At 46.9% G+C, this 950,753-nt stretch overlaps 6 protein-coding genes and 1 pseudogene across 7 annotated transcripts in view; 3 read left to right on the plus strand and 4 right to left on the minus strand.

Annotated features, from left to right (window-relative positions):
* Positions 1 to 52,173: 52,173 nt before the first annotated feature.
* Positions 52,174 to 863,649, minus strand: LOC144497116 (proteasome subunit beta type-8-like). Its single transcript, XM_078217906.1, is given in 7 exon segments — positions 52,174 to 52,368; positions 55,997 to 56,201; positions 61,596 to 61,638; positions 61,640 to 61,717; positions 61,920 to 62,031; positions 63,927 to 64,071; positions 863,452 to 863,649. Coding segments are annotated over 6 exon segments (669 nt in total). The 5' UTR covers positions 64,069 to 64,071; positions 863,452 to 863,649; the 3' UTR covers positions 52,174 to 52,279.
* LOC144497114 (class I histocompatibility antigen, F10 alpha chain-like) lies at positions 128,753 to 152,137 on the minus strand. Its single transcript, XM_078217903.1, is given in 9 exon segments — positions 128,753 to 130,152; positions 134,332 to 134,380; positions 134,625 to 134,657; positions 143,319 to 143,423; positions 143,631 to 143,891; positions 144,434 to 144,706; positions 144,879 to 144,945; positions 144,948 to 145,141; positions 151,981 to 152,137. Coding segments are annotated over 8 exon segments (1,029 nt in total). The 5' UTR covers positions 152,030 to 152,137; the 3' UTR covers positions 128,753 to 130,152; positions 134,332 to 134,333.
* LOC144497585 (antigen peptide transporter 1-like) lies at positions 173,221 to 191,444 on the plus strand (annotated as a pseudogene). Its single transcript, XR_013498563.1, has 6 exons — positions 173,221 to 173,747; positions 175,239 to 175,353; positions 181,746 to 181,876; positions 183,584 to 183,789; positions 188,345 to 188,542; positions 191,304 to 191,444. The product of XR_013498563.1 is annotated as an antigen peptide transporter 1-like (transcript).
* Positions 227,467 to 244,647, plus strand: LOC144497725 (proteasome subunit beta type-9-like). The gene is made up of 6 exons (XM_078219165.1): positions 227,467 to 227,493; positions 228,591 to 228,658; positions 230,719 to 230,850; positions 234,562 to 234,691; positions 239,028 to 239,169; positions 244,427 to 244,647. The coding sequence occupies exons 1-6, from the start codon at positions 227,467 to 227,469 to the stop codon at positions 244,645 to 244,647; spliced, it is 720 nt and encodes a 239-aa protein (XP_078075291.1).
* Positions 744,378 to 776,473, minus strand: LOC144497110 (antigen peptide transporter 2-like). The gene is made up of 11 exons (XM_078217891.1): positions 775,812 to 776,473; positions 774,342 to 774,456; positions 773,444 to 773,574; positions 772,972 to 773,177; positions 766,410 to 766,607; positions 765,122 to 765,250; positions 763,037 to 763,225; positions 759,049 to 759,222; positions 757,420 to 757,579; positions 754,278 to 754,414; positions 744,378 to 744,843 (listed from the first exon to the last, which is right to left on the minus strand). The coding sequence occupies exons 1-11, from the start codon at positions 776,326 to 776,328 to the stop codon at positions 744,628 to 744,630; spliced, it is 2,172 nt and encodes a 723-aa protein (XP_078074017.1). The 5' UTR covers positions 776,329 to 776,473; the 3' UTR covers positions 744,378 to 744,627.
* On the plus strand, positions 812,671 to 813,451 carry rpp21 (ribonuclease P subunit p21). Its single transcript, XM_078217908.1, has 2 exons — positions 812,671 to 812,919; positions 813,204 to 813,451. Exons 1-2 carry the CDS (start codon positions 812,695 to 812,697, stop codon positions 813,411 to 813,413), a joined length of 435 nt encoding a protein of 144 aa, XP_078074034.1. The 5' UTR covers positions 812,671 to 812,694; the 3' UTR covers positions 813,414 to 813,451.
* A 67,455-nt stretch (positions 863,650 to 931,104) lies between the features above and the next one.
* Positions 931,105 to 950,753, minus strand: part of LOC144497115 (class I histocompatibility antigen, F10 alpha chain-like) — a 20,341-nt gene continuing 692 nt past the window's right edge. Inside the window, exons 2-7 of the mRNA XM_078217905.1 lie at positions 950,711 to 950,753; positions 950,258 to 950,518; positions 949,948 to 950,052; positions 940,893 to 940,925; positions 940,598 to 940,646; positions 931,105 to 932,501 (exon numbers count right to left, since the gene is read on the minus strand). The exon at positions 950,711 to 950,753 is cut by the window's right edge and continues 230 nt beyond it. Of these exons, the coding sequence (XP_078074031.1) occupies positions 940,600 to 940,646; positions 940,893 to 940,925; positions 949,948 to 950,052; positions 950,258 to 950,518; positions 950,711 to 950,753 (489 nt within the window). The 3' untranslated portion in view covers positions 931,105 to 932,501; positions 940,598 to 940,599. The remainder of the gene's footprint in view (positions 932,502 to 940,597; positions 940,647 to 940,892; positions 940,926 to 949,947; positions 950,053 to 950,257; positions 950,519 to 950,710) is intronic.

Here is a 950,753-nt window from a genome sequence, read left to right on the forward strand (position 1 = left end):
CCTTTATTCAGTGAGGTGATCAGAGGTGCACACAGTACTCCAAAGTTTTGTACAGCTCCAACATGACCTCCCTGCTCTTGTACTCTATGTCATGACCGATAAAGAGAAGCGTCCCGTATGCTTTCTTATTAACCTGTCCTCCGGGGATCTGTTGATAAACACCTGCAGATCAGTGTTCCTCTGAGCTTCCTAGTGTCCTGCCATTCATTGAGTACCCCCTTATCTCTTTATTCCTTCCAAAATTAATCATCTTGCACTTTTCAGGGTTTAATTCCATCTGCCAATGATCTGCCATCCAACCAATCCATCTATATCTTCCTGCAACCTGAGACCTTCTTCTCATTAACCACGCTGCCAATCTTTGTGTCATCCACAAACTTAGTTATCCAACCCCCCCCCCGTACGCCACTGGACAGCAGCCTCCAGTCACGCTAACAGCCTTCCACCATCGCCCTCCATCTCATAACACTAAGCCAGTTTTGATCCAACTTGCAAAGTTCCTCTGGATCTTATGTGCTTTTACCCTCTTTAGCAATCTCCCATGTGTGACCACAGGCTTTGCTGAAGTTCATATAAACTACATCAACTGCATTCCCCTTATTTACACTCCTGGTCACCACCTCAAAAATTTCAATCAAATTTGTTAGGCATGACCTCCCTTTGACAAAGCCATGCTGACTATCCCCAATTAAGCCTTGTCTTTCCAAGTGGACATTAATTCTCTCCTTCAGAATTTTCTCCAATAGTTTCCCTACCACTGATGTGAGACTCACTAGTCTGTAGTTCCCTGGTTTATCTCTACCGCCCTTCTTGAAAAGTGGAAGCATATTGGCTGTTCTCCAATCCTCTGGCATCTCCAGAGAGGAATTAAAAATTTGGGTTAGAGCCCCTTTAAATTCCTCCTTTGATTCCCTCAGCAGTCTCAGAAACAACTCACCCTGACCTGGGGATTTGTCCACTTTTAAGCCCCCCAAAATTTCATCTAAGTTATCACTCCCTATGACAAACTGTTCAAGAACCTCAAGTCCCTCTTGCCAAATTGCAATCCTGTCCAGTATATAACGATGAGCTCTGACAATGACATGAAATACAATGGACGAAATTCTCCCAAAACATTTCTTCTCCCAAAAAATTGCCAAGTGTCATAACAGTGAAAATAATGGAATGATCCATGCTGGTCTCTTTGGCACACTGCACCGCAATCTTTTGACACCTGCTGCACTGAAAGAGCTGTCACAGGAAATGTGCCGCTATGGAATCTCCCGGCACATGACTCTCTCGAAATGGCTAAGCCGTGCACTATTAACAAGGGGGAGCAGCTTTTAATGCTCTCGCTGCACTCTCAGCCAGTCATGCCAGGAAGATGGCACCATGGGGACCAGCTCCACGCTTTAGTGAAGGAGAGCTCAGACAGCTGCTGGACGCTGTGGAGCAAACTCAACCCAGGACTTCAGGGACTTCAATGCAGCATGGAAAGCAGTGGCCACAGCCTGACATGCCAGACCGGGGCCCAATGCCAGAAAAAGATGAACAACCTCATTCAGGCTTCAAGGGTGAGTGTCCATCCTCCTCGCCCTGGCAGCAGTCTTGTCTCACACCTGGAATGTCCACCTTGACCCACTGCCGACCTCCCAGCATCCTCCTCAAATTCCTCTGGCCCCCCCTGTCAGTACCCCTGCCTGGCAGACCACAGTGCCAATCTACACCACTCATTCCTCACCCCCGTGCCCACCAGCCATCAAGCCCTCAATCATCCCCTTATGTCTGCGTAGGAGAAGATGGTGCATAACCATAGAGAGTGGGAGAAGATCAATGGTGGAACTCTTGAATTGCGTCTTCTGACCCCTTTGAGAAGCGCGCTGGATTTCATGGGGGAGCTGCCTGAGAGGGCTGTGAGTGACTGTGTTGTTAGCGTCGTTACAGAAGTGAGGATCCACAAAACTTCATCCATTTAGAGCTTTCTGAAGGAAGTGTTGAATTGCCCAGATACTAAGAACAACAAAGAACAATACAGCACAGGAACAGGCCCTTTGGCCCTCCAAGCCCGCGCCGCTCCCTGGTCCAAACTAGACCATTCTTTTGTATCCCTCCATTCCCACTCCGTTCATATGGCTGTCCAGATAAGTCTTAAACGTTCCCAGTGTGTCCGCCGCCACCAACTTGCCCGGCAGCGCATTCCAGGCCCCCACCACCCGCTGCATAAAATACATCCTTCTGATATCTGTGTTAAACCTCCCCCCCTTCACCTTGAACCTATGACCCCTTGTGAACGTCACCACCGATCTGGGAAAAAGTTTCCCAACGTTCACCCTATCTATGCCTTTCATAATTTTATACACCTCTATTAGGTCACCCCTCATCCTCCGTCTTTCCAGTGAGAACAACCCCAGTTTACCCAATCTCTCCTCATAACTAAGCCCCTCCATACCAGGCAACATCCTGGTAAACCTCCTCTGCACTCTCTCTAAAGCCTCCACGTCCTTCCGGTAGTGTGACGACCAGAACTGGGCGCAGTATTCCAAATGCGGCCGAAGCAACGTTCTATACAACTGCAACATCAGACCCCAACTTTTATACTCTATGCCCCGTCCTATAAAGGCAAACATGCCATATGCCTTATTCACTACCTTTTCCACCTGTGACGTCACCTTCAAGGATCTGTGGACTTGCACACCCAGGTCCCTCTGCATATCTACACCCTTTATGGTTCTGCCATTTATCGTATTGTTCCCCCGTACATTAGTTCTACCAAAATGCATCACTTCGCATTTATCTGGATTGAACTCCATCTGCCATTTCTTTGCCCAAATTTCCAGCCTATCTATATCCTTCTGTAGCCTCTGACAGTGTTCCTCACTATCTGCAAGTCCAGCCATTTTTGTGTCGTCCGCAAATTTACTGATCACCCCAGTCACACCTCCTTCCAGATCGTTTATATAAATCACAAACAGCAGAGGTCCCAATACAGAGCCCTGCGGAACACCACTAGTCACATGCATCCAGCTGGAAAAAGACCCTTCCACTACCACCCTCTGTCTTCTGTGACCAAGCCAGTTCTCCACCCATTGAGCCACCTCCCCCTTTATCCCATGAGATCCAACCTTTTGCACCAACCTACCATGAGGGACTTTGTCAAACGCTTTACTAAAGTCCATATAGACGACATCCACGGCCCTTCCCTTGTCAACCATTCTAGTCACTTCTTCAAAAAACTCCACCAGGTTAGTGAGGCATAACCTCCCTCTCACAAAACCATGCTGACTATCGTTAATGAGTTTATTCCTTTCTAAATGCGCCTACATCCTATCTCTAAGAACCCTCTCCAACAACTTCCCGACCACGGACGTCAAGCTCACCGGCCTATAATTTCCTGGGTTATCCTTCCTACCCTTCTTAAATAACGGGACCACATTGGCTATCCTCCAATCCTCTGGGACCTCACCTGTGTCCAGTGACGAGACAAAGATACTCGTCCCTCCCTAGCACTTCCCCATGTGTCTCCTGCTGGAGCAACACCGGATGAGATTGGGAGTCAGCGCCCCTTTGTGATCCCCGCAGGCCCCCCCACACCACCATCCACCCATCCCGCCCCGTGACCCCACCAGCACCTCAGAGGAAAGCTCCAAGGAAAGCACCAATCTGGCCTCAGCCGCACCATCCACCAATTCAGAGACACACACTTCAGTGGGTGGACTCAGCAGACATGCTTTGCGGTCGCTTTCTGCTGAGAACCACACAACTGCTGATGCACACCAGGTGGAAGCAAGAACATCTGAGGGATTGGGCAGGCAGTGGTCTGCTGGCCCCCAGCCAGATCCTGGGCCACTGGAAAAGGTTCTCACTGAGCTGCTGGGAAAGCAGATGGAGAGCTGGGACTACGGGAGGAGGGGGGGGGGGGGGGGCGGTAGGGGGGCAGCGGCAGAGACATTCCTGCAACTGCGAGGTTGTTTCGAACAGTCTCACAGCTTTTAGGCATGTTGCGTGGCACCCAGGCTGACACTGTAAGGGTGACGACCATGGTGAAAATCTTGGGACAGGAAATGGTAGCCATGGGTGGCATGGTCTATGGCTTGGCCAAGTCACTGAGGGCCATGGCTGCGGGCCTCGAGAGCTTGCCACAGTCTCAGAGAATACTTGCTGAGGAACTCCAGAGCTTGCTCCAGATTCAGATGTCCTTCACTGAGGATTCTCATACTGTGGTGCACACAATGTTGGGTCTCCAGGACTGGCACCACCAGGTGATGCCAGAATGTCTCAGCGGCCCACAGGCATTCCAAGGGAGGAGGAAGCCATGCCGGAGCTTTCCACCCAGGAAACCCCAGCCTTCTGAACACCCACTTCCTGACACCCGTGCATCTCCCGGGCAGCGAGGTGAACTGGGTGCCATGGCTACATCCATGACGCTCAAATATCGACTGAGCCCTCACATGTCCCGGCCCTCAAGAGCATCAAAGGCCACAGGTCGCGGAACATAGCAGACCGCCTCCACCTCTGATCTGCATCCTGGGAGTCACTTAGATGTAGCGGCAGGCCACGTAAGATTAAGAAGATGTAGGGTTATCAATAGGGAACAGGTGAAGGCGGAAGCTGTAGTTGTGGTAGAATGCACTCCAAATAAAAACAACTAAAGATTATTGCACTCCACAGTCGTGACTGCACTGCTCTGTCTGTAACCTATCTCCCACAGGGATTCTCATACCCCCACCCACACCTGTAAAGGCATGTAGTGTCATGCAGCGCAGGAGAGGCCCTTCAGCCCACCGAGTCTGCACTGACGATAACTACCAGCGAAGTTGCATGCATCCCAACTCCCAGCCCCCTGTGTGCTGTGGTTCTCCCAGTGTGCAGCTGAGTACACCATCAGGTCATTGGGTTATGGGCCCCAGGCAGTGTGGGTGAGGGAGAAGTGGTTCGGGAGGAGGGGTGAGTTGGGAGATGTACCAGGCCAGGGAGTGTGGACATGGGTTCTGGATGGAGTTGAAGGCAGGCTGATGTACCAGTTGACAATGGACCAATGTGGGCCTCATTGTAATGGCCTCTGGGCTCCGCAGGGGAATGGGGAGGGGGGCAACATCTGACATGACCTCAGCTTTTAGCCCTTGCCCCCATGAGTCATCCCTGGGGTGGTCTTCGAAGACCCCAAGGATGACTGAGTGCCCCAGGATGTAGCTGTTGTGCATGCTCCCTGGGAAGTGCACATACCTGCAAGATGTTATCAAGGTGATCGCACAAAATCTGCACATTCAGGGAGTGAAATCCCTTGCGATTGATCCAATGGGGCTTACAGGACGACGTGTATGGCGTCCACAGCCCCTGAACCTGCAGCATGCCGGCAACAGTGGTGAAGCCTTTAGCCAGGACATCGTATTGTGCCTGACCTGGGTCGAAATGGATGGAGTGCCCTGCCCGGGCATAAAAGTAAAAGTTTATTTATTAGCCACAAGTAAGGCTTACATTAACACTGCAATGAAGTTACTGTGAAATTCCCCTAGTCGCCACAGTCCAGCACCTCTACGGGTCAATGCACCTAACCAGCACTTCTTTCAGAATGTGGCAGCAAACCAGAGCATCTGGAGGAAACCCACGCAGACATGGAGAGAATGTGCAAACTCCACACAGGGTGACCCAAGCCGGGAATCAAACCCAGGTCCCTGGCGCTGTGAAGCAGCAGTGCTAACCATTGTGCTACCCATCCCTTCCCCTGCTGCTCCCCCTCCCCATTCCCCTCCCATTTGCACACCCCTGCCTTCTCCCCTATTCCACCCACCCCTCCCCACTCTGCACCCTCCTCTTGCCTCACCTTCCCACATCTCCCCTTCACCCTCCCCTCCTCCTCCTCCCTCCCCTCGCCTCCCCTCTGCAGTGTTAATGTAAGCCTACTTGTGACACAAATAAATAAACTTTAAACTTAAACATGAGAGAAAGTATCATGAGAGAAGATTTCAAGGTGTGTTTGAGACTGAAGATTGAAAACCCTCATTTGAAAGCCAGAATTCCAGTGAGACCAATTAGCTCGCAGTGTAACAAGCATCTCGGGGAGAATTGATGAGAAATCTGGAGAAGTTGTTTTGGGTGGTATCTGTCACTTGGTTTCAGAGTTTAGGGTGTCTGACCACATTTCACCTATTTGATCAAATGGACTGTGTGCTTACTGTGAACATTGGAGTATAAGATAAGCTTTGTAACTAGTGTTAAGCTTGCACTGTTACAGATACATCAGATTTGTATTATAGTTAATCTTTTCTTGTTTAATAAATGTTTTATTATTTAGTTTAAAAATACATTTAAAATAAGGACAAAGCAGCCCGCTTGATTGGCACCACATCTACAAATATCCAATCCCTCCACCACCAACGCTCAGTAGCAGCAGTCTGTACCATCCACAAGATGAGCTGCAGCAATTCACCAAAGATCTTTAGACAGGACCTTCCAAACCCATGACCACTTCCATCTAGAAAGACAAGGGCAGCAGATACATGGGAACACCACCACCTGCAAGTTTTCTTCCAAGTCACTCACCATCCTGACTTGGAAATATATCGCCGTTCCTTTGCAGTCGCTGGGTCAGAATCCTGGAACTCCCTCCCTAACGACATTGTGGGTCAACCCACAGCACATGGACTGCAGCCATTCAGGAAGGCAGCTCATCACCACCTTCTCAAGGGCAACTAGAGATGGGCAATAAATGCTGGCCAGCCAGCGACACCCATGAATAAAAAAAACATTAGCAGTCTCTGACTATTCAGTGTCCACCCTCCATGTTCCTAAATAAAAGATAAAAGTAGGGATCTATCGAGCCTGATTCTATCTTGGGATCTGACTAGCTGCTTAGTAACATCAGCTGGAATCATAACAGTATCCTTTATTCAATTTTGTATTGTAACCACCCCAAACACAGATCCTCCCCCTCTGAGGTTTCACTCCCCCAACTCCTGACACCCCCAGCTGTAGCGGGATCCCTCTTTTTAACTCCACTGGGCTTATTTTAGGTTGGGTTCTCCGTCACCCAAACCCCACCAATGCCCGAGTGATTCTCTCTCTCGCCGATGGAACAATGGCCACCTTGCGTCTACTTCACTAGAGTAGCGCTCCCAACAGAGAGAAAAGGAAACTGCTGCCTATCCACTACCTGGCAGCCTTTCCTGAGTGGGCGGTTTCGAAGCGCCCAGGGTACCCTCAGTTCTAGACTCCGGAATTATGGTAAGGAATATTTATATTGTGACTTAGTCAGAGATCATCGGTGAGAAATTGAAAAGATCAAAACGGACTCCAACGGAAGTCAAAGATATATATATATATAAAAACATCAAGGTCAAAGGTCACCAAACACCAGGAAAACAACACACACTGCCTTATGCTCTATAAGACTATAACTATGGAAGGAATACTAAAACGGACGCAACGGAATTCTTACTTTATACAAGTTTACCACGTCTTAAACTATGAAAGATGCATGCAAAAGCACCCCCCTTTCCCCAAAGCCTCATCCACTATGATGATCTTGGGAACTTCGCGAATTACCAAGGGATACTCACAATCCTAGTTTAAATTGCTCAGTGGGCTTCAGGCTGCGTACTGGAGGCGACCGAGTGGAGAGTGCTGTCATGCTGGTCCGAAGAGAAAAGAGAGCAAAATGGCCGGCCTGACCATCCTTTTATATTGTAAACTTGAATTCTTTTCCTGGCAACTCCGCCCCCCTTCCAACCGGCAGTTTCCACAGACAAAGGCTTGCTAGGGTTATCTGCAGCTGCGATCTTACAGTCCATAGAGACCAGATGGTCCCATCCCAGGTGATAGGTCCCTTGCTGTCCTGTATTGTTCCATCGGAGATCATTTAATTGTTTTCCCATTAGGGAAATGGGCTTCTCCTCGCTCTGGGACAAGGCCATTATCACCTGTATTGAGTCCAGACCAGGTGCATTGTCTTGCTGCCGGCCTAGTCTGGTGATGTCGTCAGGTCCTTTTGGGCTGCTGATAACCTAATCAGCAGCCCGTCTGGTTTCTGGCTGCTTGCAATTTTTGGACTGGGCCCCTTCACACACACACACACACAGGCTGGCTGGGCTCCCTGGGACATTTTTGGTCAAGTCCTACAGCCAAGTGTGGCCACTTTCACAGTTCTTTAGGGTTCAAGTCCTTTTCCCAGCTCATAAAAAAAGGCCTGTGTTGCCCGAAAAACTTACACAGCTCTGTTCCCCCAATTCCTGACCTTCCCAGTTTTCGACACCCCCGACTCTGTGTAGCCCCCACCGCACAATCCTGACTCTCCTACATCACCAGTTTAAGTTTTTATGTTTTTATTAGTCACAAGTCAGCTTACATTGACACAACAATGAAGTTACTGTGAAAATCTCCTAGTTGCCACACTCCGGTGCCTGTTCAGGTACACTGAGGGAGAATTTAGCATGGCCAGTGCACCTAACCAGCACATCTTTTGGATTGTGGAAGGAAACCAGAACACCAGGAGGAAACACATGCAGACATGGGGAGAATGTGCAGACTCCACATAGACAGTGACCCAAGCTGAGAATTGAACCTGGGTCCCTGGAGCTGTGAGGCAGCAGTGCTAACCACTGTGCCGCCCCCGGTATTGTGGATTGAGGATTAGGGGGGGGGGGCAAGGGTGTAATGAGCAGTGCTGAGTGGGAGGGGGATTTATAAGTGATGCCTGGGCAGCATGGGGCGAGGGAAAGAGTGTTGTGAACAAAACCTGGACTCAGGGGCCATGGGGAATCAGGAGGAGAGATGTCCATTTCATAATGGACATTATGTTTTGATTGACTGAATGAGCAGGAGGTGCTGCGTGACCACTTTGAACTGCTTTGATTGACAGCTCCAGAGTAGATCAAACCGTTCATTGTTGATACAATCAGTTCACCTTCCAGTAAGCCTCAAGAACTTCCTACTTTCACCACAGGTGCCCTTCACAGTTGACTGAATTTGAGGTACTTCCTCTTTTCGAATCATAGTATTTTTAAACAGGCTGTGCTTTGTTCTGAATATTTTGACTTTTTTTCTGAGAGTGGGTCTTTTTCAAACTCTTATGCTGGAATAACATGCCTGCTCTAGAGATTGTCTTCAGCTGTAAAAGAGACTGAAGAGACTGGCACCACTCCCCCTGCCACCCTGGTAGTAAGAGGTCTCACAACACCAGGTTAAAGTCCAACAGGTTTATTTGGTAGCAAAAGCCACTAGCTGTCAGAGCGCTGCCCCTTCGTCAGGTAAGTTGGAGTTCTGTTCACAAACAGGGCATATGTAGACACAAACGCAATTTACAAAATAATGGTTGGAATACGAGTCTTTACAAATAACCAAGTCTTAAAGGTACAGACAATGTGAGTGGAGAGAGGGTTAAGCACAGGTTAAAGAGATGTATATTGTCTCCAGACAGGACAGTTAGTGAGATTTTGGAAGACCAGGCAAGTCGTGGGGGTTACAGATAGTGTGACATGAACCCAAAATCCCGGTTGAGGCTGTCTTCATGTGTGCGGAACTTGGCTATCAGTTTCTGCTCAGCGACTCTGCCTTGTCATGTGTTGTGAAGGCCGCCTTGGAGAACGCTTACCCGAAGATCAGAGGCTGAATGCCCGTTACCGCTGAAGTATACCCCAACAGGAAGAGAACACTCTTGCCTGGTGATTGTCGAGTGGTGTTCATTCATCCATTGTCATAGCGTCTGCATGGTCTCCCCAATGTACCATGCCTCGGGACATCCTTTCCTGTAGCGTATCAGGTAGACAACGTTGGCCGAGTTGCAAGAGTATGTACCGTGTACCTGGTGGATGGTGTTCTCACGTGAGATGATGGCATCCGTGTCGATGATCCGGCACGTCTTGCAGAGGTTGCTGTGGCAGGGTTGTGTGATGTCATGGTCACTGTTCTCCTGAAGGCTGGGTAGTTTGCTGCAGACAATGGTTTGTTTGAGGTTGCTTGGTTGTTTTAAGGCAAGAAGTGGGGGCGTGGGGATGGCCTTGGCGAGATGTTCGTCTTCATCAATGACATGTTGAAGGCTCCGGAGAAGATGTCGTAGCTTCTCCGCTCCGGGGAAGTACTGGATGACGAAGGGTACTCTGTCCACCGTGTCCCGTGTTTGTCTTCTGAGGAGGTTGGTGCGGTTTTTCGCTGTGGCGCTTGGGAACTGTCGATCGATGAGTCGAGTGCCATATCCTGTTCTTATGAGGGCATCTTTCAGCATCTCGAGGTGTCTGTTGTGATCCTCCTCATCTGAGCAGATCCTGTGTATACGGAGGACTTGTCCAGAGGGGATGGCTTCTTTAACGTGTGTAGGGCGGACAGAGTACCCTTCGTCATCCAGTACTTCCCCGGAGCGGAGAAGCTACGACATCTTCTCCAGAGCCTTCAATATGTCATCGATGAAGACGAACATCTCGAGCCATGGTACATTGGGGAAACCATGCAGACGCTACGACAATGGATGAATGAACACCGCTCGACAATCACCAGGCAAGAGTGTTCTCTTCGTGTTGAGGAACACTTCAATGGTCACGGGCATTCGGCCTCTGATCTTCGGGTAAGCGTTCTCCAAGGCGGCCTTCATGACACACGACAACGCAGAATCACTGAGCAGAGACTGATAGCCAAGTTCCGCACACATGAGGACGGCCTCAACCGGGATCTTGGGTTCATGGCACACTATCTGTAACCCCCACGACTTGCCTGGGCGTGCAAAATCTCACTAACTGTCCTGTCCGGAGACAATACGCATCTCTTTAACCTGTGCTTGATGCTCTCTCCACTCACATTGTCTGTACCTTTAAGACTTGATTAGCTGTAAAGACTCACATTCCAACCATTATTTTGTAAATTGAGTTTGTGTCTTTATATGCCCTGTTTGTGAACAGAACTCCTACTTACCTGACGAAGGAGCAGTGCTCCGAACGCGAGTGGCTTTTGCTACCAAATAAACCTGTTGGACTTTAACCTGGTGTTGTGAGACTTCTTACTGTGTTTACCCCAGTCCAACGCCGGCATCTCCACATCATCACCCTGGCAGTGACCACAGTATCCCTTCTGTTTTCACAGTGGATCCATCCACAGCATTCAGGATAAAATATCTCTGTTCTCCGGCTGTTCCAGATACTGTTGTAAATCTGTAATTTGTACACATAGAATCATACAATCCCTACAGTGCAGAAGGAGGCCATTTGGCCCATCGAGTCTGCACTGCCCACAATCCCATCCAGACCCGATTACCATAACCCCACACATTTACCCTGCTAATCTCTCTGACACTGGGGTCCATTTAGCATGCCAATCAACCTACCCGCACATCTTTGGACTGTGGGAGGAAATCGGAGTACCCGGAGGAAACCCACGCAGTCACGGGGAGAATGTGCAAACTCCACACAGACAGTGACCCGAGTCTGGAATTGAATCTGGGTCCCTGGCACTATGAATGATATATATATATATTATACCTGGATAATTGGGGCTCATTCTGGGGTAAGTGGGACCTCTACAAACGGGATGGTCTACACCTGGACCAGAGGGGTACCAATATCCTAGGGGGGAAATTTGCTAATGCTCTTCGGGAGGGTTTAAACTAATTCAGCAGGGGGATGGGAACCTGGATTGTTGCTCCAGTGTACAGGAGGATGTGAGTAGTGAGGTCATGAATAAGGTTTCAAGGTCGCAGGAGTGTACCGGCAGGCAGAAAGGTGGTTTGAAGTGTGTCTACTTCAACGCCAGGAGCATCCGGAATAAGGTGAACTTGCAGCATGGGTTGGTACCTGGGACTTCATTGTTGTGGCCATTTTGGAGACATGGATAGAGCAGGGACAGGAATGGTTGTTGCAGGTTCCGGGGTTTAGATGTTTCAGTAAGATCAGGGAAGGTGGTAAAAGAGGGGGAGGTGTGGCATTGTTAGTCAAGGACAGTATTACGGTGGCAGAAAGGTCGTTTGACGAGGACTTGTTTACTGAGGTAGTATGGGCTGAGGTTAGAAACAGGAAAGGAGAGGTCACCCTGTTGGGAGTTTTCTATAGGTCTCCGAGGGGCCATGTTTTTCAGGAAGAGAAGGTGTTACAGGCTAATAGGCTGGAGGAAATAGATGTTCGGAGGGAGGATGTATTGGCAGTTTTGAATAAACTGAAGGTCGATAAGTCCCCTGGGCCTGATGAAATATATCCTAGGATTCTTTGGGAGGCGAGGGATGAGATTGCAGAGCCTTTGGCTTTGATCTTTGGGTCCTCGCTGTCCACGGGGATGGTGCCAGAGGACTGGAGAGTGGCAAATGTTGTTCCTCTGTTTAAGAAAGGGAATAGAAATGACCCTGGTAATTATAGACCGGTTAGTCTGACTTCGGTGGTTGGTAAATTGATGGAAAAGGTCCTTAGGGATGGGATTTACGACCAAAATGTACATAAAAGATTGTAAGCCCAAGGGCTCTTTGGAGTGTTCCGGATGTTCCCGGCTTTATCGCTTGTGCTGAGAAATAAAGTCTATTGCTTGGAAGATCGCTGCTCAGACTCTCTGTTTTAAACCGATGTGAACGAATTGTCGTCCTGGGGAACCACGACAAAATTGGCGCTGCGAGCAGGGTTGGTGAGAGATCGCCCAGAAAAGCATCTGGAAGGAGTGGCGGAGACGGTGGTCCAACCGGAACCGAGAGGTCCCCAGCCGGCCTTCTGTCAACAAGGTAAGCAGACTTGCATGCATGTAAATCCTTGTTGTCAGAAAGGGGTTTTCTCGAGGCCCGGTGCGCCCGGCTCTCTGCTGGTCCTGGATCTCCCCAACCCAAAAAGATATCCTGCACAGGTAAAACCAAATTGTGTAAAAATTTTGAGAGACTGAGTCTGATCCGAAGAGCAGAATTTTTGCATGCAAAAGCGCGCTGCGAATACTGTATTGTCTGTGAATGGGTAAAAAGTGAGACGGGAAAAAGGCCGAACGCTAAAGTAATGCAATTAGGTTAAGTCGAGCGGTTTGGAGCGGGTTTTTCAGGTCACGACTTGCCCAGAAGAGAGTAAGTGTGGGAAAATCTGCCAGTCCAAACCTACCCAGGACCTCGGGTAAGGGACGTCAACCGAGAGGGAGAGAGATCAGTGAGAGATCGCTCCAGGACCTAATACAGTAGCCAAAAGCACAGGAGTGGATTTTAACCACAGGAAAGGGGAGTAGCAGCTAGAATAGAGGAAGTAAAAGACCAATTTGAACAAACTGGTCTGAGAAAACAGCGTGAAGGACAGAAATAAGAGAGAGAGTCGGAATATAGGTAGGGTAATAACTAACAACTTGAAAAATTACCCTGACAAAACTGCCTGGTGACAAGATTGAAAATAACTAATCTTTGAATAATAACAAAAACGGAAGCAACACTGGATTGGAAAAAGATTACACACATAATTAACTTAGAGGAGATAAAGAATGAGTGGCCGTATGTAAATTGGGAAAGAGGAGTCGATAGGAATTGGATAGACGAAATAAAATTGGAAACCCTAGAGAAATTAATAAAGGGATCTGACCGATACAGGATTCTTATACACATAGACGAGCAAGTGAAAACCTACTACCCTCTGGCCTGGGAGAGGAAGATAGTGCCGGGACAGGGGACTACGGGGAAGTGGATATCAGGACCCCAGTTAGAATTACAGATAGTGGCAAAAGAAATCCAAAGGAAAGGTAAACAGGGGACTGAGCACGGAAAAACAATACAGCAAGTAATAATCACTGTAATACCTAACTCTGACGGACTAAGTGACAAAAATTGCGACAGTGATCCAAAAAGATGAGTAATGGCGCACCAAGTTAAGACACCAGTGGAGATATTAGGGGATAAGTTCCCAGCCCTTAGGGGAGATATAGAACACGTCTCTAAAAAATGGGCCAAAAGAACAAATAAGACCAATACACAGTGGCCGGAGGAAGGCACATGGTCCATAGAGAGGTGTGAGGACCAGAAGGGAATGAAAAAGAACTATAAGATTAAGGATAAATCGAGCAAAAGAGGGGAAAAGCGAGAAAAGGAGTTAGAGATATTAGCCCTATTCCAAAAAGAAGGGAAAGAGAGAAGAGGGGTATGGAGGGGAGGTAGAATGCAGATGCCAGTACAACTTGAGGAAAAAGCAAAATTGGAAGATCCAAACGTAGCCCCACCCCCATACTTAGAGAAACAGAGCTCCACGGGACTGTACCCAGTTATATCAGGCACAATGAATTTTGAGGGAGAATATGACATAGAACAGATGACGAAGGTGGAGAAGGGACACGGAGAGGGACATTCTAATAGACCCACTGACCAACTCCATGTTCCGGGCTGCAATCCTAGAGGGCTTGCCAGCCCCAGCTAAGACAAGGCTGGAGGAAGTGGTGGGCTTGGACTCAAAAAATTACCGAGAGTTTGTGGATTATGTTGCCCATGCAGTAGAGAGACATCGTAAAGATGAAAAGAATGCAGACAAACAGCTGAAGGAGGTACAACGTAAACTCCTTCAGGCACAGTTGGAGGAGATCAAAAGCAAGGATAAACTGAAGGCAAAAGAGGATCTCGCACCCAGAAAAATAGCACCAATGATGGTGGAGCAAAAGCCAGAGGAAATACCTGCACTAATCAAAGGGGGGAGCGGAGATGGAGGCCAGCCCGTCATAACCTATAACATTTCTGCCTTCCCACTGTCCATGAACCCAGGAGCCTATGGCCTAAATTATCAAAACCCATACGCCCTGCAAAGTCAGACTGACTGGAATAGAAATGGGAAAGGACAGGGAGGTGGTAGGCCACCCTATCAGAATCAGAGAGGACAGGGACAGGTTAATCATCAGACTCCGAGACAGGGACCACTGCCTGGCCCTTCAGGTGTGTGTTGGGGGTGCGGGGAGGCAGGGCACATAAAAAGGAATTGCCCGTGAAATTTTCCCAGACAGGGAGAAAACCAGCAGCAGACAGGCCAACAACTGATCCAAGGGTCGCCAAACAGCATCCCGATGTTTCAGGGGCCGGTAAACCATCAGAATTCCCCATAGGGAGGCCCAGAGAACCCCGAAATGGTAGGACAGTACGTACAGATAACAGAAACTGCAGAGCAGGAACCTATAGTTAACGTTAGAGTAGGAGGGATCGAGGTCCCCATGATGATAGACACCGGCGCCACATGTACGTGCATGCAAACAAAATATGCGGATCACTTACCATTGTCAAACCAGTTTGTAAAAACTGTGGGGTTCTCGGGGAAAGTAACATTAGCTCGAATGACGACGCCGGTGCCTGTTACCATTGGAAATAAGACAACCCATGTACCTATTTTAGTATGTGATAAAACTCCTTTAAATCTATTGGGAAGGGATGCAATCCTAGGTTTAGGACTGAAATTAGAATGCACTGAACAAGGAATTGATTTGATGGGAATGTATCCACTTGAAATACCAGGAAAGGAAGGGGTTAATGTATATTGGTTGGGAGATATAGAGGAACAAGTTAAAAAACAGATATGGGAAGTTTGGGGAAAGCTTATAAACACTTGGGTTCCACAAGCCAAATGGCCAAGAACAGAATTACACAGTACAATGATATTTGATGAAGGGCAGGAACCTGAGATACGGGAGAAATGGGAAAGGGAGGCAGGACGAGAACAGGAAATAAAGTCAGGAAGTATTTTAATCGGACTAGAGGGAGTAGCCCTCACCATTGTTAGGAATGAATGGGTTAACAAATGGTTCTCTGTATCTGGGGCGGAGCCACATGTCACATTGAAAGTGAATCCGGGATACAGATCAAAAGACCTAGGACCAATGGTGTTGAGAGCACAAGATTTAGAATTTGTCCAGACAGACAATGTAGATATTTGGACGTCCAGCAATGGACAAATGACGAAAATAATTTTGGATGTTAAAATGCTTGGGAAACCGAAGCAGATAACAATAGGAGTGCAAATCGAGAAACAGGAACTGGAGTGGAGAGAGAGGTTAGAGCAGGATTTGAACTCCCTCCCGCAGGAGTTGTGGTCCAGACAGGACACGGATGTAGGGAGGGTCAAAAACGCTAATCCAGTTGAAGTCAGATTAAAGATAGGACGTCAGGGGCCGTATAGGCCGCAATACCCAATCAAGACAGAAGCAATTGAAGGAATTAGAGGGACAATTAAGGGATTGATAGAAGCAGGGGTATTAAAAGAAACCCGGAGCAGGTGTAATACACCGCTACTACCAGTGAAAAAGGCGGACGGAGAAAAATGGAGATTGGTGCATGACCTAAGGGCAATTAATGAGGTAGTGGAAGATATGCCAGCAGAGGTTCCAAACCCTTATACCTTGATGACAAATATACCACCTGAAAGTAGATGGTTTACTGTAATAGACCTATGTTCGGCATTTTTTAGTGTGCCACTAGCTCAAGAAAGTCAGTATCTCTTTGCATTTACGTACGAGGGGAAACAATACACATACAATAGGATGCCCCAAGGATTTAAACATTCCCCACATGTATTCAATCAGGTGTTGAGAGCAGATTTAGAAGGAATACAGTTGGAAGGAACACTGATACAATATGTGGATGATTTATTATTATGCACAGGAACACAAGAACAGTGCAGGAAGGATAGTTTAAAACTATTGGAAAGACTAGCAGAAGGGGGCCATAAAGTTTCCAGGAAAAAGCTGCAGCTGTGCCAGAAAAAGGTAGAATACTTGGGAAGAGAAATATCAGCAGGACAGAAGGAGATAGCTTCACAGCAAATAGAAGCAGTACTGCAAGTTCCGAAACCACGGACGGTGGGACAAATGATGACATTTTTGGGAATGACAGGATTCAGTTCAGAATGGGTGGAAAGCTATGCCGAAAAAACGCAGGCACTACGAAAGATAATGAAGGAGGCAGGGTGTGACGAATTAAAAGCCAAACTAAAATGGGATAAAGATGCTTCAGACGCATTTGAAAACGTGAAAAGAGAAATGGCACAGGCACCAGCATTGGCTTTACCGACCTATGACAAGCCCTTTGACTTATTTGTGAGTAATAGAGAAGCCGGATTTGCTACAGCAATGTTAATGCAGGAAAATTGCAAGGGTAGACGAAGGCAGGCTGTAGCATATTACAGTACCAAGCTAGACGACGTAGCAATGGGATACCCTCCGTGCTATCAAGGCCTGGCAGCAGCTTGGTGGGCGTACGAAAAGGCAGCCACGGTCACAATGGGATATCCGATAAACATACATGTATACCATAAGGTAGCTGAATTGATTGAGCAAGGAAAATTTGTGCTGACACCTGCTAGGATCCATCATTATCGAATGCTAACCACATTTCCAGATATCACGATAATAAAGTGCAACAGAGTAAATCCAGCTGATTACATGCCATTACCTCATGAAGGAGAAGAACATGAATGCTTAAGAGAAGCAAAAACATTTATGAAACTGAGAAAAGATTTAAGAGCAGAGGGACTAGTGACAGAAGGGAAAAGGATACTGTATGTAGATGGCTCATGTTACAGGGATCACTTAGGAAACCATGCAGGCTATGCCATAGTTGAACAGAAAGGGGAAACACTTGAAGTCATAGAAGCAGAGAAATGTGAACAGCCCTGTTCAGCCCAACTGGCAGAACTTAAAGCATTGACCAGAGCATGTGAGCTAGCAAACGGGGAAGCATTGGAAATTTATACTGATTCGGCCTATGCCCACGGGGTCTGCCATCTGTTCGGGGCAATATGGAAGCAAAGGGAATTTATGAAAAGCGGAGGAGGACCAATACAACACGAAGGTCAAATCAGGGCTTTAATAAGGGCCATGATGGGTCCAAGGGAATTAGCATAATTAAATGTCAGGCGCATAAAAAGGGAGCAGACAGCATCACACAGGGAAACACCAAAGCCGACAAGGCAGCTAAAGAAGCGTCAGGATGCATTGAGGCTACGATAGCCCCAGTAGAAATAGCAAGGCCGCACCCAGGGCCAGGTACGGGGGATATCGAACCTCAGATCACATTAGAAGATGTAGCACAATTACAGGAGGAAACCTCTGTAGCTGAAAAGGCAATGTGGAAAGATAGAGGAGCACTACAGGGACAACAGGACAGGATATGGAGAAATGGGGAGGGATTAGTCATAGCACCCACATCATTACTAACCGTACTAATTAGCGAAGCGCATGGAGTGGACCACTGTGCAAGAGGAGAAGTGGCGAGAAAGATCAAGAAGGAAGGATTCTGGTCACCATACCTGCAAAACTCGATTGACTACATACTAAGTCAGTGTGAGGTGTGTGCTCAGAATAACATCAGGAAGGGCATTACTGCCCCAATAGGGCATATACCCATTCCTGAAGGACCATTTAAACATCTATGCATGGACTATGTGGATATGGGAAAGGTGGTAAGAGGGAAAAGATACATGCTAGTGATTATTGATAGATTCAGCAGATGGATAGAAGCAACGCCATCCAAAGATCAAGGATCTGGAACGGTGATTAACTTCCTGTCAAAAGAAATTATCCCAAGATTTGGCATACCCACTCAATTAAGTTCAGACAATGGATCTGCTTTTATAGGAAGGGCACTGAGAGAGACACTCTCGGCACTCCGAATAAAGCAGAAGTTTGGATGCGTATATCACCCTCAATCCCAAGGAATGGTGGAGAGAGCAAACGGGACCCTTAAGGCTAAAATAAGCAAAATTTGCAGTGAAACAGGGAAAAACTGGATAGATGCTCTGCCATTGGCTCTAATGCAATACAGGAGTCAGGAAAACAGAATCACACATTTGAGCCCACATGAAATGATGACAGGAAGAGTAATGCCGGTACCTAAGATCAGGGGATCAGGAGGTCCTACGCTAGAATGTTTAGATCAAAGCACAAAAGAATATATACAACAATTAACTGTTATACATAGAACTATATTTGAACAGGAAAAAGCCAAGGAGGAGGAGAATCCGGTAACAGAACATCAGATCAAGCCTGGAGATCGAGTATACATCAGAAAGTTCCGGAGACGTTGGAACGAACCGAGACGAGAAGGACCGTTTGAAGTCACCAAAGTGTCTCCCACGGCGTTGCAAGTAGAAGGCAGCACACTGTGGTATCACTTGAACCATTGTACCAGAACGGTACCAGGGGTGGGGGAGAGAAGGGAAATTGAAGAAGTACACAGAGTGGATAGAAGTGATAGCGAGGAAGAAATAGAAATACACGGGGAGAATCGTGGGGAGGAGGAACAGAGCCAAGGAAGAACAAAAAGAATAGAGGATGATGAAAGTAGTTCTGTACATGAGCTGGCTGATGATACAAATGCCCAGCCTGAGCCTATTAGTCAAGGTGCCGAGGGAGGTGAGGACAGGGAAGGGGCCCCATTCCCCACCTGGGACTTGGAAACTATTTCCCTTAGGGACTTCAGTGACCCATAGAAAAGGAGAATGGGATACAGAAGACATAAGGGTGCAGAATCAGGAAGATAGAGTATTAAGACGAACAAAACGTGAACGATTAGTGAGCACAAATACTATTTGGGAGAAAGCGCAGAAAAACAAATGGTGGAAATGGGCTGAGTATACAGGTCAGAGAAACAGTGATGGGAAAGAGTGTGTAGTATGTGCATCAGAGAAACCTAACACCCAAGTAACTGATATACCATGGGGATCAGGAGACTGTAGAACCAGGAAACAAAGCTGGAGAAAGGAAAATTGCCGTCCATATACCACATATATACGGTATCATATGATAGGGAATCGGAACTACTCGTATGAGAAGATAAACTGTTCCGGATCCGCATGTGATAACCTTTGTAAAGGTGAGCCGCCGTTGTGTCAATACCACTGCATCCTGTTTGCTGGGGTAAAAAAGGGCATCTACAACTTGACCCACAGATGTCCAAAGTGGCCAAAAACGGCAGTGGACGCGGTCCCAAAGGAATGGAGTGTAGAGCCCAACTTACAAATCCAAGATTGCTATTGGAAGGAAAGTAGCACAGGAAGTAGTGTGGGAAATTACACAGGAGAGTGTGAAAGGATTTGGAATATAACCGATGCTCTTAATCTGATCCTCTCAGGAGGGGGATGGGCACCCCCTCCCTATGTGTTAGACTATCAAGAAAATCAACTGGCCGATCTCTGGTGGCTTTGTGGCCCGGAGAAAGGGCTATTGGCAAAATTACCACAGAATTGGAAGGGACTATGTGCCCGAGTTATGCTTGCCCAGAGCATTGTGATACTACCGGTGGAAAGAAAAATTAAATCACAAAAAGTTAAGAGGGCATATACCCCTGACCCTACGGTAAAATTGGACGCAATCGGACAGCCCCGCGGCATCCCGAATGAGTTCAAAGCTAGGAACGAAATAGCTGCAGGGTTTGAATCCCTCTTTGTTTGGATCACACCCAGCAAGAATACTGAGTGGATCAATTACATCTATTATAATCAGCAGAGGTTTATTAATTATACGAATGATGCCCTGGAGGCCTTAGGAGAGCAGTTGGATGCGACCAGCAAAATGGCGTGGCAAAATCGACAGGCGTTAGATTGGCTCCTGGCAGAGAAAGGAGGGGTGTGTGTTATGTTTGGGGATCAGTGCTGCACATTTATCCCTAATAACACTAATCCAGAGGGGTCATTTACACAAGCCATGAATAAGTTTAAAAATCTTAAGAAAGAAGTGAAAGAAAATGCTGGGTTTGGGCATGAGGTATGGAGTTGGCTGGACAGAATGTTAGGAAGATGGGGGGCATGGTTTGCCAAAGCTGGAGCTGTAGCAATCGCAACAATAATCATTCTGGGATTGATATTTTGTTGTTTTTTACCCGCCCTGAGATCCTTCCTTACCAGAGTGGCAGCGCGGCAGATGGTGACGCGGGTGCTAAGCAGCTCACGCTCGAGAGAAAAAACAGAGGAATGGGAAAATCTTGAGCCGCCCCCGCTGAGTGGATTTACAATGACCTTGGTCGAAGTTGAAACTCGTCACTCTGTAAAATAACTACAATAGTGGAAGATCACCTTGTGGAAACAACAGCACCTTGCTGAAGTCCGCACGAAACCAGGAGAACTTAGTCTGTACACAGGAATCAGTCTTTTTCCCTTCCCTAGACAAGAGTGGGAAGGTTTTTGGCTGATGACTGTCAGGGGCAGGCAATCTGGAGGAGCAACCCAAAAATCAGAACCGGGATAGACAAATTATGATAAAGTTAGAATAGGGACACTGATCCCTGACCAAAATATTCGGCTCCTCCACATCGCCTGGGAAAAGTGATTAAAATAAAATACAAATGGGATCGAGCGAGGGGATTATTTGAGCTTGGTAATTGGGATGAGGCTAGGGAATAGCCTCAAAGGGGGGACTTGTAAGGGAAATTGTATGAGATATTGTATGAGCTAGGTATGAAATTCAGATTCACAGGTTTTAGTAAAATGATATAGCAGATTTAGGTGAGTAGTGAGATGGGTATATAACCTAAAGTAACCTCGTGTGACCGACCTAATATAATCAAGTGTAGTCGATATGATCAAAGTGGAGGAACTAGAGGAACTAGAGAAGTAATATAGCAATCACTAATTAAGGAAAGCAAACAATAGCCACCTGGGAAAACAAGGAAGACTGCTCGGTGGTTCAACTTAATAGTGGACCATAAACCAGCAGAGAGAATGTCTTTTCTTCTAAACACATTAGTGGACCATAAGTCAGCAGAGAGAATGTCTTTTCTTCTAAACACATTAGTGGACCATAAATCAGCAGAGGGGATATCTTTTCTTCTAAACACATTCGGCCTTAGCCTGCAAAACCACGATTATTGTACAAACAGAAAAGTCCAGATAAGAGCAAGAGTTATAACCACCATGGTTTAAGAAACGAAGAGATATATCAGGGAACGACCAATTGCAAAGAAAACAGATAAAGAGTCAACTAAAAATAATGGTGGCCAAAGAAAGATCGGGCTGTCGGGTAAGATAACAACCAAGGACAGGCTGTAAAAGGGAGATAAGGATCTTGAGATAGGAGGCTGAAATGTACATAAAAGATTGTAAGCCCAAGGGCTCTTTGGAGTGTTCCGGACGTTCCCGGCTTTATCGCTTGTGCTGAGAAATAAAGTCTATTGCTTGGAAGATCGCTGCTCAGACTCTCTGTTTTAAACCGATGTGAACGAATTGTCGTCCTGGGGAACCACGACACTGTACAGGACCTTGGTGAGACCACATTTGGAATATTGTGTGCAGTTCTGGTCACCTCACTATAAGAAGGATGTGGAAGCGCTGGAAAGAGTGCAAAGGAGATTTACCAGGATGCTGCCTGGTTTGGAGGGTAGGTCTTATGAGGAAAGGTTGAGGGAGCTAGGGCTGTTCTCTCTGGAGCGGAGGAGGTTGAGTGGAGACTTAATAGAGGTTTATAAAATGATGAAGGGGATAGATAGAGTGAACATTCAAAGACTATTTCCTCGGGTGGATGGAGCTATTACAAGGGGGCATAACTATAGGGTTCGTGGTGGGAGATACAGGAAGGATATCAGAGGTAGGTTCTTTACGCAGAGAGTGTTTGGGGTGTGGAATGGACTGCCTGCAGTGATAGTGGAGTCAGACACTTTAGGAACATTTAAGCGGTTATTGGATAGGCACATGGAGCACACCAGGATGATCGGGAGTGGGATAGCTTGATCTTGGTTTCAGATAAAGCTCGGCACAACATCATGGGCCAAAGGGCCTGTTCTGTGCTGTACTGTTCTTTGTTCTATGTTCTATCCTTTCTCCACAGGGGGCGGCAGAGGCTGTTCCTCTGCTCGGCTGACTGGAAGCAACCTGAATTCTCAGACTCTGCCCGGCAACAGATGATTCACGCCAGCTCTTTATTCTCATTGGTCATTTGTTCCCAATTTCTCCCGCTCTAACCGGGAGTTTCCTGGAATTGTTGTCATTTTCCAGGAATCCCTGAGCCTGGGGGAGGGGCAGAAAGAGAGATTGCTGAGAGGGGGAGGGAGCAGGAATTTCCCAGTGTTGGCATATGACAGAGATCCTGAAGGGATAATAGTGTGAGCAACTGCATTATACTTTAGGGCATTGTCCTGAGCTCTGACTCTTTGTCCCATTTGTTCCCTATTTCTAAGGACAGCCTGTGGGAGACTGAGCAGCAGTGCCGGATTCAGACTTGGGGAGGCCCGAAACTATATGAAGCTTGGAGGCCCCCTTGTTAAAAAGTTACACCAAAAGGTCTCACAAAGTTGCGTACCAAAACAGGACCTTGGGTCGCCACAAAAAAATTGAAAACATAATTATGCCTTTTAATTATTTAATAGCAAGGTATTTAAAGTGAAAAATACAAATTATTTTCAAATGAATGCATTTACTGATTACATATTTATCATTTGGCTGGGTTGATCTCATAGATTTTGGTAATTTTTTGAGTTGCTCTTCAAGCTGGTGCTTTCTTTTTCTTTTCTGGTTTCTGCTCTTAAATGTTCTCTTCATTGTAAACCTTCTGAAATTTTGTGAGGCCCCTGCGGATTGTGAGGCCCTAAGTTGTAGCTTGTTTAGCTTATGCCTAAATCCGGCACTGCTGAGCAGGGGAATAAATTGTGGGACAATAATTTTTTTGAGTTGCTCAACCAAGGATTATACTGACTCCACAAGATTGCATTAAACCTGCCCTCCCTGCTCAGATGGTCTCCAGAACTCCCTCTGCCATTACAGCAGCCCTCATTCTCCACTCACATGGTAACCACCCCAGTCCCCAGTCAAACTACCTGTCACCCACATAGCCAGGCCTGAGGCCGAGTGTAAGGAACGGGCAGGAGAGGTTGGGAATAGGAGGTGACGGAGCATGGGGGAACAGGCTAGAACAAGTTATGTACAGTAACAGGACCCTGAGGGAGCAAGGAGCCTTAGGATTTAGCAGAGAGAGAGAGGGTCCTCAGAGGAGGGAATAGGAGAGCACATGGAGCCAGGAGGGCAAGCGAGTTAGGGAGTGGGCCTAGAAGGCGGGAGAGTCATCCCTAAGAGCCGGCTGGAGTAATTGAGGCTTGGTCCAGAGTGCGGGCTGGAGCAGGACCCAGGGTTACTACTGGGACCCAGCAATCCCACAGAGAGTGAGAAAGACACCAGAGCTCCAAAACACCAGCACCACACAGGGAGGGAGCAAAGCAGCCCCACTCCATGTGTTTATGTGATGGCCCCTTCTCCAAGCCTCCACTTTGGGATCTCTGTGTGTGTGAGGACCTACTTGCACTGGAGGAGATTCACCAGGATGCTGTCTTGAATGGAACATTTAAGTTATGAAGAGAGGTTGGGTAGGCTTGGGTTGTTTTCATTGGAGCAAAGAAGACTGAGGGGCGACCTGATCGAGGTGTACAAGATTATGAGAGACATGGATAGTGGATAAGGAGCAGCTGTTTCCCTTAGTTGAAGGGTCGTCACGAGGAGACATAGGTTCAATTGAGGGGGAGATGAGAGGAAAAACGTTTTTACCCAGACGGTGGTGACATTCTGGAATGCGTTGCCTGGGAGGGTGGTAGAGGTGGGTTGCCTCACATCCTTTAAAAAGTATCTAGTTGAGCACTTGACACATCATAACATTCAGGTCTATGGGCCACGTGCTGGCAGATAGGATTAGGTGGGAATTCAGGTGTTTCTAAGGTGTCGATGTGGACTCGATGAGTCAAAGGTCCTCTTCTGTGCTGTATGATTCTATGACCCATCATCCCCTTTCCTAGCCATGGGGACCTCCTCTCCATTGGGCTCTCTCAGGGTGGTGACCCAACTCTCCAGCAGGTGCTTTCAGTGTATAGGACCCCTTCACAAGCTCTCTCACTGTTTGAAGAACCTCCTCTGCTGAAGGTCTCTTTTTTTTATTCATTCCTGGAACATTGGCATCACTGGCTGGCCAGCATTTATTGATGTGGAGAGCATTTATTGCCCATTCCTAGTTGTCCTTGGAGGACAGTTGAGAGTCAGCCACATTGCTGTGTCTCTGGAGTCACATGTAGCCCAAATCAGGTTAGGATGGCAGATTTCCTTCCCTAAAGGACATTAGTTTTTCCAACAATCCACAATGGTTTCATGGTCATTGGTAGATTCTTAATTCCAGATATTTTTTATTGAATTCAAATTCCACCATCTGCCGTGATCCCCAGAACATTAGCTGAGTTTCTGGATTAATAACCTAGCGATATATTATTGCTAGACTATATGTATCTCGCGATAATACCACTAGGCCATTGCCTCCCCAGTATGTTTTTTTTGATCTGTCAAGGGTGGGCTTTGCTGGCTAGGCCAGCAATTATTAACATTCCCAATTGCCCCTTGAGAAGGTTGTGGTGAGCTGTCTTCTCGAACCGCTGCAGTCCCTGAGGTGTAGTTACATCTGCAGAGCTGTTAACGAAGGAATTCCAGGATTTTGACCCAGGAACAGTGAAGGAACGGTGATATATTTGTAAATCAAGATGGTGAGTGACTTGGAGGGGAACTTCCAGATAGTGGTGTTTCTGTATGTCTGCTGCCCTTGTCCTACTAAATGGTAGTGGTCGTGGGTTTGGAACAGTGGTGGGCAACCTGTGGCCCATGGAACACATGTGGTCCATTAGGGTTCTGAATGGGTCCTGGAAACAGTTTGTCAAACATTACCCACATACAGGGTTAACGCATTCTGCTGATCTCCATTCATGTAGTTTTTCCCTACCAGTATAAGTGAAGTAATAAACATGTAAAGCAAGGGTTAGTGAAGTGAAGTGCGTGCTGATTGCACCCAACATTGATTGTGAAAACCATGTATCCCCTCTGCATCCAAAGTGTAAATATTTATTTTGTTTTTAATATTTAAAGTTGAGAGTTCTATTAATATATAAATGATTATGCATTTTCTATCACTTGTTATGAAATATCAGTGTGTATTAAATGTATTTCACCTCATTCATGGGGTCATAGTTAGTGAACAAGCCCGATTTCAATCTTGCGGCCCACTGAGCTGAAGGAGGGCCATTCACTGTAAGATGAGGTAAATCCATCTTTTAATGGATACTAAGACAATATGTGGAATATGGACAAAACTGGCTGAAATACGGACAAACTTAAAATTCTATGTTTCAAAACTCATGGACTTAAAATGGCTGCAAACAAGACATCAAGACATCGACAGAGAAAGAGATACACAGTCTTATCAAATCCATCTAAGAGTTGCTTGAGCTGAGATAGAACAACGAGTCATGGCAAAACTAGCCTGCTAGTTATGCAAAAATGGTTCCTGCCAGACCTGGCTAACAATGCCATCCATTACAACTGCTATGGACAGTACATTATAGGCTCCAAGTTGTCTGCAAAATCCAACAGGTTTGGGCCCAGGCTGGGAAAGCAATGAATACCCTCCTGAGGACCATCAAAAACTATTTTGCACCTCATTGGCTTCAAGCACTCTCATCAAAATTCAACCGACTGTTGGGAGAAGCCTCGCAGAATTTCAAAGGCTGCATCTTTTAAAAATTGGATTAAGACATAGGGCAGGAGACTCCTTTACCCAGAGCACTTGGGTTGTTCACTTCTCCACAACTACAGCCAGGGACTCTTCTCCAAACAGAACTAACCAACTTTGATTGAGCCGCAACCATGTCCCTTATCAGCTCCAACAGTTGAAAAGACTCTAAAATTACTCTTCAACCACCAAAGAAAGAAATTCAACAAGTACTTACCAGCAAAGATCCAGGATACAAGAAACTGCATTTTCGGACACAACCCCAGACTGAAGGCCTGGATTGCACAGCAAAGATTTTTATGTCTACCTGACCACGCGACCAAGATGGGCGAGTTGAACCTGTGTCCCCAGAGCTCTGCCACTGGATTACAGGTGACATAGCCACTACACCACTGTCATCATGGGTCTGATTGCAGCCTGAACCCTCTGTGTAGATGGTGTGTGTGTAAGATGTTGAGCATTAGTAAAGGCAAACTCTGACACAGATCACCAGCAGTTTTGCAAGAGTATTAGGGTGCCCCTGGTGAACCTTCAGCCTTGTGCTCCCCCTCCACCCCCATAATTAGCATTTGAAAATAAATATTGTACATTAGTATGAAGAATGTTTCTATATTTATAATTACAGATTTATTTAACAGGAAATTTTGAACATTATGATGCTGATAGTACAATCTCAGTGTCCTACATGTTTCACAGGATGTGAATGAGAGGAAGTGCACATTACAACATGTATTGCTCACATGCTGTAATACGCTGTCTTCTCACAACAGTTGCTGGATGCTTTATGTGCAATCTACACTATCAATAATCATTATATCAGAGTGGGTTTGATTAACTTAGGTTCTTTGCTGGTTCACAGTTTTGGAATAGTAAAAGCTTATCTCGAATGATAGGTATTCAGTATGTGTGTAAGGAGCTACATCACAGTGCAGTCATCCACTGAGAGAAGAAGACTGAGTACCATCTCTGAGAGTAGCTGTAGCTAAGTCTGTGAGCGGGATTTTCTGGCTCTCCCTGCCAGTGGGATTTTCCGGTAAGCCAACCCCCAGAGGAGGTCCCCCAGTGGTAGGGCAGGCAGTTGAGTGAGCCATGCAAAATACTGCAGACTTTGTCAGGATCGGAATACCATTGGCTTGCCAGATCCATTGTAGGAATATCTGCCGAGGGAGGTTGGAAAATCTTAGCCTTGGTCTAATTTAACCTCTGTATATAGTTAGTCCGTAAATAAATGTGAAGCAAGACTATTGCCTCCCGCAAGGTCTGTTCTAGAGTAAGAAGCTAACAAATCCCAAGATCAAACCAAGATAACAGGTGATGGTAGCAGTGACTACTCCCACAGAGAAACAATAGAAAATGGTGGGAAAAGCCTCCAGTGAAACCCATCAGTCGTGTATCTCAGTAGGTGGAGGACTTAGAGGCCAACCCATCAGCAACACTGGAGACGACAAAATGACAAGGGTAGCCCAGCGACTGGAGCAGGAAAAGACAACCTCGATTTCTGGGTGAGAAATGGTTATTAGTACTTTCCCCCACTAGAATCATTTCAAGATATTGAGGACCCTGAGAAGCTGCGCAATGACAAAATTAGTGAAGAAGTTTTATCACAACAGCTCAGGCCTCGCGAATAAAGTAAACAAAGATCAAGTCAGCACGTTGTTATATGCTGTTGGAAGCATAGCAGATGATGTGCTGGCCAAACAATGTGAAGAAAGAGATTGCCTTCTATGATGATGTCATTGGAGCATTTGATTCATACTTCATTTTTTATAAAAATATTGTCATTAAGAGGACAAAGTTTAATTAACGTAGTCAAAAACAGAGTAAAGGGATTGACTCATTCAGCAACAAATTGTACCACCTAGCCAAAAATGATGAGTATGGAACACTAAAAGATGACCTGATCAGAGATAGAACAATCAATGGAGTTTTAAATGGGAATCTCTCTGACTCCTTATAATCTCAGGAAGATTTAAATTTAAGCAGCCAGCCACAGAGGCTGAAGAGTGGCTGCAGAATAAGGGTTTTGTCAGAGATGTGAGGGAAAATTCCTTGATGCAGTAATTCAACTTGTGGGTCGTAAAAGTGAACATATAATGCAGCAGTAGCAGGGAAACGGCACGGTAGCACAATGGTTAGCACTGCTGCTTCACAGCTCCAGGGTCCCGGGTTCGATTCCCGGCTCGGGTCACTGTCTGTGTGGAGTTTGCACATTCTCCTCATGTCTGCGTGGGTTTCCTCCGGGTGCTCCGGTTTCCTCCCACAGTCCAAAGATGTGCGGGTTAGGTTGATTGGCCAGGTTAAAAATTGCCCCTTAGAGTCCTGAGATGCGTAGGTTAGAGGGATTAGCGGGTAAAATATGTGGGGGTAGGGGTAGGGCCTGGGTGGGATTGTGGTCGGTGCAGACTCGATGGGCTGAATGGCCTCCTTCTGCACTGTCGGGTTTCTATGATGATTCTATGAAACACCCTGAGAAAATGGCTATGACAATTTTCCAATGTCCCAACACTGTTCACAGGCAGCAAGAATGCCCCACGTGGATTGTGCAGTGCCAAGGGCATGGCCGTTTAGGTCATTAAAGTGGTCTGCTGTTCCTGAAAATCTGTCTGCAATGTAGACAAAAATACGAACCGGTTAAAGGAACCTCCATTCAAGAAATTCCAGACCTTGATGACCAGGAAAGCACCTTCCTGGAAGAAATAGAGAAAAATACAAAATACAAAATGCTGACTTTGATGCAAATTGCCATCTGACTGAATTCAAGCTAGACACAGGAGCTGGTGTATCAGTGTTATCCGACAGAGTTTCATGGTTCAATCAAGTGACACTGAAATCATTCTCTATTCAACTCCAGGGTCCAAGGGGGGTCAAATTAAAATGTTCAAGGGCAGCTGGAGATAACAATAAACTACAAAGATAGAATCATTTGTGGGTGGCACAGTGGTTAGCACTGCTACCTCACAGCACCAGGGACCCAGGTTCAATTCCAGCCTCGGGTCACTGTCTGTGTGGAGTCTGCACGTTCTTCCCATGTCTGCATGGGTTTCCTCTGTGTTCTCCGGTTTCCTCCCACAGTCCAAAGATGTGCAGGTTAGGTTGATTGGCCATGATAAATTGACGCTAGTGTCAGGGGGATTAACAGGGTTAATAGGAGGGGTTACGGGTTTAGGGCCTGGGTGAGATTGTGGTCAGTGCAGACTCGATGGGCCGAATGGCCTCCTTCTGCACTGTAGGGATTCTATGATTTTATGATGCTATGAATTGCTGAAATTATACTTTATCAAGAATGAAGCATGCTCTTTCTTGAGCGGAAAGGCTGCGCAACTCTAACCCTGCTTCTAAATATTGGTGAGGTCATGGTAAAAATAAGAAAATGAATTTAGGTGGGAATTCCCCCACTTATCACAGGTTTGGTAAACGGTAGCACTGGAAAGGCCCTGGGGGTCTCCAGCGAGTGTCACAGGGCGAGGGGATTAATGCTGATCTTTGTCACCTTGTCTCACCCAGTTGAACACTTTTACTCTCTCTCCTTCCCACTCTCCTTCCCAGTTCTCTGTCCCTGACTCTACCAAACACAGGCCAGATATTTGAAACAGACCAATCAGTCTGCTCTGTGTCCTTTCATCATCTGTTACTGGGTAGATTAGATTGAGACAGGTAAGTTATATACTGGGACTCTGAGCACAGCAAACTCTTTCACAATTTCAGAGTGTGAAAGCAGAGACAGAAAGAGTTACATTTCTACCTCTCCACATCACATCCCAAAGAGCTTTGCAGCCAATGAAATACTGTTAAAGTTGTAATGTTTGAAACATCATGGCCCATTTGCGCACAGCAAGATCCCACAGACAGCAATGTGATACCAAGACCAGGACACGGCGAAAAATTCCCCAACTCTTTGAATAATGCTATTGGCTTTCTGATGTCTACCTGACAGGGCGGAGGAAGGATTGGTTTGCAATTTTGACATTTTTTTCCATCCCTAAAAGCCTTTGAACTAAATGTCTGGCTCAGCCATTTCAGAAGGCAGTTAAGAGTCAACCACATTGCTATGGGTCTGGGGTCACATATAGGTCAGACCAGGTAAGGATGGCAGATCTCCTTCCCTAATGGACATTAGTGAACCAATGGATTTTTACAACAATTGACAATCATTCCGAATAACAAAAAATTGAATTCCAATTCCACCATTTGCCATGGTGGGTTTGAAACCCAGGTCCCCTAAGCATTACCCTGGATTAATAGCCTAGTGACAATATCACTATGTCACAGTGTCCTCAAAGCCTGTCCTCCATCTGCAAGTCACAAGCCAGGAGTGTGATGGAATACTCTCCAGTTGTCTGGATGGTATTGGGAAGTGGTGGCATGAAGTATTGTCATGGTATTAGTAATCCAGAGACCCCAGGTAATGCTCTGAGACCCAGGTTCAAATCCCACCATGGCAGATGGTCAGATTGGAATTCAATAAAAATCTGGATTTAAAGGTCTAATGATGACCATGAAACACTGTCAATTGTTGTAAAAATCCATCTGGTTCACTAATGTCCCTTTAGGGAAGGAAATCTGCTGTCCTTACCTGCTCTGGCCTACATGTGACTCCAGATCACAGGAATGCGTTGGACACTTAACTACCCTTTAAAATGGCACAGGAAGTCAAAGTTCAGGGGCAATTAGGGATGGTCAATAAATGCTGACCCAGTCAGCACAGGATTGTTCACATTCCATGAACAATTAAAAAAAAGAGTTCTAACAACACTCAAGAAGTGTGACACCATCCAGGACAAAAAAGCCCACTTGATTGGCATCTCATTTGCAGCCTTAAATATTCACTCCTTCCAACACCAACGATTAGCAGTAGCAGTGTGTACTATCTACTAGATGCACTGTAGGAAATCACTAAGCCTCCTTCAATGGTATCTTCCAAACCCATGATCTCTACCACATTGGGAAGGACAAAGGCAGCAGAGACGTGGCAACAATGCCAGGTGCAAGTTCTCCTTCAAGTCACTCACCACGCTGGCTTGGAAATATATTGCCTTTCCTTCACTGTCACTGGGTCAAAATCCTGGAGCACCCTCCAGCACTGTGGATGTACCTACACCTCAGGGACTGCAGTGGTTCAAGAAGGCAGCTCACCACCACCTTCTCAAGGTCAATTAGGCAATAAATGTCGACTGAAGACCACGTCCATTGAACAAATAAATAAGAAAAGTTCCTGAGTGACCCTGGCAGAACCCAAACTGAGTAGGTTATTGCTAAGTAAGTACTGCCTAATATCACAGTTGATGACACTGTCCATCACTTTACCGATGGTCAAGGATAGACTGATAGGGCAGTAATTGGCCAGGTTGGATTTGTTCTGTTTCTTGTGTACAGGACATACCTGGGCAGTTCTCCACATTGTTGGGTAGTTGTCAGTGTTGTAACTGTACTGGAATTACTTGGGTTTTGGCAACTGCAGGTTCTGGAGCACAAGTCTTCCGTACTATTGCCAGAATATTGTCAGGGCCCATAGCCTTTGCAGTATCCAGTGTCATAGAACATAGAACAGTACAGCACAGAACAGTCCCTTCGGCCCACGATGTTGTGCCGAGCTTTGTCTGAAACCCAAATCAAGCTATTTCCTCCCTATCATCCCGAAGTACTCCATGTGCCTATCCAATAGCTTCTTAAATGTTCCTAAACTTTCTGACTCCACTATCCCTGCAGGCAGTCCATTCCACACCCCAACCACTCACTGAGTAAAAAACCTACCTCGGACATCCTTCCTATATCTCCCAAAATGAACCCTATAGTTATGCCCCCTAGTTACCACTCCATTCACCCGAGGAAATAGTCTTTGAACGTTCACTCTATCTATCCCCCTCATCATCTTATAAACCTCTATCAAGTCTCCTCTCAACCTCCTCCGCTCCAAAGGAAAAGCCCAAGTTCCCTCAACCTTTCCTCATAAGACCTACCCTCCAAACCAGGCAGCATCCTGGTAAATCTCCTTTGCACTCTTTCCAGTGTCTCCACATCCTTCTTGTGTCTTCAGCCATTTCTTGACATCACTAGCTGATATTGGCTGAAGATTGACATCTATGATGCTGGGGACCTCCAGAAGAGGCTGAGATGGATCTTCCACTCGACACTTCTGGCTGAAGATTGTTGCGAATATTTCAGCCTTTTTTTATTGCTGTGCCAGGCTCCTCCATCATTGAGGATGGGGATATTTGTGGAGCCTCCTCCTTCAGAGAGTTGTTTAATTGTTCATCACTATTCACGGCTGAATGTGGCAGGACTGCAGAGCCTAGATCTCTTCCATTGGTTGTGGAATCGCTTAGCTCTGTCTATTACTTGCTGCTTATGCTGTTTGGCACGCAAGTAACCCAGTGTTGCAGATTCACCAGTTTGACAACTAATTTTTAGGTATAAAAACAAATTACTGCGAATGCTGGGATCAAAACCAAAAAAGAAAATAAAACCAAAGAGAAAATGCTGGAAAATCTCAGCAGGTCTGGCAGCATCTGTAAGGAGAGAAAAGAGCTGATGTTTCGAGTCCAGGCGACCCTTTGTCAAATCTGGGAAAGAGAGAGAGTAAAAGTGTTAAACTGGGAAATGAGACAGGGTGAGAAAGATCAGCATTGATCCCCTCACCCTGAGAGAGAGACACTCGCCGGAGATCCCCAGTTACCCTAGCTTTGACAAAGGGTCATCTGGACTCGGTACGTCAGCTCTTTTCTCTAATTTGTAGGTACGCCTGGTGCTGCTGCTGTCATGCCCTCCTGCACTCTTCATGAAACCAGGGTTGATTCCCTGACATGATGGTAGTGATAGAGTGGGGGATATGCCTGGCCATGAGGTTACAGATTGTGGTAGAACAATCCTGCTGCTGCTGCTGATGGCTCACAGCGCCTAATGGATGCCCAGTTTTGAGTTGCTAGATCTGTTCAAAGTCCATCCTAGTTAGAGGTCTTTGCAAGGTCGACAGGGCTGGGTGTGCCGTTGTGGTTTCTGGTCCAAGGTCAATGCACAAATAGAGATCATCATAGAAACCCTACAGTGCAGAAAGAGGCCATTCGGCCCATCGAGTCTGCACCAACCACAATCCTACCCAGGCCCTATCCACATATCCCTACATATTTACCCACTAACCCCTCTAATCTACGCATCCCGGGACACTAAGGGGCAATTTAGCATGGCCAATCAACCTAGCCCGCACATCTTTGGACTGTGGGAGGAAACCGGAGCACCCAGACGAAACCCACGCAGACATGGGGAGAATGTGCAAACTCCACACAGACAGCGACCCGAGCCGGGATTCGAACCCAGGTCCCTGGAGCTGTGAAGCAGCAGTGCTAACCACTGTGCTACCGTGCCGTACCATACCGTGCCAGGTGGTATATCCAATTTTATCCCTTATCAATCTTTCTGCACAAGTTCAACACAACTGAGTGGCTTGCCCAGCCATTTCAGTGTGCAGTTAAGAGGTAACAGCATTGCTGTGAGTCTCGTGTAGGCCAGACCAGGTAAGAAGGACAGATTTACTTCCCTAAAGGACATTAGTGAATGAAATAGATTTTTTAAACGACAATAGTTTAATGGTCACTATTTAATCCCAGACAAATTGGTTGAATTTAAATTTCACCAGCTGACATGGATTTGAACCTTTGTCCCCAGACCATTAAGCTGGGCCCCTGGATTACGACTCCAGTGACATTGCCACTATGCCACCCTCACCGTGTGGGGTCTCCTTTTCTCACCTGTATCTGATCACAGCCTCAGTCCCCTGTACAGTGGGTGTGTGTGTGTGATGCTGTGTGTTAGTAAGACTCTGACACAGGGATCTCGAGCACCAATGCAAGAGTATTAGGTTTCCTGTGAAAACCTTCATCCCTTCCATCTGCACTTCCAAATTAGCGTGAATGAAAATTCTGTATTTATAATTAACAGAGCATTCTTAATAATTAATTATTCATATGAATAATTAGTATTCACATGAATATTAAGATACTGACTGCGCAGTCTCATTGTTCTACATTGTCACAAGTACCAGAGGAAATGCAGGTTATACAAAGAACAAAGAAAATTACAGCTCAGGAACAGGCCATTCGGCCCTCCAAGCCTGCACCGACCATGCTGCCCGACTTGACTAAAACCCTCTACCTTTCCGAGGACCATATCCCTCTATTCCCATCCTATTCATGTACTTGTCAAGATGCCCCTTAAAAGTCACTACCGTATCCGCTTCCACTACCTCCCCCGGCAACAAGTTCCAGCACCCACTACTCTCTGTGTAAAAAACCTGCATCGTACATCTCCTTTAAACCTTGCCCCTCGCACCTTAAACCTGTGCCCCCTAGTAATTGACTCTTCCACCCTGGGAAAAAGCTTCTGACTATCCACTCTGTCCATGCCCCTCATAATCTTGTAGACTTCTATCAGGTCTCCCCTCAACCTCCGTCGCTCCAGTGAGAACAAACCAAGTTTTTCCAACCTCTCCTCATAGCTAATGCCCTCCATAACAGGCAACATCCTGGTAAATCTTTTCTGTACCCTCTCCAAAGCCTCCACATCCTTCTGGTAGTGTGGCGACCAGAATTGAACACTATATTCCAAGTGCGGCCTAACTAAGGTTCGATAAAGTTGCAACATGACTTGCCAATTTTTAAACTCAATACCCCGGCCGATGAAGGCAAGCACGCCGTATGCCTTCTTGACTACCTTCTCCACCTGCATTGCCACTTTCAGTGACCTGTGTACCTGTACACCCAGATCGTTTTACCTATCAGGCAAAAGGATCTTAAGTGTTCTGCCATTTACTGTATATTTCCTATCTGTATTAGACCTTCCAAAATTTGTCCGGATTAAACTCCATCTGCCATCTCTCCTTCCAAGTCTCCAGCTGATCTATATCCTGCTGTATCCTCTGATGGTCCTCATCGCTATCCGCAAATCCACCAACCTTTGTGTCGTCCACAAACTTACTAATCAATCCAATTACATTTTCCTCCAAATCACTTATGTATATTACAAACAGCAAAGGTCCGAGCACTGATCCCTGAGGAACACCACTTGTCACAGCCCTGCATCCAGAAACGCACCTGCTACCCTCTGGCTTCTTTGACTGACATGATGTGGAGATGCCGGCGTTGGACTGGGGTAAACACAGTAAGAAGTTTAACAACACCAGGTTAAAGTCCAACAGGTTTATTTGGTAGCAAAAGCCACACAAGCTTTCGAGGCTCTAAGCCCCTTCTTCAGGTGTAAATTGCGTCTGTGTCTTTATAAATTCTGTTTGTGAACAGAATTCCCACTCACCTGAAGAAGGGGCTTAGAGCCTCGAAAGCTTGTGTGGCTTTTGCTACCAAATAAACCTGTTGGACTTTAACCTGGTGTTGTTAAACTTCTTACTTCTTTGACTGAGCCAGTTTTGTATCCACCTTGCCAGCTCACCTCTGATCCTATGCGACTTCACCTTCTGCACCAGTCTGCCATGAGGGACCTTGTCAAAGGCCTTATTGAAGTCCATGTAGACAGCATCCACTGCCCTACCCTCACCAATCATCTTCGTCACTTTGTTATAGTGTGTCAACATTGTTCACATGATGTAATACTGTCTTTCTGCAACAGTTACAGAAATGCAATTTAAACAATCAGTCATAGTGGACTAGATTACATTTTATTCTTTGATATTATTTATTGATTCATAGTTTTAGAATAGTCACATAGTTGTACACATTTATAAAAGTTGTCACACCAGAATGAAGAATCTGAAATGTTGAGAAAGACTGCTCTGGAATCTGCATATTATTAGTATACGTGCATGTCTATCAGGAGATGTAGATCCTTCAGCATATTGAAGCCTGTCTGTTTATTTCTGCAATTTCATCAACGGTTCATTCTCTGCCCTCCTATTTATTCACCACCTAGTTTGTCAAACGGTTGCACCGGCCCTGATGATCTCCGGCGAGTGTCTCTCTCACAGGGTGAGGGGATTAATGCTGATCTTTCGCATCCTGTCTCATTTCCCGGTTTAACACTTTTACTCTCTCTCTTTCCCAGTTTTCTCTCTGTCTCTGACCTGCTCCCACTCTCGGTTTATTCTCCACCTCTCTCCGGGATTTTTCACTCAGCCTCTTCCTGATACATATTCCCTGGAATTCCCCCTGTGTTAAACTGATTTGATTTTCACTCCCATTCTCCACATTCAAAACCACAAACTCTACCAAGCACAACCCAGATATTTGAAACACACCAATCAGGCGATGTCATGTGTTGTTTCATCATCTGTTACTGGGTAGATTAGATTGAGAAGTCTCACAACACCAGATTAGATTGAGAAGTCTCACAACACCAGGTTGACGGTATCATCCCTAACCCACAATAGTAACAACAGATTTAAATGAAGTAAAATAATAAAAGAAGCAATAAAGAAACAATACATCAATCGGGTAAATACAAAGCAAAGCAATAAACAGTACAAAATGACAAGTGACTATACATATTAAATATAGATGGGAGAGTATCAAGGCTCTTGATTGTAGAGCCTTTCCCAATGTCGGATGGCCTTTTCCGGGTCCAAGTTTTGCAGAAATTCCTTCTTCCATTGGGCGAATTTGAATGTGAGGATGGTTAGGTACACTGCCATAAGTAGGATTCCTATTACGGCCAGGTGTGACAGAATGCAGACCCATGGGTGGATTTGGACATTTGAACCCCAATCCCAGAGGTTCTCCCACCATGTAGTGACTCTAATTTCACTAATGTTCTTTTCTATTTCCCCTGTTTGTTGCACCACTTTGACAAAGGTCTTGTGTGCTGTGATCAATTGTGTCCGAATTAGTTTAAGTTTCTCGGGGAGAAGTGTTATCCCAGTATCAGATTTTTCAAAATAGTCTCCCCAAGCCTGGTTGAGTTCTTTGAAAATGTGACCAAACACATTGACGAAGGAAGAGCGGTGGATGTGGTCTATATGGACTTCAGCAAGGCGTTCGATAAGGTCCCCCATGCAAGACTTCTTGAGAAAGTGAGAGGGCATGGGATCCAAGGGGCTGTTGCCTTGTGGATCCAGAACTGGCTTGCCTGCAGAAGGCAGAGAGTGGCTGTGGAGGGGTCTTTCTCTGCATGGAGGTCAGTGACCAGTGGAGTGCCCCAGGGATCTGTTCTGGGACCCTTGCTGTTTGTCATTTTCATAAATGACCTGGATGAGGAAGTGGAGGGATGGGTTGGTAAGTTTGCTGACGACACCAAGGTAGGTGGTGTTGTGGATAGTTTGGAGGGATGTCAGAAGTTGCAGCGAGACATAGATAGAATGCAAGACTGGGCGGAGAAGTGGCAGATGGACTTCAACCCGGATAAGTGTGTGGTGATCCATTTTGGCAGATCCAATGGGATGAAGCAGCAGTATAATATGAAGGGTACCATTCTTAGCAGTGTAGAGGATCAGAAGGACCTTGGGGTCCGGGTCCATAGGACTCTTAAATCGGCCTCGCAGGTGGAGGATGCGGTCAAGAAGGCGTACGGCGTACTGGCCTTCATTAATCGAGGGATTGAGTTTAGGAGTCGGGAGATAATGCTGCAGCTTTATAGGACCCTGGTTAGACCCCACTTGGAGTACTGCGCGCAGTTCTGGTCACCTCATTACAGGAAAGATGTTGAAGCCATTGAAAGGGTGCAGAGGAGATTTACAAGGATGTTGCCTGGATTGGGGGGCATGCCTTATGAGGATAGGTTGAGGGAGCTTGGTCTCTTCTCCCTGGAGAGACGAAGGATGAGAGGTGACCTGATAGAGGTTTACAAGATGTTGAGAGGTCTGGATAGGGTAGACTCTCAGAGGCTATTTCCAAGGGCTGAAATGGTTGCTACGAGAGGACACAGGTTTAAGGTGCTGGGGGGTAGGTACAGAGGAGATGTCAGGGGTAAGTTTTTCACTCAGAGGGTGGTGGGTGAGTGGAATCGGCTGACGTCGGTGGTGGTGGAGGCAAACTCGTTGGGGTCTTTTAAGAGACTTCTGGATGAGTACATGGGATTTAATGGGATTGAGGGCTATAGATAGGCCTAGAGGTGGGGATGTGATCGGCGCAACTTGTGGGCCGAAGGGCCTGTTTGTGCTGTGGCTTTCTATGTTCTATGTTCTATATTCTCGCTAGCATTTATGAGTGTTTTCTCTCTTCTGTGTATGTCTACCATCTCAATTAATCCTATCCTCGCGGGAATCTGTGGTTTAATGCAAAAGGTAGTGTTGTGGATGTTACAAATGGCTGCCCCATACTGGTAATTTTCTAGTGAGGTTGTAATAGAATATTCTCCCTCCCTCCTGTAAGCCACCCGGGTGACATCCCTTTCCAAATTTTGAATTTCCAGTGTACATTTTAGGTTAGTGGTTGTTCTGAATCCACACAGGGCATGTTCATTTTCATATACCGGATATGAGCACACGACCATTTTGTCTGTGTGTTCACATTTCTCCAGACTGGTGCCTATGAGCTTCCCTCCTTTCTCAACCACATACGGTCGTGTCCCCTGGTATCCCATTCACATCCCTCCTTTAATGATCCCTATATTTTCGGCTTCAAAAAGTCTCAACTCGACCTTATCTTTTAATATTACTGGGATCCCCAACACCATTCCTAGTGCAGTCCCCGGGGCTCCTCTACAGCTATCGTTAGACCAGACCTTGGTCAGTTGCCGTAATTGGCAGTTAGTGACATTGGGGCGTCCTTTTCCCCAGTACAGGTGTTCAATCTGTTCATCACTGATCCAGGGCGGAACTTTCCCCCTGCTAACCTGATCGAGGTTCTCTCTTAACTGCTCGACCATCCATTGCCCAAAGATGCTACAGGGGGTTCGGTTCTGTTGCCTGGCATCATCTTCCACCCTCTCTCGGGCGATCTGATTAATAGTTTGGGCATGTCCTTCTAGTACAGTAACCATAAGGCTACTGGCCCTGTTCTCAGCCAAATCTCCCTCGGCATCTTGCCGAGCATTTTCATTTAAGCTGTCCAAGGTCTGTTTAACTTGTGGAGTTAGAACTCTGAGCTTATTATCCAAATCAGCCGGATCCAGTGCATTAATGGTGGATACCCCTGCTCCGTATGCAGTCGCCAGATCATTCAGGATTTCCCTCCTCTTGTGTCCCTTTGACCTGGGGGCATCACTTCCCCCGCGTGTGTCCCAGTCTTTCAGCTTAGCAGCCTCTGGGTCAAGTGGAGGTACAATTTTCTAAGTGGGGAGGGACACCAGTCTGGTAATTGTGTTCCGCCTAAATCTACCACAACTGGTACCAATTCGTAGTGTGTCTTGTCGAATAATATTTTCCCTGTATGTTTTAGTACCGACTCATTTTGGGGCCCTGGGGTGGTTTCGGGACAAGTGGGGAGGGGTGTACCCAGAGGATGCCATGCTCACATTTGCCTGCATCTGGTGGGGTGAACAACATACATCCAGGGTATCGTAGATTGATCTTCTGGTCAGTTGATGTGGTGTCTGTGGTTCAGTATTTCCGTGTCCATTCTGAGATGAGAAGTCCCAGATAGCAGAGAAATATGTAGTTCATTCTGGGGGAGATCAAGGTAGCACCTGTTAATTCTTATTAATACCTGATTCTCTTTTCCTTTTCTTTACTAGAATGTCGTATGACTCCCCTCTTTTCTTAAAAAAAACAAAGAAATAAGTAGATGAATAATAAAGGCCCAATAGTGTCACACGAAGGGTTGGTCGGCGATCAGTGTTGATGGGGTTGAGTGGGGTAAGGAGTTTACAGAGCGTGAAAATAAAATGTTGGGTATGTGGCAGGTGTCCTTGTTGTTGGAGGACTATGGCACAGTATAACAATAGATTCTTCATCCCACAACCAAACTGTGGTGTGTCGGAAGATTATGACGCAGTATAATGTGAGCAGATAAGAAACCCTTTTCAATTGGGTGATGTGTGGCGGCTAAAGCTATTTACAATTTGCTCTGTGATGTCCTGATTCCTCCTCAGCGGAGGGAACATACGTGGGCCAGACATGTTTCTGTGTATTTGTATATTTGACCTTAGTCAAGTCTGGCCTGCCTGAGGTTTGACTGTGTTTGATTTTAATATGCCCAATTCTTTAATTAAGGATATCCAATTTAATCAGTCTTAAAACTAGGCCCTGATTATATTACCACAGTCTTATTTACTCAAAGTCATGGGATTGTCTTCACAATCAGGACAGGGCAGTGGAAACTTCAAATTTAACATCAACCCACATTATAACCACAAAACTCTGAAAGATAATTGAAGCCACAAGCACTTGACTGAGACACAAGACTGTTACTCACTGAAGCACAGCTCTTTATTGCCGTATCCAGTCTAAACACAACCCAATAGTCACTCCCAGAACCTTTAATATCCCACCCAAGCTCCTAATAACGATATACCAATCACTTATAGTGGTTAGCTTAGCTGCCTCAAAGCGCCAGAGACTCGGGTATAATTCTTCACCTTGAGTGACTGTAGAGTTTGCACATTCTCCCTGTTTCTGTGTGGGTTCCCCTGAATTTCCTCTAGTTTCCTCCCACACTCCAAAGATGTGCAGGTTAGGTGGATTGGCCACGCTAAATTGCCCCTTAATGTCCCAAGATATGTAGGTTAGGTGGATTGGCCATGGTAATTGCCCAGAGTTACAGGAACAGGGTGGGGGGGAGAGGGGAGCGCTGCTCTTTTGGAGAGTCAGTGCAAACTTGATGGTCCAAATGGTGTCCTTCTGCACTGTATGGATTCTGTGATTCTATGAAAGCTAGCCCTGCTGTCTCAATTCCAAATTAACTGAACAGTCTTTCTCTCTCCCCATTGTCCTGTATACGTTTTCCAAGTTGCTTTTATAAATGTAATAGCATCCTGTATAATTTTGTGGTGTGTTTCTGTTTTAATATTTGCTATCTAAATGATGTCCCTTGATCACTTCATTCGAAACACCGATTCTGTTTCCATCAGTATACTGATACCATCCTGCTCCACATGTGTGCCTCCTCTCTCAACAGAGAAACCCTCTGTTTCTCTCTAAACCACCATTCTGATTGTCCAACATCCAGTACACCATAGAACACAGAACATAGAACAGTACAGCACAGAACAGGCCCTTCGGCCCACGATGTTGTGCCGAGCTTTATCTGAAACCAAGATCAAGCTATCCCACTCCCTATCATCCTGGTGTGCTCCATGTGCCTATCCAATAACCGCTTAAATGTTCCTAAAGTGTCTGACTCCACTATCACTGTAGGCAGTCCATTCCACACCCCAACCACTCTCTGCGTAAAGAACCTACCTCTGATATCCTTCCTATATCTCCCACCACGAACCCTATAGTTATGCCCCCTTGTTAGCTCCATCCACCCATAAGACCATAAGACCATAAGACATAGGAGCGGAAGTAAGGCCATTCGGCCCATCGAGTCCACTCCACCATTCAATCATGGTTGATTTCAACTCCATTTACCCGCTCTCTCCCCATAGCCCTTAATTCCTCGAGAAATCAAGAATTTATCAATTTCTGTCTTGAAGACGCTCAACGTCTCGGCCTCCACAGCCCTCTGTGGCAATGAATTCCACAGACCCACCCGAGGAAATAGTCTTTGAACGTTCACTCTATCTATCCCCTTCATCATTTTATAACCTCTATTAAGTCTCCCCTCAGCCTCCTTCACTCCAGAGAGAACAGCCCTAACTCCCTCAACTTTCCTCATAAGACCTACCCTCCAAACCAGGCAGCATCCTGGTAAATCTCCTCTGCACTCTTTCCAGCGCTTCCACATCCTTCTTATAGTGAGGTGACCAGAACTGCGCACAATATTCCAAATGTGGTCTCACCAAGGTCCTGTACAGTTGCAGCATAACCCCACAGCTCTTAAACTACAACCCCCTGCTAATAAAAGCTAACACACTATAGGCCTTCTTCACAGCTCTATCCACTTGAGTGGCAATCTTTAGAGATCTCTGGATATGGACCCCAAGATCTCTCTGTTCCTCCACAGTCTTCAGAACCCTACCTTTGACCCTGTAATCCACATTTAAATTAGTCCTACCAAAATGAATCACCTCACATTTATCAGGGTTAAACTCCATTTGCCATTTTTCAGCCCAGCTAAACCATGCAGACACTATGACAACGGATGAATGAACATCGCTCGACAATCACCAGGCAAGACTGTTCTCTTCCTGTGGGGGAGCACTTCAGCAGTCACGGGCATTCAGCCTTGGATCTTCAGCTAAGCGTTCTCCAAGGCGGCCTTCACGACACACGACAGCGCAGAGTCGCTGAGCAGAAACTGATAGCCAAGTTCCGCACACATGAGGACAGCCTAAACCGGGATGTTGGATTTATGTCACATTATCAGTAACCCCCACAGCTTGCCTCCTGGGCTTGTAGAATCTCACTAGCTGTTCTGTCTGGAGACAATACACATTTCTTTAACCTGTGTTTAAAGTTCCCTCCACCCACATTGTCTGTACCTTTAAGACCTGGCTGGCTGTAGGATTCGCATTCTAATCAGTATTCTGCAACTTGATTTTGTCTGTTTGCACTGTTTGAGAGCACATTTCCACTCCATCTGACGAAGGAGCAGTGCTCCGAAAGCTTATGGTATTTGCTACCAAATAATCCTGTTGGACTTCTTACCGTGTTCACCCCAGTCCAACGCCGGCATCTCCACATCATGGAAAACCCACTGCAGAGGGAGAGCTAGAAATCGCTGGCCATTGTGGTGATCTCCCACTACAAACACCACTTCCTATTTGCCAACTCCAATCCTCTCCCTAACAACTGTCTGAGACTGAACCGGAACTCTTTTCAACCTTCGTGTCACATATATTCTCCCCATATAGAAACTGTTCAGTGGTACGGGGAAAAGGCAGGGAAATGGCACTTAAGCCATGATGCCCATTTGGAGAACAGGTGCAGACATGATGGGCCAAATAGCCTCCCTCTGCGGCATAATAATTCTGTGATCTCCAAAACCACCTATTTCCACCATGCCTGACTCCACAAGGTAAATGAGTTGACGGCACAAATCATTGCAACCGAGTATGATTTGGTGGCCATTACAGAGACATGGTTGCAGGATGGTCATGACTGGGAGTTAAATATCCAGGGGTATCAGACTGTTTGGAGGGACAGACAGGAAGGTAAGGGATGTGGTGTACCTCTGATATTTAAGGATAACATCAGAGCGGTAGTGAGAGATGATGTAGGTTCTATGGACAAAAGGTTGAATCATTTGGGTGGAAATTAGAAATAGTAAGGAGAAAAAGTCACTGAGAGACGTAGTCCATAGGTCACCAAATAATGACATCATGGTGAGGTGAGAAATAAACAAAGAAATAACTGATGCATGTAAAAATGGTACAGCAATTATCATGGGGAATTTGAATCTACATGTCAATTGGTCAAACCAGGTCGGTCAAGGCAACCTTGAGGAGGAGTTCATAGAATGTATCCGCGATAGCTTCCTTGAACAGTATATAATGGGACCTACGAGGGAGCAAACTATCCTAGATCTGGTCCTGTGCAATGATGATGTGGAGATGCTGGCGTTGGACTGGGGTAAGCACAGTAAGAAGTCTCACAACACCAGGTTGAAGTTCAACAGGTTTATTTGGTAGCACAAGCCACAAGCTTTCAGAGCGCTGTTCCTTCATCAGGTGAGTGGGAGTTGTGTTCACAAACAGGGCATATATGGACACAAAGGCGGAATGCATGAAAGGATGTCCTGAGGCATGGTACATTGGGGAGACCATGCAGACGCTACAACAACGGATGAATGAACACCGCTCGACAATCACCAGGCAAGAGTGATCTCTTCCTGTTGGGGAACACTTCAGCAGTCACGGGCAGTCAGGGTCTGATCTTCGGGTCAGCGTTCTCCAAGGCGGCCTTCATGACACACAACAACGCAGAGTCGCTGAGCAGAAACTGATAGCCAAGTTCCGCACACATGAGCACGGCCTCAACCGGGATTTTGGGTTCGTGTCACACTATCTGTAACCCCCACGACTTGCAAAATCTCACTAACTGTCCTGGCTGGAGACAATACACATCTCTTTAACCTGTGCTTAACTCCCTCTCCACTCACATTGTCTGTACCTTTAAGACTTGATTACCTGTAAAGATTCGTATTCCAACCATTAACTTGTAAATTGAGTTTGTGTCGATATATGCCCTGTTTGTGAACACAACCCCCAGTCGCCTGATGAAGGGGCAGCGCTCTGAAAACTTGTGGCTTGTGCTACCAAATAAACCCGTTGGACTTTAACCTGGTGTTGTGAGACCTCTTACTGTCCTGTGTAATGAGACAGGAATAATTAATGATCTTGCAGTTAGGGATCCTCTTGGAAGAAGCGATCACAGTGTGGTTGAATTTAAAATACAGATGGAGCGTGAGAAGGTAAAATCCAATACCAGTGTCTTGCGCTTGAACAAAGAAGACTATAAAGGGATGAGGGAGGTGTTGGCTAAGGTAGACTGGGAGCAAAAACTTTATGGTGGGACAATTGAGGAACAGTGGAGGACTTTCAAAGCGATCTTTCACAGTGCTCAGCAAAAGAATATACCAGTGATAAGGAAGGACTGTAGAAAAAGAGATAATTAGCCATGGATATCTAAGGAAATAAAGGAGGGTATCAAACTGAAAGAAAATGCATACAAAGTAGCAAAGATTAGTGGGAACCTACAGGATTGGGAAATCTTTAAAGATCAGCAGAAAGCCACAAAAAAAACTATAAAGAAAAGTAAGATGGATTATGAGAGTAAACTAGCTGAGAATATAAAAACAGATAGCAAAAGTTTCTACAAATATATAAAACGAAGAAGAGTGGCTAAAACGAACATTGGTCCTTTAGAGGATGAGAAGGGGGATGTAATAACTGGAAATGAGAAAATGGCTGAGGCATTGAACAGGTATTTTGTGTCGGTCTTCACAATGGAAGACGCAAATAACATGCCAAAAATTGATGACAGGAAGGCTATGGCAGGTGAGAACCTAGAAACTATCATTATCATGAAAGAGGTAGTGTTGGGCAAGTTAATGGGGCTAAAGGTAGACAAGTTTCCTGGCCCTGATGAAATGCATCCCAGGGTACTAAAAGAGATGGCGGGAGAAATAACAAATGCACTCGTGGTAATTTACCAAAATTCACTGGACTCTGGGGTGGTTCCCACAGATTGGAAAACAGCAAATGTGACACCACTGTTTTAAAAAAGAGGTAGACAAATGGCGGGTAACTATAGGCTGGTTAGCTTAACTTCTGTAGTAGGGAAAATGCTTGAATCTATCAAGGAAGAAATCGCGAGACATCTGGATATAAATTGTCCCATTGGTAAGACGCAGCATGGGTTCATGAAGGGAAGGTCATGTTTGACTAATTTGGTGGAATTCTTTGAGAACATTACATGCGCAGTAGACAATGGGGAACCTGTGGATGTGGTGTATCTGGATTTCCAGAAGGCATTTGACAAGGTGCCGCACCAAAGACTGCTGCATAAGATAAAGGTGCACGGTGTTACGGGTAATGTATTAGCATGGATAGAGGATTGCTTAACTAACAGAAAGCAAAGAGTGGGGGTAAATGGGTGTTTTTCTGGTTGGCAATCAGTGACGAGTGGTGTGCCTCAGGGATCAGTGTTGGGACCCGCAATTGTTTACGATTTACAGAGATGATTTGGAGTTGGGGACCAAGTGTAGTGTGTCAAAATTGGCAGATGACACTCAGGTGAGTGGCAGAGCAAAGTGTGCAGAGGACGCTGAAAGTCTGCAAAGGGATATAGATAGTCTAAGTGAGTGGGCGAGGCTCTGGCAGATGGAGTACAATGTTGGTAAATGTGAGGTCATCCATTTTGGTAGGAATAACAGCAAAATGGACTATTATTTAAATGGTAAAAAATTGCAGCATGCTGCTGTGCAGAGGGACCTGGGTGTCCTTGTGCAGGAGTCTCAAGGAGTTGGTTTGCAGGTGCAGCAGGTAATTAAGAAGGCAAATGGAATTTTGTCCTTCATTGCTGGAGGGATGGAGTTTAAAAACAGCAAGGTTATGTTGTAGCTGTATAAGGTGCTGGTGAGGCCACACCTGGAGTACTGTGTACAGTTATGGTCTCCTTACTTGAGAAAGGATATACTGGCACTGGAGAGGGTGCAGAGGAGATTCACTAGGTTGATTCCGGAGTTGAGAGGTTTGGCTTATGAGGAGAGACTGAGTAGACTGGGGCTATACTCATTGGAATTCAGAAGAATGACGGGAGATCTTATAGAAACATATAAGATTATGAAGGGAATAGATAAGATAGAAGCAGGGAAGTTGGAAACAACTTTCCACTGGCGGGTGAAACTAGAACCCGGGGGCGTAGCCTCAAAATAAGGGGAAGCAGATTTAGGACTGAGTTGAGGAGGAACTTCTTCACACAAAGGGTTGTGAATCTGTGGAATTCCCTGCCCAGTGAAGCAGTTGAGGCTACCTCATTGAATGTTTTTAAGGCAAGGATAGATAAATTTTTGAACATTAAAGGAATTAAGGGTTATAGTGAGCGGGCGGGTAAGTGGAGCTGAGTCCACAAAAAGGTCAGCCACAATCTTACTGAATGGTCGAGGGGCCAGATGGCCTACTCCTGCTCCTAGTTCTTATGTTCACCCCTGTCTCAGCTCATCTGCTGCTGACACCCTTACTCCTGCCTCTCTATCCCTGATTATTTCAACACACACCTGGCTGCTCTTCCACTTTCTAACCTCTGGAAACCTGAGGTCATCCAAAATTTTCACACCAAATCCATTGATCCATCTGTCTCCTGATTTACTCACAGTTCAGCAAAGCCTTGATTTTAAAATCCTGGTTTTCAAATCTCTCTGAGGCCTCACTCCTCCCTTTCTCTGTATTCACTGTGCTCCTCTAATTCTGTTCTCTGGAACATCCCTAATTTTAATATTTTTCCCAAAAATAAACTTTATTCGTAAGAAATCCTCAAGAACATCACAAACATTCTACAAAATGTAATAATCAGATTCTTTACATACATCAAGTAACACTCTGAGATGCTTCAATACAGTCAAAAGTTACAGACATTTTACACAGGTCTTACAAATGTTGCAAGGCTATTTTAAAGGTTGTCTACACAGAACAATTTTCACTTTGAGGTTCTTCAGTACAACTGGGATACATGTAATATTCACTGTATACATGCAGTGAGTCACTCAGCCTGAGGGGGGTCCAGCTCATGATCATGCCACGGGCAGCAACATTCTGATTGTTATAATCATGATCACTGCCTTACATTCCTTTTGTCTGTTTGTCCATAGCATCTTTGGCAATCTCCCTGTCTCTACTTATCTCTGGTCCTATATCCAGCCCCACAGCTTCCCCCCCACTCAGCCTCACCACAACAATATAAATATCATCCTATTTTCTATTGTCTTATGCTCTGACAAAAAGTCACCTGGACTCGAAATAGAAACACAGAAACATAGAAAAACTACAGCACAAAACAGGCCCTTCGGCCCCACAAGTTGTGCCGAACATATCCCTACCTTCTAGGCCTACCTGGAAATGTTGGCTTTATTCTCTCTCTCTCTTAAGATGCTGTCAGACCTGCTGAGATTTTCCAGCATTTTCTGATTTTGTTCCAGATTCCAGCACCCACAGTCATTTGCTTTTATATGAATGTAATCAGGTCTGGTGTAAATGTGATAAATACTTAGATAATCTTTTAGTCAAGTTGTTGCTTAATTAAGTCTCAGTGTAGGTCAGCAAGCAAAGGGATGATCGGAGAACGAGATAAAACATGTATAGCTTTGGATGCTTTAGGTCTACAGAGGGTGGAATGTGGGAGAGCAGCTCGAGTGTGTTGGAATAGTCAAATCCCGTGGTGACATTGGCAGGAATGAGGGTTTCAGCAGCAGATCAGCTGAGACTGAGGTGGAGCTGGACAATGTTATGGAGGTGGATATGGATGGCCTTACTGATAACACATACATGTGACCTTTTTGATTAGGCCCTTGCAATCTCTCTGCTCCTAGTTTCTCATTGGTTAGAAAATATTGGCTGGAATTCTCCAGCCTTGCCCATGGCTGGGATTCTCCGGTCCCGCTGCTGTGAATGGAGATTAGCGCCAAATTCTTCGTTCTTACTGTAATTGGTGGCAGGGTTATGACATTGGAGAATTACGGCCATAATCTTAGATCACATTTGCCCAAGCTGAGCTCCAACTGCCATTGTTTTTCTCACCAAGAACTTCCGACACTACTTACTGTGCAGCGGAGCTTGGAGTATTGTGTGAGTGTGCTTGGATAAATCATTAAGAAGGTTCAGAATGTGTGCTGCAGTGGAACAAAACTGATGAGCAGAGACTGATAGCCAAGTTCCGCACACATGAGGATGGCCTCAACCGGGATCTTGGGTTCATGTCACACTATCTGTAAATCCCACGACTTGCCTGGGCTTGCAAAATCTCACTAACTGTCCTGGCTGGAGACAATACACATCTCTTTAATCTGTGCTTAACCCTCTCTCCACTCACATTGTCTGTACTTTTAAGACTTGATTACCTGTAAAGACTCGCATTCCAACCATTATTTTGTAAATTGAATTTGTGTCTATATATGCCCTGTTTGTGAATACAACTCCTCAGGGGCGGCACGGTAGCACAGTGGTTAGCACTGCTGCTTCACAGCTCCAGGGACCTGGGTTCGATTCCCGGCTCGGGTCACTGTCTGTGTGGAGTTTGCACATTCTCCTTGTGGCTGTGTGGGTTTCCTCCGGGTGCTCCGGTTTCCTCCACAGTCCAAATATGTGTGGGTTAGGTTGATTGGCCGTGCTAAAATTGCCTCTTAGTGTCCTGAGATGTGTAGGTTGGAGGGATTTGCGGGTAAATGTGTAGGGATATGGGGGTAGGGCCTGGGTGGGATTGTGGTCGGTGCAGACTCGATGGGCCGAATGGCCTGTTTCTGCACTGTAGGGTTTCTATGATTTCTATGATTTCCTCACTCACCTGATGAAGGGGCAGTGCTCCGAACGTTTGTGGCTTGTGCTACCAAATAATCCTGTTGGACGTTAACCTGGTGTTGTCAGACTTCTTACTGTACAATAACAAGCAAAGGTTTAAGGCGTGAACCATTGCATCAACTGGGAGGGCTGCCAACTCCAAGCTGGTTTGTCAGGTGAAGCGATTGTTATTGTTTCAGAAGCTGGAATGAAACTCAGAAACACCAGGTGACTTGCAGGGTAGCTTCTGTTCTTCTGTCGCTCTAGGTTTCTTTCTGGCTGAACTTTTGTTGAATTAATTTGGATCCTCAGCAACCTCTTCTTTAAAGCTTAATACTCCCCATCCACAACACACCCAACCTCCATTATTTTCAATTGAACTTAACCGAGTAATAGACATTAGATATATTTTCAGGGACTGTCAAGCCAATGCCAGGGTGGCAAGGTGGTACTGCTGCCTCACAGTGCCAGGGACCCGGGTTCAATTCTGGCCTCAGATCACTGTCTGTGTGGAGTTTGCACGTACTCCCTGTGTCTGTGTAGGTTTCCTCCGGGTGCTTCAGTTTCCTCCCACAGTCCAAAGGTGTGCGGGTTAGGTTGATTGGCCATACTAGATTGACCCTAGTGTCAGGGGATTAGCAGGGTAAATGCTTAGGGTTGCAGGAGTACAATATAAAGGGAAATTGAAGGAGTACAATATAAAGGGAAAGACTCTTAGTACTGTAGTATCAAAAGGACCTTGGGGTCCGGGTCCATAGGACTCTAAAATCGGCCCCGCAGGTGGAGGAGGTGGTTAATAAGGCGCATGGTTTGCTGGCCTTTATCAATCGAGGGATTGAGTTTAGGAGTCCAGGGATAATGATGCAGCTATATAAGACCCTCGTCAGACCCCACTTGGAGTACTGTGCTCAGTTCTGGTCGCCTCATTACAGGAAGGATGTGGAAAAGATTGAAAGGGTGCAGAGGCGATTTACAAGGATGTTGCCTGGATTGAGTGGCATGCCTTATGAGGATAGGCTGAGGGAGCTCGGTCTTTTCTCCTTGGAGAGACGAAGGATGAGAGGAGACCTAATAGAGGTATATAAGATGTTGAGAGGCATAGATTGGGTGGACTCTCAGAGGCTTTTTCCCAGGGTGGAAATGGCTGCTACGAGAGGACACAGGTTTAAGGTGCTGGGGTGTAGGTACAGGGGAAATGTTAGGGGGAAGTTTTTCACACAGAGGGTGGTGGGCGAGTGGAATCGGCTGCCGTCAGTGGTGGTGGAGGCAAACTCAATAGGATCTTTTAAGAGACTCCTGGATGTGTACATGGGACTTAATAGGATGGAGGGTTATAGGTAGGCCTAAAAGGTAGGGATATGTTCGGCACAACATGTGGGGCCGAAGGGCCTGTTTTGTGCTGTAGTTTTTCTATGTTCTATGAATAGAGTCTGGGTGGAACTATGGTTGGTACAGACTCGGGCCGAATGGCCTCCTTCTGTACTGTAGGGATTCTATGATTCTGTGTCAACCATGAGATATTCTGACTTGCTGCTGTGTGTGAGACAGTGTGTGCCCATGATGCTCAATCTTAGAAACCTTCCCCTCAGTCTCTGTTTACCCCATTTAAAGCTCTTTCCAATTTCAAACTTTTATCACTCCACTGACTTCACTTATTGCTTGTTCATAAGACGGCTGTACCCACTCTCACAGTGAGATTCACATCCGAAAATATTAATCAGGAATCAACAGCAGGACACACCAGAAGAGGGGAAACACATTTTAGTCAATCGCGTGTGTTTCTAAGCAGTAGGTTGTTAGAACTTTTGCACAGTAATTTTACTTTATGTACCATTTTCCACTGATTTTTATGTGATCTTAACTTTGTCCTTTTTTCATATCTAGAATGCTCAAATTTACAGGTTATTGAATGCAAATTGTTACAAAAAAATACAATTTTATACAGTGCTTTCTCCAATCACCCACATCGCAAAGCGCTTTAAAGCCAATTAAATAATTCTGAATTGTAGTCACTGTTGTAATAGAGGAAACGTGGTACTAATGTGAGCTACAGCATGATCTCATAGACAGCGATGTGATTAAAAACTTTTTTTTCTTTCCTAGGATGTGAGCTTGCTGCCCATCTCTGATTGCCTTTGAACTGAGTGGTTTGCTGGGATATTTAGGAGTCACCCACATTGCTGTGGCTCTGGAGTCACATGCAGGCCAGACTGGGTAAGGATGGCAGATTTCCTTCCCTAAAGGACATTAGTGAACCAGATGGGTTTGTACAACAATCGACAAAGGTTTCATGGTCATCATTAGACTTCTAATTCAAATTCCACCAGCTGCTCTGATGCGACTCAAACCCATCACCCGATGCATTATCTATTACTCATATATAGTCCAGTATTAGTACCTCTACGTCACTACTTTTATGATGTTCAGTGAGAGATAACTCCCCTGTCTTTAAGATGCAATTTTTAAAAAAAAATCATTCGGGGGACATGGGCGTCGCTGGCTGGCCAGCATTTATTGCCCATCCCTAGTTGCCCAAGGACGTTGAGAGTCAACCACATTGCTGTGGCTCTGGAGTCACATGTAGGCCAGACCCGGTAAGGACAGCAAATTTCCTTCCCTAAAGGACTTTTGTGAATGTTTTAATTCTAGTTGATATAAATAATGTGGACCAAAGGTTCTGGAGTGAGTAAACATGCACACTTTACCATCTTACTGTAAACTTTGAAAAGTGTAATTGAAAAATCAATGATGTTTACAGAAACATGATAATTATTTTAAATTTCATTTTCAGTGCACAAATAAGACAGCACTTTAGGAATCACAAACTGCAAATAATTTTCTCCTCCCCCCGATACAGTGGTGATATTTGGTACTATTCTGTTCCTGGTCTTGGTTTCAATCTGGCTGAAGACAAGTCTTCGACAGCTCATTTTGCCTCTGCAGCATACCTATGGTGCAGATCACCAACATCTTCCTGAGACACTTTGATCCACCCATTTTCCCTCATGTGGTACACTGTGAAACAAAACAAAATGCAGTTTACTTCTCATACCACAAAGGTGACAGATTTAATTCTTTCAACTTTAGTTTCTTGAAAAGGTCACAAACAGGAACTTGCGATGCAAAGTCAGAACTGGGGTAATTTCAGGCATTAATATTGGCGGAAGCATCAAGGCAAGAAGCACAGATTGAAGGTAATTGGCAAAAGAAGTATTATTAGCATGAGGAAAAATGATCTTCAAGCAGCTCATGGTTAGAATCTGGAATGAACGGCCTGAGAAAGTATTGAAGGCAGAGTTAAATGAGATATTCAAAAGAAAAATTATTATTATACATACAAGCATACCAATTAGGTGCAGAAGGCGGCCACTCGGCCCGTTGAATCAGCTCCGCCGTTCAATAAGACCATGGCTGATCTGATTATAACCTCAACCCCAATTACTGTCTAGCCCTGATAAATTTTCACCACCTTGTTAATCAAGAATCTGAAAATATTCTAAAACACTGCTTCCACTGCCTTTTGAGGAAGAGAGTTCCAGAGACTCACCAGCCTCAGAGAAAATAATTCTCCTCATCTCTGTCTTAAATGGGCGACCTCTTATTTTTAAACAGTGATCTCTGGTTTGAGATTCTCCCACAAGTAGGAACATCCTCTCCCCATCCCCGCTGTCAATATTCCTCAGCATATGAAAGGAAGTCCTGGCTGCTGCCAGTCAGTGTAAAATAACAGCGGGCCTGTCAAGTTGGCTACAATATGTTCCCCTGCAAAAGGGAATTTAGGCCCAGATGTGGTCTCACCAATGTCCTGCTCAACTTATATATAACCTCCCTTCTTTTGTAATTAATCCCCCTCTTAATAAATAATCTGAAAAGGAAAGATGTACAGAATTACAGGCAAAAGGCAGCAGAGTGACATCTTGGTGAATTTGGACCTTCAGAGAGCCAGCATGAGCATGATAGGCTGAAGGGCCTTCTTCTGTGCTGTAACCATTCTGTAATTCTATGAATGTACAACATAAAGGTGCAGAAAACAAAATTTCTGCAAAGGGTGACCAATAAGGGAAAAGTGGCTCTCTCGATGGAAAACCCTGATTTTAACCCACAGATATTTTAATGCAATTCCCCAAAGAGAAAACAATATTAAAGATATCTTCCAAATGAAACAGGGTATCTCAAAAATACAGGGAAACACTGGGGAAGGTGTACATCACTGGGCCTCAAGTTGGTGGTGACCAACTTCAGAAGGGGGCTCTGATGGCGGCACCTCCCCCCCTTTCTGCCCAGGATCTAACTGTTCTTTTCTGTGCTCCCCCACAGACATTCCTCCCACCAGTCTACAAGTTGAGGCTGGGTGGGAAATCCCCCATAAGTGGTCAGTAAATGGCCACACTGAAAGGCCTCAATGAAGGTAAGGGTGGGCTTCCCATCTGAGGCCTGGTTCCTTCCAGAGGGAATCCCATCACTTTAGTTTCACAAATCCATCCCCATCATCACCACTCAACTTCGGACACACTACCCACTTGCCATTTCCATGCTGGTGCAGGTTTTAAGGTTCCTTTTTACGTTAATGAACTTTCCATCCTCATATTGTCTCTTTGCCAGTCTTATTTTCCTCTTCACTTCTCCCTGTCAACTTCATTGTGTTTGGCTTGTTTCTAGCTTGAAGAATTCACCTGACCTGCATCACACACCCTTTATATTTTGTTTCATCATGTTCTCGTTTTCCTTCATCGTCCAAGGAGCCCTGGCTTTGGTTCCTCTGGTTTTCTGTCTTGTTGGGATGTACTGAGCCTGTACCTGAAGCATCTCTTCATTAAAGATCACCCATTGTTCCTTTACACATATTCCTGTTAAATTTGGTTCAATTTTTCCCTGGCTCGATCTGCTCAGATCCCATTGAAGTTCACCCTCTTCTGATGTAGAAGTTCGACTTTAGATTATTCCTTGTTCTAATCTAAACCTTGTAATATGATCATTCTGACCCAAGTGCTCTCTCAAAGATGCTTGGCCGACCTCATTCCCCAGCATCAGATCCACCAATGCTGCCCTCCTAATTGGAAGGAAGCTGTCCTGAATACATTTCATAAATTCTTCCCCCTCCTTTCCCTTTACTCGAACATTATCCCAATCCATATCTGGGTCATTAAAGTTCTCCATTATCACAACTCTATAGTTTTTTTTTATTTGTTCATGGGATGTGGTCGTCTCTGGCGTGGCCAGCATTTATTGCCCATCCCTGAGGACAATCAAGAGTCAACCACATTGCTGAGGGGCTGGAGTCACATGTAGGCCAGACCAGGTAAAGATGGCAGATTTCCTTCCCTAAAGGACATTACTGAACCAGATGAGCTTTTACAACAATCGACTATGGTTGCATGGTCATATCAGAGCTTTAATTTCAGATTTTTAATGAATTCAAATTTCACCACCTGCCATGGTGGGATTCGAACCCTCAGTTCTTTCACAGTTGATTTGCTCCTCTCTCTCTCATTATTTGGAGTCTAGCAGAATACGCTGAGAATATCCAGATTCTCTTTTTACTTTTCAAACCTAACCAAATGGATTCTGTTTCTCTGACTCTTACATTATGTTCTCTAATTAGCACCTCTCCTTTTCTCCTTCCCTAACTTCTCAGAACACATCAGCCAGGATTCTCTGGCTGTTCACGCTGGTGGGTTTCTCTGGTCCCACTGCAGTAAATGGAAATTTGGCTGCGCATCAAAGTCTCCATCCTCGCTTGAGCATTGGTGGAGCATGAACAGCCAGAAAGTTCAGGCCATCATAATCTTGTACATTAGCGGCACAGTGGTTAGCATTGCCACCCCACAGCACCAGGGTCCCAGGTTCAATTCTGGCCTCGGGTGACTGTCTGTGTGGAGTTTGCACTTTCTCCCCGTGTCTGTGTGGGTTTCCTCTGGATGCTCCGATTTCCTCCCACAATCCAAAGATGTGCAGGTTAGGTTGATTGGCCATGATAAATTGACCCTTGTGTCAAGGGATTAGCAGGGTAAATACGTGGGTTACGGAAATAGGGCCTGGGTGGGATTATAGTCAGTACAGACTCAATGGGCCAAATGGCCTCCTCCTGCACAGTAGGGATTCTATGATCCTCACCATTTTTTTAAGCCATATTTCTGCTTTTGCCACTATATCACATTCCCAGATCACTAGTTGTGTTTGCAACCTTATCCAGAGCGCAATTTGGGAGTTGGTGTACATGCTTCGTGATCCTGGGCAGGATTCCACCCCCCTACCCCACAGCAGAGGCAGCTCTCCCTCAGTCGCCAGCAATATCTTCCAGTCCCGCTGATGTTTTGCGTGGCTCGCCATAAAGGTCACCTTTGGCAGGACTGGAAGATCCCACAGGAAAGGCGGCCGGACAATTCCCTGTCTTTCTATACCTAATAATCCTTCTTAGTCTGCTCCCATCTAATATAAAACTACTTCCTTCTCTGGCACTGTCCAGCACTCTCACGTTGCGTGCCTAATTCCTTATTTGCATTTCTGAATGCTCGTGACCATCCCCTGCAATTTGGTTTTAACTTCCCCAACCAGATGAGTGAACCTCCTCCTGGCTGCACAATTCGATAGTTCCATTTAGGGCTCATAGTAGAGTGATATAGTTCAGAAATATTCTGCTCACTGTTAACTGTGCCTCCGGAATAAGCATCCCGGTGGGTAGCATGGTAAGTTGCACGCTGGGCCAGATTATATGCCTCCTTCACTGTCAGATCATATTTATATCCACTGTCCATAACACCATATGCATAACTGTAGCTTGATCCAGTGGAAAACATGTTACCAGACAGCCTTACTCCATTCTTATCCACATAGTAAAGGCCGGGGCCCTGTGAAACAAATGGAAAATACAAAGACCATCAAGAACGTTCAAATTGTTGTTTAGCCAATGACCCACTTAATCCTGGAATCAGCAGGTTGAGGCCAGCATTCCCATCGAGGACACATTTATTTGAAAATAAAGGTTTATATTTGTGAAGTTATACAACAGCTGGACAGGTCAATGAGAAAGTCAATGGAAATACAAACTAGGAGCAGAAGTAGGACATTTGGCCCCACGAGCCTGCTTGAGCATTCAATGCAATCATGGTTAATCTGACCAACCCGACATTGTCTACCACCGATAACTTTTCACCCCTTTGTTGATCAAGAATCTCTCTAGATCTGCCTTAAAAATATTCAAAGACGGTAACCGGAATACTCCCAAAAAAATTCAACTTCTCCCACACTCTGTGCACTGCAGAGGCCATGAGTGTGACTATCATTAAAAATTAGGGGTTGAGGCCTATTGATGCTGAAGAGGCTGAAATCAGCTCGCTGAGCGGGATACTGCTGTGCCGATCTGTCAGTGCCGATACACATGCGCAGTGGCCCTGCACTGATGGCCTCCAATCGCTGGCCAGCGCCGCAACGGTTTGATTGCTGGCCCCCTGACCATTTCCAGGCCCAGCCCCGACACCCCGCACCTCTTGGTCCAACAGGTACCCCCCCCTCACCCCTCGCCATCCCAACCCTCCGCCCCCCCGCAATTCCGACTGCCCCCCCCAACCCCCAAGAGGGCTAACTGCTTCCCCACAGCCTGCCCTCTTCGCTGGCCTTGCTCCTTCCCCACCGATCCCTATGCAGAGTGGCAGCGGGCCCCCCCACACCCACCAATCACCCCCCAGGCCCTGCCCCTAGGTCCCGCCCCCTTGGCACTGCCCAAAGTGCCTACTGGGCATTGGCACCTTGCCCTTGGGCCGTGCTAGGGGTCACAGGCTGGCACTGCCATGGTGCCAATGTCCAGGGGGCACCCCCCCCCCCCCCCCCCACTGCCCAACTCTCTTTGGGGCCCCCAATTTCCCCCCCATTTCACTCCAGTGGGGTTGGGCTGCTAGTTCCGCGTTAGTGGGGAGCTACTCTAATCTCCACTGGAGTGAACCACTCCTGGGGGTGGGGGGGAGAGAGAGAGAGAGAGAGGCTAGCGGGCATGGAGACTTTAGTCCCGGGCCTGCTAATCAAATTTAAAATATATTTTAATAAGTATTTAAATTACTTCCGTGCCTCCCCGCCGATTTACGGCGTGGAACTGATGCTGCCGGAAATCCGGTGCTGGGAGATACTTTTGGGCAGGAACGCAACGTGCGAATCCTGCGCATCGCCCACCGCGAGATTCTCCTGGCCCACTGTGCTAAAAGATTAGCGCAGCTGGATGGGAGAATCACAGCCTCTGGTCGGAATTCTCCAACCGTTCACCACTGCCAGTGAGGACGGAAAATGTGGTGCTCAGTCAAATCTCCATTTACTGCAGTGGGACTGGAGAATCCCACTGGTGTGAACGGTCGGAGAATCCTGTCCTCTGCTTCCATTGCCTTTTGAGGATGTGTTCCAGAGACTCATCACCCTCTGAAAGAAAACATTCCTCCTCATCTCTGTCTTAAATTGGTGACTCCTTATTTTCAAACAGTGACCCTTAGTTCAAGATTCTCTAACAAGAGGAAACATCCTTTCCACATCCACCCAATCAATACCCAAGGATCTTAAAGGTTTCAATCAAGTCGCCTCTTACTCTTCTAAACTCGAGTGGATACAAACCGAACCTGTCCAATCTTTCCTCATAAGACAACCTGCCCAATCCTAGTCTGGTAAATCTTCTCTGATCTGCTTCTAACACATTTATATCTTTTCTTAAATAAGTAAGGAGACCAGTACTGTACATCGTACTCAGATGTGGTCTCACCAATGATTTTCCCTTTGCGACTTCATGTTGATTTAAGTTGTAAACAGACATGTTGATATGGGGAAAGAGCGTGTGAGTATAATTAACCTACCAAAGAGCTGACACTGGCATGATCGTCCCCTTCTAATGATGTGGGAGTGAGAGGTGTAGGATCAATACCATGATCTGGAACAGACCCAGCTAATCCCACTCCCTTATGGGCACCCTGCCCTTTCAACACCTCTACGACAATGATGTGTGGGTTAACATGTCAGGAAAGGATTTTCTTTCTGAAAAAGAAGGCTGAGAGGTGACCTAATGAAGGTCTTTGAAATTCTGAAAGTTTTCATAAGAGTGAATAGAGAGAGTGTTTCCTCGTGTGGGATAGGGGCTATTATTTTAAGATAGTTCTCAAGAAATCCAAAGGGGAATTCAAAAGAAACCTCTTTACCCAGAGTGTGGGGAGAATATGGAACTCGCTACCACAGGGAGTGGTTGAAGTGAGTAGAGTCACTGTATTTAAGGGGAAGCTGAGTGAACACATAAGGACAAAGGGAATAGAAGCTGACAATGAAGATTTAGTTGAGCAAAGATGGGAGCAGGCTTGATTGGAGCATTGGAGCAGGGTTCTAAAAGAGATAGCTGAGGAAATCGTGGAGGCATTGGTGGTGATCTTTCAGGAATCACTGGAGGCAGGGAGGGTACCAGAGAACTGGAAAGTAGCAAATGTAACACCGCTGTTTAAGAAGGGAGGGAGGCAGCAGACGGGAAATTATAGGCCGGTTAGCCTGACTTCGGTCATTGGCAAGACTTTAGAGTCCATTATTAAAGATGAGTTCGCAGAGTACTTGGAAGTGCATAAGAAAGTAGGACTGAGTCAGCACGGCTTTGTCAAGGGGAGGTCATGTCTGACAAATCTGTTAGAGTTCTTTGAGGAGGTAACAAGGAAGTTAGATAAAGGAGAGCCAGTGGACATGATTTATTTAGATTTCCAGAAGGCTTTGACAAGGTGCCGCATCGGAGACTGTGCCCATGGTGTTCAGGGTAAGATCCTGGCATGGATAGAGGATTGGTTGACTGGCAGAAGGCAGAGAGTGGGGATAAAAGGGTCTTTCTCAGGATGGCAGCCAGTGACTAGTGGTGTGCCTCAGGGGTCAGTGCTGGGACCACAACTTTTCACAATATACATTAACGATTTGGAGAAAGAAACTGAAGGTACTGTTGCTAAATTTGCAGATGATACAAAGATATGTAGAGGGACAGGTAGTATTGAGGAAGCAGGAGGGCTGCAGAAGGACTTGGACAGGTTAGGAGAGTGGGCAAAGAAGTGGCAGATGGAATACAATGTGGAAAAGTGTGAGGTTTTGCACTTTGGAAGGAGGAATGGAGGCACAGACTATTTTCTAAATGGGAAAATGCTGAGGAAATCAGAAGCACAAAGGGACTTGGGAGTCCTTGTTCAAGATTCTCTTAAGGTTAACGTTCAGGTTCAGTCAGCAGTTAGGAAGGCAAATGTAGTGTTAGCATTCATGTCGAGAGGGCTAGAATACAAGAGCAGGGATGTACTTCTGAGGCTACATAAGACTCTGGTCAGACCTCATTTGGAGTACTGTGAGCAGTTTTGGATCCCATATCTAAGGAAGGATGTGCTGGCTTTGGAAAGGGTCCAGAGGAGATTCACACAAATGATCCCTGGAATGAAGAGCTTGTCGTATGAGGAACAGTTGAGGACTCTGGATCTGTACTCGTTGAAGCTTAGAAGGATGAGGGGGGATCTTATTGAAACTTACAGGATACTGTGAGGCCTGGATAGAGTGGACGTGGAGAGGATGTTTCCACTAGTAGGAAAAACTAGAACCAGAGGCACAACCTCAGGCTGAAGGGATGATCCTTTAAAACAGAGATGAGGAGGAATTTCTTCAGCCAAAGAGTGGTGAATCTGTGGAACTCTTTGCCGCAGAAGACTGTGGAGGCCAGATCATTGAGTGTCTTTAAGTCAGAGATAGATAGGTTCCTGATTAATAAGGGGGTCGGGGTTATGGAGAAAAAGCAGGAGAATGGGGATGAGAAAAAAAATCAGCCATGATTGAATGGTGGAGCAGACTCGATGGGTCAAGTGGCCTAATTCTGCTCCTCGGTCTTATGGTCTAGCAATACTAGCATGATTTTGTCAGGAAAATGGCCTGATGCTGGGCCAAGTATCCCATGTATTCCACGTACACAATTGCTGCCACTGTGCGCTATGCTGGAGGAGGGGGTGAAGATTTAAGGTGGTGGATAGGGTGACGACCAATCCCAGGGAGTGGGATTGATTGGATTTCCATTCTAAGTGCCAGCACAGGCACACTAGTGGCTGAATGGCCTGATTCATTGCTGACCCATTCTATGATTCATAATAAATTTGCTGTCACACTGTCCTCATTTGGACATCGATATTTCATGATCCCTGGTCTGCTTTGTGTCGTATCCTGACTTGCAAAAGCTCCATCAAGACCCATTCAGCATATTGCAGCCTCAGTCAACCACTCCAAGAGATACCTTATTATTCCCATTATTGTGGGAGATCCATCAGCAGAGACATTGATTTTTCCTTACGTATGAATCATTCCGCATTTCATTAATTTTCCATCCTATAGTTAATTGAATATTCTTCCAGATTAAAACCTCAATCTCCTGTAGATTAGTTTTGTTCTGAAGGTGAGGCGGGACTGGGGAACGAGGAATTCTCACTAATTTCAGTGATACTTGTGAAAGAATCACTATGGCACAGTGTGGAAGGTGGCCATTTGGCCCACTGTGCCAGTGCTGGCTCTGTGGTAAAGCTATCCCATTAATTCCACTCAGACGCCCTTTCTCCATGTTGACATGGTTATACCTCAATGTTTGTTTAGGATCTGAATCTACTTGAAATCTCAGAGGAAACCGCAGTCCATTTACTGTCACTTGCTACTGTACTGCATCACAAATATAAACCTTTGTCTCCAAATAATTGTATCCTCTACAGGAATGCTAGTCTGACAGATACTTCACCTGATCGAGAGCCCGTTTCAGGAGAAATTCCACCCTTCTATCCCAGATCATGGTACTAATCCCACACCCCTCTCTTCCACAACCCTCGCTCCATGCCCCTCTTTCTCACAGCCCTCACTCTCACACCACAATCTGCCAGTCCCTCATGCCCTGCCCCTCACTCTCACACCTCTCACTCCCATATGCTAAACTCACTGTGCCTCACTCCCATAGATCCTTCACTCCCTTTCCAGTCCTTTCCCTCAACCCATCCCCCTCAATTCCTCCCCTTACTCCTTCTCCCATCACTCCTACCCCTCACATTCCTCTCCCTCATTGCTTCCTCTCAATCCTTCCCACACACTCTCCAACTCCTCACTCCCTCCTCCTCACCTTCTCCCCATCACTCCTTACTCCCTCAAATCCTCCTCCTCATACCCTACCCGTCACACTCAATCTCCCCACTCCCTCCCCCTCAGTTCCTACCCCTCACTCCATCCCTCCCTCCCTCACTCACCTTCTCATCCCAGCCACAGACCATGGTTCCCATCGACAGTCCCATATTCTGAAACCATGTTTGCCAATAGTTTGGAGGCAGCTGAAACTGAAATACGTTTCTTATTGCGGAGTTTATAAATCCTATAAAAGATCACCATCAGAACATTACTGCCAAACACTGCAATGACATGTACCCATGACATTCATCTGATTCAATTACTGCACTGGAATACTTAATCGCGATCAAATAATTTGAACAGTTTAAACTCTCAGTATTGTTCCATGCATTTTACTCAGAGATTTCCCAAGAATTGAAAAGTTGATGTTCTATTGATTCAATTACCTGCATTGTTTGGCCAGCATTCTCTCCCAGTCCACACAGTCCGCAGCACTGCTAGACATCGTTCCCAGCAGATAGGGGTTAATCTCAATCACTTTCTTGAATGTCTGGGTGCCTAAAGAAACAGTACAATTACATCTTTTTTCATTCTTTAGGTGCCTTGAATTACTGTGTGTGTATGTATGTGTGTATAGGTAACTATATCTGTGTGCCCATACAATTGTTCACGTGTGTACATCTGTCTCCATACAAATCTGTGTGCATACATGGCTATGTGAAAGTACCTGTGCACATGTGTGTGTGCATACATATCTGTGTTCACATGTGTATTCACAGACATGTCAGTACATACATAGGCATATATATGTATGTTCTGCATGTACTCTGTGCATGCAAGACAACTTGTGAACAAGGGCATATCTGTGTGCATATATCAGCTTGTGTAGCTGTCTGTGGGCCTGCATGCCTGTGTGAGGCTAATTACTAGCTCTTTCAAAGATTAGTGCAGTCTTGATGGACTAAATGGCCTCAGTCTTTGCTGCATTATGCTGTAACTCTAACATTCTGTGTGTGAACATGTGACTGTTCATGTACATATCTGTGTCTATATCAATGTGTTAAATAAGTTAAGTGCCCATGGTGTTCAGGGTAAGATCCTACTGTCTAAAAAAACAGCCTTTCATGATCCTAAGTTGTGGATAGTTAACATTAATTGGTGTGTTTCTTTAATTTAAAAGTGAAAGCTTTCTTTCAATATATTGTAAATCATTTCCTTATTAGAAAATATTTTAAAATACATCAAGTTTTACATTTTCTTGGTTAGCTCCCATTAAAAAATAACCAATGACTGAAACAGTTTGCAAAATCTAGTTTATATTAACAGCAATGAGCCTCAACTCTTTACAATTTATTTAAATGATTTGGATGAAAGGACGGTTGCTAAATTTGCTGACGACACAAATATAGGAGGGAAAGTAAGATGTGAAGAGGATGAAGATAGGTAAAGTGATCTGGCAAATTATTATAGAAATGGCTGGGCATTTACTCTATAATGATCCTCCTCTGGTGAGCCAAGATGCATAGGATTGAAGTGAAGGATGTATCTGTGGCAGTTATGGATTATTGCCTGAAAGGAGTGGTCTTGGCAGGAGTTGATTGTTTGATGTTCTGAAGGCAGATAGACCTATTTTCCCATTCCACATTAATGCACTTTATCTTCACGGCACGGTAGCGCAGTGGTTAGCACTGCTGCTTCACAGCTCCAGGGTCCCGGGTTCGATTCCCGGCTCGGGTCACTGTCTGTGTGGAGTTTGCACATTCTCCTCGTGTCTGCGTGGGTTTCCTCCGGGTGCTCCGGTTTCCTTCCACAGTCCAAAGATGTGTGGGTTAGGTTGATTGGCCAGGTTAAAAATTGCCCCTTAGAATCCTAAGATGCGTAGATTAGCGGGTAAATATGTGGGGGTAGGGCCTGGGTGGGATTGTGGTCGGTGCAGACTCAATGGGCCGAATGGCCTCCTTCTGCACTGTAGGCTTTCTATGATCTTTCTATGATCTTAATGCCTTTATTTAAGTCTAAGACACTAGTTTTAGACCCACATTTATCACCTTCAAACTGAATGTGAAATTCCATCATATTATGATCCCTCATGCCTTGAGAATCCTTTACCGTGAAGTCACTTAAAAATCCTGTCTCAAAACATATTACCAGTTCCAAAATAGCCTTTCCTCTGACCAGGTAAGAATGTATTGCTTTAAAAAGCTGACCAAAAAATACTCTGAATAGTCCATTGTTCCCAATTTGTGAACTAGATAGTATTGACATCGATCAACTCCAAAGGGAAATACTGCTCTTAAGAAAATGTTGGAGAAAATTAGCCCATGAATCATGACTGAAAACATGTTCTTAATCCAGCTAATGTGCTCACATTCTGGAGGGGGAATTGATGCCATGATGCTCAGACTTGGTGGAGAGAGTGCTACCATGGAGCTATGGTACATTTAACTACTTACTGATGTAGGAGCCCGCAGCTGCCCTGGAATCCACAGCGACCATAACCCCATGTTGAAACTTAAAAGCCAGAGTGGTTGTTCCATGATGCAATTTGATTTGAACTTCTTCATCACCATCAACGTCAGGTTTAAGAAATTTCATTGGCTGTGAAAATATTGACATTGTAGAAACACTTGGGATTCTGGTGAGAAAGTTTAAATGGCTGAATTTCTTTTTGGCTATTTCATCTAAAATTGGCCAAACAATGCAAAAGATTGCAGAATTTCAACAATTTCAAACATTAGCCCAATGCTAATCGAGCTCCTGTAAACTTTTGGGCTGGTTTAAAGCATTAGCCAAAAGATGGCCTCACCCATGAAACTGGCCACACTTCCCTTCCACGGCGAATCCATCATCCTAACCTGTTGCTCACGATATCAGTTTGTGGACCTTCAGGGGGGCTGCACACATTTATTTAGGCACAAAGACACTATATTCTTAAGATTTTAAAAGATAGCAATGAATTTTCTTCTTGAGAAACAAACTGGCAGACAATTCAGTGTAGCTTCAAAAAATAATTTTTAGTGTTTGGAAGTTTGTTTCCAGGCTATGGAGCTGACAACTTAATTAAATATGCTTATTGTTGTGATATAGCCAGTTTTAAACGCTCTCTCACATTTAGTTCTGTTTCTTTCTCACACTCACAGCCCTGTCTTTCTCTCCCTCTGTCCGTCTTTCACACACACAGGATTCTCACGTGCACACAATCCTGTCTCTCTCTCTCTCTCTCCCTCCCACTCACATTTCCCTCTCAGACACACAGTCCTGGAAAATCATATTCGGTCAGTGAAATGTGGACTAAATAGCGAGAAGAGGGGAGGGTTAATGGGAGAGGAGCTTTTGTACTTTGCTATTTTGTATTTCTGTCCAAGCTGATTCTACATTTGATCTTCAGACAAGATAATTTTTCTCTACTGTGCTGATATGCTATGCTTCATTAACAGAACTACCTCACCAACCTTCCTACCTAAAATGTCGAAGCCCATAAACAGTTCCCATCCTTGGTTGCCTTTCAACCACATTTCTATAATTGATGACATATACTCATTTATTTATAATTATACCATCAATTCATGCATCCTGTTACAAATTTTGAGCATTCAGAAAAAGGGCCTTTAATTCTATTTTTTTAACCATTTTTCCCATCCTCACATTTTCTGCTGAATGCAAAGAAAATAATAGAATGCAGTATATAGGCCCTCGAACAGAAGCTACACAATAAGACGCAGTATAGTTGATGGGTGCTTGTAAGAATATTGTGGGTGATTTTCATCTTCATATAGATTGGGCAAATTAAATTGGCAAACTGAGGAGGATGAGTTCACAGAATATTTTATTTTGGAGTTACTGAAAACAATACATTCTGTAACTAGTCAGGGGGAAGGCTATTTTAGAACTGGTAATATGGTTTGAGACAGGATTAATAAGTGGGCTCAGTAAAGGATTCTCACATACACAGTCCTGTCTCTCTCTCCCTCCCTCCCACTCACATTTCCCTCTCAGACACACAGTCCCGTCTCTCTCTGTCATGTTTCTCTCTCACAGTCCTCTCTCCGTCTCATTCGCATTTCTCTCTCAGACACAGTCCTATCTCTCTCACACACACACATTTCTCTCTCAGACACAGACCACTCTCTCACGTTTCTTTCTGAGACATAGTCCTGTCTCTCTCTCTGTCACACACACTGTCTGTCTCTCATAGACTTTGTTACCATGTTTGTCTGGCGCTGATTCCCTTGTTTTTTCTGGCTTACAGTTTTATTCAGAGAGCGAGTGTGATGCCGAACACAGCAGAACCCATTCAGCCATTGTCAGAGTCAAACTCCAGTTACTCACATCCAGACCCAGCAGCACGGATAATTCCCCAATCCTGACACCGAAAGTAATGTCATGTCCTTTATCCAGAAACTGTTTCCCTTCCCCGAAAGGGAATTCATCCTGATTCCAGTCCTGAAACCTGCAAACATCAACCAGCCATGTCCAGAGAGGGAGAGACAGACCTTCCTCACCAAACCTGGAAAATCAAGAAAATCAGATAAACCGAAACTCAACATTAACCCAGACGGGGAGGCGGGGGTAATGAGGGGACTTCACACTGGGACTGGGGAATGAGGGGACTTCACACTGGGACTGGGGAATGAGGGGACTTCACACTGGGACTGGGGAATGAGGGGACTTCACACTTGGGACTGGGGAATGAGGGGACTTCACACTGGGGACTGGAGAATGAGGGGACTTCACACTGGGACTGGGGAATGAGGGGACTTCACACTGGGGACTGGGGAATGAGGGGACTTCACACTGGGACTGGGGAATGAGGGGACTTCACACTGGGACTGGAGAATGAGGGGACTTCACACTGGGACTGGGGAATGAGGGGACTTCACACTGGGACTGGGGAATGAGGGGACTTCACACTGGGACTGGGGAATGAGGAGACTTCACACTGGGACCGGGGAATGAGGGGACTTCACACTGGGGACTGGGGAATGAGGGGACTTCACACTGGGACCGGGGAATGAGGGGACTTCACACTGGGACTGGGGAATGTGGGGACTTCACACTGGGACTGGGGAATGAGGGGACTTCACACTGGGACTGGGGAATGAGGGGACTTCACACTGGGACTGGGGAATGAGGGGACCTCACACTGGGACCGGGAATGAGGGGACTTCACACTGGGGACTGGGGAATGAGGGGACTTCACACTGGGACTGGGGAATGAGGGGACTTCACACTGGGACTGGAGAATGAGGGGACTTCACACTGGGACTGGGGAATGAGGGGACTTCACACTGGGACTGGGGAATGAGGGGACTTCACACTGGGGACTGTGGAATGAGGGGACTTCACACTGGGACTGGGGAATGTGGGGACTTCACACTGGGACTGGGGAATGAGGGGACTTCACACTGGGACTGGGGAATGAGGGGACTTCACACTGGGACTGGGGAATGAGGGGACCTCACACTGGGACCGGGAATGAGGGGACTTCACACTGGGGACTGGGGAATGAGGGGACTTCACACTGGGACTGGAGAATGAGGGGACTTCACACTGGGACTGGGGAATGAGGGGACTTCACACTGGGACCAGGGAATGAGGGGAGTTCACACTGGGGAATGAGGGGACTTCACACTGGGACCGGGGAATGAGGGGACTTCACACTGGGACTGGGGAATGAGGGGACTTCACACTGGGACTGGGGAATGAGGGGACTTCACACTGGGGACTGGGGAATGAGGGGACTTCACACTGGGACCGGGGAATGAGGGGACTTCACACTGGGACCGGGAATGAGGGGACTTCACACTGGGACCGGGGAATGAGGGGACTTCACACTGGGGAATGAGGGGACTTCACACTGGGACTGGGGAATGAGGGGACTTCACACTGAGACTGGGGAATGAGGGGATCTACTTTTTGACAGGACTATCTCTCCTGGTTGGTGTCTCATATTCTATTATTGAGGCCATCTAAAACTCTGTTGCCCTTGCCTTGTCACACGAAGTCCCCTTCACTTGTGAGCTCTTAAAGAGTACCTATATTAAAATTCTCCTCCTTGTTCTGATTTTATACCAGTTCGACTAAGCCCAGTGGTGACCAAGTTCCAGTGTTTCTTTCTAACTGAATTCTCTGTCCAAAGGGGCAGGTCCGGTCCACAGTCCTCTGCTATAGTTAGTAAAAAGAGGCTGTTCCCAAATCGAACCCAGTCAGAATAGGGATCAAATCCCAGGATCGTGTTATGAACACACCTTCCTTGGCCATGAAGTTATCTCCAATTACAACGGGATCTTGATCAATTGGGCCAGTGGGCTGACGAATGGTAAATGGAGTTTAATTTAGACAAATGCGAGGTGATGCATTTTGGTAGATTGAACCAGGGTAGGACTTACTCAGTTAATGGTAGGGATTTGGGGAGAGTTACAGAACAAAGAGATCTAGGGGTACATGTTCATAGCTCCACAGGTGGACAGAGTGGTGAAGAAGGCATTCGGCATGCTTGGCTTCATTGATCAGAACATTGAATACAGGAGATGGGACATCTTGTTAAAGTTGTACAAGACGTTGTAAGGCCACACTTGGAATACTGTGTGCAATTCTGGTCACCCTATTATAGAAAGGATATTATTAAACTGGAAAGAGTGCAGAAAAGATTTACTAGGATGCTACCGGGACTTGATGGATTGAGTTATAAGGAGAGGCTGAATAGACTGGGACTTTTTTCTCTGGAGCGTAGGAGGCTGAGGGGTGACCTTATAGAGGTCTATAAAATAATGAGGGGCATAGACAAGGTAGATAGTCAATATCTTTTCCCAAAGGTAGGGGAGTCTAAAATTAGAGGGCATAGGTTTAAGGTGAGAGGGGAGAGATACAAAAGTGTCCAGAGGGGCAGTTTTTTCACAGAGGGCGGTGAGTGTCTGGAACAAGCTGCCAGAGGTAGTAGTAGAGGCGAGTACAATTTTATCTTTTAAAAAGCATTTAGATAGTTACATGGGTACGATGGGTATAGAGGGATATGGGCCAAATGCGGGCAATTGGGATTAGCTTAGGGGTTTTAATAAAAAGGGCGGCATGGACAAGTTGGGCCGAAGGGCCTGTTTCTCTATGAACCTCTGCGGGCTACCTTTAGCTTTCCGTTCACTGCATGTCCAATAGGAGACTCCAGCATTTTAAAGGATCCAATTTCAATCCAGGCCTTTTGCTAATAGATGCCAATAAACAACTACACAATTTTATCAAATGGATAGAATTTCGGATTACAATGCTCCGCTAGTTTCCATTTCATTTGATGCACTGAAGCGGCCTCTACTCTGACCTTCAATCTCAGCAATCCAACCCTGAAACCTGATTGGGACTCTTGAAATGAGATCTCCACATCTCCTGTACATTTCCTATTGTAAGAGTTTTAACAACACCAGGTTAAAGTTTATTTGGTAAATAAACCTGTTGGACTTTAACCTGGTGTTGTTAAAACTCTTACTGTATTTACCCCAGTCCAACGCCGGCATCTCCACATCATTTCCTATTGCACAGACAGTGTTTCAATCAAAAGCAGAACATAACCTGCACAGAGAGAATTTACCCAGATACTGATGATGTAATGAACACTGAGTTCTCATTGGGTCTTAGTAATTTTAAATCCATTCAAAAGTCATTGCTGGATGTTAGACGCTTACATTAATCACTATAGCAGTTTTTGATCGATGAGTATTTCTAGTGTTTTTTTCCCCTTGAAAGACTGGGATATGTTATCCACTGGGTTCAGGGACCTGCACATTCCAGGTGAGACTATAGAATAGCCATAGCTGGAATAGATTTAATCAGACTAATCATAGAATCAGGGCAGAAGGAGGGCCACCTGGCCCATCGATTCCACACTGATCCCTCAGAAGAGCAGTCCACCCCATCCCTGCAACCCCATGCATCCACCATGGTCAGTCTACTCAACCCACATTTTTGGAGCATGGGAGGAGATCAGAGCATCTGGAGGAAACCCAGGCAGGTAATGTGCAAACTTCACACAGTCACCCAAGCTTGCAATTGCACCCGGGTTCCTGGTGCTGTGAGGCACCTATACTAACCACTGTGCCTCTGTGCAGAGGAATTCTCCACTGTTGTGGATGAACTGTTATCACAAGTTGTGAAATTAGTGTGGCAGTGTGGCCTCTTTAAGATTGTGTTCCGTGAGGGCCACATGATCGTCTTGGACCCTATAGAGTGTCAAGGCGGAAAGTCGAGCCAATCAAGTGCAAGGGCTTATGTCCTAAATTGGGGACAGTCATCAGTTGAAGTCAGGGAGGAGCGGTGAATAGTTGCATATTGTTCCTGTCAGATTTTTGTTTGTAAATAACAATTTATCGTTGGAAATAACCCCTTTTATACTTTGAGCCACAATCACTGAGGAAAAACCGCCGATAGTTGTTGGGGATCACAATGTGCAGCTAGAGGGGAAGGAGAGTGAACTTCAAAACTACAAAGAAGCAAGATACGTACGCACATTAAGATGTCTTTAATTGGAAAGATTAACCCAGAGGTGGAAAACTTGGGACAGTATACTGAAAGGCTGGGTTACTTCCTCATAGCTAATACAATCACAACAGGAAAAGTGAAAAGTTATAATGCTCAAATTCTGTGGCTCACAAACTTACAGCTTGGTGAAAAGTCTAACATCACTGGAACTTCGGACACAAAGGGTGGAATTTGTCCATCCCGCCAACCATGGGAATCGTAGCAGGCAGGACAGGACCATGCAAAGGTCCGTTGACCTTGGGCAGGATTTTCCATTCTTGGGGCGAGCGTGACCGGAAAATCCCGCCCAAAGTCTTTTAATCAGATCGTTGAATTGGTCAAAAATCACTTTAACCCCCAACCCTCAATCATTATGTTGAGGTATAAATTTAATTCAGCATTCCATGAGCCAGGGAGACAGTCTCAGGCTTGTGGGTGGAGAAAGAATGGCTACAACAATGATTTAACAACAATAATGGCAATAGTGGCTTTAAACTGGCTATTCTGGCTGAGAGCTAAGCATGCTAGGATTTTTGGTCAACTTAGGTTAAAACCAGGTGCAGGTTATAAAGAGGCTTTGGCCTGGGAGCTGTGATCTGAAGCTTCCCAGATAAGGGAAGTTGTTTACATTGACCTAGACATTACATCGCTGATTTCTATGGCTGTTATGTGTATGGAGTATGCAGTTTGAACTAAGCGTAATGGCATCGTTCAAAAGTAATTTCACTGGATGTTAGAGTCATGTGATCAGTTTCTGATCAATTAATTGGCTGGATGACGGAGAATCTTCTGGAAGCAAGTGGAGAATTGTGGATAAATAGACATACGAGTCCTTTGTTTGGCAGCAATAACTCGAAGAGACCAACCATTGCAAGAAGACCTCTACCCTGAATGATGCTTCAGAGAACAAGAAGATAGATTCTACATCAAGGATATTTCTTGACCAAGATTTTCCTAAACTTGGTCGTATCTATTTTCATTGAAATAGTTAAAGTTAATATTTAGTTAAAGTTGATGTTCAGTAAGAGTTAAAGTGCAGTTTAAGAGTTAATAAGTTGCAACTGTTTATGTTTGAGTTGGTACTAGAAGTATTAAATAAAGAAATATTTGAATTACTGCCTTTGTTTGTCTCATTAAACTGGAATGCTTGGAAGGTGTGTAAATTAAAAGCTGTATAACAGGCTTCATGACCAGATTGAGAGGGTTATCAGAGCACTGAGTTTGGCCCATCTTTAGGAGAAATGTTAAGAGGCAGTTTTGTCTGTGGTATAAGTACCTAATCATATAGAAGTTACTGACTGAGACCAAAGTCTCTTTAGGAAAAGCTGTGGAGGTTGCCCAGGAGACTGAATGCGCTGAGCAGTGTATAAGTGTTACAAGGCGTGCCCAATGAGGTAAGGCATTTGTGGTGGTAAACAATTGCTGTGAAGAACAGTCCGAGTGCAGCAGAGCCCGAGACGGGGAGTACAGCAATGAGGGGGAAGATTGTTTTCAATGTGGAGGACAACACTCCCAAAAAACCTGCTGATGCAGAAATTATGTGTGTTACAGATGCAATAGCAAGGATCATTTACAAGTATGGTGCAGAGTGAAGCAGTTAGAACAGAACGTGTAAAAGCTAAAACCCCACAATGGTTAGTTAACTCCTTTTTTAAAAAAACTGGATGAGGAGCCTGACAAGGGACCCGAGTGGTTTACCCTAAACCAGCTCCAACTAAATAGTGCCCCCTATAGAGACTCTTAAAATGGGAGTTGACAAAGGAGCCGTGGCCACGGTCATAGGAGAGCAGGCATTTTGTTACCTTCAAAGAGGCCTCCAAACATTGAGCGAGTCAGAAGCCGCTTGTCCACATATACAGGAGAGACATTGAAGACCACAGGGTAAGCAACAGTCGGCATGTCCTACAAAAACCAAACAGCACAGCTACCTGTCCTGGTAATTGAAGATCACAGACCTTGCCTAATAGGCTGTGATTGGCACAAGCAAATGAAATTAATTTAGGTGGAAACATTAAACCTATGGGTTGGAGGTTTTCAGGAGCTGCTGTATAAATATTCTAACGTTTTCCAAAATGAGCTAGGACATATAACAGGAGCTAAAGCAAAAATTTATCTCAATCCTGATGCAATGCCTAAATATTTTTGGGTCTTCCCAATGCCTAATGCACTTTACCATAAGGTTGAAATTGAGCTTGGAAGATTCAGGTGTTATAAAGCCTGTTCAGTTCCCTGAAGTCCCTATCATCAAGTCAGATCGTACTGTAAGAATTTGTGGGGATTATAAACTAACAGTCAATCGAGGAGCTCAGACAGACAGATATCCTATTCCTAGAATCGAGGATCTCTACGCCAAACTAGCCAGTGGTTTAAAATACACAAAATTAGACATCAGTCATGCCTACTAGCAGCTGGAGTTGGATGAAGACTCAGAGGTTAGCTACGATCAGCACTCACAAGGGTTTATACCAGCTTACATATTTACCTTTTGGAGTCTCATCGGGCTGTGTCACTTTCCAGCCTATAGTGGAAAGTTTATTCCAGGGCATTCCCAACATAATGGTTTATCTGGATGGCGTTCTAATTACAGAAACCTTACCTGAGGAACATGATCAAAATTGGAAGAGAAGATTTAAAGGAGCAGGCATCTGGTTGAAATGAGAAAAATGCACTTTCCAGGCAGATGAAGTTACATATTTGGGTTTTAGGGTAAGACACTAAAGATTTACATCCTTTGGAAGATAAAGTTAAAGCCATTAACGAAGAACCATGACCAAAAAACATAACAGAGTTAATGTTATCTGTAGGATTTGTTTTCACAAAATGTGTCTACCACTTTATCCCCACTCCACCAGCTGCTAAAGAAACTTCAACGTTGGAGGTGGGGAGAAGAACAACAAGTAACATTTACAGAAAGGAAGCAGGCTCTGCAGTTGTCAACATTGTTGATGCACTTTGATTGAGCCAAGCCTTTGGGAGTTCCCTGCGATGAATCACCATCGTAGGGAGTGGGAACAGTTTTGTTCCACAGGATGCCTGATGGAGTGGAAGGGCCAATTGCCTTTGCATCAAGAACATTATCAGGTGCAGGGAAAAAGTATTTCCAGGTAGATAAAGAAAGCTTTGCAGTCATTTATGCAGTGAAAACATTTCATCAGTTTATTTACAGACAACATTTCACTGTGGTATCAGATCACAAGCTGTTGTTAGGTTTATTCAGAGAGGGTAAACCACTGCCACCAATGCCTCTGCAGGGGTTCAGAGGTAGACTCTCTTGTTGGCAGCAGACAGTTACACTTTCCAGTATTACTCAGGTACACAAATATCAAATGCAGACGCATTCAGCTGGTTGCCCTTGCCGCAGACAACTATCATCACCTCCGTTTCCACAGGAGATAGTGCGAGCACTGCACTTGATAGAGACTTTGTCAGTATCAGCGAAATGAATAAAAACTAGGACCAAAATAGATCCAGTGTTATCAAAAGGTAAGAAGATGGAATGCAAGGTTATAATAAGTCAGAGCTACTTAAACCTTACCAGCAGAGAAGAACAGAGATAAGGGCCGTGATTTTCCCAAAAGTGTTGAACAAGTGGGGGAACTGTTCTAAATCTCGACTGTTTTCTCAGTTCAGCTTCTCACCCGAATCTCCGCACTCTGTGCACTGCAGGGGTCCCAGTCGTGAATATTATTAAAAGCTCAGGGGGCAGGGCCTATTCACACCAAAGAGCCTGAAATCGGTGGGTTGAGTGGGAACCTGCGTATGCGCATGTCAATGGGAGATCGCGGAAAAGACCTCCCAGCATCTAGATCACTGCCCTTCAACCCCCACAGACATCGCTGGCCTCATCACTGCCCACCACAACCCCCCCACACACATCACTGGCCCCTACAACCCCTCAACAGAGACATCGCTAGCCTCATCACTGGCCCCCACAACCCTCCTACAGAGACATCGCTGGCCTCATCGCTGCTCTCCCTTTCCCTCCCCTTCCCATCTCCCCCCATGTACAGACATGGCTGTCCGCTCACCCCATGCCCCCATGGATCCGGATAATGTGGGTACACAATCCCTCCATCCCTTGAACATACTGTCCTCACTGCTGCCCTGTAGAGAACTAGCATAGTGCTGACATGCACAACCCCAGCTTGTGGTCATTTTGTCTCTTCAATGGGAGCCCTGAGTATTGCACCCCCCCTGGACACAGCGGCCTATTGAATGGCAGCCAATCAGCACCCCGAGGGATGAATGACACTCAACTGAATACAACCTTCAAAATCTCTCACAAGTGTTTGTTGCCGACGGGCCCTTGACTGGCCGCACTCGCTGCACCTGCACTCCCCTAATAAGCCAGAGCTGTGTATAAGCTGCAGGAATGGACACACAGCCACAAAGATGTCTGCGAGGAAACCTGCTCCCAGATTTTCAGAGGCCAACAGGAGCACCTGCTAGATGCTGTGGAGGAGAGTCGTGATCGTCTGTTCCCCAGCCAGGGCCCTAACCCAAGGGGTGCATCTGCCACAGCATTGTGGGAGGAGGTGGCAGAAGTGGTGAATGCCAGGAGCCTGGCACCGCACTCTGGCAGTGCCACAAAAAAATGTACGACCTTCTTCAAGCAGCAAGGGTGAGCGAGCATTCCTCTTGGAACCCTGAACATGCTTGGCAGGGATCCCCAACCCTGCGAACCCTGCTTAGACACCTGAAGGGCATGCAACAAGTTACCCTTCCCCCAGGAACAGAATCTAACCCCTTCCCCTCACCCCGCAATGAGCACCCTTCAGTGGTGACCGCTTTCCCCGAAACTGTCAGCGCAACGCCCGAGACACAGACACGCATTGCGCACCATGCACTGCGATATATTAATGCTTGCTATCCACATTATGTTTCCACAGGAAAAGAAAATCAGCAACAGACGGGAGATGACACAGGCAGGTGGTGGTGTGCCTGACCTGCGGTAGCTGAGTAGCATGGAGGAGCGTGCCATGGAGCTGGCAGAGGCTGATGGGCCATCCCGGATGGTCACCGACAGCCAGGCCGGTGTACAGCATGCAAGTGAGTAGAAGTGCACCCTCAACCTTGGTCCTCCTCTAAATAAGTGCGATGCTGCATGGAATGTTTTGCCTCCCTCCCCCGAAGGTATGTTCTTTTTTCCAGCTCTGGACCAGAGGAACCCGGCCCTTCGGGTGTTGCCGCCACCCTCGCTGCTCTGGAGCAAACTGCCCACGACCCCCTGGATGACACCTCGGAGGGAGACACTGAGGAATCTTCCGAGAGCAGCACCACTGAAGCGTCACCGGCATGTACCACACAACCCACCAACCCAGACGATCACTACGGTGGGTATCTTTAGTGTTGAGGCTTCTGAGTCACGATCTGGTGAGCACATCACAGCTGCTGATGCACATCGGGTGGAGGCGGCACATCCGAGGGCTCGAGCACACGGAGGCCTCTGGGTTTGTTCCTCCCAAGGCTGGTGTATCAGGAAACCTGGGGAGTTGTGGAAGGGCTGTCAGCAACCATGCTGTTTAGGGGAGTCAAACAGAGTGCTGTTGCAGGAGGTGGTGCCGACACAGCGTGAGACCCAGGCCAACACTTATAGGGGGACGACCGCAATGGGAAGTCTGGCTCAGGGCTCTGTCCTCATGGGTGACAGGGTCCAGGCCATCCCGGAGACACAGCGGGCCATGGGCAAGTGTGTTTCTGGCATCCAGGAGGCACAGCGTTCGATGGCCATGGGTGTCGGGGGCACATGGGAAACACTGCTGGCCATGGCTGGGACTCTCGCTGGCATTCTGGAGACACAGCAGGCCATGGCTGAGAGCCTTGACAACTTAGCCCAGGCTCAGAGGGCTACTGCTAAGGGGCTCCAGAGCCTGGCTTGCTCACAGACTGCTGTAGGCGGAGGGCTCCAGAGCTTGGCCCAGTGTCAGACGGCCAAGGCTGAGGGATCACAGATCATCTAGGCCTTCAGGACTGGCAGAGCCAGGTGACGCCGGAGCTTCTGGAGCTCAATGTAGCTATCCTGGCGTCCCATGGAGTGTCCCGGGGTCTCTGGGCACCCCAAGGGGCAAGGAAGTGCTTGAGCGCATGCCGGTGTTTTCCCCGCAGGAAATCCCGGACGCCCAGAGACCTTCCAATTCCCCCCTTCCTCATACCGGGGCATCTCAGGGCCAGCGAGATGAACAGGGTGGCACTGAAACTGAGGTAGTTTGGGCTGAGGTTAGAAACAGGAAAGGAGAGGTCACCCTGTTGGGAGTTTTCTATAGGCCTCTGAAAAGTTCCAGAGATGTAGAGGAAAGGATTGCAAAGATGATTCTGGTTAGGAGCGAAAGTAACAGGGTAGTTGTTATGGGGGACTTTAACTTTACAAATATTGACTGGAAACGCTATAGTTCGAGTACTTTAGAGGGGTCAGTTTTTGTCCAATGTGTGCAGGAGGGTTTCCTGACACTGTACGTAGATGGGGCAACAAGAGGATTGGATTTGGTACTGGGTAATGAACCAGGCCAGGTGTTAGATTTGGAGGTCGGTGAGCACTTTGGTGATAGTGACCACAATTCGGTTACGTTTACTTTAGCAATGGAAAAGGATAGGTATATGCCGCAGGGCAAGAGTTATAGCTGGGGGAAAGGAAATTATGATGCGATTAGGCGAGATTTAGGATGCATAGGATGGGGAAGGAAACTGTAGTGGATGGGCACATTTGAAATGTGGAGCTTGTTCAAGGAACAACTACTGCATGTCCTTGATAAGTATGTACCTGTCAGGCAGGGAGGAAGTGGTCGAGCGAGGGATCCGTGGTTTACTAAAGAAATTGAATCTCTTGTGAAGAGGAAGAAGGAGACTTATGTAAAGATGAGACGTGAAGGCTGTTAGGGCATTTGAGAATTACAAGTTAGCCAGGAAGGACCTAAAGAGAGAGCTAAGAAGAGCCAGAAGAGGACATGAGAAGTCTTTGGCAGGTAGGATCAAGGAAAACCCTAAAGCTTTCTATAGGTATGTCAGGAATAAAAGAATGACTAGGGTAAGATTAGGGCCAGTCAAGGACAGTAGTGGGAAGTTGTGCGTGGAGTCCGAAGAGATAGGAGAGGTGCTAAATGAATATTTTTCATCAGTATTCACACAGGAAAAAGACAATGTTGTCGAAGAGAATACTGAGATACAGGCTATTAGACTAGACGGGATTGAGGTTCATAAGGAGGAGGTGTTAGCAATTCTGGAAAGTGCGAAAATAGATAAGTCCCCTAGGCCAGATGGGATTTATCCTAGGATTCTCTGGGAAGCTAGGGAGGAGATTGCAGAGCCTTTGGCTTTGATCTTTATGTCGTCATTGTCTACAGGAATAGTACAGAAGACTGGAGGATAGCAAATGTTGTCCCCTTCTTCAAGAAGGGGAGTAGAGACAACCCTGGTAATTATAGACCAGTGAGCCTTACTTCTGTTGTGGGCAAAGTTTTGGAAAGGATTATAAGATATAGGACTTATAATAATCTAGAAAGGAATAATTTGATTAGGGATAGTCAACACGGTTTTGTGAAGGGTAGATCGTGCCTCACAAACCTTATTGAGTTCTTTGAGAAGGTGACCAAAGAGGTGGATGAGGGTAAAGCAATTGATGTGGTGTATATGGATTTCAGTAAAGCATTTGATAAGGTTCCCCATGGTAGGCTATTGCAGAAAATACGGATGCATGGGATTGAGGGTGATTTAGCGGTTTGGATCAGAAATTGGCTCGCTGTAAGAACAGTAAGAAGTCTAACAACACCAGGTTAAAGTCCAACAGGTTTATTTGGTAGCAAATGCCACTAGCTTTCGGAGCGCAGCTCCTTCGTCAGGTGGAGTGGAAGATGTGCTCACAAACAGGGCATACAGAGACACAAATTCAATTTACAGAATAATGATTGGAATGCTAATCAAGCTAATCAATGCTAATACAGCTAATCAAGTCTTAAAGTTACAGACAATGTGAGTGGAGAGGGCATTAAGCACAGGTTAAAGGGATGTGTATTGTCTCCAGACAGGACAGCGAGTGAGATTTTGCAAGTCCAGGCAAGTTGTGGGGGTTACAGATAGTGTGACATGAACCCAAGATCCCGGTTGAGGCCGTCCTCATGTGTGCGGAACTTGGCTATCAGTTTCTGCTCAGCGACCCTGCGCTGTCGTGTGTCGTGAAGGCCACCTTGGAGAACGCTTACCCGAAGATCAGAGGCTAAGTGCCCGTGACTGCTGAAGTGCTCCCCCACAGGAAGAGAACCGTCTTGCCTGGTGATTGTCGAGCGGTGTTCATTCATCCGTTGTTGCAGCGTCTGCATGGTCTCCCCAATGTACCATGCCTCCGGACATCCTTTCCTGCAGCGTATCAGGTAGACAACATTGGCCGAGTTGCAAGTATATGTACCGTGTACCTGGTACCAGGATTAATAGACTAGTGACAATATCACTATGTCACAGTGTCCTCAAAGCCTGTCCTCCATCGACAAGTCACAAGCCAGGAGTGTTATGGAATACTCTCCAGTTGTCTGGATGGTATTGGGAAGTGGTGGCATGTAGTATTGTCATGGTATTAGTAATCCAGAAACCCCAGGTAATGCTCTGAGACCCAGTTCAAATCCCACCATGGCAGATGGTCAGATTGGAATTCAATACAAATCTGGATTTAAAGGCCTAATGATGACCATGAAACATTGTCAATTGTTGTAAAAATCCTTCTGGTTCACTAATGTCCTTTGAGGGAAGGAAATCTGCTGTCCTTACCTGCTCTGGCCTACATGTGACTCCAGATCACAGGAATGCGTTGGACACTTAACTACCCTTTAAAATGGCACAGGAAGTCAAAGTTCAGGGGCAATTAGGGATGGTCAATAAATGCTGACCCAGTCAGCACAGGATTGTTCACATTCCATGAACAATTAAAAAAAAGAGTTCTAACAACACTCAAGAAGCGTGACACCATCCAGGACAAAAAAGCCCACTTGATTGGCATCTCATTTGCAGCCTTAAATATTCACTCCTTCCAACACCAACGATTAGCAGTAGCAGTGTGTACTATCTACTAGATGCACTGTAGGAAATCACTAAGCCTCCTTCAATGGTATCTTCCAAACCCATGATCTCTACCACATTGGGAAGGACAAAGGCAGCAGAGACGTGGCAACAATGCCAGGTGCAAGTTCTCCTTCAAGTCACTCACCACGCTGACTTGGAAATATATTGCCATTCCTTCACTGTCACTGGGTCAAAATCCTGGAGCACCCTCCAGCACTGTGGATGTACCTACACCTCAGGGACTGCAGTGGTTCAAGAAGGCAGCTCACCACCACCTTCTCAATGTATTTTATACATACGTTAGGAACAAGAGGGTTGTTAGAACAAAGAACAAAGAACAGTACAGCACAGGAAACAGGCCCTTCGGCCTTCCAAGCCCGTGCCGCTCCTTGGTCCAACTAGACCAATCGTTTGTATCCCTCCATTCCCAGGCTGCTCATGTGACTATCCAGGTAAGTCTTAAACGATGTCAGCGTGCCTGCCTCCACCATCCTACTTGGCAGCGCATTCCAGGCCCCCACCACTCTCTGTGTAAAAAACATCCCTTTAATATCTGAGTTATACTTCGCCCCTCTCACCTTGAGCCCGTGACCCCTCGTGAACGTCACTTCTGATCTGGGAAAAAGCTTCCCACCGTTCACCCTATCTATCCCCTTCATAATCTTGTACACCTCTATTAGATCTCCCCTCATTCTCCGTCTTTCCAGGGAGAACAACCCCAGTTTACCCAATCTCTCCTCATAACTAAGACCCTCCATACCAGGCAACATCCTGGTAAACCTTCTCTGCACTCTCTCTAACGCCTCCACGTCCTTCTGGTAGTGCGGCGACCAGAACTGGACGCAGTACTCCAAATGTGGCCTAACCAGCGTTCTATACAGCTGCATCATCAGACTCCAGCTTTTATACTCTATACCCCGTCCTATAAAGGCAAGCATACCATATGCCTTCTTCACCACCTTCTCCACCTGTGTTGCCACCTTCAAGGATTTGTGGACTTGCACACCTAGGTCCCTCTGTGTTTCTATACTCCTGATGACTCTGCCATTTATTGTATAACTCCTCCCCACATTATTTCTTCCAAAATGCATCACTTCGCACTTATCCAGATTAAACTCCATCTGCCACCTCTCCGCCCAATTTTCCAGCCTATCTATATCCTGCTGTATTGCCCGACAATGCTCTTCGCTATCCGCAAGTCCAGCCATCTTCGTGTCATCCGCAAACTTGCTGATTACACCTTCTTCCAAATCATTTATATATATCACAAGTAGCAGAGGTCCCAGTACAGAGCCCTGCGGAACACCACTGGTCACAGACCTCCAGCCGGGAAAAGACCCTTCGACCACTACCCTCTGCCTCCTATGGCCAAGCCAGTTCTCCACCCATCTAGCCACTTCTCCTTGTATCCCATGAGCCTTAACCTTCTTAACCAACCTGCCATGTGGGACTTTGTCAAATGCCTCACTGAAATCCATATAGACGACATCCACGGCCCTTCCTTCATCAACCGTTTTTGTCACTTCCTCAAAAGACTCCACCAAATTTGTAAGGCACGACCTCCCTCTTACAAAACCATGCTGTCTGTCACTAATGAGATTGTTCCGTTCTAAATGCACATACATCCTGTCTCTAAGAATCCTCTCCAACAACTCCCCTACCACGGACGTCAAGCTCACCGGCCTATAATTACCTGGGTTATCCCTGCGACCCTTCTTAAACAACGGGACCACATTCGCTATCCTCCAATCCTCAGGGACCTCACCCATGTCCAAAGAAGCGACAAAGATTTCCGTCAGAGGCCCAGCAATTTCATCTCTCGCCTCCCTGAGCAGTCGAGGATGGATGCCATCAGGCCCTGGGGCTTTGTCAGTTTTAATGTTCCCTAAAAAACCTAACACTTCCTCTCTTGTAATGGAGATGTTCTCTAACGGGTCAACACCTCCCTCCGAGACACTCCCGGTTAACACGCCCCTCTCCTTCGTGAATACTGATGCAAAGTATTCATTTAGGATCTCCCCTATTCCCTTGGGTTCTAAGCATAATTCCCCTCCTTTGTCCCTGAGAGGTCCGATTTTCTCCCTGACAACTCTTTTGTTCCTAACGTATGAATAGAATGTCTTAGGATTCTCCTTAATCCTGCCTGCCAAGAACATCTCGTGACCTCTTTTTGCCCTTCTAACTCCCCGTTTGAGTTCTTTCCTACTCTCTCTGTATTCCTCCAGAGCTCCATCTAGGGAAAGAATCGGACCTCTCAGGGACAAAGGAGGGGAATTATGCTTGGAACCAAAGGAAGTAGGTGAGATCCTAAACCAATACTTTGCATCAGTATTCACAAAGGAGAGGGACATGTTGACTGGTAGTGTCTCAGAGAGATGTGTTGACCCGTTAGAAAAAATCTCAATTACAAGGGAGGAAGTGTTAGGTTTTTTAGGAAACATTAAGACAGACAAATCCTCAGGGCCGGATGGCATCTATCCTAGACTCCTCAGGGAGGCAAGAGATGAAATTGCTGGGCCTCTAACAGAAATCTTTGTCTCTTCGCTGGACACAGGTGAGGTCCCAGAGGATTGGAGGATAGCAAATGTGGTCCCGTTATTTTAGAAAGGTAGCAAGGATAACCCGGGTAATTATAGGCCGGTGATCTTGACGTCTGTGGTAGGGAAATTGTTGGAGAAGATTCTTAGAGATAGGATATATGTGCATTTAGAACTGAATAATCTCATTAGCGATAGACAGCATGGTTTTGTATGAGGGAGGTCACGCCTCAGACATTTGGTTCAGTTTTTTGAGGAGGTGACAAAAACGATTGACGAGGGAAGGACCGTGGATGTCGTCTATATGGATTTTAGTAAAGCGTTTGACAAGGACCCTCATGGCAGGCTGGTGCAAAAGGTTAAATATCATGGGATAAAAGGTGAGCTAGCTAGATGGGTGGAGAACAGGCTTAGCCATAGAAGAGAGGGTAGCAGTGGAGGGGTCTTTTTCCGGTTGGAGGTCTGTGACTAGTGGTGTTCTGCAGGGCTTTGTACTGGGACCTCTGCTGTTTGTGATACATATAAATGATTTGGAGGAAGATGTAACTGGTGTGATCAGTAAGTTTGTGGACGACACAAAGATTGCTGGAGTTGCGGATGGTGATGAACATTGTCAGAGAATACAGCAGGATATAGATAGGCTGGAACATTGGGCGGAGAAATGGCAGATGGAATTTAATCCAGATAAATGCGAAGGGGTGCATTTCGGTAGATCTAATGTAAGGGGGAGCCTTAACCTTCTTAACCAATAAATGGCAGAATCATCAGGAGTATAGATACACAGAGGGACCTGGGTGTACAAGTCCACAGGTCCTTAAAGGTGGCAGCACAGGTGGAGAGGGTGGTGAAGAAGGCATATGGCATGCTTGCCTTTATTGGACGGGGCATAGAATATAAAAGTTGGCATATGATGTTGCAGCTGTATAGAACGTTGGTTAGGCCACATTTGGAATACTGCGCCACACTACCAGAAGGACGTGGAGGCTTTGGAGAGAGTACAGAAAAGGTTTACCAGGATGTTGCCTGGTATGGAGGGTCTCAGCTATGAGGTGAGATTGAGTAAACTAGGGTTGTTCTCCCTGGAAAGATGGAGGATGAGGGGCGACCTAATAGAAGCGTATAAAATTATGAAGGGCATAGATAGGGTGAACAGTGGGAAGCTTTTTCCCAGGTCGGAGGTGACGAACTCAAGGGGTCACAGGTTCAAGGTGAGGGGGGCAAGGTTCAACCCAGATGTCAGGGGGACGTAGTTTACACAGAGGGTGGTGGGGGCCTGGAATGCACTCCCAAGCAAGGTGATTGAGGCAGACACGCTGGGATCGTTTAAGACTTATCTAGATAACCACATGAACAGACTGGGATTAGAGGGATACAAACGAATGGTCTAGTTGGGCACATGAGCGGCGCAGGCTTGGAGGGCCGAAGGGCCTGTTCCTGTGCTGTATTGATCTTTGTTCTTTGTTCTTTGTCAATTAGGCAATAAATGTCTACTGAAGACCACGTCCATTGAACAAATAAATAAGAAAAGTTCCTGAGTGACCCTGGCAGAACCCAAACTGAGTAGGTTATTGCTAAGTAAGTACCGCCTGATATCACAGTTGATGACGGTGTCCACCACTTTACTGATGGTCAAGGTGGTCATGGGCAGGGCCATGCAGTGACCCTTGGGCAGTGCCAACTTGGCACTGCCAGCCTGAGACCCTGGCATTGCCAGCTTGGCACCTTGGCAAGTGCCCACTGGACACTGGGCATTGCTGAGGAGGGGCGGGAGCCTAGAGGGGTGTGGCCATGATGGGGCAGGGCCATGACAGGGAGGCAGGGGAAGGTGCTCCATAGAAGGTGGTTGGGTACTCTGGGAATTGGCTGAGGTGGCGATCGGCTGGAGGGGAGGGATTGGGGCCAGCAATCTGCCGGAGGAGTGAGGGGGAATCGGTGGTGGCAATCAGCAGGGGGGATTGGGGGCAGTGATCAGCACTGGGAGATTGGGGCGAAAGCTTAATAGCGCTCCTACAGCTCAGCTTCCAGATGTGAATAGCTCCCTCCTGGCGAGAACCACATTTGGGTTCATTTTTTTCTAAATTCCATATGATTGCGTCTGGGAGCTCGCCCACAAATGGGTGCAATTCTCTCCTGTTTTCACGCTCATTAGCAGGGAGAAGTTTTTTGGTAACATCGCCCCCATAGACTTTGCAGGGCTGTTCATGGGTCATATGTTTTTTATATTGTTGGGTGTGCATTGTAAGTGGATGGTTTTGCAGTTGATGAAGTTCTCAATGGCCACTGCCACCAGTGACAAATTGAGGAAATTATTTGTCATCCATGGCATCTCAGAGGTCTTAGTGCCAGACAATGACACATCATTCTCAGTGGAGGAATTTCAAAAATTTGTCAAATCAAATGTTATTCGCCATGTTAGGTCAACATCATGCCATCCAGCCTCCAATGGGTTCGTGGAACATCTGTACAAACATTCAAGTTTTCAATGAAAAACAAGTCGAGAGGCCTCCACCTCTACGAATAGCCAGTTTCTTATTATCATTTCATAAATGACCTGGATGAGGAAGCGGAGGGATGGGTTGGTAAGTTTGCCAATGACACGAAGGTTGGTGGGGTTGTGGATAGTCTGGAGGGATGTCAGAAGTTACAGAGGGACATAGATAGGATGCAAGACTGGGCGGACAAGTGGCAGATGGACTTCAACCCAGATAAATGCGTCGTGGTCCATTTTGGTAGGTCAAATGGGATGAAGGAGTATAATATAAAGGGAAAGACTCTTAGTACTGTAGAGGATCAGAAGGACCTTGGGGTCCGGGTCCATAGGACTCTAAAATCAGCCCCGCAGGTGGAGGAGGTGGTTAAGAAGGCGTATGGCATGTTGGCCTTTATCAATCGAGGGATTGAGTTTAGGAGTCCAGGGATAATGATGCAGCTTTATAAGACCCTCGTCAGACCCCACTTGGAGTACTGTGCTCAGTTCTGGTCGCCTCACTATAGGAAGGATGTGGAAAAGATTGAAAGGGTGCAGAGGAGATTTACAAGGATGTTGCCTGGATTGAGTGGCATGCCTTATGAGGATAGGCTGAGGGAGCTCGGTCTTTTCTCCTTGGAGAGACGAAGGATGAGAGGAGACGTAATAGAGGTGTATAAGATGTTGAGAGGCATAGATCGGGTGGACTCTCAGAGGCTTTTTCCCAGGGTGGGAATGTCTGCTACGAGAGGACACAGATTTAGGGTGCTGGGGGGTAGGTACAGGGGAGATGTTAGGGGTAAGTTTTTTACACAGAAAGTGGTGGGCGAGTGGAATCGGCTGCCGTCAGTGGTGGTGGAGGCGAACTCAATAGGGTCTTTTAAGAGACTCCTGGATGAGTACATGGGACTTAATAGGATGGAGGGTTATAGGTAGGTCTAGAAGGTAGGGATGTGTTCGGCACAACTTGTGGGCCGAAGGGCCTGTTTGTCCTTTAGTTTTTCTATGTTTCTATGTTTCTATACAATACCATTCCAAATATGACCACAGCCGAGTTACTAATGGGACACCACTTATGGACACGGTTGGATATCATATTTCAAGATTTGATGGGGAGAGTGGAGGCTAGGCAAGCCTCCCAAAAAGAAAATTATGACAAGAAGAAAAGACAGAGTTTTCCATGTTGATGACTTAGTCATGGTCAGAAATTTTGCAGTTGTACTGGGTAGGTGTCTGGTAAGATTGTGAGAGAACAGGACCAGTCTCCTATGCCTTGGAAATACAATGTCAAAAAACGCATAGACCATCTGAGGAAGAGAGCAGTGCCTGATACAAGGATCAACCGGTGACACCGGATTCACCAGGATTGGTTACAGGGATCCTTATTGTAAACGTGGAACCAGAGCAACAAGCAGATTCTGTAACTGAGGCTTCAGCAGCTACAGAGGAGCATCTCGACCCCAGATTGATGAGTTTCCTTTTCACAACCGTCCATCCAGATTCCTCATTTCTTGAAGAGCAAAATACAGAATTGAAATGTTCTACCGGAGTCTGGGAGACCCTGGACTCAGGTAACTTATGACGAGTTTTCCTGGGGCAAACCTGATGTCTATTATAATTTGCATGCCTGTGTAAATGATCTTTTTCTTTCATCCATACTCAAGAATTAGAAGGGTAGGAGTGTGCTTGCGTGGCCTCTTTAAGGGGGCCTCTGATCGGGCCGGACCCTATGGAGTATGAAAGTAGCCAAACCAATCGGGTGCAAGGGCATGTGTCCCAGGTCAGGATCCTCAGTTGGAGTAAGGGAGGAGTGGAGAATAGGCGCATATTTAGTTCTGTTAGACTCTTGTTTGTAAATAATTATATACTTTGAGCCAGAATGAATTGCCTTCAATCTATTACAATTAGGAAAGGTTTCAACCTCCACTGAGCCATTCCCTCACCGTGATTCCCAAACATGGGTTTCTGTCATATATCTAGGTTCCTGTTCCTGTCCTGGATCCCTGCTCCAATCCTTGCCTGTTGTACCAAATAAACTTAACTCCCTTTCCCAAATGCTGGGCACTGTCCTAATCCCAGGACCCCAGGCCCAATTCTTGGTCCCGGTCACATTGCAGATTCAACATTTTACAGAGATGAAACTTCAACTAGGCATTTTAATCATTGTTACAAAATTGCTGCTAATGCAATAATAACATGATGTAGAATAATAAGTAGGGGAGGGATTGTAGAGTGTAGAGGAGACTGGTGTCAGAGACTGGGATCTGTAACTGAGGGTCAAGACTGGGGATCAGGTATCATGGATCGGGAATTGTGCGGATCAGGGAGTGGGGAAGAGGAGCTTGCACTATGGGATGGGGATTGGGACAGTGACCCGGGACTAGTGCAGTATAGGTTTTATATAGGATATACAGACAGAATAAGACCATTCAGCCCAACCAGTCCATGCTTTGCTTATGCTCCACTTGAGCCTCCTCCCACTTTTTCTCAACTAAATATGAGCATTTATTTCAAACAAAAACAGAAAATGCTGGAAAACTTCAGCAAGTCTGACAGCTTCTGACGAAGGGTCATCCTGACTCGGAACGTTGGCTCTATTCTCTCTCCACAGAAGCTGTCAGACCTGCTGAGATTTTCCAGCATTTTCTATTTTTGTTTCAGATTCCACCATTCACAGTATTTTGCCTTTATTATATGAGCATTTATTTGCTTCTCCCTCATATTCGCCAGCTTCCCCTTAAATATGTCAATACTATTTGCTTCAACTACTCTCTATGCGAGCAAGTTCCACATTCTCATCTCTCTTTGGGGAAAGAAGTTTCTTCTGGGTTCCTGATTGGATTTCTTGATGACTATATCTTATATTGATATTTAGGCTGCTTACCTCAATCCCTCCCCACATCTTACTACTTTAAAGCATTTGTCATCTCCCTGTTTACCCTTTTCTGCTGGGACAGTTTCTATATGATGGGCAAAAGGGCCTCTTTCTGTGCTGTAAAACTCTATGGGTGCGATTTTCCTGGCCCACTGCACTGTTCAAGTAGCACAACGGAAAGCGTAGACATACTCAATAGATGGGAGGCGAGTTTGAGTGATGGACTGGGTTTCATTCACGACCCTTTGTAGTTTCTTGCAGTCTTGAACAGAGCAGAAGCCATACCAAGCTGTGATACAACCAGAAAGAATGCTTTCTATGGTGCATCTGTAGAAGTTGGTGGGAGTTGTAATGGACATGCCAAATTTCCTTAGCCTGCTGAGAAAGCAGAGGCATTGGTGGGCTTTCTTAACTATAGCATGGGGGGACCAGGACAGGTTGTTAGTGATCTGGATACCTAAACATTTGAAGCATTCAACTATTTCCACTTTGTCCCTGTTCATGTAGACAGAGGCATGTTCTCCACTACACTTCCTGAAGTCAATGACAATTTCCTTCGCTGACATTGAAGGAGAGATTATTGTCATCACACCAGTTCACCAGATTCTCGATTTCTTTCCTGTACTCCGTCTCGTCATTGTTTGAGGTCTGACCCACTTTGGTGGTGTAATCTGCAAACTTGAAAATCGAATTGGAGGGGAATTTGGCCACAGTTATTGGTTTATAAGGAGTATCACAGGGGGCTGAGGACACAGCCTTGTGGGGCACTGGTATTGAGGATGATCGTGAAGGAGGTGTTGTTGCCTATCCTTACTGATTGTGGTCTGTGGGTTAGGAATTTTTCCAAACAATCATGGAGTTGGGACAGGGACAGGGACAGGGGATTTGGGTCAGGGATCAGGTGTTGATTTGATTTGAGTTGATTTGATTTATTTATTATTGTCACATGTATTAACATGCAGTGAAAAGTATTGTTTCTTGTGCGCTATACAGACAAAACATACCATTCATAGAGAAGGAAATGAGAGAATGCAGAATGTAGTGTTATAACATAGCTAGGGTGTAGAGAACAATCAACTTAATGCAAGGTAAGTCCATTCAAAAGTCTGACAGCAGCAGGGAAGAAGCTGTTCTTGAGTCGGTTGGTACGTGACCTCAGACTTTTGTATCGTTTTCCCGAAGGAAGGAGGTGGAAGAGAGAATGTCCGGGGTGCGTGGGGTCCTTAATTATGCTCGCTGCTTTACCGAGGCAGCGGGAAGTGTAGACAGAGTCAATGGATGGGAAGCTGGTTTGCGTGATGGATTGGGCTACATTCACGACCTTTTGTAGTTCCTTGCGGTCTTGGGCAGAGCAGGAGCCATACCAAGCTGTGATACAACCAGAAAGAATGCTTTCTATGGTGCATCTGTAAAAGTTGGTGATAGTTGTAGCTGACATGCCAAATTTCCTTCGGGAATTGTTTGGAATTGGGCACTGTGGGGATGAGAAGATGGTTTTTAAATCTGTATTGGGAACAGTGGGGAATGGATCACTTACTGGGGAGTGGAGATTGAGTCGGGGAAGAGGTTGGGACCAGGCTGTATTTTAGACCTAGGACTGGTCATTAGGATAGGACTTAGGACTGAGACAGGAATCCAGTTATTAAACAAGGACCAGCAACTGTGACAGAGACCAGAAATTGGGTCACCAACCCAAAATTTGGAATCGAGACCCAGGTTTGGAACAATGTTTCAGGATTGGGAGGCAGTGGCATAGTGGTATTGTCGCTTGACGAGTAATCCAGAGACACAGGATCCAATAGGGGAAGGAGTCGTGTTGGACATAATTCTGGGGAATGAAGCCAGCCAGGTGGTTGAGGTGGTGGTGGAGAAGCATTTTAGTGATAGCGATCACATAGCTTGTTATGGTCAAGGAAATAGACAAGTTGCAAAAAATGTTTTGGATTGGGGGAGAACAGAGTTTAGTAAAATAAGGCAGGATCTGGCCAAGGAAGCCTGGGAACAGCTACTAATGGAGAAATCTACAGAAGAGCAAGGGGGGGCATTTGGAAAGGAAATGGGGAGGGTACAAGCCCAGCAAGTTCCCTCTAGGGTGATAGGGAGCAGAGATTTTCTGAATACAATGAGAAGGAAAAGAAAGTCTTTTAACAAGTACAAGGGAGCAAATCAGCAGATTTGGCTATATATAAACATATAAAGGCAGGAGAATGGGGATGAGAAAAATATCAGCCATGATTGAATGACGGAGCAGACTCGATGGGCCGAGTGGCCTAATTCTGCTCCGATGTCTTATGGTCTGAGAAGCATTAATGAAATATAGAAAGTGCAGGGTGGTGCTTAAGAAAGCAATGAGGAAAGTAAAGAGGGAATATGAGAAAGCTCTAGCAGGTAAAAGTAGGGAAAATCCCAAGATATTCGATATGTATATCAATGGGAAGAGGATGATCAGGGAACGAGTAAGGACCAAGGGGGAAATCTGTAGGTGGAGCCAGAGGACATTAATAGATTGTTGATTGAATACTTCACATCTGTCTTCACCCAAGAGAATTAGGATGAATATATGGAATTCAGGGAGAGAGACTGTGAGGTTCTTGAGCAAATTGACAGAGGGAAGGATAAGGTTCTGGACGTGTTGGCAGGCTTAAAAGTGGATTAATCTCCAGGTCCAGATGAATTGTGCCCTAGGCTGCTGTGGGAGGCAAGGCAGGAGATTGTAGGGGCTCTGACCCAAATTTTTAATTCCTCTCTGGCCACCGGGGAGGTCACAGTAAGAGTTTTAACAACACCAGGTTAAAGTCCAACAGGTTTATTTGGTAGCAAATTGGCTACCAAATAAACCTGTTGGACTTTAACCTGGTGTTGTTAAAACTCTTACTGTGTTTACCCCAGTCCAACGCCAGCATCTCCACACCGGGGAGGTGCCAGAGGACTGGAGAAGAGCTATTGTGGTTCCGCTATTTAAGAAGGTTGTAGAAATAAACCAGGGAAATAAACCACGTCAGTGGAAGGGAAACTATTCGAGAAAATTCTGAAGAAGAGCATCTATCTCTACTTGGAGGGGCAAGGTTTGATCAGGGATAGTCAGCATGGCTTTGTCAGAGGGTCATGCCAAACAAATTAGATTGAATTTTTTGAGGAGGTGACCAGGTGTGTAGGTGAGGGTAGTGCAGTCAATGTAGTTTAAATGGATTTCAGCAAAATCTTTGACAAGGTCCCACATGGGAGACTTATAAAGAAAGTAAATTCACATGACATACAGGGTAATTTGATAAAGTGGATTCAATATTGGCTTAGTTGTAGGATGATGTGGAGATGCCGGCGTTGGTCTAGGGTAAACACAGTAAGAGTTTTAACAACACCAGGTTAAAGTCCAACAGGCTTATTAAGGCACATTGTCTGTATCTTTAAGATCTGGTTGGCTGTAGAGATTCGTATTCTAATCAGTATTCTGTAACTTGATTTTGTGTCTCTGTTTGCCCTGTTTGAGAGCAGATATCTACTCCATCTGACGAAGGAACAGTGCTCCGAAAGCTAATGGCATTTGCTACCAAATAAACCTGGGGTTGTTAAAACTCTTACTTAGTTGTAGGAGACAGAGGGTGATGACAGAAGGCTGCTTTAGTGACTGAAAGCCAGTGACCAGTGGCGTACCACAGGGATCTGTGGTGGGTCCCCTATTATTCATCATTTATATAAACAACATAGATGACTATGTGGGATTTGGAACTTTGCAGATGACACAAAGATCGGCCGGGTGGTTAACAATGAAGTGGACTGTCTTGGGCTACAAGAAGATATAGATGGAATGGTAAACTGGGCAGATAAGTGGCAGATGGAATTTAACCCTAAAAAGGTTGAAAGGGGTGGCACAGTTGCACAGTGGTTAGCACTGCTACCTCACAGTGCCAGGGACCCGGATTCAATTCCGGCCTTGGGTGACTGTGTTGAGTTTGCATATTCTCCCCGTGTCTGTGTGGGTTTCCTCCCACAGTCCAAAGATGTGTGGGTTAAGTTGATTGGCCATGCTAAATTGCCCCTTAGTGTCCCAAGATGTGTAGATTAGGGGGATTAGCGGGGTAAATACGTAGGGCTACAGGGATAGGGGCTGGGTGGGATTGTTGTTGGTGCAGGCTTGACGGGCCGTATGGCCTCCTTCTGCACTGTAGGATTCTATGATTCTAAGTGTGAGGTGATACAGTTTGGAAGGAATAATTTGACAAGGAAGTACTCAATGAATGACATGACACTAGGAAGTTGTGTGGAACAAAGGGACCTTGGTGTGTTTGTCCATAGATCTCTGAAGATGGAAGGACATGTTAGTAGGTGAAAAAGGCATATTGTACACTTGCCTTTATCAATCGAGGCATAGATTCCAAAAGCAGGGAAGTCATGTTGGAGTTGTATAGAACTTTGCTGAGGCCACAGCTGGAGTACTGTGTGCGGTTCTGGTCACCACATTGTCAGAAGGATGTGATTGCACTGGAGGGGGTGCAGAGGAGATTCACCAGGATGCTGCCTGGGATGGAGCATTTAAGTTATGAAGAGAGGTTGGGTAGGCTTGGATTGTTTTCATTGGAGTAGAGAAGACTGAGGGGCGACCTGATTGAGGTGTACAAGATACTGAGAGACATGGATAAAGTGGATAAGAAGCAGCTGTTCTCCTGAGTTGAAGGGTCAGTCTCGAGGGGACATAGGTTCAAGGTGAGGGGCAAGAGGCTTAGAGGGATGTGGGGAAAAGCTTTTTTTCACAGAAGGTGGTGAGGGTCTGGAATGCGCTGCCCGGGAGGGTGGTAGAAGCGAGTTGCCTCACATCCTTTAAAAAGTATCTGGATGAGCACTTGGCACACCATAACATTTAATACTGTGGGTCAAGTGCTGGTAGATGGGATTAGGCGGGAGTTCAGGGCCGGAATTTTACTCTCAGGAATTGGAGCGGGCGAGAGGCGGACAATGGGAAAGTCCGTTGACCTCAGGCAGGATTTTACTGTTTTGTGACAAGCCAGGCCGTAAAATGCCGCAACAGGTGTTTCTTGCATGTCGGTACAGACTCGATGGGCCGAAGAACCTCTTCTACACTGTCTGATTCTATGATTCTAATGTTCTGGGCACCTGGGTTCGAATCCCGCATGACAGATGGTGAAATTTGAATTCAATAAAAGTCTGGGATTAAAAGTCTAATGATGACCATGAAACCATTGTCAAATGTTGTAAAAACCAAACTGGTTCAGTAATGTCTTTTGGGGAAAGAAATCAGCTGTCCTTACCTGGTCTGATCTACATGTGCCCTCTGAAAGCTACTCAATTTAAGGGCAATTAGTGATGGGCAATAAATGCTGGCTCAGCAAAAACACCCACAGCCCATGGATGAATAGAAACGGTAGCACAGTGGTTAGCACTGCTGCTTCACAGCTCCAGGGACCTGGGTTCGATTCCCGGCTTGGGTCACTGTCTGTGCGGAGTTTGCACATTCTCCTCGTGTCTGCGTGGGTTTCCTCCGGGTGCTCCGGTTTCCTCCCACAGTCCAAAAATGTGTGGGTTAGGTTGATTGGCCATGGTAAAATTGCCCCTTAGTGTCCGGAGATGCGTGGATTAGAGGGATTAGTGGGTAAAGTATGCAGTGATTATGGGGGTAGGGCCTGGGTGGGATTGTGGTCGGTGCAGACTCGATGGGCCGAATGGCCTCTTTCTGTACTGTAGGGTTTCTATGATTTCTATGATAAACTGGGACACATTTGTGGCCAGAGAGGCTGGTTTGCAATCAGGGGAACTGGGATTATGAAGGGAGCTGGAATTCTAACAGAGATCCAAGCTCAGTGTAGTGCAGTGAACTCCACACTATTCCTAATCCCTCACCCTATAATAATAGTTCATGAACAAGTCTGCAAATTTCACTGTATAACATTGAGTATTCTACATTCAGTACTTGGGATACATACAGAAGAATGCCAACCGAAGGAACAAGGCAGCGTGTACACCTTTTTCTGGAAGGATTTTCCAGAAGAAGAATGATGCCCCCATGGGGTGGACTTCACTATCAAAACTGAACTCCTCTGGAGCCTCAGTGACTCCCCCTGTGGGATAAGTGAGGGCTTCATGACTGCCCAATTCACCCTAATGAGGAATCAGCACATCATTGTCATCAGTGCTAACACTCCTGCTCTACATGCAACAGACCAGAACAAGGAAGGATTAAAATGCTGATCCTGAGCAATCCTTAATCTGAGACCCAACAGGTGACCACCTGAACCTCCTTGGAAATTTCAATTGAATGAGGAAGAATATGAATCTTTGGATGGGGGTGATAGTTAATGAAGGAGCAGGGAAAGTAAACTCCAACAGAGTGAGCCTCATGTTAAAATGTCCAGAACATGACCCTGTCATATGCAACACCCTGTTCTGGCAGTGAGACTATCAGAAGATCTCATGGCAATATCCATGCTGCAAACACTGGTACTTTCTCAGTTACTTCATCATTTGAGCAAGAGATCACAGAGATGTGCATGGGTAACTGGCATTGCAATGGTTAATGTGGGACTGGAAAACAATACCAACCCCCCCACAGTATGATGCAAAGTGACACATAACCTGGACTGGACAGAGACCTGTGTAGATACAAGCATGGAAGTTGCGTATAGCTTGGACTGTACCCAGAACAAAGTTATGTCCCATCAATAATCAGGTTAATGTTCAACTACACAAGACTCAGGAACTCTTTGTGAGACCGACTGAACCTACAACAAAAACCTCGCACCATATAGTGACAATGGCTGGACTCATCACCACCTTATCCAACCTACCATCTCCATCAGCCTGGCGTCCAGATAGCAGAAGCAATGCTACAAGAATATTCACAATGGAGGACTCAAAGATCCAACCAAGGTGTTTCTTCTCAGTCAGTACTCACTGTCAACCTCTCAACATCCAGCCATCAGCAGCTACAGTGCGTCCATACAGCCTGACCAACATTAAACTCCACCATAACAAGGCGCAGAGAAGAGATCCTTGATCTCTCTATCAGGAAACAACTTGACTGCTTTCACAAAGATAACCAAATCGAATGCAAGTGTAAAGCTTTCACAGACTGGAAACTCCACAACAACAACTCCACAACAATGTGCGGGTTAGGTTGATTAGCCATGCTAAAATTGCCCTTAGTGTCCTGAGATGCGTAGGTTAGAGGGATTAGTGGGTAAATATGTAGGGATATGGGGGTAGGGCCTGGGTGGGATTGTGGTCGGTGCAGACTCGATGGGCCGAATGGCCTCTTTCTGTGCTGTAGGGTTTCTATGATTCTATGATTTCTAACTCAAGAAAAAAAAGTAGCAGCCCGACAGGTGGTTGAATGGAGCAATACAGCATAAATTAATCAGGAATTCACTTGTGATCCGATCAATCGGGGTAAATTCACACTCTGTTGTTGGGTTGGGAGGTTCGTGTTTGTCTCTGTCAATAAAAAATTGTAAACAGGTAAAGATTACAACAACAACTTGTATTTATATAGCCCCTTCAACACAATAAAATGTCCTGTGGAGATTCACAGGAACATTCCAGCACGAGCTGTGACAGTGAGCTGCATAAGGAGATATTAGGCCAGAATAACAAATATTTGGTCAGAGGTAGTGGTTAAGGATTGTCTGAGGCAGAGAGGGGGAGAGGTTTAAGGGAGGGAATTCCAGACGGTTTGGGTCCAGGCAGCTGAAGAGCTGGTGAACAATGGCGGGGCGATTAAAATCGGAGTTGCTGAGGAGACAACATTACAGGAGTGGAGTTAGATTGGAGGGTTGTGGGGGTGGAGGAGAGGGAGGAGTGAGGCCATGGAGGGATTTGAAAACAAGGAGAGAATTTTCACATGAAGACGTTGCAGGTTAGGTTGATTGGCCATGCTAAATTGCCCCTTAGAGTTCGGGGGATTAGCAGGGTAAATGGATGGGGCCTGGGTGGGATTGTGGTCGGTGCAGACTTAGTGGGCCGGGACCCAATCTTTAAAGTAAAGTTTAAAGTTTATTTAGGCTTACATTAACACTGCAATGAAGTTACTGTGAAGTTTCTGATAGCCAAGTTCCAACCATTATTCATGTAAATTGAGTTTGTGTCTTTATATACCCTGTTTGTGAACAGAATTCCCACTCACCTGAAGAAGGGGCTTCAGGCTCCGAAAGCTTGTGTGGCTTTTGCTACCAAATAAACCTGTTGGACTTTAACCTGGTGTTGTTAAACTTCTTACTGTATCAGTTTCTGCTCAGCGACTCAGCAGAAACTGATAGCCAAGTTCCGCACACATGAGGATGGCCTAAACCGGGATGTTGGGTTCATGTCACACTATCAGTAACCCCCACAGCTTGCCTCCTGGACCTGCAGAATTTCACTGGCTGTCCTGTCTGGAGACAATACACATCTCTTTAACCTGTGCTTAATGCTCCCTCCGCTCACATTGTCTGTATCTTTAAGACCTGGTTGGCTGTAGAGATTCGCATTCTAATCAGTACTCTGTAACTTGATTTTGTGTCTCTGTATGCCCTGTTTGAGAGCAGAATTCCACTCCATCTGACGAAGGGGCAGCGCTCCGAAAACTAATGGCATTTGCTACCAAATAAACCTGTTGGACTTTAACCTGGTGTTGTTAAAACTCTTACTCTTAATTTAACCCCTTTAACCCCAGGAATAGTCTGCTGAAACTTCGCTCCACTCCCTCCAAGGCCAATATATCCTGCCTGATAGGCGATGCCCAAAACTGAACACAGTTCTCCAGATAGGGATAAAACAGAGCTCTGTACAGCTGGAACATAACTTCCGACCCTCAGTATTCCAGCCCTTGAGATAAAGGACAGCATTCTTTAATTATTGTTTCTATCTATCCAATATATTTTTGGTTTTGAGTCCCTAAATCTTTCGACTTGTCCACAGTTCCCAATTTCTCACTGGGGCAGCACAGTGGCACAGTGGTTAGCATTGCTACCTCACAGTGCGAGGGACCCGGGTTCAATTCCGGCCTTGGGTGACTGTCTGTGTGGAATTTGCACGTACTCCCCGTGTCCTCCGGGTGCTCTGGTTTCCTTCCACAGTCCAAAGATATGCGGGTCAGGTGAATTAGCCCTGGTAAATGTGCAGGTTACAGGGATAGGGCAGGGAGGAGGGCCTGGGTACACTGCTTTTTTGGAGAGTTGGTGCTATCCCAAAGGACGAATGGCCTCTTTCTGCACGATGGGACTCTTTTCTATAGATTTTATAGACTTTGCCAGAAATATTCAGTTTGATTTTTTTTAGTTCCACAGTGGATGACCTGTCTTTCCCACATTAAACTCAATCTGTTACAGTTTTACCAACTCACTTCATCTGTTAATATCCCTTTGGAACTTTCTGTTCCCATCGATGCAACTTACTGAACTTAGTAACATTTATAACTTTTGATGTGCGATTAATTCACTCGGGAGGCTGGATCGTACCCGGGAAATAAAGGCTTTTATTAGTAACAAGAATGGAGCATACTGCTTAACAATACAATGATGTGGAGGCATCGATCAACAGTTCCAACGCGCCACAGCGAAAAACCGCACCGACCTCCTCAGAAGACAAACACGGGACACAGCGGACAGAGTACCCTTCGTTGTCCAGTACTTCCCCGGAGCGGAGAAGCTACGGCATCTCCTCCGGAGCCTTCAACATGTCATTGATGAAGACGAACATCTCGCCAAGGCCATCCCCACACCCTCACTTCTTGCCTTCAAACAACCATGCAACCTCAAACAGACCATTGTCCGCAGCAAACTACCCAGCCTTCAGGAGAACAGTGACCATGACACCACACAACCCTGCCACAGCAACCTCTGCAAGACATGCCGGATCATCGACACAGATGCCATTATCTCACGTGAGAACACCATCCACCAGGTACACGGTACATACTCTTGCAACTCGGCCAACGTTGTCTACCTGATACGCTGCAAGAAAGGATGTCCCGAGGCATGGTACATTGGGGAAACCATGCAGACGCTACGACAATGGATGAATGAACACCGCTCGACAATCACCAGGCAAGACCGTTCTCTTCCTGTGGGGGAGCACTTCAGCAGTCACGGGCATTCAGCCTTGGATCTTCAGGTAAGCGTTCTCCAAGGCGGCCTTCACGACACACGACAGCGCAGAGTCGCTGAGCAGAAACTGATAGCCAAGTTCCGCACACATGAGGACGGCCTAAACCGGGATGTTGGATTTATGTCACATTATCAGTAACCCCCACAGCTCGCCCCTGGTCTTGCATAATCTCACCAGCTGTTCTGTCTGGAGACAATACACATCTCTTTAACCTGTGTTTAATGTTCCCTCCAACCACATTATCTGTACCTTTTAAGACCTGGCTGGCTGTAGAGATTTGCATTCTAATTAGTATTCTGTAACTTGATTTCTGTGTCTGTTGGAGAACAGATATCCACTCCATCTGACGAAGGAGCTGTGCTCCGAAAGCTTATGGTATTTGCTACCAAATAAACCTGTTGGACTTTAACCTGGTGTTGTGAGACTTCTTACTAACAATACAATCCCAGACTAAAGGGTCACTAGGCAGTGCAGTGACCTTTATACTCCTACAGGTAGGCGGAGCCAACCGGAGTGTACCACAGAACAATACCAACAGGTGGAACACCCCAACCCTAACCCCAACAGTGACAACAGTAACATATGTACAAGTACCCATAGTGCTAACCATCTATGGTTCAGTACCCATAGTGGTAACCATCTATGGTTCACCACATTCACCCCTTCTTTAAAACAAAGGCCGGTGGAGCAAAAAAACAGTACGAACTGTCCATATATTCACAAGTTCAGTCGTATCGGAGGGCCGCACCGTCTCTGCGACCTCCTCAACACTGGCGGTAGCGCCAGTTCTGGTGACCATGATGACCCTCTCTCCAAGGCGGTGTCCAGTGACTCCTCCAGTTCCTCACGGACGGTGGACCACGAGGTGGCGACAATCTCCTGGACTCAGGAACGCCCCGAGGTGGCGACAATCTCCTGGACTCAGGCAAGCTCTACACGGGAGTAAGAGGATTAAGTGGTGATCCCGATACTGCCCGCGCCGTGTCAGCAGGGGAGATAAAGGGCAAGGGGTCCCTAACCAGGGGTACGGGAGCGACGGGGGTTTCCAGGTCCCCTGCAGGCGCCAGATCTCGAATCGAGACCGTGTCCTCTCGCCCGTCAGGATATGCTACATCGGCATATTGAGGGTTGGCGTGGAGGAGATGGACCTGTTCAACCAAAGGGTCGGACTTGCGGGTCCTAACATGCTGCCGCAGGAGGACAGGTCCTGAGTACGTCAACCAAGACGGCAGTGAGGTCCCAGAGGAAGACTTCCTGGGGAAGGTAAACATCCACTCATGTGGGGTAGCGTTGGTTGCCGTACACAGGAGGGACCGGATTGAATGGAGCGCATCAGAAAGTACCTCTTGCCAACGGGAGACTGGAAGACCCTTAGACCTCAACGCCAGTAAGACAGCCTTCCAGACTGTAGCGTTTTCTCTTTCGACCTGCCCGTTACCCCTGGGGTTGTAACTCGTAGTCCTACTTGAGGCAATTCCTTTAGAGAGCAGGTATTGCCTCACGTCGTCACTCATAAACGACGAACCCCTATCACTGTGGATATAACTGGGGTAACCAAACAGGGTGAAAAGATCCCGCAATGCTTTGATAACCGTGGCAGCGGTCATGTCTGAACAGGGAATGGCAAAAGGGAATCGGGAGTACTCGTCAACCACGTTGAGGAAGTACACATTCCGATCTGTCGAAGGAATCAACACTCAGTCTTTCAAAAGGGCGAGTGGCTTTAATGAGGTGTGCCCTGTCAGGTCGGTAGAAGTGCGGCTTGCATTCAGCACATACCTGGCAGCTTCGAGTTATCGACCTGACATCCTCTACGGAGTAGGGTAGATTCCGGGCCTTTACAAAATGGAAGAGCCGAGTGATCCCCGGATGGCAGAGATCATTGTGGAGGGCCTGTAGCCGGTCCTCCTGCACACTCATAGAAACCCTATAGTGCAGAAGGAGGCCATTCGGCCCATCGAGTCTGCACCGACCACAATCCCACCCAGGCCCTACCCCCACATATTTTACCCGCTAATCCCACTAACCTACGCATCTCAGGACTCTAAGGGGCAATTTTTAACCTGGCCAATCAACCTAACCCGTACATCTTTGGACTGTGGGAGGAAACCGGAGCATCCGGAGGAAACCCACGCAGACACGAGGAGAATGTGCAAACTCCACACAGACAGTGACCCGAGCCAGGAATCGAACCCGGGACCCTGGAGCTGTGAAGCAGCAGTGCTAACCACTGTGCTACCGTGCCGCCACTGGCACATGTTCCACGTGACAGGGCGTCTGAGGGCTCATTGAGCTTCCCTGGACGGTACATGATATCATAGTTGTAGGTGGAGAGTTCGATTCTCCACCTCAAGATTTTATCATTTTTGATCTTACCCCTTAACGTGTTGTTGAACATGAACACCACGGACCGCTGGTAGTTGAGCAGGGTGAATCGTTTTCCCGCCAAGTAATGGCGCCAATGCCAGGCGGCCTCCACAATGGCCTGAGCCTCTTTTTCCACAGCGGAGTGCCGAATTTCAGGGCCTTGGAGGGTGCGAGAGAAAAAGGCGACGGGCCTGCCCGCCTGGTTAAGTGTGGCGGCCAGGGCGAAATCAGATGCATCACTCTCCACCTGGAAGGGGATGGACTCATCGACAGCGTGCATTGTGGCATTCGCGATGTCAGCTTTTATCCCTTCAAAGACTAAGCGAGCCTCTGCTGCCAGGGGAAAAGAGGTAGACTTTATGAGCGGACGGGCTTTGTCCGCATAATTGGGAACCCACTGTGCGTAATACGAAAAGAAGCCTAAGCATCTTCTCAGTGCTTTGATGCTAGTGGGTAGGGGAAGTTCAAGGAGGGGACGCATATGGTCTGGATCAGGGCCAAGGACCCCGTTTTCCACCACGTATCCGAGAATTGCTAGGCGGCGTTTGCTGAATACACACTTCTCCCTGTTATAGGTCAGATTCAGGCGAGACGCAGTGCGTAAAAACTTTAGGAGGTTGGCATTGTGGTCTTGCTGGTAATGGCCGCAGATAGTGACGTTGTCCAGGTACGGAAAGGTAGCCCGTAGCCCATTTTGGTCCACCATTCGGTCCATTGCACGCTGGAAGACCGAGACCCCATTCGTGACGTCAAAAGGGACCCTTAAGAAGTGGTAAAGACGACCATCCGCCTCAAAGGCCGTATATTTTCGGTCCTCTGGGCGAATGGGGAGCTGGTGATAGGCTGACTTCAAGTCGATGGTGGAGAACACCTGGTACTGCGCAATCTGGTTGACCATGTCAGATATGCCCGGGAGAGGGTACGCGTCCAGCTGCGTGTACCTATTAATGGTCTGACTATAGTCTATGACCATCCGGGGCTTGTCTCCAGTCTTGACCACCACGACTTGTGCTCTCCATGGGCTAGTGCTAGGTTGAATGATCCCTTCCCTGAGGAGCCGCTGAACCTCAGATCGAATAAAGATCCGATCCTCAGCGCTGTAACGCCTGCTCTTGTTGCGATGGGCTTGCAGCCTGGCACGAGATTCTCAAATAAAGATGGCGGGGTGATTCTGGGTGTCGAGAGACTGCACATGGAGCGCGCTGGGCAATTTGGAGGCTGCTGTTCTCCCACTGAAAGTGGAGGGAGTGGCCCATCGTACTGCAGGGTCACACTCCTCAGGTGGACCATAAAGTCTAGTCCCAGGAGTATCAGAGCGCAAAGGTGCGGTAACACGAGGAGCCTGAAGTTCTGATAAACTGTGCCCCGCACCGTTAGGTTTACCACGCAGCTCCCAAGAACAGTAACAGATCGGGACCTCGACGCCATAGAAATTGTCTGTCTGACAGTCTGTACTCGGAGAGCGCACCGTTTCACGGTGTCAGGATGAATGAAACTCTCCGTGCTCCCGCTGTCAAACAGACAATGTATCAAGCGTCCGTTTACCTCTATGTCCATCATGGACTTGTCGAGTCTGTGAGGCTTGGCCTGGTCCAGGATGATTGACGCCACCATTGAATCTTGAGTGCAACTGCAGGCAGCTGAGATGGTCGATGATGATGACCCCTGCTGGTCGTCTGGGGTCGGTGTCGACCAAAATGGCTGCGCCCATGGATCGCACGTGGTCGATGGCGTTGAAAGTGGCGGCACTCGCGGGTCGCACGTGTCTTGCGTCGTCGTCCTCAGGAATGGCGGCGCTCATGAATCGCACGTGGTGGAAGACCTCGACGAAGCCGGAGACGAGGAGACAGATCCTGGAGAGTCACACGCTGCACTGCTTGGCTTCGAAGGTGGTTTAGCTCGGCACACTTTAGCATAGTGCCCTTTCTTCCCACACGCGGAGCAAAATACCGTTCTGGCCGGACATCGCTGACGAGGGTGCTTTGCCAATCCACAGAAATAGCACCGCGGGCCACCTGGAGCTGCCGCCGCCGTCAGGTCCGAGGTTGAAAGCACGATCGCGCAGTTCCTAGGAGCCGCTGGATAGAGTTGAGTCGGTGGCTGTACTTGCCACGATGTTCCCACGTGGTCGGTGGGGTAAGTTTCAAGACTTCTGGAGGCCGTTTCCATCGCATCAGCCAATTCCACCGTCTTAGCTAGGTCTAAGTTACCTTGCTCTAGCAGCCGCAGGCGAATGTAGGATGAGCCGATTCCCGCCATGAACGCATCTCGGATCAAATCGTTAGTATACTGGGTCGCCGACACTGGCTTGCAATTGCAGGCTCTGGCTAGCTGCTGAAGTTCGCGCAGGTACTGTGCCGTCGTTTCGCCGGGCTGCCGCCGTCGAGTGGCCAGTAGGTGCCGAGCATGAATCTCGTTTGGCGGTTTGTTGTACAGTTTCTTAAGTAGTTCGATGGCCCCTTTGTAGTCTTGGGCATCGCGGATTGTTGCATACACAGTGTCGCTTACCCTTGCGTGGAGGACCCGCAATCTATCGGCGTCGTTTTGAATGGCTGTTGAGGCGTCAATATAATCTTGGAAACACTTCAACCAATGGTCGAAAGTGTTCGACGCTCCAGCTGCACGCGGATCTAAGGTAAGCCGATCTGGTTTTAACATTTGCTCCATGGTTTTTTTTTCAACCAAAAATTGTTACTAATAAAATTGATGCGCGATTAAATCACTCAGGAGGCTGGATCGTACCCGGGAAATAAAGGCTTTTATTAGTAACAAGAATGGAGCATACTGCTTAACAATACAATCCCAGACTAAAGGGTCACTAGGCAGTGCAGTGACCTTTATACTCCTACAGGTAGGCGGAGCCAACCGGAGTGTACCACAGAACAATACCAACAGGTGGAACACCCCAACCCTAACCCCAACAGTAACAACAGTAACATATGTACAAGTACCCATAGTGCTAACCATCTATGGTTCACCACAACTTTGATGCACAACTTTCCTTCACTGATACATTTATAAATGTGGTGAACAGTTATGGCCCCAGTACAGATCCCTGCGAGAGTACCAGTCACATCCCACCAATCAGATTACTTACCCATTAACCCCAATCTCTGTCTCCAACCTCCCAAAACTATTCCCAACCCAAGTCAAAAGACCCCATCCATACCCACTCCCATTCACTCTCATTTTTAGTAACAGTCTTTTGTGGGGAACCTTATGGAAAACCTCCTGGAAATCTATGGAATAATACCCATAGACAATCCTTAATATTCTGTTAGTGACCTGCTCAAAATGCTCAGGAGGGGAAAATGAGGCAGAGAGGGGGGATGTTGTGGGAGGGGGAAAGTGAGGTAGAGAGGGGGGAGGTTGTGGGAGGGGGAAAGTGAGGTAGAGAGGGGGGAGGTTGTGGGAGGGGGAAAGTGAGGTAGAGAGGGGGGAGGTTGTGGGAGGGGGAAAGTGAGGTAGAGAGCGGGGAGGTTGTGGGAGGGGGAAAGTGAGGTAGAGAGCGGGGAGGTTGTGGGAGGGGGAAAGTGAGGTAGAGAGGGGGGAGGTTGTGGGAGGGGGAAAGTGAGGTAGAGAGGGGGGAGGTTGATGGAAGTTATTCAAGATCTTGAGGTTCAACCAGTTGAAGACGCAGACAGCAATAGTGGGGAAATCAAATCAGGATGTTCAAGAGGCCAGAATTAAAGGAGTTCAGAGATCTCAGAGGGTTGTGTGGCTGGAGGAAGTTACAGGGATAGGGAGGGGTGAGGCCATGGAGGGATTTGAAAACAAGATGAGAATTTTAAAATGGGGCTGTAGCATGACTGGGAGCCAATCAATGAGCACAGGAAGTGATAGGGGAACGAGATTTGCCACGAGTTAAAATGTCGGTAGCAGAGTTTTAGATCATCTCAAGTTTCCAGAGGGTAGAGTGTAGGAGATCAGCAAGGAGAGTGTTGAACTGTCAAGTCTAACGGTGGGGAAGGTATGAGCGAGGGTTTCAGCAGAAGAAAAGCTGAGATCAGCTGACGTTACAGAGGTGGAGCTCAGCAGTCTGAGTGATGGAACAAATATGTGATCAGAATCTCATCTCCGGGGCAAATATGACACCAAGGATCCAATTCTCGGAAATACAGAGAGGATCCCGGCGGGAGGAGTGTATGATGAAATGTTGTGGCTGTTAAGTTGGTAACACTGGTAGAAGGATGAGAATCCAAAAGTGATGAATAGTGGGAACTGGACAGGTAATGTTAAAAAGACAAGATGGAAGGCTTTGTAGAGCTTACACGGCAGTTCAGCAGTTAGTTTGCTGAATTCTGCAGTGCCTGTTTCCGTGCTGGGTAAACTCAGGATGTCTGTCAGCATCTGCGGAGAGAGCAATGCAGTTAACATTTCGAGCCCATTGACCCTTCTACAGGACAGTATCCATAAAAGCCAGGCAGTGCCTCAATGGCTATTGTCCGATGGCTCTAACATCCATCATTATGAAGTGCTTCGAAAGGTTAGTCATGGCACAAATCAATTCCAGCCTCCCGGACTGCCTGGATCCACGACAGTTCACTTATCGCTGCAACAGGTCCACAGCGGACACTATCTCTCTGACCCTACACTCAACCCTGGAACACCCAGATAACAAAGCCACCTATGTCAGACTCCTGTCCATAGACTACAGCTCAGCCTTTAACACCATTATTCCTATGAGACTCAACTCCAAACTTCGTGGCCTGGGGCTCAGCTCCTCCCTCTGCGACTGGATCCTAGACTTCCTCCCCCACAGACCACAATCAGTAAGGATAGGCAACAACACCTCCTCCTCGATCATCCTCAACACCGGTGCCCACAAGGCTGTGTCTTCAGCCCTTTACATGTATGACCGTGCGGCCAAATTCCCCTTCCACTCAATTTGCAAGTTTGCTGACGGCACCACTATAGTGGGTAGGACCTCAAAAATGACGAGACAGAGTACAGGAATGAGATAGAGAATCTGGTGAACTGGTGCGGCAACAATAATCTCTCCCTCAATGTCAACAAAATGAAGGAGAACGTCATCAATCTTCAGGAAGCGTAGAGGAGAACATGTCCCTGTCTACATCAACGGGGATGAAGTAGAAATGGTTGAGAGTTTCAAGTTTTTAAGTGACCAGATCACCAACAACCTGTCCTGGTCCCTCCATGCAGACGCTATAGTTAAGAAAGCCCACTAACGCCTCTGCTTTCTCAGGAGACTAAGGAAATTTGCCATGTCCACTACAACTCTCACCAACTTTTACAGATGCACCATAGAAAGCATTATTTCTGGTTGTATCACAGCCTGCTCTGTCCAAGACCGCAAGAAACTACAAAGAACCATAGAACCCCTACAGTGCAGAAAGAGGCCATTCGGCCCATCGAGTCTGCACCGACAACAATCCCACCCAGGCCCTATCCCCGTATCCCTACATATTTACCTGCTAATCCCTCTAACCCTCATATTTACCCGCTAATCCCTCTAACCTATGCATCCCGAGACACTAAGGGGCAATTTAGCTTGGCCAATCAACCTAACCTACACATCTTTGGACTGTGGGAGGAAACTGGAGCACCCGGAGGAAACCCACGCAGACACGGGGAGAATGTGCAAACTCCGCACAGACAGTGCCCCGAGCCGGGAATCGAACCCAGGTCCCTGGAGCTGTGAAGCAGCAGTGCTAACCACTGTGCCACAAAGGTTTGTGAATAGATCATAGAACCCTACAGTGCAGAAAGAGACCATTCGGCCCATCGAGTCTGCACCGACCACAATCCCACCCCCATATCACTACATATTTTACCCGCTAATCCCTCTAACCTACTCATCTCAGGACACTAAGGGGCAATTTTAGCGCAGCCAATCAACCTAACCCGCACATCTTTGGACTGCGAAGCCCAGTCCATCACTTAAACCAGCCTCCCATCCATGGACCCTGTCTACACTTTCCGCGCCTCGGAAAAGTAGCCAGCATAATTAAGGACCCCACGCACCCTGGACATTTTCTCTTCCACCTTCTTCCATCGGGAAAAAGATACAAAAGTCAGGTCACATACCAATCAACTCAAAAACAGCTTCTTCCCTGCTGCTGTCAGACTTTTGAATGGACCTACCTCGGATTAAATTAATCTTTCTCTACACCCTAGCTATGATTGTAACACCACATTCTTCACTCTCTCCTTTCCTTCTCTATGTACAGTATGCTTTGTCTGTGTAATATGCAAGAAACATGTATACTAATACATGTGACATAATAAATCAAATCAAATCAAACTATTTTGCTTTAAATAAACTTACTCCTTCTTCTGAGAGATAATTCAACAGGAGATGAGTTTTGGATGTCTGCTGAGATGTGACAATCCGTCTCCATTGTCTCCACAACCACAGGAGATTAAAGTTCAGACTTTTGCATTTAATCTCTTCTTTTCAAGTGTCTCTGTCTGAAGTTGTGGTGTGCCATTACCTTCCCTCTCCTGGGATCAACTGGTCAATTACAGGCCACATAGGAATTTTCCAGAAGGTGGTCACTTTACCATCTCAGCCATCATGTCTGGGAAGAGTGTCCTTGAAGTCAGTTCTTGTTGAAAAAACAAAAAGTGAGATCACAGGAAAACCCTCGAGAGTGCAGTGAGAAACCTGAGTGTTAGTTTAGAGTTTGGAGCTCCTGAGGTGACGTCAGGATTTAAACGTGACGTGGGGCAAGTGGAAGCAGCTAATTGGATGAGTACAGTTGGCTAAATATTTACTACTTTTATTGTTTATAGTTTGTAAGGCCTTTATTTTGTGGGTCTATAGATTGTAAGGGCTATATGCTGTAGTAACAGGGACCAGGAAGGGTCCTAGAGTTATTAATATTATTTAATTTTAAGTACCTTGTGTGGTGGACTTCAGTTGTGCCTTTGTCCTACATGGACCACCGTTGTGTGTTTGTTATGCCTGGACACATCCCCTGCCGGTTCGGGCCCTCCCCCCGTCACCTGGTATAAAGGTGGCTGTCTCCTCCCCCTTGTTCAGTCCAGGTTGGTTATCTGTTGGGATGTGCTCCTGATTCTGTTATGAATAAAAGCCTACAGTTGTATTGGCACACAAGTAGTCTTTTGCCTAATTGATAGCGCATCAATTTTATTCATAACATTTGACCAACATGGAGCAGCTTCTAAAACCCGACAAGTTAACATTAGACCCTCAAGAGGTCGGAGTCTCTGATAAATTTGACCATTGGCTGGACTGCTTCGAAGCATTCATCGATGCCGCTACGGCCATCGACTCCGACGACGCTAAACTCCACGTGCTCCGCGCCCGGGTAAGCGAAGCAGTCTACGGTATCTTCCGGGACGCTGCTACATACGCGGACGCTATAGAACTCTTAAAAGGGCAGTTTCGAAAGAGCCCTAACGTGGTCTACACCAGACATCTCCTAACTACCCGCAAGCAGCAGCCAGGAGAATCGTGCGCCCAATTTCTGCGCGCCCTGCGGGTCCTAGCTCGAGCTTGTGACTGTAAGGCTGTTACAGCAGCTCAGAACATGGAGGACCTGATCCGTGACGCCTACGTTGCGGGCATTGAGTCTACTTACATTCGGCAGCGTCTGCTTGAACAAGATGGCCTGGATCTCCGGAAAACGGGCACGATGGATGAAACGCTAGAAGCGGCCTCTCACAACCTCGGGTCCTACCCCGCATCCCGTTCCATCGACGGTTCCACTGCGACGGCTGTTCCAGCGGGGCCCAAATGTTACTTTTGTGGCCTATCCAAGCACCCTCGGCATCGCTGCCCGGCGAAGGATGCGACCTGCTCCGGATGCGGTAAGCTAGGCCACTTCGTTAAAGTCTGCCGGGCGAAGCTGATCCCGAAGTCTCGTGGCGCCACGTGTGTTCCGTGGGCGCAGCCATCTTTAATGCAGGCGGCAGCTGCGCGCGAATCGCCATCTTTAATGCGGTCACCGGAAGTGCGGGAGTCGCCATCTTTGATGCGGTCACCGGATGCGCGGGAATCGCCATCTTTGATGCGGTCACCAGATGCGCGGGAATCGCCATCTTTGACGCTGTCATCAAGACGCGCCGAGCAGGAAGCTTTATCCGTGACGTCATCAGACACGGACGAAGATGGATTCTTCCTGGATTCGATGGTGGCATCGATTTGCCTGGACCAGTCGCAGCCTCACCAACTCTCCAAGTCAATAATGGAGATCAAGGTAAATGACCATGCAGAAAACTGCCTGTTTGACTGCGGGAGCACAGAAAGTTTTATACACCCTCGCACAGTGCGTCAATATGCCCTTCCCGTGCGACCCTGGAGCCAGACTATCTCCATGGCCTCGAATTCCCACTCGGTGGAGGTCCTCGGGTGCTGTTTGGTGACGCTGACGGTACAGGGCACAGTCTACGAGCGTTTTCGGCTCCTCGTGCTGCCGCGACTCTGCGCAGCTGTACTGCTGGGGTTAGATTTCCTCAGCCATCACAGGAGCGTCACCCAGCAGTATGATGGCCCTTATCCCCCGCTCTCCGTCTGCAAGGCGCCGTCACTGCAGCGCCCCCCGCGCACCACCTGCAGTCTCTCGACCCTCAAGATTACTCCCCCCACTTTATTCGATAATTTCACCCCGGATTGCAGGCCTATAGCCACCAAAAGTAGGCGCTATAGTGCGGAAGACCAGGCCTTCATTCGGTCCGAAGTACAACGTTTGCTCAAGGAAGGGATTATCCAGGCCAGCACCAGCCCCTGGAGGGAGCAGGTGGTCGTAGTTAAATCGGGGGAGAAACCCCGCATGGTGATTGACTACAGCCAGACCATAAACAGGTATACGCAACTAGATGCGTACCCTCTTCCCCGCATTGCGGACATAGTCAACCGCATCGCGCACTACAGCGTTTTCTCTACAATTGATTTTAAATCGGCTTACCACCAGCTCCCTATCCGCTCGGAGGATCGCCCATATACTGCCTTTGAGGCAGACGGTCGCCTCTACCAGTTCCTCCGAGTCCCCTTTGGTGTCACCAATGGGGTCTCAGTCTTCCAGCGGGCCATGGATCAAATGGTGGACCAGCACGGGTTACGGGCCACTTTCCCGTATCTGGATAACGTCACCATCTGCGGCCATGACCTGCAGGACCATGATGCCAACCTACAAAAATTCCTTCGTACGGCCACTCTCCTGAACCTCACATATAATGAGGCGAAGTGTGTTTTTCGGACACGCCGCCTCACCATCCTTGGGTACGTGATAGAAAATGGTGTCCTTGGCCCCGACCCAGCCCGTATGCATCCCCTTATGCAGCTTCCCCTCCCTACTACCCTCAAAGCACTGAGGAGATGCCTGGGCTTCTTCTCCTACTATGCCCAGTGGGTTCCCCGTTACGCGGATAAAGCCCGTCCGCTCCTAAAATCGACCTCTTTTCCCCTGGCGGAGGAGGCCCGTCGGGCCTTCGACGACATCAAAGCGGACATCGCGAAGGCCGCGATGCACGCTGTGGACGAATCCATCCCATTCCAAGTGGAAAGTGATGCATCTGACTTTGCCCTAGCCGCCACCCTTAACCAGAGGGGCCGTCTGGTGGCCTTCTTTTCCCGGACCCTACAAGGCCCTGAGATTCGACACTCCTCGGTCGAGAAGGAGGCCCAGGCCATCATGGAAGCCGTCCGGCACTGGCGCCATTATCTTGCGGGCCAACGGTTCACCTTAATTACGGACCAGCGGTCAGTTGCCTTCCTGTTTAACACCAGGCAAAAGGGCAAGATTAAGAATGACAAGATCTTGCGGTGGAGGATTGAGCTCTCCACCTACAGATATGACATCATGTACCGGCCTGGGAAGCTCAATGAGCCCCCAGATGCCCTGTCCCGTGGAACATGTGCCAGCGCCCAACTAGACCAGCTACAGTCCCTCCATAACGACCTCTGTCACCCGGGTGTCACCAGATTTTTCCACTTTGTCAAAGCCCGTAACCTGCCCTACTCCCTCGAGGAAGTCCGGACGATTACCAGGCAATGCAGGGTCTGCGCTGAGTGCAAACCGCAGTTCTACCGGCCAGGTAGGGCGCACCTTGTAAAGGCCACTCGAGCGTTTGAGCGCCTTAGCATTGATTTTAAAGGCCCCCTCCCCTCCTCTAACCGCAATGTTTATTTCCTGAATGTCATTGATGAATACTCGCGTTTCCCTTTTGCCTTCCCCTGCTCGGACATGACCACGGCTACAGTGATTCGGACCCTGAACGCGCTCTTCACCCTATTCGGCTTCCCATCCTATGTCCATAGCGGCCGTGGGTCCTCTTTCATGAGTGACGAGCTGAGGCAGTACCTGCTCGCCAAAGGCATTGCCTCCAGCCGCACCACTAGCTATAACCCCAGGGGTAATGGTCAAGTAGAGCGGGAGAACGCAACTGTCTGGAAGGCTGTTCTATTAGCGCTACGGTCTAGGGGCCTTCCAGTCAGCCGTTGGCAAGACATCCTCCCGGACGCATTACATTCCATTAGGTCACTCTTGTGTACGGCGACCAATACGACCCCTCACGAGCGGATGTTCTCTTTTCCCAGAAAGTCCTCCTCGGGTACTTCGCTCCCAGATTCGCTGATGTCCCCGGGGCCCGTTCTGCTTCGGAAGCATGTCTGAACCCATAAGGCAGACCCCTTGGTCGAGGAGGTCCAATTGCTCCACGCTAATCCCCAATATGCTTACGTAGCGTGCCCTGATGGGCGGGAGGGGGTCTCTGTCCGTGACTTGGCACCCGCGGGTGCCCCTGAGGCCACCACGTCCTTCCGCCCCACTGTCCCTGGTGTTGTCCACTCAGAGACCGCTACGTCCCTCTCCCCTTCAGTCCCTGTCTCCAATGTAGTGCGCCCAGAGCCCATTGCGGCCCCCCACCCCCCAGCTCCGGTTCCCACTGTTCCCCATACACCACCAGGGCCACAGCACACTCCTCTCACCCCTATGTACAGCTCGCTTGAGTTGCCGGGGCCGTCGCCACGCAGTACCCGACGACTGGACGGGACGACGGATCGGTCCGCTTCACACCACCCAGCGCCTTCTCTCGACGCTCACTGTACGGAGCCTGGGCCGACATCGCTCCCTGCTCGGACGACTCTGCGACCTGCACTACGACGATCGCGACGGCGGATCAAGACACCGGTTCGTCTGGACTTGTAATATTGTTTCCGCTTCACCCTCGTGTTTTTTTTTAAAGGAGGGGTGAATGTGGTGGACCTCAGTTGTGCCTTTGTCCTACATGGACCACCATTGTGTGTTTGTTATGCCTGGACACATCCCCTGCCGGGTCGGTCCCTCCCCTCGTCACCTGGTATAAAGGTGGCTGTCTCCTCCCCCTTGTTCAGTCCAGGTCGGTTATCTGTTGGGATCTGCTCCTGATTCTGTTATGAATAAAAGCCTACAGTTGTATTGGCACACAGGTAGTCTTTTGCCTAATTGATAGCGCATCACCTTGCATCAGGTTTAACTTAAAGAGGTAAGCCATGGCAGGAGAGCTCAAAGCCATGGTGTGCTCCTACTGCTCTATGTAGGAAGCTGGGAACATTTCGAGTGCTCAAGGTCAGAATTTGTGCAGGAGGTATCTCCAGCTGTGGCTCCTCAGAGCTGGAGCGGTGGCTGGGGACACTGTGGAGCATCTGTAAGGTGACGACTATCACGAATAACACATATAGAGAGGTGGTCATACCACAGGCTCAGTCTCCACAAAGCAGGAAGGAATGAGTGACCATCACGGAGAGCAAAAGGACCAGGCAGACAGTGCAGGAATCCCCTGTGATCATTCCCTTGCAAAGCAGATATACTGCTTTGAATGGAATGGCCTCTTAGGGGAATGCAGCAACAGCCAAATTCATTGCATCGTGGTTGGCTCTGCTGCACAGGGGAGGAGCAAAACGGGTAGACATGCAATAGTTATAGGGGATTCAATAAGGGGGATAGGTAGATGTTTCTGTGGCCACAAGCAGGGCTCTAGGATGGTATGTTGCCTACCTGGTGGAAAATGATCTGGATGATAATGTGGTAAATTGGATCAGCAAGTTTGCTGATGATACAAAGATTGGAGGTGTAGTGGACAGTGAGGAAGGTTTTCAAAGCTTGCAGAGGGATTTGGACCAACTAGAAAAATGGGCTGAAAAATGGCAAATGGAATTTAACGCAGACAAGTGTGAGATATTGCACTTTGGAAGGACAAACCAAAGTAGAACGTACTCGGTAAATGGTCGGACTCTGAAGAGTGCAGTTGAACAGAGGGATCTGGGAATACAGGTACAAAATTCCCTAAAAGTGACATCACAGGTGGATAGGGTTGTAAAGAGTGCCTTTGGTACATTGGCCTTTATAAATCGGAGTATCGTGTATAAAAGTTGGAGTGTTATGGTAAGGTTATATATGGCATTGGTGAGGCCGAATTTAGAGTATTGTGTACAGTTTTGGTCACCTAGTTACAGGAAGGATGTAAATAAGGTTGAAAGAGTGCAGAGAAGGTTCACAAGGATGTTGCCGGGACTTGAGAAGCTGAGTTACAGAGAGAGATTGAATCGGTTGGGACTTTATTCCCTGGAGCGTAGAAGAATGAGGGGAGATTTGATAGAGGTTTAAAATATTTTGATGGGTATAGATAGAGTGAATGCAAGCAGGCATTTTCCACTGAGGCTAGGGGAGAAAAAAACCAGAGGGCATGGATTAAGGGTGAAAGGAGAAAAGTTTAAAGGGAATATTAGGGGGGGCTGCTTCACGCAGAGAGTGGTGGGAGTGTGGAATGAGCTGCCGGATAAAGTGGTAAAGTGGTCACTAGGTTTTAGGGGTCACTTTTAACATTTAAGAAAAACTTGGACGGGTTCATGGATGAGAGGGGTGTGGAGGGATATGGTCCAAGTGCAGGTCAGTGGGACTAGGCAAAAAATGGTTCGGCACAGACAAGAAGGGCCAAAGGGCCTGTTTCTGAGCTGTAATTTTCTATGGTTCTATGGTGCTTGGGTCAAAGATGTCTCAGAGCAGTTACAGGACATTCTGAAGGGGGAGGGGGGTAGTCAGTGGTCATGTGGACATTGGTACAAACACCATAGGTTAAAATAGGGGATAAGGTCCTAAAAGCAGTATATCGGGAGGTAGGAAGCAAGCTGAAAAGTAGGATCTCAAAGGTAGTGATCTGAGGATTACTACCTGTGCCATGTGCGAGTCAGAGTAGAAATAATTGGATATATCGGGTGAATACATTGCTGAAGAGATGGTGTGAGAGGGAGGATTTCAGATTCCTGGGGCATTGGAACAAGTTTTGGCAGAGGTGAGACCTGTAGAAATTGGATGGGTTACACCTGGGCAGGACTGAAGGGAGTATTCGCTGGAGTGGTTGGTGAGTGGTTGGTGAGGGTTTAAACTAGACTGGCAGGGGGATGGGAACCGATTCAAGGATTCAGAGGAGGGGAAAATCAAGGACAAAAACAAAAGATGGAAAGGGGAATAAGAAAAGTGATGGGCAGAGAAATCAAGAGCCAGGAATAAACAGGGGCCACAGCGAAAAATAATGGGAACAGGACCAGTAATGTTAAAAATATGAGCCTGAAGGCTTTGTGTCTGAACACACAGAGTATTCACAATAAATTGGATGAATTAATCATGCAAATAGATATAAATGTGTCTGATATAGTATGGATTATGGAGACATGGCTGCAGGGTGCCCAGGGATGGGAACTGAGCACCCCAAGGGTATTCAGTGTTTAGGAAGGACAGAGAAAAAGGAAAAGACAATGGAATGGCATTTCTGGTTAAAGAGAAAATTAACACCATTCTGAGGAATGATATTAACTCTGACAATGTGGAATCTATATGGGTAGAGCTAAGAAACATCAGGGCAAAAAACATTAATGGGGGTTGTATATAGACCACCAAACTGTAGTGGTGATTTTGGTCATGGCATTAAACAGGTATTAGAGATACACGTGACAAAGGAATATCTGTAATTATGGGTGATTTTAACCTGCATATAGATTGGGCTAATCAAATTCTTCACAATATCATAGAGGAGGAATTCCTGGAGTGTATACAGGATGATATCCGAGATGATATTCTAAGATTCCAGGATGATATTCTAAACCAATACATTGAGGAACCAACTGGAGAGCAGGCAATTCTAGAATGGGTATTGTGTAATGAGAAAGGAATAATTGGCAATCTAGTTGTGCGAGAATCCTTGGGGCTGAACAACGATAATACGATAAAATTCTTAATCAAGATGGAGAGTGAAGAAATTGATTGTGAGACGAGGGTCCTGAATCTAAATGAAGGAAACTGCAGTGGTGTGAGGCTCAAATGGATACGATAGATTGGGGAACTTTTCTTAAAGGGATGACGGTGGGTAGGCAATGGCAAACATTCAAAGAGTGCATGGGTGAACTTCTACGCTCCAATCTGGCAAAAAAGTAAAATGGGAATGTTAGCCAAATCATGGCTTGCAAGGGAAATTAGAGATAATATTAGATCCAGGGAAGAGCCATTCAAAGTGGTCAGAAAAAAACAGCAGACCTGTGGATTGGGAGAAGTTTAGAATTCAGCAAAGGAGGACAAAGGGATTGATTGAAAATGGGAAAATAGAGTATGGGAGTAAGCTTGCAGAAAATGACTAAAGGTTTCTACAAGTATGTGAGGACAAAAAGATTGGTGAAGACAAATGTAGGTCCCTTACAAGGGAATTTATTATGGGGGAACAAAGAAATGGCTGACTAACTTCATACATACTTTGGTTCTGTCTTCACAAAGGTGGAAACAAATAATGCATCAGAAATATTGGGGAACACGGGGTTTAGTGAGAGAGAGGAACTGAAGGATATCAGGATTAGTAGTGAAATGGTGTTGGAGTAACTGATGAGATTGATGGATCCCAAAGTACTTAAGGAAGTAACCCGAGAAATAATGGATGCATTGGTGATCATCTTCCAAGATTGGTGGCACAGTGGTCAGCACTGCTGCCACAGAACGCCAGGGATCCGGATTTATTTCCAGCCTTGGGTCATTGTCTATGTGGACAAAGAACAAAGAGAACAAAGAACAGTACAGCACAGGAAACAGGCCCTTCGGCCCTCCAAGCCTGTGCCGCTCCTTGGTCCAACGAGACCAATCGTTTGTATCCCTCCATTCCCAGGCTGCTCATGTGACTATCCAGGTAAGTCTTAAACGATGTCAGCATGCCTGCCTCCACCACTCTACTTGGCAGCGCATTCCAGGCCCCCACCACCCTCTGTGTAAAAAACGTCCCTCTGATATCTGAGTTATACTTCGCCCCTCTCAGCTTGAGCCCGTGACCCCTCGTGATCGTCACCTCCGACCTGGGAAAAAGCTTCCCACTGTTCACCCTATCTATCCCCTTCATAATCTTATACACCTCTATTAGATCTCCCCTCATTCTCCGTCTTTCCAAGGAGAACAACCCCAGTCTACCCAATCTCTCCTCATAGCCAAGACCCTCCATACCAGGCAACATCCCGGTAAACCTTCTCTGCACTCTCTCTAACGCCTCCACGTCCTTCTGGTAGTGCGGCGACCAGAACTGGACGCAGTACTCCAAATGTGGCCTAACCAGCGTTCTATACAGCTGCATCATCAGACTCCAGCTTTTATACTCTATACCCCGTCCTATAAAGGCAAGCATACCATATGCCTTCTTCACCACCTTCTCCACCTGTGTTGCCACCTTCAAGGATTTGTGGACTTGCACACCTCGGTCCCTCTGTGTTTCTATACTCCTGATGACTCTGCCATTTATTGTATAACTCCTCCCTACATTATTTCTTCCAAAATGCATCACTTCACAGGGAGTTTCCACATTCTCCCTGTGTCTGTGTGGGTTTCCTGCAGGTGTTCCGGTTTCCTCCCAAACTCTAAAGATGTGCAGGTAAGGTGGATTGGCCATATTGAATTGAGCCTCAGTGTTGGGGGGATCAGTAGGGTAAATACATGGGTTTAAAGGGATAGGGCCAGGGTAAGATTGATGCCGGTGCAGGCTTTATGGGCTGAATGTCTTTCTTCTGCACTGTAGGAATTCTATGAGTCTATGATCTTAAAAAGTACGATATGTGTGGGAGTACTTCACGGTCGGTACCCACTGTTGTGACACTATCTGCTATCCAAGCACTCAACGGGGCCACCCTGTGAGAGCCAGACATGGAGGGCATCTCATCAAAGACAGGGATCTTGCATTGGATTTATCAGCCTTCTCAGAATCTATCAAAACAGAGTGGATACAAGTCATTGTCCATCCCAAGGGACTGTCTAAGTGGTAGACATCCCCACCAGAATGTTCAGCCTGCGACTGAACCTAATGGATAACATATTCCAGTGTTCAAAGATTAAAAGATTCAAACAAAACACCCAAAAGATACGTTGAATACAAATTATAAGTTTGATTGAAACATTTACCATCCTGTAATCTCTTTCTAATGAACAGTATAATTACTAACACCAATAAAAACTCAATGTTTTCCAGATCATCAGTATCTGGGTAAACTCTCTCTATGCAGGCTACCTTCTGCTTTAGATTCAAACACTGTGTGGTGGACTTCAGTTGCGCCTTTGTCCTGCCTGGACTACCGTTGTTGTGTTTGTCATGCCTGGACACATCCCCTGCCGGCTCCTCCCCTTGTCACCTAGTATAAAGGTGGCTGTTCCCTCCCCCTTGTTCAGTTCGGGTCGGTTATCTGTTGGGATGTGCTCCTAGTTCTGTAATGAATAAAAGCCTACAGTTGTATTGGCACACAAGTAGTCTTTTGCCTAATTGATAGCGCATCACACTGTCTGTCCAATAGAAACGCCTGCATTTTATTGAGTTCAAGTTTCAAAGTGTGTCAATCAGGTTTCAGGGTTGGATTGCTGACGTTGAAGGTCAGAGTAGAGGCAGCTTCACTGCATCAAATAAAATGGAAACTAACAGTGCATTGTAATCCGAAATTCTATCCATTTGATAAAATTGGGAAATTGATATTTGGGAAGTAAGGCCTGGATTAAGTGACAGAACAAATTCAGACAGACAGAGGAGAGTGGTGGTAAATGGGAATTGTTTAGGCCTCTGTTCAAGGAAGAAGTGGAGAGCGCTCAAACCCCCCTGCTGAGGAATGGAGATGTGGAGGGATTAGAGATCTATGGTTTTTTTCATGGAAACATAGAAAAACTACAGCACAAACAGGCCTTTCGGCCCACAAGTTGTGCCGAACACATCCCTACCTTCTAGACCTACCTATAACCCTCCATCCTATTAAGCTCCATGTACTCATCCAGGGGTCTCTTAAAATACCCTATTGAGTTCGCCTCCACCACCACTGATGGCAGCCGATTCCACTCGCCCACCACCCTCTGTGTGAAAAACTTCCCCCTAACATCTCCCCTGTACCTACCCCCCAGCACCTTAAACCTGCGTCCTCTCGTAGCAGCCATTTCCACCCTGGGAAAAAGCCTCTGAGAGTCCACCCGATCTATGCCTCTCAACATCTTATACACCTCTATTAGGTCTCCTCTCATCCTTCATCTTCATAGATTATCATAGAAACCTATAGTGCAGAAGGGGGCCATTCGGCTATCGAATATGTACCGACAACAATGCCACGCAGGCCCTATCCCCAAAACCCCATACATTTACTTTAGCTAATCTTCCTGATAGTAAAGGACAATTTAGCATGGCCAATCCACCTAACCAGCACATCTTTGGACTGTGGAAGGAAACTGGAGCACACGGAGGGGAACCCACGCAGGCATGGGGGGAATGTGCAAACTCTACACAGATAGTGACCCAAGCCGGGAATCGAACCCGGGTCCCTGGAGCTGTGAGGCAGCTGTGCTAACCACTGTGCCATGTAGTAAAGAGGAGGCTGTTTGGGCCAGGGAACAGGAAGCTGTTGATGTGATGTAGGGCATCAGAGGAATTGCGGATGTAGGTGGGAAGGACTGAACAAGAGGAGAGAGGCTGGAGTTAAGATAAGAAGAGTTGAGTTCAGTGGAGCAGGAACAGGCTCCTGACGGACCTGATGGGCCTACTGGGACAATCCTGTTTATGGATTTTGGAAGGAGGTTGAAGCGGACTCTCCGGGGTTGATAGACTATGAGGTTGGAAGCTGTGGAGGAAAGTCACAAAGCCTGAAATTTGTGAATTCAAGTCCTAAATCAGGACTTTGAACATAGAATCTAGACTGTCACTGCACTTAGGGAGTGCTGCACTGTTGGAAGTGCTCCCTTTCAGATGAAATGTTAAACTGTGGCCCCGTTGCACTCAGTCTGACATTTTTACGCACCATTTTGAGGAGCACGAGTGTTCTCCTTGGAGTCCTGACCAATCTTTACTCCAGAATCAACATCAAACCAAAGGGAAGTGTCACATGGTTGTTTGTGGGTGTTTTCAATGTCTTCATTGGGTGAGAACCAGAACAGCAGGCCAGTAAGTGTAGAGACTGCGGAAAAAAGTGAGACTGAGATAAACAGCGCAGAGTAAGAGCAGGCAGAGGGAAGCCACAGGACTCAGCAGGACTGTAGGTCTGGAATGTGTTTCCTTCAATGCAAGAAGTATAACAGGTAAGACAGATGAACTCAGAGCCTGGATTACTGCATTGAATACAATGTTATTGCAATTACGGACACATGGTTAAAGGAGGGACAAAACTAGCAGCTTAACATTGCGGGATATCATTGTTTTAGACGGGACAGAAGGAGAAACAAAAGGGGTGGCGGAGTTGCATTGCTGATTAAGGAGCAGATCACAACTGTATTGAGGGTGGACACATTGGAGAGATTTTGCAGTGAGCCATTATAGGTGAAGCTCAGGAATAGGAAGGGAGTTGGGACTTTACACCTCCCAACAGCCCGCAGGAGACAGAGGAGCAGTTGTGTTGTCAGGTACTGGAAAGGTGTGAGAAAAGCAGGGTAGTTGTTGTGGTGACTTTAACTTTCATCATATTGACTGGAAATCCCCTACAGCCAGCGGCTCGGGTTGAGAGCAGTTTGTTAGATGTGTCAAGGAGGGCTTTTTGATACAGTATGTTGACAATCCAATAAGAGAGAGAGGGGCCATACTAGACTCGGTATTGGGGAATGAGCCAGGTCAGATGATCGATGTTGCAGTGGGGGAGCATTTTGGGTTCAGCGACCATAATTCCATATGATTTTGGGTAGTCATGGATAAGGACAAGAGTGGCCCTCGGGTGAGGCTGCTTAATTGGGTGAGGGCCAATTACATTCAAATTAGGCAGGAACTGGGGAATGTGGATTGGGAGCGGCTATTTGAGGGCAAATCCACGTCTGGCAAGCGGTAGGCTTTTAAAGGCCAGTTTATTGAAGTGCAGGACAGGCATATCCCCGCAAAAATGAAAGATAGGTTTTGATTTTTGATTTGATTTATTATTGTCACATGTATTAACATACAATGAAAAGTATTGTTTCTTGCACGCGATACAGACAAAACATACCGTTCATAGAGAAGGAAACAAGAGAGTGCAGAATGTAGTGTTACAGTCATAGCTAGGGTGTAGAGAAAGATCAACTTCATGTGAGGTAAGTCCATTCAAAAGTCTGACAGCAGCAGGGAAGAAGCTGTTCTTGGGTCAGTTGGTACGTGACCTCAGACTTTTATATCTTTTTCCCGAAGGGAGAAGGTGGAAGAGAGAATGTCCGGGGTGCATGGGATCCTTAATTATTCTGGCTGCTTTGCCGAGGCAGCGGGAAGTGTAGACCGAGTCAATGGATGAGAGGCTGGTTTGTGTGATGGATTGGGCTACATTCACGACCTTTTGTAGTTTCTTGGGCAGAACAGGAGCCATACCAAGCTGTGATACAATCAGAAAGAATGCTTTCTATGGTCCATCTGTAAAAGTTGGTGAGAGTCGTAGCTGACATGCCAAATTTCCTTAGTCTTCTGAGAAAGTAGAGGTGTTGGTGGGCTTTCTTAACTATAGTGTTGGCATGCGGGGAGCAGGACAGGTTATTGGTGATCTAGATACCTAAACACTTGAAGCTCTCGACCCTTTCTACTTCATCCCCATTGACGTAGGCAGGGGCATGTTCTTCTTTACGCTTCCTGAAGTCGATGAAATGGCAGGATTCGGGAACCATTGATGACAAGGGAAATTGTAAGCTTAGTCAAAAGGGAAGCATAGGTCAAGGCATCTAAAAACTGAAGAAGCTCTTGAGTACAGTGAAAATAGGAAGGAACTTGAACATGGAATTCGGAGGGCTAAAAGGGGCCATGAAGTGTCGTTAACAAACAGGGTCAAGGAGAATCCCAAGGCTTTTTATGCATATATTAGGAGCAAGAGGGTAGCAAGAGAAAGAGTAGGCCCACTCAAGGACAATGGAGGGAAGTTTTGCGTGGAAGCACAGAAAGTGGGTGAAATTCTTAATGAGTACTTTGTATCAGTATTCACCAAGGAGGACATGACAGATGCTGAGGTCAGGGATAGGTGTGTGAACACTCGAGAGAATGTCAATATATCAAAGGAAGAAGTGGTGGACATCCTAAATTGCATTAAGGTCGACAAGTCCCCGGGGCCGGATAGGATCTATCCGAGGTTACTGCGGGAGGCAAGCAGAGAAACAGCTGGGACCTTAACAGATATCTTCACATCCTCTTTGACCACAAGTGAGGTTCCATAGGACTGGAGAATGGCCAATGTTGTTCCCTTGTTTAAGAAGAGAGGCAGGGATAATCCAGGAAATTATAGGCTGGTGAGCCTGACTTCAGTGGTGGGGAAGCTTTTGGAGAAGATACTGAGGGACAGGATACATGCATATTTGGAGGAAAATGGACCAGTTAGTGACAGGTGGCATGGTTTTGTACAGGGAAGGTCATGTCTCACCAACTTGATTGAGGTTTTTGAAGAGGTGACAAAGATAATAGATGAGGGAAGGGCTGTGGATGTTGTTTATATGGACTTTAGTAAAGCTGATCAGAAATAGTGTCACAGCTGTAGAGAAGGTGTATGCTGTGGAGGGATTGTCTACAGAGTCTCAGTGGGTGGAAGTTCGGAGTGGGAAGGGGCCGATCACTTTGCTGGGAGTTTTCTATAGGCCGCCCAATAGTGACAGGGAGGTGGAGGAGCAGATAGGGAAACAGATCCTGGAGAGTTGCAATAATAGCAGAGTTGTTGTGATGGGAGACTTTAATTTCAGTAAGAAGTTTAACAACACCAGGTTAAAGTCCAACAGGTTTATTTGGTAGCAAAAGCCACACAAGCTTTCGGAGCTGCAAGCCCCTTCTTCAGGTGAGTGGGAATTCTGTTCACAAACAGAGCTTATAAAGACACAGACTCAATTTACATGAATAATGGTTGGAATGCGAATACTTACAACTAATCAAGTCTTTAAGAAACAAAACAATGTGAGTGGAGAGAGCATCAAGACAGGCTAAAAAGATGTGTATTGTCTCCAGACAAGACAGCCAGTGAAACTCTGCAGGTCCACGCAACTGTGGGAGTTACAAATAGTGTGACATGAACCCAATATCCCGGTTGAGGCCGTCCTCGTGTGTGCGGAACTTGGCTATCAGTTTCTGCTCAGCGACTCTGCGCTGTCGTGTGTCGCGAAGGCCGCCTTGGAGAACGCTTACCCGAATATCAGAGGCCGAATGCCCGTGACCGCTGAAGTGCTCCCCAACAGGAAGAGAACAGTCTTGCCTGGTGATTGTCGAGCGGTGTTCATTCATCCGTTGTCGCAGCGTCTGCATAGTTTCCCCAATGTACACGACAATAACACACGACAGCGCAGAGTCGCTGAGCAGAAACTGATAGCCAAGTTCCGCACACACAAGGACGGCCTCAACCGGGATATTTGTAACTCCCACAGTTGCGTGGACCTGCAGAGTTTCACTGGCTGTCTTGTCTGGAGACAATACACATCTTTTTAGCCTGTCTTGATGCTCTCTCCACTCCCATTGTTTTGTTTCTTAAAGACTGGATTAGTTGTAAGTATTCGCATTCCAACCATTATTCATGTAAATTGAGTCTGTGTCTTTATAAATTCTGTTTGTGAACAGAATTCCCACTCACCTGAAGAAGGGGCTTAGAGCCTCGAAAGCTTGTGTGGCTTTTGCTACCAAATAAACCTGTTGGACTTTAACCTGGTGTTGTTAAACTTCTTACTGTGTTTACCCCAGTCCAACGCCAGCATCTCCACATCAAGACTTTAATTTCCCAAACATAGATTGGAATATCCCTAGGGTAAGGGGATTGGATGGGGAGGAGTTCGTTATGTGTGTTCAGGAGGGTTTCCTGACACAGCATGTGGACAGGCCTACAAGAGGAGAGGCTGTACTTGATCTGATACTGACCAATGAGCCTGGACAGGTATCAGATCTCTCAGTGGGAGAGCATCTTGGGGATAGCGATCATAACTCTATCTCCTTTATGCTTGCATTGGAGAAAGAGAGGATCAGGCAAGCTAGGAAAGTGTTTATATGGAGTAAGGGGAAATATGAAGACATAAGGCAGCAAATTAGAGGAGTAAATTGGAAGGAGGTATTCTCGGGGAAATCTACTGAAGAGAGGTGGCAGTTTTTCAAGGAATGTCTTTCTAGGGTTCTACAGGACAATGTTCCGAGCAGACAGGGAGGAGTTGGTAGGTTAAAGGAACCGTGGTGCACGAAAGCTGTGCGGGACCTAGTCGAGAAGAAAAGGAAAGCGTACAAAAGGTTCAGAGAGCTTGGCGAAGATAGGGATCTAGATGAGTATATGGCTTGTAGGAAGGGACCAAAGAAGGAAATGAGGAGAGCCAGAAGGGGTCACGAGAAGGCCTTGGCAAGTAGAATTAAGGAAAAACCTAAGGCATTCTATAAATATGTGAAAAGTGAAAGGATGAGACGTGAAGGAATAGGGCCTATAAAAGGTGAAGGTGGGAAAATCAGTATGGAACCAGTAGAAATGGCAGAGGTGCTTAATGAGTATTTTGCCTCGGTTTTCACCGAGGAGAAGGACATGGGTGGATGTACTGTGGGCTTGCGGTGGACTGAAAAGATTGAGTATGTGGACTTTAAGAAAGAGGTTGTGCTGGAATCTTTGAACGGCATCAAGATAGATAAGTCGCCGGGTCCGGAAGGGATGTACCCCAGGTTACTGTGGGAGACGAGGGAAGAGATTGCGGAGCCTCTGGTGATGATCTTTGCGTCGTCGATGGAGACGGGAGAGGTGCCGGAGGATTGCGGATGTGGTTCCTATTTTCAAGAAGGGGAATAGGGATAGCCCAGGAAATTACCGACCGGTGAGTCTAACCTCAGTGGTTGGGAAGCTGATGGAGAAGATCCTGAGGGACAAGATTTATGAGCATTTAGAGAGGTTTAGTATGCTCAAGAATACTCAGCATGGCTTTGTCAAAGGCAGATCGTGCCTTACGAGCCTGGTGGAGTTCTTCGAAAATGTGACTAAACACATTGACGAAGGGAAAGCGGTAGATGTGGTTTATATGGATTTTAGCAAGGCGTTCGATAAGGTCCCCCATGCAAGGCTTCTAGAAAAAGTGAGAGGGCATGGGATCCAAAGGGCTACTGCCCTGTGGATCCAGAACTGGCTTGCCCAAAGGAGGCAGAGAGTGTGTATAGATAGGTCTTTTTCTAATTGCAGGTCGGTCACCAGTGATGTGCCCCAGGGATCTGTTCTGGGACCCTTGCTGTTTGTCATTTTCATAAATGACCTGGATGAGGAAGTGGAGGGATGGATTGGTAAGTTTGCCGACGACACGAAGGTTGGTGGGGTTGTGGATAGTCTGGAGGGATGTCAGAAGTTACAGAGGGACATAGATAGGATGCAAGACTGGGCGGAGAAGTGGCAGATGGACTTCAACCCAGATAAATGCGTAGTGGTCCATTTTGGCAGCTCAAATGGGATGAAGGAGTACAATGTAAAGGGAAAGACTCTTAGTACTGTAGAGGATCAGAAGGACCTTGGGGTCCAGGTCCATAGGACTCTAAAATCGGCCCCGCAGGTGGAGGAGGTGGTTAAGAAGGCGTATGGTATGCTGGCCTTTATCAATCGAGGGATTCAGTTTAGGAGTCCGGGGATAATGATGCAGCTATATAAGACCCTCGTCAGACCCCACTTGGAGTACTGTGCTCAGTTCTGGTCGCCTCATTACAGGAAGGATGTGGAAAAGATTGAAAGGGTGCAGAGGAGATTTACAAGGATGTTGCCTGGATTGAGTGGCATGCCTTATGAGGATAGGCTGAGGGAGCTCGGTCTTTTCTCCTTGGAGAGACGTAGGATGAGAGGAGACCTAATAGAGGTATATAAGATGTTGAGAGGCATAGATCGGGTGGACTCTCAGAGGCTTTTTCTCAGGGTGGAAATGGCTGCTACAAGAGGACACAGGTTTAAGGTGCCGGGGGGTAGGTACAGGGGAAATGTTAGGGGGAAGTTTTTCACACAGAGGGTGGTGGGCGAGTAGAATCGGCTGCCGTCAGTGGTGGTGGAGGCAAACTCAATAGGGTCTTTTAAGAGACTCCTGGATGAGTACATGGGACTTAATAGGATGGAGGGTTATAGGTAGCCCTAAAAGGTAGGGATATGTTCGGCACAACTTGTGGGGCCTAAGGGCCTGTTTTTGTGCTGTAGTTTTCTATGTTTGACAAAGTCCCACATGGCAGACTGATAGAAAAACTAAAATCACATGGGATTCAGAGTGGGCTGGCTAGATGGACACAGAATTGGCTTGGTTATACAAGGTTAAAGTCCAACAGGTTTATTTGGTAGCACAAGCCACTAGCTTTCGGAGTGCTGCTCCTTCATCAGGTAAGTGGGGGAGGGGAGCAGCGCACCGAAAGCTAGTGGCTTGTGCTACCAAATAAATCTGTTGGACTTTAATCTGGTGTTGTGAGACTTCTGTGTTTACCCCAGTCCAACGCCGGCATCTCCACATCTTGGTTATACAAGACAGAGAATAGCAGTGGGTGTTTTTCAGAATGGAGAATCTGTAGCTCGTGGTGTTCTGCAGGGTTTCAGTGCTGGGATCTCTGTTGTTTGTAGTGTATATAAATGATCTGGAGGAAGATGTGGTGATCTGATTCATAAGTTTGCAAATGTCACGAAGATTGGCAGAGTTGCTGATAGTGCCGAGGATTGTCAGAGGGTAGAAGAGGATTGTAGATAGATTGGAGATTTGGGCACAGAAATGGCAGATGGAGTTTAATCCAGACAAATACGAGGTGATACATTTTGGAGGATCAAATTTAAGTGTGAATTATACTGTAAATGGTAGAACATTAACATACAGAGGGATCTGGGAGTGCAGGTCCACAGTTCACTAAAAGTGGTAATGCAGGTAGCCCAGGTGATTTAGAAGGCATATGGTGTGCTTAGCTTCATCAGCCAGGGCAGTGAGTACAGGAGTTGGGAAATCATGTTGCAGCTATATAAAACCTTGGTTAGGCCGCATTTAGAGTTACTGTATGCAGTTCTGGTTGGCACAGTATCAGAAGGACGTGGAAGCTTTGGAGAGAGTACAAAGAAGGTTCACCAAGATGTTGCCTGGTCTTGAGGGTGTTGGGTATGAGTACAGGTTGAATAAACTAAGATTGTTTTCACTGGAAAGACGGAGGCTGATGATGACCTGATAGAGTGTCCAAAATTATGAGGCATAAACAGGGTAGTTAGAGGCTTTTTCCAAGGGTGGTAGAGTCAATTACAAGAGGGCACAGGTTCAAGGTGAGGGGAGAAAGTTGAAGAGAGATGTGTGGGGAAGTTTTTCCACACAGAGTGGTGGGTGCCTGGATCGCGCTGCCAGATGAGGTGGAAGCAGGCACACTACCAACATTTACAAGGCATCTGGATGGGTACATGAATAGGGAGGAAATAGAGGGATACAGACTGAGTGAGGGCAGAAGGATTTTTTTAGTTAGGGCATCATGATCGGAACAGGCTTGCAGGGCCAAAGGGCCTGTTCCTCTGCTGTACTATTTTTGTTCATTTTGGGGAACAGTTGTTTGAGTTCAGGCTGAGACACTCCCCTCATATCCATTGAGCCAGCTGGGTGTCTTTGGGCATGATGGTGACTCACTTGGCATAGATGGCACACATTTGGTGTCCCCATAGAGCCCTACCAGGTAAAGCCTTGCAGGAGGCCATTCAGCCTCAAGTCTGTTTGACCATTCAATGAGATCATGTCTTATTTTACTTTTCATATACATATCACTTGGATAACAATACTATCAATCTAAGATTTGAAATCGACAACTAATCAAGCTGTTTGAGAATGGCATTTCCAAACTTGTTTCCAATGCTGACTCTCTCTGATCAGGCTTGTCCAAATGCTCATTTACTCTAGATGTGAGACTAATAGGTCCATACCTGCCTCATTTATTCCTCCAATTCTTAAATATTGAAGCAACATTGGGGATTTTCTCATTAATTTGAATGTGACAATGCAAGTGGATCAGGTTTTATTTAATGTATATGTGAACCCCCAGCTTTGCTTCTGCACCACAAAGTGAACACCCCTTTCTATTCTATGTTGCTGACCTTTTCCTCTTCGTTAGTCACTTTTCAAAGCCTCTAAAATTCAATCTGCACTTTTGTTTGAACTTCAAGTGTCTCGACATCAACCTGCCGCTCCATGTTGTCCTGCAGTTGAACAGTTTTTATATTTGCACGATTTATTGTTTCTCACTCTAAATTCAGCATTTTCCTTTGTTGATAATGCTTGTGTTTTACTCTGACACCTGCTGCTAGGATCATACGAATTAAGAGCAGGACACTCAGCCTCTTGAGCCTGCTCAGTCACTAAGATCATGGCTTCTGATTGCAACCTCAACTCCACACTCCTGTCTATCCCCAATCCCTTTCACCTCCTTGTTAATCAAGAAGCTATCTAACTCTGCCTTAAAAAGATTCAAAGGTTCTGTTTCCACTGCCTTTTGAAAAGAGAGTTCCAGAGACTCAAGACCCTATGAGAGAAATACATTTGCCTCAATCTCAGTCTTAAATAGCCTTATTTATCAGTGACCTAGTTCTAGATTCTCCCACAAGAGGAAACATCCTCTCCACGTATGGTTCAATCAAGTTGTCTTTTACTCTTCTAAACTCTACTGGATACACCTAACCTCTCCAACCTTTTGTCATAAGACAACTCACCCATTCCTAGTATTAGTCCAGTAAACCTTTTTCTGAACTGCCTGTAAAACATTTACATCTTTCCTTAAACAAGGAAACCAATACTATATACAATATTCCAGATGTGGTCTCACCAATGCCTTGTACAACTTAAGCATAACCTTCCTATCTTTGTAATTAGTTTCCCTCAAAATAAATGATAACATTCCGTTAGCCTTCCTACCTGTATATCAGCGTTTTGCAATTCAGGCATCAGCTCTGCAATTTCTCACAATTTAAACAAACTTATTTTTAATTATTTCTGCCAAAAATGGAAATTTCACATTTGCCCACATTATACTCCATTTGCCATATCCCTTTGTAACATCCTCAATGTCCACTTTGACACAGATAAGAAAGTAAGCTGCAATGAGCACATTTATCAAGATTTATCCATTTATATGAATTGTAAAAAGTTGAGGCCTGAGCACTGATCTATGGTACATCACAAGTCATTCCTGCCAACTAGAAAAAGAGTAAGAAGTTTAACAACACCAGGTTAAAGTCCAACAGGTTTATTTGGTAGCAAAAGCCACACAAGCTTTCGAGGCTCTAAGCCCCTTCTTCAGGTGAGTGGGAATTCTGTTCACAAACAGAATTTATAAAGACACAGACTCAATTTACATGAATAATGGTTGGAATGCGAATACTTACAACTAATCCAGTCTTTAAGAAACAAAACAATGGGAGTGGAGAGAGCATCAAGACAGGCTAAAAAGATGTGTATTGTCTCCAGACAAGACAGCCAGTGAAACTCTGCAGGTCCACGCAACTGTGGGAGTTACAAATATTGTGACATGAACCCAATATCCCGGTTGAGGCCGTCCTTGTGTGTGCGGAACTTGGCTATCAGTTTCTGCTCAGCGACTCTGCGCTGTCGTGTGTCGCGAAGGCCGCCTTGGAGAACGCTTACCCGAATATCAGAGGCCGAATGCCCGTGACCGCTGAAGTGCTCCCCAACAGGAAGAGAACAGTCTTGCCTGGTGATTGTCGAGCGGTGTTCATTCATGGATGAATGAACACCGCTCGACAATCACCAGGCAAGACTGTTCTCTTCCTGTTGGGGAGCACTTCAGCGGTCACGGGCATTCGGCCTCTGATATTCGGGTAAGCGTTCTCCAAGGCGGCCTTCGCGACACACGACAGCGCAGAGTCGCTGAGCAGAAACTGATAGCCAAGTTCCGCACACACAAGGACGGCCTCAACCGGGATATTGGGTTCATGTCACAATATTTGTAACTCCCACAGTTGCGTGGACCTGCAGAGTTTCACTGGCTGTCTTGTCTGGAGACAATACACATCTTTTTAGCCTGTCTTGATGCTCTCTCCACTCCCATTGTTTTGTTTCTTAAAGACTGGATTAGTTGTAAGTATTCGCATTCCAACCATTATTCATGTAAATTGAGTCTGTGTCTTTATAAATTCTGTTTGTGAACAGAATTCCCACTCACCTGAAGAAGGGGCTTAGAGCCTCGAAAGCTTGTGTGGCTTTTGCTACCAAATAAACCTGTTGGACTTTAACCTGGTGTTGTTAAACTTCTTACTGTGTTTACCCCAGTCCAACGCCGGCATCTCCACATCATAACTAGAAAAAGACCCATTTATACCAACTGTTTCCCGTTAGCTAACCAATCTGCAATTCATGCATATATTACCCACTATACCATGAGCTTTTATTTACAATAACCTTTGATATGGCACCTTATCAAATGTCTCTAGAAATCCAAGTACAGTATATCTACCAATTCCCCTTTACCCATATTACATGGAACTTCAATATTGTTTAAACAGGATTTCCCTTTCACAAAACCATGTTGACTCTGCTTGATTGTTTTGAATTTAAGTGTCTGGTTACAACATTTTCAATCATGGCTTCTAAATTTTCCCCATGACGAATGTTAGACCAACTGGCCTGTAGTTTCTCGCTTTGTCTCCCCTTTTGAATAAAGGAGTTATATTTGTTATTTTCTAATCTAATAGAAACTTGCGAACCTGGGGAATTTTGGAAGATTTAAACCAATGCATCAACCATCTTACGAAGCACTTCTTTCAAGACCCTCGGATGAAATCCATAATGTCCTGGGGTTTTATCAGCCTGCAATTCCACCAATTTTCTCAAAAGCACTTCCCGATGACTGTAATTTTCTCAACTTCCTCCCTCTCTCCTATTTGATTTACAGCCTATTTCCGGGATGTTCATTGCCATTCCGACAAGTTTGAAATAAATCACACTTTTAATATTAAACACTGAGATACCTGGGAATGTGATTGTTAGAAGATTTGAATGTTCCTATTTATACGATGCATTAGACAGAGACAGATTGGAGTCCAAATCTAATTTATTAGAACTTAAATACAAAATAGCAAGTACAAATTAAACCACCTTTTGCAAAGCACAAACAGGCACCCCTTTCCAACCCCCCCTCCCACCCCCCGATTACTCAAGCAAAAAAATAAATCTGATTATGTTCCGTGACCTCCCAACAATCAACACTTGGCTCTTCCCTGGGACAGTCTCATGGAGCAGATCCCTTCAACACCCGCCCCCCCCAATCTCCCCACCACCTACTGAAGGTCTGCAGAATCAAGGCCCCGCACCATGTGGATAGGTGAGGCCCCGTGGACTTGACTATCAGTGAAAACCAGTTGGACTCAGTGCAGTTGGGCCTCCAGACCCCGATTGTGCATCTGACAGCCAGGAGCTCAGAGATGGAGATCTGGATCATTGCTCCATTGAATCTCTCCCCTTCCCCTCACAAATAATGAATGAGATTTAACGGTTAAAATGCAGTATTGCAAACAAGGCCCAGAACGAAATCAATGTACGAATCAGTGGACAGAATTTTCCATTCTCAACAGCAACAGAAATCGTAACGGGTGGAACAGCAAAGATTTGACAGAAAACCAAAAATCAGGTTCCCAATGGCGGGAAGTTAGTTTGGAATCTTGTGTACCCCATTTTCATGGTGGGTTAAAGACCACGGAGCTACGTCAGGAATGCCATTGGAATCTCATGAATGATTAAAGGGCCAACACTCTGGAATTTTATTCCCTCTCCAATTAAGCATCGACCAGCAAGACTGTACACAAGCAGTGTGCGCTTGGTGAGTTTGACTTCTTCCTGGACTTTGAGGCTGGCAGGTGTTGCTTTTGCACTGTCAGAGTTATCAGCTGCCTGTTACACACACACACTGTCAAGGCTGGGTAAAGAGGAGGAATGTATCGGAGATAACACGTGTCTGTACCCGAGTGTGCGTGTGGGTACTTGTGTGGTGGGGGGAACGATAATCAAGGAGCAGAGTGAAGGACTGAATAACTTGTTAGAGCCTATGAGGTGAGAGAGTCAGGCCACTTGCCTGTCCCACCATAAGATGCCATCCTCCTTGCCGATGCAAAATGAATAAGCTGAACAGCTCAAGATCTTGTGTGTTCAACTTTTCAGCGAAGTCATTCCTATCTTTGGTCCCACCACGAGACCGTAGCTCCAGAATGGAAAATTCCACCCAGTTTCCCAGTGTTTGCGCAGCAAACAGTGCAAATTGAAGCTTAATTCATCAGCTACTCCCTATTCAAAGCGCACACATTTCATTATGTACAGATCACCCCCCCTTCCTGCAGATACAATCAGAGTTTCAGAAATAGTCATCAGTGATGAAAACCCACCCTCCCCGTTTCTCTCATCAGCTCCATTCATTGGTCGATTGAACTCCGTGGAATGTCACTGAGGAAGAGAAATAAAAGATGGTTAACAGAGTGAGGCAAATCCACACAAATCCCCACAACAAACCCCAGACTCCTCCCCTCCACCAGACCCATCGCTCTCCAAAAACCAGTAACACAGGATTCTTTTTCCAGTGAGAAAGGAAAATAGGACAGATGAATACATGGCTCAAGAGGTGGTGCAGAAAGGAGGATTTTAGTTTGCTGGATGACTGGGACTGTTTCTGGGGGAGGTGGGACATGTACAAATGGGACGGTTTGCCCCTGAACCACATTGGGGCCAATATTTTTGTGGGTAGGTTTGCTAATGCTGTTGGGAGGAGTTTAAACTAGTCTGGCAGGGGGAGGGGACACAGGACATTAGTAAAATAGAGACACGTTGACTTGCTTCCTTTACTGTAGCAGAGAGAATTCAGCTATGTTGAGTGTCAAGAGAGTAAGGCAAGGTTGGATGGTGTTTACTTTAATGCTCGGAGTAAGACGGATGGGTTGCAGGCGTGGATTGACACATGGAAGTGTGACATTGTTGCCATCACAGAAACATGGTTGTGGGAAGGGTAGGACTGGCAACTCAAACATTCCAGGGTTTAGGATCTTTAGGCGAGACAGAGGAGGGTGTAAAAGGGAGGTGATGTAGCATTATTAATTAAGAATTACTGCAATAAGGAGTGATGATATTTTGGAAAGGTCTTCAAAGAGGCTGTGGAGTTAGAAATATAAAAAAAGGGCAGCCACATTAGTGGGAGTGCACTATTGGTGAAGTCGCATGGGATCAGAGGTGAGCTGGCAAGGTGGATACAAAACTGGCTTGGTCAAAGAAGACAGAGGCAGTGGAAAGGTGCATTTCTGAATGGAGGGCTGTGACAAGTGGCGCTCCTCAGGGATCAGTGCTGGGACCTTTGCTGTTTGTAATATATATATATATATAAATGATTGGGAGGAAAATGTAACTGGTTTGATTAGCAAGTTTGCGGATGACACACAGGTTGGTGGATTTGCGGATAGCGATGAGGACCATCAGAGGATACAGCAGGATATAGATCGGTTGGAGACTTGGGTGGAGAGATGGCAGATGGAGTTTAATCTGGACGAAATGTGAGGTAATGCATTTTGGAAGGTCTAATACAGATAGGAAATATACAGTAAATGGCAGAACCCTAAAGAGTATTGATAGGCAAAAGGATCTGGGTGTACAGGTACACAGGTCACTGAAAATGGCAATGCAGGTAGAGAAGGTAGTTAAGGCGGCATACGGCATGCTTGCCTTCATTAGCCAGGGCATGGAGTTTAAAAATTGGCAAGTCACGTTGCAGCTTTATAGAACCTTAGTTAGGCAGCACTTGGAATATAGTGTTCAATTCTGGTCGCCACACTACCAGAAGGATGTGGAGGCTTTGAGAGGGGACAAGAAAAGATTTATCAGGATGTTGCCTGGTATGGAGGGCATTAGCTATGAGAAGAGGTTCTCACTGGAACGACGGAGGTTGAGGGGAGACCTGATAGAAGTCTACAAGATTATGAGGGGCATGGACAGAGTGGATAATCAGAAGCTTTTTCCCAGGGTGGAAGAGTCAATTACTAGGGGGCACAGGTTAAAGGTGCGAGGGGCAAGGTTTAAAGGAGATGTACGAGACAGATTTTTTCCCCCCACAGAGTAGTGGGTGCCTGGAACTCATTGCCGGAGGAGGTAGTGGAAGCGGATACGGTAGTGACTTAAGGGGCGTCTTGACAAATACATGAATAGGATGGGAATAGAGGGATATGGTCCCTGGAAGGGTTGGGGGTTTTAGTTAAGTCGGGCAGCATGGTCGGTGCAGGCTTGGAGGGCTGAAGGGCCTGTTCCTGTGCTGTAATTTTCTTTGTTCTTTGAGGTCCCCAAAGAGTCAGCGGGAAAGAGAGTAGATATGAAGATAGTTCACTAATGTGTGTAAGAATAATAATCAGGTAAATTATCTTGCGGAATTTCAACTTCCCCAACATAAATTGGGATAGTCATAGTGTAAAGGATTTAAAGCTAGAGGGTTTCTTGCATCAGTAAGCGGAAGGCCCAACAAAGGATGGTATAGTGTTGGATCTGGTTCTGGGGAAATGAAGCTGAAAGGGTTCAATGTGACAATGGGGCAGCATCTCAGCAATAGTGACCACAACACGGTACAGTTAAAGTTTGTTATGGACAAGGAGAAAGTTGGCTTGCAAAAGTCAACTTTGGATTGGGGAAAGGCAGATTTTACTAAAATAAAGCAGGATTTGGCCAAAGTTGACAGTGGATAGCTCCTTGTGGGCAAGTCTACGGCAGAGCAGTGGGGGGGGCATTCAGTAAGGAGCTGGGAAGAGTACTAACATGTTCCGTATAGGGGGAAGTGTAAGAGCAATAGGTTCAGGGAAGCCTGGATATCTAGGACAATTCAGGACTGGATAAGTAAGAAACAAATGGCTTTTAGCAAATCCAAAGGGAGCAATTCAGCTGCAGCCCTAGAGGAATACAGGAAGTTCAAGAAGGAACTTAATAAAGCAATTAGAGGAGCAAAAAGGGGGCATGGAAAAGGACTTGCAAGCAAGATTAGGGGAATTTTAAGACATTCTATAAATGCATCCAAGGGAAGAGGATAACCAGGGAAGGAGTAGGGCCGATTAGAGACCAAGGGGGCAATGTGTGTGTGAAGCTGCAGGACACTGGAAGGGTGTTAAATGAATATTTTTCATCATCTTCACTCAGGAAAAGTAGAATTGAGGAAAAAGGACTGTGAGAAACTTGCATAGTTTGACATAGGAAATGGCAGGCTTTTGGAGTCTTAAAAATGGACAAATCCCCAGGCCCGGATGAATTGCATCCCAGGCTGCTGTGGGAGACCAGACAGGGAAAGTGCCAGAGGACCGGGGAATAGCTAATGTGGTTCCACTTTTCAGGGGTGGTAGTCAGTGGTAGGGAAACTATTGGAGAAAATCCTGAAGGAGATGATTAATATTCATTTGGAAAAGCATGGGTTAATTAGGGATAGTCAGCATGGTTTTGTCAGAGGTCATGCCTTGAGGATGAGGAAGTTCAGTTGATGTAGTTTATATGGATTTTAGCAAAGCCATTGACAGGTTCCCACTGAGAGACTGATTGAGAAGGTTGAAGCACAACATTGGTCAGGCCACAGTTGGGGTAGTGTGTGGAGTTCTGGTCACCTCACTATGGGAAGGATTTGATTGAGGGGGTACAGAGAGGGTTCACCAGGATGCTGCCTGGAATGGAGCATTTGAGCTTTAAGGAGAGACTAGATAGGCTTGGATTGTTTTCTCTAAACCACAGAAGGCTGAGGGGGGACATGATTGAAGTATATAAGATTACGAGGGGTATGGATAGGGTAAGGAGTAGCTGTTCTCTTTGGTTTGAGGGGTCAATCATGACGGGGCACAGTTTTAGTGCAAGCGGCAGGAGATTTGGGGGGGGGGGGGTGATTTGAGTAAAAGCTTTTTCACTCAGTTGTGGGAATCTGGAATGTACTGTCTGGGAAGATAGGGGAGGTCGTAAATATTACAACCTTCAAAAAATATACGGATGAGCACTTGAAATATTATAATATTCAAGGATATGGGACAAGTGCATGAAAATAGGATTAACATGAATTTACCGGTAGCTATTGGTGCAGATTCGATGGGCCGAAGGGCTTTTTCTGTACTGTATGACTATGGAGGGGCAATACAAATCCCCATGGAGCAGCTGACAGCAGGCACATCCCAGGTTGGATGTGATGAGAGGAGTTTCCAACCCCTCCCTCACAACTACCCAAGATATCCATGCCTCAAGTCAGCTACTCCAGGGGGGTCAATTCCTAAGCTGTGTCAAATTGTGTAACACAGTAAGGAGTCTAACAACACCAGGTTAAAGTCCAACAGGTTTATTTGGTAGCAAACGCCACATCAAATTGTATAACCCATGGCGAGATTTTCCAGAGGTAGCCAATGGTGTAGACACCGGAGGGACCAGAAAATCCCAGTGGTGGCCAACCGTGAGCTGCCTCCATTGCTGAAAAACATGCTGCGAGGGGCTGGAAAATCCTCCCAGTCTTTAATGCACATATAAAGACAGAGAGAGAAAGAGAGTGCAGTCAGATTCCACCCTGTGAGTGTACAGGAAACAACAGCTTCAAAGCCAGTGCACAATCTGCTCACTATTGATCAGTAATGTTCGTACCTTTAGGCAGTGGCAGAAGAATTTGATGAGGATTCTGCTTTGTCAGAAGCTGTAAACAGAAAAACAAGCATTATAAAACTTTATCAACAGTGAGCCACAGATACGGAGAGGATCACAAGTATAGAGGGGGGCCAGAGACTGACACATACAAACACAAGAGGATGGAGGTCTCACACACACAAAAAGGGAGACATCACATACCAATGAAGATAGCAATAAACCAGTGACTGTACAGAGAGAGAGTAATGTTTCCTGCTCTTAGATGAAGATGCAGTGATTTGAGGCACACTTACTCTTTGCTGGATTGTAGCCAGTCTTCTGTCCTGCTGTAAAACAAGGAATTCTCAGTTAGTGAGCAGAGCACAACATTCAGAGAGGAGACACAACCATTTTCTCTCTCCCAGCCAGGATCACACACATAGAAAGACAAGTACATTATAATGGGAGGAGATTATTCAGGTCATAGAGGTGGTTTTGACATTTAATGAGATCATGGCTAATCTACAATCTAACTCCCAGCCAGTGAAAGCTGTTTCGCCGCATATATTCTCATTATCATCTTGAAAATTTCCATTAGATTACTTCTCAACTTCAAGATTGCAGAGAATATATTCCTAATTTAAAAAAAAATCTCTCCTCACCCTTTCAGGCAATCTGCACTCCTTTGAAGACAAATATCTCCTTCCTATAGTGTTAAGCCCAGAGCTGATCCCAGTATTTCAGGTGTGGTCAAACCAGAGCTTCTTGAAGCGGAAGTGTCTTCACCACCACCCCCCCCCCCCCCCCCCCCCCCCCAGATTGAAAAGCAGCAATATGTTTGACTAATAATTTTTTTCCAAAGATGTAACCAGCGGGATGGATAATGGGAATCCGGTAGACGTCGTGTATCTGGACTTCCAGGAGGCATTTGATAAGATACTACACAAAAAGGTTAATACACCAGGTTTGTTCACATGGGATTAGGGGTAAATTATCATCTTGGGTAGAGGATTGGCTAACCAATGGAAAGCAGAGAGTCGGGGTAAATGAGTCATTTGTGGTTGGCACGATGTAACTGTTGGGGTGCCATAGGGTTAGGTGCTCAGGGGTCAACTATTTACAATCTACATTAATGACTTGGATACAGGGATAGTAGGTATCATAGCCAAATTTGCAGATGATACAAAAATAGGTGGGATAGTAAGTTGTGACAATGAAATAAGAAATTTACAAATGGATACGGATAGGTTAAGTACATGCGGTAAATTTGACATGTGTCAAAGACTATTTCCTCGGGTGGATGGAGCTATTACGAGGGGTCATAACTATAGGGTTCATGGTGGGAGATATAGGAAGGATATCAGAGGTAGGTTCTTCACGCAGAGAGTGGTTGGGGTGTGGAATGGACTGCCTGCAGTGATAGTGGAGTCAGACACTTTAGGAACATTTAAGCGGTTATTGGATAGGCACATGGAGCACACCAGGATGGTAGGGAGTGGGATAGCTTGATCTTGGTTTCAGATGAAGGTCGGCACAACATCGTGGGCGAAGGGCCTGTTGTGTGCTGTACTGTTCTATGTTCTATGTGTAGTTTAACGTGGTTAAGTGGGAGGTTATCCATTTTGGCAGGCAACATACAAAGGAAAATTCTTGTCTAAATGGGAAACTTGAGTGCTTCGGTACAGAGGGATCTGGGTGTCCTTGTGCATGAACCGCAGAAAACTAGTACGCAGGTAATAAGGAAGGCAATGGAATCTTGGCTTTATTGCTAAAGAAATAACTGTAAAAGTAGTGAAGTGATGCTGCTACTATACAAAGCATTAATGAGACACTGTATTTAGAATATTGTGTACAGTTTTAGTCCACTTACTTGAGGAGGGATGTAGTTACCTTGGAGGCATTTCAAAGGAAGTTCATTAGATTGATTCCAGAGATGAGGGGTTTGTATTATGAAGAGATTTTGAACAGTTTAGGCCTATATGTCTATATGGGCGGCACGGTAGCACAATGGTTAGCACTGCTGCTTCACAGCTCCAGGGACCTGGGTTCGATTCCCGGCTTGGGTCACTGTGTGGAGTTTGCACATTCTCCTCGTGTCTGCGTGGGTTTCCTCCGGGTGCTCCGGTTTCCTCCCACAGTCCAAAGGTGTGCGGGTTAGGTTGATTGGCCATGCTAAAATTGCCCCTTAGTGTCCTGGGATGTGTAGATTAGAGGGATTAGCGGGTAAAATATGTAGGGATATGGGGATAGGGCCTAAGTGGGATTGTGGTCGGTGCAGACTCGATGGGCCGAATGGCCTCTTTCTGTACTGTAGGGTTTCTATGATTTCTATACTCTTTAGAGTTTAGAAGAATGAGAGGAGGTGCTAAAAGGGATTGATAGTTTGACGTAGGTGAACCTCTTATGGGGCAACAGGACAGGAGGTCATAGTTTTAGAATAAAGAATAAATTTAAAACAGATGAGGAGAAACCACTTCTCTCAATGGATTGGAGTGCAGTGGATGCCGGGATATTTGAGAAGATAGACAGATTTTTAATTAGTAATGGGTTGAAGGGTTATGGAGAACTAGTAGAACAGTGGAGTTGAGGCTATTGAATGGTGTAGCAGGCTTCAGGGTCTGATCTGCCGACTCCTGCTCCGAGCTTTTATATTCTTATTCCATTCATCTTTGAGATTATTTTCTCTGTTCATGGTATTTTAATAATCTTTGCACCTGGCTCCCCAAATTTCTTCAAACCTCCACTGTCTACACTGAAATACTTGTGCCAGAGTTTAATTGTATACTTCCATCTACAATGTCTCCAATGACACTCATCTTTGTTGCAGCGACAATTATCAAAGTTAGTGTGAATGGTTGAGGCCCAGATCCCTGTGGGCAGCACAGTGGCAAGCACTGCTGCTTCACAGTGCCAGGGAACTGGGTTCAACTCTAGCCTTGGGTGACTGTAGAGTTTGCACATTCTCCCCATGTCTGTGTGGGTTTCCTCCGGGTTCTCCAGCTGTCTCCCACAGTCCAAAAATGCGCAGGTTAAGTGGATTGGCCATGCTAAATTGTCTCTTAATATCCCAAGATGTGTAGGTTATCTGTTTCCTGCCAATTTCCTAACAAGGTTGCAGCCTGATGGGTATTCATAAAGACACCAGCAAAGCCTGACAGTTCGCCTGCATCAGGCTAAGGCCTGCGGAAGCAGCAAAGAACAGGATGTAGAGCCATGGAACAAGCATGGGAACTGATTGGACAGTGGCCGTTACTATGCTTTGAACTGACAGTGTTGTGTTCCTGAGAGAATTACCACCCCTGACAGAGGCACGACTTTTCAGTGTTCGTGACCAAAAATACAGTGATTTATTAGTGCCTGTCCGGAGTGTATGTGATTGGAAGCATCATCAGTGCCAGCAGGATCTCTACATGAAGAGACAGGGATATTGGCAGCCATAACCTGGGATCAACCACTGTAGAAGCAGCAAGACCCTGAGCACAGAACGCGGAGACATTGGAACAAAACCCATCAGGAGGGAATCTGATCAGTTTGCCTTGCCACGGGTAGTATCTCTAAGGCAAAGTCATGAGTTTGGATATTTTATGACATTTTATATAAAGCTTGGAAGGGATCAGGGGAACACACCAAGTTAAGTAAAGCCACAGCAATAGCAAGTTGTATGAAGGAGTTGCGTGAGAAAGAGATCAGTAAACTGAAGCAGCAATTGAGTGCTGCAGCACAGGAAACTGACACGGTGTGTTAAAGCCTTAGAAACCATAGAAACCCTACAGTGCAGAAAGAGGCCATTCGGCCCATCAAGTCTGCACCGTCAACAATCCCACCCGGGCCCTATCCTCGTATCCCTACATATTTACCTGTTAATCCCTCTAACCCTCATGTTTACCCACTAATCCCTCTAATCTACGCATCCCAGGACACTAAGGGGCAATTTAGCACGGCCAATCAACCTAACCCACACAACTTTGGACTGAGCAATGGAATGAAAGTCATGAGTTACGTATCAGTCAGTTGCAGAAGCAGTTTGAGAAAGCAGATAGAGTGCGAGAGCGAGAAGCAGATAACTGGAGGATTGTGGAGATAGAGCAGAGGTGTAATGAGCAGAGGTGTAATGACGTACAGGCTGCTGTGAAGGTCTTGCACAACTCAAACACAGAAATTAACTGACCAAAGTGATAGAGGGAGACAGGCAAGTTAAAGTTGCAACTCTCAGCACAAAGAGGTATGATGTGCACTCGAGGATCGAGGGCTAGATGGAGACAGTGACAAATTGAAGTCTCTACTGTCAGCTCAGAGGAGCTTGTTGGACTAGGCTACAGATTAGAGAGGCATGAAGGATGAGCCTGTAAGTATGGGGGCAGGGACGACCCTGGGATAATCCTCCGCGTGATGAGCATGCACTGGAACAGTCAACCTCATTCACATCCATCAAAACAGTGTACGGGGCAAGGAGCAGCAGCTCAAACCCTCACTTATACTGCAAAGAACCCCAAGAGGCCCTATGCACCCAAACAAAAGAAGGGGGGAAATGGACAGTGCGGTGTTACAGAACGGGAAAGGAAGGAACTATGCCCCTTCAGCTTACTCAGAAATCATGTAAACTAATTGGCAAGATGCAAACATTTCCTATAGATCCAACTCTGCACAGTTGCTTATTCAATGTATGTAGTTGTATTTTGAATTAGGTTTAGTGAGGAGTTATCTGGGGTTATGGGATGGAAGTTAAAAGGTTAGAAGAGGAATAAAATACACCATTTGTTCACTGTTAATGAACTGGGAAAGAATGGTCAAGAACAACAATGATAATGGAGACGTTTCCTCTACAATTTGTTAACCAGGCATAAAAACAATCATTGGAGCTATGATTTACCTATATTGGGTTAATTGAGCTTTTAAAGGGAAGTTAGCAAGTGTATGCTAATAGGAGACAAAAATTTTAAGCTGTGACTATTGGAGATTTAGGGTTATAATGATAGCTATGACAAAGGGATTAACTGAACAAACAAAACATGTCAAAAACTAGGATCATATTCTGAAAGAAAATAAATAGTGCTGCAATAGTATTTGGATTAAGATCTGGAAACAGATGAGGCAAAAGACCAGACGAGAATAGGAAGCCCTATTCAAATGTCCACCCTCTGCTTAAAGTCCCAAATCTCAGCTAGAAGATTGAGCTGGTAGAAACCTCTCTTAGCATTACTGAAAAAAATCAAATAAATCCGAGGGAAATCTTCTGAAAATACAAAACCAATATTGGATTTCTCCTACAAAGGGTGATAAAAAAGCTAGCCAAGGCTCACCAAATATATATTAATATTATACAACAGGCAAGGACAATCAGAAGGAAATTGAGGCCATGAAAGAAACTAGCTGGTGGAGCGCGAATGTTCAGATACACACTTGGATAAAACTTCTCTCTCAAAACTGCGAGTTATATCTCTTAAGTCCAAGCTGTGAGTTTGAATATTTTGTGAAGTTTTGATAACTTTTGAATGCTTATAACGGAGTAGGAGAGAGTTTAGTTATTTTGTGTGTAATGAAGTTTGATGCCAGGTGTAATTTTGTGGTAACTTGGGTCGGCGCAATAAAGGAGACTTTTTGTGCAAAAATTTGAGAGTTTGAGTGTCTTTCACCAGGGTTCTAGGGAAACAAGGTCATTAATTGACCTCTAATTTCATGAGTTTCAGCTTTATTTAATATCCTCTCAAGAGACTTGATCAAATGTTTTCTCATAGGAATAAAATTCACCTGTTCACTTACATTAATCACCTCTTCAAACACTTCACTCAGGGTCATTTGACATGAGCTCCCTTTACAAATCCATGCTGTCTCTCTGATCAGCTGAAAAGATTTACAGTGCTCAGTCACCCTATCTTTAATGCTAGATTCTCATCATTTCCTGACACTCATGATAGGATAATGGGTCTATAATTCCCTGCTTTTCCCCTCTCCTTTCTCAATAGTGCAGGGAGAGGGGTATAAATTTTCCAAACTAAAGGAACGGTTACCCAATTGGGTAAACTTTGGAGACTGCGATTAGAACGTTGCTCTTATCTGGTCTTGGGGTTTAGTCACCATCCAATGTCATTAATATTAATGAGAATTGTGTTGAGTCCCTGTCACAGACAATATTAATTTATTGACACATTGATCTCTTCCTCTACAGTAAATACTGATATGTCCCCCATTTTGTATTCCCATTGACAATATACATCAGATTTCAAAGGGCCCACGGTGTTTCTATCTTCTTTCCCCTGATCTATTTCTTGTGTTGATTTTGATATCCCACACAAATTTCTTTTCATATCTATTTTTGTAACTTTCTGGGAAGGTTGGCAGTGGTAACATCACTGAAGTAGTAATCCAGAGGTCCAGGTGAATGCTGTGGAGACACTGGTCCAAATCCCACCATGGCAGCTATTAGTTATTGTAAAAACCCATCTGGTTCATAATGTCCTTTAGGGAAGGAAATCTGCCATCCTTACCTGGTCAGACCTACATGACTCTTAGCAACTGCTCTTGAAATGGCCTAGCAAGCCACTCACTGCAAGAATAATTAGGGATGGGCAATAAATTCTGGCCTTGCCACATCCCATGAAGCAAAAAATCTGCTTTTTTTGTATGTTTCCCATTTACCAGGGTCTGTGCAATTTTTTGTATCTTTTTCTTTTATGTTGTCTGTTGAATTGTTCATGACTACCATTTTTGGCAAGTGGAGCTTTTGTTTTTTTAGGAGTCTAAATTGGTTATTCACTTTGGAAACAAAAACAAGAGGGCAGATTACTACCTGAATGGCTGTAAATTGGGAGAGGGCAGTGTGCAGCGAGACCTGGGTGTTCTTGTGCACCAGTCACTGAAGATAAGCATGCAGGTGCAGCAGGCGGTAAAGAAGGCAAATGGCATGTTGACCTTCATTGCAAGAGGTTGAGTACAGGGGTAGGGTTGTGTTGTTGCGATTATACAGGGCCTTGGTGAGGCCACAGCTCGAGTATTGTGTGTAGTTTTGCTCTTCTTTTCTGAGGAAGGATGTTTTTGCTCGAGGGACTGCAGCGAAGGCTTACCAGGCTGATTCCAGGGATGGCGGGACTGATGTATGAGGAGAAATGTCTAGGTTAGGATTATTTTCACTGGAGTTCAGATGAATGAGGGGGGGGGGGGGGATCTCAAGACTTATAAAATTCTAACAGGACTAGACAGGGTAGATGCAGGGAGGATATTCCCGATGGTGGGGTAGTCCAGAACCAGGGGTCACAATCTGAGGATTCAGGGTAGACCATTTAGACAGAGGTGAGGAGACATTTCTTTACCCAAAGAACCCATGGGTTAAGGGTGCAAGGAGAAAAGTTTAAAGGGAATATTAGGGCGGGCTTCTTCACGCAGAGAGTGGTGGGAGTGTGGAATGAGCTGCCGGATAAAGTGGTAAATGCTTTTAACATTTAATAAAAACTTGGACGGGTTGATGGATGAGAGGGGTGTGGAGGGATATGGTCCAAGTGAAGGTCAGTGGGACTAGGAAAAAAATGGTTTGGCACAGACAAGAAGGGCCAAAAGGCCTGTTTCTGAGCTGTAATTTTCTATGGTTCTAAAGAGTGCTGAGCCTGTGGAACTCATTACCACAGGAAGTAGTTGATGCCAAAACGTTGAATGTAATCAAGAGGCGGCTGGATATAGCACTTGGGGTGAATGGGATCAAAGATTATGGGGAAAAAGCAGGATTAGGCTATTGAGTTGGATGATCAGACATGATTGTAATGAATGGTGGAGCAGGCTCGAAGGGACAAATGGCCTCCTCCTGCTCTTATTTTCTATGTTTCTAATGCTCAATCTATACTTGCCCCAATGAACCTGTGGAATTCACTGCCACTGAAGGCTGGTTCTATGAATCACAAGAAATTCCTTTTTCAGCACCATCTCCCGATCTTGTGTCTTTTTATCCATTCCCAGATTTACTCAGATTAGTGTGCCATTAAGGGGAGAGAGGGAAAGCAGGGAATTATAGACCCCTGAGCCTAAAGTGTGTTGAGAGGAAAGGATGAGAGTCTATGGATTAGCGAACACCAAGGGTTAAATTTTCCTGTGCCACCCACCACAGGAATCGTAGTGGACAGGACAGAAAATTCAGTGGACCATGCAAACGTCCGTTGACCTCTAGCGGGAATTTCCAGCCTTGGGGCGAACATGGTCAGAAAATCGCACCATAAATCTTTTCAGCTGATCAGAGAGCCAGCATGGACTGGATTGTTGTGGACGATCTCTGTCGCATTCCATTGAAGTCAGCCTTACCCAAAACGCGACTCTTTGCTGTTTCTCCCTTTCAGCACTGTATGAACCCAATCATATTATGATCACTATTAGATCAATGTTCAAGTGCTGTTAGATTGTTAATTTTATCTGTCTCATTACTAAACCTGATATGCTTGGTTCTAGGATTTGTATTGGAAAACTATGCCACAAACATTTGAGAAATTCAGTCTGTCTGATATGTGCGTACCTGCTTTTCCTAATCTCTATGAAAGAACAAACCTCTCACACCCACCGTCTTTGCAACCTGTCTAATCGCAACAGCTGTACCAGTGTCAATGCACAGCTCCCAGTCCAGTCTTAAATCCTTTTCCATTTTTTCATTCTACTCAGAATGACTCCACTCCCTGCCTATCTCTCATTATATCCTCTCTGATTTTATCCATAATCATTAAGGTTACACCACCCTCTCTATCATTTTCCTGATCTTATTTCTGAGTATCTTTAATTCCTGATCATCGAGCCGCCATGCCCACCAGGTCATACCCTCCAAGATGAACTTAAACTTCCAATTCATACAACGGATGCTCTATGTTTGTAGAAAGATGCTTATCTGGGCGAATCCATTACTTCTCCAACCAATCCAATGATTCAATATCACTATATCTCTCCAAATGCAACTATTTAACTTTGTGAAGTTGTGCCATTCCTTGTAGTTCCTGAAGTTGAAAGATCGCAACCCTCCCCACCAGTTGTCCATTTCCTACCTTTCTTTCTGTACAGGACGACACCCACAACAGCGAGAGCGACAAGCACCAGGACAGCAATGACAATGCCAATAATAACTGGGAGCATGGAGGCAGGTTTTGGTTCTGAGGGGAAAGAGAGTCACATAACAGGGGTCAGGAACACCATACAGCACAAAGACCAATCACATGGTAATATATGAAAATACTGGGAAGTCAATGAATATCCTGGATATGAGTCCCACTGAGATACAATGAACTCCTTCACAGGGCTCAGCACTGACCCTGTCTCCCAGACAGACTGGATCCTCACACATGGGGAGATGGTCTTACCATAAAACACCACCAATGTCTGGCTCAGCCCGGCATGATCCACCACACAGGAGAACTTGGCCGGGTCGCTCGGTTCAAAGTCGGTCTGTTTTTCCATCTGGTAAGTGCCATCGTGGTTGGGGCGGACCCCACTGGAATATTCATCGGCAGCTGCCTGACCTCGGCGCAGTTTCAGCTCGATAGACTGAGGGTAGAATCCAGTGGCCGCACAGGAGAGCTTCTTACTGTCACCCAGCCGGGTGAAGGAGACGGTGGGAGCAACTGAGAGAGACACAGATTAAAACAGGAGCAGAGAGACCCGGCACAACGGAATAAACCCCCCGGACCCGGACACCGGACCCCCCGGCCCCGCGGGGAGCGGAGCCCCGGACCCGGACCCCCGGGGAGCGGACCCCCGGACCCGGCCCCGCGGGGAGCGGAGCCCCGGACCCGGACTCCCGGGGAGCGGAGCCCCGGACCCGGACTCCCGGGGAGCGGATCCCCCGGACCCGGCCCCGCGGGGAGCGAACCCCCCGGACCCGGACCCCGGACCCGGACCCCCGGGGAGCGGATCCCCGGCCCCGCGGGGAGCGGACCCCCGGCCCCGCGGGGAGCGGAACCCCGGACCCGGGGGGAGCGGAGCCCCGGACCCGGGGGGAGCGGAGCCCCGGACCCGGGGGGAGCGGAGCCCCGGCCCCGCGGGGAGCGGACCCCCGGCCCCGCGGGGAGCGGACCCCCGGCCCCGGACCCGCGGATCCACGGCCCCGCGGGGAGCGGAGCCCCGGCCCCGCGGGGAGCGGACCCCCGGCCCCGCGCTCACTCACCGGGTCTCAGTTGACTCTGTCCGTACTGCAGGTATTTTTTCAGCCACTCGATGCAGGTTCCCTCCAGGTAACCCTTCTTCCGCTGATTGAATCCCGGAATACCATCCCACTTCTCCTTGGTGATCAGCCCCCACGGGACCGGGGTGACCCACACGCTCCGCTCCGTATCGAAGCTGAGGAAGTCTTTCCCGTCCCAGCCGTGCTGATTAAATCCCCGGGTGCTGCCGTCATCCCGCAGCTCACAGCCATACATCCGCTGATTGATGTGGATCCCTGTCAATCACACAGACAGCCAATCACAGACAGGGACAGGAAACCCCGCCCACCAACAGACTGAGACAGCCAATAGAAAACAGCGGATTGAAGCCCCGCCCCACTCCCGCCAGCCAATCAGGTTTAAGAGGAGCCGGGGCTCAGTGGGGGGGGGGGGGAGATGGACACTCACCGCCGCTCTGATTGGTCCGCTCCGAGAGAATCTGAATATTGACTTTTCCCGTCTGCTCCGCGCCCTGCGCCGCTTCTGTGTCTCCCGGTCCCAGTAATCCGCTCCCACACTGTCCGCCATCCAGCGCTGCCGGGGAACATCCCTCTGGGTGTTACTGTTATATTCATCAATCACCAGCTCGTCCACATAACCAATGGACACAAACTCCGGCACACCGGAAATCGGGGTCATTGATGTGTAGAAATACCGGAGAGAGTGAGAGCCTGGAAAACACAGAGAGATCAGGACAGGAACTCAAATCACCCCCACATCCCTCCCCAACCCCGACACACACACACCCACCCCTACACCACCCCTACAAACACCCCCCACCCCCCACACACACCCCACCCCCTACACACACCCCCACACCAACCCCAACCCCCACACACACCCCAACCCCCACACACACCCCAACCCCCACACACACCCCAACCCCTACACCCACACCCCACCCCCTACACCCACCCCCTACACCCACCCCCTACACCCACCCCCACACACACCCCAACCCCCACACACACCCCAACCCCCACACACACCCCAACCCCTACACCCACACCCCACCCCCTACACCCACCCCCACACACACCCCAACCCCCACACACACCCCAACCCCCACACACACCCCAACCCCTACACCCACACCCCAACCCCTACACCCACCCCCACACACACACCCCAACCCCTACACCCACCCCCACACACCCCCACCCCTCCCCCCACCCCTCCCCCACCCCCACACCAACCCCTACACACACACACCCCCACCCCCACACACACCCCACCCCCTACACACACACCCCACCCCCTACACACACACCCCACCCCCTACACACACACCCCAACCCCTACACCCACCCCCACACACCCCCACCCCTCCCCCACCCCAACCCCTACACACAGCGCCACACACACACACAGCCCCACACACACCCCACCCCGTACACACACACCCCAACCCCTACACCCACCCCCACACACACCCCAACCCCTACACCCACCCCCACACACACCCCACCCCCTACACACACCCCCACACACACCCCAACCCCTACACACACCCCAACCCCTACACACACCCCCACATCCCTCCCCAACCCCTACACACACCCCAACCCCTACACACACCCCCACACCAACCCCGACACACACCCCCCACCCCCCCAACCCCTACACACAGCCCCACACACACACACACCCCCCACCCCCTACACACACCCCCACACACACACACACCCCCAACCCCTACACACACCCCCACACCCCAACCCCTACACACACCCCCACACCCCTACACACACCCCCACACCCCAACCCCTACACACACCCCCACACACACACACACACCCCCAACCCCGACACACACCCCCACACCAACCCCTACACACACCCCCACACCAACGCCGACACACCCCCCCACACACACCCCAACCCCTACACTCACCCCCACACACACACCCCACCCCCTACACCCACCCCCACACCCCACCCCCTACACCCACCCCCCCACACACACCCCACCCCCACACACACCCCCCACCCCTACACACACCCCCACACCAACCCCGACACACCCCCCCACACACACCCCAACCCCTACACCCACCCCCACACACACACCCCACCCCCTACCCAACCCCTACACACACCCCAACCCCTACACCCACCCCTACACACACACCCCACCCCCTACACCCACCCCTACACACACACCCCACCCCCTATACCCACCCCCACACACACACCCCACCCCTACACACACCCCAACCCCACCCCTACACCCACCCCCACAGACACCCCCCACCCCTACACACACCCACACACACACCCCACCCCTACACACACCCCCACACACACACCCCACCACCACACACACACCCCACCCCTACACACACCCCCACACACACACCCCACCCCTACACACACCCCCACACACGCACCCCACCCCTACACCCACCCCCACACACGCACCCCACCCCTACACCCACCCCCACACACACCCCAACCCCCACACACACCCCAACCCCTACACCCACCCCCACACACAAACCCCACCCCTACCCAACTCCTACACACACCCCAACCCCTACACACACCCCCCCACACACACACACACCCCCACCCCTCTCCAATCCCCACCCCCACACACCCCCACCCCTCCCCAACCCCGACACACAGACCCCCACCCCTCTCCAACCCCCACCCCCACACACCCCCACCCCTCCCCAACCCCGACACACAGCCCCACACACACCCCAACCCCACCCCTCCCCAACCCCGACACACAGCCCCACACACACCCCAACCCCCACCCCTCCCCAATCCCGACACACAGCCCCACACACACCCCAACCCCCACCCCTCCCCAACCCCGACACACAGCCCCACACACACCCCAACCCCCACCCCTCCCCAACCCCGACACACAGCCCCACACACACCCCAACCCCCACCCCTCCCCAACCCCGACACACACACACCCACCCCTCCCAAACCCCGACACCCCCCCCACCCACACACACACACCCGCCCCACCCCAACCCCTACACCACCCCCCCCCCCCCCCCCAACCACACACACACACACAGAGAAAGGAGCAGAGACACAGCCAGCTCTCCCTGTCTCTCCTCACTCCGCTTCATCACCAGCAGCCCCGGTGCAGGATCAGTCTGTCTCTCCCACTGAGCGGCTCCCTCAACCCAACACAACCCAGAGAACAGCTTCCCAACATCACTGTCCCCACACTGAACCCTCCAGCCACCACCCACCACACAGCCCCCTGTAAATAAACCCCAACACAACACACAGCCCCCTGTAAATAAACCCCAACACAACACACAGCCCCCTGTAAATACACCCCAACACAACACACAGCCCCCTGAAAATAAACCCCAACACAACACACAGCCCCCTGTAAATACACCCCAACACAACACAGAGCCCCCTGTAAATAAACCCCAACACAACACACAGCCCCCTGTAAATACACCCCAACACAACACACAGCCCCCTGTCAATAAACCCCAACACAACACACAGCCCCCTGTCAATAAACCCCAACGCAACACACAGCCCCCTGTAGATAAACCCCAACACAACACACAGCCCCCGTAAATAAACCCCAACACAACACACAGCCCTCTGTAGATAAACCCCAACACAACACACAGCCCCTGGAAATAACCCCCAACACAACACACAGCCCCCTGAAAATAAACACCAACACAACACACAGCCCCCTGTAAATAAACCCCAACACAACACAGAGCCCCCTGTAAATAAACCCCAACACAACACACAGCCCCTGGAAATAAACCCCAACACAACACACAGCCCCCTGTAAATAAACCCCAACACAACAGACAGAACCCCCTGTAAATAAACCACAACACAACACAGCCCCCTGTAAATAAACCCCAACACAACACACAGCCCCCTGTAAATAAACCCCAACACAACACACAGCCCCCTGTAAATAAACCCCAACACAACACACAGCCCCCTGTAAATAAACCCCAACACAACATACAGCCCCCTGTAAATAAACCCCAACACAACATACAGCCCCCTGTAAATAAACCCCAACACAACATACAGCCCCCTGTAAATAAACCCCAACACAACACACAGCCCCCTGTAAATAAACCCCAACACAACACACAGCCCCCTGTAAATAAACCCCAATACACCACAGAGCCCCTGTAAATAAACCCCAACACAACACACAGCCCCCTGTAAATAAACCCCAACACAACACACAGCCCCCTGTAAATAAACCCCAACACAACATACAGCCCCCTGTAAATAAACCCCAACACAACACACAGCCCCCTGTAAATAAACCCCAACACAACACACAGCCCCCTGTAAATAAACCCCAACACAACACACAGCCCCCTGTAAATAAACCCCAATACACCACAGAGCCCCTGTAAATAAACCCCAACACAACACACAGCCCCCTGTAAATAAACCCCAACACAACACACAGGCCCCTGTAAATAAACCCCAACACAACACACAGCCCCTGTAAATAAACACCAACACAACACACAGCCCCCTGTAAATAAATCGCACACACAACACACAGCCCCCTGTAGATAAACCCCAACACAACACAGCCCCTGTAAATAAACCCCAACACAACACAGAGCCCCCTGTAAATAAACCCCAACACAACACAGAGCCCCTGTAAAAAAACCCCAACACAACACACAGCCCCCTGTAAATAAACCCCAACACAACACACAGCCCCTGTAAATAAACCCCAACACAACACACAGCCCCTGTAAATAAACCCCAACACAACACACAGCCCCCTGTAAATAAACCCCAACACAACACACAGCCCCTGTAAATAAACCCCAACACAACACACAGCCCCTGTAAATAAACCCCAACACAATACAGAGCCCCCTGTAAATAAACCCCAACTCAACACACAGCCCCCTGTAAATACTACCAGTTCACCCAAGCGGTGAATAATGGAACTGTACCATCCAGTTCCACCTCTAACATCACCCGACCTCACCCTGTCTCAGCTCATCGGCTGCTGAAACCCTCACTCCTGTCTCCATTACCTCCAGAGCCGACTGTTCCAACACATTCCCACCTTCTAACCTCAGTACACTGGAGGTCATCCAAAACTCAGCAGCCTGAATCTGAACCCGGACCCGTCACCTCGAGAGTTGCTGACAGATGCTGACAGGGGCGGCACGATGGCACGCTGGTTAGCACTGCTGCCTCACAGCACCAGGGATACAGGTTCGATTCCGGCTTGGGTCACTGTGCGGAGTTTGCACATTCTCCCCGTATCTGCATGGGTTTCCTCCGGGTGCTCCAGTTTCCTCCCACAGTCTGACAGATGTGCTGATTAGGTGCATTGGCCATGCTAAATTCTCCCTCAGTGTACCCGAACAGGTGCCGGAGTGTGGTGACTGGGGGATTTTCACAGTAACTTCGTTGCAGTGTTAATGTAAGCCTAAATAAACTTTACTTTAAAGATTGGGTCCCGGCCCACTAAGTCTGCACCGACCACAATCCCACCCAGGCCCCATCCATTTACCCTGCTAATCCCCCGAACTCTAAGGGGCAATTTAGCATGGCCAATCAACCTAACCTGCAACGTCTTCATGTGAAAACTCTCTCCTTGTTTTCAAATCCCTCCATGGCCTCACTCCTCCCTCTCCTCCACCCCCACAACCCTCCAATCTAACTCCGCTCCTGTAATGTTGTCTCCTCAGCAACTCCGATTTTAATCGCCCCGCCATTGTTCACCAGCTCTTCAGCTGCCTGGACCCAAACCGTCTGGAATTCCCTCCCTTAAACCTCTCCCCCTCTCTGCCTCAGACAATCCTTAACCACTACCTCTGACCAAATATTTGTTATTCTGGCCTAATATCTCCTTATGCAGCTCACTGTCGCAGCTCGTGCTGGAATGTTCCTGTGAATCTCCACAGGACATTTTATTGTGTTGAAGGGGCTATATAAATACAAGTTGTTGTTGTAATCTTTACCTGTTTACAATTTTTTATTGACAGAGACAAACACGAACCCCCCAACCCAACAACAGAGTGTGAATTTACCCCGATTGATCGGATCACAAGTGAATTCCTGATTAATACCCACTGCCTGAACACAATTGAACACTCAATTAATTTACAATGAACAGAAAGGGTTTAGAGACAGAGAAACTGCTCCCTCTGGTGGGAGAAACATGAACAAAGGACATCATCTCAAAATGAAACCTCGGCCATTCAGGAGGGAAATCAGGAAACAGTTTTTCACATAAATGGTGGTGGAAATCTAGAACATTCTCTTCGTAAAGCTGTGGATTTTTGGGGTTAGTTAAAGCTTTCAAATTGAGAAAGACTTTTATAAAACAAAATACTGAATCAGTAGGAAAACTGAATTGAAAATAAAAAATGCTGGAAATACTCCGCCCAGTTTCTATAGAGTGAGAAACAGAGAATGTTTCAGCTTGATGATTTTGATCAGAATCATAGAATCCCTACAGTGCAGAAAGAGGCCCATTGCGTCTGCACCGACCACAATCCCACCCAGGCCCTATCCCCATAACCCCATGCATTTACCCTAGCTAGTCCCCCTGACACTAAGGGGCAATTTAGCATGGCCAATCCACCTAACCCGCACAACTTTGGACTGTTGGGGGAAACTGGAGCACCCGGAGGAAACCCACACAGACATGGGGAGAATGTGCAAACTCCACACAGACAGTAACCCAAACCAGGAATTGAACCCGGGTCCCAGACGCTGTGAGGCAGCAGTGCTAACCTCTGTGCCACCGTGCCGCCTGTTAAGAATGTTAAATCTGTTTCTCTGTCTATTGATAGCTTCATATTGAGGGTCACAGCAAAGGTGGATCAGCCAGGGGTTAACCGGCTGGTGAAAGAGGATCGAGGCTCTCCTCTCGCTGTGTTTCTCTGTCTGAACTCATTCTCCAGCCTCGTCTCACTAAACCTTAGCCCTCAGCACCATTTCTCGCTCACTCTCCAGCCTCGTGCCACGAACCCTGAGACCTCCAAACTATCTACCCCTCTGTAGACTCATCACCCTAACCCTCAGGGCCCCCTGCACTCTCTCCCTCTCCAGATCAGTGTCCTTGATTCTTAGACCCACTTCCCCATGCAATTCCCCTCTTACCGCTCTCTTTCTCCCCTCACCCAATCTGGTACAGGGATCATCCCTGACCCCATTACCCACAGATTGAGGGTTAATTGAATCCCTACAGTACTGAAGACCATTTGGCCCATCAAGTCTGCACCAACCCTCTGAAAGAGCACTCTCCCTTGGCCCAGTCCCTTACTGTCTTCCCATAACCCTGCGCATTGATCATGACCAATCAACCTAACCAGCACACCTTTGGAGAGTGGGAAAAAACCAGAGCACCTGGAGGAAACCCAGACAGACACGGGGAGAACGTGCAAACTCCACACAAGGCCGGAATTGAACCCAGGCCCCTGGTGCTGCTGTGAGACAGCAGTTCTAATCACTGTGCCAGTACCTAGACACTGAGGCGCTCTCAGATCCCATTACTCACCTGCAGAGACCCCTCCACAGAGAAGGGTCAATAGAATTAACCTCAGCATTGTTGCCTTGGATGAAGAGTTTGTGAGGAATTCTGTGCTCAGTACCAATCCTGCTCTTTCTCTATCCTGTTCATAGCCTCTGTTTTTCCCAGCGTGTCCCTCTGCACCCCAGTGCTATCTGCATTAAACTCAGATTCCTCCACACTGATTGGTTCACTGGGATATCAGTGTCCAATTAGAATAGAAAGAGCCAGTGCATCATCAGTCTCCGGGTAGAAGAGTCCTGGACAAGTTGAGTTCCATGTCAAAATCAACTTTCCATTGACGGTGCTGCATCCAATCAGAGAATTACTGTTAACAACATCATCAGTCACCAGGGAGAATAAACTGCAGCAGGTTAGAGAATTGAACAAGAAACTGAGAGTACTGTGATTCATAGAATCCCTACGGTGCAGAAAGCGGCCATTCGGCCCATTGAGCCCGCACTGACAACCATTCCACTCAGGCCCTATTCCTGTAACCCCACACATTTACCCTGCTAATCCCACTGACACTAAGGGGCAATTTAGAATGGTCAATCAACCTAATCTGCACATCTTTGGACTGTGGGAGGAAACTGGAGCACCTGGAGGAAACCCACGCAGACACGGGGAGAACATACAAACTCCACATAGATCAGAATTGAATCCAGGTCCCTGACGCTGTGAGGCAGCAGTGCTAACCACTGTGCCGCCTACAACATGACAGAGGGAAAAACAGTCAGAGCAGGAGTAGGCTACTTGGCCTCCATTTATCCCACTTTCTGCCATTTAAGAGGCCACTTAAGAATCAACCACATTGCTGTGGGTCTGGAGTCACATGTAGGTCTGAACAAGTAAGCATGGTAGATTTCCTTCCCTAAAGGACATTACTCAACCAGATGGATTTTTATGACAATCGACAATGACTTCACGGTCATGGGACTGCTAATTCCAGATTTTCATGATATTGAATTCAAATTCCATCATCTGTCAAGGTGGGATTTGAACCAGGTCTCCAGAACATTACCCTGGGGCTCTGGATTACTATACCAGTGACAATACCACCTCCCCACCGAATCAATCTTTTTATCTAGGCTAATATATTACCCCCTACACCATGAGGTCTTACCATTCAGGGGAGGGGGGAGGAAGGGGGAGGAAGGGGGAGGGAGGGGGTGGACACTGAGGGAGGGAGACACTCTGGAGGAGAGGGAGGCTCTGAGGGGGAAACACAGAAAATAAAAGCAGAAGTGGGCCATTCAACCCTTTGAGCCTGCTTCACTATTCAATATGCTCATGGCTGACCATCCACCTCAACTCCATACTCCTGCGCTCTCCCCAAACTCCTTGATACCTTTAGAGTCTAGATAGCTATCTATTTCCTTCTTAAATATATTCAGTGATTTGGCCTCCACAGCTTTGTAGTACCTGTTAATTCTCAGATACTTTCGACCAGTTTGCTTACTCCAAGGTTTTACCCCGGTGTCCTTATTTGCAAGGTGGACAAAGGACAAACACAAGTAAAAGGTTCAACAAGTTTATTAATAATAACACTATTAACCCTTAAATTACCCACATAAAACAAGAGAATACCCCAGATTCAAGTATACTACCCGCAAAGATGGTTTGGTTAAACTGCAGGCCCGATTCTCTGAGTCCCTCTGGTCCGTCGTCACGAAGGTGAGTCTCGATGGCAGCTTCTTCCTTCCTTCCTTCCCTGGTCAGTCTTCCGGATGGTCAAGGCCGCCTCCCTCGTCGAGTCTTTGCTGCTGTTGTGTCTGAAAATGTGTTCCTTTATCCCCCTGCCTGCTTGCCTTTCCAGAAACTTCTCTGGCTTCCGGCCAATGAGGTCCCAGGAGGGGGTTCCAATACCCAGTGGGATTCTTGATGTCTGCCTGACAGGACACCAGGGTCCGCCCCCAGGTGTCCATCTCCACGTTGTTGCTTACATGTAACTGCAGGAACTCTCGGTGACAGAAAGTCTGGCCTGATCTGGGCTTCTAACAAGAGGTCAGTGCATTTCAATGGTGTGCAGTGATCTCCTGCTGAGTATCAGTAGATTGTAACGACCTTTGATGGGTGGTTGATGAGTCAGGCCCAGACATGTTTGTGTATTTGGACAATTGGCCTGCCCGAGGTTTGACTGTGTTTGATTTTAATATGCCCAATTCTTTAATTTAGGATATCCAATTTTATCAGCCTTAAAACTAGGCCCTGTTTATATCACCACATTCCCTCCTCTTGATCCAATGAGCGTCAGTGAATCGGATCACACAAATCTTACCAAACCATCTCAACAAGCAAGTACCCCGAACCCGGGTTTGCTAGTACCATCCCTAACCCACAATAGTAAACAAATTTAAATGAAGTAAAATAATTTTAAAGAAGCAATAAAGAAACAATACATCAATCGGGTAAATACAAAACAAAGCAATAAACAGTACAAAATGACAAGTGACTATATATATAAAATATAGATGGGAGAGTATCAAGGTTCTTGATTGTAGAGCCTCTCCCGATGTCGGATGGCCCTTGCCGAGTCCAAGTTTTTGCAGCTGTGTAGAAATAAGCAACTTTGTCTTCTCTGAATCATAGAAACCCTACAGTGCAGAAAGAGGCCATTTGGCCCATCGAGTCTGCACCGACCACAATCCCACCCAGGCCCTACCCCATATCCACCCACTAATCCCTCTAACATACGCATCTCAGGACACTAGGGAGCAATTTTAGCATGCCCAATCAACCTAACCCGTACATCTTTGGACTGTGGGAGGAAACCAGAGCACCCGGAGGAAACCCACGCAGAAACTAGGAGAATGTGCAAACTCCGCACAGACAATGACCCGAGCCGGGAATCGAACCCAGGTCCCTGGAGCTGTGAAGCAGCAGTGCCAACCACTCTTCCATAAGTTCAAAATTTCTTCTAATTGCTACTGGAATTTTAGGTTTTGTAACTAGAACAGCTTGTATAGTAAGACCAGGTGCCATAATGTTCAAGTCTTTTTGTAAAGCCAATTTCAGGTTCTCATCTATTTGATAAATTCCTTCTTCCATCGGGCGTGGGGTGAACCACATATATCCGGGGTATCGTAGGCTGATCTTCTGGTCTTTGGTTGATGTGGTGTCTGTGGTTCGGTCTGAGACGAGGAGTCCCAGATAACAGGGAAGTATGTAGTTCATTCTGGGGAAGATCAAGGTAGCACCTGTTAATTCTTATTAATACCTGATTCTCTTTTCCTTTTCTTTACTAGAATGTCGTATGACTCCTCTTTCTTTAAAAAAAAACAAAGAAATAAGTAAATGAATAATAAAGGCCCAATAGTGTCATACGAAGGGTTGGTCGGCAATCAGTGTTAATGGGGTTGAGTGGGGTAAGGAGTTTGCAGAGCGTGAAAATAAAATGTTGGGTATGTGGCATGTGTCCTTGTTGTTGGAGGACTATGGCACAGTATAACAATAGATTCTTCATCCCACAACCAAACTGTGGTGTGTCGGAAAATTATGACGCAGTATAATGTGAATCATAGAAACCCTATAGTGTAGAAAGAGGCCATTCGGCCCATCGAGTCTACACCGACCACAATGCCACCCAGGCCCTACCCCCATATCCCTACACATTTACCCGCTAATCCCTCTAACCTACGCATCTCAAGACACTAAGGGGCAATTTTTAGCATGGCCAATCAACCTAACCCGCACATCTTTGGACTGTGGGAGGAAACCAGAGCACCCGGAGGAAACCCACGCAGGCACAAGGAGAATGTGCAAACTCCGCACAGACAGTGACCCAAGCCAGGAATCGAACCCAGGTCCCTGGAGCTGTGAAGCAGCAGTGCTAACCACTGTGCTACCGTGCCACCCAGTGGGCGGATAAGAAACCCTTTTCAATTGGGTGATGTGTGCAGTGGACGGATAAAGCTATTTATAATCTGGACTGTGATGTCCTGATTCTTTCTTAGTGGAGGGAACCTATATGGGCGGGCTTTGGCTGCCAGATACCCACTGCTTTACCACCTCTGGTAGTGAGCGCCGGGAGTCCCGGTACCAGGGGCGCCACAGGGGGTAAGGTTTGTGGGTTCCCCATCCTTTCCGTCGGGGTCCCCTGGGCCGGGGTTTTATTCTTGAAGCCCTGTAAATTGGGGCAGGAACCGAGGGTGCGTGTGCTGGTCCTGGGGATACTGGGTGGGGGTTGATAACCTGGGGGTCGATTGTGGAGCGTGGTTTAGGTCCAGTGCTGTGGGACGAGGGTTGGGGCTTCCTTGTGACTCAAAGGCTCCTTCCAGGGTGACATGGTATTGGTGAAAATTCTGCTGGGAGCCGAATGCCTTCATTTGGTTCACATGATACCACCCGGCTTTCTTGTGGTTTACCATGACCTTGTATACCGAGGGGCTGGCCTTATCTACCACTGGATAGGGTCCGGCATATTTGGGGGACAAGAACGTTCCAGACTGGAAGACTCTGAGCATTATCTGTTGCCCAACCTCATATTCGATGTGTTTTACCTTCCCATCAAAATAGGCCTTACTTTGCTGCTTCCGTTTGCCTATCTTAACGGCTGCAGCCTGTTGTGCGGCCTGTATGTTTTCTAGGATGGCTCTCACGGCATTTTCATGGGTGAGGGCCGTGACTTCGGGCCCGGACAGATCCAGCCCGAGTAAAGGTTCAATTCCTCACATAGGTCGCCCGGTCATGAGGACATGGGGGGTGAATCCGGTGGAACTAGATACGGAATTGCGCACTATCATTAATATGAAGGGGAGGACTTTGTTCCAGGAGTGATTGTTCCGCTGAACGGTCTTACGGATCATAGCTTTGAGGGTACGGTTCATCCTCTCTACTACACCGCTAGATTGGGGGTGGTAAGCAATGTGGAATTGTTGCTTTATCCCGAACGTGTTGCATTACCTGGGCAGTGAAGTGAGTGCCCTGGTCCGAGCCTGGAAAATAAATCTTAACAGTGGGGCTGATGGTAGAGGTTTCCCATCTGCTGATATGAATCCCCTTGCTTCCCATAGGGGCATGAAGTCTGTTACATACTATCGGAGTGTATGTCTGCCAGGAATGTGGGGACCCGGGTGTGTTTGGGCGCAATGTCTTGACCCTGTAACATGAGTGTCCACCGTGCAATACGGTTTTGACTAACTGTCCCATCTTTAATTTGGCCGTTCAGCAGTAGTTGTCTGGGGGTGTGTTCTGTAAGTATAGTGAGGGGGGTTCAAGCCGACTTTGTAGTTAAAGCGGTGCACTGCCCAGAAAACTGATAATAAGTGGGTTTCGCACACCGAGAAACTTCGTTCAACCGGAGTTAGTATGCGGGAAGCGTAAGCAATTGGGCCGAGTCGTCCGTGCCGTTCTTGGAGGAGCACGGCAGCTAGTGTGCTGTCAGTGGCTGCTACTTCAAGGGCAAAGGGGAGTTCAGGGTTGGGTACCTGGAAGGCAGGGGCTTGTGCAAGGGATTGTTTGAGGTCTGAGACTGCTTGTGTGTGTCGCGCAGTCCAGACCCACGGGGTGTTTTTTCGTAAAAGTTCGGACAGGGGAGCGGTTTTAGTGGCGAAACCGTCTATGTGGTTGCGGCAGTACCCCACTAAGCCCAGAAAGGAGTGCAGGGAGCTCACGTCCTTTGGTAAGGGAAGGTGTGTTACAGATTCGATTCGCTTCCTTTCTATCTCATGCTTTCCCTCAGTCACTACTGTACCCAAGTAAGAGACCTGTCATCTCATGATCTGGGCTTTCTTGGGATTTACCTTTAACCCTAATGTCGTGAGGCGGTTCAGCAGTTCATCCAATAACTTTAGATGTTCCCCTCTTGTTTCAGTCTGTAAGAGGAGATCATCTACGTATTGTACCAAACAATCTGGTTTGGAGAATCCCTCCAAGCCTTTTGCTAAGCGCTGGTGAAATATGGAGGGGGAGTTATGAAAACCTTGTGGTAAACACGTCCAGGTGTACTGTTGTCCCTGGAACGTGAAGGCAGATTTGTATTGACAGTGGTGATCTAAGGGAATTGACCAGAAGCCATTACTGATTCCAACACTGTGAAAAGTTTTGCGTGTGGGGCTTGTGTCATCATGGCTTCTGGGCTAGTCGCCACTGTGGGAGCTGTGATGGGGGTGGTCTGATTTAGGGCTCGATAATCGATTGTGAGTCTCCAGGAACCGTCTGGTTTCCTTACCGGCCATATGGGGGAGTTGTTAGTGGAAGCAGGACTCCTTGTTTTAATAAACTGCTAATCACCTTGGCCACTTCGGCTTGCTTAGGGAAGCCGTACTGTCTTTGGGGTTTAGGGTCAGAACCTTCTATGATTACCTCCCCTGTTATTCGGCCACAGTCATGCTTGTGACTGGCGAATGCCTGTGTGTTTGGCTAATATACCTTGTGCTTCAGGGTCTTCCGTCATTTCTGTGGGCCTGATCCACAATTCTCCAAAAGTAGAGATTCGGTCTACGTATCTGCCGGTGGCCACCTCGACTGGGGATTGACAGGTGGTTGGCATTTGCCAAATGTAACAGTTAGTGGGGTCAAATGATAGGTTACATTTCCTCATCAGATCGGACCCCAGAATGTGCTCTGCCTCTGGGTGGAGTTTAACCAAGATAGCTGAGTGATGACATGTTATATTACCCAGTTGAAATTCTAATGGATCTGTTTCTAAGCCTTCCTGTAAATGTCCCGTAAAGCCACTTAACATTATTGTTTTCTTGGTAGGCCAAGTACAGCTGAGGTCACGGGATGTGTTAAGAGCGGTACGGGATCCCCCTGTGTCCCATAGGAACTCGATGGGGCAGCCTCCTACTTTGCCTTTTACAAGGGGTCTCCCTACACTATCCCATTCAGTGTTGCAAACCCAAGTTGGGGAGATCTGACACAGTCATGCTTCCAGTCCAGAGTCTAATTGGGGGTAGAGGCTGAAAGAACATAGAACATTACAGCGCAGTACAGGCCCTTCGGCCCTCGATGTTGTGCCGAGCCATGAAACGACTCTAAAGCCCATCTAACCTACACTATTCCAATATCATCCATATGTTTATCCAATGACCCTATAAATACCCTTAATGTTGATGAGTCCACTACCGTTGCAGGCAGGGCATTCCACGCCCTTACTACTCTCTGAGTAAAGAACCTACCTCTGACATCTGTCCTATATCTATCACCCCTCAATTTAAAGCTATGTCCCCTCGTGCTAGCCATCACCATCCGAGGAAAAAGGCTCACACTGTCATAGAAAAACATAGAACAGTACAGCACAGTACAGGTCCTTCGGCCCTCGATGTTGTGCCAAGCTTTGTCCAAAACCAAGATCAAGTTATCCCACTCCCTATCATCCTGGTGTGCTCCATGTGCCTATCCAATAATCGCTTGAAATTTCCTAAAGTGTCTGACTCCACTATCACAGCAGGCAGTCCATTCCACACTCCAACCACTCTCTGAGTAAAGGACCTACCTCGTACATCCCTCCTATATCTCCCACCATGAACCTTATAGTTATGCCCGTAGTAACAAAGAACAAAAGAACAAAGAACAATACAGCACAGGAACAGGCCCTTCGGCCCTCCAAGCCCGCGCCGCTCCCCGGTCCAGGATTGAATCCTGAATCCAGGATCCCCGCCCAATTTTCCAGCCTATCTACATACCAATATCCTATCCACCGAGCTGTCCCTCACAGCTACGATGCTTTGTTCATTACAACCTATTAACTCACCCCCACCCCCCTATTCCAGACCATGTGATCCCCAGGGAGAGGCGAAAACCCAGAGTGAAAAACCCCAGGGCCAATATGGGGAAAAAAAAAATCTGGGAAATTCCTCTCCGACCCCCTGAGGCGATCGAAACGAGTCCAGGAGATCACAATGGCCCTGATCGGAAAATGCTTCCCAACCCTAGTCATTTCCACTTCCATGAACACCATATGAATTCCCTGCCCCCGAGACAGGTTCCCAACTATCCGCAGTCTCGCTCTGTACTGGCACCAGCAAGATGATCATAGAATGAAGCCTTGAAACGAGAAACAAGGAACAATTAGCCCGCGCCGCTCCCTGGTCCAAACTAGACCACATAACAGCTACATTCACCCGAGGAAATAGTCTCTGAACGTCCACTCTATCTATCCCCCTCATCATCTTATAAACCTCTAGTAAGTCGCCTCTCATCCTCCTCCACTCTAAAGAGAAAAGCCCTAGCTCCCTCAACCTTTCCTTATCAGACCCACCCTCCAAACCAGGCAGCATCCTGGTAAATCTCCTCTGCACTCTCTCCAATGCTTCCACATCCTTCTTATAGTGAGGTGACCAGAACTGCACACAATACTCCAAATGTGGTCTCACCAAGGTCCTGTACAGTTGCAGCATAACCCCACGGCTCTTAAACTCAAACCCCTTGTTAATAAACGCTAACACACTATAGGCCTTCATCATGACTCTATCCACTTGATTGGCAACCTTCAGAGATCTGTGGATATGAACCCCAAGATCTCTCTGTTCCTCCACATTCCTCAGAACCCTGCTGTTGACCCTGTTACCCCGCATTCAAATTTGCCCTACCAAAATGAATCACCTCGCACTTATCAGTGTTAAACAGAGGGTGGTAGTGGAAGGGTCTTTTTCCGGCTGGATGCCTGTGACTAGTGGTGTTCGTGTTCCGCAGGGCTCTGTATTGGGACCTCTGCTGTTAGTGATTTATATAACGATCTGGAAGAAGGTGTAACTGGGGTGATCAGTAAGTTTGCGGATGACACAAAAATGGCTGGACTTGCAGACAGTGAGGAACATTGTCAGAGGCTACAGAAGGATATAGATAGGCTGGAAATTTGGGTAAAGAAATGGCAGATGGAGTTCAATCCAGATAAATGCAAAGTGATGCATTTTGGTAGAACTAACGTAGGGGGGAGCTATACGATAAATGGCAGAACCATAAAGGGTGTAGATACGCAGAGGGACCTGGGTGTGCAAGTCCACAGATCCTTGAAGGTGACGTCACAGGTGGAGAAGGTAGTGAATAAGGCATATGGCATGTGTTAGCGCGAGTGAACAGATACCACACCACTCGCACCCAGAGCCAAGATTGATAGCAGCACAGTTTATTATAGTGTTTTACGTCGACGGAGGTACAATCAGGACACAGACAAGACAGTCCCGAAAAGTACTCTGCTTGCCTGCCAAAACGGAGTACAGTTATAGTAACGATCTGTTTTGATATGTAAATGGTTTGTGAGTGGTTTCCTGATATAATCATCCTGTTTCAATAGGTTTGTGGGTGTGGAGTTTGATGTGTAAATGGTTTTCTTTTATAGTTATCCCGTTAATGGGTTTTCTGGTCTAGAGTTTTAATATGTAAAGTTTGGTTTAAGAGTGTGATAATTGCTTTATGTCTCTGAATTCCTTTGGACAATGGGTGTTTGATGGGATGTCAGGAAGTTTTCCAGGTCTCATGGTATTTTCTGAATAGCATATTGATGCGAGTTCCTGAGTCTTTGTCAACCTGGTTTCTGTGTTTAAAAGATGCCTGCTTGCCTTACTCACACCTTTCTGGCTGAATGCTGTCCTGTTTTGCTTCATTTATCGAGTTATAGTTTAAGAAATATTCTAATCCTAATACCCACAAAATTTATGCCCGCCTACACATGCTTGCCTTTATAAGATGGTCATGATGTGGAAATGCCGGTGTTGGACTGGGGTAAACACAGTAAGGAGTCTAACAACACCAGGTTAAAGGTTGGACTTTAACCTGGTGTTGTTAGACTCCTTACTTTATAAGATTGGGCATAGAGTATAAAAGTTGGGGTCTGATGTTGCAGTTGTATAGAACGTTGGTTTGGCCACATTTGGAATACTGCATCCAGTTCTGGTCACCACACTACCAGAAGGACGTGGAGGCTTCAGAGAGAGTGCAGAGGATGTTTACCAGGATGTTGCCTGCTATGGAGGGGCTTAGTTACGAGGAGAGATTGGGTAAACTGGGGTTGTTCTCACTGGAAAGACGGAGGATGAGGGGTGACCTAATAGAGGTGTATAAAATTATGAAAGGCGTAGATAGCTTGAGCGGTGGGAAGCTTTTTCCCAGGTCGGTGGTGACGTTCACGAGGGGTCATAGGTTCAAGGTGAGGGGGGGAGGTTCAACATGGATATCAGAAAGACGTATTTTACACAGAGGGTGGTGGGGGCCTGGAATGCGCTGCCGGGCAAGGTGGTGGAGGTGGACACACTGGGAACGTTTAAGACTTATCTAGATAGCCACATGAATGGAGTGGGAATGGAGGGATACAAAAGGATGGTCTCGTTTGGACCAGGGAGCGGCGCGGGCTTGGAGGGCCAAAGGGCCTGTTCCTGTGCTGTATTGTTCTTTGTTCCTTGTTCTTTGTTCTAAACTCCATCTGCCATTTTTCGGCCCAGCTCTGCATCCTATCTATGTCTCTTTGCAGCCGACAACAGCCCTCCACCTCATCCACTGCTCCACCAATCTTGGTGTCATCAGCAAATTTACTGACCCACCCTTCAACCCCCTCCTCCAAGTCATTGATAAAAATCACAAATAGCAGAGGACCCAGCACTGATCCCTGTGGTAACTGGTCTCCAGTCTGAAAATTTTCCATCCACCACCACCCTCTGTCTTCTTTGAGATATGATGTGGAGATGCCGGCATTGGACTGGGGTAAACACAGTAAGAATTTAACAACACCAGGTTAAAGTCCAACAGGTTTATTGGTAGCAAATGCCATTAGCTTTCGCAGCTCCGAAAGCTAATGGCATTTGCTACCAAATGAACCTGTTGGACTTTAACCTGGTGTTGTTAAATTCTTTCTATGAGATAGCCAGTTACTTATCCAATCGGCCAAATCTCCCTCTACTCCACACCTCCTTACTTTCTTCATGAGCCTACCATGGGGAACCTTATCAAACGCCTTACTAAAATCCATGTATACGACATCAACTGCTCCACCTTCATCTACACACTTAGTTACCTCCTCAAAGACTTCAATCAAATTTGTGAGGCAAGACTTACCCTTCACAAATCCGTGCTGACTATCACGGATTAAGCTGCATCTTTCCAAATGGTCATAAATCCTATCCCTCAGGACCTTTTCCATTAATTTACCGACCACCGAAGTAAGACTAACCAGCCTATAATTACCAGGGTCATTCCTATTTCCTTTCTTGAACAGAGGAACAACATTCACCACTCTCCAGTCCTCTGGCACTATCCCCGTGGACAGTGAGGACCCAAAGATCAAAGCCAAAGGCTCTGCAATCTCATCCCTTGCCTCCCAAAGAACCCTAGGATATATCCCATCTGGCCCAGGGGATTTATCGACCCTCAGGTTTTTCAAAATTGCTAATGCACCTTCCCTCAGAACATCTACCTCCTCCAGCCCATCAGCCTGTATCCCATTCTCATCCTCAAAAACATGGTCCCTCTCCTTGGTGAACACTGAAGAAAAGTATTCATTCATCGCCTCTCCTATCTCTTTTGACTCCATGCACAAGTTCCCACTACTGTCCTTGACCGGCCCTAACCTCACCCTGGTCATTCTTTTATTCCTCACATAAGAGTAAAAAGCCTTGGGGTTTTCCTTGATCCGACCCGCAAAGGACTTCTCATGCCCCCTCCTAGCTCTCCTAAGCCCTTTTTTAGCTAATTCCTTGCTACCTTGTAACCCTCAAGCGACCCAACTGAACCTTGTTTTCTCATCCTTACATACGCTTCCTTTTGCCTCTTGACGAGACATTCAACCTCTTTTGTGAACCATGGTTCCCTCACTCGGCCATTTCCTCCCCTGACAGGGACAGACCTATCAAGGACACTCAGTATTTGTTCCTTGAACAAGCTCCACTTTTCATTTGTGCCTTTCCCTGACAGTTTCTGTTCCCATCTTATGCTCCCTAATTCTTGCCTAATCGCATCATAATTACCCCTCCCCCAATTATAAACCTTGCCCTGCCATACGGCCCTATCCCTCTCCATTGCAATAATGAAAGACACCGAATTGTGGTCACTATCTCCAAACTGCTCTCCCACAGCCAAACCTTACACTTGGCCCAGTTCATTACCCAGTACCAAGTCCAATGTGGCCCCACCTCTTGTCGGCCAATCCACATATTGTGTCAGGAAACCCTCCTGCACACACTGTACAAAAACTGCCCCATCCGAACTATTCGACCTATAAAGGTTCCAATCAATGTTTGGAAAGTTAAAGTCACCCATGACAACTACCCTGTGACCTCCACACCTATCCATAATCTGCTTTGCAATTTCTTCCTCCACATCTCTATTACTATTTGGGGGTCTATAGAAAACCCCCAACAACGTGACCGATCCTTTCCTATTTCTAACTTCAGCCCATACTACCTCAGTAGGCAGATTCCCCTCGAACTGCCTTTCAGCAGCCGTTAAACTGTCCTTGATTAACAGTGCTACTCCTCCACCTCTTTTACCACCTTCCCTACTCTTACTGAAACATCTATACCCCGGAACTTCCTATCCCTGTTCTAACCATGTCTCCGTAATGGCCACAACATCTTAGTCCCAAGTACCAATCCACGCTCCAAGTGCACCTACCTTATTCTGGATGCTCCTTGCATTGAAGTAGACACACTTCAACCCACCTTCCTGTCTGCCGGTACACTCCTGCGACCTTGATACCCTCCTCAGTACCTCACTACACTCAACACTGGCCTCTGGACGACAGCTTGTTTTCCCATCCCCCTGACAAATTAGTTTAAACCCCCCCCCCGAAGAGCCGTAGCAAATTTCCCTCCCAGGATATTGGTGCCCCTCAGGTTCAGGTGCAAACCGTCCTGTTTGTACAGGTCCCACCTTCCCCAGAATGTGCTCCAATTATCCATGAAACTGAAACCTTCCCTCCTACATCATCCCTGCAGCCACGTGTTTATCTGCACTCTCTCCCTGTCCCTCAACTCGCTAGCATGTGGCACCGGCAACAAACCAGAGATGACAACATGTCCACCCTATCTAATCCTCTGATCATCTTATATGCCTCTATTAAGTCACCTCTTAACCTTCTTCTCTCTAATGAAAACAGCCTTAAGTCACTCAGCCTTTCCTCATAAGACCTTCCCACCATACCAGGCAACATCCTGGTAAATCTCCTCTGCACCCTTTCCAATGCTTCCACATCCTTCCTATAATGCGACGACCAGAACTGTACACAATACTCCAAGTGTGGCCACACCAGAGTTTTGTACAGCTGCAACATGACATCATTGCTCCAAAACTTTACCAATAAAAGCTAACACACTGCACGCCTTCTTAACAACCCTATCAACCTGGGTGCCAACTTTCAGGGATCTATGCACATGGACACCGAGATCTCTCTGCTCATCCACACTACCAAGTATCTTACCATTAGCCCAGGACTCTGTATTCTTGTTACTCCTTCCAAAGTGAATCACCTCACACTTTTCCGCATTAAACTCTATTTGCCACCTCTCAGCCCAGCTCTGCAGCTTATCTATGTCCCTCTGTAACCTGCAACATCCTTCCGCACTGTCCACAACTCCGACTTTAGTGTCATCCGCAAATTTACTAACCCATCCTTCCACGCCCTCATCAAGGTCGTTTATAAAAATGACAAACAGCAGTGGCCCCAAAACAGATCCTTGCGGTACACCACTAGTAACTGAACTCCAGGATGAACATTTCCCATCAACCACCACCTTCTGTCTTCTTACAGCTAGCCAATTTCTGATCCAAACCGCAAAATTACCCTCAATCCCATGCCTCCGTATTTTCTGCAATAGCCGACCGTGGGAAACCTTATCAAACACTTTACTGAAATCTTTATACACCACATCAACCGCTTTACCCTCATCCACCTCTTTGGCCACCTTCTCAAAGAACAAAATAAGGTTTGTGAGGCACGACCTACCCTTCACAAAACTGTATTGACTATTCCTAATCAAATTGTTCCTTTCTAGATTATTATAAATCCTATCTCTTATAATCCTTTCCAAAACTTTGCCCACAACAGAAGTAAGGCTTACTGGTCTATAATTACCAGGGTTGTCTCTACTCCCCTTCTTGAACAAAGAGACAACATTTGCTATCCTCCAGTCTTCTGGCACTGTTCCTGTAGACAATGATGACATAAAGATCAAAGCCAAAGGCTCTGCAATCTCCTTCCTAGCTTCCCAGAGAATTCTGGGATAAATCCCATCCGGCCCGGGGGACTTATCTATTTTCACACTTTCCAGAATTGCTGACACCTCCTCCTTATGAACATCAATCCTATCCAGTTCAACAGCCTGCATCTCAGTACTCCCCTCGACAACACTGTCCCTCTCCAGTGTGAATACCGACGAAAAATATTCATTTAGCGCCTCTCCTATCTCTTTGGACTCCACGCACAACTTCCCACTACTGTCCTTGACTGGCCCTAATCTTACCCTAGTCATTCTTTTATTCCTGACATACCTATAGAAAGCTTTAGGGTTTTCCTTGATCCTACCTGCCAAAGACTTCTCATGTCCCCTCCTGGCTCTTCTTAGCTCTTTCTTCAGGTCCTTCCTGGCTAACTTGTAACTCTCAAGCGCCCTAACTGAGCCTTCACGTCTCATCTTTACATAAGTCTCCTTCTTCCTCTTCACAAGAGATTCAACTTCTTTAGTAAACCACGGTTCCCTCGCTCGACCACTTCCTCCCTGCCTGACAGGTACATACTTATCAAGGACACACAGTAGCTGTTCCTTGAACAAGCTCCACATTTCAATTGTGCCCATCCCCTGCAGATTTCTTTCCCATCCTATGCATCCTAAATCTCGCCTAATCGCATCATAATTTCCTTTCCCCCAGCTATAACACTTGCCCTGCGGTATATACCTTTCCCTTTCCATCGCTAAAGTAAACGTAACCGAATTGTGGTCACTATCACCAAAGTGCTCACCTACCTCCAAATCTAACACCTGGTCTGGTTCATTACCCAGTACCAAATCCAATGTGGCCTCGTCTCTTGTTGGCCTATCTACATACTGTGTCAGGAAACCCTCCTGCACACATTGGACAAAAACTGACCCATCTAAATTCCTCGAACTATCGCATTTCCGGTCAATATTTGTAAAGTTAAAGTCCCCCATAACAACTACCCTGTTACTTTCGCTCCTATCCAGAATCATCTTTGCAATCCTTTCCTCTACATCTCTGGAACTTTTCGGAGGCCTATAGAAAACTCCCAACAGGGTGACCTCTCCTTTCCTGTTTCTAACCTCAGCCCAAACTACCTCAGTAGACGAGTCCTCATCAAACATCCTTTCTGCCACCGTAATACTGTCCTTGACGAACAATGCCACACCTCCCCCTCTTTTACCACCTTCCCTGATCTTACTGAAACATCTAAACCCCGGAACCTGCAACAACCATTCCTGTCCCTGCTCTATCCATGTCTCCGAAATGGCCACAACATCAAAGTCCCAGGTACCAACCCATGCTGCAAGTTCACCCACCTTATTCCGGATGTTCCTGGCGTTGAAGTAGACACATTTCAAACCACCTTCCTGCCTGCCGGTACACTCCTGCGACCTTGAAACCTTATTCATGACCTCACTATTCTCAACCTCCGTACACTGGAGCTACAATTCAGGTTCCCATTCCCCTACCGAATTAGTTTAAACCCTCCCGAAGAGCATTAGCAAATATCCCCCCCAGGATATTGGTACCCCTCTGGTTCAGGTGTAGAGGTCCCACCTACCCCAGAATGAGCCCCAATTATCCAGGTATCTGAATCCTTCCCTCCTGCACCATTCCTGTAGCCACGTGTTCAACTGCTCTCTCTCCCTATTCCTCTCCTCGCTAGCACGTGGCACAGGTAACAAACCAGAGATAACAACTCTATTTGTTCTAGCTCTAAGCTCGAAGAAAGAGGTGTCCGAGACATCCACCAGGGTTGTGATGTATTGTCTGGCAGGCCCTTCTAATGACATAGGTCGGGGTTCTCCTCTGTGAAATCGTTGGGGCGGTCGTGGGGTCTGGCTGGGCGGGGCTCTACATTCCCTGGCAAAATGGCCGATCTGGCCACAGTTGTAACACTGCGCTTGTGGGGGTGGATATCTGGAAGTGACTTTGTCTTGTTCCCTGTACCTGGGGTTGGGGATATATCGGGGTTCTGTGTGGGGCTGCGGTTTTCTGTATCGATGATTGGCAGGGGTATATGGGGGTGGGTGCCCTGAATTTCCCTGTCCCCTGTTTCCACCTCCCCCTTCGTTACGCTAAACCGGGGCCAGGTCTGTGTGGATCGGGTTCATCTTTCTGTGTTTTGTGGGCTTGGGGGTGTCTGTTTGTCTGACTTCCCGTTCCCCCACACGAGTCATTTTGCGGATGGCCCAGGCTTCTGTGTGTGTATTATCATCGGGATCAAAATTCTCACAGGCTTTCCGACTCCCCTCAGTGGTGTGTGCTATCAGGGTCCGGATCCATGTGGGCCGGTGGTGTGCATTTAATTGGACTCGATTTAATTGGCCGAAAACCGCAACAAATTGGTTCCATAGTCGGCCAGCATAGGCCGTCAGGTGTTCCCCTTGCTTTTGTTGGCAGTTGTTTAAGCCTTGTCCCGGGTCATCCCTATTGTAGCCTATGGCGGCCAGAACGGCCACCTTCATTTCTGGTAGGGTTCCCCCAGCCACGTTCTGGGGTTCGGGTAGGGCGGAACGGATGGCAGGACTTAAACATAACAGAATAAGTTTAACCTCTTCTGCCTCGTCGAGGCCGTTTAAAACACGATATTGGGTGACCTGGTCAAAGAGAGCATGTGGATCCCCGGAGGGTTCAAATACTCCAATCACTTTAGCTATGTCAGTGAGCTGTGTCCATGGAGTTACATAAGTCACATTGTGGTTCTGTCCGTCCTGTCGTTGGGTGGTGACCGGATTCATCGGTACAGGAACGGATTAGTGACTGGGCTTATTGGGATGGTACAAGGACTAGGAGCTGAGACTGAGTTTCCCCAGATGGGGGCCGGATTAGGTGGTGCCGTTGGTTCCATCACCAGGAACGGAAGTGGGGGTCCCCAGTCGGCAGTGACTGTGGTGAACCATCGTTGGTTCCCACTGTGGGATTGTTCTAATGTTGTTGTTGGGTTGTTCTAATGTTGTTGTTGGGCTAGGGTGGGATTGATACACCTGTGGTTGTTACTGTTGTGGCACATCCCAGTCGGGCTCCGCCTCCTGGGAGAGGTATAAGACCCCCTGCTCGGGCGGGACCTCTTCAGTCTGGGATAGTGTGTTAAAGTTCGGTTAGTTCCATTGTTAGTTAATAAAAGCCTTCTTTTACCGAAGCTTTGTGCCTCGTGTCCAATTGATGCGCATCAATTTTATTAACTAACATTAAGCTCTCGACGGAAGAAAAAAAAGAAAGGAGAGTATGGAGCAAATCCTAAAGCCAGAACGTCTGACGCTAGATCCACGTGCGGTGGGCGCTTCTAACACCTTCGACCACTGGCTGAAGTGTTTTGAAGATTACCTAGCAGCCTCCGCAGCGGTCACCACAGATGATGACAGACTCCGGGTCCTCCATGCGAGGGTAAGCGACACAGTCTACCTCGCGATCCGTGCGGCCACCACTTACCCGAGGGCCCTCGAGCTTTTAAAAAAGCGCTATACGAAACCTCCCAACGAGATCCACGCTCGTTACCTCCTCGCTACACGACGTCGGCAGTCGGGCGAAACCATGGAGGACTACGCCAATGAGCTCTTGCAGCTTGCCAGGGGCTGTGACTGCAAAGCGGTGTCGGCTGAGCAGAGCATGTACGACCTCGCCCGAGATGCGTTTGTGGCCGGGGTCGGGTCTTCATACATCCGTCTCAAGCTGCTTGAAAAGGGAAATCTCAACCTGACCCAAGCTATGGAATTAGCTGAAATGCTTGAGGCGGCTTCGAAGAGCTTGGTCCTGTATCCGGAGGACCACGTGGAAACAACGTGGCAGGAGCAGTCGCAAAACCCTCCTCGCCCCACGGGCTCGAAGTGCAGTGTTATGGCGTGCTCCCATGTGGACCAGACGACGGCTGCAGCCCCATGCGGCCCGCGGTGCTACTTCTGCGGAGGAGCCAAGCATCCACGACAAAAGTGTCCCGCTAAAGCGGTAGTCTGTCACCTTTGCGGTAAAAAGGGGCATTATGCGAAGGTGTGCAGATCGAAGCCCAAGAACGGCAGGGCGGCCTGTGACCCTTCAGAACGGGGATCATCACCATCGTCGTCGAAGTACTCACGGGGTTCGTCCACGTGCGAGTCCAGGACGACGCCATTGCGGTCGACGGAGTCGGAGGAGGATGACCACCAGGAGTCGCTACGTTTGGCGCCCTCACCCATGTGCAATTCATGGGGGCGGCCAGTTTGGTCGACGATGACCATGAGCGACCAGCAGGGGTCGGTCTCCCGTTGGCAGGAGGTCCTCCCTGATGCGCTTCACTCCATTCGCTCCCTCCTGTGTACGGCAACCAATGCTACTCCCCACGAGAGGATGTTCTCATTCCCTCAGAAGTCGTCCTCGGGGATATCTTTACCAGCCTGGTTGACGTACCCAGGACCCGTCCTTCTGCGGCGACATGTACGGGCCCGCAAGTCCGACCCCTTGGTCGAACAGGTCCACCTCCTCCACGCCAACCCTCAGTATGCGTATGTGGCATATCCTGACGGGCGAGAGGACACAGTCTCGATCCGAGACCTGGCGCCCGCAGGGGACGTAGCAACTCCTGTCGCTCCCATACCCCCAGTGACGAATCCCTTATCCCTTATTTCTCCCCCGGACGTGGCACGGACAGCACCGGGACCAATGCTTAACAGTTTTACTCCAATGCACAGCTTGCCTGAGCCCCGAAGATCGGCGCCATCGCAGAATGTATCGGGATCCCCTGCACTACCGTTTCATCAGGGTCAACCGGCCTGTGAGTCCGTGGGAGAACAGCTGGACGCTGTTTTGGGGAGAACGCCACCGCAAGCACCTACTCCGGTGTCACCGCCGGTATTGAGGAGGTCACAACGACGGTGCGGTCCTCCAGACCGTCTGAACTTATAATCTGTTGACATTTTAGTCTGTTTTCGTACCCCGCCGGCCTTTGTTCTCAAAGGAGGGGTGAATATGGTGAACCATCGTTGGTTCCCACTGTGGGATTGTTCTAATGTTGTTGTTGGGTTGTTCTAATGTTGTTGTTGGGCTAGGGTGGGATTGATACACCTGTGGTTGTTACTGTTGTGGCACATCCCAGTCGGGCTCCGCCTCCTGGGAGAGGTATAAGACCCCCTGCTCGGGCGGGACCTCTTCAGTCTGGGATAGTGTGTTAAAGTTCTGTTAGTTCCATTGTTAGTTAATAAAAGCCTTCTTTTACCGAAGCTTTGTGCCTCGTGTCCAATTGATGCGCATCAGTGACGCGAGCTGTTGCATAATGGCAGATGTCATCTTCTAAATTCCCCCACTCTACCCCTGGGTCACTATCCCCTGTTTCAGTGGTGAACATGATGTGGAGATGCTGGCGTTGGACTGGGTTGAACACAGTAAGAAGTCTCACAACACCAGGTTAAAGTCCAACAGGTTTATTTGGTAGCAAATACCATAAGCTTTCGGAGCACTGCTCCTTCGTCAGATGGAGTGGAAATGAGTGGACATTTCCACTCCATCTGACGAAGGAGCAGTGCTCCGAAAGCTCATGGTATTTGCTACCAAATAAACCTGTTGGACTTTAACCTGGTGTTGTGAGACTTCTTACTCAGTGGTGAATGCACACATTACACCCCTTTTTATGCCTAGTTGTGCTTTTAAATCTTCAATCTCACGCAGGCATTTGGAGTGGTCTGTTGCGCGGGCTGTATTTGCTTTTTCTGTTTGGTGCAAAACTTTTACTGCCGCCTGTAGGTCGCTGCATTTACGTTTAACTTCCTCTACCTGTTGCAGCGCAGCCTCTCTCTCACTGACAGTGCGCTGTGCCTTTTGGCAGGCTTTATCACATTGAGCCTGGAATTGGCTCATGTGTATCATATTGATTTGGTTCCTTTCCTCTCGTGTGTCTACCTCCGCTTCCAATTGTTGTATGCACGTGGTAGCACTCATTAGGTCCTGCTTTAGTTGGGTTACCTGGGCGCCTCTGTCCCGTTTAACCCGGATAATCTCCGCTTCTCTACCAAGGAGCTGTTCTAGACAACTAGCAATCGCAATCGCCTTCCTAAGCTTGGGAGCCCTTTTTCCCATTTCCTCATGGGCATGATTCCAACAATTCTCTCCCTCGGATCCCAGATCCGGTTTCGGGGCATCACCCCACTGTACCCATTTGGGCCACTTATGGTTCAAATATAAATGGAGAACTTCCTCCCATTCAGCATGACTGGCCATAATTATTTCCTTTTAGGATTCGTCACTTGAGTATAGGTAAGGGATCGGGGTAAGGGTTCGGTTTTCACTAAATTCCCCCCCGTAGATTTTACCCAAATTCCCGAGACTGTTCTTGTTCTAACTACACTGTTTGTCCACCTTGTGTTACAGACACCGGGTTTATGGCCCAATTTACTGGTCGAATCTTTATTAGTCCTTCACTCACTTAAGACTGGCCGTCACGTGGGGCAGCTGCCCTCTTAATTCAGGCTCAGATGGAGAGTTGGAGAATACTGGGTTGGAGGTTCGACCTCGGAGCAACGTATCACTTCTTATCGAAGGACCGTCTGGGGTGCCAATGTTGTACCTGTTAATTCTCAGATACTTTCAACCAGTTTGCTTACTCCAAGGTTTTACCCCGGTGTCCTTATTTGCAAGATGGACAAAGGACAAACACGAGTAAAGGTTCAACAAGTTTGAGTTTGTGTCTTTATATGCCCTGTTTGTGAACACAAGTCCTCACTCACCTGAAGAAAGAGCTTGAGGCTCCGAAAGCTTGTGCTGCCAAATAAACCTGTTGGACTTTAACCTGGTGTTGTGAGACTTCTTACTGTGTTTACCCCAGTCCAACGTCGGCATCTCCACATCACTTTCAATGATTGTCAGATTTGCAGCATGTTCAATATGTGTGAAACCCCAAATTGGGAGACATAACTCAAATGAAACCAGGAGTGCAGTATTTAACCCAAGTTAAATCCACAGTGATAGTATTTAACTCAAGTTAAATCTTCAGTGACAGCATTTAACCGGGGTAAAATCCTCAAAGACAGTATTTAACCCAGGTTAAACCCTCTGTGACAGTATTTCATGTCAGTTACACTTTCAGTAACAGTATTTAACCTGGGTTTTGTTTTGTATTTCAGGTTCTCAGGTTTGAACTCCGAGACTGAAGATGACAGAATCCAGTCCTCTGATCTATATACCCCTGCTGGATGTGACTGCGACCTGGATCCTGAGCCTGGGCTTACACTGCTGGTGCCTGTGTGAACCTGTGCTTGCTCTCTGGCTCATATCACTCCTACGCTTGGGCCTGCTATGTGCCTCACTCCAAGCCTTGCCGCAGTGTGCGTCTGGACTCCCGGCCTGGCTGTGCTGGAGGGACCTATACTGGATGCTGGCTATATCCTGCCTGCTCACTCCAGTGTACGTCAGCCTGACCATTGCTGCTCAGCTCCCCTCAGACGAACTCTTGTATGGGCCGCACAACTGGAGCACGCTGGCCCTCAACGATGCCACCACAGGCCTGGTCTTCCTCCTGTGTCGGCACTTCCTCCCAGAAGGGACTTGAGCAGACGAGGCAGGATCAGGAGGCACCCTGGGCAGGCTGCTGTCCTACATGAAGCCAGACATTGGCCGGTTCCTGCTGATGGCTGTCTTCCTGGTCCTGTCATCTCTGGGTAAGGTCCTGGCATCACTAACTAGGCATCAGGCAGTGATGATTGGGGGTTTGGGGATGGTTAGGCGAAGGTGAGGGGTATGAGATGGATGGCGGGGGGGGGGGTGGTTAGGAGGAAACAAGGTGCTGGGTCAGGAGGTAAAGTGAAGGGGCGGTGGGGGAAAGGCGGGGTGGGTGGGAGTTGGGAGATGACCAAAGGATATGTTGGGGCCGAGGATCAAAGGATGACAAGGTTGTGCGAGGGAGCCAGGAGAACAGATGGCAGGTTAGCATCCCATCAAAGATGTCACGGACACTGACTTTATCCCTCTCCCAGGCACTACTCCAAAGTTGAACTCGACTGTTCATACCCTCATTGTCATACGTGACCTCAAGGTGGGCTTTGAGCTACATTTCCATGCCATCATTAAGACCCCCTATTTCTCCCTTTGTATCATAATCAGTCTTCACTCATCCACTCCTGAAACCTTCACCGAGGCCATGGTTACCTCCAGACCATTCCAACCTACTCCTTTCTGGTCTCCAACTCTTGGACTGACAAGTGGCAAAGTAACATTGGTGCCACACAAGTGCCAGGCAATGACCACCTTCAGCGAGAGAGAAGCTAACCATCACCCCTTGACATTCAATGGCATTATCATTACTGAATGTCCCACTGCCAACATTCTGGGGTGGGGGGGGGGGGGGGGAGGACGGGGGGGGGGGGGGGGGGGGGGGGGTTAACATTGCCCAGAAACTGAATTGGACTAGCCATATAAATACTGTGGCTACCAGAGCAGCTCAGAGGCTCGGAATCCTGCAGCGTCTAACTCACCTCCTGACTCCCCAGAGCCTGTCCACTATCTACAAGGCACAAGTCAAGAGTGTAATGGAATTCTCTCCATTTGCCTGGATGGGTGCAGTTCCAACAATCAAGAAGCTCGCCACCATCCAGATCAAAGCAGCCCCGCCTGATTGGCATCCCTTCCATAGACATTCAATCCCTCCAATTACGATGAACAGTGGCAACTGTGTGTAGCATCTATAAGATGCACTGTAAGAACTCACCAAGTTTTTTTAAGCAGCATCTTCCAAACCCACTACCATCTAGACAGAAAAGGTCAGCAGATACCTGGGATCATCACCACCTGGAGATTCCCCTCCAAGTCACTCACCATCCTGACTTGGAAATATATCACCGTTCCTTCACTGTCATTCGGTCAAAATCCTAGAACTCCCTCCCTAACAGCACTGTGGGTATACCTACACCACATGGACTGCAGCAGTTCAAGAAGGCAGCTCACCACCATCTTCTAGGTACCTAAGGATGGGCAATAAATGCCAATTTGCCAGTGACACCCACATCCCATGAAAGAATAAAAAATACAATGATGGTGGAGGTTGTATTCTCACATTGATAACGGGATGGAGGGTGCGGGGAGAGAGGGGTGGTCTAGGATATGCCTCAGTGATTGCTGATGATTGATGTAAGTCTTGCTTCACACGTTTCCAGGGGAGATGGCGATACCCTATTACACTGGGCGGATGACAGACTGGGTGATGAATGAAGAGGATCCATCGGCATTCACCAACTCCATCATCGCTATGTCCCTCATCACCTGTGGCAGGTACACAAAGCATTATTCGCAACATGGGAGAGTTAACATTGCAGCAAGTGTCAGCTCACTGCAGTGGGATACTGGGATAGAGAGAGATATTCTGACCTGAATATTTTTTTGACTCAGTATGTAGACAGGCCAACTAGAGGTGAGGCTATATTGGATCTGGTGCTGGGAAATGAGCCAGACCAGGTGCTAGACTTGGAAGTTGGTGTGCATTTTGGTGATAGTGACCACAATTCGGTTACGTTCACCTTAGTGATGGAAAGGGATAGGCATGAACATAGAACATAGAACATAGAACATAGAAAGCCACAGCACAAACAGGCCCTTCGGCCCACAAGTTGCGCCGATCACATCCCCACCTCTAGGCCTATCTATAGCCCTCAATCCCATTAAATCCCATGTACTCATCCAGAAGTCTCTTAAAAGACCCCAACGAGTTTGCCTCCACCACCACCGACGTCAGCCGATTCCACTCACCCACCACCCTCTGAGTGAAAAACTTACCCCTGACATCTCCTCTGTATCTACCCCCCAGCACCTTAAACCTGTGTCCTCTCGTAGCAACCATTTCAGCCCTTGGAAATAGCCTCTGAGAGTCTACCCTATCCAGACCTCTCAACATCTTGTAAACCTCTATCAGGTCACCTCTCATCCTTCGTCTCTCCAGGGAGAAGAGACCAAGCTCCCTCAACCTATCCTCATAAGGCATGCCCCCCAATCCAGACAACATCCTTGTAAATCTCCTCTGCACCCTTTCAATGGCTTCAACATCTTTCCTGTAATGAGGTGACCAGAACTGCGCGCAGTACTCCAAGTGGGGTCTAACCAGGGTCCTATAAAGCTGCAGCATTATCTCCCGACTCCTAAACTCAATCCCTCGATTAATGAAGGCCAGTACGCCGTACGCCTTCTTGACCGCATCCTCCACCTGCGAGGCCGATTTAAGAGTCCTATGGACCCGGACCCCAAGGTCCTTCTGATCCTCTACACTGCTAAGAATGGTACCCTTCATATTATACTGCTGCTTCATCCCATTGGATCTGCCAAAATGGATCACCACACACTTATCCGGGTTGAAGTCCATCTGCCACTTCTCCGCCCAGTCTTGCATTCTATCTATGTCTCGCTGCAACTTCTGACATCCCTCCAAACTATCCACAACACCACCTACCTTGGTGTCGTCAGCAAACTTACCAACCCATCCCTCCACTTCCTCATCCAGGTCATTTATGAAAATGACAAACAGCAAGGGTCCCAGAACAGATCCCTGGGGCACTCCACTGGTCACTGACCTCCATGCAGAGAAAGACCCCTCCACAGCCACTCTCTGCCTTCTGCAGGCAAGCCAGTTCTGGATCCACAAGGCAACAGCCCCTTGGATCCCATGCCCTCTCACTTTCTCAAGAAGTCTTGCATGGGGGACCTTATCGAACGCCTTGCTGAAGTCCATATAGACCACATCCACCGCTCTCCCTTCGTCAATGTGTTTGGTCACATTTTCAAAGAACTCAACCAGGCTCGTAAGGCACGACCTGCCCTTGACAAAGCCGTGCTGACTACTTTTGATCATACTAAACTTCTCTAGATGATCATAAATCCTGTCTCTCAGGATCCTCTCCATCAACTTACCAACCACTGAGGTTAGACTCACCGGTCGGTAATTTCCCGGGCTGTCCCTGTTCCCTTTCTTGAATATAGGGACCACATCTGCAATCCTCCAATCCTCCGGAACCTCTCCCGTCTCCATCGACGATGCAAAGATCATCGCCAAAGGCTCCGCAATCTCCTCCCTCGTCTCCCACAGTAACCTGGGGTACATCCCATCCGGTCCCGGCGACTTACCAACCTTGATGCCATTCAATAGTTCCAACACATCCTCTTTCTTTATGTCCACATGCTCGATCCTTTCTGTCCACCGCAAACCAGCAGTACAACCACCCAGATCCCTTTCCACCGTGAATACCGAGGTAAAGTATTCATTAAGCAGCTCCGCCATTTCTAACGGTTCCGCACAAACTTTCCCCCCTTCACCTTTTAAGGGTCCTATGCCTTCACATCTCATCCTTTTACTCTTGACATATTTGTAGAAAGCCTTGGGATTCTCCTTAATCTTACCCGCCAAGGCCTTCTCATGACCCCTTCTCGCTCTCCTAATTTCCTTCTTAAGCTCCTTCCTACATCCCGTATACTCCTCTAAATCCTTAACACCTCCTAGCTCTCTGAACCTTCTGTACGCCTCTCTTTTCTTATTCACCAGGTTCATCACAACCTTCGTGCACCACGGTTCCCGTACCCTACCAACACCCCCCTGTCTCATCGGAACGTTGTCATGCAGAGCTCCAGACAAACATTCCTTGAAAATCCTCCACTTTCCTTCGGTACTTTTCCCCAAGAATGCCTCCTTCCAATTTACCCGTCTAATTTCCTCCCTGATGACACTGTATTTCCCTTTACTCCAGAGAAACACTTTCCTAGCCTGCCTGATCCTATCTCTTTCCAACCTCGGGCCAGTGGTTTTAGCTGGGGGAAGGGTAATTATGAGGCTATTAGGAGAGAATTAGGAAACATAGGTTGGACTAGGAGATTACAGGGACTGGGAACGTCCGACATGTGGAGTTTTTTCAAGGAGCAGCTACTGCGAGTCTGTGATAGGTATGTCCCTGTCAGGCAAGGAGGAATTGGTAGGGCTAGGGAACCGTGGTGCACCAAAAAAGTTTCTTTGTTGGTTAAAAAGAAAAAGGAGGCTTATGTTCGGATGAGACGTGAGCACTCGGGTAGTGCACTAGAAAGCTTTAGATTGGCTAAGAGGGAGTTGAAGAGCGAGCTTAGAAGGGCTAAAAGGGGACATGAGAAGACTTTGGCGGATAGGGTTAAAGAGAATCCTAAGGCGTTCTATAGGTATGTCAAGAACAGAAGGTTGGTTAGGGCAAGTTTAGGGCCAGTTATAGATGGCAGAGGGAAGTTATGTGTGGAACCGGAGGAGATTGGTGAAGCATTGAACCAATATTTCTCTTCGGTGTTCACGCAAGGGGACATGAATATAGCTGAGGAGGACACTGGGTTGCAAGGGAGTAGAATAGACAGTATTACAGTTGATAAGGAGGATGTGCAGGATATTCTGGAGGGTCTGAAAATAGATAAATCCCCTGGTCCGGATGGGATTTATCCAAGGATTCTCTGGGAGGCAAGAGAAGTGATTGCAGAGCCTCTGGCTCTGATCTTCAGGTCGTCGTTGGCCTCTGGTATAGTACCAGAAGATTGGAGGTTAGCGAATGTTGTCCCATTGTTTAAGAAGGGGAACAGAGACTTCCCCGGGAATTATAGACCGGTGAGTCTCACTTCTGTTGTCGGCAAGATGTTGAAAAAAATTATAAGGGATAGGATTTATAGTTATTTGGAGAGTAATGAATTGATAGGTGATAGTCAGCATGGTTTTGTGGCAGGTAGGTCGTGCCTTACTAACCTTATTGAGTTTTTTGAGAAAGTGACCAAGGAGGTGGATGGGGGCAAGGCAGTGGACGTGGTATATATGGATTTTAGTAAGGCGTTTGATAAGGTTCACCATGGTAGGCTTCTGCAGAAAATGCAGATGTATGGGATTGGGGGTGATCTAGGAAATTGGATCAGGAATTGGCTAGCGGATAGGAAACAGAGGGTGGTGGTTGATAGTAAATATTCATCATGGAGTGCGGTTACAAGTGGTGTACCTCAGGGATCTGTTTTGGGGCCACTGCTGTTTGTAATATTTATTAATGATCTGGATGAGGGTATAGTTGGGTGGATTAGCAAATTTGCTGATGACACCAAAGTCGGTGGTGTGGTAGACAGTGAGGAAGGGTGTCGTAGTCTGCAGGAAGACTTAGACAGGTTGCAAAGTTGGGCCGAGAGGTGGCGGATGGAGTTTAATGTGGAGAAGTGTGAGGTAATTCACTTTGGTAGGAATAACAGATGTGTTGAGTATAGGGCTAACGGGAGGACTTTGAATAGTGTGGAGGAGCAGAGGGATCTAGGTGTATGTGTGCATAGATCCCTGAAAGTTGGGAATCAAGTAGATAAGGTTGTTAAGAAGGCATATGATGTCTTGGCGTTTATTGGTAGGGGGATTGAATTTAGGAGTCGTAGCGTTATGTTGCAACTGTACACAACTCTGGTGCGGCCGCACTTGGAGTACTGTGTGCAGTTCTGGTCCCCACATTACAGGAAGGATGTGGAGGCTTTGGAGAGGGTGCAGAGGAGGTTTACCAGGATGTTGCCTGGTATGGAGGGGAGATCCTATGAGGAGAGGCTGAGGGATTTGGGATTGTTTTCGCTGGAAAGGCGGCGGCTAAGAGGGGATCTTATTGAAACATATAAGATGATTAGAGGTTTAGATAGGGTGGATAGTGATAGCCTTTTTCCTCTGATGGAGAAATCCAGCACGAGGGGGCATGGCTTTAAATTGAGGGGGGGTAGTTATAGAACCGATGTCAGGGGTAGGTTCTTTACCCAGAGGGTGGTGAGGGATTGGAATGCCCTGCCAGCATCAGTAGTAAATGCGCCTAGTTTGGGGGCGTTTAAGAGATCCGTAGATAGGTTCATGGACGAAAAGAAATTGGTTTAGGTTGGAGGGTCACAGTTTTTTTTTTTAACTGGTCGGTGCAACATCGTGGGCCGAAGGGCCTGTTCTGCGCTGTAATGTTCTATGTTCTATGAATCATGTTTGATCACACTCACAAACATTCTGCACATTAACAAGCCCATCCATTTTTCAAACACCTTCCAGTTTCCCCAGTGGCTCCTGTTTTCACACACAGTGTAGTGATTGTATCTCCAGTGATTCCTGTTTCTCACACAGATTGCAGCGTATGCATCTCCAGTGATTCCTGTTTCTCACACACAGTGTAGTGATTGTATCTCCAGTGATTGCTGTTTTTCACACACAGTGCGGTGATTGTATCTCCAGTGATTCCTGTTTCTCACACACAGTGCAGTGATTGTATCTCCAGTGACTCCTGTTTTTCACACACAGTGCGGTGATTGTATCTCCAGTGATTCCTGTTTCTCACAGTGCAGTGATTTTATCTCCAGTGATTCCTGTTTCTCACACACAGTGCAGCGATTGTATCTCCAGTGATTCCTGTTTTTCACACACAGTGCGGTGATTGTATCTCCAGTGATTCCTGTTTCTCTCACACAGTGCAGTGATTGTATCTCCAGTGATTCCTGCTTCTCACACACAGTGCAGTGATTGTATCTCCAGTGATTCCTGTTTCTCACACAGTGCAGTGATTGTATTTCCAGTGATTCCTGTTTCTCACACAGTGCAGTGATTTTATCTCCAGTGTTTGCTGTTTCTCACACAGTGCAGTGATTGTATCTCCAGTGATTCCTGTTTCTCACACACAGTGCAGCGATTGTATCTCCAGTGATTCCTGTTTCTCACACACAGTGCAGTGATTTTATCTCCAGTTCTTCCTGTTTCTCACACACTGTGCAATGATTGTATCACCAGTGATTCCTGTTTCTCACACAGTGCAATGGTTGTATCTCCAGTAATTCCTGTTTCTCACACAGTGCAGTGATTGTATTTCCAGTTATTCCTGTTTCTCACACAGTGCAGTGATTTTATCTCCAGTGTTTGCTGTTTCTCACACACAGTGCAGTGATTGTATCTCCAGTGATTCCTCTTTCTCACACAGTGCAGTGATTGTATTTCCAGTGATTCCTGTTTCTCACACAGTGCAGTGATTTTATCTCCAGTGTTTGCTGTTTCTCACACAGTGCAGTGATTGTATCTCCAGTGATTCCTGTTTCTCACACACAGTGCAGTGATTGTATCTCCAGTGATTCCTATTTCTCACACAGTGCAGTGATTGTATCTCCAGTGATTCCTGTTTCTCACACACAGTGCAGTGATTGTATCTCCAGTGATTCCTGTTTCTCACACAGTGCAGTGATTGTATCTCCAGTAATTCCTGTTTCTCACACAGTGCAGCGATTGTATCTCCAGTAATTCCTGTTTCTCACACAGTGCAGTGATTGTATCTCCAGTGATTCCTGTTTCTCACACACAGTGCAGCGATTGTATCTCCAGTGATTCCTGTTTCTCACACACAGTGCAGCGATTGTATCTCCAGTGATTCCTGTTTCTCACACACAGTGCAGCGATTGTATCTCCAGTGATTCCGTTTCTCACACACAGTGCAGCGATTGTATCTCCAGTGATTCCTGTTTCTCACACACAGTGCAGTGATTATATATCCAGTCTTTGCTGTTTCTCACACAGATTGCAGTGTGTGCATCTCCAGTGATTCCTGTTTCTCACGCAGTGCAGTGATTGTATCTTCAGTGATTCATATTTGTACCCTCTGCAGTATGTATTAACCCAATGATTCCTGTTCCTGTGTGTCACACAGTGCTTTGACGGAGTTTATGTGTGACTGTGTCTATAATATTACAATGACCGGGATTCACACTCGTATCCAGAGCTCCGTGTTTCGATCTGTGGTGCGGCAGGAGATTGCCTTCTTTGACACTGTGCATACAGGTAAGTGTCGCAGACATAGAGACAGGCAGAGTGTGAGTCAGACAGATATAGAGACACTGTTAGAGACAGCCGTAAACAGAAAGGGGGCAGAGCAGGAGTGAGAAACAGATAGGCAAACAGTGAGAATGATGAGATGGACAGACATGACCAGAGAGGGAGAGATGAGGAGGTATTGAGTCACCAGAAAGAGAGATGGGGAGAGAAGGATAAAGGGAGAGAGAGAGACAAAGAATGGATGATGAGACAGAGCGATACATATATATATATACATATATATGTATAGAGAGAGAGAGAGAGAGAGAGAGATGCAGTCAGTAGAATGAGATGGACACAGAGAGGAGAGAAATACAGAGAGAGTGACCAGAGAGAGATGGATAGAGAGAGGAGAAATATACAGAGAGAGAGAGAGTGTGAGAGACAGCGACCTTTGAGAGACGGATAGAGAGAGGAAGAGAGATAGTAACCAGAGAGAGATGGATAGAGGGAGAGAGATATAGAGAGATAGTGACCAGAGAGAGATGGATAGAGGGAGAGAGATATAGAGAGATAGTGACCAGAGAGAGATGGATAGAGAGAGGAGAGATATACAGAGAGTGGGAGAGACAGTGACCTTTGAGAGATGGTTAGAGAGAGGTGAGAGATACAGAGAGACAGTGATCAGAGGGAGAAAGGGAAGGAGAGAGATAGAGAGAGTGAGACAATCTCCAGAGAGGGAGATTTCATTTTTTTTACAACTTTTCTTTTAACAATCTATCCAAAATCAACCTGAATTAAGGCAAATTGAGATGAATATAAACTATCAATTACACATTAAATAGTAACACAAAAAGACAGATTGCCGGACAGTTCACTCAAAATATATGGCACTCATTTCAGCGACAAAGCCGTTCAAAGCTTTGAAATTCCTCGAGTGGAATTCCAGGATTTCTCCCCAGATCCTCAGCACCTCCAAAGCAACCCAAGTTCTGCAGACAGTTTTCACCAAAATGGCAGACGTTGGCAAAACCTGGATGCTATGAATCCACCCAAGTTATCTTCAAGCAACAGGAATGGATGCAGCAACCCTGCATTTACCTATCCCCAGGTCCTGGATCCAGTATTCTTCAGCCCTCCTGAACTGTGCTACTGGGACCTGGGCTTGAATGGTGCCTTTGTAACTGGTTTCAAATAGTGTCCGTTTCCCCAGAAACCTGAGATTCCCTTTCTTGTTACTGCTGAGGTTTTCCTCGAAATCTGAAGGTACTGTTTCAACATTGGAGATTATTGATAATTTCAAAAGGACAATTGGTTATCTTCATTTCTGGGATTATTACACAATTTTTAGTGTGCGTAGATGATAATTAATTCTTACTTTAGGAATGGCAGTGTGAAACCGTCCATGGGTTTCATGGGGAATCTCTAATTGATCTCCCCGATGATTGATGACAAGTTCCCTTAGTGACAGTCAGTTGTCTACCTGGTGGAGCTCATCACCTGAGCCCTTTATAAGGCAGACATCCGGAAAGGTCACAGAACTGTGTCCCGGACAGGACTTATACATGCACGCCATGGAGGAGTGGCTTTATTTTGTGTTTAACAATAAATACTGTCCCTTTCCAGTTGGGCTTCCTGAGTTATTGCAGGTAGAAATGGTCTACAAATAGGTTCTCTGGATACGATAGGCAGAAGCAAAGTGGTTTTGATGATATTTCTTCATGTGTTGCCTAGGTGACATCACATCACGTATCACCACGGATACGAACACGATGAGTGAGTCGCTAACGGAGAAGTTAAGTCTGCTGATGTGGTATCTGATGAGGGCAATCTGTCTCCTTGGCTTCATGGTCAAGCTGAGCTTCAAACTCACCTTGTTGACACTCATTGGCATATTTGTCATCAGTATCATCCCCAAGTACACTGGAAAGTACTATCAGGTACATTCAGTTAACTTACTCTACACTGTCTCCCATTCACTTTTTTTTACTTTCTCTTTTATGCGATGTGGGTGTCATTGGTTCGGCCAGCATTTGTTACCCATCCCGAGTTGCCCTTGAACTCAATGGCCTTCTTGGACATTTAAGAGTCAAGCACATTGCTGTAGCTCTGGAGTCACATGTAGGCCAGACCAGGTAAGGACAGCAGATTTCCTTCCTTGAAGGACGTTAGTGAACCAGTTGGATTTTTACAACAATTGACAATGGTTTCATGGTCATGATTAGATTTTTAATTCCAGATTTAAATTTCACCAGCTGCCGGGGTGGGATTCGAACCTGGGTTCCGAGAGCAGTACCTTGGATCTCTGGATGCTAGTCCAGCTCCAATACCACTACACTGTTGTGGGGCTATCAGGCCATGTGTGGGGGTCTCTGACCTCGCTGTGACCCTGTGTGGCGGTGGTCTCTGACTCTGTGTGGGGGTCTCTGACCTCGCTGTGACCCTGTGTGGGGGTGGTCTCTGACTCTGTGTGGAGGGGGGGTCTCTGACCCTGTGTGGGGGTCTCTGACCTCGCTGTGACCCTGTGTGGGGGTGGGCTCTGACTCTGTGTGGGGGTTTCTGACTGTGTGGGGGGGTCTGCATCCAGGTGTAGGGGTCTCTGACCCCTGTGGGGGTCTCTGACGCTTTGTGAGGGGTCTCTGTCCTGGTGTGGGGGTCTCTGACCGTTTGTGGGGGTCTCAGAACCTTTGTGGGGGTCTCTGTCCTGGTGTAGAGTTCTCTGTCCCTGTGTGGGGGTCTCTGTCTCTGTGTGGGAGTCTCTGTCCCAGTGTGGGAGTCTCTGTCCCAGTGTGGGGGGTCTTTGTCCCTGTGTCGGGGCCTCTGTCCTGATGTGGAAGTCTCTGTCCCAGTGTGGGGGTCTCTGACCCTTTGTGGGGGTCTCTGTCCTGGTGTGGGGCTCTCTGTCCTGGTGTGGGGGGTCTCTGACCCTGTGTGGGGGTCTCTGTCCTGGTGTGAGGGCCTCTGTCCCGGTGTGGGGGCCTCTGTCCCATTGTGGGGGTCTCTGACCCTGTGTGGGAGCCTCTGTCCCGGTGTGGGGGTCTCTGTCCCAGTGTGGGGGTCTCTGACCCTGTGTGGGAGTCACTGACACTGTGTGGGGGTCTCTGACCCTTTGTGGGGGTCTCTGTCCTGGTGTGGGGGGGTATCTGACCCTAAGTGGGGGTCTCTGTCCCGGTGTGGGGGGTCTCTGACCCTATGTGGGGGTCTCTGCCCCGGTGTGGGGGTCTCTGATCCAGTGTGGGGGTCTCTGAACCTTTGTGGGGGTCTCTGTCCCGGTGTGGGTGGTCTCTGTCCTGATGTGGGAATGTCTGTCCCGGTGTGGGGGCTCTCTGACCCTTTGTGGGGGACTCTGTCCTGGTGTGGGGGTCTCTGACCCTGTGTCGGGGTCTCTGTCCCAGTGTAGGGGTCTCTGTCCCAGTGTAGGGGTCTCTGTCCAGGTGGGAGAGTCTCTGTCCTGTTGTGGAGGTCTTTGGCCCTGTGTGGGGGTCTCTGTCCCTGTGTGGGAGTCTCTGTCGCGGTGTGGGGGTCTCTGACCCTGTGTGGAGGTCTCTGTCCCGGTGTGGGAGTCTCTGACCCTGGTTGGGGGGTCTCTGTTCTGGTGTGGGGGTTTCTGACCCTGTGTGGGAGTCTCTGTCCCAGTGTGGGGGTCTCTGACCCTGTGTGGGGGTCTCTGTCCCAGTGTGGGGGTCTCTGACCCTGTGTGGGGGTCTCTGTCCAAGTGTAGGGGTCTCTGACCCTGTGCGGGGGTCTCTGTCCCAGTGTGGGGGTCTCTGTCCCAGTGTGGGGGTCTCTGACCCTTTGTGGGGGTCTCTATCCTGGTGTGGGAAATTCTGACACTGTGTGGGAGTCTTTTCCTCAATGTGGTTGTCTCTGTCCCGATGTGTGGGGTCTCTGACCTAGGTGGGGGTCTCTGTCCTGGTGTGGGGGTCCCTGTCCCTGTGTGGGGGTCTCTGTCCCAGTGTGGGTGGTCTCTGACACTGTGTGTGGGTCCCTGTCCCTTTGTGGGGGTCTCTGTCCCAGTGGGAGAGTCTCTGTCCCTGTGTGGGTTTCTGATCCTGTGTGGGAGTCTCTGCCCTTGTGTGGGGGTCTCTGACCCTGTGTGGGGGTCTCTGTCCCGGTGCGGGGGTCTCTGTCCCAGTGTGGGAGTCACTGACTCTGTGTGGGGGTCTCTGACCCTTTGTGGGGGTCTCTGTCCTGGTGTTGGGGGTCTCTGATCCTTTGTCGGGGTCTATGTCCTGGTGCGGGGGTCTCTGTCCCAGTGTGGGGGTCTCGGACCCTGTGTTGGGGTCTCTGTCCCAGTGTGGGGGTCTCTGACCCTGTGGGGGTCTCTGTCCCTGTGTGGGGGTCTCTGTCCCTGGTTGGGGGGGCCTCTGTTCTGGTGTGGGGGTTTCTGACCCTGTCTGGGGTCTGTTCCAGTGTAGGGGTCTCTGAACCTGTGGGGGTCTCTGTCCCGGTATGGGTGTCTCTGTCCCTGTGTGGGAGTCCCTGTCCTGGTCTGTGAGTCTCTGTCCCGGTGTGGGGTCTCTGACCCTGTTTGGGGGGGTCTCTGTTCTGGTGTGAGGGTCTCTGTCCCAGTGTGAGGGTCTCTGTTCTGGTGTGGGTGTCTCTGACCCTGTGTGGGGGTCTCTGACCCTGTGTGGGGGTCTCTGACCCTGTGTGGGGGTCTCTGTCCCGGTGTGGAGGTCTCTGATCCTGTGTGGGGGTCTCTGTCCCGGTGTGGAGGTCTCTGATCCTGTGTGGGGGTCTCTGTCCCAGTGTGGGGGTCTCTGTCCCAGTGTGGGAGTCTCTGACCCTGTGTGGGCATCTCTGACCCTGTCTGGGGGTCTCTGACCCTTTGTGGGTGTCTCTGACCCTGTGTGGGTGTCTCTGTCCCGGTGTGGGGGTCTCTGACCCTGTGTGGGTATCTCTGTCCCGGTGTGGGTGTCTCTGTCCCGGTGTGGGGGTCTCTGATCCTGTGTGGGTGTCTCTGTCCCGGTGTGGAGGTCTCTGATCCTGTGTGGGGGTCTCTGTCCCAGTGTGGGGGTCTCTGACCCTGTGTGGGAGTCTCTGACCCTGTGTGGGAGTCTCTGACCCTGTGTGGGGGTCTCTGTCCCAGTGTGGGGGTCTCTGACCCTGTGTCGGGGTCTCTGACCCAGTGTGGGGGTCTCTGACCCTGTGTGGGAGTCTCTGACCCTGTGTGGGAGTCTCTGACCCTGTGTGGAGGTCTCTGACCCTGTGTGGGGGTCTCTGTCCCTGTGTAGGGGTCTCTGATCCTGTGTCGGGGTCTCTGACCCAGTGTGGGGGTCTCTGACCCTGTGTGGGAGTCTCTGACCCTGTGTGGGGGTCTCTGATCCTGTGTCGGGGTCTCTGACCCTGTGTGGGGGTCTCTGTCCCTGTGTAGGGGTCTCTGATCCTGTGTGGGGGTCTCTGACCCTGTGTGGGGGTCTCTGACACTGTGTGTGGGGTCTCTGACCCTGACTGGGGGTCACTGTCCCAGTGTAGGGGTCTCTGACCCTGTCTGGGGGTCTCTGTCCCAGTGTGGGAGTCTCTGTCCCAGTGTGGGGGTCTCTGTCCCAGTGTGGGGGTCTCTGTCCCAGTGTGGGAGTCTCTGTCCCGGTGTGGGGCTCTCTGACCCTGTGTTGGGGTCACTGTCCTGGTGTGGGTGTCTCTGTCCCAGTGTGGGAGTATCTGTCCTGGTGTGTGAGTCTCTGTCCCGATGTGGGGTGTCTGACCCTGTTTGGGGGTGTCTCTGTTCTGGTGCTGTGGTCTCTGACCCTGTGTGGGGGTCTCTGACCCTGTCTGGGGGTCTCTGTCCCAGTGTGGAGGTCTCTGACCCTGTCTGGGGGTCTCTGTCCCAGTGTAGAGGTCTCTGACCCTGTGCAGGTGTCTCTGTCCCAGTGTGGGGGTCACTGTCCCAGTGTGGGGGTCTCTGTCCCAGTGTGGGGGTCTCTGTCCTGGTGTGGGGGTCTCTGTTCTGGTGAGGAAATCTCTGTCCTGATGTGGGAGTCTCTGTCCCAGTGTGAGGGTCTCTGAACCTGTGTAGGGGTCTCTGACCCTGCGTGGGGGTCTCTGACCCTGCGTGGGGGTCTCTGACCCTGTGTGGGGGTCTCGGTCCTGATGTGGGTGTCCCTGTCCCAGTGTGAGGGTCTCTGTCCCGGTGTGGGGGTCTCTGACCCTGTGTGGGGGTCTCTGTCCCGGTGTGGGGGTCTCTGTCCCAGTGTGGGGGTCTCTGTCCCGGTGTGGGGGTCTCTAACCCTGCGTGGGGGTCTCTGACCCTGCGTGGGGGTCTCTGACCCTGTGTGGGGGTCTCTGTCCCGGTCTGGGTGTCTCGGACCCTGTGTGGGGGTCTCTGATCCTGTGTGGGGGTCTCTGACCCTGTGTGGGAGTCTCTGATCCTGTGTGGGGTTCTCTGACCCTGTGTAGGGGTCTCTGACCCTGTGTGGGGGTCTCGGACCCTGTGTGGGGGTCTCTGACCCTGTGTGAGGGGTCTCTAACCCAGCTCTGTATTTTCTATGACAGAAACTCTCTGCGGAGGTCCAGGAATCTCTCGCAAAAGCGAACGATGTCGCCGTGGAAACATTCTCCTCAATGAAGACAGTGCGGAGCTTTGCGAATGAGGATGGCGAGTCTCGTCGCTATGGTCACCGTCTGGAGGATACCTATCGACTCAACAAGAAAGAGGCTGCAGCCTACGCTGGCTTCATGTGGACGAACAGTGTAGGTGACACCCCCCGTTCCAGGTATCCAGGGCGTGTGGGTGGGCTGCAGAGCTCACTACGAGGCTGGGAGGAAAAGGGTTCAATATCGAGGATGATACAGGCCTTTGATAACAAGCGAGGATCACTGAATCTTGGAGTGTTTGAGGTGAATGATTGGGAGACCGTGCGGCGTGTCGGCATGACCGAGGAAGGAAGAGTGTAATCAAGGAAGTGATCAAGGGAGAGAGAGTGTGACTAAGGGTGTGACTGAGGAATGACTGAGTGAGGGAGTGATTGAGGGAGTGTCAATGTGATGGAGGGAGTGTGTGATTTAAGAATTGAAGGTACGATTTGATAGAGAGATTTGATAGAGGTGTATAAGAGTTTGATGGGTATAGATAGAGTGAATGCAAGCAGGCTTTTTCCGCTGAGGCTAGGGGAGAAAAAAACCAGAGGGCATGGGTTAAGGGTGAAAGGAGAAAAGTTTAAAGGGAATATTAGGGGGGGGCTTCTTCACGCAGAGAGTGGTGGGAGTGTGGAATGAGCTGCCGGATAAAGTGGTAAAAGCTTTTAACATTTAAGAAAAACTTGGATGGGTTCATGGATGAGAGGGGTGTGGAGGGATATGGTCCAAGTGCAGGTCAGTGGGACTAGGCAAAAAATGGTTCGGCACAGACAAGAAGGGCCAAAAGGCCTGTTTCTGAGCTGTAATTTTCTATGGTTTTATGGTTCTATGATTGAGCGATTGAGAGAGTGAGTGTGATTAAGGGAGTGAGGGATGGGGGTGAGGGAGTGAGGGTAGGGATGAGGGAGCGTCGGTGTGGGTGAGGGAGTGTCAGTATGTGTGAGGTTGGGGATGAGGGACCGTCAGTGTGGGTGAGGGTGGGGATGAGGGAGCGTTGGTGTGAGTGAGGGCGGGGATGAGGGAGCGTTGGTGTGGGTGAGGGAGCATCGGTGTGTGAGGGTGGGGATGAGGGAGCGTCAGTGTGGGTGAGGGTGGGGGTGAGGGAGCGTCGGTGTGAGTGTGGGTGGGGATGAGGGAGCGTTGGTGTGGGTGAGGGAGCGTCGGCGTGGGTGAGGATGGGGATGAGGGAGCGCCAGTGTGGGTGAGGGTGTGGGTGAGGGAGCATCAGTATGGGTGAGGCTGGGGATGAGGGAGCGTCAGTGTGGGTGAGAGTGGGGGTGAGGGAGCCTCAGTGTGGGTGAGGGTGTGGGTGAGGGAGCGTCAGTATGGGTGAGGGTGTGGGTGAGTGAGCGTCAGTGTGGGTGAGGGTGTGGGTGAGGGAGCGTCAGTGTGGGTGAGGGTGTGGGTGAGGGAGCGTCAGTGTGGGTGAGGGTGTGGGTGAGGGAGCGTCAGTGTGGGTGAGGGTGTGGGTGAGGGAGCGTCAGTGTGGGTGAGGGTGTGGGTGAGGGAGCGTCAGTGTGGGTGAGGGTGTGGGTGAGGGAGCGTCAGTGTGGGTGAGGGTGTGGGTGAGGGAGCGTCAGTGTGGGTGAGGGTGAGGGAGCGTCAGTGTGGGTGAGGGTGTGGGTGAGGGAGCGTCAGTATGGGTGAGGGTGTGGGTGAGGGAGCGTCAGTGTGGGTGAGGGTGTGGGTGAGGGAGCGTCAGTGTGGGTGAGGGTGTGAGTGAGGGAGCGTCAGTGTGGGTGAGGGTGTGGGTGAGGGAGCGTCAGTGTGGGTGAGGGTGTGGGTGAGGGAGCGTCAGTATGGGTGAGGGTGTGGGTGAGGGAGCGTCAGTGTGGGTGAGGGTGTGGGTGAGGGAGCGTCAGTGTGGGTGAGGGTGTGAGTGAGGGAGCGTCAGTGTGGGTGAGGGTGTGGGTGAGGGAGCGTCAGTGTGGGTGAGGGTGTGGGTGAGGGAGCGTCAGTGTGGGTGAGGGTGTGGGTGAGGGAGCGTCAGTGTGGGTGAGGGTGTGGGTGAGGGAGCGTCAGTGTGGGTGAGGGTGAGGGAGCGTCAGTGTGGGTGAGGGTGTGGGTGAGGGAGCGTCAGTATGGGTGAGGGTGTGGGTGAGGGAGCGTCAGTGTGGGTGAGGGTGTGGGTGAGGGAGCGTCAGTGTGGGTGAGGGTGTGAGTGAGGGAGCGTCAGTGTGGGTGAGGGTGTGGGTGAGGGAGCGTCAGTGTGGGTGAGGGTGTGGGTGAGGGAGCGTCAGTATGGGTGAGGGTGTGGGTGAGGGAGCGTCAGTGTGGGTGAGGGTGTGGGTGAGGGAGCGTCAGTGTGGGTGAGGGTGTGAGTGAGGGAGCGTCAGTGTGGGTGAGGGTGTGGGTGAGGGAGCGTCAGTGTGGTGAGGGTGTGGGTGAGGGAGCGTCAGTGTGGGTGAGGGTGTGGGTGAGTGAGCGTCAGTGTGGGTGAGGGTGTGGGTGAGGGAGCGTCAGTGTGGGTGAGGGTGTGGGTGAGGGAGCGTCAGTGTGGGTGAGGGTGTGGGTGAGGGAGCGTCAGTGTGGGTGAGGGTGTGGGTGAGGGAGCGTCAGTGTGGGTGAGGGTTTGCCGAATGTTCTGCTGGCTGGGTGTGTGGTGAGGATAGTTTATTTGGGTGAATCGGTGCTGGGCAGTGAGGGATTTGGGGCAGGTCGATCTCTCCCTCACTGGCGGAATGGTGGTCCAGTGGTTTTCTCCGGGTGCTCCGGTTTCCTCTCATAGTCCAAAGATGTGTAGGTTAGGTGGATTTATGGGCTAAATAAGTGGGCCCAGAGGGATGCTCTGTCAGAGAGTCAATGGGCCAAATGGCCTGCTTCAGCACAGAAGGGATTCTATGTTTCACTCTGTCTCCATGTTTCTTTGTCTCAGTTGTCGGACCTGGTGCTGAAGGTCAGTCTCCTTTACTGTGGAGGCTGTCTGGTGGAAGCAGGAAATGTAACCAGTGGCAATCTCGTCTCCCTCATATTCTACGAGCTGCAGTTTACCACGGCCATTGAGGTGAGGTACTAGAGTACGGGCCGAGGGAATACTCACCGTATCGACTGCTGAAATACAGAATCCTGTTCACCTGAACTCACTGTCTGATACCCAGACTCTCAACATCTGGACAGCACACTGACTGGTCACACTGTACACGGACAGCACACTGACTGGTCACACTGTACACGGACAGCACCCTGACTGGTCACACTGTACACGGACAGCACACTGACTGGTCACTGTACACGGACAGCACCCTGACTGGCCACACTGTACACTGACAGCACACTGACTGGTCACACTGTACACTGACAGCACACTGACTGGTCACTGTACACGGACAGCACACTGACTGGTCACACTGTACACTGACAGCACACTGACTGGTCACACTGTACACGGACAGCACACTGACTGGTCACACTGTACACGGACAGCACACTGACTGGCCACACTGTACACGGACAGCACACTGACTGGTCACACTGTACACGGACAGCACACTGACTGGTCACACTGTACATGGACAGCACACTGACTGGTCACACTGTACACGGACAGCACCCTGACTGGTCACTGTACACGGACAGCACACTGACTGGTCACACTGTACACGGACAGCACACTGACTGGTCACACTGTACACGGACAGCACACTGACTGGTCACACTGTACACGGACAGCACACTGACTGGCCACACTGTACACGGACAGCACACTGACTGGTCACACTGTACACGGACAGCACACTGACTGGTCACACTGTACACGGACAGCACACTGACTGGTCACACTGTACACGGACAGCACACTGACTGGTCACACTGTACACGGACAGCACACTGACTGGTCACACTGTACACGGACAGCACACTGACTGGCCACACTGTACACGGACAGCACACTGACTGGTCACACTGTACACGGACAGCACACTGACTGGCCACACTGTACACGGACAGCACACTGACTGGTCACACTGTACACTGACAGCACACTGACTGGTCACACTGTACACGGACAGCACACTGACTGGTCACACTGTACACGGACAGCATACTGACTGGTCACACTGTACACTGACAGCACACTGACTGGTCACACTGTACACGGACAGCACCCTGACTGGTCACTGTACACGGACAGCACACTGACTGGCCACACTGTACACGGACAGCACACTGACTGGCCACACTGTACACTGACAGCACACTGACTGGTCACACTGTACACGGACAGCACACTGACTGGTCACACTGTACACGGACAGCACACTGACTGGTCACACTGTACACTGACAGCACACTGACTGGTCACACTGTGTACACGGACAGCACACTGACTGGTCACACTGTACACGGACAGCACACTGACTGGTCACACTGTACACGGACAGCACACTGACTGGTCACACTGTACACGGACAGCACACTGACTGGTCACACTGTACACGGACAGCACACTGACTGGTCACACTGTGTACACGGACAGCACACTGACTGGTCACACTGTGTACACGGACAGCACACTGACTGGTCACACTGTACACGGACAGCACACTGACTGGTCACACTGTACACGGACAGCACACTGACTGGTCACACTGTACACTGACAGCACACTGACTGGTCACACTGTACACGGACAGCACACTGACTGGTCACACTGTACACGGACAGCACACTGACTGGTCACACTGTACACGGACAGCACACTGACTGGTCACACTGTACACGGACAGCACACTGACTGGTCACACTGTACACTGACAGCACACTGACTGGTCACACTGTACACGGACAGCACACTGACTGGTCACACTGTGTACACGGACAGCACACTGACTGGTCACACTGTACACGGACAGCACACTGACTGGTCACACTGTACACGGACAGCACCCTGACTGGTCACTGTACACGGACAGCACACTGACTGGTCACACTGTACACTGACAGCACACTGACTGGTCACACTGTACACGGACAGCACACTGACTGGTCACACTGTGTACACTGACAGCACACTGACTGGTCACACTGTACACTGACAGCACACTGACTGGTCACACTGTACACTGACAGCACACTGACTGGTCACACTGTACACGGACAGCACACTGACTGGTCACACTGTACACGGACAGCACACTGCCTGGTCACACTGTACACGGACAGCACACTGACTGGTCACACTGTACACTGACAGCACACTGACTGGTCACACTGTACACGGACAGCACACTGACTGGTCACACTGTACACTGACAGCACACTGACTGGTCACACTGTGTACACGGACAGCACACTGACTGGTCACACTGTACACTGACAGCACACTGACTGGTCACACTGTACACTGACAGCACACTGACTGGTCACACTGTACACACGGACAGCACACTGACTGGTCACACTGTACACTGACAGCACACTGACTGGTCACACTGTGTACACTGACAGCACACTGACTGGTCACACTGTACACGGACAGCACACTGACTGGTCACACTGTACACGGACAGCACACTGACTGGTCACACTGTACACTGACAGCACACTGACTGGTCACACTGTACAAGGACAGCACACTGACTGGTCACACTGTATACACGGAGAGCACACTGACTGGTCACTGTACACGGACAGCACACTGACTGGCCACACTGTACACTGACAGCACACTGACTGGTCACACTGTACACGGACAGCACACTGACTGGTCACACTGTGTACACGGACAGCACACTGACTGGTCACACTGTACACGGACAGCACACTGACTGGTCACACTGTACACGGACAGCACACTGACTGGTCACACTGTGTACACGGAGAGCACACTGACTGGTCACACTGTGTACACTGACAGCACACTGACTGGTCACACTGTACACGGAGAGCACACTGACTGGTCACACTGTGTACACGGACAGCACACTGACTGGTCACACTGTACATGGACAGCACACTGACTGGTCACACTGTACACACGGACAGCACACTGACTGGTCATACTGTACACACGGACAGCACACTGACTGGCCACACTGTACACAGACAGCACACTGACTGGTCACACTGTGTACACGGACAGCACACTGACTGGTCACACTGTACATGGACAGCACACTGACTGGTCACACTGTGCACACGGACAGCACACTGACTGGTCACACTGTACACGGACAGCACACTGACTGGTCACACTGTGTACACGGACAGCACACTGACTGGTCACACTGTACACAGACAGCACACTGACTGGTCACACTGTGTACACGGACAGCACACTGACTGGTCACACTGTACACGGACAGCACACTGACTGATCACACTGTACACGGACAGCACACTGACTGGTCACACTGTACACGGACAGCACACTGACTGGTCACACTGTACACGGACAGCACACTGACTGGTCACACTGTACACAGACAGCACACTGACTGGTCACACTGTGTACACAGACAGCACACTGACTGGTCACACTGTACACGGACAGCACACTGACTGGTCACACTGTGAACACAGACAGCACACTGACTGGTCACACTGTATACACGGAGAGCACACTGACTGGTCACACTGTACACGGACAGCACACTGACTGGTCACACTGTATACACGGTCAGCACACTGACTGGTCACACTGTGTACACGGACAGCACACTGACTGGTCACACTGTATACACGGAGAGCACACTGACTGGTCACACTGTGTACACGGACAGCACACTGACTGGTCACACTGTGTACACGGACAGCACACTGACTGGTCACACTGTATACACGGAGAGCACACTGACTGGTCACACTGTGTACACGGACAGCACACTGACTGGTCACACTGTGTACACAGACAGCACACTGACTGGTCACACTGTATACACGGAGAGCACACTGACTGGTCACACTGTGTACACGGACAGCACACTGACTGGTCACACTGTGTACACAGACAGCACACTGACTGGTCACACTGTACACGGACAGCACACTGACTGGTCACACTGTACACACGGACAGCACACTGACTGGTCACACTGTACACGGACAGCACACTGACTGGTCACACTGTGTACACGGACAGCACACTGACTGGTCACACTGAACACACGGACAGCACACTGACTGGTCACACTGTACACACGGACAGCACACTGACTGGTCACACTGTACACACGGACAGCACACTGACTGGTCACACTGTACACTGACAGCACACTGACTGGTCACACTGTACACGGACAGCACACTGACTGGTCACACTGTACACACGGACAGCACACTGACTGGTCACACTGTACACTGACAGCACACTGACTGGTCACACTGTACACGGACAGCACACTGACTGGTCACACTGTACACGGACAGCACACTGACTGGTCACACTGTGTACACGGACAGCACACTGACTGGTCACACTGTACACACGGAGAGCACACTGACTGGTCACACTGTACACTGAGAGCACACTGACTGGTCACACTGTACACGGACAGCACACTGACTGGTCACACTGTACACAGACAGCACACTGACTGGTCACACTGTGTACACAGACAGCACACTGACTGGTCACACTGTACACGGACAGCACACTGACGGGTCACACTGTACACAGACAGCACACTGACTGGTCACACTGTGTACACAGACAGCACACTGACTGGTCACACTGTACACGGACAGCACACTGACTGGTCACACTGTACACGGACAGCACACTGACTGGTCACACTGTACACGGACAGCACACTGACTGGTCACACTGTGTACACGGACAGCACACTGACTGGTCACACTGTACACGGACAGCACACTGACTGGTCACACTGTGTACACGGACAGCACACTGACTGGTCACACTGTACACGGACAGCACACTGACTGGTCACACTGTACACGGACAGCACACTGACTGGTCACACTGTACACGGACAGCACACTGACTGGTCACACTGTGTACACGGACAGCACACTGACTGGTCACACTGTACACACAGACAGCACACTGACTGGTCACACTGTACACTGACAGCACACTGACTGGTCACACTGTACAGGGACAGCACACTGACTGGTCACACTGTACACGGACAGCACACTGACTGGCCACACTGTACACGGACAGCACACTGACTGGCCACACTGTACACGGACAGCACACTGACTGGTCACACTGTGTACATGAACAGCACACTGACTGGTCACACTGTGTACATGAACAGCACACTGACTGGTCACACTGTGTACATGGATAGCACACTGACTGGTCACACTGTACACACGGACAGCACACTGACTGGTCATACTGTACATGGACAGCACACTGACTGTTCACACTGTGTACATGGACAGCACACTGACTGGTCACACTGTACACATGGACAGCACACTGACTGGTTAAACTGTACACATGGACAGCACACTGACTGGTCACACTGTACACAGACAGCACACTGACTGGTCACACTGTGTACACAGACAGCACACTGACTGGTCACACTGTGTACATGGACAGCACACTGACTGGTTAAACTGTACACATGGACAGCACACTGACTGGTCACACTGTACACAGACAGCACACTGACTGGTCACACTGTGTACACAGACAGCACACTGACTGGTCACACTGTGTACATGGACAGCACACTGACTGGTCACACTGTACACGGACAGCACACTGACTGGCCACACTGTGTACATGGACAGCACACTGACTGGTCACACTGTACACACGGACAGCACACTGACTGGTCATACTGTACATGGACAGCACACTGACTGGTCACACTGTACACGGACAGCACACTGACTGGCCACACTGTGTACATGGACAGCACACTGACTGGTCACACTGTACACACGGACAGCACACTGACTGGTCATACTGTACATGGACAGCACACTGACTGGTCACACTGTACACATGGACAGCACACTGACTGGTTAAACTGTACACATGGACAGCACACTGACTGGTCACACTGTACACATGGACAGCACACTGACTGGTCACACTGTACACAAGGACAGCACACTGACTGGTCACACTGTGTACACGGACAGCACACTGACTGGTCACACTGTACACAAGGACAGCACACTGACTGGTCACACTGTACACAGACAGCACCCTGACTGGTCACACTGTACACAGACAGCACACTGATGGTCACACTGTACACGGACAGCACACTGACTGGTCACACTGTACACGGACAGCACACTGACTGGTCACACTGTGTACACGGACAGCACACTGACTGGCACACTGTACATGGACAGCACACTGACTGGTTATACTGTGTACACGGACAGCACACTGACTGGTTATACTGTGTACACGGACAGCACACTGACTGGTCACACTGTACATGGACAGCACACTGACTGGTTATACTGTGTACACGGACAGCACACTGACTGGTTATACTGTGTACACGAACAGCACACTGACTGGTCACACTGTACACACGGACAGCACACTAACTGGTCACACTGTACACGGACAGCACACTGACTGGTCACACTGTACACGGACAGCACACTGACTGGTCACACTGTACACGGACAGCACACTGACTGGTCACACTGTATACACGGACAGCACACTGACTGGTCACACTGTACACGGACAGCACACTGACTGGTCACACTGTGTACACGGACAGCACACTGACTGGTCACACTGTATACACGGACAGCACACTGACTGGTCACACTGTGTACACGGACAGCACACTGACTGGTCACACTGTACACGGACAGCACACTGACTGGTCACACTGTACACAGACAGCACACTGACTGGTCACACTGTACACGGACAGCACACTGACTGGTCACACTGTACACAGACAGCACACTGACTGGTCACACTGTACACACGGACAGCACACTGACTGGTCACACTGTATACACGGACAGCACACTGACTAGCCACACTGTGTACACGGACAGCACACTGACTGGTCACACTGTGTACACAGACAGCACACTGACTGGTCACACTGTGTTCACAGACAGCACACTGACTGGTCACACTGTACACAGACAGCACACTGACTGGTCACACTGTGTACATGGACAGCACACTGACTGGTCACACTGTACACGGACAGCACACTGACTGGTCACACTGTACACACGGACAGCACACTGACTGGTCACACTGTGTACACGGACAGCACACTGACTGGTCACACTGTACACGGACAGCACACTGACTGGCCACACTGTACACACGGACAGCACACTGACTGGTCACACTGTGTACACGGACAGCACACTGACTGGTCACACTGTACACGGACAGCACCCTGACTGGTCACTGTACACGGACAGCACACTGACTGGTCACACTGTACACTGACAGCACACTGACTGGTCACACTGTACACGGACAGCACACTGACTGGTCACACTGTGTACACTGACAGCACACTGACTGGTCACACTGTACACTGACAGCACACTGACTGGTCACACTGTACACGGACAGCACACTGACTGGTCACACTGTACACGGACAGCACACTGACTGGTCACACTGTACACGGACAGCACACTGACTGGCCACACTGTACACGGACAGCACACTGACTGGTCACACTGTACACGGACAGCACACTGACTGGTCACACTGTACACGGACAGCACACTGACTGGTCACACTGTACACGGACAGCACACTGACTGGTCACACTGTACACGGACAGCACACTGACTGGTCACACTGTACACGGACAGCACACTGACTGGCCACACTGTACACGGACAGCACACTGACTGGTCACACTGTACACGGACAGCACACTGACTGGCCACACTGTACACGGACAGCACACTGACTGGTCACACTGTACACTGACAGCACACTGACTGGTCACACTGTACACGGACAGCACACTGACTGGTCACACTGTACACGGACAGCATACTGACTGGTCACACTGTACACTGACAGCACACTGACTGGTCACACTGTACACGGACAGCACCCTGACTGGTCACTGTACACGGACAGCACACTGACTGGCCACACTGTACACGGACAGCACACTGACTGGCCACACTGTACACTGACAGCACACTGACTGGTCACACTGTACACGGACAGCACACTGACTGGTCACACTGTACACGGACAGCACACTGACTGGTCACACTGTACACTGACAGCACACTGACTGGTCACACTGTGTACACGGACAGCACACTGACTGGTCACACTGTACACGGACAGCACACTGACTGGTCACACTGTACACGGACAGCACACTGACTGGTCACACTGTACACGGACAGCACACTGACTGGTCACACTGTACACGGACAGCACACTGACTGGTCACACTGTGTACACGGACAGCACACTGACTGGTCACACTGTGTACACGGACAGCACACTGACTGGTCACACTGTACACGGACAGCACACTGACTGGTCACACTGTACACGGACAGCACACTGACTGGTCACACTGTACACTGACAGCACACTGACTGGTCACACTGTACACGGACAGCACACTGACTGGTCACACTGTACACGGACAGCACACTGACTGGTCACACTGTACACGGACAGCACACTGACTGGTCACACTGTACACGGACAGCACACTGACTGGTCACACTGTACACTGACAGCACACTGACTGGTCACACTGTACACGGACAGCACACTGACTGGTCACACTGTGTACACGGACAGCACACTGACTGGTCACACTGTACACGGACAGCACACTGACTGGTCACACTGTACACGGACAGCACCCTGACTGGTCACTGTACACGGACAGCACACTGACTGGTCACACTGTACACTGACAGCACACTGACTGGTCACACTGTACACGGACAGCACACTGACTGGTCACACTGTGTACACTGACAGCACACTGACTGGTCACACTGTACACTGACAGCACACTGACTGGTCACACTGTACACTGACAGCACACTGACTGGTCACACTGTACACGGACAGCACACTGACTGGTCACACTGTACACGGACAGCACACTGCCTGGTCACACTGTACACGGACAGCACACTGACTGGTCACACTGTACACTGACAGCACACTGACTGGTCACACTGTACACGGACAGCACACTGACTGGTCACACTGTACACTGACAGCACACTGACTGGTCACACTGTGTACACGGACAGCACACTGACTGGTCACACTGTACACTGACAGCACACTGACTGGTCACACTGTACACTGACAGCACACTGACTGGTCACACTGTACACACGGACAGCACACTGACTGGTCACACTGTACACTGACAGCACACTGACTGGTCACACTGTGTACACTGACAGCACACTGACTGGTCACACTGTACACGGACAGCACACTGACTGGTCACACTGTACACGGACAGCACACTGACTGGTCACACTGTACACTGACAGCACACTGACTGGTCACACTGTACACGGACAGCACACTGACTGGTCACACTGTATACACGGAGAGCACACTGACTGGTCACTGTACACGGACAGCACACTGACTGGCCACACTGTACACTGACAGCACACTGACTGGTCACACTGTACACGGACAGCACACTGACTGGTCACACTGTGTACACGGACAGCACACTGACTGGTCACACTGTACACGGACAGCACACTGACTGGTCACACTGTACACGGACAGCACACTGACTGGTCACACTGTGTACACGGAGAGCACACTGACTGGTCACACTGTGTACACTGACAGCACACTGACTGGTCACACTGTACACGGAGAGCACACTGACTGGTCACACTGTGTACACGGACAGCACACTGACTGGTCACACTGTACATGGACAGCACACTGACTGGTCACACTGTACACACGGACAGCACACTGACTGGTCATACTGTACACACGGACAGCACACTGACTGGCCACACTGTACACAGACAGCACACTGACTGGTCACACTGTGTACACGGACAGCACACTGACTGGTCACACTGTACATGGACAGCACACTGACTGGTCACACTGTGCACACGGACAGCACACTGACTGGTCACACTGTACACGGACAGCACACTGACTGGTCACACTGTGTACACGGACAGCACACTGACTGGTCACACTGTACACAGACAGCACACTGACTGGTCACACTGTGTACACGGACAGCACACTGACTGGTCACACTGTACACGGACAGCACACTGACTGATCACACTGTACACGGACAGCACACTGACTGGTCACACTGTACACGGACAGCACACTGACTGGTCACACTGTACACGGACAGCACACTGACTGGTCACACTGTACACAGACAGCACACTGACTGGTCACACTGTGTACACAGACAGCACACTGACTGGTCACACTGTACACGGACAGCACACTGACTGGTCACACTGTGAACACAGACAGCACACTGACTGGTCACACTGTATACACGGAGAGCACACTGACTGGTCACACTGTACACGGACAGCACACTGACTGGTCACACTGTATACACGGTCAGCACACTGACTGGTCACACTGTGTACACGGACAGCACACTGACTGGTCACACTGTATACACGGAGAGCACACTGACTGGTCACACTGTGTACACGGACAGCACACTGACTGGTCACACTGTGTACACGGACAGCACACTGACTGGTCACACTGTATACACGGAGAGCACACTGACTGGTCACACTGTGTACACGGACAGCACACTGACTGGTCACACTGTGTACACAGACAGCACACTGACTGGTCACACTGTATACACGGAGAGCACACTGACTGGTCACACTGTGTACACGGACAGCACACTGACTGGTCACACTGTGTACACAGACAGCACACTGACTGGTCACACTGTACACGGACAGCACACTGACTGGTCACACTGTACACACGGACAGCACACTGACTGGTCACACTGTACACGGACAGCACACTGACTGGTCACACTGTGTACACGGACAGCACACTGACTGGTCACACTGAACACACGGACAGCACACTGACTGGTCACACTGTACACACGGACAGCACACTGACTGGTCACACTGTACACACGGACAGCACACTGACTGGTCACACTGTACACTGACAGCACACTGACTGGTCACACTGTACACGGACAGCACACTGACTGGTCACACTGTACACACGGACAGCACACTGACTGGTCACACTGTACACTGACAGCACACTGACTGGTCACACTGTACACGGACAGCACACTGACTGGTCACACTGTACACGGACAGCACACTGACTGGTCACACTGTGTACACGGACAGCACACTGACTGGTCACACTGTACACACGGAGAGCACACTGACTGGTCACACTGTACACTGAGAGCACACTGACTGGTCACACTGTACACGGACAGCACACTGACTGGTCACACTATACACAGACAGCACACTGACTGGTCACACTGTGTACACAGACAGCACACTGACTGGTCACACTGTACACGGACAGCACACTGACGGGTCACACTGTACACAGACAGCACACTGACTGGTCACACTGTGTACACAGACAGCACACTGACTGGTCACACTGTACACGGACAGCACACTGACTGGTCACACTGTACACGGACAGCACACTGACTGGTCACACTGTACACGGACAGCACACTGACTGGTCACACTGTGTACACGGACAGCACACTGACTGGTCACACTGTACACGGACAGCACACTGACTGGTCACACTGTGTACACGGACAGCACACTGACTGGTCACACTGTACACGGACAGCACACTGACTGGTCACACTGTACACGGACAGCACACTGACTGGTCACACTGTACACGGACAGCACACTGACTGGTCACACTGTGTACATGGACAGCACACTGACTGGTCACACTGTACACACAGACAGCACACTGACTGGTCACACTGTACACTGACAGCACACTGACTGGTCACACTGTACAGGGACAGCACACTGACTGGTCACACTGTACACGGACAGCACACTGACTGGCCACACTGTACACGGACAGCACACTGACTGGCCACACTGTACACGGACAGCACACTGACTGGTCACACTGTGTACATGAACAGCACACTGACTGGTCACACTGTACACAGACAGCACAATGGCTGGTCATACTGTGTACATGAACAGCACACTGACTGGTCACACTGTGTACATGAACAGCACACTGACTGGTCACACTGTGTACATGGATAGCACACTGACTGGTCACACTGTACACACGGACAGCACACTGACTGGTCATACTGTACATGGACAGCACACTGACTGTTCACACTGTGTACATGGACAGCACACTGACTGGTCACACTGTACACATGGACAGCACACTGACTGGTTAAACTGTACACATGGACAGCACACTGACTGGTCACACTGTACACAGACAGCACACTGACTGGTCACACTGTGTACACAGACAGCACACTGACTGGTCACACTGTGTACATGGACAGCACACTGACTGGTTAAACTGTACACATGGACAGCACACTGACTGGTCACACTGTACACAGACAGCACACTGACTGGTCACACTGTGTACACAGACAGCACACTGACTGGTCACACTGTGTACATGGACAGCACACTGACTGGTCACACTGTACACGGACAGCACACTGACTGGCCACACTGTGTACATGGACAGCACACTGACTGGTCACACTGTACACACGGACAGCACACTGACTGGTCATACTGTACATGGACAGCACACTGACTGGTCACACTGTACACGGACAGCACACTGACTGGCCACACTGTGTACATGGACAGCACACTGACTGGTCACACTGTACACACGGACAGCACACTGACTGGTCATACTGTACATGGACAGCACACTGACTGGTCACACTGTACACATGGACAGCACACTGACTGGTTAAACTGTACACATGGACAGCACACTGACTGGTCACACTGTACACATGGACAGCACACTGACTGGTCACACTGTACACAAGGACAGCACACTGACTGGTCACACTGTGTACACGGACAGCACACTGACTGGTCACACTGTACACAAGGACAGCACACTGACTGGTCACACTGTACACAGACAGCACCCTGACTGGTCACACTGTACACAGACAGCACACTGATGGTCACACTGTACACGGACAGCACACTGACTGGTCACACTGTACACGGACAGCACACTGACTGGTCACACTGTGTACACGGACAGCACACTGACTGGCACACTGTACATGGACAGCACACTGACTGGTTATACTGTGTACACGGACAGCACACTGACTGGTTATACTGTGTACACGGACAGCACACTGACTGGTCACACTGTACATGGACAGCACACTGACTGGTTATACTGTGTACACGGACAGCACACTGACTGGTTATACTGTGTACACGAACAGCACACTGACTGGTCACACTGTACACACGGACAGCACACTAACTGGTCACACTGTACACGGACAGCACACTGACTGGTCACACTGTACACGGACAGCACACTGACTGGTCACACTGTACACGGACAGCACACTGACTGGTCACACTGTATACACGGACAGCACACTGACTGGTCACACTGTACACGGACAGCACACTGACTGGTCACACTGTGTACACGGACAGCACACTGACTGGTCACACTGTATACACGGACAGCACACTGACTGGTCACACTGTGTACACGGACAGCACACTGACTGGTCACACTGTACACGGACAGCACACTGACTGGTCACACTGTACACAGACAGCACACTGACTGGTCACACTGTACACGGACAGCACACTGACTGGTCACACTGTACACAGACAGCACACTGACTGGTCACACTGTACACACGGACAGCACACTGACTGGTCACACTGTATACACGGACAGCACACTGACTAGCCACACTGTGTACACGGACAGCACACTGACTGGTCACACTGTGTACACAGACAGCACACTGACTGGTCACACTGTGTTCACAGACAGCACACTGACTGGTCACACTGTACACAGACAGCACACTGACTGGTCACACTGTGTACACGGAGAGCACACTGACTGGTCACACTGTGTACATGGACAGCACACTGACTGGTCACACTGTACACGGACAGCACACTGACTGGTCACACTGTACACACGGACAGCACACTGACTGGTCACACTGTGTACACGGACAGCACACTGACTGGTCACACTGTACACGGACAGCACACTGACTGGCCACACTGTACACACGGACAGCACACTGACTGGTCACACTGTGTACACGGACAGCACACTGACTGGTCACACTGTACACGGACAGCACCCTGACTGGTCACTGTACACGGACAGCACACTGACTGGTCACACTGTACACTGACAGCACACTGACTGGTCACACTGTACACGGACAGCACACTGACTGGTCACACTGTGTACACTGACAGCACACTGACTGGTCACACTGTACACTGACAGCACACTGACTGGTCACACTGTACACTGACAGCACACTGACTGGTCACACTGTACACGGACAGCACACTGACTGGTCACACTGTACACGGACAGCACACTGCCTGGTCACACTGTACACGGACAGCACACTGACTGGTCACACTGTACACTGACAGCACACTGACTGGTCACACTGTACACGGACAGCACACTGACTGGTCACACTGTACACTGACAGCACACTGACTGGTCACACTGTGTACACGGACAGCACACTGACTGGTCACACTGTACACTGACAGCACACTGACTGGTCACACTGTACACATGAACAGCACACTGACTGGTCACACTGTACACTGACAGCACACTGACTGGTCACACTGTACACACGGACAGCACACTGACTGGTCACACTGTACACTGACAGCACACTGACTGGTCACACTGTGTACACTGACAGCACACTGACTGGTCACACTGTACACGGACAGCACACTGACTGGTCACACTGTACACGGACAGCACACTGACTGGTCACACTGTACACTGACAGCACACTGACTGGTCACACTGTACACGGACAGCACACTGACTGGTCACACTGTATACACGGAGAGCACACTGACTGGTCACTGTACACGGACAGCACACTGACTGGCCACACTGTACACTGACAGCACACTGACTGGTCACACTGTACACGGACAGCACACTGACTGGTCACACTGTGTACACGGACAGCACACTGACTGGTCACACTGTACACGGACAGCACACTGACTGGTCACACTGTACACGGACAGCACACTGACTGGTCACACTGTGTACACGGAGAGCACACTGACTGGTCACACTGTGTACACTGACAGCACACTGACTGGTCACACTGTACACGGAGAGCACACTGACTGGTCACACTGTGTACACGGACAGCACACTGACTGGTCACACTGTACATGGACAGCACACTGACTGGTCACACTGTACACACGGACAGCACACTGACTGGTCATACTGTACACACGGACAGCACACTGACTGGCCACACTGTACACAGACAGCACACTGACTGGTCACACTGTGTACACGGACAGCACACTGACTGGTCACACTGTACATGGACAGCACACTGACTGGTCACACTGTGTACACGGACAGCACACTGACTGGTCACACTGCACACGGACAGCACACTGACTGGTCACACTGTACACGGACAGCACACTGACTGGTCACACTGTGTACACGGACAGCACACTGACTGGTCACACTGTACACAGACAGCACACTGACTGGTCACACTGTGTACACGGACAGCACACTGACTGGTCACACTGTACACGGACAGCACACTGACTGATCACACTGTACACGGACAGCACACTGACTGGTCACACTGTACACGGACAGCACACTGACTGGTCACACTGTACACGGACAGCACACTGACTGGTCACACTGTACACAGACAGCACACTGACTGGTCACACTGTGTACACAGACAGCACACTGACTGGTCACACTGTACACGGACAGCACACTGACTGGTCACACTGTGAACACAGACAGCACACTGACTGGTCACACTGTATACACGGAGAGCACACTGACTGGTCACACTGTACACGGACAGCACACTGACTGGTCACACTGTATACACGGTCAGCACACTGACTGGTCACACTGTGTACACGGACAGCACACTGACTGGTCACACTGTATACACGGAGAGCACACTGACTGGTCACACTGTGTACACGGACAGCACACTGACTGGTCACACTGTGTACACGGACAGCACACTGACTGGTCACACTGTATACACGGAGAGCACACTGACTGGTCACACTGTGTACACGGACAGCACACTGACTGGTCACACTGTGTACACAGACAGCACACTGACTGGTCACACTGTATACACGGAGAGCACACTGACTGGTCAAACTGTGTACACGGACAGCACACTGACTGGTCACACTGTGTACACAGACAGCACACTGACTGGTCACACTGTACACGGACAGCACACTGACTGGTCACACTGTACACACGGACAGCACACTGACTGGTCACACTGTACACGGACAGCACACTGACTGGTCACACTGTGTACACGGACAGCACACTGACTGGTCACACTGAACACACGGACAGCACACTGACTGGTCACACTGTACACACGGACAGCACACTGACTGGTCACACTGTACACACGGACAGCACACTGACTGGTCACACTGTACACTGACAGCACACTGACTGGTCACACTGTACACGGACAGCACACTGACTGGTCACACTGTACACACGGACAGCACACTGACTGGTCACACTGTACACTGACAGCACACTGACTGGTCACACTGTACACGGACAGCACACTGACTGGTCACACTGTACACGGACAGCACACTGACTGGTCACACTGTGTACACGGACAGCACACTGACTGGTCACACTGTACACACGGAGAGCACACTGACTGGTCACACTGTACACTGAGAGCACACTGACTGGTCACACTGTACACGGACAGCACACTGACTGGTCACACTGTACACAGACAGCACACTGACTGGTCACACTGTGTACACAGACAGCACACTGACTGGTCACACTGTACACGGACAGCACACTGACGGGTCACACTGTACACAGACAGCACACTGACTGGTCACACTGTGTACACAGACAGCACACTGACTGGTCACACTGTACACGGACAGCACACTGACTGGTCACACTGTACACGGACAGCACACTGACTGGTCACACTGTACACGGACAGCACACTGACTGGTCACACTGTGTACACGGACAGCACACTGACTGGTCACACTGTACACGGACAGCACACTGACTGGTCACACTGTGTACACGGACAGCACACTGACTGGTCACACTGTACACGGACAGCACACTGACTGGTCACACTGTACACGGACAGCACACTGACTGGTCACACTGTACACGGACAGCACACTGACTGGTCACACTGTGTACACGGACAGCACACTGACTGGTCACACTGTACACACGGACAGCACACTGACTGGTCACACTGTACACTGACAGCACACTGACTGGTCACACTGTACAGGGACAGCACACTGACTGGTCACACTGTACACGGACAGCACACTGACTGGCCACACTGTACACGGACAGCACACTGACTGGCCACACTGTACACGGACAGCACACTGACTGGTCACACTGTGTACATGAACAGCACACTGACTGGTCACACTGTACACAGACAGCACAATGGCTGGTCATACTGTGTACATGAACAGCACACTGACTGGTCACACTGTGTACATGAACAGCACACTGACTGGTCACACTGTGTACATGGATAGCACACTGACTGGTCACACTGTACACACGGACAGCACACTGACTGGTCATACTGTACATGGACAGCACACTGACTGTTCACACTGTGTACATGGACAGCACACTGACTGGTCACACTGTACACATGGACAGCACACTGACTGGTTAAACTGTACACATGGACAGCACACTGACTGGTCACACTGTACACAGACAGCACACTGACTGGTCACACTGTGTACACAGACAGCACACTGACTGGTCACACTGTGTACATGGACAGCACACTGACTGGTTAAACTGTACACATGGACAGCACACTGACTGGTCACACTGTACACAGACAGCACACTGACTGGTCACACTGTGTACACAGACAGCACACTGACTGGTCACACTGTGTACATGGACAGCACACTGACTGGTCACACTGTACACGGACAGCACACTGACTGGCCACACTGTGTACATGGACAGCACACTGACTGGTCACACTGTACACACGGACAGCACACTGACTGGTCATACTGTACATGGACAGCACACTGACTGGTCACACTGTACACGGACAGCACACTGACTGGCCACACTGTGTACATGGACAGCACACTGACTGGTCACACTGTACACACGGACAGCACACTGACTGGTCATACTGTACATGGACAGCACACTGACTGGTCACACTGTACACATGGACAGCACACTGACTGGTTAAACTGTACACATGGACAGCACACTGACTGGTCACACTGTACACATGGACAGCACACTGACTGGTCACACTGTACACAAGGACAGCACACTGACTGGTCACACTGTGTACACGGACAGCACACTGACTGGTCACACTGTACACAAGGACAGCACACTGACTGGTCACACTGTACACAGACAGCACCCTGACTGGTCACACTGTACACAGACAGCACACTGATGGTCACACTGTACACGGACAGCACACTGACTGGTCACACTGTACACGGACAGCACACTGACTGGTCACACTGTGTACACGGACAGCACACTGACTGGCACACTGTACATGGACAGCACACTGACTGGTTATACTGTGTACACGGACAGCACACTGACTGGTTATACTGTGTACACGGACAGCACACTGACTGGTCACACTGTACATGGACAGCACACTGACTGGTTATACTGTGTACACGGACAGCACACTGACTGGTTATACTGTGTACACGAACAGCACACTGACTGGTCACACTGTACACACGGACAGCACACTAACTGGTCACACTGTACACGGACAGCACACTGACTGGTCACACTGTACACGGACAGCACACTGACTGGTCACACTGTACACGGACAGCACACTGACTGGTCACACTGTATACACGGACAGCACACTGACTGGTCACACTGTACACGGACAGCACACTGACTGGTCACACTGTGTACACGGACAGCACACTGACTGGTCACACTGTATACACGGACAGCACACTGACTGGTCACACTGTGTACACGGACAGCACACTGACTGGTCACACTGTACACGGACAGCACACTGACTGGTCACACTGTACACAGACAGCACACTGACTGGTCACACTGTACACGGACAGCACACTGACTGGTCACACTGTACACAGACAGCACACTGACTGGTCACACTGTACACACGGACAGCACACTGACTGGTCACACTGTATACACGGACAGCACACTGACTAGCCACACTGTGTACACGGACAGCACACTGACTGGTCACACTGTGTACACAGACAGCACACTGACTGGTCACACTGTGTTCACAGACAGCACACTGACTGGTCACACTGTACACAGACAGCACACTGACTGGTCACACTGTGTACACGGAGAGCACACTGACTGGTCACACTGTGTACATGGACAGCACACTGACTGGTCACACTGTACACGGACAGCACACTGACTGGTCACACTGTACACACGGACAGCACACTGACTGGTCACACTGTGTACACGGACAGCACACTGACTGGTCACACTGTACACGGACAGCACACTGACTGGCCACACTGTACACACGGACAGCACACTGACTGGTCACACTGTGTACACGGACAGCACACTGACTGGTCACACTGTACACAGACAGCACACTGACTGGTCACACTGTACACGGACAGCACACTGACTGGTCACACTGTACACAGACAGCACACTGACTGGTCACACTGTGTACACGGAGAGCACACTGACTGGTCACACTGTCTACACGGACAGCACACTGACTGGTCACACTGTACACACGGACAGCACACTGACTGGTCACACTGTACACATGGACAGCACACTGACTGGTCACACTGTACACGGACAGCACACTGACTGGTCACACTGTACATGGACAGCACACTGACTGGTCACACTGTACACACGGTCAGCACACTGACTGGTCACACTGTACACTGACAGCACACTGACTGGTCACACTGTACACGGACAGCACACTGACTGGTCACACTGTACACGGACAGCACACTGACTGGTCACACTGTACACGGACAGCACACTGACTGGTCACACTGTGTACACGGACAGCACACTGACTGGTCACACTGTACACGGACAGCACACTGACTGGTTATACTGTGTACACGGACAGCACACTGACTGGTCACACTGTACACGGACAGCACACTGACTGGTCACACTGTACACGGACAGCACACTGACTGGTCACACTGTACACGGACAGCACACTGACTGGTCACACTGTACACGGACAGCACACTGACTGGTCACACTGTGTACACGGACAGCACAGTGACTGGTCACACTGTACACGGACAGCACACTGACTGGTCACACTGTACACGGACAGCACACTGACTGGTTATACTGTGTACACGGACAGCACACTGACTGGTCACACTGTGTACACGGACAGCACACTGACTGGTCACACTGTACACGGACAGCACACTGACTGGTCACACTGTACACGGACAGCACACTGACTGGTTATACTGTGTACACGGACAGCACACTGACTGGTCACACTGTGTACACGGAGAGCACACTGACTGGTCACACTGTACACGGACAGCACACTGACTGGTCACACTGTACACACGGACAGCACACTGACTGGTCACACTGTACACACGGACAGCACACTGACTGGTCACACTGTACACACGGACAGCACACTGACTGGTCACACTGTACACACGGTCAGCACACTGACTGGTCACACTGTACACGGACAGCACACTGACTGGTCACACTGTGTACACGGACAGCACAGTGACTGGTCACACTGTACACGGACAGCACACTGACTGGTCACACTGTATACACGGACAGCACACTGACTGGTCACACTGTACACGGACAGCACACTGACTGGTTATACTGTGCACACGGACAGCACACTGACTGGTCACACTGTGTACACGGACAGCACACTGACTGGTCACACTGTACACGGACAGCACACTGACTGGTCACACTGTACACGGACAGCACACTGACTGGTCACACTGTGTACACGGACAGCACACTGACTGGTCATACTGTACACGGACAGCACACTGACTGGTCACACTGTGTACACGGACAGCACACTGACTGGTCACACTGTACACGGACAGCACACTGACTGGTCACACTGTGTACACGGACAGCACACTGACTGGTCACACTGTACACAGAAAGCACACTGACTGGTCACACTGTACACGGACAGCACACTGACTGGTCACACTGTACACGGACAGCACACTGACTGGTCACACTGTGTACACGGACAGCACACTGACTGGTCACACTGTGTACACGGACAGCACACTGACTAGCCACACTGTACACACGGACAGCACACTGACTGGTCACACTGTACACAGACAGCACACTGACTGGTCACACTGTACACGGACAGCACACTGACTGGTCACACTGTACACGGACAGCACACTGACTGGTCACACTGTACACGGACAGCACACTGACTGGTCACACTGTACACAGACAGCACACTGACTGGTCACACTGTACACGGACAGCACACTGACTGGTCACACTGTATACACAGACAGTACACTGAATGGTCACACTGTGTACACGGACAGCACACTGACTGGTCACACTGTACACGGACAGCACACTGACTGGTCACACTGTGTACACGGACAGCACACTGACTGGTCACACTGTACACGGACAGCACACTGACTAGCCACACTTTGTACACGAACAGCACACTGACTGGTCACACTGTATACACGGACAGCACACTGACTAGCCACACTGTACACACGGACAGCACACTGACTGGTCACACTGTGTACACGGACAGCACACTGACTGGTCACACTGTGTACACGGACAGCACACTGACTGGTCACACTGTACACACGGACAGCACACTGACTGGTCACACTGTATACACGGACAGCACACTGACTGGTCACACTGTACACATGAACAGCACACTGACTGGTCACACTGTACACACGGACAGCACACTGACTGGTCACACTGTGTACACGGACAGCACACTGACTGGTCACACTGTGTACACTGACAGCACACTGACTGGTCACACTGTATACACGGACAGCACACTGACTGGTCACACTGTACACACGGACAGCACACTGACTGGTCACACTGTATACACGGACAGCACACTGACTAGCCACACTGTGTACACGGACAGCACACTGACTGGTCACACTGTGTACACAGACAGCACACTGACTGGTCACACTGTGTACACAGACAGCACACTGACTGGTCACACTGTGTACACGGACAGCACACTGACTGGTCACACTGTACACAGACAGCACACTGACTGGTCACACTGTACACAGACAGCACACTGACTGGTCACACTGTGTACACGGAGAGCACACTGACTGGTCACACTGTGTACGCGGACAGCACACTGACTGGTCACACTGTACACGGACAGCACACTGACTGGTCACACTGTACACACGGACAGCACACTGACTGGTCACACTGTGTACACGGACAGCACACTGACAGGTCACACTGTACACCGACAGCACACTGACTGGCCACACTGTACACACGGACAGCACACTGACTGGTCACACTGTGTACACGGACAACACACTGACTGGTCACACTGTACACAGACAGCACACTGACTGGTCACACTGTACACGGACAGCACACTGACTGGTCACACTGTACACAGACAGCACACTGACTGGTCACACTGTGTACACGGAGAGCACACTGACTGGTCACACTGTCTACACGGACAGCACACTGACTGGTCACACTGTACACTGACAGCACACTGACTGGTCACACTGTACACGGACAGCACACTGACTGGTCACACTGTACACACGGACAGCACACTGACTGGTCACACTGTACACGGACAGCACACTGACTGGTCACACTGTACACTGACAGCACACTGACTGGTCACACTGTACACACGGACAGCACACTGACTGGTCACACTGTACACTGACAGCACACTGACTGGTCACACTGTACACGGAGAGCACACTGACTGGTCACACTGTACACGGACAGCACAGTGACTGGTCACACTCTACACACTGACAGCACACTGACTGGTCACACTGTACACACGGACAGCACACGGACAACACACTGATTGGTCACACTGTACACACGGACAGCACACTGACTGGTCACACTGTCCACGGACAGCACACTGACTGGTCACACTGTGTACACGGACAGCACACTGACTGGTCACACTGTACACGGACAGCACACTGACTGGTCACACTGTATACACGGACAGCACACTGACTGGTCACACTGTACACGGACAGCACACTGACTGGTTATACTGTGTACACGGACAGCACACTGACTGGTCACACTGTGTACACGGACAACACACTGACTGGTCACACTGTACACGGACAGCACACTGACTGGTCACACTGTACACGGACAGCACATTGACTGGTCACACTGTGTACACGGACAGCACACTGACTGGTCACACTGTACACGGACAGCACACTGACTGGTCACACTGTGTACACGGACAGCACACTGACTGGTCACACTGTACACGGACAGTACACTGACTGGCACACTGTGTACACGGACAGCACACTGACTGGTCACACTGTACACGGACAGCACACTGACTGGTCACACTGTGTACACGGACAGCACACTGACTGGTCACACTGTACACAGACAGCACACTGTCTGGTCACACTGTACACGGACAGCACACTGACTGGTCACACTGTACACGGACAGCACACTGACTGGTCACACTGTGTACACGGACAGCACACTGACTGGTCACACTGTGTACACGGACAGCACACTGACTAGCCACACTGTACACACGGACAGCACACTGACTGGTCACACTGTACACGGACAGCACACTGACTGGTCACACTGTACACAGACAGCACACTGACTGGTCACACTGTACACGGACAGCACACTGACTGGTCACACTGTATACACAGACAGTACACTGAATGGTCACACTGTGTACACGGACAGCACACTGACTGGTCACACTGTACACGGACAGCACACTGACTGGTCACACTGTGTACACGGACAGCACACTGACTGGTCACACTGTACACGGACAGCACACTGACTAGCCACACTGTGTACACGAACAGCACACTGACTGGTCACACTGTATACACGGACAGCACACTGACTAGCCACACTGTACACACGGACAGCACACTGACTGGTCACACTGTGTACACGGACAGCACACTGACTAGCCACACTATGTACACGAACAGCACACTGACTGGTCACACTGTATACACGGACAGCACACTGACTAGCCACACTGTGTACACGAACAGCACACTGACTGGTCACACTGTATACACGGACAGCACACTGACTGGTCACACTGTACACGGACAGCACACTGACTGGTCACACTGTATACACGGACAGCACACTGACTAGCCACACTGTGTACACGAACAGCACACTGACTGGTCACACTGTATACACGGACAGCACACTGACTAGCCACACTGTGTACACGAACAGCACACTGACTGGTCACACTGTATACACGGACAGCACACTGACTGGTCACACTGTACACGGACAGCACACTGACTGGTCACACTGTGTACACGGACAGCACACTGACTGGTCACACTGTATACACGGACAGCACACTGACTAGCCACACTGTGTACACGAACAGCACACTGACTGGTCACACTGTATACACGGACAGCACACTGACTAGCCACACTGTGTACACGAACAGCACACTGACTGGTCACACTGTATACACGGACAGCACACTGACTGGTCACACTGTACATGGACAGCACACTGACTGGTCACACTGTGTACACGGACAGCACACTGACTGGTCACACTGTATACACGGACAGCACACTGACTGGTCACATTGTGTACACGGACAGCACACTGACTGGTCACACTGTACACGGACAGCACACTGACTGGTCACACTGTGTACACGGACAGCACACTGACTGGTCACACTGTACACGGACAGCACACTGACTGGTTATACTGTGTACACGGACAGCACACTGACTGGTCACACTGTGTACACGGACAGCACACTGACTGGTCACACTGTACACGGACAGCACACTGACTGGTCACACTGTGTACACGGACAGCACACTGACTGGTCACACTGTACACGGACAGCACACTGACTGGTCACACTGTGTACACGGACAGCACACTGACTGGTCACACTGTACACGGACAGTACACTGACTGGCACACTGTGTACACGGACAGCACACTGACTGGTCACACTGTACACGGACAGCACACTGACTGGTCACACTGTGTACACGGACAGCACACTGACTGGTCACACTGTACACAGACAGCACACTGTCTGGTCACACTGTACACGGACAGCACACTGACTGGTCACACTGTACACGGACAGCACACTGACTGGTCACACTGTGTACACGGACAGCACACTGACTGGTCACACTGTGTACACGGACAGCACACTGACTAGCCACACTGTACACACGGACAGCACACTGACTGGTCACACTGTACACGGACAGCACACTGACTGGTCACACTGTACACAGACAGCACACTGACTGGTCACACTGTACACGGACAGCACACTGACTGGTCACACTGTATACACAGACAGTACACTGAATGGTCACACTGTGTACACGGACAGCACACTGACTGGTCACACTGTACACGGACAGCACACTGACTGGTCACACTGTGTACACGGACAGCACACTGACTGGTCACACTGTACACGGACAGCACACTGACTAGCCACACTGTGTACACGAACAGCACACTGACTGGTCACACTGTATACACGGACAGCACACTGACTAGCCACACTGTACACACGGACAGCACACTGACTGGTCACACTGTGTACACGGACAGCACACTGACTAGCCACACTATGTGCATGAACAGCACACTGACTGGTCACACTGTATACACGGACAGCACACTGACTAGCCACACTATGTGCATGAACAGCACACTGACTGGTCACACTGTATACACGGACAGCACACTGACTAGCCACACTGTGTACACGAACAGCACACTGACTGGTCACACTGTCTACACGGACAGCACACTGACTGGTCACACTGTACACGGACAGCACACTGACTGGTCACACTGTATACACGGACAGCACACTGACTAGCCACACTGTGTACACGAACAGCACACTGACTGGTCACACTGTCTACACGGACAGCACACTGACTGGTCACACTGTACACGGACAGCACACTGACTGGTCACACTGTATACACGGACAGCACACTGACTGGCCACACTGGCCATTTTTCGGCCCAGCTCTGCATCCTATCAATGTCTCTTTGCAGTCTACAACAGCCCTCCACCTCATCCACTACTCCACCAATCTTGGTGTCATCAGCAAATTTCTTGACCCACCCCTCAGCCCCCTCCTCCAAGTCATTGATAAAAAGTCATTAGTACACTCTGGTTTCTCTTGATCCTATAAATATAATATAAAGCCAGAAACCAATCACACTGAAATAGTCACACACAGGAAAGCAGCAAATAAAATCCACCTTCACTTCTAATTTAAACTCTCTTACTGTGAAAAAGAAATGCTTCTGACTGGATTAAGACAGAAGCTAAAAAAAATGAATATTTTAGTGTTTTTAAACTTTTAAAAGATGTGATCTTTAAAAAAATAATTTGAAAGAAATTTGACAAGTAGACAATGCTCTATTTAGGGTCAGTGAGTGTGTTTAATAATAATTATAAAGTTAGCCTCTGTTCGAAACAATTGCAGTTACAGCTTAGACAAAAGATGACGGGGTGAATTTCACCCTCGTTGACATATTTGTGTGTGGGGTGAAGGTATAATAAGCCTTTATTGAATATCTAACCCATAAGATTGCACCACAGACAATGCTGTACTCCCTCAGTACCACATTGCATTTTTTTCCCCATCCACTCCCGGCCTGTCCCTCATATTAAATGGGGAACGGGGTCAGGTGTCAGGCAGTCTGGCTGCCCTTAGGTCTTTCGAGGCCCTTAAAAGGCAAATCAATGGTCACCTATGAGCAGAGGTTGAGTAGGTTGTGCCTGTACTCACTGGAGTTTAGCAGAATGAGAGGTGACCTTACTGAGGCATATAAGTTTCTCAGGGATCTTGATAGGGTAGATGGTGAGAGGTTGTTTCCCCTTGTGGGAGAGTCTAGGACCAGAGGGCATAATTTCAGACTAAGAGGTCACCTATTAAAGACAGGGACGAGGAGGAATTTCTTCTCTCACAGGGCAGTGAATCTGTGGAATTCTGTAGTGCAGATACTGGTCGTTAAGTATGTTCAAGGCTGAGATTGGTAGATTTTTAATCAGAAAGGGAATCAGGGGTTATGGGGTAAGGTGGGAAAGTGGATTATGGATAATCATATCACATCAGTTGTGATCTCATTGAATGGCAGAGCAGACTCGATGGGCTGAATGGCCTCCTTCTGTTCTTAATGTCTTATGGCTTCATTCTATCTCCGTCACTATACTATGTGAGACTAGAGCAGGCAATTAAGCCAACAAGGCTATTACGATGGTTTCCATCAATTCCTTCAACTTCTTCTGTGGAAAACACACGAACTATTAGTCCTTGTGCCCCTGTGCCTAGGAGTCAATAAGAAGTCTCACAACACCAAGTTAAAGTCCAAAAGGTTTATTTGGTAGCAAATACCATAAGCTTTTGGAGCGCTGCTCCTTCATCAGATGGAGTGGTCTCTGTTCTCCAACAGTGCACAGACACAGAAATCAAGTTACAGAATACTAATTAGAATGCAAATCTCTACAGCCAGCCAGGTCTTAAAAGGTACAGATAATGTGGTTGGAGGGAACATTAAACACAGGTTAAAGAGATGTGTATTGTCTCCAGGCAGAACAGCTGGTGAGATTATGCAAGACCAGGGGCAAGCTGTGGGGGTTACTGATAATGTGACATAAATCCAACATCCCGGTTTAGGCCGTCCTCATGTGACTAGGAGTCAGTCAGAGGAACACAAGGTCACTTGGATCCAGTTCATGATGCCTAGTCCAATGGTACTTTGATAGGCCTGGTCTGCCAGGACAAGCATCCTTTCCTCTGCTTTTGACATGTCTGACCACCCTCACTGCAGGGTGACACCTGCACCATCCGCCTCCACTGCCAGGGATACAAATGTGACTGTCTCAGATTCTGGTGGAGAATTGTAAAGACATTCAATGGCATTACCATTGCTGAATCCTCCTCTACTAACAGCCTGGGGGCTAGCATTGACCAGAAACTTAAATGGACTAACCAGATAAATACTGTGGCTACCAGAACAGGTCAAAGTCTAGGAATCCTGTGGCTCACTTCCTGACTCCCCAAAGTCTCTCCACCATTTTTAAGGCATAAGTCAGGAATACTCTTCACTTGCCTGGGTGAGTGCAGCTCCAATAACACTCAAGAAGCTCGACGCTATCCAGGACAAAGCAGCCACTTGATTGGCACCCCTTCCACAAATATCCACTCCCTTCATTACTGACACACAGTGACAGCAGTGTACCATCTACAAGATGGCATTGTAGGAACTCATCAAGGTTCCTGACGCAGCACCTTCCAAAACCACAGCCACTACCCTTTAGAAGCACAAGAGCAGCAGATACATGGGAACACCACCACCTGGATGTTCCCCTCCAAGTCACTCATCATCCTGACTTGGAAATATATCGCCGTTCCTTCACTGTCACTGGGTCAAAATCCTGCAATTTCCTCCCTAACAGCACTGTAGGTATACCTACAGCCCAGGAACTGCAGCTGTTCAAGAAGGAAGCTCACCACCACCTTCTCAGGGAGGGGCAATAAATGCTGATCTAACCAGCGACACCCACATCCCATAAACTAAACCTAAAAAAATATAGTCAAGTTGCCCTGAGCAAGCAGGTTATGGGCGGTTGCACTAGGTAAGGGTGGAAGGGGGAGATGAAGGTGGGACACAGGGTAATGCCTGAAACAGCTTCCACTGGTGTACATGGGGTCACCTGGCACATTTTCGGGTACCTCGTGCTCTGTAAAGATGTGGACAGCCTTTGGCAATGACAGGGGAAACGTTCCTGACTACGCAAAGGTGATTACTTCCAATGTTCTAGTCACTACCTACTGGTCTATATCCCACTGAATTGGTCTACCAATACTGATCAAGGTACTATTCATTGACTTGATGTGACTAATGCTGGAAGTAACAATCATGGACCTCTTCACGTGGAGTTTGTGAATGAAAACCTGTATATCTGACTTACTAAACTCCGAGACACAATGATAGTCAGGGAGGAACGTCTCCTGGATACTGATCATCTCACATGACAATGATGTTCCGGGTCAGAGAGGATGTCTGGTTCAATCCCAATCCCAACTCAAGCGGCTAAGATCTGAAGACAGGGGACATAAGGAGATCAGAAATAGGAGGAGTCGGCCATTCAGCCCATCAAACCTGTGGCATTAATTCCAATTTTCTGCCTGCCCCAATAATCCTTGACTCACCTTCTTGATAACTCAGCCTTGAATATATTCAATGACCCTCAGCTCCCACTACTGTCTCGGGGAAAGATTTCCACAGATTAACCACCCTCAGAGAAAAATACATCCTCCTCCTCCATTGATTCAATGGATGAACCCTTATTCTGCCACTCTCCCCCCTTGTTCTAAAGTCTCCTCCACATGAGGAGAAACATCCTCCGCCAGCTGTCGAGCCCCCTCAGAATCTTATATGCTTCAATAAGATCATCTCTCATTCTTCTAAACCCCAGAGTATAGTCCCAACCTGCTTAACCTCTCCTCATAAGACAAGCCTGACATCCCAGGAATCAGCCCAGTGAACTTTCTCTGAATTGCTTCAAAGGCAAGTATATCCTCATTAAGTAAAGAGACCATAACGGTACACAATACTCGAGCTGTGGCCTCACCAATGCCTACCATTCAATATGATCATGGCTGATCCTCTATAACAACTCCAAACTCCTGTACTTTCCTCATACCCCTTGAATCTTTAGAGTCTAGGGACCTACTTTTTTCTCAAATATATTCAGTGATTTGGCCTCTACAGTCGTCTGTGATCAAGAATTCCACAGGTTAACTACCTTCTAATTAAAGAAATTTCTCCTCATCCCAGTCGTACATGGCCTCCCCCATATCCAGGGACTGTGACCCTTTGCTCTAGACCCCTCAGTCAGAGGAAACAACATCCCAGCATCCAGTCTGCCCAGCTCTGTCAGAATTTTATGTTGCAATGAGATCACCTATCATTCTTCTCAATTCCAGTCAATGCAGGCCGAGTTGACCCAATCTCTCCTCACGTGAAAATCCTGCCATCCCAGGAGTCAGCCGAGAATGCCAGCATCACTGGGTTCCAGCCCATGTTCTGAATCCAGCCAATGGGAGTGCCAGGCTCTTGGTCCATTCCGACTCCAGGAATATCAGTGCCAAAGATCAAAGGGCAGCAGAGTGACACTCTGAGGGAGAGTTACTCTGCTGTGCTGTGTGCAATGGAAGTATCAACTTGTTTCAGAGGAAGAGTTTAATATTTGATTCCACCTTGTGCAGGGAACGTCTCCCCTTACTGGCAGTTGGGGAGTAGCAAGTAAAAGCGAAATTTGCCCATTTTACTCAATCGAGGCAATCTCTCTCAGGGCACAGTGGGAAGAGGTAGAGAGAGAGAGAGAGAGGCCAGATGCTCCTGTGGAACATTAACATTGAAAAACCTGTTTCTGGGCTTGAGATTTTCTGATAAAGCAGAGAGGAATTGGCTGTGGTTCACTTGTGGAAGAGAACTGGTTCAAGCAAGAAATGTCCCCAGCAAAGTGTGGACATGGGTTCAAATCCCACCATGGCATCTGTGGTGGGATTTAAATTTAATTAGTTAAAATCTGGAATTGAAAGCTAGCCTCAGTAATGGTGACCATAAAATTATCATCGATTGTCATAAAAACCCATCTGGTTCACTGTTGCCCTTTAGGGAAAGAGATCTTCCATCCTTACCAAGTCTGGCTGACATGTGACTCCAGATCCACAGCAATGTGCGCACTTACAAACAAACAAATTCGATCACTCATTGAAGGTTTTAGAAGAGACAGGCCCACAGTGTTCTGCCGACAGCATAGTAGCAGAAGGATTGCTTTGTGACAGGACAAGGAGCAGAAAGTGTTAACTGTAACCTGATACACATTGGAGAGCTGCAGGGAGAGGGAGCAGTGAATCTGGGCACTCTGCCAGGCTGCATACAATTTGCAAATCGCTGCATAAACACCGCAGCCTGGAGGATCGAGCCTATCTGCCGTTGTGTCTGCTCTCTGGAGTCCAGGTGAAAGCAGCAGCTTTGGCAGCGAGCTGGATCTCTGATGGAGCTGGAAAATCCTGGGGATCATATGGGATATTCTAGCAGGCTGAGCTAGTAGAAAAGGAGTGGCTCCTAGCTGACTCATGACACAGAAAACAACTCAGCTCTGCACTGCAGAAATGACAATAAAAAACCCAGTTAGACAGGCTTCCAACCTGCATCACATAAAAACACAGGAACTAGGAGCAGAGTAGGCCATTCGGCCCTTCAAGCCTGCTCCACCAATTAATATAATCATGGCTGATCCTCAATCTCAATGCCATCCTCCCAGCTCTCCCCATACATCTTGATGCCATTAAAATCTAGAAACGTATCTATCTCTTTCCTGAATGTATTCAGTGAGTTGGCCTCCATGGCCTTCTGTGATAGAGAATTCCACAGGTTCACTACCTTCTGTGAACAGAAATTTCACCTCATCTCAGTCCTATTTTATCCATGATGTGGAGATGTGTGAGACTTCTTACTATCTTATCCTCTGGTTATAAACTCTCCAACCAGGGAAAATATCCTCCCTGCATCTAATCTATAAACAAGATTTTCCAGAACAGGGTCTTGAGGGACTTTTCTTTTTATTCGAGCTTGGGATGTGGGTGTCGCTGGCTGGGCCAGCATTTATTGCCCATTCCGAGATACCTTTGAACTAAGTGTCTCACTCAGCCAATTCAGAGGGCCATTAAGAGTCACCCACTGTGGGTCTGGAGTCACAAGTTGGCCAGACCGGGTAAGGACAGCAGATTTCCTTCACTAAAAGACATTAGTGAACCAGGTGGGTATTTACAACAATCAACAATTGTTTCGTGATCATCATTAGACTTGTAATTCCAGATTTTTATTGAAGTTCTGCACGGTGGGATTCGAACCTGGGTCCCCAGCGCAGCCTGGGTCGCTGGATTATAGTCCAGGTACAATACTGAGATGCCACTGCCTCCCTATCTCTGTAATATCCCCTCCACAACCCTCTGAAATCTCTGTGCTCCTCTAATTCTGTCCTCTTGAGCTTCTCTGATTTTAACTATTCCACCTGTGGGCCAAGTTCCTAACTTTTAGATACTCTGCCTAAATATTTTTTTCCCTCTCTGCAGTGCGTTGGTGGGAAGCGGCAGGAGGCTGTGCATTGCTCACTGGCGCAGGATTTTATGGTCCGTCGTTGTTAATGGGATTTTGCACATTGAAGGCACCCCTCACCACTGGGAAACCCAAGGCAGGGGTGCACCATCGCGGGACCGTGATATCCTACTCGCCCAAATCAGGCATGGCTTTTTAACGGTTCAAAGAGAAGTTTAATTGCTGTCAGAACAGGACTATTCGAGTACACAAATTTCGCTGAAAGCAAACTCAATTTAATTATTTTATGGGATATGGGCAAGACATTTAAGAGTCATTCACATGTAGGCCAGATCAGGTAAGGGTGGCAGATTTCCTTCCCTAAAGGACATGAGAGAACCAGATGGGTTTTACAACAACCAACAATTGTTCCATGGTCATCATCAGCCTTTTAATTCCAGATTCAGATTTCAACACCTGCTGTGCTGGGATTTGAACCCGGGTCCCCAGAGAATTACCCTGGGGTAATTCTCTGTAATCCAGTGACAATAGCACGATGCCACTGCCTCTCCTTATTCCCAATCTCAGCCTCAGAGTGTGACCTCTGTCTGAACACCTTTCACCTTTTCCTGCTGGAGGAAGGTGAATAGTTGGCTCTGGCACAACCAGGAATCATATTACTCCAAAATCCCTGCCTGGTTCCCGGAACTGTCAGGAGCTCCGGGGAGCGGGGCACTAGTATCACTGATACTCCAAAACCAATCAAAGTGCAACTAGACGCAGGGCCGGAAAGAACTGAAATCTGAGTTTAGTGTGAGTTGAGTTCTCCATCAATAGAGTCAGAGAGTCAGAGAGGTTTACAGCATGGAAACAGGCCCTTCGGCCCATCTTGTTCATGCCGCCCTTTTTTTTAACCACTAAGCTAGTCCCAATTGCCGCATTTGCCCCATATCCCTCTACACCCATGCAACTGTCTAAATGCTTTTTAAAAGACAAAATTGTACCCGCCTCTACTACCTCCTCTGGCAACTTGTTCCAGACACTCACCACACTCTGCGTGAAAAAATTGCCCCTCTGGACCCTTTTTGTATCATTCCCCTCTCATCTTAAACCGATGCCCTCTAGTTTTAGACTCCCCTACCTTTGAGAAAAGATGTTGATTGTCTCGCTGATCTGTGCCCCTCATTATTTTATAGACCTCTATAAGATCACCCCTAAGTCTCCCACGCTCCAGGGAAAAAAGTCCCAGACGATCCAGCCTCTCCTTATAACTCAGACCATCAAGTCCTGGTAGCATCCTCTTAAATCGTTTCTGCGCTCCTTCTAGTTTAATAATATCCTTTCTATAATAGAGTGACCAGAACTGCACACAGTATTCCAAGTGTGGCCTGACTGTCTTGTACAACTTGTACAAAAGTCTTGTACAACTTCAACAAGTCGTCCCAATACCTGTATTCAATGTTCTGACCGATGAAACCAAGCATGCCGAATGCCTTCTTCACCACTCTGTCGACCTGTGAATCCACTTTCAAGGAGCTATGAATATGTACCCCGACATCTCTTTGTTCTGTAACTATCCCCAACACCCTACCATTAACTGAGAAAGTCCTGCCCTGGTTCAATCTACCAAAATGCATCACCTCGCATTTGTCTCAATTAAACTCCATCTGCCATTCGTCAGCCCACTGGCCCAATTGATCAAGATCCCGTTGCAACCGAAGATAACTTTCTTCACTGTCCACTATGCCACCAATCTTGGTGTCATCTGCAAACTTACTAACCATGCCTCCTATTTCAGAACATAGAACATAGAACATTACAGCGCAGTACAGGCCCTTCGGCCCTCGATGTTGCGCTGACCAGTGAAACCAATCTAAAGCCCCTCTAATCTACACTGTTCTAATATCATCCATTTATCCAATAACCATTTGAATGCTCTCAATGTTGACGAGTCCACTACTGCTGCAGGCAGGGCATTCCACGCCCTTACTACTCTCTGAGTAAAGAACCGACCTCTAACATCTGTCCTATATCTCTCACCCCTCAATTTAAAGCTATGTCCCCTCGTGTTAGCCATCACCATCCGAGGAAAAAGGCTCTCACTATCCACCCTATCTAATCCTCTGATCATCATGTGTGCCTCTATTAAGTCACCTCTTAACCTTCTTCTCTCTAACGAAAACAACCTCAAGTCCCTCAGCCTTTCCTCATACGATCTTCCCAACATACCAGGCAACATCCTGGTAAATCTCCTCTGCACCCTTTCCAACACTTCCACATCTTTCCTATAATGCGGCAACCAGAACTGTACGCAATACTCCAAGTGCGGCCGCACCAGAGTTTTGTACAGTTGCAGCATGACCTCCTGGCTCCGAAACTCAATCCCTCTACCAATAAAAGCTAACACACCGTACGCCTTCTTAACAACCCGATCAACCTGGGTGCCAACTTTCAGGGATCTATGCACATGGACACCCAGATCTCTCTGCTCATCCACACTACCAACTATCTTACCATTAGTCCAGTACTCTGTATTCCTGTTACTCCTTCCAAAGTGAATCACCTCACACTTTTCCGCATTAAACTTCATTTGCCACCTCTCAGCCCAGCTCTGCAGCTTATCTATGTCCCTCTGTAACCTGCCACTTCCCTCCGCACTGTCTACAACTCCACCGACTTTAGTGTCATCTACAAATTTACTAATCCATCCTTCCACGCCCTCATCCAGGTCATTAATAAAAATGACAAACAGCAGTGGCCCCAAAACAGATCCTTGCGGTGCACCACTAGTAACTGAACTCCAGGATGAATATTTCCCACCAACCACCACCTTCTGTTTTCTTACAGCTCGCCAATTCCTGATCCAAACCACTAAATCGCCCTCAATCCCATGTGTCCGTATTTTCTGCAAAAGCTTACCATGGGGAACCTTATCAAACGCTTTGCTGAAATCCATGTACACCACATCAACTGTTTTACCCTCATCCATCTCTTTGGTTGCCTTCTCAAAGAACTCAACAAGGTTTGTGAGGCACGACCCACCCTTCACAAAACCGTGCTGACTATCCCTAATCAAATTATTCCTTTCTAGGTGATTATAAATCCTATAAATTTTCTCATCCAAATCATTAATATAAATGACAAATAATAGTGGACCCAGCACTGATCCCTGAGGTTAGCCTCTCTCCAGCTCTGCAAGCTGGAGAAGTCATTGGCCACAAAGATAGGTGGAGTTCTGCTAGCTCATACACACGAACACTGATCTCTGGCTTAACCAATCTTACTTAATTCCATAAATGGAGCACAGCAAGATCCCACCAATAGTAATGCAACAATGTCCAGATGTTGGCTGAGGGGTACAAATTGGCTGAGATATCGAGGTGAACTCCCTGATACACCCCTGGCATTGGAGGCAGTCCAGAGAATGTTCACTAGGTTGATCCCGTGTATGGAGGGATGTTCTTTTGAGGAGAGGTTGAGTAGGTTGGGCCTGTATTCATTGGGGTTTAGAAGAATGAGATGTGATCTCACTGAGACATATAGGATTCTCCGGGGGTTTCACAGGCTGCGAGGTTGTTTCCCCTTGTAGGACAGTCTAGGATCCATAATCTCAGAGTAAGGGGGTCACCCTTTCAGACTCTTCTCTCAGAGGGTGGTAAATCTGTGGAATTCTTTACTGCAAAGGGCTGTATATGGTGGGCCATTAACTATGCTCAGTGGTGCTACTGAACCAGACAGATTATTAATCAGTAAGGGAATCACAGGTCATGGGGACAAGATGGAATTGAAGATGATCACATCAGATCAGTCAGGATCTCATTGAATGATGGAACAGACTCGATGGACCGAATGGCCTATTTCTGCTCTGATATCTTATGATCTTCAAATAGTGCCATGGGAGCTTTTTATATCAATCAGATAATTTAACTTTTCACACTATATGTGACACCTTTTATCATTCATTCTTCCATGGGATGTGGATGTCGCCTGGCAAGGTCAACATTTGTTACCCACCATGAATGTCCTTGAACCAAGTGGTTTGCCACACCATTTCAGAGAGGCAGTTAAGGAATCAACCACACTGCTGTGTGTCTGGAATCACATGTAGACCAGACTGGGTAAGGACTACAGATTTCCTTCCCTAAAGGGACATATTAGGTTTTTACAACAGTCGACAATGGTTTCATGTTCACCATTACTGAGACTAACTTTTAATTATTTTAACTGAATTAAAATTCCACCAAGTACCATGGTGGGATTTGAATCCATGTCTCCAGAGCATTAGTCTGGATTTCTGGATTACTAGCCCAGTGACGTTATCGCTATATCTCTAAAACGTATATTAGCATTATCAGTAGACGAGCTCCAATCCTGTTGTGGCTCCAAATTGATTAACCTTTTTGAAATGTCTTTGTTCCAGACCACCATCATTGCAGTCGAGTTTGATGGCGGAGTGGTCATTGGCTCCGATTCCTGCGTTTCTGCCGGGTAAGATTTTACTGCATTGATTCTCTCATCATTACTCTGTCCTTCTGTTCAAATTGTCTGTCTCTGGACTTGTATAGCACCTTACACAAAGTGTTTCACAGCCAATGAGTAGGCTCCAACATATCAGCCAATGTGCACAGAAAAGTCCCACAAATAGTGATGGTGATCAAAGGATCGACATCAGCCCACAAAGACAGGTGGAGTTCTGCTAACTCATACACAGGAACACAAGGCACAGGAGCAGGAACAGACCATTGGGCCTATTTCATACGATCATGGCTGATCCCAGGCCCAACCCCATTTTCCCACTCCCTCCCCACATCCCTCACTCTGTGTTGAGCACAAATCTGTCTATCCCAGTCTCACGTGATGGAGCTTTCCCCCCACCCCACCATCCCCCCCCCCCCCCCCCCCCCCAAGGGTAGAGAACTCCAAAATTTCACAACCTTTGAGTGAAATAATTTCTCCTCATCTCAATCGTAAATAATTAGCCCCTTATCCTGAGACTGTGCCCTCATGTTTTAGATTACCCGCCAGTGGAAACAATCCCTCAACATCCACCCTATCAATCCCCCTCAGAATTCAATGAAATCATCTCTCATTCTTCTAAACTCCAGAGACTCGATGGGCCAAATGGCCTAATTCTGCTTCTATGTCTTAAAGGGCTGTGGGAGCAGATTGAATTCTAACTTTTGCAGAGAATTAGACTGAATAAGGAAAGTGTCACAGGATAATGATGAAAGAGCAGGGTAGTGGGATTGAAGGCAGCCCTTTTAAAGGGCAGACACAGATACATAGAATCTATAGAATCCCTACAGCGCAGAATGAGGCCATTTGGCCCATCAAGTCTGCACCGACCACAATCCCACCCAGGCCCTATCCCAACAACCCCACAAATTTACCCTGCTAATCCGCCTGACACTAGGGTCAATTTAGCATGGCCAATCAGCCTAACCCACACATAGACAAAGAATCCTGCAGTGCAGAAGGAGGCCAATCGGCCCTTCGAGTCTGCACTGACCACAATCCCACCCAGCCCCTATCCCAAAAACCACATGCATTTACCTTAACTAGTCCCCCTGACACTAATGGGCAAGTTAGCATGGCCAATCCACCTACCCCCACACATCTTTGGACTGTGGGAGGAAACTGGAGCATCCAGAAGAAACCCACGCGAATGCACAAACTCCACACAGACGGTGAGCCAAGTCAGGAATCGAACCCGGATCCCTTGCACTGTGAGGCAGCAGTGCCAACCACTGTGCCACCGTGCATCTTTGGACAGTAGGAGGAAACCGGAGCACCCGAAGGAAGCCCAAGCAGACATGGGGAGAATGTGTAAACTCCATACAGGCAGTGACCCGAGGCTGGAATTGAACCCATGTCCCTGGTGCTGTGAGGCAGCAGTGCTAACCACTGTGCCACCGTGCTGCCCCGATGGGCCAAAAGGCCTCCTTCGGTTTTCTCTCACTGTATGACTCTCAGCCTGGTGTTGATGAATCAACCATTCCTAATTATCTCAACCTTGGTGAGATTCTACACTCTTCCTTTGGCCTGTCTCCTGGCTCTGTAGTTTAATGGTTTCCCTTACTGTCAAAACTCTGCAATTCCTGGATAGAGCGGGAAGTAATGCTCTTGTTTTTCTGTTACCCCCATGCCCTTCCCCACTCCCCAACTCCGTGGAGTGGACGGTGAACAGCAATTGCAAATGGCCTAGCCATTCATACCTTCACTGTCCTAAACCATCAACCCCATATCCTCAGGCTGTGACCCCTGGTTCTGGACACCCCCACCATTAGGAACATCCTTCCTGCATCTATCCTGTCTAGTCCTGTTAGAATTTTATAGGTATCTCAGAGATCCCCCTCATTCCTCTAAACTCCATCAAATACAATCCTAACCAATTCAATCTTCATACGTCAGTCCCACCATCCCAGGAATCAGTCAGGAATCAGTATGTTTCACAATACAGTATCGAGGACCTGCAGTTTCATTCTGTGCTATTTGCAGTCGCTGTTTCAGGGGGAAGAGGCTTAATGATGTTTCCTGTGTATCTGTAGGCAATCGATATGTAACCGAGTGATGAACAAGTTGTCCCCGCTCCATGAACGGATTTACTGCGCCTTGTCTGGTTCAGCAGCTGATGCTCAGGCCATAGCTGACATTGTTAATTACCAGCTGGAATTACACAGGTAAGCAGCTCAGTCTCTCTCCAACAGATTCGCCCCAAATCAGCAGGGAAAATGGTAGGTGGAATGTGCTGAGGCATTGCTTTGAACACAGAGCGGGTCCAACCACAAATCACAGGACAAGACCCACATTTCTCTTATCACTGGAATAACTGCAAGGAATAGTATAGGGGGCTCCAGCTGGAGAAATTGCTTCAACCAGCAGACACTCCCTGCTGGGATCAGCAGGACACTCCCCACTGGGACCAGTAGACACTGCCTACTTGGACTGGCACACAGTCCCCACTTGAACCAGCAGAGATTCACCACTGGGACTAGCAAACACTGCCCATTGGGACCAGCAGACACTGCCCATTGGGACCAGCAGACACTGCCCACTTGGACCAGTGGACACTCTCCACGGCAATCAGCAGAGATTCCCCACTGGGACCAGCAGAGATTCCCCACTGGGACCAGCAGACACTCCGCACTGGAACCAGCAGAGGTCTAAGTTCCTCTCCAGTTGCAGGATGCTGTACAGATCCAGTTATCTGTTGATAGGCTCTGACGTAGAGGAATCCACTGACAGTCAGCAGATTACTCACACTGCGTATCTTACCTCAGAGAAACCATCATAGAAACCCTACAGTACAGAAAGAGGCCATTCGGCCCATCGAGTCTGCACCAACCACAATCCCACCCAGGCTCTACCCCCATATCCCTACATATTTTACCCGCTAATCCCTCTAATCTACGCATCCCAGCACACTAAGGGGCAATTTTAGCATGGCCAATCAACTTAACCCGCACATCTTTGGGCTGTGGGAGGAAACCGGAGCACCCGGAGGAAACCCACGCAGACACGAGGAGAATGTGCAAACTCCACACAGACAGTGACCCAAGCCGGGAATCGAACCCAGGTCCCTGGAGCTGTGAAGCAGCAGTGCTAACCACTGTGCTACTGTGCCGCCCTACCTATCTGTACAGATTACTCACACTGCGTATCTTACCTATCTGTACAGATTACTCACACTGCGTATCTTACCTATCTGTACAGATTACTCACACTGCATATCTTACCTATCTGTACAGATTACTCACACTGCGTATCTTACCTATCTGTACAGATTACTCACACTGCGTATCTTACCTATCTGTACAGATTACTCACACTGCATATCTTACCTATCTGTACAGATTACTCACACTGCGTATCTTACCTATCTGTACAGATTACTCACACTGCGTATCTTACCTATCTGTACAGATTACTCACACTGCGTATCTTACCTATCTGTACAGATTACTCACACTGCGTATCTTACCTATCTGTACAGATTACTCACACTGCGTATCTTACCTATCTGTACAGATTACTCACACTGCGTATTTTACCTATCTGTACAGATTACTCACACTGCGTATCTTACCTATCTGTACAGATTACTCACACTGCGTATCTTACCTATCTGTACAGATTACTCACACTGCGTATCTTACCTATCTGTACAGATTACTCACACTGCGAATCTTACCTATCTGTACAGATTACTCACACTGCGTATCTTACCTATCTGTACAGATTACTCACACTGCGTATCTTACCTATCTGTACAGATTACTCACACTGCGTATCTTACCTATCTGCACAGATTACTCACACTGCGTATCTTACCTATCTGTACAGATTACTCACACTGCGTATCTTACCTATCTGCACAGATTACTCACACTGCGTATCTTACCTATCTGTACAGATTACTCACACTGCGTATCTTACCTATCTGTACAGATTACTCACACTGCGTATCTTACCTATCTGTACAGATTACTCACACTGCGTATCTTACCTATCTGTACAGATTACTCACACTGCGTATCTTACCTATCTGTACAGATTACTCACACTGCGTATCTTACCTATCTGTACAGATTACTCACACTGCGTATCTTACCTATCTGTACAGATTACTCACACTGCGTATCTTACCTATCTGTACAGATTACTCACACTGCGTATCTTACCTATCTGTACAGATTACTCACACTGCGTATCTTACCTATCTGTACAGATTACTCACACTGCGTATCTTACCTATCTGTACAGATTACTCACACTGCGTATCTTACCTATCTGTACAGATTACTCACACTGCGTATCTTACCTATCTGTACAGATTACTCACACTGCGTATCTTACCTATCTGCACAGATTACTCACACTGCGTATCTTACCTATCTGTACAGATTACTCACACTGCGTATCTTACCTATCTGTACAGATTACTCACACTGCGTATCTTACCTATCTGTACAGATTACTCACACTGCGTATCTTACCTATCTGTACAGATTACTCACACTGCGTATCTTATCTATCTGTACAGATTACTCACACTGCGTATCTTACCTATCTGTACAGATTACTCACACTGCGTATCTTACCTATCTGTACAGATTACTCACACTGCGTATCTTACCTATCTGTACAGATTACTCACACTGCGTATCTTACCTATCTGTACAGATTACTCACACTGCGTATCTTACCTATCTGTACAGATTACTCACACTGCGTATCTTACCTATCTGTACAGATTACTCACACTGCGTATCTTACCTATCTGTACAGATTACTCACACTGCGTATCTTACCTATCTGTACAGATTACTCACACTGCGTATCTTACCTATCTGTACAGATTACTCACACTGCGTATCTTACCTATCTGTACAGATTACTCACACTGCGTATCTTACCTATCTGTACAGATTACTCACACTGCGTATCTTACCTATCTGCACAGATTACTCACACTGCGTATCTTACCTATCTGTACAGATTACTCACACTGCGTATCTTACCTATCTGCACAGATTACTCACACTGCGTATCTTACCTATCTGTACAGATTACTCACACTGCGTATCTTACCTATCTGCACAGATTACTCACACTGCGTATCTTACCTATCTGTACAGATTACTCACACTGCGTATCTTACCTATCTGTACAGATTACTCACACTGCGTATCTTACCTATCTGTACAGATTACTCACACTGCGTATCTTACCTATCTGTACAGATTACTCACACTGCGTATCTTACCTATCTGTACAGATTACTCACACTGCGTATCTTACCTATCTGTACAGATTACTCACACTGCGTATCTTACCTATCTGTACAGATTACTCACACTGCGTATCTTACCTATCTGTACAGATTACTCACACTGCGTATCTTACCTATCTGTACAGATTACTCACACTGCGTATCTTACCTATCTGTACAGATTACTCACACTGCGTATCTTACCTATCTGTACAGATTACTCACACTGCGTATCTTACCTATCTGTACAGATTACTCACACTGCGTATCTTACCTATCTGTACAGATTACTCACACTGCGTATCTTACCTATCTGTACAGATTACTCACACTGCGTATCTTACCTATCTGTACAGATTACTCACACTGCGTATCTTACCTATCTGTACAGGTGGCAGTGTAACATTGTACTGACAGCCGAAAAACCAATATAAAAGTGTGACCTTGGACAATGTATAGATTCTGGTTTGTATCCACAGGGGTTAGAGTCTTTGACTGCTTGCCTAGTCGAAATGTGGGACTGTAATGTGGGACACACCGGGGGAGTGTAAAGCTCGCAGAGACGGTGAACAGATGATTGTGTTTAATCTAACACGGTTTTCACATTTCTGTCAATCAGTGTTGAAATTGAAGATGCTCCATTGGTTCAAGCGGCTGCCACCATGGTCAAAAACATCAGCTACAAGTATAAGGAGGAGTTATCGGCTCACCTGATCGTAGCTGGCTGGGACAGGAAGCTAAAAGGCCAGGTACCTGTCCATTAACTACAATTACACTGACAGTCTGTGTTTACCGTTTAGTAAGAAGTTTAACAACACCAGGTTAAAGTCCAACAGGTTTATTTGGTAGCAAAAGCCACACAAGCTTTCGAGGCTCTGAGCCCCTTCTTCAGGTGAGTGGGAATTCTGTTCACAAACAGAACTTATAAGACACAGACTCAATTTACATGAATAATGGTTGGAATGCGAATACTTACAACTAATCCAGTCTTTAAGAAACAAAACAATGGGAGTGGAGAGAGCATCAAGACAGGCTAAAAAGATGTGTATTGTCTCCAGACAAGACAGCCAGTGAAACTCTGCAGGTCCACGCAACTGTGGGAGTTACAAATAGTGTGACATAAATTCTGATTCTAGGATCGCATGATAAAGACTCAGGAGGAAAAAAGCAGAAATATTTATGTGAAATAGTGTGACATAAACCCAATATCCCGGTTGAGGCCGTCCTTGTGTGTGCGGAACCTGGCTATCAGTTTCTGCTCCGCGACTCTGCGCTGTCGTGTGTCGCGAAGGCCGCCTTGGAGAACGCTTACCCGAATATCAGAGGCCGAATGCCCGTGACCGCTGAAGTGCTCCCCAACAGGAAGAGAACAGTCTTGCCTGGTGATTGTCGAGCGGTGTTCATTCATCCGTTGTCGCAGCGTTTAGAGCAGCTCTTAACACAAATCTTTGTGATAAATCCCACCCTATCTCTACTGTGATTTCTGATTGATATGTTTGTAATATACACCCCAGTCCAGGTCTGAGTGTTTCTTCACTCCTCCCTGTCTGGAGGCTAAAGAAACTGGGGTTTGTGTCTACGCCGTGACAATGACCAGGATTTTGGTTTGACCCTGTGCCGCATTGCCAGAGAATGTGCCTCAGAAATTATGCAGGGCGTGAGAGGTCATTCCTGGAAATGGGTGTTGGTGTTGGGCACCTCAATCAGACTCAAAAGCCTTTTGGTCATAGTTGGTGGTCTGTTGTAACAATTTTAATCAGGCAACTGAGGTGGGCCTTTTCAAATATGGACAGCCGGCCTAATTGATGGGGAATTAGGAAGCCTCTTGTTTTGTACTTAACCAGGAGTGTCAGTTCCTCTGGGCCTCCTGCTAACTGAAAGCACTCTGTATGCTGTTGTCAGACTTGTAAATAAAGGGATTTTCTTGAAGGCACTTCTGCCTCCGAGGACTTATTACTTTTGTGACTTCTGATTTTGTCAGATTTGATGATTTTGAGAGCAATCAGGATTTTCAATCAGACAATTCCCTCCATACAGAATGTATCAGGGGACTGTGTAGCTCAATCGCTAGTTAGTTATTCAACTCTCCAACTGAGGCAGTGTCAGTGTTTCCGACAAGCCTCTCATCACTTCCTTGATTTTGTACACTATGGGTGCAATTTTCCAGTCCCGCTGAAGTCAATGGACATTTGAACAGCTGGCCACGTATTCAGACCCCACCCCCATCACAATAAGACTGTAAAATCCCACCCTTTGTTTGCATTCGAACCATAGAATCTCTAGTGCAGAAGGAGGCCATTCAATCCATCGTCTCTGCGCCGACTTCCGACAGAGCATCTTACCCAGGCCCGCTCTCCCAACCCGATCCCCATAACCCCACACATTTACAATAGTTGATCCACCTAACCTAAGGATGGGGGGCACGGTAGCACAGTGGTTAGCCCTGCTGCTTCACAGCTCCAGGGACCTAGGTTCGATTCCCGGCTTGGGTCACTGTCTGTGTGGAGTTTGCACATTCTCCTCGTGTCTGCATGGGTTTCCTCCGGGTGCTCCGGTTTCCTCCCACAGTCCAAAGATGTGCAGGTTAGGTTGATTGGCCATGCTCAAAATTGCCCCTTAGTGTCCTGAGATGCGTAGGTTAGAGGGATTAGTGGGTAAATATGTAGGGATATGGGGGTAGGGCCTGGGTGGGATTGTGGCCAGTGCAGACTCGATGGGCCGAATGGCCTCTTTCTGTACTGTAGAGTTTCTATGATTTCTATGAAGGGACAATAAAGGGCAATTGAGCATGGCCATTCAACCTAACCTGCACATCTTTGGACTATGGGAGGAAACTGGAGCACCCAGAGGAAACCCACGCAGACACGGGGAGAATGTGGAAATTCCACACAGTCACCCAAGGCCGGAATCGAACCCAGGTCCCTGGCACTGTGAGGCAGCAGTGGTGACCACTGTGCCTCCGCAATAAAGTCCAGAATCCCGTGTGCTTTATTAACCACCCTCTCAACCTGTCAGTTTGATTTCTCCACATATACTCCCAGGATTCCCTGCTCCTGAAGCTTCTTTTTATCTTCAATTGCCTCTCCTCCGTATTCCTTCCAAACTCTCTCAATCCCCACTTCTCTGAGTTTAATTTCACCCACTCATTCCAGCAGCCTCTCGACATCCTTTTTGAAGTTCTCTGCACTATCCTCTGCACACTTTGCAATAACAAGTTTGGCATCATCCCCAGATTTTGAAATAATCCCTCATACAGTAAAGGATCGGTCATCAATGTGTGTCATGAGCAGTCAGGGGACCCAAGGCTCACCCCGGGGGAATCCCAACCTTCCTTCAGGTTGATAAACAACTGTTTGCAAATGGGTCTTTTTCTGGTGAGCGGGATGTGGTGTGCCACAGGGATCAGTGCTGGGGCCTCAACTGTTTACAATTTATATAAGTGACTTGGATGAAGGGATTCAAGGTATGGTTGATGAATTTGCTGATGATAGAAAAATAGAGGAAAGTAAATAAAGGAAGTAAGGGAGTTAAAGGGGACATAAATAGATTAATTGAGTGGCCAGAAATCTGGTAAATGGAGTATAATGTGGGCAGATGTGAAATTGTCTGTTTTGGCAGGATGAATAAAAAAGAAGCTTATTATCTAAATGGTGAGGGATTGCAGAACTCTGAGATGCAGAAGGATCTGGGTGCCCTAGTGCATGAATCACAAAAGAGTGGTATACTGTACAGCAAGTAATTAGGAAAATGAATAGACATTTCATTTATTGTGAGGGGAATTGATTACAAAAGTAGGGAGGTTATGCTTCAGTTGTACAAGGCATTGATAAGACCACATCTGGAGTACTGTGTGCACCATTGATCTCCTTATTTAAGGAAAGATGTAAATGCATTAGAAGCAGTTCAGAGAAGGCTTACCAGTCTAATACCAGGAATGGGGGTGTTTTCTTATAAGGAAAGGTTGGAGAGGTTAGGTTTGTATCCATTAGAGTTTAGAAGAGTATCTGAGGGTTAGTGACAGGGTGGACGTGGAGAGAATGTTTCCTCTTATGGGAGAATCTAGAACTAGGGGGTCACATGTTAAAAATAAAGGGTCGCTCATTTAAGGTGGAGATGAGGAGAATTGTTCCTCTCAGAGGGTGGTGAGTCTCTGGAACTCTCTTCCTCAAAGGCAGCAGAAGCAGAGTCTTTGAATATTTTCAAGGCAGAGCTAGATAGATTCTTGATTAACAAAGAACAAAGAAAAGTACGGCACAGGAACAGGCCCTTCAGCCCTCCAAGCCTGTGCCGATCATGATGCCCTAACTAAGCTAAAAAAAACCTTTTGCACTTACTCAGTACGCATCCCTCTATTCCCTCCCTATTCATGTACCCATCCAGATGCCTCTTAAATGTTGCTAATGTGCCTGCTTCCACCTCCTGGTCTGGCAGCGCATTCCAGGCACCCACCACTCTCTGCGTGAAAAACTTCCCCGCACATCTCCCCTAAACTTTTCTCCGCTCACCTTGAACATGTGCCCCCTTGTAATTGACACTTCCACCCTGGGAAAAAGCCTCTGACTATCCACCCTGACTATGCCTCTCATAATTTTGTAGACCTCTATAAGGTCTCCCCTCAGCCTCTGTCTTTCCAGTGAAAACATTAGTTTATTCAACCTCTCCTCATAGTCAATACCCTCGAGACCAGGCAGTATCCTGGTGAATCTTCTTTGCACGAGGGTGAAGGGTTACTGGGGGTAGGCAAGAATGTGGGGTTGAGGTCACAATCAAATCAGTAATGATTGCATTGAATGGTCGAGCAGGCTCAAGGGGCAAATGGCCTTCTTCTGCACCTAATTTATATGTTCATATGTTCTCTGTGTCCTGTCACATGGTATCCATGTTGTTCCTGTTCCAGCAATTGTGTGGGCTCTCATGTGGCTCATCAACCTGTCAAAGTTCACCTGTCCCACACCAGCTCCATTACGCTCATCAGTTTCCTTTACAGAACAGTAATCACCCCAGTTTGTCAGACACGTTTAGTCATTCACTAATCTGGATATTTGGAATAATTGTTAAGCTGTGCTGTGTATATTCTTTATCCAGGTCTACGCCACTCTGGGAGGAATGCTGGTCCGACAGCCTTTCTCTATCGGGGGCTCCGGGAGCGTCTATATTTATGGATATGTTGATGCTGCTTATCAGTCTGGAATGAGCAATGACGAGTGCTTGCAGTTTGTAACCAATGGTGAGGACATGTGGCCTGGTGGGAGCTTAGTTGACAAAATCATTTACCAACATACAAATTTAGAGCAGGAGGAGGCCACTCAGCCCCTTGAACCTGCTCTGCCATTCTGTAAGATCATGGCTGATTTTTTTTGTGTTGAGTTCCACATTCCCATCAAGCCCCAATAACCTAACTGGAATCTATCTACCTCTGCGTTAAAGCTGTTCAGGAACCCCACATTTCCACTGCCTTCTAAGGCAGAGAGTTCCAAAGCCTCACAATGCTCAGAGAAAGAATTCTCCTCATCTCTGTCCTGTAAGGATAGTCCTCATTTTAAAACACTGTCCTCTGGTTTTGGACTCTTCCACAAGAGGAAAATTCTTTCCACATCCACCTTCTCAATACTGTTCAGGATCTTACATACTTCGATCAAGTCACCCCTCACTCTTCTAAACTCCAGTGGGAACAAGCCCTGTCTGTCCAACCTATCCTCATAAGACAACATGTTCATTCCAGGTATCAATCCAGTAAACCCCCTCCTCTGGGCCACCTCCAATGTGGATTGAATGAATCCTTCTCCCATTTTCAAAGCCACAATCTGAAATAACACTCAAAAGCCATGGGAATATTGAAATAAAAGCAAAACATTGTGGATGTTGGAAATCTAAAATAGAAAAAGAAAAAGCTGAAAAACTCAGCAAGTGTGGCAGCATGTGTGGAGAAAGAAACAGATTTAATCTTTCTACTCTATATGACCCTTCAACAGAAATGAAAAGGGACAGGCATCCCATTCACGGGATGTGGGTGTCACTAGCTGGCCAGAATTTATTGTCACAAAATCAGGTTAAAGTCCAACAGGTTTATTTGGTAGCACAAGCCACAAGCTTTCGGAGCGCTGCCCCTTCATCAGGTGAGTGGGAGTTGTGTTCACAAACAGGGCATATAAAGACACAAACTCAATTTACAAAATAATTGTTGGAATGCGAGTCTTTACAGGTAATCAAGTCTTCAAGGTACAGACAATGTGAGCGGCGAGAGGGTTAAGCACTGGTTAAAGAGATGTGTATTGTCTCCAGACAGGACAGTTAGTGAGATTTTGCAAGCCCAGGCAAGTCATTGGGGGTTACAGATAATGTGACATGAACCCAAAACCCCGGTTGAGGCCGTCCTCATGTGTGCGGAACTTGGCTATCAGTTTCTGCTCAGCGACTCTGCGCTGTCATGTGTCATGAAGGCCGCCTTGGGGAACGCTTACCCGAAGATCAGAGGCTGACTGCCCGTGACTGCTGAAGTGCTCCCCAACAGGAAGAGATCACTCTTGCCTGGTGATTGTCGAGCGGTGTTCATTCATCCGTTGTCGTAGCATCTGCATGGTCTCCCCAATGTACGATGCCTCGGGGCATTCTTTCCTGCAGCATATCAGGTAGACAATGTTGGCCGAGTTGCAAGAGTATGTACCGTGTACTGATGGATGGTGGAAGGTACACGGTACATACTCTTGCAATTCGGCCAATGTTGTCTACCTGATACGCTGCAGGAAAAGATGTCCCGAGGCATGGTACATTGGGGAGACCATGCAGATGCTGCGACAACGGATGAATGAACACCGCTCGACAATCACCAGGCAAGAGTGTTCTCTTCCTGTTGGGGAACACTTCAGCAGTCACGGGCATTCAGCCTCTGATCTTTGGGTAAGCGTTCTCCAAGGAGGCCTTCACGACACACAACGCGCAGAATCGCTGAGCAGAAACTGATAGTCAAGTTCCACACACATGAGGACGGCCTCAACTGGGATCTTGGGTTCCTGTCACACTATCTGTAACCCCACAACTTGCCTGGGCTTGCAAAATCTCACTAACTGTCCTGGCTGGAGACAACATACATCTCTTTAACCTGTGCTTAACCCTCTCTCCATTCACATTGTCTGTACCTTTAAGACTTGATTACCTGTAAAAACTCGCATTCCAACCATTATCTTGTAAATTGAGTTTGTGTCTTTATATGCCCTGTTTGTGAACACAACCCCCACTCACCTGATGAAGGGGCAGTGCTCCGAAAGCTTGTGGCTTGTGCTACCAAATAAACCTGTTGGACTTTAACCTGGTGTTGTGAGACTTCTTACTGTGCTTACCCAAGTCCAACGCCGGCATCTCCACATCAGAATTTATTGCCCATCCCCAGTTTGTGGATGTGGTGCCATTCAAGTGGCTGCTTTGTCCTAGATGGTGTCAAGCTTCTTGAGTGCTGTTGGAGCTGCACTCATCGAGGGAGTATTCTATCACACTCCTAACTTGTGCTTTGTAGATAATGGATAGACTTTGTAGAGTCAGGAGGTGAGTTACTTGCCGCAGTATTCCTCGCCTCTGACCTGCTCTTGAAGCCACTGTGTTTATGTGGCGAGTCCAGTTGAGTTTCTGGTCAATGGTAACCCCAAGGATGTAATGAATTATATTCTTGGAGAAGGCATTGTTTTAGTTTAGTTTGTTTATTAGTGTCACAAATAGGCTTACATTACCACTGCAAAGAGATTACTGTGAAAATCCCCGAGTCGTCACACTCCAGCGTCCGTTTGGGTACACTGAGGGAGAATTTAGCATGGCCAATGCACCTAACCAGCACGGCCTTCGGTCTGTGGGAGGAAACCGGAGCACCCGGAGGAAACCCACACAGACAGGAGAGAAAGTGCAGATTCCACATAGACAGTGACCCAAGGCTGGAATTGAACCTGGATCCCTGGTGCTGTGAGGCAGCAGTGGCACCTGTGCCACCTTTGCCATTATTAACATGCTTCAGTCCATAATCGCACCATTAACAGTCCCTTTGTCTTATGTTCATGACAACTTTGTCAATCTCTCCTTAGCTCTGACCCGCCACTGATATTTCATTCTGCCCCACCCCCTCTCCAAGTACATCTTTCATCACATTTCTGTCCCTCTTCAATTCTGTATCCTGTGACATTCAACAAATTTACCATCACTGAATTAAGAACATAAGAAATAAGAACATAAGAAATAGGAGCAGGAGTAGGCCATCTAGCCCCTCGAGCCTGCCCCGCCATTCAATAAGATCATGGCTGATCTGATGTGGATCAGTACCACTTACCCGCCTGATCCCCATAACCCTTAATTCCCTTACCGATCAGGAATCCATCCATCCGCGCTTTAAACATATTCAGCGAGGTAGCCTCCACCACCTCAGTGGGCAGAGAATTCCAGAGATTCACCACCCTCTGGGAGAAGAAGTTCCTCCTCAACTCTGTCTTAAACCGACCCCCCTTTATTTTGAGGCTGTGTCCTCTAGTTTTAACTTCCTTACTAAGTGGAAAGAATCTCTCCGCCTCCACCCTATCCAGCCCCCGCATTATCTTATAAGTCTCCATAAGATCCCCCCTCATCCTTCTAAACTCCAACGAGTACAAACCCAATCTCCTCAGCCTCTCCTCATAATCCAAACCCCTCATCTCCGGTATCAACCTGGTGAACCTTCTCTGCACTCCCTCCAATGCCAATATATCCTTCCTCATATAAGGGGACCAATACTGCACACAGTATTCCAGCTGCGGCCTCACCAATGCCCTGTACAGGTGCATCAAGACATCCCTGCTTTTATATTCTATCCCCCTCGCAATATAGGCCAACATCCCATTTGCCTTCTTGATCACCTGTTGTACCTGCAGACTGGGCTTTTGCGTCTCATGCACAAGGACCCCCAGGTCCCTTTGCACGGTAGCATGTTTTAATTTGTTTCCATTGAGATAGTAATCCCATTTGTTATTATTTCCTCCAAAGTGTATAACCTCGCATTTATCAACGTTATACTCCATTTGCCATATCCTCGCCCACTCACTCAGCCTGTCCAAATCTCTCTGCAGATCTTCTCCGTCCTCCACACGATTCACTTTTCCACTTATCTTTGTGTCGTCTGCAAACTTCGTTACCCTACACTCCGTCCCCTCCTCCAGATCATCTATATAAATGGTAAATAGTTGCGGCCCGAGTACCGATCCCTGCGGCACGCCACTAGTTACCTTCCTCCAACTATCAACATCCTGGGCTTTACCATTGACCAGAATTTAGCATGGCCAATGCACCTAACCAGCACGGCCTTCGGCCTAGCCATATAAACACAGTGGCTAGCAGGGCAGGTCAGAGATGAGGAATCCTGTGGCGAGTAACTCATCTCGTAACGCCCCAAAGTCTGCCCTCCATCTACAAGACACACGTCGGGAGTGTGATGGAATACTCCCCACTTGCTTTGATGAGTGCAGCTTCAGCAACACTCAAGAAGCTCGACAACATCCAGGACAAAGCAGCACACTTGATTGGCACCACATCCACAAATATTCAATCCCTCCACCACCGATGCTCGGTAGCAACAGTGTGTACTATCTACAAGATGTTCTGCAGCAATTCACCAAAGATCCTTATGCAGCACCTTCCAAACACAAAATCACAACCATCGAGAAGGACAAGAGCAGCAGATACCTGGGGAACACCACCACCTGCAAGTTCCCCTCCAAGCCACTCACCATCCTGACTTGGATAAATATTGCTGTTCCTTCACTGTCGCTGGGTAAAATCCTGGAATTCCCTCCCTAACAGGCGGCACGGTAGCACAGTGGTTAGCACTGCTGCTTCACAGCTCCAGGGTCCCAGGTTCGATTCCCGGCTCGGGTCACTGTCTGTGTGGAGTTTGCACATTCTCCTCGTGTCTGCGTGGGTTTCCTCCGGGTGCTCCGGTTTCCTCCCACAGTCCAAAGATGTGCGGGTTAGGTTGATTGGCCAGGTTTAAAAATTGCCCCTTAGAGTCCTGGGATGCGTAGGTTACAGGAATTAGCGGGTAAATATGTGGGGATAGGGCCTGGGTGGGATTGTGGTCGGTGCAGACTCGATGGGCCGAATGGCCTCCTTCTGCACTGTAGGGTTTCTATGATTCTATGATTCTATGAACAGCACTATGGGTGTAACTACACCTCAGGGACTGAAGCGGTTCAAGAAGGAACTCACCACCATCTTCTGAAGGACAACTAGGAATCCTCAGGACATGATGTGCAGAAGGGCTTTTTTCTGTGCTGTAAAACTCTTATGACTCAGGGAGCAGATAGTCCCCTCACCCTCCTCAGTAGCAGAGAGTATCTCTCCATGATCTGTGTCAGGGAGAGAGGCTGTGGGCCAATGGGAAACAATGCTGTATGTTTGTGCAGACGCTTCTGTCCAGTGTTGATGCTCTGGAGTGCAGGAACCTCACTGATTATTCTCTCTTCCTCTTTGTGTTACAGCTATTGCCCTGGCCATTGGGAGAGATGGTTCCAGTGGGGGAGTTGTGTACCTCACGACGATTACAGAGAAAGGAACAGAGCACAAAGTCATTCTGGGCAATGAGTTACATCAGTTCACGATGAGTGACTGCATGTGTTTTCATTTTGCAATAAATTGGTTCCACACTGAAAGCCCAGTGTCCTCACTCAGTGCGTTAATGCAAGCATGGAATCATCACTGAAATCAGAATTTGCTAAGATTACTGGTGGAAAGCGATGTCATAAAGTCAAGAAATCACCCCTCGACTCACTGCCCAAACATCACTTAGGACACAGTTGGTTTTAATTTTGCCACTCAGTGAAAAGACCGTGGATTTGAGGTGTCTGAGAGGGTGGAGGACTCAGACTGAGCAATCCATAAAAGGGAAAGCCAGGCAGAGTGGGACTAGTTGGCTCGCTCCTTCAAAGAGCCAACACAGTCCTAATGGGCAAATAGCCTCATTCTGCGCCGTATCATTCTATTGAGTCCTGCAATCGGTAGCACAGTGGTTAGCACTGCTGCCTCACAGCGCCAGGGACCCGGGTTCGATTTCCGGCTTGGGTCACTGTCTGTGTGGAGTTTGCACGTTCTCCCCATGTCTGTGTGGGTATCCTCCAGGTGGTCTGGTTTCCTCTCACAGTCCAAAGATGTGTGGGTTAGGTGGATTGGCCATGCTAAATTGCCCCTTAGTGTCGGGGACTAGCTCGGGTAAATGCATGGGGTAATGGGGATATGGCCTGGGTGAGATTGTGGTCAGTGCAAACACAGAGGGTCGTGGGGGCCTGGAATGTGTTGCCGGGCAAGGTGGTGGAGGCGGACACACTGGGAACGTTTAAGACTTATCTAGACAGCTATATGACCGGAGTGGGAATGGAGGGATACAAAAGAGTGGTCTAGTTTGGACCAGGGAGCGGCGCGGGCTAATTGTTCCTTGTTTCTCGTTTCAAGGCTTCATTCTATGATCATCTTGCTGGTGCCAGTACAGAGCGAGACTGCGGATAGTTGGGAACCTGTCTCGGGGGCAGGGAATTCATATGGTGTTCATGGAAGTGGAAATGACTAGGGTTGGGAAGCATTTTCCGATCAGGGCCATTGTGATCTCCTGGACTCGTTTCGATCGCCTCAGGGGGTCGGAGAGGAATTTCCCAGATTTTTTTTTTCCCCATATTGGCCCTGGGGTTTTTCACTCTGGGTTTTCGCCTCTCCCTGGGGATCACATGGTCTGGAATAGGGGGGTGGGGGTGAGTTAATAGGTTGTAATGAACAAAGCATCGTAGCTGTGAGGGACAGCTCGGTGGATAGGATATTGGTATGTAGATAGGCTGGAAAATTGGGCGGGGATCCTGGATTCAGGATTCAATCCTGGACCGGGGAGTGGCGCGGGCTTGGAGGGCCGAAGGGCCTGTTCCTGTGCTGTATTGTTCTTTGTTCTCTTTGTTCTTTGATGGGCTGAATAACCTCCTTCTGCACTGTAGGATTCTATGTTTATTTGGAGTCATAGAGGTTTACAGCATGGAAACAGGCCCTTTGACCCAACTTGTCCATGCCCCCTTTTTTTTTAAAACCCCTAAGCTAATTCCAATTGACCGCATTTGGCCCATATCCCTCTATACCCATTGTACCCATGTAACTATCTAAATGCTTTTTAAAAGACAAAATTGTACCCGCCTCTACTACTACCTCTGGCAGCTTGATCCAGACACTCACCACCCTCTGTGTGAAAAAATTGCCCCTCTGTACACTTTTGTATCTCTCCCCTCTCACCTTACAAAGAACAAAGAACAGTACAGTACAGCACAGGAAACAGGCCCTTCGGCCCTCCAAGCCTGCACCGCTCATTGGTCCAACTAGACCATTCGTTTGTATCCCTCCATTCCCAAACTGCTCATGTGACTATCCAGGTAAGTCTTAAACGATGCCAGCGTGTCTGCCTCCACCGCCCTCCTTGGCAGCGCATTCCAGGCCCCCACCAGTCTCTGTGTAAAAAACGTCCCTCTGATATCTGAGTTATACCTCACCTTGAGCCTGTGACCCCTCGTGATCATCACCTCCGACCTGGGAAAAAGGTTCCCACTGTTCACCCTGTCTATACCCTTCATAATTTTGAACACCTCTATGAGGTCTCCCCTCATTCTCCGTCTTTCCAGGGAGAACAAGCCCAGTTCACCCAATCTCTCCTCATAGCTAAGACCCTCCATACCAGGCAACATCATGGTAAACCTTCTCTGCACTCTCTCTAAAGCCTCCACGTCCTTCTGGTGGTGCAGCGACCAGAACTGGACGCAGTACTCCAAATGTGGCCTAACCAGCGTTTTATACAGCTACAACATCAGACTCCAGCTTTTATACTCTATACCCCGTCCTATATAGGCAAGCATACCATATGCCTTCTTCACCACCTTCTCCACCTGTGCTGCCACCTTCAAGGATTTGTGGACTTGCACACCTAGGTCCCTCTGTGTTTCTATATTCTTGATGGCTCTGCCATTTATTGTATAACTCCCCCCTACATTAGTTCTTCCAAAATGCATCACTTCGCATTTATCTGGATTAAATTCCATCTGCCACTTCTCCGCCCAATTTTCCAGCCTATCTATATCCTGCTGTATTGTCCGACAATGTTCATCGCTATCCGCAAGTCCAGCCATCTTCGTGTCATCCGTAAACTTGCTGATAACACCAGTTACACCTTCTTCCAAATCATTTATATATATCACAAATAGCAGAGGTCCCAGTACAGAGCCCTGTGGAACACCACTGGTCACAGACCTCCAGCCGGAAAAAGACCCTTCGACTGCTACCCTCTGTCTCCTATGGCCAAGCCAGTTTTCTACCCATCTAGCCACTTCTCCTTGTATCCCGTGAGCCTTAACCTTCTTAACCAACCTGCCATGAGGGACTTTGTCAAATGCCTTACTGAAATCCATATAGACAACATCCACGACCCTTCCCTATGCTAGAGAGCATAGGTTCCTTAAACATATGCTCTCTAGTTTTGTACTCACCTACCTTTGGGAAAAGATATTGACTATCTACCTTATCTTTGCCCCTCATTATTTTATAGACCTCGATAAGATCACCCCTCAGCCTTCTACACTCCAGAGAAAAAAGTCCCAGTCTATTCAGCCTCTCCTTATAACTCAATCCATCAAGTGCCGGTAGCATCCCAGTAAATCTTTTCTGCACTCTTTCTAGTTTCATAATATCCTTTCTATAATAGGGTGACCAGAACTGTACACAGTATTCCAAGTGTGGCCTTATCAATGTCTTGTAAAACTTCAACAAGACTTCCCAACTTCCGTATTCAATGTTCTGACCAATGAAACCAAGCATGCTGAATGCCTTCTTCACCACTCTGTCCACCTGTGACTCCTAGATCTCTTTGTTCTGTAACTCTCCCCAACGCCCTACCATTAACTGAGTAAGTCCTGCCCTGGTTCAATCTACCAAAATGTATCACCTCGCATTTATCTAAATTAAACTCCATCTGCCATTCGTCAGCCCACTGGCCAATTGATCAAGATCCTGTTGCAATCGGAGATAGCTTTCTTCACTATCCACTACGCCACCAATCTTGGTGTCATCTGCAAGCTTATTAACTATGTCTCCTATATTCTCATCCAAATCATTAATATAAATGACAAATAACAGTGGACCCAGCACTGATCGCTGAGGCACACCGCTGGTCACAAGCCTCCAGTTTGAAAAATAACCCTCTACAACCACCCTCTGGCTTCTGTCAAGAAGCCAATTTTGTATCCATTTAGATACCTCACACTGGATCCTGTGAGATTTAACTTTATGCAACAACCTACCATGAGGTACCTTGTCAAGGGCCTTGCTAAAGTCTATGTAGAACAACATCAACTGCACTGTCCTCATCTACCTTCTTGGTTACCCCTTCAAAAAACTCAATTAAATTTGTGAGGCATGATTTTCCACTCACAAAGCCATGCTGACTGTCCCGAATCAGTCCTTGCGTTTCTAAATGCCTGTAGATCCTGTCTCTCAGAATACCTTCCAACAACTTACCTACCACAGATGTGAGGCTCACTGGCCTGTAGTTCCCAGGCTTTTCCCTGCAGCCCTTTTTAAACAAAGGCACAACATTTGCCACTCTCCAATCTTCAGGCACCTCACCCATGACTATCGATGATTCAAATATCTCAGCTAGGGGACCCGCAATTTCCTCCCTAGCCTCCCACAATGTCCTGGGATACATTTCATCAGGTCCCAGAGATTTTTCTACCTTGATGCGCTTTAAGGCGTCCAGCACCTCCTTCTCTGCAATATGTACACACCTCAAGACATCACTATTTATTTCCCCAAGTTCCCTAACATCCATGCTTTTCTCAACAGTAAATACTGATGAGAAATATTCATTTAGGATCTCACTCATCTCTTGTGGATCCGCACATAAAGAACAAAGAACAAAGAAAATTACAGCACAGGAACAGGCCCTTCAGCCCTCCAAGCCTGCACCGACCATGCTGCCCGACTTAACTAAAACCTCCTATCCTTCCGGGGACCATATCCCTCTATTCCCATCCTATTCATGTATTTGTCAAGACGCCCCTTAAAAGTCACTACCGTATCCACTTCCACTACCTCCCCCGGCATCGAGTTCCAGGCACCCACCACTCTCTATGCAAAAAATCTGCCTCGTACATCTCCTTTAAACCTTGCCCCTCACACCTTAAACCTGTGCCCCTTAGTAATTGACTCTTCCACCCTGGGAAAAAGCTTCTGACTATCCACTCTATCCATGCCCCTCATAATCTTGTAGACTTCTATCAGGTCACCCCTCAACCTCTGTCATTCCAGTGAGAACAAACCGAGTTTCTCCAACCTCTCCTCATAGCTAATGCCCTCCATACCAGGCAACATCCTGGTAAATCTTTTCTGTACCCTCTCCAAAGCCTCCACATCCTTCTGGTAGTGTGGCGACCAGAACTGAACACTATATTCCAAGTGCGGCCTAACTAAGGTTCGATAAAGCTGCGACATAACTTGCCAATTTTTAAACTCAATGCCCCGGCCGATGAAGGCAAGCATGTCGTATGCCTTCTTGACTACCTTCTCCACCTGCATTGCCACTTTCAGTGACCTGTGTACCTGTACACCCAGATCCCTTTGCTTATCAATACTCTTAAGGGTTCTGCCATTTACTGTATATTTCCTATCTGTATTAGACCTCCCAAAATGCATTACCTCACATTTGTCCGGATTAAACTCCATCTGTCATCGCTCCATCCAAGTCTCCAACTGATCTATATCCTGTTGTAACCTCTGATGGTCCTCATCGCTATCCGCAAATCCACCAACCTTTGTGTCATCCGCAAACTTACTAATCAAACCAGTTACATTTTCCTCCAAATCATTTATATATATTACAAACAGCAAAGGTCCCAGCACTGATCCCTGAGGAACGCCACTTGTCACAGCCCTCCATTCAGAAACGCACCTTTCCACTGCTACCCTCTGTCTTCTTTGACCGATGGTAGTCATGATGTGGAGATGCCGGCGTTGGACTGGGGTAAACACAGTAAGAAGTTTAACACCAGGTTAAAGTCCTGTTGGACTTTAACCTGGTGTTGTTAAAACTCTTTCTTTGACCGAGCCAGTTTTGTATCCACCTTGCAAGATGACCTTGTTGATCCTTAAGAGGCTCTACTCTCTCCCTTGTTACTCTTTTGCCCTTTATGTATTTGTAGAAGGTCTTTGGATTCTCCTTTGCCTTATCTGCCAAAACAATCTCGTGTCCCCTTTTTGCCCTCCTGATTTCTCTCTTAACTCTACTCCTACACCCCCTATACTCTTCAAGGGATCCACTTGATCCCAGCTGCCTATGCATGTCATGTACCTCCTTCTTCTTCTTGACCAGGGCCTCAATATCCCGAGTCATCCGGGGTTTCCTATTTCTGCCAGCCTTACCTTTCATTCAAAGAGGCATGTGCTTACCCTGAACTCTGGTTAACACACTTTTGAAAGTCTCCCACTTACCAGATGTCCCTTTGCCTTCCCACTGACTCCCCCAATTAACTTTTGAAAGTTCCTGCCTGATCCCTGATGTCTAATTCCCGCCCCCACTTGACAAAGGCATCAATGTTGGGGCGGCACAGTGGTGACCACTGCTGCCTCACCGCACCAGGGATCCAAGTTCAATCCCGGCCTCAGTCACTGTCTGTGTGGAGTCTGCACGTTCTCACTGTCTGCGTGGGTTTCCTCCGGGTGCTCCCACAGTCCAAAAATGTGTGGGTTACATTGATTGGCCATGCTAAATTGACCCTACTGTCGGGGGATCAGCAGGGTAAATGTGTGGGGCTGCGGGAATGGGGCCTGGGTGGGATTGTAGTCAGTATAGACTCGATGGACTGAATGGCCTCCTTCCGTACCGTAGGGATTCTATTCTATGATTCTATGACGGTTCCAGGGGTGGGGATGGCAGAAAAAGGTAGTTAAGGCCACAATCAAATCACCCAAGATCTTATTGAGTGGCAGGGCAGGCTTGATGGACTGACTGGCCCGCTCCTGCTCCTATTTCTTTTGACCTTGTGACCTTCTAATCGCTCCCTGTGCTTCCCCCCAACATGCCCACCATTCCCCCGTATCCCAGTCTCTGGAGAAAACGATTGTCAATGTTCCCCATTATCAGCTGACTGGTGCCACATCCTGATTCACCTCCTGCTGCACGGGCTAAGTGTGTACTTCAGGGTTGTTCCAGAGAGGGGTTCAGGCTGCTCTGCGATTCATCTGCAGTCGAATAGCCTGCTGCTCACTGTGCCAGCCGGCACACGCGAGGAATGATACCTCGGTTGACACACCTCATTTCCTGGCTATGTCAGAGTTATGATGTGGAGATGCCGGCGTTGGACTGGGGTAAACACAGTAAGAAGTCTCACAACACCAGGTTAAAGTCCAACAGGTTTATTTGGTAGCAAATACCATAAGCTTTCGGAGCGCTGCTCCTTCGTCAGATGGAGTGGATATCTGCTCTCAAACAGTGCACAGAGACACAGAAATCAAGTTACAGAATACAAATTAGAATGCGAATCCCTACAGCCAGCCAGGTCTTAAAGGTACCGACAATGTGGGTGGAGGGAGCATTAAACACATGTCAAAGAGATGTGTGTTGTCTCCAGACAGAACAGCTAGTGAGATTCTGCAAGTCCAGGGGGCAAGCTGTGGGGGTTACTGATAATGTGACATAAATCCAACATCCCGGTTTAGGCCGTCCTCATGTGTGCGGAACTTGGCTATCAGTTTCTGCTCAGCGACTCTGCGTTGTCGTGTGTCGTGAAGGCCGCCTTGGAGAATGCTTACCCGAAGATCAGAGGCTGAATGCCCGTGACTGCTGAAGTGCTCCCCCACAGGAAGAGAACAGTCTTGCCTGGTGATTGTCGAGCGGTGTTCATTCATCCGTTGTCGTAGCGTCTGCATGGTTTCCCCAATGTACCATGCCCCAGGACATCCTTTCCTGCAGCGTATCAGGTAGACAATTGTCGGAGTTAGCCAGAGAACGGCTGGTGTCAGGGGGCTGCTGAAATCACTGGGCATGCTCACCCTGTCTGTCAGCACCTGGAGAGAAAGGGAAGCAGAGTTAACATTTCCAGGTCTGTGACCTATCATTGGGACTGGGAGAAAGTTAAGACAGGTTATAGATGTGAAGCAAGTTGGGGAGTGGGGGGACAGGAGAGCTGGGAGGGTGTGTTACAGGGTGGATGCCAGGAGAGATTTAATGATGGGAGAGTCTGTCTTGCTGTGCCAGAGAGAGTGGCAATGTGGCAAGAAGAGTCCACAGCAGGTAAACAGCCATCTGAAAGTAAAAACAAGAGAACCATCGAATCCCTGCAGTGCAGAAAGAGGCCATTCGGCCCATCGAGTCTGCCCCACAATGTGAACAGCTCACAACCACCCTGACACACTCAGTTCGTGCAGCTCAATCCAGCACTGACAGAGAGAGACAGACCAATGAGAATAAAGAGCTGGTGTGAATCATCTGTTGCCGGGCAGAGTCTGAGAATTCAGGTTGCTTCCAATCAGCCGAACAGAGGAACATCCTCTGCCGCCCCCTGTGGAGAAAGGAGGATCTGCAGTGGCTGGCGAGTGGAGAGACAGGATAGGACTGATAGTGGGATGGAGAGAGAAAGATTAAACCCCCCCCCCCCCATTCTTATTGTAAAGGGGCTTCAGGAACAGGGGGAGAAATTTGATAGAATTTTTTGAGGAGGTAACTAAGTATGTAGATGAAGGTAGTGCAGTTGATGTCATATACATGGATTTTAGTAAGGCATTTGATAAGGTCCCCCATGGTCGGCTTATGAAGAAAGTAAGGATGTGTGGGATAGAGGGAAGTTTGGCCGATTGGATAGGTAACTGGCTATCTAACAGAAGACAGAGGGTGGTGGTGGATGGAAAATTTTCGGACTGGAAACCGGTTACCAGTGGAGTGCCACAGGGATCAGTGCTTGGTCCTCTGCTATTTGTCATTTTTATAAATGACTTGGAGGAGGGGGCTGAAGGGTGGATCAGTAAATTTGCTGATGACACCAAGATTGGTGGAGTACTGGATGAGGTGTTGGGCTGTTGTAGGCTGCAAAGAGATAGAGATGGGATGCAGAGCTGGGCTGAAAAATGGCAAATGGAGTTTAATCCTGACAAATGTGAGGTGATTCATTTTGGTAGGACAAATTTAAATGTGGATTACAGGGTCAAAGGTAGGGTTCTGAAGAATGTGGAGGAACAGAGAGATCTTGGGGTTCATATCCATAGATCTCTGAAGGTTGCCACTCAAGTGGATAGAGCCGTGAAGAAGGCCTATAGTGTGTTGGCGTTCATTAACAGGGGGTTTGAGTTTAAGAGCTGTGGGGTTATGCTGCAACTGTACAGGACCTTGGTGAGACCACATTTGGAATATTGTGAGCAGTTCTGGTCACCTCACTATAAGAAGGATGTGGAGACACTGGAAAGAGTGCAAAGGAGATTTACCAGGATGCTGCCTGGTTTGGAGGGTAGGTCTTATGAGGAAAGGTTGAGGGAACTTGGGCTTTTCTCTTTGGAGCGGAGGAGGTTGAGAGGAGACTTGATAGAGGTTTATAAGATGATGAGGGGGATAGATAGAGTGAACGTTCAAAGACTATTTCCTCGGGTGAATGGAGTGGTAAGTAGGGGGCATAACTATAGGGTTCATGGTGGGAGATATAGGAAGGATGTCCGAGGTAGGTTTTTTACTCAGAGAGTGGTTGGGGTGTGGAATGGACTGCCTGCAGTGATAGTGGAGTCAGAAACTTTAGGAACATTTAAGAAGCTATTGGATAGGCACATGGAGTACTTCGGGATGATAGGGAGGAAATAGCTTGATCTGGTTTTCAGACAAAGCTCGGCACAACAATGTGGGCCGAAGGGCCTGTTCTGTGCTGTACTGTTCTATGTTCTATGAGTACAAGAGCAAGGAATTTATACAAGATACTGGTTAGACCTCAACGGGAATATTGTATACACTCTATAGGAAAGATGTGAACGCATTGGAGAGAGTGCAGAAGAGCTTGACAAGAATGGTCCCAGGGATAAAAAACTTCAGTTAAGAGGATAGATTGGAGAGGTTTGGGAATGTTCTCCTTGAAGTGAAGAAAGCAGAGAGGAGATTTGATAGCGATATTCAAAATCATGAGGGGACTGGACAGAGTAGATAGAGAGAAACTGTTCCCTCTCGTAAAATAATCAGTAATGAGAGGGTACAGATTTAAAGTGATTTATAAAAGTAGTAAATGAGATGTGAGAAAAAACTCTCGCCCCCCCCCCCTCCCGGCGACTGGCTCACGTCTGGAAGTGCGATGGAGGCAGCTTCACGCGAGACATTCAAGAGGACATTAGATGATTATGTGAATAGAAACAATGTGCAGGGGTACGGGGAAAAGGTAGGGGAATGACACTAAAGTCATGATGCTCGTTGAAGAGCTTGATGCAGACACAATGGGCTGAATGGCCTCCTTCTGCACCATAACAATTCTGTGATTGCTGAATGGTGTGAAAAGTAGAGGGCACTAACTTATAGTGGTTGGCAAAAGATGCAAATGTGATGTCTGGAATGCACTGCTTATGAGTGGTTGAAGCAGATTCAATTGATGCTTTCAAAAGAGAATTGGATAACAATATATCTACAGTAAAACATTGCAGGGTAAAGGCAGGGGGGAGGTGTGGTAGGGTGAGTAATTCTTGAGGAGAGCCAGCATCAACATGATGGGTTGAACGGCCTCCTTCTGTGCTTCTGTGAGTCAGTGCAGAGGATTGAGCATAGCGACTGGAGGCAGGAGAAGTTATCATGGGGAGTGAGGAAATGGCAGAGTCAATGAACAAATCATTCGTGTCTATTCCTACGGTCAATGACACAAGTTACATTCCATAGAACATAGAACATTACAGCGCAGTACAGGCCCTTCGGCCCTCGATGTTGCGCCGACCTGTGAAAGCAATCGAAAGCCCATCTAACCTACACTATTCCAATATCATCCATATGTTTATCCAATGACCCTTTAAATGCCCTTAATGTTGGCGAGTCCACTACTGTTGCAGGCAGAGCATTCCACACCCTTACTACTCTCTGAGTTCTTTAACCTACCTCTGACATCTGTCCTATATCTATCACCCCTCAATTTAAAGCTATGTCCCCTTGTCCCATCCATCACCATCCGAGGAAAAAGGCTCTCACTGTCCACCCTATCTAATCCTCTGATCATCTTGTATGCATCTATTAAGTCACCTCTTAACCTTCTTCTCTCTAACGAAAGCAGCCTCAAATCACTCAGCCTTTCCTCATAAGACCTTCCCAACATACCAGGCAACATCCTGGTAAATCTCCTCTGCACCCTTTCCAATGCTTTCACATCCTTCCTATAATGCGGCGACCAGAACTGTACACAATACTCCAAGTGCGGCCGCACCAGAGTTTTGTACAGCTGCAACATGACATCATGGCTCCGAAACTCAATCCCTCTACCAATAAAAGCAAACACACTGTACGCCTTCTTAACAACCCTATCAACCTGGGTGCCAACTTTCAGGGATCTATGCACATGGACACCGAGATCTCGCTGCTCATCCACACTACCAAGTATCTTACCATTAGCCCAGTACTCTGTATTCCTGTTACTCCTTCCAAAGTGAATCACCTCATACTTTTCCGCATTAAACTCCATTTACCACCTCTCAGGGCAGCTCTTCAGCTTATCTATGTCCCTCTGTAATCTGCAACATCCTTCCGCACTGTCCACAACTCCACCGACTTTAGTGTCATCCGCAAATTTATGAACCCATCCTTCTACGCCCTCATCCAGGTCATTTATAAAAATGACAAACAGCAGTGGCCCCAAAACAGATCCTTGCGGTAGACCACTAGTAACTGAACTCTAGGATGAACATTTCCCATCAACCACCACCCTCTGACTTCTTACAGCTAGCCAATTTCTGATCCAAACCGCAAAATCACCCTCAATCCCATAGAACATAGAACATAGAACAGTACAGCACAGAACAGGCCCTTCGGCCCACGATGTTGTGCCGAGCTTTATCTGAAACCAAGATCAAGCTATCCCACTCCCTATCATCCTGGTGTGCTCCATGTGCCTATCCAATAACCGCTTAAATGTTCCTAAAGTGTCTGACTTCACTATCACTGCAGGCAGTCCATTCCACACCCCAACCACTCTCTGTGTAAAGAACCTACCTCTGATATCCTTCCTGTATCTCCCACCACGAACCCTATAGTTATGCCCCCTTGTAATAGCTCCATCCACCCGAGGAAATAGTCTTTGAACGTTCACTCTATCTATCCCCTTCATCATTTTATAAACCTCTATTAAGTCTCCCCTCAGCCTCCTCCGCTCCAGAGAGAACAGCCCTAGCTCCCGCAACCTTTCCTCATAAGACCTACCCTCCAAACCAGGCAGCATCCTGGTAAATCTCCTCTGCACTCTTTCCAGCGCTTCCACATCCTTCCTATAGTGAGGTGACCAGAACTGCACACAATACTCCAAATGTGGTCTCACCAAGGTCCTGTACAGTTGCAGCATAACCCCATGGCTCATAAACTCCAACCCCCTGTTAATAAAAGCTAACACACTATAGGCCTTCTTCACAGCTCTATCCACTTGAGTGGCAACCTTTAGAGATCTGTGGATATGAACCCCAAGATCTCTCTGTTCCTCCACAGTCTTCAGAACCCTACCTTTGACCCTGTAATCCACATTTAAATTAGTCCTACCAAAATGAATCACCTCACATTTATCAGGGTTAAACTCCATTTGCCATTTTTCAGCCCAGCTTTGCATCCTATCTATGTCTCTTTGCAGCCGACAACAGCCCTCCACCTCATCCACTACTCCACCAATCTTGGTGTCATCAGCAAATTTACTGATCCACCCTTCAGCCCCCTCCTCTAAGTCATGAATAAAAATCCACAAAGAGCAGAGGACAAGGCACTGATCCCTGCGGCACTCCGCTAGCAACCTGCCTCCAATCCGAAAATTTTCCATCGACCACCACCCTCTATCTTCGGTCAGACAGCCAGTTACCTATCCAATCGGCCAACTTTCCCTCTATCCCACACCTCCTCACTTTCATCATAAGCCGACCATGGGGGACCTTATCAAACGCCTTACTAAAATCCATGTATATGACATCAACTGCCCTACCTTCATCAACACACTTAGTTACCTCCTCAAAAAATTCTATCAAATTTGTGAGGCACGACTTGCCCTTCATGAATCCATGGTGACTATCCCGGATTAATCCGCATCTTTCTAAATGGTCGTAAATCCCATCTCTAAGGACATCCCCCCAAAGCCTCATCCACTATGATGATCTCGGGAACTTCGCGAATTACCAGGGGATACTCACAATCCTAGTTTAAATTGCTCAGTGGGCTTCAGGCTGCGTACTGGAGATGACCGAGTGGAGAGTGCTGTCATGCTGGTCCGAAGAGAAAAGAGAGAAACATGGCCGGCCTGACCATCCTTTTATATTGTAAACTTGAATTCCTTTTTCCTGACAACTCCGCCCCCCTTCCAACCGGCAGTTTCCACAGACAAAGGCTTGCTCGTTATTTGCAGCTGTGATCTTACAGTCCATAGAGACCAGATGGGTCCCATCCCAGGTGATAGGTCCCTTGCTGTCCTGTATTGTTCCATCGGAGATCGTTTAATTGTTTTCCCATTCGGGAAATGGGCTTCTCCTCGCTCTGGGACAAGGCCATTATCACCTGTATTGAGTCCAGACCAGGTGTATTGTCTTGCTGCCGGCCTAGTCTGGTGATGTCGTGAGGTTCTTTTTGTGCTGCTGATAACCTAATCAGCAGTCTGTCTGGTTTCTGGCTGCTTGCAATTTTTGGACTGGGCCTCTTCACACACACACACACACACACACACACACAGGCTGGCTGGGCTCACTGACCAGGTCAAGTCCTGCAGCCACGTGTGGCCACTTTCACAGTTCTTTAGGGTTCAAGTCCTTTTCCCAGCTCATAAAAAAAAGGCCTGAGTTGCCCGAAAAACTTACACCTAGGATATATTTCATCAGGCCCAGGGGACTTATCGACCTTCAGTTTATTCAAAACTGCCAGGACATCCTCCCTCCGAACATCTATTTCCTCCAGCCTATTAGCCTGTAACACCTTCTCTTCCTCAAAAACATGGCCCCTCTCCTTGGTAAAACATGGCCCCTCTCCTTGGCTCCTCTCTCCATGCCTCTGTATTTTCTGCAATAGCCTACCATGGGGAACCTTATCAAACGCTTTACTAAAATCCATATACACCACATCAACTGCTTTACCCTCATCCACCTCTTTGGTCACCTTCTCAAAGAACTCAATAAGGTTTGTGAGGCACGACCTACCTTTCACAAAACCATATTGACTATCCATAATCAAATTGTTCCTTTCCAGATGATTATAAATCCTATCTCTTATAATCCTTTCCAATACTTTGCCCACAACAGAAGTAAGGCTCACTGGTCTATAATTACCAGGGTTGTCTCTACTCCCCTTCTTGAACAAGGGGACAACATTTGCTATCCTCCAGTCTTCTGTACTATTCCTGTAGACAATGATGACATAAAGATCAAAGCCAAAGGCTCTGCAATCTCTCCCTAGCTTCCCAGGGAATCCTAGGATGAATCCCATCCAGTCCCGGGGACTTATCTATTTTCACACTTTCCAGAATTGCTAACACCTCCTCCTTATGAACCTCAATCCCGTCTAGTCTAATAGCCTGTATCTCAGTATTCTCTTCGACAACATTGTCTTATTCCTGTGTGAATACTGATGAAAAATATTCATTTAGCGCCTCTCCTATCTCTTCGGACTCCACGCACAACTTCCCACTACTGTCCTTGACTGGCTCTGGTCATTCTTTTATTCCTGACATATCTGTAGAAAGCTTTAGGGTTTTCCTTGATCCTACCTGCCAAAGACTTCTCATGTCTCCTCCGGGCTCTTCTTAGCTCTCTCTTCAGGTCCTTCCTGGCTAACTTGTAACTCTCAAGCGCCCTAACTGAGCCTTCATGTCTCATATTTACATAAGTCTCCTTCTTCCTCTTCTCAAGAGATTCAACTTCTTTGGTAAACCACGGTTCCCTCGCTCGACCACTTCCTCCCTGCCTGACAGGTACATACTTATCAAGGACACGCAGCAGCTGTTCCTTGAACAAGCTCCACAGTTCTATTGTGCCCATCCCCTGCAGATTTCTTTCCCATCCTATGCATCTTAAATCTCACCTAATTGCATCATAATTTCCTTTCCCTCAGCTATAACTCTTGCCCTGCGCTATATACCTATCCCTTTCCATCGCTAAAGTAAATGTAACCGAATTGGGATCACGATCACCAAAGTGCTCACCTACCTCCAAATCTAACACCTGGCCTGGTTCATGACCCAGTATCAAAACGAAAAGAGAGGCGTATGTTAGGTCCAAGCAGCTAAAAACGGAGAGAGCTCTGGAGGAGTACAATGAAAGTAGGAAAGTACTCAAACGGGGAATTAGAAGAGCAAAAAGGGGTCACGAAATGTTCTTGGCAGACAGGATTAAGGAGAATCCCAAGGCATTTTATTCATACGTTAGGAACAAAAGGGTTGTTAGGGAAAAAATTGGACCTCTCAGGGACAAAAGTGGGGACTTATGCTTGGAGCCCAAAGAAGTAGGGGAGATCCTAAATGAATACTTTGCGTCGGTATTCACAAAGGAGAGGGATGTGTTGACTGGGAGTGTCTCTGAGGGGAGTGTTGAACCGTTGGAGAAAATCTCCATTACAAAGAAGGAAGTGTTAGGTTTGTTAGAGAATATAAAGACTGACAAATCCCCAGGGCCTGATGGAATCTATCCAAGGCTGCTCAGGGAGACGAGAGGTGAAATCGTTGGGCCTCTGACGCAAATCTTTGTCTCGTCACTGGACACAGGTGAGGTCCCAGAGGATTGGAGGATAGCCAATGTGGTCCCGTTATTTAAGAAGGGTAGGAAGGATAACCCGGGTAATTATAGGCCGGTGAGTTTGACGTCCGTGGTGGGGAAGTTGTTGGAGAAGATTCTTAGAGATAGGATGTATGCGCATTTAGAAAGGAATAAACTCATTAACGATAGCATGGTTTTGTGAGAGGGAGGTCATGCCTCACTAACCTGGTGGTGTTTTTTGAAGAAGTGACCAAAATGGTTGACGAAGGAAGGGCCGTGGATGTTGTCTATATGGACTTTAGTAAAGCGTTTGACAAAGTCCCTCATGGTAGGCTAGTGAAAAAGGTTGGATCCCATGGGTTAAAGGGGGAGGTGGCTAGATGGGTGGAGAACTGGCTTGGTCATAGAAGACAGAGGGTGGTAGTGGAAGGGTCTTTTTCCGGCTGGAGGCCTGTGAATAGTGGTGTACCGCAGGGCTCTGTATTGGGACCTCTGCTGTTTGTGATTTATATAAATGATCTGGAAGAAGGAGTAACTGGGGTGATCAGTAAGTTTGCGGACGACACAAAACTGGGAGGACTTGCAGATAGTGAGGAACATTGTCAGAGGCTACAGAAGGATATAGATAGGCTGGAAATTTGGGCAAGGAAATGGCAGATGGAGTTCAATCCTGATAAATGCGAAGTGATGCATTTTGGTGGGAATAATGTAGGGAGGAGCTACACGATAAATGGAAGAACCACAAAGGGTGTAGAGACGCAGAGGGACCTGGGTGTGCAAGTCCACAGATCTTTGAAGGTGACGTCACAGGTGGAGAAGGTGGTGAAGAAGGCATATGGCATGCTTGCCTTTATAGGACGGGGCATAGAGTATAAGAGTTGGGGTCTGATGTTGCAGATGTATAGAACGTTGGTTCGGCCGCATTTGGAATACTGCGTCCAGTTCTGGTCGCCACACTACCAGAAGGACATGGAGGCTTTGGAGAGAGTACAGAGGAGGTTTACCAGGATGTTGCCTGGTATGGAGGGGCTTGGTTATGAGGAGAGATTGGGGAAACTGGGGTTGTTCTCCTTGGAAAGACGGAGGATGAGGGGAGACTTAATAGAGGTGTATAAAATTATGAAAGGCATAGATAGGGTGAACGGTGGGAAGCTTTTCCCCGGGTCGGTGGTGACGTTCACGAGGGGTCATAGGTTCAAGGTGAAGGGGGGGAGGTTTAACACAGATATCAGAAGGACATATTTTACACAGAGGGTCGTGGGGGCCTGGAATGTGTTGCCGGGCAAGGTGGTGGAGGCGGACACACTGGGAACGTTTAAGACTTATCTCGACAGCTATATGAATGGAGTGGGAATGGAGGGATACAAAAGAGTGGTCTAGTTTGGACCAGGGAGCGGCGCGGGCTAATTGTTCCTTGTTTCTCGTTTCAAGGCTTCATTCTATGATCATCTTGTTGGTGCCAGTACAGAGCGAGACTGCGGATAGTTGGGAACCTGTCTCGGGGGCAGGGAATTCATATGGTGTTCGTGGAAGTGGAAATGACTAGGGTTGGGAAGCATTTTCCGATCAGGGTCAGTGCGATCTCCTGGACTCGTTTCGATCGCCTCAGGGGGTCGGAGAGGAATTTCCCAGACTTTTTTTCCCCATATTGGCCCTGGGGTTTTCACTCTGGGTTTTCTCCTCTCCCTGGAGATCACATGGTCTGGAATGGGGGGGTGGGGGTGAGTTAATAGGTTGTGATGAACAAAGCATCGTAGCTGTGAGGGACAGCTCAGTGGATAGGATATTGGTATGTAGATAGGCTGGAAAATTGGGCAGGGATCCTGGATTCAGGATTCAATCCTGGACCGGGGAGCGGCGCGGGCTTGGAGGGCTGAAGGGCCTGTTCCTGTGCTGTATTGTTCTTTGTTCTTTGTTTGTTCTTGTTCAATGTGGCCTCGCCTCTTGGGACTATCTACAGACTGTGTCAGGAAACCCTCCTGCACACATTGGACAAAAACTGACCCATCTAATGTACTCGAACTATAGCGTTTCCAGTCAATATTTGTAAAGTTAAAGTCCCCCATAACAACTACCCTGTTACATTCGCTCCTATCCAGAATCATCTTTGCAATCCTTTCCTCTACATCTCTGGAACTTTTCAGACACCTATAGGAAACTCCCAACAGGGTGACCTCTCCTTTCCTGTTTCTAACCTCAGCCCAAACTACCTCAGTAGATGAGTCCTCATCAAACGTACTTTCTGCAAAAGATGTTGATTGATTGATTGATTCCAGAGATGGAGAATACCCTAGGGGTGAATCAGAGTGTGGTAATATCAGTAAACATGTGTCACACTGCGTAATATCCTTAACCGTGTGTCACACTGTGTAATATGAGTAACCGTGTGTCACACTGCGTAATATCAGTAACTGTGTGTCACACTGTGTAATATCAGTAACTGTGTGTCACACTGCGTGGTATCCGTAACCGTGTGTCACACTGTGTATTATCCCTAACCGTGTGTCACACTGTGTAATATCAGTAACCGTGGGTCACACTGCGTGGTATCAGTAACCGTGTGTCACACTGCGTAATATCAGTAACCGTGTGTCACACTGTGTAATATCAGTAACCGTGTGTCACACTGCGTAATATCAGTAACCGTGTGTCACACTGTGTAATATCCGTAACCGTGTGTCACACTGCGTAATATCAGTAACCATGTGTCACACTGCGTAATATCAGTAACCGTGCGTCACTCTGCGTGGTATCAGTAACCGTGTGTCACACTGCGTAATATGAGTAACCGTGTGTCACACGGTGTAATATCAGGAACTGTGTGTCACACTGTGTAATATCAGTAACCGTGTGTCACACTGTGTAATATCAGTAACCGTGTGTCACACTGCGTGGTATCAGTAACCGTGTGTCACACTGCGTGATATCCGTAACCGTGTCACACTGCGTGGTATCAGCAACCGTGTGTCACACTGCGTAATATCAGTAACCGTGTGTCACACTGCATGGTATCAGTAACCGTGTTTCACACTGCGTAATATCAGTAACCATGTGTCACACTGTGTAATATCCGTAACCGTGTGTCACACTGCGTGGTATCAGCAACCGTGTGTCACACTGCGTAATATCAGTAACCATGTGCCACACTGTGTAATATCAGTAACCGTGTGTCACACTGCGTGGTATCTGGAACCGTGTGTCACACTGTGTAATATCAGTAACCGCGTGTCACACTGTGTAATATCCGTAACCGTGTGTCACACTGCGTGGTATCAGCAACCGTGTGTCACACTGCGTAATATCAGTAACCGCGCGTCACTCTGCGTGGTATCAGTAACCGTGTGTCACGCTGCGTAATATGAGTAACCGTATGTCACACGGTGTAATATCAGTAACCGTGTGTCACACTGCGTGGTATCAGCAACCGTGTGTCACACTGTGTAATATCAGTAACCGTGTGTCACACGGTGTAATATCAGTAACCGTGTGTCACACTGCGTAATATCAGTAACCGTGTGTCACACTGCGTAATATCAGTAACCGTGTGTCACACTGTGTAATATCAGTAACCGTGTGTCACACTGTGTAATATCACTAACTGTGTGTCACACTCCGTGGTATCAGGAACTGTGTGTCACACTGCGTAATATCAGTAACCGTGGGTCACACTGCGTAATATCAGTAACCGTGTGTCACACTGTGTAATATCAGTAACCGTGTGTCACACTGTGTAATATCAGTAACCGTGTGTCACACTGTGTAATATCAGTAACCGTGTGTCACACTGTGTAATATCAGTAACCGTGTGTCACACTGTGTAATATCACTAACTGTGTGTCACACTCCGTGGTATCAGGAACTGTGTGTCACACTGCGTAATATCAGTAACCGTGGGTCACACTGCGTAATATCAGTAACCGTGGGTCACACGGTGTAATATCAGTAACCGTGTGTCACACTGCGTAATATCAGTAACCGTGTGTCACACTGTGTAATATCAGTAACCGTGGGTCACACGGTGTAATATCAATAACCGTGTGTCACACTGCGTGGTACCAGTAACCGTGTGTCACACTGCGTAATATCAGTCACCGTGTGTCACACTGCGTAATATCTGGAACCGTGTGTCGCACTGCGTGGTATCAGTAACCGTGTGTCACACTGCGTGGTATCGGTAACTGTGTGTCACACTACGTAATATCTGGAACCGTGTGTCACACTGCGTGGTATCGGTAACTGTGTGTCACACTGCGTAATATCAGGGACCGTGTGTCACACTGCGGAATATCAGTAACCGTGTGTCACACTGCGGAATATCAGTAACCGTGTGTCACACTGCGGAATATCAGTAACCGTGTGTCACTCTGCGTGGTATCAGGATTCGTGTGTCACACTGTATTATCAGTAACCGTGTGTCACACTGCGTAATATCAGTAAGCGTGAGTCACACGACGTAATATCAGTAACTGTGTGTCACACTCCGTGGTACCAGGAACCGTGTGTCACACTGCGTAATATCAGTAACCGTGTGTCACACTGCGGAATATCAGTAACCGTGCGTCACTCTGCGTGGTATCAGTAACCGTGTGTCACGCTGCGTAATATGAGTAACCGTGTGTCACACGGTGTAATATCAGTAACCGTGTGCCACACTGCGTAATATCAGTAACCGTGTTTTTCAAGTTTAAAGTGAAAACTAGAAGTGGGCAGCAAAGGAGTCTGGGAAGGGTTTTTATTTTAACTTTAAAAGTCAGTTACCTGGGTGGTTCCCCCTCAGTAGTAGTTTTTTTTTCTCTCGGGCCCCTAGCCCTATAAATTGGTGCAGAGGAGATACCCGATCCTCTACACTGGTAGAGGATCCCACCCTTCCATCCTCCTCTAACCTAATTATAAGTGTGGGGAAGTTTTTTGTTTTCTTTTTTTCTTGCTGGTAATGGCTTCAGGGATGGCAGTTCAGGCAGTATGCTGCATCTCCTGTGGGATGTATGTGGTGAGGAAATCCAGTAGTGTTTCAGGAGATTTTAGTTGTAAGAAGTGCATTAGATTGCAGCTTCTGGAGGAGCGTGTAAAGGAGCTGGAGGGGGAGGTAGAGGAACTCCGCATAATTCGGGAGGCGGAGGTGGAAGTTGATAGGAGTTATAGAGAAATAGTAACTCCTAGAAATGAGGCTTGGGTCAATGCCAGGAGGAGGGGTAAGAAGCAATCGGGAAGACAATCCCCTGGGGCGGTTCCCCTCCATAATAGGTTTTCGGTGCTGGAGGCTACAGTTGAGGAGGAATCAACTGAGCATAGAGAGCAGATCTCTGGGGGTGAGCCGAGTGAGAAAGCTCAGGTGGTTAGGGGCTGTAAAAGACTGGGCCTTGTGATTGGGGACTCCACAATTAAGGGGACAGATAGGAGGGTCGGAACTAAAGGTAGGGACTCAGGGTTGGTGTGTTGCCTACCAGGGGCTGGGGTCCGGGATGTGTCTGACAGGGTATTCAGGACTCTTAGGGGGGAGGGAGATAAACCACAAGTTATTGTACATGTGGGGACACACGACATAGGGAGGATAGGGGAAGGGGATATTAGGCAGGGATTTATGGAGTTGGGGTGGAAACTAAAGGCCAAGACTGACAGAGTGGTTATCTCTGGACTCTTGCCTGTACCACGGGATAGTTTAGAGAGGAATAGGGAGAGGGAAGGTTTGAATTCATGGCTGAGGGGATGGTGCAGGAGGGAGGGGTTCAGGTACTTAAGCAATTGGGGCTCGTACTGGGGAAGGTGTGACCTCTATGAGAAGGATGGTCTACACCTTAATCAGAAGGGGACCAATATCCTGGGGGGTAAATTTGCTAAGGCCATGCAGGGAGGTTTAAACTGATTCGGGGGGGGGGGAGGGATCCTGAGTAGTGGGGCTGAAAGTGAGGGATGCATGGATGGGGACTGCAATGCACGGCATTGCAGAGGTGGGGTGGAGCAGGGTTTGAAATGTGTATACTTCAATGCCAGGAGTATTCGCAATAAAGTGGGTGAACTTGCAGCGTGGATCAGTACCTGGGACTTCGATGTTGTGGCTATTTCAGAGACATGGATAGAGCAGGGGCAGGAATGGATGCTGCAGGTCCCGGGGTTCAAATGTTTTAGTCGAAGTAGGGAAGGAGGTAGAAGAGGGGGAGGGGTAGCATTATTGGTCAGAGATTGTATCACAGTGTCAGAGAGGAGGTTTGATGAGGACTTATCTGTTGAGGTAGTATGGGCGGAGATTAGAAATAGGAGAGGAGAGGTCACCCTGTTGGGAGTCTTTTATAGACCTCCTAAAAGTTCTAGAGAGGTTGAGGAAAGGATTGCGGAGTCAATCCTGCTTAGGAGTGAAAGTAATAGGGCAATTGTTATGGGGGATTTTAACTTGACTAATATTGACTGGAATTGTTATAGCTCTAGCTCGTTAGAGGGGTCAGTTTTTGTTCAAAGCGTGCAGGAAGGTTTTTTGACTCAGTATGTAGACAGGCCAACTAGAGGTGAGGCTATATTGGATCTGGTGCTGGGAAATGAGCCAGACCAGGTGCTAGACTTGGAAGTTGGTGTGCATTTTGGTGATAGTGACCACAATTCGGTTACGTTCACCTTAGTGATGGAAAGGGATAGGCATGAACCTCGGGCCAGTGGTTTTAGCTGGGGGAAGGGTAATTATGAGGCTATTAGGAGAGAATTAGGAAACATAGGTTGGACTAGGAGATTACAGGGACTGGGAACGTCCGACATGTGGAGTTTTTTCAAGGAGCAGCTACTGCGAGTCTGTGATAGGTATGTCCCTGTCAGGCAAGGAGGAATTGGTAGGGCTAGGGAACCGTGGTGCACCAAAAAAGTTTCTTTGTTGGTTAAAAAGAAAAAGGAGGCTTATGTTCGGATGAGACGTGAGCACTCGGGTAGTGCACTAGAAAGCTTTAGATTGGCTAAGAGGGAGTTGAAGAGCGAGCTTAGAAGGGCTAAAAGGGGACATGAGAAGACTTTGGCGGATAGGGTTAAAGAGAATCCTAAGGCGTTCTATAGGTATGTCAAGAACAGAAGGTTGGTTAGGGCAAGTTTAGGGCCAGTTATAGATGGCAGAGGGAAGTTATGTGTGGAACCGGAGGAGATTGGTGAAGCATTGAACCAATATTTCTCTTCGGTGTTCACGCAAGGGGACATGAATATAGCTGAGGAGGACACTGGGTTGCAAGGGAGTAGAATAGACAGTATTACAGTTGATAAGAAGGATGTGCAGGATATTCTGGAGGGTCTGAAAATAGATAAATCCCCAGGTCCGGATGGGATTTATCCAAGGATTCTCTGGGAGGCAAGAGAAGTGATTGCAGAGCCTCTGGCTCTGATCTTCAGGTCGTCGTTGGCCTCTGGTATAGTACCAGAAGATTGGAGGTTAGCGAATGTTGTCCCATTGTTTAAGAAGGGGAACAGAGACTTCCCCGGGAATTATAGACCGGTGAGTCTCACTTCTGTTGTCGGCAAGATGTTGGAAAAAATTATAAGGGATAGGATTTATAGTTATTTGGAGAGTAATGAATTGATAGGTGATAGTCAGCATGGTTTTGTGGCAGGTAGGTCGTGCCTTACTAACCTTATTGAGTTTTTTGAGAAAGTGACCAAGGAGGTGGATGGGGGCAAGGCAGTGGACGTGGTATATATGGATTTTAGTAAGGCGTTTGATAAGGTTCACCATGGTAGGCTTCTGCAGAAAATGCAGATGTATGGGATTGGGGGTGATCTAGGAAATTGGATCAGGAATTGGCTAGCGGATAGGAAACAGAGGGTGGTGGTTGATAGTAAATATTCATCATGGAGTGCGGTTACAAGTGGTGTACCTCAGGGATCTGTTTTGGGGCCACTGCTGTTTGTAATATTTATTAATGATCTGGATGAGGGTATAGTTGGGTGGATTAGCAAATTTGCTGATGACACCAAAGTCGGTGGTGTGGTAGACAGTGAGGAAGGGTGTCGTAGTTTGCAGGAAGACTTAGACAGGTTGCAAAGTTGGGCCGAGAGGTGGCGGATGGAGTTTAATGCGGAGAAGTGTGAGGTAATTCACTTTGGTAGGAATAACAGATGTGTTGAGTATAGGGCTAACGGGAGGACTTTGAATAGTGTGGAGGAGCAGAGGGATCTAGGTGTATGTGTGCATAGATCCCTGAAAGTTGGGAATCAAGTAGATAAGGTTGTTAAGAAGGCATATGGTGTCTTGGCGTTTATTGGTAGGGGGATTGAATTTAGGAGTCGTAGCGTTATGTTGCAACTGTACACAACTCTGGTGCGGCCGCACTTGGAGTACTGTGTGCAGTTCTGGTCCCCACATTACAGGAAGGATGTGGAGGCTTTGGAGAGGGTGCAGAGGAGGTTTACCAGGATGTTGCCTGGTATGGAGGGGAGATCCTATGAGGAGAGGCTGAGGGATTTGGGATTGTTTTCGCTGGAAAGGCGGCGGCTAAGAGGGGATCTTATTGAAACATATAAGATGATTAGAGGTTTAGATAGGGTGGATAGTGATAGCCTTTTTCCTCTGATGGAGAAATCCAGCACGAGGGGGCATGGCTTTAAATTGAGGGGGGGTAGTTATAGAACCGATGTCAGGGGTAGGTTCTTTACCCAGAGGGTGGTGAGGGATTGGAATGCCCTGCCAGCATCAGTAGTAAATGCGCCTAGTTTGGGGGCGTTTAAGAGATCCGTAGATAGGTTCATGGACGAAAAGAAATTGGTTTAGGTTGGAGGGTCACAGTTTTTTTTTTTACTGGTCGGTGCAGCATCGTGGGCCGAAGGGCCTGTTCTGCGCTGTAATGTTCTATGTTCTATGTTCTATGTGTGTCACACTCTGTGGTATCAGTAACCGTGTGTCAGACTGCGTGATATCCGTAACCGTGTCACACTGCGTGATATCAGTAACCGTGTCACACTGTGTAATATCAGTAACTGTGTGTCACACTGCGTGGTATCCGTAACCGTGTGTCACACTGCGTAATATCAGTAACCGTTTGTCACACTGCGTAATATCAGTAACCGTGTGTCACACTGCGTAATATCAGTAACCGTGTGTCAGACTGTGTAATATCAGTAACCGTGTGTCACATTGCGTAATATCAGTAACCGTGTGTCACACTGCGTAATATCAGTAACCGTGTGTCACACTGCGTAATATCAGTAACCGTGTGTCAGACTGTGTAATATCAGTAACCGTGTGTCACATTGCGTAATATCAGTAACCGTATGTCACACTGCGTGGTATCAGTAACCGTGTGTCACACTGCATGGTATCAGTAACCGTGTCTCACACTGCGTAATATCAGTAACCGTGTGTCACACTGCGTAATATCAGTAACCGTGTGTCACACTGCGTGGTATTGGAACCGTGCGTCATAATGCTTGGTTTCGGTAACCGTGTGTCACACTGTGTAATATCAGCAACCGTGCGTCACTCTGCGTGGTATCAGTAACCGTGTGTCACGCTGCATAATATGAGTAACCGTGTGTCACACGGTGTAATATCAGTAACCGTGTGTCACACGGTGTAATATCAGTAACCGTGTGCCACACTGCGTAATATCAGTAACCGTGTGTCACACTCTGTGGTATCAGTAACCGTGTGTCAGACTGCGTGATATCCGTAACCGTGTCACACTGCGTGATATCAGTAACCGTGTGTCACACTGCGTAATATCAGTAACCGTGTGTCACACTGCGTGGTATCCGTAACCGTGTGTCACACTGCGTAATATCAGTAACTGTGTGTCACACTCCGTGGTATCAGGAACCGTGTGTCAGACTGCGTAATATCAGTAACCGTGTGTCACATTGCGTAATATCAGTAACCGTGTGTCACACTGCGTGGTATCAGTAACCGTGTGTCACACTGCATGGTATCAGTAACCGTGTCTCACACTGCGTAATATCAGTAACCGTGTGTCACACTGCGTGGTATCAGGATTCGTGTGTCACACTGTATTATCAGTAACCGTGTGTCACACTGCGTAATATCCGTAACCGTGTATCACACTGCGTGGTATCAGTAACCGTGTGTCACACTGCGTAATATCAGTAACCGTGTGTCACACTGCGTGGTATTGGAACCGTGCGTCATAATGCTTGGTTTCAGTAACCGTGTGTCACACTGTGTAATATCAGCAACCGTGTGTCACACTGCGTAATATCAGTAACCGTGCGTCACTCTGCGTGGTATCAGTAACCGTGTGTCACGCTGTGTAATATGAGTAACCGTGTGTCACACGGTGTAATATCAGTAACCGTGTGTCACACTGCGTAATATCAGTAACCGTGTGTCACACTGCGTAATATCAGTAACCGTGTGTCACACTGCGTGGTATCAGCAACCGTGTGTCAGACTGCGTAATATCAGTAACCGTGCGTCACTCTGCGTGGTATCAGTAACCGTGTGTCACGCTGCATAATATGAGTAACCGTGTGTCACACGGTGTAATATCAGTAACCGTGTGTCACACTGCGTAATATCAGTAACCGTGTGTCACACTGGGTGGTATCAGTAAATGTGTGTCAGACTGCGTGATATCCGTAACCGTGTCACACTGCGTGATATCAGTAACCGTGTCACACTGTGTAATATCAGTAACTGTGTGTCACACTGCGTGGTATCCGTAACCGTGTGTCACACTGCGTAATATCAGTAACCATGTGTCACACTGCGTAATATCAGTAACCGTGTGTCACACTACGTAATATCAGTAACCATGTGCCACACTGCGTAATATCCGTAACCGTGTGTCACACTGCGTAATATCAGTAAGCGTGTGTCACACTGCGTAATATCAGTAACCGTGTGTCACACTGTGTAATATCAGTAACTGTGTGTCACACTGCGTGGTATCCGTAACCGTGTGTCACACTGCGTAATATCAGTAACCGTGTGTCACACTGCGTGATATCCGTAACCGTGTCACACTGTGTAATATCAGTAACTGTGTGTCACACTGTGAATTATCAGTAACTGTGTGTCACACTGCGTGGTATCCGTAACCGTGTGTCACACTGCGTAATATCAGTAACCGTGTGTCACACTGTGTAATATCAGTAACCGTGTGTCACACTGCGTAATATCAGTAACCGTGTGTCACACTGTGTAATATCAGTAACCGTGTGTCACACTGCGTAATATCAGTAACCGTGTGTCACACTGCGTAATATCAGTAAGCGTGTGTCACACTGCGTAATATCAGTAACCGTGTGTCACATTGCGTAATATCAGTAACCGTGTGTCACACTGCGTGGTATCAGTAACCGTGTCTCACACTGCGTAATATCAGTAACCGTGTGTCACACTGCGTGGTATCAGGATTCGTGTGTCACACTATATTATCAGTAACCGTGTGTCACACTGCGTAATATCCGTAACCGTGTATCACACTGCGTGGTATCAGTAACCGTGTGTCACACTGCGTAATATCAGTAACCATGTGTCACACTGCGTGGTATTGGAACCGTGCGTCATAATGCTTGGTTTCAGTAACCGTGTGTCACACTGTGTAATATCAGCAACCGTGTGTCACACTGCGTAATATCAGTAACCGTGCGTCACTCTGCGTAATATCAGTAACCGTGTGTCACACTGCGTAATATCAGTAACCGTGCGTCACTCTGCGTAATATCAGTAACCGTGCGTCACTCTGCGTGGTATCAGTAACCATGTGGCACACTGCGTAATATCAGTAACCGTGTGTCACACTGCGTAATATCAGTAACCGTGTGTCACACTGTGTAATATCAGTAACCGTGTGTCACACTGCGTAATATCCGTAACCGTGTGTCAGACTGCGTAATATCAGTAAGCGTGTGTCACACTGCGTGGTATCAGTAACCGTGTCTCACACTGCGTAATATCAGTAACCGTGTGTCACATTGCGTAATATCAGTAACCGTGTGTCACACTGCGTGGTATCAGTAACCGTGTCTCACACTGCGTAATATCAGTAACCGTGTGTCACACTGCGTGGTATCAGGATTCGTGTGTCACACTGTATTATCAGTAACCGTGTGTCACACTGCGTAATATCCGTAACCGTGTATCACACTGCGTGGTATCAGTAACCGTGTGTCACACTGCGTAATATCAGTAAGCGTGTGTCACACTGCGTAATATCAGTAACCGTGTGTCACACTGTGTAATATCAGTAACTGTGTGTCACACTGCGTGGTATCCGTAACCGTGTGTCACACTGCGTAATATCAGTAACCGTGTGTCACACTGCGTGATATCCGTAACCGTGGCACACTGTGTAATATCAGTAACTGTGTGTCACACTGTGAATTATCAGTAACTGTGTGTCACACTGCGTGGTATCCGTAACCGTGTGTCACACTGCGTAATATCAGTAACCGTGTGTCACACTGTGTAATATCAGTAACCGTGTGTCACACTGCGTGGTATCCGTAACCGTGTGTCACACTGCGTAATATCAGTAACCGTGTGTCACACTGCGTAATATCAGTAACCGTGTGTCACACTGCGTAATATCAGTAACCGTGTGTCAGACTGTGTAATATCAGTAACCGTGTGTCACATTGCGTAATATCAGTAACCGTGTGTCACACTGCGTGGTATCAGTAACCGTGTGTCACACTGCATGGTATCAGTAACCGTGTCTCACAGTGCGTAATATCAGTAACCGTGTGTCACACTGCGTAATATCAGTAACCGTGTGTCACACTGCGTGGTATCAGTAACCGTGTCTCACACTGCGTAATATCAGTAACCGTGTGTCACATTGCGTAATATCAGTAACCGTGTGTCACACTGCGTGGTATCAGTAACCGTGTCTCACACTGCGTAATATCAGTAACCGTGTGTCACACTGCGTGGTATCAGGATTCGTGTGTCACACTGTATTATCAGTAACCGTGTGTCACACTGCGTAATATCCGTAACCGTGTATCACACTGCGTGGTATCAGTAACCGTGTGTCACACTGCGTAATATCAGTAAGCGTGTGTCACACTGCGTAATATCAGTAACCGTGTGTCACACTGTGTAATATCAGTAACTGTGTGTCACACTGCGTGGTATCCGTAACCGTGTGTCACACTGCGTAATATCAGTAACCGTGTGTCACACTGCGTGATATCCGTAACCGTGGCACACTGTGTAATATCAGTAACTGTGTGTCACACTGTGAATTATCAGTAACTGTGTGTCACACTGCGTGGTATCCGTAACCGTGTGTCACACTGCGTAATATCAGTAACCGTGTGTCACACTGTGTAATATCAGTAACCGTGTGTCACACTGCGTGGTATCCGTAACCGTGTGTCACACTGCGTAATATCAGTAACCGTGTGTCACACTGCGTAATATCAGTAACCGTGTGTCACACTGCGTAATATCAGTAACCGTGTGTCAGACTGTGTAATATCAGTAACCGTGTGTCACATTGCGTAATATCAGTAACCGTGTGTCACACTGCGTGGTATCAGTAACCGTGTGTCACACTGCATGGTATCAGTAACCGTGTCTCACAGTGCGTAATATCAGTAACCGTGTGTCACACTGCGTAATATCAGTAACCGTGTGTCACACTGCGTGGTATTGGAACCGTGCGTCATAATGCTTGATTTCGGTAACCGTGTGTCACACTGTGTAATATCAGCAACCGTGCGTCACTCTGCGTGGTATCAGTAACCGTGTGTCACGCTGCATAATATGAGTAACCGTGTGTCACACGGTGTAATATCAGTAACCGTGTGTCACACGGTGTAATATCAGTAACCGTGTGCCACACTGCGTAATATCAGTAACCGTGTGTCACACTCTGTGGTATCAGTAACCGTGTGTCAGACTGCGTGATATCCGTAACCGTGTCACACTGCGTGATATCAGTAACCGTGTGTCACACTGCGTAATATCAGTAACCGTGTGTCACACTGCGTGGTATCCGTAACCGTGTGTCACACTGCGTAATATCAGTAACTGTGTGTCACACTCCGTGGTATCAGGAACCGTGTGTCAGACTGCGTAATATCAGTAACCGTGTGTCACATTGCGTAATATCAGTAACCGTGTGTCACACTGCGTGGTATCAGTAACCGTGTGTCACACTGCATGGTATCAGTAACCGTGTCTCACACTGCGTAATATCAGTAACCGTGTGTCACACTGCGTGGTATCAGGATTCGTGTGTCACACTGTATTATCAGTAACCGTGTGTCACACTGCGTAATATCCGTAACCGTGTATCACACTGCGTGGTATCAGTAACCGTGTGTCACACTGCGTAATATCAGTAACCGTGTGTCACACTGCGTGGTATTGGAACCGTGCGTCATAATGCTTGGTTTCAGTAACCGTGTGTCACACTGTGTAATATCAGCAACCGTGTGTCACACTGCGTAATATCAGTAACCGTGCGTCACTCTGCGTGGTATCAGTAACCGTGTGTCACGCTGTGTAATATGAGTAACCGTGTGTCACACGGTGTAATATCAGTAACCGTGTGTCACACTGCGTAATATCAGTAACCGTGTGTCACACTGCGTAATATCAGTAACCGTGTGTCACACTGCGTGGTATCAGCAACCGTGTGTCAGACTGCGTAATATCAGTAACCGTGCGTCACTCTGCGTGGTATCAGTAACCGTGTGTCACGCTGCATAATATGAGTAACCGTGTGTCACACGGTGTAATATCAGTAACCGTGTGTCACACTGCGTAATATCAGTAACCGTGTGTCACACTGGGTGGTATCAGTAAATGTGTGTCAGACTGCGTGATATCCGTAACCGTGTCACACTGCGTGATATCAGTAACCGTGTCACACTGTGTAATATCAGTAACTGTGTGTCACACTGCGTGGTATCCGTAACCGTGTGTCACACTGCGTAATATCAGTAACCATGTGTCACACTGCGTAATATCAGTAACCGTGTGTCACACTACGTAATATCAGTAACCATGTGCCACACTGCGTAATATCCGTAACCGTGTGTCACACTGCGTAATATCAGTAAGCGTGTGTCACACTGCGTAATATCAGTAACCGTGTGTCACACTGTGTAATATCAGTAACTGTGTGTCACACTGCGTGGTATCCGTAACCGTGTGTCACACTGCGTAATATCAGTAACCGTGTGTCACACTGCGTGATATCCGTAACCGTGTCACACTGTGTAATATCAGTAACTGTGTGTCACACTGTGAATTATCAGTAACTGTGTGTCACACTGCGTGGTATCCGTAACCGTGTGTCACACTGCGTAATATCAGTAACCGTGTGTCACACTGTGTAATATCAGTAACCGTGTGTCACACTGCGTAATATCAGTAACCGTGTGTCACACTGTGTAATATCAGTAACCGTGTGTCACACTGCGTAATATCAGTAACCGTGTGTCACACTGCGTAATATCAGTAAGCGTGTGTCACACTGCGTAATATCAGTAACCGTGTGTCACATTGCGTAATATCAGTAACCGTGTGTCACACTGCGTGGTATCAGTAACCGTGTCTCACACTGCGTAATATCAGTAACCGTGTGTCACACTGCGTGGTATCAGGATTCGTGTGTCACACTATATTATCAGTAACCGTGTGTCACACTGCGTAATATCCGTAACCGTGTATCACACTGCGTGGTATCAGTAACCGTGTGTCACACTGCGTAATATCAGTAACCATGTGTCACACTGCGTGGTATTGGAACCGTGCGTCATAATGCTTGGTTTCAGTAACCGTGTGTCACACTGTGTAATATCAGCAACCGTGTGTCACACTGCGTAATATCAGTAACCGTGCGTCACTCTGCGTAATATCAGTAACCGTGTGTCACACTGCGTAATATCAGTAACCGTGCGTCACTCTGCGTAATATCAGTAACCGTGCGTCACTCTGCGTGGTATCAGTAACCATGTGTCACACTGCGTAATATCAGTAACCGTGTGTCAGACTGTGTAATATCAGTAACCGTGTGTCACATTGCGTAATATCAGTAACCGTGTGTCACACTGCGTGGTATCAGTAACCGTGTGTCACACTGCATGGTATCAGTAACCGTGTCTCACAGTGCGTAATATCAGTAACCGTGTGTCACACTGCGTAATATCAGTAACCGTGTGTCACACTGCGTGGTATTGGAACCGTGCGTCATAATGCTTGATTTCGGTAACCGTGTGTCACACTGTGTAATATCAGCAACCGTGCGTCACTCTGCGTGGTATCAGTAACCGTGTGTCACGCTGCATAATATGAGTAACCGTGTGTCACACGGTGTAATATCAGTAACCGTGTGTCACACGGTGTAATATCAGTAACCGTGTGCCACACTGCGTAATATCAGTAACCGTGTGTCACACTCTGTGGTATCAGTAACCGTGTGTCAGACTGCGTGATATCCGTAACCGTGTCACACTGCGTGATATCAGTAACCGTGTGTCACACTGCGTAATATCAGTAACCGTGTGTCACACTGCGTGGTATCCGTAACCGTGTGTCACACTGCGTAATATCAGTAACTGTGTGTCACACTCCGTGGTATCAGGAACCGTGTGTCAGACTGCGTAATATCAGTAACCGTGTGTCACATTGCGTAATATCAGTAACCGTGTGTCACACTGCGTGGTATCAGTAACCGTGTGTCACACTGCATGGTATCAGTAACCGTGTCTCACACTGCGTAATATCAGTAACCGTGTGTCACACTGCGTGGTATCAGGATTCGTGTGTCACACTGTATTATCAGTAACCGTGTGTCACACTGCGTAATATCCGTAACCGTGTATCACACTGCGTGGTATCAGTAACCGTGTGTCACACTGCGTAATATCAGTAACCGTGTGTCACACTGCGTGGTATTGGAACCGTGCGTCATAATGCTTGGTTTCAGTAACCGTGTGTCACACTGTGTAATATCAGCAACTGTGTGTCACACTGCGTAATATCAGTAACCGTGCGTCACTCTGCGTGGTATCAGTAACCGTGTGTCACGCTGTGTAATATGAGTAACCGTGTGTCACACGGTGTAATATCAGTAACCGTGTGTCACACTGCGTAATATCAGTAACCGTGTGTCACACTGCGTAATATCAGTAACCGTGTGTCACACTGCGTGGTATCAGCAACCGTGTGTCAGACTGCGTAATATCAGTAACCGTGCGTCACTCTGCGTGGTATCAGTAACCGTGTGTCACGCTGCATAATATGAGTAACCGTGTGTCACACGGTGTAATATCAGTAACCGTGTGTCACACTGCGTAATATCAGTAACCGTGTGTCACACTGGGTGGTATCAGTAAATGTGTGTCAGACTGCGTGATATCCGTAACCGTGTCACACTGCGTGATATCAGTAACCGTGTCACACTGTGTAATATCAGTAACTGTGTGTCACACTGCGTGGTATCCGTAACCGTGTGTCACACTGCGTAATATCAGTAACCATGTGTCACACTGCGTAATATCAGTAACCGTGTGTCACACTACGTAATATCAGTAACCATGTGCCACACTGCGTAATATCCGTAACCGTGTGTCACACTGCGTAATATCAGTAAGCGTGTGTCACACTGCGTAATATCAGTAACCGTGTGTCACACTGTGTAATATCAGTAACTGTGTGTCACACTGCGTGGTATCCGTAACCGTGTGTCACACTGCGTAATATCAGTAACCGTGTGTCACACTGCGTGATATCCGTAACCGTGTCACACTGTGTAATATCAGTAACTGTGTGTCACACTGTGAATTATCAGTAACTGTGTGTCACACTGCGTGGTATCCGTAACCGTGTGTCACACTGCGTAATATCAGTAACCGTGTGTCACACTGTGTAATATCAGTAACCGTGTGTCACACTGCGTAATATCAGTAACCGTGTGTCACACTGTGTAATATCAGTAACCGTGTGTCACACTGCGTAATATCAGTAACCGTGTGTCACACTGCGTAATATCAGTAAGCGTGTGTCACACTGCGTAATATCAGTAACCGTGTGTCACATTGCGTAATATCAGTAACCGTGTGTCACACTGCGTGGTATCAGTAACCGTGTCTCACACTGCGTAATATCAGTAACCGTGTGTCACACTGCGTGGTATCAGGATTCGTGTGTCACACTATATTATCAGTAACCGTGTGTCACACTGCGTAATATCCGTAACCGTGTATCACACTGCGTGGTATCAGTAACCGTGTGTCACACTGCGTAATATCAGTAACCATGTGTCACACTGCGTGGTATTGGAACCGTGCGTCATAATGCTTGGTTTCAGTAACCGTGTGTCACACTGTGTAATATCAGCAACCGTGTGTCACACTGCGTAATATCAGTAACCGTGCGTCACTCTGCGTAATATCAGTAACCGTGTGTCACACTGCGTAATATCAGTAACCGTGCGTCACTCTGCGTAATATCAGTAACCGTGCGTCACTCTGCGTGGTATCAGTAACCATGTGTCACACTGCGTAATATCAGTAACCGTGTGTCACACTGCGTAATATCAGTAACCGTGTGTCACACTGTGTAATATCAGTAACCGTGTGTCACACTGCGTAATATCCGTAACCGTGTGTCAGACTGCGTAATATCAGTAAGCGTGTGTCACACTGCGTGGTATCAGTAACCGTGTCTCACACTGCGTAATATCAGTAACCGTGTGTCACATTGCGTAATATCAGTAACCGTGTGTCACACTGCGTGGTATCAGTAACCGTGTCTCACACTGCGTAATATCAGTAACCGTGTGTCACACTGCGTGGTATCAGGATTCGTGTGTCACACTGTATTATCAGTAACCGTGTGTCACACTGCGTAATATCCGTAACCGTGTATCACACTGCGTGGTATCAGTAACCGTGTGTCACACTGCGTAATATCAGTAAGCGTGTGTCACACTGCGTAATATCAGTAACCGTGTGTCACACTGTGTAATATCAGTAACTGTGTGTCACACTGCGTGGTATCCGTAACCGTGTGTCACACTGCGTAATATCAGTAACCGTGTGTCACACTGCGTGATATCCGTAACCGTGGCACACTGTGTAATATCAGTAACTGTGTGTCACACTGTGAATTATCAGTAACTGTGTGTCACACTGCGTGGTATCCGTAACCGTGTGTCACACTGCGTAATATCAGTAACCGTGTGTCACACTGTGTAATATCAGTAACCGTGTGTCACACTGCGTGGTATCCGTAACCGTGTGTCACACTGCGTAATATCAGTAACCGTGTGTCACACTGCGTAATATCAGTAACCGTGTGTCACACTGCGTAATATCAGTAACCGTGTGTCAGACTGTGTAATATCAGTAACCGTGTGTCACATTGCGTAATATCAGTAACCGTGTGTCACACTGCGTGGTATCAGTAACCGTGTGTCACACTGCATGGTATCAGTAACCGTGTCTCACAGTGCGTAATATCAGTAACCGTGTGTCACACTGCGTAATATCAGTAACCGTGTGTCACACTGCGTGGTATTGGAACCGTGCGTCATAATGCTTGATTTCGGTAACCGTGTGTCACACTGTGTAATATCAGCAACCGTGCGTCACTCTGCGTGGTATCAGTAACCGTGTGTCACGCTGCATAATATGAGTAACCGTGTGTCACACGGTGTAATATCAGTAACCGTGTGTCACACGGTGTAATATCAGTAACCGTGTGCCACACTGCGTAATATCAGTAACCGTGTGTCACACTCTGTGGTATCAGTAACCGTGTGTCAGACTGCGTGATATCCGTAACCGTGTCACACTGCGTGATATCAGTAACCGTGTGTCACACTGCGTAATATCAGTAACCGTGTGTCACACTGCGTGGTATCCGTAACCGTGTGTCACACTGCGTAATATCAGTAACTGTGTGTCACACTCCGTGGTATCAGGAACCGTGTGTCAGACTGCGTAATATCAGTAACCGTGTGTCACATTGCGTAATATCAGTAACCGTGTGTCACACTGCGTGGTATCAGTAACCGTGTGTCACACTGCATGGTATCAGTAACCGTGTCTCACACTGCGTAATATCAGTAACCGTGTGTCACACTGCGTGGTATCAGGATTCGTGTGTCACACTGTATTATCAGTAACCGTGTGTCACACTGCGTAATATCCGTAACCGTGTATCACACTGCGTGGTATCAGTAACCGTGTGTCACACTGCGTAATATCAGTAACCGTGTGTCACACTGCGTGGTATTGGAACCGTGCGTCATAATGCTTGGTTTCAGTAACCGTGTGTCACACTGTGTAATATCAGCAACCGTGTGTCACACTGCGTAATATCAGTAACCGTGCGTCACTCTGCGTGGTATCAGTAACCGTGTGTCACGCTGTGTAATATGAGTAACCGTGTGTCACACGGTGTAATATCAGTAACCGTGTGTCACACTGCGTAATATCAGTAACCGTGTGTCACACTGCGTAATATCAGTAACCGTGTGTCACACTGCGTGGTATCAGCAACCGTGTGTCAGACTGCGTAATATCAGTAACCGTGCGTCACTCTGCGTGGTATCAGTAACCGTGTGTCACGCTGCATAATATGAGTAACCGTGTGTCACACGGTGTAATATCAGTAACCGTGTGTCACACTGCGTAATATCAGTAACCGTGTGTCACACTGGGTGGTATCAGTAAATGTGTGTCAGACTGCGTGATATCCGTAACCGTGTCACACTGCGTGATATCAGTAACCGTGTCACACTGTGTAATATCAGTAACAGTGTGTCACACTGCGTGGTATCCGTAACTGTGTGTCACACTGCGTAATATCAGTAACCATGTGTCACACTGCGTAATATCAGTAACCGTGTGTCACACTGCGTAATATCAGTAACCATGTGCCACACTGCGTAATATCCGTAACCGTGTGTCACACTGCGTAATATCAGTAAGCGTGTGTCACACTGCGTAATATCAGTAACCGTGTGTCACACTGTGTAATATCAGTAACTGTGTGTCACACTGCGTGGTATCCGTAACCGTGTGTCACACTGCGTAATATCAGTAACCGTGTGTCACACTGCGTGATATCCGTAACCGTGTCACACTGTGTAATATCAGTAACTGTGTGTCACACTGCGTAATATCAGTAACCGTGTGTCACACTGCGTGGTATCCGTAACCGTGTGTCACACTGCGTAATATCAGTAACTGTGTGTCACACTCCGTGGTATCAGGAACCGTGTGTCAGACTGCGTAATATCAGTAACCGTGTGTCACATTGCGTAATATCAGTAACCGTGTGTCACACTGCGTGGTATCAGTAACCGTGTGTCACACTGCATGGTATCAGTAACCGTGTCTCACACTGCGTAATATCAGTAACCGTGTGTCACACTGCGTGGTATCAGGATTCGTGTGTCACACTGTATTATCAGTAACCGTGTGTCACACTGCGTAATATCCGTAACCGTGTATCACACTGCGTGGTATCAGTAACCGTGTGTCACACTGCGTAATATCAGTAACCGTGTGTCACACTGCGTGGTATTGGAACCGTGCGTCATAATGCTTGGTTTCAGTAACCGTGTGTCACACTGTGTAATATCAGCAACCGTGTGTCACACTGCGTAATATCAGTAACCGTGCGTCACTCTGCGTGGTATCAGTAACCGTGTGTCACGCTGTGTAATATGAGTAACCGTGTGTCACACGGTGTAATATCAGTAACCGTGTGTCACACTGCGTAATATCAGTAACCGTGTGTCACACTGCGTAATATCAGTAACCGTGTGTCACACTGCGTGGTATCAGCAACCGTGTGTCAGACTGCGTAATATCAGTAACCGTGCGTCACTCTGCGTGGTATCAGTAACCGTGTGTCACGCTGCATAATATGAGTAACCGTGTGTCACACGGTGTAATATCAGTAACCGTGTGTCACACTGCGTAATATCAGTAACCGTGTGTCACACTGGGTGGTATCAGTAAATGTGTGTCAGACTGCGTGATATCCGTAACCGTGTCACACTGCGTGATATCAGTAACCGTGTCACACTGTGTAATATCAGTAACAGTGTGTCACACTGCGTGGTATCCGTAACCGTGTGTCACACTGCGTAATATCAGTAACCATGTGTCACACTGCGTAATATCAGTAACCGTGTGTCACACTGCGTAATATCAGTAACCATGTGCCACACTGCGTAATATCCGTAACCGTGTGTCACACTGCGTAATATCAGTAAGCGTGTGTCACACTGCGTAATATCAGTAACCGTGTGTCACACTGTGTAATATCAGTAACTGTGTGTCACACTGCGTGGTATCCGTAACCGTGTGTCACACTGCGTAATATCAGTAACCGTGTGTCACACTGCGTGATATCCGTAACCGTGTCACACTGTGTAATATCAGTAACTGTGTGTCACACTGTGAATTATCAGTAACTGTGTGTCACACAGCGTGGTATCCGTAACCGTGTGTCACACTGCGTAATATCAGTAACCGTGTGTCACACTGTGTAATATCAGTAACCGTGTGTCACACTGCGTGGTATCAGTAACCGTGTGTCACACTGCATGGTATCAGTAACCGTGTCTCACAGTGCGTAATATCAGTAACCGTGTGTCACACTGCGTAATATCAGTAACCGTGTGTCACACTGCGTGGTATTGGAACCGTGCGTCATAATGCTTGATTTCGGTAACCGTGTGTCACACTGTGTAATATCAGCAACCGTGCGTCACTCTGCGTGGTATCAGTAACCGTGTGTCACGCTGCATAATATGAGTAACCGTGTGTCACACGGTGTAATATCAGTAACCGTGTGTCACACGGTGTAATATCAGTAACCGTGTGCCACACTGCGTAATATCAGTAACCGTGTGTCACACTCTGTGGTATCAGTAACCGTGTGTCAGACTGCGTGATATCCGTAACCGTGTCACACTGCGTGATATCAGTAACCGTGTGTCACACTGCGTAATATCAGTAACCGTGTGTCACACTGCGTGGTATCCGTAACCGTGTGTCACACTGCGTAATATCAGTAACTGTGTGTCACACTCCGTGGTATCAGGAACCGTGTGTCAGACTGCGTAATATCAGTAACCGTGTGTCACATTGCGTAATATCAGTAACCGTGTGTCACACTGCGTGGTATCAGTAACCGTGTGTCACACTGCATGGTATCAGTAACCGTGTCTCACACTGCGTAATATCAGTAACCGTGTGTCACACTGCGTGGTATCAGGATTCGTGTGTCACACTGTATTATCAGTAACCGTGTGTCACACTGCGTAATATCCGTAACCGTGTATCACACTGCGTGGTATCAGTAACCGTGTGTCACACTGCGTAATATCAGTAACCGTGTGTCACACTGCGTGGTATTGGAACCGTGCGTCATAATGCTTGGTTTCAGTAACCGTGTGTCACACTGTGTAATATCAGCAACCGTGTGTCACACTGCGTAATATCAGTAACCGTGCGTCACTCTGCGTGGTATCAGTAACCGTGTGTCACGCTGTGTAATATGAGTAACCGTGTGTCACACGGTGTAATATCAGTAACCGTGTGTCACACTGCGTAATATCAGTAACCGTGTGTCACACTGCGTAATATCAGTAACCGTGTGTCACACTGCGTGGTATCAGCAACCGTGTGTCAGACTGCGTAATATCAGTAACCGTGCGTCACTCTGCGTGGTATCAGTAACCGTGTGTCACGCTGCATAATATGAGTAACCGTGTGTCACACGGTGTAATATCAGTAACCGTGTGTCACACTGCGTAATATCAGTAACCGTGTGTCACACTGGGTGGTATCAGTAAATGTGTGTCAGACTGCGTGATATCCGTAACCGTGTCACACTGCGTGATATCAGTAACCGTGTCACACTGTGTAATATCAGTAACTGTGTGTCACACTGCGTGGTATCCGTAACCGTGTGTCACACTGCGTAATATCAGTAACCATGTGTCACACTGCGTAATATCAGTAACCGTGTGTCACACTACGTAATATCAGTAACCATGTGCCACACTGCGTAATATCCGTAACCGTGTGTCACACTGCGTAATATCAGTAAGCGTGTGTCACACTGCGTAATATCAGTAACCGTGTGTCACACTGTGTAATATCAGTAACTGTGTGTCACACTGCGTGGTATCCGTAACCGTGTGTCACACTGCGTAATATCAGTAACCGTGTGTCACACTGCGTGATATCCGTAACCGTGTCACACTGTGTAATATCAGTAACTGTGTGTCACACTGTGAATTATCAGTAACTGTGTGTCACACTGCGTGGTATCCGTAACCGTGTGTCACACTGCGTAATATCAGTAACCGTGTGTCACACTGTGTAATATCAGTAACCGTGTGTCACACTGCGTAATATCAGTAACCGTGTGTCACACTGTGTAATATCAGTAACCGTGTGTCACACTGCGTAATATCAGTAACCGTGTGTCACACTGCGTAATATCAGTAAGCGTGTGTCACACTGCGTAATATCAGTAACCGTGTGTCACATTGCGTAATATCAGTAACCGTGTGTCACACTGCGTGGTATCAGTAACCGTGTCTCACACTGCGTAATATCAGTAACCGTGTGTCACACTGCGTGGTATCAGGATTCGTGTGTCACACTATATTATCAGTAACCGTGTGTCACACTGCGTAATATCCGTAACCGTGTATCACACTGCGTGGTATCAGTAACCGTGTGTCACACTGCGTAATATCAGTAACCATGTGTCACACTGCGTGGTATTGGAACCGTGCGTCATAATGCTTGGTTTCAGTAACCGTGTGTCACACTGTGTAATATCAGCAACCGTGTGTCACACTGCGTAATATCAGTAACCGTGCGTCACTCTGCGTAATATCAGTAACCGTGTGTCACACTGCGTAATATCAGTAACCGTGCGTCACTCTGCGTAATATCAGTAACCGTGCGTCACTCTGCGTGGTATCAGTAACCATGTGTCACACTGCGTAATATCAGTAACCGTGTGTCACACTGCGTAATATCAGTAACCGTGTGTCACACTGTGTAATATCAGTAACCGTGTGTCACACTGCGTAATATCCGTAACCGTGTGTCAGACTGCGTAATATCAGTAAGCGTGTGTCACACTGCGTGGTATCAGTAACCGTGTCTCACACTGCGTAATATCAGTAACCGTGTGTCACATTGCGTAATATCAGTAACCGTGTGTCACACTGCGTGGTATCAGTAACCGTGTCTCACACTGCGTAATATCAGTAACCGTGTGTCACACTGCGTGGTATCAGGATTCGTGTGTCACACTGTATTATCAGTAACCGTGTGTCACACTGCGTAATATCCGTAACCGTGTATCACACTGCGTGGTATCAGTAACCGTGTGTCACACTGCGTAATATCAGTAAGCGTGTGTCACACTGCGTAATATCAGTAACCGTGTGTCACACTGTGTAATATCAGTAACTGTGTGTCACACTGCGTGGTATCCGTAACCGTGTGTCACAGTGCGTAATATCAGTAACCGTGTGTCACACTGCGTGATATCCGTAACCGTGGCACACTGTGTAATATCAGTAACTGTGTGTCACACTGTGAATTATCAGTAACTGTGTGTCACACTGCGTGGTATCCGTAACCGTGTGTCACACTGCGTAATATCAGTAACCGTGTGTCACACTGTGTAATATCAGTAACCGTGTGTCACACTGCGTGGTATCCGTAACCGTGTGTCACACTGCGTAATATCAGTAACCGTGTGTCACACTGCGTAATATCAGTAACCGTGTGTCACACTGCGTAATATCAGTAACCGTGTGTCAGACTGTGTAATATCAGTAACCGTGTGTCACATTGCGTAATATCAGTAACCGTGTGTCACACTGCGTGGTATCAGTAACCGTGTGTCACACTGCATGGTATCAGTAACCGTGTCTCACAGTGCGTAATATCAGTAACCGTGTGTCACACTGCGTAATATCAGTAACCGTGTGTCACACTGCGTGGTATTGGAACCGTGCGTCATAATGCTTGATTTCGGTAACCGTGTGTCACACTGTGTAATATCAGCAACCGTGCGTCACTCTGCGTGGTATCAGTAACCGTGTGTCACGCTGCATAATATGAGTAACCGTGTGTCACACGGTGTAATATCAGTAACCGTGTGTCACACGGTGTAATATCAGTAACCGTGTGCCACACTGCGTAATATCAGTAACCGTGTGTCACACTCTGTGGTATCAGTAACCGTGTGTCAGACTGCGTGATATCCGTAACCGTGTCACACTGCGTGATATCAGTAACCGTGTGTCACACTGCGTAATATCAGTAACCGTGTGTCACACTGCGTGGTATCCGTAACCGTGTGTCACACTGCGTAATATCAGTAACTGTGTGTCACACTCCGTGGTATCAGGAACCGTGTGTCAGACTGCGTAATATCAGTAACCGTGTGTCACATTGCGTAATATCAGTAACCGTGTGTCACACTGCGTGGTATCAGTAACCGTGTGTCACACTGCATGGTATCAGTAACCGTGTCTCACACTGCGTAATATCAGTAACCGTGTGTCACACTGCGTGGTATCAGGATTCGTGTGTCACACTGTATTATCAGTAACCGTGTGTCACACTGCGTAATATCCGTAACCGTGTATCACACTGCGTGGTATCAGTAACCGTGTGTCACACTGCGTAATATCAGTAACCGTGTGTCACACTGCGTGGTATTGGAACCGTGCGTCATAATGCTTGGTTTCAGTAACCGTGTGTCACACTGTGTAATATCAGCAACCGTGTGTCACACTGCGTAATATCAGTAACCGTGCGTCACTCTGCGTGGTATCAGTAACCGTGTGTCACGCTGTGTAATATGAGTAACCGTGTGTCACACGGTGTAATATCAGTAACCGTGTGTCACACTGCGTAATATCAGTAACCGTGTGTCACACTGCGTAATATCAGTAACCGTGTGTCACACTGCGTGGTATCAGCAACCGTGTGTCAGACTGCGTAATATCAGTAACCGTGCGTCACTCTGCGTGGTATCAGTAACCGTGTGTCACGCTGCATAATATGAGTAACCGTGTGTCACACGGTGTAATATCAGTAACCGTGTGTCACACTGCGTAATATCAGTAACCGTGTGTCACACTGGGTGGTATCAGTAAATGTGTGTCAGACTGCGTGATATCCGTAACCGTGTCACACTGCGTGATATCAGTAACCGTGTCACACTGTGTAATATCAGTAACAGTGTGTCACACTGCGTGGTATCCGTAACCGTGTGTCACACTGCGTAATATCAGTAACCATGTGTCACACTGCGTAATATCAGTAACCGTGTGTCACACTGCGTAATATCAGTAACCATGTGCCACACTGCGTAATATCCGTAACCGTGTGTCACACTGCGTAATATCAGTAAGCGTGTGTCACACTGCGTAATATCAGTAACCGTGTGTCACACTGTGTAATATCAGTAACTGTGTGTCACACTGCGTGGTATCCGTAACCGTGTGTCACACTGCGTAATATCAGTAACCGTGTGTCACACTGCGTGATATCCGTAACCGTGTCACACTGTGTAATATCAGTAACTGTGTGTCACACTGTGAATTATCAGTAACTGTGTGTCACACAGCGTGGTATCCGTAACCGTGTGTCACACTGCGTAATATCAGTAACCGTGTGTCACACTGTGTAATATCAGTAACCGTGTGTCACACTGCGTAATATCAGTAACCGTGTGTCACACTGTGTAATATCAGTAACCGTGTGTCACACTGCGTAATATCAGTAACCGTGTGTCACACTGCGTAATATCAGTAAGCGTGTGTCACACTGCGTAATATCAGTAACCGTGTGTCACATTGCGTAATATCAGTAACCGTGTGTCACACTGCGTGGTATCAGTAACCGTGTCTCACACTGCGTAATATCAGTAACCGTGTGTCACACTGCGTGGTATCAGGATTCGTGTGTCACACTGTATTATCAGTAACCGTGTGTCACACTGCGTAATATCCGTAACCGTGTATCACACTGCGTGGTATCAGTAACCGTGTGTCACACTGCGTAATATCAGTAACCATGTGTCACACTGCGTGGTATTGGAACCGTGCGTCATAATGCTTGGTTTCAGTAACCGTGTGTCACACTGTGTAATATCAGCAACCGTGTGTCACACTGCGTAATATCAGTAACCGTGCGTCACTCTGCGTAATATCAGTAACCGTGTGTCACACTGCGTAATATCAGTAACCGTGCGTCACTCTGCGTAATATCAGTAACCGTGCGTCACTCTGCGTGGTATCAGTAACCATGTGTCACACTGCGTAATATCAGTAACCGTGTGTCACACTGCGTAATATCAGTAACCGTGTGTCACACTGTGTAATATCAGTAACCGTGTGTCACACTGCGTAATATCCGTAACCGTGTGTCAGACTGCGTAATATCAGTAAGCGTGTGTCACACTGCGTGGTATTAGTAACCGTGTCTCACACTGCGTAATATCAGTAACCGTGTGTCACATTGCGTAATATCAGTAACCGTGTGTCACACTGCGTGGTATCAGTAACCGTGTCTCACACTGCGTAATATCAGTAACCGTGTGTCACACTGCGTGGTATCAGGATTCGTGTGTCACACTGTATTATCAGTAACCGTGTGTCACACTGCGTAATATCCGTAACCGTGTATCACACTGCGTGGTATCAGTAACCGTGTGTCACACTGCGTAATATCAGTAACCATGTGTCACACTGCGTGGTATTGGAACCGTGCGTCATAATGCTTGGTTTCAGTAACCGTGTGTCACACTGTGTAATATCAGCAACCGTGCGTCACTCTGCGTGGTATCAGTAACCGTGTGTCACGCTGCGTAATATGAGTAACCGTGTGTCACATGGTGTAATATCAGTAACCGTGTGTCACACTGCGTGGTATCAGTAACCGTGTGTCACACTGCATGGTATCAGTAACCGCGTCTCACACTGCGTAATATCAGTAACCGTGTGTCACACTGCGTGGTATCAGGATTCGTGTGTCACACTGTATTATCAGTAACCGTGTGTCACACTGCGTAATATCCGTAACCGTGTATCACACTGCGTGGTATCAGTAACCGTGTGTCACACTGCGTAATATCAGTAACCGTGTGTCACACTGCGTGGTATTGGAACCGTGCGTCATAATGCTTGGTTTCAGTAACCGTGTGTCAGACTGTGTAATATCAGTAACCGTGTGTCACACTGCGTGGTATTGGAACCGTGCGTCATAATGCTTGGTTTCAGTAACCGTGTGTCAGACTGTGTAATATCAGTAACCGTGTGTCACACTGTATTATCAGTAACCGTGTGTCACACTGTGTAATATCAGCAACCGTGTGTCACACTGCGTAATATCAGTAACCGTGCGTCACTCTGCGTGGTATCAGTAACCGTGTGTCACACTGCGTAATATCAGTAACCGTGTGTCACACTGCGTAATATCAGTAACCGTGTGTCACACTGCGTAATATCAGTAACCGTGTGTCACACTGCGTGGTATCAGTAACAGTGTGTCACACTGCATGGTATCAGTAACCGTGTCTCACACTGCGTAATATCAGTAACCGTGTGTCACACTGCGTGGTATCAGGAACCGTGTGTCACACTGTATTATCAGTAACCGTGTGTCACACTGCGTAATATCCGTAAGCGTGTATCACACTGCGTGGTATCAGTAACCGTGTGTCACACTGCGTAATATCAGTAACCATGTGTCACACTGCGTGGTATTGGAACCGTGCGTCATAATGCTTGGTTTCGGTAACCGTGTGTCACACTGTGTAATATCAGCAACCGTGTGTCACACTGCGTAATATCAGTAACCGTGCGTCACTCTGCGTGGTATCAGTAACCGTGTGTCACGCTGCGTAATATGAGTAACCGTGTGTCACACGGTGTAATATTAGTAACCGTGTGCCACACTGCGTAATATCAGTAACCGTGTGTCACACTCTGTGGTATCAGTAACCGTGTGTCAAACTGCGTGATATCCGTAACCGTGTCACACTGCGTGATATCAGTAACCGTGTCACACTGTGTAATATCAGTAACTGTGTGTCACACTGCGTGGTATCCGTAACCGTGTGTCACACTGCGTAATATCAGTAACCGTGTGTCACACTGCGTAATATCAGTAACCGTGTGTCACACTGCGTAATATCAGTAACCGTGTGTCAGACTGTGTAATATCAGTAACCGTGTGTCACATTGCGTAATATCAGTAACCGTGTGTCACACTGCGTGGTATCAGTAACCGTGTGTCACACTGCATGGTATCAGTAACCGTGTCTCACACTGCGTAATATCAGTAACCGTGTGTCACACTGCGTAATATCAGTAACCGTGTGTCACACTGCGTGGTATTGGAACCGTGCGTCATAATGCTTGGTTTCGGTAACCGTGTGTCACACTGTGTAATATCAGCAACCGTGCGTCACTCTGCGTGGTATCAGTAACCGTGTGTCACGCTGCATAATATGAGTAACCGTGTGTCACACGGTGTAATATCAGTAACCGTGTGTCACACGGTGTAATATCAGTAACCGTGTGCCACACTGCGTAATATCAGTAACCGTGTGTCACACTCTGTGGTATCAGTAACCGTGTGTCAGACTGCGTGATATCCGTAACCGTGTCACACTGCGTGATATCAGTAACCGTGTGTCACACTGCGTAATATCAGTAACCGTGTGTCACACTGCGTGGTATCCGTAACCGTGTGTCACACTGCGTAATATCAGTAACTGTGTGTCACACTCCGTGGTATCAGGAACCGTGTGTCAGACTGCGTAATATCAGTAACCGTGTGTCACATTGCGTAATATCAGTAACCGTGTGTCACACTGCGTGGTATCAGTAACCGTGTGTCACACTGCATGGTATCAGTAACCGTGTCTCACACTGCGTAATATCAGTAACCGTGTGTCACACTGCGTGGTATCAGGATTCGTGTGTCACACTGTATTATCAGTAACCGTGTGTCACACTGCGTAATATCCGTAACCGTGTATCACACTGCGTGGTATCAGTAACCGTGTGTCACACTGCGTAATATCAGTAACCGTGTGTCACACTGCGTGGTATTGGAACCGTGCGTCATAATGCTTGGTTTCAGTAACCGTGTGTCACACTGTGTAATATCAGCAACCGTGTGTCACACTGCGTAATATCAGTAACCGTGCGTCACTCTGCGTGGTATCAGTAACCGTGTGTCACGCTGTGTAATATGAGTAACCGTGTGTCACACGGTGTAATATCAGTAACCGTGTGTCACACTGCGTAATATCAGTAACCGTGTGTCACACTGCGTAATATCAGTAACCGTGTGTCACACTGCGTGGTATCAGCAACCGTGTGTCAGACTGCGTAATATCAGTAACCGTGCGTCACTCTGCGTGGTATCAGTAACCGTGTGTCACGCTGCATAATATGAGTAACCGTGTGTCACACGGTGTAATATCAGTAACCGTGTGTCACACTGCGTAATATCAGTAACCGTGTGTCACACTGGGTGGTATCAGTAAATGTGTGTCAGACTGCGTGATATCCGTAACCGTGTCACACTGCGTGATATCAGTAACCGTGTCACACTGTGTAATATCAGTAACTGTGTGTCACACTGCGTGGTATCCGTAACCGTGTGTCACACTGCGTAATATCAGTAACCATGTGTCACACTGCGTAATATCAGTAACCGTGTGTCACACTGCGTAATATCAGTAACCATGTGCCACACTGCGTAATATCCGTAACCGTGTGTCACACTGCGTAATATCAGTAAGCGTGTGTCACACTGCGTAATATCAGTAACCGTGTGTCACACTGTGTAATATCAGTAACTGTGTGTCACACTGCGTGGTATCCGTAACCGTGTGTCACACTGCATAATATCAGTAACCGTGTGTCACACTGCGTGATATCCGTAACCGTGTCACACTGTGTAATATCAGTAACTGTGTGTCACACTGTGAATTATCAGTAACTGTGTGTCACACTGCGTGGTATCCGTAACCGTGTGTCACACTGCGTAATATCAGTAACCGTGTGTCACACTGTGTAATATCAGTAACCGTGTGTCACACTGCGTAATATCAGTAACCGTGTGTCACACTGTGTAATATCAGTAACCGTGTGTCACACTGCGTAATATCAGTAACCGTGTGTCACACTGCGTAATATCAGTAAGCGTGTGTCACACTGCGTAATATCAGTAACCGTGTGTCACATTGCGTAATATCAGTAACCGTGTGTCACACTGCGTGGTATCAGTAACCGTGTCTCACACTGCGTAATATCAGTAACCGTGTGTCACACTGCGTGGTATCAGGATTCGTGTGTCACACTGTATTATCAGTAACCGTGTGTCACACTGCGTAATATCCGTAACCGTGTATCACACTGCGTGGTATCAGTAACCGTGTGTCACACTGCGTAATATCAGTAACCATGTGTCACACTGCGTGGTATTGGAACCGTGCGTCATAATGCTTGGTTTCAGTAACCGTGTGTCACACTGTGTAATATCAGCAACCGTGTGTCACACTGCGTAATATCAGTAACCGTGCGTCACTCTGCGTAATATCAGTAACCGTGCGTCACTCTGCGTGGTATCAGTAACCATGTGTCACACTGCGTAATATCAGTAACCGTGTGTCACACTGCGTAATATCAGTAACCGTGTGTCACACTGTGTAATATCAGTAACCGTGTGTCACACTGCGTAATATCCGTAACCGTGTGTCAGACTGCGTAATATCAGTAAGCGTGTGTCACACTGCGTGGTATCAGTAACCGTGTCTCACACTGCGTAATATCAGTAACCGTGTGTCACATTGCGTAATATCAGTAACCGTGTGTCACACTGCGTGGTATCAGTAACCGTGTCTCACACTGCGTAATATCAGTAACCGTGTGTCACACTGCGTGGTATCAGGATTCGTGTGTCACACTGTATTATCAGTAACCGTGTGTCACACTGCGTAATATCCGTAACCGTGTATCACACTGCGTGGTATCAGTAACCGTGTGTCACACTGCGTAATATCAGTAACCATGTGTCACACTGCGTGGTATTGGAACCGTGCGTCATAATGCTTGGTTTCAGTAACCGTGTGTCACACTGTGTAATATCAGCAACCGTGCGTCACTCTGCGTGGTATCAGTAACCGTGTGTCACGCTGCGTAATATGAGTAACCGTGTGTCACATGGTGTAATATCAGTAACCGTGTGTCACACTGCGTGGTATCAGTAACCGTGTGTCACACTGCATGGTATCAGTAACCGCGTCTCACACTGCGTAATATCAGTAACCGTGTGTCACACTGCGTGGTATCAGGATTCGTGTGTCACACTGTATTATCAGTAACCGTGTGTTACACTGCGGAATATCCGTAACCGTGTATCACACTGCGTGGTATCAGTAACCGTGTGTCACACTGCGTAATATCAGTAACCGTGTGTCACACTGCGTGGTATTGGAACCGTGCGTCATAATGCTTGGCTTCAGTAACCGTGTGTCAGACTGTGTAATATCAGTAACCGTGTGTCACACTGCGTGGTATCAGGATTCGTGTGTCACACTGTATTATCAGTAACCGTGTGTCACACTGTGTAATATCAGCAACCGTGTGTCACACTGCGTAATATCAGTAACCGTGCGTCACTCTGCGTGGTATCAGTAACCGTGTGTCACGCTGCGTAATATGAGTAACCGTGTGTCACACGGTGTAATATCAGTAACCGTGTGTCACACTGTGTAATATCAGTAACCGTGTGTCACACTGCGTGGTATCAGCAACCGTGTGTCAGACTGCGTAATATCAGTAACCGTGCGTCACTCTGCGTGGTATCAGTAACCGTGTGTCACGCTGCATAATATGAGTAACCGTGTGTCACACGGTGTAATATCAGTAACCGTGTGTCACACTGCATAATATCAGTAACCGTGTGTCACACTGTGTGGTATCAGTAAATGTGTGTCAGACTGCGTGATATCCGTAACCGTGTCACACTGCGTGATATCAGTAACCGTGTCACACTGTGTAATATCAGTAACTGTGTGTCACACTGCGTGGTATCCGTAACCGTGTGTCACACTGCGTAATATCAGTAACTGTGTGTCACACTGCGTGGTATCCGTAACCGTGTGTCACACTGCGTAATATCAGTAACCGTGTGTCACACTGCGTAATATCAGTAACCGTGTGTCACACTGCATAATATCAGTAACCATGTGCCACACTGCGTAATATCCGTAACCGTGTATCACACTACGTAATATCAGTAAGCGTGTGTCACACTGCGTAATATCAGTAACCGTGTGTCACACTGTGTAATATCAGTAACTGTGTGTCACACTGCGTGGTATCCGTAACCGTGTGTCACACTGCGTAATATCAGTAACCGTGTGTCACACTGCGTGACATCCGTAACCGTGTCACACTGTGTAATATCAGTAACTGTGTGTCACACTGTGAATTATCAGTAACTGTGTGTCACACTGCGTGGTATCCGTAACCGTGCGTCACACTGCGTAATATCAGTAACCGTGTGTCACACTGCGTGGTATCATTAACCGTGTTTCACACTGCGGAATATCAGTAACCTTGTGTCACATTACGTAATATCACTAACTGTGTGTCACACTCCGTGGTATCAGGAACTGTGTGTCACACTGCGTAATATCAGTAACCGTGGGTCACACTGCGTGGTATCAGTAACCGTGTGTCACACTGCGTAATATCAGTAACCGTGTGTCACACGGTGTAATATCAGTAACCGTGTGTCACACTGTGTAATATCAATAACCGTGTGTCACACTGCGTAATATCCGTAACCGTGTGTCACACTGCGTGGTACCAGTAACCGTGTGTCACACTGCGTAATATCAGTCACCGTGTGTCACACTGCGTAATATCTGGAACCGTGTGTCACAATGCGTGGTATCAGTAACCGTGTGTCACACTGCGTGGTATCGGTAACTGTGTGTCACACTTTGTAATGTCAGTAACCATGTGCCAGACTGCGTAATATCCATAACCGTGTGTCACACTGCGTAATATCAGTAACCGTGTGTCACACTGCGTAATATCAGTAACCGTGTGTCACACTGCGTGGTATCAGTAACCATGTGTCACACTGCATGGTATCAGTAACCGTGTCTCACACTGCGTAATATCAGTAACTGTGTGTCACACTGTGAATTATCAGTAACCGTGTGTCACACTGTGTAATAACAGTAACTCTGTGGCACACTGTGAATTATCAGTAACTGTGTGTCACACTGCGTGGTATCCGTAACCGTGTGTCACACTGCGTAATATCAGTAACCGTGTGTCACACTACGCAATATCAGTAACCGTGTGTCACACTGTGTAATGTCAGTAACTGTGTGTCACACTATGTAATGTCAGTAACCGTGTGTCACACTACGTAATATCCGTAACCGTGTCTCACACTGTATAATATCAGTAACCGTGTGTCACACTGTGTGGTATCAGGAACCGTGTGTCACACTGCGTAATATCAGTAACCGTGTGTCACACTGCGTGGTATCATTAACCGTGTTTCACACTGCGGAATATCAGTAACCGTGTGTCACACTCCGTGGTATCAGGAACTGTGTGTCACACTGCGTAATATCAGTAACCGTGGGTCACACTGCGTAATATCAGTAACCGTGTGTCACACTGCGTGGTATCAGTAACCGTGTGTCACACTGCGTAATATCAGTAACCGTGTGTCACACGGTGTAATATCAGTAACCGTGTGTCACACTGTGTAATATCAATAACCGTGTGTCACACTGCGTAATAGCAGTAACCGTGTGTCACACGGTGTAATATCAGTAACCGTGTGTCACACTGTGTAATATCAATAACCGTGTGTCACACTGCGTAATATCAGTAAACATGTGTCACACGGTGTAATATCAGTAACCGTGTGCCACACTGCGTAATATCAGTAACCGTGTGTCACACTGTGTGGTATCAGTTACCGTGTGTCAGACTGCGTGATATCCGTAACCGTGTCACACTGCGTGATATCAGTAACCGTGTCACACTGTGTAATATCAGTAACTGTGTGTCACACTGCGTGGTATCCGTAACCGTGTGTCACACTACGTAATATCAGTAACTGTGTGTCACACTCCGTGGTATCAGGAACCATGTGTCAGACTGCGTAATATCAGTAACCGTGTGTCACACTGCGTGGTATCAGTAACCGTGTGTCACACTGCATGGTATCAGTAACCGTGTCTCACACTGCGTAATATCAGTAACCGTGTGTCACACTGCGTGGTATCAGGATTCGTGTGTCACACTGTATTATCAGTAACCGTGTGTCACACTGCGTAATATCCGTAACCGTGTATCACACTGCGTGGTATCAGTAACCGTGTGTCACACTGCGTAATATCAGTAACCGTGTGTCACACTGCGTGGTATCAGTAACCGTGTGTCACACTGCGTAATATCAGTAACCGTGTGTCACACTGCGTGGTATCAGTAACCGTGTGTCACACTGCGTAATATCCGTAACCGTGTATCAGACTGCGTGGTATCAGTAACCGTGTGTCACACTGCGTGGTATTGGAACCGTGCGTCATAATGCTTGGTTTCAGTAACCGTGTGTCACACTGTGTAATATCAGCAACCGTGTGTCACACTGCGTAATATCAGTAACCGTGCGTCACTCTGCGTGGTATCAGTAACCGTGTGTCACGCTGCGTAATATGAGTAACCGTGTGTCACACGGTGTAATATCAGTAACCGTGTGTCACACTGCGTAATATCAGTAACCGTGTGTCACACTGCGTAATATCAGTAACCGTGTGTCATACTGCGTGGTATCAGCAACCGTGTGTCAGACTGCGTAATATCAGTAACCGTGCGTCACTCTGCGTGGTATCAGTAACCGTGTGTCACGCTGCGTAATATGAGTAACCGTGTGTCACACGGTGTAATATCAGTAACCGTGTGTCACACTGCGTAATATCAGTAACCGTGTGTCACACTGTGTGGTATCAGTAAATGTGTGTCAGACTGCGTGATATCCGTAACCGTGTCACACTGCGTGATATCAGTAACCGTGTCACACTGCGTGATATCAGTAACCGTGTCACACTGTGTAATATCAGTAACTGTGTGTCACACTGCGTGGTATCCATAACCGTGTGTCACACTGCGTAATATCAGTAACCGTGTGTCACACTGTGTAATATCAGTAACTGTGTGTCACACTGCGTGATATCCGTAACCGTGTCACACTGCGTGATATCAGTAACCGTGTCACACTGTGTAATATCAGTAACTGTGTGTCACACTGCGTGGTATCCGTAACTGTGTGTCACACTGCGTAATAGCAGTAACCGTGTGTCACACGGTGTAATATCAGTAACCGTGTGTCACACTGTGTAATATCAATAACCGTGTGTCACACTGCGTAATATCCGTAACCGTGTGTCACACTGCGTGGTACCAGTAACCGTGTGTCACACTGCGTAATATCAGTCACCGTGTGTCACACTGCGTAATATCTGGAACCGTGTGTCACAATGCGTGGTATCAGTAACCGTGTGTCACACTGCGTGGTATCGGTAACTGTGTGTCACACTTTGTAATGTCAGTAACCATGTGCCAGACTGCGTAATATCCATAACCGTGTGTCACACTGCGTAATATCAGTAACCGTGTGTCACACTGCGTAATATCAGTAACCGTGTGTCACACTGCGTGGTATCAGTAACCATGTGTCACACTGCATGGTATCAGTAACCGTGTCTCACACTGCGTAATATCAGTAACCGTGTGTCACACTGTGTAATATCAGTAACTGTGTGTCACACTGCGTGATATCCGTAACCGTGTCACACTGCGTGATATCAGTAACCGTGTCACACTGTGTAATATCAGTAACTGTGTGTCACACTGCGTGGTATCCGTAACCGTGTGTCACACTGCGTAATATCAGTAACCATGTGTCACACTACGTAATATCAGTAACCGTGTGTCACACTGCGTAATAGCAGTAACCGTGTGTCACACGGTGTAATATCAGTAACCGTGTGTCACACTGTGTAATATCAATAACCGTGTGTCACACTGCGTAATATCCGTAACCGTGTGTCACACTGCGTGGTACCAGTAACCGTGTGTCACACTGCGTAATATCAGTCACCGTGTGTCACACTGCGTAATATCTGGAACCGTGTGTCACAATGCGTGGTATCAGTAACCGTGTGTCACACTGCGTGGTATCGGTAACTGTGTGTCACACTTTGTAATGTCAGTAACCATGTGCCAGACTGCGTAATATCCATAACCGTGTGTCACACTGCGTAATATCAGTAACCGTGTGTCACACTGCGTAATATCAGTAACCGTGTGTCACACTGCGTGGTATCAGTAACCATGTGTCACACTGCATGGTATCAGTAACCGTGTCTCACACTGCGTAATATCAGTAACTGTGTGTCACACTGTGAATTATCAGTAACCGTGTGTCACACTGTGTAATAACAGTAACTCTGTGGCACACTGTGAATTATCAGTAACTGTGTGTCACACTGCGTGGTATCCGTAACCGTGTGTCACACTGCGTAATATCAGTAACCGTGTGTCACACTGCGCAATATCAGTAACCGTGTGTCACACTGTGTAATGTCAGTAACCGTGTGTCACACTATGTAATGTCAGTAACCGTGTGTCACACTACGTAATATCCGTAACCGTGTCTCACACTGTATAATATCAGTAACCGTGTGTCACACTGTGTGGTATCAGGAACCGTGTGTCACACTGCGTAATATCAGTAACCGTGTGTCACACTGCGTGGTATCATTAACCGTGTTTCACACTGCGGAATATCAGTAACCGTGTGTCACACTGTGTGGTATCAGGAACCGTGTGTCACACTGCGTAATATCAGTAACCGTGTGTCACACTGCGTGGTATCATTAACCGTGTTTCACACTGCGGAATATCAGTAACCGTGTGTCACACTCCGTGGTATCAGGAACTGTGTGTCACACTGCGTAATATCAGTAACCGTGGGTCACACTGCGTAATATCAGTAACCGTGTGTCACACTGCGTGGTATCAGTAACCATGTGTCACACTGCGTAATATCAGTAACCGTGTGTCACACGGTGTAATATCAGTAACCGTGTGTCACACTGTGTAATATCAATAACCGTGTGTCACACTGCGTAATAGCAGTAACCGTGTGTCACACGGTGTAATATCAGTAACCGTGTGTCACACTGTGTAATATCAATAACCGTGTGTCACACTGCGTAATATCAGTAAACATGTGTCACACTGCGTAATATCCGTAACCGTGTCACACTGTGTAATATCAGTAACTGTGTGTCACACTGCGTGGTATCCGTAACCGTGTGTCACACTGCGTAATATCAGTAACCATGTGCCACACTGCGTAATATCCGTAACCGTGTGTCACACTGCGTAATATCAGTAAGCGTGTGTCACACTGCGTAATATCAGTAACCGTGTGTCACACTGTGTAATATCAGTAACTGTGTGTCACACTGCGTGGTATCCGTAACCGTGTGTCACACTGCGTAATATCAGTAACCGTGTGTCACACTGCGTGATATCCGTAACCGTGTCACACTGCGTAATATCAGTAACTGTGTGTCACACTGTGAATTATCAGTAACCGTGTGTCACACTGCATGGTATTAGTAACCGTGTCACACTGTGTAATATCAGTAACTGTGTGTCACACTGTGAATTATCAGTAACTGTGTGTCACACTGCATAATATCAGTAACCGTGTGTCACACTGCGTAATATCAGTAACCGTGTGTCACACTGTGTAATATCAGTAACCGTGTGTCACACTGTGTAATATCAGTAACCATGTGCCACACTGCGTAATATCCGTAACCGTGTGTCACACTGCGTAATATCAGTAAGCGTGTGTCACACTGCGTAATATCAGTAACCGTGTGTCACGTTGCGTAATATCAGTAACCGTGTGTCACACTGCGTGGTATCAGTAACCGTGTCTCACACTGCGTAATATCAGTAACCGTGTGTCACACTGCGTGGTATCAGGAATCGTGTGTCACACTGTATTATCAGTAACCGTGTGTCACACTGCGTAATATCCGTAACCGTGTATCACACTGCGTGGTATCAGTAACCGTGTGTCACACTGCGTAATATCAGTAACCATGTGTCACACTGCGTGGTATTGGAACCGTGCGTCATAATGCTTGGTTTCAGTAACCGTGTGTCACACTGCGTAATATCAGTAACCGTGCGTCACTCTGCGTGGTATCAGTAACCGTGTGTCACGCTGCGTAATATGAGTAACCGTGTGTCACATGGTGTAATATCAGTAACCGTGTGTCACACTGCGTAATATCAGTAAGCGTGTGTCACACTGCGTAATATCAGTAACCGTGTGTCACATTGCGTAATATCAGTAACCGTGTGTCACACTGCGTGGTATCAGTAACCGTGTGTCACACTGCATGGTATCAGTAACCGCGTCTCACACTGCGTAATATCAGTAACCGTGTGTCACACTGCGTGGTATCAGTCACCGTGTGTCACACTGCGTGGTATCAGGATTCGTGTGTCACACTGTATTATCAGTAACCGTGTGTCACACTGCGTAATATCCGTAACCGTGTATCACACTGCGTGGTATCAGTAACCGTGTGTCACACTGCGTAATATCAGTAACCGTGTGTCACACTGCGTGGTATTGGAACCGTGCGTCATAATGCTTGGTTTCAGTAACCGTGTGTCACACTGTGTAATATCAGCAACCGTGTGTCACACTGCGTGGTATCAGGATTCGTGTGTCACACTGTATTATCAGTAACCGTGTGTCACACTGCGTAATATCCGTAACCGTGTATCACACTGCGTGGTATCAGTAACCATGTGTCACACTGTGTAATATCAGCAACCGTGTGTCACACTGCGTAATATCAGTAACCGTGCGTCACTCTGCGTGGTATCAGTAACCGTGTGTCACGCTGCGTAATATGAGTAACCGTGTGTCACACTGCGTAATATCAGTAACCGTGTGTCACACTGTGTAATATCAGTAACCGTGTGTCACACTGCGTGGTATCAGCAACCGTGTGTCAGACTGCGTAATATCAGTAACCGTGCGTCACTCTGCGTGGTATCAGTAACCGTGTGTCACGCTGCATAATATGAGTAACCGTGTGTCACACGGTGTAATATCAGTAACCGTGTGTCACACTGCATAATATCAGTAACCGTGTGTCACACTGTGTGGTATCAGTAAATGTGTGTCAGACTGCGTGATATCCGTAACCGTGTCACACTGCGTGATATCAGTAACCGTGTCACACTGTGTAATATCAGTAACTGTGTGTCACACTGCGTGGTATCCGTAACCGTGTGTCATACTGCGTAATATCAGTAACCGTGTGTCACACTGCGTAATATCAGTAACCATGTGCCACACTGCGTAATATCCGTAACCGTGTATCACACTACGTAATATCAGTAACCGTGTGTCACACTGTGTAATATCAGTAAGCGTGTGTCACACTGCGTAATATCAGTAACCGTGTGTCACACTGTGTAATATCAGTAACTGTGTGTCACACTGCGTGGAATCCGTAACCGTGTGTCACACTGCGTAATATCAGTAACCGTGTGTCACACTGCGTGATATCCGTAACCGTGTCACACTGTGTAATATCAGTAACTGTGTGTCACACTGTGAATTATCAGTAACCGTGTGTCACACTGCGTGGTATCCGTAACCGTGTGTCACACTGTGTAATATCAGTAACCGTGTGTCACACTGTGTAATATCAGTAACCATGTGCCACACTGCGTAATATCCGTAACCGTGTGTCACACTGCGTAATATCAGTAAGCGTGTGTCACACTGCGTGGTATCAGTAACCATGTGTCACACTGCATGGTATCAGTAACCGTGTGTCACACTGCGTAATATCAGTAACCGTGTGTCACACTGCGTAATATCAGTAACCGTGTGTCACACTGCGTGGTATCAGTAACCGTGTGTCACACTGTGAATTATCAGTAACTGTGTGTCACACTGCGTGGTATCCGTAACCGTGTGTCACACTGCGTAATATCAGTAACCGTGTGTCACACTGCACAATATCAGTAACCGTGTGTCACACTTTGTAATGTCAGTAACCGTGTGTCACACTATGTAATGTCAGTAACCGTGTGTCACACTGCGTGGTATCCGTAACCGTGTGTCACACTACGTAATATCCGTAACCGTGTCTCACACTGTATAATATCAGTAACCGTGTGTCACACTGTGTGGTATCAGGAACCGTGTGTCACACTGCGTAATATCAGTAACCGTGTGTCACACTGCGTGGTATCATTAACCGTGTTTCACACTGCGGAATATCAGTAACCGTGTGTCACATTACGTAATATCACTAACTGTGTGTCACACTCCGTGGTATCAGGAACTGTGTGTCACACTGCGTAATATCAGTAACCGTGGGTCACACTGCGTGGTATCAGTAACCGTGTGTCACACTGCGTAATATCAGTAACCGTGTGTCACACGGTGTAATATCAGTAACCGTGTGTCACACTGTGTAATATCAATAACCGTGTGTCACACTGCGTAATAGCAGTACCGTGTGTCACACGGTGTAATATCAGTAACCGTGTGTCACACTGTGTAATATCAATAACCGTGTGTCACACTGCGTAATATCCGTAACCGTGTGTCACACTGCGTGGTACCAGTAACCGTGTGTCACACTGCGTAATATCAGTCACCGTGTGTCACACTGCGTAATATCTGGAACCGTGTGTCACAATGCGTGGTATCAGTAACCGTGTGTCACACTGCGTGGTATCGGTAACTGTGTGTCACACTTTGTAATGTCAGTAACCATGTGCCAGACTGCGTAATATCAGTAACCGTGTGTCACACTGCGTAATATCAGTAAGCGTGTGTCACACTGCGTGGTATCAGTAACCATGTGTCACACTGCGTAATATCAGTAACCGTGTGTCACACTGCGTAATATCAGTAACCGTGTGTCACACTGCGTGGTATCAGTAACCATGTGTCACACTGCATGGTATCAGTAACCATGTGTCACACTGCGTAATATCAGTCACCGTGTGTCACACTGCGTGGTATCAGGATTCGTGTGTCACACTGCGTAATATCAGTAACCGTGTGTCACACTGCGCAATATCAGTAACCGTGTGTCACACTGTGTAATGTCAGTAACCGTGTGTCACACTATGTAATGTCAGTAACCGTGTGTCACACTACGTAATATCAGTAACCGTGTCTCACACTGTATAATATCAGTAACCGTGTGTCACACTGTGTGGTATCAGGAACCGTGTGTTACACGGCGTAATATCAGTAACCGTGTGTCACACTGCGTGGTATCATTAACCGTGTTTCACACTGCGTGGTATCATTAACCGTGTTTCACACTGCGGAATATCAGTAACCGTGTCACACTGTGTAATATCAGTAACCGTGTGTCACACTGCGTGGTATCATTAACCGTGTTTCACACTGCGGAATATCAGTAACCGTGTCACACTGTGTAATATCAGTAACCGTGTGTCACACTGTGTAATATCACTAACTGTGTGTCACACTCCGTGGTATCAGGAACTGTGTGTCACACTGCGTAATATCAGTAACCGTGTGTCACACTGCGTAATATCAGTAACCGTGTGTCACACGGTGTAATATCAGTAACCGTGTGTCACACTGCGTGGTATCAGTAACCGTGTGTCACATTACGTAATATCACTAACTGTGTGTCACACTGCGTGGTATCAGTAAACGTGTGTCACACTGCGTAATATCAGTAACCGTGTGTCACACTGCGTAATATCAGTAACCGTGTGTCACACGGTGTAATATCAGTAACCGTGAGTCACACTGCGTAATAGCAGTAACCGTGTGTCACACGGTGTAATATCAGTAACCGTGTGTCACACGGTGTAATATCAGTAACCGTGTGTCACACTGCGTGGTATCAGTAACCATGTGTCACACTGTGTAATATCAATAACCGTGTGTCACACTGCGTAATATCCGTAACCGTGTGTCACACTGCGTGGTACCAGTAACCGTGTGTCACACTGCGTAATATCAGTCACCGTGTGTCACACTGCGTAATATCTGGAACCGTGTGTCACACTGCGTGGTATCAGTAACCGTGTGTCACACTGCGTGGTATCGGTAACCGTGTCTCACACTGCGTAATATCAGTAACCGTGTGTCACACTTTGTAATGTCAGTAACCATGTGCCAGACTGCGTAATATCCGTAACCGTGTGTCACACTGCGTGGTATCAGGATTCGTGTGTCACACTGTATTATCAGGAACCGTGTGTCACACTGCGTAATATCAGTAAGCGTGTGTCACACTGCGTAATATCAGTAACCGTGTGTCACACTGCGTGGTATCAGTAACCGTGTGTCACACTGCATGGTATCAGTAACCGTGTCTCACACTGCGTAATATCAGTAACCGTGTGTCACACTGCGTGGTATCAGGATTCGTGTGTCACACTGTATTATCAGTAACCGTGTGTCACACTGCGTAATATCCGTAACCGTGTATCACACTGCGTGGTATCAGTAACCGTGTCTCACACTGCGTAATATCAGTAACCGTGTGTCACACTGCGTGGTATCAGGATTCGTGTGTCACACTGTATTACCAGTAACCGTGTGTCACACTGCGTAATATCCGTAACCGTGTATCACACTGCGTGGTATCAGTAACCGTGTGTCACACTGCGTAATATCAGTAACCATGTGTCACACTGCGTGGTATTGGAACCGTGCGTCATAATGCTTGGTTTCAGTAACCGTGTGTCACACTGTGTAATATCAGCAACCGTGTGTCACACTGCGTAATATCAGTAACCGTGCGTCACTCTGCGTGGTATCAGTAACCGTGTGTCACGCTGCGTAATATGAGTAACCGTGTGTCACACGGTGTAATATCAGTAACCGTGTGTCACACTGCGTAATATCAGTAACCGTGTGTCACACTGTGTGGTATCAGTAACCGTGTGTCAGACTGCGTGATGTCCGTAACCGTGTCACACTGCGTGATATCAGTAACCGTGTCACACTGTGTAATATCAGTAACTGTGTGTCACACTGCGTGGTATCCGTAACCGTGTGTCACACTGCGTAATATCAGTAACCGTGTGTCACACTGCGTGATATCCGTAACCGTGTCACACTGTGTAATAACAGTAACTCTGTGGCACACTGTGAATAATCAGTAACCGTGTGTCACACTGCGTAATATCAGTAAGCGTGTGTCACACTGCGTAATATCAGTAACCATGTGCCACACTGCGTAATATCCGTAACCGTGTGTCACACTGCGTAATATCAGTAAGCGTGTGTCACACTGCGTAATATCAGTAACCGTGTGTCACACTGCGTGATATCCGTAACCGTGTCACACTGTGTAATATCAGTAACTGTGTGTCACACTGTGAATTATCAGTAACTGTGTGTCACACTGCGTGGTATCCGTAACCGTGTGTCACACTGCGTAATATCAGTAACCGTGTGTCACACTGCGTAATATCAGTAACCGTGTGTCACACTGTGTAATATCAGTAACCATGTACCACACTGCGTAATATCCGTAACCGTGTGTCACACTGCGTAATATCAGGAAGCGTGTGTCACACTGCGTAATATCAGTAACCGTGTGTCACACTGCGTGGTATCAGTAACCATGTGTCACACTGCATGGTATCAGTAACCGTGTCTCACACTGCGTAATATCAGTAACTGTGCGTCACACTGCGTGGTATCAGTAACCGTGTGTCACACTGCGTAATATCCGTAACCGTGTATCACACTGCGTGGTATCAGTAACCGTGTGTCACACTGCGTGATATCCGTAACCGTGTCACACTGCGTGATATCAGTAACCGTGTCACACTGTGTAATATCAGTAACCGTGTGTCACACTGCGTGGTATCGGTAACCGTGTGTCAGACTGCGTGATATCCGTAAACATGTCGCACTGTGTAATATCAGTAACTGTGTGTAACACTGTGAATTATCAGTAACTGTGCGTCACACTGCGTGGTATCCGTAACCGTGTGTCACACTGCGTAATATCAGTAACTGTGCGTCACACTGCGTGGTATCCGTAACCGTGTGTCACACTGCGTAATATCAGTAACCATGTGTCACACTGCGTAATATCCGTAACCGTGTGTCACACTGCGTAATATCAGGAAGCGTGTGTCACACTGCGTAATATCAGTAACCGTGTGTCACACTGCGTGGTATCAGTAACCATGTGTCACACTGCATGGTATCAGTAACCGTGTCTCACACTGCGTAATATCAGTAACCGTGTGTCACACTGTGTGGTATCAGTAACCGTGTGTCACACTGCGTAATATCCGTAACCGTGTATCACACTGCGTGGTATCAGTAACCGTGTGTCACACTGTGTAATATCAGAAACCGTGTTTCAGACTGCTTGGTATTAGGAACCGTGTGTCACAATGCGTAAAATCAGTAACAGTGTGTCACACTGCGTGGTATCATTAACTGTGTGTCACACTGCGTGATATCTGAAACCGTGTGTCACACTGCGTGGCAACAGTAAGCGTGTGTCACACTGCGTAATATCAGTAACCGTGTGTCACACTGCGCAATATCAGCAACCATGTGTCAGGCTGTGTAATGTCAGTAACCGTGTGTCACACTGTGTAATATGAGTAACCGTGTGTCACACTGCGTAATATCAGTAACTGTGTGTCACACTGCGTGGTGTCCGTAACCGTGTGTCACACTGTGTATTATCCCTAACCGTGTGTCACACTGTGTAATATCAGTAACCGTGGGTCACACTGCGTGGTATCAGTAACCGTGTGTCACACTGCGTAATATCAGTAACCGTGTGTCACACTGTGTAATATCAGAAACCGTGTTTCAGACTGCTTGGTATTAGGAACCGTGTGTCACACTGTGTAATATCCGTAACCGTGTGTCACACTGCGTAATATCCGTAACCGTGTGTCACACTGCGTAATATCAGTAACCGTGTGTCACACTGTGTAATATCCGTAACCGTGTGTCACACTGCGTAATATCAGTAACCGTGTGTCACACTGTGTAATATCCGTAACCGTGTGTCACACTGCGTAATATCAGTAACCGTGTGTCACACTGTGTAATATCCGTAACCGTGTGTCACACTGCGTAATATCAGTAACCGTGTGTCACACTGTGTAATATCCGTAACCGTGTGTCACACTGCGTAATATCAGTAACCATGTGTCACACTGTGTAATATCAGCAACCGTTTGTCACACTGCGTAATATCAGTAACCGTGCGTCACTCTGCGTGGTATCAGTAACCGTGTGTCACACTGCGTAATATGAGTAACCGTGTGTCACACGGTGTAATATCAGGAACTGTGTGTCACACTGTGTAATATCAGTAACCGTGTGTCACACTGTGTAATATCAGTAACCGTGTGTCACACTGCGTGGTATCAGTAACCGTGTGTCACACTGCGTGATATCCGTAACCGTGTCACACTGCGTGGTATCAGCAACCGTGTGTCACACTGCGTAATATCAGTAACCGTGTGTCACACTGCATGGTATCAGTAACCGTGTTTCACACTGCGTAATATCAGTAACCATGTGTCACACTGTGTAATATCCGTAACCGTGTGTCACACTGCGTGGTATCAGCAACCGTGTGTCACACTGCGTAATATCAGTAACCATGTGTCACACTGTGTAATATCAGTAACCGTGTGTCACACTGCGTGGTATCTGGAACCGTGTGTCACACTGTGTAATATCAGTAACCGCGTGTCACACTGTGTAATATCCGTAACCGTGTGTCACACTGCGTGGTATCAGCAACCGTGTGTCACACTGCGTAATATCAGTAACCGCGCGTCACTCTGCGTGGTATCAGTAACCGTGTGTCACGCTGCGTAATATGAGTAACCGTATGTCACACGGTGTAATATCAGTAACCGTGTGTCACACTGCGTGGTATCAGCAACCGTGTGTCACACTGTGTAATATCAGTAACCGTGTGTCACACGGTGTAATATCAGTAACCGTGTGTCACACTGCGTAATATCAGTAACCGTGTGTCACACTGCGTAATATCAGTAACCGTGTGTCACACTGTGTAATATCACTAACTGTGTGTCACACTCCGTGGTATCAGGAACTGTGTGTCACACTGCGTAATATCAGTAACCGTGGGTCACACTGCGTAATATCAGTAACCGTGTGTCACACTGTGTAATATCAGTAACCGTGTGTCACACTGTGTAATATCAGTAACCGTGTGTCACACTGTGTAATATCAGTAACCGTGGGTCACACGGTGTAATATCAGTAACCGTGTGTCACACTGCGTAATATCAATAACCGTGTGTCACACGGTGTAATATCAGTAACCGTGTGTCACACTGCATAATATCAGTAACCGTGTGTCACACTGTGTGGTATCAGTAAATGTGTGTCAGACTGCGTGATATCCGTAACCGTGTCACACTGCGTGATATCAGTAACCGTGTCACACTGTGTAATATCAGTGACTGTGTGTCACACTGCGTGGTATCCGTAACCGTGTGTCACACTGCGTAATATCAGTAACCGTGTGTCACACTGCGTAATATCAGTAACCTTGTGTCACACTGCGTAATATCAGTAACCATGTGCCACACTGCGTAATATCCGTAACCGTGTATCACACTACGTAATATCAGTAACCGTGTGTCACACTGTGTAATATCAGTAAGCGTGTGTCACACTGCGTAATATCAGTAACCGTGTGTCACACTGTGTAATATCAGTAACTGTGTGTCACACTGCGTGGAATCCGTAACCGTGTGTCACACTGCGTAATATCAGTAACCGTGTGTCACACTGCGTGATATCCGTAACCGTGTCACACTGTGTAATATCAGTAACTGTGTGTCACACTGTGAATTATCAGTAACCGTGTGTCACACTGCGTGGTATCCGTAACCGTGTGTCACACTGTGTAATATCAGTAACCGTGTGTCACACTGTGTAATATCAGTAACCATGTGCCACACTGCGTAATATCCGTAACCGTGTGTCACACTGCGTAATATCAGTAAGCGTGTGTCACACTGCGTGGTATCAGTAACCATGTGTCACACTGCATGGTATCAGTAACCGTGTGTCACACTGCGTAATATCAGTAACCGTGTGTCACACTGCGTAATATCAGTAACCGTGTGTCACACTGCGTGGTATCAGTAACCGTGTGTCACACTGTGAATTATCAGTAACTGTGTGTCACACTGCGTGGTATCCGTAACCGTGTGTCACACTGCGTAATATCAGTAACCGTGTGTCACACTGCACAATATCAGTAACCGTGTGTCACACTTTGTAATGTCAGTAACCGTGTGTCACACTATGTAATGTCAGTAACCGTGTGTCACACTGCGTGGTATCCGTAACCGTGTGTCACACTACGTAATATCCGTAACGGTGTCTCACACTGTATAATATCAGTAACCGTGTGTCACACTGTGTGGTATCAGGAACCGTGTGTCACACTGCGTAATATCAGTAACCGTGTGTCACACTGCGTGGTATCATTAACCGTGTTTCACACTGCGGAATATCAGTAACCGTGTGTCACATTACGTAATATCACTAACTGTGTGTCACACTCCGTGGTATCAGGAACTGTGTGTCACACTGCGTAATATCAGTAACCGTGGGTCACACTGCGTGGTATCAGTAACCGTGTGTCACACTGCGTAATATCAGTAACCGTGTGTCACACGGTGTAATATCAGTAACCGTGTGTCACACTGTGTAATATCAATAACCGTGTGTCACACTGCGTAATAGCAGTACCGTGTGTCACACGGTGTAATATCAGTAACCGTGTGTCACACTGTGTAATATCAATAACCGTGTGTCACACTGCGTAATATCCGTAACCGTGTGTCACACTGCGTGGTACCAGTAACCGTGTGTCACACTGCGTAATATCAGTCACCGTGTGTCACACTGCGTAATATCTGGAACCGTGTGTCACAATGCGTGGTATCAGTAACCGTGTGTCACACTGCGTGGTATCGGTAACTGTGTGTCACACTTTGTAATGTCAGTAACCATGTGCCAGACTGCGTAATATCAGTAACCGTGTGTCACACTGCGTAATATCAGTAAGCGTGTGTCACACTGCGTGGTATCAGTAACCATGTGTCACACTGCGTAATATCAGTAACCGTGTGTCACACTGCGTAATATCAGTAACCGTGTGTCACACTGCGTGGTATCAGTAACCATGTGTCACACTGCATGGTATCAGTAACCATGTGTCACACTGCGTAATATCAGTCACCGTGTGTCACACTGCGTGGTATCAGGATTCGTGTCTCACACTGTGTAATATCAGCAACTGTGTGTCACACTGCGTAATATCAGTAACCGTGCGTCACTCTGCGTAATATCAGTAACCGTGCGTCACTCTGCGTGGTATCAGTAACCATGTGACACACTGCGTAATATCAGTAACCGTGTGTCACACTGCGTAATATCAGTAACCGTGTGTCACACTGTGTAATATCAGTAACCGTGTGTCACACTGCGTAATATCCGTAACCGTGTGTCAGACTGCGTAATATCAGAAAGCGTGTGTCACACTGCGTAATATCAGTAACCGTGTGTCACATTGCGTAATATCAGTAACCGTGTGTCACACTGCGTGGTATCAGTAACCGTGTCTCACACTGCGTAATATCAGTAACCGTGTGTCACACTGCGTGGTATCAGGATTCGTGTGTCACACTGTATTATCAGTAACCGTGTGTCACACTGCGTAATATCCGTAACCGTGTATCACACTGCGTGGTATCAGTAACCGTGTGTCACACTGCGTAATATCAGTAACCATGTGTCACACTGCGTGGTATTGGAACCGTGCGTCATAATGCTTGGTTTCAGTAACCGTGTGTCACACTGTGTAATATCAGCAACCGTGCGTCACTCTGCGTGGTACCAGTAACCGTGTGTCACGCTGCGTAATATGAGTAACCGTGTGTCACATGGTGTAATATCAGTAACCGTGTGTCACACTGCGTAATATCAGTAAGCGTGTGTCACACTGCGTAATATCAGTAACCGTGTGTCACAATGCGTAATATCAGTAACCGTGTGTCACACTGCGTGGTATCAGTAACCGTGTGTCACACTGCATGGTATCAGTAACCGCGTCTCACACTGCGTAATATCAGTAACCGTGTGTCACACTGCGTGGTATCAGGATTCGTGTGTCACACTGTATTATCAGTAACCGTGTGTCACACTGCGTAATATCCGTAACCGTGTATCACACTGCGTGGTATCAATAACCGTGTGTCACACTGCGTAATATCAGTAACCGTGTGTCACACTGCGTGGTATTGGAACCGTGCGTCATAATGCTTGGTTTCAGTAACCGTGTGTCAGACTGTGTAATATCAGTAACCGTGTGTCACACTGCGTAATATCAGTAACCGTGCGTCACTCTGCGTGGTATCAGGATTCGTGTGTCACACTGTATTATCAGTAACCGTGTGTCACACTGTGTAATATCAGCAACCGTGTGTCACACTGCGTAATATCAGTAACCGTGCGTCACTCTGCGTGGTATCAGTAACCGTGTGTCACGCTGCGTAATATGAGTAACCGTGTGTCACACGGTGTAATATCAGTAACCGTGTGTCACACTGTGTAATATCAGTAACCGTGTGTCACACTGCGTGGTATCAGCAACCGTGTGTCAGACTGCGTAATATCAGTAACCGTGCGTCACTCTGCGTGGTATCAGTAACCGTGTGTCACGCTGCATAATATGAGTAACCGTGTGTCACACGGTGTAATATCAGTAACCGTGTGTCACACTGTGTGGTATCAGTAAATGTGTGTCAGACTGCGTGATATCCGTAACCGTGTCACACTGCGTGATATCAGTAACCGTGTCACACTGTGTAATATCAGTAACTGTGTGTCACACTGCGTGGTATCCGTAACCGTGTGTCACACTGCGTAATATCAGTAACTGTGTGTCACACTGCGTGGTATCCGTAACCGTGTGTCACACTGCGTAATATCAGTAACCGTGTGTCACACTGCGTAATATCAGTAACCGTGTGTCACACTGCGTAATATCAGTAACCATGTGCCACACTGCGTAATATCCGTAACCGTGTATCACACTACGTAATATCAGTAAGCGTGTGTCACACTGCGTAATATCAGTAACCGTGTGTCACACTGTGTAATATCAGTAACTGTGTGTCACACTGCGTGGTATCCGTAACCGTGTGTCACACTGCGTAATATCAGTAACCGTGTGTCACACTGCGTGACATCCGTAACCGTGTCACACTGTGTAATATCAGTAACTGTGTGTCACACTGTGAATTATCAGTAACTGTGTGTCACACTGCGTGGTATCCGTAACCGTGCGTCACACTGTGTAATATCAGTAACCGTGTGTCACACTGCGTGGTATCATTAACCGTGTTTCACACTGCGGAATATCAGTAACCGTGTGTCACATTACGTAATATCACTAACTGTGTGTCACACTCCGTGGTATCAGGAACTGTGTGTCACACTGCGTAATATCAGTAACCGTGGGTCACACTGCGTGGTATCAGTAACCGTGTGTCACACTGCGTAATATCAGTAACCGTGTGTCACACGGTGTAATATCAGTAACCGTGTGTCACACTGTGTAATATCAATAACCGTGTGTCACACTGCGTAATAGCAGTAACCGTGTGTCACACGGTGTAATATCAGTAACCGTGTGTCACACTGTGTAATATCAATAACCGTGTGTCACACTGCGTAATATCCGTAACCGTGTGTCACACTGCGTGTACCAGTAACCGTGTGTCACACTGCGTAATATCAGTAACCGTGTGTCACACTGCGTAATATCAGTAAGAAGTTTAACAACACCAGGTTAAAGTCCAACAGGTTTATTTGGTAGCAAAAGCCACACAAGCTTTCGAGGCTCTGAGCCCCTTCTTCAGGTGACACACCGTGTGTCAGACTGCGTGATATCCGTAACCGTGTCACACTGTGTAATATCAGTAACTGTGTGTCACACTGCGTGGTATCCGTAACCGTGTGTCACACTACGTAATATCAGTAACTGTGTGTCACACTCCGTGGTATCAGGAACCATGTGTCAGACTGCGTAATATCAGTAACCGTGTGTCACACTGCGTGGTATCAGTAACCGTGTGTCACACTGCATGGTATCAGTAACCGCGTCTCACACTGCGTAATATCAGTAACTGTGTGTCACACTGCGTGGTATCAGGATTCGTGTGTCACACTGTATTATCAGTAACCGTGTGTCACACTGCGTAATATCCGTAACCGTGTATCACACTGCGTGGTATCAGTAACCGTGTGTCACACTGCGTAATATCAGTAACCGTGTGTCACACTGCGTGGTATTGGAACCGTGCGTCATAATGCTTGGTTTCAGTAACCGTGTGTCAGACTGTGTAATATCAGTAACCGTGTGTCACACTGCGTGGTATCAGGATTCGTGTGTCACACTGTATTATCAGTAACCGTGTGTCACACTGTGTAATATCAGCAACCGTGTGTCACACTGCGTAATATCAGTAACCGTGCGTCACTCTGCGTGGTATCAGTAACCGTGTGTCACGCTGCGTAATATGAGTAACCGTGTGTCACACGGTGTAATATCAGTAACCGTGTGTCACACTGTGTAATATCAGTAACCGTGTGTCACACTGCGTGGTATCAGCAACCGTGTGTCAGACTGCGTAATATCAGTAACCGTGCGTCACTCTGCGTGGTATCAGTAACCGTGTGTCACGCTGCATAATATGAGTAACCGTGTGTCACACGGTGTAATATCAGTAACCGTGTGTCACAATGCATAATATCAGTAACCGTGTGTCACACTGTGTGGTATCAGTAAATGTGTGTCAGACTGCGTGATATCCGTAACCGTGTCACACTGCGTGATATCAGTAACCGTGTCACACTGTGTAATATCAGTAACTGTGTGTCACACTGCGTGGTATCCGTAACCGTGTGTCACACTGCGTAATATCAGTAACTGTGTGTCACACTGCGTGGTATCCGTAACCGTGTGTCACACTGCGTAATATCAGTAACCGTGTGTCACACTGCGTAATATCAGTAACCGTGTGTCACAATGCGTAATATCAGTAACCATGTGCCACACTGCGTAATATCCGTAACCGTGTATCACACTACGTAATATCAGTAAGCGTGTGTCACACTGCGTAATATCAGTAACCGTGTGTCACACTGTGTAATATCAGTAACTGTGTGTCACACTGCGTGGTATCCGTAACCGTGTGTCACACTGCGTAATATCAGTAACCGTGTGTCACACTGCGTGACATCCGTAACCGTGTCACACTGTGTAATATCAGTAACTGTGTGTCACACTGTGAATTATCAGTAACTGTGTGTCACACTGCGTGGTATCCGTAACCGTGCGTCACACTGTGTAATATCAGTAACCGTGTGTCACACTGCGTGGTATCATTAACCGTGTTTCACACTGCGGAATATCAGTAACCGTGTGTCACATTACGTAATATCACTAACTGTGTGTCACACTCCGTGGTATCAGGAACTGTGTGTCACACTGCGTAATATCGGTAACCGTGGGTCACACTGCGTGGTATCAGTAACCGTGTGTCACACTGCGTAATATCAGTAACCGTGTGTCACACGGTGTAATATCAGTAACCGTGTGTCACACTGTGTAATATCAATAACCGTGTGTCACACTGCGTGTACCAGTAACCGTGTGTCACACTGCGTAATATCAGTCACCGTGTGTCACACTGCGTAATATCTGGAACCGTGTGTCACAATGCGTGGTATCAGTAACCGTGTGTCACACTGCGTGGTATCGGTAACTGTGTGTCACACTTTGTAATGTCAGTAACCATGTGCCAGACTGCGTAATATCCGTAACCGTGTGTCACACTGCGTAATATCAGTAAGCGTGTGTCACACTGCGTAATATCAGTAACCGTGTGTCACACTGCGTAATATCAGTAAGAAGTTTAACAACACCAGGTTAAAGTCCAACATGTTTATTTGGTAGCAAAAGCCACACAAGCTTTCGAGGCTCTGAGCCCCTTCTTCAGGTGACACACCGTGTGTCAGACTGCGTGATATCCGTAACCGTGTCACACTGTGTAATATCAGTAACTGTGTGTCACACTGCGTGGTATCCGTAACCGTGTGTCACACTACGTAATATCAGTAACTGTGTGTCACACTCCGTGGTATCAGGAACCATGTGTCAGACTGCGTAATATCAGTAACCGTGTGTCACACTGCGTGGTATCAGTAACCGTGTGTCACACTGCATGGTATCAGTAACCGCGTCTCACACTGCGTAATATCAGTAACCGTGTGTCACACTGCGTGGTATCAGGATTCGTGTGTCACACTGTATTATCAGTAACCGTGTGTCACACTGCGTAATATCCGTAACCGTGTATCACACTGCGTGGTATCAGTAACCGTGTGTCACACTGCGTAATATCAGTAACCGTGTGTCACACTGCGTGGTATTGGAACCGTGCGTCATAATGCTTGGTTTCAGTAACCGTGTGTCAGACTGTGTAATATCAGTAACCGTGTGTCACACTGCGTGGTATCAGGATTCGTGTGTCACACTGTATTATCAGTAACCGTGTGTCACACTGTGTAATATCAGCAACCGTGTGTCACACTGCGTAATATCAGTAACCGTGCGTCACTCTGCGTGGTATCAGTAACCGTGTGTCACGCTGCGTAATATGAGTAACCGTGTGTCACACGGTGTAATATCAGTAACCGTGTGTCACACTGTGTAATATCAGTAACCGTGTGTCACACTGCGTGGTATCAGCAACCGTGTGTCAGACTGCGTAATATCAGTAACCGTGCGTCACTCTGCGTGGTATCAGTAACCGTGTGTCACGCTGCATAATATGAGTAACCGTGTGTCACACGGTGTAATATCAGTAACCGTGTGTCACAATGCATAATATCAGTAACCGTGTGTCACACTGTGTGGTATCAGTAAATGTGTGTCAGACTGCGTGATATCCGTAACCGTGTCACACTGCGTGATATCAGTAACCGTGTCACACTGTGTAATATCAGTAACTGTGTGTCACACTGCGTGGTATCCGTAACCGTGTGTCACACTGCGTAATATCAGTAACTGTGTGTCACACTGCGTGGTATCCGTAACCGTGTGTCACACTGCGTAATATCAGTAACCGTGTGTCACACTGCGTAATATCAGTAACCGTGTGTCACACTGCGTAATATCAGTAACCATGTGCCACACTGCGTAATATCCGTAACCGTGTATCACACTACGTAATATCAGTAAGCGTGTGTCACACTGCGTAATATCAGTAACCGTGTGTCACACTGTGTAATATCAGTAACTGTGTGTCACACTGCGTGGTATCCGTAACCGTGTGTCACACTGCGTAATATCAGTAACCGTGTGTCACACTGCGTAATATCAGTAACCGTGTGTCACACTGTGTAATATCAGTAACTGTGTGTCACACTGCGTGGTATCCGTAACCGTGTGTCACACTGCGTAATATCAGTAACCGTGTGTCACACTGCGTGACATCCGTAACCGTGTCACACTGTGTAATATCAGTAACTGTGTGTCACACTGTGAATTATCAGTAACTGTGTGTCACACTGCGTGGTATCCGTAACCGTGCGTCACACTGTGTAATATCAGTAACCGTGTGTCACACTGCGTGGTATCATTAACCGTGTTTCACACTGCGGAATATCAGTAACCGTGTGTCACATTACGTAATATCACTAACTGTGTGTCACACTCCGTGGTATCAGGAACTGTGTGTCACACTGCGTAATATCGGTAACCGTGGGTCACACTGCGTGGTATCAGTAACCGTGTGTCACACTGCGTAATATCAGTAACCGTGTGTCACACGGTGTAATATCAGTAACCGTGTGTCACACTGTGTAATATCAATAACCGTGTGTCACACTGCGTGTACCAGTAACCGTGTGTCACACTGCGTAATATCAGTCACCGTGTGTCACACTGCGTAATATCTGGAACCGTGTGTCACAATGCGTGGTATCAGTAACCGTGTGTCACACTGCGTGGTATCGGTAACTGTGTGTCACACTTTGTAATGTCAGTAACCATGTGCCAGACTGCGTAATATCCGTAACCGTGTGTCACACTGCGTAATATCAGTAAGCGTGTGTCACACTGCGTAATATCAGTAACCGTGTGTCACACTGCGTAATATCAGTAAGAAGTTTAACAACACCAGGTTAAAGTCCAACATGTTTATTTGGTAGCAAAAGCCACACAAGCTTTCGAGGCTCTGAGCCCCTTCTTCAGGTGACACACCGTGTGTCAGACTGCGTGATATCCGTAACCGTGTCACACTGTGTAATATCAGTAACTGTGTGTCACACTGCGTGGTATCCGTAACCGTGTGTCACACTACGTAATATCAGTAACTGTGTGTCACACTCCGTGGTATCAGGAACCATGTGTCAGACTGCGTAATATCAGTAACCGTGTGTCACACTGCGTGGTATCAGTAACCGTGTGTCACACTGCATGGTATCAGTAACCGCGTCTCACACTGCGTAATATCAGTAACCGTGTGTCACACTGCGTGGTATCAGGATTCGTGTGTCACACTGTATTATCAGTAACCGTGTGTCACACTGCGTAATATCCGTAACCGTGTATCACACTGCGTGGTATCAGTAACCGTGTGTCACACTGCGTAATATCAGTAACCGTGTGTCACACTGCGTGGTATTGGAACCGTGCGTCATAATGCTTGGTTTCAGTAACCGTGTGTCAGACTGTGTAATATCAGTAACCGTGTGTCACACTGCGTGGTATCAGGATTCGTGTGTCACACTGTATTATCAGTAACCGTGTGTCACACTGTGTAATATCAGCAACCGTGTGTCACACTGCGTAATATCAGTAACCGTGCGTCACTCTGCGTGGTATCAGTAACCGTGTGTCACGCTGCGTAATATGAGTAACCGTGTGTCACACGGTGTAATATCAGTAACCGTGTGTCACACTGTGTAATATCAGTAACCGTGTGTCACACTGCGTGGTATCAGCAACCGTGTGTCAGACTGCGTAATATCAGTAACCGTGCGTCACTCTGCGTGGTATCAGTAACCGTGTGTCACGCTGCATAATATGAGTAACCGTGTGTCACACGGTGTAATATCAGTAACCGTGTGTCACAATGCATAATATCAGTAACCGTGTGTCACACTGTGTGGTATCAGTAAATGTGTGTCAGACTGCGTGATATCCGTAACCGTGTCACACTGCGTGATATCAGTAACCGTGTCACACTGTGTAATATCAGTAACTGTGTGTCACACTGCGTGGTATCCGTAACCGTGTGTCACACTGCGTAATATCAGTAACTGTGTGTCACACTGCGTGGTATCCGTAACCGTGTGTCACACTGCGTAATATCAGTAACCGTGTGTCACACTGCGTAATATCAGTAACCGTGTGTCACACTGCGTAATATCAGTAACCATGTGCCACACTGCGTAATATCCGTAACCGTGTATCACACTACGTAATATCAGTAAGCGTGTGTCACACTGCGTAATATCAGTAACCGTGTGTCACACTGTGTAATATCAGTAACTGTGTGTCACACTGCGTGGTATCCGTAACCGTGTGTCACACTGCGTAATATCAGTAACCGTGTGTCACACTGCGTGACATCCGTAACCGTGTCACACTGTGTAATATCAGTAACTGTGTGTCACACTGTGAATTATCAGTAACTGTGTGTCACACTGCGTGGTATCCGTAACCGTGCGTCACACTGTGTAATATCAGTAACCGTGTGTCACACTGCGTGGTATCATTAACCGTGTTTCACACTGCGGAATATCAGTAACCGTGTGTCACATTACGTAATATCACTAACTGTGTGTCACACTCCGTGGTATCAGGAACTGTGTGTCACACTGCGTAATATCAGTAACCGTGGGTCACACTGCGTGGTATCAGTAACCGTGTGTCACACTGCGTAATATCAGTAACCGTGTGTCACACGGTGTAATATCAGTAACCGTGTGTCACACTGTGTAATATCAATAACCGTGTGTCACACTGCGTAATAGCAGTAACCGTGTGTCACACGGTGTAATATCAGTAACCGTGTGTCACACTGTGTAATATCAATAACCGTGTGTCACACTGCGTAATATCCGTAACCGTGTGTCACACTGCGTGGTACCAGTAACCGTGTGTCACACTGCGTAATATCAGTCACCGTGTGTCACACTGCGTAATATCTGGAACCGTGTGTCACAATGCGTGGTATCAGTAACCGTGTGTCACACTGCGTGGTATCGGTAACTGTGTGTCACACTTTGTAATGTCAGTAACCATGTGCCAGACTGCGTAATATCCGTAACCGTGTGTCACACTGCGTAATATCAGTAAGCGTGTGTCACACTGCGTAATATCAGTAACCGTGTGTCACACTGCGTGGTATCAGTAACCATGTGTCACACTGCATGGTATCAGTAACCGTGTCTCACACTGCGTAATATCAGTAACTGTGTGTCACACTGTGAATTATCAGTAACTGTGTGTCACACTGCGTGGTATCCGTAACCGTGTCACACTGCGTGATATCAGTAACCGTGTCACACTGTGTAATATCAGTAACTGTGTGTCACACTGCGTGGTATCCGTAACCGTGTGTCACACTGCGTAATATCAGTAACTGTGTGTCACACTGCGTGGTATCCGTAACCGTGTGTCACACTGCGTAATATCAGTAACCGTGTGTCACACTGCGTAATATCAGTAACCGTGTGTCACACTGCGTAATATCAGTAACCATGTGCCACACTGCGTAATATCCGTAACCGTGTATCACACTACGTAATATCAGTAAGCGTGTGTCACACTGCGTAATATCAGTAACCGTGTGTCACACTGTGTAATATCAGTAACTGTGTGTCACACTGCGTGGTATCCGTAACCGTGTGTCACACTGCGTAATATCAGTAACCGTGTGTCACACTGCGTGACATCCGTAACCGTGTCACACTGTGTAATATCAGTAACTGTGTGTCACACTGTGAATTATCAGTAACTGTGTGTCACACTGCGTGGTATCCGTAACCGTGCGTCACACTGTGTAATATCAGTAACCGTGTGTCACACTGCGTGGTATCATTAACCGTGTTTCACACTGCGGAATATCAGTAACCGTGTGTCACATTACGTAATATCACTAACTGTGTGTCACACTCCGTGGTATCAGGAACTGTGTGTCACACTGCGTAATATCAGTAACCGTGGGTCACACTGCGTGGTATCAGTAACCGTGTGTCACACTGCGTAATATCAGTAACCGTGTGTCACACGGTGTAATATCAGTAACCGTGTGTCACACTGTGTAATATCAATAACCGTGTGTCACACTGCGTAATAGCAGTAACCGTGTGTCACACGGTGTAATATCAGTAACCGTGTGTCACACTGTGTAATATCAATAACCGTGTGTCACACTGCGTAATATCCGTAACCGTGTGTCACACTGCGTGGTACCAGTAACCGTGTGTCACACTGCGTAATATCAGTCACCGTGTGTCACACTGCGTAATATCTGGAACCGTGTGTCACAATGCGTGGTATCAGTAACCGTGTGTCACACTGCGTGGTATCGGTAACTGTGTGTCACACTTTGTAATGTCAGTAACCATGTGCCAGACTGCATAATATCCGTAACCGTGTGTCACACTGCGTAATATCAGTAAGCGTGTGTCACACTGCGTAATATCAGTAACCGTGTGTCACACTGCGTGGTATCAGTAACCATGTGTCACACTGCATGGTATCAGTAACCGTGTCTCACACTGCGTAATATCAGTAACTGTGTGTCACACTGTGAATTATCAGTAACTGTGTGTCACACTGCGTGGTATCCGTAACCGTGTGTCACACTGCGTAATATCAGTAACCGTGTGTCACACTGCGCAATATCAGTAACCGTGTGTCACACTGTGTAATGTCAGTAACCGTGTGTCACACTATGTAATGTCAGTAACCGTGTGTCACACTACGTAATATCCGTAACCGTGTCTCACACTGTATAATATCAGTAACCGTGTGTCACACTGTGTGGTATCAGGAACCGTGTGTCACACTGCGTAATATCAGTAACCGTGTGTCACACTGCGTGGTATCATTAACCGTGTTTCACACTGCGGAATATCAGTAACCGTGTGTCACATTACGTAATATCACTAACTGTGTGTCACACTCCGTGGTATCAGGAACTGTGTGTCACACTGCGTAATATCAGAAACCGTGGGTCACACTGCGTAATATCAGTAACCGTGTGTCACACTGCGTGGTATCAGTAACCGTGTGTCACACTGCGTAATATCAGTAACCGTGTGTCACACGGTGTAATATCAGTAACCGTGTGTCACACTGTGTAATATCAATAACCGTGTGTCACACTGCGTAATAGCAGTAACCGTGTGTCACACGGTGTAATATCAGTAACCGTGTGTCACACTGTGTAATATCAATAACCGTGTGTCACACTGCGTAATATCAGTAAACATGTGTCACACGGTGTAATATCAGTAACCGTGTGCCACACTGCGTAATATCAGTAACCGTGTGTCACACTGTGTGGTATCAGTAACCGTGTGTCAGACTGCGTGATATCCGTAACCGTGTCACACTGCGTGATATCAGTAACCGTGTCACACTGTGTAATATCAGTAACTGTGTGTCACACTGCGTGGTATCCGTAACCGTGTGTCACACTACGTAATATCAGTAACTGTGTGTCACACTCCGTGGTATCAGGAACCATGTGTCAGACTGCGTAATATCAGTAACCGTGTGTCACACTGCGTGGTATCAGTAACCGTGTGTCACACTGCATGGTATCAGTAACCGTGTCTCACACTGCGTAATATCAGTAACCGTGTGTCACACTGCGTGGTATCAGGATTCGTGTGTCACACTGTATTATCAGTAACCGTGTGTCACACTGCGTAATATCCGTAACCGTGCGTCACTCTGCGTGGTATCAGTAACCGTGTGTCACGCTGCGTAATATGAGTAACCGTGTGTCACACGGTGTAATATCAGTAACCGTGTGCCACACTGCGTAATATCAGTAACCGTGTGTCACACTCTGTGGTATCAGTAACCGTGTGTCACACTGCATGGTATCAGTAACCGTGTCTCACACTGCGTAATATCAGTAACCGTGTGTCACACTGCGTGGTATCAGGATTCGTGTGTCACACTGTATTATCAGTAACCGTGTGTCACACTGCGTAATATCCGTAACCGTGTATCACACTGCGTGGTATCAGTAACCGTGTGTCACACTGCGTAATATCAGTAACCGTGTGTCACACTGCGTGGTATCAGTAACCGTGTGTCACACTGCGTAATATCAGTAACCGTGTGTCACACTGCGTGGTATCAGTAACCGTGTGTCACACTGCGTAATATCAGTAACCGTGTGTCACACTGCGTAATATCAGTAACCATGTGTCACACTGCGTGGTATTGGAACCGTGCGTCATAATGCTTGGTTTCGGTAACCGTGTGTCACACTGTGTAATATCAGCAACCGTGTGTCACACTGCGTAATATCAGTAACCGTGCGTCACTCTGCGTGGTATCAGTAACCGTGTGTCACGCTGCGTAATATGAGTAACCGTGTGTCACACGGTGTAATATCAGTAACCGTGTGCCACACTGCGTAATATCAGTAACCGTGTGTCACACTCTGTGGTATCAGTAACCGTGTGTCAGACTGCGTGATATCCGTAACCGTGTCACACTGCGTGATATCAGTAACCGTGTCACACTGTGTAATATCAGTAACTGTGTGTCACACTGCGTGGTATCCGTAACCGTGTGTCACACTGCGTAATATCAGTAACCGTGTGTCACACTGCGTAATATCAGTAACCGTGTGTCACACTGCGTAATATCAGTAACCGTGTGTCAGACTGTGTAATATCAGTAACCGTGTGTCACATTGCGTAATATCAGTAACCGTGTGTCACACTGCGTGGTATCAGTAACCGTGTGTCACACTGCATGGTATCAGTAACCGTGTCTCACACTGCGTAATATCAGTAACCGTGTGTCACACTGCGTAATATCAGTAACCGTGTGTCACACTGCGTGGTATTGGAACCGTGCGTCATAATGCTTGGTTTCGGTAACCGTGTGTCACACTGTGTAATATCAGCCACCGTGCGTCACTCTGCGTGGTATCAGTAACCGTGTGTCACGCTGCATAATATGAGTAACCGTGTGTCACACGGTGTAATATCAGTAACCGTGTGTCACACGGTGTAATATCAGTAACCGTGTGCCACACTGCGTAATATCAGTAACCGTGTGTCACACTCTGTGGTATCAGTAACCGTGTGTCACACTGCGTAATATCAGTAACCATGTGCCACACTGCGTAATATCCGTAACCGTGTATCACACTACGTAATATCAGTAAGCGTGTGTCACACTGCGTAATATCAGTAACCGTGTGTCACACTGTGTAATATCAGTAACTGTGTGTCACACTGCGTGGTATCCGTAACCGTGTGTCACACTGCGTATTATCAGTAACCGTGTGTCACACTGCGTGATATCCGTAACCGTGTCACACTGTGTAATATCAGTAACTGTGTGTCACACTGTGAATTATCAGTAACTGTGTGTCACACTGCGTGGTATCCGTAACCGTGTGTCACACTGCGTAATATCAGTAACCGTGTGTCACACTGCGTAATATCAGTAACCGTGTGTCACACTGTGTAATATCAGTAACCATGTACCACACTGCGTAATATCCGTAACCGTGTGTCACACTGTGTAATATCAGGAAGCGTGTGTCACACTGCGTAATATCAGTAACCGTGTGTCACACTGCGTGGTATCAGTAACCATGTGTCACACTGCATGGTATCAGTAACCGTGTCTCACACTGCGTAATATCAGTAACTGTGCGTCACACTGCGTGGTATCAGTAACCGTGTGTCACACTGCGTAATATCCGTAACCGTGTATCACACTGCGTGGTATCAGTAACCGTGTGTCACACTGCGTGATATCCGTAACCGTGTCACACTGCGTGATATCAGTAACCGTGTCACACTGTGTAATATCAGTAACCGTGTGTCACACTGCGTGGTATCGGTAACCGTGTGTCACACTGCGTAATATCAGTAACCGTGTGTCACACGGTGTAATATCAGTAACCGTGTGTCACACTGTGTAATATCAATAACCGTGTGTCACACTGCGTAATAGCAGTAACCGTGTGTCACACGGTGTAATATCAGTAACCGTGTGTCACACTGTGTAATATCAATAACCGTGTGTCACACTGCGTAATATCAGTAAACATGTGTCACACGGTGTAATATCAGTAACCGTGTGCCACACTGCGTAATATCAGTAACCGTGTGTCACACTGTGTGGTATCAGTAACCGTGTGTCAGACTGCGTGATATCCGTAACCGTGTCACACTGCGTGATATCAGTAACCGTGTCACACTGTGTAATATCAGTAACTGTGTGTCACACTGCGTGGTATCCGTAACCGTGTGTCACACTACGTAATATCAGTAACTGTGTGTCACACTCCGTGGTATCAGGAACCATGTGTCAGACTGCGTAATATCAGTAACCGTGTGTCACACTGCGTGGTATCAGTAACCGTGTGTCACACTGCATGGTATCAGTAACCGTGTCTCACACTGCGTAATATCAGTAACCGTGTGTCACACTGCGTGGTATCAGGATTCGTGTGTCACACTGTATTATCAGTAACCGTGTGTCACACTGCGTAATATCCGTAACCGTGCGTCACTCTGCGTGGTATCAGTAACCGTGTGTCACGCTGCGTAATATGAGTAACCGTGTGTCACACGGTGTAATATCAGTAACCGTGTGCCACACTGCGTAATATCAGTAACCGTGTGTCACACTCTGTGGTATCAGTAACCGTGTGTCACACTGCATGGTATCAGTAACCGTGTCTCACACTGCGTAATATCAGTAACCGTGTGTCACACTGCGTGGTATCAGGATTCGTGTGTCACACTGTATTATCAGTAACCGTGTGTCACACTGCGTAATATCCGTAACCGTGTATCACACTGCGTGGTATCAGTAACCGTGTGTCACACTGCGTAATATCAGTAACCGTGTGTCACACTGCGTGGTATCAGTAACCGTGTGTCACACTGCGTAATATCAGTAACCGTGTGTCACACTGCGTGGTATCAGTAACCGTGTGTCACACTGCGTAATATCAGTAACCGTGTGTCACACTGCGTAATATCAGTAACCATGTGTCACACTGCGTGGTATTGGAACCGTGCGTCATAATGCTTGGTTTCGGTAACCGTGTGTCACACTGTGTAATATCAGCAACCGTGTGTCACACTGCGTAATATCAGTAACCGTGCGTCACTCTGCGTGGTATCAGTAACCGTGTGTCACGCTGCGTAATATGAGTAACCGTGTGTCACACGGTGTAATATCAGTAACCGTGTGCCACACTGCGTAATATCAGTAACCGTGTGTCACACTCTGTGGTATCAGTAACCGTGTGTCAGACTGCGTGATATCCGTAACCGTGTCACACTGCGTGATATCAGTAACCGTGTCACACTGTGTAATATCAGTAACTGTGTGTCACACTGCGTGGTATCCGTAACCGTGTGTCACACTGCGTAATATCAGTAACCGTGTGTCACACTGCGTAATATCAGTAACCGTGTGTCACACTGCGTAATATCAGTAACCGTGTGTCAGACTGTGTAATATCAGTAACCGTGTGTCACATTGCGTAATATCAGTAACCGTGTGTCACACTGCGTGGTATCAGTAACCGTGTGTCACACTGCATGGTATCAGTAACCGTGTCTCACACTGCGTAATATCAGTAACCGTGTGTCACACTGCGTAATATCAGTAACCGTGTGTCACACTGCGTGGTATTGGAACCGTGCGTCATAATGCTTGGTTTCGGTAACCGTGTGTCACACTGTGTAATATCAGCCACCGTGCGTCACTCTGCGTGGTATCAGTAACCGTGTGTCACGCTGCATAATATGAGTAACCGTGTGTCACACGGTGTAATATCAGTAACCGTGTGTCACACGGTGTAATATCAGTAACCGTGTGCCACACTGCGTAATATCAGTAACCGTGTGTCACACTCTGTGGTATCAGTAACCGTGTGTCACACTGCGTAATATCAGTAACCATGTGCCACACTGCGTAATATCCGTAACCGTGTATCACACTACGTAATATCAGTAAGCGTGTGTCACACTGCGTAATATCAGTAACCGTGTGTCACACTGTGTAATATCAGTAACTGTGTGTCACACTGCGTGGTATCCGTAACCGTGTGTCACACTGCGTATTATCAGTAACCGTGTGTCACACTGCGTGATATCCGTAACCGTGTCACACTGTGTAATATCAGTAACTGTGTGTCACACTGTGAATTATCAGTAACTGTGTGTCACACTGCGTGGTATCCGTAACCGTGTGTCACACTGCGTAATATCAGTAACCGTGTGTCACACTGCGTAATATCAGTAACCGTGTGTCACACTGTGTAATATCAGTAACCATGTACCACACTGCGTAATATCCGTAACCGTGTGTCACACTGTGTAATATCAGGAAGCGTGTGTCACACTGCGTAATATCAGTAACCGTGTGTCACACTGCGTGGTATCAGTAACCATGTGTCACACTGCATGGTATCAGTAACCGTGTCTCACACTGCGTAATATCAGTAACTGTGCGTCACACTGCGTGGTATCAGTAACCGTGTGTCACACTGCGTAATATCCGTAACCGTGTATCACACTGCGTGGTATCAGTAACCGTGTGTCACACTGCGTGATATCCGTAACCGTGTCACACTGCGTGATATCAGTAACCGTGTCACACTGTGTAATATCAGTAACCGTGTGTCACACTGCGTGGTATCGGTAACCGTGTGTCAGACTGCGTGATATCCGTAAACATGTCGCACTGTGTAATATCAGTAACTGTGTGTAACACTGTGAATTATCAGTAACTGTGCGTCACACTGCGTGGTATCCGTAACCGTGTGTCACACTGCGTAATATCAGTAACTGTGCGTCACACTGCGTGGTATCCGTAACCGTGTGTCACACTGCGTAATATCAGTAACCATGTGTCACACTGCGTAATATCCGTAACCGTGTGTCACACTGCGTAATATCAGGAAGCGTGTGTCACACTGCGTAATATCAGTAACCGTGTGTCACACTGCGTAATATCAGTAACCGTGTGCCACACTGCGTAATATCAGTAACCGTGTGTCACACTGCGTGGTATCAGTAACCATGTGTCACACTGCATGGTATCAGTAACCGTGTCTCACACTGCGTAATATCAGTAACCGTGTGTCACACTGTGTGGTATCAGTAACCGTGTGTCACACTGCGTAATATCCGTAACCGTGTATCACACTGCGTGGTATCAGTAACCGTGTGTCACACTGTGTAATATCAGAAACCGAGTTTCAGACTGCTTGGTATCAGGAACCGTGTGTCACAATGCGTAAAATCAGTAACCGTGTATCACACTGCGTGGTATCATTAACTGTGTGTCACACAGCGTGATATCTGAAACCGTGTGTCACACTGCGTGGCAACAGTAAGCGTGTGTCACACTGCGTAATATCAGTAACCGTGTGTCACACTGCGCAATATCAGCAACCGTGTGTCAGGCTGTGTAATGTCAGTAACCGTGTGTCACCCTGTGTAATGTCAGTAACCGTGTGTCACACTGCGTAATATCCGTAACCGTGTCTCACACTGTATAATATCAGTAACCGTGTGTCACACTGCGTAATATCCGTAACCGTGTCTCACACTGTATAATATCAGTAACCGTGTGTCACACTGCGTAATATCAGTAACCGTGTGTCACACTGCGTAATATCCGTAACCGTGTATCACACTGCGTGGTATCAGTAACCGTGTGTCACACTGCGTGATATCCGTAACCGTGTCACACTGCGTGATATCAGTAACCGTGTCACACTGTGTAATATCAGTAACCGTGTGTCACACTGCGTGGTATCGGTAACCGTGTGTCAGACTGCGTGATATCCGTAAACATGTCGCACTGTGTAATATCAGTAACTGTGTGTAACACTGTGAATTATCAGTAACTGTGCGTCACACTGCGTGGTATCCGTAACCGTGTGTCACACTGCGTAATATCAGTAACTGTGCGTCACACTGCGTGGTATCCGTAACCGTGTGTCACACTGCGTAATATCAGTAACCATGTGTCACACTGCGTAATATCCGTAACCGTGTGTCACACTGCGTAATATCAGGAAGCGTGTGTCACACTGCGTAATATCAGTAACCGTGTGTCACACTGCGTAATATCAGTAACCGTGTGCCACACTGCGTAATATCAGTAACCGTGTGTCACACTGCGTGGTATCAGTAACCATGTGTCACACTGCATGGTATCAGTAACCGTGTCTCACACTGCGTAATATCAGTAACCGTGTGTCACACTGTGTGGTATCAGTAACCGTGTGTCACACTGCGTAATATCCGTAACCGTGTATCACACTGCGTGGTATCAGTAACCGTGTGTCACACTGTGTAATATCAGAAACCGAGTTTCAGACTGCTTGGTATCAGGAACCGTGTGTCACAATGCGTAAAATCAGTAACCGTGTATCACACTGCGTGGTATCATTAACTGTGTGTCACACAGCGTGATATCTGAAACCGTGTGTCACACTGCGTGGCAACAGTAAGCGTGTGTCACACTGCGTAATATCAGTAACCGTGTGTCACACTGCGCAATATCAGCAACCGTGTGTCAGGCTGTGTAATGTCAGTAACCGTGTGTCACCCTGTGTAATGTCAGTAACCGTGTGTCACACTGCGTAATATCCGTAACCGTGTCTCACACTGTATAATATCAGTAACCGTGTGTCACACTGCGTAATATCCGTAACCGTGTCTCACACTGTATAATATCAGTAACCGTGTGTCACACTGCGTAATATCAGTAACCGTGTGTCACACTGCGTAATATCCGTAACCGTGTGTCACACTGCGTGGTTACATTAACCGTGTTTCACACTGCGGAATATCAGTAACCGTGTGTCACATAACGTAATATCACTAACTGTGTGTCACACTCCGTGGTATGAGGAACTGTGTGTCACACTGCGTAATATCAGTAAGCGTGTGTCACACTGCGTAATACAGTAACTGTGTGTCACACTGCGTGGAATCCGTAAGCGTGTGTCACACCGCGTAATATCAGTAACCGTGTGTCACACTGCGTAATATCAGTAACCGTGTGTCACAGTGTGTAATATCAGTAACCATGTGCCACACTACGTAATATCCGTAACCGTGTGTCACACTGCGTAATATCAGTAAGCGTGTGTCACACTGCGGAATATCAGTAACCGTGTGTCACACTGTGTGGCATCAGTAACCATGTGTCACGCTGCGTGATAGCAGTAACCGTGTCACGCTGTGTAATAGCAGTAACTGTGTGTCACACTGCGTGGTATCAGGAACCGTGTGTCACACTGCGTAATATCAGTAACCGTGTGTCACACTGCGTAATATCAGTAACCGTGTGTCACACTGCGTGGTATCAGTAACCATGTGTCACACTGCATGGTATTAGTAACCGTGTCTCACACTGCGTAATATCAGTCACCGTGTGTCACACTGTGAATTATCAGTAACTGTGTGTCACACTGCGTGGTATCCGTAACCGTGTGTCACACTATGTAATGTCAGTAACCGTGTGTCACACTGCGTAATATCCGTAACCGTGTCTCACACTGTATAATATCAGTAACCGTGTGTCACACTGTGTGGTATCAGGAACCGTGTGTCACACTGCGTAATATCAGTAACCGTGTGTCACACTGCGTGGTATCATGAACCGTGTTTCACACTGCGGAATATCAGTAACCGTGTGTCACATTACGTAATATCACTAACTGTGTGTCACACTCCGTGGTATCAGGAACTGTGTGTCACACTGCGTAATATCAGTAACCGTGGGTCACACTGCGTGGTATCAGTAACCGTGTGTCACACTGCGTAATATCAGTAACCGTGTGTCACACGGTGTAATATCAGTAACCGTGTGTCACACTGTGTAATATCAATAACCGTGTGTCACACTGCGTAATAGCAGTAACCGTGTGTCACACGGTGTAATATCAGTAACCGTGTGTCACACTGTGTAATATCAATAACCGTGTGTCACACTGCGTAATATCCGTAACCGTGTGTCACACTGCGTAATATCTGGAACCGTGTGTCACACTGCGTGGTATCAGTAACCGTGTGTCACACTGCGTGGTATCGGTAACTGTGTGTCACACTTTGTAATGTCAGTAACCATGTGCCAGACTGCGTAATATCCGTAACCGTGTGTCACACTGCATGGTATCAGGATTCGTGTGTCACACTGCGTGGTATCGGTAACTGTGTGTCACACTTTGTAATGTCAGTAACCATGTGCCAGACTGCGTAATATCCGTAACCGTGTGTCACACTGCGTGGTATCAGGATTCGTGTGTCACACTGTATTACCAGTAACCGTGTGTCACACTGCGTAATATCCGTAACCGTGTATCACACTGCGTGGTATCAGTAACCGTGTGTCACACTGCGTAATATTAGTAACCATGTGTCACACTGCGTGGTATTGGAACCGTGCGTCATAATGCTTGGTTTCAGTAACCGTGTGTCACACTGCGTAATATCAGTAACCGTGCGTCACTCTGCGTGGTATCAGTAACCGTGTGTCACGCTGCGTAATATGAGTAACCGTGTGTCACACGGTGTAATATCAGTAACCGTGTGTCACACTGCGTAATATCAGTAACCGTGTGTCACACTGTGTGGTATCAGTAACCGTGTGTCAGACTGCGTGATATCCGTAACCGTGTCACACTGCGTGATATCCGTAACCGTGTCACACTGTGTAATATCAGTAACTGTGTGTCACACTGCGTGGTATCCGTAACCGTGTGTCACACTGCGTAATATCAGTAACCGTGTGTCACACTGCGTGATATCCGTAACCGTGTCACACTGTGTAATAACAGTAACTCTGTGGCACACTGTGAATAATCAGTAACTGTGTGTCACACTGCGTGGTATCCGTAACCGTGTGTCACACTGCGGAATATCAGTAACCGTGTGTCACACTGCGTAATTTCAGTAACCATGTGCCACACTGCGTAATATCCGTAACCGTGTGTCACACTGCGTAATATCAGTAAGCGTGTGTCACACTGCGTAATATCAGTAACCGTGTGTCACACTGCGTGATATCCGTAACCGTGTCACACTGTGTAATATCAGTAACTGTGTGTCACACTGTGAATTATCAGTAACTGTGTGTCACACTGCGTGGTATCCGTAACTGTGTGTCACACTGCGTAATATCAGTAACCATGTGTCACACTGCGTAATATCAGTAACCGTGTGTCACACGGTGTAATATCAGTAACCGTGTGTCACACTGCGTAATATCAGTAACCATGTGTCACACTGCGTAATATCAGTAACCGTGTGTCACACTGTGTAATATCAGTAACCATGTGCCACACTGCGTAATATCCATAACCGTGTGTCACACTGCGTAATATCAGGAAGCGTGTGTCACACTGCGTAATATCAGTAACCGTGTGTCACACTGCGTGGTATCAGTCACCATGTGTCACACTGCATGGTATCAGTAACCGTGTCTCACACTGCGTAATATCAGTAACCATGTGTCACACTGTGTGGTATCAGTAACCGTGTGTCACACTGCGTAATATCCGTAACCGTGTATCACACTGCGTGGTATCAGTAACCGTGTGTCACACTGCGTGATATCCGTAACCGTGTCACACTGCGTGATATCAGTAACCGTGTCACACTGTGTAATATCAGTAACCGTGTGTCACACTGCGTGGTATCGGTAACCGTGTGTCACACTGCGTATTATCAGTAACTGTGTGTCAGACTGCGTGATATCCGTAAACATGTCACACTGTGTAATATCAGTAACTGTGTGTAACACTGTGAATTATCAGTAACTGTGCGTCACACTGCGTGGTATCCGTAACCGTGTGTCACACTGCGTAATATCAGTAACCGTGTGTCACACTGCGTAATATCAGTAACCGTGTGTCACACTGTGTAATATCAGTAACCATGTGCCACACTGCGTAATATCCGTAACCGTGTGTCACACTACGTAATATCAGGAAGCGTGTGTCACACTGCGTAATATCAGTAACCGTGTGTCACACTGCGTAATATCAGTAACCGTGTGTCACACTGCGTGGTATCAGTAACCGTGTGTCACACTGCATGGTATCAGTAACCGTGTCTCACACTGCGTAATATCAGTAACCGTGTGTCACACTGCGTGGTATCAGGATTCGTGTGTCACACTGTATTATCAGTAACCGTGTGTCACACTGCGTAATATCCGTAACCGTGTATCACACTGCGTGGTATCAGTAACCGTGTGTCACACTGCGTAATATCAGTAACCGTGTGTCACACTGCGTGGTATTGGAACCGTGCGTCATAATGCTTAGCGTCAGTAACCGTGTGTCAGACTGTGTAATATCAGTAACCGTGTGTCACACTGCGTGGTATCAGTAACCGTGTGTCACACTGCGTAATATCAGTAACCGTGTGTCACACCGCGTGGTATCAGTAACCGTGTGTCACACTGCGTGGTATCAGCAACCGTGTGTCACACTGCGTAATATCAGTAACCGTGCGTCACTCTGCGTGGTATCAGTAACCGTGTGTCACGCTGCATAATATGAGTAACCGTGTGTCACACGGTGTAATATCAGTAACCGTGTGTCACACTGCGTAATATCAGTAACCGTGTGTCACACTGTGTGGTATCAGTAAATGTGTGTCAGACTGCGTGATATCCGTAACCGTGTCACACTGCGTGATATCAGTAACCGAGTCACACTGTGTAATATCAGTAACTGTGTGTCACACTGCGTGGTATCCGTAACCATGTGCCACACTGCGTAATATCCGTAACCGTGTGTCACACTGCGCAATATCAGTAAGCGTGTGTCACACTGCGTAATATCAGTAACCGTGTGTCACACTGTGTAATATCAGTAACTGTGTGTCACACTGCGTGGTATCCGTAACCGTGTGTCACACTGCGTAATATCAGTAACCGTGTGTCACACTGCGTGATATCCGTAACCGTGTCACACTGTGTAATATCAATAACTGTGTGTCACACTGTGAATAATCAGTAACTGTGTGTCACACTGCGTGGTATCCGTAACCGTGTGTCACACTGCGTGGTATCCGTAACCGTGTGTCACACTGCGTGGTATCAGTAACCGTGTGTCACACTGTGTAATATCAGTAACCGTGTGTCACACTGCGTAATATCAGTAACCGTGTGTCACACTGCGTGGTATCAGGATTCGTGTGTCACACTGTATTATCAGTAACCGTGTGTCACACTGCGTAATATCCGTAACCGTGTATCACACTGCGTGGTATCAGTAACCGTGTGTCACACTGCGTAATATCAGTAACCATGTGTCACACTGCGTGGTATTGGAACCGTGCGTCATAATGCTTGGTTTCAGTAACCGTGTGTCACACTGTGTAATATCAGCAACCGTGTGTCACACTGCGTAATATCAGTAACCGTGCGTCACTCTGCGTGGTATCAGTAACCGTGTGTCACGCTGCGTAATATGAGTAACCGTGTGTCACACGGTGTAATATCAGTAACCGTGTGTCACACTGCGTAATATCAGTAACCGTGTGTCACACTGTGTGGTATCAGTAACCGTGTGTCAGACTGCGTGATGTCCGTAACCGTGTGTCACACTGCGTGATATCAGTAACCGTGTCACACTGTGTAATATCAGTAACTGTGTGTCACACTGCGTGGTATCCGTAACCGTGTGTCACACTGCGTAATATCAGTAACCGTGTGTCACACTGCGTGATATCCGTAACCGTGTCACACTGTGTAATAACAGTAACTCTGTGGCACACTGTGAATAATCAGTAACTGTGTGTCACACTGCATGGTATCCGTAACCGTGTGTCACACTGCGTAATATCAGTAACCGTGTGCCACACTGCGTAATATCCGTAACCGTGTGTCACACTGCGTAATATCAGTAAGCGTGTGTCACACTGCGTAATATCAGTAACCGTGTGTCACACTGCGTGATATCCGTAACCGTGTCACACTGTGTAATATCAGTAACTGTGTGTCACACTGTGAATTATCAGTAACTGTGTGTCACACTGCGTGGTATCCGTAACCGTGTGTCACACTGCGTAATATCAGTAACAGTGTGTCACACTGTGTAATATCAGTAACCATGTACCACACTGCGTAATATCCGTAACCGTGTGTCACACTGCGTAATATCAGGAAGCGTGTGTCACACTGCGTAATATCAGTAACCGTGTGTCACACTGCGTGGTATCAGTAACCATGTGTCACACTGCATGGTATCAGTAACCGTGTCTCACACTGCATGGTATCAGTAACCGTGTCTCACACTGCGTAATATCAGTAACCGTGTGTCACACTGTGTGGTATCAGTAACCGTGTGTCACACTGCGTAATATCCGTAACCGTGTATCACACTGCGTGGTATCAGTAACCGTGTGTCACACTGCGTGATATCCGTAACCGTGTCACACTGCGTGATATCAGTAACCGTGTCACACTGTGTAATATCAGTAACCGTGTGTCACACTGCGTGGTATCGGTAACCGTGTGTCAGACTGCGTGATATCCGTAAACATGTCGCACTGTGTAATATCAGTAACTGTGTGTAACACTGTGAATTATCAGTTACTGTGCGCCACACTGCGTGGTATCCGTAACCGTGTGTCACACTGCGTAATATCAGGAACCGTGTGTCACACTGCGTAATATCAGTAACCATGTGCCACACTGCGTAATATCCGTAACCGTGTGTCACACTGCGTAATATCAGGAAGCGTGTGTCACACTGCGTAATATCAGTAACCGTGTGTCACACTGCGTGGTATCATGAACCGTGTTTCACACTGCGGAATATCAGTAACCGTGTGTCACATTACGTAATATCACGAACTGTGTGTCACACTCCGTGGTATCAGGAACTGTGTGTCACACTGCGTAATATCAGTAACCGTGTGTCACACTGTGTGGTATCAGTAACTGTGTGTCACACTGCGTAATATCCGTAACCGTGTATCACACTGCGTGGTACCAGTAACCGTGTGTCACACTGCGTGGTATCAGTAACCGTGTGTCACACTGTGTAATATCAGAAACCGTGTTTCAGACTGCGTGGTATCAGGAACCGTGTTTCACAATGCGTAAAATCAGTAACAGTGTGTCACACTGCGTGGTATCATTAACTGTGTGTCACACTGTATAATATCAGTAACCGTGTGTCACACTGCGTAATATCAGTAACCGTGTGTCACACTGCGTAATATCAGTAACCGTGTGTCACACTGCGTGGTTACATTAACCGTGTTTCACACTGCGGAATATCAGTAACCGTGTGTCACATAACGTAATATCACTAACTGTGTGTCACACTCCGTGGTATGAGGAACTGTGTGTCACACTGCGTAATATCAGTAAGCGTGTGTCACACTGCGTAATACAGTAACTGTGTGTCACACTGCGTGGAATCCGTAACCGTGTGTCACACCGCGTAATATCAGTAACCGTGTGTCACACTGCGTAATATCAGTAACCGTGTGTCACAGTGTGTAATATCAGTAACCATGTGCCACACTACGTAATATCCGTAACCGTGTGTCACACTGCGTAATATCAGTAAGCGTGTGTCACACTGCGTAATATCAGTAACCTTGTGTCACACTGCGTGATATCCGTAACCGTGTCACACTGTGTAATATCAGTAACTGTGTGTCACACTGTGAATTATCAGTAACTGTGTGTCACACTGCGTGGTATCCGTAACCGTCTGTCACACTGCGTAATATCAGTAACCGTGTGTCACACTGCGTAATATCAGTAACCGTGTGTCACACTGTGTAATATCAGTAACCATGTACCACACTGCGTAATATCCGTAACCGTGTGTCACACTGCGTAATATCAGGAAGCGTGTGTCACACTGCGTAATATCAGTAACCGTGTGTCACACTGCGTGGTATCAGTAACCATGTGTCACACTGCATGGTATCAGTAACCGTGTCTCACACTGCGTAATATCAGTAACCGTGTGTCACACTGTGTGGTATCAGTAACCGTGTGTCACACTGCGTAATATCCGTAACCGTGTATCACACTGCGTGGTATCAGTAACCGTGTGTCACACTGCGTGATATCCGTAACCGTGTCACACTGCGTGATATCAGTAACCGTGTCACACTGTGTAATATCAGTAACCGTGTGTCACACTGCGTGGTATCGGTAACCGTGTGTCAGACTGCGTGATATCCGTAAACATGTCGCACTGTGTAATATCAGTAACTGTGTGTAACACTGTGAATTATCAGTTACTGTGCGTCACACTGCGTGGTATCCGTAACCGTGTGTCACACTGCGTAATATCAGTAACCGTGTGTCACACTGCGTAATATCAGTAACTGTGTGTCACACTGTGTAATATCAGTAACCATGTGCCACACTGCGTAATATCCGTAACCGTGTGTCACACTGCGTAATATCAGGAAGCGTGTGTCACACTGCGTAATATCAGTAACCGTGTGTCACACTGCGTGGTATCAGTAACCATGTGTCACACTGCATGGTATCAGTAACCGTGTCTCACAGTGCGTAATATCAGTAACCGTGTGTCACACTGTGTGGTATCAGTAACTGTGTGTCACACTGCGTAATATCCGTAACCGTGTATCACACTGCGTGGTACCAGTAACCGTGTGTCACACTGCGTGGTATCAGTAACCGTGTGTCACACTGTGTAATATCAGAAACCGTGTTTCAGACTGCGTGGTATCAGGAACCGTGTTTCACAATGCGTAAAATCAGTAACAGTGTGTCACACTGCGTGGTATCATTAACTGTGTGTCACACTGTATAATATCAGTAACCGTGTGTCACACTGCGTAATATCAGTAACCGTGTGTCACACTGCGTAATATCAGTAACCGTGTGTCACACTGCGTGGTTACATTAACCGTGTTTCACACTGCGGAATATCAGTAACCGTGTGTCACATAACGTAATATCACTAACTGTGTGTCACACTCCGTGGTATGAGGAACTGTGTGTCACACTGCGTAATATCAGTAAGCGTGTGTCACACTGCGTAATACAGTAACTGTGTGTCACACTGCGTGGAATCCGTAACCGTGTGTCACACCGCGTAATATCAGTAACCGTGTGTCACACTGCGTAATATCAGTAACCGTGTGTCACAGTGTGTAATATCAGTAACCATGTGCCACACTACGTAATATCCGTAACCGTGTGTCACACTGCGTAATATCAGTAAGCGTGTGTCACACTGCGTAATATCAGTAACCTTGTGTCACACTGCGTGATATCCGTAACCGTGTCACACTGTGTAATATCAGTAACTGTGTGTCACACTGTGAATTATCAGTAACTGTGTGTCACACTGCGTGGTATCCGTAACCGTGTGTCACACTGCGTAATATCAGTAACCGTGTGTCACACTGCGTAATATCAGTAACCGTGTGTCACACTGTGTAATATCAGTAACCATGTACCACACTGCGTAATATCCGTAACCGTGTGTCACACTGCGTAATATCAGGAAGCGTGTGTCACACTGCGTAATATCAGTAACCGTGTGTCACACTGCGTGGTATCAGTAACCATGTGTCACACTGCATGGTATCAGTAACCGTGTCTCACACTGCGTAATATCAGTAACCGTGTGTCACACTGTGTGGTATCAGTAACCGTGTGTCACACTGCGTAATATCCGTAACCGTGTATCACACTGCGTGGTATCAGTAACCGTGTGTCACACTGCGTGATATCCGTAACCGTGTCACACTGCGTGATATCAGTAACCGTGTCACACTGTGTAATATCAGTAACCGTGTGTCACACTGCGTGGTATCGGTAACCGTGTGTCAGACTGCGTGATATCCGTAAACATGTTGCACTGTGTAATATCAGTAACTGTGTGTAACACTGTGAATTATCAGTTACTGTGCGTCACACTGCGTGGTATCCGTAACCGTGTGTCACACTGCGTAATATCAGTAACCGTGTGTCACACTGCGTAATATCAGTAACCGTGTGTCACACTGTGTAATATCAGTAACCATGTGCCACACTGCGTAATATCCGTAACCGTGTGTCACACTGCGTAATATCAGGAAGCGTGTGTCACACTGCGTAATATCAGTAACCGTGTGTCACACTGCGTGGTATCAGTAACCATGTGTCACACTGCATGGTATCAGTAACCGTGTCTCACAGTGCGTAATATCAGTAACCGTGTGTCACACTGTGTGGTATCAGTAACTGTGTGTCACACTGCGTAATATCCGTAACCGTGTATCACACTGCGTGGTATCAGTAACCGTGTGTCACACTGCGTGGTATCAGTAACCGTGTGTCACACTGTGTAATATCAGAAAACGTGTTTCAGACTGCGTGGTATCAGGAACCGTGTGTCACACTGCGTAAAATCAGTAACAGTGTGTCACACTGCGTGGTATCATTAACTGTGTGTCACACTGTATAATATCAGTAACCGTGTGTCACACTGCGTAATATCAGTAACCGTGTGTCACACTGCGTAATATCAGGAAGCGTGTGTCACACTGCGTGGTTACATTAACCGTGTTTCACACTGCGGAATATCAGTAACCGTGTGTCACATAACGTAATATCACTAACTGTGTGTCACACTCCGTGGTATGAGGAACTGTGTGTCACACTGCGTAATATCAGTAAGCGTGTGTCACACTGCGTAATACAGTAACTGTGTGTCACACTGCGTGGAATCCGTAACCGTGTGTCACACCGCGTAATATCAGTAACCGTGTGTCACACTGCGTAATATCAGTAACCGTGTGTCACAGTGTGTAATATCAGTAACCATGTGCCACACTACGTAATATCCGTAACCGTGTGTCACACTGCGTAATATCAGTAAGCGTGTGTCACACTGCGTAATATCAGTAACCTTGTGTCACACTGCGTGATATCCGTAACCGTGTCACACTGTGTAATATCAGTAACTGTGTGTCACACTGTGAATTATCAGTAACTGTGTGTCACACTGCGTGGTATCCGTAACCGTGTGTCACACTGCGTAATATCAGTAACCGTGTGTCACACTGCGTAATATCAGTAACCGTGTGTCACACTGTGTAATATCAGTAACCATGTACCACACTGCGTAATATCCGTAACCGTGTGTCACACTGCGTAATATCAGGAAGCGTGTGTCACACTGCGTAATATCAGTAACCGTGTGTCACACTGCGTGGTATCAGTAACCATGTGTCACACTGCATGGTATCAGTAACCGTGTCTCACACTGCGTAATATCAGTAACCGTGTGTCACACTGTGTGGTATCAGTAACCGTGTGTCACACTGCGTAATATCCGTAACCGTGTATCACACTGCGTGGTATCAGTAACCGTGTGTCACACTGCGTGATATCCGTAACCGTGTCACACTGCGTGATATCAGTAACCGTGTCACACTGTGTAATATCAGTAACCGTGTGTCACACTGCGTGGTATCGGTAACCGTGTGTCAGACTGCGTGATATCCGTAAACATGTTGCACTGTGTAATATCAGTAACTGTGTGTAACACTGTGAATTATCAGTTACTGTGCGTCACACTGCGTGGTATCCGTAACCGTGTGTCACACTGCGTAATATCAGTAACCGTGTGTCACACTGCGTAATATCAGTAACCGTGTGTCACACTGTGTAATATCAGTAACCATGTGCCACACTGCGTAATATCCGTAACCGTGTGTCACACTGCGTAATATCAGGAAGCGTGTGTCACACTGCGTAATATCAGTAACCGTGTGTCACACTGCGTGGTATCAGTAACCATGTGTCACACTGCATGGTATCAGTAACCGTGTCTCACAGTGCGTAATATCAGTAACCGTGTGTCACACTGTGTGGTATCAGTAACTGTGTGTCACACTGCGTAATATCCGTAACCGTGTATCACACTGCGTGGTATCAGTAACCGTGTGTCACACTGCGTGGTATCAGTAACCGTGTGTCACACTGTGTAATATCAGAAACCGTGTTTCAGACTGCGTGGTATCAGGAACCGTGTGTCACACTGCGTAAAATCAGTAACAGTGTGTCACACTGCGTGGTATCATTAACTGTGTGTCACACTGTATAATATCAGTAACCGTGTGTCACACTGCGTAATATCAGTAACCGTGTGTCACACTGCGTAATATCAGGAAGCGTGTGTCACACTGCGTGGTTACATTAACCGTGTTTCACACTGCGGAATATCAGTAACCGTGTGTCACCCTGTGTAATGTCAGTAACCGTGTGTCACACTGCGTAATATCCGTAACCGTGTCTCACACTGTATAATATCAGTAACCGTGTGTCACACTGCGTAATATCAGTAACCGTGTGTCACACTGCGTGGTTACATTAACCGTGTTTCACACTGCGGAATATCAATAACCGTGTGTCACACAACGTAATATCACTAACTGTGTGTCACACTCCGTGGTATGAGGAACTGTGTGTCACACTGCGTAATATCAGTAAGCGTGTGTCACACTGCGTAATACAGTAACTGTGTGTCACACTACGTGGAATCCGTAACCGTGTGTCACACCGCGTAATATCAGTAACCGTGTGTCACACTGCGTAATATCAGTAACCGTGTGTCACAGTGTGTAATATCAGTAACCATGTGCCACACTACGTAATATCCGTAACCGTGTGTCACACTGCGTAATATCAGTAAGCGTGTGTCACACTGCGTAATATCAGGAACCGTGTGTCACACTGCGTGGCATCAGTAACCATGTGTCACGCTGCGTGATATCAGTAACCGTGTCACGCTGTGTAATAGCAGGAACTGTGTGTCACACTGCGTGGTATCAGGAACCGTGTGTCACACTGCGTAATATCAGTAACCGTGTGTCACACTGCGTAATATCAGTAACCGTGTGTCACACTGCGTGGTATCAGTAACCATGTGTCACACTGCATGGTATTAGTAACCGTGTCTCACACTGCGTAATATCAGTCACCGTGTGTCACACTGTGAATTATCAGTAACTGTGTGTCACACTGCGTGGTATCCGTAACCGTGTGTCACACTATGTAATGTCAGTAACCGTGTGTCACACTGCGTAATATCCGTAACCGTGTCTCACACTGTATAATATCAGTAACCGTGTGTCACACTGTGTAATATCCGTAACCGTGTCTCACACTGTATAATATCAGTAACCGTGTGTCACACTGCGTAATATCAGTAACCGTGTGTCACACTGCGTGGTATCATGAACCGTGTTTCACACTGCGGAATATCAGTAACCGTGTGTCACATTACGTAATATCACTAACTGTGTGTCACACTCCGTGGTATCAGGAACTGTGTGTCACACTGCGTAATATCAGTAACCGTGGGTCACACTGCGTGGTATCAGTAACCGTGTGTCACACTGCGTAATATCAGTAACCGTGTGTCACACGGTGTAATATCAGTAACTGTGTGTCACACTGTGTAATATCAATAACCGTGTGTCACACTGCGTAATAGCAGTAACCGTGTGTCACACGGTGTAATATCAGTAACCGTGTGTCACACTGTGTAATATCAATAACCGTGTGTCACACTGCATAATATCCGTAACCGTGTGTCACACTGCGTGGTACCAGTAACCGTGTGTCACACTGCGTGGTACCAGTAACCGTGTGTCACACTGCGTAATATCAGTCACCGGGTGTCACACTGCGTGGTATCAGTAACCGTGTGTCACACTGCGTGGTATCGGTAACTGTGTGTCACACTTTGTAATGTCAGTAACCATGTGCCAGACTGCGTAATATCAGTAACTGTGTGTCACACTCCGTGGTATCAGGAACCGTGTGTCAGACTGCGTAATATCAGTAACCGTGTGTCACACTGCGTAATATCAGTAACCGTGTGTCACACTGCGTGGTATCAGTAACCGTGTGTCACACTGCATGGTATCAGTAACTGTGTCTCACACTGCGTAATATCAGTAACCGTGTGTCACACTGCGTGGTATCAGGATTCGTGTGTCTCACTGTATTACCAGTAACCGTGTGTCACACTGCGTAATATCCGTAACCGTGTATCACACTGCGTGGTATCAGTAACCGTGTGTCACACTGCGTAATATTAGTAACCATGTGTCACACTGCGTGGTATTGGAACCGTGCGTCATAATGCTTGGTTTCAGTAACCGTGTGTCACACTGTGTAATATCAGCAACCGTGTGTCACACTGCGTAATATCAGTAACCGTGCGTCACTCTGCGTGGTATCAGCAACCGTGTGTCACACTGCGCAATATCAGTAACCGTGCGTCACTCTGCGTGGTATCAGTAACCGTGTGTCACGCTGCATAATATGAGTAACCGTGTGTCACACGGTGTAATATCAGTAACCGTGTGCCACACTGCGTAATATCAGTAACCGTGTGTCACACTGTGTGGTATCAGTAAATGTGTGTCACACTGCGTGATATCCGTAACCGTGTCACACTGTGTAATATCAGTAACCGTGTGTCACACTGTGAATTATCAGGAACTGTGTGTCACACTGCGTGGTATCCGTAACCGTGTGTCACACTGGGTAATATCAGTAACCGTGTGTCACACTGCGTAATATCAGTAACCATGTGCCACACTGCGTAATATCCATAACCGTGTGTCACACTGCGCAATATCAGTAAGCGTGTGTCACACTGTGTAATATCAGTAACTGAGTGTCACACTGCGTGGTATCCGTAACCGTGTGTCACACTGCGTAATATCAGTAACCGTGTGTCACACTGTGTAATATCAGTAACCGTGTGTCACACTGCGTAATATCAGTAACCGTGTGTCACACTGTGTAATATCAGTAACCATGTGCCACACTGCGTAATATCCGTAACCGTGTGTCACACTGCGTAATATCAGTAAGCGTGTGTCACACTGCGTAATATCAGTAACCGTGTGTCACATTGCGTAATATCAGTAACCGTGTGTCACACTGCGTGGTATCAGTAACCGTGTCTCACACTGCGTAATATCAGTAACCGTGTGTCACACTGCGTAATATCAGTAACCGTGTGTCACAGTGCGTGGTATCAGGATTCGTGTGTCACACTGTATTATCAGTAACCGTGTGTCACACTGCATAATATCCGTAACCGTGTATCACACTGCGTGGTATCAGTAACCGTGTGTCACACTGCATAATATCAGTAACCATGTGTCACACTGCGTGGTATTGGAACCGTGCGTCATAATGCTTGGTTTCAGTAACCGTGTGTCACACTGTCTAATATCAGCAACCGTGTGTCACACTGCGTAATATCAGTAACCGTGCGTCACTCTGCGTGGTATCAGTAACCGTGTGTCACACTGCGTAATATCAGTAACCGTGTGTCACTCTGCGTGGTATCAGGAACCGTGTGTCACGATGCGTAATATGAGTAACCGTGTGTCACACGGTGTAATATCAGTAACCGTGTGTCACACTGCGTAATATCAGGAAGCGTGTGTCACCCTGCGTAATATCAGTAACCGTGTGTCACATTGCGTAATATCAGTAACCGTGTGTCACACTGCGTGGTATCAGTAACCGTGTGTCACACTGCGTGGTATCAGGATTCGTGTGTCACACTGTATTATCAGTAACCGTGTGTCACAATGCGTAATATCCGTAACCGTGTATCACACTGCGTGGTATCAGTAACCGTGTGTCACACTGCGTAATATCAGTAACCGTGTGTCACACTGCGTGGTATTGGAACCGTGCGTCATAATGCTTGGTTTCAGTAACCGTGTGTCACACTGTGTAATATCAGCAACCGTGTGTCACACTGTGTAATATCAGCAACCGTGTGTCACACTGTGTAATATCAGTAACCGTGCGTCACTCTGCGTGGTATCAGTAACCGTGTGTCACGCTGCGTAATATGAGTAACCGTGTGTCATACGGTGTAATATCAGTAACCGTGTGTCACACTGTGTAATATCAGTAACCGTGTGTCACACTGCGTGGTATCAGCAACCGTGTGTCAGACTGCGTAATATCAGTAACCGTGCGTCACTCTGCGTAATATCAGTAAGCGTGTGTCACACTGCGTAATATCAGTAACCGTGTGTCACACTGCGTGGTATCAGGATTCGTGTGTCACACTGTATTATCAGTAACCGTGTGTCACACTGCGTAATATCCGTAACCGTGTATCACACTGCGTGGTATCAGTAACCGTGTGTCACACTGCGTAATACCAGTAACCGTGTATCACACTGCGTGGTATTGGAACCGTGCGTCATAATGCTTAGTGTCAGTAACCGTGTGTCACACTGCGTGGTATTGGAACCGTGTGTCATAATGCTTAGTGTCAGTAACCGTGTGTCAGACTGTGTAATATCAGCAACCGTGTGTCACACTGCGTAATATCAGTAACCGTGTGTCACACTGCGTGGTATCAGCAACCGTGTGTCACACTGCGTAATATCAGTAACCGTGCGTCACTCTGCGTGGTATCAGTAACCGTGTGTCACGCTGCATAATATGAGTAACCGTGTGTCACACGGTGTAATATCAGTAACCGTGTGTCACACTGCGTAATATCAGTAACCGTGTGTCACACTGTGTGGTATCAGTAAATGTGTGTCAGACTGCGTGATATCCGTAACCGTGTCACACAGCGTGATATCAGTAACCGTGTCACACTGTGTAATATCAGTAACTGTGTGCCACACTGCGTGGTATCCGTAACCGTGTGTCACACTGCGTAATATCAGTAACCGTGTGTCACACTGCGTGATATCCGTAACCGTGTCACACTGTGTAATAACAGTAACTGTGTGTCACACTGTGAATTATCAGGAACTGTGTGTCACACTGCGTGGTATCCGTAACCGTGTGTCACACTGGGTAATATCAGTAACCGTGTGTCACACTGCGTAATATCAGTAACCGTGTGTCACACTGCGTAATATCAGTAACCATGTGCCACACTGCGTAATATCCGTAACCGTGTGTCACACTGCGCAATATCAGTAAGCGTGTGTCACACTGTGTAATATCAGTAACTGAGTGTCACACTGCGTGGTATCCGTTACCGTGTGTCACACTGCGTAATATCAGTAACCGTGTGTCACACTGCGTGATATCCGTAACCGTGTCACACTGTGTAATATCAGTAACTGTGTGTCACACTGTGAATTATCAGTAACTGTGTGTCACACTGCGTGGTATCCGTAACCGTGTGTCACACTGCGTAATATCAGTAACCGTGTGTCACACTGTGTAATATCAGTAACCGTGTGTCACACTGCGTAATATCAGTAACCGTGTGTCACACTGCGTAATATCAGTAACCGTGTGTCACACTGCGTAATATCAGTAACCATGTGTCACACTGCGTGGTATTGGAACCGTGTGTCATAATGCTTGGTTTCAGTAACCGTGTGTCACACTGTGTAATATCAGCAACCGTGTGTCACACTGCGTAATATCAGTAACCGTGTGTCACACTGCGTAATATCAGTAACCGTGTGTCACACTGCGTAATATCAGTAACCGTGTGTCGCTCTGCGTGGTATCAGGAACCGTGTGTCACGCTGCGTAATATCAGTAACCGTGGGTCACACTGCGTAATATCAGTAACTGTGTGTCACTCTGCGTAATATCAGCAACCGTGTGTCACACTGCGTAATATCAGTAACCGTGTATCACACTGCGTAATATCAGTAACCGTGTGTCACACTGCGTAATATCAGTAACCGTGTGTCACTCTGCGTGGTATCAGGAACCGTGTGTCACGCTGCGTAATATCAGTAACCGTGTGTCACACTGCGTAATATCAGGAACCGTGTGTCACGCTGCGTAATATGAGTAACCGTGTGTCACACGGTGTAATATCAGTAACCGTGTGTCACACTGCGTAATATCAGTAACCGTGTGTCACACTGCGTAATATCAGTAACCGTGTGTCACACTGCGTGGTATCAGTAACCGTGTGTCACACTGCGTGGTATCAGGATTCGTGTGTCACACTGTATTATCAGTAACCGTGTGTCACACTGCGTAATATCAGTAACCGTGTATCACACTGCGTGGTTTCATTAACCGTGTGTCACACTGCGTAATATCAGCAACCGTGTGTCACACTGCGTGGTATTGGAACCGTGCGTCATAATGCTTGGTTTCAGTAACCGTGTGTCACACTGTGTAATATCAGCAACCGTGTGTCACACTGCGTAATATCAGTAACCGTGCGTCACTCTGCGTGGTATCAGTAACCGTGTGTCACGCTGCGTAATATGAGTAACCGTGTGTCACACGGTGTAATATCAGTAACCGTGTGTCACACTGTGTAATATCAGTAACCGTGTGTCACACTGCGTGGTATCAGCAACCGTGTGTCAGACTGCGTAATATCAGTAACCGTGTGTCACACTGCGTAATATCAGTAACCGTGTGTCACAGTGCGTGGTATCAGTAACCATGTGTCACACTGCATGGTATCAGTAACCGTGTCTCACACTGCGTAATATCAGTAACCGTGTGTCACACTGTGAATTATCAGTAACTGTGTGTCACACTGCGTGGTATCCGTAACCGTGTGTCACACTGCGTAATATCAGTAACCGTGTGTCACACTGCGCAATATCAGTAACCGTGTGTCACACTGTGTAATGTCAGTAACCGTGTGTCACACTGCGTAATATCCGTAACCGTGTCTCACACTGTATAATATCAGTAATCGTGTCTCACACTGCCTAATATCCGTAACCGTGTCTCACACTGTATAATATCAGTAACCGTGTGTCACACTGCGTAATATCAGTAACCGTGTGTCACACTGCGTGGTATCATTAACCGTGTTTCACACTGCGGAATATCAGTAACCGTGTGTCACATTACGTAATATCACTAACTGTGTGTCACACTCCGTGGTATCAGGAACTGTGTGTCACACTGCGTAATATCAGTAACCGTGGGTCACACTGCGTGGTATCAGTAACCGTGTGTCACACTGCGTAAAATCAGTAACCGTGTGTCACACGGTGTACTATCAGTAACCGTGTGTCACACTGTGTAATATCAATAACCGTGTGTCACACTGCGTAATAGCAGTAACCGTGTGTCACACGGTGTAATATCAGTAACCGTGTGTCACACTGTGTAATATCAATAACCGTGTGTCACACTGCGTAATATCCGTAACCGTGTGTCACACTGCGTGGTACCAGTAACCGTGTGTCACACTGCGTAATATCAGTCACCGTGTGTCACACTGCGTGGTATCAGTAACCGTGTGTCACACTGCGTGGTATCGGTAACTGTGTGTCACACTTTGTAATGTCAGTAACCATGTGCCAGACTGCGTAATATCCGTAACCGTGTGTCACACTGCGTGGTATCAGGATTCGTGTGTCACACTGTATTATCAGTAACTGTGTGTCACACTGCGTAATATCAGTAACCGTGTGTCACACTACGTAATATCAGTAACTGTGTGTCACACTCCGTGGTATTAGGAACCGTGTGTCAGACTGCGTAATATCAGTAACCGTGTGTCACATTGCGTAATATCAGTAACCGTGTGTCACACTGCGTGGTATCAGTAACCGTGTGTCACACTGCATGGTATCAGTAACCGTGTGTCACACTGCGTGGTATCAGGATTCGTGTGTCACACTGTATTATCAGTAACCGTGTGTCACACTGCGTAATATCAGTAACCGTGTGTCACACTGCGTGATATCCGTAACCGTGTGTCACACTGCGTAATATCAGTAACCATGTGTCACACTGCGTAATATCAGGAACCGTGTGTCACACTGTGTAATATCAGTAACCATGTGCCACACTGCGTAAAATCCGTAACCGTGTGTCACACTGCGTAATATCAGTAACCGTGTGTCACACTGCGTGGTATCAGGATTCGTGTGTCACACTGTATTATCAGTAACCGTGTGTCACACTGCGTAATATCAGTAACCGTGTGTCACACTGCGTGATATCCGTAACCGTGTCACACTGTGTAATATCAGTAACTGTGTGTCACACTGTGAATTATCAGTAACTGTGTGTCACACTGCGTGGTATCCGTAACCGTGTGTCACACTGCGTAATATCAGTAACCATGTGTCACACTGCGTAATATCAGGAACCGTGTGTCACACTGTGTAATATCAGTAACCATGTGCCACACTGCGTAAAATCCGTAACCGTGTGTCACACTGCGTAATATCAGGAAGCGTGTGTCACACTGCGTAATATCAGTAACCGTGTGTCACACTGCGTGGTATCAGTAACCATGTGTCACACTGCATGGTATCAGTAACCGTGTCTCACACTGCGTAATATCAGTAACCGTGTGTCACACTGTGTGGTATCAGTAACTGTGTGTCACACTGCGTAATATCCGTAACCGTGTATCACACTGCGTGGTATCAGTAACCGTGTGTCACACTGCGTGATATCCGTAACCGTGTCACACTGCGTGATATCAGTAACCGTGTCACACTGTGTAATATCAGTAACCGTGTGTCACACTGCGTGGTATCGGTAACCGTGTGTCACACTGCGTATTATCAGTAACCGTGTGTCAGACTGCGTGATATCCGTAAACATGTCACACTGTGTAATATCAGTAACTGTGTGTAACACTGTGAATTATCAGTAACTGTGCGTCACACTGCGTGGTATCCGTAACCGTGTGTCACACTGCGTAATATCAGTAACCGTGTGTAACACTGCGTAATATCAGTAACCGTGTGTCACACTGTGTAATATCAGTAACCATGTGCCACACTGCGTAATATCCGTAACCGTGTGTCACACTACGTAATATCAGGAAGCGTGTGTCACACTGCGTAATATCAGTAGCCGTGTGTCACACTGCGTAATATCAGTAACCGTGTGTCACACTGCGTGGTATCAGTAACCGTGTGTCACACTGCATGGTATCAGTAACCGTGTCTCACACTGCATAATATCAGTAACCGTGTGTCACACTGCGTGGTATCAGGATTCGTGTGTCACACTGTATTATCAGTAACCGTGTGTCACACTGCGTAATATCCGTAACCGTGTGTCACACTGCGTGGTATTGGAACCGTGCGTCATAATGCTTAGTGTCAGTAACCGTGTGTCAGACTGTGTAATATCAGTAACCGTGTGTCACACTGCGTGGTATCAGCAACCGTGTGTCATACTGCGTAATATCAGTAACCGTGTGTCACACTGCGTGGTATCAGTAACCGTGTGTCACACTGCGTAATATCAGTAACCGTGTGTCACACTGCGTGGTATTGGAACCGTGCGTCATAATGCTTAGTGTCAGTTACCGTGTGTCACACTGTGTAATATCAGTAACCGTGCGTCACTCTGCGTGGTATCAGTAACCGTGTGTCACGCTGCATAATATGAGTAACCGTGTGTCACACGGTGTAATATCAGTAACCGTGTGTCACACTGCGTAATATCAGTAACCGTGTGTCACACTGTGTGGTATCAGTAAATGTGTGTCAGACTGCGTGATATCCGTAACCGTGTCACACTGCGTGATATCAGTAACCGTGTCACACTGTGTAATATCAGTAACTGTGTGTCACACTGCGTGGTATCCGTAACCGTGTGTCACACTGCGTAATATCAGTAACCGTGTGTCACACTGCGTGATATCCGTAACCGTGTCACACTGTGTAATAACAGTAACTGTGTGTCACACTGTGAATTATCAGGAACTGTGTGTCACACTGCGTGGTATCCGTAACCGTGTGTCACACTGGGTAATATCAGTAACCGTGCGTCACACTGCGTAATATCAGTAACCGTGTGTCACACTGCGTAATATCAGTAACCGTGTGTCACACTGTGTAATATCAGTAACCATGTGTCACACTGCGTAATATCAGTAACCGTGTGTCACACTGCGTAATATCAGTAACCATGTGTCACACTGCGTGGTATTGGAACCGTGCGTCATAATGCTTGGTTTCAGTAACCGTGTGTCACACTGTGTAATATCAGCAACCGTGTGTCACACTGCGTAATATCAGTAACCGTGTGTCACACTGCGTAATATCAGTAACCGTGTGTCACACTGCGTAATATCAGTAACCGTGTGTCACTCTGCGTGGTATCAGGAACCGTGTGTCACGCTGCGTAATATCAGTAACCGTGTGTCACACTGCGTGGTATCAGTAACCGTGTGTCACACTGCGTGGTATCAGGATTCGTGTGTCACACTGTATTATCAGTAACCGTGTGTCACAATGCGTAATATCCGTAACCGTGTATCACACTGCGTGGTATCAGTAACCGTGTGTCACACTGCGTAATATCAGTAACCGTGTGTCACACTGCGTGGTATTGGAACCGTGCGTCATAATGCTTGGTTTCAGTAACCGTGTGTCACACTGTGTAATATCAGCAACCGTGTGTCACACTGTGTAATATCAGCAACCGTGTGTCACACTGCGTAATATCAGTAACCGTGCGTCACTCTGCGTGGTATCAGTAACCGTGTGTCACGCTGCGTAATATGAGTAACCGTGTGTCATACGGTGTAATATCAGTAACCGTGTGTCACACTGTGTAATATCAGTAACCGTGTGTCACACTGCGTGGTATCAGCAACCGTGTGTCAGACTGCGTAATATCAGTAACCGTGCGTCACTCTGCGTAATATCAGTAAGCGTGTGTCACACTGCGTAATATCAGTAACCGTGTGTCACACTGCGTGGTATCAGGATTCGTGTGTCACACTGTATTATCAGTAACCGTGTGTCACACTGCGTAATATCCGTAACCGTGTATCACACTGCGTGGTATCAGTAACCGTGTGTCACACTGCGTAATATCAGTAACCGTGTATCACACTGCGTGGTATTGGAACCGTGCGTCATAATGCTTAGTGTCAGTAACCGTGTGTCACACTGCGTGGTATTGGAACCGTGCGTCATAATGCTTAGTGTCAGTAACCGTGTGTCAGACTGTGTAATATCAGCAACCGTGTGTCACACTGCGTAATATCAGTAACCGTGTGTCACACTGCGTGGTATCAGCAACCGTGTGTCACACTGCGTAATATCAGTAACCGTGCGTCACTCTGCGTGGTATCAGTAACCGTGTGTCACGCTGCATAATATGAGTAACCGTGTGTCACACGGTGTAATATCAGTAACCGTGTGTCACACTGCGTAATATCAGTAACCGTGTGTCACACTGTGTGGTATCAGTAAATGTGTGTCAGACTGCGTGATATCCGTAACCGTGTCACACAGCGTGATATCAGTAACCGTGTCACACTGTGTAATATCAGTAACTGTGTGCCACACTGCGTGGTATCCGTAACCGTGTGTCACACTGCGTAATATCAGTAACCGTGTGTCACACTGCGTGATATCCGTAACCGTGTCACACTGTGTAATAACAGTAACTGTGTGTCACACTGTGAATTATCAGGAACTGTGTGTCACACTGCGTGGTATCCGTAACCGTGTGTCACACTGGGTAATATCAGTAACCGTGTGTCACACTGCGTAATATCAGTAACCGTGTGTCACACTGCGTAATATCAGTAACCATGTGCCACACTGCGTAATATCCGTAACCGTGTGTCACACTGCGCAATATCAGTAAGCGTGTGTCACACTGTGTAATATCAGTAACTGAGTGTCACACTGCGTGGTATCCGTTACCGTGTGTCACACTGCGTAATATCAGTAACCGTGTGTCACACTGCGTGATATCCATAACCGTGTCACACTGTGTAATATCAGTAACTGTGTGTCACACTGTGAATTATCAGTAACTGTGTGTCACACTGCGTGGTATCCGTAACCGTGTGTCACACTGCGTAATATCAGTAACCGTGTGTCACACTGTGTAATATCAGTAACCGTGTGTCACACTGCGTAATATCAGTAACCGTGTGTCACACTGCGTAATATCAGTAACCGTGTGTCACACTGCGTAATATCAGTAACCATGTGTCACACTGCGTGGTATTGGAACCGTGCGTCATAATGCTTGGTTTCAGTAACCGTGTGTCACACTGTGTAATATCAGCAACCGTGTGTCACACTGCGTAATATCAGTAACCGTGTGTCACACTGCGTAATATCAGTAACCGTGTGTCACACTGCGTAATATCAGTAACCGTGTGTCGCTCTGCGTGGTATCAGGAACCGTGTGTCACGCTGCGTAATATCAGTAACCGTGTGTCACACTGCGTAATATCAGTAACTGTGTGTCACTCTGCGTAATATCAGCAACCGTGTGTCACACTGCGTAATATCAGTAACCGTGTGTCACACTGCGTAATATCAGTAACCGTGTGTCACACTGCGTAATATCAGTAACCGTGTGTCACTCTGCGTGGTATCAGGAACCGTGTGTCACGCTGCGTAATATCAGTAACCGTGTGTCACACTGCGTAATATCAGGAACCGTGTGTCACGCTGCGTAATATGAGTAACCGTGTGTCACACGGTGTAATATCAGTAACCGTGTGTCACACTGCGTAATATCAGTAACCGTGTGTCACACTGCGTAATATCAGTAACCGTGTGTCACACTGCGTGGTATCAGTAACCGTGTGTCACACTGCGTGGTATCAGGATTCGTGTGTCACACTGTATTATCAGTAACCGTGTGTCACACTGCGTAATATCAGTAACCGTGTATCACACTGCGTGGTTTCATTAACCGTGTGTCACACTGCGTAATATCAGCAACCGTGTGTCACGCTGCGTGGTATTGGAACCGTGCGTCATAATGCTTGGTTTCAGTAACCGTGTGTCACACTGTGTAATATCAGCAACCGTGTGTCACACTGCGTAATATCAGTAACCGTGCGTCACTCTGCGTGGTATCAGTAACCGTGTGTCACGCTGCGTAATATGAGTAACCGTGTGTCACACGGTGTAATATCAGTAACCGTGTGTCACACTGTGTAATATCAGTAACCGTGTGTCACACTGCGTGGTATCAGCAACCGTGTGTCAGACTGCGTAATATCAGTAACCGTGTGTCACACTGCGTAATATCAGTAACCGTGTGTCACAGTGCGTGGTATCAGTAACCATGTGTCACACTGCATGGTATCAGTAACCGTGTCTCACACTGCGTAATATCAGTAACCGTGTGTCACACTGTGAATTATCAGTAACTGTGTGTCACACTGCGTGGTATCCGTAACCGTGTGTCACACTGCGTAATATCAGTAACCGTGTGTCACACTGCGCAATATCAGTAACCGTGTGTCACACTGTGTAATGTCAGTAACCGTGTGTCACACTGCGTGGTATCAGTAACCGTGTGTCACACTGCGTAATACCAGTAACCGTGTATCACACTGCGTGGTATTGGAACCGTGCGTCATAATGCTTAGTGTCAGTAACCGTGTGTCACACTGCGTGGTATTGGAACCGTGTGTCATAATGCTTAGTGTCAGTAACCGTGTGTCAGACTGTGTAATATCAGCAACCGTGTGTCACACTGCGTAATATCAGTAACCGTGTGTCACACTGCGTGGTATCAGCAACCGTGTGTCACACTGCGTAATATCAGTAACCGTGCGTCACTCTGCGTGGTATCAGTAACCGTGTGTCACGCTGCATAATATGAGTAACCGTGTGTCACACGGTGTAATATCAGTAACCGTGTGTCACACTGCGTAATATCAGTAACCGTGTGTCACACTGCGTAATATCAGTAACCGTGTGTCACACTGTGTGGTATCAGTAAATGTGTGTCAGACTGCGTGATATCCGTAACCGTGTCACACAGCGTGATATCAGTAACCGTGTCACACTGTGTAATATCAGTAACTGTGTGCCACACTGCGTGGTATCCGTAACCGTGTGTCACACTGCGTAATATCAGTAACCGTGTGTCACACTGCGTGATATCCGTAACCGTGTCACACTGTGTAATAACAGTAACTGTGTGTCACACTGTGAATTATCAGGAACTGTGTGTCACACTGCGTGGTATCCGTAACCGTGTGTCACACTGGGTAATATCAGTAACCGTGTGTCACACAGCGTAATATCAGTAACCGTGTGTCACACTGCGTAATATCAGTAACCATGTGCCACACTGCGTAATATCCGTAACCGTGTGTCACACTGCGCAATATCAGTAAGCGTGTGTCACACTGTGTAATATCAGTAACTGAGTGTCACACTGCGTGGTATCCGTTACCGTGTGTCACACTGCGTAATATCAGTAACCGTGTGTCACACTGCGTGATATCCGTAACCGTGTCACACTGTGTAATATCAGTAACTGTGTGTCACACTGTGAATTATCAGTAACTGTGTGTCACACTGCGTGGTATCCGTAACCGTGTGTCACACTGCGTAATATCAGTAACCGTGTGTCACACTGTGTAATATCAGTAACCGTGTGTCACACTGCGTAATATCAGTAACCGTGTGTCACACTGCGTAATATCAGTAACCGTGTGTCACACTGCGTAATATCAGTAACCATGTGTCACACTGCGTGGTATTGGAACCGTGCGTCATAATGCTTGGTTTCAGTAACCGTGTGTCACACTGTGTAATATCAGTAACTGTGTGTCACACTGTGAATTATCAGTAACTGTGTGTCACACTGCGTGGTATCCGTAACCGTGTGTCACACTGCGTAATATCAGCAACCGTGTGTCACACTGCGTAATATCAGTAACCGTGTATCACACTGCGTAATATCAGTAACCGTGTGTCACACTGCGTAATATCAGTAACCGTGTGTCACTCTGCGTGGTATCAGGAACCGTGTGTCACGCTGCGTAATATCAGTAACCGTGTGTCACACTGCGTAATATCAGGAACCGTGTGTCACGCTGCGTAATATGAGTAACCGTGTGTCACACGGTGTAATATCAGTAACCGTGTGTCACACTGCGTAATATCAGTAACCGTGTGTCACACTGCGTAATATCAGTAACCGTGTGTCACACTGCGTGGTATCAGTAACCGTGTGTCACACTGCGTGGTATCAGGATTCGTGTGTCACACTGTATTATCAGTAACCGTGTGTCACACTGCGTAATATCAGTAACCGTGTATCACACTGCGTGGTTTCATTAACCGTGTGTCACACTGCGTAATATCAGCAACCGTGTGTCACACTGCGTGGTATTGGAACCGTGCGTCATAATGCTTGGTTTCAGTAACCGTGTGTCACACTGTGTAATATCAGCAACCGTGTGTCACACTGCGTAATATCAGTAACCGTGCGTCACTCTGCGTGGTATCAGTAACCGTGTGTCACGCTGCGTAATATGAGTAACCGTGTGTCACACGGTGTAATATCAGTAACCGTGTGTCACACTGTGTAATATCAGTAACCGTGTGTCACACTGCGTGGTATCAGCAACCGTGTGTCAGACTGCGTAATATCAGTAACCGTGTGTCACACTGCGTAATATCAGTAACCGTGTGTCACAGTGCGTGGTATCAGTAACCATGTGTCACACTGCATGGTATCAGTAACCGTGTCTCACACTGCGTAATATCAGTAACCGTGTGTCACACTGTGAATTATCAGTAACTGTGTGTCACACTGCGTGGTATCCGTAACCGTGTGTCACACTGCGTAATATCAGTAACCGTGTGTCACACTGCGCAATATCAGTAACCGTGTGTCACACTGTGTAATGTCAGTAACCGTGTGTCACACTGCGTAATATCCGTAACCGTGTCTCACACTGTATAATATCAGTAATCGTGTCTCACACTGCCTAATATCCGTAACCGTGTCTCACACTGTATAATATCAGTAACCGTGTGTCACACTGCGTAATATCAGTAACCGTGTGTCACACTGCGTGGTATCATTAACCGTGTTTCACACTGCGGAATATCAGTAACCGTGTGTCACATTACGTAATATCACTAACTGTGTGTCACACTCCGTGGTATCAGGAACTGTGTGTCACACTGCGTAATATCAGTAACCGTGGGTCACACTGCGTGGTATCAGTAACCGTGTGTCACACTGCGTAAAATCAGTAACCGTGTGTCACACGGTGTACTATCAGTAACCGTGTGTCACACTGTGTAATATCAATAACCGTGTGTCACACTGCGTAATAGCAGTAACCGTGTGTCACACGGTGTAATATCAGTAACCGTGTGTCACACTGTGTAATATCAATAACCGTGTGTCACACTGCGTAATATCCGTAACCGTGTGTCACACTGCGTGGTACCAGTAACCGTGTGTCACACTGCGTAATATCAGTCACCGTGTGTCACACTGCGTGGTATCAGTAACCGTGTGTCACACTGCGTGGTATCGGTAACTGTGTGTCACACTTTGTAATGTCAGTAACCATGTGCCAGACTGCGTAATATCCGTAACCGTGTGTCACACTGCGTGGTATCAGGATTCGTGTGTCACACTGTATTATCAGTAACTGTGTGTCACACTGCGTAATATCAGTAACCGTGTGTCACACTACGTAATATCAGTAACTGTGTGTCACACTCCGTGGTATTAGGAACCGTGTGTCAGACTGCGTAATATCAGTAACCGTGTGTCACATTGCGTAATATCAGTAACCGTGTGTCACACTACGTGGTATCAGTAACCGTGTGTCACACTGCATGGTATCAGTAACCGTGTGTCACACTGCGTGGTATCAGGATTCGTGTGTCACACTGTATTATCAGTAACCGTGTGTCACACTGCGTAATATCAGTAACCGTGTGTCACACTGCGTGATATCCGTAACCGTGTGTCACACTGCGTAATATCAGTAACCATGTGTCACACTGCGTAATATCAGGAACCGTGTGTCACACTGTGTAATATCAGTAACCATGTGCCACACTGCGTAAAATCCGTAACCGTGTGTCACACTGCGTAATATCAGTAACCGTGTGTCACACTGCGTGGTATCAGGATTCGTGTGTCACACTGTATTATCAGTAACCGTGTGTCACACTGCGTAATATCAGTAACCGTGTGTCACACTGCGTGATATCCGTAACCGTGTCACACTGTGTAATATCAGTAACTGTGTGTCACACTGTGAATTATCAGTAACTGTGTGTCACACTGCGTGGTATCCGTAACCGTGTGTCACACTGCGTAATATCAGTAACCATGTGTCACACTGCGTAATATCAGGAACCGTGTGTCACACTGTGTAATATCAGTAACCATGTGCCACACTGCGTAAAATCCGTAACCGTGTGTCACACTGCGTAATATCAGGAAGCGTGTGTCACACTGCGTAATATCAGTAACCGTGTGTCACACTGCGTGGTATCAGTAACCATGTGTCACACTGCATGGTATCAGTAACCGTGTCTCACACTGCGTAATATCAGTAACCGTGTGTCACACTGTGTGGTATCAGTAACTGTGTGTCACACTGCGTAATATCCGTAACCGTGTATCACACTGCGTGGTATCAGTAACCGTGTGTCACACTGCGTGATATCCGTAACCGTGTCACACTGCGTGATATCAGTAACCGTGTCACACTGTGTAATATCAGTAACCGTGTGTCACACTGCGTGGTATCGGTAACCGTGTGTCACACTGCGTATTATCAGTAACCGTGTGTCAGACTGCGTGATATCCGTAAACATGTCACACTGTGTAATATCAGTAACTGTGTGTAACACTGTGAATTATCAGTAACTGTGCGTCACACTGCGTGGTATCCGTAACCGTGTGTCACACTGCGTAATATCAGTAACCGTGTGTAACACTGCGTAATATCAGTAACCGTGTGTCACACTGTGTAATATCAGTAACCATGTGCCACACTGCGTAATATCCGTAACCGTGTGTCACACTACGTAATATCAGGAAGCGTGTGTCACACTGCGTAATATCAGTAACCGTGTGTCACACTGCGTAATATCAGTAACCGTGTGTCACACTGCGTGGTATCAGTAACCGTGTGTCACACTGCATGGTATCAGTAACCGTGTCTCACACTGCATAATATCAGTAACCGTGTGTCACACTGCGTGGTATAAGGATTCGTGTGTCACACTGTATTATCAGTAACCGTGTGTCACACTGCGTAATATCCGTAACCGTGTGTCACACTGCGTGGTATTGGAACCGTGCGTCATAATGCTTAGTGTCAGTAACCGTGTGTCAGACTGTATAATATCAGTAACCGTGTGTCACACTGTGTAATATCAGTAACCGTGTGTCACACTGCGTGGTATCAGCAACCGTGTGTCATACTGCGTAATATCAGTAACCGTGTGTCACACTGCGTGGTATCAGTAACCGTGTGTCACACTGCGTAATATCAGTAACCGTGTGTCACACTGCGTGGTATTGGAACCGTGCGTCATAATGCTTAGTGTCAGTAACCGTGTGTCACACTGTGTAATATCAGTAACCGTGCGTCACTCTGCGTGGTATCAGTAACCGTGTGTCACGCTGCATAATATGAGTAACCGTGTGTCACACTGCGTAATATCAGTAACCGTGTGTCACACTGTGTAATATCAGTAACCGTGTGTCACACTGCGTGGTATCAGCAACCGTGTGTCATACTGCGTAATATCAGTAACCGTGTGTCACACTGCGTGGTATCAGTAACCGTGTGTCACACTGCGTAATATCAGTAACCGTGTGTCACACTGCGTGGTATTGGAACCGTGCGTCATAATGCTTAGTGTCAGTAACCGTGTGTCACACTGTGTAATATCAGTAACCGTGCGTCACTCTGCGTGGTATCAGTAACCGTGTGTCACGCTGCATAATATGAGTAACCGTGTGTCACACGGTGTAATATCAGTAACCGTGTGTCACACTGCGTAATATCAGTAACCGTGTGTCACACTGTGTGGTATCAGTAAATGTGTGTCAGACTGCGTGATATCCGTAACCGTGTCACACTGCGTGATATCAGTAACCGTGTCACACTGTGTAATATCAGTAACTGTGTGTCACACTGCGTGGTATCCGTAACCGTGTGTCACACTGCGTAATATCAGTAACCGTGTGTCACACTGCGTGATATCCGTAACCGTGTCACACTGTGTAATAACAGTAACTGTGTGTCACACTGTGAATTATCAGGAACTGTGTGTCACACTGCGTGGTATCCGTAACCGTGTGTCACACTGGGTAATATCAGTAACCGTGCGTCACACTGCGTAATATCAGTAACCGTGTGTCACACTGCGTAATATCAGTAACCGTGTGTCACACTGTGTAATATCAGTAACCATGTGTCACACTGCGTAATATCAGTAACCGTGTGTCACACTGCGTAATATCAGTAACCATGTGTCACACTGCGTGGTATTGGAACCGTGCGTCATAATGCTTGGTTTCAGTAACCGTGTGTCACACTGTGTAATATCAGCAACCGTGTGTCACACTGCGTAATATCAGTAACCGTGTGTCACACTGCGTAATATCAGTAACCGTGTGTCACACTGCGTAATATCAGTAACCGTGTGTCACTCTGCGTGGTATCAGGAACCGTGTGTCACGCTGCGTAATATCAGTAACCGTGTGTCACACTGCGTGGTATCAGTAACCGTGTGTCACACTGCGTGGTATCAGGATTCGTGTGTCACACTGTATTATCAGTAACCGTGTGTCACAATGCGTAATATCCGTAAGCGTGTATCACACTGCGTGGTATCAGTAACCGTGTGTCACACTGCGTAATATCAGTAACCGTGTGTCACACTGCGTGGTATTGGAACCGTGCGTCATAATGCTTGGTTTCAGTAACCGTGTGTCACACTGTGTAATATCAGCAACCGTGTGTCACACTGTGTAATATCAGCAACCGTGTGTCACACTGCGTAATATCAGTAACCGTGCGTCACTCTGCGTGGTATCAGTAACCGTGTGTCACGCTGCGTAATATGAGTAACCGTGTGTCATACGGTGTAATATCAGTAACCGTGTGTCACACTGTGTAATATCAGTAACCGTGTGTCACACTGCGTGGTATCAGCAACCGTGTGTCAGACTGCGTAATATCAGTAACCGTGCGTCACTCTGCGTAATATCAGTAAGCGTGTGTCACACTGCGTAATATCAGTAACCGTGTGTCACACTGCGTGGTATCAGGATTCGTGTGTCACACTGTATTATCAGTAACCGTGTGTCACACTGCGTAATATCCGTAACCGTGTATCACACTGCGTGGTATCAGTAACCGTGTGTCACACTGCGTGGTATTGGAACCGTGCGTCATAATGCTTAGTGTCAGTAACCGTGTGTCACACTGCGTGGTATTGGAACCGTGCGTCATAATGCTTAGTGTCAGTAACCGTGTGTCAGACTGTGTAATATCAGCAACCGTGTGTCACACTGCGTAATATCAGTAACCGTGTGTCACACTGCGTGGTATCAGCAACCGTGTGTCACACTGCGTAATATCAGTAACCGTGCGTCACTCTGCGTGGTATCAGTAACCGTGTGTCACGCTGCATAATATGAGTAACCGTGTGTCACACGGTGTAATATCAGTAACCGTGTGTCACACTGCGTAATATCAGTAACCGTGTGTCACACTGTGTGGTATCAGTAAATGTGTGTCAGACTGCGTGATATCCGTAACCGTGTCACACAGCGTGATATCAGTAACCGTGTCACACTGTGTAATATCAGTAACTGTGTGCCACACTGCGTGGTATCCGTAACCGTGTGTCACACTGCGTAATATCAGTAACCGTGTGTCACACTGCGTGATATCCGTAACCGTGTCACACTGTGTAATAACAGGAACTGTGTGTCACACTGTGAATTATCAGGAACTGTGTGTCACACTGCGTGGTATCCGTAACCGTGTGTCACACTGGGTAATATCAGTAACCGTGTGTCACACTGCGTAATATCAGTAACCGTGTGTCACACTGCGTAATATCAGTAACCATGTGCCACACTGCGTAATATCCGTAACCGTGTGTCACACTGCGCAATATCAGTAAGCGTGTGTCACACTGTGTAATATCAGTAACTGAGTGTCACACTGCGTGGTATCCGTTACCGTGTGTCACACTGCGTAATATCAGTAACCGTGTGTCACACTGCGTGATATCCGTAACCGTGTCACACTGTGTAATATCAGTAACTGTGTGTCACACTGTGAATTATCAGTAACTGTGTGTCACACTGCGTGGTATCCGTAACCGTGTGTCACACTGCGTAATATCAGTAACCGTGTGTCACACTGTGTAATATCAGTAACCGTGTGTCACACTGCGTAATATCAGTAACCGTGTGTCACACTGCGTAATATCAGTAACCGTGTGTCACACTGCGTAATATCAGTAACCATGTGTCACACTGCGTGGTATTGGAACCGTGCGTCATAATGCTTGGTTTCAGTAACCGTGTGTCACACTGTGTAATATCAGCAACCGTGTGTCACACTGCGTAATATCAGTAACCGTGTGTCACACTGCGTAATATCAGTAACCGTGTGTCACACTGCGTAATATCAGTAACCGTGTGTCGCTCTGCGTGGTATCAGGAACCGTGTGTCACGCTGCGTAATATCAGTAACCGTGTGTCACACTGCATAATATCAGTAACTGTGTGTCACTCTGCGTAATATCAGCAACCGTGTGTCACACTGCGTAATATCAGTAACCGTGTGTCACACTGCGTAATATCAGTAACCGTGTGTCACACTGCGTAATATCAGTAACCGTGTGTCACTCTGCGTGGTATCAGGAACCGTGTGTCACGCTGCGTAATATCAGTAACCGTGTGTCACACTGCGTAATATCAGGAACCGTGTGTCACGCTGCGTAATATGAGTAACCGTGTGTCACACGGTGTAATATCAGTAACCGTGTGTCACACTGCGTAATATCAGTAACCGTGTGTCACACTGCGTAATATCAGTAACCGTGTGTCACACTGCGTGGTATCAGTAACCGTGTGTCACACTGCGTGGTATCAGGATTCGTGTGTCACACTGTATTATCAGTAACCGTGTGTCACACTGCGTAATATCAGTAACCGTGTATCACACTGCGTGGTTTCATTAACCGTGTGTCACACTGCGTAATATCAGCAACCGTGTGTCACGCTGCGTGGTATTGGAACCGTGCGTCATAATGCTTGGTTTCAGTAACCGTGTGTCACACTGTGTAATATCAGCAACCGTGTGTCACACTGCGTAATATCAGTAACCGTGCGTCACTCTGCGTGGTATCAGTAACCGTGTGTCACGCTGCGTAATATGAGTAACCGTGTGTCACACGGTGTAATATCAGTAACCGTGTGTCACACTGTGTAATATCAGTAACCGTGTGTCACACTGCGTGGTATCAGCAACCGTGTGTCAGACTGCGTAATATCAGTAACCGTGTGTCACACTGCGTAATATCAGTAACCGTGTGTCACAGTGCGTGGTATCAGTAACCATGTGTCACACTGCATGGTATCAGTAACCGTGTCTCACACTGCGTAATATCAGTAACCGTGTGTCACACTGTGAATTATCAGTAACTGTGTGTCACACTGCGTGGTATCCGTAACCGTGTGTCACACTGCGTAATATCAGTAACCGTGTGTCACACTGTGTAATGTCAGTAACCGTGTGTCACACTGCGTAATATCCGTAACCGTGTCTCACACTGTATAATATCAGTAATCGTGTCTCACACTGCCTAATATCCGTAACCGTGTCTCACACTGTATAATATCAGTAACCGTGTGTCACACTGCGTAATATCAGTAACCGTGTGTCACACTGCGTGGTATCATTAACCGTGTTTCACACTGCGGAATATCAGTAACCGTGTGTCACATTACGTAATATCACTAACTGTGTGTCACACTCCGTGGTATCAGGAACTGTGTGTCACACTGCGTAATATCAGTAACCGTGGGTCACACTGCGTGGTATCAGTAACCGTGTGTCACACTGCGTAAAATCAGTAACCGTGTGTCACACGGTGTACTATCAGTAACCGTGTGTCACACTGTGTAATATCAATAACCGTGTGTCACACTGCGTAATAGCAGTAACCGTGTGTCACACGGTGTAATATCAGTAACCATGTGTCACACTGCGTAATATCAGGAACCGTGTGTCACACTGTGTAATATCAGTAACCATGTGCCACACTGCGTAAAATCCGTAACCGTGTGTCACACTGCGTAATATCAGGAAGCGTGTGTCACACTGCGTAATATCAGTAACCGTGTGTCACACTGCGTGGTATCAGTAACCATGTGTCACACTGCATGGTATCAGTAACCGTGTCTCACACTGCGTAATATCAGTAACCGTGTGTCACACTGTGTGGTATCAGTAACTGTGTGTCACACTGCGTAATATCCGTAACCGTGTATCACACTGCGTGGTATCAGTAACCGTGTGTCACACTGCGTGATATCCGTAACCGTGTCACACTGCGTGATATCAGTAACCGTGTCACACTGTGTAATATCAGTAACCGTGTGTCACACTGCGTGGTATCGGTAACCGTGTGTCACACTGCGTATTATCAGTAACCGTGTGTCAGACTGCGTGATATCCGTAAACATGTCACACTGTGTAATATCAGTAACTGTGTGTAACACTGTGAATTATCAGTAACTGTGCGTCACACTGCGTGGTATCCGTAACCGTGTGTCACACTGCGTAATATCAGTAACCGTGTGTAACACTGCGTAATATCAGTAACCGTGTGTCACACTGTGTAATATCAGTAACCATGTGCCACACTGCGTAATATCCGTAACCGTGTGTCACACTACGTAATATCAGGAAGCGTGTGTCACACTGCGTAATATCAGTAACCGTGTGTCACACTGCGTAATATCAGTAACCGTGTGTCACACTGCGTGGTATCAGTAACCGTGTGTCACACTGCATGGTATCAGTAACCGTGTCTCACACTGCATAATATCAGTAACCGTGTGTCACACTGCGTGGTATCAGGATTCGTGTGTCACACTGTATTATCAGTAACCGTGTGTCACACTGCGTAATATCCGTAACCGTGTGTCACACTGCGTGGTATTGGAACCGTGCGTCATAATGCTTAGTGTCAGTAACCGTGTGTCAGACTGTGTAATATCAGTAACCGTGTGTCACACTGCGTGGTATCAGCAACCGTGTGTCATACTGCGTAATATCAGTAACCGTGTGTCACACTGCGTGGTATCAGTAACCGTGTGTCACACTGCGTAATATCAGTAACCGTGTGTCACACTGCGTGGTATTGGAACCGTGCGTCATAATGCTTAGTGTCAGTAACCGTGTGTCACACTGTGTAATATCAGTAACCGTGCGTCACTCTGCGTGGTATCAGTAACCGTGTGTCACGCTGCATAATATGAGTAACCGTGTGTCACACTGCGTAATATCAGTAACCGTGTGTCACACTGTGTAATATCAGTAACCGTGTGTCACACTGCGTGGTATCAGCAACCGTGTGTCATACTGCGTAATATCAGTAACCGTGTGTCACACTGCGTGGTATCAGTAACCGTGTGTCACACTGCGTAATATCAGTAACCGTGTGTCACACTGCGTGGTATTGGAACCGTGCGTCATAATGCTTAGTGTCAGTAACCGTGTGTCACACTGTGTAATATCAGTAACCGTGCGTCACTCTGCGTGGTATCAGTAACCGTGTGTCACGCTGCATAATATGAGTAACCGTGTGTCACACGGTGTAATATCAGTAACCGTGTGTCACACTGCGTAATATCAGTAACCGTGTGTCACACTGTGTGGTATCAGTAAATGTGTGTCAGACTGCGTGATATCCGTAACCGTGTCACACTGCGTGATATCAGTAACCGTGTCACACTGTGTAATATCAGTAACTGTGTGTCACACTGCGTGGTATCCGTAACCGTGTGTCACACTGCGTAATATCAGTAACCGTGTGTCACACTGCGTGATATCCGTAACCGTGTCACACTGTGTAATAACAGTAACTGTGTGTCACACTGTGAATTATCAGGAACTGTGTGTCACACTGCGTGGTATCCGTAACCGTGTGTCACACTGGGTAATATCAGTAACCGTGCGTCACACTGCGTAATATCAGTAACCGTGTGTCACACTGCGTAATATCAGTAACCGTGTGTCACACTGTGTAATATCAGTAACCATGTGTCACACTGCGTAATATCAGTAACCGTGTGTCACACTGCGTAATATCAGTAACCATGTGTCACACTGCGTGGTATTGGAACCGTGCGTCATAATGCTTGGTTTCAGTAACCGTGTGTCACACTGTGTAATATCAGCAACCGTGTGTCACACTGCGTAATATCAGTAACCGTGTGTCACACTGCGTAATATCAGTAACCGTGTGTCACACTGCGTAATATCAGTAACCGTGTGTCACTCTGCGTGGTATCAGGAACCGTGTGTCACGCTGCGTAATATCAGTAACCGTGTGTCACACTGCGTGGTATCAGTAACCGTGTGTCACACTGCGTGGTATCAGGATTCGTGTGTCACACTGTATTATCAGTAACCGTGTGTCACAATGCGTAATATCCGTAAGCGTGTATCACACTGCGTGGTATCAGTAACCGTGTGTCACACTGCGTAATATCAGTAACCGTGTGTCACACTGCGTGGTATTGGAACCGTGCGTCATAATGCTTGGTTTCAGTAACCGTGTGTCACACTGTGTAATATCAGCAACCGTGTGTCACACTGTGTAATATCAGCAACCGTGTGTCACACTGCGTAATATCAGTAACCGTGCGTCACTCTGCGTGGTATCAGTAACCGTGTGTCACGCTGCGTAATATGAGTAACCGTGTGTCATACGGTGTAATATCAGTAACCGTGTGTCACACTGTGTAATATCAGTAACCGTGTGTCACACTGCGTGGTATCAGCAACCGTGTGTCAGACTGCGTAATATCAGTAACCGTGCGTCACTCTGCGTAATATCAGTAAGCGTGTGTCACACTGCGTAATATCAGTAACCGTGTGTCACACTGCGTGGTATCAGGATTCGTGTGTCACACTGTATTATCAGTAACCGTGTGTCACACTGCGTAATATCCGTAACCGTGTATCACACTGCGTGGTATCAGTAACCGTGTGTCACACTGCGTAATATCAGTAACCGTGTATCACACTGCGTGGTATTGGAACCGTGCGTCATAATGCTTAGTGTCAGTAACCGTGTGTCACACTGCGTGGTATTGGAACCGTGCGTCATAATGCTTAGTGTCAGTAACCGTGTGTCAGACTGTGTAATATCAGCAACCGTGTGTCACACTGCGTAATATCAGTAACCGTGTGTCACACTGCGTGGTATCAGTAACCGTGTGTCACACTGCGTGGTATCAGGATTCGTGTGTCACACTGTATTATCAGTAACCGTGTGTCACACTGCGTAATATCAGTAACCGTGTATCACACTGCGTGGTTTCATTAACCGTGTGTCACACTGCGTAATATCAGCAACCGTGTGTCACGCTGCGTGGTATTGGAACCGTGCGTCATAATGCTTGGTTTCAGTAACCGTGTGTCACACTGTGTAATATCAGCAACCGTGTGTCACACTGCGTAATATCAGTAACCGTGCGTCACTCTGCGTGGTATCAGTAACCGTGTGTCACGCTGCGTAATATGAGTAACCGTGTGTCACACGGTGTAATATCAGTAACCGTGTGTCACACTGTGTAATATCAGTAACCGTGTGTCACACTGCGTGGTATCAGCAACCGTGTGTCAGACTGCGTAATATCAGTAACCGTGTGTCACACTGCGTAATATCAGTAACCGTGTGTCACAGTGCGTGGTATCAGTAACCATGTGTCACACTGCATGGTATCAGTAACCGTGTCTCACACTGCGTAATATCAGTAACCGTGTGTCACACTGTGAATTATCAGTAACTGTGTGTCACACTGCGTGGTATCCGTAACCGTGTGTCACACTGCGTAATATCAGTAACCGTGTGTCACACTGTGTAATGTCAGTAACCGTGTGTCACACTGCGTAATATCCGTAACCGTGTCTCACACTGTATAATATCAGTAATCGTGTCTCACACTGCCTAATATCCGTAACCGTGTCTCACACTGTATAATATCAGTAACCGTGTGTCACACTGCGTAATATCAGTAACCGTGTGTCACACTGCGTGGTATCATTAACCGTGTTTCACACTGCGGAATATCAGTAACCGTGTGTCACATTACGTAATATCACTAACTGTGTGTCACACTCCGTGGTATCAGGAACTGTGTGTCACACTGCGTAATATCAGTAACCGTGGGTCACACTGCGTGGTATCAGTAACCGTGTGTCACACTGCGTAAAATCAGTAACCGTGTGTCACACGGTGTACTATCAGTAACCGTGTGTCACACTGTGTAATATCAATAACCGTGTGTCACACTGCGTAATAGCAGTAACCGTGTGTCACACGGTGTAATATCAGTAACCATGTGTCACACTGCGTAATATCAGGAACCGTGTGTCACACTGTGTAATATCAGTAACCATGTGCCACACTGCGTAAAATCCGTAACCGTGTGTCACACTGCGTAATATCAGGAAGCGTGTGTCACACTGCGTAATATCAGTAACCGTGTGTCACACTGCGTGGTATCAGTAACCATGTGTCACACTGCATGGTATCAGTAACCGTGTCTCACACTGCGTAATATCAGTAACCGTGTGTCACACTGTGTGGTATCAGTAACTGTGTGTCACACTGCGTAATATCCGTAACCGTGTATCACACTGCGTGGTATCAGTAACCGTGTGTCACACTGCGTGATATCCGTAACCGTGTCACACTGCGTGATATCAGTAACCGTGTCACACTGTGTAATATCAGTAACCGTGTGTCACACTGCGTGGTATCGGTAACCGTGTGTCACACTGCGTATTATCAGTAACCGTGTGTCAGACTGCGTGATATCCGTAAACATGTCACACTGTGTAATATCAGTAACTGTGTGTAACACTGTGAATTATCAGTAACTGTGCGTCACACTGCGTGGTATCCGTAACCGTGTGTCACACTGCGTAATATCAGTAACCGTGTGTAACACTGCGTAATATCAGTAACCGTGTGTCACACTGTGTAATATCAGTAACCATGTGCCACACTGCGTAATATCCGTAACCGTGTGTCACACTACGTAATATCAGGAAGCGTGTGTCACACTGCGTAATATCAGTAACCGTGTGTCACACTGCGTAATATCAGTAACCGTGTGTCACACTGCGTGGTATCAGTAACCGTGTGTCACACTGCATGGTATCAGTAACCGTGTCTCACACTGCATAATATCAGTAACCGTGTGTCACACTGCGTGGTATCAGGATTCGTGTGTCACACTGTATTATCAGTAACCGTGTGTCACACTGCGTAATATCCGTAACCGTGTGTCACACTGCGTGGTATTGGAACCGTGCGTCATAATGCTTAGTGTCAGTAACCGTGTGTCAGACTGTGTAATATCAGTAACCGTGTGTCACACTGCGTGGTATCAGCAACCGTGTGTCATACTGCGTAATATCAGTAACCGTGTGTCACACTGCGTGGTATCAGTAACCGTGTGTCACACTGCGTAATATCAGTAACCGTGTGTCACACTGCGTGGTATTGGAACCGTGCGTCATAATGCTTAGTGTCAGTAACCGTGTGTCACACTGTGTAATATCAGTAACCGTGCGTCACTCTGCGTGGTATCAGTAACCGTGTGTCACGCTGCATAATATGAGTAACCGTGTGTCACACTGCGTAATATCAGTAACCGTGTGTCACACTGTGTAATATCAGTAACCGTGTGTCACACTGCGTGGTATCAGCAACCGTGTGTCATACTGCGTAATATCAGTAACCGTGTGTCACACTGCGTGGTATCAGTAACCGTGTGTCACACTGCGTAATATCAGTAACCGTGTGTCACACTGCGTGGTATTGGAACCGTGCGTCATAATGCTTAGTGTCAGTAACCGTGTGTCACACTGTGTAATATCAGTAACCGTGCGTCACTCTGCGTGGTATCAGTAACCGTGTGTCACGCTGCATAATATGAGTAACCGTGTGTCACACGGTGTAATATCAGTAACCGTGTGTCACACTGCGTAATATCAGTAACCGTGTGTCACACTGTGTGGTATCAGTAAATGTGTGTCAGACTGCGTGATATCCGTAACCGTGTCACACTGCGTGATATCAGTAACCGTGTCACACTGTGTAATATCAGTAACTGTGTGTCACACTGCGTGGTATCCGTAACCGTGTGTCACACTGCGTAATATCAGTAACCGTGTGTCACACTGCGTGATATCCGTAACCGTGTCACACTGTGTAATAACAGTAACTGTGTGTCACACTGTGAATTATCAGGAACTGTGTGTCACACTGCGTGGTATCCGTAACCGTGTGTCACACTGGGTAATATCAGTAACCGTGCGTCACACTGCGTAATATCAGTAACCGTGTGTCACACTGCGTAATATCAGTAACCGTGTGTCACACTGTGTAATATCAGTAACCATGTGTCACACTGCGTAATATCAGTAACCGTGTGTCACACTGCGTAATATCAGTAACCATGTGTCACACTGCGTGGTATTGGAACCGTGCGTCATAATGCTTGGTTTCAGTAACCGTGTGTCACACTGTGTAATATCAGCAACCGTGTGTCACACTGCGTAATATCAGTAACCGTGTGTCACACTGCGTAATATCAGTAACCGTGTGTCACACTGCGTAATATCAGTAACCGTGTGTCACTCTGCGTGGTATCAGGAACCGTGTGTCACGCTGCGTAATATCAGTAACCGTGTGTCACACTGCGTGGTATCAGTAACCGTGTGTCACACTGCGTGGTATCAGGATTCGTGTGTCACACTGTATTATCAGTAACCGTGTGTCACAATGCGTAATATCCGTAAGCGTGTATCACACTGCGTGGTATCAGTAACCGTGTGTCACACTGCGTAATATCAGTAACCGTGTGTCACACTGCGTGGTATTGGAACCGTGCGTCATAATGCTTGGTTTCAGTAACCGTGTGTCACACTGTGTAATATCAGCAACCGTGTGTCACACTGTGTAATATCAGCAACCGTGTGTCACACTGCGTAATATCAGTAACCGTGCGTCACTCTGCGTGGTATCAGTAACCGTGTGTCACGCTGCGTAATATGAGTAACCGTGTGTCATACGGTGTAATATCAGTAACCGTGTGTCACACTGTGTAATATCAGTAACCGTGTGTCACACTGCGTGGTATCAGCAACCGTGTGTCAGACTGCGTAATATCAGTAACCGTGCGTCACTCTGCGTAATATCAGTAAGCGTGTGTCACACTGCGTAATATCAGTAACCGTGTGTCACACTGCGTGGTATCAGGATTCGTGTGTCACACTGTATTATCAGTAACCGTGTGTCACACTGCGTAATATCCGTAACCGTGTATCACACTGCGTGGTATCAGTAACCGTGTGTCACACTGCGTAATATCAGTAACCGTGTATCACACTGCGTGGTATTGGAACCGTGCGTCATAATGCTTAGTGTCAGTAACCGTGTGTCACACTGCGTGGTATTGGAACCGTGCGTCATAATGCTTAGTGTCAGTAACCGTGTGTCAGACTGTGTAATATCAGCAACCGTGTGTCACACTGCGTAATATCAGTAACCGTGTGTCACACTGCGTGGTATCAGCAACCGTGTGTCACACTGCGTAATATCAGTAACCGTGCGTCACTCTGCGTGGTATCAGTAACCGTGTGTCACGCTGCATAATATGAGTAACCGTGTGTCACACGGTGTAATATCAGTAACCGTGTGTCACACTGCGTAATATCAGTAACCGTGTGTCACACTGTGTGGTATCAGTAAATGTGTGTCAGACTGCGTGATATCCGTAACCGTGTCACACAGCGTGATATCAGTAACCGTGTCACACTGTGTAATATCAGTAACTGTGTGCCACACTGCGTGGTATCCGTAACCGTGTGTCACACTGCGTAATATCAGTAACCGTGTGTCACACTGCGTGATATCCGTAACCGTGTCACACTGTGTAATAACAGTAACTGTGTGTCACACTGTGAATTATCAGGAACTGTGTGTCACACTGCGTGGTATCCGTAACCGTGTGTCACACTGGGTAATATCAGTAACCGTGTGTCACACTGCGTAATATCAGTAACCGTGTGTCACACTGCGTAATATCAGTAACCATGTGCCACACTGCGTAATATCCGTAACCGTGTGTCACACTGCGCAATATCAGTAAGCGTGTGTCACACTGTGTAATATCAGTAACTGAGTGTCACACTGCGTGGTATCCGTTACCGTGTGTCACACTGCGTAATATCAGTAACCGTGTGTCACACTGCGTGATATCCGTAACCGTGTCACACTGTGTAATATCAGTAACTGTGTGTCACACTGTGAATTATCAGTAACTGTGTGTCACACTGCGTGGTATCCGTAACCGTGTGTCACACTGCGTAATATCAGTAACCGTGTGTCACACTGTGTAATATCAGTAACCGTGTGTCACACTGCGTAATATCAGTAACCGTGTGTCACACTGCGTAATATCAGTAACCGTGTGTCACACTGCGTAATATCAGTAACCATGTGTCACACTGCGTGGTATTGGAACCGTGCGTCATAATGCTTGGTTTCAGTAACCGTGTGTCACACTGTGTAATATCAGCAACCGTGTGTCACACTGCGTAATATCAGTAACCGTGTGTCACACTGCGTAATATCAGTAACCGTGTGTCACACTGCGTAATATCAGTAACCGTGTGTCGCTCTGCGTGGTATCAGGAACCGTGTGTCACGCTGCGTAATATCAGTAACCGTGTGTCACACTGCGTAATATCAGTAACTGTGTGTCACTCTGCGTAATATCAGCAACCGTGTGTCACACTGCGTAATATCAGTAACCGTGTGTCACACTGCGTAATATCAGTAACCGTGTGTCACACTGCGTAATATCAGTAACCGTGTGTCACTCTGCGTGGTATGAGGAACCGTGTGTCACGCTGCGTAATATCAGTAACCGTGTGTCACACTGCGTAATATCAGGAACCGTGTGTCACGCTGCGTAATATGAGTAACCGTGTGTCACACGGTGTAATATCAGTAACTGTGTGTCACACTGTGAATTATCAGTAACTGTGTGTCACACTGCGTGGTATCCGTAACCGTGTGTCACACTGCGTAATATCAGTAACCGTGTGTCACACTGTGTAATATCAGTAACCGTGTGTCACACTGCGTAATATCAGTAACCGTGTGTCACACTGCGTAATATCAGTAACCGTGTGTCACACTGCGTAATATCAGTAACCATGTGTCACACTGCGTGGTATTGGAACCGTGCGTCATAATGCTTGGTTTCAGTAACCGTGTGTCACACTGTGTAATATCAGCAACCGTGTGTCACACTGCGTAATATCAGTAACCGTGTGTCACACTGCGTAATATCAGTAACCGTGTGTCACACTGCGTAATATCAGTAACCGTGTGTCGCTCTGCGTGGTATCAGGAACCGTGTGTCACGCTGCGTAATATCAGTAACCGTGTGTCACACTGCGTAATATCAGTAACTGTGTGTCACTCTGCGTAATATCAGCAACCGTGTGTCACACTGCGTAATATCAGTAACCGTGTGTCACACTGCGTAATATCAGTAACCGTGTGTCACACTGCGTAATATCAGTAACCGTGTGTCACTCTGCGTGGTATCAGGAACCGTGTGTCACGCTGCGTAATATCAGTAACCGTGTGTCACACTGCGTAATATCAGGAACCGTGTGTCACGCTGCGTAATATGAGTAACCGTGTGTCACACGGTGTAATATCAGTAACCGTGTGTCACACTGCGTAATATCAGTAACCGTGTGTCACACTGCGTAATATCAGTAACCGTGTGTCACACTGCGTGGTATCAGTAACCGTGTGTCACACTGCGTGGTATCAGGATTCGTGTGTCACACTGTATTATCAGTAACCGTGTGTCACACTGCGTAATATCAGTAACCGTGTATCACACTGCGTGGTTTCATTAACCGTGTGTCACACTGCGTAATATCAGCAACCGTGTGTCACGCTGCGTGGTATTGGAACCGTGCGTCATAATGCTTGGTTTCAGTAACCGTGTGTCACACTGTGTAATATCAGCAACCGTGTGTCACACTGCGTAATATCAGTAACCGTGCGTCACTCTGCGTGGTATCAGTAACCGTGTGTCACGCTGCGTAATATGAGTAACCGTGTGTCACACGGTGTAATATCAGTAACCGTGTGTCACACTGTGTAATATCAGTAACCGTGTGTCACACTGCGTGGTATCAGCAACCGTGTGTCAGACTGCGTAATATCAGTAACCGTGTGTCACACTGCGTAATATCAGTAACCGTGTGTCACAGTGCGTGGTATCAGTAACCATGTGTCACACTGCATGGTATCAGTAACCGTGTCTCACACTGCGTAATATCAGTAACCGTGTGTCACACTGTGAATGATCAGTAACTGTGTGTCACACTGCGTGGTATCCGTAACCGTGTGTCACACTGCGTAATATCAGTAACCGTGTGTCACACTGTGTAATGTCAGTAACCGTGTGTCACACTGCGTAATATCCGTAACCGTGTCTCACACTGTATAATATCAGTAATCGTGTCTCACACTGCCTAATATCCGTAACCGTGTCTCACACTGTATAATATCAGTAACCGTGTGTCACACTGCGTAATATCAGTAACCGTGTGTCACACTGCGTGGTATCATTAACCGTGTTTCACACTGCGGAATATCAGTAACCGTGTGTCACATTACGTAATATCACTAACTGTGTGTCACACTCCGTGGTATCAGGAACTGTGTGTCACACTGCGTAATATCAGTAACCGTGGGTCACACTGCGTGGTATCAGTAACCGTGTGTCACACTGCGTAAAATCAGTAACCGTGTGTCACACGGTGTACTATCAGTAACCGTGTGTCACACTGTGTAATATCAATAACCGTGTGTCACACTGCGTAATAGCAGTAACCGTGTGTCACACGGTGTAATATCAGTAACCATGTGTCACACTGCGTAATATCAGGAACCGTGTGTCACACTGTGTAATATCAGTAACCATGTGCCACACTGCGTAAAATCCGTAACCGTGTGTCACACTGCGTAATATCAGGAAGCGTGTGTCACACTGCGTAATATCAGTAACCGTGTGTCACACTGCGTGGTATCAGTAACCATGTGTCACACTGCATGGTATCAGTAACCGTGTCTCACACTGCGTAATATCAGTAACCGTGTGTCACACTGTGTGGTATCAGTAACTGTGTGTCACACTGCGTAATATCCGTAACCGTGTATCACACTGCGTGGTATCAGTAACCGTGTGTCACACTGCGTGATATCCGTAACCGTGTCACACTGCGTGATATCAGTAACCGTGTCACACTGTGTAATATCAGTAACCGTGTGTCACACTGCGTGGTATCGGTAACCGTGTGTCACACTGCGTATTATCAGTAACCGTGTGTCAGACTGCGTGATATCCGTAAACATGTCACACTGTGTAATATCAGTAACTGTGTGTAACACTGTGAATTATCAGTAACTGTGCGTCACACTGCGTGGTATCCGTAACCGTGTGTCACACTGCGTAATATCAGTAACCGTGTGTAACACTGCGTAATATCAGTAACCGTGTGTCACACTGTGTAATATCAGTAACCATGTGCCACACTGCGTAATATCCGTAACCGTGTGTCACACTACGTAATATCAGGAAGCGTGTGTCACACTGCGTAATATCAGTAACCGTGTGTCACACTGCGTAATATCAGTAACCGTGTGTCACACTGCGTGGTATCAGTAACCGTGTGTCACACTGCATGGTATCAGTAACCGTGTCTCACACTGCATAATATCAGTAACCGTGTGTCACACTGCGTGGTATCAGGATTCGTGTGTCACACTGTATTATCAGTAACCGTGTGTCACACTGCGTAATATCCGTAACCGTGTGTCACACTGCGTGGTATTGGAACCGTGCGTCATAATGCTTAGTGTCAGTAACCGTGTGTCAGACTGTGTAATATCAGTAACCGTGTGTCACACTGCGTGGTATCAGCAACCGTGTGTCATACTGCGTAATATCAGTAACCGTGTGTCACACTGCGTGGTATCAGTAACCGTGTGTCACACTGCGTAATATCAGTAACCGTGTGTCACACTGCGTGGTATTGGAACCGTGCGTCATAATGCTTAGTGTCAGTAACCGTGTGTCACACTGTGTAATATCAGTAACCGTGCGTCACTCTGCGTGGTATCAGTAACCGTGTGTCACGCTGCATAATATGAGTAACCGTGTGTCACACTGCGTAATATCAGTAACCGTGTGTCACACTGTGTAATATCAGTAACCGTGTGTCACACTGCGTGGTATCAGCAACCGTGTGTCATACTGCGTAATATCAGTAACCGTGTGTCACACTGCGTGGTATCAGTAACCGTGTGTCACACTGCGTAATATCAGTAACCGTGTGTCACACTGCGTGGTATTGGAACCGTGCGTCATAATGCTTAGTGTCAGTAACCGTGTGTCACACTGTGTAATATCAGTAACCGTGCGTCACTCTGCGTGGTATCAGTAACCGTGTGTCACGCTGCATAATATGAGTAACCGTGTGTCACACGGTGTAATATCAGTAACCGTGTGTCACACTGCGTAATATCAGTAACCGTGTGTCACACTGTGTGGTATCAGTAAATGTGTGTCAGACTGCGTGATATCCGTAACCGTGTCACACTGCGTGATATCAGTAACCGTGTCACACTGTGTAATATCAGTAACTGTGTGTCACACTGCGTGGTATCCGTAACCGTGTGTCACACTGCGTAATATCAGTAACCGTGTGTCACACTGCGTGATATCCGTAACCGTGTCACACTGTGTAATAACAGTAACTGTGTGTCACACTGTGAATTATCAGGAACTGTGTGTCACACTGCGTGGTATCCGTAACCGTGTGTCACACTGGGTAATATCAGTAACCGTGCGTCACACTGCGTAATATCAGTAACCGTGTGTCACACTGCGTAATATCAGTAACCGTGTGTCACACTGTGTAATATCAGTAACCATGTGTCACACTGCGTAATATCAGTAACCGTGTGTCACACTGCGTAATATCAGTAACCATGTGTCACACTGCGTGGTATTGGAACCGTGCGTCATAATGCTTGGTTTCAGTAACCGTGTGTCACACTGTGTAATATCAGCAACCGTGTGTCACACTGCGTAATATCAGTAACCGTGTGTCACACTGCGTAATATCAGTAACCGTGTGTCACACTGCGTAATATCAGTAACCGTGTGTCACTCTGCGTGGTATCAGGAACCGTGTGTCACGCTGCGTAATATCAGTAACCGTGTGTCACACTGCGTGGTATCAGTAACCGTGTGTCACACTGCGTGGTATCAGGATTCGTGTGTCACACTGTATTATCAGTAACCGTGTGTCACAATGCGTAATATCCGTAAGCGTGTATCACACTGCGTGGTATCAGTAACCGTGTGTCACACTGCGTAATATCAGTAACCGTGTGTCACACTGCGTGGTATTGGAACCGTGCGTCATAATGCTTGGTTTCAGTAACCGTGTGTCACACTGTGTAATATCAGCAACCGTGTGTCACACTGTGTAATATCAGCAACCGTGTGTCACACTGCGTAATATCAGTAACCGTGCGTCACTCTGCGTGGCATCAGTAACCGTGTGTCACGCTGCGTAATATGAGTAACCGTGTGTCATACGGTGTAATATCAGTAACCGTGTGTCACACTGTGTAATATCAGTAACCGTGTGTCACACTGCGTGGTATCAGCAACCGTGTGTCAGACTGCGTAATATCAGTAACCGTGCGTCACTCTGCGTAATATCAGTAAGCGTGTGTCACACTGCGTAATATCAGTAACCGTGTGTCACACTGCGTGGTATCAGGATTCGTGTGTCACACTGTATTATCAGTAACCGTGTGTCACACTGCGTAATATCCGTAACCGTGTATCACACTGCGTGGTATCAGTAACCGTGTGTCACACTGCGTAATATCAGTAACCGTGTATCACACTGCGTGGTATTGGAACCGTGCGTCATAATGCTTAGTGTCAGTAACCGTGTGTCACACTGCGTGGTATTGGAACCGTGCGTCATAATGCTTAGTGTCAGTAACCGTGTGTCAGACTGTGTAATATCAGCAACCGTGTGTCACACTGCGTAATATCAGTAACCGTGTGTCACACTGCGTGGTATCAGCAACCGTGTGTCACACTGCGTAATATCAGTAACCGTGCGTCACTCTGCGTGGTATCAGTAACCGTGTGTCACGCTGCATAATATGAGTAACCGTGTGTCACACGGTGTAATATCAGTAACCGTGTGTCACACTGCGTAATATCAGTAACCGTGTGTCACACTGTGTGGTATCAGTAAATGTGTGTCAGACTGCGTGATATCCGTAACCGTGTCACACAGCGTGATATCAGTAACCGTGTCACACTGTGTAATATCAGTAACTGTGTGCCACACTGCGTGGTATCCGTAACCGTGTGTCACACTGCGTAATATCAGTAACCGTGTGTCACACTGCGTGATATCCGTAACCGTGTCACACTGTGTAATAACAGTAACTGTGTGTCACACTGTGAATTATCAGGAACTGTGTGTCACACTGCGTGGTATCCGTAACCGTGTGTCACACTGGGTAATATCAGTAACCGTGTGTCACACTGCGTAATATCAGTAACCGTGTGTCACACTGCGTAATATCAGTAACCATGTGCCACACTGCGTAATATCCGTAACCGTGTGTCACACTGCGCAATATCAGTAAGCGTGTGTCACACTGTGTAATATCAGTAACTGAGTGTCACACTGCGTGGTATCCGTTACCGTATGTCACACTGCGTAATATCAGTAACCGTGTGTCACACTGCGTGATATCCGTAACCGTGTCACACTGTGTAATATCAGTAACTGTGTGTCACACTGTGAATTATCAGTAACTGTGTGTCACACTGCGTGGTATCCGTAACCGTGTGTCACACTGCGTAATATCAGTAACCGTGTGTCACACTGTGTAATATCAGTAACCGTGTGTCACACTGCGTAATATCAGTAACCGTGTGTCACACTGCGTAATATCAGTAACCGTGTGTCACACTGCGTAATATCAGTAACCATGTGTCACACTGCGTGGTATTGGAACCGTGCGTCATAATGCTTGGTTTCAGTAACCGTGTGTCACACTGTGTAATATCAGCAACCGTGTGTCACACTGCGTAATATCAGTAACCGTGTGTCACACTGCGTAATATCAGTAACCGTGTGTCACACTGCGTAATATCAGTAACCGTGTGTCGCTCTGCGTGGTATCAGGAACCGTGTGTCACGCTGCGTAATATCAGTAACCGTGTGTCACACTGCGTAATATCAGTAACTGTGTGTCACTCTGCGTAATATCAGCAACCGTGTGTCACACTGCGTAATATCAGTAACCGTGTGTCACACTGCGTAATATCAGTAACCGTGTGTCACACTGCGTAATATCAGTAACCGTGTGTCACTCTGCGTGGTATGAGGAACCGTGTGTCACGCTGCGTAATATCAGTAACCGTGTGTCACACTGCGTAATATCAGGAACCGTGTGTCACGCTGCGTAATATGAGTAACCGTGTGTCACACGGTGTAATATCAGTAACCGTGTGTCACACTGCGTAATATCAGTAACCGTGTGTCACACTGCGTAATATCAGTAACCGTGTGTCACACTGCGTGGTATCAGTAACCGTGTGTCACACTGCGTGGTATCAGGATTCGTGTGTCACACTGTATTATCAGTAACCGTGTGTCACACTGCGTAATATCAGTAACCGTGTATCACACTGCGTGGTTTCATTAACCGTGTGTCACACTGCGTAATATCAGCAACCGTGTGTCACGCTGCGTGGTATTGGAACCGTGCGTCATAATGCTTGGTTTCAGTAACCGTGTGTCACACTGTGTAATATCAGCAACCGTGTGTCACACTGCGTAATATCAGTAACCGTGCGTCACTCTGCGTGGTATCAGTAACCGTGTGTCACGCTGCGTAATATGAGTAACCGTGTGTCACACGGTGTAATATCAGTAACCGTGTGTCACACTGTGTAATATCAGTAACCGTGTGTCACACTGCGTGGTATCAGCAACCGTGTGTCAGACTGCGTAATATCAGTAACCGTGTGTCACACTGCGTAATATCAGTAACCGTGTGTCACAGTGCGTGGTATCAGTAACCATGTGTCACACTGCATGGTATCAGTAACCGTGTCTCACACTGCGTAATATCAGTAACCGTGTGTCACACTGTGAATTATCAGTAACTGTGTGTCACACTGCGTGGTATCCGTAACCGTGTGTCACACTGCGTAATATCAGTAACCGTGTGTCACACTGTGTAATGTCAGTAACCGTGTGTCACACTGCGTAATATCCGTAACCGTGTCTCACACTGTATAATATCAGTAATCGTGTCTCACACTGCCTAATATCCGTAACCGTGTCTCACACTGTATAATATCAGTAACCGTGTGTCACACTGCGTAATATCAGTAACCGTGTGTCACACTGCGTGGTATCATTAACCGTGTTTCACACTGCGGAATATCAGTAACCGTGTGTCACATTACGTAATATCACTAACTGTGTGTCACACTCCGTGGTATCAGGAACTGTGTGTCACACTGCGTAATATCAGTAACCGTGGGTCACACTGCGTGGTATCAGTAACCGTGTGTCACACTGCGTAAAATCAGTAACCGTGTGTCACACGGTGTACTATCAGTAACCGTGTGTCACACTGTGTAATATCAATAACCGTGTGTCACACTGCGTAATAGCAGTAACCGTGTGTCACACGGTGTAATATCAGTAACCATGTGTCACACTGCGTAATATCAGGAACCGTGTGTCACACTGTGTAATATCAGTAACCATGTGCCACACTGCGTAAAATCCGTAACCGTGTGTCACACTGCGTAATATCAGGAAGCGTGTGTCACACTGCGTAATATCAGTAACCGTGTGTCACACTGCGTGGTATCAGTAACCATGTGTCACACTGCATGGTATCAGTAACCGTGTCTCACACTGCGTAATATCAGTAACCGTGTGTCACACTGTGTGGTATCAGTAACTGTGTGTCACACTGCGTAATATCCGTAACCGTGTATCACACTGCGTGGTATCAGTAACCGTGTGTCACACTGCGTGATATCCGTAACCGTGTCACACTGCGTGATATCAGTAACCGTGTCACACTGTGTAATATCAGTAACCGTGTGTCACACTGCGTGGTATCGGTAACCGTGTGTCACACTGCGTATTATCAGTAACCGTGTGTCAGACTGCGTGATATCCGTAAACATGTCACACTGTGTAATATCAGTAACTGTGTGTAACACTGTGAATTATCAGTAACTGTGCGTCACACTGCGTGGTATCCGTAACCGTGTGTCACACTGCGTAATATCAGTAACCGTGTGTAACACTGCGTAATATCAGTAACCGTGTGTCACACTGTGTAATATCAGTAACCATGTGCCACACTGCGTAATATCCGTAACCGTGTGTCACACTACGTAATATCAGGAAGCGTGTGTCACACTGCGTAATATCAGTAACCGTGTGTCACACTGCGTAATATCAGTAACCGTGTGTCACACTGCGTGGTATCAGTAACCGTGTGTCACACTGCATGGTATCAGTAACCGTGTCTCACACTGCATAATATCAGTAACCGTGTGTCACACTGCGTGGTATCAGGATTCGTGTGTCACACTGTATTATCAGTAACCGTGTGTCACACTGCGTAATATCCGTAACCGTGTGTCACACTGCGTGGTATTGGAACCGTGCGTCATAATGCTTAGTGTCAGTAACCGTGTGTCAGACTGTGTAATATCAGTAACCGTGTGTCACACTGCGTGGTATCAGCAACCGTGTGTCATACTGCGTAATATCAGTAACCGTGTGTCACACTGCGTGGTATCAGTAACCGTGTGTCACACTGCGTAATATCAGTAACCGTGTGTCACACTGCGTGGTATTGGAACCGTGCGTCATAATGCTTAGTGTCAGTAACCGTGTGTCACACTGTGTAATATCAGTAACCGTGCGTCACTCTGCGTGGTATCAGTAACCGTGTGTCACGCTGCATAATATGAGTTACCGTGTGTCACACGGTGTAATATCAGTAACCGTGTGTCACACTGCGTAATATCAGTAACCGTGTGTCACACTGTGTGGTATCAGTAAATGTGTGTCAGACTGCGTGATATCCGTAACCGTGTCACACTGCGTGATATCAGTAACCGTGTCACACTGTGTAATATCAGTAACTGTGTGTCACACTGCGTGGTATCCGTAACCGTGTGTCACACTGCGTAATATCAGTAACCGTGTGTCACACTGCGTGATATCCGTAACCGTGTCACACTGTGTAATAACAGTAACTGTGTGTCACACTGTGAATTATCAGGAACTGTGTGTCACACTGCGTGGTATCCGTAACCGTGTGTCACACTGGGTAATATCAGTAACCGTGCGTCACACTGCGTAATATCAGTAACCGTGTGTCACACTGCGTAATATCAGTAACCGTGTGTCACACTGTGTAATATCAGTAACCATGTGTCACACTGCGTAATATCAGTAACCGTGTGTCACACTGCGTAATATCAGTAACCATGTGTCACACTGTGTGGTATTGGAACCGTGCGTCATAATGCTTGGTTTCAGTAACCGTGTGTCACACTGTGTAATATCAGCAACCGTGTGTCACACTGCGTAATATCAGTAACCGTGTGTCACACTGCGTAATATCAGTAACCGTGTGTCACACTGCGTAATATCAGTAACCGTGTGTCACTCTGCGTGGTATCAGGAACCGTGTGTCACGCTGCGTAATATCAGTAACCGTGTGTCACACTGCGTGGTATCAGTAACCGTGTGTCACACTGCGTGGTATCAGGATTCGTGTGTCACACTGTATTATCAGTAACCGTGTGTCACAATGCGTAATATCCGTAACCGTGTATCACACTGCGTGGTATCAGTAACCGTGTGTCACACTGCGTAATATCAGTAACCGTGTGTCACACTGCGTGGTATTGGAACCGTGCGTCATAATGCTTGGTTTCAGTAACCGTGTGTCACACTGTGTAATATCAGCAACCGTGTGTCACACTGTGTAATATCAGCAACCGTGTGTCACACTGCGTAATATCAGTAACCGTGCGTCACTCTGCGTGGTATCAGTAACCGTGTGTCACGCTGCGTAATATGAGTAACCGTGTGTCATACGGTGTAATATCAGTAACCGTGTGTCACACTGTGTAATATCAGTAACCGTGTGTCACACTGCGTGGTATCAGCAACCGTGTGTCAGACTGCGTAATATCAGTAACCGTGCGTCACTCTGCGTAATATCAGTAAGCGTGTGTCACACTGCGTAATATCAGTAACCGTGTGTCACACTGCGTGGTATCAGGATTCGTGTGTCACACTGTATTATCAGTAACCGTGTGTCACACTGCGTAATATCCGTAACCGTGTATCACACTGCGTGGTATCAGTAACCGTGTGTCACACTGCGTAATATCAGTAACCGTGTATCACACTGCGTGGTATTGGAACCGTGCGTCATAATGCTTAGTGTCAGTAACCGTGTGTCACACTGCGTGGTATTGGAACCGTGCGTCATAATGCTTAGTGTCAGTAACCGTGTGTCAGACTGTGTAATATCAGCAACCGTGTGTCACACTGCGTAATATCAGTAACCGTGTGTCACACTGCGTGGTATCAGCAACCGTGTGTCACACTGCGTAATATCAGTAACCGTGCGTCACTCTGCGTGGTATCAGTAACCGTGTGTCACGCTGCATAATATGAGTAACCGTGTGTCACACGGTGTAATATCAGTAACCGTGTGTCACACTGCGTAATATCAGTAACCGTGTGTCACACTGTGTGGTATCAGTAAATGTGTGTCAGACTGCGTGATATCCGTAACCGTGTCACACAGCGTGATATCAGTAACCGTGTCACACTGTGTAATATCAGTAACTGTGTGCCACACTGCGTGGTATCCGTAACCGTGTGTCACACTGCGTAATATCAGTAACCGTGTGTCACACTGCGTGATATCCGTAACCGTGTCACACTGTGTAATAACAGTAACTGTGTGTCACACTGTGAATTATCAGGAACTGTGTGTCACACTGCGTGGTATCCGTAACCGTGTGTCACACTGGGTAATATCAGTAACCGTGTGTCACACTGCGTAATATCAGTAACCGTGTGTCACACTGCGTAATATCAGTAACCATGTGCCACACTGCGTAATATCCGTAACCGTGTGTCACACTGCGCAATATCAGTAAGCGTGTGTCACACTGTGTAATATCAGTAACTGAGTGTCACACTGCGTGATATCCGTAACCGTGTCACACTGTGTAATATCAGTAACTGTGTGTCACACTGTGAATTATCAGTAACTGTGTGTCACACTGCGTGGTATCCGTTACCGTGTGTCACACTGCGTAATATCAGTAACCGTGTGTCACACTGCGTGATATCCGTAACCGTGTCACACTGTGTAATATCAGTAACTGTGTGTCACACTGTGAATTATCAGTAACTGTGTGTCACACTGCGTGGTATCCGTAACCGTGTGTCACACTGCGTAATATCAGTAACCGTGTGTCACACTGTGTAATATCAGTAACCGTGTGTCACACTGCGTAATATCAGTAACCGTGTGTCACACTGCGTAATATCAGTAACCGTGTGTCACACTGCGTAATATCAGTAACCATGTGTCACACTGCGTGGTATTGGAACCGTGTGTCATAATGCTTGGTTTCAGTAACCGTGTGTCACACTGTGTAATATCAGCAACCGTGTGTCACACTGCGTAATATCAGTAACCGTGTGTCACACTGCGTAATATCAGTAACCGTGTGTCACACTGCGTAATATCAGTAACCGTGTGTCGCTCTGCGTGGTATCAGGAACCGTGTGTCACGCTGCGTAATATCAGTAACCGTGTGTCACACTGCGTAATATCAGTAACTGTGTGTCACTCTGCGTAATATCAGCAACCGTGTGTCACACTGCGTAATATCAGTAACCGTGTGTCACACTGCGTAATATCAGTAACCGTGTGTCACACTGCGTAATATCAGTAACCGTGTGTCACTCTGCGTGGTATCAGGAACCGTGTGTCACGCTGCGTAATATCAGTAACCGTGTGTCACACTGCGTAATATCAGGAACCGTGTGTCACGCTGCGTAATATGAGTAACCGTGTGTCACACGGTGTAATATCAGTAACCGTGTGTCACACTGCGTAATATCAGTAACCGTGTGTCACACTGCGTAATATCAGTAACCGTGTGTCACACTGCGTGGTATCAGTAACCGTGTGTCACACTGCGTGGTATCAGGATTCGTGTGTCACACTGTATTATCAGTAACCGTGTGTCACACTGCGTAATATCAGTAACCGTGTATCACACTGCGTGGTTTCATTAACCGTGTGTCACACTGCGTAATATCAGCAACCGTGTGTCACGCTGCGTGGTATTGGAACCGTGCGTCATAATGCTTGGTTTCAGTAACCGTGTGTCACACTGTGTAATATCAGCAACCGTGTGTCACACTGCGTAATATCAGTAACCGTGCGTCACTCTGCGTGGTATCAGTAACCGTGTGTCACGCTGCGTAATATGAGTAACCGTGTGTCACACGGTGTAATATCAGTAACCGTGTGTCACACTGTGTAATATCAGTAACCGTGTGTCACACTGCGTGGTATCAGCAACCGTGTGTCAGACTGCGTAATATCAGTAACCGTGTGTCACACTGCGTAATATCAGTAACCGTGTGTCACAGTGCGTGGTATCAGTAACCATGTGTCACACTGCATGGTATCAGTAACCGTGTCTCACACTGCGTAATATCAGTAACCGTGTGTCACACTGTGAATTATCAGTAACTGTGTGTCACACTGCGTGGTATCCATAACCGTGTGTCACACTGCGTAATATCAGTAACCGTGTGTCACACTGCGCAATATCAGTAACCGTGTGTCACACTGTGTAATGTCAGTAACCGTGTGTCACACTGCGTAATATCCGTAACCGTGTCTCACACTGTATAATATCAGTAATCGTGTCTCACACTGCCTAATATCCGTAACCGTGTCTCACACTGTATAATATCAGTAACCGTGTGTCACACTGCGTAATATCAGTAACCGTGTGTCACACTGCGTGGTATCATTAACCGTGTTTCACACTGCGGAATATCAGTAACCGTGTGTCACATTACGTAATATCACTAACTGTGTGTCACACTCCGTGGTATCAGGAACTGTGTGTCACACTGCGTAATATCAGTAACCGTGGGTCACACTGCGTGGTATCAGTAACCGTGTGTCACACTGCGTAAAATCAGTAACCGTGTGTCACACGGTGTACTATCAGTAACCGTGTGTCACACTGTGTAATATCAATAACCGTGTGTCACACTGCGTAATAGCAGTAACCGTGTGTCACACGGTGTAATATCAGTAACCGTGTGTCACACTGTGTAATATCAATAACCGTGTGTCACACTGCGTAATATCCGTAACCGTGTGTCACACTGCGTGGTACCAGTAACCGTGTGTCACACTGCGTAATATCAGTCACCGTGTGTCACACTGCGTGGTATCAGTAACCGTGTGTCACACTGCGTGGTATCGGTAACTGTGTGTCACACTTTGTAATGTCAGTAACCATGTGCCAGACTGCGTAATATCCGTAACCGTGTGTCACACTGCGTGGTATCAGGATTCGTGTGTCACACTGTATTATCAGTAACTGTGTGTCACACTGCGAAATATCAGTAACCGTGTGTCACACTACGTAATATCAGTAACTGTGTGTCACACTCCGTGGTATTAGGAACCGTGTGTCAGACTGCGTAATATCAGTAACCGTGTGTCACATTGCGTAATATCAGTAACCGTGTGTCACACTGCGTGGTATCAGTAACCGTGTGTCACACTGCATGGTATCAGTAACCGTGTGTCACACTGCGTGGTATCAGGATTCGTGTGTCACACTGTATTATCAGTAACCGTGTGTCACACTGCGTAATATCAGTAACCGTGTGTCACACTGCGTGATATCCGTAACCGTGTGTCACACTGCGTAATATCAGTAACCATGTGTCACACTGCGTAATATCAGGAACCGTGTGTCACACTGTGTAATATCAGTAACCATGTGCCACACTGCGTAAAATCCGTAACCGTGTGTCACACTGCGTAATATCAGTAACCGTGTGTCACACTGCGTGGTATCAGGATTCGTGTGTCACACTGTATTATCAGTAACCGTGTGTCACACTGCGTAATATCAGTAACCGTGTGTCACACTGCGTGATATCCGTAACCGTGTCACACTGTGTAATATCAGTAACTGTGTGTCACACTGTGAATTATCAGTAACTGTGTGTCACACTGCGTGGTATCCGTAACCGTGTGTCACACTGTGTAATATCAGTAACCATGTGCCACACTGCGTAAAATCCGTAACCGTGTGTCACACTGCGTAATATCAGTAACCGTGTGTCACACTGCGTGGTATCAGGATTCGTGTGTCACACTGTATTATCAGTAACCGTGTGTCACACTGCGTAATATCAGTAACCGTGTGTCACACTGCGTGATATCCGTAACCGTGTCACACTGTGTAATATCAGTAACTGTGTGTCACACTGTGAATTATCAGTAACTGTGTGTCACACTGCGTGGTATCCGTAACCGTGTGTCACACTGCGTAATATCAGTAACCATGTGTCACACTGCGTAATATCAGGAACCGTGTGTCACACTGTGTAATATCAGTAACCATGTGCCACACTGCGTAAAATCCGTAACCGTGTGTCACACTGCGTAATATCAGGAAGCGTGTGTCACACTGCGTAATATCAGTAACCGTGTGTCACACTGCGTGGTATCAGTAACCATGTGTCACACTGCATGGTATCAGTAACCGTGTCTCACACTGCGTAATATCAGTAACCGTGTGTCACACTGTGTGGTATCAGTAACTGTGTGTCACACTGCGTAATATCCGTAACCGTGTATCACACTGCGTGGTATCAGTAACCGTGTGTCACACTGCGTGATATCCGTAACCGTGTCACACTGCGTGATATCAGTAACCGTGTCACACTGTGTAATATCAGTAACCGTGTGTCACACTGCGTGGTATCGGTAACCGTGTGTCACACTGCGTATTATCAGTAACCGTGTGTCAGACTGCGTGATATCCGTAAACATGTCACACTGTGTAATATCAGTAACTGTGTGTAACACTGTGAATTATCAGTAACTGTGCGTCACACTGCGTGGTATCCGTAACCGTGTGTCACACTGCGTAATATCAGTAACCGTGTGTAACACTGCGTAATATCAGTAACCGTGTGTCACACTGTGTAATATCAGTAACCATGTGCCACACTGCGTAATATCCGTAACCGTGTGTCACACTACGTAATATCAGGAAGCGTGTGTCACACTGCGTAATATCAGTAACCGTGTGTCACACTGCGTAATATCAGTAACCGTGTGTCACACTGCGTGGTATCAGTAACCGTGTGTCACACTGCATGGTATCAGTAACCGTGTCTCACACTGCATAATATCAGTAACCGTGTGTCACACTGCGTGGTATCAGGATTCGTGTGTCACACTGTATTATCAGTAACCGTGTGTCACACTGCGTAATATCCGTAACCGTGTGTCACACTGCGTGGTATTGGAACCGTGCGTCATAATGCTTAGTGTCAGTAACCGTGTGTCAGACTGTGTAATATCAGTAACCGTGTGTCACACTGCGTGGTATCAGCAACCGTGTGTCATACTGCGTAATATCAGTAACCGTGTGTCACACTGCGTGGTATCAGTAACCGTGTGTCACACTGCGTAATATCAGTAACCGTGTGTCACGCTGCGTGGTATTGGAACCGTGCGTCATAATGCTTAGTGTCAGTAACCGTGTGTCACACTGTGTAATATCAGTAACCGTGCGTCACTCTGCGTGGTATCAGTAACCGTGTGTCACGCTGCATAATATGAGTAACCGTGTGTCACACGGTGTAATATCAGTAACCGTGTGTCACACTGCGTAATATCAGTAACCGTGTGTCACACTGTGTGGTATCAGTAAATGTGTGTCAGACTGCGTGATATCCGTAACCGTGTCACACTGTGTAATATCAGTAACTGTGTGTCACACTGCGTGGTATCCGTAACCGTGTGTCACACTGCGTAATATCAGTAACCGTGTGTCACACTGCGTGATATCCGTAACCGTGTCACACTGTGTAATAACAGTAACTGTGTGTCACACTGTGAATTATCAGGAACTGTGTGTCACACTGCGTGGTATCCGTAACCGTGTGTCACACTGGGTAATATCAGTAACCGTGCGTCACACTGCGTAATATCAGTAACCGTGTGTCACACTGCGTAATATCAGTAACCGTGTGTCACACTGTGTAATATCAGTAACCATGTGTCACACTGCGTAATATCAGTAACCGTGTGTCACACTGCGTAATATCAGTAACCATGTGTCACACTGCGTGGTATTGGAACCGTGCGTCATAATGCTTGGTTTCAGTAACCGTGTGTCACACTGTGTAATATCAGCAACCGTGTGTCACACTGCGTAATATCAGTAACCGTGTGTCACACTGCGTAATATCAGTAACCGTGTGTCACACTGCGTAATATCAGTAACCGTGTGTCACTCTGCGTGGTATCAGGAACCGTGTGTCACGCTGCGTAATATCAGTAACCGTGTGTCACACTGCGTAATATCAGTAACCGTGTGTCACTCTGCGTAATATCAGCAACCGTGTGTCACACTGCGTAATATCAGTAACCGTGTGTCACACTGCGTAATATCAGTAACCGTGTGTCACACTGCGTAAAACAGTAACCGTGTGTCACTCTGCGTGGTATCAGGAACCGTGTGTCACGCTGCGTAATATCAGTAACCGTGTGTCACACTGCGTAATATCAGGAACCGTGTGTCACGCTGCTTAATATGAGTAACCGTGTGTCACACGGTGTAATATCAGTAACCGTGTGTCACACTGCGTAATATCAGTAACCGTGTGTCACACTGCGTAATATCAGTAACCGTGTGTCACACTGCGTGGTATCAGTAACCGTGTGTCACACTGCGTGGTATCAGGATTCGTGTGTCACACTGTATTATCAGTAACCGTGTGTCACACTGCGTAATATCAGTAACCGTGTATCACACTGCGTGGTATCAGGAACCGTGTGTCACACTGCGTAATATCAGTAACCGTGTGTCACACTGCGTAATATCAGTAACCGTGTGTCACTCTGCGTGGTATCAGGAACCGTGTGTCACGCTGCGTAATATCAGTAACCGTGTGTCACACTGCGTAATATCAGGAACCGTGTGTCACGCTGCGTAATATGAGTAACCGTGTGTCACACGGTGTAATATCAGTAACCGTGTGTCACACTGCGTAATATCAGTAACCGTGTGTCACACTGCGTAATATCAGTAACCGTGTGTCACACTGCGTGGTATCAGTAACCGTGTGTCACACTGCGTGGTTTCAGGATTCGTGTGTCACACTGTATTATCAGTAACCGTGTGTCACACTGCGTAATATCAGTAACCGTGTATCACACTGCGTGGTATCAGTTACCGTGTGTCACACTGCGTAATATCAGTAACCGTGTGTCACACTGCGTGGTATTGGAACCGTGCGTCATAATGCTTGGTTTCAGTAACCGTGTGTCACACTGTGTAATATCAGCAACCGTGTGTCACACTGCGTAATATCAGTAACCGTGCGTCACTCTGCGTGGTATCAGTAACCGTGTGTCACGCTGCGTAATATGAGTAACCGTGTGTCACACGGTGTAATATCAGTAACCGTGTGTCACACTGTGTAATATCAGTAACCGTGTGTCACAGTGCGTGGTATCAGTAACCATGTGTCACACTGCATGGTATCAGTAACCGTGTCTCACACTGCGTAATATCAGTAACCGTGTGTCACACTGTGAATTATCAGTAACTGTGTGTCACACTGCGTGGTATCCGTAACCGTGTGTCACACTGCGTAATATCAGTAACCGTGTGTCACACTGCGCAATATCAGTAACCGTGTGTCACACTGTGTAATGTCAGTAACCGTGTGTCACACTGCGTAATATCCGTAACCGTGTCTCACACTGTATAATATCAGTAATCGTGTCTCACACTGCCTAATATCCGTAACCGTGTCTCACACTGTATAATATCAGTAACCGTGTGTCACACTGCGTAATATCAGTAACCGTGTGTCACACTGCGTGGTATCATTAACCGTGTTTCACACTGCGGAATATCAGTAACCGTGTGTCACATTACGTAATATCACTAACTGTGTGTCACACTCCGTGGTATCAGGAACTGTGTGTCACACTGCGTAATATCAGTAACCGTGGGTCACACTGCGTGGTATCAGTAACCGTGTGTCACACTGCGTAATATCAGTAACCGTGTGTCACTCTGCGTAATATCAGCAACCGTGTGTCACACTGCGTAATATCAGTAACCGTGTGTCACACTGCGTAATATCAGTAACCGTGTGTCACACTGCGTAATATCAGTAACCGTGTGTCACTCTGCGTGGTATCAGGAACCGTGTGTCACGCTGCGTAATATCAGTAACCGTGTGTCACACTGCGTAATATCAGGAACCGTGTGTCACGCTGCGTAATATGAGTAACCGTGTGTCACACGGTGTAATATCAGTAACCGTGTGTCACACTGCGTAATATCAGTAACCGTGTGTCACACTGCGTAATATCAGTAACCGTGTGTCACACTGCGTGGTATCAGTAACCGTGTGTCACACTGCGTGGTATCAGGATTCGTGTGTCACACTGTATTATCAGTAACCGTGTGTCACACTGCGTAATATCAGTAACCGTGTATCACACTGCGTGGTATCAGTAACCGTGTGTCACACTGCGTAATATCAGTAACCTTGTGTCACACTGCGTAATATCAGTAACCGTGTGTCACTCTGCGTGGTATCAGGAACCGTGTGTCACGCTGCGTAATATCAGTAACCGTGTGTCACACTGCGTAATATCAGGAACCGTGTGTCACGCTGCGTAATATGAGTAACCGTGTGTCACACGGTGTAATATCAGTAACCGTGTGTCACACTGCGTAATATCAGTAACCGTGTGTCACACTGCGTAATATCAGTAACCGTGTGTCACACTGCGTGGTATCAGTAACCGTGTGTCACACTGCGTGGTTTCAGGATTCGTGTGTCACACTGTATTATCAGTAACCGTGTGTCACACTGCGTAATATCAGTAACCGTGTATCACACTGCGTGGTATCAGTTACCGTGTGTCACACTGCGTAATATCAGTAACCGTGTGTCACACTGCGTGGTATTGGAACCGTGCGTCATAATGCTTGGTTTCAGTAACCGTGTGTCACACTGTGTAATATCAGCAACCGTGTGTCACACTGCGTAATATCAGTAACCGTGCGTCACTCTGCGTGGTATCAGTAACCGTGTGTCACGCTGCGTAATATGAGTAACCGTGTGTCACACGGTGTAATATCAGTAACCGTGTGTCACACTGTGTAATATCAGTAACCGTGTGTCACACTGCGTGGTATCAGCAACCGTGTGTCAGACTGCGTAATATCAGTAACCGTGTGTCACAGTGCGTGGTATCAGTAACCATGTGTCACACTGCATGGTATCAGTAACCGTGTCTCACACTGCGTAATATCAGTAACCGTGTGTCACACTGTGAATTATCAGTAACTGTGTGTCACACTGCGTGGTATCCGTAACCGTGTGTCACACTGCGTAATATCAGTAACCGTGTGTCACACTGCGCAATATCAGTAACCGTGTGTCACACTGTGTAATGTCAGTAACCGTGTGTCACACTGCGTAATATCCGTAACCGTGTCTCACACTGTATAATATCAGTAATCGTGTCTCACACTGCCTAATATCCGTAACCGTGTCTCACACTGTATAATATCAGTAACCGTGTGTCACACTGCGTAATATCAGTAACCGTGTGTCACACTGCGTGGTATCATTAACCGTGTTTCACACTGCGGAATATCAGTAACCGTGTGTCACATTACGTAATATCACTAACTGTGTGTCACACTCCGTGGTATCAGGAACTGTGTGTCACACTGCGTAATATCAGTAACCGTGGGTCACACTGCGTGGTATCAGTAACCGTGTGTCACACTCCGTAAAATCAGTAACCGTGTGTCACACGGTGTACTATCAGTAACCGTGTGTCACACTGTGTAATATCAATAACCATGTGTCACACTGCGTAATAGCAGTAACCGTGTGTCACACGGTGTAATATCAGTAACCGTGTGTCACACTGTGTAATATCAATAACCGTGTGTCACACTGCGTAATATCCGTAACCGTGTGTCACACTGCGTGGTACCAGTAACCGTGTGTCACACTGCGTAATATCAGTCACCGTGTGTCACACTGCGTGGTATCAGTAACCGTGTGTCACACTGCGTGGTATCGGTAACTGTGTGTCACACTTTGTAATGTCAGTAACCATGTGCCAGACTGCGTAATATCCGTAACCGTGTGTCACACTGCGTGGTATCAGGATTCGTGTGTCACACTGTATTATCAGTAACCGTGTGTCACACTGCGTAATATCAGTAACCGTGTGTCACACTACGTAATATCAGTAACTGTGTGTCACACTCCGTGGTATTAGGAACCGTGTGTCAGACTGCGTAATATCAGTAACCGTGTGTCACATTGCGTAATATCAGTAACCGTGTGTCACACTGCGTGGTATCAGTAACCGTGTGTCACACTGCATGGTATCAGTAACCGTGTCTCACACTGCGTAATATCAGTAACCGTGTGTCACACTGCGTGGTATCAGGATTCGTGTGTCACACTGTATTATCAGTAACCGTGTGTCAGACTGCGTAATATCAGTAACCGTGTGTCACACTGCGTGATATCCGTAACCGTGTCACACTGTGTAATATCAGTAACTGTGTGTCACACTGTGAATTATCAGTAACTGTGTGTCACACTGCGTGGTATCCGTAACCGTGTGTCACACTGCGTAATATCAGTAACCATGTGTCACACTGCGTAATATCAGGAACCGTGTGTCACACTGTGTAATATCAGTAACCATGTGCCACACTGCGTAAAATCCGTAACCGTGTGTCACACTGCGTAATATCAGGAAGCGTGTGTCACACTGCGTAATATCAGTAACCGTGTGTCACACTGCGTGGTATCAGTAACCATGTGTCACACTGCATGGTATCAGTAACCGTGTCTCACACTGCGTAATATCAGTAACCGTGTGTCACACGGTGTGGTATCAGTAACTGTGTGTCACACTGCGTAATATCCGTAACCGTGTATCACACTGCGTGGTATCAGTAACCGTGTGTCACACTGCGTAATATCAGTAAGCGTCTGTCACACTGCGTGATATCCGTAAACATGTCACACTGTGTAATATCAGTAACTGTGTGTAACACTGTGAATTATCAGTAACTGTGCGTCACACTGCGTGGTATCCGTAACTGTGTGTCACACTGCGTAATATCAGTAACCGTGTGCAACACTGCGTAATATCAGTAACCGTGTGTCACACTGTGTAATATCAGTAACCATGTGCCACACTGCGTAATATCCGTAACCGTGTGTCACACTACGTAATATCAGGAAGCGTGTGTCACACTGCGTAATATCAGTAACCGTGTGTCACACTGCGTAATATCAGTAACCGTGTGTCACACTGCGTGGTATCAGTAACCGTGTGTCACACTGCATGGTATCAGTAACCGTGTCTCACACTGCATAATATCAGTAACCGTGTGTCACACTGCGTGGTATCAGGATTCGTGTGTCACACTGTATTATCAGTAACCGTGTGTCACACTGCGTAATATCCGTAACCGTGTATCACACTGCGTGGTATCAGTAACCGTGTGTCACACTGCGTAATATCAGTAACCGTGTGTCACACTGCGTGGTATTGGAACCGTGCGTCATAATGCTTAGTGTCAGTAACCGTGTGTCAGACTGTGTAATATCAGTAACCGTGTGTCACACTGCGTGGTATCAGCAACCGTGTGTCATACTGCGTAATATCAGTAACCGTGCGTCACTCTGCGTGGTATCAGTAACCGTGTGTCACGCTGCATAATATGAGTAACCGTGTGTCACACGGTGTAATATCAGTAACCGTGTGTCACACTGCGTAATATCAGTAACCGTGTGTCACACTGTGTGGTATCAGTAACCGTGTGTCACACTGTGTGGTATCAGTAAATGTGTGTCAGACTGCGTGATATCCGTAACCGTGTCACACTGCGTGATATCAGTAACCGTGTCACACTGTGTAATATCAGTAACTGTGTGTCACACTGCGTGGTATCCGTAACCGTGTGTCACACTGCGTAATATCAGTAACCGTGTGTCACACTGCGTGATATCCGTAACCGTGTCACACTGTGTAATAACAGTAACTGTGTGTCACACTGTGAATTATCAGGAACTGTGTGTCACACTGCGTGGTATCCGTAACCGTGTGTCACACTGGGTAATATCAGTAACCGTGCGTCACACTGCGTAATATCAGTAACCGTGTGTATCACTGCGTAATATCAGTAACCATGTGCCACACTGCGTAATATCCGTAACCGTGTGTCACACTGCGCAATATCAGTAAGCGTGTGTCACACTGTGTAATATCAGTAACTGTGTGTCACACTGCGTGGTATCCGTAACCGTGTGTCACACTGCGTAATATCAGTAACCGTGTGTCACACTGCGTGATATCCGTAACCGTGTCACACTGTGTAATATCAGTAACTGTGTGTCACACTGTGAATTATCAGTAACTGTGTGTCACACTGCGTGGTATCCGTAACCGTGTGTCACACTGCGTAATATCAGTAACCGTGTGTCACACTGTGTAATATCAGTAACCGTGTGTCACACTGCGTGGTATCCGTAACCGTGTGTCACACTGTGTAATATCAGTAACCATGTGTCACACTGCGTGGTATTGGAACCGTGCGTCATAATGCTTGGTTTCAGTAACCGTGTGTCACACTGTCTAATATCAGCAACCGTGTGTCACACTGCGTAATATGAGTAACCGTGTGTCACACGGTGTAATATCAGTAACCGTGTGTCACACTGCGTAATATCAGTAAGCGTGTGTCACACTGCGTAATGTCAGTAACCGTGTGTCACATTGCGTAATATCAGTAACCGTGTGTCACACTGCATGGTATCAGTAACCGTGTGTCACACTGCGTGGTATCAGGATTCGTGTGTCACACTGTATTATCAGTAACCGTGTGTCACACTGCGTAATATCAGTAACCGTGTGTCACACTGCGTAATATCAGTAACCGTGTGTCACACTGCGTAATATCAGTAAGCGTGTGTCACACTGCGTAATGTCAGTAACCGTGTGTCACATTGCGTAATATCAGTAACCGTGTGTCACACTGCGTGGTATCAGTAACCGTGTGTCACACTGCGTGGTATCAGGATTCGTGTGTCACACTGTATTATCAGTAACCGTGTGTCACACTGCGTAATATCCGTAACCGTGTATCACACTGCGTGGTATCAGTAACCGTGTGTCACACTGCGTAATATCAGTAACCGTGTGTCACACTGCGTGATATCCGTAACCGTGTCACACTGCGTAATATCAGTAAATGTGTGTCACACTGTGAATTATCAGTAACCGTGTGTCACACTGCATGGTATTAGTAACCGTGTCACACTGTGTAATATCAGTAACTGTGTGTCACACTGTGAATTATCAGTAACTGTGTGTCACACTGCGTGGTATCCGTAACCGTGTGTCACACTGCGTAATATCAGTAACCGTGTGTCACACTGTGTAATATCAGTAACCGTGTGTCACACTGTGTAATATCAGTAACCATGTGCCACACTGCGTAATATCCGTAACCGTGTGTCACACTGCGTAATATCAGTAAGCGTGTGTCACACTGCGTAATATCAGTAACCGTGTGTCACACTGTGTAATATCAGTAACCGTGTGTCACATTGCGTAATATCAGTAACCGTGTGTCACACTGCGTGGTATCAGTAACGGTGTCTCACACTGCGTCATATCAGTAACCTTGTGTCACACTGCGTGGTATCAGGATTCGTGTGTCACACTGTATTATCAGTAACCGTGTGTCACACTGCGTAATATCCGTAACCGTGTATCACACTGCGTGGTATCAGTAACCGTGTGTCACACTGCGTAATATCAGTAACCATGTGTCACACTGCGTGGTATTGGAACCGTGCGTCATAATGCTTGGTTTCAGTAACCGTGTGTCACACTGCGTAATATCAGTAACCGTGCGTCACTCTGCGTGGTATCAGTAACCGTGTGTCACGCTGCGTAATATGAGTAACCGTGTCTCACATGGTGTAATATCAGTAACCGTGTGTCACACTGCGTAATATCAGTAAGCGTCTGTCACACTGCGTAATATCAGTAACCGTGTGTCACATTGCGTAATATCAGTAACCGTGTGTCACACTGCGTGGTATCAGTAACCGTGTGTCACACTGCATGGTATCAGTAACCGCGTCTCACACTGCGTAATATCAGTAACCGTGTGTCCCACTGCGTCGTATCAGTAACCGTGTGTCACACTGCGTAATATCAGTAACCGTGTGTCACACTGCGTGGTATTGGAACCGTGCGTCATAATGCTTGGTTTCAGTAACCGTGTGTCACACTGCGTAATATCAGTAACCTTGTGTCACACTGCGTGGTATCAGGATTCGTGTGTCACACTGTATTATCAGTAACCGTGTGTCACACTGCGTAATATCCGTAACCGTGTATCACACTGCGTGGTATCAGTAACCGTGTGTCACACTGCGTAATATCAGTAACCGTGTGTCACACTGTGAATTATCAGTAACTGTGTGTCACACTGCGTGGTATCCGTAACCGTGTGTCACACTGCGTAATATCAGTAACCGTGTGTCACACTGCGCAATATCAGTAACCGTGTGTCACACTGTGTAATGTCAGTAACCGTGTGTCACACTGCGTAATATCCGTAACCGTGTCTCACTCTGTATAATATCAGTAATCGTGTCTCACACTGCCTAATATCCGTAACCGTGTCTCACACTGTATAATATCAGTAACCGTGTGTCACACTGCGTAATATCAGTAACCGTGTGTCACACTGCGTGGTATCATTAACCGTGTTTCACACTGCGGAATATCAGTAACCGTGTGTCACATTACGTAATATCACTAACTGTGTGTCACACTCCGTGGTATCAGGAACTGTGTGTCACACTGCGTAATATCAGTAACCGTGGGTCACACTGCGTGGTATCAGTAACCGTGTGTCACACTGCGTAAAATCAGTAACCGTGTGTCACACGGTGTACTATCAGTAACCGTGTGTCACACTGTGTAATATCAATAACCGTGTGTCACACTGCGTAATAGCAGTAACCGTGTGTCACACGGTGTAATATCAGTAACCGTGTGTCACACTGTGTAATATCAATAACCGTGTGTCACACTGCGTAATATCCGTAACCGTGTGTCACACTGCGTGGTACCAGTAACCGTGTGTCACACTGCGTAATATCAGTCACCGTGTGTCACACTGCGTGGTATCAGTAACCGTGTGTCACACTGCGTGGTATCGGTAACTGTGTGTCACACTTTGTAATGTCAGTAACCATGTGCCAGACTGCGTAATATCCGTAACCGTGTGTCACACTGCGTGGTATCAGGATTCGTGTGTCACACTGTATTATCAGTAACCGTGTGTCACACTGCGTAATATCAGTAACCGTGTGTCACACTACGTAATATCAGTAACTGTGTGTCACACTCCGTGGTATTAGGAACCGTGTGTCAGACTGCGTAATATCAGTAACCGTGTGTCACATTGCGTAATATCAGAAACCGTGTGTCACACTGCGTGGTATCAGTAACCGTGTGTCACACTGCATGGTATCAGTAACCGTGTCTCAAAATGCGTAATATCAGTAACCGTGTGTCACACTGCGTGGTATCAGGATTCGTGTGTCACACTGTATTATCAGTAACCGTGTGTCAGACTGCGTAATATCAGTAACCGTGTGTCACACTGCGTGATATCCGTAACCGTGTCACACTGTGTAATATCAGTAACTGTGTGTCACACTGTGAATTATCAGTAACTGTGTGTCACACTGCGTGGTATCCGTAACCGTGTGTCACACTGCGTAATATCAGTAACCATGTGTCACACTGCGTAATATCAGGAACCGTGTGTCACACTGTGTAATATCAGTAACCATGTGCCACACTGCGTAAAATCCGTAACCGTGTGTCACACTGCGTAATATCAGGAAGCGTGTGTCACACTGCGTAATATCAGTAACCGTGTGTCACACTGCGTGGTATCAGTAACCATGTGTCACACTGCATGGTATCAGTAACCGTGTCTCACACTGCGTAATATCAGTAACCGTGTGTCACACTGTGTGGTATCAGTAACCGTGTGTCACACTGCGTAATATCCGTAACCGTGTATCACACTGCGTGGTATCAGTAACCGTGTGTCACACTGCGTGATATCCGTAACCGTGTCACACTGCGTGATATCAGTAACCGTGTCACACTGTGTAATATCAGTAACCGTGTGTCACACTGCGTGGTATCGGTAACCGTGTGTCACACTGCGTATTATCAGTAACCGTGTGTCAGACTGCGTGATATCCGTAAACATGTCACACTGTGTAATATCAGTAACTGTGTGTAACACTGTGAATTATCAGTAACTGTGCGTCACACTGCGTGGTATCCGTAACCGTGTGTCACACTGCGTAATATCAGTAACCGTGTGTAACACTGCGTAATATCAGTAACCGTGTGTCACACTGTGTAATATCAGTAACCATGTGCCACACTGCGTAATATCCGTAACCGTGTGTCACACTACGTAATATCAGGAAGCGTGTGTCACACTGCGTAATATCAGTAACCGTGTGTCACACTGCGTAATATCAGTAACCGTGTGTCACACTGCGTGGTATCAGTAACCGTGTGTCACACTGCATGGCATCAGTAACCGTGTCTCACACTGCATAATATCAGTAACCGTGTGTCACACTGCGTGGTATCAGGATTCGTGTGTCACACTGTATTATCAGTAACCGTGTGTCACACTGCGTAATATCCGTAACCGTGTATCACACTGCGTGGTATCAGTAACCGTGTGTCACACTGCGTAATATCAGTAACCGTGTGTCACACTGCGTGGTATTGGAACCGTGCGTCATAATGCTTAGTGTCAGTAACCGTGTGTCAGACTGTGTAATATCAGTAACCGTGTGTCACACTGCGTGGTATCAGCAACCGTGTGTCATACTGCGTAATATCAGTAACCGTGCGTCACTCTGCGTGGTATCAGTAACCGTGTGTCACGCTGCATAATATGAGTAACCGTGTGTCACACGGTGCAATATCAGTAACCGTGTGTCACACTGCGTAATATCAGTAACCGTGTGTCACACTGTGTGGTATCAGTAACCGTGTGTCACACTGCGTGGTATCAGTAAATGTGTGTCAGACTGCGTGATATCCGTAACCGTGTCACACTGCGTGATATCAGTAACCGTGTCACACTGTGTAATATCAGTAACTGTGTGTCACACTGTGAATTATCAGGAACTGTGTGTCACACTGCGTGGTATCCGTAACCGTGTGTCACACTGGGTAATATCAGTAACCGTGCGTCACACTGCGTAATATCAGTAACCGTGTGTCACACTGCGTAATATCAGTAACCATGTGCCACACTGCGTAATATCCGTAACCGTGTGTCACACTGCGCAATATCAGTAAGCGTGTGTCACACTGTGTAATATCAGTAACTGTGTGTCACACTGCGTGGTATCCGTAACCGTGTGTCACACTGCGTAATATCAGTAACCGTGTGTCACACTGCGTGATATCCGTAACCGTGTCACACTGTGTAATATCAGTAACTGTGTGTCACACTGTGAATTATCAGGAACTGTGTGTCACACTGCGTGGTATCCGTAACCGTGTGTCACACTGCGTAATATCAGTAACCGTGTGTCACACTGCGTGATATCCGTAACCGTGTCACACTGTGTAATAACAGTAACTGTGTGTCACACTGTGAATTATCAGGAACTGTGTGTCACACTGCGTGGTATCCGTAACCGTGTGTCACACTGGGTAATATCAGTAACCGTGCGTCACACTGCGTAATATCAGTAACCGTGTGTCACACTGCGTAATATCAGTAACCATGTGCCACACTGCGTAATATCCGTAACCGTGTGTCACACTGCGCAATATCAGTAAGCGTGTGTCACACTGTGTAATATCAGTAACTGTGTGTCACACTGCGTGGTATCCGTAACCGTGTGTCACACTGCGTAATATCAGTAACCGTGTGTCACACTGCGTGATATCCGTAACCGTGTCACACTGTGTAATATCAGTAACTGTGTGTCACACTGTGAATTATCAGGAACTGTGTGTCACACTGCGTGGTATCCGTAACCGTGTGTCACACTGCGTAATATCAGTAACCGTGTGTCACACTGTGTAATATCAGTAACTGTGTGTCACACTGCGTGGTATCCGTAACCGTGTGTCACACTGCGTAATATCAGTAACCGTGTGTCACACTGCGTGATATCCGTAACCGTGTCACACTGTGTAATATCAGTAACTCTGTGTCACACTGTGAATTATCAGTAACTGTGTGTCACACTGCGTGGTATCCGTAACCGTGTGTCACACTGCGTAATATCAGTAACCGTGTGTCACACTGTGTAATATCAGTAACTGTGTGTCACACTGCGTAATATCAGTAACCGTGTGTGACACTGTGTAATATCAGTAACCATGTGCCACACTGCGTAATATCCGTAACCGTGTGTCACACTGCGTAATATCAGTAAGCGTGTGTCACACTGCGTAATATCAGTAACCGTGTGTCACATTGCGTAATATCAGTAACCGTGTGTCACACTGCGTGGTATCAGTAACCGTGTCTCACACTGCGTAATATCAGTAACCGTGTGTCACACTGCGTGGTATCAGGATTCGTGTGTCACACTGCGTAATATCAGTAACCATGTGTCACACTGCGTGGTATTGGAACCGTGCGTCATAATGCTTGGTTTCAGTAACCGTGTGTCACACTGTCTAATATCAGCAACCGTGTGTCACACTGCGTAATATGAGTAACCGTGTGTCACACGGTGTAATATCAGTAACCGTGTGTCACACTGCGTAATATCAGTAAGCGTGTGTCACACTGCGTAATGTCAGTAACCGTGTGTCACATTGCGTAATATCAGTAACCGTGTGTCACACTGCGTGGTATCAGTAACCGTGTGTCACACTGCGTGGTATCAGGATTCGTGTGTCACACTGTATTATCAGTAACCGTGTGTCACACTGCGTAATATCCGTAACCGTGTATCACACTGCGTGGTATCAGTAACCGTGTGTCACACTGCGTAATATCAGTAACCGTGTGTCACACTGCGTAATATCAGTAACCGTGTGTCACACTGCGTAATATCAGTAAGCGTGTGTCACACTGCGTAATGTCAGTAACCGTGTGTCACATTGCGTACTATCAGTAACCGTGTGTCACACTGCGTGGTATCAGTAACCGTGTGTCACACTGCGTGGTATCAGGATTCGTGTGTCACACTGTATTATCAGTAACCGTGTGTCACACTGCGTAATATCCGTAACCGTGTATCACACTGCGTGGTATCAGTAACCGTGTGTCACACTGCGTAATATCAGTAACCGTGTGTCACACTGCGTGATATCCGTAACCGTGTCACACTGCGTAATATCAGTAACTGTGTGTCACACTGTGAATTATCAGTAACCGTGTGTCACACTGCATGGTATTAGTAACCGTGTCACACTGTGTAATATCAGTAACTGTGTGTCACACTGTGAATTATCAGTAACTGTGTGTCACACTGCGTGGTATCCGTAACCGTGTGTCACACTGCGTAATATCAGTAACCGTGTGTCACACTGTGTAATATCAGTAACCGTGTGTCACACTGTGTAATATCAGTAACCATGTGCCACACTGCGTAATATCCGTAACCGTGTGTCACACTGCGTAATATCAGTAGGCGTGTGTCACACTGCGTAATATCAGTAACCGTGTGTCACACTGTGTAATATCAGTAACCGTGTGTCACATTGCGTAATATCAGTAACCGTGTGTCACACTGCGTGGTATCAGTAACGGTGTCTCACACTGCGTAATATCAGTAACCTTGTGTCACACTGCGTGGTATCAGGATTCGTGTGTCACACTGTATTATCAGTAACCGTGTGTCACACTGCGTAATATCCGTAACCGTGTATCACACTGCGTGGTATCAGTAACCGTGTGTCACACTGCGTAATATCAGTAACCATGTGTCACACTGCGTGGTATTGGAACCGTGCGTCATAATGCTTGGTTTCAGTAACCGTGTGTCACACTGCGTAATATCAGTAACCGTGCGTCACTCTGCGTGGTATCAGTAACCGTGTGTCACGCTGCGTAATATGAGTAACCGTGTCTCACATGGTGTAATATCAGTAACCGTGTGTCACACTGCGTAATATCAGTAAGCGTCTGTCACACTGCGTAATATCAGTAACCGTGTGTCACATTGCGTAATATCAGTAACCGTGTGTCACACTGCGTGGTATCAGTAACCGTGTGTCACACTGCATGGTATCAGTAACCGCGTCTCACACTGCGTAATATCAGTAACCGTGTGTCACACTGCGTCGTATCAGTAACCGTGTGTCACACTGCGTAATATCAGTAACCGTGTGTCACACTGCGTGGTATTGGAACCGTGCGTCATAATGCTTGGTTTCAGTAACCGTGTGTCACACTGCGTAATATCAGTAACCTTGTGTCACACTGCGTGGTATCAGGATTCGTGTGTCACACTGTATTATCAGTAACCGTGTGTCACACTGCGTAATATCCGTAACCGTGTATCACACTGCGTGGTATCAGTAACCGTGTGTCACACTGCGTAATATCAGTAACCGTGTGTCACACTGCGTGGTATCAGTAACCGTGCGTCACTCTGCGTGGTATCAGTAACCGTGTGTCACGCTGCGTAATATGAGTAACCGTGTGTCACACGGTGTAATATCAGTAACCGTGTGTCACACTGTGTAATATCAGTAACCGTGTGTCACACTGCGTGGTATTAGCAACCGTGTGTCAGACTGCGTAATATCAGTAACCGTGCGTCACTCTGCGTGGTATCAGTAACCGTGTGTCACGCTGCATAATATGAGTAACCGTGTGTCACACGGTGTAATATCAGTAACCGTGTGTCACACTGCATAATATCAGTAACCGTGTGTCACACTGTGTGGTATCAGTAACCGTGTCACACTGTGTAATATCAGTAACTGTGTGTCACACTGCGTGGTATCCGTAACCGTGTCACACTGCGTGATATCAGTAACCGTGTCACACTGTGTAATATCAGTAACTGTGTGTCACACTGCGTGGTATCCGTAAACGTGTGTCACACTGCGTAATATCAGTAACCGTGTGTCACACTGCGTAATATCAGTAACCGTGTGTCACACTGCGTAATATCAGTAACCATGTGCCACACTGCGTAATATCCGTAACCGTGTATCACACTACGTAATATCAGGAAGCGTGTGTCACACTGCGTAATATCAGTAACCGTGTGTCACACTGTGTAATATCAGTAACTTTGTGTCACACTGCGTGGTATCCGTAACCGTGTGTCACACTGCGTAATATCAGTAACCGTGTGTCACACTGCGTGATATCCGTAACCGTGTCACACTGTGTAATATCAGTAACTGTGTGTCACACTGTGAATTATCAGTAACCGTGTGTCACACTGCGTGGTATCCGTAACCGTGTGTCACACTGTGTAATATCAGTAACCGTGTGTCACACTGTGTAATATCAGTAACCATGTGCCACACTGCGTAATATCCGTAACCGTGTGTCACACTGCGTAATATCAGTAACCGTGTGTCACACTGCGTGGTATCAGTAACCATGTGTCACACTGCATGGTATCAGTAACCGTGTGTCACACTGCGTAATATCAGTAACCGTGTGTCACACTGCGTGGTATCAGTAACCATGTGTCACACTGCATGGTATTAGTAACCGTGTCTCACACTGTGAATTATCAGTAACTGTGTGTCACACTGCGTGGTATCCGTAACCGTGTGTCACACTGCGTAATATCAGTAACCGTGTGTCACACTGTGAATTATCAGTAACTGTGTGTCACACTGCGTGGTATCCGTAACCGTGTGTCACACTGCGTAATATCAGTAACCGTGTGTCACACTGCACAATATCAGTAACCGTGTGTCACACTTTGTAATGTCAGTAACCGTGTGTCACACTATGTAATGTCAGTAACCGTGTGTCACACTGCGTGGTATCCGTAACCGTGTGTCACACTGCGTGGTATCAGCAACCGTGTGTCATACTGCGTAATATCAGTAACCGTGCGTCACTCTGCGTGGTATCAGTAACCGTGTGTCACGCTGCATAATATGAGTAACCGTGTGTCACACGGTGTAATATCAGTAACCGTGTGTCACACTGCGTAATATCAGTAACCGTGTGTCACACTGTGTGGTATCAGTAACCGTGTGTCACACTGTGTGGTATCAGTAAATGTGTGTCAGACTGCGTGATATCCGTAACCGTGTCACACTGCGTGATATCAGTAACCGTGTCACACTGTGTAATATCAGTAACTGTGTGTCACACTGCGTGGTATCCGTAACCGTGTGTCACACTGCATAATATCAGTAACCGTGTGTCACACTGCGTGATATCCGTAACCGTGTCACACTGTGTAATAACAGTAACTGTGTGTCACACTGTGAATTATCAGGAACTGTGTGTCACACTGCGTGGTATCCGTAACCGTGTGTCACACTGGGTAATAACAGTAACCGTGCGTCACACTGCGTAATATCAGTAACCGTGTGTCACACTGCGTAATATCAGTAACCATGTGCCACACTGCGTAATATCCGTAACCGTGTGTCACACTGCGCAATATCAGTAAGCGTGTGTCACACTGTGTAATATCAGTAACTGTGTGTCACACTGCGTGGTATCCGTAACCGTGTGTCACAGTGCGTAATATCAGTAACCATGTGTCACACTGCGTGATATCCGTAACCGTGTCACACTGTGTAATATCAGTAACTGTGTGTCACACTGTGAATTATCAGTAACTGTGTGTCACACTGCGTGGTATCCGTAACCGTGTGTCACACTGCGTAATATCAGTAACCGTGTGTCACACTGCGTAATATCAGTAACCGTGTGTCACACTGCGTGATATCCGTAACCGTGTCACACTGCGTAATATCAGTAACTGTGTGTCACACTGTGAATTATCAGTAACCGTGTGTCACACTGCATGGTATTAGTAACCGTGTCACACTGTGTAATATCAGTAACTGTGTGTCACACTGTGAATTATCAGTAACTGTGTGTCACACTGCGTGGTATCCGTAACCGTGTGTCACACTGCGTAATATCAGTAACCGTGTGTCACACTGTGTAATATCAGTAACCGTGTGTCACACTGTGTAATATCAGTAACCATGTGCCACACTGCGTAATATCCGTAACCGTGTGTCACACTGCGTAATATCAGTAAGCGTGTGTCACACTGCGTAATATCAGTAACCGTGTGTCACACTGTGTAATATCAGTAACCGTGTGTCACATTGCGTAATATCAGTAACCGTGTGTCACACTGCGTGGTATCAGTAACGGTGTCTCACACTGCGTCATATCAGTAACCTTGTGTCACACTGCGTGGTATCAGGATTCGTGTGTCACACTGTATTATCAGTAACCGTGTGTCACACTGCGTAATATCCGTAACCGTGTATCACACTGCGTGGTATCAGTAACCGTGTGTCACACTGCGTAATATCAGTAACCATGTGTCACACTGCGTGGTATTGGAACCGTGCGTCATAATGCTTGGTTTCAGTAACCGTGTGTCACACTGCGTAATATCAGTAACCGTGCGTCACTCTGCGTGGTATCAGTAACCGTGTGTCACGCTGCGTAATATGAGTAACCGTGTCTCACATGGTGTAATATCAGTAACCGTGTGTCACACTGCGTAATATCAGTAAGCGTCTGTCACACTGCGTAATATCAGTAACCGTGTGTCACATTGCGTAATATCAGTAACCGTGTGTCACACTGCGTGGTATCAGTAACCGTGTGTCACACTGCATGGTATCAGTAACCGCGTCTCACACTGCGTAATATCAGTAACCGTGTGTCCCACTGCGTCGTATCAGTAACCGTGTGTCACACTGCGTAATATCAGTAACCGTGTGTCACACTGCGTGGTATTGGAACCGTGCGTCATAATGCTTGGTTTCAGTAACCGTGTGTCACACTGCGTAATATCAGTAACCTTGTGTCACACTGCGTGGTATCAGGATTCGTGTGTCACACTGTATTATCAGTAACCGTGTGTCACACTGCGTAATATCCGTAACCGTGTATCACACTGCGTGGTATCAGTAACCGTGTGTCACACTGCGTAATATCAGTAACCGTGTGTCACACTGTGAATTATCAGTAACTGTGTGTCACACTGCGTGGTATCCGTAACCGTGTGTCACACTGCGTAATATCAGTAACCGTGTGTCACACTGCGCAATATCAGTAACCGTGTGTCACACTGTGTAATGTCAGTAACCGTGTGTCACACTGCGTAATATCCGTAACCGTGTCTCACTCTGTATAATATCAGTAATCGTGTCTCACACTGCCTAATATCCGTAACCGTGTCTCACACTGTATAATATCAGTAACCGTGTGTCACACTGCGTAATATCAGTAACCGTGTGTCACACTGCGTGGTATCATTAACCGTGTTTCACACTGCGGAATATCAGTAACCGTGTGTCACATTACGTAATATCACTAACTGTGTGTCACACTCCGTGGTATCAGGAACTGTGTGTCACACTGCGTAATATCAGTAACCGTGGGTCACACTGCGTGGTATCAGTAACCGTGTGTCACACTGCGTAAAATCAGTAACCGTGTGTCACACGGTGTACTATCAGTAACCGTGTGTCACACTGTGTAATATCAATAACCGTGTGTCACACTGCGTAATAGCAGTAACCGTGTGTCACACGGTGTAATATCAGTAACCGTGTGTCACACTGTGTAATATCAATAACCGTGTGTCACACTGCGTAATATCCGTAACCGTGTGTCACACTGCGTGGTACCAGTAACCGTGTGTCACACTGCGTAATATCAGTCACCGTGTGTCACACTGCGTGGTATCAGTAACCGTGTGTCACACTGCGTGGTATCGGTAACTGTGTGTCACACTTTGTAATGTCAGTAACCATGTGCCAGACTGCGTAATATCCGTAACCGTGTGTCACACTGCGTGGTATCAGGATTCGTGTGTCACACTGTATTATCAGTAACCGTGTGTCACACTGCGTAATATCAGTAACCGTGTGTCACACTACGTAATATCAGTAACTGTGTGTCACACTCCGTGGTATTAGGAACCGTGTGTCAGACTGCGTAATATCAGTAACCGTGTGTCACATTGCGTAATATCAGAAACCGTGTGTCACACTGCGTGGTATCAGTAACCGTGTGTCACACTGCATGGTATCAGTAACCGTGTCTCAAAATGCGTAATATCAGTAACCGTGTGTCACACTGCGTGGTATCAGGATTCGTGTGTCACACTGTATTATCAGTAACCGTGTGTCAGACTGCGTAATATCAGTAACCGTGTGTCACACTGCGTGATATCCGTAACCGTGTCACACTGTGTAATATCAGTAACTGTGTGTCACACTGTGAATTATCAGTAACTGTGTGTCACACTGCGTGGTATCCGTAACCGTGTGTCACACTGCGTAATATCAGTAACCATGTGTCACACTGCGTAATATCAGGAACCGTGTGTCACACTGTGTAATATCAGTAACCATGTGCCACACTGCGTAAAATCCGTAACCGTGTGTCACACTGCGTAATATCAGGAAGCGTGTGTCACACTGCGTAATATCAGTAACCGTGTGTCACACTGCGTGGTATCAGTAACCATGTGTCACACTGCATGGTATCAGTAACCGTGTCTCACACTGCGTAATATCAGTAACCGTGTGTCACACTGTGTGGTATCAGTAACCGTGTGTCACACTGCGTAATATCCGTAACCGTGTATCACACTGCGTGGTATCAGTAACCGTGTGTCACACTGCGTGATATCCGTAACCGTGTCACACTGCGTGATATCAGTAACCGTGTCACACTGTGTAATATCAGTAACCGTGTGTCACACTGCGTGGTATCGGTAACCGTGTGTCACACTGCGTATTATCAGTAACCGTGTGTCAGACTGCGTGATATCCGTAAACATGTCACACTGTGTAATATCAGTAACTGTGTGTAACACTGTGAATTATCAGTAACTGTGCGTCACACTGCGTGGTATCCGTAACCGTGTGTCACACTGCGTAATATCAGTAACCGTGTGTAACACTGCGTAATATCAGTAACCGTGTGTCACACTGTGTAATATCAGTAACCATGTGCCACACTGCGTAATATCCGTAACCGTGTGTCACACTACGTAATATCAGGAAGCGTGTGTCACACTGCGTAATATCAGTAACCGTGTGTCACACTGCGTAATATCAGTAACCGTGTGTCACACTGCGTGGTATCAGTAACCGTGTGTCACACTGCATGGCATCAGTAACCGTGTCTCACACTGCATAATATCAGTAACCGTGTGTCACACTGCGTGGTATCAGGATTCGTGTGTCACACTGTATTATCAGTAACCGTGTGTCACACTGCGTAATATCCGTAACCGTGTATCACACTGCGTGGTATCAGTAACCGTGTGTCACACTGCGTAATATCAGTAACCGTGTGTCACACTGCGTGGTATTGGAACCGTGCGTCATAATGCTTAGTGTCAGTAACCGTGTGTCAGACTGTGTAATATCAGTAACCGTGTGTCACACTGCGTGGTATCAGCAACCGTGTGTCATACTGCGTAATATCAGTAACCGTGCGTCACTCTGCGTGGTATCAGTAACCGTGTGTCACGCTGCATAATATGAGTAACCGTGTGTCACACGGTGCAATATCAGTAACCGTGTGTCACACTGCGTAATATCAGTAACCGTGTGTCACACTGTGTGGTATCAGTAACCGTGTGTCACACTGCGTGGTATCAGTAAATGTGTGTCAGACTGCGTGATATCCGTAACCGTGTCACACTGCGTGATATCAGTAACCGTGTCACACTGTGTAATATCAGTAACTGTGTGTCACACTGCGTGGTATCCGTAACCGTGTGTCACACTGCGTAATATCAGTAACCGTGTGTCACACTGCGTGATATCCGTAACCGTGTCACACTGTGTAATAACAGTAACTGTGTGTCACACTGTGAATTATCAGGAACTGTGTGTCACACTGCGTGGTATCCGTAACCGTGTGTCACACTGGGTAATATCAGTAACCGTGCGTCACACTGCGTAATATCAGTAACCGTGTGTCACACTGCGTAATATCAGTAACCATGTGCCACACTGCGTAATATCCGTAACCGTGTGTCACACTGCGCAATATCAGTAAGCGTGTGTCACACTGTGTAATATCAGTAACTGTGTGTCACACTGCGTGGTATCCGTAACCGTGTGTCACACTGCGTAATATCAGTAACCGTGTGTCACACTGCGTGATATCCGTAACCGTGTCACACTGTGTAATATCAGTAACTGTGTGTCACACTGTGAATTATCAGGAACTGTGTGTCACACTGCGTGGTATCCGTAACCGTGTGTCACACTGCGTAATATCAGTAACCGTGTGTCACACTGTGTAATATCAGTAACTGTGTGTCACACTGCGTGGTATCCGTAACCGTGTGTCACACTGCGTAATATCAGTAACCGTGTGTCACACTGCGTGATATCCGTAACCGTGTCACACTGTGTAATATCAGTAACTCTGTGTCACACTGTGAATTATCAGTAACTGTGTGTCACACTGCGTGGTATCCGTAACCGTGTGTCACACTGCGTAATATCAGTAACCGTGTGTCACACTGTGTAATATCAGTAACTGTGTGTCACACTGCGTAATATCAGTAACCGTGTGTGACACTGTGTAATATCAGTAACCATGTGCCACACTGCGTAATATCCGTAACCGTGTGTCACACTGCGTAATATCAGTAAGCGTGTGTCACACTGCGTAATATCAGTAACCGTGTGTCACATTGCGTAATATCAGTAACCGTGTGTCACACTGCGTGGTATCAGTAACCGTGTCTCACACTGCGTAATATCAGTAACCGTGTGTCACACTGCGTGGTATCAGGATTCGTGTGTCACACTGCGTAATATCAGTAACCATGTGTCACACTGCGTGGTATTGGAACCGTGCGTCATAATGCTTGGTTTCAGTAACCGTGTGTCACACTGTCTAATATCAGCAACCGTGTGTCACACTGCGTAATATGAGTAACCGTGTGTCACACGGTGTAATATCAGTAACCGTGTGTCACACTGCGTAATATCAGTAAGCGTGTGTCACACTGCGTAATGTCAGTAACCGTGTGTCACATTGCGTAATATCAGTAACCGTGTGTCACACTGCGTGGTATCAGTAACCGTGTGTCACACTGCGTGGTATCAGGATTCGTGTGTCACACTGTATTATCAGTAACCGTGTGTCACACTGCGTAATATCCGTAACCGTGTATCACACTGCGTGGTATCAGTAACCGTGTGTCACACTGCGTAATATCAGTAACCGTGTGTCACACTGCGTAATATCAGTAACCGTGTGTCACACTGCGTAATATCAGTAAGCGTGTGTCACACTGCGTAATGTCAGTAACCGTGTGTCACATTGCGTACTATCAGTAACCGTGGGTCACACTGCGTGGTATCAGTAACCGTGTGTCACACTGCGTGGTATCAGGATTCGTGTGTCACACTGTATTATCAGTAACCGTGTGTCACACTGCGTAATATCCGTAACCGTGTATCACACTGCGTGGTATCAGTAACCGTGTGTCACACTGCGTAATATCAGTAACCGTGTGTCACACTGCGTGATATCCGTAACCGTGTCACACTGCGTAATATCAGTAACTGTGTGTCACACTGTGAATTATCAGTAACCGTGTGTCACACTGCATGGTATTAGTAACCGTGTCACACTGTGTAATATCAGTAACTGTGTGTCACACTGTGAATTATCAGTAACTGTGTGTCACACTGCGTGGTATCCGTAACCGTGTGTCACACTGCGTAATATCAGTAACCGTGTGTCACACTGTGTAATATCAGTAACCGTGTGTCACACTGTGTAATATCAGTAACCATGTGCCACACTGCGTAATATCCGTAACCGTGTGTCACACTGCGTAATATCAGTAAGCGTGTGTCACACTGCGTAATATCAGTAACCGTGTGTCACACTGTGTAATATCAGTAACCGTGTGTCACATTGCGTAATATCAGTAACCGTGTGTCACACTGCGTGGTATCAGTAACGGTGTCTCACACTGCGTAATATCAGTAACCTTGTGTCACACTGCGTGGTATCAGGATTCGTGTGTCACACTGTATTATCAGTAACCGTGTGTCACACTGCGTAATATCCGTAACCGTGTATCACACTGCGTGGTATCAGTAACCGTGTGTCACACTGCGTAATATCAGTAACCATGTGTCACACTGCGTGGTATTGGAACCGTGCGTCATAATGCTTGGTTTCAGTAACCGTGTGTCACACTGCGTAATATCAGTAACCGTGCGTCACTCTGCGTGGTATCAGTAACCGTGTGTCACGCTGCGTAATATGAGTAACCGTGTCTCACATGGTGTAATATCAGTAACCGTGTGTCACACTGCGTAATATCAGTAAGCGTCTGTCACACTGCGTAATATCAGTAACCGTGTGTCACATTGCGTAATATCAGTAACCGTGTGTCACACTGCGTGGTATCAGTAACCGTGTGTCACACTGCATGGTATCAGTAACCGCGTCTCACACTGCGTAATATCAGTAACCGTGTGTCACACTGCGTCGTATCAGTAACCGTGTGTCACACTGCGTAATATCAGTAACCGTGTGTCACACTGCGTGGTATTGGAACCGTGCGTCATAATGCTTGGTTTCAGTAACCGTGTGTCACACTGCGTAATATCAGTAACCTTGTGTCACACTGCGTGGTATCAGGATTCGTGTGTCACACTGTATTATCAGTAACCGTGTGTCACACTGCGTAATATCCGTAACCGTGTATCACACTGCGTGGTATCAGTAACCGTGTGTCACACTGCGTAATATCAGTAACCGTGTGTCACACTGCGTGGTATCAGTAACCGTGCGTCACTCTGCGTGGTATCAGTAACCGTGTGTCACGCTGCGTAATATGAGTAACCGTGTGTCACACGGTGTAATATCAGTAACCGTGTGTCACACTGTGTAATATCAGTAACCGTGTGTCACACTGCGTGGTATTAGCAACCGTGTGTCAGACTGCGTAATATCAGTAACCGTGCGTCACTCTGCGTGGTATCAGTAACCGTGTGTCACGCTGCATAATATGAGTAACCGTGTGTCACACGGTGTAATATCAGTAACCGTGTGTCACACTGCATAATATCAGTAACCGTGTGTCACACTGTGTGGTATCAGTAACCGTGTCACACTGTGTAATATCAGTAACTGTGTGTCACACTGCGTGGTATCCGTAACCGTGTCACACTGCGTGATATCAGTAACCGTGTCACACTGTGTAATATCAGTAACTGTGTGTCACACTGCGTGGTATCCGTAAACGTGTGTCACACTGCGTAATATCAGTAACCGTGTGTCACACTGCGTAATATCAGTAACCGTGTGTCACACTGCGTAATATCAGTAACCATGTGCCACACTGCGTAATATCCGTAACCGTGTATCACACTACGTAATATCAGGAAGCGTGTGTCACACTGCGTAATATCAGTAACCGTGTGTCACACTGTGTAATATCAGTAACTTTGTGTCACACTGCGTGGTATCCGTAACCGTGTGTCACACTGCGTAATATCAGTAACCGTGTGTCACACTGCGTGATATCCGTAACCGTGTCACACTGTGTAATATCAGTAACTGTGTGTCACACTGTGAATTATCAGTAACCGTGTGTCACACTGCGTGGTATCCGTAACCGTGTGTCACACTGTGTAATATCAGTAACCGTGTGTCACACTGTGTAATATCAGTAACCATGTGCCACACTGCGTAATATCCGTAACCGTGTGTCACACTGCGTAATATCAGTAACCGTGTGTCACACTGCGTGGTATCAGTAACCATGTGTCACACTGCATGGTATCAGTAACCGTGTGTCACACTGCGTAATATCAGTAACCGTGTGTCACACTGCGTGGTATCAGTAACCATGTGTCACACTGCATGGTATCAGTAACCGTGTCTCACACTGTGAATTATCAGTAACTGTGTGTCACACTGCGTGGTATCCGTAACCGTGTGTCACACTGCGTAATATCAGTAACCGTGTGTCACACTGTGAATTATCAGTAACTGTGTGTCACACTGCGTGGTATCCGTAACCGTGTGTCACACTGCGTAATATCAGTAACCGTGTGTCACACTGCACAATATCAGTAACCGTGTGTCACACTTTGTAATGTCAGTAACCGTGTGTCACACTATGTAATGTCAGTAACCGTGTGTCACACTGCGTGGTATCCGTAACCGTGTGTCACACTGCGTGGTATCAGCAACCGTGTGTCATACTGCGTAATATCAGTAACCGTGCGTCACTCTGCGTGGTATCAGTAACCGTGTGTCACGCTGCATAATATGAGTAACCGTGTGTCACACGGTGTAATATCAGTAACCGTGTGTCACACTGCGTAATATCAGTAACCGTGTGTCACACTGTGTGGTATCAGTAACCGTGTGTCACACTGTGTGGTATCAGTAAATGTGTGTCAGACTGCGTGATATCCGTAACCGTGTCACACTGCGTGATATCAGTAACCGTGTCACACTGTGTAATATCAGTAACTGTGTGTCACACTGCGTGGTATCCGTAACCGTGTGTCACACTGCATAATATCAGTAACCGTGTGTCACACTGCGTGATATCCGTAACCGTGTCACACTGTGTAATAACAGTAACTGTGTGTCACACTGTGAATTATCAGGAACTGTGTGTCACACTGCGTGGTATCCGTAACCGTGTGTCACACTGGGTAATAACAGTAACCGTGCGTCACACTGCGTAATATCAGTAACCGTGTGTCACACTGCGTAATATCAGTAACCATGTGCCACACTGCGTAATATCCGTAACCGTGTGTCACACTGCGCAATATCAGTAAGCGTGTGTCACACTGTGTAATATCAGTAACTGTGTGTCACACTGCGTGGTATCCGTAACCGTGTGTCACACTGCGTAATATCAGTAACCATGTGTCACACTGCGTGATATCCGTAACCGTGTCACACTGTGTAATATCAGTAACTGTGTGTCACACTGTGAATTATCAGTAACTGTGTGTCACACTGCGTGGTATCCGTAACCGTGTGTCACACTGCGTAATATCAGTAACCGTGTGTCACACTGTGTAATATCAGTAACTGTGTGTCACACTGCGTGGTATCCGTAACCGTGTGTCACACTGCGTAATATCAGTAACCGTGTGTCACACTGCGTGATATCCGTAACCGTGTCACACTGTGTAATATCAGTAACTCTGTGTCACACTGTGAATTATCAGTAACTGTGTGTCACACTGCGTGGTATCCGTAACCGTGTGTCACACTGCGTAATATCAGTAACCGTGTGTCACACTGTGTAATATCAGTAACTGTGTGTCACACTGCGTAATATCAGTAACCGTGTGTCACACTGTGTAATATCAGTAACCATGTGCCACACTGCGTAATATCCGTAACCGTGTGTCACACTGCGTAATATCAGTAAGCATGTGTCACACTGCGTAATATCAGTAACCGTGTGTCACATTGCGTAATATCAGTAACCGTGTGTCACACTGCGTGGTATCAGTAACCGTGTCTCACACTGCGTAATATCAGTAACCGTGTGTCACACTGCGTGGTATCAGGATTCGTGTGTCACACTGCGTAATATCAGTAACCATGTGTCACACTGCGTGGTATTGGAACCGTGCGTCATAATGCTTGGTTTCAGTAACCGTGTGTCACACTGTCTAATATCAGCAACCGTGTGTCACACTGCGTAATATGAGTAACCGTGTGTCACACGGTGTAATATCAGTAACCGTGTGTCACACTGCGTAATATCAGTAAGCGTGTGTCACACTGCGTAATGTCAGTAACCGTGTGTCACATTGCGTAATATCAGTAACCGTGTGTCACACTGCGTGGTATCAGTAACCGTGTGTCACACTGCGTGGTATCAGGATTCGTGTGTCACACTGTATTATCAGTAACCGTGTGTCACACTGCGTAATATCAGTAACCGTGTATCACACTGCGTGGTATCAGTAACCGTGTGTCACACTGCGTAATATCAGTAACCGTGTGTCACACTGCGTAATATCAGTAACCGTGTGTCACACTGCGTAATATCAGTAAGCGTGTGTCACACTGCGTAATGTCAGTAACCGTGTGTCACATTGCGTAATATCAGTAACCGTGTGTCACACTGCGTGGTATCAGTAACCGTGTGTCACACTGCGTGGTATCAGGATTCGTGTGTCACACTGTATTATCAGTAACCGTGTGTCACACTGCGTAATATCCGTAACCGTGTATCACACTGCGTGGTATCAGTAACCGTGTGTCACACTGCGTAATATCAGTAACCGTGTGTCACACTGCGTGATATCCGTAACCGTGTCACACTGCGTAATATCAGTAACTGTGTGTCACACTGTGAATTATCAGTAACCGTGTGTCACACTGCATGGTATTAGTAACCGTGTCACACTGTGTAATATCAGTAACTGTGTGTCACACTGTGAATTATCGGTAACTGTGTGTCACACTGCGTGGTATCCGTAACCGTGTGTCACACTGCGTAATATCAGTAACCGTGTGTCACACTGTGTAATATCAGTAACCGTGTGTCACACTGTGTAATATCAGTAACCATGTGCCACACTGCGTAATATCCGTAACCGTGTGTCACACTGCGTAATATCAGTAAGCGTGTGTCACACTGCGTAATATCAGTAACCGTGTGTCACACTGTGTAATATCAGTAACCGTGTGTCACATTGCGTAATATCAGTAACCGTGTGTCACACTGCGTGGTATCAGTAACGGTGTCTCACACTGCGTAATATCAGTAACCTTGTGTCACACTGCGTGGTATCAGGATTCGTGTGTCACACTGTATTATCAGTAACCGTGTGTCACACTGCGTAATATCCGTAACCGTGTATCACACTGCGTGGTATCAGTAACCGTGTGTCACACTGCGTAATATCAGTAACCATGTGTCACACTGCATGGTATTGGAACCGTGCGTCATAATGCTTGGTTTCAGTAACCGTGTGTCACACTGCGTAATATCAGTAACCGTGCGTCACTCTGCGTGGTATCAGTAACCGTGTGTCACGCTGCGTAATATGAGTAACCGTGTCTCACATGGTGTAATATCAGTAACCGTGTGTCACACTGCGTAATATCAGTAAGCGTCTGTCACACTGCGTAATATCAGTAACCGTGTGTCACATTGCGTAATATCAGTAACCGTGTGTCACACTGCGTGGTATCAGTAACCGTGTGTCACACTGCATGGTATCAGTAACCGCGTCTCACACTGCGTAATATCAGTAACCGTGTGTCACACTGCGTCGTATCAGTAACCGTGTGTCACACTGCGTAATATCAGTAACCGTGTGTCACACTGCGTGGTATTGGAACCGTGCGTCATAATGCTTGGTTTCAGTAACCGTGTGTCACACTGCGTAATATCAGTAACCTTGTGTCACACTGCGTGGTATCAGGATTCGTGTGTCACACTGTATTATCAGTAACCGTGTGTCACACTGCGTAATATCCGTAACCGTGTATCACACTGCGTGGTATCAGTAACCGTGTGTCACACTGCGTAATATCAGTAACCGTGTGTCACACTGTGAATTATCAGTAACTGTGTGTCACACTGCGTGGTATCCGTAACCGTGTGTCACACTGCGTAATATCAGTAACCGTGTGTCACACTGCGCAATATCAGTAACCGTGTGTCACACTGTGTAATGTCAGTAACCGTGTGTCACACTGCGTAATATCCGTAACCGTGTCTCACACTGTATAATATCAGTAATCGTGTCTCACACTGCCTAATATCCGTAACCGTGTCTCACACTGTATAATATCAGTAACCGTGTGTCACACTGCGTAATATCCGTAACCGTGTGTCACACTGCGTGGTATCATTAACCATGTTTCACACTGCGGAATATCAGTAACCGTGTGTCACATTACGTAATATCACTAACTGTGTGTCACACTCCGTGGTATCAGGAACTGTGTGTCACACTGCGTAATATCAGTAACCGTGGGTCATACTGCGTGGTATCAGTAACCGTGTGTCACACTGCGTAAAATCAGTAACCGTGTGTCACACGGTGTACTATCAGTAACCGTGTGTCACACTGTGTAATATCAATAACCGTGTGTCACACTGCGTAATAGCAGTAACCGTGTGTCACACGGTGTAATATCAGTAACCGTGTGTCACACTGTGTAATATCAATAACCGTGTGTCACACTGCGTAATATCCGTAACCGTGTGTCACACTGCGTGGTACCAGTAACCGTGTGTCACACTGCGTAATATCAGTAACCGTGTGTCACACTGCGTGGTATTGGAACCGTGCGTCATAATGCTTGGTTTCAGTAACCGTGTGTCACACTGCGTAATATCAGTAACCTTGTGTCACACTGCGTGGTATCAGGATTCGTGTGTCACACTGTATTATCAGTAACCGTGTGTCACACTGCGTAATATCCGTAACCGTGTATCACACTGCGTGGTATCAGTAACCGTGTGTCACACTGCGTAATATCAGTAACCGTGTGTCACACTGCGTGGTATCAGTAACCGTGCGTCACTCTGCGTGGTATCAGTAACCGTGTGTCACGCTGCGTAATATGAGTAACCGTGTGTCACACGGTGTAATATCAGTAACCGTGTGTCACACTGTGTAATATCAGTAACCGTGTGTCACACTGCGTGGTATTAGCAACCGTGTGTCAGACTGCGTAATATCAGTAACCGTGCGTCACTCTGCGTGGTATCAGTAACCGTGTGTCACGCTGCATAATATGAGTAACCGTGTGTCACACGGTGTAATATCAGTAACCGTGTGTCACACTGCATAATATCAGTAACCGTGTGTCACACTGTGTGGTATCAGTAACCGTGTCACACTGTGTAATATCAGTAACTGTGTGTCACACTGCGTGGTATCCGTAACCGTGTCACACTGCGTGATATCAGTAACCGTGTCACACTGTGTAATATCAGTAACTGTGTGTCACACTGCGTGGTATCCGTAAACGTGTGTCACACTGCGTAATATCAGTAACCGTGTGTCACACTGCGTAATATCAGTAACCGTGTGTCACACTGCGTAATATCAGTAACCATGTGCCACACTGCGTAATATCCGTAACCGTGTATCACACTACGTAATATCAGGAAGCGTGTGTCACACTGCGTAATATCAGTAACCGTGTGTCACACTGTGTAATATCAGTAACTTTGTGTCACACTGCGTGGTATCCGTAACCGTGTGTCACACTGCGTAATATCAGTAACCGTGTGTCACACTGCGTGATATCCGTAACCGTGTCACACTGTGTAATATCAGTAACTTTGTGTCACACTGCGTGGTATCCGTAACCGTGTGTCACACTGTGTAATATCAGTAACCGTGTGTCACACTGTGTAATATCAGTAACCATGTGCCACACTGCGTAATATCCGTAAGCGTCTGTCACACTGCGTAATATCAGTAACCGTGTGTCACATTGCGTAATATCAGTAACCGTGTGTCACACTGCGTGGTATCAGTAACCGTGTGTCACACTGCATGGTATCAGTAACCGCGTCTCACACTGCGTAATATCAGTAACCGTGTGTCACACTGCGTCGTATCAGTAACCGTGTGTCACACTGCGTAATATCAGTAACCGTGTGTCACACTGCGTGGTATTGGAACCGTGCGTCATAATGCTTGGTTTCAGTAACCGTGTGTCACACTGCGTAATATCAGTAACCTTGTGTCACACTGCGTGGTATCAGGATTCGTGTGTCACACTGTATTATCAGTAACCGTGTGTCACACTGCGTAATATCCGTAACCGTGTATCACACTGCGTGGTATCAGTAACCGTGTGTCACACTGCGTAATATCAGTAACCGTGTGTCACACTGTGAATTATCAGTAACTGTGTGTCACACTGCGTGGTATCCGTAACCGTGTGTCACACTGCGTAATATCAGTAACCGTGTGTCACACTGCGCAATATCAGTAACCGTGTGTCACACTGTGTAATGTCAGTAACCGTGTGTCACACTGCGTAATATCCGTAACCGTGTCTCACACTGTATAATATCAGTAATCGTGTCTCACACTGCCTAATATCCGTAACCGTGTCTCACACTGTATAATATCAGTAACCGTGTGTCACACTGCGTAATATCAGTAACCGTGTGTCACACTGCGTGGTATCATTAACCATGTTTCACACTGCGGAATATCAGTAACCGTGTGTCACATTACGTAATATCACTAACTGTGTGTCACACTCCGTGGTATCAGGAACTGTGTGTCACACTGCGTAATATCAGTAACCGTGGGTCATACTGCGTGGTATCAGTAACCGTGTGTCACACTGCGTAAAATCAGTAACCGTGTGTCACACGGTGTACTATCAGTAACCGTGTGTCACACTGTGTAAAATCAATAACCGTGTGTCACACTGCGTAATAGCAGTAACCGTGTGTCACACGGTGTAATATCAGTAACCGTGTGTCACACTGTGTAATATCAATAACCGTGTGTCACACTGCGTAATATCCGTAACCGTGTGTCACACTGCGTGGTACCAGTAACCGTGTGTCACACTGCGTAATATCAGTAACCGTGTGTCACACTGCGTGGTATTGGAACCGTGCGTCATAATGCTTGGTTTCAGTAACCGTGTGTCACACTGCGTAATATCAGTAACCTTGTGTCACACTGCGTGGTATCAGGATTCGTGTGTCACACTGTATTATCAGTAACCGTGTGTCACACTGCGTAATATCCGTAACCGTGTATCACACTGCGTGGTATCAGTAACCGTGTGTCACACTGCGTAATATCAGTAACCGTGTGTCACACTGCGTGGTATCAGTAACCGTGCGTCACTCTGCGTGGTATCAGTAACCGTGTGTCACGCTGCGTAATATGAGTAACCGTGTGTCACACGGTGTAATATCAGTAACCGTGTGTCACACTGTGTAATATCAGTAACCGTGTGTCACACTGCGTGGTATTAGCAACCGTGTGTCAGACTGCGTAATATCAGTAACCGTGCGTCACTCTGCGTGGTATCAGTAACCGTGTGTCACGCTGCATAATATGAGTAACCGTGTGTCACACGGTGTAATATCAGTAACCGTGTGTCACACTGCATAATATCAGTAACCGTGTGTCACACTGTGTGGTATCAGTAACCGTGTCACACTGTGTAATATCAGTAACTGTGTGTCACACTGCGTGGTATCCGTAACCGTGTCACACTGCGTGATATCAGTAACCGTGTCACACTGTGTAATATCAGTAACTGTGTGTCACACTGCGTGGTATCCGTAAACGTGTGTCACACTGCGTAATATCAGTAACCGTGTGTCACACTGCGTAATATCAGTAACCGTGTGTCACACTGCGTAATATCAGTAACCATGTGCCACACTGCGTAATATCCGTAACCGTGTATCACACTACGTAATATCAGGAAGCGTGTGTCACACTGCGTAATATCAGTAACCGTGTGTCACACTGTGTAATATCAGTAACTTTGTGTCACACTGCGTGGTATCCGTAACCGTGTGTCACACTGCGTAATATCAGTAACCGTGTGTCACACTGCGTGATATCCGTAACCGTGTCACACTGTGTAATATCAGTAACTGTGTGTCACACTGTGAATTATCAGTAACCGTGTGTCACACTGCGTGGTATCCGTAACCGTGTGTCACACTGTGTAATATCAGTAACCGTGTGTCACACTGTGTAATATCAGTAACCATGTGCCACACTGCGTAATATCCGTAACCGTGTGTCACACTGCGTAATATCAGTAACCGTGTGTCACACTGCGTGGTATCAGTAACCATGTGTCACACTGCATGGTATCAGTAACCGTGTGTCACACTGCGTAATATCAGTAACCGTGTGTCACACTGCGTGGTATCAGTAACCATGTGTCACACTGCATGGTATCAGTAACCGTGTCTCACACTGTGAATTATCAGTAACTGTGTGTCACACTGCGTGGTATCCGTAACCGTGTGTCACACTGCGTAATATCAGTAACCGTGTGTCACACTGTGAATTATCAGTAACTGTGTGTCACACTGCGTGGTATCCGTAACCGTGTGTCACACTGCGTAATATCAGTAACCGTGTGTCACACTGCACAATATCAGTAACCGTGTGTCACACTTTGTAATGTCAGTAACCGTGTGTCACACTATGTAATGTCAGTAACCGTGTGTCACACTGCGTGGTATCCGTAACCGTGTGTCACACTGCGTGGTATCAGCAACCGTGTGTCATACTGCGTAATATCAGTAACCGTGCGTCACTCTGCGTGGTATCAGTAACCGTGTGTCACGCTGCATAATATGAGTAACCGTGTGTCACACGGTGTAATATCAGTAACCGTGTGTCACACTGCGTAATATCAGTAACCGTGTGTCACACTGTGTGGTATCAGTAACCGTGTGTCACACTGTGTGGTATCAGTAAATGTGTGTCAGACTGCGTGATATCCGTAACCGTGTCACACTGCGTGATATCAGTAACCGTGTCACACTGTGTAATATCAGTAACTGTGTGTCACACTGCGTGGTATCCGTAACCGTGTGTCACACTGCATAATATCAGTAACCGTGTGTCACACTGCGTGATATCCGTAACCGTGTCACACTGTGTAATAACAGTAACTGTGTGTCACACTGTGAATTATCAGGAACTGTGTGTCACACTGCGTGGTATCCGTAACCGTGTGTCACACTGGGTAATAACAGTAACCGTGCGTCACACTGCGTAATATCAGTAACCGTGTGTCACACTGCGTAATATCAGTAACCATGTGCCACACTGCGTAATATCCGTAACCGTGTGTCACACTGCGCAATATCAGTAAGCGTGTGTCACACTGTGTAATATCAGTAACTGTGTGTCACACTGCGTGGTATCCGTAACCGTGTGTCACACTGCGTAATATCAGTAACCATGTGTCACACTGCGTGATATCCGTAACCGTGTCACACTGTGTAATATCAGTAACTGTGTGTCACACTGTGAATTATCAGTAACTGTGTGTCACACTGCGTGGTATCCGTAACCGTGTGTCACACTGCGTAATATCAGTAACCGTGTGTCACACTGTGTAATATCAGTAACTGTGTGTCACACTGCGTGGTATCCGTAACCGTGTGTCACACTGCGTAATATCAGTAACCGTGTGTCACACTGCGTGATATCCGTAACCGTGTCACACTGTGTAATATCAGTAACTCTGTGTCACACTGTGAATTATCAGTAACTGTGTGTCACACTGCGTGGTATCCGTAACCGTGTGTCACACTGCGTAATATCAGTAACCGTGTGTCACACTGTGTAATATCAGTAACTGTGTGTCACACTGCGTAATATCAGTAACCGTGTGTCACACTGTGTAATATCAGTAACCATGTGCCACACTGCGTAATATCCGTAACCGTGTGTCACACTGCGTAATATCAGTAAGCATGTGTCACACTGCGTAATATCAGTAACCGTGTGTCACATTGCGTAATATCAGTAACCGTGTGTCACACTGCGTGGTATCAGTAACCGTGTCTCACACTGCGTAATATCAGTAACCGTGTGTCACACTGCGTGGTATCAGGATTCGTGTGTCACACTGCGTAATATCAGTAACCATGTGTCACACTGCGTGGTATTGGAACCGTGCGTCATAATGCTTGGTTTCAGTAACCGTGTGTCACACTGTCTAATATCAGCAACCGTGTGTCACACTGCGTAATATGAGTAACCGTGTGTCACACGGTGTAATATCAGTAACCGTGTGTCACACTGCGTAATATCAGTAAGCGTGTGTCACACTGCGTAATGTCAGTAACCGTGTGTCACATTGCGTAATATCAGTAACCGTGTGTCACACTGCGTGGTATCAGTAACCGTGTGTCACACTGCGTGGTATCAGGATTCGTGTGTCACACTGTATTATCAGTAACCGTGTGTCACACTGCGTAATATCAGTAACCGTGTATCACACTGCGTGGTATCAGTAACCGTGTGTCACACTGCGTAATATCAGTAACCGTGTGTCACACTGCGTAATATCAGTAACCGTGTGTCACACTGCGTAATATCAGTAAGCGTGTGTCACACTGCGTAATGTCAGTAACCGTGTGTCACATTGCGTAATATCAGTAACCGTGTGTCACACTGCGTGGTATCAGTAACCGTGTGTCACACTGCGTGGTATCAGGATTCGTGTGTCACACTGTATTATCAGTAACCGTGTGTCACACTGCGTAATATCCGTAACCGTGTATCACACTGCGTGGTATCAGTAACCGTGTGTCACACTGCGTAATATCAGTAACCGTGTGTCACACTGCGTGATATCCGTAACCGTGTCACACTGCGTAATATCAGTAACTGTGTGTCACACTGTGAATTATCAGTAACCGTGTGTCACACTGCATGGTATTAGTAACCGTGTCACACTGTGTAATATCAGTAACTGTGTGTCACACTGTGAATTATCGGTAACTGTGTGTCACACTGCGTGGTATCCGTAACCGTGTGTCACACTGCGTAATATCAGTAACCGTGTGTCACACTGTGTAATATCAGTAACCGTGTGTCACACTGTGTAATATCAGTAACCATGTGCCACACTGCGTAATATCCGTAACCGTGTGTCACACTGCGTAATATCAGTAAGCGTGTGTCACACTGCGTAATATCAGTAACCGTGTGTCACACTGTGTAATATCAGTAACCGTGTGTCACATTGCGTAATATCAGTAACCGTGTGTCACACTGCGTGGTATCAGTAACGGTGTCTCACACTGCGTAATATCAGTAACCTTGTGTCACACTGCGTGGTATCAGGATTCGTGTGTCACACTGTATTATCAGTAACCGTGTGTCACACTGCGTAATATCCGTAACCGTGTATCACACTGCGTGGTATCAGTAACCGTGTGTCACACTGCGTAATATCAGTAACCATGTGTCACACTGCATGGTATTGGAACCGTGCGTCATAATGCTTGGTTTCAGTAACCGTGTGTCACACTGCGTAATATCAGTAACCGTGCGTCACTCTGCGTGGTATCAGTAACCGTGTGTCACGCTGCGTAATATGAGTAACCGTGTCTCACATGGTGTAATATCAGTAACCGTGTGTCACACTGCGTAATATCAGTAAGCGTCTGTCACACTGCGTAATATCAGTAACCGTGTGTCACATTGCGTAATATCAGTAACCGTGTGTCACACTGCGTGGTATCAGTAACCGTGTGTCACACTGCATGGTATCAGTAACCGCGTCTCACACTGCGTAATATCAGTAACCGTGTGTCACACTGCGTCGTATCAGTAACCGTGTGTCACACTGCGTAATATCAGTAACCGTGTGTCACACTGCGTGGTATTGGAACCGTGTGTCATAATGCTTGGTTTCAGTAACCGTGTGTCACACTGCGTAATATCAGTAACCTTGTGTCACACTGCGTGGTATCAGGATTCGTGTGTCACACTGTATTATCAGTAACCGTGTGTCACACTGCGTAATATCCGTAACCGTGTATCACACTGCGTGGTATCAGTAACCGTGTGTCACACTGCGTAATATCAGTAACCGTGTGTCACACTGTGAATTATCAGTAACTGTGTGTCACACTGCGTGGTATCCGTAACCGTGTGTCACACTGCGTAATATCAGTAACCGTGTGTCACACTGCGCAATATCAGTAACCGTGTGTCACACTGTGTAATGTCAGTAACCGTGTGTCACACTGCGTAATATCCGTAACCGTGTCTCACACTGTATAATATCAGTAATCGTGTCTCACACTGCCTAATATCCGTAACCGTGTCTCACACTGTATAATATCAGTAACCGTGTGTCACACTGCGTAATATCAGTAACCGTGTGTCACACTGCGTGGTATCATTAACCATGTTTCACACTGCGGAATATCAGTAACCGTGTGTCACATTACGTAATATCACTAACTGTGTGTCACACTCCGTGGTATCAGGAACTGTGTGTCACACTGCGTAATATCAGTAACCGTGGGTCACACTGCGTGGTATCAGTAACCGTGTGTCACACTGCGTAAAATCAGTAACCGTGTGTCACACGGTGTACTATCAGTAACTGTGTGTCACACTGTGTAATATCAATAACCGTGTGTCACACTGCGTAATAGCAGTAACCGTGTGTCACACGGTGTAATATCAGTAACCGTGTGTCACACTGTGTAATATCAATAACCGTGTGTCACACTGCGTAATATCCGTAACCGTGTGTCACACTGCGTGGTACCAGTAACCGTGTGTCACACTGCGTAATATCAGTCACCGTGTGTCACACTGCGTGGTATCAGTAACCGTGTGTCACACTGCGTGGTATCGGTAACTGTGTGTCACACTTTGTAATGTCAGTAACCATGTGCCAGACTGCGTAATATCCGTAACCGTGTGTCACACTGCGTGGTATCAGGATTCGTGTGTCACACTGTATTATCAGTAACCGTGTGTCACACTGCGTAATATCAGTAACCGTGTGTCACACTACGTAATATCAGTAACTGTGTGTCACACTCCGTGGTATTAGGAACCGTGTGTCAGACTGCGTAATATCAGTAACCGTGTGTCACATTGCGTAATATCAGTAACCGTGTGTCACACTGCGTGGTATCAGTAACCGTGTGTCACACTGCATGGTATCAGTAACCGTGTCTCACACTGCGTAATATCAGTAACCGTGTGTCACACTGCGTGGTATCAGGATTCGTGTGTCACACTGTATTATCAGTAACCGTGTGTCACACTGCGTAATATCAGTAACCGTGTGTCACACTGCGTGATATCCGTAACCGTGTCACACTGTGAATTATCAGTAACTGTGTGTCACACTGCGTGGTATCCGTAACCGTGTGTCACACTGCGTAATATCAGTAACCATGTGTCACACTGCGTAATATCAGGAACCGTGTGTCACACTGTAATATCAGTAACCATGTGCCACACTGCATAAAATCCGTAACCGTGTGTCACACTGCGTAATATCAGGAAGCGTGTGTCACACTGCGTAATATCAGTAACCGTGTGTCACACTGCGTGGTATCAGTAACCATGTGTCACACTGCATGGTATCAGTAACCGTGTCTCACACTGCGTAATATCAGTAACCGTGTGTCACACTGTGTGGTATCAGTAAATGTGTGTCACACTGCGTAATATCCGTAACCGTGTATCACACTGCGTGGTATCAGTAACCGTGTGTCACACTGCGTGATATCCGTAACCGTGTCACACTGCGTGATATCAGTAACCGTGTCACACTGTGTAATATCAGTAACCGTGTGTCACACTGCGTGGTATCGGTAACCGTGTGTCACACTGCGTATTATCAGTAACCGTGTGTCAGACTGCGTGATATCCGTAAACATGTCACACTGTGTAATATCAGTAACTGTGTGTAACACTGTGAATTATCAGTAACTGTGCGTCACACTGCGTGGTATCCGTAACCGTGTGTCACACTGCGTAATATCAGTAACCGTGTGTAACACTGCGTAATATCAGTAACCGTGTGTCACACTGTGTAATATCAGTAACCATGTGCCACACTGCGTAATATCCGTAACCGTGTGTCACACTACGTAATATCAGGAAGCGTGTGTCACACTGCTTAATATCAGTAGCCGTGTGTCACACTGCGTAATATCAGTAACCGTGTGTCACACTGCGTGGTATCAGTAACCGTGTGTCACACTGCATGGTATCAGTAACCGTGTCTCACACTGCATAATATCAGTAACCGTGTGTCACACTGCGTGGTATCAGGATTCGTGTGTCACACTGTATTATCAGTAACCGTGTGTCACACTGCGTAATATCCGTAACCGTGTATCACACTGCGTGGTATCAGTAACCGTGTGTCACACTGCGTAATATCAGTAACCGTGTGTCACACTGCGTGGTATTGGAACCGTGCGTCATAATGCTTAGTGTCAGTAACCGTGTGTCAGACTGTGTAATATCAGTAACCGTGTGTCACACTGCGTGGTATCAGCAACCGTGTGTCATACTGCGTAATATCAGTAACCGTGCGTCACTCTGCGTGGTATCAGTAACCGTGTGTCACGCTGCGTAATATCAGTAACCGTGTGTCACACTGTGTGGTATCAGTAACCGTGTGTCACACTGTGTGGTATCAGTAAATGTGTGTCAGACTGCGTGATATCCGTAACCGTGTCACACTGCGTGATATCAGTAACCGTGTCACACTGTGTAATATCAGTAACTGTGTGTCACACTGCGTGGTATCCGTAACCGTGTGTCACACTGCGTAATATCAGTAACCGTGTGTCACACTGCGTGATATCCGTAACCGTGTCACACTGTGTAATAACAGTAACTGTGTGTCACACTGTGAATTATCAGGAACTGTGTGTCACACTGCGTGGGCTCCGTAACCGTGTGTCACACTGGGTAATATCAGTAACCGTGCGTCACACTGCGTAATATCAGTAACCGTGTGTCACACTGCGTAATATCAGTAACCATGTGCCACACTGCGTAATATCCGTAACCGTGTGTCACACTGCGCAATATCAGTAAGCGTGTGTCACACTGTGTAATATCAGTAACTGTGTGTCACACTGCGTGGTATCCGTAACCGTGTGTCACACTGCGCAATATCAGTAACCGTGTGTCACACTGCGTGATATCCGTAACCGTGTCACACTGTGTAATATCAGGAACTGTGTGTCACACTGTGAATTATCAGTAACTGTGTGTCACACTGCGTGGTATCCGTAACCGTGTGTCACACTGCGTAATATCAGTAACCGTGTGTCACACTGTGTAATATCAGTAACTGTGTGTCACACTGCGTGGTATCCGTAACCGTGTGTCACACTGCGTAATATCAGTAACCGTGTGTCACACTGCGTGATATCCGTAACCGTGTCACACTGTGTAATATCAGTAACTCTGTGTCACACTGTGAATTATCAGTAACTGTGTGTCACACTGCGTGGTATCCGTAACCGTGTGTCACACTGCGTAATATCAGTAACCGTGTGTCACACTGTGTAATATCAGTAACTGTGTGTCACACTGCGTAATATCAGTAACCGTGTGTCACACTGTGTAATATCAGTAACCATGTGCCACACTACGTAATATCCGTAACCGTGTGTCACACTGCGTAATATCAGTAAGCGTGTGTCACACTGCGTAATATCAGTAACCGTGTGTCACATTGCGTAATATCAGTAACCGTGTGTCACACTGCGTGGTATCAGTAACCGTGTCTCACACTGCGTAATATCAGTAACCGTGTGTCACACTGCGTGGTATCAGGATTCGTGTGTCACACTGCGTAATATCAGTAACCATGTGTCACACTGCGTGGTATTGGAACCGTGCGTCATAATGCTTGGTTTCAGTAACCGTGTGTCACACTGTCTAATATCAGCAACCGTGTGTCACACTGCGTAATATGAGTAACCGTGTGTCACACGGTGTAATATCAGTAACCGTGTGTCACACTGCGTAATATCAGTAAGCGTGTGTCACACTGCGTAATGTCAGTAACCGTGTGTCACATTGCGTAATATCAGTAACCGTGTGTCACACTGCGTGGTATCAGTAACCGTGTGTCACACTGCGTGGTATCAGGATTCGTGTGTCACACTGTATTATCAGTAACCGTGTGTCACACTGCGTAATATCCGTAACCGTGTATCACACTGCGTGGTATCAGTAACCGTGTGTCACACTGCGTAATATCAGTAACCGTGTGTCACACTGCGTAATATCAGTAACCGTGTGTCACACTGCGTAATATCAGTAAGCGTGTGTCACACTGCGTAATGTCAGTAACCGTGTGTCACATTGCGTAATATCAGTAACCGTGTGTCACACTGCGTGGTATCAGTAACCGTGTGTCACACTGCGTGGTATCAGGATTCGTGTGTCACACTGTATTATCAGTAACCGTGTGTCACACTGCGTAATATCCGTAACCGTGTATCACACTGCGTGGTATCAGTAACCGTGTGTCACACTGCGTAATATCAGTAACCGTGTGTCACACTGCGTGATATCCGTAACCGTGTCACACTGCGTAATATCAGTAACTGTGTGTCACACTGTGAATTATCAGTAACCGTGTGTCACACTGCATGGTATTAGTAACCGTGTCACACTGTGTAATATCAGTAACTGTGTGTCACACTGTGAATTATCAGTAACTGTGTGTCACACTGCGTGGTATCCGTAACCGTGTGTCACACTGCGTAATATCAGTAACCGTGTGTCACACTGTGTAATATCAGTAACCGTGTGTCACACTGTGTAATATCAGTAACCATGTGCCACACTGCGTAATATCCGTAACCGTGTGTCACACTGCGTAATATCAGTAAGCGTGTGTCACACTGCGTAATATCAGTAACCGTGTGTCACACTGTGTAATATCAGTAACCGTGTGTCACATTGCGTAATATCAGTAACCGTGTGTCACACTGCGTGGTATCAGTAACGGTGTCTCACACTGCGTAATATCAGTAACCTTGTGTCACACTGCGTGGTATCAGGATTCGTGTGTCACACTGTATTATCAGTAACCGTGTGTCACACTGCGTAATATCCGTAACCGTGTATCACACTGCGTGGTATCAGTAACCGTGTGTCACACTGCGTAATATCAGTAACCATGTGTCACACTGCGTGGTATTGGAACCGTGCATCATAATGCTTGGTTTCAGTAACCGTGTGTCACACTGCGTAATATCAGTAACCGTGCGTCACTCTGCGTGGTATCAGTAACCGTGTGTCACGCTGCGTAATATGAGTAACCGTGTCTCACATGGTGTAATATCAGTAACCGTGTGTCACACTGCGTAATATCAGAAAGCGTCTGTCACACTGCGTAATATCAGTAACCGTGTGTCACATTGCGTAATATCAGTAACCGTGTGTCACACTGCGTGGTATCAGTAACCGTGTGTCACACTGCATGGTATCAGTAACCGCGTCTCACACTGCGTAATATCAGTAACCGTGTGTCACACTGCGTCGTATCAGTAACCGTGTGTCACACTGCGTAATATCAGTAACCGTGTGTCACACTGCGTGGTATTGGAACCGTGCGTCATAATGCTTGGTTTCAGTAACCGTGTGTCACACTGCGTAATATCAGTAACCTTGTGTCACACTGCGTGGTATCAGGATTCGTGTGTCACACTGTATTATCAGTAACCGTGTGTCACACTGCGTAATATCCGTAACCGTGTATCACACTGCGTGGTATCAGTAACCGTGTGTCACACTGCGTAATATCAGCAACCGTGTGTCACACTGTGTAATATCAGTAACTGTGTGTCACACTGCGTGGTATCCGTAACCGTGTGTCACACTGCGTAATATCAGTAACCGTGTGTCACACTGCGTGATATCCGTAACCGTGTCACACTGTGTAATATCAGTAACTGTGTGTCACACTGTGAATTATCAGTAACCGTGTGTCACACTGCGTGGTATCCGTAACCGTGTGTCACACTGCGTAATATCAGTAACCGTGTGTCACACTGTGTAATATCAGTAACCATGTGCCACACTGCGTAATATCCGTAACCGTGTGTCACACTGCGTAATATCAGTAAGCGTGTGTCACACTGCGTGGTATCAGTAACCATGTGTCACACTGCATGGTATCAGTAACCGTGTGTCACACTGCGTAATATCAGTAACCGTGTGTCACACTGCGTGGTATCAGTAACCATGTGTCACACTGCATGGTATCAGTAACCGTGTCTCACACTGTGAATTATCAGTAACTGTGTGTCACACTGCGTGGTATCCGTAACCGTGTGTCACACTGCGTAATATCAGTAACCGTGTGTCACACTGTGAATTATCAGTAACTGTGTGTCACACTGCGTGGTATCCGTAACCGTGTGTCACACTGCGTAATATCAGTAACCGTGTGTCACACTGCACAATATCAGTAACCGTGTGTCACACTTTGTAATGTCAGTAACCGTGTGTCACACTATGTAATGTCAGTAACCGTGTGTCACACTGCGTGGTATCCGTAACCGTGTGTCACACTACGTAATATCCGTAACCGTGTCTCACACTGTATAATATCAGTAACCGTGTGTCACACTGTGTGGTATCAGGAACCGTGTGTCACACTCCGTAATATCAGTAACCGTGTGTCACACTGCGTGGTATCATTAACCGTGTTTCACACTGCGGAATATCAGTAACCGTGTGTCACATTACGTAATATCGCTAACTGTGTGTCACACTCCGTGGTATCAGGAACTGTGTGTCACACTGCGTAAGATCAGTAACCGTGGGTCACACTGCGTGGTATCAGTAACCGTGTGTCACACTGCGTAATATCAGTAACCGTGTGTCACACGGTGTAATATCAGTAACCGTGTGTCACACTGTGTAATATCAATAACCGTGTGTCACACTGCGTAATAGCAGTACCGTGTGTCACACGGTGTAATATCAGTAACCGTGTGTCACACTGTGTAATATCAATAACCGTGTGTCACACTGCGTAATATCAGTAACCGTGTGTCACACTGTGTAATATCAGTAACCGTGTGTCACTCTGCGTAATAGCAGTTCCGTGTGTCACACTGTGTAATATCAATAACCGTGTGTCACACTGCGTAATATCCGTAACCGTGTGTCACACTGCGTGGTACCAGTAACCGTGTGTCACACTGCGTAATATCAGTCACCGTGTGTCACACTGCGTAATATCTGGAACCGTGTGTCACAATGCGTGGTATCAGTAACCGTGTGTCACACTGCGTGGTATCGGTAACTGTGTGTCACACTGCGTAATATCAGTAACCATGTGCCACACTGCGTAATATCCGTAACCGTGTATCACACTACGTAATATCAGTAAGCGTGTGTCACACTGCGTAATATCAGTAACCGTGTGTCACACTGTGTAATATCAGTATCGGTAACTGTGTGTCACACTGCGTAATATCAGTAACCATGTGCCACACTGCGTAATATCCGTAACCGTGTATCACACTACGTAATATCAGTAAGCGTGTGTCACACTGCGTAATATCAGTAACCGTGTGTCACACTGTGTAATATCAGTAACTGTGTGTCACACTGCGTGGTATCCGTAACCGTGTGTCACACTGCGTAATATCAGTAACCGTGTGTCACACTGCGTGATATCCGTAACCGTGTCACACTGTGTAATATCAGTAACTGTGTGTCACACTGTGAATTATCAGTAACTGTGTGTCACACTGCGTGGTATCCGTAACCGTGTGTCACACTGTGTAATATCAGTAACCGTGTGTCACACTGTGTAATATCAGTAACCATGTGCCACACTGCGTAATATCCGTAACCGTGTGTCACACTGCGTAATATCAGTAAGCGTGTGTCACACTGCGTGGTATCAGTAACCATGTGTCACACTGCATGGTATCAGTAACCGTGTGTCACACTGCGTAATATCAGTAACCGTGTGTCACACTGCGTGGTATCAGTAACCATGTGTCACACTGCATGGTATCAGTAACCGTGTCTCACACTGTGAATTATCAGTAACTGTGTGTCACACTGCGTGGTATCCGTAACCGTGTGTCACACTGCGTAATATCAGTAACCGTGTGTCACACTGTGAATTATCAGTAACTGTGTGTCACACTGCGTGGTATCCGTAACCGTGTGTCACACTGCGTAATATCAGTAACCGTGTGTCACACTGCACAATATCAGTAACCGTGTGTCACACTTTGTAATGTCAGTAACCGTGTGTCACACTATGTAATGTCAGTAACCGTGTGTCACACTGCGTGGTATCCGTAACCGTGTGTCACACTACGTAATATCCGTAACCGTGTCTCACACTGTATAATATCAGTAACCGTGTGTCACACTGTGTGGTATCAGGAACCGTGTGTCACACTCCGTAATATCAGTAACCGTGTGTCACACTGCGTGGTATCATTAACCGTGTTTCACACTGCGGAATATCAGTAACCGTGTGTCACATTACGTAATATCACTAACTGTGTGTCACACTCCGTGGTATCAGGAACTGTGTGTCACACTGCGTAATATCAGTAACCGTGGGTCACACTGCGTGGTATCAGTAACCGTGTGTCACACTGCGTAATATCAGTAACCGTGTGTCACACGGTGTAATATCAGTAACCGTGTGTCACACTGTGTAATATCAATAACCGTGTGTCACACTGCGTAATAGCAGTACCGTGTGTCACACGGTGTAATATCAGTAACCGTGTGTCACACTGTGTAATATCAATAACCGTGTGTCACACTGCGTAATATCCGTAACCGTGTGTCACACTGCGTGGTACCAGTAACCGTGTGTCACACTGCGTAATATCAGTCACCGTGTGTCACACTGCGTAATATCTGGAACCGTGTGTCACAATGCGTGGTATCAGTAACCGTGTGTCACACTGCGTGGTATCGGTAACTGTGTGTCACACTTTGTAATGTCAGTAACCATGTGCCAGACTGCGTAATATCAGTAACCGTGTGTCACACTGCGTAATATCAGTAAGCGTGTGTCACACTGCGTGGTATCAGTAACCATGTGTCACACTGCGTAATATCAGTAAGCGTGTGTCACACTGCGTAATATCGGTAACCGTGTGTCACACTGCGTGGTATCAGTAACCATGTGTCACACTGCATGCAATCAGTAACCGTGTCTCACACTGCGTAATATCAGTCACCGTGTGTCACACTGTGAATTATCAGTAACCATGTGTCAGACTGCGTGGTATCCGTAACCGTGTGTCACACTGCGTAATATCAGTAACCGTGTGTCACACTGTGTGGTATCAGTAACCGTGTGTCACACTGCGTAATATCAGTAACCGTGTGTCACACTGTGAATTATCAGTAACCATGTGTCAGACTGCGTGGTATCCGTAACCGTGTGTCACACTGCGTAATATCAGTAACCGTGTGTCACACTGCGCAATATCAGTAACCGTGTGTCAGACTGTGTAATGTCAGTAACCGTGTGTCACACTATGTAATGTCAGTAACCGTGTGTCACACTACGTAATATCCGTAACCGTGTCTCACACTGTATAATATCAGTAACCGTGTGTCACACTGTGTGGTATCAGGAACCGTGTGTCACACTGCGTAATATCAGTAACCGTGTGTCACACTGCGTGGTATCATTAACCGTGTTTCACACTGCGGATTATCAGTAACCGTGTGTCACATTACGTAATATCACTAACTGTGTGTCACACTCCGTGGTATCAGGAACTGTGTGTCACACTGCGTAATATCAGTAACCGTGGGTCACACTGCGTGGTATCAGTAACCGTGTGTCACACTGCGTAATATCAGTAACCGTGTGTCACACGGTGTAATATCAGTAACCGTGTGTCACACTGTGTAATATCAATAACCGTGTGTCACACTGCGTAATAGCAGTAACCGTGTGTCACACGGTGTAATATCAGTAACCGTGTGTCACACTGTGTAATATCAATAACCGTGTGTCACACTGCGTGGTACCAGTAACCGTGTGTCACACTGTAATATCAGTCACCGTGTGTCACACTGCGTAATATCTGGAACCGTGTGTCACACTGCGTGGTATCAGTAACCGTGTGTCACACTGCGTGGTATCGGTAACTGTGTGTCACACTTTGTAATGTCAGTAACCATGTGCCAGACTGCGTAATATCCGTAACCGTGTGTCACACTGCGTGGTATCAGGATTCGTGTGTCACACTGTATTATCAGGAACAGTGTGTCACACTGCGTAATATCAGTAAGCGTGTGTCACACTGTATGGTATCAGTAAGCGTGTGTCACACTACGTAATATCAGTAACTGTGTGTCACACTCCGTGGTATCAGGAACCGTGTGTCAGACTGCGTAATACCAGTAACCGTGTGTCACACTGCGTGGTATCAGTAACCGTGTGTCACACTGCATGGTATCAGTAACGGTGTCTCACACTGCGTAATATCAGTAACCGTGTGTCACACTGCGTGGTATCAGGATTCGTGTGTCACACTGTATTATCAGTAACCGTGTGTCACACTGCGTAATATCCGTAACCGTGTATCACACTGCGTGGTATCAGTAATCGTGTCTCACACTGCGTAATATCAGTAACCGTGTGTCACACTGCGTGGTATCAGGATTCGTGTGTCACACTGTATTATCAGTAACCGTGTGTCACACTGCTTAATATCCGTAACCATGTATCACACTGCGTGGTATCAGTAACCGTGTGTCACACTGCGTAATATCAGTAACCATGTGTCACACTGCGTGGTATTGGAACCGTGCGTCATAATGCTTGGTTTCAGTAACCGTGTGTCACACTGTGTAATATCAGCAACCGTGTGTCACACTGCGTAATATCAGTAACCGTGCGTCACTCTGCGTGTTATCAGTAACCGTGTGTCACGCTGCGTAATATGAGTAACCGTGTGTCACACGGTGTAATATCAGTAACCGTGTGTCACACTGCGTAATATCAGTAACCGTGTGTCACACTGTGTGGTATCAGTGACCGTGTATCAGACTGCGTGATGTCCGTAACCGTGTGTCACACTGTGTGGTATCAGTAACCGTGTCACACTGTGTAATATCAGTAACTGTGTGTCACACTGCGTGGTATCCGTAACCGTGTCACACTGCGTGATATCAGTAACCGTGTCACACTGTGTAATATCAGTAACTGTGTGTCACACTGCGTGGTATCCGTAAACGTGTGTCACACTGCGTAATATCAGTAACCGTGTGTCACACTGCGTAATATCAGTAACCGTGTGTCACACTGCGTAATATCAGTAACCATGTGCCACACTGCGTAATATCCGTAACCGTGTATCACACTACGTAATATCAGTAAGCGTGTGTCACACTGCGTAATATCAGTAACCGTGTGTCACACTGTGTAATATCAGTAACTGTGTGTCACACTGCGTGGTATCCGTAACCGTGTGTCTCACTGCGTAATATCAGTAACCGTGTGTCACACTGCGTGATATCCGTAACCGTGTCACACTGTGTAATATCAGTAACTGTGTGTCACACTGTGAATTATCAGTAACCGTGTGTCACACTGCGTGGTATCCGTAACCGTGTGTCACACTGTGTAATATCAGTAACCGTGTGTCACACTGTGTAATATCAGTAACCATGTGCCACACTGCGTAATATCCGTAACCGTGTGTCACACTGCGTAATATCAGTAAGCGTGTGTCACACTGCGTGGTATCAGTAACCATGTGTCACACTGCATGGTATCAGTAACCGTGTGTCACACTGCGTAATATCAGTAACCGTGTGTCACACTGCGTGGTATCAGTAACCATGTGTCACACTGCATGGTATCAGTAACCGTGTCTCACACTGTGAATTATCAGTAACTGTGTGTCACACTGCGTGGTATCCGTAACCGTGTGTCACACTGCGTAATATCAGTAACCGTGTGTCACACTGTGAATTATCAGTAACTGTGTGTCACACTGCGTGGTATCCGTAACCGTGTGTCACACTGCGTAATATCAGTAACCGTGTGTCACACTGCACAATATCAGTAACCGTGTGTCACACTTTGTAATGTCAGTAACCGTGTGTCACACTATGTAATGTCAGTAACCGTGTGTCACACTGCGTGGTATCCGTAACCGTGTGTCACACTACGTAATATCCGTAACCGTGTCTCACACTGTATAATATCAGTAACCGTGTGTCACACTGTGTGGTATCAGGAACCGTGTGTCACACTCCGTAATATCAGTAACCGTGTGTCACACTGCGTGGTATCATTAACCGTGTTTCACACTGCGGAATATCAGTAACCGTGTGTCACATTACGTAATATCACTAACTGTGTGTCACACTCCGTGGTATCAGGAACTGTGTGTCACACTGCGTAATATCAGTAACCGTGGGTCACACTGCGTGGTATCAGTAACCGTGTGTCACACTGCGTAATATCAGTAACCGTGTGTCACACGGTGTAATATCAGTAACCGTGTGTCACACTGTGTAATATCAATAACCGTGTGTCACACTGCGTAATAGCAGTACCGTGTGTCACACGGTGTAATATCAGTAACCGTGTGTCACACTGTGTAATATCAATAACCGTGTGTCACACTGCGTAATATCAGTTCCGTGTGTCACACTGTGTAATATCAATAACCGTGTGTCACACTGCGTAATATCCGTAACCGTGTGTCACACTGCGTGGTACCAGTAACCGTGTGTCACACTGCGTAATATCAGTCACCGTGTGTCACACTGCGTAATATCTGGAACCGTGTGTCACAATGCGTGGTATCAGTAACCGTGTGTCACACTGCGTGGTATCGGTAACTGTGTGTCACACTGCGTAATATCAGTAACCATGTGCCACACTGCGTAATATCCGTAACCGTGTATCACACTAGGTAATATCAGTAAGCGTGTGTCACACTGCGTAATATCAGTAACCGTGTGTCACACTGTGTAATATCAGTATCGGTAACTGTGTGTCACACTGCGTAATATCAGTAACCATGTGCCACACTGCGTAATATCCGTAACCGTGTATCACACTACGTAATATCAGTAAGCGTGTGTCACACTGCGTAATATCAGTAACCGTGTGTCACACTGTGTAATATCAGTATCGGTAACTGTGTGTCACACTGCGTAATATCAGTAACCATGTGCCACACTGCGTAATATCCGTAACCGTGTATCACACTACGTAATATCAGTAAGCGTGTGTCACACTGCGTAATATCAGTAACCGTGTGTCACACTGTGTAATATCAGTAACTGTGTGTCACACTGCGTGGTATCCGTAACCGTGTGTCACACTGCGTAATATCAGTAACCGTGTGTCACACTGCGTGATATCCGTAACCGTGTCACACTGTGTAATATCAGTAACTGTGTGTCACACTGTGAATTCTCAGTAACCGTGTGTCACACTGCGTGGTATCCGTAACCGTGTGTCACACTGTGTAATATCAGTAACCATGTGTCACACTGTGTAATATCAGTAACCATGTGCCACACTGCGTAATATCCGTAACCGTGTGTCACACTGCGTAATATCAGTAAGCGTGTGTCACACTGCGTGGTATCAGTAACCATGTGTCACACTGCATGGTATCAGTAACCGTGTGTCACACTGCGTAATATCAGTAACCGTGTGTCACACTGCGTGGTATCAGTAACCATGTGTCACACTGCATGGTATCAGTAACCGTGTCTCACACTGTGAATTATCAGTAACTGTGTGTCACACTGCGTGGTATCCGTAACCGTGTGTCACACTGCGTAATATCAGTAACCGTGAGTCACACTGTGAATTATCAGTAACTGTGTGTCACACTGCGTGGTATCCGTAACCGTGTGTCACACTGCGTAATATCAGTAACCGTGTGTCACACTGCACAATATCAGTAACCGTGTGTCACACTTTGTAATGTCAGTAACCGTGTGTCACACTATGTAATGTCAGTAACCGTGTGTCACACTGCGTGGTATCCGTAACCGTGTGTCACACTACGTAATATCCGTAACCGTGTCTCACACTGTATAATATCAGTAACCGTGTGTCACACTGTGTGGTATCAGGAACCGTGTGTCACACTCCGTAATATCAGTAACCGTGTGTCACACTGCGTGGTATCATTAACCGTGTTTCACACTGCGGAATATCAGTAACCGTGTGTCACATTACGTAATATCACTAACTGTGTGTCACACTCCGTGGTATCAGGAACTGTGTGTCACACTGCGTAATATCAGTAACCGTGGGTCACACTGCGTGGTATCAGTAACCGTGTGTCACACTGCGCAATATCAGTAACCGTGTGTCACACGGTGTAATATCAGTAACCGTGTGTCACACTGTGTAATATCAATAACCGTGTGTCACACTGCGTAATAGCAGTACCGTGTGTCACACGGTGTAATATCAGTAACCGCGTGTCACACTGTGTAATATCAATAACCGTGTGTCACACTGCGTAATATCCGTAACCGTGTGTCACACTGCGTGGTACCAGTAACCGTGTGTCACACTGCGTAATATCAGTCACCGTGTGTCACACTGCGTAATATCTGGAACCGTGTGTCACAATGCGTGGTATCAGTAACCGTGTGTCACACTGCGTGGTATCGGTAACTGTGTGTCACACTTTGTAATGTCAGTAACCATGTGCCAGACTGCGTAATATCAGTAACCGTGTGTCACACTGCGTAATATCAGTAAGCGTGTGTCACACTGCGTGGTATCAGTAACCATGTGTCACACTGCGTAATATCAGTAACCGTGTGTCACACTGCGTAATATCGGTAACCGTGTGTCACACTGCGTGGTATCAGTAACCATGTGTCACACTGCATGGTATCAGTAACCGTGTCTCACACTGCGTAATATCAGTCACCGTGTGTCACACTGTGAATTATCAGTAACCATGTGTCAGACTGCGTGGTATCCGTAACCGTGTGTCACACTGCGTAATATCAGTAACCGTGTGTCACACTGTGTGGTATCAGTAACCGTGTGTCACACTGCGTAATATCAGTAACCGTGTGTCACACTGTGAATTATCAGTAACCATGTGTCAGACTGCGTGGTATCCGTAACCGTGTGTCACACTGCGTAATATCAGTAACCGTGTGTCACACTGCGCAATATCAGTAACCGTGTGTCAGACTGTGTAATGTCAGTAACCGTGTGTCACACTATGTAATGTCAGTAACCGTGTGTCACACTACGTAATATCCGTAACCGTGTCTCACACTGTATAATATCAGTAACCGTGTGTCACACTGTGTGGTATCAGGAACCGTGTGTCACACTGCGTAATATCAGTAACCGTGTGTCACACTGCGTGGTATCATTAACCGTGTTTCACACTGCGGATTATCAGTAACCGTGTGTCACATTACGTAATATCACTAACTGTGTGTCACACTCCGTGGTATCAGGAACTGTGTGTCACACTGCGTAATATCAGTAACCGTGGGTCACACTGCGTGGTATTAGTAACCGTGTGTCACACTGCGTAATATCAGTAACCGTGTGTCACACGGTGTAATATCAGTAACCATGTGTCACACTGTGTAATATCAATAACCGTGTGTCACACTGCGTAATAGCAGTAACCGTGTGTCACACGGTGTAATATCAGTAACCGTGTGTCACACTGTGTAATATCAATAACCGTGTGTCACACTGCGTGGTACCAGTAACCGTGTGTCACACTGTAATATCAGTCACCGTGTGTCACACTGCGTAATATCTGGAACCGTGTGTCACACTGCGTGGTATCAGTAACCGTGTGTCACACTGCGTGGTATCGGTAACTGTGTGTCACACTTTGTAATGTCAGTAACCATGTGCCAGACTGCGTAATATCCGTAACCGTGTGTCACACTGCGTGGTATCAGGATTCGTGTGTCACACTGTATTATCAGGAACCGTGTGTCACACTGCGTAATATCAGTAAGCGTGTGTCACACTGTATGGTATCAGTAAGCGTGTGTCACACTACGTAATATCAGTAACTGTGTGTCACACTCCGTGGTATCAGGAACCGTGTGTCAGACTGCGTAATACCAGTAACCGTGTGTCACACTGCGTGGTATCAGTAACCGTGTGTCACACTGCATGGTATCAGTAACGGTGTCTCACACTGCGTAATATCAGTAACCGTGTGTCACACTGCGTGGTATCAGGATTCGTGTGTCACACTGTATTATCAGTAACCGTGTGTCACACTGCGTAATATCCGTAACCGTGTATCACACTGCGTGGTATCAGTAACCGTGTCTCACACTGCGTAATATCAGTAACCGTGTGTCACACTGCGTGGTATCAGGATTCGTGTGTCACACTGTATTATCAGTAACCGTGTGTCACACTGCTTAATATCCGTAACCGTGTATCACACTGCGTGGTATCAGTAACCGTGTGTCACACTGCGTAATATCAGTAACCATGTGTCACACTGCGTGGTATTGGAACCGTGCGTCATAATGCTTGGTTTCAGTAACCGTGTGTCACACTGTGTAATATCAGCAACCGTGTGTCACACTGCGTAATATCAGTAACCGTGCGTCACTCTGCGTGGTATCAGTAACCGTGTGTCACGCTGCGTAATATGAGTAACCGTGTGTCACACGGTGTAATATCAGTAACCGTGTGTCACACTGCGTAATATCAGTAACCGTGTGTCACACTGTGTGGTATCAGTAACCGTGTATCAGACTGCGTGATGTCCGTAACCGTGTCACACTGCGTGATATCAGTAACCGTGTCACACTGTGTAATATCAGTAACTGTGTGTCACACTGCGTGGTATCCGTAACCGTGTGTCACACTGCGTAATATCAGTAACTGTGTGTCACACTGCGTGATATCCGTAACCGTGTCACACTGTGTAATAACAGTAACTCTGTGGCACACTGTGAATAATCAGTAACTGTGTGTCACACTGCATGGTATCCGAAACCATGTGTCACACTGCGTAATATCAGTAACCGTGTGTCACACTGCGTAATATCAGTAACCATGTGCCACACTGCGTAATATCCGTAACCGTGTGTCACACTGCGTAATATCAGTAAGCGTGTGTCACACTGCGTAATATCAGTAACTGTGTGTCGCACTGTGAATTATCAGTAACTGTGTGTCACACTGCGTGGTATCCGTAACCGTGTGTCACACTGCGTAATATCAGTAACCGTGTGTCACACTGCGTAATATCAGTAACCGTGTGTCACACTGTGTAATATCAGTAACCATGTACCACACTGCGTAATATCCGTAACCGTGTGTTACACTGCGTAATATCAGGAAGCGTGTGTCACACTGCGTAATATCAGTAACCGTGTGTCACACTGCGTGGTATCAGTAACCATGTGTCACACTGCATGGTATCAGTAACCGTGTCTCACACTGCGTAATATCAGTAACCGTGTGTCACACTGTGTGGTATCAGTAACCGTGTGTCACACTGCGTAATATCCGTAACCGTGTATCACACTGCGTGGTATCAGTAACCGTGTGTCACACTGCGTGATATCCGTAAACATGTCGCACTGTGTAATATCAGTAACTGTGTGTAACACTGTGAATTATCTGTAACTGTGCGTCACACCGCGTGGTATCCGTAACCGTGTGTCACACTGCGTAATATCAGTAACCGTGTGTCACACTGTGTAATATCAGTAACCATGTGTCACACTGCGTAATATCCGTAACCGTGTGTCACACTGCGTAATATCAGGAAGCGTGTGTCACACTGCGTAATATCAGTAACCGTGTGTCACACTGCGTGGTATCAGTAACCATGTGTCACACTGCATGGTATCAGTAACCGTGTCTCACACTGCGTAATATCAGTAACCGTGTGTCACACTGTGTGGTATCAGTAACCGTGTGTCACACTGCGTAATATCCGTAACCGTGTATCACACTGCGTGGTATCAGTAACCGTGTGTCACACTGCGTGGTATCAGTAACCGTGTGTCACACTGTGTAATATCAGAAACCGTGTTTCAGACTGCGTGGTATCAGGAACCGTGTGTCACAATGCGTAAAATCAGTAACCGTGTGTCACACTGCGTGGTATCATTAACTGTGTGTCACACTGCGTGATATCTGAAACCGTGTGTCACACTGCGTGGCAACAGTAAGCGTGTGTCACACTGCGTAATATCAGTAACCGTGTGTCACACTGCGTAATATCAGTAACCGTGGGTCACACTGCGTAATATCAGTAACCGTGTGTCACACTGCGCAATATCAGCAACCGTGTGTCAGGCTGTGTAATGTCAGTAACCGTGTGTCACACTGCGTAATATCCGTAACCGTGTCTCACACTGTATAATATCAGTAACCGTGTGTCACACTGCGTAATATCAGTAACCGTGTGTCACACTGCGTAATATCAGTAACCGTGTGTCACACTGTGTAATGTCAGTAACCGTGTGTCACACTGCGTGGTTACATTAACCGTGTTTCACACTGCGGAATATCAGTAACCGTGTGTCACAAAACGTAATATCACTAACTGTGTGTCACACTCCGTGGTATGAGGAACTGTGTGTCACACTGCGTAATATCAGTAAGCGTGTGTCACACTGCGTAACACAGTAACTGTGTGTCACACTGCGTGGAATCCGTAACCGTGTGTCACACCGCGTAATATCAGTAACCGTGTGTCACACTGCGTAATATCAGTAAGCGTGTGTCACAGTGTGTAATATCAGTAACCATGTGCCACACTACGTAATATCCGTAACCGTGTGTCACACTGCGTAATACCAGTAAGCGTGTGTCACACTGCGTAATATCAGTAACCGTGTGTCACACTGCGTGGCATCAGTAACCATGTGTCACGCTGCGTGATATCAGTAACCGTGTGTCACACTGCGTAATATCAGTAACCGTGTGTCACACTGCGTAATATCAGTAACCATGTGCCACACTGCGTAATATCGGTAACCGTGTGTCACACTGCGTGGTATCAGGATTCGTGTGTCACACTGTATTATCAGGAACCGTGTGTCACACTGCGTAATATCAGTAAGCGTGTGTCACACTGTATGGTATCAGTAAGCGTGTGTCACACTACGTAATATCAGTAACCGTGTGTCACACTGCGTAATATCAGTAACCATGTGTCACACTGCGTGGTATTGGAACCGTGCGTCATAATGCTTGGTTTCAGTAACCGTGTGTCACACTGTGTAATATCAGCAACCGTGTGTCACACTGCGTAATATCAGTAACCGTGCGTCACTCTGCGTGGTATCAGTAACCGCGTGTCACGCTGCGTAATATGAGTAACCGTGTGTCACACGGTGTAATATCAGTAACCGTGTGTCACACTGCGTAATATCAGTAACCGTGTGTCACACTGTGTGGTATCAGGAACCGTGTGTCACACTGCGTAATATCAGTAACCGTGTGTCACACTGCGTGGTATCATTAACCGTGTTTCACACTGCGGAATATCAGTAACCGTGTGTCACATTACGTAATATCACTAACTGTGTGTCACACTCCGTGGTATCAGGAACTGTGTGTCACACTGCGTAATATCAGTAACCGTGGGTCACACTGCGTGGTATCAGTAACCGTGTGTCACACTGCGTAATATCAGTAACCGTGTGTCACACGGTGTAATATCAGTAACCGTGTGTCACACTGTGTAATATCAATAACCGTGTGTCACACTGCGTAATAGCAGAACCGTGTGTCACACGGTGTAATATCAGTAACCGTGTGTCACACTGTGTAATATCAATAACCGTGTGTCACACTGCGTAATAGCAGTTCCGTGTGTCACACTGTGTAATATCAATAACCGTGTGTCACACTGCGTAATATCCGTAACCGTGTGTCACACTGCGTGGTACCAGTAACCGTGTGTCACACTGCGTAATATCAGTCACCGTGTGTCACACTGCGTAATATCTGGAACCGTGTGTCACAATGCGTGGTATCAGTAACCGTGTGTCACACTGCGTGGTATCGGTAACTGTGTGTCACACTTTGTAATGTCAGTAACCATGTGCCAGACTGCGTAATATCAGTAACCGTGTGTCACACTGCGTAATATCAGTAAGCGTGTGTCACACTGCGTGGTATCAGTAACCATGTGTCACACTGCGTAATATCAGTAACCGTGTGTCACACTGCGTAATATCGGTAACCGTGTGTCACACTGCGTGGTATCAGTAACCATGTGTCACACTGCATGCAATCAGTAACCGTGTCTCACACTGCGTAATATCAGTCACCGTGTGTCACACTGTGAATTATCAGTAACCATGTGTCAGACTGCGTGGTATCCGTAACCGTGTGTCACACTGCGTAATATCAGTAACCGTGTGTCACACTGTGTGGTATCAGTAACCGTGTGTCACACTGCGTAATATCAGTAACCGTGTGTCACACTGTGAATTATCAGTAACCATGTGTCAGACTGCGTGGTATCCGTAACCGTGTGTCACACTGCGTAATATCAGTAACCGTGTGTCACACTGCGCAATATCAGTAACCGTGTGTCAGACTGTGTAATGTCAGTAACCGTGTGTCACACTATGTAATGTCAGTAACCGTGTGTCACACTACGTAATATCCGTAACCGTGTCTCACACTGTATAATATCAGTAACCGTGTGTCACACTGTGTGGTATCAGGAACCGTGTGTCACACTCCGTAATATCAGTAACCGTGTGTCACACTGCGTGGTATCATTAACCGTGTTTCACACTGCGGATTATCAGTAACCGTGTGTCACATTACGTAATATCACTAACTGTGTGTCACACTCCGTGGTATCAGGAACTGTGTGTCACACTGCGTAATATCAGTAACCGTGGGTCACACTGCGTGGTATCAGTAACCGTGTGTCACACTGCGTAATATCAGTAACCGTGTGTCACACGGTGTAATATCAGTAACCGTGTGTCACACTGTGTAATATCAATAACCGTGTGTCACACTGCGTAATAGCAGTAACCGTGTGTCACACGGTGTAATATCAGTAACCGTGTGTCACACTGTGTAATATCAATAACCGTGTGTCACACTGCGTGGTACCAGTAACCGTGTGTCACACTGTAATATCAGTCACCGTGTGTCACACTGCGTAATATCTGGAACCGTGTGTCACACTGCGTGGTATCAGTAACCGTGTGTCACACTGCGTGGTATCGGTAACTGTGTGTCCCACTTTGTAATGTCAGTAACCATGTGCCAGACTGCGTAATATCCGTAACCGTCTGTCACACTGCGTGGTATCAGGATTCGTGTGTCACACTGTATTATCAGGAACCGTGTGTCACACTGCGTAATATCAGTAAGCGTGTGTCACACTGTATGGTATCAGTAAGCGTGTGTCACACTACGTAATATCAGTAACTGTGTGTCACACTCCGTGGTATCAGGAACCGTGTGTCAGACTGCGTAATACCAGTAACCGTGTGTCACACTGCGTGGTATCAGTAACCGTGTGTCACACTGCATGGTATCAGTAACGGTGTCTCACACTGCGTAATATCAGTAACCGTGTGTCACACTGCGTGGTATCAGGATTCGTGTGTCACACTGTATTATCAGTAACCGTGTGTCACACTGCGTAATATCCGTAACCGTGTATCACACTGCGTGGTATCAGTAACTGTGTCTCACACTGCGTAATATCAGTAACCGTGTGTCACACTGCGTGGTATCAGGATTCGTGTGTCACACTGTATTATCAGTAACCGTGTGTCACACTGCTTAATATCCGTAACCGTGTATCACACTGCGTGGTATCAGTAACCGTGTGTCACACTGCGTAATATCAGTAACCATGTGTCACACTGCGTGGTATTGGAACCGTGCGTCATAATGCTTGGTTTCAGTAACCGTGTGTCACACTGTGTAATATCAGTAACCGTGCGTCACTCTGCGTGGTATCAGTAACCGTGTGTCACGCTGCGTAATATGAGTAACCGTGTGTCACACGGTGTAATATCAGTAACCGTGTGTCACACTGCGTAATATCAGTAACCGTGTGTCACACTGTGTGGTATCAGTAACCGTGTATCAGACTGCGTGATGTCCGTAACCGTGTGTCACACTGTGTGGTATCAGTAACCGTGTCACACTGTGTAATATCAGTAACTGTGTGTCACACTGCGTGGTATCCGTAACCGTGTCACACTGCGTGATATCAGTAACCGTGTCACACTGTGTAATATCAGTAACTGTGTGTCACACTGCGTGGTATCCGTAAATGTGTGTCACACTGCGTAATATCGGTAACCGTGTGTCACACTGCGTAATATCAGTAACCGTGTGTCACACTGCGTAATATCAGTAACCATGTGCCACACTGCGTAATATCCGTAACCGTGTATCACACTACGTAATATCAGTAAGCGTGTGTCACACTGCGTAATATCAGTAACCGTGTGTCACACTGTGTAATATCAGTAACTGTGTGTCACACTGCGTGGTATCCGTAACCGTGTGTCACACTGCGTAATATCAGTAACCGTGTGTCACACTGCGTGATATCCGTAACCGTGTCACACTGTGTAATATCAGTAACTGTGTGTCACACTGTGAATTATCAGTAACCGTGTGTCACACTGCGTGGTATCCGTAACCGTGTGTCACACTGTGTAATATCAGTAACCGTGTGTCACACTGTGTAATATCAGTAACCATGTGCCACACTGCGTAATATCCGTAACCGTGTGTCACACTGCGTAATATCAGTAAGCGTGTGTCACACTGCGTGGTATCAGTAACCATGTGTCACACTGCATGGTATCAGTAACCGTGTGTCACACTGCATAATATCAGTAACCGTGTGTCACACTGCGTGGTATCAGTAACCATGTGTCACACTGCATGGTATCAGTAACCGTGTCTCACACTGTGAATTATCAGTAACTGTGTGTCACACTGCGTGGTATCCGTAACCGTGTGTCACACTGCGTAATATCAGTAACCGTGTGTCACACTGTGAATTATCAGTAACTGTGTGTCACACTGCGTGGTATCCGTAACCGTGTGTCACACTGCGTAATATCAGTAACCGTGTGTCACACTGCACAATATCAGTAACCGTGTGTCACACTTTGTAATGTCAGTAACCGTGTGTCACACTATGTAATGTCAGTAACCGTGTGTCACACTGCGTGGTATCCGTAACCGTGTGTCACACTACGTAATATCCGTAACCGTGTCTCACACTGTATAATATCAGTAACCGTGTGTCACACTGTGTGGTATCAGGAACCGTGTGTCACACTCCGTAATATCAGTAACCGTGTGTCACACTGCGTGGTATCATTAACCGTGTTTCACACTGCGGAATATCAGTAACCGTGTGTCACATTACGTAATATCACTAACTGTGTGTCACACTCCGTGGTATCAGGAACTGTGTGTCACACTGCGTAATATCAGTAACCGTGGGTCACACTGCGTGGTATCAGTAACCGTGTGTCACACTGCGTAATATCAGTAACCGTGTGTCACACGGTGTAATATCAGTAACCGTGTGTCACACTGTGTAATATCAATAACCGTGTGTCACACTGCGTAATAGCAGTACCGTGTGTCACACGGTGTAATATCAGTAACCGTGTGTCACACTGTGTAATATCAATAACCGTGTGTCACACTATGTAATAGCAGTTCCGTGTGTCACACTGTGTAATATCAATAACCGTGTGTCACACTGCGTAATATCCGTAACCGTGTGTCACACTGCGTGGTACCAGTAACCGTGTGTCACACTGCGTAATATCAGTCACCGTGTGTCACACTGCGTAATATCTGGAACCGTGTGTCACAATGCGTGGTATCAGTAACCGTGTGTCACACTGCGTGGTATCGGTAACTGTGTGTCACACTGCGTAATATCAGTAACCATGTGCCACACTGCGTAATATCCGTAACCGTGTATCACACTACGTAATATCAGTAAGCGTGTGTCACACTGCGTAATATCAGTAACCGTGTGTCACACTGTGTAATATCAGTATCGGTAACTGTGTGTCACACTGCGTAATATCAGTAACCATGTGCCACACTGCGTAATATCCGTAACCGTGTATCACACTACGTAATATCAGTAAGCGTGTGTCACACTGCGTAATATCAGTAACCGTGTGTCACACTGTGTAATATCAGTAACCGTGTGTCACACTGCGTGATATCCGTAACCGTGTCACACTGTGTAATATCAGTAACTGTGTGTCACACTGTGAATTATCAGTAACCGTGTGTCACACTGCGTGGTATCCGTAACCGTGTGTCACACTGTGTAATATCAGTAACCATGTGTCACACTGTGTAATATCAGTAACCATGTGCCACACTGCGTAATATCCGTAACCGTGTGTCACACTGCGTAATATCAGTAAGCGTGTGTCACACTGCGTGGTATCAGTAACCATGTGTCACACTGCATGGTATCAGTAACCGTGTGTCACACTGCGTAATATCAGTAACCGTGTGTCACACTGCGTGGTATCAGTAACCATGTGTCACACTGCATGGTATCAGTAACCGTGTCTCACACTGTGAATTATCAGTAACTGTGTGTCACACTGCGTGGTATCCGTAACCGTGTGTCACACTGCGTAATATCAGTAACCGTGTGTCACACTGTGAATTATCAGTAACTGTGTGTCACACTGCGTGGTATCCGTAACCGTGTGTCACACTGCGTAATATCAGTAACCGTGTGTCACACTGCACAATATCAGTAACCGTGTGTCACACTTTGTAATGTCAGTAACCGTGTGTCACACTATGTAATGTCAGTAACCGTGTGTCACACTGCGTGGTATCCGTAACCGTGTGTCACACTACGTAATATCCGTAACCGTGTCTCACACTGTATAATATCAGTAACCGTGTGTCACTCTGCGTGGTATCAGTAACCGTGTGTCACGCTGCGTAATATGAGTAACCGTGTGTCACACGGTGTAATATCAGTAACCGTGTGTCACACTGCGTAATATCAGTAACCGTGTGTCACACTGTGTGGTATCAGTAACCGTGTATCAGACTGCGTGATGTCCGTAACCGTGTGTCACACTGTGTGGTATCAGTAACCGTGTCACACTGTGTAATATCAGTAACTGTGTGTCACACTGCGTGGTATCCGTAACCGTGTCACACTGCGTGATATCAGTAACCGTGTCACACTGTGTAATATCAGTAACTGTGTGTCACACTGCGTGGTATCCGTAAACGTGTGTCACACTGCGTAATATCAGTAACCGTGTGTCACACTGCGTAATATCAGTAACCGTGTGTCACACTGCGTAATATCAGTAACCATGTGCCACACTGCGTAATATCCGTAACCGTGTATTACACTACGTAATATCAGTAAGCGTGTGTCACACTGCGTAATATCAGTAACCGTGTGTCACACTGTGTAATATCAGTAACTGTGTGTCACACTGCGTGGTATCCGTAACCGTGTGTCACACTGCGTAATATCAGTAACCGTGTGTCACACTGCGTGATATCCGTAACCGTGTCACACTGTGTAATATCAGTAACTGTGTGTCACACTGTGAATTATCAGTAACCGTGTGTCACACTGCGTGGTATCCGTAACCGTGTGTCACACTGTGTAATATCAGTAACCGTGTGTCACACTGTGTAATATCAGTAACCATGTGCCACACTGCGTAATATCCGTAACCGTGTGTCACACTGCGTAATATCAGTAAGCGTGTGTCACACTGCGTGGTATCAGTAACCATGTGTCACACTGCATGGTATCAGTAACCGTGTGTCACACTGCGTAATATCAGTAACCGTGTGTCACACTGCGTGGTATCAGTAACCATGTGTCACACTGCATGGTATCAGTAACCGTGTCTCACACTGTGAATTATCAGTAACTGTGTGTCACACTGCGTGGTATCCGTAACCGTGTGTCACACTGCGTAATATCAGTAACCGTGTGTCACACTGTGAATTATCAGTAACTGTGTGTCACACTGCGTGGTATCCGTAACCGTGTGTCACACTGCGTAATATCAGTAACCGTGTGTCACACTGCACAATATCAGTAACCGTGTGTCACACTTTGTAATGTCAGTAACCGTGTGTCACACTATGTAATGTCAGTAACCGTGTGTCACACTGCGTGGTATCCGTAACCGTGTGTCACACTACGTAATATCCGTAACCGTGTCTCACACTGTATAATATCAGTAACCGTGTGTCACACTGTGTGGTATCAGGAACCGTGTGTCACACTCCGTAATATCAGTAACCGTGTGTCACACTGCGTGGTATCATTAACCGTGTTTCACACTGCGGAATATCAGTAACCGTGTGTCACATTACGTAATATCACTAACTGTGTGTCACACTCCGTGGTATCAGGAACTGTGTGTCACACTGCGTAATATCAGTAACCGTGGGTCACACTGCGTGGTATCAGTAACCGTGTGTCACACTGCGTAATATCAGTAACCGTGTGTCACACGGTGTAATATCAGTAACCGTGTGTCACACTGTGTAATATCAATAACCGTGTGTCACACTGCGTAATATCAGTAACCGTGTGTCACACTGCGTAATATCAGTAACCGTGTGTCACACTGCGTAATATCAGTAACCGTGTGTCACACTGCGTAATATCAGTAACCGTGTGTCACACGGTGTAATATCAATAACCGTGTGTCACACTGCGTAATAGCAGTACCGTGTGTCACACGGTGTAATATCAGTAACCGTGTGTCACACTGTGTAATATCAATAACCGTGTGTCACACTGCGTAATAGCAGTTCCGTGTGTCACACTGTGTAATATCAATAACCGTGTGTCACACTGCGTAATATCCGTAACCGTGTGTCACACTGCGTGGTACCAGTAACCGTGTGTCACACTGCGTAATATCAGTCACCGTGTGTCACACTGCGTAATATCTGGAACCGTGTGTCACAATGCGTGGTATCAGTAACCGTGTGTCACACTGCGTGGTATCGGTAACTGTGTGTCACACTGCGTAATATCAGTAACCATGTGCCACACTGCGTAATATCCGTAACCGTGTATCACACTACGTAATATCAGTAAGCGTGTGTCACACTGCGTAATATCAGTAACCGTGTGTCACACTGTGTAATATCAGTATCGGTAACTGTGTGTCACACTGCGTAATATCAGTAACCATGTGCCACACTGCGTAATATCCGTAACCGTGTATCACACTACGTAATATCAGTAAGCGTGTGTCACACTGCGTAATATCAGTAACCGTGTGTCACACTGTGTAATATCAGTAACTGTGTGTCACACTGCGTGGTATCCGTAACCGTGTGTCACACTGCGTAATATCAGTAACCGTGTGTCACACTGCGTGATATCCGTAACCGTGTCACACTGTGTAATATCAGTAACTGTGTGTCACACTGTGAATTATCAGTAACCGTGTGTCACACTGCGTGGTATCCGTAACCGTGTGTCACACTGTGTAATATCAGTAACCATGTGTCACACTGTGTAATATCAGTAACCATGTGCCACACTGCGTAATATCCGTAACCGTGTGTCACACTGCGTAATATCAGTAAGCGTGTGTCACACTGCGTGGTATCAGTAACCATGTGTCACACTGCATGGTATCAGTAACCGTGTGTCACACTGCGTAATATCAGTAACCGTGTGTCACACTGCGTGGTATCAGTAACCATGTGTCACACTGCATGGTATCAGTAACCGTGTCTCACACTGTGAATTATCAGTAACTGTGTGTCACACTGCGTGGTATCCGTAACCGTGTGTCACACTGCGTAATATCAGTAACCGTGTGTCACACTGTGAATTATCAGTAACTGTGTGTCACACTGCGTGGTATCCGTAACCGTGTGTCACACTGCGTAATATCAGTAACCGTGTGTCACACTGCACAATATCAGTAACCGTGTGTCACACTTTGTAATGTCAGTAACCGTGTGTCACACTATGTAATGTCAGTAACCGTGTGTCACACTGCGTGGTATCCGTAACCGTGTGTCACACTACGTAATATCCGTAACCGTGTCTCACACTGTATAATATCAGTAACCGTGTGTCACACTGTGTGGTATCAGGAACCGTGTGTCACACTCCGTAATATCAGTAACCGTGTGTCACACTGCGTGGTATCATTAACCGTGTTTCACACTGCGGAATATCAGTAACGGTGTGTCACATTACGTAATATCACTAACTGTGTGTCACACTCCGTGGTATCAGGAACTGTGTGTCACACTGCGTAATATCAGTAACCGTGGGTCACAGTGCGTGGTATCAGTAACCGTGTGTCACACTGCGTAATATCAGTAACCGTGTGTCACACGGTGTAATATCAGTAACCGTGTGTCACACTGTGTAATATCAATAACCGTGTGTCACACTGCGTAATAGCAGTACCGTGTGTCACACGGTGTAATATCAGTAACCGCGTGTCACACTGTGTAATATCAATAACCGTGTGTCGCACTGCGTAATATCCGTAACCGTGTGTCACACTGCGTGGTACCAGTAACCGTGTGTCACACTGCGTAATATCAGTCACCGTGTGTCACACTGCGTAATATCTGGAACCGTGTGTCACAATGCGTGGTATCAGTAACCGTGTGTCACACTGCGTGGTATCGGTAACTGTGTGTCACACTTTGTAATGTCAGTAACCATGTGCCAGACTGCGTAATATCAGTAACCGTGTGTCACACTGTGTAATATCAGTAAGCGTGTGTCACACTGCGTGGTATCAGTAACCATGTGTCACACTGCGTAATATCAGTAACCGTGTGTCACACTGCGTAATATCGGTAACCGTGTGTCACACTGCGTGGTATCAGTAACCATGTGTCACACTGCATGGTATCAGTAACCGTGTCTCACACTGCGTAATATCAGTCACCGTGTGTCACACTGTGAATTATCAGTAACCATGTGTCAGACTGCGTAGTATCCGTAACCGTGTGTCACACTGCGTAATATCAGTAACCGTGTGTCACACTGTGTGGTATCAGTAACCGTGTGTCACACTGCGTAATATCAGTAACCGTGTGTCACACTGTGAATTATCAGTAACCATGTGTCAGACTGCGTGGTATCCGTAACCGTGTGTCACACTGCGTAATATCAGTAACCGTGTGTCACACTGCGCAATATCAGTAACCGTGTGTCAGACTGTGTAATGTCAGTAACCGTGTGTCACACTATGTAATGTCAGTAACCGTGTGTCACACTACGTAATATCCGTAACCGTGTCTCACACTGTATAATATCAGTAACCGTGTGTCACACTGTGTGGTATCAGGAACCGTGTGTCACACTGCGTAATATCAGTAACCGTGTGTCACACTGCGTGGTATCATTAACCGTGTTTCACACTGCGGATTATCAGTAACCGTGTGTCACATTACGTAATATCACTAACTGTGTGTCACACTCCGTGGTATCAGGAACTGTGTGTCACACTGCGTAATATCAGTAACCGTGGGTCACACTGCGTGGTATTAGTAACCGTGTGTCACACTGCGTAATATCAGTAACCGTGTGTCACACGGTGTAATATCAGTAACCATGTGTCACACTGTGTAATATCAATAACCGTGTGTCACACTGCGTAATAGCAGTAACCGTGTGTCACACGGTGTAATATCAGTAACCGTGTGTCACACTGTGTAATATCAATAACCGTGTGTCACACTGCGTGGTACCAGTAACCGTGTGTCACACTGAAATATCAGTCACCGTGTGTCACACTGCGTAATATCTGGAACCGTGTGTCACACTGCGTGGTATCAGTAACCGTGTGTCACACTGCGTGGTATCGGTAACTGTGTGTCACACTTTGTAATGTCAGTAACCATGTGCCAGACTGCGTAATATCCGTAACCGTGTGTCACACTGCGTGGTATCAGGATTCGTGTGTCACACTGTATTATCAGGAACCGTGTGTCACACTGCGTAATATCAGTAAGCGTGTGTCACACTGTATGGTATCAGTAAGCGTGTGTCACACTACGTAATATCAGTAACTGTGTGTCACACTCCGTGGTATCAGGAACCGTGTGTCAGACTGCGTAATACCAGTAACCGTGTGTCACACTGCGTGGTATCAGTAACCGTGTGTCACACTGCATGGTATCAGTAACGGTGTCTCACACTGCGTAATATCAGTAACCGTGTGTCACACTGCGTGGTATCAGGATTCGTGTGTCACACTGTATTATCAGTAACCGTGTGTCACACTGCGTAATATCCGTAACCGTGTATCACACTGCGTGGTATCAGTAACCGTGTCTCACACTGCGTAATATCAGTAACCGTGTGTCACACTGCGTGGTATCAGGATTCGTGTGTCACACTGTATTATCAGTAACCGTGTGTCACACTGCTTAATATCCGTAACCGTGTATCACACTGCGTGGTATCAGTAACCGTGTGTCACACTGCGTAATATCAGTAACCATGTGTCACACTGCGTGGTATTGGAACCGTGCGTCATAATGCTTGGTTTCAGTAACCGTGTGTCACACTGTGTAATATCAGCAACCGTGTGTCACACTGCGTAATATCAGTAACCGTGCGTCACTCTGCGTGGTATCAGTAACCGTGTGTCACGCTGCGTAATATGAGTAACCGTGTGTCACACGGTGTAATATCAGTAACCGTGTGTCACACTGCGTAATATCAGTAACCGTGTGTCACACTGTGTGGTATCAGTAACCGTGTATCAGACTGCGTGATGTCCGTAACCGTGTCACACTGCGTGATATCAGTAACCGTGTCACACTGTGTAATATCAGTAACTGTGTGTCACACTGCGTGGTATCCGTAACCGTGTGTCACACTGCGTAATATCAGTAACTGTGTGTCACACTGCGTGATATCCGTAACCGTGTCACACTGTGTAATAACAGTAACTCTGTGGCACACTGTGAATAATCAGTAACTGTGTGTCACACTGCATGGTATCCGAAACCGTGTGTCACACTGCGTAATATCAGTAACCGTGTGTCACACTGCGTAATATCAGTAACCATGTGCCACACTGCGTAATATCCGTAACCGTGTGTCACACTGCGTAATATCAGTAAGCGTGTGTCACACTGCGTAATATCAGTAACCGTGTGTCACACTGCGTGATATCCGTAACCGTGTCACACTGTGTAATATCAGTAACTGTGTGTCGCACTGTGAATTATCAGTAACTGTGTGTCACACTGCGTGGTATCCGTAACCGTGTGTCACACTGCGTAATATCAGTAACCGTGTGTCACACTGCGTAATATCAGTAACCGTGTGTCACACTGTGTAATATCAGTAACCATGTACCACACTGCGTAATATCCGTAACCGTGTGTTACACTGCGTAATATCAGGAAGCGTGTGTCACACTGCGTAATATCAGTAACCGTGTGTCACACTGCGTGGTATCAGTAACCATGTGTCACACTGCATGGTATCAGTAACCGTGTCTCACACTGCGTAATATCAGTAACCGTGTGTCACACTGTGTGGTATCAGTAACCGTGTGTCACACTGCGTAATATCCGTAACCGTGTATCACACTGCGTGGTATCAGTAACCGTGTGTCACACTGCGTGATATCCGTAAACATGTCGCACTGTGTAATATCAGTAACTGTGTGTAACACTGTGAATTATCAGTAACTGTGCGTCACACTGCGTGGTATCCGTAACCGTGTGTCACACTGCGTAATATCAGTAACCGTGTGTCACACTGTGTAATATCAGTAACCATGTGTCACACTGCGTAATATCCGTAACCGTGTGTCACACTGCGTAATATCAGGAAGCGTGTGTCACACTGCGTAATATCAGTAACCGTGTGTCACACTGCGTGGTATCAGTAACCATGTGTCACACTGCATGGTATCAGTAACCGTGTCTCACACTGCGTAATATCAGTAACCGTGTGTCACACTGTGTGGTATCAGTAACCGTGTGTCACACTGCGTAATATCCGTAACCGTGTATCACACTGCGTGGTATCAGTAACCGTGTGTCACACTGCGTGGTATCAGTAACCGTGTGTCACACTGTGTAATATCAGAAACCGTGTTTCAGACTGCGTGGTATCAGGAACCGTGTGTCACAATGCGTAAAATCAGTAACCGTGTGTCACACTGCGTGGTATCATTAACTGTGTGTCACACTGCGTGATATCTGAAACCGTGTGTCACACTGCGTGGCAACAGTAAGCGTGTGTCACACTGCGTAATATCAGTAACCGTGTGTCACACTGCGTAATATCAGTAACCGTGGGTCACACTGCGTAATATCAGTAACCGTGTGTCACACTGCGCAATATCAGCAACCGTGTGTCAGGCTGTGTAATGTCAGTAACCGTGTGTCACACTGCGTAATATCCGTAACCGTGTCTCACACTGTATAATATCAGTAACCGTGTGTCACACTGCGTAATATCAGTAACCGTGTGTCACACTGCGTAATATCAGTAACCGTGTGTCACACTGTGTAATGTCAGTAACCGTGTGTCACACTGCGTGGTTACATTAACCGTGTTTCACACTGCGGAATATCAGTAACCGTGTGTCACAAAACGTAATATCACTAACTGTGTGTCACACTCCGTGGTATGAGGAACTGTGTGTCACACTGCGTAATTTCAGTAAGCGTGTGTCACACTGCGTAACACAGTAACTGTGTGTCACACTGCGTGGAATCCGTAACCGTGTGTCACACCGCGTAATATCAGTAACCGTGTGTCACACTGCGTAATATCAGTAACCGTGTGTCACAGTGTGTAATATCAGAAACCATGTGCCACACTACGTAATATCCGTAACCGTGTGTCACACTGCGTAATACCAGTAAGCGTGTGTCACACTGCGTAATATCAGTAACCGTGTGTCACACTGCGTGGCATCAGTAACCATGTGTCACGCTGCGTGATATCAGTAACCGTGTGTCACACTGCGTAATATCAGTAACCGTGTGTCACACTGCGTAATATCAGTAACCATGTGCCACACTGCGTAATATCCGTAACCGTGTGTCACACTGCGTGGTATCAGGATTCGTGTGTCACACTGTATTATCAGGAACCGTGTGTCACACTGCGTAATATCAGTAAGCGTGTGTCACACTGTATGGTATCAGTAAGCGTGTGTCACACTACGTAATATCAGTAACTGTGTGTCACACTGCGTGGTATCCGTAACCGTGTGTCAGACTGCGTAATACCAGTAACCGTGTGTCACACTGCGTGGTATCAGTAACCGTGTGTCACACTGCATGGTATCAGTAACGGTGTCTCACACTGCGTAATATCAGTAACCGTGTGTCACACTGCGTGGTATCAGGATTCGTGTGTCACACTGTATTATCAGTAACCGTGTGTCACACTGCGTAATATCCGTAACCGTGTATCACACTGCGTGGTATCAGTAACCGTGTCTCACACTGCGTAATATCAGTAACCGTGTGTCACACTGCGTGGTATCAGGATTCGTGTGTCACACTGTATTATCAGTAACCCGTGTGTCACACTGCTTAATATCCGTAACCGTGTATCACACTGCGTGGGATCAGTAACCGTGTGTCACACTGCGTAATATCAGTAACCATGTGTCACACTGCGTGGTATTGGAACCGTGCGTCATAATGCTTGGTTTCAGTAACCGTGTGTCACACTGTGTAATATCAGCAACCGTGTGTCACACTGCGTAATATCAGTAACCGTGCGTCACTCTGCGTGGTATCAGTAACCGTGTGTCACGCTGCGTAATATGAGTAACCGTGTGTCACACGGTGTAATATCAGTAACCGTGTGTCACACTGCGTAATATCAGTAACCGTGTGTCACACTGTGTGGTATCAGTAACCGTGTATCAGACTGCGTGATGTCCGTAACCGTGTCACACTGCGTGATATCAGTAACCGTGTCACACTGTGTAATATCAGTAACTGTGTGTCACACTGCGTGGTATCCGTAACCGTGTGTCACACTGCGTAATATCAGTAACTGTGTGTCACACTGCGTGATATCCGTAACCGTGTCACACTGTGTAATAACAGTAACTGTGTGTCACACTCCGTGGTATCAGGAACCGTGTGTCAGACTGCGTAATACCAGTAACCGTGTGTCACACTGCGTGGTATCAGTAACCGTGTGTCACACTGCATGGTATCAGTAACGGTGTCTCACACTGCGTAATATCAGTAACCGTGTGTCACACTGCGTGGTATCAGGATTCGTGTGTCACACTGTATTATCAGTAACCGTGTGTCACACTGCGTAATATCCGTAACCGTGTGTCACACTGCGTGGTATCAGGATTCGTGTGTCACACTGTATTATCAGTAACCGTGTGTCACACTGCTTAATATCCGTAACCGTGTATCACACTGCGTGGTATCAGTAACCGTGTGTCACACTGCGTAATATCAGTAACCATGTGTCACACTGCGTGGTATTGGAACCGTGCGTCATAATGCTTGGTTTCAGTAACCGTGTGTCACACTGTGTAATATCAGCAACCGTGTGTCACACTGCGTAATATCAGTAACCGTGCGTCACTCTGCGTGGTATCAGTAACCGTGTGTCACGCTGCGTAATATGAGTAACCGTGTGTCACACGGTGTAATATCAGTAACCGTGTGTCACACTGCGTAATATCAGTAACCGTGTGTCACACTGTGTGGTATCAGTAACCGTGTATCAGACTGCGTGATGTCCGTAACCGTGTCACACTGCGTGATATCAGTAACCGTGTCACACTGTGTAATATCAGTAACTGTGTGTCACACTGCGTGGTATCCGTAACCGTGTGTCACACTGCGTAATATCAGTAACTGTGTGTCACACTGCGTGATATCCGTAACCGTGTCACACTGTGTAATAACAGTAACTCTGTGGCACACTGTGAATAATCAGTAACTGTGTGTCACACTGCATGGTATCCGAAACCGTGTGTCACACTGCGTAATATCAGTAACCGTGTGTCACACTGCGTAATATCAGTAACCATGTGCCACACTGCGTAATATCCGTAACCGTGTGTCACACTGCGTAATATCAGTAAGCGTGTGTCACACTGCGTAATATCAGTAACCATGTGTCACACTGCGTGGTATTGGAACCGTGCGTCATAATGCTTGGTTTCAGTAACCGTGTGTCACACTGTGTAATATCAGCAACCGTGTGTCACACTGCGTAATATCAGTAACCGTGCGTCACTCTGCGTGGTATCAGTAACCGTGTGTCACGCTGCGTAATATGAGTAACCGTGTGTCACACGGTGTAATATCAGTAACCGTGTGTCACACTGCGTAATATCAGTAACCGTGTGTCACACTGTGTGGTATCAGTAACCGTGTATCAGACTGCGTGATGTCCGTAACCGTGTCACACTGCGTGATATCAGTAACCGTGTCACACTGTGTAATATCAGTAACTGTGTGTCACACTGCGTGGTATCCGTAACCGTGTGTCACACTGCGTAATATCAGTAACCGTGTGTCACACTGCACAATATCAGTAACCGTGTGTCACACTTTGTAATGTCAGTAACCGTGTGTCACACTATGTAATGTCAGTAACCGTGTGTCACACTGCGTGGTATCCGTAACCGTGTGTCACACTACGTAATATCCGTAACCGTGTCTCACACTGTATAATATCAGTAACCGTGTGTCACACTGTGTGGTATCAGGAACCGTGTGTCACACTCCGTAATATCAGTAACCGTGTGTCACACTGCGTGGTATCATTAACCGTGTTTCACACTGCGGAATATCAGTAACGGTGTGTCACATTACGTAATATCACTAACTGTGTGTCACACTCCGTGGTATCAGGAACTGTGTGTCACACTGCGTAATATCAGTAACCGTGGGTCACAGTGCGTGGTATCAGTAACCGTGTGTCACACTGCGTAATATCAGTAACCGTGTGTCACACGGTGTAATATCAGTAACCGTGTGTCACACTGTGTAATATCAATAACCGTGTGTCACACTGCGTAATAGCAGTACCGTGTGTCACACGGTGTAATATCAGTAACCGCGTGTCACACTGTGTAATATCAATAACCGTGTGTCGCACTGCGTAATATCCGTAACCGTGTGTCACACTGCGTGGTACCAGTAACCGTGTGTCACACTGCGTAATATCAGTCACCGTGTGTCACACTGCGTAATATCTGGAACCGTGTGTCACAATGCGTGGTATCAGTAACCGTGGGTCACACTGCGTGGTATCGGTAACTGTGTGTCACACTTTGTAATGTCAGTAACCATGTGCCAGACTGCGTAATATCAGTAACCGTGTGTCACACTGTGTAATATCAGTAAGCGTGTGTCACACTGCGTGGTATCAGTAACCATGTGTCACACTGCGTAATATCAGTAACCGTGTGTCACACTGCGTAATATCGGTAACCGTGTGTCACACTGCGTGGTATCAGTAACCATGTGTCACACTGCATGGTATCAGTAACCGTGTCTCACACTGCGTAATATCAGTCACCGTGTGTCACACTGTGAATTATCAGTAACCATGTGTCAGACTGCGTAGTATCCGTAACCGTGTGTCACACTGCGTAATATCAGTAACCGTGTGTCACACTGTGTGGTATCAGTAACCGTGTGTCACACTGCGTAATATCAGTAACCGTGTGTCACACTGTGAATTATCAGTAACCATGTGTCAGACTGCGTGGTATCCGTAACCGTGTGTCACACTGCGTAATATCAGTAACCGTGTGTCACACTGCGCAATATCAGTAACCGTGTGTCAGACTGTGTAATGTCAGTAACCGTGTGTCACACTATGTAATGTCAGTAACCGTGTGTCACACTACGTAATATCCGTAACCGTGTCTCACACTGTATAATATCAGTAACCGTGTGTCACACTGTGTGGTATCAGGAACCGTGTGTCACACTGCGTAATATCAGTAACCGTGTGTCACACTGCGTGGTATCATTAACCGTGTTTCACACTGCGGATTATCAGTAACCGTGTGTCACATTACGTAATATCACTAACTGTGTGTCACACTCCGTGGTATCAGGAACTGTGTGTCACACTGCGTAATATCAGTAACCGTGGGTCACACTGCGTGGTATTAGTAACCGTGTGTCACACTGCGTAATATCAGTAACCGTGTGTCACACGGTGTAATATCAGTAACCATGTGTCACACTGTGTAATATCAATAACCGTGTGTCACACTGCGTAATAGCAGTAACCGTGTGTCACACGGTGTAATATCAGTAACCGTGTGTCACACTGTGTAATATCAATAACCGTGTGTCACACTGCGTGGTACCAGTAACCGTGTGTCACACTGTAATATCAGTCACCGTGTGTCACACTGCGTAATATCTGGAACCGTGTGTCACACTGCGTGGTATCAGTAACCGTGTGTCACACTGCGTGGTATCGGTAACTGTGTGTCACACTTTGTAATGTCAGTAACCATGTGCCAGATTGCGTAATATCCGTAACCGTGTGTCACACTGCGTGGTATCAGGATTCGTGTGTCACACTGTATTATCAGGAACCGTGTGTCACACTGCGTAATATCAGTAAGCGTGTGTCACACTGTATGGTATCAGTAAGCGTGTGTCACACTACGTAATATCAGTAACTGTGTGTCACACTCCGTGGTATCAGGAACCGTGTGTCAGACTGCGTAATACCAGTAACCGTGTGTCACACTGCGTGGTATCAGTAACCGTGTGTCACACTGCATGGTATCAGTAACGGTGTCTCACACTGCGTAATATCAGTAACCGTGTGTCACACTGCGTGGTATCAGGATTCGTGTGTCACACTGTATTATCAGTAACCGTGTGTCACACTGCGTAATATCCGTAACCGTGTATCACACTGCGTGGTATCAGTAACCGTGTCTCACACTGCGTAATATCAGTAACCGTGTGTCACACTGCGTGGTATCAGGATTCGTGTGTCACACTGTATTATCAGTAACCGTGTGTCACACTGCTTAATATCCGTAACCGTGTATCACACTGCGTGGTATCAGTAACCGTGTGTCACACTGCGTAATATCAGTAACCATGTGTCACACTGCGTGGTATTGGAACCGTGCGTCATAATGCTTGGTTTCAGTAACCGTGTGTCACACTGTGTAATATCAGCAACCGTGTGTCACACTGCGTAATATCAGTAACCGTGCGTCACTCTGCGTGGTATCAGTAACCGTGTGTCACGCTGCGTAATATGAGTAACCGTGTGTCACACGGTGTAATATCAGTAACCGTGTGTCACACTGCGTAATATCAGTAACCGTGTGTCACACTGTGTGGTATCAGTAACCGTGTATCAGACTGCGTGATGTCCGTAACCGTGTCACACTGCGTGATATCAGTAACCGTGTCACACTGTGTAATATCAGTAACTGTGTGTCACACTGCGTGGTATCCGTAACCGTGTGTCACACTGCGTAATATCAGTAACTGTGTGTCACACTGCGTGATATCCGTAACCGTGTCACACTGTGTAATAACAGTAACTCTGTGGCACACTGTGAATAATCAGTAACTGTGTGTCACACTGCATGGTATCCGAAACCGTGTGTCACACTGAGTAATATCAGTAACCGTGTGTCACACTGCGTAATATCAGTAACCATGTGCCACACTGCGTAATATCCGTAACCGTGTGTCACACTGCGTAATATCAGTAAGCGTGTGTCACACTGCGTAATATCAGTAACCGTGTGTCACACTGCGTGATATCCGTAACCGTGTCACACTGTGTAATATCAGTAACTGTGTGTCGCACTGTGAATTATCAGTAACTGTGTGTCACACTGCGTGGTATCCGTAACCGTGTGTCACACTGCGTAATATCAGTAACCGTGTGTCACACTGCGTAATATCAGTAACCGTGTGTCACACTGTGTAATATCAGTAACCATGTACCACACTGCGTAATATCCGTAACCGTGTGTTACACTGCGTAATATCAGGAAGCGTGTGTCACACTGCGTAATATCAGTAACCGTGTGTCACACTGCGTGGTATCAGTAACCATGTGTCACACTGCATGGTATCAGTAACCGTGTCTCACACTGCGTAATATCAGTAACCGTGTGTCACACTGTGTGGTATCAGTAACCGTGTGTCACACTGCGTAATATCCGTAACCGTGTATCACACTGCGTGGTATCAGTAACCGTGTGTCACACTGCGTGATATCCGTAAACATGTCGCACTGTGTAATATCAGTAACTGTGTGTAACACTGTGAATTATCAGTAACTGTGCGTCACACTGCGTGGTATCCGTAACCGTGTGTCACACTGCGTAATATCAGTAACCGTGTGTCACACTGTGTAATATCAGTAACCATGTGTCACACTGCGTAATATCCGTAACCGTGTGTCACACTGCGTAATATCAGGAAGCGTGTGTCACACTGCGTAATATCAGTAACCGTGTGTCACACTGCGTGGTATCAGTAACCATGTGTCACACTGCATGGTATCAGTAACCGTGTCTCACACTGCGTAATATCAGTAACCGTGTGTCACACTGTGTGGTATCAGTAACCGTGTGTCACACTGCGTAATATCCGTAACCGTGTATCACACTGCGTGGTATCAGTAACCGTGTGTCACACTGCGTGGTATCAGTAACCGTGTGTCACACTGTGTAATATCAGAAACCGTGTTTCAGACTGCGTGGTATCAGGAACCGTGTGTCACAATGCGTAAAATCAGTAACCGTGTGTCACACTGCGTGGTATCATTAACTGTGTGTCACACTGCGTGATATCTGAAACCGTGTGTCACACTGCGTGGCAACAGTAAGCGTGTGTCACACTGCGTAATATCAGTAACCGTGTGTCACACTGCGTAATATCAGTAACCGTGGGTCACACTGCGTAATATCAGTAACCGTGTGTCACACTGCGCAATATCAGCAACCGTGTGTCAGGCTGTGTAATGTCAGTAACCGTGTGTCACACTGCGTAATATCCGTAACCGTGTCTCACACTGTATAATATCAGTAACCGTGTGTCACACTGCGTAATATCAGTAACCGTGTGTCACACTGCGTAATATCAGTAACCGTGTGTCACACTGTGTAATGTCAGTAACCGTGTGTCACACTGCGTGGTTACATTAACCGTGTTTCACACTGCGGAATATCAGTAACCGTGTGTCACAAAACGTAATATCACTAACTGTGTGTCACACTCCGTGGTATGAGGAACTGTGTGTCACACTGCGTAATATCAGTAAGCGTGTGTCACACTGCGTAACACAGTAACTGTGTGTCACACTGCGTGGAATCCGTAACCGTGTGTCACACCGCGTAATATCAGTAACCGTGTGTCACACTGCGTAATATCAGTAACCGTGTGTCACAGTGTGTAATATCAGAAACCATGTGCCACACTACGTAATATCCGTAACCGTGTGTCACACTGCGTAATACCAGTAAGCGTGTGTCACACTGCGTAATATCAGTAACCGTGTGTCACACTGCGTGGCATCAGTAACCATGTGTCACGCTGCGTGATATCAGTAACCGTGTGTCACACTGCGTAATATCAGTAACCGTGTGTCACACTGCGTAATATCAGTAACCATGTGCCACACTGCGTAATATCCGTAACCGTGTGTCACACTGCGTGGTATCAGGATTCGTGTGTCACACTGTATTATCAGGAACCGTGTGTCACACTGCGTAATATCAGTAAGCGTGTGTCACACTGTATGGTATCAGTAAGCGTGTGTCACACTACGTAATATCAGTAACTGTGTGTCACACTGCGTGGTATCCGTAACCGTGTGTCAGACTGCGTAATACCAGTAACCGTGTGTCACACTGCGTGGTATCAGTAACCGTGTGTCACACTGCATGGTATCAGTAACGGTGTCTCACACTGCGTAATATCAGTAACCGTGTGTCACACTGCGTGGTATCAGGATTCGTGTGTCACACTGTATTATCAGTAACCGTGTGTCACACTGCGTAATATCCGTAACCGTGTATCACACTGCGTGGTATCAGTAACCGTGTCTCACACTGCGTAATATCAGTAACCGTGTGTCACACTGCGTGGTATCAGGATTCGTGTGTCACACTGTATTATCAGTAACCGTGTGTCACACTGCTTAATATCCGTAACCGTGTATCACACTGCGTGGGATCAGTAACCGTGTGTCACACTGCGTAATATCAGTAACCATGTGTCACACTGCGTGGTATTGGAACCGTGCGTCATAATGCTTGGTTTCAGTAACCGTGTGTCACACTGTGTAATATCAGCAACCGTGTGTCACACTGCGTAATATCAGTAACCGTGCGTCACTCTGCGTGGTATCAGTAACCGTGTGTCACGCTGCGTAATATGAGTAACCGTGTGTCACACGGTGTAATATCAGTAACCGTGTGTCACACTGCGTAATATCAGTAACCGTGTGTCACACTGTGTGGTATCAGTAACCGTGTATCAGACTGCGTGATGTCCGTAACCGTGTCACACTGCGTGATATCAGTAACCGTGTCACACTGTGTAATATCAGTAACTGTGTGTCACACTGCGTGGTATCCGTAACCGTGTGTCACACTGCGTAATATCAGTAACTGTGTGTCACACTGCGTGATATCCGTAACCGTGTCACACTGTGTAATAACAGTAACTCTGTGGCACACTGTGAATAATCAGTAACTGTGTGTCACACTGCATGGTATCCGTAACCGTGTGTCACACTGCGTAATATCAGTAACCGTGTGTCACACTGCGTAATATCAGTAACCATGTGCCACACTGCGTAATATCCGTAACCGTGTGTCACACTGCGTAATATCAGTAAGCGTGTGTCACACTGCGTAATATCAGTAACCGTGTGTCACACTGCGTGATATCCGTAACCGTGTCACACTGTGTAATATCAGTAACTGTGTGTCGCACTGTGAATTATCAGTAACTGTGTGTCACACTGCGTGGTATCCGTAACCGTGTCTCACACTGCGTAATATCAGTAACCGTGTGTCACACTGCGTGGTATCAGGATTCGTGTGTCACACTGTATTATCAGTAACCGTGTGTCACACTGCTTAATATCCGTAACCGTGTATCACACTGCGTGGGATCAGTAACCGTGTGTCACACTGCGTAATATCAGTAACCATGTGTCACACTGCGTGGTATTGGAACCGTGCGTCATAATGCTTGGTTTCAGTAACCGTGTGTCACACTGTGTAATATCAGCAACCGTGTGTCACACTGCGTAATATCAGTAACCGTGCGTCACTCTGCGTGGTATCAGTAACCGTGTGTCACGCTGCGTAATATGAGTAACCGTGTGTCACACGGTGTAATATCAGTAACCGTGTGTCACACTGCGTAATATCAGTAACCGTGTGTCACACTGTGTGGTATCAGTAACCGTGTATCAGACTGCGTGATGTCCGTAACCGTGTCACACTGCGTGATATCAGTAACCGTGTCACACTGTGTAATATCAGTAACTGTGTGTCACACTGCGTGGTATCCGTAACCGTGTGTCACACTGCGTAATATCAGTAACTGTGTGTCACACTGCGTGATATCCGTAACCGTGTCACACTGTGTAATAACAGTAACTCTGTGGCACACTGTGAATAATCAGTAACTGTGTGTCACACTGCATGGTATCCGTAACCGTGTGTCACACTGCGTAATATCAGTAACCGTGTGTCACACTGCGTAATATCAGTAACCATGTGCCACACTGCGTAATATCCGTAACCGTGTGTCACACTGCGTAATATCAGTAAGCGTGTGTCACACTGCGTAATATCAGTAACCGTGTGTCACACTGCGTGATATCCGTAACCGTGTCACACTGTGTAATATCAGTAACTGTGTGTCGCACTGTGAATTATCAGTAACTGTGTGTCACACTGCGTGGTAGCCGTAACCGTGTGTCACACTGCGTAATATCAGTAACCGTGTGTCACACTGCGTAATATCAGTAACCGTGTGTCACACTGTGTAATATCAGTAACCATGTACCACACTGCGTAATATCCGTAACCGTGTGTTACACTGCGTAATATCAGGAAGCGTGTGTCACACTGCGTAATATCAGTAACCGTGTGTCACACTGCGTGGTATCAGTAACCATGTGTCACACTGCATGGTATCAGTAACCGTGTCTCACACTGCGTAATATCAGTAACCGTGTGTCACACTGTGTGGTATCAGTAACCGTGTGTCACACTGCGTAATATCCGTAACCGTGTATCACACTGCGTGGTATCAGTAACCGTGTGTCACACTGCGTGATATCCGTAACCGTGTCACACTGCGTGATATCAGTAACCGTGTCACACTGTGTAATATCAGTAACCGTGTGTCACACTGCGTGGTATCGGTAACCGTGTGTCAGACTGCGTGATATCCGTAAACATGTCGCACTGTGTAATATCAGTAACTGTGTGTAACACTGTGAATTATCAGTAACTGTGCGTCACACTGCGTGGTATCCGTAGCCGTGTGTCACACTGCGTAATATCAGTAACCGTGTGTCACACTGTGTAATATCAGTAACCATGTGTCACACTGCGTAATATCCGTAACCGTGTGTCACACTGCGTAATATCAGGAAGCGTGTGTCACACTGCGTAATATCAGTAACCGTGTGTCACACTGCGTGGTATCAGTAACCATGTGTCACACTGCATGGTATCAGTAACCGTGTCTCACACTGCGTAATATCAGTAACCGTGTGTCACACTGTGTGGTATCAGTAACCGTGTGTCACACTGCGTAATATCCGTAACCGTGTATCACACTGCGTGGTATCAGTAACTGTGTGTCACACTGCGTGGTATCAGTAACCGTGTGTCACACTGTGTAATATCAGAAACCGTGTTTCAGACTGCGTGGTATCAGGAACCGTGTGTCACAATGCGTAAAATCAGTAACCGTGTGTCACACTGCGTGGTATCATTAACTGTGTGTCACACTGCGTGATATCTGAAACCGTGTGTCACACTGCGTGGCAACAGTAAGCGTGTGTCACACTGCGTAATATCAGTAACCGTGTGTCACACTGCGTAATATCAGTAACCGTGGGTCACACTGCGTAATATCAGTAACCGTGTGTCACACTGCGCAATATCAGCAACCGTGTGTCAGGCTGTGTAATGTCAGTAACCGTGTGTCACACTGCGTAATATCCGTAACCGTGTCTCACACTGTATAATATCAGTAACCGTGTGTCACACTGCGTAATATCAGTAACCGTGTGTCACACTGCGTAATATCAGTAACCGTGTGTCACACTGTGTAATGTCAGTAACCGTGTGTCACACTGCGTGGTTACATTAACCGTGTTTCACACTGCGGAATATCAGTAACCGTGTGTCACAAAACGTAATATCACTAACTGTGTGTCACACTCCGTGGTATGAGGAACTGTGTGTCACACTGCGTAATATCAGTAAGCGTGTGTCACACTGCGTAATACAGTAACTGTGTGTCACACTGCGTGGAATCCGTAACCGTGTGTCACACCGCGTAATATCAGTAACCGTGTGTCACACTGCGTAATTTCAGTAACCGTGTGTCACAGTGTGTAATATCAGTAAGCATGTGCCACACTACGTAATATCCGTAACCGTGTGTCACACTGCGTAATACCAGTAAGCGTGTGTCACACTGCGTAATATCAGTAACCGTGTGTCACACTGCGTGGCATCAGTAACCATGTGTCACGCTGCGTGATATCAGTAACCGTGTGTCACACTGCGTAATATCAGTAACCGTGTGTCACACTGCGTAATATCAGTAACCATGTGCCACACTGCGTAATATCCGTAACCGTGTGTCACACTGCGTAATATCAGTAAGCGCGTGTCACACTGCGTAATATCAGTAACCGTGTGTCACACTGCGTGATATCCGTAACCGTGTCACACTGTGTAATATCAGTAACTGTGTGTCACACTGTGAATTATCAGTAACTGTGTGTCACACTGCGTGGTATCCGTAACCGTGTGTCACACTGCGTAATATCAGTAACCGTGTGTCACACTGCGTAATATCAGTAACCGTGTGTCACACTGTGTAATATCAGTAACCATGTACCACACTGCGTAATATCCGTAACCGTGTGTCACACTGCGTAATATCAGGAAGCGTGTGTCACACTGCGTAATATCAGTAACCGTGTGTCACACTGCGTGGTATCAGTAACCATGTGTCACACTGCATGGTATCAGTAACCGTGTCTCACACTGCGTAATATCAGTAACCGTGTGTCACACTGTGTGGTATCAGTAACCGTGTGTCACACTGCGTAATATCAGTAACCGTGTGTCACACTGCGTAATATCAGTAACCATGTGCCACACTGCGTAATATCCGTAACCGTGTGTCACACTGCGTAATATCAGTAAGCGTGTGTCACACTGCGTAATATCAGTAACCGTGTGTCACACTGCGTGATATCCGTAACCGTGTCACACTGTGTAATATCAGTAACTGTGTGTCGCACTGTGAATTATCAGTAACTGTGTGTCACACTGCGTGGTATCCGTAACCGTGTGTCACACTGCGTAATATCAGTAACCGTGTGTCACACTGCGTAATATCAGTAACCGTGTGTCACACTGTGTAATATCAGTAACCATGTACCACACTGCGTAATATCCGTAACCGTGTGTTACACTGCGTAATATCAGGAAGCGTGTGTCACACTGCGTAATATCAGTAACCGTGTGTCACACTGCGTGGTATCAGTAACCATGTGTCACACTGCATGGTATCAGTAACCGTGTCTCACACTGCGTAATATCAGTAACCGTGTGTCACACTGTGTGGTATCAGTAACCGTGTGTCACACTGCGTAATATCCGTAACCGTGTATCACACTGCGTGGTATCAGTAACCGTGTGTCACACTGCGTGATATCCGTAACCGTGTCACACTGCGTGATATCAGTAACCGTGTCACACTGTGTAATATCAGTAACCGTGTGTCACACTGCGTGGTATCGGTAACCGTGTGTCAGACTGCGTGATATCCGTAAACATGTCGCACTGTGTAATATCAGTAACTGTGTGTAACACTGTGAATTATCAGTAACTGTGCGTCACACTGCGTGGTATCCGTAACCGTGTGTCACACTGCGTAATATCAGTAACCGTGTGTCACACTGTGTAATATCAGTAACCATGTGTCACACTGCGTAATATCCGTAACCGTGTGTCACACTGCGTAATATCAGGAAGCGTGTGTCACACTGCGTAATATCAGTAACCGTGTGTCACACTGCGTGGTATCAGTAACCATGTGTCACACTGCATGGTATCAGTAACCGTGTCTCACACTGCGTAATATCAGTAACCGTGTGTCACACTGTGTGGTATCAGTAACCGTGTGTCACACTGCGTAATATCCGTAACCGTGTATCACACTGCGTGGTATCAGTAACCGTGTGTCACACTGCGTGGTATCAGTAACCGTGTGTCACACTGTGTAATATCAGAAACCGTGTTTCAGACTGCGTGGTATCAGGAACCGTGTGTCACAATGCGTAAAATCAGTAACCGTGTGTCACACTGCGTGGTATCATTAACTGTGTGTCACATTGCGTGATATCTGAAACCGTGTGTCACACTGCGTGGCAACAGTAAGCGTGTGTCACACTGCGTAATATCAGTAACCGTGTGTCACACTGCGTAATATCAGTAACCGTGGGTCACACTGCGTAATATCAGTAACCGTGTGTCACACTGCGCAATATCAGCAACCGTGTGTCAGGCTGTGTAATGTCAGTAACCGTGTGTCACACTGCGTAATATCCGTAACCGTGTCTCACACTGTATAATATCAGTAACCGTGTGTCACACTGCGTAATATCAGTAACCGTGTGTCACACTGCGTAATATCAGTAACCGTGTGTCACACTGTGTAATGTCAGTAACCGTGTGTCACACTGCGTGGTTACATTAACCGTGTTTCACACTGCGGAATATCAGTAACCGTGTGTCACAAAACGTAATATCACTAACTGTGTGTCACACTCCGTGGTATGAGGAACTGTGTGTCACACTGCGTAATATCAGTAAGCGTGTGTCACACTGCGTAATACAGTAACTGTGTGTCACACTGCGTGGAATCCGTAACCGTGTGTCACACCGCGTAATATCAGTAACCGTGTGTCACACTGCGTAATATCAGTAACCGTGTGTCACAGTGTGTAATATCAGTAACCATGTGCCACACTACGTAATATCCGTAACCGTGTGTCACACTGCGTAATACCAGTAAGCGTGTGTCACACTGCGTAATATCAGTAACCGTGTGTCACACTGCGTGGCATCAGTAACCATGTGTCACGCTGCGTGATATCAGTAACCGTGTGTCACACTGCGTAATATCAGTAACCGTGTGTCACACTGCGTAATATCAGTAACCATGTGCCACACTGCGTAATATCCGTAACCGTGTGTCACACTGCGTAATATCAGTAAGCGCGTGTCACACTGCGTAATATCAGTAACCGTGTGTCACACTGCGTGATATCCGTAACCGTGTCACACTGTGTAATATCAGTAACTGTGTGTCACACTGTGAATTATCAGTAACTGTGTGTCACACTGCGTGGTATCCGTAACCGTGTGTCACACTGCGTAATATCAGTAACCGTGTGTCACACTGCGTAATATCAGTAACCGTGTGTCACACTGCGTGGTATCAGTAACCATGTGTCACACTGCATGGTATCAGTAACCGTGTCTCACACTGCGTAATATCAGTAACCGTGTGTCACACTGTGTGGTATCAGTAACCGTGTGTCACACTGCGTAATATCCGTAACCGCGTATCACACTGCGTGGTATCAGTAACCGTGTGTCACACTGCGTGATATCCGTAACCGTGTCACACTGCGTGATATCAGTAACCGTGTCACACTGTGTAATATCAGTAACCGTGTGTCACACTGCGTGGTATCGGTAACCGTGTGTCAGACTGCGTGATATCCGTAAACATGTCGCACTGTGTAATATCAGGAACCGTGTGTCACACTGCGTAATATCAGTAACCGTGTGTCACACTGCGTGGTATCAGTAAATGTGTGTCAGACTGCGTGATATCCGTAACCGTGTCACACTGCGTGATATCAGTAACCGTGTCACACTGTGTAATATCAGTAACCGTGTGTCACACTGCGTGGTATCGGTAACCGTGTGTCAGACTGCGTGATATCCGTAAACATGTAGCACTGTGTAATATCAGGAACCGTGTGTCACACTGCGTAATATCAGTAACCGTGTGTCACACTGCGTAATATCAGTAACCATGTGCCACACTGCGTAATATCCGTAACCGTGTGTCACACTGCGTAATATCAGTTAGCGCGTGTCACACTGCGTAATATCAGTAACCGTGTGTCACACTGCGTGATATCCGTAACCGTGTCACACTGTGTAATATCAGTAACTGTGTGTCACACTGTGAATTATCAGTAACTGTGTGTCACACTGGGTGGTATCCGTAACCGTGTGTCACACTGCGTAATATCAGTAACCGTGTGTCACACTGCGTAATATCAGTAACCGTGTGTCACACTGTGTAATATCAGTAACCATGTACCACAGTGCGTAATATCCGTAACCGTGTGTCACACTGCGTAATATCAGGAAGCGTGTGTCACACTGCGTAATATCAGTAACCGTGTGTCACACTGCGTGGTATCGGTAACCGTGTGTCAGACTGCGTGATATCCGTAAACATGTCGCACTGTGTAATATCAGTAACTGTGTGTAACACTGTGAATTATCAGTAACTGTGCGTCACACTGCGTGGTATCCGTAACCTGTGTCACACTGCGCAATATCAGCAACCGTGTGTCAGGCTGTGTAATGTCAGTAACCGTGTGTCACACTGCGTAATATCCGTAACCGTGTCTCACACTGTATAATATCAGTAACCGTGTGTCACACTGCGTAATATCAGTAACCGTGTGTCACACTGCGTAATATCAGTAACCGTGTGTCACACTGTGTAATGTCAGTAACCGTGTGTCACACTGCGTGGTTACATTAACCGTGTTTCACACTGCGGAATATCAGTAACCGTGTGTCACATAACGTAATATCACTAACTGTGTGTCACACTCCGTGGTATGAGGAACTGTGTGTCACACTGCGTAATATCAGTAAGCGTGTGTCACACTGCGTAATACAGTAACTGTGTGTCACACTGCGTGGAATCCGTAACCGTGTGTCACACCGCGTAATATCAGTAACCGTGTGTCACACTGCGTAATATCAGTAACCGTGTGTCACAGTGTGTAATATCAGTAACCATGTGCCACACTACGTAATATCCGTAACCGTGTGTCACACTGCGTAATACCAGTAAGCGTATGTCACACTGCGTAATATCAGTAACCGTGTGTCACACTGCGTAATATCAGTAACCGTGTGTCACACTGCGTGGCATCAGTAACCATGTGTCACGCTGCTTGATATCAGTAACCGTGTGTCACACTGCGTAATATCAGTAACCGTGTGTCACACTGCGTAATATCAGTAACCATGTGCCACACTCCGTAATATCCGTAACCGTGTGTCACACTGCGTAATATCAGTAAGCGCGTGTCACACTGCGTAATATCAGTAACCGTGTGTCACACTGCGTGATATCCGTAACCGTGTCACACTGTGTAATATCAGTAACTGTGTGTCACACTGTGAATTATCAGTAACTGTGTGTCACACTGCGTGGTATCCGTAACCGTGTGTCACACTGCGTAATATCAGTAACCGTGTGTCACACTGCGTAATATCAGTAACCGTGTGTCACACTGTGTATTATCAGTAACCATGTACCACACTGCGTAATATCCGTAACCGTGTGTCACACTGCGTAATATCAGGAAGCGTGTGTCACACTGCGTAATATCAGTAACCGTGTGTCACACTGCGTGGTATCAGTAACCATGTGTCACACTGCATGGTATCAGTAACCGTGTCTCACACTGCGTAACATCAGTAACCGTGTGTCACACTGTGTGGTATCAGTAACCGTTGGTCACACTGCGTAATATCCGTAACCGTGTATCACACTGCGTGGTATCAGTAACCGTGTGTCACACTGCGTGATATCCGTAACCGTGTCACACTGCGTGATATCAGTAACCGTGTCACACTGTGTAATATCAGTAACCGTGTGTCACACTGCGTGGTATCGGTAACCGTGTGTCAGACTGCGTGATATCCGTAAACATGTCGCACTGTGTAATATCAGGAACCGTGTGTCACACTGCGTAATATCAGTAACCGTGTGTCACACTGCGTAATATCAGTAACCGTGTGTCACACTGCGTAATATCAGTAACCATGTGCCACACTGCGTAATATCCGTAACCGTGTGTCACACTGCGTAATATCAGTTAGCGCGTGTCACACTGCGTAATATCAGTAACCGTGTGTCACACTACGTGATATCCGTAACCGTGTCAAACTGTGTAATATCAGTAACTGTGTGTCACACTGTGAATTATCAGTAACTGTGTGTCACACTGCGTGGTATCCGTAACCGTGTGTCACACTGCGTAATATCAGTAACCGTGTGTCACACTGCGTAATATCAGTAACCGTGTGTCACACTGTGTAATATCAGTAACCATGTACCACACTGCGTAATATCCGTAACCGTGTGTCACACTGCGTAATATCAGGAAGCGTGTGTCACACTGCGTAATATCAGTAAACGTGTGTCACACTGCGTGGTATCGGTAACCGTGTGTCAGACTGCGTGATATCCGTAAACATGTCGCACTGTGAATTATCAGTAACTGTGCGTCACACTGCGTGGTATCCGTAACCGTGTGTCACACTGCGCAATATCAGCAACCGTGTGTCAGGCTGTGTAATGTCAGTAACCGTGTGTCACACTGCGTAATATCCGTAACCGTGTCTCACACTGTATAATATCAGTAACCGTGTGTCACACTGCGTAATATCAGTAACCGTGTGTCACACTGCGTGGCATCAGTAACCATGTGTCACGCTGCGTGATATCAGTAACCGTGTGTCACACTGCGTAATATCAGTAACCGTGTGTCACACTGCGTAATATCAGTAACCATGTGCCACACTGCGTAATATCCGTAACCGTGTGTCACACTGCGTAATATCAGTAAGCGCGTGTCACACAGCGTAATATCAGTAACCGTGTGTCACACTGCGTGATATCCGTAACCGTGTCACACTGTGTAATATCAGTAACTGTGTGTCACACTGTGAATTATCAGTAACTGTGTGTCACACTGCGTGGTATCCGTAACCGTGTGTCACACTGCGTAATATCAGTAACCGTGTGTCACACTGCGTAATATCAGTAACCGTGTGTCACACTGTGTAATATCAGTAACCATGTACCACACTGCGTAATATCCGTAACCGTGTGTCACACTGCGTAATATCAGGAAGCGTGTGTCACACTGCGTAATATCAGTAACCGTGTGTCACACTGCGTGGTATCAGTAACCATGTGTCACACTGCATGGTATCAGTAACCGTGTCTCACACTGCGTAATATCAGTAACCGTGTGTCACACTGTGTGGTATCACTAACCGTGTGTCACACTGCGTAATAGCAGTAACCGTGTGTCACACTGTGTTGTATCAGTAACCGTGTGCCACACTGCGTAATATCCGTAACCGTGTATCACACTGCGTGGTATCAGTAACCGTGTGTCACACTGCGTGATATCCGTATCCGTGTCACACTGCGTGATATCAGTAACCGTGTCACACTGTGTAATATTTGTAACCGTGTGTCACACTGCGTGGTATCGGTAACCGTGTGTCAGACTGCGTGATATCCGTAAACATGTCGCACTGTGTAATATCAGGAACCGTGTGTCACACTGCGTAATATCAGTAACCGTGTGTCACACTGTGTAATATCAGTAACCGTGTGTCACACTGCGTAATATCAGTAACCATGTGCCACACTGCGTAATATCCGTAACCGTGTGTCACACTGCGTAATATCAGTTAGCGCGTGTCACACTGCGTAATATCAGTAACCGTGTGTCACACTGCGTAATAGCAGTAACCGTGTGTCACACGGTGTAATATCAGTAACCGTGTGTCACACTGTGTAATATCAATAACCGTGTGTCACACTGCGTGGTACCAGTAACCGTGTGTCACACTGTAATATCAGTCACCGTGTGTCACACTGCGTAATATCTGGAACCGTGTGTCACACTGCGTGGTATCAGTAACCGTGTGTCACACTGCGTGGTATCGGTAACTGTGTGTCACACTTTGTAATGTCAGTAACCATGTGCCAGACTGCGTAATATCCGTAACCGTGTGTCACACTGCGTGGTATCAGGATTCGTGTGTCACACTGTATTATCAGGAACCGTGTGTCACACTGCGTAATATCAGTAAGCGTGTGTCACACTGTATGGTATCAGTAAGCGTGTGTCACACTACGTAATATCATTAACTGTGTGTCACACTCCGTAGTATCAGGAACCGTGTGTCAGACTGCGTAATACCAGTAACCGTGTGTCACACTGCGTGGTATCAGTAACCGTGTGTCACACTGCATGGTATCAGTAACGGTGTCTCACACTGCGTAATATCAGTAACCGTGTGTCACACTGCGTGGTATCAGGATTCGTGTGTCACACTGTATTATCAGTAACCGTGTGTCACACTGCGTAATATCCGTAACCGTGTATCACACTGCGTGGTATCAGTAACCGTGTCTCACACTGCGTAATATCAGTAACCGTGTGTCACACTGCGTGGTATCAGGATTCGTGTGTCACACTGTATTATCAGTAACCGTGTGTCACACTGCTTAATATCCGTAACCGTGTATCACACTGCGTGGTATCAGTCACCGTGTGTCACACTGTGTAATATCAGTAACCATGTGTCACACTGCGTGGTATTGGAACCGTGCGTCATAATGCTTGGTTTCAGTAACCGTGTGTCACACTGTGTAATATCAGCAACCGTGTGTCACACTGCGTAATATCAGTAACCGTGCGTCACTCTGCGTGGTATCAGTAACCGTGTGTCACGCTGCGTAATATGAGTAACCGTGTGTCACACGGTGGAATATCAGTAACCGTGTGTCACACTGCGTAATATCAGTAACCGTGTGTCACACTGTGTGGTATCAGTAACCGTGTATCAGACTGCGTGATGTCCGTAACCGTGTCACACTGCGTGATATCAGTAACCGTGTCACACTGTGTAATATCAGTAACTGTGTGTCACACTGCGTGGTATCCGTAACCGTGTGTCACACTGCGTAATATCAGTAACTGTGTGTCACACTGCGTGATATCCGTAACCGTGTCACACTGTGTAATAACAGTAACTCTGTGGCACACTGTGAATAATCAGTAACTGTGTGTCACACTGCATGGTATCCGTAACCGTGTGTCACACTGCGTAATATCAGTAACCATGTGTCACACTGCGTAATATCAGTAACCATGTGCCACACTGCGTAATATCCGTAACCGTGTGTCACACTGCGTAATATCAGTAAGCGTGTGTCACACTGCGTAATATCAGTAACCGTGTGTCACACTGCGTGATATCCGTAACCGTGTCACACTGTGTAATATCAGTAACTGTGTGTCGCACTGTGAATTATCAGTAACTGTGTGTCACACTGCGTGGTATCCGTAACCGTGTGTCACACTGCGTAATATCAGTAACCGTGTGTCACACTGCGTAATATCAGTAACCGTGTGTCACACTGCGTAATATCAGTAACCGTGTGTCACACTGTGTAATGTCAGTAACCGTGTGTCACACTGCGTGGTTACATTAACCGTGTTTCACACTGCGGAATATCAGTAACCGTGTGTCACATAACGTAATATCACTAACTGTGTGTCACACTCCGTGGTATGAGGAACTGTGTGTCACACTGCGTAATATCAGTAAGCGTGTGTCACACTGCGTAATACAGTAACTATGTGTCACACTGCGTGGAATCCGTAACCGTGTGTCACACCGCGTAATATCAGTAACCGTGTGTCACACTGCGTAATATCAGTAACCGTGTGTCACAGTGTGTAATATCAGTAACCATGTGCCACACTACGTAATATCCGTAACCGTGTGTCACACTGCGTAATACCAGTAAGCGTATGTCACACTGCGTAATATCAGTAACCGTGTGTCACACTGCGTAATATCAGTAACCGTGTGTCACACTGCGTGGCATCAGTAACCATGTGTCACGCTGCGTGATATCAGTAACCGTGTGTCACACTGCGTAATATCAGTAACCGTGTGTCACACTGCGTAATATCAGTAACCATGTGCCACACTCCGTAATATCCGTAACCGTGTGTCACACTGCGTAATATCAGTAAGCGCGTGTCACACTGCGTAATATCAGTAACCGTGTGTCACACTGCGTGATATCCGTAACCGTGTCACACTGTGTAATATCAGTAACTGTGTGTCACACTGTGAATTATCAGTAACCGTGCGTCACTCTGCGTGGTATCAGTAACCGTGTGTCACGCTGCGTAATATGAGTAACCGTGTCTCACATGGTGTAATATCAGTAACCGTGTGTCACACTGCGTAATATCAGTAAGCGTCTGTCACACTGCGTAATATCAGTAACCGTGTGTCACATTGCGTAATATCAGTAACCGTGTGTCACACTGCGTGGTATCAGTAACCGTGTGTCACACTGCATGGTATCAGTAACCGCGTCTCACACTGCGTAATATCAGTAACCGTGTGTCACACTGCGTCGTATCAGTAACCGTGTGTCACACTGCGTAATATCAGTAACCGTGTGTCACACTGCGTGGTATTGGAACCGTGCGTCATAATGCTTGGTTTCAGTAACCGTGTGTCACACTGCGTAATATCAGTAACCTTGTGTCACACTGCGTGGTATCAGGATTCGTGTGTCACACTGTATTATCAGTAACCGTGTGTCACACTGCGTAATATCCGTAACCGTGTATCACACTGCGTGGTATCAGTAACCGTGTGTCACACTGCGTAATATCAGTAACCATGTGTCACACTGCGTGGTATCAGTAACCGTGCGTCACTCTGCGTGGTATCAGTAACCGTGTGTCACGCTGCGTAATATGAGTAACCGTGTGTCACACGGTGTAATATCAGTAACCGTGTGTCACACTGTGTAATATCAGTAACCGTGTGTCACACTGCGTGGTATCAGCAACCGTGTGTCAGACTGCGTAATATCAGTAACCGTGCGTCACTCTGCGTGGTATCAGTAACCGTGTGTCACGCTGCATAATATGAGTAACCGTGTGTCACACGGTGTAATATCAGTAACCGTGTGTCACACTGCATAATATCAGTAACCGTGTGTCACACTGTGTGGTATCAGTAACCGTGTCACACTGTGTAATATCAGTAACTGTGTGTCACACTGCGTGGTATCCGTAACCGTGTCACACTGCGTGATATCAGTAACCGTGTCACACTGTGTAATATCAGTAACTGTGTGTCACACTGCGTGGTATCCGTAAACGTGTGTCACACTGCGTAATATCAGTAACCGTGTGTCACACTGCGTAATATCAGTAACCGTGTGTCACACTGCGTAATATCAGTAACCATGTGCCACACTGCGTAATATCCGTAACCGTGTATCACACTACGTAATATCAGTAAGCGTGTATCACACTGCGTAATATCAGTAACCGTGTATCACACTGCGTAATATCAGTAACCGTGTGTCACACTGTGTAATATCAGTAACTGTGTGTCACACTGCGTGGTATCCGTAACCGTGTGTCACACTGCGTAATATCAGTAACCGTGTGTCACACTGCGTGATATCCGTAACCGTGTCACACTGTGTAATATCAGTAACTGTGTGTCACACTGTGAATTATCAGTAACCGTGTGTCACACTGCGTGGTATCCGTAACCGTGTGTCACACTGTGTAATATCAGTAACCATGTGTCACACTGTGTAATATCAGTAACCATGTGCCACACTGCGTAATATCCGTAACCGTGTGTCACACTGCGTAATATCAGTAAGCGTGTGTCACACTGCGTGGTATCAGTAACCATGTGTCACACTGCATGGTATCAGTAACCGTGTGTCACACTGCGTAATATCAGTAACCGTGTGTCACACTGCGTGGTATCAGTAACCATGTGTCACACTGCATGGTATCAGTAACCGTGTCTCACACTGTGAATTATCAGTAACTGTGTGTCACACTGCGTGGTATCCGTAACCGTGTGTCACACTGCGTAATATCAGTAACCGTGTGTCACACTGTGAATTATCAGTAACTGTGTGTCACACTGCGTGGTATCCGTAACCGTGTGTCACACTGCGTAATATCAGTAACCGTGTGTCACACTGCACAATATCAGTAACCGTGTGTCACACTTTGTAATGTCAGTAACCGTGTGTCACACTGCGTAATATCAGTAACCATGTGTCACGCTGCGTGATATCAGTAACCGTGTGTCACACTGCGTAATATCAGTAACCGTGTGTCACACTGCGTAATATCAGTAACCATGTGCCACACTCCGTAATATCCGTAACCGTGTGTCACACTGCGTAATATCAGTAAGCGCGTGTCACACTGCGTAATATCAGTAACCGTGTGTCACACTGCGTGATATCCGTAACCGTGTCACACTGTGTAATATCAGTAACTGTGTGTCACACTGTGAATTATCAGTAACCGTGCGTCACTCTGCGTGGTATCAGTAACCGTGTGTCACGCTGCGTAATATGAGTAACCGTGTCTCACATGGTGTAATATCAGTAACCGTGTGTCACACTGCGTAATATCAGTAAGCGTCTGTCACACTGCGTAATATCAGTAACCGTGTGTCACATTGCGTAATATCAGTAACCGTGTGTCACACTGCGTGGTATCAGTAACCGTGTGTCACACTGCATGGTATCAGTAACCGCGTCTCACACTGCGTAATATCAGTAACCGTGTGTCACACTGCGTCGTATCAGTAACCGTGTGTCACACTGCGTAATATCAGTAACCGTGTGTCACACTGCGTGGTATTGGAACCGTGCGTCATAATGCTTGGTTTCAGTAACCGTGTGTCACACTGCGTAATATCAGTAACCTTGTGTCACACTGCGTGGTATCAGGATTCGTGTGTCACACTGTATTATCAGTAACCGTGTGTCACACTGCGTAATATCCGTAACCGTGTATCACACTGCGTGGTATCAGTAACCGTGTGTCACACTGCGTAATATCAGTAACCATGTGTCACACTGCGTGGTATCAGTAACCGTGCGTCACTCTGCGTGGTATCAGTAACCGTGTGTCACGCTGCGTAATATGAGTAACCGTGTGTCACACGGTGTAATATCAGTAACCGTGTGTCACACTGTGTAATATCAGTAACCGTGTGTCACACTGCGTGGTATCAGCAACCGTGTGTCAGACTGCGTAATATCAGTAACCGTGCGTCACTCTGCGTGGTATCAGTAACCGTGTGTCACGCTGCATAATATGAGTAACCGTGTGTCACACGGTGTAATATCAGTAACCGTGTGTCACACTGCATAATATCAGTAACCGTGTGTCACACTGTGTGGTATCAGTAACCGTGTCACACTGTGTAATATCAGTAACTGTGTGTCACACTGCGTGGTATCCGTAACCGTGTCACACTGCGTGATATCAGTAACCGTGTCACACTGTGTAATATCAGTAACTGTGTGTCACACTGCGTGGTATCCGTAAACGTGTGTCACACTGCGTAATATCAGTAACCGTGTGTCACACTGCGTAATATCAGTAACCGTGTGTCACACTGCGTAATATCAGTAACCATGTGCCACACTGCGTAATATCCGTAACCGTGTATCACACTACGTAATATCAGTAAGCGTGTATCACACTGCGTAATATCAGTAACCGTGTATCACACTGCGTAATATCAGTAACCGTGTGTCACACTGTGTAATATCAGTAACTGTGTGTCACACTGCGTGGTATCCGTAACCGTGTGTCACACTGCGTAATATCAGTAACCGTGTGTCACACTGCGTGATATCCGTAACCGTGTCACACTGTGTAATATCAGTAACTGTGTGTCACACTGTGAATTATCAGTAACCGTGTGTCACACTGCATGGTATCCGTAACCGTGTGTCACACTGTGTAATATCAGTAACCATGTGTCACACTGTGTAATATCAGTAACCATGTGCCACACTGCGTAATATCCGTAACCGTGTGTCACACTGCGTAATATCAGTAAGCGTGTGTCACACTGCGTGGTATCAGTAACCATGTGTCACACTGCATGGTATCAGTAACCGTGTGTCACACTGCGTAATATCAGTAACCGTGTGTCACACTGCGTGGTATCAGTAACCATGTGTCACACTGCATGGTATCAGTAACCGTGTCTCACACTGTGAATTATCAGTAACTGTGTGTCACACTGCGTGGTATCCGTAACCGTGTGTCACACTGCGTAATATCAGTAACCGTGTGTCACACTGTGAATTATCAGTAACTGTGTGTCACACTGCGTGGTATCCGTAACCGTGTGTCACACTGCGTAATATCAGTAACCGTGTGTCACACTGCACAATATCAGTAACCGTGTGTCACACTTTGTAATGTCAGTAACCGTGTGTCACACTATGTAATGTCAGTAACCGTGTGTCACACTGCGTGGTATCCGTAACCGTGTGTCACACTGCGTGGTATCAGCAACCGTGTGTCATACTGCGTAATATCAGTAACCGTGCGTCACTCTGCGTGGTATCAGTAACCGTGTGTCACGCTGCATAATATGAGTAACCGTGTGTCACACGGTGTAATATCAGTAACCGTGTGTCACACTGCGTAATATCAGTAACCGTGTGTCACACTGTGTGGTATCAGTAACCGTGTGTCACACTGTGTGGTATCAGTAAATGTGTGTCAGACTGCGTGATATCCGTAACCGTGTCACACTGCGTGATATCAGTAACCGTGTCACACTGTGTAATATCAGTAACTGTGTGTCACACTGCGTGGTATCCGTAACCGTGTGTCACGCTGCATAATATGAGTAACCGTGTGTCACACGGTGTAATATCAGTAACCGTGTGTCACACTGCGTAATATCAGTAACCGTGTGTCACACTGTGTAATAACAGTAACTGTGTGTCACACTGTGAATTATCAGGAACTGTGTGTCACACTGCGTGGTATCCGTAACCGTGTGTCACACTGGGTAATATCAGTAACCGTGCGTCACACTGCGTAATATCAGTAACCGTGTGTCACACTGCGTAATATCAGTAACCACGTGCCACACTGCGTAATATCCGTAACCGTGTGTCACACTGCGCAATATCAGTATGCGTGTGTCACACTGTGTAATATCAGTAACTGTGTGTCACACTGCGTGGTATCCGTAACCATGTGTCACACTGCGTAATATCAGTAACCGAGTGTCACACTGCGTGATATCCGTAACCGTGTCACACTGTGTAATATCAGTAACTGTGTGTCACACTGTGAATTATCAGTAACTGTGTGTCACACTGCGTGGTATCCGTAACCGTGTGTCACACTGCGTAATATCAGTAACCGTGTGTCACACTGTGTAATATCAGTAACTGTGTGTCACACTGCGTGGTATCCGTAACCGTGTGTCACACTGCGTAATATCAGTAACCGTGTGTCACACTGCGTGATATCCGTAACCGTGTCACACTGTGTAATATCAGTAACTCTGTGTCACACTGTGAATTATCAGTAACTGTGTGTCACACTGCGTGGTATCCGTAACCGTGTGTCACACTGCGTAATATCAGTAACCGTGTGTCACACTGTGTAATATCAGTAACTGTGTGTCACACTGCGTAATATCAGTAACCGTGTGTCACACTGTATTATCAGTAACCGTGTGTCACACTGCGTAATATCCGTAACCGTGTATCACACTGCGTGGTATCAGTAACCGTGTGTCACACTGCGTAATATCAGTAACCGTGTGTCACACTGCGTGATATCCGTAACCGTGTCACACTGCGTAATATCAGTAACTGTGTGTCACACTGTGAATTATCAGTAACCGTGTGTCACACTGCATGGTATTAGTAACCGTGTCACACTGTGTAATATCAGTAACTGTGTGTCACACTGTGAATTATCAGTAACTGTGTGTCACACTGCGTGGTATCCGTAACCGTGTGTCACACTGCGTAATATCAGTAACCGTGTGTCACACTGTGTAATATCAGTAACCGTGTGTCACACTGTGTAATATCAGTAACCATGTGCCACACTGCGTAATATCCGTAACCGTGTGTCACACTGCGTAATATCAGTAAGCGTGTGTCACACTGCGTAATATCAGTAACCGTGTGTCACACTGTGTAATATCAGTAACCGTGTGTCACATTGCGTAATATCAGTAACCGTGTGTCACACTGCGTGGTATCAGTAACGGTGTCTCACACTGCGTAATATCAGTAACCTTGTGTCACACTGCGTGGTATCAGGATTCGTGTGTCACACTGTATTATCAGTAACCGTGTGTCACACTGCGTAATATCCGTAACCGTGTATCACACTGCGTGGTATCAGTAACCGTGTGTCACACTGCGTAATATCAGTAACCATGTGTCACACTGCGTGGTATTGGAACCGTGCGTCATAATGCTTGGTTTCAGTAACCGTGTGTCACACTGCGTAATATCAGTAACCGTGCGTCACTCTGCGTGGTATCAGTAACCGTGTGTCACGCTGCGTAATATGAGTAACCGTGTCTCACATGGTGTAATATCAGTAACCGTGTGTCACACTGCGTAATATCAGTAAGCGTCTGTCACACTGCGTAATATCAGTAACCGTGTGTCACATTGCGTAATATCAGTAACCGTGTGTCACACTGCGTGGTATCAGTAACCGTGTGTCACACTGCATGGTATCAGTAACCGCGTCTCACACTGCGTAATATCAGTAACCGTGTGTCACACTGCGTCGTATCAGTAACCGTGTGTCACACTGCGTAATATCAGTAACCGTGTGTCACACTGCGTGGTATTGGAACCGTGCGTCATAATGCTTGGTTTCAGTAACCGTGTGTCACACTGCGTAATATCAGTAACCTTGTGTCACACTGCGTGGTATCAGGATTCGTGTGTCACACTGTATTATCAGTAACCGTGTGTCACACTGCGTAATATCCGTAACCGTGTATCACACTGCGTGGTATCAGTAACCGTGTGTCACACTGCGTAATATCAGTAACCGTGTGTCACACTGCGTGGTATTGGAACGGTGTGTCATAATGCTTGGTTTCAGTAACCGTGTGTCACACTGTGTAATATCAGCAACCGTGTGTCACACTGCGTGGTATCAGGATTCGTGTGTCACACTGTATTATCAGTAACCGTGTGTCACACTGCGTAATATCCGTAACCGTGTATCACACTGCGTGGTATCAGTAACCGTGTGTCACACTGCGTAATATCAGTAACCATGTGTCACACTGCGTGGTATCAGTAACCGTGCGTCACTCTGCGTGGTATCAGTAACCGTGTGTCACGCTGCGTAATATGAGTAACCGTGTGTCACACGGTGTAATATCAGTAACCGTGTGTCACACTGTGTAATATCAGTAACCGTGTGTCACACTGCGTGGTATCAGCAACCGTGTGTCAGACTGCGTAATATCAGTAACCGTGCGTCACTCTGCGTGGTATCAGTAACCGTGTGTCACGCTGCATAATATGAGTAACCGTGTGTCACACGGTGTAATATCAGTAACCGTGTGTCACACTGCATAATATCAGTAACCGTGTGTCACACTGTGTGGTATCAGTAACCGTGTCACACTGTGTAATATCAGTAACTGTGTGTCACACTGCGTGGTATCCGTAACCGTGTCACACTGCGTGATATCAGTAACCGTGTCACACTGTGTAATATCAGTAACTGTGTGTCACACTGCGTGGTATCCGTAAACGTGTGTCACACTGCGTAATATCAGTAACCGTGTGTCACACTGCGTAATATCCGTAACCGTGTGTCACACTGCGTAATATCAGTAACCATGTGCCACACTGCGTAATATCCGTAACCGTGTATCACACTACGTAATATCAGTAAGCGTGTATCACACTGCGTAATATCAGTAACCGTGTATCACACTGCGTAATATCAGTAACCGTGTGTCACACTGTGTAATATCAGTAACTGTGTGTCACACTGCGTGGTATCCGTAACCGTGTGTCACACTGCGTAATATCAGTAACCGTGTGTCACACTGCGTGATATCCGTAACCGTGTCACACTGTGTAATATCAGTAACTGTGTGTCACACTGTGAATTATCAGTAACCGTGTGTCACACTGCGTGGTATCCGTAACCGTGTGTCACACTGTGTAATATCAGTAACCATGTGTCACACTGTGTAATATCAGTAACCATGTGCCACACTGCGTAATATCCGTAACCGTGTGTCACACTGCGTAATATCAGTAAGCGTGTGTCACACTGCGTGGTATCAGTAACCATGTGTCACACTGCATGGTATCAGTAACCGTGTGTCACACTGCGTAATATCAGTAACCGTGTGTCACACTGCGTGGTATCAGTAACCATGTGTCACACTGCATGGTATCAGTAACCGTGTCTCACACTGTGAATTATCAGTAACTGTGTGTCACACTGCGTGGTATCCGTAACCGTGTGTCACACTGCGTAATATCAGTAACCGTGTGTCACACTGTGAATTATCAGTAACTGTGTGTCACACTGCGTGGTATCCGTAACCGTGTGTCACACTGCGTAATATCAGTAACCGTGTGTCACACTGCACAATATCAGTAACCGTGTGTCACACTTTGTAATGTCAGTAACCGTGTGTCACACTATGTAATGTCAGTAACCGTGTGTCACACTGCGTGGTATCCGTAACCGTGTGTCACACTGCGTGGTATCAGCAACCGTGTGTCATACTGCGTAATATCAGTAACCGTGCGTCACTCTGCGTGGTATCAGTAACCGTGTGTCACGCTGCATAATATGAGTAACCGTGTGTCACACGGTGTAATATCAGTAACCGTGTGTCACACTGCGTAATATCAGTAACCGTGTGTCACACTGTGTGGTATCAGTAACCGTGTGTCACACTGTGTGGTATCAGTAAATGTGTGTCAGACTGCGTGATATCCGTAACCGTGTCACACTGCGTGATATCAGTAACCGTGTCACACTGTGTAATATCAGTAACTGTGTGTCACACTGCGTGGTATCCGTAACCGTGTGTCACGCTGCATAATATGAGTAACCGTGTGTCACACTGCGTAATATCAGTAACCGTGTGTCACACTGTGTAATAACAGTAACTGTGTGTCACACTGTGAATTATCAGGAACTGTGTGTCACACTGCGTGGTATCCGTAACCGTGTGTCACACTGGGTAATATCAGTAACCGTGCGTCACACTGCGTAATATCAGTAACCGTGTGTCACACTGCGTAATATCAGTAACCACGTGCCACACTGCGTAATATCCGTAACCGTGTGTCACACTGCGCAATATCAGTAAGCGTGTGTCACACTGTGTAATATCAGTAACTGTGTGTCACACTGCGTGGTATCCGTAACCGTGTGTCACACTGCGTAATATCAGTAACCGAGTGTCACACTGCGTGATATCCGTAACCGTGTCACACTGTGTAATATCAGTAACTGTGTGTCACACTGTGAATTATCAGTAACTGTGTGTCACACTGCGTGGTATCCGTAACCGTGTGTCACACTGCGTAATATCAGTAACCGTGTGTCACACTGTGTAATATCATTAACTGTGTGTCACACTGCGTGGTATCCGTAACCGTGTGTCACACTGCGTAATATCAGTAACCGTGTGTCACACTGCGTGATATCCGTAACCGTGTCACACTGTGTAATATCAGTAACTCTGTGTCACACTGTGAATTATCAGTAACTGTGTGTCACACTGCGTGGTATCCATAACCGTGTGTCACACTGCGTAATATCAGTAACCGTGTGTCACACTGTGTAATATCAGTAACTGTGTGTCACACTGCGTAATATCAGTAACCGTGTGTCACACTGTGTAATATCAGTAACCATGTGCCACACTGCGTAATATCCGTAACCGTGAGTCACACTGCGTAATATCAGTAAGCGTGTGTCACACTGCGTAATATCAGTAACCGTGTGTCACATTGCGTAATATCAGTAACCGTGTGTCACACTGCGTGGTATCAGTAACCGTGTCTCACACTGCGTAATATCAGTAACCGTGTGTCACACTGCGTGGTATCAGGATTCGTGTGTCACACTGCGTAATATCAGTAACCATGTGTCACACTGCGTGGTATTGGAACCGTGCGTCATAATGCTTGGTTTCAGTAACCGTGTGTCACACTGTCTAATATCAGCAACCGTGTGTCACACTGCGTAATATGAGTAACCGTGTGTCACACGGTGTAATATCAGTAACCGTGTGTCACACTGCGTAATATCAGTAAGCGTGTGTCACACTGCGTAATGTCAGTAACCGTGTGTCACATTGCGTAATATCAGTAACCGTGTGTCACACTGCGTGGTATCAGTAACCGTGTGTCACACTGCGTGGTATCAGGATTCGTGTGTCACACTGTATTATCAGTAACCGTGTGTCACACTGCGTAATATCCGTAACCGTGTATCACACTGCGTGGTTTCAGTAACCGTGTGTCACACTGCGTAATATCAGTAACCGTGTGTCACACTGCGTAATATCAGTAACCGTGTGTCACACTGCGTAATATCAGTAAGCGTGTGTCACACTGCGTAATGTCAGTAACCGTGTGTCACATTGCGTAATATCAGTAACCGTGTGTCACACTGCGTGGTATCAGTAACCGTGTGTCACACTGCGTGGTATCAGGATTCGTGTGTCACACTGTATTATCAGTAACCGTGTGTCACACTGCGTAATATCCGTAACCGTGTATCACACTGCGTGGTATCAGTAACCGTGTCTCACACTGCGTAATATCAGTAACCGTGTGTCACACTGCGTGATATCCGTAACCGTGTCACACTGCGTAATATCAGTAACTGTGTGTCACACTGTGAATTATCAGTAACCGTGTGTCACACTGCATGGTATTAGTAACCGTGTCACACTGTGTAATATCAGTAACTGTGTGTCACACTGTGAATTATCAGTAACTGTGTGTCACACTGCGTGGTATCCGTAACCGTGTGTCACACTGCGTAATATCAGTAACCGTGTGTCACACTGTGTAATATCAGTAACCGTGTGTCACACTGTGTAATATCAGTAACCATGTGCCACACTGCGTAATATCCGTAACCGTGTGTCACACTGCGTAATATCAGTAAGCGTGTGTCACACTGCGTAATATCAGTAACCGTGTGTCACACTGTGTAATATCAGTAACCGTGTGTCACATTGCGTAATATCAGTAACCGTGTGTCACACTGCGTGGTATCAGTAACGGTGTCTCACACTGCGTAATATCAGTAACCTTGTGTCACACTGCGTGGTATCAGGATTCGTGTGTCACACTGTATTATCAGTAACCGTGTGTCACACTGCGTAATATCCGTAACCGTGTATCACACTGCGTGGTATCAGTAACCGTGTGTCACACTGCGTAATATCAGTAACCATGTGTCACACTGCGTGGTATTGGAACAGTGCGTCATAATGCTTGGTTTCAGTAACCGTGTGTCACACTGCGTAATATCAGTAACCGTGCGTCACTCTGCGTGGTATCAGTAACCGTGTGTCACGCTGCGTAATATGAGTAACCGTGTCTCACCTGGTGTAATATCAGTAACCGTGTGTCACACTGCGTAATATCAGTAAGCGTCTGTCACACTGCGTAATATCAGTAACCGTGTGTCACATTGCGTAATATCAGTAACCGTGTGTCACACTGCGTGGTATCAGTAACCGTGTGTCACACTGCATGGTATCAGTAACCGCGTCTCACACTGCGTAATATCAGTAACCGTGTGTCACACTGCGTCGTATCAGTAACCGTGTGTCACACTGCGTAATATCAGTAACCGTGTGTCACACTGCGTGGTATTGGAACCGTGCGTCATAATGCTTGGTTTCAGTAACCGTGTGTCACACTGCGTAATATCCGTAACCGTGTATCACACTGCGTGGTATCAGTAACCGTGTGTCACACTGCGTAATATCAGTAACCGTGTGTCACACTGCGTGGTATTGGAACGGTGCGTCATAATGCTTGGTTTCAGTAACCGTGTGTCACACTGTGTAATATCAGCAACCGTGTGTCACACTGCGTGGTATCAGGATTCGTGTGTCACACTGTATTATCAGTAACCGTGTGTCACACTGCGTAATATCCGTAACCGTGTATCACACTGCGTGGTATCAGTAACCGTGTGTCACACTGCGTAATATCAGTAACCATGTGTCACACTGCGTGGTATCAGTAACCGTGCATCACTCTGCGTGGTATCAGTAACCGTGTGTCACGCTGCGTAATATGAGTAACCGTGTGTCACACGGTGTAATATCAGTAACCGTGTGTCACACTGTGTAATATCAGTAACCGTGTGTCACACTGCGTGGTATCAGCAACCGTGTGTCAGACTGCGTAATATCAGTAACCGTGCGTCACTCTGCGTGGTATCAGTAACCGTGTGTCACGCTGCATAATATGAGTAACCGTGTGTCACACGGTGTAATATCAGTAACCGTGTGTCACACTGCATAATATCAGTAACCGTGTGTCACACTGTGTGGTATCAGTAACCGTGTCACACTGTGTAATATCAGTAACTGTGTGTCACACTGCGTGGTATCCTTAACCGTGTCACACTGCGTGATATCAGTAACCGTGTCACACTGTGTAATATCAGTAACTGTGTGTCACACTGCGTGGTATCCGTAAACGTGTGTCACACTGCGTAATATCAGTAACCGTGTGTCACACTGCGTAATATCAGTAACCGTGTGTCACACTGCGTAATATCAGTAACCATGTGCCACACTGCGTAATATCCGTAACCGTGTATCACACTACGTAATATCAGTAAGCGTGTATCACACTGCGTAATATCAGTAACCGTGTATCACACTGCGTAATATCAGTAACCGTGTGTCACACTGTGTAATATCAGTAACTGTGTGTCACACTGCGTGGTATCCGTAACCGTGTGTCACACTGCGTAATATCAGTAACCGTGTGTCACACTGCGTGATATCCGTAACCGTGTCACACTGTGTAATATCAGTAACTGTGTGTCACACTGTGAATTATCAGTAACCGTGTGTCACACTGCGTGGTATCCGTAACCGTGTGTCACACTGTGTAATATCAGTAACCATGTGTCACACTGTGTAATATCAGTAACCATGTGCCACACTGCGTAATATCCGTAACCGTGTGTCACACTGCGTAATATCAGTAAGCGTGTGTCACACTGCGTGGTATCAGTAACCATGTGTCACACTGCATGGTATCAGTAACCGTGTGTCACACTGCGTAATATCAGTAACCGTGTGTCACACTGCGTGGTATCAGTAACCATGTGTCACACTGCATGGTATCAGTAACCGTGTCTCACACTGTGAATTATCAGTAACTGTGTGTCACACTGCGTGGTATCCGTAACCGTGTGTCACACTGCGTAATATCAGTAACCGTGTGTCACACTGTGAATTATCAGTAACTGTGTGTCACACTGCGTGGTATCCGTAACCGTGTGTCACACTGCGTAATATCAGTAACCGTGTGTCACACTGCACAATATCAGTAACCGTGTGTCACACTTTGTAATGTCAGTAACCGTGTGTCACACTATGTAATGTCAGTAACCGTGTGTCACACTGCGTGGTATCCGTAACCGTGTGTCACACTGCGTGGTATCAGCAACCGTGTGTCATACTGCGTAATATCAGTAACCGTGCGTCACTCTGCGTGGTATCAGTAACCGTGTGTCACGCTGCATAATATGAGTAACCGTGTGTCACACGGTGTAATATCAGTAACCGTGTGTCACACTGCGTAATATCAGTAACCGTGTGTCACACTGTGTGGTATCAGTAACCGTGTGTCACACTGTGTGGTATCAGTAAATGTGTGTCAGACTGCGTGATATCCGTAACCGTGTCACACTGCGTGATATCAGTAACCGTGTCACACTGTGTAATATCAGTAACTGTGTGTCACACTGCGTGGTATCCGTAACCGTGTGTCACGCTGCATAATATGAGTAACCGTGTGTCACACGGTGTAATATCAGTAACCGTGTGTCACACTGCGTAATATCAGTAACCGTGTGTCACACTGTGTAATAACAGTAACTGTGTGTCACACTGTGAATTATCAGGAACTGTGTGTCACACTGCGTGGTATCCGTAACCGTGTGTCACACTGGGTAATATCAGTAACCGTGCGTCACACTGCGTAATATCAGTAACCGTGTGTCACACTGCGTAATATCAGTAACCACGTGCCACACTGCGTAATATCCGTAACCGTGTGTCACACTGCGCAATATCAGTAAGCGTGTGTCACACTGTGTAATATCAGTAACTGTGTGTCACACTGCGTGGTATCCGTAACCGTGTGTCACACTGCGTAATATCAGTAACCGAGTGTCACACTGCGTGATATCCGTAACCGTGTCACACTGTGTAATATCAGTAACTGTGTGTCACACTGTGAATTATCAGTAAGTGTGTGTCACACTGCGTGGTATCCGTAACCGTGTGTCACACTGCGTAATATCAGTAACCGTGTGTCACACTGTGTAATATCAGTAACTGTGTGTCACACTGCGTGGTATCCGTAACCGTGTGTCACACTGCGTAATATCAGTAACCGTGTGTCACACTGCGTGATATCCGTAACCGTGTCACACTGTGTAATATCAGTAACTCTGTGTCACACTGTGAATTATCAGTAACTGTGTGTCACACTGCGTGGTATCCGTAACCGTGTGTCACACTGCGTAATATCAGTAACCGTGTGTCACACTGTGTAATATCAGTAACTGTGTGTCACACTGCGTAATATCAGTAACCGTGTGTCACACTGTGTAATATCAGTAACCATGTGCCACACTGCGTAATATCCGTAACCGTGAGTCACACTGCGTAATATCAGTAAGCGTGTGTCACACTGCGTAATATCAGTAACCGTGTGTCACATTGCGTAATATCAGTAACCGTGTGTCACACTGCGTGGTATCAGTAACCGTGTCTCACACTGCGTAATATCAGTAACCGTGTGTCACACTGCGTGGTATCAGGATTCGTGTGTCACACTGCGTAATATCAGTAACCATGTGTCACACTGCGTGGTATTGGAACCGTGCGTCATAATGCTTGGTTTCAGTAACCGTGTGTCACACTGTCTAATATCAGCAACCGTGTGTCACACTGCGTAATATGAGTAACCGTGTGTCACACGGTGTAATATCAGTAACCGTGTGTCACACTGCGTAATATCAGTAAGCGTGTGTCACACTGCGTAATGTCAGTAACCGTGTGTCACATTGCGTAATATCAGTAACCGTGTGTCACACTGCGTGGTATCAGTAACCGTGTGTCACACTGCGTGGTATCAGGATTCGTGTGTCACACTGTATTATCAGTAACCGTGTGTCACACTGCGTAATATCCGTAACCGTGTATCACTCTGCGTGGTATCAGTAACCGTGTGTCACACTGCGTAATATCAGTAACCGTGTGTCACACTGCGTAATATCAGTAACCGTGTGTCACACTGCGTAATATCAGTAAGCGTGTGTCACACTGCGTAATGTCAGTAACCGTGTGTCACATTGCGTAATATCAGTAACCGTGTGTCACACTGCGTGGTATCAGTAACCGTGTGTCACACTGCGTGGTATCAGGATTCGTGTGTCACACTGTATTATCAGTAACCGTGTGTCACACTGCGTAATATCCGTAACCGTGTATCACACTGCGTGGTATCAGTAACCGTGTCTCACACTGCGTAATATCAGTAACCGTGTGTCACACTGCGTGATATCCGTAACCGTGTCACACTGCGTAATATCAGTAACTGTGTGTCACACTGTGAATTATCAGTAACCGTGTGTCACACTGCATGGTATTAGTAACCGTGTCACACTGTGTAATATCAGTAACTGTGTGTCACACTGTGAATTATCAGTAACTGTGTGTCACACTGCGTGGTATCCGTAACCGTGTGTCACACTGCGTAATATCAGTAACCGTGTGTCACACTGTGTAATATCAGTAACCGTGTGTCACACTGTGTAATATCAGTAACCATGTGCCACACTGCGTAATATCCGTAACCGTGTGTCACACTGCGTAATATCAGTAAGCGTGTGTCACACTGCGTAATATCAGTAACCGTGTGTCACACTGTGTAATATCAGTAACCGTGTGTCACATTGCGTAATATCAGTAACCGTGTGTCACACTGCGTGGTATCAGTAACGGTGTCTCACACTGCGTAATATCAGTAACCTTGTGTCACACTGCGTGGTATCAGGATTCGTGTGTCACACTGTATTATCAGTAACCGTGTGTCACACTGCGTAATATCCGTAACCGTGTATCACACTGCGTGGTATCAGTAACCGTGTGTCACACTGCGTAATATCAGTAACCATGTGTCACACTGCGTGGTATTGGAACCGTGCGTCATAATGCTTGGTTTCAGTAACCGTGTGTCACACTGCGTAATATCAGTAACCGTGCGTCACTCTGCGTGGTATCAGTAACCGTGTGTCACGCTGCGTAATATGAGTAACCGTGTCTCACCTGGTGTAATATCAGTAACCGTGTGTCACACTGCGTAATATCAGTAAGCGTCTGTCACACTGCGTAATATCAGTAACCGTGTGTCACATTGCGTAATATCAGTAACCGTGTGTCACACTGCGTGGTATCAGTAACCGTGTGTCACACTGCATGGTATCAGTAACCGCGTCTCACACTGCGTAATATCAGTAACCGTGTGTCACACTGCGTCGTATCAGTAACCGTGTGTCACACTGCGTAATATCAGTAACCGTGTGTCACACTGCGTGGTATTGGAACCGTGCGTCATAATGCTTGGTTTCAGTAACCGTGTGTCACACTGCGTAATATCAGTAACCTTGTGTCACACTGCGTGGTATCAGGATTCGTGTGTCACACTGTATTATCAGTAACCGTGTGTCACACTGCGTAATATCCGTAACCGTGTATCACACTGCGTGGTATCAGTAACCGTGTGTCACACTGCGTAATATCAGTAACCGTGTGTCACACTGTGAATTATCAGTAACTGTGTGTCACACTGCGTGGTATCCGTAACCGTGTGTCACACTGCGTAATATCAGTAACCGTGTGTCACACTGCGCAATATCAGTAACCGTGTGTCACACTGTGTAATGTCAGTAACCGTGTGTCACACTGCGTAATATCCGTAACCGTGTCTCACACTGTATAATATCAGTAATCGTGTCTCACACTGCCTAATATCCGTAACCGTGTCTCACACTGTATAATATCAGTAACCGTGTGTCACACTGCGTAATATCAGTAACCGTGTGTCACACTGCGTGGTATCATTAACCGTGTTTCACACTGCGGAATATCAGTAACCGTGTGTCACATTACGTAATATCACTAACTGTGTGTCACACTCCGTGGTATCAGGAACTGTGTGTCACACTGCGTAATATCAGTAACCGTGGGTCGCACTGCGTGGTATCAGTAACCGTGTGTCACACTGCGTAAAATCAGTAACCGTGTGTCACACGGTGTACTATCAGTAACCGTGTGTCACACTGTGTAATATCAATAACCGTGTGTCACACTGCGTAATAGCAGTAACCGTGTGTCACACGGTGTAATATCAGTAACCGTGTGTCACACTGTGTAATATCAATAACCGTGTGTCACACTGCGTAATATCCGTAACCGTGTGTCACACTGCGTGGTACCAGTAACCGTGTGTCACACTGCGTAATATCAGTCACCGTGTGTCACACTGCGTGGTATCAGTAACCGTGTGTCACACTGCGTGGTATCGGTAACTGTGTGTCACACTTTGTAATGTCAGTAACCATGTGCCAGACTGCGTAATATCCGTAACCGTGTGTCACACTGCGTGGTATCAGGATTCGTGTGTCACACTGTATTATCAGTAACCGTGTGTCACACTGCGTAATATCAGTAACCGTGTGTCACACTACGTAATATCAGTAACTGTGTGTCACACTCCGTGGTATTAGGAACCGTGTGTCAGACTGCGTAATATCAGTAACCGTGTGTCACATTGCGTAATATCAGTAACCGTGTGTCACACTGCGTGGTATCAGTAACCGTGTGTCACACTGCATGGTATCAGTAACCGTGTCTCACACTGCGTAATATCAGTAACCGTGTGTCACACTGCGTGGTATCAGGATTCGTGTGTCACACTGTATTATCAGTAACCGTGTGTCACACTGCGTAATATCAGTAACCGTGTGTCACACTGCGTGATATCCGTAACCGTGTCACACTGTGTAATATCAGTAACTGTGTGTCACACTGTGAATTATCAGTAACTGTGTGTCACACTGCGTGGTATCCGTAACCGTGTGTCACACTGCGTAATATCAGTAACCATGTGTCACACTGCGTAATATCAGGAACCGTGTGTCACACTGTGTAATATCAGTAACCATGTGCCACACTGCGTAAAATCCGTAACCGTGTGTCACACTGCGTAATATCAGGAAGCGTGTGTCACACTGCGTAATATCAGTAACCGTGTGTCACACTGCGTGGTATCAGTAACCATGTGTCACACTGCATGGTATCAGTAACCGTGTCTCACACTGCGTAATATCAGTAACCGTGTGTCACACTGTGTGGTATCAGTAACTGTGTGTCACACTGCGTAATATCCGTAACCGTGTATCACACTGCGTGGTATCAGTAACCGTGTGTCACACTGCGTGATATCCGTAACCGTGTCACACTGCGTGATATCAGTAACCGTGTCACACTGTGTAATATCAGTAACCGTGTGTCACACTGCGTGGTATCGGTAACCGTGTGTCACACTGCGTATTATCAGTAACCATGTGTCAGACTGCGTGATATCCGTAAACATGTCACACTGTGTAATATCAGTAACTGTGTGTAACACTGTGAATTATCAGTAACTGTGCGTCACACTGCGTGGTATCCGTAACCGTGTGTCACACTGCGTAATATCAGTAACCGTGTGTAACACTGCGTAATATCAGTAACCGTGTGTCACACTGTGTAATATCAGTAACCATGTGCCACACTGCGTAATATCCGTAACCGTGTGTCACACTACGTAATATCAGGAAGCGTGTGTCACACTGCGTAATATCAGTAACCGTGTGTCACACTGCGTAATATCAGTAACCGTGTGTCACACTGCGTGGTATCAGTAACCGTGTGTCACACTGCATGGTATCAGTAACCGTGTCTCACACTGCATAATATCAGTAACTGTGTGTCACACTGCGTGGTATCCGTAACCGTGTGTCACACTGCGTAATATCAGTAACCGAGTGTCACACTGCGTGATATCCGTAACCGTGTCACACTGTGTAATATCAGTAACTGTGTGTCACACTGTGAATTATCAGTAACTGTGTGTCACACTGCGTGGTATCCGTAACCGTGTGTCACACTGCGTAATATCAGTAACCGTGTGTCACACTGTGTAATATCAGTAACTGTGTGTCACACTGCGTGGTATCCGTAACCGTGTGTCACACTGCGTAATATCAGTAACCGTGTGTCACACTGCGTGATATCCGTAACCGTGTCACACTGTGTAATATCAGTAACTCTGTGTCACACTGTGAATTATCAGTAACTGTGTGTCACACTGCGTGGTATCCGTAACCGTGTGTCACACTGCGTAATATCAGTAACCGTGTGTCACACTGTGTAATATCAGTAACTGTGTGTCACACTGCGTAATATCAGTAACCGTGTGTCACACTGTGTAATATCAGTAACCATGTGCCACACTGCGTAATATCCGTAACCGTGAGTCACACTGCGTAATATCAGTAAGCGTGTGTCACACTGCGTAATATCAGTAACCGTGTGTCACATTGCGTAATATCAGTAACCGTGTGTCACACTGCGTGGTATCAGTAACCGTGTCTCACACTGCGTAATATCAGTAACCGTGTGTCACACTGCGTGGTATCAGGATTCGTGTGTCACACTGCGTAATATCAGTAACCATGTGTCACACTGCGTGGTATTGGAACCGTGCGTCATAATGCTTGGTTTCAGTAACCGTGTGTCACACTGTCTAATATCAGCAACCGTGTGTCACACTGCGTAATATGAGTAACCGTGTGTCACACGGTGTAATATCAGTAACCGTGTGTCACACTGCGTAATATCAGTAAGCGTGTGTCACACTGCGTAATGTCAGTAACCGTGTGTCACATTGCGTAATATCAGTAACCGTGTGTCACACTGCGTGGTATCAGTAACCGTGTGTCACACTGCGTGGTATCAGGATTCGTGTGTCACACTGTATTATCAGTAACCGTGTGTCAGACTGCGTAATATCCGTAACCGTGTATCACTCTGCGTGGTATCAGTAACCGTGTGTCACACTGCGTAATATCAGTAACCGTGTGTCACACTGCGTAATATCAGTAACCGTGTGTCACACTGCGTAATATCAGTAAGCGTGTGTCACACTGCGTAATGTCAGTAACCGTGTGTCACATTGCGTAATATCAGTAACCGTGTGTCACACTGCGTGGTATCAGTAACCGTGTGTCACACTGCGTGGTATCAGGATTCGTGTGTCACACTGTATTATCAGTAACCGTGTGTCACACTGCGTAATATCCGTAACCGTGTATCACACTGCGTGGTATCAGTAACCGTGTCTCACACTGCGTAATATCAGTAACCGTGTGTCACACTGCGTGATATCCGTAACCGTGTCACACTGCGTAATATCAGTAACTGTGTGTCACACTGTGAATTATCAGTAACCGTGTGTCACACTGCATGGTATTAGTAACCGTGTCACACTGTGTAATATCAGTAACTGTGTGTCACACTGTGAATTATCAGTAACTGTGTGTCACACTGCGTGGTATCCGTAACCGTGTGTCACACTGCGTAATATCAGTAACCGTGTGTCACACTGTGTAATATCAGTAACTGTGTGTCACACTGCGTGGTATCCGTAACCGTGTGTCACACTGCGTAATATCAGTAACCGTGTGTCACACTGCGTGATATCCGTAACCGTGTCACACTGTGTAATATCAGTAACTCTGTGTCACACTGTGAATTATCAGTAACTGTGTGTCACACTGCGTGGTATCCGTAACCGTGTGTCACACTGCGTAATATCAGTAACCGTGTGTCACACTGTGTAATATCAGTAACTGTGTGTCACACTGCGTAATATCAGTAACCGTGTGTCACACTGTGTAATATCAGTAACCATGTGCCACACTGCGTAATATCCGTAACCGTGAGTCACACTGCGTAATATCAGTAAGCGTGTGTCACACTGCGTAATATCAGTAACCGTGTGTCACATTGCGTAATATCAGTAACCGTGTGTCACACTGCGTGGTATCAGTAACCGTGTCTCACACTGCGTAATATCAGTAACCGTGTGTCACACTGCGTGGTATCAGGATTCGTGTGTCACACTGCGTAATATCAGTAACCATGTGTCACACTGCGTGGTATTGGAACCGTGCGTCATAATGCTTGGTTTCAGTAACCGTGTGTCACACTGTCTAATATCAGCAACCGTGTGTCACACTGCGTAATATGAGTAACCGTGTGTCACACGGTGTAATATCAGTAACCGTGTGTCACACTGCGTAATATCAGTAAGCGTGTGTCACACTGCGTAATGTCAGTAACCATGTGTCACATTGCGTAATATCAGTAACCGTGTGTCACACTGCGTGGTATCAGTAACCGTGTGTCACACTGCGTGGTATCAGGATTCGTGTGTCACACTGTATTATCAGTAACCGTGTGTCACACTGCGTAATATCCGTAACCGTGTATCACTCTGCGTGGTATCAGTAACCGTGTGTCACACTGCGTAATATCAGTAACCGTGTGTCACACTGCGTAATATCAGTAACCGTGTGTCACACTGCGTAATATCAGTAAGCGTGTGTCACACTGCGTAATGTCAGTAACCGTGTGTCACATTGCGTAATATCAGTAACCGTGTGTCACACTGCGTGGTATCAGTAACCGTGTGTCACACTGCGTGGTATCAGGATTCGTGTGTCACACTGTATTATCAGTAACCGTGTGTCACACTGCGTAATATCCGTAACCGTGTATCACACTGCGTGGTATCAGTAACCGTGTCTCACACTGCGTAATATCAGTAACCGTGTGTCACACTGCGTGATATCCGTAACCGTGTCACACTGCGTAATATCAGTAACTGTGTGTCACACTGTGAATTATCAGTAACCGTGTGTCACACTGCATGGTATTAGTAACCGTGTCACACTGTGTAATATCAGTAACTGTGTGTCACACTGTGAATTATCAGTAACTGTGTGTCACACTGCGTGGTATCCGTAACCGTGTGTCACACTGCGTAATATCAGTAACCGTGTGTCACACTGTGTAATATCAGTAACCGTGTGTCACACTGTGTAATATCAGTAACCATGTGCCACACTGCGTAATATCCGTAACCGTGTGTCACACTGCGTAATATCAGTAAGCGTGTGTCACACTGCGTAATATCAGTAACCGTGTGTCACACTGTGTAATATCAGTAACCGTGTGTCACATTGCGTAATATCAGTAACCGTGTGTCACACTGCGTGGTATCAGTAACGGTGTCTCACACTGCGTAATATCAGTAACCTTGTGTCACACTGCGTGGTATCAGGATTCGTGTGTCACACTGTATTATCAGTAACCGTGTGTCACACTGCGTAATATCCGTAACCGTGTATCACACTGCGTGGTATCAGTAACCGTGTGTCACACTGCGTAATATCAGTAACCATGTGTCACACTGCGTGGTATTGGAACCGTGCGTCATAATGCTTGGTTTCAGTAACCGTGTGTCACACTGCGTAATATCAGTAACCGTGCGTCACTCTGCGTGGTATCAGTAACCGTGTGTCACGCTGCGTAATATGAGTAACCGTGTCTCACCTGGTGTAATATCAGTAACCGTGTGTCACACTGCGTAATATCAGTAAGCGTCTGTCACACTGCGTAATATCAGTAACCGTGTGTCACATTGCGTAATATCAGTAACCGTGTGTCACACTGCGTGGTATCAGTAACCGTGTGTCACACTGCATGGTATCAGTAACCGCGTCTCACACTGCGTAATATCAGTAACCGTGTGTCACACTGCGTCGTATCAGTAACCGTGTGTCACACTGCGTAATATCAGTAACCGTGTGTCACACTGCGTGGTATTGGAACCGTGCGTCATAATGCTTGGTTTCAGTAACCGTGTGTCACACTGCGTAATATCAGTAACCTTGTGTCACACTGCGTGGTATCAGGATTCGTGTGTCACACTGTATTATCAGTAACCGTGTGTCACACTGCGTAATATCCGTAACCGTGTATCACACTGCGTGGTATCAGTAACCGTGTGTCACACTGCGTAATATCAGTAACCGTGTGTCACACTGTGAATTATCAGTAACTGTGTGTCACACTGCGTGGTATCCGTAACCGTGTGTCACACTGCGTAATATCAGTAACCGTGTGTCACACTGCGCAATATCAGTAACCGTGTGTCACACTGTGTAATGTCAGTAACCGTGTGTCACACTGCGTAATATCCGTAACCGTGTCTCACACTGTATAATATCAGTAATCGTGTCTCACACTGCCTAATATCCGTAACCGTGTCTCACACTGTATAATATCAGTAACCGTGTGTCACACTGCGTAATATCAGTACCGTGTGTCACACTGCGTGGTATCATTAACCGTGTTTCACACTGCGGAATATCAGTAACCGTGTGTCACATTACGTAATATCACTAACTGTGTGTCACACTCCGTGGTATCAGGAACTGTGTGTCACACTGCGTAATATCAGTAACCGTGGGTCGCACTGCGTGGTATCAGTAACCGTGTGTCACACTGCGTAAAATCAGTAACCGTGTGTCACACGGTGTACTATCAGTAACCGTGTGTCACACTGTGTAATATCAATAACCGTGTGTCACACTGCGTAATAGCAGTAACCGTGTGTCACACGGTGTAATATCAGTAACCGTGTGTCACACTGTGTAATATCAATAACCGTGTGTCACACTGCGTAATATCCGTAACCGTGTGTCACACTGCGTGGTACCAGTAACCGTGTGTCACACTGCGTAATATCAGTCACCGTGTGTCACACTGCGTGGTATCAGTAACCGTGTGTCACACTGCGTGGTATCGGTAACTGTGTGTCACACTTTGTAATGTCAGTAACCATGTGCCAGACTGCGTAATATCCGTAACCGTGTGTCACACTGCGTGGTATCAGGATTCGTGTGTCACACTGTATTATCAGTAACCGTGTGTCACACTGCGTAATATCAGTAACCGTGTGTCACACTACGTAATATCAGTAACTGTGTGTCACACTCCGTGGTATTAGGAACCGTGTGTCAGACTGCGTAATATCAGTAACCGTGTGTCACATTGCGTAATATCAGTAACCGTGTGTCACACTGCGTGGTATCAGTAACCGTGTGTCACACTGCATGGTATCAGTAACCGTGTCTCACACTGCGTAATATCAGTAACCGTGTGTCACACTGCGTGGTATCAGGATTCGTGTGTCACACTGTATTATCAGTAACCGTGTGTCACACTGCGTAATATCAGTAACCGTGTGTCACACTGCGTGATATCCGTAACCGTGTCACACTGTGTAATATCAGTAACTGTGTGTCACACTGTGAATTATCAGTAACTGTGTGTCACACTGCGTGGTATCCGTAACCGTGTGTCACACTGCGTAATATCAGTAACCATGTGTCACACTGCGTAATATCAGGAACCGTGTGTCACACTGTGTAATATCAGTAACCATGTGCCACACTGCGTAAAATCCGTAACCGTGTGTCACACTGCGTAATATCAGGAAGCGTGTGTCACACTGCGTAATATCAGTAACCGTGTGTCACACTGCGTGGTATCAGTAACCATGTGTCACACTGCATGGTATCAGTAACCGTGTCTCACACTGCGTAATATCAGTAACCGTGTGTCACACTGTGTGGTATCAGTAACTGTGTGTCACACTGCGTAATATCCGTAACCGTGTATCACACTGCGTGGTATCAGTAACCGTGTGTCACACTGCGTGATATCCGTAACCGTGTCACACTGCGTGATATCAGTAACCGTGTCACACTGTGTAATATCAGTAACCGTGTGTCACACTGCGTGGTATCGGTAACCGTGTGTCACACTGCGTATTATCAGTAACCATGTGTCAGACTGCGTGATATCCGTAAACATGTCACACTGTGTAATATCAGTAACTGTGTGTAACACTGTGAATTATCAGTAACTGTGCGTCACACTGCGTGGTATCCGTAACCGTGTGTCACACTGCGTAATATCAGTAACCGTGTGTAACACTGCGTAATATCAGTAACCGTGTGTCACACTGTGTAATATCAGTAACCATGTGCCACACTGCGTAATATCCGTAACCGTGTGTCACACTACGTAATATCAGGAAGCGTGTGTCACACTGCGTAATATCAGTAACCGTGTGTCACACTGCGTAATATCAGTAACCGTGTGTCACACTGCGTGGTATCAGTAACCGTGTGTCACACTGCATGGTATCAGTAACCGTGTCTCACACTGCATAATATCAGTAACCGTGTGTCACACTGCGTGGTATCAGGATTCGTGTGTCACACTGTATTATCAGTAACCGTGTGTCACACTGCGTAATATCCGTAACCGTGTATCACACTGCGTGGTATCAGTAACCGTGTGTCACACTGCGTAATATCAGTAACCGTGTGTCACACTGCGTGGTATTGGAACCGTGCGTCATAATGCTTAGTGTCAGTAACCGTGTGTCAGACTGTGTAATATCAGTAACCGTGTGTCACACTGCGTGGTATCAGCAACCGTGTGTCATACTGCGTAATATCAGTAACCGTGCGTCACTCTGCGTGGTATCAGTAACCGTGTGTCACGCTGCATAATATGAGTAACCGTGTGTCACACGGTGTAATATCAGTAACCGTGTGTCACACTGCGTAATATCAGTAACCGTGTGTCACACTGTGTGGTATCAGTAACCGTGTGTCACACTGTGTGGTATCAGTAAATGTGTGTCACACTGCGTGATATCCGTTACCGTGTCACACTGCGTGATATCAGTAACCGTGTCACACTGTGTAATATCAGTAACTGTGTGTCACACTGCGTGGTATCCGTAACCGTGTGTCACACTGCGTAATATCAGTAACCGTGTGTCACACTGCGTGATATCCGTAACCGTGTCACACTGTGTAATAACAGTAACTGTGTGTCACACTGTGAATTATCAGGAACTGTGTGTCACACTGCGTGGTATCCGTAACCGTGTGTCACACTGGGTAATATCAGTAACCGTGCGTCACACTGCGTAATATCAGTAACCGTGTGTCACACTGCGTAATATCAGTAACCATGTGCCACACTGCGTAATATCCGTAACCGTGTGTCACACTGCGCAATATCAGTAAGCGTGTGTCACACTGTGTAATATCAGCAACTGTGTGTCACACTGCGTGGTATCCGTAACCGTGTGTCACACTGTGCAATATCAGTAACCGTGTGTCACACTGCGTGATATCCGTAACCGTGTCACACTGTGTAATATCAGTAACTGTGTGTCACACTGTGAATTATCAGTAACTGTGTGTCACACTGCGTGGTATCCGTAACCGTGTGTCACACTGCGTAATATCAGTAACCGTGTGTCACACTGTGTAATATCAGTAACTGTGTGTCACACTGCGTGGTATCCGTAACCGTGTGTCACACTGCGTAATATCAGTAACCGTGTGTCACACTGCGTGATATCCGTAACCGTGTCACACTGTGTAATATCAGTAACTCTGTGTCACACTGTGAATTATCAGTAACTGTGTGTCACACTGCGTGGTATCCGTAACCGTGTGTCACACTGCGTAATATCAGTAACCGTGTGTCACACTGTGTAATATCAGTAACTGTGTGTCACACTGCGTAATATCAGTAACCGTGTGTCACACTGTGTAATATCAGTAACCATGTGCCACACTGCGTAATATCCGTAACCGTGTGTCACACTGCGTAATATCAGTAAGCGTGTGTCACACTGCGTAATATCAGTAACCGTGTGTCACATTGCGTAATATCAGTAACCGTGTGTCACACTGCGTGGTATCAGTAACCGTGTCTCACACTGCGTAATATCAGTAACCGTGTGTCACACTGCGTGGTATCAGGATTCGTGTGTCACACTGCGTAATATCAGTAACCATGTGTCACACTGCGTGGTATTGGAACCGTGCGTCATAATGCTTGGTTTCAGTAACCGTGTGTCACACTGTCTAATATCAGAAACCGTGTGTCACACTGCGTAATATGAGTAACCGTGTGTCACATGGTGTAATATCAGTAACCGTGTGTCACACTGCGTAATATCAGTAAGCGTGTGTCACACTGCGTAATGTCAGTAACCGTGTGTCACATTGCGTAATATCAGTAACCGTGTGTCACACTGCGTGGTATCAGTAACCGTGTGTCACACTGCGTGGTATCAGGATTCGTGTGTCACACTGTATTATCAGTAACCGTGTGTCACACTGCGTAATATCCGTAACCGTGTATCACACTGCGTGGTATCAGTAACCGTGTGTCACACTGCGTAATATCAGTAACCGTGTGTCACACTGCGTAATATCAGTAACCGTGTGTCACACTGCGTAATATCAGTAAGCGTGTGTCACACTGCGTAATGGCAGTAACCGTGTGTCACATTGCGTAATATCAGTAAGCGTGTGTCACACTGCGTGGTATCAGTAACCGTGTGTCACACTGCGTGGTATCAGGATTCGTGTGTCACACTGTATTATCAGTAACCGTGTGTCACACTGCGTAATATCCGTAACCGTGTATCACACTGCGTGGTATCAGTAACCGTGTGTCACACTGCGTAATATCAGTAACCGTGTGTCACACTGCGTGATATCCGTAACCGTGTCACACTGCGTAATATCAGTAACTGTGTGTCACACTGTGAATTATCAGTAACCGTGTGTCACACTGCATGGTATTAGTAACCGTGTCACACTGTGTAATATCAGTAACTGTGTGTCACACTGTGAATTATCAGTAACTGTGTGTCACACTGCGTGGTATCCGTAACCGTGTGTCACACTGCGTAATATCAGTAACCGTGTGTCACACTGTGTAATATCAGTAACCGTGTGTCACACTGTGTAATATCAGTAACCATGTGCCACACTGCGTAATATCCGTAACCGTGTGTCACACTGCGTAATATCAGTAAGCGTGTGTCACACTGCGTAATATCAGTAACCGTGTGTCACACTGTGTAATATCAGTAACCGTGTGTCACATTGCGTAATATCAGTAACCGTGTGTCACACTGCGTGGTATCAGTAACGGTGTCTCACACTGCGTAATATCAGTAACCTTGTGTCACACTGCGTGGTATCAGGATTCGTGTGTCACACTGTATTATCAGTAACCGTGTGTCACACTGCGTAATATCCGTAACCGTGTATCACACTGCGTGGTATCAGTAACCGTGTGTCACACTGCGTAATATCAGTAACCATGTGTCACACTGCGTGGTATTGGAACCGTGCATCATAATGCTTGGTTTCAGTAACCGTGTGTCACACTGCGTAATATCAGTAACCGTGCGTCACTCTGCGTGGTATCAGTAACCGTGTGTCACGCTGCGTAATATGAGTAACCGTGTCTCACATGGTGTAAAATCAGTAACCGTGTGTCACACTGCGTAATATCAGTAAGCGTCTGTCACACTGCGTAATATCAGTAACCGTGTGTCACATTGCGTAATATCAGTAACCGTGTGTCACACTGCGTGGTATCAGTAACCGTGTGTCACACTGCATGGTATCAGTAACCGCGTCTCACACTGCGTAATATCAGTAACCGTGTGTCACACTGCGTCGTATCAGTAACCGTGTGTCACACTGCGTAATATCAGTAACCGTGTGTCACACTGCGTGGTATTGGAACCGTGCGTCATAATGCTTGGTTTCAGTAACCGTGTGTCACACTGCGTAATATCAGTAACCTTGTGTCACACTGCGTGGTATCAGGATTCGTGTGTCACACTGTATTATCAGTAACCGTGTGTCACACTGCGTAATATCCGTAACCGTGTATCACACTGCGTGGTATCAGTAACCGTGTGTCACACTGCGTAATATCAGTAACCGTGTGTCACACTGCGTGGTATTGGAACCGTGCGTCATAATGCTTGATTTCAGTAACCGTGTGTCACACTGTGTAATATCAGCAACCGTGTGTCACACTGCGTGGTATCAGGATTCGTGTGTCACACTGTATTATCAGTAACCGTGTGTCACACTGCGTAATATCCGTAACCGTGTATCACACTGCGTGGTATCAGTAACCGTGTGTCACACTGCGTAATATCAGTAACCATGTGTCACACTGCGTGGTATCAGTAACCGTGCGTCACTCTGCGTGGTATCAGTAACCGTGTGTCACGCTGCGTAATATGAGTAACCGTGTGTCACACGGTGTAATATCAGTAACCGTGTGTCACACTGTGTAATATCAGTAACCGTGTGTCACACTGCGTGGTATCAGCAACCGTGTGTCAGACTGCGTAATATCAGTAACCGTGCGTCACTCTGCATGGTATCAGTAACCGTGTGTCACACTGCATAATATGAGTAACCGTGTGTCACACGGTGTAATATCAGTAACCGTGTGTCACACTGCATAATATCAGTAACCGTGTGTCACACTGTGTGGTATCAGTAACCGTGTCACACTGTGTAATATCAGTAACTGTGTGTCACACTGCGTGGTATCCGTAACCGTGTCACACTGCGTGATATCAGTAACCGTGTCACACTGTGTAATATCAGTAACTGTGTGTCACACTGCGTGGTATCCGTAAACGTGTGTCACACTGCGTAATATCAGTAACCGTGTGTCACACTGCGTAATATCAGTAACCTGGTGTCACACTGCGTAATATCAGTAACCATGTGCCACACTGCGTAATATCCGTAACCGTGTATCACACTACGTAATATCAGTAAGCGTGTGTCACACTGCGTAATATCAGTAACCGTGTGTCACACTGTGTAATATCAGTAACTGTGTGTCACACTGCGTGGCATCCGTAACCGTGTGTCACACTGCGTAATATCAGTAACCGTGTGTCACACTGCGTGATATCCGTAACCGTGTCACACTGTGTAATATCAGTAACTGTGTGTCACACTGTGAATTATCAGTAACCGTGTGTCACACTGCGTGGTATCCGTAACCGTGTGTCACACTGTGTAATATCAGTAACCGTGTGTCACACTGTGTAATATCAGTAACCATGTGCCACACTGCGTAATATCCGTAACCGTGTGTCACACTGCGTAATATCAGTAAGCGTGTGTCACACTGCGTGGTATCAGTAACCATGTGTCACACTGCATGGTATCAGTAACCGTGTGTCACACTGCGTAATATCAGTAACCGTGTGTCACACTGCGTGGTATCAGTAACCATGTGTCACACTGCATGGCATCAGTAACCGTGTCTCACACTGTGAATTATCAGTAACTGTGTGTCACACTGCGTGGTATCCGTAACCGTGTGTCACACTGCGTAATATCAGTAACCGTGTGTCACACTGTGAATTATCAGTAACTGTGTGTCACACTGCGTGGTATCCGTAACCGTGTGTCACACTGCGTAATATCAGTAACCGTGTGTCACACTGCACAATATCAGTAACCGTGTGTCACACTTTGTAATGTCAGTAACCGTGTGTCACACTATGTAATGTCAGTAACCGTGTGTCACACTGCGTGGTATCCGTAACCGTGTGTCACACTACGTAATATCCGTAACCGTGTCTCACACTGTATAATATCAGTAACCGTGTGTCACACTGTGTGGTATCAGGAACCGTGTGTCACACTCCGTAATATCAGTAACCGTGTGTCACACTGCGTGGTATCATTAACCGTGTTTCACACTGCGGAATATCAGTAACCGTGTGTCACATTACGTAATATCACTAACTGTGTGTCACACTCCGTGGTATCAGGAACTGTGTGTCACACTGCGTGGTATTGGAACCGTGCGTCATAATGCTTAGTGTCAGTAACCGTGTGTCAGACTGTGTAATATCAGTAACCGTGTGTCACACTGCGTGGTATCAGCAACCGTGTGTCATACTGCGTAATATCAGTAACCGTGCGACACTCTGCGTGGTATCAGTAACCGTGTGTCACGCTGCATAATATGAGTAACCGTGTGTCACACGGTGTAATATCAGTAACCGTGTGTCACACTGCGTAATATCAGTAACCGTGTGTCACACTGTGTGGTATCAGTAACCGTGTGTCACACTGTGTGGTATCAGTAAATGTGTGTCAGACTGCGTGATATCCGTTACCGTGTCACACTGCGTGATATCAGTAACCGTGTCACACTGTGTAATATCAGTAACTGTGTGTCACACTGCGTGGTATCCGTAACCGTGTGTCACACTGCGTAATATCAGTAACCGTGTGTCACACTGCGTGATATCCGTAACCGTGTCACACTGTGTAATAACAGTAACTGTGTGTCACACTGTGAATTATCAGGAACTGTGTGTCACACTGCGTGGTATCCGTAACCGTGTGTCACACTGGGTAATATCAGTAACCGTGCGTCACACTGCGTAATATCAGTAACCGTGTGTCACACTGCGTAATATCAGTAACCATGTGCCACACTGCGTAATATCCGTAACCGTGTGTCACACTGCGCAATATCAGTAAGCGTGTGTCACACTGTGTAATATCAGTAACTGTGTGTCACACTGCGTGGTATCCGTAACCGTGTGTCACACTGTGCAATATCAGTAACCGTGTGTCACACTGCGTGATATCCGTAACCGTGTCACACTGTGTAATATCAGTAACTGTGTGTCACACTGTGAATTATCAGTAACTGTGTGTCACACTGCGTGGTATCCGTAACCGTGTGTCACACTGCGTAATATCAGTAACCGTGTGTCACACTGTGTAATATCAGTAACTGTGTGTCACACTGCGTGGTATCCGTAACCGTGTGTCACACTGCGTAATATCAGTAACCGTGTGTCACACTGCGTGATATCCGTAACCGTGTCACACTGTGTAATATCAGTAACTCTGTGTCACACTGTGAATTATCAGTAACTGTGTGTCACACTGCGTGGTATCCGTAACCGTGTGTCACACTGCGTAATATCAGTAACCGTGTGTCACACTGTGTAATATCAGTAACTGTGTGTCACACTGCGTAATATCAGTAACCGTGTGTCACACTGTGTAATATCAGTAACCATGTGCCACACTGCGTAATATCCGTAACCGTGTGTCACACTGCGTAATATCAGTAAGCGTGTGTCACACTGCGTAATATCAGTAACCGTGTGTCACATTGCGTAATATCAGTAACCGTGTGTCACACTGCGTGGTATCAGTAACCGTGTCTCACACTGCGTAATATCAGTAACCGTGTGTCACACTGCGTGGTATCAGGATTCGTGTGTCACACTGCGTAATATCAGTAACCATGTGTCACACTGCGTGGTATTGGAACCGTGCGTCATAATGCTTGGTTTCAGTAACCGTGTGTCACACTGTCTAATATCAGCAACCGTGTGTCACACTGCGTAATATGAGTAACCGTGTGTCACATGGTGTAATATCAGTAACCGTGTGTCACACTGCGTAATATCAGTAAGCGTGTGTCACACTGCGTAATGTCAGTAACCGTGTGTCACATTGCGTAATATCAGTAACCGTGTGTCACACTGCGTGGTATCAGTAACCGTGTGTCACACTGCGTGGTATCAGGATTCGTGTGTCACACTGTATTATCAGTAACCGTGTGTCACACTGCGTAATATCCGTAACCGTGTATCACACTGCGTGGTATCAGTAACCGTGTGTCACACTGCGTAATATCAGTAACCGTGTGTCACACTGCGTAATATCAGTAACCGTGTGTCACACTGCGTAATATCAGTAAGCGTGTGTCACACTGCGTAATGGCAGTAACCGTGTGTCACATTGCGTAATATCAGTAAGCGTGTGTCACACTGCGTGGTATCAGTAACCGTGTGTCACACTGCGTGGTATCAGGATTCGTGTGTCACACTGTATTATCAGTAACCGTGTGTCACACTGCGTAATATCCGTAACCGTGTATCACACTGCGTGGTATCAGTAACCGTGTGTCACACTGCGTAATATCAGTAACCGTGTGTCACACTGCGTGATATCCGTAACCGTGTCACACTGCGTAATATCAGTAACTGTGTGTCACACTGTGAATTATCAGTAACCGTGTGTCACACTGCATGGTATTAGTAACCGTGTCACACTGTGTAATATCAGTAACTGTGTGTCACACTGTGAATTATCAGTAACTGTGTGTCACACTGCGTGGTGTCCGTAACCGTGTGTCACACTGCGTAATATCAGTAACCGTGTGTCACACTGTGTAATATCAGTAACCGTGTGTCACACTGTGTAATATCAGTAACCATGTGCCACACTGCGTAATATCCGTAACCGTGTGTCACACTGCGTAATATCAGTAAGCGTGTGTCACACTGCGTAATATCAGTAACCGTGTGTCACACTGTGTAATATCAGTAACCGTGTGTCACATTGCGTAATATCAGTAACCGTGTGTCACACTGCGTGGTATCAGTAACGGTGTCTCACACTGCGTAATATCAGTAACCTTGTGTCACACTGCGTGGTATCAGGATTCGTTTGTCACACTGTATTATCAGTAACCGTGTGTCACACTGCGTAATATCCGTAACCGTGTATCACACTGCGTGGTATCAGTAACCGTGTGTCACACTGCGTAATATCAGTAACCATGTGTCACACTGCGTGGTATTGGAACCGTGCATCATAATGCTTGGTTTCAGTAACCGTGTGTCACACTGCGTAATATCAGTAACCGTGCGTCACTCTGCGTGGTATCAGTAACCGTGTGTCACGCTGCGTAATATGAGTAACCGTGTCTCACATGGTGTAAAATCAGTAACCGTGTGTCACACTGCGTAATATCAGTAAGCGTCTGTCACACTGCGTAATATCAGTAACCGTGTGTCACATTGCGTAATATCAGTAACCGTGTGTCACACTGCGTGGTATCAGTAACCGTGTGTCACACTGCATGGTATCAGTAACCGCGTCTCACACTGCGTAATATCAGTAACCGTGTGTCACACTGCGTCGTATCAGTAACCGTGTGTCACACTGCGTAATATCAGTAACCGTGTGTCACACTGCGTGGTATTGGAACCGTGCGTCATAATGCTTGGTTTCAGTAACCGTGTGTCACACTGCGTAATATCAGTAACCTTGTGTCACACTGCGTGGTATCAGGATTCGTGTGTCACACTGTATTATCAGTAACCGTGTGTCACACTGCGTAATATCCGTAACCGTGTATCACACTGCGTGGTATCAGTAACCGTGTGTCACACTGCGTAATATCAGTAACCGTGTGTCACACTGCGTGGTATTGGAACCGTGCGTCATAATGCTTGATTTCAGTAACCGTGTGTCACACTGTGTAATATCAGCAACCGTGTGTCACACTGCGTGGTATCAGGATTCGTGTGTCACACTGTATTATCAGTAACCGTGTGTCACACTGCGTAATATCCGTAACCGTGTATCACACTGCGTGGTATCAGTAACCGTGTGTCACACTGCGTAATATCAGTAACCATGTGTCACACTGCGTGGTATCAGTAACCGTGCGTCACTCTGCGTGGTATCAGTAACCGTGTGTCACGCTGCGTAATATGAGTAACCGTGTGTCACACGGTGTAATATCAGTAACCGTGTGTCACACTGTGTAATATCAGTAACCGTGTGTCACACTGCGTGGTATCAGCAACCGTGTGTCAGACTGCGTAATATCAGTAACCGTGCGTCACTCTGCGTGGTATCAGTAACCGTGTGTCACGCTGCATAATATGAGTAACCGTGTGTCACACGGTGTAATATCAGTAACCGTGTGTCACACTGCATAATATCAGTAACCGTGTGTCACACTGTGTGGTATCAGTAACCGTGTCACACTGTGTAATATCAGTAACTGTGTGTCACACTGCGTGGTATCCGTAACCGTGTCACACTGCGTGATATCAGTAACCGTGTCACACTGTGTAATATCAGTAACTGTGTGTCACACTGCGTGGTATCCGTAAACGTGTGTCACACTGCGTAATATCAGTAACCGTGTGTCACACTGCGTAATATCAGTAACCTGGTGTCACACTGCGTAATATCAGTAACCATGTGCCACACTGCGTAATATCCGTAACCGTGTATCACACTACGTAATATCAGTAAGCGTGTGTCACACTGCGTAATATCAGTAACCGTGTGTCACACTGTGTAATATCAGTAACTGTGTGTCACACTGCGTGGCATCCGTAACCGTGTGTCACACTGCGTAATATCAGTAACCGTGTGTCACACTGCGTGATATCCGTAACCGTGTCACACTGTGTAATATCAGTAACTGTGTGTCACACTGTGAATTATCAGTAACCGTGTGTCACACTGCGTGGTATCCGTAACCGTGTGTCACACTGTGTAATATCAGTAACCGTGTGTCACACTGTGTAATATCAGTAACCATGTGCCACACTGCGTAATATCCGTAACCGTGTGTCACACTGCGTAATATCAGTAAGCGTGTGTCACACTGCGTGGTATCAGTAACCATGTGTCACACTGCATGGTATCAGTAACCGTGTGTCACACTGCGTAATATCAGTAACCGTGTGTCACACTGCGTGGTATCAGTAACCATGTGTCACACTGCATGGCATCAGTAACCGTGTCTCACACTGTGAATTATCAGTAACTGTGTGTCACACTGCGTGGTATCCGTAACCGTGTGTCACACTGCGTAATATCAGTAACCGTGTGTCACACTGTGAATTATCAGTAACTGTGTGTCACACTGCGTGGTATCCGTAACCGTGTGTCACACTGCGTAATATCAGTAACCGTGTGTCACACTGCACAATATCAGTAACCGTGTGTCACACTTTGTAATGTCAGTAACCGTGTGTCACACTATGTAATGTCAGTAACCGTGTGTCACACTGCGTGGTATCCGTAACCGTGTGTCACACTACGTAATATCCGTAACCGTGTCTCACACTGTATAATATCAGTAACCGTGTGTCACACTGTGTGGTATCAGGAACCGTGTGTCACACTCCGTAATATCAGTAACCGTGTGTCACACTGCGTGGTATCATTAACCGTGTTTCACACTGCGGAATATCAGTAACCGTGTGTCACATTACGTAATATCACTAACTGTGTGTCACACTCCGTGGTATCAGGAACTGTGTGTCACACTGCGTAATATCAGTAACCGTGGGTCACACTGCGTGGTATCAGTAACCGTGTGTCACACTGCGTAATATCAGTAACCGTGTGTCACACGGTGTAATATCAGTAACCGTGTGTCACACGGTGTAATATCAATAACCGTGTGTCACACTGCGTAATAGCAGTTCCGTGTGTCACACTGTGTAATATCAATAACCGTGTGTCACACTGCGTAATATCCGTAACCGTGTGTCACACTGCGTGGTACCAGTAACCGTATGTCACACTGCGTAATATCAGTCACCGTGTGTCACACTGCGTAATATCTGGAACCGTGTGTCACAATGCGTGGTATCAGTAACTGTGTGTCACACTTTGTAATGTCAGTAACCATGTGCCAGACTGCGTAATATCAGTAACCGTGTGTCACACTGCGTAATATCAGTAAGCGTGTGTCACACTGCGTGGTATCAGTAACCATGTGTCACACTGCGTAATATCAGTAACCGTGTGTCACACTGCGTAATATCAGTAACCGTGTGTCACACTGCGTGGTATCAGTAACCATGTGTCACACTGCATGGTATCAGTAACCGTGTCTCACACTGCGTAATATCAGTCACCGTGTGTCACACTGTGAATTATCAGTAACCATGTGTCAGACTGCGTGGTATCCGTAACCGTGTGTCACACTGCGGAATATCAGTAACCGTGTGTCACACTGTGTGGTATCAGTAACCGTGTGTCACACTGCGTAATATCAGTAACCGTGTGTCACACTGTGAATTATCAGTAACCATGTGTCAGACTGCGTGGTATCCGTAACCGTGTGTCACACTGCGTAATATCAGTAACCGTGTGTCACACTGCGCAATATCAGTAACCGTGTGTCAGACTGTGTAATGTCAGTAACCGTGTGTCACACTATGTAATGTCAGTAACCGTGTGTCACACTACGTAATATCCGTAACCGTGTCTCACACTGTATAATATCAGTAACCGTGTGTCACACTGTGTGGTATCAGGAACCGTGTGTCACACTGCGTAATATCAGTAACCGTGTGTCACACTGCGTGGTATCATTAACCGTGTTTCACACTGCGGATTATCAGTACCCGTGTGTCACATTACGTAATATCACTAACTGTGTGTCACACTCCGTGGTATCAGGAACTGTGTGTCACACTGCGTAATATCAGTAACCGTGGGTCACACTGCGTGGTATCAGTAACCGTGTGTCACACTGCGTAATATCAGTAACCGTGTGTCACACGGTGTAATATCAGTAACCGTGTGTCACACTGTGTAATATCAATAACCGTGTGTCACACAGCGTAATAGCAGTACCGTGTGTCACACGGTGTAATATCAGTAACCGTGTGTCACACTGTGTAATATCAATAACCGTGTGTCACACTGCGTAATATCAGTAACCGTGTGTCACACGGTGTAATATCAGTAACCGTGTGTCACACTGTGTAATATCAATAACCGTGTGTCACACTGCGTGGTACCAGTAACCGTGTGTCACACTGTAATATCAGTCACCGTGTGTCACACTGCGTAATATCTGGAACCGTGTGTCACACTGCGTGGTTACATTAACCGTGTTTCACACTGCGGAATATCAGTAACCGTGTGTCACAAAACGTGATATCACTAACTGTGTGTCACACTCCGTGGTATGAGGAACTGTGTGTCACACTGCGTAATATCAGTAAGCGTGTGTCACACTGCGTAATACAGTAACTGTGTGTCACACTGCGTGGAATCCGTAACCGTGTGTCACACCGCGTAATATCAGTAACCGTGTGTCACACTGCGTAATATCAGTAACCGTGTGTCACAGTGTGTAATATCAGTAACCATGTGCCACACTACGTAATATCCGTAACCGTGTGTCACACTGCGTAATACCAGTAAGCGTGTGTCACACTGCGTAATATCAGTAACCGTGTGTCACACTGCGTGGCATCAGTAACCATGTGTCACGCTGCGTGATATCAGTAACCGTGTGTCACACTGCGTAATATCAGTAACCGTGTGTCACACTGCGTAATATCAGTAACCATGTGCCACACTGCGTAATATCCGTAACCGTGTGTCACACTGCGTGGTATCAGGATTCGTGTGTCACACTGTATTATCAGGAACCGTGTGTCACACTGCGTAATATCAGTAAGCGTGTGTCACACTGTATGGTATCAGTAAGCGTGTGTCACACTACGTAATATCAGTAACTGTGTGTCACACTCCGTGGTATCAGGAACCGTGTGTCAGACTGCGTAATACCAGTAACCGTGTGTCACACTGCGTGGTATCAGTAACCGTCTGTCACACTGCATGGTATCAGTAACGGTGTCTCACACTGCGTAATATCAGTAACCGTGTGTCACACTGCGTGGTATCAGGATTCGTGTGTCACACTGTATTATCAGTAACCGTGTGTCACACTGCGTAATATCCGTAACCGTGTATCACACTGCGTGGTATCAGTAACCGTGTCTCACACTGCGTAATATCAGTAACCGTGTGTCACACTGCGTGGTATCAGGATTCGTGTGTCACACTGTATTATCAGTAACCGTGTGTCACACTGCTTAATATCCGTAACCGTGTATCACACTGCGTGGTATCAGTAACCGTGTGTCACACTGCGTAATATCAGTAACCATGTGTCACACTGCGTGGTATTGGAACCGTGCGTCATAATGCTTGGTTTCAGTAACCGTGTGTCACACTGTGTAATATCAGCAACCGTGTGTCACACTGCGTAATATCAGTAACCGTGCGTCACTCTGCATGGTATCAGTAACCGTGTGTCACGCTGCGTAATATGAGTAACCGTGTGTCACACGGTGTAATATCAGTAACCGTGTGTCACACTGCGTAATATCAGTAACCGTGTGTCACACTGTGTGGTATCAGTAACCGTGTATCAGACTGCGTGATGTCCGTAACCGTGTCACACTGCGTGATATCAGTAACCGTGTCACACTGTGTAATATCAGTAACTGTGTGTCACACTGCGTGGTATCCGTAACCGTGTGTCACACTGCGTAATATCAGTAACTGTGTGTCACACTGCGTGATATCCGTAACCGTGTCACACTGTGTAATAACAGTAACTCTGTGGCACACTGTGAATAATCAGTAACTGTGTGTCACACTGCATGGTATCCGTAACCGTGTGTCACACTGCGTAATATCAGTAACCGTGTGTCACACTGCGTAATATCAGTAACCATGTGCCACACTGCGTAATATCCGTAACCGTGTGTCACACTGCGTAATATCAGTAAGCGTGTGTCACACTGCGTAATATCAGTAACCGTGTGTCACACTGCGTGATATCCGTAACCGTGTCACACTGTGTAATATCAGTAACTGTGTGTCGCACTGTGAATTATCAGTAACTGTGTGTCACACTGCGTGGTAGCCGTAACCGTGTGTCACACTGCGTAATATCAGTAACCGTGTGTCACACTGCGTAATATCAGTAACCGTGTGTCACACTGTGTAATATCAGTAACCATGTACCACACTGCGTAATATCCGTAACCGTGTGTTACACTGCGTAATATCAGGAAGCGTGTGTCACACTGCGTAATATCAGTAACCGTGTGTCACACTGCGTGGTATCAGTAACCATGTGTCACACTGCATGGTATCAGTAACCGTGTCTCACACTGCGTAATATCAGTAACCGTGTGTCACACTGTGTGGTATCAGTAACCGTGTGTCACACTGCGTAATATCCGTAACCGTGTATCACACTGCGTGGTATCAGTAACCGTGTGTCACACTGCGTGATATCCGTAACCGTGTCACACTGCGTGATATCAGTAACCGTGTCACACTGTGTAATATCAGTAACCGTGTGTCACACTGCGTGGTATCGGTAACCGTGTGGCAGACTGCGTGATATCCGTAAACATGTCGCACTGTGTAATATCAGTAACTGTGTGTAACACTGTGAATTATCAGTAACTGTGCGTCACACTGCGTGGTATCCGTAACCGTGTGTCACACTGCGTAATATCAGTAACCGTGTGTCACACTGTGTAATATCAGTAACCATGTGTCACACTGCGTAATATCCGTAACCGTGTGTCACACTGCGTAATATCAGGAAGCGTGTGTCACACTGCGTAATATCAGTAACCGTGTGTCACACTGCGTGGTATCAGTAACCATGTGTCACACTGCATGGTATCAGTAACCGTGTCTCACACTGCGTAATATCAGTAACCGTGTGTCACACTGTGTGGTTTCAGTAACCGTGTGTCACACTGCGTAATATCAGTAACCGTGCGTCACTCTGCGTGGTATCAGTAACCGTGTGTCACGCTGCGTAATATGAGTAACCGTGTCTCACATGGTGTAAAATCAGTAACCGTGTGTCACACTGCGTAATATCAGTAAGCGTCTGTCACACTGCGTAATATCAGTAACCGTGTGTCACATTGCGTAATATCAGTAACCGTGTGTCACACTGCGTGGTATCAGTAACCGTGTGTCACACTGCATGGTATCAGTAACCGCGTCTCACACTGCGTAATATCAGTAACCGTGTGTCACACTGCGTCGTATCAGTAACCGTGTGTCACACTGCGTAATATCAGTAACCGTGTGTCACACTGCGTGGTATTGGAACCGTGCGTCATAATGCTTGGTTTCAGTAACCGTGTGTCACACTGCGTAATATCAGTAACCTTGTGTCACACTGCGTGGTATCAGGATTCGTGTGTCACACTGTATTATCAGTAACCGTGTGTCACACTGCGTAATATCCGTAACCGTGTATCACACTGCGTGGTATCAGTAACCGTGTGTCACACTGCGTAATATCAGTAACCGTGTGTCACACTGCGTGGTATTGGAACCGTGCGTCATCATGCTTGATTTCAGTAACCGTGTGTCACACTGTGTAATATCAGCAACCGTGTGTCACACTGCGTGGTATCAGGATTCGTGTGTCACACTGTATTATCAGTAACCGTGTGTCACACTGCGTAATATCCGTAACCGTGTATCACACTGCGTGGTATCAGTAACCGTGTGTCACACTGCGTAATATCAGTAACCATGTGTCACACTGCGTGGTATCAGTAACCGTGCGTCACTCTGCGTGGTATCAGTAACCGTGTGTCACGCTGCGTAATATGAGTAACCGTGTGTCACACGGTGTAATATCAGTAACCGTGTGTCACACTGTGTAATATCAGTAACCGTGTGTCACACTGCGTGGTATCAGCAACCGTGTGTCAGACTGCGTAATATCAGTAACCGTGCGTCACTCTGCGTGGTATCAGTAACCGTGTGTCACGCTGCATAATATGAGTAACCGTGTGTCACACGGTGTAATATCAGTAACCGTGTGTCACACTGCATAATATCAGTAACCGTGTGTCACACTGTGTGGTATCAGTAACCGTGTCACACTGTGTAATATCAGTAACTGTGTGTCACACTGCGTGGTATCCGTAACCGTGTCACACTGCGTGATATCAGTAACCGTGTCACACTGTGTAATATCAGTAACTGTGTGTCACACTGCGTGGTATCCGTAAACGTGTGTCACACTGCGTAATATCAGTAACCGTGTGTCACACTGCGTAATATCAGTAACCTGGTGTCACACTGCGTAATATCAGTAACCATGTGCCACACTGCGTAATATCCGTAACCGTGTATCACACTACGTAATATCAGTAAGCGTGTGTCACACTGCGTAATATCAGTAACCGTGTGTCACACTGTGTAATATCAGTAACTGTGTGTCACACTGCGTGGCATCCGTAACCGTGTGTCACACTGCGTAATATCAGTAACCGTGTGTCACACTGCGTGATATCCGTAACCGTGTCACACTGTGTAATATCAGTAACTGTGTGTCACACTGTGAATTATCAGTAACCGTGTGTCACACTGCGTGGTATCCGTAACCGTGTGTCACACTGTGTAATATCAGTAACCGTGTGTCACACTGTGTAATATCAGTAACCATGTGCCACACTGCGTAATATCCGTAACCGTGTGTCACACTGCGTAATATCAGTAAGCGTGTGTCACACTGCGTGGTATCAGTAACCATGTGTCACACTGCATGGTATCAGTAACCGTGTGTCACACTGCGTAATATCAGTAACCGTGTGTCACACTGCGTGGTATCAGTAACCATGTGTCACACTGCATGGCATCAGTAACCGTGTCTCACACTGTGAATTATCAGTAACTGTGTGTCACACTGCGTGGTATCCGTAACCGTGTGTCACACTGCGTAATATCAGTAACCGTGTGTCACACTGTGAATTATCAGTAACTGTGTGTCACACTGCGTGGTATCCGTAACCGTGTGTCACACTGCGTAATATCAGTAACCGTGTGTCACACTGCACAATATCAGTAACCGTGTGTCACACTTTGTAATGTCAGTAACCGTGTGTCACACTATGTAATGTCAGTAACCGTGTGTCACACTGCGTGGTATCCGTAACCGTGTGTCACACTACGTAATATCCGTAACCGTGTCTCACACTGTATAATATCAGTAACCGTGTGTCACACTGTGTGGTATCAGGAACCGTGTGTCACACTCCGTAATATCAGTAACCGTGTGTCACACTGCGTGGTATCATTAACCGTGTTTCACACTGCGGAATATCAGTAACCGTGTGTCACATTACGTAATATCACTAACTGTGTGTCACACTCCGTGGTATCAGGAACTGTGTGTCACACTGCGTAATATCAGTAACCGTGGGTCACACTGCGTGGTATCAGTAACCGTGTGTCACACTGCGTAATATCAGTAACCGTGTGTCACACGGTGTAATATCAGTAACCGTGTGTCACACGGTGTAATATCAATAACCGTGTGTCACACTGCGTAATAGCAGTTCCGTGTGTCACACTGTGTAATATCAATAACCGTGTGTCACACTGCGTAATATCCGTAACCGTGTGTCACACTGCGTGGTACCAGTAACCGTATGTCACACTGCGTAATATCAGTCACCGTGTGTCACACTGCGTAATATCTGGAACCGTGTGTCACAATGCGTGGTATCAGTAACTGTGTGTCACACTTTGTAATGTCAGTAACCATGTGCCAGACTGCGTAATATCAGTAACCGTGTGTCACACTGCGTAATATCAGTAAGCGTGTGTCACACTGCGTGGTATCAGTAACCATGTGTCACACTGCGTAATATCAGTAACCGTGTGTCACACTGCGTAATATCAGTAACCGTGTGTCACACTGCGTGGTATCAGTAACCATGTGTCACACTGCATGGTATCAGTAACCGTGTCTCACACTGCGTAATATCAGTCACCGTGTGTCACACTGTGAATTATCAGTAACCATGTGTCAGACTGCGTGGTATCCGTAACCGTGTGTCACACTGCGTAATATCAGTAACCGTGTGTCACACTGTGTGGTATCAGTAACCGTGTGTCACACTGCGTAATATCAGTAACCGTGTGTCACACTGTGAATTATCAGTAACCATGTGTCAGACTGCGTGGTATCCGTAACCGTGTGTCACACTGCGTAATATCAGTAACCGTGTGTCACACTGCGCAATATCAGTAACCGTGTGTCAGACTGTGTAATGTCAGTAACCGTGTGTCACACTATGTAATGTCAGTAACCGTGTGTCACACTACGTAATATCCGTAACCGTGTCTCACACTGTATAATATCAGTAACCGTGTGTCACACTGTGTGGTATCAGGAACCGTGTGTCACACTGCGTAATATCAGTAACCGTGTGTCACACTGCGTGGTATCATTAACCGTGTTTCACACTGCCGATTATCAGTACCCGTGTGTCACATTACGTAATATCACTAACTGTGTGTCACACTCCGTGGTATCAGGAACTGTGTGTCACACTGCGTAATATCAGTAACCGTGGGTCACACTGCGTGGTATCAGTAACCGTGTGTCACACTGCGTAATATCAGTAACCGTGTGTCACACGGTGTAATATCAGTAACCGTGTGTCACACTGTGTAATATCAATAACCGTGTGTCACACAGCGTAATAGCAGTACCGTGTGTCACACGGTGTAATATCAGTAACCGTGTGTCACACTGTGTAATATCAATAACCGTGTGTCACACTGCGTAATATCAGTAACCGTGTGTCACACGGTGTAATATCAGTAACCGTGTGTCACACTGTGTAATATCAATAACCGTGTGTCACACTGCGTGGTACCAGTAACCGTGTGTCACACTGTAATATCAGTCACCGTGTGTCACACTGCGTAATATCTGGAACCGTGTGTCACACTGCGTGGTTACATTAACCGTGTTTCACACTGCGGAATATCAGTAACCGTGTGTCACAAAACGTAATATCACTAACTGTGTGTCACACTCCGTGGTATGAGGAACTGTGTGTCACACTGCGTAATATCAGTAAGCGTGTGTCACACTGCGTAATACAGTAACTGTGTGTCACACTGCGTGGAATCCGTAACCGTGTGTCACACCGCGTAATATCAGTAACCGTGTGTCACACTGCGTAATATCAGTAACCGTGTGTCACAGTGTGTAATATCAGTAACCATGTGCCACACTACGTAATATCCGTAACCGTGTGTCACACTGCGTAATACCAGTAAGCGTGTGTCACACTGCGTAATATCAGTAACCGTGTGTCACACTGCGTGGCATCAGTAACCATGTGTCACGCTGCGTGATATCAGTAACCGTGTGTCACACTGCGTAATATCAGTAACCGTGTGTCACACTGCGTAATATCAGTAACCATGTGCCACACTGCGTAATATCCGTAACCGTGTGTCACACTGCGTGGTATCAGGATTCGTGTGTCACACTGTATTATCAGGAACCGTGTGTCACACTGCGTAATATCAGTAAGCGTGTGTCACACTGTATGGTATCAGTAAGCGTGTGTCACACTACGTAATATCAGTAACTGTGTGTCACACTCCGTGGTATCAGGAACCGTGTGTCAGACTGCGTAATACCAGTAACCGTGTGTCACACTGCGTGGTATCAGTAACCGTCTGTCACACTGCATGGTATCAGTAACGGTGTCTCACACTGCGTAATATCAGTAACCGTGTGTCACACTGCGTGGTATCAGGATTCGTGTGTCACACTGTATTATCAGTAACCGTGTGTCACACTGCGTAATATCCGTAACCGTGTATCACACTGCGTGGTATCAGTAACCGTGTCTCACACTGCGTAATATCAGTAACCGTGTGTCACACTGCGTGGTATCAGGATTCGTGTGTCACACTGTATTATCAGTAACCGTGTGTCACACTGCTTAATATCCGTAACCGTGTATCACACTGCGTGGTATCAGTAACCGTGTGTCACACTGCGTAATATCAGTAACCATGTGTCACACTGCGTGGTATTGGAACCGTGCGTCATAATGCTTGGTTTCAGTAACCGTGTGTCACACTGTGTAATATCAGCAACCGTGTGTCACACTGCGTAATATCAGTAACCGTGCGTCACTCTGCATGGTATCAGTAACCGTGTGTCACGCTGCGTAATATGAGTAACCGTGTGTCACACGGTGTAATATCAGTAACCGTGTGTCACACTGCGTAATATCAGTAACCGTGTGTCACACTGTGTGGTATCAGTAACCGTGTATCAGACTGCGTGATGTCCGTAACCGTGTCACACTGCGTGATATCAGTAACCGTGTCACACTGTGTAATATCAGTAACTGTGTGTCACACTGCGTGGTATCCGTAACCGTGTGTCACACTGCGTAATATCAGTAACTGTGTGTCACACTGCGTGATATCCGTAACCGTGTCACACTGTGTAATAACAGTAACTCTGTGGCACACTGTGAATAATCAGTAACTGTGTGTCACACTGCATGGTATCCGTAACCGTGTGTCACACTGCGTAATATCAGTAACCGTGTGTCACACTGCGTAATATCAGTAACCATGTGCCACACTGCGTAATATCCGTAACCGTGTGTCACACTGCGTAATATCAGTAAGCGTGTGTCACACTGCGTAATATCAGTAACCGTGTGTCACACTGCGTGATATCCGTAACCGTGTCACACTGTGTAATATCAGTAACTGTGTGTCGCACTGTGAATTATCAGTAACTGTGTGTCACACTGCGTGGTAGCCGTAACCGTGTGTCACACTGCGTAATATCAGTAACCGTGTGTCACACTGCGTAATATCAGTAACCGTGTGTCACACTGTGTAATATCAGTAACCATGTACCACACTGCGTAATATCCGTAACCGTGTGTTACACTGCGTAATATCAGGAAGCGTGTGTCACACTGCGTAATATCAGTAACCGTGTGTCACACTGCGTGGTATCAGTAACCATGTGTCACACTGCATGGTATCAGTAACCGTGTCTCACACTGCGTAATATCAGTAACCGTGTGTCACACTGTGTGGTATCAGTAACCGTGTGTCACACTGCGTAATATCCGTAACCGTGTATCACACTGCGTGGTATCAGTAACCGTGTGTCACACTGCGTGATATCCGTAACCGTGTCACACTGCGTGATATCAGTAACCGTGTCACACTGTGTAATATCAGTAACCGTGTGTCACACTGCGTGGTATCGGTAACCGTGTGGCAGACTGCGTGATATCCGTAAACATGTCGCACTGTGTAATATCAGTAACTGTGTGTAACACTGTGAATTATCAGTAACTGTGCGTCACACTGCGTGGTATCCGTAACCGTGTGTCACACTGCGTAATATCAGTAACCGTGTGTCACACTGTGTAATATCAGTAACCATGTGTCACACTGCGTAATATCCGTAACCGTGTGTCACACTGCGTAATATCAGGAAGCGTGTGTCACACTGCGTAATATCAGTAACCGTGTGTCACACTGCGTGGTATCAGTAACCATGTGTCACACTGCATGGTATCAGTAACCGTGTCTCACACTGCGTAATATCAGTAACCGTGTGTCACACTGTGTGGTATCAGTAACCGTGTGTCACACTGCGTAATATCCGTAACCGTGTATCACACTGCGTGGTATCAGTAACCGTGTGTCACACTGCGTGGTATCAGTAACCGTGTGTCACACTGTGTAATATCAGAAACCGTGTTTCAGACTGCGTGGTATCAGGAACCGTGTGTCACAATGCGTAAAATCAGTAACCGTGTGTCACACTGCGTGGTATCATTAACTGTGTGTCACACTGCGTGATATCTGAAACCGTGTGTCACACTGCGTGGCAACAGTAAGCGTGTGTCACACTGCGTAATATCAGTAACCGTGTGTCACACTGCGTAATATCAGTAACCGTGGGTCACACTGCGTAATATCAGTAACCGTGTGTCACACTGCGCAATATCAGCAACCGTGTGTCAGGCTGTGTAATGTCAGTAACCGTGTGTCACACTGCGTAATATCCGTAACCGTGTCTCACACTGTATAATATCAGTAACCGTGTGTCACACTGCGTAATATCAGTAACCGTGTGTCACACTGCGTAATATCAGTAACCGTGTGTCACACTGCGTAATGTCAGTAACCGTGTGTCACACTGCGTGGTTACATTAACCGTGTTTCACACTGCGGAATATCAGTAACCGTGTGTCACATAACGTAATATCACTAACTGTGTGTCACACTCCGTGGTATGAGGAACTGTGTGTCACACTGCGTAATATCAGTAAGCGTGTGTCACACTGCGTAATACAGTAACTGTGTGTCACACTGCGTGGAATCCGTAACCGTGTGTCACACCGCGTAATATCAGTAAACGTGTGTCACACTGCGTAATATCAGTAACCGTGTGTCACAGTGTGTAATATCAGTAACCATGTGCCACACTACGTAATATCCGTAACCGTGTGTCACACTGCGTAATACCAGTAAGCGTGTGTCACACTGCGTAATATCAGTAACCGTGTGTCACACTGCGTGGCATCAGTAACCATGTGTCACGCTGCGTGATATCAGTAACCGTGTGTCACACTGCGTAATATCAGTAACCGTGTGTCACACTGCGTAATATCAGTAACCATGTGCCACACTGCGTAATATCCGTAACCGTGTGTCACACTGCGTAATATCAGTAAGCGCGTGTCACACTGCGTAATATCAGTAACCGTGTGTCACACTGCGTGATATCCGTAACCGTGTCACACTGTGTAATATCAGTAACTGTGTGTCACACTGTGAATTATCAGTAACTGTGTGTCACACTGCGTGGTATCCGTAACCGTGTGTCACACTGCGTAATATCAGTAACCGTGTGTCACACTGCGTAATATCAGTAACCGTGTGTCACACTGTGTAATATCAGTAACCATGTACCACACTGCGTAATATCCGTAACCGTGTGTCACACTGCGTAATATCAGGAAGCGTGTGTCACACTGCGTAATATCAGTAACCGTGTGTCACACTGCGTGGTATCAGTAACCATGTGTCACACTGCATGCTATCAGTAACCGTGTCTCACACTGCGTAATATCAGTAACCGTGTGTCACACTGTGTGGTATCAGTAACCGTGTGTCACACTGCGTAATATCCGTAACCGTGTATCACACTGCGTGGTATCAGTAACCGTGTGTCACACTGCGTGATATCCGTAACCGTGTCACACTGCGTGATATCAGTAACCGTGTCACACTGTGTAATATCAGTAACCGTGTGTCACACTGCGTGGTATCGGTAACCGTGTGTCAGACTGCGTGATATCCGTAAACATGTCACACTGTGTAATATCAGGAACCGTGTGTCACACTGCGTAATATCAGTAACCGTGTGTCACACTGCGTAATATCAGTAACCGTGTGTCACACTGCGTGGTATCAGGATTCGTGTGTCACACTGTATTATCAGGAACCGTGTGTCACACTGCGTAATATCAGTAAGCGTGTGTCACACTGTATGGTATCAGTAAGCGTGTGTCACACTACGTAATATCAGTAACTGTGTGTCACACTCCGTGGTATCAGGAACCGTGTGTCAGACTGCGTAATACCAGTAACCGTGTGTCACACTGCGTGGTATCAGTAACCGTGTGTCACACTGCATGGTATCAGTAACGGTGTCTCACACTGCGTAATATCCGTAACCGTGTGTCACACTGCGTGGTATCAGGATTCGTGTGTCACACTGTATTATCAGTAACCGTGTGTCACACTGCGTAATATCCGTAACCGTGTATCACACTGCGTGGTATCAGTAACCGTGTCTCACACTGCGTAATATCAGTAACCGTGTGTCACACTGCGTGGTATCAGGATTCGTGTGTCACACTGTATTATCAGTAACCGTGTGTCACACTGCTTAATATCCGTAACCGTGTATCACACTGCGTGGTATCAGTAACCGTGTGTCACACTGCGTAATATCAGTAACCATGTGTCACACTGCGTGGTATTGGAACCGTCCGTCATAATGCTTGGTTTCAGTAACCGTGTGTCACACTGTGTAATATCAGCAACCGTGTGTCACACTGCGTAATATCAGTAACTGTGCGTCACTCTGCGTGGTATCAGTAACCGTGTGTCACGCTGCATAATATGAGTAACCGTGTGTCACACGGTGTAATATCAGTAACCGTGTGTCACACTGCGTAATATCAGTAACCGTGTGTCACACTGTGTGGTATCAGTAACCGTGTATCAGACTGCGTGATGTCCGTAACCGTGTCACACTGCGTGATATCAGTAACCGTGTCACACTGTGTAATATCAGTAACTGTGTGTCACACTGCGTGGTATCCGTAACCGTGTGTCACACTGCGTAATATCAGTAACTGTGTGTCACACTGCGTGATATCCGTAACCGTGTCACACTGTGTAATAACAGTAACTCTGTGGCACACTGTGAATAATCAGTAACTGTGTGTCACACTGCATGGTATCCGTAACCGTGTGTCACACTGCGTAATATCAGTAACCGTGTGTCACACTGCGTAATATCAGTAACCATGTGCCACACTGCGTAATATCCGTAACCGTGTGTCACACTGCGTAATATCAGTAAGCGTGTGTCACACTGCGTGATATCAGTAACCGTGTCACACTGTGTAATATCAGTAACTGTGTGTCACACTGCGTGGTATCCGTAACCGTGTGTCACACTGCGTAATATCAGTAACCGTGTGTCACACTGCGTAATATCAGTAACCGTGTGTCACACTGTGTAATATCAGTAACCATGTACCACACTGCGTAATATCCGTAACCGTGTGTTACACTGCGTAATATCAGGAAGCGTGTGTCACACTGCGTAATATCAGTAACCGTGTGTCACACTGCGTGGTATCAGTAACCATGTGTCACACTGCATGGTATCAGTAACCGTGTCTCACACTGCGTAATATCAGTAACCGTGTGTCACACTGTGTGGTATCAGTAACCGTGTGTCACACTGCGTAATATCCGTAACCGTGTATCACACTGCGTGGTATCAGTAACCGTGTGTCACACTGCGTGATATCCGTAACCGTGTCACACTGCGTGATATCAGTAACCGTGTCACACTGTGTAATATCAGTAACCGTGTGTCACACTGCGTGGTATCGGTAACCGTGTGTCAGACTGCGTGATATCCGTAAACATGTCGCACTGTGTAATATCAGTAACTGTGTGTAACACTGTGAATTATCAGTAACTGTGCGTCACACTGCGTGGTATCCGTAACCGTGTGTCACACTGCGTAATATCAGTAACCGTGTGTCACACTGTGTAATATCAGTAACCATGTGTCACACTGCGTAATATCCGTAACCGTGTGTCACACTGCGTAATATCAGGAAGCGTGTGTCACACTGCGTAATATCAGTAACCGTGTGTCACACTGCGTGGTATCAGTAACCATGTGTCACACTGCATGGTATCAGTAACCGTGTCTCACACTGCGTAATATCAGTAACCGTGTGTCACACTGTGTGGTATCAGTAACCGTGTGTCACACTGCGTAATATCCGTAACCGTGTATCACACTGCGTGGTATCAGTAACCGTGTGTCACACTGCGTGGTATCAGTAACCGTGTGTCACACTGTGTAATATCAGAAACCGTGTTTCAGACTGCGTGGTATCAGGAACCGTGTGTCACAATGCGTAAAATCAGTAACCGTGTGTCACACTGCGTGGTATCATTAACTGTGTGTCACACTGCGTGATATCTGAAACCGTGTGTCACACTGCGTGGCAACAGTAAGCGTGTGTCACACTGCGTAATATCAGTAACCGTGTGTCACACTGCGTAATATCAGTAACCGTGGGTCACACTGCGTAATATCAGTAACCGTGTGTCACACTGCGCAATATCAGCAACCGTGTGTCAGGCTGTGTAATGTCAGTAACCGTGTGTCACACTGCGTAATATCCGTAACCGTGTCTCACACTGTATAATATCAGTAACCGTGTGTCACACTGCGTAATATCAGTAACCGTGTGTCACACTGCGTAATATCAGTAACCGTGTGTCACACTGTGTAATGTCAGTAACCGTGTGTCACACTGCGTGGTTACATTAACCGTGTTTCACACTGCGGAATATCAGTAACCGTGTGTCACAAAACGTAATATCACTAACTGTGTGTCACACTCCGTGGTATGAGGAACTGTGTGTCACACTGCGTAATATCAGTAAGCGTGTGTCACACTGCGTAATACAGTAACTGTGTGTCACACTGCGTGGAATCCGTAACCGTGTGTCACACCGCGTAATATCAGTAACCGTGTGTCACACTGCGTAATATCAGTAACCGTGTGTCACAGTGTGTAATATCAGTAACCATGTGCCACACTACGTAATATCCGTAACCGTGTGTCACACTGCGTGGTATCAGGATTCGTGTGTCACACTGCGTAATATCAGTAACCGTGTGTCACACTGCGTGGCATCAGTAACCATGTGTCACGCTGCGTGATATCAGTAACCGTGTGTCACACTGCGTAATATCAGTAACCGTGTGTCACACTGCGTAATATCAGTAACCATGTGCCACACTGCGTAATATCCGTAACCGTGTGTCACACTGCGTAATATCAGTAAGCGCGTGTCACACTGCGTAATATCAGTAACCGTGTGTCACACTGCGTGATATCCGTAACCGTGTCACACTGTGTAATATCAGTAACTGTGTGTCACACTGTGAATTATCAGTAACTGTGTGTCACACTGCGTGGTATCCGTAACCGTGTGTCACACTGCGTAATATCAGTAACCGTGTGTCACACTGCGTAATATCAGTAACCGTGTGTCACACTGTGTAATATCAGTAACCATGTACCACACTGCGTAATATCCGTAACCGTGTGTCACACTGCGTAATATCAGGAAGCGTGTGTCACACTGCGTAATATCAGTAACCGTGTGTCACACTGCGTGGTATCAGTAACCATGTGTCACACTGCATGGTATCAGTAACCGTGTCTCACACTGCGTAATATCAGTAACCGTGTGTCACACTGTGTGGTATCAGTAACCGTGTGTCACACTGCGTAATATCAGTAACCGTGTGTCACACTGCGTAATATCAGTAACCATGTGCCACACTGCGTAATATCCGTAACCGTGTGTCACACTGCGTAATATCAGTAAGCGTGTGTCACACTGCGTAATATCAGTAACCGTGTGTCACACTGCGTGATATCCGTAACCGTGTCACACTGTGTAATATCAGTAACTGTGTGTCGCACTGTGAATTATCAGTAACTGTGTGTCACACTGCGTGGTATCCGTAACCGTGTGTCACACTGCGTAATATCAGTAACCGTGTGTCACACTGCGTAATATCAGTAACCGTGTGTCACACTGTGTAATATCAGTAACCATGTACCACACTGCGTAATATCCGTAACCGTGTGTTACACTGCGTAATATCAGGAAGCGTGTGTCACACTGCGTAATATCAGTAACCGTGTGTCACACTGCGTGGTATCAGTAACCATGTGTCACACTGCATGGTATCAGTAACCGTGTCTCACACTGCGTAATATCAGTAACCGTGTGTCACACTGTGTGGTATCAGTAACCGTGTGTCACACTGCGTAATATCCGTAACCGTGTATCACACTGCGTGGTATCAGTAACCGTGTGTCACACTGCGTGATATCCGTAACCGTGTCACACTGCGTGATATCAGTAACCGTGTCACACTGTGTAATATCAGTAACCGTGTGTCACACTGCGTGGTATCGGTAACCGTGTGTCAGACTGCGTGATATCCGTAAACATGTCGCACTGTGTAATATCAGTAACTGTGTGTAACACTGTGAATTATCAGTAACTGTGCGTCACACTGCGTGGTATCCGTAACCGTGTGTCACACTGCGTAATATCAGTAACCGTGTGTCACACTGTGTAATATCAGTAACCATGTGTCACACTGCGTAATATCCGTAACCGTGTGTCACACTGCGTAATATCAGGAAGCGTGTGTCACACTGCGTAATATCAGTAACCGTGTGTCACACTGCGTGGTATCAGTAACCATGTGTCACACTGCATGGTATCAGTAACCGTGTCTCACACTGCGTAATATCAGTAACCGTGTGTCACACTGTGTGGTATCAGTAACCGTGTGTCACACTGCGTAATATCCGTAACCGTGTATCACACTGCGTGGTATCAGTAACCGTGTGTCACACTGCGTGGTATCAGTAACCGTGTGTCACACTGTGTAATATCAGAAACCGTGTTTCAGACTGCGTGGTATCAGGAACCGTGTGTCACAATGCGTAAAATCAGTAACCGTGTGTCACACTGCGTGGTATCAGTAACCGTGTGTCACACTGCGTAATATCCGTAACCGTGTATCACACTGCGTGGTATCAGTAACCGTGTGTCACACTGCGTGATATCCGTAACCGTGTCACACTGCGTGATATCAGTAACCGTGTCACACTGTGTAATATCAGTAACCGTGTGTCACACTGCGTGGTATCGGTAACCGTGTGTCAGACTGCGTGATATCCGTAAACATGTCACACTGTGTAATATCAGGAACCGTGTGTCACACTGCGTAATATCAGTAACCGTGTGTCACACTGCGTAATATCAGTAACCGTGTGTCACACTGCGTGGTATCAGGATTCGTGTGTCACACTGTATTATCAGGAACCGTGTGTCACACTGCGTAATATCAGTAAGCGTGTGTCACACTGTATGGTATCAGTAAGCGTGTGTCACACTACGTAATATCAGTAACTGTGTGTCACACTCCGTGGTATCAGGAACCGTGTGTCAGACTGCGTAATACCAGTAACCGTGTGTCACACTGCGTGGTATCAGTAACCGTGTGTCACACTGCATGGTATCAGTAACGGTGTCTCACACTGCGTAATATCAGTAACCGTGTGTCACACTGCGTGGTATCAGGATTCGTGTGTCACACTGTATTATCAGTAACCGTGTGTCACACTGCGTAATATCCGTAACCGTGTATCACACTGCGTGGTATCAGTAACCGTGTCTCACACTGCGTAATATCAGTAACCGTGTGTCACACTGCGTGGTATCAGGATTCGTGTGTCACACTGTATTATCAGTAACCGTGTGTCACACTGCTTAATATCCGTAACCGTGTATCACACTGCGTGGTATCAGTAACCGTGTGTCACACTGCGTAATATCAGTAACCATGTGTCACACTGCGTGGTATTGGAACCGTCCGTCATAATGCTTGGTTTCAGTAACCGTGTGTCACACTGTGTAATATCAGCAACCGTGTGTCACACTGCGTAATATCAGTAACCGTGCGTCACTCTGCGTGGTATCAGTAACCGTGTGTCACGCTGCGTAATATGAGTAACCGTGTGTCACACGGTGTAATATCAGTAACCGTGTGTCACACTGCGTAATATCAGTAACCGTGTGTCACACTGTGTGGTATCAGTAACCGTGTATCAGACTGCGTGATGTCCGTAACCGTGTCACACTGCGTGATATCAGTAACCGTGTCACACTGTGTAATATCAGTAACTGTGTGTCACACTGCGTGGTATCCGTAACCGTGTGTCACACTGTGTAATATCAGTAACTGTGTGTCACACTGCGTGATATCCGTAACCGTGTCACACTGTGTAATAACAGTAACTCTGTGGCACACTGTGAATAATCAGTAACTGTGTGTCACACTGCATGGTATCCGTAACCGTGTGTCACACTGCGTAATATCAGTAACCGTGTGTCACACTGCGTAATATCAGTAACCATGTGCCACACTGCGTAATATCCGTAACCGTGTGTCACACTGCGTAATATCAGTAAGCGTGTGTCACACTGCGTAATATCAGTAACCGTGTGTCACACTGCGTGATATCTGTAACCGTGTCACACTGTGTAATATCAGTAACTGTGTGTCGCACTGTGAATTATCAGTAACTGTGTGTCACACTGCGTGGTATCCGTAACCGTGTGTCACACTGCGTAATATCAGTAACCGTGTGTCACACTGCGTAATATCAGTAACCGTGTGTCACACTGTGTAATATCAGTAACCATGTACCACACTGCGTAATATCCGTAACCGTGTGTTACACTGCGTAATATCAGGAAGCGTGTGTCACACTGCGTAATATCAGTAACCGTGTGTCACACTGCGTGGTATCAGTAACCATGTGTCACACTGCATGGTATCAGTAACCGTGTCTCACACTGCGTAATATCAGTAACCGTGTGTCACACTGTGTGGTATCAGTAACCGTGTGTCACACTGCGTAATATCCGTAACCGTGTATCACAATGCGTGGTATCAGTAACCGTGTGTCACACTGCGTGATATCCGTAACCGTGTCACACTGCGTGATATCAGTAACCGTGTCACACTGTGTAATATCAGTAACCGTGTGTCACACTGCGTGGTATCGGTAACCGTGTGTCAGACTGCGTGATATCCGTAAACATGTCGCACTGTGTAATATCAGTAACTGTGTGTAACACTGTGAATTATCAGTAACTGTGCGTCACACTGCGTGGTATCCGTAACCGTGTGTCACACTGCGTAATATCAGTAACCGTGTGTCACACTGTGTAATATCAGTAACCATGTGTCACACTGCGTAATATCCGTAACCGTGTGTCACACTGCGTAATATCAGGAAGCGTGTGTCACACTGCGTAATATCAGTAACCGTGTGTCACACTGCGTGGTATCAGTAACCATGTGTCACACTGCATGGTATCAGTAACCGTGTCTCACACTGCGTAATATCAGTAACCGTGTGTCACACTGTGTGGTATCAGTAACCGTGTGTCACACTGCGTAATATCCGTAACCGTGTATCACACTGCGTGGTATCAGTAACCGTGTGTCACACTGCGTGGTATCAGTAACCGTGTGTCACACTGTGTAATATCAGAAACCGTGTTTCAGACTGCGTGGTATCAGGAACCGTGTGTCACAATGCGTAAAATCAGTAACCGTGTGTCACACTGCGTGGTATCATTAACTGTGTGTCACACTGCGTGATATCTGAAACCGTGTGTCACACTACGTGGCAACAGTAAGCGTGTGTCACACTGCGTAATATCAGTAACCGTGTGTCACACTGCGTAATATCAGTAACCGTGGGTCACACTGCGTAATATCAGTAACCGTGTGTCACACTGCGCAATATCAGCAACCGTGTGTCAGGCTGTGTAATGTCAGTAACCGTGTGTCACACTGCGTAATATCCGTAACCGTGTCTCACACTGTATAATATCAGTAACCGTGTGTCACACTGCGTAATATCAGTAACCGTGTGTCACACTGCGTAATATCTGTAACCGTGTGTCACACTGTGTAATGTCAGTAACCGTGTGTCACACTGCGTGGTTACATTAACCGTGTTTCACACTGCGGAATATCAGTAACCGTGTGTCACAAAACGTAATATCACTAACTGTGTGTCACACTCCGTGGTATGAGGAACTGTGTGTCACACTGCGTAATATCAGTAAGCGTGTGTCACACTGCGTAATACAGTAACTGTGTGTCACACTGCGTGGAATCCGTAACCGTGTGTCACACCGCGTAATATCAGTAACCGTGTGTCACACTGCGTAATATCAGTAACCGTGTGTCACAGTGTGTAATATCAGTAACCATGTGCCACACTACGTAATATCCGTAACCGTGTGTCACACTGCGTGGTATCAGGATTCGTGTGTCACACTGCGTAATATCAGTAACCGTGTGTCACACTGCGTGGCATCAGTAACCATGTGTCACGCTGCGTGATATCAGTAACCGTGTGTCACACTGCGTAATATCAGTAACCGTGTGTCACACTGCGTAATATCAGTAACCATGTGCCACACTGCGTAATATCCGTAACCGTGTGTCACACTGCGTAATATCAGTAAGCGCGTGTCACACTGCGTAATATCAGTAACCGTGTGTCACACTGCGTGATATCCGTAACCGTGTCACACTGTGTAATATCAGTAACTGTGTGTCACACTGTGAATTATCAGTAACTGTGTGTCACACTGCGTGGTATCCGTAACCGTGTGTCACACTGCGTAATATCAGTAACCGTGTGTCACACTGCGTAATATCAGTAACCGTGTGTCACACTGTGTAATATCAGTAACCATGTACCACACTGCGTAATATCCGTAACCGTGTGTCACACTGCGTAATATCAGGAAGCGTGTGTCACACTGCGTAATATCAGTAACCGTGTGTCACACTGCGTGGTATCAGTAACCATGTGTCACACTGCATGGTATCAGTAACCGTGTCTCACACTGCGTAATATCAGTAACCGTGTGTCACACTGTGTGGTATCAGTAACCGTGTGTCACACTGCGTAATATCAGTAACCGTGTGTCACACTGCGTAATATCAGTAACCATGTGCCACACTGCGTAATATCCGTAACCGTGTGTCACACTGCGTAATATCAGTAAGCGTGTGTCACACTGCGTAATATCAGTAACCGTGTGTCACACTGCGTGATATCCGTAACCGTGTCACACTGTGTAATATCAGTAACTGTGTGTCGCACTGTGAATTATCAGTAACTGTGTGTCACACTGCGTGGTATCCGTAACCGTGTGTCACACTGCGTAATATCAGTAACCGTGTGTCACACTGCGTAATATCAGTAACCGTGTGTCACACTGTGTAATATCAGTAACCATGTACCACACTGCGTAATATCCGTAACCGTGTGTTACACTGCGTAATATCAGGAAGCGTGTGTCACACTGCGTAATATCAGTAACCGTGTGTCACACTGCGTGGTATCAGTAACCATGTGTCACACTGCATGGTATCAGTAACCGTGTCTCACACTGCGTAATATCAGTAACCGTGTGTCACACTGTGTGGTATCAGTAACCGTGTGTCACACTGCGTAATATCCGTAACCGTGTATCACACTGCGTGGTATCAGTAACCGTGTGTCACACTGCGTGATATCCGTAACCGTGTCACACTGCGTGATATCAGTAACCGTGTCACACTGTGTAATATCAGTAACCGTGTGTCACACTGCGTGGTATCGGTAACCGTGTGTCAGACTGCGTGATATCCGTAAACATGTCGCACTGTGTAATATCAGTAACTGTGTGTAACACTGTGAATTATCAGTAACTGTGCGTCACACTGCGTGGTATCCGTAACCGTGTGTCACACTGCGTAATATCAGTAACCGTGTGTCACACTGTGTAATATCAGTAACCATGTGTCACACTGCGTAATATCCGTAACCGTGTGTCACACTGCGTAATATCAGGAAGCGTGTGTCACACTGCGTAATATCAGTAACCGTGTGTCACACTGCGTGGTATCAGTAACCATGTGTCACACTGCATGGTATCAGTAACCGTGTCTCACACTGCGTAATATCAGTAACCGTGTGTCACACTGTGTGGTATCAGTAACCGTGTGTCACACTGCGTAATATCCGTAACCGTGTATCACACTGCGTGGTATCAGTAACCGTGTGTCACACTGCGTGGTATCAGTAACCGTGTGTCACACTGTGTAATATCAGAAACCGTGTTTCAGACTGCGTGGTATCAGGAACCGTGTGTCACAATGCGTAAAATCAGTAACCGTGTGTCACACTGCGTGGTATCAGTAACCGTGTGTCACACTGCGTAATATCCGTAACCGTGTATCACACTGCGTGGTATCAGTAACCGTGTGTCACACTGCGTGATATCCGTAACCGTGTCACACTGCGTGATATCAGTAACCGTGTCACACTGTGTAATATCAGTAACCGTGTGTCACACTGCGTGGTATCGGTAACCGTGTGTCAGACTGCGTGATATCCGTAAACATGTCACACTGTGTAATATCAGGAACCGTGTGTCACACTGCGTAATATCAGTAACCGTGTGTCACACTGCGTAATATCAGTAACCGTGTGTCACACTGCGTGGTATCAGGATTCGTGTGTCACACTGTATTATCAGGAACCGTGTGTCACACTGCGTAATATCAGTAAGCGTGTGTCACACTGTATGGTATCAGTAAGCGTGTGTCACACTACGTAATATCAGTAACTGTGTGTCACACTCCGTGGTATCAGGAACCGTGTGTCAGACTGCGTAATACCAGTAACCGTGTGTCACACTGCGTGGTATCAGTAACCGTGTGTCACACTGCATGGTATCAGTAACGGTGTCTCACACTGCGTAATATCAGTAACCGTGTGTCACACTGCGTGGTATCAGGATTCGTGTGTCACACTGTATTATCAGTAACCGTGTGTCACACTGCGTAATATCCGTAACCGTGTATCACACTGCGTGGTATCAGTAACCGTGTCTCACACTGCGTAATATCAGTAACCGTGTGTCACACTGCGTGGTATCAGGATTCGTGTGTCACACTGTATTATCAGTAACCGTGTGTCACACTGCTTAATATCCGTAACCGTGTATCACACTGCGTGGTATCAGTAACCGTGTGTCACACTGCGTAATATCAGTAACCATGTGTCACACTGCGTGGTATTGGAACCGTCCGTCATAATGCTTGGTTTCAGTAACCGTGTGTCACACTGTGTAATATCAGCAACCGTGTGTCACACTGCGTAATATCAGTAACCGTGCGTCACTCTGCGTGGTATCAGTAACCGTGTGTCACGCTGCGTAATATGAGTAACCGTGTGTCACACGGTGTAATATCAGTAACCGTGTGTCACACTGCGTAATATCAGTAACCGTGTGTCACACTGTGTGGTATCAGTAACCGTGTATCAGACTGCGTGATGTCCGTAACCGTGTCACACTGCGTGATATCAGTAACCGTGTCACACTGTGTAATATCAGTAACTGTGTGTCACACTGCGTGGTATCCGTAACCGTGTGTCACACTGTGTAATATCAGTAACTGTGTGTCACACTGCGTGATATCCGTAACCGTGTCACACTGTGTAATAACAGTAACTCTGTGGCACACTGTGAATAATCAGTAACTGTGTGTCACACTGCATGGTATCCGTAACCGTGTGTCACACTGCGTAATATCAGTAACCGTGTGTCACACTGCGTAATATCAGTAACCATGTGCCACACTGCGTAATATCCGTAACCGTGTGTCACACTGCGTAATATCAGTAAGCGTGTGTCACACTGCGTAATATCAGTAACCGTGTGTCACACTGCGTGATATCTGTAACCGTGTCACACTGTGTAATATCAGTAACTGTGTGTCGCACTGTGAATTATCAGTAACTGTGTGTCACACTGCGTGGTATCCGTAACCGTGTGTCACACTGCGTAATATCAGTAACCGTGTGTCACACTGCGTAATATCAGTAACCGTGTGTCACACTGTGTAATATCAGTAACCATGTACCACACTGCGTAATATCCGTAACCGTGTGTTACACTGCGTAATATCAGGAAGCGTGTGTCACACTGCGTAATATCAGTAACCGTGTGTCACACTGCGTGGTATCAGTAACCATGTGTCACACTGCATGGTATCAGTAACCGTGTCTCACACTGCGTAATATCAGTAACCGTGTGTCACACTGTGTGGTATCAGTAACCGTGTGTCACACTGCGTAATATCCGTAACCGTGTATCACAATGCGTGGTATCAGTAACCGTGTGTCACACTGCGTGATATCCGTAACCGTGTCACACTGCGTGATATCAGTAACCGTGTCACACTGTGTAATATCAGTAACCGTGTGTCACACTGCGTGGTATCGGTAACCGTGTGTCAGACTGCGTGATATCCGTAAACATGTCGCACTGTGTAATATCAGTAACTGTGTGTAACACTGTGAATTATCAGTAACTGTGCGTCACACTGCGTGGTATCCGTAACCGTGTGTCACACTGCGTAATATCAGTAACCGTGTGTCACACTGTGTAATATCAGTAACCATGTGTCACACTGCGTAATATCCGTAACCGTGTGTCACACTGCGTAATATCAGGAAGCGTGTGTCACACTGCGTAATATCAGTAACCGTGTGTCACACTGCGTGGTATCAGTAACCATGTGTCACACTGCATGGTATCAGTAACCGTGTCTCACACTGCGTAATATCAGTAACCGTGTGTCACACTGTGTGGTATCAGTAACCGTGTGTCACACTGCGTAATATCCGTAACCGTGTATCACACTGCGTGGTATCAGTAACCGTGTGTCACACTGCGTGGTATCAGTAACCGTGTGTCACACTGTGTAATATCAGAAACCGTGTTTCAGACTGCGTGGTATCAGGAACCGTGTGTCACAATGCGTAAAATCAGTAACCGTGTGTCACACTGCGTGGTATCATTAACTGTGTGTCACACTGCGTGATATCTGAAACCGTGTGTCACACTACGTGGCAACAGTAAGCGTGTGTCACACTGCGTAATATCAGTAACCGTGTGTCACACTGCGTAATATCAGTAACCGTGGGTCACACTGCGTAATATCAGTAACCGTGTGTCACACTGCGCAATATCAGCAACCGTGTGTCAGGCTGTGTAATGTCAGTAACCGTGTGTCACACTGCGTAATATCCGTAACCGTGTCTCACACTGTATAATATCAGTAACCGTGTGTCACACTGCGTAATATCAGTAACCGTGTGTCACACTGCGTAATATCAGTAACCGTGTGTCACACTGTGTAATGTCAGTAACCGTGTGTCACACTGCGTGGTTACATTAACCGTGTTTCACACTGCGGAATATCAGTAACCGTGTGTCACAAAACGTAATATCACTAACTGTGTGTCACACTCCGTGGTATGAGGAACTGTGTGTCACACTGCGTAATATCAGTAAGCGTGTGTCACACTGCGTAATACAGTAACTGTGTGTCACACTGCGTGGAATCCGTAACCGTGTGTCACACCGCGTAATATCAGTAACCGTGTGTCACACTGCGTAATATCAGTAACCGTGTGTCACAGTGTGTAATATCAGTAACCATGTGCCACACTACGTAATATCCGTAACCGTGTGTCACACTGCGTGGTATCAGGATTCGTGTGTCACACTGCGTAATATCAGTAACCGTGTGTCACACTGCGTGGCATCAGTAACCATGTGTCACGCTGCGTGATATCAGTAACCGTGTGTCACACTGCGTAATATCAGTAACCGTGTGTCACACTGCGTAATATCAGTAACCATGTGCCACACTGCGTAATATCCGTAACCGTGTGTCACACTGCGTAATATCAGTAAGCGCGTGTCACACTGCGTAATATCAGTAACCGTGTGTCACACTGCGTGATATCCGTAACCGTGTCACACTGTGTAATATCAGTAACTGTGTGTCACACTGTGAATTATCAGTAACTGTGTGTCACACTGCGTGGTATCCGTAACCGTGTGTCACACTGCGTAATATCAGTAACCGTGTGTCACACTGCGTAATATCAGTAACCGTGTGTCACACTGTGTAATATCAGTAACCATGTACCACACTGCGTAATATCCGTAACCGTGTGTCACACTGCGTAATATCAGGAAGCGTGTGTCACACTGCGTAATATCAGTAACCGTGTGTCACACTGCGTGGTATCAGTAACCATGTGTCACACTGCATGGTATCAGTAACCGTGTCTCACACTGCGTAATATCAGTAACCGTGTGTCACACTGTGTGGTATCAGTAACCGTGTGTCACACTGCGTAATATCAGTAACCGTGTGTCACACTGCGTAATATCAGTAACCATGTGCCACACTGCGTAATATCCGTAACCGTGTGTCACACTGCGTAATATCAGTAAGCGTGTGTCACACTGCGTAATATCAGTAACCGTGTGTCACACTGCGTGATATCCGTAACCGTGTCACACTGTGTAATATCAGTAACTGTGTGTCACACTGCGTGGTATTGGAACCGTCCGTCATAATGCTTGGTTTCAGTAACCGTGTGTCACACTGTGTAATATCAGCAACCGTGTGTCACACTGCGTAATATCAGTAACCGTGCGTCACTCTGCGTGGTATCAGTAACCGTGTGTCACGCTGCGTAATATGAGTAACCGTGTGTCACACGGTGTAATATCAGTAACCGTGTGTCACACTGCGTAATATCAGTAACCGTGTGTCACACTGTGTGGTATCAGTAACCGTGTATCAGACTGCGTGATGTCCGTAACCGTGTCACACTGCGTGATATCAGTAACCGTGTCACACTGTGTAATATCAGTAACTGTGTGTCACACTGCGTGGTATCCGTAACCGTGTGTCACACTGCGTAATATCAGTAACTGTGTGTCACACTGCGTGATATCCGTAACCGTGTCACACTGTGTAATAACAGTAACTCTGTGGCACACTGTGAATAATCAGTAACTGTGTGTCACACTGCATGGTATCCGTAACCGTGTGTCACACTGCGTAATATCAGTAACCGTGTGTCACACTGCGTAATATCAGTAACCATGTGCCACACTGCGTAATATCCGTAACCGTGTGTCACACTGCGTAATATCAGTAAGCGTGTGTCACACTGCGTAATATCAGTAACCGTGTGTCACACTGCGTGATTTCTGTAACCGTGTCACACTGTGTAATATCAGTAACTGTGTGTCGCACTGTGAATTATCAGTAACTGTGTGTCACACTGCGTGGTATCCGTAACCGTGTGTCACACTGCGTAATATCAGTAACCGTGTGTCACACTGCGTAATATCAGTAACCGTGTGTCACACTGTGTAATATCAGTAACCATGTACCACACTGCGTAATATCCGTAACCGTGTGTTACACTGCGTAATATCAGGAAGCGTGTGTCACACTGCGTAATATCAGTAACCGTGTGTCACACTGCGTGGTATCAGTAACCATGTGTCACACTGCATGGTATCAGTAACCGTGTCTCACACTGCGTAATATCAGTAACCGTGTGTCACACTGTGTGGTATCAGTAACCGTGTGTCACACTGCGTAATATCCGTAACCGTGTATCACAATGCGTGGTATCAGTAACCGTGTGTCACACTGCGTGATATCCGTAACCGTGTCACACTGCGTGATATCAGTAACCGTGTCACACTGTGTAATATCAGTAACCGTGTGTCACACTGCGTGGTATCGGTAACCGTGTGTCAGACTGCGTGATATCCGTAAACATGTCGCACTGTGTAATATCAGTAACTGTGTGTAACACTGTGAATTATCAGTAACTGTGCGTCACACTGCGTGGTATCCGTAACCGTGTGTCACACTGCGTAATATCAGTAACCGTGTGTCACACTGTGTAATATCAGTAACCATGTGTCACACTGCGTAATATCCGTAACCGTGTGTCACACTGCGTAATATCAGGAAGCGTGTGTCACACTGCGTAATATCAGTAACCGTGTGTCACACTGCGTGGTATCAGTAACCATGTGTCACACTGCATGGTATCAGTAACCGTGTCTCACACTGCGTAATATCAGTAACCGTGTGTCACACTGTGTGGTATCAGTAACCGTGTGTCACACTGCGTAATATCCGTAACCGTGTATCACACTGCGTGGTATCAGTAACCGTGTGTCACACTGCGTGGTATCAGTAACCGTGTGTCACACTGTGTAATATCAGAAACCGTGTTTCAGACTGCGTGGTATCAGGAACCGTGTGTCACAATGCGTAAAATCAGTAACCGTGTGTCACACTGCGTGGTATCATTAACTGTGTGTCACACTGCGTGATATCTGAAACCGTGTGTCACACTACGTGGCAACAGTAAGCGTGTGTCACACTGCGTAATATCAGTAACCGTGTGTCACACTGCGTAATATCAGTAACCGTGGGTCACACTGCGTAATATCAGTAACCGTGTGTCACACTGCGCAATATCAGCAACCGTGTGTCAGGCTGTGTAATGTCAGTAACCGTGTGTCACAGTGCGTAATATCCGTAACCGTGTCTCACACTGTATAATATCAGTAACCGTGTGTCACACTGCGTAATATCAGTAACCGTGTGTCACACTGCGTAATATCCGTAACCGTGTGTCACACTGTGTAATGTCAGTAACCGTGTGTCACACTGCGTGGTTACATTAACCGTGTTTCACACTGCGGAATATCAGTAACCGTGTGTCACAAAACGTAATATCACTAACTGTGTGTCACACTCCGTGGTATGAGGAACTGTGTGTCACACTGCGTAATATCAGTAAGCGTGTGTCACACTGCGTAATACAGTAACTGTGTGTCACACTGCGTGGAATCCGTAACCGTGTGTCACACCGCGTAATATCAGTAACCGTGTGTCACACTGCGTAATATCAGTAACCGTGTGTCACAGTGTGTAATATCAGTAACCATGTGCCACACTACGTAATATCCGTAACCGTGTGTCACACTGCGTGGTATCAGGATTCGTGTGTCACACTGCGTAATATCAGTAACCGTGTGTCACACTGCGTGGCATCAGTAACCATGTGTCACGCTGCGTGATATCAGTAACCGTGTGTCACACTGCGTAATATCAGTAACCGTGTGTCACACTGCGTAATATCAGTAACCATGTGCCACACTGCGTAATATCCGTAACCGTGTGTCACACTGCGTAATATCAGTAAGCGCGTGTCACACTGCGTAATATCAGTAACCGTGTGTCACACTGCGTGATATCCGTAACCGTGTCACACTGTGTAATATCAGTAACTGTGTGTCACACTGTGAATTATCAGTAACTGTGTGTCACACTGCGTGGTATCCGTAACCGTGTGTCACACTGCGTAATATCAGTAACCGTGTGTCACACTGCGTAATATCAGTAACCGTGTGTCACACTGTGTAATATCAGTAACCATGTACCACACTGCGTAATATCCGTAACCGTGTGTCACACTGCGTAATATCAGGAAGCGTGTGTCACACTGCGTAATATCAGTAACCGTGTGTCACACTGCGTGGTATCAGTAACCATGTGTCACACTGCATGGTATCAGTAACCGTGTCTCACACTGCGTAATATCAGTAACCGTGTGTCACACTGTGTGGTATCAGTAACCGTGTGTCACACTGCGTAATATCAGTAACCGTGTGTCACACTGCGTAATATCAGTAACCATGTGCCACACTGCGTAATATCCGTAACCGTGTGTCACACTGCGTAATATCAGTAAGCGTGTGTCACACTGCGTAATATCAGTAACCGTGTGTCACACTGCGTGATATCCGTAACCGTGTCACACTGTGTAATATCAGTAACTGTGTGTCGCACTGTGAATTATCAGTAACTGTGTGTCACACTGCGTGGTATCCGTAACCGTGTGTCACACTGCGTAATATCAGTAACCGTGTGTCACACTGCGTAATATCAGTAACCGTGTGTCACACTGTGTAATATCAGTAACCATGTACCACACTGCGTAATATCCGTAACCGTGTGTTACACTGCGTAATATCAGGAAGCGTGTGTCACACTGCGTAATATCAGTAACCGTGTGTCACACTGCGTGGTATCAGTAACCATGTGTCACACTGCATGGTATCAGTAACCGTGTCTCACACTGCGTAATATCAGTAACCGTGTGTCACACTGTGTGGTATCAGTAACCGTGTGTCACACTGCGTAATATCCGTAACCGTGTATCACACTGCGTGGTATCAGTAACCGTGTGTCACACTGCGTGATATCCGTAACCGTGTCACACTGCGTGATATCAGTAACCGTGTCACACTGTGTAATATCAGTAACCGTGTGTCACACTGCGTGGTATCGGTAACCGTGTGTCAGACTGCGTGATATCCGTAAACATGTCGCACTGTGTAATATCAGTAACTGTGTGTAACACTGTGAATTATCAGTAACTGTGCGTCACACTGCGTGGTATCCGTAACCGTGTGTCACACTGCGTAATATCAGTAACCGTGTGTCACACTGTGTAATATCAGTAACCATGTGTCACACTGCGTAATATCCGTAACCGTGTGTCACACTGCGTAATATCAGGAAGCGTGTGTCACACTGCGTAATATCAGTAACCGTGTGTCACACTGCGTGGTATCAGTAACCATGTGTCACACTGCATGGTATCAGTAACCGTGTCTCACACTGCGTAATATCAGTAACCGTGTGTCACACTGTGTGGTATCAGTAACCGTGTGTCACACTGCGTAATATCCGTAACCGTGTATCACACTGCGTGGTATCAGTAACCGTGTGTCACACTGCGTGGTATCAGTAACCGTGTGTCACACTGTGTAATATCAGAAACCGTGTTTCAGACTGCGTGGTATCAGGAACCGTGTGTCACAATGCGTAAAATCAGTAACCGTGTGTCACACTGCGTGGTATCATTAACTGTGTGTCACACTGCGTGATATCTGAAACCGTGTGTCACACTGCGTGGCAACAGTAAGCGTGTGTCACACTGCGTAATATCAGTAACCGTGTGTCACACTGCGTAATATCAGTAACCGTGGGTCACACTGCGTAATATCAGTAACCGTGTGTCACACTGCGCAATATCAGCAACCGTGTGTCAGGCTGTGTAATGTCAGTAACCGTGTGTCACACTGCGTAATATCCGTAACCGTGTCTCACACTGTATAATATCAGTAACCGTGTGTCACACTGCGTAATATCAGTAACCGTGTGTCACACTGCGTAATATCAGTAACCGTGTGTCACACTGTGTAATGTCAGTAACCGTGTGTCACACTGCGTGGTTACATTAACCGTGTTTCACACTGCGAAATATCAGTAACCGTGTGTCACAAAACGTAATATCACTAACTGTGTGTCACACTCCGTGGTATGAGGAACTGTGTGTCACACTGCGTAATATCAGTAAGCGTGTGTCACACTGCGTAATACAGTAACTGTGTGTCACACTGCGTGGAATCCGTAACCGTGTGTCACACCGCGTAATATCAGTAACCGTGTGTCACACTGCGTAATATCAGTAACCGTGTGTCACAGTGTGTAATATCAGTAACCATGTGCCACACTACGTAATATCCGTAACCGTGTGTCACACTGCGTAATACCAGTAAGCGTATGTCACACTGCGTAATATCAGTAACCGTGTGTCACACTGCGTAATATCAGTAACCGTGTGTCACACTGCGTGGCATCAGTAACCATGTGTCACGCTGCGTGATATCAGTAAACGTGTGTCACACTGCGTAATATCAGTAACCGTGTGTCACACTGCGTAATATCAGTAAACATGTGCCACACTCCGTAATATCCGTAACCGTGTGTCACACTGCGTAATATCAGTAAGCGCGTGTCACACTGCGTAATATCAGTAACCGTGTGTCACACTGCGTGATATCCGTAACCGTGTCACACTGTGTAATATCAGTAACTGTGTGTCACACTGTGAATTATCAGTAACTGTGTGTCACACTGCGTGGTATCCGTAACCGTGTGTCACACTGCGTAATATCAGTAACCGTGTGTCACACTGCGTAATATCAGTAACCGTGTGTCACACTGTGTATTATCAGTAACCATGTACCACACTGCGTAATATCCGTAACCGTGTGTCACACTGCGTAATATCAGGAAGCGTGTGTCACACTGCGTAATATCAGTAACCGTGTGTCACACTGCGTGGTATCAGTAACCATGTGTCACACTGCATGGTATCAGTAACCGTGTCTCACACTGCGTAATATCAGTAACCGTGTGTCACACTGTGTGGTATCAGTAACCGTGTGTCACACTGCGTAATATCCGTAACCGTGTATCACACTGCGTGGTATCAGTAACCGTGTGTCACACTGCGTGATATCCGTAACCGTGTCACACTGCGTGATATCAGTAACCGTGTCACACTGTGTAATATCAGTAACCGTGTGTCACACTGCGTGGTATCGGTAACCGTGTGTCAGACTGCGTGATATCCGTAAACATGTCGCACTGTGTAATATCAGGAACCGTGTGTCACACTGCGTAATATCAGTAACCGTGTGTCACACTGCGTAATATCAGTAACCGTGTGTCACACTGCGTAATATCAGTAACCATGTGCCACACTGCGTAATATCCGTAACCGTGTGTCACACTGCGTAATATCAGTTAGCGCGTGTCACACTGCGTAATATCAGTAACCGTGTGTCACACTGCGTGATATCCGTAACCGTGTCACACTGTGTAATATCAGTAACTGTGTGTCACACTGTGAATTATCAGTAACTGCGTGTCACACTGCGTGGTATCCGTAACCGTGTGTCACACTGCGTAATATCAGTAACCGTGTGTCACACTGCGTAATATCAGTAACCGTGTGTCACACTGTGTAATATCAGTAACCATGTACCACACTGCGTAATATCCGTAACCGTGTGTCACACTGCGTAATATCAGGAAGCGTGTGTCACACTGCGTAATATCAGTAACCGTGTGTCACACTGCGTGGTATCGGTAACCGTGTGTCAGACTGCGTGATATCCGTAAACATGTCGCACTGTGTAATATCAGTAACTGTGTGTAACACTGTGAATTATCAGTAACTGTGCGTCACACTGCGTGGTATCCGTAACCGTGTGTCACACTGCGCAATATCAGCAACCGTGTGTCAGGCTGTGTAATGTCAGTAACCGTGTGTCACACTGCGTAATATCCGTAACCGTGTCTCACACTGTGAATTATCAGTAACTGTGCGTCACACTGCGTGGTATCCGTAACCGTGTGTCACACTGCGCAATATCAGCAACCGTGTGTCAGGCTGTGTAATGTCAGTAACCGTGTGTCACACTGCGTAATATCCGTAACCGTGTCTCACACTGTATAATATCAGTAACCGTGTGTCACACTGCGTAATATCAGTAACCGTGTGTCACACTGCGTGGCATCAGCAACCGTGTGTCAGGCTGTGTAATGTCAGTAACCGTGTGTCACACTGCGTAATATCCGTAACCGTGTCTCACACTGTATAATATCAGTAACCGTGTGTCACACTGCGTAATATCAGTAACCGTGTGTCACACTGTGTAATATCAGTAACCATGTACCACACTGCGTAATATCCGTAACCGTGTGTCACACTGCGTAATATCAGGAAGCGTGTGTCACACTGCGTAATATCAGTAACCGTGTGTCACACTGCGTGGTATCAGTAACCATGTGTCACACTGCATGGTATCAGTAACCGTGTCTCACACTGCGTAATATCAGTAACCGTGTGTCACACTGTGTGGTATCAGTAACCGTGTGTCACACTGCGTAATAGCAGTAACCGTGTGTCACACTGTGTGGTATCAGTAACCGTGTGCCACACTGCGTAATATCCGTAACCGTGTATCACACTGCGTGGTATCAGTAACCGTGTGTCACACTGCGTGATATCCGTAACCGTGTCACACTGCGTGATATCAGTAACCGTGTCACACTGTGTAATATCAGTAACCGTGTGTCACACTGCGTGGTACCGGTAACCGTGTGTCAGACTGCGTGATATCCGTAAACATGTCGCACTGTGTAATATCAGGAACCGTGTGTCACACTGCGTAATATCAGTAACCGTGTGTCACACTGTGTAATATCAGTAACCGTGTGTCACACTGCGTAATATCAGTAACCATGTGCCACACTGCGTAATATCCGTAACCGTGTGTCACACTGCGTAATATCAGTTAGCGCGTGTCACACTGCGTAATATCAGTAACCGTGTGTCACACTGCGTGATATCCGTAACCGTGTCACACTGTGTAATATCAGTAACTGTGTGTCACACTGTGAATTATCAGTAACTGTGTGTCACACTGCGTGGTATCCGTAACCGTGTGTCACACTGCGTAATATCAGTAACCGTGTGTCACACTGCGTAATATCAGTAACCGTGTGTCACACTGTGTAATATCAGTAACAATGTACCACACTGCGTAATATCCGTAACCGTGTGTCACACTGCGTAATATCAGGAAGCGTGTGTCACACTGCGTAATATCAGTAACCGTGTGTCACACTGCGTGGTATCGGTAACCGTGTGTCAGACTGCGTGATATCTGTAAACATGTCGCACTGTGTAATATCAGTAACTGTGTGTAACACTGTGAATTATCAGTTACTGTGCGTCACACTGCGTGGTATCCGTAACCGTGTGTCACACTGCGTAATATCAGTAACCGTGTGTCACACTGCGTAATATCAGTAACCATGTGTCACACTGCGTAATATCCGTAACCGTGTGTCACACTGCGTAATATCAGGAAGCGTGTGTCACACTGCGTAATATCAGTAACCGTGTGTCACACTGCGTGGTATCAGTAACCATGTGTCACACTGCATGGTATCAGTAACCGTGTCTCACACTGCGTAATATCAGTAACCGTGTGTCACACTGTGTGGTATCAGTAACCGTGTGTCACACTGCGTAATATCCGTAACCGTGTATCACACTGCGTGGTATCAGTAACCGTGTGTCACACTGCGTGGTATCAGTAACCATGTGTCACACTGTGTAATATCAGTAACCATGTGTCACACTGTGTAATATCAGTAACCGTGTGTCACACTGTGTAATATCAGAAACCGTGTTTCAGACTGCTTGGTATCAGGAACCGTGTGTCACACTGCGTGATATCTGAAACCGTGTGTCACACTGCGTGGTATCAGTAACCGTGTGTCACACTGCGTGGTATCAGTAACCGTGTGTCACACTGCGTGGTATCAGTAACCGTGTCTCACACTGCGTAATATCAGTAACCATGTGTCACAATGCGTAAAATCAGTAACCGTGTGTCACAATGCGTAAAATCAGTAACCGTGTGTCACACTGCGTGGTATCATTAACTGTGTGTCACACTGCGTGATATCTGAAACCGTGTGTCACACTGCGTGGCAACAGTAAGCGTGTGTCACACTGCGTAATATCAGTAACCGTGTGTCACACTGCGTAATATCAGTCACCGTGTGTCACACTGCGTAATATCAGTAACCGTGTGTCACACTGCGTGGTTACATTAACCGTGTTTCACACTGCGGAATATCAGTAACCGTGTGTCACACTGCGTAATATCAGTAACTGTGTGTCACACTGCGTAATATCAGTAACCGTGTGTCACACTGCGTGGTTACATTAACCGTGTTTCACACTGCGGAATATCAGTAACCGTGTGTCACATAACGTAATATCACTAACTGTGTGTCACACTCCGTGGTATGAGGAACAGTGTGTCACACTGCGTAATATCAGTAAGCGTGTGTCACACTGCGTAATACAGTAACTGTGTGTCACACTGCGTGGAATCCGTAACCGTGTGTCACACCGCGTAATATCAGTAACCGTGTGTCACACTGCGTAATATCAGTAACCGTGTGTCACAGTGTGTAATATCAGTAACCATGTGCCACACTACGTAATATCCGTAACCGTGTGTAACACTGCGTAATATCAGGAAGCGTGTGTCACACTGCGTAATATCAGTAACCGTGTGTCACACTGCGTGGCATCAGTAACCATGTGTCACGCTGCGTGATATCAGTAACCGTGTCACGCTGTGTAATAGCAGTAACTGTGTGTCACACTGCGTGGTATCAGGAACCGTGTGTCACACTGCGTAATATCAGTAACCGTGTGTCACACTGCGTAATATCAGTAACCGTGTGTCACACTGCGTAATATCAGTAACCATGTGCCACACTGCGTAATATCCGTAACCGTGTGTCACACTGCGTAATATCAGTAAGCGTGTGTCACACTGCGTAATATCAGTAACCGTGTGTCACACTGCGTGATATCCGTAACCGTGCCACACTGTGTAATATCAGTAACTGTGTGTCACACTGTGAATTATCAGTAACTGTGTGTCACACTGCGTGGTATCCGTAACCGTGTGTCACACTGCGTAATATCAGTAACCGTGTGTCACACTGCGTAATATCAGTAACCGTGTGTCACACTGTGTAATATCAGTAAACATGTGCCACACTGCGTAATATCAGTAACCGTGTGTCACACTGCGTAATATCAGGAAGCGTGTGTCACACTGCGTAATATCAGTAACCGTGTGTCACACTGCGTGGTATCAGTAACCATGTGTCACACTGCATGGTATCAGTAACCGTGTCTCACACTGCGTAATATCAGTAACCGTGTGTCACACTGTGTGGTATCAGTAACCGTGTGTCACACTGCGTAATGTCCGTAACCGTGTATCACACTGCGTGGTATCAGTAACCGTGTGTCACACTGCGTGATATCCATAACCGTGTCACACTGCGTGATATCAGTAACCGTGTCACACTGTGTAATATCAGTAACCGTGTGTCACACTGCGTGGTATCGGTAACCGTGTGTCAGACTGCGTGATATCCGTAAACATGTCGCACTGTGTAATATCAGTAACTGTGTGTAACACTGTGAATTATCAGTAACTGTGCGTCACACTGCGTGGTATCCGTAACCGTGTGTCACACTGCGTAATATCAGTAACCGTGTGTCACACTGCGTAATATCAGTAACCGTGTGTCACACTGCGTAATATCAGTAACCGTGTGTCACACTGCGTAATATCAGTAACCGTGTGTCACACTGTGTAATATCAGTAACCATGTGTAACACTGCGTAATATCCGTAACCGTGTGTCACACTGCGTAATATCAGGAAGCGTGTGTCACACTGCGTAATATCAGTAACCGTGTGTCACACTGCGTGGTATCAGTAACCATGTGTCACACTGCATGGTATCAGTTACCGTGTCTCACACTGCGTAATATCAGTAACCGTGTGTCACACTGTGTGGTATCAGTAACCGTGTGTCACACTGCGTAATATCCGTAACCGTGTATCACAGTGCGTGGTATCAGTAACCGTGTGTCACACTGTGTAATATCAGAAACCGAGTTTCAGACTGCTTGGTATCAGGAACCGTGTGTCACAATGTGTAAAATCAGTAACTGTGTGTCACACTGCGTGGTATCATTAACTGTGTGTCACACTGCGTGATATCTGAAACCGTGTGTCACACTGCGTGGCAACAGTAAGCGTGTGTCACACTGCGTAATATCAGTAACCGTGTGTCACACTGCGCAATATCAGCAACCGTGTGTCAGGCTGTGTAATGTCAGTAACCGTGTGTCACCCTGTGTAATGTCAGTAACCGTGTGTCACACTGCGTAATATCAGTAACCGTGTGTCACACTGCGTGGTTACATTAACCGTGTTTCACACTGCGGAATATCAGTAACCGTGTGTCACATAACGTAATATCACTAACTGTGTGTCACACTCCGTGGTATGAGGAACTGTGTGTCACACTGCGTAATATCAGTAAGCGTGTGTCACACTGCGTAATACAGTAACTGTGTGTCACACTGCGTGGAATCCGTAACCGTGTGTCACACCGCGTAATATCAGTAACCGTGTGTCACACTGCGTAATATCAGTAACCGTGTGTCACAGTGTGTAATATCAGTAACCATGTGCCACACTAGGTAATATCCGTAACCGTGTGTCACACTGCGTAATATCAGTAAGCGTGTGTCACACTGCGGAATATCAGTAACCGTGTGTCACACTGTATAATATCAGTAACCGTGTGTCACACTGCGTAATATCAGTAACCGTGTGTCACACTGCGTAATATCAGTAACCGTGTGTCACACTGCGTGGCGACATTAACCGTGTTTCACACTGCGGAATATCAGTAACCGTGTGTCACATAACGTAATATCACTAACTGTGTGTCACACTCCGTGGTATGAGGAACTGTGTGTCACACTGCGTAATATCAGTAAGCGTGTGTCACACTGCGTAATACAGTAACTGTGTGTCACACTGCGTGGAATCCGTAACCGTGTGTCACACCGCGTAATATCAGTAACCGTGTGTCACACTGCGTAATATCAGTAACCATGTGCCACACTACGTAATATCCGTAACCGTGTGTCACACTGCGTAATATCAGTAAGCGTGTGTCACACTGCGGAATATCAGTAACCGTGTGTCACACTGCGTGGCATCAGTAACCATGTGTCACGCTGCGTGATATCAGTAACCGTGTCACGCTGTGTAATAGCAGTAACTGTGTGTCACACTGCGTGGAATCAGGAACCGTGTGTCACACTGCGTAATATCAGTAACCGTGTGTCACACTGCGTAATATCAGTAACCGTGTGTCACACTGCGTGGTATCAGTAACCATGTGTCACACTGCATGGTATTAGTAACCGTGTCTCTCACTGCGTAATATCAGTCACCGTGTGTCACACTGTGAATTATCAGTAACTGTGTGTCACACTGCGTGGTATCCGTAACCGTGTGTCACACTATGTAATGTCAGTAACCGTGTGTCACACTGCGTAATATCCGTAACCGTGTCTCACACTGTATAATATCAGTAACCGTGTGTCACACTGTGTGGTATCAGGAACCGTGTGTCACACTGCGTAATATCAGTAACCGTGTGTCACACTGCGTGGTATCATGAACCGTGTTTCACACTGCGGAATATCAGTAACCGTGTGTCACATTACGTAATATCACTAACTGTGTGTCACACTCCGTGGTATCAGGAACTGTGTGTCACACTGCGTAATATCAGTAACCGTGGGTCACACTGCGTGGTATCAGTAACCGTGTGTCACACTGCGTAATATCAGTAACCGTGTGTAACACGGTGTAATATCAGTAACCGTGTGTCACACTGTGTAATATCAGCAACCGTGTGTCACACTGCGTAATATCAGTAACCGTGCGTCACTCTGCGTGGTATCAGTAACCGTGTGTCACGCTGCGTAATATGAGTAACCGTGTGTCACACGGTGTAATATCAGTAACCGTGTGTCACACTGCGTAATATCAGTAACCGTGTGTCACACTGTGTGGTATCAGTAACCGTGTGTCAGACTGCGTGATGTCCGTAACCGTGTCACACTGCGTGATATCAGTAACCGTGTCACACTGTGTAATATCAGTAACTGTGTGTCACACTGCGTGGTATCCGTAACCGTGTGTCACACTGCGTAATATCAGTAACCGTGTGTCACACTGCGTGATATCCGTAACCGTGTGTCACACTGTGTAATAACAGTAACTCTGTGGCACACTGTGAATAATCAGTAACTGTGTGTCACACTGCATGGTATCCGTAACCGTGTGTCACACTGCGTAATATCAGTAACCGTGTGTCACACTGCGTAATATCAGTAACCGTGTGCCACACTGCGTAATATCCGTAACCGTGTGTCACACTGCGTAATATCAGTAAGCGTGTGTCACACTGCGTAATATCAGTAACCGTGTGTCACACTGCGTGATATCCGTAACCGTGTCACACTGCATGGTATCAGTAACCGTGTCTCACACTGCGTAATATCAGTAACCGTGTGTCACACTGTGTGGTATCAGTAACCGTGTGTCACACTGCGTAATATCCGTAACCGTGTATCACACTGCGTGGTATCAGTAACCGTGTATCAGACTGCGTGATGTCCGTAACCGTGTCACACTGCGTGATATCAGTAACCGTGTCACACTGTGTAATATCAGTAACTGTGTGTCACACTGCGTGGTATCCGTAACCGTGTGTCACACTGCGTAATATCAGTAACTGTGTGTCACACTGCGTGATATCCGTAACCGTGTGTCACACTGCGTAATATCAGTAACCGTGTGTCACACTGTGTAATAACAGTAACTCTGTGGCACACTGTGAATAATCAGTAACTGTGTGTCACACTGCATGGTATCCGTAACCATGTGTCACACTGCGTAATATCAGTAACCGTGTGTCACACTGCGTAATATCAGTAACCGTGTGTCACACTGTGTAATATCAGTAAGCGTGTGTCACACTGCGTAATATCAGTAACCGTGTGTCACACTGCGTGATATCCGTAACCGTGTCACACTGTGTAATATCAGTAACTGTGTGTCACACTGTGAATTATCAGTAACTGTGTGTCACACTGCGTGGTATCCGTAACCGTGTGTCACACTGCGTAATATCAGTAACCGTGTGTCACACTGCGTAATATCAGTAACCGTGTGTCACACTGTGTAATATCAGTAACCATGTACCACACTGCGTAATATCCGTAACCGTGCATCACTCTGCGTAATATCAGGAAGCGTGTGTCACACTGCATAATATCAGTAACCGTGTGTCACACTGCGTGGTATCAGTAACCATGTGTCACACTGCATGGTATCAGTAACCGTGTCTCACACTGCGTAATATCAGTAACCGTGTGTCACACTGTGTGGTATCAGTAACCGTGTGTCACACTGTGTGGTATCCGTAACCGTGTATCACACTGCGTGGTATCAGTAACCGTGTGTCACACTGCGTGATATCCGTAACCGTGTCACACTGCGTGATATCAGTAACCGTGTCACACTGTGTAATATCAGTAACCGTGTGTCACACTGCGTGGTATCGGTAACCGTGTGTCAGACTGCGTGATATCCGTAAACATGTCGCACTGTGTAATATCAGTAACTGTGTGTAACACTGTGAATTATCAGTAACTGTGCGTCACACTGCGTGGTATCCGTAACCGTGTGTCACACTGCGTAATATCAGTAACCGTGTGTCACACTGTGTAATATCAGTAACCATGTGCCACACTGCGTAATATCCGTAACCGTGTGTCACACTGCGTAATATCAGGAAGCGTGTGTCACACTGCGTAATATCAGTAACCGTGTGCCACACTGCGTGGTATCAGTAACCATGTGTCACACTGCATGGTATCAGTAACCGTGTCTCACACTGCGTAATATCAGTAACCGTGTGTCACACTGTGTGGTATCAGTAACCGTGTGTCACACTGCGTAATATCCGTAACCGTGTATCACACTGCGTGGTATCAGTAACCGTGTGTCACACTGCGTGGTATCAGTAACCGTGTGTCACACTGTGTAATATCAGAAACCGTGTTTCAGACTGCGTGGTATCATTAACTGTGTGTCACACTGCGTGATATCTGAAACCGTGTGTCACACTGCGTGGCAACAGTAAGCGTGTGTCACACTGCGTAATATCAGTAACCGTGTGTCACACTGCGCAATATCAGCAACCGTGTGTCAGGCTGTGTAATGTCAGTAAGCGTGTGTCACCCTGTGTAATGTCAGTAACCGTGTGTCACACTGCGTAATATCCGTAACCGTGTCTCACACTGTATAATATCAGTAACCGTGTGTCACACTGCGTAATATCAGTAACCGTGTGTCACACTGCGTAATATCAGTAACCGTGTGTCACATAACGTAATATCACTAACTGTGTGTCACACTCCGTGGTATGAGGAACTGTGTGTCACACTGCGTAATATCAGTAAGCGTGTGTCACACTGCGTAATACAGTAACTGTGTGTCACACTGCGTGGAATCCGTAACCGTGTGTCACACCGCGTAATATCAGTAACCGTGTGTCACACTGCGTAATATCAGTAACCGTGTGTCACAGTGTGTAATATCAGTAACCATGTGCCACACTGTGTAATATCAGTAACCGTGTGTCACAGTGTGTAATACCAGTAAGCGTGTGCCACACTGCGTAATATCAGTAACCGTGTGTCACAGTGTGTAATATCAGTAACCATGTGCCACACTGCGTAATATCAGTAACCATGTGCCACACGACGTAATATCCGTAACCGTGTGTCACACTGCGTAATATCAGTAAGCGTGTGTCACACTGCGTAATATCAGTAACCGTGTGTCACACTGCGTGGCATCAGTAACCATGTGTCACGCTGCGTGATATCAGTAACCGTGTCACGCTGTGTAATAGCAGGAACTGTGTGTCACACTGCGTGGTATCAGGAACCGTGTGTCACACTGCGTAATATCAGTAACCGTGTGTCACACTGCGTAATATCAATAACCGTGTGTCACACTGCGTGGTATCAGTAACCATGTGTCACACTGCATGGTATTAGTAACCGTGTCTCACACTGCGTAATATCAGTCACCGTGTGTCACACTGTGAATTATCAGTAACTGTGTGTCACACTGCGTGGTATCCGTAACCGTGTGTCTCACTATGTAATGTCAGTAACCGTGTGTCACACTGCGTAATATCCGTAACCGTGTGTCACACTGCGTAATATCCGTAACCGTGTGTCACACTACGTAATATCAGGAAGCGTGTGTCACACTGCGTAATATCAGTAACCGTGTGTCACACTGCGTAATATCAGTAACCGTGTGTCACACTGCGTGGTATCAGTAACCGTGTGTCACACTGCATGGTATCAGTAACCGTGTCTCACACTGCGTAATATCAGTAACCGTGTGTCACACTGCGTGGTATCAGGATTCGTGTGTCACACTGTATTATCAGTAACCGTGTGTCACACTGCGTAATATCCGTAACCGTGTATCACACTGCGTGGTATCAGTAACCGTGTGTCACACTGCGTAATATCAGTAACCGTGTGTCACACTGCGTGGTATTGGAACCGTGCGTCATAATGCTTAGTGTCAGTAACCGTGTGTCAGACTGTGTAATATCAGTAACCGTGTGTCACACTGCGTAATATCAGTAACCGTGTGTCACACTGCGTAATATCAGTAACCGTGTGTCACACTGCGTGGTATCAGCAACCGTGTGTCACACTGCGTAATATCAGTAACCGTGCGTCACTCTGCGTGGTATCAGTAACCGTGTGTCACGCTGCATAATATGAGTAACCGTGTGTCACACGGTGTAATATCAGTAACCGTGTGTCACACTGCGTAATATCAGTAACCGTGTGTCACACTGTGTGGTATCAGTAAATGTGTGTCAGACTGCGTGATATCCGTAACCGTGTCACACTGCGTGATATCAGTAACCGTGTCACACTGTGTAATATCAGTAACTGTGTGCCACACTGCGTGGTATCCGTAACCGTGTGTCACACTGCGTAATATCAGTAACCGTGTGTCACAGTGCGTGGTATCAGGATTCGTGTGTCACACTGTATTATCAGTCACCGTGTGTCACACTGCATAATATCCGTAACCGTGTATCACACTGCGTGGTATCCGTAACCGTGTGTCACACTGGGTAATATCAGTAACCGTGTGTCACACTGCGTAATATCAGTAACCGTGTGTCACACTGCGTAATATCAGTAACCATGTGCCACACTGCGTAATATCCATAACCGTGTGTCACACTGCGCAATATCAGTAAGCGTGTGTCACACTGCGTAATATCAGTAACCGTGTGTCACACTGCGTGATATCCGTAACCGTGTCACACTGTGTAATATCAGTAACTGTGTGTCACACTGTGAATTATCAGTTACTGTGTGTCACACTGCGTGGTATCCGTAACCGTGTGTCACACTGCGTAATATCAGTAACCGTGTGTCACACTGTGTAATATCAGTAACCGTGTGTCACACTGCGTAATATCAGTAACCGTGTGTCACACTGTGTAATATCAGTAACCATGTGCCACACTGCGTAATATCCGTAACCGTGTGTCACACTGCGTAATATCAGTAAGCGTGTGTCACACTGCGTAATATCAGTAACCGTGTGTCACATTGCGTAATATCAGTAACCGTGTGTCACACTGCGTGGTATCAGTAACCGTGTCTCACACTGCGTAATATCAGTAACCGTGTGTCACACTGCGTAATATCAGTAACCGTGTGTCACAGTGCGTGGTATCAGGATTCGTGTGTCACACTGTATTATCAGTAACCGTGTGTCACACTGCATAATATCCGTAACCGTGTATCACACTGCGTGGTATCAGTAACCGTGTGTCACACTGCGTAATATCAGTAACCATGTGTCACACTGCGTGGTATTGGAACCGTGCGTCATAATGCTTGGTTTCAGTAACCGTGTGTCACACTGTGTAATATCAGCAACCGTGTGTCACACTGCGTAATATCAGTAACCGTGCGTCACTCTGCGTGGTATCAGTAACCGTGTGTCACGCTGCGTAATATGAGTAACCGTGTGTCACACGGTGTAATATCAGTAACCGTGTGTCACACTGCGTAATATCAGTAACCGTGTGTCACACTGTGTGGTATCAGTAACCGTGTATCAGACTGCGTGATGTCCGTAACCGTGTCACACTGCGTGATATCAGTAACCGTGTCACACTGTGTAATATCAGTAACTGTGTGTCACACTGCGTGGTATCCGTAACCGTGTGTCACACTGCGTAATATCAGTAACTGTGTGTCACACTGCGTGATATCCGTAACCGTGTCACACTGTGTAATAACAGTAACTCTGTGGCACACTGTGAATAATCAGTAACTGTGTGTCACACTGCATGGTATCCGTAACCGTGTGTCACACTGCGTAATATCAGTAACCGTGTGTCACACTGCGTAATATCAGTAACCATGTGCCACACTGCGTAATATCCGTAACCGTGTGTCACACTGCGTAATATCAGTAAGCGTGTGTCACACTGCGTAATATCAGTAACCGTGTGTCACACTGCGTGATATCCGTAACCGTGTCACACTGTGTAATATCAGTAACTGTGTGTCACACTGTGAATTATCAGTAACTGTGTGTCACACTGCGTGGTATCCGTAACCGTGTGTCACACTGCGTAATATCAGTAACCGTGTGTCACACTGCGTAATATCAGTAACCGTGTGTCACACTGTGTAATATCAGTAACCATGTACCACACTGCGTAATATCCGTAACCGTGCATCACTCTGCGTAATATCAGGAAGCGTGTGTCACACTGCATAATATCAGTAACCGTGTGTCACACTGCGTGGTATCAGTAACCATGTGTCACACTGCATGGTATCAGTAACCGTGTCTCACACTGCGTAATATCAGTAACCGTGTGTCACACTGTGTGGTATCAGTAACCGTGTGTCACACTGTGTGGTATCCGTAACCGTGTATCACACTGCGTGGTATCACTAACCGTGTGTCACACTGCGTGATATCCGTAACCGTGTCACACTGCGTGATATCAGTAACCGTGTCACACTGTGTAATATCAGTAACCGTGTGTCACACTGCGTGGTATCGGTAACCGTGTGTCAGACTGCGTGATATCCGTAAACATGTCGCACTGTGTAATATCAGTAACTGTGTGTAACACTGTGAATTATCAGTAACTGTGCGTCACACTGCGTGGTATCCGTAACCGTGTGTCACACTGCGTAATATCAGTAACCGTGTGTCACACTGTGTAATATCAGTAACCATGTGCCACACTGCGTAATATCCGTAACCGTGTGTCACACTGCGTAATATCAGGAAGCGTGTGTCACACTGCGTAATATCAGTAACCGTGTGCCACACTGCGTGGTATCAGTAACCATGTGTCACACTGCATGGTATCAGTAACCGTGTCTCACACTGCGTAATATCAGTAACCGTGTGTCACACTGTGTGGTATCAGTAACCGTGTGTCACACTGCGTAATATCCGTAACCGTGTATCACACTGCGTGGTATCAGTAACCGTGTGTCACACTGCGTGGTATCAGTAACCGTGTGTCACACTGTGTAATATCAGAAACCGTGTTTCAGACTGCGTGGTATCATTAACTGTGTGTCACACTGCGTGATATCTGAAACCGTGTGTCACACTGCGTGGCAACAGTAAGCGTGTGTCACACTGCGTAATATCAGTAACCGTGTGTCACACTGCGCAATATCAGCAACCGTGTGTCAGGCTGTGTAATGTCAGTAAGCGTGTGTCACCCTGTGTAATGTCAGTAACCGTGTGTCACACTGCGTAATATCCGTAACCGTGTCTCACACTGTATAATATCAGTAACCGTGTGTCACACTGCGTAATATCAGTAACCGTGTGTCACACTGCGTAATATCAGTAACCGTGTGTCACATAACGTAATATCACTAACTGTGTGTCACACTCCGTGGTATGAGGAACTGTGTGTCACACTGCGTAATATCAGTAAGCGTGTGTCACACTGCGTAATACAGTAACTGTGTGTCACACTGCGTGGAATCCGTAACCGTGTGTCACACCGCGTAATATCAGTAACCGTGTGTCACACTGCGTAATATCAGTAACCGTGTGTCACAGTGTGTAATATCAGTAACCATGTGCCACACTGTGTAATATCAGTAACCGTGTGTCACAGTGTGTAATACCAGTAAGCGTGTGCCACACTGCGTAATATCAGTAACCGTGTGTCACAGTGTGTAATATCAGTAACCATGTGCCACACTGCGTAATATCAGTAACCATGTGCCACACTACGTAATATCCGTAACCGTGTGTCACACTGCGTAATATCAGTAAGCGTGTGTCAAACTGCGTAATATCAGTAACCGTGTGTCACACTGCGTGGCATCAGTAACCATGTGTCACGCTGCGTGATATCAGTAACCGTGTCACGCTGTGTAATAGCAGGAACTGTGTGTCACACTGCGTGGTATCAGGAACCGTGTGTCACACTGCGTGGTATCCGTAACCGTGTGTCACACTGGGTAATATCAGTAACCGTGTGTCACACTGCGTAATATCAGTAACCGTGTGTCACACTGCGTAATATCAGTAACCATGTGCCACACTGCGTAATATCCATAACCGTGTGTCACACTGCGCAATATCAGTAAGCGTGTGTCACACTGCGTAATATCAGTAACCGTGTGTCACACTGCGTGATATCCGTAACCGTGTCACACTGTGTAATACCAGTAACTGTGTGTCACACTGTGAATTATCAGTTACTGTGTGTCACACTGCGTGGTATCCGTAACCGTGTGTCACACTGCGTAATATCAGTAACCGTGTGTCACACTGTGTAATATCAGTAACCGTGTGTCACACTGCGTAATATCAGTAACCGTGTGTCACACTGTGTAATATCAGTAACCATGTGCCACACTGCGTAATATCCGTAACCGTGTGTCACACTGCGTAATATCAGGAAGCGTGTGTCACACTGCGTAATATCAGTAACCGTGTGTCACATTGCGTAATATCAGTAACCGTGTGTCACACTGCGTGGTATCAGTAACCGTGTCTCACACTGCGTAATATCAGTAACCGTGTGTCACACTGCGTAATATCAGTAACCGTGTGTCACAGTGCGTGGTATCAGGATTCGTGTGTCACACTGTATTATCAGTAACCGTGTGTCACACTGCATAATATCCGTAACCGTGTATCACACTGCGTGGTATCAGTAACCGTGTGTCACACTGCGTAATATCAGTAACCATGTGTCACACTGCGTGGTATTGGAACCGTGCGTCATAATGCTTGGTTTCAGTAACCGTGTGTCACACTGTGTAATATCAGCAACCGTGTGTCACACTGCGTAATATCAGTAACCGTGCGTCACTCTGCGTGGTATCAGTAACCGTGTGTCACGCTGCGTAATATGAGTAACCGTGTGTCACACGGTGTAATATCAGTAACCGTGTGTCACACTGCGTAATATCAGTAACCGTGTGTCACACTGTGTGGTATCAGTAACCGTGTATCAGACTGCATGATGTCCGTAACCGTGTCACACTGCGTGATATCAGTAACCGTGTCACACTGTGTAATATCAGTAACTGTGTGTCACACTGCGTGGTATCCGTAACCGTGTGTCACACTGCGTAATATCAGTAACTGTGTGTCACACTGCGTGATATCCGTAACCGTGTCACACTGTGTAATAACAGTAACTCTGTGGCACACTGTGAATAATCAGTAACTGTGTGTCACACTGCATGGTATCCGTAACCGTGTGTCACACTGCGTAATATCAGTAACCGTGTGTCACATTGCGTAATATCAGTAACCATGTGCCACACTGCGTAATATCCGTAACCGTGTGTCACACTGCGTAATATCAGTAAGCGTGTGTCACACTGCGTAATATCAGTAACCGTGTGTCACACTGCGTGATATCCGTAACCGTGTCACACTGTGTAATATCAGTAACTGTGTGTCACACTGTGAATTATCAGTAACTGTGTGTCACACTGCGTGGTATCAGTAACCGTGTGTCACACTGTGTGGTATCCGTAACCGTGTCACACTGCGTGATATCAGTAACCGTGTCACACTGTGTAATATCAGTAACCATGTACCACACTGCGTAATATCCGTAACCGTGCATCACTCTGCGTAATATCAGGAAGCGTGTGTCACACTGCATAATATCAGTAACCGTGTGTCACACTGCGTGGTATCAGTAACCATGTGTCACACTGCATGGTATCAGTAACCGTGTCTCACACTGCGTAATATCAGTAACCGTGTGTCACACTGTGTGGTATCAGTAACCGTGTGTCACACTGTGTGGTATCCGTAACCGTGTCACACTGCGTGATATCAGTAACCGTGTCACACTGTGTAATATCAGTAACCGTGTGTCACACTGCGTGGTATCGGTAACCGTGTGTCAGACTGCGTGATATCCGTAAACATGTCGCACTGTGTAATATCAGTAACTGTGTGTAACACTGTGAATTATCAGTAACTGTGCGTCACACTGCGTGGTATCCGTAACCGTGTGTCACACTGCGTAATATCAGTAACCGTGTGTCACACTGTGTAATATCAGTAACCATGTGCCACACTGCGTAATATCCGTAACCGTGTGTCACACTGCGTAATATCAGGAAGCGTGTGTCACACTGCGTAATATCAGTAACCGTGTGCCACACTGCGTGGTATCAGTAACCATGTGTCACACTGCATGGTATCAGTAACCGTGTCTCACACTGCGTAATATCAGTAACCGTGTGTCACACTGTGTGGTATCAGTAACCGTGTGTCACACTGCGTAATATCCGTAACCGTGTATCACACTGCGTGGTATCAGTAACCGTGTGTCACACTGCGTGGTATCAGTAACCGTGTGTCACACTGTGTAATATCAGAAACCGTGTTTCAGACTGCGTGGTATCATTAACTGTGTGTCACACTGCGTGATATCTGAAACCGTGTGTCACACTGCGTGGCAACAGTAAGCGTGTGTCACACTGCGTAATATCAGTAACCGTGTGTCACACTGCGCAATATCAGCAACCGTGTGTCAGGCTGTGTAATGTCAGTAAGCGTGTGTCACCCTGTGTAATGTCAGTAACCGTGTGTCACACTGCGTAATATCCGTAACCGTGTCTCACACTGTATAATATCAGTAACCGTGTGTCACACTGCGTAATATCAGTAACCGTGTGTCACACTGCGTAATATCAGTAACCGTGTGTCACATAACGTAATATCACTAACTGTGTGTCACACTCCGTGGTATGAGGAACTGTGTGTCACACTGCGTAATATCAGTAAGCGCGTGTCACACTGCGTAATACAGTAACTGTGTGTCACACTGCGTGGAATCCGTAACCGTGTGTCACACCGCGTAATATCAGTAACCGTGTGTCACACTGCGTAATATCAGTAACCGTGTGTCACAGTGTGTAATATCAGTAACCATGTGCCACACTGTGTAATATCAGTAACCGTGTGTCACAGTGTGTAATACCAGTAAGCGTGTGCCACACTGCGTAATATCAGTAACCGCGTGTCACAGTGTGTAATATCAGTAACCATGTGCCACACTGCGTAATATCAGTAACCATGTGCCGCACTACGTAATATCCGTAACCGTGTGTCACACTGCGTAATATCAGTAAGCGTGTGTCACACTGCGTAATATCAGTAACCGTGTGTCACACTGCGTGGCATCAGTAACCATGTGTCACGCTGCGTGATATCAGTAACCGTGTCACGCTGTGTAATAGCAGGAACTGTGTGTCACACTGCGTGGTATCCGTAACCGTGTGTCACACTGCGTAATATCAGTAACCGTGTGTCACACTGCGTAATATCAATAACCGTGTGTCACACTGCGTGGTATCAGTAACCATGTGTCACACTGCATGGTATTAGTAACCGTGTCTCACACTGCGTAATATCAGTCACCGTGTGTCACACTGTGAATTATCAGTAACTGTGTGTCACACTGCGTGGTATCCGTAACCGTGTGTCTCACTATGTAATGTCAGTAACCGTGTGTCACACTGCGTAATATCCGTAACCATGTGTCACACTGCGTAATATCCGTAACCGTGTGTCACACTACGTAATATCAGGAAGCGTGTGTCACACTGCGTAATATCAGTAACCGTGTGTCACACTGCGTAATATCAGTAACCGTGTGTCACACTGCGTGGTATCAGTAACCGTGTGTCACACTGCATGGTATCAGTAACCGTGTCTCACACTGCGTAATATCAGTAACCGTGTGTCACACTGCGTGGTATCAGGATTCGTGTGTCACACTGTATTATCAGTAACCGTGTGTCACACTGCGTAATATCCGTAACCGTGTATCACACTGCGTGGTATCAGTAACCGTGTGTCACACTGCGTAATATCAGTAACCGTGTGTCACACTGCGTGGTATTGGAACCGTGCGTCATAATGCTTAGTGTCAGTAACCGTGTGTCAGACTGTGTAATATCAGTAACCGTGTGTCACACTGCGTGGTATCAGCAACCGTGTGTCACACTGCGTAATATCAGTAACCGTGCGTCACTCTGCGTGGTATCAGTAACCGTGTGTCACGCTGCATAATATGAGTAACCGTGTGTCACACGGTGTAATATCAGTAACCGTGTGTCACACTGCGTAATATCAGTAACCGTGTGTCACACTGTGTGGTATCAGTAAATGTGTGTCAGACTGCGTGATATCCGTAACCGTGTCACACTGCATGATATCAGTAACCGTGTCACACTGTGTAATATCAGTAACTGTGTGCCACACTGCGTGGTATCCGTAACCGTGTGTCACACTGCGTAATATCAGTAACCGTGTGTCACACTGCGTGATATCCGTAACCGTGTCACACTGTGTAATAACAGTAACTGTGTGTCACACTGTGAATTATCAGGAACTGTGTGTCACACTGCGTGGTATCCGTAACCGTATGTGACACTGGGTAATATCAGTAACCGTGTGTCACACTGCGTAACATCAGTAACCGTGTGTCACACTGCGTAATATCAGTAACCATGTGCCACACTGCGTAATATCCATAACCGTGTGTCACACTGCGCAATATCAGTAAGCGTGTGTCACACTGCGTAATATCAGTAACCGTGTGTCACACTGCGTGATATCCGTAACCGTGTCACACTGTGTAATATCAGTAACTGTGTGTCACACTGTGAATTATCAGTTACTGTGTGTCACACTGCGTGGTATCCGTAACCGTGTGTCACACTGCGTAATATCAGTAACCGTGTGTCACACTGTGTAACATCAGTAACCGTGTGTCACACTGCGTAATATCAGTAACCGTGTGTCACACTGTGTAATATCAGTAACCATGTGCCACACAGCGTAATATCCGTAACCGTGTGTCACACTGCGTAATATCAGTAAGCGTGTGTCACACTGCGTAATATCAGTAACCGTGTGTCACATTGCGTAATATCAGTAACCGTGTGTCACACTGCGTGGTATCAGTAACCGTGTCTCACACTGCGTAATATCAGTAACCGTGTGTCACACTGCGTAATATCAGTAACCGTGTGTCACAGTGCGTGGTATCAGGATTCGTGTGTCACACTGTATTATCAGTAACCGTGTGTCACACTGCATAATATCCGTAACCGTGTATCACACTGCGTGGTATCAGTAACCGTGTGTCACACTGCGTAATATCAGTAACCATGTGTCACACTGCGTGGTATTGGAACCGTGCGTCATAATGCTTGGTTTCAGTAACCGTGTGTCACACTGTGTAACATCAGCAACCGTGTGTCACACTGCGTAATATCAGTAACCGTGCGTCACTCTGCGTGGTATCAGTAACCGTGTGTCACGCTGCGTAATATGAGTAACCGTGTGTCACACGGTGTAATATCAGTAACCGTGTGTCACACTGCGTAATATCAGTAACCGTGTGTCACACTGTGTGGTATCAGTAACCGTGTATCAGACTGCGTGATGTCCGTAACCGTGTCACACTGCGTGATATCAGTAACCGTGTCACACTGTGTAATATCAGTAACTGTGTGTCACACTGCGTGGTATCCGTAACCGTGTGTCACACTGCGTAATATCAGTAACTGTGTGTCACACTGCGTGATATCCGTAACCGTGTCACACTGTGTAATAACAGTAACTCTGTGGCACACTGTGAATAATCAGTAACTGTGTGTCACACTGCATGGTATCCGTAACCGTGTGTCACACTGCGTAATATCAGTAACCGTGTGTCACACTGCGTAATATCAGTAACCATGTGCCACACTGCGTAATATCCGTAACCGTGTGTCACACTGCGTAATATCAGTAAGCGTGTGTCACACTGCGTAATATCAGTAACCGTGTGTCACACTGCGTGATATCCGTAACCGTGTCACACTGTGTAATATCAGTAACTGTGTGTCACACTGTGAATTATCAGTAACTGTGTGTCACACTGCGTGGTATCCGTAACCGTGTGTCACACTGCGTAATATCAGTAACCGTGTGTCACACTGCGTAATATCAGTAACCGTGTGTCACACTGTGTAATATCAGTAACCATGTACCACACTGCGTAATATCGAAAACCGTGCATCACTCTGCGTAATATCAGGAAGCGTGTGTCACACTGCATAATATCAGTAACCGTGTGTCACACTGCGTGGTATCAGTAACCATGTGTCACACTGCATGGTATCAGTAACCGTGTCTCACACTGCGTAATATCAGTAACCGTGTGTCACACTGTGTGGTATCAGTAACCGTGTGTCACACTGTGTGGTATCCGTAACCGTGTATCACACTGCGTGGTATCAGTAACCGTGTGTCACACTGCGTGATATCCGTAACCGTGTCACACTGCGTGATATCAGTAACCGTGTCACACTGTGTAATATCAGTAACCGTGTGTCACACTGCGTGGTATCGGTAACCGTGTGTCAGACTGCGTGATATCCGTAAACATGTCGCACTGTGTAATATCAGTAACTGTGTGTAACACTGTGAATTATCAGTAACTGTGCGTCACACTGCGTGGTATCCGTAACCGTGTGTCACACTGCGTAATATCAGTCACCGTGTGTCACACTGTGTAATATCAGTAACCATGTGCCACACTGCGTAATATCCGTAACCGTGTGTCACACTGCGTAATATCAGGAAGCGTGTGTCACACTGCGTGGTATCAGTAACCGTGTGTCACACTGCGTGGTATCAGTAACCGTGTGTCACACTGTGTAATATCAGAAACCGTGTTTCAGACTGCGTGGTATCAGTAACCGTGTGTCACACTGCGTAATATCCGTAACCGTGTATCACACTGCGTGGTATCAGTAACCGTGTGTCACACTGCGTGGTATCAGTAACCGTGTGTCACACTGTGTAATATCAGAAACCGTGTTTCAGACTGCGTGGTATCATTAACTGTGTGTCACACTGCGTGATATCTGAAACCGTGTGTCACACTGCGTGGCAACAGTAAGCGTGTGTCACACTGCGTAATATCAGTAACCGTGTGTCACACTGCGCAATATCAGCAACCGTGTGTCAGGCTGTGTAATGTCAGTAAGCGTGTGTCACCCTGTGTAATGTCAGTAACCGTGTGTCACACTGCGTAATATCCGTAACCGTGTCTCACACTGTATAATATCAGTAACCGTGTGTCACACTGCGTAATATCAGTAACCGTGTGTCACACTGCGTAATATCAGTAACCGTGTGTCACATAACGTAATATCACTAACTGTGTGTCACACTCCGTGGTATGAGGAACTGTGTGTCACACTGCGTAATATCAGTAAGCGTGTGTCACACTGCGTAATACAGTAACTGTGTGTCACACTGCGTGGAATCCGTAACCGTGTGTCACACCGCGTAATATCAGTAACCGTGTGTCACACCGCGTAATATCAGTAACCGTGTGTCACACTGCGTAATATCAGTAACCGTGTGTCACAGTGTGTAATATCAGTAACCATGTGCCACACTGTGTAATATCAGTAACCGTGTGTCACAGTGTGTAATACCAGTAAGCGTGTGCCACACTGCGTAATATCAGTAACCGTGTGTCACAGTGTGTAATATCAGTAACCATGTGCCACACTGCGTAATATCAGTAACCATGTGCCACACGACGTAATATCCGTAACCGTGTGTCACACTGCGTAATATCAGTAAGCGTGTGTCACACTGCGTAATATCAGTAACCGTGTGTCACACTGCGTGGCATCAGTAACCATGTGTCACGCTGCGTGATATCAGTAACCGTGTCACGCTGTGTAATAGCAGGAACTGTGTGTCACACTGCGTGGTATCAGGAACCGTGTGTCACACTGCGTAATATCAGTAACCGTGTGTCACACTGCGTAATATCAATAACCGTGTGTCACACTGCGTGGTATCAGTAACCATGTGTCACACTGCATGGTATTAGTAACCGTGTCTCACACTGCGTAATATCAGTCACCGTGTGTCACACTGTGAATTATCAGTAACTGTGTGTCACACTGCGTGGTATCCGTAACCGTGTGTCTCACTATGTAATGTCAGTAACCGTGTGTCACACTGCGTAATATCCGTAACCGTGTGTCACACTGCGTAATATCCGTAACCGTGTGTCACACTACGTAATATCAGGAAGCGTGTGTCACACTGCGTAATATCAGTAACCGTGTGTCACACTGCGTAATATCAGTAACCGTGTGTCACACTGCGTGGTATCAGTAACCGTGTGTCACACTGCATGGTATCAGTAACCGTGTCTCACACTGCGTAATATCAGTAACCGTGTGTCACACTGCGTGGTATCAGGATTCGTGTGTCACACTGTATTATCAGTAACCGTGTGTCACACTGCGTAATATCCGTAACCGTGTATCACACTGCGTGGTATCAGTAACCGTGTGTCACACTGCGTAATATCAGTAACCGTGTGTCACACTGCGTGGTATTGGAACCGTGCGTCATAATGCTTAGTGTCAGTAACCGTGTGTCAGACTGTGTAATATCAGTAACCGTGTGTCACACTGCGTGGTATCAGCAACCGTGTGTCACACTGCGTAATATCAGTAACCGTGCGTCACTCTGCGTGGTATCAGTAACCGTGTGTCACGCTGCATAATATGAGTAACCGTGTGTCACACGGTGTAATATCAGTAACCGTGTGTCACACTGCGTAATATCAGTAACCGTGTGTCACACTGTGTGGTATCAGTAAATGTGTATCAGACTGCGTGATGTCCGTAACCGTGTCACACTGCGTGATATCAGTAACCGTGTCACACTGTGTAATATCAGTAACTGTGTGTCACACTGCGTGGTATCCGTAACCGTGTGTCACACTGCGTAATATCAGTAACTCTGTGTCACACTGCGTGATATCCGTAACCGTGTCACACTGTGTAATAACAGTAACTCTGTGGCACACTGTGAATAATCAGTAACTGTGTGTCACACTGCATGGTATCCGTAACCGTGTGTCACACTGCGTAATATCAGTAACCGTGTGTCACACTGCGTAATATCAGTAACCATGTGCCACACTGCGTAATATCCGTAACCGTGTGTCACACTGCGTAATATCAGTAAGCGTGTGTCACACTGCGTAATATCAGTAACCGTGTGTCACACTGCGTGATATCCGTAACCGTGTCACACTGTGTAATATCAGTAACTGTGTGTCGCACTGTGAATTATCAGTAACTGTGTGTCACACTGCGTGGTATCCGTAACCGTGTGTCACACTGCGTAATATCAGTAACCGTGTGTCACACTGCGTAATATCAGTAACCGTGTGTCACACTGTGTAATATCAGTAACCATGTACCACACTGCGTAATATCCGTAACCGTGTGTTACACTGCGTAATATCAGGAAGCGTGTGTCACACTGCGTAATATCAGTAACCGTGTGTCACACTGCGTGGTATCAGTAACCATGTGTCACACTGCATGGTATCAGTAACCGTGTCTCACACTGCGTAATATCAGTAACCGTGTGTCACACTGTGTGGTATCAGTAACCGTGTGTCACACTGCGTAATATCCGTAACCGTGTATCACACTGCGTGGTATCAGTAACCGTGTATCAGACTGCGTGATGTCCGTAACCGTGTCACACTGCGTGATATCAGTAACCGTGTCACACTGTGTAATATCAGTAACTGTGTGTCACACTGCGTGGTATCCGTAACCGTGTGTCACACTGCGTAATATCAGTAACTGTGTGTCACACTGCGTGATATCCGTAACCGTGTCACACTGTGTAATAACAGTAACTCTGTGGCACACTGTGAATAATCAGTAACTGTGTGTCACACTGCATGGTATCCGTAACCGTGTGTCACACTGCGTAATATCAGTAACCGTGTGTCACACTGCGTAATATCAGTAACCGTGTGTCACACTGTGTAATATCAGTAAGCGTGTGTCACACTGCGTAATATCAGTAACCGTGTGTCACACTGCGTGATATCCGTAACCGTGTCACACTGTGTAATATCAGTAACTGTGTGTCACACTGTGAATTATCAGTAACTGTGTGTCACACTGCGTGGTATCCGTAACCGTGTGTCACACTGCGTAATATCAGTAACCGTGTGTCACACTGCGTAATATCAGTAACCGTGTGTCACACTGTGTAATATCAGTAACCATGTACCACACTGCGTAATATCCGTAACCGTGCATCACTCTGCGTAATATCAGGAAGCGTGTGTCACACTGCATAATATCAGTAACCGTGTGTCACACTGCGTGGTATCAGTAACCATGTGTCACACTGCATGGTATCAGTAACCGTGTCTCACACTGCGTAATATCAGTAACCGTGTGTCACACTGTGTGGTATCAGTAACCGTGTGTCACACTGTGTGGTATCCGTAACCGTGTATCACACTGCGTGGTATCAGTAACCGTGTGTCACACTGCGTGATATCCGTAACCGTGTCACACTGCGTGATATCAGTAACCGTGTCACACTGTGTAATATCAGTAACCGTGTGTCACACTGCGTGGTATCGGTAACCGTGTGTCAGACTGCGTGATATCCGTAAACATGTCGCACTGTGTAATATCAGTAACTGTGTGTAACACTGTGAATTATCAGTAACTGTGCGTCACACTGCGTGGTATCCGTAACCGTGTGTCACACTGCGTAATATCAGTAACCGTGTGTCACACTGTGTAATATCAGTAACCATGTGCCACACTGCGTAATATCCGTAACCGTGTGTCACACTGCGTAATATCAGGAAGCGTGTGTCACACTGCGTAATATCAGTAACCGTGTGCCACACTGCGTGGTATCAGTAACCATGTGTCACACTGCATGGTATCAGTAACCGTGTCTCACACTGCGTAATATCAGTAACCGTGTGTCACACTGTGTGGTATCAGTAACCGTGTGTCACACTGCGTAATATCCGTAACCGTGTATCACACTGCGTGGTATCAGTAACCGTGTGTCACACTGCGTGGTATCAGTAACCGTGTGTCACACTGTGTAATATCAGAAACCGTGTTTCAGACTGCGTGGTATCATTAACTGTGTGTCACACTGCGTGATATCTGAAACCGTGTGTCACACTGCGTGGCAACAGTAAGCGTGTGTCACACTGCGTAATATCAGTAACCGTGTGTCACACTGCGCAATATCAGCAACCGTGTGTCAGGCTGTGTAATGTCAGTAAGCGTGTGTCACCCTGTGTAATGTCAGTAACTGTGTGTCACACTGCGTAATATCCGTAACCGTGTCTCACACTGTATAATATCAGTAACCGTGTGTCACACTGCGTAATATCAGTAACCGTGTGTCACACTGCGTAATATCAGTAACCGTGTGTCACATAACGTAATATCACTAACTGTGTGTCACACTCCGTGGAATGAGGAACTGTGTGTCACACTGCGTAATATCAGTAAGCGTGTGTCACACTGCGTAATACAGTAACTGTGTGTCACACTGCGTGGAATCCGTAACCGTGTGTCACACCGCGTAATATCAGTAACCGTGTGTCACACTGCGTAATATCAGTAACCGTGTGTCACAGTGTGTAATATCAGTAACCATGTGCCACACTGTGTAATATCAGTAACCGTGTGTCACACTGTGTAATATCAGTAACCATGTACCACACTGCGTAATATCGAAAACCGTGCATCACTCTGCGTAATATCAGGAAGCGTGTGTCACACTGCATAATATCAGTAACCGTGTGTCACACTGCGTGGTATCAGTAACCATGTGTCACACTGCATGGTATCAGTAACCGTGTCTCACACTGCGTAATATCAGTAACCGTGTGTCACACTGTGTGGTATCAGTAACCGTGTGTCACACTGTGTGGTATCCGTAACCGTGTATCACACTGCGTGGTATCAGTAACCGTGTGTCACACTGCGTGATATCCGTAACCGTGTCACACTGCGTGATATCAGTAACCGTGTCACACTGTGTAATATCAGTAACCGTGTGTCACACTGCGTGGTATCGGTAACCGTGTGTCAGACTGCGTGATATCCGTAAACATGTCGCACTGTGTAATATCAGTAACTGTGTGTAACACTGTGAATTATCAGTAACTGTGCGTCACACTGCGTGGTATCCGTAACCGTGTGTCACACTGCGTAATATCAGTAACCGTGTGTCACACTGTGTAATATCAGTAACCATGTGCCACACTGCGTAATATCCGTAACCGTGTGTCACACTGCGTAATATCAGGAAGCGTGTGTCACACTGCGTAATATCAGTAACCGTGTGCCACACTGCGTGGTATCAGTAACCATGTGTCACACTGCATGGTATCAGTAACCGTGTCTCACACTGCGTAATATCAGTAACCGTGTGTCACACTGTGTGGTATCAGTAACCGTGTGTCACACTGCGTAATATCCGTAACCGTGTATCACACTGCGTGGTATCAGTAACCGTGTGTCACACTGCGTGGTATCAGTAACCGTGTGTCACACTGTGTAATATCAGAAACCGTGTTTCAGACTGCGTGGTATCATTAACTGTGTGTCACACTGCGTGATATCTGAAACCGTGTGTCACACTGCGTGGCAACAGTAAGCGTGTGTCACACTGCGTAATATCAGTAACCGTGTGTCACACTGCGCAATATCAGCAACCGTGTGTCAGGCTGTGTAATGTCAGTAAGCGTGTGTCACCCTGTGTAATGTCAGTAACTGTGTGTCACACTGCGTAATATCCGTAACCGTGTCTCACACTGTATAATATCAGTAACCGTGTGTCACGCTGCGTAATATCAGTAACCGTGTGTCACACTGCGTAATATCAGTAACCGTGTGTCACATAACGTAATATCACTAACTGTGTGTCACACTCCGTGGAATGAGGAACTGTGTGTCACACTGCGTAATATCAGTAAGCGTGTGTCACACTGCGTAATACAGTAACTGTGTGTCACACTGCGTGGAATCCGTAACCGTGTGTCACACCGCGTAATATCAGTAACCGTGTGTCACACTGCGTAATATCAGTAACCGTGTGTCACAGTGTGTAATATCAGTAACCATGTGCCACACTGTGTAATATCAGTAACCGTGTGTCACAGTGTGTAATACCAGTAAGCGTGTGCCACACTGCGTAATATCAGTAACCGTGTGTCACAGTGTGTAATATCAGTAACCATGTGCCACACTGCGTAATATCAGTAACCATGTGCCACACTACGTAATATCCGTAACCGTGTGTCACACTGCGTAATATCAGTAAGCGTGTGTCACACTGCGTAATATCAGTAACCGTGTGTCACACTGCGTGGCATCAGTAACCATGTGTCACGCTGCGTGATATCAGTAACCGTGTCACGCTGTGTAATAGCAGGAACTGTGTGTCACACTGCGTGGTATCAGGAACCGTGTGTCACACTGCGTAATATCAGTAACCGTGTGTCACACTGCGTAATATCAATAACCGTGTGTCACACTGCGTGGTATCAGTAACCATGTGTCACACTGCATGGTATTAGTAACCGTGTCTCACACTGCGTAATATCAGTCACCGTGTGTCACACTGCGTAATATCAGTCACCGTGTGTCACACTGTGAATTATCAGTAACTGTGTGTCACACTGCGTGGTATCCGTAACCGTGTGTCTCACTATGTAATGTCAGTAACCGTGTGTCACACTGCGTAATATCCGTAACCGTGTGTCACACTGCGTAATATCCGTAACCGTGTGTCACACTACGTAATATCAGGAAGCGTGTGTCACACTGCGTAATATCAGTAACCGTGTGTCACACTGCGTAATATCAGTAACCGTGTGTCTCACTGCGTGGTATCAGTAACCGTGTGTCACACTGCATGGTATCAGTAACCGTGTCTCACACTGCGTAATATCAGTAACCGTGTGTCACACTGCGTGGTATCAGGATTCGTGTGTCACACTGTATTATCAGTAACCGTGTGTCACACTGCGTAATATCCGTAACCGTGTATCACACTGCGTGGTATCAGTAACCGTGTGTCACACTGCGTAATATCAGTAACCGTGTGTCACACTGCGTGGTATTGGAACCGTGCGTCATAATGCTTAGTGTCAGTAACCGTGTGTCAGACTGTGTAATATCAGTAACCGTGTGTCACACTGCGTGGTATCAGCAACCGTGTGTCACACTGCGTAATATCAGTAACCGTGCGTCACTCTGCGTGGTATCAGTAACCGTGTGTCACGCTGCATAATATGAGTAACCGTGTGTCACACGGTGTAATATCAGTAACCGTGTGTCACACTGCGTAATTTCAGTAACCGTGTGTCACACTGTGTGGTATCAGTAAATGTGTGTCAGACTGCGTGATATCCGTAACCGTGTCACACTGCGTGATATCAGTAACCGTGTCACACTGTGTAATATCAGTAACTGTGTGCCACACTGCGTGGTATCCGTAACCGTGTGTCACACTGCGTGATATCCGTAACCGTGTCACACTGTGTAATAACAGTAACTGTGTGTCACACTGTGAATTATCAGGAACTGTGTGTCACACTGCGTGGTATCCGTAACCGTGTGTCACACTGGGTAATATCAGTAACCGTGTGTCACACTGCGTAATATCAGTAACCGTGTGTCACACTGCGTAATATCAGTAACCATGTGCCACACTGCGTAATATCCATAACCGTGTGTCACACTGCGCAATATCAGTAAGCGTGTGTCACACTGCGTAATATCAGTAACCGTGTGTCACACTGCGTGATATCCGTAACCGTGTCACACTGTGTAATATCAGTAACTGTGTGTCACACTGTGAATTATCATTTACTGTGTGTCACACTGCGTGGAATCCGTAACCGTGTGTCACACTGCGTAATATCAGTAACCGTGTGTCACACTGTGTAATATCAGTAACCGTGTGTCACACTGCGTAATATCAGTAACCGTGTGTCACACTGTGTAATATCAGTAACCATGTGCCACACTGCGTAATATCCGTAACCGTGTGTCACACTGCGTAATATCAGTAAGCGTGTGTCACACTGCGTAATATCAGTAACCGTGTGTCACATTGCGTAATATCAGTAACCGTGTGTCACACTGCGTGGTATCAGTAACCGTGTCTCACACTGCGTAATATCAGTAACCGTGTGTCACACTGCGTAATATCAGTAACCGTGTGTCACACTGCGTGGTATCAGGATTCGTGTGTCACACTGTATTATCAGTAACCGTGTGTCACACTGCATAATATCCGTAACCGTGTATCACACTGCGTGGTATTTGTAACCGTGTGTCACACTGCGTAATATCAGTAACCATGTGTCACACTGCGTGGTATTGGAACCGTGCGTCATAATGCTTGGTTTCAGTAACCGTGTGTCACACTGTGTAATATCAGCAACCGTGTGTCACACTGCGTAATATCAGTAACCGTGCGTCACTCTGCGTGGTATCAGTAACCGTGTGTCACGCTGCGTAATATGAGTAACCGTGTGTCACACGGTGTAATATCAGTAACCGTGTGTCACACTGCGTAATATCAGTAACCGTGTGTCACACTGTGTGGTATCAGTAACCGTGTATCAGACTGCGTGATGTCCGTAACCGTGTCACACTGCGTGATATCAGTAACCGTGTCACACTGTGTAATATCAGTAACTGTGTGTCACACTGCGTGGTATCCGTAACCGTGTGTCACACTGCGTAATATCAGTAACTGTGTGTCACACTGCGTGATATCCGTAACCGTGTCACACTGTGTAATAACAGTAACTCTGTGGCACACTGTGAATAATCAGTAACTGTGTGTCACACTGCATGGTATCCGTAACCGTGTGTCACACTGCGTAATATCAGTAACCGTGTGTCACACTGCGTAATATCAGTAACCATGTGCCACACTGCGTAATATCCGTAACCGTGTGTCACACTGCGTAATATCAGTAAGCGTGTGTCACACTGCGTAATATCAGTAACCGTGTGTCACACTGCGTGATATCCGTAACCGTGTCACACTGTGTAATATCAGTAACTGTGTGTCGCACTGTGAATTATCAGTAACTGTGTGTCACACTGCGTGGTATCCGTAACCGTGTGTCACACTGCGTAATATCAGTAACCGTGTGTCACACTGCGTAATATCAGTAACCGTGTGTCACACTGTGTAATATCAGTAACCATGTACCACACTGCGTAATATCCGTAACCGTGTGTCACACTGCGTAATATCAGGAAGCGTGTGTCACACTGCGTAATATCAGTAACCGTGTGTCACACTGCGTGGTATCAGTAACCATGTGTCACACTGCATGGTATCAGTAACCGTGTCTCACACTGCGTAATATCAGTAACCGTGTGTCACACTGTGTGGTATCAGTAACCGTGTGTCACACTGCGTAATATCCGTAACCGTGTATCACACTGCGTGGTATCAGTAACCTTGTGTCACACTGCGTGATATCCGTAACCGTGTCACACTGCGTGATATCAGTAACCGTGTCACACTGCGTGATATCAGTAACCGTGTCACACTGTGTAATATCAGTAACCGTGTGTCACACTGCGTGGTATCGGTAACCGTGTGTCAGACTGCGTGATATCCGTAAACATGTCGCACTGTGTAATATCAGTAACTGTGTGTAACACTGTGAATTATCAGTAACTGTGCGTCACACTGCGTGGTATCCGTAACCGTGTGTCACACTGCGTAATATCAGTAACCGTGTGTCACACTGTGTAATATCAGTAACCATGAGTCACACTGCGTAATATCCGTAACCGTGTGTCACACTGCGTAATATCAGGAAGCGTGTGTCACACTGCGTAATATCAGTAACCGTGTGTCACACTGCGTGGTATCAGTAACCATGTGTCACACTGCATGGTATCAGTAACCGTGTCTCACACTGCGTAATATCAGTAACCGTGTGTCACACTGTGTGGTATCAGTAACCGTGTGTCACACTGCGTAATATCCGTAACCGTGTATCACACTGCGTGGTATCAGTAACCGTGTGTCACACTGCGTGGTATCAGTAACCGTGTGTCACACTGTGTAATATCAGAAACCGTGTTTCAGACTGCGTGGTATCAGGAACCGTGTGTCACAATGCATAAAATCAGTAACCGTGTGTCACACTGCGTGGTATCATTAACTGTGTGTCACACTGCGTGATATCTGAAACCGTGTGTCACACTGCGTGGCAACAGTAAGCGTGTGTCACACTGCGTAATATCAGTAACCGTGTGTCACACTGCGTGGCAACAGTAAGCGTGTGTCACACTGCGTAATATCAGTAACCGTGTGTCACACTGCGCAATATCAGCAACCGTGTGTCAGGCTGTGTAATGTCAGTAACCGTGTGTCACACTGCGTAATATCCGTAACCGTGTCTCACACTGTATAATATCAGTAACCGTGTGTCACACTGCGTAATATCAGTAACCGTGTGTCACACTGCGTAATATCAGTAACCGTGTGTCACACTGTGTAATGTCAGGAACCGTGTGTCACACTGCGTGGTTACATTAACCGTGTTTCACACTGCGGAATATCAGTAACCGTGTGTCACAAAACGTAATATCACTAACTGTGTGTCACACTCCGTGGTATGAGGAACTGTGTGTCACACTGCGTAATATCAGTAAGCGTGTGTCACACTGCGTAATACAGTAACTGTGTGTCACATTGCGTGGAATCCGTAACCGTGTGTCACACCGCGTAATATCAGTAACCGTGTGTCACACTGCGTAATATCAGTAACCGTGTGTCACAGTGTGTAATATCAGTAACCATGTGCCACACTACGTAATATCCGTAACCGTGTGTCACACTGCGTAATACCAGTAAGCGTGTGTCACACTGCGTAATATCAGTAACCGTGTGTCACACTGCGTGGCATCAGTAACCATGTGTCACGCTGCGTGATATCAGTAACCGTGTGTCACACTGCGTAATATCAGTAACCGTGTGTCACACTGCGTAATATCAGTAACCATGTGCCACACTGCGTAATATCCGTAACCGTGTGTCACACTGCGTAATATCAGTAAGCGCGTGTCACACTGCGTAATATCAGTAACCGTGTGTCACACTGCGTGATATCCGTAACCGTGTCACACTGTGTAATATCAGTAACTGTGTGTCACACTGTGAATTATCAGTAACTGTGTGTCACACTGCGTGGTATCCGTAACCGTGTGTCACACTGCGTAATATCAGTAACCGTGTGTCACACTGCGTAATATCAGTAACCGTGTGTCACACTGTGTAATATCAGTAACCATGTACCACACTGCGTAATATCCGTAACCGTGTGTCACACTGCGTAATATCAGGAAGCGTGTGTCACACTGCGTAATATCAGTAACCGTGTGTCACACTGCGTGGTATCAGTAACCACGTGTCACACTGCATGGTATCAGTAACCGTGTCTCACACTGCGTAATATCAGTAACCGTGTGTCACACTGTGTGGTATCAGTAACCGTGTGTCACACTGCGTAATAGCAGTAACCGTGTGTCACACTGTGTGGTATCAGTAACCGTGTGCAACACTGCGTAATATCCGTAACCGTGTATCACACTGCGTGGTATCAGTAACCGTGTGTCACACTGCGTGATATCCGTAACCGTGTCACACTGCGTGATATCAGTAACCGTGTCACACTGTGTAATATCAGTAACCGTGTGTCACACTGCGTGGTATCGGTAACTGTTAGCGCGAGTGAACAGATACCACACCACTCGCACCCAGAGCCAAGATTGATAGCAGCACAGTTTATTATAGTGTTTTACGTCGACGGAGGTACAATCAGGACACAGACAAGACAGTCCCGAAAAATACTCTGCTTGCCTGCCAAAACGGAGTACAGTTATAGTAACGATCTGTTTTGATATGTAAATGGTTTGTGAGTGGTTTCCTGATATAATCATCCTGTTTCAATAGGTTTGTGGGTGTGGAGTTTGATGTGTAAATGGTTTTCTTTTATAGTTATCCCGTTAATGGGTTTTCTGGTCTAGAGTTTTAATATGTAAAGTTTGGTTTAAGAGTGTGATAATTGCTTTATGTCTCTGAATTCCTTTGGACAATGGGTGTTTGATGGGATGTCAGGAAGTTTTCCAGGTCTCATGGTATTTTCTGAATAGCATATTGATGCGAGTTCCTGAGTCTTTGTCAACCTGGTTTCTGTGTTTAAAAGATGTCTCCTTGCCTTACTCACACCTTTCTGGCTGAATGCTGTCCTGTTTTGCTTCATTTATCGAGTTATAGTTTAAGAAATATTCTAATCCTAATACCCACAAAATTTATGCCCGCCTACAGTCCCCCCTGTCGGTCAAAAGTGAATTTTTGTTGTTTATTTCCTTTTCACTTTTCTAACCGATCTTTCTCCCCTTTATTATATTTTGTGTCCGGTGCTTCCTGCCTCCGTACGCTGCAGTCGTACAGTTTAGGGAAGTCCCGGAGTTTGTCAAATCATGTGTAGGCGGGAGTAATCATCCCGCTTGGTTACCTGCCCCATCATACCAATTGTTCTAACTAAGTTCTTATGTGCTTTCATTCTCTTCCGCTGGCGGTAGGTGTAACATGTAGCCAATCCCCAGGAAAGGGCTAAGATGAGTTGGATGACCACCAGTGTGTGCGATGTAATTCGGACCCAGGGGTGGATGTTTACATTTAGACCCCAGTCCCACACCTTCTGTACCCATGTTTGACTTCGTAACGCCGTCTCGGTATCTTGTTCCAAGGTTTTGATGTGTGACTGTAACCGGTGGTATAATCGGACGGAGTGTCCTACTTTAAGTCGGAGCTCCCTTAGGACTTCGGTCAGGTGTGGGATGGGGGCTTGCTCGGGTTCTTGGTAGTCTCTTAGGTTGTCTTTTAGGGGGTCTGTGGCATTAAAGGCTATGGTCTGCCTATTTCGGATATTGGTGATGTGAGCTTGACCTATAGTGACTGGCTTGCGAGGGGTAAAACAGAAGTTAGGGTCGGGGATTGGGCATGTTAATCCGTTATATGTGAATGATGTACGTGTGGTAGCTACACAGTATCTACCCCGCCCCCCGTATCCTGCCCGGGCGAAATGTGGGTCTACGGGTATAATCTCTAAGGTGCAGTCCTGTGTTCGGTTAAACCCACATTCTGCTGCCTCTCCTTGTCTCAGTGGGTGAGGACAGATGGTGACCTCTCCCCTCTGCTTGCACCCTGCGAGAGAAACACTGGACATTATGCCATGTTTGGAGATGGCCATGTTTTCGGTTATGTGGTAGCGGAGGGAAGCATTGCCCCTAACAACACCAATATTTTCAATTCGGAAGATGGGGAATGGTCCAGCGTCCTGTGTGACCGTTGGAATTAGCAGAACCATTCCTATCCCGGTGCCCTCACTAACCTCGCAGTCGGGGATTACTGGATATACTCGTGTCATCCCCTTCAGGGTCCGGTCATCCAGCACCCCCTTCTGATCTGCGAGTTGCGCTAGTTGGGCGCTGTCGATCCAATCGGGCACTTCCCCCCTGTGTACCTGGTCCAAATTGTGTCGTATTTGTGCCACCATCCACTGACCATATGCATGGCATAACTGTCCCTGTTGTACCCGGGCAGTGTCTTCCCTTTCCCTGTCTATGAGGCGATTGATAGTTCGGGCATGTGCTTCTAACACTGCAATCCCATCTAGTTGGATATGGGCGCCCACTTCCCCTAAGAATGCTTGTTCCGCCTGCTGGTCTAATGACCGCTGTAATATGTTTTTCATTACCCCTTTCAGCTGTTCAATTTTACTGTTGAGGCCCTGGATGTCAATGGAGTTAATCATTGTGTCTCCTGTATTCAGCCCTGTGAGCATATCATTGATAATACCCCGTTTGCTTCGGTATGTGTTGGTGTTTATGTTTCCCCTGTAGTGTGTGGCCCCCATTGCGTCAATGGCCCGTTTTATGGTCTCTCTCTCTAACATCTGATACAAGTTCTGTACCCGTTCTGAGCAATGCCTGGGTACCTGGATTCCTGAAATGTCGATCAGGACAGGTACCACCTCATGTTTTACGTTGTCGTACACAATTTCCCCCTCGTTCCACAACACCAGTCCTCCCTCCGGTCCCCTGCTTTGCAAGGGACAGGGTAAGATTTCGGGCCTTGTGGTCGTGGGGGCCCGCGTTGGAAGCGGTGCAAAACATACATACAATGAGACTGCGGGAGCCTCAACAAGTCCGTAATAGCCGCAAATGTCCATGTTTGAATTCAAAGTGTCCTGTGGTCGGGCCTCTTGTGGGTTGTCGGGGAGGGCGCAGAGAGTCCCAAAAACGCACTGGTCTCTGTTCTGGAGGTCCCGCTGTTGAATGCATGTTCGGAGTCCTTCTAAAGTGCAAGTGAAGCAGATCTCGTTGATACCCGGGTAAACTTGTAGCCATGCGTTAAGATAAGTTCTACTGTTCATAGGGTCCGGTCCAGCTGGCACACATAGTGCCTCGGATGTGTTGAAGGCTACCCCGTGGAATCGCGGGTAGATGGGGTGTTCTTCGGGTGCCACACTCGTCAGGAAGGTCGCCGCGAGGATCATCCTCCAAGTGGTCCACATGGTTCTGGAGAGGGGTTGGGGGAGGATATATAAAACCTGGTGGCCGCCAGTCGTTAGGTTCATATTAGGTGATGAACTTGTCTTACTTATCTTATTCTTATTTCTATTTACATATATACATTCATGCCTCGGTTGGCATATAGTTCCTTTAGTGTTGGAAAATAAAGGTTGTTAGGAAAATAAAGGTTGTTATTTCGATTTCCGCTGTAAGGACAAAGATGGTTAAGGGCCAATACGTGGAGTGGACGGAGCATCCTCTGTCCTTTCAGTCAGTCTGCTCTGTCCTCTTTCCCCGTGGTGATAGGATTTTAATTGCGACCAATGTTTCCATCGGCCTTTTCCTTTCACATCGACACACGCACATGTATCGCTGGTAAGGATAACCTCGTGGGGTCCCATCCATTTCGGTGCAAACCCGGGTCGGTCTGGGGCAATCCGAATCAAAACCCTATCCCCTACTCGAGGGAGGGTGGGGGTATGACTGACATTTTCCTTTTTAGCCTGGTCTCTAATGGCTTGCTGGTCCCTGGCTGTGTGGTGCAGGTCTCGGAGTTGTGAATCTAAGTGTTGCACATATCGTTTGAGCTTGTCCCGGAGGGGTGTCATTTCTTCCCCTCCCACGGCGATGTTTTCGGGGAGTCGCATTGCTCTCCCGGTCATTAGTTCGAACGGGGTGAGCCCTATGGTTCGACCTGGGGTGGCCCGTAGGCGCATCAGGATACAGGGAAGGACATCTACCCACCCCTGACCTGTTTCTGCGATAGTTTTTGCTATCGTGTTCTTGAGGGTGCGATTCATTCTCTCTACCATTCCAGCACTCTGGGGGTGGTATGGTATATGGAACCGCTGTCGGATCCCTAAGGTTTTACATGCGTGTTTCATTACCTTGCCTGTGAAGTGTGTCCCCTGGTCGGAGTCCAGTTGTAACGGGACTCCCCATCTGGGTATTATCTCATATGCTAAGATGTGGGCTACAGTGGTTGCCCCGCAATCCCGGGTTGGGAAGGCTTCTACCCATCGGGTGAACTGGTCAATGAGGACCAGGCAGTACTTCTTCCCACGACTGGTGGGTAGAGGGCCGATGAAGTCAATTTGGAGGTTTTCCCAAGGTCCCTTTGGCCTGGGTTGGTTTGCTAGTTTAACCTTCAGGGGCCGGCCAGGGTTATGCTGTGCGCATATGATGCATCTTTGGCAGTGTTTAGCTACATCCCGCCCCATCCCTGGCCACCACCAATCTCCTGATAAACGAGCTAGGGTCCCATCCCGTCCGGAGTGGTTTGGTTCGTGGTGGAGTCGAAGTAGTTCCGCCTGTATGAATGAGGGGGCGACTACTTGATGTCCTTTCCTCCATATACCATCTTCGTCTAAGGACGCCCCGGTCTGTTTCCATCGCGCCACCTCGTCTGGGTCAGCGCTACCCTGTAGTTTATGAACATCCATCTCTTCCATGGGGGAAGAGATGATGGCAGCTACCTGTGGGAGGGCTTCCCCTGCTGCAGCTTTAGCAGCGGCATCTGCTAGTTGGTTCCCCTTCTGCTCTACAGTCCTTGTCTTTTGATGGGCTTTTATTTTAATTACGGCTGCTTCTGAGGGTAGTCTGGATGCTGTGGCCAGGTCTCGAATTATATTTTCATGTTTTATGTGTCCCCCCGCTGCGGTAATGAATCCGCGCCTATTCCATGCTATCATATAGTCGTGAACCACCCCGAACGCATATTGACTGTCCGTGTATATGTTTACCCTTTTGTCCCTTCCTGCGCTAAGGGCCTTTGTTAATGCTATAAGCTCGGCCACTTGAGCAGAGGTCTCCCCCCCCATGGTGCCCTTTGCTATTAGTGTTCCTTCCTGATCTACCACTGCCCATCCTGTGCGGTACTGTCCCTCCACCTGCCTTCGGGACCCGTCTACGTATAGTGTTATATCGGGGTTCTCCAGTGGCTGATCACTAATCCCATCCTCTGTATCCATGTCTGGGTTAATCGGACAGTGATGTGGACTGCCGTCTGGAAGGAACCCCTCTGCTGGGTTTCTTCCGGTATCTCGTACGATTTTAATAGATTGGTCCTGAGGAAGGAGCACTGCCTCCCAAGTTGCCCTTCGAGCATCTGAAACAGTTCGGAGTCGACCTGTGTTTAATAATTCTACTATTGTATGTTTTGTGTGCAGGATGATCTGTCCTAACATAGTAATGGGTTCGCACACCCTGACTGCCCATGCGGCACAGTCCAGGGCTGCCACACATTTGTGTAGTCCTTTGGCTATCGGGGACTGCCGCACCGAATAATATGCTACAGGTCTCATGGTGCCCCCACTTTCTTGAGTCACAACGGAGCTATAGAATCCGTCCTCCGCATTATAAAAAAGATGGAACGGTTTCGCTATGTTGGGCAGGCATAAGGCTGGGGCCGCTAATAATTCTGATTTCAGGTGGGAGTATGCTGTTTCTTGTTCGGGTCCCCATTCAATGATTTCTGCCCCCGGCCTCCCCCCTTTTACCAATCGCTGGATAGGTTCTGCTATGGATGCAAACTGATCGATGAAATTCCGACAGTAATTAAAGAGTCCCATTACCCTACGCACCCCCCTAACTGTGTTCGGACGGGTCATGTTGGCAATTGCTGTTTTTCGGTCCGTGGGAAGGGTTTTCTTTCCCTGACTTATGTAATGCCCCAGATATCGGACCTCTGGTTTTGCGAGTTGTGCTTTGGTTGGGTTAACCTTAAATCCTGCTGTTTGTAAGCCCCGCAGGATTACTGACAGGGCTCCCAAATGCCCCGTCGGGTTAGTGGAGGCGATCAAGATGTCATCCACATATTGGAGAAAAGCGCTCTCATAGGGGGATAAGTTACAATTTTCGAGGGCTTTGCTCATAACCCGGTGGAATATGTTGGGGCTATTGTGGAATCCCTGGGGGAGACGGGTCCAGGTGTACTGTCTACCTCCACAGGTGAAGGCAAACTTCTCCTGGGAGTCTGGGTGGAGTGGAATTGACCAGAATCCGTTTGCTATGTCTAGCACGGAGAAGATACAATATTCAGGTCGCAGTCCGTTAAATATAGTGGCCGGGCTCGCAACGATAGGGTGTTCCTTTGGGGTGACCTTATTCAGGGCGGTATAGTCGATGGTTAGTCGGTAGTTCCCGTCTGGCTTACGGACGGGCCACATCGGGGAATTTGTGTGGGACACGGTGGGTCTCAGGATGCCCCGTTTAACCAAAGCCTGGACGATTGTTTCGGTTGCCTGTAACGCTTCGGGTTTTATGGGATATTGTTTATGAGGGGCATGGGCTGGTCCTTGTATTTGTAAAGGAAGGATTGTGACGAGACCGCAGTCTTGCTTGCCTGTAGCCCAGACCCGGGCTAGTGCTTGACATAAGAGTCCCACTAGTCCCTCCTTCTTCCAGTCTCGGGCCGTCGGAGCCGGAGCCCCCATGCCTATGGCTGCTACGTTCTTATTAGGGACCCAGTATCCTTGGATCCCGCTCTTGTGTTCTTTCCTTGCCGTCCACAGCAGGCGCTTATTGAAAGCGTCCACCACTGCTCCTAACTCTCCCAGGAGGTCTATTCCCAAAATTGTCCCTTCTTCATTTGGGCCCACCCAGAAGTGTACGGGGAGTATGATCCCCTCTACCTCAAGTAACACTGCTTCGCTCTGATATGCTATAGTCCTATCCCCCCCTATTCCTACTACTACTATGGAACGGTGGGTGGTGGGTAGTGCCATGTTGGTGAGGGATATCGAAGCCCCCGTATCTATTAATATTTTGCATCGCCGGCCCCCTAACGATGCATTCACCCAGATACGGGGGTCCGTTCCCGGGGCGGGGGCCGATGCCACTCATGCAGATTTTTGTGCCGCCAAGGTTTGTATAATGTCCAGCAGCTGCTGGTGGCTGAGGTGCGCTGGGTCCGAAACCACCTCATTCTCCCTTATATCTGGGGCGCTTGCCGGGGTTTTCTCCAGTCTCTTCGGGGGCGCTCCCTTTCTCCTGGGGATCCTTCTGTCTTTGCAGGTAGATTCGGTGTGTCCGATTCTGCCGCACTTATTACATGTATTAGGAGGGTGCGGGATTATAGCTCGGCATTCCCTTTTGAAATGGCCTAATTCCCCGCACCTGTAGCAATGTCCTCCTTCAGTTCCTACCGCTGATATCCCTGCTCTGGCGCCCTGTGTTTTCCTTTGCTGGTTGTCTACAGTGACAGCCCAGTTTTCTAATTCATCGAAGGTGTTAAAGTTTACCAATCCTGTCTTTAGGATAGCTTGGTGTGCTGGGCTCAGACCATCCCTATATAACTGGAGGAATGCCGGGTTCTGTCTATCTGCATCTGGCATTCCTCCGTGGGCTACAAAGGCATCGAATTTTCGTCGCCCGTATTCCTGAGCCCCTTCCTCCTTTTTCTGCGTTACTCCTACTATTACACTCCAACTCACGGGGACCTCCCCCATGGTCAGGATAATATCGTTTTTAAAGCCTGTCAGAGCCTGTTCCTGCTCCCGGCGGCTCCCGTCTAGGTCTGCACACCAAGTCCCATTCTGGTGTTCTGCCCGGAGCCGAGCCCAGTGATTCTCAGGCATCTTGGCTCTTACTAACCCTGCTATATCTCGGTTGTGTAAGTTGTGGCACAGTTGCATCTCTTTCATCTTTTGCCAAAAAATTGCGTTACTGTGCCTGGGCTGCAGGGTTGGGAGCTTTTCTAGTAATTTCATAGTGTCCCCTGGCGAGAGTGACACATAAGTCATTTTAATTTGGGCCTGCCTTCCTCGCCCGTCTCTCCCTTGTCCCCCTGGGATACATTCGATCTTAAGAGGTGCTGCTTTGGCGTTTGGGGGATCGGTGGTTACCGGGGGACTCCCCCCTGTTGGGCACCGAGGACTTGTCTCGTCTATTAAGCACTCCCAATCGGGACATTCCTCGTATGGGGCTTCACGGGAGAAGTCGGTCAGTGCCGGCAACACGGGGTTAATAGCCATCACAGCAGCATGCTTTTTCTGTTCAGCCTTTTCTTGTTTATCCTGAACGTACTTATGGACTCGCCCTGCTAGGGTGAGGTGTGCCTTTAGTATGAGGATCCAAGCCTTATCATCCTTGTTCCTCTTTTCCGTTGCCCACCATTCCCGTTGGCTCTCAAGGGGGTCTTGGGGTTTCCACCCTGTTTTAATCATGCTTTTAATTAGGTTCTTGTTTTTATCTGCTAGATAGCGGGTGAGGGACCCTTCCGGCCCCCATTCAAAAATGGTCTCAATGCTATCCATGTCGAATCTCTTAGCTAAGATCAGTGGTGTACTAATCCTGGTTTGGTGCTTTCCACAGATACTTGTGTAGGTATCCCTGGGGTTCCTGGTTTGGTGTTTCCACTGTCAGTACCTTTAAACCTTCAGCAGTAACACGCAGAGCCCGTCCTGCATGTAACGGGGAGATCACCGCTCACAGAGACAGGGGGGGGGGCTCTGACCACGACTACAGGGGCCGGGGGCCACTCTTTCCTGACCAAATCCTACCGCTAAATCAATCCACAGAGGCTCGCTGTTTCCCTATCTCCCCGGGAATCACCCTGACCTGGGTGCGGACAAGCGTGGGATTGACCGCAGGTAGGAGTTCCCCCGGCGTGTAGCCGTTCTTTCGCGCTACCAGAGGTCTCCTGCTTGTAGTGCCCGAAGCACTCACAGAGGCTCCAGACTTAGTAGCGCCCGGACATGTAGCAGACTCCTCGCGGATCTGTTTCCAGTGGCCCAGACTTTCGCGCCTGCAGAGGTCCTACCCGACTTGCAGCGCCCGGACTTAAACCGAACTTCGTGAGTCCGCGTTCATTGGCCCTAACCCTGGACGTCCTCCCGGCCTCCCGGCCACTTAACCCTTGTCTTCCTTAGGTACCTTTTGGGTCAGCTAATGTCTGGTCGGGTCCGCTGTCAGGGATACACGGAATGCAACAGTACACAATCAATTACAATTCGCGACCCCGCTCACCCGCCCAAAGAAGAACCTACCCCGCTGTGCAGCTCTCGATCGGGCTCTGTTCACAAGTTCAGATCGCGGCAGCCGTGGAACACCGCTGGCACTGGGAATTCCCGCGGACTTTAAATGAGTAAAGATACTCACCCAGTGTTTGAGAGGCGATGTTCCAGCGGCGGTCACGATCCCGGACGAGCCCCCAATTGTTAGCGCGAGTGAACAGATACCACACCACTCGCACCCAGAGCCAAGATTGATAGCAGCACAGTTTATTATAGTGTTTTACGTCGACGGAGGTACAATCAGGACACAGACAAGACAGTCCCGAAAAATACTCTGCTTGCCTGCCAAAACGGAGTACAGTTATAGTAACGATCTGTTTTGATATGTAAATGGTTTGTGAGTGGTTTCCTGATATAATCATCCTGTTTCAATAGGTTTGTGGGTGTGGAGTTTGATGTGTAAATGGTTTTCTTTTATAGTTATCCCGTTAATGGGTTTTCTGGTCTAGAGTTTTAATATGTAAAGTTTGGTTTAAGAGTGTGATAATTGCTTTATGTCTCTGAATTCCTTTGGACAATGGGTGTTTGATGGGATGTCAGGAAGTTTTCCAGGTCTCATGGTATTTTCTGAATAGCATATTGATGCGAGTTCCTGAGTCTTTGTCAACCTGGTTTCTGTGTTTAAAAGATGTCTCCTTGCCTTACTCACACCTTTCTGGCTGAATGCTGTCCTGTTTTGCTTCATTTATCGAGTTATAGTTTAAGAAATATTCTAATCCTAATACCCACAAAATTTATGCCCGCCTACAGTAACCGTGTGTCAGACTGCGTGATATCCGTAAACATGTCGCACTGTGTAATATCAGGAACCGTGTGTCACACTGCGTAATATCAGTAACCGTGTGTCACACTGCGTAATATCAGTAACCGTGTGTCACACTGCGTAATATCAGTAACCATGTGCCACACTGCGTAATATCCGTAACCGTGTGTCACACTGCGTAATATCAGTTAGCGCGTGTCACACTGCGTAATATCAGTAACCGTGTGTCACACTGCGTGATATCCGTAACCGTGTCACACTGTGTAATATCAGTAACTGTGTGTCACACTGTGAATTATCAGTAACTGTGCGTCACACTGCGTGGTATCCGTAACCGTGTGTCACACTGCGTAATATCAGTAACCGTGTGTCACACTGCGTAATATCAGTAACCGTGTGTCACACTGTGTAATATCAGTAACCATGTACCACACTGCGTAATATCCGTAACCGTGTGTCACACTGCGTAATATCAGGAAGCGTGTGTCACACTGCGTAATATCAGTAACCGTGTGTCACACTGCGTGGTATCGGTAACCGTGTGTCAGACTGCGTGATATCCGTAAACATGTCGCACTGTGTAATATCAGTAACTGTGTGTAACACTGTGAATTATCAGTAACTGTGCGTCACACTGCGTGGTATCCGTAACCGTGTGTCACACTGCGCAATATCAGCAACCGTGTGTCAGGCTGTGTAATGTCAGTAACCGTGTGTCACACTGCGTAATATCCGTAACCGTGTCTCACACTGTATAATATCAGTAACCGTGTGTCACACTGCGTAATATCAGTAACCGTGTGTCACACTGCGTAATATCAGTAACCGTGTGTCACACTGCGTGGTTACATTAACCGTGTTTCACACTGCGGAATATCAGTAACCGTGTGTCACATAACGTAATATTACTAACTGTGTGTCACACTCCGTGGTATGAGGAACTGTGTGTCACACTGCGTAATATCAGTAAGCGTGTGTCACACTGCGTAATACAGTAACTGTGTGTCACACTGCGTGGAATCCGTAACCGTGTGTCACACCGCGTAATATCAGTAACCGTGTGTCACACTGCGTAATATCAGTAACCGTGTGTCACAGTGTGTAATATCAGTAACCATGTGCCACACTACGTAATATCCGTAACCGTGTGTCACACTGCGTAATACCAGTAAGCGTGTGTCACACTGCGTAATATCAGTAACCGTGTGTCACACTGCGTAATATCAGTAACCGTGTGTCACACTGCGTGGCATCAGTAACCATGTGTCACGCTGCGTGATATCAGTAACCGTGTGTCACACTGCGTAATATCAGTAACCGTGTGTCACACTGCGTAATATCAGTAACCATGTGCCACACTGCGTAATATCCGTAACCGTGTGTCACACTGCGTAATATCAGTAAGCGCGTGTCACACTGCGTAATATCAGTAACCGTGTGTCACACTGCGTGATATCCGTAACCGTGTCACACTGTGTAATATCAGTAACTGTGTGTCACACTGTGAATTATCAGTAACTGTGTGTCACACTGCGTGGTATCCGTAACCGTGTGTCACACTGCGTAATATCAGTAACCGTGTGTCACACTGCGTAATATCAGTAACCGTGTGTCACACTGTGTAATATCAGTAACCATGTACCACACTGCGTAATATCCGTAACCGTGTGTCACACTGCGTAATATCAGGAAGCGTGTGTCACACTGCGTAATATCAGTAACCGTGTGTCACACTGCGTGGTATCAGTAACCATGTGTCACACTGCATGGTATCAGTAACCGTGTCTCACACTGCGTAATATCAGTAACCGTGTGTCACACTGTGTGGTATCAGTAACCGTGTGTCACACTGCGTAATATCCGTAACCGTGTATCACACTGCGTGGTATCAGTAACCGTGTGTCACACTGCGTGATATCCGTAACCGTGTCACACTGCGTGATATCAGTAACCGTGTCACACTGTGTAATATCAGTAACCGTGTGTCACACTGCGTGGTATCGGTAACCGTGTGTCAGACTGCGTGATATCCGTAAACATGTCGCACTGTGTAATATCAGGAACCGTGTGTCACACTGCGTAATATCAGTAACCGTGTGTCACACTGCGTAATATCAGTAACCGTGTGTCACACTGCGTAATATCAGTAACCATGTGCCACACTGCGTAATATCCGTAACCGTGTGTCACACTGCGTAATATCAGTTAGCGCGTGTCACACTGCGTAATATCAGTAACCGTGTGTCACACTGCGTGATATCCGTAACCGTGTCACACTGTGTAATATCAGTAACTGTGTGTCACACTGTGAATTATCAGTAACTGTGTGTCACACTGCGTGGTATCCGTAACCGTGTGTCACACTGCGTAATATCAGTAACCGTGTGTCACACTGTGTAATATCAGTAACCATGTACCACACTGCGTAATATCCGTAACCGTGTGTCACACTGCGTAATATCAGGAAGCGTGTGTCACACTGCGTAATATCAGTAACCGTGTGTCAAACTGCGTGGTATCGGTAACCGTGTGTCAGACTGCGTGATATCCGTAAACATGTCGCACTGTGTAATATCAGTAACTGTGTGTAACACTGTGAATTATCAGTAACTGTGCGTCACACTGCGTGGTATCCGTAACCGTGTGTCACACTGCGCAATATCAGCAACCGTGTGTCAGGCTGTGTAATGTCAGTAACCGTGTGTCACACTGCGTAATATCCGTAACCGTGTCTCACACTGTATAATATCAGTAACCGTGTGTCACACTGCGTAATATCAGTAACCGTGTGTCACACTGCGTAATATCAGTAACCGTGTGTCACACTGTGTAATGTCAGGAACCGTGTGTCACACTGCGTGGTTACATTAACCGTGTTTCACACTGCGGAATATCAGTAACCGTGTGTCACATAACGTAATATCACTAACTGTGTGTCACACTCCGTGGTATGAGGAACTGTGTGTCACACTGCGTAATATCAGTAAGCGTGTGTCACACTGCGTAATACAGTAACTGTGTGTCACACTGCGTGGAATCCGTAACCGTGTGTCATACCGCGTAATATCAGTAACCGTGTGTCACACTGCGTAATATCAGTAACCGTGTGTCACAGTGTGTAATATCAGTAACCATGTGCCACACTACGTAATATCCGTAACCGTGTGTCACACTGCGTAATACCAGTAAGCGTGTGTCACACTGCGTAATATCAGTAACCGTGTGTCACACTGCGTGGCATCAGTAACCATGTGTCACGCTGCGTGATATCAGTAACCGTGTGTCACACTGCGTAATATCAGTAACCGTGTGTCACACTGCGTAATATCAGTAACCATGTGCCACACTGCGTAATATCCGTAACCGTGTGTCACACTGCGTAATATCAGTAAGCGCGTGTCACACTGCGTAATATCAGTAACCGTGTGTCACACTGCGTGATATCCGTAACCGTGTCACACTGTGTAATATCAGTAACTGTGTGTCACACTGTGAATTATCAGTAACTGTGTGTCACACTGCGTGGTATCCGTAACCGTGTGTCACACTGCGTAATATCAGTAACCGTGTGTCACACTGCGTAATATCAGTAACCGTGTGTCACACTGTGTAATATCAGTAACCATGTACCACACTGCGTAATATCCGTAACCGTGTGTCACACTGCGTAATATCAGGAAGCGTGTGTCACACTGCGTAATATCAGTAACCGTGTGTCACACTGCGTGGTATCAGTAACCATGTGTCACACTGCATGGTATCAGTAACCGTGTCTCACACTGCGTAATATCAGTAACCGTGTGTCACACTGTGTGGTATCAGTAACCGTGTGTCACACTGCGTAATAGCAGTAACCGTGTGTCACACTGTGTGGTATCAGTAACCGTGTGCCACACTGCGTAATATCCGTAACCGTGTATCACACTGCGTGGTATCAGTAACCGTGTGTCACACTGCGTGATATCCGTAACCGTGTCACACTGCGTGATATCAGTAACCGTGTCACACTGTGTAATATCAGTAACCGTGTGTCACACTGCGTGGTATCGGTAACCGTGTGTCAGACTGCGTGATATCCGTAAACATGTCGCACTGTGTAATATCAGGAACCGTGTGTCACACTGCGTAATATCAGTAACCGTGTGTCACACTGTGTAATATCAGTAACCGTGTGTCACACTGCGTAATATCAGTAACCATGTGCCACACTGCGTAATATCCGTAACCGTGTGTCACACTGCGTAATATCAGTTAGCGCGTGTCACACTGCGTAATATCAGTAACCGTGTGTCACACTGCGTGATATCCGTAACCGTGTCACACTGTGTAATATCAGTAACTGTGTGTCACACTGTGAATTATCAGTAACTGTGTGTCACACTGCGTGGTATCCGTAACCGTGTGTCACACTGCGTAATATCAGTAACCGCGTGTCACACTGCGTAATATCAGTAACCGTGTGTCACACTGTGTAATATCAGTAACCATGTACCACACTGCGTAATATCCGTAACCGTGTGTCACACTGCGTAATATCAGGAAGCGTGTGTCACACTGCGTAATATCAGTAACCGTGTGTCACACTGCGTGGTATCGGTAACCGTGTGTCAGACTGCGTGATATCTGTAAACATGTCGCACTGTGTAATATCAGTAACTGTGTGTAACACTGTGAATTATCAGTAACTGTGCGTCACACTGCGTGGTATCCGTAACCGTGTGTCACACTGCGTAATATCAGTAACCGTGTGTCACACTGCGTAATATCAGTAACCATGTGTCACACTGCGTAATATCCGTAACCGTGTGTCACACTGCGTAATATCAGGAAGCGTGTGTCACACTGCGTAACATCAGTAACCGTGTGTCACACTGCGTGGTATCAGTAACCATGTGTCACACTGCGTGATATCAGTAACCGTGTCACACTGTGTAATATCAGTAACCGTGTGTCACACTGCGTGGTATCGGTAACCGTGTGTCAGACTGCGTGATATCCGTAAACATGTCGCACTGTGTAATATCAGGAACCGTGTGTCACACTGCGTAATATCAGTAACCGTGTGTCACACTGCGTAATATCAGTAACCGTGTGTCACACTGCGTAATATCAGTAACCATGTGCCACACTGCGTAATATCCGTAACCGTGTGTCACACTGCGTAATATCAGTTAGCGCGTGTCACACTGCGTAATATCAGTAACCGTGTGTCACACTGCGTGATATCCGTAACCGTGTCACACTGTGTAATATCAGTAACTGTGTGTCACACTGTGAATTATCAGTAACTGTGTGTCACACTGCGTGGTATCCGTAACCGTGTGTCACACTGCGTAATATCAGTAACCGTGTGTCACACTGCGTAATATCAGTAACCGTGTGTCACACTGTGTAATATCAGTAACCATGTACCACACTGCGTAATATCCGTAACCGCGTGTCACACTGCGTAATATCAGGAAGCGTGTGTCACACTGCGTAATATCAGTAACCGTGTGTCACACTGCGTGGTATCGGTAACCGTGTGTCAGACTGCGTGATATCCGTAAACATGTCGCACTGTGTAATATCAGTAACTGTGTGTAACACTGTGAATTATCAGTAACTGTGCGTCACACTGCGTGGTATCCGTAACCGTGTGTCACACTGCGCAATATCAGCAACCGTGTGTCAGGCTGTGTAATGTCAGTAACCGTGTGTCACACTGCGTAATATCCGTAACCGTGTCTCACACTGTATAATATCAGTAACCGTGTGTCACACTGCGTAATATCAGTAACCGTGTGTCACACTGCGTAATATCAGTAACCGTGTGTCACACTGTGTAATGTCAGTAACCGTGTGTCACACTGCGTGGTTACATTAACCGTGTTTCACACTGCGGAATATCAGTAACCGTGTGTCACATAACGTAATATCACTAACTGTGTGTCACACTCCGTGGTATGAGGAACTGTGTGTCACACTGCGTAATATCAGTAAGCGTGTGTCACACTGCGTAATACAGTAACTGTGTGTCACACTGCGTGGAATCCGTAACCGTGTGTCACACCGCGTAATATCAGTAACCGTGTGTCACACTGCGTAATATCAGTAACCGTGTGTCACAGTGTGTAATATCAGTAACCATGTGCCACACTACGTAATATCCGTAACCGTGTGTCACACTGCGTAATACCAGTAAGCGTGTGTCACACTGCGTAATATCAGTAACCGTGTGTCACACTGCGTGGCATCAGTAACCATGTGTCACGCTGCGTGATTTCAGTAACCGTGTGTCACACTGCGTAATATCAGTAACCGTGTGTCACACTGCGTAATATCAGTAACCATGTGTCACACTGCGTAATATCAGTAACCGTGTGTCACACTGTGTAATGTCAGGAACCGTGTGTCACACTGCGTGGTTACATTAACCGTGTTTCACACTGCGGAATATCAGTAACCGTGTGTCACATAACGTAATATCACTAACTGTGTGTCACACTCCGTGGTATGAGGAACTGTGTGTCACACTGCGTAATATCAGTAAGCGTGTGTCACACTGCGTAATACAGTAACTGTGTGTCACACTGCGTGGAATCCGTAACCGTGTGTCATACCGCGTAATATCAGTAACCGTGTGTCACACTGCGTAATATCAGTAACCGTGTGTCACAGTGTGTAATATCAGTAACCATGTGCCACACTACGTAATATCCGTAACCGTGTGTCACACTGCGTAATACCAGTAAGCGTGTGTCACACTGCGTAATATCAGTAACCGTGTGTCACACTGTGTGGCATCAGTAACCATGTGTCACGCTGCGTGATATCAGTAACCGTGTGTCACACTGCGTAATATCAGTAACCGTGTGTCACACTGCGTAATATCAGTAACCATGTGCCACACTGCGTAATATCCGTAACCGTGTGTCACACTGCGTAATATCAGTAAGCGCGTGTCACACTGCGTAATATCAGTAACCGTGTGTCACACTGCGTGATATCCGTAACCGTGTCACACTGTGTAATATCAGTAACTGTGTGTCACACTGTGAATTATCAGTAACTGTGTGTCACACTGCGTGGTATCCGTAACCGTGTGTCACACTGCGTAATATCAGTAACCGTGTGTCACACTGCGTAATATCAGTAACCGTGTGTCACACTGTGTAATATCAGTAACCATGTACCACACTGCGTAATATCCGTAACCGTGTGTCACACTGCGTAATATCAGGAAGCGTGTGTCACACTGCGTAATATCAGTAACCGTGTGTCACACTGCGTGGTATCAGTAACCATGTGTCACACTGCATGGTATCAGTAACCGTGTCTCACACTGCGTAATATCAGTAACCGTGTGTCACACTGTGTGGTATCAGTAACCGTGTGTCACACTGCGTAATAGCAGTAACCGTGTGTCACACTGTGTGGTAAGTAACCGTGTCCAACACTGCGTAATATCCGTAACCGTGTATCACACTGCGTGGTATCAGTAACCGTGTGTCACACTGCGTGATATCCGTAACCGTGTCACACTGCGTGATATCAGTAACCGTGTCACACTGTGTAATATCAGTAACCGTGTGTCACACTGCGTGGTATCGGTAACCGTGTGTCAGACTGCGTGATATCCGTAAACATGTCGCACTGTGTAATATCAGGAACCGTGTGTCACACTGCGTAATATCAGTAACCGTGTGTCACACTGTGTAATATCAGTAACCGTGTGTCACACTGCGTAATATCAGTAACCATGTGCCACACTGCGTAATATCCGTAACCGTGTGTCACACTGCGTAATATCAGTTAGCGCGTGTCACACTGCGTAATATCAGTAACCGTGTGTCACACTGCGTGATATCCGTAACCGTGTCACACTGTGTAATATCAGTAACTGTGTGTCACACTGTGAATTATCAGTAACTGTGTGTCACACTGCGTGGTATCCGTAACCGTGTGTCACACTGCGTAATATCAGTAACCGCGTGTCACACTGCGTAATATCAGTAACCGTGTGTCACACTGTGTAATATCAGTAACCATGTACCACACTGCGTAATATCCGTAACCGTGTGTCACACTGCGTAATATCAGGAAGCGTGTGTCACACTGCGTAATATCAGTAACCGTGTGTCACACTGCGTGGTATCGGTAACCGTGTGTCAGACTGCGTGATATCTGTAAACATGTCGCACTGTGTAATATCAGTAACTGTGTGTAACACTGTGAATTATCAGTAACTGTGCGTCACACTGCGTGGTATCCGTAACCGTGTGTCACACTGCGTAATATCAGTAACCGTGTGTCACACTGCGTAATATCAGTAACCATGTGTCACACTGCGTAATATCCGTAACCGTGTGTCACACTGCGTAATATCAGGAAGCGTGTGTCACACTGCGTAACATCAGTAACCGTGTGTCACACTGCGTGGTATCAGTAACCATGTGTCACACTGCGTGATATCAGTAACCGTGTCACACTGTGTAATATCAGTAACCGTGTGTCACACTGCGTGGTATCGGTAACCGTGTGTCAGACTGCGTGATATCCGTAAACATGTCGCACTGTGTAATATCAGGAACCGTGTGTCACACTGCGTAATATCAGTAACCGTGTGTCACACTGCGTAATATCAGTAACCGTGTGTCACACTGCGTAATATCAGTAACCATGTGCCACACTGCGTAATATCCGTAACCGTGTGTCACACTGCGTAATATCAGTTAGCGCGTGTCACACTGCGTAATATCAGTAACCGTGTGTCACACTGCGTGATATCCGTAACCGTGTCACACTGTGTAATATCAGTAACTGTGTGTCACACTGTGAATTATCAGTAACTGTGTGTCACACTGCGTGGTATCCGTAACCGTGTGTCACACTGCGTAATATCAGTAACCGTGTGTCACACTGCGTAATATCAGTAACCGTGTGTCACACTGTGTAATATCAGTAACCATGTACCACACTGCGTAATATCCGTAACCGCGTGTCACACTGCGTAATATCAGGAAGCGTGTGTCACACTGCGTAATATCAGTAACCGTGTGTCACACTGCGTGGTATCGGTAACCGTGTGTCAGACTGCGTGATATCCGTAAACATGTCGCACTGTGTAATATCAGTAACTGTGTGTAACACTGTGAATTATCAGTAACTGTGCGTCACACTGCGTGGTATCCGTAACCGTGTGTCACACTGCGCAATATCAGCAACCGTGTGTCAGGCTGTGTAATGTCAGTAACCGTGTGTCACACTGCGTAATATCCGTAACCGTGTCTCACACTGTATAATATCAGTAACCGTGTGTCACACTGCGTAATATCAGTAACCGTGTGTCACACTGCGTAATATCAGTAACCGTGTGTCACACTGTGTAATGTCAGTAACCGTGTGTCACACTGCGTGGTTACATTAACCGTGTTTCACACTGCGGAATATCAGTAACCGTGTGTCACATAACGTAATATCACTAACTGTGTGTCACACTCCGTGGTATGAGGAACTGTGTGTCACACTGCGTAATATCAGTAAGCGTGTGTCACACTGCGTAATACAGTAACTGTGTGTCACACTGCGTGGAATCCGTAACCGTGTGTCACACCGCGTAATATCAGTAACCGTGTGTCACACTGCGTAATATCAGTAACCGTGTGTCACAGTGTGTAATATCAGTAACCATGTGCCACACTACGTGATATCCGTAACCGTGTGTCACACTGCGTAATACCAGTAAGCGTGTGTCACACTGCGTAATATCAGTAACCGTGTGTCACACTGCGTGGCATCAGTAACCATGTGTCACGCTGCGTGATATCAGTAACCGTGTGTCACACTGCGTAATATCAGTAACCGTGTGTCACACTGCGTAATATCAGTAACCATGTGCCACACTGCGTAATATCCGTAACCATGTGTCACACTGCGTAATATCAGTAAGCGCGTGTCACACTGCGTAATATCAGTAACCGTGTGTCACACTGCGTGATATCCGTAACCGTGTCACACTGTGTAATATCAGTAACTGTGTGTCACACTGTGAATTATCAGTAACTGTGTGTCACACTGCGTGGTATCCGTAACCGTGTGTCACACTGCGTAATATCAGTAACCGTGTGTCACACTGCGTAATATCAGTAACCGTGTGTCACACTGTGTAATATCAGTAACCATGTACCACACTGCGTAATATCCGTAACCGTGTGTCACACTGCGTAATATCAGGAAGCGTGTGTCACACTGCGTAATATCAGTAACCGTGTGTCACACTGCGTGGTATCAGTAACCATGTGTCACACTGCATGGTATCAGTAACCGTGTCTCACACTGCGTAATATCAGTAACCGTGTGTCACACTGTGTGGTATCAGTAACCGTGTGTCACACTGCGTAATAGCAGTAACCGTGTGTCACACTGTGTGGTATCAGTAACCGTGTGCCACACTGCGTAATATCCGTAACCGTGTATCACACTGCGTGGTATCAGTAACCGTGTGTCACACTGCGTGATATCCGTAACCGTGTCACACTGCGTGATATCAGTAACCGTGTCACACTGTGTAATATCAGTAACCGTGTGTCACACTGCGTGGTATCGGTAACCGTGTGTCAGACTGCGTGATATCCGTAAACATGTCGCACTGTGTAATATCAGGAACCGTGTGTCACACTGCGTAATATCAGTAACCGTGTGTCACACTGCGTAATATCAGTAACCGTGTGTCACACTGCGTAATATCAGTAACCATGTGCCACACTGCGTAATATCCGTAACCGTGTGTCACACTGCGTAATATCAGTTAGCGCGTGTCACACTGCGTAATATCAGTAACCGTGTGTCACACTGCGTGATATCCGTAACCGTGTCACACTGTGTAATATCAGTAACTGTGTGTCACACTGTGAATTATCAGTAACTGTGTGTCACACTGCGTGGTATCCGTAACCGTGTGTCACACTGCGTAATATCAGTAACCGCGTGTCACACTGCGTAATATCAGTAACCGTGTGTCACACTGTGTAATATCAGTAACCATGTACCACACTGCGTAATATCCGTAACCGTGTGTCACACTGCGTAATATCAGGAAGCGTGTGTCACACTGCGTAATCTCAGTAACCGTGTGTCACACTGCGTGGTATCGGTAACCGTGTGTCAGACTGCGTGATATCTGTAAACATGTCGCACTGTGTAATATCAGTAACTGTGTGTAACACTGTGAATTATCAGTAACTGTGCGTCACACTGCGTGGTATCCGTAACCGTGTGTCACACTGCGTAATATCAGTAACCGTGTGTCACACTGCGTAATATCAGTAACCATGTGTCACACTGCGTAATATCCGTAACCGTGTGTCACACTGCGTAATATCAGGAAGCGTGTGTCACACTGCGTAATATCAGTAACCGTGTGTCACACTGCGTGGTATCAGTAACCATGTGTCACACTGCATGGTATCAGTAACCGTGTCTCACACTGCGTAATATCAGTAACCGTGTGTCACACTGTGTGGTATCAGTAACCGTGTGTCACACTGCGTAATATCCGTAACCGTGTATCACACTGCGTGGTATCAGTAACCGTGTGTCACACTGCGTGGTATCAGTAACCGTGTGTCACACTGTGGAATATCAGTAACCATGTGTCACACTGCGTAATATCAGTAACCGTGTGTCACACTGTGTAATATCAGAAACCGTGTTTCAGACTGCTTGGTATCAGGAACCGTGTGTCACACTGCGTGATATCTGAAACCGTGTGTCACACTGCGTGGTATCAGTAACCGTGTGTCACACTGCGTGGTATCAGTAACCGTGTGTCACACTGCGTGGTATCAGTAACCGTGTCTCACACTGCGTAATATCAGTAACCATGTGTCACAATGCGTAAAATCAGTAACCGTGTGTCACAATGCGTAAAATCAGTAACCGTGTGTCACACTGCGTGGTATCATTAACTGTGTGTCACACTGCGTGATATCTGAAACCGTGTGTCACACTGCGTGGCAACAGTAAGCGTGTGTCACACTGCGTAATATCAGTAACCGTGTGTCACACTGCGCAATATCAGCAACCGTGTGTCAGGCTGTGTAATGTCAGTAACCGTGTGTCACACTGCGTAATATCCGTAACCGTGTCTCACACTGTATAATATCAGTAACCGTGTGTCACACTGCGTAATATCAGTAACCGTGTGTCACACTGCGTAATATCAGTCACCGTGTGTCACACTGCGTGGTATCGGTAACCGTGTGTCAGACTGCGTGATATCCGTAAACATGTCGCACTGTGTAATATCAGGAACCGTGTGTCACACTGCGTAATATCAGTAACCGTGTGTCACACTGCGTATTATCAGTAACCGTGTGTCAGACTGCGTGATATCCGTAAACATGTCACACTGTGTAATATCAGTAACTGTGTGTAACACTGTGAATTATCAGTAACTGTGCGTCACACTGCGTGGTATCCGTAACCGTGTGTCACACTGCGTAATATCAGTAACCGTGTGTCACACTGCGTAATATCAGTAACCGTGTGTCACACTGTGTAATATCAGTAACCATGTGCCACACTGCGTAATATCCGTAACCGTGTGTCACACTACGTAATATCAGGAAGCGTGTGTCACACTGCGTAATATCAGTAACCGTGTGTCACACTGCGTAATATCAGTAACCGTGTGTCACACTGCGTGGTATCAGTAACCGTGTGTCACACTGCATGGTATCAGTAACCCTGTCTCACACTGCGTAATATCAGTAACCGTGTGTCACACTGCGTGGTATCAGGATTCGTGTGTCACACTGTATTATCAGTAACCGTGTGTCACACTGCGTAATATCCGTAACCGTGTATCACACTGCGTGGTATCAGTAACCGTGTGTCACACTGCGTAATATCAGTAACCGTGTGTCACACTGCGTGGTATTGGAACCGTGCGTCATAATGCTTAGCGTCAGTAACCGTGTGTCAGACTGTGTAATATCAGTAACCGTGTGTCACACTGCGTGGTATCAGCAACCGTGTGTCACACTGCATAATATCAGTAACCGTGCGTCACTCTGCGTGGTATCAGTAACCGTGTGTCACGCTGCATAATATGAGTAACCGTGTGTCACACGGTGTAATATCAGTAACCGTGTGTCACACTGCGTAATATCAGTAACCGTGTGTCACACTGTGTGGTATCAGTAAATGTGTGTCAGACTGCGTGATATCCGTAACCGTGTCACACTGCGTGATATCAGTAACCGAGTCACACTGTGTAATATCAGTAACTGTGTGTCACACAGCGTGGTATCCGTAACCGTGTGTCACACTGCGTAATATCAGTAACTGTGTGTCACACTGCGTGATATCCGTAACCGTGTCACACTGTGTAATAACAGTAACTGTGTGTCACACTGTGAATTATCAGGAACTGTGTGTCACACTGCGTGGTATCCGTAACCGTGTGTCACACTGGGTAATATCAGTAACCGTGTGTCACACTGCGTAATATCAGTAACCGTGTGTCACACTGTGTGGTATCAGTAAATGTGTGTCAGACTGCGTGATATCCGTAACCGTGTCACACTGCGTGATATCAGTAACCGTGTCACACTGTGTAATATCAGTAACCGTGTCACACTGCGTGATATCAGTAACCGAGTCACACTGTGTAATATCAGTAACTGTGTGTCACACAGCGTGGTATCCGTAACCGTGTGTCACACTGCGTAATATCAGTAACTGTGTGTCACACTGCGTGATATCCGTAACCGTGTCACACTGTGTAATAACAGTAACTGTGTGTCACACTGTGAATTATCAGGAACTGTGTGTCACACTGCGTGGTATCCGTAACCGTGTGTCACACTGGGTAATATCAGTAACCGTGTGTCACACTGCGTAATATCAGTAACCGTGTGTCACACTGCGTAATATCAGTAACCATGTGCCACACTGCGTAATATCCGTAACCGTGTGTCACACTGCGCAATATCAGTAAGCGTGTGTCACACTGCGTAATATCAGTAACCGTGTGTCACACTGTGTAATATCAGTAACTGTGTGTCACACTGCGTGGTATCCGTAACCGTGTGTCACACTGCGTAATATCAGTAACCGTGTGTCACACTGCGTGATATCCGTAACCGTGTCACACTGTGTAATATCAATAACTGTGTGTCACACTGTGAATTATCAGTAACTGTGTGTCACACTGCGTGGTATCCGTAACCGTGTGTCACACTGCGTGGTATCCGTAACCGTGTGTCACACTGCGTGGTATCAGTAACCGTGTGTCACACTGCGTAATATCAGTAACCGTGTGTCACACTGCGTGGTATCAGGATTCGTGTGTCACACTGTATTATCAGTAACCGTGTGTCACACTGCGTAATATCCGTAACCGTGTATCACACTGCGTGGTATCAGTAACCGTGTGTCACACTGCGTAATATCAGTAACCATGTGTCACACTGCGTGGTATTGGAACCGTGCGTCATAATGCTTGGTTTCAGTAACCGTGTGTCACACTGTGTAATATCAGCAACCGTGTGTCACACTGCGTAATATCAGTAACCGTGCGTCACTCTGCGTGGTATCAGTAACCGTGTGTCACGCTGCGTAATATGAGTAACCGTGTGTCACACGGTGTAATATCAGTAACCGTGTGTCACACTGCGTAATATCAGTAACCGTGTGTCACACTGTGTGGTATCAGTAACCGTGTGTCAGACTGCGTGATGTCCGTAACCGTGTCACACTGCGTGATATCAGTAACCGTGTCACACTGTGTAATATCAGTAACTGTGTGTCGCACTGCGTGGTATCCGTAACCGTGTGTCACACTGCGTAATATCAGTAACCGTGTGTCACACTGCGTGATATCCGTAACCGTGTCACACTGTGTAATATCAGTAACTGTGTGTCACACTGTGAATTATCAGTAACTGTGTGTCACACTGCGTGGTATCTGTAACCGTGTGTCACACTGCGTAATATCAGTAACCGTGTGTCACACTGCGTAATATCAGTAACCGTGTGTCACACTGTGTAATATCAGTAACCATGTGCCACACTGCGTAATATCAGTAACCGTGTGTCACACTGCGTAATATCAGGAAGCGTGTGTCACACTGCGTAATATCAGTAACCGTGTGTCACACTGCGTGGTATCAGTAACCATGTGTCACACTGCATGGTATCAGTAACCGTGTCTCACACTGCGTAATATCAGTAACCGTGTGTCACACTGTGTGGTATCAGTAACCGTGTGTCACACTGCGTAATATCCGTAACCGTGTATCACACTGCGTGGTATCAGTAACCGTGTGTCACACTGCGTGATATCCATAACCGTGTCACACTGCGTGATATCAGTAACCGTGTCACACTGTGTAATATCAGTAACCGTGTGTCACACTGCGTGGTATCGGTAACCGTGTGTCAGACTGCGTGATATCCGTAAACATGTCGCACTGTGTAATATCAGTAACTGTGTGTAACACTGTGAATTATCAGTAACTGTGCGTCACACTGCGTGGTATCCGTAACCGTGTGTCACACTGCGTAATATCAGTAACCGTGTGTCACACTGCGTAATATCAGTAACCGTGTGTCACACTGTGTAATATCAGTAACCATGTGTCACACTGCGTAATATCCGTAACCGTGTGTCACACTGCGTAATATCAGGAAGCGTGAGTCACACTGCGTAATATCAGTAACCGTGTGTCACACTGCGTGGTATCAGTAACCATGTGTCACACTGCATGGTATCAGTAACCGTGTCTCACACTGCGTAATATCAGTAACCGTGTGTCACACTGTGTGGTATCAGTAACCGTGTGTCACACTGCGTAATATCCGTAACCGTGTATCACACTGCGTGGTATCAGTAACCGTGTGTCACACTGTGTAATATCAGAAACCGAGTTTCAGACTGCTTGGTATCAGGAACCGTGTGTCACAATGTGTAAAATCAGTAACTGTGTGTCACACTGCGTGGTATCATTAACTGTGTGTCACACTGCGTGATATCTGAAACCGTGTGTCACACTGCGTGGCAACAGTAAGCGTGTGTCACACTGCGTAATATCAGTAACCGTGTGTCACACTGCGCAATATCAGCAACCGTGTGTCAGGCTGTGTAATGTCAGTGACCGTGTGTCACCCTGTGTAATGTCAGTAACCGTGTGTCACACTGCGTAATATCCGTAACCGTGTCTCACACTGTATAATATCAGTAACCGTGTGTCACACTGCGTAATATCAGTAACCGTGTGTCACACTGCGTAATATCAGTAACCGTGTGTCACACTGCGTGGTTACATTAACCGTGTTTCACACTGCGGAATATCAGTAACCGTGTGTCACATAACGTAATATCACTAACTGTGTGTCACACTCCGTGGTATGAGGAACTGTGTGTCACACTGCGTAATATCAGTAAGCGTATGTCACACTGCGTAATACAGTAACTGTGTGTCACACTGCGTGGAATCCGTAACCGTGTGTCACACCGCGTAATATCAGTAACCGTGTGTCACACTGCGTAATATCAGTAACCGTGTGTCACAGTGTGTAATATCAGTAACCATGTGCCACACTACGTAATATCCGTAACCGTGTGTCACACTGCGTAATATCAGTAAGCGTGTGTCACACTGCGGAATATCAGTAACCGTGTGTCACACTGCGTGGCATCAGTAACCATGTGTCACGCTGCGTGATATCAGTAACCGTGTCACGCTGTGTAATAGCAGTAACTGTGTGTCACACTGCGTGGTATCAGGAACCGTGTGTCACACTGCGTAATATCAGTAACCGTGTGTCACACTGCGTAATATCAGTAACCGTGTGTCACACTGCGTGGTATCAGTAACCATGTGTCACACTGCATGGTATTAGTAACCGTGTCTCACACTGCGTAATATCAGTCACCGTGTGTCACACTGTGAATTATCAGTAACTGTGTGTCACACTGCGTGGTATCCGTAACCGTGTGTCACACTATGTAATGTCAGTAACCGTGTGTCACACTGCGTAATATCCGTAACCGTGTCTCACACTGTATAATATCAGTAACCGTGTGTCACACTGTGTGGTATCAGGAACCGTGTGTCACACTGCGTAATATCAGTAACCGTGTGTCACACTGCGTGGTATCATGAACCGTGTTTCACACTGCGGAATATCAGTAACCGTGTGTCACATTACGTAATATCACTAACTGTGTGTCACACTCCGTGGTATCAGGAACTGTGTGTCACACTGCGTAATATCAGTAACCGTGGGTCACACTGCGTGGTATCAGTAACCGTGTGTCACACTGCGTAATATCAGTAACCGTGTGTCACACGGTGTAATATCAGTAACCGTGTGTCACACTGTGTAATATCAATAACCGTGTGTCACACTGCGTAATAGCAGTAACCGTGTGTCACACGGTGTAATATCAGTAACCGTGTGTCACACTGTGTAATATCAATAACCGTGTGTCGCACTGCGTAATATCCGTAACCGTGTGTCACACTGCGTGGTACCAGTAACCGTGTGTCACACTGCGTAATATCTGGAACCGTGTGTCACACTGCGTAATATCTGGAACCGTGTGTCACACTGCGTGGTATCAGTAACCGTGTGTCACACTGCGTGGTATCGGTAACTGTGTGTCACACTTTGTAATGTCAGTAACCATGTGCCAGACTGCGTAATATCCGTAACCGTGTGTCACACTGCGTGGTATCAGGATTCGTGTGTCACACTGCGTGGTATCGGTAACTGTGTGTCACACTTTGTAATGTCAGTAACCATGTGCCAGACTGCGTAATATCCGTAACCGTGTGTCACACTGCGTGGTATCAGGATTCGTGTGTCACACTGTATTACCAGTAACCGTGTGTCACACTGCGTAATATCCGTAACCGTGTATCACACTGCGTGGTATCAGTAACCGTGTGTCACACTGCGTAATATTAGTAACCATGTGTCACACTGCGTGGTATTGGAACCGTGCGTAATAATGCTTGGTTTCAGTAACCGTGTGTCACACTGTGTAATATCAGCAACCGTGTGTCACACTGCGTAATATCAGTAACCGTGCGTCACTCTGCGTGGTATCAGTAACCGTGTGTCACGCTGCGTAATATGAGTAACCGTGTGTCACACGGTGTAATATCAGTAACCGTGGGTCACACTGCGTAATATCAGTAACCGTGTGTCACACTGTGTGGTATCAGTAACCGTGTGTCAGACTGCGTGATATCCGTAACCGTGTCACACTGCGTGATATCAGTAACCGTGTCACACTGTGTAATATCAGTAACTGTGTGTCACACTGCGTGGTATCCGTAACCGTGTGTCACACTGCGTAATATCAGTAACCGTGTGTCACACTGCGTGATATCCGTAACCGTGTCACACTGTGTAATAACAGTAACTCTGTGGCACACTGTGAATAATCAGTAACTGTGTGTCACACTGCGTGGTATCCGTAACCGTGTGTCACACTGCGTAATATCAGTAACCGTGTGTCACACTGCGTAATATCAGTAACCGTGTGTCACACTGCGTAATTTCAGTAACCATGTGCCACACTGCGTAATATCCGTAACCGTGTGTCACACTGCGTAATATCAGTAAGCGTGAGTCACACTGCGTAATATCAGTAACCGTGTGTCACACTGCATGATATCCGTAACCGTGTCACACTGTGTAATATCAGTAACTGTGTGTCACACTGTGAATTATCAGTAACTGTGTGTCACACTGCGTGGTATCCGTAACTGTGTGTCACACTGTAAATTATCAGTAACCATGTGTCACACTGCGTAATATCAGTAACCGTGTGTCACACGGTGTAATATCAGTAACCGTGTGTCACACTGCGTAATATCAGTAACCATGTGTCACACTGCGTAATATCAGTAACCGTGTGTCACACTGTGTAATATCAGTAACCATGTGCCACACTGCGTAATATCCATAACCGTGTGTCACACTGCGTAATATCAGGAAGCGTGTGTCACACTGCGTAATATCAGTAACCGTGTGTCACACTGCGTGGTATCAGTCACCATGTGTCACACTGCATGGTATCAGTAACCGTGTCTCACACTGCGTAATATCAGTAACCGTGTGTCACACTGCGTGGTATCAGTAACCGTGTGTCACACTGCGTAATATCCGTAACCGTGTATCACACTGCGTGGTATCAGTAACCGTGTGTCACACTGCGTGATATCCGTAACCGTGTCACACTGCGTGATATCGGTAAGCGTGTCACACTGTGTAATATCAGTAACCGTGTGTCACACTGCGTGGTATCGGTAACCGTGTGTCACACTGCGTATTATCAGTAACCGTGTGTCAGACTGCGTGATATCCGTAAACATGTCACACTGTGTAATATCAGTAACTGTGTGTAACACTGTGAATTATCAGTAACTGTGCGTCACACTGCGTGGTATCCGTAACCGTGTGTCGCACTGCGTAATATCAGTAACCGTGTGTCACACTGCGTAATATCAGTAACCGTGTGTCACACTGTGTAATATCAGTAACCATGTGCCGCACTGCGTAATATCCGTAACCGTGTGTCACACTACGTAATATCAGGAAGCGTGTGTCACACTGCGTAATATCAGTAACCGTGTGTCACACTGCGTAATATCAGTAACCGTGTGTCACACTGCGTAATATCCGTAACCGTGTATCACACTGCGTGGTATCAGTAACCGTGTGTCACACTGCGTAATATCAGTAACCGTGTGTCACACTGCGTGGTATTGGAACCGTGCGTCATAATGCTTAGCGTCAGTAACCGTGTGTCAGACTGTGTAATATCAGTAACCGTGTGTCACACTGCGTGGTATCAGCAACCGTGTGTCACACTGCGTAATATCAGTAACCGTGCGTCACTCTGCGTGGTATCAGTAACCGTGTGTCACGCTGCATAATATGAGTAACCGTGTGTCACACGGTGTAATATCAGTAACCGTGTGTCACACTGCGTAATATCAGTAACCGTGTGTCACACTGTGTGGTATCAGTAAATGTGTGTCAGACTGCGTGATATCCGTAACCGTGTCACACTGCGTGATATCAGTAACCGAGTCACACTGTGTAATATCAGTAACTGTGTGTCACACAGCGTGGTATCCGTAACCGTGTGTCACACTACGTAATATCAGTAACTGTGTGTCACACTGCGTGATATCCGTAACCGTGTCACACTGTGTAATAACAGTAACTGTGTGTCACACTGTGAATTATCAGGAACTGTGTGTCACACTGCGTGGTATCCGTAACCGTGTGTCACACTGGGTAATATCAGTAACCGTGTGTCACACTGCGTAATATCAGTAACCGTGTGTCACACTGTGTGGTATCAGTAAATGTGTGTCAGACTGCGTGATATCCGTAACCGTGTCACACTGCGTGATATCAGTAACCGTGTCACACTGTGTAATATCAGTAACCGTGTCACACTGCGTGATATCAGTAACCGAGTCACACTGTGTAATATCAGTAACTGTGTGTCACACAGCGTGGTATCCGTAACCGTGTGTCACACTGCGTAATATCAGTAACTGTGTGTCACACGGCGTGATATCCGTAACCGTGTCACACTGTGTAATAACAGTAACTGTGTGTCACACTGTGAATTATCAGGAACTGTGTGTCACACTGCGTGGTATCCGTAACCGTGTGTCACACTGGGTAATATCAGTAACCGTGTGTCACACTGCGTAATATCAGTAACCGTGTGTCACACTGCGTAATATCAGTAACCATGTGCCACACTGCGTAATATCCGTAACCGTGTGTCACACTGCGCAATATCAGTAAGCGTGTGTCACACTGCGTAATATCAGTAACCGTGTGTCACACTGTGTAATATCAGTAACTGTGTGTCACACTGCGTGGTATCCGTAACCGTGTGTCACACTGCGTAATATCAGTAACCGTGTGTCACACTGCGTGATATCCGTAACCGTGTCACACTGTGTAATATCAGTAACTGTGTGTCACACAGCGTGGTATCCGTAACCGTGTGTCACACTGCGTGGTATCCGTAACCGTGTGTCACACTGCGTGGTATCAGTAACCGTGTGTCACACTGTGTAATATCAGTAACCGTGTGTCACACTGCGTAATATCAGTAACCGTGTGTCACACTGCGTGGTATCAGGATTCGTGTGTCACACTGTATTATCAGTAACCGTGTGTCACACTGCGTAATATCCGTAACCGTGTATCACACTGCGTGGTATCAGTAACCGTGTGTCACACTGCGTAATATCAGTAACCATGTGTCACACTGCGTGGTATTGGAACCGTGCGTCATAATGCTTGGTTTCAGTAACCGTGTGTCACACTGTAATATCAGCAACCGTGTGTCACACTGCGTAATATCAGTAACCGTGCGTCACTCTGCGTGGTATCAGTAACCGTGTGTCACGCTGCGTAATATGAGTAACCGTGTGTCACACGGTGTAATATCAGTAACCGTGTGTCACACTGCGTAATATCAGTAACCGTGTGTCACACTGTGTGGTATCAGTAACCGTGTGTCAGACTGCGTGATGTCCGTAACCGTGTCACACTGCGTGATATCAGTAACCGTGTCACACTGTGTAATTTCAGTAACTGTGTGTCACACTGCGTGGTATCCGTAACCGTGTGTCACACTGCGTAATATCAGTAACCGTGTGTCACACTGCGTGATATCCGTAACCGTGTCACACTGTGTAATAACAGTAACTCTGTGGCACACTGTGAATAATCAGTAACTGTGTGTCACACTGCATGGTATCCGTAACCGTGTGTCACACTGCGTAATATCAGTAACCGTGTGTCACACTGCGTAATATCAGTAACCGTGTGCCACACTGCGTAATATCCGTAACCGTGTGTCACACTGCGTAATATCAGTAAGCGTGTGTCACACTGCGTAATATCAGTAACCATGTGTCACACTGCGTGATATCCGTAACCGTGTCACACTGTGTAATATCAGTAACTGTGTGTCACACTGTGAATTATCAGTAACTGTGTGTCACACTGCGTGGTATCCGTAACCGTGTGTCACACTGCGTAATATCAGTAACCGTGTGTCACACTGCGTAATATCAGTAACCGTGTGTCACACTGTGTAATATCAGTAACCATGTACCACACTGCGTAATATCCGTAACCGTGCGTCACTCTGCGTAATATCAGGAAGCGTGTGTCACACTGCGTAATATCAGTAACCGTGTGTCACACTGCGTGGTATCAGTAACCATGTGTCACACTGCATGGTATCAGTAACCGTGTCTCACACTGCGTAATATCAGTAACCGTGTGTCACACTGTGTGGTATCAGTAACCGTGTGTCACACTGTGTGGTATCCGTAACCGTGTATCACACTGCGTGTTATCAGTAACCGTGTGTCACACTGCGTGATATCCGTAACCGTGTCACACTGCGTGATATCAGTAACCGTGTCACACTGTGTAATATCAGTAACCGTGTGTCACACTGCGTGGTATCGGTAACCGTGTGTCAGACTGCGTGATATCCGTAAACATGTCGCACTGTGTAATATCAGTAACTGTGTGTAACACTGTGAATTATCAGTAACTGTGCGTCACACTGCGTGGTATCCGTAACCGTGTGTCACACTGCGTAATATCAGTAACCGTGTGTCACACTGTGTAATATCAGTAACCATGTGCCACACTGCGTAATATCCGTAACCGTGTATCACACTGCGTGGTATCAGTAACCGTGTGTCACACTGCGTGGTATCAGTAACCGTGTGTCACACTGTGTAATATCAGAAACCGTGTTTCAGACTGCGTGGTATCATTAACTGTGTGTCACACTGCGTGATATCTGAAACCGTGTGTCACACTGCGTGGCAACAGTAAGCGTGTGTCACACTGCGTAATATCAGTAACCGTGTGTCACACTGCGCAATATCAGCAACCGTGTGTCAGGCTGTGTAATGTCAGTAAGCGTGTGTCACCCTGTGTAATGTCAGTAACCGTGTGTCACACTGCGTAATATCCGTAACCGTGTCTCACACTGTATAATATCAGTAACCGTGTGTCACACTGCGTAATATCAGTAACCGTGTGTCACACTGCGTAATATCAGTAACCGTGTGTCACATAACGTAATATCACTAACTGTGTGTCACACTCCGTGGTATGAGGAACTGTGTGTCACACTGCGTAATATCAGTAAGCGTGTGTCACACTGCGTAATACAGTAACTGTGTGTCACACTGCGTGGAATCCGTAACCGTGTGTCACACCGCGTAATATCAGTAACCGTGTGTCACACTGCGTAATATCAGTAACCGTGTGTCACAGTGTGTAATATCAGTAACCATGTGCCACACTGTGTAATATCAGTAACCGTGTGTCACAGTGTGTAATACCAGTAAGCGTGTGCCACACTGCGTAATATCAGTAACCGTGTGTCACAGTGTGTAATATCAGTAACCATGTGCCACACTGCGTAATATCAGTAACCATGTGCCACACTACGTAATATCCGTAACCGTGTGTCACACTGCGTAATATCAGTAAGCGTGTGTCACACTGCGTAATATCAGTAACCGTGTGTCACACTGCGTGGCATCAGTAACCATGTGTCACGCTGCGTGATATCAGTAACCGTGTCACGCTGTGTAATAGCAGGAACTGTGTGTCACACTGCGTGGTATCAGGAACCGTGTGTCACACTGCGTAATATCAGTAACCGTGTGTCACACTGCGTAATATCAATAACCGTGTGTCACACTGCGTGGTATCAGTAACCATGTGTCACACTGCATGGTATTAGTAACCGTGTCTCACACTGCGTAATATCAGTCACCGTGTGTCACACTGTGAATTATCAGTAACTGTGTGTCACACTGCGTGGTATCCGTAACCGTGTGTCTCACTATGTAATGTCAGTAACCGTGTGTCACACTGCGTAATATCCGTAACCGTGTGTCACACTGCGTGGTATCAGTAACCGTGTGTCACACTGCGTGGTATCGGTAACTGTGTGTCACACTTTGTAATGTCAGTAACCATGTGCCAGGCTGCGTAATATCCGTAACCGTGTGTCACACTGCGTGGTATCATGAACCGTGTTTCACACTGCGGAATATCAGTAACCGTGTGTCACATTACTTAATATCACGAACTGTGTGTCACACTCCGTGGTATCAGGAACTGTGTGTCACACTGCGTAATATCAGTAACCGTGGGTCACACTGCGTGGTATCAGTAACCGTGTGTCACACTGCGTAATATCAGTAACCGTGTGTCACACGGTGTAATATCAGTAACCGTGTGTCACACTGTGTAATATCAATAACCGTGTGTCACACTGCGTAATATCCGTAACCGTGTGTCACACTGCGTAATATCTGGAACCGTGTGTCACACTGCGTGGTATCAGTAACCATGTGCCACACTGCGTAATATCTGGAACCGTGTGTCACACTGCGTGGTATCAGTAACCATGTGTCACACTGCGTGATATCTGGAACCGTGTGTCACACTACGTAATATCTGGAACCGTGTGTCACACTGCGTGGTATCAGTAACCGTGTGTCACACTGCGTAATATCTGGAACCGTGTGTCACACTGCGTGGTATCAGTAACCGTGTGTCACACTGCGTGGTATCGGTAACTGTGTGTCACACTTTGTAATGTCAGTAACCATGTGCCAGGCTGCGTAATATCCGTAACCGTGTGTCACACTGCGTGGTATCCGTAACCGTGTGTCACACTGCGTGGTATCCGTAACCGTGTGTCACACTGTATTATCAGTAACCGTGTGTCACACTGCGTAATATCAGTAAGCGTGTGTCACACTACGTAATATCAGTAACTGTGTGTCACACTCCGTGGTATCAGGAACCGTGTGTCAGACTGCGTAATATCAGTAACCGTGTGTCACACTGCGTAATATCAGTAACCGTGTGTCACACTGCGTGGTATCAGTAACCGTGTGTCACACTGTATTACCAGTAACCGTGTGTCACACTGCGTAATATCCGTAACCGTGTATCACACTGCGTGGTATCAGTAACTGTGTCTCACACTGCGTAATATCAGTAACCGTGTGTCACACTGCGTGGTATCAGGATTCGTGTGTCACACTGTATTACCAGTAACCGTGTGTCACACTGCGTAATATTAGTAACCATGTGTCACACTGCGTGGTATTGGAACCGTGCATCAGAATGCTTGGTTTCAGTAACCGTGTGTCACACGGTGTAATATCAGTAACCGTGTGTCACACTGCGTAATATCAGTAACCGTGCGTCACTCTGCGTGGTATCAGTAACCGTGTGTCACGCTGCGTAATATGAGTAACCGTGTGTCACACGGTGTAATATCAGTAACCGTGTGTCACACTGCGTAATATCAGTAACCGTGTGTCACACTGTGTGGTATCAGTAACCGTGTGTCAGACTGCTTGACATCCGTAACCGTGTCACACTGCGTGATATCAGTAACCGTGTCACACTGTGTAATATCAGTAACTGTGTGTCACACTGCGTGGTATCCGTAACCGTGTGTCACACTGCGTAATATCAGTAACCGTGTGTCACACTGCGTGATATCCGTAACCGTGTCACACTGTGTAATAACAGTAACTCTGTGGCACACTGTGAATAATCAGTAACTGTGTGTCACACTGCATGGTATCCGTAACCGTGTGTCACACTGCGTAATATCAGTAACCGTGTGTCACACTGCGTAATATCAGTAACCATGTGCCACACTGCGTAATATCCGTAACCGTGTGTCACACTGCGTAATATCAGTAAGCGTGTGTCACACTGCGTAATATCAGTAACCGTGTGTCACACTGCGTGATCTCCGTAACCGTGTCACACTGTGTAATATCAGTAACTGTGTGTCACACTGTGAATTATCAGTAACTGTGTGTCACACTGCGTGGTATCCGTAACCGTGTGTCACACTGCGTAATATCAGTAACCGTGTGTCACACTGCGTAATATCAGTAACCGTGTGTCACACTGTGTAATATCAGTAACCATGTACCACACTGCGTAATATCCGTAACCGTGTGTCACACTGCGTAATATCAGGAAGCGTGTGTCACACTGCGTAATATCAGTAACCGTGTGTCACACTGCGTGGTATCAGTAACCATGTGTCACACTGCATGGTATCAGTAACCGTGTCTCACACTGCGTAATATCAGTAACCGTGTGTCACACTGTGTGGTATCAGTAACCGTGTGTCACACTGCGTAATATCCGTAACCGTGTATCACACTGCGTGGTATCAGTAACCGTGTGTCACACTGCGTGATATCCGTAACCGTGTCACACTGCGTGATATCAGTAACCGTGTCACACTGTGTAATATCAGTAACCGTGTGTCACACTGCGTGGTATCGGTAACCGTGTGTCAGACTGCGTGATATCCGTAAACATGTCGCACTGTGTAACATCAGTAACTGTGTGTAACACTGTGAATTATCAGTTACTGTGCGTCACACTGCGTGGTATCCGTAACCGTGTGTCACACTGCGTAATATCAGGAACCGTGTGTCACACTGCGTAATATCAGTAACCGTGTGTCACACTGTGTAATATCAGTAACCATGTGCCACACTGCGTAATATCCGTAACCGTGTGTCACACTGCGTAATATCAGGAAGCGTGTGTCACACTGCGTAATATCAGTAACCGTGTGTCACACTGCGTGGTATCAGTAACCATGTGTCACACTGCATGGTATCAGTAACCGTGTCTCACACTGCGTAATATCAGTAACCGTGTGTCACACTGTGTGGTATCAGTAACTGTGTGTCACACTGCGTAATATCCGTAACCGTGTATCACACTGCGTGGTATCAGTAACCGTGTGTCACACTGCGTGGTATCAGTAACCGTGTGTCACACTGTGTAATATCAGAAACCGTGTTTCAGACTGCGTGGTATCAGGAACCGTGTTTCATAATGCGTAAAATCAGTAACAGTGTGTCACACTGCGTAATATCAGTAACCGTGTGTCACACTGCGTAATATCAGTAACCGTGTGTCACACTGCGTAATATCAGGAAGCGTGTGTCACACTGCGTGGTTACATTAACCGTGTTTCACACTGCGGAATATCAGTAACCGTGTGTCACCCTGTGTAATGTCAGTAACCGTGTGTCACACTGCGTAATATCCGTAACCGTGTCTCACACTGTATAATATCAGTAACCGTGTGTCACACTGCGTAATATCAGTAACCGTGTGTCACACTGCGTAATATCAGTAACCGTGTGTCACACTGCGTGGTTACATTAACCGTGTTTCACACTGCGGAATATCAGTAACCGTGTGTCACATAACGTAATATCACTAACTGTGTGTCACACTCCGTGGTATGAGGAACTGTGTGTCACACTGCGTAATATCAGTAAGCGTGTGTGACACTGCGTAATACAGTAACTGTGTGTCACACTGCGTGGAATCCGTAACCGTGTGTCACACCGCGTAATATCAGTAACCGTGTGTCACACTGCGTAATATCAGTAACCGTGTGTCACAGTGTGTAATATCAGTAACCATGTGCCACACTACGTAATATCCGTAACCGTGTGTCACACTGCGTAATATCAGTAAGCGTGTGTCACACTGCGTAATATCAGGAACCGTGTGTCACACTGCGTGGCATCAGTAACCATGTGTCACGCTGCGTGATATCAGTAACCGTGTCACGCTGTGTAATAGCAGGAACTGTGTGTCACACTGCGTGGTATCAGGAACCGTGTGTCACACTGCGTAATATCGGTAACCGTGTGTCACACTGCGTAATATCAGTAACCGTGTGTCACACTGCGTGGTATCAGTAACTATGTGTCACACTGCATGGTATTAGTAACCGTGTCTCACACTGCGTAATATCAGTCACCGTGTGTCACACGGTGAATTATCAGTAACTGTGTGTCACACTGCGTGGTATCCGTAACCGTGTGTCACACTATGTAATGTCAGTAACCGTGTGTCACACTGCGTAATATCCGTAACCGTGTCTCACACTGTATAATATCAGTAACCGTGTGTCACACTGTGTGGTATCAGGAACCGTGTGTCACACTGCGTAATATCAGTAACCGTGTGTCACACTGCGTGGTATCATGAACCGTGTTTCACACTGCGGAATATCAGTAACCGTGTGTCACATTACGTAATATCACTAACTGTGTGTCACACTCCGTGGTATCAGGAACTGTGTGTCACACTGCGTAATATCAGTAACCGTGGGTCACACTGCGTGGTATCAGTAACCGTGTGTCACACTGTGTAATATCAGTAACCGTGTGTCACACGGTGTAATATCAGTAACCGTGTGTCACACTGTGTAATATCAATAACCGTGTGTCACACTGCGTAATAGCAGTAACCGTGTGTCACACTGCGTGGTACCAGTAACCGTGTGTCACACTGCGTGGTACCAGTAACCGTGTGTCACACTGCGTAATATCAGTCACCGTGTGTCACACTGCGTGGTATCAGTAACCGTGTGTCACACTGCGTGGTATCGGTAACTGTGTGTCACACTTTGTAATGTCAGTAACCATGTGCCAGACTGCGTAATATCAGTAACTGTGTGTCACACTCCGTGGTATCAGGAACCGTGTGTCAGACTGCGTAATATCAGTAACCGTGTGTCACACTGCGTAATATCAGTAACTGTGTGTCACACTGTGAATTATCAGTAACTGTGTGTCACACTGCGTGGTATCCGTAACTGTGTGTCACACTGTAAATTATCAGTAACCATGTGTCACACTGCGTAATATCAGTAACCGTGTGTCACACGGTGTAATATCAGTAACCGTGTGTCACACTGCGTAATATCAGTAACCATGTGTCACACTGCGTAATATCAGTAACCGTGTGTCACACTGTGTAATATCAGTAACCATGTGCCACACTGCGTAATATCCATAACCGTGTGTCACACTGCGTAATATCAGGAAGCGTGTGTCACACTGCGTAATATCAGTAACCGTGTGTCACACTGCGTGGTATCAGTCACCATGTGTCACACTGCATGGTATCAGTAACCGTGTCTCACACTGCGTAATATCAGTAACCGTGTGTCACACTGTGTGGTATCAGTAACCGTGTGTCACACTGAGTAATATCCGTAACCGTGTATCACACTGCGTGGTATCAGTAACCGTGTGTCACACTGCGTGATATCCGTAACCGTGTCACACTGCGTGATATCGGTAAGCGTGTCACACTGTGTAATATCAGTAACCGTGTGTCACACTGCGTGGTATCGGTAACCGTGTGTCACACTGCGTATTATCAGTAACCGTGTGTCAGACTGCGTGATATCCGTAAACATGTCACACTGTGTAATATCAGTAACTGTGTGTAACACTGTGAATTATCAGTAACTGTGCGTCACACTGCGTGGTATCCGTAACCGTGTGTCGCACTGCGTAATATCAGTAACCGTGTGTCACACTGCGTAATATCAGTAACCGTGTGTCACACTGTGTAATATCAGTAACCATGTGCCGCACTGCGTAATATCCGTAACCGTGTGTCACACTACATAATATCAGGAAGCGTGTGTCACACTGCGTAATATCAGTAACCGTGTGTCACACTGCGTAATATCAGTAACCCTGTCTCACACTGCGTAATATCAGTAACCGTGTGTCACACTGCGTGGTATCAGGATTCGTGTGTCACACTGTATTATCAGTAACCGTGTGTCACACTGCGTAATATCCGTAATCGTGTATCACACTGCGTGGTATCAGTAACCGTGTGTCACACTGCGTAATATCAGTAACCGTGTGTCACACTGCGTGGTATTGGAACCGTGCGTCATAATGCTTAGCGTCAGTAACCGTGTGTCAGACTGTGTAATATCAGTAACCGTGTGTCACACTGCGTGGTATCAGCAACCGTGTGTCACACTGCGTAATATCAGTAACCGTGCGTCACTCTGCGTGGTATCAGTAACCGTGTGTCACGCTGCAAAATATGAGTAACCGTGTGTCACATGGTGTAATATCAGTAACCGTGTGTCACACTGCGTAATATCAGTAACCGTGTGTCACACTGTGTGGTATCAGTAAATGTGTGTCAGACTGCGTGATATCCGTAACCGTGTCACACTGCGTGATATCAGTAACCGAGTCACACTGTGTAATATCAGTAACTGTGTGTCACACAGCGTGGTATCCGTAACCGTGTGTCACACTACGTAATATCAGTAACTGTGTGTCACACTGCGTGATATCCGTAACCGTGTCACACTGTGTAATAACAGTAACTGTGTGTCACACTGTGAATTATCAGGAACTGTGTGTCACACTGCGTGGTATCCGTAACCGTGTGTCACACTGGGTAATATCAGTAACCGTGTGTCACACTGCGTAATATCAGTAACCGTGTGTCACACTGTGTGGTATCAGTAAATGTGTGTCAGACTGCGTGATATCCGTAACCGTGTCACACTGCGTGATATCAGTAACCGTGTCACACTGTGTAATATCAGTAACCGTGTCACACTGCGTGATATCAGTAACCGAGTCACACTGTGTAATATCAGTAACTGTGTGTCACACAGCGTGGTATCCGTAACCGTGTGTCACACTGCGTAATATCAGTAACTGTGTGTCACACGGCGTGATATCCGTAACCGTGTCACACTGTGTAATAACAGTAACTGTGTGTCACACTGTGAATTATCAGGAACTGTGTGTCACACTGCGTGGTATCCGTAACCGTGTGTCACACTGGGTAATATCAGTAACCGTGTGTCACACTGCGTAATATCAGTAACCGTGTGTCACACTGCGTAATATCAGTAACCATGTGCCACACTGCGTAATATCCGTAACCGTGTGTCACACTGCGCAATATCAGTAAGCGTGTGTCACACTGCGTAATATCAGTAACCGTGTGTCACACTGTGTAATATCAGTAACTGTGTGTCACACTGCGTGGTATCCGTAACCGTGTGTCACACTGCGTAATATCAGTAACCGTGTGTCACACTGCGTGATATCCGTAACCGTGTCACACTGTGTAATATCAGTAACTGTGTGTCACACAGCGTGGTATCCGTAACCGTGTGTCACACTGCGTGGTATCCGTAACCGTGTGTCACACTGCGTGGTATCAGTAACAGTGTGTCACACTGTGTAATATCAGTAACCGTGTGTCACACTGCGTAATATCAGTAACCGTGTGTCACACTGCGTGGTATCAGGATTCGTGTGTCACACTGTATTATCAGTAACCGTGTGTCACACTGCGTAATATCCGTAACCGTGTATCACACTGTGTGGTATCAGTAACCGTGTGTCACACTGCGTAATATCAGTAACCATGTGTCACACTGCGTGGTATTGGAACCGTGCGTCATAATGCTTGGTTTCAGTAACCGTGTGTCACACTGTAATATCAGCAACCGTGTGTCACACTGCGTAATATCAGTAACCGTGCGTCACTCTGCGTGGTATCAGTAACCGTGTGTCACGCTGCGTAATATGAGTAACCGTGTGTCACACGGTGTAATATCAGTAACCGTGTGTCACACTGCGTAATATCAGTAACCGTGTGTCACACTGTGTGGTATCAGTAACCGTGTGTCAGACTGCGTGATGTCCGTAACCGTGTCACACTGCGTGATATCAGTAACCGTGTCACACTGTGTAATTTCAGTAACTGTGTGTCACACTGCGTGGTATCCGTAACCGTGTGTCACACTGCGTAATATCAGTAACCGTGTGTCACACTGCGTGATATCCGTAACCGTGTCACACTGTGTAATAACAGTAACTCTGTGGCACACTGTGAATAATCAGTAACTGTGTGTCACACTGCATGGTATCCGTAACCGTGTGTCACACTGCGTAATATCAGTAACCGTGTGTCACACTGCGTAATATCAGTAACCGTGTGCCACACTGCGTAATATCCGTAACCGTGTGTCACACTGCGTAATATCAGTAAGCGTGTGTCACACTGCGTAATATCAGTAACCATGTGTCACACTGCGTGATATCCGTAACCGTGTCACACTGTGTAATATCAGTAACTGTGTGTCACACTGTGAATTATCAGTAACTGTGTGTCACACTGCGTGGTATCCGTAACCGTGTGTCACACTGCGTAATATCAGTAACGGTGTGTCACACTGCGTAATATCAGTAACCGTGTGTCACACTGTGTAATATCAGTAACCATGTACCACACTGCGTAATATACGTAACCGTGCGTCACTCTGCGTAATATCAGGAAGCGTGTGTCACACTGCGTAATATCAGTAACCGTGTGTCACACTGCGTGGTATCAGTAACCATGTGTCACACTGCATGGTATCAGTAACCGTGTCTCACACTGCGTAATATCAGTAACCGTGTGTCACACTGTGTGGTATCAGTAACCGTGTGTCACACTGCGTAATATCCGTAACCGTGTATCACACTGCGTGGTATCAGTAACCGTGTGTCACACTGCGTGATATCCGTAACCGTGTCACACTGCGTGATATCAGTAACCGTGTCACACTGTGTAATATCAGTAACCGTGTGTCACACTGCGTGGTATCGGTAACCGTGTGTCAGACTGCGTGATATCCGTAAACATGTCGCACTGTGTAACATCAGTAACTGTGTGTAACACTGTGAATTATCAGTTACTGTGCGTCACACTGCGTGGTATCCGTAACCGTGTGTCACACTGCGTAATATCAGGAACCGTGTGTCACACTGCGTAATATCAGTAACCGTGTGTCACACTGTGTAATATCAGTAACCATGTGCCACACTGCGTAATATCCGTAACCGTGTGTCACACTGCGTAATATCAGGAAGCGTGTGTCACACTGCGTAATATCAGTAACCGTGTGTCACACTGCGTGGTATCAGTAACCATGTGTCACACTGCATGGTATCAGTAACCGTGTCTCACACTGCGTAATATCAGTAACCGTGTGTCACACTGTGTGGTATCAGTAACTGTGTGTCACACTGCGTAATATCCGTAACCGTGTATCACACTGCGTGGTATCAGTAACCGTGTGTCACACTGCGTGGTATCAGTAACCGTGTGTCACACTGTGTAATATCAGAAACCGTGTTTCAGACTGCGTGGTATCAATAACCGTGTGTCACACTGCGTAATAGCAGTAACCGTGTGTCACACTGCGTGGTACCAGTAACCGTGTGTCACACTGCGTGGTACCAGTAACCGTGTGTCACACTGCGTAATATCAGTCACCGTGTGTCACACTGCGTGGTATCAGTAACCGTGTGTCACACTGCGTGGTATCGGTAACTGTGTGTCACACTTTGTAATGTCAGTAACCATGTGCCAGACTGCGTAATATCAGTAACTGTGTGTCACACTCCGTGGTATCAGGAACCGTGTGTCAGACTGCGTAATATCAGTAACCGTGTGTCACACTGCGTAATATCAGTAACTGTGTGTCACACTGTGAATTATCAGTAACTGTGTGTCACACTGCGTGGTATCCGTAACTGTGTGTCACACTGTAAATTATCAGTAACCATGTGTCACACTGCGTAATATCAGTAACCGTGTGTCACACGGTGTAATATCAGTAACCGTGTGTCACACTGCGTAATATCAGTAACCATGTGTCACACTGCGTAATATCAGTAACCGTGTGTCACACTGTGTAATATCAGTAACCATGTGCCACACTGCGTAATATCCATAACCGTGTGTCACACTGCGTAATATCAGGAAGCGTGTGTCACACTGCGTAATATCAGTAACCGTGTGTCACACTGCGTGGTATCAGTCACCATGTGTCACACTGCATGGTATCAGTAACCGTGTCTCACACTGCGTAATATCAGTAACCGTGTGTCACACTGTGTGGTATCAGTAACCGTGTGTCACACTGAGTAATATCCGTAACCGTGTATCACACTGCGTGGTATCAGTAACCGTGTGTCACACTGCGTGATATCCGTAACCGTGTCACACTGCGTGATATCGGTAAGCGTGTCACACTGTGTAATATCAGTAACCGTGTGTCACACTGCGTGGTATCGGTAACCGTGTGTCACACTGCGTATTATCAGTAACCGTGTGTCAGACTGCGTGATATCCGTAAACATGTCACACTGTGTAATATCAGTAACTGTGTGTAACACTGTGAATTATCAGTAACTGTGCGTCACACTGCGTGGTATCCGTAACCGTGTGTCACACTGCGTAATATCAGTAACCGTGTGTCACACTGCGTAATATCAGTAACCGTGTGTCACACTGTGTAATATCAGTAACCATGTGCCGCACTGCGTAATATCCGTAACCGTGTGTCACACTACGTAATATCAGGAAGCGTGTGTCACACTGCGTAATATCAGTAACCGTGTGTCACACTGCGTAATATCAGTAACCGTGTGTCACACTGCGTGGTATCAGTAACCGTGTGTCACACTGCATGGTATCAGTAACCCTGTCTCACACTGCGTAATATCAGTAACCGTGTGTCACACTGCGTGGTATCAGGATTCGTGTGTCACACTGTATTATCAGTAACCGTGTGTCACACTGCGTAATATCCGTAACCGTGTATCACACTGCGTGGTATCAGTAACCGTGTGTCACACTGCGTAATATCAGTAACCGTGTGTCACACTGCGTGGTATTGGAACCGTGCGTCATAATGCTTAGCGTCAGTAACCGTGTGCCAGACTGTGTAATATCAGTAACCGTGTGTCACACTGCGTGGTATCAGCAACCGTGTGTCACACTGCGTAATATCAGTAACCGTGCGTCACTCTGCGTGGTATCAGTAACCGTGTGTCACGCTGCATAATATGAGTAACCGTGTGTCACATGGTGTAATATCAGTAACCGTGTGTCACACTGCGTAATATCAGTAACCGTGTGTCACACTGTGTGGTATCAGTAAATGTGTGTCAGACTGCGTGATATCCGTAACCGTGTCATACTGCGTGATATCAGTAACCGAGTCACACTGTGTAATATCAGTAACTGTGTGTCACACAGCGTGGTATCCGTAACCGTGTGTCACACTACGTAATATCAGTAACTGTGTGTCACACTGCGTGATATCCGTAACCGTGTCACACTGTGTAATAACAGTAACTGTGTGTCACACTGTGAATTATCAGGAACTGTGTGTCACACTGCGTGGTATCCGTAACCGTGTGTCACACTGGGTAATATCAGTAACCGTGTGTCACACTGCGTAATATCAGTAACCGTGTGTCACACTGTGTGGTATCAGTAAATGTGTGTCAGACTGCGTGATATCCGTAACCGTGTCACACTGCGTGATATCAGTAACCGTGTCACACTGTGTAATATCAGTAACCGTGTCACACTGCGTGATATCAGTAACCGAGTCACACTGTGTAATATCAGTAACTGTGTGTCACACAGCGTGGTATCCGTAACCGTGTGTCACACTGCGTAATATCAGTAACTGTGTGTCACACGGCGTGATATCCGTAACCGTGTCACACTGTGTAATAACAGTAACTGTGTGTCACACTGTGAATTATCAGGAACTGTGTGTCACACTGCGTGGTATCCGTAACCGTGTGTCACACTGGGTAATATCAGTAACCGTGTGTCACACTGCGTAATATCAGTAACCGTGTGTCACACTGCGTAATATCAGTAACCATGTGCCACACTGCGTAATATCCGTAACCGTGTGTCACACTGCGCAATATCAGTAAGCGTGTGTCACACTGCGTAATATCAGTAACCGTGTGTCACACTGTGTAATATCAGTAACTGTGTGTCACACTGCGTGGTATCCGTAACCGTGTGTCACACTGCGTAATATCAGTAACCGTGTGTCACACTGCGTGATATCCGTAACCGTGTCACACTGTGTAATATCAGTAACTGTGTGTCACACAGCGTGGTATCCGTAACCGTGTGTCACACTGCTTGGTATCCGTAACCGTGTGTCACACTGCGTGGTATCAGTAACCGTGTGTCACACTGTGTAATATCAGTAACCGTGTGTCACACTGCGTAATATCAGTAACCGTGTGTCACACTGCGTGGTATCAGGATTCGTGTGTCACACTGTATTATCAGTAACCGTGTGTCACACTGCGTAATATCCGTAACCGTGTATCACACTGCGTGGTATCAGTAACCGTGTGTCACACTGCGTAATATCAGTAACCATGTGTCACACTGCGTGGTATTGGAACCGTGCGTCATAATGCTTGGTTTCAGTAACCGTGTGTCACACTGTAATATCAGCAACCGTGTGTCACACTGCGTAATATCAGTAACCGTGCGTCACTCTGCGTGGTATCAGTAACCGTGTGTCACGCTGCGTAATATGAGTAACCGTGTGTCACACGGTGTAATATCAGTAACCGTGTGTCACACTGCGTAATATCAGTAACCGTGTGTCACACTGTGTGGTATCAGTAACCGTGTGTCAGACTGCGTGATGTCCGTAACCGTGTCACACTGCGTGATATCAGTAACCGTGTCACACTGTGTAATTTCAGTAACTGTGTGTCACACTGCGTGGTATCCGTAACCGTGTGTCACACTGCGTAATATCAGTAACCGTGTGTCACACTGCGTGATATCCGTAACCGTGTCACACTGTGTAATAACAGTAACTCTGTGGCACACTGTGAATAATCAGTAACTGTGTGTCACACTGCATGGTATCCGTAACCGTGTGTCACACTGCGTAATATCAGTAACCGTGTGTCACACTGCGTAATATCAGTAACCGTGTGCCACACTGCGTAATATCCGTAACCGTGTGTCACACTGCGTAATATCAGTAAGCGTGTGTCACACTGCGTAATATCAGTAACCATGTGTCACACTGCGTGATATCCGTAACCGTGTCACACTGTGTAATATCAGTAACTGTGTGTCACACTGTGAATTATCAGTAACTGTGTGTCACACTGCGTGGTATCCGTAACCGTGTGTCACACTGCGTAATATCAGTAACCGTGTGTCACACTGCGTAATATCAGTAACCGTGTGTCACACTGTGTAATATCAGTAACCATGTACCACACTGCGTAATATACGTAACCGTGCGTCACTCTGCGTAATATCAGGAAGCGTGTGTCACACTGCGTAATATCAGTAACCGTGTGTCACACTGCGTGGTATCAGTAACCATGTGTCACACTGCATGGTATCAGTAACCGTGTCTCACACTGCGTAATATCAGTAACCGTGTGTCACACTGTGTGGTATCAGTAACCGTGTGTCACACTGTGTGGTATCCGTAACCGTGTATCACACTGCGTGTTATCAGTAACCGTGTGTCATACTGCGTGATATCCGTAACCGTGTCACACTGCGTGATATCAGTAACCGTGTCACACTGTGTAATATCAGTAACCGTGTGTCACACTGCGTGGTATCGGTAACCGTGTGTCAGACTGCGTGATATCCGTAAACATGTCGCACTGTGTAATATCAGTAACTGTGTGTAACACTGTGAATTATCAGTAACTGTGCGTCACACTGCGTGGTATCCGTAACCGTGTGTCACACTGCGTAATATCAGTAACCGTGTGTCACACTGTGTAATATCAGTAACCATGTGCCACACTGCGTAATATCCGTAACCCTGTGTCACACTGCGTAATATCAGGAAGCGTGTGTCACACTGCGTAATATCAGTAACCGTGTGCCAAACTGCGTGGTATCAGTAACCATGTGTCACACTGCATGGTATCAGTAACCGTGTCTCACACTGCGTAATATCAGTAACCGTGTGTCACACTGTGTGGTATCAGTAACCGTGTGTCACACTGCGTAATATCCGTAACCGTGTATCACACTGCGTGGTATCACTAACCGTGTGTCACACTGCGTGGTATCAGTAACCGTGTGTCACACTGTGTAATATCAGAAACCGTGTTTCAGACTGCGTGGTATCATTAACTGTGTGTCACACTGCGTGATATCTGAAACCGTGTGTCACACTGCGTGGCAACAGTAAGCGTGTGTCACACTGCGTAATATCAGTAACCGTGTGTCACACTGCGCAATATCAGCAACCGTGTGTCAGGCTGTGTAATGTCAGTAAGCGTGTGTCACCCTGTGTAATGTCAGTAACCGTGTGTCACACTGCGTAATATCCGTAACCGTGTCTCACACTGTATAATATCAGTAACCGTGTGTCACACTGCGTAATATCAGTAACCGTGTGTCACACTGCGTAATATCAGTAACCGTGTGTCACATAACGTAATATCACTAACTGTGTGTCACACTCCGTGGTATGAGGAACTGTGTGTCACACTGCGTAATATCAGTAAGCGTGTGTCACACTGCGTAATACAGTAACTGTGTGTCACACTGCGTGGAATCCGTAACCGTGTGTCACACCGCGTAATATCAGTAACCGTGTGTCACACTGCGTAATATCAGTAACCGTGTGTCACAGTGTGTAATATCAGTAACCATGTGCCACACTGTGTAATATCAGTAACCGTGTGTCACAGTGTGTAATACCAGTAAGCGTGTGCCACACTGCGTAATATTAGTAACCGTGTGTCACAGTGTGTAATATCAGTAACCATGTGCCACACTGCGTAATATCAGTAACCATGTGCCACACTACGTAATATCCGTAACCGTGTGTCACACTGCGTGATATCAGTAAGCGTGTGTCACACTGCGTAATATCAGTAACCGTGTGTCACACTGCGTGGCATCAGTAACCATGTGTCACGCTGCGTGATATCAGTAACCGTGTCACGCTGTGTAATAGCAGGAACTGTGTGTCACACTGCGTGGTATCAGGAACCGTGTGTCACACTGCGTAATATCAGTAACCGTGTGTCACACTGCGTAATATCAATAACCGTGTGTCACACTGCGTGGTATCAGTAACCATGTGTCACACTGCATGGTATTAGTAACCGTGTCTCACACTGCGTAATATCAGTCACCGTGTGTCACACTGTGAATTATCAGTAACTGTGTGTCACACTGCGTGGTATCCGTAACCGTGTGTCTCACTATGTAATGTCAGTAACCGTGTGTCACACTGCGTAATATCCGTAACCGTGTGTCACACTGTGTGGTATCAGGAACCGTGTGTCACACTGCGTAATATCAGTAACCGTGTGTCACACTGCGTGGTATCATGAACCGTGTTTCACACTGCGGAATATCAGTAACCGTGTGTCACATTACTTAATATCACGAACTGTGTGTCACACTCCGTGGTATCAGGAACTGTGTGTCACACTGCGTAATATCAGTAACCGTGGGTCACACTGCGTGGTATCAGTAACCGTGTGTCACACTGCGTAATATCAGTAACCGTGTGTCACACGGTGTAATATCAGTAACCGTGTGTCACACTGTGTAATATCAATAACCGTGTGTCACACTGCGTAATATCCGTAACCGTGTGTCACACTGCGTAATATCTGGAACCGTGTGTCACACTGCGTGGTATCAGTAACCATGTGCCACACTGCGTAATATCTGGAACCGTGTGTCACACTGCGTGGTATCAGTAACCATGTGTCACACTGCGTGATATCTGGAACCGTGTGTCACACTACGTAATATCTGGAACCGTGTGTCACACTGCGTGGTATCAGTAACCGTGTGTCACACTGCGTAATATCTGGAACCGTGTGTCACACTGCGTGGTATCAGTAACCGTGTGTCACACTGCGTGGTATCGGTAACTGTGTGTCACACTTTGTAATGTCAGTAACCATGTGCCAGGCTGCGTAATATCCGTAACCGTGTGTCACACTGCGTGGTATCCGTAACCGTGTGTCACACTGCGTGGTATCCGTAACCGTGTGTCACACTGTATTATCAGTAACCGTGTGTCACACTGCGTAATATCAGTAAGCGTGTGTCACACTACGTAATATCAGTAACTGTGTGTCACACTCCGTGGTATCAGGAACCGTGTGTCAGACTGCGTGGTATCAGTAACCGTGTGTCACACTGTATTACCAGTAACCGTGTGTCACACTGCGTAATATCCGTAACCGTGTATCACACTGCGTGGTATCAGTAACTGTGTCTCACACTGCGTAATATCAGTAACCGTGTGTCACACTGCGTGGTATCAGGATTCGTGTGTCACACTGTATTACCAGTAACCGTGTGTCACACTGCGTAATATCCGTAACCGTGTATCACACTGCGTGGTATCAGTAACCGTGTGTCACACTGCGTAATATTAGTAACCATGTGTCACACTGCGTGGTATTGGAACCGTGCATCAGAATGCTTGGTTTCAGTAACCGTGTGTCACACGGTGTAATATCAGCAACCGTGTGTCACACTGCGTAATATCAGTAACCGTGCGTCACTCTGCGTGGTATCAGTAACCGTGTGTCACGCTGCGTAATATGAGTAACCGTGTGTCACACGGTGTAATATCAGTAACCGTGTGTCACACTGCGTAATATCAGTAACCGTGTGTCACACTGTGTGGTATCAGTAACCGTGTGTCAGACTGCGTGACATCCGTAACCGTGTCACACTGCGTGATATCAGTAACCGTGTCACACTGTGTAATATCAGTAACTGTGTGTCACACTGCGTGGTATCCGTAACCGTGTGTCACACTGCGTAATATCAGTAACCGTGTGTCACACTGCGTGATATCCGTAACCGTGTCACACTGTGTAATAACAGTAACTCTGTGGCACACTGTGAATAATCAGTAACTGTGTGTCACACTGCATGGTATCCGTAACCGTGTGTCACACTGCGTAATATCAGTAACCGTGTGTCACACTGCGTAATATCAGTAACGGTGTGTCACACTGCGTAATATCAGTAACCATGTGCCACACTGCGTAATATCCGTAACCGTGTGTCACACTGCGTAATATCAGTAAGCGTGTGTCACACTGCGTAATATCAGTAACCGTGTGTCACACTGCGTGATCTCCGTAACCGTGTCACACTGTGTAATATCAGTAACTGTGTGTCACACTGTGAATTATCAGTAACTGTGTGTCACACTGCGTGGTATCCGTAACCGTGTGTCACACTGCGTAATATCAGTAACCGTGTGTCACACTGCGTAATATCAGTAACCGTGTGTCACACTGTGTAATATCAGTAACCATGTACCACACTGCGTAATATCCGTAACCGTGTGTCACACTGCGTAATATCAGGAAGCGTGTGTCACACTGCGTAATATCAGTAACCGTGTGTCACACTGCGTGGTATCAGTAACCATGTGTCACACTGCATGGTATCAGTAACCGTGTCTCACACTGCGTAATATCATTAACCGTGTGTCACACTGTGTGGTATCAGTAACCGTGTGTCACACTGCGTAATATCCGTAACCGTGTATCACACTGCGTGGTATCAGTAACCGTGTGTCACACTGCGTGATATCCGTAACCGTGTCACACTGCGTGATATCAGTAACCGTGTCACACTGTGTAATATCAGTAACCGTGTGTCACACTGCGTGGTATCGGTAACCGTGTGTCAGACTGCGTGATATCCGTAAACATGTCGCACTGTGTAACATCAGTAACTGTGTGTAACACTGTGAATTATCAGTTACTGTGCGTCACACTGCGTGGTATCCGTAACCGTGTGTCACACTGCGTAATATCAGGAACCGTGTGTCACACTGCGTAATATCAGTAACCGTGTGTCACACTGTGTAATATCAGTAACCATGTGCCACACTGCGTAATATCCGTAACCGTGTGTCACACTGCGTAATATCAGGAAGCGTGTGTCACACTGCGTAATATCAGTAACCGTGTGTCACACTGCGTGGTATCAGTAACCATGTGTCACACTGCATGGTATCAGTAACCGTGTCTCACACTGCGTAATATCAGTAACCGTGTGTCACACTGTGTGGTATCAGTAACTGTGTGTCACACTGCGTAATATCCGTAACCGTGTATCACACTGCGTGGTATCAGTAACCGTGTGTCACACTGCGTGGTATCAGTAACCGTGTGTCACACTGTGTAATATCAGAAACCGTGTTTCAGACTGCGTGGTATCAGGAACCGTGTTTCATAATGCGTAAAATCAGTAACAGTGTGTCACACTGCGTAATATCAGTAACCGTGTGTCACACTGCGTAATATCAGTAACCGTGTGTCACACTGCGTAATATCAGGAAGCGTGTGTCACACTGCGTGGTTACATTAACCGTGTTTCACACTGCGGAATATCAGTAACCGTGTGTCACCCTGTGTAATGTCAGTAACCGTGTGTCACACTGCGTAATATCCGTAACCGTGTCTCACACTGTATAATATCAGTAACCGTGTGTCACACTGCGTAATATCAGTAACCGTGTGTCACACTGCGTAATATCAGTAACCGTGTGTCACACTGCGTGGTTACATTAACCGTGTTTCACACTGCGGAATATCAGTAACCGTGTGTCACATAACGTAATATCACTAACTGTGTGTCACACTCCGTGGTATGAGGAACTGTGTGTCACACTGCGTAATATCAGTAAGCGTGTGTCACACTGCGTAATACAGTAACTGTGTGTCACACTGCGTGGAATCCGTAACCGTGTGTCACACCGCGTAATATCAGTAACCGTGTGTCACACTGCGTAATATCAGTAACCGTGTGTCACAGTGTGTAATATCAGTAACCACGTGCCACACTACGTAATATCCGTAACCGTGTGTCACACTGCGTAATATCAGTAAGCGTGTGTCACACTGCGTAATATCAGGAACCGTGTGTCACACTGCGTGGCATCAGTAACCATGTGTCACGCTGCGTGATATCAGTAACCGTGTCACGCTGTGTAATAGCAGGAACTGTGTGTCACACTGCGTGGTATCAGGAACCGTGTGTCACACTGCGTAATATCAGTAACCGTGTGTCACACTGCGTAATATCAGTAACCGTGTGTCACACTGCGTGGTATCAGTAACTATGTGTCACACTGCATGGTATTAGTAACCGTGTCTCACACTGCGTAATATCAGTCACCGTGTGTCACACGGTGAATTATCAGTAACTGTGTGTCACACTGCGTGGTATCCGTAACCGTGTGTCACACTATGTAATGTCAGTAACCGTGTGTCACACTGCGTAATATCCGTAACCGTGTCTCACACTGTATAATATCAGTAACCGTGTGTCACACTGTGTGGTATCAGGAACCGTGTGTCACACTGCGTAATATCAGTAACCGTGTGTCACACTGCGTGGTATCATGAACCGTGTTTCACACTGCGGAATATCAGTAACCGTGTGTCACATTACGTAATATCACTAACTGTGTGTCACACTCCGTGGTATCAGGAACTGTGTGTCACACTGCGTAATATCAGTAACCGTGGGTCACACTGCGTGGTATCAGTAACCGTGTGTCACACTGTGTAATATCAGTAACCGTGTGTCACACGGTGTAATATCAGTAACCGTGTGTCACACTGTGTAATATCAATAACCGTGTGTCACACTGCGTAATAGCAGTAACCGTGTGTCACACTGCGTGGTACCAGTAACCGTGTGTCACACTGCGTGGTACCAGTAACCGTGTGTCACACTGCGTAATATCAGTCACCGTGTGTCACACTGCGTGGTATCAGTAACCGTGTGTCACACTGCGTGGTATCGGTAACTGTGTGTCACACTTTGTAATGTCAGTAACCATGTGCCAGACTGCGTAATATCAGTAACTGTGTGTCACACTCCGTGGTATCAGAAACCGTGTGTCAGACTGCGTAATATCAGTAACCGTGTGTCACACTGCGTAATATCAGTAACCGTGTGTCACACTGCGTGGTATCAGTAACCGTGTGTCACACTGCATGGTATCAGTAACTGTGTCTCACACTGCGTAATATCAGTAACCGTGTGTCACACTGCGTGGTATCAGGATTCGTGTGTCACACTGTATTACCAGTAACCGTGTGTCACACTGCGTAATATCCGTAACCGTGTATCACACTGCGTGGTATCAGTAACCGTGTGTCACACTGCGTAATATTAGTAACCATGTGTCACACTGCGTGGTATTGGAAACGTGCGTCATAATGCTTGGTTTCAGTAACCGTGTGTCACACTGTGTAATATCAGCAACCGTGTGTCACACTGCGTAATATCAGTAACCGTGCGTCACTCTGCGTGGTATCAGTAACCGTGTGTCACGCTGCATAATATGAGTAACCGTGTGTCACACGGTGTAAATCAGTAACCGTGTGTCACACTGCGTAATATCAGTAACCGTGTGTCACACTGTGTGGTATCAGTAACCGTGTGTCAGACAGCGTGATATCCGTAACCGTGTCACACTGCGTGATATCAGTAACCGTGTCACACTGTGTAATATCAGTAACTGTGTGTCACACTGCGTGGTATCCGTAACCGTGTGTCACACTGCGTAATATCAGTAACCGTGTGTCACACTGCGTGATATCCGTAACCGTGTCACACTGTGTAATAACAGTAACTCTGTGGCACACTGTGAATAATCAGTAACTGTGTGTCACACTGCGTGGTATCCGTAACCGTGTGTCACACTGCGTAATATCAGTAACCGTGTGTCACACTGCGTAATATCAGTAACCGTGTGTCACACTGCGTAATATCGGTAATCATGTGCCACACTGCGTAATATCCGTAACCGTGTGTCACACTGCGTAATATCAGTAAGCGTGTGTCACACTGCGTAATATCAGTAACCGTGTGTCACACTGCGTGATATCCGTAACCGTGTCACACTGTGTAATATCAGTAACTGTGTGTCACAATGTGAATTATCAGTAACTGTGTGTCACACTGTGTGCTGTCCGTAACCGTGTGTCACACTGCGTAATATCAGTAACCATGTGTCACACTGCGTAATATCAGTAACCGTGTGTCACACTGTGTAATATCAGTAACCATGTGCCACACTGCGTAATATCCGTAACCGTGTGTCACACTGCGTAATATCAGGAAGCGTGTGTCACACTGCGTAATATCAGTAACCATGTGTCACACTGCGTGGTATCAGCAACCGTGTGTCACACTGCGTAATATCAGTAACCGTGCGTCACTCTGCGTGGTATCAGTAACCGTGTGTCACGCTGCATAATATGAGTAACCGTGTGTCACACGGTGTAATATCAGTAACCGTGTGTCACACTGCGTAATATCAGTAACCGTGTGTCACACTGTGTGGTATCAGTAAATGTGTGTCAGACTGCGTGATATCCGTAACCGTGTCACACTGTGTAATATCAGTAACTGTGTGTCACACAGCGTGGTATCCGTAACCGTGTGTCACACTACGTAATATCAGTAACTGTGTGTCACACTGCGTGATATCCGGAACCGTGTCACACTGTGTAATAACAGTAACTGTGTGTCACACTGTGAATTATCAGGAACTGTGTGTCACACTGCGTGGTATCCGTAACCGTGTGTCACACTGGGTAATATCAGTAACCGTGTGTCACACTGCGTAATATCAGTAACCGTGTGTCACACTGTGTGGTATCAGTAAATGTGTGTCAGACTGCGTGATATCCGTAACCGTGTCACACTGCGTGATATCAGTAACCGTGTCACACTGTGTAATATCAGTAACCGTGTCACACTGCGTGATATCAGTAACCGAGTCACACTGTGTAATATCAGTAACTGTGTGTCACACAGCGTGGTATCCGTAACCGTGTGTCACACTGCGTAATATCAGTAACTGTGTGTCACACGGCGTGATATCCGTAACCGTGTCACACTGTGTAATAACAGTAACTGTGTGTCACACTGTGAATTATCAGGAACTGTGTGTCACACTGCGTGGTATCCGTAACCGTGTGTCACACTGGGTAATATCAGTAACCGTGTGTCACACTGCGTAATATCAGTAACCGTGTGTCACACTGCGTAATATCAGTAACCATGTGCCACACTGCGTAATATCCGTAACCGTGTGTCACACTGCGCAATATCAGTAAGCGTGTGTCACACTGCGTAATATCAGTAACCGTGTGTCACACTGTGTAATATCAGTAACTGTGTGTCACACTGCGTGGTATCCGTAACCGTGTGTCACACTGCGTAATATCAGTAACCGTGTGTCACACTGCGTGATATCCGTAACCGTGTCACACTGTGTAATATCAGTAACTGTGTGTCACACAGCGTGGTATCCGTAACCGTGTGTCACACTGCGTGGTATCCGTAACCGTGTGTCACACTGCGTGGTATCAGTAACCGTGTGTCACACTGTGTAATATCAGTAACCGTGTGTCACACTGCGTAATATCAGTAACCGTGTGTCACACTGCGTGGTATCAGGATTCGTGTGTCACACTGTATTATCAGTAACCGTGTGTCACACTGCGTAATATCCGTAACCGTGTATCACACTGCGTGGTATCAGTAACCGTGTGTCACACTGCGTAATATCAGTAACCATGTGTCACACTGCGTGGTATTGGAACCGTGCGTCATAATGCTTGGTTTCAGTAACCGTGTGTCACACTGTAATATCAGCAACCGTGTGTCACACTGCGTAATATCAGTAACCGTGCGTCACTCTGCGTGGTATCAGTAACCGTGTGTCACGCTGCGTAATATGAGTAACCGTGTGTCACACGGTGTAATATCAGTAACCGTGTGTCACACTGCGTAATATCAGTAACCGTGTGTCACACTGTGTGGTATCAGTAACCGTGTGTCAGACTGCGTGATGTCCGTAACCGTGTCACACTGCGTGATATCAGTAACCGTGTCACACTGTGTAATTTCAGTAACTGTGTGTCACACTGCGTGGTATCCGTAACCGTGTGTCACACTGCGTAATATCAGTAACCGTGTGTCACACTGTGTAATATCAGTAACCATGTGCCACACTGCGTAATATCCGTAACCGTGTGTCACACTGCGTAATATCAGGAAGCGTGTGTCACACTGCGTAATATCAGTAACCATGTGTCACACTGCGTGGTATCAGCAACCGTGTGTCACACTGCGTAATATCAGTAACCGTGCGTCACTCTGCGTGGTATCAGTAACCGTGTGTCACGCTGCATAATATGAGTAACCGTGTGTCACACGGTGTAATATCAGTAACCGTGTGTCACACTGCGTAATATCAGTAACCGTGTGTCACACTGTGTGGTATCAGTAAATGTGTGTCAGACTGCGTGATATCCGTAACCGTGTCACACTGTGTAATATCAGTAACTGTGTGTCACACAGCGTGGTATCCGTAACCGTGTGTCACACTACGTAATATCAGTAACTGTGTGTCACACTGCGTGATATCCGGAACCGTGTCACACTGTGTAATAACAGTAACTGTGTGTCACACTGTGAATTATCAGGAACTGTGTGTCACACTGCGTGGTATCCGTAACCGTGTGTCACACTGGGTAATATCAGTAACCGTGTGTCACACTGCGTAATATCAGTAACCGTGTGTCACACTGTGTGGTATCAGTAAATGTGTGTCAGACTGCGTGATATCCGTAACCGTGTCACACTGCGTGATATCAGTAACCGTGTCACACTGTGTAATATCAGTAACCGTGTCACACTGCGTGATATCAGTAACCGAGTCACACTGTGTAATATCAGTAACTGTGTGTCACACAGCGTGGTATCCGTAACCGTGTGTCACACTGCGTAATATCAGTAACTGTGTGTCACACGGCGTGATATCCGTAACCGTGTCACACTGTGTAATAACAGTAACTGTGTGTCACACTGTGAATTATCAGGAACTGTGTGTCACACTGCGTGGTATCCGTAACCGTGTGTCACACTGGGTAATATCAGTAACCGTGTGTCACACTGCGTAATATCAGTAACCGTGTGTCACACTGCGTAATATCAGTAACCATGTGCCACACTGCGTAATATCCGTAACCGTGTGTCACACTGCGCAATATCAGTAAGCGTGTGTCACACTGCGTAATATCAGTAACCGTGTGTCACACTGTGTAATATCAGTAACTGTGTGTCACACTGCGTGGTATCCGTAACCGTGTGTCACACTGCGTAATATCAGTAACCGTGTGTCACACTGCGTGATATCCGTAACCGTGTCACACTGTGTAATATCAGTAACTGTGTGTCACACAGCGTGGTATCCGTAACCGTGTGTCACACTGCGTGGTATCCGTAACCGTGTGTCACACTGCGTGGTATCAGTAACCGTGTGTCACACTGTGTAATATCAGTAACCGTGTGTCACACTGCGTAATATCAGTAACCGTGTGTCACACTGCGTGGTATCAGGATTCGTGTGTCACACTGTATTATCAGTAACCGTGTGTCACACTGCGTAATATCCGTAACCGTGTATCACACTGCGTGGTATCAGTAACCGTGTGTCACACTGCGTAATATCAGTAACCATGTGTCACACTGCGTGGTATTGGAACCGTGCGTCATAATGCTTGGTTTCAGTAACCGTGTGTCACACTGTAATATCAGCAACCGTGTGTCACACTGCGTAATATCAGTAACCGTGCGTCACTCTGCGTGGTATCAGTAACCGTGTGTCACGCTGCGTAATATGAGTAACCGTGTGTCACACGGTGTAATATCAGTAACCGTGTGTCACACTGCGTAATATCAGTAACCGTGTGTCACACTGTGTGGTATCAGTAACCGTGTGTCAGACTGCGTGATGTCCGTAACCGTGTCACACTGCGTGATATCAGTAACCGTGTCACACTGTGTAATTTCAGTAACTGTGTGTCACACTGCGTGGTATCCGTAACCGTGTGTCACACTGCGTAATATCAGTAACCGTGTGTCACACTGCGTGATATCCGTAACCGTGTCACACTGTGTAATAACAGTAACTCTGTGGCACACTGTGAATAATCAGTAACTGTGTGTCACACTGCATGGTATCCGTAACCGTGTGTCACACTGCGTAATATCAGTAACCGTGTGTCACACTGCGTAATATCAGTAACCGTGTGCCACACTGCGTAATATCCGTAACCGTGTGTCACACTGCGTAATATCAGTAAGCGTGTGTCACACTGCGTAATATCAGTAACCATGTGTCACACTGCGTGATATCCGTAACCGTGTCACACTGTGTAATATCAGTAACTGTGTGTCACACTGTGAATTATCAGTAACTGTGTGTCACACTGCGTGGTATCCGTAACCGTGTGTCACACTGCGTAATATCAGTAACCGTGTGTCACACTGCGTAATATCAGTAACCGTGTGTCACACTGTGTAATATCAGTAACCATGTACCACACTGCGTAATATACGTAACCGTGCGTCACTCTGCGTAATATCAGGAAGCGTGTGTCACACTGCGTAATATCAGTAACCGTGTGTCACACTGCGTGGTATCAGTAACCATGTGTCACACTGCATGGTATCAGTAACCGTGTCTCACACTGCGTAATATCAGTAACCGTGTGTCACACTGTGTGGTATCAGTAACCGTGTGTCACACTGTGTGGAATCCGTAACCGTGTATCACACTGCGTGTTATCAGTAACCGTGTGTCACACTGCGTGATATCCGTAACCGTGTCACACTGCGTGATATCAGTAACCGTGTCACACTGTGTAATATCAGTAACCGTGTGTCACACTGCGTGGTATCGGTAACCGTGTGTCAGACTGCGTGATATCCGTAAACATGTCGCACTGTGTAATATCAGTAACTGTGTGTAACACTGTGAATTATCAGTAACTGTGCGTCACACTGCGTGGTATCCGTAACCGTGTGTCACACTGCGTAATATCAGTAACCGTGTGTCACACTGTGTAATATCAGTAACCATGTGCCACACTGCGTAATATCCGTAACCCTGTGTCACACTGCGTAATATCAGGAAGCGTGTGTCACACTGCGTAATATCAGTAACCGTGTGCCACACTGCGTGGTATCAGTAACCATGTGTCACACTGCATGGTATCAGTAACCGTGTCTCACACTGCGTAATATCAGTAACCGTGTGTCACACTGTGTGGTATCAGTAACCGTGTGTCACACTGCGTAATATCCGTAACCGTGTATCACACTGCGTGGTATCAGTAACCGTGTGTCACACTGCGTGGTATCAGTAACCGTGTGTCACACTGTGTAATATCAGAAACCGTGTTTCAGACTGCGTGGTATCATTAACTGTGTGTCACACTGCGTGATATCTGAAACCGTGTGTCACACTGCGTGGCAACAGTAAGCGTGTGTCACACTGCGTAATATCAGTAACCGTGTGTCACACTGCGCAATATCAGCAACCGTGTGTCAGGCTGTGTAATGTCAGTAAGCGTGTGTCACCCTGTGTAATGTCAGTAACCGTGTGTCACACTGCGTAATATCCGTAACCGTGTCTCACACTGTATAATATCAGTAACCGTGTGTCACACTGCGTAATATCAGTAACCGTGTGTCACACTGCGTAATATCAGTAACCGTGTGTCACATAACGTAATATCACTAACTGTGTGTCACACTCCGTGGTATGAGGAACTGTGTGTCACACTGCGTAATATCAGTAAGCGTGTGTCACACTGCGTAATATCAGTAACCGTGTGTCACAGTGTGTAATATCAGTAACCATGTGCCACACTGTGTAATATCAGTAACCGTGTGTCACAGTGTGTAATACCAGTAAGCGTGTGCCACACTGCGTAATATCAGTAACCGTGTGTCACAGTGTGTAATATCAGTAACCATGTGCCACACTGCGTAATATCAGTAACCATGTGCCACACTACGTAATATCCGTAACCGTGTGTCACACTGCGTAATATCAGTAAGCGTGTGTCACACTGTGTAATATCAGTAACCGTGTGTCACACTGCGTGGCATCAGTAACCATGTGTCACGCTGCGTGATATCAGTAACCGTGTCACGCTGTGTAATAGCAGGAACTGTGTGTCACACTGCGTGGTATCAGGAACCGTGTGTCACACTGCGTAATATCAGTAACCGTGTGTCACACTGCGTAATATCAATAACCGTGTGTCACACTGCGTGGTATCAGTAACCATGTGTCACACTGCATGGTATTAGTAACCGTGTCTCACACTGCGTAATATCAGTCACCGTGTGTCACACTGTGAATTATCAGTAACTGTGTGTCACACTGCGTGGTATCCGTAACCGTGTGTCTCACTATGTAATGTCAGTAACCGTGTGTCACACTGCGCAATATCCGTAACCGTGTGTCACACTGTGTGGTATCAGGAACCGTGTGTCACACTGCGTAATATCAGTAACCGTGTGTCACACTGCGTGGTATCATGAACCGTGTTTCACACTGCGGAATATCAGTAACCGTGTGTCACATTACTTAATATCACGAACTGTGTGTCACACTCCGTGGTATCAGGAACTGTGTGTCACACTGCGTAATATCAGTAACCGTGGGTCACACTGCGTGGTATCAGTAACCGTGTGTCACACTGCGTAATATCAGTAACCGTGTGTCACATGGTGTAATATCAGTAACCGTGTGTCACACTGTGTAATATCAATAACCGTGTGTCACACTGCGTAATATCCGTAACCGTGTGTCACACTGCGTAATATCTGGAACCGTGTGTCACACTGCGTGGTATCAGTAACCATGTGCCACACTGCGTAATATCTGGAACCGTGTGTCACACTGCGTGGTATCAGTAACCATGTGTCACACTGCGTGATATCTGGAACCGTGTGTCACACTACGTAATATCTGGAACCGTGTGTCACACTGCGTGGTATCAGTAACCGTGTGTCACACTGCGTAATATCTGGAACCGTGTGTCACACTGCGTGGTATCAGTAACCGTGTGTCACACTGCGTGGTATCGGTAACTGTGTGTCACACTTTGTAATGTCAGTAACCATGTGCCAGGCTGCGTAATATCCGTAACCGTGTGTCACACTGCGTGGTATCCGTAACCGTGTGTCACACTGCGTGGTATCCGTAACCGTGTGTCACACTGTATTATCAGTAACCGTGTGTCACACTGCGTAATATCAGTAAGCGTGTGTCACACTACGTAATATCAGTAACTGTGTGTCACACTCCGTGGTATCAGGAACCGTGTGTCAGACTGCGTAATATCAGTAACCGTGTGTCACACTGCGTAATATCAGTAACCGTGTGTCACACTGCGTGGTATCAGTAACCGTGTGTCACACTGTATTACCAGTAACCGTGTGTCACACTGCGTAATATCCGTAACCGTGTATCACACTGCGTGGTATCAGTAACTGTGTCTCACACTGCGTAATATCAGTAACCGTGTGTCACACTGCGTGGTATCAGGATTCGTGTGTCACACTGTATTACCAGTAACCGTGTGTCACACTGCGTAATATTAGTAACCATGTGTCACACTGCGTGGTATTGGAACCGTGCATCAGAATGCTTGGTTTCAGTAACCGTGTGTCACACGGTGTAATATCAGCAACCGTGTGTCACACTGCGTAATATCAGTAACCGTGCGTCACTCTGCGTGGTATCAGTAACCGTGTGTCACGCTGCGTAATATGAGTAACCGTGTGTCACACGGTGTAATATCAGTAACCGTGTGTCACACTGCGTAATATCAGTAACCGTGTGTCACACTGTGTGGTATCAGTAACCGTGTGTCAGACTGCGTGACATCCGTAACCGTGTCACACTGCGTGATATCAGTAACCGTGTCACACTGTGTAATATCAGTAACTGTGTGTCACACTGCGTGGTATCCGTAACCGTGTGTCACACTGCGTAATATCAGTAACCGTGTGTCACACTGCGTGATATCCGTAACCGTGTCACACTGTGTAATAACAGTAACTCTGTGGCACACTGTGAATAATCAGTAACTGTGTGTCACACTGCATGGTATCCGTAACCGTGTGTCACACTGCGTAATATCAGTAACCGTGTGTCACACTGCGTAATATCAGTAACCGTGTGTCACACTGCGTAATATCAGTAACCATGTGCCACACTGCGTAATATCCGTAACCGTGTGTCACACTGCGTAATATCAGTAAGCGTGTGTCACACTGCGTAATATCAGTAACCGTGTGTCACACTGCGTGATCTCCGTAACCGTGTCACACTGTGTAATATCAGTAACTGTGTGTCACACTGTGAATTATCAGTAACTGTGTGTCACACTGCGTGGTATCCGTAACCGTGTGTCACACTGCGTAATATCAGTAACCGTGTGTCACACTGCGTAATATCAGTAACCGTGTGTCACACTGTGTAATATCAGTAACCATGTACCACACTGCGTAATATCCGTAACCGTGTGTCACACTGCGTAATATCAGGAAGCGTGTGTCACACTGCGTAATATCAGTAACCGTGTGTCACACTGCGTGGTATCAGTAACCATGTGTCACACTGCATGGTATCAGTAACCGTGTCTCACACTGCGTAATATCAGTAACCGTGTGTCACACTGTGTGGTATCAGTAACCGTGTGTCACACTGTGTGGTATCCGTAACCGTGTATCACACTGCGTGTTATCAGTAACCGTGTGTCACACTGCGTGATATCCGTAACCGTGTCACACTGCGTGATATCAGTAACCGTGTCACACTGTGTAATATCAGTAACCGTGTGTCACACTGCGTGGTATCGGTAACCGTGTGTCAGACTGCGTGATATCCGTAAACATGTCGCACTGTGTAATATCAGTAACTGTGTGTAACACTGTGAATTATCAGTAACTGTGCGTCACACTGCGTGGTATCCGTAACCGTGTGTCACACTGCGTAATATCAGTAACCGTGTGTCACACTGTGTAATATCAGTAACCATGTGCCACACTGCGTAATATCCGTAACCCTGTGTCACACTGCGTAATATCAGGAAGCGTGTGTCACACTGCGTAATATCAGTAACCGTGTGCCACACTGCGTGGTATCAGTAACCATGTGTCACACTGCATGGTATCAGTAACCGTGTCTCACACTGCGTAATATCAGTAACCGTGTGTCACACTGTGTGGTATCAGTAACCGTGTGTCACACTGCGTAATATCCGTAACCGTGTATCACACTGCGTGGTATCAGTAACCGTGTGTCACACTGCGTGGTATCAGTAACCGTGTGTCACACTGTGTAATATCAGAAACCGTGTTTCAGACTGCGTGGTATCATTAACTGTGTGTCACACTGCGTGATATCTGAAACCGTGTGTCACACTGCGTGGCAACAGTAAGCGTGTGTCACACTGCGTAATATCAGTAACCGTGTGTCACACTGCGCAATATCAGCAACCGTGTGTCAGGCTGTGTAATGTCAGTAAGCGTGTGTCACCCTGTGTAATGTCAGTAACCGTGTGTCACACTGCGTAATATCCGTAACCGTGTCTCACACTGTATAATATCAGTAACCGTGTGTCACACTGCGTAATATCAGTAACCGTGTGTCACATGGTGTAATATCAGTAACCGTGTGTCACACTGTGTAATATCAATAACCGTGTGTCACACTGCGTAATATCCGTAACCGTGTGTCACACTGCGTAATATCTGGAACCGTGTGTCACACTGCGTGGTATCAGTAACCATGTGCCACACTGCGTAATATCTGGAACCGTGTGTCACACTGCGTGGTATCAGTAACCATGTGTCACACTGCGTGATATCTGGAACCGTGTGTCACACTACGTAATATCTGGAACCGTGTGTCACACTGCGTGGTATCAGTAACCGTGTGTCACACTGCGTAATATCTGGAACCGTGTGTCACACTGCGTGGTATCAGTAACCGTGTGTCACACTGCGTGGTATCGGTAACTGTGTGTCACACTTTGTAATGTCAGTAACCATGTGCCAGGCTGCGTAATATCCGTAACCGTGTGTCACACTGCGTGGTATCCGTAACCGTGTGTCACACTGCGTGGTATCCGTAACCGTGTGTCACACTGTATTATCAGTAACCGTGTGTCACACTGCGTAATATCAGTAAGCGTGTGTCACACTACGTAATATCAGTAACTGTGTGTCACACTCCGTGGTATCAGGAACCGTGTGTCAGACTGCGTAATATCAGTAACCGTGTGTCACACTGCGTAATATCAGTAACCGTGTGTCACACTGCGTGGTATCAGTAACCGTGTGTCACACTGTATTACCAGTAACCGTGTGTCACACTGCGTAATATCCGTAACCGTGTATCACACTGCGTGGTATCAGTAACTGTGTCTCACACTGCGTAATATCAGTAACCGTGTGTCACACTGCGTGGTATCAGGATTCGTGTGTCACACTGTATTACCAGTAACCGTGTGTCACACTGCGTAATATTAGTAACCATGTGTCACACTGCGTGGTATTGGAACCGTGCATCAGAATGCTTGGTTTCAGTAACCGTGTGTCACACGGTGTAATATCAGCAACCGTGTGTCACACTGCGTAATATCAGTAACCGTGCGTCACTCTGCGTGGTATCAGTAACCGTGTGTCACGCTGCGTAATATGAGTAACCGTGTGTCACACGGTGTAATATCAGTAACCGTGTGTCACACTGCGTAATATCAGTAACCGTGTGTCACACTGTGTGGTATCAGTAACCGTGTGTCAGACTGCGTGACATCCGTAACCGTGTCACACTGCGTGATATCAGTAACCGTGTCACACTGTGTAATATCAGTAACTGTGTGTCACACTGCGTGGTATCCGTAACCGTGTGTCACACTGCGTAATATCAGTAACCGTGTGTCACACTGCGTGATATCCGTAACCGTGTCACACTGTGTAATAACAGTAACTCTGTGGCACACTGTGAATAATCAGTAACTGTGTGTCACACTGCATGGTATCCGTAACCGTGTGTCACACTGCGTAATATCAGTAACCGTGTGTCACACTGCGTAATATCAGTAACCGTGTGTCACACTGCGTAATATCAGTAACCATGTGCCACACTGCGTAATATCCGTAACCGTGTGTCACACTGCGTAATATCAGTAAGCGTGTGTCACACTGCGTAATATCAGTAACCGTGTGTCACACTGCGTGATCTCCGTAACCGTGTCACACTGTGTAATATCAGTAACTGTGTGTCACACTGTGAATTATCAGTAACTGTGTGTCACACTGCGTGGTATCCGTAACCGTGTGTCACACTGCGTAATATCAGTAACCGTGTGTCACACTGCGTAATATCAGTAACCGTGTGTCACACTGTGTAATATCAGTAACCATGTACCACACTGCGTAATATCCGTAACCGTGTGTCACACTGCGTAATATCAGGAAGCGTGTGTCACACTGCGTAATATCAGTAACCGTGTGTCACACTGCGTGGTATCAGTAACCATGTGTCACACTGCATGGTATCAGTAACCGTGTCTCACACTGCGTAATATCAGTAACCGTGTGTCACACTGTGTGGTATCAGTAACCGTGTGTCACACTGTGTGGTATCCGTAACCGTGTATCACACTGCGTGTTATCAGTAACCGTGTGTCACACTGCGTGATATCCGTAACCGTGTCACACTGCGTGATATCAGTAACCGTGTCACACTGTGTAATATCAGTAACCGTGTGTCACACTGCGTGGTATCGGTAACCGTGTGTCAGACTGCGTGATATCCGTAAACATGTCGCACTGTGTAATATCAGTAACTGTGTGTAACACTGTGAATTATCAGTAACTGTGCGTCACACTGCGTGGTATCCGTAACCGTGTGTCACACTGCGTAATATCAGTAACCGTGTGTCACACTGTGTAATATCAGTAACCATGTGCCACACTGCGTAATATCCGTAACCCTGTGTCACACTGCGTAATATCAGGAAGCGTGTGTCACACTGCGTAATATCAGTAACCGTGTGCCACACTGCGTGGTATCAGTAACCATGTGTCACACTGCATGGTATCAGTAACCGTGTCTCACACTGCGTAATATCAGTAACCGTGTGTCACACTGTGTGGTATCAGTAACCGTGTGTCACACTGCGTAATATCCGTAACCGTGTATCACACTGCGTGGTATCAGTAACCGTGTGTCACACTGCGTGGTATCAGTAACCGTGTGTCACACTGTGTAATATCAGAAACCGTGTTTCAGACTGCGTGGTATCATTAACTGTGTGTCACACTGCGTGATATCTGAAACCGTGTGTCACACTGCGTGGCAACAGTAAGCGTGTGTCACACTGCGTAATATCAGTAACCGTGTGTCACACTGCGCAATATCAGCAACCGTGTGTCAGGCTGTGTAATGTCAGTAAGCGTGTGTCACCCTGTGTAATGTCAGTAACCGTGTGTCACACTGCGTAATATCCGTAACCGTGTCTCACACTGTATAATATCAGTAACCGTGTGTCACACTGCGTAATATCAGTAACCGTGTGTCACACTGCGTAATATCAGTAACCGTGTGTCACATAACGTAATATCACTAACTGTGTGTCACACTCCGTGGTATGAGGAACTGTGTGTCACACTGCGTAATATCAGTAAGCGTGTGTCACACTGCGTAATACAGTAACTGTGTGTCACACTGCGTGGAATCCGTAACCGTGTGTCACACCGCGTAATATCAGTAACCGTGTGTCACACTGCGTAATATCAGTAACCATGTGTCACAGTGTGTAATATCAGTAACCATGTGCCACACTGTGTAATATCAGTAACCGTGTGTCACAGTGTGTAATACCAGTAAGCGTGTGCCACACTGCGTAATATCAGTAACCGTGTGTCACACTGCGTGGTATCGGTAACCGTGTGTCAGACTGCGTGATATCCGTAAACATGTCGCACTGTGTAATATCAGTAACTGTGTGTAACACTGTGAATTATCAGTAACTGTGCGTCACACTGCGTGGTATCCGTAACCGTGTGTCACACTGCGTAATATCAGTAACCGTGTGTCACACTGTGTAATATCAGTAACCATGTGCCACACTGCGTAATATCCGTAACCCTGTGTCACACTGCGTAATATCAGGAAGCGTGTGTCACACTGCGTAATATCAGTAACCGTGTGCCACACTGCGTGGTATCAGTAACCATGTGTCACACTGCATGGTATCAGTAACCGTGTCTCACACTGCGTAATATCAGTAACCGTGTGTCACACTGTGTGGTATCAGTAACCGTGTGTCACACTGCGTAATATCCGTAACCGTGTATCACACTGCGTGGTATCAGTAACCGTGTGTCACACTGCGTGGTATCAGTAACCGTGTGTCACACTGTGTAATATCAGAAACCGTGTTTCAGACTGCGTGGTATCATTAACTGTGTGTCACACTGCGTGATATCTGAAACCGTGTGTCACACTGCGTGGCAACAGTAAGCGTGTGTCACACTGCGTAATATCAGTAACCGTGTGTCACACTGCGCAATATCAGCAACCGTGTGTCAGGCTGTGTAATGTCAGTAAGCGTGTGTCACCCTGTGTAATGTCAGTAACCGTGTGTCACACTGCGTAATATCCGTAACCGTGTCTCACACTGTATAATATCAGTAACCGTGTGTCACACTGCGTAATATCAGTAACCGTGTGTCACACTGCGTAATATCAGTAACCGTGTGTCACATAACGTAATATCACTAACTGTGTGTCACACTCCGTGGTATGAGGAACTGTGTGTCACACTGCGTAATATCAGTAAGCGTGTGTCACACTGCGTAATACAGTAACTGTGTGTCACACTGCGTGGAATCCGTAACCGTGTGTCACACCGCGTAATATCAGTAACCGTGTGTCACACTGCGTAATATCAGTAACCGTGTGTCACAGTGTGTAATATCAGTAACCATGTGCCACACTGTGTAATATCAGTAACCGTGTGTCACAGTGTGTAATACCAGTAAGCGTGTGCCACACTGCGTAATATCAGTAACCGTGTGTCACACTGCGTGGTATCGGTAACCGTGTGTCAGACTGCGTGATATCCGTAAACATGTCGCACTGTGTAATATCAGTAACTGTGTGTAACACTGTGAATTATCAGTAACTGTGCGTCACACTGCGTGGTATCCGTAACCGTGTGTCACACTGCGTAATATCAGTAACCGTGTGTCACACTGTGTAATATCAGTAACCATGTGCCACACTGCGTAATATCCGTAACCCTGTGTCACACTGCGTAATATCAGGAAGCGTGTGTCACACTGCGTAATATCAGTAACCGTGTGCCACACTGCGTGGTATCAGTAACCATGTGTCACACTGCATGGTATCAGTAACCGTGTCTCACACTGCGTAATATCAGTAACCGTGTGTCACACTGTGTGGTATCAGTAACCGTGTGTCACACTGCGTAATATCCGTAACCGTTTATCACACTGCGTGGTATCAGTAACCGTGTGTCACACTGCGTGGTATCAGTAACCGTGTGTCACACTGTGTAATATCAGAAACCGTGTTTCAGACTGCGTGGTATCATTAACTGTGTGTCACACTGCGTGATATCTGAAACCGTGTGTCACACTGCGTGGCAACAGTAAGCGTGTGTCACACTGCGTAATATCAGTAACCGTGTGTCACACTGCGCAATATCAGCAACCGTGTGTCAGGCTGTGTAATGTCAGTAAGCGTGTGTCACCCTGTGTAATGTCAGTAACCGTGTGTCACACTGCGTAATATCCGTAACCGTGTCTCACACTGTATAATATCAGTAACCGTGTGTCACACTGCGTAATATCAGTAACCGTGTGTCACACTGCGTAATATCAGTAACCGTGTGTCACATAACGTAATATCACTAACTGTGTGTCACACTCCGTGGTATGAGGAACTGTGTGTCACACTGCGTAATATCAGTAAGCGTGTGTCACACTGCGTAATACAGTAACTGTGTGTCACACTGCGTGGAATCCGTAACCGTGTGTCACACCGCGTAATATCAGTAACCGTGTGTCACACTGCGTAATATCAGTAACCGTGTGTCACAGTGTGTAATATCAGTAACCATGTGCCACACTGTGTAATATCAGTAACCGTGTGTCACAGTGTGTAATACCAGTAAGCGTGTGCCACACTGCGTAATATCAGTAACCGTGTGTCACAGTGTGTAATATCAGTAACCATGTGCCACACTGCGTAATATCAGTAACCATGTGCCACACTACGTAATATCCGTAACCGTGTGTCACACTGCGTAATATCAGTAAGCGTGTGTCACACTGCGTAATATCAGTAACCGTGTGTCACACTGCGTGGCATCAGTAACCATGTGTCACGCTGCGTGATATCAGTAACCGTGTCACGCTGTGTAATAGCAGGAACTGTGTGTCACACTGCGTGGTATCAGGAACCGTGTGTCACACTGTGTAATATCAGTAACCGTGTGTCACACTGCGTAATATCAATAACCGTGTGTCACACTGCGTGGTATCAGTAACCATGTGTCACACTGCATGGTATTAGTAACCGTGTCTCACACTGCGTAATATCAGTCACCGTGTGTCACACTGTGAATTATCAGTAACTGTGTGTCACACTGCGTGGTATCCGTAACCGTGTGTCTCACTATGTAATGTCAGTAACCGTGTGTCACACTGCGTAATATCCGTAACCGTGTGTCACACTGTGTGGTATCAGGAACCGTGTGTCACACTGCGTAATATCAGTAACCGTGTGTCACACTGCGTGGTATCATGAACCGTGTTTCACACTGCGGAATATCAGTAACCGTGTGTCACATTACTTAATATCACGAACTGTGTGTCACACTCCGTGGTATCAGGAACTGTGTGTCACACTGCGTAATATCAGTAACCGTGGGTCACACTGCGTGGTATCAGTAACCGTGTGTCACACTGCGTAATATCAGTAACCGTGTGTCACACGGTGTAATATCAGTAACCGTGTGTCACACTGTGTAATATCAATAACCGTGTGTCACACTGCGTAATATCCGTAACCGTGTGTCACACTGCGTAATATCTGGAACCGTGTGTCACACTGCGTGGTATCAGTAACCATGTGCCACACTGCGTAATATCTGGAACCGTGTGTCACACTGCGTGGTATCAGTAACCATGTGTCACACTGCGTGATATCTGGAACCGTGTGTCACACTACGTAATATCTGGAACCGTGTGTCACACTGCGTGGTATCAGTAACCGTGTGTCACACTGCGTAATATCTGGAACCGTGTGTCACACTGCGTGGTATCAGTAACCGTGTGTCACACTGCGTGGTATCGGTAACTGTGTGTCACACTTTGTAATGTCAGTAACCATGTGCCAGGCTGCGTAATATCCGTAACCGTGTGTCACACTGCGTGGAATCCGTAACCGTGTGTCACACTGCGTGGTATCCGTAACCGTGTGTCACACTGTATTATCAGTAACCGTGTGTCACACTGCGTAATATCAGTAAGCGTGTGTCACACTACGTAATATCAGTAACTGTGTGTCACACTCCGTAGTATCAGGAACCGTGTGTCAGACTGCGTAATATCAGTAACCGTGTGTCACACTGCGTAATGTCAGTAACCGTGTGTCACACTGCGTGGTATCAGTAACCGTGTGTCACACTGTATTACCAGTAACCGTGTGTCACACTGCGTAATATCCGTAACCGTGTATCACACTGCGTGGTATCAGTAACTGTGTCTCACACTGCGTAATATCAGTAACCGTGTGTCACACTGCGTGGTATCAGGATTCGTGTGTCACACTGTATTACCAGTAACCGTGTGTCAAACTGCGTAATATCCGTAACCGTGTATCACACTGCGTGGTATCAGTAACCGTGTGTCACACTGCGTAATATTAGTAACCATGTGTCACACTGCGTGGTATTGGAACCGTGCGTCAGAATGCTTGGTTTCAGTAACCGTGTGTCACACGGTGTAATATCAGCAACCGTGTGTCACACTGCGTAATATCAGTAACCGTGCGTCACTCTGCGTGGTATCAGTAACCGTGTGTCACGCTGCGTAATATGAGTAACCGTGTGTCACACGGTGTAATATCAGTAACCGTGTGTCACACTGCGTAATATCAGTAACCGTGTGTCACACTGTGTGGTATCAGTAACCGTGTGTCAGACTGCGTGACATCCGTAACCGTGTCACACTGCGTGATATCAGTAACCGTGTCACACTGTGTAATATCAGTAACTGTGTGTCACACTGCGTGGTATCCGTAACCGTGTGTCACACTGCGTAATATCAGTAACCGTGTGTCACACTGCGTGATATCCGTAACCGTGTCACACTGTGTAATAACAGTAACTCTGTGGCACACTGTGAATAATCAGTAACTGTGTGTCACACTGCATGGTATCCGTAACCGTGTGTCACACTGCGTAATATCAGTAACCGTGTGTCACACTGCGTAATATCAGTAACCGTGTGTCACACTGCGTAATATCAGTAACCATGTGCCACACTGCGTAATATCCGTAACCGTGTGTCACACTGCGTAATATCAGTAAGCGTGTGTCACACTGCGTAATATCAGTAACCGTGTGTCACACTGCGTGATCTCCGTAACCGTGTCACACTGTGTAATATCAGTAACTGTGTGTCACACTGTGAATTATCAGTAACTGTGTGTCACACTGCGTGGTATCCGTAACCGTGTGTCACACTGCGTAATATCAGTAACCGTGTGTCACACTGCGTAATATCAGTAACCGTGTGTCACACTGTGTAATATCAGTAACCATGTACCACACTGCGTAATATCCGTAACCGTGTGTCACACTGCGTAATATCAGGAAGCGTGTGTCACACTGCGTAATATCAGTAACCGTGTGTCACACTGCGTGGTATCAGTAACCATGTGTCACACTGCATGGTATCAGTAACCGTGTCTCACACTGCGTAATATCAGTAACCGTGTGTCACACTGTGTGGTATCAGTAACCGTGTGTCACACTGCGTAATATCCGTAACCGTGTATCACACTGCGTGGTATCAGTAACCGTGTGTCACACTGCGTGATATCCGTAACCGTGTCACACTGCGTGATATCAGTAACCGTGTCACACTGTGTAATATCAGTAACCGTGTGTCACACTGCGTGGTATCGGTAACCGTGTGTCAGACTGCGTGATATCCGTAAACATGTCGCACTGTGTAATATCAGTAACTGTGTGTAACACTGTGAATTATCAGTTACTGTGCGTCACACTGCGTGGTATCCGTAACCGTGTGTCACACTGCGTAATATCAGGAACCGTGTGTCACACTGCGTAATATCAGTAAGCGTGTGTCACACTTTGTAATATCAGTAACCATGTGCCACACTGCGTAATATCCGTAACCGTGTGTCACACTGCGTAATATCAGGAAGCGTGTGTCACACTGCGTAATATCAGTAACCGTGTGTCACACTGCGTGGTATCAGTAACCATGTGTCACACTGCATGGTATCAGTAACCGTGTCTCACACTGCGTAATATCAGTAACCGTGTGTCACACTGTGTGGTATCAGTAACTGTGTGTCACACTGCGTAATATCCGTAACCGTGTATCACACTGCGTGGTATCAGTAACCGTGTGTCACACTGCGTGGTATCAGTAACCGTGTGTCACACTGTGTAATATCAGAAACCGTGTTTCAGACTGCGTGGTATCAGGAACCGTGTTTCATAATGCGTAAAATCAGTAACAGTGTGTCACACTGCGTAATATCAGTAACCGTGTGTCACACTGCGTAATATCAGTAACCGTGTGTCACACTGCGTAATATCAGGAAGCGTGTGTCACACTGCGTGGTTACATTAACCGTGTTTCACACTGCGGAATATAGGTAACCGTGTGTCACCCTGTGTAATGTCAGTAACCGTGTGTCACACTGCGTAATATCCGTAACCGTGTCTCACACTGTATAATATCAGTAACCGTGTGTCACACTGCGTAATATCAGTAACCGTGTGTCACACTGCGTAATATCAGTAACCGTGTGTCACACTGCGTGGTTACATTAACCGTGTTTCACACTGCGGAATATCAGTAACCGTGTGTCACATAACGTAATATCACTAACTGTGTGTCACACTCCGTGGTATGAGGAACTGTGTGTCACACTGCGTAATATCAGTAAGCGTGTGTCACACTGCGTAATACAGTAACTGTGTGTCACACTGCGTGGAATCCGTAACCGTGTGTCACACCGCGTAATATCAGTAACCGTGTGTCACACTGCGTAATATCAGTAACCGTGTGTCACAGTGTGTAATATCAGTAACCATGTGCCACACTACGTAATATCCGTAACCGTGTGTCACACTGCGTAATATCAGTAAGCGTGTGTCACACTGCGTAATATCAGGAACCGTGTGTCACACTGCGTGGCATCAGTAACCATGTGTCACGCTGCGTGATATCAGTAACCGTGTCACGCTGTGTAATAGCAGGAACTGTGTGTCACACTGCGTGGTATCAGGAACCGTGTGTCACACTGCGTAATATCAGTAAGCGTGTGTCACACTGCGTAATATCAGGAACCGTGTGTCACACTGCGTGGCATCAGTAACCATGTGTCACGCTGCGTGATATCACTAACCGTGTCACGCTGTGTAATAGCAGGAACTGTGTGTCACACTGCGTGGTATCAGGAACCGTGTGTCACACTGCGTAATATCAGTAACCGTGTGTCACACTGCGTAATATCAGTAACCGTGTGTCACACTGCGTGGTATCAGTAACCATGTGTCACACTGCATGGTATTAGTAACCGTGTCTCACACTGCGTAATATCAGTCACCGTGTGTCACACGGTGAATTATCAGTAACTGTGTGTCACACTGCGTGGTATCCGTAACCGTGTGTCACACTATGTAATGTCAGTAACCGTGTGTCACACTGCGTAATATCCGTAACCGTGTCTCACACTGTATAATATCAGTAACCGTGTGTCACACTGTGTGGTATCAGGAACCGTGTGTCACACTGCGTAATATCAGTAACCGTGTGTCACACTGCGTGGTATCATGAACCGTGTTTCACACTGCGGAATATGAGTAACCGTGTGTCACATTACGTAATATCACTAACTGTGTGTCACACTCCGTGGTATCAGGAACTGTGTGTCACACTGCGTAATATCAGTAACCGTGGGTCACACTGCGTGGTATCAGTAACCGTGTGTCACACTGTGTAATATCAGTAACCGTGTGTCACACGGTGTAATATCAGTAACCGTGTGTCACACTGTGTAATATCAATAACCGTGTGTCACACTGCGTAATAGCAGTAACCGTGTGTCACACTGCGTGGTACCAGTAACCGTGTGTCACACTGCGTGGTACCAGTAACCGTGTGTCACACTGCGTAATATCAGTCACCGTGTGTCACACTGCGTGGTATCAGTAACCGTGTGTCACACTGCGTGGTATCGGTAACTGTGTGTCACACTTTGTAATGTCAGTAACCATGTGCCAGACTGCGTAATATCAGTAACTGTGTGTCACACTCCGTGGTATCAGGAACCGTGTGTCAGACTGCGTAATATCAGTAACCGTGTGTCACACTGCGTAATATCAGTAACCGTGTGTCACACTGCGTGGTATCAGTAACCGTGTGTCACACTGCATGGTATCAGTAACTGTGTCTCACACTGCGTAATATCAGTAACCGTGTGTCACACTGCGTGGTATCAGGATTCGTGTGTCACACTGTATTACCAGTAACCGTGTGTCACACTGCGTAATATCCGTAACCGTGTATCACACTGCGTGGTATCAGTAACCGTGTGTCACACTGCGTAATATTAGTAACCATGTGTCACACTGCGTGGTATTGGAAACGTGCGTCATAATGCTTGGTTTCAGTAACCGTGTGTCACACTGTGTAATATCAGCAACCGTGTGTCACACTGCGTAATATCAGTAACCGTGCGTCACTCTGCGTGGTATCAGTAACCGTGTGTCACGCTGCATAATATGAGTAACCGTGTGTCACACGGTGTAATATCAGTAACCGTGTGTCACACTGCGTAATATCAGTAACCGTGTGTCACACTGTGTGGTATCAGTAACCGTGTGTCAGACAGCGTGATATCCGTAACCGTGTCACACTGCGTGATATCAGTAACCGTGTCACACTGTGTAATATCAGTAACTGTGTTGTCACACTGCGTGGTATCCGTAACCGTGTGTCACACTGCGTAATATCAGTAACCGTGTGTCACACTGCGTGATATCCGTAACCGTGTCACACTGTGTAATAACAGTAACTCTGTGGCACACTGTGAATAATCAGTAACTGTGTGTCACACTGCGTGGTATCCGTAACCGTGTGTCACACTGCGTAATATCAGTAACCGTGTGTCACACTGCGTAATACCAGTAACCGTGTGTCACACTGCGTAATATCGGTAATCATGTGCCACACTGCGTAATATCCGTAACCGTGTGTCACACTGCGTAATATCAGTAAGCGTGTGTCACACTGCGTAATATCAGTAACCGTGTGTCACACTGCGTGATATCCGTAACCGTGTCACACTGTGTAATATCAGTAACTGTGTGTCACAATGTGAATTATCAGTAACTGTGTGTCACACTGTGTGCTGTCCGTAACCGTGTGTCACACTGCGTAATATCAGTAACCATGTGTCACACTGCGTAATATCAGTAACCGTGTGTCACACTGTGTAATATCAGTAACCATGTGCCACACTGCGTAATATCCGTAACCGTGTGTCACACTGCGTAATATCAGGAAGCGTGTGTCACACTGCGTAATATCAGTAACCGTGTGTCACACTGCGTGGTATCAGTAACCATGTGTCACACTGCATGGTATCAGTAACCGTGTCTCACACTGCGTAATATCAGTAACCGTGTGTCACACTGTGTGGTATCAGTAACCGTGTGTCACACTGCGTAATATCCGTAACCGTGTATCACACTGCGTGGTATCAGTAACCGTGTGTCACACTGCGTGATATCCGTAACCGTGTCACACTGCGTGATATCAGTAACCGTGTCACACTGTGTAATATCAGTAACCGTGTGTCACACTGCGTGGTATCGGTAACCGTGTGTCACACTGCGTATTATCAGTGTAGGCGGGCATAAATTTTGTGGGTATTAGGATTAGAATATTACTTAAACTATAACTCGATAAATGAAGCAAAACAGGACAGCATTCAGCCAGAAAGGTGTGAGTAAGGCAAGCAGGCATCTTTTAAACACAGAAACCAGGTTGACAAAGACTCAGGAACTCGCATCAATATGCTATTCAGAAAATACCATGAGACCTGGAAAACTTCCTGACATCCCATCAAACACCCATTGTCCAAAGGAATTCAGAGACATAAAGCAATTATCACACTCTTAAACCAAACTTTACATATTAAAACTCTAGACCAGAAAACCCATTAACGGGATAACTATAAAAGAAAACCATTTACACATCAAACTCCACACCCACAAACCTATTGAAACAGGATGATTATATCAGGAAACCACTCACAAACCATTTACACATCAAACTCCACACCCACAAACCTATTGAAACAGGATGATTATATCAGGAAACCACTCACAAACCATTTACATATCAAAACAGATCGTTACTATAACTGTACTCCGTTTTGGCAGGCAAGCAGAGTACTTTTCGGGACTGTCTTGTCTGTGTCCTGATTGTACCTCCGTCGACGTAAAACACTATAATAAACTGTGCTGCTATCAATCTTGGCTCTGGGTGCGAGTGGTGTGGTATCTGTTCACTCGCGCTAACAATTGGGGGCTCGTCCGGGATCGTGACCGCCGCTGGAACATCGCCTCTCAAACACTGGGTGAGTATCTTTGCTCATTTAAAGTCCGCGGGAATTCCCAGTGCCAGCGGTGTTCCACGGCTGCCGCGATCTGAACTTGTGAACAGAGCCCGATCGAGAGCTGCACAGCGGGGTAGGTTCTTCTTTGGGCGGGTGAGCGGGGTCGCGAATTGTAATTGATTGTGTACTGTTGCATTCCGCGTATCCCTGACAGCGGACCCGACCAGACATTAGCTGACCCAAAAGGTACCTAAGGAAGACAAGGGTTAAGTGGCCGGGAGGCCGGGAGGACGTCCAGGGTTAGGGCCAATGAACGCGGACTCACGAAGTTCGGTTTAAGTCCGGGCGCTGCAAGTCGGGTAGGACCTCTGCAGGCGCGAAAGTCTGGGCCACTGGAAACAGATCCGCGAGGAGTCTGCTACATGTCCGGGCGCTACTAAGTCTGGAGCCTCTGTGAGTGCTTCGGGCACTACAAGCAGGAGACCTCTGGTAGCGCGAAAGAACGGCTACACGCCGGGGGAACTCCTACCTGCGGTCAATCCCACGCTTGTCCGCACCCAGGTCAGGGTGATTCCCGGGGAGATAGGGAAACGGCGAGCCTCTGTGGATTGATTTAGCGGTAGGATTTGGTCAGGAAAGAGTGGCCCCCGGCCCCTGTAGTCGTGGTCAGAGCCCCCCCTGTCTCTGTGAGCGGTGATCTCCCCGTTACATGCAGGACGGGCTCTGCGTGTTACTGCTGAAGGTTTAAAGGTACTGACAGTGGAAACACCAAACCAGGAACCCCAGGGATACCTACACAAGTATCTGTGGGAAGCACCAAACCAGGATTAGTACACCACTGATCTTAGCTAAGAGATTCGACATGGATAGCATTGAGACCATTTTTGAATGGGGGCCGGAAGGGTCCCTCACCCGCTATCTAGCAGATAAAAACAAGAACCTAATTAAAAGCATGATTAAAACATGGGGGAGGTCCCCGTGAGTTGGAGTGTAATAGTAGGAGTAACGCAGAAAAAGGAGGAAGGGGCTCAGGAATACGGGCGACGAAAATTCGATGCCTTTGTAGCCCACGGAGGAATGCCAGATGCAGATAGACAGAACCCGGCATTCCTCCGGTTATATAGGGATGGGCTGAGCCCAGCACACCAAGCTATCCTAAAGACAGGATTGGTAAACTTTAACACCTTCAATGAATTAGAAAACTGGGCTGTCACTGTAGACAACCAGCAAAGGAAAACACAGGGCGCCAGAGTAGGGATATCAGCGGTAGGAACTGAAGGAGGAAATTGCTACAGGTGCGGGGAATTAGGCCATTTCAAAAGGGAATGCCGAGCTATGATCCCGCACCCTCCTAATACATGTAATAAGTGCGGCAGAATCGGACACACCGAATCTACCTGCAAAGACAGAAGGATCCCAAGGAGAGAGAGAGCGCCCCCGAAGAGACTGGAGAAAACCCCGGCAAGCGCCCCAGATATAAGGGAGAACGAGGTGGTTTCGGACCCAGCGCACCTCAGCCACCAGCAGCTGCTGGACATTATACAAACCTGGGCGGCACAAAAATCTGCATGAGTGGCATCGGCCCCCGCCCCGGGAACGGACCCCCGTATCTGGGTGAATGCATCGTTAGGGGGCCGGCGATGCAAAATATTAATAGATACGGGGGCTTCGATATCCCTCACCAACATGGCACTACCCACCACCCACCGTTCCATAGTAGTAGTAGGAATAGGGGGGGATAGGACTATAGCATATCAGAGCGAAGCAGTGTTACTTGAGGTAGAGGGGATCATACTCCCCGTACACTTCTGGGTGGGCCCAAATGAAGAAGGGACAATTTTGGGAATAGACCTCCTGGGAGAGTTAGGAGCAGTGGTGGACGCTTTCAATAAGCGCCTGCTGTGGACGGCAAGGAAAGAACACAAGAGCGGGATCCAAGGATACTGGGTCCCTAATAAGAACGTAGCAGCCATAGGCATGGGGGCTCCGGCTCCGACGGCCCGAGACTGGAAGAAGGAGGGACTAGTGGGACTCTTATGTCAAGCACTACCCCGGGTCTGGGCTACAGGCAAGCAAGACTGCGGTCTCGTCACAATCCTTCCTTTACAAATACAAGGACCAGCCCATGCCCCTCATAAACAATATCCCATAAAACCCGAGGCGTTACAGGCGGAACTACTTCGACTCCACCACGAACCAAACCACTCCGGACGGGATGGGACCCTAGCTCGTTTATCAGGAGATTGGTGGTGGCCAGGGATGGGGCGGGATGTAGCTAAGCACTGCCAAAGATGCATCATATGCGCACAGCATAACCCTGGCCGGCCCCTGAAGGTTAAACTAGCAAACCAACCCAGACCAAAGGGACCTTGGGAAAACCTCCAAATTGACTTCATCGGCCCTCTACCCACCAGTCGTGGAAAGAAGTACTGCCTGGTCCTCATTGACCAGTTCACCCGATGGGTAGAAGCCTTCCCAACCCGGGATTGCGGGGCAACCACTGTAGCCCACATCTTAGCATATGAGATAATACCCAGATGGGGAGTCCCGCTACAACTGGACTCCGACCAGGGGACACACTTCACAGGCAAGGTAATGAAACATGCATGTAAAACCTTAGGGATCCGACAGCGGTTCCATATACCATACCACCCCCAGAGTGCTGGAATGGTAGAGAGAATGAATCGCACCCTCAAGAACACGATAGCAAAAACTATCGCAGAAACAGGTCAGGGGTGGGTAGATGTCCTTCCCTGTATCCTGATGCGCCTACGGGCCACCCCAGGTCGAACCATAGGGCTCACCCCGTTCGAACTAATGACCGGGAGAGCAATGCGACTCCCCGAAAACATCGCCGTGGGAGGGGAAGAAATGACACCCCTCCGGGACAAGCTCAAACGATATGTGCAACACTTAGATTCACAACTCCGAGACCTGCACCACACAGCCAGGGACCAGCAAGCCATTAGAGACCAGGCTAAAAAGGAAAATGTCAGTCATACCCCCACCCTCCCTCGAGTAGGGGATAGGGTTTTGATTCGGATTGCCCCAGACCGACCCGGGTTTGCACCGAAATGGATGGGACCCCACGAGGTTATCCTTACCAGCGATACATGTGCGTGTGTCGATGTGAAAGGAAAAGGCCGATGGAAACATTGGTCGCAATTAAAATCCTATCACCACGGGGAAAGAGGACAGAGCAGACTGACTGAAAGGACAGAGGATGCTCCGTCCACTCCACGTATTGGCCCTTAACCATCTTTGTCCTTACAGCGGAAATCGAAATAACAACCTTTATTTTCCAACACTAAAAGAACTATATGCCAACCGAGGCATGAATGTATATATGTAGATAGAAATAAGAATAAGATAAGTAAGACAAGTTCATCACCTAATATGAACCTAACGACTGGCGGCCACCAGGTTTTATATATCCTCCCCCAACCCCTCTCCAGAACCATGTGGACCACTTGGAGGATGATCCTCGCGGCGACCTTCCTGACGAGTGTGGCACCCGAAGAACACCCCATCTACCCGCGATTCCACGGGGTAGCCTTCAACACATCCGAGGCACTCTGTGTGCCAGCTGGACCGGACCCTATGAACAGTAGAACTTATCTTAACGCATGGCTACAAGTTTACCCGGGTATCAACGAGATCTGCTTCACTTGCACTTTAGAAGGACTCCGAACATGCATTCAACAGCGGGACCTCCAGAACAGAGACCAGTGCGTTTTTGGGACTCTCTGCGCCCTCCCCGACAACCCACAAGAGGCCCGACCACAGGACACTTTGAATTCAAACATGGACATTTGCGGCTATTACGGACCTGTTGAGGCTCCCGCAGTCTCATTGTATGTATGTTTTGCACCGCTTCCAACGCGGGCCCCCACGACCACAAGGCCCGAAATCTTACCCTGTCCCTTGCAAAGCAGGGGACCGGAGGGAGGACTGGTGTTGTGGAACGAGGGGGAAATTGTGTACGACAACGTAAAACATGAGGTGGTACCTGTCCTGATCGACATTTCAGGAATCCAGGTACCCAGGCATTGCTCAGAACGGGTACAGAACTTGTATCAGATGTTAGAGAGAGAGACCATAAAACGGGCCATTGACGCAATGGGGGCCACACACTACAGGGGAAACATAAACACCAACACATACCGAAGCAAACGGGGTATTATCAATGATATGCTCACAGGGCTGAATACAGGAGACACAATGATTAACTCCATTGACATCCAGGGCCTCAACAGTAAAATTGAACAGCTGAAAGGGGTAATGAAAAACATATTACAGCGGTCATTAGACCAGCAGGCGGAACAAGCATTCTTAGGGGAAGCGGGCGCCCATATCCAACTAGATGGGATTGCAGTGTTAGAAGCACATGCCCGAACTATCAATCGCCTCATAGACAGGGAAAGGGAAGACACTGCCCGGGTACAACAGGGACAGTTATGCCATGCATATGGTCAGTGGATGGTGGCACAAATACGACACAATTTGGACCAGGTACACAGGGGGGAAGTGCCCGATTGGATCGACAGCGCCCAACTAGCGCAACTCGCAGATCAGAAGGGGGTGCTGGATGACCGGACCCTGAAGGGGATGACACGAGTATATCCAGTAATCCCCGACTGCGAGGTTAGTGAGGGCACCGGGATAGGAATGGTTCTGCTAATTCCAACGGTCACACAGGACGCTGGACCATTCCCCATCTTCCGAATTGAAAATATTGGTGTTGTTAGGGGCAATGCTTCCCTCCGCTACCACATAACCGAAAACATGGCCATCTCCAAACATGGCATAATGTCCAGTGTTTCTCTCGCAGGGTGCAAGCAGAGGGGAGAGGTCACCATCTGTCCTCACCCACTGAGACAAGGAGAGGCAGCAGAATGTGGGTTTAACCGAACACAGGACTGCACCTTAGAGATTATACCCGTAGACCCACATTTCGCCCGGGCAGGATACGGGGGGCGGGGTAGATACTGTGTAGCTACCACACGTACATCATTCACATATAACGGATTAACATGCCCAATCCCCGACCCTAACTTCTGTTTTACCCCTCGCAAGCCAGTCACTATAGGTCAAGCTCACATCACCAATATCCGAAATAGGCAGACCATAGCCTTTAATGCCACAGACCCCCTAAAAGACAACCTAAGAGACTACCAAGAACCCGAGCAAGCCCCCATCCCACACCTGACCGAAGTCCTAAGGGAGCTCCGACTTAAAGTAGGACACTCCGTCCGATTATACCACCGGTTACAGTCACACATCAAAACCTTGGAACAAGATACCGAGACGGCGTTACGAAGTCAAACATGGGTACAGAAGGTGTGGGACTGGGGTCTAAATGTAAACATCCACCCCTGGGTCCGAATTACATCGCACACACTGGTGGTCATCCAACTCATCTTAGCCCTTTCCTGGGGATTGGCTACATGTTACACCTACCGCCAGCGGAAGAGAATGAAAGCACATAAGAACTTAGTTAGAACAATTGGTATGATGGGGCAGGTAACCAAGCGGGATGATTACTCCCGCCTACACATGATTTGACAAACTCCGGGACTTCCCTAAACTGTACGACTGCAGCGTACGGAGGCAGGAAGCACCGGACACAAAATATAATAAAGGGGAGAAAGATCGGTTAGAAAAGTGAAAAGGAAATAAACAACAAAAATTCACTTTTGACCGACAGGGGGGACTGTAGGCGGGCATAAATTTTGTGGGTATTAGGATTAGAATATTTCTTAAACTATAACTCGATAAATGAAGCAAAACAGGACAGCATTCAGCCAGAAAGGTGTGAGTAAGGCAAGCAGGCATCTTTTAAACACAGAAACCAGGTTGACAAAGACTCAGGAACTCGCATCAATATGCTATTCAGAAAATACCATGAGACCTGGAAAACTTCCTGACATCCCATCAAACACCCATTGTCCAAAGGAATTCAGAGACATAAAGCAATTATCACACTCTTAAACCAAACTTTACATATTAAAACTCTAGACCAGAAAACCCATTAACGGGATAACTATAAAAGAAAACCATTTACACATCAAACTCCACACCCACAAACCTATTGAAACAGGATGATTATATCAGGAAACCACTCACAAACCATTTACACATCAAACTCCACACCCACAAACCTATTGAAACAGGATGATTATATCAGGAAACCACTCACAAACCATTTACATATCAAAACAGATCGTTACTATAACTGTACTCCGTTTTGGCAGGCAAGCAGAGTACTTTTCGGGACTGTCTTGTCTGTGTCCTGATTGTACCTCCGTCGACGTAAAACACTATAATAAACTGTGCTGCTATCAATCTTGGCTCTGGGTGCGAGTGGTGTGGTATCTGTTCACTCGCGCTAACATCAGTAACCGTGTGTCAGACTGCGTGATATCCGTAAACATGTCACACTGTGTAATATCAGTAACTGTGTGTAACACTGTGAATTACCAGTAACTGTGCGTCACACTGCGTGGTATCCGTAACCGTGTGTCACACTGCGTAATATCAGTAACCGTGTGTCACACTGTGTAATATCAGTAACCATGTGCCACACTGCGTAATATCCGTAACCGTGTGTCACACTACGTAATATCAGGATGCGTGTGTCACACTGCGTAATATCAGTAACCGTGTGTCACACTGCGTAATATCAGTAACCGTGTGTCACACTGCGTGGTATCAGTAACCGTGTGTCACACTGCATGGTATCAGTAACCGTGTCTCACACTGCGTAATATCAGTAACCGTGTGTCACACTGCGTGGTATCAGGATTCGTGTGTCACACTGTATTATCAGTAACCGTGTGTCACACTGCGTAATATCCGTAACCGTGTATCACACTGCGTGGTATCAGTAACCGTGTGTCACACTGCGTAATATCAGTAACCGTGTGTCACACTGCGTGGTATTGGAACCGTGCGTCATAATGCTTAGTGTCAGTAACCGTGTGTCAGACTGTGTAATATCAGTAACCGTGTGTCACACTGCGTGGTATCAGCAACCGTGTGTCACACTGCGTAATATCAGTAACCGTGCGTCACTCTGCGTGGTATCAGTAACCGTGTGTCACGCTGCATAATATGAGTAACCGTGTGTCACACGGTGTAATATCAGTAACCGTGTGTCACACTGCGTAATATCAGTAACCGTGTGTCACACTGTGTGGTATCAGTAAATGTGTGTCAGACTGCGTGATATCCGTAACCGTGTCACACTGCGTGATATCAGTAACCGTGTCACACTGTGTAATATCAGTAACTGTGTGTCACACTGTGAATTATCAGGAACTGTGTGTCACACTGCGTGGTATCCGTAACCGTGTGTCACACTGGGTAATATCAGTAACCGTGTGTCACACTGCGTAATATCAGTAACCGTGTGTCACACTGCGTAATATCAGTAACCATGTGCCACACTGCGTAATATCCATAACCGTGTGTCACACTGCGCAATATCAGTAAGCGTGTGTCACACTGCGTAATATCAGTAACCGTGTGTCACACTGCGTGATATCCGTAACCGTGTCACACTGTGTAATATCAGTAACTGTGTGTCACACTGTGAATTATCAGTTACTGTGTGTCACACTGCGTGGTATCCGGAAACCGTGTGTCACACTGCGTAATATCAGTAACCGTGTGTCACACTGTGTAATATCAGTAACCGTGTGTCACACTGCGTAATATCAGTAACCGTGTGTCACACTGTGTAATATCAGTAACCATGTGCCACACTGCGTAATATCCGTAACCGTGTGTCACACTGCGTAATATCAGTAAGCGTGTGTCACACTGCGTAATATCAGTAACCGTGTGTCACATTGCGTAATATCAGTAACCGTGTGTCACACTGCGTGGTATCAGTAACCATGTGTCACACTGCGTGGTATTGGAACCGTGCGTCATAATGCTTGGTTTCAGTAACCGTGTGTCACACTGTCTAATATCAGCAACCGTGTGTCACACTGCGTAATATCAGTAACCGTGCGTCACTCTGCGTGGTATCAGTAACCGTGTGTCACACTGCGTAATATCAGTAACCGTGTGTCACTCTGCGTGGTATCAGGAACCGTGTGTCACGCTGCGTAATATGAGTAACCGTGTGTCACACGGTGTAATATCAGTAACCGTGTGTCACACTGCGTAATATCAGGAAGCGTGTGTCACACTGCGTAATATCAGTAACCGTGTGTCACATTGCGTAATATCAGTAACCGTGTGTCACACTGCGTGGTATCAGTAACCGTGTGTCACACTGCGTGGTATCAGGATTCGTGTGTCACACTGTATTATCAGTAACCGTGTGTCACACTGCGTAATATCCGTAACCGTGTATCACACTGCGTGGTATCAGTAACCGTGTGTCACACTGCGTAATATCAGTAACCGTGTGTCACACTGCGTGGTATTGGAACCGTGCGTCATAATGCTTGGTTTCAGTAACAGTGTGTCACACTGTGTAATATCAGCAACCGTGTGTCACACTGCGTAATATCAGTAACCGTGCGTCACTCTGCGTGGTATCAGTAACCGTGTGTCACGCTGCGTAATATGAGTAACCGTGTGTCATACGGTGTAATATCAGTAAACGTGTGTCACACTGTGTAATATCAGTAACCGTGTGTCACACTGCGTGGTATCAGCAACCGTGTGTCAGACTGCGTAATATCAGTAACCGTGCGTCACTCTGCGTAATATCAGTAAGCGTGTGTCACACTGCGTAATATCAGTAACCGTGTGTCACACTGCGTGGTATCAGGATTCGTGTGTCACACTGTATTATCAGTAACCGTGTGTCACACTGCGTAATATCCGTAACCGTGTATCACACTGCGTGGTATCAGTAACCGTGTGTCACACTGCGTAATATCAGTAACCGTGTGTCACACTGCATGGTATTGGAACCGTGCGTCATAATGCTTAGTGTCAGTAACCGTGTGTCAGACTGTGTAATATCAGCAACCGTGTGTCACACTGCGTAATATCAGTAACCGTGTGTCACACTGCGTGGTATCAGCAACCGTGTGTCACACTGCGTAATATCAGTAACCGTGCGTCACTCTGCGTGGTATCAGTAACCGTGTGTCACGCTGCATAATATGAGTAACCGTGTGTCACACGGTGTAATATCAGAAACCGTGTGTCACACTGCGTAATATCAGTAACCGTGTGTCACACTGTGTGGTATCAGTAAATGTGTGTCAGACTGCGTGATATCCGTTACCGTGTCACACTGCGTGATATCAGTAACCGTGTCACACTGTGTAATATCAGTAACTGTGTGTCACAATGCATGGTATCCGTAACCGTGTGTCACACTGCGTAATATCAGTAACCGTGTGTCACACTGCGTGATATCCGTAACCGTGTCACACTGTGTAATAACAGTAACTGTGTGTCACACTGTGAATTATCAGGAACTGTGTGCCACACTGCGTGGTATCCGTAACCGTGTGTCACACTGGGTAATATCAGTAACCGTGTGTCACACTGCGTAATATCAGTAACCGTGTGTCACACTGCGTAATATCAGTAACCATGTGCCACACTGCGTAATATCCGTAACCGTGTGTCACACTGCGCAATATCAGTAAGCGTGTGTCACACTGTGTAATATCAGTAACTGAGTGTCACACTGTGTGGTATCCATAACCGTGTGTCACACTGCATAATATCAGTAACCGTGTGTCACACTGCGTGGTATCCGTAACCGTGTGTCACACTGTGTAATATCAGTAACCGTGTGTCACACTGTGTAATATCAGTAACCGTGTGTCACACTGCGTAATATCAGTAACCGTGTGTCACACTGTGTAATATCAGTAACCGTGTGTCACACTGCGTAATATCAGTAACCGTGTGTCACACTGTGTAATATCAGTAACCATGTGTCACACTGCGTAATATCAGTAAGCGTGTGTCACACTGCGTAATATCAGTAACCGTGTGTCACACTGCGTGGTATCAGGATTCGTGTGTCACACTGTATTATCAGTAACCGTGTGTCACACTGCGTAATATCCGTAACCGTGTATCACACTGCGTGGTATCAGTAACCGTGTGTCACACTGCGTAATATCAGTAACCATGTGTCACACTGCGTGGTATTGGAACCGTGCGTCATAATGCTTGGTTTCAGTAACCGTGTGTCACACTGTGTAATATCAGCAACCGTGTGTCACATTGCGTAATATCAGTAACCGTGTGTCACACTGCGTAATATCAGTAACCGTGTGTCACACTGCGTAATATCAGTAACCGTGTGTCACACTGCGTAATATCAGTAACCGTGTGTCACTCTGCGTGGTATCAGGAACCGTGTGTCACGCTGCGTAATATCAGTAACCGTGTGTCACACTGCGTAATATCAGGAACCGTGTGTCACGCTGCGTAATATCAGTAACCGTGTGTCACACTGTGTAATATCAGGAACCGTGTGTCACGCTGCGTAATATCAGTAACCGTGTGTCACACTGCGTAATATCAGTAACCGTGTGTCACGCTGCGTAATATCAGTAACCGTGTGTCACTCTGCGTGGTATCAGTAACCGTGTGTCACGCTGCGTAATATCAGTAACCGTGTGTCACTCTGCGTGGTATCAGTAACCGTGTGTCACTCTGCATGGTATCAGTAACCGTGTGTCACACTGCGTAATATCAGTAACCGTGTGTCACTCTGCGTGGTATCAGGAACCGTGTGTCACGCTGCGTAATATCAGTAACCGTGTGTCACACTGTGTAATATCAGGAACCGTGTGTCACGCTGCGTAATATCAGTAACCGTGTGTCACTCTGCGTAATATCAGTAACCGTGTGTCACACTGCGTAATATCAGTAACCGTGTGTCACTCTGCGTAATATCAGCAACCGTGTGTCACACTGCGTAATATCAGTAACCGTGTGTCACACTGCGTAATATCAGTAACCGTGTGTCACACTGCGTAATATCAGTAACCGTGTGTCACTCTGCGTGGTATCAGGAACCGTGTGTCACGCTGCGTAATATCAGTAACCGTGTGTCACACTGCGTAATATCAGGAACCGTGTGTCACGCTGCGTAATATGAGTAACCGTGTGTCACACTGCGTAATATCAGTAACCGTGTGTCACACTGCGTAATATCAGTAACCGTGTGTCACACTGCATGGTATCAGTAACCGTGTGTCACACTGCGTGGCATCAGGATTCGTGTGTCACACTGTATTATCAGTAACCGTGTGTCACACTGCGTAATATCAGTAACCGTGTATCACACTGCGTGGTATCAGTAACCGTGTGTCACACTGCGTAATATCAGTAACCGTGTGTCACACTGCGTGGTATTGGAACCGTGCGTCATAATGCTTGGTTTCAGTAACCGTGTGTCACACTGTGTAATATCAGCAACCGTGTGTCACACTGCGTAATATCAGTAACCGTGCGTCACTCTGCGTGGTATCAGTAACCGTGTGTCACGCTGCGTAATATGAGTAACCGTGTGTCACACGGTGTAATATCAGTAACCGTGTGTCACACTGTGTAATATCAGTAACCGTGTGTCACACTGCGTGGTATCAGCAACCGTGTGTCAGACTGCGTAATATCAGTAACCGTGTGTCACACTGCGTAATATCAGTAACCGTGTGTCACAGTGCGTGGTATCAGTAACCATGTGTCACACTGCATGGTATCAGTAACCGTGTCTCACACTGCGTAATATCAGTAACCGTGTGTCACACTGTGAATTATCAGTAACTGTGTGTCACACTGTGTGGTATCCGTAACCGTGTGTCACACTACGTAATATCAGTAACCGTGTGTCACACTGCGCAATATCAGTTACCGTGTGTCACACTGTGTAATGTCAGTAACCGTGTGTCACACTGCGTAATATCCGTAACCGTGTCTCACACTGTATAATATCAGTAATCGTGTCTCACACTGCCTAATATCCGTAACCGTGTCTCACACTGTATAATATCAGTAACCGTGTGTCACACTGCGTAATATCTGTAACCGTGTGTCACACTGCGTGGTATCATTAACCGTGTTTCACACTGCGGAATATCAGTAACCGTGTGTCACATTACGTAATATCACTAACTGTGTGTCACACTCCGTGGTATCAGGAACTGTGTGTCACACTGCGTAATATCAGTAACCGTGGGTCACACTGCGTGGTATCAGTAACCGTGTGTCACACTGCGTAAAATCAGTAACCGTGTGTCACACGGTGTACTATCAGTAACCGTGTGTCACACTGTGTAATATCAATAACCGTGTGTCACACTGCGTAATAGCAGTAACCGTGTGTCACACGGTGTAATATCAGTAACCGTGTGTCACACTGTGTAATATCAATAACCGTGTGTCACACTGCGTAATATCCGTAACCGTGTGTCACACTGCGTGATACCAGTAACCGTGTGTCACACTGCGTAATATCAGTCACCGTGTGTCACACTGCGTGGTATCAGTAACCGTGTGTCACACTGCGTGGTATCGGTAACTGTGTGTCACACTTTGTAATGTCAGTAACCATGTGCCAGACTGCGTAATATCCGTACCCGTGTGTCACACTGCGTGGTATCAGGATTCGTGTGTCACACTGCGTAATATCAGTAACCGTGTGTCACACTACGTAATATCAGTAACTGTGTGTCACACTCCGTGGTATTAGGAACCGTGTGTCAGACTGCGTAATATCAGTAACCGTGTGTCACATTGCGTAATATCAGTAACCGTGTGTCACACTGCGTGGTATCAGTAACCGTGTGTCACACTGCATGGTATCAGTAACCGTGTCTCACACTGCGTAATATCAGTAACCGTGTGTCACACTGCGTGGTATCAGGATTCGTGTGTCACACTGTATTATCAGTAACCGTGTGTCACACTGCGTAATATCAGTAACCGTGTGTCACACTGCGTGATATCCGTAACCGTGTCACACTGTGTAATATCAGTAACTGTGTGTCACACTGTGAATTATCAGTAACTGTGTGTCACACTGCGTGGTGTCCGTAACCGTGTGTCACACTGCGTGATATCAGTAACCATGTGTCACACTGCGTAATATCAGGAACCGTGTGTCACACTGTGTAATATCAGTAACCATGTGCCACACTGCGTAATATCCGTAACCGTGTGTCACACTGCGTAATATCAGGAAGCGTGTGTCACACTGCGTAATATCAGTAACCGTGTGTCACACTGCGTGGTATCAGTAACCATGTGTCACACTGCATGGTATCAGTAACCGTGTCTCACACTGCGTAATATCAGTAACCGTGTGTCACACTGTGTGGTATCAGTAACTGTGTGTCACACTGCGTAATATCCGTAACCGTGTATCACACTGCGTGGTATCAGTAACCGTGTGTCACACTGCGTGATATCCGTAACCGTGTCACACTGCGTGATATCAGTAACCGTGTCACACTGTGTAATATCAGTAACCGTGTGTCACACTGCGTGGTATCGGTAACCGTGTGTCACACTGCGTATTATCAGTAACCGTGTGTCAGACTGCGTGATATCCGTAAACATGTCACACTGTGTAATATCAGTAACTGTGTGTAACACTGTGAATTATCAGTAACTGTGCGTCACACTGCGTGGTATCCGTAACCGTGTGTCACACAGGGTAATATCAGTAACCATGTGCCACACTGCGTAATATCCGTAACCGTGTGTCACACTACATAATATCAGGAAGCGTGTGTCACACTGCGTAATATCAGTAACCGTGTGTCACACTGCGTGGTATCAGTAACCGTGTGTCACACTGCATGGTATCAGTAACCGTGTCTCACACTGCGTAATATCAGTAACCGTGTGTCACACTGCGTGGTATCAGGATTCGTGTGTCACACTGTATTATCAGTAACCGTGTGTCACACTGCGTAATATCCGTAACCGTGTATCACACTGCGTGGTATCAGTAACCGTGTGTCACACTGCGTAATATCAGTAACCGTGTGTCACACTGCGTGGTATTGGAACCGTGCGTCATAATGCTTAGTGTCAGTAACCGTGTGTCAGACTGTGTAATATCAGTAACCGTGTGTCACACTGCGTAATATCAGTAACCGTGTGTCACACTGCGTGGTATCAGCAACCGTGTGTCATACTGCGTAATATCAGTAACCGTGCGTCACTCTGCGTGGTATCAGTAACCGTGTGTCACGCTGCATGATATGAGTAACCGTGTGTCACACGGTGTAATATCAGTAACCGTGTGTCACACTGCGTAATATCAGTAACCGTGTGTCACACTGTGTGGTATCAGTAAATGTGTGTCAGACTGCGTGATATCCGTAACCGTGTCACACTGCGTGATATCAGTAACCGTGTCACACTGTGTAATATCAGTAACTGTGTGTCACACTGCGTGGTATCCGTAACCGTGTGTCACACTGCGTAATATCAGTAACCGTGTGTCACACTGCGTGATATCCGTAACCGTGTCACACTGTGTAATAACAGTAACTGTGTGTCACACTGTGAATTATCAGGAACTGTGTGTCACACTGCGTGGTATCCGTAACCGTGTGTCACACTGGGTAATATCAGTAACCGTGCGTCACACTGCGTAATATCAGTAACCGTGTGTCACACTGCGTAATATCAGTAACCATGTCCCACACTGCGTAATATCCGTAACCGTGTGTCACACTGCGCAATATCAGAAAGCGTGTGTCACACTGTGTAATATCAGTAACTGTGTGTCACACTGCGTGGTATCCGTAACCGTGTGTCACACTGCGTAAAATCAGTAACCGTGTGTCACACTGCGTGATATCCGTAACCGTGTCACACTGTGTAATATCAGTAACTGTGTGTCACACTGTGAATTATCAGTAACTGTGTGTCACACTGCGTGGTATCCGTAACTGTGTGTCACACTGCGTAATATCAGTAACCGTGTGTCACACTGTGTAATATCAGTAACTGTGTGTCACACTGCGTGGTATCCGTAACCGTGTGTCACACTGCGTAATATCAGTAACCGTGTGTCACACTGCGTGATATCAGTAACCGTGTGTCACAGTGCGTGATATCCGTAACCGTGTGTCACACTGCGTAATATCAGTAACCGTGTGTCACACTGTGTAATATCAGTAACTGTGTGTCACACTGCGTGGTATCCGTAACCGTGTGTCACACTGCGTAATATCAGTAACCGTGTGTCACACTGCGTGATATCCGTAACCGTGTCACACTGTGTAATATCAGTAACTCTGTGTCACACTGTGAATTATCAGTAACTGTGTGTCACACTGCGTGGTATCCGTAACCGTGTGTCACACTGCGTAATATCAGTAACCGTGTGTCACACTGTGTAATATCAGTAACTGTGTGTCACACTGCGTAATATCAGTAACCGTGTGTCACACTGTGTAATATCAGTAACCGTGTGTCACATTGCGTAATATCAGTAACCGTGTGTCACACTGCGTAATATCCGTAACCGTGTGTCACACTGCGTAATATCAGTAACCGTGTGTCACATTGCGTAATATCAGTAACCGTGTGTCACACTGCGTGGTATCAGTAACCGTGTCTCACACTGCGTAATATCAGTAACCGTGTGTCACACTGCGTGGTATCAGGATTCGTGTGGCACACTGCGTAATATCAGTAACCATGTGTCACACTGCGTGGTATTGGAACCGTGCGTCATAATGCTTGGTTTCAGTAACCGTGTGTCACACTGTCTAATATCAGCAACCGTGTGTCACACTGCGTAATATGAGTAACCGTGTGTCACACGGTGTAATATGAGTAACCGTGTGTCACACTGCGTAATATCAGTAAGCGTGTGTCACACTGCGTAATGTCAGTAACCGTGTGTCACATTGCGTAATATCAGTAACCGTGTGTCACACTGCGTGGTATCAGTAACCGTGTGTCACACTGCGTGGTATCAGGATTCGTGTGTCACACTGTATTATCAGTAACCGTGTGTCACACTGCGTAATATCCGTAACCGTGTATCACACTGCGTGGTATCAGTAACCGTGTGTCACACTGCGTAATATCAGTAACCGTGTGTCACACTGCGTAATATCAGTAACCGTGTGTCACACTGCGTAATATCAGTAAGCGTGTGTCACACTGCGTAATGTCAGTAACCGTGTGTCACATTGCGTAATATCAGTAACCGTGTGTCACACTGCGTAATGTCAGTAACCGTGTGTCACACTGCATGGTATCAGTAACCCTGTCTCACACTGCGTGGTATCAGTAACCGTGTGTCACACTGCGTGGTATCAGGATTCGTGTGTCACACTGTATTATCAGTAACCGTGTGTCACACTGCGTAATATCCGTAACCGTGTATCACACTGCGTGGTATCAGTAACCGTGTGTCACACTGCGTAATATCAGTAACCATGTGTCACACTGCGTAATATCCGTAACGGTGTATCACACTGCGTGGTATCAGTAACCGTGTGTCACACTGCCTAATATCAGTAACCGTGTGTCACACTGCGTAATATCAGTAACCATGTGTCACACTGCGTGGTATTGGAACCGTGCGTCATAATGCTTGGTTTCAGTAACCGTGTGTCACACTCTGTAATATCAGTAACCGTGTGTCACACTGCGTAATATCAGTAACCGTGCGTCACTCTGCGTGGTATCAGGAACCGTGTGTCACACTCTGTAATATGAGTAACCGTGTGTCACACGGTGTAATATCAGTAACCGTGTGTCACACTGTGTAATATCAGTAACCGTGTGTCACACTGCGTGGTATCAGCAACCGTGTGTCAGACTGCGTAATATCAGTAACCGTGCGTCACTCTGCGTAATATCAGTAAGCGTGTGTCACACTGCGTAATATCAGTAACCGTGTGTCACACTGCGTGGTATCAGTAACCATGTGTCACACTGCGTGGTATCCGTAACCGTGTGTCACACTGCGTAATATCAGTAACCGTGTGTCACACTGCGCAATATCAGTTACCGTGTGTCACAATGTGTAATGTCAGTAACCGTGTGTCACACTGTGTAATGTCAGTAACCGTGTGTCACACTGCGTAATATCCGTAACCGTGTCTCACACTGTATAATATCAGTAATCGTGTCTCACACTGTATAATATCAGTAACCGTGTGTCACACTGAGTGGTATCAGGAACCGTGTGTCACACTGTGTAATATCCGTAACCGTGTGTCACACTGCGGAATATCAATAACCGTGTCTCACACTGTATAATATCAGTAACCGTGTGTCACACTGAGTGGTATCAGGAACCGTGTGTCACACTGCGGAATATCAATAACCGTGTCTCACACTGTATAATATCAGTAATCGTGTCTCACACTGTATAATATCAGTAACCGTGTGTCACACTGCGTGGTATCAGGAACCGTGTGTCACACTGTGTGGTATCAGGAACCGTGTGTCACACTGTGTAATATCCGTAACCGTGTGTCACACTGCGGAATATCAATAACCGTGTCTCACACTGTATAATATCAGTAACCGTGTGTCACACTGAGTGGTATCAGGAACCGTGTGTCACACTGCGGAATATCAATAACCGTGTCTCACACTGTATAATATCAGTAATCGTGTGTCACACTGCGTGGTATCAGGAACCGTGTGTCACACTGCGTAATATCAGTAACCGTGTGTCACACTGTATAATATCAGTAATCGTGTGTCACACTGCGTGGTATCAGGAACCGTGTGTCACACTGCGTAATATCAGTAACCGTGTCTCACACTGTATAATATCAGTAACCGTGTGTCACACTGCGTAATATCAGTAACCGTGTGTCACACTGCGTAATATCAGTAACCATGTGCCACACTGCGTAATATCCGTAACCGTGTGTCACACTGCGCAATATCAGTAAGCGTGTGTCACACTGTGTAATATCAGTAACTGTGTGTCACACTGCGTGGTATCCGTAACCGTGTGTCACACTGCGTAATATCAGTAACCGTGTGTCACACTGCGCAATATCAGTTACCGTGTGTCACACTGTGTAATGTCAGTAACCGTGTGTCACACTATGTAATGTCAGTAACCGTGTGTCACACTGCGTAATATCCGTAACCATGTCTCACACTGTATAATATCAGTAACCGTGTGTCACACTGTGTGGTATCAGGAACCGTGTGTCACACTGCATAATATCAGTAACCGTGTGTCACACTGCGTGGTATCATTAACCGTGTTTCACACTGCGGAATATCAGTAACCGTGGGTCACACTGCGTGGTATCAGGAACTGTGTGTCACACTGCGTAATATCAGTAACCGTGGGTCACACTGCGTGGTATCAGTAACCGTGTGTCACACTGCGTAATATCAGTAACCGTGTGTCACACGGTGTAATATCAGTAACCGTGTGTCACACTTTGTAATATCAATAACCGTGTGTCACACTGCGTAATAGCAGTAACCGTGTGTCACACGGTGTAATATCAGTAACCGTGTGTCACACTGTGTAATATCAATAACCGTGTGTCACACTGCGTAATATCCGTAACCGTGTGTCACACTGCGTGATACCAGTAACCGTGTGTCACACTGCGTAATATCAGTCACCGTGTGTCACACTGCGTGGTATCAGTAACCGTGTGTCACACTGCGTGGTATCGGTAACTGTGTGTCACACTTTGTAATGTCAGTAACCATGTGCCAGACTGCGTAATATCCGTAAGCGTGTGTCACACTGCGTGGTATCAGGATTCGTGTGTCACACTGTATTATCAGTAACCGTGTCTCACACTGCGTAATATCAGTAAGCGTGTGTCACACTACGTAATATCAGTAACCGTGTGTCACACTCCGTGGTATTAGGAACCGTGTGTCAGACTGCGTAATATCAGTAACCGTGTGTCACACTGTGAATTATCAGTAACCGTGTGTCACACTGCGTGGTATCAGTAACCGTGTGTCACACTGCATGGTATCAGTAACCGTGTCTCACACTGCGTAATATCAGTAACCGTGTGTCACACTGCGTGGTATCAGGATTCGTGTGTCACACTGTATTATCAGTAACCGTGTGTCACACTGCGTAATATCAGTAACCGTGTGTCACACTGCGTGATATCCGTAACCGTGTCACACTGTGTAATATCAGTAACTGTGTGTCACACTGTGAATTATCAGTAACTGTGTGTCACACTGCGTGGTGTCCGTAACCGTGTGTCACACTGCGTGATATCAGTAACCATGTGTCACACTGCGTAATATCAGGAACGGTGTGTCACACTGTGTAATATCAGTAACCATGTGCCACACTGCGTAATATCCGTAACCGTGTGTCACACTGCGTAATATCAGGAAGCGTGTGTCACACTGCGTAATATCAGTAACCGTGTGTCACACTGCGTGGTATCAGTAACCATGTGTCACACTGCATGGTATCAGTAACCGTGTCTCACACTGCGTAATATCAGTAACCGTGTGTCACACTGTGTGGTATCAGTAACTGTGTGTCACACTGCGTAATATCCGTAACCGTGTATCACACTGCGTGGTATCAGTAACCGTGTGTCACACTGCGTGATATCCGTAACCGTGTCACACTGCGTGACATCAGTAACCGTGTCACACTGTGTAATATCAGTAACCGTGTGTCACACTGCGTGGTATCGGTAACCGTGTGTCACACTGCGTATTATCAGTAACCGTGTGTCAGACTGCGTGATATCCGTAAACATGTCACACTGTGTAATATCAGTAACTGTGTGTAACACTGTGAATTATCAGTAACTGTGCGTCACACTGCGTGGTATCCGTAACCGTGTGTCACACTGCGTAATATCAGTAACCGTGTGTAACACTGCGTAATATCAGTAACCGTGTGTCACACTGTGTAATATCAGTAACCATGTGCCACACTGCGTAATATCCGTAACCGTGTGTCACACTACGTAATATCAGGAAGCGTGTGTCACACTGCGTAATATCAGTAACCGTGTGTCACACTGCGTAATATCAGTGACCGTGTGTCACACTGCGTGGTATCAGTAACCGTGTGTCACACTGCATGGTATCAGTAACCGTGTCTCACACTGCGTAATATCAGTAACCGTGTGTCACACTGCGTGGTATCAGGATTCGTGTGTCACACTGTATTATCAGTAACCGTGTGTCACACTGCGTAATATCCGTAACCGTGTATCACACTGCGTGGTATCAGGAACCGTGTGTCACACTGCGTAATATCAGTAACCGTGTGTCACACTGCGTGATATCCGTAACCGTGTCACACTGTGTAATATCAGTAACTGTCTGTCACACTGTGAATTATCAGTAACTGTGTGTCACACTGCGTGGTATCCGTAACCGTGTGTCACACTGCGTAATATCAGTAACCGTGTGTCACACTGTGTAATATCAGTAACTGTGTGTCACACTGCGTGGTATCCGTAACCGTGTGTCACACTGCGTAATATCAGGAACCGTGTGTCACACTGCGTGATATCCGTAACCGTGTCACACTGTGTAATATCAGTAACTCTGTGTCACACTGTGAATTATCAGTAACTGTGTGTCACACTGCGTGGTATCCGTAACCGTGTGTCACACTGCGTAATATCAGTAACCGTGTGTCACACTGTGTAATATCAGTAACTGTGTGTCACACTGCGTAATATCAGTAACCGTGTGTCACACTGTGTAATATCAGTAACCATGTGCCACACTGCGTAATATCCGTAACCGTGTGTCACACTGCGTAATATCAGTAAGCGTGTGTCACACTGCGTAATATCAGTAACCGTGTGTCACATTGCGTAATATCAGTAACCGTGTGTCACACTGCGTGGTATCAGTAACCGTGTCTCACACTGTGTAATATCAGTAATCGTGTGTCACACTGCGTGGTATCAGGATTCGTGTGTCACACTGCGTAATATCAGTAACCATGTGTCACACTGCGTGGTATTGGAACTGTGCGTCATAATGCTTGGTTTCAGTAACCGTGTGTCACACTGTCTAATATCAGCAACCGTGTGTCACACTGCGTAATATCAGTAACCGTGCGTCACTCTGCATGGTATCAGTAACCGTGTGTCACGCTGCGTAATATGAGTAACCGTGTGTCACACGGTGTAATATCAGTAACCGTGTGTCACACTGCGTAATATCAGGAAGCGTGTGTCACACTGCGTAATGTCAGTAACCGTGTGTCACATTGCGTAATATCAGTAACCGTGTGTCACACTGCGTGGTATCAGTAACCGTGTGTCACACTGCGTGGTATCAGGATTCGTGTGTCACACTGTATTATCAGTAACCGTGTGTCACACTGCGTAATATCCGTAACCGTGTATCACACTGCGTGGTATCAGTAACCGTGTGTCACACTGCGTAATATCAGTAACCGTGTGTCACACTGCGTAATATCAGTAACCGTGTGTCACACTGCGTAATATCAGTAAGCGTGTGTCACACTGCGTAATGTCAGTAACCGTGTGTCACATTGCGTAATATCAGTAACCGTGTGTCACACTGCGTGGTATCAGGATTCGTGTGTCACACTGTATTATCAGTAACCGTGTGTCACACTGCGTAATATCAGTAACCGTGTGTCACACTGCGTAATATCAGTAACCATGTGTCACACTGCGTGGTATTGGAACCGTGCGTCATAATGCTTGGTTTCAGTAACCGTGTGTCACACTCTGTAATATCAGTAACCGTGTGTCACACTGCGTAATATCAGTAAGCGTGCGTCACTCTGCGTGGTATCAGGAACCGTGTGTCACACTCTGTAATATCAGTAACCGTGTGTCACACTGTGTTATATCAGTAACCGTGTGTCACACTGCGTGGTATCAGCAACCGTGTGTCAGACTGCGTAATATCAGTAACCGTGCGTCACTCTGCGTAATATCAGTAAGCGTGTGTCACACTGCGTAATATCAGTAACCGTGTGTCACACTGCGTGGTATCAGTAACCATGTGTCACACTGCGTGGTATCAGTAACCGTGTCTCACACTGTGTAATATCAGTAACCGTTTGTCACACTGTGAATTATCAGTAACTGTGTGTCAAACTGCGTGGTATCCGTAACCGTGTGTCACACTGCGTAATATCAGTAACCGTGTGTCACACTGCGCAATATCAGTTACCGTGTGTCACAATGTGTAATGTCAGTAACCGTGTGTCACACTGTGTAATGTCAGTAACCGTGTGTCACACTGCGTAATATCCGTAACCGTGTCTCACACTGTATAATATCAGTAATCGTGTCTCACACTGTATAATATCAGTAACCGTGTGTCACACTGAGTGGTATCAGGAACCGTGTGTCACACTGTGTAATATCCGTAACCGTGTGTCACACTGCGGAATATCAATAACCGTGTCTCACACTGTATAATATCAGTAACCGTGTGTCACACTGAGTGGTATCAGGAACCGTGTGTCACACTGCGGAATATCAATAACCGTGTCTCACACTGTATAATATCAGTAATCGTGTGTCACACTGCGTGGTATCAGGAACCGTGTGTCACACTGCGTAATATCAGTAACCGTGTGTCACACTGTATAATATCAGTAATCGTGTGTCACACTGCGTGGTATCAGGAACCGTGCGTCACACTGCGTAATATCAGTAACCGTGTGTCACACTGCGTGGTATCATTAACCGTGTTTCACACTGCGGAATATCAGTAACCGTGTGTCACATTACGTAATATCACTAACTGTGTGTCACACTCCGTGATATCAGGAACTGTGTGTCACACTGCGTAATATCAGTAACCGTGGGTCACACTGCGTGGTATCAGTAACCGTGTGTCACACTGCGTAATATCAGTAACCGTGTGTCACACGGTGTAATATCAGTAACCGTGTGTCACACTGTGTAATATCAATAACCGTGTGTCACACTGCGTAATATCCGTAACCGTGTGTTACACTGCGTGATACCAGTAACCGTGTGTCACACTGCGTAATATCAGTCACCGTGTGTCACACTGCGTGGTATCAGTAACCGTGTGTCACACTGCGTGGTATCGGTAACTGTGTGTCACACTTTGTAATGTCAGTAACCATGTGCCAGACTGCGTAATATCCGTAAGCGTGTGTCACACTGCGTGGTATCAGGATTCGTGTGTCACACTGTATTATCAGTAACCGTGTGTCACACTGCGTAATATCAGTAAGCGTGTGTCACACCACGTAATATCAGTAACCGTGTGTCACACTACGTAATATCAGTAACCGTGTGTCACACTCCGTGGTATTAGGAACCGTGTGTCAGACTGCGTAATATCAGTAACCGTGTGTCACACTGTGAATTATCAGTAACCGTGTGTCACACTGCGTGGTATCAGTAACCGTGTGTCACACTGCGTAATATCCGTAACCGTGTCTCACACTGTATAATATCAGTAATCGTGTCTCACACTGTATAATATCAGTAACCGTGTGTCACACTGAGTGGTATCAGGAACCGTGTGTCACACTGTGTAATATCCGTAACCGTGTGTCACACTGCGGAATATCAATAACCGTGTCTCACACTGTATAATATCAGTAACCGTGTGTCACACTGAGTGGTATCAGGAACCGTGTGTCACACTGCGGAATATCAATAACCGTGTCTCACACTGTATAATATCAGTAATCGTGTCTCACACTGTATAATATCAGTAACCGTGTGTCACACTGCGTGGTATCAGGAACCGTGTGTCACACTGTGTGGTATCAGGAACCGTGTGTCACACTGTGTAATATCCGTAACCGTGTGTCACACTGCGGAATATCAATAACCGTGTCTCACACTGTATAATATCAGTAACCGTGTGTCACACTGAGTGGTATCAGGAACCGTGTGTCACACTGCGGAATATCAATAACCGTGTCTCACACTGTATAATATCAGTAATCGTGTGTCACACTGCGTGGTATCAGGAACCGTGTGTCACACTGCGTAATATCAGTAACCGTGTGTCACACTGTATAATATCAGTAATCGTGTGTCACACTGCGTGGTATCAGGAACCGTGTGTCACACTGCGTAATATCAGTAACCGTGTCTCACACTGTATAATATCAGTAACCGTGTGTCACACTGCGTAATATCAGTAACCGTGTGTCACACTGCGTAATATCAGTAACCATGTGCCACACTGCGTAATATCCGTAACCGTGTGTCACACTGCGCAATATCAGTAAGCGTGTGTCACACTGTGTAATATCAGTAACTGTGTGTCACACTGCGTGGTATCCGTAACCGTGTGTCACACTGCGTAATATCAGTAACCGTGTGTCACACTGCGCAATATCAGTTACCGTGTGTCACACTGTGTAATGTCAGTAACCGTGTGTCACACTATGTAATGTCAGTAACCGTGTGTCACACTGCGTAATATCCGTAACCATGTCTCACACTGTATAATATCAGTAACCGTGTGTCACACTGTGTGGTATCAGGAACCGTGTGTCACACTGCATAATATCAGTAACCGTGTGTCACACTGCGTGGTATCATTAACCGTGTTTCACACTGCGGAATATCAGTAACCGTGGGTCACACTGCGTGGTATCAGGAACTGTGTGTCACACTGCGTAATATCAGTAACCGTGGGTCACACTGCGTGGTATCAGTAACCGTGTGTCACACTGCGTAATATCAGTAACGGTGTGTCACACGGTGTAATATCAGTAACCGTGTGTCACACTTTGTAATATCAATAACCGTGTGTCACACTGCGTAATAGCAGTAACCGTGTGTCACACGGTGTAATATCAGTAACCGTGTGTCACACTGTGTAATATCAATAACCGTGTGTCACACTGCGTAATATCCGTAACCGTGTGTCACACTGCGTGATACCAGTAACCGTGTGTCACACTGCGTAATATCAGTCACCGTGTGTCACACTGCGTGGTATCAGTAACCGTGTGTCACACTGCGTGGTATCGGTAACTGTGTGTCACACTTTGTAATGTCAGTAACCATGTGCCAGACTGCGTAATATCCGTAAGCGTGTGTCACACTGCGTGGTATCAGGATTCGTGTGTCACACTGTATTATCAGTAACCGTGTCTCACACTGCGTAATATCAGTAAGCGTGTGTCACACTACGTAATATCAGTAACCGTGTGTCACACTCCGTGGTATTAGGAACCGTGTGTCAGACTGCGTAATATCAGTAACCGTGTGTCACACTGTGAATTATCAGTAACCGTGTGTCACACTGCGTGGTATCAGTAACCGTGTGTCACACTGCATGGTATCAGTAACCGTGTCTCACACTGCGTAATATCAGTAACCGTGTGTCACACTGCGTGGTATCAGGATTCGTGTGTCACACTGTATTATCAGTAACCGTGTGTCACACTGCGTAATATCAGTAACCGTGTGTCACACTGCGTGATATCCGTAACCGTGTCACACTGTGTAATATCAGTAACTGTGTGTCACACTGTGAATTATCAGTAACTGTGTGTCACACTGCGTGGTGTCCGTAACCGTGTGTCACACTGCGTGATATCAGTAACCATGTGTCACACTGCGTAATATCAGGAACGGTGTGTCACACTGTGTAATATCAGTAACCATGTGCCACACTGCGTAATATCCGTAACCGTGTGTCACACTGCGTAATATCAGGAAGCGTGTGTCACACTGCGTAATATCAGTAACCGTGTGTCACACTGCGTGGTATCAGTAACCATGTGTCACACTGCATGGTATCAGTAACCGTGTCTCACACTGCGTAATATCAGTAACCGTGTGTCACACTGTGTGGTATCAGTAACTGTGTGTCACACTGCGTAATATCCGTAACCGTGTATCACACTGCGTGGTATCAGTAACCGTGTGTCACACTGCGTGATATCCGTAACCGTGTCACACTGCGTGACATCAGTAACCGTGTCACACTGTGTAATATCAGTAACCGTGTGTCACACTGCGTGGTATCGGTAACCGTGTGTCACACTGCGTATTATCAGTAACCGTGTGTCAGACTGCGTGATATCCGTAAACATGTCACACTGTGTAATATCAGTAACTGTGTGTAACACTGTGAATTATCAGTAACTGTGCGTCACACTGCGTGGTATCCGTAACCGTGTGTCACACTGCGTAATATCAGTAACCGTGTGTAACACTGCGTAATATCAGTAACCGTGTGTCACACTGTGTAATATCAGTAACCATGTGCCACACTGCGTAATATCCGTAACCGTGTGTCACACTACGTAATATCAGGAAGCGTGTGTCACACTGCGTAATATCAGTAACCGTGTGTCACACTGCGTAATATCAGTGACCGTGTGTCACACTGCGTGGTATCAGTAACCGTGTGTCACACTGCATGGTATCAGTAACCGTGTCTCACACTGCGTAATATCAGTAACCGTGTGTCACACTGCGTGGTATCAGGATTCGTGTGTCACACTGTATTATCAGTAACCGTGTGTCACACTGCGTAATATCCGTAACCGTGTATCACACTGCGTGGTATCAGGAACCGTGTGTCACACTGCGTAATATCAGTAACCGTGTGTCACACTGCGTGATATCCGTAACCGTGTCACACTGTGTAATATCAGTAACTGTCTGTCACACTGTGAATTATCAGTAACTGTGTGTCACACTGCGTGGTATCCGTAACCGTGTGTCACACTGCGTAATATCAGTAACCGTGTGTCACACTGTGTAATATCAGTAACTGTGTGTCACACTGCGTGGTATCCGTAACCGTGTGTCACACTGCGTAATATCAGGAACCGTGTGTCACACTGCGTGATATCCGTAACCGTGTCACACTGTGTAATATCAGTAACTCTGTGTCACACTGTGAATTATCAGTAACTGTGTGTCACACTGCGTGGTATCCGTAACCGTGTGTCACACTGCGTAATATCAGTAACCGTGTGTCACACTGTGTAATATCAGTAACTGTGTGTCACACTGCGTAATATCAGTAACCGTGTGTCACACTGTGTAATATCAGTAACCATGTGCCACACTGCGTAATATCCGTAACCGTGTGTCACACTGCGTAATATCAGTAAGCGTGTGTCACACTGCGTAATATCAGTAACCGTGTGTCACATTGCGTAATATCAGTAACCGTGTGTCACACTGCGTGGTATCAGTAACCGTGTCTCACACTGTGTAATATCAGTAATCGTGTGTCACACTGCGTGGTATCAGGATTCGTGTGTCACACTGCGTAATATCAGTAACCATGTGTCACACTGCGTGGTATTGGAACTGTGCGTCATAATGCTTGGTTTCAGTAACCGTGTGTCACACTGTCTAATATCAGCAACCGTGTGTCACACTGCGTAATATCAGTAACCGTGCGTCACTCTGCATGGTATCAGTAACCGTGTGTCACGCTGCGTAATATGAGTAACCGTGTGTCACACGGTGTAATATCAGTAACCGTGTGTCACACTGCGTAATATCAGGAAGCGTGTGTCACACTGCGTAATGTCAGTAACCGTGTGTCACATTGCGTAATATCAGTAACCGTGTGTCACACTGCGTGGTATCAGTAACCGTGTGTCACACTGCGTGGTATCAGGATTCGTGTGTCACACTGTATTATCAGTAACCGTGTGTCACACTGCGTAATATCCGTAACCGTGTATCACACTGCGTGGTATCAGTAACCGTGTGTCACACTGCGTAATATCAGTAACCGTGTGTCACACTGCGTAATATCAGTAACCGTGTGTCACACTGCGTAATATCAGTAAGCGTGTGTCACACTGCGTAATGTCAGTAACCGTGTGTCACATTGCGTAATATCAGTAACCGTGTGTCACACTGCGTGGTATCAGGATTCGTGTGTCACACTGTATTATCAGTAACCGTGTGTCACACTGCGTAATATCAGTAACCGTGTGTCACACTGCGTAATATCAGTAACCATGTGTCACACTGCGTGGTATTGGAACCGTGCGTCATAATGCTTGGTTTCAGTAACCGTGTGTCACACTCTGTAATATCAGTAACCGTGTGTCACACTGCGTAATATCAGTAAGCGTGCGTCACTCTGCGTGGTATCAGGAACCGTGTGTCACACTCTGTAATATCAGTAACCGTGTGTCACACTGTGTTATATCAGTAACCGTGTGTCACACTGCGTGGTATCAGCAACCGTGTGTCAGACTGCGTAATATCAGTAACCGTGCGTCACTCTGCGTAATATCAGTAAGCGTGTGTCACACTGCGTAATATCAGTAACCGTGTGTCACACTGCGTGGCATCAGTAACCATGTGTCACACTGCGTGGTATCAGTAACCGTGTCTCACACTGTGTAATATCAGTAACCGTTTGTCACACTGTGAATTATCAGTAACTGTGTGTCAAACTGCGTGGTATCCGTAACCGTGTGTCACACTGCGTAATATCAGTAACCGTGTGTCACACTGCGCAATATCAGTTACCGTGTGTCACAATGTGTAATGTCAGTAACCGTGTGTCACACTGTGTAATGTCAGTAACCGTGTGTCACACTGCGTAATATCCGTAACCGTGTCTCACACTGTATAATATCAGTAATCGTGTCTCACACTGTATAATATCAGTAACCGTGTGTCACACTGAGTGGTATCAGGAACCGTGTGTCACACTGTGTAATATCCGTAACCGTGTGTCACACTGCGGAATATCAATAACCGTGTCTCACACTGTATAATATCAGTAACCGTGTGTCACACTGAGTGGTATCAGGAACCGTGTGTCACACTGCGGAATATCAATAACCGTGTCTCACACTGTATAATATCAGTAATCGTGTGTCACACTGCGTGGTATCAGGAACCGTGTGTCACACTGCGTAATATCAGTAACCGTGTGTCACACTGTATAATATCAGTAATCGTGTGTCACACTGCGTGGTATCAGGAACCGTGCGTCACACTGCGTAATATCAGTAACCGTGTGTCACACTGCGTGGTATCATTAACCGTGTTTCACACTGCGGAATATCAGTAACCGTGTGTCACATTACGTAATATCACTAACTGTGTGTCACACTCCGTGATATCAGGAACTGTGTGTCACACTGCGTAATATCAGTAACCGTGGGTCACACTGCGTGGTATCAGTAACCGTGTGTCACACTGCGTAATATCAGTAACCGTGTGTCACACGGTGTAATATCAGTAACCGTGTGTCACACTGTGTAATATCAATAACCGTGTGTCACACTGCGTAATATCCGTAACCGTGTGTTACACTGCGTGATACCAGTAACCGTGTGTCACACTGCGTAATATCAGTCACCGTGTGTCACACTGCGTGGTATCAGTAACCGTGTGTCACACTGCGTGGTATCGGTAACTGTGTGTCACACTTTGTAATGTCAGTAACCATGTGCCAGACTGCGTAATATCCGTAAGCGTGTGTCACACTGCGTGGTATCAGGATTCGTGTGTCACACTGTATTATCAGTAACCGTGTGTCACACTGCGTAATATCAGTAAGCGTGTGTCACACCACGTAATATCAGTAACCGTGTGTCACACTACGTAATATCAGTAACCGTGTGTCACACTCCGTGGTATTAGGAACCGTGTGTCAGACTGCGTAATATCAGTAACCGTGTGTCACACTGTGAATTATCAGTAACCGTGTGTCACACTGCGTGGTATCAGTAACCGTGTGTCACACTGCATGGTATCAGTAACCGTGTCTCACACTGCGTAATATCAGTAACCGTGTGTCACACTGCGTGGTAACAGGATTCGTGTGTCACACTGTATTATCAGTAACCGTGTGTCACACTGCGTAATATCAGTAACCGTGTGTCACACTGCGTGATATCCGTAACCGTGTCACACTGTGTAATATCAGTAACTGTGTGTCACACTGTGAATTATCAGTAACTGTGTGTCACACTGCGTGGTGTCCGTAACCGTGTGTCACACTGCGTAATATCAGTAACCATGTGTCACACTGCGTAATATCAGGAACCGTGTGTCACACTGTGTAATATCAGTAACCATGTGCCACACTGCGTAATATCCGTAACCGTGTGTCACACTGCGTAATATCAGGAAGCGTGTGTCACACTGCGTAATATCAGTAACTGTGTGTCACACTGCGTGGTATCAGTAACCATGTGTCACACTGCATGGTATCAGTAACCGTGTGTCACACTGCATGGTATCAGTAACCGTGTCTCACACTGCGTAATATCAGTAACCGTGTGTCACACTGTGTGGTATCAGTAACCGTGTGTCACACTGCGTAATATCCGTAACCGTGTATCACACTGCGTGGTATCAGTAACCGTGTGTCACACTGCGTGATATCCGTAACCGTGTCACACTGCGTGATATCAGTAACCGTGTCACACTGTGTAATATCAGTAACCGTGTGTCACACTGCGTGGTATCGGTAACCGTGTGTCACACTGCGTATTATCAGTAACCGTGTGTCACACTGCGTAATATCAGTAACCGTGTGTCAGACTGCGTGATATCCGTAAACATGTCACACTGTGTAATATCAGTAACTGTGTGTAACACTGTGAATTATCAGTAACTGTGCGTCACACTGCGTGGTATCCGTAACCGTGTGTCACAATGCGTAATATCAGTAACCGTGTGTAACACTGCGTAATATCAGTAACCGTGTGTCACACTGTGTAATATCAGTAACCATGTGCCACACTGCGTAATATCCGTAACCGTGTGTCACACTACGTAATATCAGGAAGCGTGTGTCACACTGCGTAATATCAGTAACCGTGTCTCACACTGCGTAATATCAGTAACCGTGTGTCACACTGCGTGGTATCAGGATTCGTGTGTCACACTGCGTAATATCCGTAACCGTGTATCACACTGCGTGGTATCAGTAACCGTGTGTCACACTGCGTAATATCAGTAACCGTGTGTCACACTGCGTGGTATTGGAACCGTGCGTCATAATGCTTAGTGTCAGTAACCGTGTGTCAGACTGTGTAATATCAGTAACCGTGTGTCACACTGCGTGGTATCAGCAACCGTGTGTCACACTGTGTAATATCAGTAACCATGTGCCACACTGCGTAATATCCGTAACCGTGTGTCACACTGCGTAATATCAGGAAGCGTGTGTCACACTGCGTAATATCAGTAACCGTGTGTCACACTGCGTGGTATCAGTAACCATGTGTCACACTGCATGGTATCAGTAACCGTGTCTCACACTGCGTAATATCAGTAACCGTGTGTCACACTGTGTGGTATCAGTAACCGTGTGTCACACTGCGTAATATCCGTAACCGTGTATGACACTGCGTGGTATCAGTAACCGTGTGTCACACTGCGTGATATCCGTAACCGTGTCACACTGCGTGATATCAGTAACCGTGTCACACTGTGTAATATCAGTAACCGTGTGTCACACTGCGTGGTATCGGGAACCGTGTGTCACACTGCGTATTATCAGTAACCGTGTGTCAGACTGCGTGATATACGTAAACATGTCACACTGTGTAATATCAGTAACTGTGTGTAACACTGTGAATTATCAGTAACTGTGCGTCACACTGCGTGGTATCCGTAACCGTGTGTCACAATGCGTAATATCAGTAACCGTGTGTAACACTGCGTAATATCCGTAACCGTGTGTCACACTACGTAATATCAGTAACCGTGTGTCACACTGTGTAATATCAGTAACCATGTGCCACACTGCGTAATATCCGTAACCGTGTGTCACACTACGTAATATCAGGAAGCGTGTGTCACACTGCGTAATATCAGTAACCGTGTGTCACACTGCGTAATATCAGTAACCGTGTGTCACACTGCGTGGTATCAGTAACCGTGTGTCACACTGCATGGTATCAGTAACCGTGTATCACACTGCGTGGTATCAGTAACCGTGTGTCACACTGCGTAATATCAGTAACCGTGTGTCACACTGCGTGGTATTGGAACCGTGCGTCATAATGCTTAGTGTCAGTAACCGTGTGTCAGACTGTGTAATATCAGTAACCGTGTGTCACACTGCGTAATATCAGTAACCGTGCGTCACTCTGCGTGGTATCAGTAACCGTGTGTCACGCTGCATGATATGAGTAACCGTGTGTCACACGGTGTAATATCAGTAACCGTGTGTCACACTGCGTAATATCAGTAACCGTGTGTCACACTGTGTGGTATCAGTAAATGTGTGTCAGACTGCGTGATATCCGTAACCGTGTCACACTGCGTGATATCAGTAACCGTGTCACACTGTGTAATATCAGTAACTGTGTGTCACACTGCGTGGTATCCGTAACCGTGTGTCACACTGTGTAATATCAGTAACCGTGTGTCACACTGCGTGATATCCGTAACCGTGTCACACTGTGTAATATCAGTAACCGTGTGTCACACTGTGTAATATCAGTAACCGTGTGTCACACTGTGTAATATCAGTAACCGTGTGTCACACTGCGTGGTGTCAGGAACCATGTGTCACACTGCATGGTATCGGTAACCGTGTGTCACAGTGCATGGTATCAGTCACCGTGTGTCACACTGTGTAATATTAGTAACCGTGTGTCTCACTGCGTAATATCAGTAACCGTGTGTCACACTGTGTGGTATCAGTAACCGTGTGACACACTACGTGATATCAGTAACCGTGTGTCACACTCTGTAATATCCGTAACCGCGTGTCACACTGTGTAATATCAGTAACCGTGTGTCACACTGTGTGGTATCAGTAACCGTGTGTCACACTGTGTAATATCAGTTACCGTGTGTCACACTGCGTAATATCAGTAACCGTGTGTCTCATTGCGTGATATCAGTAACCGCGTGTCACACAGCGTGGCATCCGTAACCGTGTGTCACACTGCGTAATATCCGTAACCGTGAGTCACACTGTGTAATATCCGTAACCGTGTGTCACACTGTGTAATATCCATAACTGCGTGTCACACTGTGTAATATCAGGAACCGTGAGTCACACTGTGTAATATCAGGAACCGTGTGTCACACTGTGTAATATCAGGAACCGTGAGTCACACTGTGTAATATCAGGAACCGTGTGTCACACTGCGTAATATCCGTAACCGTGAGTCACACTGTGTAATATCCGTAACCGTGTGTCACACTGTGTAATATCCATAACTGCGTGTCACACTGTGTAATATCAGGAACCGTGAGTCACACTGTGTAATATCAGGAACCGTGAGTCACACAGTGTAATATCAGTAAACGTGTGTCACACTGTGTAATATCAGGAACCGTGTGTCAAACTGCGTAATATCCGTAACCGTGTGTCACACTGCGTGGTATCAGTAACCGTGTGTCACACTGGGTGGTATCAGTAACCGTCTGTCACATTGCGTGGTATCAGTAACCATGTGTCACACTGCGTAATATCCGTAACCGAGTGTCACACTACGTAATATCAGTAAACGTGTGTCACACTGCGTAATATCTGTAACCGTGTGTCACACGGTATAATATCAGTAACCGTGTGTCACACTGCGTAATATCAGTTACCGTGTGTCACACTGTGTAATATCAGTAAACGTGTGTCACACTGTGTAATATCAGTAAACGTGTGTCACACTGCGTGGTATCAGTAACCGTGTGTCACACTGTGTAATATCAGTAACCGTGTGCCACACTGCGTAATATCAGTAACCTTGTGTCACACTGTGTAATATCAGTACCCGTGTGTCACACTGTGTAATATCAGTAACCGTGTGTCACACTGCGTGGTATCAGTAACCGTGTGTCACACTGCGTGGTATCCGTAACCGTGTGTCACACTGCGTGGTATCAGTAACCGTGATTCACACTGCGTGGCATCAGTAACCGTGTGTCACACTGTGTAATATCCGTAACCGTCTGTCACACTTTGTAATATCAGTAACCGTGTGTCACACTTTGTAATATCAGTAGCCGTGTGCCACACTGCTTGGCATATGTAACCGTGTGTCACACTGCGTGGCATCAGTAACCGTGTGTCACACTGTGTAATATCAGTAACCGTGTGTCACACTGCGTAATATCAGTAACCGTGTGACACACTGTGTAATATCAGTAACCGTGTGTGACACTGCGTAATATCAGTAACCGTGTGTCACACTGCGTGGTATCAGGAACCGTGTGTCACACTGTGTACTATCATTAACCGTGTGTGACACTGCGTCATATCAGTAACCGTGTGTCACACTGCATGGTATCTGTAACCGTGTGTCACACTGTGTAATATCAGTAACCGTGTGTGACACTGCGTAATATCAGTAACCGTGTGACACACTGTGTAATATCAGTAACCGTGTGTCACGCTGTGTAATATCTGTGACTGTGTGTCACACTGCGTGGTATCAGTAACCGTGTGTCACACTGCGTGGTGTCAGTAACCGTGTGTCACACTGCGTGATATCAGTAACCGTGTGTCACACTGCGTGCTATCAGTAACCGTGTGTCACACTGCGTGGTATCAGTAACGATGTGTCACACTGCGTAGTATCAGTAACCGTGTGTCACACTGCGTGGTATCCGTAACCATGTGTCACACTGCGTGGTATCAGTAACCGTGTGTCACACTGTGTAATATCAGTACATGTGTGTCACACTGTGTGGTATCCGTAACCGTGTGTCACACTGCGTAATATCAATAACCGTGTGTCACACTGCATAATATCAGTAACCGTGTGTCACACTGTAATGTCACTAATCATGTGTCACACTGCGTAATATCCGTCACCGTGTGTCACACTGTGTAATATCCGTAACCGTGTGTCACACTGTGTAATATCAGTAACCGTGTGTCACACTGTGTGGTATCAGTAACCGTGTGTCACACTGTGTAATATCAGTAACCGTGTGTCACACTTCTTGGTATCAGTAACCGTGTGTCACACTGTGTAATATCAGTAACCGTGTGTCATCCTGTGTAATATCAGTAACCGTGTGTCACACTGTGTAATATCAGTAACCGTGTGTCACACTGTGTAATATCAGTAACCGTGTGTCACACTGTGTGGTATCAGTAACCGTGTGTCACACTGTGTAATATCAGTAACCGTGTGTCATCCTGTGTAATATCAGTAATCGTGTGTCACGCTGCGTGGTATCAATAACCGTGTGTCACACTGCGTGGTATCCGCAACCGTGTGTCACACTGCATAATATCAGTAACCGTGTGTCACACTGCGTAATATCAGTCACCGTGTGTCACACTGTGTAATATCCGTAATCGTGTGTCACACTGCGTAATATCAGTAACCGTGTGTCACACTGTAATATCAGTAACCATGTGTCACACTGCGTAATATCAGTAACCGTGTGTCACACTGTTTAATATCCGTAACCGTGTGTCACACTGTGTAATATCAGTAACCATGTGTCACACTGCGTGGTATCATTAACCGTGTGTCACACTGCGTGATATCAGTAACAGTGTGTCACACAGCGTAATATCCGTAACCGTGTGTTACACTGTGTGGTATCCGCAACCGTGTGTCACACTGCATGGTATCCGGCACCGTGTGTCACACTGCGTAACATCCATAACCGTGTGTCAGACTGCGTGGTATCAGAAACCGTGTGTCACACTGCGTGATATCAGTAACCGTGTGACACACTGTGTAATATCAGTAACCGTGTGTCACGCTGTGTAATATCTGTGACTGTGTGTCACACTGCGTGGTATCAGTAACCGTGTGTCACACTGCGTGGTGTCAGTAACCGTGTGTCACACTGCGTGATATCAGTAACCGTGTGTCACACTGCGTGCTATCAGTAACCGTGTGTCACACTGCGTGGTATCAGTAACGATGTGTCACACTGCGTAGTATCAGTAACCGTGTGTCACACTGCGTGGTATCTGTAACCATGTGTCACACTGCGTGGTATCAGTAACCGTGTGTCACACTGTGTAATATCAGTACATGTGTGTCACACTGTGTGGTATCCGTAACCGTGTGTCACACTGCGTAATATCAATAACCGTGTGTCACACTGCATAATATCAGTAACCGTGTGTCACACTGTAATGTCACTAATCATGTGTCACACTGCGTAATATCCGTCACCGTGTGTCACACTGTGTAATATCCGTAACCGTGTGTCACACTGTGTAATATCAGTAACCGTGTGTCACACTGTGTGGTATCAGTAACCGTGTGTCACACTGTGTAATATCAGTAACCGTGTGTCTCATTGCGTGATATCAGTAACCGCGTGTCACACAGCGTGGCATCCGTAACCGTGTGTCACACTGCGTAATATCCGTAACCGTGAGTCACACTGTGTAATATCCGTAACCGTGTGTCACACTGTGTAATATCCATAACTGCGTGTCACACTGTGTAATATCAGGAACCGTGAGTCACACTGTGTAATATCAGGAACCGTGTGTCACACTGTGTAATATCAGGAACCGTGAGTCACACTGTGTAATATCAGGAACCGTGTGTCACACTGCGTAATATCCGTAACCGTGAGTCACACTGTGTAATATCCGTAACCGTGTGTCACACTGTGTAATATCCATAACTGCGTGTCACACTGTGTAATATCAGGAACCGTGAGTCACACTGTGTAATATCAGGAACCGTGAGTCACACTGTGTAATATCAGTAAACGTGTGTCACACTGTGTAATATCAGGAACCGTGTGTCAAACTGCGTAATATCCGTAACCGTGTGTCACACTGCGTGGTATCAGTAACCGTGTGTCACACTGGGTGGTATCAGTAACCGTCTGTCACATTGCGTGGTATCAGTAACCATGTGTCACACTGCGTAATATCCGTAACCGAGTGTCACACTACGTAATATCAGTAAACGTGTGTCACACTGCGTAATATCTGTAACCGTGTGTCACACGGTATAATATCAGTAACCGTGTGTCAAACTGCGTAATATCAGTTACCGTGTGTCACACTGTGTCATATCAGTAACCGTGTGTCACACTGCGTGGTATCAGTAACCGTGTGTCACACAGCGTAATATCAGTCACCGTGTGTCACACTGTGTAATATCAGTAAACGTGTGTCACACTGTGTAATATCAGTAAACGTGTGTCACACTGCGTGGTATCAGTAACCGTGTGTCACACTGTGTAATATCAGTAACCGTGTGCCACACTGCGTAATATCAGTAACCTTGTGTCACACTGTGTAATATCAGTACCCGTGTGTCACACTGTGTAATATCAGTCACCGTGTGTCACACTGCGTGGTATCAGTAACCGTGTGTCACACTGCGTGGTATCCGTAACCGTGTGTCACACTGCGTGGTATCAGTAACCGTGATTCACACTGCGTGGCATCAGTAACCGTGTGTCACACTGTGTAATATCCGTAACCGTCTGTCACACTTTGTAATATCAGTAACCGTGTGTCACACTTTGTAATATCAGTAGCCGTGTGCCACACTGCTTGGCATATGTAACCGTGTGTCACACTGCGTGGCATCAGTAACCGTGTGTCACACTGTGTAATATCAGTAACCGTGTGTCACACTGCGTAATATCAGTAACCGTGTGACACACTGTGTAATATCAGTAACCGTGTGTGACACTGCGTAATATCAGTAACCGTGTGTCACACTGCGTGGTATCAGGAACCGTGTGTCACACTGTGTACTATCATTAACCGTGTGTGACACTGCGTCATATCAGTAACCGTGTGTCACACTGCATGGTATCTGTAACCGTGTGTCACACTGTGTAATATCAGTAACCGTGTGTGACACTGCGTAATATCAGTAACCGTGTGTCACACTGTGTGGTATCAGTAACCGTGTGTCACACTGTGTAATATCAGTAACCGTGTGTCACACTGTGTAATATCAGTAACCGTGTGTCACACTTCTTGGTATCAGTAACCGTGTGTCACACTGCGTAATATCAATAACCGTGTGTCACTCTGCATAATATCAGTAACCGTGTGTCACACTGTAATGTCACTAATCATGTGTCACACTGCGTAATATCAGTCACCGTGTGTCACACTGTGTAATATCCGTAACCGTGTGTCACACTGTGTAATATCAGTAACCGTGTGTCACACTGTGTGGTATCAGTAACCGTGTGTCACACTGTGTAATATCAGTAACCGTGTGTCACACTTCTTGGTATCAGTAACCGAGTGTCACACTGTGTAATATCAGTAACCGTGTGTCACACTGTGTGGTATCAGTAACCGTGTGTCACACCGTGTAATATCAGTAACCGTGTGTCATCCTGTGTAATATCAGTAATCGTGTGTCACGCTGCGTGGTATCAATAACCGTGTGTCACACTGCGTGGTATCCGCAACCGTGTGTCACACTGCATAATATCAGTAACCGTGTGTCACACTGTAATATCAGTAATCATGTGTCACACTGCGTAATATCAGTCACCGTGTGTCACACTGTGTAATATCCGTAATCGTGTGTCACACTGCGTAATATCAGTAACCGTGTGTCACACTGTAATATCAGTAACCATGTGTCACACTGCGTAATATCAGTAACCATGTGTCACACTGTTTAATATCCGTAACCGTGTGTCACAATGTGTAATATCAGTAACCGTGTGTCAAACTGTGTGGTATCAGTAACCGTGTGTCACACTGTGTAATATCAGTAACCGTGTGTCACACTGTGTGGTATCCGTAACCGTGTGTCGCACTGCGTAATATCAATAACCGTGTGTCACACTGCGTAATATCAGTAACCGTGTGTCACACTGTAATATCAGTAATCATGTGTCACACTGCGTAATATCATTCACCGTGTGTCACACTGTGTTATATCCGTAACCGTGTGTCGCACTGTGTAATATCAGTAACCGTGTGTCACACTGTGTGGTATCAGTAACCGAGTGTCACACTGTGCAATATCAGTCACCGTGTGTCACACTGCGTGGTATCAGTAACCGTGTGTCACACTGTGTAATATCAGTAACCGTGTGTCACACTGTGTGGTATCAGTAACCGTGTGTCACACTGTGTAATATCAGTAACCGTGTGTCACACTGTAATATCAGTAATCATGTGTCACACTGCGTAATATTAGTCACCGTGTGTCACACTGTGTAATATCCGTAATCGTGTGTCACACTGTGTAATATCAGTAACCGTGTGTCACACTGTAATATCAGTAACCATGTGTCAAACTGTGTGGTATCAGTAACCGTGTGTCACACTGTGTAATATCAGTAACCGTGTGTCACACTGTGTGGTATCCGTAACCGTGTGTCACACTGCGTAATATCAATAACCGTGTGTCACACTGCGTAATATCAGTAACCGTGTGTCACACTGTAATATCAGTAATCATGTGTCACACTCCGTAATATCATTCACCGTGTGTCACACTGTGTAATATCCGTAACCGTGTGTCGCACTGTGTAATATCAGTAACCGTGTGTCACACTTTGTGGTATCAGTAACCGTGTGTCACACTGTGCAATATCAGTCACCGTGTGTCACACTGTGCAATATCAGTCACCGTGTGTCACACTGCGTGGTATCAGTAACCGTGTGTCACACTGCGTAATATCAGTAACCGTGTGTCACACTGTGTGGTATCAGTAACCGTGTGTCACACTGTGTAATATCAGTAACCGTGTGTCACACTGTGTGGTATCAGTAACCGTGTGTCACACTGTGTAATATCCGTAACCGTGTGTCACACTGCGTAATATCCGTAACCGTGAGTCACACTATGTAATATCCGTAACCGTGTGTCACACTGTGTAATATCCATAACTGCGTGTCACACTGTGTAATATGAGTAACCGTGTGTCACATTGCGTAATATCAGTAACCGTGTGTCACACTGCGTGGTATCAGTAACCGTGTGTCACACAGGGTGGTATCAGTAACCGTGTGTCACGCTGCGTTATATCCGTAACCGTGTGTCACACTGCGTGGTATCAGCATCCGTCTGTCACATTGCGTGGTATCAGTAACCGTGTGTCACACTGCGTAATATCCGTAACCGAGTGTCACACTACGTAATATCAGTAACCGTGTGTCACACTGCGCAATATCTGTAACCGTGTGTCACACGGTGTAATATCAGTAACCGTGTGTCATCCTGTGTAATATCAGTAATCGTGTGTCACGCTGCGTGGTATCAATAACCGTGTGTCACACTGCGTGGTATCCGCAACCGTGTGTCACACTGCATAATATCAGTAACCGTGTGTCACACTGTAATATCAGTAATCATGTGTCACACTGCGTAATATCAGTCACCGTGTGTCACACTGTGTAATATCCGTAATCGTGTGTCACACTGCGTAATATCAGTAACCGTGTGTCACACTGTAATATCAGTAACCATGTGTCACACTGCGTAATATCAGTAACCGTGTGTCACACTGTTTAATATCCGTAACCGTGTGTCACACTGTGTAATATCAGTAACCGTGTGTCAAACTGTGTGGTATCAGTAACCGTGTGTCACACTGTGTAATATCAGTAACCGTGTGTCACACTGTGTGGTATCCGTAACCGTGTGTCACACTGCGTAATATCAATAACCGTGTGTCACACTGCGTAATATCAGTAACCGTGTGTCACACTGTAATATCAGTAATCATGTGTCACACTGCGTAATATCATTCACCGTGTGTCACACTGTGTAATATCCGTAACCGTGTGTCGCACTGTGTAATATCAGTAACCGTGTGTCACACTGTGTGGTATCAGTAACCGTGTGTCACACTGTGCAATATCAGTCACCGTGTGTCACACTGCGTGGTATCAGTAACCGTGTGTCACACTGTGTAATATCAGTAACCGTGTGTCACACTGTGTGGTATCAGTAACCGTGTGTCACACTGTGTAATATCCGTAACCGTGTGTCACACTGCGTAATATCCGTAACCGTGAGTCACACTGTGTAATGTGAGTAACCGTGTGTCACATTGCGTAATATCAGTAACCGTGTGTCACACTGCGTGGTATCCGGAACCGTGTGTCAAACTGCGTAATATCAGTAAGTCTGTGTCACACTGGGTGGTATCAGTATCCGTCTGTCACATTGCGTGGTATCAGTAACCGTGTGTCACACTGCGTAATATCCGTAACCGAGTGTCACACTACGTAATATCAGTAACCGTGTGTCACACTGCGTAATATCCGTAACCGTGTGTCACACTGCGTGGTATCAGTATCCGTCTGTCACATTGCGTGGTATCAGTAACCGTGTGTCACACTACGTAATATCCGTAACCGTGTGTCACACTACGTAATATCAGTAACCGTGTGTCACACTGCGTAATATCCGTAACCGTGTGTCACACTGCGTGGTATCAGTATCCGTCTGTCACATTGCGTGGTATCAGTAACCGTGTGTCACACTGCGTAATATCCGTAACCGAGTGTCACACTACGTAATATCAGTAACCGTGTGTCACACTGCGCAATATCTGTAACCGTGTGTCACACGGTGTAATATCAGTAACCGTGTGTCACACTGCGTGGTATCAGTAACCGTGTGTCACACTGTGTCATATCAGTAACCGTGTGTCACACTGCGTGGTATCAGTAACCGTGTGTCACACTGTGTAATATCAGTAACCGTGTGTCACACTGCGTGGTATCAGTAACCGTGTGTCACACTGTGTCATATCAGTAACCGTGTGTCACACTGCGTGGTATCAGTAACCGTGTGTCACACTGTGTAATATCAGTAAACGTGTGTCACACTGCGTGGCATCAGTAGCCGTGTGTCACACTGCATAATATCAGTAACCGTGGGTCACACTCTGTAATATCAGTACCCGGGTGTCACAATGCGTGGTATCAGTAACCGTGTGTCACACGGTGTAATATCAGGAACCGTGTGTCACACTGCGTGGTATCAGTAACCGTGTGTCACATTGCGTGGTATCCGTAACCGTGTGTCACACTGCGTGGCATCTGTAACCGTGTGTCACACTGCGTGGCATCAGTAACCGTGCGTCACAACGTGTATTATCCGTTAGCGTCTGTCACACTTTGTAATATCTGTAACCGTGTGTCACACTTTGTAATATCAGTAGCCATGTGCCACACTGCGTGGCATCAGTAACCGTGTGTCACACTGTGTAATATCAGTAACCTGTGTCACACTGCGTAATATCAGTAACCGTGTGATACACTGTGTAATATCAGTAACCGTGTGTGACACTGCGTAATATCAGTAACCGTGTGTCACACTGCATGGTATCCGTAACCGTGTGTCACAATTTGTAATATCAGTAACCGTGTGTGACACTGCGTAATATCAGTAACCGTGTGTCACACTGTGTAATATCAGTAACCGTGTGTCACACTGTGTAATATCTGTAACTGTGTGTCACACTGCGTCGTATCAGTAACCGTGTGTCACACTGTGTAAAATCCGTAACCGTGTGTCACACTGCGGAATATCAGTAACCGTGTGTCACACTGTGTAATATCCGTAACCGAGTGTCACACTGTGTACTATCATTAACTGTGTGTCACACTACGTAATATCAGTAAACGTGTGTCTCACTGCGTGGTATCAGTAACCGTGTGTCACACTGTGTAATATCAGTAACTGTGTGTCTCACTGCGTGGTATCAGTAACCGTGTGTCACACTGCGTAATATCAGTAACCGTGTGTCACACTGCGTAATATCTGTAACCGTGTGTCACACGGTGTAATATCAGTAACCGTGTGTCACACTGCGTGGTATCAGTAACCGTGTGTCACACTGTGTCATATCAGTAACCGTGTGTCACACTGCGTGGTATCAGTAACCGTGTGTCACACTGTGTAATATCAGTAACCGTGTGTCACACTGCGTGGTATCAGTAACCGTGTGTCACACTGTGTCATATCAGTAACCGTGTGTCACACTTCGTGGTATCAGTAACCGTGTGTCACACTGTGTAATATCAGTAAACGTGTGTCACACTGCGTGGCATCAGTAGCCGTGTGTCACACTGCATAATATCAGTAACCGTGGGTCACACTCTGTAATATCAGTACCCGGGTGTCACAATGCGTGGTATCAGTAACCGTGTGTCACACGGTGTAATATCAGGAACCGTGTGTCACACTGCGTGGTATCAGTAACCGTGTGTCACATTGCGTGGTATCCGTAACCGTGTGTCACACTGCGTGGCATCTGTAACCGTGTGTCACACTGCGTGGCATCAGTAACCGTGCGTCACAACGTGTATTATCCGTTAGCGTCTGTCACACTTTGTAATATCTGTAACCGTGTGTCACACTTTGTAATATCAGTAGCCATGTGCCACACTGCGTGGCATCAGTAACCGTGTGTCACACTGTGTAATATCAGTAACCGTGTGTCACACTGCGTAATATCAGTAACCGTGTGATACACTGTGTAATATCAGTAACCGTGTGTGACACTGCGTAATATCAGTAACCGTGTGTCACACTGCATGGTATCCGTAACCGTGTGTCACAATGTGTAATATCAGTAACCGTGTGTGACACTGCGTAATATCAGTAACCGTGTGTCACACTGTGTAATATCAGTAACCGTGTGTCACACTGTGTAATATCTGTAACTGTGTGTCACACTGCGTCGTATCAGTAACCGTGTGTCACACTGTGTAATATCCGTAACCGTGTGTCACACTGCGGAATATCAGTAACCGTGTGTCACGCTGTGTAATATCCGTAACCGAGTGTCACACTGTGTACTATCATTAACTGTGTGTCACACTACGTAATATCAGTAAACGTGTGTCTCACTGCGTGGTATCAGTAACCGTGTGTCACACTGTGTAATATCAGTAACTGTGTGTCTCACTGCGTGGTATCAGTAACCGTGTGTCACACTGCGTAATATCAGTAACCGTGTGTCACACTGCGTAATATCTGTAACCGTGTGTCACACGGTGTAATATCAGTAACCGTGTGTCACACTGCGTAATATCAGTTACCGTGTGTCACACTGTGTAATATCAGTAACCGTGTGTCACACTGTGTGGTATCAGTAACCGTGTGTCACACTGCGTAATATCAGTCACCGTGTGTCACACTGTGTAATATCAATAACCGTGTGTCACACTGCGTAATATCAGTAACCTTGTGTCACACTGTGTAATATCAGTAACCGTGTGTCACACTGCGTAATATCAGTAACCGTGTGTCACACTGTGTCATCTCAGTAACCGTGTGTCACACTGCGTGGTATCAGTAACCGTGTGTCACACTGCGTAATATCAGTCACCGTGTGTCACACTGTGTAATATCAATAACCGTGTGTCACACTGCGTAATATCAGTAACCTTGTGTCACACTGCGTAATATCAGTAACCGTGTGTCACACTGTGTAATATCAATAACCGTGTGTCACACTGCGTAATATCAGTAACCTTGTGTCACACTGTGTAATATCAGTAACCGTGTGTCACACTGTGTAATATCAGTAACCGTTTGTCACACTGCTTGGTATCAGTAACCGTGTGTCACACTGCGTGGTATCAGTAACCGTGTGTCACACTGCGTGGTATCAGTAACCGTGATTCACACTGCGTGGCATCAGTAACCGTGTGTCACACTTTGTAATATCAGTAGCCGTGTGCCACACTGCTTGGCATCTGTAACCATGTGTCACACTGCGTGGCATCAGTAACCGTGTGTCACACTGCGTAATATCAGTAACCGTGTGTCACACTGCGTAATATCAGTAACCGTGTGACACACTGTAATATCAGTAACCGTGTGTGACACTGCGTAATATCAGTAACCGTGTGTCACACTGTGTACTATCATTAACCGTGTGTGACACTGCGTCATATCAGTAACCGTGTGTCACACTGCATGGTATCCGTAACCGTGTGTCACACTGTGTAATATCAGTAACCGTGTGTGACACTGCGTAATATCAGTAACCGTGTGACACACTGTGTAATATCAGTAACCGTGTGTCACGCTGTGTAATATCTGTGACTGTGTGTCACACTGCGTGGTATCAGTAACCGTGTGTCACACTGCGTGGTGTCAGTAACCGTGTGTCACACTGCGTGATATCAGTAACCGTGTGTCACACTGCGTGGTATCAGTAACCATGTGTCACACTGCGTGGTATCAGTAACCGTGCGTCACACTGCGTGGTATCCGTAACCATGTGTCACACTGCGTGGTATCAGTAACCGTGTGTCACACTGCTTAATATCAGTAACCGTGGGTCACACTGCGTGGTATCAGTAACCGTGTGTCACATTATGTAATATCAGTAAAAGTGTGTAATACTGCGTGGTATCAGGAACCATGTGTCACACTGTAATATTCGTAACCGAGTGTCACACTGCGTGGTATCAGTAACCTTGTGTCGCACTGCGTGGTATCAGTAACCGCGTGTCACACTGCATGGTATCCGTAACATGTGTCACACTGCGTGGCATCAGTAACCGTGTGTCACACTGCGTGGTATCAGTAACCGTGTGTCACACTGCGTGGTATCAGTAACCGTGTGTCACCCTGCAGAATATCAGTAACCGTGTGTCACACTGTGTAATATCAGTAACCATGGGTCACACTGTGTAATATCAGTACCCGGGTGTCATACTGTGTAATATCAGTAACCGCCTGTCACACTGCGTGGCATCAGTTACCGTGTGTCACACTGTTTAATATCAGAAACCGTGTGTCAGACTGTGTAATATCAGTAACTGTGTGTCACACTGCGTGGTATCAGTAACCGTGTGTCACACTGCGTAATATCAGTAACCGTGTGACAGACTGCGTGGTATCAGTAACTGTGTGTCACACTGTGTAATATCAGTAACCGTGTGTCACACTGCGTGGTATCAGTAACTGTGTGTCACACTGCGTGGTACTCGTAACCGTGTGTCACACTGCGTGGCATCTGTAACCGTGTGTCTCACTGTGTAATATCAGTAACCGTGTGTCACAATGCGTGGTTTCAATAACCGTGTGTCACACTGTGTAATATCAGTAACCGTGTGTCACACTGCGTGGTATCAGTAACCGTGTGTCACACTGCGTAATATCAGTAACCGTGTGACAGACTGCGTGGTATCAGTAACCGTGTGTCACACTGCGTGGTATCAGTAACGCTGTGTCACACTGCGTAGTATCAGTAACCGTGTGTCACGCTGTGTAATATCTGTGACTGTGTGTCACACTGCGTGATATCAGTAACCGTGTGTCACACTGCGTGGTGTCAGTAACCGTGTGTCACACTGCGTGATATCAGTAACCGTGTGTCACACTGCGTGCTATCAGTAACCGTGTGTCACACTGCGTGGTATCAGTAACGATGTGTCACACTGCGTGGTATCCGTAACCATGTGTCACACTGCGTGGTATCAGTAACCGTGTGTCACACTGTGTAATATCAGTACATGTGTGTCACACTGTGTGGTATCCGTAACCGTGTGTCACACTGCGTAATATCAATAACCGTGTGTCACACTGCATAATATCAGTAACCGTGTGTCACACTGTAATGTCACTAATCATGTGTCACACTGCGTAATATCAGTCACCGTGTGTCACACTGTGTAATATCCGTACCCGTGTGTCACACTGTGTAATATCAGTAACCGTGTGTCACACTGTGTGGTATCAGTAACCGTGTGTCACACTGTGTAATATCAGTAACCGTGTGTCACACTGTGTAATATCAGTAACCGTGTGTCACACTTCTTGGTATCAGTAACCGTGTGTCACACTGCGTAATATCAATAACCGTGTGTCACACTGCATAATATCAGTAACCGTGTGTCACACTGTAATGTCACTAATCATGTGTCACACTGCGTAATATCAGTCACCGTGTGTCACACTGTGTAATATCCGTAACCGTGTGTCACACTGTGTAATATCAGTAACCGTGTGTCACACTGTGTGGTATCAGTAACCGTGTGTCACACTGTGTAATATCAGTAACCGTGTGTCACACTTCTTGGTATCAGTAACCGAGTGTCACACTGTGTAATATCAGTAACCGTGTGTCACACTGTGTGGTATCAGTAACCGTGTGTCACACTGTGTAATATCAGTAACCGTGTGTCATCCTGTGTAATATCAGTAATCGTGTGTCACGCTGCGTGGTATCAATAACCGTGTGTCACACTGCGTGGTATCCGCAACCGTGTGTCACACTGCATAATATCAGTAACCGTGTGTCACACTGTAATATCAGTAATCATGTGTCACACTGCGTAATATCAGTCACCGTGTGTCACACTGTGTAATATCCGTAATCGTGTGTCACACTGCGTAATATCAGTAACCGTGTGTCACACTGTAATATCAGTAACCATGTGTCACACTGCGTAATATCAGTAACCATGTGTCACACTGTTTAATATCCGTAACCGTGTGTCACAATGTGTAATATCAGTAACCGTGTGTCAAACTGTGTGGTATCAGTAACCGTGTGTCACACTGTGTAATATCAGTAACCGTGTGTCACACTGTGTGGTATCCGTAACCGTGTGTCGCACTGCGTAATATCAATAACCGTGTGTCACACTGCGTAATATCAGTAACCGTGTGTCACACTGTAATATCAGTAATCATGTGTCACACTGCGTAATATCATTCACCGTGTGTCACACTGTGTTATATCCGTAACCGTGTGTCGCACTGTGTAATATCAGTAACCGTGTGTCACACTGTGTGGTATCAGTAACCGAGTGTCACACTGTGCAATATCAGTCACCGTGTGTCACACTGCGTGGTATCAGTAACCGTGTGTCACACTGTGTAATATCAGTAACCGTGTGTCACACTGTGTGGTATCAGTAACCGTGTGTCACACTGTGTAATATCAGTAACCGTGTGTCACACTGTAATATCAGTAATCATGTGTCACACTGCGTAATATTAGTCACCGTGTGTCACACTGTGTAATATCCGTAATCGTGTGTCACACTGTGTAATATCAGTAACCGTGTGTCACACTGTAATATCAGTAACCATGTGTCAAACTGTGTGGTATCAGTAACCGTGTGTCACACTGTGTAATATCAGTAACCGTGTGTCACACTGTGTGGTATCCGTAACCGTGTGTCACACTGCGTAATATCAATAACCGTGTGTCACACTGCGTAATATCAGTAACCGTGTGTCACACTGTAATATCAGTAATCATGTGTCACACTGCGTAATATCATTCACCGTGTGTCACACTGTGTAATATCCGTAAGCGTGTGTCGCACTGTGTAATATCAGTAACCGTGTGTCACACTTTGTGGTATCAGTAACCGTGTGTCACACTGTGCAATATCAGTCACCGTGTGTCACACTGTGCAATATCAGTCACCGTGTGTCACACTGCGTGGTATCAGTAACCGTGTGTCACACTGTGTAATATCAGTAACCGTGTGTCACACTGTGTGGTATCAGTAACCGTGTGTCACACTGTGTAATATCCGTAACCGTGTGTCACACTGCGTAATATCCGTAACCGTGAGTCACACTGTGTAATATCCGTAACCGTGTGTCACACTGTGTAATATCCATAACTGCGTGTCACACTGTGTAATATGAGTAACCGTGTGTCACATTGCGTAATATCAGTAACCGTGTGTCACACTGCGTGGTATCAGTAACCGTGTGTCACACAGGGTGGTATCAGTAACCGTGTGTCACGCTGCGTTATATCCGTAACCGTGTGTCACACTGCGTGGTATCAGCATCCGTCTGTCACATTGCGTGGTATCAGTAACCGTGTGTCACACTGCGTAATATCCGTAACCGAGTGTCACACTACGTAATATCAGTAACCGTGTGTCACACTGCGCAATATCTGTAACCGTGTGTCACACGGTGTAATATCAGTAACCGTGTGTCATCCTGTGTAATATCAGTAATCGTGTGTCACGCTGCGTGGTATCAATAACCGTGTGTCACACTGCGTGGTATCCGCAACCGTGTGTCACACTGCATAATATCAGTAACCGTGTGTCACACTGTAATATCAGTAATCATGTGTCACACTGCGTAATATCAGTCACCGTGTGTCACACTGTGTAATATCCGTAATCGTGTGTCACACTGCGTAATATCAGTAACCGTGTGTCACACTGTAATATCAGTAACCATGTGTCACACTGCGTAATATCAGTAACCGTGTGTCACACTGTTTAATATCCGTAACCGTGTGTCACACTGTGTAATATCAGTAACCGTGTGTCAAACTGTGTGGTATCAGTAACCGTGTGTCACACTGTGTAATATCAGTAACCGTGTGTCACACTGTGTGGTATCCGTAACCGTGTGTCACACTGCGTAATATCAATAACCGTGTGTCACACTGCGTAATATCAGTAACCGTGTGTCACACTGTAATATCAGTAATCATGTGTCACACTGCGTAATATCATTCACCGTGTGTCACACTGTGTAATATCCGTAACCGTGTGTCGCACTGTGTAATATCAGTAACCGTGTGTCACACTGTGTGGTATCAGTAACCGTGTGTCACACTGTGCAATATCAGTCACCGTGTGTCACACTGCGTGGTATCAGTAACCGTGTGTCACACTGTGTAATATCAGTAACCGTGTGTCACACTGTGTGGTATCAGTAACCGTGTGTCACACTGTGTAATATCCGTAACCGTGTGTCACACTGCGTAATATCCGTAACCGTGAGTCACACTGTGTAATGTGAGTAACCGTGTGTCACATTGCGTAATATCAGTAACCGTGTGTCACACTGCGTGGTATCCGGAACCGTGTGTCAAACTGCGTAATATCAGTAAGTCTGTGTCACACTGGGTGGTATCAGTATCCGTCTGTCACATTGCGTGGTATCAGTAACCGTGTGTCACACTGCGTAATATCCATAACCGAGTGTCACACTACGTAATATCAGTAACCGTGTGTCACACTGCGTAATATCCGTAACCGTGTGTCACACTGCGTGGTATCAGTATCCGTCTGTCACATTGCGTGGTATCAGTAACCGTGTGTCACACTACGTAATATCCGTAACCGTGTGTCACACTACGTAATATCAGTAACCGTGTGTCACACTGCGTAATATCCGTAACCGTGTGTCACACTGCGTGGTATCAGTATCCGTCTGTCACATTGCGTGGTATCAGTAACCGTGTGTCACACTGCGTAATATCCGTAACCGAGTGTCACACTACGTAATATCAGTAACCGTGTGTCACACTGCGCAATATCTGTAACCGTGTGTCACACGGTGTAATATCAGTAACCGTGTGTCACACTGCGTGGTATCAGTAACCGTGTGTCACACTGTGTCATATCAGTAACCGTGTGTCACACTGCGTGGTATCAGTAACCGTGTGTCACACTGTGTAATATCAGTAACCGTGTGTCACACTGCGTGGTATCAGTAACCGTGTGTCACACTGTGTCATATCAGTAACCGTGTGTCACACTGCGTGGTATCAGTAACCGTGTGTCACACTGTGTAATATCAGTAAACGTGTGTCACACTGCGTGGCATCAGTAGCCGTGTGTCACACTGCATAATATCAGTAACCGTGGGTCACACTCTGTAATATCAGTACCCGGGTGTCACAATGCGTGGTATCAGTAACCGTGTGTCACACGGTGTAATATCAGGAACCGTGTGTCACACTGCGTGGTATCAGTAACCGTGTGTCACATTGCGTGGTATCCGTAACCGTGTGTCACACTGCGTGGCATCTGTAACCGTGTGTCACACTGCGTGGCATCAGTAACCGTGCGTCACAACGTGTATTATCCGTTAGCGTCTGTCACACTTTGTAATATCTGTAACCGTGTGTCACACTTTGTAATATCAGTAGCCATGTGCCACACTGCGTGGCATCAGTAACCGTGTGTCACACTGTGTAATATCAGTAACCTGTGTCACACTGCGTAATATCAGTAACCGTGTGATACACTGTGTAATATCAGTAACCGTGTGTGACACTGCGTAATATCAGTAACCGTGTGTCACACTGCATGGTATCCGTAACCGTGTGTCACAATGTGTAATATCAGTAACCGTGTGTGACACTGCGTAATATCAGTAACCGTGTGTCACACTGTGTAATATCAGTAACCGTGTGTCACACTGTGTAATATCTGTAACTGTGTGTCACACTGCGTCGTATCAGTAACCGTGTGTCACACTGTGTAATATCCGTAACCGTGTGTCACACTGCGGAATATCAGTAACCGTGTGTCACACTGTGTAATATCCGTAACCGAGTGTCACACTGTGTACTATCATTAACTGTGTGTCACACTACGTAATATCAGTAAACGTGTGTCTCACTGCGTGGTATCAGTAACCGTGTGTCACACTGTGTAATATCAGTAACTGTGTGTCTCACTGCGTGGTATCAGTAACCGTGTGTCACACTGCGTAATATCAGTAACCGTGTGTCACACTGCGTAATATCTGTAACCGTGTGTCACACGGTGTAATATCAGTAACCGTGTGTCACACTGCGTGGTATCAGTAACCGTGTGTCACACTGTGTCATATCAGTAACCGTGTGTCACACTGCGTGGTATCAGTAACCGTGTGTCACACTGTGTAATATCAGTAACCGTGTGTCACACTGCGTGGTATCAGTAACCGTGTGTCACACTGTGTCATATCAGTAACCGTGTGTCACACTTCGTGGTATCAGTAACCGTGTGTCACACTGTGTAATATCAGTAAACGTGTGTCACACTGCGTGGCATCAGTAGCCGTGTGTCACACTGCATAATATCAGTAACCGTGGGTCACACTCTGTAATATCAGTACCCGGGTGCCACAATGCGTGGTATCAGTAACCGTGTGTCACACGGTGTAATATCAGGAACCGTGTGTCACACTGCGTGGTATCAGTAACCGTGTGTCACATTGCGTGGTATCCGTAACCGTGTGTCACACTGCGTGGCATCTGTAACCGTGTGTCACACTGCGTGGCATCAGTAACCGTGCGTCACAACGTGTATTATCCGTTAGCGTCTGTCACACTTTGTAATATCTGTAACCGTGTGTCACACTGTGTAATATCAGTAACCGTGTGTCACACTGCGTAATATCAGTAACCGTGTGATACACTGTGTAATATCAGTAACCGTGTGTGACACTGCGTAATATCAGTAACCGTGTGTCACACTGCATGGTATCCGTAACCGTGTGTCACAATGTGTAATATCAGTAACCGTGTGTGACACTGCGTAATATCAGTAACCGTGTGTCACACTGTGTAATATCAGTAACCGTGTGTCACACTGTGTAATATCTGTAACTGTGTGTCACACTGCGTCGTATCAGTAACCGTGTGTCACACTGTGTAATATCCGTAACCGTGTGTCACACTGCGGAATATCAGTAACCGTGTGTCACGCTGTGTAATATCCGTAACCGAGTGTCACACTGTGTACTATCATTAACTGTATGTCACACTACGTAATATCAGTAAACGTGTGTCTCACTGCGTGGTATCAGTAACCGTGTGTCACACTGTGTAATATCAGTAACTGTGTGTCTCACTGCGTGGTATCAGTAACCGTGTGTCACACTGCGTAATATCAGTAACCGTGTGTCACACTGCGTAATATCTGTAACCGTGTGTCACACGGTGTAATATCAGTAACCGTGTGTCACACTGCGTAATATCAGTTACCGTGTGTCACACTGTGTAATATCAGTAACCGTGTGTCACACTGTGTGGTATCAGTAACCGTGTGTCACACTGCGTAATATCAGTCACCGTGTGTCACACTGTGTAATATCAATAACCGTGTGTCACACTGCGTAATATCAGTAACCTTGTGTCACACTGTGTAATATCAGTAACCGTGTGTCACACTGCGTAATATCAGTAACCGTGTGTCACACTGTGTCATCTCAGTAACCGTGTGTCACACTGCGTGGTATCAGTAACCGTGTGTCACACTGCGTAATATCAGTCACCGTGTGTCACACTGTGTAATATCAATAACCGTGTGTCACACTGCGTAATATCAGTAACCTTGTGTCACACTGCGTAATATCAGTAACCGTGTGTCACACTGTGTAATATCAATAACCGTGTGTCACACTGCGTAATATCAGTAACCTTGTGTCACACTGTGTAATATCAGTAACCGTGTGTCACACTGTGTAATATCAGTAACCGTTTGTCACACTGCGTGGTATCAGTAACCGTGTGTCACACTGCGTGGTATCAGTAACCGTGTGTCACACTGCGTGGTATCAGTAACCGTGATTCACACTGCGTGGCATCAGTAACCGTGTGTCACACTGTGTAATATCCGTAACCGTCTGTCACACTTTGTAATATCAGTAACCGTGTGTCACACTTTGTAATATCAGTAGCCGTGTGCCACACTGCTTGGCATCTGTAACCATGTGTCACACTGCGTGGCATCAGTAACCGTGTGTCACACTGCGTAATATCAGTAACCGTGTGTCACACTGCGTAATATCAGTAACCGTGTGACACACTGTGTAATATCAGTAACCGTGTGTGACACTGCGTAATATCAGTAACCGTGTGTCACACTGTGTACTATCATTAACCGTGTGTGACACTGCGTCATATCAGTAACCGTGTGTCACACTGCATGGTATCCGTAACCGTGTGTCACACTGTGTAATATCAGTAACCGTGTGTGACACTGCGTAATATCAGTAACCGTGTGACACACTGTGTAATATCAGTAACCGTGTGTCACGCTGTGTAATATCTGTGACTGTGTGTCACACTGCGTGGTATCAGTAACCGTGTGTCACACTGCGTGGTGTCAGTAACCGTGTGTCACACTGCGTGATATCAGAAACCGTGTGTCACACTGCGTGGTATCAGTAACCATGTGTCACACTGCGTGGTATCAGTAACCGTGCGTCACACTGCGTGGTATCCGTAACCATGTGTCACACTGCGTGGTATCAGTAACCGTGTGTCACACTGCTTAATATCAGTAACCGTGGGTCACACTGCGTGGTATCAGTAACCGTGTGTCACATTATGTAATATCAGTAAAAGTGTGTAATACTGCGTGGTATCAGGAACCATGTGTCACACTGTAATATTCGTAACCGAGTGTCACACTGCGTGGTATCAGTAACCTTGTGTCGCACTGCGTGGTATCAGTAACCGCGTGTCACACTGCATGGTATCCGTAACATGTGTCACACTGCGTGGCATCAGTAACCGTGTGTCACACTGCGTGGTATCAGTAACCGTGTGTCACACTGCGTGGTATCAGTAACCGTGTGTCACCCTGCAGAATATCAGTAACCGTGTGTCACACTGTGTAATATCAGTAACCATGGGTCACACTGTGTAATATCAGTACCCGGGTGTCATACTGTGTAATATCAGTAACCGCCTGTCACACTGCGTGGCATCAGTTACCGTGTGTCACACTGTTTAATATCAGAAACCGTGTGTCAGACTGTGTAATATCAGTAACTGTGTGTCACACTGCGTGGTATCAGTAACCGTGTGTCACACTGCGTAATATCAGTAACCGTGTGACAGACTGCGTGGTATCAGTAACTGTGTGTCACACTGTGTAATATCAGTAACCGTGTGTCACACTGCGTGGTATCAGTAACTGTGTGTCACACTGCGTGGTACTCGTAACCGTGTGTCACACTGCGTGGCATCTGTAACCGTGTGTCTCACTGTGTAATATCAGTAACCGTGTGTCACAATGCGTGGTTTCAATAACCGTGTGTCACACTGTGTAATATCAGTAACCGTGTGTCACACTGCGTGGTATCAGTAACCGTGTGTCACACTGCGTAATATCAGTAACCGTGTGACAGACTGCGTGGTATCAGTAACTGTGTGTCACACTGCGTGGTACTCGTAACCGTGTGTCACACTGCGTGGCATCTGTAACCGTGTGTCTCACTGTGTAATATCAGTAACCGTGTGTCACACTGCGTAATATCAGTAACCGGGGGTCAGAATGTGTAATATCAGTACCCGGGTGTCACACTGCGTGTTATCAGTAACCGTGTGTCACACTGTGTAATATCAGTAACCGTGTGTCACAAAGCGTGGTATCAGGAACCGTGTGTCAGACTGTGTAATATCAGTAACCGTGTGACAAAATGCGTGGTATCAGTCATCGTGTGTCACACTGCGTAATATCAGTAACCGTGTGACACACTGCGTAATATCAGTAACCGTGTGTCACACTGCGTGATATCAGTAACCGTGTGTCACACTGCATGGTATCAGTAACCGTGTGTCACACTGCATAATATCAGTCACCGTGTGTCTCACTGTGTAATATCAGTAACCGTGTGTCACACTGCGTGGTATCACTAACCGTGTGCCACACTGCGTAATATCAGTAACCGTGTGTCACACTGTGTAATATCAGTAACCGGGTGTCACACTGCGTGGTATCCTTAACCGTGTGTCACACTGCGTGGCATCTGTAACCGTGTGTCACACTGCGTGCTATCAGTAACCGTGTTTCACACTGTGTAATATCCGTAACCGTATCTCACACTTTATAATATAAGTAACCGTGTGTCACACTTTGTAATATCAGTAGCCGTGTGTCACACTGTGTAATATCAGTAACCGTGTGTCACAAAGCGTGGTATCAGGAACCGTGTGTCAGACTGTGTAATATCAGTAACCGTGTGACACAATGCGTGGTATCAATAACCGTGTGTCACACTGCGTGATATCACTCATCCTGTGTCACACTGCGTAATATCAGTAACCGTGTGTCACACTGTGTAATATCAGGAACCGTGGGTCACACTGTGTAATATCAGTAACCGTGTGTCACACTGTGTGGTATCAGTAACCGTGTGTCACACTGTGTAATATCAGTAACCGTGTGTCACACTGCGTGATATCAGTAACCGTGTGACACACTACGTGATATCAGTATCCCTGTGTCACACTGTGTAATATCCGTAACCGCGTGTCACACTGTTTAATATCGGTAACCGTGTGTCACACTGCGTATTATCAGTTACCGTGTGTCACACTGCGTAATATCAGTAACCGTGTGTCACACTGCGTGGTATCAGTAACCCTGTGTCACACTGCGTGGTATCCGTAACCGTGTGTCACACTGCGTAATATCCGTAACCGTGAGTCACACTATGTAATATCCGTAACCGTGTGTCACACTGTGTAATATCTGTAACCACGTGTCACACTGTGTAATATCAGTAACCGTGTGTCACACTGCGTAATATCAGTTACCGTGTGTCACATTGCGTAATATCAGTAACCGTGTGTCACACTGCGTGGTATCAGTCACCGTGTGTCACACTGCGTGGTATCCGTAACCATGTGTCACACTGTGTAATATCCGTAACTGTGAGTCACACTGTGTATTATCAGTAAACGTGTGACACACTGTGTAATATCAGTAAGTGTATGTCACACTGTGTAATATCAGTAACCGTGTGTCACACTGCGTGGTATCAGTAACCGTGTGTCACGCTGCGTAATATCAGTTACCGTGTGACACACTGTGTAATATCAGTAAGTGTATGTCACACTGCGTAATATCAGTAACCTTGTGTCACACTGCGTAATATCAGTAACCGTGTGTCACACTGTGTAATATCAATAACCGTGTGTCACACTGCGTAATATCAGTAACCTTGTGTCACACTGTGTAATATCAGTAACCGTGTGTCACACTGTGTAATATCAGTAACCGTTTGTCACACTGCGTGGTATCAGTAACCGTGTGTCACACTGCGTGGTATCAGTAACCGTGTGTCACACTGCGTGGTATCAGTAACCGTGATTCACACTGCGTGGCATCAGTAACCGTGTGTCACACTGTGTAATATCCGTAACCGTCTGTCACACTTTGTAATATCAGTAACCGTGTGTCACACTTTGTAATATCAGTAGCCGTGTGCCACACTGCTTGGCATCTGTAACCATGTGTCACACTGAGTGGCATCAGTAACCGTGTGTCACACTGCGTAATATCAGTAACCGTGTGTCACACTGCGTAATATCAGTAACCGTGTGACACACTGTGTAATATCAGTAACCGTGTGTGACACTGCGTAATATCAGTAACCGTGTGTCACACTGTGTACTATCATTAACCGTGTGTGACACTGCGTCATATCAGTAACCGTGTGTCACACTGCATGGTATCCGTAACCGTGTGTCACACTGTGTAATATCAGTAACCGTGTGTGACACTGCGTAATATCAGTAACCGTGTGACACACTGTGTAATATCAGTAACCGTGTGTCACGCTGTGTAATATCTGTGACTGTGTGTCACACTGCGTGGTATCAGTAACCGTGTGTCACACTGCGTGGTGTCAGTAACCGTGTGTCACACTGCGTGATATCAGTAACCGTGTGTCACACTGCGTGGTATCAGTAACCATGTGTCACACTGCGTGGTATCAGTAACCGTGCGTCACACTGCGTGGTATCCGTAACCATGTGTCACACTGCGTGGTATCAGTAACCGTGTGTCACACTGCTTAATATCAGTAACCGTGGGTCACACTGCGTGGTATCAGTAACCGTGTGTCACATTATGTAATATCAGTAAAAGTGTGTAATACTGCGTGGTATCAGGAACCATGTGTCACACTGTAATATTCGTAACCGAGTGTCACACTGCGTGGTATCAGTAACCTTGTGTCGCACTGCGTGGTATCAGTAACCGCGTGTCACACTGCATGGTATCCGTAACATGTGTCACACTGCGTGGCATCAGTAACCGTGTGTCACACTGCGTGGTATCAGTAACCGTGTGTCACACTGCGTGGTATCAGTAACCGTGTGTCACCCTGCAGAATATCAGTAACCGTGTGTCACACTGTGTAATATCAGTAACCATGGGTCACACTGTGTAATATCAGTACCCGGGTGTCATACTGTGTAATATCAGTAACCGCCTGTCACACTGCGTGGCATCAGTTACCGTGTGTCACACTGTTTAATATCAGAAACCGTGTGTCAGACTGTGTAATATCAGTAACTGTGTGTCACACTGCGTGGTATCAGTAACCGTGTGTCACACTGCGTAATATCAGTAACCGTGTGACAGACTGCGTGGTATCAGTAACTGTGTGTCACACTGTGTAATATCAGTAACCGTGTGTCACACTGCGTGGTATCAGTAACTGTGTGTCACACTGCGTGGTACTCGTAACCGTGTGTCACACTGCGTGGCATCTGTAACCGTGTGTCTCACTGTGTAATATCAGTAACCGTGTGTCACAATGCGTGGTTTCAATAACCGTGTGTCACACTGTGTAATATCAGTAACCGTGTGTCACACTGCGTGGTATCAGTAACCGTGTGTCACACTGCGTAATATCAGTAACCGTGTGACAGACTGCGTGGTATCAGTAACTGTGTGTCACACTGCGTGGTACTCGTAACCGTGTGTCACACTGCGTGGCATCTGTAACCGTGTGTCTCACTGTGTAATATCAGTAACCGTGTGTCACACTGCGTAATATCAGTAACCGGGGGTCAGAATGTGTAATATCAGTACCCGGGTGTCACACTGCGTGTTATCAGTAACCGTGTGTCACACTGTGTAATATCAGTAACCGTGTGTCACAAAGCGTGGTATCAGGAACCGTGTGTCAGACTGTGTAATATCAGTAACCGTGTGACAAAATGCGTGGTATCAGTCATCGTGTGTCACACTGCGTAATATCAGTAACCGTGTGACACACTGCGTAATATCAGTAACCGTGTGTCACACTGCGTGATATCAGTAACCGTGTGTCACACTGCATGGTATCAGTAACCGTGTGTCACACTGCATAATATCAGTCACCGTGTGTCTCACTGTGTAATATCAGTAACCGTGTGTCACACTGCGTGGTATCACTAACCGTGTGCCACACTGCGTAATATCAGTAACCGTGTGTCACACTGTGTAATATCAGTAACCGGGTGTCACACTGCGTGGTATACTTAACCGTGTGTCACACTGCGTGGCATCTGTAACCGTGTGTCACACTGCGTGCTATCAGTAACCGTGTTTCACACTGTGTAATATCCGTAACCGTATCTCACACTTTATAATATAAGTAACCGTGTGTCACACTTTGTAATATCAGTAGCCGTGTGTCACACTGTGTAATATCAGTAACCGTGTGTCACAAAGCGTGGTATCAGGAACCGTGTGTCAGACTGTGTAATATCAGTAACCGTGTGACACAATGCGTGGTATCAATAACCGTGTGTCACACTGCGTGATATCACTCATCCTGTGTCACACTGCGTAATATCAGTAACCGTGTGTCACACTGTGTAATATCAGGAACCGTGGGTCACACTGTGTAATATCAGTAACCGTGTGTCACACTGTGTGGTATCAGTAACCGTGTGTCACACTGTGTAATATCAGTAACCGTGTGTCACACTGCGTGATATCAGTAACCGTGTGACACACTACGTGATATCAGTATCCCTGTGTCACACTGTGTAATATCCGTAACCGCGTGTCACACTGTTTAATATCGGTAACCGTGTGTCACACTGCGTATTATCAGTTACCGTGTGTCACACTGCGTAATATCAGTAACCGTGTGTCACACTGCGTGGTATCAGTAACCCTGTGTCACACTGCGTGGTATCCGTAACCGTGTGTCACACTGCGTAATATCCGTAACCGTGAGTCACACTATGTAATATCCGTAACCGTGTGTCACACTGTGTAATATCTGTAACCACGTGTCACACTGTGTAATATCAGTAACCGTGTGTCACACTGCGTAATATCAGTTACCGTGTGTCACATTGCGTAATATCAGTAACCGTGTGTCACACTGCGTGGTATCAGTCACCGTGTGTCACACTGCGTGGTATCCGTAACCATGTGTCACACTGTGTAATATCCGTAACTGTGAGTCACACTGTGTATTATCAGTAAACGTGTGACACACTGTGTAATATCAGTAAGTGTATGTCACACTGTGTAATATCAGTATCCGTGTGTCACACTGCGTGGTATCAGTAACCGTGTGTCACGCTGCGTAATATCAGTTACCGTGTGACACACTGTGTAATATCAGTAAGTGTATGTCACACTGTGTAATATCAGTAACCGTGTGTCACACTGCGTGGTATCAGTAACCGTGTGTCACACTGCGTGGTATCAGTAACCGTGTGTCACGCTGCATTATATCCGTAACTGTGTGTCACACTGCGTGGTATCAGTATCCGTGTGTCACACTGCGTGGTATCAGTAACCGTGTGTCACACTGCGTCATATCCGTAACCGAGTGTCACACTGTGTAATATCAGTAACCGTGTGTGACACTGTGTAATATCAGTAACCGTGTGTCACACTGCATAGTATCAGTAACCGTGTGTCACACTGCGTGGTATCCGTAACCATGTGTCACACTGCGTGGTATCAGTAACCGTGTGTCACACTGCGTGATATCAGTAACCGTGGGTCACACTGTGTAATATCATTAACCGTGTGTCACACTGCGTGATATCAGTAACCGTGTGTCACATTGTGTAATATCAGTAAATGTGTGTAATACTGCTTGGTATCAGGAACCATGTGTCACACTGTAATATCCGTAACCGAGTGTCACACTGCGTGGTATCAGTAACCTTGTGTCGCACTGCGTGGTATCAGTAACCGCGTGCCACACTGCGTGGTATCCGTAACATGTGTCACACTGCGTGGCATCAGTAACCGTGTGTCACACTGCGTGGTATCAGTAACCGTGTGTCACACTGCGTGGTATCAGTAACCGTGTGTCACACTGTGTAATATCAGAAACCGTGTGTCACCCTGCAGAATATCAGTAACCGTGTGTCACACTGTGTAATATCAGTAACCGTGTGTCACACTGTGTAATATCAGTACCCGGGTGTCACACTGTGTAATAGAATCATAGAAATCATAGAAACCCTACAGTGCAGAAGGAGGCCATTCGGCCCATCGAGTCTGCACCGACCACAATCCCACCCAGGCCCTACCCCCACATATTTTACCCGCTAATCCCTCTAACCTACACATCCCAAGACTCTAAGGGGCAATTTTTTTTTAAACCTGGCCAATCAACCTAACCCGCACATCTTTGGACTGTGGGAGGAAACCGGAGCACCCGGAGGAAACCCACGCAGGCACGAGGAGAATGTGCAAACTCCACACAGACAGTGACCCGAGCCGGGAATCGAACCCGTATCAGTAACCGTGTGTCACACTGCGTGGCATCAGTTACCGTGTGTCACACTGTTTAATATCAGTAACCGTGTGTCAGACTGTGTAATATCAGTAACTGTGTGACACAATGCGTGGTTTCAATAACCGTGTGTCACACTGCGTAATATCACTCATCGTGTGTCACACTGCGTAATATCAGTAACCGTGTGACACACTGCGTGGTATCAGTAACTGTGTGTCACACTGCGTGGTATTCGTAATCGTGTGTCACACTGCGTGGCATCTGTAACCGTGTGTCACACTGTGTAATATCAGTAACCGTGTGTCACACTGTGCAATATCAGTAACCGTGTGTCACACTGCGTGGTATCCGTAACCGTGTGTCACACTGCCTGGCATCTGTAACCGTGTGTCACACTGCGTGGTATCAGTAACTGTGTGTCACACTGCGTGGTATTCGTAATCGTGTGTCACACTGCGTGGCATCTGTAACCGTGTGTCACACTGTGTAATATCAGTAACCGTGTGTCACACTGTGCAATATCAGTAACCGTGTGTCACACTGCGTGGTATCCGTAACCGTGTGTCACACTGCCTGGCATCTGTAACCGTGTGTCACACTGCGTGGTATCAGTAACCGTGTGTCACATTGCGTGGCATCACTAACCGTGTGTCACACTGCGTAATATCCGTAACCGTCTGTCACACTTTGTAATATCAGTAACCGTGTGTCACACTTTATAATATCAGTAACCATGTGCCACACTGCATGGCAAAAGTCCCACATGGCAGGTTGGCTAAGAATGTTAAGGCTCATGGGATACAAGGAGAAGTGGCTCGATGGGTGGAGAACTGGCTTGGCCATAGGAGACAGAGGGTAGTGTTCGAAGGGTCTTTTTCCGCCTGGAGGTCTGTGACCAGTGGCGTTCCGCTGGGTTCTGTACTGGGACCTCTGCTATTTGTGATATGTATAAATGATTTGGAAGAAGGTGTAACTGGTGTAATCAGCAAGTTTGCGGATGACACGAAGATGGCTGGAATTGCGGAGAGCGAAGAGCATTGTCGGGCAATTCAGCAGGATATAGATAGGCTGGAAAATTGGGCGGAGAGGTGGCAGATGGAGTTTAATCCGGATAAATGCGAAGTGATGCATTTTGGAAGAAATAATGTAGGGAGGAGTTATACAATAAATGGCAGAGTCATCAGGAGTATAGAAACACAGAGGGACCTCGGTGTGCAAGTCCACAAATCCTTGAAGGTGGCAACACAGGTGGAGAAGGTGGTGAAGAAGGCATATGGTATGCTTGCCTTTATAGGACGGGGTATAGAGTATAAAAGCTGGAGTCTGATGATGCAGCTGTATAGAACGCTGGTTAGGCCACATTTGGAGGACTGCGTCCAGTTCTGGTCGCCGCACTACCAGAAGGACGTGGAGGCATTGGAGAGAGTGCAGAGAAGGTTTACCAGGATGTTGCCTGGTATGGAGGGTCTTAGCTATGAGGAGAGATTGGGTAGACTGGGGTTGTTCTCCTTGGAAAGACGGAGAATGAGGGGAGATCTAATAGAGGTATACAAGATTATGAAGGGTATAGATAGGGTGAACAGTGGGAAGCTTTTTCCCAGGTCGGAGGTGACGATCACGAGGGGTCACGGGCTCAAGGTGAGAGGGGCGAAGTATAACTCAGACATCAGAGGGACGTTTTTTACACAGAGGGTGGTGGGGGCCTGGAATGCGCTGCCAAGTAGGGTGGTGGAGGCAGGCACGCTGACATCGTTTAAGACTTACCTGGATAGTCACATGAGCAGCCTGGGAATGGAGGGATACAAACGATTGGTCTCGTTGGACCAAGGAGCGGCACAGGCTTGGAGGGCCGAAGGGCCTGTTTCCTGTGCTGTACTGTTCTTTGTTCTTTGTCCTCAACGTTGGCTCCTGTCTCATAAAACCAGCTCAAATATAGGCAAGGAAATCGTCCTGCTGATTCCCATCTACTATCCTTCTATAGCTGATGAATCAGTACTCCTCCTTGTTGAACACCACTTGGAAGCAACACTGAGGTTGGCAAGAGCACAGAATATACTCTGGGTGGGGACTTAAATGTTCATCACCAAGAGTGACTTGGGAGCATTACTGCTGAATGAGTTGAAAAGGGCCCAAGGGATACAAGCAAGGAAGTTCAAAGGCATCAGTAACAATGTGTCACACTGCGTGGCATTAGGAACCGTGTGTCACACTGTGTAATATCAGTAACCGTGTGTCACACTGCGTGGTATCAGTAACCGTGTGTCACACTGCGTGGTATCAGTAACCGTGTGTCACACTGTGTATTATCAGTTACCGTGTGTCACACTGCGTGGTATCAGTAACCGTGTGTCACACTGTGTATTATCAGTTACCGTGTGTCACACTGCGTAATATCAGTAACCGTGTGTCACACTGTGTAATATCAGTAACCGTGTGTCACACTGTGTAATATCAGTAAGTGTATGTCACACTGCGTGGTATCAGTAACCGTGTGTCACACTGCGTGGTATCCGTAACCGTGTGTCACACTGTGTAATATCAGTAACCGTGTGTCACACTGTGTAATATCAGTAACCGTGTGTCACACTGCGTGGTATCAGTAACCGTGTGTCACACTGCGTAATATCAGTAACCCTGTGTCACACTGCGTGGTATCAGTAACCGTGTGTCACACTGTGTAATATCGGTAACCGTGTGTCACACTGCGTATTATCAGTTACCGTGTGTCACACTGCGTATTATCAGTTACCGTGTGTCACACTGCGTAATATCAGTAACCCTGTGTCACACTGCGTGGTATCAGTAACCGTGTGTCAGACTGTGTAATATCAGTAACCGTGTGTCACACTGTGTAATATCCGTAACCGTGAGTCACACTATGTAATATCCGTAACCGTGTGTCACACTGTGTAATATCCGTAACCGTGAGTCACACTATGTAATATCCGTAACCGTGTGTCACACTGTGTAATATCTGTAACCACGTGTCACACTGTGTAATATCAGTAACCGTGTGTCACACTGCGTAATATCAGTTACCGTGTGTCACATTGCGTAATATCAGTAACCGTGTGTCACACTGCGTGGTATCAGTAACCGTGTGTCACACTGCGTGGTATCCGTAACCATGTGTCACACTGCGTGGTATCCGTAACCGTGTGTCACACTGTGTAATATCCGTAACTGTGAGTCACACTGTGTAATATCAGTAACTGTGTGTCACACTGTGTAATATCAGTAAGTGTATGTCACACTGCGTGGTATCAGTAACCGTGTGTCACACTGCGTGGTATCCGTAACCGTGTGTCACACTGCGTGGTATCAGTATCCGTGTGTCACACTGCGTAATATCAGTAACCGTGTGTCACACTGCGTCATATCCGTAACCGAGTGTCACACTATGTAATATCAGTGACCGTGTGTCTCACTGCGTGGTATCAGTAACCGTGTGTCAGACTGCGTAATATCAGTTACCGTGTGTCACACTGTGTCATATCAGTAACCGTGTGTCACACTGCGTGGTATAAGTCACCGTGTGTCACACTGCGTAATATCAGTAACCGTGTGTCACACTGCGTTGTATCAGTAACCGTGTGTCACACTGCGTAATATCAGTAACCTTGTGCACACTGCGTAATATCAGTAACCGTGTGTCACACTGCGTGGCATCAGTACCCGTGTGTCACACTGCGTGGTATCCATAACCATGTGTCACACTGCGTGGCATCTGTAACCGTGTGTCACACTGCGTGGTATCAGTAACCGTGTTTCACACTGCGTGGCATCAGTAACCGTGTGTCACACTGTGTAATATCCGTAACTGTCTGTCACACTTTGTAATATCAGTAACCGTGTGTCACACTTTGTAATATCAGTAGCCGTGTGCCACACTGCGTGGCATCAGTAGCCGTGTGCCACACTGCGTGGCATCAGTAACCATGTGTCACACTGCGTGGCATCAGTAACCGTGTGTCACACTGCGTAATATCAGTAACCGTGTGTCACACTGCGTAATATCAGTAACCGTGTGACACACTGTGTAATATCAGTAACCGTGTGTGACACTGCGTAATATCAGTAACCGTGTGTCACACTGCGTGGTATCAGTAACCGTGTGTCACACTGTGTACTATCAGTAACCGTGTGTGACACTGCGTCATATCAGTAACCGTGTGTCACACTGCGTAATATCAGTAACCGTGTGTGACACTGCGTAATATCAGTAACCGTGTGTCACACTGTGTAATATCAGTAACCGTGTGTCACGCTGTGTAATATCTGTGACTGTGTGTCACACTGCGTGCTATCAGTAACCGTGTGTCACACTGCGTGGTATCCGTAACCATGTGTCACACTGCGTGGTATCCGTAACCATGTGTCACACTGCGTGGTATCAGTAACCGTGTGTCACACTGCGTGGTATCCGTAACCATGTGTCACACTGCGTAGTATCAGTAACCGTGTGTCACACTGCGTGGTATCCGTAACCATGTGTCACACTGCGTGGTATCAGTAACCGTTTGTCACACTGTGTAATATCAGTAACCGTGTGTCACACTGCGTGCTATCAGTAACCGTGTGTCACACTGCGTGGTATCCGTAACCATGTGTCACACTGCGTGGTATCATTAACCGTGTGTCACACTGCGTGGTATCCGTAACCATGTGTCACACTGCGTAGTATCAGTAACCGTGTGTCACACTGCGTGGTATCCGTAACCATGTGTCACACTGCGTGGTATCAGTAACCGTTTGTCACACTGTGTAATATCAGTAACCGTGTGTCACACTGCGTGGTATCATTAACCGTGTGTCACACTGCGTGGTATCATTAACCGTGTGTCACACGACGTGATATCAGTAACCGTGTGTCATATTGTGTAATATCAGTAAATGTGTGTAATACTGCTTGGTATCAGGAACCATGTGTCACACTGTAATATCCGTAACCGAGTGTCACACTGCGTGGTATCAGTAACCTTGTGTCGCACTGCGTGGTATCAGTAACCGCGTGTCACACTGCGTGGTATCCGTAACATGTGTCACCCTGCGTGGCATCAGTAACCGTGTGTCACCCTGCAGAATATCAGTAACCGTGTGTCACACTGTAATATCAGTAACCGTGTGTCACACTGCATGGTATCAGTAACCGTGTGTCACACTGCGTAATATCAGAAACCGTGTGTCACCCTGCAGAATATCAGTAACCGTGTGTCACACTGTAATATCAGTAACCGTGTGTCACACTGCGTGGTATCAGTAACCGTGTGTCACACTGCGTAATATCAGAAACCGTGTGTCACCCTGCAGAATATCAGTAACCGTGTGTCACACTGTGTAATATCAGTAACCATGGGTCACACTGTGTAATATCAGTACCCGGGTGTCACACTGTGTAATATCAGTAACCGTGTGTCACACTGCGTGGCATCAGTTACCGTGTGTCACACTGCGTAATATCACTCATCGTGTGTCACACTGTGTAATATCAGTAACCGTGTGACACACTGCGTGGTATTCGTAACCGTGTGTCACACTGCGTGGCATCTGTAACCGTGTGTCACACTGTGTAATATCAGTAACCGTGTGTCACACTGTGCAATATCAGTAACCGTGTGTCACACTGCGTGGTATCAGTAACTGTGTGTCACACTGCGTGGTATCCGTAACCGTGTGTCACACTGCCTGGCATCTGTAACCGTGTGTCACACTGCGTGGTATCAGTAACCGTGTGTCACTCTGCGTGGTATCTGTAACCGTGTGTCACACTGCGTGGCATCACTAACCGTGTGTCACACTGAGTAATATCCGTAACCGTCTGTCACACTTTGTAATATCAGTAACCGTGTGTCACACTTTGTAATATCAGTAACCATGTGCCACACTGCATGGCAAAAGTCCCACATGGCAGGTTGGTTAAGAATGTTAAGGCTCATGGGATACAAGGAGAAGTGGCTAGATGGGTGGAGAACTGGCTTGGCCATAGGAGACAGAGGGTAGTGTTCGAAGGGTCTTTTTCCGCCTGGAGGTCTGTGACCAGTGGCGTTCCGCTGGATTCTGTACTGGGACCTCTGCTATTTGTGATATATATAAATGATTTGGAAGAAGGTGTAACTGGTGTAATCAGCAAGTTTGCGGATGACACGAAGATGGCTGGAATTGCGGATAGCGAAGAGCATTGTCGGGCAATACAGCAGGATATAGATAGGCTGGAAAATTGGGCGGAGAGGTGGCAGATGGAGTTTAATCCGGATAAATGCGAAGTGATGCATTTTGGAAGAAATAATGTAGGGAGGAGTTATACAATAAATGGCAGAGTCATCAGGAGTATAGAAACACAGAGGGACCTAGGTGTGCAAGTCCACAAATCCTTGAAGGTGGCAACACAGGTGGAGAAGGTGGTGAAGAAGGCATATAGAACATAGAACATAGAAAGCCACAGCACAAACAGGCCCTTCGGCCCACAAGTTGCGCCGATCACATCCCCACCTCTAGGCCTATCTATAGCCCTCAATCCCATTAAATCCCATGTACTCATCCAGAAGTCTCTTAAAAGACCCCAACGAGTTTGCCTCCACCACCACCGACGTCAGCCGATTCCACTCACCCACCACCCTCTGAGTGAAAAACTTACCCCTGACATCTCCTCTGTACCTACCCCCAGCACCTTAAACCTGTGTCCTCTCGTAACAACCATTTCAGCCCTTGGAAATAGCCTCTGAGAGTCTACCCTATCCAGACCTCTCAACATCTTGTAAACCTCTATCAGGTCACCTCTCATCCTTCGTCTCTCCAGGGAGAAGAGACCAAGCTCCCTCAACCTATCCTCATAAGGCATGCCCCCCAATCCAGGCAACATCCTTGTAAATCTCCTCTGCACCCTTTCAATGGCTTCAACATCTTTCCTGTAATGAGGTGACCAGAACTGCGCGCAGTACTCCAAGTGGGGTCTAACCAGGGTCCTATAAAGCTGCAGCATTATCTCCCGACTCCTAAACTCAATCCCTCGATTAATGAAGGCCAGTACGCCGTACGCCTTCTTGACCGCATCCTCCACCTGCGAGGCCGATTTAAGAGTCCTATGGACCCGGACCCCAAGGTCTTTCTGATCCTCTACACTGCTAAGAATGGTACCCTTCATATTATACTGCTGCTTCATCCCATTGGATCTGCCAAAATGGATCACCACACACTTATCCGGGTTGAAGTCCATCTGCCACTTCTCCGCCCAGTCTTGCATTCTATCTATGTCTCACTGCAACTTCTGACATCCCTCCAAACTATCCACAACACCACCTACCTTGGTGTCCTCAGCAAACTTACCAACCCATCCCTCCACTTCCTCATCCAGGTCATTTATGAAAATGACAAACAGCAAGGGTCCCAGAACAGATCCCTGGGGCACTCCACTGGTCACTGACCTCCACGCAGAGAAAGACCCCTCCACAGCCACTCTCTGCCTTCTGCAGGCAAGCCAGTTCTGGATCCACAAGGCAACAGCCCCTTGGATCCCATGCCCTCTCACTTTCTCAAGAAGTCTTGCATGGGGGACCTTATCGAACGCCTTGCTGAAGTCCATATAGACCACATCCACCGCTCTCCCTTCGTCAATGTGTTTGGTCACATTTTCAAAGAACTCAACCAGGCTCGTAAGGCACGACCTGCCCTTGACAAAGCCGTGCTGACTACTTTTGATCATACTAAACTTCTCTAGATGATCATAAATCCTGTCTCTCAGGATCCTCTCCATCAACTTACCAACCACTGAGGTTAGACTCACCGGTCGGTAATTTCCCGGGCTGTCCCTGTTCCCTTTCTTGAATATAGGGACCACATCTGCAATCCTCCAATCCTCCGGAACCTCTCCCGTCTCCATCGACGATGCAAAGATCATCGCCAAAGGCTCCGCAATCTCCTCCCTCGCCTCCCACAGTAACCTGGGGTACATCCCATCCGGTCCCGGCGACTTACCAACCTTGATGCCATTCAATAGTTCCAACACATCCTCTTTCTTTATGTCCACATGCTCGATCCTTTCTGTCCACCGCAAACCAGCAGTACAACCACCCAGATCCCTTTCCACCGTGAATACCGAGGTAAAGTATTCATTAAGCACCTCCGCCATTTCTAACGGTTCCGCACAAACTTTTCCCCCTTCACCTTTTAAGGGTCCTATGCCTTCACATCTCATCCTTTTACTCTTGACATATTTGTAGAAAGCCTTGGGATTCTCCTTAATCTTACCCGCCAAGGCCTTCTCATGACCCCTTCTCGCTCTCCTAATTTCCTTCTTAAGCTCCTTCCTACATCCCGTATACTCCTCTAAATCCTTAACACCTCCTAGCTCTCTGAACCTTCTGTACGCCTCTCTTTTCTTATTCACCAGGTTCATCACAACCTTCGTGCACCACGGTTCCCGTACCCTACCAACACCCCCCTGTCTCATCGGAACGTTGTCATGCAGAGCTCCAGACAAACATTCCTTGAAAATCCTCCACTTTCCTTCGGTACTTTTCCCCAAGAATGCCTCCTTCCAATTTACCCGTCTAATTTCCTCCCTGATGACACTGTATTTCCCTTTACTCCAGAGAAACACTTTCCTAGCCTGCCTGATCCTATCTCTTTCCAATGCTATCGTGAAGGAGATAGAATTATGATCGCTATCCCCAAGATGCTCACCCACCGAGAGATCCTCCACCTGTCCAGGTTCATTAGCCAGCACAAGATCAAGTACAGCCTCTCCTCTAGTAGGCTTATCCACATACTGTGTCAGGAAACTCTCCTGGACACACCTAACAAACTCCTCTCCATCCAAACCCCTAGCCCTAGGGATATTCCAATCTATGTTTGGGAAATTAAAATCTCCCATCACGACAACTCTGTTATTCCTACATCTCTCCAGGATCTGTTTCCCCATCTGCTCCTCAACATCTCTGTTACTATTGGGCGGCCTATAGAAAACACCCAGCAACGTTACCGACCCCTTCCTGTTCCTAACCTCCACCCACAGAGACTCCGTAGTCAATCCCTCCACGGCGTCCACCTTCTCTACAGCCGTGACACTATCCCTGATCAACAGTGCCACTCCCCCCCCCTCTCTTGCCTCCCTCCCTGTCCTTCCTGAAACATCTAAAACCCGGCACCTGAAGCACCCAGTCCTGTCCCTGAGACATCCAAGTCTCCGTAATGGCCACCACATCACAATTCGAAGCAGCAATCCACGCTCTAAGCTCATCCACTTTATTCACTACACTCCTGGCATTAAAATAGACACATCTCAGACCTTCAGCCTGAGCACTTCCCTTCTCCATCACTCGTCTAACCTCCCTCTTACCCTGTTTACATTCCTTATCTATTTGCGAGCTAACCTCCTCGCTCTCAGTCCCCTCATTTCGATTCCCTCCCCCCAACCTTTCTAGTTTAAAGTCTCTCCAGTAGCCTTAGCCAACCTTCCCGCCAGGATATTGGTCCCCCTGGGATTCAAGTGCCACCCGTCTTTTTTAAACAGGTCACACCTGCCCCTAAAGAGGTCCCAATGATCCAAGTACCCAAATCCTTGTCCCTTGCTCCAGTCCCTCAGCCACGCATTCATTCTCCACCGATTCCTGTTCTCACTCTCCCGCGGCACAGGCAGCAATCCCGAGATTACTACCTTTGCATTCCTCTTTCTCAGCTGTCTACCTAACTCCCTATATTCCCTTTTCATGACCCCTTCCCTCTTCCTACCTATGTCAGCAGTACCTATATGCATCACGACCTTCGGCTCCTCTCCCTCTCCCTTCAGGATTTCTGGGACTCGACCAGAGACATCCCGGACCCCTGCACCAGGGAGGCAAACCACCATCCGAGAGTCCCGTCTGTGTCCACAAAAACGCCTATCTGACCCCCTCACCGTAGAGTCCCCAATTAGCACTACCCTCCTTTCCTTACCCTTTTGCACTACTGGGCCAGGCTCAGCTCCAGAGACACTGCCACCACTGCTTCCCCCTGGTGGGCTGTCCACCCCAGTAGTACTCAGACAGGAGTACTTATTATTAAGGGGCACATCCACCGGGGTGCTCACCATCAACCGAGCTTTCTCCTTCCTCACTGTTACCCAGTTACCCTCCTCCCGTGGTCCCGGTGTGACCACCTGCCGATAGCTCCTGTCAATGACCTCCTCACTATCCCTAACCCGGCGAAGGTCCTCAAGCTGCAATTCCAGTTCCCTAACATGGTCCCTTAGGAACCGCAGCTCAACACACCCAGCACAGATATGGTCGTCCGGGAGGCTAGGAGCCTCCAGGACCTCCCACATCCTACATTGGGAACAACATACTGGCCTCACACTCATAATTGCCCCTTTAAACACACAGGGAAAAAAAAAGTGAATGAAAATTTTAAACTTACCTTTCCTCCTCCTGTTTTCTCCAAAGCCCTGCTCTCACTGGGTCTTTTTTTTAGGTTAGAGGAGGAGGGAGGGTGGGATACTCTACAAGTGTAGAGTATCGGGATTCCTCTCTGTTCCAATTTATTGGGGAAAAAAAAATCTCTCTCTCCCAGACCTCCCTGCGCGACCACTTCCGGGTTTAGATATTTTTTAAGAAAAAACCCGCGAAAAAGTAAGTTAAAAAATAACAGCGCTTACCCGCAGCACTCCTCTCGCGAATCTCTCCCTCTCTGCTGCACTTCCAAGACGCAATGAGTATATGGTATGCTTGCCTTTATAGGACGGGGTATAGAGTATAAAAGCTGGAGTGTGATGATGCAGCTGTATAGAACGCTGGTTAGGCCACATTTGGAGTACTGCGTCCAGTTCTGGTCGCCGCACTACCAGAAGGACGTGGAGGCATTAGAGAGAGTGCAGAGAAGGTTTACCAGGATGTTGCCTGGTATGGAGGGTTTTAGCTATGAGGAGAGATTGGGTAGACTGGGGTTGTTCTCCTTGGAAAGACGAAGAATGAGGGGAGATCTAATAGAGGTATACAAGATTATGAAGGGTATAGATAGGGTGAACAGTGGGAAGCTTTTTCCCAGGTCGGAGGTGACAATCACGAGGGGTCACGGGCTCAAGGTGAGAGGGGCGAAGTATAACTCAGACATCAGAGGGACGTTTTTTACACAGAGGGTGGTGGGGGCCTGGAATGCGCTGCCAAGTAGGGTGGTGGAGGCAGGCACGCTGACATCGTTTAAGACTTACCTGGATAGTCACATGAGCAGCCTGGGAATGGAGGGATACAAACGATTGGTCTCGTTGGACCAAGGAGCGGCACAGGCTTGGAGGGCCGAAGGGCCTGTTTCCTGTGTTGTACTGTTCTTTGTTCTTTGTCCTCAACGTTGGCTCCTGTCTCATAAAACCAGCTCAAATATAGGCAAGGAAATCGTCCTGCTGATTCCCATCTACTATCCTTCTATAGCTGATGAATCAGTACTCCTCCTTGTTGAACACCACTTGGAAGCAACACTGAGGTTGGCAAGAGCACAGAATATACTCTGGGTGGGGACTTAAATGTTCATCACCAAGAGTGACTTGGGAGCATTACTGCTGAATGAGTTGAAAAGGGCCTAAGGGATACAAGCAAGGAAGTTCAAAGGCATCAGTAACAATGTGTCACACTGCGTGGCATTAGTAACCGTGTGTCACACTGTGTAATATCAGTAACCGTGTGTCACACTGCGTAATATCAGTAACCGTGTGTCACACTGCGTATTATCAGTTACCGTGTGTCACACTGTGTAATATCAGTAACCGTGTGTCACACTGCGTAATATCGGTAACCGTGTGTCACAATGTGTAATATCAGTAACCGTGGGTCACAATGTGTAATATCAGTAACCGTGTGTCACACTGTGTGGTATCAGTAACCGTGTGTCACGCTGTGTAATATCAGTAACTGTGTGTCACACTGCGTACTATCAGTAACCTTATGTCACACTGGGTAGTATCAGTAACCGTGTGTCACACTGCGTGCTATCAGTAACCGTGTGTCACACTGCGTAATATTAGTAACCGTGGGACACACTGTGTAATATCAGTAACCGTGTGTCACACTGCGGACTATCAGTAACCTTATGTCACACTGGGTAGTACCAGTAACCGTGTGTCACACTGCGTGGTATCAATAACCGTGTGTCACACTGCGTGCTATCAGTAACCGTGTGTCACACTGTGTAATATCAGTAACCGTGTGTCACGCTGTGTAATATCAGTAACTGTGTGTCACACTGCGTACTATCAGTAACCTTATGTCACACTGGGTAGTATCAGTAACCGTGTGTCACACTGCGTGGTATCAATAACCGTGTGTCACACTGCGTGCTATCAGTAACCGTGTGTCACACTGCGTAATATTAGTAACCGTGGGACACACTGTGTAATATCAGTAACCGTGTGTCACACTGCGTGGTATCAGTAACCGTGTGTCACACTGTGTAATATTAGTAACCGTGTGTCATCCTGTGTAATATCAGTCACCGTGTGTCACACTGCGTGGTATCAATAACCGTGTGTCACACTGTGTGGTATCAGTAACCGTGTGTCACAATGCGTAATATCAGTAACCGGGTGTCACACTGTGTAATATCAGTAACCGGGTGTCACACTGTGTAATATTAGTAACTGTGTGTCACACTGTGTAATATCAGTAACTGTGTGTCACACTGTGTAATATCAGTAACCGTGTGTCACACTGTGTAATATCAGTAACCGTGTGTCACACTGCGTAATATTAGTAACTGTGTGTCACACTGTGTAATATCAGTAACTGTGTGTCACACTGTGTAATATCAGTAACCGTGTGTCACACTGTGTAATATCAGTAACCGTGTGTCACACTGCGTAATATCAGTAACCGGGTGTCACACTGTGTAATATTAGTAACTGTGTGTCACACTGTGTAATATCAGTAACCGTGTGTCACACTGTGTAATATTAGTAACTGTGTGTCACACTGTGTAATATCAGTAACTGTGTGTCACACTGTGTAATATCAGTAACCGTGTGTCACACTGTGTAATATCAGTAACCGTGTGTCACACTGCGTAATATTAGTAACCGTGGGTCACACTGTGTAATATCAGTAACCGTGTGTCACACTGCGTAATATCAGTAACCGTGTGTCATCCTGTGTAATATCAGTCACCGTGTGTCACACTGCGTGGTATCAATAACCGTGTGTCACACTGCGTGCTATCAGTAACCGTGTGTCACACTGCGTAATATTAGTAACCGTGGGTCACACTGTGTAATATCAGTAACCGTGTGTCACACTGCGTAATATCAGTAACCGTGTGTCATCCTGTGTAATATCAGTAACCGTGTGTCACACTGCGTAATATCAGTAACCGTGTGTCATCCTGTGTAATATCATTAACCGTGTGTCACACTGCGTGGTATCTGTAACCGTGTGTCACACTGTGTAATATCAGTAACCGTGTGTCACACGGCGTGGTATCAGTAACCTTGTGTCGCACTGCGTGGTATCCGTAACCGTGTGTCACACTGTGTAATATCAGTAACCGTGTGTCACACGGCGTGGTATCAGTAACCATGTGTCACACTGCGTGGTATCTGTAACCGTGTGTCACACTGCGTGGTATCCGCAACTGTGTGTCACACTGCATGGTATCCGTAACCGTGTGTCACACTGCGTGGTATCAGTAACCGTGCGTCACACTGCGTGGTATCCGTAACCGTGTGTCACACTGTGTGGTATCAGTAACCTTGTGTCACACTGCGTAATATCAGTAACCGTGTGTCACACTGTGTAATATCAGTAACCGTGTGTCACACTGTGTAATATCCGTAACCGTGTGTCACACTACGTGATATCAGTAAGCGTGTGTCACATTATGTAATATCAGTAACTGTGTGTCACACTGCGTTGTATCAGGAACCATGTGTCACATTGTAATATCCGTAACCGTGTGTCACACTGCGTGTTATCAGTAACCTTGTGTCACACTGCGTGGTATCCGTAACTTTGGGTCACACTGTCTAATATCAGTAACCTTGTGTCACACTGCATGGTATCCGTAACCGTCTGTCACGCTGCAGAATATCAGTAACCGTGTGTCACACTGCGTAATATCAGTAACCGTGGGTCACACTGTGTAATATCAGTACCCGGGTGTCACACTGTGTGTTATCATTAACCGTGTGTCACACTGTGTAATATCGGTAACCGTGTGTCACACTGCGTGGTATTGTAACCGTGTGTCACACTGCATGGTCTCAGTCACCGTGTGTCACACTGCGTAATATCAGTAACAATGTGTCACACTGCGTGATATCCGTAACCATGTGTCACACTGTGTGGTATCCGTAACCATGTCACACAGCGTGGTATCCGTAACCGTGTGTCACACTGCGTGGCATCAGTAACCGTGTGTCACAATGCGTAATATCCATAACCGTGAGTCACACTGCGTAATATCAGTTGCCGTGTGACACACTGCCTAGTATCAGTCACCGTGTGTCACACTGCGTGATATCAGTAACCTGTGTCACACTGTGTAATATCAGTAACTGTGTGTCACACTGCGTGGTATCAGTAACCGTCTGTCACGCTGCGTAATATATGTAACCGTGTGTCACACTGCGTGGTATCAGTATCCGTGTGTCACACTGCGTAATATCAGTAACCGTGTGTGACACTGAGTAATATCAGTAACCGTGTGTCACACTGCGTAATATCCGTAACCGTGTGTCACACTGTGTAATATCAGTAACCGTGTGTCACACTGCGTGGTATCCGTAACCGTGTGTCACACGGTGTAATATCAGTAACCGTGTGTCACACTGCGTAATATCAGTAACCGTGTGTCACGCTACGTAATATCAGTAAGCGTGTGTCACACTGCGTAACATCCGTAACCGTGTGTGACACTGAGTAATATCAGTAACCGTGTGTCACACTGCGTAATATCAGTAACCGTGTGTCACGCTACGTAATATCAGTAACCGTGTATCACACTGCGTAACATCCGTAACCGTGTGTGACACTGAGTAATATCAGTAACCGTGTGTCACACTGCGTAATATCCGTAACCGTGTGTCACACTGTGTAATATCAGTAACCGTGTGTCACACTGCGTGGTATCCGTAACCGTGTGTCACACGGTGTAATATCAGTAACTGTGTGTCACACTGCGTAATATCAGTAACCGTGGGTCACGCTACGTAATATCAGTAAGCGTGTGTCACACTGCGTGGTATCAGTAACCGTGTGTCACACTGCGTAATATCCGTAACCATGTGTCACACGGTGTAATATCAGTAACCGTGTGTCACACTGCGTAATATCAGTTACCATGTGTCACGCTGTGTAATATCAGTAACCGTGTGTCACACTGCGTGGTATCAGTAACCGTGTGTCACACTGCGTGGTATCAGTAACCGTGTGTCACACTGCGTAATATCCGTAACCGTGTGTCACACGGTGTAATATCAGTAACCGTGTGTCACACTGCGTAATATCAGTTACCATGTGTCACGCTGTGTAATATCAGTAACCGTGTGTCAGACTGTGTAATATCAGTAACCGTGTGTCACACTGCGTGGTATCCGTAACCGTGTGTCACACTGCGTGGTATCCGCAAGCGTGTGTCACACTGTGTAATATCAGTAACCGTGTGTCACACTGTGTGGTATCAGTAACCTTGTGTCAAACTGCGTAATATCAGTAACCGTGTGTCACACTGCGTGGTATCAGTAACCGTGTGTCACACTGTGTAATATCAGTAACTGTGTGTCACACTGCTTGGTGTCAGTAACCGTGTGTCACACTGCGTAATATCCGTAACCGTGTGTCACACGGTGTAATATCAGTAACCGTGTGTCACCCTGCGTGGTATCAGTCACCGTGTGTCACACTGTGTAATATCAGTAACCGTGTGTCACACTGCGTAATATCAGTAACCGTGTGTCACACTGTGTAATATCAGTAACCGTGTGTCACACTGTGTAATATCAGTAACCGTGTGTCACACTGCGTAATATCAGTAACCGTGTGTCACACTGCGTAATATCAGTAACCGTGTGTCACACTGTGTAATATCAGTAAATGTGTGTCACACTGCGTAATATCAGTAAACGTGTGTCACCCTGCGTGGTATCAGTCACCGTGTGTCACACTGTGTAATATCAGTAACCGTGTGTCACACTGTGTAATATCAGTAGCCGTGTGTCACACTGCGTAATATCAGTAACCGTGTGTCACACTGTGTAATATCAGTAACCGTGTGTCACACTGTGTAATATCAGTAACCGTGTGTCACACTGTGTAATATCAGAAACCGTGTGTCACACTGTGTAATATCAGTAACCGTGTGTCACACTGCGTAATATCAGTAACCGTGTGTCACACTGCGTAATATCAGTAACCGTGTGTCACACTGTGTAATATCAGTAACCGTGTGTCACACTGTGTAATATCAGTAACCGTGTGTCACACTGCGTGGTATCCGTAACCGTGTGTCACACTGCGTGGTATCCGCAAGCGTGTGTCACACTGCGTAATATCAGTAACCGTGTGTCACACTGCGTAATATTAGTAACCGTGGGACACACTGTGTAATATCAGTAACCGTGTGTCACACTGCGTGGTATCAGTAACCGTGTGTCACACTGTGTAATATTAGTAACCGTGTGTCATCCTGTGTAATATCAGTCACCGTGTGTCACACTGCGTGGTATCAATAACCGTGTGTCACACTGTGTGGTATCAGTAACCGTGTGTCACAATGCGTAATATCAGTAACCGGGTGTCACACTGTGTAATATCAGTAACCGGGTGTCACACTGTGTAATATTAGTAACTGTGTGTCACACTGTGTAATATCAGTAACTGTGTGTCACACTGTGTAATATCAGTAACCGTGTGTCACACTGTGTAATATCAGTAACCGTGTGTCACACTGCGTAATATTAGTAACTGTGTGTCACACTGTGTAATATCAGTAACTGTGTGTCACACTGTGTAATATCAGTAACCGTGTGTCACACTGTGTAATATCAGTAACCGTGTGTCACACTGCGTAATATCAGTAACCGGGTGTCACACTGTGTAATATTAGTAACTGTGTGTCACACTGTGTAATATCAGTAACCGTGTGTCACACTGTGTAATATTAGTAACTGTGTGTCACACTGTGTAATATCAGTAACTGTGTGTCACACTGTGTAATATCAGTAACCGTGTGTCACACTGTGTAATATCAGTAACCGTGTGTCACACTGCGTAATATTAGTAACCGTGGGTCACACTGTGTAATATCAGTAACCGTGTGTCACACTGCGTAATATCAGTAACCGTGTGTCATCCTGTGTAATATCAGTCACCGTGTGTCACACTGCGTGGTATCAATAACCGTGTGTCACACTGCGTGCTATCAGTAACCGTGTGTCACACTGCGTAATATTAGTAACCGTGGGTCACACTGTGTAATATCAGTAACCGTGTGTCACACTGCGTAATATCAGTAACCGTGTGTCATCCTGTGTAATATCAGTAACCGTGTGTCACACTGCGTAATATCAGTAACCGTGTGTCATCCTGTGTAATATCATTAACCGTGTGTCACACTGCGTGGTATCTGTAACCGTGTGTCACACTGTGTAATATCAGTAACCGTGTGTCACACGGCGTGGTATCAGTAACCTTGTGTCGCACTGCGTGGTATCCGTAACCGTGTGTCACACTGTGTAATATCAGTAACCGTGTGTCACACGGCGTGGTATCAGTAACCATGTGTCACACTGCGTGGTATCTGTAACCGTGTGTCACACTGCGTGGTATCCGCAACTGTGTGTCACACTGCATGGTATCCGTAACCGTGTGTCACACTGCGTGGTATCAGTAACCGTGCGTCACACTGCGTGGTATCCGTAACCGTGTGTCACACTGTGTGGTATCAGTAACCTTGTGTCACACTGCGTAATATCAGTAACCGTGTGTCACACTGTGTAATATCAGTAACCGTGTGTCACACTGTGTAATATCCGTAACCGTGTGTCACACTACGTGATATCAGTAAGCGTGTGTCACATTATGTAATATCAGTAACTGTGTGTCACACTGCGTTGTATCAGGAACCATGTGTCACATTGTAATATCCGTAACCGTGTGTCACACTGCGTGTTATCAGTAACCTTGTGTCACACTGCGTGGTATCCGTAACTTTGGGTCACACTGTCTAATATCAGTAACCTTGTGTCACACTGCATGGTATCCGTAACCGTCTGTCACGCTGCAGAATATCAGTAACCGTGTGTCACACTGCGTAATATCAGTAACCGTGGGTCACACTGTGTAATATCAGTACCCGGGTGTCACACTGTGTGTTATCATTAACCGTGTGTCACACTGTGTAATATCGGTAACCGTGTGTCACACTGCGTGGTATTGTAACCGTGTGTCACACTGCATGGTCTCAGTCACCGTGTGTCACACTGCGTAATATCAGTAACAATGTGTCACACTGCGTGATATCCGTAACCATGTGTCACACTGTGTGGTATCCGTAACCATGTCACACAGCGTGGTATCCGTAACCGTGTGTCACACTGCGTGGCATCAGTAACCGTGTGTCACAATGCGTAATATCCATAACCGTGAGTCACACTGCGTAATATCAGTTGCCGTGTGACACACTGCCTAGTATCAGTCACCGTGTGTCACACTGCGTGATATCAGTAACCTGTGTCACACTGTGTAATATCAGTAACTGTGTGTCACACTGCGTGGTATCAGTAACCGTCTGTCACGCTGCGTAATATATGTAACCGTGTGTCACACTGCGTGGTATCAGTATCCGTGTGTCACACTGCGTAATATCAGTAACCGTGTGTGACACTGAGTAATATCAGTAACCGTGTGTCACACTGCGTAATATCCGTAACCGTGTGTCACACTGTGTAATATCAGTAACCGTGTGTCACACTGCGTGGTATCCGTAACCGTGTGTCACACGGTGTAATATCAGTAACCGTGTGTCACACTGCGTAATATCAGTAACCGTGTGTCACGCTACGTAATATCAGTAAGCGTGTGTCACACTGCGTAACATCCGTAACCGTGTGTGACACTGAGTAATATCAGTAACCGTGTGTCACACTGCGTAATATCAGTAACCGTGTGTCACGCTACGTAATATCAGTAACCGTGTATCACACTGCGTAACATCCGTAACCGTGTGTGACACTGAGTAATATCAGTAACCGTGTGTCACACTGCGTAATATCCGTAACCGTGTGTCACACTGTGTAATATCAGTAACCGTGTGTCACACTGCGTGGTATCCGTAACCGTGTGTCACACGGTGTAATATCAGTAACTGTGTGTCACACTGCGTAATATCAGTAACCGTGTGTCACGCTACGTAATATCAGTAAGCGTGTGTCACACTGCGTGGTATCAGTAACCGTGTGTCACACTGCGTAATATCCGTAACCATGTGTCACACGGTGTAATATCAGTAACCGTGTGTCACACTGCGTAATATCAGTTACCATGTGTCACGCTGTGTAATATCAGTAACCGTGTGTCACACTGCGTGGTATCAGTAACCGTGTGTCACACTGCGTGGTATCAGTAACCGTGTGTCACACTGCGTAATATCCGTAACCGTGTGTCACACGGTGTAATATCAGTAACCGTGTGTCACACTGCGTAATATCAGTTACCATGTGTCACGCTGTGTAATATCAGTAACCGTGTGTCAGACTGTGTAATATCAGTAACCGTGTGTCACACTGCGTGGTATCCGTAACCGTGTGTCACACTGCGTGGTATCCGCAAGCGTGTGTCACACTGTGTAATATCAGTAACCGTGTGTCACACTGTGTGGTATCAGTAACCTTGTGTCAAACTGCGTAATATCAGTAACCGTGTGTCACACTGCGTGGTATCAGTAACCGTGTGTCACACTGTGTAATATCAGTAACTGTGTGTCACACTGCTTGGTGTCAGTAACCGTGTGTCACACTGCGTAATATCCGTAACCGTGTGTCACACGGTGTAATATCAGTAACCGTGTGTCACCCTGCGTGGTATCAGTCACCGTGTGTCACACTGCGTAATATCAGTAACCGTGTGTCACACTGCGTAATATCAGTAACCGTGTGTCACACTGTGTAATATCAGTAACCGTGTGTCACACTGTGTAATATCAGTAACCGTGTGTCACACTGCGTAATATCAGTAACCGTGTGTCACACTGCGTAATATCAGTAACCGTGTGTCACACTGTGTAATATCAGTAAATGTGTGTCACACTGCGTAATATCAGTAAACGTGTGTCACCCTGCGTGGTATCAGTCACCGTGTGTCACACTGTGTAATATCAGTAACCGTGTGTCACACTGTGTAATATCAGTAACCGTGTGTCACACTGCGTAATATCAGTAACCGTGTGTCACACTGTGTAATATCAGTAACCGTGTGTCACACTGTGTAATATCAGTAACCGTGTGTCACACTGTGTAATATCAGAAACCGTGTGTCACACTGTGTAATATCAGTAACCGTGTGTCACACTGCGTAATATCAGTAACCGTGTGTCACACTGCGTAATATCAGTAACCGTGTGTCACACTGTGTAATATCAGTAACCGTGTGTCACACTGTGTAATATCAGTAACCGTGTGTCACACTGCGTGGTATCCGTAACCGTGTGTCACACTGCGTGGTATCCGCAAGCGTGTGTCACACTGCGTAATATCAGTAACCGTGTGTCACACTGTGTGGTATCAGTAACCTTGTGTCACACTGCGTAATATCAGTAACCGTGTGTCACACTGCGTGATATCAGTAACCGTGTGTCACACTGTGTAATATCAGTAACCGTGTGTCACACTGTGTAATATCAGTAACCGTGTGTCACACTGCGTGGTATCCGTAACCGTGTGTCACACTGCGTGGTATCCGCAAGCGTGTGTCACACTGCGTAATATCAGTAACCGTGTGTCACACTGCATGATATCAGTAACCGTGTGTCACAATACGTGATATCAGTAACCGTGTGTCACATTATGTAATATCAGTAACTGTGTGTCCCACTGCGTGGTATCAGGAACCATGTGTCACACTGTGTAATATCCGTAATCGTGTGTCACACTGCGTAATATCAGTAACCGTGTGTCACATTGTAATATTCGTAACCGTGTGTCACACTGCGTGTTATCAGTAACCTTGTGTCACACTGCGTGGTACCAGCAACTTTGGGTCACACTGTGTAATATCCGTGACCGTGTGTCACACTGCGTGGTATCAGTAACCTTGTGTCACACTGCGTGGTATCCGTAACCGTGTGTCACACTGTGTAATATCAGTAACCGTGTGTCACACTGTGTAATATCAGTAAACGTGTGTCACACTGTGTAATATCAGTAACCGTGTGTCACACTGCGTGGTGTCAGTAACCGTGTGTCACACTGTGTAATATCAGTAACCGTGGGTCACACTGTGTAATATCAGTACCCGGGTGTCACACTGAATGTTATCATTAACCGTGTGTCACACTGTGTAATATCAGTAACCGTGTGTCATCCTGTGTAATATCAGTAACCGTGTGTCACACGGTGTAATATCAGTAACCGTGGGTCACACTGTGTAATATCAGTACCCGGGTGTCACACTGTGTGTTATCATTAACCGTGTGTCACACTGTGTAATATCAGTAACCATGTGTCACATTGTGTAATATCAGTAACCGTGTGTCACACTGCGTGGTATCAGTAACCGTGTGTCACACTGTGTAATATCAGTAACCGTGTGTCACATTGTGTAATATCAGTAACCGTGTGTCACACTGCGTAATATCAGTAACCGTGTGTCACACTGCGTAATATCAGTAACCGTGTGTCACATTGTGTAATATCAGTAACCGTGTGTCACACTGCGTAATATCAGTAACCGTGTGTCACACTGCGTAATATCAGTAACCGTGTGTCACACTGCGTAATATCAGTAACCGTGTGTCACACTGTGCAATATCAGTAACCGTGTGTCACACTGTGTAATATCTGTAACCGTGGGTCACACTGCGTGGTATCCGTAACCGTGTGTCACACTGTGTAATATCTGTAACCGTGGGTCACACTGCGTGGTATCATTAACCGTGTGTCACACTGCGTGCTATCAGTTACCGTGTGTCACACTGCGTAATATCAGTAACCGTGTGTCACACAGTGTAATATCAGTAACCGTGTGTCACACTGCATGCTATCAGTAACCGTGTGTCATACTGTGTAATATCAGTAACCGTGTGTCACACAGTGTAATATCAGTAACCGTGTGTCACACTGCATGCTATCAGTAACCGTGTGTCATACTGTGTAATATCAGTAATCGTGTGTCATACTGCGTGGTATCAGTAACCGTGTATCACACTGTGTAATATCAGTGACCGTGTGTCACACAGTGTAATATCAGTAACCGTGTGTCACACTGTGTAATATCAGTAACCGTGTGTCACACAGTGTAATATCAGTAACCGTGTGTCACACAGTGTAATATCAGTAACCGTGTGTCACACTGCATAATATCAGTAACCGTGTGTCACACAGTGTAATATCAGTAACCGTGTGTCACACTGCGTAATATCAGTAACCGTGTGTCACACAGTGTAATATCAGTAACCGTGTGTCACACTGCATGCTATCAGTAACCGTGTGTCATACTGTGTAATATCAGTAACCGTGTGTCACACTGCGTGCTATCAGTAATCGTGTGTCATACTGTGTAATATCAGTAACCGTGTGTCAAACTGTGTAATATCAGTAACCGTGTGTCACACTTCGTGGTATCAGTTACCGTGTGTCACACTGCGTGGTATCAGTAAACCTGAGTCACACTGCGTAATATCAGTAACCGTGTGTCACACTGCGTAATATCAGTAACCGTGTGTCACACTGCGTAATATCCGTAACCGTGTGTCACACTGTGTCATATCAGTAACCGTGTGTCACACTGCATGATATCAGTGACCGTGTGTCACACTGCGTGGTATCAGTAAACGTACGAGTCAGTATGAAAATGTGTAACCTGTGACACTGTGGCACTGTCATTTTTTGCCAAGAAATAAAGTGTGTGAATTTGAAATGCAAAGTACTTTAATTCAAATGCAAGTTAATTTTCAATGTCTAATTTCAAACTTTTACAGTGTTGGATATGTTGGTGATTACAGCAGTTAGCAAAATGTACAGAAGTAAAACATAAGTGAACCAAACTGTAAAATAAAGGCTGAATAGATTTCCAAGAGGTGTGATTTGGTTCAAACATCCTCCTCTCTCGGCACTGAGGTCCTCTAAATTGTCCTTCAGTGTTATTCTTCCAGCGTGATTAAAACACAGCAGTGTCCTGCTCTCCGCTATGAGACAGTTTCTGCAGCAGGCGGAAATAATAGCCTTCTTGCTTCATTAGTTGCTCATGTTTTCCCTCTTCCACCACCCTCCCATTGTCAATCACAATAATCTTATCCGCCTTTTCCACAGTCTTCAGCCGATGGGCAATCACCAGAATGGTTTGCCCGGTGTCCCTGGATAAGGCCTGTTGGATCTGGGGAGAGCAGAATATTTCAGCACAGTGGGCAGTGACACTGGAGCACAATTCCACAAAGAACAAAGAACAGTACAGTACAGGAAACAGGCCCTTCGGCCCTCCAAGCCTGTGCCGCTCCTTGGTCCAACGAGACCAATCGTTTGTATCCCTCCATTCCCAGGCTGCTCATGTGACTATCCAGGTAAGTCTTAAACGATGTCAGCGTGCCTGCCTCCACCACCCTACTTGGCAGCGCATTCCAGGCCCCCACCACCCTCTGTGTAAAAAAAACATCCCTCTGATATCTGAGTTATACCTCCCCCCTCTCACCTTGAGCCTGTGACCCCTCGTGATCGTCACCTCCGACCTGGGAAAAAGCTTCCCACTGTTCACCCTATCTATCCCCTTCATAATCTTGTACACCTCTATTAGATCTCCCCTCATTCTCCGTCTTTCCAAGGAGAACAACCCCAGTTTACCCAATCTCTCCTCATAGCTAAGACCCTCCATACCAGGCAACATCCTGGTAAACCTTCTCTGCACTCTCTCTAACGCCTCCACGTCCTTCTGGTAGTGTGGTGACCAGAACTGGACGCAGTACTCCAAATGTGGCCTAACCAGCGTTCTATACAGCTGCATCATCAGACTCCAGCTTTTATACTCTATACCCCATCCCATAAAGGCAAGCATACCATATGCCTTCTTCACCACCTTCTCCACCTGTGTTGCCACCTTCAAGGATTTGTGGACTTGCACACCTAGGTCCCTCTGTGTTTCTATACTCCTGATGAGTGTGCCATTTATTGTATAACTCCTCCCTACATTATTTCTTCCAAAATGCATCACTTCGCATTTATCCGGATTAAACTCCATCTGCCACCTCTCCGCCCAATTTTCCAGCCTATCTATATCCTGCTGTATTGCCCAACAATGCTCTTCGCTATCCGCAAGTCCAGCCATCTTCGTGTTATCCGCAAACTTGCGGATTACACCAGTTACACCTTCTTCCAAATCATTTATATATATCACAAATAGCAGAGGCCCCAGTACAGAGCCCTGCGGAACACCACTGGTCACAGACCTCCAGGCGGAAAAAGACCCTCCGACCACTACCCTCTGTCTCCTATGGCCAGGATGTGGAGATGCCGGCGTTGGACTGGGGTAAACACAGTAAGAAGTTTAACAACACCAGGTTAAAGTCCAACAGGTTTATTTGGGAGCAAAAGCCACACAAGCTTTCGGAGCTGCAAGCCCCTTCTTCAGGTGAGTGGGAATTCTGTTCACAAACAGAGCATATAAAGACACAAACTCAATTTACATGAATAATGGTTGGAATGCGAATACTTACAACTAATCAAGTCTTTAAGAAACAAAACAATGTGAGTGGAGAGAGCATCAAGACAGGCTAAAAAGATGTGTATTGTCTCCAGACAAGACAGCCAGTGAAACTCTGTGGGGGTTACAGATAGTGTGACATGAACCCAATATCCCAGTTGAGGCCGTCCTCGTGTGTGCGGAACTTGGCTATCAGTTTCTGCTCAGCGACTCTGCACTGTCGTGTGTCGCGAAGGCCGCCTTGGAGAACGCTTACCAGAATATCAGAGGCCGAATGCCCGTGACCGCTGAAGTGCTCCCCAACAGGAAGAGAACAGTCTTGCCTGGTGATTGTCGAGCGGTGTTCATTCATCCGTTGTCGCAGCGTCTGCATAGTTTCCCCAATGTACCATGCCTCGGGACATCCTTTCTTGCAGCGTATCAGGTAGACAACGTTGGCCGAGTTGCAAGAGTATGTACCGTGTACCTGGTAGATGGTGTTCTCACGTGAGATGATGGCATCTGTGTCGATGATCCGGCACGTCTTGCAGAGGTTGCTGTGGCAGGGTTGTGTGGTGTCATGGTCACTGTTCTCCTGAAGGCTGGGTAGTTTGCTGCAGACAATGGTCTGTTTGAGGTTGTGCGGTTGTTTGAAGGCAAGAAGTGGGGGTGTGGGGATGGCCTTGGCGAGATGTTCGTCTTCATCAATGACATGTTGAAGGCTCCGGAGGAGATGCCGTAGCTTCTCCGCTCCGGGGAAGTACTGGACAACGAAGGGTACTCTGTCCACTGTGTCCCGTGTTTGTCTTCTGAGGAGGTCGGTGCGGTTTTTCGCTGTGGCGCGTTGGAACTGTTGATCAATGAGTCGAGCGCCATATCCTGTTCTTATGAGGGCATCTTTCAGCGTCTGGAGGTGTCTGTTGCGATCCTCCTCATCCGAGCAGATCCTGTGTATATGGAGGGCTTGTCCGTAGGGGATGGCATCTTTAACGTGTTTAGGGTGGAAGCTGGAGAAGTGGAGCATCGTGAGGTTATCCGTGGGGCTTGCAGTACAGTGAGGTGCTGAGGTGACCGTCCTTAATGGAGATGCGTGTGTCCAAGAATGCACCCGATTCCGGAGAGTAGTCCATGGTGAGTCTGATGGTGGGATGGAACTTGTTGATGTCATCATAGAGTTGTTTCAGTGATTGTTCACCATGAGTCCAAAGGAAGAAAATGTCATCGATGTATCTAGTGTATAGCATCGGTTGAAGGTTGAAGCATCTGCCAAGCAGACGAGACAAAGGAACTACACCATCTACATGCACACCAAGAATAGGAAACTTGAGAAACTCGGCATCACCACCAGCAGCAACCTCAGTACCACAGTAGAAAACAGTACCACTGCAGGGAAGTCCATTCTCAACTTGTCCGACTACACACTTCAACCAGATGAAATCGAAGTTCTCAGCCGAGGGCTTAATTTTTGCCCCACCACAAAATAGACCCCATCAGTCTCGCAGCAGACACAGAGGAATTCATCAGGCGAATGAGGCTGCGGGAGTTCTTCCACAAACCCCAAGAGGCCAACAACGAACACAATGAGACAGCCAATGAACCGGAACAGCTGACAGAGAGATCCGCAGTGCATCCGAAGAGGAAAGAGTCGAATTGGACTCCTCCGGAAGGCCGCTGCCCTCGACTTGACATGTATGCCCAAGCCGTCAGGAGGTGCGTCAACACCAAATTCATCAGCCGCACTCACAAGACAGCCCCGAACATCACCCAAGCACAACGTAACGCCATCCACACTCTCAAGACCAACCGCAACATTGTCATCAAACCAGCAGACAAAGGAGGGGCCATCGTCATACTGAACAGAACGGATTACTGCAAAGAAGTGTACCGACAACTAAACAACGAGGAACACTACAAACAGTTACCTGCAGGTCCGACCAAAGAACACACCCGTCAACTCAACACTCTGATCAAGACCTTTGATCCGGACCTTCAGAACACCCTCCGTGCTCTCATCCCACGTACTCCCCGCGTTGGAGATCTCTACTGCCTCCCGAAGATACACAAGGCAAACACACCCGGCCGTCCCATCGTATCGGGCAATGGGACCCTGTGCGATAACCTCTCCGGCTATGTCGAGGGCATCCTGAAACCCATTGTACAAAGAACCCCCAGCTTTTGTCGCGACACGACGGACTTCCTACAGAAACTCGGCACACATGGAGCAGTTGAACCAGGAGCACTCCTCATCACAATGGATGTCTCGGCACTCTACACCAGCATCCCCCATGACGATGGCATTGCTGCAACGGCCTCAGTGCTCAGCGCCAACAACTGCCAGTTTCCCGATGCAATTTTACATCTCATCCGCTTCATCCTGGACCACAACATCTTCACCTTCAACAACCAGTTCTTCATCCAGACACACGGAACAGCCATGGGGACCAAATTCGCACCTCAATATGCCAACATCTTCATGCACAGGTTCGAACAAGACTTCTTCACCGCACGGGACCTTCAACCGATGCTATACACTAGATACATCGATGACATTTTCTTCCTTTGGACTCATGTGAACAATCACTGAAACAACTATATGATGACATCAACAAGTTCCATCCCACCATCAGACTCACCATGGTCTACTCTCCGGAATCGGTTGCATTCTTGGACACACGCATCTCCATTAAGGACAGTCACCTCAGCACCTCACTGTACCGCAAGCCCACGGATAACTTCTGGATGAGTACATGGGATTTAATGGGATTGAGGGCTATAGATAGGCCTAGAGGTGGGGATGTGATCGGCGCAACCTGTGGGCCGAAGGGCCTGTTTGTGCTGTGGCTTTCTATGTTCTATGTTCTATAACCTCACGATGCTCCACTTCTCCAGCTTCCACCCTAAACACGTTAAAGAAGTCATCCCCTACGGACAAGCCCTCCGCATACACAGGATCTGCTCGGATGAGGAGGATCGCAACAGACACCTCCAGACGCTGAAAGATGCCCTCATAAGAACAGGATATGGCGCTCGACTCATTGATCGACAGTTCCGACGCGCCACAGCAAAAAACCGCACCGACCTCCTCAGAAGACAAACACGGGACACAGTGGACAGAGTACCCTTCGTTGTCCAGTACTTCCCCGGAGCGGAGAAACTACAGCATCTCCTCCGGAGCCTTCAACGTGTCATTGATGAAGACGAACATCTCACCAAGGCCATCCCCACACCCCCACTTCTTGCCTTCAAACAACCGCACAACCTCAAACAGACCATTGTCCGCAGCAAACTACCCAGCCTTCAGGAGAACAGTGACCATGACACCACACAACCCTGCCACAGCAACCTCTGCAAGACGTGCCGGATCATCGACACAGATGCCATCATCTCACGTGAGAACACCATCCACCAGGTACACGGTACATACTCTTGCAACTCGGCCAACGTTGTCTACCTGATACGCTGCAAGAAAGGATGTCCCGAGGTATGGTACATTGGGGAAACCATGCAGGCGCTGCGACAACGGATGAATGAACACCGCTCGACAATCACCAGGCAAGACTGTTCTCTTCCTGTTGGGGAGCACTTCAGCGGTCACGGGCATTCGGCCTCTGATATTCGGGTAAGCGTTCTCCAAGGCGGCCTTCGCGACACACGACGGCGCAGAGTCGCTGAGCAGAAACTGATAGCCAAGTTCCGCACACACGAGGACGGCCTCAACTGGGATATTGGGTTCATGTCACACTATCTGTAACCCCCACAGAGTTTCACTGGCTGTCTTGTCTGGAGACAATACACATCTTTTTAGCCTGTCTTGATGCTCTCTCCACTCACATTGTTTTGTTTCTTAAAGACTTGATTAGTTGTAAGTATTCGCATTCCAACCATTATTCATGTAAATTGAGTTTGTGTCTTTATATGCTCTGTTTGTGAACAGAATTCCCACTCACCTGAAGAAGGGGCTTGCAGCTCCGAAAGCTTGTGTGGCTTTTGCTCCCAAATAAACCTGTTGGACTTTAACCTGGTGTTGTTAAACTTCTTCCTATGGCCAAGCCAGTTCTCCACCCATCTAGCCACTTCTCCTTGTATCCCATGAGCCTTAACCTTCTTAACCAACCTGCCATGTGGGACTTTGTCAAATGCCTTACTGAAATCCATATAGACGACATCCACGGCCCTTCCTTCATCAACCGTTTTTGTCACTTCCTCAAAAGACTCCACCAAATTTGTAAGGCACGACCCTCCCTCTTACAAAACCATGCTGTCTGTCACTAATGAGATTGTTCCGTTCTAAATGCACATACATCCTGTCTCGAAGAATCCTCTCCAACAACTTCCCTACCACGGACGTCAAGCTCACCGGCCTATAATTTCCTGGGTTATCCCTGTTACCCTTCTTAAACAACGGGACCACATTCGCTATCCTCCAATCCTCAGGGACCTCACCCGTGTCCAAAGAAGCGACAAAGATTTCCATCAGAGGCCCAGCAATTTCATCTCTCGTCTCCCTGAGCAGTCGAGGATAGATGCCATCAGGCCCTGGGGCTTTGTCAGTTTTAATGTTCCCTAAAAAACCTAACACTTCCTCTCTTCTAATGGAGATTTTCTCTAACGGGTCAACACCTCCCTCCGAGACACTCCCGGTTAACACGCCCCTCTCCTTCGTGAATACCGATGCAAAGTATTCATTTAGGATCTCCCCTATTCCCTTGGGTTCTAAGCATAATTCCCCTCCTTTGTCCCTGAGAGGTCCGATTTTCTCCCTGACAACTCTTTTGTTCCTAACGTATGAATAGAATGCCTTAGGATTCTCCTTAATCCTGCCTGCCAAGAACATCTCGTGACCTCTTTTTGCCCTTCTAACTCCCCGTTTGAGCTCTTTCCTACTCTCTCTGTATTCCTCCAGAGCTCCATCTGTTTTCAGTTGCCTGGACTTAACGTACGCCTCCCTTTTCATTTTAATCAGATCCTCAATTTCCCTGGTTATCCACGGCTCTCGAATCCTACCTTTCCTATTTTTCCTTTTTACAGGCACATGCCTATCCTGCAGCCTTATCAATAGTTCCTTAAAAGACTCCCAAATGCCAGACGCGGACTTACCCTCGAACATCCTCTCCCAATCAACATCCACCAATTCCTGCCTAATCCGGCTATAGTTAGCCTTCCCCCAATTTAGCACCCTGCCCATAGGACAGCACTCATCCTTGTCCATTACTATCCTAAAGTTAACAGAGTTGTGGTCACTATTTGCCACATGTTCCCCTACCGAAACTTTGACGACCTGACCGGGCTCATTTCCCAGAACTAGGTCCAGCATGGCCCCCTCTCTAGTCGGGCTATCCACATACTGTTCCAAAGAACCTTCCAGTACGCATTTTACAAATTCCTCCCCGTCCGGAACCCCAGCTCTAAGCACTTTCCAGTCTGTGCCAGGGAAATTAAAGTCCCCCACTACAACAACCCTATTTTTTCTGCACCTATCCAGAATCTCCTGACATATCCTTTCCTCCACTTCCCGTGGGCTGTTGGGTGGTCTGTAGTACACCCCCAGCATAGTGACTGCACCCTTCCTGTTTCTGAGTTCCACCCACAGCGACTCAGTACATGACCCCTCTAAGTTGTCTACCCTCTGCACCGCGGTAATATGCTCCTTAACTAATATCGCTACTCCCCCACCTTTTTTAGCCCCTCCTCTGTCTCGACTAAAACACTTATACCCCGGAATATTCAGCTGCCAGTCCTGTCCTTCTTTTAACCAAGTTTCCGTCACCACAACCACATCCAAATTCCGCATAAGCATTAAGGCCCTAATTATCTACCCCCCATTATCTACCCACCAATAGGGGCAATTGTAACCTCACTCAGCCCTTCGAAGGGATATTGATGGGTGTGCATGGGTACAATACTGCTTCTCACCCACTCTTACTCTCCAATTACTTTGAACTGGTGATTCTCCCCATCCCCAGGAGTTCCTGACCACCTTATATTAAACACTCTGGATCAGTGTAACTCAATGTGTGACAATGCTGGTCTTGTCTTCTCCACCTGCATTCCCCCATCGAGTTCTCTATTACATTGTGTTAAACCTCTGTTACATCAATAATAAACCCAAGCTTTCTACACTCTGCAACACTGTATTAAAGCCCTATTACAGCAGTAATTTTAAGCACTCTATTCATCAAGATCGTCCTAAAGAAAATCTCCCCCTCCCCCAACGGACCATCCATCATTTGTTGGTGGATTGGACAGATAGGTGGCAGATGAAGTTCAATGCAGAGAAGTGTGAGGTGATGCATTTTTGTAGGAAGAATATAGAGAGACAATATAAAATCAGGGATAAAATTCTTAAAGGTGCGCAGGAGCAGAGTGAGCTGGGTGTATATGTGCATAAATCATTGGAGGTGTCAGGATAGGTAGAGAGCGCAGTTAATAAAGCATGTAGTATTCTGGGCTTTCAGAGTACAAGAGCAAGGAGGTTATGCTGAACGTATACAAGATTTAGTTAGACCTCAGCTGGAATATAGTGTACAGTTCTGGGTGCCACACTATAGGAAGGGTGTAAAATGCATAGGAGAGAGTGAAGAAGAGATTTACAAGAACAGTTCTAGTAATGAGAAACTTCAGTTTTGAGGTTAGATTGAAGAGGTTGGGACTGTTCTCCTTGGAGAGAAGGAGGCTGAGAAGAGTTTGATAGAGATGTTCAAATTCATAAAGGGGCTGGACAGAGTAGATAGGGAGAAACTGTTCCTGCTTGAAAAATAATCAAGAACGAGAGGGCACAGATTTAAAGTGATTTGCAAAAAGAAGCAAATGTGATGTGAGAAAAACTTTTTCCTGTAGCGAATGGTTGGGGTCTGCAATGCACTGCCTTGAAGTGTGGTGGAGACAGATTCAACTGAGGCATTCAAGTGGACATTGGATGATTATTTGAATAGAAACAATGTACAGAGGGACAGGGAAAAGGCAGGTGTTGTGAAGTTGAGTTTCTAAAGATGTAAAGAAAATGCTCGAGGGATAAAACATTGTGTGTTTCCTTTAAAAGCTGGTGTTTTGTTTCAGTGCTTGGAGGTTTAATATGCAAAGTACATTCAGAGTCCAAGCTGAAATATTTGTTTCCAAATCCAAGGCAAGACAGCAGGGTTGCCCTGGTAACAGGCTTCAGGCATGTGAATGTGAATGAGAACTCACCATCGAACTGGCGAAAGGTACCAAAATCAGAAAGAACTGACAGGCAGAAAAATCAACAGAAGAACTCCAAAAGTTTCTTAAAGCCACAAAACCTGGTTGTATTTTTTTTAAAGAGTGACTGAATTCTGTTATTATATTTTTGGTTAATGAATGAGTATTGTATTTATTTGAACAGCATTGCAGTAGAATCTTATTTTATCCAGTATGTTACTTGTTTAGCTAAAGTTCCCAGTTCGTTAAATTAAAAAAGTGTTAAGTGTTCATCTTAAAGTGAGTGTCAGGTATTTCTGTTAGTTGCCCACTAAACATTACTGAAGAACAGTTCACACCTTCCCACACACTTTTAACAGATTATGAGGCGGGGGTTCTTTGGGGAATTCAGCATTACGTCTCAAAAGGAGAACAACCTCCGCACCGTAACACAGGGAATGGCACTAAAGCCATGATGCTCATCTGACGAAGGGGCAGCGCTCCGAAAGCTAGTGGATTTTGCTACCAAATAAACCTGTTGGACTTTAACCTGGTGTTATGAGACTTCTTACTCATTTGGATTGCCAGTGCAGACTCAATGGGCTAAGTGACCTCCTTATGTGCCGCAACAATTCTACGATTCCTAAGTTTAGCTTTCACTGAGCACTGGCCTTTATATTCCCATTAACACATTCTGATATCTTTATGCTACTGCTAGCACCTTCACATTTCACACTTCCTCTGTCTTGTGCCCTACACATCTTTGTTGCAATCTCTCCCAGTTCAAACTAATCACTGACCTTAATCTGCTCCACCGCCTTGTCTACAGTATTAAATCCATCACAATTCTGCCTCTGTTTAGCTCTTTAGTCATATGGAAGTGAAACGTTAACTTTTTCTTCTCTCTGCACAGGCGCTGCCAGACCTGCTGAGTTTATCCAGCACTTTCCGTTTTTGTGTCTATTAATCAGGCACCAGCTTACCGTGTGCTCACTCTCCACGTCCAGTGAACTGGTGGCCTCATCCAGCACGAGTATCTGTGGCTGTCGGATGAGTGCCCGGGCGATGGCTATTCTCTGCTTCTCCCCGGCAGAGAGCTGTCCACCTGCCTCGCCTACATCTGAACAGAACAACATGTGCCTCAGTGATGGTCAAATACTGTCAATGGTGGAAGAGACAATCCACACTGCAATACCCCACAATAATACACAAATCCAGGCAGTAACTCACCGAAACCCCCCCCCCCACAATAACTCACTGCAATCCCTGGCAGTAATACACTGGAAGCCACACAGAAATGAACGAGGTATTCTTAGCAGAAACTCATCAGAATCCTCACCAGTAATTCGCTGGGATTACTGCACTGTAACAGTTCTGTGATTGAAGTGGTCATACTCTGATGATTAATAATCCTGAAATTGTGCTTATTGACCGGGCGTCTTGGTCACGCTCAGCTGTGGAGTCACTCAGTCACTGTCAGAGCCAGGGTCACTAGCAGTCACTCGTGGTGCTGAGGTCACTCCAGTTCTGGAGTCACCAGCAGTCACTCCGAGTTTCAGGGTTGACCCCAATTATAAAGGGCCAGTTCCAATACCACTACTGGCTTGCTGGGAACATAGAAGCTGACTCTCAAAGTTTCTATAGCTATGTGGGGAGAAAAATATTAGTAAATACAAATGTAGGCCCCTTAAAACCAGAAGCCGGGGAAATGATAATGGGGAACAAAGAAATTGCAGAAGTATCGGACACATACTTTGATTCTGTCTTCACAAAAGAGGCTCAAAAACCCCCAGAAATGTTAGGGAACCAGGGGTCTAGTGAGGAGGTGGAATTGAAGGAAATTAGTATTGGTGAGAAAATGGTGCTGGGGAAATTAATATGGTTAAAGGCTAATAAATCACCAGGGCCTGATAATCTGCATCCCAGAGGATTAAAGGAAGTGACCCTGGAAATATTGGATGTATTAATGGTCATCTTCCAAAATTCTATAGACTCTGGAGGCTGGAGGGTGGCCACTATTTAAAAATGGAGATAGAGAGACAATAGTAGTAAGGGCGTGGAATGCCCTGCCTGCAGCAGTAGTGGACTCGTCAACATTAAGAGCATTCAAATGGTTATTGGATAAACATATGGATGATATTGGAATAGTGTAGATTAGAGAGGCTTTAGATTGGTTTCACTGGTCGGCGCAACATCGAGGGCCGAAGGGCCTGTACTGCACTGTAATGTTCTATGTTCTAATAGGGAGAATTACAGACCAGTGAGCCTGACATCAGTAGTGGGAAGATGCTGGAGTCTGTTATAAAAGACGTGATAACAGAACATTCAGAAAGCATTAACGGGGTTGGACAAAGCCAGCATGGGGTTACGAACGGAAACGCCATAGAAACCCTACAGTGCAGAAAGAGGCCATTTGGCCCATCGAGTCTGCACCGACCACAATCCCACCCAGGCCCTACCCCCATATCCCTCCATATTTACCCACTAATCCCTTTAACCTACGCATCTCAGGACACTAAGGGGCAATTTTAGCATGGCCAATCAACCTAACCCGCACATCTTTGGACTGTGGGAGGAAACCGGAGCACCCAGAGGAAACTCATGCTTAACAAATCTACTGGAGTTTTTTGAGGATGTAACTAGTAGATTAGATAAAGGATATGGTACATTTGGACTTTCAGAAAGCTTTTGATAAGGTTCCTCATAAGAGGTTAGTGGGAAAAATTAAAGCACCTGGGATATAGGTAATGTATTGGCATGGGTCGAGAATTGCTTGACAGACAGGAGACAGGAAGTAGAAATAAATGGATCTTTTTCTGAGTGGCAGGCAATGACTAGCGGGGTAGCACAGGGATCCGAGCTTGGACCCAACCTGTTCACGATATATATATAAATGACATGGATGAGGGAACCAAATGTAACATTTCCAAATTTGCTGACGACACAAAACTGGATGGAATTTTGAGTTGTGAGGAGGATGCAAGGCGGCCTAAAGGTGTAGACAAGTTGACTGAGTGGGCAAACACATTGCAGATGCAGTAGAATATGGATAAATATGAAATTATACACTCTGGTATGAAAAACAGGAAGCATTATTTAATATGATATATTGGGAAATGTAGATCTATAAAGGGATCTGGGTGACCTTGTACACTAGTCAATGAGAATGGAGAGGCATGTGCAGCAAGCAATTCGGAACGCAAATGGTATGTTGGCCTTCATTGCAAGAAGATGTTAGTTCAGAAGTAGGGATGTCTTAATGCAGTTATACAGGGCCTTGGTGAGACAACACTTGGTGGATTGAATGCAGTTTTGGTCTCCCTATCTAAGAAAGAATACACTTGTCATAGAGGGGGTGCAGCAGAGGTTCACCAGGCTGATACTGGGGTTGATGGGACTATGAGGAGAGATTGATTCAACTGGGCCTGTATTTACTGGAATTTAGAAGAATGAAAGGTATCGCATTGAAATATAGGGCAGCATAGTGGTAGAGTGGTTAACACTGCTGCCTCACAGTACCAGGGACCTGGGTTCAATTCTGGCCCTGTGTGACTGTCTGTGTGGTGCTTGCAAGTTCACCCCGTGTCTGCACGGGTTTCCTCAGGGTGCTCCGGTTTCCTCCCACACTCCAAAGATGTGTAGGTTAGATGGATTAGCCATGAGGTTATGGGGATATGGCGGGGAAAGGGCTTGGAAGAGATGGTGCAGACATGATGGGTCAAATGGCCTCCTTCTGCATTGAATTGATTATATGAGAAAAGTATAAAATTCTAATGGGACTGGACAGCATTGATGCACGGAGGACTTTTTCCCTGGTTGGGGAGCCTAGAACCAGGGGACACAATCTCTGGATATGGACCATTTAGGACTGAGATGAGGAGAAATTTCTTCATTCAAAGGATAGTGAATCTTTGGAATTCACTACCACAGAAAGCTGTGGAGTTAAGTCACTGAATGTATTCAAGAATGAGATTTAAATTTAAATGGCATCAAGCAGTCTGGGGAGAGAGGCATGGAGATTAGGATCAGCCATGATCATAATGAATGGTGAAGTAGGCTCGAAGGGCCGAATGGCCTACTCATGCTCCCAGATTCTATGTCTCATGCGATGGTGTGCAATGATACCTGTGTCGTATCCGTGCTCCAGTCTCTTGATGAACACATGGGCATTGGCTCTTTGAGCTGCTGCAATGACGGAGCTCATTGGACATTTCGGGAGGCCGTAGCAGATATTCTCCTGGATAGAGAGTGCGAACAGCACAGGCTCCTGGCCTACTAGACCCAACTGGGAAAGGAAGAACAAAAACATACCAGCTTAGTTCAAAATCACCAGCAGATACACAGAGTACAGTACGGTTACAGAACGGTGTAAATGTGAGTGTATTAGGGGAGAATAGTGAGTGCTGTGGAAACTGTTCTCCACTGGGCTAAGAATGTGAGAGAGAGAAAGAGAGGGGAATGAATAGACAGAAAGGAACAATATATTTCAGAATGTCCTGAAGTACGTTAAGGCCAATGAAGCTCCTTGTGAAGTATAGTCAATATTGTAATGCAAGGAAATAACTTAGTCGGTTTTGACACAGGGTTCTTATGGATAATTAGAAATGGGTAATAAATGGTGGCCTAGTCAAGAACATCCACCCTCCTGTGAATCCAAGTAATAATGTAAAAATGGCGCACAATCAGCAGGATGCCACTGACTAGATAACCAGTGTGTTTTTGATGGGTTTTTTTGAGGGGTAAATATTGGTCAGGACGCCAAGGAAAATGCCCCGGCTCTTTGTCAAAATAATCCATCAGAGTGAGCAGAGATTTCACATCGCATCTGGGAGACTGGAGAAGAAGCAAGGGAGACTCGGAGATGATCCTAGAGTTTCGTCATGAGGGGAAACTTGGAAAACAAAGGCTTTCTTCTGACACGAGTGTGAGGAAATGAATCCTCACACTCAAGCGAGTCAGAAACAGGGGGGAATAAAGTAAAAAGGTGTTGGTAGAATGAAAATCTGAAACCCTCTCTCCTCACTAAGGCTGTTGAGGATGGAGGTCACTTGATGATTTAAGGATGGAAATTGATAAGATTTTTATTTATCAACGGTTTTGAGGGGGATGGAACCAAGGCGGGTAGATAGTGTTAACAAAGATCAGATATAATGCAGTCTGATAGTAGACATGCATGTTGGGGCTGAACAACTTCCTCTTGTTTCTGTAATGGAGAGATGTAAAATAAGGAAGATGTGAAGGCATTGCAGAAAAGATTCACGAGGATGGTTCCAGAAATGGGGAACTTCAGTTAGGTGGACAGATTGGAGAGGTTGGGCTGTTCTCCTTGGAGAAGAGAAGATTGAGAGGAGACTTTGATAAAGATTTTCAAAATCATGAGAGGTCTGGACAGGGTAGACGGGGAGAAATTGTTCCAATTGGTGGAAGGATTGAGAATCAGAGGGAACAGATTTAAGATAATTGGGAAAAGAAGCAATGGAAACACGAGGAAAAACTTCTTCACATAACAAGTAGTTAGGACACTGGATTGGACTGTAGTATTGTTAAGTTTGCATCCATAAGATATATAACTTATAGAGTACTAATAGAGATTTTGAAAAATGAAGCCATCTTTTCATATTGTTGGTTCATTTCTTTTTAAGGGGGAGGTTGTCTGTCTCTGCTTCTGGGGGCACTGCACCCGGTGCCTGGCCCACGCTGGGTCCCCATTGGCATCACACTCTGTCCCTGTGTATATTACACTCTGTTCCTCACCTTGTTGTGATAATATTTGTGTTCGTATTCCTCGATGGGTTTTCCGTCGAGCAGAATCTCTCCGGACTGGGGTTGATAAAACCTCTCCAGCAGAGCCACACAGGTGGTCTTCCCCCCACCAGAGGGGCCCACCAGGGCTGTGATCTCACCACACTTCAGCTCAAAGGACACATTCTGAAAAGAAATAGAATATTCATAAGTAGCACTTCAGCTTGGAGTAATTCAGGAGACAGGAAACGTGATCTGTAACTTGCAAAAGAAAGCATTTTGTTCGTCACCACTCAGGGGTGAATCCATTCCTTGAAGGAGGCTGAAATCTGGTACAAAGGAATGGAGATCAATGTTTGTTCCTCAGACTCAGGACGGCATGGTGACACAGTGGTTAGTACTGCTGCCTCACACCGCCAGGCACCCGGGTTCAATTCCCGGCTTGGGTCACTGTGTGGAGTTTGCACATTCTCCCCGTATCTGCGTGGGTTTCCTCCGGGTGCTCCAGTTTCCTCCCACAGTCCAAAGATATGCGGGTTAGGTGGATTGGCCATGCTAAATTGCCCCTTAGTGTCAGGGGAACTAGCTAGGGCAAATGCATGGCATTATGGGTGTAGGGCCTGAGTTGGATTGTGGTCAGTGCAGACTCGATGGGCCGAATGGCCTTCTTCTGCTCTGTAGGATTCTATGATCTAAGTGGCCAACAAAAGCTTAAATACTGAAAACTGAGGGCAATGTTCATTGAAGAGTGCAGCAGAGCATGCCAGCAACAACACCAAGCATACCTAAAAATGAGTGTCAACCTCATGAAGGTACAACACAGACTAAGCTTGCCAAACAGCATAAACGGCAAGGAATAGACGAAGCCAAGTGATTCCATAACAAATGGATCAGATCTAAGCGCTGCAGTCCTGCCACATCCAGCCGTGAATGGTGTTGGACAATTAAACAACTCAGTGGAGGAGGAGGCGCCACAATCCCTATCCTCAATGATGGAGGAGCCCAGCACATCAGTGCAAAAGATAAGGCTGAAGCATTCGCAGCAACCTTCAGCCAGAAGTGCGAGTGGATGATCCATCTTGGCCTCCTCCAGAGATCCCAGCATCACAGATGTCAGTCTTCAGCCAATTCAATTCACTCCACGTAATATCAAGAAATGGTTGAAGGCACTGGACACTGCAAAGGCTATGCGCCCTGAAAACATTCCAGCAATAGTCCTGAAGACCTTTCTTCCAGACCTTGCCATGCCCCAGCCAAGATGTTACAGTAAGCTACAACACTGGCATCTACCCGCCAAATGGAAAATTGCCAAGGTATGTCCTGTACTCAAGAAATAGGACAAATCCAACCCGACCATTTACCGTCCAATCAGTCTACTCTCAATCATCTGTAAAGTGATGGAAGAGGTCATAAAGAATGCTATCAAGTGGCAGTTGCTGAGCAATAACCTGCTTACTGAGGCTCAATTTGAGTTCTCATAGAAATCATAGAATTCTACAGTGCAGAAAGAGGCCATTCGGCCCATCGAGTCTGCACCAACCACAATCCCACCCAGGCCCTATCCTCATATCCCTACATATTTACCCACTAATCCCTCTAACCTATGCATCCCGGGACACTAAGGGGCAATTTAGAATGGCCAATCAACCTAACCCGCACATCTTTGGACTGTGGGAGGAAACCGGAGCACCCGGAGGAAACCCACGCAGACACAGGGAGAATGTGCAAACTCCACACAGATAGCAACCCGAGCCGGGGTTCGAACCCAGGTCCCTGGAGCTGTGAAACAGCAGTACTAACCACTGTGCTACCGTGCCGCCCCACTCAGCTCAGCTTGGTTCACACAGGGATAAAAGGGCTGAACCTAGAGACCTAGAGGTGTGATAAGAGTGACTGCCCTTCACATCAAGGAGTGTGGCATCAAAGAGTCCTAGCAAAACTGGAGTCAATGGGAATTGGGGTAAACTCTCCACTGGTTGGAGTCAGACCTGGCAGAAAGGAAGGTGGTGTGGTTAAAGGTCAATAATCTCAGCTCCAGGACATCTCTGCAGGAGACCCTCAAGATAGTGTCCTAGGCCTTGCCATTTTTAGCTGCTTCATCAATGACCCTTCTCTGATCACAGGAGGATGGGTCATCATAGGAATGCAGCAGGCAGTGACAACGCGATGGGCCAAAGGGCCTGTTCTGTGCTACATGACTCTGCGCTGTATGACTCTATGTGTTTGCCCACTGACTTAACTTGGAGTCTCTTAACAGATGCAGGATAACAGGATAAAGGTGAAATTATCCACTTTGGAAGGAAAAACAGAATGGCAGAGTATTATTGAAATGGAGATAGAATGGGAAATGTTGATGTACAAAGGGATCTCAGTGTCCTAGTACAGTCACTGAAAGCAAGCATGCAGGTGCAGCAAGCAATTAGAAAAGAAAATGGTATGTGGGCCTTCATTACAAGAGGACTTGAGTACAGGAGCAAGGATGTCTTACTGCAGCTGTACAGGGCCTTGGTGAGACCACACCTGGAGTACTGTTTGCAGTTTTGGTCTCATCTAAGAAAGGATATATCTTCCATGGAGGGAGTGCAGCGACGGGTCATCAGACTGATTATTGGAGGATTGTCGTATGAGGAAAGATTGAATCGACTGGACCTGTAATCACTGGAATTTAGAAGAATGAGAGGGGATCTCATTGAAATGTATACAATTCTGACAGGGCTGGATAGACTGGATGTAGGGATATTGTTTCCTCTGGCTAGGGGGTCTGGAACAAGGAGTCACAGTCTTAGGTTATGGGGGAGGCCATTTAGGACTGAGATGAGGAGAAACTTCTTCACTCAGTAGGTGGTGAACTTGTGGAAATCTCTATCACAGAAAGCTGTGGAGGCTAAATCACTGAATATACTTAAGAAGGAAGTAAATTTCTACACTCTAAAGGTGTCAAGGGAAGAGTGTGAGAGTATGGTATTGAGACAGAGGATTATCCATGATCATACTGAATGGTGGAGCAGGTTCAGAAGGCTGAATAGCTTACTCTTGCTCCTAGTTTCAAGGTCTCTATTCTATAAGGTCAGAAGTGGGGATGTTCGCTGATGACAGCACAATATTCAGCATCATTCAGGACTCGATACTGAAGCAGTCCATGTCCAAGTGTAGCAAGATCTAAACATGTCACACAAGTGCCAGGAAATGACCATCTCCAAAAGAGAGGATCTAACTATCACCCCTTAATATTCAATGGTATTACCATCGCTGAAATCTCCACTATCAACATCCTGGGGGCTATCATTTACCAAAAGCTGAACTGGATTACTACTGTGTCTACCAGAGCAGGTCAAAGACGAGGAATCCTCGGTGAATCTGTCCACCATCTACAAGGCACAAGTCATGAGTGTGATGGAATACTCTCCAATTGCCTGGATGAGTGCAGTTCCAACAACACTCAAGAACTCGACACCATCTAGGACAAAGCAGCCCACTTGATTGGCACCCCTTCCACAAATCCTTACTCCCTCCACCACCGACAAACAGTGGCAGCCATTTGTACCATCTACAAGATACACTGTAGGAACTCACCAGGCCTCCTTAGGCAGCACCTTCCAATCCCATGACCACTTCCATCTAGAAGGACAAGAACAACAGATACCTGGGAACACCATCACCTGGATGTTCCCCTCCAAGTCACTCACCATCCCGACTTGGAAATATATCGCCATTCCTTCACTATCACTGGGTTAAAATCCTGGAATTCCCTCTCTAACAACACAGTGAGTGTACCTACACCTCATGGACTACAATGGTCGAAGAAGGCAGTTTACCCAGCATGTTCTCAAGGGCAACTGGCGATGGGCAATAAATGCAGGTCGAGCCAGTGACACCCAGATTTATCAGATTCCAAAATTACTGTCAATATCTGATCTGCAATCTCACTGGGATCCACTGTAATATTACCATTAATAACTGATCTTAGGGATATTTGGGTTTAACTCAATTCTAATTTTACCTTTAAGACCTGGACATCGGATCTCGTTGGGTAGCAGAAGGATACATTCTGGAATTTCACATCTCCTTTCAGTTTCCTAACTTCCAACTTCCCATCAGTAGGAACACAGGATTTCCGGTCTAGATATTCAAAGACTTTTTCTGCTGCTCCAACTGAATGAATCATCTCAGAGTACATGTGAACCAAGGTCTGTTCAAATTGAGAGAAATCAGCATGAGTTTGAATGTATGCATTCACTTTCCCACAGGGAAACTGGAACAAAGCAACATTTGCAAACACACACACACTAACATATGGAAACATAGACAACACACACACACACCAACAAATACATACCAACACATGGAAACAGATTACACACACGCTAAACACATACAACACAAAAACCCAAACATTCCAGAAACACGTGACAGAAGTAGCAAGAAACATTTGTGTCACAAATGCCATCTTAAACAAGAGAGAATCTAACCATCGCCTCTTGACATTCAATGGCATTACTCACCCACTATCAAGATCCTGGGGGTTAGCATTGGCCAGAAACTGAACTGGACTATCTATATGAATACTGTGGCGACCAAAGCATGTCAGAGGTTAGGAATCCAGTGGCGAGTAATTCACCTCCTGACTCCCCAAAGCCTGTCCACTATCTAGAAGGCACAAGTCAGGAGTGTGATGGAATACTCCCCTGGACCAATTCTTGTCTGGACGAGTGCAGCTCGAACAGCAGGGAAGTGTGCATGTCCTCGATGAGAAAGCACAGGGACAGCAATGCAAGGTTTAGTGATTATATTTTCTCCTTGGAGAGACGAAGAATGAGAGGAGACCTAATAGAGGTGTATAAGATGTTGAGAGGCATAGATCGGGTGGACTCTCAGAGGCTTTTTCCCAGGGTGGAAATGTCTGCTACGAGAGGACACAGGTTTACGGTGCTGGGGGGGGTAGGTACAGGGGAAATGTTAGGGGTAAGTTTTTCATACAGAGGGTGGTGGGCGAGTGGAATCAGCTGCCGTCAGTGGTGGTGGAGGCAAACTCAATAGGGTCTTTTAAGAGACTCCTGGATGAGTACATGGAGCTTAATAGGATGGAGGGTTATAGGTAGGTCTAGAAGGCATAGGGTGGCACGGTAGCACAGTGGTTAGCACTGCTGCTTCACAGCTCCAGGGTCCCGGGTTCGATTCCCGGCTCAGGTCACTGTCTGTGTGGAGTTTGCACATTCTCCTCGTGTCTGCGTGGGTTTCCTCCGGGTGCTCCGGTTTCCTCCCACAGTCCAAAGATGTGCGGCTTAGGTTGATTGGCCAAGTTAAAAATTGCCCCTGAGAGTCCTGGGATGCGTAGGTTAGAGGGATTAGCGGGTAAATATGTGGGGGTAGGGCCTGGGTGGGATTGTGTTCGGTGCAGACTCGATGGGCCGAATGGCCTCCTTCTGCACTGTAGGGTTTCTATGATTTCTATGATCTAAGGTAGGGATGTGTTCGGCACAACTTGTGGGCCGAAGGGCCTGTTTGTGCTGTAGTTTTTCTATGTTCTATGGGAATCTATAGGGTTGGGAATGTGGAGGGATGGAAGAGCAATGTAGCAGAATAGGAACGTGGCCAAGTCAGACAGGAATTAGTTCGCAATCTAGAGATATCAGATGGAGATGAGGGTGATGGGATTGGAATGTACAGAAATGGATAAGAATGAGCTGAGGTGCCACCAGAGAAAACTTCCAGTTTTCATTTATTTCCAACACATACTAAAGCCTTCAGCTTAAACTTTGGAGTAATTTGGGATTCCCACAGGGAAACTGGAACAAAGCAACACGCGCAGATACACACACTAACATATGGAAACATAGACAACACACGCACCTATACATGGGAACGTAAACAACACACACACACCAACACATACATACATAGACAACATACACACCAACACATACATACCAACACATGGAAATTATCAACTGCTTGGACTGAAAAGAGAATGAATAACTGGAACAGTCTGTGGAATTACATGAAAGACCAACACACAACACAAACAATTCAATCAAGAGACCAACATCATAACAGGAGAGAAAGGGGGAATTGGAGTTACACTTACCTGCACGTACATTCCAAAATTCATTTGGTACATTATGAAAGCGACTAGGTTCCCACTGCTCATCTGTCTGGTGTGTGCCAGGTGCTGTCCACAGTACAACATGATCAACTGCATGGCAAGCTGCACATGCTGGAGAAAAAGAGAGAGAAGATGATCAGAACAGTGTAAGAGATACTAAACATCACCCTTGTTAGGGATCAGATCAGACCCTAACTTTTCGCTCCAGGTATGATTCAAGTGACCCATTAGGAAACTTTTATCAAAACAAACTTTATTTAAGAACACAATTAGAATATAAGAAAAAGAATTAGCATAACTTTTACCAATTTTAACAATTAAACATGACAAAGTATATTCTGGATAGCTATCATCTCTATTGTTCCAATTTAGCAGTATACACATGGCATAAATCCCTTCTGCACTACCAGTTAGCACGAAAAGTAGATATGCTCACATAGATGCTAGCTTTTCAGTCTTTTAACACCTCTGGACAGAGATTCAGACAGACACCTATCTTCTGACTCTCATACATCAGACTCTCAGAGAAAGATATATCCTCAAGCAGTGGAACTTCCGAGAAATAAACCTAGCCTCACCAGACTTGAGAGGGGGAAAGAGCTACTTCTCTCTGCAGTGTCCAGGCTGCAACTGACTTGAATATTCTGTGAAATCCTAGCTCCATCCAGTCACATGATTTGTTCCGTCAATCATCCTAATCAAGCCCTACTCTGCAAAATCCCAGGGAAACACTAAAAGACAACAGAATAGCATTAGTCCAGATTTAAAAAAATACTCTGGCAAACATACTGCTACAGTAACATCCGAGGATGCCGATTATAGACCCAACGGAACCAGTTAAAAGAGGTTGTAAAAAGAAATCCTTCACAAGATACGTGATACAAATACATTTCTTAAAGGCAAAGCATCATCACACCCCTGGACGCAGAGAGCAAGACATACCGAACAGCACCGTGCGATGGACAGCAGGGGCCGGACAGAAAGCGCGCAAGCGGGCCACAAAAGGGTGGCACGGACCGGGAGAGGGCGACACCCAGGGACACACAGAGGGATACACCTATGAGAGACAAATGCAGCAGTTTTCATGTGCGCATTACACACACCACGGTGTCTTACTGCCTCTGAAATTAACATTGTTGTCACACGCTGCCTGAATGGGTTGAGGTTGTGAAATGATTGGTCATGTTCAGGGTAGAGGGTAACTGTGAGCTGAATGAAGCTGTCACAATGCTGGGATATACACAGCGAGCGGGATTGCCCTGTGACTTACTCTGAGACACACTACATACACCGCTGTAACAATATCCCGTTTTGTCTTGAGTTGGTGCGTTGCCTGGAGCTTCTCCTCGAACAGTTCTGACTCTTCATTCTCAGTGGCGAAACTCCTGACCATTCTGATCCCTGAAACAATCTCTCCAGCCAGTTGGTTTGACTTGGCGATGGAATCCTGCACCTCCTGAACAAGTTTCTGTCCCAAAATAAAACACAACAATCATTCCCAGCACAATTCTTAGTGGAATTGAGGAATCGGGTATGTGAAGGGTGAAGGAATTGAATTTCAATTTAATTAAGTTTGAAGTTATACATTTTGGGTAGGAAGAATAAGGAGACCACATGCTACTTGTAAAATAAACATTCCTCAGAACTTCCTAGTGTCATGCCGTTCATTGAATACTTCCTTTTCAAATTACTCCTTCCATTTTTCAGGGTTAAATTCCATCTGTCACTTATCTGCCTATGTGACCATTCCATCTATATCTTCTTGTAGCCCAAGATACTCAGCCTCACCAGTCTTTCTGTCATCCGCAAACTTACTATCCCCACATAGTTATATATATGCTGAATATTAGGGGACCCAACACAGATCCTTGTAGTATGCCACTGGACACTGGATTCCAATCACGAAAGCAACCTTCTGTCACCACCCTCTGTTTTGAATCCACTCATTCCCTTCTTTCCTCAAGTCCCTTCAGCTGTGGTATGAGTGTCTCTCAATGCTCTTAAACGTGCGGATGCGCCACAGTGCCCTCAACCACCAAGCTTCCAGGAGCTACAGTGGAGACACTTCCTGCACTGGAAATGTGCCTGCCCTCCCATATAGAGCAGGAGGAGCATTTAATTAAGATTATTGATGATCTGATCTTGACATTAAGTGCACTTTTCTGCCGACCCTCAGACCACAATAGTTCAAAAATCTGTATCATTCAGTCTTTGAATATATTCAATGTCCCAGCCTCCACTGTTCTCTGTGAAAGAGAATTCCAAATATCTTTGGCCTCTGGAAGAAGAAATTCATCCTCTTCTCCATCTTAAATTGGAGACCCCTTATTTTTTAACTGTGCTCTCAACTTCTAGATCCCCCCACAGATTGAAATGTTATGTTGGTGTTGGGACCACTAGTGCATCACAATCTACGTTTGGGTACAGGGAACAGAATATCCAAATGTGCACTAATACAAATGTATATTTGTAACTGCAAGGAATGATCAATGCCTCAAGGACATGCACATACACTGAAAATAGATAGAAAAAGATTGTTATGATAACCATGGAGGCCACAGGGCATCATCATTGTACCTCCCCGTGGGCTTTGTGGGAGGACAAGCTGCCTTACTGAGCAAGCAGAGGTTCACCCAATGAGAAGCAGCCAACGGGGGTTTTTAAGCCTGCATCTTTATCCGGAAAGGTTTGTATGTCCCGAGGTGGAGACTACTTGACAGTAAGCTGCAGGCGCAGCCCTTTCCTTTGGTGCTCATTAAAGGATGTTGGTGGCAGGAGACTGACGTTTGCCTGAATTACTACATTGGTGATAAGGAGAAAAAAAGTCATTTTTTTTCCCCACCAGGTTTCCCTCCAGACAACCTCCATAAGTCATGAATTTTCTCTGGTAAGATAAAGCCATTATGCATCTCTTCAGGAAACCTGAGCCTTATGATACCAGTGCGTAAGACTGCGCCCAGTGCGCTGAGCACATGCTTCTTCCGTGCCAAAAACATTGAAGGAGACAAAAGCAAAAGTTAATATTGCTAACAGCATGTGGAGCCCTGACTTTCAGTGTAATGCCCCGACTCAAAAACCTTTAACAAACTTGTAGACCTGGTACAAAACCACTATGACCCAAAGCCCCAGTAATTCTCCAGAGATATCACTTCAACATGGCTGGGAGAACTCTTGGGGAATCTGTCACTGAGTTCTTGGCTAGGTTACAGAAACTAGCTGAATACTGCAAATTTGGACCATCTCTTCATGAAACGTTATGGGACAGATTATTATGTGGCATAAAAGGCCTAACCATCCAAAAGTAATTATTGACAGAACCCAATTTGGACTTTTAAAAAACCATTGAGATAGCCTCGTCACCTGAGAATGCAAAGAAAGGGGCTCAGGAACTACAAGGGACATCAGGCAACAATATCCTTCAAATAGGGGCAGGTACCTCTTGCAACCAATCCTTAATGAAGAGTGTTTGTGTCAACCAAGTATTGAAGGGACCATTCAATATAGAAACCCTAATGTCACCACCAGACAGTCCAGGAACAGCAATGCCAATTCCAAGAGTATTATAGAATATACTCTAGAAAGGTGCTGCTGCCAGTGGACAGATTATTGCAAGCACGGTCAAAGGACACAGCCATGGCAAAATTTCAGGAACAGGAACGTGCTGCCGAGGAAGAAAGCCGAGGCTGGCAGTTGAGTGTACCATTCACGCATCCCCTCTTCCAGAGATAGGGGCACTATATTGGAATTGTATTGTAACAACGAACGTTGCCCCAATAATGGTGGAATTACTAGTGAATGGCCATCCCTTGAAAATGGAGGTGGACATGGGAGCCACAGTCTCTGTTACTGGAGAACAGACTTATAAGCACCTCCAATCGGGTATCTAACTCCTGAAGTGGGAAGATACGAAGGCCAAGCTAGCTACCTGCACCAGGAATCTTTATAAATAAAAGGCACCACAATGGTATCCGTAACTTATAGGCAGCAATCAGCTCACCTCCCACTCATTATTGTATAGGGGGGCACGGACCAAGGCTAATGGACAGAGATTGTCTCCAGCAGATCCGATTGAACTGGTTGAAGATTTTCAGGCTAGGTGTGGGGGGATTGAATAAAGTTATTAGTAAAGAGCATGGAGTTTTTCATGAGGGCCTGGTAAAAATAAAAGGAGCCAAGGCTATATCGACATTGACCCCGATGCTACAGCTAGGTACTTCAGAGCCAGGCCAGTCCCTTGCTCCATGCTGGAAAAGGTGAAAACTGAACTAGGGTGCCTTGAAAGTTTGGGTATAATAAACCCGGAGCAATTTGCAGAATCTCCATGCCCGTGATCCCTGTTCTTAAGCCTGGCAAATCAGTTCATCTTTGCGGAGACTATAAACAGATGGTTAATCAGGTCTCCAAACTTAATAGGTACCCTATGCCCCGGATCAAAGATTTGTATGCCAAGTTAACGGGTGGCAAAACATTCTCCAAGTTGGACATGAGCCACACCTATCTCCAGCTTGAATTCAATGAGTCCTCCTGGAAATATGTGACAATCAACATACATAAGGCACTCTACAAGTATACCCATTTGCTCTTTGGGGTCTCATCAACATGTGCCATGTTCCAAAGTGTTATGAAGAGCATCCTTCAAGGACTATCCATGGTAGCAGTGTACTTAGAGGATACCTCGGTCACAGGGGCTTTGGAACAGGAACACCTGGTAAACCTAGAAAAAGTCTTGCAGTGATTCTCCAGGCTGGGGGTTCACTGGAAGAGGGAGAAATGCATTTTCCTGGCGACCGAAGTAACATATTTAGGCAACGGGCTACATCCAGTAGATAATAAAATAAAAGCCACCAAGGAAGCACCAACCCCAAGGTACACCATGGAGTTAAAATCCTCCCTGGGGTTAGTCAATTACTACGGAAAATTTATCCCGAATTTGGTTTCCATGCTGGCCCCTTTGCATACCCTACTCCGAAAATATCACAGATGGTCTTGGGAAACTCTGCAGGCAGAAGCTTTTTCTAAAGATAAACATCAGTTGATATCATCAAACTTACTCGCCCATTTTGACCCAAAGAAAGAACTTATATTAACCTGTGACACTTCCCATACAGGGTTGGTGCAATGCTATCACATCAAAAGATTGGACAGAAAAGCCCATCATGTATGCCTCCAGGACCCTTTTGGATGCAGAGCAGCGATATTCTCAAATTGAGAAGGAAGAGTTGGCAGACGTATTTGGTGTGAAGAAGTTCCATCAATATGTCTATGGTCAAGGGTTTTTTTTTATAGTTACCAACCATTAACTGGACCGACAAAGCAATTTCCCCCATCACCTCTGCTGAGCCTTGTTATTGGCAGCCTATGAATTTCTTCTGGAACACCACCCTAGAACCCAGATAGCTAATGCTGATGCACTGAGTCACTTCCTGGTTCCTGGCCCATATGCCTGGTTCCTTTCCCAGCATTACAAGAGGTTGTGATCACTCTGAACATTTTGGAGAGCTTGCCAGTGTCAGCAAGGCAGATTATAGCCTGGATCCAAAAAGATCTAACTTTATACAAAATAAGGGACGTGATCCTAGATGGTGGATTCCAAGGGTGACCCTTCAAAGAAATTAAACCCTACCTCATTAAGAAAGCTGAACTTAGTGTTGAGGACAGAATCATTTTTTGATGGTTGAGTAATTGTTCCCTCCCCAGGATAACGTCCAATATTAACGGAACTACATAATGGCCACCCAGGACTATCAAAAATGAAGATGCTGCCCGGGAGTCACGTCTGGTGGCCTGGTCTTGACTCTGACATCAGAGACTTGGAGAAGAGATGTGACCAATGTCAAGAAAATCAAAAACTCCCACCCACAGCCTCCCTTCACAGCCCTCCAGTGGGCTGGCAGGCTATGTGTGCACATGGATTTGGTGGGCCTCTTTATTGGTTTTATACTTTTAATCATGGTGGATGCACACTCCAAATAGAGTCTGCATGGGTACAGTTTCTCAGGCTACAATCGAGAAATTACGACAAAGCTTCAGTATACATGGAATACCAAAGTCCTGGTTTCCAATAATGGCACAAGCGGTGATTTCCAGAACTTTGTGCTCTCCAATGGTATCCGACATGTCTGGATTGCACTTTATCACCTGTCATCAAATGGACTTGCTGTCCATTTGATGACAGGTGGTTCAAACCTTTCAAAACACTATGAAGAAACAACTATTGAGTCTAAACTGACACAATTTTTGTTCAATTACAGGTCTAGACTGCGCACCACAACAGGTATTGCTCCAGCAGAGCTGTTGATGAGAGGACAGCTTCGTACCAGATTGAGCCTGCTAGTCCCAAACTTGACGGGAAGAGTGGAGTCCCAACAGGAAAACCAAAAAAGAAACTTTGATTTCATGAGGGCAGAAAGAACTGGATCCCTGGGATCATTATGGAAAAAACAGGACCAATACCTTACGAGGTCAAAATTCAGGGTAAAATGCTAAAGAAATACTTAGACCACCTCAGGTCCAATTAGTCCTTGCCCGAGCCACCCCCACCACTGGCCATGGAGGTAGCTGCTGTCAGTGCCAGCCCTAAGCTTGAAGCTGACTCCATGTTTGCCCCTCCAGATAATGAAGGTACAAACTCAGTGATGAAGACTGAACAAACGGTCCTTTGGGACGAAATGGAACCTGAGGAGGAATCTGCATTGGTAACCCTGCAATGCTCCATCCGAAAGAGTAGGTCCCCTTTTCGGTTTAGACTACCTGAACCAGCTGACCAACGCCAAGTGACAGAAAGGACCTCCTTGAAGTGGGGATGCTGGGAGAGACATGGATCTAAGGGGGGAGGGATGTTATGATGATCTCGAAGGCTATGGAGAAGTCTCAATAGATCTCCCCTGTGCTTTGTGGAGTACAAGCTGCCTTATTGGGCGAGCAGAGTCTTGGGCCAGGGTTGGAGGTCCCGAGGTAGAGACAGCCTGATTGTAAGCTGCAGGCATGGTCCTTTCCTTTGGTGCACAAAAGGATGTTGGTGACGGAAAACTGACGTTTGGCTGAATTATTACAAAGATGAAAGAGTTATAGTTACAGAGCTGTGAAATGTCTGGAAATTGACAATGGATGTACATTAATATTTAGCGGATCTTGTCTCTGCACATTAACAGCTAGTCGGCTGCTATTAACATGTACCCTAGACCTATCAAAACTGGAATTCTACTATGTTATCATTGAGTATGTAATGGTAAACAATCTCCCAGCCTTGTACAAGACCTCCAGAAAGAAATGTTTCAATGGGACAGGATGTAAAAGTCACACTATAAGAACTCTCTCTCTGCAGAGGTGGCTGTTTCTGAGAGTTCACGTCTCTCGTTGCAACAATATTAAAGTCTGCTGTAATTCTGCATCCAGTCGAGGTCTCATGGTGCTTTCTTTTGTTTCTCTAGGCAATCCTCAATTTAGAAAGTAGTAGCTCTCCCTAAATTATAGGCCCCAATAGATTTTCCCCACAACAGCTGAAATATGAAGTTAGATATTTTGAGAGGGTAAATGAGGAGAGGAAATATAGAGTGGAATTTTACAGCACTGTTACAGTGAGAGAGGCTGTAAAATGTGGTGAACTGTTCAAAGTTCTGTTGACTTCAGCGGGACCGTTAAAATCCTGCTGGCATAAAATTCTGCCTATACACTACCTGGTAAAAATTCAAAAGCAACATATAAACTTCAATGACTGAATACATCAATCTTCAAAAGTGGGGAAAAGCTGATTAAGATGTCAACAATACATCTGGATTCTAATGAGAGGAGTATGAAACTGCAACCTGTTGCATTGCTGGGTATGTACCTACCATGTGATACTTGTTATAAAGCTTCTGAATGACTATGGTGAGAGGAGACTCGATAAACATTAACAAGGTGAGCTGCCATGATAGGGAGAACATGAAGAAAAGGATCCCGACTGTCTTCACCAAACTACGCAAGAAGACATTCACATTCAGTCCAACAGAGCGACTCATCAGCGTGGTGTCAGTGGAGAGGCGGGAGGCGATGTTACCTTTGGGATAAAACAAAAAGCTTATAGAGGCAGGCATTAGTGTGGGTAAAATATTATCAGTAATATTAAAATAGCAGTAAATCAAGCTAGTGTGTCACCAACTGTAAAGTTGGATTCTGCTCATTACTAACAGTAACATTGGAAGGTATAATACAGGAAAGTAACGTCAGAGTGTGCCCATCACAGGCAGTAATGGTTACCAAGGGCAATAAGATCTCATTACTAATGGCTGCACTAACATTTAAGAGCAGTGTTTTTGCCCTTACCAGTCCGTGTTGCCTCAAAGAAGCCAATTTCCTGCTGTACCAGGGAAGAGAAGAGTTGATTTCGAACCCGTTTGTTGAGACTAGACATTGTGAACATGAAAAGTCCTCCCCGGAGACCTGCTGAGATGGAGCTGGAAGAACAATTACCTCAGTCAGAAAGGTTTAAAGTTAGCAGGATATGAGTTCCTGCACTAGACTCTGCATATTCTCGATGGGCTTCTGGAATTCCTGGATTAACAGGTTCCCACTGGAATACTGGAATGGTTTATTAAGTAGAGTCTACACCTGGATTATTCCATAGTCTCCAGTGGAACCCAGTTTACAGTTCATAATAGGGTGACTGTGAAGTCACCTGACACCCATCTGTCTTTACTCCAACATAAACCCAACTGCACTTTAACTAATTACATACCTACATTAAACATCACATTAGCCCAATCTGCAACTTACTGCATCTCAAGCAACCATCTGAGCCCATGTCACCCTAACCATACCCAACTCTTCACGCAGCCAAAACTGCCTTGTTTGGTGACCTGGTATCTAATCCAAGACTGACCACTTCCCAAGATCCCCATCACAGGCTCACTCTGGCTAACCGAAAATTCCAGGCCATCAAACCGCACATTACTGTAACCAATCCTAACTCACTTTTGCCACAACCCAACCCCACATCGAATCCCACCTTGAACACACCCCACTTCTTTCAGCACAAACCCACTTGACTCCAACTCTTGATAGTCCCCCTACCTCCACTCCAACAATTCACACCCTGCTTATCACAATTCTTGATAGAGACACACACCCTCTCCACAGGAACGTACACACATACACAACAGATGTGGGAGGGTAGGGGCAGGGTTCCCAGGAAAGGACAGTCATTCTCTTCAGTAATTCTCACCTTCCCATGGAGGTCATAAACATGTAGAATATGGCAATGAGGAACGCTCGATGGTCATAGCGAGAACTGAGCAAATCAATCACTTTCCCTGTGTAATAGGGAATAAACATCTCTCCTGGAATCAGACAAAGAGAGCCATTATAACACAACCCATTTACTCTGGATTCCCCACAGGGGGGGAAGGTGGGAGAAGAGAGAGCGAGAGGATGAGGAGAGAGGTAGGGATTGAGGGTGGTGAACAGGTAGGGGGACTAAGTGCAGTGGGAAAAGAGGGAAGAAGTGAAAGGGAGGGAGGGAGAGGAAAAGACAGCAGGAAGAGAAGGGGATATCCTTACCTGCCAATTACTCTGGATCCCTGCCATTTGCTTGTTACTCTGGACCCCCCTCACTCCCATCATCACAGATTTGCCTTCACTTCAGATTCTCCCAACTCCCTTTATTCTTTGGATCCTCCAACTCCTCCTTTAGTCCAGATCTCCCTCAGTCATTGAATCCTACAGTGCAGGAGACCATTTGGCCCATCGAAACTGCACCAACCACAATCTCACCCAGGCCCTATCTCCATAACCCCAGGCATTTACCCGAGCTAGTCCCCTTGACACCAAGGGGCAATTTATCATGGCCAATCCACCTAACCCACATATCTTTGGACTGTGAGAGGAAACTGGTGCACCCGGAGGAAACCCACGCAGACACAGGGAGAACATGTAAACTCCACATAGTGACCCGATGCCGGAATTGAACCCGGGTCCCTGGCGCTGTGAGGCAGCACTGCTAACCACTGTGCCACCATGCCGTCTCCTCACATCACAGTACTCCAAATTGTGCTTCACTCCTTGACTCCAGTTTCCCTTTACTCCCTATTTACTCACCAGCAATGCCCCCTTTCTCCAGATCCCACCTCACTTCCTCTTTACATCCAGATTTGTCACTCACATCTTTACTCTGGATCCGCCTATACTATGTATAGAGGCAGCACAGTGACACAGTAGTTGGCACTGCTGGCTCACAGCGCCAGGGACCCGGGTTCGATTCCCAGCTTGGGTCACTGTCTGTGTGGAGTTTGCATGTTCTCCCCGTGTCTGCGTGGGTTTCCTCCGGGTGCTCCAGTTTCCTCCCACATTCTGAAAGACATGCTGGTTAGGTGCACTGACCCGAGCAGGCGCCGGAGTGTCACGACTAGGGGAATTTCACAGTAACTTCGTTGCAGTGTTAATGTAAGCCTTGTGACTAATAAATAAACTTTACTCCCAATTTATTCCGGATGTCCCAATCCCCCTTCAATCCAGATTCCCTCAACTCTCTCTTTATTCTGGATTCTACTCCACCCCTCCTTTAGTCCAGATCCCCATAACTGCCCCTTTACCGTCCTGTCACTCCCCTTTCGTTCTGGATTTCATTTCATTCCCTATTTCCCTCCCTCCCTTCACTCCAGATTCCCCCGACCCCCCTCCCCCTCCCCCCACTTACCGATCACAGCCAGTGTGAGGAAGGTGAAGGCTCCGCTCAGCGGGAGGAGGTCGGGCCGGGACAGGGTGAGTAGGCGGCGGCCGATGGCGGTGCGTGCCGGGCCCGGTGCCTCTTCCCCCGGACCCGGACCCTCTCCCCGCGGGCTCGGCAGCAGCCTCTCCAGCAGCCCGGCCGCCAGCCCCGAGGCCGAGTGCGAGAGCAGCAGCAGCGGCCAGGAGAGGCCGGGGCCGCGGGCCCCCAGCACCAGGCGCCGCAGCGGCAGCAGCAGGCTGGAGCAGGCCGTGTACAGCAGCACCGGGCCCCGCAGGCAGCCCAGCCGGGGGCCCAGCAGCAGCCCCAGGGTCAGGGCCCCGAGCACCGCCACAGCCGGCAGCAGCGGCCCCGGGACAGCCGGCAGCAGCGGCGGCAGCGCCAGGTGCAGCAGAGCGGGGAGCAGAGAGAGCGCCAGCGCCCGGGGGCAGCGCTCTGAAGCCGGGGAGGGAACCCCCTGACTGAGCCGGCTGGACCGGGACACCATCTTCCTGAAAGAGCCAGAGCAGAGTGACCCAGGCCGGCCACAGCTTTCAGTTTCACTGCCAGAGAGGCCCGCCCAGAGAGACAGAAAGTGTAGATTAATATACAGAGCAATGTATATACAAATATGTACAATATAGAGTATATATATTCCATACTGTAAACCTCTATTACTCTATATATAAATATATCATGTACAGAAAATATAGATGACATTTAAAGGGTATAGATAAATATATACAGAAATACAAATATATACAATACAGATTATAGAAAGAATGTAGAGATAAATATATACAGAAATATGAATGTATACAATATTGATTGTAAATAGAAATAATGTAGCGATACATATATAGAGAATATAGATTACATATAGCGAGAAGGTAGAAATAAAAAAGAGATATAAATGTATGCAATACAAATTACATGGAGAATATAGAGATAAATATATTATGTAGATAAATATATACAATATAGATTATATGTATAGAGATTATATATGGATAGATTATATACAGAGAGGGAACATAGATATAAATTATATAGATTATAGAGAGAATATAGAGATCAATATAATATGCAGAGATATATAGATATATATATATATATATATAATTAGATTATATAGAGTATAAATAAATATATATGAATTATATATAGAGAATACATATAGCTTACAAATATAGAGAATAGTTAAATATAAATTATACAGATTATATATAGAGAGAGAATATAGAGATATATACCAAGAGATATAGAAAAATATATTCAATGTAAATGATATACAGAAAGACCATATAGATAAATATAAATATATAGATTATATACAGAGACACCCACCCCAGAGGGGAAGAAAGTATAGAGATAAATATAAACAATATAGACTCTATATACAGAAAGAGAATATAAATATATACCATGTAGATATATATAGAGAATATAGATAAAAATACAACTATAGATATTTTATACAAAGAAAATACATATACACAAAATAGATTATATAGAGAGAATACAGATAAATGTATAGAGAGATTATATATATATATATATGTAGATATATATAGAAAGAGAATACAGATAAATATAAATACATAGCACACATAAAGGGGAATATACAACAATATAGATTTATATAGAGAGAGAAATAATAGAAAATATAAATTATATACAACCCAGATGGAGAGAAACAGCAATATAGATTATATATACAGAAAGATAAAGAATAGAACATATAAATTATATACAGTCCACATAGAGAGTGAAACAATGATATAGATTATATATAGAGAGCAAGATGGGGCAGCATGGTGGCACAGTGGTTAGCACTGCTGCCTCACAGTGCCAGGGATCCAGGTTCGATTCCCGTCTTGGGTTACTGTCTGTGCGGAGTTTGCACGTTCTCCGTGTCTGCGTGGCTTTCCTCTGAATGCTCCGGTTTCCTCCCATAGTCTGAAAGATATGCTGGTTCAGTGCATTGGCCGAAACAGGCGCGGAGTGTGGCGACTAGGGGAATTTCACAGTAACTTCATTGCAGTGTTAATGTAAGCCTTACTTGTGACTAATAAATAAACTTTTGATAGGAAATATAAATTATACAGAGCTCACATAGAGAGAAAAATATTATGGATTATATATAGAGGAAGCAGAGCAAATATAATTATACAGTTTAGATAATTATACATATCCTAAAAATATACAACAGTATATATACACAGAGAGAAAGAATAGAGAATATATATGACATACAACCAAATAGAAATATATAACATATATAGATGATAAAGGTATAAAAATAGAGATCGTTCATAAATCCCAAATTTGTAGAGTCATAGTCATACAGTACAGAAGAAGCCTTTCTGCCCATCAAGCCTGCACTGACAATGCTGTACTAAATATAACCTAATCCCACTTTCCACCACTTGACCCATAGCCTTAAATGTTATGACATTTCAAGTGCTCATCCATGTACTTTTTAAAGGTTGTGAAGTTTCCCGCTTCTACTACCAGACTTCCCCATCCACTGGATGAAAAAACATTTCCTCAAATCCTCTCTAAGCCTCTTGCACATCAACTTAAAATTGTGTCCCCTCATTCTTAACCCTTTAACGGGAACAACTGCTTTCCTACCCACCTTTCTATACCCCATCATAATCTTATACATCTCAAGCAGGTCCAACCTCAGTCTTCTCTGCTCTAAAGAAAACAACCCCAGCCTATCCAGTCTCTCTTCATAATTCAAGTGAACCATCCCTCGCAACCTCCTGGTGAATCTCCTCTGCACCTTCTCCAGTGCAATCACATCCTTTATTTAGTGAGGTGATCAGAGGTGCACACAGTACTCCAGAGATTTGTACAGCTCCAACATAACCTCCCTGCTCTTATACTCTATGTCATGACCGATAAAGAGAAGCGTCCCGTATGCTTTCTTATTAACCTGTCCTTCGGGGATCTGTTGATAAGCACCTGCAGATCAGTGTTCCTCTGAGCTTCCTAGTGTCCTGCCATTCATTGAGTACCCCCTTATCTCTTTATTCCTTCCAAAATTAATCACCTTGCACGTCAGGGTTTAATTCCATCTGCCATTGATCTGCCATCTAACCAATCCATCTATATCTTCCTGCAACCTAAGACCTTCTTCTCATTAACCACGCTGCCAATCTTTGTGTCATCCACAAACTACCCCTAGCATTCTCATTTATATCATATATATCTACCATGAACAATAAGGGACCGAGCACTCACTGATCCTTGTGGTACGCCACTGGATTGCAGCCTCCAGTCATCCTTCGTCTCGTAACACTAAGCCAGTTTTGGATCCAGCTTGCAAAGTTCCCCTGGATCTCATGTGCTTTTACTCTCTTTAACAGTGTGACCCTGTCACAGGCTTGGCTGAAATTTATATCAACTACATCAACTGCATTCCCCTCATTTACACCCCTGGTCACTTCCTCAAAAAATTCAATCAAATTTGTTAGGCATGACCTCCCTTTGACAAAGCCATGCAGACTATCCCTAATTAAGCCTTGCCTTTCCAAGTGGATATTCATTCCTAAAGAATTTTCTCCAACAGTTTCCCTACCACTGATGTGAGACTCACTAGTCTGTAGTCCCTGGTTTATTTCTGCCGCCTTCTTGAAAAGTGGAAGCACATTAGATGTTCTCCAATCCTCTGGCATCTCCAGAGAGGAATTAGAAATTTGGGTTAAAGCCCCTTTAAATTCTTCCTTTGATTCCCTCAGCAGTCTCGGAAACAACTCATCCAGACCTGGGGATTTGTTCACTTTTAAGCCCCCCAAAACTTCATATAACTTCTCATTCCAATGACAAACTGTTCAAGGACCTCACAGTCTCTCTTGCCAAATTGCAATCCTGTCCAGTATATAACGATGAGCTCTGATAATGACATGAAATACAATGGACGGAATTCTCCCAAAACATTTCTCCCAAAAAATTGCTAAGTGTCATAACAGCGAAAATAATGGAGTCGCTCGCCCTGTCTTGTCAGCCTGGATCTGAAATGTCTCAACTTGTTGAGACTTTGAATTGGATTTGATTTGATTGAATTGGAAAAGTATAAAAAAAAGAGCTGTCATGGGACACACACTGCCATGGAATCTTCCGGCGCGTAACTCTCTTGAAATAGCTGCAGCCGTGCGCCATTAACAAGGGGGAGCAGCTTTTAATGCTCTCGCTGCACTCTCAGCCAGTCATGCCAGGAAGGTGGCACAATGGGGACCAGCAGCTCAGACAGCTGCTGGACGCTGTGGAGGAGAGGCTGGCCATCCTGTACGCCCGGGGAAGTCAACTCAGAAGCAGGGACTTCAGTGCAGAATGAAAAGCAGTGACCACAGCAGTCAGTGCCCCCGGCAGTCAGCGCCCGCAGCCTGACACACCAGACCGGAGTCCAATGCCGGAAAAAGATGAACAACCTCATTCAGGCTTCAAGGGTGAGTGTCCATCCTCCTCATCCTGGCAGCAGTCTTGTCTGTCACACCTGGAATGTCCACCTTGACCCACTCCCGACCCCCCAGCATCCTCCTCAAATTCCTCTGGCCCCCCTGTCAGTACCCCTGCCTGGCAGACCACAGTGCCGATCTACACCACTCATTCCTCACCCCCGTGCCCACCAGCCATCAAGCCCTCAATCATCCCCTTATGTCTGCACAGGAGAAGATGGTGTATAACCATAGAGAGTGGGAGAGGATCAATGGTGGAACTCTTGAATTGCGTCTTCTGACCCCTTTGAGGAGCGCGCTGGATGTCAGAGGGGAGCTGCCTGAGAGGGCTGTGAGTGACTGTGTTGTCAGCGTCGTTACAGAAGTGAGGATCCACAGAACTTCATCCATTTAGACCTTTCTAAAGTAAGTGTCGAATTGCCCAGATACTCGTCCCTCCCTAGCACTTACCCATGTGTCTCCTCCTGCTGGAGCAACACCGGATGAGGTTGGGAGTCGGTGCCCCTCTGCGATCCCCATAGGCACCGCACCCCCCATACTACCTACCCACCCTGCCCTGTAACCCCACCAGCACCTCGGAGGAAAGCTCCAACCTGGCATCAGCTGCACCATCCGCCAATTCAGAGACACAAAGAACAATACAGCACAGGAACAGGCCCTTCAGCCCCCCAAGTCCGTGCCGCTCCCTGGTCCAAACTAGACCATTCTTTTGTATCCCTCCATTCCCACTCCGTTCATATGGCTGTCCAGATAAGTCTTAAACATTCCCAGTGTCCCCGCCTCCACCACCTTGCCTGGCAGCACATTCCAGGCCCCCACCACCCTCTGTGTAAAATACGTCCTGATATCTGTGTTAAACCTCCCCCCCCTTCACCTTGAACCTATGACCCCTCATGAACGTCACCACCGACCTGGGGAAAAGCTTCCACCGTTCACCCTATCTATGCCTTTCATAATTTTATACACCTCTATTAAGTCTCCCCTCATCCTCCATCTTCCCAGGGAGAACAACCCCAGTTTACCCAATCTCTCCTCATAACCAAGCCCCTCCATACCAGGCAACATCCTGGTAAACCTCCTTTGTACTCTCTCCAAAGCCTCCACATCCTTCTGGTAGTGTGGCGACCAGAACTGGACGCAGTATTCCAAATGCAGCCGAACCAACGTTCTATACATCTGCAACATCAGACCCCAACTTTTATACTCTATGCCCCGTCCTATAAAGGCAAGCATGCCATATGCCTTCTTCACCACCTTCTCCACCTGTGACATCAGCTTCAAGGATCTGTGGACTTGCACACCCAGGTCCCTCTGCGTACCTACACCCTTTATGGTTCTGCCATTTATCGTATAGCTCCTCCCTACATTAGTTCTACCAAAATGCATCACTTCGCATTTATCAGGATTGAACTCCATCTGCCATTTCTTTGCCCAAATTTCCAGCCTATCTATATCCTTCTGTAGCCTCTGACAATGCTCCTCACTATCTGCAAGTCCTGCCAATTTTGTGTCGTCCGCAAACTTACTGATCACCCCAGTTACACCTTCTTCCAGATCATTTATATAAATCACAAACAGCAGAGGTCCCAATACAGAGCCCTGCGGAACACCACTAGTCACAGGCCTCCAGCCGGAAAAAGACCCTTCCACTACCACGCTCTGTCTTCTGTGAGCAAGTAAGAAGTCTCACAACACCAGGTTAAAGTCCAACAGGTTTATTTGGTAGCAAATACCATAAGCTTTCGGAGCAATGCTCCTTCGTCAGATGGAGTGGTCTCTGTTCTCAAACAGGGCACAGACACAGAAATCAAATTACAGAATACTGATTAGAATGCAAATCTCTACAGCCAGCCAGGTCTTAAATGCACAGACAATGTGGGTGGAGGGAGCATTCAACACAGGTTAAAGAGATGTGTATTGTCTCCAGACAGTACAGCTTGTGAAATTGTGCAAGTCCAGGAGGCAAGCTGTGGGGGTTACTGATAATGTGACATAAATCCAACATCCCGGTTTAGACCGTCCTCATGTGTGCGAAACTTGGCTATCAGTTTCTGCTCAGTGACTCTGCGCTGTCGTGTGTCGTGAAGGCCGCCTTGGAGAACGCTTACCTGAAGATCCAAGGCTGAATGCCCGTGACTGCTGAAGTGCTCCCCCACAGGAAGAGAACAGTCTTGCCTGGTGATTGTCGAGCGGTGTTCATTCATCCGTTGTCGTAGCGTCTGCATGGTTTCCCCAATGTACCATGCCTCAGGACATCCTTTCTTGCAGCGTATCAGGTAGACAACGTTGGCCGAGTTGCAAGAGTAGGTACCATGTACCTGGTAGATGGTGTTCTCACGTGAGATGATGGCATCCGTGTTGATGATCCGGCACGTCTTGCAGAGGTTGCTGTGGCAGGGTTGTGTGGTGTCGTGGTCACTGTTCTCCTGAAGGCTGGGTAGTTTGCTGCGGACAATGGTCTGTTTGAGGTTGCGTGGTTGTTTGAAGGCAAGAAGTGGGGTGTGGGGATGGCCTTGGCGAGATGTTCGTCTTCATCAATGACATGTTGAAGGCTCCGGAGGAGATGCCGTAGCTTCTCCGCTCCGGGGAAGTACTGGACGACGAAGGGTACTCTGTCCTCCGTGTCCCGTGTTTGTCTTCTGAGGAGGTCGGTGCGGTTTTTCGCTGTGGCACGTCGGAACTGTTGATCGATGAGTCGAGCGCCATATCCTGTTCTTATGAGGGCATCTTTCAGCGTCTGGAGGTGTCTGTTGTGATCCTCCTCATCCGAGCAGATCCTGTGTATTCGGAGGGCTTGTCCGTAGGGGATGGCTTCTTTAACGTGTTTAGGGTGGAAGCTGGAGAAGTGGAGCATCATGAGGTTATCCGTGGGCTTGCGGTACAGTGAGGTGCTGAGGTGACCGTCCTTAATGGAGATGCGTGTGTCCAAGAATGCAACCGATTCTGGAGAGTAGTCCATGGTGAGTCTGATGATGGGATGGAACTTGTTGATGTCATCATATAGTTGTTTCAGTGATTGCTCACCATGACTCCAAAGGAAGAAAATGTCATCGATGTATCTAGTGTATAGCATCGGTTGAAGGTCCTGTGCGGTGAAGAAGTCTTGTTCGAACCTGTGCATGAAGATGTTGGCATATTGAGGTGCGAATTTTGTCCCCATGGCTGTTCCGTGTGTCTGGATGAAGAACTGGTTGTTGAAGGTGAAGATATTGTGATCCAGGATGAAGCGGATGAGTTGTAAAATTGCATCTGGAAACTGGCAGTTGACGGCATTGAGTACTGAGGCCGTTGCAGCAATGCCATCATCGTGGGGGATGCTGGTGTAGAGTGCCGAGACATCGATTGTGACGAGGAGTGCTCCTGGTTCAACTGCTCCATGTGTGTTGAGTTTCTGTAGGAAGTCCGTAGTGTCGCGACAAAAGCTGGGGGTTCTTTGTACAATGGGTTTCAAGATGCCCTCGACATAGCCGGAGAGGTTCTCGCACAGGGTTCCGTTTCCTGAAACGATGGGACGGCCTGGTGTGTTTGCCTTGTGTATTTTTGGGAGGCAGTAGAGATCTCCAACGCGTGGAGTACGTGGGATGAGAGCACGGAGGGTGTTCTGAAGGTCCGGATCAAAGGTTTTGATCAGAGTGTTGAGTTGACGGGTGTGTTCTTTGGTCGGATCTGTGGGTAACTGTGAGCAAGCCAGTTCTCCACCCATCTAGCCACCTCCCCCTTTATCCCATGAGATCCAACCTTTTTCACCAGCCTACCATGAGGGACTTTGTCAAACGCTTTACTAAAGTCCATATAGACGACATCCACGGCCCTTCCCTCGTCAACCATTCTGGTCACTTCTTAAAAAAACTCCACCAGGTTAGTGAGAACATAAGAACATAAGAAATAGGAGCAGGAGTAGGCCATCTAGCCCCTCGAGCCTGCCCCGCCATTCAATAAGATCATGGCTGATCTGACGTGGATCAGTACCACTTACCCGCCTGATCCCCATAACCCTTAATTCCCTTACCGATCAGGAATCCATTCATCCGCGCTTTAAACATATTCAGCGAGGTAGCCTCCACCACCTCAGTGGGCAGAGAATTCCAGAGATTCACCACCCTCTGGGAGAAGAAGTTCCTCCTCAACTCTGTCTTAAACCGACCCCCCTTTATTTTGAGGCTGTGTCCTCTAGTTTTAACTTCCTTACTAAGTGGAAAGAATCTCTCCGCCTCCACCCTATCCAGCCCCCGCATTATCTTATAAGTCTCCATAAGATCCCCCCTCATCCTTCTAAACTCCAACGAGTACAAACCCAATCTCCTCAGCCTCTCCTCATAATCCAAACCCCTCATCTCCGGTATCAACCTGGTGAACCTTCTCTGCACTCCCTCCAATGCCAATATATCCTTCCTCATATAAGGGGACCAATACTGCACACAGTATTCCAGCTGCGGCCTCACCAATGCCCTGTACAGGTGCATCAAGACATCCCTGCTTTTATATTCTATCCCCCTCGCAATATAGGCCAACATCCCATTTGCCTTCTTGATCACCTGTTGTACCTGCAGACTGGGCTTTTGCGTCTCATGCACAAGGACCCCCAGGTCCCTTTGCACGGTAGCATGTTTTAATTTGTTTCCATTGAGATAGTAATCCCATTTGTTATTATTTCCTCCAAAGTGTATAACCTCGCATTTATCAACGTTATACTCCATTTGCCATATCCTCGCCCACTCACTCAGCCTGTCCAAATCTCTCTGCAGATCTTCTCCGTCCTCCACACGATTCACTTTTCCACTTATCTTTGTGTCGTCTGCAAACTTCGTTACCCTACACTCCGTCCCCTCCTCCAGATCATCTATATAAATGGTAAATAGTTGCGGCCCGAGTACCGATCCCTGCGGCACGCCACTAGTTACCTTCCTCCAACCGGAAAAACACCCATTTATTCCGACTCTTTGCTTCCTGTCGGATAGCCAGTCCCCAATCCACTTTAACACACTACCCCCAACTCCGTGTGCCCTAATCTTCTTCAGCAGCCTTTTATGGGGCACCTTATCAAACGCCTTTTGGAAATCCAAAAACACCGCATCCACCGGTTCTCCTCCATCAACCGCCCTAGTCACATCTTCATAAAAATTCAACATGTTCGTCAAGCACGACTTTCCCTTCATGAATCCATGCTGCGTCTGATTGATCGAACCATTTCTATCCAGATGCCCTGCTATCTCCTCTTTAATAATGGATTCCAGCATTTTCCCTACTACAGACGTTAAGCTGACCGGCCTATAGTTACCCGCCTTTTGTCTCCTTCCTTTTTTAAACAGCGGCGTAACATTAGCCGTTTTCCAATCAACCGGCACTACCCCAGAATGCAACGAGTTTTGATAAATAATCACTAACGCATCCACTATTACCTCTGACATTTCTTTCAATACCCTGGGATGCATTCCATCCGGACCCGGGGACTTGTCCACCTTCAGTCCCATTAGTCTACCCAGCACTGCCTCTCTGGTAACATTAATCGTATTAAGTATTTCTCCTGCTGCCAACCCTCTATCGTTAATATTTGGCAAACTATTTGTGTCCTCCACCGTGAAGACCGACACAAAAAACTTATTTAAAGACTCAGCCATATCCTCATTTCCCACTATTAACTCCCCCCTCTCGTCCTCCAAGGGTCCAACATTCACTCTAGCCACTCTATTCCTTTTTATATATTTATAAAAACTTTTACTATCATTTTTTATATTAATTGCTAGCCTAGCTTCATAGTCTATCCTTCCTTTCTTTATCGCTTTCTTAGTCTCTCTTTGTTGTTTCTTAAATTTTTCCCAATCACTTGTTTCTCCACTATTTTTGGCCACTCTGTACGCAGCTGTTTTTATTTTAATACTCTCCTTTATTTCCTTCGTTATCCACGGCTGGTTCTCCCTTTTCTTACAATCCTTGTTTTTTGCTGGAATATATTTTTGCTGAGAACTGAAAAGGATCTCCTTAAAAATCCTCCACTGTTCCTCAGCTATCCTACCTGCCAGCCTGCTCTCCCAGTCTACCTTAGCCAATTCATCCCTCATCCTATCATATTTCCCTCTGTTCAAACAGAGGACACTGGTTTGGGACCAAACTTTCTCCTCTTCCATCTGAATCAGAAATTCGACCATATTGTGGTCACTAGACCCAAGAGGGTCCTTCACAATAAGATCCTTAATTCTACCTACCTCGTTACACAATACCAGATCCAAAATAGCTCGTTCCCTCGTCGGTTCCGTAACATGCTGTTCAAGGAAACTATCCCGACAGCATTCTAAGAACTCTTCCTCCATTCCACCCTTACCGACTTGAGTCTGCCAGTCAATGTGCATGTTGAAGTCCCCCATGATTATTGCCGTTCCGTTTTTACACGCATCCCTTATCTGCTTGTTTATAGCCCTCCCTACCTCAACATTATTATTTGGGGGCCTATATACCACACCTACTAGTGTCTTTCTCCCTCTACTATTCCTCATCTCTACCCATAATGATTCCACGTTTTGTTCCTCAGAGCCTATGTCATCCCTCAGTACTACCCTGATATTATCTCTTATTAATAGCGCGACCCCACCACCTTTTCCTTCCTGTCTTCCTAAACGCCTGATACCCCTGGATATTCATCTCCCAGTCCTGGTCACCTTTCAGCCACGTTTCTGTAATGGCCACTAGATTGTACCCACTTGTGCTGATTTGCACCATCAACTCATTTACCTTGTGGCATGACCTCCCTCTCACAAAACCATGCTGACTATCGTTAATGAGTTTATTCCTTTCTAAATGCGCATACATCCTATCTCTAAGAATCTTCTCCAACAACTTCCCTACCACGGACGTCAAGCTCACCGGCCTATAATTACCCGGGTTATCCTTCCTACCCTTCTTAAATAACGGGACCACATTAGCTATCCTCCAATTCTCTGGGACCTCACCTGTGTCCAGTGACGAGACAAAAATTTGCGTCAGAGGCCCAGCGATTTCATCTCTCGTCTCCCTGAGCAGCCTTGGATACATTCCATCAGGCCCTGGGGATTTGTCAGTCTTTATACTCTCTAACAAACCTAACACTTCCTCCCTTGTAATGGAAATTTTCTCCAACGCCTCAGACACACGCCTCAGTGGGTGGACTTACAGACATGCTTTGCGGTCGCTTTCTGCTGAGAACCACACAGCTGCTGAGGAACGTCCGACGGAGTGGGCAGGCCGTGGTCTGCTGGCCCCCAGCCAGATGCTGGGCCGCTGGAAAAGGTTCTCACTGAGCTGCTGGGAAAGCAGATGCAGAACCGGGATTGAGGGGGGTGTCGGAGACATTCCTGCAACTGCGAGGCTGTTTCGAACAGTCCCACAGCTTTTAGGCACGTTGCGTGGCACCCAGGCCAACACAGCAAGGGTGGCGACCGTGGTGAAAAGCTTGTGGCAGGAAATAGTAGCCATGGGTGGCATGGTCCATGGTGGGCCATGGCTGCGGGCCTCGAGGGCTTGGCACACTCTCAGAGGATATTTGCTGAGGGACTCCAGAGCTTGCTCCAGATTCAGATGGCCATCACTGAGGATTCTCATACCGTGGTGCACACAATGTTGGGTCTCCAGACTGGCACCACCAGGTGATGCCAGAATGTCCCCCAGCAGCCCACAGGCATTCCAAGGGAGGAGGGGGCCATGCTGGGGCTTTCCACCCAGGAAACCCAGCCTTCCGAACACCCACTTCCTGACACTGGGGCAGCGAGGTGAACTGGGTGCCGCGGCTGCATCCATGACACTCAAATATCGACTGAGGCCACACCCCTCCATGTCCCGACCCTCAAGGGCATCAAAGGCCACAGGTCGCGGAACATAGCAGACCGCCTCCACCTCTGATCTGCATCCTGGGAGTCACTTAGATGTAGCGGCAGGCCACGTAAGATTAAGAAGATGTAGGGTTATCAATAGGGAACAGGTGAAGGTGGATGCTGTAGTTGTGGTAGAATGCACTCCAAATAAAAACAACTAAAGATTATTGCACTCCACAGTCGTGACTGCACTGCTCTGTCTGTAACCTATCTCCCACAGGGATTCTCATACCCCCACCCACACCTGTAAAGGCATGTAGTGTCATGCAGCGCAGGAGAGGCCCTTCAGCCCACCAAGTCTGCACTGACGATAACTACCAGCGAAGTTGCATGCATCCCAACTCCCAGCCCCCTGTGTGCTGTGGTTCTCCCAGTGTGCAGCTGAGTACACCATCAGGTCATTGGGTTATGGGCCCCAGGCAGTGCGGGTGAGGGAGAAGTGGTTCGGGAGGAGGGGTGAGTTGGGAGATGTGCCAGGCCAGGGAGTGTGGACATGGGTTCTGGATGGAGTTGAAGGCAGGCTGATGCATCACTTGACAATGGACCAGGTAGCAGTGTGGGCCTCATTATAACGGCCTCTGGCCTCTGCACTGGCATCATCAGACATGACTTCAGCATGTGGCCCTTGCTCTACGAGTCATCCCAGCAGCCTGGATGGTCCTCAAAGACCCCAAGGATGTCTGAGTGCCCCAGGATGTAGCTGTTGTGCATGCTCCCTGGGAAGTGCACATACCTGCAAGAAGTTATCAAGGTGATCGCACAAAATCTGCACATTCAGGGAGTGAAATCCCTTGTGATTGATCCCACGGGGCTTACATGGCGTCTGTAGCCACTGTTGCTGGCAGGTTCAGTGGCTACAGACGCCATGTAAGCCTTCAGTCAGGACATCTTGTGCCTGACCAGGGTCAAAATGGATGTCGTGCCCTGCCCGGGCATAAAAGTAAAGTTTATTTATTAGTCACAAGTAAGGCTTACATTAACACTGCAATGAAGTTACCGTGAAATCCCCCTAGTCGCCAGAGTCCAGCACCTCTTCGGGTCAATGCACCTAACCAGCGCTTCTTTCAGACTGAGAGGTAACCGGAGAACACGGAGGAAACTCACGCAGACACGAGGAGAACGTGCAAACTCCACACAGACATTGAGCCAAGCCGGGAATTGAACCCGGGTCTCTGGTGCTGTGAAGCAGCAGTGCTAACCACTGTGCTACCGTGCTGCCCCATACACAGGGCATCCATTACCTCCTAGACACACCTGTGGTCTGATGACTGCAAAATGACACACTGGTACCCACTCGAGCCCTGGAATGACCCGGTGGCATAGAAGTTAAGGCCTGTCGTCACCTTCACTGCCACCGGGAGTGGGTGGCCTCCTCCACCCCCATGAGGTGCCAGGTCCACGAGAATGTGGCACAGGTGTGGCACTGTCCCTGTTCTCAGCTCATGGAAGGACATGCATGTCCTGAACAGCCGGGTCTCCTCCTCCGACATCTTCCGCCCTCCCCCTCAGGTAGATGAGCGGCCGAGTCCAGACCTGGGCCGGTGGCCCCCTGTTGTCATGTTGCAACCTCCAGCCTGGGTTGGTCTTGCCACAGGCAGCGACATCTGTTGCCTCTATTGGCTCTATTCTGAAATACAGGGTTGATCTGCGGGGGGGGGGAGGGGGAATGAGAGTCAGTTCGTACGATTTTCCAGCCCGAGCCCCTCAATCCCTCCCAGCACCCCCTGTCCCCGTGCATCTGAACCCGAGCAACCCGACACCATCCCCGGTGCCATGTGTCACTTTGTTTGAATGCCAACCGTTACCACATCATCACCTCTGCGGCCACCTGCACTGCCCCCTTATGTCGCCAATGACATCCTACATGGCTGGACCCTTCCTTCACATGATGCGGCATGATGTCTTCTGCATCCTCAGTGTAGTTGCGTGGCCTCCCAGATGGCCAGCCTCCCTTCCCCACTTCTTCCCTTCCACCTCCACCCTCCCCACTTCCCCTTCCCCATCCCTTCCCCTGCCGCTCCCCCTCCTCATTCCCCTCCCATTTCCGCACCTCTACCATTTCCCTATTCCACGCTCCCCTCTCCTAACTCTGCACCCTCCCCTTGCCCCACCTCCCCTCATCTCCCCTTCACCCTCCCCTTCCCTCCCTCCCCTCCTCCCTCCCCCTTCCTCTTCCCACCCTCAGACCTCCCTGCCCACTTCCCCTCTCCTTTCTTGCCTTTCACCCTCCTCTCCTCCCCCTCCTATTGTCCTCCCCCACCCCTCCCTCCTCTCTCCACCCCCACCCCTCCCTCCTCTCTCCCCCTCCCCTCCCAGCTCTCCCTCCATCACCGAGGATGAGAAATTGTTCTGTGCAGAGGCTGGGGAGGCAATCTGAAGAAATCTCATTTTTGGGAGGAAGGTGGAGAAGGATGATTTTGAAAGAGCGGTGAGAGAGTGAGACAAAGGGAGACACTAAAGGTGGAAAATGTGGCAGAGGAGTAGAGGATAAAGATGAGATTTGGTGAGAGGAGCCACACCATACACAACAGTCTGGGTGAATGGTGGAAGCTGTAGCCAGGCTAGGAGGATTCATTCAGGGGAAGGTGTTGTCTCTCGCTCAGCCAGGTTACTGTTAAGAATACAATGATATTGCAATTATTCACAATATGTTCATGGATGGCAAGCCCTTGTTCACAAGGGAACGGACATTGTGGAGGGAGATGCAGAGAGAGCGAGAGTGAACAGGTAGTGACACTGAACTGATGGCAGAGTTCACAGTGTCAAAGATGAGAGGTGAATTGGAGATTGGCAGGATTAATCCCAGTGAGTTCGCTGGGCAGGAAGGCCAATGAAAGAGTAAGATGGAACAATTGAGATTGCTGCTAGGAATGACACCAGGGCCGAGTACCTCAAAGAACCCTCTGGAGGGCAGATACAGGCTGATCAGACAGGTAGCCCAGCTTCAGACAAAGAACAGTACAGCACAGGAACAGGCCCTTCGGCCCTCCAAGCCTGCGCTGATCATGATGTCTGTCTAAACTAAAACCATATGCACTTTCGGAGTCCACATCCTTCCATTCCCATCCTATCCATGTATTCGTCTCGTTGCCCCTTAAATGCCGTTATCGTACCTGCTCTCACCACCTCCCAGGGCAGCATATTCAAGACATTCACCACCCTCTGTGTAAAAAACTTGCTTCATACATCTCCTCTAAACTTTTCCCCATGCACTTTAAACCTATGCCCCCTGATACTTTTCTGCCCTAGGAAAGAGCATCTGACTATCCACTCTGCCTATGCCACTTATAATCTTGTAAATTTCTATCAGGTCACCCCTCAACTCCATCGTTCCAGTGAGAACAAACCAAGTTTATCCAACCTCTCCTCATAGCTAATACCCTCCAGACCAGACAACATCCTGGTAAACCTCTTCTGTACCCTCTCCGAAGCATCCACATCCTTCTGGTAGTGTGGTGACAAGAATTGTACACAATATTCCAAATGAGACCTAACTAAGGTTCTGTACAGCTGCAACATGACCCGCCAATTTTAATACTCAATGCCCCGACCGATGAAGGCAAGCATGTGTATGCCTTCTTGACTACCTTATCCACCTGCGTTGCCACTTTCAGTGATCAGTAGACATGTACGCCCAGATCTCTCTGCCTGTCAATTCTCCTAAGGGTTCTATCATTTACTGTATAATTCCTACATGCATTCGACCTTCCAAAATGCATTATCTCACACTTGTCCAGATTAAACTCCATCTGCCATTTACCTGCCCAAGTCTCCAACCAGTCTATATCTTGCTGTATCCTCTGACAATCCTCTTCCTTATCCGTAACTACACCAATTTTTGTGTCATCTGCAAACTTACTAATCAGACCAGCTATATTTTCCTCCAAACCATTTTATATACTACAAACAACAAAGGTCCCAGAATTGATCCCTGTGGAACACTGCTAGTCACAGCCTTCCATTTAAAAAAGCACCCCTCCACTGCTACCCTCTGTCTTCTATGGCCAAGCCAGTTCTGTATCCATCTAGCCAGCTCTCCTCTGATCCCGTGTGACTTCACGTTTTGTACCAGTCTATAATGAAGTACCTTGTCAAAGACTTTACTGAAGTTCACGTATACAACATCCACTGCCTTTCCCTCATCTATCATCATTGTCACTTTCTCGAAAAAACTCGATGAAGTTAGTGAGGCACGACCTCCCCTTCACAAAACCATGCTGTCTATCACTAATAAGTCCATTTGTTTCCAAATGTGAATAAATCCTGTTCCTAAGAATCTTTTCCAATGATTTCTCCACCACTGACATAAGGCTCACCGGACTATAATTTCCTGGATTATCCCTGCTACCCTTCTTAAACAATGGAATAACATTGGCTATCCTACAGTCCTCTGGAACTTCACCTGTAGCCAATGAGGATGCAAAGATTTCTGTCAAGGCCCCAGCAATTTCCGCCCTTACCTCCTTCAATATTCTGGGGTAGATCCTATCAGGCCCTGAGGACTTATCTACTTTAATGCTTTCTAAGATGCCCAACACCTCGTCCTTTCTGATATTGACATGACCCAGAATATCAACACACCCTACCCTAGGCTCCTCATCCATCAAGTCCCTCTCTTTGATGAATACTGAGGCAAAGTATTCATTTAGTATCTCATCCATTTCCTCTGGTTCCAAGCCGGAGGACAGCAGGAGGAGAATAGGAAGATGAGAAGTACTGAAGGGTGAGGGTACAGAATTAGGACACAGAGTAGCTCAGAACAAAGACGTGAAATAAGGCAGCACATTAAGGGAGGGATCAAGGAGAGGTAAAGAGAAAAGAAAAGGAAAAGTGGGAAGATATTGATGGGATCATTGCCAGAGCAGCAGGCAGAATGTGTACATGAATGGACAAAAGAAAATCTTATTGATCTCAGTTACATAGAAATTAGGATCCACAGAATCTTGATAAGAGACAGACTATAGGGAATAGATGGTGATAATAGGTGGCGAGAATTAAAGTCACATCTTAGTTGGATATGAAAATTTAGGAAAGATTACCTTCAAATAATCACCTTCAATCTGTGTCCTCTCGTTCTCAATCCTTCGATCAATGGGACTAGTTTCTCTCTGTTCTGACCCCCTCATGATTTTGAACACCTCTATCAGATTTCCTCTCAACCTTCTCTTCTCCAAGGAGAACAGTCCTAACCTCTTCAATCTTTCTACATCACTTAAGTTCCTCAGACCTGGGAATGTTCCCGTGAATCTTTCCTGCACTCTCTCTAATACCTTCACATTCAGTGTGGTGCCCAGAACTGGACACTGAGCCAGATCCTCCAGTCAGTGCTGAAGTGGGGGTGTATACACTTGACTGTGTTGGGAAATGTGGTCTTCCCCAATTCCACTGGATCAGCTGGGAATTCCTCTCCTGGCTAAAGGAAGCAGTAATCATTGAGTGTATCCAGGAGGATTAATGAGCGGACATAGAAACACCGAGTGCACACTGCCTGCCACATCAGTGGAAAAGAGACATCCCTTGAGGTTGCAGGGCCTGGTAGGTAGGTGGTTTCCAGTATTTGCTGTGGCTTTAAATGTTTTTAAGTATCTTTTGGAAATAGAGATAGTTGAGTAATTTGTATTTGTGAATGTTAGGAAGGTATAGCTTAATTTATATTTCTGCAGGTGTGTGTTAAGGAAACTGGAGTTTAGTTTTACTTTAATATTACTTTAACATTTTAATAAGCTTTTAGGACTCCAAAGCAAATACCAAGTATAATAAACTGAGTTGTTGCCTAGTAACAGAGAGGCCACAGGGAAACAGAATTGGGGCAGCATGGTGGTTAGCACTGCTGCCTCACGGCGCCAGGAACTCGGGTTCAATTCTGGCCTTGGGTCACTGTCTGTGTGGAGTTTGCACATTTTCCCCGTGTCTGCGTGGTTTCCCTCCGGGTGCTCCGGTTTCCTCCCACAGTCCAAAGATGTGCTGGTTAGGTTGCTTGGCAATGCTAAATTGACCCTTCGTGTCAGGGAGACTAGCTAGGGTAAAGATGTGGGGTTATGGGGATAGGGCCTGGGTGGGATTGTTGTCAGTGCAGGTTCACTGGGCCAAATGCCCTCTTTCTGCATTGTAGGAATTCTATGATTCTATGAAAGCAGTTTGAGGTTCTGCTGGAGCTAAATAGTGCTCTAAGGTGCAGGGAGCAGTTTAAGTCTCCCTTGAGCAGGACATGAAAGGAGGTTGCAGAGAGCAGGCCCGAACTAAAGAACAGAAAGGCCCTAAAACCAGGAAGACAGGCCGAAGGAAGTTTCAAGAATACCGTATAATCCAAAACAATATCAGGAATCTGGAAAGATCCTGTTCAGTGCAGTTAAGTGTGAGGAGAAGATCAAGAGTCCAAAAAGGCAAAGTTGCTGGAAGCAGATGTAAAGCCATATGGGTTTGCCAGAGTACCAAGGAGAACCAAAGGTTGGTGACTCCTTGCTCTAGACTGTGAAGCAGTGCTAGGTATCAGAGAGTATGGAAGGTAAAGTTTAAATGAACATGGCGATCCAGGGAAAAAACATCAGAAGGAGAGGTGAAACCCTGGTGGTGAATTCTTGGTGAATCCATTGCTGCCTCACCGCAGCAGGAACCTGGGTTCGATTCCCAGTTTGGGTGACTATCTGTGCCATGTATGTACATTCTCCCCTTGTCTGCATGGGTTTCCTCCAGGTGCTCCGGTTTCCTCCCACAGTCTGAAAGACATGCTGGTTAGGTGCATTGGTCATGCTAAATTCTCCCTCAGTGTACCTGAACAGGCGCTGGAGTATGGCGACTAGAGGATTTTCACAGTAACTTCATTGCAGTGTTAATGTAAGCCTACTTGTGACACAAATAAATAAACTTTAAGCTTAAACATCTGAGAGAAAGCATTCTGATAGAAGATTTCAAGGTGTGTTCTTTGAGAGTGAAGATTGGAAACCCTCATCTGAAAACCAGAGTTCCAGTGAGACCAAATGTAACAAGCGTCTGAGGGGAGAATTGATGAGATATCTGGAGAAGTTGTTTTGGGTGGTATCTGTCACTTGGTTTCAGAGTATAGGGTGTCTGACCACATTTCATCTATTTGATCAAATGGACTGTGTGCTTACTGTGAGCATTGGAGTATAAGATAAACTTTGTAACTTATCCTTGCACTGTTACAGATACACACAGATTTGTATTATAGTTAATCTTTTCTTGTTTAATAAATGTTTTATTCTTTAGTTAAAAAATACATTAAAAACAAATGCAGGACAAAGCAGCCCGCTTGATTGGCACCACATCTACAAATATCCACTCTCTCCACCACCGACGCTCAGTAGCAGCAGTCTGTACCATCCACAAGATGAGCTGCAGCAATTCACCAAAAATCTTTAGACAGGACCTTCCAAACCCATGACCACTTCCAACTAGAAGGACAAGGGCAGCAGATACATGGGAACACCACCACCTGCAAGTTTTCCTCCAAGTCACTCACTGTCCTGACTTGGAAATATATCGCCGTTCCTTCGCAGTCGCTGGGTCAAAATCCTGCAATTCCCTCCCTAACGACATTGTGGGTCAACCCACAGCATGTGGACTGCAGCGATTCAAGAAGGCAGCTCACCACCACCTTCTCAAGGGCAACTAGGGATGGGCAATAAATGCTGGCCAGCCAGCGACACCCATGTCCCACGAATGAATAAAAAAAAAATGAGCAGTCTCTGTGACTCTGTTCAGTGTCCACCCTCCATGTTTCTAAACAAAAGATAGAAGTAGGGATCTATCAAGCCTGATCCTACCCTGGGATCTGACTTGTCGCATAGTAACGTCAGCTGGGATCATAACAGTATCCTTTATTCAATTTTGCATTGTAACCACCCCAAACACAGATCCTCCCCCTCCGAGACTTCGCTCCCCCAGCTCCTGACACCCCCAGCTCTGTTCCCCCAATTCCTAACCCTCCCAGTTCGACACCCCCGAATCTGTGTAGCCCCCACCGCACAATCCTGACTCTCCTACATCACCAGTTTAAGTTTTTACGTTTATTTATTAGTCACAAGTTGGCTTACATTAACACTGCAATGAAGTTACTGTGAAAATGTCCTAGTTGCCACACTCCAGTGCCTGTTCGGGTACACTGAGGGAGAATTTGGCATGGCCAATGCACCTAACCAACATATCTTTTGGACTGTGGAAGGAAACCGGAGCACCTGGAGGAAACAAAGCAGACACGGGGAGAACATGCAGACTCCACATAGACAGTGACCCAAGCTGAGAATTGAGCCTGGGTCCCTGGAGCTGTGAGGCAGCAGTGCTAACCACTGTACCACTGTACTGCCCCCGGTATTGTGGATCGAGGATTAGGGGGAGGACAAGGGTGTAGTGAGCAGTGCTGAGTGGGAGGGCGGGGAGGAAAGGGCAGGGTGGGAAGGGGGTTTATGAGTAGTGCCTGGGCAGCACGGGGTGAGGGAGAGAGTGTTGTGAACAAAACCTGGACTCTGGGGAATCGGGAGGAAAGATGTCCATTTCATAAGGGGATTCGTTTTGTTTGACTGAATGAGCAGGAAGTGCTGCGTTACCACTTTGACTGCTTTGATTGACAGCTCCAGAGCAGATCAAACAGTTCATTGTTGATATAATCACTTCACCTTCCGGTAAGCCTCAAGAACTTCCTACTTTCACCACAGGTGCCCGTCACAGTTGACTGAATTTGAAGCACTTCCTCTTTTCGAATCATAGTATTTTTAAACAGGCTGTGCTTTGTTCTGAATATTTTGACTGTTTTTTCTGTGCGTGGGCCTGATTCAAACTCTCATGCCTGCTCTGGAGGTTGCTTTCAGCTGTAGAAGAGACTGGCACCACTCCCCCTGCCACCCTGGCAGTGACTGTGCTTACTGTGTTTACCCCAGTCCAACGTCGGCATCTCCACACCCTGGCAGTGACCACAGTATCCCTTCTGTTTTTACAGTGGATCCATCCACAGCATTCAGGATAAAATATCTCTGTTCTCCAGCTGTCCCGGATACCGGTGTAAATCTGTAATTTGTACACATAGGATCAGAGAATCCCTACAATGCAGAACGAGGCCATTTGGCCCATCGAGTCTGCACCGATCACAATCCCACCCAGGCCTTATTACCGTAACCCCACATATTTACCCTGCTAATCTCTCTGATGCTAGGATCAATTTAGCATGGCCAATCAACCTAACCCACACATCTTTGGACTGTGGGAGGAAACCGGAGCACCCGGAAGAAACCCACGCAATCATGGGGAGAAAGTGCAAACTCCACACATAAAAACATCAGTGACAGTGACCTGAGTCCCTGGCGCTATGAGGCAGAAGTGCTAAGCACTGTGCCACATCAGGACTTGCTGTCGAAATCCACATTCAGCAGTACGTAATCGGAAGGTGTGGACACAATACTCCAGCTGAGACAGAACCAATGTTTGTCGAGGTTTCTCATAACCTTTTTTATACTCAGTGTCTTTATAATTCTCAGAGTCCTGTGTGCTTTATTAACCGCTCTCTCAACCTGTCAATGATTTCTCCCCCTGCGCCCGAAGCCCCTTTACAATAAAAATGGGGGAGTTTCTCTCTCTCTCTCTCCCTCCATATCCCACTATCAGCTGTGCCTTCTCTCCATTCTGTGGAGATGCCGGCATTGGACTGGGGTCAGCACAGTAAGAAATTTCACAACACCAGGTTAAAGTCCAACAGGTTTATTTGGTAGCACAAGCCACAAGCTTTCGGAGCACTGCCCCTTCATCAGGTGAGTGGGAGTTGTGTTCACAAACAGGGCATATATAGACACAAACCCAATTTACAAGATAATGGTTGGAATGCGAGTCTTTACAGGTTATCAAGTCTTAAAGGTACAAACAATGTGAGTGGAGAGAGGGTTAAGCACAGGTTAAAGAGATGTGTATTGTCTCCAGACAGGACAGTTAGTGAGATTTTGCAAGCCCAGGCAAGTCGTGGGGGTTACAGATAGTGTGACATGAACCCAAGATTCCGGTTGAGGCCATCCTCATGTGTGCGGAACTTGGCTATCAGTCTCTGCTCAGCGACTCTGCGTTGTCATGTGTCATGAAGGCTGCCTTGGAGAACACTTACCCGAAGATCAGAGGCCGAATGCCCATGACCACTGAAGTGTTCCCCAACAGGAAGAGAACACTCTTGCCTGGTGATTGTCGAGCGGTGTTCATTCACCCGTTGTCGGAGCGTCTGCATGGTCTCCCCAGTGTACCATGCCTCGGGACAAGCTTTCCTGCAGCGTATCAGGTAGACAACATTGGCCAAGTTGCAAGTGTATGTACCATGTACCTGGTGGATGATGTTCTCACGTGAAATGATGGCATCCGTGTCAATGATCCGGCACATCTTGCAGAGGTTGCTGTGGCAGGGTTGTGTGGTGTCGTGGTCACTGTTCTCCTGAAGGCTGGGTAGTTTGCTGCGAACAATGGTCTGTTTGAGGTTGTGCGGTTGTTTGAAGGCAAGAAGTGGTGGTGTGGAGATGGCCTTGGCGAGATGTTCGTCTTCATCGATGACATGTTGAAGGCTCCGGAGAAGATGTCGTAGCTTCTCCGCTCCGGGGAAGTACTGGACAACGAATGGTACTCTGTCCACCGTGTCCCGTGTTTGTCTTCTGAGGAGGTCGGTGCGGTTCCCCAACAGGAAGAGAACACTCCTGCGTGGTGATTGTCGAGCGGTGTTCATTCATCTGTTGGCGTAGCGTCTGCTTGCAAAATCTCACTAACTGTCCTGTCTGGAGACAATACACATCTCTTTAACCTGTGCTTAACCCTCTCTCCACTCACATTGTCTGTACCTTTAAGTCTTGATTACCTGTAAAGACTCGCATTCCAACAATTATCTTGTAAATTGAGTTTGTGTCTATATATGCCCTGTTTGTAAACACAATTCCCACTCACCTGATGAAGGAGCAGCGCTCCGAAAGCTAGTGGCTTGTGCTACCAAATAAACCTGTTGGACTTTAACCTGGTGTTTGTGAGACTTCTTACTGTTCTCACCATTCTCCAGCCACTGCAGATCCTCCTTTCTCCACAGGGGGCGGCGGAGGCTGTTCCTCTGCTCGGCTGACTGGATGTGGAGATGCCGGCGTTGGACTGGGGTAAACACATTAAGAGTTTTAACAACACCAGGTTAAAGTCCAACAGGTTTATTTGGTAGCAAACGCCATTAGCTTTCGGAGCGCTGCTCCTTCACCAGGTGAGTGCAGTGCTCCGAAAGCTAGTGGCGTTTGCTACCAAATACACCTGTTGGACTTTAACCTGGTGTTGTTAAAACTCTTACAGGGCTGACTGGAAGCAACCTGAATTCTCAGACTCTGCCCGGCAACAGATGATTCATATCAGCTCTTTATTCTCATTTGTCATTTGTTCCCAATTTCTGACCGGGTGTTTCCTGGAATTGTTGTCATTTTCCAGGAATCCCTGAGCCTGGGGATGGGGAAGAAAGAGAGATTACGCGGTGGGGTGAGGGCGGATAGCAGGAATTTCCCAGTGTTGGCATATGGCAGACATCCTGAAGGGGTAATACAGTGTGAGCAACTGCATTATACTTTAGGGCATTGCTGAGTTCTGACTCTTTGTCCCATTTGTTCCCTATTTCTAAGGACAGCCTGTGGGAGACTGAGCAAGGGAATAAATTATGGGACAATAAATTTTGTGAGTTGCTCAACCAAGGATTATAATGGATTGACTCCACAAGATTCAGATGGTCTCCAGAATCCCCTCTGCCCTTACAGCAGCCCCCATTTCCCACTCACATGGTTGCCAGTAACCACCCCAGTCCCCAGTCAAACTGCCCATCACCCACACAGCCAGGCCTGAGGCCTAGTGTGAAAGCAGGAAGGAATGGGCAGGAGAGGTTGGGAGTAGGAGGTGACGGAGCATGGGGAAACAGGCTAGAACAGGTTGTGTACAGTACCAGGACCCTGAGGGAGCAAGGAGCCTTAGGATTTAGCAGAGAGAGAGAGAGAGTGGGTCCTCAGAGGAAAGAATAGGAGAGCACATGGAGCCAGGAAGGCAAGTGTGATTCGGGAGTGTGCCTGGAAGGTGGGAGAGTCATCCCTCAGAGCCGGCTGGTGTAATTGAGGCTTGGTGCAGAGTGGTCCTGGAGCAGGACCCAGGGTTACTACTGGGACCCAGCAATCCCACAGAGAGTGAGAAAGACACCAGAGCTCCAAAACACCAGCACCACACAGGGAGGGAGCAAAGCAGCCCCACTCCATGTTGTGTTTATGTGATGGCCCCTTCTCCAAGCCTCCATTTTGGGATCTCTGTGTGTGTGAAGACCCACTTGCACTGGAGGGGGTGCAGAGGAGATTCACCAGGATGCTGTCTTGGATGGAACATTTAAGTTATGAAGAGAGGTTGGGTAGGCTTGGGTTGTTTTCATTGGAACAGAGAAGACTGAGGGACGACCTGATTGATGTGTACAAGATTATGAGAGACATGAACAGTGGATAAGGAGCAGCTGTTCCCCTTAACGGCGGCACGGTAGCACAGTGGTTAGCACTGCTGCTTCACAGCTCCAGGGTCCCGGGTTCGATTCCCGGCTTGGGTCACTGTCTGTGTGGAGTTTGCACATTCTCCTCGTGTCTGCATGGGTTTCCTCCGGGTGCTCCGGTTTCCTCCCACAGTCCAAAGATGTGCGGGTTAGGTTGATTGGCCATGCTAAAATTGCCCTTAGTGTCCTGAGATATGTAGGTTAGAGGGATTAGTGGGTAAATACGTAAGGATATGGGGGTAGGGCCTGGGTGGGATTGTGGTCGGTGCAGACTCGATGGGCCGAATGGCCTCTTTCTGTACTGTAGGGATTCTATGATTCTATGATTAATTGAAGGGTCAGTCACGAGGAGACATATGTTCAAGGTGAGGGGGAGATGAGAGGAAAAACGTTTTTACCCAGAGGGTGGTGATGTTCTGGAATGCATTGCCTGGGAGGGTGGTCGAGGTGGGTTGCCTCACATCCTTTAAAAAGTATCTGGTTGAGCACTTGACACATTATAACATTCAGGTCTATGGCCCACGTGCTGGTAGATGGGATTAGGTGGGAGTTCAGGTGTTTCTAAGGTGTCAGTGTGGACTTGATGAGTCGAAGGTCCTCTTCTGTGCTGTATGATTCTATGACCCATCATCCCCTTTCCCAGCCACTGGGACCTCCTCTCCATTGGGCTCTCTCAGGGTGTGGTGACCCAACTCTCCAGCAGGTGCTTTCAGTGTATAGGACCTCTTCACAAGCTCTCTCACTGTTTGAAGAACCTCCTCTGCTGAAGGTCTCAGTGTTTTTTTTAATTAATTCCATGGGACATTGACATCGCTGGCTGGCCAGCATTACTTGCCCATTCCTAGTTGCCCTTGGAGGACAGTTGAGAGTCAGCCATGGCTCTTAAACTCAAACCCCCTGTTAATGAACGCTAACACACTATAGGCCTTCTTCACGGCTCCATCCACTTGAGTGGCAACCTTCAGAGATCTGTGGATATGAACCCCAAGATCTCTCTGTTCCTCCACATTCCTCAGAACCCTGCCGTTGACCCTGTAATCCCATTCAAAATGAATCACCTCGCACTTATCAGGGTTAAACTCCATCTGCCATTTTTCGGCCCAGCTCTGCATCCTATCAATGTCTCTTTGCAGCCTACAACAGCCCTCCACCTCATCCACTACTCCACCAATCTTGGTGTCATCAGCAAATTTACTGACCCACCCTTCAGCCCCCCCTCCTCCAAGTCATTGATAAAAATCACAAATAGCAGAGGATCCCTGTGGTACACCGCTGGTAACTGGTCTCCAGTCTGAAAATTTTCCATCCACCACCACCCTCTGTATGAGATAGTCAGTTACTTATCCAATCGGCCAAAATTCCCTCTATCCCACACCTCCTTACTTTCTTCATGAGCCGACCATGGGGAACCTTATCAAACGCCTTACTAAAATCCATGTATACGACATCAACTGCTCTACCTTCATCTACACACTTAGTTACCTCCTCAAAGAATTCAATCAAATTTGTGAGGCAAGACTTACCCTTCATGAATCCGTGTTGATTATCCCGGATTAAGCTCCATCTTTCCAAATGGTCATAAATCCTATCCCTCAGGACCTTTTCCATTAACTTACCGACCACCGAAGTAAGACTAACCGGCCGATAATTATCAGGGTCATTCCTATTTCTTTTCTTGAACAGAGGAACAACATTCGCCACTCTCCAGTCCTCTGGCACTAACCCCGTGGACAGTGAGGACCCAAAGATCAAAGCCAAAGGCTCTGCAATCTCATCCCTTGCCTCCCAAAGAATCCTAGGATATATCCCATCTGGCCCAGGGGATGTATCAACCCTCAGGGTTTTCAAAATTGCTGATACATCTTCCCTCAGAACATCTACCTCCTCCAGCCCATCAGCCTGTATCACACTCTCATCCTCAAAAACATGGTCCCTCTCCTTGGTGAACACTGAAGAAAAGTATTCATTCATCGCCTCTCCTATCTCTTCTGACTCCATGCACAAGTTCCCACTACTATCCTTGACCGGCCCTAACCTCACCCTGGTCATTCTTTTATTTCTCACATAAGAGTAAAAAGCCTTGGGGTTTTCCTTGATCCGACCCACCAAGGACTTCTCATGCCCCCTCCTAACTCTCCTAAGCCCTTTGTTTTAGCTCATTCCTTGCTACCTTGTAACCCTCAAGCGACCCAACTGAACCTTGTTTTCTCATCCTTACATACGCTTCCTTTTTCCTCTTGACAAGACATTCAACCTCTTTTGTGAACCATGGTTCCCTCACTCGGCCATTTCCTCCCTGCCTGACAGGGACATACCTATCAAGGACACGCAGTATTTGTGCCTTGAACAAGTTCCACTTTTCATTTGTGCCTTTCCCTGACACTTTCTGTTCCCATCTTATGCTCCCTAATTCTTGCCTAAGTGAAGCATGCTGATTGCACCCAACATTGATTGTGAGAACCATGTATCCCCTCTGCATTCAAAGTGTAAATATTTCTTTTGTTTTTAATATTTAAAGTTGATAGTTCGATTAATCTATAAATGATTATGCATTTTCTATCACTTGTTATGAAATATCAGTATGTATTAAATGTATTTCACCTCATTCATGGGGTCATAGTTAGTGAACAAGCCCGATTTCAATCTTGCGGCCCACTGAGCTGAAGGAGGGCCATTCACTGTAAGATGAGGTAAATCCATCTATGAATAGATACCAAGACAATATGTGGAATATGGATAAAACTGGCTGAAATACGGACAAACGTAAAATTCTATGTTTCAAAACTCATGGACTTAAAATGACTGCAAACAAGACATCAAGACATCGACAGAGAAAGAGATACACAGTCTTATCAAATCCATCTAGGAGTTGCTTGAGCTGAGATAGAACAACGAGTCATGGCAAAACTAGCCTGCTAGTTATGCAAAAATGGTTCCTGCCAGACCTGGCTAACAATGCCACCCATTACAACAGCTATGGACAGTACACATTAAAAACTACAAGTTGTCTGCAAAATCCAACAGGTTTGGGCCCAGGCTGTGTCTTGCAAAACCATCTCACTGGGAAAACGATGAATACCCTCCTGAGGACCATCAAAAACTATTTCGCACCTCATGAGCTTCAAGCACTCTCATCAAAATTCAACCGACTGTTGGGAGAAGCCGAGCAGAATTTCAAAGGCTGCATCTTTTAAAAATTGGATTAAGACATAGGGCAGGAGACTCCTTTACCCAGAGCACTTGGGTTGTTCACTTCTCCACAACTACAGCCAGGGACTCTTCTCCAAACAGAACTAACCAACTTTGATTGAGCCGCAACCATGTTCCTTATCAGCTCCAACAGTTGAAAAGACTCTAAAATTACTCTTCAACCACCAAAGAAAGAAATTCAACAAGTACTTACCAGCAAAGATCCAGGATACAAGAAACTGCATTTTCGGACACAACCCCAGACTGAATACCTGGGTTGCACAGCAAAGATTTTTATACCGACCTGACCGCTCGACCAAGATGGGTGTCCCTTGAAGGCAAGACGGCCCTGATCTTTTCTTAAAGGCAGTACTGCCCCTTTGATTCCAGGAGTGGTGAATATAATCTACAGCCCCCAGAAATCCCCAATTAGCCAAGTGTTGAGGAAGGGTGGTTGGGAATTGTGTAAAATTGTGTAAACCAAAAATATCCGTTGTATCATTATGGTCTCTTCCTTCCATAGCATAGTAATTGGTTATGTGTACATGTTGACAGGTCTGGTTAATTTCATTCCTTACTAAATAGAATTTGGCTTTTTGTGTCACCCACTCATCTCTCTTTTCATTCTGGTGAATCACAGGGCTAGAACATAATTCCGAAGTCTAGAACCATCAGGGTTTGGGCATCTCAAAAACGCTCACTCAAGCAGATTCACTGGTCAGGCATAAACAATGGCTCACTTTCTCTCCTCCTTGTCCCAGTGTGACACTTCTGTCATTTCCTCCATCTGCGGGAGAGACACACACGTCCAAGAGTGGTAGCGGAGGCCACCACGTGTGGAGTAAAAGACCTCCTTCGCACACAGCCCACTCACTAGCCTTGGTTGCCTATCTTTGGTTTAGAAGGTAATGTTGCAGGAGCCTTGGTGAATTTATGCACTGTACCTTGTAGATGATGCACACTGCTGCTACTGTGCATTGGTGGTGGAGGGATTGAATTTTTAAGATAATTGATGTGGTCTCAATCAAGTGGGCTGTTTTGTCCTGGATGGTGTCTTGACTGTTGTTGAAGCTGCACTCATCCAGGCAAGTGGGGAGTATTCCATCACACTCCTGATTTGTGCCTTGTAGATGGTGGTCAGACTTTGGGGAGTCAGGAGGTGAGTTAGTCGTCGCAGTATTCCTAGCCTCTGACCTGCTCTTGTAGCCACTGTGTTTATGTGGTGAGTCGGTTGAGTTTCTGATCAATGGTAACCCCAAGAATGTTGACAGTGGGGGATTCAGTGATGGTTACACCAGTGAATGTTAAGGAGCGGTGATTAGAGTGTCTCTTATTGGTGATTGTCTGGCATTTGTGTAGCATGAATGTTACTTGCCACTTGTCAGCCCAAACTGGATATTGTCCAGATCTTGAATCATAGAATCTTACAGTGCAGGAGAAGGCCATTCAGCCCATCAAGTCTGCACCGACCACAATCCCATCCAGGCTCTATCCCCATAACCCCATGTATTTACCTTAGCTAGGGGCAATTTTAGCATGGCCAATCCACCTAACCTGCACATCTTTGGACTGTGGGAGGAAATCAGAGCACCCGGCGGAAACCCACACAGACACGGGGAGAATGTGCAAACTGCACACAGACAGTGACCCAAGCCGGGAATCAAACCTAGGTCCCTGACGCTGTGAGGCAGCAGTGCTCACCTCTGTGCCACCATGCCACATCTTGTTGCATTTGAACATGGACTACTTCAGTATCTGAGGAGTCACGAATGATGCTGAACATTGTGCAATCATCGGCGAAAATCCCTACTTCTGACCTTATGACAGAGGGAAAGTCATTGATGAAACAGCCGAAGTTGGTTGGATCTCGCACATTACCCTGAGGGGCTCCTGCAGAGATGTCCTGGAGCTGAGATGACTGACCCTCCACAACCACAACCACCTTCCTATGTGCCAGGTATGACTCCAAACAACAGAGAGTTTGGCCCCGATACCCATTGATTCCAGTTTTCCTAGGGCGCTTTGATGCCACACTTTGTCAAATGCCTTTGACAAAGCCATGCTGAGTATTCTTGAGCATACTAAACCTCTCTAAATGCTCATAAATCCTGTCCCTCAGGATCTTCTCCATCAGCTTACCAACCACTGAGGTTAGACTCACCGGCCGGTAATTTCCTGGGCTATCCCTATTCTCCTTCTTGAAAATAGGAACCACATCCGCAATCCTCCAATCCTCCAGCACCTCTCCCGTCTCCATCGATGACGCAAAGATCATCGCCAGAGGCTCTGCAATCTCTTCCCTCGCCTCCCACAGTAACCTAGGGTACATTCCATCCGGACCCGGCGACTTATCTATCTTGATGCCATTCAAAGATTCCAGCACAACCTCTTTCCTAAAGTCCACATACTCAATCTTTTTAGTCCACCGCAAGCCCGCAGTACATCCACCCATGTCCTTCTCCTCTGTGAAAACCGAGGCAAAATACTCATTGAGCACCTCTGCCATTTCTACTGGTTCCGTACAGACTTTCCCGCCTTCACCTTTTATAGGCCCTATTCCTTCACGTCTCATCCTTTTACTCTTCACATATTTATAGAACGCCTTCTCGTGACCCCTTCTGGCTCTCCTAATTTCCTTCTTTAGTCCCTTCCTACAAGCCGTATACTCATCTAGATCCCGATCTTCGCCAAGCACTCTGAACCTTTTGTACGCTTTCCTTTTCTTCTCGACTAGGTCCCGCACAGCTTTCATGCACCACGGTTCCTTTAACCTACCAACACCTCCCTGTCTGCTCGGAATGTTGTCCTGTAGAACTCTAGACAGACATTCCTTGAAAAACTGAAAAAATGTTAGTCAGGAGGACTTCACAGGCTCAACAGTGCTGGGTTTGCCATTTTTGTTTCTCGTGCCCAGGTCAATGCTGGGTGGTCCATCCGGTTTCATTCCTTATCAAATTTTTCTATAGTGGTTTGTGCCATTTTGGAGGGAAGTTCAGAGTTAACCGGGTTTCCTCCAGTTGCTCCGGTTTCCTTCCATAGTCCAAAGATGTGCAGGTTCGGTTGATTAGCCATGCTAAATTGACCCTTAGTGTCCCAAATGTGTTGGGGTGGATTAGTGGGGTAAATACATGGGATTACGGGGGTAGGGCCCGGGTAAGATGAGTCGGTACAGACTTGATGGACCAAATGGCCTTCTCCTGCACTGTAGAATAATGTGATTCTAGTCCAGACCCAGTAAGGACAGCAGATTTCCTTCTATGAAAGGCATTAGTGCACCCGGCTTTTTTTTTTACAACAATGCTTTCATGGTCACCATTTCTAAGTCTAGCTTTAAATGCAGATTTATTAACTGAATTTAAATTCCACTGTCTGCTGTGGTGGGATTTGAACCTGTGTCCCCAGAGCTCTGCTACTGGATTACATTGCCACTTCACTACTGTCACCAGGTCTGATTGCAGCCTGAACCCTCTGTGTAGATGGTGTGTGTGTAAGATGTTGAGCGTTAGTAAAGGCAAACTCTGACACAGATCACCAGCAGTGGTGCAAGAGTATTAGGGTGCCCCTGGTGAACCTTCAGCCTTGTGCTCCCCCTCCACCCCCATAATTAGCATTTGAAAATAAATATTGTACATTAGTATGAAGAATGTTTCTACATTTAAAATTACAGATTTATTTTACAGGAAATTACAGATTTATTTAACAGGAAATTTTGAACATTATGATACTGATAGTACAATCTCAGTGTCCTACATGTTTCACAGGATGTGAATGAGAGGAAGTGCACATTACAACATGTATTGCTCACATGCTGTAATACTCTGTCTTCTCACAACAGTTGCTGGATGCTTTTTTGTGCAATCTAGACAATCAATGATCATTATATTAGAGTTGGGTTTGATTAAATTAGGTTCTTTGCTGGTTCACAGTTTTGGAATAGTAAAAGCTTATCTCGAATGATAGGTATTCAGTATGTGTGTAAGGAGCTACATCATAGTGCAGTCATCCACTGAGAGAAGAAGACTGAGTACCATCTCTGAGAGTAGCTGTAGCTAAGTCTGTGAGCGGGATTTTCTGGCTCTCCCTGCCAGTGGGATTTTCCGGTAAGCCAACCCCCAGAGGAGGTCCCCCAGTGGTAGGGCAGGCAGTTGAGTGAGCCATGCAAAATCCTGTAGACTTTGTCAGGATCGGAATACCATTGGCTTGCCAGATCCATTGGAGGAATATCTGTCGGGGGAGGCTGGAAAATCTTAGCCTTGGTCTAATTTAACCTGTGTATATAGTTAGCCCATAAATAAATGTGTTTTGAACTGAGAGTATTGCCTCCCGCAAGGTCTGTTCGAGTAAGAAGCTAACAAATCCCAAGATCAAACCAAGATAACAGGTGATGGTAGCAGTGACTACTCCCACAGAGAAACAATAGAAAATGGTGGGAAAAGCCTCCAGTGAAACCCATCAGTCGTGTATCTCAGTAGATGGAGGACTTTGAGGCCAACCCATCAGCAACACTGGAGACGACAAAATGACAAGGGTAGCCCAGCGACTGGAGCAGGAAAAGACAACCTCGATTTCTGGGTGAGAAATGGTTATTAGTACTTTCCCCCACTAGAATCATTTCAAGATATTGAGAACCCTGAGAAGCTGCATAATGACAAAATTAGTGAAGAGGTTTTATCACAACAGCCCAGACCTCGCGAATAAAATAAACAAAGATCAAGTCAGCACGTTGTTATATGCTGTTGGAAGCATAGCAGATGATGTGCTGGCCAAACAATGTGAAGAAAGAGATTGCCTTCTATGATGATGTCAGTGGAGCATTTGATTCTTTATCAAAATATTGTCATTAAGAGGACAAAGTTTAATTAACGTAGTCAAAAACAGAGTAAAGGGATTGACTCAGCAACAAATTGTACCGCCTTCTCAAAAATGATGAGTATGGAACACTGAAAGATGACCTGATCAGAGATAGAACAATCAATGGAGTTTTAAATGGGAATCTCTCTGACTCCTTATAATCTCAGGAAGATTTAAATTTAAGCAGCCAGCCACAGAGGCTGAAGAGTTGCAGCAGAACAAGGGTTTTGTCAGAGATGTGAGGGAAAGTTCCCAAGATGCAGTAATTCAACTTGTGGGTTGTAAAAGTGAAAGTATAGTGCAGCAGTAGCAGGGAAACACCCCAAGAAAATGGCTATGACCATTTTCCAATGTCCCAACATGTTCACAGGCAGCAAGAATGCCCCACGTGGATTGTGCAGTGCCAAGGGCATGGCCGTTTAGGTCATTAAAGTGGTCTGCTGTTCCTGAAAATCTGTCTGCAATGTAGACAAAAATACGAACCGGTTAAAGGAACCTCCATTCAAGAAATTCCAGACTTGATGACCAGGAAAGCACTTTCTTGGAAGAAATAGAGAAAAATACAAACCAGTACTAAAATGCTGACTTTGATGAAAATTGCCATCTGACTGAATTCAAGCTAGACACAGGAGCTGGTGTATCAGTGTTATCCGACAGAGTTTCATGGTTCAATCAAGTGACACTGAAATCATTCTCTATTCAACTCCAGGGTCCAAGGGGGTCAAATTAAATGTTCGAGGGCAGCTGGAGATGACAAACTACAAAGACAGAATATTTTGTGGGTGGCACAGTGGCTAGCACTGCTGCCTCACAGCACCAGGGACCCGGGTTCAATTCCAGCCTCGGGTTTCCTCCGGGTGCTCCAGTTTCCTCCCACAGTCCAAAGATGTGCGGATTAGGTTGATTGGCCATGCTAAATTGATCCTAGTGTCAGGGGGATTAACAGGGTTAATAGGAGGGGTTACGGGATTAGGGCCTGGGTGAGATTGTGGTCAGTGCAGACTCGATGGGCCGAATGGCCTCCTTCTGCACTGTAGGGATTCTATGATTTTATGATGCTATGAATTGCTGAAGTTATACTTTATCAAGAATAAAGCATGCTCTTTCTTGAGCGGAAAGGCTGCGCAACTCTAACCCTGCTTCTAAATATTGGTGAGGTCATGGTAAAAATAAGAAAATGAATTTAGGTGGGAATTCCCCCACTTATCACAGGTTTGGTAAACGGTAGCACTGGAAAGGCCCTGGGGGTCTCCAGCGAGTGTCACAGGGCGAGGGGATTAATGCTGATCTTTGTCACCTTGTCTCACCCAGTTGAACACTTTTACTCTCTCTCCTTCCCACTCTCCTTCCAGTTCTCTGTCCCTGACTCTACCAAACACAGGCCAGATATTTGAAACAGACCAATTAGTCTGCTCTGTGTCCTTTAATCATCTGTTACTGGGTAGATTAGATTGAGACAGGTTAGTTATATACTGGGACTCTGAGCACAGCAACCTCTTTCACAATTTCAGAGTGTGAAAGCAGAGACAGAAAGAGTTACATTTCTACCTCTCCACATCACATCCCAAAGAGCTTTGCAGCCAATGAAATACTGTTAAAGTCGTAATGTTTGAAACATCATGGCCCATTTGCGCACAGCAAGATCCCACAGACAGCAATGTGATACCAAGACCAGGACACGGGGAAAAATTCCCCTACTCTTTGAATAATGCTATTGGCTTTCTGATGTGTAGCTGACAGGGCGGAGGAAGGATTGGTTTGCAATTTTGGCATTTTTTTCCATCCCTAAAAGCCCTTGAACTAAATGTCTGGCTCAGCCATTTCAGAAGGCAGTTAAGAGTCAACCACATTGCTGTGGGTCTGGAGTCACATATAGGTCAGACCAGGTAAGGATGGCAGATCTCCTTCCCTAATGGACATTAGTGAACCAGATGGATTTTTACAACAATTGAGAATCCCGGATAACAAAAAATTGAATTCCAATTCCACCGTTTGCCATGGTCGGTTTGAAACCCAGGTCCCCTAAGCATTACCCTGGATTATTAGCCTAGTGACAAGATCACTATGTCACAGTGTCCTCAAAGCCTGTCCTCCATTTACAAGTTACAAGCCAGGAGTGTGATGGAATACTCTCTAGTTGCCTGGATGGTATTGGGAAGTGGTGGCATGCAGTATTGTCATGGTATTAGTAATCCAGAGACCCCAGGTAATGCTCTGAGACCCAGGTTCAAATCCCACCATGGCAGATGGTCAGATTGGAATTCAATAAAAATCTGGATTTAAAGGCCTAATGATGACCATGAAACATTGTCAATTGTTGTAAAAGTCCATCTGCTTCACTAATGTCCCTTTAGGGAAGAAAATCTGCTGTCCTTACCTGCTCTGGCCTACATGTGACTCCAGATTCACAGGAATGTGTCGGACACTTTACCCTTTAAAATGGCACAGGAAGTCAAAGTTCAAGGGCAATTAGGGATAGTTAATAAATGCTGACCCAGTCAGCAACACCCACATCCCATGAACAATAAAAAAAAGAGTTCTAACAACACTCAAGAAGCGTGACACCATCCAGGACAAAAAAGCCCACTTGATTGGCATCTCATTCACAGCCTTAAATATTCACTCCTTCCAACACCAACGATTAGCAGTAGCAGTGTGTACTATCTACTAGATGCACTGTAGGAAATCACTAAGCCTCCCTCAATGGTATCTTCCAAACCCATGATCACATAGGGAAGAACAAAGGCAGATGATACGTGGCAACAATGCCAGCTACAAGTTCTCCTTCAAGTCACTCACCACGCTGACTTGGAAATATATTGCCATTCCTTCACTGTCACTGGGTCAAATTCCTGGACCAACCTCCAGCACTGTGGATGTACCTACAGCTCAGGGACTGCAGTGGTTCAAGAAGGCAGCTCACCACCACCTTCTCAAGGTCAATTAGGCAATAAATGCCTACTGAAGACCACATCCGTTGAACAAATAAATAAGAAAGGTTCCTGAGTGACCTTGGCAGAACCCAAACTGAGTAGGTTATTGCTAAGTAAGTACTGCCTGATATCACAGTTGATGACACTGTCCATCACTTTACTGATGGTCAAGGATAGACTGATAGGGCAGTAATTGGCCAGGTTGGATTTGTTCTGTTTCTTGTGTATAGGACATACCTGGGCAATTCTCCACATTGCTGGGTAGTTGTCAGTGTTGTAACTGTACTGGAATTACTTGGTTAAGGCAACTGCAGGTTCTGGAGCACAAGTCTTCCGTACTACTGCCAGAATATTGTCAGGGCCCATAGCCTTTGCAGGATCCAGTGCCCTCAGCCATTTATTGTTATCACTGGCTGATATTGGCTGAAGGTTGACATCTGTGATGCTGGGGACCTCCAGAGGAGGCTGAGATGGATCTTCCACTCGACACTTCTGGCTGAAGATTGTTGCAAATACTCAGCAGGCTTGACAGCCTCCATGCTGTAAACCTCTATGACTCTATGAGCGTCTGTGCAGAGAAACAGAGTTAATGTTCTGGATCCAAGTTCTGTAGAAGGTCATTTGGACCAGTTCCTTGTACCTAGAAAAACAATGCCTCACAGTACTGCTCTGACTGCATAGTGAGTGCTGCCTCGCTGTGAGAGTGCTTTTGGAGTTGGGGTGAAAACAAGGAGTTCGGTGAAACAGGCAGCAGAGGCGACAAGGGAGAGTGCTGATTGGTCAGTAAGGGAGAGTGCTGATTGGTCAGTAAGGGGGAGTGCTGATTGGTCAGTAAGGGAGAGTGCTGATTGGTCAGTAAGGGAGAGTGCTGATTGGTCAGTAAGGGAGAGTGCTGATTGGTCAGTAAGGGGGAGTGCTGATTGGTCAGTAAGGGAGAGTGCTGATTGGTCAGTAAGGGAGAGGGCTGATTGGTCAGTAAGAAAGAGTGCTGATTGGTCAGTAAGGAAGAGTGCTGATTGGTCAGTCAGTGCGACTCTTGATTCTCTGAAGATTGTCTCTCTCGCTGGATCAGCAATGACTGGAGTGAAAGATAAGGAGGCCTTTCAGAGGCTGAACTTCCTGTATCAGGCTGCTCACTGTGTGCTTGCCCAGAACCCTGAGAATGAGGAGCTTGCAAGATTTTACTGTTACACCCAGCGCACCATCAGCAAAAGGCTGGTACTTCGACAGGACCCCTCTGTCAAACGGACCATCTGCAAATGCTGCTCCTCTCTCCTGCTGCCTGGTCAGACAGCGACTGTACGGCAAAGATAGCGGGGACAGCAGATGCAGAATACCCTCGGCCTGCGTAACTGTGTGCCAACCTGAAAAATAACGGCACACAGTAAACTCTGACACATGTATATAGTTTTAAGAAATGAAATGTAACGGAATGTAATGTTTTTGTAAATGAGCACGGTATTGTACTGTAAAAATGATTCCTTTTTTTTGCACTGTTTTTGACTTTTGGATCTGTAATTTTGCAATGTTTTATCGGAGAGTTTTTTTTGTGAATAAAGTATATTTTTGAAATTAAAAAAAAGACTGTACGGCAAAGAAAGCGGGGACAGCAGATGACGATTGTGAGGTGTTTGTCTTGTGGATTGACGAAACGGTTCCCCAGGAGGCGAGGATACAGCCTGTGGGTCGAACAGCCAGAGTCTCAACTTCCAGCTCCAGCCCTGACTCCGGCTGAGACAGGTCAGATGGTCGAGGGGGTTGAAGATGGCCGCAAAGATTCGGAAAATCACTGAAGGCATCCTTACCCTGCTGAATAAACAGTGACTCTGTACAGTTAAAAAAAACCTTAAAACTGACAGCTCAGGAGGGCTGTGATTTGATTGGCTAACAGGGAGCTGCGCTAAATTTGAAAAACCATTTAAATTACTGGTTAGAAATTGCGCTGAGACTGAGGTAATAAGGAGATATATAATTTTAAAAATTTAAAACCCAAATTAAAAACGAATGAAATAAAATAGAGATGGAGGGTCAGGTGATGTGTTGTTCATGCATGATGTGGGAGCTGGTGGACCCAATTGTGGTTCCCAGTGAGCATCTCTGTAGTAGGTGTTGGTTGCTTGAGGAACTCCGGCTCAGGGTTGATGAGCTGGATTCTGAGCTTCGGACGCTGCAACACATTAGGGAGGGGGAGAGATACCTGGACACTGTGTTCCAGGAGGCAGTCACACCTCTTAGATTAAATACCAATATTCGGCCAGTGGACAGGGACACAAGGGTGTGGCTGTGAGTGACCTAATTAGCACAGGGTCAATAAGAGGTGTATAAGATTTTGATGGGTATAGATAGAGTGAATGCAAGCTCTCTGCGTGAAGAAGCCCCCCCCCTAATATTCCCTTTAAACTTTTCTCCTTTCACCCTTAACCCATGCCCTCTGGTTTTTTTCTCCCCTAGCCTCAGCGGAAAAAGCCTGCTTGCATTCACTCTATCTATACCCATCAAAATCTTATACACCTCTTATTGACCCTGTGCTAATTAGGTCGTGGCTCAGAAGATAGTAATCCAGAGATTATTACCATTTTGCTCCTGCTTTTTAATTTAGCTCCTAGCTGTTCATACTACACATTTACCACTTTATCCGGCAGCGCATTCCACACTCCCACCACTCTCTGCGTGAAGAAGCCCCCCCTAATATTCCCTTTAAACTTTTCTCCTTTCACCCTTAACCCATGCCCTCTGGTTTTTTTCTCCCCTAGCCTCAGCGGAAAAAGCCTGCTTGCATTCACTCTATCTATACCCATCAAAATCTTATACACCTCTATCAAATCTCCCCTCAATCTTCTACGCTCCAGGGAATAAAGTCCCAACCTATTCAATCTCTCTCTGTAACTCAGCTTCTCAAGTCCCGGCAACATCCTTGTGAACCTTCTCTGCACTCTTTCAATCTTATTTACATCCTTCCTGTAACTAGGTGACCAAAACTGTACACAATACTCCAAATTCGGCCTCACCAATGCCTTATATAACCTTACCATAACACTCCAACTTTTATACTCGATACTCCGATTTATAAAGGCCAATGTACCAAAGGCACTCTTTACGACCCTATCCACCTGTGACGTCACTTTTAGGGAATTCTGTACCTGTATTCCCAGATCCCTCTGTTCAACTGCACTCTTCAGAGTCCTACCATTTACCCTGTACGTTCTTCTTTGGTTTGTCCTTCCAAAGTGCAATATCTCACACTTGTCTGTGTTAAATTCCATTTGCCATTTTTCAGCGTTACGATGTTGTGGGCACCACAGAGACGTGGCTGCAAAGGGATCAGGGCTGGGATCTAAATATTCAAAGATATGTGTCCGATCGAAAGGACAGGCAGATGGGCAAAGGGGGTGGGGTTGCATTGTTAGTATGAGGAATCACAAAGGTAAAAAGACCTGATGGGAATTATGTACAGGCCCCCTCGCAGTAGTCAGGATGTGGGGCAGAAAATAAATCAGGAAATAGAAAAGGCATATAAAAAAGGCAATATTACAATAATCATGGGGGCTTCAATATGCAGATTGACTGGGAAAATCAGGTAGGTAATGAATGGATCCCAAGAAAAGGAATTTGTGGAATGTCTAAGAGGTGGTTTTTTGGAGCAGCTTGTGACAGAGCCTACTAGGGAACAGGCAATTCTGGATTTGGTGATGTGTAATGAGGCAGACTTGATTAGGGAACTTAAGGCGAAGGAACCCGAAGGGAGCAGTAGCCACAATATGATAGAATTTACCTTGCAGTTTGAGAGGGAGAAGCTGGAATCAGATGTAACTTTATTACAATTAAATAAAGGTAACTACAAAGACATGAGGGAGGAGCTGGCCAGAGTTGATTGGAAAGGGAGCCTAGCAGGGAAGATAGCGGAACAGCAATGACAGGAGTTTTTGGGAGTTATTCGGGAGGCACAAACAGAAATTTTTCCTCCTCCAAGGAAGTCAAGGACAGCATAAAAGCAAAAGTAAAAGCATACAAAGTGGTGAGGATTAGTGGGACAGCCAGAGGATTGGGACGCCTTTAAAAGCAAGCAGAGGACAACTAAAAAAGCAATAAGGGGGGAGAGATGAAATATGAGTGTAAGAAACATAGAAAGAAACATAGAAAAACTACAGCAAAAAAACAGGCCCTTCGGCCCTACAAGTTGTGTCAAACATATCCCTCCTTTTAGGCCTACCTATAACCCTCCATCCTATTAAGTCCCATGTACTCATCCAGGAGTCTCTTAAAAGACCCTATTGAGTTTGCCTCCACCACCACTGACGGCAGCCGATTCCACTCGCCCACCACCCTCTGTGTGAAAAACTTCCCCCTAACCTTTCCCCTGTACCTTAAACCTATGTCCTCTCGTAGCAGCCATTTCCACCCTGAGAAAAAGCCTCTGAGAGTCCAGCTGATCTATGCCTCTCAACATCTTATATACCTCTATTAGGTCTCCTCTCATCCTACGTCTCTCCAAGGAGAAAAGACCGAGCTCCCTCAGCCTATCCTCATAAGGCATGCCACTCAATCCAGGCAACATCCTTGTAAATCTCCTCTGCACCCTTTCAATCTTTTCCACATCCTTCCTGTAATGAGGCGACCAGAACTGAGCACAGTACTCCAAGTAGGGTCTGACAAGGGTCTTATATAGCTGCATCATTATCCCCGGACTCCTAAACTCAATCCCTCGATTGATAAAGGCCAGCACACCATACGCCTTCATAACCACCTCCTCCACCTGCGGGGCTGATTTTAGAGTCCTATGGACCCGGACCCCAAGGTCCTTCTGATCCTCTACCGTATGAAGAGTCTTTCCCTTTATATTGTACTCCTTCATCCCATTTGACCTGCCAAAATGGACCACTACGCATTTATCTGGGTTGAAGTCCATCTGCCGCTTCTCCGCCCAGTCTTGCATCCTATCTATGTCCCTCTGTAGCTTCTGACATCCCTCCAGACTATCCACAACCCCACCAACCTTCGTGTCATCGGCAAACTTAACAACCCATCCCTCCACTTCCTCATCCAGGTCATTTATGAAAATAACAAACAGCAAGGGTCCCAGAACAGATCCCTGGGACACACCACTGGTGACTGACCTCCATTTAGAAAAAGACCCATCTATACACACTCTCTGCCTCCTTTGGGAAGCTAGTTCTGGATCCACCGGGCAACAGCCCCTTGGATCCCATGCCCTCTCACTTTTTCTAGAAGCCTTACATGGGGGACCTTATCGAACACCTTGCTAAAATCCATATAAACCACATCTACTGCTTTCCCTTCGTCAATGTGTTTAGTCACATTTTTGAAGAACTCCATCAGGCTCGTAAGGCGCGATCTGCCTTTGACAAAGCCATGCTGAGTATTCTTGAGCATACTAAACCTCTCTAAATGCTCATAAATCTTGTCCCTCAGGATCTTCTCCATCAGCATACCAACCACTGAGGTTAGACTCACCGGTCAGTAATTTCCTGGGCTATCCCTATTCCCCTTCTTGAAAATAGGAACCACATCCGCAATCCTCCAATCCTCCAGCACCTCTCGACGACGCAAAGATCATCGCCAGAGGCTCTGCAATCTCTTCCCTCGCCTCCCACAGTAACCTGGGGTACATCCCATCCGGACCCGGCGACTTATCTATCTTGATGCCATTCAAAGATTCCAGCACAACCTCTTTGTTAAAGTCCACATACTCAACCTTTTCAGTCCACCGCAAGCCCGCAGTACATCCACCCATGTCCTTCTCCTCTGTGAAAACCGAGGCAAAATACTTATTAAGCACCTCTGCCATTTCTACTGGTTCTGTACAGATTTTCCCACCTTCACCTTTTATAGGCCCTATTCCTTCACGTCTCATCCTTTTACTATTCACATATTTATAGAACGCCTTAGAGTTTTCCCTAATTCTACTCGCCAAGGTCTTCTCGTGACCCCTTCTGGCTCTCCTAATTTCCTTCTTTAGTCCCTTCCTACAAGCCGTATACTCATCTAGATCCCTATCTTCGCCAAGCTCTCTGAACCTTTTGTGTGCTTTCCTTTTCTTCTTGACTAGGTCCCGCACAGCTTTCGTGCACCACAGTTCCTTTAACCTACCAACTCCTCCCTGTCTGCTCGGAACGTTGTCCTGTAGAACTCTAGACAGACATTCCTTGAAAAACTGCCACCTCTCTTCAGTACATTTCCCCGCGAATACCTCCTTCCAATTTACTCCTCTAATTTGCTGTCTAATGTCTTCATATTTCCTCTTACTCCATATATTACTCCACTTTCCTAGCTTGCCTGATCCTCTCTTTTTCCAATGCAAGCCTAAAGGAGATAGAGTTATGATCGCTATCCCCAAGATGCTCTTCCACTGAGAGATCTGACACCTATCCAGAAACTAACTAGAAATATCAAAGAAGATAAGAGTTTTTTTCAATATATAAAAGGTAAGAAAGAGGCAAAAATAGACTGGAAAATAAGGCTGGAGAAGTAATAATAGGAAACAAAGAAATGGCAGAGGACGTGAATAGTTACTTTGCATCAATCTTCACGATGGAAGACACCAGTGGGATGCCAGAGCTCCGGGAGAGTCAGGGAGCACAGGTGAGTGTAGTGGCCATCACTAAGGAGAGGGTTCTGGGGAAACTGAAAGGTCGGAAGGTGGATAAATCACCTGGACTGGATGGACTACACCCCAGGGTTCTAAAAGAGATAGCTGAGGAAATTGTGGAGGCATTGCGATGCGCGATATAACTCACGAGGCTAGAGGTACTCGGGGAAATAAAGGCTTTTATTGACTACAACAATAGAGCTACCATATATAATACACGATCCCAGACTAAAGGGTCCCAGACAGAGCAGTGACCTTTATACCTCTCCCAGGAGGTGGAGCCCGACTAGGATGTACCATAAGAACTATACTACAGGTAAAACAGCCCAACCCTAACCCCAACAGTAACATGTAGAATAGCCCAACCTTAACCCCAACAGTAACATATATACAGACTCATAGTACTGGCCAGACCCTGGCTCAGCACTACCTGGTGGGAACCAACAATGGTTCACCACATTCACCCCTCCTTTGAAAACAAAGGCCGGCGGGGTACAAAACACAGAACAATTGTTCATCAGTCTATAAGTTCAGACGGTCTGGGGGACCGCACTGTCGTTGTGACCTCCTCAACACCGGCGATGATACCGGTGTAGGCACTCGCGGTGGCGTTCTCCCCAAGGCGGTGTCCAACTGCTCCTCCAATGTCTCACGGGCCGGTTGACCCCGAGGTGGTGACAATCCGCTGAACTCGGGCACGCCTTGAAGTGGCGACCATCTCCTGGACTCAGGCAAGCTGTACACGGGAGTAAAAGGGTTAAGTGATGGTCCCGATGCTGCCTGCGCCGTGTCAGGAGGGGAAACAATAGTTGGGGGGGTATGGGAGCGACAGGGGTTTCCAAGCCCCCTGCTGGCGCCAGGTCTCGAATCGAGACCGTGTCCTCTCGCCCGTCAGGGTATGCCACATAGGCATACTGAGGGTTGGCGTGGAGGAGATGGACCTGTTCAACCAAAGGGTCGGACTTGCGGGTCCTAACATGTCGCCGCAGGAGGAAAGGTCCTGAGTACGTCAACCAAGACGGTAATGAGGTCCCAGAGGAAGACTTCCGAGGGAATGAAAACAGTCTCTGATGGGGAGTAGCGTTGGTTGCCGTACATAGGAGTGAGCGTATGGAGTGGAGCGCATCAGAGAGCACCTCTTGCCAACGGGAGACTGGAAGGCCTTTAGACTTCAACGCCAGTAAGACAGCCTTCCAGACTGTAGCATTCTCACGTTCAACCTGTCCGTTACCCCTAGGGTTGTAGCTCGTGGTTCTACTAGAGGCAATCCCGTATGAGAGCAGGAATTGCCTCAAGTCATCGCTCATGAACGACGAGCCCCTATCGCTATGGATGTAACAGGAGTACCCGAACAGGGTGAAAAGATCACGAAATGCCATGATAACCGTGGCAGCGGTCATATCGGAACAAGGAATGACAAAGGAGAATCGTGAGTACTCATCAACCACATTGAGGAAGTACACGTTCCGATCTGTCGAGGGAAGGGGGCCCTTAAAATCTACACTCAGTCTTTCGAAGGGGCGAGTGGCCTTAACGAGTTGTGCCCTGTCAGGTCGGTAGAAGTGCGGTTTGCATTCCGCGCATATCCGGCAGCTTCTGGTTATAGACCTGACATCCTCCACCGAGTCGGGTAGATTCCGGGCTTTTATGAAGTGGAAGAGCCGAGTGACCCCCGGATGGCAGAGGTCATTGTGGAGAGCCTGCAATCGATTCTCCTGCATACGGGCGCATGTTCCACGCGACAGGGCATCCGAGGACTCGTTGAGTTTCCCTGGACGATACATGATGTCGTAATTATAGGTGGAGAGTTCGATTCTCCACCTCAAGATCTTATCATTCTTGATCTTGCCCCATAACGTGTTATTGAACATGAACGCCACGGACCGCTGGTCCGTGATCAGGGTGAACCGTTTTCCCGCCAAGTAATGGCGCCAATGCCGGACGGCCTCCACAAAGGCCTGGGCCTCCTTTTCCACCGCCGAATGTCGAATTTCGGGGCCTTGGAGGGTGCGAGAGAAAAAGGCGACGGGCCTGCCCGCCTGGTTAAGTGTGGCGGCCAGGGCTAAATCAGATGCATCGCTCTCCACCTGGAAGGGGATGGACTCATCGATAGCGTGCATCGTGGCTTTCGCGATGTCGGCTTTTAATTTTTCAAAGGCCAAACGAGCCTCTGGTGCTCGGGGAAAAGAGGTAGACTTGATGAGCGGACGGGCTTTGTCCGCGTAATTGGGAACCCACTGTGCGTAGTAAGAGAAGAAGCCTAAGCACCTTCTCAGTGCTTTTGCGCTAGTGGGCAGGGGAAGTTCGAGGAGGGGACGCATCCGGTCTGGATCAGGGCCAATGACCCCGTTTTCCACCACGTATCCGAGGATAGCTAGGTGGCGCGTGCGAAATACACATTTCTCCCTGTTGTAGGTCAGATTCAGGCGAGATGCAGTGCATAGGAATCTAAGAAGGTTGGCATCGTGGTCCTGCTGGTCATGGCCGCAGATGGTGATGTTATCCAGGTACGGGAAGGTAGCCCGCAGTCCGTTATGGTCCACCATTCGGTCCATAGCACGCTGGAAGACCGAGACCCCATTGGTGACACCAAAAGGAACCCTTAGAAAATGGTACAAGCGACCATCCGCCTCAAAAGCCGTGTATTGTCGGTCCTCTGGGCGAATGGGGAGTTGGTGGTAAGCAGACTTTAGGTCGATGGTGGAGAACACCCGGTACTGCGCAATCTGGTTGACCATGTCAGATATGCACGGGAGGGTAGACGCATCCAGCTGCGTGTATCTGTTAATGGTCTGACTATAGTCTATGACCATCCGGGGTTTGTTCCCACTCTTGACCACCATGACCTGCGCTCTCCAAGGACTAGCGCTAGGTTGTATGATCCCTTCCTTGAGGAGCCGCTGAACCTCAGATCGAATGAAGATCCGATCCTCAGCGCTGTAACGCCTGCTCTTAGTCACGATGGGCTTGCAGCCTGGCACGAGATTCTGGAATAAAGAGGGTGTGGTAATCTTAAGCGTCGAGAGGCTACAGATGGAGCGCGTTGGGCAACTTAGAGGCTGCGAGTCTCCCACTGAAAGCGGAGGGAGTGGCCCACCGTACTGTGGGGTTACACTCTTCAAGTGGACCATGAAATTTAGTCCGAGGAGTATTGGCGCGCAAAGGTGCGGTAACACCAGGAGCTTGAAGCTCTCGTAAACCGTGCCCTCCACCGTCAGATTGACCACGCAACTCCCTAGCACGGTGACAGACCGGGACCTTGACGCCATCGAAATTGTCTGCTTGACAGGCTGAATCCGGAGGCCACACCGCTTCACGGCGTCTGGGTGGATGAAGCTCTCCGTGCTCCCGCTGTCAAACAGACAATAAATCGTGCGTTTGTTTACCTGTATGTCCATCATGGACTTGTCGAGTCATAGAACATAGAACATAGAACATTACAGCGCAGAACAGGCCCTTCGGCCCACGATGTTGCACCGACCAGTTAAAAAAAAACTGTGACCCTCCAACCTAAACCAATTTCTTTTCGTCCATGAACCTATCTACGGATCTCTTAAACGCCCCCAAACTAGGCGCATTTACTACTGATGCTGGCAGGGCATTCCAATCCCTCACCACCCTCTGGGTAAAGAACCTACCCCTGACATCGGTTCTATAACTACCCCCCCTCAATTTAAAGCCATGCCCCCTCGTGCTGGATTTCTCCATCAGAGGAAAAAGGCTATCACTATCCACCCTATCTAAACCTCTAATCATCTTATATGTTTCAATAAGATCCCCTCTTAGCCGCCGCCTTTCCAGCGAAAACAATCCCAAATCCCTCAGCCTCTCCTCATAGGATCTCCCCTCCATACCAGGCAACATCCTGGTAAACCTCCTCTGCACCCTCTCCAAAGCCTCCACATCCTTCCTGTAATGTGGGGACCAGAACTGCACACAGTACTCCAAGTGCGGCCGCACCAGAGTTGTGTACAGTTGCAACATAACGCTACGACTCCTAAATTCAATCCCCCTACCAATAAACGCCAAGACACCATATGCCTTCTTAACAACCTTATCTACTTGATTCCCAACTTTCAGGGATCTATGCACACATACACCTAGATCCCTCTGCTCCTCCACACTATTCAAAGTCCTCCCGTTAGCCCTATACTCAACACATCTGTTATTCCTACCAAAGTGAATTACCTCACACTTCTCCGCATTAAACTCCATCCGCCACCTCTCGGCCCAACTTTGCAACCTGTCTAAGTCTTCCTGCAAACTACGACACCCTTCCTCACTGTCTACCACACCACCGACTTTGGTGTCATCAGCAAATTTGCTAATCCACCCAACTATACCCTCATCCAGATCATTAATAAATATTACAAACAGCAGTGGCCCCAAAACAGATCCCTGAGGTACACCACTTGTAACCGCACTCCATGATGAATATTTACTATCAACCACCACCCTCTGTTTCCTATCCGCTAGCCAATTCCTGATCCAATTTCCTAGATCACCCCCAATCCCATACATCTGCATTTTCTGCAGAAGCCTACCATGGTGAACCTTATCAAACGCCTTACTAAAATCCATATATACCACGTCCACTGCCTTGCCCCCATCCACCTCCTTGGTCACTTTCTCAAAAAACTCAATAAGGTTAGTAAGGCACGACCTACCTGCCACAAAACCATGCTGACTATCACCTATCAATTCATTACTCTCCAAATAACTATAAATCCTATCCCTTATAATTTTTTCCAACATCTTGCCGACAACAGAAGTGAGACTCACCGGTCTATAATTCCCGGGGAAGTCTCTGTTCCCCTTCTTAAACAATGGGACAACATTCGCTAACCTCCAATCTTCTGGTACTATACCAGAGGCCAACGACGACCTGAAGATCAGAGCCAGAGGCTCTGCAATCACTTCTCTTGCCTCCCAGAGAATCCTTGGATAAATCCCATCCGGACCAGGGGATTTATCTATTTTCAGACCCTCCAGAATATCCTGCACATCCTCCTTATCAACTGTAATACTGTCTATTCTACTCCCTTGCAACCCAGTGTCCTCCTCAGCTATATTCATGTCCCCTTGCGTGAACACCGAAGAGAAATATTGGTTCAATGCTTCACCAATCTCCTCCGGTTCCACACATAACTTCCCTCTGCCATCTATAACTGGCCCTAAACTTGCCCTAACCAACCTTCTGTTCTTGACATACCTATAGAACGCCTTAGGATTCTCTTTAACCCTATCCGCCAAAGTCTTCTCATGTCCCCTTTTAGCCCTTCTAAGCTCGCTCTTCAACTCCCTCTTAGCCAATCTAAAGCTTTCTAGTGCACTACCCGAGTGCTCACGTCTCATCCGAACATAAGCCTCCTTTTTCTTTTTAACCAACAAAGAAACTTTTTTGGTGCACCACGGTTCCCTAGCCCTACCAATTCCTCCTTGCCTGACAGGGACATACCTATCACAGACTCGCAGTAGCTGCTCCTTGAAAAAACTCCACATGTCGGACGTTCCCAGTCCCTGTAATCTCCTAGTCCAACCTATGTTTCCTAATTCTCTCCTAATAGCCTCATAATTACCCTTCCCCCAGCTAAAACCATTGGCCCGAGGTTCATGCCTATCCCTTTCCATCACTAAGGTGAACGTAACCGAATTGTGGTCACTATCACCAAAATGCACACCAACTTCCAAGTCTAGCACCTGGTCTGGCTCATTTCCCAGCACCAGATCCAATATAGCCTCACCTCTAGTTGGCCTGTCTACATACTGAGTCAAAAAACCTTCCTGCACGCTTTGAACAAAAACTGACCCCTCTAACGAGCTAGAGCTATAACAATTCCAGTCAATATTAGTCAAGTTAAAATCCCCCATAACAATTGCCCTATTACTTTCACTCCTAAGCAGGATTGACTCCGCAATCCTTTCCTCAACCTCTCTAGAACTTTTAGGAGGTCTATAAAAGACTCCCAACAGGGTGACCTCTCCTCTCCTATTTCTAATCTCCGCCCATACTACCTCAACAGATAAGTCCTCATCAAACCTCCTCTCTGACACTGTGATACAATCTCTGACCAATAATGTTACCCCTCCCCCTCTTCTACCTCCTTCCCTACTTCGACTAAAACATTTGAACCCCGGGACCTGCAGCATCCATTCCTGCCCCTGCTCTATCCATGTCTCTGAAATAGCCACAACATCGAAGTCCCAGGTACTGATCCACGCTGCAAGTTCACCCACTTTATTGCGAATACTCCTGGCATTGAAGTATACACATTTCAAACCTTGCTCCACCCCACCTCTGCAATGCCGTGCATTGCAGTCCCCATCCATGCATCCCTCACTTTCAGCCCCACTACTCAGGATCCCTCTCCCCCCCCGAATCAGTTTAAACCTCCCTGCATGGCCTTAGCAAATTTACCCCCCAGGATATTGGTCCCCTTCTGATTAAGGTGTAGACCATCCTTCTCATAGAGGTCACACCTTCCCCAGTACGAGCCCCAATTGCTTAAGTACCTGAACCCCTCCCTCCTGCACCATCCCCTCAGCCATGAATTCAAACCTTCCCTCTCCCTATTCCTCTCTAAACTATCCCGTGGTACAGGCAAGAGTCCAGAGATAACCACTCTGTCAGTCTTGGCCTTTAGTTTCCACCCCAACTCCATAAATCCCTGCCTAATATCCCCTTCCCCTATCCTCCCTATGTCGTGTGTCCCCACATGTACAATAACTTGTGGTTTATCTCCCTCCCCCCTAAGAGTCCTGAATACCCTGTCAGACACATCCCGGACCCCAGCCCCTGGTAGGCAACACACCAACCCTGAGTCCCTACCTTTAGTTCCGACCCTCCTATCTGTCTCCTTAATTGTGGAGTCCCCAATCACAAGGCCCAGTCTTTTACAGCCCCTAACCACCTGAGCTTTCTCACTCGGCTCACCCCCAGAGATCTGCTCTCTATACTCAGTTGATTCCTCCTCAACTGTAGCCTCCAGCACCGAAAACCTATTATGGAGGGGAACCGCCCCAGGGGATTGTCTTCCCGATTGCTTCTTACCCCTCCTCCTGGCATTGACCCAAGCCTCATTTCTAGGAGTTACTATTTCTCTATAACTCCTATCAACTTCCACCTCCGCCTCCCGAATTATGCGGAGTTCCTCTACCTCCCCCTCCAGCTCCTTTACACGCTCCTCCAGAAGCTGCAATCTAATGCACTTCTTACAACTAAAATCTCCTGAAACACTACTGGATTTCCTCACCACATATATCCCACAGGAGATGCAGCATACTGCCTGAACTGCCATCCCTGAAGCCATTACCAGCAAGAAAAAAAGAAAACAAAAAAAAAAACTTCCCCACACTTCCCCAACTGTCACTCTCCACTGCAGCCCGAGCAGCACTCCCTCACTGAGACACCAACTGTCACACTCTACTGCAGCCCGAGCAGCACTCCCTCACTGAGACACCAACTGTCACACTCTACTGCAGCCCGAGCAGCACTCCCTCACTGAGACACCAACTGTCACTCTCTACTGCAGCCCGAGCAGCACTCCCACAGTGAGACACCAACTGTCACACTCTACTGCAGCCCGAGCAGCACTCCCTCACTGAGACACCAACTGTCACTCTCTACTGCAGCCCGAGCAGCACTCCCACAGTGAGACACCAACTGTCACACTCTACTGCAGCCCGAGCAACACTCCCTCACTGAGACACCAACTGTCACACTCTACTGCAGCCCGAGCAACACTCCCTCACTGAGACACCAACTGTCACTCTCCACTGCAGCCCGAGCAACACTCCCTCACTGAGACACCAACTGTCACACTCTACTGCAGCCCGAGCAACACTCCCTCACTGAGACACCAACTGTCACTCTCCACTGCAGCCCGAGCAGCACTCCCTCACTGAGACACCAACTGTCACACTCTACTGCAGCCCGAGCAACACTCCCTCACTGAGACACCAACTGTCACACTCTTCTGCAGCCCGAGCAACACTCCCTCACTGAGACACCAACTGTCACTCTCCACTGCAGCCCGAGCAGCACTCCCTCAGTGAGACACCAACTGTCACTCTCCACTGCAGCCCGAGCAGCACTCCCTCACTGAGTCTGTGAGGCTTTGCCTGGTCCAGGATGATCGACGCTACCGTTGGTTCGTGAGCGCCACTGCAGGCAGCTGAGATGGATGATGGTCCCCTGCTGGTCATTCGCGGTCGGTGCCGACCAAAATGGCTTCCCCCATAGGTCGCACGTGGGCGATGGCGCCAAAACCAGCGGCCCCTGGTGGTCGCGCATCTCTTGCGACTCCGTCGTCTGGAATGGCGACGTCCTGGCCCCGCACGTGGAAGAAACCCTTGACGATGCCGACGACGAGGAAACCGGCTCCGGGGAGTCACACGCCGCACTGCTGTTCCTGGATGGAAGTTTGGATTGGCATACCTTCGAATAATGCCCCTTCTTGCCGCAGGCGGAGCACAACACCGCTTTAGCGGGACATCGCTGCCGAGGGTGCTTCACTCCCCCACAGAACTAACACCGCGGGCCGCCTGGAGCTGCTGCCGTCGTCAGGCCCGAGGGTTGGAACGCAATCAAGCAGTTTTTCGGTCCCGCTGAATGAAGTGGGGTCTGTGACTGCTCCTGCCACGCTGTCTCCACGTGGTCGTCGGGGTACATCGCCAGACTTTTGGAGGCCGTTTCTAGCGCATACGCTAGCTCTATGGACTTAGTGAGATCGAGATTACCTTGCTCCAACAGCCGAAGGCGGATGTAAGACGAGCCGATTCCCGCCACAAACGCATCTTGAGCGAGGTCGTTCATGTTCTGGTCTGCCGACACTGCTTTGCAGTTACAGCCCCTGGCTAGCTGTAGGAGCTCGCACGCGTACTGTTCCATCGTTTCGCCGGGCTGCCGTCGTCGAGTGGCTAAGAGATATCGAGCATGCATCTCGTTCGGCGGTTTAATGTAGCGCTTCCTAAGAAGCTCGAGGGCCCCTTTGTAGTCGGTGGCCCCACGGATCACTAAATATACAGCGTCGCTTACCCTCGCGTGGAGGACCCGGAGTCTGTCGGCGTCGGTGGTGACTGCTGCGGAGGCTTCGAGGTAATCCTGAAAGCATTTCAACCAGTGGTCGAAGGTGTTCGAGGCGCCCGCCGCACATGGGTCCAATGTAAGCCGTTCGGGTTTAAGCATTAGCTCCATGTTCTCTGTGTCGTTTTTTTTTCAACAAAGAGAGTTCAATTGTAGTCAATAAAATTGATGCGCGATATAACTCACGAGGCTAGAGGTACTCGGGGAAATAAAGGCTTTTATTGACTACTACAATAGAGCTACCATATATAATACACGATCCCAGACTAAAGGGTCCCAGACAGAGCAGTGACCTTTATACCTCTCCCAGGAGGCGGAGCCCGACTAGGATGTACCATAAGAACTATATTACAGGTAGAACAGCCCAACCCTAACCCCAACAGTAACATATATACAGACTCATAGTACTGGCCAGACCCTGGCTCAGCACTACCTGGTGGGAACCAACAATGGTTCACCACACATTGGTGGTGATCTTTCAGGAATTACTGGAGGCAGGGAGGGTCCCAGAGGACTGGAAAGTAGCTAACCTAACACTGCTATTGAAGAAGGGAGGGAGGCAGCAGATGGGAAATTATAGGCCGTTGAGCCTGACTTCGGTCATTGGCAAGATTTTAAAGATGAGATCGCGGAGTACTTGGAAGTGCATGAGAAAATAAGACTGAGTCAGCACGGCTTCATCAAGGGGAGGTCATGTCTTACAAATCTGTTCGAGTTCTTTGAGGAGGTAGCAAGGAAGTTAGATAAAGTAGAGCCAGTGGACGTGATTTATTTAGATTTCCAAAAGGCCTTTGACAAGGTGCCACACAGGAGACTGTTAAATAAGTTCAGAGCCCATGGTGTTAAGGGTAAGATCCTGGCATGGATAAAGGATTGGCTGACTGGCAGAAGGAAGAGTTTGGGGATAAAGGGGTCTTTTTCAGGATGGCAGCTGGTGACTAGTGGTGTGCCTCAGGGGTTGGTCCTGGGACCACAACTTTTCACAATATACATTAACGATTTGGAAGAAGGAACTGAAGGCACTTTTGCTAAGTTTGCAGATGATACAAAGATATGAAGAGGTACAGGTGGTATTGAGGAAGCAGGGGGGCTGCAGAAGGACTTGGACAGGCTAGGAGAGTGGGCAAAGAAGTAGCAGATGGAATACAATGTGGAAAGTGTGGGGATATGCACTTTAGAAGGAGGAATGGGGGCAGAGACTATTTTCTAAATGGGTAAATGCTGAGGAAATCAGAAACACAAAGGGATTTGGGAGTCCTTGTTCAAGATTCTCTTGAGGTTAATATGCAGGTTCAGTCGGCAGTTCGGAAGGCAAATGCAGTGTGAGCATTCATATCAACAGGGCTAGAATGCAAAGAGCAGGGATGTACTTCTGAGGCTGTATAAGGCTCTGGTCAGACCCCATTTGGAGTACTGTGAGCAGTCTTGGGCCCCATATCTAAGGCCTTGGAAAGGATCCAGAGGAGGAAGAATGATCCCTGGAATGAAGAGCTTGTCATATGAGGAACGGTTGAGGACTCTGGGTCTGTACTCGTTGGAGTTTAGAAGGATGAGGGGGATCTTATTGAAACTTACAGGATACTGCGAGGCCTGGATAGAGTGGACGTGGGGAGGATGTCTCCACTAGTTGGAAAAGCTGGAACCAGAGGGCACAACATCAGGCGAAAGAGGCGATCCTTTAAAACAGAGATGAGGAGGAATTTCTTCAGCCAGAATTTGGTGAATCTCCCAGTGCCACGTACTAGCAAGTACAGAAAGAGGAGAATAGGGCAGATGAATGTGAAGGAGGAAATTTTCCAGAAAACCATATTTTGTATCATCAAACATATTTACTTATTGGACTAATTAGCACCACTCATAACGGGCCAACAATGCAGAGGGGCACCCCCGGATGGATATTCGATCGGGTCCCCCCCTGCACAGCTGAGAGACTCGCGAATTTCAAAGACTACGGAAGATCCCTAATCTGCCTAGCAACAGCGCGCAGCTGCATTTTAAACTGGCCAAGGACGATCAAGATCCCTACGAAACGAGACATAGAGTGGGTTATCAAAACCAAGCTATCACTGAAATATTACCAATTCGGCCAAGGCAGACATAAAAATCTGATAAACTAAGATATAGGAATAAAAGATTAGAATAAAATACTCCAGACATCCAACAGGACAGGATGACATTAACACTCAATCTCACAAGCAGGAAACACAGACACGAAACAATAAGATCAATTCAGATAAGAGGACACATAGAGAAGATAATGGGAAACGCATTTAGACACCGGGGCAGGACCAAGTAATCCCATTAACACGAACACACACCATACAAATGCTAATCGATGAAACTTCCTAGGGACTTTTTAAACTGACAGACCACTTTTTACATATTGTAAAAATGCATAATCAAATGTTCCCGCTCGAATTTGGATCCCTATAAAGATCCAGAGCTGATGTGAAAGGATTGAGATCAACGTGGCCAAGCCACTGTTTCTGAGCTGGCTACGGGGGTCTCCCTGGGATCCCAGTAATTGTACAATAAAGACACGCTTTGAACCTTGATTTGCGACTCGACTTCTATTCTGCACTGGTAAAGGGATATTTCCCTACAACAAAATGGCGTAGTCGGCAGGATTTGATATCTGACTTCTGACTGATGGCCACAGTTTGAAAGTCGGGATCAAATTTAAACGAATCTGATACAAATCCAGAGCAGTCAAAGGCGAGTGCAGGTCTCCGTTCAAAGTGAGGTACCTTTAAGGGTTAGGGTTTGTCTGTTTTAAGTATTGTTGTCTTGTAGAACTGTATAATCTTGCCTAAGTTTTTAAATTGAAACAGAAGTCCGCACTAAAGAGGTACAGGTCAGAACGACCGCGTGGAAGAAGGTAAGTAACTTTTAACTTTAATAGGAGTAAAGGACCAGAGGTAAAGATAACAGGTTTTGGGCTATTTGATAATAGGAATTAAGACTAATATAAAGATAAGTACCGCATGCAGAACTAATTGGTGTAACTAACCCAGGATTGTAAATGAAACCGCTGTCTGTGCCAAGGCAATAGGACAAGGTAGTGCTTGCCTCAAGGTGCCCTACCCTAAACTGGACGTTAAGAGGAGAAATCTCCCACGCTAAGGTTGGGTTTTGAAGCGGGCGCTAAGAGGCACAGGCACTCAGGGTGCAAGGCACGGACAGTGTAAATCGGGTAACAACACTGACTCTGAAGGGACGAACAACCTCGGAGTCGATACAGTTACTAACTATAACAGGGGCTTTGATAACAGATACATATGTGTAAGTGTTGAGGAAAAGGGGACCCGATCCATCCTGACCAAGAGACACGACGACGGAGGATCCATTAGGGACCCGGGCGGAGTTTGATAACCTTGTTCGTCTGTAGGGAACACCACAGCCCATAGCAGGATACCCGGTTTTGGGGTGACGGATCAACCCTGCTAGTGGGGGTGGTGGCCAAGTGGGAGGCGTTGTACTTAGAGGGGCTGGGAACAGGGGCGGACAAACCCACTAAACAACCAGCACACATCCCAATAAGACAACACAAAATAGACCAAGCGTGAGGTGTCAGGAATAGTTGGGGGAGCCCGGGGGAAAGAGACCCACTGGGACCCCACTACGAGGCCCTACAGCAATACAGACGGTGCTGGGGCAGTATCAGTGACAGGAGATAAGGGAGAGAGTTGAGGCACTTTTACTGTTGGAGCCAGCATACGGGGGTTGCAGGACTGCTAGACAGAAAAATGGCAGACCACGTTGTTAAGGGAGAAACTGCAGTAGCTCTCATTTTGAAGTATCTGTTAGCCAGAGAAGCGATTGTTGCAAAGATGAAACGGAACGGGTGGAACGCATCACAAACTTTAGAAGATCAAAGAAAGTGGGTAGACGGAGTTAAACGGGACAAAACAAAAGTAATGGGAGTAATATTAGTGACCCAGTTAGCTGGACTAATTGAGGAAGTAAATGCCTCAATGGAGGAGAGACACAAAGAGACAGAACAAATTAAAGTATTACAGGAGAGAGTGAGGGAATTAGAACACAGAAGACACACTGCGGAGATAACGCAGAGATCAGAGGAAACGGACCCTCGGCGCCCATACGAGTCAGTGCAGAAACATACAGCCACTCCAGCATCAGAAGAAAACATAGAAAATCATAATCTAGCGCCAGTCACGAGAGGAGGGACGTTAGCACAACCAAAGGCAACCTATAAGCCTTTTACGCCAGGGGAAAGGCAGCAGATTATGGCATCCCTGGGGAAGTTAAAACCCAGAAGCGCAAACCTGGAATTTTGGGGCGAATTAGATTCGCTCTGGGTAGGACACCAGTTACATTTAAGGGACATACACCCGCTGGTCAGGGCAGCCTGTCCAGCGGATAAATGGAGGTTGGTGGCAGGAGGGCCAGCGACCCAAGCAGCACAGGACTATAATGGAGGAAGGTGGACACATGCCGTTCCTACAACGGCTGAGATAGATGACCAGCAGGCACCCTTTACATTATTCAAGACCGAAATCCAACGGGTCTTAGGGAACTCCCCCACTAATTGGAGCAGGATCACAAACACTAAACAAGGACGGGGGGAAAATGCATCGGAATTTGGAGAGAGATTATTCCAGGTATATAGGGAATGTTCAGGACGGGACAACGTGGATAGGAGAGACAGGGCTTTTGTTCAGGCTTTTAAGGATGGACTCTCTAGTTCTCACCAGGTCATCCTAAAGATGGGAGTGATTATGTCCCAAGATTACGATGGACTGGTAGAATGGGCTAGTGGCATACCTGCAGATGGATAGGAGAGATCTTAGTTTTTGTATTTCAGTGTGTTTGTGAGATCTGGTAGCTTGTCGAATGTAGGTGGTTGTTGTTGTAATTAGATTGAGAGCAGGGAGCTCTTTGTTCCTGTGGAATGTTTGTTGCAGGCAGTGGGTGCAGTACATTGCACCTTGGTTTAGCCTCAGGGGGCTGGGAGAGTGTTAAAACTGTTAAAAATTAAAGTGATAGGATTTCTTGAATTTACTTCTGTTTTGAGTCAATTACAGTTTGGAAGAAAGAAGAATAAAAGCGATTGTCTTAATCAATGTTCTGTATTCTCTTTGAATGTTTTACACTCATCCCAGTCTGAAATGATAAGTTTGAATGAAAAAGGATGTACTGTGGAATGACTTTTGGAAGCTTCCATGTGTATGTGTGTGTGTGTTTAAACAAAGTGGTTGCGTGGATGCTTCGTTGTTGTTTGTTTTAATGTTAAGAAAGGATTTAAACCTTGGAAGGAAGCATGTACTCTTTCCTTTGTCTTGAAGTAGAAATTATAAGAGTTAGTTGAGGAGTTAAGAGAAGAAAATAAGTTATTTTGTGGAAAGGTAGAAAAGCAGGAACAAAAGACTGAGGTCTATGAATTAGTTTAAAGTATATCAAGTCAGTGAAATACAGTATTAATCGCAGAATATCGCGATTTGCGAACGTCAGATAGTTTAGTATTCTGAACTAGTTAAAATTATGTACTGCCGTCGGAATTTCATGAGCCATCAAGGTTCAAGGTTTGCCAAATATAAAAGCACTGCAAAGCTTAAAACCTAGCCAGTTAAGAAACCAAAATGTTCCTAATCAAATAACTGGTATGTATTGTACCTGCTTTGATTTTGATTCGGCGCCTGTTACTTTTCCTAGAGTGCGGGGGTTTCGATCTGGAGCTCAGTTTAAAAAAAAGAAACGGCTTGAATTAAAAGGGTTTGGATATCACGGTTACGATGTGTAAAGTGGTATGATACAACTGCCGCTTGATTATTTTTATTATACAGTATAGCACAGCCATATAGACACAGGAATAACATCAAATCCTGAAAAGCCTTAACCAACTTTGTATGATATATTCATATACTATATTGGGTATTGATAAAGACATAATTATTTTGTGAAGTACTGTGGTGTAGCGCTTGCACGCAAACAAATGATCAAATTAGAGATAATGTAAGAGTACTCATATAAAGATCGGAACTGTATGGCATGTGATTTTAATGGGGAAAGCAATGTCTTTTGATAAGATTACATACAAATGAATGGATGTCCAATTGCAGCCAAAAAAGGCCAGTACAAAGTGTTATTTAATTCACACTAAGCTTGCTATGGATGGGGGATGCCAATTCAAGTTGATTCGGACCAGGGAACACATTTCACAGGAAAGGTTCTGAAAAACATTTGCCAACTATTAGGAATAAAACAAAAATTTCACATCCCCTATCACCCACAAAGTTCCGGGATGGTGGAGAGGATGAATCGGACTCTAAAAATAACAATGGCAAAAGCAATGCAATCCTCAGGTAGAAATTGGACAGAAGTCCTACCTGCAGTTCTGATGAGGCTTAGGGCGACCACAAATCGAACTACCGGCTTGACTTCATACGAGCTGATGACCGGGCGAGCAATGCACTTACCGAAAACATTATTACAGGCTGGACAGATGTGGGTCCGATAAAAGATAGGATCCGACAATACATCCGAGACCTTAGCACCCAATTGAAGGGGATGCGCCGGTCCGTAATTTTTAATCAGGTACAGGTCGACGCAGAGGGGGACTCAGAAATATTACCAGAAGTCCCAAAAGCCGGGAGCCGGGTATTAACAAAAGTGCTTCCTGCAAAACCAGGATTTGCCCCAAGATGGCACGGACCTTACGAGGTCATTATTAGCGGAGATACCTGTGCCTGTATAGATATAAGGGGACAGGGGGTCTGGAAACACTGGACCCAATTAAAACTATATGAGGACAAATGAACTAAAAAAATACCGTTTTGCTCATTCAACTTCCACAGGAACCAGGACCAGATCTACTATCAAGACGTCGGAACCAACTACTTTTAATTTAATTGCCTGTTTATTTTCTGTATATACTGTAATTGTAAAATACTGTTGAAAAAAAAAGAGCGATATGGGAACAGGGACATATCTGATAATAACCCTGACCATTGTAAATACACTCCAACATATGGGGGTTAGGGGAGCAGAACCACCAATCATGGAAGGAAACCTATTCCTGAAAACACACATCCAGATCTATGGGAATAGGACCGCTTGTTACCCCTCAGCGCGATCAGTAAACTCCCTATTCATCGCAACACCAGGGTGGCTCCCACAAGAGTTATTCACTATTGACACATCGGGGGCACCCTGCAAAGAACATATTGGGTACTTTAAGCAAGGGATACAAGGAAGGTGTGTAGAGCTCACTGAGCCGGGAATTCTAAGGGGGACGGGACCCCAACCGGAGGAGACACATGGGAACTACCCACAATGTTTTAAGGGAGAGGGATGGGGGTGCGTGCATGCCTTTGTCCCTAAAAATGATTTGTGCGCTGAGGCACATTGTGCTCTCCAGGAGTGCCGGGTCCGGGAAGGACACTTCACTTGTGACTGCAAGCAACAAAAATGCATTGCAGTCACCGCGGGTAGGCAGCTTATGTGTGGCAAGTGCAACAGCACCCACGTAAGCTCAGCCTCAGGGACATATCCATTTGATTCTCACCAAGAGGTACAATCAAGTGGACAGTCCAGGGGGAGGGAAGGTTCCACAAGATGGGGCCATGCGGTCAAACGACCCCGGGGTAATGCATGTTATCGGGTTAAAGACGAGTATGTGTTTTTATTTAAAAATGTATATATGACGGCCGCAGACAGGCCTCCAAGGTTCTTTTCCGTAGGGACAATCAGACCTCTCACGGTTCTGTGCCCAAGCGAAGGGCATGTCCAGAAACGCATAGTGACCAGGGCCATCAGCGCAGAATTTTGCTCTGACTGGCAGGCCCCTGTCACACTAGGGTCTTCTTTAGGATATGGATTTCTGGGGACACTATCCCTGGGAGGCGCCGCAGGGGTGATCAGTGCCAGTAATAGGAATTTCTTCATATGTGGACTGACCATTTTAGGAAACAACACCCTACAAGCATTAGGCGCAATTGACCAAGAACTCACAGAACTCAGACTATACGCACAACAAACGAGATATGCAGTAGACTATCAGCTAGCCAGACAAGGAGGGGTATGCACCATCATCAAGGAAAAATGCATCACATACGTACACGACGAGACACTAAACATAACAGCAGCCATGTCCGGGATACAAAAACAATTGGATAACTTTAAACAGGGGTTAACAGGGACTGATGGGTGGTTAGGATGGCTGTTTAACACAGTTTGGGGAGCATATATTATGAAGGGATTAATCCTAGTGGTAGCCATCCTGTTCACACTCTGCCTTGGCCTAACCTGTATTAAAGTGATATGTGCAAATATTACATCAAGAATGCTACCCACTGCCAGTATCCAGATGCAAGAACTTAACAACGACACAGAAGAAGAGGAACAACGGCAAGGACAACAGCTGTACAAATCACTGTTCCTCTGAAGGTCGTCCATGGGGGGTCAGCCATGAATGGCACCCCCTGGACGAGAGGAGGGACTGAAGGAGGAAATTTTCCAGAAAACCATATTTTGTATCATCAAACATATTTACATATTGGACTAATTGGCACCACTCATAACGGGCCAACAATGCAGAGGGGCACCCCCGGATGGATATTCGATCGGGTCCCCCCCTGCACAGCTGAGAGACTCGCGAATTTCAAAGACTACGGAAGATCCCTAATCTGCCTAGCAACAGCGCGCAGCTGCATTTTAAACTGGCCAAGGACGATCAAGATCCCTACGAAACGAGACATAGAGTGGGTTATCAAAACCAAGCTATCACTGAAATATTACCAATTCGGCCAAGGCAGACATAAAAATCTGATAAACTAAGATATAAGAATAAAAGATTAGAATAAAATACCCCAGACATCCAACAGGACAGGATGACATTAACACTCAATCTCACAAGCAGGAAACACAGACACGAAACAATAAGATCAATTCAGATAAGAGGACACATAGAGAAGATAATGGGAAACGCATTTAGACACCGGGGCAGGACCAAGTAATCCCATTAACACGAACACACACCATACAAATGCTAATCGATGAAACTTCCTAGGGACTTTTTAAACTGACAGACCACTTTATACATATTGTAAAAATGCATAATCAAATGTTCCCGCTCGAATTTGGATCCCTATAAAGATCCAGAGCTGATGTGAAAGGATTGAGATCAACGTGGCCAAGCCACTGTTTCTGAGCTGGCTACGGGGGTCTCCCTGGGATCCCAGTAATTGTACGATAAAGACACGCTTTGAACCTTGATTTGCGACTCGACTTCTATTCTGCACTGGTAAAGGGATATTTCCCTACAACAAATGCATGGCTCAAGGGTTGATACAGGAGGGAGGGTTTTAGATTCCTGAATCATTGGGAGCATTTCTGAGGAGGCTGGGATATGTACAAGTGGGACGGGTCTACATCTGAACCAGAATGGGACAAACATCCTTGGCAGCTGGGTTTGCTAATACTGTTGGGAAGAGTTTAAACTAGTCTGGCAGGGAGAGGGAACATCGAGCATGAATACAATAGGGACACAGCATATTATAGTAAAGGAACCAAGATAGAGGGAGTTCAGCCAAGTTGAGTTGCAAGGGAATAAAGTGAGGTTGGATGGCCTCTACTTTAATGCTAGGAGTATTATAGATAAGACTGATGAGTTAAGGGTGTGGATTGACATGTGGAATTGTTATAATGTTGGCATCTGGATAAGAATGGTTCGATCAAGCAGATGCAGCATGGATTCATGAGAGGAAAGTCGTGTTTGACGAACTTACTGGATTTTTATGAAGATGTGACTAGTGCGGTTGACGGAGAGGAACCGGTGGATGTGGTGTTTTTGGATTTCCAAAAGGCGTTCGATAAGGTGCCTCACAAAAGGTTGCTGCGGAAGATTGGGGCACACGGAGTTGGGGGTAGGGTGTTAGCATGGATTGGGGATTGGCTATCCAACAGGAAGCAGAGAGTTGGAATAAATGGGTGCTTTTCTGGTTGGCAGGTGGTAACGAGTGGCGTGCCGCAGGGATCGGTACTGGGGCCTCAACTGTTTACTATTTAAATAGATGATCTGGAGGAGGGAACTGAGTGTAGGGTAACAAAGTTTGCTGACGACATGAAGATAAGTGGGAAAGTAAATTGCGTGGAGGAAGCGGAAGGTCTGCAGAGAGATTTGAAAAGGCTGAGTGAGTGGGCGAGGATCTGGCAGATGGAGTATAACGTTGGCAAATGCAAGGTTATTCACTTTGGAAGAAATAATAGCAAATTGGATTATTATTTAAATGGAAAAAAATTACAACATGCTACTGTGCAAAGGGGCCTGGGAGTCCTTGTGCAGGAGTCGCAAAAACTCAGTCTGCAGGTACAACAGGTGATCAAGAAGGCAAATGGGATGTTGGCATTTATCGCGAGGGGGATAGAATATAAAAGCAGAGAGGTCTTGCTGCATCTGTACAGGGCATTGGTGAGGCCACAGCTGGAATACTGTGTGCAGTTTTGGTCCCCTTACTTGCGAAAGGATATATTGGCCTTGGAGGGAGTGCAGAGAAAGTTCACCAGGTTGATACCAGAGATGAGGGGTGTAGATTATGAGGGGAGATTGAGCAGATTAGGTTTGTACTCGTTGGAGTTTAGAAGGCTGAGGGGTGATCTTATAGAGACCTATAAGATAATGAAGGGGCTGGATAGGGTAGAGATGGAGAGATTCTTTCCACTTTGAAAGGAAACTAGAACTAGAGGGCACAGCCTCAAAATAAAGGGGGGTCGGTTTAGAACAGAGTTGAGGAGGAACTTCTTCTCTCAGAGGGTGGTGAATCTCTGGAATTCTCTGCCCACTGAAGTGGTGGAGGCTACCTCGTTGAATATGTTTAAATCACGGATAGATGGATTTCTGATCGGTAAGGGAATTAGGGGTTATGGGGATCAGGCGGGTAAGTGGAACTGATCCACTTCAGATCAGCCATGATCTTATTGAATGGCGGGGCAGGCGCGAGGGGCTAGATGGCCTACTCCTGCTCCTATTTCTTATGTTCTTATGTAATCACAGAGATGTGGTTGTGGGAAGGGCAGGACTGGCAACTGAACAGTCTGAGGTACAAGACCTATAAGTGTGACAGGGCAGTTGTAAAAGAGGAGCTGGTGTCACATTATTAATTAAGGAGTCAGTTACTCCGGTAAGGAGGGAGAATATCTTGGAAGGGTCTTCAAATGAAGCTTTGTAGGTAAAATTTAGAATAAAAAGGGGGCACTCACATTGCTGGGAGTATATTTTAGATCCCCAAGGAGTCTGCGGAAATAGAGGAGCAGATATGTAGACAATTCACTGAGGTGTGTAATAATGGGGTAATTATATTAGAAGATTTCAACTTCCCCAACATTAATTTGGCTAGTGATACTGTCAAGGGTTTAGAGGGAGCGGATTTCTTGAAATGTATTGAGGACAGCTTTTTACGTCAATATGTAGAAGGTACAACGAGGGACATCGCAGTGCTGGATATAATTCTGGGGAACAAAGCCGGACAGATGTTTGAGGAGGCAGTGGGAGAGCATTTTAGTGATAGTGACCACAACACAGTATGGTTTAAGTTTGTTGTTGAAAATGAAAAAGATGATCTGTCACAAATGGTTTTGGATTGGGGGAAGGCAGATTTTATTAAAATAAGGCAGTATCTGGCTAAAATAGACTGGGAACAGCTTCTTGTAGGAAAGTCTACAGCGGAGAAATGGGGGGGCATTCAAAAAGGAAATGGGGAAAGTACAGGCCCAACATGTTCCCAACAGAGTGAAATGTCGGAGCAACAAGGCCAGAGAACTCTGGATGTCTCGGAATATTCAGGACTGGAGAAAGAAGAAAAGAGCAGGTACAAAGAGAGCAAATCAGTGGAGTCCTTAGTGGAGCATAGAAAGTGCAGGATGGATCTTAAGAAAGCATGAGGAGAGCGATGAGAGGGGTAGGATTAGGGAGAATCCCAAGATATTCCATAAGTATATTAAGGGGAAGAGGATAACCAGGAAAAAAGTAAGGCCCATTCGGGACAAGGGGCCAATCTATGCATGGAGCCAGAGGACATTGGTAGGGTAAAAGCAAATTACTGCGGATGCTGGAATCTGAAACCAAAAGAGAAAATGCTGGAAAATCTTAGCAGGTCTGGCAGCATCTGTCAGGAGAGAAAAGAGCTGACGTTTCGAGTCCAGTTGACTCTTTGTCAAGTCTGGGAAAGAGAGAGAGTAAAACTCTCTCAGCAAACTACCCAGTCTTCAGGAGAACAGTGACCACGACATCACACAACCCTGCCACAGCAACCTCTGCAAGACGTGCTGGATCATCGACACGGATGCCATCATCTCACGTGAGAACACCATCCACCAGGTACACGGTACATACTCTTGCAACTCGGCCAACGTTGTCTACCTAATACACTGCAGGAAAGGATGTCCTGAGGCATGGTACACTGGGGAGACCATGCAGATGCTACGACAACCGATGAATGAACACCGCTTGACAATCACCAGGCAAGAGTGTTCTCTTCCTGTTGGGGAACACTTCAGCAGTCACGGGCATTTGGCCTCTGATCTTCGGGTAAGCGTTCTCCAAGGCGACCTTCACGACACACGACAACGCAGAGTTGCTGAGCAGAGACTGATAGCCAAGTTCCGCACACATGAGGACGGCTTCAACTGGGATCTTGGGTTCATGTCACACTATCTGTAACCCCCACGACTTGCCTGGGCTTGCAAAATCTCACTAACTGCCCTGGCTGGATACAATACACATCTCTTTAACCTGTGCTTAACTCTCTCTCCACTCACATTGTCTGTACCTTTAAGACTTGATTAACTGTAAAGACTCGCATTCCAACCATTATTTTGTAAATTGAGTTTGTGTCTTTATATGCCCTGTTTGTGAACAGAACTCCCACTTACCTGACGAAGGAGCAGCGCTCCGAAAGCTAGTGGCTTGTGCTACCAAATAAACCTGTTGGACTTTAACCTGGTGTTGTGAGACCTCTTACTGTAGCTTAGATTGAGACAGGTTAATTATATTCTGGGACTCTGAGCACAACCGCTTTCACAATGTCAGTGAAAGCGCGGAGAAAGAAAGAGTTACATTTCTGTAGCACCGGGCTCATCCATACCACGTCCCAAAGAACTTTACGGTCAATGAAACACTGTTAAAATTGTAATGTTAGGAACATCACAGCCCATTTGCGCACAGCAAGATCCCACAGACAGCAAAGTGACAATAACGATAGCCTGTTTTTGGGATGTTGATTAGGATTGAGCAGGAGAGTGGTAAGAACTCCCAAAGTCTTATTTACTCAAAGTCATGGGATTGTCTTCACAATCAGGACAGGGCAGTGGAAACTTCAAATTTAACATCAACCCACATTATAACCACAAAACTCTGAAAGATAATTGAAGCCACAAGCACTTGACTGAGACACAAGACTGTTACTCACTGAAGCACAGCTCTTTATTGCCCTATCCAGTCTAAAAACAACCCCATAGTCACTCCCAGATCCTTTAATATCCCACCCAGGCTCCTAATAACAATATATCAATCACTTATAGTGGTTAGCTTAGCTGCCTCAAAGCGCCAGAGACTCGGGTTCAATTCTTCACCTTGAGTGACTGTGTAGAGTTTGCACGTTCTCCCTGTATCTGCCTGGGTTCCCCTGAGGGCTCTGGTTTCCTCCCACACTCCAAAGATGTGCAAGTTAGGTGGATTGGCAATGCTAAATTGCCTCTTAATGTCCCAAGTGTGTGGGTTAGGTGGATTGGCCATGGTAAATTGCTTGGAGTTACAGGAATAGGGTGGGGGGAGGGGAGCGCTGCTCTTTTGGAGAGTCAGTGCAAACTTGATGGTCCAAATGGTGTCCTTCTGCACTGTATGGATTCTGTGATTCTATGAAAGCTAGCCCTGCTGCCTCAATTCCAAATTAATCCAATAGCCTTTCTCTCTCCCCATTGTCCTGTATAAGTTTTCCAAGTTGTTTGTATAAACATGATTGCATCCTGTATAATTGTACTGTGTTTCTGTTTTAATATTTGCTATCTAAATGATGTCCCTTGATCACTTCATTCGAAACACCAATTCTTTTTCCATCTGTATACTGATACCATCCTGCTCCACATGAGTGCCTCCTCTCTCAACCCCTTGTTTCTCTCTAAACCACCATTCTGATTGTCCAATATCCAGTACTCAATGAACAGAAATTTCCTCCAATTAATTATTGGGCAGATCTAAATCATTGGCTGTGATTTTCCAGCCCCTCTCATTGGTGGGATCTTCCAGTCCTGCTGAAGGCAGCCCCCTGCGGTGGGTTCCCCAATGGCAGGGTGGAAGACCCCACTGGCCATAAATGGCAAGCTGCCTCTGCCATGGAAAACCCACTGCAGAGGGAGAGCTAGAAATCGCTGGCCATTGTGGTGATCTCCCACTACAAACACCACTTCCTATTTGCCAACTCCAATCCTCTCCCTAACAACTGTCTGAGACTGAACCGGAACTCTTTTCAACCTTCGTGTCACATATATTCTCCCCATATAGAAACTGTGCAGCAGTATGGGGAAAAGGCAAGAAAATGGCACTAAGTCATGATGCTCGTTTGGAGAACAGGTGCAGACACGATGGGCCAAGTAGCCTTCCTCTCCAGCGTAATAATTCTGTTCTCTAAAACCACCTATTTCCACCACTCCACCATGCCTGACTCCACCCTTGTCTCAGTTCATCTGCTGCTGACACCATTACTCCTGTCTCTCTATCCCTGATTATTCCAACACACTCCTGGCTGCTCTTCCACTTTCTAACCTCTGGAAACCTGAGGTCATCCAAAATTTTCACACCAAATCCATTGATCCATCTGTCTCCTGATTTACTCACAGTTCAGCAAAGCCTTGATTTTAAAATCCTGGTTTTCAGATCTCTCTGAGGCCTCACACCTCCCTTTCTCTGTGTTCACTGTGCTGTTCTAATTCTGTTCTTTGGAACATTCCTAATTTTAACAATTTTTCCCAAAAATAAACTTTATTCGTAAGAAATCTGCAAGAACATCACAAACATTCTACAAAATGCAAGAATCAGATTCTTTACATACATCAGGTAACACTCTGAGATGCTTCAATACAGTCAAAAGTTACAGAGATTTTACAATAGTCTTACAAATGTTGCAAAGTTATTTTAAAGGTAGTTTACAGAGAACAAGTTGCACTTCGAGGTGCTTCAGTACAACTGGGATACATGTAATATTCACTGTGTACATGCAGTCATGATGTGGAGATGTCGGCGTTGGACTGGGGTAAACACTGGAAGAAGACTAACAACACTTATTTATTTATTTTTCAGTTAAATTTGTGTAAAATAATCGGAGGTTTTTTAAAATCCAAAACAGGAAGTAGGCCCAGGAGAAGCCTGGGAAGGTTTTTGGAGGGTTTAAAAGCAGGCCACACTTTTGAGCGGGCAACGTCGGGAGCGGGCAGGGGAGTGAGTGCGAAGCAGAGTGAAAGCTGTAAGAGCTTTGGCTCACAGGGCTTCGGGGGGAAAGGGCGAGTAAGGGTGAGTTTTTTTTAAATTTCTAATTTACTTTTCTCTGTGTACCTTGGTAGAAAGAGTGAAATAAAGAACAAAGAACAAAGAACAGTACAGCACAGGAAACAGGCCCTTCGGCCCTCCAAGCCTGTGCCGCTCCTTGGTCCAACAAGACCAATCGTTTGTATCCCTCCATTCCCAGGTTGCTCATGTGACTATCCAGGTAAGTCTTAAACGATGTCAGCGTGCCTGCCTCCACCACCCTACTTGGCAGCGCATTCCAGGCCCCCACCACCCTCTGTGTAAAAAACGTCCCTCTGATGTCTGAGTTATACTTCGCCCCTCTCAGCTTGAGCCCGTGACCCCTCGTGATCGTCACCTCCGACCTGGGAAAAAGCTTCCCACTGTTCACCCTATCTATACCCTTCATAATCTTGTATACCTCTATTAGATCTCCCCTCATTCTCCGTCTTTCCAAGGAGAACAACCCCAGTCTACCCAATCTCTCCTCATAGCTAAGACCCTCCATACCAGGCAACATCCTGGTAAACCTTCTCTGCACTCTCTCCAATGCCTCCACGTCCTTCTGGTAGTGCGGCGACCAGAACTGGACGCAGTACTCCAAATGTGGCCTAACCAGCGTTCTATACAGCTGCATCATCAGACTCCAGCTTTTATACTCTATACCCCGTCCTATAAAGGCAAGCATACCATATGCCTTCTTCACCACCTTCTCCACCTGTGTTGCCACCTTCAAGGATTTGTGGACTTGCACACCCAGGTCCCTCTGTGTTTCTATACTCCTGATGACTCTGCCATTTATTGTATAACTCCTCCCGACATTATTTCTTCCAAAATGCATCACTTCGCATTTATCCGGATTAAATTCCATCTGCCACCTCTCCGCCCAATTTTCCAGCCTATCTATATCCTGCTGTATTGCCCGACAATGCTCTTCGCTATCCGCAATCCGCAATTCCAGCCATCTTCGTGTCATCCGCAAACTTGCTGATTACACCAGTTACACCTTCTTCCAAATCATTTATATATATCACAAATAGCAGAGGTCCCAGTACAGAGCCCTGCGGAACACCACTGGTCACAGACCTCCAGCCGGAAAAAGACCCTTCGACCACTACCCTCTGTCTCCTATGGCCAAGCCAGTTCTCCACCCATCTAGCCACTTCTCCTTGTATCCCATGAGCCTTAACCTTCTTAACCAACCTGCCATGTGGGACTTTGTCAAATGCCTTACTGAAATCCATATAGACGACATCCACGGCCCTTCCTTCATCAACCGTTTTTGTCACTTCCTCAAAAAACTCCACCAAATTTGTAAGGCACGACCTCCCTCTTACAAAACCATGCTGTCTGTCACTAATGAGATTGTTCCGTTCTAAATGCACATACATCCTGTCTCGAAGAATCCTCTCCAACAACTTCCCTACCACGGACATCAAGCTCACCGGCCTATAATTTCCTGGGTTATCCCTGCTACCCTTCTTAAACAACGGGACCACATTCGCTATCCTCCAATCCTCAGGGACCTCACCCGTGTCCAAAGAAGCGACAAAGATTTCCGTCAGAGGCCCAGCAATTTCACCTCTCGTCTCCCTGAGCAGTCGAGGATAGATGCCATCAGGCCCTGGGGCTTTGTCAGTTTTAATGTTCCCTAAAAAACCTAACACTTCCTCTCTTGTAATGGAGATTTTCTCCAACGGGTCAACACCTCCCTCCGAGACACTCCCGGTTAACACGCCCCTCTCCTTCGTGAATACCGATGAGTGTTAATATGAGTGTTAAGCCTGTGTGTTGTTCCCAGTGCAGTATGTGGGAGGTCCTGGACGCACCTGGCCTCCCGGACATCCACACCTGTGAGGGGTGTGTCGAGCTGTGGTTCCTGAGGGCCCATGCTAGGGAGCTGGAACAGCAGCTCGAGGATCTTAGGCTGTTAAGGGAGAATGAGGAGGTGATAGACAAGAGCTATCATCAGGTGGTCACACCAGGGCCACGGGAGGAGGCCAAGTGGGTGACGGCCGGGAAGGGTAAAGCTCGGGTGATTGAGAGCACCCCGGTGGATGTGCCCCTACACAACAAGCACTCCTGCCTGAGTACTGCTGAGGGGGGACAGACCGCCTGGGGGAAGCAGCAGTGGCCGTGTCTCCGGGGTGGAGTCCGGCCCTGTAACTCAGAGGGCGAAGGAAAAGGGGAGGAAGGCAGTATTAATCGGGGACTCGACAGTCAGGGGGACGGACAGGCGATTTTGCGGAGGCAGGCAGGAGTCTCGCATGGTGGTCTGCCTCCCTGGGGCTGGGATCCAGGATGTCGCTGGGCGAGTCCCAGAAATCCTGAGGTGGGAGGGAGAGGAGCTGGAGGTAGCGGTACATATTGGTACTGCTGATGTGGGAAGGAAGGGGGAAGGGGTCAGGAAAAGAGAGCATAGGGAATTAGGGAGACAGCTGAGAAGGAGGAAAGCAAAGGTAGTAATCTCAGGATTGCTGCCTGTGCCACGGGAAGGTGAGGGCAGGAATGGAGTGAGGTGGAGGATGAATGTGTGGCTGAGGGACTGGTGCAGGGGGCAGGGATTCAGGTTCCTGGATCATTGGGACCTCTTCAGGGGCAGGTGTGACCTGTACACAAAAAACGGGTGGCACTTGAATCCCAGGGGGACCAATATCCTGGCAGGCAGGTTGGCTAAGGCTACTGGGGAGAGTTTAAACTAGATAGGTTGGGGGGAGGGGATCAAAATGAGGTGACTGAGAGTGAGGAACATAGCTCGCAAACAGAGAAGGGTTATAGACAGTGCAAGAGGACGGATGGACAGGGAATAGAGAAGGGGAGAGCTCAGACCAAAGGATTGAGATGTGTATAGTGAATGAAGGGGATGAGCTCAGAGCGTGGATCGATGCCTGGAAGTGTGATGTGGTGGCCATTACGGAGACTTGGATGTCTCAGGGACAGGACTGAATACTCCAGGTTCCGGGATTCAGATGTTTCAGGAAGGACAGGGAGGGAGGCAAGAGAGGGGGTGGAGTGGCACTGCTGATCAGGAATAGTGTCACAGCTGTAGAGAAGGTGTATGCTGTGGAGGGATTGTCCACTGAGTCTCTGTGGGTGGAAGTTCAGAGTGGGAAGGGACCGGTCACTTTGCTGGGAGTTTTCTATCGGCCGCCCAATAGTAACGGGGAGGTGGTGGAGCAGATAGGGGAACAGATCCTGGAGAGATGCAGTAATAGCAGAGTTGTTGTGATGGGAGACTTTAATTTCCCAAACATAGATTGGAATATCCCTAGGGTAAGGGGATTGGATGGGGAAGAGTTCGTTAGGTGTGTTCAGGAGGGTTTCCTGACACAGCATGTGGACAAGCCTACAAGAGGAGAGGCTGTACTTGATCGGATACTGACCAATGAGCCTGGACAGGTGTCAGATCTCTCAGTGGGAGAGCATCTTGGGGATAGCGATCATAACTCTATCTCCTTTAGGCTTGCATTGGAAAAAGAGAGGATCAGGCAAGCTAGGAAAGTGTTTGTATGGAGTAAGGGGAAATATAAAGACATTAGACAGCAAATTAGAGGAGTAAATTGGAAGGAGGTATTCACGGGTAAATGTACTGAAGAGAGGTGGCAGTTTTTCAAGGAATGTCTGTCTAGAGTTCTACAGGACAACGTTCCGAGCAGACAGGGAGGTGTTGGTCGGTTAAGGGAACCGTGGTGCATGAAAGCTGTGCAGGACCTAGTCGAGAAGAAAAGGAAAGCGTACAAAAGGCTCAGAGAGCTTGGCGAGGATAGGGATTTAGAAGAGTATACGGCTTGTAGGAAGAGACTAAAGAAGGAAATTAGGAGAGCCAGAAGGGGTCACGAGAAGACCCTGGCAGGTAGGATTAAGGAGAACCCTAAGGCGTTCTATAAATATGTGAAGAGTAAAAGGATGAGACGTGAAGGAATAGGGCCTATAAAAGGTGAAGGCGGGAAAGTCTGTACGGAACCAGTAGAAATGGCAGAGGTGCTCAATGAGTATTTTGCCTCGGTTTTCACAGAGGAGAAGGACATGGGTGGATGTACTGCGGGCGTGCGGTGGACTGAAAGGATTGAGTATGTGGACTTTAAGAAAGAGGTTGTGCTGGAATCTTTGAATGGCATCAAGATAGATACATCGCCGGGTCCGGATGGGATGTACCCAAGGTTACTGTGGGAGGCGAGGGAGGAGATTGCAGAGCCTCTGGCGATGATCTTTGCGTCGTCGATGGAGACGGGAGAGGTGCCGGAGGATTGGAGGATTGCGGATGTGGTTCCTATTTTCAAGAAGGGGAATAGGGATAGCCCAGGTAATTACCGACCGGTGAGTCTACCCTCAGTGGTTGGTAAACTGATGGAGAAGATCCTGAGGGACAGGATATATGAGCATTTAGAGAGGTTTAGTATGCTCAAGTATACTCAGCATGGCTTTGTCAAAAGCAGATCGTGCCTTACGAGCCTGGTGGAGTTCTTCGAAAATGTGACTAAACACATGGACGAAGGGAAGGCGGTAGATGTGGTTTATATGGATTTTAGCAAGGCGTTCGATAAGGTCCCCCATGCAAGGCTTCTAGAAAAAGTGAGAGGGCATGGGATCCAAGGGGCTGCTGCCCGGTGGATCCAGAACTGGCTTGCCCAAAGGAGGCAGGGAATGGGTACAGATGGGTCTTTTTCTAAATGGAGGTCGGTCACCAGTGGTGTGCTCCAGGGATCTGTTCTGGGACCCTTGCTGTTTGTCATTTTCATAAATGACCTGGATGAGGATGCGGAGGGATGGGTTGGTAAGTTTGCCGACGACACGAAGGTTGGTGGGGTTGTGGATAGTCTGAAGGGATGTCAGAAGTTACAGAGGGACATAGATAGGATGCAAGACTGGGCGGACAAGTGGCAGATGGACTTCAACCCAGATAAATGCGTCGTGGTCCATTTTGGTAGGTCAAATGGGATGAAGGAATACAATATAAAGGGAAAGACTCTTAGTACTGTAGAGGATCAGAAGGGCCTTGGGGTCCGGGTCCATAGGACTCTAAAATCAGCCCCGCAGGTGGAGGAGGTGGTTAAGAAGGCGTATGGTGTGCTGGCCTTTATCAATCGAGGGATTGAGTTTCGGAGCCCGGGGATAATGATGCAGCTTTATAAGACCCTCGTCAGACCCCACTTGGAGTACTGTGCTCAGTTCTGGTCACCTCACTATCGGAAGGATGTGGAAAAGATTGAAAGGGTGCAGAGGAGATTTACAAGGATGTTGCCTGGATTGAGTGGCATGCCTTATGAGGATAGGCTGAGGGAGCTCGGTCTATTCTCCTTGGAGAGACGAAGGATGAGAGGAGACCTAATAGAGGTGTATAAGATGTTGAGAGGCATTGATCGGGTGGACTCTCAGAGGCTTTTTCCCAGGGTGGAAATGTCTGCTACGAGAGGACACGGGTTTAAGGTGCCGGGGGGTAGGTACAGGGGAGATGTTAGGGGTAAGTTTTTCACACAGAGGGTGGTGGGCGAGTGGAATTGGCTGCCGTCAGTGGTGGTGGAAGCGTACTCAATAGGGTCTTTTAAGAGACTCCTGGATGAGTACATGGAGCTTAATAGGATGGAGGGTTATAGGTAGTTCTAGAAGGTAGGGATGTGTTCGGCACAACTTGTGGGCCGAAGGGCCTGTTTGTGCTGTAATTTTTCTATGTTTCTATGTTTCTAACATCAGGTTAAAGTCCACCAGGTTTATTTGGTAGAAAATGCCACTAGCTTTCGGAGCGTGCTGCTCCTTTGTCAGGTGGAGTGGGAGATGTGGCGCATCTCCCACTCCACCCGACAAAGGAGCAGCACGCTCCGAAAGCTAGTGGCATTTACTACCAAATAAACCTGTTGGACTTTAACCTGGTGTTGTGAGACTTCTTCCTTCATGCAGTCACTCGCCCAAGGGGAGTCCAGCTCCTCTTGGTTCACTGCGGTTAAAAGGTCTTAGACAGTCCCCCTTGCACCTTTGCAGCAGTTACCCAAAGCTTTAATGCGTCCCTCAGCACGTAATTATAATCACTCATCCATTGACTTTGCCGTCAGTTGCCTGGGCTGCAACCTCTGCAATTCCCTCCCTCAAGTGGGCAGCATGGTGGCACAGTGGTTAGCACTGTGCCTCACAGCGCCAGGGACCCGGTTCAATTCCTGGCTTGGGTCACTGTCTGTGTGGAGTTTGCACATTCTCCCGGTGTCTGCATGGGTTTCTTCTGGGTGCTCCGGTTTCCTCCCACAGTCCAAAGATGTGTGGGTTAGGTGGATTGGCCATGCTAAATTACCCCTTTGTGTCAGGGGGCTAGCTGGGGTAAATGCATGGGGTTATGGAATAGGGCCTCAGTGGGATTGTGGTCGGTGCAGATTCGATGGGCCGAGTGGTCTCCTTCTGCACTGTAGGGATTCTATGATTCTATGAAGATTTCCATCTCCGTTTAACATGATGGGTACAATCTGCTTCTGTGACCAAGCTCCTGATTATCTGCCCTATCGTCACCTTCTGTGGCTCAACGTCAAATTTTATTTGATAACACTCCTGTGAAGCACCTTGGAACAACTATTGCTTTTAAGGAAGTTACATGTTGTTGGTACTGTCTAAGCATGAATATAATCATGATCACCACCTTACATTCCTTTTGTCTTTTTGTCCATAACATCTTTGGCAATCTCCCTGTCTCTACTTATCTCTGGTCCGATATCCAGCCCCCACTGCTTCTCCCCACCCAGCCTCACCACAACGGTATAAATATCATCTTATTTTCTGTTGTCTTCTGCTTTGATGAAGAGTCACCTAGACTCGAAATGTTGGCTTTATTCTCTCTCTCTCTTAAGATGCTGTCAGACCTGCTGAGATTTTCCAGCATTTTCTGATTTTGTTCCAGATTCCAGCACCCACAGTTATTTGCTTTTATATGAATGTAATCAGGTCTGGTGTAAATGTGATAAATACTTAGATAATTTTTTTGTCAAGTTGTTGCTTAATTAAGTCTCAGTGTAGGTCAGCAAGCAAAGGGATGATCGGAGAACGAGATAAAACATGTATAGCTTTGGATGCTTTAGGTTTACAGAGGGTGGAATGTGGGAGAGCAGCTCGAGTGTGTTGGAATAGTCAAATCCCGTGGTGACATTGGCAGGAATGAGGGTTTCAGCAGCAGATCAGCTGAGACTGAGGTGGAGCTGGACAATGTTATGGAGGTGGATATGGATGGCCTTACTGATAACACGTACATGTGACCTTTGTGATTAGGCCCTTGCAATCTCTCTGCTCCTAGTTTCTCATTGGTTAGAAAATATTGGCTGGAATTCTCCAGCCTTGCCCATGGCTGGGATTCTCCGGTCCCGCTGCTGTGAATGGAGATTAGCGCCAAATTCTCCGTTCTTACTGTAATTGGTGGCAGGGTTATGACATTGGAGAATTACGGCCATAATCTTAGATCACATTTGCCCAAGCTGAGCTCCAACTGCCATTGTTTTTCTCACCAAGAACGTCCGACACTACTTACTGTGCAGCGGAGCTTGGAGTATTGTGTGAGTGTGCTTGGATAAATCATTAAGAAGGTTCAGAATGTGTGCTGCAGTGGAACAAACACTGAGTGTACAACAATGAGCAAAGGTTTGAGGCGTGAACCATTGCATCAACTGGGAAGGCTGCCAACTCCAAGCTGGTTTGCCAGGTGAAGCGATTGTTATTGTTTCAGAAGCTGGAATGAAGCTCAGAAACACCAGGTGACTTGCAGGGTAGCTTCTGTTCTTCTGTCGCTCTAGGTTTCCTTCTGGCTGAACTTTTGTTGAATTAATTTGGATCCTCAGCAACATCTTATTGAAATATTGATACTCCCCATCCACAACACACCCAACCTCCATTATGTTCTATTGAACTTAACCGAGTAATAGACATTAAATATATTTTCAGGGACTGTCAAGCCAATGCCAGGGCGGCAAGGTGGCACTGCTGCCTCACAGTGCCAGGGACCCGGGTTCAATTCTGGCCTCAGATCACTGTCTGTGTGGAGTCTGCACGTACTCCCTGTGTCTGCGTGGGTTTCCTCCGGGTGCTCCAGTTTCCTCCCACAGTCCAAAGATGTGCGGGTTAGGTTGATTGGCCATACTAAATTGACCCTAGTGTCAGAGGATTAGCAGGGTAAATGCTTAGGGTTGCAGGAATAGAGTCTGGGTGGGACTATGGTTGGTACAGACTCGGGCCGAATGGCCTCCTTCTGTACTGTAGGGATTCTATGATTCTGCATCAACCATGAGATATTCTGACTTGCTGCTGTGTGTGAGACAGTGTGTGCCCATGATGCTCAATCTTAGAAACCTTCCCCTCAGTCTCTGTTTTCCCCATTTAAAGCTCTTTCCAATTTCAAACTTTTATCACTCCACTGACTTCACTTATTGCTTGTTCATAAGACAGCTGTACCCACTCTCACAGTGAGATTCACATCCGAAAATATTAATCAGGAATCAACAGCAGGACACACCAGAAGAGGGGAAACACATTTTAGCCAATCGCGTGTGTTTCTAAGCATTAGGTTGTTAGAACTTTTGCACAGTAATTTTACTTTATGTATCATTTTCCACTGATTTTTATGTGATCTTAACTTTGTCCTTTTTTAAAATCTAGAATGCTCAAATTTACAGGTTATTGAATGCAAATTGTTACAAAAAAATACAATTTTATACAGAGCTTTTAATGAGTCACCCACATTGCTGTGCTCTGGAGTCACATGCAGGCCAGACTGGGTAAGGACGGCAGATTTCCTTCCCTAAAGGACATTAGTGAACCAGATGGGTTTGTACAACAATCGACAAAGGTTTCATGGTCATCATTAGACTTCTAATTCAAATTCCACCAGCTGCTCTGATGGGATTCAAACCCATCACCCGAAGCATTACCCATTACTCATATATAGTCCAGTATTCGTACCTCTACGTCACCGCTTTTATGATGTTCAATGAGGGATAACTCCCCTGTCTTTGTGTAAGATGCAATTTTTTAAAAATTCATTCGTGGGACATGGGCGTCGCTGGCTGGCCAGCATTTATTGCCCATCCCTAGTTGCCCGAGTACGTTGAGAGTCAACCACATTGCTGTGGCTCTGGAGTCACATGTAGGCCAGACCAGGTAAGGACAGCAGATTTCCTTCCCTAAAGGACTTTAGCGTACAGGAAGGTTCTTTGGAACAATATGTTGACAGTCCAACTAGAGAGGGGGCTATACTGGACCTAGTACTGGGGAATGAGCCCGGTCAGGTCATCAAAGTTGCAGTAGGGGAACATGTGGCAAATAGTGACCACAATTCTGTAAACTTTAGGATAGTAATGGAAAAAGATGAGTGTTGTCCTATGGGTAAGGTACTGAATTGGGGGAAGGCAAACTACAGCCGGATTAGGCAGGATTTGGTGGCTGTTGATTGGGAGAGGCGGTTCAAGGGTAAATCCACATCTGGCATGTGGGAGTCTTTTAAGGAGCAGTTGATAGGACTGCAGGACAGGCATGTGCCTGGAAAGAGGAAGGATAGGAAAGGTAGGATTCGAGAGCCGTGGATAACCAGTGAAATTGTGGGTCTAATCAAAAAGAAAAAAGAGGCAGACATGAGGTCCAGGCAGCTAAAAACAGATGGAGCACTGGAGGAATACAGAGAAAGTAGAAAATAACTCAAACAGGGAGTTAGAAGGGCAAAAAGGGGTCATGAAATGTCCTTGGCAGACAGGATTGAGGAGAATCCTAAGGCATTTTATACATACGTTAGGAACAAGAGGGTTGTTAGGGAAAGAATCGGACCTCTCAAGGACAAAGGAGGGGAATTATGCTTAGAACCAAAGGAAATAGGTGAGATCCTAAACGAATACTTTGCATCAGTATTCACAAAGGAGAGGGACATGTTGACTGGGAGTGTCTCAGAGAGATGTGTTGACCCTTTAGAAAAAAATCTCAATTACAAGGGAAGACGTGTTAGGTTTTTTAGGAAACATTAAGACAGACAAATCCCCAGGGCCGGATGGCATCTATCCTAGACTCCTCAGGGAGGTGAGAGATGCAATTGCTGGGCCTCTAACAGAAATCTTTGTCTCTTCACAGGACACAGGTGAGGTCCCAGAGGATGGGAGGATAGCAAATGTGGTCCTGTTATTTAAGAAGGGTAGCAAGGCTAACCCGTGTAATTATAGGCCGGTGAGCTTGACGTCCGTGATAGGGAAGTTGTTGGAGAAGATTCTTAGAGATAGGATATATGCGCATTTAGAACTGAATAATCTCATTAGCGATAGACAGCATGGTTTTGTACGAGGGAGGTCATACCTCACAAATTTGGTTGCGTTTTTTGAGGAGGTGCAGAAACGATTGATGAGGGAAGGGCTGTGGATGTCGTCTATATGGATTTTAGTAAAGCGTTTGACAAGGTCCCTCATGGCAGACTGGTGCAAAAGGTTAAATTTCACGGGATAAAAGGTGAGCTAGCTAGATGGGTGGAGAACTGGCTGAGCCATAGAAGTCGTGATGTGGAGATGCCGGCGTTGGACTGGGGTGAACACAGTAAGAGTTTTAACAACACCAGGTTAAAGTCCAACAGGTTTATTTGGTAGCAAATACCATTAGCTTTCGGAGCGCTGCTTAATGCTCCCTCCACCCACATTGTCTGTATCTTTAAGATCTGGTTGGCTGTAGGGATTCGCATTCTAATCAGTATTCTGTAACTTGATTTTGTGTCTCTGTGCCCTGTTCGAGAGCACATTTCCACTCCATCTGACGAAGGAGCAGCGCTCCGAAAGCTTATGGTATTTGCTACCAAATAAACCTGTTGGAGTTTAACCTGGTGCTGTTAAAACTCTTACTGTGTTAGCCATTAAAGACAGAGGGTAGCAGTGGAGGGGTCTTTTTCCGGCTGGAGTTCTGTGACTAGTGGTGTTCCGCAGGGCTCTGTACTGGGACCTCTGCTGTTTGTGATATATATAAATGATTTGGAGGAAGATGTAGCTGGTGTGATCAGTAAGTTTGCGGACGACACGAAGATTGCTGGAGTTGTGGATATTGATGAACATTGTCAGAGAATACAGCAGGATATAGATAGGCTGGAACATTGGGCAGAGAAATGGCAGATGGAATTTAACCCAGATAAATGCGAAGTGATGCATTTCGGTAGATCTAATGTAAGGGGGAGCTATACAATAAATGGCAGAACCATCAGGAGTATAGACGCACAGAGGGACCTGGGTGTACAAGTCCACAGATCCTTAAAGATGGCAGCACAGGTGGAGAGGGTGGTGAAGAAGATCTATGGCATGCTTGCCTTTATTGGACGGGGCATAGAATATAAAAGTTGGCATATGATGTTGCAGCTGTATAGAACGATGGTTAGGCCACATTTGGAATACTGCGTCCAGTTCTGGTCGCCACACTACCAGAAGGACGTGGAGGCTTTGGAGAGAGTACAGAGAAGGTTTACCAGGAAGCTGCCTGGTATGGAGGGTCTCAGCTATGAGGAGAGATTGGGTAAACTGGGGTTGTTCTCCCTGGAAAGACAGAGGATGAGGGGCGACCTAATAGAGGTGTATAAAATTATGAAGGGCATAGATAGAGTGAACAGTGGGAAGCTTTTTCCCAGGTCGGAGGTGACGAACACAAGGGGTCACGGGTTCAAGGTGAGGGGGGCAAGATTCGACACAGATGTCAGGGGGACGTATTTTACACAGAGGGTGGTGGGGGCCTGGAATGCACTCCCAAGCAAGGTGATTGAGGCGGACACGCTGGGATCGTTTAAGACTTATCTAGATAACCACATGAACAGACTGGGAATAGAGGGACACAAACGAATGGTCCAGTGGGCACATGAGCGGCGCAGGCTTGGAGGGCCGAAGGGCCTGTTCCTGTGCTGTATTGTTCTTTGTTCTAGTGAATGTTTTAATTCTAGTTGATATAAATAATGTGGACCAAAGGTTCTGGAGTGAGTAAACATGCACACTTTACCATCTTACTGTAAACTATGAAAAGTGTAATTGAAAAATCAGTGATGTTTACAGAAACATGATAATTATTTTAAATTTTATTTTCAGTGCACAAATAAGACAGCACTTTAGGAATCACAAACTGCAAATAATTCTCTCCTCCCCCCGATACAGTGGTGATATTTGGTACTATTCTGTTCCTGGTCTTGGTTTCAATCTGGCTGAAGACAAGTCTTCGACAGCTCATTTTGCCTCTGCAGCATACCTATGGTGCAGATCACCAACATCTTCCTGAGACACTTTGATCCACCCATTTTCCCTCATGTGGTACACTGTGAAACAAAACAAAATGCAGTTTACTTCTCATACCACAAAGGTGACAGATTTAATTCTTTCAACTTTAGTTTCTTGAAAAGGTCACAAACAGGAACTTGTGATGCAAAGTCAGAACTGGGGTAATTTCAGGCATTAATATTGGCGGAAGCATCAAGGCAAGAAGCACAGATTGAAGGTAATTGGCAAAAGAAGTATTGTTAACATGAGGAAAAATGATCTTCAAGCAGCTCATGGTTAGAATCTGGAATGAACGGCCTGAGAAAGTATTGAAGGCAGAGTTAAATGAGATATTCAAAAGAAAAATTATTATTATACATACAAGCATACCAATTAGGTGCAGAAGGCGGCCACTCGGCCCGTTGAATCAGCTCCGCCGTTCAATAAGACCATGGCTGATCTGATTATAACCTCAACCCCAATTACTGTCTAGCCCTGATAAATTTTCACCACCTTGTTAATCAAGAATCTGAAAATATTCTAAGACACTGCTTCCACTGCCTTTTGAGGAAGAGAGTTCCAGAGACTCACCAGCCTCAGAGAAAATAATTCTCCTCATCTCTGTCTTAAATGGGCAACCTCTTATTTTTAAACAGTGATCTCTGGTTTGAGATTCTCCCACAAGTAGGAACATCCTCTCCCCATCCCCGCTGTCAATATTCCTCAGCATATGAAAGGAAGTCCTGGGCTGCTGCCAGTCAGTGTAAAATAACAGCGGGCCTGTCAAGTTGGCTACAATATGTTCCCCTGCAAAAGGGAATTTAGGCCCAGATGTGGTCTCACCAATGTCCTGCTCAACTTATATATAACCTCCCTTCTTTTGTAATTAATCCCCCTCATAATAAACAATCTGAAAAGGAAAGATGTACAGAATTACAGGCAAAAGGCAGCAGAGTGACATCTTGGTGAATTTGGACCTTCAGAGAGCCAGCATTAGCATGATAGGCTGAAGGGCCTTCTTCTGTGCTGTAACCATTCTGTAATTCTATGAATGTACAACATAAAGGTGCAGAAAACAAAATTTCTGCAAAGGGTGACCAATAAGGGAAAAGTGGCTCTCTCGATGGAAAACCCTGACTTTAACCCACAGGTATTTTAATGCAGTTCCCCAAAGACAAAACAATGTGGAAGATAGCTTCCAAATGAAACAGGGTATCTCAAAAATACAGGGAAACGCTGGGGAAGGAGGGAGGTGTACACCACTGGGCCTCAAGTTGGTGGTGACCAACTTCAGAAGGGGGCTCTGATGGCGGCACCTCCCCCCCTTTCTGCCCAAGATCTAACTTCTTTTCCGTGCTCCCCACAGACATTCCTCCCAACAGTCTACAAGTTGAGGCTGGGTGGGAAATCCCCCATAAGTGGTCAGTAAATGGCCACACTGAAAGGCCTCAATGAAGGTAAGGGTGGGCTTCCCATCTGAGGCCTGGTTCCTTCCAGAGGGAATCCCATCACTTTAGTTTCACAAATCTATCCATCCCCCCCCCCCAACCCCCGACCCCCCACCACCACTCCCTCTTTTACAGATCTGTACTGGTTCTCTTTAACTCAAACCTCTCCAAGCCCCTTTTGGAAGGTGGCCTTGCATTTTAAATGGACAGTGAAGAAAGTTATCTCCAATTACAACGGAATCTTGATCAATTGGGCCAGTGGGCTGACGAATGGCAGATGGAGTTTAATTTAGACAAAGGCAATGTGATGCATTTTGGTAGATTGAACCAGGGCAGGACTTACTCAGTTAGTTAATGGTAGGGCGTTAGGGAGAGTTACAGAACAAAGATCGAGGGGTACAGGTTCATAGCTCCTTGAAAATGGAGTCACAGGTGGACAGAGTGGTCAAGAATTCGGCATGCTTGGTTTCATTCGTCAGAACATTGAATACAGGAGTTGCGATGTCTTGTTGAAGTTGTACAAGACATTGGTAAGGCCACACTTGGAATACTGTGTGCAATTCTGGTCACCCTATCATAGAAAGGATATTATTAAACTAGAAAGAGTACAGAAAAGATTTACTAGAATGCTACTGGGACTTGATGGTTTGAGTTATAACGAGAGGCAGGATAGACTGGGACTTTTTTCTCTGGAGCGTAGGAGGCTGATCTTATAGAGGTCTATAAAATAATGAGGGGCACAGATCAGCTAGATAGTCAACATCTTTTTCCAAAGGTGGGGAGTCTAAAACTAGCAGGTATAGGTTTAAGGTGAGAGGGGAGAGATATAAAAGTGTCCAGAGGGGCAATTTCTTCACACAGAGAGTGGTGAGTGCCAGAGGTAGTGGTAGAGGCGGGTACAATTTTGTCTTTTAAAAAGCATTTAGATAGTTACATGGATAAGGTGTGTACAGAGGGATATGGGCCAAATGCGGGCAATTGGGATTAGCTTAGGGGTTTAAGAAAAAAGGGCGGCATGGACAAGTTGGGCCGAAGGGCCTGTTTCCATGCTGTAAACCTCTATGACTCCAAGTAGTTTGTTCTGTCTCATTTCAAATTGCAAAATTTCCAGTCAGCTGAAACCTGGAAAATTGAATTTTCAAAATTAAAGGGGCATAGCTTCGGACACACTACCCACTTGCCATTTCCATGCTGGTACAGGTTTTAAGGTTCCTTTTTACGTTAATGAACTTTCTATCCTCATATTGTCTCTTTGCCAGTAGTATTTTCCTCTTCACTTCTCCCTGTCAACTTCATTGTGTTTGGCTTGTTTCTAGCTTGAAGAATTCACCTGACCTGCATCACACACCCTTTATATTTTGTTTCATCATGTTCTCGTTTTCCTTCATCATCCAAGGAGCCCTGGCTTTGGTTCCTCTGGTTTTCTGTCTTGTTGGAATGTACTGAGCCTGTACCTGAAGCATCTCTTCATTAAAGATCACCCATTGTTCCTTTACACATATTCCTGTTAAATTTGGTTCAATTTTTCCCTGGCTCGATCTGCTCAGATCCCATTGAAGTTCACCCTCTTCTGATGTAGAAGTTCGACTTTAGATTATTCCTTGTTCTAATCTAAACCTTGTAATATGATCATTCTGACCCAAGTGCTCTCTCAAAGATGCTTGGCCGACCTCATTCCCCAGCATCAGATCCACCAATGCTGCCCTCCTAATTGGAAGGAAGCTGCCCTCCTAATTGGAAGGAAGCTGCCCTCCTAATTGGAAGGAAGCTGTCCTGAATACATTTCAGAAATTCTTCCCCCTCCTTTCCCTTTACTCGAACATTATCCCAATCCATATCTGGGTCATTAAAGTTCTCCATTATCACAACTCTATAGTTTTTTAAAATTTGTTCATGGGATGTGGTCGTCTCTGGTGTGGCCAGCATTTATTGCCCATCCCGGAGGACAATCAAGAGTCAACCACATTGCTGAGGGGCTGGAGTCACGTGTAGGCCAGACCAGGTAAAGATGGCAGATTTCCTTCCCTAAAGGACATTAGTGAACCAGATGGGCTTTTACAACAATCGACAATGGTTGTGATGCGCGATATAACTCACGAGGCTAGAGATGCTCGAGGAAATAAAGCTTTTATTGACTACTACAATAGAGCTACCATATATAATACACGATCCCAGACTGAGGGGTCCCAGACAGAGCAGTGACCTTTATACCTCTCCCAGAAGGCGGAGCCCGACTGGGATGTACCATAAGAAATATATTACAGGTAGAACAGCCCAACCCTAGCCCCAACAGTAACATGTAGAACAGCCCAACCCTAACCCCAACAGTAACATATATACAGACTCATAGTACTGGCCAGACCCTGGCTCAGTACTACCTGGTGGGAACCAACGATGGTTCACCACATTCACCCCTCCTTTGAAGACAAAGGCCGGCGGGGTACAAAAAAAACAGAACAATTGTTCATCAGTCTATAAGTTCAGACGGTCAGGGGGACCGCACCGTCGTTCTGACCTCCTCAACACCGGCGATGACACCGGAGTAGGCACTCGCGGTGGCGTTCTCCCCAAGGCGGTGTCCAACTGCTCCTCCAATGTCTCACGGGCCGGTTGACCCCGAGGTGATGACAATCCGTTGAGTTCGGACACGCCTTGAAGTGGTGACCACCTCCTGGACTCAGGCAAGCTGTACACGGGAGTAAAAGGGTTAAGTGATGGTCCCAATGCTGCCCGCGCCGTGTCCGGAGGGGAAACAGTAGTTGGGGGGTCTCTACCAGGAGGTATGGAAGCGACAGGGGTTTCCAAGCCCCCTGCTGGCGCCAGGTCACGAATCGAGACCGTGTCCTCTCGCCCGTCAGGGTATGCCACATAGGCATACTGAGGGTTGGCGTGGAGGAGATGGACCTGTTCAACCAAAGGGTCGGACTTGCAGGCCCTAACATGTTGCCGCAGGAGGACAGGTCCTGAGTACGTCAACCAAGACGGTAATGAGGTCCCAGAGGAAGACTTCCGAGGGAATGAAAACAGTCTCTGATGGGGAGTAGCGTTGGTTGCCGTACATAGGAGTGAGCGTATGGAGTGGAGCGCATCAGGGAGCACCTCTTGCCAACGGGAGACTGGAAGGCTTTTTGACTTCAACGCCAGTAAGACAGCCTTCCAGACTGTAGCATTCTCACGTTCCACCTTCCGTTACCCCTAGGGTTGTAGCTCGTGGTTCTACGAGAGGCAATTCCGTATGAGAGCAGGTATTGCCTCAAGTCATCGCTCATGAACGACGAGCCCCTATCGCTGTGGATGTAGCTGGGGTACCCGAACAGGGTGAAAAGATCACGAAATGCCATGATAACCGTGGCAGCGGTTGTATCAGAGCAGGGAATAACAAAAGGGAATCGTGAGTACTCATCAATGATGTTGAGGAAGTACACATTCCGATCTGTCGAGGGAAGGGGGCCCTTAAAGTCCACACTCAGTCTTTCGAAGGGACGAGTGGCCTTAACAAGTTGTGACCTGTCAGGTCGGTAAAAGTGCGGTTTGCATTCCGCGCATACCCGGCAGCTTCTAGTTATGGACCTGACATCCTCCACCGAGGAGGGTAGATTCCGGGCTTTCACGAAGTGGTAGAGCCGAGTGACCCCCGGATGGCAGAGATCATTGTGGAGGGCCTGCAAACGATTCTCCTGCATACTGGCGCATGTTCCACGCGACAGGGCATCCGAGGGCTCGTTGAGTTTCCCTGGACGATACATGATGTCGCAATTATAGGTGGAGAGTTCGATTCTCCACCTCAAGATCTTATCGTTCTTGATCTTGCCCCGTAACGTGTTATTGAACATGAACGCCACGGACCGCTGGTCCGTGATCAGGGTGAACCGTTTTCCCGCCAAGTAATGGCGCCAATGCCGGACGGCCTCCACAATGGCCTGGGCCTCCTTTTCCACCGCTGAATGTCGAATTTCGGGGCCTTGAAGGGTGCGAGAAAAAAAGGCGACGGGCCTGCCCGCCTGGTTAAGTGTGGCGGCCAGGGCGAAATCAGATGCATCACTCTCCACCTGGAAGGGGATGGACTCATCAACAGCGTGCATCGTGGCTTTCGCGATGTCGGCTTTTAGTTTTTCAAAGGCCAAACGAGCCTCTGGTGCTAGGGGAAAAGAGGTAGACTTGATGAGCGGACGGGCTTTGTCCGCATAATTGGGAACCCACTGTGCGTAGTAAGAGAAGAAGCCTAAGCATCTTCTCAGTGCTTTTGCGCTAGTGGGCAGGGGAAGTTCGAGGAGGGGACGCATACGGTCTGGATCAGGGCCAATGACCCCGTTTTCCACCACGTATCCGAGGATAGCTAGGCGGCGCGTGCGAAATACACACTTCTCCCTGTTGTAGGTCAGATTCAGGCGAGATGCAGTGCGTATGAATCTAAGGAGATTGGTATCGTGGTCCTGCTGGTCATGGCCGCAGATGGTGACGTTATCCAGGTACGGGAAGGTAGCCCGCAGTCCGTTATGGTCCACCATTCGGTCCATAGCATGCTGGAAGACCGAGACCCCATTCGTGACACCAAAAGGAACCCTTAGAAAGTGGTACAAGCGACCATCCGCCTCAAAAGCCGTGTATTGTCGGTCCTCTGGGCGAATGGGGAGCTGGTGGTCGGCAGACTTTAGGTCGATGGTGGAGAACACCCGGTACTGCGCAATCTGGTTGATCATGTCAGAAATGCGCGGGAGGGGATACGCATCCAGCTGCGTGTATTTATTAATGGTCTGACTATAGTCAATGACCATCCGGGGTTTGTTCCCACTCTTGACCACCACGACCTGCGCTCTCCAAGGACTAGCGCTAGATTGTATGATCCCTTCCTTGAGGAGCCGCTGAACCTCGGATCGAATGAAGATCCGATCCTCAGCGCTGTAACGCCTACTCTTAGTTGCAATGGGCTTGCAGCCTGGCACGAGATTCGGGAATAGGGAGGGTGTGGTGATCTTAAGCGTCGAGAGGCTACAAGTGGAGCGCGTTGGGCAATTTGGAGGCTGCTGTTCTCTCACCGAAAGCGGAGGGAGTGGCCCACCGTACTGTAGGGTTACACTCTTCAAGTGGACCATGAAATTTAGTCCGAGGAGTATTGGCGCGCAAAGGTGCGGTAACACCAGGAGCTCTCGTAAACTGTGCCCTGCACCTTTAAATTTACCACGCAACTCCCTAGCACGGTGACAGACCGGGACCTTGATGCCATCGAAATTGTCTGCTTGACAGGCTGGATCTGGAGGCCACACCGCTTCACGGCATCTGGGTGGATAAAGCTCTCAGTGCTCCCGCTGTCAAACAGACAATAAATCGTGCGTTTGTTTACCTGTATGTCCATCATGGACTTGTCGAGTCTGTGAGGCTTTGCCTGGTCCAGGATGATCGACGCCACCGTTGGTTCGTGAGCGCCACTGCAGGCAGCTGAGATCGATGATGACGACCCCTGCTGGTCATTCGCGGTCGGTGCCGACCAAAATGGCTGCTCCCATAGGTCGCACGTGGGCGATGGCGCCAAAATCAGCGACCCCTGGTGGTCGCGCTTCTCTTGCGACTCCATCGTCTGGAATGGCGACGTCCTGGCCTCGCACGTGGAAGAAACCCTTGACGACGCCGACGACGAAGAACCCAGCTCCAGGGAGTCGCAGGCCACAGTGCTGTTCCTGGAAGTAAGTTTGGATCGACATACCTTCGAATAATGCCCCTTCTTGCCGCAGGCAGAGCACAACACCGCTTTAGTGGGACATCGCTGCCGAGTGTGCTTCACTCCCCCACAGAAGTAACACCGCAGGCCGCCCGGAGCTGCTGCCGTCGTCAGGCCCGAGGGTGGGCACGCCATCACGCAGCTTTTCGGACCCGCTGGACGAAGTGGGGTCTGTGACTGCTCCTGCCACGCTGTCTCCACGTGGTCTTCGGGATACATTGCCAAGCTTTTGGAAGCCGTTTCTAGCGTATCCGCTAGCTCTATAGATTTAGTGAGATCGAGATTACCTTGCTCCAACAGCCGAAGTCGGATATAAGATGATCCGATTCCCGCCACAAACGCATCTCGAGCAAGGTCGTTCATGTTTTGGTCTGCCGACACTGCTTTGCAGTTACAGCCCCTGGCTAGCTGTAGGAGCTCGCGCGCGTACTGTTCCGTCATTTTGCCGGGCTGCCGTCGTCGAGTGGCTAAGAGATATCGAGCATGCATCTCGTTTGGCGGTTTAATGTAGCGCTTCCTAAGAAGCTCGAGGGCCCCTTTGTAGTCGGTGGCCCCACGGATCGCTAAATATACAGCGTCGCTTACCCTCGCGTGGAGGACCCGGAGTCTGTCGTCGTCCGTGGTGACCGCTGCGGAGGCTTCGAGGTAATCCTGAAAACATTTCAACCAGTGGTCGAAGGTGTTGGAGGCGCCCGCAGCACATGGGTCCAATGTAAGCCGTTCGGGTTTTAACATTTGCTCCATGTTCTCTGTATCGTTTTTTTTTCAACGACGAGAGTTCAATTAGTAGTTAATAAAATTGATGCGCGATATAACTCACGAGGCTAGTGATGCTCGAGGAAATAAAGGCTTTTATTAACTACTACAATAGAGCTACCATATATAATACACGATCCCAGACTGAGGGGTCCCAGACAGAGCAGTGACCTTTATACCTCTCCCAGGAGGCGGAGCCCGACTGGGATGTACCATAATAACTATAATACAAGGTGTAACAGCCCAACCCTAACCCCAACAGCAACATGTAGAACAACCCAACACTAACCCCAACAGCAACATATATACAGACTCATAGTACTAGCCAGACCCTGGCTCAGTACTACCTGGTGGGAACCAACGATGGTTCATCACAGTCTGGCGCTGATTCCCTTGTTTTTTCTGGCTTACAGTTTTATTCAGAGAGCGAGTGTGATGCCGAACACAGCAGAACCCATTCAGCCATTGTCAGAGTCAAACTCCAGTTACTCACATCCAGACCCAGCGGCACGGATAATTCCCCATTCCTGACACCAAAAGTAATGTCATGTCCTTTATCCAGAAACTGTTTCCCTTCCCCGAAAGGGAATTCATCCTGATTCCAGTCCTGAAACCTGCAAACATCAACCAGCCATGTCCAGAGAGGGAGAGACAGACCTTCCTCACCAAACCCGGAAAGTGGAACCGAAAGTAACTTCAGATCAACCGAAACTCAACATCAACCCGGACCGGGAGGCGGGGGTAATGAGGGGACTTCACACTGGGGACTGGGGAATGAGGGGACTTCACACTGGGACTGGGGAATGAGGGGACTTCACACTGGGACTGGGGAATGAGGGGACTTCACACTGGGGACTGGGGAATGAGGGGACTTCACACTGGGGACTGGGGAATGAGGGGACTTCACACTGGGGACTGGGGAATGAGGGGACCTCACACTGGGGATTGGGGAATGAGGGGACCTCACACTGGGGAATGAGGGGACCTCACACTGGGACTGGGGAATTGTGAGAAATGAAGCTCACTCTTTAATAATTTTACACAAGTCAAATTCTGAAGAAGCGTCTTTTAATCGATCTTGCAAGAAAGGGTGTCGCTGAGCAGGCACACTTTAACATAATTACAGCATGTATTTTACAGTTTCTCCAAAGCCCCCGGTACCTCCCCCTCCCCGCTCTTGATTATGTTATGTGATTATGTTTCCTTTGTCAACATTATGAGATTATGTTTCTTTTGTCAACGTTATGTGATTATGTCTCCTATTTCTTGCTTATGTGGTAGTTTCTTAACTGCTGCTATGTTCAGATAAGCCACTTTCTTTGTTCTTTCTTGTTTCGGTCCCATGTTGTGTATCTTCGGTGGTTTCTGTGTTTAGACTGATGTTTGCACACTATAACCTGCTTTAAAGCCTGCTTATGGTTCTACAATTCAGCTTCATGTAGAAGCAACATTATGCCATATCTCACAATTCCCCCTTTTCTTCTTTTCACCATTGTTGTCTTCTACATTCTACCAGAAGGTTTATTGTGTGTCCTCGAATCCTTTAAGCATTATTTTAGCTTCCTTTTCAACATCCGTCTCTCCATCCATATTATCCATCTCTCCCTCATCTAGTAAATACACATCCTCGCTGTTTCCTTTTTTCTTTTCCATTGATATCTGTCTTGTCAAGGCTGTTTCAATTAATCATTGGGTCAATCCTCTTACACATGGAATGATACAACACCCAATTGCCACCAATATGCCAAACACTGTTATTAGGGAGGTGAAAATTGATATAATCATTCCCTTCCATTTTCCAAACCAGGAGTCCAGCCATCCTGTTAGGGATGTATCTACTCCAGCATTTTCCGCCAGTTCTTCCGCTAAGGTCCTTAATCCTTGCAGGGCCCGAGTGATGGACCCGTCAGGTGCCGTATTGTTTGGGATGAAGGTACAACACCTTCCTCCCAACATCACACACACACCTCCTTTTTCTGCCAAAATCATGTCGAGTGCTAGTCTGTTTTCCCAAGACATTCTACTGGTGGCATCCAATTGCTCGGCTATTCCTCTCACTGCATCCCTGGTATAGTTTACAAATCTCTGTTGGTTGTAGTAGATATAATTTATCCAGTCCACATTCTTGTTAATGGTAGCCCACCAAAAGAGGGTCGATTCAAAACCAGCCCCGATCTGATTGTGGGCCTTAAATTCATCTGGCACCCCCCTCGGTATTCCTATAGAGTCTAAGTATATACGGTCATCAAAGGAGGTCTCTATGACTGATCGTTTGCTTCTTCCTCTTTTCACCACCCTCTCTTTCTCAAATGCCAGGGTAAATGGGATAGCCAATTGAACAATTGTGCAAGTCCCCTTCTATTTTGGGGGCAGGATCGCCCTTAGGGTTTTCCCTCCACAATACCACCACAAATCCGCTCTGGGAACACTCAGTGAAGAGTAGTTTCCCTCCCCATTCGTCTCGATTACATTCTCACCCTCGGTACATGTTTCCGATTTTCCCAGGCTCTTGGCTAGGCCCTTACCCTGTCGGTGTACACACGAGGTGTGGTTCCCAACAGTGGCGGTGAATGCAGGAGGTATCTTCAAATCCTTTGCCTTGAAGGGAGGGAACACCAGGGACAATGACGTGCAGCTGTCATTGTTCCAAGCCGTCTTATCCTGATATAGGGCAATCATGCACTCCATGCCCCGTCGGTCTCGTTCCCACCCGAGCGGAAAGGGCACCACTTGGGTTATCGGTCTGCCGGAGGCACAAGCATAGCAATTGCTTTTGTTCAAACTTTTTACAGTGTACTTTACCTATTCTACCCAGGCATTTGTATCTCCATATCCTGTTTCTACTTCAAAAGTTTGTCTTAAATCTTCTATTTCTATTACCCTAACCACCTTCAGGTCATTAGGAGGTGTGAATGGTTGTATCTGTGGCGTTTGAGCATTCTGATCTGTCTCCTCTGGTACCCTCTTATTTTGTTCCACTCTAACCTGGAAGCAACAGCCTGAGGGATCCTTGCCATTCAACTTATTCCCATTCCGAAGATCCTACCGTCCATTTTTAATTCATATGTTTTCCCGTTTACTTCCTGCCACCATTTAGTTCGTTTTACTGTTATATATACTGGGTTACAATTTTTATCCTGACAATTTGGTCTGAAGGGGCCTTGAAAAATGGAAATTTGGTCTTTTATACCCTGACGTGCGCTAGCTGTCCATCCCCTTGCTTCGTGGTCCACAATACATCATTCCAGTAGGGACAGTATCTATCCTCACACATATATTTATTTAACCCACTATATTGTCGCTGTGTTTCCAGATCCCCACAGTCCACTAGGTTACAAACATCTAACTCAATCACTTGTGGGCGCACATTTTTGAGAAGAGTCACTACAAACTTTGTGGGTCCCCCATAGTCGGGTTCCTTTCCTCGCCACACTGGAGTGTGCATCCCTAGGGAAAAGGGAATGGAAATGGCCAACAATATTGTGCAAAACATGGGGTGACACATATCAGTTTTTACCCTCCCCCTGTGTGGGTAGGAGACGAATCCTTTCAGTGGTTACCACTACCCGCGCTCCCGCGCCAGCGTCGCAACTGTACAGTCAAACACTTATCGTTCAGAGTCTTTTTAGTTTCAACTTCAAGGGTTCCTTTGTTGGCTCGGCTGTCCAGGTCCCCCTTCTGGCCGATGTTTCCACGGGTCCCTTGATTCTTGTGTAATGAGTCCAGCCCTTTTCCGCCGTTCTTATAGCGGTCTCTGTAGTCAGAAGGGCCTGGTATGGTCCGTCCCAATCCGGTTGCAATTTGGCCTCTTTCCACGATTTTACCAATACCCAGTCTCCAGGTTTGATCTGATGAGCTGGGAACTCGAGCGGCGGAGTTTGTGCGAACAGCCCTTGTTTCCTGAGGAACGACAAGGAGGAGGACAGCGCCAGAATATATTTCTTTACATACAAATCCTTAAGTTCTACCATAGGTAGTTCTCCCACCGTTCCCAGGTACGGTAATCCAAATAACATTTCATACGGGGACAATCCTAGATCTTTCCTGGGACTCGTTCGGATGCGCAATAAAGCGATCGGGAGACATTTAGTCCAGGGTAGTCTGGTTTCTAATACCAGTTTGGAGATGTGTTTCTTCAATGTTTGATTCATTCTTTCTACCTTTCCTGAGGAGGGGGGGTGCCACGGGGTATGGAAGTCCCACTGGATTTCCAACACCCTCATTATTTCCTGTAATACTTGGAGGTAAAGTGCGACCCCTGATCAGAATCTATGTGTTCCACAATCCTGTATCTGGGGATTATGTTTTCAAGAATTATTTTAGACACCTGGCTCGAGGTCACAGCGACCGTGGGGTAGGCTTCCACCCACCCCGTCAAGTGATCGACTAACACTAGAATATACTTCAACCTCCCCACTTGGGGAAGTTCAGTATAATCAACTTGTATACTCTGGAAGGGTCTTAGGGCAGGAATTCTCCCCCCTAGATTCCTCTTCCTCAGTCCTTGTTTGTTAATCTTTTTGCACGTGAGGCAACCCTCACACACCTGTTTGGCAATTGTGTATATTCCCTTACACCCGTATTTCCTGAGAACAAAATCACACATAGCTTGGGTACCCCAATGTCCTCCCTGGTGTAAGTGTGTCAATATTTGTCTCATTATAAGTCTGCTGACCATCTCTCGTCCGTCCGGTAACCTCCATCTCCCATGTTCGTCTGGCTCCACCCCCTAACCCCTGGAGTTCCGTCATTTCCTCAGTAGTGAACACCGGTGGGACAGTAGTGTCCATCACCGTGGGTGTCAGTATTTGCATCCTAATGATCTCCTCCTCAACTGCTGCCTTTTTAGCTTGTTCATCCGCCAAATTATTTCCTCGTTCTTCCAGTTTCCCCCCTTTCTGATGTCCCTTAACATGGACTACTGCAATCTCTCGAGGCAGCAGTAGGTTCTCGAGGACTTCCTTTACCAATTCCTCATGGACCAATTCTTTTCCCCCACTGTTTATTAATCCCCTCTCTTGCCAAATTTTTCCAAATGTATGTACTACTCCAAAAGCGTATTTTGAGTCCGTGTACACAGTCCCATCGGTCCCCTGTAGAATCTTTAGAGCCTGATTTAGAGCGTACAATTCGCAGGTTTGGGCGGACCAGGAATTGGAGAGTCTCCCCCTTTCTATTGTTGAGGTGTTCTGATCGTCCACTACCGCATACCCATTATGTCTTTTTCCCTGTATTACTCGGGAGGATCCATCTATAAAAATCCTCCGTCCCGTATGCAAGGGCAGGTCACCTAGATCCTCTCTTACTTTGGTTTGATAGTCTATTATATCCAGACAATGGTGACTCAGATCTTCTTCTGCCTCTTCCTCACCATTTTTCCACAAGAAATTGGCGGGATTTAAGCAGGAGTCTACTTCAATAGTCAGGTCGTCCCGTTCTAATAGGATGGCCTCGTATTTCAGGATTCTCGAGTCGGTTAAGCATCTCCCTGCCCTCTGGTTGAGGATAGTTCGCACATGATGGGGGGTACTTACTACCAATTTCCCCCCAAAGGTTAATTTCCTACTTTCCTCTACCAAGAGGGCGGTTGCCGCCACCGCCTGGACACATTCTGGCCAGCCTCTGCTAACGGGGTCCAGGACTTTGGACAGGAATGCTATGGGCTTTCTTTTTCCCCCTTCCTCCTGTGTCAATACTCCTAGGGTGGTTCCCTTCTTAACTGTGACAAATAAGTGGAATGGTTTGGTCAAGCAGGGTAGTGCCAGTACTGGGGCTCGTATCAGGGTCTCTTTTAGTTTTTCTATTAGATCTTTTTCTTCGTCTGTCCATTGCAAAAGGTTGAGTTCCTCCTCTAATAATTTCAGATATAGTCCCTTTGTGAGGGGGGCATAGTCATTCATCCAGAGTCTACAATACCCAACCAAACCCAAGAACTTCCGAAGCTCTCTCTTGGTCTTGGGTAACTCTAATTCTACTATTCCCTGTATCCGTTCTGGGTTAATATGGCATTTACCTTGACTTATTAGATGACCCAGATACCTCACTTCCTTCTCAACATATTGCAATTTGCTTTTTGATACTCTGAGTCCCCTTTCGGCTAGGAAGTTCAGGAGATTGTTGGTTTCCTCTTCAGCCTCTCTTTTGGTGGGTCCTGAGACCAGCAAGTCGTCTACATATTGTATAGTGGTGGTCCCCGGGGAATGGTATAAGTCAGATAATACTTGTCCTAACACTTGTCCAAATAAATTGGGAGATTCTGTAAAACCCTGGGGAAGTACTGTCCATCTGTACTGTTGTTTTCTTCTGGTAAGGGGGTCCTCCCATTCAAAAGCGAACAAGTCCCTGCTTTCCTTCGCTAGTGGACATGCCCAAAAGGCATCTTTCAAATCTACTACGCTAAACCAAGTATCCTTGGGTGGAATTTTACTCAAGAGGGTGTAGGGATTGGGCACTACGGGGTGTCTCACTTTCACCATTTTGTTCAGAGCTCGTAAATACTGGACAAGGCGAAAGCTTCCATCGGTCTTTCTAACTGGGAGGATAGGTGTATTAAATTGCGACATGCAGGGTTCGATGAGACCATCGTCCACCAATCCTGTAATCACTTTCCTCAGTCCCTTCCTGCCCTCCAATGATATCGGGTATTGTTTAATTCTCACTGTGTCATCCTTATTTTTCAACTCTATTTCTAGTGGCTGCACTTTTAGCCCCCCTCTATTTCCTTCAGAGACCCACACTCTGGGGTCTATTTGCTGTTCTTGTTCGTCCATTAATACCGCCATCGATACGGTCAACTGATTCTCTTTTACCTGTATCCTAAGCCCACATTTAATGATTAGATCCCGACCCATCAAATTACTACCTATTTCGGGGATATATAGTAGTTCAGACCAAACTGTGTCGTCATCACGCGTTATCTTCATTTCCTCGAAAATGGGGACTTTAAATCCTTCCCCTTTTACTCCTGAAACTATTCATGACTTTTCTTGGAATTTTGTGTTCTTGGGCCTAAAATTCAGAGAGGATCTAGTTGCTCCAGTATCGACCAAAAATACAACCTCTTCCCCCAGCGGACCCACCTTTAAAGTTATCAAGGGCTCCCGGTGACTCCTAATTTCTTGGAGCCCCTGACCTCCCTATTCGTCATCAAAATTCATCTGTTCAATTCCCCTCCTTTCTCGGCGTAATTCTGGACATTCACGTTTGAAATGGCCAATTCGTCCACAATGGTAACATCCTGCCTGTGGAGTATTTTCTCGATATGGACCCTGACCTCTTCCTTGTCCTCCCCTGATTCCCCGGAGACTCCCTCTCCCCCTTCCTCTGTTTCCTGAACTGGACGGTTCCCAGTCCTCAGTTCTCTTTTTGACTACGGTATCAACGGTCTGAATCATCATTTTGGCCTTTTGTTTTTCTCTAGTATTCTCCCGATTTACGTATACCTTCTGCGCCTCTTTTAGTAATTCATCCAATGGTTTTTCACCCCATCCCTCAATCTTCTGTAATTTCTTTAATATGTCTGGCCATGACTTTGTGACAAAGTGTATCTTTAATAATCCCTGGGCTATTTGTTCGTCTGGATTCAATCCTGAATATTTTCTCATGGCTTCCCTTAATCTCTCGAGAAACGTTGTCGGCGTTTCGTCTTTGTCCTGTCTTATCTCAAATGCTTTATTAAAGTTTTGGGACTTGGGAACACATTCTTTGATTCCTCTAATTATTAAATTCCGCATGTCTTCCATATTGTGTCTATGATTTAAGTCACCATTGTCCCAGTTAGGGTCTTGGAGGTGGTACTTAATGTCCCCCTGTTGACCCGCATGTTCTCTTTCCCACACGGCCATTCCTGCCCTTCTAATCATGCCGCGTTCTTCGTTACTAAATAAAATGTTTAAAATCGACTGTCGTTCCAGCCAGGCATATAAATTGGGACCCAAAAATTGATCGACCTGGTCAGCCAAACCGTTAGAATCCTCAACAAGAGCTTTCATTTCTTTCTTAAAGGTCCTTACTTCAGTCGATGTAAGGGGAGCCGAGACAAATCCGATCTGACCAACCCCTATTGGGACCTCTCTAAGGGGCAACATTTCCTGTGGGTTCCCGTCTGAGTCAGTTTCAGAATCAGACTTGTTCTTTTGTTGCTGTTGTTTTAATGACTTCTTAAGTGCCAATCTCTGAGAATTTCGAGTTCCCGGGTTGGAGTCTGGTAACCCAGGATAAATAGATGTTCCACCTCCGAGTGCCTGTGTCAGACCGGCCTCAGTTGTGCCAGTCAGAGGGGGTTGTTGGGGTGGTGGAGCTCTTGTGAGAGAAGCCTGTGGTCCCCCATAGGGCGGTGGAAGATGTTCTAGAGGGTCCCAGGATTTATCTAGTGTTCCCTTATATGGTGGCGTTGTTGGACTATCATTTAATTTGAGGGGATAAAGTTTACTTTCTCCCTGCCAACACATTGCATAAGTATGTTCTTCTGGATTAAACGGTTTCTTATCGTTCACATAGATATTTAATATTTGGCAGACCCAATCTTCATCCGATCCATCTTTTGGCCAGAAAATGGATGGACTTTTGATTGGTTCTTTCGTCCATGTAAAACAACAATATTTTATCATTTTCTTTTTATCTTTGTCTTTTGTCTTACTTTCAAATTCCCAATTTGCTAACATCCGACCCAAAGGACTTTCTGGAGGGATGTCCCTTGGGACTTTTCGCTTGGGGTTTCCCTTGTTTTTGGAACTTTTACCTCCCATTGTAATTTTTCTCAACTTTCGCTTAATTTTAAGTAAAGTGTCTAGTTCAACATCAATATTCAGTTAAACAATTACAACAAAGTGATTATATCATCAATCCGTCATCTTACGAGATTTCTAGATATATATCACACTGGTCATCAAGGTAATACTTAAAAGTCTGTTTTCTTACCTTGATCCGTGCACGGAGTTGCCTGACCATTCTTTATGGTCCCGACTAACTCGTTCAGAATGACTCCCCTAGGATTCCGATCAGTCTACCGAAAGAGAGCTCGCCGATGAGAGCATGAGACCGTTTAAATAAACGGGACGTGTCTTCCCGGCTGTCGGCGGCGATCACTCTGTCGGTGATGACACGATCCCGGACGAGCCCCCAATTGTGAGAAACGAGCTCACTCTTTAATAATTTTACACGAGTCAAATTCTGAAGAAGCGTCTTTTAATCGATCTTGCAAGAAAGGGTGTCGCTGAGCAGGCACACTTTAACATAATTACAGCATGTATTTTATACAGTTTCTCCAAAGCTCCCGGTACCTCTCCCCCCCCCCCCCCCCCCCCCCCCCCGCTCTTGATTATGTTATGTGATTATGTTTCTTTTGTCAACGTTATGTGATTATGTCTCCTATTTCTTGCCTATGTGGTAGTTTCTTAACTGCTGCTATGTTCAGATAAGCCACTTTCTTTGTTCTTTCTTGTTTCGGTCCCATGTTGTGTACCTTCGGTGGTTTCTGTGTTAAGACTGATGTTTGCACACTATAACCTGCTTTAAAGCCTGCTTATGGTTCTACAATTTAGCTTCATGTAGAAGCAACATTATGCCATATCTCACAGAATGAGGGGACTTCACACTGGGGACTGGGAAATGAGGGAACTTCACACTGGGGACTGGGGAATGAAGGGACCTCACACTGGGGAATGAGGGGACCTCACACTGGGGACTGGGGAATGAAGGGACCTCACACTGGGGAATGAGGGGACCTCACACTGGGGAATGAGGGGACCTCACACTGGGGACTGGGGAATGAAGGGACCTCACACTGGGGAATGAGGGGACCTCACACTGGGGACTGGGGAATGAAGGGACCTCACACTGGGGAATGAGGGGACCTCACACTGGGGAATGAGGGGACCTCACACTGGGGACTGGGAAATGAGGGAACTTCACACTGGGGACTGGGGAATGAAGGGACCTCACACTGGGGAATGAGGGGACTTCACACTGGGGACTGGGGAATGAAGGGACCTCACACTGGGGAATGAGGGGACCTCACACTGGGGAATGAGGGGACCTCACACTGGGGAATGAGGGGACTTCACACTGGGGACTGGGGAATGAGGAGACTTCACACTGGGGAATGAGGGGACTTCACACTGGGGACTGGGGAATGAGGAGACTTCACACTGGGGAATGAGGGGACTTCACACTGGGGAATGAGGGGACTTCACACTGGGGAATGAGGGGACTTCACACTGGGGACTGGGGAATGAGGGGACTTCACACTGGGGAATGAGGGGACTTCACACTGGGGAATGAGGGGACCTCACATTGGGGAATGAGGGGACCTCACACTGGGGAATGAGGGGACGTCACACTGGGGACTGGGGAATGAGGGGACTTCACACTGGGGAATGAGGAATGAGGGGACCTCACACTAGGGAATGAGGGGACTTCACACTGGGGACTGGGGAATGAGGGGACATCAAACTGGGGCTGGGGAATGAGGGGACTTCACACTGGGGAATGAGGGGACTTCACACTGGGGACTGGGGAATGAGGGGACTTCACACTGGGGACTGGGGAATGAGGGGACTTCACACTGGGGAATGAGGGGACTTCACACTGGGACTGGGGAATGAGGGGACTTCACACTGGGGAATGAGGGGACGTCACACTGGGGACTGGGGAATGAGGGGACTACATACTGGGGACTGGGGAATGAGGGGACTTCACACTGGGGACTGGGGAATGAGGGGACTTCTCACTGGGGACTGGGGAATGAGGGGACTTCACACTGGGGACTGGGGAATGAGGGGACTTCACACTGGGGACTGGGGAATGAGGGGACTTCACACTGGGGAATGAGGGGACTTCACACTGGGACCGGGGAATGAGGGGACTTCACACTGGGGAATGAGGGGACGTCACACTGGGGACTGGGGAATGAGGGGACTTCACACTGGGGACTGGGGAATGAGGGGACTTCACACTGGGGAATGAGGGGACTTCACACTGGGACTGGGGAATGAGGGGACTTCACACTGGGGAATGAGGGGACGTCACACTGGGGACTGGGGAATGAGGGGACTACATACTGGGGACTGGGGAATGAGGGGACTTCACACTGGGTACTGGGGAATGAGGGGACTTCACACTGGGGACTGGGGAATGAGGGGACTTCACACTGGGGACTGGGGAATGAGGGGACTTCACACTGGGGACTGGGGAATGAGGGGACTTCACACTGGGGACTGGGGAATGAGGGGACTTCACACTGGGACTGGGGAATGAGGGGACTTCACACTGGGGAATGAGGGGATTTCACACTGGGGACTGGGGAATGAGGGGACTTCACACTGGGACTGGGGAATGAGGGGACTTCACACTGGGGACTGGGGAATGAGGGGACTTCACACTGGGACTTGGAAATGAGGGGACTTCGCACTGGGACTGGGGAATGAGGGGACTTCACACTGGGACTGGGGAACGAGGGGATTTCACACTGGGACTGGGGAATGAGGGGATCTACTTTTCTACAGGACTATCTCTCCTGGCTGGTGGCTCATATTCTATGATTGAGGCAATCTAAAACTCTGTTGCCCTTGCCTTGTCACACGAAGTCCCTTTCACTTGTGAGCTCTTAAAAAGTACCTATATTAAAATTCTCCTCCTTGTTCTGATTTTATACCAGTTCGACTAAGCCCAGTGGTGACCAAGTTCCAGTGTTTCTTTCTAACTGAATTCTCTGTCCAAAGGGGCAGGTCCGGTCCACAGTCCTCTGCTATAGTTAGTAAAAAGAGGCTGTTCCCAAATCTAACCCAGTCAGAATAGGGATCAAATCCCAGGACGTGTTATGAACACACCTTCCTTGGCCATGAAGTTATCTCCAATTACAATGGGATCTTGATCAATTGGGCCAGTGGGCTGACGAATGGTAAATGGAGTTTAATTTATACAAATGCGAGGCGATGCATTTTGGTAGGTTGAACCAGGGCAGGACTTACTCAGTTAATGGTAGGGATTTGGAGAGAGTTACAGAACAAAGAGATCTAAGGGTACATGTTCATAGCTCCTTGAAAGTGGAGTCACAGGGACAGAGTGGTGAAGAAGGCATTCGGCATGCTTGGTTTCATTGGTCAGAACATTGAATACAGGAGATGGGACATCTTGTTAAAGTTGTACAAGACATTGGTATGGCCACACTTGGAATACTGTGTGCAATTCTGGTCACCCTATGAAAGAAAGGATATTGTTAAACGAGAAAGAGTGCAGAAAAGATTTACTGGAATGCTACTGAGACTTTATGGATTGAGTTATAAGGAGAGGCTGAATAGTCTGGGACTTTTTTCTCTGGAGCGTAGGAGGCTGAGGGGTGACCTTATAGAGGTCTATAAAATAATGAGGGGCATAGACAAAGTAGATAGTCAATATCTTTTCCCAAAGGTAGGGGAGTCTAAAACTAGAGGGCATAGGTTTAAGGCGAGAGGGGAGAGATACAAAAGTGTCCAGAGGGGCAGTTTTTTCACAGAGGGTGGTGAGTGTCTGGAACAAGCTGCCAGAGGTAGTAGTAGAGGCGAGTACAATTTTATCTTTTAAAAAGCATTTAGATAGTTACATGGGTACGATGAGTATAGAGGGATATGGGGGCAATTGGGATGAGCTTAGGGTTTTTTTTAAAAAGGCGGCATGTTGGGCCGAAGGGCCTGTTTCCATGCTGTAAACCTCTATGAACCTCTGCGGGCTACCTTTAGCTTTCCGTTCACTGTATGTCCAATAGGAGACTCCAGCATTTTAAAGGATCTAATTTCAATCCAGGCATTTTGCTAATAGATGCCAATAAACAACTACACAATTTTATCAAATGGATAGAATTTCGGATTACAATGCTCCATTAGTTTCCATTTCATTTGATGCACTGAAGCGGCCTCTACTCTGACCTTCAGTCTCAGCAATCCAACCCTGGAACCTGATTGGGACTCTTGAAATGAGATCGCCATATCTCCTGTACATTTCCTATTTAACCTGGTGTTGTGAGACTTCTTACTGTGTTCACCCCAGTCCAACGCCGGCATCTCCACATCATTTCCTATTGCACAGACAATGCTTCAATCAAAAGCAGAAGGTAACCTGCACACAGAGAGTTTACCCAGATACTGATGATGTAATGAACACTGAGTTCTCATTGGGTCTTAGTAATTTTAAATCCATTCGAAAGTCATTGCTGGAAGTTAGACGCTTACATTAATCACTATAGCAGTTTTTGATCGATGTGTATTTCTAGTGTTTTTTTCCCCTTGAAAGACTGGGATATGTTATCCACTGGGTTCAGGGACCTGCACATTCCAGGTGAGACTATAGAATAACCATAGCTGGAATAGATTTAATCAGACTAATCATAGAATCAGGGCAGAAGGAGGGCCACCCGGCCCATCGATTCCACACTGATCCCTCAGAAGAGCAGTCCACCCCATCCCTGCAACCCCATGCATCCACCATGGTCAGTCGACCCAACCCACATTTTTGGAGCATGGGAGGAGACCTGGACATCTGGAGGAAACCCAGGCAGGTAATGTGCAAACTTCACACAGTCACCCAAGCTTGCAATTGCACCCGGGTTCCTGGTGCTGTGAGGCACCTATACTAACCACTGTGCCTCTGTGCAGAGGAATTCTCCACTGTTGTGGATGAACTGTTATCACAAGTTGTGAAATTAGTGTGGCAGTGTGGCCTCTTTAAGATTGTGTTCCGTGAGGGCCACATGATCGTCTTGGACCCTATAGAGTGTCAAGGCGGAAAGTCGAGCCAATCAAGTGCAAGGGCTTATGTCCTAAATTGGGGACAGTCATCAGTTGAAGTCAGGGAGGAGCGGTGAATAGTTGCATATTGTTTCTGTCAGATTTTTGTTTGTAAATAACAATTTATTGTTGGGAATAACCCCTTTTATGCTTTGAGCCACAATCACTGAGGAAAAACCGCCGATAGTTGTTGGGGATCACAATGTGCAGCTCGAGGGGAAGGAGAGTGAACTTCAAAACTAAAAAGAAGCAAGATACGTACGCACATTAAAATGTCTTTAATTGGAAAGATTGACCCAGAGGTGGAAAACTTGGGACAGTATACTGAAAGGCTGGGTTACTTCCTCATAGCTAATACAATCACAACAGGAAAAGTGAAAAGTTATAATGCTCAAATTCTGTGGCTCACAAACTTACAGCTTGGTGAAAAGTCTAACATCACTGGAACTTCGGACACAAAGGGCGGAATTTGTCCATCCCGCCAACCATGGGAATCGTAGCAGGCAGGACAGGACCATGCAAAGGTCCGTTGACCTTGGGCAGGATTTTCCATTCTTGGGGCGAGCGTGGCCGGAAAATCCCGCCCAAAGTCTTTTAATCAGATCGTTGAATTGGTCAAAAATCACTTTAACCCCCAACCCTCAATCATTATGTTGAGGTATAAATTTAATTCAGCATTCCATGAGCCAGGGAGACAGTCTCAGGCTTGTGGGTGGAGAAAGAACGGCTACAACAATGATTTAACAACAATAATGGCAATAGTGGCTTTAAACTGGCTATTCTGGCTGAGAGCTAAGCATGCTAGGATTTTTGGTCAACTTAGGTTAAAACCAGGTGCAGGTTATAAAGAGGCTTTGGCCTGGGAGCTGTGATCTGAAGCTTCCCAGATAAGGGAAGTTGTTTACATTGACCTAGACATTGCATCGCTGATTTCTATGGCTGTTATGTGTATGGAGTATGCAGTTTGAACTAAGCGTAATGGCATCGTTCAAAAGTAATTTCACTGGATGTTAGAGTCATGTGATCAGTTTCTGATCAATTAATTGGCTGGATGACGGAGAATCTTCTGGAAGCAAGTGGAGAATTATGGATAAATAGACATATGAGTCCTTTGTTTGGCAGCAATAACTCGAAGAGACCAACCATTGCAAGAAGACCTCTACCCTGAATGATGCTTCAGAGAACAAGAAGATAGATTCTACATCAAGGATATTTCTTGACCAAGATTTTCCTAAACTTGGTAGTATCTATTTTCATTTAATAGTTAAAGTTAATATTTAGTTAAAGTTGATGTTCAGTTAGAGTTAAAGTGCAGTTTAAGAGTTAATAAGTTGCAACTGTTTATGTTTGAGTTGGTACTAGAAGTATTAAATAAAGAAATATTTGAATTACTGCCTTTGTTTGTCTCATTAAACTGGAATGCTTGGAAGGTGTGTAAATTAAAAGCTGTATAACAGGCTTCATGACCAGATTGAGAGGGTTATCAGAGCACTGAGTTTGGCCCAGCTTTAGGAGAAATGTGAAGAGGCAGTTTCATAGAACATAGAACAGTACAGCACAGAACAGGCCCTTTGGCCCACGATGTTGTGCCGAGCTTTGTCTGAAACCCAGATCAAGCTATTTCCTCCCTATCATCCCGAAGTACTCCATGTGCCTATCCAATAGCTTCTTAAATGTTCCTAAAGTTTCTGACTCCACTATCCCTGCAGGCAGTCCATTCCACACCCCTACCACTCTCTGCGTAAAGAACCTACCTCGGACATCCTTCCTATATCTCCCACCATGAACCCTATAGTTATGCCCCCTAGTTACCGCTCCACTCACCCGAGGAAATAGTCTTTCAACGTTCACTCTATCTATCCCCCTCATCATCTTATAAACCTCTATCAAGTCTCCTCTCAACCTCCTCCACTCCAAAGAGAAAAGCCCAAGTTCCCTCAACCTTTCCTCATAAGACCTACCCTCCAGACCAGGCAGCATCCTGGTAAATCTCCTCTGCACTCTTTCCAGTGTCTCCACATCCTTCTTGTAGTGAGGTGACCAGAACTGCACACAATATTCCAAATGTGGTCTCACCAAGGTCCTGTACAGTTGCAGCATAACCCCACGGCTCTTAAACTCAACCCCCCTGTTAATGAACGCCAACACACTATAGGACTTCTTCACGGCTCTATCCACTTGAGTGGCAACGTTCAGAGATCTGTGGATATGAACCCCAAGATCTCTCTGTTCCTCCACATTCTTCAGAACCCTACCTTTGACCCTGTAATCCACATTTAAATTTGTCCTACCAAAATGAATCACCTCGCATTTGTCAGGGTTAAACTCCATTTGCCATTTTTCAGCCCAGCTCTCCATCCTATCTATATCTCTTTGCAGCCTACAACAGCCCTCCACCTCATCCACTACTCCACCAATCTTGGTGTCATCAGCAAATTTACTGATCCACCCTTCAGTCCCCTCCTCCAAGTCATCTGTGGTATAAGTACCTAATCATATAGAAGTTACTGACTGAGACCAAAGTCTCTTTAGGAAAAGCTGTGGAGGTTGCCCAGGAGACTGAATGCGCTGAGCAGTGTATAAGTGTTACAAGGCGTGCCCAATGAGGTAAGGCATTTGTGGTGGTAAACAATTGCTGTGAAGAACAGTCCGAGTGCAGCAGAGCCCGAGACAGGGAGTACAGCAATGAGGGGGAAGATTGTTTTCAATGTGGAGGACAACACTCCCAAAAAACCTGCTGATGCAGAAATTATGTGTTACAGATGCAATAGCAAGGATCATTTACAAGTATGGTGCAGAGTGAAGCAGAACAGAACGTGTAAAAGCTAAAACCCCACAATGGTTAGTTAACTCCTTAAAAAAAAACTGGATGAGGAGCCTGACAAGGGACCCGAGTGGTTTACCCTAAACCAGCTCCAACTAAATACAGTGCCCCCTATAGAGACTCTTAAAATGGGAGTTGACAAAGGAGCCGTGGCCACAGTCATAGGAGAGCAGGCATTTTGTTACCTTCAAAGAGGCCTCCAAATATTGAGCGAGTCAGAAGCCGCTTGTCCACATATACAGGAGAGACATTGAAGACCACAGGGTAAGCAACAGTCGGCATGTCCTACAAAAACCAAACAGCACAGCTACCTGTCCTGGTAATTGAAGATCACAGACCTTGCCTAATAGGCTGTGATTGGCACAAGCAAATGAAATTAATTTAGGTGGAAACATTAAACCTATGGGTTGGAGGTTTTCAGGAGCTGCTGTATAAATATTCTAACGTTTTCCAAAATGAGCTAGGACATATAACAGGAGCTAAAGCAAAAATTTATCTCAATCCTGATGCAATGCCTAAATATTTTTGGGTCTTCCCAATGCCTAATGCACTTTACCATAAGGTTGAAATTGAGCTTGGAAGATTCAGGTGTTATAAAGCCTGTTCAGTTCCCTGAAGTCCCTATCATCAAGTCAGATCGTACTGTAAGAATTTGTGGGGATTATAAACTAACAGTCAATCGAGAAGCTCAGACAGACAGATATCCTATTCCTAGAATCGAGGATCTCTACACCAAACTAGCCAGTGGTCTAAAATACATGAAATTAGACATCAGTCATGCCTACCAGCAGCTGGAGTTGGATGAAGACTCAGAGGTTAGCTACGATCAGCACTCACAAGGGTTTATACCAGCTTACATATTTACCTTTTGGAGTCTCATCGGGCTGTGTCACTTTCCAGCCTATAGTGGAAAGTTTATTCCAGGGCATTCCCAACATAATGGTTTATCTGGATGGCGTTCTAATTACAGAAACCTTACCTGAGGAACATGATCAAAATTGGAAGAGAAGATTTAAAGGAGCAGGCATCTGGTTGAAATGAGAAAAATGCACTTTCCAGGCAGATGAAGTTACATATTTGGGTTTTAGGGTAAGACACTAAAGATTTACATCCTTTGGAAGATAAAGTTAAAGCCATTAACGAAGAACCATGACCAAAAAACATAACAGAGTTAATGTTATCTGTAGGATTTGTTTTCACAAAATGTGTCTACCACTTTATCCCCACTCCACCAGCTGCTAAAGAAACTTCAACGTTGGAGGTGGGGAGAAGAACAACAAGTAACATTTACAGAAAGGAAGCAGGCTCTGCAGTTGTCAACATTGTTGATGCACTTTGATTGAGCCAAGCCTTTGGGAGTTACCTGCGATGAATCACCATCGTAGGGAGTGGGAACAGTTTTGTTCCACAGGATGCCTGATGGAGTGGAAGGGCCAATTGCCTTTGCGTCAAGAACATTATCAGGTGCAGGGAAAAAGTATTTCCAGGTAGATAAAGAAAGCTTGGCAGTCATTTATGCAGTGAAAACGTTTCATCAGTTTATTTACAGACAACATTTCACTGTGGTATCAGATCACAAGCTGTTGTTAGGTTTATTCAGAGAGGGTAAACCACTGCCACCAATGCCTCTGCAGGGGTTCAGAGGTAGACTCTCTTGTTGGCAGCAGACAGTTACACTTTCCAGTATTACCCAGGTACACAAATATCAAATGCAGACGCATTCAGCTGGTTGCCCTTGCCGCAGACAACTATCATCACCTCTGTTTCCACAGGAGATAGTGCGAGCACTGCACTTGATAGAGACTTTGTTAGTATCAGCGAAATGAATAAAAACTTGGGCCAAAATAGATCCAGTGTTATCAAAAGGTAAGAAGATGGAATGCAAGGTTATAATAAGTCAGAGCTACTTAAACCTTACCAGCAGAGAAGAACAGAGATAAGGGCCGTGATTTTCCCAAAAGTGTTGAACAAGTGGGGGAACTGTTCTAAATCTCGACTGTTTTCTCAGTTCAGCTTCTCACCCGAATCTCCGCACTCTGTGCACTGCAGGGGTCCCAGTCGTGAATATTATTAAAAGCTCAGGGGGCAGGGCCTATTCACACCAAAGAGCCTGAAATCGGTGGGTTGAGTGGGAACCTGCGTATGCGCATGTCAATGGGAGATCGCGGAAAAGACCTCCCAGCATCTAGATCACTGCCCTTCAACCCCCACAGACATCGCTGGCCTCATCACTGCCCACCACAACCCCCCCACACACATCACTGGCCCCCGCAACCTCCCAACACGCATCGCTGGCCTCATCGCTGGTCCCCACAACCCTCCTACAGAGACATCGCTGGCCTCATCGCTGCTCTCCCTTTCCCTCCCCTTCCCATCTCCCCCCATGTACAGACATGGCTGTCCGCTCACCCCATGCCCCCATGGATCCGGATAATGTGGGTACACAATCCCTCCATCCCTTGAACATACTGTCCTCACTGCTGCCCTGTAGAGAACTAGCATAGTGCTGACATGCACAACCCCAGCTTGTGGTCATTCTCTCTCTTCAATGGGAGCCCTGAGTATTGCACCCCCCCTGGACACAGCAGCCTATTGAATGGCAGCCAATCAGCACCCCGAGGGATGAATGACACTCAACTGAATACAACCTTCAAAATCTCTCACAAGTGTTTGTTGCCGACGGGCCCTTGACTGGCCGCACTCGCTGCACCTGCACTCCCCTAATAAGCCAGAGCTGTGTATAAGCTGCAGGAATGGACACACAGCCACAAAGATGTCTGCGAGGAAACCTGCTCCCAGATTTTCAGAGGCCAACAGGAGCACCTGCTAGATGCTGTGGAGGAGAGGAGTGATCGTCTGTTCCCCAGCCAGGGCCCTAACCCAAGGGGTGCATCTGCCACGGCATTGTGGGAGGAGGTGGCAGAAGTGGTGAATGCCAGGAGCCTGGCACCGCACTCTGGCAGTGCCACAAAAAAATGTACGACCTTCTTCAAGCAGCAAGGGTGAGCGAGCATTCCTCTTGGAACCCTGAACATGCTTGGCAGGGATCCCCAACCCTGCGAACCCTGCTTAGACACCTGAAGGACATGCAACAAGTTACCCTTCCCCCAGGAACAGAATCTAACCCCTTCCCCTCACCCCGCAATGAGCACCCTTCAGTGGTGACCGCTTTCCCCGAAACTGTCAGCGCAACGCCCGAGACACAGACACACATTGCGCACCATGCACTGCAATATGTTAATGCTTGCTATCCACATTATGTTTCCACAGGAAAAGAAAATCAGCAACAGACGGGAGATGACACAGGCTGGTGGTGGTGTGCCTGACCTGCGGTAGCTGAGTAGCATGGAGGAGCGTGCCATGGAGCTGGCAGAGGCTGATGGGCCATCCCGAATGGTCACCAACAGCCAGGTCGGTGTACAGCATGCAAGTGAGTAGAAGCGCACCCTCAACCTTGGTCCTCCTCTAAATAAGTGCGATGCTGCATGGAATGTTTTGCCTCCCTCCCCCGAATGTATGTTCTTTTTTCCAGCTCTGGACCAGAGGAACCCGGCCCTTCGGGTGTTGCCGCACCCTCGCTGCCCTGGAGCAAACTGCCCACGACCCCCTGGATGACACCTCGGAGGGAGGCCCTGAGGAATCTTCCGAGGGCAGCACCACTGAAGCGTCACCGGCATGTACCACACAACCCACCAACCCAGACGATCACTACGGTGGGTATCTTTAGTGTTGAGGCTTCTGAGTCACGATCTGGTGAGCACATCACAGCTGCTGATGCACATCGGGTGGAGGCGGCACATCCGAGAGCTCGAGCACACGGAGGCCTCTGGGTTTGTTCCTCCCAAGGCTGGTGTATCAGGAAACCTGGGGAGTTGTGGAAGGGCTGTCAGCAACCATGCTGTTTAGGGGAGTCAAACAGAGTGCTGTTGCAGGGGTGGTGCCGACACAGCGTGAGACCCAGGCCAACACTTCAAGGGTGGCGAACATAGTGGAAAGTCTGGCTCAGGGCTCTGTCCTCATGGGTGACAGGGTCCAGGCCATCCCGGAGACACAGCGGGCCATGGGCGAGTATGTTTCTGGCATCCAGGAGGCACAGCGTTCGATGGCCATGGGTGTCGGGGGCACATGGGAAACACTGCTGGCCATGGCTGGGACTCTCGCTGCCATTCTGGAGACACAGCAGGCCATGGCTGAGAGCCTCGACAACTTAGCCCAGGCTCAGAGGGCTACTGCTAAGGGGCTCCAGAGCCTGGCTTGCTCACAGACTGCTGTAGCGGAGGAGCTCCAGAGCTTGGCCCAGTGTCAGACGGCCAAGGCTGAGGGATCACAGATCATCTAGGCCTCCAGGACTGGCAGAGCCAGGTGACGCCGGAGCTTCTGGAGCTCAATGTAGCTATCCTGGCGTCCCATGGAGTGTCCCGGGGTCTCTGGGCACCCCAAGGGGCAAGGAAGTGCTTGAGCGCATGCCGGTGTTTTCCCCGCAGGAAATCCCGGACGCCCAGAGACCTTCCAATTCCCCCCTTCCTCATACCGGGGCACCTCAGGGCCAGCGAGATGAACAGGGTGGCACTGAAACTGAGGTAGTTTGGGCTGAGGTTAGAAACAGGAAAGGAGAGGTCACCCTGTTGAGAGTTTTCTATAGGCCTCCGAAAAGTTCCAGAGATGTAGAGGAAAGGATTGCAAAGATGATTCTGGATAGGAGCGAAAGTAACAGGGTAGTTGTTATGGGGGACTTTAACTTTACAAATATTGACTGGAAACGCTATAGTTCGAGTACTTTAGAGGGGTCAGTTTTTGTCCAATGTGTGCAGGAGGGTTTCCTGACACAGTATGTAGATGGGGCAACAAGAGGCGAGGCCACATTGGATTTGGTACTGGGTAATGAACCAGGCCAGGTGTAAGATTTGGAGGTAGGTGAGCACTTTGGTGATAGTGACCACAATTCGGTTACGTTGACTTTAGTAATGGAAAAGGATAGGTATATACCGCAGGGCAAGAGTTATAGCTGGGGGAAAGGAAATTATGATGTGATTAGGCGAGATTTAGGATGCATAGGATGGGGAAGGAAACTGCAGGGGATGGGCACATTTGAAATGTGGAGCTTGTTCAAGGAACAGCTACTGCGTGTCCTTGACAAGTATGTACCTCGAGGAAGTGGTCGAGCGAGGGAACCGTGGTTTACTAAAAAAGTTGAATCTCTTGTGAAGAGGAAGAAGGAGACTTATGTAAAGATGAGACGTGAAGGCTCAGTTAGGGCGCTTGAGAATTACAAGTTAGCCAGGAAGGACCTAAAGAGAGAGCTAAGAAGAGCCAGAAGAGAACATGAGAGGTCTTTGGCAGGTAGGATCAAGGAAAACCCTCAAGCTTTCTATAGGTATGTCAGGAATAAAAGAATGACTAGGGTAAGATTAGGATCAGTCAAGGACAGTAGTGGGAAGTTGTGCGTGGACTCTGAAGAGATGGGAGAGGCGCTAAATGAATATTTTTTGTCAGTATTCACACAGGAAAAAGACAATGTTGTCGAAGAGAATACTGAGATACAGGCTATTAGACTAGACGCGACTGAGGTTCATAAGGAGGAGGTGTTAGCAATTCTGGAAAGTGCGAAAATAGATAAGTCCCCTGGGCTGGATGGGATTTATCCTAGGATTCTCCGGGAGCTAGGAAGGAGATTGCAGAGCCTTTGGCTTTGATCTTTATGTCGGCATTGTCTACAGGAATAGTACAGAAGACTGGAGGACAGCAAATGTTGTCCCCTTCTTCAAGAAGGGGAGTAGAGACAACCTTGGTAATTATAGACCAGTGAGCCTTACTTCTGTTGTGGGCAAAGGTTTGGAAAGGATTATAAGAGATAGGATTTATAATCATCTAGAAAGGAATAATTTGATTAGGGATAGTCAACACGGTTTTGTGAAGGGTAGGTCGTGCCTCACAAACCTTATTGAGTTCTTTGAGAAGGTGACCAAAGAGGTGGATAAGGGTAAAGCAGTTGATGTGGTGTATATGGATTTCAGTAAAGCATTTGGTAAGGTTCCCCATGGTAGGCTATTGCAGAAAATACGGATGCATGGGATTGAGGGTGATTTAGCGGTTTGGATCAGAAATTGGCTAGCTGTAAGAACAGTAAGAAGTCTAACAACACCAGGTTAAAGTCCAACAGGTTTATTTGGTAGCAAATGCCACTAGCTTTCGGAACGCTGCACCTTCGTCAGGTGCAGTGGGAGATGTGCTCACAAACAGGGCATACAGAGACACAAACTCAATTTACAGAATAATGATTGGAATGCTAATCAAGCCAATCAATGCAAATACAGCTAATCAAGTCTTAAAGTTACAGACAATGTGAGTGGAGAGGACATTAAGCACAGGTTAAAGAGATGTGTATTGTCTCCAGACAGGACAGCTAGTGAGATTTTGCAAGTCCAGGCAAGTTGTGGGGGTTACAGATAGTGTGACATGAACCCAAGATCCCGGTTGAGGCCGTCCTCATGTGTGCGGAACTTGGCTATCAGTTTCTGCTCAGCGATTCTGCGCTGTCGTGTGTCGTGAAGGCCACCTTGGAGAATGCTTACCTGAAGATCAGAGGCTGAATGCCCGTGACTGCTGAAGTGCTCCCCAACAGGAAGAGAACAGTCTTGCCTGGTGATTGTCGAACGGTGTTCATTCATCCGGTGTTGCAGCGTCTGCATGGTTTCCCCAATGTACCATGCCTCGGGACATCCTTTCCTGCAGCGTATCAGGTAGACAACATTGGCCGAGTTGCAAGTATATGTACCGTGTACTTGGTACCTGGATTATTAGCCTAGTGACAATATCACTATGTCACAGTGTCCTCAAAGCCTGTCCTCCATCTGCAAGTCACAAGCCAGGAGTGTGATGGAATACTCTCCAGTTGTCTGGATGGTATGGGGAAGTGGTGGCATGTAGTATTGTCATGGTATTAGGAATCCAGAGACCCCAGGTAATGCTCTGGAGCCCCAGTTCAAATCCCACCATGGCAGATGGTCAGATTGGAATTCAATAAAAATCTGGTTTTAAAGGCCTAATGATGACCATGAAACATTGTCAATTGTTGTAAAAATCCATCTGGTTCACTAATGTCCTTTGAGGGAAGGAAATCTGCTGTCCTTACCTGCTCTGGCCTACATGTGACTCCAGATCACAGGAATGCGTTGGACACTTAACTACCCTTTAAAATGGCACAGGAAGTCAAAGTTCAGGGACAATTAGGGATGGTCAATAAATGCTGACCCAGTCAGCACTGGATTGTTCACATCCCATGAACAATTAAAAAAAGAGTTCTAACAACATTCAAGAAGCGTGACACCATCCAGGACAAAAAAGCCCACTTGATTGGCATCTCATTTGCAGCCTTAAATATTCACTCCTTCCAACACCAACGATTAGCAGTAGCAGTGTGTACTATCTACTAGATGCACTGTAGGAAATCACTAAGCCTCCTTCAATGGTATCTTCCAAGCCCATGATCTCTACCACATTGGGAAGGACAAAGGCAGCAGAGACGTGGCAACAATGCCAGGTGCAAGTTCTCCTTCAAGTCACTCACCACGCTGGCTTGGAAATATATTGCCGTTCCTTCACTGTCACTGGGTCAAAATCCTGGAGCACCCTCCAGCACTGTGGATGTACCTACACCTCAGGGACTGCAGTGGTTCAAGAAGGCAGCTCACCACCACCTTCTCAATGTATTTTATACATACGTTAGGAACAAGAGGGTTGTTAGGGAAAGAATCGGACCTCTCAGGGACAAAGGAGGGGAATTATGCTCAGAACCAAAGGAAGTAGGTGAGATCCTAAACGAATACTTTGCATCAGTATTCACAAAGGAGAGGGACATGTTGACTGGGAGTGTCTCAGAGAGATGTGTTGATCCGTTAGAAAAAATCTAAATTAAAATGGAGGAAGTGTTAGGTTTTTTAGGAAACATTAAAACAGACAAATCCTCAGGGCCGGATGGCATCTATCCTAAGACTCCTCAGGGAGGCAAGAGATGAAATTGCTGGGCCGCTAACAGAAATCTTTGTCTCTTCACTGGACACAGGTGAGGTCCCAGAGGATTGGAGGATAGCAAATGTGGTCCCGTTATTTAAGAAGGGTAGCAAGGATAACCCGGGTAATTATAGGCCGGTGAGCTTGACGTCCGCGGTAGGGAAATTGTTGGAGAAGATTCTTAGAGATAGGATATATGCACATTTAGAACTGAATAATCTCATTAGCGATAGACAGCATGCTTTTGTACGAGGGAGGTCACGCCCCACAAATTTGGTTCAGTTTTTTTGAGGAGGTGACAAAAACGATTGACGAGGGAAGGACCGTGGATGTCGTCTATATGGATTTTAGTAAAGCGTTTGACAAGGTCCCTCATGGCAGGCTGGTGCAAAAGGTTAAATCTCACGGGATAAAAGGTGAGCTAGCTAGATGGGTGGAGAACTGGCTTAGCCATAGAAGACAGACGGTAATAGTGGAGGGGTCTTTTTCCGGTTGGAGGTCTGTGACTAGTGGTGTTCCGTAGGGCTCTGTACTGGGAACTCTGTTGTTTGTGATATATATAAATGATTTGGAGGAAGATGTAGCTGGTGTGATCAGTAAGTTTGTGGACGACACAAAGATTGCTGGAGTTGCGGATAGTGATGAACATTGTCAGAGAATACAGCAGGATATAGATAGGCTGGAACATTGGGCGGAGAAATGGCAGATGGAATTTAATCCAGATAAATGCGAAGTGATGCATTTCGGTAGATCTAATGTAAGGGGGAGCTATACAATAAATGGCAGAACCATCAAGAGTATAGACACACAGAAGGACCTGGGTATACAAGTCCACAGGTCCTTAAAGGTGGCAGCACAGGTGGAGAGGGTGGTGAAGAAGGCATGCTTGCCTTTATTGGACGGGGCATAGAATATAAAGGTTGGCATATGATGTTGCAGCTGTATAGAACGTTGGTTAGGCCACATTTGGAATACTGCATCCAGTTCTGGTCGCCACACTACCAGAAGGACGTGGAGGCTTTGGACAGAGTACAGAGAAGGTTTACCAGGATGTTGCCTGGTATGGAGAGTCTCAGCTATGAGGAGAGATTGGGTAAACTGGGGATGTTCTCCCTGGAAAGACGGAGGATGAGGGGCGACCTAATAGAAGCGTATAAAATTATGAAGGGCATAGATAGGGTGAACAGTGGGAAGCTTTTTCCCAGGTCGGAGGTGATGAACACAAGGGGTCACAGGTTCAAGGTGAGGGGGGCAAGGTTCAACCCAGATGTCAGGGGGATGTATTTTACACAGAGGGTGGTGGGGGCCTGGAATGCACTCCCAAGCAAGGTGATTGAGGCGGACACGCTGGGATCATTTAAGACTTATCTAGATAGCCACATGAACAAACTGGGAATAGAGGGATACAAATGAATGGTCTAGTGGGCACATGAGCGGCGCAGGCTTGGAGGGCCGAAGGGCCTGTTCCTGTGCTGTATTGTTCTTTGTCCTTTGTCAATTAGGCAATAAATGTCTACTGAAGACCACGTCCATTGAACAAATAAATAAGAAAAGTTCCTGAGTGACCCTGGCAGAACCCAAACTGAGTAGGTTATTGCTAAGTACTGCCTGATATCACAGTTGATGACGGTGTCCATCACTTTACTGATGGTCAAGGTGGTCATGGGCAGGGCCATGCAGTGACCCTTGGGCAGTGCCAACTTGGCACTGCCAGCGTGAGACCCTGGCATTGCCAGCTTGGCACCTTGGCACGTGCCCACTGGGCATTGCTGAGGAGGGGCGGGGGCCTAGAGGGGTGTGGCCATGATGGAGCAGGGCCATGACAGGGAGGTAGGGGAAGGTGCTCCATAGACGGTGGTTGGGTACTCTGGGAATTGGCTGAGGTGGCGATCGGCTGGAGGGGAGGGATTGGGGCCAGCAATCTGCCGGAGGAGTGAGGGGGAATCGGTGGTGGCAATCAGCAGGGGGGATTGGGGGCAGTGATCAGCACTGGGAGATTGGGGCGAAAGCTTAATAGCGCCCCTACAGCTCAGCTTCCAGATGTGAATAGCTCCCTCCTGGCAAGAATCACATTTGGGTTCATTTTTTTCTAAATTCCATATGATTGCGTCTGGGAGCTCGCCCACAAATGGGTGCAATTCTCTCCTGTTTTCACGCTCATTAGCAGGGAGAAGTTTTTTGGTAACATCGCCCCCATAGACTTTGCAGGGCTGTTCATGGGTCATATGTTTTTTATATTGTTGGATGTGCATTGTAAGTGGATGGTTTTGCAGTTGATGAAGTTCTCAATGGCCACTGCCACCAGTGACAAATTGAGGAAATTATTTGTCATCCATGGCATCTCAGAGGTCATAGTGCCAGACAATGACACATCATTCTCAGTGGAGGAATTTCAAAAATTTGTCAAATCAAATGTTATTCGCCATGTTAGGTCAACATCATGCCATCCAGCTCCAATGGGTTCGTGGAACATCTGTACAAACACTCAAGTTTTCAATGAAAAACAAGTCGAGAGGCCTCTACCTCTACGAATAGCCAGTTTCTTATTATCATTTCATAAATGACCTGGATGAGGAAGCGGAGGGATGGGTTGGTAAGTTTGCCAACGACACGAAGGTTGGTGGGGTTGTGGATAGTCTGGAGGGATGTCAGAAGTTACAGAGGGACATAGATAGGATGCAAGACTGGGCAGACAAGTGGCAGATGGACTTCAACCCAGATAAATGCGTCGTGGTCCATTTTGGTAGGTCAAATGGGATGAAGGAGTATAATATAAAGGGAAAGACTCTTAGTACTGTAGAGGATCAGAAGGACCTTGGGGTCCGGGTCCATAGGACTCTAAAATCGGCCCCGCAGGTGGAGGAGGTGGTTAAGAAGGCGTATGGCATGTTGGCCTTTATCAATCGAGGGATTGAGTTTCGGAGTCCAGGGATAATGATGCAGCTATATAAGACCCTCGTCAGACCCCACTTGGAGTACTATGCTCAGTTCTGGTCGCCTCACTATAGGAAGGATGTGGAAAAGATTGAAAGGGTGCAGAGGAGATTTACAAGGATGTTGCCTGGATTGAGTGGCATGCCTTATGTGGATAGGCTGAGGGAGCTCGTTGGAGAGACGAAGGATAAGAGGAGACCTAATAGAGGTGTATAAGATGTTGAGAGGCATAGATCGGGTGGACTCTCAGAGGCTTTTTCCCAGGGTGGGAATGTCTGCTACGAGAGGACGCAGATTTAGGGTGCTGGGGGGTAGGTACAGGGGAGATGTTAGGGGTAAGTTTTTCACACAGAAAGTGGTGGGCGAGTGGAATCGGCTGCCGTCAGTGGTGGTGGAGGCGAACTCAATAGGGTCTTTTAAGAGACTCCTGGATGAGTACATGGGACTTAATAGGATGGAGGGTTATAGGTAGGTCTAGAAGGTAGGGATGTGTTCGGCACAACTTGTGGGCCGAAGGGCCTGTTTGTCCTTTAGTTTTTCTATGTTTCTATGTTTCTATACAATACCATTCCAAATATGACCACAGCTGAGTTACTAATGGGACACCACTTAGGGACACGGTTGGATATGATGGGGAGAGTGGAGGCTAGGCATGCCTCCCAAAAAGAAAATTATGACAAGAAGAAAAGACAGAGTTTTCCATGTTGATGACTTAGTCATGGTCAGAAATTTTGCAGTTGTACTGGCGTAGGTGTCTGGTAAGATTGTGAGAGAACAGGACCAGTCTCCTATGCCTTGGAAATACAATGTCAAAAAACGCATAGACCATCTGAGGAAGAGAGCAGTGCCTGATACAAGGATCAATCGGTGACACCGGATTCACCAGGATTGGTTACAGGGATCCTTATTGTAAACGTGGAACCAGAGCAACAAGCAGATTCTGTAACTGAGGCTTCAGCAGCTACAGAGGAGCATCTCGACCCCAGATTGATGAGTTTCCTTTTCACAACCGTCCATCCAGATTCCTCATTTCTTGAAGAGCAAAATACAGAATTGAAATGTTCTACCGGAGTCTGGGAGACCCTGGACTCAGGTAACTTATGACGAGTTTTCCTGGGGCAAACCTGATGTCTATTATAATTTGCATGCCTGCGTAAATGATCTTTTTCTTTCATCCATACTCAAGAATTAGAAGGGTAGGAGTGTGCTTGCGTGGCCTCTTTAAGGGGGCCTCTGATCGGGCCGGACCCTATGGAGTATGAAAGTAGCCAAACCAATCGGGTGCAAGGGCATGTGTCCCAGGTCAGGATCCTCAGTTGGAGTAAGGGAGGAGTGGAGAATAGGCGCATATTTAGTTCTGTTAGACTCTTGTTTGTAAATAATTATATACTTTGAGCCAGAATGAATTGCCTTCAATCTATTACAATTAGGAAAGGTTTCAACCTCCACTGAGCCATTCCCTCACCGTGATTCCCAAACATGGGTTTCTGTCATATATCTAGGTTCCTGTTCCTGTCCTGGATCCCTGCTCCAATCCTTGCCTGTTGTACCAAATAAACTTAACTCCCTTTCCCAAATGCTGGGCACTGTCCTAATCCCAGGACCCCAGGCCCAATTCTTGGTCCCGGTCACATTGCAGATTCAACATTTTACAGAGATGAAACTTCAACTAGGCATTTTAATCGTTACAAAATTGCTGCTAATGCAATAATAACATGATGTAGAATAATAAGTAGGGGAGGGATTGTAGAGTGTAGAGGAGACTGGTGTCAGAGACTGGGATCTGTAACTGAGGGTCAAGACTGGGGATCAGGTATCATGGATCGGGAATTGTGCGGATCAGGGAGTGGGGAAGAGGAGCTTGGACTATGGGATGGGGATTGGGACAGTGACCCGGGACTAGTGCAGTATAGGTTTTATATAGGATATACAGACAGAATAAGACCATTCAGCCCAACCAGTCCATGCTTTGCTTATGCTCCACTTGAGCCTCCTCCCACTTTTTCTCAACTAAATATGAGCATTTATTTCAAACAAAAACAGAAAATGCTGGAAAGCTTCAGCAGGTCTGACAGCATCTGACGAAGGGTCATCCTGACTCAGAACGTTGGCTCTATTCTCTCTCCACAGAAGCTGTCAGACCTGCTGAGATTTTCCAGCATTTTCTATTTTTGTTTCAGATTCCAGCATTCACAGTATTTTGCCTTTATTATATGAGCATTTATTTGCTTCTCCCTCATATTCGCCAGCTTCCCCTTAAATATGTCAACACTATTTGCTTCAACTACTCTCTATGCGAGCAAGTTCCACATTCTCATCTCTCTTTGGGTAAAGAAGTTTCTTCTGGGTTCCTGATTGGATTTCTTGATGACTATATCTTATATTGATATTTAGGCTGCTTACCTCAATCCCTCCCCACATCTTACTACTTTAAAGCATTTGCCATCTCCCTGCATACCCTTTTCTGCTGGGACAGTTTCTATATGATGGGCAAAAGGGCCTCTTTCTGTGCTGTAAAACTCTATGGGTGCGATTTTCCTGGCCCACTGCACTGTTCAAGTAGCACAACGGAAAGCGTAGACATACTCAATAGATGGGAGGCAAGATTGAGTGATGGACTGGGTTTCATTCACGACCCTTTGTAGTTTCTTGCAGTCTTGAACAGAGCAGAAGCCATACCAAGCTGTGATACAACCAGAAAGAATGCTTTCTATGGTGCATCTGTAGAAGTTGGTGGGAGTTGTAATGGACATGCCAAATTTCCTTAGCCTGCTGAGAAAGCAGAGTCATTGGTGGGCTTTTTTAACTATAGCATGGGGGGACCAGGACAGGTTGTTAGTGATCTGGATACCTAAACATTTGAAGCTTTCAACTATTTCCACTTCGTCCCTGTTCATGTAGACAGAGGCATGTTCTCCACTACACTTCCTGAAGTCAATGACAATTTCCTTCGCTGACATTGAAGGAGAGATTATTGTCATCACACCAGTTCACCAGATTCTCGATTTCTTTCCTGTACTCCGTCTCGTCATTGTTTGAGGTCTGACCCACTTTGGTGGTGTAATCTGCAAACTTGAAAATCAAATTGGAGGGGAATTTGGCCACAGTTATTGGTTTATAAGGAGTATCACAGGGGGCTGGGAACACAGCCTTGTGGGGCACTGGTATTGAGGATGATCGTGAAGGAGGTGTTGTTGCCTATCCTTACTGATTGTGGTCTGTGGGTTAGGAATTTTTCCAAACAATCATGGAGTTGGGACAGGGACAGGGACAGGGGATTTGGGTCAGGGATCAGGTGTTGATTTGATTTGAGTTGATTTGATTTATTTATTATTGTCACATGTATTAACATGCAGTGAAAAGTATTGTTTCTTGCGCGCTATACAGACAAAACATACCATTCATAGAGAAGGAAATGAGAGAATGCAGAATGTAGTGTTATAACACAGCTAGGGTGTAGAGAACGATCAACTTAATGCAAGGTAAGTCCATTCAAAAGTCTGACAGCAGCAGGGAAGAAGCTGTTCTTGAGTCGGTTGGTACGTGACCTCAGACTTTTGTATCGTTTTCCCGAAGGAAGGAGGTGGAAGAGAGAATGTCCGGGGTGCGTGGGGTCCTTAATTATTCTGGCTGCTTTGCCGAGGCAGTGGGAAGTGTAGACAGAGTCAATGGACGGGAAGCTGGTTTGCGTGATGGATTGGGCTACATTCACGACCTTTTGTAGTTCCTTGCGGTCTTGGGCAGAGCAGGAGCCATACCAAGCTGTGATACAACCAGAAAGAATGCTTTCTATGGTCCATCTGTAAAAGTTGGTGATAGTTGTAGCTGACATGCCAAATTTCCTTAGGGAATTGTTCGGAATTGGGCACTGTGGGGATGAGAAGATGTTTTTTAAATCTGTATTGGGAACAGTGGGGAATGGATCACTTACTGGGGAGTGGAGATTGAGTCGGGGAAGAGGTTGGGACCAGGCTGGATTTTAGACCTAGGACTGGTCATTAGGATAGGACTTAGGACTGAGACAGGAATCCAGTTATTAAACAAGGACCAGCAACTGTGACAGAGACAAGAAATTGGGTCACCAACCCAAAATTTGGAATCGAGACCCAGGTTTGGAACAATGTTTCAGGATTGGGAGGCAGTGGCATAGTGGTATTGTCGCTTGACGAGTAATCCAGAGACGCAGGATCCAATAGGGGAAGGAGTCGTGTTGGACATAATTCTGGGGAATGAAGCCAGCCAGGTGGTTGAGGTGGTGGTGGAGAAGCATTTTAGTGATAGCGATCACATAGCTTGTTATGGTCAAGGAAATAGACAAGTTGCAAAAAATGTTTTGGATTGGGGGAGAACAGAGTTTAGTAAAATAAGGCAGGATCTGGCCAAGGAAGCCTGGGAACAGCTACTAATGGAGAAATCTACAGAAGAGCAATGGGGGGCATTTGGAAAGGAAATGGGGAGGGTACAAGCCCAGCAAGCTCCCTCTAGGGGGATAGGGAGCAGTCCAGAGAACCATGGATAACCAGAGATTTTCTGAATACAATGAGAAGGAAAAGAAAGTCTTTTAACAAGTACAAGGGAGCAAATCAGCAGATTTGGTTATATATAGACATATAAAGGCAGGAGAATGGGGATGAGAAAAATATCAGCCATGATTGAATGACGGAGCAGACTCGATGGGCCGAGTGACCTAATTCTGCTCCTATGTCTTATGGTCTGAGAAGCATTGATGAAATATAGAAAGTGCAGGGTGGTGCTTAAGAAAGCAATGAGGAAAGTAAAGAGGGAATATGAGAAAGCTCCAGCAGGTAAAAGTAGGGAAAATCCCAAGATATTCGATATGTATATCAATGGGAAGAGGATGATCAGGGAACGAGTAAGGACCAAGGGGGAAATCTGTATGTGGAGCCAGAGGACATTAATAGATTGTTGATTGAATACTTCACATCTGTCTTCACCCAAGAGAATTAGGATGAATATATGGAATTCAGGGAAACTGTGAGGTTCTTGAGCAAATTGACAGAGGGAAGGATAAGGTTTTGGAGGTGTTGGCAGGCTTAAAAGTGGATTAATCTCCAGGTCCAGATGAATTGTGCCCTAGGCTGCTGTGGGAGGCAAGGCAGGAGATTGTAGAGGCTCTGACCCAAATTTTTAATTCCTCTCTGGCCACCGGGGAGGTGCCAGAGGGCTGGGGAAGAGCTAATGTGGTTCCGCTATTTAAGAAGGTTGTAGAAATAAACCAGGGAAATAAACCACGTCAGTGGAAGGGAAACTATTCGAGAAAATTCTGAAGAGCATCTATCTTTACTTGGAGGGGCAAGGTTTGATCAGGGATAGTCAGCATGGCTTTGTCAGAGGATCATGCTGAACAAAATTAGATTGAATTTTTTGAGGAGGTGACCAGGTGTGTAGGTGAGGGTAGTGCAGTCAATGTAGTTGAAATGGATTTCAGCAAAATCTTTGACAAGGTCCCACATGGGAGACTTGTAAAGAAAGTAAATTCACATGAGATACAGGGTAATTTGATAAAGTGGATTCAATATTGGCTTAGTTGCAGGATGATGTGGAGATGCTGGCGTTGGACTGGGGTAAACACAGTAAGAGTTTTAACAACACCAGGTTAAAGTCCAACAGGTTTATTAAGGCACATTGTCTGTATCTTTAAGACCTGCTTGGCTGTAGAAATTCACATTCTAATCAGTATTCTGTAACTTGATTTTGTGTCTCTGTGCCCTGTTTGAGATGTGGAGATGCCGGCGTTGGACTGGGGTAAACACAGTAAGAAGTTTAACAACACCAGGTTAAAGTCCAACAGGTTTTTGCTTTTGTGTGGCTTTTGCTACCAAATAAACCTGTTGGACTTTAACCTGGTGTTGTTAAACTTCTTACTGTGTTTGCCCTGTTTGAGAGCAGATATCCACTCCATCTGATGAAGGAGCAGCGCTCCAAAAGCTAATGGCATTTGCTACCAAATAAACCTGGTGTTGTTAAAACTCTTACTTAGTTGTAGGAGACAGAGGGTGATGACAGAAGGCTGCTTTAGTGACTGAACGCCAGTGACCAGTGGCGAACCACAGGGATTTGTGGTGGGTCCCCTATTATTCATCATTTATATAAACAACATATCGGCTTATGAAGAAAGTAAGGATGTGTGGGATAGAGGGAAGTTTGGCCGATTGGATAGGTAACTGGCTATCTAACAGAAGACAGAGGGTGGTGGTGGATGGAAAATTTTCAGACTGGAAACCGGTTACCAGCGGAGTGCCACAGGGATCAGTGCTTGGTCCTCTGCTATTTGTCATTTTTATAAATGACTTGGAGGAGGGGGCTGAAGGGTGGATCAGTAAATTTGCTGATGACACCAATATTGGTGGAGTAGTAGATGAGGTGGAGGGCTGTTGTAGGCTGCTAAGAGATATAGATAGGATGCAGAGCTGGGCTGAAAAATGGCAAATGGAGTTTAACCCTGACAAATGCGAGGTGATTCATTTTGGTAGGACAAATTTAAATGTGGATTACAGGGTCAAAGGTAGGGTTCTGAAGAATGTGGAGGAACAGAGAGATCTTGGGGTTCATGTCCATAAATCTCTGAAGATTGCCACTCAAGTGGATAGAGCCGTGAAGAAGGCCTATAGTGTGTTAGTGTTCATTAACAGGGGGTCTGAGTTTAAGAGCCGTGGGGTTATGCTGCAACCCCACGTGAGACCACATTTGGAAGATTGTGTGCAGTTCTGGTCACCTCACTATAAGAGTGCAGAGGAGATTTACCAGGATGCTGCCTGGTTTGGAGGATAGGTCTTATGAGGAAAGGTTGAGGGAACTTGGGCTTTTCTCTGGAGCGGAGGAGGTTGAGAGGAGACTTGATAGAGGTTTATAAGATGATGAGGGGGATAGATAGAGTGAACGTTCAAAGACTATTTCCTCGGGTGAATGGAGTGGTAACTAGGGGGCATAACTATAGGGTTCATGGTGGGAGATATAGGAAGGATGTCCGAGGTAGGTTTTTTACTCAGAGAGTGGTTGGGGTGTGGAATGGACTGCCTGCAGGGATAGTGGAGTCAGAAACTTTAGGAACATTTAAGAAGCTACTGGATAGGCACATGGAGTACTTCGGGATGATAGGGAGGAAATAGCTTGATCTGGGTTTCAGACAAAGCTCGGCACAACATCGTGGGCCAAAGGGCCTGTTCTGTGCTGTACTGTTCTATGTTCTATGTTCTAACATAGATGACTATGTGGGATTTGGAACTTTGCGGATGACACAAAGATCGGCCAGGTGGTTAACAATGAAGTGGACTGTCTTGGGCTACAAGAAGATATAGCTGGAATGGTAAACTGGGCAGATAAGTGGCAGATGGAATTTAACCCTAAAAAGGTTGACAGGGGTGGCACAGTTGCACAATGGTTAGCACTGCTACCTCACAGTGCCAGGGACCCGGATTCAATTCTGGCCTTGGGTGACTGTGTTGAGTTTGCATATTCTCCCCGTGTCTGTGTGGGTTTCCTCCGGGTGCTTCGGTTTCCTCCCACAGTCCAAAGATGTGCAGGTTAGGTTGATTGGCCAGGTTAAATTGCCCCTTAGTGTCCCAAGATGTGTAGATTAGGGGGATTAGCAGGGTAAATACATAGGGCTACAGGGATAGGGGTTGGGTGGGATTGTTGTTGGTGCAGGCTTGATGGGCCGTATGGCCTCCTTCTGCACTGTAGGATTCTATGATTCTAAGTGTGAGGTGATACAGTTTGGAAGGAATAATTTGACAAGGAAGTACTCAATGAATAACATGACACTAGGAAGTTGTGTGGAACAAAGGGACCTTGGTGTGTTTGTCCATAGATCTCTGACGATGGAAGGACATGTTAGTAGGTGAAAAAGGCATATTGTACACTTGCCTTTATCAATCGAGGCATAGATTCCAAAAGCAGGGAAGTCATGTTGGAGTTGTATAGAACTTTGCTGAGGCCACAGCTGGAGTACTGTGTGCGGTTCTGGTCACCACATTGTCAGAAGGATGTGATTGCACTGGAGGGGGTGCAGAGGAGCTTCACCAGGATGCTGCCTGGGATGGAATATTTAAGTTATGAAGAGAGGTTGAGTAGGCTTGGATTGTTTTCATTGGAGTAGAGAAGACTGAGGGGCGACCTGATCGAGGTGTACAAGATACTGAGAGACATGGATAAAGTGGATAAGAAGCAGCTGTTCTCCTGAGTTGAAGGGTCAGTCTCGAGGGGACATAGGTTCAAGGTGAGGGGCAAGAGGCTTAGAGGGATGTGGGGAAAAGCTTTTTTTCACAGAAGGTGGTGAGGGTCTGGAATGCGCTGCCCGGGAGGGTGGTAGAAGCGAGTTGCCTCACATCCTTTAAAAAGTATCTGGATGAGCACTTGGCACACCATAACATTTAATACTGTGGGTCAAGTGCTGGTAGATGGGATTAGGCGGGAGTTCAGGGCCGGAATTTTACTCTCAGGAATTGGAGCGGGCGAGAGGCGGACAATGGGAAAGTCCGTTGACCTCAGGCAGGATTTTACTGTTTTGTGACGAGCCAGGCCGTAAAATGCCGCAACAGGTGTTTCTTGCAAGTCGGTACAGACTCGATGGGCCGAAGAACCTCTTCGACACTGTCTGATTCTATGATTCTAATGTTCTGGGCACTTAGGTTCGAATCCCGCCATGACAGATGGTGAAATTTGAATTCAATAAAAGTCTGGAATTAAAAGTCTAATGATGACCATGAAACCATTGTCAATTGTTGTAAAAACCAAACTGGTTCAGTAATGTCTTTTGGGGAAAGAAATCAGCTGTCCTTACCTGGTCTGATCTACATGTGCCCTCTGAAAGCTACTCAATTTAAAGGCAATTAGTGATGGGCAATAAATGCTGGCTCAGCAAGAAACACCCACAGCCCATGGATGAATAGAAAATAAACTGGGACACGTTTGTGGCCAGAGAGGCTGGTTTGCAATCAGGGGAACTGGGATTATGAAGGGAGCTGGAATTCTAACAGAGATCCAAGCTCAGTGTAGCGCAGTGAACTCCACACTATTCCTAATCCCTCACCTTATAATAATAGTTCGTGAACAAGTCTGCAAATTTCACTGTATAACGTTGAGTATTCTACATTCGGTACTTGGGATACATACAGAAGAATGCCAACCGAAGGAACAAGGCAGCGTGTACACCTTTTTCTGGAAGGATTTTCCAGAAGAAGAATGATGCCCCCATGGGGTGGACTTCACTATCAAAACTGAACTCCTCTGGAGCCTCAGTGACTCCCCCTGTGGGATAAGTGAGGGCTTCATGACTGCCCAATTCACCCTAATGAGGAATCAGCACATCATTGTCATCAGTGCTAACACTCCTGCTCTTCATGCAACAGACCTGAACAAGGAAGGATTAAAATGCTGATCCTGAGCAATCCTTAATCTGAGATCCAACAGGTGACCACCTGAACCTCCTTGGAAATTTCAATTGAATGAGGAAGAATATGAATCTTTGGATGGGGGTGATAGTTAATGAAGGAGCAAGGAAAGTAAACTCCAACAGAGTGAGCCTCATGTTAAAATGTCCAGAACATGACCCTGTCATATGCAACACCCTGTTCTGGCAGTGAGACTATCAGAAGATCTCATGGCAATATCCATGCTGCAAACACTGGTACTTTCTCAGTTACTTCATCATTTGAGCAAGAGATCACAGAGATGTGCATGGGTAACTGGCATTGCAATGGTTAATGTGGCACTGGAAAACAATACCAACCCCCCACAGTATGATGCAAAGTGACACATAACCTAGACTGGACAGAGACCTGTGTAGATACAAGCATGGAAGTTGCGTATAGCTTGGACTGTACCCAGAACAATGTTATGTCCCATCAATAATCAGGTTAATGTTCAACTACACAAGACTCAGGAACTCTTTGTGAGACCGACTAAACCTACAACAAAAACCTCGCACCATATAGTGACAATGGCTGGACTCATCACCACCTTATCCAACCTACCATCTCCATCAGGCTGGCGTCCAGATAGCAGAAGCAATGCTACAAGAATATTCACAATGGAGGACTCAAAGATCCAACCAAGATGTTTCTTCTCAGTCAGTACTCACTGTCAACCTCTCAACATCCAGCCATCAGCAGCTACAGTGCGTCCATACAGCCTGACCAACATTAAACTCCACCATAACAAGGCGCAGAGAAGAGATCCTTGATCTCTCTACCAGGAAACAACTTGACTGCTTTCACAAAGATAACCAAATCGAATGCAAGTGTAAAGCTTTCACAGACTGGAAACTCCACAACAACAACTCCACAACAATGTGCGGGTTAGGTTGATTGGCCATGCTAAAATTGCCCTTAGTGTCCTGAGATGCGTAGGTTAGAGGGATTAGTGGGTAAATATGTAGGGATATGGGGGTAGGGCCTGGGTGGGATTGTGGTCGGTGCAGACTCAATGGGCCGAATGGCCTCTTTCTGTGCTGTAGGGTTTCTATGATTCTATGATTTCTAACTCAAGAAAAAAAAGGAGCAGTCCGACAGGTGGTTGAATGGAGCAATACAGCATAAATTAATCAGGAATTCACTTGTGATCCGATCAATCGGGGTAAATTCACACTCTGTTGTTGGGTTGGGAGGTTCGTGTTTGTCTCTGTCAATAAAAAATTGTAAACAGGTAAAGATTACAACAACAACTTGTATTTATATAGCCCCTTCAACACAATAAAATGTCCTGTGGAGATTCACAGGAACATTCTAGCACGAGCTGTGACAGTGAGCTGCATAAGGAGGTATTAGGCCAGAATAACAAATATTTGGTCAGAGGTAGTGGTTAAGGATTGTCTGAGGCAGAGAGGGGGAGAGGTTTAAGGAGGGAATTCCAGACGGTTTGGGTCCAGGCAGCTAAAGAGCTGGTGAACAATGGCAGAGCGATTAAAATCGGAGTTGCTGAGGAGACAACATTACAGGAGCGGAGTTAGATTGGAGGGTTGTGGGGGTGGAGGAGAGGGAGGAGTGAGGCCATGGAGGGATTTGAAAACAAGGAGAGAGTTTTCACATGAAGACGTTGCAGCTTAGGTTGATTGGCCATGCTAAATTGCCCCTTAGAGTTCGGGGGATTAGCAGGGTAAATGGATAGGGCCTGGGTGGGATTGTGGTCGGTGCAGACTTAGTGGGCCGGGACCCAATCTTTAAAGTAAAGTTTAAAGTTTATTTAGGCTTATATTAACACTGCAATGAAGTTACTGTGAAGTTTCTGATAGCCAAGTTCCAACCATTATTCATGTAAATTGAGTTTGTGTCTTTATATACCCTGTTTGTGAACAGAATTCCCACTCACCTGAAGAAGGGGCTTCAGGCTCCGAAAGCTTGTGTGGCTTTTGCTACCAAATAAACCTGTTGGACTTTAACCTGGTGTTGTTAAACTTCTTACTGTATCAGTTTCTGCTCAGCGACTCAGCAGAAACTGATAGCCAAGTTCCGCACACATGAGGGTGGCCTATACCGGGATGTTGGGTTCATGTCACACTATCAGTAACCCCCACAGCTTGCCTCCTGGACTTGCAGAATCTCACTGACTGTCCTGTCTGGAGACAAGACACATCTCTTTAACCTGTGCTTAATGCTCCCTCCACTCACATTGTCTGTATCTTTAAGACCTGGTTGGCTGTAGAGATTCGCATTCTAATCAGTATTCTGTAACTTGATTTTGTGTCTCTGTGCCCTGTTTGAGAGCAGAATTCCACTCCATCTGACGAAGGGGCAGCGCTCCGAAAGCTAATGGCATTTGCTACCAAATAAACCTGTTGGACTTTAACCTGGTGTTGTTAAAACTCTTACTCTTAATTTAACCCCTTTAACCCCAGGAATATTCTGCTGAAACTTCGCTGCACTCCCTCCAAGGCCAATATATCCTGCCTGATAGGCGATGCCCAAAACTGAACACAGTTCTCCAGATAGGGATAAAACAGAGCTCTGTACAGCTGGAACATAACTTCCGACCCTCAGTATTCCAGCCCTTGGGATAAAGGACAGCATTCTTTAATTATTGTTTCTATCTGTCCAATATATTTTTGGTTTTGAGTCCCTAAATCTTTCGACTTGTCCACAGTTCCCAATTTCTCACTGGGGCAGCACGGTGGCACAGTGGTTAGCATTGCTACCTCACAGTGTGAGGGACCCGGGTTCAATTCCGGCCTTGGGTGACTGTGTGGAATTTGCACGTACTCCCCGTGTCCTCCGGGTGCTCTGGTTTCCTCCCACAGTCCAAAGATATGCGGGTCAGGTGAATTAGCCCTGGTAAATGTGCAGGTTACAGGGATAGGGCAGGGAGGAGGGCCTGGGTACACTGCTTTTTTGGAGAGTTGGTGCTATCCCAAAGGACGAATGGCCTCTTTCTGCACTCTGGGACTCTTTTCTATAGATTTTATAGACTTTGCCAGAAATATTCAGTTTGATTTTTTTTAGTTCCACAGTGGATGACCTGTCTTTCCCACATTAAACTCAATCTGTTACAGTTTTACCAACTCACTTCATCTGTTAATATCCCTTTGGAACTTTCTGTTCCCATCGATGCAACTTACTGAACTTAGTAACATTTATAACTTTTGATGTGCGATTAATTCACTCGGGAGGCTGGATCGTACCCGGGAAATAAAGGCTTTTATTAGTAACAAGAATGGAGCATACTGCTTAACAATACAATGATGTGGAGGCATCGATCAACAGTTCCGACGTGCCACAGCGAAAAACCGCATCGACCTCCTCAGAAGACAAACACGGGACACAGTGGACAGAGTACCCTTCGTTGTCCAGTACTTCCCCGGCGCGGAGAAGCTACGGCATCTCCTCCGGAGCCTTCAACATTTCATTGATGAAGACGAACATCTCGCCAAGGCCAACCCCACACCCCCACTTCTTGCCTTCAAACAACCACGCAACCTCAAACAGACCATTGTCCGCAGCAAACTACCCAGCCTTCAGGAGAACAGTGACCATGACACCACACAACCCTGCCACAGCAACCTCTGCAAGACGTGCCGGGTCATCGACACGGATGCCATCATCTCACGTGAGAACACCATCTACCAGGTACATGGTACATACTCTTGCAACTCGGCCAACGTTGTCTACCTGATACGCTGCAGGAAAGGATGTCCCGAGGCATGGTACATTGGGGAAACCATGCAGACGCTACGCCAACGGATGAATGAACACCGCTCGACAATCACCAGGCAAGACTGTTCTCTTCCTGTGGGGGAGCACTTCAGCAGTCACGGGCATTCAGCCTTGGATCTTCAGGTAAGCGTTCTCCAAGGCGGCCTTCACGACACACGACAGCGCAGAGTCGCTGAGCAGAAACTGATAGCCAAGTTCCGCACACATGAGGACGGCCTAAACCGGGATGTTGGATTTATGTCACATTATCAGTAACCCCCACAGCTCGCCCCTGGTCTTGCATAATCTCACCAGCTGTTCTGTTTGGAGACAATACACATCTCTTTAACCTGTGTTTAATGTTCCCTCCAACCACATTATCTGTACCTTTTAAGACCTGGCTGGCTGTAGAGATTTGCATTCTAATTAGTATTCTGTAACTTGATTTCTGTGTCTGTGCACTGTTGGAGAACAGAGACCACTCCATGATGATTCCCAACTTTTTTCAAGGAGCAGCTACTGCGAGTCTGTGATAGGTATGTCCCTGTCAGGCAAGGAGGAATTGGTAGGGCTAGGGAACCGTGGTGCACCAAAAAAGTTTCTTTGTTGGTTAAAAAGAAAAAGGAGGCTTATGTTCGGATGAGACGTGAGCACTCGGGTAGTGCACTAGAAAGCTTTAGATTGGCTAAGAGGGAGTTGAAGAGCGAGCTTAGAAGGGCTAAAAGGGGACATGAGAAGACTTTGGCGGATAGGGTTAAAGAGAATCCTAAGGCGTTCTATAGGTATGTCAAGAACAGAAGGTTGGTTAGGGCAAGTTTAGGGCCAGTTATAGATGGCAGAGGGAAGTTATGTGTGGAACCGGAGGAGATTGGTGAAGCATTGAACCAATATTTCTCTTCGGTGTTCACGCAAGGGGACATGAATATAGCTGAGGAGGACACTGGGTTGCAAGGGAGTAGAATAGACAGTATTACAGTTGATAAGGAGGATGTGCAGGATATTCTGGAGGGTCTGAAAATAGATAAATCCCCTGGTCCGGATGGGATTTATCCAAGGATTCTCTGGGAGGCAAGAGAAGTGATTGCAGAGCCTCTGGCTCTGATCTTCAGGTCGTCGTTGGCCTCTGGTATAGTACCAGAAGATTGGAGGTTAGCGAATGTTGTCCCATTGTTTAAGAAGGGGAACAGAGACTTCCCCGGGAATTATAGACCGGTGAGTCTCACTTCTGTTGTCGGCAAGATGTTGGAAAAAATTATAAGGGATAGGATTTATAGTTATTTGGAGAGTAATGAATTGATAGGTGATAGTCAGCATGGTTTTGTGGCAGGTAGGTCGTGCCTTACTAACCTTATTGAGTTTTTTGAGAAAGTGACCAAGGAGGTGGATGGGGGCAAGGCAGTGGACGTGGTATATATGGATTTTAGTAAGGCGTTTGATAAGGTTCACCATGGTAGGCTTCTGCAGAAAATGCAGATGTATGGGATTGGGGGTGATCTAGGAAATTGGATCAGGAATTGGCTAGCGGATAGGAAACAGAGGGTGGTGGTTGATAGTAAATATTCATCATGGAGTGCGGTTACAAGTGGTGTACCTCAGGGATCTGTTTTGGGGCCACTGCTGTTTGTAATATTTATTAATGATCTGGATGAGGGTATAGTTGGGTGGATTAGCAAATTTGCTGATGACACCAAAGTCGGTGGTGTGGTAGACAGTGAGGAAGGGTGTCGTAGTTTGCAGGAAGACTTAGACAGGTTGCAAAGTTGGGCCGAGAGGTGGCGGATGGAGTTTAATGCGGAGAAGTGTGAGGTAATTCACTTTGGTAGGAATAACAGATGTGTTGAGTATAGGGCTAACGGGAGGACTTTGAATAGTGTGGAGGAGCAGAGGGATCTAGGTGTATGTGTGCATAGATCCCTGAAAGTTGGGAATCAAGTAGATAAGGTTGTTAAGAAGGCATATGGTGTCTTGGCGTTTATTGGTAGGGGGATTGAATTTAGGAGTTGTAGCGTTATGTTGCAACTGTACACAACTCTGGTGCGGCCGCACTTGGAGTACTGTGTGCAGTTCTGGTCCCCACATTACAGGAAGGATGTGGAGGCTTTGGAGAGGGTGCAGAGGAGGTTTACCAGGATGTTGCCTGGTATGGAGGGGAGATCCTATGAGGAGAGGCTGAGGGATTTGGGATTGTTTTCGCTGGAAAGGCGGCGGCTAAGAGGGGATCTTATTGAAACATATAAGATGATTAGAGGTTTAGATAGGGTGGATAGTGATAGCCTTTTTCCTCTGATGGAGAAATCCAGCACGAGGGGGCATGGCTTTAAATTGAGGGGGGGTAGTTATAGAACCGATGTCAGGGGTAGGTTCTTTACCCAGAGGGTGGTGAGGGATTGGAATGCCCTGCCAGCATCAGTAGTAAATGCGCCTAGTTTGGGGGCGTTTAAGAGATCCGTAGATAGGTTCATGGACGAAAAGAAATTGGTTTAGGTTGGAGGGTCACAGTTTTTTTTTTTTTTTTTAACTGGTCGGTGCAACATCGTGGGCCGAAGGGCCTGTTCTGCGCTGTAATGTTCTATGTTCTATCTGACGAAGGAGCAACAAGCTCCGAAAGCTTATGGTATTTGCTCCCAAATAAACCTGTTGGACTTTAACCTGGTGTTGTGAGACTTCTTACTAACAATACAATCCCAGACTAAAGGGTCACTAGGCAGTGCAGTGACCTTTATACTCCTACAGGTAGGCGGAGCCAACCGGAGTGTACCACAGAACAATACCAACAGGTAGAACACCCCAACCCTAACCGCAACAGTGACAACAGTAACATATGTACAAGTACCCATAGTGCTAACCATCTGTGGTTCAGTACCCATAGTGGTAACCATCTATGGTTCAGTACCCATAGTGGTAACCATCTATGTTTCACCACATTCACCCCTTCTTTAAAACAAAGGCCGGTGGGGCAAAAAGAAAACAGTACGAACTGTCCATATATTCACAAGTTCAGTCGTATCGGAGGGCCGCACCGTCTCTGCGACCTCCTCAACACTGGCGGTAGCGCCAGTTCTGGTGACCATGATGACCCTCTCTCCAAGGCGGTGTCCAGTGACTCCTCCAGTTCCTCACGGACGGTGGACCACAAGGTGGCGACAATCTCCTGGACGCAGGAACGCCCCGAGGTGGCGACAATCTCCTGGACTCAGGCAAGCTCTACACGGGAGTAAGAGGATTAAGTGGTGGTCCCGATACTGCCCGCGCCGTGTCAGGAGGGGAGATAAAGGGCAAGGGGTCCCTAACCAGGGGTGCGGGAGCGACGGGGGTTTCCAGGTCCCCTGCAGGCGCCAGATCTCGAATAGAGACCGTGTCCTCTCGCCCGTCAGGATATGTTACATAGGCATATTGAGGGTTGGCGTGGAGGAGATGGACCTGTTCAACCAAAGGGTCGGACTTGCGGGTCCTAACATGCCGCCGCAGGAGGACAGGTCCTGAGTACGTCAACCAAGACGGCATTGAGGTCCCAGAGGAAGACTTCCTAGGGAAGGTAAACATCCGCTCATGTGGGGTAGCGTTGGTTGCCGTACACAGGAGGGACCGGATTGAATGGAGCGCATCAGAAAGTACCTCTTGCCAACGGGAGACTGGAAGACCCTTAGACCTCAACGCCAGTAAGACAGCCTTCCAGACTGTAGTGTTTTCTCTTTCGACCTGCCCGTTACCCCTGGGGTTGTAACTCGTAGTCCTACTTGAGGCAATCCCTTTTGAGAGCAGGTATTGCCTCACGTCGTCACTCATAAACGACGAACCCCTATCACTGTGGATATAACTGGGGTAACCAAACAGGGTGAAAAGATCCCGCAGGGCTTTGATAACCGTGGCAGCGGTCATGTCTGAACAGGGAATGGCAAAAGGGAATCGGGAGTACTCGTCAACCACGTTGAGGAAGTACACATTCCGATCTGTCGAAGGAATCAACACTCAGTCTTTCAAAAGGGCGAGTGGCTTTAATGAGGTGTGCCCTGTCAGGTCGGTAGAAGTGCGGCTTGCATTCAGCACATACCTGGCAGCTTCGAGTTATCGACCTGACATCCTCTATGGAGTAGGGTAGATTCCGAGCCTTTACAAAATGGAAGAGCCGAGTGATCCCCGGATGGCAGAGATCATTGTGGAGGGCCTGTAGCCGGTCCTCCTGCACACTCATAGAAACCCTATAGTGCAGAAGGAGGCCATTCGGCCCATCGAGTCTGCACCGACCACAATCCCACCCAGGCCCTACCCCCACATATTTTACCCGCTAATCCCACTAACCTACGCATCTCAGGACTCTAAGGGGCAATTTTTAACCTGGCCAATCAACCTAACCCGCACATCTTTGGACTGTGGGAGGAAACCGGAGCATCCGGAGGAAACCCACGCAGACACGAGGAGAATGTGCAAACTCCACACAGACAGTGACCCGAGCCAGGAATCGAACCCGGGACCCTGGAGCTGTGAAGCAGCAGTGCTAACCACTGTGCTACCGTGCCGCCACTGGCACATGTTCCACGTGACAGGGCGTCTGAGGGCTCATTGAGCTTCCCTGGGCGGTACATGATATCATAGTTGTAGGTGGAGAGTTCAATTCTCCACCTCAAGATTTTATCATTTTTGATCTTACCCCTTAACGTGTTGTTGAACATGAACGCCACGGACCACTGGTAGTTGAGCAGGGTGAATCGTTTTCCCGCCAAGTAATGGCGCCAATGCCAGACGGCCTCCACAATGGCCTGAGCCTCTTTTTCCACAGCGGAGTGCCGAATTTCAGGGTCTTGGAGGGTGCGAGAGAAAAAGGCGACGGGCCTGCCCGCCTGGTTAAGTGTGGCGGCCAGGGCGAAATCAGATGCATCACTCTCCACCTGGAAGGGGATGGACTCATCGACAGCGTGCATCGTGGCTTTCGCGATGTCGGCTTTTATCCCTTCAAAGACTAAGCGAGCCTCTGCTGCCAGGGGAAAAGAGGTAGATTTTATGAGAGGACGGCTTTGTCCGCATAATTGGGAACCCACTGTGCGTAATACGAAAAGAAGCCTAAGCATCTTCTCAGTGCTTTGATGCTAGTGGATAGGGGAAGTTCAAGGAGGGGACGCAGGACCCCGTTGTGGACCCCGTTTTCCACCACGTATCCGAGAATTGCGAGGCGGCGCTTGCTGAATACACACTTCTCCCTGTTATAGGTCAGATTCAGGCGAGACGCAGTGCGTAAAAACTTTAGGAGGTTGGCATCGTGGTCTTGCTGGTAATGGCCGCAGATAGTGACGTTGTCCAGGTACGGGAAGGTAGCCCGTAGCCCATTTTGGTCCACCATTCGGTCCATTGCACGCTGGAAGACCGAGACCCCATTCGTGACACCAAAGGGGACCCTTAAGAAGTGGTAAAGACGACCATCCGCCTCAAAGGCCGTATATTTTCGGTCCTCTGGGCGAATGGGGAGCTGGTGATAGGCTGACTTCAAGTCGATGGTGGAGAACACCCGGTACTGCGCAATCTGGTTGACCATGTCAGATATGCGCGGGAGAGGGTGCGCGTCCAGCTGCATGTACCTATTAATGGTCTGACTATAGTCTATGACCATCCGGGGCTTGTCTCCAGTCTTGACCACCACGACTTGTGCTCTCCATGGGCTAGTGCTAGGTTGAATGATCCCTTCCCTGAGGAGCCGCTGAACCTCAGACCGAATAAAGATCCGATCCTCAGCGCTGTAACGCCTACTCTTGTTGTGATGGTCTTGCAGCCTGGCACGAGATTCTCAAATAAAGATGGCGGGGTGATTCTGAGTGTCGAGAGACTGCACATGGAGCGCGCTGGGCAATTTGGAAGCTGCTGTTCTCCCACTGAAAGTGGAGGGAGTGGCCCATCGTACTGCAGGGTCACACTCCTCAGGTGGACCATAAAGTCTAGTCCCAGGAGTATCAGAGCGCAAAGGTGCGGTAACACGAGGAGCCTGAAGTTCTGATAAACTGTGCCCCGCACCGTTAGGTTTACCACGCAGCTCCCAAGAACGGTAACAGATCGGGACCTCGACGCCATAGAAATTGTCTGTCTGACAGTCTGTACTCGGAGAGCGCACCGTTTCACGGTGTCAGGATGAATGAAACTCTCCGTGCTCCCGCTGTCAAACAGACAATGTATCAGGCGTCCGTTTACCTCTATGTCCATCATAGACTTGTCGAGTCTGTGAGGCTTGGCCTGGTCCAGGATGATTGACGCCACCGTTGAATCTTGAGTGCAACTGCAGGCAGCTGAGATGGTCGATGATGATGACCCCTGCTGGTCGTCTGGGGTCGGTGTCGACCAAAATGGCTGCGCCCATGGATTGCACGTGGTCGATGGCGTTGAAAGTGGCGGCACTCGCGGGTCGCACGTGTCTTGCGTCGTCGTCCTCAGGAATGGCGGCGCTCATGAATCGCACGTGGTGGAAGACCTCGACGAAGCCGGAAACGAGGAGACAGATCCTGGAGAGTCACACGCCACACTGCTTGGCTTCGAAGGTGGTTTAGCTCGGCACACTTTAGCATAGTGCCCTTTCTTCCCACACGCAGAGCAAAATACCGTTCTGGCCGGACATTGCTGACGAGGGTGCTTTGCCAATCCACAGAAATAGCACCGCGGGCCACCTGGACCTGCCGCCGCCGTCAGGTCCGAGGTTGAAAGCACGATCGCGCAGTTCCTCGGAGCCGCTGGGTAGAGTTGAGTCGGTGGCTGTACTTGCCACGATGTTCCCACGTGGTCGGTGGGGGAAGTTTCAAGACTTCTGGAGGCCGTTTCCATCGCATCAGCCAATTCCACCGTCCACCGTCTTAGCTGGGTCCAAGTTACCTTGCTCTAGCAGCCGCAGGCGAATATAGGATGAGCCGATTCCCGCCACGAACGCATCTCGGATCAGATCGTTAGTGTATTGAGTAGCCGACACTGGCTTGCAATTGCAGGCTCTGGCTAGTTGCTGAAGTTCGCGTAGGTTCTGTCCCGTCGTTTCACCGGGCTGCCGCCGTCGAGTGGCTAGTAGGTGCTGAGCATGAATCTCATTTGGCGGTTTGTTGTACAGTTTCTTAAGTAGTTTGATGGCCCCTTTGTAGTCTTGAGCATCGCGGATTGTTGCATACACAGTGTCGCTTACCCTTGCGTGGAGGATCCGCAATCTATCGGCGTCGTTTTGAATGGCTGTTGAGGCGTCGATATAATCTTGGAAACACTTCAACCAATGGTCGAAAGTGTTCGACGCTCCAGCGGCACGCGGATCTAAGGTAAGCCGATCGGGTTTTAACATTTGCTCCATGGTTTTTTTTTCAACCAAAAATTGTTACCAATAAAATTGATGCGCGATTAAATCACTCAGGAGGCTGGATCGTACCCGGGAAATAAAGGCTTTTATTAGTAACAAGAATGGAGCATACTGCTTAACAATACAATCCCAGACTAAAGGGTCACTAGGCAGTGCAGTGACCTTTATACTCCTACAGCTAGGCGGAGCCAACTGGAGTGTACCACAGAACAATACCAACAGGTGGAACACCCCAACCCTAACCCCAACAGCAACAACAGTAACATATGTACAAGTACCCATAGTGCTAACCATCTATGGTTCACCACAACTTTGATGCACAACTTTCCTTCACTGATACATTTATAAATGTGGTGAACAGTTATGGCCCCAGTACAGATCCCTGCGAGAGTACCAGTCACATCCCACCAATCAGATTACTTACCCATTAACCCCAATCTCTGTCTCCAACCTCCCAAAACTATTCCCAGCCCAAGTCAAAAGACCCCATCCATACCCATTCCCATTCACACTCATTTTTAGTAACAGTCTTTTGTGGGGAACCTTATGGAAAACCTCCTGGAAATCTATAGAATAATACCCATAGACAATCCTTAATATTCTGTTAGTGACCTGCTCAAAATGCTCAGGGAGGGGAAAGTGAGGCAGAGAGCGGGGAGGTTGTGGGAGGGGGAAAGTGAGGCAGAGAGGGGGGAGGTTGTGGGAGGGGGAAAGTGAGGTAGAGAGGGGGGAGGTTGTGGGAAGTTATTCAAGATCTTGAGGTTCAACCAGTTGAAGACGCAGACAGCAATAGTGGGGAAATCAAATCAGGATGTTCAAGAGGCCAGAATTAAAGGAGTTCAGAGATCTCAGAGGGTTGTGTGGCTGGAGGAAGTTACAGGGATAGGGAGGGGTGAGGCCATGGAGGGATTTGAAAACAAGATGAGAATTTTAAAATGGGGCTGTAGCATGACTGGGAGCCAATCAATGAGCACAGGAAGTGATAGGGGAACGAGATTTGCCACGAGTTAAAATGTCGGTAGCAGAGTTTTAGATCATCTCAAGTTTCCAGAGGGTAGAGTGTAGGAGATCAGCAAGGAGAGTGTTGAACTGTCAAGTCTAACGGTGGGGAAGGTATGAGCGAGGGTTTCAGCAGAAGAAAAGCTGAGACAGGAGTGAGATCAGCTGACGTTACAGAGGTGGAGCTCAGCAGTCTGAGTGATGGAACAAATATTGATCAGAATCTCATCTCCGGGGCAAATATGACACCAAGGATCCAATTCTCGGAAATACAGAGAGGATCCCGGCGGGAGGAGTGTATGATGAAATGTTGTGGCTGTTAAGTTGGTAACACTGGTAGAAGGACGAGAATCCAAAAGTGATGAATAGTGGGAACTGGACAGGTAATGTTAAAAAGACAAGATGGAAGGCTTTGTAGAGCTTACACGGCAGTTCAGCAGTTAGTTTGCTCAATTCTGCAGTGCCTGTTTCCGTGCTGGGTAAACTCAGGAGGTCTGTCAGCATCTGCGGAGAGAGCAATGCAGTTAACATTTCGAGCCCATTGACCCTTCTACAGGACAGTATCCATAAAAGCCAGGCAGTGCCTCAATGGCTATTGTCCGATGGCTCTAACATCCATCATTATGAAGTGCTTCGAAAGGTTAGTCATGGCACAAATCAATTCCAGCCTCCCGGACTGCCTGGATCCACTACAGTTCACCTATTGCTGCAACAGGTCCATAGTGGACACCATCTCCCTGACCCTACACTCAACCCTGGAACACCCAGATAACAAAGACACCTATGTCAGACTCCTGTTCATAGACTACAGCTCAGCCTTTAACACCATTATTCCTATGAGACTCAACTCCAAACTTCGTGGCCTGGGGCTCAGCTCCTCCCTCTGCGACTGGATCCTAGACTTCCTCCCCCACAGACCACAATCAGTAAGGATAGGCAACAACACCTCCTCCTCGATCATCCCCAACACCAGTGCCCCACAAGGCTGTGTCTTCAGCCCTTTACATGTATGACCGTGCGGCCAAATTCCCCTTCCACCCAATTTGCAAGTTTGCTGACGGCACCACTATAGTGGATAGGACCTCAAAAATGATGAGACAGAGTACAGGAATGAGATAGAGAATCTGGTGACCTGGTGCGGCAACAATAATCTCTCCCTCAGTGTCAATAAAACGAAGGAGATTGTCATCAACTTCAGGAAGCGTAGAGGAGAACATGCCCCTGTCTACATCAATGGGAATGAAGTAGAAATGGTCGAGAGTTTCAAGTTTTTAAGTGTCCAGATCACCAACAACATGTCCTAATCCCTCCATGTGGACACTATAGTTAAGAAAGCCCACCAACGCCTCTGCTTTCTCAGGAGACTAAGGAAATTTGCCATGTCCACTACAACTCTCACCAACGTTTACAGATACACCATAGAAAGCATTATTTCTGGTTGTATCACAGCTTGGTATGGTTCCTGCTCTGTCCAAGACTGCAAGAAACTATAAAGGGTTGTGAATGAAGCCCAGTCCATCACTTAAACCAGCCTCCCATCCATGGACACTGTCTACACTTTCCGCGCCTCGGAAAAGTAGCCAGCATAATTAAGGACCCCACACACCCTGGACGTTCTCTCTTCCACCTTCTTCCATCGGGAAAAAGATACAAAAGTCAGGTCACATACCAATCAACTCAAAAACAGCTTCTTCCCTGCTGCTGTCAGACTTTTGAATGGACCTACCTCGGATTAAATTAATCGTTCTCTCCACCCTAGCTATGATTGTAACACCACATTCTTCACTCTCTCCTTTCCTTCTCTATGTACAGTATGCTTTGTCTGTATAATATGCAAGAAACATGTATACTAATACATGTGACATAATAAATCAAATCAAATCAAACCATTTTGCTTTAAATAAACTTACTCCTTCTTCTGAGAGATAATTCAACAGGAGATGAGTTTTGGATGTCTGCTGAGATGTGACAATCCGTCTCCATTGTCTCCACAACCACAGGAGATTAAAGTTCAGACTTTTGCATTTAATCTCTTCTTTTCAAGTGTCTCTGTCTGAAGTTGTGGTGTGCCATTACCTTCCCTCTCCTGGGATCAACTGGTCAATTACAATCCACATAGGAATTTTCCAGAAGGTGGTCACTTTACCATCTCAGCCATCATGTCTGGGAAGAGTGTCCTTGAAGTCAGTTCTTGTTGAAAAAACAAAAAGTGAGATCACAGGAAAACCCTCGAGAGTGCAGTGAGAAACCTGAGTGTTAGTTTAGAGTTTGGAGCTCCTGAGGTGACGTCAGGATTTAAACGTGACGTGGGGCAAGTGGAAGCAGCTAATTGGATGAGTACAGCAGGCTAAATATTTACTACTTTTATTGTTTATAGTTTGTAAGGCCTTTATTTTAGAAATCATAGAAATCATAGAAACTCTACAGTACAGAAAGAGGCCATTCGGCCCATCGAGTCTGCACCGACCACAATCCCACCCAGGCCCTACCCCCACATCCCTACACATTTACCCACTGATCCCTCTAACCCACGCATCTCAGGACCCTAAGGGCATTTTTTTAGCATGGCCAATCAACCTAACCTGCACATCTTTGGACTTTTTGTGACCCATTTTGTGGGTCTATAGATTGTAAGGGTTATATGCTGTAGTAACAGGGACCAGGAAGGGTCCTAGAGTTATTAATATTATTTAATTTTAAGTACCTTGCATCAGGTTTAACTTAAAGAGGTAAGCCATGGCAGGAGAGCTCAAAGCCATGGTGTGCTCCTACTGCTCTATGTAGGAAGCTGGGAACATTTTGAGTGCTCAAGGTCAGAATTTGTGCAGGAGGTATCTCCAGCTGCGGCTCCTCAGAGCTGGAGCGGTGGCTCGGGACACTGTGGAGCATCTGTAAGCTGGAGACTATCACGAATAACACATATAGAGAGGTGGTCATACCACAGGCTCAGTCTCCACAAAGCAGGAAGGAATGGGTGACCACCACGGAGAGCAAAAGGACCAGGCAGACAGTGCAGGAATCCCCTGTGATCATTCCCTTGCAAAGCAGATATACTGCTTTGAGCGGAATGGCCTCTTAGGGGAAGTCCATGAAGTGGAGATGCCGGCGTTGGACTGGGGTAAACACAGTAAGAGTTTTAACAACACCAGGTTAAAGTCCAACAGGTTTATTTGGTAGCAAATACCATTAGCTTTCGGAGCGCTGCTCCTTCGTCAGATGGAGTGGAAATCTGCTCTCAAACAGGGCACAGAGACACAAAATCAAGTTACAGAATACTGATTAGAATGTGAATCTCTACAGCCAACCAGGTCTTAAAGATACAGACAATGTGAGTGGAGGGAGCATTAAGCACAGGTTAAAGAGATGTCTCTTTAACAGGGGAGGAGCAAAACGGGTAGACATGTAATAGTCATAGGGGATTCAATAAGAGGAATAGGTAGATGTTTCTGTGGCCATAAGCAGGACTCTAGAATGGTATGTTGCCTACCTGGTGCTAGGGTCAAAGATGTCTCAGAGTAGCTACAGGACATTCTGAAGGGGGAGGGGGACAGTCAGTGGTCGTGTGGACATTGGTGCAAACACCATAGGTTAAAATAGGGGATAAGGTCCTAAAAGCAGTATATCGGGAGGTAGGAAGCAAGCTGAAAAGTAGGATCTCAAAGGTAGTGATCTGAGGATTATGTGATTATGTGATTATATGAGGGTCATGTGCGAGTCAGAGTAGAAATAATTGGATATATAGGGTGAATACATTGCTGAAGAGATGGTGTGAGAGGGAGGGTTTCAGATTCCTGGGGCATTGGAACAAGTTTTGGCAGAGGTGAGACCTGTAGAAATTGGATGGGTTACACCTGGGCAGGACTGAAGGGAGTATTCGCTGGAGTGGTTGGTGAGTGGTTGGTGAGGGTTTAAACTAGACTGGCAGGGGGATGGGAACCGATGCAAGGATTCAGAGGAGGGGAAAATCAAGGACAAAAACAAAAGATGGAAAGGGGAATAAGAAAAGTGATGGGCAGAGAAATCAAGAGCCAGGAATAAACAGGGGCCACAGCGAAAAATAATGGGAACAGGACCAGTAATGTTAAAAATATGAGCCTGAAGGCTTTGTGTCTGAACACACAGAGTATTCACAATAAATTGGATGAATTAATCATGCAAATAGATATAAATGTGTCTGATATAGTAAGGATTATGGAGACATGGCTGCAGGGTGCCCGGGGATGGGAACTGAGCACCCCAAGGGTATTCAGTATTTAGGAAGGACAGACAAAAAGGAAAAGACAATGGAATGGCATTTCTGGTTAAAGAGAAAATTAACACCATTCTGAGAAATGATATTAACTCTGACAATGTGGAATCTATATGGGTAGAGCTAAGAAACATCAGGGCAAAAAACATTAATAGGGGTTGTTTATAGACCACCAAACTGTAGTGGTGATTTTGGTCATGGCATTAAACAGGTATTAGAGATAGAACATAGAACATAGAACAGTACAGCACAGAACAGGCCCTTCGGCCCACGATGTTGTGCCGAGTTTTGTCTGAAACCCAGATCAAGCTATTTCCTCCCTATCATCCCGAAGTACTCCATGTGCCTATCCAATAGCTGTTTAAATGTTCCTAAAGTTTCTGACTCCACTATCACTGCAGGCAGTCCATTCCACACCCCAACCACTCTCTGAGTAAAGAACCTACCTCGGACATCCTTCCTATATCCCCAACCATGAACCCTATAGTTATGCCCCCTAGTTACCGCTCCATTCACCCGAGGAAATAGTCTTTGAACGTTCACTCTATCTATCCCCCTCATCATCTTATAAACTTCTATCAAGTCTCCTCTCAACCTCCTCCGCTCCAAAGAGAAAAGGCCAAGTTCCCTCAACCTTTCCTCATAAGACCTTCCCTCCAAACCAGGCAGCATCCTGGTAAATCTCCTTTGCACTCTTTCCAGTGTCTCCACATCCCTCTTGTAGTGAGGTGACCAGAACTGCACACAATATTCCAAATGTGGTCTCACCAAGGTCCTGTACAGTTGCAGCATAACCCCACGGCTCTTAAACTCAAACCCCCTGTTAATGAACGGGGGTAGGGCCTGGGTGGGATTGTGGTCAGTGCAGACTCGATGGGCCGAATGGCCTCCTTCTGCACTGTAGGGTTTCTATGATTTCTATGATTTCTATGAACACACTATAGGCCTTCTTCACGGCTCTATCCACTTGAGTGGCAACCTTCAGAGATCTATGGATATGAACCCCAAGATCTCTCTGTTCCTCCACATTCTTCAGAACCCTACCTTTGACCCTGTAATCCACATTTAAATTTGTCCTACCAAAATGAATCACCTCGCATTTGTCAGGGTTAAACTCCATTTGCCATTTTTCAGCCCAGCTCTGCATCCTATCTATATCCCTTTGCAGCCTACAACAGCCCTCCACCTCATCCACTACTCCACCAATCTTGGTGTCATCAGCAAATTTACTGATCCACCCTTCAGCCCCCTCCTCCAAGTCATTTATAAAAATTACAAAGAGCAGAGGACCAAGCATTCCGCTGGTAACCGGTTTCCAGTCCGAAAATTTTCCATCCACCACCACCCTCTGTCTTCTGTTAGATCGCCAGTTACCTATCCAATCGGCCAAACTTCCCTCTATCCCACACATCCTTACTTTCTTCATAAGCCGACCGTGGGGGACTTTATCAAACACCTTACTAAAATCCATGTATATGACATCAACTGCACTACCTTCATCTACACACTTAGTTACCTCCTCAAAAAATTCTATCAAATTTGTGAGGCAAGACTTGCCCTTCACAAATCCATGCTGACTATCCTGGATTAAGCTGCATCTTTCTAAATGGTCGTAAATCTTATCCCCAAGGACCTTTTCCATCAACTTACCGACCACCGAAGTAAGACTAACCGGCCTATAATTACCAGGGTCATGTCTATTCCCTTTCTTAAACAGAAGAACCACATTTGCCACTCTCCAGTCCTCTGGCACCACCCCCATGGACAGTGAGGATGCAAAGATCAAAGCCAAAGGCTCTGCTATCTCATCCCTTGCCTCCCAAAGAATCCTAGGATATATTTCATCAGGCCCAGGGGACTTATCAACTTTCAGTTTCTTCAAAATTGCTAGTACATCTTCCCTCCGAACATCTACTTCCTCCAGCCTATCAGCCTGTGACACCCTCTCTTCCTCAAAAACATGGCCCCTCTCCTTGGTGAACACCGAAGAAAAGTATTCATTCATCACCTCTCCTATCTCTTCTGACTCCATGCACAAATTCCCACTACCGTCCTTGACCGGCCCCAGCCTCACCCTGGTCATTCTTTTATTCCTCACATAAGAGTAAAAAGCCTTGGGGTTTTCCTTGATCCGACCCGCCAAGGACTTCTCATGCCCCCTCCTAGCTCTCCTAAGCCCCTTTTTCAGCTCATTTCTTGCTAACTTGTAACCCTCCATCGAGCAACTGAACCTTGTTTTCTCAACCTAACATATGCTTCCTATGGGCGGCACGGTAGCACAGTGGTTAGCACTGCTGCTTCACAGCTCCAGGGTCCCGGGTTCGATTCCCGGCTCGGGTCACTGTCTGTGTGGAGTTTGCACATTCTCCTCGTGTTTGCGTGGGTTTCCTCCGGGTGCTCCGGTTTCCTCCCACAGTCCAAAGATGTGCGGGTTAGGTTGATTGGCCAGGTTAAAATTGCCCCTGAGATGTGTAGGTTAGAGGGATTAGCGGGTAAATATGTGGGGGTAGGGCCTGGGTGGGATTGTGGTCGGTGCAGACTCGATGGGCCGAATGGCCTCCTTCTGCACTGTAGGGTTTCTATGATTTCTTCCTCTTGACAAGACATTCCACCTCTTTTGTGAACCATGGTTCCCTCACTTGGCCATTTCCTCTCTGCCTGGCAGGGACATACCTATCAAGGACACGCAGTATTTGTTCCTTGAAAAAGTTCCACTTTTCATTAGTGCCTTTCCCTGACAATTTTTGTTCCCATCCTATGCTTCCTAATTCCCGCCTGATTGCATCATAATTACCTCTCCCCCAATTGTAAACTATGCCCTGCCGCATGGCCCTCTCCCTCTCCATTGCAATAACAAAAGACACCGAATTGTGGTCACTATCTCCAAAGTGCTCTCCCACAACCAAATCCAACACTTGGCCCGGTTCATTTCCCATTACGTGACAAAGGAATATCTGTAATTATGGGTGATTTTAACCTGCATATAGATTGGGCTAATCAAATTCTTCACAATATCATAGAGGAGGAATTCCTGGAGTGTATACAGGATGATATTCTAAACCAATACATTGAGGAACCAACTAGAGAGCAGGCAATTCTAGAATGGGTATTGTGTAATGAGAAAGGAATAATTTGCAATCTAGTTCTGCAAGAATCCTTGGGGCTGAACAACCATAATACGATAAAATTCTTAATCAAGATGGAGAGTGAAGAAATTGATTGTGAGACGAGGGTCCTGAATCTAAATGAAGGAAACTGCAGTGGTGTGAGGCTCAAATGGATATGATAGATTGGGGAACTTTTCTTAAAGGGATGACGGTGGGTAGGCAATGGCAAACATTCAAAGAGTGCATGGGTGAACTGCAACAATTGTTCTTTCCTACCTGGCATAAAAGTAAAATGGGAATGTTAGCCAAATCGTGGCTTACAAGGGAAATTAGAGATAATATTAGATCCAGGGAAGAGCCATTCAAAGTGGTCAGAAAAAAACAGCAGACCTGTGGATTGGGAGAAGTTTAGAATTCAGCAAAGGAGGACAAAGGGATTGATTGAAAATGGGAAAATAGAGTATGGGAGTAAGCTTGCGGAAAATGACTATAAGTTTCTACAGGTATGTGAGGACAAAAAGATTGGTGAAGACAAATGTAGGTCCCTTACAAGGGAATTTATTATGGGGGAACAAAGAAATGGCTGACTAACTTCATACATACTTTGGTTCTGTCTTCACAAAGGTGGAAACAAATAATGCATCAGAAATATTGGGGAACACGGGGTTTAGTGAGAGTGAGGAACTGAAGGATATCAGTATTAGTAGTGAAATGGTGTTGGAGTAACTGATGAGATTGATGGATCCCAGAGTACTTAAGGAAGTAACCCGAGAAATAATGGATGCATTGGTGATCATCTTCCAAGATTGGTGGCACAGTGGTCAGCACTGCTGCCACAGAACACCAGGGATCCAGGTTCATTTCCAGCCTTGGGTCATTGTCTATGTGGAGTTTCCACATTCTCCCTGTGTCTGTGTGGGTTTCCTGCAGGTGTTCCGGTTTCCTCCCAAACTCTAAAGATGTGCAGGTAAGGTGGATTGGCCATATTGAATTGAGCCTCAGTGTTGGGGGGATCAGTAGGGTAAATACATGGGTTTAAAGGGATAGGGCCAGGGTAAGATTGATGCCGGTGCAGGCTTTATGGGCTGAATGTCTTTCTTCTGCACTGTAGGAATTCTATGAGTCTATGATCTTAAAAAGTACGATATGTGTGGGAGTACTTCACGGTCGGTACCCACTGTTGTGACACTATCTGCTATCCAAGCACTCAACGGGGCCACCCTGTGAGAGCCAGACATGGAGGGCATCTCATCAAAGACAGGGATCTTGCATTGGATTTATCAGCCTTCTCAGAATCTATCAAAACAGAGTGGATACAACTCATTGTCCATCCCAAGGGATTATCTAAGTGGTTCACATCCCCACCAGAATGTTCAGCCTGCGACTGAACCTAATGGATAACATATTCCAGTGTTCAAAGATTAAAAGATTCAAACAAAACACCCAAAAGATATGTTGAATACAAATTATAAATTTGATTGAAACATTTACCATCCTGTAATCTCTTTCTAATGAACAGTGTAATTACTAACACCAATAAAAACTCAATGTTTTCCAGATCATCAGTATCTGGGTAAACTCTCTCTATGCAGGCTACCTTCTGCTTTAGATTCAAACACTGTGTGGTGGACTTCAGTTGCGCCTTTGTCCTGTCTGGACCACCGTTGTTGTGTTTGTCATGCCTGGACACATCCCCTGCCGGCTCCTCCCCTTGTCACCTAGTATAAAGGTGGCTGTTTCCTCCCCCTTGTTCAGTTCGGGTCGGTTATCTGTTGGGATGTGTTCCTGGTTCTGTAATGAATAAAAGCCTACAGTTGTATTGGCACACAAGTAGTCTTTTGCCTAATTGATAGCGTATCACACTGTCTGTCCAATAGAAACGCCTGCATTTTATTGAGTTCAAGTTTCAAAGTGTGTCAATCAGGTTTCAGGGTTGGATTGCTGACGTTGAAGGTCAGAGTAGAGGCAGCTTCACTGCATCAAATAAAATGGAAACTAACAGTGCATTGTAATCCGAAATTCTATCCATTTGATAAAATTGGGAAATTGATATTTGGGAAGTAAGGCCTGGATTAAGTGACAGAACAAATTCAGACAGACAGAGAGTGGTGGTAAATGGGAATTGTTTAGGCCTCTGTTCAAGGAAGAAGTGGAGAGCGCTCAAACCCCCCTGCTGAGGAATGGAGATGTGGAGGGATTAGAGATCTATGGTTTTTTTCATAGATGTGGAGATGCCGGCGTTGGACTGGGGTAAGCTCAGTAAGAAGTCTCACAACACCAGGTTAAAGTCCAACAGGTTTATTTGGTAGCAAATACCATAAGCTTTCGGAGCACTGCTCCTTCGTCAGATGGAGTGGATATCTGCTCTCAAACAGTGCACAGACACAGAAATCAAGTTACAGAATACTAATTAGAATGCAGACACTACGACAACGGATGAATGAACACCGCTCGACAATCACCAGGCAAGACTGTTCTCTTCCTGTGGGGGAGCACTTCAGCAGTCACGGGCATTCAGCCTTGGATCTTCAGGTAAGCGTTCTCCAAGGCGGCCTTCACGACACACGGCAGCGCAGAGTCGCTGAGCAGAAACTGATAGCCAAGTTCCGCACACATGAGGACGGCCTAAACCGGGATGTTGGATTTATGTCACATTATCAGTAACCCCCACAGTTTGCCTCCTGGGCTTGTAGAATCTGTTCTGTCTGGAGACAATACACATCTGTTTAACCTGTGTTGAATGCTCCCTCCACCCACATTGTCGGTACCTTTAAGACCTGGCTAGTTGTAGAGATTCGCATTCTAATTAGTATTCTGTAACTTGATTTCTGTGTCTGTGCACTGTTTGAGAGCAGATATCCACTCCATCTGATGAAGGAGCAGTGCTCCGAAAGCTTATGGTATTTGCTACCAAATAAACCTGTTGGACTTTAACCTGGTGTTGTGAGACTTCTTACTGTTTTTTCATAGAAACATAGAAAAACTACAGCACAAACAGGCCCTTTGGCCCACAAGTTGTGCCGAACATATCCCTACCTTCTAGACCTACCTATAACCCTCCATCCTATTAAGCTCCATGTACTCATCCAGGAGTCTCTTAAAAGACCATATTGAGTTCGCCTCCACCACCACTGATGGCAGCCGATTCCACTCGCCCACCACCCTCTGTGTGAAAAACTTACCCCTAACATCTCCCCTGTACCTAAAACCTGTGTCTTCTCGTAGCAGACATTTCCACCCTGGGAAAAAGCCTCTGAGAGTCCACCCGATCTATGCCTCTCAACATCTTATACACCTCTATTAGGTCTCCTCTCATCCTTCGTCTTCATAGATTATCATAGAAACCTATAGTGCAGAAGGGGGCCATTCGGCTATCGAATATGTACCGACAACAATGCCACGCAGGCCCTATCCCCAAAACCCCATACATTTACTTTAGCCAATCTTCCTGATAGTAAGGGGCAATTTAGCATGGCCAATGCACCTAACCAGCACATCTTTGGACTGTGGAAGGAAACCGGAGCACACGGAGGGGAACCCATGCAGGCATGGGGGGAATGTGCAAACTCTACACAGATAGTGACCCAAGCCGGGAATCGAACCCGAGTCCCTTGTGCTGTGAGGCAGCTGTGCTAACCACTGTGCCGCTGTAGTAAAGAGGAGGCTGTTTGGGCCAGGGAACAGGAAGCTGTTGATGTGATGTAGGGCATCAGAGGAATTGCAGATGTAGGTGGGAAGGACTGAACAAGAGGAGAGAGGCTGGAGTTAAGATAAGAAGAGTTGAGTTCAGTGGAGCAGGAACAGGCTCCTGACGGACCTGATGGGCCTACTGGGACAATCCTGTTTATGGATTTTGGAAGGAGGTTGAAGCGGACTCTCTGGGGTTGATAGACTATGAGGTTGGAAGCTGTGGAGGAAAGTCACAAGGCCTGAAAGTTGTGAATTCAAGTCCTAAATCAGGACTTTGAACATAGAATTTAGACTGTCACTGCACTTAGGGAGTGCTACACTGTTGGAAGTGCTCCCTTTCAGATGAAATGTTAAACTGTGGCCCTGTTGCACTCAGTCAGACATTTTTACGCACCATTTTGAGGAGCACGAGTGTTCTCCTTGGAGTCCTGACCAATCTTTACTCCAGAATCAACATCAAACCAAAGGGAAGTGTCACATGGTTGTTTGTGGGTGTTTTCAATGTCTTCATTGGGTGAGAACCAGAACAGCAGGCCAGTAAGTGTAGAGACTGCAGAAAAAAGTGAGACTGAGATAAACAGCGCAGAGTAAGAGCAGGCAGAGGGAAGCCACAGGACTCAGCAGGACTGTAGGTCTGGAATGTGTTTCCTTCAATGCAAGAAGTATAACAGGTAAGACAGATGAACTGAGAGCCTGGATTACTGCATTGAATTACAATGTTATTGCAATTACGGACACATGGTTAAAGGAGGGACAAAACTAGCAGCTTAACATTGCGGGATATCATTGTTTTAGACGGGACAGAAGGGGAAACAAAAGGGGTGGCGGAGTTACATTGCTGATTAAGGAGCAGATCACAACTGCATTGAGGGTGGACACATTGGAGAGATTTTGCAGTGAGCCATTATAGGTGAAGCTCAGGAATAGGAAGGGTGAAATCACAATGTTGGGAGTGTACTTTACACCTCCCAACAGCCCGCAGGAGACAGAGGAGCAGTTGTGTTGTCAGACACTGGAAAGGTGTGAGAAAAGCAGGGTAGTTGTTGTGGTGACTTTAACTTTCACCATATTGACTGGAAATCCCTGACAGCCAGCGGCTCGGGTTGAGAGCAGTTTGTTAGATGTGTCAAGGAGGGCTTTTTGATACAGTATGTTGACAATCCAATAAGAGAGAGAGGGGCCATACTAGGCTTGGTATTGGGGAATGAGCCAGGTCAGATGATCGATGTTGCAGTGGGGGAGCATTTTGGGTTTAGCGACCATAATTCCATATGATTTTGGGTAGTCATGGATAAGGACAAGAGTGGCCCTCGGGTGAGGCTGCTTAATTGGGTGAGGGCCAATTACATTCAAATTAGGCAGGAACTGGGGAATGTGGATTGGGAGCGGCTATTTGAGGGCAAATCCACATCTGGCAAGCGGTAGGCTTTTAAAGGCCAGTTTATTGAAGTGCAGGACAGGCATATCCCCGCAAAAATGAAAGATAGGTTTTGATTTTTGATTTGATTTATTATTGTCACATGTATTAACATACAATGAAAAGTATTGTTTCTTGCACGCGATACAGACAAAACATACCGTTCATAGAGAAGGAAACAAGAGAGTGCAGAATGTAGTGTTACAGTCATAGCTAGGGTGTAGAGAAAGATCAACTTCATGTGAGGTAAGTCCATTCAAAAGTCTGACAGCAGCAGGGAAGAAGCTGTTCTTGGGTCAGTTGGGACGTGACCTCAGACTTTTATATCTTTTTCCCGAAGGGAGAAGGTGGAAGAGAGAATGTCCGGGGTCGGAGGTCTTTTTCCCGAAGGGAGAAGGTGGAAGAGAGAATGTCCGGGGTCGGAGAGAATGTCGAGAGCTCCGAAAGCTTGTGTGGCTTTTGCTACCAAATAAACCTGTTGGACTTTAACCTGGTGTTGTTAAACTTCTTACTGTGTTTACCCCAGTCCAACGCCAGCATCTCCACATCAAGACTTTAATTTCCCAAACATAGATTGGAATATCCCTAGGGTAAGGGGATTGGATGGGGAGGAGTTCGTTACGTGTGTTCAGGAGGGTTTCCTGACACAGCATGTGGACAAGCCTACAAGAGGAGAGGCTGTACTTGATCTGATACTGACCAATGAGCCTGGACAGGTATCAGATCTCTCAGTGGGAGAGCATCTTGGGGATAGCGATCATAACTCTATCTCCTTTATGCTTGCATTGGAGAAAGAGAGGATCAGGCAAGCTAGGAAAGTGTTTATATGGAGTAAGGGGAAATACTAAGACATAAGGCAGCAAATTAGAGGAGTAAATTGGAAGGAGGTATTCTCGGGGAAATCGACTGAAGAGAGGTGGCAGTTTTTCAAGGAATGTCTTTCTAGGGTTCTACAGGACAATGTTCCGAGCAGACAGGGAGGAGTTGGTAGGTTAAAGGAACCGTGGTGCACGAAAGCTGTGCGGGACCTAGTTGAGAAGAAAAGGAAAGCGTACAAAAGGTTCAGAGAGCTTGGCGAAGATAGGGATCTAGATGAGTATATGGCTTGTAGGAAGGGACCAAAGAAGGAAATTAGGAGAGCCAGAAGGGGTCACGAGAAGGCCTTGGCAGGTAGGATTAAGGAGAACCCTAAGGCGTTCTATAAATATGTGAAGAGTAAAAGGATGAGACGTGAAGGAATAGGGCCTATAAAAGGTGAAGGTGGGAAAATCAGTACGGAACCAGTAGAAATGGCAGAGGTGCTTAATGAGTATTTTGCCTCGGTTTTCACAGAGGAGAAGGACATGGGTGGATGTACTGTGGGCTTGCGGTGGACTGAAAAGATTGAGTATGTGGAATTTAACAAAGAGGTTGTGCTGGAATCTTTGAATGGCATCAAGATAGATAAGTCGCCGGGTCCGGATGGGATGTACCCCAGGTTACTGTGGGAGACGAGGGAAGAGATTGCGGAGCCTCTGGTGATGATCTTTGCGTCGTCGATGGAGACGGGAGAGGTGCCGGAGGATTGCGGATGTTGTTCCTATTTTCAAGAAGGGGAATAGGGATAGCCCAGGAAATTACTGACCGGTGAGTCTAACCTCAGTGGTTGGTAAGCTGATGGAGAAGATCCTGAGGGACAAGATTTATGAGCATTTAGAGAGGTTTAGTATGCTCAAGAATACTCAGCATGGCTTTGTCAAAGGCAGATCGTGCCTTACGAGCCTGGTGGAGTTCTTCGAAAATGTGACTAAACACATTGACGAAGGGAAAGCGGTAGATGTGGTTTATATGGATTTTAGCAAGGCGTTCGATAAGGTCCCCCATGCAAGGCTTCTAGAAAAAGTGAGAGGGCATGGGATCCAAAGGGCTACTGCCCTGTGGATCCAGAACTGGCTTGCCCAAAGGAGGCAGAGAGTGTGTATAGATAGGTCTTTTTCTAATTGGAGGTCGGTCACCAGTGATGTGCCCCGGGGATCTGTTCTGGGACCCTTGCTGTTTGTCATTTTCATAAATGACCTGGATGAGGAAGTGGAGGGATGGATTGGTAAGTTTGCCGACGACACGAAGGTTGGTGGGGTTGTGGATAGTCTGGAGGGATGTCAGAAGTTACAGAGGGACATAGATAGGATGCAAGACTGGGCGGAGAAGTGGCAGATGGACTTCAACCCAGATAAATGCGTAGTGGTCCATTTTGGCAGCTCAAATGGGATGAAGGAGTACAATGTAAAGGGAAAGACTCTTAGTACTGTAGAGGATCAGAAGGACCTTGGGGTCCAGGTCCATAGGACTCTAAAATCGGCCCCGCAGGTGGAGGTGGTGGTTAAGAAGGCGTATGGTATGCTGGCCTTTATCAATCGAGGGATTCAGTTTAGGAGTCCGGGGATAATGATGCAGCTATATAAGACCCTCATCAGACCCCACTTGGAGTACTGTGCTCAGTTCTGGTCGCCTCATTACAGGAAGGATGTGGAAAAGATTGAAAGGGTGCAGAGGAGATTTACAAGGATGTTGCCTGGATTGAGTGGCATGCCTTATGAGGATAGGCTGAGGGAGCTCGGTCTTTTCTCCTTGGAGAGACGTAGGATGAGAGGAGACCTAATAGAGGTATATAAGATGTTGAGAGGCATAGATCGGGTGGACTCTCAGAGGCTTTTTCTCAGGGTGGAAATGGCTGCTACGAGAGGACACAGGTTTAAGGTGCCGGGGGGTAGGTACAGGGGAAATGTTAGGGGGAAGTTTTTCACACAGAGGGTGGTGGGCGAGTAGAATCGGCTGCCGTCAGTGGTGGTGGAGGCAAACTCAATAGGGTCTTTTAAGAGACTCCTGGATGAGTACATGGGACTTAATAGGATGGAGGGTTATAGGTAGCCCTAAAAGGTAGGGATATGTTCGGCACAACTTGTGGGGCCTAAGGGCCTGTTTTTGTGCTGTAGTTTTCTATGTTTGACAAAGTCCCACATGGCAGACTGATAGAAAAACTAAAATCACATGGGATTCAGAGTGGGCTGGCTAGATGGACACTGAACTGGCTTGGTTATACAAGGTTAAAGTCCAACAGGTTTATTTGGTAGCACAAGCCACTAGCTTTCAGAGCGCTGCTCCTTCATCAGGTAAGTGGGGGAGGGGAGCAGCGCACCGAAAGCTAGTGGCTTGTGCTACCAAATAAATCTGTTTTACTTTAATCTGGTGTTGTGAGACTTCTGTGTTTACCCCAGTCCAACGCCGGCATCTCCACATCTTGGTTATACAAGACAGAGAATAGCAGTGGGTGTTTTTCAGAATGGAGAATCTGTAGCTAGTGGTGTTCTGCAGGGTTTCAGTGCTGGGATCTCTGTTGTTTGTAGTGTATATAAATGATCTGGAGGAAGATGTGGTGGTCTGATTCATAAGTTTGCAAATGTCACGAAGATTGGCAGAGTTGCTGATAGTGCCGAGGATTGTCAGAGGGTAGAAGAGGATTGTAGATAGATTGGAGATTTGGGCACAGAAATGGCAGATGGAGTTTAATCCAGACAAATACGAGGTGATACATTTTGGAGGATCAAATTTAAGTGTGAATTATACTGTAAATGGTAGAACATTAACGTACAGAGGGATCTGGGCGTGCAGGTCCACAGTTCACTAAAAGTGGTAATGCAGGTAGCCCAGGTGATTTAGAAGGCATATGGTGTGCTTAGCTTCATCAGCCAGGGCAGTGAGTACAGGAGTTGGGAAATCATGTTGCAGCTATATAAAACCTTGGTTAGGCCGCATTTAGAGTTACTGTATGCAGTTCTGGTCGGCACAGTATCAGAAGGACGTGGAAGCTTTGGAGAGAGTACAAAGAAGGTTCACCAAGATGTTGCCTGGTCTTGAGGGTGTTGGGTATGAGTAGAGGTTGAATAAACTAAGATTGTTTTCACTGGAAAGACGGAGGCTGATGATGACCTGATAGAGTGTCCAAAATTATGAGGCATAAACAGGGTAGTTAGAGGCTTTTTCCAAGGGTGGTAGAGTCAATTACAAGAGGGCACAGATTCAAGGTGAGGGGAGAAAGTTCAAGAGAGATGTATGGGGAAGTTTTTCCACAGAGGGGTGGGTGCCTGGATCGCACTGCCAGAAGATGAGATGGAAGCAGGCACACTACCAACATTTACAAGGCATCTGGATGGGTACATGAATAGGGAGGAAATAGAGGGATATAGACCAAGTAAGGGCAGAAGGATTTTTTTAGTTCGGGCATCATGATCGGAACAGGCTTGCAGGGCCAAAGGGCCTGTTCCTCTGCTGTACTATTTTTGTTCATTTTGGGGAACAGTTGTTTGAGTTCAGGCTGAGACGCTCCCTTTGTATCCATTGGGCCAGCTGGGTGTCTTTGGGCATGATGGTGACTCACTTGGCATAGATGGCACACATTTGGTGTCCTCATAGAGCCCTACCAGGTAAAGCCTTGCAGGAGGCCATTCAGCCTCAAGTCTGTTTGACCATTCAATGAGATCATGTCTTATTTTACTTTCATATACATATCACTTGGATAACAATCTCAGATTTGAAATCGACAACTAATCAAGCTGTTTGAGAATGGCATTTCCAAACTTGTTTCCAATGCTGACTCTCTCTGATCAGGCTTGTCCAAATGCTCATTTACTCGAGATGTGAGACTAATAGGTCCATACCTGCCTCATTTATTCCTCCAATTCTTAAATATTGAAGCAACATTGGGGATTTTCTCATTAATTTGAATGTGACAATGCAAGTGGATCAGGTTTTATTTAATGTATATGTGAACCCCCAGCTTTGCTTCTGCACCACAAAGTGAACACCCCTTTCTATTCTATGTTGCTGACCTTTTCCTCTTCGTTAGTCACTTTTCAAAGCCTCTAAAATTCAATCTGCACTTTTGTTTGAACTTCAAGTGTCTCGACATCAACCTCCCGCTCCATGTTGTCCTGCAGTTGAACAGTTTTTATATTTGCACGATTTATTGTTTCTCACTCTAAATTCAGCATTTTCCTTTGTTGATAATGCTTGTGTTTTACTCTGACACCTGTTGCTAGGATCATACGAATTAAGAGCAGGACACTCAGCCTCTCGAGCCTGCTCAGTCACTAAGATCATGGCTTCTGATTGCAACCTCAACTCCACACTCCTGTCTATCCCCAATCCCTTTCACCTCCTTGTTAATCAAGAAGCTATCTAACTCTGCCTTAAAAAGATTCAAAGGTTCTGTTTCCACTGCCTTTTGAAAAGAGAGTTCCAGAGACTCAAGACCCTATGAGAGAAATACATTTGCCTCAATCTCAGTCTTAAATAGCCTTATTTATCAGTGACCTAGTTCTAGATTCTCCCACAAGAGGAAACATCCTCTCCACATATGGTTCAATCAAGTTGTCTTTTACTCTTCTAAACTCTACTGGATACACCTAACCTCTCCAACCTTTTGTCATAAGACAACTCACCCATTCCTAGTATTAGTCCAGTAAACCTTTTTCTGAACTGCCTGTAAAACATTTACATCTTTCCTTAAACAAGGAAACCAATACTATATACAATATTTCAGATGTGGTCTCACCAATGCCTTGTACAACTTAAGCATAACCTTCCTATCTTTGTAATTAGTTTCCCTCAAAATAAATGATAACATTCCGTTAGCCTTCCTACCTGTATATCAGCGTTTTGCAATTCAGGCATCAGCTCTGCAATTTCTCACAATTTAAACAAACTTATTTTTAATTATTTCTGCCAAAAATGGAAATTTCACATTTGCCCACATTATACTCCATTTGCCATATCCCTTTGTAACATCCTCAATGTCCACTTTGACACAGATAAGAAAGTAAGCTGCAATGAGCACATTTATCAAGATTTATCCATTTATACGAATTGTAAAAAGTTGAGGCCTGAGCACTGATCCATGGTACATCACAAGTCATTCCTGCCAACTAGAAAAAGACCCATTTATACCAACTGTTTCCTGTTAGCTAACCAATCTGCAATTCATGCATATATTACCCACTATACCATGAGCTTTTATTTACAATAACCTTTGATATGACACCTTATCAAATGTCTCTAGAAATCCAAGTACGGTATATCTACCAATTCCCCTTTACCCATATTACATGGAACTTCAATATTGTTTAAACAGGATTTCCCTTTCACAAAACCATGTTGACTCTGCTTGATTGTTTTGAATTTAAGTGTCTGGTTACAACTTTTTCAATAATGGCTTCTAAATTTTCCCCATGACGAATGTTAGACCAACTGGCCTGTAGTTTCCCGCTTTGTCTCCCCTTTTGAATAAAGGAGTTATATTTGTTATTTTCTAATCTAATAGAAACTTGCGAATCTGGGGAATTTTGGAAGATTTAAACCAATGCATCAACCATCTTACGAAGCACTTCTTTCAAGACCCTCGGATGAAATCCATAATGTCCTGGGGTTTTATCAGCCCACAATTCCACCAACTTTCTCAAAAGCACTTCCCGATGGCTGTAATTTTCTCAACTTCCTCCCTCTCTCCTATTTGATTTACAGCCTATTTCTGGGATGTTCATTGCCATTCCGACAAGTTTGAAATAAATCACACTTTTAATATTAAACACTGAGATACCTGGGAATGTGATTGTTAGAAGATTTGAATGTTCCTATTTATTAGATGCATTAGACAGAGACAGATTGGAGTCCAAATCTAATTTATTAGAACTTAAATACAAAATAGCAAGTACAAATTAAACCACCTTTTGCAAAGCACAAACAGGCACCCCTTTCCAACCCCCCCTCCGACCCCCCGATTACTCAAGCAAAAAAATAAATCTGATTATGTTCCGTGACCTCCCAACAATCAACACTTGGCTCTTCCCTGGGACAGTCTCATGGAGCAGATCCCTTCAACACCCGCCCCCCCCAATCTCCCCACGACCGACTGAAGGTCTGCAGAATCAAGGCCCCGCACCATGTGGATAGGTGAGGCCCCGTGGACTTGACTATCAGTGAAAACCAGTTGGACTCAGTGCAGTTGGGCCTCCAGACCCCGATTGTGCATCTGACAGCCAGGAGCTGAGAGATGGAGATCTGGATCATTGCTCCATTGAATCTCTCCCCTTCCCCTCACAAATAATGAATGAGATTTAACGGTTAAAATGCAGTATTGCAAACAAGGCCCAGAACGAAATCAATGTACGAATCAGTGGACAGAATTTTCCATTCTCAGCAGCAGCAGAAATCCTAACGGGTGGAACAGCAAAGATTTGACGGAAAACCAAAAATCAGATTCCCAATGGCGGGAAGTTAGTTTGGGATCTTGTGTACCCCATTTTCATGGTGGGTTAAAGACCACGGAGCTACGTCAGGAATGCCATTGGAATCTCATGAATGATTAAAGGGCCAACACACTGGAATTTTATTCCCTCTGCAATTAAGCATCGACCAGCAAGACTGTACACAAGCAGTGTGTGCTTGGTGAGTTTGACTTCTTCCTGGACTTTGAGGCTGGCAGGTGTTGCTTTTGCACTGTCAGAGTTATCAGCTGCCTGTTACACACACACACTGTCAAGGCTGGGTAAAGAGGAGGAATGTATCGGAGATAACACGTGTCTGTACCCGAGTGTGCGTGTGGGTACTTGTGTGGTGGGGGGAACGATAGTCAAGGAGCAGAGTGAAGGACTGAATAACTTGTTAGAGCCTATGAGGTGAGAGAGTCAGGCCACTTGCTGCCTGTCCCACCAGAAGATGCCATCCTCCTTGCCGATGCAAAATGAATAAGCTGAACAGCTCAAGATCTTGTGTGTTCAACTTTTCAGCGAAGTCATTCCTATCTTTGGTCCCACCACGAGACCGTAGCTCCAGAATGGAAAATTCCACCCAGTTTCCCAGTGTTTGCGCAGCAAACAGTGCAAATTGAAGCTTAATTCATCAGCTACTCCCTATTCAAAGCACACACATTTCATTATGTACAGATCACCCCCCCTTCCTGCAGATACAATCAGAGTTTCAGAAATAGTCATCAGTGATGAAAACCCACCCTCCCCGTTTCTCTCATCAGCTCCATTCATTGGTCGATTGAACTCCGTGGAATGTCACTGAGGAAGAGAAATAAAAGATGGTTAACAGAGTGAGGAAAATCCACACAAATCCCCACAACAAACCCCAGACTCCTCCCCTCCACCAGACCCATCGCTCTCCAAAAACCAGTAACACAGGATTCTTTTTCCAGTGAGAAAGGAAAATAGGACAGATGAATACATGGCTCAAGAGGTGGTGCAGAAAGGAGGATTTTAGTTTGCTGGATGACTGGGACTGTTTCTGGGGGAGGTGGGACATGTACAAATGGGACGGTTTGCCCCTGAACCACATTGGGGCCAATATTTTTGTGGGTAGGTTTGCTAATGCTGTTGGGAGGAGTTTAAACTAGTCTGGCAGGGGGAGGGGACACAGGACATTAGTAAAATAGAGACACGTTGACTTGCTTCCTTTACTGTAGCAGAGAGAATTCAGCTATGTTGAGTGTCAAGAGAGTAAGGCAAGGTTGGATGGTGTTTACTTTAATGCTCGGAGTAAGACGGATGGGTTGCAGGCGTGGATTGACACATGGAAGTGTGACATTGTTGCCATCACAGAAACATGGTTGTGGGAAGGGTAGGACTGGCAACTCAAACATTCCAGGGTTTAGGATCTTTAGGCGAGACAGAGGAGGGTGTAAAAGGGAGGTGATGTAGCATTATTAATTAAGAATTACTGCAATAAGGAGTGATGATATTTTGGAAAGGTCTTCAAAGAGGCTGTGGAGTTAGAAATATAAAAAAAGGCAGCCACATTAGAGGGAGTGCACTATTGGTGAAGTCGCATGGGATCAGAGGTGAGCTGGCAAGGTGGATACAAAACTGGCTCAGTCAAAGAAGACAGGCAGTGGAAAGGTGCATTTCTGAATGGAGGGCTGTGACAAGTGGCGCTCCTCAGGGATCAGTGCTGGGACCTTTGCTGTTTGTAATATATATATATAAATGATTGGGAGGAAAATGTAACTGGTTTGATTAGCAAGTTTGCGGATGACACACAGGTTGGTGGATTTGCGGATAGCGATGAGGACCATCAGAGGATACAGCAGGATATAGATCGGTTAGAGACTTGGGTGGAGAGATGGCAGATGGAGTTTAATCTGGACGAAATGTGAGGTAATGCATTTTGGAAGGTCTAATACAGATAGGAAATATACAGTAAATGGCAGAACCCTAAAGAGTATTGATAGGCAAAAGGATCTGGGTGTACAGGTACACAGGTCACTGAAAATGGCAATGCAGGTGGAGAAGGTAGTCAAGAAGGCATACGGCATGCTTGCCTTCATTAGCCAGGGCATTGAGTTTAAAAATTGGCAAGTCACGTTGCAACTTTATAGAACCTTAGTTAGGCAGCACTTGGAATATAGTGTTCAATTCTGGTCGCCACACTACCAGAAGGATGTGGAGGCTTTGAGAGGGGACAGAAAAGATTTATCAGGATGTTGCCTGGTATGGAGGGCATTAGCTATGAGGAGAGGTTGGAGAAACTTGGTTTGTTCTCACTGGAACGACGGAGGTTGAGGGGAGACCTGATAGAAGTCTACAAGATTATGAGGGGCATGGACAGAGTGGATAATCAGAAGCTTTTTCCCAGGGTGGAAGAGTCAATTACTAGGGGGCACAGGTTAAAGGTGCGAGGGGCAAGGTTTAAAGGAGATGTACGAGACAGATTTTTTCCCCCCACAGAGTAGTGGGTGCCTGGAACTCATTGCCGGAGGAGGTAGTGGAAGCGGATACGGTAGTGACTTAAGGGGCGTCTTGACAAATACATGAATAGGATGGGAATAGAGGGATATGGTCCCTGGAAGGGTTGGGGGTTTTAGTTAAGTCGGGCAGCATGGTCGGTGCAGGCTTGGAGGGCCGAAGGGCCTGTTCCTGTGCTGTAATTTTCTTTGTTCTTTGAGGTCCCCAAAGAGTCAGCGGGAAAGAGAGTAGATATGAAGATAGTTCACTAATGTGTGTAAGAATAATAATCAGGTAAATTATCTTGCGGAATTTCAACTTCCCCAACATAAATTGGGATAGTCATAGTGTAAAGGATTTAAAGCTAGAGGGTTTCTTGCATCAGTAAGCGGAAGGCCCAACAAAGGATGGTATAGTGTTGGATCTGGTTCTGGGGAAATGAAGCTGAAAGGGTTCAATGTGACAATGGGGCAGCATCTCAGCAATAGTGACCACAACACGGTACAGTTAAAGTTTGTTATGGACAAGGAGAAAGTTGGCTTGCAAAAGTCAACTTTGGATTGGGGAAAGGCAGATTTTACTAAAATAAAGCAGGATTTGGCCAAAGTTGACAGTGGATAGCTCCTTGTGGGCAAGTCTACGGCAGAGCAGTGGGGGGGGGCATTCAGTAAGGAACTGGGAAGAGTACTAACATGTTCCGTATAGGGGAAGTGTAAGAGCAATAGGTTCAGGGAAGCCTGGATATCTAGGACAATTCAGGACTGGATAAGTAAGAAACAAATGGCTTTTAGCAAATCCAAAGGGAGCAATTCAGCTGCAGCCCTAGAGGAATACAGGAAGTTCAAGAAGGAACTTAATAAAGCAATTAGAGGAGCAAAAAGGGGGCATGGAAAAGGACTTGCAAGCAAGATTAGGGGAATTTTAAGACATTCTATAAATGCATCCAAGGGAAGAGGATAACCAGGGAAGGAGTAGGACCGATTAGAGACCAAGGGGGCAATGTGTGTGTGAAGCTGCAGGACACTGGAAGGGTGTTAAATGAATATTTTTCATCATCTTCACTCAGGAAAAGTAGAATTGAGGAAAAAGGACTGTGAGAAATTTGCATAGTTTGACATAGGAAATGGCGGGCTTTTGGAGTCTTAAAAATGGACAAATCCCCAGGCCCGGATGAATTGCATCCCAGGCTGCTGTGGGAGACCAGACAGGGAAAGTGCCAGAGGACCGGGGAATAGCTAATGTGGTTCCACTTTTCAGGGGTGGTAGTCAGTGGTAGGGAAACTATTGGAGAAAATCCTGAAGGAGATGATTAAAATTCATTTGGAAAAGCATGGGTTAATTAGGGATAGTCAGCATGGTTTTGTCAGAGGTCATGCCTTGAGGATGAGGAAGTTCAGTTGATGTAGCTTATATGGATTTTAGCAAAGCCATTGACAGGTTCCCACTGAGAGACTGATTGAGAAGGTTGAAGCACAACATTGGTCAGGCCACAGTTGGGGTAGTGTGTGGAGTTCTGGTCACCTCACTATGGGAAGGATTTGATTGAGGGGGTACAGAGAGGGTTCACCAGGATGCTGCCTGGAATGGAGCATTTGAGCTTTAAGGAGAGACTAGATAGGCTTGGATTGTTTTCTCTAAACCACAGAAGGCTGAGGGGGGACATGATTGAAGTATATAAGATTACGAGGGGTATGGATAGGGTAAGGAGTAGCTGTTCTCTTTGGTTTGAGGGGTCAATCATGACGGGGCACAGTTTTAGTGCAAGCGGCAGGAGATTCGGGGGGGGGATTTGAGTAAAAGCTTTTTCACTCAGTTGTGGGAATCTGGAATGTACTGTCTGGGAAGATAGGGGAGGTCGTAAATATTACAACCTTTAAAAAATATACGGATGAGCACTTGAAATATTATAATATTCAAGGATATGGGACAAGTGCATGAAAATAGGATTAACATGAATTTACCGGTAGCTAGTTTTTTTTTTTTTCTTGCTGGTAATGGCTTCAGGGATGGCAGTTCAGGCAGTATGCTGCATCTCCTGTGGGATGTATGTGGTGAGGAAATCCAGTAGTGTTTCAGGAGATTTTAGTTGTAAGAAGTGCATTAGATTGCAGCTTCTGGAGGAGCGTGTAAAGGAGCTGGAGGGGGAGGTAGAGGAACTCCGCATAATTCGGGAGGCGGAGGTGGAAGTTGATAGGAGTTATAGAGAAATAGTAACTCCTAGAAATGAGGCTTGGGTCAATGCCAGGAGGAGGGGTAAGAAGCAATCGGGAAGACAATCCCCTGGGGCGGTTCCCCTCCATAATAGGTTTTCGGTGCTGGAGGCTACAGTTGAGGAGGAATCAACTGAGCATAGAGAGCAGATCTCTGGGGGTGAGCCGAGTGAGAAAGCTCAGGTGGTTAGGGGCTGTAAAAGACTGGGCCTTGTGATTGGGGACTCCACAATTAAGGGGACAGATAGGAGGGTCGGAACTAAAGGTAGGGACTCAGGGTTGGTGTGTTGCCTACCAGGGGCTGGGGTCCGGGATGTGTCTGACAGGGTATTCAGGACTCTTAGGGGGGAGGGAGATAAACCACAAGTTATTGTACATGTGGGGACACACGACATAGGGAGGATAGGGGAAGGGGATATTAGGCAGGGATTTATGGAGTTGGGGTGGAAACTAAAGGCCAAGACTGACAGAGTGGTTATCTCTGGACTCTTGCCTGTACCACGGGATAGTTTAGAGAGGAATAGGGAGAGGGAAGGTTTGAATTCATGGCTGAAGGGATGGTGCAGGAGGGAGGGGTTCAGGTACTTAAGCAATTGGGGCTCGTACTGGGGAAGGTGTGACCTCTATGAGAAGGATGGTCTACACCTTAATCAGAAGGGGACCAATATCCTGGGGGGTAAATTTGCTAAGGCCATGCAGGGAGGTTTAAACTGATTCGGGGGGGGGGAGGGATCCTGAGTAGTGGGGCTGAAAGTGAGGGATGCATGGATGGGGGCTGCTATGCACGGCATTGCAGAGGTGGGGTGGAGCAGGGTTTGAAATGTGTATACTTCAATGCCAGGAGTATTCGCAATAAAGTGGGTGAACTTGCAGCGTGGATCAGTACCTGGGACTTCGATGTTGTGGCTATTTCAGAGACATGGATAGAGCAGGGGCAGGAATGGATGCTGCAGGTCCCGGGGTTCAAATGTTTTAGTCGAAGTAGGGAAGGAGGTAGAAGAGGGGGAGGGGTAGCATTATTGGTCAGAGATTGTATCACAGTGTCAGAGAGGAGGTTTGATGAGGACTTATCTGTTGAGGTAGTATGGGCGGAGATTAGAAATAGGAGAGGAGAGGTCACCCTGTTGGGAGTCTTTTATAGACCTCCTAAAAGTTCTAGAGAGGTTGAGGAAAGGATTGCGGAGTCAATCCTGCTTAGGAGTGAAAGTAATAGGGCAATTGTTATGGGGGATTTTAACTTGACTAATATTGACTGGAATTGTTATAGCTCTAGCTCGTTAGAGGGGTCAGTTTTTGTTCAAAGCGTGCAGGAAGGTTTTTTTGACTCAGTATGTAGACAGGCCAACTAGAGGTGAGGCTATATTGGATCTGGTGCTGGGAAATGAGCCAGACCAGGTGCTAGACTTGGAAGTTGGTGTGCATTTTGGTGATAGTGACCACAATTCGGTTACGTTCACCTTAGTGATGGAAAGGGATAGGCATGAACCTCGGGCCAGTGGTTTTAGCTGGGGGAAGGGTAATTATGAGGCTATTAGGAGAGAATTAGGAAACATAGGTTGGACTAGGAGATTACAGGGACTGGGAACGTCCGACATGTGGAGTTTTTTCAAGGAGCAGCTACTGCGAGTCTGTGATAGGTATGTCCCTGTCAGGCAAGGAGGAATTGGTAGGGCTAGGGAACCGTGGTGCACCAAAAAAGTTTCTTTGTTGGTTAAAAAGAAAAAGGAGGCTTATGTTCGGATGAGACGTGAGCACTCGGGTAGTGCACTAGAAAGCTTTAGCTAAGAGGGAGTTGAAGAGCGAGCTTAGAAGGGCTAAAAGGGGACATGAGAAGACTTTGGCGGATAGGGTTAAAGAGAATCCTAAGGCGTTCTATAGGTATGTCAAGAACAGAAGGTTGGTTAGGGCAAGTTTAGGGCCAGTTATAGATGGCAGAGGGAAGTTATGTGTGGAACCGGAGGAGATTGGTGAAGCATTGAACCAATATTTCTCTTCGGTGTTCACGCAAGGGGACATGAATATAGCTGAGGAGGACACTGGGTTGCAAGGGAGTAGAATAGACAGTATTACAGTTGATAAGGAGGATGTGCAGGATATTCTGGAGGGTCTGAAAATAGATAAATCCCCTGGTCCGGATGGGATTTATCCAAGGATTCTCTGGGAGGCAAGAGAAGTGATTGCAGAGCCTCTGGCTCTGATCTTCAGGTCGTCGTTGGCCTCTGGTATAGTACCAGAAGATTGGAGGTTAGCGAATGTTGTCCCATTGTTTAAGAAGGGGAACAGAGACTTCCTCGGGAATTATAGACCGGTGAGTCTCACTTCTGTTGTCGGCAAGATGTTGGAAAAAATTATAAGGGATAGGATTTATAGTTATTTGGAGAGTAATGAATTGATAGGTGATAGTCAGCATGGTTTTGTGGCAGGTAGGTCGTGCCTTACTAACCTTATTGAGTTTTTTGAGAAAGTGACCAAGGAGGTGGATGGGGGCAAGGCAGTGGACGTGGTATATATGGATTTTAGTAAGGCGTTTGATAAGGTTCACCATGGTAGGCTTCTGCAGAAAATGCTGATGTATGGAATTGGGGGTGATCTAGGAAATTGGATCAGGAATTGGCTAGCGGATAGGAAACAGAGGGTGGTGGTTGATAGTAAATATTCATCATGGAGTGCGGTTACAAGTGGTGTACCTCAGGGATCTGTTTTGGGGCCACTGCTGTTTGTAATATTTATTAATGATCTGGATGAGGGTATAGTTGGGTGGATTAGCAAATTTGCTGATGACACCAAAGTCGGTGGTGTGGTAGACAGTGAGGAAGGGTGTCGTAGTTTGCAGGAAGACTTAGACAGGTTGCAAAGTTGGGCCGAGAGGTGGCGGATGGAGTTTAATGCGGAGAAGTGTGAGGTAATTCACTTTGGTAGGAATAACAGATGTGTTGAGTATAGGGCTAACGGGAGGACTTTGAATAGTGTGGAGGAGCAGAGGGATCTAGGTGTATGTGTGCATAGATCCCTGAAAGTTGGGAATCAAGTAGATAAGGTTGTTAAGAAGGCATATGGTGTCTTGGCGTTTATTGGTAGGGGGATTGAATTTAGGAGTCGTAGCGTTATGTTGCAACTGTACACAACTCTGGTGCGGCCGCACTTGGAGTACTGTGTGCAGTTCTGGTCCCCACATTACAGGAAGGATGTGGAGGCTTTGGAGAGGGTGCAGAGGAGGTTTACCAGGATGTTGCCTGGTATGGAGGGGAGATCCTATGAGGAGAGGCTGAGGGATTTGGGATTGTTTTCGCTGGAAAGGCGGCGGCTAAGAGGGGATCTTATTGAAACATATAAGATGATTAGAGGTTTAGATAGGGTGGATAGTGATAGCCTTTTTCCTCTGATGGAGAAATCCAGCACGAGGGGGCATGGCTTTAAATTGAGGGGGGGTAGTTATAGAACCGATGTCAGGGGTAGGTTCTTTACCCAGAGGGTGGTGAGGGATTGGAATGCCCTGCCAGCATCAGTAGTAAATGCGCCTAGTTTGGGGGCGTTTAAGAGATCCGTAGATAGGTTCATGGACGAAAAGAAATTGGTTTAGGTTGGAGGGTCACAGTTTTTTTTTAACTGGTCGGTGCAACATCGTGGGCCGAAGGGCCTGTTCTGCGCTGTAATGTTCTATGTTCTATGTTCTATTGGTGCAGATTCGATGGGCCGAAGGGCTTTTTCTGTACTGTATGACTATGGAGGGGCAATACAAATCCCCATGGAGCAGCTGACAGCAGGCACATCCCAGGTTGGATGTGATGAGAGGAGTTTCCAACCCCTCCCTCACAACTACCCAAGATATCCATGCCTCAAGTCAGCTACTCCAGGGGGTCAATTCCTAAGCTGTGTCAAATTGTGTAACACAGTAAGGAGTCTAACAACACCAGGTTAAAGTCCAACAGGTTTATTTGGTAGCAAACGCCACATCAAATTGTATAACCCATGGCGAGATTTTCCAGAGGTAGCCAATGGTGTAGACACCGGAGGGACCAGAAAATCCCAGTGGTGGCCAACCGTGAGCTGCCTCCATTGCTGAAAAACATGCTGCGAGGGGCTGGAAAATCCTCCCAGTCTTTAATGCACATATAAAGACAGAGAGAGAAAGAGAGTGCAGTCAGATTCCACCCTACGAGTGTACAGGAAACAACAGCTTCAAAGCCAGTGCACAATCTGCTCACTATTGATCAGTAATGTTCGTACCTTTAGGCAGTGGCAGAAGAATTTGATGAGGATTCTGCTTTGTCAGAAGCTGTTAACAGAAAAACAAGCATTATAAAACTGTTTATCAACAGTGAGCCACAGATACGGAGAAGATCACAAGTATAGAGGGGGGCCAGAGACTGACACATACAAACACAAGAGGATGGAGGTCTCACACACACAAAAAGGGAGACATCACATACCAATGAAGATAGCAATAAACCAGTGACTGTACAGAGAGAGAGTAATGTTTCTTGCTCTTAGATGAAGATGCAGTGATTTGAGGCACACTTACTCTTTGCTGGATTGTAGCCAGTCTTCTGTCCTGCTGTAAAACAAGGAATTCTCAGTTAGTGAGCAGAGCACAACATTCAGAGAGGAGACACAACCATTTTCTCTCTCCCAGCCAGGATCACACACATAGAAAGATAAGTACATTATAATGGGAGGAGATTATTCAGGTCATAGAGGTGGTTTTGACATTTAATGAGATCATGGCTAATCTACAATCTAACTCCCAGCCAGTGAAAGCTGTTTCGCCCCATATATTCTCATTATCTTGAAAATTTCCATTAGATTACTTCTCAACTTCAAGATTGCAGAGAATATATTCCTAATTTTTAAAAAAATCTCTCCTCACCCTTTCAGTCAATCTGCACTCCTTTGAAGACAAATATCTCCTTCCTATAGTGTTAAGCCCAGAGCTGCTCCCAGTATTTCAGGTGTGGTCAAACCAGAGCTTCTTGAAGCGGAAGTGTCTTCACACCCCCCCCCTCCCCAACCCCCAGATTGAAAAGCAGCAATATGTTTGACTAATAATTTTTTTCCAAAGATGTAACCAGCGGGATGGATAATGGGAATCCGGTAGATGTCGTGTATCTTGACTTCCAGGAGGCATTTGATAAGATACTACACAAAAAGGTTAATACACCAGGTTTGTTCACATGGGATTAGGGGTAAATTATCATCTTGGGTAGAGGATTGGCTAACCAATGGAAAGCAGAGAGTCGGGGTAAATGAGTCATTTGTGGTTGGCACGATGTAACTGTTGGGGTGCCATAGGGTTAGGTGCTCAGGGGTCAACTATTTACAATCTACATTAATGACTTGGATACAGGGATAGCAGGTATCATAGCCAAATTTGCAGATGATACAAAAATAGGTGGGATAGTAAGTTGTGACAATGAAATAAGAAATTTACAAATGGATATGGATAGGTTAAGTACATGCGGTAAATTTGACATGTGTAGTTTAACGTGGTTAAGTGGGAGGTTATCCATTTTGGCAGGCAACATACAAAGGAAAATTCTTGTCTAAATGGGAAACTTGAGTGCTTCGGTACAGAGGGATCTGGGTGTCCTTGTGCATGAACCGCAGAAAACTAGGACGCAGGTAATAAGGAAGGCAATGGAATCTTGGCTTTATTGCTAAAGAAATAACTGTAAAAGTAGTGAAGTGATGCTGCTACTATACAAAGCATTAATGAGACACTGTATTTAGAATATTGTGTACAGTTTTAGTCCACTTACTTGAGGAGGGATGTAGTTACCTTGGAGGCATTTCAAAGGAAGTTCATTAGATTGATTCCAGAGATGAGGGGTTTGCATTATGAAGAGATTTTGAACAGTTTAGGCCTATATGTCTATATGGGCGGCACGGTAGCACAATGGTTAGCACTGCTGCTTCACAGCTCCAGGGACCTGGGTTCGATTCCCGGCTTGGGTCACTGTCTGTGTGGAGTTTGCACATTCTCCTCGTGTCTGCGTGGGTTTCCTCCGGGTGCTCCGGTTTCCTCCCACAGTCCAAAAATGTGCGGGTTAGGTTGATTGGCCATGCTAAAATTGCCCCTTAGTGTCCTGGGATGTGTAGATTAGAGGGATTAGCAGGTAAAATATGTAGGGATATGGGGGTAGGGCCTGGGTGGGATTGTGGTCGGTGCAGACTCGATGGGCCGAATGGCCTCTTTCTGTACTGTAGGGTTTCTATGATTTCTATACTCTTTAGAGTTTAGAAGAATGAGAGGAGGTGCTAAAAGGGATTGATAGTTTGACGTAGGTGAACCTCTTATGGGGCAACAGGACAGGAGGTCATAGTTTTAGAATAAAGAATAAATTTAAAACAGATGAGGAGAAACCACTTCTCTCAATGGATTGGAGTGCAGTGGATACCGGGATATTTGAGAAGATAGACAGATTTTTAATTAGTAATGGGTTGAAGGGTTATGGAGAACGAGTAGAAAAGTGGAGCTAAGGCTATTGAATGGTGCAGCAGACTTCAGGGGCTGATCTGCCGACTCCTGCTCCGAGCTTTTATATTCTTATTCCATTCATCTTTGAGATTATTTTCTCTGTTCATGGTATTTTAATAATCTTTGCACCTGACTCCCCAAATTTCTTCAAACCTCCACTGTCTACACTGAAATCCTTGTGCCAGAGTTTAATTGTATACTTCCATCTACAATGTCTCCAATGACACTCATCTTTGTTGCAGCGACAATTATCAAAGTTAGTGTGAATGGTTGAGGCCCAGATCCCTGTGGGCAGCACAGTGGCAAGCACTGCTGCTTCACAGTGCCAGGGAACTGGGTTCAATTCTAGCCTTGGGTGACTGTAGAGTTTGCACATTCTCCCCATGTCTGTGTGGGTTTCCTCCAGGTTCTCCAGCTGTCTCCCACAGTCCAAAAATGCGCAGGTTAAGTGGATTGGCCATGCTAAATTGTCTCTTAATATCCCAAGATGTGTAGGTTATCTGTCTCCTGCCAATTTCCTAACAAGGTTGCAGCCTGATGGGTATTCATAAAGACACCAGCAAAGCCTGACAGTTAGCCTGCATCAGGCTAAGGCCTACGGAAGCAGCAAAGAACAGGATGTAGAGCCATGGAACAAGCATGGGAACTGATTGGACAGTGGCCGTTACTATGCTTTGAACTGACAGTGTTGTGTTCCTGAGAGAATTACCACCCCTGACAGAGGCACGACTTTTCAGTGTTCGTGACCAAAAATACAGTGATTTATTAGTGCCTGTCCGGAGAGTATGTGATTGGAAGCATCATCAGTGCCAGCAGGATCTCTACGTGAAGAGACAGGGATATTGGCAGCCATAACCTGGGATCAACCACTGTAGAAGCAGCAAGACCCTGAGCACAGAACGCGGAGACATTGGAACAAAACCCATCAGGAGGGAATCTGATCAGTTTGCCTTGCCACGGGTAGTATCTCTAAGGCAAAGTCATGAGTTTGGATATTTTATGACATTTTATATAAAGCTTGGAAGGGATCAGGGGAACACACCAAGTTAAGTAAAGCCACAGCAACAGCAAGTTGTATGAAGGAGTTGCGTGAGAAAGAGATCAGTAAACTGAAGCAGCAATTGAGTGCTGCAGCACAGGAAACTGACACGGTGTGTTAAAGCCTTAGAAACCATAGAACCCCTACAGTGCAGAAAGAGGCCATTCGGCCCATCAAGTCTGCACCGTCAACAATCCCACCCGGGCCCTATCCTCGTATCCCTACATATTTACCTGTTAATCCCTCTAACCCTCATATTTACCCACTAATCCCTCTAATCTACGCATCCCGAGACACTAAGGGGCAATTTAGCTTGGCCAATCAACCTAACCCACACATCTTTGGACTGAGCAATGGAATGAAAGTCATGAGTTACGTATCAGTCAGTTGCAGAAGCAGTTTGAGAAAGCAGATAGAGTGCGAGAGCGAGAAGCAGATAACCGGAGGATTGTGGAGATAGAGCAGAGGTGTAACGAGCAGAGGTGTAACGAGCAGAGGTGTAACGAGCAGAGGTGTAACGAGCAGAGGTGTAACGAGCAGAGGTGTAACGAGCAGAGGTGTAACGAGCAGAGGTGTAACGAGCAGAGGTGTAACGAGCAGAGGTGTAACGAGCAGAGGTGTAACGAGCAGAGGTGTAACGAGCAGAGGTGTAACGAGCAGAGGTGTAACGAGCAGAGGTGTAACGAGCAGAGGTGTAACGAGCAGAGGTGTAACGAGCAGAGGTGTAACGAGCAGAGGTGTAACGAGCAGAGGTGTAACGAGCAGAGGTGTAACGAGCAGAGGTGTAACGAGCAGAGGTGTAACGAGCAGAGGTGTAACGAGCAGAGGTGTAACGAGCAGAGGTGTAACGAGCAGAGGTGTAACGAGCAGAGGTGTAACGAGCAGAGGTGTAACGAGCAGAGGTGTAACGAGCAGAGGTGTAACGAGCAGAGGTGTAACGAGCAGAGGTGTAACGAGCAGAGGTGTAACGAGCAGAGGTGTAACGAGCAGAGGTGTAACGAGCAGAGGTGTAACGAGCAGAGGTGTAACGAGCAGAGGTGTAACGAGCAGAGGTGTAACGAGCAGAGGTGTAACGAGCAGAGGTGTAACGAGCAGAGGTGTAACGAGCAGAGGTGTAACGAGCAGAGGTGTAACGAGCAGAGGTGTAACGAGCAGAGGTGTAACGAGCAGAGGTGTAACGACTTACAGGCTGCTGTGAAGGTCTTGCACAACTCAAACACAGAAATTAACTGACCAAAGTGATAGAGGGAGACAGGCAAGTTAAAGTTGCAACTCTCAGCACAAAGAGGTATGATGTGCACTCGAGGATCGAGGGCTAGATGGAGACAGTGACAAATTGAAGTCTCTACTGTCAGCTCAGAGGAGCTTGTTAGACTAGGCTACAGATTAGAGAGGCATGAAGGATGAGCCTGTAAGTATGGGGGGCAGGGACGACCCTGGGATAATCCTCCGCGTGATGAGCATGCACTGGAACAGTCAACCTCATTCACACCCATCAAAACAGTGTACGGGGCAAGAAGCAGCAGCTCAAACCCTCACTTATACTGCAAAGAACCCCAAGAGGCCCTATGCACCCAAACAAAAGAAGGGGGGAAATGGACAGTGCGGTGTTACAGAACGGGAAAGGAAGCAACTATGCCCCTTCAGCTTACTCAGAAATCATGTAAACTAATTGGCAAGATGCAAACATTTCCTATAGATCCAACTCTGCACAGTTGCTTATTCAATGTATGTAGTTGTATTTTGAATTAGGTTTAGTGAGGAGTTATCTGGGGTTATGGGATGGAAGTTAAAAGGTTAGAAGAGGAATAAAATACACCATTTGTTCACTGTTCATGAACTGGGAAAGAATGGTCAAGAACAACAATGATAATGGAGACGTTTCCTCTACAATTTGTTAACCAGGCATAAAAACAATCATCGGAGCTATGATTTACCTATATTGGGTTAATTGAGCTTTTAAAGGGAAGTTAGCAAGTGTATGCTAATAGGAGACAAAAATTTTAAGCTGTGACTATTGGAGATTTAGGGTTATAATGATAGCTATGACAAAGGGATTAACTGAACAAACAAAACATGTCAAAAACTAGGATCATATTCTGAAAGAAAATAAATAGTGCTGCAATAGTATTTGGATTAAGATCTGGAAACAGATGAGGCAAAAGACCAGACGAGAATAGGAAGCCCTATTCAAACGTCCACCCTCTGCTTAAAGTCCCAAATCTCAGCTAGAAGATTGAGCTGGTAGAAACCTCTCTTAGCATTACTGAAAAAAATCAAATAAATCCGAGGGAAATCTTCTGAAAATACAAAACCAATATTGGATTTCTCCTACAAAGGGTGATAAAAAAGCTAGCCAAGGCTCACCAAATATATATTATTATACAACAGGCAAGGACAATCAGAAGGAAATTGAGGCCATGAAAGAAACTAGCTGGTGGAGCGCGAATGTTCAAATACACACTTGGATAAAACTTCTCTCAAAACTGCGAGTTATATCTCTTAAGTCCAAGCTGTGAGTTTGAATATTTTGTGAAGTTTTGATAACTTTTGAATACTTATAACGGAGTAGGAGAGAGTTTAGTTATTTTGTGTGTAATGAAGTTTGATGCCAGGTGTAATTTTGTGGTAACTTGGGTCGGCGCAATAAAGGAGACTTTTTGTGCAATAATTTGAGAGTTTGTGTCTTTCACCAGGGTTCTAGGGAAACAAGGTCATTAATTGACCTCTAATTTCATGAGTTTCAGCTTTATTTAATATCCTCTCAAGAGACTTGATCAAATGTTTTCTCATACGAATAAAATTCACCTGTTCACTTACATTAATCACCTCTTCAAACACTTCACTCAGGGTCATTTGACATGAGTTCCCTTTACAAATCCATGCTGTCTCTGATCAGCTGAAAAGATTTACAGTGCTCAGTCACCCTATCTTTAATGCTAGATTCTCATCATTTCCTGACACTCATGATAGGATAATGGGTCTATAATTCCCTGCTTTTCCCCTCTCCTTTCTCAATAGTGCAGGGAGAGGGGTATAAATTTTCCAATCTAAAGGAACGGTTACCCAATTGGGTAAACTTTGGAGACTGCTATTAGAACGTTGCCCTTATCTGGTCTGGGGGTTTAGTCACCATCCAATGTCATTAATATTAATGAGAATTGTGTTGAGCCCCTGTCACAGACAATATTAATTTATTGACACATTGATCTCTTCCTCTACAGTAAATACTGATATGTCCCCCATTTTGTATTCCCATTGACAATATACATCAGATTTCAAAGGGCCCACGGTGTTTCTATCTTCTTTCCCCTGATCTATTTCATGTGTTGATTTTGATATCCCACACAAATTTCTTTTCATATCTATTTTTGTAACTTTCTGGGAAGGTTGGCACAGTGGTAACATCACTGAAGTAGTAATCCAGAGGTCCAGGTGAATGCTGTGGAGACACTGGTTCAAATCCCACCATGGCAGCTATTAGTTATTGTAAAAACCCATCTGGTTCATAATGTCCTTTAAGGGAAGGAAATCTGCCATCCTTACCTGGTCAGGCCTACGTGACTCTTAGCAACTGCTCTTGAAATGGCCTAGCAAGCCACTCACTGCAAGAGTAATTAGGGATGGGCAATAAATTCTGGCCTTGCCACATCCCATGAAGCAAAAAATCTGCTTTTTTCGTATGTTTCCCATTTACCAGGGTCTGTGCAATTTTTTGTATCTTTTACTTTTATGTTGTCTGTTGAATTGTTCATGACTACCATTTTTGGCAAGTGGAGCTTGTGGTTTTTAGGAGTCTAAATTGGTTATTCACTTTGGAAACAAAAACAAGAGGTCAGATTACTACCTGAATGGCTGTAAATTGGGAGAGGGGAGTGTGCAGCAGGACCTGGGTGTCCTTGTGCACCAGTCGCTGAAGGTAAGCATGCAGGTGCAGCAGGCGGTAAAGAAGGCAAATGGCATGTTGACCTTTGTTGCGAGAGGTTGAGTACATGAGCAGGGATGTGTTGTTGCGATTATACAGGGCCTTGGTGAGGCCACAGCTGGAGAATTGTGTGTAGTTTTGCTCTTCTTTTCTGAGGAAGGATGTTCTTGCTCTCGAGGGAGTGCAGCGAAGGCTTACCAGGCTGATTCCAGGGATGGCAGGACTGATGTATGAGGAGAAATGTCTAGGTTAGGATTGTTTTCACTGGAGTTCAGATGAATGAGGGTGGGGGGATCTCATAGAGACTTATAAAATTCTAACAGGACTAGACAGGGTAGATGCAGGGAGGATATTCCTGATGGTGGGGTAGTCCAGAACCAGGGGTCACAATCTGAGGATTCAGGGTAGACCATTCAGACGGAGGTGAGGAGACATTTCTTTACCCAAAGAACCCATGGGTTAAGGGTGCAAGGAGAAAAGTTTAAAGGGAATATTAGGACGGGCTTCTTCACGCAGAGAGTGGTGGGAGTGAGGAATGAGCTGCCGGATAAAGTGGTAAATGCTTTTAACATTTAATAAAAACTTGGACGGGTTCATGGATGAGAGGGGTGTGGAGGGATATGGTCCAAGTGCAGGTCAGTGGGACTAGGAAAAAAATGGTTTGGCACAGACAAGAAGGGCCAAAAGGCCTGTTTCTGAGCTGTAATTTTCTATGGTTCTAAAGAGTGGTGAGCCTGTGGAACTCATTACCACAGGAAGTAGTTGATGCCAAAACGTCGAATGTAATCAAGAGGCGGCTGGATATAGCACTTGGGGCGAATGGGATCAAAGGTTATGGGGAGAAAGCAGGATTAGGCTATTGAGTTGGATGATCAGCCATGATTGTAATGAATGGTGGAGCAGGCGTGAAGGGCCAAATGGCCTCCTCCTATCTTCTATGTTTCTAATGCTCAATCTATACTTGCCCCAATGAACCTGTGGAATTCACTGCCACTGAAGGCTGGTTCTATGAATCACAAGAAATTCCTTTTTCAGCACCTTCTCCCGATCTTGTGTCTTTTTATCCATTCCCAGATTTACTCAGATTAGTGTGCCATTAACGGGAGAGGGGGAAAGCAGGGAATTATAGACCCCTGAGCCTAAAATGTGTTGAGGGGAAAGGATGAGAGTCTATGGATTAGCGAACACCAAGGGTTAAATTTTCCCGTGCCACCCACCACAGGAATCGTAGTGGACAGGACAGAAAATTAACTGGACCATGCAAACGTCCGTTGACCTCTAGCGGGAATTTCCAGCCTTGGGGCGAACATGGTCAGAAAATCCCACCATAAATCTTTTCAGCTGATCAGAGAGAGCCAGCATGGACTGGATTGTTGTGGACGATCTCTGTCGCATTCCATTGAAGTCAGCCTTACCCAAAACGCGACTTTGTTGTTTCTCCCTTTCAGCACTGTATGAACCCAATCATATTATGATCACTATTAGATCAATGTTCAAGTGCTGTTAGATTGTTAATTTTATCTGTCACATTACTAAACCTGATATGCTTGGTTCTAGGATTTGTATTGGAAAACTATGCCACTAACATTTGAGAAATTCAGTCTGTCTGAAATGTGCGTACCTGCTTTTCCTAATCTCTATGAAAGAACAAACCTCTCACACCCACCGTCTTTGCAACCTGTCTAATCGCAACAGCTGTACCAGTGTCAATGCACAGCTCCCAGTCCAGTCTTAAATCCTTTTCCATTTTTTCATTCTACTCAGAATGACTCCACTCCCTGCCCATCTCTCATTATATCCTCTCTGATTGTATCTATAATCATTAAGGTTACACCACCCTCTCTATCATTTTCCTGATCTTATTTCTGAGTATCTTTAATTCCTGATCATTGAGCCGCCATGCCCACCAGGTCATACCCTCCAAGATGAACTTAAACTTCCAATTCATACAACGGATGCTCTATGTTTGTAGAAAGATGCTTATCTGGGCGAATCCATTACTTCTCCAACCAATCCAATGATTCAATATCACTATATCTCTTCAAATGCAACTATTTAACTTTGTGAAGTTTTGCCATTCCTTGTAGTTCCTCAAGTTGAAAGATCGCAACCCTCCCCACCAGTTGTCCACTTCCTACCTTTCTTCCTGTACAGGACGAAACCCACAACAGCGAGAGCGACAAGCACCAGGACAGCAATGACAATGCCAATAATAACTGGGAGCATGGAGGCAGGTTTTGGTTCTGAGGGGAAAGAGAGTCACATAAGGGGTCAGGAACACCATATAGCACAAAGACCAATCACATGGTAATATATGAAAATACTGGGAAGTCAATGAATATCCTGGATATGAGTCCCACTGAGATACAATGAACTCCTTCACAGGGCTCAGCACTGACCCTCTCTCCCAGACAGACTGGATCCTCACACATGGGGAGATGGTCTTACCATAAAACACCACCAATGTCTGGCTCAGCCCGGCATGATCCACCACACAGGAGAACTTGGCCGGGTCGCTCGGTTCAAAGTCGGTCTGTTTTTCCATCTGGTAAGTGCCATCGTGGTTGGGGCGGACCCCACTGGAATATTCATCGGCAGCTGCCTGACCTCGGCGCAGTTTCAGCTCGATAGACTGAGGGTAGAATCCAGTGGCCGCACAGGAGAGCTTCTTACTGTCACCCAGCCGGGTGAAGGAGACGGTGGGAGCAACTGAGAGAGACACAGATTAAAACAGGAGCAGAGAGACCCGGCACAACGGAATAAACCCCCCGGACCCGGGCCCGGACCCCCCGGACCCCGGGGAGCGGAGCCCCGGCCCCGCGGGGAGCGGACCCCCCGGACCCGCGGGGAGCGGAGCCCCGGCCCCGCGGGGAGCGGACCCCCGGCCCCGCGCTCACTCACCGGGTCTCAGTTGACTCTGTCCGTACTGCAGGTATTTTTTCAG

Source organism: Mustelus asterias, chromosome 8 (assembly GCF_964213995.1).
Source record: "Mustelus asterias chromosome 8, sMusAst1.hap1.1, whole genome shotgun sequence".
Taxonomy (NCBI): domain Eukaryota; kingdom Metazoa; phylum Chordata; class Chondrichthyes; order Carcharhiniformes; family Triakidae; genus Mustelus; species Mustelus asterias.

Bases quoted from the DNA above. Each gene is read 5' to 3' on its own strand.
- LOC144497725 (XM_078219165.1), top strand. From the start codon at position 227,467: ATGGAGCACAGCAAGATCCCACCAATA. The intron at 234,692-239,027 runs GTACCTGTCCAT...TTCTTTATCCAG, and splicing joins ACAGGAAGCTAAAAGGCCAG to GTCTACGCCACTCTGGGAGG. The intron at 239,170-244,426 runs GTGAGGACATGT...TTTGTGTTACAG, and splicing joins CTTGCAGTTTGTAACCAATG to CTATTGCCCTGGCCATTGGG.
- LOC144497110 (XM_078217891.1), bottom strand. From the start codon at position 776,328: ATGGTGTCCCGGTCCAGCCGGCTCAGTCAGGGGGTTCCCTCCCCGGCT. The intron at 766,608-772,971 runs GTAGGTACATAC...ATTTTGGGACAG, and splicing joins TTTATAACAAGTATCACATG to AAACTTGTTCAGGAGGTGCA. The intron at 765,251-766,409 runs GTAAGTCACAGG...CTTTTTCTCCAG, and splicing joins TGTATGTAGTGTGTCTCAGA to CATGTGCAGCTTGCCATGCA.
- rpp21 (XM_078217908.1), top strand. From the start codon at position 812,695: ATGACTGGAGTGAAAGATAAGGAGGCCTTTCAGAGGCTGAACTTCCTG. The intron at 812,920-813,203 runs GTACGGCAAAGA...ATTAAAAAAAAG, and splicing joins TGCCTGGTCAGACAGCGACT to ACTGTACGGCAAAGAAAGCG.